The following is a 1,153,433-nucleotide window of genomic DNA, read 5'->3' as shown; positions in this document are numbered from 1 at the left end:
TTCTTGTAATCAGAGTAGAGAGTGTGGGATATAGAAGGGATAGGTGTTTGCCATATTACATATATAAGTTTGTCTTATTCAGACAAGTAACTCTTCATTTGCTCTTAGGAAAGACTCCTTTAATGGATCGTGTCATCATTTACTGAGCCTACCAACAATGGTCCTCTCTGAGTTTTGGTTCAGTTCTCTGTATCAATTCAGAGTACAAACTTTCTGTCAAATGCCTCTCTTTATAGCAGTGGGGTTGCTCTAACAATTTGATGTTAGCATCAGTTTGATGTTCAATATTATTTTCAGTTGTTTTGTCTTTTCTTTTCGGAAGTGACTCACCATCTTAGAGGGAATCTATATAATCAGGTTTCAGGTATCCTTCCATCATCCCTACGTCTAAGATTCAAGAAACCTAGAACTGAAATGAGGACTAAACAGAGACCTTACAATCTGCGGTCCATTCCTTGCATCTGTTTTCTGATTGCTTTCTCGTTCCTCTCCAAAGAACTTACACTGAAGACTCCCCAATTAAAATATGGGCCTTTTGCAAAAATTCCCCTGGAAAGGTGACTTCCTTCCCCAATCAGGCACAAATATCTCTAGTAGAAAATGAGAGAACTGTTGTCCTTGATTATGGTATTTGCAGGAAAACAAACAAACAAACTGAGAATTATCCATGTCAGAAGCAGCAAGACCAAGTAGATGCCTCTGGGGGCATATGGTTTCTCATATCACAAGCCAAAACCTAGGCAAAGCATTTTTTAAAATTAGGATTTGACTTTTCCTTCCTTTTTTAAAAACACTGAGGTTAAAAAAAAAAACACGGAGGTAAATACACATTCATTTAAATGAGTATAAATATAAAATGGGTAAAGATATGTTTTTAATCACTCGCATTTCCACCATCCAGAGACTGCCAATGGCAACATGATATATATCCTTCTCAGTGTTTTTCTATATGTACTGTATATAAACATGTATGGTCTTTTAAAACAAATATGAGATCACACTCTTTTATAACTTGCATTTTCCATTTAACAAAATACTGACTTCCCTTGTTTGTAGATGGATGGTCTTCCCTGGTGGCTCAGATGGTAAAGAATCTGCCTGCAGTGCAGGAGACCCGGGTTTGATCCCTGGGTCAGGAAGATCCCCTGGAGAAGGAAATGGCAACCCACTCCAGTATTCTTGGCTGAAGAATCCTATGGACAGAGGAGCCTGATAGGCTACAGTCCAGAGGTGGTGAAGAGTTGGACACGACTGATCAATTAATACTTTTCATGTCTGTAGATATCCATTTCTTTTCAGTATTTCATTGTATTTCTGTACTATAATTTATTTAAACAATCCACTGTTAGATTGTCTCCAGTTTGTAATAAACAATGTGATATCACAAGCAATGTTAGAGCTAAATCTGTTTAAAGTGAAGTTGCTCAGTTGTGTCCGACTCTCTGGGACCCCATGGACTGCCTACCAGTTTCCTCCATCCATGAGATTTTCCAAGCAAGGATACTGGAGTGGGTTGCCATCTCACTCTTAATTATTTCCTAAACTACATCATTAAAAGTGAGTTGCGGGGTATGCACATTTTCAAGGCTTTGCTGTATTGACAATATTCCTCAAAAACTGCTGTGCTAATTTATTCTCCTCCAGCATTTCTGGAGCATTAAATAAGACAGCATTTCTCTGAACCTTTCCTAACACTGTGCATTTATTATGACTAAAAGAATATATTGCCACTTTGATTCAAAAAATATCATCTCACTGTTTAATTGGATTTATTTTATTTCTAATGAAAAGTTGTATACTTGTTGGTCATTATATTATTTTTTTGAAAATTACTAAACATTATTATTCAGTAGCCAAAAACACCAAGTTGTTATTCTGCTTTTAGTTTTATATGAGAGAAATAAAGGCATTTAAGCAGTGGAAATTAGATTCCTGCAAGTCCCTGGGAAGAATATATAATCTGGAAAAGCAGAAGAGAGCTGAAACCTGAAACTTGGGGTTTATCTTGAGATCTGTCAACGAATTAATTAGTCACTTAGTTCTGCTATAAAGTGAGACTGTCATCTCTTCATTCCCCTCACATACAATAGCCTCTCAATAAAGATGTGTGAATCAGTTAGCTGCTATTTGCTGTAGGTAGATAGAGGTAACCCATGCTTGCTGCTGTAAGTATAAAAGCCTGCAGTTACTATTGAGGACAGCAATTGATTTTTCCAAGGCCTGATTGTTTCTACAAAATTCTTTTTTTTAACAGGGAATCAAAGATGAACAATGGTGTACTGACGTTTTACATATTGTTACCATGTTGTATATGAATGAGGCTACTCAGGTAACTCTAACATATAACTAATGAGGACTTCTGCTCTTGTAAGAATGGATAGGAAAATTGGGCTGACTGTCCCACTTAAGGCAACTAGAAAGGGTGGGAAAATATATTAAAAATCCATAGGCATCAGAGAGCACATGAGTATTTTTCTAAGAATTAATAACCAAAAAAAAAAAAGAAGAAGAAGAATTAATAGACTAGGATCACCGAGGAGATTGAGGCCCTAGGAGGTGGACTTAATGTTTTGGGTCACTGCACTCATCAAACTTGATGAGTTTCCTGCACTCATCAAACTTGAAGGAAGCAGTTCAGAGGCTGATGGGTATTTTGACAGCCTTCCAAAAGTAGGGGACAGAGCCTGTCTAAGAGGAGTAGACCTGGTGAATGCCCCTCACTTTGGTTTGAAGCCCTCTATACCCCAGGAATAGGGGTGAACCAGAAGTAGGAAAGAGAAAGGCTTTCCTAGGGGATTGCAGTTCAGCTTCCAGTTATCCCAATCACTGCAAATGGTGACTGCAGCCATGAAATTAAAAGACGCTTACTCCTTGGAAAAAAAGTTATGACCAACCTAGACAGCATATTAAAAAGCAGAGACATTACATTGCCTACAAAGGTCCATCTAATCAAAACTATGGTTTTTCCAGTGTCATGTATGGATGTGAGAGTTGGACTATAAAGAAAGCTAATTGATGCTTTTGAATTGTGGTGTTGGAGAAGACTCTTGAGAGTCCCTTGGACTGCAAGGAGATTCAACCAGTCCATCCTAGAGGAAATCAGTCCTAAATATTCATTGGAAGGACTGATGCTGAAGCTGAAACTCCAATACTCTGGCCACCTGATGCGAAGAGCTGACTCATTTGAAAAGGCCCTGATGCAGAGAAAGATTGAAGGTGGGAGGAGAAGGAGACAACAGAGGATGAGATGGTTGGATGGCATCACCGACTCAATGGACATGAGTTTGAGTAAGCTCCAAGAGTTGGTGATGGACAGGGAGGCCTGGCGTGCTGCAGTTCATGGGGTTGCAAAGTGTCGGGCATGACTGAGTGACTGAACTGAACTGCAGGCATGACTGAGTGACTGAACTGAACTGATCCTTGAGTGGGAGCTTCCTCAAACCCTTGGCATAATCAATCAAAAACCCTCTCTAGATGAAAATAATCATCCTAAACTTGAAATTGTTTCTACAAACAATTTTGTTACTGTAATATCTTGAATACAATAAAATATAATCAGGCATATGAAACAATGAAAAACCAGAAAAAAGACAATGGGAACAGTTCCATAAAGGATGGTGACATGGAAGTTTTCAGACATAGATTATAAAGTAACTCCTTTTTCTGTTCAAGGAGATATACACAGTTTGGAAATTTCAGCAGATACCTGAATGTGTGAAAAAACAAGTGAATTCTAGAATTTTTTAAAAAATCCAATAACCAAAATTAAGAATTCAATGGAATTCATAACTAACAGATATGTAAGACTGCAACCCAAAACCTTATACAACATTACTGAGAAAAATTAAAAGAAAATAAATTTATTAAATTTATTGGGTCATAAAACTGCAGTCCACAGACAAAATCCATTCAAAACAGCTTCTGATTTATTGAGATTCAGGAGTCTGCAAAAAGTTCTCACCTTTTAAAATGGCTATATAAGTGTCTACATAATAGCCTCAGTTTTTCCTCTAAGAGACAAAGCCTGAAATATGTGTTATCTGGTCTTTTAGGAAAAAAGTTTGCCTACTACTGGCTAATATTGTAAAGATGTCAACTTTTCTCCAAATTGAGATATAAATCTAATAAAATCTCAATAAAACCCCAACTTTTTTTTTTTTGCAAAATTAATCAAACTGATTCTAAAAACTATATGAAAATGCAAAGGACTAAGAATAGCCAAAGAAATCATGGAGAAAAACAAGAGGGGAGGATTCCTCTATTAGATATCACAACTTGTCACACAAATAGATGAAAGACTAACAGAACAAAATAGTTCAGAAATAGACCCACATATATGGATGCTTGATTCATGACAAAGTGGGAGTAATGATTTTGGCATAAGGAGGGCTTATGCAATGCTGATAATATTTCACTTTTAAAAATTTTCATAGTGATTATGTAACAAATTGTTAAGCATCGTACACATCTTTTGTGCACTTTCCTGAATATATGTTTTTATAATAAAATGGATTTTAGAAAAATGTAACCAATGAATGATCCTATTAAAAAAAAAAAGGCTCCTCTTCCTAAACATTAGATTCTTAGATCCTTCAAAATTAGATTACATTTCTTGTCTATTATCTACTAAACCTATATACATTTAAAAACTAAACCCTTGATTCTGCTTGCTCACCTCCAAGAAAGGTAAGTTCTGGAAGTGTAGGGACCAAGAATATTCTGTTTACTACTATATGTTTTATGCCTGGCTTAATATCTGCCGCATTTTAATAGTTTGATGAATACTTGTTAAGGGAATTCAAACTTCATTGGATGTTATGCTATTTAATTAAAAGCATTCTAATTAAAAATATTAAAAGTATTCATGGAAATTTTAAATGTGGAGCTAGAGATTAGAGTGAATTATATTTCTGATGCAGGAATAGTGGGTTCAAAATTAGGTATTGCACTTTTTTCTAATGCTGTTTGACAAAGACATGAAAACAGACATGGTAGAAGGTCATGCAGAGTGTACATCAATGTGGCCATGATTTTGGCTAAGTCCTCTGAGGGTAAGAAAATAAAGGTGTTAACATCAGTGGTGCCAATCTTTCAATTCAATGATCAAGGATTCCTGAATGTGTCTGAATGTCAGAATTTAGGGTTAAGTGACAGAAGTGTCCACTAAAACTCATTTCATGTCTGTTGAAATGTATTTTGCTTCATATGGAAACAATGTTATCCATGAGTAGTTTGTAGCCTATGACATAAACTATATGAACCCCAAACACAAGATTATAACAATTCTCATTTGATATGCTAGGAATATATCCTCTGTCACAATTAGTGCAGGGTCCCTAGTGACCCCAGACAATCTATTTCAGATTAGCGGCCAGCACGGAACTATGACCTAGGAGAGCTAGTGAGGATATGAAATGTGGGCTGGAGACTTATGGCTGTAAGGAGGTGAGGGGGGAGTGATCAGTTCCCACAGGTTTATACGTTATCTTTCCCTCCTACTTTGTCCTGAACAAGCTCTGGTATGAGATGTGAAATAGGAGTTGGGTGGCTATGGGAGTTCCGTTTTAGGGAGAAGTTGCCCCAGTCAAAGGGGAGGTAAAGTTCAAGATAAAAAACAATAGGACTTTCAACAGAAAGTGAGCTCACCCAACTTGGGCAACTATAATAAGGTAACCACCAGTTGTAAGTAATCAGTCATTTGAAAGCAGGTACTGCCTGTACAGCCTTGGCACTGGCTCAAGAACGAATAGCTGAGGCATGGTCCTGGTGTCTCTCTGTTTACCTTGATTCTTTGCTGCTGCAAGAACAGGATATTCTTGTTCCCACAAAGCCACTCCATCTTATTTTGTGCGCTGCCCCCCAGCTCACTCCTCTTGCCAAGCAATTCCATGTCATTTAATTGCTATGTGGTGAGGAAAATAGTATATATATCGAAAGGATGCAGACTTATCAGATTTTTTAGATTGCTTCCAAATTAGAGTTAACCATGGACCTTTCCTTCTGAGTTTTGATGTGTCTACAACAGTGCTGGAGTTGAGATGTGAAAATAAAGGGGGGGTGTGTATGAAAATAAATAAAGGAAACGTCATCTTAAATGGAGTCAGGAAGTCTTGAAAAGGGAGCTCTCACCCACTTGCCACTTGTTGCAGTCTGCATAACCAGCAGCAAGAAGGAAGATAAGACTATTACTTTTCTTCTGGTATAAGGGAAGATATTTTTCACAGAGCAATTTTATCTCTTGCTTTTAAGAAAAAGGAAGACTACTCCCTGACCTACCGGCAATGCACTACCACTTACACCCAAAGAGAAACTGCATAACATCCGACCCTGGCTCTTCTCCAGTGAACATTTGTTCAAAACAACTCAAGCATTTTCTCCTAAAACCTAATAAAAGCAGGTACCTTCTCCTTTGTTCTCCAAATTTGTCTCTGATTCACCAAAGTTTGCCTGTCCCAAATTGCAATTCTCTGCTATTCCCAAATAAACCCATTTTGCTGATAAAATAATTAGCTGCTTCATTTTTGTGTTTGACGATACCTACTGCTGACCAAATCCTCTTTCAACTGCAACACATATTAACTATGACATCTAGTTCTGATATAAATTTGATTCGCAAGAAACTGGGAATAAAATCGCATAAAATGTAGTATCTCTCAAATCATTTGTATATAGATAGTCACATTCTCTAATAGTCCCTGGAACAAATTTTACAACTTTTATTCAGTGATTCATTAAGTCAGTAAACACTGAGAACCTACTAGAAAACAGGATTATGCTGGGCACGATAAAATAAAGACGACTAAAGATACAACTGTCGTCCTCAAGGATGTAAATTATTTGGGGTACAAGTAAACAGATTATAACACTATGTGATAGCTTTGTTGTTTATTTTGGCTTTACTACAAGATTGCAAATCCCTTTGCAAATCAGAATGCTATCCTATTTCTTTGTACTCAAGTGCACGAGGTCGTGTTGGGCATAAAGCAGATGTTCAATAAGCACACGTTACTATTCATTTCTGTTCAATTTTAAAATCACTTGTCGAGTGCCTGCTTCCTGTAACAGAGAGGGTACTGCTAGGTATGTAACAGCTATTGCAGTGATTAAGTGCTGTCACAATAAAGATTTGGGCTAAACGATACACTAGCTTAAAAGTTTCACCTTTATCCAATCAATTCCCATTTTCCTAAGTGGTTATGCTACTTCATTCCATAAAAGCACAGTGTTGCTTTTCCTAAACTCTGATTTATATTTTCTCCTCCAGTAACTAACGGGAGCCTCGGCCTCTGCGCGCAATTGCACGCATGCGCACACGCCAGCTCCTGGCGAAGAGCGGCCGCCTCGCCCCGCCCCGCCCCGCCCCCGCGGGCCGCGAGCACCTCCAGCCTCCGGCGCCCCTGGCGCGGCTGTTGGGTAGTGGCGAGCCGGCGCCATGTCCGCCTCAGGAGTGGCGGTGCTGCTGTTCTGGCTGAGCTGTTGCGGCTCGGCCCTGTGGAGGTAGAGAGACGCCAGTCGCGGGAGGGGGCGTCCCTGGGGCTGGGCTGGCGGGGCCATATCCCTGCGCCTTAGCGTCGCGGGGCCTGGCGCCCCGGTGGACCGCAGCCTCGTTCCTCAGTTCTGGCGCCAACACCGGCTCCCCGCCGCCGGTTCACTGTTTTCAGGGAATGAGGGCGGGAAACGAGGGCACGCATTGGAGAAGGGAATGGCAACCAAATGGCAACCACTTCAGTCTTCTTGCCTGGGAAATCTCATGGACACAGGAGCCTGATGGGTTATAGTCCATGGGGTCGCAAACAGTCGGACACGACCTAGCGACTAAACAACAAACAACAACAAGTTAGGGTTTAGCTGTCTCCTCAAGTTCCCGCCGTAGTTTCGCGTTACTTTCCCGTGTCGGCTTCCTGGATGGCGGATCCCGCTCTGAATCCTTTTGCCAGAGAGCACAGAGAGCACCGGAAAGTCTCCCCCAGGAATGAGAGTGGGGGCGCTTCACTAAGCTTCACTAGGTAGTTGATGGTTTATGTTAGGCAGTTTGGTTGAATGATTTGTGAGAGGGTGTTTTAAAAATGTGCACAAAGTAAGAATATGTAATTCCCGCAGAAAGTGGGTTGATAATGAAGAAGGAAAATTTTAAAGTTCTGAGGGATCCTCCATGTAAGTTTTTTGGTCAGCATTAGGTGGCTGCTGGATTGGAAAGTGTATCAAAATATTTTACATTTTCATCACAGGTTAAAATACAGATGAAAGTGAAAGTGAAGTCGCTCAGTCGTGTCCGACTCTGCGACCCCATGGACTGCAGGGAGAGCCATGAGGCCCTCCGTCCATGGGATTTTCCAGGCAAGAGTACTGGAGTGGATTGCCATTTCCTTCTCCAGGGGATCTTCCCGACCCAGGGATCGAACCCGGGAGTCCCGCATTGTAGGCAGACGCTTTTATCGTCTGAGCCACCAAAAATACAGATAGTTAACCGGAAAAAATCACATTTTGTGAATCTTCTATTTATTACCTTCTAACTCAGGTGGCGCTAGTGGTAAAGAACCTGCCTGCTAACGCAGGAGACGTAGAAGACGCGGGTTCTAACCCTGGGTTGGGAAGATAGCCCTGGAGGAGGACCTGGCAACCCACTCCAATATTCTTGCCTGGAGAATCCCGTGGACAGAGGAGCCTGGCAGACTACAGTCCACAGGGTCGCACAGAGTCAGACATGACTGAAGCGACTTAGTGCACAGTGCAACATTAAAATGTAAGGATACCAACAATAAAACTATTATAGAGGTTTCAGAGCGAAGGGATCCTTGCATCTCAGTGAACAGAGGGAGAAGTCAAATAGAGTAAATGTGGTTGGAAAGTCATTGAAGTACTGAGATCAAATTAAAACATAGCATTCTGACAACTCTAAAAATTAATATTCTTTACAAAATGAAATAATAAAATCTATCTCATGGTGTTGTGAGGCATGAAAACCATGATATATTTCAAACTTTTAACACATGTATCAATAAATTATGGTAGTTGATATTATTTAGGTTCACCTGTGAGCGAAGGGAGTTTATAATGTTTGCTATGTTGTGCACCAGAGATCACCAAGCTTTAGTGTAAAGGATTAGATATTAAATATTTGAGGCTTTTCAAGCAGTGCTGTCTGTTTTAGCTACTCTGCCATAGTAGGGGACAACAGTAATAAACAGTGGTAAACAAATAGTGTGACTGTGTACAAATAAAAGTCCTTTTACAAAACACAAATGGAATTTGGCCCAAAGAACATAGTTTTTCAATTGCTGGTGTACATTCATAATTGAAGGAAATGCTCAGTTTAAATTAGGGATTAGAGAAGACAAAAAAAGTTTGGTGTTTTTTTTTTTCGTGGTAGACTCCCTGAATTTGAGTTCTTAATAAGGTGTGCTTTTAAAGGAGAAGCTTTCTTGAACTTAATGGATTTTTATTTTATTGTTAGCCTTTTGGAAGGGGGAGTTGAGAAATCCAGGGTAGATGTTTTTATTTAAGAATCTTTTCCTGCCCCTAGTTCTAAGAGGTATTTATCTAAACTTTTTACCACTGTTACCAAACTTGGGTCTGCTTGCTGGAGCTCAGTAAAGTCAATTTGCTGACACTGGGTTTTTATGAGGAAAGTTAGGGTTTATTCCAAGGGCAAGGAGAATGGGTGGCTAATGCTCAAAAGACCTGAGCTCCCCAATGGATTTCAGGGAAGAGTTTTAAAAGACAGTTTGAGGGGACAGGTCTCAGGATATACGATTAGCTTGGACAGAGTTCTCTCACTGGTTGATGGTGAAGTAACAGGGTGTATTTTGGGAATCTCAATAATCACACTTCTGGCTCCATCCGGTGGTCAGCATGCAGCTCACTTCTGCTTCTGGTTGGGGTTTTAGTATCTGCAAAACAACTCGGTAATGTGCATTAGACTCTTATCTATGGCTTTCAGAGAGGAACTGAAGATTCTGTGACTGCTATATGGCTGATCTGTTATTTAAATTGTTAGCTGCTCTCAAGGACCAACTGCTGTTTTTTGTTACTACACGTTCACATTCTTTCATTTTTATTTTTTAAAATTTATTTATTTTAAATGAAACAAAAATGAATATTTTTAATGATAAAAGGTACAATTCACAAAGAAGAAAGACATCATCAACCATTAGACACCTTAACCAAGAAACAAAGATACATAAAGCAAAAACCAGAAGAAATATAAGGGAAAAGAAAAAAATATATAATCATAGTAAGACATATTAGCATTTCTCTGAGAATATTTTATCAAGAGCTGAAAAAATAAGAATAGGAGCATCTTGAATGATGGCATTAATAATTGAAATGTAATAAATTTATATTTAATTTATATTAATTGTATCATGCACAAATATATTTAAAATTTTGTATCTCATATGTTATTAGATATCCATAGGACATTTAGAAAAACTGGCAAAAAGATAAACATTACTAAATTTAACACACTAAAATTCTTTTATGTGTGTGCATGATTCAGTTATACATATGCACATGTTATTTTTGAAATTATTTTCCAGTATAGATTATTACAAGATATTGATTATAGTTCCCTATGCTATACAGTAAACCTTTGTTGCATATCTACTTTTTTAAATTAGAAATCTAGCATTCTGTTCATACTCAGTTAAACAAGTGGAATCAATATGTCAAAAATTTTTTAGTTAGGCAAAAATAATCATGAGTTTTCTAAAATGTTAATATATATTATATATATGTATACAAAAGCTTTTATACTACACTCGATAAAGGCTTGAGAAAAAACATCCATTAAAAAAAGAATAGATGGTGAAATTGGAAAACAAGCTAAATGAAATGGGAGCACTGAATATGGAATAATAAAAGTGAAACAAACTAGATAAAAAATCTTCATATACTCCCATTGTTTTTAAACATGGCTGCTCAATAGAAACATATCTGGAGCACTGGCAAAAAAAAAAAAAGCAACACTTGGGCATTCATAGTTTTCAAAAAATTCTAAGATAATTCTGATATGCATACGGACTTTAAAAAGTGATTACAGGTTTTTCTATTAAATGATAGTTTTGGTGATATAGAATTCTATAATTTTTCTGTTGACCAATCATGATACAATGTTGTTAAGTGAGTAATAGTTACATAATCACAATAGTAAAATATGTTTATCAGTTTTCACAATCAATAGCCAGACAAAAAATAAAAGATAATTACAATTGCAAGCCATAATGGGAACATGATTAGCCTGACAATATGAAATAATTACACACAATTTGGGGGGGTGGGTCAAGCAGAATAATATGGTAAGTGAAAGTGCATACATGCACATGTTTTCACCTCCCCAGCCAGACTATGTCTTTTGGTTGGTGCATTTAATTCATTTACATTTAAGGTAATTATCGATACGTGTGATCCTGTTACTGTTTTCTTTATTGTTTTGGGTTTTATTTTCAGTAGGTCTTTTCCTTCTCTTGTGTTTCCTGCCTAGAGGAGTTCCTTTAGCATTTGTTGTAAAGCTGGTTTGGTGATGCTGAATTCTTTTAACTTTGTTTGTCTGGAAATCTTTTGATTTCTCCATCAAATCTGGAGAGTCTTGCTGGGTAGAGTATTCTTGGTTGTAGTTTCTTACTTTTCATCACTTTAAATATATCATGCCATTCCTCTCTGGCTTGTAGTTTCTGTTGAGAAATCAGCTGATAGCCTGATATGAGTTCCCTTGTATGTTATTTGTTATTTTTTCCTTGTTGCTTTTAATATTTTATCTCTGTCTTTAGTCTTTGTCAGTTTGATTACAGTGTTGCTCTCTGTGCTTCCTGGATTTGGTTGATTATTTCCTTTCCCGTATTAGGGAAGTTTTTAGCCATTACCTCTTCAAATATTTTCTCAGGTCCTTTCTCTCTCTTCTCCTTCTGGGACCCCTATAATGTGAATGCTCCTGCGTTTAATGTTGTTTTAGAGGGCCGTCTTCATTTCTTTTCATTCTTTTTTCTATATTCTGTTCTGTGGCAGTGATTGCCACCATTCTGTCCTCCAGGTCATTTATCTGTGCTTCTGCCTCAGTTATTCTACTATGGATTCCTTCTAGAGTATTATTCATCTCTTTTTGTTATTTAGTTCTTGTAGGTCTTTGGTAACACTTCTTGCATCTTCTCAATCTTTGCCTCCATTCTTTTCCTGAGATCCTGAATCATATTCACTATCATTATTCTGATCTCTTTTTCTGGAAGGTTGCCTATCTCTATCTTAGTTCTTTTTTCTAGGTTTTATCTTGTCACTTCATCTGGGAGGTAACTTTCTGCTGTTTCATGCTGATTAACTTTCTGTAATGTGGTTTTGTTTTATCTCCTGTGGGATTGTGGTTCTTGCTTGAAAAACTGGGTCTTGCTCTCTTGGGCAGGGCCTTGCTCAGTTCAGTTCAGTTCAGTCGCTCAGTCATGTCCACCTCTTTGCGACCCCATGAATTGCAGCATGCCAGGCCTCCCTGTCCATCACAAACTCTAGAGTTTACTCAAACTCATGTCCATCGAGTCGGTGATGCCATCCAGCCATCTCATCCACTGTCATCCCCTTCTCCTCCTGCGCCCAATCCCTCCCAGCATCAGGGTCTTTTCCAATGAGTCAGCTCTTCGCATGAGGTAGCCGAAGTACTGGAGGTTCAGCTTCAGCATCAGTCCTTCCAATGAACACCCAGGACTAATTTCCTTTAGGATGGACTGGCTGGATCTCCTTGCAGTCCCAGGGACTCTCAAGAGTCTTCTCCAACACCACAGTTCAAAAGGATCAGTTGTTCAGTGCTTAGCTTTCTTCACAGTCTAACTCTCACATCCATACATGACCACTGGAAAAACCATAGCCTTAACCAGACGAACCTTTGTTGGCAAAGTAATGTCTCTGCTTTTTAATATGCTATCTAGGTTGGTCATAACTTTCCGTCCAAGGAGTAAGTGTCTTTTAATTTCATGGCTGCAGTCACCATCTGCAGTGATTTTGGAGCCCAAAAAATAAAGTTTGACACTGTTTCCACTATCTCCCCATCTATTTTCCATGAAGTGATGGGACCAGATGCCATGATCTTAGTTTTCTGAATGTTAAGCTTTAAGCCAACATTTTTACGCTCCTCTTTCACTTTCATCAAGAGGCTTTTTAGTTCCTCTTCACTTTCTGCTATAAGGGTGGTGTCATCTGCATATCTGAGGTTATTGATATTTCTCCTGGCAATCTTGATTCCAGCTTGTGCTTCTTCCAGCCCAGCGTTTCTCATGATGTACTCTGCATATAAGTCAAATAAGCAGGGTGACAATATACAGCCTTGACGTACTCCTTTCCTATTTGGAACCAGTGTGTTGTTCCATGTCCAGTTCTAACTATTGCTTACTGATTTGCATACAGGTTTCTCAAGAGGCAGGTTAGGTGGTCTGATATTCCCATCTCTTGAAGAATTGTTCACAGTTTATTGTGATCCACACAGTGAAAGGCTTTGGCGTAGTCAATAAAGCAGAAATAGATGTTTTTCTGGAACTCTCTTGCTTTTTCGGTGATCCAGCGAATGTTGGCAATTTGACTCTGGTTCCTCTGCCTTTTCTAAAACCAGCTTGAACATCTGGAAGTTCATGGTTCACGTATTGCTGAAGCCTGGCTTGGAGAATTTTGAGTATTACTTTACTAGCCTGTGAGATGAGTGCAATTGTGCGGTAGTTTGAGCATTCTTTGGGATTGCCTTTCTTAGGGATTGGAATGAAAACTGACCTTTTCCAGTTCTGTGGCCACTGCTGAGTTTTCCAAATTTGCTGGCATATTGAGTGCAGCACTTTCACAGCATCATCTTTCAGATTTGAAATAGTTCAACTGGAATTCCATCACCTCCACTAGCTTTGTTCGTAGTGGTGCTTTCCAAGACCCACTTGACTTCACATTCCAGGATGTCTGGCTCTAGGTGAGTGATCACACAATTGTGATGATCTGGGTCATGAAGATCTGTTTTGTACAGTTCTTCTTTGTATTCTTGCCATCTCTTCTTAATATCTTCTGCTTCTGTTAGGTCCATACCATTTCTGTCCTTTATCGAACCCATCTTTGCATGAAATGTTCCTTTGGTATCTAATTTTCTTGAAAAGATCTCTAGTCTTTCCCATTCTGTTGTTTTCCTCTATTTGCATTGATCGCTGAGGAAGGCTTTCTTATCTCTCCTTGCCGTTCTTTGGAACTCTGCATTCAAATGGGAATATCATTCCTTTTCTCCTTTGCTTTTCACTTCTCTTCTTTTCACAGCTATTTGTAAGGCCTTCTCAGACAACCATTTTGCCTTTTTGCATTTCTTTTCCATGGGGATGATCTTGATCCTTGTCTTCTGTACACTGTCCATGGTATCAGGCTCAGTAAAGCTTTAATCCAGTTATCTGTCGATGGGTGGGGTTACACTCCCTCCCTGGTATTTTTTTGTCGTGAGATGACTCAGCTCTGGGGTCTGGGGCTCTATGGTCAGGGTTAATGGCAACCTCCAAGAGAGTTTACATCAAAGGGGACCTTCCCAGACAACTGCTGCCAGTCCCATCCCTGTGGTGAGTCCTTGCTGACCCATGACCCACAGGAGACCCTTCAACAGTAGCAGGTAGTTTTGGTTTAGTTTCCTGTGGAGTCAACTGCTCCTTGCTTTGAATCTTGGTGCATGCAAGGTTTTTCTTATGCCCTCCAAACCTGGAAACTCTTGTTTCCCCCAGTCCTGTGGAAGTCTTGTAATCAAATCCTGCTGGCCTTCAAGGTCGGATTCCCTGAGGATTCCCAGTCCCTTTGTCAGGTTCCCAGGCTGGGAAGCCTAACGTGGGGTTCCAAACGTTCATAGCAATGGGAGAACTTCTTTGGTATTATTGTTCTCCAGTTTGTGGGTCACCACCCAGCGGGTATGAGATTTGATTTTATCGTGATTGTGGCCCTCCTACCATCTTGCTGTGGCTTCTTTGTCTTTGGACGTGGGGTATTTGTTTTTGGTAGGTTCCAGCATCCTCCTGTTGATGATTGTTCAAAAAGTAGTTGTGATTTTGGTTCTCTCGCAGAAGGAGATGAGCGCATGTCCTTTTATTCCACCATCTTGAACTGGAAATTCTCTTTCATTAATTCTTCAGCCAGCCTTTTGAGACGGAGAGGAGACATGGAGACTAAACCTTTTCAATAAATGAGGCAAAGCAGAGGACATAGGGGACAGAGATCTGTTTCAGGAAGACCCCGTAGGGCCCTGCTTGGTGGTCAAACTCATTCAATACCCAGTGATGCCATCCAACAGTCCATCCTCTGTCATCCCCTTCTCCTCTTGCCTTCAATCATTTCCATCCTCAGGGTCTTTTCCAGTGAGTTGGCACTGTACAAATGAGGCTACTTTTTTTTTTTTTTTTTTGAGGCTACTTTTGAATAAAATATATTATTAGAAGCAATTTTACTTGTTTTTTCTTGCTTTTTTAGTGTGACCACCAGAAAAATTTCAATTATATAGGTGACTCATATTGTATTTTTATTGTCTATATTTCATATAGACAGAAATTAAAGTACCCTGAGTAATAGAAATGATAATCACTATAACTCACAAAAATTTGCTCTTTATTTCAGTGTTTCAAATAAGAATTACTGTGTTTTTTTTCTTTCAATCTGTATTCATTCTATTTGAACTGAGTTTATATGTGAAGGAGTTAGAGCCAATATTCTTCAACAGTTTTTATTCTAAAACAAAAACAAGATGCAAAAGTATTTACTTCTCACTATTGTGTCTTGAGATACTAAGTAACCTTGAACACACCTTGAGTTGGGGGTTGATGTCACTGATGTACCCAGTTTTAGCTCTGACTACACTTTCTAAGAAGGAGCTTGAGCAGAAATGTAAAGCTCATGGCAGCCCACAAGGGTTAGGCTTGCTCTGGCCATATATTGTTGTTTAGTCATTCAATTGTGTCTGACTCTTTACAACCCCATGGATTGTAACCCATCTGGCTGCTCTTTCCCTGGGATTTCCTAGGCAAGAATACTGTAGTGAGTTGCCATTTCCTTCTTCAGGGGATCTGCCCGGTCCAGGGATCAAATGCCTGTCTCCTGCATTGGCAAACAAATTCTTTCCTGATGAGCCACCAGGGGAGCTCTTGACCATGTATTAAAATCCGTTTTATTTGGAGGAGACGTAGTTTTAATATTCACATTTGACATTTTCCTCTGCAGGTATTACAGTAACAGCCCAAACTATGATATTTTTAGTACCAGAAGTACTGTAAGTATTTAATTTTTTTAAACTATAGTTAAGTATTAATATTTTTGACTTCACAGCAGAGAGCAACGTTAATCATACTCAGGTGCACGGTGCAGTATCATTCTTTTATTTCCTCATCTTCTTTATCTTCCTAATATATTTCCCTCCTCTAATAAATACCTTGAAATCTGTATCTAGCAAAAAATAGGTCGTGTTGTTTCGATGTTTTTGTAATTTAACATTCACAAAATGGTGTTATGATACAGATAGGATGACCATATAATATATTGTCTCAACTACTGAGAATGAAAGATAGTGCTATTAATAGTTATGCTGGGACAACAGGTATAAATTGGGAGTGTTTAGACAAACCAGGATGCATGATCATCCAGCTATAGATTTCCTTCTCTACATTACTTTTTAATTTCAATACTATGTCTAGTTCATTCCTTAAGGCTTCCTGATTACTAGTGTGTGTATATTATTTACCTATCCCTCCAATCAATGATGGATGAATGGCTTCTTAGCACCACTAACAGCATTGTGATGAATGCCCTTCTACATGTCATTTTATAAATTTGTGCAATAATTTTTTAGCTATGATTGCTAGGACATAGGGAAACAGACACCTAATTTAACTAAATTCTATAAGATCTTTCTCAAACTGGCAATCACAATTTATATTCTTACCCAGTGAACATCTCCACCAATATTTGGTACTATGATTTTCCCTTTTGTCACCAGTCTCGTTACCACATACTAGTAGTTTATGCTGTCATTATTTTCAGTTCTCTGATAAGTAGTGATTTATGAACCTCTTTTCCCATATTTATGTGGGGCTCTCCTCTAAACAGCCTGCTCACTTTGCTCATTTTCCATTTAATTTTCTGCTCCTTTTTTGTTGATGTACAGAGTGTTATATACATTCTACTCTATATATTAGTCAAATGTTGATTTTAAATGTTTTGGTTATCATTTCGTAGCCTCTTATCTACTCATCTAACCATTGACTTTGTGCATGGATACATAATTTTGTTTAAAAATGATGACTTTTGTCAAGTCATCTGCTCCTTTATTTATCCTTAAAATTTATACTTTTTTGGGGGACTTCCCTTTCAGTCCAGTGATTAGGACTTTGCCTTCTAATGCAGGGTTGGGGGGAGGGTGCGGTTTTGTTCCCTGGTTGGGGAGCTGTGATCCCACATGCCTTGCGATCAAGACACCAGAACAGAAACAGTACTGTAACAAGCTCAATGAAGACTTTAAAGATGATCCACATCAAAGAAAAAAATCTTAAAAAAAAAAAAAAAGTTTATACTTTTTTAGAATTTTAAGAAAAAATTTTGTCTATCTAGAGTTGCAAAGATTTTTATCCTACATTTTCTATTATATGCTTTATATTATTACCTTTCAGATAAAGATCATAAATAACATCTGGAGTCCAACTTGTATATAAGATAAGATAGGTCTTTACGTTACTTTCTCCATAGAATAAACCAGCATCTATTAGAACAATTTATTGTTTCCGTGTTATTTTTTGGTATCATCTTTGCTCTCTATATCTTGTTAAGTTGCTCAGTCATATCTGATTCTTGGCAACCCCATGGACTGCAGCATACCAGGCTTCCCTGTCCTTCGCTATCTCTCCCGGAGCTTGCTCAAACTCATGTCTGTCAAGTCGGTGATGCCATCCAACCGTCTTGTCCTCTGTCATCTCCTTTCCCTCCTCCTCTCAATCTTCCCTGCATCAGGGTCTTTTCTAATGAGTTAGTTCTTTGCATCAGGTGGCCAAAGTATTGGAGCTTCAGCTTCAGCATCAGTCTTTCCAATAAATATTCAGGGTTGATTTCCTTAAGGATTGACTGGTTTGATCTCCTTGCAGTCCAATGGACTCAAGAATTTTCTCTAGCACTGCAGTTCGAAAGCGTCAGTTTTTCGGCGCTCAGCCTTGTTTAGGGTCCAACTCTCATGTCCCTACATGACTACTGGGAACCATTTTAATACACTGTCTAGTTTTGTCACAGCTTTTCTTCCAAGGAGCAGGTGTCTTTTAATTTCATGGCTGCAGTCAGTGTCCACAGTGATTTTGGCGCCCAAGAAAATAAAGTCTGTCACTGTTTCCAATTTTTCCCCACCTATTTGGCGTGAAGTGATGGGACAGGATGCCATGATCTTTGTTTGTCTGAATGTTGAGTTTTAAGCCAGCTTTTCACTCTCTTCTTTCACGTTCATCAAGAGGCTCTTTAGTTCCTCTTCACTTTCTGCCATTAGGGTGGTATCATCTGCATATCTGAGGTTATTGATATTTCTCCCTGTAATTTTGTTTCCAGCTTGTGCTTCATCCAACCTGGCATTTCTCATGAGGTACTCTGCATGTAAGTTAAATAAGCGGGGTGGCAATATACAGCCTTGATGTACCCCATTACCAATTTTGAACCAATCTGTTGTTCCATGTCTGGTTCTAACTGTTGCTTCTTGACCTGCATACAGGTTTCTCAGGAGGCAGATAAGGTGGTCTGGTATTCCTATCTCTTTAAGAATATTCCACAGTTTATTGTGATCCACACAGTCAAAGGCTTTAGTGTAGTCAGTGAAGCAGAAATAGATGGTGTTTTTTGGAATTCCCTTGCTTTTTCTATGATCCAGCAGATATTGGCAATTTGATATCTGGTTTTTCTCCCTTTTCTAAATCCAGCTTCTACATCTGGAAGTTCTCAGTTCACGTACTGTTGAAGCCTAGCTTGAAGGATTTTGAGCATTACTTTGCTAGCATGTGAAATTGTGTCATAATTTGAACATTCTTTGTCATTGCCTTTCTTTAGTATTGGAATGAAAACTGACATTTTCCAGTCCTGGCCACTGCTGAGTTTTCCAAATTTGCTGGCATATTGATTACAACACTTTCACAGCATCATTTTTTAGGATTTGAACTAGCTCAGCTTGAATTCCATCACCTCCATTAGCTTTGTTCCTGGTAGTACTTCCTAAGGCCCATTTGACCTCACACTTTAGGATCTCTGGCTCTAGGTGAGTGATCATACCATCATGGTTATCTGGGTCTTTAAGACCTTTTTGGTACAGTTCTTTTGTGTATTCTTGCCATCTCTTCTTAATCCCTTATGCTTCTGTTAGGTCCATACTGTTTCTGTCCTTTATTGTGCCCATCTTTGCATGAAATGTTCCCTTGGTATCTCTCACTTTCTTGAAGCAATCTCTGATCTTTCCCATACTATTGTTTTCCTCAGTTTCTTTGCATTGTTCACTTAAGAAGGCTTTCTTATCTCTCCTTGCTGTTCTTTGGAACACTGTATTCAGATGGTTATATCTTTCCTTTCCTCCTTTGCCTTTTGTTTCTCTTTTCTCAGCGATTTGTTCTATATATGGATATGTTAATTTCTTAACTTTCTTATTTCCTATTGATATATTTGACTTATCCTTATCCTTATCTGCCACATATTTCATGTAGTTGGAGTTTCAATTCTCTATAGTCTTCCCTTGAATTAACACAAGACAGTATGTGTATCATTCTACTCTAGATAAACAATTCAGTAGTGTCCATTTTTAGTCTTCTGTGATTAGGGCTTCTATGAACATTCTTATACCAATCTTCTGGTTAATATATGCATGTATTTCTGCTGGGTATACCTAAGAGTGGAATAAATCATAGGGCAAGTGCATATGTTCAGCTTTAGTAGATGGTGCCAAAAGATTTTACAAAGTAATTTCTCAGTTTGCATTTATATTCTATTTGCATATATTATTGTATTTACATTATTCAAAATCAGGCAAAAGGAATCTATGAAAACTATATCTTCTTTTCTAAACATACTTATTTTATATTGGAGTCGAATTGGTTAACACTGTTGCGTTAATTTCAGGTGTACAGCAAAGTGATTCAGTTATCCATATACGTGTATCTATTCTTGTTCAAATTCTTTTCCCATTTAGATTATTAAAACTTTATTTCCTTTTAAAATGTGCAGTTATCTTCAAATTTATCTATTTCTTTATGATATTTACATGCCATTTGAATTTCTATTTGTAATTGTTTTATTTCTCTAATAAGTTGTTTATTTACTTCATATAAATATTTATATACATATTTATAAATAAGTTTATAATTTATAAAATAAATTTATAAATAAGTATATAAATAAATTTATATATATTATAAATAAGTATTTATAAACATATAAATAAGTTATTTATATACGTCATCTTTTTTTCTTGAACAGCTTTATTATATGATTGACCATTTTATTAGTCTTTTAAAAAAAATTATCCCTTTTCCTCTCAACTGTTTCTTTATCACTTTTATGTAGGTGACAGAAATGTTTCATTTTCAATTGATGATTGGTCACCAAAACAATGCAGTTATGTCATTTCAGAAATGCAGATTAGGAGCAAGGGTTTGATTATCAGAGAAGAAGGCTGATAAAAGTCAAGAGAGTAAATCATAAAACCAGTGGTATTATGCTTGCTTAAAAGCCATATTTACAGAAAGAAAGAAAATAGAGCATATATAAGATACTTTGGGGATTAAATAGTCCATGAATCTTCTTGATGGAAAACATTTTGAAAAGTCCATTTCCATCTATTTGCTCTTCCTGGAGGTTCAACTTGCAACAGTCCCTCAGGACAATATATATTTGCACACTTTAAAATCTACTGCCTGAGGATCTGGATGCTAATCAACATGAATCTAAGTGCTGATAGATTCTCCCCCTTGGGGTCACTGACAAATCTTGGCACATCCTTAACTACTAGGAACTGTTAAAGTAAAATAGGCTGCTTTGACATTCACAAAGAGAGATAACCAAGGGTTTAGAGGACAGACCCAGGGAGAGGACTGGTGTTGGCTTCATGGAGATAGCCTGAAGGGGCTGGAGTGTGGTATAGCTGCAACTGGGCTGTTTACAGAAGAATCCAGGGCCGCCACAGAAGCAAAGCTCCACTGTTCGTGCATGAAGGGAGGAGCAGGTCGCCATAGCAGTCTCTTTCTCTGAGCACCCAGCCCTCACCTCCACGCACCAGCCCCTCCTGACCCCTCCCCCCACCTCCTTGGGTTCCGGGAGTAGAGTGCATGCTCCATCCACCACCCTAACAAGCTCCTCCCTTGCAGAATCCCACTCCCTGGCCACTGCCAGGGTGGGCTTGCAAGCGCCAGCCACCGATCTATTTGCCATGAAGTGATGGGACCAGATGCCATGATCTTAGTTTTCTGAATGTTGAGTTTTAAGCCAACTTTTTCAATCTCCTAATTCCTGGAGAATTAATATTATTAATTCCTAGAATATATATTATTAATTTCTGGAATATATTAATTCCTGGAATAGAATTAATTCCTGGAAGAAGTAATATTATTCAAATGTCTGATCTGCCCAAAGCAATCTACATTTAAATGATATTCCTATCAAAATTCCATTGGTATTTTTCACATAAATAAGCAATTGTAACATTTGTATGAAACCAAAAAACATTCCAAACAGTCTTAGAAACCTAAAGAAAGAATAAAGCTAGAGGCATCACATTTCCTGATTTATATTACAAAGCCATAGTAATAAAAATAGTGTGGTATTGGCATAAAAACAGATATACATCAATCGAACAGACTAGACTCCAGAAATAAACCCATGAATGTATAGCCAAGTAATTTACAACAAAATACCCAAGATTATAAAAAAGGGAAAGAACAATCTCTTTAAAAAATGGTGCTGGGAAAACTGGACAGCCACATGGAAAGAATGAAACTAGACTCTTATGCTATACCACACACAAAAGTTAGCTTAAAATGGATTAAAGACTTGAAGGCAAGACCTGAAATAGTAAAACTCCCATAAGAAAAAATAGGCAATAAACTCCTTGATATCTGTCTTGGTGATGATTTTTTTATTTGACACCAAAAGTAAAGGCAGCAGAAATAAACAAATGAGGCAATATCAAACCAAAAAGCTTCTGCACGAAAAGGAAACCATCAACAAAATGAGAAGGCAACCTGCTGAATGGCAAATCATTTATATAATAAGGGGTTAATATAGAAAATAAACTCATACAATTCAATAGCAAAAAGCAACTTCATTTAAAAATGGGCAGAGTATCTGAATTTACAGTTTTCCAAAGACATACAGATGACCAATAGGTACATGAAAAGGTGCTCAACATCTCTAAAACTCAGGGAAATGCAAGTCAAAACCACAATGAGATATCACCTTGCACCTGTTAGAATGGCTATTATCAGAAAGCCAAGAAATAACCAGTGTTGCAAGGATGTGGAGAAAAGGAAAATCGTGTGCACTGTTACTGGGAATGCAAATTAGTGCAGCCTACTATGAAAAAACATTGCAGAGGTTTCTCAAAAAATTAAAATTGAACTACTGTGTGATCCAGTGATTTTATCCCTAGGTATTTATCCAGATAAATGAAAACACTCACTTGGAAGAGATATGTCCCCATGTCCATTGTAGTATTATTTACAATAACCAAGATATGGAAACAACGTAAGTCTCTCATCACTGGATGAACTGATAAAGAAAATGTGGTATATATACACAGTGAAATACTATTAAGTCATAATATAATGAAATGTTGACATTTATGACCTTGAGGGAATTATGTTAAGTGAAATAAGTCAAAGACAAATACTATATGATTTCACTTATATGTAGAATCAATTTTTGAAACAGCTCGTATACACAGAGAACAAAGTGATGGTTGCCAGAGGTGGGGCTTGGGGGAGTGTGAAATTGGTAAAGCGGGGGTCAAATGGTACAAACTTCCAATTATAAAATAAGTCACAGGAATGTAATGTACAGCATAGTGATTATAGTTAGCAATACTGTATTCCATATTTTAAGTAAAATCTGATGCTGTAAAGAGCAGTATTGTATAGGAACCTGAAAGATTAGGTCCATGACTCAAGGCAAATTGGAAGTGGTCAAACAGGAGATGGCAAGAGTGAACATCAGTATTTTAGGAATAAGTGAACTAAAATGGGCTGGAATGAGTGACTTTAACTCACATGACCATTATATCTACTACTGTGGGTAAGAATTCCGTAGAAGAAATGGAGTAGCCATCATGGTCAACAAAAGAGTCCAAAATGCAGTACTCAGATGCAGTCTCAAAAATGACAGAATGATCTCTGTTCATTTCCAAGGCAAACCATTCAATATCACAGTAATCCAAGCCTATGCCCCAACCACTAATGCTGAAGACGCTGAAGTTGAACAGTTGCATGAAGACCTACAAGACCTTCTAGAACTAACACCCCAAAAAGATGTCCTTTTCATGATAGGGGACTGGAATGCAAAAGTAGGAAGTCAAGAGATACCTGGAATAACAGGCAAATTTGGCTTTGGAGTACAAAAGGAAGCAGGTCAAAGACTAACAGAATTTTGCCAAGAGAATGCAATGGTCATAGCAAACACCCTCTTCCAACAGCACAAGAGAAGACTCTACACATGGACATCAGCATATGGTCAGCACCAAAATGAGGTTGATTATATTCTTTGCAGCAAAGATGGAGAAGCTCTATACAGCCAGCAAAACAAGACCAGGAGCTGACTGTGGCTCAGATCATGAATTCAATATTCAATCATGAGTATTGCCAAATTCAGACTGAAATTGAAGAAAGTAGGGAAAACCACTAGACTATTCAGGTATGACCTAAAATCAAATCCCTTATGATTATAGAGAGACAAATAGATTCAAGGGATTAGATCTGATAGACAGAGTGCCTGAAGAACTATGGATGGAGGTTTGTGACATTGTACAGGAGGCAGTGATCAAGACCATCTCCAAGAAAAGAAATGCAAAAAGGCAAAATGGTTGTCTGAGGAGACCTTACAAATAGCTGAGAAAAGAAGAGAAGTGAAAGGCAAAGAAGAAAAGGAAAAATATGCCCATTTGAATGCAGAGTTCTAAAGAATAGAAAGGAGAGATAAGAAAGCCTTCCTCAGTGATCAGTGCAAAGAAAGAGGAAAATAATAGAATGGGAAAGACTGGAGATCTCTTCAAGAAAATGAGACATACCAAGGGAACATTTCATGCAAAGATGGGCATAATAAAGGACAGAAATGGTATGGACCTAACAGAAGCAGAAGATATTAAAAAGAGGTGTCAAGAATACACAGAAGAACTATACAAAAAAGATCTTCAGGACCCAGATAATCATGATGGTGTGATCACTCACCTAGAGCCAGACATCCTGGAATGCAAAGTCAAGTGGGCCTTAGAAAGCATCACTGTGAACAAAGCTAGTGGATGTGATGGAATTCCAGTTGAGCTATTTCAAATCCTAACAGGCGATGCTGTTAAAGTGCTGCACTCAATATGCCTGCAAATTTGGAAAACTTAGCAGTGACCACAGGACTGGAAAAGGCCAATTTTCATTCCAATCCCAAAAAAGGCAATGCCAAAGAATGTTTAAACTACCACCCAATTGCACTCATCTCACACGCTAGCAAAGTAATGCTCAAAATTCTCAAGCCAGGCTTCAACAATACGTGAACCATGAACTTCCAGATGTTCAAGCTGGCTTTAGAAAAGGCAGAGGAACCAGAGATCAAATTGCCAACATCCGCTGGATCACTGAAAAAGCAAGAGAGTTCCAGAAAAACATCTGCTTTGTTGACTATGCCAAAGCCTTTGACTGTGTGGATCACAACAAACTGTGGAATATTCTTCAAGAGATAGGAATACCAGACCACCTGACCTGCCTCCTGAGAAATCTGTATGCAGGTCAAGAAGCAGCAGTTAGAACTGGACTGCTTCCAAATTGGGAAAGGAGCGCATGAAGGGTGTATATTGTCACCCTGTTTATTTAACTTCTATTCAGAGTAGCATCATGTGAAATGCCAGGCTGGATGAAGCACAAGCTGGAATCAAGATTGCCAGGAGAAATATCAACAACCTCAGATAGGCAGATGAAACCACCGTTATGGCAGAAAGCGAAGAACTAAAGAGCCTCTTGATGAAAGTGAAAGAGGAGAGTGAAAACGTTGGCTTAAAACCCAGCATTCAAAAAACTAAGATCATGGCATCCAGTCCCATAACTTCATGGCAAATATATGCAGAAACAATGGAAGCTGTAGTAGACTTTACTTTGGGGGACTCCCAAATCACTGCAGTTGGTGACTGCCTCCATGAAATTAAAAGACGCTTGCTCCTTGGAAGAAAAGCTATGACCAACCTAGAGAGCATATTATAAAGCAGAGACATTACTTTGCCAACAAAGGTTCATCTAGTGAAATTTATGGTTCTTCCAGCAGTCATGTATGAGTGTGAGAGGTTGCTATAACGAAAGCTGAGGGCTGAAGAATTGACGCTTTTGAACTATGGTGTTGGAGAAGACTCCTGAGAGTCCCTTGGACTGCAAGGAGATGCATTCAATTCATCCTAAAGGAATTCAGTCCTGAATACTCATTGGAAGGACTGATGCTGAAGCTGAAACTCCAATACTTTGGCTACCTGATGCAAGGAACTGAGCTATTGGAAAAGACCCTGATGCTGGGAAAGATTGAAGGAAGGGGAAGGCATGACAGGATGAGATGGTTGGATGGCATCACTGACTCTATGGACATGAGTTTGAGCAAGCTTCAGGAGTTGGTGATGGATAGGGAAGCCTGGAGTGCTGCAGTCCATGGGGTCGTGAAGAGTTGGTCACGACTGAGTGACTGAACTGACTGACCTCTATTTGTATATGAAATGACCTTCTAAATAGAAAGGTCTAAGAAATCCATTTTAAAAACTATTAAAACTACCAACTGAGTGTTGTTTTGTGTGAACTATCACAGGAAAATTCAAGAGACCCAGAATAGGCAAAACAATCTTGAAAAAGAACAAGAAGTCTCATTGGAAGACTCACAATTCCTGACATCAAAGGTTACTACAAAACTTCTGCAATTGAGACAGTGGAATTGAGATAGTGGGGTAGAAGAGTCCAAAAATTAAAACCTCATTGATTTTTTTACAACTTGTTCAAGAAAACTCCATGGACAAATAATGGAAAATTCCATTTATTTTCAACAAATAGTTCTGGGACAGTGAGGTATCTACATGAAAAGAATGAAGATGGCCTCCTACCTCAGACTAAATCCAAAAATTAAAGTGGAGATAAGACCTTAGTATAAGAGTTAAAACTATAAAAATCATTGAAAAAAATCATATGGAGAAATCCTTATGATCTTGGACTAGATAATAGTTTAGATATGACACCAAAAGCACAAGGAACAAAAGGAAAATCTTAAATTGGGCATCATCAAAATTAAAACCTGTAGTGCTGCTAAGGACACCACGAAGAAAGTGAAGACAGTCCACAGAATGGGAGAAAATTTTTGCAAATTTAATATCTGATAAGGGACCTGTACCAAGAATATATGAAGAACTATTATAATTCAGTAATAAAAAGACAAACCAAATATAAATACTACTTTTCCCATTGTTTTGCTTTTCAATTTCACAGACTCCGATTATACAAGTGTTGGATTTTTATTTTTTTGTTTGCCTTCCATATTAATTTCCATATCAATCATTTTCTCTCTGGTTCTTCTTTCATTTATATTCTCTTGGTTGCTTTTCTGTCTTTCTTCAATGCCTTTTATTCAGTTTTTGTTCAAACATAATCTCCCGTTATTTTAAGTTAGTCCTCATTTCATTTAAAGTTATCTGTTTCATTTCCTAGTTCAGTCAACTCACTTCTATTTGTGGTTCATTTCTGTCCCTAGTTTGTGAATTTATAATTCATATTTTTCATTCTCACCATTAAATACTTGTTTGAGAATATTTAGTTTAGAATGTTAGTTTGCAGTTTTCTTCTGCTTTGTGTTTTTTTTTAAAGGCAGTTTTATTAACCGAAATGTCTTTATTTTCATTTTCTGTCCTCATGTAGACAGCTTATATCTATGAATTACATGGACAGGCTAGCAGCTTGGTTTGTTTTAAGAGACTTCTAATTAGTTTGCTTTCTTAGCTCATTGTAGCAAAGTGCAGTTTCTTTAATTGATGGCTTCTTATTGAGGGCGCTGTGTTTACTTTGAGGTTTGTTTGTTTTAGCTTTTAATATCCTACATTTCTCTTTCTTGCTTCTCTTTCCCTTCACCACTCACTTTCCAAAGAGTGTCTCTCCTTTATCGTCTCTCCAAAAGTGATGCCTTTCTAAGGCTCCTAGCTCAACTCACACACTTTTAATTCTTTTCCTCGTAATCAGTATTCTGATCTTCCAGGAATCTTTCTGCAGTATTTTTTTTTTTAACAGTGTACTTTCTTTGGTTGATATAAATTCAATCTTAAACTTTTGTTCCTTTTTTCCTGCAGTTTTTCAGAAGCTCTTTTACTGTACACAAAGGATTATGACAGGGACTTGAGTGAGAGCTCTGCCCTAAGTTTTTATTTTTTTTACCAAGAGGTTTTTTGAAGTTTGTGTTGTACTTTGTCTTCTAGTTATGCTGTAATATAGAATTTTCTTGGTTTTATTTTTTGATATGTGTATTTTTTCTCTCTATTTTTAAAAAATTTCTGTTTTAATCTGTATATTTTGAGGGGAAATGTGTGGAGAGAATTGAACTCTTTGGACCACTATTACCTGGGCTAACCATAATTCAACTACCACTCATATGCTGATACATTGCCAGAGTATTGTCATTAGCTAGTATATTCCTTTTTTAATAGCCACCATGTAGACATATTTCTGCAGAATAGTTCCTATTTAATACCTGACACCAGTCCTCATGTTGATGTCTCTGCAGTTATTTTGGGGATCTGAATCTCTTTCTGATAGTTTCCTTAGGAAGGGCTCTTAAGAGCAATATTTCTTGAGTTGTTTTATGGTCATAAGACCTTATCTGTGAACTTTTATCTAAAAGTTTGTGTATCTGGATACAAAAATTATGGCTAATATTTTTATGTCCTTTTATATATGTTACTTTGTTGTCTTCGACATAAAGTGTTGCTTCTGAAAAGTCTACTGGAAATCTAATTTTCTTTCCCTTGTGAATAAATTGTTCTTTTTGTCAGGATCCCCAAAAGGTTTCTTATCAACTTCAATGCTTTTATTAATATAGGTCCTAGGTTGGTCTTTAAAAAAAATCATTCATAATTGTTTTTCCTGTGTATGAATTTTGTCTTTTCAGTACATTGTTTCGTTATCTTTGTTCACGTATTATTCTTGTGTTATTGTTAATGCTATTTTTCTGTCTCAATCACTTATGTTTTCTTCTTCCCAAGTGTGTATATATTGGATTTTCTTTGCCCATATTTAACATTTGTCACTTATTCTTGAGTCACTTTTTATCTCTTTATTTTTAAAAGCCTTCTATTTTTCTCAAAACCTTATCTATTAGGTTTATTCACAATTGTGCTAATTTAGTTTTTTTATAAATTGACTTTTTATTTGTACATTTTCCTGAGTTTAGCTTATGAGTTTTAAATTCTGTTTTATATTTTTCTTTCATAATTTCTATCATCTTTTATTTATTTTGCCTCGTTTTGAAGTAGGCATATCAGTCATAACTGTCCAGAGGAACAGAACCAATAGAATTTATATATATTTATATTAGATTTATTTTAAGAGATTGGCTCATGTGATTGTGGGAACTGACAAATCTTAAATCTTTAGGCCAGGCCAGAGGGTGGGAATTCAGGGAATAGCTTGATGTTGTAGTCTTGTAGCAGAATTTCTTCTCTAGGAAACCTTCGTTTTTGCCCTGAAGGATCCAGCTGATCAAAAGGGACCTCACCCACCTCATCAAAGTCATTATTTAAAGTCAACTGATTGTAGATGTAAACCACATCTATAAAATACATTCATATAAAAACCTATATTAGCATTTGATTAAAAAACTAGTTACTATAATCTAGCCAAATTGACACATAAAACTAACCCTTATATTAAGTTATAGTTTTAATTTATTTATTGAGGGGAATTCCCTGGAGATCCCAGTGGTTAGGACTTCATACTTCCACTACAGGGGGTACAAGTTTGATCCCTGGTTGGGGAACTAAGATCCTGCAAGCCACGTGGTGTGAACAAACCAAAAAGAAAGTATTTACTGAGTGTGGTCTTATAGAGGTGTCTTTCTGCTTCTTACTCTCTTCTTTTTCTTATTATAATTGTGTGTGATTTGAGCATGATCCTATTTCTGTTGCTCAGTTTTTTAAAGCATGAAATTAGTTTTCCTGCTCTTTAAGGAAGAAGTGGTGGGTCAAAATAACTTTTCTAACCTCATGGCTTTAGAGTTACCTCTTACGTTGTTCCATAGAGTGTTCAGAAATAAGGCTAATACTTTCTGAGCTTCCCAGATTCTATTTCCCTCCCTCATTTATCTGTTGTTTCCGTTTCCTTTGTTCTTTTGTCCCTTTCCAGCTCAGTTGGTATTCTTTTCCTTGTATTTTGATTATGGATCTTTATTCTAGAAGAGGTCTTTGGCTCATTGATTTTGGAGTTCATGGGTCCCACCTCCTCTTGCCCTTTCAGACATTATCAGAGACTTATGTAGAAACTGAAAAATATAAAAATCCCTCTGGTTATATCCTCAAATTGTTCTCCTATGGTGTCTACTGAATACCTATAATGATTGAGGTGTTTAGTTCTAAGGTCTATCGTAGTTACTTTCTTATGCTGATATCACACGAATCTGCTAGTTTCAGCTGGTTTGTTCCATCCCAATTTTATTTGGTGTTTTTGAGGGATACCTTGTCACTGAATTCTATTGTTGATGCTGTCCAGTTTTTTTTTTTTTGGTGCTGCTATACTAATTGTTCTTTCTGTGTTTATAAGAAATTTGAGTAGATTAAAACATTGCTTCACCACTAACCCATCCCAATTTATTTTCTTTTGTAAATTCCCATTTTTTTTCTATCTTATATCTTTCTTTTTACTTTTGGGGGTTCTCTCACAGGTTTTTGTATTAGTATCTTATACTGAAAACTGAGTTTATTCACTTTCAAACTACCTTATTTCTTTTAAGGGTATTTGTTTTCATTAGGACCTATTTACATGCTTCAAATTTTGATAACATCAATGCTTTTATTGTTTTTTCATAAACATTGTGTAATTTTCATTGTGATTTCTACTTTATTCCATGAATAATTCAGAAGTACAATTTTTTTAAAAAAATTAAGAATATCCTAAGATATGTTTCTGATTCACTTTATAAGAAATTATAATTTTATTTCACTAGTATCAAGGGTATAGTATGCATGATAATAATACTTTGAGACTGGCTAGCACTTCCCTTGTAAATGTGATCAGTTTTGGTAAATGATCTATGTGAGAAAAGAATGTATTTTTTATTGGTCAATTTTAGAAATACCCACACATGCATTTGTATGTGTGCGCACATACACACACACACACACACACACACACACACACACACACAGATTGACCCTTGAACAATATAGGTTTGAGCTCTACTGGCCCACTTATACAAAGATTTTTTTTCAATAGTAAATACTGAAGTGCTACACAATCCAAAGTTGATTGAACCTGTGGATGTGGAGTCATAGATACTGAAGAACTGCATATATAGAAGCCTAACTATAAATTATAGGCAGATTTCCCTCTGTGTGGAGCGTCAGTGCCCCTAATCCCTGAATTGTTCAAGGGTCAACTATAATTATCTTTTTTTTTCAAGTTTAATCTATGGCTTTAATCTATGTGTGTTAAAAGTCCACCACTATATATATGACTTAAAATATCTTCTAGTAACTCTATCAAATTTTGCTTTATATACTTTAGGGTTGTGTCCTATTTTCTGGTGAACTTCTTTTTTCTTCTTATACACTGTCATTAATCCTATATCATCAAATCTATGAGGTGGTATTATAATTCCCATTTTACAAGTAAAAACAATGAAACAGCATTTATGTATGTATATATCTACATAATGATGTATACATATGTACATAACTTCTCTGCAACAATATTAGAAGGTGAAATTGGACTCCAGATCTGGCTGAGGAGGAGGACCAGTGTTGAGACTAAAACTGATGATGTTAGGAAGTGTGTGATATACTTCCAGGAAGAAAGAACTTATAAATGAAAGAATGTAGAAGCAGGAAAAAAAGTAGAAGTAAGGAAATAAAGAAACTGTGACTGAAGAAAATTATGATACTAAACACCTTCTAGACACTTAATAGATTATTTTTGAAGTAAAATAAAATAAAAATACTACAGTTTGGGGGAGACTATTGAAGTGACATATAGAAGTTACTTTTCCCTTGTCGTAATACTTGTACAATTTAAAAGGAGTTGAATTTTAGTTAATCTTTCTTTAAACAATAAGAGACTCAGAAAATTGAGCTCTACATCTAAAAATTGAGATACAAAATTTTGGAGCAGTTTTTTTGTTTAAGCTATTTTACATTCTTTTTCAGATTAAGTTAGAGTATGAAGGAACATTATTTTCTGAGTGGAGTGCTCCAGCAACTTGTTCTATAAAAAATAAAAGGTAAGATTTCTTGCTGTGAAAATCAATGTATGTGTAAAAAAACATTTATATAGTATGGACATTCAGATTCAAGGCAGTGATTTAATGTAAATTTATTTTCATTAAATAGATGTGAAAAGAAAGACAAAAATCACTTTGAAAATAGAAGTAAAATGTTGCTATATTTTTTATTTTTCTTATTAGCATACAATGGAAGTTTTTAGGCTTAAAAAGTTGTAGGGGAATCTCATCTGCATCTATACTTATTTCTCCTTTTCCATTTTTTTTTAAATGCTAGATTACCCAAGACGGAACTACGATGTTCTTCTCCTGGTATTCATGCTATAAAACCAATTGTTTCAGGCCCAGTAAGTTGATTTAAATGATAAATTAGTGAATCTTGAATAATCATCCCTGTTACATTTTATTTTGCCTTTTTTTTTGAGGTTTTTGACTTAATTTAACCCATTTTAAATGGTAAAGTTGCAACTATAAATGAGAAATTAATATCAGTATATCATTAATTTTTAGAAATATCTCGTAGCAAATTGTTAAGTTATGAACTGATGCAGTGGTCCCCTTCTTATCTGTGATTATACCTTCTGTACTCTCAGTTAGCCATGGTCAACTATAGCCTGAAATATTTATATGAGAAATTCTAGAAATAGACAATTCACAAGCTTTAAAATGCAGTTATTCTGAGTGGCATGATGAATTATCTTGCATTCCCGCTCCATCTCCCCGAGATGTGGATCATTTCTTTGTCCAGCATGTCCTACCCATTAGTTACTTAATAGCTTTCGCAGTTATCACACCTATTAATTGCAATATTGTACTCCTTGTGTTTAAGTAACCCTAATTTTACTTAATTATGACCCCAAAGTATAAGAACAGTGATGCTGGCAATTCAGATATGCCAAAGAGAAGCCATAAAGTATTTCCTTTAAGTGAAAAGGTGAAAGTTTTTGACTTAATGAGGAAAGAAGAAAAATCATATTGAAGTAGTTATTTTATTATTAATTATCATCAATATTTTGCTGGGCTTACTTTACAAATCAAACTTTATATTAGTTATGTATGTACAGAAAAAACAGTATATATAGGGTTGGATTGGTACTACCTACAATTTCAGTCATCCTCTGGGGGTCTTGGAATACATATCTCACAGATAAGAGGGGACTATCATATGTGATTTTTACATTCACTTTTTTATCAGTAAATATATTAAAACCCCAGTTAACCATTGTAATGATAATAGTACTCCCAGCTAAGTGGGACTAATATCACATACTCCTATGACAATACTCAGAACTAAGAGCCATTTCTAGCAGGTTTATTTGTGTTCCACTACGTTTTCTTCAATTCAAGAAAGCTGTGTCAATGCAAATAAATGAGTGTTGTTGAATCCTCTCTCGTTTACAATAATAATAATAATGAATTTTAAGCATTGACACTGTACTAATTAGTAACAAAGCTAATAGTTGAAGTTCCCACACAAGTGTATCTAAAGTCATTGCTGTGTAGAGACTGTGTGACAAATCCTGCCTTACTTTGGGACTTGTGCCTTCTTTTTACTTTTTTTTTCATAAGTTAATTATTTCCCTGAGTTCTGTTGCTTTCTTTTTACTTACTAATCTTTATTTTCAGGGAAGAGGTAGACAGGGTGATGTGGGAGAGGCCAGATGAATATAGTAATTCATTTTTCAATTCCTATAGATTGAAAAATACTTGAATTTGGCTTTTTGAGTTGAGTGCTTACCAGTTTCATGACACAATTCCTAAAGAAGTAAAGGATTTCTTTCCCTTTTCTTATGTTTTGGAAGTCTACATAAATGTGTAATACATGTAAAAAGTATGCACACACAAATACACACATATATATAGGAATACCTTTGTCATTTATATATAGTGTTATCAGGCCTTATACTCTTTAAGGAGGTACATGTGACTTAATGGGGCTTCCCTGGTGGCTCAGATGGTAAAGAATCTGCCTGCAATGCAGGAGACCGGGTTCGATCCCTACGTGGGGAAGATTTCATGGGGAAGGGAATGGCAACCCACTCCAGTAGTCTTGCCTGGAGAATTCCATGGACAGAGCAGCCTGACAGGCAACAGTTGCAAAGAGTTGGACACGACTGAATGACTAACACACACACACACACACACACACACACACACACACACACACACTGACTTAATATACTCAACAGTCCTCAGTTATAACAACCTAAAATATCTCCAGGCATTGTCAGACACCTATCTCTTTGCAAGCAAATTCATCTCTGGTTGAGAACCGTTAAACAGAAAATTAATCAAATTGTGTTTCATTGAGGAAGACTGCCTAGGAAAACTCACTGTTTTCTTTTGTATATTCACAGAGGACAATTCTGTGACCAGATCATAGCAGGGTAGGGGTTCAACATGGACCAATTCTCCTATACCAGCTGAGTGTCTTAACATTTAAAGTTCTGGCACCATCTACCTAGAGTTAACATCACATCCCACAAGTTAAGGGCTCAGTTCCACAAGACTGCCCTCACTTCAGATGCTAATTGCAAGTCCCTGGTTGTCACCTACACTTCTGACTGACTGATGATGACGGGTGGTAAATTCAGGTTCCTGTAACCCTTTCCTTAGTTTCGATAATTTGCTAAACAGCTTGCAGAATTCAGGGAAACACATTTACCAGTTAAAATGAAGGATATTGTAAAAAGATCCAGATGAACAGCCAGGTCAAGAAGTATACAGGGCAAGGTCCAGAAGGGTTCTGAGTGCAGGAACTTCTGTCACTGTGGAGTTGGGTACATCACCTGCTAGCATCAATCTAGAAGCTCTCTGACTCTCATGCTTTAGGGATTTTTGTGGAGATTTCATCAAGTAGGCATGATTGATTATTAGCTCATTTTCCACCCCTTCTCCCCTCTCCATAGAATGGGAGGCTGAACTGAAAGTTCCAAGCTGTTAATCATGGATTGGTCTTTCTAGTGATCAGTTCCCAACCAGGAGCCCACCAAGAGTTTACCTCATTAGAACAAAAGGAATTTAGGAGCTCTGTGTGAGACATTCCTATTACTCAGAATTACAAAAGTGTTAGCGTGTGTCAGGAATAAGGGTCAAAAACCAAATGTTAGCAGGTACTTGGGCAAATATATATATATATATATATATATATATATATATATATACACATGATATATATATGATTTCACAAAGACAAATATAATAGAAACAATCAGTCATCTAAATTTATCATAATTTCTTTTTTTTTTTTAGGATTTAGAGGAAGAACGCTATTTATCTGTGGACAGTTCTCATATTTGCTTTCTATGGTATTATAAGGCTATGTAAGTAATGCAAAAAAAGGTAACTAATGCATTTTAAGAATATTTAGCTTTCAGGTCAGTCGCTCAGTCATGTATGACTCTCTGAGCGCCAAGGGCTGCAGCATGTCAGGCTTCCCTGTCCATCACCAACTCCCAGAGCTTGCTCAAAGTCATGTCCATTGAGTCAGTGATGCCATCCAACCAGCTCATCCTCTGTCATCCCCTTCTCCTCCTGCCTTCAATCTTTCCCATCATCAGAGTCTTTTCAAATGATTCAGTTCTTTGCATCAGGTGGCCAAAGTATTGGAGCTTCAGCTTCAGCATCAGTCTTTCCAATGAATATTTAGGACTGATTTCCTTTAGGATGGACTGGTTGCATCTCCTTGCTGTCCAAGGGACTCTCAAGAGTCTTCTCCATTACCACAGTTCAAAAGCATAAATTCTTCGGTGCTCAGCTTTCTTTATAGTCCAACTCTCACATCCATACATAATTACTGGAAAAACCATAGCTTTGACTAGACAGACCTTTGTCAGCAAAATAATGTGTCTGCTTTATAATATGCTCTCTAGGTTGGTCATAGCTTTTCTTCCAAAGAGCAAGTGTCTTTTAATTTCATGGAGGCAGTGACCATCTGCAGTGATTTTGGAGCCCCCCAAAATGAAGTCTTTTACAGTTTCCATTGTTTCCCTATCTATTTGCCATGAAGTGATGGGACTGGATGCCATGATCTTAGTTTTTTGAATGTTGAGTTTTAAGCCAACTTTTTCACTCTCTTCTTTCACTTTCATCAAGAGACTCTTAAGTTATTCTTTGTTTTCTGCCATAAGGGTGGTGTCATCTGTATATCTGAGGTTATTGATATTTCTCCTGGCAATCTTGATTTCAGCTTGTGCTTCATCCAGCCCAGTATTTCTCATGAGGTACTCTGCATATAAGTTAAATAAGCAGGGTGACAATATACAACCGTGACGTACTCCTTTCCTGATTTGGAACCAGTCTGTTGTTCTATGTTTGATTCTAACTGTTGCTTCTTGACCTATATACAGATTTCTTAGGAGGCAGGTCAGGTGGTCTGGTATGTCCATCTCTTTAAGAATTTTGCACAGTTTGTTTAAGAATTTTGCACAGTTTGTTGTGATCCACACAGTCAAAGGTTTAGCTTTAATTAACCGCAAGTGAATTATCTACATTATAATTTCCATGTAAGTTTTTATTCACCAATTAAGTTATCCTCTGGACTTCCCTGGTGGCTCAGATGGTAAAGCGTCTGCCTGCAATGCAGGAGATCTGGGTTTGATCGCTGGGTCGGGAAGATACCTTGGAGAAGGAAATGGCAACCCACTCTAGTATTCTTCCCTGGAAAATCCCATGGGCAGAGGATCCTGGTGGGCTACAGTCCATGGGGTTGCAAAGAGTCGGGCACGACTGAACGACTTCACTTTCACTTTAAGTTATCCTCAAAAGTACTACCCAACTAATATTGAAGAACAAACAATAAAAATAACAATGTGTATATGTGTAAGCTGTCGTGTCTGACTCTTTGAGACCCCATGGGCTGTAGCCCACCAGGCTCCTCTGTTTATGGAATTTTCTAGGCAAGAATACTGGAGTGGGTTGCCACTTCCTTCTCCAAAAAATAACAATAGCAACCACTATCTGAACATATACTGCTTCTATGTGATCATACTTCACATAAATCAGCTTTGTCAATTTTCATAATAACCAGTTAAATGTCAGCTTTACTATCTTTATTATAAATGGGAAAATGTAATCTTGGGTAGGTTAAATAATTTGGAAAAATATATGTAGCTACTAAAAGATAGCATTGGAAATTGGCTCTGGTTTTTCAGATTACAGGTTTCTTTTGTTTCCACTATACATATTATATTCCAAAAGGACTCTCTTAGTTTTTTAGATAGCTCTTCAAACCCTTTTTAACATGATGATGAAGGATATAACTAAGAAGGAAAAACTGGTACAAGAAAAAATAATTAATTGTATTATAAAATCATTCAATAACTAAAGTATATCAATGAATCAGAGTTGTTTTCTTTTTTTTTTTTTAGTATTATAGTCAAAGCATATCCTAAGCACTGGATAGAGTATAAGGAACTGTCTTATATGGTCCCTGCTTTCTAGATGACTGTAATGTACTTAATTCTTTTTATCTGCTTAACATCACTTTCTTTGAGGGAAATGTCCCTCCCTCTATTTTGTGGTGAAATTATTAATTTCATTTGATTTATGTGGTACTACCTTTACAACCAGGCTTCCCTGTAGCTCAGCTGGTGAAGAATCCACCTGCAATGCAGGAGACCTTAGGTTGATCCCTGGGTCGGGAAGATCCCCTGGAGAAGGGATAGGCTCCCATTCCATACTCTTGGGCTTCCTTGATGGCTTAGTCAGGAAAGAATCTACCTGCAATGTGGGAGACCTGGGTTCGATCCCTGGGTTGGGAAGATCCTCTGGAGGAGGGTATGGCAACCCACTCCAGTATTCTTGCCTTGAGAATCCCCATGGACAGAGGAGCCTGGCGGACTACAGTCCACGGGGTCTCAAAGATTCAGACACGACTGAGTGACTAAGCACAGCACAGCACCTTTACAACCCCATATTTCATTGGCCACAGAGAATATTGAGTATTGGCATATGACCCAAACCTAACCTATCAGAATGTTTATGTCTTTGGTAAAGCATAGTTTTGGCTGATAGTTTGATTATTCTGGTTCACATGGTCCCTTAAAGTCAGATGGCCCTGCAGTTTATGTACAATCTTTGAATTGAAAGATCTGATCACTAAATTTCAGCAAGTCCCACCAACAGGACACATTTACCCATTCTTCTCTGATTTATGACCAGTCTCCCAGAGCCTTACAAAGAAACAAGAATTAAGTCTCTGCTACTAATGAAACTGGCAGGCTTCTGTCCTTGTTGGGAATTTAAGACATGCCAATCACCAGCTTTCTCTCGGTCAGTTTTGAACCAACTTAGAAACAGAAAAGGGAAACTTTGGGAATAAAAATCCATGGTAACACTTCATTGGAGAATAGATCCTGCCTCTGTAACCAAAAGGCTACTTTCTCTTTCCCCAAGGGGTGATCATGGGCACCAACAGTGACTAATACCCATGTATCCATCATGCAAGTGAACAATAGAATGTTACCAGCATGTTAGAATCTGCTTAGGCTTCTCTGGTGGCTCAGACAGTATAGAATCGGCCTGCAATGCAGGAGACCCAGGTTCAATCCCTGGGGCTGAAAGATCCCCTGGAGAAGGGAATGGCAACCCACTCCAGTATTCTTGCCTGGAAAATTCCATGGACAGAGGAGCCTGGTGGGCTACATACAGTCCTTTGGGTTGCAAAGAGTTTCATTTTCTTTCTTATGCCCCTACTGATCACATCCTATCCCTCAAGAGTTAACTGCTATCCTGAAAGCTATATAATAGATTCTTCACTTTTTATAGTTTACCAACAATATATAATGGTAATAAATTGTTTAGTTTTGTTTTTGAATGTTATTTAAATTGAATCATATTATAAGCATTTATCTGTGACTTGCTTCTTTCTCTAAACATTACAAATTTTGACACTCATCCATGTTTAAACAAGAATCTTTAGTTCTTACGTTGTTCCTGCCTGATGGTACTTCATTATATAACTATTTTTGCTTATTCTCCTGCTGATGCATTTATTTGCAAGGTAGTGCCTTGCTCCTCAAAATGCGGTCCAAGGACCAGCAGCAGTAGTGCCATCTGGGAACTTGTTAGAAATAAAGAATCTCAGCTTCGTTTCAAACCTTATGAATCATAGTCTGCATTTTGACAAGATCTTGCAGTCATTTTTACGTACATTATTTGGAAATAATAATTTGGAAACTACCAATCTAATGTACATAAATAAAGATTTTTCTAGGGAATAGACCTAAAAATAAATTACCTAAATGTAGGGTATACATTTGTTCCACTTTACTAGGTCATGACTGTGTGTGTGTTCAGTTGCTCAGTTGTGTCTGAATCTTTGTGACTCCATAGACTGTAGTCTGCTAGGCTCCCCTGTCCATGGGATTTTTCAGGCAAGAATACTGGAGTGGGTTGCTATTTCCCACTCCAGAGAATCTTCCTGACTGAGGGATCGAACCCACATCTCTTGCGTCTCCTACATTGGCAGGCAGATACTTTACCACTGTGCCACCTGGGAAGCCTCTAAATGATTTCTAAAAGGTTGCCCAAATTTACATCTATACTGGCAGTGGATGAAAGTTCCCATTGTGTTATATCATTACAATACTTAATATCTGACTTTTAAATTCTTTTCAATCTAGTAGATGTGAAATCACATCATTGTTCTTTTATCTGCATTTCCTTGATTACTATGGAGCATGTTTTCATTTATTCATGAGGAATTTTTCTTCTGTATTAAATTAGTATTTTAACCCATTTTATCTCTTGGTTTCATAATAATCTCTAAGGCTTCACTAAATTCTGTATAGTTTTGCTTTTACAATTAAATCCTTAATCCACTTGGAATTAGGTTTTGTACATGCTTCAAGATAGAAATACAACTTTATTTTTTGTGTATGAATAACTAATTTTTTAGATCCATTTATTGAATGATCTGAGGCTTCCCTTCTGAATCAGCTGGTAAAGAATCTGCCTGCAATGCAGGAGACTTGGGTTCAATCCCTGGGTTAGGAAGATCCCTGGAGAAGGGAAAGGCTACCCACTCTGGTATTCTGCCTAGAGAATTCCATGGACTGTATAGTCCATGGGGTCCCAAAGAGTCAGAATTTCACTTCACTTTACTTCATTGAATGATATTTCCACAAAACCAGCTCTACCATAGATCAAGTTTCCATGTATGCATGAGTTTCTTCCTGGATTATCTATTCTGTTTAGCTGATCTATTTATGTATACTTGAACAAATTGTATTATCTGTATTATTATAACTTTATTTATTAAATCTTGAGAAGTGAAAGCACAAATACTTGCCTCACACTGACCCCAACTCTTGTCCTCTTTTAGGAACTTCTTAGCTTTATCTTGGGCCTGTTTCTCTTTCCTATAAATTTTTGGAATTGGCTTGTCAAATTCTACAAAAACCTTAGTTGGGTTTTTTATAATATGTATATACTTTAATCAATTTGAGAAGCCTTTCTACTCCAGAATAATATATAACCCTCCATTTGCTTAGGTTTTTTTTTTTTTTTTTTTTTACATATCTGCAATAAGATTTTGTAATTTTTAATAATAAAAGTATCAGGACATTTTCATTAGGTGTATTCTTAGGATCAAGACCATCCCCAAGAAAAGAAATGCAAAAAGGCAAAATGGCTGTCTGAGGAGGCCTTACAAATAGCTGAGAAAAGAAGAGAAGTGAAAGGCAAAGGAGAAAAGGAAAAATATGCCCATTTGAATGCAGAGTTCCGAAGAATAGCAAGGAGAGATAAGTGATCAGTGATCAGTACAAAAAAAGAGGAAAACAATAGAATGGGAAAGACTGGAGATCTCTTCAAGAAAATAAGAGATACCAAGGGAAAATTTCATGCAAAGATGGGCTCAATAAAGGACAGAAATGGTATGGACCTAACAGAAGCAGAAGATATCAAGAAGAGGTGGCAAGAATGCACAGAAGAAATATACAAAAAAGATCTTCAGGACCCAGATAATCTTGATGGTGTGATCACTCACCTAGAGCCAGACATCCTGGAATGTGAAGTCAAGTGGGCCTTAGGAAGCATCACTACACGCAAAGCTAGTGGAGGTGATGGAATTCCAGTTGAGCTATTTCAAATCCTGAAAGATGATTCTGTGAAAGTGCTGCACTCAATATGCCAGCAAATTGGGAAAACTTAGCAGTGGCCACAGGACTGGAAAAGGTCAGTTTTCATTCCAATCCCTAAGAAGGGCAATGCCAAAGAATGTTTAAACTACCACCCAATTGCACTCATCTCACATGCTAGCAAAGTAATGCTGAAAATTCTCAAGCCAGGCTTCAACAGTACATGAACCATGAACTTCCAAATGTTCAAGCTGGATTTAGAAAAGGCAGAGGAACCAGAGATCAAATTGCCAACATCCACTGGATCATCAAAAAAGCAAGAGAGTTCCAGAAAAACATCTACTTCTGCTTTGCTGACTATGCCAAAGCCTTTGACTGTGTGGATCACAATAAACTGTGGAAAATTCTTAAAGATATGGACATACCAGACCACCTGACCTGCCTCTTGAGAAATCTGTTTGCAGGTCAAGAAGCAACAGTTAGAACTGGACATGGAACAACAGACTGGTTCCAAATAGGAAAAAGAGTACGTCAAGGCTATGTACTGTCACCCTGCTTGTTTAACTTATATGCAGAATACATCATGAGAAATGCTGTACTGGATGAAGCACAAGCTGGAATCAAGATTGCCAGGAGAAATAGCAATAACCTCAGATATGCAGATGACACCACCGTTAATGGCAGAAAGTGAAGAACTAAAGAGCCTATTGATGAAAATGAAAGAGGAGAGTGAAAGAGTTGACTTAAAACTCAACATTCAGAAAATTAAGATCATGACATCTGATCCCATCACTTCACGGTAAATAGATGGGGAAACAGTGAGAAGAGTGAAACACTTCATTTTTTTGGCTCCAAAATCACTGCAGATGGTCACTGCCTCTATGAAATTAAAAGACACTTGCTCCTTGAAAGGAAAGTTATGACCAATCTAGACAGCATATTAAAAAATGGAGACGTTACTTTGCCAATAAATGTCTGTCTAGTCAAAGCTATGGTTTTTCCAATAATCATGTATGGATGTGAGTGTTGGACCAAAAGGAAAACTGAGCACCGAACTTATGCTTTTGAATTGTGGTGTTGGAGATGATTCTTGAGAGTCTCTTGGACACCAAGGAGATCCAACCAGTCCATCCTAAAGGAAATCAGTCCTGAATATTCGTTGGAAGTACTGATGCTGAAGCTGAAGCTCCACTACTTTGGCCACCTGATGCAAAGAACTGATTCATTTGAAAAGTCCCTGATGCTGAGAAAGATTGAAGGCAGGAGGAGAAGGGAATGACAGAAGATGAGCTGGTTGAATGGCATCACCAACACAATGAACATGAGTTTGAGTAAACTCTGGGAGGTGGTGATGGACAGGGAGCCTGTTGTGCTGCAGTCCGTGGGGTCACAAAGAGTCGGACATGGCTGAGCAACTGAACTGAACTGAACTGAATTCTTAGGTACTTTATATTTTTGTTTCTCTTATAAAAAATCAAATTTTTAAAATTATAATTTCTAACCAGCTCTTCCTGTTGTATAGCATACACTTTACTTTTGATTGTTGATTTTTGCATTCAGCAATATTGCTAAATTGTGATTATTTTTGTATTCTCTTGGAATTAAAAAAAAATCAGATTACCCACAAATAATGATGATTTTGTTTTTCTTTCTTATAAGTATGCCTTCTTTTTACTCTTACTGCATGTCTAGAACATCAAATTCAATCTTTTTTAGAAGGGTGATAGTAGGGCTTCTTATTTTATTCACCATCTCAAAAGGAAGACTCTCATCATTTCACTATTTTGCATAATATTTGTTATAGGTTATGAGTTAAACTTTACCTGATTAAGGAAGGTCCTTTTTATTCCAAGCTGACTGTAATTCTTTTTATGAGTTGTTGTTAAATATTCAGTGTTTTCTGCTTCCACATAAATGGTTGTAGTTTTTCTCTTTTTACTATGTAAATCTGATAGATAATAGTTATTAATATTTCCATATTAATAAACTTGTATTTCTAGAATAAGCCAACTTGGTCTTGATGAATTATCTTTCATATACATTTATAGATTCCATTTGCTAATATTGTTTAGGTTTTAATGTGTGTGAATATACATGAGTGGGAGTGGCCTGTGGTTTTACACCCCTTGTATATCCTTTAATACATCTGATACCAAGACTACACTAGACTCATCATGTAAGTTAGGATTAGTCTTTCTTTTCTATTCTCATCCCTTGTGGCTCAGCTGGTAAAAAATCTGCCTGCAATGTGGGAGACCTTGGTTTGATCCCTGGGTTGGGAAGATCTCTGGAGAAGGGAAAGGCTACCCACTGCAAAATTCTGGCCTGGAGAATTCCACAGACTGTGTGGTCTGGGGCCGCAAAGAGTCGGACACAACTGAACAACTTTCACTTTACTTCTATTCTCTAAGACATTTTATTTAATATTGGAAATATATGTTCCTCGAATATTTGATGGTAACTTGCATAGAAATCTATCTGGATTTGGGTTTTTTGAGTGTGTGGGGGAAGATTTTATAACTATTAACTCAAATTCTTTAATGGTTAGAATGCTACTTTGGAGTTCTAATTCTTGTAAAATTCACTACTGTAGTATTTTTCCAGAAATTCTTCCATGTCTTCAGTTAGCAATATTAGTATCAATTTTTATGTCATAAAATTTCCCACAATATCCTCTTATATTTTTGTTTAATCTCTGCAGTAGTTGTAGCTTATCATTTCTAATATTTTTATTTGTGCCTTCCTTTTGTTTTCTTATTTTTCTTCCTAGAGATACTTTTATTAGTCTTTTCAAAGAACTATATTATGGCTTTATTGGGTTTTTCTACTGTTGTCTATTTTATCTCAATTTGTTCTTTTATATTATTTCTTTTTTTGAGTTCATTTTTCTGAAACTTACTAAATTACTTATTTAGTCTATTACATAGATTTAAGAAAATCACTATAATCTGTTTGGCGGATGAGTTGTATAGGAATGTATTTTTAATTTACAGACATGAGTCTTTTAAATTATTATTTTGTTACTGAATCCTAACCTAATTTTATTGTTATCACAGAAGTGTTAGAATCAAATCTTTGGCCTAGCATGTAGTCAGATTTTATAAATGTCTCACGAGTACCTAAAGAAAATATATTTTCCTATTGTTGGATGGCATATGCTATTTATGTCCAGTAGGTCAGTTGTGTTAAGTCTACTGTCAAATCTTTTGTACTTATTTGACTCATTATTGAGTTGATATTGGCCAAAATTTCCCACTATGGTGATAGACATGACACTTTTGCATGTAGGTGCCTCATTTTTGCTTTATACTTTGAGGGTATCTTTTAGGTGCACATAACTCTGAATTATTAAGAATTTTTTGAAGAATTGAAACTTTGTAGTGACCTTGCTTATCACTTGTAATGCTTTTCTCCTTTTGTTTTGTTTTACATTATATTAATACAAAATCTCTTGTGGTGCCACGTAAGTTCTAGGATTGTTTGTTCTAGTTCTGTGAAAAAAAAATGTCATGGATATTTTGATAGGGATTGCACTAAATCTGTAGATTGCTTTGGGTAGTATAGCCATTTTAACAATTTTAAAAATTAACAATTAAGTTAACAATTAACTCTTCCCCTCCAAGAAGATGGGATCTTTCCATTCCTTTATATTATCTTCAATTTACTTTATCAAGGTTTTATAGTTTCCAGTGTATAGATCTTTCACCTCCTTGGTTAAGTTTATTCCTTTTTTGTTTTTTTTTGGATGAGATTTTCAACAGGATTTTTTTTTTTTAATTTTCTCTTTCTGACACAGATGTACAGAACAGAATTTTGGACTCTGTGGGAGAAGGCGAGGGTGGGATGTTTCGAGAGAACAGCATCGAAACATGTATCTTATCTAGGGTGAAACAGATCACCAGCCCAGGCTGGATGCATGAGACAAGTGCTCGGGCCTGGTGCACTGGGAAGACCCAGAGGAATCGGGTGGAGAGGGAGGTGGGAGGGGGGATTGGGATGGGGGAATATATGTAAATCCATGGCTGATTCATGTCAATGTATGACAAAAACCACTACAATATTGTGAAGTAATTAGCCTCCAACTAATAAAAAAAAAAAAAAAAAAAAAACCACTATGTAAATTGAGTTAACTAAATAAAGAACTGAAATATTATAAATATACTGAAAAAAAAATAAAAATAAATTTTCTCTTTCTGATATTTCATTGTTAAACTAAAAATGCAATGGATTTCTGTATATTAATCTTTTTATTCTGCTAGCTTATTGAATTCCTTTACTAGTTCTAATAGTTTTTGTGTGGAGACTTTAGGGTTCTTTACATAGAGTATCATGTCATCTGCAAATAGTTTTACCTCTTTCCTTCCAATTTGAATAGCTTTTGTTTATTTCTCTTGTCTAATTACTGTGAAGCTGTCATAATTCTTCACTTCCAAAATCTTCCTTGTACTTTCAGTCTCTGTTTTGAACTACTCATTTTGTTCCTATACTGTTTTTCTAATTTCATTAGATTGTTTTTTGTTGTTTTTGTTGTTCTCTCATAGCTCTCTGAGCATCTTTAGAACGATATTTTGAATTCTTTGTCAGGCTATTCATGTAATCCATTTCCTTAGGATTCATTGCTTGAGTTTACTGTGTTCCCTAAGTGGTGTCATGTTTCCCTGATTCTTCACTGTCCTTGTAGCCTGTGTAGGTGTCTGCACATTTGAAGAAGCAGTCACCACTTCCAGACATCATAGACTGACCTCACTAAGAAAAGACCTCCACCTGTGGTTGTGCATGCTGGCGCATGCTGTGACCACCCTCTAGTGGTATGGGGTGTCATGTGCAGGGGCATGTGCTGGCTCTGGATCCGGTGGGGTACAATGTCTCATCAGCTCAGCCCACTAAGGTCCAGAACATTGACAGTTGCTGGTGTTTACCAAATGCTGCAGGGTGTCCACAGTGACTGCAAGGGCTATCATAGTCCTTAGCAGTGCCTCCAGGTACAGTAGGTAGGGACCAGAACAGGCAGTAGTGGTGGCTCAAGCCAGGACTCTGTGCATCCTCAGCTTCAGGGGTTGGTTTTAGGTGCCTGTGTGCTGACAGGGGATGTTTTTTACAAACTTCATACTTTTTGAACTTTGGACATATCCGCCTATCAAGATTTTTAGTACTTAGTTTGAGTAGCTTTCTCCTATATCAGATTGAACATATGAAATATTATTTTCATCATATGGTTTTAGGAACTTACTACATGTGCATTTACTGATTCCCAAGACATCTTCATTTTATTTTGTACTTAATAATATACTCAGCACTATGCACAAAGGAAACACAATCCTGAGTGATTGATTTTTAGAGATTATGTGATTTTAAAAATAACATCTATCTCTAAAGTGAAAAATTACTTTCTAAAAACCATATAAATAAACATACAAGTAAATTTGCTTCTTTCAGAAAATTTACACTGAAAGGCCATAGATGAAACATTTGGAATGCTAACTGATAAATTTTGTCTTAACTTAAAGTAAAACATGTAAACTCTATAGACTTTTTTTTTTTTTTTTTGGCCATGCCATGTGGCATGCAGGATCTTAGTTCCTGGAGCACGGATTGAACCTGTGCCCCCTGTAGTGGAAACAGGGAGTCTTAAACCACTGGGCCATCAGGGAAGTCCCTAAACTATGGACTTTTTAATGTGCATTGATCATGTCAAATTAGCGTACAGTATTATTCAGGAAGAAGTATATAGATTCATGCCCCTCAACGAAAATTATATTTAATTATGGACATGAGCTTTTTTAAAAAAAATATTTAACATTTAATCATTTATGTGTCCATGATGGAATATAATGGCTCCCCAGGTGGCTTAGTGAGTAAAGAACCCACCTGTCATTGCAGGAGATGTAAGAGACACAGGTTAGACCCCTGGGTTGGGAAGAGCCCCTGGAGGAGGGCATGGCAACCCAGTATTCTTGCCTGGAGAATCCCCATGGAGAGAGGAGCCTGACAGGCTTCAGTCCACAGGGTCACAAAGAGTTGGACACGACTGAAGTGACTTACACACAGTGGAATATAAACAGAATATTCTTACTCTTTGGGAGAAAAGTTATGACCAACCTAGACAGCATATTAAAAAGTAGAGACGTTACTTTGCCAACAAAGGTCTGTCTAGTCAAGACTATGGTTTTTCTAGTAGTCATGTTTGGATGTGAGAGTTGGACTACAAAGAAAGCTGAGCGCCGAAGAATTGATGCTTTTGAACTGTGGTGCTGGAGAAGACTCTTGAGAGTCCCTTGGACTGCATGGGGATCCAACCAGTCCATCCTAAAGCAGATCAGTTCTGGGTGTTCACTGGAAGGACTGATGTTGAAGCTGAAACTCCAATACTTTGGCCACGTGATGTGAAGAGCTGATTCATTTGAAAAGCTCCTGATGCTGGGAAAGATTGAAGGAGGGAGGAGAAGGGGACCACAGAGGATGAGATGGTTGGGTGGTATCACTGACTCAATGGACATGAGTTTGAGTAAACTCCGGGAATTGGTGATGGACAGGGAGGCCTGGTATGCCACACTCCATGGGGTCACAAAGAGTCAGACACGACTAAGCAACTGAACTGAACTGATGTTGAAAGTAGATTATTTAACTGAATATTTAGGATGCTGTTTACTGAAATATGATTTCTCTTTTTCCCAACAGAAATTTTGTTCACAATTTAACCCAGGTAAAACTTTTTTAAGTTTTTGTATACTTCTTCACATATTACCACTATATTATTTCTCTCTTCCATATTTACCAGAAAAAGACTTTTCAAAACTAATTTTCAACAAAATTTACTTAGAGCAGAGGTTACTCAAGGTATGGTCTAAGATCCCCTAGGTCTTCACAGGCCTTTTGAGGAGGTCCACGAGGTCTACATTTTTCCAACTATATATCTGAATAGACCCCCCCATATACTTCCACCAGAATACCATATACCAACAGCTTGAATGTAGAAGCACTGATGATAATCCAACTGTCTCTTATTAAGCCAAATATTAAAGAGATTTTACAATGTAAAACAACCATTCTTCTTACTATTCTTTATCTTGGAAAATATTTATTTTTACTTACTATTTATTTTACTTACTTACTATTCTTTATCATGGAAAATAATTATTTTTTTCATAAACATGTTGCCATTTTCTACTCCAGGGAATCTTCCTGACTCAGGGATCAAACCCGTATTTCCTGTGTCTCCTGCACTGGCAGGTGGGTTCTTTACCACTAAGCCACAGAGGAAGTCCCCATAAACATGTTAGTTAATATTAATATATAATGGGTTTATTGTAGATGTTAAAATAAATTAATAAATATTCTTAAATAGTCTCAACTCTGTTATATGATAATAAATATTGTTAGGGCTAACTGACATAAAACAAAAACTCTGAGATTCTCAATAATTTTCAAGCCTATGAAGGAATCTTTGAGATCTAAAAATTTTGACATGTGGGTTAGAGGCTGATTTTAAGTATGACAGAGAGATGTATTCCAAAATTTGAAAACTGAAATAAGGTGGTAATATTTGGATATTAAAGCTCCATAAATATTTTCATTTTTTCAAAGCAGTGATATAATGGAAAGAAGAGGCAGAATAATAATAATAAATAAAACTTCCTGTATTCGATCAAGATAGTTGAATGAGCTCATGTGTCCATATGTATCCCTACCCCAATCCCAACTGATATTATAGGATTATTTACTAAAGCTATAACAATGCAAAAAGAAGAAAGTATTATCAGTAGATAAGGAATTTTAAGATATAAAATAGAAACTTCTAAAAGTAAAATTTTTATTATAGACCCAAATAATGCAGAATAGCCTCCATCTTACTCAAAACATATAGAAACGCCTTTACAAAATATGTGTGTGCATAATATCAGTGCAGATTTTTACATTAATATTGGTATATGTGCATGTATAGAATGTAAAAGCAATTAAAGGAATTTCCTAGTTGTCACAAGTCACTAAAGAACTAAAATCCAGAGTTAGATAAGGTTGAATTCTAGAGTAAGGTTATTATATAAAATATAAGCCCTGGTAGACAAAGGGTGATGTTTTAACATGTGTATGAGAATAGAAAATGAATTTTCCAACATATGGGAGAATGAGATGCTGAAATTAACCTCCTTACATGAAGCTAGGATTTATTAAATATCTGTAAAATGAAAACTAGTAAAACTCCACTCTCTGGCTAATTGCAAATAAATGATGATACACCCTTTTGGGGACTGTAAACAGACAAGGAGTTACCTTCACAGAGTTTCAGGTGGATGTCCAAGTTAAACTGCCCTCAAGAGGTTGGAGAACCTAGAGCCAAGTAGTAAACTCAAAAATGCAAAACACATAGGTGAAACACATAGGGCGTAGGCAGAATTGATTATAAAATTCATTTCATAACCAAGAGTGTCTAAGACTCTCTTAGAAAACAAACCCTCTGAAAATAATCTCAAAATAAAAGGTATAAACCACAGGAAAAGACATACTGCCTGGAATATATACATATAAACTGCAGAAAGTTTATACTTTCAAAACTAAAGATGAGGAACATTTGAAAGATTATTAAATCCATACTTTGTTTGCTCAAAAGATAAAACAAGGGAAAGAAACAAGAACAAGGGTTATTTGTAACTATACAACATTGAAGAGCATCCTATATAAATGTCTTATGATGAAGAAATAGGCATCTAAAAATAAAAGTTCAGGTTAAACAGAAGACTAAATACAGTTGAAAAAACTGCAGAATTAGTTTTGCAGAATGGAAATCATGCAGAATGTAGAACATAAAAATTAAAAGATGAAAAAGAGTTAATAGACACAGAGGATAGACCAAGACAGTTTGTCATAAATATGATAGGAGTTCCAAAAGGGAAGAAAAAGAATTGGAGAATTCTTTTTCTCCAATAATTATGTAGAATTCTCCAGGGCTTCCCTGATAGCTCAGTTGGTAAAGAATCCATCTGCAATATAGGGGACCCCAGTTTGATTCCTGGGTCAGGAAGATCCACTGGAGAAGAGAGAGGCTACCCACTCCAGTATTCTTGGACTTCCCTTGTGGCTCAGCTGGTAAAGAATCTGCCTGCAATGTGGGAGACTTAGGTTTGATCCCTGGGTTGGGAAGATCCCCTGGAGAAGGGAAAGACTACCCACTCCAGTATTCTGGCATGGAGGATTCCATGGACTGTATAGTCCATGGGTCGCAAAGAGTGGGACATGACTGAGTGACTTTCACTTTCACTTACAGAGTTTTCTCCACAGTTGAAGACATGAGTTCTCAGACTGAAAAACTGAAGTACCAGATGCAGTAAATAATGAGCAAATGAACTATTTAATATGCTAATACATCTAAATAAGCATTGACAGTCAAATATTTAAATAATGACTGATTTTTTAACAAAATGAAGTTAAAATAGTAGCTAACAAAAATAAAAAATGAAGGAGAATTTGGGTTTGCAATGTCATATCCTTATACATATTCAACATGAGGATACTGATTAGCTTATATTAAATATGCCAGGAAAAAATTTAGGAACATTCATTGAAGTAATAGAAACAAGTCCATAATTTTTAAAAAGTAGAGTTCTGGAAGAATTTTTAAAATGCTAACAATTCAATCGGAGATAATAAAAAAGAAAAAGAGAAATTAAAACAGAATATAGAGACACAAAAATAAGATTTAAGAAATAATTTAAATGAATTCAGTAATCAAATGTGACTGGATTAAAATCATCTACTAAATGACAGAAATCCCATAAATCTGATGTGTATAAAGTTATATAGTTAAAGATTAACACAACTAGGGTGCCCATTCTTGCCACTGTTATTCAACATAATTTTGGAAGTCCTAGCCATAGCAATCAGAGAAGAAAAGAAATAAAAGAAATCCAGATAGGAAAAGAAGAAGTAAAATTCTCACTGTTTGTAGATGACATGATTCTCTACATAGAAAACCTTAAAGATGCCACCAGAAAATTACTAGAGTTAATCAATGAATATTGTAAAGTCACAGGACATAAAATTAATACACAGAAATCCCTTGCATTCCTATACACTAATGATGAAATATCAGAAAGAGAAATGAAGGAAACAATCCCATTCACCATTACAACAGAGGGATGGGATGGGGAGGGAGGTGAGAGGGGCATTCAGGATGGGGAACACATGTAAATCCATGGCTGATTCGTATCAATGTATGGCAAAAAACCACTACAATATTGTAAAGTAATTAGCCTCCAACTAATATAAATAAATGGAAAAAAAAAGAATAAAATACTTAGTAAATTTACCTAAAGAAACAAAAGACCTGTATACAAAAAACTATAAGACCCTACTGAACGATATCATCTTTTTAAGATGTCTGTTAAAGATAACACAAACAGATAGAGATATATACCATGTTATTGGATTGGAAGAATCAATACAGTGAAAATGAGTATACTATCCAAAGCAATCTATAGATTCAATGCAATCCTTATCAAACTACCAGTGGTATTTTTCACAGAACTAGAAAGAATAATTTCACAATTCGTATGGAAACACAAAAGACCTGAATAACCAAAGCAATCTTGAGAAAGAAGAATGGAACTGGAGAAATCAACCTTCCTGATTTCAGACTATACTGCAAAGCTACAGTCATCAAGATAGCATGGTACTGTTACAAAAACAGAATTATAGACCAATGAAACAAGATAGAAAGCCCGGAGATAAATCCATACACCTATGGGCACCTTATCTTTGACAGAGGAGGCAAAAATATACGATGGAGAAAAGACAGTTTCTTTGATAAGTAGTGCTGGGAAAACTGATCAGCTGTGTGTAAAAGAATGGAATTAGAACAATTCCTAACACCATACATATAAATAAAATGGATTAAAAACATAAATGTAAGACCAGAAACTTTAAAACTGTTACAGGAAAACATAGGAAGAACACTCTTTGACATAAATCACAGCAAGATCCTCTATGACCCATCTCCTAGAGTAATGGAAATAAAAACAAAAATAAACAAATGGGACCTAATTAAACTTAAAAGCTTCTGCACAATGAAGGAAACTATAAGCAAAGTGAAAAGACAATCCTCAGAATGGGAGAAAATAAAGCAAATAAAACAACTGACAAAGAATTAATCTCTAAAATATACAAACAGCACAGGCAGCTCAATACCAGAAAAACAAACAACCCAATCAAAAAGTGGGCAGAAGACCGAAACAGACATTTCTCCAAAGAAGACATACAGATGGCTAATAGATGAAAAGATGTTCAATATCACTCATTATTAGAGAAATGCAAAGCAAAACTACAATGAGCTATCATCTCACACTGGTCAGAATGACCATCATCAAAAAGTCTACAAACAGTAAATACTGCAGAGAGTGTGGAGAAAAAGGAACCCTCTTGCACTGTTGGTGGGAATGCAAATTGATATAGCCAGTATGGAGAGTCCTTAAAAAACTAGGAATAAAACTACCATATGACCCAGCAATCCCATTACTGGGCGTATACCCTGAGGAAACCATAATTGAAAAAGACCCATGTATCCCAACGTCCACTGGAGCATTATTTACAACAGCTAGAACATAGAAGCAACCTAGATGTTATCTACAGATGAATGGACAAAGAAGTTTTGGTACATATACACAATGGAATATTACTCAGCTATAAAAAGGAATGCAGTTGAGTCAGTTCTAATGAGGTTAATGAACCTAAAGCCTGTTATACAGAGTGAAGTAAGTCAGAAAGATAAAGACAAATATGGAATCTAGAAAGAAGATAGTACTGATGATTCTACTTGCAGGACAGCAAAGGAGATGCAGATATAAAGAATGAACTTTTGGACACAGTGGGGAAGGGGAGGGTGGGATGATTTAAGAGAACAGCACTGAAACATATGCATTGCCTTATGTAAAATAGATTCCCAGTGGGAATTTGCTGTATTATGACACAGGGAACCCAAAGCTGGTGTTTTGTAACAACTTAGAGGGGTTGGGATAGAGAAGAGGTGGGAGGGAGGTTCAAGAGGGAGGGGACCTATGTTTACCTGATTCATCTTAATGCATGGCAGAAGCCATCACAAAACTATAAAGAAATTATCCTCTAATAAAAATATTTATTTCCCAAATAACTAATAATAAGTGTTATAAATTATGAAATATTTATAACTCAATTAAATCAGGAATTGGACAGATATGCTGATAATCAGCACTATTGTTTAATACTGTCTTGAACATAATAATGTAATAAGACAAGAAAAAGAAATTACAATATTATAAATTTTTAATAGCAATACAGGCTATAAAATACTTAATAAACATAACAAGACACAGAACCTGTATCAAGAACCACTCTCAAGTTTGGTTGAATGGATTTTAAAAAGATCATATTTTTACGTTTCTAACTGGAATTCAGAGTCCAATTTTTCATTGAAAAATATCTTAAAATTAATATAGAATAATATAGTATAATCTATGTTCCTAGAAGAAAATGAAAATGGAATTCTTTCTTATACCACATACAAAAGAAAAAAATTTCAATTGGCATATGAGACTAATGGAAAGCAAAAAAATATTTGGAGAGTTGGCAAAATCTTGTAGCTCTACTATATGGAAACGAGGAAAATCTTATTCAAGTCTGGAAACCAGAGTCTATGAATAAAAGTCATAATTGAAAATGTGAAAATAAAAAACTTTCTTACAAAAGTACCATAAACAAAGTTAGTTTAAACAATGAATAATTATGAAAAATTATACAGCATAGATCGCACTACACAGCTAACATCCTTAGTGTTCAAGAGAAACAGTGGGGCATAAATTTTGAGAAATGATCCTGCATTATCTCATACACACTCTATAATCTAGCAATTCTACTCCTAAGTATATACTCAAGAGAAACTCTTGCATTCACCCATCAAGAGACATTTTCAAAAAAAAGGTCATAGTAAAAAAAAAAAAAAGTCATAGTAGAACTTCTCATAAAATTCATCCATCCCAAACAGAAAGAAACCAAATGCCCATTAACAGGAGAATGGAAAAATTGTGGTATTTTCCCATGATGGAATATTAATAGTAATGAAAATGAATGAGCTCAGTTATGAGCAATAACATGAATAAATTCTAGTTACATAATATTGAAGGAAAAAAACAGCGGGTCCAGAGAGTTATCTGATCAAGTTTCAAAAACTATCATATTAATGAAAAATAAACACGGAACTCAGAAAAGTGAGTACCTCTCTGGGCAGAAATAGGGAACCAGAGAAGGAAGAAATGTATAGGTAAATGAAAGATATTTGTAAGCTAGGTCTTGCGTTGGATGCTGGATTCCTGGTTTGGATTTTACTGATATAAAATTTAAGTGCATAAAAGAGGGTCATACCAATAATGATAGTAACTCATGGTCTGAGGATTGTGATTATTCTGTGTCTGTGTTGTTTAATCACTAAGTCATTTCAGACTCTTTGCAACCCCATGGACTGCAGCATGCCAGGCTTTCCTGTCCTTCACTATCCCCCAGAGTTTGCTCAAAGTCACATCCATTGAGTCAGTGATGCCATCCAACCACCTCATCTTCTGTCACCCTCTTCTTCTGCCCTCACTCTTTCCCAGCACCAGTGTCTTTTGCAATGAGTCGACTCTTTGTGTCAGGTGGCCAGAGTACTGGAGTTTCCGTTTCAGCATTAATCCTTCCAATGAATATTCAGGGTTGTTTTCCTTTAGGATTGAGTGGTTTGATCTCCTGGCAGCCCAACGGACTCTCAAGAGAGAATAGCATTGAAACAAGTATACTATCAAGGGTGAAACAGATCACCAGCCCAGGTTGGATGCACGAGACAAGTGCTCAGGGCTGGTGCACTGGGAAGACCCAGACGGATGGGATAGGGTGGGAGGTGGGAGGGGGGATCAGGATGGGGAACACATGTAAATCCATGGCTGTGCAAAAACCACTACAATATTGTAAAGTAATTAGCCTCCAACTAATAAAAATAAGTGAAAAAAAAAAGTCTTCTCCAACACCACAGTTTGAAATCATCAATTCTTTGATGCACAACCTTCTTCATGGTCTAGCTCTCACATCCATATATGACTACTGGAAAAACCATAGCTTGGACCATATGGACCTTTGTTGACAAAGTGATGTTTCCACTTTTCAATACACTGTCTAGGTTTGTCACAGTTTTTTCTTCCAAGGAGTGTCTTTTAATTTCATGGCTGCAGTCTCCATCTGCAATGATTTGGGAAAACAAGAAAATGAAATCTGCCACTGTTTCTATTTTCTCCCCTTCTATTATAAGTGGTGGGACCAGATGCTATGATCTTACTTTTTGAAATGTTGAGTTTTAAGCCAGCTTTTTCACTCTCCTCTTTCACCTTCATTTAAGCTGTTTGGTTCCTCTTCACTTTCCACCCTTAGGGTAGTATCATCTGCATATCTGAGCTTATTGATACTTCTCCCTGCAATCTTGATTCCAGCTTGTGCTTTATCCAGCCCAGCATTTCCCCTGATGTACTCTGCATATAAGTTAAATAAGCAGGGTGACACAGCCTTGAAATACTCCTTTCCCAATTTTGAACCAGTCAGTTGTTCCATGTCTGGCTCTAACTATTGCTTCTTGACGCACATACAGGTTTTGCAGAAGGTGGGTAAAGTGATCTGGTATTCCCATCTCTTTCAGAATTTTCCACAGTTTATTGTGATCCACACAGTCAAAGGCTTTAGCATAGTCAATGATGCAGAAGTAGATATTTTTCTGGAATTATCTTGTTTTTTCTGTGATACAACATTGCTGGCAGTTTGATCTCTGGCTCCTCTGCCTTTTTAAATCCAGCTTGTACATCTGGAAGTTCTCAGTTCGAATACTGTTTTAGCCTAGCATGAAGGATTTTGAGCATTGCCTTGCTGGCATGTGAAATGAGTGCAATTGTGGGGTAGTTTGAACATTCTTTGGCATTGACTTTCTTTGGGATTGGAATTTTCAACTATAAATTGGCACTCACCAAGGGCATTGCCAATGATTGAAAAACAAAGGCGTTTTCCATTTGCCTCTATGGAGATTGAACCCCATGCTGCTGCAGCTTTTGACTTTCCACAACCCCTGAGGGAGTTCAGGGTGGAGTTAGGCACTCTGTGCTCCAGGGAATCTGGTGGGACAGGTCTTTAGACAGTTGGATATTTTTATGAACAGATTTTATGATCTCCATCCTTGAATCTCCTCATATCTAGAGAAGCACTAAATCCCTTCAAGGTGAAATCAGACCCTCATGACTAACAAAAAAACCTTTTGTAAAATGAGTGCTTCATGATATTGAACCCCCCCTTCACTAAAACCTTATATATTGGCCTTTCCCCACTGCCACTTTGAAGCAGTCTCTCAGAACTGCCTGAGATGCTGTCTTCTGGGCTGCAGTCCTCATTTTGCCAAGTTGTACATCTCTTTTAGTCAACAGAATGAAAACTGACCTTTTCCAGTCCTGTGGCCACTGCTGAGTTGTCCAAATTTACTGACATATTGAGTGCAGCACCAAAAGCATCATGTTTTAGGATTTGAAATAGCTCAGCTAGAATTCCATCACTTCCACATTACTAGCTTTGTTTGTAGTAATGTTTCCTAAGGCCCACTTGATTTCAATTCCAGGATGTCCAGCTCTAGGTGAGTGACTATTGTGGTTACCTGGGTCCATCTGGGTCTATCATGGTTATCTGGGTCATTAAGACTTTTGTACAGTTCTTGTGTGTATTCTTGACACCTCTTCTTAATCTCATCAGCTTCTGTTAGGTCCATACCGTTTCTGTCCTTTATTGTTCCCATCTTTGCATGAAATGTTCCCTTGGTATCTCTAATTTTCTTGAAAAGATCTCTAGTCTTTCCTGTTCTGTTGTCTTCCTCTATTTCTTTGCATTGTTCACTTAAGGCTTCCTTATATTTCCTTGCTATTCTGTGGAACTCTGCATTCAGTTGGATATATCTTCCTCTTTCTCCTCTCCTTTGCCTTTCACTTATCTTCTTTCCTCAGCTATTTGTAAGGCCTCCTCATACAACTATTTTGTCTTCTTGCATTTCTTTTTCTTTGGGATGGTTACAGTCACTGCCTCTTATACAGTGTTACAAACCTCCATCTGTAGTTCTTCAGGCACTCTGTTTATCAGGTCTAATCCCTTGAATCTATTTATCACTTGCACTGTATAATCGTTAGAGATTTGATTTAGGTCATACATTAATGGCCTAATGGCTTTCCCTTCTTTCTCCAATTTAAGTCTGAATTTGGCCAATAAAAAGCTCATAATCTGAGCCACAGTCAGCTCCAGGTCTTGTTTTTGCTGACTGTATAGAGCTTTTCCATCTTCAGCTGCAAAGAATATAATCAATCCAATTTTGGTGTTGACCATCTGGTGATGTCCACGTGTAGAGTTGTCTCTTGTGTTGTTGGAAGATGGTGTTTGCTATGATCAGTGTGTTCTCTTGGCAAAAGTCTGTTAGCCTTTTTCCTGCTTCATTTTGTACTCCAAGGTCAAACTGTGTGTTACTGCAGGTACCTCTTGACTTCTTTGCATTCCAGTCCCCCGTGATGAAAAGGACATCTTTTTTTGGTGTTAGTTCTAGAAGGTCTTGTAGGTCTTCATAGAACCATTTGACTTCATCTTCTTTGGCATTAATAGTTGTGGCATAGACTTGGTTTACTGTGATATTGAATGGTCTGCCTTGGAAACAAACCGAGATCATTCTGCTATTTTTGAGATTGCACCCAAGAACTGCATTTCAGACTCTTGTTGACTGTGAGGGCCACTCCGTTTCTCTCCTGGATTGTTGCCCATACAAGTAGATACAATGGTCATCTGAATTAAATTTGCCCATTCCCATCCATTATGGTTCACTGATTCCTAAAATGTCGATGTTCACTCTTGCCATCTCCTGCTTGACCACATCCAACTTACCTTGATTCATGGACCTAACATTCCATGTTCCTATACAATATTGCTCTTTACAGCATCAGACTTTACTTTCACCACCAGTCACATTCACAACTGTGCGTTGTTACTGCTTTGGCCCAGCCTCTTCATTCCTTCTAGAGCTATTTCTCCACTCTTCCCCAGTAGCATATTAGACACTCCTACTGAACCGGAGCGGGGTTGGGGAGCTTATCTTCCTGTGTCATATCTTTTTGCCTTTTCATATTGTTGGTAGAGTTCTCAAAGCAAGAATAATGAAGTGGTTTGCCATTCCTTTCTCCAGTGGATCACATATGTAAAGTCCAAACAAAACAAAGAACTCTTACAAATGATAAGAAAATGCTAAGTGCCAATAGAAGAATGTAAAAAAAAAAAAAAACTATGTACACAAAAGCAAATCTAACAAACATGAAAATATGCTGAAATTCTCTTCATCAGGAAAATTCAAATTAAATTAACATTGAAACATCACACTAGTAAAACCTGAACAAGAGAAAGTTACTATTTCTAGAGGGAATCTAGGCCAAAGAGTTCAACTCAAACTTTGCTGGTGGAAAATGTGAAGAGTTAGAGCCTTATTCACATTTTTGGAGAGCAATGCAGAAACATATATTAAAATATAAGATATATATATATATATATATATATATATATATATACACACACACCTTTGGGTCAATAATCCTACTCCTGGGAATCTACTCCACAGAATTATTAATAAAACCTCTACTATATACTGCTGTATGGAAAATGATCTATATTTTGTAGCATTGTAATGTGATAAAGCAAACTAAAACTGGAGCCACAGTAAATCTCCATTATTATAGAAATTGATCTGTAAATTACAGTATAACTATATCATAGAATATTGTCCAGGCATTATGAGTTGACACTGGAGAAATTCAATGATGTATTCAGTTCAGCTCAGTTGCTCAGTCATGTCTGACTCTTTGCGACCCCATGAACTGTAGCACGCCAGGCCTCCCTGTCCATCACCAACTCCCAGAGTCCACCCAAACCCATGTCCATTGAGTTGGTGATGCCATCCAATCATCTCATCCTCTGTCGTCCTCTTCTCCTCTTGCCCTCAATCTTTCCCAGCATCAGAGTCTTTTCAAATGAGTCAGCTCTTCACATCAGGTGGCCAAAGTATTGGAGTTTCAGCTTCAACGTCAGTCCTTCCAGTGAACACACAGGACTGATCTCCTTGAGGATGGACTGGTTGGATCTCCTTGCAGTCCAAGGGACTCTCAAGAGTCTTCTCCGACGCCACAGTTCATCAGTTCTTCAGCACTCAGCTTTCTTTATAGTCCAACTCTCACATCCATACATGACCACTGGAAAAACCATAGCCTTGACCAACGGTGTATATTTGAGTGAAAAAAAAAGAATGTGGAAAGTGTGTATAATGTGATCCAGTTCTTTTTTAAAAGAACATGTTAAGATGCCTCTTTTTAAAAATACATGTATACATGTGTTTGTATAAATCTCTGCAAATTCATAGCATGGAGAAAAATGGGGGAAAATAAATACTAGTTGTTAAATTATGTAGGTTGAGAGAAGGTAGTAAAGGGAAGAAAAGGGAGGGAAGGAGGGAGAGAAGGAAAAGGGGTGGGAGAAAGAGAGGAAAGAAGGAAGGGCAGCAATATATGGGAATAATAAAGAATCTAAGGCAAACAAAAGTGTTTTCATGTGTACACACATATGTCTATGCAACTACCTCACAGATCAAGATGTAGAAGATATAGAATGTTCCTTAGGTTAAAAACTTCTACAAATTAGTAAATAAAAGACTAATAATCCATTGGGGCTTTCCTGGTGGCTCAGCAGTTTAGGAATCCACCTGCCAATGAAGGAGATTCAGGTTCAGTCCCTGGGTTGGGAAGATCCTCTGGAGAAGGAAATGGCAACCCACTCCAGTATTCTTGCCTTGGAAATCCCGTGGGCAGAGAACCCTGGCAGCATACAGTCATGGGGTCACAAAGAGTCAGGCATGACTTAGTGTCTAAACAACCACCATCACAACAACCCAACAGAAAATGAGCAAAGGAAATGAACAGATAGTTCACCAGACAGGAAAAAGAAATAGAACATGAATATATGGAAAGATGCTCAAACTTTCTCATGATAAAAGAAACGCAGATTAAAACTGCATCAAGATACCATTTTTCATCCATCAGGCTGACAATATTCAAATGTATGACAAATCACATTGGGAAAGCTGTGAAGAAAAGAAGAAATCTCATACATTGCTGGTGAGAAGGTATATTGTTAAAACTGCAATGGAGAATAATTTAGCAGAATCCTTAAAAACTACAAATGCATATTCTCTGCAACTCAACAATTCTCCTTTTAGGAATACTCCAAGGTACAAAGTAATATATGCTCAGAGTTGCTCGTTCCAACTTTGATTGTAATGAAATATGACATAAACAAATATTTATTAGTAGGTTACTTGTTATTATGATTCCTTCATAATTTGTAATAATATATAAAATAGTATGAAAAACTCATGAGAGCATTTAAAGATCAAAGACATAACTTTAAGTAAATATAATGTTCAAAAATGCATTTAATATACTAGTATTTACATAAAATGGAGAAAAGTAGCATTGGCTATGCACAAAAATTTTATGGAAATATAGAAGAAACCTTATCAATGGTAGTCATTTGCAAGGTGTGGGAAGTAAGTGACAAAGCATAAGGTGGGAGAGACAATTTTTGCTGTATTTGTAATATAATTTATTTTTATAATAGAATAGAATGTCTATTCAAGAAGAAAGCAATGAAAATAATTAGATCTACATTTATTGAAATGACTATATCAAGTGACAAAAGCCAACTATGAGTGTGTGTGTGCTTAATCACTCAGTCATGTCTGACTCTCTGTGACCCCATGGACTGCAGCCCCAGTCTCCTCTGTCCCTGGGGATTTTCCAGGCAAGAATACTGAAGTGAGTTGCCATGCCCTCTTCCATGAGCAGTGTAATTTCATTTTTGTAAAAAGTGTATGAGTGTGTGGGGAGGCTGCTGTGTCTATTTGTGGGTGCAGAAAAAGACATGTAGGCATTCATATAAAGTTTTAATATTACTTACCTCAGGAGTGTGGAGGATGTTACTACTTCTTTGGATTGTTTCTCTTGTTCAAAACAACACACACTAATTTTGATTTTTTAAATTGAGACCTTTGAAAATTTAAAAACAAAACATTTTTATAGTTATATTTTGCCACAACTAAAAATGAAATTTGTCCAAAATGTAAAGAAATGTGAACACACTTTATTTTGTAGATTGTCGTTTTATGGATATACGATCCAGAAAACGCGGACCCCAGTGAGGTGCTATGGAATGCCAATGAACCTTCCCTAGTAGGTGGAAATATTATTATTTTCATAGATAAAATAATATGCTACATTTCTTTTTTAAGTGATTTTGAACTTGTGCTCAATCACTATAATTATAAATCTTTCTTTAGAATTGTTATTGAGCATTCTCCATATTTTCTATGAACCTCATTTTCCACGAAGGGGCTGACCATTAAAATGCTTTCAAGGTGTTTCTTGAGCATCTACCTTGAAGTCATCCTTAAAATATCTGTCTAGTTCTTTATTGAATGCTTTACCACTGGAGATTAATGACTTTCCTAAAAGTGCAATACAGTGCATAAATAAGTCCTTCCTTTTGTCTGTTACAAATTTACCTCTTTGAAGATTCAAGTTTTTTCTTCTGTTAGAATTAAAATGTACAGAAGAGAAACATAAAATGAGAAGTTTTCTTATGGGATTCTCTATGTCTTAATGAGTCTAGATCTGAGTTTTTCATAGCATGTTGTTATGACTCATGGTAATTAAATTCACAAGTGATACACTGATAAATCAGAATGACAAACAATCTGTTGTTTTGTTTGACAGCAACTTCAGAGGGGATAAAATAAATTAATGATAATTAAACACTTTAAGTATTACTGTCAATTTCTAGTCTTTTAAGTGAAAATATTCACAATTTAACATTATTTAGTTCATGCATACCTAATACTTTGCTTTTTTCTTTTTAATTTCCATATTTATTCATGATCATGTCATTTCCTTAAAACATTTCTCCATTACAAACAACATAGACTTTTTTTTCTCAATTCATATATTTATTCATCCTTTTGATCTATCTATTTTTATTGTGAGAAAATATGCATAATATAAAATCTACCATTTTGAACATTCTTTTGAGTACAATTTGAAGATATTAAATATGTTTCCTTTTAAAAAATTTATATTGAAATATACTTGAGTTAGAATATTATAAGTTTCAAGTATACAGCATAATGATTCAGATATATATATATATATATATATATATATATATATATATATATATATATATATATTCCTCCTCTGTTCCCTTTGGTTACCGGAGTTCATTTTACATATCTGTGAATCTATTTCTATCTTGTATATAAATTCATTTATATCATTACTTTAGATTCCACATATAAGCAATATCACCTGATATTTCTCTTTCTCTGTCTGACTTCACTCAGTATGATAATCTCTAGGCCCATCCACATTGCTGCAAATGGCATTATTTCATTCTTTTTATGGCTGAATAATATTCCACTGTGTATCTAATAGCACACCTTCTTCATCCATTCATCTGTCAACAGACACTTAGGTTGCTTTCATGTCTTGGCTGTTGTAAACAGTGCTGCTGTGAATATGGAAGGCATGTATCTTTTCAAATTGTAGTTTTGTCCAGATATATACCCAGAAGTGGGATTGTTGGATCATATAGTAACTCTATTTAGTTTTTTAAGGAACCCTCATGCTGTTTTCCATAGTGGCTGCCCAAAGTACAGTCCTACCAACAGTATAGGAGGGTTCCTTTTCCTTCACACTCTCTCCAGCCTTTATTATTTATAGACTTTAATGATGGCCATTCTGACTTGTATGAGGTGATATCTCTTTGTAGCTTTGATTTGCATTTCTCTGAGAATTAGCAATGATAAGCATCTTTTCATGTGCCTGTTGGCCATCTGTATATCTTCTTTGAATAAATGTCTATTTGGATGTTCTGCCCATTTTTTGATTTTTTTTTTTTTTTTATTGAGCTATATGAGCTGACAAACTGCTCAGACTCAACTCACACCATTAACATGGCACATAAAGCCCTGAGTATCAGCAAAAACAAGACTGGGAGCTGACTGTGGCTCAGATCATGAACTCCTTATTGCCAAATTCAGACTGAAGTTGAAGAAAGTAGGGAAAAACACTAGACCATTCAGGTATGACCTAAATCAAATCCCTTATGATTAGACAGTGGAAATGAGAAATAGATTTAAGGGACTAGATCTCATAGACAGAGTGCCTGATGAATTATGGAAGGAGGTTCATGACTTTGTACAGGAGACAGGGATCAAGACCATCTCCAAGAAAAAGAAATGCAAAAAAGCAAAATGGCTGTCTGAGGAGGCCTTACAGATATCTGTGAGAAGAGAAGCAAAAAGCAAAGGAGAAAAGGAAAGATATACCCCTTTGAATGCAGAGCTCCAAAGAACAGCAAGGAGAGATAAGAAAGCCTTCCTCAGCGATCAATGCAAAGAAATAGAGGAAAACAATAGAATAGGAAAGACTAGAGATCTCTTCAAGAAAATTAGAGATACCAAGGGAACATTTCATGCAAAGATGGGCTCAATAAAGGACAGAAATGGTATGGACCTCACAGAAGCAGAAGATATTAGAAGAGGTGGCACGAATACACAGAAGAACTATACAAAACAGATCTTCATGACCCAGATCATCACAATGGTGTGATCACTCACCTAGAGCCAGACATCCTGGAATGTGAAGTCAAGTGGGCCTTTGGAAGTATCACTACAAACAAAGCTAGTGGAGGTGATGGAATTTCAGTTGAGTTGTTTCAAATCCTAAAAGATGATGCTGTGAAAGTGCTGCACTCAACATGTCAGCAAATTTGGAAAACTCAGCAGTGGTCACAGGACTGGAAACGGTCAGTTTTCATTCTAATCCCAAAGAAAGGCAATGCCAAAGATTGCTCAAACTAATGCACAATTGCATTCATCTCACATGCTAGTAAAGTAATATTCAAAATTCTCCAAGCCAGGCTTTAGCAATACGTGAACTGTAAGCTTCCAGATGTTCAAGCTGGATTTAGAAAAGGCAGAGGAACCAGAGATCAAATTGCCAACAGTCGTTGGCTCACCGAAAAAGCAAGAGATTTCCAGAAAAACATCTATTTCTGCTTTATTGACTATGCCAAAGCCTTTGACTGTGTGAATCACAATAAACTGTGGACAATTCTTCAAGAGATGGGAATACCAGACCACCTGACCTGCCTCTTGAGAAACCTGTATGCAAATCAGGAAGCAACAGTTAGAACTGGACATGGAACAACAGACTGGTTCCAAATAAGAAAAGGAGTACGTCAAGGCTGTATATTGTCACCCTGCTTATTTAACTTATATGCAGAGTACATCATGAGAAATGCTGGGCTGGAAGAAGCACAAACTGTAATCAAGATTGCTGGGAGAAATATCAATAACCTCAGATATGCAGATGACACCACCCTTATGAAAAGTTAAGAAGAACTAAAAAGCCTCTTGACGAAAGTGACAGAGGAGAGTGAAAAAGCTGGCTTAAAACCCAACATTCAGAAAACTAAGATCATGGCATCTGGTCCCATCACTTCATGGCAAATAGATGGGGAAACAGTGGCTGACTTTTTGGGGGGGGCGCTCCAAAATCACTGCAGATGGTGATTGCAGCCATGAAATTAAAAGATGCTTACTCCTTGGAAAGAAAGTTATGACCAACCTAGACAGCATATTAAAAAGCAGAGACATTACTTTGTCAACAAAGTTCCATCTAGTCAAGGCTATGGCTTTTCCAGTAGTCATATATGGATGTGAGAGTTGGACTATAAAGAAAGCTGAGTGCAGAAGAAATGATTCTTTTGAACTGTGGTGTTGGAGAAGACTCTTGGCAGTCCCTTGGATTGCATGGAGATCCAGCCAGTCCATCCTAGAGGAGATCAGTCCTGGGTGTTCCTTGAAAGGACTGATGTTGAAGCTGAACCTCCAATATTTAGGCCACCTGATGCAAAGAGCTGACTCATTTGAAAAGACCCGGATGCTGGGAAAGATTGAAGGCAGGAGGAGAAGGGGACAACAGAGGATGAGATGGTTAGATGGCATCACTAACTCAATGGACATGAGTTTGGGTAAACTTCAGGAGTTGGTGATGGACAGGGAGGCCTGGCATGCTGCTGTTCATGGGGTCGCAAAGAGTCAGACAGGACTGAGTGACTCAATTGAACTGAATTCTGACTCTGCTGCTCTTCTCTGGCCTTAGCTCTCCACATGTCCTGTCTCCAGCAGCAGTACTCTGTTGTCTCCCTGAACACATCTTCCGTTCCATGCTTATGTGTCTTTGCTTATGCCATTCACTTTATAGCAGCTCCCCATTCCCCTTCTTCATTTACTCATCTTTTAGGTCTCAAGTCAGGTATCACTGCCTCCAAGATGCCTGCCATGACCAAGGAATTTTTTCACACAAGTAGTTTGAAGAGATTATTGTAATACTGCAGTTTAGTAAATCATTAACAAAATAGCTCTGGTAAAACATAAATTGTCTGTTTGAGTTTTTTTATCAGCCAATATGTAATGTGCCTAACAGACACAAAATCTTAATTCTATATCTGACTCTTCATTCTTCATTCTCTTCCTTAACCCTTAACCATCCCTGACTTTGAACTTTAAATAATCCTTTATGTTTAACTCATTTCTGTAATTTATTTCACCTTTGAATCTCCACCCACTCCTGTTTAATTCCCTATCTGAGCCTCACCCATTTCCCAACACCCACACCAGGGAAAAGAGAACCAGCAGCAGGGTGTGGCTCAAGGATGGGGTACAGGATAACTTGTTTGTATGGTGTGGTTAAATAACTATTAAAAGACTCAAGGATTTATTTTGTTTGAGGTTTTTTTCCTTTACCATTTTAACCATAAATTATTATCAAAAGAAAAAACGTAAAAGCTAAGTTTTCAGCTTTGTGAATAATAACAAATAGCTATATATAACTACTATCAAGACATAAAACATTAATAACAGTAGTACAGAAGGTTCCCCATATTCTCCACATGCATGAACATAATTTCTCTATCCACCATAGAGATGTTTGTATGGACATAATCCTTCCCTTCCCTTAGAGGTAAACCTTATCCTGAATATTTTGTAATAATAATTGTTCTGCTTTTCTCTTTAGTTTACCACATAGTTCCTAAACAATGTGGTTTAGTGGGTTTTGTTTTAGTTTTTCTACTTTAAATAAATGGAATCATGTTTTATATACATTGTTCATATAGCTTTTTATTTTTGGTCATCATTATATAAGATTCATCCATGTTATATATACCTGTAGTTAGCTCATTTTCATTGCTGTATGATATTCATTGTCTCAACACACCACAAATCTTTCATCTGTTCTAGAGTTGATGAGTTTGGGGGTGGGTTTTGTTCAGTTTTTAATGAGTTTTGGTTTCTTTTTTCCTTTATTAGAATATTTTTTATAAGCTTTATTTAAATATAATTGATCTATAGTATTGTGTAGGTTTAAAGTACATATGTGTTGATTTAATATATATTAACACCTCTATTACCTCATACAGTTATATTTTCTTTTTGTGGTAAGAATATTTAAGATCTACTCTCTCAGCAACTTTCAAGTATTTGGTAGAGTATTGAGAACTTATTCATCTTATCATTGAAAATTTGTACCTTTGGCCAACATCTCCCAGTTTCACCCACTGCTCAGCACCTTGTGAGCTGTTTAACCATTCTACTGTTTCTATGAGATCAGCATTTTAAAATTCCACATGGAAGTGAGATCATACTATATTTGTCTTTCTCTATCTGAGTTATTTCACTAAACGTTTATGTATATCACATCTTTATCCAGTCTTCCATTGATGGACAGTTAGGTTATTTCCATATCTTGGCTATTGTAAATACTGCTGCAATAAGCACACGAATGAAGGTATCTCTTCAATAGATGTCTTGTTTCCTTCTTTCATATACACCGAGAAGTGGGATTGCTGGATCATGTGATAGTTGTATTTTTAATTTTGGAGGACCTTCCACACTGTTTTCCATAATGACTGTACCAACTTACGTTCCCACCAAGAGTGCACAAGAGTTCCATTTTCTTCATATCCTTGTCAACATTTGTTCTTTCTTGTATTTTTGATAATAGTCATCCTAAGTGGTATGAGATGCTATCCTACTGTGGTTTTGCCTTATATTTCCCTGATAATTAGTGATGTTGAGCACCTTTTCATGTACCTTTTGCACATTTGTGTCTATTTGGGAAAACACCAATTCAATTTCCCTTCCTATTTTTTTTTAATTGGATTTCTTTCTTTCTTTTTGCTGTAGAGTTGTATGAGTTCCTTACATAGTTTGCGTATAAACCCTTTTTCAGATACATGACTTGCAAATATTTTCTCCCTTTCCATTGGTTGTTTTTACTCTGTTGATTACTTCTTTGCTGTGCAGAAGGTTTTTAGTTTGATGTAGTTCAACTTATTTATTTTTGCCCTTGTTGCTTGTGCTTTTGGTGTCATATTCACATACAAAAAATCATTGCAAGACCAATGTCAAAAAGCTTTTCCCAGAATTTCCAGGCAGTCCAGTGGTTAGGGCACTGCAATTCCATTGTAGGGGGAACAGGTTTGATCCCTGGTCAGGGAACTAAGATCCTGCATGCTGCACATGGCCAAAATAGAAAAAAAATTAAAACACAACAAAAAAAGATTTCCCCCTATTTTCTTCTATGAGGTTTTCAGTTTCAATTATTACTTTTAACTTTATAGTCCATTTAAATTTAATTTTTGTGATTGGTATAAGGTAGGGTTCCGGCTTCATTCTTCTGCATGTGATTATCAAGTTTTCCCAGCCCCATTTGTTGAAGAGGCTATCCTTTCCCTATTGAGTATTTTTGGCTCTCTTGTGAAATACCAGTTGACCATATATGCAAGGGTTTATTTCTTTGCTCTTGGTGCTATTCCTTGCCGTGTGCATCTATTCTAATGCCAGTATCACATTATTTTGATTACTGTAGCTTTGTATTATAGTTTGAAATCAGAAAGTGTAATTGCCTCTGGCTTTGTTCTTCTGTCTCAGAATTCTCTTAGTTATTTGGGGCCTTTTGTGGTCCCATACAAATTTTAGGATTATTTTTTCTACTCTTATGAAAAATGCCATTGAGATATTGATAAGGATTATAGTGAATCTATAGATGGCTCTGAGTATAATAGACATTTTTAGATTTAGTCACTAAGTCGTGTCTGACTCTTGCAACTTCATGGATTATAGCCTGCCAGGCCTCTCTGTCCATGGGATTCTCCAGGCAAGAATACTGGAGTGGGTTGCCATTTCCTTCTCCAGGGGATCTTCCTGACCCAGCAATCAAACCGAGGTCTCCTGCATTGCAGACAGATTCTTTACTGATAGCTATGTGGGAAGAACACTATTAATTCTTCCGACCCATGAACATGGGATATTTTCCAATTTATTTGTGTCTTCTTAAATTTATTTCATCAAAGTCTTATGGGTTTTTTGTGCAGATATTTTGCCTCCTTGGTTAAATTTATCCCCAAGTAGTTCATGTTTTTGATGCTATTGTGATTGTTTCCTTTATTTCTTTTTCAAATAGTTCATTTCTAGTATATAGAAATGCAACTGATTTCTACAGATCTATAAAATCTATAGATGTTTGCTTTGTACTCTGCAACTTTACTGAATCTGTTGATTAGTTCTAACAGTTTTGGTGGCTTCTGAAGGATTTTCTAAATGTAAGATCATGTTATCTTCAAAGACATTTTATTTCCTTTTCAATTTGGGTGCTTTTTATTTCTTTTTCTAGCTTGGTTGCGCTGGTTGGGACATCCAGTACTATGTTGAATAGGAGTGGTGAGACTGAGCACCCTTGTCTTGATCCCGATTATAAAGCAAAAGTTTTTAACCTTCCACACTGAGCATGATAATAGCTGTGGGATTGTCGTAAATGGCTTTTATTATGTTGAGGTAAATTCTTTCTATATCCAATCCATTGAGAGTTTATGTTTTGGCAAATTCTTTCTCTGTGTGTATTAAGATGACCAAATAATTTTTGTCTTTCATTCTATTAAAGTGATGTATCACTTTTATTGATTCATGTGTATAGAATCATCCTTGCATCCCAGAGATAAATCCCATTTGATCATTGTGTATGATTCTCTTCATGTGCTGTTCAATTTGGTTTGCTAGTATGCTGTTGAGAATTTTTACATTTATACTAATCAAGGATATTAGCCTCTAGTTTTTTTTTCCTATCACGTTCCTACCTGGTTTTGGTATGAAGGTAATGCTGGCCTCATAAAATGAGTTTGGAAGTGTTCCTTCAATTTTTAGGAAGAGTTTTAGAAATATTGGTATTAATTCTTATACAAAGTTTGGTAGAACTCACCTGCTAAACTATCTAATCCTGATTTTACTGTTGTTATTGGGAGATTTTTGCTTACTGTTTAGGTCTTATTACTCACTGTTCAGATTTTCTAATTTTTCATGATTCAGTCTTGGTAGGTGATATATCTGTAGGAATCTATACATTTCTTATAGGTTATACAATTTGGGGAGTTGCTTCCCAGTTGGCACAGTGGGGAAGAACACAAGATGCAAGAGACAAGGGATTGATCCCTGGGTTGGGAAGATCCCTAGGAGTAGGAAATGGCAAGTGACTCCAATACTCTTGTCTGGAAAATTCCATGGACAGAGGAGCCTCGCATTCTATAGTCCATGGGGTCACAAAGAGTTGGACACTGCTGAGCAACTGAGCACACACATACAATTTTTTGTTATATAACTGCTCACAATTTTCTCGTATGAGCCTTTGCATTTGTGTGATATTAGGAGGTAGTATCTCCTCTTTTTATTTTATAATTTATTTGAGTTTTTTGTCTTGTTTTCTTAATCTAGCTCAGACTGTGTCAATTTTTTTTTTCAAAAAGCCATCTCTTAGTTTTGTTGATTTTTTTCTATTCTTTTCCTATTCTCTTCTTGATTTTTTTCTGTTCTGATCTTTATTATGTCTTTCTTTCTGCTCACTTTGGGCTTAGTTTTCTTTTCTTTTTCTAATTCCTTGAGGTGTAAAGTTAAGTTGTTTATTTGAGATTTTTCTTTTTCTAATGTGAGCATTATTACTTCCCCTTTAGCCTTGCTTTTGATACATCACATAAATTTTGTTATTGTTGTATTTTTGTTTTCATTTGTCTTGAAGGTACTTAAAAATTCCATTTGATTTCCTCTTTGACCCAATGATTGTTCAAGATTGTGCAGTTTAATTTGCATGTATTTGTGATTCTTCATACTTTCTTACTATTACTGATTTCTAATTTCATTCCATTGTGGTTGGGAAGCATACTTGGAATGATTTTAATCATCTTAAATTTTTAAGACAAAAATTATTTTATAACCTAACAGGTGATCTATCACTGGTAAAGGTAATTTTCTAGGCACATACAGAACAATGTAACACTGTGATGGTGGTGCATGAATCACTTTTAACCCTAATATAAAAGTTAAAAGACAAACATTTGTTAATAGATAAACAACACACAAAAAAGCAAACTCTGACTACAAGAACACAAAGGAGGAAGGTAGTAAAAGTATAGCTTTTTAATGCAATTAAAGTTAAGTTGCTATCAACTTAAAATACAGTTTTAACTATAAGATATCTTATGCAAGACTCAAGTTTCTGTCAGACATATTATACAAAAGATAAAGAAAAAAAACAAAAGCACTACAAAAATCATAACAAGGAAAACAGTAATAGAGGAAGAGAAGAATAATACAATGGCAAAGCAGACCAAAAAATTAACAAAATGGCAATATTAAGACCTTATCTAGCAATAAGTTCTTATATGAAAATGGATTAAACACCCAATCAAAAGCCATAGCATGGCTGAATGGATTATTTTTTAAAAGTCCAGCCATATGCTGTCAACAAGCAACTCATCTTAAAGATACCTGTAGGATAAAAATGAAAGAATGAAAACAATTCCATGCAAATTGTAACCAAATGAAAGCAGGAGTTACTATACCTACATCATGTGAAATAGACTTTAAGTCAAAAACTGTCTCTAGAGGCAAAGACGGTACTTATATAGTGATAAAAGGATTAACTCAACAGGATGATATGAAAAGTATATATATACATGCACCTAACAATGGGCTTCCCAGGTGGCACAGTGGTAAAGAATCCACCTGCCAATCCAAGAGATGAAAGAGACACAGGTTTGATCCCTGGGTCAAGAAGATCCCCTGGAGAAGAAAATGGCAACCTGCTCCAGTATTCTTGTCTGGAAAATCCCAGGGACAGAGGAGCCTGGTGGGATATAGTCCACAGGGTTGCAAAGAGTCGGACACCACTGAGCATGCATGCATGATCCAGTATTTTTGCCTGGAAAATTCCATGGACAGAGGAGCCTGGTGAGCTACATCCAATGAGGCCACAAAGAGTTGGACATGACTGAGTGACTGAGCACACAACATCAGAGAACCTAAATATAGAAGTAAATACTGACAGATTGAAATGGAAAAATTAATAGCAATACAATAACAGTAGAAGTCTTAAATACCCTACTTTCAATAATGGCCAGAACATGTAGACAGAAAAGCAGTTTTTAAAAAAAACAGCTGACTTGAACAAAACAATACACCACTTAGACCTAATGCATGTATATAGAACTTTCTGTTCACTAGCAGAAGAATACAATTCTTCTCAAGTGCATATTCTCCAGGATAGATCACATGTTAGGCCATAAAATGACTTTTAAGTCTTAAAATTAATGTATTTTAAAATTTATTTTTACAAATGAGACTTATAGTTGCATTTATTGGAGTTAATGTTGGTGAAGACTCTCAGTTCAGTTCAGTCGCTCAGTCGTGTCCAACTCTGCGACCCCCTGAATTGCAGCACGCCAGGCCTCCCTGTCCATCACAAACTCTCAGAGTTTACTCAAACTCGTGTCCATCAAGTCGGTGATGCCATTCAGCCATCTCATCCTCTGTCATCCCCTTCTCCTGCCCCCAATCCCTCCCAACATCAGGGTCTTTTCCAATGAGTTAACTCTTCGCATGAGGTGGCCAAAGTATTAGAGTTTCAGCTTCAACATCAGTCCTTCCAATGAACACCCAGGACTGATCTCCTTTAGGATGTACTAGTTGGATCTCCTTGCAGTCCAAGGGACTCTCACGAGTCTTCTCCAACACCACAATTCAAAAGCATCAATTTTTTGGTGCTCAGCTATAGGGGTTCTTAAATGAGAAGGCTTTGGGAGGTCCATGATGGTAGTGAAAGCTGCTGAGGTCCCCCTTCTTTATTTTCACCCATGGGAAGTTGCAGCTAATGGGCTTCTTCTTGGTCTTGAGCTGTACTGGCCTGGGGGTTGGAATAATGTTGATAAAATGCTTTCTACACTTTCTATGCAGCACCCTCAGTTTTTGTGCTACACTGAATTGTTGAAACTTCTTAACTGTACTTTAAAGCTCTCCCAGGACCATTTTCATCTATGGATAGTTATTAAATTGTGGTTTTGTAGGAGGACTTCCTAGTCTACCATCTTGCTGAGGTCACTCCTCTTTTCTTTTTTTTAATTGTAGCCATCTTAATGAATTTGAAGTGGTATCCCATAATGGTTTTGAATTTTCCTAATAATTAGCAATGTTGACCATCTTTTTATGTGCTTATTGTCTATTGATATAATCTTCTCTGGAAAGATGTCTATCAAGTCCTCTGCCTATTTTAAAAACTGGATTGTTTTGGTCATTGTTGAGTTTTAGGAGTTGTTTATATGTCTGGATATTAACCGCCTATCATAGATGTTATTTACAAATATTTTTGCTATGCAAAATTTTAAAATTTTGATGAAGTACAGTTTGTCTGTTTTTTCTTTGTTGCTTATGCCTTTGGAGTCATATCCGTGAAATCATTGCCAAATTCAGTGTCATGAAGCTTTTCTTCTATTTTCTTCTAAATGTTTGATGGTGTTAGCTCTTATGTTCAAGAAATGAAATATTGATATATCCAAAAACTTGGACAGATGCTGAGTTTAAAAGCCAGTTTTAAACTGCCACATACTGTATGATGCCATTTGTTTAACATTTTATATAAATGATGACAAAATTGTAGTAACTGAAAACAGATAAGTGATGTCAAAAAGTTCGAGTTGGTGGGCAGTTGTGGCTCTTAAGGGATAACATAAGGAAGTTTCTTCTTTGGGAAAGAATAGTTCTATATTATGAGTGTGGTGATGGTTACATGAATCTTCACATGTGATAAAATCTCACAGAACCATACTCAACGAGTGCCTATTAAAAAAATGGTGAAATCTAAATAAGGTCTCTTCCAATCCCAAAGAAAGTCAATGCCAAAGATTGCTCAAACTTCCACACAATTGCATTCATCTCACACGCTAGTAAAGTAATCCTTAAAATTTTCCAAGCCAGGCTTCAACAGTAGGTGAACCGTGAGCTTCCAGATGTTCAAGCTGGTTTTAAAAAGGGCAGAGGAGCCAGAGATCAAATTGCCAACATCCACTGGATCATCAAAAAAGCAAGAGAGTTCCAGAAAAACATCTATTTCTGCTTTATTGACTATGCCAAAGCCTTTGACTGTGTGGACCACAACAAATTCTGGAATTCTTAAAGAGATGGGAATACCAGACCACCTGACCTGCCTCTTGAGAAACCTGTATGCAGGTCAGGAAGCAACAGTTAGAACTGGACATGGAACAACAGACTGCATTCAAACAGGGAAAGGAGTACGTCAAGGCTGTATATTATCACCCTACTTATTTAATTTATATGCAGAGTACATCATGAGAAACGCTGGGCTGGATGAAGCACAAGCTGGAATCAAGATTGCCAGAAGAAATATCAATAACCTCAGATATGCAGATGACACCACCCTTAATGGCAGAAAGTGAAGAACTAAAGAGCCTCTTGATGAAAGTGAAAGAGGAGAGTGTAAAAGTTGACTTAAAGCTCAACATTCAGAAAACTAAGACCATGGCATCTGGTCCCATCACTTCATGGCAAATAGATGGGGAAACAGTGGAAACAGTGATAGACTGTATTTTTGGGGGCTCCAAAATCACTGCAGATGGTGACTGCAACCATGAAATTAAAAAGCGCTTACTCCTTGGAAGAAAAGTTATGACCAACCTAGATAGCATATTAAAAAGCAGAGACATTACTTTACCAACAGAGGTCCATCTTGTCATGGCTATGGTTTTTCCAGTAGTCATGTATGGATGTGAGAGTTGGACTGTAAAGACAGCTGAGCACCAAAGAACTGATGCTTTTGAACTGTGGTGTTGGAGAAGACTCGTGAGAGTCCCTTGGACTGCACAGAGATCCAACCAGTCCATCCTAAAGGAAATCAGTCCTGAATATTCATTGGAAGCACTGATGCTGAAGCCTGAAACTCTAATACTTTCACCACCTGATGCAAATAACTGACTCATTGGAAAAGACTCTGATGCTGGGAAAGACTGAAGCAGGATAGAAAGGGACAACAGTGGATGAGATGGTTGGATGGCATCACCGACTCAGTGGAGATGAGTTTGAGTAAATTCCGGGAGTTGGTGATAGACAGAGAAAACCTGGCGTGCTGCAGTCCATGGGGTTGCAAAGAGTCAGACACAACTGAGTGACTGAACTGAACTAAGTTATAGTGTTATATCAATATCAATTTCTTGGCTTTGACAATGCACTAAGATTATGTAAGCAGTTGTCATTAGGGAAAGCTGACTCAGTTCTTGGGAGTGAAATTGTTTCAAAATAAAATAGTTAAAATTTTATTTAAAAATTCCTTTAGTATTTGCTCATTGTATTAAGAATAAAATTCAAACTATTTTCCAAAGCCTACAATGCTTAGCATGATGTGGCCCCTACCTATCTTTTTTAACGTTTCCTGTATTAGTCTCTCTTTTACTTACTGTAATCTAGCCATTATCTTCCTTTTAATTCTTAAAATATAATAATTCCTCTTCTACTTCAGAGCCTTTGTAACTGTTGTTAATTCTGTCTTTAATGCTCCTTTCACAGTTGTGGGAAAGCTTTACTCTCCTCTGGGTGGTGAGACTATTTTCTCCTTTATTTATTCAACAAATGTTTATAAATGCTGGTTTGGGAAGCAGAGCCTTGAGGCAGTAGTTCAGTTTTGGACATACTGATTTGAAGTGCTTGCAAGCCAAGAGAGAAACAAGCCCTCAAAAGGGCAGATTAGTTCAATGTTTCAAATGCTGCTGAGAAACCAAGTGAGAAAAAATAGATTTTTATTAAATTTCACTATATGTATAACTATTAGAGTGCCATGACATGCCTGCTGCTCAGTCATGCCTGACTTTTTGCGACCCCATGGACTTTAGTCTGCCAGACTCCTCTGTTCATGGAACTTTACAGGCAAGAATAGTGGAGAAGTTTGCCATTTCCTACTCCAGCGGACCATATACTAATGTTATAAAGAAGAATACTTTTTTAAAAAGGATAAAAAGTTTGACAGTAGATAGTGAAATTTGTTAATTAAAATTAATAGTAATAAAATAAATTAGCATAGTCCTTTGAGAAATAATTTTTTTTCTAATTATATCAAGATTTTTTAAGTGTTCATAATTTTTGATCCAGTAATCACATTTTCAATAATCTAATCAAAAGAAATAGTTATAAAGTATAAAAGACTGTGTCTAATAATGTCCATGGCATTAATATTTACAAAAGTGAAAAAATAAAGCTACATAAATGTTCAATAGGGGAGTATTAAGTAAGTAATGATAATTAGCAGAGTGTTATACTACAATTTGAAATGATGTTTATATTACAAATAGTTGAGAAAAAGAGAGAAGTGAAAGGCAAAGGAGAAAAAAAAAGATTTACCCAGCTGAATGCAGAGTTCCAGAGAAGAGCAAGGAGAGTTGACAAAGCCTTCATAAGTGAACAATGCAAAGAGATAGAGGAAAACAACAGAATGGGAAAGACTAGAAATCATTTCAAGAAAATTGGAGATACCAAGGGAACATTTCATGCAAGATAGGCACAATAAAGGACAGAAACAGCAAGGACCTAGCAGAAGCAGAAGATATTAAGAAGAATATACAGAAGAACTGTACAAAATAGGTCTTAATGACTCCAATAACCATGATGGTGTGGTCAGTCATCTAGAGCCAGACATTCTGGAGTGTCAAGTGAAATGGGCCTTAAGAAGCACTACTGTGAACAAAGCTAGTGGAGATGATGGAATTCCAGCTGATCTATTTCAAATCCTAACATATGATGCTGTTCAAGTGCTGCACTCAATATGCCAGCAAATTTGGGAAACTGAGCAGTAGCCACAGGACTGGAAAAGGTCAGTTTTCATTCCAATTCCAAAGAAGGGCAATGCCAAAGAATTTTCAAATTATCATTCAGTTGCACTGATTTCACATTAGCAAGATTATGCTCAAAATCCTTCAAACTAGGCTTCAACAGTACATGAACCAAAAACTTACAGATGTACAGACTGGATTTCGAAAAGACAGAGGAACCAGAGATCAAATTGTCAACATCTACTGGATCATAGAAAAAGTAAGAGAATACAAAAAAAGCATCTATTTCCGCTTCACTGACTACACTGAAGCCTTTGACTGTGTGGATCATAACAAACTGTGGGAAATTCTTAGAGATAGGAATACCAGACCACCTTACCTGTCTTCTGAGAAACTTGTATGCAGGACAAGAAGCAACAGTTAGAACCTGACATGGAACAATGAACTGGTTCAAAACTGGGAAAGCAGTACATCAAGGCTGTATACTGTCAATCTGCTTATTTAACTTATATGCAGAGTACATCATGGAAAATGCTGGGCTGGATGAAGCACAAGCTGGAATTAAGATTGCCGGGAGAAATGGCAATAACCTCAAATATGCATATAACACCACCCTTATGGCAGAAAGCAAAGAAGAACTAAAGAGCCTCTTGACGAAAGTGAAAGAGGAGAGTGAAAAAGTTGGCTTAAAACTCAACATTCAGAAAACTAAGATCATGGCATCTGGTCCCATCACTTCATGGCAAATAGATGGGGAAACAGTGAGAGACTTTATTTTCTTGGGCTCCAAAATCACTGCAAATGGTTACTGCAGTCATGAAATTAAAAGACACTTGCTCCTTGGAAGAAAAGCTATGACAACCCAGACAGAGAATTAAAAAGCAGAGACATCACTTTGACAACAAAGGTTCGTCTAGTCAAAGCTATCGTTTTTCCAATAGACATCTATGGATGTGAGAGCTGAACCATAAAGAAGACTGAGTGCTGAAGAATTGATGCTTTTGAACTGTGGTGCTGGAGAAGACTCTTGAGAGTCCCTTGGACAGCAAAGAGATCAAACCAATCGATCCTAAAGGAAATCAACCCTTAATGTCCATTGGAAGGACTGATGCTGAATCTGAAGCTCCGATACTTCGGCCACCTGATGTGAAGAACCGACTCATTGGAAAAGACCCTAATGCTAGGAAAAATTGAGAGCAGCAGGAGAAGGGGGTGACAGAGAATGAGGTGGTTGGATGGCATCACTGACTCAATGGACATGTGTTTGACCAAACTCTGGGAGATAGTGATGGACAGGAAAGCCTGGCATGCTGCATTTCATGGGGTTGCAAAGAGTCAGATGTGACTTAGGGACTGAACAGTAACAATGGACTTTAGATTATATAGCGTGAATACATAGCAGTAACCCACATTTGGTAAACCTTAAGAAAATATCCTAAATATTGGATAAAAGAAAATATCCTAAATGTGTTTTTTATACTTTTGATGATTCCTTTGTGGTAATGTTTTTCTATACTTATAAAATTATCTTTGATGACCATGAATTGTCCTCTTAATGGAGAAACATACGTTCTTAAGCTTGTTTACATAGTTGTCTCAACTTTCTCTTAGTCTGTCCTTTTTTCTGTCATCTTGTTGTATAGGTTGTTTGTTGTATTTTATTTCCATCTTATTCTATGCCACATTAAGAATGCTCATTTTACTCTTTTCTTTTGCAGTTATATGAAAGATAGTTGTATTTAAAATTCTGAATAGTGAATAAGACTTTTAGAAACAAAATAAAAAGATCTATTATCTATCAATTATTTACCAGACAAATCTATTTTTCTCCATCAAAATCTCTAAATGTGTATTCTTCAGGGAAGCCTTCCTGAAGACCACCATTCCTATTCTTAAAACATGGGTTAAATTCTTCTATTAGACAATCGCATAGTCCCAATGATTATACCCTTAGTGATACTCATTACAGCAATCTCAAAAGTTTCTTTGTGGGTGGTTGACATATTTCTAGGAAATTAAACAGGAGCATTATTGGAGGAGTCTAGACTAGCCCTATCTGAATTTGCTTTCTACAGATTCCCCATAATGTAACTGTTGGCTCTATTCTTAAAAAACTTTATTAGGGATAATTCCAGTCAATTCAGTAGCTCCTTAAATCTCACCAGAAAAAGAGGGGGCATGTCAGATCTATCTTTATCTTAATAGAATTTTTCTTAGAGCTTCCAGATATATTTGAAATATGCTTTCTAAAGGATATGTTGTTCTGAAGTCAGGCTTATATAGAAATAATCCTAAAGATTAGTTTTAGAAACTCCATTACATATTTCATTGATATTAAACTAAGAGTATTTATTTAAGAGCCTCCATAATCTCAGTTTATTCAGGACTCTGCATAGTATTTTCAACATGTTATAAATTATATTATGATATTTTTAATTCATAAAGTTCTACTGGGGAGGAGACTATATAGTAGGGAAAAAATAAAGCTGAATCTTGAGAGTGTGGTAAATTTATAAATGTAAGCAATGTCTTAACTAAAATAGTAAATTTAATATATCATGGTGTAATTTCAGGATAACTTTGGCTATGAGAAGAGTAAGAGAGGAAACTTTTTTTTTTTTTTTACAGAATTCCATAGTACTTAGCAAACAGTTGGCTGCTTTGGGACAGATGCCTGTCATATATACAGTTCTGAAGAGAAAAGTTTATTTTCCACAAGAAAGAATAAAGGATGGGTATTTAATTTTTTAATTTAAGATATGAAATTTATCTTTAAAATTAAGTAAAATTATTATCAGAAACTTCAAGATGTTTAAAAACCCCAGTGGAATTTCATGGAGTATCTTATATGTAATTTCTAAGTAGCTTCTTTTAACACATAAAGATTGTGATAATCAAAACTGGTTACCAACCCAGAAAATACCAGTCACAGTCCTGGATTAGGTTCATAATTTGTTTAAATAGCTAAAGGTCAATGAAAGAGTCTCATTCAGGATAGTAGCAAATCTTGAAAATACTGCAAAATGTTTTCTGCTGGTTCTTTAAAATGAACGGTGGTATGACTGATAGTACAGTTATTACCATTATTTCAGTGCAGGGGCATACACACAAACACACATCTGGAAAGCAAAACTGGTTATTGTTAAAGTTAGTAGGTGATCATGGGGTTTAAACAAACTTTTTGAAATTTATTTTACTGAAGTATAGTTGGTTTACAATGTTGTGTTAATTTCTACTGTATAGCAAAGTGATTCAGTTATACACACACACACACACACACACACACATTCTTTTCATGTTCTTTTCCATTATGGTTTGTCAGAAGCTGAATATAATTCCCTGTGCTACGCAGTAGGACCTTGTTGTTGATCCATCCTATATATACTAGTTTGCATCTGTTAATCTCAATCTCCCAATCTATGCCTCCTAATTCCTCCCTTCCTTGGCAACTACGAGTCTGTTTTTTATGTCTGTAAGTCTGTTTCTATTTTGTAGATAAGTTCATTTGTGTCATATTTTAGATTGCACATATAAGTGATAGCATATGGCATTTATCTTTCTCTTTCTGATTTACTTCACTTAGTATGATAATATCTAGGTCCATTCATGTTTCTGCAAATGGCCTTATTACATTCTTTTTTATGACTTAATAATATTCCACTTAATAATATACACTGTGTATATATACCATCCCTTCTTTATCTGTTGATGAACACTTATGTTGTTGCCATGTCTTGGCTATTGTAAATGGTGCTTCAGTGAACACTAGGATGCGTGTATCTTTTCAAACTGTAGTTTTGTCCAGATATATGCCCAGGAGTGGGATTGCAGGGTCATATTGTAACTCTTTTTAGTTTCTTGAGGAACCTTCATACTGATTTTCATAGTGGCTGCACCAATTTACATTCCTACCAACAGTGTAGGAGGGTTCCCTTTTCTCCATACCATCTCCAGCATTTATTATTTATAGACATTTTTAATGATGGCCATTCTGACTGGCTTGAGGTGATACCTCATTGTAGTTTTGATTTGCATTTCTATAATAATTAGCAATAATGAGCATCTTTTCATGTGTTTATTAGTCATCTGTATGTTTTCTTTGGAGAAATGTATGTTTGGATCTTCTGCCCACCTTTTGATTGGGTTGTTCAGGGGTTTTTGCTATCAAGTTGTATGAGCTATTTATAGATTTGGAACTTAATCTCGTGTGAGTCACATAATCTGAAAATATTTTTCCCCAGTCTGTAAGTTGTCTTTTCATTTTGTTTATGGTTTCCTTTGCTATACAAAGGCTTATAAGTTTGATTAGGTCCCATTTGTTCATTTTTGCTTTTATTTCTACTGCCTTGGACGACTGACCTAAGAAAACACTGGTACAATTTATGTCAGGGAATGTTTTGCCTATGTTCTCATCTAACAGTTTTATGATGAAATGTTTTAAAGTCTTTAAGCCACTTTGAGTTTATTTTTGTATATGTTGTGAGGATTTGTTCTACTTTCATTGATTTATATGCAGAAAGCCAGCCTTCTATAATCAATCAAGCACCTAGGCTTGATTGATAATCCAAGGCTATATATTTTCACCCTGCTTATTTAATTTATATGCAGAGTACATCATGAGAAATGCTGGACTGGATGAAGCACAAGTTGGAATCAAGATTGCCAGGAGAAATAGCAATAACCTCAGATATGCAGATGACACCACCCTTATGGCAGAAAGTAAAGAAGAACTAAAGAGCCTCTTGATGAAAGTGAAAGAGGAGAGTGAAAAAGTTGGCTTAAAACTCAACATTCAGAAAACTAAGATCATGGCATCTGGTCCCATCACTTCATGGCAAATAGATGGGGAAATAGTGGAAACAGTGACAGACTTTAATTTTTTGGGCTCCCTAATCACTGCAGATGGTGACTGCAGCCATGAAATTAAAAGATGCTTACTCCTTGGAAGAAAAGTTATGACCAACCTAGACAGCATATTTAAAAGCAGAGACATTACTTTGCCAACAAAGTTTCATCTAGTCAAGGCTATGGTTTTTCCAGTAGTCATGTATGGATGTGAGAGTTGGACTATAAAGAAAGCTGAGCACAGAAGAACTGATGCTTTTGAACTGTGGTGTTGCAAAAGACTCTTGAGAGTTCTTGGACTGCAAGGAGATCCAACCAGTCCCTCCTAAAAGAAATCAGTCCTGAATATTCATTGGAAGGACTGATGCTGAAGCTGAAACTCCAATACTTTGGTCACCTGATACGAAGAACTGACTCATTGGAAAAGACCCTGATGCTAGGAAATATTGAAGGCAGGAGAGAAGGGGATGACAGTGGGTGAGATGGTTGGAATGCATCACTGACTCAATGGACATGAGTTTGAGCAAGCTCCAGGAGTTGGTGATAGACAGGGAAGCCTGGCGTGCTGCAGTTCATGGGGTCACAAAGAGTCAGACACAACTGAGTGGCTGAACCGAATTGAACTGAGACAAAGGACAAGGTGCTTGTAACTAAAAGATGTAGTACTTCTAGACAACAACCTTATAGTTTAGTGGGGGAGACAGTAAACAAATAGATGCTGTGATAGAAGGGAACCCAAGGTGAAGTGGAATATATAGAAGGTACACCAACTAAGGCTTGGAAGATGTACTAAGGCTCAGAGAGAACTTTCCTAAAGAGGTGACATCTGCATTATTGAAAGAAAATAAAAGTCAGCCAATTGAAGGAGCCTTTCAAACGGTGGGGCAATATATAGGAGGGCCTTCAAACAGAGACTTGAGAGAGCAGATTCATTCTAGGAGATCAAAGTTCAATTCATGGTTAAAGTAAAGGGTGATTTTAGAACATGCTCAAACAATTTAGAAGATGCATCAACTTAAAATAGACTGCTCTGTACGTAGGTTGTTATATAAGAACCTCATGGTGACCACAAACCAAAAACCAATAGAGTCACCAAAAATAAAGGGAAAGGAATGCAGGTATTGCACTAAAGTCTTCAAAATACAAGGAGAGATAGTAAGAGAAGAAAGTAACAGAGCACAACAACAACAAAAGTAACCAGAAGACAATTACAAAATGGCATATATATCAATGCCATTTTATTTGTAAGTACATTTATGTCAATAATTACTTCAAATGTAAATGAACTAAATGCTCCCATCAAAAGGTATAGGGTGATTGAATGGATTGAAAAACAAGCCCCATTTACATGCTGCCTATAACAGACTCACTTCAGATCCAAAAACATACACACAGACTGCAAGTGAAAGGATGGAAAAAGATAACAGGCATACCTTATTTTATTGTGCTTTACTTTATAATTGAAGGCTTTTGGCAACTCTGCATCTGTCAATACTATCAATACCATTTTTTATAACAGCATTTGTTCAATTTGTGTCTCTGTGCCACATTTTGTAATTCTTGCAATATTTAAGACTTTTTGTTATTGTTTATATTATTATATTATATTTTATGTAATAATAATGTTAATAACTACAGCCATGAAATTAGAAGATGCTTGCTTCTTGGAAGGAAAGCTATGACAAGTCTGGACAGAAGACAGCATATTAAAAAGCAGAGACATCACTTTGCTGACAAAGGTCCATATAGTCAAAGCTGTGGTCTTTCCAGTAGTCATGTATGGATGTGAGAGTTGGACCATAAGGAAGACAGAGTGTCGAAGAATTGATGCTTTTGAACTGTGGTGCTGGAGAAGACTCTTGGGAGTCCCTTGGACATTGAAGAGATCAAACCAATCGATCCTGAAGTAAATCAACCCTGAATATTCATTGGAAGGACTGATGCTGAAGCTGAAGCTCCAATACTTTGGCCACCTGTGCAAAGTGCCCGATGCTGAGAAAGATTGAGGGCAAGAGGAGAAGGGGGCAACAGAGAATGAGATGGTTGGATGGCATCACAGACTCAGTGGGCATGAGTTTGAGCAAACTCTAGGAGATAGGGAGAGGGAAGCCTGGTGTGCTGCAGTCCATGGGGTCACAAAGAGTCAGACATGACTTTGTGACTGAAGAACAATAAATATTAATGATGGTCTGTGATCAGTGATCCTTGATACTACTATTGCAAAATGATCACAATTACTGAAGATTCAAATTTTGGTTTTTATTTTTTACCAATAAAGTCTTTTTGATAAAGGTGTATACCTTTTTCTTTTAGATAATGCACTTGGACACTCAGTAGACTACAGCATGTACACATGCTATTTCTATGCACTGGGAAACAAAAACAATCATGTGACTTGCTTTACTGCAATATGTGCTTTATGTGATGGTCTGGAACTGAACCCATAATATCACCAAAGATTGCCTGTATTCCATGAAAATGAAAGCAAAAATATAGCTGGGCTAACAATATTTACATTAAACAAAATAGACTTTAACATGAACTGTAACAAAAGACAGATTGGAACATTAATAATGATAAAGAGATCAATCCAAGAAGAATTATAACATTTGTAAATATATAAGCACCCAATGTAGGAATATCTAAATACATAAAGGAAATATTAACAGACATAACAGGAGAAGTTGACAGTAATACAGTAACAACAGGGTCCTTTAAACCCCACTTATATTAATGGACAGATTATCTATACAGAAAACCAATAAGGAAACACTGGCATTAAATGACACATTAGAACAGATGACCCTATGAGATGCATACAGAACATTTCACCCCAAAACATCAGAATACACATTCTTTTAGATACATATGGAATATTCTCCAGGATAGGTTACATGTAAGAACACAAAATGAGTCTCAATAAATTTAAAAAGATTGAAATCATATCACACATTTTTTCCAGTCATAATGGTATGAGACTAGAAATCAGCTACAAGAAGAAACTAGGTAAAAGCACAAGCATATGGAGTCTATACAACCTTTGGTGGTCACTGTAAATATCAAAGAGAAAATAACTAACACATTGAGACAAATGAAAGTGGAAATATAACATTCTAAAGTCCATGGGATGCAACAAAGGCAATTCTAAGAGAGATGTTTATAGCAATACAGGTTACATCAGGAAAGAAGAAAATTGTAAACAATCTAAACTTATACCTAAAGGAACTAGAAAAAGAAGAATAAACAAAGTCTAAAGTTAGTAGAAGGAAAGAAATAATGAAATCAGAGTGGAAACAAATGAAACAAAGACGGAAAGAGGGAAGGAAGGGTGAATGGAGAGTTTGTTCTTTGAAAAGATAAGCAAAGTTGATAAAACAATAGCCAGACACATCAAGAAAAAAGAAATTTGGTGCAGGTAGATAAACTCAGAAGTGAAAGAGAGGTTACAATGGACACCATAGAAATACAAAATATAAGAAATTACTTATGAAAAATCATACACCAACACATAGGACAAACCAGAGAAATGGAAGGATTCCTGGAAACATACAATCTTCTAAGACTGAATCCGGAAGAAATAGAAAATCTGCACAGGCCAATCATTAGTAACTAAATTGAATCAGAAATCAAAAAATTCTAACCAACCAAAGTCCAGGACTAGACGCCTTTACAGGTGAATTCTACTGAACATTTAATGAAGACTTAATAAACTATTCTTCTTAAACTATCCCTCAAAAAACTGAACAGGAGCTCATTCTATGAGGCTGGCATCACCTTGTTACTAAAGCCAGACATAGACACTACAAAGAAGAAAATTACAAGCCAGTATCACTAATGAACACAGATGCAAAATTACTCAACAAAATATTAGCAAACCAAATTCAACAATTCATTAAATAAAATCTTATACCATGATCAAGTGAGATTTATCCCAGGGAAAGAAGGGTGAATCAACATCCACAAATCAATCACTGTGATACACCACATTAACTAAATAAAAGATAAAAATCATGTGATCATCTCAATAGATGCACAATAAAACTTTTCACAAATTCAACATCCATTTATGATAAAGGCTCTCAACAAAGTGCGTACAAAGGAAATGTGTGTGTGCTCAGTCTTAGTTGTGTCCGACTCTATGACTCTGTGGACTGTAGCCCGCTAGGCTCCTCTGTCCATGGGATTCTCCAGGCAAGAATACTGGAGTGGGTTGCCATTTCCTCCTCCAGGGGATATTCTAACCCAAGGATCAAACCTATGTCTCCTGCATTGGCAGGCAGATTCTTTACCACTGAGCCACCTAGGAAGCCCAAATGAACATATCTGAACATAAAAAAGGCCACATATGACAAACCCACAGCTAATATTATACTCAATGGTGAAAGGCTGAAAGCATTTCCCTATGATCAGAAACAAGACAAGGATGTCCACTCTCTACACTTTCATCAACATAGCATAAAAATTTTCATCCACAGCAATCAGACATTAAAAAATAAATAAAATGAATCTATATTGGAAAGGAAAAAGTAAAACTGTTTGCAGATGACATGGTATTATATATTAAAAATCCTATCGATCCTACCAAAATACTATTAGAACTAAAAAAAAAAAAGTTGCAGAAAATAAAATTAGCATATATAAATCTGTTGCATTTCTATGTGCTAGTAACAAAACTATGACAGAGAGAAATTAAGAAAGCAATCTCACTTAAAATTGCATCAAAAAGAATAAAATACATAGGAATAAATTTAACCAAGGAGGTTAAAAACCTGTATTCTGAGAAGTATAAGACATTGATAAAGGAAACTGAAGAAGACACAAATAAATAGAAATATAATACTTGCTCAGGAACTGGAAAAACTCATATTGTTATATGCCCATACTACCCAAATCAATCTACAGATTCAGTGCAGTTCCTATCAAAATACCAATGGCATTTTTTTTTTTTTACCAATGGCATTTTTTACAGAACTAAAATAATCCTAAAACATGTATGAAAATACAAAAAATCCTGAATATCCAAGCAATCTTGAGAAAGAAGAACATAGCTGGAGGAATCACAATCTAATAGAAACTATACAACAGCATTATAGTAACAGTAATTTCATAGTTATAGTAATTTAAAAGTATGATACTGGTGCAAAAATAGACACATAGGTCAATGGAACAGAATAGAGAACCCAGAAATATACCCACACTTATATATGGTCAATTAATCTACAGTGAAGAAAACAAGAATATACAATGGAGAAAAGAATAAAACTGGGCCAATTTCTTACACCATATATAAAAATAAACTCAAAATGGATTAAAGACTAAAGTGTCACCTCTGGAGTGATGAAACTCCTAGAAGAAAACGTAAGCACTGTGCTCTTTGCTGTTGGTATTGGTAGTGTTTTTCTTGTTTGGTCTCAGGCAAGGACAACAAAAGCAAATATAAACAAATGGACTGCATCAAAAGCTTTTTTTTTTTTTTGGGCCAGGGAGGGAAGAGGCATGCCACACAATTTATAGGATCTTAGTTTCCCCAACCAGGAATTGAATCTGGGTCTATAGCAGTGAAAGCACCGAGTTCTAACCACTTAACTACTTGACCACTAGGTAATTCCCAAACTAAAACACTTTCACACAGAGAAGGACACCATCAGTAAAATGGATAGGCAAACTCCTGATTGGAGAAGATATTAGAAAATGTTATATCTAATAAGCTAATATCTAAATGGTGTAACACTTTTGCACAGAAAAAGAAATAATAATATCTAGATTGTATAAAAAAGTCATACAAATCAATATCAAGTAAAATCCAATTTAAAGATGGGAAAATGATGTGAAAAGACATTTCTCCAGAGAATGCATATAAATGACCAATAGACACATGAAAAGATGCTCAATATGACTAGTACTCAGGGAAATACAAATCAAAAACCACAGTGAGATACCATATCTTTTTGATGATCAAAAAGATAACAAAATAACAAATGTTGGCAAGGATGTGGAGAAAAGGGAACCCTGATGCACTCCATTTAATAAATATGTGTCGTACACTCCATGTAGTACATGACCCCAGTAGTCATTTATGGGTATGAGAGTTGAAGGTTGAGTGGCGAAGAATTGATGCTTTTGAACTGTGGTGCTGGAGAAGACGCTTGAGACTCTTGAGAGTCGCTTGAACAGCAAAGAGATCAAACCAGTCAATCCTAAGGGAAATCAACACTGAATATTCATTGAAAGGACTGATACTAAAGTTGAAGCTCCAATACTTTGGCCACCCAATGTGAAGAACCAACTCACTGGAAAAGACTGTGATGCTGGGAACGATTGAGGGCAAGAGGAGAGTGGGGCGACAGAGAATGAGATGATTGGATGGCATTATGGACTTAATGGACATGAGTTTGAGCAAACTCTGGGAGAGAGTGAAAGACAGGGAAGCCTGGTGTGCTGCAGTCCATGGAGTCACAAAGAGTCGGATACTACTGAGCAACTGAACAACACGCACTCTTGGTGGGAATGTTAATTGGCATAGCCACTATGGAAGAACTTCCTCAAGAAATTAAAAATAGAACTACCATATGATCTAGCAATTCCACTTCTGGATATTTGCCCTAAGAAAATAAAAACATTAATTGAAAAGATAGATGTGTTCACTGCAGCATTATTTACAATAGCCAAGATATGGAAGCAACCTAAATATCCATCAGTAGATGAACCAATAAAGATGGGATACATACACAGACACAATGAACTATTACTCAGCCATAAAAAATAATGAAATCCTGCTATTTACAACATGGATGGACCTAGAGAGTATTATGCTAAATGAATTAGGTCAGACAAAGAAAGAAAAATACTGTATGATCTCACTTGCATGTGCAATCTAAAAGTCAAACAATTTAGTGGAGCAATTCACACTGTGTCTCAGAAAAAAATAAAAATAAAATAAAAGTCAAAGTAAAATAGAAACAGACATAGTTACAGAGAACAAACTGGTGGCTGCCAGCGGTGGGAGGTGTGGGGACTTTGATGAAATAAGCGAAGGGAATTAAGAGGTACAAACCTGTAATTACACAATAATTCACAGGGATATAATATACAGTATAGGAATATAGCAGTAATACTGTAATAAGTTTGTATGGTAACAGATGATTACTAAATTTATCATGGTGATCACTGTGTTATTACTTTGATTGTCAAATCACTATGTTGTACACCTGAAATGAACATAATATTGTATGTCACCTGTACTTTAATAAAATAAGTATATGGGAAGTTAATTAAAAAAAGAAATTCAACTTCATGGTAACTAATACAGAATAAGTATAGATTTAACTTAGTTTTTTGGCAACATGTATATCAGTTGGTTTTCACAATTAATTCAGCAAATCTTTGTTGTACATCTACAAATCAAGCTACAGTTAGAAACCAGGAGTACAGTCAAGGTTCCTACCTTCTATATTCAAATTTTAAGTGGAAATTCAAGAATTCAAATTATTCTAACATGGGAAATGGATAATTAACAAGTAAATATGTAAATAACATAATATATTGTATCAAGAACTATGAAAAACTATACTAAATGATAATACAGAGAGAAATATATTTAGATACCATCTTAGAGGTGGCATTGAGTTGAGATAAAAGGGTTTGTATGAACCAGAAATGTGAAAAAAATGTGGAAAGACTAATCTACATTCTTAAAAAGGGAAAAAGATTAGTGATGGAACAGATACATAAGCAATTATAGACCAATACATCTGAAAACTTAAAGAAAAAACATTCTAGAAAATACAGTTTTTCAAACATGATTCAAAAGGAAATACAGGAGTTGAGCAATATTTTAACTATGAAGAAACTTAATCAGTATTTAGCAATCTTTAAGGAGAATGAGAGAGCACTGACTCAGAAAATTTCAATCCTGACTTGCAAAATGAAGTTACCAAGTTTGCATATGTCAATTCAGGCAAAGTATATATGAGAAAGAAAACTTATATGCTAATGTCATTTATGAACCTAGATGCAAAACTCTGAATAAAATATTAGCAAAATAAATCCAATAATACATGAAAAGAGAAATGACATATAGTCAAGTTGGTTTATACCAGAAGTGCAAGGTTAGTATAATATTTTAAATGTTTTAACATAATTTATTACATTAATAAAGGAGAAAACTGCATGTCATCTCAGTAGGGACAGAATAAAGCTTTACTTTATTTTTACCTCATATCATATATTACTTACCTCGTGAAAGAGAAAGTGAAAGTTGCTTATTCGGGTCTGACTCTTTGCGACCCCATGGACTTAGTCCATGGAATTCTCCTGGCCAGAATACTGGAGTGGGTAGCCTTTCCCTTCTCCAGGGGATCTTCCCAACCCAGAGACTGAACCCAAGTTTTCCACATTTCAAGAGGATTCTTTACCAGCTGAGCCACAAGGGAAGACCAAGAATACTGGAGTGGGTAGCCTATCCCTTCTCCAGCGGATCTTCCTGACCCAGGCCTTGAACGGGGGTCTCCTGCATTGCAGGCAGATTCTTTTCCAACTGAGTTATCAGGGAAGCTCAATACTTACCTCATATCATACATTAAAATAATCTCAGATTAATAATAATTATGATAATAATAAAACAACTTCAGAAGACATATATGTGAAAGGCTAAGCTGAAAATTTTAGAAAGAGATAGGATAATATCTTTATTGCCTCAGGATAGAAAATAATTTCTATAATTAATAAAAGTATCTCAAATTATAAAATCAAAGATTTGATAAATACTCATTAATAGGAACATGAAGTGATGTTTCACTTTATTGATAATTAGAGAAAAATATTAATAGCCCAAAGAGGACCATTTACACACAGAGACTGATAAATATGTTAACATTTTATAATGTTATTAATGAAAACATATCAGTCTATTCAGGCTTCTGTAACAAAATACCACAAGCTGGGTGACTTATAACAACAGAAGCTTATTTTTCACAGTTCTGAAGGCTGGAAATCTGAAATCAGGATGCCAGTATGGTTGATCGAGGGCCCTCTTTTGGGTATCAGAATTCTCACCATATCCTCACATGGCAGAACAGGCTGGGGAGCTCTCTTGGGCTTCTTTTACAAGGGCATTAATCCCACTTATGAGAGCTCTACCCTCATGACTTACCTCCCTAAGGCCCCACTATTACCATCATATTGGGCATTAGTATTTCAATATATGAATACTGAGCAAACACAAACATTCACACCATAGCAATGTGCAACAATGGGAACACTTACATTGCTAGCAGAAGTATAAATTGGCACAAGCAATTTGAAAGATATTTTTACATTGTCAGACAAAGTTGAAGATGCATGTATTCAATGGTTGAGCAATTCAACACCTGTGTTTACCTTAGAGAAACCCACGCACAGGTGAATCAAGAGATATGTGAAAGTATATTTGTAGCAGCATTTTTCTGAAAGGAAAAAATTTGAAACTCTAATTTCCTTTCATAGGGAAATGGATAAACATTCTCTTGCATAATTAGACACAGCAACACAAATCAACATGAATGTATTTCACAAGCATAATATTGAAGGAAAAAGGAATGGCAAACTACTTCTGCATTCTTGCCTTAAGAACCCCATGCACAGTATAAAAATGCAGAAAGATGTGACCCTGAAAGATGAACTCCCCAGGTCGGAAGCTGTCCAATATGCTACTGGAGAAGAGTGGAGAAATAGCTCCAGAATGAATGAAAAGTCTGAGTCAAAGTGGAAAAAATGTCCAGTTGTGGATGTGTCTGGTGGTAAAAGTAAAGTCCAAAGCTGTAAAGAACAATATTGCATAGGAACCTGGAATGTTAGGTCCATGAATCAAGGTAAATTGAAAGTGGTCAAACAGGAGATGGCAAGAATGAACATCGACATTTTAGAAATCAGTGAACTAGAATGGAATGGAATGGGCAACAATCCCTTAGAAGAAATGGAGTACCCTCACAGTCAACAAAGTCTCAAAAATGACAGAATGATCTCCGTTCATTTCCAAGGCAAACCATTCAGTATCACAGTAATCCAAGTCTATGCCACAACCACTAATGCTGAAGAAGCTGAACAGTTCTATGAAGACCTATAAGACCTTCTAGAACTAACAGCAGAAAAAAAGATGCCCTTTTCATCATGGGGGATTGGAATGCAAAAGTAAGAAGTCGAGATACCTGGAGAAAAAGGCTAGTTTGGCCATGGAGTACAAAATGAATCAGGGAAAAGGCTAACACAGTTTTGCCAAGAGAATGCACTAGTCAGAGCAAACACCCTCTTCCAACAACATGAGAGATGACTCTACACATGAACATCACCAGATGGTCAACACCGAAATCAGATTGATTACATTCCTTGCAGCCAGAGATGAAGAAGCTCTATACAGTCAGCAAAAACAAGACCAGGAGCTGACGACTGTGGCTCAGATCATGAACTCCTTATTGCCAAATTCAGACTTAAATTGAAGAAAGTAGGGAAAACCACTAGACCATTCAGGTATGACCTAAATCAAATCCATTATGATTATACAGTGAAAGAGAGAAATAGATTCAAGGGATTAGATTTGATAGAGTACCTGAAGAACTATGGATGGAAGTTCATAACATTGTACCAGAGGCGGTGATCAAGACTATCCCCAAGAAAAAGAAATGCAAAAAGGCAAAATGGTAGTCTGAGGAGGTCTTACAGATAGCTGAGAAAAGAAGAGAAATGAAAAGCAAAGGAGAAAAGGAAAGATAAACCCATCTGAATACAGAGTTCCACAGAATAGCAAGGAAAGACAGGAAAGCCTTCCTAAGTGAACAGTGCAAAGAAACAGAATGGGAAAAAAAAAAAAAAAAAAACACAGAATGGGAAAGACTAGAGACATCGTCAAGAAAATCAGAGATACAAAGGGAATATTTCCTGCAACGATGGGCACAATTAAAGGATAGAAATAGTATGGACCTAACAGAAGCAGAAGAGGTAGCAAGAATACACAGAACTATACAAAAAAGATCTTAATGATGCAGATAACCATGGTGGTGTGACTGCTCACCTAGAGCCAGACATCGTGGAGTACGAAGTCAAGGGGGCCTTAGCATCACTATGAACAAGCTAGTGGAGGTGATGGAATTCCAGTTGAGCTATTTCAAATCCTAAAAGATGATGCTGTAAAAGTGCTGCACTCAATATGCCAGCAAATTTGGAAAATTCAGCAATGGCCACAGGACTGGAAAAGGTCAGTTTTCATTCCAATCCAAAGACAGACAACACCAAAGAATGCTCAAACTACTGCACAATTGCACTCATTTCACATGCTAACGAAGTGATGCTCAAAATTCTCCAAGCCAGGCTTCAACAGTACATGAACCGAGAACTTCCAGATGTTCAAGCTGGCTTTAGAAAAGGCAGAGGAACCAGAGATCAAATTGCCAACATCCGCTGGATCATAGGAAAAACAAGAGAATTTTAGAAAAACACCTACTTCTGCTTTGTTGACTATGCCAAAGCCTTTCACTGTGTGGATCACAACAAACTGGAATATTCTTCAAGAGATAGGAATACCAGACCCCCTGAGCTGTCTCTTGAGAAATCTGTATGCAGGTCAGGAAGCAACAGTTAGAACTGGTCATGGAACAACAGGCTTGTTCCAAATTGGAAAAGGAGTACGTCATGGCTGTATATTGTCACCCTGTTTATTTAATATATGCAGAGCACATCATGAGAAATGTTGGGCTGGATGAAGCACAAGCTGGAATCAAGATTGCCGGGAGAAATAGCAATAACCTCAGATACGCAGATGACACTACCCTTATGGCAGAAAGCAAATAAGAATCTTGTGATGAAAGTGAAAGAGGAGAGTGGAAAACGGCTTAAAACAGCATTCAAAAAACGAAGATCATGGCATCTGGTCTCATCACTTCATGGCAAATAGACGGGGAAACAATGAAACAATGACAGACTTTATTTTCTTGGATTCCAAAAATCATTTCAGATTGTGACTGCAGCCTTGAAATTAGAAGACGCTTGCTCCTGGGAAGAAAACCTATGATAAACTCAGATAATGTCTTAAAAAGCAGAGACATTATTTTGCCAACAAAGGTCCATCTAGGTAAAGTTATGGTTTTTCCAATTGTCATGCATGCATATGAGAACTGGACATAAAGAAGGCTGAGCACCAAAGAATTGATGCTTTTGAACTGTGGTGCTGGAGAAGACTCTTGAGAGTCCCTTGGACTGCAAGGAGGTCAATCAAATCCATCCTAAAGGGAATCAATCCTGAATAATCATTGGATGCACTGATACTGAAGCTGAAGCTCCAATACTTTGGCCACCCGATGTGAAGAGCCGACTCATTGGAACAGACCCTGATGCTGGGAAAGATTGAAGGCTGGAGGAGAAGGGGATGACAGAGGATGAGCTGGTTGGATGGCATCACCGACTCAATGGACATGAGTTTGAGAAAACTCCAAGAGATGGTGAAAGACAGGGAAGCCTGGCATGCTGCAGCCCATGGAGTTGCAAAGAGTCAGACACGACTGAGTGACTGAACAAAAGAACACCTGATATATAATGTGGCATATGGGATTGAATAGGGGGAAAGATTAAGATTCCATTAAAGTATTGGAATAGTTTGAACTTTTTCCTGGATATAATGTATGGGCCACTGAATTTTCTAAGTAGTTTTTAAGCAAGCCCAGAAAATAGAAAGCAGAGAGAGAACTGGTAACTGACTTCATAGAGCACAGAAATTCTGTTAATTGAGAGCTTGCAGAAGGGAATTCTGAAAGGACGTTCTCTAGGGTACCTGCAATCATGCTCCCTGAATATGGAAACCTAGCATATCTCCTCCCAAAAGCATTTGAATTAACAAGTTATAACTACTTAAGATAACTTAAATTTGGAATCAGGAGGGGAGAAGCAGAGTGAGGCACAATGGGAATAAGAAGTATACCTCAGAGGTATCTCACAACTTGTTTCTGCTTCTCCCTTAAATATTAAAGGACATTTAATATTAAATATTAAAGGACCACCAATTACAGAAAGCTTCGAACAGATTCAGAGACCTAAATCAATAAACAGAACAACTCAATTCAGAGGACATAGGACACAGCAGGAAGCAAAAGAAAGTTCACAAAAAAATATACTGTGTACACAGAAATAAGAGAAGATATTATATACATAAAAGGTGACTAAGATGCTATAAAATGAGAAGAAAAGAATTTGAAACGTGTATAAATGTAGTCACAATTTTTTTTTAAAAAATCAAAGATTTGAAAGCAAAATGATAGACATGGAAAACTGAAAAGCTCAGTATGCTTGGCCAGGCCTTCAGTCTTGGGTCCTTCCTAGATCTTGTAGGTAACCAGTTATCCAACCAAACACAATAGTCACTGATAAATAATTGTTCTATGGCTGCTTATGAGATTATTATATAGTCAGTAGACAATAACAAAATGATACTGATGATTTTAAAAGACCAACTGGTGCTTGAAATCAATGTTAGTCAGTGGTGTGGCTTGCCAAAAGCAATAATTGGATCAAGTTTAATGGTGTCATGGTTTAGGGCATAGAAGTTTGATAACATACCTTCAATTCCCCCAACATGGGGTTTCCTTCACCTGGCAGGACCTCATTCCGAGTGGACAGAATGCCATCACCACCAACCGAGTGTATATTCATTGAGTAAATAGGAAACTCAAGAAGCATTTACTGAACATTCTTTAAACTGATGTCTCCTGAATTGCCCTGCTGAGAAATTCTCCTTAGAACTTCTTATAAGTTTTAAGATACATATCAGAGTGCTTGTTTTCACAAATACATTTGTGTGTCCACTTCAAAAGATAGACCCAGCCCTGTCAAATTTTATAATACAAAGAAAAAAAGTGACAATCTTAAAAAACTTATAGAAAGGCACCTCATTTGAATAATAACAAGAGTCAATGTGTCGTCTGACTTCCCATTGGTAAAGCTGAATATGCAAGGCTGGAGAAAATGCCTTCAAAATTTTGAAGTCTCTATCTATCTAGCCAAATTACATATCTTTATGTAAAATAAAGATATTTTGGGGTATTCAGAGTCTCAAAAATTTTATGTTCGCATACCTGTTAACAGAGAGGTACTAAAAAATGTGCTTTAACAAAACAAGAAAGATCAAAGCATTGGACCCAGTAAATGGTGACTTCAACCCAGGGAATAAAGAAAGAAAATTTCAAGAAAGAAGTACTAGGTTACCTCTGCATTTACCACATGGAAGATATTGTGGAGCACCGTTTTAATTACCTATTGGGAAACTTAGAAAACTGAGCACATTTTTAAGCGAAATCATTAACTTTATGGGAAATATTGTAAATATACATATAGGAAAATAATACACATAGGAAAACGTAATTATGACTTTCTCAGTAGTTAACAATATATATATATGTATTAAATAACAATGTAAATACTATAAATTTAGCTAAACACTATGATATTAACTTGAAAAAAGAGATGTACAGGCAGGTATATTATGTGGCAGAAATAGTTTCATGTGTCATATAAGAAGCCAAAATGAACAAAATTACATATTAAGAGAGCAGTAGAAGAATATTTATTTGAGATAATGGAGACATTTCAGAACATAGAGCTGCAAGAATCAAAACTGTTTTCTTTTGGAAACTAAAGTGAGGAATGAGGAGAAATGGGACTGTGGTGGCGTTTTAATATTGTTTTGTTTTACCCAGACTTATGTTGATAAAAATAAAAATTTTTATAAAAGATGATAAACGAGGTGGATGAACCTAGAGCCTGTTATACAGAGTGAAGTTAGGTCAAAAAGAAAAACAAATATCATATATTAATGCATATATATGGAATCTAGAAAAACAGTACTAATGAAACTATTTACAGAGAAGAAATGGAGATGCAGTTGTAGAGAATGGTCTGGTGGACACAGCAGGGGACAGGGAGAGTAGCACAAATTGAGAAAGTAGCACTAACATATATACACTATTATATATAAAATATGTAAAATGTAAAATAACTAGTGGGAAGCGTCTGTATAACACAGGGAGTTCAACCTGGTTTTCTGTGATGACCTAGAGGGGTGGGATGGGGGAGGCGCGTGGAGGGGGGCTCAAGAAGGAAGGAATGTATATATATAGATACATATATATGTATCTGTGTATATAAAATTATGACTGATTGACACTGATGTATGGCAGAGGCCACCACAACATTGTAAAGCAATTATTCTCCAATAAAAGAAAAGAAAAGAAATGTTAAAAAAATAAAGATGATGCCAGCACCATGCAGGATGAATGAGAAGAAAGAGGGGGTGCATTTTACTTTTATATTTTCTATTTTTCTCTTAGGAAATGGTATATCTCGGTACCAATGACAAAAAGTGATGTGCTAAAAGAGGTTAAAGGAAATCCAGTGGCTTTTCAAGACTGCTTTATTGCAAATAGTCTTTTCCTGCTGACTTCTCCTATGCTGACAATACCTGAGATTCCTGGGTTTTTACCAATATCTTCACCACGGGGTAGTCAGTTAATAGCAAGTTGGGCTGCTTGTTCTCCTTCATTTGTTGTGGTAGTAGCTGACATGGAGACCTTTCAGACAAATGATTCATTCCATACTTGGACCAGAATCAGAGTGCCTCCAAATATTCTGACTGAAGATGAAAGACACAATGTGTCTGATGTGACCCTATCACGGGATGGAATTTTTTTCTTAATAAATGGTATTCTTTACTTAAAAAATTATAATACATTTACAAGACTGGGAAGCAATGCAAATCTTCCTGATGGTGGAATTATTGGCATTACATCAAGAAGGTGGTGTTGGATCAACTATTTATTAAAGGTTAGTAAAAGATTACATATATATGTATATTACACCTGCACATTTAGATATATTTACCGAACTGTTTGGTCTTCCCAGGTGGTCTAGACGTAAAGAATTTGCCTGCCAATGCAGGAGATGTGGGTTCAATCCCTGGGTCGGGAAGATCCCCTGGAGAAGGAAATGGCAACCCACTCCAGTGTTCTTGTCTGAGAAATCCCATGGACAGAGGAACCTGGCGGGCTACAGTCTATGGGGTCGCAAAAGAGTTGGACGTGACTTAGTGACTAAACAACAGCAGCAACTATTTTCGGTTGTAGGTTTTTTCCTTTTATCTCTTTATATACGTTTTGCCACTCTTTCTGGCCTGTAGAGTCTATCCTGAAAAGTCCGATAATTCTCTTATGGCAGTTCCCCTATATATAACTAGTTGCTTTTCTCTTGTTGCTCTTAAGATTCTCTCTTTATCTTTAATTTTTTTTTTTTTTTTTTTTTTTGTCATTTTAATTATATTTTGTCTCTGTATTCATCTTGTTTGGCAACCCTCTGTGCTTCCTGGACCTGGATGTCTGTTTCTTTTCTCAGGTTAGTGAAGTTTTCAGCTCTTATTTCTTCAAATAAATTCTCTGCCTCTTTCTTTCTCTCTTTTCCTTTTATCTTCTCCTCATAATGCAAATGTTAGTATGATGTTGCATTGATGTTGTCCCAAAAGGACAGTTCATATGGTTTTCACTACTCTGTCTTCCTGGCCACTGATTAATTCCTCTGTATCATCTAATCTTATTGTCAATACCTTCTAGGATGTTTTTCATTTTAGCTTTTATATTCTTCCGCTCTAGCTCTTGTTATATATTTTCTAACTCTGTTGAAATTCTTACTATATTCATTCATTCTCCCAAATTCATTGAGCATTTTATGTTCATTATCTTGATCTCTTTATCAGATATATTGCTTATCTCCACTTTGCTAAATTCTTTTTCTGGGATTTTGTCTTGTTTCTTCATTTGGAACATAATCATCTGCCTCATTTTCCCAGTTCTTTACTGTTTACTTCCACATGTTAGATAGGTCAGCTGTGTCTCCTGAACTTGCAAAAGTAGCTTTGCATAGTAGACAGTCTATGGGGCCCAACAGCACACCCCTTTGGTTACCAGAACTATATTCTTTAGTGGTACCCCTGACATGTACTGTGAATACACACTTCCCTTGTGGTGGGGCTGACTAGTGGGCATGCTGGTCAGTGAGGCTGGCCAAGCTGGCTGTGAGGCTGCCCTTTGGGTGGTGGCTGTGCGCCCATTGGAGAGCAGGGTAGGCTTCTTGCTCAGTTGGTTGTGTGGCCCAGCAGATGTGGGGCTTCTGCAACCCCTTGGAGGACAGGGCTGGGTTTCTGTGTAGCTGTCTTCATGGATCAGGTGGCCTCTTGACTGGTGCAAACCTATTGCAGAGTGGGGCCAAGTCAAACAACTCTGAATACAAAGTTAAAACAAATTTTATGCAAACTACCAGAGCTTCCCTAAGATGACATATGTAACAGCTACACCCCCATATCAATTAAAGAAATTGAATTTGTTATTTAAAAACCTTCCCACACAGAAAACTTCACGCCAAGAGTATTTCATCAGTGAATTCTATGATATTTTAAAATAAATGCCACAATTTCTAAAATCTTTCAGAAAACTGAACAAGGGGGATACTTCCCAATTTATTCAGTGAGGCCAGCATTATGTGATACAACAACCAAGAACAACACATGACAAGAATATAAAACTGCAGACCAATATCTCTTACTAACAAAGATTTAAAACCTATGAACAAAGTGTTAGTAAACCAGATCTAAAAATATATAAAAAGGAAAATACATCATGACCAAGTGGGTTTAATTTAGAAATAAAAGAATGACTTGCAATAGAAAATCAATCAACATAATTCACCTTATTAGAAAATAATTTTAAAAACCCATATGATCATCTCAATAGGTACATATAAAAGCATTTGACAAAATGTAGTATACACAATTAATTTTAAAAATCAGCAAATTAAGAATAAAAGAGAACTTCCTCAACCTAACACAGAACATTTATGAGAAACCTTAAGCTAACATTGTCCAATGGTAAAAGACTGTTATTTACTCTTCTCAGATTTGATGAAAAATGCTGTTATTGGTTAAACCTGCCACTTGGTGTTCATTTTTTATTAACACCATTTGCTCCTTTGTTCCTTTCTTCCATTTCTTGCTTAAAATAAGGAACAAGGTGAGAATGTTTGCCCACACCACATCTATTCAACATTGTATTGACAGTTTCGGCAGGTGCAATGAGTTAAGAAATGAATAAAAGGAATCTGTATTGAAAAGGACTGTCTTTATTCAAACACTTTTAGATGTAGAAAAGATTATGAAATCTATTTTTTTTAAGTTACAGGGCTAATAAGTGTGTTTACCAGGTTGCAGTATATAAGATCAATATAAAAAAGTCAACCGCATATTTATATAGCAATTTAATTTTGTATATGAAAGATATAAACATATAAATGAATAATCATAAATTGAAATTTTTAAAAATACTGCTTAAATAGAATTTAAAATATTAAATACTTAGGAATAAACCTGATAAAAGATATGCAAATATATACACTTTAAAACTACAAATATTATTGAGTGACGTAAAAGACATGTATAATGTTTCATAGCTTGATATGTATGAAAATGTATCTTGTTCATAGGTGGAAAACATGCAATATTGTTACAATGAGAATGCTTGAGAAAAGCAGCACTTCAATTAAAATCCTATTGGCTTTCGTAGAAATTAAGAAGCTGATTCTATCAGTATGGAAAAAAAAAATCTAGAAATAAATGCCACTAAAAATGTAGATCTTGGTTGGAATGCAGAATATTTTTAAAATTTTGAATTCTTCCTAAGCTTATCTACATGAACAGTATGAAAAGACAAAAAGATGGGACACTGAAATATGAACTCCACAGGTCAGTAGGTGCCTAATATGCTCCTGGAGATCAGTGGAGAAATAACTCCAAAAAGAATGAAGAGATGGAGCCAAAGCAAAAACAACACCCAGTTGTGGATATGACTGGTGATGGAAGTAAAGTTCAATGCTGTAAAGAGCAATATTGCAGAGGAACCTGGAATGTTAGGTCCATGAATCAAGGCAAACTGGAAGTGATCAAACAGGAGATGGCAGGAGTGAATGTTGACATTTCAGGAATCAGTGAACTAAAAGGGAGTGGAACGGGTGAATTTAACTCAGATGACCATTATATCTACTACTGTGGGCAAGAATCCCTTAGAAGAAATGGAGTAGCCATCATAGTCAACAAAAGAGTCCAAAATGCAGTACTTGGATGCAATCTTAAAAACAACAGAATGATCTCTGTTCGTTTCCAAGGCAAACCTTTCAATATCACAGTAATCCAAGTCTATGCCCTGACCAGTAATGCTGAAGAAGCTAAAGTTGAATGGTTCTATGAAGACCTACAGATCTTCCAGAACTAACACCCAAAAAAAGATGTCCTTTTCCTTATAGGGGACTGGAATGAAAAAGTTGGAAATCAAGAAATACCTGGAGTAATAGGCAAATTTGGCCTTGGAGTACAGAATGAATCAGGGCAAAAGCTAATAGAATTTTGTCAAGAGAATGCACTGGTCAGAGCAAACACCCTCTTCCAACAACACAAGAGAAGACTCTACACATGGACATTACCAGATGGTCAATACTGAAATCAGATTGATTATATTCTTTGCAGCCAAAGAGGAGAAGCTCTATACAGTCAGCAAAAACAAGACTGGGAGCTGACTGTGGCTCAGATCATGAACTCCTTATTGCCAAATTCAGACTTAAATTGAGAAACTAGGGAAAACCACTAGACCATTCAGGTATGACAGAAATCAAATCCCTTAGGTTTATATAGTGGAAGTGACAAATAGATTCAAGGGACTAGATCTGATAGAGTGCCTGAAGAACTGTGGATGGAGACTCATGACATTCTATAGGAGCCAGTGATCAAGGCCATCCCCAAGAAAAAGAAATGCAAAATGGCTATCTGAGGAGCCCTTACAAATACCTGTGAAAAGAAGAGAAGTGAAAGGCAAAGGAGAAAAGGAAAGACATACCTAAATTCAGAGTTCCAAAGAACAGCAAGGAGAGACAAGAAAGCCTTCCTCAGTGATAAATGCAAAGAAATAGAGGAAAACAATGGAATGGGAAAGACTAAAGATCTCTTCAAGAAAATTAGAGACATGAAGGGAACATTTCATGCAAAGATGGGCACAATAAAGGACAGAAATGATATGGACCTAACAGAAGCAGAAGATATTAAGAAGAGGTGGCAAGAATACACAAGAATTATACAAAAAGGATCTCAGGACCCAGATAATCATGATGGTGTGATCATTCACCTAGAGCCAGACATCCTAGAATGTGATGTCAAGTGGGCCTTAGGAAGCATCACTACGAACAATGCTAGTTGAGGTGATGGCATTTCAGTTGAGCTATTTCAAATCCTAAAAGATGATGCTGTGAAAGTGCTGCACTCAATATGCCAGCAAATTTGGAAAACTCAGCAGTCACCACAGGACTGGAAAAGGTCAGTTTTCATTCTAATCCCTAAGAAAGGCAATGCCAAAGAATGCTCAAACTACTGCACAATTCCACTCATCTCAAACACTAGTAAAGTAATGCTCAAAATTCTCCAAGCCAGGCTTCAACAATACGTGAACTGTGAACTTTCAGATGTTCAAGCTGGTTTTGGAAAAGGCAGAGGAACCAGAGATCAAATTGCCAACATCCGCTGGATCACTGAAAAAGCAAGAGAGTTCCAGAAAAACATCTATTTCTGCTTTATTGACTATGCCAAAGCCTTTGACTCTGTGGATCACCACAAACTGTGGAAGATTCTTCAAGAGCTGGGACTACCAGACCACCTGACCTGCCTCTTGAGAAACCTGTAGCAGGTCGGGAAGCAACAGTTAGAGCTGGACATGGAACAAGAGACTGGTTCCAAATAGGGAAAGGAGTACATCAAGGCTGTATATTGTCATCCTAATTATTTAACTTATATGCAGAGTACATCATGAGAAATGCTGGACTGGATGAAGCCCAAGCTGGAATCAAGATTGCCGGGAGAAATGTCAATAACCTTAGATATGCAGATGACACCACTCTAATGGCAGAAAGTGAAGAAGAACTAAAGAGCCTCTTGATGAAAGTAAAAGAGGAGAGTGAGAAAGTTGGCTTAAAGCTCAACATTCAGAAAACTAAGACCATGGCATCTTGTCCCATCACTTCATGGCAAATAGATGGGGAAACAATGGAAACAGTGAGAGACTTTATTTTCTTGGGCTCCAAAATCACTGCAGGTGGTGAGTGCAGCCATAAAATTAAAAGACGCTTACTCCTTGGAAGGAAAGTTATGACCAACCTAGATAGCATATTAAAAAGCAGAGACATTACTTTGCCAACAAAGGTCAATCTAATCAAGGCTATGGTTTTTCCAGTAGTTGTGTATGGATGTGAGAATTGGACTGTAAAGAAAGCTGAGCACCAAAGAATTGATGCTATTGAACTATGGTGTTGGAGAAGACTCTTGAGAGTCTCTTGGACTGCAAGGAGATTCAACCAGTCCATCCTAAAGGAAATCAGTTCTGGGTGTTCATTGGAAGGACTGATGCAGAAGCTGAAACTCCAGTACTTTGGCCACTTGATGAAAAGAACTGACTCATTGGAAAAGACCCTGATGCTGGGAAAGATTGAAGGTAGGAGGAGAAGGGGACGACAGAGGATGAGATGGTTGGATGGCATCACCGACTCAATGGGCATGAATTGGAGTAAGCTCCAAGGGATGGGTGAAAGACAGGGAAGCCTGGCATTCTGCAGTCCAGGGGGTCACAGCGAGTCAGACACAACTTAGCTACTGAACAGAACAGAAAGTGTCTTTATTTTTTGCCTTCATTTCCACCCAATACAGAATTATATAATGACAGGTGGGTTTTATTGTTTTTCAGTTGTTTTTAAAGCAATTTACAAAGACATTTGGTTATCCTATGGCTTTCATCATTTTTGTTAAGAAGTGAGCCATTATTCCAGTCATTGTTCTCAAGTATATAATGTGTCTTTTTTACTCATTTCTCCTTTAGATCCTTCATTTTATCTTTGGTTTTCAGCATTTTTATTATGTGCTTATGTGTAATTTCCTTTGTATTTTTCCTGTTTGTGGTTCAGTTGAGCTTCTTGGATTTCTGGGATCATTTCTTCCATTAATTTTTGGATGTTCTTGAACATTATTTCTTCAAATACTTCTTCTGCACCAGTTTCTTTTTCCTCTTCTTCTAGGATTCCAGAAACATATATATGTGAGACTTCATATGGGCAGATGCCCTGATTTTTTTTAATTTGTATTTCAGTTAGGATACATGCTATTAACCTGTCATCAAATCCACTGCTCTTTCACTCTTGCTATTCTCAGTTAACTCTTAAATCCATCTAGTAATGTCTTTATTCCTCGTATCATATCTTTAATTTCTAGCATTTCCATTCTGTTTTTTTTTTTTTTCTTTTTTAATTTATTTTTGGCTGCGCTGGGTCTTAGTTGCTGCATGTGGGCTTTCTCTACTTGAGGTGAGTAGAGGCTACTCTCTAGTTGCAGAGCTCAGGCTTCTCATTGCAGTGGCTTCTCTTGTTGCAGAGCACAGCTCTAGGTATGTGGGCTTCAGTAGTTGCAGCACGCAGGCTCAGTAGTTGTGGCACACAGGCTTAGTTGCTCTGCAGCATGTGGGATCTTCCCGAGCCAGGGACAGGATCTATGTGCCCTGCATTGGCAAGTGGATTCTTGACCACTGGACCACCAGGGAAGTTCCCTATTCTGTTTTTGTTTTTTTTTTAATCATCTACATATCTTAGCTATAATTCCCCATCTCTGCATTCTTGTTTGTCTTTCCACTAGATTTTCAGTGTTTCATCATAGCAATTTTCTTTTCTGCTGTGCCTGGAGTCTCAGCACTGACGAGATTCCAGAGATCTCTTCATACTTTGTAACTGAGTCAACAGCTTTCCAAATCCTAAGAGAGTCATCTATGCTGCCAGCTTTTTTTTTTTTTTTAAATCACTGAGGATTTCTCTTTCCTTTCTCATCAGCCCCAGGATTTCTTGCCTTGGGAGATTTCTCTCTCTCTCTTGCTTCCCTGCCCCTAATCCTTGCATGGAGACTGCTTTATACTCTCAGTGAAGACCATGTATATCTCAGAAGGAGAGCTTGTCTTAACTCTCTTATCCCACTTCCTGTATATGGTAGCTGAGCATCCAGAATGCTGACAGATTTTTCTCAACTTTGTTGCCCTGGTACCTGTCCCCTCCCTGTCTTCAGAAGGTTACTGCTTTATATTTGGGAGAGGCCACGAATGTTAACAGAGGGATTGCTCCACTTTCCTGCCTTGCCCCAAGACATTGGCTAACTATACCCAAGCACTAAGTGAAGATCTGTAGGAAAGAGTTTTGGGTAGGTATAATCTCATTACATGGCTGGGGCTCACTGGAGTTCCCATCTATCTGTTTATGACCAATTCCCCTTCCCATCCCTCTGCCAAGAACAGTGAGAATAACTGTGAGTCTTTTCTATAAAGGGCTCATCATTTTGTTTCTAATCTATTTCCTTCTTGAGAATTGTTTCGCACTCATTTTCAGCAACAGAAGTTCTAGGTTTTAAATTGAATCTTCATTTGGCAAAACATCTTTTTACCCCGAATGGTCTCTCTATTTTTTAGTTATCAGTTCGATTTCTTTCCACATACTGTTTGAGTATAGACTAGATATTTGTACATTAAATAAATGTACAAATCTTTTTATTTTGAGAGACAAGATATGCACAAAAGACTCTGTTGATTGTCATGGACATAGAACTTCCATTTTAAGTAAAAATCTTTAAGAATTAGAACCATTTGGGGGAGGGGAGATGGGGAAAAGGGGGTAACTGGCTCCCTAAATGAAATTACACCCACTGAATCTCAGACATAGCATCTCTGGGTGGTCTTCCCCTCTAACAGTGTCCATCAAAGGGTAGTACTGTTTTGTCTCAGGTTTTAAGTTCTCTCTTCTCTTTAGCAAAGGAAGTTGGAATTCCAAAAATAATGTTTGAAGTATCCTTATTTCTTGACCTTAGTAAACATCAAAGTCTAAGGGACACTCCTGGTCAGAGTAGATAAATACATAAGAAAAGAGAAGGCTAATGCTCTTTGAGGATTTAAAAGGGAATTTAAATTAATTGTTTCCATTGATAGAAAAAGTATATAAAAGAATAAAATTACTGGAATAATTTATTTTTATATCTATGTGTAATATATTTCCATGTAACTTCTATGTCTGAAGTATTGTTCAGAAATACAATACAAATTAAACCTTAGTAGTTACTGTGTTTTATTTTTAAGTGTTGCACTATAGAAGACAGGAACTGTTAGCACCCTCTCTAAAATCAAAGATATTCTAATTGTTTTCTATTTTGTCACAGGATAAAGAAAGAAGAAGCGACATGGCAATCTGGACAGAAAATGAAGTTTATCTTGGATATACTGTTCTTAAATTTGTTAAAATAGTAACTACTGAAAAACTGAAAGGACTTCTAAATATGTCACCAACTGCTACTCTGACTATACACAATGTTGAGTATACAGGACACCCTTTGGAACTTGCCTTGTTATTAAATTACTGCATTATATGTAACACCTCCAAAACAATTTACCTAGTGATATACAATGAAGATACAATACAATGGGTATTCCAAGACTTTGCATTAGATGTCACTATTGACACTTTTTTAATTCCATATTTCTTATATTCAGCAATGCCAGAATTATTACTATGGGACAAACATAGGATCTACTATTATTATCATAATTTCACAGATACTGGAGTTTTACAAACAACTACAGAATTTGGAAATCTATCAAGATTATCACAAAACAGCATTATTCACAATGTTCTTATGGGTAAGTTATCTTCAATCTGCAAAAATTATTCTAGATTTCATAGACATCTTCCTTATGAAGATGTACAATTGTAATGCATTAATATATGGTGTTTTTGATAAAGATGTTTAGATGTTTTACCATCTAAAAATGATTATCTTTAAAATTCTGTTAATGTTAACTAGGATCTCATAAGGGACTTCCCTGGTGGCTCAGAAGGTAAAGAATCTGCCAGCAATGCAGGCTACCCACTTTGATATTCTTGCCTGGAGAATTCCATATATAGAAGAGTCTGGTGGGCTGCAGTCCATGGGGTCTGAAAGAGTCGGACGCAACTGATAGACTAACACTTTCACTATTTTTTCCAGAATCTCATAAAGCAAAATGGCAAACTCAAGTTCTTTATTCAGAAGTACATTTTGATCAATCAGCAGATACACATGCAACTTACATATGTGTTTTCAGTGTAGGAGGTGATGTGTGGTTGTATTCATTTCCTAGGGTTTAGGACTCACATAACAAAGTACCACAAACTGGTACAAACTTAAAGCCACAGAAATTTATTGTCTCAGTTCTAGAGGCTAGAATTCCACATTTAAAGTGTTGGCAGGGCCATACTCCCTCTGAAATCTGAAGGAATCTTTCCTAGCTTCTATGACTTGCTGGCAAACCTTGCCATTCCTTCCTTGCAGCTGCATTATTCCAGTCACTGCCTGTGGCATCACATAGCATTCTTCCTGTCTTCATACACCATCTTGTTATAAGGACGCCAGGGCCAACCGTAGCCCAGAATGATCTCATCTTAACTAATTGCATCTGTAATGACTCTGTTTCCAAATATAGTCATGTTCTGAAACAGCATCTGGAGTTAGAAGTTCAACATAACTTTTTTGAGGGGACACAATTCAATTAAACTGAATTCTATAACATATGTTGTAGAGTTAAACCAATCTGTTTTCAAGTCCATAAAAATGTCATTTAATGTTTCCAAACCTCAGTTTTCTAATCTAAAATATATTAATAGGACTGTCACGTTGACTAAATAAGGGGTTGTATATAAAATGCTTAGAATAATACCTGGCAAGTGGTAAGCCTTTAACTAATAGTAGTTATTCTTGGGCTTCCCTGGCGGCTCAGTGGTAAAGAATCCACCGGCCAATGCAGGAGACACGGGTTCTATCCCTAATCAAGAAGGATCCCACTTGCCTCGGAGCAACGAAGCCTGTATGCACAACTATTGTACCTGTGCTCTAGAGCCCGCGAGCCGTAATTACTGAAGCCCGCATGCCTTAGAACCCGTGCTCCACAACAAGAGGATCCACATCAATGAGAAGCCCACACACTGCAACTAGAGATAAGTGAGCACAGCAACGAAGACCCAGCACAGCCAAAAATAAATAAATTAATTAAATTTTAAAACATATTGTTTATTCTTTATGTTATTATTCCTAAGGTAGTGTACTAGACATTATATGAAACACAAAGAAATAGAAAGTTTGATCCTCAAGGAATCTAGTTAGGAGTTAAATTAACTGGGACATTTAAAGTAAATATCACTGTTACTTGTAATTGATCTTTTTTGACCCCATATCACCCTTCAACTCACAGCCATTCAATTTTGCTACTCCCTTTTACAGCAAAACTCCAAGAAGAATTGTCTACTTTCACTTTTTCCTCTTTCCTCTCATTCTTTCTTGAATCCACTCTAATAAAATTTTCTCAAAAACTGCCCTTGTCAGGGGTTTCGATGACTCCCACTTTGTTAATCCAGTGGCCAACTTCCAGTCATCTTTTGTGATCTGGCAGCAGCAGCATTTGAAACAATTCAACATGGCCTTTTTCCTGAAACACGTTTTCCCAAAGACTTTGGGGGGTATTTTTGATCTTCCTCCTACTTCACCAGCCTCAACCTCTTTTCCATTCTCATCTTCTTAATTCCTAAATGGAGAAGTAATTGAACTCTCTTTACATTCATTCTTTGTATGTAATTCATTCTAATGTAATTCTTTACATTACATTCATTCTTTGCCCTCCAGCCAAGATCCCTAGCCTGAACTCCAAACTGCTATCTCTTACTACCTCTTGATGACTAGTGGGCACCTCAGACCAACATATCCAAAACTGAATCCTTGAGTCCCTCACCCACACTGCAGCCTGCTTCTTCCCTTTTCGTCCCCTACCAAGTAAACAGCTCTTCTTTTCTTCCAACCACAAGCCTTGACCTCATCCTTGAATTCTCCCCTTTTACATCCCATAGCAAGCCATTATCAAATCCTGTTGGCTATGTGTAAAAAGTATATCTAAAATCTAACCTTTTTTCACCATTCCCCCTCCAGTCCAAGTCCCTATCCTCTCTAGCCCATAAGTATAAGAGTTTTTTAAGTGGTCTCTCACCTTTTATCTGTGTGTCCCCATCATCAACCAGGTTAAGGTACACCTAGCAGCCAGAGTGAGCCTTTGAAAATATATGCAAAATCATATTCCTCTGCTTAAAACCCTCATTTGGCTTCTTATATCACTCAGAATAAAATCTAAAACCTTTAGCATAACCTGAAACACAGTATGAGATCTGGCCCTAGTCTCTGATGTGGTCTCCTATCACTTGACTCTTTGTTCACTGTTACCTAGCCAGACTGGCCTTTTTCCTATTCCTTGGATATCTGCTGCCAAGAATATTCTTCACTTTGATACTGACATAACTCTTCTACTTAATTCAGGCTTAAGTCCCAAGTATTTTTTTATGTGTGACTTCTCTGGTAATGTCATAATATGAAAGGACTTTCCAATTATTAGAAATATTGTCATATATTTTCTGTGAATAATTTAACTTTGGGAGTTCCCTGGTGATCCAGTGGTTAAGAATCTGCCTTGCAATGCGGGGACACAGGTTCGATCCCTGGTTGGGAAACTGGCTCCCACATGCTGTGAAGCAACTAAACCCATGCACCACACCTAGAGACTCCACGCACTGCAACTGGGGAGTCTGTGCACCGCAGCAGAAGACCCTGTGTGATTCAGTAAAACCCCTGTGCAACTAAGACCCGAGGCAGCCGAATAAATCCTAAAATAAAATTTTTAAATATTTTAAAAAATAGTTTGACATTATAATTCTTATGTTTCAATCTTTAATTCATCTATATTATTGTATTTGGTATAAGTTAGAAACCTAATTTTATTTCTTATTTTTCCTCTGAAACCTGGTATTGCCTTCAGATCAATCTTCTGTTAAGCAAAGCTTGCCCCACAGATCTGAAATGCCAATTTTAGTATGTATTTATTCCTCATGTTAAGTGAGTTCAGTTTTAGGCTATTCCCTCCCACTCATCTGTCTTCACAAGATCTATATTGTTTTGATTACTGCAGCTTTAATCACCTAACACACTAAGTGTGTGTGTTTAGTCACCAAGTGTGTGTGTCCGACTCTTTGTGACAGTATGAACTGTAGCCTGCCCCTCCTCTGTTTATGAGAATTCTCAAGCAAGAATCTGGAGTGGGTTGCCATTTCCTTCTCCAGGGGATCTTCCCTACCCAGGGGTTGAATTCACATCCTTTGCATTGGCAGACGGATTCTTTACCACTAAGCCACCAGGAAAGCCCCTAACACACTATGTAATTTACTTATTTTATGTTTATTGGTTGCCTTCCCCAAAGTAATGTAAGCTACAAAGGAAAAAAATCTTTTAGTTTTTTACTAATGTGTCCTCCCAACTATCTAGAGTGGTGTGTAGCTGTAGTTGAGCATTCAATAAATATGTAATGAATAGATGAATGCATATTTGCCATATCTTCCCAATCAGGAATGTTATATGTCTTTATTATTTTTATTTTCTTTAATTGGTCTATTAAATTCTTTCATCTCTTCTTCAGTCAATTTTAGATGTTTGTATTTATTGGCAAAGACTTCACATTTTAATGTTTCAGTTTCTTACATATCTGTATTTGTATTCTCTTGCTCATTTATAATATTGTTTATGTCCCTACTTGCTGGTTTGCAAGATATTTATTATTTTTAGAGGTTTTTTTGGTTTTGTTTTCCTTTCCTTTGAAAAGAATTGTTTTATTTATCAACTCTACATCCTTTTTTATTTAATTCCTTAATTTCTGCCTATATCATTAATGATTCTTTTATATAGTGTTATATAAAAGTTATGCAAACTTTTATATACAGTGTTCTTATTCTCATTATTTTAAAAAATAATTTCTAATTTTCATCTTAACTTCATGTTTAATCCAAAATTCACTTAATAGTGTTTTAAGGAGCAGTGTGATAGGAAAATGGGAGTATGTTGACACTGTTACTATAATATTCTGATCCTAAAAAACAGCATTTCTGATGAGTTTGATTAGAATATAATTTATGGCAATTTGTGAAAATGTCACTTAATTATTTAGATTCCAAATGTAAGGTGCAAAAGCACAAAACACTCTGAATCTCCCTCTTTTATTCACCTTTCTCCTTTCAATTAGTCCTTTCTAAGTGTTGTTTTTGACAGTGTAGTCCTGGGAGCTGTACACAGAGTGTCGTATCTGAAAAGAAAGCTATGAAACCAGCTAGACCACCTGTTCATTTTATAGATATGGTTATGGAACCAAAGAGGTTAAGAAATGTACTCTTTATGAATGTCTATAACTTAGTTATAATACTCTATTAAGGGGAGAAAGTCGATTATTATTTATAGAGTGAACCTGAAAAGGTGCTAGCTCCTTCACTACCACCTTTTCTTCATCCCAACTGCATTAGCCTACTATTGCTGCTGGGCTTCCTAAGGTGGCTCAGTGGTAAAAAGAATCTGCCTGTGAATGCAGTAGACGCTGGAGACACAGGTTCACTCCCTGTGGCAGGAAGATCCCCTGAAGGAGGAAGTAGCAACCCACTCCAGTATTCTTGCCTGGAAAATTCCATGGACAGAGGAGCCTGGCAAGCTAAAGTCCATGAGGTCACAAAGAGGTGACCATAACTAAGCGACTGAGCATGCACACACTATGGCTGCCATAAAAAATATCACAGACCAGGTGGCTTAAACAATAGAAATTTACTTTTTCACAATTCTGGAGGCTAGAAGTTCAAAATCAAGATGTCATCAAGGTTGGTTTCTGACCGGCTTAGGGACAGTGCCCCACCTTCTCACTGTGTCCTCACATAGCCTTTTTTCTTTGTGCCGTCAGAGAGAGAAAGAGATCTCTAGTATATCTTCCTCCCCTGATAAAGACATCAGTCATATTGGATTAGGGCCCCATCCTTCTGACCTCATTTAACCTTAATTACCTCGTTAGAGCCTCTACATTCAAATACAGTCACAATGAGAGTTAGGGCTTCAACACAGGCATTTTAAGGGGACATAATTCGGTCCATATCACAATACTTCCTAATAATACCATTCCTGTCATACTCATCCTCATTTTTATTTAATGCACTAATTCAAGCTCTTTCTTGTATGTTAATGTGATTATAAAAGTCATACAGTGAATCCAAGAAGAAAGGTACACAGAAAAACAAAATGCTCTGCTATGAAGTGGGAGAGCAGCTCTCAAACATTATGTAAAGTTATTGGTTTGTGTCTGCACACTTTGATTTTCTCAAAGTATATAAATATCATTATGAAAGAAATTATTTTGGTTAATAGTGCACTTAAGTAGGGACTTCTCTGGTGGCTCAGGTGGTAAAGAATCTACCTGCAATGTGGGAGACCCCAGGTTTAATCCCTGGGTTGAGAAGATCCCCTGGAGAAGGGAATGTCTACCCATGCCAACATTCTTGCCTGGAGAATCCCATGGACAGGGTAGCCTGGCAGGCTACAGTCCATGTCAGCATGGATTTATGTTAACTTAGAATAACAAAATCTTTTCTCTTTTTTTTTTTTCAGATTATTATGGAAATATTGTGGTAAAAATGGAAAACAATGTAATGTTTTATTTCAAGCTTAAAGTCAAAGATGCAATAAAGCTACATTTATGGACAAATAGCACAGTAAAATCATTAGTTTGCTTTAAACCATCTGGTAATATGTATCTCCTATATGTTTTTGAAAATGGCAATATATATCCGGAGGATTATCCCTTAAAACTGGAAGCACAAAGTATAAGTTTCAAGACAAAAGAAAAGTGCCCCTACATGGCATTTCATAATGATATTGTTCATTTTTCTTACCTTTTGGACAAGGGACAAAACCTGTCAGTTTGGGCTCAAATAGTCTATCCAGAAAATATTGGTCTATATATCATTGTAGAATCATATGGTCCCAAAATATTAGAAATGAAAGATAAGATTCACTATGAAATTGCCTCAGGATATTGCAGTAAAACCATGGTAAGTTAATATTTTTAAATTCTTTGATTTTAATAAATGTAAAATTATAATATTAATGTTTAAAAAAAACAAATGCCTCTTCAAGTTTAGCTTTGAAATATTGAGAAATATGTATGTTTTTAATGAATAATGATATGATAACTCATTAACTTCTGAGTGACAATTTTTATTTTCAATATCCAGGGCCTCTTTGCCACTTAAAAGCACATTCCTATTGAACTCTTTTATTGTCAATTGTATTTTTCACTTCCCTTTTAAAAAAAAATAGTATGTGACTATTTTGTGGAGTTCTATCTGCCATCGAAAAAGCAAGAGAGTTCCAGAAAAACATCTACGTCTGCTTTAATGACTATGCCAAAGCCTTTGACTGTGTGGATCACAATAAACTGTGGACAATTCTGAAATAGATAGGCATACCAGACCACCTGACCTGCCTCCTGAGAAATCTATATGCAGGCCAGGAATCAACAGTTAGAACCAGACATGGAACAACAGACTGCTTCCGTTTCACACAAGATAACATTAAACTTTTAAAATCTAATTATATCCAAGAAAATTCTTGTAAAATAATGTTTATGATTATATATGAAGAAAAATGTGGCATACAGAAGATTACAGGTGCAAATTTGACAATTAGTTCCTTTCTTTGAACGTGAAACTAGATTTTTTTCTCTTTTTTTTGCTCTGTATTTTTTTTAACTTTTTATTGGAGTACATTCAATTAACAATGTTGTGATAGTTTCAGGTAGACAGCAAAGGGGCTGAGTCATACATATACATGCATCCATTCTCCCCCAAACTCCCCTCCCATCCAGGCTGTCACATAACACTGAGCAGAGTTCCCTGTGCTATATATAGTAGGACCCTGTTAGTTATTCATTTTATATATAGCAGTGTGTACATGTACATCCCAAACTCCCTAATAATCCATTTTTCCCATTCTTCCCCTCTGGTAACCGTAAGTTCATTCTCTAAGTCTGTGAGTCTCTTTCTGTTTTGTAAATAAGTTCATTTATATCATTTCTTTTTAGATTCTGCATATAAGGGATGTCATATGATATTTTTCCTCCTCTGTCAGATTTACTTCACTCAGCATGACAATCTCTAGGTCCATCCATGTTGCTGCAAATGGCATTACTTCATTCTTCTCAATGGCTGAGTAATATTCCATTGCATATATGTACCACATCTTCTTTATCTATTCCTCTGTTGACAGAAATTTAAGTTGCTTCCATGTCTTGACTATTGTAAATAGTGCTGCAATTAACATTAGAATGCATGTATTCTTTCAGATCATGTTTTTCTCCAGGTATATGCCCAGGAGTAGGATTGCAGGGTCATCTGGTAGCTCTATTTTTAATTTTTTAAGGAACCTTCACACTGTTCTCCATAGTGGCTATACCAATTTACATTCCTACCAACAATGAGGGTTCTCTTCTCTCTATACCTTCTCCAGCATTTATTGTGGATTTTTTGATGATAGCCATTTTGACTGGTGTGAGGCGATATCTCGTTGAAGTGAAGCTAGATTTATTTTTAGTGTGATTACTTTCATAGCCTCAACTTTATCATAAAAGATTGCATATTTTATGTCATTTAACTTAGTATCCAGCATACAAGTAAATAAACTTTGTTTAAGAGATAAGATTTTTCACTAAGGTTTTTTAAATATTTATTTATTTGGCTGCACCAGGTCTTAGTTGCAGCATGTGGGATCTACTAGTTGCAGGGATCAAACCCAGGCCCCCTGCATTAGGTGTGCAAAGTCTTAGCCACTGGACCGCCAGAGAAGTCCCTCACTAAGATTGTTTTACAGACACAAAGTCTGTTATCACAACAGATTAACAGAACCAAACTGACCTCTCTGAAGATATATATATATATATATATGACAAAGAACTATGTAGAAATTATAGCTTCCATACTTCAAAAATGTGAAATTTATAATTTTCTGCCTTTGTCATCATATATGTTCTATAAATGGCTTTACCCTGAGATGATAGTAACCACATAGGATACTGAAAACTGAGATGAAACATGGTTCAGAGGGAAGAAAATATGCAAAAGGCAAATGGACATTTTAAAAACTTACTCAAAAACAACAGAGGAAAGATCAAGCAATCCATAGTCTCAAAAACTATAGACAATATGCTATCTGTAATCATTTAAAAACCTCAAAGAAGAATTTAAAAGGTCCAGAGACAGGTTATTATAAACCAGAGGAAAGTGAAAAGCTTGCTATGCTGATATAAATGAAAAATAAAAGAATATTCCAACAACAAAAGTTAAATGAGGAGAGAGAAACAATGTAAATAAAAGAGCTATGACAATATAAAAAGTAAAATAAGGGAATATAAAAAGGAAAATTGAATATCTACGTAATTGGAGTTTCTGAGATAGAAAACAAATTAGAAAAATGCTAAATATTATTTTTCTTACCTAGAGAAAGATTTAAATCTGTCTTGAAAGTATCCATTGTCATCATTCCCAATTTTCCTGCGTTACGTAAACTTTTTAATTTTCTTTTTCAGACAATAACATTTTCTCAGAATATAAATTATGAGGCAGTAGATGATTATTTCAAGTTGCAGTAAGTATGACTTTTAAAAGAGTCTATTCAATATTAAATATGCTATTCAGGTTATTGATTTGTACGTATTGTTTTATTTAAATGGCCTCATATCCTTTTAAATATCCAGATTTCAAATTCTTTTAGATATCTCAAAAGATGCAAGATTAGTATTCTATAGAAAAAATGTAAAATACTCCTTTAGTTTAATGGAAACATAACCCATCTGAAGGTGCTGTTCATCCAACTGAAGTTACAAAAAAACCAGGCAATTTCTTAGTTAAAGTTTATCATTCATTCCCATCCCAAAGTCTTTACATACTACGCTTAAGCAAAAACTAGAACTCTAATCCCCAAAAGTCTTTAATTATGACTAGAGTCAGGTAAATTTCTGAATCTTGGAATAAGGTAGCACCATTAAACACTTAATTCATGGAGGAAGGCAACCAACATGGTATTGTATTTTAAGGCATTAGGTTATCATTATGTCCTGATTGAATATCTTTTCTGGGAAAGTAGCATTGTTCTAGGAAAAAGTCCATTTTTCTTTAGCTTGCAGCTACTCCACCTGAGTTTGCATGCCCGCTCCATGCCAGGCACTCTAGGTGTTCAGAACACATGGTGAACAAGAAATACGGAGTTACTGCTGTCATGAGATATATCTCCAGTGGGAGAAGACAAACAGCAAGTAATCAAATAAATAAACAAGATGGCCCCAAACAATTGTAAGTGCTATTAAGAAAATAAAGCAGAAAGAAGCAGTAGAATATCACCAGGAAGTATAGGAAGGAAATGCCACTTTAAACACAGTAGTCAAGAGAGGCTCAAAACACCCCTTTCCCTCTGACTCATCAATTTTTCTCGAGTTCCTTTGAGTATTTTTGGTTTTGTGGATATTTATTCAGAATTCTGTTGCTGTACAATACACATCAAATTGTCCAGGTTTGTTGTTGTTTAGTCGCTAAGTAATGTCAGACTCTTTTGCGACCACATGGACTGTAGCTCGCCAGGCTCCTCTATCCACAGGATTCCCCAGGCAAGAATACTGGAGTGGGTTGCCATTTCCTTCTCCAGGGAATCTTCCTAACCTAGGGATCGAACCTGCATCTCCAGCATTGGCTGGCAGATTCTTTACCACTGAGCCACCAGGGAGGTTACTTTGGGTATTTTTGTTTTTGTGGATATTTACTCAGAATTCTGTTGCTTCACAACACACATCAAATTGTCCAGGATACTTTAGGTCAGTCCAGGACTTAAGAAAAAAAATACCAAAAGCCTTGAAACTGGTGCGAAAAAATCTACCTATAAGTAAAATTATGTAGAAAATTGAAGATGTAATATTTACTTCAGTGTCCTTTTTACGGATCTATAGATCTATATTACTGAATAGACCAAATCAAATATTCCATCAAATTGGGAGAGAAAGTCATAACTGGCATAATTATAAGATGCTTCCTGATTTCAAAGGTGTTAGAAATAAAAATGTATCTTAGAGTTGATGAAATATTGTATCAGTTCAGTTCAGTCCCTCAGTCATGTTGGACTCTTTGCAACCCCATGAACTGCAGCATGCCAGGTTTCCCTGTCCATCACAAACTCCCAGAATCTGCTCAAACTCATTCGGTGATGAGTTCATCAATTCGATGATGCCATCCAACCATCTCATCCTCTGTCATCCCCTTCTTTTCCTGCCTGCAGTCTTTCCCAGCATCAGGGTCTTTTCCAGTTAGTCAGTTCTTCACATCATGTGGCCAAAGTATTGGAGCTTCAGTTTCAGATGATATATTGTATAGTGATTTAAAAAATACAAAAATGTGCTATTTGTATCCTCACTTATTTAGCATATTTTATATATATGAGAAATAGGAAAATACAATGAATACTGAAAGAAAAAGAACATTTGTTTGTGGTTAGTTTGTGTTTGCTTTTTCCCAGTTTTTTCAATAAGTAAAAACCTTAGCAGGGGCAGGAAACAAATAATACTTTCAAAACTTTTCTTGAGTTTTCTTGTAATTCTTGAGACCTCCTATTTTGCCTGAGCAGAAATGATCCATGTGCATTTCCTAATCTACAAAGGCATGATGTCTGATCTCCCTTTTGCTTCCAGTCAGATCATATTGTGCAGCATAATGAGGTTCAGAAAACTAATTTCATTAACGTAGTATCTATTGTTCCAAAGGCATTATCAATGGGGGGAAATCTGTAGAGGCTAAAAAAGGAATCTATGCAATGGCTTGTTGTTATTGTGGTTTAGTCACTCAGTCGTGTCTGCTTCTTACAACCCCATGGACTGTAGCCCACCAGGCTCCTCTGTCTATGGGATTTCCCAGGCAAGAATACTGGAGTGGGTTGCCATTTCCATCTCCAGGAGCTAGATCTTCATACCCAGGGACTGAACCCACATCTCCTGAGTCTCTTGCATTGGCAGGCAGATTCTTTACCACTGAGCCACCAGGGAAGCTATGGCTGTGAAATACCATCAGGAAACAGGGAACAATGTTAGCAGCAAAATCCCATCCTCAGGAGACTAAGGGTGTTAATGAAATACAAGGGCTGAAATGCTGATGGAAGTTCATTTTTATTTCCCATTATGCTGACTTATGCTGGCCAAAATATGGGATACCATGAAATGAGAATGACTTTATGATATGACCACAGTGCACCTTAGCAGAAGCAGCAAGTGGTCACCACCACCACTAGGCCTCTAGGATTCCTCAGTGGGGGGGTTCAATCACATCTTGAAAATGGGACTTTCATATGTTCTACACAAAGCAAGTCTGAGTCTACACAAAGCCATGAGTCCATGGCTCCCTCCCTTGTGATTCTACAGTCATTTGTATGTGTTGTTTCTCCTAGATATGAGAACACAGGTCTTCTGCTTGTCCACGTGAGACCCAGTGAACTTGCAAAAACATGTCCAATATCCCAAAAGGTAAGTAACAGAGTAGAAGATCAAAAAATCTTCTTCAATAAGACACAGGTGGTAAACTAAATAATACATATTAACTCCATTCAATACCACTCCCCCTAACATGTAGCAACATGCTGTAATATTTCACTGTAGAGACAGCATTATTTTACTTTGGAAAGAGAAGATTAGATTACTTACTGCCTTCCATGAATTTACATCAGAATATAAACATGCGTAAAGATGTAAAATTAATTTTAAAATGCATTTACATATTTATATAAATAAAACTGTGTAGAGGAAAACTGAAATTAATGAGAACAGCCAAATTTGGATATGGTTTGTCAGAGAAGACTGCTAGTCATGTCCGTATCAATGCTGCGTTTATTTATTTTAAAAAATGGACCATTTCTTCGTTTAAAAAATTTTATTGCATGCCTATCATGTTTCTGTGTTTCAGCCTGTGTGCTAAGTAATGGGAATTACCAAGATGGAAAGAGTCCTTTCCAAAGGGGAAAACATAAACTAGTATAAGAGAATGTGAAATATGCAGTTGCCAAATAGCCCAGAGGAAAGAGTGAGGAATTTTGTTTGGGAGGGGAAAAGTGAAAAGAAGATACATGAAATGACTGTTGGAGGGTAAGTAGAAGTTGAGCAGGAAGATGCAAAGGGAATTCAAGGAAGAGGCATACACAAAAGCACAGTGGTGTTACATCGCAGCCAGGTGTTCAGATAACCACCCACTACCACCTCCTTTGAGTGTTTGTTCCCCACTGAGGGAGGACTCCTCTCTTTATTCTTTCTCATTCCAACTAATAATCAATAAACACATATTGAGCACCCGCTGCATACCAGGCAGAGCACAATGGGGCATACCCACATGAAGAATTCAAAGTTAAATGAGACATAGGCCCTGCTCTTCAGGACCTCGGCACCAAGAGCCTGTTCCTATCAGGGCAAGATTCCAAGAATTTAGAGGGAGCCTTGAACTAAGGCAGACGTGATCCATCCTTGAGCACGGCTGAAGCACATTGCTTCCCCAGGAAATGCATACTGACCATTCCCCCTGTTTACCCACCATGCTGCCTACCCAGCTTAATCTGCTGAAGAAGCAAAAACCTGCCACCTAGCAAGTTCCTGCCCCAGCCTCGGTCTGCCTTCTCTATCTTTCAGTTCAGGTCAGTCCCTCAGTCGTGTCCGACTCTTTGCGACTCCATGAATCGCAGCACGCCAGGCCTCCCTGTCCATCACCAACTCCCGGAGTTTACTCAAACTCATGCCCATCGAGTCAGTGATGCCATCCAGCCATCTCATCCTCGTCCCCTTCTCCTCCTGCCCCCAATCCCTCCCAGCATCAGGGTCTTTTCTAATGAGTCAACTCTTTGCATGAGGTGGCCAAAGTATTGGAGTTTCAGCTTCAGCATCAGTCCTTCCAATGAACACCCAGGACTGATCTCTTTTAGGATGGACTGGTTGGATCTCCTTGCTCTCTATCTTTAGCTCCACTTTATTCCATATAAGTTGCCTCCCTGAAACACCATGATTTCCTCCATCTCTCTCCCTGTCTAATTTAGAGATATGCCCCCTCCCCTGCCCAGCCCAGGCATTACAAAACATATTAATCAAAGTGTTAGCCACTAAGTCATGTCTGACTCTTTGCAACCCCATGGACGGTAGCCCACCAGGTTCCTCTGTCCATGGAATTCTCCAGGCAAGAATACTGGAGTAGGTAGCCTTTCCTTTCTCCAGGGGATCCTCCCGACCCAAGGATTGAACCTGGGTCTCCTGCATTACAGGTGGAATCTTTACTGCCTGAGCCACCAGGGAAGCCCAGTGTTAATGTAAGTGAAAGTGAAAGTTTAGTCACTCAGTTGTGTCCGACTCTTTGCGACCCCATGGACTGTAGCATACCAGGATCCTCCATACATGGGATTTTCCAGGCAAGAGTACTGGAGTAGGTTGCCATTTCCTTCTCCAGAGGATCTTCCTGACCCAGGGATCAAACCCAGGTCTCCCACATTGTAGGCAGATGCTTTACTGTCTATCCAGAGTTCAAATGCACGCTCTACCACCTATTGACTTCAAGAAGCTCCTAAGCACTGTGAGTCTTGGCTGCCTCATTCATAAAGGGGGAAATGTAATATCCATTTCACAGTATTTATCTACTTTGTTGAGAGTATTAAATGAGATAATTTATGTAAAATGCCCAGAATAGTACTTGTCACAGAGTAATTACCTAATATTACTGGTTTCTTCCTTGGCACACCCCAAGACATGGACCATTCAAATCTAACCACCATCTGTGCCCATTTCAGGTAGTTTGTATTGACCTACCCACTGAAATAGAATGGAGAATATGACATATAGTAGAAGATGCTGGAATATGCCAGAGTGCTTTAGGCAATAGAAACATGTGGCAAGAAAACACATACCAGGTAGAGCCCAGTGGGGCATACCCACATGAAGAATTCAAAGTTAACTGGATTAACCAGCTAGCCAAGAAAATAAAAACTAGTCCACAACTGCAAGGTATGCTCTAAACCACAGGGACCCCTTTTTGTGCTCCCATCCCCACTGGTAAGCAAGTCATCAGTCTCCCAGATAAGTATCATAGACAGAGGGCCCACAGACTTCTTCTCTAGTTGGATGAAGTTAGGCCCTTGATAAACCTGCTGGACCAAATGGCTCATGGGGTGAGCCATTTGAACATAAGCCTGCCATCTTTGTCACTGAGTCTTCATAGCCTGCAGCAGAGCAGCAAATAGAACCGGCAGCTCCAACAAGGCTACGTCTCAGTTTTTTAACCATACACCAAGAACCAGAGTGCAGTGGGCCACCCCAGTAAGCCAGGTCCCAGAAGGACGTAATAGTTCCTTCCAAAGTGAAATTTCCCAGGGAGAGATGACTACACTGACTAATACGTTGTCTTCCAACATTTCTATGTTGAAAGCCTTTAGAATTCCTGTCTCAGTTCAGTTGTTCTGTCCAGTTAGAGGGGAATATGCTGGGTCTGATCTAAGCTAAGCGAGGAAGAGTTCTGTCCTGTACTTGAGAGAATGATAAAGAAATATTTCTTAATAAAGAAACCCAATACACTCATCATTCTCATTTGGGCTATACGTCAGAATTTCTCTATTAGATGACCAGTCCCAGGGAAGATGTGTTAGTCCTCCAGCAGTGGGTACCTACACAACAGGCTTATTCATGCTTCCCACATTCTGCACCCATGCTCTTGTTGAAGAGCCACCTCTAGGTAACTCATATTTCTAATCTTAGTCATGATTGTTAATTCTGAGGTTAGGGATGACTTTAATGAACTAAGACCCCGAAAAGAAGAGATGTTACAAATAAGATCATCAAGTAATAGTGTGTTGTAACTATGAAAAACTTGAGGACCTCAGCCAACCAGGTACCTTATATGCGTAATTTAGTAAAGATAAAGGGCAGGCCCATGTTTCTAAATACATTTGATGGGAAAAGATTTAGTGATGACAGACAGCAAGGACTGTGGGTAGAGTTGCTGAGAGAACAAATCAGGTCCTGTGGGTGAGATGAGGTGGTTCAAGGAATAAAATTCATAAACTCCTGCTGTGAAGCATGCCTTTCTAATGAAGCCAGAAAGGGTTTGGTTTAGCAGGTGCAACTCTCTAAATCCATCAAGCTTGACTGGACATCATTCTCTAACCCTACCCTCCTGATTCCTAAAGGTTTTTTTTTTTTTTTTTTTTTTTAGATTTACCTTGTGAAAATATGCAATATATAAGGCATGTTTATAATAGATGGCAAGTGTCTAGATCCCACTTAGAAAGCCTGCGGTGAAGGATGGGAAGATAGGCAGGGTATACAGCAGTGAGTAAGGTGTCCTGGAGTCAAGCAGAAATAGAAGTTGCTTATCCCAGCTGAGGAAGAATGAGGACTCCAGTTCTAAAAAGAAGTCAAATTCATAGTTAAATGTATTACAGAAACCTTCCAGGTGAGTCAGGTGCAAGCTGGAACCAGAGTTGATAGTCATGATTGTAGAGATGCTAGTGAAAAATGACATCATTTTGGTTCTCTGATATAGAAGTAAGAAAGCAGAGACCTGACCTTTAAGCTTGTGAGCCCCAAGGGTGAAGGAAAGCAAAAAAGAAAAAAAAGCTATCAAAGGAGGAAAACGACACAGAGCAGAATAGCCAAACTCTACATTTAAAGGGTTATTTCAGATCTAAAATGTAATTGTTTTTAGCTGTAGTGATATTTTAGACTATGTGATTTAGAACCACTAAACTCATCACCTAAATTACTTTACTTTAGGTGTTCCAAATATCTGTTGGCTGTGATGCTAGTAAATTCATTGCTGTTAAAGGGCAAGTATATTTGCACTTGACTTGTCTTACTCTTTAGGTTTTAAAACATGTTGAATTAAATGTAATTACTAGTTATTAGCCTAATGACTGACATGTTCGTATGAAATCCATAATAAATTGACAATTCGTTCAAACCAGACTTGTTTTAACTTTTTGCCAAGTCAAATATTACATTCTAATCAGACTAAAAGAGAAAAAGATTTAACCTCTTTCTCTATTATCAGCATTTTTCTCTGTCTCCCCTTTTCATAAGCCAGTTTCCATCTTTTGCATTACTTCTCCCAGCTCTTCAGTGTACAACTCATTTCCAGAGAAATGAGAGGAAGAAACACTTAACCTCTGTTGTCCATCCTACTCAAACCAGTTATAATTCCATTTCTATCAGAGAATTGCTTATAACCACATGAGAGAAGCCTATTTTCTGCACCTTTTTCCATGGATGAAAACAAGTCACTTCATAAATAGATTCAAATATTTTTCCATGAGAAAGTTTTTTAAAGCAAACCTAATAGAACTGCCAGTGTTTCCTCCAGAGAATCCCAAGATGTGACTTTTTATTGATTTTACTGTGGTTCACAGTGAAGCACACTGGAACTTGTGTCATCCACAGTTCTTTCTTCTACATGGGAGAGAATAAAGGTCAGTGTACCCAAAATTAAGCACCTGAGTTTGGAATGTAAAACGGAGACAGAAATGTATTGTAGTTCCTTTCCTGTGGTTATGGTGAGGGTGGAGTGACATTGACACTTATCTAAATCTACTTATACAGTGATATATTCTCATCCAAAACAAAAGTCTATTCATCTGTCATTCTAATAATCTTTTGAGTACTGAATTGTCATAATTAGTTGCCAGATAGATAATTAAATATTCTCATCTCCTTTAGCAAGGAATTTGCATTTTCCATAAACCCTTTTCCAGAAAACACAAAAGCTAACTAATTGTAAATCCTAAAGCATCTCATTTCTGGGATGGTCTACATCCTTCTCCTCAGAGTATAATCTAAGGAGCAGCACTGACATCACCTGGGAACTTACTAGAAATGCAGAACCTCAGGTTTTGCTTCATATCTGCTGAGTCAGAATCTCTATTGTAACAAAATTTCCAAGATTAGTAGGGGCATTAAAATTTGAGAATAACTGCTCTAGGCAATATATATATTAAAGTCGCTCAGTCATGTCCAACTCTCTGCGACCCCATGGACTATAGCCTACCAGACTCCTCTATCCATTGGATTTTCCAGGCAAGGGTACTGGAGTGGGTTGCCATTTTGTTCTCCAGGGGATCTTTCTGACGCAGGGATCAAACCCAGGTCTCCCACATTGCAGGCAGACACTTTACCAACTGAGCTACCAGGGAAGCCCACTCTAAGCAACAGGTTGCAAAAATCAATTCCCAGTAGCCCTGCATGCAGTATCACTACATGAAGATCTCCCCCTTCAGTGAGATGCAAAGCAACTTGAATCCATCTATTTCTGGGAAGGTTTAGTGAGCTATTGTCAGACTAGGCTGCTCGTCAGAATCACCTGGAGAGCATGTCAGAAAACACAGATTTCAGGTCCTTTTCCAGATCTCGTAGTCAATGACCCACTGTTCTGGACCTCTAAAAATGACCTTAATTTCTTGAACTCAGGTTGTGGTGGGCCTAAGTTTTCACAGTCCACAAAGGAGAGCTATGAGGCCCATGATCCTTCTGGCAGGAGAGGTGTTAATGAAAGAGGGCATCTCTTGGGATCAAATTTGAGTTCAGGATGGGAGGTTGTCCCAGGCTTTCATTTTCTATATAAAATAAACACAATGGTGTCCAGGGTTCCTTCTCAGTTACACTGGAAGCAGTCAGCAAAAATGATCAAATGAATAATTTAACTTACCAAAAACTCTTATCATTTCATAGACCTTGATAGCCTTATGTCTGTATAAACCCTAACTAGAAATTATGTGAATCATTAAAATAGGTCCTTACCTGCACCTGAGGCTTTAGTAGCAGTTAGAACTGTGTTTTTAAAAATTATGAAAAATAAAACAGTCCAAAGAAATTTGTCTTTACTTTGATAGATTTTCCACAAATTTTTCACATATATCAAACGTAAGAGGTAAATCAGTATATTTCTAATTCTGGCACCTTCAGAAATGTTTGTGAAAATAGAAATGCTAGGCCCACACACCAATCCCAGAGATTCTAATTCAATAAGTGATGATTCTGTGATACTTTCAAGTTTAAAAATCACTGAGTGAAACAAGTAAATGTTTGTGCTAATAAATAAGGAATGATGATATTACAACTTCATTGTATTTTATTTCTTGTAGATTTACTAAAAAGGAATGTCTTCAGCATGATTTTTTTTACATCATTGAACAGTAAGCAATATTTTCTAATGTAAGCATTGACTTGTATATTAATGTACTATCGATAATTTATGATTAGTTTGTATTTATTCCTATTAGTACCAGTCTTTTCTGATATATGCATTTATTGCTATAAATTTACCTCTAGGCACTGATTTTGCTGCACCTCCCAAATTTTGATAAGTTGTGTTTTCATTTTCATTTAGATGAGTGTATTTTTGAAACTTCTCTTGAGAGTTCATCTTTGATCCATGTGTTATTTAGAAATGTTATTTAGAAACCTCCACATATTTTAGGATTATTTTGTAATTATGGTCATCTGTTTGACTTTTTTGTGATACCTCTTTACCTAAGCAAAGTAATGGTTTAATTTTTTAAGCTTGAGAAGAGGAAAGATTCTAAGTAACAAAAAAAATTTTTTTTACAGGTCATATCTGAGGGATCGACCATCTAAACCATTGGTAAGAAAACTATAATTCTGTCAATCAGCCAAATATAGAAAATAACTAAAGCATTTTTTCCGTTTCTAGAGAGTAAAATATAATTGGGACAAATACGGCTGCCCATTGAGAGTTGATTTCAGAGAAAAATTTCGTCCTGTGGTTCAACTGTAAGTATATTCTCACTAAAAATTTTAACTTACTATTGAAAGTTTCAAAATTATGAAAAGAAGCCTAATTAATCATGCATTTAATAATAAATATTTTTGAGCACCCCATGTATGCAGCACTGGGTTTTCAGTGCTAGTTATACAAAATTGATGACCTGTGGTCCATGCATGAGGGAGGTTACAATTTAGAAGCTGAGGCATAAGTGGGTAAGAGGGTTAAAACTCTTCTCAAGGATGCAGACAGAACCTAACCCTTGCTTTATCCTCTCTAAATCTCTCCTCAACCTACAGCACCCCTCCCCATCAGGAACTCAGTTCAGTTCAGTTCAGTCGCTCAGTCGTGTCCGACTTTTTGCCACCCCATGAATTGCAGCACACCAGGCCTCCCTGTCCATCACCAACTCCGGAGTTTACTCAAACTCATGTCCATCGACTCGGTGATGCCATCCAGCTATCTCATCCTCTGCCATCCCCTTCTCCTCCTGCCCCCAATCCCTCCCAGCATCAGGGTCTTTTCCAATGTGTCAACTCTTCGCATGAGGTGGCCAAAGTATTGGAGTTTCAGCTTCAGCATCAGTCCTTCTAATGAACACCCAGGACTGATCTCCTTTAGGATGGACTGGTTGGATCTCCTTGCAGCCCAAGGGACTTTCAAGAGTTCTCCAACACCAGAGTTCAAAAGCATCAATTATTCGGCGCTCAACTTTTTTCACAGTCCAACTCTCACATCCACACATGACCACTGGAAAAACCATAGCCTTGACTAGATGGACCTTTGTTGGCAAAGTAATGTCTCTGCTTTTTAATATGCTATCTAGGTTGGTCATAACTTTCCTTCCAAGGAGTAAGCGTCTTTTAATTTCATGGCTGCAGTCAACATCTGCAGTGATTTTGAGCCCCCAAAAATAAAGTCTGACACTGTTTCCACTGTTTCCCCATCTATTTCCCATGAAGGGATGGGACCAGATGCCATGATCTTAGTTTTGTGAATGTTGAGCTTTAAGCCAACCTTTTCACTCTCCCCTTTCACTTTCATCAAGAGGTTTTTTAGTTCCTCTTCACTTTCTGCCATAAGGGTCGTGTCATCTGCATATTTGACGTTATTGATAGTTCTCCCGCCAATTTTGATTCCAGCTTGTGCTTCTTCCAGCCCAGCGTTTCTCATGATGTACTCTGCATATAAATTAAATAAGCAAGGTGACAAAATACAGCCTTAACGTACTCCTTTCCCTATTTGGAACCAGTCTGTTGTTCCATGTCCAGTTCTAACTGTTGCTTCCTGACCTGCATACAGGTTTCTCAAGAGGCAGGTCAGGTGGTCTGGTATTCGCATCTCTTTCAGAATTTTCCACAGTTTATTGTGATCCACACAGTCAAAGGCTTTGGCATAGTCAATAAAGCAGAAATAGATGTTTTTCTGGAAGTCTCTTGCTTTTTCGATGATCCAGCAGATGATCCCCCTTAATGTTCTCTCCCAGATACATGCACTCTTCAGCTCATTTCAGTTCAATTGCTCAGTCGTGTCTGACTCTTTGCGACACCATGGACCGCAGCACGCCAGGCTTCCCTGCCCATCACCAACTCCCGGAGTTTACCCAAACTCATGTCCATTGAGTCGGTGAGGCCATCCAACCATCTCATCCTCTGTCCTCCCCTTCTCCTCCTGCCTTCAATCTTTCCCAGAATCAGGGTCTTTGTCAATGAGTGGGCTCTTCACATCAGGTGGCCAAAGTATTGGAGCTTCAGTTTCAGCATCAGTCCTTCCAATGAAGGGTTGATTTCCTTTAGGATTGACTGTTTGATCTACTTGTTTTTCAGGGTCTTTTCCAACAAGTCAACTCTTTGCATCAGGTGGCCAAAGTATTGGAGTTTCAGCTTCAACATCAGTCCTTCCAAAGAAAGGAAGAGTTCCCAGAGCATTAGAGCTGAGTCACTGAGGCTTAAAGGATAATATTTAGCTGAAGGCAGGGGAGGAAAGGAGAAGTGGGGAAGGTAACAGGAATTCCACTGAGTAAGCCTTTCAAACAGAAGTGATAGAGGAAGAAATTGCATAGTTCAAGTGGTATAATGTTACTGGAGCACAAATTGAGTCCTGATGTGTCAGGAGAAGGCTGAGGAACTAGTTAGGTAGAGTCCAGACCATGGAAGGCTTTCTAGCCATTCTTTTATTTTTCCCCCCCAAAAACTTATTTAACCAAAGGAAAATTGCTTCACAATATTGTATTTACCTTTGCCATACATCAATAGGAATCAGCCATCGGTATACATGTGTGTCCCCTCCCTCTTTAACTTCCCTCCTTGACTTCCCCTTCTCATCCTCTAGGTGGTTACAGAGCCCCAGTTTGAGTTCCTGAGTCATACTGCAAATTCTCATTGGTTATCTGTTTTACACATGGGATCATATATGCTTCCATGTTACTCTCTCCATTCGTCCCACCCTCTCCTCCCTCCCTATTTGTTGCCCATGTCCATAAATGTCTGTTTTCTATGTCTGCATCTCCACTGTTGCCCTGTAAATAGGTTCATCGGTACCATCTTTCTAGATTCCCTATACATGTGTTAATAAATGATATTTGTTTTTCTCTTTCTGACTTAGTTCACTCTATAATAAGCTCTAGGTTCATACATCTCATTAGAACCGACTCAAATGCATTCCCTTATATGGTTTCTAGTCATTCTTATTGTAGAGTGTCATGATTAAATATTTGCTGTCTCTGAGAGATGTGTAGAAGATTTCGGGGAAACAAGTCTAAGGAAGGAGACCAGGTAGTAAACAGTATTAGTAGTACAGGGAGAAAAAAAAATGATTGAGACCGCAACAAAGACAAAGAAGAAGGATCACTTATGAGAAAATCAGTGATAATAACAGGCAGGGCTTGATAACTGATAGATGAGAGTGATGAGGGAAAGAGAATAAGGAAGCTGAATAAGTCGAAGCTGGTATCAGTCAGAAGAGATCTTCCACAAACTTCTATGGCTATTATCTATGTGTCTTCAAGCATCTATACCCATTAACTCTGTCTTCCTATCACCATAGATAAAGTATATGTGTATCTAAGGCCTCCATTTGTGAACTGGATCCCTGCCCCCTTTCCTAATTAAGATCACAGTTTCTGAAATTTTCCCTTTTCTCTTGCATCATCAACTTTACCCTACTAGATCATCACACAAATATGCAGTTCTTCCCCTCACTGAAACCAAAACCAAAACCAAAACCCTCTTTGTCTCCACTACTCCTCTAGCTACTATACTGATTGTCATCAACTCTCCTCCTATCCTCTCCCAAATCTCTCTCAGTCAGGCTTTTACTCCCACCTCTCCACTGACATTGCCAGCCAGTGTGGCCAGCGGCCTCTATATTGCTAACTCAAGGGTCAGTTCTCAGGTCTCATCTTACTCAATCTCATTAACAAGAACTAACACGGTTGATCATTTCCTCCTACTTAAAATATCTTCCTTATTGGGATTCCAGGATGTCATGTTTTCCTACTTTTCCTGTTACCTCACTGGTAGCTCTTCCTTAATTTCTTAGTTTATTGTTTTCTCCATGACTTGTTTTTTTTGTTTTTTTTTTTTAACTTTTTACTTTGTATTGGGGTATAGCCAATTAACAAACAATGATAGTTTGATAACAAACCTGATAGTTCCAGGTGAAGAGCAAAGGGACTCAGTCATACATATACATGTATCCACTCTCCCCCAAATTCCCCTCCCATCCAGGCTGTCACATAACATTGAGCAGAGTTCCATGTGCTATACAGTAGGTCCTTGTTGGTTATCCATTTTAAAATATAGCAGTGTATACATGTCCATCTCAAACTCCCTAACTATCCCTTTCCCTTATCTTTTTACCCAGCAACCATAAGTTCATTCTCTAAGTCTGTGAATCTCTTTGTTTTGTAAGTTCGTTTGTATCATTTCTTTTTAGATTCCTATATAAGGGATGTCATACAGTATTTCTCCTTCTCTGTCTAACTTACTTCACTCAGTATGACAATCTCTAGGTCCATTCATGTTGCTTCAAATGGCATTATTTCACTCTTTTTAATGGCTGAGTAATATCTCATTGCATATATGTACTGCATCTTTTTTATCTAATACTCTATCGAAGGACATTTAGGTTGCTTCCATGTCCTGGCTATTGCAAACAGTGCTGCAATGAATACTGGGTTGTAGGTGTCCTTTCAGAACATGATTTTCTCCAGATATATGCTCAGGAGAGGGATTGCAGGGTCATATGGTAGCTCTATTTTTAGTTTTTTAGGGATTCTCCAAACTGTTCTCCATAGTGACTGTACCAATTTACATTCCCACCAACAGTGTAAGAAGGTTCCCTTCTCTCCACACTCTCCAGCATTTATTGTTTGTAGATATTTTGAGGATTGCCATTCTGAATTGTGTGAGGGAAATACTTAATTGTAGTTTTTATTTGTATTTCTCTAATAATTAGCAATGTTGAGCATCTTTTCATATGCCTCTTGTCCATTTGCATGTCTGTCTTCTTTGGAGAAATGTCTTTAGATCTTCCACCCATTTTTTAATTGTTTTTTTTTAAATATTGAGCTGCATGGACTGTGTATATTTTGATTAATCCCTCTTTGGTCACTTCATCTGCAAATTTCATTTTCTTCCTTTCTGTGGATTATCTTTTCATTTTGTCTGTGGTTTATTTTTCTGTGCAAAAGCTTTTAAGTTTAATTAGGCCCCATTTGTTTATTTTTATTTCCATTACTCTAGGAAGTGAACCAAAAAAAGAGATCTTTGCTGTGATTTACGTCAGAGAATATTCTCCTTATGTTTTCCTTTAACAGTGCTATAGTATCTGGTCTTATATTTAGGTCTATAGCATATCTTGAGTTTATTTTTGTGTAGGGTGTTAGAGAATGTTCTGATTTCATTATTTTACATGTAGCTGTCTAGTTTTCTCAGCACTACTTATTGAAGAGATGGTCTCTTCTCTCTTGTATACTCTTGCCTTTGTCATGGATTAATTAACCATAGGGTGAAATGGTTTATTTCTGGGTTTCTATCCTGTTCCATTGATCTATATTTCTGTTTTTGTGTCAGTATCATACTGTCTTGATTACTGTAGCTTTGTAGTATAGTCTGAAGTCAGGGAGTCCAATTCCTCCAGCTGTGTTCTTTCTCAAGATTGCTTTGGCTATTCAGAGGCTTTTGTATTTCCATATAAATTGTAAAAATTTTTGTTCTGATTCTGTAAAAAATGCTATCAGTAACTTGATAGATATTATATTGAATCTGCAGATTGCCTTGGGTAGTATAGTCATTTTGACAACATTGATTATTCCAATATTAAACATGATATTGCTCTCCATCTGTTTGTGTCATCTTTGATTTCCTTCACCAGTATCTTACAGTTTTTAGAGGTCTTTTGCCTCCTTAGGTGGGTTTATTCCTAGGTACTTTATTCTTTTTGATGCAATGGCAATTTTAAAAAATCTGCACTAAATGACATCATAAACAAAGTAAAAAAGACAAGTGGTTGAAATGTTTGTTTTTTATGTCTTTAAATATAGATTTTTAAGAATTGTGGTAAAATATGGCAAACATTTGGATGAATACCTTATGTAGTTAGACAACAGGATGCCAAATAGCAGTTAAAATGAATGAGCTATGATGCTTGTAAGAGGGAATCAAATGATCAGCCATGAATTCCAGGTTGGGTAGGGAAGGAAGAGAGATCAGGAGGGACCCACTGATGAGGAAAACAGATCAAGAGACTGGAAATTTCTGTGGACTTATCTGAAAACCTAATATCGAGTGGAAAAAAAAGTCACCAAAAGATACTTACAGTATAATATCATGTATGTACATTTTCAAACCCATAAATCAGTAATATACATGATTTATGGACACATTTATATATATTTGAAGAATACAACCTGGATGGAAATGATAAATAATAATTTTCACATTATTCTCTGTATATTTGAAATACCTAATTAAAATAAAATAAGCACCTAAGCTATAGGAGCAAGGTCCATGAAGAAAGCTGGGGAAATAGGATCAAAGGCCCAGGTGCAAGGTTCAAAGGGTAATCCATTCTTTGAGACTGTGGGTGCATGTGTGCTCAATTGCTCACCCATGTCCACCCCTTTGCGACCCTATACTGTAGCCCACCAGCTTCCTCTGTCCATGGAATTTTCCAGGCAAGAATGCTGGAGCAAGTTGCCATTCCCTCCTCCAGGGGATCTTTCCAACCCAGGGATTGAAACTGAGTCTTGCGTCTCCTGCATTGGCAGGCACAGTCTTCACTGCTGTGCCATTTGGGAAGCCCGTGAGATTCGGCAGGAAGAAGTAAAAATGACTAGTTTGGAGATAGGAATGTAGAAGTTGAGAGAGGTCATGTCTGATAGCCCCAATTTACTTACATGCAGTAGAAAGGAGGGTCATCTGTAAACTCAGAGAAGGAAGGGGTTGAGGAGGGGACTTCAGGAGAATGTCAAAGGTCACTGAGGGGAAAAGGAGCTGGCTAAGGGCCTGTAATAAGATTACTGGACAACAGCAAAGGTACAACTGAGGTAAGATACCATGAGTGGGTCCAATCCTCACACACGCTGAACTTCCCAAGTATCACATACACAGCTGAAGAAGGCATAGGTAGCATCCAAGGTTTAGGTTAGACGTTAGATGCAAGGGGAAGAGTGTATCCAGGGTTCTGGTGGGAGACAGTGGGTCAGATAATCAACCATGAGATTGGGCTGAGTGGGAGAGGAAGAGCAGCTAGAAAGGAACTTTTATGCAGCAGAGAAGCAGAGGGGAATAAGGGAAATGGAGGTCAAGGGGCAGGTGAGAGTCTGTGAAAGATGGAAGAGGCTGGGGTCAGAAAGTGGCCTTTTAGAGCAGCACTGCTTTGGACTACTGCGGCAGTACTTTTGTATCTCTGCAACAAGGAATCACTTGATAAAACTTGTTGACTCTAATTCTCCTAAGATAGTCAACCAAATAGTTGAGGTTAAGTACGGTGGGATGGGCTTCCCAGGTGACTCAGTGGTAAAGAATACATCTGCCAATTCAGGAGACCTGAGTTTGATCCCTGGGTGGGCAAGATCCCCTAGAGAAGGACATAGAAACCCACTCCAGTATTCTTGACTGGGAAATCCCATGGACAGAGCAGCCTAGCAGGCTAGAGTCCATAGGGCAGCAAAAGAGTCAGACACAACTTAGTGACTAAACAACTACAGAGGGACGGTCAGATCAATAAGCCTCAGTGTCCAGTTCAACTGGATTATAGCAATACATAGTTAATAACCCAGTATTCAATTAGGTATTTACCAGAAGCAAATTTGGGTGCTAATTAAGCCTTGAGATAGGGATGGTCGCTAGGAAGTTAGCATGTAGTCTAGATCTCTAGATTATAATAAATGCCTTACCTTTCTAGAAAACGGCTTAGGAACAGTGTTGGGCAGAATTTTACAGATAAAATAACAGATTCACTATCAAATACTAACAAGAATAAAGCAAGTCTTAGAAGTATGATTCAGCTGGGAATATGTCATCCCAGCTGCCTCTTTGCTATCAATTCCCATGACAACCCATCCCAAACTAGAATTTGGTGCTACAGAAGCAACCCAGAGGGAACAGAGGGACATAATTGCTCTACTATGATGCAGGAAGTTCAATAGCAGATATTAGGGTGTTTTAGGGCTACACAAGATTTATTTAATCAGGTACGGTAAGACACATAGACATGGAAATGACTGTCATGAAGGAAGAAGTTTATTATAAATAACAATCCCAAGAAACAGGAGGCACAGCACATCATGTAGAGCCTCATGGGGAAGCACCAGGACCTGTCAGGAGAGAGGGAGTGAGGGGAAAACAGAGGTAAGAGCCTCAACTGTGTTTTCTCTAGGAAGGAATGGAGAGACAGGGCAAGCAGGTTAGAATTGGCTATTTTGAGTAATTTCAGTGGGCTCTGAGCACAAGTGCTGTCTAGTTGTCTAGTACCTCGTCTTGGGGTGATTAAAGGAGGTGAATGGGGAGTGGGCCAGTGTGACAACTCATAAAGGAGGTGGGTTCTGGCTGGGCTACAGACTGTGGGGCTGCCAGAGTTGGACAACTGCAGAAGGACAGTCAGATCTGAGATCAGTTAGCCTCAGTGTCCAGGGTTCTGGATTGGTTGGTTTGTGTATGAAAGGCATTCCTGAGTTTACTATCTCTAGGAATTAACCCTGGGAAGGGCAGTCCCTCCAAGTTAAGCAAATCCCCAGATACTAAGCACCACTTTACAGAAAGTAAAAGACATGATTAATATAATGAGCTATCTGGAACGACCACACAGGATTGTAAACATATGTCTAATGGATCAATAGAGAGCTCTCTCCTTCCCAATTCCAAAAGTGGAACTGCCATAGTGGAGAAATTACAAATTGTAGGGAAGATTTACAAAATGTAGTAACATTCATGAGTCTCTCAGGTTTAATTAGTATTATATATCACATTAACAAACTTTAATGAAAATAAGCCATGCTCACACGGGCAAGTATTTTTGCCTGGTATTCTCAATGAAATGAATAGAACATTAAAGAGCATAATAAACCCAGAAAGCATGGGTTATGCAATTCATTACTATTGCCACTAGATGACACTGTAGCTTCTTGCTTTTCATGAGTGTCAAGTGATGCCTGCTCAAGAGTTAAGATCTTTTTTATTTAAACAAATCATGTGTGGGTTTTTTTGGTAGAAATGTAAGCATTTTTAATTGTACAAAGGTAAACATTAAGAAAGATAATATTCATGATTAAAATTGAATATCAAAGGAATGGTGGGGGTGGAGGAACAGGAAATATGATTTTATGATTTTTTATTGTTCCTGGGCTTCCCTGATAGCTCAGTAGATAAAGAATCCACCTGCAATGCAGGAGACCCCGATTTATTCCTGGGTGGGAATATCTGCTGGAGAAGGGATAGACTACCCACTCCAGTATTCTTGGATTTCCCTTGTAACTCAACTGGTGAAGAATCTGCCTACAATGTGGGAGACCTGGGTTCAATCCCTGGGTTGGTAAGATCCCCTGGCGAAGGGAAAGGCTACCCACTCCAGTATTCTGGCCTGCAGACTTGCAAAGAGTCAGATATGACTGAGCGACTTTCACTTTCACTCACCTCATCAATATATGGTTGCAACTGTTTTAAAAAGTAAAAAATTTCTGCTTCATTACTATTAGTTTTATTTTGAGAACTGAAGGAAGCCTACACAGTAGGTACTTTATAGATAAGAAAATTGAGGCTTCAAGAGTTTAAGTAATTTCTGCAGGGTTCACAAAGCCTAGTGATAAAGACAGGATTTAACCCTAAGCACATCTATCTTAAATTCTGGAGCTCTTAACTCTTCTACACTAAACTGTTATTTTGTGTTTCAGATACAATGACAATGGTTATGTTGAAGATGTTGAAGTAAATTTCATAGTGTGGGAAATACATGGCAGGGATGACTATAGCTTTAATAATACTATGAAGAAGGTATGACATTTTTGGATTTAAATAGAATTTAGCATACAATTAGACAAGTCTTTCTATTTTAAATCGATGTATAAGTTATCTAAGGAAAACAGAACCAGTCAGCTGTAGGCAGGGGGAAAAAAATACTACCTCTGTGTTAAATCCTATGACTACTATAATTCATTCATGAAAAAAGAAATCACTGTCACATAGAACAAAAGGGGTCAGAAAAGGTAATGTTTATAGTAGGATGATACAATTATTACTTTTTTATTTTCTCTCCACATTGTATTTAATGTTTGATTATTTATGGGTCTGCCTTTGGCTTTTGGCCAATCGTCATATTCATGCTAAATCAAATGAATACCACTGTAGGCGTCATCTCACTTGATTTTTTTGCAGCATTTGACCCATTGACCTTGGCTTCACTGTCCCCACACTCTCCTCTCCTGGCTTTCCTTCATCCTCAGTGACTGGTCAGTCTCAGCCTCCACAGTCAATCCCTGTTATTCTGCCTGTTCACTTTGCAGGCCATGGGAGAAAGGCCTTAGTACTAAGACCAACACAGATTCTGCCTGATCTGGGAGAATCCCATATACCACAGAGCAACTAAGTCTGTGAGCCACAACTATTGAGCCTGTGCTCTAGAGCCCAGGTGTCGCAACTACTGAGGCCACATGCCACAACCACTGAAGCCCATGCACCCTAGAGCCCACGCTCTGCAACAAGAGAAGCCACTGCAAAGAGAAGCCTGGGCACTGCAACTAGTGAGTAGCCCCACTTGCCACAACTAGAGAAAAAACCATGCAGCAACAAAGACCCAGCATGGCCAAAAAATTTTTAATAAAATTTATAAAAAATTTATCATCCATATATAACATTACTTTAAACATAAATCTTATAAAATTATAAATAAATGGTACTTCTTTAACTTAATAAAATGTGGATACAAAAAACCCTGTATAAAACATCATGCTGCTGTGCTGAGGTGCTCAGTCGTGTCCGACTCTTTGCAACCCCATGGACTGTAGCCCACCAGGTTCCTCCATCCATGCGGACTCTCCAGGCAAGAATATTTGAGTGGGTTGCCATGTCCTCCTCCAGGGGATCTTCCCAACCCAGGGATTGAACCCAGGTCTCCTGCACTGCAGGTGGATTCTTTACTGTCTGAGACACCAGGGAAGCCCATGAATACGAGAGTGGGTACCCTATCCCTTCTCTAGGGGAACTTCCTGACCCAGGAATCGAACCGGGGTCTCCTGCATTGCAGGCAGATTCTTGACCAGCTGAGCTACCTGGGAAGCCCATAAAACATCATACATAATGGTAAATATGTGAAAGCCTTCCCTCTGAAATCAGGAATAAAACAAGGAGGCCTGTTCTAACCATTTCTATACAACATTGTTCCAGATGTTTCTCATAAGGTAAAAAATGAGCAAAAAAAATAAAATAATAATAAAAATAAAATAAAGGTTGGAAAGGAAGAAATAAAACTGTCATATTTACAGATAACATGATTGTTCATCTGAAACAATTAAAATTAATAACTGAGTTTAAGAAGTTGTCTCTGTATAAGATTATTATACAAAAGTCCATTGTTTTTCTATATATCAGCAAACACTAAAATTAGATGTATAATTTCCAATGGCACTAATTAAATACTTAGAAATAAATTGACGTGCAAAACATATATATATATATAATCTTTCTGTATATATAAAATCTTCTGACAGAGCGGTTGTTTGAATGAAGCTCAGACATGGAATTCAATGATTGAGCTTAACAAGCACCTCCCATTAGAAGAAGTCTGGGGACCGGAGGTAAGAAAAACATTACCTTGTAAATTATTTATTTACAATAACTAACTTGGCATTTTAGTATTAATAAGTGCTTAAAGGAAACAGTTTGGGTTTAAGTTTGATTTTGTAAATCAAATCCAGTTTTTCTGTTCTATTCTAAAATGTTTCCTCTTAATTCTGTTTGATTTTCTGTTGCTCTGCATTACTAACAATTTTGTTTTAATTTTCTCTTCTAAAAATCTATCTGCAGATTATTAAATATCTGAAACACATGTTAAAGCACCGAGACTGAATCTTTCTAAGGAATGCCTGACATTTCAATTTTCATACAACTAAAAGATCTTTTCTGAATGCCAGTTATCAATACTATACTGTTTTCAATTTTTTTCAATTGAATTTTCTTAAACTGAAATTATTTTATTTGGTAAATCAAATCATATCTCATGAATAACATGTGACATATAAGGTACCTCAGCCTTCAAAATGTAAACCCTATAATGGAATATTATTTTTGCTTCTCCAGCAGAATCTATACATGTCCAGACAGAGATGAACAATGTGTATTTTCCTCTACATTCCCAACTCCAAATCATCCATTTTCCACCCATTACTCCCTGTCTTCCCAGTAACATGAATCTAGGCACTTTACTCCAACAATCCTTCGAACAGTTCTTCCAACTTAACATAACCTTCAACTCACTGCTCCTACCACCCTCACCGCACCCCCAGTTCTCTTTTCCCTTTTTATTTTAAATTCCACAGTCAATAATCATATCACTCTATTAATATACACCCTCAATTCCTTTGCTCCCCTCGCACTTCTTTGTATTTCTATAGCTAATCACATCCCTGGTTAAATTCAATTATCCACCTTAGCTATGGTCAGAGAAAAACAAACCCTTGCTGACTTGTTTCACTTTCATTTAATGATTAAAATGGTCCCATAATACCCAGCAAATGTTACTGTATTTCTTCAACTTGTTGCTTCTTCCCCTCTCACAAATAGTTATTGCAGGCTTTCTCCTCTCTCTTTAAATCTCCAGCAACTCTTTCCCCATCTGCATTCTTACATAATGAACTTGCTTCCTACTTCACCAAGAAAATTATGGTAGTTATTAAATCTGGTACAAGACCCTTCTATCTAATTTTATATAGAGAAGCACATATCTTAAAACATGAAATATGTTTCTCTATTTTTTCAATATTTTTGTTTGTTTTTAATATTTTGACAGCTACAATTCCATAGAACTAGTTTCCCTTGTAATGCAACCTGTCTTACATTATGCTTTTAAAAACATTATTGTGAGAGGGGCCCATAGTAGTTCATAGGCTTCACCAGATTGCCAAAGGGGTCCATATAAAAATAAAATAAGATACAACTTTTATCTACTTGGACTTCCCTGGTGGCTCAGACAATAAAGCATCTGCCTACAATGCGGGAGACCTGGGTTCAATCCCTGAGTTGGGAAGATCTGGAGAAGGATATGGCAACCCATTCCAGTATTCTTGCCTGGAGAATCCCATAGATGGAGAAGCCTGGTAGGCTACAGTCCACGGGGTCACAAAGAGTCGGACACAACTGAGCGACTTCACTTTCACAACTTTATTTATATTTTAAAATCTATATATATTTATACACACTCACTATTAGGAACCCCTGATATAGATTAAAAAAAAAAGCAAAGGACTAAATCTTGGGTCATTTCAATACTTAGAGATGGAGTACATGAGGAGTGGTAAAGGAGGTAAAGGGCTTCCCAGCTGGCGCTCGTGGTAAAGAACCCACCCGCCAGTGCAGGAGACATAAGAAACGTGGGTTCCATCTTTGGGTCGGGAAGATCCCCTGGAGGAGGGCATGGCCGTCCACTCCAGTATTCTTGCCTGGAGAATACTATGGACAGAGGAGCCTGGTTGGCTACAGTCCATAGGGTTGCACAGAGTCAGACACATCAGAAGCGACTTAGCACACACGCACAAAAAGGAGATAAGAAAGGAATAATCCAAGAAGCAAGAGAAAATCCAGGCAAATACGATGTTCTGGACTTCCTAGTAATCAAGTCTCCTCAGAAGGAGGGAGGGATCAACTGTGCTAAACTCACTACTAAAATAGGTCAACTATGATGACTGAAAAAAATGATTGTTTACTTCATAACATAGAGATAACCTTGACATGGAGTAACATAGAGATAACCTTGACAGGATGAGTTTTGGTAGGATAGTGAGAGACTCAACCTTACTGAAGTGGGTTTAATTAGCAAGGAAAGAGAGAGTTCAAAGCAGCAGGAACAGACATCTCTGCAAAGGAGTTTTGTAGTAAAGAAGAGAAATAGCTGGAGAGCAATGGGTAAAGAAAAAAATCTTCTTTTAATAGTTGAGAGACATAACCACATATTGACTGATGGGAATATTCCAGCAAAAGAGAAAACTGATAATGCTTCAGATTTAACATGTCAGAAACTGAGCTTCTGATATCCACCCGTCACACTCACTCCTCCAATATTCTTCCCTACCTCAGTTAATAGAAATTCCATCCTCCCAGTTTGGTCAGGATAAAAGCCTCTGCATGTCATCTTATGATCCACATTTGGTCCTTCAGGAAATCTTGTTGGCTCTTTCTTCAAAATGTATTCAGATTTGGTCACCACCCTATTTCAAGCCACCATCACCAACCATCTGGGATATAATCACAGCATCCTAATTGGTCTCCCTGCTTCAGCCTTGCCCATCATGAATCTATTCACAACATGGCACCAAGCATGATGCTACTAAAACATAAATCAGAACATGCCACTCTTCTGCTCAAAAGCCAAGCAATGGTTCTCATATCACTTAGAGTTATGACAAAGCCAACAGAACTTGCTGTATCGCATCCCCTCCTGACCTCCATCATGACTAGCTAATACCTTTCTTCAGGTCTTTACTTAAAAATCAACTAGTCAATGAAGATTTCCCTGGCCACTCCACTGAAAAATTTAAATATCACCCCATGGCAGTTCCTCTATCTCCCTCCCCTATTTTCTTAAATGTCATTAGCATTTATAACTCCCTGATACATGACATAGTCTATTTATTTATCTTATACATTATCTGACTCCCCAACTAAGATGTAGGCTCCATAAGGAAAGGGAATTTTGTTTGTTGTTTTCAGTGGCATCTGACTCATTACAGGTGCTCAGTAAATATTTGTGAAGCCAATTAATTAATTATAGGTCACCTACCTATTATAAGGAGTATTATTCAGCTATTTAAAAATCATAAGGAATTAAACTAGTAATGGAATCAGTCAAAAACAAAACTTACCCTTCTAACTTCTTACTGAAGGATATCCAAGAATCTGGGCTTGAGGATAGATGTAGGTTTCACTCTGACTCAAAATCTCACAAAGGGCACCCAAATGTTATGAGATAGGATAAAATAACATGGTTCTAGGAAGCAATGATCTACCTGATAACTAGCATTCAAGTAGCTCACCTCAATCAGTATGATACAGTACCGTTATTGTTTAGTTGCTAAGTCATGTTTGACTCTTTTGCAACCCCATGGACTGTAGCCCATCAGGCTCCTCGGTCCATGGGACTTCCCAGTGGGTTGCCATTTCCTTCTCCAAGGGATCTTCCCAACCCACAGACTGAACTGGTGTTTCCTGCGTTGGCAGGCTGATTCTTTACCACTGAGCCACCAGGGAAGCCCCAATACAGTGCAGTACTTCTCAGATTTTAGAATTATGTCAAGGTGACATCAGAATCACCTAGAGGACTTGCTAAAACAGATCTCCAGGTCCTACCTCCAAAGTTTCTGATTCATCAGATCTGGGGCTAAGCCCCCCAAGTTGTATTTCTAACAAGTTCCCAAGTGATGCTGATCTGGGGACCACATTCTAGAAACATTGAAATAGTGGCTTACATTCCATAAAGAATTCTGAAGTGCCCACACCAGGCCATAAGTGTTCAATTCTACCATATGAGAAACAAAAATCTCACCACTGAAAGGATAGGTTCAGTCTGGAGTTTGAATATAAGAGAAGGCAGGTACCTGCAAAGATTAGTTATGTCCTAGTGAGTAAGGCTATGCTTACTAAACAGTGTCACTGTGTATTTATTCAACATGGCAATCAGAGGTACTGTCTTCCTGAAACATATACCTGAAGTGAAATAACCTTCCAGTTCTTAGAGCTGCACTAGTTCCTGCGTAGTCCTGATTCTATAAGGATGAGTGACATTTGTATTAAAACCTGGGAAGTAGCTTACAGACTGTAATTTCTCAAGAGAAAATTTGAAGGACTCACGAACAAAGGTTGCATTTTCACAGGTTCTTCCAAGTTAACGTTAGAATTTGAGAAGGAAAGGGAGAATATGGATTATGAATGGCTAGCTACATACTTAATAACTCAGGATGTGAGCTGAGTTTCTGGACATGACTCTGTAGTAATCCAAGACGTCCTTGGCTTAAAATGAATAGTAATTCATGAGGCCAGGGACTATATGAACTGTTACTGATTATCATCAAAACCAAGTAAAGTTAAGAAAGTACACAATATCTGCATATTGAAAATTGTCAAAAGGTAGGAAGAATGTGAAGAAAAGCCCTAGAAATAATTACCACTTGAGTAAATCAAATGGTAGTTACTCATTCAAAGCTATGGAAAGAATTCAGCCACAGTGAGAATGCATGACAAAGAGATGAGCAACACTTTAAGTAGGGTGTAAAAGCATACAGGATCTACAAGTATCCAGAAGAAATGCCATGTATTATTTTAGGATTTTATTTTCTAAACATAACTTTAATAAAGTGACTTAAAAAAATATAGTGTTTATGCTTTTAAAAAGGGGAAAAAGAAATAAACAAATATCCTTTCCAGTTTGTATCTTGAGACCCACAGAGAGACAGTAGTGGTAAATAGGAATAAATAAAACGCCTAGGGGAAGATTTTGAGAGAGCTGATTCTTAGGTAGGTCAATAAGGAGTATAGGGCCCTCAAGGAAGAAGTCCGGGGCTCTCCAGGAGGAGAAAGGGACAAACTTTTTTTCCCTACATTCCTTAGTCTTAGTCACTTATTTTTTTAAGCCCAGAGCTAATAATAACAACAAAACTCATCTTGCTCAAGGGTATGTTTTTCCTTAAGCTTTGTACTAAAGGTTATATAATAACAATGTATCCTGTTTGAGGACATATTTCTCCTTCTTAACAAGAATCTTCTGACTAATCTTGTTATAAATTAACATGTATGTTGTGGGAGTCAGTTTGGTAAGACCTTTCTGTTGTTAGTTCTAATCTTATTAATTTAAGATGTATTGTTATGGGAGTGGGTCTGGTAAAAGTATATAAGGCCTTCATAAGACTAGCTAGTGGGGCACTTTCTGTCCCCCTTCTAATGTTTATGTCAGAAGCTTTCTCTGTCCCTTTTTTTACTTTAATAAAACTGCTACACAAAAGCTCTTGAGTGATCAAGCCTGGTCCCGGGTCCCAAAGCTGTCTTTGGAGATCACGAATCTGACATCATTCATGGAAAGCTATCAATTTAACTACTATTGTATCCATACCTTATAATCAAAATTGTATCTGTCCCTAAATTAAGTATCCATGAAGGATTTTGTCCTTTTTAGATTTAGGGAAATAAAATACTTACAGGTTCTTAACAACCTAATTTATTATTGTTTGCAAATAAAGTGTTTGCTTTCACTAAGCTTCACTTTTAATCAGACTTTAACCCAAGTTAGCCTCTAAAAATACTAGTAATATACAACACTAAAATGATAAAAAGAGGTGAGAATAATTATTATATCTTTAAATAATTTTCCAAAATAAACATATGGGAATATAATTTTGTTTATAAAATTCAGATAATGACCTTAAGGTTTCTGTTTTCTATTCAGAACTATAAGCATTGTTTTTCTTATGCTATTGGAAAACCAGGAGATTTAAGCCAACCATATGAGATTATCAACAAGTCTAACTATAACCATTTGGTTTGGCCCTTGGACCATTCTGGAATGTATGTGTTTCGTGTGAAGATCCTGGATCCAAACTATAGGTGAATATGAACCTTCCATTATAATAGTTTTAGCATTAGTTTCTAAAAGTTACATTTTTATTTTCCTGATTTAACTTGACATCACCAGGCCATCCAGTCACAGGCATCCCTCACTTTATTACGCTTTGTTTTACTGTGCCTCAAAGACATTGCATTGAAGGTTTGTGGCAACCCTTGGTCAGTGAGGTTTATCAGTGCCATTTGTCCAACCGCATTTGCTCACTTCATGTCTCTGAGTTACATTTTAGTAATGCCTGCAATATTTCAAACCCCCCACCAACAAAGAGACTATGACTTCTTGAAGGCTCTGATGATGGTTAGCATTTTTGAGAAATAAACTATTTTTTAATTAAGATAAGTACATTCATTTTTTAAACATAATGCTATTGCACACTTAATAGACTATGGTATAGGGTAAACATAACTTTTATATGCACTGGGAAGCCAAAAAATTGGTGTGACTTGCTTGATTGCAGTATTCACTTTATTGTGGTGGTTTGAAACTGAACCCACAATATCACTTAAGTATTCGTGTCATGTTTGCTTTTTCATTTTGGAGCAATCATGTTAAACATTCCGTGGCAGTAAGAGATAGGATTTCATGTTCAACATAATCTATGCACAGTTAACATGCTGAGTACTTTACTATGTTTCATTGCTATGATAGATGCAAAATAGAGCATAAGGATAATCTCAGCCTTCAAGATGCTTGTAATTAAACTGGTTGGGGAAGGAAGAGCGGAGGGTACACCTAAGACCACAGGAGGTTAAATCAGAGCAAACACATATCTTTCAAATATAATCGTTTGTATTATTGATAAGCACAATAATAATTCAGAGATAGGAAAAATCAATATTGAGCATCAGGAGAAAATTTCCCAGAGGACAGGGAATATTAAGAATTTATACTGTCAGAGAACTAAGACAGACCCTTCAAATGAAAGAAATCACACTAATAATGGAATTGAGCTGGACATTAACATGGTGGAAAATTTGGGGTTGGCCAAAATGTTCGTTCATTTGGCCAACCCAATACCTTGCATGAGGAAGGTAAAAAACAAAGGATGCAAATTAATCCAAGGCAATTCATAATGTTGAAGTCAATTTCAAACCATGTCCTAGAGAGCCTCTTTAGTATCTTTACTAGAGGAGCATTGTGAAGAGAGAGTAGTTCTAGGAAAAGTAGCCTAAGAAGAAAGAATCCTATGAACAGAACGTAAATTACAGATAAATGAGAGAAATGGAATTAACAAGACAAGGATCAAAGGAAGCTGTGTTGCCAGTAAGAATGGAAAGGAAAAAGTCTAATAAATATTTATCAGGGAAAGACATATTATATTGATCTAACGTGCCAAGTGAAGGAAAAGAAGGAATTTATATGGTTTCAAGTTTTCTAGACTAGATGATTAAAAATTATGGTATTTTCTTTGACCACAGTAGATAATGAGGTGGTTTTGTTTTGTCGGAAATAATGAGATAAGAGTTCTGACTTTGTATTTGAGAGGACAATGAAATATCTGAGTGAAGATGTCCTACAGACAGCTAAAAATTTAATTTGAGACTTGAGTTGGAGAGAATAGCTGATAGTAAAGAGTTTTGAAAATACAAATAAGTTAACTGACATGCTAGAAGAAAAGAGTTTTTAAGAGATACCCACAGTAAAGAAACTGAGGGTTATGAGAAAAGGAGCTGAGTGGAAAGCTCTTCAACAAAAAAGAAAAAAATGAAGAGAAAGAAAAAGTTCCATATTACCCAACCAATCTACAGATTCAAAGCAATCCCTATCAAAATTCCAGTGATGTTTTTCACAGAAATAAAACAAACTATCCTAAAATTTGTGTGCAACTGCAAAAGATCCCCCAAAGCCAAAACAGTCTTGAGAAAGAACAACAAAGCTGGAAGCATCATACTCCTTGATTTCAAACTATATTGCAAAGCAATAATCAAAAAGTATGATATACACATAAAAAGACACATGGATCAATGGAATAAAATAGAAATCTCCAGAAATAAACTCACACATATTCAGGCACTTAATTTATGACAAAGTAGCCAAGAATATACAGTGGGGGAAAGGAAAATCTCTTCAAAAACACTGTTGGGAAAATTGGACCTGTGAAAGAATGATAATAGACCACTATCTAACACTATACACAAAAATTAACTCCAAATGGAATACAGATTTCAACGTAAGCCCTAAAACCATAAAACTCCTAGAAAAAAAATATAGGTGGTAAGCTCCGATATGTGGGTCTTTGCAGTATTTTTTTATTTGACACCAACACAATAAAAAACAAACAAATGAAACTACCTCAAACTAAAAAGCTTCTGCCCAGCAAAGGAAACCCACAATAAAATGAAAAGGCAACCTACAGTATGAGAGAAAATATTTGCAAATTATATATCTGATAAGGGGTTAATATCAAAATATATAAAGAACTCATACAACTTAATATCAAAAAGGAAAAAAATCCAATTTTAAAATGGAATTAATTAGACATTTTTTCCAAGAAGACATACAGATGGCCAACAAGTACATGAAAGGGTCTTCAATATGACTAATTATCAGAGAAATACAAATCAAAACCACAGTGAGATATCACCTCACACCTGTTGGAATGACTGTTACCAAAAAGATAAGAGGTAAATGTTGATGAACATGTAAAGAAAAGAAAACCCTTGTGTACTGTAGGTGGGAATGTAAATTGATGTAGCCATTATGGAAAACAGTTATGGAGGTTTCTGAAAATATTAAATAGAACCCACCATATGATTCAACTATTCCATTCCTCTGTACTATCTGAAGAAAACAAAACCACCAACTTGAAAAGGTATATGCACCCCCATGTTCACTGCGAACAAAGCTAGTGGAGGTGATGGAATTTCAGCTGAGCTATTTCAAATGCTAAGAACTGATGCTGTGAAAGTACTGCACTCAATATGCCAGCAAATTTGGAAAACTCAACAGTGGCCACAGGACTGGAAAACGTCAGTTTTCATTTCAATCCCAAAGAAGGGCAATGCCAAAGAATGTTCAAACTACCACACAATTTCACTTATTCACACACTATCAAAGTAACACTCAAAATTCTCCAAGCTAGGCTGCAACAGTACGTGAACCGTGAACTTCCAGATGTTCAAGCTGGATTTAGAAAAGGCAGATGAACCAGAGATCAAATTGTTAACATCCACTGGATCACAGAAAAAGCAAGAGAATTCCAGGAAAACATCTACTTCTGCTTCATTGACTATACCAAAGCATTTGACTATTTGGATCACAACAAACTGTGGAAAATTCTGAGAGAGATGGGAATACCAGACCACCTGACCTGCCTCCTGAGAAATATGTATGCAGGTCAAGAAGCAACAATTAGAACTGGACATGGAACAACAGACTAGTTCCAAATTGGGAAAGGAGTACCTGAAGGCTGTATATTGTCACCCTGCTTTTAACTGATATGCAGAGTACATCATGAGAAATGCCGGACTGGATGAAGCATTAGCTGGAATGAAGATTTCCAGGAGAAATGTCAATAACCTCAGATATGCATATGATACCACCCTTATGGTAGAAAGCAAGGAATAACTAAAGAGCCTCTTGATGAAACTGAAAGAGGAGAGTGAAAAAGTTGGCTTAAAACTCAACATTCAGAAAACTAAGATCATGGCATCCGGTCCCATCATTTCATGGTAAATAGATGGAGAAATAATGGAAACAGTGAGAGACTATTTTGGGGAGCTCCAAAATCACTGCAGATGGTGACTGCAACCACGAAATTAAAAGATGTTTGTTCCCTGGAAGAAAAGCTATGACCAACCTAGACAGCATGTTAAAAAGCAGAGACGTTACTTTACCAACAAAGGTTCGTCTAGTCAAAGTTATGGTTTTTCCAGTAATCATGTATGGATGTGAGAGTTGGACCATAAAGAAAGTTGAGCGCCGAAGAAGTGATGCTTTTGAACTGTGGTGTTGGAGAAGACTCTTGAGAGTCCCTTGGACTGCAAGTAGATCCAGTCAATCCTAAAGGAAATCAGGCTCTTAACCTAAATATTCCTAAAGGAATATTCATTGGAAGCACTGATGCTGAAGCTGAAGCTCCAATACTTTGGTCACCTGATGTGAAGAACTGACTCATTGGAAAAGACCCTAATTCTGGGAATGGTTGAAGGTAGGAGGAGAAGGGGACGACATGGGATGAAATGGTTGGATGCCATCACTGACTTGATGGACATGAGTTTGAGCAAGCTCCAGGAGTTGATGATGGACAGGGAAGCCTGGCGTGCTGTAGTCCATGGGGTTGCAAAGAGTTGGACATGACTGAGCAATTGAACTTAACTGAACTAATGTTCACTGCAGCATTATTTACAATTGCCAAGATATGGAACAAATATAAATGTCCAAGGGTGGATGAATTGTTATAGAAAATGTGGTATACGTACAGTGGAATATTATCTGGCCATTAAAAGAAGGATATCTTGCCACTTGAAACAATATCAATGGACCTTGAGAACATTATGCTAGAGAGTCTACTTTGGTTTGAGTCCAAATTTTGCCACTAGTAACTATCTCAGTTCAGTTCAGTTCAGTCACTCAGTCGTGTCCAATTCTTTGCGACCCCATGAATCTCAGCATGCCAGGCCTCCCTGTCCATCACCAGCTCCCGGAGTTTACTCAACCTCATGCCCATTGAGTCGGTGATGCAATCTAGCCATCTCTTATGCAAATAGCAGTCTTTTTAAGTTTATTTATCTGTAAAGTAAGTCAGTAAAACCTATCTTTATTTTGAGCATTAAATGACGTGTCTGGGTAAAAATCTCTAATTTTGCTGGGTATGTAACAAAGACTCAATAAAATTAAGTTCTTTTCCTCTCTCTTCTCCCACATGAAGATAGATGGAATCATATATTAATGTTTATTTAGTTATATACTACTCATTCCAAGCAATATGCTAAATTATAAGAGATAAAATACCTAGGGATAAACCTAAGGAGGCAAAAGACTTGTACTCTGAAAACTATAAGATGCTGATTAAAGAAACTGAAGATGACACAGATAGAAAGATATAACATATTCTTGGATTAGAAGGATCAATACTGCCAAAATGATTATACTACCCAAAGCAATCTACATATTTCAAAACAATCATTATCAAATTACCAATTGTATTTTCACAGAACTAGAACAAAAAAAATCTTAAAATGTATGTGAAAACACAAAAGACCTCAAGTAATCAAAGCAATCCTAAGAAAGAAAATGTAGCTGGAAGAATCAGGATCCTTGACTTCAGACTACTCTATGAAGCTTCAGTCATTAAAACAGTTTGGCACAAAAACTATATGTCTATATAGGTCAATGGGACAAGATAGAAAGCCCAGAGGTAAACCCACACATCTATGGTCAATTAATCTATGGCAATGGTGGCAAAAATACACATTGGAAAAAAGATAGTCTCTTCAGTAAGTGGTACTGGGAAAACTGAACTGCTACATGTAGAAGAATAAAATTAGGACATTCTTTAACACCACATATAAAATTAAATTCAAAATGGATTAACAGCCTAAATGTAAGACTGGATACTATAAAACTCACAGACAAAAACACAGGCAGAACACTCTGACATAAATATGTCAAACAGCAATATCTTTTTGGATAGTCCCCTAGAGTAATAAAAATAAAAAAAAAATAAGCAAACGGGGCCTAATTAAACTTAAAAGCTTTTGCACAGCAAAACAAGCCATAGACAAAATTAAAAGGCAACCTATGGACTGGGAGAAAATATCTGCAAACAATGCTACTGACAAGTGATTAATTTCCAAAATATACAAACAGCTTATATAGCTCAATATCAAAAAAACAAACAACCCAATCCAAAAAAATGGACCAAAGATCTAAAAAGACATTTCTCCACACAAAGATGACCAAAAGGCACACGAAAAAAATATCCAACATTGCTAATTATCATAGAAATGCAAATCAAAACTACAATGAAGTGTCACCTCACATCCATCAGAATGGCCATTACCAAAAAGTCTACAGATCATAAATGCTAGGGTTTCCCTGGTGGCTCAGCTGGTAAAGAATCCACCTGCAATGTGGGAGACCTGGGTTTGATCCCTGAGTTGGGAAGATCCCTTGAAGAAGGGAATGGCTACCCACTCCAGTATTTTGGCCTGAAGAATTTCACGGGCTATATTGTCCATAGGCTCGCACAGAGTCAGACACAACTGAGCGACTTTCACTTGCACAGAAAGGTATGAAAAGGGAACCTTCCTACACGGTTGTAGATATGTAAATTGGTATAGCCACTATGGAGAACAGTATGGAGGTTTCTAAAAAAACTAAATATAGAGCTACCATATGATTAAGGAATCCCGCCCCTGGGTTATATCTAGAGGAAACTATAATCTGAAAAGATACCTGCACTTCAGTGTTCACTGCATCACTATTTACAATAGCCAGGACATGGGAACAACCTAAATGTCTATCAACAGATGAATGGATAAAGAAGATGTTTTATACACACACAAAAACACACAGTGGAATATTACTCAGCCACAAAAATGAAGGAAATAATGCCATTTGCAGCAACATGGATGGACCTAGAGATTACCATACTAAGTGAAATAAGCAAGACAGAGAAAGACAAATATCATATAATATCACTTATATGTGGAATCTAAAAAAAGACAAAAATTTATTCACAAAACAGAAATAGACTCACAGACATAGAAAACAAATTTATGGTTACCAAAGGGAAAAAAGACAGGAGGGATAGATTAGAAGGTTGGGTTGGCATATAGAGACTACTGTATATAATATAGATAACCAACAAGGATCTATCGTTTAGCAGAGGGAACTATACTCAATATTTTATAATAACCTATAAGGGAAAAGAATCTGAAAAAGAATAGATAAATGTATAACTGAATCACTTTACTTTACACTTGAAATTAACACAACCTTGTAAATCAACTATACTGTCCTTCAATTTTAAAACAACTCAAAAAAAATTAAAATAAAGCTAATGAAATTAGTGAAGTTGTCCACTGAAGGGAACAAAACGCTTAGCAATTCTTCCACATCAGTCTACCCACTGTGATTTTGCAGTGAAATTATCAACAGAACAAAGAAGGGAATATATATTTAAATATATTTCATTCATAATTCTGGAGAAGGGAATGGCAACCCACTCCAGTACTCTTGCCTGGAAAATCCCATGGACGGAGGAGCCTGGTAGGCTGCAGTCCATGGGGTCTCAAAGAGTTGGACACGACTGAGCAACTTCACTTTCACTTTTCACTTTCATGCATTGGAGAAGGAAATGGCTACCCACTCCAGTGTTCTTGCCTGGAGAATCCCAGGGACGGTGGAGTCTGGTGGGCTGACATCTATGGGGTTGCACAGAGTCGGACACGACTGAAGCAACTTAGCAGCAGCAGCAGCATTCATAATTCCCATTCATTACAGTAGAGATTTTTCTCTGTAAAATGGAAGGCAATACTCAGTTTGATTAAAATTTCTTTTGGTAGTAATAAAATTACTATCTTGAAACAAAAAAGAAAAAAGAAAATCACACCTTAACTAAGATTATACATGATTTGGTTACCATAGAGATGGGCCAGAGTCTTTTATATATTGTATTTAATCTAATCTTTAATATTTTTCTTTATTGCAGTTTCTGTAACCTAACCACTATATTTGCAATAGAGACCTTTGGAGTGATTCCCAGGTAATGACTGATGCCTAATTAGGCCTTAATTCAGGAAGTTGTAAAAGATACAGAAAAGTAAACACAGCTCTCCCCTCTTTTCATGGGACGTTTATACTTCTGTCCTATATGTGACATCCTAAAGGTTGTATGTAGCTATTATACCAAGGATACAGGAAGAAGGAATTCCTGAGAATTGTTACTGCACCTCAGGTCCCCTTATGCTCATCCTCCTCAACAGCCATTGTCTTCCCAATCAAAAGTGACTTTCAACTCCACCTAAGGGCACATGGTAGACTGCAGCAGTGGGGACAGGAAGGAGGCAGTGGCTGTGCCCCCGCTGACCCTGGGTCAGCCCTTGGCCATCAGTCATCATTCCAATGCATACAGGAAACAGGTAGGAAAAGCGTTTCCCTGGACTCAGCTTTAGTTTCCTTCGAGAGCAGTGTAAAAAGTCTTAGCACAAAAGTTGGGACTGCAGATAATTATCTCTGTCCTGTGTTTTTTGTTTTTTGTTTTGGAAAACATTAAACAAGAGTGGACCATAAACAATTAAATGACTTACGGCCCTATTTTGAATATTACTGACTCCTTAATTTTTTGTGCTAATGGGAGGTTAATGGTATGAATAATCTGCAAATGAGAGAAGTCATGCCTGTTTCTAATAATAAGTAACTTTGGGAAACATGTATAGCCTTTTTGCAGCAACTTCTCTTTCTCATTAGATCTATACGTTTGATTTAGATGAATATTAAGAACATATGTCCATACACATATCCACCAACAGAAGGGGGAGGGAGTTGATGAGTTAGGGAGGAGAGGAAAGAGTAAAGGGAGATTTTACCTACTAAGGGATCTCACCGATTTGCCCAGCACACCTCACAGGAGCTGGATTTCAGCAACCAGAGAATATGGTGCAACACAGGGATAGTCCTTTAGTTTAGTGACTGCAGTTCTGTCTCTGTCATGCCTGAGCCCTGAAGGGTCCAAAGGCAGAGCAGAGGTTAGCTGGTGTTAAGAGAGCCCTTTTCATGAGGAAACCAGTGACTGGAGATCAGTTTGTAGGAGGCAAGGATCTTACTGTTTCTTTGCTTTCTGGCCCAATTCTCAACCACCTCAAGTTTTCCACTGTGTGTCCTTTGGAGTTGCCACCATTTAACCAGCAAATTCACCTAAGTCCTGTCCTCTGAGCTCTGTCTGTGCCACAGAGCACCATCACTACTCGCAGATCATGATTCTTCTGAAAAACACAAAACAAAATTTTAAAACACTTATCCTTTGAGGTTCATGGCATCTGATGTACCCCTGTCCTTTCTCTATCCTCACTGCTGCACCCTCTCCAAAGTCCCCCTCATTCAGAGTCGTCTTCTTTTCACCTCTATGGCAAGCACCCACCATCATGGCCTTTCCTAATCCTTGATGTCCCCCTCCTGCACCGTACTTTGGTCATCCTCTCCCAATGTTACATCTTAGGCATTATCAATACTATCGTAATTTCTCTGCTTACTAAAGCATCAATTCAGACATCTTATTCTCAGACATTCCCAGTTTGCTAATTCAGCTACACCCACTACAACTCTTCATCTTCATTGGGACCTTAACCTCTACATTTTTTTTTTCTTTTAGTGAAGGCATGTAGTATCTTTTTTCTTTTTTTTGGTTGCAGGATGCAAAATCTTTAGTTTCAGCCTGCAAACTCTTAGTTGTGGCACATGGGATCTAGTTCCCTGACCAGAGATAGAACCCAGACCCCCTGCATTGGGAGCATGGAGTCTTAGCTACTGGACCACCAGGGAAGTCCCTTCACCTCTACTTCTAACCTCTTCCTTTTTATTTCCTATTTTCTTACATTTCAGACAAGGCCTACTGTTTTAATAACTACTTTCTAGTATGCTCTTACATTTCTAAAATGTGGCACCCCCTCTTGACAAGCCCCAAACTACCTACTTTCTTTGCAGTGACGTCTGATGAACCAAGTAAAGAAAGTTACACAACAGAGCAAATTGATCACCAACTTTATATGTCGCCAACACTACCTGGAAATCTTTCTTTCTCTGGTCAACCAAAGTTTCCACTCTCTGTAACAACTACGTCAACACTGAAGTAGTCCAACTCCATGCAGCCCCATGGATTGTAGCCCTCCAGGTTCCTCTGTCCATGGGATTCTCCAGGCAATAATTCTGGGTTGCCATTTCCTACTCCAGGTGATCTTCTGGACTCAAGGATTGAACCTGAAGTCCCTTATGTCTCCTGCCCTGGCATGTGGGTTCTTTACCACTAGCACCACCTGGGAAACCCCATTTCCCTATATTTCATCCCTATTTTGCTAACCCATTCAGCCTGTTTTCTATCTTATCACTCCACCCATTACTTCTCATTAGAATCGCTTTGACCTGCACTAAATCTGTTGGGCACTTTCTTACATATTTTATCTCTATTGAAATTCTCACTTGCTCATGCATTGTTCTCCTGACCTCAGTGACCACCTTCAGGATCATTATTTTGAACTCTTTATCAGGTAAATTACCTATCTCCCTTTCATTAAGGTCTGCTTCTGAAGATTTTATCTTGTACTTTTGTTTGGAAATTATTTCTCTGTTTCTTCATTTTTCTTGATTTTTCTGTGTTAATTTCTATGCAATAGATTAAACAGCCACTTCTCCCAGGCAAGAAGGAATAGTCTTATGTAGGAGATGGAACTTACTGTGCGGCCTAGCCCTAGCTGTTGTCTTTTAAACCCTCGTGATTGCCCGAGCTGCCTTCTTAATTCTTAGCATTCCCCAGTAGGTGAGGGTATACCAGGACCTGTCAGTGTCCCAGAGAGAGGATCTCAGTCAGAAGTGAGATGCAGACTGGTTGGAAGCTGGACCTGCAAGCAGCAGCTTTCAAAGTATGCAAGTGGACTACTTTTGGAAAAAGACTGAAAGATGGGCCTTGCTTTCTCTTCCCTCTGTGCTGAGCCCTGGGAGAATAACCAGTTAAGAATAGTTTCTCTGTCACAGTCCTGTGGGACTGGTGAACTTAAGCTCTGCTGCCTACCAGAGCCAGGTGATCAAGTGGTGTGTCCCCCTGAGGAACAGCCGTGGAAGCTGGGGCATCAGAAGAATGCACAGCATCATTTCAAAGATATCATTATTTCAGGTGACCTGGGGAGAGGTAGCAGGAGGGCACCTGCTAGCTTCCCCCGTCTCTGGGGAAGCCCCACGATTAGTGTCATATTAGGAGCCTAGCCCTCAGATGGCAGCTTCTAGCTAAGCTAGAAGCAACTAGCTCATTGGAAAAGGTCCTGATGCTGGGAAGGATTGAAGGCAAAAGGAGAAGAGGGCAGCAGAGGATGAGATGGTTGGATAACATCACCAACTCAACGGACATGAACTTGGGTGAACTCTGGGAGATGGTGAGGGACAGGGAGGCCTGGCCTGCTGCAGTCCATGGGGTCTCAAAGAGTTGGACACGACTTAGCTACTGGAAAACAACTGTTTCATGGAAAGATTGGGAAATGAGCATTTCAGTCTGCAGATTCTGTGCTGGGGTGGAGAGGGAGTGATGGATAATGAGAGAGGGTGTTAGCTACCAAGAGTTCTCAGGAGCCCATTTGTTTGCTCTACCCGTGTGGATTTCATGGGTGAAGCCCAGTTGGCTTTCAAAGCCAGGTATTTGAGGGTCCCATCCCTCAGGTGGAAGTTTTAAAAGCTGAGGTACGGGGTATTAGATCCAAACCTCTTAGGGAGAAGTTAAGAGTTGTGAGTTCCCTCTCCATTGTATATTGCTTTGCTAGGCTGGGGTTTTGGGTAAGATGGTGCCTCAGTCTCTCCCTACCCATTTTTATGTGGGTGGGTTTTTCTCATTCACCCAATGTGTAGGCATTGCTCAGTGAATTTCTGGTTTTCTTTTGGAGGGAATTGTTCTACACATAGCTGTAGGACAGGTATGTCTGTGGGAGGATGTACGTTCAGGAGTTTCCTTTGTCACCATCTTAAACTGGAACTGGCCTACACTAAATCTGACAGACACTGTTCAGTCCACGTTATATTTGAGCGTTCATTAGAGTTGACTTTCCTTTTGGCTGCCATATTGCTCTGTAGGTTTTCCTAGCCTTCTGTAGTCATTCTCTATCTTTCTAGTAAAGAGCCTTAACTTACAATCTATATCACCAGCCATTAAATGCTGACCTCCCTTAGGAGGTCCTGGTTTTCTGAGCTGCTCACTCTGGCAAGCTCATCCATACCCATGATTTCAGTTAGCATCTATAAATACACAACTCCCAAATCATATCTCTAACCCCACCCAGGGTCATATATCCCACTGTCTACTTAACCTCTTTTCTTGGATATCTCAAAGACTGGTCAGACTGCACATGTCCAAAAATGAACTCATGATCTTATCACCCATTCCCTTACCCCATTATTTGTCTTACTCTAAAACTAACTCATCAAGGTAATTGCATTCAGCTCTATGGATCATCATTGCACAGTTCCCAGAGAATTCAATCCCATAGGCTATAATGTGGATGCTGCCCTATGGAGTTGAACAATATGGCGACCCTATTTTTCCAATGTCCCCTCTCAGGAAATAGCAGAGCCAACTGCACAAGCCAGACACCTAACAGTCAAAACTGAAAAACACAAAACCTAGGTTGTCACTCATATCTCTCTCTCTCTCTCCTCCAGCTCATCCAATCACTGACTCTCATTCATTTAACCTCTTAAATCACCCTTAAATGAATCCACTTCTTACCAAACCCATCACCACTACTCCACTCTAATTCAGGTTACTATTATCTCTGATCTGAATTATTGCAGGAGATCTCTAATGCTAATTTTAGTAGCTTAAAACTTTTAAGTTTCTTTCCTTAAAATGGGGACTTCTTAACATGACCTACAAAACCTTTTCTGACCTAGCTGCTACCCACTGCTCCAACCTCATCTTGCGTCACATTCCCTTTATTTTCTCAGCTCCAGACCTACCAACCTTCTTTCAATCCCTGGCTTTCTCCGTACACTGTTCTACAGCAGGAGCTCTGCACATGCTATTTTCTCTATCTGGGATCTCTTCCTTCCCCTCCTTACCTACTTAACTTTACCAAATCCACTTCCATTTAATTCTTCAAAGTTTAGAATAATTATCTTTTCCTCGTGGGGGCATTTCTTGACCAATCCACCATGTTTAAATCCTACCATAGTAAGCTTTCATTGCATTACCTCTCCTACTTTGTTTTTATTAGAAGTTCAATTTTATATTTATTTTCTCGTTATCTGATTAATGGTTATGTCCCCGCTAAAATGTAAGCTCTCTAAGGGTGAAGACTATGTCTGTTTTTACCCATTATTGTTTTACCAGAACCCAGCACAGTCGTGGCACATATCAGATCATTTATTAAATTAGTTATTTAATTTCTAAGAAGGAAATGATTCACTGGAGCTAGATTAAGCTTGTATCCACAGAGAAGGAAGGTCAGACTAATGAGGCTGGGGATCTGGGAAAAGTGTAAAATGGCAAACAAATAATTATGATTTAAAAGGGAACTAAAAATGAAAGTCAGGTACCAGGACACAAAGTAGAAAACAGCAGAGTGTTTGGCTTAAGAAATAAATCTACTCTGATGGGAGACACATGAGGTGAAGTGGCAAGAGGTCTGGATCCCAGCTGAAAGTAGCAGCTATGCACACACACACACACACACACACACACACACACACACACACCCACACACACACACCTGGCTGACGCTGTTGTACCTCAAATTCAATATGCCCAAAAGTAAGCCAACCATATTCACAAAAACCCTCTAAAGTGTCCTTACCTGTGAATTTCCTATGTCAGTGAATGGTGCTACCATCCTCAGAGTTACATCATCCCCGAATTTAGGAGATATCCTTTATTCTAACACATTTCTCAAACCTCACATCTTAATCACCAAGATCACCCAATCTAACTTCCAAATATACCTTAGATCTATCCATTTCTCCCCATTTTTACAGCCACTAATCAATTAAAACTCTCACCATATTTGGTTATTATAAAAACCTCATAAATGGTTTTCTCCCTCCATATTCATGCATCCCACTCATCTATTCTTCACACTACAATCAGAGTCATCCTTCAAAAATGAGAATGCTGTATCACATGTCTGAAACTCCCCCTTGCCTTTATACTAAAATCCACCCTCCGTAGCTTGTCTTTTGCACCTTGAACAACTTATGATTCCTCATCCCTAATCACTGAGCATTAGCACCTAAATTCCAGTCACACTGAACTGGTTTTAGTTCCAGAATGTCTGGGGCTGATCTTCGGGTTTTCTTATGCTTCCATGCCTTTGTAATGCATCTCCCTTAGCCTAAAATATTATGCCCATCCTTAGTCTCCTTCTCCACTCTCTAACATTTTTATCTAACTCTCACTAATACTCCTAATCCTTGTCATATCTAGCTAACTCTCACCTATCTCATTGGAAGGCCTTCCTGACACCTGGCTCGCATAGCACTTTATACTTCCTTCTCTCATCATGTTCACCAATCACATGTTCTATCTTCCTCTCTGGTCAGCCTCAAACACCGTAAGGGGAGACAAGATGTCTTATAAATCTCATTCATCACTGACAGAGAACAATGGCGTAGCAGCTAGCCATTCAAAAATTATTTGGCTAAATTAACAACCAAAATGAGCAGCGACTTCTAATGACTTTTCTTTTCTTATTTCAGTCCAAATGCTTACACGGTTGCAGCTTTCCTCTTTCTCCTGATGCTACTGTTCTTCAGTATTCTCATTTTGAGCTACTTCCATTATATGAGGATTTATAGAAAACAAATTTATGAACCACTGCACAAATCTGAAAGAAGAAAAAAGAAAAACTAAGAGAAATGAAAGTCTATTTACTATGAATGTAGAAGTATGTTTATATACTTACATTGAGAGTGTATTTTGACCAAGAAATATTAAGTATAAGCTCATAGTATTATCAAATTCAAAATCTGAAAATTGTTCTCAAATTATCCCAAACAGAAATATTTTAATATATAATGTATGTTATTAAATTAATCCTTAATGTGTTCACTTTTATCTTAAAATAAAAGACTATATAGTCTTAAATAGCTTAAAAATTTTTTTTTACAGTTATGTTTTGCTCTCTCTCACCTAGCTTCCTTGATTTAGCATTGTGATTTTGAAATTAATCCATGTTTTTGCATGCATCTATAATTCTTTTTATTGCTAATTGTTCTGTTGTACTGTTGGTTAACTTATTGATTAATATTTGAGATTTTTTCTAGGTTTAGACTCTTAGAAATAAAACTGCTATGAATAGTTTTTTATAGGTCATTGTGTGGATGTAGATTTTAATTTTTCTTGGGGAAACAGTAAATGGTTCATTCATATGGTAGATATGTCTTTTTCAGAAACTGACAAACTGTATTCTAAATTTTGTTTTTTGTCAGAGTAAATGAGAGTTTTAGTTTTTAAAAGTTTTAAAAGTTTAAAAACTACCTAAATTTGGCTATTACACTCCTTCCTAAGAATGAAAGTAAATTTTTGAAAGTATATAAATGTGTCAAATATAATTTTGCATAAAACTTTTCATATGAACCTTATAAAGTTGTAGATAATTTATGTATAAAAGATTTAATAAGTATGTGAGCTTAAATAGTCTGTCAAGATATATATGAAATATAACTTATAATATTGAAAATAGGAAACTAATGCTCTAAGTCTTAATTTTAAGTTTTCAAATTTTATTCTGATGCTCAAAATAAGCTTCTTAAGTTGTCCAAACATGTGACCACAGCTTTCTAAACAATTAATATTTGAAGAATGAAGATCCAACTAGAGGAGAATGAGCAAGAGATTGTGTGTGTGTGTGTGTGTGTGTGTGTGTGTGTGTGTGTGTGTGTGTGTGTGCTTGGAGAACTGACTTACGAAGGAAAAGCAGAAGACACATGGTGGGCTGAGCTTTAGCTGTCCAGGGCCCACCCAGGGGGGAGGTACCCTAGTCCATGTTCTTCTTTCCCTCCTTGGACTTTAATTTCGCAAACTGGTTCCTTTCCCCTCACCAAATAGGGGAGGGAAAGTATTGCCTTATGCGATTGTGGAGGCTAGCTAGACAAGTCTGAAAGCCATAGCACAGACATCAGGAATGGAAGATGAGGAGCAAGATGGGACTTGCTACTTGATTTGTTGGGACAAACCAAAGCTATTTCCACATATAGAATTTCTCATTTTACTAAGATCAGGAACAAGACAGGGATACCTGCTGTTCATCACTGTTTTGAAGGTTCTTATTTACAAGAGGAAAATAAAATAACCATTACAAATACAAGGAGAAAGGAGATAATTAATTTCAATAATTAATTATATGCCTAGGAAACCCAAAATTAGGAACAAGAATTCCTAGAATAAGACCATTGGATGGCTCAATATGAGATAAATATTTAAAATTCAATACCTTTTCTCTATAATATTTATATAACAGTTAGCAATAGAAATAATAAAAGTTATTCATTGTAGTGACAAGTTACACAGAATTAAATTTAACATGAAAGGTATATGCCATACATGAAAAACATCTTTAAAAGCTTTATTGAAAGGGGTTTTGAAACAAGATCTGATAGAAATGTTTGATGGAAAGAAGAAAGAAAATGATCCAATTTAAAATGAGCGAAAGATATAGTCATTTCACAGAAGAGCATATTCAAATAGCCGATAAACATATTAAAAACTTTTTTTTACTGTGTACTATGTGCCAGAAACTGTCCCAATGATTTATCTAATACTCTTCAACCATACTATGCAATGGGAACTATTATTATCCCATAGAGACAAGGAAACTGGCACAGAGAGGGTAAATAATTTTTCTAAGGTCACACAGGTGGTAAGTGAAGTCTCAGGCAGACTGGCTCCAAATCAGGTGCTTATCCACCAAGGATGCTCAGTCACACCAGCAGTCAGAAAGATATAAACCAAAGTTACAATGCGGTTACTTTTCTTGCCTGATGGCAAAAACTCAGAAGGGTAACACTCTTGAGAAGGAATGAGAATCAGGGATGAGAAAAAAAAAAATTCTTATGCATTTCTGAAGGAAAAGTGAATTTTTAAAGCTTTTTTGGAAAACAATCTAGCAAGATCAATTAAAAATATTAATCCTCTTGGACCCACTCTTAAAAATTAGAAGTTTATCCATGAGCTAGGAGGACCAACATATACATACAATCAAATAGTTTTATAAACACGCTGTGCTAGTTGCTCAGTCATGTCTGACTCTTTGCGACCCCGTGGACTGTAGCCCACCAGGCTCCTCTGTCCATGGGGTTCTCCAGGCAAGAATACTGGAGTAGGTAGCCATGCCCCCCTCAGTTTCATATACATCTATGTGTGTGTATATATACACACATATATATACACAGAATTTTATATAAACATACATAAACATACACCTGCAGAACGCTAGGGGGAGAATTAATGTCTATCAGCAGGCGAACGGTTGAATAAGTGATTGTTCATTGACCATATTGATCAGTGTGTTGATTTAGAAGATTTTCCTCAAGATTTTGTTAAATGAGAAAAGCAAGCAGCAGGGAAGTCTTTACAGTATGATCCCATTATATAAATGAAACAAAAGTTCTGATATGAGAACACAGGAAAAGGTATGGAAAGATACACAGCATTTTGTGTACATCATGTGCATATGTGTGTCTATACACTGTGGGAGGGGGAGAAGGGATGTATCAAGAGATGTAGAGAGGGAAGATATAAAAACTCTCAAAACTGGAGAAGATGGAAAACAATAGAAAAATAGCATGGAAATTTTTCCCTTTATGTAAAATGATGTGTCTTCATAAAGACAAATGAAAGAGTGACTATCAACAAACTAAGACCCCGTGCAGCCAAATAATAAAGATAAATATTTAAAAAAGAGAGAGGGAAATTGGAGATGGGGGCATGCTGAGAGAGTAGCTCAGCTCACAAAGGGCAAAGGGAGTGTTTCGAGTAAGAGGTGAAAAGAACCAGTAGTTTGAGCCCTCAGTAAGAGGTGTTATGACGTGCATAATGAAGAGCGCCTGCCTGCCTCTCCCCACACCTGTAGTTTGTTCAGCTGGGTTAGAAGGAGAGGAAGGCCACAGTGAGGAGGAGAAACAAAGCAGCTGGGTACACCAAAAAAGAATTTGGGAACTTTGCCACAACCTGAGGACAGTCATGCACGCAGCAGCCACTATCACTCAACACTACCTGGCAATTCAACACTATTTCCCTAGTATATTTGTATTCCCTATTTAATACCTTCTCTCTCTCCAAATTCCCTAAAATCCACCCCTCCCCAACTCTCCAGTGATCATCGTGCCTCTTATTCATTGAGAAAATCAAAACAAATCGGAAAAGAACTGTCCTCATTTGTCTTCTATACCTTCTGTGCCGTCAAATGCACCTTATATGCTGTTGGTACAGATAAAGCATGGCTCCTGCTAAAGGCCAACCCCTCACTTATGCATTGGGTCTCTTCCCCTTCTTACCTCACCCATGGAAACCCCCCTCTCCTACATTATCAATTTCTCTCTCTTTACATACAAGTGTACTTTGGTACTTGACATCGTGGATGTCTAAAAGGCATCTCCAACTTAAAATGACCAAACCTTAAGTCTTGATTTCCCTCTTCCCAATTATCATCTTATAAATGGCACCATCATCCACACAATTTTTGAAGTCAAAATCTAGAAGTTATCCTAGAGTATTCTAACAAACTTAACATCCAATCCATTAGCAAGTCCTGTATACTCTACTTCCAAAATATTCAAAATTAATTTCTTAGATGTTCCTCACTACCCCCAATATCCAAGCCACCTTTTGGCATGCACTTGTGGAATAGCTTCCTAATTGGTTGAAACAATTAGTTTTGCTGTTCCCTTTGTCTCCTGATATTTGTAGGGCTGATTTCTTGTCATTCAGATCTGAGCTTATTCAATCTGATTTCGATATTGACCACGGTGATATACAGATGGTCAATACCAAAATCAGATTGATTATATTCTTTGCAGCCAAAGATAGAGAAACTCTATACAGTCAGCAAAAACAAGACGGGGAGCTGACTGTGGCTCAGATCATGAATTCCTTATTGCCAAATTCATATTTAAATTGAAGAAAGTAGGAAAAACCACTAGACCATTCAGGTATGACCTAAATCAAATCCCTTATGATCATACAGTAGAAGTGACAAATAGATTCAAGGGATTAGATCTGATAGATGGAGTGACTGAAAAACTATGGACAGAGGTTCATGACATTGTACAGGAGGCAGAGATCAAGATCATCTCCAAGAAAAAGAAATGCAAAAAGGCAAAATGGTTGTCTGAGGAAGCCTTACAAATAGCTGAGAAAAAAAGAGAAGTGAAGGCAAAGGAGAAAAGGAAAAATATACCCATTTGATTGCAGAGTTCCAAAGAATAGCAAGAAGAGATATGAAAGGCTTCCTTAGTGATTAATGCAAAGAAATAGAGGAAAACAATATAATGGGAAAGACTAGACATCTCTTCAAGAAAATGAGAGATACCAAGGGATCATTTCATGCAAAGATGGGCACAATAAAGGACAGAAATGGTATGGACCTAACAGAAGGAGAAGATATTAAGAAGAGGTGGCAAGAATACACAAAAGAACTATACAGAAAAGATCTTCATGACCCAAATAACCACAATGGTGTGCTCACCCACCTAGAGCCAGACATCCTGGAATGCGAAGTCAAGTGGGCCTTTGGAAGCATCACTATGAACAAAGCTAGTGGAGGTGGTGGAATTCCAGTTGAGCTGTTTCAAATCCTAAAAGATGATGCTGTGAAAATGCTGCACTCAATATGCCAGCAAATTGGGAAAACTCAGCAGTGGCCATAAGACTGGAAAAGATCCATTTTCATCCCAATCCCAAAGAAAGGCAATGTCAAAGAATGTTCAAACTACCACACAATTTCACTCATCTCACACGCTAGTAAAGTAATGCTCAAAATTCTCCAAGCCAGGCTTCAACAGTACATGAACTATGAACTTCCGGATGTTCAAGCTGGGTTTAGAAAAGGCCGAGGAACCAGAGATCAAATTGCCAACATCTGTCAGATCATCAAGAAAAACATCTATTGGATCATCGAGAAAAACATCTATTTCTGCTTTATTGACTATGCCAAAGCCTTTGACTGTGTGGATCACAACAAACTGTGGAAAATTCTGAAAGAGATGAGACTACCAGACCACCTGATCTGCCTCCTGAGATATCTGTATGTGGGTCAAGAAGCAACAATTAGAACTGGCCATGGAACAACAGACTGGTTCCAAATCGGGAAAGGAGTACGTCAAGGCTGCATATTATCACCCTGTTTATTTAACTTATATGCAGAGTACATCATGAGAAACACTGGGCTGGATGAAGCACAAGCTGGAATCAAGATTGCCAGGAGAAATATAAATAAGCTCAGATATGCATATGATACCACCCTTATGGCAGAAAGCAAAGAGTAACTAAAGAACCTCTTGATGAAAGAGGAGAGTGAAAAAGTTGGCTTAAAACTCAACATTCAGAAAACAAAGATGATGGCATCCGGTCCCATCACTTCATGGCAAATAGATGGGGAAATAATGGAAACAGTGAGAGACTTTATTCTCTTGGGCTCCAAAATCACTGCAGGTGGTGACTGCAGCCATGAAATTAAAAGATGCTTACTCCTTGGAAGAAAAACTATGACCAACCTAGATAGCATATTGAAAAGCAGAGACATACTTTGCCAATAAAGGTCAGTCTAGTCAAAGTTATGGTTTTTCCAATGGTCATGTATGGATGTGAGAGTTGAACTATAAAGAAAGCTGAGCACCAAAGAATTGATGCTTTTGAACTGTGGTGTTGGAGAAGACTCTTGAGAGTCCCTTGGACTGCAAGTAGATCCAGTCAATCCTAAAGGAAATCAGTCCTGAATATTCACTGGAAGCACTGATCCTGAAGCTGAAGCTCCAATACTTTGGCCACCTGATGTGAAGAACCGACTCATTGGAAAAGACCTAATGCTGGGAACAGTTGAAGGCAGGAGGAGAAGGGGACGACAGAGGAGGAAATGGTTGGATGGCACCACCGATTGGATGGACATGAGTTGAGTAAGCTCTAGGAGCTGGTGATGGATAGGGAGGGAAGCCTGGTATGCTGCAGTCCATAGGGTCCCAAAGAGTTGGACAGGACTGAGCAACTGAACTGAACTCTGAGCTTAAACCTCAGCAGCTTACGGAGACCTTCCCACTGCAGCCAATTTAAGATTACTGTCAATCACTTCATCCTATTTTAACTCTCTATAAAGCATATTTTGCTCCTCCTCCCTATCGTTTACTCCATACTCCCCAGTGCCTACATCACTGCCTGGCAAAGGGCCGTCACACAACAAATAATTTTTGAATGAATGCAAAAGCACACACTCTGTCCCAGGGTTGTGCTAATCTATGAGCTATCTTCCCATTTCAGCAGGATAGTTTCATAAAATGTAAAATTCCACATTGAGAATTAACTGGATGCATGTTATACCCCTTCTCCTGCCAGTAACCCACCTTCCTCTATTTTTCTCCCCTTGCAAAATAAAAAATAATAGTGAGATGGAACTTGGAAAACAGGGTCATCAATGTGGGCTTTTGCCACATTCGTGAGGCTTCATCGAGCTCAACGCGACAGAAACCAATCACAGCAGTAACGGATAAAAGAAGCAGATGGACAACCTCACGGCCCACAAGGACGAACAGCAAGGCTAGGGCGCACACCACAAGCACTGCATGCTGGGAGCTGTAGTCTCCGGGCTAGGCCTGGCCAGCAGGACCCTGCCCCCGCAGCATGCTGGGAACTGTAGTCGACAGCTGGAAATGCACCGCAAGGAAGGACCGCAGTTAGGACTCCGCCTCTGCGCTTCCTCATTGCATGCTGGGAATTGTAGTCTTTCTCGGAACGCGCTCCCCCCCCTGGCGGAAAAGCACCAAGGCTGCGCCATCTTAGGTGCGAGTGCGGCAGTGGAGGCTAGAGCGCAGGCGGGCCCAGCCCCGGCCGGCCCCGCCCCCGGGAGCCCGGCGCCCGCCCCTTGTTCGGGCCCCGCCTTCCCCCACGTGTCTGCCGCGGGGGGAGGCGCCTGAGCCGGAGCGGCCGCCTGCGGTCCGGCCCCGTAGGCGCAGAGGGTCCTGTCGGCGGCGCCCGGGAGCGACCAGCTTCCCGATGCTTCCGCCCTGGCTCCCGCCGGCCGGGCTGTGCGGTTAGGGCCCGGCTCCGGCCCCCTGAGGTGTCCGCGTGGGTGAGAACGGTTTCGGCCCCGCGGAACGGAGCGGCTGGAGCGCGAGGCGGCGGCCCCCGGGAGGAGGATGGGGGCTAACCAGTTAGTGGTGCTCAACGTGTACGACATGGTGAGTACGGCGCCGGCGCCCGAGCCCGGCCCCGGCCGGCATTCTCTCGCCGATGGGTTCGGACCCGGCCCCTCGCGTTTCCAGCCTGGCGTCGCCGCCTCCCACTTGATTCACCGGGGTTGGGGGAGGGGAGTATTATTTTTTTAATCCCTGCAAACGTCTCCGCGCTTCTTAGCTTTCCCCGGTCTGCCCCGGGGCTTTGACCAAGACTCGGTTCGCCTCGAACCTCCCTCGTGCCCCGACTTGGCTCGGACCCTGGGCTGGGCCCGACCTTTTGGCCAACGAGCAGTGTCCTTTCCGCGAAGCTTGGGTCGCGGGACGGACTTCCCGCTCCATCACCGGAACCCCGGGGCAGCCCCGCTTCTCCCACCCCAATTGCCCACTCTGCCAAAGCAGCCCGTCTTCAAAAACTCCCAAGCCCCTCCAAGTCCAGAAAGTCACCGCTTGTCGATGCCAGTGCTAGAGTCTCTTTAAAGGTGAACAGGAGCCAACACACCCTAGCCTCCAAGGCAACCTCATTAAAATGAATGAGGCTAAATTAAAATTTATCCAGAAAATAGCCCATCTGAATTATTTAGGGGTTCGTGGTGGTACTCCTTTCCTAGATTCTGGAGACCTCTTTCCAGGTGATGCAACAGGTATCTGACGTGGCCGCAGGAGAGGGACGAGAAGGACGAGTTTGTTGTGTCATCGAACTTTTGGGGTACTGCGAGCATACAGAAATGAGTCCAAACGTTGGTTTGCGTTATAATCGCCATTGAAATAACCGGTACGCAGTTACTGTTGCAGTTAGATGTATGCTTGGGTTTGTTTGCTTTTGGTCGATTAGTTTTTGTTTTATGAGAGGTCACCACCACTTGGGATGGTTAAAATTTCGTAAGTGGATTGACAAGTGAAAAAGTCCCCAGCATTGTTTTTGTTGGCTTAAAGGTGAAGAGCCAAAATACGGGAGGTCGGGAGTCGTGGTTCTCACTCATAGATCTAAACTTTGTGTTCCCGTGTATTGTTTTTTAAGTTTTTAAATTTACACTGTAACCTCTTGGGTAGGAAGGAATTCCTATGCCTCAGTCTGGGAATTATGTGCGAAGGCCATAGAGACTGCTTGGGATCTGAGGGGAGTACTCCATTGAGTTTGCACCTAAACTTGGAGCTGAAAGGAGATAGGTTAGCATTCTGAGAAAAATGGGGTATGATAGGGAAAAGTTCCAGAGAGGAATAATCAGAACCAGAGATTTTAAAAGAGCTTGGTACTTTGTAAAGTCTTTGGCCTGTGTCACTGGTTAAGAAATTATTCCCTAGATTTAAACTTGGTGTGGATAGCTGCGGAAGCCTTTGTTTTTCAAGAATTTTATTGCCCTTTTACTGTTTCTGCCTGGTTTCCCCGTCAGTGATCTGAATTTGGTTTGGTTTCTTATTTATTCATGCAGATTGTTGCACACCATCCCTCAGGATATATTCTGTTCTTGAGAGCACAGTATACTTTTTCTTCTAGATTGTTAAACCCCTTTATAAATTAGGATTATGCAGTGGCCAGAGGGCCAGTTTCATTGCCTAAAAGAAATCTGTGAAAGTAGAGGAAGAGAGCATTTTGCTTTTTAAATAAAACTGGAGATAGATTCTTTGGCTTATAATGGGCTTCTTTACCCTTTAGGTAGTCTATGACGAACAAATCACTGCTATGTCGTAAACGTAGGAACAGCTAGAGATGATTCTCAAACCAGTATGTTTTGAAGGGAGGAGTGTTCTGAAAGATCTTTAAAATGTTAACTAGTTTGGAAACATCTTTAAAATGTTAACCAGATAACAAAGATATTATTCTTCATATAGCTTTTGTGAAGTAGGTAGTACAAAGTAAATAGAGAAAAGGGTACCTGCCCAGAGAGCTACAAATAGGATCTAGAATTTCCAGACCACAGTCTGTTCATTATTTTTTCTACTGAATAGTTCCTGTGTTTATTTCTTATATGTTGCTCTTCCCTGTCAACAGGAGGAGCACGTGAATGTTTATCAAAAATGATAAATAGCTGAGTTACTAGACTTCTAATAAACTTGAGTTTATATGTTCTCCTGAGGGCTTTTGGTCTGTAAGTGTCTTATGTCACTAACTCAGCAACCTACAGTTATTTAGTTAGGACCCCGTAGAAGTCACAAAGATGAATTAATTATGCCTTCCTCTTTAAGGAATTTAGAGTGTCATAGGGGAGGTACACCAGTGGTAACAATTCAGAACAATGCCATGGTTTTGATAAGAGCAGAACAAGATGTCAAGAAGACAGTGCTCTTGTAGGATCATGGAATGCTGAAAAATAAAGGGGAAAACCCTGAAGAATGGGGAGGGTTTCCGCAGGCAAGGAACAGTCAGCGCAAACAGACTGACAGGAGAAGGAAAGCACATGTTGGATTTGGAAAATCCAGTGTAGCTAGAGTGTAGGATGCATGAAAGGAGACAAAACTTCCAGTTTGGCTAGAATTTTTATTAGTTTGGGGCTGAGGGGATGGTCTGTGAGCCAGGGGGAACCATTTAAAGTTTTCGAGGTGAAGAGCAGTGTGGTCGGAGTTATGTTTTAGAATCAAGACCAGTGGATTGAGGTATAAATTTGTAGCTATTATACTCATTTTTCTCAAGTCAGTTTTGGTTTTTGAAGCATCTTTGCTTGATGTCAAGGGCAAATTCCTTTTATCTTTGTAGTACTTCCTATTCATCATAAATGCCTTTGATGAGGATTGCTGTGGTCTGTCTGTACAGGCCTGGTACATCAGCTGTCTATCTAGTCTAGACTTTGTAAACATGAAAATCAGCCTTTGATTTGTGCTTATAGTCACTGTTTATAGGGACCTCTTGCAGTGTATCCTTGTTCCTCTTTCTCTGTGAGACTGTTGCCTGCTCTAGTTGACTGTGTTTTTCCTGTTCAGTAGATTGGGAGCTGCTGATCATTTCTTTTCTTCCATAACTCTGTCACATGTATTTTGGGAATGAGGTTATTCACATATTGCTAATTTATTGGCATACATAGTAAAGCAAGTAATTCAGATTAGTTTCAATTGCCGGGCCAGTCTCTGGCATAGTCACTTGTACACAAGGTCTTCCTTTGTCATAGATTCAGATTTTGTGCTGCTAAATGAATTTTTAGAAACCAAAAATATGCAGTAATATGATGTTTATAGATTTCATCCTATAAACAATTTTCTTCCCGATTTTTAAATAGTATCTGCACATCTTCAGAGTCATAGACACTTTCTAGGAGTCTTCAGATGGAGAAGTTTTTGTCTGGACTCCATTCTTTTGATTCTCCTCACCCCATTGTACTTCTCCAAGAGTGTGAGACCATGCAGGTATGACAGGATCTGACTTACTGCACATCTGTAAATCTAATTCACTCTTCTTGAATATACTTTTAACCTAAGTGATTCCATAGTTTCTTTAAATCAACATATCCAGGAACAAACATTTTTCCTTTTCTCCTTTCCTGACCTCAGGCCCCTCCCCCTTTCTCTACCCAACCATCCCTCCTACATGCTCCCATGGGCGCGCAACACACACATTGCTTGTGTTGTAATTTTATCTCAATAACTAGCACCTTCTTCTGCTCAGTTTCCCAAGCCAACACCTTGGGAGTAAAACTTAAATTCCTTTTTATTACAAACCCTGCAAACCCTTCCTTTCTCTTAGTTTGGTTGATTTTATCTGGAAGTAAGAGAGAGCTTGACGATCAGTGGCTTAAACTGGAAGGATCCTTAATCCAGAGATTAAACAGTCCCTGTGTTAGTTGAGCAGCTCAGCCAAGTCAGCAAGGACCAAGAGGTTTTCATCTTTTTACTCAACTGTCCTCGGCACATTGGCTTTTCTTCCTGCATTGTCCCCGCGTCATTGTAACGTGACTGTCGTGCACCCGTGTCCTCCTTCACTGAGCTGCGAAGACAGGTGGGCAGGACCGTTCTCCACCTGCACCTCTCCTTTTATTACCAGAAGGGGAAAGACTGCCAGAGCCACCTTCCTTTCCTGAGAGACTGTCCAGAGTTGGCTCACAGTGACTGTGATGAAGCTGAGAAGGCGGGTGTGTGGCTTTTCCAGCCTTTGTGGTGAGTTGTGAGTAGGCGGGTAGCTGGGAGCCTATGATGTCTATCACAGACTTCACTTTCTGAATATTCTTTAAATTAGTTATCTTACCCCCATTTCCACTACTGCTTCTCAAGTTCAGGCCCTCATTATCTCTGCTTCTATAATAGACTTCTTATGAGTTTCAGTCTCAAATGTTATTTCATTTTAGTCCGTCTTCCCTTCTGTGACCAAAGTAGTCTTCCTGAAACATGATCGGTGCCATTCCTCTGCCTAAAATTCACCTGTAAGATAAAGTCTAGTAACTAAGGCCTTTTTTGGTGCACCTGACTATTTAAAAAAACCTTTCCTACCAGTCCCCTGCTACCACCCCTCCACCTAATATTCACTCTTTATGCTCACACAATGAAATTTTTAAGTTATCCAAATAGGCTATACTGTAACCAGTATCTTTTACACATGCTGATCCTTCTGTCTGGAGTGTCCAATTCCAGCGTTGCTCAGCTATTAATAACCCCTGTTCCTTCTGACTGTAGCTCAGCCTTTACTCATGAGACTTGCCTTAACTTCCGGGCCCTACTTGTACTTTCTACATGTCTCAATAACTGCATGTGTTATCATTCTGCCCATCCCACTAGACTGCAAGTTACTTGATTGTTGTTGTTCGGTCACCCAGTGGTGTCTGACTCTTTGCAACCCCATGGGCTGCAGCACGCCAGGCCTCTCTGTCCCTCACCGTCTCCTGAAATTTGCTCAAGTTCATGTCCATTGCATCGGTGATGCCATCCAGCCATCTCATCCTTTGATGCCCTCTTCTCCTTCTGCCCTCAAGCTTTCCCAGCACCATAGACTTGTCCAGTGTGTCAGCTTTTTGCATCAGATGACCAAAATAATGGAGTTTCAGCTTCAGCCTGAGTCCTTCCAGTGAGTATTCAGGGTTGATTTCCCTTAAGATTGACAGATTTGATCTCCTTGTGTCCGAGGGATTCTCAGGCGTGTTCTCCAGCACCACAGTTCAAAGGCATCAATTCTTCGGCACTCAGCCTTCTTTACGGTCCAGTCTCACAACCTTAAGTGACCACTGGGAAGGCCATTGCCTTGACATACGGACCTTTGTCGACAGAGTAATGTCTCTGCTTTTTAACACACTGTTTAGCTTTGTCATAGCTTTCCTGCCAGGAAGAAAATGTCTTCTGACACCAGGGCTGCAGTCACCATCCGCAGTGATTTTAGAGCCCAACGAGAGGGCTGTGACTACTTCCACCTTTTCCCCTTCTATTTACCATGCAGTAATGGGGCCAGATGTCATGATCTTAGTTTTCTTAATATTTAGTTTTAAGCCGGCGCTTTCACTCTCCTCATTCACCCTCATCAAGAGGCTCTTTAGTTCTCTTCGCCCTCTGCCTTTCGGGTGGTATCCTCCTCATATCGACTTTGTTGATATTTCTCCCTCCTGTTTTGACTCCAGCTTGTAACTCATCCAGCCTGGCATTTCTTAGCATATAAATTAAACAAACATGGTCTCTCCCGTTTATGTCCTTTATTGTGCCCATCTTTGGGCACAGTGTTCGCTTGATATCTCCAGTTTTCCTGAAGAGATCGCTAGTCTTTCCCCTACTGCTGTTTTCTTCTAGTTCTATACATTGTTCATTGAAGAAGCCCTTCTTGTCTCTCCGTGCTGTTCTTAGGAACTCTGCGTTGAGTTGAATATACCTTTCCCTTTCTCCCTTGCTTTTCATTTCTCTTATTTCTTTGGCTATTGGTCAAGCCTTCTCAGAGAACCACTTTGCCTTCTTGCTTTTCTTTTTCTCTGGGATGGTTTTGTCTGCTGCGTCCTGTACAGTATTACAGACCTCCATCCACAGCTCTTCAGGCACTCTGTCTACAAGAGCTAATCCCTTGAATCTGTTCATTAACCGTCACTGCATATCCAGAGGGGATCTCATCTAAGTCATACCTGGCTGATGTAGTGGTTTTCCCTGCTTTCTTTAGGCCTGAATTTTGCTATGAGAAGCTGATGATCTGAGCCACAGTCAGCTCCAAGTCTTGTTTTTGCTGACTGTATACAGTTTCTCCATCTTTGGCTACAAAGAATGTAATCAATTTGATTTCAGTATTGGCCATTTGGTGGTGTCCATGTGTAAAGTCGTCTCTTGTGTTGTTGAAAAAGGGTATTTTCTGTGACCAATACATTTTCTTGGCAAAATTCAGTTAGCCTTTACCCTGCTTCATTTTGTTCTCCAAGGCCAAACTTGCCTGTTACTTCTGATATCTTTTGACTTCCTACTTTTGCATTTCAATCCCTGTTGAATAGAACATCTTTTTTGGTGTTAGTTTTAGGAGGTCTTCTGGGTCTTCATAGAACTGATCAACTTCAGCTTCTTCGGCATCAGTGGCAGGGGCATAGACTTGGATTGCTGTAATGTTGAATGGCTCGTCTTGAAAACGAACCAAGATCATTCTGTCATTTTTGAGGTGGCACCCAAGTACTGCATTTCAGACTCTTTTGTTGATTATAAGGGCTACTCCATTTCTTCTATGGGATTCTTGCCCACAGTAGTAGATACAATGATCATCTGAATTAAATTCACCCATTCCTGTCCATTTTAGTTCACTGATGTGAACTAAAGATGTCAATGTTTTTTCTTACCATCTCCACTTGCCACGTCTAATTTATCTTGATTCATCGACCTAACATTCCAGGTTCCTATGCAATACCCTTTTTTGCAGCATCAGATTTTATTTTCATCACCAGACACATCCATAACTGAGCATCGTTTCCACTTTGGCCCCACCGCTTCATTCTCTCTGGGCTATTAGTTCTCTTCTACTCTTCCCCAGTAGCGCATTGGACGCCTTCAGACCTGGGGGACTCATCCTTCAGTGTCATATCTTTTTGTCCCTTTATACAGTTCATGAGGCTCTAATGGCAAGTATCCTGGAGTGGTTTGCCATTCCCTCCTCCAGTGCATTACATTTTATCTGAACTCTTTGTTAGGACCCATCCATCTTGGGTGCCCTGCATGGCATGGCTTATAGCTTCATTGAGTCACGCAAGTCCTTTTGCCACAGCAAGGCAGTGATCTGTGAAGGGGAGGTCACTTGATAGCATTGTACTGTCACCAGTGTTTAGAACAGGGCCTGTCACTTGAAGGTGTTATGTAAGTAATATTTACTAAATGAATGGGATTTTAACTAGGCAGTTTTATTAGAAATGGGGCCAGTACTTAAATGGCATGAGAAAGTCATCTGATCCCTCTTCTCCTGTGTCAAATGCCTGTTTCTGGGGTTTTTTCCCTGTACTTTTACTTAGTTTATTGTAGGATTGTAGCTTTATTGTTGGAATTGGGTGACCAAGAAGGGGAATAGGATAGGAAAAAATATCCATTATTGTTCTTTGGCATAGCTTTTTTCAGGGGGAGGGAGGTTGTTTTAAACACTGTGGAACTACACTGAAGAAGTGTTCTTTACTGGTTTATTCTTTGAACTTAGGTGTTAGTCACTCCTTGGAAGATAATCCCTCCAAAAACATTGTCAGTATCTGATTAATAGGAACTAGTCTCAAGTTAATAGGAACTAGTCTTAATTTTCTTATACCAAGTATGCTTCTTGGACCAGTGACTCTCCTACCACTTGTTCTAAAAACAGTGACCCTCAGGTCTAACTTCAAAAAAAAAAAGACAGTCATAAGTCTGCCCTCTTGTGTTATCCCTAACAGTATCTCCTCTTCTTTTTTCTTCCTTTCTTTTTTTTTTTTTTTTTTTTGTTTAGTAAGTAAAAGAATCAAGTGCCTCTGTATGTTCGTTTTATATTCCCACAATAATAAATTGCCCCAAACTTGGTGGTTTACGACAGTGCAGATTTATTCTCTCACATTCGCGTAGGTCAGATGTTCGGGTGGACTTGGCTGGTTCCTCTGCTCTGGGTCTCACAAGGTTTGAAAGCAGGTTGTCAGCTGGCCTAGGCTGCAGGGACAAGTTTGCCTAGCCTGTTAATAGTGTGACGGAAATTCAGTGGTCTGCAGTTGTAGGGCCGAGGTCCCATTCCTTGCTGTTGTGTCAGCCAGGCCTCTCTCAGATGCTTAAAGCCTTTTGCATTCTTCACCTGCATCCTTCATCTTCATCCCGGCAATAATGCACTAAGTCCTTGTCACACTTTAGAGGGCTCTGGCCTCCCCTTCTGCCACATCGATTCCACGTGCATCCAGAGGAAGTTCTCTGCTTTTATGGGCTTTTATAAATAGATGAGACCTAGAAGGATATTCCAGGGGAGTATCTGTCTTGAGGGCTTCCCTGGTGGTTCAGATGATAAAGAATCTGCCTGCAGTGCAGGAGACCCAGGTAGATGAGACCCACGAGGGTATTCCAGGGGAACATGTATCTTGAAGTCTATAACTTTACTTCTGAAAGTCCCTTTGTCGTGTAATACAGCACATTCACAGGTTCTGTAGACCAGGATCTAGACCTCTTAAGAAGTCGTTCTGCCTACCACACCATCTGTGAGAGACATTTTGTAAACCCCAAACTGTTCAGTGTTCCCTTCAGCAGTCCTTTGACTTGCCATGGAGTAAATGCTAACCTGGTAACTTAGAATGGAAAATCTGATGTTCAGCCGTCCCCCAGTATCCTTGGGGGAATTGGTTCCAGGCCCCACCCCAGATGCCAAAGTCTGCAGACGCTCAAATCCCGTAGTTGGCCATCCCCATGCACAGACGCAGAAACTGTGGATTCAAAGGCTGGCTATATTTATTGGGGAAAATAAAGTCTACATTTCAGGTGTTCCCATGTTGTTAAAGCGTCAAATGTATTCAAAAAGTAAGGTATGGAAGCTTTTTATGATGACAGATACTCAGATATGAAGGGTCCAAGCATGTTAATGACTACAGACTCTTCAAAGTACAGTGGTACAGTGTATACCGATCCCAAGGTCACGTGATGAGGGGTAAAGTTAACCAAATAGAATTTAGTGAAACTTACAAATTACTTTTAAATACCAGAGAGAGCCTACTATTTTAGGTGAATTCTTTTGTTAAACAGGTTTTTCTTAAGTTACACTTTGCATTTGTTGACTGTCAAGATTTTCTGTAAGATATTTAAATTCCAGAGCACTATTATTGTTCCTGAATCACCCAGTTGGTTATTAGAATATAAAGAGAAGACTGCCAAAATAATATTATTGTTGTTGTTCAGTCGCTAAGTGGTTTGACTCTGCCACCCCATGGACCTCAGCACACCAGGCTTCCCGGTCCTTCACTGTCTCCCAGAGTTTGCTCAAATTCATGTTCGTTGAATTGAGGATGCTATCCAACCATCTCATCCTCTGCCTCCCTCTTCTACTTTTGCCTTCAGTCTTTCCCAGCATCACCGTCTTTTCCCCTGAGTCTACTCTTTGCATCAGATGGCCAAAGTATTGGAGCTTCAACTTCAGCATCAGCCCAATGAATATTCAGAGTATTAAACTATGAGAAAGACAAAGCAGTAATAAAGGGAAACAAGATATGTGTAAAACAGTTTTCTTTCTATTTGTCTGGAATGTATTTATTATTTGACTGTGATAGTCCCTTTGAGAAGAATTCCCTCATGAAACGAAAACTCAAAAATTAACTAATTGACACCACATTATTTGAAATAAAAGTCTTTCCTCAGCAAATTGTGGTGTCATCCTTATCATAATACTGAATTCTTGCCCATACAGAATTGATTAGTCTCATTACTACACTATTCTAATTATTATAATTTTACAGTATATTTAGTATATGGCTGGGCCAGTTTCCATTTATCATCATTCCAAAGTTTTCGTGGCTACTACTCATTTTCTTTTTTAGGAATACTTTGTAAGGCTCTGAAAAAATTCCATACTTGTTTTGTCGCTTTTTAATTTTATTGAAGTAAACATGAAATTTATTGTCTTGATCATTTTTAGCTATTGTAGTTCAGTGTACATTCACATTGTTGTGCAGCCAGTCTCAGAACTTTTTGTCATCTTTCAAAAGTGAAATTATACCCATTAAACAACCATTTCCCACTTCCCCTTCCCCTCAGTCCCTGGTTATCACCGTCCTGCTTTCTTTATCTATGAAGAGATACCTCATACAAGTAGAATCATGCAGTATTTGTCTTTTTGTAACTGACCTATTTGTCTCCGCATAGAGTTCTCAGGGTTCATCCCTGTTGTAGCATCTGTCAGTTTTTCCTTCTCAAGGCTGAATGATGGTCCACACTTGGTTTATGCCTTTATCTGTGATTGACGTTTGCTTTCACTTTGTAGCTATTGTCAATAGTACTGCTGTGGACGTGGGTATAGAGATATCGGTTCCAGGTCTCTGCTTTCAGTTCCTTTAGCTATATACGCCGTAGCCCATAAAATTTTTTTAAGTTTCATAACATTTCAGCCTCATGTCATCCCTCTAGAAAGGCTTCCACTAGCCTAAAATTACAGAAAGAGTTTATACTTTTGTTCCCAAGTGAAAAGCCAATGCTAGTTAATAAATGATCCGTGAGTCGCCACGTTCATCGGAGGTTCATGGTATATTTATCTTATCTTAAATTATCATTCTATATAAGTCTATTTCTTGGCCTTCTGTACTACTCATTTATTTAGTTACCTCTGCACCATTACAGATGTTTAATTGTAGTATTCTACTGTGTTTTGATGACTGGTCATGAGTTTCTCATATTCTCCTTCAGAATTCTCTTTTTTCCTCCACATATCTATTTTTCAAACAGAATTTAAAGTCAGTTTATCAAAAAATTCATTGAAAATTGAAGTATAATGACACTAAATTTGTGAATAATTTTGGGGGAGAATGGATAGATTTACAATATTGAGTCTTTTCCTGTAATAATAAGAGCAATAATATTAATAATGATAACAGTTTTGTGTGTTTTGTGTATGCCAACCATTGTAATAAGCCATTCTCTCATATCCCTTTTAAAAATGGTGAAACAGGCTTAGTTGAAGAGCCTGCTCAGACTCATGGCTTAAGTGGTAGAGCAGGTTTTTTTAATTAATTCATTTTAATTGGAGGCTGATTACAATAGTGTGGTGGTTTTTGCCATACATTGACATGAATCAGCCACGGGTGTACATGCGTCCCCCATCCTGAGCTCCCCTCCCACCTCCCTCCCCATCCCATCCCTCTGGGTTGTCCCAGTGCACTGGCTTTGAATGCCCTGTTTCATGCATCGAACCTTGGACTGGTGATCTGTTTCAAATATGGTAGTATACATGTTTCAATGCTATTCTCTCAAATCATCCCACCCTCGCCTTCTCCCACAGAGTCCAAAAGTCTGTTCTTTATATCCGTGTCTCTTTTGCTGTCTCGCATATAGGGTCATCGTTACCATCTTTCTAAATTCCATATATATGTGTTAATATACTGTATTGGTGTTTTTCTTTCTGGCTTACTTCACTCTGTATAATAGGCTCCAGTTTCATCCACCTCATTAGAACTGACTCAAATGTGTTCTTTTTAATAACTGAGTAATATTCCACTGTGTATATATACCACAACTTTCTTACCCATTCGTCCACCAGTGGACATCTAGGTTGCTTCCATGTCCTAGCTGTTGTAAACAGTGCTATGATGAACAGTGGGGTACATGTGGGTAGAGCAGTTTTGAACCAAGAGCTCTTAACACTAAAGTCTGTGCCACTAACCACCATGTAGCACCCCTCATCCATGGAAAGTGCTATGTTTCTCTTTTTATTTGTCCTAATCTTACACACATCGGTAAACTAAGTTTCATTGTGCTCTTCGGAACCCATGAATGGGTAGTGATTTTTAAACATCCCCTACATCCTCATCCTTTTCTGTAAATGATTTTGTAAATGGTTGGTTTTATGTGTCAGCTGGGCAGGGAGCCCAGTTTTCGGTCAAGCAACAGTCTAGGTGTTGCTGTGAAAATATTTTCTAGATTTGGTAAATATTTAAATCAGTAGATTTTGAGTAAAACAGATTATCCTCCATAATGTGGGTGGACCTCATCCAATCAGTTGAAGAGCTTAAGAAAAAAGACCAAGATCCTATAAAGAAGGAATTCTGTGTCAGACAGCTGTAACATCACTTCTTCCCAGCCTCGCTAGCCTGCCGTCCTGTCCTGCAAATTTCAGACTTGCCATCCCCCACAATCACATGAGTCAGTTTCTTAATAATCACTTCCTTACTCCCACCGCCCCCATCCAAGTTAGATTTTGTAGTCTACCATTTTAATCATTCCCTCTGTCATACTTGTCTAGCAGCTGTAGTTAAATTGAACTCTCCATCTACTCGATACCTCAGCAGCCAAATGCAGCTAGAGAAAAATATACAACCATACAGACTAATCTCACTTTAAAATCATGACCACAAACCCCAGGAGGACCCTAAATGCCATTTGGCAACGTTTCCTTATTTCTCTAGTCAACTGACTTACCCACTCTCCAAGACAATTGCAGTATTTCATGCTCTCTTTCCACCTTCTTTACTCTCGGCTGATGACTTCACTGCTTATTTCATTTAAATTAAAATAAAAAAATTGAAGAGAATGTTCTTACCCCTCCACCACCACTGTTCATCTCCCTCCTGTTACATGGAATGGGACTGTCTGAGGTCAAACCTTCCCCTGTGTGCTGAAACCCAGACTCTCCTATGCAAGGACTTTGCTCTCAGAATTGTCTTCTTATGTTCTCTCTCTTCAGGTTTTTTTTTTTTTAATCCTACTTTCATTCCAATCAGCATACGAATATGCTGTAATATTTTCCAGCTCTTATCCATTTGAATCAAGGAGAACTAGTGGTATACTTCAATATTATCTCTGTTAACTGTCCACCATATTGTACCATGATGTTCCCATGGTGCTCTCAGCCTGGGGGTTTATGTCATTTTAAACCAACTTCCAAAGAAATTTATTACTTAAGAGGCTAACAAATAACGAAGCAAGCAAGAGCTGTGATGTTTCAGTTCACATTCATTCTGACCTCTTTTATCTGTGGGTATCAAAACAATAATGCAGCAGGACTTCCCTGGCAGTCCAGGGGTTGATAGTTCTCGCTTCCATTGCAGGGGGCGTGGGTTCAATCCCTGGTCTGGGACCTAAGATCCTACATGCTGTGTGACATGGTCAACCAAAAAAAAAGCAGGTTTTTTTTTTTTTTTTTTTTTCACTTTCTAAGTTATTCATTCTGCAGTGAACTTAAGGGTAGAGACAGTGTGTTACTCTTCTTTTTATTCCCAGAACTTGGTATGTAGTCATTACAGTACTTTAAAAAGATTTCTTGGACTTAACCTGAGGTTCCCCTAGGACTTGTCATCCTGAAACAGTTTCTTCCTCCACTGTGTCATCTTGTTCGTGGCTGCTCCTTGCAGGATGGAGAAGCATGCATGCAGGGTTCTGCATTGCTCAGGTGTCTTGACGGGTCTCCATGGCCAGTCAGGTGGCAAGTGAGAGTCACAGAACATCCACACTGGTTCAGAACAAGAGTAGCAATATGAGGAAGAAGGCTGAGGCAGGCCTGCCTTCTCCTTGGTCATGCCTGGAATCTGTTACTGAAAGTAGTGAAATGTGTTCATAGTTCTTTGTCGTTGTGGTTTAGCCTTGGCATCAGGTTGCATAGATTTGTATTTTACCTCCTGCTTTTCAGCTATGTGACTTTGAGGAAATTAACTTCTCTGTGCTACTGTTTCTTTCTAAAATAGGAATAGGATTTCCCTGGCCATTCAGTGGTTAAGACTCCGTGATTCCAGTGCAGGGGCTGCGGGTTCCATCCCTTGTAAAGACACTAAGATTCCACATGCCAAATGGTCAAAAAATAATTAAAAGGGGAGTAGTACTGTACTTGGCTCATAGGGTTTTTACAAGGATCATATGAGTCAATTTATATAAGATGCATAGAATGACACCTGGCACATGATCAGCCCTAGAAAGTGTTACCTGTGTTGTTGCTTGTGTTGTTATTTGCAGGATTGTAAAAGCTAAGTGAGCTTCCGTTTGTACACTTTCAGTAGTTGCAACACTTAATAGCTTGATTTGGGGGATTTCTTCACTTTATCTGAAGGAGAGTTAGTACACAGAGCAAAGCCCTACCCCAACTGAAGCATTAAAAGCAGGTTGTGGTAGATGCAGTCAGGAAGGGGCCGAGCAATAGAGAGGTAGGGGCGTGGATACAGACTGTTGGGTGTACGATAGGCTCAAGAATGTAATTGTGTAATGTGGGGAATATAGTCAATATTTTATAACAACTATAAATGGAAAACAAGCTTGTAAAATTGTGTGAAAAATTAGTAATTTAGATTTTATTCAAGTGTACATTTGACACCATCTCCAAGATCTCTGTCATACTAAATATATAAAATTGGGGTTAATTGTGTAGCATTTTTTATCCCCTTGGCGTTAGAGTTGACAGCTAGTCTTCAGCCTTTCTGCCACATGAACTTAATGGAACTAATTTATATGTCTTGAAGTATTTATGGAAACTGACACAACTTAGCTTGAGATTGGTTTGTATACCACAGCATAACTGTAGTTTCTAACTCACTGTCCAGCGGTGAGTTACATGAACCACCAGATAAGGTTAACATGTTCATTGTCTCCAGCGGTTCTCAGTATAATCTGTTGTGTGTATTGGAATCTGCTGAATAGTATTAAAAGAGGTGTCCGGTTGAAGTACCATGGAAATTCTAGTTTCTAAAAGGAACACATCTTGTAGATTTTCCCTCTCCTTCACATTTGAAGGTTAGTTATAGTTCCCAGGGTAGGAGGTCTCTCCATTACTAAACTAGATAAGGTGGGCATGTCATACGGCATTTAGGCAAAGAGTAATGATGTTTTTACTTGTGATGGTACATGATAGGTCACCAAAATTTCACACTTAAGAAAAACGATGAACTAGTATTAATGAACTCCATCTTATTCTGAAGTTGTTCAGGATACTTCAAGACCATGTAAAGAAAATCAAAGCCACATGAGACTGTCTATTAGGAAATAGTCATGTAATTTAAAAAAGCAGTAGATGAAGCCTAAGAAACCGGGGCTCTATGTGCGACTTAGCCACTTATTATGTGGCCTTGGGAACAAATTACTTGCTTGAATATCCCAAAAGTGATTTACATATTTTGTGTGGACTATTATTATGAAAGACAGAGTAAGTGAAAGCATGTGTTAGAGTAACATCCAAAAAATGAGTTACTTATGATATATACACATATTTGTTTTAACACTTATCAAATTGTGATTGATTGTTTACATTTTTAATGAGTTCCTTATGGACAGGGACTGTGAGTTGATCATCCTTAGATCTCCAGTGTCTAGCAGAGTCCCCAGCACATATGTTTTATTAATCAAAGTTGTCTAACTTTATTTATAGCTTTGCAGGTAAGTAAAAATTTAAAGTAAGATTTAAACAGATGCAATTTAGGGGAAGCTTCTAGAACCATTTCTCAATTTTATCCTGGGCTTCCCTTCTGGCTCAGCTAGTAAAGAATCCACCCACAATGCGGGAGACCTGGGTTCAATCCCTGGGTTGGGAAGATCCCCTGGAGAAGGGAATGGCTACCCACTCCAGTAATCTGGCCTGGAGAATTCCATGGACTGTATGTATAGTCCATGGGATCACAAAGAGTCAGACACAACTGAGCAACTTTCACTTTCAACCAAGATATACATTTTATATAATACTTATTAAACACACATGTGACTGAAACCAGATATTTAGGAAACATTTCGGTGTGTATGTGCTATCCTCTGATAAGTTCTATTCCACTACGTTTAGTGCGTGCATGCATGCTAAGTCACTTCAGTCATGTCCAACTCTTTGCAACCCTATGGACTGTAGCTCACCAGGCTCCTCGGTCCATGGGATTCTCCAGGCAAGAATAATGAAGTGGGTTTCCATGCCCTCCTCCAGAGGATCTTCCAAACCCAGGAGACTTCGAACCCAAGTCTCTTGTGTCTCCTGCATTGGCAGGTGGGTTCTTTACAACTAGCACCACCTGAGAAGCCCACATTATGTTTCATTCAGTTAAAATAATGCTGGCACAACCCACTGAAGTGATTTCAGGATTTTTTAATGAGTTTTACACCTGCAGTTTAAAAGATAACTTTTTAAGAATGCATTCTCCAAGAGAACAGAAACTTGGCTATGTTTGAGTCTGTATTGCTAGTTCTAGTGTGTCATAGGTGTTCAATAAATACTTCTTGAATGAGTGAAAGAGTGGAGATCCTCTTTTCCCATGGTGGTGTTGTTCAGTCAGTAAGTCATGTCCGACTCTTTGCAGTCCCATAAACTGCAGCATGCCAGGCTTCCCTGTCTTTCACTATCTCCTGAGTTTGCTCAAACCCATGTCCATTGAGTCAGTGAGGCCATCCAACCATCTCATCCTCTGTCATCCCCTTCTCCTGCCTTCAATCTTTCCCAGCATCAGGGTCTTTTCTAATGAGTCAGCTCTTCGCATCAGGTGGCCAAAGTATTGGAGCTTCAGCTTCATCATCAGTCCTTCCAGTGAATATTCAGGACTGATTTCCTTTAGGATTGACTGGTTTGATCTCCTTGCTAAGGAACTCTCAAGAGTCTTCTCCAACACCACAGTTTAAAAGCATCAATTCTTTGGCACTCAGCATTCTTCATGGTCCAACTCTCACATCCATACATGACTACTGGAAAAATCATAGCTTTGACTAGATGAACCTTTATCAGCAAAGTGATGCCTCTTCTTTTTAATATGCTATCTAGGCTTGTCCTAGCTTTTCTTCCAAGGAACATGCATCTTTTAATTTCATGACTGCAGTCACCATCTGCAGTGATTTTGGAGCCCAAGAAAATAAAGCCTGTCACTATTTCCATTGTTTCCCCATCTATTTGCCATGAAGTGATAGAACTGGATGACATGATCGTCTTTTTATGAATGTTGAATTTTAAGCCACTCTCCTCTTTCACTTTTATCACGAGGCTCTTTAGTCCTTTGCTTTCTGCCAGAAGGGTGGTGTCATCTGTGTATCTGAGATTATTGATGTTTCTCCCGGCAATCTTGATTCTAGTTTGTGCTTCATCCAGTCTGGCATTTCACATGATATACTCTGCATACAAGGTAAATAAGAAGGTGACAGTAAACAGTCTTGACGTATTCCTTCCCAATTTGGAACCAGTCTGTTTCATGTCCGGTTCGAACTTGACCTGTCCGATTGCTTCTTGACCTGCATACAGGTTTCTCAGGAGACAGGTAAGGTGGTCTGGTATTCCTGTTTCTTTAAGAATTTTCCATAGTTTGTTGTGATCCACACAGTCAAAGACTTTAGCATAGTCAGTGAAGCAGAAATAGATGGGGTTTTTTGGAATTCCCTTGCTTTTTCCCATCCTCTTTCCCATGAGTCACTTTTAAGGACAGGACAAAGGAAAAAGGATTACATATTCCTTACTACATTTCAGCTGATCAAGAATTTGAATGATCTAAGTATAATACAGTACACTAAGCAATATGGAGGGTACAGAATTAAGTAAGACTCTCAGATCTCATGCAGTTTTAGAACCCAGGAGGATAGTCAAATACAAATAGACTCCTTAGAAGGAGTTTCAATGTTTTACCAAAATCTTTCACACAACTAAATTAAGTGCTTGCTAGGAGAGATTTGCCAAGAACTTGGTTTTCGGTATAGTTGTGGTTTAGGACCAAGAACTGGTAGTACCCTGTCCCATCTACTGGTAGAGTCAAACTGTGGATCATATAAAATAGGTTTAGTCTTAAAAATATTCATGGCGCATTTGGTTCACTGTTGATTTGACTTTTAAAAATCTATTATCCTTTAAATAACTTAATTCAGAGTCATTTTGTATCTAGCTTGTTGTGGGTTTTAGAAATTGGATCTTTTGGTAAACACAGTAATTTGTTTTTGAGAATTAGTTTGCCTGATCGATAAAGAGGAGGAAACTTCAGCCCTGTACAAAATACATGTCACCACATTTTCTTTGCTTTTTAGATTATCATGTCAGCATATATATATTATCATGCCAGTATATCATGTCAGGCATATTCACACTCATGAGATCAGGACAGTACTGAGGAGCTTTTAAGACTCAGTACAGTCCCTAAGTAGGCCAGTCTAAGGCTAACTTTAAGTTTTATCAGGAAGGTGCCGTCTAAATAGTTACACTGAAGCAAATGTAAACTGGGACTGTCCCAGCAAACAAAGGAGTTTGGCTATAGCTTTTGTGCATATCATTATTTTGGCTACACTGTCAGTCTTAGGCTAACTTTAAATTTTATCATCAGAACTGAGGCCTAGGTAAAACACTATTAACTAAAAGATTACTGGCAAATCTTTCATAATCAGGAGATATTACGAGCTCCAAAAGATTAAGCCTTAATACCTGAATTACTGTTATCAACAATTTATAAATAATTTTCAAATGAAAATGTTTTTCATATGTAGATAATTTTTTTCCCCTGAGACATGGAAAGTCAGCCATGTGCTTATCAGATAATATTTTCTGGTAGTGAAGAGATTGGACATTTTCTTAGAAATAATAATAAAATAGAATCTATACTATATATAATTCTTCGGAGAAGGCAGTGGCACCCCACTCCAGTACTCTTGCCTGGAAAATCCCATGGACGGAGGAGCCTGGTAGGCTGCAGTCCATGGGGTCGTGAAGAGTCAGACTTGACTGAGCGACTTCACTTTCACTTTTCACTTTTATGCATTGGAGAAGGAAATGGCAACCCACTCCAGTGTTCTAGCCTGGAGAATCCCAGGGATGGGGTCGCACAGAGTCGAACATGACTGAAGTGACTTAGCAGCAGCATACTATATAATTCTTACAGTATAAAGCAAATTAACAGACATGGATATTCATGATTGCATCTAAGAAAATACTGGAAAATCATTCGGTGCAGTTTTATTGTCTGGTTTATGACCAACCTGGTGTTAAGTCACTATAGAAAGCATTTAAATATGATTTACTGTTAAGTAGCATTTGTGGTAAGATTATCTTGGAATGTATCCATTGGTACCAAAAAGACTTCATAAGGTAGCTTAACAGTGTGAACATCAAGGACAGTTTTATATGAGAAGGCACTATAATAATTACCCCACAGTCTCTACTTGTCACAGTTTATTTTGGATTTTTAACTCAGTAATTGAAATGTCTTGTCCTAAACACCTTTTGGGAGGAATAAAGTAAATTACTTACTTTTAATGCCATGAACACTGGTGCTAGTTTTTAGGGGAAACAGTTGTACTTTATATTTATATCATTTAATATGCCTTTTAAGCAAATCAGATGCAGACTCTAAGTGATTATATTAAATGTTTTAAGTTCCAGACTAGGGAGATAGCATTTATCATAGTTGTTGCTTTCAAGCAGGAAGCATAGCATTTTATTAAGTTGATAAAACAAATCACTGACTAAAATGAAGTTTAATGAAAGTTCTCTATCAGAAGAACTCAACATTTTAACATATGACTGTAATATAGTATAGTACAGTCAGTTCAGTTCTGTAGACAATGCTTTAGAAATATAAATGGAAATATTTTGGCCAATTTTTTGCATTGAAGCAAGATTAAGTTCAAAAGTAACTGCTGTTATTTATGCATTTATTGCTTTCCCATATATTTCAAGATGATGATTTTTCTGTGAATTGCTTCCTCTTTTTATGTTAATATTCTGGAATATTTTGATAAGCCTTCTAACCCTTGGTGATACTGGCAGGTGTCAGAGGGGGTTAGGCATTTTCTAGTGGTCCTTCCTTGGCCCTCTTCTCTTCATTTACATGCCATCTCTGTGGACTTAAGAAGTTCAAGGCTGTAAGGTCCTAACACCAAAGTGAGATTAGTTCTCCAGTCCTCTGCTCATGTCCTTCTTGAATATGTAAGAACCCTGTAAAACCACTGCCTTACAGAGACCTTTTACTCAGATCTGTACTTCTCAAGAAGATAAATAATTGCTTATAGGTATCTTAAAGCAGAGTCGAATTAACTCTGCCATTGTTTGCCATTCAATTTAGTGCGTCACTGCTCTTGGTAATGTGACATCAACTCCCAAATCTTGAAAGTTCTGAGAATTAACAGATAGCCAGAACCAATCTGCTATTTACATGTGCTGCTGCTGGTAAGTCGCTTCAGTCGTGTCTGACTGTGAGACCCCATAGACGGCAGCCCACCAGGCTCCCCGTCCCTGGGATTCTCCAGGCTAGAACACTGGAGTGGGTTGCCATTTCCTTCTCCAATGCGTGAAAGTGAAAAGTGAAAGTGAAGTCGCTCAGCCGTGTCCGACTCTTCGCGACCCCATGGACTGCAGCCTACCAGGCTCCTCCGTCCATGGTATTTTCCAGGCAAGAGGACTAGAGTGGGGTGCCATTGCCTTCTCCAATTTACAAGTGTATCCAACCTTTTATCAATGTGTAGAACAGAGTATGAGGGAAGAACCCTACCAATATGTGTTTGCTACCACTAACACTTAATGTTCGTTGTAGGTCAAGCGCTCTTCTAAGTACTTTATGCGTACTAATGTATTTAATCCTCAGAGTAGTCCTCTGTGGAAGACTCTATTTATTTATCCCCATTCTGTAAATAAGGACAAAGAGGATGGGTATCTTTCCTCAGGTCACACGAGTAGTAGATAGTGAAGTGAGAATTTGAACCACGGGTGTGAATTGGAGTCAGTGTCTCTCTTTGAGACATTGGGAACCTTTAAAAGTTATCAGATGTCAGGGTCAGGGAGGGATAGATTGGGAGTTTGGGATTGATACATACACACTATTTAAAATAGATAGCCAACACAGACCTACTGTATAGCATCGGGAACTCAATGCTGTGTAAAATAACCTAAATGGGAAAAGAATTTGAAAAAGAATAGATACTTATATGGGTATAACTGAATCACTTTGCAGTACACCTGTAACTAACCTGTCATTGTTCATCAACCATACTCCAATATAAAGTAAAAATTAAATTTAAAAAAAGTTACCAACTATCTGTGAAGAAGTCAAGGCAACGAACCCCCATCTCCTGACACTCAACCCGTGTCTTTCCACTATAGTCCCAATGCTTCAGCACTGTTCGTTGTAATGCTGGGATCAGCCTTTTTCTATCCAAGCAGTAAACTCTGAAGTAAATTCTAAGATAATAGAAACAACGTTCTTGTGATCCAAACTGGAACACAGAAGTGTTGTGAGCTTTCCTGTTGGATCCTAAGGGAACGATAGTGTTAGATGAAAATGACCAGATAGCTTAGTAGACGGTTGACGTGGACATGCTGTGGTAACTCCGATGTTGTTTCATGGTTTGAGAGAGACTGCTCTGTGGTAGCAGCTGGCTCATTTATTGTTTTCCTTTGGTATATTGGGAACAGTTTGAGAAGAATCACATTGTAAACCAACTTTAAAATGAAAGCATCTGAGCTTCATTTAATCCCTCAGGGATTATGCGGCTGTCAGCGTTGGGTAAACTTGAACGTAAAGCTTCCTTTGGTGGATCACCCCCAGTGTTCCATGTCGCTCCGCCCTCACCCAGCCCTGTGTGGTAAACTTGCTCTGCAGGGCTGGCCCCAGCGTCATTACGTATATACCTCTTATCCCAGCTTCTGCCGTTGTCTCAGAGCAGTATATTCAGCTAGTCTCTGAATACTGGTTATACTCTTAGACTTGGACCCAACTCTAGAAATAAAAGTGGTCTTTTCCCAATTCATAAAAACCTAAGCCTTTAAATAAAATTGTCCTTTTCTCCCAAGTATGTAAGTTTAAAACTTTTGGCATCTGCTGCTACTTAGACAGCAAAATCATTGAAGACATGTCCAACAGAAATTAACAAAAATCTTGCTAACATCCAGTCATGTCTAATTCAGCAGCTTGGTTTGTTTGTTTTTCATGCTTACATGTTCCTGGCTGTGACTTCATGTTGTATATTTATAATACATCTTCTGTTGGAAAATATCAATGTTTTATGGTTCTACAAAAGCATGAATTTCCACATAGTGAGTTTGAGAAGCTCTGTTGAGCTTTGTGAGATTTTTATTCCACCGATACCATGTGAACTGTTTCAGCAGTGGTAGGTAGTTAAATAATTTTTTAAAGACAAAGGATGGAAATCAAGTTAGAGGAGCACTGAGAAACACTGCTATTAAAAATCTTAAACTGTGAGATGATAATGTTACTTCAACATGTCCCCACAGCAAGTCATTTTAGGGGAAGTTTCACAACTAAAATCATTCAGTAAAAGACTGAGTCCTCATATACAGTTAGCTCTCCATATCCACAGATGCAGGGGGCTGCCTTTACCATGCTATTTCAAATAAGGGTCTAGAGCATCTCGGACTGGGGAGTCTGTGGGGGTTCTGGAACCAGTCCCTCACAGATACTGAGAGATTGCTGTGCTTGTTTTGTTTACAGTTATATCATGCATCTCCACTTAAAATAGGCATCCTCCATATTGTCTGCATAGCCTTGGCAGGACTTTGAGGCAGAAGGACTTGATAAGGCTTGCTGACCTTGAATTAAACGCTCGTCTCCCACAGGCAGCCTGCCCAGTTTTTAAAGAGGAATAAGCCTTCCAGGCGTGTTCTCTAATAATAGAGCAAGGAAGCCCTAACAGAAACAGGAACATTTGGAGAGCATTTCTCACTCTTGACGGACTCTCTGTGGAAAGTTTACCCTCTTTTCCTTTGGAGTCCATTCAGAAGAAAAAAATTTTTTAATCACATCAAGGAGAAATATCTAATTTACTTAATTAATTTCTTCAGTAATGTGATGCTGTTCATAGATGAGAAGTGGCTGACCAGGATACATATATATATATATATATATATATATAATTTGGGGGTTTTATTTTTTGTTTTGTTTTCTGGTTTTGGGGGGCATGCCGTGCAGCTTGTAGGATATCAGTTCCCTGACCAGGGATTGAACCTATGGCCTCAGCAGTGAAAGCAAAAAGTCCTAACCACTAGACTGCCAGGGACTTCCCAGCTTTTTTCTGTTCTTGATATGTTATTTGTTTACAGTCTGCTTTTCACATGTTTTTGAAGGCAGCTATCTGTCTTCAAAGATTAGGAGTGCAATTAGGAAATTGCAATTGAAATTAGGAATGCAATCTGTAATTTGAGGAATGACCTAGTTAAAGGTTTTTGACTAGGAAAGGGGCCTGGCAGGGCCCTGGCAGTCCATGGAATTGCAAAGAATCAGACATGACTTAATGACCAAACAACAAGAGTTCAAGAACTAATTGGACCATCTTTTGGGTTTTTCATTAGAAATGTTTTAAGGTAGCTAATAGTCTTTTCACTTTGTGGGGTGTGGGCATCAGGTCCCTTACTGGATTATTTTGTAGAAGAAAGATAGGAAAATGGAAACTTTTTTGTTCAAGAATTTCTTGGTTCTCACTTTACTAACAGAGAGGAAACTTTGTTATAATGCCAAATTCACTTTTTTAAAGGGACAAAGTATGTATTTTGAACAAAATTTTGTCCTTGGAGGATTCATGATATTTATAGAAGAGTTTTTGTTTAGGTTTGCCAACTGTGGAAATTATATACTCTTCTACCATTTGGTACAAGTTAGTAGATCTTCTACTTCTATTCCTAACATTTTTTAAACAGTTTTATTGAGCCATAGTTCACTATCAGACAGTTCACACTTTGTGTCCAATTCACAGAATGCATTCACATGATGATAGCATTCACAGCTATCATCCCATTCAATATTAGTCATTTTCATCACCTCAGAAAGAATCCCATACCCATTAGCGGTCACTCCCGATTTCTCTGCAAACCTCCTAGTCATAAGTAGCCACTAATCTATTTTCTATCTGTATAAATTTACCTATTTTAGGCATTTCATATAAATGGAATCATGCACTATGACTGACTTATTTCACCTGGCATAATGTTTTCAAGGTTCATTCAATTGCATGCATCAGCAACTTCTTTCCTTTTTGTTGAGAAATAAAGTAATACAGGTACGCCGCACTGTTTATCTGTTCATTGTTTGAGGGACATTTGGGTTGTTTCCACTTTGGGCCTATAGTGAAGACTACTGCTATGAACATTGATGGCAGCTTTTTATATGTGTTTTCATGTGTTTGAGCATAAACCCAGGAGTGAAACCCTTTCCATTATTCTTGCCTGGAGAATCCCCATAGACAGAGAAGCCTGGTGGGCTACAGTCCATGGGGTCGCAGAGAGTCAGACGCGGCTGAGCAGCTAAGCAGCAGCAGCATGGTTACTCTGGGCTTAATATATTTGAGGAACCACCACACTTCTCCAACACTGCTGTACCATTTTACATATGTACAGTGGAATATTAGTCATTAAAAAAGAATGAAATGCCGTTTGCAGCAACATAATGGACCTGGAGATGACCATACTGAGTGATGTCGGACAAAGACAAATATCACTTGTATTATATAGAGTATTATGTGTGTGTGTGTGTACATGTATTATATACAGAATCTAAAAAAAACTTCTTAAAAAAATTATAAAATAAACATATTTACAAAACAGAAACAGAGAATGAACTTATGGTTACCAGGGGGCAAGAGTGGAGGAATAGATTGGGAGTTTAGGATTGACATGTACACACTGCTGTGTTTAAAACAGATAACCAACAAGCCAGTGGCTCAGTGGTAAAGAATCTGCCTGACAATGCAGGAGACAAAGGTTTGATCCCTGATCCTCGATCCTTATATTCCTTGTTTGTTGAGTGTTTTGATCGTGAAAGCTTTGGATTCTTTGTCCTTTCTTCTAGAGATGTGGTATATTACATTAATTGATTTGGGGAGATACTAAATTCACCTTCCATTCCTAGAATAAATATCACTTGGTCATGATGTGTGTTCCTTTTTACATGTTGTCAAATTCCATTTGCTAGTATTTTGTTGAGGATTTTTGAATCTGTATTCATGAGAGATTGATCTGTAGTTTTCTTATGAAGTCTTTGTCTGGTTTTGATGTCCCAATTAATGCTGGCCACATAGAGTGACTTGAGAAATGTTCCCTTTTCTTCTGTCTTTTGAGAAGTTTGTGAAGAATTAGTGTTTTTGTTTAAATATTTGGTGTGTGAATGCTCAGTAGCTTCAGTTGTGTTGGACTCTTTGCGACCCTATGGGCTGTAGCCCACCAGACTCTTCTGGCATTCTCCAGGCAAGAATACTGGAGTGGGTTGCCATGCCCTCTTCCAGGGGATTTTCCCAACCCAGGGATTGAACCCACATCTCTTGCGTCTCCCTGCATTGGCAGGCGGGTTCTTTACCACTAGCGCCAAATCACCTGGTTGTAGACTTTTCTTTCAGGATAGCTTTAAAATGAACGATTCATTCTCTTTTCTTCATTCTCATTAATTATAGATCTATTCAGATTTTCTCTCTCTTCTTGATTCAGTCTCAGTACTCTGTCTTCCCAGAAATTTATTCTCTTCTTTTCAGTTATCCAATTTGTTAGTGTTATCCAGTTTCATAGTATTCTTTATAATTGTTTTTGTAAGGTCAGTAGAAATATCTAGTCATAAATCTGTAGCTAGTAAATAGTTGTTTTAATCCAGAAAATAACTCTTACTTTTGGGGCCCTTTCTAGGGATAGAAGATACTTGAAATGCAAAGAACTGTTGAGTCCCTCATTGGTAGACATCAGCATTAATTCCTGCCTGGCACAGAATATTGAGACAGAGCCTTTGGGAAACAATGTTAAGAGTGGTTAATGTCTACTCTTTAATAGTGTTCAAAGAAATATCTCTGGGCTAAGAAATCCTTTTCCTAGCAGCTTGCAGGCTTCCTATAACCTTGAGCAGAAACTATTGACCTTATTGTCCAACTTTCTGTCTGAGTGGAGGTAACACTACCACTTGCAAAGCTATCAGGTATTCATTTTTCATTACAGTGTCTCAGCAGTTCTTAAGAAGCCTTACATAGGTCAAATCTCTTTATGGTAAACTTTAAAAGGACTGACCAAATTTTTAGGTGATGGATTTCTCTCTCATTTTTAGCTTCTCTCATTTTATTGATTTTCCAATTTATAGAATATGTTGAAACATATTCTTTTATATTTAGAATGTAAAGTCTTGAATGCAGGGAAGTTTCAGACTAAAGTAGTATATATAGTATATATACCCAGGCAACATACAGAAGTGCTATAGAAGAGATTATTTTCAACTGTGAAAGAGCAGAGAGTGAAAGATTTCTGAGTCTAGGATTCCGCTCTTTGACAAGTACATTCCCATCCTAAACCTGTGTTAACTCTTCTAGCAAAAGTCATTGTGCAGGGTTTTTGTTTTTGTTTTTTCATGAAAACCTTTCTCTTAATAAAACATTTAGATTTACATTATAGAAATCTATTACAAAAGCACTTTGAGAAAGCTATTTACTGGTCAACAAAAGATAAATTGTTAAAATTAATAGTGATATTAAATGTTAAATGCAAATAAATGTTCAATTTGCTAAGAGTTTTTAAATCTTTTGATTATTGCAGACAACTATTATGTATCTCTCTTTTTTGAAAATATTCTATTTTGAAAGAGAGGCGCTCACACCATAAAAAGAGAAAAAGTAACTTTACATAGGAGCTGTCTGCATCTAGAACAAAAACCTGTTGGTGCCATTGTTAAGGAAGTTAGATAGTAGACCAAATTATTGGTTGTAAACAATGTAAGCAATGAGATTTCTCAATTGGAAAAGACAGTTTAAGTCCTAGAAGTTGGCTGTCAGGAAACCAATGAACAAATAGATTTGGGTAAACATTTTTCTAATTATAAAAGTTAGCAATATACATAGTTCATAAAATTGAGAAAAACAATCTTGAAGTGTATGGAGTCAAAAGTGAATATATCTGTTTGCACCCCTGTGTTCACACCCCCATGCTATATCTGCTCCACTCCCCCAAACTGTTAACAGTTTGATCTGTAGTGCTTCAAACTTTCTTTTGTTGTAATTGGTGGTAGTTTTGTTTTGTTTTATATTTAGCTTGTAAACATATACACAGGACCTATTTATTTAACTTACAAAAATGTGATCTTGCTACAGATAATGTATTATGACCTGATGTCTTTACTTTATGTGTCTTAGGTGTATTTTTAGTGCCCTTTTATAGTAACTCATTCTTTTTAGTAGCTTTATGATAGTTCATCATATGGATTTACCATCACTTAATGTAACCATTCTCCTACTGGTACTTAGATTGTTTCCAGTTTTTAGTGCTATAGATGACTGAAGTTAATATCCTAGGATATCTCTGCATATGTTCAAGCATTTCTGTAGACTGGCTTCCAGGAGGTGGAATGGTTAATTAATTGCCGTTGATTCACATTTGTGCAGTATCTTCTGACATCCTTACCAAAGCTACATATTAGCAATGTTTTGTATATTTGCCAGTCTGATGGATCTTCAAACTGGTAGGGAGTTCCCTAGCCATTCAGTGGTTAGACTTCATGCTCTCACTGATGAGGGCCTGGGTTCAATCCCTGGTTGGAGAACTAAGACCCCACAGCCAAGTAGCAAAAAAAAAAAAGAATGGTAGCTTATTGTTTTAACTAGCATTTTTCTGATTACTAATGAGATTGTTGAGCTTCGCTGGTAAAGGGAAGTAAAGAATCTTCCTACAGTGCAGCAGACCCAGATTTGATCCTGGGTCAGGAAGATCCCCTGAAGAAGGAAGTATCAACCCACTCCAGTATTCTTGCCTGGGAAATCCCTTGGACAGAGGAGCCTGGTGGGCAGTCCATGGGATTGCAAAGAGTCAGACATGACTGAGCAGCTGTCACTTTCAGTTCACTTTCATTTTGACGCAGGAAGGTATTCCATATGGTATGCTGCTGCTGCTGCTGCTGCTAAATCACTTCAGTTGTGTCCGACTCTGTGCGACCCCATAGACAGCAGCCCACCTGGCTCCCCCATCCCTGGGAGTCTCCAGGCAAGAACACTGGAGTGGGTTGCCATTTCCTTCTCCAATGCATGAAAGTGAAACGTGAAAGTGAAGTCGCTCAGTCGTGTCCGACTCTCAGCGACCCCGTGGTCCTCCATCCATGGGATTTTCCAGGCAAGAGTACTGGAGTGGGGTGCCATTGCCTCCTCCGCCATATGGTATGTGGCACAGTCAAAGGCACAGAGATAAGATTGAATGTGCCATTATCATGGGAATTTCAGAGCTGTAAGGAAAATACCAAGAAATAGGGTTAGGAAGGCCTAAATATTCAGTAAAAGATTCAGGAAATAGTAGCCTCCTATAAGTGGGTTTGAATTATAAGTGAACAAATATACTGAATCTTTTCTTCCCCTCTAGTACTGGATGAACGAATACACTTCTTCCATCGGAATTGGAGTTTTTCATTCAGGAATTGAAGTATATGGCAGAGGTATGTGTGCAGTCTAAATATACTTTCTGAAGATTTTTCTCATTTAAAGGGGTTGCAAAATCATGACTGTAGCTCTTCCCCCACCTTTTTTTAAGTGCCATGCTTTATTGTAGAAAGTAGGAGAAAATCTCCCCGTATTTGTTTATACTGCATTTTGGAAAAATGCCCAAAATTGAATGTGTCTGAAGAGAAGGTACTCAAAGTACACACGTGTATATTGATTTAATTATCTTTTATTCTATATCCCGTGTCTTAGTCGATATTTTCCTTTTGAGATTGTTATACCATGACAGTTTTGCCTTAATCTATATTGACCTTCCTAAGAAACCTTTCACTTTGAAAAGATACAATGATATAAATAATCATTTTGGTTGGAAAAGGATTGGTGCTGGAACATCAATTTTGAAATACCAATTTCCTGAGGGAATTTCAGTAACTTGTTTTTGTAGACCTACAAATGTATAGTTATAAAGTTTAGAAATATTGCTGAGCAAATCCTGCCTTTGAGTATATGTTGCTTTTTGCTTAAGAATGATGGCCTTTGTCGTTAACTGAGCCCTTTTTATTCTTTATTATCATTCATTATAATAAACGTAGCTGGAACCACTCAAACCAAGCAGCTCTGTTTCAACAGCTTTTTCCTTTATTCTGATTCCCTCTCTTGGTACAAGATAATCCTGACCATGTTTTAAGTAGAATGTTCTTCATAAGACAGATCACGTTGCTGATTTCACCAAGGTTGTAGTAATATACTAGTTTGAATCATAAGCTCATCCTATAGCAGAAATGCTCTTATTTGCTTCAGCTAGGCAGTCTTTGTGACCTCTTAGATTATGCTACTGCAGTTTCCTCCCAATTACCGCTGAAGACTACATTTGTTGTTGTTTGGTTGCTAAGTCATGTCTGCTCTTTGCAACCCAGTGGTACCAGCTTAGCTAATACAAGGAAAAGGCTCATTGACTTACATGTGTCAGTGTGGTGTTTTGCTGTTCTGTTTTTATATGCTAAATTAGCTTCTTCTAGGTGCAGTGTACCATTTTAAATATTGGCTATAAAAATCTGCCATATAAGCTCCATTTTACTTGAAAGACTGCATCTACCAGAAAGCAGAGGGGTTTGTGTTGAGGGTTCCAGTGGTTGGTGTATTGATACAGGGGAAATTGTAGTCTGTGGGCTTGGTCCCTGTTTGATGTGGCTTTTGCCAAAGTTGCGTGGATGTTCGTTTTTAACTGAATTTGAGTGACATGTTACAGTTTTTAAAGTGCCATCGATTTTGGAACCCCATGACCACACTACTCTGAGGTAGATTGGAGCATGGGGCATCCATTTTTCAGGTGAAGAAACAAGCTCAAACCTGCAGAAAGTCATACTGCTAATTAACAAAACTGAGACTTGAACCCAAGTATTCTCATATACTAGTCCATTATCCTTTTATCTGCCTGATCATTGTTCCTATTCATAAAATGACTTAGGAATAATTAGAAACATGGTTCAAAAGAGCAAAACCAGAACCAACTACATTCCTAAAAGTGAATTATTGTTTCTTGAATAGATGAATAAGTGGGCCTACAATTTTACTATAATTGAGAAAGTTAAAAATTGAAATATGAAAAAAAAAAAAAAAAAAATTGAAATATGATTTTTCCATGTCTAACCTTATCTACAATGTTTTATAAAGTTCTGTTATTAAAAAGTTGTATGTTTCAGAATTAAATGCTTTCTTATTCTACATTATTGTTGTTTCTTCTGAAAGATCTGAATCAAAAGTAAACTTAGAATTGCCTTGTTCTTTCCCATGCTTTGTTCTAAAACCTTTAAGATTATATTTAATAAATTTAAGTGACAGTATTAATTTAAGCATTTGTTTAGAATTCTTTAAATAAGACTACTACGATTTTCCACTTAAATATCAAAGTATCTCATACCATAATTGTCGCCAGAAGTTTTATTTCCTTCCTGATTTGAAGCCATTCTTCATTTTCATTCTGCATAAGAGTTTGTATCTGATCAGTCTGGATGTACATTCACTGTAATACAAGTTGCTGTCTCCTAGCTTAAAAATGTGCTGTGGAGTGTGTGTGTCTGTGTGTCAGTGGTAGTGTATGTTAATTTTTCAGCTTATTTTTTCTTGAATGAGGGGGACTGAATTCCAATTTTCTGTTTCCTAATGTTTCATTCTTAATCAGAGATAACCAAGAGTCTTAATCCCAAGAACCTTGAAAACTCATTGTTATTAGACAGTTTTTCCAGTAAAATGCAAGTTTGAAATTTGACCACTTTAATTTTTAATGGCACGTCACTGAACTGACCACCTATGTACTCTGGCGTTATAGGGAAACAGGAACTTCTTTCTCTTTTGAGTGCTAGGCACTCTCCTCTAGCCATTATAAAGTAAACAGAGAAGTCAGAATTACCTTTGAGCATCTTTTATTAGAGTTTCAAGTCTTGCGTCAACTGTTCTATACAAGTAATAGCTAAATGAGATATTTGTGAAAGCATTACTAAATTTAAAAATATTTAGATGGTATCATTATTATCTTCATCATTTATTAAATCTAATTCAACATACTGGTTAAATTTTATGTGATAAATACTAAAAATCATGAGTTTTCTCTTTTCAGAATTTGCTTATGGTGGCCATCCTTATCCCTTTTCTGGAATATTTGAAATTTCCCCAGGAAATGCTTCTGAACTAGGAGAAACATTTAAATTTAAGTAAGTAGGGAGGATAATTTTTATTACACTGTCTTAGGTGCCAAAACTTGTATTCAGGCATACAGAATTCATTCTGTAGATTAAAAAAATAAAGGAAGTTAAAATGTTTCTTCAATGTTGTTTTAGTTGCTAATGCTTTAACATCAAATCTAAGTTGTGTAAATAGTAATCAGCCAGATAAAGTGCCTGAAAGAAGCTAGTCTGTTGTTCTTATTGAGGACCCATGAAAGTTATTTTGTCTACTTTACAAATGTTTTTACCTTGATGTAAGATTCTGCTTTAACAGATTTTCCTATCGAATGATTGCTTCCCTCAGTTTCCTATTTGGAGGGAGATGGAGGAAAGATTAATTGTGACCTACCTAACACTCTTAAGAATCTCTTCATTTTCCCAGTGAAAGGGACACTGTTTATAAACTTGAAATAACTAAAATAAACTGAATAGATTAGCTGAGAAAGTATTGTTAAGGTATTATATGCACTGACAGACCTAAAAATATATGGATATGAGTGTACTCTGGAGCCTTGGGAGTAGTAAAAAGCACTGAAAACCTACTGCTAATGCTACTAATCAAATTGTCATTCCTTAATTAAGTTTTATATTTAAAATGATATTTAGAATCTTAGTTTCAAGGAGCTTTAAAGAAACTTCTAGGCCTATAATGGTTGCCAAGTGAAAATAATGAAATGAGGTTATAACACTGAAATTCAGTATAGGGCTATACCCTTTTATCACTACTAAGTTAATGGTTCTCTTAGCCTATAACCAATTTTAAATATTTACACACATAAGTGCTATAATGCCAGCCTGAATCCATCTGTTAGGTCTCCCTTTTGTCAAAACTCCTAGATAAAAGGATTTTCTGAGTGTTGTCAGCTTTCTTGGATTCTAACTTGTATCTGACTAAAATTGTACTCTCTGTTGAATAATGTCTATTGCATTTCAGGGTAGTAGTTTAGGAGCGGTGGGGGGTTGATTTGTTTTTTGGTTTGGTGTATTGTTTAGAAGGGGTTTGTTTTTATGATGCCTTTTTTTAAATTAGTCATTTGACAGTTGACTGCAGCCCAGTGGCTGACAACTTAAAAGATGATTTTTAAGTGAGAATATGACCAACCATTTGATGGCAGCTGTAATTAAGCAAGAATATTTGCAGCATGAATCTGGTGCTCTAGTAATGTAAATTCTAATACAATAGTAATAAAAATAACTGTGATATCACATTTTTAATATAATACTGTTTAATAAGGGAAATGACTTATTTTGCGTTTGTATTATTTAGAAGTGGTATACTTAAGAGTTTATTGCTTTTAAAAAGTAGAAACTAAAATAATCAGATTATTAAAATACTTCATTTACTTTTTAGTCATAACATTAACCCTGCTTTGTTAAACATCCATCATAATATTCCTGGAAATAAGCATTTCTGGAAATAAGTCTTTAAGCATGCCTATAATATAACTCACACAGCTATATTCTCTTTTTTCTTTTTTCTCTTTAAGAGAAGCTGTTGTTTTAGGGAGCACTGACTTCCTAGAAGATGATATAGAAAAAATTGTGGAAGAATTGGGAAAAGAATACAAAGGCAATGCCTATCATTTGATGCATAAAAATTGCAATCACTTTTCTTCGGCTTTATCAGAGGTAAATTTTATTCTAAAAGTTCTTCAAATAAATAACATTTACTCATATACCTACTGCCCCACTATATTTAGCAAGCTATTTTTTTCTGTTGATTTACATTGTGTAATATATGGTATTTTATTTCTTTTCTGTGACTGTTTCTTAATAGTGACCTTTCCAAAGTTGGTAACTTTAGACTCAGCACAGTTTGGGGGTTTTTTACATTATGCATTCAATTTTTTAAAATATTTTTATTTTGTTTTGGAGTATAGCCAATTAACAGTGTTGTGATAGTTTCAAGTGAACAGCAGAGGGATTCAGCCATCCACGTACATGCGTCCATTCTCCTCCAAACTCTCCCTCCCATCCAGGCTGCCGCGTAAAATTGAGCAGAGTTCCCTGTGCTGTAGGAGGACCTTGTTGATTATCTATTTTAAATACAGCAGTGTGTACATGTCCATCCCAAACTCCTTTACTATCCTCCCCCTCTCCAACTCCCAACCATAAGTTCATTTAGAGTCAGCACAGTTTTAAATTGTAATTCTAGTCATGATCTAGCAACTGTGTAGAGTGAGTACAATAATGAGTCGCTTCTTATTCTAATTTATTTTATTATAGCTTTATATTTTCACTTAAATTAATGCCAAGGGGATTGGGGGAAAAAATCATAAAAAATTAATGCCTAAGTGACTTCCACTTCTTAGCCAATAGGATTCCTCTTTTCCTAACTTTTAGTTGCCAACTTGAACTTTTTTCTGGCTCTTACTTATTAATAAGTGATTCATTTCTCCTATCTAGAAATTTTACTCTGCCAGTCATCACACAGGCACTTACTGCCTTCCCAGTTCTTGGATGCCAAGCAGAAAACCTAAAGTAGATCCAAATTAAAGGACCTTAAAAAAGAAAATGGAGGGAAGAAAGTTAAAAGATTATAAAATAAGGTCTGGAGAATTAAATCGCACTTGAAACCGCTTCCCAGCTTTCTGACACTTAGCAGATGGTCACAGTGGCCACTTCGAGTGCATTCTGTACTTCGAGTACAGAATGGTGAAATCTGTAAAGGAGAATATGAGCTGCAGCTTCAGTGACCTTCTCTGCAGAGCCGCTTAGCTAGCTGGCCCTTTTCACTGCCCTCCTGGCTTCCACAGCAGAGCTTTCAAACAGGACTGGGCACACTGTTGCTGTCCCTCTCCAGTTGTTTTCTGAGGACCAGTGGCGTGTTTGTAACATATACGCCATGGATGTTGACTGAAGCGTGTTGGAGGTGTCCCCAGAAAGGGGCTTGTCCTCCATCGGGACCATCTGAAATTGAGCGACTGACCACCTCTGTATTTCTCAGGCAGAGACATTGCTTTCCTGACTTGGTGATTATTGCCAAAAGCTGCAGGTTAGGGGAGAGCACATCGCCTGGCCTGTGACCCCTCCACCCTGTGACCACCCCTAACAGAACTTACTCTCAGCCCCATCTCGGGGCTGTTTCGGTGCAGGCCCCTTCATGAGTATCAGAGTTGAGTATCAGAATTCATTGCAGTTTGCAGCAACGGAGGGCTCACCTAACTCTGCTTTTCTCCACCCTGTCTCCTGGAGCACCCACCTGAGTAAGGTAGCTTGATTACCACATGCAGCCATCCCCAGAATCAGAGGGATCTTTTCTAGACCATTCTCTAGATCAATGACCAGGAGGAAAGGAGGGGTTGGCTATATAAACCCATTTTGAAATTTTCTGGAAATTCAGAATTTAATCCTGACTGATTGCTAATGTAATGCATCTAGCTGGTTAAATTATATAAAAATGTTTCCTCTGAAAACTCTTCTGTTTCTCATATATACTTCCCTTCCAAATCCAAACAAAAGGTCTGGGGGAGAGTAGGGTATTCTTTTTTTAATATCAACTTATGATTGCTGAATGTGACGTACTGATTTTGTAACAACAACAGCAACCAAAGAAAACCCTGGCCCCTGAGGAGGCCAGGATGGGTGAAGGCATTAATAATCTTTTCCCTCTCCCTGAGGAAGAACTTTTCATTCTGCCTGCCTCAGCTGCTGCAGGCACCTTGAATTCAGACAGGCCACTGAGCTTGTAATCACAGTGACAGCATTGGCTCAGGGAGAGCAGAGCGTGGCCCTCGCTCCTGCCCTCCCCACACCGAACATGAGCAGATGTCTTCCACACTCACGACGCTGATAACCTCGTGTCGTGGACAGACAGACAGAACTGCTTGGAACTGAGTGCCTTCAGGCTGTCCCTCTGAAACCAAGATGCAGCTCATTTTTCAGACTAGATTAGAAACCCTGGAGCAGAGGGCCCTGTCTATTTGGGCTGCTGCGACAAAATATTGTAGACTGGTGGCTTGTAAACAATAAGAATTTATTTCTCCCAGTTCTGGAGGCTTGGAAGTCCCAGGTCAGGGAGCTGGCCGACTTCAGGGCCTGGCGAGAGGCCTGCTTCCTGGCCTCCAGGCCGTCTTCTCTCTGTGTCCTCACCTGGCGGAAGCAGTGCAGAAGCTCCCCCATCTCTTCTGTAAGGCCGCTTACACCGCTCCTGACCTGATTACCTCCCGGAGGCCCCACCCCCAAATACCAGCACCGCGAGGGTTACAGCTGCCATGGGAATTTCGAGGGGATGCAGATGCTCTGTCTGTAGCAGGCCCATGGTGCTCCCCACAGTGAGAAACGCCTTGAGGGCCTTGTTAACCCTGTACTGCCTGACTAATGTTTGCGCTGCTTAGAGTGCCCTGACCGTACGCTTAGCTTCCAGTGGTACCCTCTGGTGTTTTCCTTCTGGGTACACCCTGACTATCCTGACATTGCTTCAGCCCTGAAAAGCTTTCAGGTTGGCTTCAGCTTACTGGCCAGCATTGTGCAGTGCCTAAATGGATACCTTAGACCAGATGAAGAAAGCTCATACTGAAACTGAAACTTTGATGGTTTCATGGAGTTTGTTTCAACTGGCCAAGTCTGGCACCCCTCAAGAGTGCAGCTGAGCTCAGCACTTCAAGTTGGGCTCAGTGCTACAGGGGGTCCTTTGATCATTTCTGCTGAGACAGCTTGGCTGAGGGGTGAACGTTGCCAGAAAAGTTAACAAAGCAGCCCGGAGACTGCTGTCCTTAAATACGCCTGCATGCAGAGTCATCCTTGGCTGCCTCTGAGAACTTGGTTTTCGGGAGGGTCCCACCTGCCCCAGACTCCCGCAGGTTAAGGGCTTATGTACCTGAACTGTCTGCATGATGGTGTGCCTTATGCTAAAGCCCTGCTTTGGTTCTGGGAGTCCACAGTTTTAAGTGCGTGCTAGGGACGGGGCCTGTGTGACCAGGCCTATAAAACCTGGATGTTAGGTCTCTCGTGCTCCCCTAGAAGTAAATATTCCACGTGTGTTGCCACAGCTGCTTCTCCCATGTGACTCCACGATGAAGAGGACCTTTGAAAGCTTGTGCCTGATTTCCTCTGGACTTTGCCCTATGCCTTTTTTCTTGCTAATTTTGTATTTTTTTTACCATAATAAATCATAGCTGTGAATACAGCTATATGCCAAGTCCAGTGAGTCCCTTCAACTAATCATCTAACCCGGAGATGGTCTTCGGGACTCCTGATAGAGTTCCCTATCATTCTCCAAAGGTAATAGATCTTTTCAGAATGTAGTATAACTATAGATTCCCCCCCACCCCCGCCCCAGATTTAAAAATAATCGATATATTTCAGTTCAGTGCAGTTACTGTCCTTGTCCTATTTTTTATCAATGGGATTCTCTTTAAGTCAGCTTCTGAGTCTTTTAATATGCTAATTTTTAAAAAATTTTTATTGGAGTTTAGTTGCTTTACAACGTATGTTAGTGTTTGCTGTACAGTGAAGTGAATCAGCTACACGTGTACATACCCCCTTTTTGGGTTTCGTTCCCATCTAGGTCACCACAGAGCATTGAGTCGTGTACTCTGTGTATACGGTAGGTTCCCACTCGTTACCTGCTGTGTACGTAGTAGCGTATATACATCAGTCCCAGTTCATCCCACCCTGACCTCGTTCATCTTTAGTAGCCTTCTTGGTTTTTGGTATAATGAGATATTCCAGGCTCATCTATGTATTTCCTACCTCAGAACTGTTTCCTTCTAGTAAATATTTAGAAATCTTAATCTGGGCATTAGGGTTGCTCCTTGCTAGTGCGTTGGTGATAGTTTCTAGATTTTTTTTTTTTTCTGCAGTAGACAGAGCTAGGACTTTTTTTTACAGATTCGCTTCTCAGAGAAAGCAATGGCACCCCACTCCAGTACTCTTGCCTGGAAAATTCCATGGACGGAGGAGCCTGGTAGCCTGCAGTCCATGGGGTCATGAAGAGTGGGACTTAACTGAGCAACTTCACTTTCACTTTTCACTTTTATGCAGTGGAGAAGGAAATTGCAACCCACTCCAGTGTTCTTGCCTGGAGAATCCCAGGGATAGGGTCACACAGAGTCGGACACAACTGAAGTGACTTAACAGTAGCAGTGGTGTTTCAACTTAAAATTCAGGCTATAGGATTTTTACTTAACCTTATCAATAGTATATCTGTACTTTGCTATGCCAGGTATAAGATCCTGTTTCTCAACAATAACATAATTACCCATTCATCTTAATCCCTCTATACCTAAAGCAACCTTAGAGGAGTAGTATAACCTCTGCCACCAACAATATGACTACTGAAAAGTAGAAGTTTTTTGCAGTTCTATTTTTAGAGTATGGCTCAATAAAAGTAACTGTGTTTTATAGTTGAAATAATTTTTTTTCTTGTGTGGTTATGCCACCAGTTTACTACACAGGGTCCTTGTTTCATTGATCCTCTTTTTGGTTCGGCGATGCTTTTTTGTTTAATTTTGTGTTTATATAAAGTCTTTTCATAGTTCCACAGTCAAATGTTGGAGAAAGAAAAAACAAAATGTGTTCATAGCTTTCTAGCTTCTCAATATCCACTCCCCTCCACCCTTCTTCCTTGGCCTCTAGAACTGTAAGAGAAAAAATTGGATTGTTTTAGCCACTGAGTTTCTGACAGTTTGTTAACGTTGCCCCGGGGAACCAGTACAGATGTTGGTACCTAGAGATGGGCCACTACTCTAACAATACCTTTACCAGTGTGCAGTTGGTTTTAGAATTAGGTGATTGGTAAAGGCTGGAGCAATAATGAGTTTGATAGAAAAAACCTGGATTGCCTTGAACAAACTTAGTAGAAATATTGAATATATAGATATTAAAGGTGCTGCTGGTGAGGGCTCAGAAGGAAATAAATAACATGTTATTGGAAACTAGAGGAAAGGAAATCTTTGTTATATAGTGACAGGAAGCTTCGCTGAATTTTGTCCAGAAGTTTTGTGGAAAGCAGAACTATAAACATTAAACTTGAATGTTTAGCTGATGAGATTTCCAAGCAAAGTGTTCAAGGTATTCTTTCTGCTTAAGCACAAAGGAAAAAAAAGAAATGAACAAAGAAAGATAAAATGAGGAAAGAAAAGTTAAGCGACAGAGGAGTCAGAACTTAATGATTTGGAATTGTTCAGCCTCTCCAGGTGGAAAAGATGATAAAAGTAGGGACTTTTCTGTTAGGAAAGCATATTGTAAAGAGAAGGCCCAAGGGTGTGACTGGGTAACAATTTGCTGCTGTTAAAGAGATTAAAGATTCAACTCCTGGATCCTTTCAACCATCTTGGGAAATCAGGGATAGAAATGGAATCTTCCAGGAGAGATCTATAGAGGAACCTCATATCTCGTGGAGTGAATCCCATGATGTACACAGGAGACTCAACATTTTTGAGGTTGTTATGTTAGTAGAAACACTGCCAGCTTGAAATAAAAGGGACAGAGAAAGGACAAAATGAAAGATGATTCTTGGATTCTATAGGCAGGAAACAGGCTTGTGAAAAAGGATGATTTCGTGGGCCCAGACAACAGAACTGAGGACCACAGAGGATTAGTCCCAAGCCTTGTAACCTAATGGAGTTTGCCCTGTCAGATTTTGAAATTGCTTAGGACTAATAATTCCTTCCTGCCTTCCGTGTTCTCCCTTTTATAACAGGAATGTGGGTGATTTACTCTGCCTATCCACCATTATATTTGGGGAGCATCCTATACACACTTCTCTCTACTTTTTTTTTTCACTTAACATTATAGCGTGGAGTTTATTCTGTAACAGCTGAATGATCCTCCTTGTTTGGATGCACCAAAATGTCAGTTTCCTATTAATGACATTTGGGTTATTTTTAGTCTTTGGCTATTACAAACAGTGCTGTAATTAATAACCCTGTGCATACCTCTTTTCAGTAAATTCTTAGTAAGATTACCAAATTCATGCTAAATGCAAAAGTAATTTTTTTATATGAATCAAATATTTTTTATCACTTTTCACAGTAAGAAATATATTTTATATCATGATCTAGATATGTACACATAATTAAAACAAATATCCAAAAAAAAATAAAACAAGTATCACAGATACCCTATTATCTACAGTTTATTTCATTTTAAGAATTCAAGTTACAGTGCTAAATGACCTACTTATGAATCTTGACTCAAAGGTTAATAAAAGACATTGGGTTGATTGAGGATCTGCACACATTTTTAAAAGAGCCATATAGTAAATATTTTAGGCCTGTGATTCCACTCTGTCTCTGCCATGGTAGCCCAAGAAGCATAGGCCTTAAGAAGGGGCATGGCTGTGTTGCAGTAAAATTTTTATTTATAAAAACAGGTGGCTTTAGCTTACAGAACTCTGTTTTAGGTTAATCTAGCCAGCCCTGGATGTTGAGATGAAGTCAGCTTCCCATGAAGTACATTCATACATGGAGAAATAAAATCAGGATTTAGGAAGGACAATGAAGAAAACCACTTGGATAGTCAACAGTGGCTTGTTACATTAACCTAACTATTCCTAGTCACCACTTCTGTGATGACCTTCAAATATACAAATCCCCCTAATTATGTCTTGGGTGTAAAATGTAATGGAATACTTGTTTGCCTGTGTTTTTTAGAATAAACAGATAGGAATGGAATAATAAAAGGTCATTGCTCAGCTTTCCCCCAGATCTACTTCATGCACATTCTTCAAGTATGTTTAAGTACTCTCTGCCTCTCAGGGCTTCCAGGCAGTGTAATCAAAAATGATCAAAACTTTCTACTTTCCCCCCAGTTGAGACCACCCTCTAGCTTTGTAGTTAAGACAGAAACATAGTGTTTAAATGAAGCCATTAAGGCATAGGGCTAAAATGTCACATTGCTTGATTACAGGTGCCAGCTTATTTACATTTTAGCTAATTTTTGGACATAAGATACTTTGAAACCAACAAAGCTAAACTAACTGATACTTCACTTCTGGATCATAATTATAATGATTATAATTTTTTACATGATTGGAGGCAACACCACCACAGGGACAATGAAGCATGGCCTGGTTAAGCCCAGTTTCGACGATGGAAGGAAAGGAGGGTAATAAAGTTAGTATTATAAGAGACCTAATTCATACCATTTGCAGTTGGAAAAAGATGAGGCTTACAAGTTCTTTTTTTTTCCATTTATTTTTATTAGTTGGAGGCTAATTACTTTACAAACAAGTTCTAAGGATAAGGATCAGAACTGCCTGGAACTCCTGTTACTTGAATAATATTTTCTTTCACACATCTTTTCTTCTGTGTTCAAAATACTTCTACAAGCATCTCCAGGGAGTTGCAAAGAGCAAAGAAAGGAACCAAATGGAATTAGCTTGATTTTATAGATGTAAAAAATAAGCAGCTTAACAAAGTTCTTCAGAAAAGAAGGGACAGAGCTGACGATAGGGAGACCCCAGGCCTCTGAGTTAAGGACCGGCTTGTCATCAAAGGCTGGAAGTAACAGCACCAAAGGATATGGAGCAGTGGCTTTTCTGCGTATCCGCCTGCCTCCCTGGCCCTCCACTCCTTGGCAGCGGACCAGATAACCTCAATCTCTCACCTAATGCTACACTTCTTCTCCTCTGTAGATTCTCTGTGGGAAAGAGATTCCTCGCTGGATCAATCGGCTTGCCTACTTCAGCTCCTGTATACCTTTTCTACAGAGTTGCCTCCCAAAGGAGTGGCTCACGCCTGCAGCCCTGCAGTCCAGCGTCAGCCAGGAGCTCCAGGACGAACTGGAGGAAGCAGAGGACGCTGCAGCCTCGGCTTCCATGGCCAGCACCACCGCAGGCTCCAGACCTGGGCGCCACACCAAACTATAACTGTCTCCAAAGTCACACATTCAGGACTGTCTGTGGCAGTTGACTATCAGTAGAGAAAAGTAAAAGAATAAACGTCCTTTGGATATTTTGTATGCAAAGATGGCTCTCCCCCAAATCCCAGTTTTTCAGCTCAGGATTATATTTGTAATCAAAAACAAAACAAAAAAAAGAAATCACTTGGCGCAGGAGGGAGAACTTTGTATGAAGCTGCCCTCTGTTTTTTTTACCCACTTGTAAATTTGGATTTATTTCTTCTGTTTTATACAAGCTCTGTTAAGTTATGTTTACAGTATTTTGTATCACTGTTTACAAATCTTGCATGGACTCCTGCCACCATGAAAGAAGAAAATCGTGTCTTCAGAACTTAGGCAGGTAATCTTTGTTCACTTGTGACCCTTGCCCGAGCTATGGCACACGTGATAGGCACAGAGGAAGGTACTCTCCGTTAGAGCCACCATGACCTGCTTAAGAATTGTCTTTCAGGTTTGTCTTTGTTCTTGTTCCCCTTTGGGCACCAGGGGGCACAGAGTGAAGGAGCACACAGCCCTGCGGGCTCAGGACCTTGGTCCCCGTGAGAGGCGCCCGCGCGGTGCTCTCAGTGCGCCTTCCTCTCCAAGTAGCACATCGCCCGGGGTTCCCGCTGAACGGTTGCTTTCATCCCAAATATCCGTCCACCTCCAGGGGGTGGTGCACTCTTGTGTCAGTCTGGCTTTGATGCCTCTGATTCTGTAAGTAAGATGTTTTTCGTTAAAGATATTCTTGCTGGCAACAAGTGTTTTTGCACATGCACTGGGGGGGCTTCATTTTTATTTTAGTATGTATCAATATCCTCCCTGCACAGGATTTTGTACATGGGGCAGGAGTATCCTAAGTGGTAGCCTTCTGAGTAGCAGTGTGAGTTGACATTCAACTGCTTTTAACTATTCAGGCTACCTTTTATACTACATCTTGAAACTAGAGTCTAAACGAACACTTTCCAAAAAAGTGAATACTTGGATATTTTAAGCATTTTATGTTCCCTACCAGAAAGACTATGTTGAAGTTTATTAGTTTGTTATGGGAGTAGTTTCACCTCATAATTAGTCTCATTGACCTCATGTGGAAAACACATATTTATGTGTCTTTATGTGTCTTAGACTTCCATCTTTTTCTCTTCTCCCAAATGTATGTGTCTTACATGACCTACTCTAAAAATGAAGTTGTCACCCCAGGTAAGTCCTCATTAGCAAGGAATCTGTCTGTTCACGTCTACTCCCAGTTTGACCCTTGGATGTAAGAGCCAAGTCATTACATGTCAGATTCAATTTTTCTGCCTTAAGAATGAATGTCCTATATAAAATATTGGATGCAGTGTATAAATTATCCAAGGCAGTGACTTCAGCTTTATATATATTGTTAGTTTTAAAATCATCTACATTTATTTAAACTTCTAGATGGGATTGTTTGCTATTACTCTTTGTAAAGATACATATCTTTCAGTAAACTACATTTTTAACTTTTCCATAAGCTGATTTTGAGTCGTTTTATCAAATAAAGCACACCCTGTTCATAGGGAAAATAAACCTTGGGTTTGACCTGAGGAAAATGAAGCCACTTAACCTAATCATGCTTTTGACTGTTTTGCTTCTGGAGAGGAAAGCCTTTATGAGTTATTCTCAGTTCTTTGGGAGGGGCAGAGCACTTGTTTTAAGAGATGGGCCAGAAAGGAATATATGATCTTTATGAGACGTTGACTCGGTTCAGGTCTATAAGTGAAATTGAGAATAAAATGCAAAGACTCTGATAGTGAATCAGTTCAGTGCAGTTTGCTTGGGATATATTTTTTTTTTAATTTGGTGGATTCCAGTTTTTTTCTTATCCATTCAAAATATACACGATTTAAGTCTGTGCTGCTGACACCCATGAAGGAGTGGCCATTGTTTAGGCACTTCTTGGTGAGTAGCCAGGAACCTTCTACCTTTGCTCATCCAGATTCCAGCACCTCAGCACACAAATGATTTTATTGTGATTTTGTTGTATTTGTTTTCATCTGCAGCAACTGGGGTTTAAAAATAGTGTAAAGGGTCTTAGTAAAAATAAATAATGGCCTAAAAGGCCAATTATCCATAGAATCAGCAGATAAAATTCTGGACATGAGATTGTTGGCAGTCTAATTGTACTTGAGGTTGAGAAAATAAGTGTCTTTAGAAAATCTCATTTAAGTCCATTTGTTCACTGCAGTTCAAAATTGAGGATGAATTTAATTAACTAGCGTTTAGCCACCTTCCCTTGCCCTTGAAGGAAAAGCCTCTTGTTCTCAACCTGATCTCTGTTAAGAAAAATCCTATATAAAAATTCAGGTCATTAAGATACATGTGATACGATGGCATCAGATGTTCTCTCTGTAGCTGTAACCAAGTGAAACTCATTTCTCATGGTGGGTTGGGCAGTAATAGTGTTAAAGAGGGTCGGGAGCTGCTGGTTTCTGCTGTTTGTTCTCAGTGCCCTTTGGTTTCCGTTTTTTTCTTTTTCTCAACCCTAAGAAGGGGGCATCAGTTTTGGAAAGCGCGGCCTGTGGCATGGTAGAAGGCGGTGATGCAGCAGAATCCAGCCCACTGTTGCTCTGACCCACAGCAATAGTGCAAGTTACCTTCACCAGCATTTGTACAGAGCAGGGAATTCTGGTTTTCGCCAATTGATAGCATTGTGTGTATGAGGAGATTCAACCCTACAGACAGCTGCGGGACTCTGTATCCATGGCTTCTTTCCATCACAAAACGGGTAGAAACATGTTCACTGCTTCAGGGTTCTAATCTGTGTCGTCTTACGGCTCCATTTCTATAAGATACTCTGTAATTTTGATACATGCTGTATTTTCTTTCAGTGACTAAGTTTAAAAGGCGTGGGTTCTGTTCAGCAAATTGGCCATACTGCCACTGTTCCCCTTCCCTTCAGTATGGTTTAGCAGCTCAGTCATTAGGCTTTCATTGTCTACCCAGTCAATACGCATCTTCACTGTTTGAAAGATGTTAACAGCAGTTGGAGAATCTTCATGAACCTGAAGATTTATTTCTTGTGAATTTGAATGCAAATGTACTGTCATTCATAGTGTTTATATGAAAAAATACCAGGAATCTTCACTTTTGCTACCTTGATATAGCATTGGGCTATCATGTTAACAACATTGAAATACATCAATTTATTAAAAAATACTTTTATAAGAAATGTTTTATAGTGTTTTCTGACCTCCAGAAGACTGAAAATGTTATATATTTGTGGGGGTGGGGTACTGTTTTTATTTACATTTTTTTTGTTTATACAGTTTTAAAAGCTACACTCCATTTACAGATTACAGGTACTTCTAGACTGGTGGGGATAAGGGTAGGGCCCCCGCTATCCCTGAACACACTCCCCGTCTAGAAGGACCCGGCTCTGTCCCCGCGTTGGAACAGTGCATTCTGTGGTCTCTCTTACACCCACTAGGGAGATTATTTGTAAAACTCAAGAATCCCGTCTGCTCTGCAGAGACATAGTCCACCCTCCTCCATTGTATATTCCTCTTGTATTTTTACTCCCATGTATTCCTGCTGAACTTCAGGTCCGTGGACCAGCTCCTGAATGGTCAAAGCATAACCACACATGCTCCCAGGCAGCAGTGCCAGCCCCGACCTCTGGGGGGTGGAGGCAAAGCTGGGGAGGAAGAATATGCCCCCTTGTGTCCGCTGGGAGTGCAGGGGAGAGACCTGTGGGGGAATGGCCCCCACTGTCCCTGGACACACACTGCCCGTCTAGAAGCACCACACGAGCAGGAACCTGGGTGACTGTGCTCCTAGTTTCTTGCAAACCTATTCTGCTCTGCACCTCCAACCTGACCCTTCCCCCGTCTTCATTTTGTACCTAGTCCCTCCACAAACTCAAAAACTTCACAAGTGGTGGCTAGGGCTTCCCTGGTGATCCAGTAGTTAAGACCGCTTCCACTGCAGAAGGTGCAGGTTCAATCCCTGGTTGGGGAACTAAGATCCCGCATGCCACGTGATGCAGCCAAAAAAAATAATAATGGTGGCCGTTTATGATCTGTCAATGCCTGTTCACTCTCTGCTAACTAGGAATGATCTACAACTCATTTGTTCTCAAGGACAGAAACCAAAGGGGAGCTTTCCCCCAAGTCTAAATAGGTTTTTAATAGACAACTCCAGTCTGGTAAAGCAACTGGTCTTACCTGTAGAAAGGATGCCAAATACACTGAGGGACAATGGTCTTTACTCTCCCATTATCTGCTCCCGAAGTTCTCATCACCCAGATACTGACCTAGTTCTCAGGGTGCAGAAGTCTGTGCTAATAAAGAAGAATGCTCCGAGCTATGCATTGCAAGAGGTCGATTAGAAGCACGAAGCCACTTAGTTCCTTACGGATTCTGAACCCAGAGGACTGCTGAGCCCTCTCAAGCTTGTCTCTCTGATCGTTTCCCCAAAAGGAAGATCCTCCCCAAGAGGATTATGCTTTGTTCCAGTGGGAGGTGTGAATAGTTTCCATCTTGTCAAGGCCAAGGGGAAAACTAGGGTTAAGCAAGTGTGTTTAGTCGCTCAGTTTTGTCCAACTCTTTGCAACCCCATGGACTACAGCCAGCCAGGCCCGTCTATCCATGGGGATTCTCCAGGAAAGCGTACTGGAGTGGGTTACCATGCCCTCTTCCAGGGGATCTTCCCAACCCAGGAATCGAACCAAGTTCTCCTGCATGGCAAGTGGATTCTTTACCAACTCAGCCACCAGGGAAGCCCAAGTTGTTAAGAAAGGCCTGCTCTCAGTTCCAGCTCAGGAAAGCATTCATCTCCACTTTGCTGTACGGTAGAAACTAACACAACATTGAAAAGCAACTCTACTCCAGGAAAAAAAAATTTTAATAAAAATAGGCCCCAAAATATGTGGCCTCAACTAAAATATGGATTTGAATTTGCTTTTAAAAAATGTAGACATATTTGTAATTCCACCACACTGTTTATGTCAATAAATAATAACTGTGATAAAATATTTCCTTCAGGGATAAGAAACTAATAGGTCAACAACAGAGAAAAATTGTTAAAATACTGGAGAATAATGACCTAAAATACATTAAAGCTTGAGCTGAACATGCTTCTTAAATAGTTAATGTCCAATATTAAATGTTTTATTTAATTGCCCATTGTTTGATAAATATTAATGTAAAATATTAAAACCAGTGACCAGTAAGATAAAACAACATGTATTGTTTTAAAATGTATTATAAATATTATAACCCGGGTTGTATGTATATGCTTTAAAAGTTTTGAGAAAAAACTGAAAAAAAAAATGACCTTTAAAATTACATAAATAAATTATGAATAGTATATTTTAAAATTGGAACATAGCAATAAAATTTATGATCCTACAGATCATTAAAAAAAAATCGGGCAGTTGACCTCGGTATTGGGGGAGGTTCTTCTGCCCCTGTGTTTCTCCTTTCCTGTCACACAGAACACCCTACTGGTGACACTTCTATCACCAAATGTGTGGGGGTTTTCTCCAAACCTAGCAGTTCTCCACGACACGGGCTGGTGGGTCTGCAACTCAATTCTGACACTATCTGCCTGGAGAAGGCATCAATCCTACAAGTTAAGGGCTCAATCCCACTAAACTGCCCCCCACTTCAGATGCCAGTCACTAGTAGTAGGGCCCCAGGTTACCCACAATTTCTGTCTGACTTGGCTACTAATCAGAGGTTCCCACAATACCCTCCTTGAGTTTGATTTGCTACAGCGGCTTACAGAACTCAGAGCAACACTTTCATGTACCAGTTTATTAAAGGATATGATTTAGAAAGTACAAATGAACAACCAGATAAAGAGAAATAAAAGGTGAGGTCTGAGAGTATCCAGGGCACAGGGAGCTTCTATCCCTTTGGAACCGGGGTGCATCACCCTCTTGGTATGTGGATGTGTTCGGCCACCTGGAAGATCTCCAAACCCCATACTATTGGGATTTTATGGAGGCTTCTTCACGTAGGGATGAGTAAGTATTAACTCCATTTTCAGCCCCTCTTACCTCTCAGAGGTAGGGATGACGGGAAAAGAGTCCAAGCTTCTAATCATGGTTTGGGGCTTCCCAGGTGACTCAGTGCTAAAGAATCTACCTGCCAATGCAGGACACACAGGAGACAGGCTTGATGCTTGGGTCAGGAAGATCCCCTGGAGAAGGAAATGGCAACCCATTCCAGCATCCTTGCCTGGGAAATCCTATGGACAGAGGAGCCTGACAGGCTACAATCCATAAGGGTTGCAAGAGTCAGACCCAAATGAGCAACTGAGCATGCTTGCAGTCACGGCTTGGTCTTTCTGGAGATCAGGAGCCATAAGGTGCCCACCCAGAGTGGCGTCGACAGAGCAAAAGCTGCTCCTGGTGCTCTTATCACTCGAGAATTTACAAGGGTTCTAGGAGCTCTGTTCTTGGAATCGGGGCCAAGGAACAATACATACATTCCCTATTATCTCACAACTTCCAATTTTTCAGCCTACATACTCATCAGAGCTTGAAGCCAGAGTCACCGTCCATGTTACAGTGGGAAGACATCCTTACTGTTTCCAAAAGCCAATCCTTCTTTATCACTAGATCCCACCCTCTCATCTCTCAAGGCCTTGCCCCAACTTTATTCCTTGTCTCCTTTAAAACATCAGTTTCCTTTTCTCCACTGGATCATTCCTATCAGCATAAAACATGTTCCATGCTTTCTCAGCTAAAACCAACAATCCAGGACAAACTCTCCCTTCACTCCCTCATCCCTAGCAGGGCAACTTTTCCTGATTTCTCTCCACAAAAGTTCATGCACCTTCAAGTCCCATTCACTCAAAAATAATATTTTGGTTTACATACATATATATTTCAGCCTGAAAAATAATGAACACCTCCCTGTACCCACCACCCAGCTTAAAAAAACAGAACATGAGCAGGAAGCTCCATCTCCTCCACAGTCACTTCCTTGTCCCTCCACTGAGGGGATGACCCTATCCTCAACCATATGTTAATCATTCCTGTTTTTAACAGTTTTCCATACCCACTTAAGCATCCCTGGACAGTGTATTATTTGCTATTACCTATTTCAAAACTTTTTATAAATGGAATCACTTTGTATATGTTCTCCCGTGATTTAAAAAATTTTTATGTATTTCTTGAATTCATGCACATTTATGTGTGTAGTTATAGTTCACGTTCACTGCTGTATAGTATTCTGCTGTATACCTATACCACAGTTTTATATATATTCTACTTTTAATGGACATTTGGGCTGTTTACTGAAACAGCCCTAATGCTCTTGTGAATGTTGTTTAAGACATACCTTCTGCTCAGATAGAAAGGTCCCTCAGGGGGTGGAACTTTGAGGTTGGAGGGAACATGGGGGAGGGTTTCCCCTTATCTGGGAGAGGAACTGCAGAGTTGGAGGGAAAGTGCACATCCAATTTTATTAATTTTTAGGGGAAAGAAAATATACTCTTCTTACTGCACTTTCATTAAATAAAATCTTATTCAGCCCTCTCTTCATCTACTAGTCAAACAGAGCTCCACAGGCTAGTTATTCTCTTATAATATCATATAATGAAATTTCAGAGCCTGGGCTTGGAAAGTGTTTTTTTCATTATTCAGAGGTAAGAGCTGTGCTCAGCTCCCACACAATCCCTAGGAAGACATCACTCAACATCACAAAAGTCGTTCAAAGGATCTGCTTGATTGGTTAAGAACCTTCAACAGAATGTGTCTTGCAACTCAGAGCAGCAGAGTCTAGATAGACTTCTCTGACTAGAAATTGTTGCCACATCCTGTGACAATAACCACTATGTGAAAATAACCTCCAAAGAAACCTATATTTTGTTGCTTGTCTTACTTAATTCACTGACAATTATAACGTTTTAAGTGCAATCCCAGTATTCCTAAAAGTTACAATACTTGAAAAAAAAACCTTACAGATAGGAAGAGGATCATGGCACTTTTTCCTATGAGCATGATGGAAAAATCAACCCCCCCCCCTGCTAGATACATTATTTAACAAATCATCTGAAAATTCTTATATCATCTTGTAAACACTGGGCAGCAAAATTGTTTTTCAAGGTGGCCATAATGCTCTGCACTCCCAAAGCAGGAGACTTTCATTCCCATTACCCCACACCCTTGCCAATATTTCATGTTGACTAACTCTTCAGTGTTTGCCAATCTGGCATAAAGTGGTATCGAGCTATGCTTTTAATTTGCATTTTCCTGACTATTAATAAGATAAGAATCTATGTCTCTGGGACTTTTTTTTTTCCCTGTGACAGTTCTGTCCTCTCTTTAGCCTATTTTTTAAATATTTGTCTTTGCTGTGCTGGGTCTTCGTTGCTGCTTGGGCTTTTCTTTAGTTGGAGCAAGTGAAGGCCACTCTCTAGCTGTAGCACACAACCTTCTCACTGGGTGGCTTCTCTTGTTGCGGAGCACAGGCTCTAGGATGTTTGGGCTCCAGTAGTTGCGGCTCCTGGGCTCTCAAGAACAGGCTTAGTAGACGTGGTGCGTGGGTTTAGCTGCTCCACAGCAGGTGGGATCTCCGCAGCCCAGGGATCAAACCTGTGTCTCCTGCATTGGCAGGCGAATTCTTTACCACTGAGCCACCATGGAAGCTCCTAGCCTATTTTTCTATTAGGTTATTTATCTTTTTCTTACTGATTTGTAGAAAATATTTACATATTCTAACTATTAGTCTTTGACAATTCTATGTGCTACAAATATTTTCTACCAGTTTGAGATTTGTCTTTTCAGTATCTGCAGGGTAAAACAAGTTTGTTTAATAATAATTACTAATTATTAGTAATAATATAACTAATATTATTGACTACACAATAATATTCTCTGTGGTAGATAGTTTTTGAATCTTAAGAAATCCATCTCTCTACCTAAATTGGAAAGATAGTCTTGTACATTTTCTTCTAAATATTTTAATGTTTCCTTTTTTAAGACTTTAATCCAACCAGAACTGATTTGGGTGTGTGTGAGTTATCTATCTTTTTTTCTGTAAAGATAACTATTTGCCCTAACACAATATGCTGAATAGGCTATCCTTTACCCACAGATCTACAAGTTCCATTTCCATTAATTAGGTTTCCATATATATGTCTGTTTCTGGGCTCTCTAGTTCCATTGGTTTATTTACTAGCTCCACTAATGATATACTGTCTTAATTACTAACGCTCTATAATAAGCCTCAATTGTGGTAAAGTAAGTTTTCCCATCTTCTTCTGGAAGTTACTGGTTATTCTTGGCCCTTTACTCTTTTGTGTATATTTTGGAATCAACTTCTCAAGTTACATCATTTCAGTTCAGTTCAGTTGCTCAGTCATGTCCGACTCTTTGCGACCCCATGAATTGCAGCACGCCAGGCCTCCCTGTCCATCACCAACTCCCGGAGTTTACTCAAACTCATGTCCAACGAGTCACTGATGCCATCCAGCCATCTAAGTTACATACCCATGTGCAAATCCTATTGGAATGCATTGAATTTATTTATCAATTTGTAAAGAACCAATATCTTTATGATATTGAGTCTTTACCTAAGAACATGATGTATTACTCCATGGATACTGATCTTCAGGTCTCTCGATAAAGTTTTATAATTTTCTCCATACAGGGGTTTATTGTATTAAATATTTGGTTAGCTATATCCCTAGGTTCCTTGTATTTTTTCCTGCCAGTGTGATATCTTTTATTTCCTAATTATATTTTCTGACTCATTTTTCACCATATGTAAAAAATGCAATTCACTTGATTCAAATTTACTGAAAAACTGATCAGAACAAAGAGTTCCCATATACTCTTCTTCTCATATGCACACTTTCCCCTACTATTAATATCTTATATTAGTGCAGCACATTTGTGAACTGATAAACTGATTAATACATTATTATTAACTAAAGTCCATTTACATTAGGGTTCACTCTTGTACTATTATACAAGTACTGTTATTGTTCAGTTGCCCAGTCATGTCCGACTCTTTACAACTCCATGGACTGCAGCACGGCAGGCCTCCCTATCCCTCACCATCTTCCGGAGTTTGCCTAGGTTCATGTTCATTTCATCGGTAATGCTGTCCAGCCATCTCATCTGACACGCTCTTCTGCCCTCCATCTTTCCCAGCATCAGGGACTTTTCCAATGAGTTGTCTGTTCACATCAAATGACCAAAATACTGGAGTTTCAGCGTCAGCATCAGTCCTTCCAGGGAATATTCAGGGTTGATTTCCTTTAGGATTGACTGGTTTGATCTCCTCGCTATACACATAGATGACAAAAATCTCTTTCTTTATCCCTGTTATAATTCTTGTTCTGAAGTCTACTTTGGTATTAATATAACCACACTTTCTTATGATGAGTGTTCTTTATCTTTTCCATCCTTTTATTTTCAATCTGTGTGTCGTTACGTTTAAAGTGGGGTTGTTGTTTTTTTTTTCTTTTTTACATACAGCATATAATCGAATCTTACATTTTTATCCCAGTGTGACAATTTCTTAGACTGGAGTTTTTAGATATTCACAGGGAATGCAAAAATCAATACAATTTCATCTAAATCTACCACTTAGCTATTTTTTAACCACTTGTCCTGTGGGGTTTTGTTTTTTGTGTGGTTTTTTTTCTGTTTGTTTGGTTTCTTTATTCATTTTTCCTGCCTTTTTTTGAGGATTTACATAGAATATTTTAGTAATCTACTTTGTCTGCTTTATTAGTCTTTGTTAGTCTGCTTTATCTGTCTTTGGATTTTTTTTAAGATTATTTTTCTAGGGCAGTTTTAGGCTCATATGACTTTGAGTTTGTTTTGTTTCTAGTGATTGCTCATGGTTTACAACTCACATCATTAACTTATAACTATCTACATTCAAATAATAATATACCACTTCGCATATATTGTTGGAACCTTAAAATAGGATACTTCAATTTCTTCTCTCCCATTCGCTCTGCTAGTTTTCATACGTTTTAGATTTGTACGTGTTTTAAACCACACAGTACTTTGCTTTTGCTTTAAAATGGTTATCTTTTAAAGAAACTGTTAAATGACACAGGGTGTTCATAACCCCATGGACTATAGCCTATCAGACTCCTCTGTCCATGGAATTTTCCAGGCAAGAATACTGGAGTGGGTAGCCATTCCCTTCTCCAGGGGATTTTCCTAACCCACGGATCGAACCCAGGTCTCCTGCATTGCAGGCAAATTCTTCACCATTTGAGTCACTCAGGCAGACATTAAATGGCAAAAAAATGTTTTGAAACCTATCCACATATTTACCATTTCCAGGGTTATCTGTGTAGATCCAAGTTTTCATCTGGCATCATTTTCCTTTCACATGAAGAATTCCTTTAATGTTTCTTGTGATACAGTGGTTTTCTTTAGTTTTCAAAATCTTGAAAAATTTTAGTCATTATGTCTTCAACTACTTTTTCCTGCAGTCATTCCCTTTGACTCCCCATCCTTTCTTCTATCCTTCTGAAACTCTAGTTATACATGTGTTAACATGGTTTGGTATTGTCACTAGGTCAAATGCTCTTACCATTTTCCTGGTCTTTTTGCTCTTACTAGTCTTATTTGCTTTTATGTGAATAGTTCTATTACTATTTGTTGATGTTGATTGATATTTTCTTCTGCAATGTTTAATCTGGTATAAATCCCAAAAAGTGAAATATTCATTTAGTATATTATATTTTTTAATCTCTGGAGATATTCCACCTCTCCTCATTCTGTTCATGTTTTCCTTAAAATCCTTGAACATATTTATTTTAATTATATTAAAGTTCTTATTTGCTAATTCTATCATATCTTTCTTTTATGGTCGATTTGTTGTTAAATTCTGTCTGTTTTTATTGCCTGATTTTTCTTCTGATTATGGGTCACATTTTTCTGCTTATTGGCAAACATAATATTTTTTGATTGAATGCTATATATCTCAATGTTACACTCCTGAGGTTCTGTATTTTAAAGGATGTGGAGGGCTTTTTTTTTCTAGCTGTCAATTAAATAGTTTGCATATCAGTTTGATATTTTCAAGGCTTGTTTGTAAGCTTTTATGGCAGTGCACAATAGCCCACGCTCTTGAGGTGATTCAGCCATCCTATTAAGTGTGACCCTTCAGGTCTCACTGTGGAATACCCCAGATGATTAAACAAAGCCTTTCTAGTCTGACTGGGCATTCTTGTGTTTTTCCTGATCTTAGATAAAATGCTTTCAGCTTTTCACCATTAAATATGATTTTTTTGTTCAATCCCCTCAGTTCAGTTCAGTTTAGTCGCTCAGTCATGTCTGACTCTTTGCGACCCCATGAATCGCAGGAACGCCAGGCCTCCCTGTCCATCACCAACTCCCGGAGTTTACTCAAACTCATGTCCATCGAGTCACTGATGCCATCCAGCCATCTCATTCTCTGTTGTCCCCTTCTCCTCCTGCCCCAATCCCTCCCAACATCAGGGTCTTTTCCAATGAGTCAATTCTTCTCATAAGGTGGCCAAAGTACTGGAGGTTCAGCTTCAGCATCAGTCCTTCCAGTGAACACCCAGGAGTGATCTCCTTTAGGATGGACTGGTTGGATCTCCTTGCAGTCCAAGGGACTCTCAGGAGTCTCCTCCAACACCACAGTTCAAAAGCATCAGCTTTCTTCACAGTCCAGCTTTCACATCCATACATGACCACTGGAAAAACCATAGCCTTGACTAGACGAACCTTTGTTGGCAAAGTAATGTCTCTGCTTTTTAATATGCTATCTAGGTTGGTCATAACTTTCCTTCCAAGGAGTAAGCATCTTTTAATTTCATGGCTGCAGTCACCATCTGCAGTGATTTGGGAGCCCCCAAAATTAAGTCTGACACTGCTTCCACTGTCTCCCCATCTATTTCCCATGAGGTGATGGGACCAGATGCCATGATCTTAGTTTTCTGAATGTTGAGCTTTAAGCCAACTTTTTCACTCTCCTCTTTCAATTTCATCAAGAAGCTTTTTAGTTCCTCTTCACTTTCTGCCATAAGGGTGGTATCATCTGCATATCTGAGGTTATTGATATTTCTCCCAGCAATCTTGATTCCAGCTTGTGCTTCTTCCAGCCTAGCGTTTCTCATGATGCCCTCTGCATATAAGTTAAATAAGCAGGGTGACGATATACAGCCTTGACGTACTCTTTTTTCTATTTGGAACCAGTCTGTTGGTCCATGTCCAGTTCTAACTGTTTCTTCCTGACCTGCATATAGGTTTCTCAAGAGGTAGGTCAGGTGGTCTGGTATTCCCATCTCTTTCAGAATTTTCCACAGTTTATTGTGATCCACACAGTCAAAGGCTTTGGCATAGTCAATAAAGCAGAAATAGATGTTTTTTCTAGAACTCTCTTGCTTTTTCGATGATCCAGCGGATGTTGGCAATTTGATCTCTGGTTCCTCTGCCTGTTCTAAAACCAGCTTGAACATCTGGAAGTTCACGGTTCACAAATTGCTGAAGCCTGGCTTGGAGAATTTTGAGCATTACTTTACCTGCAATTGTGCGGTAGTTTGAGCATTCTCTGGCATGGCCTTTCTTTGGGATTGGAATGAAAACACCTTTTCCAGTCCTGTGGCTACTGTTGAGTTTTCCAAATTTGCTGGCATATTGAGTGCAGCACTTTCACAGCATCATCTTTCAGGATTTGAAATAGCTCAGCTGGAATTCCATCACCTCCACTAGCTTTGTTCATAGTGATGCTTTCTAAGGCCCACCTCAGTCCCCTCAGTCATGTCCAATTCTTTGTGATCCCATGAAATGTAGTATGCCAGGCTTCCCTGTCCTTCACTATCTCCCAGAGTTTGCTCAAACTCATGTCCATTGAGCTGATGACACTATCCAATTATCTCATCCTCTGTCGCCCCTTTCTCCTTCTGCCCTCAAACTTTCCCAGCATCAGGGTCTTTTATGCCCTTTATTATACTTTGGTATGTTCTCTCTCTACCTACTTCATGGAAAGTTTTTATAATGAATGGATGTTAAATTTTGTCAAAAGGTTTTTCTGCATATATTATGGTAATCATATAATTTTTGTTCTTAAATTTATTAAGGTGATGTATCACACTGATTGATTTGAAGATACTGAAACATCTTTGCAGCCCTGGGATAAATCCCACTTGATCATGGTATATGACCCTTTTCATATATTGTTGAATTTGATTTGCTAATGTTTTGTTGATAATTTTTGCCTCTATGTTCATCAGTGATATTAACCTGTAGTTTTCTTTTTCTGTGGTATCTTTGTCTACTTTTGGTATCAGGGTGATGCTGGCCTCATAGAATGAGTTCAGAAACATTCTTTTCGCTACAGCTTTTTTTTTTTTTTTTTGAATAGCTAGAAGGAATGGATGTTAACGCTTCTCTAAATGGTAGTAAATATTTGTGAAGGCATCTGGTTCTAGGCTTTTTTATTTAGGGGGAGTTTTTTTTTTATTATTCAATTTTATTACCAGTAATTGGTTAGTTCATATTATCTATTTCTCCCTCTAGTAGTCTGCTGTTTCACTATAACTTGTCTGGGTAGAGATAATGTTTTATTTACTCTGCTTGAGAGTCTTCTGGCTTCCTGCATCTGAAAAGCAATACTTTCAACAGCTTTGGAAAATTCTCGGCCATAATCCTGTTCAATATTTCTTCTTATCTATTCTAATATTGCTTTCTAGAATTCTAACTAGACATTTATTACACCCTCCCCCTGTTCTGTATCTCCTAACTTTTCTTTTATATATTCCCATTTCATAGTTTTTCTGTTCTGCATCCTGAGTAATATGTGTGTATCTACTTTCCAGTTTTCTGTCTCTATCCTTAGCTTTGTCAGTCTGTTACTTTACCTATCCACTGAGTTTTTTATTCCAGTTATATGTTCGTAGCATGGATTTCTATTTAAATATTTTCCAAATCTTCTTAGTCATTAAATAATCTTTTGCTCCCTGCTTATACTTTCAAGCTTAATTTTCTTTAAGCATACTTTTTAAATTCCCTGTCTAATAAATCCAGTGTCTAAATCTTTATGTGCCTATTGCTGCTAGCTTCTTTTTTTCATGCTCATGCATAGAGTGCCTTGCTTCTTTGTGTGCTTCATAATTTTATTTTAAGGTGAGCTCATGTTCCCTGGAACTTTAACTATGGAGATTCCCTCAGGCCCATGCTGAAGTTGTGTTGCTCCCAAGAGGATTTACAAGAGCCTCTGCCAGCTGCATATGGGACCAATCCATTCAGGATCACTTTAACTTCTTCTCTTGACTTTTTGTATCACACTGCTTGCTGCATTCGACACACATATATCTGGAAATATTAAGGCTCAGGAAGCAGAGGTAGGGCCTGCGAAGAAAGAAGTAGACAAAAATTAAGGATTAAATATATTAATTACATTAATTAATTAATTGTTTTAAAATATATTATTACAATTGGAAAAACTTTAGATCTTTACATATAGTTGATAAAGGACCTAAGAGATGAGAGGATTCACAGATCATGATCCAGCCTCTATTTCCCCAGAGTATATAGTGATCCTACAGTCACAAAGTTCTTGTGTAAAATTATCTACCTCTGCAGATCATTTTATTCTGCTACACTGGGATAGACAATACCACTCTCAGGAGCAAATGGAAGATCCAGTTCTCACCTACGGGTACAGTTCTTTTCTCAGGAGAAAGAGATAAGGCGAGCATCTGCTTTTCCTTTGTTTCCAGCTGCTGTTTAACCCACATATGTTGCCATTTCTGTCCTCCTGTAACACAGGACTGACCGCACGTCTCACTCAACAGGCAACAGTGAGAATCCACTGAGGTCAATTGCAGAGCTGTTGGAACAAAGCCTGGCATGTAGTAAATGTTCAGGGAATGCCAGCCAGTGCGGTAAGTGCTGTTTAATCTGGAGTAAATCTTCTGAAGACTTTTCAGAGTCCCTTGGGCTGCAAGGAGATCCAACCAGTCCATCCTAAAGGAAATCAGTCCTGAATATTCATTGGAAGGACTGATGCTGAAGCTGAAGCTCCAATACTTTGGCCACCTGATGCAAAAAACTGACTCATTCGAAAAGACCTTGACACTGGGAAAGACTGAAGGCAGGAGGATAAGGGGACGACAGAGGATGAGATGCTGGATGGCATCACCGACTCAATGGACATGAGTTTGAGCAAGCTCTGAGAGTTGGTACTGGATAGGTAAGCCTGGAGTGCTGCAGTCCATGGGGTCACAAAGAGTCCGATACGGCTGAGCGACTGAACTGAACTGAAATTTTCTGAAATTGGGGTATCCAAGGATTTCAAAGTAGTAATGATGGTGCCATGTATTAATTTTCAGTATAATTGCATTGTATTGTACTTTGTGTGTGATTCAGATTGCATCAAGTGAGTGTGATATATTGGTTACCTTGTGCTACTTGAAAGTCTTTGATTATAAATGTCTTTGATTAATAAAGTGGGGAGAGGACTTCTCTGGTGGTGCAGTGGATAAGAATTCGCCTGCTAATGCAGGGGACAGGGGTTCAATCCCTGGTCCGGGAAGATCCCACATGCTACAAAGCAACTAAACCTGTGGGCCACAACTACTGAACCCACATGTTTCAACTACTGAAACTCACGCACCTAGAATCTGTGCGCCACAACAAGAGAAACTACGACAATGAGAAGTCCACCCACCGCAACAAAAAGTAGCCCTCTCTTGCTGCAACTAGAGAAAGCCCATATACAGCCATGAAGATCCAGCACCACCAAAAGTAAAAAATAATAAAATAAAATGAAAAAAAAATAAAGTTGGGAGAATGCTGCTGCTGCTAAGTCACTTCAGTCGTTGGGAGAATAAGCTTAAGTAAAATACAATTTTTAAACATGAAAGAGCAAATTAATAGAGGTAGCCAGGCAGATTACAGGTTTCAAAACAAGATCCAGGGACTTCCCAGGTGGTCCCCTCCTCGTGGGGGAGCAGGCACCACCTGTGTAATCCAGCTCCCGTCTCTCTCTAGGTGTGCACCTCAGCTCAGGGAGTGCTTCCCCCCACGCCCCCAGTGGCCCTCGAGGCAGACATCTGTGTGGGTCAGTGACCACTCTGCATGGTCCTCTGTGACCCTGCGCCAGCTACGGGGCCAGGTGACCCTGTAACAAGCCACCCAGGGGCCCACTTGCTCATTTCAGTCTCAGCATAGCAGCTCAGGGGGAGAGGCTGTGAGGACACAAGGCCCTTCTGGCAGGACAAAGCCAGCATCAGGTGGGCAGGGACTCCATTTCCACAGCCTTTCAAAGTGTGTGGGACTGCGTCACTGAGAATGTGCACTCCTGCTGGAGGGGACGAGGTCAGCACCAGGGAAAGACAAACATACATGTTACGCAGACATGCCAAAGACACAAACCGCTTGTGAGACAGACTCAAAACTCAGAAGATGAGTTCAGTTCAGTTCAGTCGCTCAGTCGTGTCCGACTCTTTGCGACCCCATGAATCGCAGCACGCCAGGCCTCCCTGTCCATCACCAACTTCCGGAGTTTACGCGAACTCATGCCCATCGAGTCGGTGATGCCATTCAGCTATCTCATCCTCTGTTGTCCCCTTCTCCTCCTGCCCTCAATCCTTCCCAGCATCAGGGTCTTTTCCAATGAGTCAACTCTTCGCATGAGGTGGCCAAAGTACTAGAGTTTCAGAAGATGAGTTAAGTATAGCTAATTAGTTATTAGCTGTGAGACATGTTCAATATACAAATAAGTAGAACACATGTGTGCTAAACAGTGAGGATGGATAGGAAGACCAAGGAGCCACATGAAGTTCCAACTACTCATTATTCACTGTATGATACACTGGAACTCCAAATACCACATGGTAAAACACATTTTTTTTAACCAAATACTACAATATGGTAAAATGCAATCTAGGCACCAAAACTCACTAGATATTCATGATGTACATGAGGTACTCAGTAGTCATGAGTCTTATATTGGTCATTACTTTTAAAATATTCCACGTATGGTAAGACACATGGTGTTTAGGTCACTAAATTGTGTCTGACTCTTACCCTATGGACTGTAGCTCAACAGGTTCCTCTATCCATGGGATTTCCCAAACAAGAATACTAGAGTGGGTTGCCATTTCCTTCTTCAGGGGATCTTCCCCACCGAGAAATCAAACCTGTATGTCCTTTGTCTCCTGCATTGTAGATGGTCTCCTGCATTGCAGGCAGATGGGTTTTACCAGTTGAGCCCCACAGGGAAGGCCAAACATGGTGAGACATGCAGACACAGAAATGACTGTCATGAAGGAAGGCATTTTTATACTCACAAATCCCTAGAAATGGGCATGCTAGTCCACATGGGGAAGCACCAAGGGGAGTTAGGAGGCAGAACAAGCAAGAGAAAAGCATGGGCAAGAGGCTTTATTGCAGTTTTCCTAGAAAGAAACAGGTAAGGAAGGGTAGGCAAACTGAGCATGCAGAGGATTGGATAGCTTGAATAATTTCTGCAGGCTCTTGGCTATAGATACAGTCCCTAGTTTTCAACTGCCTGGCCCTGGGGTAATTGGGGGCAGAGGGATAGGGTCCTAGACTGTGGGAGCCTAGAGACTCTGAATTGATTATTTTCATATCAAAGAGAAGATCATAGACAAGTTGTGGGTCATCTGGAGGAATCAGCTAACCCTGGGAGCAGCAGTCCCTCCCCAGGTCTGCAAAGCCCAAAAATGTCAAAGCACCATAAAATACAGAAAAGAAAACAAAAAACATGACTGACACAATCACCCCTTGGTGACACCCCTCTGGCTCCAGCCTACCAGGTAAACTCTCCAGTGATTCCATAGGCAATGGATGAGCGCAGCTGTGGCCAGGCAAGCTCGTCCTGCATCTCTCCTCAACAGAAGGAACGCTGACCTCAAACATCCTCAGTCTGTCGAGCCACCTTGCCGTCCTCAGCTCTGGTCCTTACAACCCCTCCATCAGTGCAATGAGCTGATGCAGCAGAGAGACACATTGGGATTATCTCTGAAGCTAATGTGGCTTAAGCTTCAGGGCCCCTCACTCCCCAGACTCTTAGTGTTCCAGTGGGAGGGAATCCAGGCTGCTGTCTTGATGAACACTGCATAACCATGGGGTCTTTCCACCCCGTCTGTGTGTTAACCATCTCATCTTCGTTGCTTCACTGTATTTTCCTTTCTTTCTTTTTTGAATAATCATATTTATTATTTTTGGCTTTGCTAAGTCTTTGTTACTATGCGGGCTTTTCTCTAGTTGCGGTGAGCAGGGGCTACTCTCTAGTCGTGATGCAGGCTTCTCATTGTGGTGGCTTCTATTGTTGCAGAACATGGGCTCCAGGACGTTCGGGCTTCAGTGGTTGCAATTCCTGGGCTCCAGGGCACAGGCTCAATGGTTGTGGCACAGGCTGAGCTGCTCTACGCATGTGGGATCTTCCCGGATCATAGATCAAACCTGTGTCTCCTGCATTGGCAGCTGAGCCACCTGGGCAGCCCCAGGCTGTGTGTTGTCAAATGATTCGATATACCATGTCTCAACTCGGTCCCTCAGCTCTGTTTCTTGGGCTGGGAAGGCTGGCTTAGAGGCAATCAGGGGTTAAAGCTGCCTCCCCCTCCCTTGGCTTCTTCACAAAAGGGAGTTTTGGGGCAAGAGACAGCCTTTAATTTTCAATCAGCCTCGACCATCAGTGTGCAGGTTGCAGGGCCTGAGGTTTACATAATATGAAAATCAACGTGTGTCTGGAATGAGAAAAAGAAGTTAAAGCAAGTTACCGGAGTCTTGGAGATTCTGGCTCTTTAGTTTTTGTTTTGTTTCTCAGACCTCTTTAGTCAGTTTACCAGAAACACTTGTATGGGAAAGGTCCCTGATCACCATCCACCTCCTTCCCCACCAGGACACTGGGGGCCTGACCAGTGAGGGCTGTATGTTCATGCTCCTTGCTCACAGTGGGAGAAGACAGGGAATGTTCATTCTAGTCCCAGCCCTAACGTGTGGTACAAACTCACTTCCTTCCTCTGAGGCCGAGTTCCCTCCTCTGTAAAAGAAGGAGATTGCTGGTCCCCATAGTCACTGTCTTCTGGTTTAGGGTAACATGCACAGGCAGCTTCAGCATTCTTGTTCAGTAATTAAGTCATGTCTGACTCTTTGCAACCCCATACACTGAAGCATGCCAGGCTTCCCTGTCCTTCATTATCTCCCAGAGTTTGCTCAAACTCACATCCATTGATTCGGTGATGCCATCCAACCATCCCATCTGTCATCCCCTTCTCCTCCTGCCCTCAATCTTTCCCAGCATCAGGGTCTTTTCCAATGAGTTAGATCTTCGCATCAGGTGGCCAAAGTATTGGAGCTTCAACACCAGTCCTTCCAATAAATATTCAGGGTTGATTCCCTTCAGGATTGACTAGTTTGATCTCCTTGCTGTCCAAGGGACTCTTAAGAGTCTTCTCTAGCACCACAGTTCAAAAGCATCAATTCTTCATCTCTCAGCCTTCTTTATGGTCCAACTCTCACATCCATACATGATTCCTGGAAAAACCACAGCTTTGACCATATGGACCTTTGTCAGCAAAGTGATGTCTCTGCTTTTTAATATGCTGTCTAGGTTTTGTCACAGTTTTTCTTCCAAGGAGCAAAGCATCTTTTAATTTCATGGCTGCCGTCACCATCTGCAGTAATTTGGAGCCCAAGAAAATAAAGTCTGTCACTGTTTCCAATTTTTCCCTGTCTATGTGCCATGAAATGATGGGACCAGACACATGATCTTAGTTTTTTGAATGTTGAGTTTTAAGCCAACTTTTTCACTCTCCTCAGAAGACTCTACCATTAGAGTGGTATCATATAAATATCTGAGGTTGCTGATATTTCTCCTGGCAATCTAAATTCCAGCCTGTGAGTCATTCAGTCTGGCATTTCACATGGTGTACTCTGCATAGAAGTTAAATACACAAGGTAACAATATACAGCCTTGAGAATCCCTTTTCCAATTTTGAACCAGTCTGTTGTTCCATGTCCAGTTTTAACTGTTGCTTCTTGTCCTGCATACAGGTTTCTCAGGAAACAGGTAACGTGGTCTGATACTCCACCTCTTTAAGAATTTTCCACAGTTTGCTGAGCTTCAGCATGGGCTCAGGAAAGGGCCAGCCTGACCCAGGAGGTGGGCCTGAAGAGAGAAGAGGAGGTGAGCCAATGACTCACCGAGGCCTCCCCCAAAACTCCCAGGCCTCCAAGGTTCTCCCCAAGTTGCAGGCATAAGAATCTCCTGGGAAGCTTAAAACACAGATTCCCTAGGTGATTCCCTGGGCATCACCTCCCTGTAGTCTAAGTCAATGGACTGATGGAGCCCATTATAATATCTTTCAAAGTAGTTTCACTGCCCTAAAAACCGTCTGTGGTTTGCCTAGTCATCCCTTCCTCCCTCTCCCCAACCAAGCTCCTGACAACCATTGATCTTTTTACTGTGTCTATAGTTTTTTATCTTTTCCATGATGTCACATAATTGTCAAAATCCATAGGATGAACACAAGAGTAAACCCTAATGTAAGCCATGGCAAGTGGTCAACTTTCAATTAATAGTAGTTATTCTTGGGCTTCCCTGGTGGTTCAGTGGTAAACAACTTGCCTGCTAATGCAGGAGAAACCAGTTTGATCCCTGGACCAGGAAGTTGCCACAGGCCAAGGAGCAACGAAGCCTGTGTACCACAACTACTGTGCCTGAGCTCTAGAGCCCCGGAACCACAACCACTGAAGCCCACGTGCTCGGGCCTGTGCTCCACAAGAGAAACCACTGCAGTGAGAAGCCCACACATCACAGCTAGAGAGCAGCCCCCGCTCACCACAGCTAGAGAAAAGCCTGCACAGTAACAAAGACCCAGAGCGGCCAAAAATTTAAAATAATTTTAAAAATTTAATTAATCTAAAACAGACCAGAGACCTAAACATATGAGTTAAAACTGTAAAGTTCATAGAAAAAAACACTAGATTTGGCAATGATTTCTTGGCTATGACAACAAAAGCACAAGCAAGAAAAGAGATAAATTGAACTACACCAAAATTTTAAACTTCTGTGCATCAAAGAACACAAATCAGTACAGTGAAAAGGCAACCTACAGAATGGGAGAAAATATTCTCAAATTATATATATATATAAAATATATAGTAAAAGTATATAGTAATATATATGTATATGTAAGCATATATATAGTAAAAGAACTCCTACAATTGAAGGGAAAAATTCAATTAAAAAATGGGCAAAGAGCTAGAATAGACTTTTTTCCAAAAAAGATTAAAAGATATGCAAATAAACAATAAACGCATGAAAAGATGTGCAACATCACCAATCATGAGGGAAATGGAAACCAAGAGCATATAAAATTCTACCTTACACCCATTAGAATAGCTACAGTCAAAAAGACAAAGAAGAAAACAGAAAATGTTACTGAGCAAGGGCTTGCTGCCCCTCGTACATTGAAGCCAACACTGACACCAACTTTTGAGAAAAGAAAAAGGTTTGTTGTAAGACTGACTAGCAAGGAGACAAGAAGCAAGGCTCAAATCTGTCTCCCTAGTCCAGGGTTGGGGCAGAACATAAGGGGTTGGGGCAGAAGCTGACTGACCAGTCTCTAACCAGTCTGTATATATGTTAACCAAGATCCTCGGGCTGCTCGGAAGCTGGGTTTTCCTTATTGAAGGACTTCTAGTCTGTGGCTCTGGTGACAAGAGTCCTGTTCTTTGAGTTCCATAGACTGAAGATTCTTGGTTCTGGGGTCATCCTAGAAACATGGGTCCCCTCTTGCTCATGGGCAGTGCTGCCTCTGTAAGATAACTACAGGTTTGATTAATCAACAATGTGCTTTAAGGAATCAGAACCAGTTTAAGCGAATCCATGCTTTCTGTGCTCTTTCACTAACAAGTGGTGAGGAGTTCAGGAAACTGGAACATTGATGCTCCAATTCTTGGTGGGAAGGTAAAGCAATTCAGCCACTATAGAAAACAGTATGGTTATTCCTCAAAAACTTAAAAATAGAATATGATCCAGCACTTCCAGGTATGTACACAAAAAATTGAAAGCAGGGTCTTAAAGAGGTATTTGTCCATCCATGTTCATAGCAGCATTATTCACTTTACAATAGCCAAAAGTGGAAGAAACCCAAGTGTTCCTGACAGATAAGCAAAATGTGGTATGTACATACAGTTGTGATATTATTCAGCTTTAGAAAAGAAGGAAATTCTGATAAATGCTGCAACATGGAACCTAAAGGACTTTATGCTAAGTGAAATAAGCCAAGCGCAAAAGGACAAATACTGTGCGATTCCTGTTTTAGAATATACCTAGAATATTCTAAATATACCTAGTCAAGTGCATAGACACAAAAAGTAGAACCATAGTTGCAAGGAATTGGGAGGGTGTGTGTAACTGGAATGAACTTTGATCTGCTTGCTTATCATGTAGCAGAGTTCGTTTACTGACACCGGGTTGCGGTGAAGGACAGTACAGTGGGTATTGCAGGTACCAAGCAAGAAGGAGTAGTTTATGCCCCAAAGACCTGAACTCCCTGATGGCTTTCAGGGAAGAGTTTTTAAAGGCAGCACTTGCGGTAAGGACTGCAGGGTGCTTGACTTTCTTCGATTGATTGGTGTTGAGGTAACAGGATGATGCTTCAGGAATCTTAATCATCAGCCTTCTGGTTCCAACCAGTCTGAGAGCTAGTGCTTATGCTCAGCAGGCTCCAGCTGGGTAGTGTCTTAGTTAACAAGAACAACCCTGCAGATACATCAAATTGTTATGTAGGAACCAGGACTCTGTTTTACCACTAACCTATTGTCATTACTCTTCTTTTTTAAAAAAAAATTATTTATTTATTCAACTGTGCCAGAATAAGTTGCAGCACATGGGATCTTCAATATTCATTGCAGCATGCCAGATCTTTAGCTGTGACACGGAATGGGATCTAGTTCCATGACCAGGAATCAAACCCAGGTGCCCTATGTTAGGAGTGTGGAGTCTTGGCCACTGGACCACCAGGGAAGTCCCTGTCATTACTCTTCTTGCTTAATTGCTTTTTCTTAGTTTCTGCTTTCCCTCACTTCCCCAATTAATAATTGCTTATGCCTGCTCTTTGGAACTCAGGGAAAACCTCGGAAACTAACGCATTCTTTCTGCAAACAAGAAGCAAGGGACATGGAGGTACTTTTTTACCTGGGAAGGCCCTGCAGGATCCTGCTAGGTTTCAAGGGGAGAATGGAAAGTTGTTGTTTAAGGGAGGCAGAGTTTCAGTTTCGCAAAATGTAAAGGGTTCTAGAGATGGATGGTGTTGATAGTTACACAATGATGTGAATGTGCTTAATACCACTTAAAATGGTTCAGAGTGATCTCGGGTGGTCTCAACCTGCAGCCACTTGAAGCAGGACTTTGGTTCCCAGGCCAGAAACTGAAGTCAGGCCACCGCAGTGAGAGTACTGAATCCTAACCACTAGACCACGAGGACCGGAGACAAGGTCCTGGCCCATTAGCTTTATAGAAATGCATTTCCACAAAAAGACAGAACGTTGTGAAACAAGTGTTTCTAGGAGGAAAAACAAGTACATTCACACGGGCAGACTCAGAGTTGCACCCTCATGGTAGTTTGAATCACTTATATGGGGCATTTCTTCCAGGTTTCCTCTGGCTAGTCCTCTTGCACTGAGTCCATATTTGGTTTATCTCAGGGTCCTCCCCTGTGTGTGTGAGCATCTCTTAGCCAAGATGGATTCTAGTGAAAGGCCCTATGGCGTCCCTGGTGGTTCAGATAGTAAAGAATCTGCCTGCAATATTGGAGACTTAGGTTCAATCCCTGGGTTAGGAAGACCCCCTGGAGAAGGGAATGGCAACCCACTCCAGTATTCTTGGGCCTGCAATGCAGGAGATCCAGGTTGAATCCCTGGATTGGGAAGAGGCCTATAGGTAGGTTGACATCACCTATGAGGTGGCACACCCTTCCTTTTTGACCCCTGAGGAACCCTTCTGCACATATGTCATCAGGAAGTTCTCCTCAACCTCAAGAATGAGAAATATGTGGTCTCTTTATCTGGGAAGGGATCAGTTCTTCCTTCATCTTAAAGTATCTGTCCACAGGGGACAGACTCCAGTTGCTCAACCTGGAGGCCATCTAGCTCCTGCCTCAAGATAATAAACTTCGTGTCTATTTTACCACAATTAGAAGTATTTTTTAAATGATTCAAGTCACAGAGTAGTTGTCAGGAACATAGTATTGTGACGTAGGTTCGATCTCTGAGTCGGGAAAATCCACTGGAGGAGGGTATGGCAACCCAATCCAGTAGGATCCTGGGCAGGCTACAGTCCATAGGGTCACAAACAAACACAACTGAAGCGACTTAGCAAACACACACAAATGTAAATAAAGCAATTCTACCTGTTCCCATATAAATCAGATGGGGGGAGTGGAGAGGCATCTTAAATCTTACTTCTCTCCCTTGGCTTCCTAGGTGGTTCAATGATGAAGAATCCTCCTGCCAAGCAGGAAACGCAGGTTTGATCCCTGAGCTGGGAAGATCCCCTGGAGAAGAACATGGCAACCCACTCTAGTATTCTTACGTGTAGAATCCCATGGACAGAGGAGCCTGGAAGGCTACAGTCCATAGGGTTGCAAAAAGTCGGACACAGCTTGGCAAGTAAACAACAAAGTCCCTTGGTGGGAGAAGTCTACCTCACATGCCTAACCCTGGGCCTTGATATATCCTTTGGAGCCCCCTGGCAGAGCAAAGCCTGGAACTCTGAGCAGGTTGGCCTATTAGTGAGCTGAGACTCCTCCTCTTGGGCTCCTCACTGGTAACCCAAATCAACAGCCTGCCTCGCTTCCCTTTCAGAGGGAAAAGCATTTTAAGCTCTCTCTTGGAAACGCAGGTGATATACCCCCTTGCTCGTTTGTAGGAAAAAGACTTCAGTCTCATAGCCCTTCCCTAATTCCAAAGGGCAGATTCAAACAGTTACTAATTAAGGAAGTGAAAGAATGCAGAAACAAAGGAAAGGCAGTCAGAAAATAATTGTGCAGCAATAAAGCCCAGTCTTAGTTCCCCAAGAGATATATTGATATGTCATGGTGTATATGACAATACATCTTTGAGTTCTACAGGAACCAAGGCCCCCCACCCTGGTGGAGGATGGTAACTTTGGGGTGAGTACCAGATTCCTGGAACACCATTACCTCTCCACCAACCAATCAGAAGAAAGTCACACACCCTGCAGCCCTCACCCCAAATTTTGCTTATAAAAACCCTTCCCTAAGAGGGGGCTCAAGAGAAGTAGGGGGACAAGCCTGTCCCAGAACTACCTCAAGGTCTGTGATCTCCTGGCTCCTTACAGCAAACATTTTTCCCCTTGAAGTGGCCTGAAGCAGAGCTACCTTACAGAAATCTGGGGTTAGAGAAGCCTTGGCAAGAGGCAATGAAAACAGCTTAACTTAAGACCCAACCTGCCTTACCTCCTCTGGCCAAGAGACATGCTTCTGGATATCTGCACCAGAAAACCCTCAACCAAAAGTGCCTGAATAATGAGGGGCTGCATTTCTTTGTATTGGTTTTTGATTCAAAGGAAAATGGATATAGGAGGAAGAACAAATCACAAGCTAATACTGCTCCAGCCCCAGAGGATCAAAAGTTAACACTGTCACCAGGAAATACTCTAAAATTCCAGGGGAAGGAGGGTATAGTGGGAGAAGAAACCACCAGCAGGTATTCTACCCCAGCACCCTGATGTAGCATCCACACCCAAAGGCCATGTTTCTGCTGAAAATGGGCTTTGGCAGGAGATACCCACTGGTATGGCGCTTCCAAAGTGACGCTAGTGGTAAAGAATCTGCCTGCCAATGCAGGAGATGCTGGAGATAAGGTTTCAGTCCCTGGGTGGGGAAGATTCCCTAGAGGAGGGCATAGCAACCAACTCCAGTATTCTTGCCTAGAGAATCCCATGGACAGAGGAGTCTGGTGGACCACAGTTCGTGGGGTCACAAAGAGTTGGATAGGACTGAAGTGACTTAGCAAGCACGTACATACTGGCTGATATAATAATAGCCCAGAGAGTGGTAGAAGCTAGCACTCTCTTGGCCTAGGAGGAATTCATTATAACCAACTTGTCAAGAAGAACCGATCACAGGCAGACAGCACTACCAAATGTGTAAGGTTTTGTGTGGACAGAACGAGAAGATGGAGCAAATTCTCTAAGATAAACATTTACATTATGTCATGTACTTATATACAGAGCTGACATGAGTGTGTGTATGCACACGTGTGTGAGTGAGTGGAAATGTGTCCACACAGACCCAGGCACAGCCTAGACCAATTTCCTTAGCCTCATGAAGAAGATAAATTGTAGAGGCCATGGCCTGTCAGTCAAAACAAAAAGGCACAGCTACATTCAAATTAAGGATCAGAGAAAATTAACTCTGCTTTAGTTTGGCTCTTTCCTCTCTGAAATAAATAATCCCAGGAAACATTAAACAGTTGGAATTTCTTACATATTATTCAACAGCACCTCTGTTTTGGTATTTGAGGATTCAGTAATCTGAATAGCTTCTCCTTTTACGGTCTCTTAGTTTCAACCTCTCCAAGCAAAGAAGATTCCATTGGGCTGCTCCCTATGGAACAGCTTGTAATTCAGGCATCTTGAGATCCCTGGTTCAATCAGCTATAAGGTAAGATAGCCAGATTGGTTTCCTTATAAGGATGAAAGCTGACTATGAAGCTTAATGGCTTTTCTGTTGAAAATGCATTCCCCTATCCCAACCCTATAGAATAATCTAAGCTGTCTGGACAATGCTAGGAATTTAAAAAAAAAAAAAAAAATTAGTAGAAGTGCAAAAGACACCTAATCTCAATCACAGAGAATTACGTCCTGTAGGACCTCCCTTCCTGGTCCCAGCTTTCTGGCATATGCCTTGCTTTTTTCTGCTGTTCTGAGATTCCTAGGTTCCGATCTCCGGATTCCTCATTCCTTCCTTACCACAGCAATGAACTGAACAAGGGATGGTCCTCATGCCGGCTTCCCCAAGACAACTTTCTAGGTCAAGGTCATGGGGAGACCCTGGAAGGCCTCAGGAGCTCCCCAACAACATCAGCAACGTCAAGTGAAGAACCTGAAGGCCCACTGCTCAGCGTCTCTAGTTTGTTTAAAGCGCTGCTTTGGTCAGGTGGGGCAGGAAGGGAGGACAGTAGGGTCAATAGTGGTCTGGGAGTAGCCCTGGGAGAGACAATTATACCGGTTTAATAAATACCTTGACTGCATACAGCTCTTTTAGTGTACTTCGAGCACTTTCGCTTCTAATATTGTACTTTCATCCTCGCAGGCCTGTAGGTACAGAGTATCATTAGCAAGTTTTTATTGATGAGGAAGAGGAAGAAGTTAAAGACGCATCCAGGAATCTCCCGGATTCCTCTCCTGTAGCACTTTTATCTCCAGCACAAGTTTTCAAACTCCCGCATTAGGCCCCGGGCCTTGGCCCTAATGTGGGTTTACACGGGTTCATAAACGCCTGTAATCGAAAGATCAAAGCAGGATTTGCTCTTGGTAGTGTGAGGTGAAGACCTCGAGCAGCCCTCTTGAAAAGAAAAACAAAAATGTTTTAATCCCAGAGGGCCTGCCTCCAGTTGAAGACCACTGTCCCTCCCACCTTCTTCTGGGGTGTTCAGGGAAAGATGAGCCCCCGCTTCCTTTCTCAGCTCTTCCTTGCCTGGCAGCAACGGCCAGAGAATACGCAGGGACCGGAGGGATCCCGGGGCCTCCGCGGCGACTACCTCCTGGTCTGTTACTGCATCTAGGCCCCAGTCCCCAGAGAAGGAGAATGAAGCCGGGTCACATCACTAAAACCTTGGTTTCAAATGCATGCCCCCCCACCATCCCTGCAAAAAAAAAAAAAACCCACACCCGCATTCTTTCATTCAAATGGAACTGGGTTTATTTTCATATCTTGTCTTTACTAAACAAAACAAAATCAAAGCTCTGGGTGCAGGAGGCGGGGCAGGGTTCCGGGCGGCCGCGGCCTAGTCGCGGGCCTGCGCGCGGTCCAGCACCAGCAGCGGGATCTCCTCCAGCCTCTCGCACCGCTCCCCGCGCCGCAGGTAGCGCCGCCTCCACGCCACCAGCCTCTGCAGCAGCTTCCGCAGGCCCGCGGGGCCCCAGCGGCCGCGCTCCTGGGCCGCTGGCCCGGGCCTCGCGTACCGCGCCTTCTTCCTGCGCGGGCCGCGGGCCGCATCCCGCCGGAAGAGCCGCCGCCAGCACCAGCAGCCCGAGCAGGAGCCGCCGTCGCCGGCCGCGCGCCGCCCTGCCGCCTCGGGCTCGGCGCGCGGCGGGCCGTCCCGCTTGAAGGGCGCCATCCTCTCCAGCAGCCCGTGCCGCACCCCGCCGCGCCGGGTGCAGCTGGGCAGCGCGTCCGCCATGCCGGGCCCGGGCCTCTCCTGCGAGCGCGTCGGACTGGGGCCACGGCCTGAGACTCGGGAACACATGGGCCGGGCGGCCAGACGGCGGCCTTAGGACGCGACAGGGCCGCTCGAGGCCTTTCTGCCCCTTCCCGGGGGCGCCCGGAGACCTTCCCCTGTAGACGGAACCAAGGAGACCCGAACGCTGACCGCACAATGCCGGGTTGAGGCATGCTCTCCGGGTACCGAGCACGAACCCCATCCCAGGATCCAGAGTCCCACATGGTTCCTCCATCCGCCAGTAAACCTGCCGAGTTCGCTGTTGAGTGATCTTCAGACAGGCCCTCCAACAGGCCAGGAGGGCCCTAGGAGGCTCCCGAGGTCCACAGCCACAGTTACCGCCGTAGGCGGCGCAGCCTTCACTGATCACTTAGAGGTCAGCCCCACGCTCCTGTTGCGCTGGAGGCTTTCAATAGTTTGTGGACTGGCTTCAGGGGTACTGTATTTTTCAGCCAGCAGGGAACCAGAGTTTCTGGAAAACTCTCAAAACCTGATTTTCTTCATCTGGCCTTACCTAAACATTTCTTTCCTTGTAGGATTATCACTGATTTTTTTCTTTTTCCCCAGTAATTTTTTCTGATGGCACACGTAAGATTTTTAAGGAATTTTTGAAAAACACGAATACAAAAAAGAAAACATTTTTTCCTGCTTCTTTGTATTCATTTTTGCATTTGTTAATTTCCTTAAATTCAAGTAAGAAAAAGCTAAAATAATGGCTACCATGTATCATGCTTATATGTGCTAAGCACTCTAATAATATTTTGCATAATTTTCCTGGTTTATTTTGTAGCCCACTGACAAATGAGCAGGCTCAGGAGTGAGTCTGTTTGAGTTTGAATTCTGGCTCTCACAGTTACTAGCTTTAACTTTGGGCAAGTTACTTAACCTCTTAGTGCCGCAGTTTATTTATTTATAAAACTGACATATTAACAATCCTACCTCTCTGGGAGTTGTTGTGGGAATTAAATGAGATAAAATACATAAAGCACTAGGCACATGTTTAGTGTGCAATAAGTCAATTATTTATACAATCCTCGCAACAATTCAAAGTGCTTCCCAAATGAAAAATTCCCACTTTGCTGATTGAGAAAACTAAAGCTTGGAGAGGTGAAATCATTTACCTGAGATAACATAACTTGTAAACTAAGGAGCTGTGATTTGAACCCCAGATTCTTTGAACCCAGGATAGTAAATGACTGCTGCTATTGAGCTTTCAACTATTCACCCTACCAGTACAGCATTCTTTCTTCTAGTACATTTATCCTCAAAAATGTCCACGGTTAATAGTTAGGGGGTCAACATTTAATACTTGTGTAACAATTTGGATAAAAAAAGACAACACAAAACAGGAGGAAGGGAAAAAAAAAAACCTCAGCTATTCAGTCCTTTTTTCTATCAAGTTTAAAATCTTCTAATCATCTTGACAGGAGCCTTTCCATTCCCATCACCCCTGAGCACACCCTAACGGTAAATATCCCCCTCACCTTGGCCTGACTGCACAAAACCGAACCCCACAGGCCATTTCCCTTTAAGAACTGCTTTATGTTTTAGTTCTCCTTCCCCAACTCTCCATGGATGCCTCTTTCTTGTATTCAGGCCGTCTGTGCTTCCTGCCACCCGAACCAAAGAGTGAGCACAAGGTAAGTCCTAGTTGATACAATTGGTAATGAAACAACAAGCCCCAACTCAGACAGATTGTTTACATGTACAGTGCAAGGAAGAGCAGCCAAGGACACCAGCTCCCCATAGCCGTACACAGGGCAGCACTGGAACAGAAGGGCCAGGTGACCGCAAAGCAAAGCCCGTTTCTGAGAAGCTGATGCCATGCTGCAGCTAGTTTACAGGCTGCAACTGGGCCCAAGGGCCGGAGGACAAGGCAGAAAGTCTCATGCATCATGGGAACTGAGAGGGGATAAGAAACTGTCTCACAACAGCCTCCTAGGAAGAAAGGAGGCAAGTAGAAAATGGTCGTGCTGCTCCTTACAAGCCTTGCATGCCCTCATGCTCCAGGAAGATTACAGAGTGTTCTGCCAAGATTTAGATTCAGCAACAAGTCAAGCCTGGCCTGTGTCCTATGTGGATGTGTACAAGGTCCTCAGGGCACCATGACAGAGCCATTTCCCTTCACAAGCCAACTCACGTGCTTCCGGAATCTTTTTCTGGCTGTTATGAACTGAATTCTGTGCCCCCTCCCCCACCAAAGTTCATATATTGAAGTCTGAACCCCTAGAACCTCAGAATGTGACTATATTTGAAGATAGAGTCCAAATAGGTACTAAGTTACAATGAGGTGATGATGATGAGCAGTAATCCAATATGACTGATGTCTTTATATGAAGCTTAGGACCCAGACACTCAGAAAGGGAAGACCATGTGAAGAAACAGGAAGAAAGTGGCCTCCTACAAGCCAAGGAGAGAGGCTGCATAAGAAACCAAACCTGCCAACACCTTGATTTTGGACTTCCAGCCTCCAGAATTGTGAGAAAATGAATTTCTATAGTTTAGCCACCTGATCTATGGTATTTATGGAAAGCCTAGCAAATTAACATACTGGCTGACTGGCTTTGCCTCCTATTTTATTCTGCCTCAAATCCCCTTATTGTTCCTCAGTCATTCCATTCTGCCAGGAAGGATCTCCTTGGCACCTCTGTGCACAGGCTCCTCCTTGTAAAGGTTCACTGTAGGGATGCCCTCTGTGTGACTCTTGCCAGGCCCATGCATCCGCCACTGCTCTGAGGCCCCTGTGTGCCCAGGCCACATGGAAAGTCTGGGCAGCCTCAAACAGAACCTCAAGCCTGGCTTAGAGTTTGGAATTCTTAGATGCCTGTCACCTGCACAGCTACTCAGTCCTAGAGGACACTGGGTCTAGGGTTGCCAGATAAAATACAGGATGCTTAGTTAAATTTGAATTTCAGGACTTCCCTGGTGGTGCAGTGGATAAGAATCTGCTGCCAATGCAGGGGACACGGGTTTGATCCCTGGTCTGGGAAGATTCCACATGCCACGGAGCAGCTAAAGCCCATGCAGCACAACTGCTGAGCCTTCGTGCTGCAACTACTGAAACCCACACTCCTAGAGCCTAGAACCCATGCTCTGCAATGAGAGACGCCACCAGGGTGAGAAGCCCCTGCTCACGGCAACTAGAGAAAGCCTGAATGCAGCAACAAAGACCCAGCACAGCCAAATATAAATTAGTTAGTTAAAATAAAATAAATAAAAATTAGTTTTTAAAATTTGAATTTCAGATCATCAACAAATAGTGTTTTAGAATAAGTGTATCCTAAATATTGTATAGGCTGTACATCTATTAAAGAATTATTGACCTGAAATGCAAATTTAACAGGGTTTCTGTATTTTCACTTGCTACCCTACTAGGGTCCTGCCGAGAGTCCAGGGCACACTCCATTAAGGCATTTTGAGGGGGTTTCCTCCAGGTCCCTCAGCACATCTCCTGGACCCAATGCTAGCCAGAGGCTGCAGCACTCCCCATGGCCTGGAGCCCAGCAGAAGCAGGCTTCGCAGGCTCACCTTGTCCTAATCCACATACCCAGAATAGCACCAGAGACCTGTAGTCCCCAAAATTAGGAAGAGCAAGAAGGGACAACAGATCTAGACAGAGTCTTTGGCACCCCCAAACCCAGAAAAAGAGGCAGAATAGCATGGTTAAGAGCATTAGCTTTGGGGTCATTCAGTCCTGATTCAGAGTTAGCAATGTGGCTTGAGTAAGGCATGGAAACTGTCAACCTCAGCTGTCTCATCAGAGCACAGAGCCGCTGTTCCCACCTACCTCACACTGTCATCCATTGTGAGGAGCAAAGAGACAGGGCATGTCGGGCCCTAACACCGTGCCTGACACAAAGCAGGTGCTTGAGAGATGCTGGCACCACTGCTGTGGAATCCTCTCCATCGTCATGTTCCCATCTCCCACCCCAACACTTCTAGCACACACAGGTTCTCCCAACATGAGTCACAGCAGAGTTTTCTTTTCTGAAGGCCTGTAGCTCATGGCAAGCTCTGGGAGCTCCAACTCCTGGAAACTTTCCCAGGAAAATTTGGGATGCAGAGACATGGGCTAGAAAACAGATGGCTTCAGTTTTTTGTGGTGTGGACAGTGAAAGGTCAGTTAGCTCTGCGGGAGCGAGCACTGTGCCAAAGGGACCCGGACCATGAGATAACCGTCTTCAATTCTCTTCTGAGCCTAACACCCCCCTGTCTCAGACACCCGCTGACTACTCCACCAGGTCCAGGCAGAGCAGCATCGGCTGAGCCCCAGGAGCAGATTATGTCAGCACTCGGATCCAGGAAGGTGAGCCCAGGGACATCATTCCCTGTGACATGTGAAAGGTGACACATTTGTAAGTATAGACGTAAAATGGGAGAGTGAGACCACCAAGGTTGACTCCTGCCATTCCCCAGATAACTGGGCCAGAAGTGGGGTATTTATTTACTGAATAAGCCAGGACAGATTTTGCTTCTTCTCTGTGAATGTTGACCTCATTCTAGTATATAGCCTTCCCAAGGTGACTGTTTCAAAATCGCTCTTTATTATAAGAACCAGTGTTTTATCCAGATATTTTGAGATAAAACTGTGATGAAATACGTGCACCCTAGGAAAGGCCTGGTTTCCATATTAGGAAAGTAAATTCTGCCTCCAAGGACATTGGGTAATTACACCCTTGAATGTTTGTACCCTACTGAATATTATAATAACTATGAGAGAACCAGATTCTCTTCCTTTTACTGTGCGTGGGTAGATCTTATCATCAGGATGTCAAGGCTACTGCAATGTTAGTACAGCCTTGATGTCAAACAGGGCCAACCCTTGGAAGCCCCCAAAACCATAGCCTGTGGAAATTCAAAGAATTCTTCCCAGGATTTCTGCAAATCCTTCATCTCCCAATGTACTCCTCTCTCTGACTTTCCAAACTTCTCCCAAATAAAACATGAAATATTCCAAAGTTCATAGATTTTCATGGAAATTTTGGAGCAGGAACTGGATAACAGGATCACAAATCACAAATGCAAAAATACAAATGACTTCTCAGAGAACACTAAATGTCAAGGCATTCACCTCTGTGGAGCATCCATGGCCTTCACCAACTTTATCACTCTTCCTAGCTCTTTCCAGCCCTGCCACTCTCTTCTCTGCTCTCCACTTCTCTTTCCTCTTCCACATAAGAAGAAAAAAAATAGTCCTCCCTCTTGTTCATGGCAAAGTTGTCCCCTTTCCACTGATACTTCACCACCTGGAGATACCTGACTCTAGGATCTTGCCCACCTCAATCAGCTTGGAATTTTCCTATAGAGAGATATCTCCATCTAAGACAAAACCTTTTCATCTCCCTACATTGAGTTCATTTCTATTGTTATAATCTAGACCCTTGAAGGATGACTTTCCTGCAACTTCAGAGGTGGTGGGTGGATGAGTGAGGAAGGAGGAGACATAGTCCTGAATCAGCATCAACAGAATCAGTGCCTTCATCACCGCCATCATTACGTCATCATTACTATCATCCATTTCTTGCCATTTTACACCACATTGTACCATAAGGAGTATTACAGGCATGATATCACTTCAGCCCCACAACAGGCCTGTGAGGTAGAAAGAGTATCCCATTTCGCTGATGATGACACTGGTGTGTACTTTGCTGTGGAAGGATCCACAGCTAGCGGAGACAGCAGGCTGTACCAGGAAAGGCTTGTGAACATAACCCTGCCTTGTGGATCAACTGAGAATTTGACTTGCCCTCCCAGGAGGAAAACTAGGTACTACCAGACTGGGGCAGAGAGGGCAGGAAGGTCTGAACCAGGCAAAGATATGAGTTTGCTTGGGGGTTTTGGGGTGGGGAGAGGTTAGGATTTTTTTTTTTTTTTTTTAAATGAGAGAAGACGCTTTCACAATGTTCTTGGGGGAAGAAAAAGATACACCATTAGATGCTGTATTGGGAAATATGAAGGCTCTGGTCCCATGGAAATAGGAAAGGGACCAAGGCAAAGCTATGCTGGGTTTCTGGGGAAAGAATCCAGTTATTTTAAACCAGGGTGTTCAAAGGAACCAGGTCTGTGTACTTGTCAATCACATTAGTTAGCGTATGGTCTGCTGCAACTGCTGTCGCTTCAGTGGTGTCCGACTCTGTGCGACCCCATAGACGGCAGCCCACCAGGCTCCCCCGTCCCTGGGATTCTCCAGGCAAGAACACTGGAGTGGGTTGCCATTTCCTTCTCCAATGCATGAAAGTGAAAAGGGAAAGTGAAGTCGCTCAGTCGTGTCCGACTCTTCGCGACCCCATGGACTGCAGCCCACCAGGCTCCTCTGTCCATTGGATTTTCCAGGCAAGAGTACTGGAGTGGGGTGTCATTGCCTTCTCCAAGTGTATGGTCAGTGACATATAGTTTGTAAACATAATTTTTTATAATCTTTGAGTTATTTTTGTGGTTTTTCTCATTTCAATTTTTGTTTTGCTGTCTTTGTTATTCTTCTAGATGATGCCAGCCTACTTTATTTGTTATAGGGAAGATATAAAAAGCAAGATTTTAAAATTTATTTTTAAAAATTTTGATGCAATTTTAAAAGCTGTTTCCATGTACAGCTATTATAAGATATTGGCTGTATTCCTCATTTTGTGCAGTACATCCTTGAGCCTGTTTCACCCTCAATAGTTTGGGCCTCGTACTTCCTCACCCTGCATTGCCCCTGCCCCTCCACCAGTAAGCACTAGTTTGTTCTCTGTGAGTCTGTTTCTTTGTTGTAATCACTAGATGGTTGTATTTTTTAGATTCCACCTGTAAGTGATATCACACAGTATTTGTCTTTCTGACTTACTTCATTTAGCATCCAAGTACATCCATGTTGCTTCAAAGGGCAAAAGTTTTGTTCTTTATTACAGCTGAGCGGTACACATTTGTACCATATCTTCTTTATCCATTCATCTGTTGATGGACACTTAGGTTGCTTCCACATCTTGGCTACTGTAAAGAATGCTGCTGTTTGTGGTGGGGGGAGGTTGTGGTGGTGGTGGTTTGGTCTCTCAGTCTTGCCTGTAGTCTGCCAGGCTCCTCTGTCCATGGGATTCTCAAGGCATGAATACTGGACTGGGTAGCCATTCTCTTCTCCAGGGGATCTCCCCAACCCAGGGATCGAACCCAGGTCTCCTGCATTGGCAGGCAGTTTCTTTACCACTTGAGCCACCTGGGAAACCTGTAAGTTAAGAAGGGGACAACCAAATCTGCTTTATTTCAAAGACAGCTGTGAGGTTCTCAGAGATACCCATTATCATGAAGAAATCAGCTGGACAATAATTTCCAGCCCCTCAACTCCTCGTTGGCCTTTGACACCAAAAACGTTGCTGTCAACATCACGTGGACAATTGCAGCAGTTTGCTGCATGACTGTCAGAAATCCCTGAGGCAGCAGGACAGAAAATCCAGGTGATTCACCTAAATGGGCCGAACCCTAGATGGTTAGGAAAAACAGCTTCTTTCCAATCTCTGCTTTGTAGGAAGAGACTTGGCCAAGGGCTGCTTTTACTTTGGCAAATGTCTTGTTTCAGGAAACCCGAAACATTTGTTTCAGTCAACAAATTCCTTTTTAAACACTCAATAGCCTGGCAGTTTCAAGAGAAAATATTTGGGTGGGTGGTTAATATTGTTTCTGAAAAGAAACAAAGGCTGAAATGTCTGTGGTTCAGACACCAGCCAGTGAAATATTAGGACCAGGCATGTTTTGGAAACTTTTCCCACCTGTGGAGGTGAGGAGAGGGGATGGGACATTGGAAGACGTCATTGCGGTATGACTTTCTTTTGCACACAGGAGCCGGTTCTCCCAGCTCTCCATGTTGCTGTTTCCTGCAGGTCATCCATAGACCAGACCGCCCACCACGAGGAAGGCTCAGGGAAATAGAGATGGATTCTTGCCCCCCAGCCCCCGCTCCCCATATTAAATGACCTCACTCCTCCCAGGACAGAGTCTAGAACTCAGATTACATCAGAGAAGTTGTCTCCCTCAGAAACTGGAATTGGGTCAGAGGTCCTGGTCAGGTACATGTGGGTGGACCCAAAAAGTCATGTCAATTCAGGGTGAAGGCATGTCATTCCTGAGCTTCACGCACATATAAATGTGGAAAAAACCTATCTCTTCAATATACTCAAACCCCTGTCAGATGCAGGTCCCATCCATTCTCAGGGATAGAACAGACTAAGGTTTTTCAACAGCCGTGTGAAGCTATTTCTCAAGGTCATACAATAATTCTCTAGAAAATTAAACCAGAATTTGGATTTCTTAAATCTAAAGTCAACTTATACCCTATGGATGAGAACTGCTACCTCCCCTGGAAGGCCACACACACACGTTCAATAACCAGGATAACGCAAATTAAAATCTGACAGTGCTGTGTGCTAAGCAGCATTGTAACCTGAAAAATTTAGGGCTATCATCAAAACAGCTAGTATTCAGCAGAAAATTACCAGGCCCTGAAATCACTGTAGCTGGCAGACCTTCCAAATTATGTATATTTTAGGTTATGAATGTTACCTTCAGCCCTATTTTTAGCTTTCCACTCCTACAAAAGCATTTGTAAGAACAGAGAAAAATCTCTCTGACAGAATCTATTAAGTGTGAACTGCTCACCCGGTATCTCTGAGGGCAGAAACACTACAGTTTCTCAGATTGCACTTCTTTTATTTTTGGAACGTAATACAAATAGATTTTTAAATTTTCACTTCTTCATAGTAGAACACTTAACACTTTTGTAACATTCCTCAAGGTCTGTAAATGAAATCATTAACACTTCGTCTTTTTCAGGCATGAAGTTGTTGAGAAGTCTGAAGAAACAGGATTTGCTTTTTCCTTGACATCCAAATTCTAAAACCACAGCCAGAATGGTGTTCACAACAAAGTACCAAGCTGGTGGCTTAGATCTTTCTGAGGCAGGGGTCCCCAGCCTCCCAGATCTAATGCCTGATGACCTGACGATCTGAGGTGGAGCCAATGTAATAATAATAGAAATAGAAAAGTGAAAGTGACGTCTCTCAGTCGTGTCCGACTCTACAAAATAGAGTGTACAATAAATGTAATAAGGCATTTAAATCATGCCTAAACCATCCCCACCCCCACCCCCGCCACAGTTTGTGAAAGACTTGTCTTCCATGAAACTGGTCCCTGGTGCCCAAAAGGTCGGGGTCCACTGCTCTAAGAAGTGTGTTGCATTCGTGTTTCCCAGAAGTGGACAAATCACCCTGGGTCTCCCTAAACCCCACAGTACCCAGGCTGAATGTATCACCTTCTCTCTAGCAACATCAGCACAGAATGAGTGGAGGTCATCTACCTGAGGAGTTAAGGTCCAGGGAGATGAAAAATTGCAAGTAGAAGGTTAACTGAGGAACAGAAGAAGGTGGGAGGGGGGCCCCATGGGATATGGGCCCCGCATGAGGTGGGGCCTGAGAACTGAGGCTCCTCCACCACAGTGCACCTTTCTGGAGGCCAAAACTGCTCCCTCAGGCCCGCAGGGAGGGTCAGAACTTTACGCTGCATTTCGAGGGCTTCTTTCCTTGGAGGTAATGAAGAGAGCCCCTCTCAGAGCACAGAGGAGATTGTACTCTGTGAATTTCTCCAAGGTGCAGCTGTCACCATCCTTTCTAACCCCTGGGTCACTCACAAGGGTCTAACTAGAGAAGCTAGGGCCTTGATGAAGCCATGATTCACACCCACCCCCTGCCATCGGTCACAAGGGCCTTCAGAGAAACTGACCCCCACGGTGGGTCAGAGGAGCAGTCCTGACCCCAGGGCACAGTACACCCCAGGCTACAGTCACAGCGGACGTGCAAAGGGTTTTTTCCAAGCCTTAGCTCAGCTATTGTGGGGTCAACATTCCTCACTTTTCTGAGACTTCAGTTTCTTCATTTGTGAGACAGAGACTATTATAGTATCATCTTCAAACGTGTAGGGATTAAATGGGAAGCAAGCAGCAGACATGGGTTCAATCCTTGGGTCAGGAAGATCCCCTGGAGAAGGAAATAGCAACCCACTTCAGTATTCTTGCCTGGAAAATCCCATGAACAGAGGAGCCTGTGGGGGGGGGTGGTCCATGGGGTCGCAAAGAGTTGAACATGACTTAGCAACTTAAACACCACCACCTTGAAAGTACTTTGTTAGGTGCAATAAGATGTGAGACATTATTATGAATTCATGGGGAAATAGAGGTTCATTGTAATACATTCACACCCAACACATGGTCCTATCTGTTGTTGTTGTTTAGTCACTCAGTCTGTGACCCCATGGACTGTAACCTGCCAGGCTCCTCTGTCCTTGTGATTTTCCAGGCAAGAATACTGGAGTGGGTTGCCATTTCCTTCTCCAGGGGATCTTCCTGACCCTGGGATCGAACCCATGTCTCTTGCATTGGCAGGCAGATTCTTTATCACTAAGCCACTAAGGAAGCCCCAAAGTCCTGTTTGTAGGAAGTATTTAATGAATATTTGAGAACAAGGAGGATTATTTTGATTATTCCAAAGTATACTGATCACCACCCACACAAGCTGCAGACCAGGGGTGAAAGAGAATGCAAGTCAGGAAGTGAGGGGAGGGGGCACACCCTCTGACCTCTGGTGGCAGCTGGAGATTCTAGGGGTGGTTTTTGGAGGTACCTGGAAGGAGGTGTCAGCCTGCTATAGGCATTGATGCCTTCTTTCCTTAAAACAAAAAAGTAACGATCTTATCAGGCTTTAGTTTCCAGGCAACCGTGTTCTATTGAGTCCCATGTTTTGGCAGTTCTTTGATGCCTGAGTCATATTTATGGTGAACTCTATGCAGCAACTCCATGCAAAGGAACACAGCTTAGACCCAAACTGAGACGATGGTGGGGTTTCTTAACTCCCTCTGTGCCATGGGCTCATTTGGCAGTGTGGTGAAGTCTATAGGACTCTTATAAGAAATGTTGTTTCTAGATGTGTTAAAAGTAAATTGCATAGGATTATGATGGAAACAAATCAAATGTTTTAAAAATTTGTGATAATGTACTTGCTTCGTTATTAGCATAAGTAATAGCAAGATCGAGCAGCAGTTCTACTGTAACTATCAAAACTGTGAAAGTGATGGGAACAGACAGTAATCCCTGATAGCCCAAGCATGGGGGTGTGATAGAGAGTGTCTGTGGTTTCTGCTGGTGACAGAGTCGAGGGGACGGCTGGCGCTACTGTGGTTTGTTGCTGTATTTGTAACAGAGGGAAATGTCGGATTTCATTTGGAGGTTGGCAACTTCCTAGGTCCATGAACTTCCTGAAACCTTTTCATAGTCCCCCCGTTAGGAATCCCTTCTAAGGAAGCAAGCAATTCCAGGTTCTGCCCCAGATGTAGCTTTCTCCCCTCTCTTCCATCCCCTATTGTCTATCAAGGATGTGTTAACATGAAATCCAAGTGGGGTTCTGTAAGTAGGACCACAGTCTTAAGTCTCCACTGGATAAGACTTAGAGAATATTTCCCTCCAGGACAGCAGGACCAACTCATTTATTATTTATTTGCTGGGGTATTAAGAGCCTCTTTTTTTTAAATTTTTGTAATTAGGGGGCCTGTGGGGGGTGGGGGGCGCCATTAGTCTGACGCTCGGCTAATTGGCCTGCGCTTCTCAGGCCGGCGCGGCCTCCCTAATGGGCATTAAGGGCCTCGCGGGATGACCAGGCCTCGCTCACAACCCCTTCTTTCAGCCTTCGCCAGGCCTCTCTTCAGAGCCCCAGAGGGGAGCAGGAGGGACCAGCGCAACGGGAAGAGATGAGAACAGGAGGTCCGGAGCAGAGGAGAGAACCGAAAGGTCGGAGGACCAATGAGGGCAGAGGCGCACAAAACCCGCGATTGGGGACGCCCCGGCGCCCTGCCCCGCCCACCCGGTTCTGGTCCCGCCCACCACCCGCCCCAGCCCCGCCCACCACCCGCCCAGCCCCCAAAAAAAAAAAAAAAAAAAAAAAAATAAATTTTTGTAATTAAAAAAATTTTTTTAATTGACGTCCAGTTGGTTGGCAATGTTGTATTTGTCTAGGAGCCTCTTGTAAGCAGAGCCTCAGGAAGCTACGGTGGTGGTGGAGTGTGGGAACATCACAACAGGAATTAACACAGATGACGAGAGGATTTGAAGCAGAATAGATACATGTGTATGCATGGTTGAGTCCCTTTGCTGTTCGCTGGAAACTATTACAACATTGTTAACTGGCAGTACCCCAATACAAAATAAAAAGTTAAAAGAAAAAAAGAAGACGAGTGGATGACAGCAGGAGAGGAGGACAGACTGCTGAGGGAAAGACACATGTCTAGAACCAAGAGCACTTTTAACCCACACCAAGGGCATTCTCAAGAAACACAAAATGTTTGTTAAATTACTACCCCTAAGATCAAAAGAGTAATTTATGGAGCTTCTGAGAGAAGAAAAGCAAAGCAGAGGTGGGGAACGAGACAAGGGCGCTGTCCATTGTATTGCCATGAGCCCTCTACTCCAAAACCTACAGTAGAATTCTATTAAAACTCACCAAATTGTTGGTACAGATGGATTTCCATTGGAAACAGGGAAGGGGCCAAGTTTTATACCAAGGATAATGTGACATTATATGAATGAAGGAGGCAGATGGACAGGGAGGCATTGACTAGTATCTGGATCATATTCCAATAAATGATTGACCAATTGACCAATGTAGACAAGGCACCCCAAACCCAGATGTAGCTTTCTCCCTGCTCCTCCAACCCCTATTGACTATCAAGGATGTATTAAAGTGAAAGCCAAGTGGAGCTCTCTATATAGGACCACAGTCATAAGTCTTCCTTTGATAAAATTCACTTTGCTACTTTGAACTGGGTCTGTTTTTTCATTCACCTCCAGATTAGGTAAATCATCCATGCAGACAGCACAGCTCTGATGACTGGCTTGGATCCAGGTTTTCAACCCTGTGCATTAAGGGTCCATGTGGAATTTCACACCTACTGGTTCCATCATTTACAACTGTCCTCATTTGGGGAGGCATGAATTTTCAGCTAGATTGAAAACAAGATGTACAGTCCTCTGGAAACCTCCATCTCACCAAAATTATAATTAAAAAATACAATAGGAAAAATAAGCTTTTCATTGATAAGACTTGACAGATGCTAGATAAGCACTCCACATACTCAGCTCAAGTTTGTTAATTAACACAGACTTTGCTCATTACATTAAGTTAAAATACTGCGAAAGCAAGCAGGGTATGTATTAGAGCTTTTTAGAGAAATAGAACCAATTAAATATCAATATAGTGATTTGCTATAAGGAATTGATTCACACAGTTGTGGAAACTGAAAAGTCTCAAGATCTGTGGTCAGTGAGCTGCAGATCCAGGATTGCTGAAGGTGTAAGTTCCAGCCCAAGACTGGTAGGTTGGAGACCTGGAAGAGCCCATGTTTGAGTTCAAATCCAAAGACAGGAAAAACTTTGAGTCTCAGCTCAAGACACCCAGGTAATGGACTTCCCTAGTGGTTCAGTGGTTGAGAATCCACCTTCTAACGCACGGGACACAGGATTGATCCTTGGTCTGGGAACTAAGATCAGCCGTTCCTTGGGGCAACTAAGGCTGTGTGCAGCAACTACTGAGCCCGGGTGCTGCAACTAAGATCCTGTGGGCCACAGTTAAGACCTGATACAGTCAAAAATTAATTTATTTTCTTTTTTTTAAAGACAGGCAGGGGGAGTCCTGCTCACTCAGACTTTTGTTCTTTTTAGGCCTTCACTGGGTTGGATGGGCTCATCCACATGCAGGAGGGCAACCTGCTTCACTCCATCTGTGGACTCAAAAGTTCATCTCGTCCAAAAACATCCTCACAGACACACCCAGAATAATATTTGACCAAATGTATGGACACCTCATGGCCCATCAAGTCAGCACATAAAATTAACCATCACTGAGAACAATGTATTCCAATTACATGAGGTGAAAACACAGGCAAAGCAGATCCATTCTGTAAACAGTCAGGAGAGGGGCTGCTGCGGAGGGCTTCTGGTTAGCAGCAGTGTCTTACTTCCTGAGTTGATGGTGGTTACAGAGGTATCTCATGTTGTAAACATTTGCTGAGCTGTAGACAGGATTTATATCCTTTTCTGAATGTATGTTATACTCCAATTCCATAGACTTTAAAGAGAAGGTGGGAGGCGGGTACTTGGTCCATTGGGAACATCTGTTGAAATGTTCTGGGAGATAGTGAGTCACTCAGTCATGTCTCACCCTTTGCGACCCCAAGGACTATACAGTCCATGGAATTATCCAGGCCAGAATACTGGAGTGGGTAGCCTTTCCCTTCTCCAGAGGATCTTCCCAACCCAGGGATCGAACTCAGGTCTTCTGCATTGCAGGCATATTCTTTACCAGCTGAGCCATTGGGAAAGCCCAAAAATATTAGAGTGGGCAGCCTATTCCTTCTCCAGTGAATCTTCTCAACCCAGGAATCAAACCAGGGTCTCCTGCATTGCAAGCAGATTCTTTACTAACTGAGATATCAGGGAAGCCCAATACTATCAGGGAAGTATTATCTCTGGGAGATAACATGTTTTCTTGGCTGGTATCTTTCAGCCTCTCAGATTCCTGGATGGGGAACAGAATCCTACAGTCCCTGCTTTGATTCCCTTAAATTAAAGCCCAGTTGGGTTGAGGAGCATCTCTTTGCCTCACGTGGAGTTCCTGACAGGAAGGACAAGGCACCCTTGGCCAGGGGACCCTCACGCTACTGCCAAAAATGTAGGACCCAGTCCAGTCATCTGAGGCCACAGCTGCAAAATCTAGGCAAAACTGACCACACTGAGTTGACATCATGCAACCAAGTTTTCTTCCATTTTTGTTTCTCTCCTGCTCCCCTGGAGTGTCCTTCTGAACATTCTTGCTTTGAAATTTCTGGGCAGAAAGAAACTGATTTAAAACCCGATTCGTATCTGGCTCTGGGGAAAACCACAGCACAAATGAGCTTTGGATGATTTTTTTGAAGGCATATTATCCGAAGAAATTTTTTTTCCTCTTAATTCTTCCAAGTGTATATTCTTTGAGACTCAAATCCAGAGGCACCCAGGGAGATAAAAAATTGCCTGGTTAAGTTAACCAAGGCAGAGAGCCAAGCTAAATTGCTTGACCTCCAAATTAAAATGCTGGCCTGAATCAAGTGCCTTGTTAAAATTCTTAAGTTGAGTTTCTCTCTTTACTTGGTAGAGTATTTACTTACACATCATGTCAATGCTGGGAAAAGTCTAACCTGGTGTGGGACTGTACAGCCACCCACGAGCTGACTGGTCTTCAGCACATTATTTAACTTCTCTGAGGCTGTTTCCTCAAAGTTGAGTGTTGTGGGATGGATTTTAAATATACAAAGTGCTGAAGTCATTATAGATACTCTGATGACTGATATATATTCATCATTGTTATTGTTATTTCAACATCCTGAGAAGTCTAATGTGGGTCTGGCCTAAGAAGTCAAGGTAGTTTGAGGTAGCCATTTCTTTCTCCAGAGGATCTTCCCAACCAAGGGATGGATCCCAGGTATCCTGCATTGCAGACAGATTCTTTATCATCTGAACCACCAGGGAAGCCCAAATAGAAGATAAACCCTTTTATTCGTCAGGAAGTTTGTAACTTTCCATTCAACAGCATTTAAATAGAATCTAAACAAGGTTCAAGTCATCAATAGGTCTTGAATCTACCAGATTATTTTCAATTAGGTATGCTTGTCTTCAATAAAATAGAATAAATGAAATGTATTTTAAATAGCTTTATCATGCCTGGCTTGTTACTTGTATTATATTTGATTGAATCTTTTGATGACTTGAGTGAAGGTAGGAGAGTAGTGCACTTAATTGCATTTTGATGAACTTACAGATTTTTAAATCTTGATAATCATAATTCACAATGACAAAAATAATTCAAAAATAGATAATAAATGTACTTAAGAATTGACAGTGAATTAACAGTGAAGAAATTTGGGGTGGGGGATTCTGATTTAACCTTTCTCCTAACCTTAGAAAAATTAATTTCTTACATAGTAGGTTGCAAAGTATAACAATAACAGTACTGAGGCTGATTTTAACAAGCATTTTAAAGATGTGGTTACTGGAGAATATAATGAGGTTCTTCTCCCAGCAGGAACTAGAGAAAGTTTCTCTTCCTTAAATTATCATGTCAGATAAATCCAAGGTATGGGCTGAAAAGAAAATAATTATGTAATCCCTCTGCTTCAACATTTCTCTTTTTTTAGGGAACATAAACTATTAGTAATATACTAGAGAGAATTTTAATATGTGAGTCATAGCCTATGAATCATGGTAACATATCAAAAGGCTCTGATTGGGAAAAACTGAATTATATTCCTATTCCCACACTAAAATAATAACCCTCTTCTCTTCCCACAGGGCCAGGGAAAAACATGGTTTTTCAGTAGTGAACTTTAACTTATTTTCTTTATTTCTTCCCAGTTTGATTTTTATGGGGATCCAGTCTAGGATGGCTGGCTCCTTGAAGACTTACATTATTTAGGGCCCTTTTCCATCCAGCATGTAATTCACACTCACTCTCCCTCCATCTCAAATTTCTTGCCCTCATTTGCTGTTATTTCTACAAAGATAAAACACTAGGTAATTTTTCTTTTTTAGCTTCAAAGCATTTTTATAATTATCTCATTGGATCATCTCAGCAACTTTGTAGAAAAATATAAGTGATTCCCCATTTCTGCAGACCAGGAAACTTAAGCATGAGAGGTTAAGTGACTTCGCAAGGCCCAAGCCCCATAGTACCAAGTTAAGTAAATAAAGTCCCTCATCATCTTGATGGACTACAGGCTACATGGTTGTCACAGCAGGCAGAAGGAGTGATGGATGGTGGGTTGCTAACAGACACAGTCAGGGCACGGAGACTTTCCTTCATGGCAAAGAGCACAGAAACTTACAAAGATGGCTACATGGTGCAGAGACAAGAAGACAAGGCAGAGAGAGGAACTCTGGGCTCCCAGGCCCTGGACCTCCCCCGCTCCTGTCTAATTACAGCATGTCAGGCCCTTAACCTTGTCGTTACCTCCCGCTGCATCCTGTCTGTAGCTCACTCTCAGACTGCTCTCCTCTCCGCCCCACTAACTCTGTCAATATCCCAGTTCCAGCAACCCCACGACCCCAGAGACCTACCATCCTACAACCTACAGACCTCCCTGCTCCCAGTTTCTTCATGTCCTCTCCTCTCTCCTTATTCACCGGCTTCTGTAACTTCACTATGATCACTCGCTCATGCCTTCCACTGCTTTGCTCCTCTCTTAATTTAAGGTCTTCTGATGAAATCATAACTGTGGGTAATCTAACTCTCCACCTACTCTGGACCTGCACCTTCCAATGGCTGGACAAAAGCACCCAATAACACTCTCTAGTTACCCTTTAAATTCATGATAATGTCAAGTGGGACCAGAATGATGCCCTGTTGTTCCATCGCTAAGTCATGTCCAACTCTTTGCAACCCCACGGACTGCAGCACACCAGGCTTCCCTGTCCTCCACTATCTCCCAGAGTTTGCTGAAATTTATGTCCATTAAGTTGGTGATGCCATCCAACCATCTCATCCTCTGTCTCCCTCTTCTCACCCTGCCCTCAACCTTTCCCAGCATCAGGGTCTTTTCCAATAAGTCAGCTCTTTGCATCAGGTGGCCAAAGTATTGGAGCTTCACCATCAGTCCTTCCAATGACTATTTAGGACTGATGATGCCCTACAAACATACTATTAATATATTGAGTTGGTAAAATAATTCATTCCAGGCTTTCCATAATATCTTGCTGTTGCTACTGCTAAGTCGCTTCAATCGTGTCCGACTCTGTGTGACCCCATAGATGGCAGCCCACCAGGCTCCCCCGTCCCTGGGATTCTCCAGGCAAGAACACTGGAGTGGGTTGCCATTTCCTTGGCCAATGCATGAAAGTGAAAAGTGAAAGTGATGTCGCTCAGTCGTGTCCGACTCTTTGCAATCCCATGGACTGCAGCCCACCAGGCGCCTCCGTCCATGGGATTTTCCAGGCAAGAGTACTGGGGTGGGGTGCCATTGCCTTCTCCGTACTATGTGTATAATGACTCTCAGATTTTTAATCTTCAGCAAGAACCTCTCTTCTGAACTTCATACCCACTTATCCAACTGTTACTTGAAATTCACTTGGATTTTGACCAAGCCTCTTCATGGGCTCCTAACTGAGCTCCCAATTCACTCACAAGCCACTCTGGTCATCTTCCCTCTTTCAGCTCAAGGCGAATTTATTCTTCTAGGTGCTTAAACCAAAGACATTGCTATGACCCCTGACCACTTCCTTTGTCCCCCCTCACTTATCAGTTTGTTAGCAAATCTCATTGACTGTACCTTGGCATCCAGTCCCATCACTTCGTGGCAAATAGATGGCGGGAAATGGAAACAGTGACAGACTTTATTTTCTTGGGCTCCAAAAGCACTACAGATGGTGACTGCAGCCATAAAATTAAAAGACACTGCTCCTTGGAAAAAAAGCTATAACAAACCTAGACAGCATATTAAAAAACAGAGACATTACTTTGCCCACAGAGGTCCATCTAGTCAAAGCTATGGTTTTTCCAGTAGTCATGTATGGATGTGAGAGTTGGACCATAAAGAAGGCTGAGTGCCAAAGAATTGATACTTTTGAACTGTGGTGTTGGAGAAGATTCTTGAGAGTCCCTTGGACAGCAAGGAGATCAAACTAGTCAATCCTGAAGGGAATCAATCCTGAATATTCATTGAAGGGACTGATCTTGAGGCTGAAGCTCCCACATTTTGGCCACCTGATGCAAGGACCTGACTCACTGGAAAAGACCCTGATGCTGGAAAAGATTGAAGGCAGGAGGAGAAGGAGATGACAGAGGACGATATGGTTGGATGGCATCACCAACTCAATTGACATGAGTTTGAGTAAGCTCCAGGAGATGGTAAAGGACAGGGAAGCCTGGTGTACTGCAGTCTATGGGGTTTCAAAGAGTCAGACACGACTTATCAACTGAACAACAACAACCTTCAAAGCATATCCAAAATCCAACCATTTTCCATATCCCCACTGCTGCCACTCTTTTTCAAACCGCTATCATCCTTTGCTTGGATTACTGCAATAGCCTCCTAGCAGGTCTCTCTGCCTTTGTCCTTGATCCCCTATAGTCTATCCTTAATAGAGCTTCCAGAATGATCCAGTTAAATTCAATCACCCCACTATTTAAAACTTTCCAGTGCATTCCATTTCATGGAGGGACAGGCTTTAGCATGGACTATAGCCCCCACCTGATCTTCCCCCTCTGCTCTTGACCCTCCTCCCCTCTCCACCACTCATTCTGCTCCAGCCATACCACCCTCCATGGCCACAAGCCAGGTATCTGCTTCAGTCTGGCACTTTCTGCTCCCTCTGCCTGGGAAAAACACTTTGTCTCTCTAAACCTCAGTTTCATAATCATAAGATGGGAATAATGCCATCCACTTCATAAGATAACTGAAGGATTAAATGCAATAGTTCATGTAAAGTACTTACTACAGTGCCTAACACGTAGTAGGCAGTTGGAGAATGGAAATTAATTTTATTAGTAGTGAGAAAAGTTATAGGAGCTTCAGGTGCTTGGCATGGAAAGAATCTTACTGGTAATTTAAAAGGCAGTTATCTGTCATCAAAGGGAATCAGACAAGTTGCTTACCATTTCCACAGAAGAAATATGCTTTAGCTACAACAAGGAAGAGTCTTATTCATAGGAAAGATGTGCCTAGTTCTTATTTTTACTTTTTATTAATGTATAGTTGATTTACAGTGTTTCAAGTGCAAAGTGATTCAGATATATATATATATTCTCTTATTCAGATTCTTTTCCATTATAGGTTATTACAAGCTATTGAATATATTTCCCTGTGCTATATAGTAGGTCCTTGTTGATTATCTATTATATATAGCAGTATGTGTCTATGCATCTCAAATTCCAAATCTATCCCTCCCCACCCCTTTCCCCTTTGGTAACCATAAGCTTGTTTTCTATGTGAGTCTCTCTTTTATAAGTGAGTTCATTTGTACCATTTTTTTTAGATTCCACATATAAGTGCTACCATATGCTATTTATATTTCTCTGTCTGACTTACTTTACTTAGTATGATAATCTCTAGGTCCATCAATATTGCTGCAAATGGCATTATTTTATTCTTTTTATGGCTAAGTAATATTTTATTGTATATCTATACCACATCTTCTTTATCCATGCATCTATCAATGATCATTTAGGTTTGTCTTGGTTATTGTAAATAATGCCTCTGTGAACACTAGGGTGCATGTATCTTTTCCAATTAGAGTTTTCCTCTTTTCTGGGTATATACCCTGCAGTGGGACTACTGGATCATATGGTAGCTCTATTTATAGTTTTTTAAGGAACTTCCATACTGTTCTCCGTAGCGGCTGTACCAATTTACATTCCCACTAACAGTGGAGGGTTCCCAAGTGAGTTCAATTTTAAGAGAAAGTAACTATGGAAGTAGGCTTTTCTAGAGAAGCTCTGACATTGCATTGATACAGACTTTTTTTTTTTTTTTTTATCTAGTCACAGACACCCTGGACCTTTGGGTTGAGAAGTCCAAGGTCAGAAAAGAGCCACAAACATGGCTCTTCCTCAAAAAGGCTGCAAACTCCATAGCAAAATGGGGCAGCTGATTAGACCTTTGTAAGCTAATAGGGGTACATTGCAAGTTCCATATTCCATTTGTACAATTCACCTCTCTGCCCTTTTTAAAATCTGTATTTTAAATTTTCATCTTCTCAGCTTGCATTTTTCCCTGTCTCCAGTCACACTGATGGAATTCAAGCACTTAGCTCTGAAAATCTCAGGCTCTTATAAAGGCTGATGAAAGACAACTCATCAAGATGAGAAGGGGAAAAGCATGCTCTCTTTTCTGGAAGCTGGAGAAAAATAGGTGCTCTTCTGCATCATAAAATATCCTTGCAAATATTGACTTCTAGTGAAAAAAATCTTGCATGATACTGGGATTTCAGAAATTGTCTTGAAAAATAACCTTTAGCCCTTAAAATACTGTTTATCTCACCACCTAATTTGTTCCTTGGTAGTAATTCTATTAAAATTGACATCTCTGTTTTCTAAACACGTGTGAGTTTTATGTGTTAGGCAGGAAGAAGATTATCATCCTTCTTATCCCACAGGCAAAGAGGTAAAAGAAAATTCAGGACTTCCTTGAATTTTTATTGAAACAACAAGTTTGAAAGTCTGTGTCTCACTTGAATTAATAGCATTAGCAGATCAGGGTGACTGGATCCTCAGCTCATCTATAAAATCAGTGGTTCTCAGCCTTGCCTGCATCTTAGAATCACCTAGTGGGGACTGGCTGGATGGGAGATCAGTAAATAGAATCACTAGGAAGTTTAGTCTGGCCCCAGCCTGGGCTCAGTTCAGTTCAGTTCAGTCACTCAATCGTGTCCGACTCTTTGCAACCCCATGAATCGCAGCTCGCCAGGCCTCCCTGTCCATCACCAACTCCCGGAGCTTACCCAAACTCATGTCCATCGAGTCGGTGATGCCATCCAGCCATCTCATCCATGTCAAACCCTTCTCCTCCTGCCCCCAATCCCTCCCAGCATCAGGGTTTTTTCCAGTCAGTCAACTCTTCGCATGAGGTGGCCAAAGTATTGGAGTTTCAACTTCAGCATCAGTCCTTCCATCTCAGGAGATCAGGACTGATCTCCTTTAGGATGAACTGGTTGGATCTCCTTGCAGTCCAAGGGACTCTCAAGAGTCTTCTCCAATACCACAGTGCAAAAGTATCAGTTTTTCGGTGCTCAGCTTTCTTTATAGTTCAACTCTCACATCCATACATGACCACTGGAAAAACCATAGCCTTGACTAGATGGACCTTTGTTGGCAAAGTAATGTCTCTGCTTTTTAATAAGCGATCTAGGTTGGTCATAACTTTCCTTCCAAAGAGTAAGTGTCTTTTAATTTAATGGCTGCAATCACCATCTGCAGTGATTTTGGAGCCCCCAAAAATAAAGTCTGACACTGTTTCCACTGTTTCCTCATCTATTTGCCATGAAGTGATGGGACCAGATGTCATGATCTTAGTTTTCTGAAAGTTGAGCTTTAAGCCAACTTTTTCACTCTCTTCTTTAACTTTCATCAAGAAGCTTTTTAGTTCCTATTCACATTCTGCCATCTGCATATCTGAGGTTATTGATATTTCTCCCAGCAATCTTGATTCCAGCTTGTGCTTCTTCCAGCCCAGCGTTTCTCATGATGTACTCTGCATATAAGTTAAATAAGCAGGGTGACAATATACAGCCTTGACGTACTCCTTTTCCTATTTGGAACCAGTCTGTTGTTCCAGGTCCAGTTCTAACTGTTGCTTCCTGACCTACCCAGTTGTGGATGTGACTGATGATAGAAGCAAGGTCTGATGCTGTAAAGAGCAGTATTGCATAGGAGCCTGGAATGTTAGGTCCATGAATCAGGGCAAATTGGAACGTGGTCAAACAGGAGATAGCAAAAGTCAGTGTCTACATTCTAGGAATCAGTGAACTAAAATGGACTGGAATGGGTGAATTTAACTCAGATGACCACTATATCTACTACTGTGGGCAGGAATCCCTTAGAAGAAATGCTGTAGCCATCATGGTCAACAAAAGAGTCTGAAATGCAGTACTTGGATGCAATCTCAAAAACAACTGAATGATCTCTGTTCATTTCCAAGGCAAACCATTCAATAGCACAGTAACCCAAGCCTATGCCCCAACCAGTAACACTGAAGAAGCTGAAGTTGAACAGTTCTATGAAGACTTACAAGACCTTTTAGAACTAACACCCCAAGAAAGATGTCCTTTTCATTATAGTGAACTGGAATGCAAAAGTAGGAAGTCAAGAAACACCTGGAGTAACAGGCAAATTTGGCCTTAGAATATGGAATGAAGCAGGGCAAAGGCTAATAGCATTTTGCCAAGAGAACGCACTGGTCATAGCAAACACCCTCTTTCAACAACACAAGAGAAGACTCTACACATGGACATCACCAGATGGTCAACACCGAAATCAGATTGATTATATTCTTTGCAGCCAGATGGAGAAGCTCTATAAAGTCAGCAAAAACAAGACCAGGAGCCAACTGTGGCTCAGATCATGAACTCCTTATTGCCAAATTCAGACTTAAATTGAAGAAAGTGGGGGAAACCACTAGACCATTCAGGAATGACCTAAATCAAATCCCTCATGATTATACAGTGGAGGTGAGAAATAGATTTAATGGACTAGATCTGATAGACAGAGTGCCTGATGAACTATGGATGGAGGTTCGTGACATTGTACAGGAGACAGAGATCAAGACCACCATCCCCAAGAAAAAGAAATGCAAAAAGCAAAATGGCTGTGAAAAGAAGAGAAGTGAAAAGCAAAGGAGAAAAGGAAAGATAGTCCGATTTGAATGCAGAGTTCCAAAGAATAGCATGGAGAGATGAGAAAGCCTTCCTCAGTGATCAATGCAGAGAAATAGAAGAAAACAACAGAATGGGAAAGACTAGAGATTCCTTCAAGAAAATTAGAGACACCAAGGGAACATTTTATGCAAAGATGGGCTCAATAAAGGACAGAAATGGTATGGACCTAACAGAAGTGGAAGATATTAAGAAGAGGTGGCAAGAATACACAGAAGAACTGTACAAAAAAGATCTTCATGACCCAGATAATCACAATGGTGTGATCACTCACCTAGAGCTAGACATCCTGGAATGTGAAGTCAAGCGGGCCTTAGAAAGCATCACTATGAGCAAAGCTAGTGGAGGTGATGGAATTCCAGTTGAGCTATTTCAAATCCTGAAAGATGATGCTATGAAAGTGCTGCACTCAATATGCCAGCAAATTGGGAAAACTCAGCAATGGCCACAGGACTGGAAAAGGTCAGTTTTCATTCCAATCTCTAAGAAAGCCAATGCCAAAGAATGCTCAAACTACTGCACAATTGCGCTCATCTCACACACTAGTAAAGTAATGCTCAAAATTCTCCAAGCCAGGCTTCAGCAATATGTGAACCGTGAACTTCCAGATGTTCAAGCTGGTTTTAGAAAAGGCAGAGGAACCAGAGATTAAATTGCCAACATCCGCTGGATTATCGAAAAAGCAAGAGAGTTCCAGAAAAACATCCATTTCTGCTTTATTGACTATGCCAAAGCCTTTGACTGTGTGGATCACAATAAACTGTGGAAAATTCTGAAAGAGATGGGAATACCAGACCACCTGAGCTGCCTTTTGAGAAACCTGTATGCAGGTCAGGAAGCAACAGTCAGAACTGGACATGGAACAACAGCCTTGGCTAGCTAAAATTAAATCTGAATTTCTGGAGATGGGGTGCAGGCACTAGTGTAATATTAAACAAAACCCAGGTGACTATAACGTGCCTCCAGGGCTCAGAACCACTGGCACTGACAAAGTAACCCTTCCTTGTTATTGAAGGAGAGTTTCACCCATCATTCTTCAGCACTTTCTCATTTGCAGGACTTTCTTGACAAATAAAAGGCTCCATCAGCAGAAAGAGACTATGATTAACCCAAACTCATACCATTTACAATATAATTCCTCTTATTATTTCCAAATAAAAAAGCCCTTTTATTTTGGTGTTAAAATTTTGTTTAGTAATATCCTACTTTAAAAAAAACAAAATCCTCAGGTTTCTCTTTTAAACACTCCAACTTTTTTCTTTACAATGAGATTTTTGCCTCGTGGGTAAGAATTTTAAAGGCAATTAACCCTCTTCCTCCTCATAAGCAAAATAAAAGCACTTTAATTTAATTAGAGGATAACTTTGTTTACTACAACTCTGTCCCAGAAGCAAAGGTGTCTCTAATGTGAGAGTTCTTTGATGTCTGTGTTTCTATGTATTCTTTTTTAAATTTCTTATTTTTTATTGGAGTAGAGTTGATTAACAATATTGTATTAACTTGAGGTATACAGCAAAGTGATTCAGTTATACGTATTGATGTATCTATTCTTTTCCAAATTCTTTTCCCATTTAGGTTACTACAGAATATTGGACAGACTTCCCTGTTCTGTACAGTAGGTCCTTGTTGGTTATCATTTTTTCTTAATTTTTTAGGTTGCACCAAGGTATCTTAGTTCTCCAGCCAGGGATTGAACCTGTGCCCCCTGCATTAGGAGTGCAGAATCTCAACCACTGGACCACCAGGGAAGTCCCTGATTATTTATATTAAATATAGCAGTGTGTACACGTCAATTCCAAATTCCCAATCTGTCCCTCCCCCTCCCCCATCCTCCCTGGTAACCATAAATTCATCCTCTCAAGTCTGTGTGTCTTTCTGTTTTATAAATAAGCTCATTTGTATCATATTTTTTAAGATTTTGCACATAAGTGATATCACATACTTGTCCTTCTCAGTCTGAAGTAGTATGATAATCTCCAGGGCCATCCCTGTTGCTGCAAATCTAGGTATTCTATATAGAGCTGCACTAATACTGTAGCCAATTATCACATGTGACTCTTTAAATTTAAATAAGTTCAAATTAGAAATTCAGTTCATCGGGAAGACTAGCCATGTGGTAAGTACTCAATAACCACCCATGGGTGCCCAGGTATTGAATATTTCCATCACTGCAAAAAGTCCCTACTGGATAGCACCGAACTCAAGAGTGTGACTTAGTTCATCCAACTGTTGCAAGAAGGGGCTCTAGAGTGGACTCTTGGCTAACACTCGAAAATGAATTGTCCAAGGAGGCAATGTACTGACGAAGCAAGACTTTATCGGGAAGGAGTGGCCAGGTGGAGAGCAGAAGGGTAAGGGAACCCTCTACCACAAGGCTCACAGTCCCAGATTTTACGGTAGTGGGGTTAGTTTCCAGGTTGTCTCTGGCCGATCATCTTGCTTGGCCTATATTTGGTCTGACTCAGTCTTTCTTGCTGGCATGAGCATCTCTCAGCCAAGAGAGATTCAGCGTAAAGGATTCTGGGAGGTTGGCAGGGCAAACGGGCTGGCATCTCCTCCCTCCTCCTTTTGTCCCCACCCAAATCTTCCCTGTTAGTTTTCAGTGGCATCTCCCTGCTCTTTATGGGGACCACCTGTCGTGAGACAACTCAGGCAAGTGATTATTATCAAGCCTGGCCACGGCAGGCAGTTTCAGTCAACATTCCCTAACACAACCGTACATGGTTTCACTCCTGGACTTTAATGGAAAATGGGGGCCCACCACCCTCACAGTAGAAGGGTCATCTTCTCCAGGTCTGAGCTGGGAGGTGATGATGGAAGTGAGAAGTCTTTTTCTTCTGAACAGTTAAGCCTTCTCAAGTGCTAGTAATATCATTGTGTGTACAAATTAGATTGAAAAGCTGACCACTCTGTCAATCTAGAGGACAATGTGATCAGTTTAGCTACAAAGACTTCACCAGGAAAACAAACGTAGGTGCTGACCTGCTGTTCATTTCTCCCCACTGACTAACTGCCAGGATTTCTACAATGAAGGCCCCAGGAGGTGCATGTGACCTCACCTCGCACTGCATGCGGGCACTTCAGACAGACGGATCTCAATGCCTCGAGGCAAGAGAGCTGAATACACAGGAGACCGCTGCTCACCCAACACTTGTCAGAGCTGAAAAGTCACCATCTTTGATTTATTCCTTTCCTCTCTGCAGGAGGGCAGGATTCCCAAGCAGCGAGGGCCAGGTGGGCCCTGGGTTCTGCTCTGAGCTTTCCTCTGGTTGGCAGGCAGCGCGGCTCTGAGTGCACATGTTGAACTCAGGGCCCAGAAACGCGGGCTCCAGGCTGCGGCCCACTCCCTGGGGAGGCAGGGCAGGGCGCCCTGTGCAGAAGCCAAATGGGGGCAGTAACACTCCCTGATCCTTGCCGTCGTGGCTGTGGAGAGTTTCTGCCTCTGTCAGATGCAAAACCAGATGCATATCGGTGTTCACACATATTATTGAGACTTAGTCGTGTCAGCAGTTCTCTGATCACACATTTTTCCTTTGAGTCAACAGTGGGAATATACCTACATTCCCCTACTTTAAAGTTTGAAAAGTATTCAAATGTGTAGTAAATGTTCAGAGAAAAGGAGCTTGGTCCTCAGCAAATTGGTGAACGGCAGGGGTTGGCAAAGGGTATGATAAAGTGGACTAGGGTGACTGAAGGTGCCGACAAGGACGGGGAGACCCTCACTGCAAGGGAAACGTAGGATACGTGTGACTTTGGGGCTTGGGAGGTGTGAGGTCTTTGGCTTTGACTGTGAAGGGAACTGACCTCAGATGGCTCCTTCACTGAGGTAGTCATTAGCAGAGCTCAGGAGACAGGCTAACACTCTAAGTTAGCTTATTAAAAGAATTAGGACTCCATGCATCCACTGCAGCGGGCATGGGTTCCATCCCTGGTCAGGGGACTAAGATTCCTCATGCCCTCTGATGCAGCCAAAAAAAAAAAGTTCTGCTCAGCCCAGGAGCCCAGAGCTTGGCTCAGGATTCCAAATGTGTAAGGACTGAAATGGCAAGGACTTAACCCATCAAAGTAATAATGACAGCTCTAAAAATGTAGTGAGAGGGCAATTAGGCAAATAAATAAATAGATAAATTTTAAAAAAAAGAAAGAAGAAATAAAAGGCTTCCAACTGGAAAGGAAGAAACCAAATGATCTCTTTTTGAAGATGACATCATCTTACATATAGAAAATTCTAGGGGCTTCCCAGATAGCTCAGTGGTAAAGAATCCACCTGTCATGCAGGAATCATGTGTACAATTCCTGATCTGGGAAGATCTCACAAGTAGCAAAGCAACTAAGCCCTGTGCTCAGCACCTACTGAGCCTGTGCCCGAGAGCCCGGGAGCTGCAACTACTGAAGCCCAAGCGCCCTAGAGCGTGCGCTCTTCAACAGGAGAAGCCACTGCAGTGAGAAGACTGCATACCACAACTAGAGACTAGCCCCCACTCACCGTAACTAGGAAAAAGCCCACGCAGCAATGAAGAAAAATCCTAAGAAATCCAGTAATATAATATTAGAATTAATAAACGAATTCAGCAAGGTCGCAGAATACAAGATTAATGTACAAAATTCAATTTGTATGTATTCTGTACAAAATCTAATTCGTTTCAATGAACAATACAAAAATGAAGTTGAGAAAATTTCATTCACAATCGCATCAAAAAGAATAAAATACTTAAGAATAAATGCAACAAAATAAATGCAAAATTTATATTCTGCAAATTACAAAACTTTCTTGAAAGACGAAGACCAAAATAAAAAGATATCCCATGTTTATGAATCAGAAGACTTGACGTTGTTAATTTGGCAATATGCTTCAAATTAATCTATAGATTCAATATAATCCTTGTCAAAATCCCAGCCAACTTTGTGCAGAAATTGGCAAGTTGATCCCAAAATCAGAGTATTGCAAGCAACCTAGAATAGCCCAAACAATCTCGAAAAAGAAAAACAAAATTGGAGGACTTACACTTCCCAACATTAAAATAGGACTGAGCTATAGTAATCAAGACAGTGTGATACTGGCATAAGGACAGACTTACAAATAAATGGAATAGAATTGTTGTTGTTGTTCTGTCACTGTTACGTCTGACTCTTTGCGACCCCGTGGACTACAGGACACCAGGCCCCTCTGTCCTTCACTATCTCCCAGAGTTTGCTCAGATTCATATCCATTGGGTCGGTGATGTTGTCTAACCATCTCATCCCCTGCCACCCCCTTCTCCTTTAGCATCCAGTCTTTCCCAGCATCAGGATCTTTTCCAATGAGTCAGCTCTTCACATCAGATCCTAGAGCTTCAGCTTGAGTCCTTCCAATGAATATCCAGTGTTGATTTCCTTTAGGATTGACTGGTTTGATCTCCTTGCAGTGCAAGGAACTCTCAAGAGTCTTCTCCAGCACCACGATTCAAAAGCATCAATGCTTCAGCTCTCAACCTTCTTTATGGTCCAACTTTCACATCTGTACAGACTAATGGAAAAACCATAGCTCTGACTATACGGAACTTTGTCGGCAAAGTAATGTCTCTGCTTTTTAATAGCTGTCTAGGTTTGTCATAGCTTTCCTTCCAAGAAGCAAGCATCTTTTAATTTCATGGCTACAGTCACCATCTGCAGAGATTGAACAGAATTGCAAGTCTAGAAATAAATCCTCACTTTAATGATTAATTTTTTTTTGTCACTTGAGTTTTGACAAGGGTGCCCAGACAATTCTATGGGGGAAGAATAATCTTTTCAACAAGCTGCACAGGGATGACTTGATGTCCCCTTACTTATTACCACACACAAAAATTAACTCAAAATTGATCATGGACTTTAATGGAAGAGCTAAAACTACAAACTCTTAGGAGAAAACATAGGAGTAAATCTTTGTGACCCTGGGTTAGGACTCATAGTATACTCATAGTATAAGCAACAAAAGAGAAAATAGATAAACTGGACTTCATCAAAATTGAAAACTACTATGCTTCAACTGATACCATCGAGAAAATAAAATGCCAACCCACAGACTAGAGGAAAATACTGGTAAATCATGTATCTGATAAGAGATTTGCATCCAGAACATATAAAGAACTCTTGCAACTTAATATGAAAAGACAACATAATTTTTAAATGGGCAAAAGATCTGAATAAGCACACTTCTCCAAAGAAGATATACAAATAGTCAATAAGCACATGGAAAGACATTCAAAATGTCTCATTAGCCATTGGGAAAATGCAAATTAAAACCACAATGAAAATCGTCTCTCAAAATGTATAATAAAAATGAAAAAAAAAAATGTTGATGAGGATGTGGAGAAATTGGGACCCTCATACGTTGTTGATAAGAATGTGAAACTAGTGCAGCCACTTTGGAAAACAGTTGGCAGTTGCCCAAAATAATAAGACTAGAGTTAAGATATGACCAAGGATTCCACTCATCGATATACAGCCAAGAGAACTGAAACATCTCCACACAAATAGTTGCACATGAATGTTCATAGCAGCATTGCTCATAATAACATAAACCTGGAAACAACTCCAAATGCCTGTCAACTGATGAATAGATAAACCAAATGTTTGTATATCTACACTATGGAATATTATTAGGCAATAAAAAGGAATGAAGGGGGCTTCCCCAGCAGTTCAGTGGTTAAGAACCCACCTTGCAATACAGAGGATCCCTGGTTGCAGAATTAGGATCCCACATGCCACACAGTGTGCTTCCCCCAAGAAGGAATGAAATATTGTACTAAAACATGCTACAATATGAATGAGCCTTGTAAATACTGTGCTAAGTGAAAGAAGCCAGACACAAAAGATTACCTATTGTATGACTGTATTAGTTTAAAACGTCCAGAATGGGCAAATCTATAGAGACAGAAAGTAGTTTGGTGATGGCCTGGGGATCAAGGAGTGGAAGAGGAAAATGATGGCTAATTTATAGAAGTTCTTCAGGATGAGGAAAATGTTCTAAAACTGATGATGCTAATGGCTGCATAACTCTGAATACACTAATGCCATTAACTGTACATAAAATAGGCTAATCGCAAAGTCTATAACTTATGTCTCAATAAACCTGGTAAACAAAACAAAATCAAAAATCTGTAATGTCCCCTTCTGAGTGTGAATGCCTATCAGCCCCCACTCAACCCTAAGATAGCAGCCCCCAACCTTTTTGGCACCAGGAACCAATTCATGGAAGACAATTTTTCCACAGACAGGGGTGGGGGGGATGGTTTTGGAATAATTCAAAAGCATTATGTTTATTGTGCACATTACACCTATTATTATTATATCAGTTCCACCTCAGATCATCAGGCATTTGATTACAGAGGACTCTTGCCCTAATAGACACCTTTTTAAAGGTGACCTACAGGTTCTCAGGCCTACTGTGGGCCTGGTAAACCCAAATCTGCATATTCAAACATCCCTTAAGATTTCTGCATGCTCAGTGGCTCAGTTGTGTCCGACTCTTTGAGACCCCATGGACTGTAATCCGCCTTACTCCTCTGTCTGCAGGATTATACCAGCACAAATACTGGAGTGGGTTGCCATTTCCTCCTTAAATCTTTCCGACCCAGGGATGGAACCTGAGTCTTCTACAATTCTTGCATTGGCCGGCCGGTTCTTTACCACTGAGCCACCTGGGAAGCCCACATCTTGAGGTTGGAGATGCACTCAAAGGCTTCAGACTCAGGAAATAAAATCTAAAGTGAGAGCTAATCATTGATAGCAATCAGGAGGATGTACTTAACCTGTACCTAGCTTTTCTGTTTCTTAAATATTACTTTGTGTTTTCTATTTTTTTGTGAATCAAGGGCAGCACTTTGAGATAGCTAAATGACCACCGAGGAAGTCCCAATGTTTATACTTTTATTCGGACATAATAGACGTGCTCATTACTGACCTCCACTTAGCTGGTTCATCCCATCGCTCCTGCCCTTCATGCCTGCCACAGGCTGCCCTGCCAGGGTTGGGTTGGGAGCCCCTGGAACCTCTCTGTGGTGAGATTGCTCTTCCGGACACCATTACATATCTGCCCTTTCAGCTAGAAGCATCCTTGGCTGAAGCAAATTGGTTGCTTGCAAACATCCAATTTTGTTGCTCACAAATTTATTTATGCTAATCTCACTTATTTTAACTGTGAAATCTAAAAGTATGTATAAACCAATGACATATTAGGGTAAATGTTTCTATGGAAACTAAGTGGAAAGCTTTGGAAAGAAGAGATATAGATGATCTACTATTTTTTGTTTTTTTAGTGCTACCAACGGGAAAGATAAGGGCTTCCCTGGAGGCTCAGCTGTAAGAATCTGCCTGAAATGCAGGAGTGCATGCATGCGTGCTAAGTTGCTTCAGTCATGTCCAACTCTTTGTGACCCCATAGACTGTAGCCCGCCAGTCTCCTCTGTCCATGGGATTCTCTAGGCAAGAATACTAGAGTGGGATCGAACCTGTGTCTCCTGTGACTCCTGCATTGCAGGCAGATTCCTTACTGCTGAGCCACCAGGGAAGCCTGTAACAGAGGAGATGAGAGTTCAATCCTTGGTTCAAGAAGGTCCCCTGGAGAAGGAAATGGCAACCCACTCCAGTGTTCTTGCCAGAGAAATCCTATGGACAGAACAGCACAGCAGGCTACAGTCCATAGAAACACAAGAGAGTTGAAAATGACTGGGTGACTATGTAACAAGAAATGGGAAAGATATCTATCAAAAATTAAAGAAAGAAATTGTGATAATCTGGAAGAGTTTAGCACTCAGATTATTCAGCATCTGTCTATATTCTTGCTCCACATAAGTAACCAAAACTGTTTATAATGAATTATGAATATGGCTTATTCAAGAAATCACACAGAACTCCAATCAACTGATCCTCAAAAAGAAGGACTTTCTCTGCACCAGATCAGCAAAGTAATGCTCATTTTGGGTTTTAGTTTAAAATGTTCAATATAGATCTTTGTTTAAAATATAACCAGTGTAGAGCAATTTCTATTCCTCAAAATTTTTTTTAATTTTTGTTCATTTATTTATTTTTGGCTGTGCTAGGTCTTTGGTGGTGAAAGCAGGCTTTCTCTAGTTGCAGCAAGTGGGGGCTACTCCCCAGCTGTGTTGCGGTGCTCAGGCTTCTCATTATAATGGCTTCTCCCATTGCAGAGCACAGGCTCTAGGGCGAGGACTTCAGTAGTCGCTGCTCATGGGCTTAGCTGTTCCACAGCATGTGGGATTTTAGTTCCCAGACCAGGGATCGAACTCATGTCCCCTGCATTGGCAAGCAGATTCTCAACCACTGGACCACCAGGGAAGTCCCTTTTTTCTTTAAAATTGAAATGTGGTTGATTTACCATGTTGTGTTGGTTTCATGTGATGAAAGGACAAAATTATGACTGACAACATTGAGTGTTAGAGAAGATGTAGATCAATGGGTTGTGTTATTCGTTGCAGAGGTATTAGAAGCACTTTGGTACAGTTCAAGATAATATTATAAAGCTAAAGATTTATGTATCCTCTAACCTAACAATTCCACCTTTATTAATACACTCAAGAACACTCTTACAGTTTTATACCAAGATATATAAAATTGTTCTTAATAGCAGACCATGGGAACAACCCAAGGCCACAGACGGGAGAATGAATAAATAACCCGTACTATAATCACACAGTGAAGCCCTAGTTCACCAAACCACATGCAGCAATATTGTCCAGTTATGTATCACTGTGTAACAAACACTCCAAGACTTATTTGGCTTAAAATATAAAGGCTTAAAACAGTCACTTTATTATATTTCATGATTTTGTGACTCAAGAATTTAGGCAGGGCTCAGCTCCATGCGATACTAAGGTCACCCATTCAGTTGGTGGATGGGCTAATCTGGAGGGCCCAAGGCAGCTCCGTTCACATACGTGACAGGGTGGTTGAAGGAATGGACTCAGCTGGGAATATTCATCAAAGAGCCTTCATGTGGACTCTCCAGCACAGTGGCCTCAGAGTAAAGGGATGTCTTATACGGTGGTCCAGGATCCCAAAGTGTTCAAAGAGACAGGAAGGTTAAGTTGCCAGTTTCTTAAAGCATGCACCTCAAAACTGGCACAGCATCACTCCATCTTACTTTACTGGTCACAGCAGGCACTGGGACCACCCAGATGCAAGCGAAGGGCCCATCAACCTTGCTTCTCAGTGGGAGAAGGGTTAAAGAATTAGTGACCATCTTTTATCTTCTGTGAACATAGATAAATCTTTTCACTCCAAGTTACATCAAGAAAGTTGCCGATATTTGAAAGTGAAGTGATTTTAATTCTAAACCAAAATGACATCCTTGAGTGTTACTGACATTTCTGTGCTGATAAGACAAATAAATGATCAGAGGACCACTGATCGGTTACCAGTTTGTGAATGCCATAAACAAAATGACAGGAAAGTAGGCCATTTGGTTTTCTCAAGGTGAAAACCAAACCAAAGCCAGTTAGCAGATGGGGCCAGAAACTGAAACCAAAGCCCAATTTGCATGCATCTTTTGACCTAGAAATCTAACTTATAACTGTAGTAGATAAATGTAACTTTGTTCAACATCCACCCTTGTGGGGACCATAGTTCCTTCCCTTGGGGAATTTTTCCTCCTCCTTTTCAGCTCTGTAGCTCTGGTGAAAGCTGCCAATTACAGGGCCCACTGTGGATCCCAAAGGGGTGTCCACTCACCCCAGGCCAGAGCGGTCAGAGCCCTTACAGGGGATTTTTTACATACAGGGGTAGAGATCAAGTATGTTCTTCCCTTTGGGGTTTACGTTTGGTGGTGGTTTGTTCACTAAATTGTGTCCAACTCTCGTGACACCATGGACTATAGCCCACCAGGCTTCTCTGTCCATGGGATTTTCCAGGCAAGAATATTGGAGTGGGTTGCCATTTCCTTCTCCTGGGAATCTTCCCGATCTAGGGATCGAACCTGGGTCTCCTGCATTGCAGGCAGACTCTTTACCAACTGAGCCACCAGGGAAACCCGAGTTTTACGTTGAGATCCCTTAAAGCTGGAGCTACCTCAGGGCATATTCCTGACTCAAATAGTAAGATCATATAGAGTTGGAGACCAAGAAGACCAAGTCCGAGGACAGAGCGAGGGCCTGCTTTGAGCCCTCGGGACCAGTCAACCCTGAAGCAGCTCTTCTTCTGTCTATTATGGAAGCAAACACAGTCCATTTTTGCCTCAAGCTAGTTTGAGTTGGTCTTCTATGGCTTGCAACTGAGAGGTTCTTACTAACATAATGAGGACATTTTCAGAAATGCATACAAAGGGTGTTCACATAGTGGCATAATTGCAGAAAAAGAAGGGAAAAAAAGAAAAGGAAAGAAAACCTAAGGACCTGATAAGAGGGGCATGAAGTGAAAAGAAAGGTACAAACCTAAAACAGAGAATACATTATGAGTCTAAACTGCATGGGCACACACACAGCTGCCCTGGGCTGTGGGACTCTGCCACAGGGAACCTCCTGGTCCAAGGTGAAAACTCCCCAAGGGGAGGGGTGCAGTCCCCACAGGAACAGATGCAAGACAGTCAACACTGTCCGCTGCAGTTAAAATAGACTCCTTGAAATGGAATCTCTAAACCAAAAGTTGCATGCAAGTTGGACTTTGGTTTCAGTATCTGATCCCAAACTGCTAACTGGCTTTGGCTTAGCCTTGATCTTTGGAAGGTCAAATAGCCTACTTCATGCCATTGATGTTTGAGGCATCCAGAAACTGACTGATCAGTGGTCCTGGGATCACTCATCTGTTTTATCAGCATAATGTCAGTAATGCTCAAGGTGTGCCATTTTGATGTATTAATATTTTCAAATGAACTTTCAAATATTCACGCCTCTTTTGGTGTGCCATATCCCCCGCTGGTACATGCAGGAGTATAAAGGTCTAACAGTCTTGGCTCAATCCAAGACAGCTCCGAAGGGGAGTTTCTAGTTCCAGAGCTCCCATGCCCCGACCTGACTTCTTCCTCTACACAATCCAGCTCTGACCCCTTCCAGTCCATTCTCCCTGGTCCCAAGGGCACTGCTAAGTAAACATTCTGCTCCCCAGAGACCCAGCCAGCAACACAGCCCTTAGGATCTGAAAGGCCATTTTGGGCCCGGATCTTAAGTTGTCTTGTGTACTTGGTTTTTGCAAGGGCATTTTTGTCTCCACAGGTAGAATGTGAGTTCCTAAAAGTGGAAACAGCCTTACATTTCTTTAGCATCCACAACACGCTTCCCCCACCTTCAATCTTTGCTCTGAATTAAACACAAATATTTGGCAATCTAAAGGCAATGTGTGGGCTTTCCAGGCGGCTCGGTAGTAGAAGAATCCACCTGCCAATGCAGGAGATGCAGGAGACGCAGCTTTGACCCCTGGGTTGGGAAGATCCCTTGGAGGAGGAAATGGAGGAGGAGGAAATACCCACTCCAGGATTCTTGCTTGGAAAATCCCACGGACAGAGGAACCTGGCAGTCTATAGTTCATGGGGTCACAAAGAGTCAAATACAATTTAGCTAGTGAGCACGTGTAAAGGGATTTTTGAGAAAGAAAAATGTACCTACATTATTTGAAAATCAGAATGGGGAAAATATGAACACTTGTCTTAGTCTGCTCAGTCTGATATAACAAAATACCATAAACTGGGAGGCTAGAAACTTCAAGATCAAGGTGCCAGCCAGTTAGAGTCCTTGCCGGTGCTCTCCTGCCTTCAGATGGCTGCCTTTCTTGCTGTATCCTCATGTGACAAAGTGAGCGTGAATCTCAAGTCTCTTCCTCTTTTTATAAGGACATTAGTCCCATCCTGAGGGCCCTACTCTCATGACCCCATCCAATCTTAATCACCTCCTAAAGGCCCCAAATGTGGGGATTGGGACTTCAACAAAGTCCCAATCTTTGGGACTTTGGGAGAGACTTTGGAGAGACACAAACATTCAGTCCATAGCAACTTTTTTCCCTTAAAGGAATTATAGCAATGAAGGTCAAGCATCAGCCTTCCTATATATGCCAAGTGAACGGTGAAGTAGGAAAAAAAAGTCCCCTCTTACTGTGGTTCCTCTTTTACTGGTCTTCTTATATCACCTTCTTCACGGTTTTAATCCTCATTATGCTCCCTGGGCTGTTTTGAGTTGCATGATACACTTCTTTTAAAATTACCTGGGGTGTCAATCCTTGGAGAACTCAGTAAATTCACCAATGGAAGAAACACGTGTAAATGTACTTTGGCGACACCTGGTGGTAAAATATGCAATAACATCGTGAGCCGCCTCTAATGGCGGATTCCTGGTTTAGACCTCATGAAAATTAAATTAAAAGGGAATTTTAAGAAACAGTCCATAGAGTTGGCAACAAAAAAGAAGTGTACTTATAGACACACTTGCGTGTGTGTGTGTGTATTCCTCCCTGTGCATTAAAGATAGAAAGTATCTATCATTCTATGAAGGTGAATCTCAAGCTTGATCACAAGCTTGATCAAGAATGTGTCTTTTATTCTGCTGCTTCAATTCTGACTCATACAAGATACTGAAACATTTGGGGGCTCACTTGCTCATCTATAAAACAGGAAATTGTAATGAAATTTAAACCCTACAGAGTTCATGAAACTCTGTTAAATGAACTAAGTGGTAAGTGAAAAGTGTTTTGTGAATTGTATGAATGTTATGCTATACAAATGTTAGCTCTCAGCCACAAAATTTTCCCTTCAAAGAATTTTAATATTACTTAAAGACAAGACAGACTTAATCTGGAACTTGTACCTTACAACAAGTCCCTTTCACGCAGGGGTTAACTGAAATGATAATGAGTCCAATCACGAGGATGGAAACAATTTCTTGGGCAGTGGTTCTCAATCAGGGGTGTTCCCTCCAGGGGACATTTGGCAATGTTTGGAAACATTTTTGGTTGTCACTAAGGAGGTATGGGGCGAGGCTTACTGGCATCCAGCAAGTAGAAGCCAGGGATGATGCTAAACAACCTACAAGGCACAGGACAACCCCCACAACAAAGAATCAATGGCCTGAAATGTCAACAGTGCCAAAGTTGAGAAACCCTGGCTTAGGAAACAGGAGGCAGAACGTCCAGCCTTCTCTTTCCCTCCGAATGTCCTCATCACCATCGCCACCAACTACAAAGATTGGGTGATAGGTCATAAATGAGAATTTATGTGCAAGAGAGTTGTGTTATGTGCAACACATATGTGCAAGAGAGTTCAAAGTTTGCAGGTTGAATTTTATTAGGTAGGCATTATGAAATGTTATCTACTATTTGTAATTCATCTCAACATGGACACAGTTGGTCATATTCTTTCCTCCTCTTTTATAGGAAAATGAATCTGAGCTTCTGCTGGAGAGACATGGATATAGACTAGTGGTAATCACTAAATGCATAATTACTTGCGGAATTCAGTCCAAATGAGAGCTAAAAGAGAGCGAGTATATTGTAGTGGCCATGTGCTCTGACAGTGTAGATAGAGTACAGCTGCTTTTCTCAATGGTTCCAGGCCAGGGTGTGGAGCATACCAAAAAAGGGTTTTTCTGTGTTTTTTTTTTAACTTTTTATTTTATAAAGGAGTATAGTTAACAATGTTGTGTTAGTTTTAGGTATTCAGTTCAGTTCAGTCACTCAGTCATGTCCGACTCTTTGTGACCCCATGGACTGCAGCACACCAGGCCTCCCTGTCCATCACCAACTCCCAGAGGCTACTCAAACTCATGTCCATTGAGTCGGTGATGCCATCCAGCCATCTCATCCTCTGTTCCTTCTCCTCCTGCCTTCAGTCTTTCCCAGCATCAGGGTCTTTTCAAATGAGTCAGCTCTTTGCATCAGGTGGCCAAAGTATTGGAGTTTCAGCTTGAACCTCAGTCCTTTCAATGAACATTCAGGACTGATTTCCTTTAGGATGAACTGGTTGGATCTCCTTGCAGTCCAAGGGACTCTCAAGAGTATTCTCCAACACCACAGTTCAAAAGCATCAATTCTTCGGCACTCAGCTTTCTTTACAGTCCAACTCTCACATCCATACATGACACTGGAAAAACCATAGCCTTGACTAGACGAACCTTTGTTGGCAAAGTAATGTCTCTGCTTTTTAATATGCTATCTAGGTTGGTCATAACTTTCCTTCCAAGGAGTAAGCGTCTTTTCATTTCATGGCTGCAATCACCATCTGCAGTGATTTTGGAGCCCAAAAAATAAAATCTGCCACTGTTTCCACTGTCTCTCCATCTATTTGCCATGAAGTGATGCAACCGGATGCCATGATCTTAGTTTTCTGAATGTTGAGCTTTAAGCTAAGCTTTTTCACTCTCCTCTTTCACTTTCGTCAAGAGGCTCTTTAGCTCCTCTTCACTTTCTGCCATAAGGGTGGTGTCATCTGCATATCTGAGATTACTGATATTTCTCCCAGCAATCTTGATTTTAGCTTGTGCTTCATTCAGCCCAGCGTTTCTCATGATGCACTCTGCATATAAGTTAAATCAGCAGGGTGACAATATATAGCCTTGACGTACTCCTTTTCTTATTTGGAACCAATCTGTTGTTCCATGACCAGTTCTAGCTGTTGCTTCCTGATCTGCATACAGGTTTCTCAAGAGGCAGGTCAAATGGTCTGGTATTCCCATCTTTTGAAAAATTTTCCACAGTTTATTGTGATCCACACAGTCAAAGGCTTTGGCATAGTCAATAAACCAGAAATAGATGTTTTTCTGGAACTTTCTTGCTTTTTTGATGCTCCAGCAGATGTTGGCAATTTGATCTCTGTTTCCTCTCCCTTTTCTAAATCCAGCTTGAACATCTGGAAGTTCACAGTTCATGTATTGCTGAAGCCTGGCTTGAAGAATTTTGAGCATTACTTTGCTAGCGTGTGAGATGAGTGCGATTGTGCGGTAGTTTGGGCGTTCTTTGGCTTTGCCTTTCTTAGGGATTGGAATGAAAACGGACCTTTTCCAGTTTTAGGTGTACAGCAAAGTAATTCAGTTATTTATATACATGTTATCTATTCAAAAATGTTTTTATTTTAAAGCAACTGTTTTTGTTAATCATATAGGCAGTGGTGTTGTTGTAGCCACGTGTTCCAGGAAACAAACTCACTCAGAAGGATAATGCAGATAATGGAGTGAAATTTATTACTCCGGTGGGCCCAAGGCAGAGTATCCTCTTATCCAAGGACCCCGATCGACCAGTTTTTGTGAAAACCTTATATACCCTAAGTGTACGTGCCCAAACCCACCTCCCCAAATTCCCTGAAGCTAGCCTGAACAAAGGAAAAAGAAAGACACAATCAAAGTTAACCCCCGATTCACATGCCTTAAGCCTAGGTAGATAACAGTGGACAATTATCAATAGGCCTGTGGTCATACCCCAATATGCATAATAGAATGGATGATTCTATTCAGTTACACAGATAATTAGGGTATTCTTTTGGGCAAGGGAGAGTCTAGGTACGAGCCCTGAGGCTCTTTCTTCCGGGGGCCTGGTTTTCCAGTTGGTATGTCATTTCCACAGATACTGGGCATATAGCTCAGAGTTCACAGTCCCGAGCAAGATGGAGTCCTGCTTTCAAGATGGAGCCTGTTCTGTCTCTTTCCTCCTTCAGTGGTATTAATATTATTGCTCTGAGATTGCCATATGAGTAATACAGCGCAAAACAAACGAGTGAGTGGCTGATTCCTGGCTTGGAGAAGGAAATATACACATTGACCCTTAAAGTATCATCTTGTCACATCAGATCACAATGAAGTTATGGAAAATCACTAGGTCTTATAAACAGAATTCAGGAGCCAATTGGAAGAGGCATTCACTAACCAAAGATGGGGCAATCTTTGGTTCAAGATACAAACGGACTAAACTTGTCCAAGTCACTTTTAAAATCATTTTATACTTTTAAAAATTGTATTACATATATATATTTAAAAAGTTTAAGTCATATTTGGAGAATATTAGGGGACCAATCAAAAGGGACCTAATTAAACTTAAAGGCTTTTGCATAGCAAAGGAAACATAAACAAGACAAAAAAGATAACACACAAAATTAGAGAAAATATATGCCAACAATGCAATCGATAAGGGATTAGTCTCCAAAATTTACAATAGCTCGTGTGGTTCAATATCAAGAAAACAAACAATACAATCAAAAAGTGGGTTGGAAAAAAAAATGGGTTGAAGATCTAAACAGACATTTCTCCAAAGAAGACATACGGATGGCCAAGAGGCGTATGAAAAGATACTCAACATTGAAAATTATTAGAGAAATATAAATCAAAGCTACAATGACTTACCATTTCACACCAATCAAAATGGCCATCATCAAAAAATCTACAAACAATAAATGCTGGAAAGGGTGTGGAACAAAGGGAATCATCCTACCCTGATGGTGGAAATGTAAACTAGTACAGCCACTATGGAGAAGAGTATGGAGGTGTCTTAAAAAAATAAAAATAGAGCTAACATAATGTTATGTGAGAACCTGGATGGATGAGAAGTCTGGGGGAGAATGCACACATGTATATGTATGGCTGAGTCCCTTTGCTGTTCACTTTAAACTATCACAACATTGTTAATCAACTAAAGTGCAATACAAAAATATTAAAGTTTTTTAAAATAATTAAAAATTTAAAAAATAAAAGTAAATAAAAGTAGAGCTACCATGTGTGTGTGCTAAGTTGCTTCAGCTGTGTCTGACTCTGTGCAACCCAATGGACTGTAACCTGTCCATGGGGCAGGCTCCTCTGTCCATCAGATTCTCCAGGCAAGAATACTGGAGTGGGTTGCCCATGCCCTCCTTCAGGGGATCTTTCCCACCCAAGCATCGAACCTGCGTCTCCTGTATTGGTGGCGGATTCCTTCCACTAGTGCCACCTGGGAAGCCCCAGAGCTACCATATGATTCAGCAATCCCACTCCTGTGGTACATATAGACATTGGAATATTAATTAGTCAGCTGTTAAAAAGAATGAAGTAATGCCATTTGCAGCAACATGGATGGACATGGAGGTTACCATACTAAGTGAAGTAAGTCAGAGAAAGACAAATATCACATGATACCACTTATATGTAGAATCCAAAAAGAAATCATACTAATGAACCTATTTACAAAACAGAAACAGACTCATAGACTTAGAGAATAAACTTATGGTTACGGGTGGCAGCGTGGAAGGGAGAGACAGATTGGGAGTTTGGGGTTGACATGTACATACTACTATATTTAAAATAAACAACAAGTACCTACTATATAACACAGGAAATTCTGCTCAGTATTCTCAATATATTTCCTCAAATGGGAAAAGAATTTGAAAAAAGATACATGGATATGTTAACTGAATCACTTTGCTATACATCAGAAATTAACACAACTTTGTTAATTAACTAGGACTTCCCTGGTGGCTTAGATGGTAAAGCATCTGCTTACAACGTGGGAGACCCAGGTTCAATCCCAGGGTCGGGAATATCCTCTGGAGAAGGAAATGGCAACCCACTCCAGTACTCTTGCCTGGAAAATCCTGTCCTCCAGCATAACAAAATAGTGTTTAAAAAAAGAACAGTGGACCCTTGAATAACACAGGTTTGAACTGCACAGGTCCACTTAGATGCAGCATTTCTTCCCCCAATAAATGTAAATGTATTTTCTCTTCTTTATGATTTTCTTAATATCATTTTCTTTTCTCTAGCTTAACTTACTGTAAGAATATAGTATATAATACATATATCATACTAAATATATGTTAATAGACTATTATGTTACCAGTAAGGCCTCCAGTTGGAGAAGGAAATGGCAACCCACTCTATTATTCTTGCCTAGAGAATCCCCATAGACAGAAGAACCTGGGGGGCTACAGTCCACAGGGTCGCACAGAGTCAGACATGACTGAAGTGACTTGGCACACAAGGCTTCCAGTCAACAGTAGACTACTAGTAGTTGTTTAGGGGGAGTCAAAAGTTACATGTGGATTTTTTACCCCCTCAGTTGCACCACTAACCCCAGTGTAGTTCCAGGGCCAACTTTATAAAGAAACACAAGTAAGGGATTATTTTACTGGTTTCTTCAGGGTGAAGGATATGAGTGGGATGGGCACATAGAGTATCTTCTCAGTGACTGGAAAAATTTTATTTCTTGACCAGGATGGTAGTTATAAGGTTGTTATAGTGATTAATTAATATATGCCTTACAACTAAATTAATTAGTTAATTACATTAAATATTAATATAATGTTATATCAATGTTAAATATTAATGATGCTAAATATAACTATTTACTATAAGTATTAAATTATTTAATATAAGTATTAAATTGAATATATATGCCTTATAGTGTTTCATTACATTATACATTCATTTTTGTGTGATTTTCTGTATCTACGCTTTCTTTTCCAATAAAAAGAAATATTGTTTCCAATATAAAGAAATTGCAAGGCAGAAATTCGTGGAATCATCTCACATCAACACAAATACATAGTGGATTTTTGTAACTTAGTTTTCACACTTAACTTTAGAGCTATAATGTAATGACAATTACAGGAATTGGCCACTAGGGTGTGTTCTTTGTTGCCCATAGCTTCTGTGTTTCCACTGAGAAAAGGAGTTTTTTAAATGTTTGTGTAATGCCATGTGTGTATTAGGATAAAGGACTCATCGTCCTGTAATCAATTACAGTCAATGTTTAAGTGAGTGTCAGTGCTGGCAACTTTTATTTGGAAGATTAGATTCAACATGTAAATACAGTGTATGTATTGAAAATACTACAGCTATCTCCTTTCAAATAAGTCTTAATTTACTTAAGGGATAATAAAGCCTTATAAACCACTGTAACAAAACATTAGGACCTGACATGTGGAGAATGAAAGGTGAGACACTTTCATCCTTGGTCTTCTAATAAGAGATGATAGCCACTGGTAGCAGGGACAGAAACCCTGGGAGCTATTCAGAACCCCCTCTCAGATACGTCACCCAGCTCCAGGTGGGCAGAGAATAACAGCACACTGGCCAGGCTTTGCGAGTCAATCAGGAAAGAAGCGTGGTCTTTGAGGGGCGAGGGGTGAGGTCACCTATGACTGCTAATCCAAGAAGCATCTTTCATTATGTGCAGTGAGGAAAGGGCTGCTGTCCATAGGATTTTATTGATTAGGCGCTCATCTAGGCTTGAGAGTCCTGCATCTTAGGTGAGGAAAAAAAGGTGGCTCTCCTGTAATAGCTGCTTATCTTTTCTCAAAAGGAGGAACAGGTGATACAACCTCCTTTTGTTAATAAATCATGGACCTCAGCTGCTTTGTATTGCTAAGGAAATAAAGTTTATAAATTGCTCATAGATTAAGGGAAAAAAAGATACTTTGAATTAGAATTTTTTCACAAGGTTTTGATAGCTAATACAAGTCTTAACTTTTAACATTGATTGTTATTATGGCATTTGCCATACCTCTCTAGCCATCCTGAAGGTGTGATACAGTGCCTGTGGATGTATTTGTGTCTACATTTGTTAGAATGGGTCAGAATTACTCATTCTGGTTCCTTTTTGAGATTTCATGTACTAGTTCATTAGAAGCACCTTGGGGTCACATATCCTTCCTGCTGTGATGGCAGGATCTTAGTGGTGAAGACGTGGGATGCAGATGGACAGTGAAGAAAGGGAAGTGGAGAGGATGCATGGGCAAGATCACATTGGGAGGGTCACAGATTAAAAAATTTCCACTCGGTGGACACCATGGCTTTTCCCTAATCCCCAGTGCTCTTTAGGGACCCCATGCCTCACCCCCAGAGACAAAAGTCAGCCTTCTCTCATTTTAGGACCTTCCTAGGAGCCTTCAGGACACACTTTGTCACAGGCTTGCCCCTGGCTTAAGTTCCCCACAGTGTCCCCATCTCCTGGCTTCCTCCAGCCACTACCAGCCTGACACCCCAGACTTTCGCCTCCTGCCCACAGAAATGCTTCCCCGACCCTTTCATCTTCTGTCACTCACACAGTTAAGCAAATGGACTGCAGCCTCAGAGATAACGGAATTAGAAACCCAGTTCAGCCACTTTCATGTGACCTTGGGCAAATTATTTAACCTCTCTAAGCCTTGATTTCTTTTGTCATTAAATAAAAATGGTGAGGATAATAATATTGACCTAATACCGATTCTTTTTGTCAAAGCAAACACTCCCCTCTTACCAACACCCAAATCAAGAAAAAGCCAGCGCCCAGCACTGCCACCCCCTCCCAATCACTGACCCCTCTTCCCCACAACTTCTAGACCACAGATTTTTCTTGGTTTTTGAACTTTATGTAAATGGTAATCTACAGCATACACTTTTACATCTGGCTTTTTTCCACTCAAACCTCTGTTTCTGAGACCCACCCAAGTTGTCACATTAGCAGTAATTATTTCATTCTCATTCTACTGCTGATGAGTAATTGGGTTGTTTCCAGTTTGGACTATTACCAAGAAAGATGCTAGGAACATGCCAGATGTAGCCTCAAGGAATAGAAAAGAAACGCGCTGAACCTCTACTGAAACAGGATGGGACAAAGTTCTGGACTTAAATTTACATATGTTGTTGAGTTATTATTGACAGGTAATGAGGGAGAATGGAAAAGAAGGTAGGGTTTTAGATCAGGCACACTTGTGATAAGCTCTGAACTTTCCACTTACTAATTGTATGACTTGGGCAATTAGTTGACCTCTTTGAGAATCTATTTATTCATCTGCAAAATAGTAATAGAAATATCTCCCTCATTTACAGAAAGAGATGGGCACACAAGAAGGTGTCTCCAGGGGCTTCCCTGGTGGCTTCGTGGTAAAGAACCAGCTTGCCAATGCAGAAGACACAGTTTCGTTCCCTGGTCTGGCAAGACCCCACATGCCAGGGGGTGACTAAGCCTGCGTGCCACAGCTTCTGAGCCTGTGCTCTAGAACCAGCGAACCTCCACCACTGAGCACACACAGCCTGGAGCCTGGGCTCCACAAGAGAAGCCACTGCAACGAGAAGACTGCACACTGCAACTGGAGAGTCGCCACCACTTGCTGCAACTAGAGAGAAGTCTGCATGCAACCATGAAGGCCCAGCACAGCTGAAAATCAATAAATAAATACAGTTATTTTTTTTAAAAAAAAAGAAGGTGTCTGCAAAGGCCCTAGCAGGGTGCCTAGCACACACGAAGGTGACTCTGCAGCATTTTGGGGTGGGAGAGAAACACGGGTACAGAGGGAGGAGCCCCTTCTCTCCTAGATGCATCTACTCAGGGTATTTATTCAAACGTATGTCCTGGGAACATTTTTATTATAAAATTAACAAAGGGCAGGGAAATTTTAAAAACTTCTAATCGCTTGACCAAGTGAAGCAAATGAATGAATCTAGCTGCCCGTCAGGTTGGTGGCGTATCCACATGAAGACTATCTTAGTATACCCTGGCGCACCCTGCACACCCTGGCAGGGTATGCTCCAAGGACAAAAGGTAAATAGGTAGGTAGGTGGATAGACAGATAGATTGATAAGAAAAACCATTATCTCAGGAACCAAGATTTTCAATATAAAAGAAAAGAGACAGGAATATAAAATCCAGAAAACATGGGTAAAAATCCTGTAACTCATGAATATGTACTATTTGTTAGCATACAGTAGTTGTCTACTAAAAAGGCCAAGAAGCAGCCACACCTAATGACAGTGAGCCTCCCTAGTGCCCAGACTGTAAATGTCCTAATTTGAATTTCAGTATAAATTAGTCATTTAACAAAATTTTTCTTTCCATCTCTGCCCACTCTGAGAGTCTAGATACAACAGCACCCGACTAATAGAAAGGCCACACTGTTAGATACAGGAGTCAATTCATGGGCCAAAAATGAAACAATCTGGGTGTCAAAAGGATAATGTTTACAATGGATTGAAAAACAAGACAATTATAAAAACCCAAGTGTTCATAATGACATAATCATACACACACACACACACATACACCTTCATTGCTTGTCTTTGGAGGTGGCTTTGGTATCAACAAGTTTTTCTGAAAATTGGTAAATGAAGGAAAAGAGAAACATTTATCCTGACCATATCTTCATATTCAGCCTGTTTTTCAAGGTAACTAAATAGTTGATGAAGGAAAGTTCTTCTTTATAGAATTTTGGTTAATAAATCTGGAGGGAATGGTAGCCACTAATTAAATGATGTATTTTTAGGACACAGTTATCAACAGCTACTTAAACCATCCCTGGAAGGTAGATCAGGAGCTTTAAAGTGGTGGGATCAGGTTGATACCACCTCAGTCTCACTTGCCCAGTCTTTGAAAGTGAGAAAGGAAGTACATGGGACCACATAGAAGTACTCTTCCCAGCATACCTGAATCTAATCAAGCCTCTGACTCTACCTACCAGCATACAGGAAGTAGAAGGATACATGAACAAGTAAATGAACCAGCAGTAATCAATCAGCCAAATTCAACAGAGGGAAAACTCTATAGGCAAATAACCTGGTTTCTTAAAAAAAAGAAAAAAAAAGCATATTTTGGAGAAAATAGCAATTATTAAAATAGATTAAAATAGGCTCAAAAGAAATAGTCACCAAAGGCAGTTGGTAAACATTGTTTGGGTCCTAATTTGAAGAAATCAACTGTAAAATGACAATTTTGAGACATTCAGGGAAATGTGAATATAAACTTAGTCCTAGTTAATGTCACTGATAATTTTATTAAATGCAATAACACCGATGAAGTTATTTTTTCCTAAATGCTCTTATCTCTCAAAAATAGCTACTTTAATATTTATGGCAAAATAATTTAGCCTGTGGTTTGCTTTAAAATATTCTAACAAGAAAATACATAAAATACATAAAATAAAATATGCTAACAAAACAGGGATGGAATAATATAAATGAAGGAAGATTGATCGAAGGTTGATTGTTGAAGCTGGATGAAGGATACCTGAGAGCTCATATGTTAGTCCCTCTATTTGGGGGTATATTTAAAGTCTTTCAAAATAAAAAATGTTCAATTCTATTTAGAATTTAAATTTATGTCATGGTATAAATTATATTAAATTTCATTAATTTGGAATAAGGACAATCAAGGTCAGGCAGAACTAATTTTTTAATTATAATTCTAATTTTAGAATATTTGTATTTAATTTCAACAGACCGTATCTTTATTACGTGTAAGTTGATGCAATGACGCACTAAGAAGTTTTAAAGAGTTGGTAAATAAAATATCAATTATTGCATCCAGATGTTAAATGTAACCCTTCTCATTGTCAGAGTTTCAGCACTGGCCCCAGAAGTCAAATAGTAAACACTAAGTGTCAAGTTCCCCACTTATAAATTGAGATACTGACTAGGCTAGACCATCTACACCAGACTTGTAAGGGGCAAAATCCAAGCTAGTTCCACCAGCGTTAGGTGACCACCCTCTTCTAACCTCTTAAGGGATGAAGAGACTTTGACGCTGAGCTGTGTGTCCGCTCCAAGGGGGAAAGATTGAGGGTCCTTCTTTCTCACTCAAGCTTGTGGAGGGACTCCAAAAGGCCCTTGAGAGAGCATGAGGCTGGGGAGACACGCAGGTGGGTGTTGGAAAGGTGAGAGGCCGTGGCAGAACCGCCCCTGTCTGTGGGCAGAGTGAGGAAGAATCACTTAGAAGTGATCTGTACTTCCTCAATGGCAGGGCAAAGGGAAATGTTCCCAAGGAGCACATGTGGACCCCATGATGGGGTGTTGCCTAGAATTATCCAAGGACCTCATCTCAGGGCACACGCAGGGGAGGTACCACCTAGACAGGAGGTCAGAAAGTCGTCTAAGAGCACCTGCTAGAGGGGGCTCAGGAGGGCCCACCTGCGCAGACCACCTCTACAGACAGCCATCGCCTCGTTACGGCCACCCTGGCCACGAGACAGGACAGACAGGACTGCTCTCTCCCTATCCCACCCTCTCCTCAACCCAACCAGAGGGGTCAGAAACTGGTTTTCCAGCCTGAAGTAGGCCCAAGTTCAGAAAGGGGGGAAATTCAGAATTTAAGGAAATTTGGAGGGCTTCCTGGCTGGCTCAGTGGTAAAGAATCTGCCTACCAGGGGATTGTATCCCCTGAATCCAGCAGGGGCTCAATCCCTGGTCTGGGAAGATCCCACATGCCAAGGAGCAACAAAGGCAGAGTGCCACAACTCCTGAACCTGAGCCCGAGAGCCCGGGAACTGCAGCTACTGAAGCCCGGGTTCCCCAGAGAAGTCACTGCAATGAGGAACCTGCACACCGCAACTAGAGAGTAAGCCCTGCTTGCTACAACTAAAGAAAAGCCCGCTCAGCAATGACGCAGCACAGCCAAACAAATAAATTTGGAGTTTTGATATTAGATGTTAGGTGAGTGTATGCTCCTCCGTTTTTGTCTCGTCACAACAAAGATTTGGAGTGACGGACATTAAAGCCCCCTCAGCGTGTCACAGCTCTCGGGTCTTGGACAGACCGTGTTACAGCTCTTAGATAAATCAGTGTTACAGCTCAGTGTTAGAGCTCTATTTTATTTAGATAATAGCAGGAAATTCCATCTTCAAGGCGTGAGAGCACATCGATCCAAAGACCCGAAGAGCGCCCCAGCGCACAGGAGAGAGAGCTAGCTTTGGCTCCTCTTTTTTTTTTGTTTTTCTCTCCCTGGGCCTGTCCTATGTAAATTGGGCCAGCCAGGAGTGCTGTTTGTTTTTCCTGAGGTCCTCACTCCAGTCCTCGGACCTTCCTTTGTTCTATTTTCGTAGGCTTTTCCCTTCCAGGTCTTTTAGCCACCGCCATGCTGGACTCCTTTTCCCTATTCTAACTATCTAACATAACCCTTAATGGGATTATAGGCCACTCCAATGACAGATACAGAAACCACAAAGGATATGGGACATATAGTTTTATCAACAGAATGAGTCCCCAGATTAACAATTCAAATTACCTAGGTCCTGTTTTTTTCAATAATCCGCTTAAAATATTTCTAAATTCTTGGCAATAACTTCAAGATCGAGGAGGGAAATGGCACAGATGAGACTGGAAAATAAGGGGGATGGGTGCTAAGGACTTTGATTCTTTAATTCTAAAAACAATGAAGAGCCTCGGAAAGCTTTCAGGTGTGGATTACAAAACAGGATTTTCGCTGTTGTGGCTGCAGTGGGGCAAGTGGATAGGGTGGGGTGGGTGGGAGCTGGCCTGGAGTAGAAGCAGAAAAACCAGTTAGAACACTGGTGATCTGGTTGAATGACAATGGTGACTCTGAAGTGAGTGGATATTAGACTTACTCTGATGATCCCTTCTATAGGTCTTATTGATGAATAGCTCCATGGTGGGGGTAGGGGGACTTAGGGGGAGCAAAAAGATTATTCCTGGGTTTCTTGATTAAGCAGCTGGGTAGTGCCTTTTAACAAAAAACAAAACAGGGGAGGATTGGTGGGAAAGGTGACAACTTTAGTTCTAAATCTGTCAAGTTGAAGAACCTGTGAGAGATCCTGGGAAAGCTGTCAGGTAGGGAGCTAGAGAGCAGAGCCTGGAGTTTAAGAAACAGGGTGGGGCCACAGCCTCCCCCAGAAGTGGGTGGCCAGGGTAGCCTGGGAGGGCTGGGCTTGCGGCTCTGGGTTTGAATGAACAGCCCGGCCCAAGCCTCAGGGAAATCAGGGGATTGTAGAGGAGATGAAGGCAACAAGAAAATTTCAAAGTAGAGGTCAGAAAGCAACCAAGAAGAGTGAAAGAGGATGGTGACTTCTAAGTCTAGAGAGGAATAAAACACAATGTTAGATGTTGTTGAATGGCTAATCAAAATAAAGACTTGATTATTTCCTTCAACATAATTCCTGGGCGGGGCAAGTGGGGACACTTCCAATTGAGATGGGCCATGAGTTGTTAGTTGTGGAAGCTGGGTGTTGAGTACATGGAGGTTCACTGCACTGTTCTTTCTATTTATGTATATGTTTGAAATTTCCCATAACAAAATTTTTTTTTTTTCCCGTAATAAAAATATAGCCTTTGGATTTTTTATCACAGAGACCAATAACCTCTACATGAATGGTTTCATGAAGGCAGAAGCCAGACTGGATTAAGCAGTGGAGGCAAGAAAGAGACAGGGTGTGAACAGAGAAGGGTATGGGTTTGGAAGAGGATTTTTTTTCTTTTTCAAAGTGGAGAGACTGGAGCTTGGTTATATCCTGATATGGCTGAGTTGGGGGCAGGGAAATGTTGTTGAAAAAGGAAGGAGCCCGAGAAGGTAGGAGGAGATGGAGTGGGAGATTCTAGAGGCGCAGAGCTTGTATCTTCTTCTTATCTAGACAGTGAGGGCATCTGAGCCAGGGAGGGAAGGTGAAGGGCTCAGAGACTTAAAAACAGTGGAGAAGGTTTGAAGAAGAAAGAATTCACTAGGAAAACATTGTAGGGTAGTGTTGAGGGTCCAAATGACGTCAATGAACATGAAAACTGCTTTGTAGGGTTTTGTTTGTTTGGTGAGTTGGTTGTTGTTTTTTGTTGTTGTTGTTGTTGTTTTGTAGCCTGGTTCTGAGCTCACAAAAGAAGAATGTTCAGCTTCATCAGGTTGTTGGAGGTTGGCCAAGGATGCCAAAGGAAGAAAAATTGAACATGAGAGTTTAGGCATGTCATAGATAACTACTGTTGCAGAACAAATTACCCCCAAATTCAGCAATTTAAAAACACAAGCAGTACTTCCCTGGTAGTCCAGTGGTAAAGAATCCACCTGCCAATGCATGGGACACAGATTTGATCCCTGGTTCAGGAAGATTCAATATGCCATGGGGCAACTAAGCCTGCGGGCCGCAACCACTGAAGCCCGGGGGCCCTACAGCCTGTGCTCCGCAACAAAAGACACCACAGTGAGAAGCGGGCGCACCTCAACTGTAGAGTAGCCCTCGGTCTCTGCAACTGAAGAGAGCCTGAGCAGCACTGAAGACCCATCACAGCCAAAAATAAACAAGTAAATGAAATAAAACCCATAAGCATATATGATCTCACACAGTAGCACACCAGCATAAAACAGTGCCATGTCAGACTTGCCCATCTCCCCTCAATAAAAGGAAGCTTCCTGAGAGAGGGGCCTCAGGTCTGTCTTGCTTCTTGCTGTATCCTCTTGGTGTAGAGGAGTACCAGGCACGTAGCGAACAATTTAATAAAAAAAATCTGAAAGCAATTGAGTGAGTGAATGAGTGAAACCCACCAGAGAAAATTTTAGTTTCAATTTAATGACAAATTTTTCTTTTCATAAATGGGGGATGGAGTTTTCAAGGGTGGATTTATTAGCTTGCACAGACTTTCAATGGTTCCCTAATTGTAAGCTGCTATTTTTTACCCTCTTCTTTTTCTTTTGTCAAATACAATTAGCTTATATTGCTGCTAGTGAAACAGTTCTCGGAGTTATGACTTAACACGCTGTGCTCTTGAAAAATCACTCTCAAATACAAACACAAATATCCCATTCTAAATGCAAGAGGTAGTTCCACAAAGGATTGCTGTAAAGGAAACATTCACTTAAAATCCTCATTTCAACTCACTTTCAATAGAAAATTAGAAATGAGTCTTGGCAACCATGACAACAACAAAAAATTGATCCCTGAATGAACACAAGCATACCTAATGATTTCAACAAACTTTTTGAAAACCGCATATCTTAAGGGAAAAATCCCCTTTTGAAATATTAATATTCAAAATGTTAACCCTGTGAAAAAAATAGTAATAGCTTACATTTTATTAGCTCTGGGGTTTATCCCCTTATGTCACCTTCCCACCCGCTCAGCCCTGTTTGAGACAGCAGGTGGTGAGGGTCACCAAGGGGTGAGGGCTGTGTGTGGTTAGGACCAGTATCTTGGACTCATAGTCGTAGCTCTGTTCTCTTTAGCTGTGTGATCATAAACCAGTCACTTGGCCTCTCTGGGCCTCAGTTGTCTCCTCTTTAAACTGAGGCGTTATCAGGGTTGTGAAGGTCAGATGAGAAGCCTTTAGAACACCTGAGATGTGTGAGTTAGCCAAGACTGGCTGTTGTCTCTGTTTTCACAGATTAGAAAACTGAGTCAGAAATGTTTAGAAATTTGCTTAAGGTTAAACAACCAGCAAGCATCAGAGTTTGACTCACCCCCAGAATTTGTCTCCAAATGGAGTGCCCTTTCCGCCTTACTACAATTATCTCCCATTTTAACAATGAGAGTGTATGACTGTCTTAGAAAAGGTCAAAAATAAAATACTAAAAATACAGCATACAGACAATCAGAAACCGACATTCTCCCAGTGTTCCCACCCCGGAAAGAGCAATCCCAGACGCTTTAGAGATTTAACTAAGGTTTTAGCAGCAATAAAATACCATCAGATTTCTTAAAATTTTTATTTATCTATTTTATTTAGCTGTATTGGGTCTTAGTTGCGGCAGGGTGTTCTTCGGTTGTGGCATGTGGGATCTAGTTCCCTGATCAGGGATCCATCTCAGGCCACTGACCACCAGGGAAGTCCAACTGTCATTCTTTTTAAAATTATAGCTAAATACTAGTTCTTTTAGTGATCGAGACTTGTTTCTTTTTTTTTTTAACATCACTCCCCTTTCTGGCCTCTGGAACCAGATGCAACTCTGCAGTGTGTTCCCTAAACACTGGTAATTCTCATTCACCATAGCTGTGTTCTGTCAAGTCATCAAGAAGGCTGAGTTAGTGAATTCCTAGGGGGGATACAAACCTTGGTTCCTGCGAGCCTCTGGTGACAATATTTTTGTCAACCAATCAAAACAGAACCTTGTTTTATGCGCCTTTCTGTTTAAATACACCTTATTTAATAGATATTGTTGATTCATTCACACTGAACTCACGGCCAACCACACGGTAACTCGTGCCTGAGCCAAGCTTGTCCAGCACACGTATTTTTCTCCCTAAGGCACATCACGACTTTCTTTGGACCCTGAACAGCCCTGCAGCCCTGCACTGGGGGCCATTTTAAACAGCATGTGTGTGTCAGTCACTCAGTCGTGCCTGACTCTGTGACTCCCATGGACTGTAGCTGACTGTATAATCACCAACAAAAATGAAAAAAAGAGAAAAAGAAATGGCATTAAAGAGACCACGGTAAGGGGCACTTTTTATAGCATTTGTGCTAATACAGAAAAGCTGAATGCAGCCTAGTTTAGCCTCAGCTGGGAACATGTGCAGTGGGCAACTCGAAATTTCCACCATTCTGTGTATGGTTACGTGTGTGTCTGTGTTCAGTGGCTCAGTCAAGTCCATCTCTTTGTGACCCCATGGATTGTATCCCGCCAGGCTCCTCTGTCCATGGGATTTTCCAGGCAAGAATACTGGAGTGGGTTGCCATGCCCTTCTCCAGGGGATCTTCCCAACCCAGGGATTAAACCTGGGTCTTCCGCATTGCAGGTGGATTCTTTACTTTCTGAGTCACTAGGGAAGCCTGTGTATGACTGTAAAAAGTGCCACATGTATTAATTTGGGAGTTACAAATAAATTTTAGCTAGGAGGTAAATTCACAAATATGGTATCTGCAGATAACTACCGGAAAGATTGTATCTATTGGGTTGGCAAAGAAGTGCATTCAAAGCCAAACTTTTTGGCCAACTCAGTGCAAGAAGTTGCAGAAGGAGGTCATGTGAAAGGGCCACGATCCCTGAGGCTGCTCTGCCACTAAGAGGTGAATGGACATGTGTTCTAGTCAATCTCAGTTCTCTTGCCTGTAGTGAGGAGGCTGGATTAAAGGAGCCTAATTTCCTCCCAGCAACAACATTCAGTGATGCAGATAATGACCCCTCATACAGGCATAGAACATACAAAATTACCTCAACTATAAAATGTAGATTATGGAATCAAATCTGTGACTCTAGGCAAATACTTAACCTCTCTGAACCTCATTTTCTTTATGAAATGAAAACGTTTGTCTCATAGAGTTGCTGGGGGGAAAGGGAATAAGAAACAAAATCATAATACATGCAGAGTACCTAGAACATGCGTGTTCAATTGCTCAGTTGTGTCTGACTTTTGAGACCCCACGGACTATAGCCCACCAGGCTCCTCTGTCCATTGAATCCTCCAGGCAAGAATACTGGAGCGGGTTGCCATCTCCTCCTTCAGGGGATCTTCCCGACCGAGGGATGGAACCTGCATCTCATGCGTCTCCTGCATTGGTAGGTGGATTCTTTACCACTGAGCCACCTGGGAAGCCCCTACCTAGAACATAGTGAGTGCTAAATGTTAATTCTTCTTTCCTGAAAATGTGTAAACACTGCTTATTAATATGAAGTTGTTAAACTGGATGCTGGGAAAAAAAGGCTACTTAATAACTTCATATGGTCAAAGAATGACCAATGAGCAATGTGTTTTATCAAGAATTTATAGGTTTCTATTAAAATAAGCCAATATTGTTCCTGACGTATCTGCCAATTAGTAGATTAAAAGTGGCCACCCAGCCTCAGCAAGTAGTCAAAATTCACTGCCTTACTCATTCAGTGATTCACTCATCCATGATTCCACAAATGTCTATGGGCTACTTACGATATGCCACGGCGCACTGTTCTAGGCCCTGGAGGTAAAGCCCTGCTTTCCAAGAGCTTATGAAAGTGAAAATCTGTTGCTAAGTTTTGTCCAACTCTCTTGTTGATCCCATGGACTACAGCCCATCAGGTTCCTTTGCCCATGGCATTTTCCAGGAAAGAATGCTGGATTGGGTTGCACTCCAGCATTGCACTCCAGCAAACCCAAGAGGGTTTCCTTCTCCAGGGGATCTTCCTGACCCAAGGATTGAACCCGTGTCTCCTGCTTACCAGGCGGGTTCTTTACCACTGAGCCACCAGGGACGCGCCACCGGCCAAGTGCTTACAGTCAAATGTATGTGACATCAGGCAGTAAATCAATCTCATGAGATGTCTGATGACAGTCAGGGTTAAGAAGTAGCAGTGGACTAAAGGTTCAGAGAGAGGAGGAAGGAGAGTGCTCCCTTGAGAAGATGATCAGAGACGGCCTCTTTAAGGAGCTGCATCTGAGCAAAGACCTGTATGGTGGGGGGAGAGAACCAAGAGATGATCCAGGAAGGGGATGGCATTCAGGGTCTTGAAATCAAGAAGGAGCTTCTGTGTTGGGTAAACAACGTGGAGACTGGTGGGGAAGAGTGTGGGCTCAAGAGGGGAGAGCAGTGGATGAGACCAGTGTCATAAGAGAGGCCAGTTTGCAGAGGCCAAGGACATTGTGCTAAGAACTTTAGGTTTCATTCTGAACACAATAAGCCAGCTGATGGTGGTTGGTAAATTTACACTGGATAAATTTAAACTGCTTTTTGAATGTGATTATAGAAATATTTTAAACTTTTAGAAATCACAAAATAAAACTACAGGGGACTTCCCTGGTGGTCCAGGGGTTGAGAGTCTATACGTTCACTGCCGGGGGTGCAGGTTCCATCCTTACTCCGGGAACTAAACTCCTACATGCCGCATGGCTTGAACAAAAGAAAAAAAAAAAACATACAATTACCTGTTTGTCATGCCACTGAAGTAATAATAAACTAGAAAGACGAATAGAATCCTCTTAGTTGCCTCTCTCCAGTCACATTCTCCTCCCTCCCACAAGAGGAAAGTGAAAGTGTTCGTCTCCAGTGAGGTCCAATTCTTTGCAACCCCATGGACTGTAACCCGCTAGGCTCCTCTGTCCATGGAGATTCTTTAGGCAAGAATATGTGCCCTTCTCCAGGGAAACTTCCTGAACCAAGGATCGAACCTGAGTCTCTTATGTCGCCTGCATTCCTTACCACTAGTGCTAACTGGGAAGCCCCCCACAAGAGGAAACCCTTTCCTGAATTTGATATCATCATTTCTAGGCGTATCTTTATGCTTTTACTAAATGTATATGCATCCCTACATAGAGATTATTTTGCAGGAGTTTAAGCTTTATATAAATGGTATCATAGTTTATATATTTTTGTGCTATTTACAATTTGTTTAGCAACATTATTGTAAAAATCATCCATGTTGTTGCATTACTATTATTCATTTCATATCCTTATTCATTTTACTATTATTATTCACACATATATATACACACATACATATATAATACACATGTATTTTTATTGATGCTTATGCTCAGTCGTGTCCAAATCTTTGCAACCCCATGAACTGTAGCCCACCAAGCTCCTCTGTCAAAGGAATTTTCCAGGCAAGAATACTGGAATGAGTTGCCATTTCCTACTCCAGGGAATCTTCCTGACCCGGGGTCAAGCCCACGTTGCTTGCGTCTCTGGCCTTGGCAGGTGGATTCTTTACCACTGTGCCCCCTGGGAAGCCTTTTATTCATGACTTTACCATAGTCAATTTAACCATTCTTCTATTCAGGAATATTTAGGTTGTTCTCAGTATTTTTGCTGTTACAGACATATGACTATGAGTATTCTCATATATGACCCCTTCTACACATAAATCAAAGTTGAATCTAGACCGATGCTATTCAAAGTGGAGTTCCAAGAGGAGCAGTATCAGCATTTCCTGGGAGCTAGAAATGCAGAATCTTGGGCCCCACACCAGACCTACCAAATTAGAATCTGCATTTTAACTATACTCCCAGGAACTCTGTATACACGATGCAAATTTAAGAAGCATTGGTCTAAAAGAAGTTCTTCTCAAACTATCAGTTCTGTTTTGATTTTTAAATCTATTATGAAATTTTGTAAAACACAAAATCATATGCTTGGATATTTTAACAATGTGAATGCTACACAGGTTTCTCAAAAGATATTCTCAATTTCTGCACCTACCTCCATGCAGCTCAGTAATAATCATATTGTGGATGGCCAGGGGTCAGCAAACCTAGGCTCTGGACTTAGAAGTGGAATCACTGAGTTGTCTCATCCTTAATTTTACTGGAGATTCCCAAGTTGTCTTCCAAAGTGATCATATCAGTACACACTCCCACCATCAGCATATGAGAATGATGGATGTGAAACAGTATCTCACTGGTATTTTAGTTTACATTGCCTTTATTTTGGAAAACTATTTGACAGTTTCGAATAATATGCTTTTCAAATGCATAAATCTTCTTATAGTTTTATCTTCATTACTTCAACTTATAATTATTTCCAAATTTATAATTACATAATGCTGTGATATTTAACTTAAATGCAGAGTATGTGTGTGTTTCGTTGCTCAGTCGTGTCCGACTCTTTGCGACCCCATGAACTGTGACCTGCCAGGCTCCTCTGTCCACAGGATTCTCCAGGCAAGAATACTGGAGTGGACTGTCATTTCCTTCTCCAGGGGATCTTCCCTACCCAGGGGTTGAACCCAGGTCTCCTGCATTTCAGGCAGATGCTTTACCATCTGAGCTACTAGGGAAGGCCTAAAGAGTACATATGCAGAGTACATCATGTGAAATGCCAGGATGGATGAAGCACAAGCTGGTATCAAGATTGCTGGGAGAATTATCAATAACCTCAGATATGCAGATGACACCACCCTTATGGCAGAAAGCAAAGAAGAACTAAAGAGCCTCTTGATGAAAGTAAAAGAGGAGAGTGAAGAAGTTGGCTTTAAATTCAACATTCAGAAAACTAAGATCATGGCCTCCGGTCCCATCACTTCATGACAAATAGATGGGGAAACAATGGAAACAGTGACAGACTTTATTTATGTTTTTGAGCTCCAAAATCACTGAAGATGGTGACTGCTGCCTCGAAATTAAAAGACGCTTGCTCCTTGGAAGAAAGTCTATGACCAGCCTGGACAGTGTGTTGAAAAGCAGAGATATTACTTTACCAACAAAGGTCCATCTAGTCATGGCTATGGTTTAACCAGTGGTCATGTATGGATATGAGAGTTGAACTGTAAAGAAAGCTGAGGGCCAAAGAATTGGTGCTTTTGAACTGTGGTGTTGAAGACTCTTGAAAGCCCCTTGGACAGCAAGGAGGGCCAACCAGTCCATCCTAGAGGAAACCAGTACTGAATATTCATTGGAAGGACTGATGCAGAAGCTGAAACTCCAATATTTTGGCCACCTAATGTGAAGAACCGACCGACTGGAAAAGACCCTGATGCTGGGAAAGATTGAAGGTGGGAGGAAAAGGGGACGACAGAGGATGAAATAGTTAGATGGCATCACCGATGTGATAGAGATGAGATTGAGTAGGCTCCTGTTGGTGATGGACAGGAAAGCCTGGCGTGCTGCAGTCCATGGGGTCACAAAGAATCACATATGACTGAGCAACTGAACTGAACTGTTGTGGCTACCCACAACAATAAGGTTCAACTATTGAAGTACAGATATTTGCTAAAAATATATGTCCCTTCTGCTGCTTAAAACAGCTATCCCATTTCATTTTATTGGTTTTTCAAATATGACTTAATCCATCTATATTGCAAAATATGCACAATGTTCAGTCTTTCAGGTTGCATGGGAATATTTAAGAGAATTACACTCTAGATAAAGCATAAGCTTCTTTTTTAAAAATGAGGTTCTTGAGCGTCCCTGGTGCCTCTGTGGTATAGAATCTGCCTGCCAGCACCGGAGACATGGGTTCAATCCCTGATTCAGGAAGATCCCACATGTTGCACAGCAACTAAGCCCATGAATCACAAATTATTGAGCCTGTGCTCTAGAGTAGAGCATGGGAAACTGCAACCACTGAGGCCACGTGGCACAACGAGTGAAGCCCATGCACCCTAGAGCCCATGCTCGGCAACAAGAGAAGCCATTGGAATGAGAAGTCTGCCCATCGCAGCTAGAGAGTAGTCCCCCACTCACCGCAACCAGAGAAAGGCCTCGCAGCAGCGAAGACTCAACACAGCCAAAAATAAATAAATAATTTTTTAAATGAGGTTCCTGTCTTATTTTACAATAAGATTGACATAATAATACAAAGCAGCACTAAGCAGATTCATTATTAAAGTAACAAGCTGGAACTTACTATAGAAGAGACTATGGTATAAAATAAATTGAATGCTTTTCCTGTCTTTTTTTTTGGCCACACCAGATGGCAGGTAGGATCTTAGTTCCCTGATCAGGGATGGAACCCAAGCCCCATGAAATGGAGTCTCTTCCCACTGGGCCACCAGGGAAGTCCCTAAATCGAATAATTTAAAATTATTTATTTTTTTCATAAGGAAATGAGAAAAGACTCCCAAACTGGTAAAATTCTGCAATATCTTAGAACTCATCCATGGCTTACTTTAGGAAGGCCCTGCTTGAAAGCAGTGGGCCTATGGCATGCACTCACAGAAGGCATTCGAATGAGGTTCCATCTTGGAAGCTTTTAAGCAGCTCTACCTATTTCTTTGCTGAAATCTAGGTATGTAGAAAACCTCCTCTCTGAGTGTGTGGCATCCCTTTTTCCCGGCTCCCACCACTAAGCAGCCAGAATAATCAGTTTTAGATATAAATCTCAAAGTGTCATCTAGCGCCTAAAATCTTTCCACGACTTTCTATCGCACTTTGAACAACATCCAGGCTCCCAGCCAGGGACCCAGCCCGGTGGTCCTGGCACCCCCCTCTCCAACTTCATCCCCTGCATCCTCTGCAACCCACCTCCCTTGTAACACCAGCCCCTGGGCTCCCCCACAGCTTATTCCCACATGGAGTCTCTGCACCAGGTTTTCCTTTCTGCTTTTTCTTCCCCAACCAATTCCCCCAGGCTGGCTCCCGGTTTTCTGCACCTTCCCAGAGAACTTCTCTTACCACACAATCAGAAGCCATCACGAGGTCCTATAATTTACAAACACATTTTAATTCTGTGCAAGCCCTACTAACTTGCTTATCATCCATCTTCCCAGACCTGTAATAAACCCCAGGAAAGTAAGGACTTTGTTTGTGCTGCTCAATATTGTATCCTCATTTCTAAGACACCATCAGGCTCAAAGCTGCCACTCAGTACGTGGTGTCATATTGACAGTGAATCATTTTTTGAGTTTCTAGGTATAATCAATCACCTGAATGAAAGAGCATTGTATCCAATGAATGCAGAAGGAAAAAAGGAAAAAAGACATGGTTTCTATCCTTGAGACAACTGGGAGATGACAAATTCAGGCTGAGGAAACTAACAGTCCAAACCAGCAAATAATCTATAAGTTCAGACAAGAGGTACTCTGGGAGTTGAGAAAATAATTTATTGACCATTTGCCCTATGAACTGCTGAACATTTGACATCATTTTATCCTCACAGTAATTATAGGCAGGGAGTTATTATCATCCTCATATTATGGTTTGAGATATTAAAGAAGTTCAAAGTCAAAGAGCTAGTAACTCATGGGTTACCAGAATGCCTACTATTTATGTTTATGACCTCTCAGGAAGAGAAGGTCTTCAAGTGAAGGTGGTCTGGGAGGCGTCATGGTTGAGGGGCAGTTGATCTTGCCCTTGAGAACTGTCAGGATTGGAACAGTGCAACAGGATTGGAACAGTGCAACAGGAGGTGGGAGTGTGTCCATTTCAGATGAACATTTCTGATTATTGGAAGACAGTGCAGAGACATCTACATATGAAATAGGGTGCTTAAAAGAAGACTGCCCCATTTGCTTATACTAGGGCAGGATGAAATCAATCAGAGATTTGAATAGAAAAAGTAATTCCATTTAAAAACACAAGGCTAAAATCGAGTTACTTGGGAGCTATGATTCACAAAAACAACATTTTCTTGAATGTCCCTATTATGGGACTGACTCTAACTTTGAGACTGTGTCTTGGGGGGCTTCCCTTGCGGCTCAGCTGGTAAAGAATCCACCTGCAATGCGGAAGACCTGGGTTCCATCCCTGGGTTGGGAAGATCTTCTGGAGAAGGGAAAAGCTACACACTCCAGTATTCTGGCCTGGAGAATTCCATGGATTATATAGTCCATCGGGTTGCAAAGAGACAGACACAACTGAGAGCTTTTCACTTTCATTTTCTTTCCTGGGGGTGGAGGGGGTGTATTAGGTGCTACAGCACCTTTTCAGAGAAGCTCGACAACATTGCGACAATTCCCTGCTGGAGACCAGCAGTGGATTATTGACGCAGTGGATTAAAATCTACCTGCCAATGCAGGGGACACAGGTTCTATCCCTGGTCCAGGAGGATTCTACATGCCGCAGAGCAACTGCAAGCCACAACTACTGAGCCCTTGCATGGCAACTACTGAAGCCTGCACGCCTTGAGCTTGTGCGCCACAACAAAAGCCACCGCAATGAGAAGCCCAAGCATGGGAACTAGAGAGTAGCTCCCACTCTCTGCAACTAGAGAAAAGCCCGCGTGCAGAGGGCTTTGAAGACTCAGCACAGCCAAAAATAACCAAATAACAAAAAAAATAGTTGTAGATGGAAATCACTTGTCATGTTTGGCAGAAGAATAAATAAAAATCTTTGGTTCAGGAAGTTTATGGAGTACACTAAGTGTTCTCAGACCAGCTGAACCTCCTACCTTGGACAGGTTTCAGAAATAATGGAACAAACAAATTAGCAAATCAACAAAATATAACATAATGAAGCAAAACTTTAAGGCTCAGGTCAAGATTTGAGCCCACTCAGACAAATAATCTCCTCTGCTTATTTAGTGAGTTTATGTAAGTAACTCGGTGAAGAACAAATGTCCTCTGTCCACCTATAATAGTGCTCCTCTTGCTACTTCAGGGCCTTTTACTGAATATGAATAGCCCCATCCACAGGTGCTTAAAATCTAGCCTAGCAGTGTTTTGATTCATACACACACACGATGCACACAATCTGTTAAAAGGATAGAAATGAAAGATTTATAGGGTTAATCTTTAGCACTTTAATATTTCTTAAATTTTATCTTGTTTATTTCATGAGGACATAAGCTTATTTGCTCCCATTTGAACCACTTTACTTCTGAAAAGTTAATTATATCCAGAGAGAAGTGCACTATATGCTGGTTTATCTTAGATCAATTTGAGGAATATGTCTAGTCACATATGTACACATAAACCCAATGTAAATGTATGTTGACTTAGGTTGTGTCAGTTTACATATCTACACATAAACCCAATGTAAATGTATATTGGCTTAGGTGAGGAAAAAATCATTTGTTGAAAAAGGAATTATGTTGAAGCCTTTAAATATTTGTGTGTTAGTAAGTTAAGTATTTTCTTGTCAGTGTTTAGTACATTTACAGGAAATATGAGTAATATTTGTGTACTTTGAGATAACCTCAAATTCATATGAATAGATACCAGAAAAGATTGTTAAAATATGAACTGAGGTGTTGTGAAAATATGACCGAGATTTTAAAAAAAAAAGGATATGGGAAGAGAGGGAGAGACAATGATGATGGAGGGATCAGAGTTCTCCTACAACCTAGGACCCACAGGCATAGGTAGAATTCCTAGCACACAGTAACAAGAATGAACTGAGAACTCTGCATACTTGTTTTCAGAGAAGTATTTTAACTTACTTTTGCAAACATGAGAACTAAAGCTATCCAAGAATGAGTTTTGTTTTTCAAAATTTGTTCATTTTTGGCTGCGCTGGGTCTTCACTGCTGCTCACCAGCTTTCTCTAGTTGTGGTGAGTGGGGGCTACTCTTTGTTGCAGTGCAAGGGCTTCTCATTGCATTCTTGTTGCATGCAGATCACGGGTTCTAGGGCACGCGAGCTTCAGTAGTTGTGGCTTGCAGGCTCTAGAGCAGAGGCTCAGTAGTTACCCCGAAGCATACAAGATCTTCCCGGACCATAGTCAGATTAGACTATGTCCCCTGCATTGGCAGGTGAATTCTTAACCAGTAGACCACCAGGAAAGCCCCAAGATTTAGTTTTAACTGAAGAAAATAATTTTTAGTTCTATGGGCGGCAATATAAGTTCATGTATATAAAGCATTAGAAACTACCTTGAATAAAATTCTATCAATGTTTTTCTTATACTTAAAAAAAAAAAAGATTCACCTCAAGTTGCTTTAAGAAACAATTTAATCCCCACTAAAAGGAGCATGAGTTCTTTGAAACAATGGTTGATTACAAGTCGGGGGCAGGGAATGTACAAGGAAGTGCACTGATCACCAAAAAGGATGATCTTAATTGACCATTACACATTAAATAAACAAACTGCTTAAATCCAGAGAAGTAAGAAGCTCTTCTTTACAGAGCAAAGTCAGCTAATAAATGGAGATGAATTGACAGAAATAAGAATGTCCACCTTTTGGCAACCTCCAGTGTAATCATGGATTCAAAGCAAGGATCATCAAAAATGCTACAACCATTAGATGAATGGATTTTTGGTAACAGAATATTTGGATGGATTTTTAATTGCAAAAAAGGGAAGTATATCTTCACAATAGTGAGCTCTGGCAGTCTCCATCTTAACTGAGGGACCAAGGTTAGGATCACCAATAGTGGGACAATATGTGCCTCCTGATATGATGAAATTTGAAATACAGAACAACAGGGAATTCCCTGGTGGCCTAGTGGTTAGGATTCTACCTTTCACTGCCATGGCCCAAGTTCAGTCTCTGGTAGGGGATCTGAGATCCTGCAAGACTTGTGGTCAAAAAGAAAAAAGGAACTATACAACAACATCTAGAAGTATTCTGGCAAAGAAAGTTAAACCTGAACTTAATCAGGCTTGGAGACTAGCACGTCATTAAAAACATAATGTGAGCCATATATGTAATATGATAATTTTTAGTAGCCACATTTAAAAAGTAAAAACACCAAAAGCCACAGGTGAAATTAATGTAGTGATATGCTTTAACCCAATATAACCAAAATATTAGTATTTCAACATGTAATCAATATTTTAAAATATTTTACATTCTTTTGTACAGTCTTCAAAATTCAGTGTGTATTTTTATACTTAATGCACATTTCAATTCAGATACTAAATTTTCATTAGAAATACTTGATATATATTTAGGTTTCATAAAATTTACAGTTGAAGAAGTAGATCTGCTTACTCAAGTTGTTCCAAACCTACTTAAAAATTAACCAAAAGTGGAGTCCAGCAGCTAACTGCTCAAAAGCCATTAAAGAGGCCAGGTTGATGGAAAGTTTGCTTTATTTTGGATGTTGGTAACTAGGGGTGAGGGGAGAGCCGAGGCCTGTCCGAAGGCCAACTCCGCAATGGGCAAGAGCCTTTCTAGATTGAGGGAGGGGGTTACATGAAGAAACAGCAGAGTCAGCTCTGACAGTCATCTTGAAATTGGCCTTCGGTGGTCTGACCAGCATTTTCTCTTGATTGTTTAAGCACAGTTAATCTTCAGCTTTAGGGTCCGCTTGTTTCCATTTCCATGAGGCCAGTTCTCAGAACTGTGGCAGCTTAGGTCATGGCTACAGTCTGCCCATCATGTAGTTAACTTCTCCACCAGGAGGGGTTTCAGTCTATAAAACACAGGTCACAGGATATGCCTCAGAATATTATCTCTAGCCCCTGAGAAGAAACTAAAGGAACTTAATGATATTTAATGACTACATTATTATTATGCGATCTCCTTTAACAGTTTTCCTTTGCTTCTGCATTTTCTCGCTTCACTGGTTAAACTTATTCTTTAGCTAAAGTTTTTCCACAGACAATAGGCAGGCAGAGGACAAGGGGTTCTGCTCTCTTTCAAAATTTTTCCAATAAGAAATTAAATATGAGCTTTTAAGTTTAAGTTCAAATTAATTCAAGTTAAATTTTAAAATCCAGGTCCTCTGTTGCATTAGCCGCATTTTGGGTGCTGAATAGCCACATGAACCATGCAGCCTTATACTAAACTTCTATTTTATAGAAAACAAAGGGGATAGACAATTAAATGACACCAAGAGACAATCCATAATGTGGAACGCTCCACAAAATAACTTAGACTTTCTAAAAAGTCAATATCATAAAAGAGCTAAAACATGAAGGCTGTCGTAGACTAAGAGAGATTCAGTTCAGTTCAGTTCAATTCAGTTGCTCAGTTGTGTCTAACTCTTTGCAACCCCATGAACCGCAGCACGCCAGGCTTCCTTGTCCATCATCAACTCCTGGAGTTTACTCAAACTCAAGTCCATTGAGTTGGTGATGCCCTCCCATCTCATCCTCTGTCATCCCCTTCTCCTCCGCCCTCAATCTTTCCCAGCATCAGGGTCTTTTCAAATGAGTCAGCTCTTCACATCAGATGGCCAAAATACTGGAGTTTCAGCTTCAACATCAGTCCTTCTAATGAATATTCAGGACTGATCTCTTTTAGGATGGACTGGTTGGATCTCCTTGCAGTCCAAGGGACTCTCAAGAGTCTTCTCCAACATCACAGTTCAAAAGCATCAATTCTTCTGTGCTTAGCTTTCTTTATAGTTCAACTCTCACATCCATACATGACACTGGAAAAACCATAGCCTTGACTAGACGGACCTTTGTTGACAAAGTAATGTCTCTGCTTTTTAATATGCTATCTAGGTTGGTCATAACTTTCTTTCAAAGGAGTAAGTGTCTCTTAATTTCATGGCTGCAATCACCATCTGCAATGATTTTGGAGCCTAAAAAATTAAAGTCTGCTTCCCCATCTATTTGCCATGAAGTGATGGGACCAGATGCCATGATCTTAGTTTTCTGAATGTTGAGCTTTAAGCCAACTTTTTCACTCTCCTCTTTCACTTTCATCAAGAGGCTCTTTAGTTCTTCACTTACTGCCATAAGGGTGGTGTCATCTGCATATCTGAGGTTATTGATATTTCTCCTGGCAATCTTGATTCCAGCTTGTGCTTCCTCCAGCCCAGAGTTTCTCATGATGTATTCTGCATATAAGTTAATAAGCAGGGTGACAATATACAGCCTTGACATACTCCTTTTCCTATTTGGAACCAGTCTGTTGTTCCATGTCCAGTTCTAACTGTCGCTTCCCGACCTGCATACAGGTTTCTCAAGAGGCAGGTCAGGTGGTCTGGTATTTTCATCTCTTTCAGAGATACAGTAACTAAAGGTAGTGTTGGATCCTTATTTAAAAACAATGTGTAATTAGGGAAGTTCCATCTAGTCAAGGCTATGGTTTTTCCAGTAGTCATGTATGGATGTGAGAGTTGAACTATAAAGAAAGATGAGCAAAAAAAAAACAAAAAAGAAAGAAAGCTGAGCACAGAAGAATTGATGCTTTTGAACTGTGATGTTGGAGAAGACTCTTGAGAGTCCCTTGGACTGCAAGGAGATCCAACCAGTCCATCCTAAAAGAGATCAGTCCTGAATATTCATTAGAAGGACTGATGTTGAAGCTGAAACTCCAGTATTTTGGCCATCTGATGTGAAGAGCTGACTCATTTGAAAAGACCCTGATGCTGGGAAAGATTGAAGGCAGTAGGAGAAGGGGATGACAGAGGATGAGATGGTTGGATGGCATCACCGACTCAATGGGCATGAGTTTGAGTAGCCTCCGGGGGTTGGTGATGGACAGGGAGGCCTGGTGTGCTGCAGTCCATGGGGTTACAAAGAGTTGGACATGACTGAGCAACTGAACTGAACTGAAGGGAATTTTGAATATGTAGTACCTTCTAGATGAATTATGAAATTATCTAACTTTCTTAGGTATGACAATAGAATTATGATTATATAAGCATTTGCTTTATTTCTAGGAGAGGGAATAATTCTAGAAATGCAACTTTAACCAAATATCAAGGCTGTCAGGAGAAAAAAATATGCATAGGCAAGATGCTCTCAAAATATTTACCTTCTATGCAAACTTCTTCCAGGAAGCCATTGGAGTATATACTGCTCTGAAATGAGGGAATAAGTCAGGAAAGAGGAAGATTACAAATTGAGGAAGCAGGTGATTTCCAAGTAGGTATGAGATGATGAGAACCCCCAGGATGGTAGCTGGGAATCAGTCTTAGCAAGAAACCATTATAGACTGGACCAACAGGAGACAAGTTCCAGAAGAGATGTCTTCTAAAATAAAATGACATGCAGATTATACAACATTTTTTACTATATTGTGGAGATTTTTACAACTCTTTAGAAGAATTTTGAGAGAAAAATTAATGAGAGGTGCATTCAGTGGTATATTGATAAACTACCTGTTTGAGAAGGGGGAAGGTAGAGAAAAAAGAAAGAAGCTCTGATGTGTAGCACTTGTTGACTTCTGTGGCATAAATACTCCACTATAGCAAAATTCAAGTAACCAGGATAAAGTCACTGAACAAACAGTTGGCAAGAGGTGTGTATAACTGACACTTAACAACCAGTAAAGGGTGCTGTAGGGAAGAGCATGTAATATGCAATTGTCCCAAGAGCCAAATGTCCCATCAGCCAAATGAGTATTATATGCTAAATTTTAGATAATCTCTTATGAAAAAGAAAAGGAAGGAAGGATCAACAAGAGTTAGTTTCAACAAAATTAAGCAAACAATCACAGCAATTATTAACTCCAGGAAAAATTAAACATTTTACAAGAAAATAAATGAAATCATAGTATCCCACATGATTCAGCTATGACCGTTTGCATTGTCATAATAATGTACATACTGAATGTTTATTTAGTTTTTGGAAATGCAACACAACCATATTGAGAGGATGAGGAAAGGGGAAAGGAGTAGAAAAGAAGGGTAAATTTTTATCATCAATAGATAATGCCTACAATTGAAAAATTAAGAAATAGGAGAATGAGTACTTTTACTTAGAAATACAAAAGTAAATACCAGAAGAAAGAGCAAAAGAGGTAAAAGTCATTGCCTGTGGGGTAGAGAACTCCAGAAAGGGGAGAAATGTGGTAGAAAACAACTGGTTTTCCTATCAGGTGCTACAGTACCATTGGGTTGAAGCACACACTCACATCAGACACACACAAACAGAGAAGAGCAGGGAAATTCAGACTGCTGGTTACAGAGGGTTGACTGAACCCAAGTTTTCTTTTTACCACCCCTTTCTCCAAAACTCACTGAAATGAAAAAAGCAATGTAAAAATAAAAATAAATTGATACTTCCTTTGGAAAGACAGGAGAGTGTACCATCAGTCGACCAGGACAGTTAGGAACTTTCCAATGATACAGAGAGTTGGGATCAAACTCATTATTAAACACAATATTCCTGATTACAAAGTGACCCCACACAAGCTTAAGAGAGAACCTCAAAAAGCAAGTTTGCCAGCACAACCCAACCAAATCCCTAAAATGATGTAACCATTTCAGCCCTCCCCCTCCCGCTGCCTACAGATAACTACAGGTCTAGCATGGGATTACTGACTCCAAACACTCTCTCCTAGATGAGAGAATGAAAGCAGGCACTCTGGGCAGTGTGCCAGGGGACTGACAGCCACCGAGTGAGGGAAGGAACCCTTAAAGGAGAGTTTTTCTGGCCCCACTATGCTAAACCACCACCGCATTCAGGACATCTGCATCCATGACCAGACAAACAAGAGAGTCTTACTGATAGCACGGTTGAAAAGCAAAGAACAGTAGTAGAAGTAAGACTGAACAGGATGTCACTGTCATCTAGAAAGTCACTCCTTTAGTTCCTGTATCACAACCCCCGGAGCCAACCTGGATGCTGTCCTTCAAGACGGGACTCCAACTTTTTATCAATTCAGTGAACTTCTCCACATCTTCCCAATAAATTTCTTTTCTTGTTTTAAGCTAACTACAGTCAGTCTGTTGCCTGCAATGAAATAACTCTTATCATACAAATAGATGGCTGAATGGCAAATAAGAAGTTTAATGCTATTATCATATAGTTAAACATTTTATATATGTTATAGTGCATAGATTTTACTATTATAATAAATAAGCTTAACAATGCTAAGGTAGAGAATGCATATTCTTTTCAAAAGCCTATGGAACATGTACAAAATGATCTCTTAGGTAATACACACATATACACAAAAATTGAAAAATCTCCCCAAAGTTCCCCCAAAGTAGAACTACATGGACCACCTAAAATTTAATACCAAAAGCATATCCAAATATACGCACTTGGAAAGAAAGAAAAACTGAAAGTATAGAAAATTTAGAAAAGAATGGTCATAGAAACATTACCTGTCAACTCTGTTGACAACATATGATAAAATGATTCTCAGAGGAAATTCTATAGCCTGGAATACATTTGTCAGAAACCAAGAAAGATGGAGAATACATGAATTTAAGCAGTCAATTCAAAAAGTTAGACAAAAGACCTCAAAATAGATACCACACTAGTAGAAAAAAAAAGTGTAAAATATAAAATGAAATTTACAAACTTGCCTTGGTCAATAATACCAAAAGTTGATCGGTTAAGAAATAAGAAAAGATATAATCAAAATTATTGAGATAGTATAGGATGATTTTCAAATTGTGATGATTTTTTTAAAATGGGAGTCAAGAAGGCCTTAAGCAAAACACAAGCAAGATGCAAGACGTCAGGAAGACACAAGATCAAAAGCCATAAGAGAAAGCACTGGCATATTGGACCCCATAATAATAATAAATTAAAAGTTAAAAAATCCATAAAAAATTGACAAATAGATTTTTGGGAAAAGAATGACCAATAAACATTTGAAAGAATATTCAACCATACTAGTAATCAGGAAAGTTTAAAGCAATTAGGACACCATTTTTTCAGCTTCTTTGGTGGTCCAGTGGTTAAGAATCTGACTTGCAATGCAAGCTATTGTTGATACCAGTTTGATCCCTGGTCTGGAAAGATCCCACATGCCTTGGAGCAACCAAGGCTGGGGGGGCCACGCTACTGAGCTTAGGTTCCACAACAAGAAAAGCCACTGCAGTGAGAAGCCAGAGAACCACAATGAGGAGGAACCCCTGCTTGAGGAAACTAGAGAAAGCCCTCTTGCAGCAACAAAGACCCACCACAGACAAAAATAAATAAATAAATCTTAAAAAAAAAAACATATTTCACTCATCAGATAGACAAAAAATTTCAAATATGATAATAGGCAGTGTTAGAAATGTGAGGATAGCTTTCCCAGTGGTCCAGGGGTTAAGAAACCACCTTCCAATGGAGGGTACTGGCGTTTGACTCCTGGCTGGGAAAATACCATCCTACACACCCCAGGGTAAAGAAGCCTGCAGTTTGCAACTAGAGGAGCCCAAGCCATGAGGCAGATCCAGGCCAGCCAAAATTTTTAAAATATGAATAAATAAATGTTGTGAGGACACAAGCACTCCTCATCCACTGTTAATGGGGAATGTAAACTGGCAACAGTACTGGAAGGCTAGGAAACTAATTAAAGGATTGCTCAGCAGCCTTTAAAATAAATGAGTAAGTCTATAGATGCTTACATGAAAAAATTTTCAATGCATAGTATTAAATGCTAAAATTATGTAAAGCACACAGCACATTTACGTGTGTGTGTGCCATATACAAACACACAAGTATGAAGGTAGGTCTGCTATAGAGAGACTTTTACTTTTTACCCTATATTCCAGGGTGGTTTTAATTAACAAGAAAAAAGAGAACACTTTGGAAAGAAATGTATTAAACTGTTACTTGTGTTTACCTTAAACAGGGGAGAAAAAAAGGGAGAAAGTGAAAAAAAAGACTTTTACTTTTCACTTTATATGAAAATTTTAAAAACATGTATTATGTCACTTGTGAAATTTAAAAATTTAATATAAAGAAATAATGTATGAAAATAATGCAGAGATAAATGAAATGCACCTTAATTTTACCCTAGCAATTTTTCGAAGTCACAATTAAAAAATAAAATAGGATAGCTCTGGTACTTTTCCAGTTCTCCTTCCTTTAGGACACAACAATGAATTACTTCAAAAGAATTCCTCACTCCTTTATGAACTGTGTGTGTTAGTCACTCAGAAGTGTCCTACTCTTTGCGACCCCATGGAATATAGCCCTCCAGGCTCCTCTGTCTATGGAGTTCTCCAGGCAAGAATACTGGAGTGGTTTGCTATTTCTCCACTTTTAATGAACTATTACTGCCTTAAATACTACCTTTCAGACCAAGATTTCAAAGCATAGTTAGCAAAGATTTTCAGCTCAGAACCCCAAACTGACAGACTATCATGGGCAAGGTGACATTTATTCTATTTCTTAACTAATATTAGAGCAGTATGTTAAGGCAGCTTAATCTCCCCCGAAGTTACTTATTTAAAACACACACACACACACACGTCATAAACTAAGTGTTTTACTGGGATTGTAGAAAGGTATTAAAGGATCACTAAAGTCTAAAGAGTAAGAAAACGCTCAACTAATGACAGATGATAGCAAACAATCATTGCGAACCTTATGCAGCATTTACTCTGCACTGCAGCATGACTATGCACAATAATAATACACACGCGGAAGCTTGAACATTTCCCCAGGAATATATTTTGAAATATATATATAGATAAAAGAGGCATGAGGTTTTTGTTAAGGACATTTTCCTTACGGTGCATAGGGAAAAAATACGGGAAAAGGATTTGCATTGTACTTATTTAGAATGCTGAGGAAGTGGGTAAGCCCTATCTCACATCAGACGACTGCTGCCGCTAAAATGCAGATTTCAGGTTTAGTCGCAGTCGTAGGGAGTGGTACACGCTGAACACTACCTAATATTCAAAAATGCGTGTCGCAGGCCTTTTCCCACTTCACCCCGCCCGCCTTCCCCTTCCTGCACGCCGGGCACAAACGTCTTGACGCATCGTCACTGACGAGGTGCTCCCTCCATTTTGTCCCCAGTCTCCTTCAAGCGAAAGGAGCGGCGCTATTTTAAAGCAACTCCCTGATGAAACCAAAACGAGAGAGGAGGCGATGTGGGCGCGAGACCACACTTTGCTGGAGGCCAAGGCTGGGTGGAGCTGCCAGGGGCGCCCAGGGCTCGTCCCGGGGCGAGAGGACAAAGGACATCAAGGGGACGCGGGCCGCACGCCAGGACGGGCCGACTTCCGGGCCGTGGGCTGGGGGGGGAGGGGTGGGTTCCCGTTCGCAGGACAAAGCGGCGGCGGCGCGCACGGCTCCTCCGCGCGGCCCCGCCCGCCCCCGCCGCACGCGCCCGGCGTCCAAGCACGCGAGCGAGAGCACGCGCGCGGACGACGGTTAGAAATGGCGGGTGGAGACGGAAGAGGGGCGGGGGCGGGAAAAGGCGCAGCCTCCAGTGCCAAGAGCGCGGGTGCATGGTTGCTCCCCTAGCCCTCCTTCTCCTTCTCTTCTCCAGGCCTTCGACCTGGAGAAAGCCCCGGTGAAGAAGACGTGATCAGTTCAATTGAACAAAGGAAATGGCGGCCGCACCGAAGCTGCCGGCACAGCCGGTGTTGCCGCCTAGAAGACTGGGAAACGTTCCCTAAAATGGCGGACAGCGAGGACGCAGGCGCGGGGCGGGGCGGGGCGGGGCGGGGCGTCCGCCCCCAGCGGCCGTCGGCGGCGGGGCGGGGCAGCGGCGCTGACAGTCCCCATGGCGGCTGCGCCGGAGCCCGGGGAACCCGGGAAAGGGAAGGTAATTCGGGGAAGACGGAGGGGGGCGGCGGGGTGCGCGGGCGGGCGTGGCGGCGAGTCGGGTACGGGCGGGCGGCGGGTAAGGACGCGGTCTCTGAAGCTGGGAGACCCTGGATAGGAGCACGTGTCTCTGCATTAGCTTCTCTGCAATCATACAGCCCCCCATTCCGCAACATTTTTATCGTGACACGATTCAAGTGACCCAAACTAGGAGGATGAGGGGACCGATACCGATAATTTACTGCAGGCCCCAAGACTGGTCCCTGTGGAAAGAAAATTTTGCTTAGAGGCGCCTCATATTGTAATTGGCTAATGAAGAGTGAATTTAAAGTTCCCTGAGGACAGGTGCTAAGGCTGTATATATCACATTTAACATGGAGGAATGGGCAAATGCTGAGAAATGAAAACTTTGCTATATTCGAGTGAATGTATATCCAGAGCAGGAGGATCAGATGAAAGGATTTGAGATTTTTTCCGTTAACCAGTTTTCAGTCTACCACGTGGAGTTAGCATCATTATATGCAACCAACAGCTTCGCTGGCTGGCATTCGTGTCTTGGCTTGCTTTGCCTTCTCAGCCCATCATCCACAGTTGTCTTTGTGGGCTACCCTATAAAATGGATCATTTTACATCTGCTTAAAGCTCAACCGTAGCAGCCCGTTGCATTCAGGATAAATCCGAATTTCTCGATCTGTGATGTAACGGAGTGGGTTGCCATGCCCTCCTCCCAGGGATGGAACCCGAGTCTCAGGTCGCCTGCATTGGCAGGCGGGTTCTTTACCACCAGTGCCACCTGGGAAGCATATAAAGCTCCTCACCTAACTCTTAGCTGTTCAGTCTTTGTGATTCTTCTCATGCTTTCCTCTCCAAGTGTATTAAAGCTCAAGAAGGCTATCTCGGGCCTCCCATGAAGGGCTTCCTGACCCCAAAGGTAGCTGAGGTGCTTCTGTCCTCATCTCCCTGACACCTTGTACATAGCTATTACCATTACAGCATTATACTGGAAGTTAATTTATGTCTTCTCTTCCTTAAGAGCAGGAATCCAATTTTCATATCCTCAGTGCATATTAAGTGCTCATAAAAAATACGCAGGAAGAAAAAACTTTATCCATCGTAAACCAGAGAGATTAACGTTGGATCAGTTAAGAGTCACAAATATTTATGAAAGACCCACTCTGCCACACTGCACCAAATCTGTAGATCTAGGAGATCTGCTCAGCTTGAAAATTTTGATTGCTTCTTCAGTGTTCTTGCTGTTCTGGGGAATTTTCCATCTAAATTTGCCCTAGATGGGACACTTCCCTCCAGCTTCCAGTGCCAGGGGTGGGGTGGGGTGGAGGTGCAGGTTCATTCCTGATTGGGGAACTAAGATTCCACATGTGACGTGGCTCAACCAAAAAATAAAATTTAAAAAATAAATTTGGCCTAGATTATCAATGGTTATGAACGTTGGATAAGTTGCTACCATATTTATTATCAAAGCTTGCCAGTTGTCTTGGTGCCTTTTCTGTTTTTCGTGTCTCACATGCCGATTGGAATATGCTTTAGTAGAACAAAAGGTACCCTTGTTTGACACTTGAGTATTTCAAGAGGCATCTAACTTAAAACCGAATTCTAGGCGGCTTTGTGAAGACACTGGGATCTTCAGTGGGCCTTTTTATCCCTTGTGTATGTGATTGTTCACCTTTGATAGGAGGTAACTGCTGTCACTTTAGGGTCATGATGGTGGTTTAACCCATTGAAAATCAAGAAAAAGTGAGTGAAAGAAAATGTTTAATTTTATTTGAAGTGAAACAACGTTTCAAAGTCAAATGATTATCTGTGCCACATGTGCAGAGATGTAAAGTATGATGGATTTTTTTAGACTTCAGTGGCACCCTTCCAGTGGAGGGGAGGGGATAGATGTCTTGCTGAATTGGGTTAAAAGCAGGGTAGGTTTTTAAGTGGAGAGGAGCACACATCGGTAACTGAGCTTTGCAGTAAAGAGCAGAAAAATGAGATGGTGGCTTGGGGGAACAGGGTGCTGAGAGGGTCATTGTGTATTTCTAGATTGGAGATTATTAAATAGAGGAAAAACAAATAATGCAAATAAAGGAAGGGATAACCATTAGAAGCAAAGTCCTTAAAAGTAACCAGCTGCACAGTGAGGACTAGTTTTAAATAGTAGGGCCAGCTCCTCCTTGGAAATAAAAGGCAAATGAGCACTGATGGAGCAGATACATTTAACAGTGGAAAATGAAGCAGCTTTAATTTGACTTATTCTCTATAAATCATTAAATTGGCATTCTGGTTTAGAAATTTCTTTTTGAGCTTTCCTAATTCCATCAAGGTGTGCTGGTAAAGCTGCCCTTTTAAATCTAAGCTTAAAATACTAGTTTACCCTAAAATATAATCTAAGTTTTAAGTCTTTAGTTTGTTAATAGCAGGTGAACCTTAAGTTTGCAGATTACTTAGGGAATAAAAGAGGAATGCTAAATGCCTTGAACATTACAAGTAGAACTACTTCAAAAGGACTTCAGGCGTAGGATTCTTTCCATTTCTGAGACTCAGTTCAGATACTATCAATATATTGTATAAACTCAAGACTTTTATTACAGTATTCTGTATTTGCTTTTAAGCCATCACTAGTCTTTCAGATTTGTCAGGAGGCTGTGACAGTTCTCTTACTAGGAAAGGGGAAAAAGTCTTAGTATATCCTTACCCAATTTTGAGTCAGGGTGGCATTAGTGGTAGAGAACCCACCTGCAGATAGACCTAAGAGAAAATTCCCTGGAGGAGAGCACGGCATCCCACCCAATTCCTGTATTTTTGCCTGGAGAATCCATGGAGAAGTCTGGCAGGCTGGTCCATAGGATCCCAGAGTCGGGACACGACTGAAGTGACTTAAGCACACACGCATATCTAGTTATGTACTTAGCTGTTACTCCTTATATGTGAACCCTGAAAGGGTTAAATGCTCCAATGGAAATGACAGGCTTTCAGGGTCAGACTGACTTCCACTCTGCCACCACTTATGAGGCTTCTACTTAAACCCTGAGCCAGTTTCAGAAATGTCATAAAGGCTGAGAATTAAAACACAAGGAATGTAAAAAGCTTGGTACCTATAACCCCTTAGCACCTCTAAATTGTAAGATTGTTTAAGTAGACCAGCACTGGCTTCTCAACCTTGGTGCTACTGACATCGACCAAGGCAGTTTTTGTTGGAGGTGATACATGTTTAGCAGGACCATCCTTGGCATCTAAAACCACATATTGGTTTTAGAAGTAACATTTAACAAAGATGTTTATCTTTCAAAGCAAGCTGGATTATTCTACCATTTGCAATTTCAAAAACTTAAGTCTCCAAAGCAGTGTTTCTCCCAATCTGGTGGTTTGGGGTGGGGGGGTGTGGGTTTGGTCAGTATCCTAAACATAAATGCCCATGGCCTACTCAGTCAGAATCTGAGGGTGGGACTCAAAAATCTCTAATAAACCTCAGGAAATTACCTAGTTGATTTAAACAGCACCCTTTCAGATGCCCAGCAAGCTTACACACCTGGCAGAGAACTGCACTTGATCATTTTATCCAAGTGCTCCCCCTCCAAAAACCTGCACATTCTGCTCTATCCTGGGGTTACACCAGGACTCCATTAGGGAAGAGAATCCAAATGAAAAGGTTCAGATGCCTTGAAAGAGCTTGTGCTGTCTTGGTTGGGATATGCAGTGTCTGGCATGCTATGGCTAACACTTAATGGTTCCTTTCATTCTCTGCTTAAATGGGAGAGCCATCTAACATTCTCCCCTGTGATAGAAGCTGCTGGTCTCGCATCTAGCATCTAAGACCTGACATTAAACACCACCACCCCCAATCTCAGTCCTTTTAGCACCCTCTCCCCACCCAGGGCAATGACCTACCTGCAGAACCAGTTCACACCCTCCCCTCTGGGGCCATAAACGCCACTGGGCTCTTGACCTGAAGGTAAGGATCTTTTTTTTTTTTTTTTTTTTTGCTAAATTAAATGAAAGGTCTAGAAGTTAAATCCCAACCTCTTGTATATGAAGCTTTGTACTTGGGAGAGCCTGCCACTGGAGTCCACCAACTTTAAGAGGCACCTGCTGCGTTCAAACGGGCGCAGGCAGGGGCAGGGGACAGGCAGAGACAAAAGAAAAACACAGTGATCAGAGAGTATATAACGTTTGCTTTATTAGGAACCAAGTCACATTGTCTTTTCTGCAGAAGCTTCAGCCAAAGCAAACAGTCAAGAATACTTTTATGTTTCAACCTTGAATCTAACTTGCCCTTCACTGTCCTTTCCCTATTTCTTCCAATCCAGTCGTCTTTTACCCTTATAGTATATTACCATCCAGGTATCATCTCATTCCTAAGAATGGGCAAGTGACTTCCTTTTTGAAAGTTACATTACTGAATTTTTTTTTTCCCAAATGACTAGGAGTGCTGCAGCAAAACATGAAGTGTGACTTTAAAAAATGTCTGCCCCCCAACCCCAAAGTACAGTGAGTGTGACGAGACATGAGGTTGAAACTGTCACACTTAAAGTGGCAGTGTTTTTCAAAGAGGGAGAACAAATCCATAAATTCAATGCAGACTGTATAAAGAATTTTAAAAACCATTTTAGCACTTGAAAGAACTTAAATTATCACCTAGCCAAACCCCTTCATTACAGACTGCAGGCCAAATAAGAAACCTACAGGTTACAGAAGTTAGTGGCAGAGCTGAGACTAAAATCCAACCCTCTTAGATTTCCACTTTTCATCACATCTAGATGTGGTTACTATGTACTTCAACAAAGAAGTGAAGTGCAACTTCATATCACAGGCAAGGAAACAGACAAGGGACTTGTCAAAATATTTATTATAAACAAAACTGATGTGCTGTTACTGGTTAACACAGATAAAATCTGCAGTCATCCTTAAAGGAATTTAAAACAGCAGTACACTAAATATTATAAGTAACATGGTTAAAACAATTTCACTTTCCCATCTGTTTCTCAAATTGTAATTATGCTGCTTTTACCTTCAGTGATAGCCAAATCCCCAAGAGATGCCATAGAGATACTATACATAGAGCTCATGAAATAATGTATGCCCCTATCTCCAAACCAGCTGATTAACAAATTATGGCATAACCATGATACCATAATCTATTTAGGTTTAATTTACTCTACTACTTAGTACTTTCTGGTCAAATTCTCAAGGTTTCCATTTTAGATTCATTCATATGAGATACCAAAGCAGGATGGTTTGTTTTTAATCTTTGCCAAACCATCCTGAAGTAAAATATTCTTTTACTCAACATTATTTTATTTTTCCTAGCCCTTTAAACTCCTAGGAATTTTAGATGTTGAAAACATTCCCTGTGCACGGGATTCGATATTATATGGTTCATTAGGATCTGTTGTGGCTGGCCTTGGACATTTTTTGTTAACTAGTGAGTATATCTGTTTTTCTTCATGTATAAAAAACATTTCTCTATGTGTTTACAGTTTTGTTCTAGATGAAGTATCACAATCCTGATTATAGTGTTTATGATTCCTTTCGACAGGCAGAATTAGAAGATCATGTGACGTTGGAGTAGGAGGATTTATCGTGGTGACTTTAGGATGCTGGTATGCGTGTTAAGGATTCAAGATTCTAATAAGGTTAATCTAACTCCAAAGCACATGCTGTCCTCAGCAGTCCCCACTGGGAGATTCCCACCCTTACTTAAGATTACCTTACAAAATATTGCTGGACTGCCTTTAAATATGTGTATATACCCATGTTTTGTGTCATTTGTCAAATCAACAGATGAATGTGACATCAGACACTGCATTAATGCCATGTCAGGGTTTATACTTCATTTAGGAAGGCCTCAACCTTTTATCCTAATGCTCACTTCATCCCTGCCTATGGTACCTCTGACAGTCATCTGTAAGCTTTTAAAAACTTCAAATTAGTTCCCATAGGTATGTCATATTGGTAATTTATTCACATTCTCCTTACTAGGTTCCACTGTAGGTATAATTATGCTAAGCTAAGAATCCAGGAAAGACTTGCCAGAGAAGGAATTAAAAACAAGATTTTATACGAAAGTACCCACCTTGATCCTGCAAGAAAACAAACCAATGGCGGCGGCAGCAGCAACTGAGCAGTCTTGAGCATAGAAAACCCAGATATAATTCACTTCATTGTGAACAAAGCTGAGATGAACTACATAAACATTTTATGTACCATAAGACAGATCTCAATCAAGTAAATAAAGTATGTGTAAGCTGGAGTCTTTTTTACATGTCTGAGTATTTACAAACTTATTCGGGCCCTGTATCTGCTGTCAATATAGCATGATGGACTCACTTCAAATAATCCTTGTGTTTAACTTGCTTAGAAAAGTGTTTCCTTATAGTAAGCAGTGGATACACCTGATGTCTCAAGAAATAAAATCTCAGTTGGATGTTAAACCTTGCCTTAAAAACAAAAGTCACAACTCTATTACTGTACCCTGTTAAAAATGAAGGGATACTTTCTGGTCTCTAAAGTCAGTGACGTTCTATTAGACTTAAAACTAATGGATCATTGCTTTCCAATTGTTACTTTTAAAATGTACCCACTGCTTGACTGTATTCTCCCATTTTAACAGGTGAGTTCTCTCTCAGAAAGGAAACGTGATTTTTAGCTGCTCTAAATAGGTCTTGGAAGTATGCAGGGTTTTTATTTTTAAGTAGAATTTAAACTTGCACATGGCATGCATAAAAATATCTTCTGAAACTTGTGTGGTGCAAAGGAAAAAGAATTGCAAAATTACACACATGTTGTTCCATTATGTAGAGACATTCATAATAAATTGACTGCCATTAAAAAAAAGCACCCAACACCCAACTAAGCCCAGAGCATTCACTCATTCATTCATCCATTTTTGGTTTTAGTAAATATCAATATGAAAATACTTAAAACAAGCTTAGAGGCCTTTCTGGTTAAGGAATGAACACTGGTGGATAAAATCACAGCATTATTACTAGGCCTATTGATTATCACGGTTAACTAAAATAGAGGAAGAAAGAGATGTCTTGAAACTTAAGTTGTTCTTATTTTGTGCCTCTTTTCAGGATAGGTAGGGCTTGCTCCAGTTCACTTCATGAGAAAGGTACCATCTTCCCTCCTGTGCCCGCCTTCTTACAGCTTAGAGTACACAAGTGTTTATGGTTTATCAAATGCCGTCTGTATCATGAGTGACACTGTCAAGCATGTACACAAAAGCTGGGATCCCCAATCCCAGGATTGATACTAGCTCATGGCCTCTTAGGAACTGGGCCGCACAGCAGGAAGTGAACAGTTGACTTCCACGAAACCAGTCCCTGGTGCCAAAAAAGTTGGGGACCATTGTTCTGATCTTCATTGACCTTAATTATCTGGCCACCACCACAGGGAGAACCTTGGAAACTGACTGGAGAACTAAGTTTCGCAAGATCATCTGCCTCCTGTTACTGGCATAAATCAAAGCTCAGTGCAGTCTACATTATGCAAATTGACCTGAAATAACTATGTGAACAATTCTATAATGTGACAGTCATTTGTTCTAAAGGGCGGGGTAGGTGGGAAACCAATGAGAACTGATTTTTAATAACATGTAACACATAAAATCAAGTCAATGGATTAAGTAACTCCGTCCCTTCCAGCTCTAGCACACTATTATTAAATCTTACCCCAAGTTAAGAGAGAAATCTCTCGGCTGGCAAGAATTTCCAAGGCCTTCACCAGCAACAAGGTTAGTTCATTTTCACAGAAGACTGCACAAACTGGAGACCTGGATAAAAACATAAGTTTAAATACTTATTTGGATTACTTTTCAAATGTCATTTCATAAATTTACAGTATTAGCACATTTTCTTCTTGAACTACTAGGATGATACAAAATGAGTTACTGGACCACTCAACATGCTCTAGGCCCGTATCACACATTGCTACTAGATACTTTCAATAGGGCCTCCAAGTTGATCTTGACACTTCCACTTCTGGTTCCTCCAGTCCAATCTTCCACTCTGCCATCCAACTTCAAGCTAGTAAATTCTGCCAATCCTATCACCAGTGTACGTCTGGCTCACCATGAACTGAACTCACCTCTGCTCACCTCTTCTTTTCACTTAAGAGTGCCCTTCTCCTATTTCCTCTAACATTCTGTTGCTCACCAACTCCTAGAATTAGGTTCATCATCATCTCATTTAGACTCATATTAGTTGGTTTCATCTATTATCCCAACAGTGGTAGACTTTCATTGGTCACTGACTATAGCTAAGAACCCTGTCAATTTTTATCTTTATATTGCCAATAAAATGTCTGGCAGAAAGCAAGTCAGTTGAATTATTAAACATTCACTAATCCCCCTCATCCAGCAGCTTACATGCTTTTCACACTTAAGCTGAAAGAGGAACCTACCTTCCAGGCCCACATGAAGGCTTCAGCTGCACTGCTTCATTATTCCATTAAATCCATTTTTCACACTACGGTGTGATATAGCAGTAGGTACCAGCTAAATAGCTGATTAAAATAGAATTGTAGTCATTAGTAGGTTTAAAACTTTTCATGGCTTATCTATCATACCTACTATCTTTAAGTGCTTTATTATGCATTCCCCCCTTCCCCCACCCCTCCTTTGACTTGTTTTACCTTTCAATAAAAGAACCTCAGGGTTTTTTAAATTAACTAGCTTTTCTCTGGACTTGTGATTTATATTGACCAAGTTTGCCAATAAATTGACTATCCCTAGTACCATCATTTGCAAGCATCTCTTCAGTCTACGTACCTCTACTCCATCGCTGGTTTCCCTTCGCTTCGCTTTTATAATGCGAGGAGGTCTATATAATAAATTCAGGATTCCTGTTTATGCACACTTTTCAGCAAAATGCTAGGTATCAAATAAGGTTTGAATCCTTCTATTCCTAGGTAAAAATCTGGTGGATGGGGATTAAGGCACCCCTTAAGTCATGTAAGGTACATGACTTTGGGAAAGCAGAATACCTTAATGAGGAAAGTAGAAAAAGTACAATGATTGTTTTAATTATAGTTTTTAATGGTCCTCTAGAATAAAATATCTTTTGGAAGCATCTTAAAAATATGGTCCATTGGTCATCAAATCAGGTCAGTTTATCTTCTACCACCCAAATACTGGTATCTTACACAGGATATTTGTGTGTGTGTGCATTAAGTTCAATATGTAAATTTTCTCTGAAAAGAGACGCTTTAGGGACAAATTATCTTACACAGTATTTTTCAAAGTAATACATTTCAAAGTTTATACTGATCAGTGTTGCAAACATCTTATGAGTCTTTTCGACTACTGCATTCACCTTTTATTTTCTAGAAATTATAGACTTCACAAGTATTTTTATCTTGAGAAAACTACCACTGACTATATTATAAATAAATAATGAAGTCAAAGGTTTCTGTTGTTCACTAATATTCACATGTACTTAATGGGCAGTTATCTGTTCCACCTTTTTTCTAAGAATAACTTCCAGAGTTCTGTAAGTTAGAAAACACCTATTTTATGGCCTACCCTTAGGAGATTCAAGTCAGCACAAACTGGTTTCTTACAGGGTGAATTTTCATTAAAATGTCTTCCTCCTCAAGCCCCAAGGACATGAAACAATGTTTTACAATCTAAATTCTAAGGCTGCTTTATAAACATTTTCCTAGTTTTTATGTTTTCCTCCAATAGAAAGAAGGGTTGTGAATTTTACCTTTTATAAGCTGTCTGCTCTTCAAAAGCCATTAAGAGATTGTTTTGACAGAATAAAACTGTTTCACTGAGGAAATTCTGATCTTTTTATTTCCCAGTATAGTACTCAAGTCAGTATAGTACTCAAGTCCTCTCATTTCACCAAAATACATTATTCTGAAGTAATGTAGTGAGGAAAATTTCTTAAATTTCATACATGCTTCTGAACTAACATAATCAAAGTCCTTGTCTTAGATATCAATTCCTGATTTAATGGACTTTTGATATAAATGTACATTACTTCACTATCCAAAAGATGGTTTTCCAAGTTTTTATAGGCTGCTTATTTGTGCATTTACCATAGATAGAGAAGGATTTGGGGAACCCAAGGACATAGGCATTCTAGATCTCTTTGCATTAGAATATTTTAAGTATTTAAACTACAAGTAGGGTGTTGAAACATACAAAACATTAAAAGGAATCTGAACCATTAGAATGAGATAATCTTAAAAGGACTTGGCTCTATTTGCATGTAGCGCCTCTAATCTATGCAAGAGGACCACCAACTAACATTCTAAATACGCTTCACATTTCAGGTATACAAAGGAGCTACTAGAACTTTTTTTTCCTTCTAATTATAGACAGATCTATCCACCTAGTTACTAATTTCTCCCTTTCCCCTGTCTTTTTTAATAAGAGTTCTAATTAAGGTGAGACCCTGGAAGCCCAATATAACAAGTGTTAACGTACAAGCAGCAATTAATTTGGAATACCTATTGGAATCACTGGAACACATTTACTTGGGCCCTTTTACTCTTCCACACAGCACATTCACATGGACAGACTAAGGAAAAGGAGATGAAACTTAAATCAGCACATTATCTTTTATTTTTCAAAAAAAAAAAAAAAACCAAAAACAGTACGCTGGAACCTTTTGTTGGTTGTACTTGACCATGACTCTCCCATCTCCCTTAACTACAACTAAAAGGGCACCTTAGTAATAGCTAAGGTAAAAGATTATCCTGTCATTCAAGTAATCTTCAACTGCTCTCATTCTATGTATGCCTGAATACTTCCGAAGATTTCATGCTGTGCAAGCTGTCTACAGTGCCTATCTCAAAGTTCTTGATTGCTTTTATTTTTAAAAGATTTTTCAGCTGATGTTAATTTGTGGCAATGCTTCTCAAGTGCTTGGCAAATGTAAAATATTTTACTAGCCAAAACTAATTTTACTTTGTATAAGATCATGTAATGGGAGTCTTAAGAGGACTGGCAGGAAGAACATGCAACAAGCAGTTTGGTGTTTACAGGTTCCAAACTCGATGCTAGCTTTCCAAGCCTGTTGTCCCTACAGAACGTCCACTTGTGCAAATACCCAAGATGAACTGAACATCTGCAGTAGTAACTGCTGTGCCACTGGTGTAGCACTGATTTTAACTGAAATATTTAAGGAACTGAACCTTTCCATAAGACATTTCTCCATTTGCCTGGACTGTTACTACGCCATCACTTTCAGCTGTTTCTCATACCAACAAATCCAGTTTTATTTAAAAGCAAAACCCCTGTTCCTTGTCAAGATGTAAGTTTATGTTGATTCCTGCCATAAAGAGAAAAAAGCTACAATATTCCTAAAGTAATTAGAATTGACTACTTAAATACATGATTAAGTTCTTGTCCCAATAACTCATCTAACCAAAGATTACAGATGTCCTGGTCTAACAGTTACCTGCAACATTTACTCCCATAATATTGGATCCACAATCACAAGGGAAATTACCAACTGTCTACATGTCAAACAGTACTTATTCAGCTTCTCACTTGGACAGCACATTCTCAACCTGATCACACAATGTATAGGTGTTACCTTTTTTGAGTACTCTGGGTTAACCTTTTGAGTAATATCACTACCTATTTTCAGTCTGCTATTCCTCATTGACTAAACTCCTTCGGCAAACAACACTAACCTATCACCTGAATCTTTGATCGGCTAGAATGTTAAAGTATATATGTGTGTGTGTGTGTGTGTATTACTCTTAGTGTTATCTTTGTTAGCCATAACCCTCCTACCTAAAGCTATTTTCTGAGCTCCAGCTACCTCCATGTTTGAAAGTCACTACTGTGACCACCAAATAAAACGCCATACCTTATTAGCAATATTTAAAAATTAGGTTATTAGCTATTCACATGTATAAGTTTACAATTTAAAATTAATGTTAAGGTCATGGTTTTTAATTTTTTCTATTGCAACACACTCGAGGACACATACTACATACTACTTCTATCAGTCCAGTAGGTCATTTCCAAATTAATTCTTAAGGATTTATTTTTATTATCAAGGTTAATAAAGACTAGTTTAAGACAAATGTCACTTCAACAGTAGTTAGGTAAACAATATATTTTTACTGTCTTGTAATCATGTACGTGTAGTACGATTAATAGTACTAAGTTAAAAACTGGGCATTAGAACACCCCAAGTAAAACTCTAGGCACTGAACTGGCCGCAACTATCACCTGCATGTTTGAGTATAGGAGTTGGGGACTGATGGCCAAAGTCACATTTCAAAGTCATCCAAGGAAAATGCTCTCCACTATCACAAAAATATTGCACTCAACTATTTCTAGTTAAGTTTAAGGCAACTGATTTTAAAAGACTGAAGTTTACATGAGTAATAAATCCCAATCTTTTAAGAGATTTGAAGCAGCTGCTAAGCTTCTTAAAGCACTAATGGTCCTTTAAAATTCATGTGTAAGCAAGAGTTCCAATACATAAATTAAGCATTGCAACTTACTGTCTGGTCATTATCATACATCCGTACTTTCATTAAGTATTACTAAAATGTTAAAACCTAAACCCATTTTTGAGCTCCAGGGCCCCAGAAATATGAACAAGTTTAGATTCAAACATCTTAAGAATTTTAGAAAAATGGCTTTAGAAGAATAAGGTTCCTTCCAAAATGAGTCTTCTGGGGGGTTGAAAAGTAGATGACTTTTCTGTCCTACAGGCTCCACTTTTTTTAAAGTGACAGTATAAGTTATATGTGAATTATGAGAACTAAAATGTTTTCTGTGTCTAATACCAAAAACTTCAACTTAGACTATCAAGATACAAGTTTATACCTTCCTTAATTTCTCCTTAATATATTTATCCTGGTTTTGGCTTTCAAAACACATCAAAAACACACTTCCAGATCTACAATCAGTTCTTCCTATGTAAAAGGTGTCTGCACCACTGCCTTAAATACTATCAAAATATTTTGTTTGTGCAATGGAACCTGTTATAAAAACAATCCTAGGATAGAAAGCCTGTTCATATATGATGTTCATAGGAAATCATGTCAATTCAACTCCCACACCTGAGGCATATACAGCACACAATCTTTCCATGAATGTAAATTCCCCAAGAGTTGAAAAATACTGAGTCATCTTTCCTTGAAAAAAATTGTTTTTAAGAAGCTTTAATACCTGTTGCTGGCGTTTAAAACTAGTTTCATATTTCTTATTTTCCGACAGGCTCCTAAGGCAAACAAGAGCTTCTTTTCTACATTTAACGTAGCTTGTCACTTCATTGTCAAACTGGTTGGACTCAGCCTTCATCCTGAGATCTCACCTTGCTATCTGTGTATTAGGGCCACAAGTCAGTCTCAGGCTCCTCAGTCAAGAGCTGGAGCTCTCCACCCAAGGCCAGGTATGAGCATCAAGATGTAAATGACCAACAGAGATAACTTTTTGCAGTTTCAGGTTTAACTTTACTCATTTCTATCTTTATGCTGTTTTTGTACCAAGTAACCAATCTAATCCAATTCTTGCCTCAGGATGGTAGGTATAATCAACTATAGGCAAAAGTTTCTAGTGAAAGCATCTCTTAAACAGTCTCACAGGTGAGTTTTCTAAGGTGTAGCTGGGACATCTGTGTTCAGATGTTTATCCAGTTTTGCTTGCCATAGAGGGGATGTAAGCAAGGGGAGAGGTGAACAGTAAACCAAGTTTTTTGTTTATAGATCTTGTTCTGCCAAACTTGGCATCAACTTTTTCTCTTGCTTGCTATGTGGTGCACTCCCTCTTAATTTCTTATATATTCTCTAGGTTTGTTTCATTTCATACAAATACAGACATTAACAGTAACAATAATTCTGACCTTGAAACTGCTTCTTAAAACCTAACATTTTCTGTCAACATTTTTTATCTCTCTTCCCCAAATTTTCTGTGCTACACAGGCAACAAGCCTACATAATTGTCCCCTGGCCATCACTCTCCCATTGCAATGATTAAGAGAAGCAAAATACGCAATTTTGAACTAGAAAGTATATCCAAGGTTTTTCAATAGTATTTAAAACATTTAGGACACCTAAATACTGATTAGCAACAAAGCTTACTTTTCCCCCCTGACAAGGCTATGCAATCCCAGTAATACTGATGCGTCCATGCAGATAGTTGCAATTGCTAAAAAGACAAAAACCCTTGAGACACTATCTTATGCTGCTAAGTATTCCTATGGTAAGTGTGTTATAACCGAAACACTCTCAACAGAACCTACACCATCATCTGAAACTCAACTCCAGCTCATCTTTCAGCAAGAAAAATTTCTAGTTAAAAATCTGACTTAAAATGGCTAAAACAAAAATCTAGGCAGGCAGAAAATTAAAACCACCTGTACTTACCAGAGGAAACCTGTAACACCAACGAAACACTAAGCTCATGTCAAGTTTTAGTTCTACAGTTTGACTCCTGATTCCTCACCGTAAGTGAGGGTCCTTTACAAGATTAAGTGTTCTGTGCAAACCCAATAAAATTACAATTAGGGGATCTAATGTTATCACATAACTACAGTTAAGTTAGCAGTGTTGTGTAGTATTGACTGGCTTGCATGATGGCTTCTAAAAGCATCTGTTCCCAGAGTTTCATGTATTATATAGATGTATATATAATTATCAGTTGAGGACAGCCATTAGCATTTTGTAAAGATGGTAAACTGAGTGTTAACTTCTCCCAGCCAGTACCTTTTCCCCTCATTAAATGTTTAAAGTCATCTGGGGGGAGGGGAGGGGAAGAGTTCAACTTCGTTAATTTTCAGTCAATTGTCAATATACATTTAAGTTTTTAAAACCTAAATGTTCCAAGTGCAGAGTAAAGAATAAGCTGTCCAGAAAGCACACACTTAAATTTTCTCCTCTTGGGAGTTTCATAAAGGGATTTTGAACCTTGATGGCGAGAATCCCAAAACAAGAGTAAAATGAATTCTTTTTATTGCAAACAAACGTCTAAATTAATTTCTCCACCCACTTTCTTTAGAAAGAAAAAGAAATCAGCAGGCTAAGGAGATACCCATTCAAGAACTGACATGATTAAAAATTAAGATATAAATGGGTGACTCACAATTTCATTAGCTTACAAAGATGGTGGAGTTAACTACTACAAGCACACTAGTTATACAGTATTTTGTGGGAGAAGGGCATACAGACATAGCTAACTTCATATAGATCCCATTAGACAACTGGATTTACAACAAGTTTTTTTAATAAGAAATGGGCAAAGCCAGCTTTCTTTTCAGAATCAAAATGCAGAACAAATGGAAAAATTATGGTACTTAAACCTTCACAAGTTTGAGCCTCCACAAATAATGCAACCAAGTTTTACATTTTTTAACAGCCCTTCTACATACACTCCATCTTCTCTATCTTAGTTCCAAATTTTATCTTCATTCCCAAATATGCCAATTCCATTGTTACTTAAAAAGAAAGAGCCTTCCCAGTTACTGTCAAAAACTACTATTTAGCTTACCCCTCCACTACTCAGCAAACTACAGAGAGGATGGAGTGTAATATGAGCAGTACAGAGTCTTATGCAATTCATGAGGACCACTAAGTCCTTACATGAATCTGGTTGCTAACATTTCTATTATATTGTGACAATGACTCCCGACTGTTATCTCTGTGAGAAATGGGGGGGAGTAAATTCTTAATAAAAGACACCAGGTACAAAGCAACATTTTACTTTTGTTGTGATAAAAAAAAAGTCACATTTTACAGATAAAATGTAGAACCCTGAAATACTGACACATTCTCTTATCGTGCACAATGCTGAGGTTCTCTTACGATTCACTTTAAAACTGCAATTAAAAATGTACAAAAAAGAAAAGAAAAAAAAATCAACCCACAAAGCTTCTAAAAAAGGAACCCGCAGGCACTTCCTCTTGTGGAATGTTTAAAAAGTTAGCCTACTAAAGAAAACAGTCGACTTCTTGTGAAGGTTTTGGAGAAATATGTATCAGTTCGTTTTATTTGGGTATTCAATAATATCCTTGGTGATAATGCTGACTCCATGGCTTCTGACCCCAGAATTGCTGTAAGAGAAAATTTTTTTTTTAAAGAAAAAACATCAATAAGCCACTCAAATTGCTTTTAGGAAATGACAATCTAATTCAGAGTAATTGCTGGAAACAAATTTATACCTGTCATTCCTGATTTATCAAGCCAGATTTAGTTAGTATTAACATCCCATTATCAATACACATTACAAAAGGAAACACATTACGACTTCGGTTAGTTTATACAATTAAAGCTATCAGTAAAAAAAAAAAAAAAAAACCGTATGAATTTTACTTTAATAAAAAATATTAAGTTACAGCAAATTCCAATCTATCTCACCTTCAAAAGATAGTATACACCTACAACTGCAATACAACTCACAGCTTGCCCTGTAATACTTATTTATAAACACTTCAATCCCTGGACAAGATCTTTTTTCAAGATTGATTCTTATAACTCAAAATACAATTAAATGCACATAAAAACATGGAAGGAATTACTTACACCCTGCTGCCACTGGTTGTAGCCCTGAGATTGATTTTTGTAGCCACGATTGTTTCCTCGTCCTCTGAAGTTCTACAAAAAAGAAAAAAATCTTTAAAGAACTCAGAACACAAGTTGTTAGGTTTATCTAAGGGGCAGGAGGGAAAGAGGGGACATAGCTACAGAAATGGATGGATGGGCAGTCAGCGATTAACCTGAACACTCTGCTGGGTTTCCTTTAAGGTGATTAAAACTTATTCACTAGGAGACATCACACCTGACTTGCTCCTTTTAACAGTTAAGGCACCTAAAAATTAACATTAATGAATTTTACACATTTTATCATAATTATGCATATACACTGTGTTCTTAACTCTTTAGGGAAGCTGCCCATCCTATTTAACCTCTCACACTAAGTTATATGGAGAATCAATGTCTGCAGAGATCTTCAGTGATCACCTGGTTGTAGTTCCCTCTGTTAGGCATTCCACCTCTGTTGTAGTTCCCTCTGTTTGAATAACCGCCTCGGCTGGGAAAGACAGGGCCACGAGGATATGGATAGCCAATTCCACCACTTCCGCCGCCACCACCACCTCGCTGTGGCATGTTGCCCCTCCTATTATATCCACCACGATTCCCAGGAGCTAAAAGACAAGAAAAGTTTCATTTAATAGTGTGTTACCTTCTTTACATGAGACTTAGGGTTCTTTTGGACCATTCCTTCATCTTAGGAGAAAAATGTTTAACACAACCTAGATATGCTTACTAAGACAGCTAAGATAATGCAGATCAAAAGCTTCCTATGTTAAATTCAGCTAAGTAATATATAGACCCAAACTAGAAGTTTACCATTTGTTTCAACCTTGGACCAAATAATAGTCAAAATTAACTTGCCTCCTCCTCTGAAATTTCCACCACGCATATTGAATCCACCACGTCCTCTATGCCCACCGCCTCTGTTAAACTGGTTCTTGCCACTCTTATTTTTATTGCTCTTCTTTGAGCCTGTGTTCTGTTTCTTTTCCGGTGGAAGAGCCTTTTTGCTTTCTTCCTTATACTGCTCCAAAAGTTTCTGGGCTTCTTCCTTCTGAAGTTCAACATAGGTTATTTCATCAAAGCACTCAGCTACTTCTGGCAGAGTAAAGTTTCCTGCAAAACATAAAAGCATATTAACCTACAAACCCACTACATACACATTCACAACCCTAAAGCCTACAATTCTCAATCAGCTGTAATTCTTGCAAAATACACAATACCTCGTCTATTTTAATCACATTTTCTCACAAACATAAGTTAAAGAAAAACGCTCATTTACAGTTAATTTAACTCTTGAAACGGTTATTACTGATATTAACAGACACAAATCACAGGCTATGTAACGTAACAGAACGCCATGCCTTTCATTTTGAGAACTGCATGTTCTGGTAGGTCTTTCCCCTCTACTTCCGCCTTCTTCTGTGTTCTCTGCTTATAGTCTTCATCTTTTGGGCAAACTACAACAGCTTTTCGTTGGAAGCCTGCAAAGAGGCACATTTTTCTCCTCTGGGCAGCAGCAGACACATTTGTCTTTCAGAAAAAGAAAAAAAAAAGTTTATAACCCCAAACATTAATTCTACAATTATCAGTTGTTTCAACTTCAAAGTTACAGCTTACCTGATCCAAAATGAAATTTCGCTTCTTACGGGCAGCAATCTCAATAAACTTTCCAAGACACTGTGGAGCTCTCTGCAACAGCGTGTTCAGCTTTCCAGTATCTGCCATTTGCTTCTTAAAGCCTGCCACCTTTTTTTAAAATTGAAAAAAAATTTAAACATTGCCTTTCCTCAATGCTATAAGAAAGGACATTTTATCCTGTAACTCCATTCCACCCAATGCCAATCAACTCATGTTTATCTAAACTGGATAACTGAGTTAAAAAAACTTCCTACAGAAAATGGGAGTTCAGTCACTGGAAGGAAAGCACTTTTACCTTACAGGTAAAGCACCTACTTACAAAACCATTTAACTACCCAAACTCAAAATCTCTAAAATACTAAAGAAAATGGATAAAAACAAAAAGATTACCTAAAATAAATACCTTCTAGTCTTTTAAAAATGCTGAAATCAAGCCCATTTTACTTACCATCATTTTATCCATTATGGTGTTTGTTCCAAGAATGTTATATTTACCAGGATTTTCTGCTGCATGTTTAGTAACCCAGGTAGTTTTTCCAGCTCCTGGCAAGCCAATCATCATAACCACCTACAATGCAAAGAATTTTTAAAATATTTTTTAATACACAAAAGCCCAGTTTACACATTTGAATTTTCACAGCCTTTTAATGAGAACAAGTACAGCAGTAAATTAAACAGAACTTTAGCCAAGCTTCAAAAAAATTTTTTTTCCAGTGACTTACTTCACAATCTTTCTTCTCTTCAGGCCCCTTTGGTCCTCTAACTCGATCCTCCAAGGGGACATTCTGGATAAAAGTATAGTCTTCAGGTATTGGAAAATATGGCTTTTCCTTCTGACCAAAATTAAATTCAACTGCACAGTTGTGGCACAGAACATGCGGGAAGAGTGGTCGTCCAGCAAGAACCTCCTTACTGATTTTGAAGGCAATGCCAAGATCTTGCCCATTCTTTGCATAAGACAGTTCTACTTCATCACTTTCAAAGTTCTGTTAATTGGAGAGAAAAATGAATGGGTTTTAATCTGCTTCTTGTAACACTTCTTAAAAAAAAAACCACCTAGGAGTAAAGCTTATCTTGTGGATATTTAGGTTATATGTAAAATAGCTTGGTGTGAACAACTAAAACACCTATGTCCACAAACAGAAATTAATACTACCCAAAAAGACTACATTTTCAGATCAACTTCATGTTAAGTTTTCAGTCAAAATCAATCAGTAAATGAAAGTTTGATATAACTAATCTTATCTAATAACTTGCCATTTACATAGAAATTTAGCTATGACTTACAGCAAAACACGTAATCACATCATTTTCATCAAACTTTTCTCCGTAATCTTCAGTCTCACAGTTGCATGTTTTTATTCCTTTTAGAGAATACCCATAAGAAAATTCTTCTTCACCTAAGAAAATGATTAACTTTCATTAAATCAAGTCTCTGAAACAAACACTGACCCATTATTTTTTCAAGATGTTAGGTTCAAGTATACGCTATACTGACTTTATACTAGATATAAAAAGAGCTAGGTGGTTATTTAACTAGTTGACAAATTGCATGACATGATAACATTCTATTTAAACCAATCACAAACCAAGTAACTATAAAGAAAAGCTAAAATTTAACCTGTGCTCATGTTACTATTATTCATCTCTAAAAAATAGGCAAAAAGTTTAGAATGCCTTCTAACTACTGAAATCAAACCCTAAACACTCAAGAGTACCAAGATACTCAAATGGAAACTTTACCAAGCAACATTCCACTTGTGGTTAGTGACCACCCAATCCGAACTTCATGTATATCAATATCTTTCGTATATAAATGCCTCACTGGGATCTTCTCTGTAACCTGAAAGTCAAAGATAAACAAACTGTAAACCAAGGAAAATAAACCACTCAATCAACCCTGGTTTACTTCATTTGGGCAATGGGCTAATCCTTCTTCAGCTACTAAGTACAAAGACACACCAACTTTACACTTCCAACATTTACAAGAACTTCAAATTTTAAGGGCTTATAACTTGAAACCGAAAATGTACTTGGTTGATTCACATTTAAAAGAAAATGTTGAAATTATATATTCTCATACTCAAAACCAACTTAAGTTTATTCTTTGACAAGTATTTCTCAGAACAAAAGCAGGGGCCTAACCAAATTTTTTGCCAAACCTTCAAGTGCCTGATAAAAAATGAACACCCTAAGTAAAAATTATGCTGGCTCTATCTACATGGCAACTTCTAATATAACAAACATCTTCAACTACTATAAAACATAGGGTTAGTCCCTCTTGTAACCCACAAAAATTTGAAAAAAATACAAGTTCCACTGCTATCTAGTAACAGGCAAAAACCTCAAAGCATAAGAAAAAAAGAACATCACAAAACTACTTTTACCTTCATCTCAAAACAGACTTTGCCTTTTGACACACCATAAGATGCCCTTCCTCCAGCCCACAGAAAAGCAAAACTCTCCATGGTAAGGGAAGAAGCACTGAGGCGATCTCTTGATATTTTAAAATGTAGATCACAATTATCTGCAATTATATCAAATACCGTATTATTTCTTTTGATATCCACTATAAACATCTGCTATGTAGACAAAGCTATTGTTAAATTTTCACATATTTCTGAATGCTGCATACATCTTTGCAGATGCTGTTCTAAGTTTCAGTTTAAACCCCACTCCCACCAAGTCATTCTTGCTAAATTATGAACTGAAGTGTACACTACCTATGCAGCTAACAAATATCAAGGTTTAGTTTATGAGTATTTTAAGTATATAAGATAATCAAGACAATGTGACATTTATACATACCTGCTCTGCTCTTTACCTTGATTTAGAGGCAAGCAGTAGAGGATAGCAGGAAATCAAAGTGAAGCATGCCAGACCAGGTAGAATTTACCAGTGCCACAATAAAACTGAAGCGAGGCCATGACCAAGTATTTTAAAGTAAAGAGTATGAGCTGTTGATCCTCACTTTACAGGGGCTCTAGATCTTAAATTCTTCACTAAAACTTGTTAAGGCAATCTCAGTCTATACAATACAAACCTGGTCATCAATGCTGTTACTACAGCATTTTAGGTCCCCTTTCCCCAGATTTGCCTGTTAATACGAATGGGGGATTACACACTTTGGAGTAATCCAAATCCAAAACGACTTTAACCTAGCTACCTTTGGGTCACTGGCTCATTAGCATGCACCTTCCGAGTTCTCAGTGGAGGCAACACTAAATTAAGAAAGCTACTTTCTTAAGTTTTACTAGTGAGATGAAATTATACCTACAGTCTGGAATTCCTTATATAAGCTTTGCTCTTTACATTTCTCATAGAAATGTTCAACAGATTATACTTGAACCCAATAATGCACTTAAACTGGTATCCCTCAATGAGCTAGAAAGTCTTTTTTAAAACAGCATTATCTTCCTAAACCATTGCTTCGTATCTCGCCAATTTTAAGCAACTAAACATAAAACATTCAACTACTCTTCCATACGCAGTTCTTAAAAAAAAAAAAAAAGACTCCACTACGTTGACTATATGTAAATGGTATGTAATAAAAAGTCAAGACTTACATTTACACTACCATACGCATCTAAATAAAATAGGTATTCCAAAACAGGAGAATCTAAGATTCAACTCCTTAGATCTACAAGGCAGGATGACACCTTACTTCTAAGCAATTATTTCTACCCTTTTTCTGTTTATCACAAAATTGTACTCTCTGATCAAAATACTAAACCAATGATTTTGTATGTGAGAAAAATTAGGAATCTGACTGCCAAGGCCCATTTAGAGGTTTGCAATACTTCCTCATACTCAATTGCAACCCAACTGGGTAAAGTAGCAGTATTTACAGCGCTGTCATTGATACCATTCGCTGCTGAAGAAAGCTAGTGGCCCAGTGATAGCCCACTGCTGCTGCCCCAGGTCTTTGGAAGAAACCAACTTAGGTTAAAGCAGCAGCTACTGAACTGGAATTGAGAACAAAAGAGCAGTTATTGAGAAAGTAATATTACAATCTTTTAGAATAGGGAATATCGTGATGTGCTAATGGGAAAGTCATTAATAAATACTTAACTAGCCCAAGTAGCTCACTTAACATAATTCCACCAAAAAAAAAAAAAAAAGACATTACTTTTATTGTAGACCCTATAGGGACAAATTATAGGTATTCTTACAAGTTTCTATTAGCTAGACAGTCAAATATTGACATTCATTTCACATTCCTACAAACGAAAATTTTAAAATCTTATCAAAAAATAATCAAATTGTTAGAGCCTCTAAAACTATCAATACAACTGCTGGACTAAATTAAGTGACCAGAATCTGAATAAAAGACACCATCTTACTAATTTTTAAAAGAACCGTCTACACACATTAAGTTTTCTAACATTTTGTAACCAGAAATCACATTTGATAACTGAGGGAGGAACGAGGGAGAAACAGCTTCACTTACAAGTATCAAGACAAACCACTGTGTCGTCGAAGTGTTCATCTTCTTCTTCAACAGGTGGCTGAGGAGATTTGGCTCTGAAAAGACAGAATTGTCTCCTGATACAACTTTCCCCACCAAAGAATAATGAACATGTGACAAAACTAGGTTAGCATCCTCTACCTGCTATACTTGTTCTCTTCAATGTACTCAAAATAGCCACGGCCATGATCTTCTCGAGGTCTTTTAACACCTCTCTTTTTATCTCCGCCTTTCTGTTCTGTTTTGCCGTCTCCTACAACACACACGACACCGCTGTGTAAGATACCACGGCACGCCGCCACAACAAACAGAAAACCCCTTTCTTGTTGGAGGTCCCCTAAAGCTCCACTTGTACATTGTCGTGATTTCAATCAATGACTCACTTGCGAATTCAAACAACAATCTGCTTGGAACCGGTTTGGAGTCAGTGACGCAGTCTAAGGACATTGCTAATTTTGCCAGTCCACTCGAATATTCCAGAAAACTAATGAAAATTTAGCGCGGCCCAGGCCCGGCGCCCACGTGTACCCCAGAGAGTGTTCAGGAAAGGGGGAGGGGCCGAAGCGCCCCGCCCGCACTCCCCTCCCCCCACCCGGGCCCGCGCTCCCCGCGGCCGCATTGTACTGCTCGCCGCGGGCCCCGCCCGGCCCCGCCCCGCCCGCCGGAAGTGACGTAACGCCGAGCCCGGCGCGCCTTGCACAATACCGCGGCCCGGAGCCGCCACGGCGCGCCGCCGGGGCCCCGGGCCTCCCCTCCCCCCGAGACATGTGTCCGCACCGCGCGCACGCAGCGCGACGGCGCCTCCGCGGCTCCTCCCCCTCCAGCGGCAGCTGCAGCCTCCCCCCTCCCCACCCCGGCTCTCCAGCCACATAATGGAGGCGCCGCCACCGCCGTCACACACCGAGCCGCGGCCTCACGCCTAATCCGGGATTCCCCGCGCCCCGCCCGCCCCCCTCCAGCAGTCCCCAGCCCCCAGGGGTGCTCCCTCCCGCGGCGGGTTTCCTCCCCCCCCCCCCCCCCCCTCTGCGGGGCTCCGGCAGGCCTGGGCACGGTCCCCACCCCGCGCGGGCCTCCCGCCGCGCGCAACCAACCACGCAGCACTCACCCGCCGCCGGAGCCCCGGGGCGACCGCCGCCTCCGCCGCCTTCCGCCTTCTTCTTACCTCCCGCCTGCTGCTGGCCCTGCCTCGCCCCGGGCGGCGCCACCGTCACCGCGAACAGCGACGTGGGGCCGCTGCTCTTCCCCGCGGCCTCCTTGGCGGCCCCGCGCTGCTGCTGGGGTTGTTGCTGCGGCGCCGCCGGCGGTTGAGGCTGCTGCTCCCCGTGCCCGTTCTCGTCGCCCGCGCCTTCCTCCTCTTCTCCGAGCTCATCCTCCCCTTCCTGGAAGCCCTGGTCGTCGCCGTTCTCGTCCTCCGAGGCGGCCTCTTCCTCCTCCATCGGGCCCGAGTCGGCCGCCCCCGCGGCGCCGTTCTCCTCCCCGAGCTCCATCTGGTCGCCATCCAAGGCGGCGATCCCTTCCTCCTCCTCCTCCTCTTCCTCCTCGTCGTCGTCGCCGCCGGCCGCGGCCTCCTGCTCGAGGCCTGCTCCCGAGCGCCCGGCGGAATCCCCGCCCAGGTCTAGGCTGCCGTTCCCGGGCTCCATGGCGGGGCGGCCCCCGGCCTCCTCGTCGTCCAGCGCGGCCTGGAGACGCTCCATGAGCTCGGCCTTGAGGCCCTTGTCGGACAGGCGCCGCTTCTTGAGCTCCTCCTTCAGCTCCGACACCTTCAGCTTTTTCACATTAACAGGCGAGGAACTCATGGTGAGGCCCCGATTCACCGCTAGGCGCTGGCTCAAACTCGGCTCCCCTAACTCGGCCACTGGCGGCGGCTGCGGCTGCTCCTTGGCCCAGGCGGCGGCTGCGGCTGCGGCTGGAGGTGGGTTCTTGCTGCAGAGCGGATCCGCCTGGTGTCGAACGGCGCCAATTCCTTTCACCGAGTTCGCGAGGGAGACGCGGAGACTCGCCTGGCGCGAGCGAGCACGCAACGTCCTCTCGCAGGGGCGGCACCGCGCACGTAATATAGCCGCCCCGCCTCTGCGCCGGTGGAGCGCCCGCGCTCGCCCCGCCCCGCCCCGCCTGAGCGGCGGGCCGGGAGCGCGGCGCCGCGCACTGCGCTTCCAATTGGGGCCGAGCTAATGGAGGAGGTGGAAACCGCCTTCAGTTAAACCGACCCGCTGCAGCCTCTGTTGGCCTTTCCAGCACTTTGGTGGCAGTATTCGTTTATGCTCTTTGCTTTCCGGCCAGGAGGCTGCTTCTACCCAAATGCTTTCATCCTCAACTTGGTATTTTCAGCTGGAATCAGCCACCTCTTCTTCCATTTCAGCTTTATCTTATCTGTTTCTCCAGCTATTTGCTTAGAACTCCTTAAAATTTTGATTTGATTTGTACAAGCTGACAGTCATTATGCGCAGGGGATTTTCTTCTGCTTAATAATTGGTTTGATTTTCCTAAACCCTAACTTGGGAGTTGAATTTTAGACTCAGGAAGGGCCTTTCTTTTGTCTCCCATGACCTCTGATGCAGGGTTTAGGAGATCATGTTTGTTTTTGAAGAGTGTGTCCTCCACTCCATACTGCAAAGCGGACTTTACAGGCCTTGTCATGGTACTAATAGCCAAAGAAGTTAGCCTTAGAATTGCATTTCTGTGTTTTCTTTATATCTACCAAGAAGGCAAACCTCCTGTAAGATTTATTCTGTCCAATTTAGGACCTGGTCATGCAGTTATGAAGTCTCCTTAACTAACAGTGAGGATAAGACCCCCAGCTAGGTCACACACTTTGGTTCTATTCCTATGGCTATACCTTTGGCAAAACTATGCCAAAGCTCTAATAAAAGCTTATGAAAAAATAAAAGGCTGTGATTTTGTGAAAAGAAAAATAACTGTCACTCTCAAAGAGAAATTTATTTTGGTGTGTCTTAGAAGTTTAATTTTTCCTTTAACTAAATAAGACGTGAGTGAATGTTCTTCCAGTTTTCCAGAATTTAGATATGTGATAAGAGATGAATGTCTTAAACCCCAGAGAATCTGCACAGTGGCTAGCCAGTGGTCTAGTCTAGTCTAAGGTCAGCTACATTGCTTGGTGCTTTAGCTGGCACAAGGCTGCCCCAATTTTAATTCAAAATTTAGAAAAATACACATTTAACTTTCTCCCATAGTATGGTTTAACTGATTAATAAATTTTATTTTTAAAGTTCTCTTCAATGGCTTTTAAGAATCTTGTATTTTACAGTGCAGTCATATATGAAGATGAAATATTAACATTTGTGAAATGATTTGAGTTGAAATTAATGGATTATGTATAGTACTAGTAATTCTCAGTTCAAGCTGATGGAGGCAGAAGGGATAGCACCCAAAATAGGAACTTCCAAACAGTGCCAAAAACTCATTTTAACCTTTGGTTATAATATCCTTAGAGCTTACAAACAAGTGGCAAACTGAAATTTGAACTTTTCAGGTTCTTTGCCCTTGTTCAAAATGGGAAAAGAATTACAGGGGGGCTTCCATGTTCACAAAATAAGTAATTAGTCCCCCAATGAATCAGAATTAAATATGGTAATTATGGTGGTCATTTTTGTGTCCTTAGATATGACTTACATGTTTAAATGTTACCAACATGAAAGCAATTTCTGTTTAACTGGGAAAAACTAAATTGTGAAAATAAAGTTCATATACCTAAATATCAATTTATAACAATTATTCTTGGTATATTAAATTAATTGTAAAAATAAACATGAAATATAACTTTAGATACTCCTTGGAAGAAAAGTTATGACCAACTTGGCATGTTAAAAAGCAGAGACATTACTTTGCCAACAAAGGTCCATCTAGTCAAGGCTATGGCTTTTCCAGTAGTCACGTATGGATATGACAGTTGGACTATAAAGAAAGCTGAGCGCCAAAGAATTGATGCTTTTGAACTGTGGTGCTAGAGAAGACTCTTGAGAGTCCTTTGGACTGCAAGGAGATCCAACCAGTCCATCCTAAAGGAGATCAGTCCTGGGTGTTCATTGGAAGGACTGATGTTCAAGTTGAAACTCCAATACTTTAGCCACCTGGTGTGAAGAACTGACTCATTTGAAAATACCCTGATGCTGGGAAAGATTGAGTTCAGGAGGAGAAGGGGACGACAGAGGTTGAGATGGTTGGATGGCATCACTGACTCAATGGACTTGAGTTTGGGTAAACTCCGGGAGTTGGTGATGGACAGGGAGACCTGGCGTGCTGCAGTCCATGAGGTCGCAAAGAGTCAGACACGATTGAGCAACTGAACTGAATAACTTTAGACGGGCGTGAGAAATTTTCATGGCTTTGTCTCCAAGAGCTTTGTATCACAAAGATCATCTTCAGTCTGCTCATTACATGGCCCAAGAACCCAGGTCCTCCTCCCACCCCAGGCTTCTTTCATTACACTGGACCTTCCGAGACAACATTCAACAGAAAAACTGTTTTTATAAATGCTTAACGGGGCTTTCCTGGTGGCTCAGAGGTGAAGAACCAGCCTGCCAGTGCAGCACACAGGGGGTCAGTCCCTGGGTCGGGAAGATCCCCTGGAGAAGGAAACGGCAACCCACTCCACAGACAGAGGGGCTTGGGGGCTACAGTAAACGGGGTTGCAAAGAATCAGACACGAGTTATCAACTAGACAACAACAACAAATGCTCAAAGAGCCATCATCTTGCTGTTTGTCCTTTTTACAAGCAATATTTTATTTCACCACTTGAAAACACAAACAGTGACTTCACTTTCCTAATAATTTTTCTTCTTATATTTTTAATGCTGTCATGATAGTCCTGTTCTACAGAGACCAGTAAAAGTACAGATTACTTTCTCTAAATTGCTGAGGTATCTGTCAAAAATTTGATATTCCCCCTTTTTGAAATCCTGGAGACCACCAAGAATGCAGAGTGGAAGAGAGGGTAAATTAATTTCAACAGTAAAAAGAAAAAAATGATTAGTGAATAGCCCATAGGTAATAAATCTATGACAGGGCATTACAGAGTTAGGGTGCTCAGAATATGTAGCTTACATTTTGAAGTTGAAACAAAGGCGCATACCTGGATGTTATAGTTTGTCATACAGTTCACCCAGCAAATATTTTTTGGCACTTTCTCTTAAGCACTAGGAATACAGCAGTGAACTATGTAATTATACCTTCATTCTCTTAGGGACAATTAGCCAATAAGTTAAAATAGACGCAAAGAGTCGGACACGACCGAGAGACTGAACTGAACTGAACAAGTACGCCGGGAAATGTAAAACAGGAGAGGGGCAAGGTGTGCTGGGGTTGGGGGAGTTTTTCAGTTATAAATGGGATAGTCTGGGGAGCCTGAGCAGTAAGGTAATATTTGAGTAAATATCTCAAAGAGGTGGAGGGAACAGTAAGTAGTCCTGAAGGGGAAGATAGGCAGGGAGTTGAGGGGAGGTACAGATTGCCAGCAGCCTTGTCAGTGGCTTGTAAGGACTTTGGCTTCTGCCTCCAGTGAGAAGGAAGATACTGAAGGGTTGTTACTAGTGAGGAGATAAGAACTGGTAGGACTGCTAGATTCAATGGACTCAAGATGCTATTTCATGTATGTCTTTTTTTTTTTTTGGTGTAGAAAATCTGTGCCAATTTAATAAAAGAAGCAAGAAACACACTGAGATACATTTTTTAATCTTCTTACAAAAATGTGAGAAGTTACAAGTACCTACAAGTTACTAAGTATTAACAGTACACTTTCATATAGACTAACAGAAATGCACAGTAGGAAGGGAGGATGTTTCAAATTCCGGTTAAAAATACAGCCATAAATATCAGACAGACAAGGGCTGCAGTCCCAGTTAAATAGCATAGTGGCTGTGTGACCTTGGCGCAAGCTATTTATCTCTCTGTGCCTGAGAGTATTTACATCTAAAATGATACCCGCCTCATGAGGTTGTTGGGAAAATGCATTGAGATAGTATAAACTCTGAGGACAGGGCTGGAAGCACAGTAAGAGCTCAGTATATGTTAGTCTTCATTAGCTACTTTGAGCAATTCAATAAGCTTAAGAAAATCTGGAGTTGGATTGCTAAATCTTATTTAGGAAATTATACATATCATATAAATTGTCAATGAATTGTTCACAGTGAAATGTCAGTCTGGGAAAAAATGAAGTCTGGATAGGAGGGTGCAGGCTTTGCTTCTAGGCATGGCACTGTCACTGTAACCAGTTGGGGGACCTTTGGCAAATTGCACCATCTCTCTGGATGTTTGTTTCCTCATCTATAAACGAAGCAGAGCAGACTGGAAGATTCGTAGAGTCCCTCTAGGGTGAAACTTCTGTGAATCTCCTGTTTGCTGACTCCACACTGTCCATGGAGGAGCACTATTAAAACTTTGAAATATTAATTATTCATATTCAAGTTTTACTTGTTACATTCGAGACTTTGCATTAGAGTCTTGAAGCATTTCATAATTAATTAGTAGACATGAGATTTAAACCAGTGTATCACAGCTTTTAAATTTTAAGTGGTACAAAATATTCCCATTTATATGGAAAAACTCAAACGAGCTTTTTGGCCAACCCAATACTTTCTTGGATACCGCAACAGGCTAAGAGGTTTAAAGTAAAGGGTTTCTCCAAAAGCAAACCAGATTCCCACCACCATGGCTTTCTGTGCTTCCCATTACTGCTGCAGCGTCCTCACTGGTACTGTCACCACCATCTGCTCCTCTGATAAACGCTGCCCAAGTGGACTCAGCCTGCCCAGCACCTGCCCACACACAGTTTGGTTAGTGGAGCCAACCTGCTGTGACAGCTGCACCCCACCATGCTAATTCCTTGACCCTGTGTGCCCACCTGCTTCCTGCTCTACCCTTCCAGCCCACCCTAGGCCTGGAGACCATCAAGCTCGCAAGCTTCACTCAGCCCTGGGATGAGCCCTCCATCCCAAGCTGCTGCTGACCGATGGCTGCCTCCCTCAGTGTCTGGTGATAATATGGAAGCTATCTCTTCAGCATTCACTTGCCTCAGTATATTTTGAATAGGGAGGCAGACCAGATGGCCTAGATATGGACAACCTACCATTCATCTTAATGGAAAGAAAATCAAGAAATTTGTTATGGCTATTTGGCTGAGTGTCATTTGGTTCATTTGGGCAGGTGACTATCATCTATTATCAAAGGTATTGAAATCTATCAGACCTCAGATTGTATTTTCTTGGTCATGTTGCTTCCTAGATTCCATTTCTTTTTTTTTTTTTAGATCCCATTTCTTATACTGAGTATTTTCATAGAGAAAAATGTAATTTCTTGATGAGTTTTTCAATAAACTTTATTTCTGTGACAACAAGTAAGTGGTTTCTGTAGGAACTATCTTGTCTTTAATGTTATGAATCTGTCTTCACACTCATTATATAATGTCTGTAGAATAAAATGTGCCCATTAGAAACCTGCAGAAAAACTGGAATATGTAGTTCATAGTAAGATATGAGGGTTTTTCTGATAAATATTTACCAGGTGAAGAGTGATTAACATTTAGCAAAACTCATTTAACACAGAGGCAGGTTGAGCAATGAGGAGTTTATAGAAAGTGCACACCATTATACCTTACCAGTGACTGGTCAGTATCACAGTACCTACTTTAAAAAGGAAGAAAATGTTTGAACTGTCCTGAACCACAGTCAAGAATGCGATGAAAAGACTAAAGCGATTGTGACCTCATAAGTTCCCACCTTCTACCTGTGATGTGATGGTCTATTTTGAAGTTTGTCTTAGTTCCTTGAGGGCAGGGAGGGGAACTTGACTTTTCCAGCACATGTGCAGTGTCTTTGCTCAACATTCACAGAGACCAAGGCACTGCACTGGGGAACAAGGAAGGAGAGCTGAAATAAAAAATATCCCTTAAGAATGTGTGAACTGCACTGCAACCCTGACTTGAACTGAAGGATTCTTGACTTAAACGAGAGTTATTGGGCTTCCCTGATGTCTCAGTGGTAAAGAATCTGCCTGCAGGAGACATGGGTTTGATTCCTGATCCAGGAGCAACCAAGCCCGTGTGCCCAGCTACTGGGCCTGTGCTCTAGAGCCCAGGAAGCGCAAATACTGAGCCCATGTGCCGCAGCTACTGAAGTCTGGGTGCCCTGAAACCCATGCTCTGCAACAAGAGAAGCCACCACAATGAGAAGCCTGGGCCCTGCTACGAGAGAGTAACCTCTGATCACCACAACTAGAGAACGCCCACATGCAGCAATGAAGACCCAGCACAGCCAAAAATAAATAAATAAAAATTAAAAGAGAGAGAGAGTTATAAAAAAAATCAAGTAGAGGCTGTAATAACAAATTTTATTCAGCAGAGTCTTCTTGGCATAACACTAGCACTTGTTAAATAAATAACAAGCAAATTTCTTTGCTAGCTCTACTTTCCACTTGGCAGTTAGTATTTTTTTTGTGGACACCATATATTAGTGAATACCATCAGAGACCCTAAACTCTTAGAACTACTAAATAGAATTTTTTTATGGCCGGTAGATTTTTACACGTCAAGGTCCCCTACCCTCTACATTGACAGTATACTGTGTGATTGCTTCCATCTAGTGAAGCAGGCTTGTGTTATACTCATTTTATACTCATGTTTAGCGGAGCCATACCCAAGGCTGTGTAGTCCATTTTTCTATTTTAATGCTCCATCTTTCCTTTTCCATTTCCTCATTAGACAGAGGCAACACAAAGGTAGGGACATTATATTCTCCATAATGCCAGCAATATTGCCAAGCACTAGATGCTCAGCAAATATTTTTACTTTATTTAGAAAGTGGTATTAAACTATTAAGAAAGTCTTAAGACTCCACATACAAGCCCCATCAGAAAAGTGTAACCCAGAACATAACAGTTGAATATGATCTAGAAAAGTACATAGAGATGATACATAGGAGATTATTTACCAGTGTTAACCAATATAGTTGTCACAAGTAGCTAATTAAATTAAAATTAAAATTGAACATTCAATCCCTCAATCACTTAACCACACTGCAAATGTTCCGTAGCCATTGGTCTCATACTGGATAATGAAGAATGGAATATAGCCATCATCACAGAAAGTTCTTTGGGATACAGCTGTTCATAGACTGTTTTAAAAATACAATTTATACCCAGGGACCAACCCTAGTCTGCATATGGCTCAAGCCAGACTAAAGGGAAAGCTGGCCCCAGGAATCAGAGTGAAAGTGTGCGTATATGCGTATGTATAAGTATATCATACATTTATAAATATATACATGAGTAGTAAACCTCCCAATTCATCCTTTGATCTACTTAATAAATATTTATTAAACACCTACTACATACCAAGTTCTATACTATGTTCAGGGAAAACACAGATGAATAACACAGTCCCCAACCTCCAGGAGTTTGCAGCTTGGGGATAAAGACAAGCTATAACCAGGATGCTATACTGGTACAGCTGTTTCATGGGGATTCAGCCATGCTGACCAACCACCGAGCTATAGAGTTCCCCACCCACAAATATTCACACATGCAAAAATGAAACAAAACCTCACATACACCTTCAAGAGGTCAGTTGTATGACAAGTTAGCAGTAATTAGCAGTAATGGGCTTTCCTGGTGTCTCAGACAGTAAAGAACCTGCCTGCAGTGCAGAAGACCTGTGTTTGTTCCCTGGGTCTGTTCCCTGGGTCGAGACGATCCCCTGGAGAATGGAATAGCTACTCACTACAGTGTTCTTGCCTGAAGAATTCCATGGACAGAGGATCTTGGCAGGCTACCATCCATGGGGTCACAGAGTCAGACACAACTGAGTGACTAACACTTTCACTTTTTTTCATCCTACATCATATTCATTATTTTATATACTGCCTATTATTTGCAGATTTCTGCCAGCTGATAAGTAAGTCTTTCACTAAAAACTGTCAGGAGAATAAATAAGCCCTGGGGATGTAAAATATAGCATGGCAACTACAGTTAATAATACTGTATTATATATTTGAAAGTTGCTAAAAGAGTAGAGGCTAAACATTCTCATCACGAGAAAAAAATTTTTTTTGTTAACTGTGTATGATGATGGATGTTAGCCAGACTTATTGCGGTGATCATTTTGAATATAAATATCAAATATTTACCACTAATATCAAATCATGTTGTGCATCTGAAAGTAAAATTATGTCATATGTCAGCTATACCTCAATTTTTTTAAAAAGCTGTCAGGAGTTTAGGGGGAAAAAATCAAACCGAAAGCACTTTCTGCACTGTCCTAATTGCCTAGATGCTATGTTTATACTCTGTGTTTATGTAACCTGTCTTCCTTTTCACTGTTTTCACTTTGGTCCACATAAGCACATTTGAGATGGGTCATCTTTTAAGTCTGCACTATTTTTCTTGATTCATTTATTTGTGATATCAACTGCCAGTTATTGAGTGCCTGGTTATGTACCAGTCACTGTACTGGGCATTTTATACAAAATATCTCTAATCCTCATAGTAATCTCATAATATGGCAATTATTTGTCTCAATTTATAGATATGGAAACTGAAAAACAGAGGGATTAAAGAACTTGACAAGTTTAGCAAGTGGTAAAGTTAAGACGTCAAATCAGGGGTGCCTGACTTCCATGCCAAACTCTTTCCTGCATCAGTAAGTTTGAAGCATTAGAGTTTCAAGTCAGAACTGACATGCTCTAATTCTAGCAAGATTTCACAGTGTACAGTATGTATACTATGTGTACACATAGTGTACAATATGTATACATTATGTACATTACAGTCCAGTACAGGAAAAAGAGACAGGCAAACCAACAATTACATTCCAAGAGTAGTATATTACAAAAGTGCTGCAATAGCAGTGGGTATTGAGTTTGGAAAATGGAGCAAAGGGCTTCTTGGGGGATAAGATGCTTGAAAAAGCTGCATCTTCAAAAGCAAGAAGGTCGAAAGAGAAGGAAGGCCATTCCAGGCAGTAGGAACAGCCCCTGGAGATGCATAGAGATGAGAAGCATTCCTACAGCTGGAATTCAGTATGGCTGGAGTACAAAGTTTGGGGGAAGGGGGCAGGAACAAGGGCAGGAGTGAAAGTTGTTGTTGTTGTTTGGTTGCTAAGTCATGTCTGACTCTTTTGCGACCCCATGGACTGTAGCCTGCTGGGATCCTCTACCCATGAGATTTCTCCGGCAAGAATATTGGCATGGGTTGTCATTTTCTTCTCCAGGGTAAAGGTAGGGAATGGTTATAAGGAACAAAGAGGCAGATTGAAAAGAACCCCGATCAGCTAGAAGCTGGAGCTTCATCCACTGATAAAGACGCGGGGGGTGAGAGGACTAAAGAATTTTGATCTGAGAAGTGGCATGATCAGGTCCAAATTTTAGAAAGATCATGTAAGTATTGAAAACTCATGTGGTTCCAAGTTGTGAGCAGGAAATAATAAACGAATGAAGAGGATTCAAGGTTTAAGGAAAACTGCAGTCAAGATGAGACATGTAAATGTCACTTGGTCTTTTGTCAGGGGCACTTTGGGAATGACGAAAATCTCAGAGAACTGGAACAAAGGACTCACTTAAAGGACCACATGAGGACTTCCCTGGTGGTCCAGTGGTAAAGAATCTGCCTGCCAGTCAGGCGACAAGGGATCAATCCCTGCTCAAGGAAGATTCCACATGCAGCGGGGCAGCTAAGCCCATGTGCCACAACTACTGAAACCTGCATGCCTAGAGCCCATGCTGGGCAAAGAGAAGCCACCACAGTGAGGAAGGAGCTTGCACACCGCAACTAGAGAGGAGCCCACCTTGCCACAACTAAAGAAAAGCCCTCATGTAGCCAGGAAGACCCAGCACAGTCAATAAATAAATAAATAAAAATATAAAATACGTATTATTCAAAATTGTAAATCAATTTCCCACAGTTAAAAGGTAAATCAATTTTTAAAAAAAAAATTTAAAGCTAGACATCATCAGGAAGGTAAACTATAAGAAACATTGTTTTTCATTTGTATAAGTAAAGAACATCCTTGATGATGTAGATAACCAGTGCCAAAATGAGAAACTAGAAAAGAAAAACTAGTAAAACATCAAAAGGGAAGGAAAAATACGTTGGATTATAGCAGAATCAGTGATGGGAAGAACATAAGTATGAAGTTGTAGCGATAATAGAGAGGCAGATGCTGAAGATACTTACAGAATATAAAAAGATGCGGATGTTTCTTTGGGTAAAGTTGGGAAATAAATCAGGTTTTATCTGAATTACAGGTAGATGATTGATATGATCTGGCCAAAATTTCAAAGGTCTCTGGTTACTTTCAATACATATGTATCAAAATAACTCTTCTGCTTAAGAGATCTAGTGTGGTTTCTGGTTACTTGACTAGATCTTATCTGATCATGGTGAATTAAGTAAAGAAAGGCCTCTAAGCACTGGAGGGATAGAGTTTTCATCACCAGAGATGGGAAAGTCAGTGGGTAGAGTAGGATGAAAATTAACTGGGCAAAATAATTTATCTATACATAAAAGTTAAAATGTTGAAATGTTGATAGGGTCATTGCTGTTATCGTTGATTAGTTGCTCAGTTGCTCAGGCGTGTCCAACTCTTTTGTGACCCTAGGACTGTATGGCCCGCCAGGCTCCTCCGTTCATAGAATTTCCCAGGCAAGAATACAGGAGTGGGTTGCCATTTCCTTTTCCAGGGGATCTTCCCAACCCCGGTATCAGGATCAATAAAAATATTGACAGTTTGAAAAAATAAAAATATATATACAACCAGTGCTCTGGGACAACCCAGAAGGATGGGGTGGGGAGGGAGGAGGAAGAGGGGTTCAGGAGGGGGACACATATACACCTGTGGTCAATTCATGTCGATGTGTGGCGAAAACTGCCACAATATTGTAAAGTAATTAGCCTCCAATTAAAATAAATTAATTAATTTTTAAAAATTGGGGGGCAGAAGCTTGATGAAAATATATTCTTCCTTGCAATGGAAATATGGGAAGAATCAATTCTTTGTTTTACAAATTATTTCATTTTTAAAATAATACTCTTCTAAAGTAATAAATACATGATTTGGAAAGTAAAAATAAAGAAAGAAATAAAGGATCATATTGGCCTGGTTGCTTAGCAGTAAAGAATTTGCCTGCAGTGCAGGAGATGGAGGAGATTCAGGTTCATTCCCTGTGTTGGGACGATCCCCTGGAGAAGGAAATGGCAACCCACTCCAGTATTCTTGCCTGGAGAATCCCACGAACAGAGGAGCTTGGAGGGCTATAGTCCATGGGATCACAAAGTGTCGGACATGACTGAGCGACTAAACAACAAAAACAGTAATGACCCCATGACTGTGAACCCTGTAACCATGTGGGAATAGGACTCAGGACTGCCACGTTATTCCATTTTTTGAAGGGACATGGGAAATTTTCATTTTTCTGTGACATTGCCTGAGTTCTGGAGGTGGCGGACACCATGCAGGCCGAAAAACCTGCATCTTTGTTCATCTGTTTGTAAGTCCTGCCTAGAGAGTCTTGAGGTGAACATGGGCGAGAAGATCAAGTAGGAGGCTATTTGGAGTAAAACAGGTGAGAAGTGATGATGACCACTCTGACAAGGTCAAATGGGTTTGTTTAGTTTTGAGAAGGGAAAGGAATGGTGAGGAAAGCTTATTTAACATTCTGAGGGTTTCCTTAAACCCCAGTGATATTTGTTTGGACTCTGACTTGACCACTCAGTCTAGGCAAATATAAGTATTGGGTTAATTTTCTAAACAAGGCTGCCATTAGAATGGAGATGGGATATTTTGTGGGAAGGGGCACAGTCTTACTAAAAGGGAGAAGTTGAGCAAAGCCCCTAGTTTTGGGGGCTTTGGGGACAAGTATACACAAAGGCATTCGATCTCTAACCTCTTCCTTTCATCCCACTCACCCCCAAAATGGCCACAAACAGATTAAGAGACAAATGAATTAAGTCGTAGAATCAAAGCAAACCTTAGTGACACTTCAGGCCTGCAATTTGTTTCAGTTCCCTCTACTTATTTATACCATCGAAACAGGGTTAAACTGAATATCTAGGAGAGTTCTGAAAAGTACAGGCACACAACAGGAAATTTGTAATCCAATGGGAGGTGATGGGTGGGAGGAAAGCAGACAGCCTTGACAGGCAGAGCTTCACTGTCAAGAGATGGCCCAGTGAGAGGACCGCGTGGAGGGGAGGGATGTATGTATGAGAATCTTACAACTTTTTGTTTCTTAGAAAGAGGTAACGATACTGTATGTTCTACTGGTCATCTCCCTGAGTCACTGCCTAGCTGTATCACTGCCTCATCTCTTAATTACTTATTGTATATAACACATATGAATATCATATCATATCTCATCCTCACAGTGACAATGAGATTGTATAAGGACCTGCTTTTTCTAATCTGTTTTAAGATTCAGTATATGTGGCACCTCCTCCAAGAAGATCCTCCTGATTGTTCCTAGCCCACCCCCCTCATCCTTTGCTCTATAAAGTATGCCTCCCCTGAGCTTCTGAAATCTTCAGTGCTAATCTTGGCCCATGGAGTAATGATCATCTGTTTCTATGGCATCACCAACGCGATGGACTTTGAGCAGCTCCAGGAGTTGGTGATGGACAGGGAAGCCTGGTGTGCTGCAGTTCATGGGGTCACAATGAGCAGGATACGACTGAGCAACTGAACTGAACTGATTGTTTCTGTCTGTCTCCCACTGATTGACCTTCTCAAGGGGACTCTGCTGTATGTCTAGCTTGTTTTATGTTCTTAGACCAGCCTGAGAAGTAAGCATTCAGGACACATGATATGTGGAATAAATGATGCTTTGGAGATTAGTATAACTCAGCAAATGGCTGTATTCCTTACCAGACAGTTACTTTAGACAGAGTTGTTTCCTTTGCTCATTTTCAGCCTCTTCACCTGTAAAATGATATTGTCCTGCCTACCTTCAGAGGCAAAAGTCACATGCGCTGAAATACTGAGCTATAAAATGTCAATGGTATACATATCATTATTAGTTTCAAACATAGATTTTGGGGGAAAAAGAAGAGGGGGGAAAAAAAGAAAGAAACCAGAGGGATTCTTGCTTGAGTGCTTATGTGTGCACACAGTTCACAAGCACCACTGTGGTCAAAAGAAGAAGATAACTAGCAGCCTTACTTACCTTATTTCTGCAGAAGCATTGTTATTATTGTAAAAAGCTAAAAATCTAAAACTGACAAGGCACTAAAAAGAAGAGTGTAGTGCTTTAAAATGTGAGAACAAAGTCACTACCTACCAGTCAAGTGGTGATAAATCCACTCACCATCCACTCTAACTTGGGATTGGTATTGAGGCAAGCTAAGCCTCTTGAGACGGAGAAGGCAATGGCACCCCACTCCGGTACTCTTGCCTGGAAAATCCCATGGATGGAGGAGCCTGGTAGGCTGCAGTCCATGCAAAGAGTCAGACATGACTCAGCAACTTCACTTTCACTTTTCACTTGTATGCATTGGAGAAGGAAATGGCAACCCACTCCAGTGTTCTTGCCTGGAGAATCCCAGGGATGGGGTTGCACAGAGTCGGACACGACTGAAATGATGTAGCAGCAAGCCTCTTGAGAAACCTATATGCAGGTCAGGAAGCAACAGTTAGAACTGGACATGGAACAACAGACTGGTTCCAAATAGGAAAAGGAGTATGTCAAGGTTGTATATTGTCACCCTGCTTATTTAACTTATATGCAGAGTATATCATGAGAACCATTGAGCTGGAGGAAGCACAAGCTAGAATCAAGATTGTCGGAAGAAATATCAATAACTTCAGATATGCAGATGACACCACCCTTATGGCAGAAAGTGAAGAGAAACTAAAAAGCCTCTTGATGAAAGTGAAAGAGGAGAGTGAAAAAGTTGACTTAAAGCTCAACATTCAGAAAACTAAGATCATGGCATCTGGTCCCATCACCTCATGGGAAATAGATGGGGAAACAGTGGAAACAGTGTCAGACTGTTTTTTGGGGCTCCAAAATCACTGCAGATGGTGACTGCAGCCATAAAATTAAAAGACACTTACTCCTTGGAAGGAACGTTATGACCAACCTAGATAGCATATTAAAAAGCAGAGACATTACTTTGCCAACAAAGGTCCATCTAGTCAAGGCTATGGTTTTTCCAGTGGTCATGTATGGATGTGAGAGTTGGACTGTGAAGAAAGTTGAGTGCTGAAGAATTGATGCTTTTGAACTGTAGTGCTGGAGAAGACTCTTGAGAGTCCCTTGGACTGCAAGGAGATCCAACTAGTCCATCCTAAAGGAGATCAGTCCTGGGTGTTCACTGGAAGGACTCATGCTGAAGCTGAAACTCCAATACTTTGGCCACCTCATGCGAAGAGTTGATTCATTGGAAAAGACCCTGATGCTGGGAGGGCTTGGGGGCAGGAGGAGAAGGGGACGACAAAGGATGAGATGGCTGGATGGCATCACCGACTCGATGGACGTGAGTTTGAGTAAACTCTGGGAGTTGGTGATGGACAGGGAGGCCTGGCGTGCTGCGATTCATGGGGTCACAAAGAGTCGGACACAACTGAGCGACTAAACTGAACTGAACTGAAGGGCAGCGCAGTCCAACAGACAGAATGGAGTTTCACCTCAGAGGTACTTACCTTCCACAGGTCTTCCCCTCCAGAAACTGAAATTCTGAACCTGGCCTTTATTCTACAAACGGTAGAGCAGCCTAGCTGTCCTACAACAGATGAGTTTGAAGCAAAATCACTCTCAAATTACTATCAATAATTTTGCCTAAGCAAGCTAATTAAAGCACTTGGTAAACACAAGTTTAATTTATGTTTGTCCAGAAATCAACCCTGAGTATTCATTGGAAGGACTGTTGCTGTAGCTGAAGCTCCAGTACTTTGGCCACCTGATGTGAAGAGTGAACACATTGGAAAAGACTCTGATGCTGGGAAAGATTGAAGGCAAAAGAAGAGGGCGGCAGAGGATGAGATGGTTAGATAGCATCACTGACTCAATGGACGTGAATTTGAGCAAACTCCAGGAGACAGTGGAGGACAGAGGAGCCTGGCGTGCTGCAGTCCATGGGGTCTCAAAAGAATTGGACACAACTTAGCGACTGAACAACAATAACAGAAGGAATGGAAGGAATTGCTACAAATTCCCGAGTTGAGAGATGATGGTCAGTTATGTTTTAAGCTCACACTTGAGATCTCTCTGAAAGGTAATAACATTTCTTCCCAACATAAGTTTTGTTGGGATGCAAAATGAGACTAGTTTCTAGTTTTTTTCCTTCATTAGATCTTGAGTCCGGTTATATCATTATATTCACATTTAAGTAAATGTGAATTCCCAGATCAGGAACTTTCAAACACAAATACATAGAGATTTTACAGTGTAAATACCAATTGTTTTTCTATGATGGGTGGTTCAATGTTAGCTCTACTTCCTTGCCATCAGTATGATAATAAAGAGCTGGAGGGAAGTGAATCACTCATCAGCATTTCACTAGAGTGATGGATCTTTTTAATGCCCTGCTTAAAGCTCTGGAGCACCTTCCCTCTGCTGTGGAGATAGAACAGGAAACCCTCCGGGGCTTCCAGGAAGTGGCTCCTGCTCCCTCGGCAGTCTTATCTCTGTGTTTCTCGGTGCTATGCTTCGTTGGCCTGGCGGAACCCATCTGTTCCCAGGGCTGGCCTTGTCCTTTCCTGCTCTGGGCAAAATCTTAGCCTGGCCAACCTCCACTCAGCTTCCAGTCTCAATGTAATTCCCATGTCCTGACCAAGCCCTGTCGTTCAGATTGAGCTTGATCCCACATGGAGCCCACACCTCTCTTTTCCTAACTGGTGGTGAAACAGGCCTACCTCAAAGAAGCACTGCGAATTCAAATGGACTGTTGAGTGGGGGGCAGTCAGCAATGTTAGCCCCACTCCCGTTGTTGCTGTCCTGCTAGTCTCCTTCCCTAGACTGTATCTGTGAGATGGCAGAGCACATCTGTTCTATTCGTTCTGTTACCCCGACCTTCCGCAAAGAGAATTGGGCTCAATTACAGGTGCTCAGTAAATATTTCTTGAATGAAGGAATGAAAAAATTTGTTGAATGAGGGGATGGGCAGTTTTTGTTTAACGGATACAGGGTTTATGTTTGAGATGATGAGAAACTTCTGGAGATATGGATGTGAGTGATGGTTGCGATGTGAATTGTTTTTAATGCCACCAAACACTCAAAAATGGTCAACTGGTAAATCTTATGCTATCGTATTTTACCACAGTAAAAATTTTTGTTGAATGAATGCATAGATAGTTAAGTGTTTTGAACCAGGTCCTATCTATCTCTAATATTTCATTAAATATTCATAAAGTGCCTACTATGGGTAACATAACGATGCAGTCTTGGACTTATTTAATAGTCTGAAATACACTAAAAATTCAAACCAAGTCACCCTTTGTATGCAAAACATATTTTAATTAGATAGACTGGTCCTATTTACCTTTGCATTCCAAGCATCTAGCTGCACTTAACTCGTGCTCAATAAATGTTTCCTTTTGGGCTTCCCTGGTGGCTCAGCAGTAAGGAATCTGCCTGCCGATACAGGAGTGAAGTGAAGGGAGGTCGCTCAGTTGTCTCCGACTCTTTGCGAACCCATGGACACCAGGCTCCTCTGTCCATGGGATTTTCTAGGCAAGAGGACTGGAGTGGGTTGCCATTTCCTTCTCCAAACAGGAGATACAGAAGACTCGCCGATACAGGAGACTCAGGTTCAGTTCCTGGGTCAGGAAGATTCTCTGGATGAAGAAATGGCAACCCACTCCAGTAATCTTGCCCAGAAAATCCCACGGATAAAAGAGTTTGGTGAGCTACAGTCCATGGGGTTGCAAAAGAGTCAGACACGACTGAGCAACTAAACAAATTAAAAAATAGGACATGACAGTAACATGGTATTTGCTTAGGGCTTTCCTCATGACGAAACACTTCCACAATCAGAATCTCAGATTATCATGGAGGTTCCTTCACTCCTACCCTTTTTATTCTTTTCCCATTCCTTCATTTACTTCTGTTAACAGCAATCCCTCTCTGGCTTTCTGTTGTCAGAATCAACACGACTTTCTTAGTTTCTTTATCAATTATTCTCAATTGTTCATTTCTAGCTCTCACTCCATCATGTCTAAGCAAATTTTGCAATTTTTTACTTTCAACAAAGTCCAAGTCCCAGGAAAGAATTACACTTGACTCTGGGGCAGAAGATACATTACCGGGATAAGGAAGGCCTGCTTAGCAGAAGGTGGATTGGACTCCACACCCCAGAATCATGAGAGCGCCCCATCTGTTAAAAAGTATTCTGAGCTTCCTTGAGAGTAAGTATTACATGCATGCTCAGTCTCTTCAGTCAGGTCTGACTCTTTGTGACCCCATGGACTGTAGCCCACCAGGCTTCTCTGTCCATGGGTTTCTCCAGGCAAGAATACTGGAGTAGGTTGCCATGCCCTCCTCCAGCGGATCTTTCCCACCTGAGGATCGAACCTGCATCTTGTCTATGAAATGAGAATAATAAGAGACACTCACAGAACTGGGGTTTTTTCCCCTCCTTTTTTTGGCTGTGCCATGTGCCATGGCGGGTTCTGGGGATCCTAGATCCCTGACCAGGGATCAGAACTGTGCTCCCTGCAATGGAAGCATGGAGCCCTAACCACTAGACCGCCAGGGAACTCCCTCAGAGAGTTTTTAATGAGCATTAGAAAAACTAACGTTTGCAAGGCAATTAAAACAATGCTAGACTTGTATTAGGTACGACATATAAAGTATTGCATGTCTAAGAATATTATCCATTGGTAAGTTCCTTTGTTGCTAAGGCAACAATATTAATTGCATACATATTAGTCTTAACAATGTGTATTACACTTATGCTCTTAGGTTGAGTTCACTCTTTCAGCCTGAAGAGAGAAGGTCACTGTACTTGGGATTGAGAGATTCTTTGCCTTCTTTTCCCACTACAGACCCATACCTGATTTATGTAAGAAGCTTATTTTATGCTCTGCAGTTACTAGCATTTCTTATTTTAAATAAGATACTATACATGGGCAAAGGTTCTCAGGGTAGCAGGATGAACAAGAGAAGCAAAATCACCTTTCTTCTCACACTCTGGGTGTCTCTAGACAAAGCAGGATGGTGTTAACTATACAGCCTCGGAAGCTAGGAACTGGCCTGTCTGACTTTAAATTTCAGTAATACCATTTTCTTGCTGTGTGACTTTATGCAAGACATTCAATCTCTTACTATTTTCTCATTCACAACATGGAGAAAATGAAAGGATCTAGTGTACTGATAGTTGGAAAGATGGCATGAGTTAATGAATATTAAGACTTAGAACAATAAATGCTAGCTGTTAGCATTATGTTCTATTTTGCTTAATCCTCTCATTCTCCTCAAAGTCAATGGCTTTTAAACACCTTTACCCATGACTTACAGTGAGAAATATATTTTATATCACAATCCAGTATATTCACAAATGAAAAAACTAAATTGAAGCTTCACAAAACACCATTACTCTTAGCATACATATCATGCCGTGAGTGTTAGTCGCTCAGTCGTGTCCATGTCTTTGCGACCCCATGGACTATAGCCTGCCAGGCTTCTGTGTCCATGGAATTCTCCAGGCAAGAATACTGTAGTGAGTTGCCATTCCCTTCTCCAGGTGATAAAACCCAGGTCTCCTGTACTGCTGGCAGATTCTTTACCATCTGAGCCACCAGGGAAGGCCCAGCATACTCATTGTACTCCATTAATTTCTACTCCTTTAAAAAAAGAAACACTGGTAGTGCCCTATTAAATTCATTTCACAATCCACTTATGGATCCATTTGAAAAGCTCTGCTCTTTAGTACCTGTTATGGGCAGAATGGGACTTCCCTGGTGACTCAGATGGTAAAAGAGCCTTCCTGCAATGCGGGAGACCTACGTTCAATCCTTGAGTTGGGAAGATCCTCTAGAGAAGGAAATGGCAACCCACTCCATTATTCTTGCCTGGAAAATCCCATGGATAGAGAAGCCTGGAGGGCTACAGTCCATGGGGGTCGCAAAGAGTCAGACACGACAGAGCAGCTAACACTTGCGCTTTTCACGGGCAGGATAATGTCTCCCTCATGTGTCTACAATCCTGGGAACCTGTGAATATGTCCCTTTCTGTGGCAGAAGGAATTCTGCAGATGTAATTAAGTACAGACTTTGAGATGGGAAGATTTTATTGGACTATCCAGGTGGGTCTCATCTAATCACATGAGTCCTTTAAAAGTGGAGAATCTTTCCTGACTGTGGTCAAAGAGAGATGTGAAGGGTCAGATGTGCAAAGAGGTAAGGACTCAGTCTGCCAGTGCCAGCTTTGAACATGGAAAAAGGTGGATGTGAGCCAAGGGATGCAGGCATCCTCTAGAAACTGGGAAGAGCAAGCAAATGAACTCTGCCTTAGAGCCTCCAGAAAGGAATGCAGCCCTATGTGTGAGTGCCCTATGGACTGTAGCCTGCCAGGCTCCTCTGTCTGTGGGATTCTCCAGGCAAGAATACTGGAGTGGGTTTCCATCCTCTCCTCCAGGGGATCTTCCAGACCCAGGGATGGAGAGCGATAATCAAAGCTCTTCAGATGATAAATCTAAAAGGACATGTTTTGCTATTTCATTTTTCCCTGTTCTGCTCCTCAGAATATCCTATTTAAAAAGTTATTTTACCATTTCATTATAGTTTTTTCACTTTATTATAGTTTAAGTTTTTTTTGTCTTAAAAATTCCTTCTTGGGAACCAAAGAAGGGACGAAGAAAGAACTCTGCCTACCAGTCAGTCAGCTTTTTGCATTCCATCTAAGTTCTCAGAGTTTGTCATTTATATTATGGCTCTCCAACCACAATATGTTTTATTTTTTTAATTAGGGCATTAGTGGCATAGAGAATTGTCTTTTCTATGCTTAGGAAAAATAAATTCACTAAGCTATATAGTCTTTTTCTCATAAGGACATATATGAGACTGGATTAGGGCCCATCCTAATGGATTTATTTTAACCCAACCTCTTCTTTAATGCCCTATCTCTAAGTACAGTCATGTTCTGAGATACTGGAGGTCAGGACTTCAACATAGAAAACTGGGTGGAATGTACACAAGTTAGCTCATAACAAACAGTGAGAATATTACTTCTTGAGACAGCCTTGCATAGACTCAGAGTTCTAGGTGCACCTCAAAGCCCCTGTCGCGGCCCTTCCGTTTGGGTAGTATATTTCTATTTTCTAGTCTCAAGGCTGGGCTCTGCCTTGCAATCTTCACTGATCTCTCGAGGAATCATGTCCCTTTGTATGGGCACATCCACCCCAAATGCTTTGATTATAAGATTATAAACTCTTCACACATGACAGCTACACCATCACCAACTCAGCTTGCTTAGCAGGGCCCTAGAACATTTTTCTCTCTCCCTTCTTTCTATCATTTTGACCTGGAGTCTTCTGAAGACTATCCTAAGCCCTGTTATTTGCAATGGAGTTCTTGCAACTTGTGTTGCACTCTTGCCTGCCTTTTTCTTCTACGCCTTTGTTTTCTTTAAAGCAGTTTTTAGAATTATTTAATTCTCTTCTATCCAATCACTTAAATCCCACTCACCTCCACACAGCTTGAATCCAGATTCCCCGAAACATTTTCTTTCCATTCAGAAATTCGTAAATATAATTTTCAACAAAGCAAGCAGCACTGACTTTCATTAAACATCTCAAGAATATAATTTGGGGGCCCTCACTCTTTTTCCTTCTGCTCCAATTTACAGCTTATGTTGTTTAGTTTTGCATGTGGCATTCTTGCTTCATAAACCAGGTTCAAGTTGACCAATATACCTGGCTATCCAGGAGCGATATCCAAGTCCTTGGCTGCGGTCTGAAAATAGCAGTAGCTCCTCAGAAGCAGTGACTTAGTGGCCGAGCAATGCAACATCCTGGCAATGGGAATGAATTTGGGCAATCACAGGCCTGAGTTCAATGTTCTTTTGTGGGAAATTTGTCATTGGTGCTGGTAGATGTTTAGAGGATGGACAAGGGTAACGATAATAATCTAGGCAGAACCTTATTTAAAAGACTTTTTTGTGTGTGTTAGTCTGGCAAGTGTGTGTGTGTGTGTTAGGTGGGCACTGAAAATTCCTAGCCTAAGGCAGAATCACTCTAAAGGGCATTAAATGTAATTCCAATTCCAGGGTCTGTCCCTTGAAAAACCAGATTGAATTTTCAGGTGCCTGATGTATCTCATTAAACATCAGTGTCTGCCTTGATCTTGCTTAGTTGAGATCTGATAAATTGCATTCAAAGTCATACTAATGATCAGGTAAGGCTAAAAATGTTGAGGTTGGAGAGCCAGTTCATTGTAATTGAACTAGACTGTGGTCATTAATATCAATGACAGTGGCTGTCCTTGGTCATCCAGTTAGCAATAAAGAGCTCTGAACAAGAGCTAGGGTTCACTCACTTCTGGAATCCTGAACTGCTGCACTAGGCATCTAAGTGCCTTGAGGTCACCATGGTATGAAAAAGCCCCAGTCAGCCAACCTGCAGAGATCCTGCAGTGAAGCCCTGAGATGATGGGAAGGCAGAGAGAGACACCCAGCCAGGCACTGCTGCCCCAGCTGCTCCAGGTCCTCGCTGTCCCAGCTCCAGCTCCTTTTCCTGCCTCTGACTGCGCAGCTCAAGCTTTATCCACAGCTGCCCAGCAGAGCCCTGCCTGAAACCCCGACCCACAGAAACCAGCAGGGAGAATGCAGAAAACGGTTGTCAATGCTTAAAGCCACCTAATCGGAGGATAATCTGTTAGGCACAATAGTAACCGGAAGACTTCCCAACCTTTCTCCTCTTTCAGTCTCCTCCTCCCAAGAGCACACTCTTTCCATTCTGGTAGCTGACTCTTCTCACTATTTATAATTTCATAAGAGTTAATATGCTTAAACCTCTACATGTCAGATGTATTACGGTTGGACTTCTGATTTTGGAAGATGAAGGTACCATGTTCTTCTGTTATCCCACCCTCACCTTCTGCTTGCTCTATCACCCAAACATAACTATATTAATGTTTGTTAAGCCAACATTTATTTTTTTCCTGATTAATATTACCATGCAAGTCTTATTTACTGTTGAGCTGATTTATGCATAACCATTATATTCCCTTTCTTATACAACTTAATTTCTCATTTGCCCAGTTTCCCATATCATTATCACTATTTATTTCTGCATTCTCCAGCTGAATTGAAAAAACCCAGAACAAGATTTTCTATGTGGTCAAACACATCAAGTTAAGTTTATCTATTGGGAACCCTTTTCCCCTGGATGTCACCCGGCTGGTGACTCTGCCCCTGGGCTGCGTGGGTTGGTGCTCCCCTGGGGCAACTTCTGTCCTGAGACTTCCTTCCTCCTCTCTTCTGTGATGAAGTTCTTTTTTCCTGACTCTGTATCCTACTCTTTCTTGGGTTGTACCCTCCTTTCAGTGGATCTTATTCTCTTGCAGCTTGCTAAAGAAGGATGTGCAGGAAGTGAAAGTGTTGAGATCTTGTACAGCTGAAGCTGTCACACTGTCTCTTTTATAATGTCTTATTTTATATTAGAAGATAATTGATTCATAGTGTTGTGTTAGTTGTAGTGTACAGCAAAGTGATTGTTATACGTATGGGGCTGGTGGTGGTGGTTTAGTTGCTAAATTGTGTCCGACTCTTGCGACCTCATGGACTATAGCCAGCCAGGTTTCTCTGTTCATGGGATTTCCCAGGCAAGAATACTGGAGTGGGTTGCCATTTCCTACTTCAGGAGATCTTCATGACCCAGGGATTGTATTTCTTGCATTGGCAGGTGGATTCTTTATCACTGAGCCACCAGGGAAGCCCCAGTTATACATGTTGATATATCTATTCTTTTTCAGATTCTTTTCCCATGTGGATTTTTACTGATTATTGAATACAGTTCCCTGTGTTATATAGTAGGTCCTTATTAGTTATCTATTTTAAATACAGTAGTATGCATATGCCAATCCCAACCTCCCAATTTATCTCCCACCCTGGGATAGAACCCAGTCTCCTGGCAGTCACCCCTATTGGCAGGCAGATTCTTTACCGCCTTGCCACCTGGGAAGCCCCTTTGATCCTATAGTCTTGTACTGTCTTCATTTCCCTTCTGTCATTTAGTAGAGCTTCAGGAGCAACAGATGGAGAAGGCAATGGCACCCCACTCTAGTACTCTTGCCTGGAAAATCCCATGAACAGAGGAGCCTGGTAGGCTGCAGTCCATGGAGTCTCAAAGAGTCGGACATGACTGAGAGACTTCACTTTCACTTTTCACTTTCATGCATTGGAGAAGGAAATGGCAACCCACTCCAGTATCTTGCGTTGAGAATCCCAGGGACAGAGGAGCCTGTGGGCTGCCGTCTATGGGGTCACACAGAGTCGGATACGACTGAAGCGACTTAGCAGCAGCAGTAGCAGCAGAGATGAACCCTTGTGTTAGCTGGGCTGTTTAATCAGCAACCTCCCTACCTACTTTGTAAGATTATTGTTGGTACCAACCAGGACAATACATGCAAAAATGCTTTGCAAACTCTTAAAATAACATACAAGTGTGATTTATTATCATTTGACTCCTAAGATGCCCTGATAGATTTTTCCCACTACCTTTGTCAAAATCAGCACTTTGGTAACGGTAGCCACTCTCTTAGCAATAATCCTTAAAACCTTAATCAAGATGAAAATAAATAAAATGCTCTCAACCTTATGTGTTATACAAAACATGTTGAAAATACAGCACTCATTTGTAACCCGAAGGAAATACATCGTGCTGGGAGTTTCAGCAGAAGTCTCATAGACCCAGTTAACGGCACCTGCTCCCAGGGGCCCACCTGAAGCTCCCAGGTGAGCAGACTGTTTCTCCCTGTATCTCACGGGCCCTCTGTGTACAGATTCCCTCAAAGCACTTCCTGCCCTACTGAATTTGCTTGTTTTCTTCTTTGTGTCAGCCTCCGGGTATGGAATCTGTCTCATTCATCCCTTTATCCCCAGCACCCAGCACAGTGCCTGACACGCAGAGGTTCCTAAATGTCTGATGAAGTGGAACACTGCAGACAACCTCAGTCAAATATTATGCAGTCTTTTCGGCAAAAGTTCCAAGGGCTTGACTAGATATTCTACTTTAAGTATTAAGAAAGCAAAGATCAGCCTTTCTTTTTCCTCTATAAAGACAAAGGGAAAATTATGGCTCTGTCTAACAGATTGCTTCGTCTTCTCATGCAATGGAAAAGAAGGCCAGGGGAGTAAAGCTACAGTCCCCGCAGCGCCAGGCAGGCCAGACACAAGTGTTGAGCACAAAGGGGGAGGCAGCGTGGATCCCTGGCAGCTCTCGTGTTCCATGAGAAACACCTGCTCTGCTGGCAGCCGGGAAAGAAAGACCCAGAATAGCACAGACGCACCCACTCGCAAAAACACAGAAACTCCCCTGTGCTATAGGCAAGGTGGGATGTCAGGAGAGAGGCCTTGTGAAGCTGACTTGAAAATTTTACCCAACCCTATTAAAAGGACTTGAATTTCCTCTGCAATGGGGAGAGGATGACATTCAGCACTTCTCAGAGGCAGCGAGGCATGCTTGGGGTTCACAAAGTGGGTATGGTGAACTTGCAGGAAGTGTATAAACAGGAAAGTTACTCAGCGAGGACCCGCCGCACATGAAGCGCAGGGCCCGGAGGCCCCAGGGAGGCTCTCAGGGCGGTGCAGCTGCCGACCCTCTCTCGGGGACAGCCCACTGCACTCTCAGCTCTAGGGGAACGGGTCGCAGCTTGGAGACGACAGTATTGGAGGCAATAAGAGCAACAAGCCAAACAAGCAAGCGAGGAGGCACAAATAAGGAAAAGGGGACACGAGCAAAATCTCCGCCTGAGACCAGGGTGTTAGCCAACCTGAATGACTCTCCCGTGTCTGTCTACTCCTGGGTGTCCCAGAGAGTCCCTTCAGATGTTCCGTGGTCGCCAAAGTTTGGGAAACCCCTTAAGACTTCACAATCAACACAGGCACATGCAAGGCCCGGAGTGGTTCTTCATGAAAGAAAAAATAACAACGAAAACCCCCACAATGTTTTACTTTCTTTAATGTTTCACAATTTCTCAAACACTTTCATTCCCGTAAGACCTATTACAGATGGTGGACCTAATGCTGCATCGACCACAAAAGGAGATTGCTGTTACACCCAGGTCTTTGACACTTGAATCTTGCCTTTGGGATTGCCTCATCTTTCAGAATTTTATACTGAAGGATGGATTTAGTTATAAAACTCACATTATGAATTTTTAGGTCTCCTTTTCTCAAATAGCATCAGAGTGGGAAATTCACCAAGCTTCTTTAAAAGTTGTTTTGTTTTTCCAATAAATTTTCCCTTTGAAAAATAAACTTTATTTTTAAGGGCAGTTTGGGGTTCACAACAAAATTAAGCAAAAAGGACAGAGAGTTCCTATATACTCCCTGTCTCACGCCCCACACACAGCCTCCCCCACCATCAACATCCCCCACTGCAGTGGTACATTGTTACAATGAATAATTGACACATTGTTAGCACTGGTAGCCCATAGTTTGTTTCCATTAGGGCTCACTTTTGGTGTATATCCTATGGCTTTGGACCAAGGTAAAATGATATGTATCTACCATTATTTTCACTGCTCTGAAAACCCTTTGTTCTCTTCCTATTCATCCCTCCCTCCTCCCAACCCCTGGCAACCTCTGATCTTTTGACAGGCTCTGCAGTTTTGAATTTTCCATGATGCCATATACTTTGAATCTTTGTAAAGTTTTTTGCTGTTAACTCTTATCATATTTATAGGTAAAATAATTTTTTTAAGGGGGAATAATACTTCTTTTATGGCTGGAAGATCATTGGCTTATTCTTTGCCTTTTAACAGTATTGACACAATTGATATTTGGGGCAGATAATTCTTTGTTTTGAGGGAGTTGTCCTGTGTATGTTTATGTGTACATGTTTAGTAGCATACCTGGCTTCTACCCACTAACTGTATGCTAGTAGGATCACCTTCTCCAAGCTGTGACAATCAAAACTGTCTCAGACATTGCTTAATGTCTCCTGGTGGGCAAAGACACACTAACTGAGAACTACTGATTTAAAGAGAACGCCTACACTTCATGATAAAAATCTCAAAAATATTTTATATCTGATTATTTACCTCTGGTAAGCGTTTGGTCACCTAAAACATTTGGTAAGGAGAAGCAAGACTAGGTATAAAGACCAAAAGAATTCTGATGGTTCCTCAAAAAATTAAAAATAGGACTACTGTATGAGCTATCAATTCCACTTCTGGATATTTATCCAAAGAAAATGAGAATACTAACTCAAAAGATATATGCATCCCGATGTTCATTGCAGGATTATTTACAATAGTCAAGATATGGAAACATCCTGTGTCCACTGATGGACAAATGGATAAAGAAGATGTGATATATACACACACAATGGAATTTTATTCATCTGTATTAAAGAATGAAATCTTGTCATTTGCAACAACATGGATAGAACTTGAAGATATTATACTAAGTAAAATAAGTCAAAAACAAATACAACATGATCTCACATGTGAAACTGATCTAATCTTGGGTGGCCTCAGCCTGTAATGGCTTAGAGCAAGTCTTGGGTTCCCAACCAGAGATTGAGGCTATGTCATGGCGGAGAAAGCACCAGATCCCAGCCACAAGGCCAGTGGCAAGTGACAAAGGCCCTGGCCCTTCGGCTTTGAGGAAAAGAATTTCCACAAAGTAGTGAAGCAAGTAAAATATTTATTAGGAGGAAAAAGAGTACAGTACTTGTGGATAGACACATGGGCAGACTCAGAGGGAGACTCCCTGAGTTGCTGAGTTGCACCCTCGTGGTAGTTTGAATTACTTTTATGGGACATTTCTCTTGGGTTTCCTTTGGCTAATCATTATGACTTCCCTGGTTCACAGCCCTTATTTGGTGTATCTCAGGATCCTCCCAAGCATCTCTTAACCAAGATGGATTCTACTGCAAAGGCTTATGGGTAGAACATCCCTTGATATGACGCCCCTTTGGCCTCTGAGGAGCCTTTTCTGCACACATGTGGTCGGGGAGGTCTCTTGACTTTGGGAACAAGAAATAGGTGGTCTGTGCAAGGTCTAACCTCCCTTAATTGTCCTGCTTTTCTTGTCTTGGAGCTTTGGTCAATAGAGAATGAATCTCCAATCGCTTTACTCTGGGGGTCCCATCTGCCTCCTCCCTCAAAATCTAAAAATAACACCAAATACAGAATAACATTATGTTTGTCACATTATCACATTATTGGTGATCATTTAGCAATATATACAAATATTGAATCATTACATTGTATGCTATATGCTGTTACATGCCAATTATATTCTATTAAAAAAAAGATCAAAGAGTTGCTGCATAAACCTACAGTCTTGACCAAGAACATGGCCTTTTTAACTCATACAGCAAACTGCACGAGCCTTTGCCTGGGATAGTAGTTTAGTAAGTCAGATTATAAGGTCAAAGGAAAAAGAAGAGATTGTTTTCTCCCTGGAGCAGCTAAATACTTGAACTCTCATTTTGGGGTTGTTTACATGTCTCTTAGTTTGAAAATAGTTTGGTTCAAGTGCTCTTTTAAATGTTCATAGAGGGGAAATATTTGCTTTCTTTAAGAATTAAAAGCTAATACTTGGCATAACCATGTTAGACTATAAACTCAATCTGATAAAATTCTAACCAAAACAAAAAAAAGAAGAAACCTATTGGAAATTTTGGGTTAGATACCTCTAGTCTAATGAACTATAGTCAAGGGAGTGAGGCTATACACTAAAAGGTGGATGAACATTCAAGGGGACTCTCACTACACCACTCATCAAAAAAAAAAAAAAAAAGCTTTTATTCTTTTTTGGCCACACCATGTGGCATGCAAGATAGCATGCAGGATCCTAGTTCCTGACTAGGAACTGATGCTGGGACTCCTGCAGTGGAAGCACAGAGTTTTAACTACTGAAATGCCAGGAATTCCCTGGAATCCTTAATCCTTAACATGGCCCACCAGGTCTTGGATGGCCAACCCTGCCCATCTTGCTAGCCTCTTTTCACATCCCTCCTCCTCACCCCTACCTCCATTTCTCAGATTGGACCTCAGGCCACCTCAGTTCAGTTCAGTTCAGTTCTGTTCAGTCACTCAGTCGTGTCCAACTCTTTGCGACCCCATAAATCTCAGCACGCCAGGCTTCCCTGTCCATCACCAACTCCCGGAGTACACCGAAACCCATATCCATCGAGTTGGTGATGTCATCCAACCATCTCATCTTCTGTTGTCCCCTTCTCCTCCTGCCCTCAATCTTTCCCAGCATCAGGGTCTTTTCAAATGAGTCAGTTCTTCGCATCAGGTGGCCAAAGTATTGGAGTTTCAGCTTCAACATCAGTCCTTCCAATGAACACCCAGGACTGATCTCCTCTAGGATGGACTGGTTGGATCTCCTTGCAGTCCAAGGGACTCTCAAGAGTCTTCTCCAACACCACAGTTCAAAAGCATCAATTCTTCAGGGCTCAGCTTTCTTTATAGTCCAAATCTCACATCCACATATGACCACTGGAAAAACCATAACCTTGACTAGACGGACCTTTGTTGGCAAAGTAATGTCTGCTTTTCACATGCTGTCTAGATTGAGCTTTTGCAAATGCTATTCCCAGTGCTTGGAGTACACTTTCCTCCTCTTGTACCTCTCCTGTTGTCTTGAGAATTCCTGAAGCTCATTTACCTCTGTTTAAATGTTACTTCCTTACCCCCTTATATGCTGGTAACACCTGTGCTTCCTCATCACAGCAGTTTGTGCACCTGTAATTAACTGATCATTTAGTGATAACTTGTTTAATTTTATTGCCTTGCTAACCCAACTTTAACCTCTGTGTATTAGTTGTCCTGTATTCCCAGTGCCTAACAATACCTGGCACATAGTAGATGCTCATGAAACATCTGACTGATGACTTAGGTCATCCCTCTTTGGGCTTCTGGTTTTGATTTTGGCTAAAAAGTGATAAAAAGGTATTATATTTTTCCCTTATTTACTCAATATGTGTCTATCTAGCTTCTGATTCCAGATTTCTAATTTTCCCCTATTTTCTCTCCTTCAACTTTTGCCAAGAAACTTCCTTCAGACCTAGAACTGTGTCCCTGGCCTCAGCCCTGCAATTTTTTTTATCAGTACCTCTGAACTTTCACTATCTGGTTTTTGTATTCTCATTGGCAATGGCAGCATAGTATTTCACCATGTGGATGGTTTGTGTAACCATTCCCTATTGAGGAACACTGGTGGTGTTTCCAACTTTCTGATCCTGTGACAGATGATACAATTAAGATCCTCAAGCATAAATTTTTCTACATCACTGATCATTTTCTCAGAGCAAATTTCTAGAATGGAATTAAGTCAAAGGGTATGACCACTTTCTTAAGACTCAAGGTATATTTTGTCTGGTTTTATTCCATTATATTAAGCTTGCTTTTCGTGCATAACTCAGTGTTCATGGCAGTTACCCTACTGACTCTCTGCCTGTGCTTCACTTTTTCTGTATCAGCCTTCGTCTGCCTCCTTCATCTGCCTTATTTCCTGGAATTTTGTGTGTGTGTGTGGCCACTTTCTAGTTGGCAACCAAGTTGCTTATTTCCATGTCTTGTTAGTCTTCTGATTGATTTGCTCATTGAATAAATATTTATTGAGCCCCTACTATGTGCCAGAAACTGTCCTTGTCAAAGTGAAGTAAACAGATAACCAAATAATAAAAGAATTTTGTAAGTGCTCGGAAGAATTTTAACAGAATGCTAGAACGATAAGAGAGAGAATAAACTCTCTTTCTTTAGATATGCTGTTAGCAAAAACCTGAAGAATAACAAGCAACCAACTAGTCAACAAGTACATGAAAAGATGATCAACATCATTAGTCATTAAGGAAATACAAATCAAAACCACAATGAGAAATCCTCCATAGCCTCCACGATGGCTACAATGAAAATAAATATGAGAAGGAGGATGGATAAAAAGCGTTGCAAGGATTTGGAGGAATTGGAAACCTCATATAGTGCTTGTGGAAATGCAAAAATGTTACAGCTGCGGTGGAAAACAGCTTGGCATTTCCTCAAAAAGTTAAACCTAGAGTTACCATGCGTGCATATGACGCATGCATACGACCCAGTGATTTGACTCTTAGGTATGTATCAAAGAGAATTGAAAACATATATTCACACAAAACTTGTACATGGGTGTTCTTAGCAGCATTATTCATAGTTGCCAAAAAGTAGAAACAAGTCAAGTGTCCATCAACTGATGAACAGGAAAGCACATTATGATCTACTCACACAATGGAATACGACTCAGCCATAAAAATGACGGAGCACTGACACATGCTGGAACATGGATAAACCTTGAAAACAGACTTACAAGGCCACATAATGTGATTTCACTTATGTGAAATGTTCAGAAGAGGCAGATTTGTAAAGACAAAGTAGATCAGTGGTTGCTGCCGGCTGGGGGAGGCAAAAGTGGAGAGTGACTACTTTTCATGGGCAAAGGGTTTTTCAGGAGATGATGAAATTGTTCTGGAAAGAAATAGTGGTGAGGGTTATACAACATTGTGAATATGCTTCAAAAAACCACCAAACTGTACATTTTGTGATGATTTAAATGGTAAATTTTACATTATGGAATTTTTTTCTTTTTTTAATTTTCATAAGGAGTATAGTTGACTTACAATGTTGTGTTAGTTTCAGGTGTAAAACAAAGTGAATCAATATACGTATACATATATCCACTCTTTTTTTTGGAAATTATTTTTTATTGAGGTAAAATTCACATGACATGAAATTCACCATTTGAAAGTGTACAATTCAAATTGTTTTGAATTATACAAAAACGAAGCGTGTAAATGATTTACAAGGAACGTGAGGGAAGATTACGCTAACATGTAATATGTGGAAAAAATGTCAGTCTTCCTGTTGCCATTTTACTCACTTTTTAAGAGAAACTTTGATTTCTTTTATGAAAGATACTACAAAAGATTATACTAGGATCTTAATTTTGCTTACATGTGGTAAAAACTGTGAAGTTGTAATACCTGTCAATTTGTAATTGCTTTATGCTGTTATGAAAGAAATGTTCTTTTAGAAACAAAAAGTGCAGAGGGGGTCACCATCAATTAGAAATGGCACGGTAAGTCCAGAGAGAAAAGTTTTTCACCACAGCTGAGCTGAGCATGGGTGATGTGGGAGAGTGAGGCTAATGGAAGGAATAGGAGTCAGTTGAATATTGGTGAATGTACACGGGGACCGACACTGCCTCAGACTTTCTCTTCTTTAATATGCTCAACATTCCCAATGCTACACTTTCCATTATGGTCTCCTAGTTAAGTCAGTTTCTTAGCACCCAAAGACCCTTCCTCTGGTATGTTCTGATGATCGACGCTATGATTGGATCAGGAGGAACACAATAAAAAACAAGGTTGTTCATCCTTCTACCCATCCCTCAAACTGTCCATGCAGGAAAGATTGAGCAACAACTATAAATGAGGCACATATCATTTAATAAATGGAGAAACAAAATGGAAAAATGGCTAGGTTGATGTCTAGGATGAAAAGTTGCAGCAGCAGCATCTGTGTGGAAATTCAATCACATGGCCAGGCAGAAAGACTTCAAAAAGCAACACCTTACAAGGTTGGAATAGGGGCCTCCACTTAGGTCTCTAATTGCAAAGCTCATTCTCTAGGAGAAAAAAGATACCTGACAAGACTTTTATACTGTGTCGAGCCCTTCTAATATTTCAAGGAAATTAGGGAGAATTTGCATACTTCTAGGCAGGTGACCTCTGTCCTACATAATACATAGGTATATTTTCCAAACTGAATAGGGCCTTAATTTCCAATTATGGGTTTCTAAAGTGCAAAATTAATACAGTACTTTAAGTGAATAACAGGACTACAGAAACTATGCAATCTGCAATTTCCTGCCTTAAATATTCACTGTAGTTATACTATCAATAGCTCAGTTATAATCTGTATAGAAGAAGAAAAATATATGCCAGTTCATTCAGCAGTTGTTTTGATATGGCTCATGTTATTTGTTTGTTTTTTACTCTATGCAAGTTGTTTTTATCTCTCTGTTCCTCAATTTCTGCATCTGTAATGTGGGGATGATAAATATAACTAAGTAATATGGTTGTTAAGATTACACAAATTTCTAATGCATGTAAAAGGCTTAGAGAGCAACGGCTGGTACATGACAAATGCTTAACAGAGGTTAATGATTATTATTGATATTATTATTCTTCAAATAATATAAATTAACAGGTTATATCTAACAAGAATGTTTAATGCTTTTGGTAATACAATGTTATTTTTTAAATTGTCATGTAGGGGATTCCCTGGTGATCCAGTGGTTAGGAATCCACGCTTCCCCTGCAGGGGGCAGAGGTTCAATCCCTGGTTGGGGAACTAAGATCCTGCATATCGTGTGGCCGAAAGCAAACAAACAAACAAAATTATCATGCAAAGATATATTCTTTTTCTTGGTCATTATCAAACTATTTCAGGGTAAAGAAAAATTTAGATATTCCAATGAATTAGATTTTTATGGTGAAAACAACTAAGAGAATTGAGGTGACTAAATATGAGTAAAGCACACAAAATTCTTGTGAGACTAACTTCTGATGAGAAATCTGTATTTTCTTCTAGGTCACGGACAACATGGAAGAAGGCGAAAAACAGAGGTAAATTTGCAGAGGACTATAAAATACATTGTACATTGAGCCATGCAGAAATAACAGTGACTGATATATGCAACTACTATCAAAGAAACAAAGGTGCGTGGCTATGCATAATCATGACAGAGGCAAGCGGTGAGGTTTGGGTGGGCTTTATTATTTTTACAGGGAGGCAGCTACTGAATCATAAATTTGGTGAAATAGAAAAATTGAAAATGACGAGGAAAAGAAATCTAATACCTTTGGAGACAGCCCTACTCTAGTACAGACAGCATGGCGATAACAGCAGGATGATTTCAGGGGAGATGGTCTTTAAAAGTTATCCTTACTGGAAAAGATGCTAAACATCACTACTCTAGAGAAATGCAAATCAAAACCACAATGACATATTACCTCACATCTATTAGAATGGTCATTATCCAAAAGGCTGGAAATAACAAATGTTGGCAAGGGTGTGGAGAAAAGGGGATCCTTGTGCACTGTTGGTGGGGATATAAATTGTGGTACAGTCACCATGGGCTTCCCTCATTGCTCAGTTGGTAAAGAATCTGCCTGCAACGCAGGAGACCTGGGTTCGATTCCTGGGTCAGGAAGATCTCCTGGAGAAGGAAACGGAAACTTCCTCCAGTATTCTTGCCTGGAAAATCCCATGGACAGAGGAGCCTGGCAGGTTACAGAGCATGGGATCACAAGAGTCATATACAACTTAGTGACTAAACCACAGCCACCATGGAAAACAGTATGGAGTTTCCTCAAAAAACTAAAAACAGAACTACTAAATGATCTGACAATCTTCTCCTGGGTATTTACCCAAAGAAAATGAAAATGTTAACTTGAAAAAATATATCAACCTTATGTTCATTGCAGGAATCTAAGTGTTTATTGATGGATAAATGGGTAAAGATCTCTCTCTCTCTCTCTTTCTCTCTCTGTCTGTCTGTCTCTCTCTCTCTCTCTCACACACACACACACACACACACAGAGGAATCCTACTCAGACATGGAAAAGAATGAAATCTTGCAATTTGCAGCAGCACAGAAGTATTAAAGGCATTATGCTAAGTAAGAGGGTAATATGCTAAGTGAAATAAGTCAGACAGAGAAAGACAAATATCAAATATCATATGGTCTCACTTATATATGGAATATAAAAAACAAAACAAATGAACAAAACTCCCAAATCTCATGCATCCAGAGAAATGAGTGATGCTTGTGGGGGGTGGGGTGTTGGGAATGGGCAAAATGAGAGAAGGGGGTTGGGAGGTGCATACCTGCAGTTGTAAAATGAATAAATCATGGGGGCAGAGTGCAGTATGGTGATGATAGTCGATGACTTTGTTGGGCATGTTTGAAAGCTGCCAGTGGAGTGGATCTTGAAAGTTCTCATCATGAAGAAACAAAATGCTTTTGTGTAATTTTTATGGTGACAAATGGTAACCAGAAAAATGGAAACCAGATCATTTTTCAGTGAATACAGTGTCAACTCACTACATTGTACACTGTGAGTCAATTATACCTCGATTTTTTTAAAAGTTAGCTTTCCTGTGCTTCAGTTTCCCACCTAAAAATGAAAATTCTATGTATCTAGGCTCTAGGCAATGGCAACATGCTAAAGTACATGCTGCTGCTGATTAGTTGCTCAGTCACGTCCTACTCTCTGCGGCCCATGGACTGCAGCCCACCAGGTCCTCTGCCCATGGAGTTTTCCAGGCAAGAGTACTGGAGTGGGGTGCCTTTTCCTACTCCCAGGAATCTTTCCGACCCAGGGATCGAACCTGTATCTACTGCATTGGCAGGTGGATTCTTTACCATTACTGCCACCTGAGAAGGCCTATAAAACGAAAATTAAACGGAAGCAATTTTACTCTACCTTATTAAGTTGGAGAAATAGAAGGAGTAAATGCTAAGTTCCTTAAAAGAGATATTTTCTAAATTTAATTATCAAATTTCCATATTGTCAAGTACTTACACTTCCAGTTTAATTTTGGAATCAGTTTATTTTCAATGAAAATTTTTTTGTAATTTTGGTTGCAACTGAGTAATACATGTACGTTAATTTGGGGAGAATTGACAGAATTGTTTTTTTAAGTTTTTCTTATATTTTGGTTGTGCTGAGTCTTCACTGCTGCTCAGGCTTTTCTCTAGTTGCAGTGTGCATGTTGAGAAAGTTCTCATCAGTTCTCATTGTGGCATGTGGAATCTTCCCAGACCAGGGATCAAACCCGTGTCCCCTGAATTGGCAGGCACATTCTTAATCACTGGATCACCACGGAAGTCTGGAAAGCTATTTTTTAATGTTGATTTTATAACCAGCAGTTTACTGAATTCTCTCATTCTTTCCAACAGTACTTCAGTTGGCTCTCTTGGAGTTTCTTGCTGCACATACATAGCAACTCCAAAAAAGAGGGAGAAAAGAAGGATATTTCTTCTTTTCAAATAATCAAACTCATTTTTTCATTTATGTCTTTCATTGGCTATAACTAGCAGAATAACATTGAATAACAGCGTTGATAGGGTACACATCTTACACACTTGTCTCAGATTTTTAGATGAATGTTAGTTGTTGATTTCAAATAGAAAAGATTGTATCACATAAGAAAAGATTCCTTTTATTTTTTTTTCTTTACTAATGGTTTTCTAGTTTTGTACTTGTCAGAATTCCTCTTACCAAAAGTTGTTTCCATAAAGCCCCACATAATTCGTTTTGAATTAATATACATTATATTTAATATGTTGTTGTTCCTTTAGTCACTGAGTCATGTCTGACTCTTTTGTGGCCCCATGGACTTTAGCCCTCCAGGGTCCTCTGTCCATGAGATTTCACAGACAAGACTACTGCAGTGGATTGCCATTTCCTTCTCCAGGGATCTTCCCAACCCAGGGATAGAACTTACTTTTCCTTCGTTGGTAGGTGGAGTCTTTAATCACTAAGCCACCAAGGAAGCCCCATCTTTAATATATATTACTGAAGAAGCAACTGTTAGAACCAGACATGGTACAATGTACTGGTTCAAAATTGGGAAAGCAATATGTCAAGGTTGTATACTGTTGCCCTGCTTATTTGACTTATATGCAGAGTACATCATGCAAAATGCTGTGCTGGATGAAGCACAGGCTGGAATCAAGATTGCCAGGAGAAATATCAATAACCTCAGATATGCAGATGACACCACCCTTATGGCAGAAAGCAAAGAAGAACTAAGGAGCCTCTTGATGAAAATGAAAAAGGAGAGTGAAAAATCTGGCTTAAAACTCAACATTCAGAAAACTAAGATCATCACATCTGGTCCCATCACTTCATAGCAAATAGATGGGGAAACAATGGAAACAGTTACAGACTTTATTTATTTTGGGCGGCTCCAAAATCACTGCAGATGGTGACTGCAGCCATGAAATTTAAAAATGCTTGCTCCTTGGAAGGAAAGCTATGACATACCTAGACAGCATATTAAAAAGCAAAGACATTACTTAGCCTACAAATGTCCATCTAGACAAAGCTATGGTTTTTCCAGTAGAAATGTACAGATGTGAGAGTTGGGCCATAAAGAAGGCTGAGTGCCAAAGAATTGACGCTCTTGAACAGTAATGTTGGAGAAGACTCTTGAGAGTCCTTTGGACTGCAAGGAGATCAAACCAGTCAATCCTAAAGGAAATCAGTCCTGAGTTCTCATTGAAGGGACTGATGCTGAGGCTGAAGCTCTGATACTTTGGCTACCTGATGTGAAGAACTGACTCATTGGAAAAGACCCTGATGCTGGGAAAGATTGAAGGCAGGAGGAGAAGGGGACAACAGAGGATGAAATGGTTGGATGGCATCACCAATTCAATGGACATGAGTTTGAGGAAGCTTTGGGAGACAGTGAAGGACAGGGAAGCCTGGTGTGCTGCAGTCCATGGGGTCGCAAAGAGTTAGACACAACTGAGCGACTGAATAAAATAATAATTTGCATAATAATTAGAATCTGAAAATACAAATCCCCCTTTTAATACATATGGTGAAGATTAAATTCAGGGAAGAAAAGTATTTATAAAAATAAGTATTATATGTAAGTGTCACATATGAGGCATTTTATTATTAATAGATGCCTCAGAGTAGTGTTTCTCAAAGAGGAGTTCAAAATTCACCTGTAGTATTCATTTGAAGGGCAAATTAAAGAACTGTACCCCAGAATCATTAAAAGGGAATTTATGAAGCTGGAGGCTAGGGAGTTGAATTTTCAATAAGATCACCAGGTGACTCTTACATACCTTCTAGTTTAAAACCCTGCCACAGAGAATAAAAGAACAAGCAAAACATACAGGAAAAAAATAGAGAGGGGGAGTGTATTTGAGCTTACCATCACAGAGTGGCAAAGCTCAATTCATCATGGTGCAGTGAATCAACTGGCTGTGAGCCTGATGAGACTGTTCAGCCTCTGCCTACTCCAGGCACTGTTTGTCTAGGCTTAATTCTGACCATTTCCTTTAAATCATTGATTTTTCCAACAGTGCTATAGAGGCTCCAATACGGAAACACAGAGGAGGATAAACTGCTGGAACTCTCTTTTTCAACTTCAAGCAGAGAAGCTCCACTTTTATCTGTTACATGTTTTAGAGTTTTGTACAATAGTTTAAAAGTTTGCAAATGACTGATTTATACCCTTCAGCAACATCTTAATTTTACTATAAAGTTAGATAATTTACTGTTGCTACACACGATTAAAACAAAAAGGCACATGATTAAAACAATTTGAGCAAGTTTGACATGGTCCCTTTTCTGTTTTTCTTTATGTATTTGTCTCAAAAAGTTAAATCTCTTCTTTATCAGGGGCTGTGATTTTTGCATATAGTATGTTAAATGCTTCTATAAATCTGAGGACATGCTATAGCTGTTTATTATTACTGGGTTTCCCTGGTGGCTCAGATGGTAAAGAATTCACCTGCAATACAGGAGACCTGGGTCCAATCCCTGGGTCAGGAAGATTCCCTGGAGAATCTTTTTGCCTAGAGAATTCCATGGACAGAGGAGCCTGGCAGGCTAGAGCCCATGGGATCACAAAGAGTCAGATACAACTGAGCCACTAACATACTTTACTATTATTACTATTATTAATCAGAAACTTATATTTTATAAGTTTTGAAAAAAGAGAAAAAACCAATAGGATAAATAAGGTATAATTCATGTAGGCTCTGCCCCAGTGAACTGGGCCCAAGACTAAGACAGGAGCTAGGGTTTCTGACCAGAGCACTCATCACTTTCTATTGGTTTTGGTGAATGTCCTCACACATCTCTGAGTCTCAATTCCTTCTTCAATAAATGAAAGATGCTGGAATGAGATTGGCAAGCTTCTTTTCAGCCCTAAAAGTTGATGACTTCTTTGTATGTCAAAGAATTCAACGTACTTAGATTAGTGCACACTGCTGTACTTCAGGCTCTCTGCCATATGCAAGAAAAAATTTCTGGTTAATTATTAGGCATAGAGTAATGTCTGCTATACATTGAGACTAATTTATTCTAAAATTGATTGCATGCATGCTAAGTCACTTCATTGTGTCCAACTGTGTACAACCCTATGGATACTAGCCTGCCAGGCTCCTCTGTCCATGGGATTCTTCAGGCAGGGGATCTTCCCGACCCAGGGATCGAACCCACATCTCTTATGTTTCCTGCATGGGCAGGTGGGTTCTTTACCACTAGTGCCACCTGGGAGGCCCCCTAAGATTAATTAATTCACCACAATAAATACTTATGTGTAATTAAAAGCAAGGACCCTAAGATAATCATTATGCTCGTTTTTCTTTTTAAACATAAACATGTAAATTAACTTCCTATGTTCCATTAAGGTAACCAGTTCATCAGGACAAGGATGCTACATTAAGTCAGGGCTAGTATGTCAGTTCTCCACTTTAGGCTTTGCTTCTCTTTACATTAGTTTCTCAAGGTAAGTTGTTTTCCCAGGTAGCACTTTGCTTTCCTCCTACAGTCTATGAAGAGCTGAATTCTTTAAATGGTTTCTTTTCAGTTGTGTTCCATGACATTTCACTAGATCTCACCACTTAGAAATGAATTAAGTAAAATCATGAACCTTTCATCTATTTAGCAAATACCCGCTGAACACACTCTGCAATCTTAGCAGTGCAGAGGACATTGAGGAAGAAGAGGGGATAGCCTTGACCTGGAGAAGCTCACAGCCTTCTTTTTTTTTTTTTTGGCTGCACTGTGAGGCATGTGGGATCTTAGTTCCCTGACCAGGAATTGAACCTGCCTTCCCTAAGTGCAGACTCTTAACCACCGGACCACTAGGGAATTCCCAGCTCACAGCTTTCTTGAGTCAATGTAGAAAGTAGAAACCATATCCAGTGTATTGGCCCCATGATAAAGAAGATCCTTAGCAAATGACCATTTTGACTTTTCAAACAAAAATTCCTTACCAACAGGTGCATGTGAAATACACATTTGAAAATTTAACAATATAGTATTGGTCTGAAAGGGAGCTCTGGTAATATTTCTTTGTGGATGCTGAAATAAATTCAAATATAAGATAATGAATAGATTGAAGAATTAATATTTTGGTATAAGCATCACTAAAAAGCTGTAAAGGCAAGAGCATGGAAATGACAACTGCTAGACATAATAACCGTATTTCCCCTCCCCCCTCCATCCTATTGTCCAGTTTTGTAAAAGAGAACTATTGGGGTTAGGCATCTTAGCGAAAGGGGGAAAAAAAGGTAGATACAGCATACAGGAAGAATTTTTATCTTACCTTTCCCTTCATCCCAGTTTATTTTTTGCCTAGTGATTGTAGCATAGACACTGTTCCCAGGAGCCTGGGTCCCACAGGGTTGGGTAAAACATCAATAACATACTTTAAACAATTCTTTACAGTCAGACTTTCACATTGCATTTGGATGTGTCATGCTCTTTGGAAGCCCATACTCATTCCATGTATACACACAGTTCTCTTCACTTGGCTGTTCTTTCCCTGTGTTAATGAGATATTGATACTGTGTTTTGCAGGGTTTATCCCCACCTCACAGCTCCCTCACTTCTCTGAATTAAAGTTAGACACTGCTGCAATGTTCTTTGGTTCCTGCTTTGTTGGGAAAGCTTTCAGTGGCAATATCTGTGATCATGGGTGTATTAAATGTCAGGCTTGAAATAATCATTCTGGCCTGGGCTTATGGTAAATGAGGGGACTTCTCCTTTACTTTTCATCCTGTGCAAGGAAAATTCCTTTCAGATTCAACACACAAGTCAAATGAGCTCAGACTCAGCTTGAATGTGTATCCCACTCTGCCTCCCTCGCCACCCCCGAAAAACAGAATTCACAGAACCTAAACTGAATACTACCATTAAGAGGAAATCACATTCACCACATTTCCAGGAGAATGACAAAGAGAACCAAGATAAATGCCAGGGTACATCTTGGATCTTTTCTAACTGATGTGTCAGGTTGTGGCAGAACTTAGAAGAGCAGGAAAAGATGTCACTTCTACTCTTTGGGATGAAATTAACTTCTTTTCAAAGTTATTTTTAAAGTATCATTTAATTATTTCTTGTGTGCATCTGAAAACGAAAGTAAATTAAAGAATCCACTAGGCTTTGAAACTTTCCTATGTATTAGAAAATTTTATAGTGACTCTAATGTAAGCATCTAGCGATCTTTTTTGTGTTGTAATTTAATTCCTTGTGACTCATTCTTTTCATGTGATCTCTGAAATAAAATAGCAGCGTTCTTGACCACAAAGTGGAGTACTAAATAACTCTAAATATGCATTATGGTAGGCACTGCTGGCCAGCAGGTCATGTTTAAGAGTTGTAGTTTTCCCAGTACAAGTAACTAAGTTATCTGTGAAAATGATAGCCGAATCTGCAGGTTCTTATTCAGGAATACGGAATTTGATACTGGAAAATAGGAGGAAGCCTACGGCGGTTGGGTTTTTGCAGTCCGGATCAAAAACATGAACAGGCTCAAAGAAATAACGAGGCAGGCAGCGTGCGCGATGGGCCCTGCGTTCCCCTAGAACTGCGCCGCGCGACCCAGGGGACAGGCACATACCCTCCTGACCGCATCCACGTCCGCCCCCCTCCGGAGTCCCTGGGCTGCAGAACTCGCCTCAGGCCTGTGGCTTTTCAGAAACACAGTTTCGCTTCTCCCTTCACACGGACGGGGATGCTTGACAGATAATTTGGCTGTCAGATGCCAGCTTGCCTATGTAACATCATCTTCTTGAACACGGTAACAATATATTTTAAAGGCATGGAACATGTGAACAGAAGTTCATCTTAAGATCCGGGCAAAAAGATAGTGCATGCACATCCCGAAGTCTAAAAGTCCCCTCTGCACTGCAATTTTCACTTGTCATAGGAGGAGCCACATCTCAGGAATGTAATGGTTCTGAAACTGTGGGGGCTGTGTTTCCTTAACCGGAGCAGTTTAGGGTACCCACATTAGGAGGTGCCCAGTTTGACTTGTGCTGTATGATTTTTGGTGGGTTTCATTTAATATTTACTCATTTGGGGAAAAATAAATATTAAGAGTACAAACTACCTTTAAGGTAGTAGTCACCAACAGAGGCTTGGTCAGATTCGAATTTTTGGACATGGTTACTTCACAGACACTGTATCATATCAAGGGCACATAATCCCTGGAGGCTTTTCTTTTTGTGATGACAGTATTCGTTGACAGATACTATCAACCTGGTATGTCCATTATAAATTTCCCCACCAGCTCTCCACCTATGGTTTTAGCAGCCCCTGATAACCATTTCTTAGGTACTTTATTCATTAGGGGCTGCAAAATGGCAATATTTTAATTGTATCATTCCTTCTTCATTTATCAGCAGGATCTCTTCTCAGTAATTGATTACCCCGAGATACAGTTCATACAGGAAAGGCAAAATAAGTGCTTGACTCTTTTATCTATGAATTTTTTGGAAATAAAGAGTTGCTTCCTTCACATCCTTCAAAAGTGACCAGTGAGTCTATTTTGGGAGAGTTGCTATGAAGCTGTGGATATTATTGTTCTTGATGCATCTCAGTGTGCTGCAGTTATTTATTTACTTATTTATTTGATGCTCAAAATATCCTATTTCCTGCCAGTGCTCTTGTGTCTGTCTGGCACCACTCTAGACATCTTTGACAGCTTTCTTGCTTCCGGTACAACAGGATGTTCCAAGGGTCAGAGGAAGATATTAAATGACATCATAGGGAAGCAGTCAACAACATTTAGAATGAGAAACTCTCCAGGACAAACTATTCGGTTTCTTCAACAGTAAATTGCAAGAGGGAAAGGAAGGAGGGTGTGAAACCCATAGATGGGAAGAGACTGGAAAAACCAGATAAATGCAATTTCTGGACCTTGTTTGCATCCCAATTAAAAAAAAAAGCTGTAAAAGAGAAAATCAGCAAGAACCTACTGTATAACAAAGGGAACTCTCCTCAATATTCTGTAATACCTACATGGGAAAAAACAGGAAAAAGAATAGATGTGTGCCTGGGCTTCCCTGGTCGCTCAGACGGTAAAGAATCTACCTTCAGTAAAAGAGATCTGGGTTTGATCCCTGGGGTGGGAAGAGATGGCTACCTACTCCAGTATCCTTTCCTGGAAAATTTCATGGACAGAGGGGCCTGGTGGGCTACAGTCCATAGGGTCACAAAGAGTCAGACACAACTGAGCAATTTTCCTACACAGATACACTTCTAATAAAATCATTTTGTTGTACACCTGAAACTACAAAACACTGTAAATCAACTATGCTCCAATATAAAATTAAAACTTAAATTTAAAAATAGCTGTAAAAGATAATGAATGAGAAAAAATCAAGGAAAAATTAATGCTGGTTGGTGTTTTGGTGGTACTAAGGAATTGGCATTAACATTGTAAGATGGGGTAGTATGATTGTATGTTAAAAATACTGTTTTAGAGATATATACAAAAGTATTTATGGGTAAAAGTTTACAATATCTGAAATTTATTTCAAAAGAAACTAGTTGGAGAGGAAAGTAGGTATGATATAGGGAACTCAGATGTAGTATAGATAGAGTATGCTTGGCCATGTGTTGATAACCGTTGAAGCTGGGTGATGAGTATATGGTGAGGCCCTGTGTTACTCTCTCTGGTTTTATACATGTTTGAAAATTGCATAATAAAAAAATTTAAAATTTATTTTAAAATAGAAACCACGCTAGAAGGAAGCTGAAGAGGAACTGGTGATGCTAGAACGACACCAGCTCCATAAATAAAGTCTTGCTTCATTCAGAAATGTGCTAACCACCTGGCAGCTGCAGTATCAGAGTAAGAGGAGAGACCTGGTGACTAAGCAAGCCGACTGACGCTCTCCTTGTTACTGAGGTGTGCTCCGGGCCTCTGCTCAGGGCTGTGTGTGTGTTTAGCTCACCTCGTCCTCACACTAGCTTCAAGAGATTGATGGGATTATTAAAATACCTGTTTTACAAATGGAAAACTTGAGGTTCAAAGGGACTACTCCCATGATAAGCAGAGACAGGCTTCCAACTGCTTGGTCTGGCTCTAGAGCCCATATTACTAACAGCGACATAAATAGCTCTTAATAGAAGCCAGCCCTGTTCAAAGTGCTTGGCTTCTATTCACTCAGTGTTCACAACAGTAACCCTCTGAGGAAGACCCTTCCAGTAGACCCTTTCCCCAAGTGAGAAGATTGTGCTATAACAGGTGAGGTACCTGCAAAGTCGCGCAGCGGACCCTGGAGCTTCTGCTGCCTCTCACACCTTTAGCTGCCCGTCTACACTGTGCAGGGGTCCTTCCTTCCCGGTTTAAGAAGCATCTGTTGAGTGCATGCAAGAGCCTGTCTCTGTCAAAAGTGCTGGGTTATGGGGATGAGCTTTTCTTTTTTTTTTTTGTGCCTTCCAGTAGCTTCCTGTCTCCTAGTCCCTGAGTCTCTGGGGAGCTACTTAGAAGATGACGGGGCTAAAACTGAGAGGGCTTCCCTAATGGCTCAGATGGTAAAGCATCGGCCCGCAATGTGGGAGACCTTGGTCGGGAAGATCCCTTGGAGAAGGAAATGGCAACCCACTCCAGTACTCTTGCCTGGAAAATTCCATGGATGGAGGAGCCTATCACGCTACCTGTGGACACTTCATTGTCTGAAGTTGAGTTAGGAAGAGAACTGAACTGGCTCCCCAAGAAGGCTTCTCCTGAACCCAAGAGTTTCTGAGGTGAGGCTCTGAAGGAAGTTGCTTGTGAATCCTATCACTTCACACCAAGAGCCTCCACTGCTGGGAGCACCTAGTCCCTGGTTCCCAGGGACACCGTGCTCATCCCCATCTTAGAATCTTCTCTTGCTGGGCTCTGTTCCCAGCTTATTCATCTCTGCTTTGGCTCTCAGTAACCTCCCTACTCTGAAATCTCAGTGCCCTTATTGGTTGCGTTAATCAATTTTGTACTTAATTATATACACCCCTCAATTGTTACCTAAGAGTTTCACTGTGTGTATCTTGCCTCTTTGTTTTAGTTGTAAATATTTGGAAGTCAGAGAATAGGTCTTATGCTGCACTGATACTCCCTCAACAAGCCCCAAACCATGGAGTGGAACTCACTAAACATGATTGTAGGAACGTCTTTACCATTGTACAGTGTATGTTAGATGGCAACACACGTAGAATGGTCAAGAATGCAAGCTTTCCCTCTTACTAGTGGTGTGCCTCAAGGCAATTTATTTACATCTTTTATGTCTTTATTTTCCTCTCTGTAAAATGGATGTTGATAACAGTTTCTACTTCGTGTATGTAGAGTACTTAGCACAGTGCCTAGTAACAAATGTTTAATATGATAGCAGCTAGTATTTTTACTATTACTGCTAACTGCCTAGCAAAGTAAGGTTTTATTTATTTATTTATTTATATTTTGCCTGTGTTGGGTCTTTGTTGTGGTGTAGGCGCTTCATTGCGATGTGCAAGTTGTCTAATTGCAGCACACAGGTTTAGTTGATCCTCTATATGTAGGATCTCAGTTTCCTGGCCAGGGATCAACCCACATCCCCTGCCTTGGAAGGCGAATTCTTAACCACTGGACCACCAGGGAAGCCCAAGTAAGGTTTTATTGACCAACCAGAGCATTTTTTTTTTCCTACATATGAAATCAGATTAAATCTTAGATTGCATTTAGTTGGCTCAGGAGGCTATGGGGTGTAGTGGGAAATCAATGATCACTAAATTCTTCTTGGAATTGGACCAGAAACCAAATTTCTCCTCTGATACTGGCCATACAATCTTGGCTTTTATGAGCCTTGGTTTGTTCCTATGAAAAATGGAATTAGTAATAGGTAGTTCATTAGGTTGGGCTTCCCAGGTAGCGTAGATGGTAAAGAATCTGCCTGCAGGGCAGAAGACCTGGGTTCAATCTCTGGGTCAGTAAGATACCCTGGAGGAGGAAATGGCAACCCACTCCAGTGTTCTTCTTGCCTGGAGAATCCCATGGACAGTGGAGCCTGCTGGGCTACAGTCTGTGGGGTTGCAAAGAGTCAAGACACGACTGAGCAACTTTCACTTCACTTAACTTCAGTCCATTAGGTTGCTGTATGGTTCAGGAAAATGAATATAAAGCATCTAACCCAGAATTTTATACAAAATGGATCTTAAAGAAACCATTCCATTTAACATCATCAAGCCTGTAGTGTTTCTTTCTACAGAGATTATGTCTGCTTAGTAGATGTGGCCTTTGTGGTTGTTTTGTTTTCTTTTTTCCTTTTGTCATGTGTGATCTTAGTTCCCCGACCAGGAACTGAACCTGTGCCTCCTGCAGTGGAAGCATGGAGTCTTAACCACTGGACTACCAGGGATATCCCCCATTTGTGACTGTTTATGGTTGTTTACTGACCTTTCCTTTCTAGGAAGTTCTAGCCCTCTAGACCAACTGCAATAGTTCAGTGCCTCTGAATCCTTGCTATTCAACTATACCCCTTTCTGTTATACGCTCCCAGGAGTATATACTTGGTACGTACTAGGAACTTAAGGAATTTATATTGAATGACTCAAGAACCTACTTTTCACAGATGCATATAGACCATCCTGGGGCTTCCCTGGTAGGTCAGCTGGTAAAGAATCTGCCTACAATGCGGGAGACCAGGGTTTGATCCCTGGGTTGGGAAGATCCCCTGGAGGAGGGCATAGCAACCCTCTCCAGTATTCTTGTCTGGAGAACCCCATGGACAGAGGAGGCTGGCAGGCTATAGTCCATGGGGTTGCAAAGAGTTGGATGTGACTGAACAGCATAGACCATCCCCCTTCTGTTAGCTCACTCTTTCCAGTTTATCAACCTCTCAATCTACTGTTGACTGATCTCATCTATTACATTTTGGTTCTTCTTCATGTTGTCCCAAGGATGACCTTCACTCTGGTGCTTCTTTGTTCCATCCACCAGTAAGATTTTTAGATCAGACAGGAGAGGGGCCTTGTCAGGCTGGGTAAGTGATGTTTTTGAAGAGATTTAGGAATGCCAGGTGAATAATGCTTGAGGGGAACCAAGAATACAAGGTGGAAAAAAATGCAGAGATAAGATAAATAGGGTGGGTGGAGAGAGGTTGTGGAGAGACCTAATGGTCAGGCCAAAGAATCTAACTTAACATATCTGGCAGTTGGAAAAGCCAAAAGGTTGTTTATATAAGTTATGATAATCTTTTTTTTTTGGCTGTGAGTGTCTTAGTTCCCTGACCAGTGGTTATACCCATGCCCCCTTGCTCTGGGAGCTCAGAGCCTTAACCACTGGACTGCCAGGGACGTTCCTACAGTGATATTTAAATGTAGTTTTATACATTAAAGAGTCAAAACTGCTCTTATAATTAAAACAGCAGTCTCCTGTTTCACCTTTCCTAATCCCCCGCCCCCACTCCCTAGAGGTAAACATGTTAAATTCCTTTAAACTGTTTCTTCTGGTTATTTGAATCTACTTGTTTTCTTTTTGCAGGATGACCCCCAACTCTTGCTCCTTTACCTTCTCTCCATCTTCCCAGTACAGTCACGTCATAATTTTTTGTTAAATCAGTATTTGTGATTTATATTGTTACAATCATTTAAATTCTATAAATACAGTTCACAACTAATTAAATTTTCTTTGCTACATCGTTTTTCCTGGTGTTAATTATTGCCTCATTGTTTTATTTACTTAATTGCTGTGTACTGACCACTAGTTGAGCCCCAGATGCTGTAATAAAGATATAAGCTGATTGAGTACACAAATAACCTATTGGATTTTTCTCAACTTGTTGACTTAGCAACTAAACAACAACAATGGATATGGAGCTCTTGGCAATATTTCTGACAAAAAATAACTGGTGAAAATTACCTTTGTATACGTGTCACATGCATCATCCACTTAGAAACTTTGTTTTCATTCTTGTTTTCTAGTGACCTTTGCTATGCAAGGAATTTGTATGCAATTGCTGAGTGCCCTCTAAGTCGCTTGAGTCAGGTCCAACTCTTCAGGACCCTGTGGACTGTAGCCCACCAGGCTCCTCTGTCCATGTGATTCTTCAGGCAAAACTACTGGAGTGAGTTGCCATGCCCTCCTCCAGGGGATCTTCCCAACCCAGGGATTGAACCTGCATCTCATATCTCCTGTGTTGGCAGGTGGGTTCTTTACCAGTAGCACCAGCCGGGAAGCCCATGCTATTGCTAAATTACCAAAATATTTTTGAATTCTTTATTTTCACTTGATCCTCAAAATGACCAAAGAATTAGACTGATTTTGAAACCTGTCTGTAGTGCTTACTGCCTGTGTGCAAGTTGCGTGCGTGCTTGATCAGCTGCTCAACCTGTCCTCTCTTTGCTACCCCATGGAGTGTAGCTCGCCTGGCTCCTCTGTCCATGAGATTTCCCAGCCAAGAATACGGGAGTGGGTTGCCACTTCCTTCTCCAGGGAATCTTTCCAACCCGGGGATCAAACTGGCGTCTCCTGCATTGGCAGGCGGATTCTTTACCTCCGCACCACCTATGTACAAGTTAGCTAATTTCTTTTCTCATTTTTTTCAAAGAAGCTGGGGATAGTTTTAAGGATTAAATGAGATAATCTCCAAATATCAATATATATATGCTATAGTTATTGAGGTAAAGTGTTATTAATCTATTTGCTGATTAGACAAAACAAATTAAGTTGCATGTACTGTTGGCACAGTGTGTAAGGGCAGAAAGTGAAACTGAATTCAGTCGTGTCTGACTCTTTGTGACCCCCATGGACTATACAGTCCCTGGAATTCTCCAGGCCAGAATACTGGAGTGGGTAGCCCTTCCCTTTTCCAGGGGATCTTTCCAACCCAGGGACCAAACCCAGGTCTCCCACATTATAGACAGATTCTTCACCAACTGAGTCACAAGGGAAGCCCATGTTAGGGCAGGCCTGGGCTTAAAGCTCATCAAGGACTGAATCATTGTGTGAATATCAGAGGAGAGTTTGATTTATACACATGTTCCCTGCTATACCCTAGTGCCTAAAGTAGTATCTGGTAAATAATAGGCACTCATACATGTGATGAATAAATCATTATAAACACCAAGTTTCAGGCATGGAAATGGTCTCCAAAATTTGGTTAAATAAATTGATTTTTCAAATAGGGACACTAAGGCCCAGACACTTTTAAGTGAACCTCGGACATGTTTTGTTTCTGTTTTGTTTCTTTGTGTCTGCAGAGTGCTTTTCAAAAAAAAAAAAAATTAAAGTAGTTGCCAACTTAGGCCTAGCCATCTATGAATAGAAAACTCAATTTTGTGGCTTAAAGAGAATAGAGGTTTATTTCTCGCCAATGTAAGAGAAAAACTAGTGGTGAGCAACTCAAGGTGGTAACTCCAGAGTCAGGAAGATCGTAGACACATATCCTTCTGCTCTACATTCTTAACACATGGCTTCCATCATGTGTTACGCACACAGACACACACAGACACACAGACACACACACACAGGCTTACACACATATTTGGCTGTGACAAGTGGCTTGTGCTCTAGTTCCCCCACAAAGAGTCAAACTTGGGCCCCAGAAGTGAAAGTGCCAAGTCCTAACCACTGGACCACCAGGGAATTCCCTTCACCTCCTGTGTAGTGTTATGGTTTAAAAAACAAAACAAAACAAAATTTGGCTGCTGGGGCTCCAGCCATTGCATTCTGTCAGAAAGGAGGAAGATGAGGAAAAGGGGGGCACTTTCCAGCTGAGCTGGCCCAGGAGATTACCTGGACTTCCCACACAACTTCCCTTTCTATCTCATCCACCCAAAGTGAAAAAGAAGATGGAGAACTTTTTTTTTTTTTTTTAATCTGATGGGCTTGCTATCTGGGTTAAAGCAGGGTTCTTTTTATAAGGAAAATAGAGGGGAATCAATATTGGGTAGAAATTTTCTATCAGTTGTCAATTCTTTTAAAAATCAGACAATTTGACATAGAAATTTGGATTCCTCTTGTAAAAATCAGAAGATGGAGCTGAGTTATAGGTCAGAGAGAAAAGCAGATTCGGCTGGACTAGCAGAGAGACTGGATGACACGGAGCAGGCTCATGAAGGCTAGATGGAGGAGGAAGGAGGGAGTTGAAATTCCAGGACACGAGGCGTGATTTGGCGTTTGGTGTTCTGGTCTGATGAAATTGGTGTTTTGAGAGGATTCATCCAGTAACAGTGTAGAGAATGGGATAAATGGCAATGGTAGAAAGAATTGGTAGAGAGCTATTGCAGAGATCCAGGCATGAAGTGATGAGAATAGTAAACAGCAATACCAACAGAACTATGCTGCAAGCTACACACATAATTTAAAATGGCCATATTTTAAAAAGGAAAAAAGAATTCATGTGACACTGACTTTCATAATAGATTTCACTTATCCAGTATCTAAAAATGTTATCATTTGGAGATGTAATCCACATAAAAGTTGTCAATGGGCTGTTTTACATCCTTTGTTTGTGTATTGTCATTAAAATCCAGTGTATATTTTGCACTTACAGCACATCTCAATTCAGATGGTAATTTTTCATCAGAAATATTTGGTCTGTATTTAGATTGCACACGATTTATAGCTGAAAAATTACATTCACAGACCCAAGTGATCCCAAATATACTTAATTTTTCCAATCACTGGAGTAACAATTTTCAAACTTATGCTAATTAAAATATAAATGAAGTTAAATGTTCCGTTCCTTGACAGCACTCACTTCAAGGGCTCAGTAGCCACAGGTGGGCAATGGCTTCCATATAGGACAGCCACATCCGAGATGGAGAATGAAGACAGAGACAAAGGCCCCAGTCGGAGACACAGCTCAGATGACGCACTTCTGATAAGACCCATATGAGTACTGTCCTACAAAAGCACTAAACTTAGCATTTTGCATATTCCCTAGACTTGCCAGATCATTTTACATCTCCTGTCCCTTCACCCAGAAATGCTTTCCCCCTTCTCTTTTGATCTGACAAAAATGTCTATTTATCTTTCAAGTCTCCATTCGGAGGTCATCTCTGTGAAATCTACCCCAGGTCTCTTAGAACCGGTTAGTTGCCCCATCTCTTTTGTTGTTGTTTGTATTGCTTTTAAATTTACTGAGCATAGCAAAAGATGTATTCCCCTTTTCATCATTTAATGAGCAATTATCAGTATGTACATGATCATAACTCATTGCAGCATGAATCTCTGCATTATATTAAAAGAACTCATCCTGTTAACATTAAAATTTTTTCTTTAAATTTTGTATTGAGATATCGCTGATTAACAATGTTGTGATAGTCTCAGGTGAATAGTGAAGGGACTCAACCACATATACACACATGCAATTCTCTCCCAAACCGCTCTCCCATCCAGGCTTGCCCACTGTACCACCAGGGGAGTGGTATTTTTTTCACATTTTCACAGATCTGTAACTTTCTTGAGATAGAGAACCATCCTAGTTGTCTCTGAATCCCTAGTACATAGTACAGGACCATATAGGTTTTTAATAAAAGGTTATTGAATGAAGACGACCTTCAGTTTAGCCTAGAACTTGCTTCTCTATTGACCCTTTAGTCTGCTACATTTTAAAAGGGTATGTCCAGCTCTCTTAATTCAATTTTTGCTTTGTCTATTTGAATTTCATTGGACATGTTCTTTCCAAATAGCATAGTTCAGGAATGGCTTCTACCTTTATGTCTGCATACATAAAATTGGACTGATGCAGGCTTGTATAAAATTTTCCTCTTTTTCAGACTTAACCTCAGTTCACGCTGCTGCACTAAATAATGCATTTGAAATTAGTGTGTGTCTTTTTGACTGTTGCCTTTTAAGTGGACAAATCCTAGCATATAACAGTTCTTGAATGACAATCACAAGAATTTCTCAAAATGTGCAAGGTACTCATTTCGGTGTAACCTACTTGAGCAAGGGGCTGTAAAACAGACTGACAGCATGACAAGGCATGTCTCCACCTCCAAGGTGATAAAGGATAGATTCCATCAGGTGCTTTTAACTTGGGCACAATCAACTTCACCATGATGGAGTGACTGACCTTCAGTGCAGCCAAAGCCACATTGCCATGCTTTAGATTGTGAGAAACAGTGAGACTTAGATGATCTCAACTGGTAGGGAGGCAGTTTGGCAACATCCATTAAAAGTTAAAGTGTGCATTCCTTTGACCCTCCAAATTCTACTTTTGAGAATTTATTATACAGAAATACTTACATTAATAGGTATAATCTTCATGAATGGAATTAGTGCCCTCAATTAGTGCCCTTATAAAAGAGGGTCCTTCCATCATGTTAGGACACAGTGAGAAGATAGCTGCTGATGAACCAGGAAGAGGACCCTCACCAGTCACTGACTCTGCTGGTATCTTGACCTTGGACTTCCCAGCCTCTCAAACTGTAAGAAAAAAATGCTTGCTGTTTATAAGCAAAAAAAAAAAAAAAAGTATATATATTTGCATAAGTACACAAATATGTGTGGGAAGGGGTGACTTTTGTATTTGTGTTGTAAGTTGTTATTTTGAATATTTGAAACAGCCTCCACAGCAATTGGTATCAGATTGCTGTGGTTAATAAAACAAATCAAGTAAAATATACTATACCCATATGATGGAATACAATGCAGCTGTCTCAAAAAATAAGACCTGGATGGATAGATATGTAGATAATTTTTTTAACATGTAAAGGTACTCAGGATTTATTGCTGAATAAAAACAGCAAGTAACAGAACATGATTTATTAAAATAAATGTGCACGTTTATCTTTAGGATATTAAAATGGGAAAGCATGAGTTTTCCAACATAAATTTCTTTATTGTTTGAAGTTTGCTCAGAGTACCATATTTTTTATTTTAAAAGGTTTTTTAAACATAAAGACTACAAGGAAAGTAAAGAAACAAGAAAATTGGGCTTCCCTAGTGGTCCCGCAGTTAAGAATCCACGTGCTGATGCAGGGGACAAGATCCCTGGTCCAGGAAGATCCCACATGCTGAAGGGCAACTAAGCCCATGAGCCACAACTACTGAAGCCCAGGTACCTAGAGTCACTGCTCTGCAACAGGAGAAGCCACCGCAATGAGAAGCTGGTGCCCACAAAGAGTAGCTTCTGCTCACTGCAACTAGAGAAAGCCCACTTGCAGCAATGAAGACCCAGTGCAACCAAAAACAAACAAAAAAATTTTTTTAAAGAAAGAAACAAGAAAATGTCTCAGTAGCAGAAAAGTCAAGCTTCATATAAGACAGTAATTCTGAGCAATGCCTTGTAGGAAACAATAGCAGCTCTAACAACATGGTACACCTAGGACCTAGATATTTATTTACTTACTTACTTACTTTTTGGCCTTGCCACTTGGCATGTCTTACCTTAGTTCCCCTCTCAGGAATCAAACCCTTACCCTGTCCACTGTAAGCTCAGAGTCCTAACCAGTGGACAGCCAGTGAGGTCCCACAACATGGTCATCCTATTCTCTCTTCTGAAGTAGAAGCTTTTGTACCCACCCTGCTTTAGTCACATGTCCATACTCATTTTCTCAGATTCAGTTTCTAATACCTTCTCTTTGGTTCATAATCAAAGTTCCTCGAGATAAATGATCTGATCAGGTTGACCAATCAATAAGCAATCTGGATTAGTCCTATTGGGTAGGGTTCTTATGCCAGGCCACTTCATGGGCTTATATTCTCCCTTTATGGCTCACTGGCTTTGGCTAGAGCAGTCTCATGGTCAATGAGACCAAGGTTACCGGGTTATATGACACAAAGCAAGGTCACATGCCCAAAGAAACCCATGTCTTTGAAGAAGAATACAAGCAACCACACACATGTAGTGTTACATGGACCATCCACTGTACGCTCCCTTTGGTTTTATACAACTAATGAGAGAGAGACTAAACAGAACCAATGATCATAGTTGTTGCTCTGCCATAAAGAAAGCTAGCCAAGAACCCCTTTAATTGACATCCTTCTAAGTGGAGAGGAAGTTTATCTTCACTGTGTTTCCAGGTGGGTCAGTTTGTTTCCCTGGACCACTAGTTTGCACTGTACATGCATGCTTAAGATCAAAAAATTCAATTTCAAAAGCAACTTTCTTTCACCACTTGAAGCTTTCTTTTCTTTGAAAGATTAATGTAAAAAGAAAAAAAAAAAAAAGAAAGATTAATGGGCTGATGAAGAAAAGGAAAAAAAAAAAACTACTGCTAATGTTTTTGAAGGCATGACATAAGTCACAGGGTTTGTAGGGATGACAATGTAGCTAAAATCTTTATAGAATCTGGGATTCATGTAATTCTGTACTCTTGAAGTATTTCAAAGCCAAGTCTGGGCACTTATTTTTAAACCTTAAAAGGCAGGTCATTCAAACCCTCCAGAAAAAGGGAAAGAAAGCAAAAGAACAGGTATATCCCTAAAGAATGTAGAGATGAACATTTTCTTTATCCTCTTTAATCTAAAAATAGACATCTTCAGACCATTAGGAATATTGTTAGTCTTTTCTTGATGGCAAAAGGGTCATCTGTCTTTGAGAACCCCTATAAGATGCATATGTGTTTACAACACTTCCCAGCAGGTAACATCCCTATTTCCTATGGAACGTAGTGGCAATATAGGAGGAAAGCTATGGTGTCATTCATTTTTCCACACCTTAAAACAGGAAGACAAATTTGCCAAGGTCTGGTCAGACTGTTGGGTCAATGAAGTTTTATTATTATGCAAAGTCTGTCACTTGTCTTTTAGTCTCAGTGTACCCCTCACAGTGTCTAATATGATCTTATATGAGAATTTCAATGTCTATTAAGCAAATGACTATTGAATATCTATCTTGTGCCAAGCACAGTGTCAGGCACTGGGATGCCAAAGTAAGTAAGATGCATTTCCGACCCTAAAGTTACTCATATCTAGCAGGGAAAGCAGCCTTGTCAACAGCCAATTATAATGCAGTGCAACATGTGCTCATTAGGGACTTGCGCAGCTGTCCACCTAAACCCAGTTGAGAGGGGTTACCTTGGGCTTCCCTGGTGGTTCAGATGGTAAAAAAAAAAAATCTGCCTACAATGCAGGAGACTGGGTTTTGATTCCTGGGTTGGGAAGATCCCCTGGAGAAGGGAATAGCTACCCACTCCAGTATTCTTGCCTGGAGAATTCCAGGGAGAGAGGAGCCCAGCATGCTACAGTCCATGGGGTCATAAAAAGTCAGACACGACTGGATGACATTAACACACACCTATACCTTGTTTCACCGATCCTATGGTGTAAATTAATACCTCTGAAATTGAGATACATCTTACAAGTGACGGTGTCTCACTAATATTATTGGTAGGTTTCTTTTTCCGCTTGTGAAGTGAAGTCGTTCAGTCGTGTCTAACTCTTTGTGACCCCATGGACTATAGCCTACCAGGCTCCTCCATCCACAGAATTTTCCAAGCAAGAGTACTGGAGTGGGTTGCCATTTCCTTCTCCAGGGGATCTTTCCAACCCAGGGATCGAACCCAGGTCTCCCACATTGCAGGCAGACACTTTACCATCTGAGCTACCAGGGAAGCCCTGATTACCCCCTTAATCACACATAAAACAATGGTGCGTCTTACAATCAATGGCATCTTCAGTAAAATATATTGGGTGTGTCCTTGGGTCACATAGATGAGAGAAGGTGATTCTTGAGCTGGGTCTGTGAAGAATGAGTGGGGTTTTCACAAGGGGGAAAAGCAATATACTAGGACAAAATCCACTGACTAAGCTTTAGAGTGGGAAGATCTAAGTCCTAACTTCTGAGACTTTGGGCTATTTGTTGTTTAACAGTGGGAGTGTTGTGAAGACAACAAATAACAGCTAACCCACATTCAGCGTGTGCTGTGTGTCTGGCAATGTTCTAAAGGGTTTAAGTGTATTAACTCATTTAGTCCTCCAAACAAGCCTAGGAGATAAGACACTATTATTAACTTTTATTAAGAGAAGAAACTTGTAGAGGTTAAATAAATTGCACATGTTTACACAGCAAATAAGTGGTGGATTAAAACCCAATCACTGACATGAAGCTCTCAAATGAGTGTTTATCAGAAAGCCTCTCTCCGGGAAAGATAATGTGCTATACATATGTTAGTTGTTATTTACTACAAGGAAGAGGATTTTTCAGGTCAAGGGTACAATCTGAGCACAAATGTCACAGTAGTTTAAAGCACTGAGACTTTAAATGGGGAGAGAAAATGTTGGTATGAGCTGGAGTATCTCTAGACAGGAAGAAAGAAAGTTATATTGATGCCAGATGATAAAGTGCGTTGTAGAGTATTTTGGCTTTTGGAGTTTATCTATAGGCTACAGAGAAGTGTTTAATATTTTTGAGCTGGAATGTGATTCAATTCTATCTGTCATTTAGAAAGATGATGTGGGGAACATGATGTGTTATTTAGAAAGCAGTGGGGAAGATGGATTTCAGTGGAGCAGGACTGAAGACAGGACTTCCCTGGTGGCTCAGACTGTAAAGAATCTGCCTGCAATGCAGGAGACGCAGGTTCAATCCCAGGTCGGGAAGATTCCCTGGAGGAGGAAATGGCAACCCACTGCAGTATTCTTGCATGGAAAATCCTATGGACAGAGGAACCTGGCGGGCTACAGTCCATGGGGTCGCAAAAAGTTGGACATTACTTAGCAACTAATCAACAACAAGAAGGACTAAAGGCAGGGAGACCACTTAGCAGGCAGGCCAGATAATTAAGGCATGAACTTAGGCTGCAGTAGTTCAGATGAAAAGTAGAGAGGGTGAGAAACATTTAGATAGAGATTCTAGACAACTCTGATGAAGATCTGTCCTCAAACAGGTCATGGGAGGGATAGATACATGTAATCAGAGGGCAGGCAGGAGAACAGAGGAGGGCTTTGGCATCTAAGGTACTGCCAGGTAAACTTGGCTGATTCACCAAGATGTCCCACAGAGATTGCTTATTTTTGTTTTGGTTTGGTTTGGTTCTTGATCTAGCAAGCAGAGTGTGTGTTAAGTCGCTTTTGTCATGTCTGACTGTCTGTGACCCTATGGACGGTAGCCCGTTAGGCTCCTCTGTCCATGGGATTCTCCAGGCTAGAATATTGAAGTGAGTTGCCGTGCCCTCCTCCAGGGGATCTTCCCGATCCAGGAATCAAACCCACATCTCCTATGTCTCCTGCATTGGCAGGTGGGCTCTTTAGCACTAGCGCCCCCTGAGAAGCCCTCTGAAACCACAGAGCTATCTACAAAAGCAGGCTTCTGCTCAGGACACTGCAGAAGCAGACACACACCTGGGCACACCAGCTCTGCACATAGCTCCAAGGCCACGTGTGTGTGGGCACTTGCTCCCTGCTCCATGTGGGACCAGCCTGACCCACTTCCGTGGGCAGACCTGGAGAACATTACAGGAGGAGAGTCTCCTGGAGAACGGACGTGCATCCTGACCAAGCAGGCCCAAGTTCAAGGTTCCCTGGCCTAGAGCTGTCTCCCCAAAACTGTGGGTCTCTCTGAGTGCCCACCTGGCACATTTACCTGCTGCCTTCCTCAGGAGACACAGGAGCCAGCTTTCTAGGAAGTCTTGATGCAGACAGCTACTTGGGGTGATGAGAAGGGAAGCCCCCAGCAGCTGGGCAGTGGGAGGCAGTCTGGGCCGGAAATGGGTGGGCCCAGGATTTCTGAGTTGAGTGTGGGGGCCACATGGGTGCCACCCAGACTCAGAAAGCCAAGACCACATGGCAGCAGCCCTGTGGGCACACAGTGCACTCTGCTCCTCGACACGCTCCCCTCCTTCCTGCCTACACAGGTGATGGGGGGCTCTCGAGCAGACCCTTGCCCACGGGGAGACCAGGTGAGCCCGGTCCCGGTCAATGCTCTAATCATGACCATGTGTTACCTTATGTCTTTCAGAAGTCAGCTAGAGTGGTCATGGTGATCTTGTGGCTATTAGGTGACCTGGAAGGAGTGGAGGAGAGTGGCCTATGTTGGTGGCAAAGACTTCAGTTTCCAGAGGAGTCTGGCAAGGAGAGATTCCTCTGATAATCAATAGTAATTGAGTTTTCGTTGTGCCTAGAAGACTAGGGTAGAAACTAAACAACTAAGAAGTTAGATAAGCTCCTTTGGTCAGCTGAGAGGTCAGAAAGGGAACACCTGTGAAAGTACTTTGAATAGCATATCAAAAAACCAAATGAACAACACAGCATCAACTGAATGGAGAGAAGCAGCTGCCTTTGCCACATGCGGCCACGGCATGCACTGTGGTTGGCTTAAGCTGGCCGGAAGCTTAAGTGACCCTAGTGGAAGCGCTGGGTACCCCAGGTTGCTGCAAGAGTAGTTTGAGGCTGACTCAGATACCAGACATCTACCTCAACTACTTCTATTTCATTAAAAAAAAAAAAATCTATCCTCCTAATCCTTTAAAAATTGTTTTTTAAATTTTATTTATTTATTTATTTTTGACTGTGCTGGGTCTTCATCGCTGTGTGCGGGCTTTCTCTAGTTGCAGTGAGTGGGGGCTACTCTCTAGTTGCGGTGCATGGGCTTCTCGTTTTGGTGGCTTCTCTTGTTGCAGAGCACAGGCTCTAGGTTGCATGGGCTCACTGCTTACAGCACGTGGGCTTAGTATGTTTCAGTTTTTATAATACAAAGATTCTGTGGCAAAATAAAAGGTGGGGGGAAATGATCTCACTAAGAATCTCTGAATTTAGGAAAGTAATATTTACAGCTCTATGATCCTATCCATTACATTCTGGGCCACCACCCCATGAGCCAATGCTGGTTCCTCATTAAACTAGAGAGCCCTTCCTCCACCATCTCACTCTCTCTTCCTTGCATTAAATAATAACTAACATTTGTGTAGGCAACCTTCATACGCATGGTCAAATGATCTCTAACAAGGGTGCCAAGCCCACTCATGGAGAAAGGATAGTTTCATCAGCAAATGGTGCTGGGAAACTGGATATCCATTTGCGAAAGAATGTAATTGGATGATTATCTTACATATATACAAAATTTAGCTCAAAATGGATTAAAGGCCCCAAATTAAAATCCTTAAAGGAAACACAGGAGACTATGACATTGGATTTGGCAATGATTTCTTTGTTATGACATAAACCCAGGAAACAAAAGCAAAAATAGACAAATTGAACTACATCAAACTTTAAGACTTTTGTGCGTTAAAGAACACAGTCAGGGGCTAGTCATAGTGATTGAGAATCTGCCTGGCAATGCAAGGAACAAGGGTTTGATCCCTGGTCCTGGAAGATCCCACATGCCATGGCGCAACCAAGCCCGTCTGCCACAAATACTGAGCCATTGCTCCAAGGCCTGGGAGCCACAATTACTGAGTCCACATGCCTACAGCCTGCACTCTGCAACAAGAGAAGTTCTAGTTCACTGCAACTAGAGAAAGACCATGTAGAGCAATGAAGACTCAGCTCAGACAAAAATATATAAATAGATAAATAAATAAATCATAAAAAAAGAACACAATCAGTAGAGTGAAAAGGCAACTAACAGAATGGGAGAGAAAATTTGTAAATCATATACCAGATAAGGGGTTAATATCCAGAATATATAAAGAACTACAACTTAACAAAAAAATCAAATCAACTTAAAAACGGGCAAAGGGCTTGAATGAAAATTTCCCCAAAGACAATATGCAAATGGCCAACAGGTATATGAAAGATGGTTAAAATCACTAATCATCAGAGAATGCAAATCAAAACTACAGTGAGATAGCATCTCACACACACTATGTTGGCTACTATTTTAAAAAACCCAGAAAATTAGAAGTTTTGGCAAAGATGTGGAAAAGTTGGATCCTCGTGCAGCATTGGGACTGTAAAACGGTACAACTGCCTTGGAAAAGAGTATGACAGTTCCTCAGAAAATTACAAACAGAGCTACTATATGATCCAGCAAACTCATCTCTGGGTATACACCCAGAAAAATTGAAATGGGGATCTCAAAGAGATATTGCACAGTCACATAGATACCAATGTTATTCACAATAACCAGGAGGTAGAAGCAGCCCAAATGTCCATTGATGAATAAATGGATAAACAATATGTGGTATGAACATACACAGCATATTATCCAGTCTTAGAAAAGGAAGGAAATCTTGTCATATGTTTTAACATGGATGAATCTTGAGGACATGACACTAAGCAAAATATACCAGTCTCAGCACATAACTCCATTTATATGAGGTATTTGAGGTATTTAAAGTAGTAAAATTCATAGGAACAATAAGGACAATGGTGGTTACCAGGGGTTGGAGGGAGGGGAAAATGGGGAATTGTTGTTTAGTGGGAATAGAGTTTCAGTTTTGCAAGGTGAAAATTTTCTGGAGAGCTGTTTCACAACAATGTGAATATACATAACACTACTGAACTGTACCCTTAAAGCAATTAAGATGGTAAATTTCTTTAAAAAGAAATGTAGTCTGGCTTTTTTCCTTTCTTAATGCACCTGTGGTTCTTTAAGATATAGCTCCTTACAGGCACAATGTCACTTTCTATGCACGCAGTCAAGATGCACACGATTATCAATGCACAGGCACAATCTGAGATACTTTAAGGTAAAATCTGGTTAGAGCTAGGAAAATAGGCTGCTGCCTTTTTTTTTTTTTCTTTTCATTCATTCATTACACACCTAACATCTTTTTTTGCGACCTAATCTTTAAATAACATTACACTTAAAAGGGAGGGAATACACAGGGTGTGAACTCAGGAGGAGGATGAGAAGGAGACCATTCAGGGCCACCCTAGAGGCCATGTAACATGCTAGTAGACTATTGTTATAAAGGTACAGCTCTACAGCACTTACGTTTACCATGTTCTTTAGTGTAACTTTTATTAGGTATTTTAAACGACTATTTTATGTGGTACGTCTCGTTCTACAGCTGAGTGTGTCATGTAATTTGTTCAAGGTCACGCAGGAATAACCATGATCAGATCTCATGTCTGAAACTGTTAGGCACTCTATCCTATGGGGTATCTTTTTTATTACTATTAAATGCAAATCATCTTATTTCACATTTGTGGAAAATCAAAGGTGTGCTTTATGGCACTACATCAGTAACAGGTTTTGGAGTAATTGTTTTTGTTGTTGTTATTTGTAAATTTACTCTTCTTTATATGTCACAATTAATTTATTTGAATTAGAATCCAAATAAAAGGTACACATTACATGTGGTTGTTTTAGCTCCTAATTTTTTTTCTTCTAGAGTGATCTTCCCTTGTTCCTACTGACTTTTTTAATGTCATTGACTTATGGAAGATACTGGTTTAGTTGTCCTATACAATGTCCCATATGTTGGATTTGCCTGTTTGCTTGGGCTTTCCTGGTGGCTCAAATGGTAAAGAATCTGCTTGCAATGCAGGAGACCTGGGTTCAATCCCTAGGTCGGGAAGATCCCCTGGAGAAGAAAATGGCAACACACTCCAGTATTCTTGCCTGGAGAATTCCATGGACAGAGGAGTCTGGTGGACTATGGTCCATGGGGTTGCAAAAAAGTCACACACAAATAAGTAACTAACACACTTCCTACTGGTGTCATCTAACTCATTCTTTCATTATCTGCCCCATTTCCTGTAAATGAAAGCTAGCTCAACAAGCCTGATCAGATTCAATTTCAGTTTCTTTGGTAAAACTATTTCAGAGGTGGTACAGCCATTAGTGATTTAATATGCTTCTACAAAATTAAGCGATGCTGGACTATTTCAGGAAGGATTTGGAATCTTTCCTAAAGATAAGAGTCCCCAAATCTATCCACTAGTTTCAGACTTTTTTTCTGCTCCTTGCTAACTCTTGCCAGCACTGATTACCTATTTTTGTCTTGGTCTAAAGCAGAGATATGAATCTGAATGCCTAGCTAAATATGGGATATTTACTAAGAAAGAGTAGGAATGTATCCTTCTGGTTCTGATAAGCAACAGAAATGAACTCTGCCTAACTTATTTAAAGTATCATATTAAAAGGATATAGGATGGATTATAGAATTTGTAGGAAGGCTGGAGAACCAGGCTCAGAAAAGGGACAGAAATGCCAGGAAGCTAGGCAGAAGTAGCCAAAAACCAAGGTCACCCCTCAGAAATCTGCTTCCACCACCACCACCATCAGACTCTGCTGCCAACTGCTGTCCCTAGACCCTGCTCAATGAATGAACTCTAAATCATCTCTTTGTCTTTGTGTTACTTGTTCAAGGTTAAGAGTTCAAGGCAGGAGAAAGTAATGTGTCATTTGGCTTACATGTGTATACCTTGCTCCCAGAGAGTTGGAAGAGGGACTATAATATAGACCCTTTGGGATCCACAGTGGGAAACCTTTTCAACCCTTAAGACACATAAAATGGAATATCAATCCTAACAGAAAGGGGGTTTGGAAGTTGTGTAGCTAATACCTGACAAATATCCATTGCACAGGATTAATTAGATTAATGGTTGGACCTTTTAAAGGATAGATGAATAAGGATCACTGAGGGGAGGGGAGGTTTTCAAACAAAATTGCAATCAAGGTTTTAGGCTAAACACCTACATCTGATGATCTCTTATGGTTCTCAAATATTATCATGCACTAGAATCACCTGGAGAGCTTGTTAAACCACTAAATACTGGGCCCCACCTCCAGAGTTTCTGATTCTGTAGATGTGGGGTAGAGTTTTATATTTCTGATGAGATCCCATGTAACACCGGTGGTGCTGGTTTTGGGTCCACACTCTGAGAATCACTAATTTAGGTTCCAGGTCAACAACTCTTCTATACTCTTGCTGAGAAATGTCAAAAAATTACAGCTGCAGATGTATAGGTGGATGAGATAACCTCTGAGGATTCTTCAAACATGTGAGCCTATGGTCCAATAATATCCTGTAAATATAATTTTTTTCAGGTTCTCAAAGATAGCTATCATGCTTCCCCAACTTATTTTTCTCTCAAAGTCCCTAATACCATCACTATTCTTTTTGTGTCACAGATTTAATTCTGTTCATCACCCTAGTCACTTTCCTATGGATTATTTTTAGGTCGCTATTGTCCCTGTTAACAAGAGAGATCCAGAGCTTAAACATATTCTAGATGGGATCTGACTACTGTAGAGCAACCACAAGAAATATCCACCTTGTTCACCAATTGTCTATTAATTTCATTCAGTAGCTGTATCTTATTATTAGCCTTATTATGAAGTTCTTATTCATGAAAAGCACAAACATTCCTCCCTCCTTTCTTTCCTTCCTTTCTTTTTTACTCTTCTTTTCTTTCACACCTCAAGTCTTTTTTTGGTTTTATTTATTTATTTTTTAAATTAATTAATTTATTTATTATACTTTACAACATTGTACTGATTTTGCCATACATTGACTTGAATCCGCCATGGGTGTACATGTGTTCCCCATCCTGAACCCCCCTCCCAGCTCCCTCCCCATCCCATCCCTCTGGGTCATCCCAGCGCACCAGCCCCGAGCATCCTGTATCCTGCATCGAGCCTGGACTGGCGATTCGTTTCACATATGATAATTTACATGTTTCAGTGTCATTCTCCCATATCATCCCGCCCTCACCCTCTCCCACAGAGCCCAAAAGACTGTTCAATACATCTGTGTCTCTTTTGCTATCTCGCATACAGGGTTATCGTTACCATCTTCCTAAATTCCGTATATATGCGTAGGTATGCTATATTGGTGTTTTTTTTTTCTGACTTACTTCACTCTGTATAATAGGCTCCAGTTTCATCCACCTCATTAGAACTTCAAGTCTTAATGCCCATATCTTCCCATTGTAAAATTGATTATAGAAGTCTAAGTTTTGGAACTTCCTGGTGGTCCAATGGCTAAAATTCTGTTACCAATGCAGGAGGCCCAGGTTCAATCCCTGTTTGGGGAACTAGATCCCGCATGCCGCAATTAAGGGCATGCATGCTGTAGCCAAGGGTTTGAATGCTGCAACTAAAGATCCTGCATGGCACAACTAAGACTCAGCACAGCCAAATAAATAAATAAATATATTTTTTTAAAGCCTAAGTTTAGGATTTAACATTTATCCTTATTAAATTTAATTGTTTTAGCCTAACCTATCAAATTTACCTGTTATGGTACTCTAATTTTAAATTTCCTGTTTGATATAATTATTGTGACTTGTAATTTTGTGAGAGCTAAAGATATGATTAGCATAGTCTTTCACTCATACACTTATTCAATAGGTGTATTGTATAGTAATGACAATACTATAGTCATTGCTGTAGTCCTAACGTTAATAAAACGTTGATCAGAACAGTGCCAAGGATGGAGCCCTACTGCACCTACTCCCAGAAATACTTAGGCTGCTGATCAACAATCTGAAGGATATGATTATTTTATTCATTATCACCTCACCTAAATCTATTTTGGGGGCTTCCCAGGTAGCTCAGTGGTAAAGAATCCATCTGCAGGAGACATGATTTGGTCCCTGGGTCAGGAAGATCCTCTGGAGGAGGAAATGGCAACCCACTCCAGTATTCTTGCCTGGGAAATGTTATGGACAGAGAAGCCTGGCAGGCTACAGTTCATGGGGTTGCAAAGAGTTGGACACGACTTAGTGGCTAAACAAAAACAAAATGTATTTTCACCTAGTTTCCCTGACTCTATTAATATTTCGCTTGCAAATGTGTCTTCAGGCTTCTGGCACTTGTCTTGAAGAAATGAGAGTCATACTGTCATTCCTTTTCTAGGCTGAGAGATTCTGTGTTTCAAACAACATTGTGGGTCATGTCTTGGGTCCTTAGAGCTAGAGGGGCACTTCCTCTAGGAAGTTTGCACTTCCTGCTTGAACCTGGGGCAAGTCACCTCAGTTCTCAGAATCTCAGTTTCTTCATTTCCAAGGAGCACAGAAAATACAGTCTTACAAGGTTGTTATGAGGATTTTTGTTGTTTGGTGGCTAAGTTGTGTCCGACTCTTTGCAATCCCATGAATTGCAGCACTCTAGGCTTCTCTGTCCTTCACTATCTCCCAGAGCTTGCTCAAACTCACATCCACTGAGTCAGTGATGTCATCCCACCATCTCATCCTCTGTCGCCCCCTTCTCGCCCTCAGTCTTTCCCAGCATAAGGGTTTTTTCCAGTGAATCGGCTCTTCACATCAGGTAGCCAATGTATCAGAGCTTCAGCTCCAGCATCAGTCCTTCCAATGAAAATCCAGGGTTTATTTCCTTTAGGACTGACTGGTTTGATCTCCTTGCAGTCCCAGGGACTCTCAAGAGTCTTCTCCAACACCACAGTTCAAAAACATCAATTCTTCGGTGCTCAGCATTCTTTATGGTTCAACTCTCACATATGTACATGATTACTGGAAAAACCATAGCTTTAATCAGATGGATGTTTGTTGGCAAAGTGATATTTCTGCTTTTTAATACACTGTCCAGGTTTGTCATAGCTATTCTTCCAAGGAGCAAGTGTCTTTTAATTTTGTGGCTGCAGTCACTGACCGCAGTGATTCTGTAGCCCAATAAAATGAAATCTGACACTGTTTCCACATTTTCCCCATGAAGTGATAGGACCAGATGCCATGGTCTTAGTTTTTTGAATGTTGAGTTTTAAGCCAGCTTTCTCACTTTCCTCTTTCACCTTCATTAAGAGGCTCTTTAGTTCCTTTTCACTTTCTGCCTTTAAAGTGGTATCATCTGCATATATGAGGTTGTTGATATTTCTCCTGGCAACCTTGATCCCAGCTTGTGCTTCATCCAGCCCCTCATTTCGCACAATGTACTCTACATCCAATATCAGTTCCAGCCTTCTCCGAACCACCTTCCCAGCCACTCCAGCATGGCCTTTGCCTCAATCCCTGGCTGCATGTTGACTGATACCCGACAGCCAGTGAAGGTTTAAGTGCTCAACGAGGACCGGCAGTGGGACAGTCAGGGCACCAGGCATGTCATCCAGCAACGCTGAATAGCTGAAGGGCATGTCCCTGTTAGTTAGGGCCTAACAAAATGTGGTCCACTGGAAAAGGGAATGACAAACCACTTCAGGATTCTTGCCTTGAGAACCCCATAAATAATTATGAGGATTAGATATAATATATTTAATATGTCCAGTACATTCTTCTTTTTAAACTTGCCAAATGAAAAAAATAGTAAGAAGACCAGGATTCCCAGTGAGGAGAAACTAGATTTTTTTCAAATCCTGTATAAATTGATGGAAAGCTTTGGCTCAGGAATTTGAAGATCAGAGTTAAACAGAATATACTAAAATGATTATTAAATAATATTAAAATATTTTATTTAAACTTTAAGTTTAATAAACTAGTTTTAAAATACAAATATTGCCATTTTTGGTTATTTCCTTCATAATCTGTAGCAGAGTTTACTTTATTATCATTATTGTATTAATACTGAAAAAAAAAAGTTTCCTACAGTTCAGAGAACATAAGCAATTTTTATTTTCTCTGTGCTTCCTAGGTAGAATAAGGCTTTTGTATAAACTTCCAGAAGGATTATATGCTGGGACTCTTTGGGGATTATGCAAAAAGGAAGGTAAAAAGACATAAATAAAAAATATATATTTGTATCTGCTTTTTAAAAAATAGAAACAAAAAATTGGTAACTGTATTTAGGGAAGGACATTAGGTGAGTGGAGGACAGGGAGGGAGGGAAACTGCTTTTTCACTATTAAAGCCTTTGTACCTTTTGAATTTTGTACCATGTGCATATATTAGTGATTCAAAAAAATAGTTCATCCTTACTATTCTTTTCACTGAAAGCTTCTTTTTATAAAATTTCAAAGCTTTGATAACAAAAAAGTCAAACTAAATTCTCTGAAAAGTCCCATTCAAGTCTGATAAGGCGTGTGTGAGTCCTTAGTCACTTCAGTTGTGTCCGACCCTGCAACCCTATGGACTGCCCACCAGACTTCTCTGTCCATGAGACTCTCCAGGCAAGAATACTGGAGTAAGTTGCCATGCACTCTTCCAGGGGATCTTCCTGACCCAGGGATCAAACCTGGGTCTCCTGCATTGCCAGAGGATTCTTTACGCTGAGTCACCAGGAAAGCCCAAATCTATTAAAATATATGAGTTAAACAAGTTAAATGAATTGTGTTAAAACCTATTTATAACAACTTCTAAACTCTGCCTGCTGGGCATAAAAGTGAAAAATACTTTATTTCTGCAAAGATGCTTGATCCATTGCTAAAATTCTAATGAGAACATAGAATTTTTAAACTAGGACATTTTTAAGCATATAATGAGCAGGATAGTAAGCTTTTTTAGATGTTAAAGTATCAAAATATCTTTTTTCAAAATTTTGAGTAACTTTATTACTTTTACATATGAAACTTTTTTGTGGTTATATACTTGCCTTTTGTTGACAAAATTGTATCATGTGTAGAATCAACCATTTACATAAATCCTGACTGCCTGCTTAAGGCAAAGTTTTCCAAGTCAGTCTGTACACAAGAGAGAGAGATGTAAAATATCAAGCATCTCCAAGGACTGCTTAGATCATTTAGTTTTATGAAACAAAGTAAGAGCCCTTCAGTGTGTAAAATTTCAAGCAAAAATGCTTGTTTAGAAAAATGTTAATCTTGAGGTATTAAACAGCATCATTGAAATTTTCATTACCCCAGCAACAGCTGTGAAGCAGACACTACAACAGAGACCTGTTTTAGGTGACTTGGGAAATGCCAGAAAAATGAGAGCCAAATTTCTTGCAGTTGAGGAGTAAATAAATGCTTGAGCATATAATAATCACTTCAGAAATTTCATTAGAATCTGTGACGTATTGGAACCCCTGATTTACCTCTTGCAATGCTACCTCCACTGTGAAATTCTTTGCACAATACTAGGTATTCTGTAAATTTAAGACTTCTTGTCTCCTTCCTCACCAATCGCAGCAGCCCAGCTCCCCCAACTCCTGTCCCCCAGTTAAAAGAATTAAATCAAGTTCTCCTAAGGGTACAGTCCAATGGCAGACAGTAGAGAAGACCACCCAAAGGGCTCACTAGAGCAGGAGAAGGGGAACCAAACCTGCTGTCTGTGTTGGCAGTCAGGGAAAACTTAGTCACAACAGGTAACCTCAGATCACTCAGAAAGGCTCCAGGGGCCCTTGATCCAGAAAGCAACTAGTAGATTTCCCATAGAACAATTCAGGGATTCTGGAATCTTTACCAGGTGGTGTCAACCCAGATCCAGTCGGATGTGGATGTGGACATTAAGGCCAACAGTCTCCCCTGAAGGTGTGTGTAAAGCATTGCTGCTCTTCAACACACCACATCAAGACCAAGCAGACAGAGACACACCCCTCAAAGCTAACATTCTGTTAAACAGTTACCAGGACTCACTCATGGGGTTCCAGCAGATGTCTGAGGACGCCCAGGGGCAAAAGGCCCCAACTGAAAGGTCTGGCAGTTGTTCAAATGCCACAACAGGTTACTGCACCACTTTTCAACCACGTGAATTGAAACTGTCCAGGTCAAACAGCTTGAGGAGCAGTGTAGTAATTCTTTAACTAGCACGTGTCTTCCAAGTTCTTTTATCTTTTCTTTTTTAAGACAGAAAACTCAGAATAATAAGAGATAGCAATAACTGCCTCGTACTGTATTGCTTTGTGCCAGACACTAAGTGCCTAGCCGTTTAGCTGCTCAGTCATGTCTGACCCTTTTGTGACCCCATGGACTGCAGTTCACTAGGTTCCTCTGTCCATGGGATTTCCCAGGCAAGAATACTGGAGTGGGTTGCCACTTCCTTTGCCAGGGGATCTTTCCAACCCAGGGATCAAACCCGCATCTCCTGCATTGCAGGTAGATTGTTTACTGCTGAGCCTCCAGGAAAGTCCAAGGGGCCTAGTATCCTACACCAACCCAGTATTTCTTCACAACAACTCAGCAAGGAAGTATTATTCTCATTTTGCAAAACAAGAAGTTTTGGCTCAAAGAACTTAGGTAATTTGCTCCAAGTTCATGTAGATAATAACTGGCAAAAATAAGATTTGAACTCAGGACTAACTGGCATTAATACCCATGCTCATTTCATTCAGCACCGCTTTATAATGACATGGAGAGGTACCATATGCTTGTAAGGCAAGAAGTCGTTAGCAGTATAGGATTTTGTGTTGTTGTTAGAAAATGAAAAAACATGAAAGCACACAGCCTGTTGCCTGGTATACAGTAGGAACTCAGTAAATGTTTATTAAAAAAAAACACCAACCCTAATCTTACATCCTGGAACATGTGCAGTGGAGTGGGACAGGCACACAGTGGTCTTCTGAGGGCTTTAAATGGGTTCTAGGGATGACTATTATATATTTAAAAATAACAACACTCACATGGCTCTATGGTAAGTCAGTTGGCCAAGATAAAAATAGTTTCTAAACATAGAAAGAGCAGAAATTCAATCTAAGATACCAAGTCATGGAAAGCAGTGACAGAGGTGGCAACAAAAAAAAGAACATACATAAACTGATTATGCATTTGTATGAAAGTATCTATCCTCCATTTAGATTCAGTACATCCCTTCTTTACAGCAGAAAAAACATACAGACATGTACATATCTACATATGCAAATAAATAAACTAAGATGATATATTCTTTAAAAAAAATTTCTTCTATTTTTTGGCTGCACTGTGCTGCTTACAGGATCTTAGTTCTCTGACTAGGGATTGAACCCATGCCACCTGCAGTGGAAGCGTGGCGTCCTAACCACTGTAGGCAAGGGAAACCCCAAAGATAATATATTCTGATTTCACTTGTTTGCAATAATATTATTTACAAACCTATTAATTTTGAGGCTTCAGTACTTATTCGCACATAACAAATATAGTACAGAGCTTCCCAGGTGGTTCAGGGGTAAAGAGTCTGCCTGTCAGTGCAGGAGATGTTGTTTGATCCCTGGGTTGGGAAGATCACCTGGAGTGGGAAATGGCAACCCATTCCAGTATTCTTATCTGGAAAATGCCATGGACAGAGGAGCCTAACGGGCTACAGTCCATGGGGTCGCAAAGAGTCAGACACGACTGTGTGACTGGCCTACTATTAGATAAGCTACCGTAAAATGCATTTTCTTAAAATCTTTAGGTGAAGGAAAGAGGACAGTTAATGTTTAAAATGTTAGGGGTGCAGATGCGCACATGGCTAGACTGGTATATAACTAGCAAGGATGGGGGACAGAAGCTACATTCATAGCTGTTCCCTCTGTGCCAGTAGACTTACAGTGGCAGACTTAGAAAGTCGGGTTAACATTCTGTCATCTGAAACCCTGAGAGCTGGTATGCCAGATAAAAACTCTTGTCACTGTGCCCAGGACTCATTCCCCAGGACCACAGTGGCTTTCAGGAGACGGGATGAAGCTTAGGGCCTCCTTTAGCGCCCTACTTTTAAAATGTTGTGTGGAGCACACAGTTAGTTGCTAGGGCGCGCCAGTTGTAGGCATGATTATTTAGGGAAGAAGCCCTGAAATGTGTGTCTTTAAATCATATAATTTTATCCCATGAACATCAAGAAGAGAATGACAGATGTGTATTACGTATTATAGCATAAGTTATATATTAGATGTTAGCTATGTATTATAACTTGAAGTAATGGCAGATCACATCAAGCAAATCTTTCTGTAAGAAAATAAACACTGAAACAGATACATTTGGGGAATGCATTTTTGGAGTAACAATATAAAGGAAAAAAAAAAAACTCATAGAAGGACTCACTATAAAATTGATTTACAAATTTAGGAACATTAACCTTTCTCCTTTGGAAAAAAGTCTGAAAGAGGTTTATTTGTAAAACATGATGCAAAATAGGAAAATTAGGGACAAAAATATAGAGAGTGATTAACAGCACAGGTTTTGGGGTCAGGCTACCTGAGTTCATGTCTCAGTTCGGTCAAAAGACACAGAATCTCACTTCTCTGGGCCGCAGTTTTCTAAAACATCATACAGGAATAATCATAGTATATAACTCATAGGATCATTGTTAGTGTTAAAGTCCTATATGCTAGCTATGGGCCTAGCACCCAGCAATTGTAAATATAGTAACAGAGGTGATAGATACTGCTAAGGACCTGAGAAAAGTGGATTACTATAATCAAGGGCTCCCTGGAGGCCCAGTGGTAAAGACTTTGCCTGCAGTGCAGGAGACACAGGAGATGTGGGTTCGATCCCTGGTTGGGAAGATCCCCTTGAGGAGGAAATGATAACCCACTCCAGTATTCTTGCTGGGAGAATCCCATGGAGAGAGGAGCCTGATGGGCTGTGGTCCACGGAGTCTCAAAGAATCAGACACAACTGAAGCGACTAAGCATAGCGCAAGGGGAAAAAAGACAGATTTTGCTTTCTGGCAAAGAAACAATAAACATTCATCAACGAAAATTATCCAGACTTAAATAGAAGGTTATTAAATGAACATTTAACTACAGGACATTGCCTGGTATAGCAGATATTTTCAATGGCAGCTTTGTACACACTGACTTAGTTATCAAAGTGAGGCAACTTTTGTCCACTCTCCAAAAGAGTGCTATATTCTAACTTGTGGTTGGGAACTGAGACATCATCCAAGTTCTTTTCCTTCTAACCTACATGAGTAGGGCATGGAAAAACCAGAAAAATGGATGGATGAAAGAATTTCAAATGATTGATACTGTAAGTATATCTTTACCAGAATGGGATCATGGTTTATTTTTAATTAGCTTTTTTCAATTTTTGCTTAACAGGTTTTTATTTCAGGCTTTGGGCAAAGATGACTTACCTGGTGACTCAGACAGTAAAGAATCTGCCTGCAGTGCTGGAAACCCGGGTTCGAACCCTGGGTCAGGAACATCCCCTGGAGAAGGGAATGGCAACCCATTCCAGTATTCTTGCCTGGAGAATTCCCTGGATAAAGGAGCCTGGTGGGCTACAGTCCATGGGGTTGCAAAGTGTAGGACACAAATGAGCGACTAACACTTTCACTTTTGCTTTGGCAAAGATACATGGCTTATGGAGAAGAATAAGGTGCATTACTCATTTTGGCCTTATACGTTCCACACGTGTATTAAAGTAAGAGTCACATGCCTTGGATACCTGAGATGACAGAGGAAGCCTTATGTAACAATGAGAGTCACATGTCTCCTTCTGCTCCCAATTAAGAGCCAGTTCAGTTGGTGCCTGGAGAAGGAAATGGCAACCCACTCCAGTACTCATGCCTGGAAAATCCCATGGACGGAGGAGCCTGGGGGGCTACAGTCCATGGGGTCGCAAAGAGTCGGACATGACTGAGTGACTTCACTCACTCACTCACTCAGTTGATGCCATGCAGAATGGGGTTGCCTAATGATAGAATCATGACAACATTTTACTTGAGAAAGAGCTATGAATTCACTTAAATACTAGGATAAGTTCGTGATAAATTGTCAAGCTATAAAGCCATATAATGTAAGGAAACTGTTAGAGCCTGAAAAACTTAAAGACAGGTTTAATCAGCCCTTTCTTTTATTCAGAAATTGGCCCAGTAGATTTTGTCTAATTTCCAGAAACAGTGAAGTTATTTTGGAATTAGATTTAATCGCTCTGCTCTGTGCTGCCTAACCTCTAGGCATTTCTCTAATACAATACTTTTCTTATGGTATTGTCTTCCTCCTGTAAATTCTAAGGTTCTTTAATTGAGCCAAATTATAGAGTACAGATTACAAAAAAGAATTGTGGGACACAGCTCCACTTGAAACAATTTCTCAAGTGAATTAGTACATTAATTAATCCAGTGTTTCCCAAAACTTATTCAGTTATTTATTCATTTTGGTTGCACTGGATGGCTTGTGGAATCTTAGTTCCTTGGGTCCTTGGCAGTGAAATCAGAGTCCTAACCACTGGACCACTGAGCAGTCCATGCCCTTTACTTCTGATTTTTGTCACATGCCGGTTACTTGTATAATTAGATACTTAACATTTTCCTTAATTTCACATAAATCGACTAATTTTAAAACCAATTTGTCTTAAACAATGATATTTGTGAAATCATGGATCTGAGGTACTAGGCTTTTAGTACACATTAAAGTAGAAACAGAACTTAGTTAAAAAAAAAAAGAAATACACACACATATTTGAACCCTTGGGAACAAGGGATTAAAAAATTAATTCTCAGAGGTAAGGAGACCCAGCCAAAGCCACCAGCCAAGGGAAGCTAGGGGCAGAACCTCAGTATACAGTTTCATGTGACAAGTTTAGTGTTTCCTTTATCATGTTTGGTGGCAATTGTGCCCCCAACTAGCTGGGTAGCTTTTTAAATATGGGAATTCCTACCAAATAAAATAACTTTAGCCTGTGTGTAAATGGTGCCAAAGAAATTCTGTCAGTAACCAGTAGGTCCAATTGCTTAAGCTCACTAGAGTACCCATTTTCTTAATTACCAAGCAATAGTTATCTTCAATTATTTAAATATAATAAAATATATTAATACAGGATTTTAATAATAGAGGAAAGTGTGTGTAGAGTGAGCTTAAAAAAAGAGGTATATGGGAACTCGGCTTTTTGCTTAATATTCCTGTAAACCTAAAACTGCTCTAAAAAATAAAGCCTATTGATAAAAACAACGAATGGTATTGAGGCCAGTTGTTTAAAACTGCTTTTATTTCTAGTTGATATCTTTCTCATTCATTTTAACAGTAGTGTTTTGCTATGGGGTATGTTGAAGCATTCATTGCCAGGATAGCTCAATACAGACAGAGATGTGAGTACAATAGATTTGGGTGGCACATAGGTGTAGGCACCCTGGATTGGTTACGAAGTTTGCCTTTCACATTGTCAAGAGAAGATAGTAATCCTATTTAACATGTTTGATCCTCAAATTCTATTCGTGCTTTTATTAGGTAAGTGATACTTAATGGAAGAGATCATAATTCTCATCCTAAAATTTCAAAACCTAAGTGGTAAAAGTGCTATACCATTTTAGAGAAATGGAGGCATAGAAGTCTAATAAATATTCCACAGAAATTCCAGCAGTAGATATTCCTAAATAACACTAGAGCAAAAACAGAAATAAAATTCAAAATTCTTGGGCCTGGCCATTACGTTATGCTGTTCCTTCTTAAAGGGTATCTTATTTAAAAAAAAGATACCCAATGTAAAGAAAGAACAGAATTTGTTGGGCACTTGTATTACTCACATTATAAAAAGAAGGCCATGGGAAAGAGGTTTAAAAGGGAGGGGATATATGTATATCTATGGCTGATTCATGTTGAGGTTTGACAGAAAACAACAAAATTCTGTAAAGCAATTATCCTTCAATAAAAAAATAAATTAAAAAAAAAGAGAAGGCCATTAAAAAGGAGATATACTTTAACCCTTATTTTTGTATAGTAGTAATAGTAGTAGTGTTAGTCTCCTAGCTGTGTCCGACTCTTTGCGATCCCTTGGACTGTAGCCTGACAGACTCCTCTGTCCAAGGGATTCTCCAGGTAAGAATACTGGAGTGGACTGCCATTCCCTTCTCCGGAGGATCTTCCCAACCCAAGGATCAAACCCGGAATCATTACTGTTTGAGTTACAGGGAAGACTTCCATTTTTGTATAGGCATAGTTATTTAAGGTCATCTAGGAAGGGCTTTATGTTTGTGGACATCAATTTTTAAAATATTTATTACATTCTTAGTTGTATATTTTTTTCCATGAAAAACATGGTTTTTTGATTACAATATATACTCCTCTATGAGATATTAGCCATGTGTGTGCATGCATGCTAAGTCACTTCAGCGGTATCTGACTCAGCGACCCTATGGACTGTAGCCCACCAGGCTCCTCTGTCCATGGGATTCCCCAGGCAAGAATACTGACTATTGTTGTTCAGTTGCTCAGCAAGTCCAACTCTTTGTGACCCCATGGACTGCCTGTCCTTCCCTGTCCTTTGCCAACTCCTGGAGTTTGCTCAAACTCATGTCCATTGGGTCGATGATGCCATCCAACCATCTTGTCCTCTGTCGGCTCCTTCTCCTCCTGCTTCAATCTTTCCCAGCATCAGAATCTTTTCTAATGAGTCAGCTCTTCACATCAGGTAGCCAAGGAATACTGGAGTGGGTTGCCATGCCCTCCCTCCAGGGGATCTTCCCGACCCAGGGAATTTGTCAGGTGAGTTCTTTACCACTAGCCCACCTGGGAAGCCCAATATAAGCCACAGTTAGTAAACTTCTATTTAATATTCTACTTAAAGGTCTACGAAGTCAAAGGCCTTGGGACCCACTCCAGGCACTGAAATAAAACAGTCTAGAGAATGACTTCCCTGGTGCTCCAGTGATTGAGACTCCAAGGTTCCAAGGCAGGGAGCACAGGTTCAATCCCTGGTTGGGGAACTAAAATTCTGCATGCTCTGTGGCACAACCTTAAAAAAAAAAAATCCAGGGAATGTATATGTGTGTTCAGTTGCTTAGTCCTGTCCAACTCTTTGGACCCTCATGGACTATAACCCACCAGGCTCTTCTGTCCTCTGAAATTTTCCAGGCAAGAATACTGGAGTGGGTTGCCATTTCCTACTCCAGCGGATCTTCACAATGCAGGGATTGAACCCTTGCCTCTTGCATCTCGTGCTCTGGCAGGCAAATTCTTTACCACTGAGCCACCTGGGAAACCCAACCAGTGAACAGACTTAGTCAAAGTAGTTAAATTTGCAACCACTTATCGTCTGGAGAAAAGAGTGTTAGTTCAATCCAATGACACACTTCTGTGGTGTTCTGGATAAAATTGATCACTACTGTAGATACAAACTGTTGTTGGCTGCACAGACTGTGGGAAGGGTCTGGTATACACTATCCATCATATGAAGGAGAGAGTAGTTTTGGTGGGTGGGAATTTCAGTTTTGTGGACCAGTAATTTAGTAAACTTCAGGACAAAAAGATTAGATGACAACCCCCCCCCCCCCCCAAATTGCTAGTTTATTTATTTAGTATTTTGGTCAGGCCACACAGCTTGTGGGAATCTTAGATCTCTGGTCAGGGACTGAACCCAGGCCCCACCAGTGAAAGCATTAAGTCCTAACCACTGGACCGCCAGGGATCTCTCAAAAGACTGCCAATTTAAAACTGCCAGCTCTAAGGACTTCCCTGGCAGTCCAGTAGTTAAGACTCTGCTCTTCCACAGTAGAGGGCACAGGTTCAGTCCCTGTAGGGGGCAATAAGATCCTGCATGCTGTGTGGCTCAGCCAAAAAATAACTACATAAATGGTAAAACTACAAGCTTTAAAAGTATTTCAGCAAATGGAAAGCAGCTATCAGCTGTCATATTTGTGTACTCCCTGTTGAGCCTAACAGGCTGTGCTGCATCCAGGACATAAAATATTCATAAATATTTTCTGATAACTGAGGGAAACTTCCTTCTCCAAGACTGGAGAGAGAGGCTAAAATGAACGTGATCACGCCTCCTACCCAGGAGTTTGCAGCTGCTGTTCTTATACTATTTGGTGAGGAAGAATTGTGAACATGTAGGAAGAAACAAGAGGGACTGGAGAACTAGATAAACCTTTCCCCAGTTAACCAGCTTTCCCTTGGCTTAGTCACCCTGCCCCCACTCCCCGTGTATAATTGACTTTCCCATCCCCTCCAAGCCTTCCTAAAAATAACTTCTTGACCTCTCTTTCCTGTCACCACTATTCACTCCCAATCTCACACCTTCCCCTACCTTCTTGAAAATATAGTTAACTTCAAAAAGAAAAGAAAAGAAAAGAAAAAGGATAAAGGAAACCCCAGCAAAATCTGTGAAGATTTTAAAATCTGTTTATGTTAGTATCATTTTGTTTAGTGATGTTCCCTCTTGGGGTTGCAGTTGCAGTTCTAGGGCAGTTACTAGATAATGTGGAACTTTATCAAGGAGTTAGCTTCCAATGCATGAGAGTGTGTAGTCCCAACTGCTTGCTACTCACAGGCATTTTATTAAGTGTAAACAACCATAATCACAGGCCAGGCCTAAAAAGTCAAGATGAGGCACAGTGTTGAGTCATTTTCTGCTCAGTTCTAAAGATGCAAACAGTACTGGAATTATCTATAATACAAAATGATAGCACAAATTTACTTTTCAGTATCTGAAACTTAAAAATCCATGTGTCTCTCAAAGACAAATATCAGCACTTCCCTGGTGGTGCAATACAAGAGTCTGCCTGCCAATGCAGGGGACATGGGTTCGACCCCTGGTTTGGGAAGATCCCAAAAGCAAGGACCAGCTAAGCCAGTGGACCACAACTACTGAAGTGCGTGGTTTGCCTAAAGCCTGTCCCCTGCGGCAGGAGAAGCCCATGCACCACCACTGGAGAGTAGCCCCCACTCTCCACAGCTAGAGAAAGCTCTAGTGTAGCAACGAAGACCCAGCACAACCAAAGGGGGAAGAAAGAGACAAATATCATATGATATTCATATGTGGAATCTATTTTTTTTAAAAATGGTTCAAACGAACTTATTTATAAAATAGAAACAGACTTACAGACATCGAAAACAAACTTATGGTTACCAGAGGGGAATATGGTGGGGAGGGATAAATCAGGAGCTTGGGATTAATATACACACAGTACTACATATAAGATAGATAATCAGAAAAAAAAAAGATAACAAGGACCTACTGTATAGCACAGGGAACTCTAATCAATATTCTGTGATTATCTACAAGAGAAAAGAATCTGAAAAAAGAATGAATATATGTATATGTATAACCAAACCACTTTGCTATATACCCCAAACGACATGGACTATCGTTAATCTGTATAAGCTCTAGGAAGGAAAATTAACTACAGTAGTGACAGTAAGGGAATGGTATAGTGAAGGAAGAGCCCCGTGTGCCAGTCACACGCTCTAATAATTTCAGAGAGCATCAAGAGCTTTATGAATCAGGAACCAGGTCTGCAAAATTTTTCTAAGTTTCCAGGACATTGATAACATCCCCATTTGCCAACTTTATTATCCTATCTCTTTCTCCATATGTCAGTAGTGAAACTCTTAGCCTGCATGTTCGTATCCAGGGTGGCAGGGAAGGTGGAGATCGGGATGCGCCAGCCCCCTTCTCAGTGTCTATTCACTGCATTGGCTGGACAGGAGAGCAGTCAAGTCCCAGGGGACTGATACAGGTAGGAAATAGAAAATTCAGAATAAGATTCTGAGGGAGCATCTCAGGAAAGGCTTTGGGGCTCAGCAGCAGAAAAGCCACTCTTTTCCTCTCAGAGAAGCAATTTTGGGATCCTAACTCTGGTTTTTGTTTTTTTTCCCCATCTTTAAAAGGGAACTATATCAGTATCCTTCTTATAGGGTTACTGTGATAGTGTAAAATATTGGGCATAGTTCCTAAAACATAGGAAGTGCTCCAACTACTATCACTATTGGCCCGAGTTTCAGAAGAGAGACGCATGGCCATAGTCTAAAGAAATTAAATCAGGCCAGAAGTCAAGGGAGAAGCAGAGGTGGCCTCCATGTCCCAATTGGTCAATCATCTCCTTAGCTCCATGAATTGTGGTGTTGAAGAAGACTCTTGAGATTTCCTTGGACAGCAAGGAGATCAAACCAGTTAATCCTAAAGGAAATCAACTCTGAATGAATATTCATTGGAAGGACTGATGCTGAAGTTGAAGCTCCAATATTTAGGCCATCTGATGCGAAGAGTTGACTCATTGGAAAAAGACCCTAATACTGGGAAAGATTGAAGGCAGGAGGAGAAGGGGATGACAGAGGATGAGATGGTTGGAAGGCATCATCAACTCAATGAACATGAGTTTGAGCAAACTCTGGGAGATGGTGAAAGACAGGGAAGCCTGGCGTGCTGCAGTCTGTGGGGTCGAAAAGAACTGGACACAACTTAGCGACTGAACAACAACAAAGACCTGAGATGTGGAAACCAAGGTTACAGAGGAGAAATAATTTCTAAACTCATATAGCTAATGAGCAGTGGACTGAGGTTCAATCCTGGGTCCATTTACCTCCTAAGGCTTAACTCTTCCATACAGTTCTGTCTCCTAAACTAAATACGATAAAAAATGAAAGTTAAGTTCAAAGATCTACTTTTGAAGCTGGAACTAAAAACCATTATTCCAAAGTTAATCACCTATATAATTCTACACTTTCCCTCTATTTTCACAGTTAAGAGGAAAGAGGTTATATCAAAGATCATGAACATTTTTTGAGTCTCTGGGTCAGTTACCACCGGGCCCCTTTCAGGTCTGATTTTCAATGAATAAAGAACCAGAGACTCATCAAAAGTTGCTTAGCAATGAGTGTCCCTGAAAAGTGCTGCTTAGAACAGGAAATGCTTAAGCAATGAATTAAACAGTAACTTGTTGTGTCAATGTGCGTTCTTAAGGAAAACAGAAAGAAACATGCACTTTTGAGAGAAGCAACGCCAGGAACCGTTATTTTTCCAAACGCTTTAAGAGTTGTGGTTTCATGTAAGATTTACTTTCAAGTTGCCCACAAGTCCTGCAGTTCCAGCTTCCTGCCCTGGGTCTCCTTGAAAAGCCTGAAGGAACTCTGGCACTGAAAATGCTCTTGTCCAGAGCCAAGGATTTAACACAATTCTCCCTCATTACCAAGAGGCCTGAAACCTCAATCTGCTGGAAGATGGGAAGGAAAGAAAAGAAGGTGAGCAGACCACTGAGGCGTGGTAGAACAGTGGGTTTCACCTCCTCTCCTGCCACCCAAAAGCTAGGCCTTAACTTTAATTTTTTGTCCAGACAAGGACACCATGCATGCCATTATCTGGTTCCTTTCAAGTCCCTAAGGGTCTCTGCCAGTTGCTTTGGTTGATGTTTTGAAGCAGTTTAAAAAAAAAAAAAGGGTGAGGAAGGTGACTAATTCTGTCCAGGATTTTTGCCCTTAACATTCTTCTCTAAATATTCAGGTTACTAAATAGAATATAACAATGGTATCTTACATTTATAGAGAAGCACAGTGGCTCTGAAATCAGAACTAGACTCCTTGCCAGCTCTCTTACCAACCAGCTGCGAGACCTTTAACAGGCCATTAACATGAACATGTACTTCTTTTATCTGTGAAACAGAGATACTATCAGCCTCAGAAGGATTAAAAGAGATAATATGTACAAAGTATTTAGAGTTGTTTTTATTATTTTAACTGTAAGAAAACTGTACCCTTATTCTATCGTATTGTGATGTTTCCTTTTGAGATCACAGAGTAAGGCTACTCCCCTTACGGGTTGGGGTAGGTTAGGAGCAGTGTCTTTCTCGAAGGGCTGGACATTCTTGATATTAATCATCCAGAGAAGGATGAAAGATATATCTTCCATTAGAAAACTGGAATTAGATCTGAGAAGTAACAACCTCCCTCTCATTTTCCTGGGTCTAGAGCCCAAAGAATCTAGATATCCTTAAAGCCACTCATGCTTGATAAGAATTAAAAATCCAAGGTGGAAATCAGGAAGGGGCCACAAACTTAACATGAAATTCTGTCATCTGTGTAAGACGTGGAGTCAACCTCCTGTTGAAGACCTGGAAAAGCAAACTCTCCAAGTGGAAGCTGAATCTTGAGAGAGAAGTTGGGGTTTGACCCCCTAAGTACTTCTTCCTATATGAAAGTGGGGATTCTTTACACGTTCGCTAAAATATTCAAAGCTTTCAGTTACATCTATTTGAGTCTTATGAAAACTCTAAGATGAGGAGCTTGGATGTTGCTATCTCCATTTTCCTAAGTTAACTAGGTTTTAAAGAGATTACATGCCTTGCCTAGAATCATTTCAGTACAGGGCAAGGGCTAAGGAAAATTTGGTTTAAAAAAAAATTATTCCTAGTCCAAGGGGATGTCAATGATCCCCATCCTAGGAGAGTAACAGTGCTGCAAAGATTTTTTTACTATCATTTTGCATTATTCATACCACTAACCTTTCACTTTAACCACATCTTAGGTAACTGAATCAATTGTATTCGGAAGAAACATTTTCCGAGTCCCTCATGGGCACAGAACTCATGCCTGTGTGAACAAATTTGTCACACTATAAATTCAATAATGCAAAAAGACATAATCTATACATATCCCTCTGGCCCCACTCATTGGCATAGTGGACTTTTGTCACTTGGATAACCTTTTTTTTTTTTCATTTTGTGGAAAGTTTTTCAGAATAATAACAGACTTTTATGTCTAACTAGTCAACTGAAAAGTACACATTAAGCTCCTAGTATGTGTTCCAAATTGGGATAAGTACTGTGGGGATACAAAAGGTGTATGTATTAGGATCCATCTTCAAATCTAATTGGGTAGAGGGGTTAACTAACATAAATATTTTTTACTCATCCAAATTTAGAGTGTTATCTTAAGTATGCTGTAGGAGTTGAGAATTAGAGGTTAATGTGACTTGAAATAATCTAAAAAATAAAAAGCTTTTCCTATCAATGTCATTGAGAAGACTAAATTCTGTCCTAATTTTTGCACATTATTTTTTCAAGTTTGATAGAGATCACACATTTTATATTTTAAATATCTTTATTTTCAGCTGTGCTAGGTCTTTGCTGTTGCATGTGGGTTTTCTCTAGTTGCAGTGAGCGGGAGCTACTCTCTAGTTGTGGCATACATGACTATTTGCCTGATGTCAGGTGAAATCTTCCTGGACCAGGGATCGAATCTACTGGGAGGTGGATGCTCAACCACTGGACCACCAGGAAAGCCCTAGAAATGCACATTATTTTAGACATAAACATGAAAAGCTGTTCCAGGAAATGGAGATATATGGACAAATGAAATAATTCCTGTCCTCAAGAGCTTACAGTTTGGTAGGTGGAAACAAGTAGAATCGCTGTAAATCAACGTGAGGGTCTGTGTGTCTGTGTGTTAGTTGCTCAGTTGAGTCTGACTCTTTGCGGCCTCACAGACCGTGATGTAGCCCGCCAGGCTTCTCTGTTCATGGAATTCTCCAATTCCAGAATTCTCCAGGCAAGAATACTGGAGTGAATTGCCATTGCCTTCTCCAGAGGAACCTCCCGACCCAGGTCTTCTGCACTGCAGGTAGGTTCTTTACCGTTTGAGCTACAGCGAAGTCCTTGTGAGGGTCAACACTCAGAAGAAGGGTTTGACACCGAAAGCGTCAGGGAGCACATGACCTTCAAGGAGGTCAGTGACAACAGGGAGGGGACAAATATGTGTCTGTGGGAGGGTGAATGTTAGAGCCGAGAGAGGAGGGAAAGGCAGTCCAGAAAAAGGAAACTGAAAGCAGCACAGGAGAAGGTAAAGTGAGTAGTGAGCATGAAGACTAAAGCTGGGGTTTCCCACATTTATTTAAAGGGCTTCATCACTTACATGAATAGAGGGTCTTGAAAAAACAAATAACTAGACCATAATGATCATGACATGTAAATATACATGAGTGCTAATCATGCGTTGTTGTTCAGTCATTAAGTCACAACTAACTCTCGTGAATCCACTGAACTCTAGCCCACCAGGTTCCTCTGTCCAAGGGATTTCCCAGGCAAGAATTATTGGAGTGGGTTGCCATTTCCTTCTCCAGGGGATCTTTCCAACCCAGGGATTGAATTCACATCTCCGGCACTGGCAGGTGGATTCTTTACCACTGAGACACCAGGGAAGTCTGTGCTAATGATTACTTTACTTTTTGGCATTAAGAAATTATTGTTCATGATTATATTCATTTTATATAAATATCTATCTTCTGAGTAATTTTGTGAGGATTCAACTGTTTGTAGTCAATTTCAAAGAGAATGCTGATTGGAGCACCACAGGAGTATCTTCTACAGAAAAAATACTTATTTTAATAAAGAACATTAGTTTTCTTTAGGGTTTACTGAGGGATTATAGAACCAGAATAAAAAGAATATAAACACTCAGCTAATCAAATCATTAAATACCTTATATTTTGAAGGCCTCTTAATATTTACAGTTAAGTTTATAAATGATCTTTACATAAAATTAAGTCATTTAAATTAATATACACATGCATTAAAAGGGCTTCCCTCCTGGCTCAGACAGTAAAGGATCTGCCTCCAACGTGGGACCCAGGGTTGGATCCCTGGGTCAGGAAGATATCCTGAGAAGGAAATGGCAACCCACTCCAGTATTCTTGCCTGGAGAATCTCACAGACAGAGGGGCCTGGCGGGGTATAGTCCATGGAGGTCGCAAACGGTCAAACTACTGAAGCTGCTTAGTACGCCCATGGACTAAAAAACCATCTAAAACTAGTTTTAAAAATATATATATTCGCTCGAACCACACCATTAGGCATATTATTCAAAAATCATTTTTAAAAGAAAATATTCTAGTGAACTTGTCCTTAAAATGAGACCAACATTTAACATGTTACAGCTTCCAAATTTCAGAAAAGCGAGATGTAAAACTTTCCCTCGGTAATTTTAGCTGGACATCTTGTCAAATTTCACAAGTAGGAACATCTTCATGTACGTAACAGTGGGCACAATACAGGCACGTCTTTGTTGCTATGAGAACCTCTATTTTGTATGAGGAATCGCAGCCTTGACGACGCAATGTTTGCGCCGATTTTACAACATGTTTTTCAACAGCGATTCAGCTCCAGCAGTAACACTCTAATGGCCCTCTGGTTTCCTCCCCGCCAGCCCAGTTTTCCGTCCCAGCTGCAGCGCTCGCCCGCCGCGCCGTCCCGGTCTCTGGGAGCGGGCGGCGAGCACTGGACTGGCGAAAACGCGGGCCGGAGGTGGGGCAGGACCGGACGGGAAGGGGAGGCGGCGGCACTGCGGCTTGCTTCTGTCAGCCCTCCGGAGTCGAGCTCTGCACCAGCTCTCCAGCTGTGTTTTAAAATCTGCAGTAAAAAAAAAAAAAAAAGTCGAGCAACGCCTCATCCTAACGTCCCCCTGGAGACGAGGAGAGCAGTGTGTCCCCAAATGGATCAGAAACATGGGAAAGGAGGGGTTCCGAACTTTATTATTAAATAAATGCTTCCTCTATACTAGAAAAATCAGGGTTCAGGGCTCGGTACTGGGCAGAATAGGCTGAAGCCACCGACGCGGCTAAAAGGGGCGCGGGCGCAGATCCGGGCTTCCGAGCGCCACAGGGTTCTGGCTGGAGCGGGGGGCGCGTGCGCTCGGAGCGTTCCTTCCCCCCGCCCCCGCCCCAGGGTCTCCCTCCCTCAGGATTCGGAGCCTCCCATCCTCCAGGGCCGACTCGCCGCGGGGCTGGAGGGGGTCAGGACGCCGCGACCTAGCTTAGCGACAGGCCTCTCCCCGGCGACGGCGCCGCAACAAGATGGCGGACGACAGAGACAGGGACGGCACAGGTAAGAGGCACGGCGGAGCGCAGCCCTCGCCGCCCGCCGCGACCCCGGGCGGTTGGTACCGGGGAGCTTCGGACAGAGTGGGACCCCCTACCCCTGGATCCCCACCCTCAGGGAGAAGGCTGACCCAGCCAGGCCCCGCTGCCCGCCCTGCAGCGGAGGCCCCCCTCCCCGGTTCCTGCCTCCCTCGCCCCGCCTCCCCGGTCTTCATCCCGCCCCCCCCCCCCCCTCCCGTCGTCCCGCCTTCGGAGTCCGAGCCTCGCTTCCAGCTCGGGTTGCGACCGAGGCTCCGGCCTGGAGCCCCATAATGGCGTCCTTGTTCACGGTCTCGAGGACACCGCCTCGAAGCCCGAGCTTGGGCTCTCGTCGCCGCAGGCGCCACGCCGGCAGCTACTCAGCCTCTGGGCTCCCGGGGCGGCCTGGGTGAGGACGGATCAGGCTGTGGGCGTCTGCCGTGCTCCTCCCCGGCTGCGCTGAAACCCCGCCCGGCCCAGAAGGCTGGCGTTTGCGGCCACCATTTTGCCTTCGTAGCGGGGACGTGGGAGGACGGCCTCGAGGTCACCGCGGCTGTGTCCGCGCCTCCAGGATCCGAAGTGCGCGCGCCACCCGCCTGGTGTCTTGTCTTAAGCGAAAAACAAGACAAAACACAAAAAACTTTAATAAAGATGAAAGAGCAGACTCCAGAGGGAACGCGTAGAGCTCGGTGCGCAGGCCTGGTCTCTGCGGCGGCACCAGACGGCCCAGCGCGATCGCGGCGGCAGAGGCGGGACTGGGCCTCCGGTCGCCGGGTGGGAGGCATTGATAGGTTTTCATGATTAGCGAAAAGAAAACCCGCTTATCCATGTTTATTTGTAAGACTATTACGTTGTTTTAATTCAGCAGTTTGATTAAAAGATTGATGCTTTTTTTTTTTTTTTTTTACCGTTACTGAAAAATAAATCCATTTCAGTAATTGGTGAACTCGTCGCCAAAACGTCAAGCCATTGAAACGGTAGAGGTAAACATCTTAGAATTGAAAATAATACCCGACCTTTGTTCTTTTTTTGAGTGCTCGAAACATATCACCATACCATTTTTCTCAGCATGGAACAAAGATGTCATGATAGTAATATTTACAAGTGTAGAAGCCAGCGCTGAGGTATTCGGTGATCACAGAAAAAAGGCGGAGACACACGCGGCACTGTGCCAAAGAGCTACGTAGTGATGGCAACAATACTATTTGTTGTTTGTTTTTTAATTGTATGATTACGTTAGTCTGAAAAGCCAGACATTTTATAGATGTTACCTTCCTAAGATGTCCTTACAATTTTATTGTGCTGTTTTAAAAGTATAAGGTACGTCCTAAGAAAATGATTACTTTTTAAATATTAGTTTTAGAACTTTCCCCAGAGGGACTTCCCTGGTGGTCCAGCGGTTAAGAATGTGCCGGCCAGTGCAGGGGACACAGGTTCCATCCCCTGTGGGGAAAGATTGCAGATGCTAGGGGAGCAGCTAAGCCCCTGCGCCACAACTGCTGAGCCTGGGCTCTCCAATAAAAAAAAAAAAAAACCCGGGAATGAGAAGCTCCTGCACCCCCAATGAAAAGTAGCACCCCCCTCCCCCGCTTGCAGCAACTAGAGAAGACCCTGTGGTGCAGCTAAAAAAAAAAAAAAAAAAAAAAAAAAACACAAAAACCTTCCCCAGAAAGACTTACTTTTATTTATTAAAGTTCTTATTTACAAAAAAAAAAAGAAAGGAAGACTTTCAGGAGATAAGTTAATCATGGATTTAAAAAAAAACATTTGATTAGGTCAGTCTGAGGAAAAAACGCACTGGTTATGCTGCAGATACAATTTGTGTTTCTTCATTAAAAAAATAGATTGAAAGCTTTTTTGATTTCTCAGTTTTCAAAGATACTTTCCTGTTTATAATAGACTATTTCAGAGAAGAAACAATTCTGTGTATAGCCGTAGAAGTAATGACTGTTAAAATCAGACTGGGTGTCATTCATTCAGTTGACATGTGTTTAATGCCTACCATATGGAAGGCATTCTGATTAGGTTAGAACGTTGGAGGATATTTTTTTCTCCCAAAGAAGGTGAGCTATGTAAGGGAGATAAGACATCCACAAAAGGGAGAGAACAGTCAGCTGGACTGGGATGAGCAGCCCGTGTGCCAGCTGCTTGCCAGGTGCGTTGTGTCCCCTTCTGATGTGGGCAGCAGCCTGGTATCACTGGGAGCTTGTAAGAAAGGAAGGAGCTCAATCCTTGCCCCTGGCTTACTGAATAAGACTGCATTTATGCATTCCTGCCGGTGAGCCACATGCACTAATAAAGTTTGAGAAGTGCTGTTATACGGTGTATCTCAGTTACTCTTTACAACGGTCTTATGAGTTAATTGTAATAGCAGCTTGAAGGGCATGATGAAACAGAAGTATGTTGTCTTGAGAATGAAATAAAGGTATGTTGTCTTAAGGATAAACTAGAGACTCATTTGCTGGTAACCATCTTTGAATACACGTATTTCCCTCACATATTTGATTCTCTGCGCTGAAGTTTCCGAAATTACGCCTGACCAATTAATCAGAATAGGCTAGGCTTTGAGGATTCACTCAAGCTAACTAAACTCATAAAGAGTGATGTGCAAACCTGAATAATGATTTATTAATTTAAATTGGGGTATGTTGATACATTGATCAGGAAGCTGACCTCTGCAATGTCATATACTGTTTTATGTGTATAAAGCTTTTGTAGAGGGTAGATTTATATTTCTAAAGTTGCTTGATGAACATGGAATCAAGCGAAAGAAAGGGATGATTGTGAAGGCTATATCCATTACCTTATAAGCTCCGAGAGTGTGGGGATCATTTTCTTATACTCAGTGTCTTGGAGAGTGCATAGCACATGGTAGGAATTCAATAAATATTGTCACATGCAGATACTTTAATTCAAGGTGTTTGTTTTAATCAAAGCATTATTTACTGTTTCCCAAAGATCCACACCTAAAAGCATATACAATTATTGTTACAGATTTTCCCCCTCTTCCTTTCAAGTAAGCTATATGCTTTTATTTCATCTGGCTCAACAAACATTTTTTTTTTTTTGAGAGCCAAAAAACTTCATTGGCATGTCTTTAAAAAATAACAACACGTATATATTTTAAGTTGTTCATATTTAATCTTGAATTTTTTTTAAGTTCTAAAGGATTAAGTTTCTGGGTAGTCATCATATCCAGCTCTTCTTCAACATTTAGGGATTAATCTTGGTACAAATAGAATATTGGTAAGAAATAGTAACTAAATCTATGATGGGCTATTTTGCTCTATTTATGAAATTTTTCTGTAGGATTATGTACATTGAAATCATGCTTAATTTGTAACATTTTTGTACCTTATACATAGTATAATTTATCTTTTTTCCTAGATTAAAAAATGTAGCATATTAGCTAAAAAAATAATTTGAAATTCTAGAATCAAGTTAATTTTTTTTTTAAAGTACTTAATTTTGTTTTACTAAAAGTAGAATGTTTGCAATGGGATAGGAAAAATTATTTTTGAAGTTCTGTTATTTCTGTGTAAGTTTCCTCAGCCAGAGCATTATTTATTTTTTTCTTTCCCTCTTTTGTTTAAAATGAGGAATCAATGCAGTTGTTGATTCTTTTGGATCTTTAAATCTTATTTTAATGTTTCTATCTCTTAGAGACTTTTATGTAGGACTGGAAGAATCTTCTATTTGTGATTAAAATCATGTCTAGGAAACACACTGTTTAGGAATAACATTCTAATTTTTGGCAGGCCATTGAGCTTTGGAAGGCATGTCAGTTTTTTGTTTTTTAAATAAGACTCAGGTACTCAAAGTTCCTTCTAGGATTTATGATTTTTGTTTGTATTAAAATATTCTTTTCACTTTGAATGCTTTGATAATATTGCTTGGTAAAGCACTTCCAATTAAGGAATCAGCTCCTAGATGGAAGGAGTTTTATAATTTTGTTTTGTGTTTGTTTCCCTGTATTGTGCCATTCCTCTCAAAACCCAGCATTTGGAAATCTAAAGTCAAAACTGAGATTACAGGTTAATGCTACTTCTTGAAAAGTGAACTGTTGATAATACAGAGTGTAGTACAAAATAGTAGAAAATGTGAGCACTGAAGTAAGATCTGAATTTAAATCATAGTTTCCTCAAGCTCGATATAATCTTAGCCAAAATACTAAATCTAGGGATCGTCAGGTTCCTCAAATGTAAACTGGAAATAGTTATATCTATTTCATAATCTGTTGTAATGTGGACAGTATCTTCTTAGTCATTGTTATACCCTCATCACCCACCACAATGCCTGGCATTAAAGGAATGCTGAATAAATTGGAAAAAAAGTGGTTGGTACATTTTAGGGAATTAGTGGCTATTTAGTGGATTCCATATGTATGATATAAAATCTAAGTGTTCAGTTCCGATCAGTCGATCAGTTGTGTCCGATTCTTTGCAACCTCATGGACTGCAGCACGCCAGGCTTTCCTGTCCATCACCAACTCCCAGAACCTACTCAAACTCATGTCCGTTGAGTTGGTGATGCCATCCAACCATCTCATCCTCTGTCATCCTGTTCTCGTGCCCTCAGTCTTTCCTGGCATCAGGGTCTTTTCCAATAAGTCAGTTCTTCTTAGCAGGTGGCCAAAGTATTGGAATTTCAGCTTCATCATAAGTCCTTTCAATGAATATTCAGTATGATTTCCTTTAGAATTGACTGGTCTCCTTTCAGTCCAGGGGACTCTCAAGAGTCTTCTCCAACACCACAGTTCAAAAGCATCAATTCTTCAGGGCTCAGCTTTCTTTATAGTCCAACTCTCACATCCATTCATGACTACTGGAAAAACCATAGCTTTGACTAGACGGACCTTTGTTGGCAAAGTAATGTCTCTGCTTTTTAATATACTGTCTAGGTTAGTCATAGCTTCCGAAGAGCAAGAATCTTTTAATTTCATGGCTGCAGTCACCATCTGCAGTGATTTGGGAGCCCAAAAAAATAAAGACTGTCACTGTTTCCATTATTTTGCCATCTATTTGCCATGAAGTGATGGGACCAGATGCTATGATCTTAGTTTTTTGAACGTTGAGTTTGAAGCCAGCCTTTTCACTCTCCTCATTCACTTTCATCAAGAGGCTCTTTAGTTCTTTGCTTTCTGCCATAAGGGAGGTGACATCTGTGTATCTAAGGTTATTGATATTTCTCCCAGCAATCTTGATTCCAGCTTGTGCTTCATCCAGCCTGGCATTTCACATGATCGTACTCTGCATATAAGTTAAATAAGCACGGTCACAATATACAGCCTTGACATACTCCTTTTCCTATTTGGAACCAGTCTATTGTTCCATGTCCAGTTCTAACTGTTGCTTCCTGACCTGCATACAGATTTCTCAAGAGTCAGGTCAGATGGTCTGGTATTCTTATCTCTTTCAGAATTCTCCACAGTTTATTGTGATCCACACAGTCAAAGGCTTTGGCATAGTCAATAAAACAGAAATAGATGTTTTTCTGGAACTCTCTTGCCTTTGATGATCCAGCGGATGTTGGCAATTTGATCTCTTGTTCCTCTGCCTTTTCTAAATCCAGCTTGAACATCTGGAAGTTCATGGTTTACATATTGTTGAAGCCTGGCTTGGAGAATTCTGAGCATTATTTTGCTAGTGTGCGAGATGAGTGCAGTTGTGCAGTAGTTTGAGCATTCTTTGGCATTGCCTTTCTTAGGGATTGGAATGAAAACTGACCTTTTCCAGTCCTGGGGCCCCTGCTGAGTTTTCTAAATTTGCTGACATATTGAGCGCAGCACTTTCACAGCCTCATCTTTTAGGATTTGAAATAGCTCAACTGGAATTCCATCACCTCCACTAGCTTTGTTTGTAGTGATACTTCCTAAGGCCCACTTAACTTCACATTCCAGGATGTCTGGCTCTAGGTGAGTCAGATAATCACACCATTATCTGGGTCGTGAAGACCTTTTTTATACAGTTCTTCTGTGTATTCTTGCCACCTCTTCTTTGCTTCTGTTAGGTCCATACCATTTCTGTCCTTATTGAGCCTATCTTTGCATGAAATGTTCCCTTGGTATCTCTGATTTTCATGAAGAGATCTCTAGTCTTTCCCATTCCATTGTTTCCCTCTATTTCTTTGCACTGATCACTGAGGAAGGCTTTCTTATCTCTCCTTGTTATTCTTTGGAACTCTGCATTCAAATGGGTATATCTTTCCGTTTCTCCTTTGCTTTTGACTGGTTTTATCAAGTCCTTATATATTTTTTTCAGACCCACTCCCACAACATATATCTTAAATTAACAAGATTGGAAGGAACAATAGAAAGATTTTACCAGACCCACTCCCGTAATATAATTTTAAGATGACAGGATTAGTCAGAAGGTTCTTGTTAAGGAGAAACATGTCCTCAAGCAAGATGCATTGTTATATTGACTAAGACAAAGCAATGTAGAAAAGAACATTTGTCTTTTTCTTCTCGAGAGCCCCAGACCCCTTTCTCCTTCTCGAGGACTCCCGACTGCTTTCTCCTTGGGAACCCCGGACTTCTTATCATCCTACCTAGGAAGTGACTCTCTCAATAAGACATTACTGTTAATTCCCTGGGATTTAGAACAGTTGTAGTATGTATTGTAGTCACTCTGTAAATACTTGATGAAGGAATGAATGAGTGTAATGAAATAACTTATTCTTAAAATGTAGTGATACATTTGGAGCTTAAGACCTGGTCTTGAACTTGGACACTGCTTTTTTTCCCCCCAGATTTCATTGGGCATGTCATTTAATTTCCTTAGACTTCAAAGAGTTCTCGATCTCATCAGCACTTTGAAGTAGGCACTGGGCTAAATATTTTACATGAATTATGTTATTTAATTCTTCGAGCAAACCTGTGTGAGAGAGACCTCTTATCCACTTTCTACAAATGAGTAACAGGGGCTTGGATGGTAAAACCCGAATTCTAGTTTCAGCTCCAACGCTAAGAGCTTGGAAGTCATCACCCCTGTTGCTGTAACTGAGAGAAATACTTGGTAATTTTGCAAATAGTTGAAGGCTATGTGGTAGCTGTGCTAGTAAGAAACTTCAGGGAACCTACAGTCTTAGGAAGCCCCTCATATTTTTTTGGGTTTTACTTCCAGGAACCCCACCAAGCTATCTGGTAATGGGACAGGACAGACCTCCTTATTGCTCTAGCAGGCAGAGGGGGAAAGTAACCATTTTGAAATCTCCAGAACATTCTTCATAAAAAGATCTGCTTTCAATGGGGAAAAGACATTACCAGAGCCTTGTCCTACCTATCTGTGTTTAGCCAGCCACAGTGCCCCATAGCCTTCTTATCTCATCTAAGAGGATGGGGGGAAGCTAAAAAGCAGTTATAAGGGTCACATTCCAGAAACCCTGGTCTATTAAAAAAAACTGAAATTTGATCATGAGATTATAGATTGCTTTTCTTCAACTCACACCTTATCACCACATAAACAGGACTCAGTGTAATACCAGTGTTTTACAACTGAAAAATGTGAATGCAAACTGTATCTAAGGAGGAGTTCTGACAGGATTCTGGCACTAGAGCTACAGGAAACAGGAGACGTGACACACACCCTCCTCGTGTGCTCAGTCGCTTCAGCCAGGTCGACTCTTTGTGACTCCATGGACTGTAGCCTGCCAGCCTCCTCTGTCCATGGGGATTCTCCCAAGGATACTGGAATGGGTTGCCATGCCCTCCTCCAGGGGATCTTCCTGACCCAGGGATCGAACCTGTGTCTCTTTTGTCTACTCCACTGGCAGGTGGGTTCTTTACCACTAGTACCATCTGGGAAACTCAAACTCACCCTGTTCCTAGTCAAACTGGCATAACGCCTCATACTAATGACCTTGTATCTCAATTCTTACTACCTGATGCATCAGGTGTGGTTTTTAACAGGAAGTTACAAGGCATGCTAAAAGATAAGCGAAACAACCTGAAGAGAAAGGAAGTATCAGAACCAGACTCAGGTACATTGTACACATTTTGGAACTATCAGATAAAGAATTTAATAACTATGACTTATATGTTAAGGACTGCAATAGAAAAACTAGACAACATGCAAAAACAGATGAGTATTGTTAAGTGGAGAGATGAAATCTCCAAGAAAGAAAAAGAAATATTAGAGACCAAATGCACTGTAATGGAAATGAAAGAATGCCTTTGATGGGCCTATCAGTAGACTCAACATGATTGAGGAAAGAATCATTAAGCTTGAAGATGATGCCACTGGATACTTCCCAAACTAAATGCAGAGAGAGAAAATGAAAAAGCAAAGAAAAGCCAGAACATCCAAGAACTGGAACAATTTTAAAAGGTCTAAAATACACGGAATTACCAGAAGAAAAGGAATCAAAAGAATGAAGCACAAGAAGTATTTGAAATAATAACAGCCAAGAGGAGAGATGTCCCTGACAGTCCAGTGATTGAAACTCCACACTCCCAATACAAGGGGGCACAGGTTTGATCCCTGGTCAGGCAACTAGATCCCACATGCTGCAACTAAGACTTAGTGTGATGAAATAAAATAAATAAATAAATGTATATATTAAAAAAAAAAATGGCCAAGAGTTTTCCAAAATTAATGACAGACACAAAACCAGATTCAGGAAGCTAACTGAACACCATCAGGATAAATACCAAAAAGCTATGCCTAGATATATTTCAAACTGTAGAAAAGCAAAGATAACAAGAAAATCCTGAAAGAAGTCAGAAAAAAAGTAAGACGCCTTACCTAGGCTTCCTGTAAGAGACTGTGCAAAGCAGGAGGGCGTGGACTGAAGTAGTGTTGAAAGACAGTTGAAGCAGTATGACCACGGCCACTCAGATAACTGCTGAAACAAGGACTCACGTTCAAGGCTGTCTGACTCCAAAGCCAGTGCTTTTAGCCTCTGTACCCCACAGAGAGAAGTCAAGGGGAATTTTATTATAAAAGGAAGGAAAGCTTGGCCCATGATCTCCTCATCTGGAGCAGTAGTTCCCAAACTTTTATGAACTTCAGCATCACCTGGAGGGCTAGTTAAGCCACAGATTCCTAAGCACCATTCCCAGAGTTTCTGAACCCGTAAGTCGGGCTGGTGGGCTGAGGGTGGGCTCTTGAGAATCTGAATTTCTAACAAAGTTACCGGAGGATGAGGATGCTATTAAAAACCATTGATCTAGAATCTAGGGTAAAGTTTCAATGTATTTCCTTCTGGGTTTTTTCTAGACAGATTTGTATTTTGTTTTGTTTTACGGATTTGAGATTATGTTGTATATAGTTATATATCCAGCTTTTGTACTTACTATTATAAGCACTTTTTCATGTCATCAGTATTTATCAGCATTATTTTTAATAGCTGCATTTATTATATTTATGAATTATATTTACCTAAGCTTTCCCTGACTATTGATGTCTACATTGTTTTCAAATTTTCTGTGCTATAAATAATGCTGCAGAATAATGCTGCCACAGTAAATGTTCAATGAATGTCTTGTATCAAGAATCTTTGGACACAACTTTGATCCCCACCGTCTATCCCCGTTAGAAAAATGACTTCATTCCTTCTCCTCTTTGTTGGTTCATACTAGTTATTTATGAGTTACAGAAGATAATCTCATTTCTAAATTCTATGAGCACTTATTGTGATCCTTTTTACTAATTACATTATTTTCTTTTAAAAATGATTAATCAAAGATACATAATTGCCAGTCAGAGGTTATGATTCGGGTAAGATACATATTTGCTTATTGTTTGTCTATCCTGCTTCAGTGGAAACTTCATGAAGTCAGAGACTTTTTTTAACTTACTATTAATTCCCTGGGATTTAGAACAATTATAGGGTTTATTGTAATCAATCTGTAAACCTTTGTTGAAGGAATAAATGAACCAAGTGTAACATATTGAGTAAAGTAGTTTAGTGTCATCTTGCATGGTCTTTTCATGGGTAAATGTGTTTTTTGTTAACCTTCTAAAAATATTGAAAATAGTTCAGAGCTACCCTCATTACATTTGCAGAAGCACTCACATTGGAAATTACATTTTAAATCCAACTTCATTGTTTAAAATGCTAGAATGGCACTTCTGCTTCAACATGATGGTTGAGTACACGTGTTTATTTTTGCCCTTCCTGAAATCCCACAGAATGACAGTAAAAGGAAAAAAAAAAAGGACATAGACTTACAAAGATAAAGAGAATGGGAGAGGAGATAATAGAGGTTTATAAAAAGACATTACTAGAGATAGTAATTTATTAAATGGATGGATGGGTGGCCACTAACTTAGCAGAACCAAAGAAAATAAATATAAGCCTGTGAAGGAGGGAGCCAAAAAGAAACAAACCAAGGGGAGTTGTGCTGCTGCTACTGCTGCTGCTAAGTCGCTTCAGTCGTGTCTGACTCTGTGCGACCGCACAGACGGCAGCCCACCAGGCTCCCCCGTCCCTGGGATTCTCCAGGCAAGAACACTGGAGTGGGTTGCCATTTCCTTCTCCAGTGCATGAAAGTGAAAAGTGAAAGTGAAGTCGCTCAGTCGTGTCTGACTTTTCGAGACCCCGTGGACTGCAGCCTACCAGGCTCCTCCGTCCATGGGATTTTCCAGGCAAGAGTACTGGAGTGGGTCGCCGTTGCCTTCTCCTGGGGAGCTGTGAAATCCTGGTAATTTTTAGAATTGGAGGCAGCAGCCACCTCTGATGGCCTGTGTGTGGAGTGAGACTAAATATGGGAGGTTTGGATGAAAGTCATAAGGCAAATGGTTGGATCTCTCATCCTTTGGAGTAACCAGGTGATAACTTCTGGAAATTTAAGTCAGAGAGATTCAGGATGCAGGGGATGTGTGGCACAGTTGATGGTAGGGGGTGATGTGCCATTATTATCACCAACTTTGATATAGTAGCTGACGTTAACATTTGTATTCAATTTAATAGTATCACATAGGTTAAATACTTATGTTGTTGAGTTACTAAGTTTTGTCTGACTCTGCTACATACCATTGACTGCAGCACAGTCCATGTCCTTCCCTGTCCTTCCCTGTCTCCCGGAGTTTGCTTAGATTCATGTCCATTGAGTCGGTGATGCTATCTAACCTCATCCTCTGCCGCCTGCATCTCCTTTTGCCTTCAATCTTTCCCAGCATCAGGGTCTTTTCCAATGAGTTGGCTCTTCTCATCAGATGGCCAAAGTATTGTAGCTTCAACATCAGCCCTTTCAATGAATATTCAAGGTTGATTTCCTTTAGGATTGACTGATTTGATGTCTTTGCAGTCCACGGGACTCTCAAATACTTCTGAGGAGGATCCAAGATAATAAACCTGAAAAGTGGTAGTCTGTCTAATAGTATGTCAAAGAGATGGGGATTTGAAATTCTGTTAATTAAGATCTTCATTAGCTATAAGGAAAGGGAACATGCAACTCTTTAATTGGTTAGTAGATTTGCATTGGTAACTACATTATAAAATAGAATAAGCAGTAAGGCTTCAAAAGAAGAGTGAAAGGAATTTTAGAGATTAAAGAACTTCAGGTGAAATCAGTAAGTGAAGTTTCATAGAAACTGTGCAATATAATGAAATGAGAGGGAAAGTGTTTCAAATGTGACTAGTTTCAGTCACTTTATCTGCATTATACTTCAACTACCCACTTTTGTGGCTGAACTGTATCTTATATCATCTAGAATTGTACCACCTTTGGCATCTTAAATTCAGATATTTTATTCTTGAACCGCCTTTTTATTCAGCACTGATTATTTTTAAGAATAATTTTGAATAATAATTTTGTAAAATAATTTAAAATTTACAGAAAAATTGCAATAGTAGGAGAATTCCCACATTCCCTTTACCCAGATTAATTTCAATATTTTGTCACATTTTATCACTCTCTCTCATACATATACATATAACCTGTTGTATGTATCTGTTATATATGTATATTCTTTACTTGAAACACTTAAGAGTAGTATGTTACAGTTGTGCCACTTTCTTCCTTAATACTTTTGCATATATTTCCTAGGAACAAAGATAATCTCTTATGTAAAACCTCTAAGAAGTTTAGTTTAGATACACTTAAAAAATTGAAGTGTGGTTGATTTATAGTATTGTGTTAGTTTCAGGTATACAGCAGTAGTTTAGAGATATATATATATTTCTTTTTTTCAGATTATTTTCCATTGTAGGTTATTATAAGATATTGAACATAGTGCCTTGGACTATATACAGTAAATTCTTATTGCTTATCTATTTTATGTGTAGTATTTTGTGTCTATTAATCCCATACTCCTCGTTTATTTCTCCCCGCTACTCTTTCCTCTTTGGTAACCATTAGTTTGTTTTCTGTGTGTGTGAATCTGTTTCTGTTTTGCATATAGATTCATTTGTATTATTTTTTAGATTCTACATATAAATGATATCATATAATATTTGTCTTTTTCTGACTGAATTCAGTTAGTATAATATTCTCTAGGCCCATCCATGTTGTTGCAAATGGCATTCTTTTTAATGACCGAGTGATATTCCATTGTGTGTATCTCTGTGTGTGTGTGTGTGTGTGTGTGTGTAACTCTATTTTTAGTTTTTAAAGAAACCTCCATAACTGTTTCCAAAAGTGTCTGTACCAATTTACATTCCCATCAACAGTGTAGGAGGGTTCCGTTTCTCTCACACTCCCTCCAGCATTTATTATCTATAGACTTTTTTGATGACAGCCATTAAAAAGTATGAGGTGATACCTCATTCTGGTTTTGATTCACATTAGTAATTAGTGATGTTGAGCATCTTTTCTTGTGCCTGTTGGGCACCTGCATGTCTTTTTTGGAGAAATGTCTACTTAGGTCTTTGATTGAGTTGTTTCTTTTTTGATAGTTAATTGTATGGAGTGTTTATATTCTTGGCTATTACTCTTGTCAATCACATTGTTTGCAAATATTTTTTCCCAGTTCATAGGTTATCTTTTCATTTTGTTGAAAGTTTCCTTTGCTGTGCAAAAGCTTTTAATTTTGATTAGGTCATTCGTTTATTTTTGCTTTCATTTCTTTTGCCTTGGGAGACTGATCTAAGAAAATTTTCCTACAATTTATGTCTGAGAATGTTTTGCCTATGTTCTCTTCTAGGAGTCTCTTCATGGTGTCATGTCTTATATTTAGGTCTTTAAAACATTTTGAGTTCATTTTTGTGTATGGTGTGATGGAATGTCCTAATTTCATTAATTTACAGGTAGCAGCCCAGTATTCCCAACACCTCTTACTGAAGAGATTATCTTTTCTGTGTTGTATTTGATTGCTGTTTTGTTGTATATTAATTGACTGTAAGTATGTTCCATTGATCCATGTATCTTTTTTGTGCCAACATTAGGCTGCTTTGATTATTGTAGCTTTGTAATAGTCTCTGAAGTGTAGAAGGATTATGCCTCCAGCTTTGTTCTTTTTCATCGATTGCTTTGGCAATTCTGGGTCTTTTGTGGTTCCATGTAAATTTTAGTGTTATTTGTTCTAGTTCTATGAAAAATGTCATGGGTATTTTGATAGTGATTGTATGAGATCTGTAGATTGATTTGTGTGAGAAAGCCATTTTAACAATATTAGTTCTCCCAATCCAAGAGCATGGGAGATCTTTCCATTCTTTTAATAATTTTCAATTTCCTTCATCAGTGTTTTATAATTTTCAGCATATAGGTCTTTCACCTCCTTGTTTAAGTCTGTTCCTAGGTATTTCTTTTTGACATAATTTTAAGCAGGATTATATTTTTGCATTCTATTTCTGATATTTCATCATTAGTATAAAGTAATGGAGCAAATTTTTTTATGTTAATCTTGTATCGTGCTACCTTGCTGAATTCATTTTTTGGTTCTAATGGTTTTTGTGTGTAGAATTTAATGCCTTTGTATAGAGTATCTTGTCATTTGCAAATAGTGACAGTTTTATGTCTTCCCTTCCAATTTGGATATGTTTTATTTTTTTCATCTGATTGCTGTGGCTAGGATTTCCAATACTATGTTCAATAGAAGTGGGAAGAGTGGGCATCCTCCCTGTTCATTTTTTGACTTCTTATATGACAGAGAAAATAGAAGTCATAGAAATAGGAGCTTCCTCAATTTGTTCATACATACATGTGCATCTATTGGATTATTGCAATAACCTCTTAATAGTTTTACTTATTTTCATTTACCATGTTGAAAATCTGCTTATCTGGTGATGAATTCTTTGTCAAAAACCTTTCATGTTTCCCATTGCCTTAGTATGGTCTTAATTCTCTAATAGAGCAGACTGTGTTGTTTTATTTCTCCAGGTTCTTCTCTAATCACAAGTCTGATAGGTGCCACCCTCCATGCCTTCTATATTGTACCATAATGAACAGTTTATTTGTTTTTTCCATAATGAAAGTTCTAAGCCTCTGTATATATTGTTTTCTCATCCTGAGCTTCCTTGAACAAATGGTATTGTTTAGTGGTTTAGAACATGAAATTGATAGTAACTCTTTATGGATTTGAATTCCAGCTCTACCTCTTAATAGCTGGATCTCAAAAGAGTTGGACATGACTTAGTGACTGAACAACAGCAACAATTTTAGGCTAGGTACATAACTATTCTAACTTCTAACTTCTTGGCATGTTAAATGAGGAGTAAATTGGAAGCTACCTCATACAGTGGTAAAGCATGTAGCAGATTCACATGTATTAAGAGTTCTATACATTGTATCACTAATTACTTACTGTGTCAGGCACTGTGATGGACATTGGAGAATAGAACATATTTGGGTCTTACCCTCTTAGAGATTATATACCATAGAGAAGAGAACCATAATTCAGTGATATTTAGGATAAGTTCAAAAAGTTCTAGAAGAGGGACCCCTAAGTTAATTTTTTTTTTTTTACTTCAGGGGCTTTGAGTGTGGCATTCACTATTCCGAAAAACCTACTGTTGTGTAGTTGCTATTATGTCCAACTTGTTTGTGACCCTATGGACTGTAGGCCACCAGACTCCTATATCCAGGGGATTTACTATGCAGAAATACTGGAGTGGGTTGTCATTTCCTTCTGCAGGGGTTCTTCCTGACCCATGTCTCCTGCATTGGCAGGCAGATTCTTTACTGTTGAGTCACAGAGGAAGCCCCCCAAACCTACTAGTTTTCAGCTGAAAGGACTGCAGATCCAAAAACCTGAATAAATAAAGGAGCATGGCTTACTAGAAATATTGAATAAGGGTCAGTGTAACTGGAGTGAAGAAGTGAGGGTGGGTGAGACTGTAAGACTAGTGTGAAACGGGGTTTATAAAGTAGCCTGAGACCACACCTATTAGATGACCAGGTCAGGGGTACTGACCTCTATCCAAGAGCAAGAGGAAGTCATTGAAGCCTTTTAACTAGGGAGATAATACAATTCAGTTTATGTTTTTAAGAGGTCCAAGGTCCCTTGCCTACACTGTGGCAGATTGGACCAGGGCAAGAGCAGGTGATGATGGTGTTATCTTGGACGGAGTGGTAGCTAAGGAAATAGGTAAGAAGGTTTTAGACCCTAGAGATTCTAAATTTCTTTGTAACTGGATGTTGAGATTTGGAGAAGAGCGTTAGGGATGAATTAACACCTCTCGATTTCAATTTCTGACTATTTCTTCATCTCTACTAAGTCTCACCCTCAAAACTGGGATGGGTGTCACTCTTGTGCTTCTGTAACACTGTCTACATACTTTGCTGAGTTTTAGCACATCTGCTATTATAGTTCACTGTAGCTGGTTTGTTTTCCTTTTAAATTAAAATGTATTTGTGGTACATGATCAATAAATATTTGATAAATGAAAGCACTTAGTAACATAAAGATTGAATATGAGCGAATACCATACAGTATTTTAAGCCAGGTGTTTTGCTGATATATTGTTTTTTGATCAAGCCATTTATAAAATAAGAATTCATTTAGAACTTCTCCTCCCCCCAAAAAACCTTAATGGATTCTTAACATTTTTTTTTAAACAGCATATTTCTAGAATAGGTATTGGCATTATTTGGGTCAAATAGAACAATAACATAATTTATACTTCTAGTTAATTAACCTGGAATGCATTTCTTTACCTTTTTTGTTCTGTGTTTTAAACAGTTCTCATGATAAGGATTTCTCTTGGGGCTTATTATTTTCTCTTAATTTATGTAGGTGGGGTTTTGAGTATCTAGTATTTAAATACATATACAGACATCTTAGCTTTAGAAAAAAACCCAGCTGTGATATTTAAAAACTTCTCTATTCTCCCTGGGTAGTGGGACCAGTATTTGGTAACTGGTGCTGAAATTGAAAACCCTTGATTACATCCTTGCCCTGGGACTGTGTCAGTGGCAACTGTCACTCAATGGGACAGAGGCAAAGGAAACAAAACAAAAACCTCTCTGTTTTCTTAGGCAGTTTGACATATATTTTGGTTAATATAGCTTCTTCTGTATTTATTATCATTAATTTCCTCTTTTGAGGTTAAATGTTAAGTAGTTTTGGTTTTGGGCTTCCCTAGTGACTCAGGTGAAGAAGGCAATGGCACCCCACTCCAGTACACTTGCCTGGAAAATCCCATGGACAGAGGAGCCTGGTAAGCTGCAGTCCATGGGGTCGCTAAGAGTCAGATATGACTGAGTGACTTCACTTTCACTTTTCACTTCATGCATTGGAGAAGGAAATGGCAACCTACTCCAGTGTTCTTGCCTGTAGAATCCCAGGGACAGGGGAGCCTGGTGGGCTGCCATCTGTGGGGCTACACAGAGTCGAACACGACTGAAGTGAATTAGCAGCAGCAGCAGCAGTGACTCAGGTGGTAAAGAATCCACCTGCAATGCTGGAGACCTGGATTCAATTCCTGAGTTGGGAAGATCCCCTAGAGAAGGTCATGGTAACTCACTCCAGTATTCTTGCCTGGAGAATCCCCATGGACAGAGAAACCTGTGGGTTATAGTCCATGGGGTCACAAAGATTCGGACATGACTGAGCAACTAAGCATAGCAGTTTTGGTTTTGTCTTGGTATGGTTTGATTTTAACTTGGTATAATAGATAATTTTTAGCCCTAGTATTTCTATTGCTGAAAAACAAATATGTCAAATTGTTGGCTTTGGTAATGTGTAATATGGAAAGAAGGAAAAAGGAATTATTGTGCAGTAATATAACTTGCCTCTATTTTATTATTGTATCAATATATTAATTTAGTTATATTTATTTTATAAAAGAGAAGTCTGCTGTATGCTTTTGTGACCTAGAAGGGTAGGAACAACTATGAATAATGTAAATAATATAAAATATATACATTTTATTTAGTATTTTTTAATCTTTTTTTTAAACATTGGTTTATTTGACTACACTGGATCTTAGTTGCAGCATGTGGGATCTGGTTCTCTGACTAGGGAATGAACCAGGACCACCCTGCATTGGGAACATGGAGTCTTAACCACCGGACTGCTAGCACAGTCCCTATTTAGTATTTTTAAAAAGATGATTTGCATATCTAACCCAATAATTAAAGTATTTACTAGTTCAAAAAATATTATTAGTGGAATACCAACAAATTCTAGTAAGGTTTATGACTTCATGAAAACCAGTGCAGGAAGCTCGGTCTTCCCTGGTGGCTCAGATGGTAAAGAAGCTGCCTGCAATGCAGGAGACCCAGGTTTGATCCCTGGGTCGGGAAGATCCCCTGGAGACGGGAATGGGTACCCACTACAGTTTCTTGCCTGAAGAATTCCATGGACAGTGGAGCCTGGTGGGCCATAGTCCGCAGGGTCACAGAGTGAGCCACGACTGAGTGACTAATACACGCACACAAACCAACGCTAATCATCCTGGGTGAAATCATTTAATAAAGTTTTTCCTTTTTTCTCTTTCATTATATTTCATGTAAATGAGTACAGTTGACCAGGGGTGCCACCCACAGCATAGTTGCGTATCTGCATATAATTTATATTTGGTCCTCCTTACATAGGTGATTCTCCCTTGTCCATGGTCTGCTTCTCAGATTCAGTCAACTCTGGACCCTTGTAGTTGTGTGGTATTTACAGTTGAAAAAAAAATTGCATATACATGGATGTGTGCAGTTCAGACTCCTGTTGTCCAAGGGTCAACTGTAACAGAAAATTTAATTTCTCTCAATCAAATTTATATACCTTACTTTCTTGAGATACTAAGCAACTTTGCCCAAATTAGAAAAAAATAGTCTGATAATGGGTAACTTTTACTGAATATTACTGTAGTTCTGGCAGTAGCTTTCAAAACAACCTTGTGACATTAAGATGGTCTTGATACCTTTTTGCAGATAAGAGAAACTCAGTATTGAGCAGTTAAGTTACCTGTCCAAAAGGTTACAGAGCTAATAATTGATGGATCTGATCTTTAAACCCAGGTAGTCTGATACTGTGCTGCAACCTAGAAATAGTGGCAGAACTTTTTCAAAGTAAGAAGTTAGTAACTTTCTTATTTCTTAAAGCCATTCTTTATTTGGTTTTTCCTAATTTTTACCTAATGCTGTTTTCTGTTCCAGAATCCCACCTCTGATATTACACTGCATTGAGCTGTCATGTCTCTTTACGTTCCTCTTGGCTGTGACAGTCTCAGACTCTCCTTATTTTTCATGATCACTTTGACAGCTTTAAAGATTAATGGTCAGCTTTTTTGTAGAATGTCCCTCTGTTGGGATCCTGGAATACATACTACCTGAAAGTGATGAGAACTGATAAAGCCTATGACTTACTGAATTTGGAGTCTAATGGGGGTTGGGGAAGGACAACCTGGGGAACCCCATCAAGTGACTACAGCATTATGGGAAAGCATATGACACATTGAGGATACACTTTCTCCAGATCACTAGCCATTTCTTTGCTTCCAATTGAGTTTTCCTCCTAGCAACAAGAGTGATCTTTCTTGATTATAAATCTAGTCAGATACTCCCTACTTGATAAATCCTAGTTTGATACCTATTGCCCTTAGAATAAAATCCAAATTCCTTTAATGTGTGTTACTGAAAAAAAGGCTTAATAATATCAAGTCTCTCCCCACACTTTCTCTCAGTTCAGTTCAGTTCAGTCAGTCGTGCCCAACTCTTTGCGATCCCATGAACCACAGCACGCCAGGCCTTCCTGTCTGTCACCAACTTCCGGAGTCCACCCAAACCCATGTCCGTCAAGTCGGTGATGCCATCCAACCATCTCATCCTCTGTCGTTCCCTTCTCCTCCTGCCCTCCATCTTTCCCAGCATCAGGGTCTTTTCCAGTGAGTCAGCTTTTCGCATCAGGTGGCCAAAGGATTGGAGTTTCAGCTTCAACATCATTCCTTCCAATGAACACCCAGGACTGATCTCCTTTAGGATGGACTGGTTGGATCTCCTTGCAGTCCAAGGGACTCTCAAGAGCCTTCTCCAACACCATAGTTCAAAAGCATCAATTCTTCGGCACTCAACTTTCTTTATAGTCCAACTCTCACATCCATACATGACTACTGGAAAAACCATAGCCTTGACTAGATGGACCTTTGTTGACAAAGTAATGTCTCTGCTTTTTAATACACTGTCTAGGTTGGTCATGACTTTCCTTCCAAGGAGTAAGCGTCTTTTAATTTCATGGCTGCAATCACCATCTACAGTGATTTTGGAACCCAGAAAAATAAAGTCAGTCACTGTTTCCACTGTCTCCCCATTTATTTCCCGTGAAGTGATGGGACCAGATGGCATGATCTTAGTTTTCTGAATGTTGAGCTTTAAGCCAACTTTTTCACTCTCCTCTTTCATTTTCTTCAAGAGGCTCTTTAGTTCTTCACTTTCTGCCATAAGGGTGGTGTCATCTGCATATCTGAGTTTATTGATATTTCTCCAAGCAGTCTTGATTCCAGCTTGTGCTTCTTCCAGCCCAGCATTTTTCATGATGTACTCTGCATATAAGTTAAATAAGCAGGGTGACAGTGTATAGCCTTGATGTACTCCTTTTCCTATTTCTCTAGTTACATCCAATTATAAGGAAGTAAAGGAGCAAAAACTCGAACTTTTTCTCATGCTTTTTAGTTTATTTTCTAAAATTGTTACACAATTTTATTATTTTGAATTATTTTTTAAGGAGGAGAAAAAAATTGACCAAAGTTAGCACACAGGATATGATTTTGAAAAGCACATTTAAGAATTAGTTTCTAATAAATACCCATAAGAATGCATGGAAAATGGAGGGTACACAATAATTGAAAAGTCTTCCTGTTTGTTGACACTCTTAAAAATGCTTCTAAGTTTCTTATTTTATAAAAATAAACCTTCTATCAATATACAGTCTATTTTAAAAATATACAAGATACTCTGACATATATTACAGTCATTCTGTTATAAAAATGTAGTTGTTCGTGGAAATCAAAGGTGTAATCAAAAATCTTTGGACAAACAAAAACCGAGGACCAGATGGTTTCACAGGTGAATTCTACAAAAAATTTAGAGAAGAGCTAACACCTGTCCTACTCACCCTTCCAGAAAATTGCAGAGGAAGGTAAACTCCTGAACTCATTCTGTGAGGTAACTATCACCCTAATACCAAAACCAGACAAAGATGCCACAAAAAAGAAAACTGCAGGCCATTATCACTGATGAACATAAATGCAAAAATCCTCAACAAAATTCTAGCAGACAGAATCCAACAGCATATTAAAAAGATCATACATCATGACCAAGTGAGCTTTATCCTAGGGATGCAAGGATTCTTCAGTATTCACAAATCAATCAATGTGATACACCATATTAACAAATAAAAGATAAAAACCATATGATTATCTCCATAGATGCAGAGAAAGTCTTTGACAAAATTCAACACCCATTTATGATAAAAACTCTCCAGAAAGCAGGCATGGAAGGAACATACCTCAACATAGTAAAAGCCATATATGACAAACCAACAGCAAACATTATCCTCAGTGGTGAAAAACTGAAAACATTTCCTCTAAAATCAGGAACGAGACAAGGGTGCCCATTCCCACCAATACTATTCAACATAGTTTTGGAAGTCCTTGCCACAGCAATCAGAGAAGAAAAAGAAATAAAAGAAATCCAGATTGTAAAAGAAGAAGTAAAACTCTCACTGTTTGCAGATGACATGATCCTCTACATAGAAAACTCTAACGAAACCACCAGAAAATTACTAGAGCTAATCAATGAATATAGTAAAGTTGCAGGATATAAAATTAATGCACAAGTCCCTTGCATTCCTGTACACTAACAATGAGTAAACAGAGAAATTAAGGAAACAATTCCATTCATTGTTGCAACAAAAAGAATAAAATACTTAGGAATGTATTTACCTAAAGGAACAAAAGACCTGTACATAGGAAACTCTAAAACACTGATGAAAGAAATCAAAGATGACACAAATAGATGGAGAAATATGCCATGTTCATGGATTGGAAGAATCAATATAGTGAAAATGAGTATATTACCCCAAAGCAATCAATAGATTCAGCACAATCCCTATCAACTACCAGTGGTATTTTTCACAGAGCTAGAACAAATAATTTCACAATTTGTGTGGAAACACAAAAAAACCTTGAATAGCCAAAGCAATCTTGAGAAAGAATGGAACTGGAAGAATCAACCTGCTTTACTTCAGACTATACTACAAAGCTACAGTCATCAAGACAATATGGTACTGGCACAAAGATAGAAATATAGATCAGTGGAACAAAATAGAAAGCCCAGAGATAAACCCGTGCACCTATGGACACCTTGTCTTTGATAAAGGGAGCAAAAATACACAATGGAGAAAAGACAATCTCTTTAACAAGTGGTGCTGGGAAAACTGGTCAACCACCTGTAAAGAATGAAACTAGAATACTTTCTAACACCATACACAAAAATAAACTTCAAATGGATTAAAGATCTAAATGTAAGATGAGAAACTATAAAACTCTTAGAGTAAAACATAGGCAGAACACTCTCTGACATAAATCATAGCAATATCCTCTATGACCCACTTCCCAGAGTAATGGAATTAAAAACAAAAATAAACAAATGGGACCTAATTAAACGTAAAGGCTTTTGCACAATGAAGGAAACTATAAGCAAGGTGAAAAGGCAGCCTTTAGAATGGGAGAAAATAATAGCAAACAAAACAACTGACAAAAGAATTGATCTGCAAAATATGCAAGCAGCTCATGCAGCTCAATACCAGAAAAATAAACAACCCAATCCAAAAATGGGCCAAAGAACTAAACAGACATTTCTCCAAAGAAGACATACAAATGGCTAACAAACATGAAAAGCTACTCAACATCACTCATTATCAGAGAAATGCAAATCAAAACCACAATGAGGTACCATCTCATGCTGGCTAGAATGGTTGCCATCCAAAAGTCTACAAACAATAAATGCTGGAGAGAGTGTGGAGAAAAGGGAACCCTCTTACACTGTTGATGGGAATGCAAACTGGTACAGCCACTATGGAGAACAGTGTAGAGATTCCTTAAAAAACTGGAACTAGAATTGCCATACAACCCAGCAGTCCCACTGTTGGGCATACACTCTGAGGAAACCAGAATTGAAAGAGATACATGTACTCCAGTGTTCATTGCAGCACTGTCAATACCTAGGACATGGAAGCAACCTAGATGTCCATTGGCAGATGAATGGATAAGGAAGTTGTGGTAGATAAACACAATAGAATGTTACTCAGCTATAAAAAAGCACATTTGAGTCAGTTCTAATGAGGTGGACGAAACTGGAGCCTATTATACAGAGTGAAGTAAGTCAGAAAGAGAAACACCAATATAGTATGTTAACACATATATAAGAAATTTTGAAAGATGGTAATGATGACCCCTATATGTAAGACAGCAAAAAAGACACAGATGCAAAGAACAGACTTTTGGACTCTGGGAGAAGGCAAGGGTGGGACGATATGAGAGAATAGCATTGAAACATGTATATTACCATGTGTAAAATAGATGACCAATGCAAGTTCGATGTATGAAGCAGGGCACTCAAAGCTGGTGCTCTGGGACAACCCAAAGCAGAGGGATAGGGTAGGGGATTCAGTATGGGGGGACACCTGTACACCCATGGCTGATTCATGTCAATGTATGGCAAAAACCACCACAATATTGTAAAGTAATTAGCCTCCAATTAAAATAAATACAATAATTAAAAAAATTTTAAAATGTGCTTGTTAACTAGTATTTCTGATATTATTTCACCATCTGACCATTTTATGAAAGTGCTCATTTTCACATATGGTCATTACATATTTTGCTAAGTGAGCATGCTATAAAAAGTAATATTTTTTAGAACACCTGCTGAATGTGACATTTCTGTGAAATTAAATGTTATTGCTAATATTTTCCCCAAGCTTTACAAAACTGCATCTACCTTACTGAAAACTTGCATATTATATTTTAGCTTTACTTAATTTTTGAGATAACATTTTTTTATATTGAATTAGATGTAACCATGAATTAAATAGGTGGAAATACTTGGATTATCAACCAAGCATTTTTTTTTTAAACTGCACCATGCAGCTTGAGGGATCTTAGTTCCTACCAGGTATCAAATCCAGGCCACAGCAGTGAAAGTGCCCAGTCTTCACCATTGAACTGTCAAGAAATTCCCAAGCATTTATTCATATATGCTAATGTTATAGTTTAAACTTATTCTGTAGCAAGAGATTTATTATTTCCAGAGTACATTTGTCACATTTATGAATTATGACTTTACTTTTCTGTTGATATGACTAATAAAGAGTTAAATTTGATTGAGACTTTATGCCTTGTGAATGAGGACTGAGTACAGATTCTTTTTTTTAAGAGCTATATGAACATTTTCCACCATTTTTAATGATGGTCTTTTTAATGGACCATTAATTTCATGGTGCACCGTTTCAAGTGCAATGCTTCTTGAAAACAAAAACAAAAATGAGTGGTTAGTCACATAGTCAGTTCAGTTGCTCAGTTGTATCCGACTTTTTGTCACCCCATGAATCACAGCATGTCAAGCCTCCCTGTCCATCACCAACGTCACATAGTAGAGGACGATAAACCAAACCTTGATCCACAACCACATAAGCACATTTCAGAGGGGATTTTCTCATTAGTTGAGAGGGATAAATGACTTCCAAATTTTCTTTCAGTTCTTGATTCTGAGATTTTCAACTGACTTTTTTTTTCTCTACTAGCCTAAATATGTGATCAGCCAAACGTTTTGGAAATTTCTCAAAAATTTGCATAAAACCATAATCTGTATGTTAATAACTAATGAACCAACTAATGGACCAACTTAAACTTGTACCAACTTACAATAATGTTATATAGACATGAATTCATAGAGAGAAGTACTTTGATTACCAAAATCATTTAAAAAATTAGTGATAGTACATTTGATCACATTACATTTAATTTTTATATACTTTGAGGCTAAAAAAGGTCTGTTTCTTAAGACATAATTATTTCCTCAAGTATCTCATTTGTTACATTCTAATCCAAGATTTTTTCCTGATGGAAAAAATGTTTTTTCATCAGGCATTATTTTAATTGTTTTGAAATGCTTTGTTGTTTTTCCATCAGGCATTATTTTAATTGTTTTGAAATACTGATTTAATCAGTATAAGTTGCCAAATATTAATATTTTTGGCATACATTCACATCCATTGTTGCAAAGACATATTCTTGTACTTTCATTTTAATTTAAGTAGTTTATATTTTCTTCTGACAACAGTAAAAACTTTTTAAAGCTTCCATTAGGCTGTTAACATGGAAATAGGTTAATATAGCTTTCTGACTTGTTACCATGGTATTTTAGCCAAATATTATGAGACTGGGTCTTATATTTTGGCAATGATATACACAATCTGGCTTTTTGTATTTTGAAGATGAAGAATCTAAATAAACAAAAGAAGTCAAGGATACTAAAAGGCAAGAGGGGAACGTGATGCTTTAGTTTGGTTTTATCTTCTTGATTGGCTTACCTACCTGGAACCTTTGATAGTAGTATTCAGAAGGAGTGTTAGAATTGTTAAGCTTGTTTTATTGTCTAAAATATGTATGCCATTTATTATTTTTTAAAATTTTATTTATTTTATTTTTCGTTGTGCTGGGCATTTGTTGCTGTGCACGGTCTTTCTCAAGTGCTCTGAGCAGGGGATACTCTTTAGTTGCAGTCTCAGGCTTCTGTTTATGGTGGCGTCTCTTGTTGCGGAGCACAGCCTTCTCTAGGTGCTCGGACTTCAGTAGTTGCAGCTAGCGGGTTCCAGAGCACTGGCTCAGTAGTTGTGGTGCTTAGTTGCCCCATGATGTGCACTTTAATTTTATAACCAGCAAGACATTTGAACTAGGATGAAGTGTATTTATTACTGTTTGTGTCTATTCTACCCAGGGGCTTTGCAGGTGCCACAGTGAAAAAGAATTCTCCTGACAATGCAGGAGACCCAAGAGACATAGGTTAGATTCCTGGCTCAGGAAGAGTCCTCTGGGGAAGGAAATGGCAACCTACTCCAGTATTCTTGCCTGGAAAATTCCATGGACAGAGGAATCTGGCAGGTTACAGTCCATGGAGTTGCAAAGAGTTGGACAGGACTGAGCTACTGAGCATGCACGCATGCTACTCTATTCAAGATTTGTTTTTCTTACTAGTTTTGAAATACCATAGGCAGCCTGTATGGTAGGTACTATTTTCTTCTTGAGCTCTGGATTTACTCTTTCAGGTAGCATTCTCAGCTACCAATTATGACTGTTGGAGTCTGCCAGAGTAATTGCATTAAAAAAATCAACCTTGCCTTATTTTAAGCTATTTAAATAATAGACTCATCGAAGGTTTTAAATTGTTTTTCTCCATAAGACTTCATTCATGTTAGTCTCATCAGTTCGAATAGTCTTGATCCTGTGATACAATATTTTGAAACAGAAACTTATTTAAGCTCAGATTTAACCATAATAATTAGTGTCTAATACATGTGTGTACATTCTCAGTCGCTAAGTTGTGTCTGACTCTTTGGAGCCCATGGACTATTGCCCACCAGGCTCCTCTGTCTATGGGTTTTCCCAGGCAAGAATACTGGAGCAAGTTGCCATTTCCTCCTCGAGGAGATCTTTCGAACACGGACTGAACCCACGTCTTCTGCAGCTCCTGCATTGGCAGGCAGATTCTTTACCACGGAGCCACTTGGGAAGCCCATTTAATGCATATATAGCACAAAGTTCTGGAGATAGACGATGATAACTGCATAGTAATATAAATGTACTTAATATCACTAAACTCTGTGTATACTTAAAAATGACTGTAGAAATTTTCATGTTGTGTATGCTGCTAAGTCGCTTCAGTCGTGTCAGACTCTGTGCGACCCCATAGATTGCAGCCTACCAGGCTCCCCCGTCCCTGGGATTCTCCAGGCAAGAACACTGGAGTGGGTTGCCATTTCCTTCTCCAGTGCATGAAAGTGAAAAGTGAAAGTGAAGTCGCTCAGTTGTGTCCAACTCTCAGCAACCCCATGGACTGCAGCCTACCAGGCTCCTCCGTCCATGGGATTTTCCAGGCGAGAGTACTGGAGTGGGGTGCCATCGCCTTCTATACATGTTGTGTATAGTTTGTTACAATAAAAAAATAATGGCATCATCCTGATAAGTTTGGTTCCTGGAGGAGAGCATGGCAACCCACTCCAGCATTCTTGCCTGGAGCATCCCCATGGACAGAAGAGTCTGGTGGGCTATAGTCTATGGAGTTGCAAAGAGTGGGACATGACTGAAGTGACTTAGCAAGTAGACATGTGTAAGTCTGGTTAATGATTTGTTGTTGTTGAGTCACTAAATTCTGTTTGACTCTTTGTGACCCCATGGACTGCAGCACCTCAGGCCTCCCTGTCCCTGACCATCTCCCAGAGTTTGCTCAAGTTCATGTCCACTGAATCAGTGATGCTATCCAACCATCTCGTCCTCTGCTGCCCTCTTCTTTTGCTTTCAGTCTTTCCCAACATCTGGGTCTTTTCTAATGAGTTGACCCTTAGCATCAGGTGGCAAAGTATTGGAGCTTCAGCTTCAGCATCAGTCCTTCTAATGAGTATTCAGTGTTGATTTCCTTCAGGATTGACTGGTTTGATCTCCTTGCTGTCCAAGGGACTCTCAAGAGTCTTCTCCAGTACCATAGTTCGAAAGCATCAGTTCTTTGGCGCTCAGCCTTTTTTATGGTCCAACTCTTACATCTGTACATGACTACTGGAAAAACCAAAGCTTTGATCATATGGACCTTTGTTGGCAAAGTGATGTCTCTACTTTTTAATATACTTTGTAGGTTTGTCACAGCTTTTCTTCCAAGGAGAAAGTGTCTTTTAATTTTGTGGCTGCAGTTACCATCTGCAGTGATTTTGGAGCCCAAGAAGATGAAATCTGTTGCTATTTCCACTGTTTGCCTGTCTATTTGCCATGAAGTGATAGGACCAAATGCCATGATCTTAGTTTTTTGAATGTTGAATTTTAAGCCACCTTTTTCACTCTCCCCTTTCACCTTCATCAAGAGCCTCTTTAGTTCCTCTTCACTTTCTGCCCTTAGTGTGGTATTATCTGCATATCTGAAGTTGTTGGTATTTCTCCCAGCAATCTTGATTCCAGCTTGATTACATTTGTTAATGATTACCTTTGTTAAAATGTGTAAAGAATTTAGATTATTGCCTGATCCATATTAATCGCTTCATACATATATATCCAATAATATATAAAAACAATTATATACCGCAAATAAGTAGGATTTATCCCAGGTATGCAAGACTGCTTCAACATTCAAAAGTCATTTAATGTAACTCATCAACAGTGTAAAAAAGAAAAATCACGAATTCCTAGTAGACTAGGAATAGAGGGAACTTCCTCCACTTGAGAAAGAGCATCTACAAAAACCTAAAGTTAACATCAGACTTAATGGTGAGAAATTTGAGACTTTCCCACTAAGATCAGGAACAAGGCAAGAGTGTTCTATCTAGTCACACCCTTTCAACAAGATACAGTAAGTAGTAGAGCTATGGTCTGAATTTTTGAACACCAGACCATATGTTGAAATCCTAACTCCCAAAAGTCATGTTATTAGTAGGTGGAATCTTTGGCAAGGGTCACGAGGATGTAGCCCTCATGAATGGGATTACTGCCCTAATAAAAAAGATTGTGCGGAGGTCCCTACCATCTTCCACTATGTGAAAATACAATGAGAAGTCTGTAACCTGAAAGAGAGCCCTCACTCAACCATATTGACATCCTGGTCTCAGAATTTCAGCCTCCAGAACTGTGAAAAATAAGTTTCTGTTGTTTATAAACTACCTGCTCTGTGATACTTCATTACAACAGCTTGGTATCTTAGCCCAATAGACTAAGACAGCTAAGCAACGATACAAGAAGAGGAAATAAGAGTCCAGACTGAGAAAGACTGCCTTCACAAACATGATAAAAATTGCATTAATTGGCATTTTAAAAATATTTTAGTAACTTAAAAAAAAAATTACTATTCATTAGAAAAAGAGGAATGTTTACTTACATAATTATCTAAAAATTTTAATATCCCTTCCATCTTTTTAAAATAGCAGCTTTATTGAGATATAATTCACATACTATCTAGTTCACTCTTTCAAGATATACAGTTCAGTTGTTTTTAATATATTCATAGATATGTGCACCCATTACCAGTCAGTTTTAGAACAGTGTCATTAGAATGGTTGATTCTTTTTTTTGAACTTCAATTTTTAGGATTTTTAAAAACCATTCTAACCTTTTAAAAATACACAGTTCAGTGACATTGCTGCTGGAGGAGACTCTTAAGCGTCCCTTGGACATCAAGGAGATCAAACCTAAAGGAAATCCTAAAGGAAATCAACCCTGAATATTCATTGGAAGGGCTGATGCTGAAGCTCCAGTACTTTGGCCACCTGATGCGAAGAACTGACTCACTGGAAAAGACCCTGATGCTGGGAAAGATTGAGGACAGGAGGAGAAGGGGGCGAAAGAGGATAAGATGGTTGGATGGCATCATTGACTCAGTGGACGTGAGTTTGAGCAAACTCTGGGAGATAGTGAAGGACAGGGAAGCCTGGCGTGCCCCAGTCTGTGGGGTCACAAAAGTCGCACATGACTGAGTGAACAACAACGACAAAGTACCTTCACAGTGCTCTGCAACTATCACCACTATCCGTTATCAGGACTTTTAATCATTCCAAACAAAAACCTTGTACCCACCAGACATTAGCTTCCTATTCCTCTTATCTCCTAACAAATTCTTCCCAGCTCCTGGGAACCACCATTCTACTTTCTGTTTTTAGGAGTTTGACTGTTGTGTTCCTCATATATTTGAAATCATACAATATTTGTCCTTCTGTATCTGGCTTATACCACTTAGCACATAACATCTTCAGAGTTCATCCATGCTGTAGCATGTGTCATAGTTTTGTTCCTTTTTAAGACTGAAAGATATTCCACTGTATATATACGCCACTTTCATTTATGTATGCACCTGTCAATGGATATTTGGGTTGATCCCACCTCCTGGCTACTGTGAATAATGCTGCTGTGAACACTGGTGTGCAAATACTTGAGACCATGTTTTCAATTATTTTGAACATTTACCCAAAAGTGGAACTGCTGGGTTTTATGGTAATTAGATTTTAATTTTCTGAAGAACTACCATACTGTTTTCCACAACAGCTGTACCATTTTATATTTCCATTGGTAATGTACAACTGTTCCAATTTTTCCATATCTTCACCAAGACTTGTTATTTCCTATTTTATAAGAGATATCCTAATGACTAGTGATGTTGAACATCTTTTCAGGTACTAATTAGCCATTTGTATACAGAAATTCAAACTTCTTTGAGAAATGTCTATTCAAATTTTTTCATCTTTTTAAATTGGGTTGATTTTTCTGTTATTTAGTTGTAGGAGTTCTTTATATATTCTGAATATTAATCCCTATCAGATATATGCTTTGCAAATGTGTGGATTGTTTTTTCACTCTCTTAGTAGTGTTCTTTGATTTCACCAAAGTTTTAATTTTGATGACATTCACCCTACTTATTTTTGTTTGGTTGATATTTTTGTGATATTGCAAATAGAATTTTAAGAATTCCTTTTCAGATTGTTTGTTTTTATTATATTGAAATGTGACGGATTTTTGTGTGTTGATTTCATATCCTGCATCTTTGCTGAATGTATTTATTTTCTCTGTCAGGTTTCTTTTTTTCTCAGACTAAGGGTTTTCTACATAATAAGATTGTCATCTGTGAACAGAAATGATTATACTTCTTTCTTTTCAACTTGGATGCCTTTTATTTCTCTTTCTTGCCCAGATGAACTGACTAGAACATCCAATACTATATTCGAAAGTGGTAAAGGAGGCCTTTTTAAAATCTTATTCCTGATCTTACAGGAAAAGCTTTGTCTTTCAGCACTGAAAATGGTATTTATTAGCTGTGGGTTTTTCATATAGGCCCTTATCATGTTGAAGAAGTTTCCTTCTGTTCCTAGTTTTATGAATATTATTATCATGAAAGGATGTTGAATTTTGTCAAACGCTTTTTCTATATCAATTATCCTAATCATGTGGCTTTTTTGCCTTCATTCTATGAATGTAGTATGTAACTCTAATTGACAGTCTTGTGTCTCTGGAATAAATTCCATTTGGTCTTGATGTTTAATCCTTTTAATATATTGCTGAATTTGTTAACCACTACATTTTACTGTCATTTTTTTATCGTAACTTAATTCTTTCCTTGCCAGTTTCTTACCCAAAAGATAGTTCTCTTGCTATACAAATTGTTCCATGACATAGAAAACCAATTAAGCATTCCCCAGTTTCATTATATGAAGGAAATAAATATAATTCTGTTAACAATACCTAAAAAACATCAAAAAGGGAAATTGTGAGTTGTCATATCCAAATGGGACATGGATTGTCTCATATATAATTATTAACTATTTAGTAAGCATTTATTGAGAATTTAGTATGTTCCAGGCACTGTCAAAGTTGTTCTCAAGGTGTTTACAAGTGAGGAAGGGGAAACTAGTTAACTGCTGATTACAATACAGTTTGATATAATATTATAATAGAGATATCCATGGGTGCTACACAGGAGGGTACCTAATTCAAAAAGAAGATGAAAGAAAAGTGTGTTACTCTTAAACTTTCTTGAATGTTAAGTAGGAATTATCCAGAAAAAGGAGAGGACTGTTTCATACAGAGGACTATCAATCATAATGACAATGAAAAAGCATAATAATTGAAAAACTACAAAGATTTCCAAGGTGGAGAATCAGTATGAAAAAGTATTGAGAAATGACATTTTTGAGATAAGGAAGGGCCAGTTTGTAGATGTGATTTAGGAGACTGAATGCTTTTTTATTTTTTTGAAAGAACTTGGGAATCATTGAAAGATTTTAAACCAGGAAGTCATATGAACAAATTTTTGTTTTAGACAGATAGTCCTAGCAAAATGTGGACTATGGTTTGAAGGATGAAATGGAAATGGAGGGAAAGGAAACTAAAGGCAAAAAGACAGGAAATCATTGCATAAATCCAGACAGGAAGTGACTGCATTAAGGCCAGAAGCAATGAAGATCTAGACTTAAACTGTGGCAGTGGAAATGGAAGAGGGAGACTGATTTTGAAAGTATTTAATAATTAGAATCAAAAGGTGTTGATGATCAAATAGAACTGTGAGGATGGGTTGTTGGAAGTTAAATTGGTCGGCTTGATAAATTTGGAGGAAAGTGATCGGAGAATCAGTAGAGGACAGTAGTGAGAAGGAGTAGCAGGTGATTTCTGAAGGAATGAAACTTAACAGAGTAGTAGTTTTTCTAATATGAGGGTGAAATAAGAATGCTGTCAGACAAGTCCAGAAGGCAGACCATTTTATAAGACATTGCATGGCCTGGTCCCTTCCACAAGCTAATTTCACTGGGGGACAGGAGACCAGGAGAGAATGAAAGACTGTTTTAGTTTAAAAGAGACCAAAACATTTTAAAACCAGATGTATGACATAAACTTTCATTAGAGTGTAGGTTGAAAAAGTAACTGTAAAAAAGACATTATGGTACAATTTAGAAATTTGCATATTGAATAGATATTGGATGTTCTTAGTGAATTTTTATGAATTTTAACAATATCATAATTATATTGGGATTATGTAGGAGAATGTCCTTATTTTTAGGAGATGCATGTTGAAGTATTTGGGGATGAATAATTGTAATGTCTGTGACTAGAGACAGGGATTTAGGAAAGAAGAAAAAAAATGGCAAACATTAATAATAGATACAGGTGGTGGGTATAGAGTTGTTTACAATACTAAGCTTTCAGTTTCAGATTCAAACTTCAGTTTGCCATGCCAGCAGCTATTTATATAGCATTTATATTGTATTAGATATTATAAGTAATCTAAAGATGATTTGGCCTATATGGAAGGATGAGTGTAGGTTATATGCAAATATTACAGTATTTTATATAAAGGACTTGAGTATCCTCAGATTTTGGTATCTGCAGGTCCTGGAACCACTCTCCCCATGGATTCCGAGGGATGACTTTTTTCAATTCCTGATCAAATTTTAAAGTATAAGATCCTCAATTTTTGATAGTTTATTACCAGTGAGAAACTGTTTGTGTAAAAATGTGAAAGCATTTTTCTCAGCCATTAAAAAATTTAAAACAATTGACATTATAATTTCAAAAACTCATCCTTTAAAATTGGACTGTAGTTGATTTACAATGTTATATTCGTTTCAGGTGTACAACATAGTGATTCAATATTTATAGATTATATTCTATTTAATGTTAGTACAAAATAATGACATATTTCCCTGTGCTGTATAATATATCCTATTTATTTGTTTATAATTTTTATTGGTGCATAGTTGATTTACAATACTGTAGTTTCTTCTGTACAGCAAAATTAATCAGTTATCCATCTACATATCCCCACTCTTTTTTAGATCATTTTCCCATATAGGCCATTGCACAGTATTGAATAGAATTTCCTGTGCTATACAGTAAGTCCTTGTTAGTTATCTCTTTTACATATAGTACTGTGTATATGTCACTCCCAGTTCTCCAACTTATCCTTCCCCCTCTTACCTGATGGTGACCATAGTTTTTCTTTTTAAAAAATTTTATTTGCTTATTTTTGGCTGTGCTGGGTCGTTGCTGCTGCTCAGGTTTTTCTCTGGTTGTGGTGCTCTTTGTTGCAGTGCTCAGCTTGTCATTGTGGTGGCTTCTCTTGTGGAGAAAAGGCCCGGGGGTTCTCGGGCTTTGGTAGTTGTACGTGTTGGCTTAGCAGTTGTGGTTCCCAGGCTCTGGAGCACAGGCTTGTGGGGCACAGTCTTAGTTGCTGTGTGGAATGTGGGATCTTCCTAGACCAGGGATTGAACCCATGTCTCCTGCATTGGCAGGCGGGTTCTTTACCACTGAGCCACAGGGAAGCCCAAGTTTGTTTTCTACGTCTCTAACACTATTTCTGTTTTGTAGATAAGTTCATTTGTACCCTTTTAAATTTTTTATTTTTTTAAAAAATTGTTTGTTTATTTTGGCTGTGCTAGGTCTTCATTGCTGCACGTGGGCTCAGGCTTTCCCAGTTGTGGCGAGCGTGGGCTACTCCTTGTTGAGGTGTGCCGGCTTCTCACTGTGGTGGCCTCTCTGGTGGACCAGGGCCTTTAGGCATGTGGGCTTCAGGAGTTGCAGCACACGGGTTCAGGAGTTGTGGCACGTGGGCTGAGTTGCTCCACAGCCTGTGAGATCTTCCCGGATTAGGGCTTGAACCCATGTTCCCTGAATTGGCAGGTGGATTCTTAACCACTAGACCACCAGCGAAGCCCTGGACCCTTTTTTTAGAGTCCACATATAAGCGATATCATATGGTATTTGTCTTCCTCTATCTGACTGACTTCACTCCATATGACAGTCTCTGGGTCCATCCATGTGGCAAATGGCATTATTTCGTTTTTTGTTTTTTTTCTTTTTATGGCTGAGCAATATTCCAGTGTGTGTGTGTGTATGTATATATATATATATATATATATATATATATATATATTTTACATCTCCTTAAACCAGTTGTCTGTTGATGGGCACTTGGATTGTTTCCATGCCTTGGCTATTGTAAATGGTTCTGCCATGAACATTAGGGTGCATGTATCTGTTCAAATTGTGGTTTTCTCTGGATATATGCCCAGGGGTGAGATTGCTGGATCACGTGGTACCTCTATTTTAGTTTTCTAAGAAACCTCTGTATTGTTTTCCACAATGGCGGTACCAATTTATATTCCCGCCAACAATGTAAAAGGGTTCCCTCTTCTCCACACCCTCTCCAGCATTTATTGTTTGTAGATTTTTTTGATGGTGGCCATTCTGACCAGTGCGTATTTATTTTGTGTATAGTAGTTTGTGCCTCTCAATCTCATTCTGTTTCACCCCTCACTCCTTACCCCACTGATAACCACTAGTTAGTATTTTGCTCTCTGTGAGTCTGTTTTTGTCAAACACACACCCTTTAATTGAAAAATATAACTTTAGAAAATTTTGTGATGTAATACAAATTTTTTTTTAAAAAAAATCTATTTTTATTTATTTATTTGGCTACTCCTGGTCTTAGTTGCAGCATGTGGAATCTAGTTCCCTACACCAGGATTGAAACCCGGGCCCCCTGCATTGAGAGCTTGGAGTCTTAACAGCTGACCACCAGGGAAGTTCCTGCAAATGGTTTTTCAATCCAGTTGAAGTTTCTCATATCATTACTTAAAAATTATGGTGTAGATTTAATTTATATAACATGTTATGTGTTGTTAGAGCCCGGCAGCAAGCTCGACTGCTACTGAAAGGTCGTATCATCAGTGGAAGGGTAGAATTAGCTACTGTATATGAAGATAAGGATTATGGGCTGTTTCTTAGAGCCACAAGCCCCCTCAGTCACAATACTGTTTTCCTTGGGCATGTGGAACACGAACTACTCCACTAGCTCCATGGATTCTTTGTCCATTTGTCCATGGCGAGCAGTGGTGCATTTGATTTCTGTTTTCTGAAATAGGAGTATGTGAGGTAGATCACTTTCATGGCAAGCATGGAGCGCTGGGTGCTTGATATTTGTTGTGCTTGCTACCTGTATAGCTACCTGTTGGCTTGCTGTCAAAGCCTGCTCTGCTTTGAGCCTCCTGCTAAGAATCCCTGGAATAGATTCTTTCAGCTGCCTGACTTTGATCTGGCCACACTGAGAGATGAGAGGATCAGTGTTTTAGGCTGCTCTTGTAATTCTTTCACATCATACCTGTGTCCAGTGGGTGAGGATTCCTGAGTTACAGAAGTTCCAAATGTCTATTAAAGCATTATTTATTCCTGACAGATGACAATTTGAAAAAGGAGATTCCATGATCAAGTATATTTGGAAAATGCTGCATTAATTTCTTTAGAACATCTCAAAGACTTTAATATGGTAATATGCATGATAAATCCCCAAGAGGAGAACACAATATTGTGAGTCTGTTTTTGTCAAAAACAAACCCTTTAAATGCCTTTTTCAGGCATTTTTGATCACTGAAGCCTTTTACTGAGAAACACGTTGAGGAATGAGTGTGAAACAGAACCCATTTTAGAAAACTTCAGTTCAGTTCAGTGGCCCAGTTGTGTCTGACTCTTTGCGACCCCATGGACTGCAGCACGCCAGGCTTCCCTGTCCATAACCAACTTCCAGAGCTTACCCAAACCCATGTCCGACGAGTCGCTGATGCCATCCAACCATCTCGTCCTCTGTTGTCTCCTTCTCCTCCTGCCTTCAATCTTTCCCAGCATCAGGGTCTTTTCCAATGAGTGAGTTCTTCGCATCAATATTAATTAGAGGTTGTTAAAAGTTAGTAATTGTTCTTAATATAAAACTGGGCAGAGGAATGGAAGAATACTGCTTTAGACTTGTTAGTAATACCTATTTCAGAACACAAGTCATAATTGTATTTACTGGTAAAGGACTAGTATTCTAATCTATCAACTAATAATGTTTTTAAAGAGCAAAGATTATCGTTATCATTTGATGAATTCAGTTTATTTTGGTAGTTCTGGCCAGTGTCCTAAATCATGAAGGAGAAATAAGAAAGTATGCATTTTGGAAAGAAGAGACCAAATGAATTATGAGAAAATACAAAGTAACCAACTGAAAAGGGATTATAAAAAGTTTGGGGAAATAGATGGATATAAGATCAATAGCAAATGTTTAAAAAATTAATATTTACCTCTACTTCTAGAAATTTCAAGGTTTCCAAAAAGTTTCCTTCACAATATCCACAAAATACATAAAATACTGAGGTGTAATCTTCTTGGAGAATTTGTGTGTGGCTTGTATGAGGAAAGCCATAATGTATAACCTTCAATTTAGAGATATTAAAAGGGTTATATAGCTAATATAGATCTCTTAGATGTGAAAGCGATTTTAAAATGTTCATTCTTTCTCAGTGTATAGCTTCATTGCAATAGCAATCCCAGTGGTGTTTTACATGGAATTTCTAAATTTTATTTGAATTTCTAAATTTCATTTGGAAGACTTACTCTGGTGAGTATATTAATGACTATTCCTAAGAAGAAGACCAGAAGCAGTGATAATATTAATAAGTGAAATGGGATGGTAATGACATAACAGTAGAAATACAATTCAGAATGGAATCAGTAGAATAGACAATGGAAGTAGTCTTCATCACATAAAGGACTATAACACATTGTAAAGTAGGAGGAAAGAATTCAAGTGCTTAGTAAATTAGAAATTATTAAAATCAGATTAGAAGTTTATCTTTCACTTTGAATCATGCCAAAATAACTTTCAGATGGATTTCAGTATATTTTTTAATTGTAGAAGAAAACAGAATTGAGTTTACCAAACCTATAGAAAAAGGATAATTTTCTCCCTCTTTTGGTGGTCCTTTCAAAGGCTATGTTTCTAAACTTTAAAGGATAAGAAATCTCAACATGTGTGACTAAAATAAAAATAAAAAATAATGTACTTTTAAAATGTAATCTTAAATTTAAAAAGCAAATATCAGCTTTGTGTAATGACAGTATCATAACCAGTGAGATTTTTCCCAAGTTACTATTAGAATTAGTAAGAATGTTCCCACTATCTTACACAAATTCAGCTGTATTCAACTTATCGTATTTCAGTGAGATAATAAGACAAATGCACAAAGATGAATTGGGGAGAATGGTTCACTCAAGAATTAATATATTTAACAACAAAAAAATTTAGAAACTACCTAAATGTCTGCAGTTAGGGAGTTGGTTTAATAAATTATGATAAAGTTCTATAATGGATTATCAGTCTCTAAAAATGATAATGTAATAAATATTTTTTTGAGAATGAAAAGATGCTCATGATTTACTGTTGAATGAAACGTTAGATTAGAGGGCAATATTAAGAGTAGTTAACTCGTGCTCGCTTCGGCAGCTCATATACTAAAATTGGAACGATACAGAGAAGATTAGCATGGCCCCTGCGCAAGGATGACACGCAAATTCGTGAAGCGTTCCATATTTTTATGAAGTAATTGGCCTCCAACTAATAAAATAAAATTAAAAAAAAAATAAATAAGAGTAGTTAACTCTACATGTTAGGATTTGAAGTAATTTTTACTTGGTCTCGACTTTTTTTTTTTTTGTCTTCAGTAATCGTGTGTGATTTTGATAATCATAAGGGAGATGGAACTGTTTTCATTTTAGGAAAACAGATTCAAACAACTGACCTGGAAAATTGTTTTCAGTAATTCTTTCAGTAAGAATTAAGTAAGAATTTCAGTAAGTCTTTATTATTTAAAGAGCTCATACAAAATTAAGAAAAAAATGGAAGATCCCAATAGGGATGAGCAGAAAACCTGAACAGACAATTCAAAACATAGAAAACAGAGGTGGTAAACAAACATTAAAGATCAGTATTCAGATTTACTGGTAAGCAAGGAACTGTACATTTAAATAATAAGATAACATTTATTTGCTTATCAAACTAGAAGTTTGCCACCATGTTATAATAAATTAATAATTAATAAATATCAATAAACTGTTACATCCCTTTGATAGTTTTCACAATTGAAGGTTATGTTGCAACCTGGAAAAATAGAGCATCTGAGTGAAATAGGAGAATGAATGGTAGTTCATATGCCACAATTAAGTCCAAATGCAGCCAAATAAATAATTAAACAAAAAAATTTAAAAATAAATCTAAGAATTATAGAAACAAACAAACAAAAAGAATATTGGGAAGGGGAGGGGGGAAGTAAATTGCAGATATTGTAACATTTCACTCTTAAAGACTTCAGCATTCCTCTCCTAAGAATAAAGACGTTCTCTTACATAACTCCCCTCCCCGCCAAAAAATAATACTAGGGAAGCGTTCTGCATGTTCTTATTAATAACTTCTAGTTGTTGAATTTTTTAATTTTGAATTTAAAATTAGAGTATAATAATTTTTATTTACTTTTTCTTTTGCAGAGCTAGCTGTAGCAGAATTTCACAGAAAAATCAAAGAAGCTTTTGAAGTGTTTGACCATGAGTCAAATAGTACAGTGGATGTAAGGTTTGGAGATGTTTCCTTCTAATTCTAAATTGCTGATACAACTCTTGAAGTAGAAGATGGTTCATTTCTTTTTCTACATTCTTTGAATTTATTATGCTAAAGTATTTATGTTTCTGTGCTCAGCAAAAGGTCTTTTCTAGCTGCTGTTTTGTATAGTATTGTTTCTTATTCTTCATAATCTAGTGGAAAGATTATGTATATCCACTTTGCCTATTCTAATCTATAGACTAAATTCTGTGAATGATACAAATTTGTATACTATAGCTTTAGTGCTGGACACACAGTTGGTACTCATTAAATATTTGTTGAGTGAATGAACATAATTTACTTTTAGAATACATAGATATGGGGCATTCCCTGGTGGCCTAGTGGTTAGAATTCTGAACGTTCACTGCTATGGTCTGGGTTCATTTCTTGGATGGGGAATTGAAATCCCACAAGCAGTGTGGCAAAAAACAAAACAAAACCAAAAACCATAGATATGTATTATCAGGCATTATAGGATATTACAGAGAGTGAGTGAACGAAATGGCTCAGTCGTGTCCAACTCTTCGCGACCCCGTGGACTGTAGCCTATCAGCTCCTCTGTCCATGGGATTCTCCAGGCAAGAATCCTGGAGTGGGTTGCCATTTCCTTGGATTAATAATTCTTTTTTTTTTTTTTTTGATTAATAATTCTTAAACATGATACACTGCTCAAGTAAAATAACAAAAAGAACCAAAACAAAAGAACATAAAAAGATGATAAAAAAAACACAAATACTGGTGGATTTAGAATAGAGGACAGGAAACAAAGAACAGTTTGAAAAAAAGAGGCAAAAGATAGAGCAGATTATGCATGTTGTAGAATCTGTGCCACACATGTACATCAAAGAAAAGTAATGAAATCATCCTTCCAGGAGGCCAAACTGATTGAGAAATATTTGATGGGATCACAATCTCAAGAGTTAGAACTCAGTATGGAGGCCAACAAAACAGTGGGAAATGATTTTTAAATGGTTTTGGCAAGAACCATTTGATGCTTATAAACCAGTCCCATCACTTCCAGACTGGTCAGAGGACTAAATGATTTAAATTTAAGCTAAACTGAATGAGCAATATGAGTATGACCGATTGTAACTATAGTCATCCCTCAGTATCTACAAGGTATTGGTTCCAAAACACCCGCTTCTACCCTCCTCCCCTCCACCCCACCCTTCATGGACTTCACAGGATAGTCTCCTGCTTTGAGCAGAGGCTTCCAAAAAGTAGCAGTGAAGAGAAAATCTCCCAAATCCCTTAGAGCAGTGATGCCAGCCATTTTTTGGTAAAAGGGCCAATTCAGGGGACATAAACATGCTTATGAGGAGGGCATGACAACCCACTCCAGTATTCTTGCCTGGAGAATCCCTTGGACAGAGGGACCTGGTGGGCCACAGTCCATGGGGTCATAGAGAGTCAGACATAACTGAAGCGACAGAGCACACGTGCAAACATGCTCGTGGGCTTCCCTGGCGGCTCAGCTAGTAAAGAACCAGCGTACCAATGCAGGAGATGCAAGAGACTTGAGAAGAGCCCCTGGAAAAGGAAATGGCAACACACCCCAGTATTCTTGCCTGGGAAATCCCATGGACAGAGGAGCCTGGCAGGCTACAGTCCACGGGGTCACAAAGAGTTGGACACAGTTGAGTGCACACGTGCACGCACAAACATGCTATCGGATGCATCTTTCTTCCCACTCAGAATTAAAATAATTGTACTGAGACCCAGTGGGAAAGTGTATGTTCTTACTTAAATTGTCTACTTTATAAAAGAAAGAAAGTTACCAGGAAAATTGGCATAGTTTTTAGCACTGAAATATCCAGGTGGTAGCAACATGGATGAATGCAGTTTCTAGTCTCTATTCCTTCTGCTGATTTGTATAGCACTTTAAACTTTACAGTGAGCATTCTCATGCTGCCAGTATCATTACTATCTGCTTTTTATAAATCAGCCAGGAAGCGAAGTGACTTGCCAAAGATGAAATAGGATAACAACACAGTCGAAACTCAGATTAGTTTCTTCTGTTTGGGGCAGCTGTGCCTCAGCCCTGGAAGAGGCTCAGGGGACATAGTGCTGAAATAAAGTCTGGTCCTACTTTTCCTAGCTTTAGCAGGCTCTTCTATTTGTAAAAACAGTTAATCTTGCTAGAATTTATTTTGGCTTATGATTAAAAGGGAAAGTCTAAATAGACTCTCCTTTTCCAAATTACTAAACCATTCCATTTATTTATCTCTTGAATTATTAGATTCATTTTATAATATACTGCATTTTCTATAATTGGATCTGATTTGGGCTACATATTCTGACCTGTTGCCTTCCCTCCTGATCATACACTAGGACAAGTAGTGAAAGTGAAAGTGTTAGTCGCTCAGTCATGTCCAACTCTGCGACCCCATGGATTGTAGGGTCCTCTGTCCATGGAATTCTGGAGTGGGCTGCCATTCCCTTCTCCAGGGGATCTTCCCAACCTAGGGATCCAACTCTGGTCTCCTGCATTGCAGGCAGATTCTTTACCATCTGAACCACCAAGGAAGCCATACTAGGACAATCCTATATTAATTGCTCTCAAATTATATAGTATGCTTTACTATCTGATAGAACTAGTCTCTTCATTATTCTTCTTTTTGAGCATTTTAATTAAGAATTGAAGGCAAAAAAAAAAAAAAAAATTGAAGGCAGAGGACTTCCCTGGTGGTCCAGTGGTTAAGACTTCGCCTTCCAGTGCAAGGGGTGTGGGTTCGATTCTTGGTTGGGGAGTTAAAATCCCACATGCCTTGCAACCCCAAAACCAAAACCTAAAAACAGAAGCAATATTGTAACAAATTCAATAAAGACTTTAAACATTAAAAAAAAAAAAAGAAAGAACTGAAGGCAGTATTCTGTGTAGATTGAGTAAAGAGGTGCCTGAATGGAGTAAGAGTTCCAGAGACAGTCGTTAGCTTGGTTTGGAAAAGAGAGCTGTTCCCTGAGAGACTTACTGGGCTTTTGACTGTTTCTGCCCCCTCATCTGCTTGATCCCTCAGTGATGCTATTTCTCTTGAAGGGCAGACCAGCACCCCTTACCTCGGCTTTGCATGAATTGAAAACTTTAATTTGAAAGTTTATTACTTTAGGTGGAGTGGAGGTGCGGTATTGTGACTGCCAGGCAGCCAGTGGGTTTTGTTTTGTTTTTGCTTTTTTTCATCATTGTGTAAAACATGATTAAATGAGCTCCTGCTGCTTTGCTCCTGGCTCGGAGGGACAGCCTGGGGACTGGAATCCGATTTTCTGAGTTCATTGCTAGCTTTGTCACTCTAACTTATTTACTTACTACTCTCACTCTAACTTATTTACTCTTATTTAAATAAGAGTAACTTATTTACTCTTTCTGTGCCTCACTTTTTACATTTGCCACATAGGACTGATGTAAGTTAGTAGGTCTCAAAATGGTTTGGAGAACCCTGTGTATCCCTAGGATTCTTGCAGGAGTCTGTGAAATCAAAGCTATTCTCATAATAAATCTGAGACAGTATTTGCTATTTTCATTCTCATTTTTCACAAGTGTATATTGGAGTTTTTTCAAAAGCTGCATGTGTGATATTGCAACAGATTGAAGGCAGAGCCAGATAGGAGAATCCAGCTGTCTTCTGTTAAGCCAGACGTTAAAGCAGACGTGTAAAACACTACCAGTCTTCTAATTAAATTTATTTTTTTGTTTTGGAAAATATAGTTATTTTTCACACACAGGAAATATTTATGTAAGCAAATATGGGACTTCCCCAGTGGCTCAGCAATGAAGACTCCACCTGCAATGCAGGAAAAGTGGGTTCAATCTCTGGGTCGGGAAGATCCCCTGGAGGAGGAAATGGCAACCACTTAGTGTTCTTGCTGGGGGATCCTAAGGACAGGGGAATCTGGTGGGCTACAGTCCATGGGGTCACAAAGAGCCAGACACAACTGAAGCCACTGAGCACATATTATAAGCTTATTGTTATTTCTATGAATTTGACTGCAAGGAGATCAAACTAGTCAATCCTAAAGGAAATCAGTCCTGAATATTCATTGGAAGGGCTGATGCTGAAGCTGAAACTCTAATACTTTGGCCACCTGATGCAAAGAACTGACTCTGAAGAACTGATGCTGGGAAAGATTGAAGGCAGGAGGAGAAGGGGATGACAGAGGATGAGATGATTGGATGGTTATCACTGACTCGATGGACTTGAGTTTGGACTTGATGGACATGAGTTTGAGCAAGCTCAGGGAGTTGATGACAGATAGAGAAGCCTGATGTGCTGCAGTTCATTGGGTCGCAAAGAGTTGGATGTGACTGAGCAACTGAACTGAACTGGATGAATAATAAACATTTTTAAACTTTGAGGTTTAATTTTTAATATTAAGTATAACTCACATAAGCAAAAGCTCTTTGTGGGTCTCAATAAGTTTTAAGAGTGTAAAAGGGGTTCTGAGACCAAAAAGTTTGAGAACCTCTGTTGTCAGTGGACATTTCTAAAGCTCTTAGAACAATATTAACTTAGAACAAATTAGTTTGGGATTTAAAGCTTAGAACAATATTAGCTTGTTTTATTGTTCTACTCTATATTCTTTTTTTTTTTTGGTTCTACTCTATATTCTTAAAGTAAATAATTTAGACTTGTTTTCCCTCTGTTTAATCTAGATTAATCTGTTATGTTGTATTCTCCTAAGAACATTTTACTTATATCTCTGTGTTCTGTTTTGATCTTTTAAGTTCTGAAGCAGTTTATTTTCCATTTTCCTTGTAAAATAGTTTTTGAAGGTTGCATCTTGAAAACATCATGGCAGGTTTTTAATAGTATCAATTAGGGAGATTTTTATTTTGCCGCATACAAACATAGACCATTATACATTTTTACTTACATACATTTTCCTGCTCTGTGTTCAGATTTCAATCAAAAGCATGACTGAAAATTAAATTTTTGACTAGATAATATATATATATATGGTAAAATTCTAAAGGTACAAAGAATATATAGTGATAGGTAGACTTTCACTTGACTCTCTGGTTCCCCTTTCTAAAGGCAAGATTTATTATAATTTTCTCTAATTCTTCCAGAGATAGTCCATACAAGTACAGATGTGTATATATGTGTGTGTATTTTTTATTGTGATAAATATACGTAACAAAATTTACTATTTTAACAATTTTTAAGTGTGTGTGAGTGTGCGTTAAGTCGCTCAGTCATGTTCAACTTTTTGTGACCCAGTGGACTGTAGCCCATCAGGCTCCTCTGTCCATGGAATCCTCCAGGCAAGAATACTGGAGTGGGAAGTGGGTTGCCATTCCCTTCTTCAGGGGATCTTCCCCACCCAGGGATTGAACTCAGGTCTCCCTCATTGCAGACAGATTCTTTACTGTCTGAGCCACCAGGAAAGCTCTTTTAAGTGTATAGTTCAGTGGTATTGAGTATATTTACATTAGTTCCATCCATCTTCAGGACTTTTTTATTTTCCCAAACTGAAACTCCATACCCTTTAAACAGCACCTCCCCATCTCCCCTCTCCTTAGTTCCTGGCAACCACCTTTCTACTTTGTGTCTCTATGAGTTTGACTATACTAGGTACCTCACTGTGTCTGGTTTATTTGACTTAGCATAATGTCTTCAGGGTTCTTCCTTGTTGTAACTCATATCAGAATTCCATCCCTTAAGACTGAGTAATATTCAACTGTGTGTATATAACACACTTTGTTTTTTCAGCCCTCTGTCCATGAACATTTGGATTGTTTCTGCCTTTTGGCTGTTTGAATAATGCAAATTTTATGCAGTCCAGCAACCCCAGGTAGCCTTTTGCTAATGCAGAGAATCTCTTTTTCACTGCTATTATCTCAACTTAGCATGAGTCTCTGGGGCTCACAACACCCAGTATTCATCTATTTTACTGATAAGGAGGCTTAAGTTTCTTAAGCAATTGGCAAGAACCTTGAGTGTATTAGATCTTGTCTAAAATTCAATAAGAAGTATATGATAACTTCTTTGTAATGATTAAGAGGATTGGAGGTGCCATAAATGTTACTTCTACGTCTTCACTTTTATTTATTTATTTATTTATTTTTTTCACGTCAGACAGGTAATGTGCCGATGTCGTAACAAGGTTTAGAGGGAGGCACATGTCACGCAGCAGCGTGAACACCCAATCATCATGCTCATGAACTGCAAAAGGATCACGTCTTCACTTTTAATACTATTTGTGAAGAGAAGTTAATACAGCATTTCACAGTTCATCTTTACCAGGTTGTAAAAGTGTGAGCAATATAGAGAAATTGCATGGACAGTTTCCTCAAGCAATTATTGTCAGAGAAAGCTTGGGGTCACTCAAAGAACTTTTGAAAAACTGCATAGGTAAATGGATCTGCATTTGTGGCTTGGAAAAGTATATCATAAAAAGAGGAATGGGATTGTTGGACCCACAGACCTGTTGATAGGGAGTGAATTTTTATAATTTTATTCATACAGTGTTATTTCACATGTATGAATAAAATGATGAAATAAAACTATATGAGTAACTAATTTGATGTAAAGTAATTAGCCTCCAACTAATAAAAATAAATGGAAAAAAAAATAACTACATGAGTAACTAATTTGAACAATGTTAAGTTTAACATATTACCAAAGAAAGTGAAAATCATGATGAAGGAGGAAACAGACAGAACAGGCTCCATCTTGAAAGCAGGACTTCATCTTGCATCGGACTGTGGACTCTGAGCTGTAAGCCCAGGATGTATGGAAATGACATACCAACTGGAAAACCAGGCCCCCGGAAGGAAGAGCTCCAGGGCTCGTACCTAGACTCTCTGTCGCCTAAAAGAACACCTTAATTATCTGTGTAACCGAATAGAATCATAAATTCTGTTATGCTTACTGGGGTATGACCACAAGCCTATTGATAATTGTTCACTGTTAACTACCTGGGTTTAAGGCATACAAATCACGGGTTAACTTTTATTGTATCTTTCTTTTCCTTTGTTCAGACCAGTTTCAGAGAATTTGGGGAGGTGGGTTTGAGCACGTACACTTTGGGTATGTAAGGTTTTCACAAAAACTGGTCGGGGTCCTTGGCTAAGAGGAGACTCTGCCTTGGGCCTGCCCGTGTAATAAACTGTACTCCACTATCTGTATTGTCCTTCTCAGTGAGTTTGTTTTCTGGAACACATGGCTACAATAATGAAAACCACATAATGTAAATTTTAAATATACAAAGTGATAGTCTATTGTTTATGAAGACAAATAACATTCATGAGAGTGATAAACAGTATCCTCAGAGTAGTGGTTGCATCTGAAGATAGAGGGACAGGAATGATGAGCAGAACTTTAGCTGTTTCTGCAATGTTTTATTGTTAGGGAACAAATGTGGCAAAATGTTAACTTCTGTTTAATCTTGGTATTGGATATATGAAATCTATAATTTCTTTTTTTTTTTTTTTGGCCACATCGCAAAGCTTTTGGGATCTTAGTTCCATGATCATGGATTGAACCCTGGCCCTTGGCAGTGAGACCCCAGAGTCCTAACCACTGGACCTCCAGGGAATTCATATTGCACAATTACACATAAAAATAAATAGTTTTAAAGGGTGATTTATATTTTGTTATTTTACCATCTCACTTTCAAGTTGATTTGTAAAAAATTGGTTTGTTTGTAATAGCCCTTTTAATAAGTTCTGATTAAATAATTGGTTTAAAAAATCACTTAAGGAAAGTTTAAAAAACTATCCCAAATTCTACTTCCTGAAGCTATTTATTTTTCTGTGTCTTTATAGATGAAAGTTCAGTAATACGATGGCACTGTGACAGAAAAATAACCCTTGGGTTCAGGCTGTCCTGTTCAGGGTACTTAATTGCCTGTTTTTAGGAGACCCTTTTTGTATTTTATATCTTTGGTGATCAACTTCGCTTGATTCTGGCTGGTAGGTATCTGTCTGTTGTACTTACTGTGTTATCTAGATCAGGCGCAGAGTTTGCTGTGTGTCTACAAAAATTGGGAGCCAGAGGCTCTCTCATTATTGGTGGTCTCAGGGAGTATACTTCCTGGGGCCTCTGGGCATATAATTCCTGTGGCCTCTGGGTGTGTACCCTCTGTGGCTTCCAAGTCTGGACAGCTGCAGCCTCAACCTGTTCTCCTTAGCATAGGATATAACATATTGGATTCATTTGAAAACTGTCAGCGTTATTAAATGTGGAAGACTTAATACAAATACATAACGAAAAACAGTTCTTAGCAGTATCTTCATTAGCTTTGAAAGTTATAGGGGACACAAACCCAAGAAGCATTAATTACCATATAGTAGTATCTTCATTAGCTTTGAAAGTTATAGGGGACACAAACCCAAGAGCATTAGTTACCATGTGCTCAGATACCTACAGGCATATTTGGAAATCTGGCTCCCTCTCATCATTCTGTTGCTGACATTCTTTCAGGCTGCATGGGACCAAAATAATCCTTTGTGTTTTCTCAGTTAGTATAAGTGTATTGTAAGGATATACTTGGAAATGAATGGTATAAGAAGTAATTATTTCTTATATTCATAAGGAATAAGCAAAAAGCTGCAGTGGTATTCAGTGCTCTTAGCCCACTGAAATGACATTTGTTTCAAAGGGACCATAGGGCTCCAGTGTTTTGGCAGTCACTCTGTGACTCTACTTCAACTCTAGTAGTCCAGCATGCTGGGGATTTTACTCATTTGCTTCTTTTTAAAATTTTTTTATTTTATACTGGAGTATAGTTGATTTGATATGTATCATTGGAAGGACTGATGCTGAAGCTGAAGCTCCAATACTTCGGTCCCCTGATGCAAAGAGCTGACTCATTAGAAAAGACCCTGATGCTGCCAAAGATTGAGGACAGGAGAAGAAGGGGACAACAGAGGATGAGATGGTTGGATGGCATCACCAACTCAATGGGCGTGAATTTGAGCAAACTCTGGGAGATAATGAAGGACAGAGAAGCCTGGTGTGCTGCAGTTCATGGGGCTGAAAAGAGTGGGACACGACTTAGCGACTGAACAACAGTAGCTGATTTACAATGTTGTATTAGTTTCAACAAACTGATTCAGTTGTGCCTATACATACGTCTATTCTTTTCCTGATTCTTTTCCCGTATAAGTTATTACAGAATATTGAATAGAGTTCCCTATAGGTCCTTGTTGGTGATCTATTTTATGTATAGTAGTGTGTATACGTTAATCCCAAACTCCTGGTTTATCCCTCCCCACCACCTTTCCCCTTTGTTTAATCACATACTTCGTGCCTTCTCTTCCAGATTCTTCTTACCATTTTGCTGCTAATTTAACCTCCACTGTGTGTCTCCTGTTCCCTTGCTTCTATTTTTGTATGGCTTTCGAGTCCTTCTGATTCTGCTTATTGCTTCCTGTATGTTTTTCCTCTTCCATCTCTGTCATCTGTGTCCCTCTCCGTTTGTCTTCCTTTAAAACTCCCAACGAAGGAGACAGAAAAATTTGCTTTTACTATTTGTCGGTACTGAGTGGAGAGTGCTTGTGTTGAGCAGAGCTCTTAGAGTGAGCAGCTTCGTGGGCTTTGCTTCTGTAGGCCTAGAGAGAGAGGTCATTTTTGGGTTAAGTAGCCATCTCTGGTTAAAGCAGCTGTGCCTAGGGAGGCAGTCCAAGTGGTACAAAGCATAGCAACCTGTGCATTAAGGAACTCTCAGGAGGAGTGTGGATTTGTCAGGTCCCTCAAATCCTGATGAGGTTGTACAGGCCTATTAGTCTATTCCAACCCAATTTCTAGGCCACTTGGAACTCTGTGTTAAACTTACTGGTTTCTTAACACTCCCCTTCCTTGATACTGCTAATGATTCATGTCAAGGTGATTGACTATGGTGGAGACTGAGGAGTCTGTTTCCTCGCTTCCTGAGCACGTAGCTACACTGTACTTCCTAGACTCTCTTAAAGATAGAGGGAGGCTTGGAATGTGACTGACTTTTGGGCAGTGGGATGTAGGTGGAATTAATGTGCGCCACTTCTAAGTCGGATCCATGAAAGCTTCCATATGTGATCCTTCAGGCTTTTTCCCCTTCTAGCTTGAAACAGACAAGTGGAGTGACATTGGAAGTCATGCATTGAGAGGGATAGATGCACGAGACGGAATGAGCTGGGCTTCTGAGTGTTTTTTTGAGGAAGGTCACCTATTCTGAGGAAAACTCATTTTGAATTTAACATAAGCCACTCTGTGACAATAGCATTATGTCACTGGATGTTGAAGTTTGTTCTAACAGTGACCATTTCCCTCACAGATTGTCCTTATTGAATATTCTTCATAGGAGCTCAAGGAAGGGTTTGGGTCCCCTAGATATCTTACTAAGCTGTGTCCTAGGCTGAATGAAGTTGGTTGGGAGGGCACCACCTTCAGAGGGGGCTGCTGGGGTAGAGAAGAAGAGGCATCATTGTTTTGCTACTCCATCAAACATGGCATGAAGAATATCTCCCTCTAAGATTTCTTCTGCCAATTGCAAGCTATGTATATCAGATGCAGTGTTTGAAATTGCCCTGAATTTAGTTGGAGGGCAATAGGAGTAGCTCGTGGTTCTACCTTGTTACACAGAGCAAGTAACTTTGTCTGAAGAGTAGTCAGTTGCAGCAGGAGAATTCAGTGTTCTGTATATTCTAGATAGGGTGAGTTCCAGAAAGCTCATCCATTTTATCTACAGAGATAATAAGGCAAGATGTCTAAACTGTTCTTTGCCAGGGGGGAGGTGAGAAAGACAGGACCCATGTGGGTTCTATTCAGGTGGCTATGAAAGGGAAAAGATTCGGTTACAATAGCAGGGTCCCAAGGAACTTGGGAATTCATTATTTTTGTCTTCGAAGGGTTCAGAAACAAGTGTTTAGAGGTGCCACTGTATAATGCAGTAATGAAGCCAGGCCGGAAGCCAGGGTGGAAGCACTGTAATTTAAGTCAACTCTTGGTTAATTTAAATGCATGGTAGTCATACCAGCTCCTAACCCTTTGCCTTCTTCTATTTTAGTTTTTGAATTGCTGAGAAGTGACGAGCAAATGTCTTCTTTATTTCTGAAAACTACTGATGCATTTTATAATAGTTTCTGACCTTCCTTTGAGAGCTCATTTTAGGCTTTTCTTTGCTAACTTAACTCTAAGTTAAATATTTATATTTTTACCTGAAAGTTTGTATTTCTTGCCTCTCTTAAGTTTTAAACTTACTGAAGACAAATGTACCTAATATTTGGGCTGTGTAATGTGTACAACACTGTCTTTGTGTATATACAGCATTGATGATATTAGCAGAAGGTATGTAACTAGCTGTGAAGGGTTATTAGGAAATGAAAGTGTTAAGGTGTGTTAGGGACCGGACAGTGAGTGATTGCTTGCTGCCCAAGGAGACTAGATTTGGTTATACAGAAAAAATAAATCCATAAATGTTGAAAAGTGAATAGACTAGACTTGAGTTTTTAGAAAGGAAAGTAGCTGCAGGATGGGGGATAGGTTGGCACATGGACTGGAGCAGTGGTTCTTAGTGCTGGGTGCTAGGGAGCTAAAAACCACAGAAAAATTGGCAGAGACTTGAACCAAGGACTTGAAGAACAAACTTCAGTCCTACAAAGTCTCGCAGTATCAGGTGTAGACAAGGGTATAATGGAAGAAGAGGATTCTCATTCTCTGTGAAAAGGAATCTTAATTAGAGCTTGGGGAAAATTTTGGATGACTGTATCTAGGTGGTGGTTTTACAGCACTGCCCACAAGCCCCATTTGTTAGGACTGAAAGCAGAAGGGCAGCTGAGAGCTCTCCAAGCTAACAAGGCCGGGTGACTCTCTCAGCCCTGGCCTAAAGCCAGCAGAAATAAGAATGTCTCTAGGGGCATGCAAGGATAGTGGAAGTGCCTTAGCCACACCCACACAGGTAATGATCTCTTTTGATAACTAAGCTTTCTTTGACATTCATGCTGATCTCTGTATTCTCCTAAATTATATTCTCCCCTGAGGCAGTGAACCTGAAATGCCCTAGCCGCCTAGACTGGGGGGAGGATACAAAGAATTAAGAATGGAAGAACCTCCGTTATTGTTCTAAACTACCCCACTGCATAAGTGTCTTCCATATAAAACAAAAAACAACAACTTACTATCCAGTAACACCCAGGCTAATGTTCTATGTCTTTCTCTTCATAGGTAAGAATCTTAATAAGAAAAGGAGTTTACTTTAATGATAACTATCACTCTTCGACATGCAATTTATTATTTGACTTCTATCTCTCAACCCTATTCCCATTCTAACTGTGTTCACTAAGTCACTTACTGTCTTATGCCTGGTTTTCCATGACATCACCTTTTGTTTTCATCCAATGTCTCTGACTGTTCCTTCCCAGTTTCTTTTTGGGGCCAACTATCCCTCTATTTTCCCAAAGAAAGGCAGTGCCAAGGAATGTTCAAACTACTGCACAATTGCACTCATCTCACACACTAGCAAAGTAATGCTCAAAATTCTCCAAGCCAGGCTTCAACAGTACATGAACCGTGAACTTCCAGATGTTCAAACTGGATGTAGAAAAGGCAAAGAAACCACAGATTGAATTGCCAACATCATTTGGATCATCAAAAAAGAAGAGAGTTCCAGAAAAACATCTACTTCTGCTTTATTGACTACACCAAAGCCTTTGTCTGTGTGGATCACAACAAACTATGGAAAATTCTTAAAGAGTTGGGGATACCAAACCACCTGACCTGCCTCCTAAGAGATCTGTATGCAGGTCAAGAAACAACAATTAGAACTGGATATGGAACAACAGACTGGTTCCAAATCGGCAAAGGAGTACATCAAGGCTGTATATTGTCACCCTACTTACTTAACTTATATGCAGAGTACATCTTGCGAAATGCCAGTCTGGATGAAACACAAGCTGAAATCAAGATTGCTGGGAGAAATATCAATTACCTTAGATATATAGATGACACCACCCTTATGGCAGATAATGAAGAATAACTAAAGAGCCTCTTGATGAAAGTGAAAGAGAAGAGTGAAAAAGTTGGCTTAAAGCTCAACATTCAGAAAACTAAGATCATGGCATCCGGTCCCATCACTTCATGACAAATAGAAGGGGAAACAAAGGAAACAGTGAGAGACTTTTTTTGGCCTTCAAAATCACTGCAGATGGTGACTGCAGCCATGAAATTAAAAGATGCTTACTCCTTGAAAGAAAAGCTATGACCAACCTAGATAGCGTATTAAAAAGCAGAGACATTACTTTGCCAACAAAAGTCCGTCTAGTCAAAGCTATGGTTTTTCCAGTATGAATGTGAGAGTTGGACTATAAAGAAAGCTGAGCCCCGAAGAACTAATACTTTTGAACTGTGGTGTTGGAGAAGACTCTTGAGAGTCCCTTAGACTGAAAGGAGATCAAACCAGTCCATCCTAAAGGAAATCAGTCCTGAATATTCATTGGAAGGACTGTTACTGAAGCCGAAGCTCTAGTACTTTGGCCACCTGATGCAGGGAACTGACTCAATGGAAAAGACCTTGATGCTGGGAAAGATTGAAGGCAGGAGGCGAAGGTGATGACAGAGGATGAAATGGTTGGATGGCATCACTGACTTGATGGACATGAGTTTGAGCAAGCTCCAGGAGTTCGTCATGGACAGGGAAGCCTGGCATGCTGGGGTCACAAAGAGTCAGACATGACTGAGAGACTGAACTGAACTGTTTCCTCCATTTGACTTATTAGTGTCCACCAGAGTTTCATCTCCTTCTGTCTTTTTCCTTTACACCCTTTTCTGGGAAGTCTCATTTACACCCAAACTTCAAGTTCAACCTAGAAAAATTTTAGTCTATTCACGAGGAGGGCATGGCAACCTACTCCAGTATTCTTGCCTGGAGAATCCCATGGACAGAGGAGCCTGGCAGGCTGCTGTCCGTAGGGTTACACAGAGTTGGACATGACTGAAGTGACTTAGCATACACAGATGCACGCAGGCACAATTCTTAGGTCAAAGGGGAAATTTTGGGACAATGAAAAGATCAAGAAAATAGCTGTAATAGAAATGAGATACGAAAATGGAAATGACAGCAGAATCTATGTGCTGTAACCAAATTGAAATGCCTATGTAAAGAAAAATAAATGACAAAGAAAAATGAATAGAACTTTCAACTCAAAAAGCTAGGGGAAAAGAGTAAGCTGAGAGAAAGCAAAAGGGAGGAATTAGAAAAGATAAAAACATAGTTAATGGGACTGGAAAACAGGGAAATAGTCAGAACTAGTGAATAAAATGAAAAGCTGGATTTTTATAAAAGGCTGAAAAAAAACCCCAATAAACCACTGGCAATTTTATTTTTAAGGAAGCACAAATGCATTGGTGACTTGGGAGGAATAACCATCAAAACAAAGGAAATTTTAAAATATCATAAGAGAATGGTATGTACAACTTTATAAGCAAATTTGAGATTCCAGGTGAAAAAAAGCAACTTTCTAGTTAAAAATTATTTGTCAAAGCTTGTTCTAGTCTTGTGTACCTGAGTTGGAACACTTAATTCTGTTAAGATGGCAGTACTCCCCAAATTAATCACCAGATTCAGCACAATCCCTATCAAAATCCAAGCTGCATCTTTTCTTCCTTCAGTAATTGACAGCCTGATCCTAGAATTCATATGGAGGGACTTCCCTAGTGGTCTAGTCATTAAGAATCCACCTGCCAATGCAGGGTATGTGGGTTCGATCCCTGGTCTGGGAACTAAGATCCCACATGCTGTGGGAAAACTCAGCTCCTGTGCCACAGCTACTGAAGCCTGTGCACCCTCGAGCTCATGTTCACAACAAGAGAAGCAACTGCAATGAGAAGCCTACACACCACAACTCGAGAATAGCCCTGGCTCACTGCAGCTAGAGAAAGCCTGTGCACAGCGGCAGAGAGCCTGTGCGCCACAACGAACACCCAGTGCAGCCACAAATAAGTAAATAAATAGCTTTTAAACACTCCTGTGGGATTGCAAGGGTCCTAGAATAGTCAAAAACAATCTTGAAAAAGAACAAAGTTGAACTCACAAGTCTTGATTTCAAAATTTACTACAACGCTACAGTAATCAAGATTCTGTGATACTGGCATATGGTTTAAGGCTAGATATGTAGATCAATGGAATAGAGTTGAGAATCTAGAAATAAACCCTTACATTTATGGTTAATTGATCTCCAACGAAGTTGGCAAGTCAGTTCAATGGAGAAAGTATAGGCTTTTCAACAAATAATGCTGGTACAACTTGATATCCACATGTAAATGAATGAAGTTGGACCCCTATAGCATACCATATATAAAAATTAACTCAAAATAGAGGAAAAAACATACATGTAAGAAATAAAACTATAGGACTGTTGAAAGAAAACACAGGCGTAAATCTTTATGACCAAGGATTAGGCAGTGGTTTCTTAGATGTGACAAGTAAAGCATAAGCAACCGAGGGAGGAAAAACAGGTAAGTGGGACTTCATCAAAAGTGAAAACTTACATGCTTCAGTGGACATAATAAAGAAAATAAAAAGACAGCTACAGAATGGGAGAAAATATTTGCAAATTACATATCTAATAAGGGTCCAGCATCCAGAATATATAAGAACTCTCATATCTCAATAATAAAAATACAAATAACCCACTTATAAAGTGAGCAAAAGATTTGAATAGCTATCTCTCCAAAGAACATATTTAATGGTTAATACACACCTGAAAATATGGGCAAAGCATCATTAGTTGTTAGGGAAATGGAAGTCAAAACTACAGAAATACTGCTTCAAATCTACTAAGGTAATTTTAAAAAGTAAAATAACAAAAGATGGTGAGGATGTGGAAAAATTAGAAACCCTCATACTCTGCTGGTGGAAATCTAAAATGGTACAGTCACTTTAGAAAACAGTTTTGTAGTTCTTCAAAATTTTAAACATAGTTCCCATATGACCCAAGAATTTCATTGCTAAGTGTATGCCCAAGAGATACGAAAAAATACGTTCACACAAAAACTTGTGTATAAGTGTTCGTAGCAACATTATGCATAATACCTCAAAAGCAGAAACAACTCAAATGTCCATCAACTGGTGAATGGATAAAGAAATGTGATATATCCATATAATGGACATTATTCATTCATAAAAAGCAAATGAAGTACTGACCTGTGCTGCGGCATGGTGGAACCTGGAAAGCATTATGCTAAGTGAAAGAAGCCAAACAGGAAAGGCCATATATTGTGTGATGCTTATATGAAATGTCCATAACAGACAAAGCTATAGAGACAGACCATAGGCTAATGATTACGAGGAAGCAGGGAGAGTGGGAAATGAGGAGTGATTGCTGGCAGGTATGGGGATGCTTTTGAGGGTGATGCAATGTTCTAGGATCAGTAGTGGTGATGGCTGCTCACCATCGTGAATATACTAAAAACCACTGAATTATACACTTAAAGAGTCAATTACCAAAAATAAAAAGCAAAACAAAACAAATTGATCCCAGTAAACAGAAAATCTAAACATACTAAATTCCATGGAATCAGAAGGCAAGTTTTCAGAGTTCTTTCACAAAAAGGCTTCAATACAAATGGTTTCATAGGAGAATTCTATCAGACTTAAAAAATTTTAGTCACAATGGTACTTAATCTTTTCTGGGAAGTAAGAAAAGAAGAAAAACTTCCCAATTATTTTTCTGAAGTGAGTATAATAGTGATACCCAAAACTTAATAAAGAGTGCATTAAAAAAACTCTAAGGAACAGTCTTACTTATGAGAACGTCTATACAAAAATTACAAATAAATTACTTGCAACAAAATGCAATAGCACATTAAAGCAAAAAGGAGTTTATATCAAGAATAAAAGAATAGTTCTATGTTGGGAAGTATATATGTATTTCATCATACTAGTAGATCTGAGAAGAAATAGCGTAGGATCATATTTATAAGTACTTAAGAGGCATCTGATAGAATTCAGCACACATTCCTAATTTTGATGATATGTGTATCTTTAAAATACACAGAGAAGAGGAAATTTTAAGAATTGGCTCACATAACTATGTAAGCCAAGAAATCCCATGATCTGACATTTGCAAGCTGGAGAATTAAAAAAACAGTGGTGTAAATCATTCTGAGCCTTAAAGCTTGAGAACCAGGAGCATGGTTGTCCAAGAATGGGAGAAGATACATGTCTCAGCTCAAGCAAAGAGAAAAAATTTGCCCTTCTGCTTTTTTGTTCTACTTAGCATACCAACAGGCTGAATGATGCCCACTCAAGCTGGTGAGGGCAATCTTCTCTCCTAGGTCTACCCATTCAAATGCTGGATTCTGGAGGTGTCCTCACAGATACACTCAGAAATGTCTTGTTAGCCAACTGAGCATCCCTTAAGCCCAATCAAGTTGACACATAAAATTAGCCATCACACTCAGTGAAGTACATCTTGAGGAAATAGTTCCATAACATGAAATACATGTATCTCAGCCTAAAATCTGGTCTCTTACTTAATGAAGAAGTACAATCAGCATTTCCATTAAAGTCAGGAACAGAATAAGAATATCCATATTCATCATCATTATTTAGTATTAACTAGAGACTTCAGCCAGCAATTACACAAGTAATAACAGAGGCATAAATATTGGACACGAAAAGGTAGAAGAAAAAGAACTGTCTCTATTTACATAGAGGAAATCATGAAATATCTAGAAAACCCCCCAAAATCAAGAAAAATCACTGCAAAGAAAAAGAAGTTTAATAAAGTTGTAGGAAATGAAATTAATATACAGAAATCAAGCCTTCAGTTATACAAATAATGACCTGTTAGGTGATATATAATGAAAGGTGTGTGCGTGTTAAGTTGCTTTAGTCGTGTCCAACTCTTTGCAACCTATGGACTAAAGCCCGCCAGGCTGCTCTGTCCATAGAGTTTTCCAAGCAAGCATACTGGAGTGGGTTGCCTTTTCCCATTCCAGGGAATCTTCCCAACCTAGGGATCGGACTCATGTCTCCTGTGTCTCTTGCATTGGCAGGCAGGTTCTTTACCACTAGCGCCATCTGGGAAGCCCATAATCAGAGGTAAGACCCATTTACAATAGCAACACAAAAGTTTAAATTTATAGACATAAATATAACAAAAAATACAATGCTGCATTAGGAAAATCTGAAAAATATATACAAATAGAATTGAACAAATGGAAAGACATACCGTGTTTTTCGGTAGGAAGACTTGAAATCATAAAGGTGTCAAGTAATCCTAAATCAACTTGTAAACACAGTTAAAATACCAACAAGTCTTTTCTGGAGCTAGACAAGTGAATTTAATGTTCATGTTAAAAAATAAATAAGCAGAATGACCAATAAAAAGCTGGCAAAGGAGAGCAGAGAAGTAAGTTTAGCTATGTTGTTGCTGTTGTTCAGTTTCTAAGTTGTGTCTGACTCTGCAATCCCATGGACTGTAGCCTGCCAGGCTCCTCTCTGTCCATTGGATTTCCCACGCAAGAATATTGGAGTGGGTTGCCATTTCCTTCTCCAAGAAATCTTCCCGACCCAGGGATTGAACTCAAGTCTCCTGCATTGGCAGGCAAGTTCTTTACCGCTGGGCCACCTGGGAATCTCCAGTTTAGCTTTATTTGATATTAAAACATACTACAAATCCTTTACAAAATTAAAAGAGTGTGGCATGACAGACCAATGAAATAGAACAGAAAATTCAGAAATAATTGCCTAGTGCCAGTGGAAAGATAATACATGATATAGGTGACATCTCCAGTAAGTGGGGAAAAGATAGACTTAATAGCTAGATAGCCATTTGAAAAGTGTAAAAATAGATCTGTACTTCAGATTATATACCAAGATAAGGCTATATGCAACAAAAAATCTAACCATAAAACATTAAATTTTGTATAAGTATTAAAAAACATGTGGGTGAATTCCTTTATGAACTTGGAGTAGAGAAAAATGACTCAACATCCAGAAGTAAAAAGACTGACGCATTCAGCCACATATAAATTTTTTTTTAGCTAAAAACAAAACAAAACTTTAAATCCAGAGATAAATGACAACTTGAGAAAATGTTATATTACAAGTGGCTGATATCCCTAACATGTAAAAGTGGTAACTCTGAAAATATCTGATTAACCAGAAATCTCCACTCTTTGCCCATTGAGCAAAAAGGACCTTATAATGCCAGTATTTTTAAATTTAATCTTTTCAATGTTTTAAAAACCATTTTATTTTGAAATTACTTTTGTAGTTACAGAAATGCAAAAATAGTACAGAGTGTTCCTTCAACCAGCTTCTCCTAATGGTCACATCTTATAACTGTAATACAATTACTGAAATCAAGAGAAAAATTAGCATTTTTTTCAGAACCATGAACAAAAATTCTAGAGCTTACTGATTTGTACCAGCTTTTCCACTAATCTCACTTCTCTCTTCCAGGATCCAATTCAAAATCCTATTTGCATTTAGTTATTATATGTCTTTAGGCCCTCTAGGCTGTGACAGTTCCTCAGTCTTTGTTTCATGACTTTGATACTTGTAAAATGTCCTGCTTAGTAATTTTGTAGAATGTTCCTTAGTTTGGGTATATTAGATATTTTCTCATGCATAGATTGAGCTAATGCATTTTTGCCAAGAATAATGCAGAAGTGATTTTGTATTTTCCTCAGCGCACCGCAGCAGGGTAATGCTGAACTCAATGTTAACCTTGCTCTCTTGGTTAAGATTGTGTCTGCCAGGTTTTTCCACTATGAGGTTGTTATTTTTCACTTTGTTACTTAGTAAATATCTTGGGGAGATATGTCAAGACCACAGAAACATTCTATTTCTCCTCCAAATTTGCCCACTAATTTTAGCATTTATTTGTTGATTTTTTTTCTCCTTTTGTGTCTGCCAAAAGGCGTTTCAGTGTTGCTTCTTAAACAGGAAGCTCCATGAAAGTGGACATTTTATTTGTTTTCTTTGTTTGGGCAGTAAACAGCCATTTGGCAATGTTGAATTTGGAATTATTTAGACCTTTTGCAGCAATGAAAAATGTTTTAGTCAATTTAGTTAGCATTTATTAAAACTCTTTTATAACCAAAACATCCATGAGAAATATGTAAAAGGCATAGTGATTCTGATCTGCATCTGAATCTTTTTCTCTGTCACTACATTTCCTCCCAAGTTATACTCACTGCCATGATTTGTTCTAAGATGTTATTGCAGAGAGCTGAGAAAGAGAATCGCAGGAGTCAGAGGATTGGAACCAGCTTCCGGTTCTGCTCCTAGTTATGTTCCTAGAGAGTGCATCAGCATGACTTCTCTAAGACCCAGTTTCCTTATTTTTAAAGTGGAGATTATGATATGGATTGATGTGAGAATTGAATGAATGTAGAGAAATAGAAAAGTATTCATTTATTATTTAACAAATATTTACTGAGTCCCTATTAGGTGTGAGCTCCTTCTGAGGGTCAGAATGTAACAGTGAAAGGCTTCTGTCCTTATGGAACTTGTATTTTAGAAAGAAGAGACAGACAGTATACAAGCAAACAGATAAATAGATATAATTTCACATAGTAATAAGTGCTATAACGTAAATAAAACAGAATGAGGTAATAAAATATGGTATCAAGAAAATAGGATTGAGAAGGAGGGGTGGTTAGGTGGGATTCAGTTCACCTCAGTTGCTCAGTCGCATCTGACTTTTTGCGACCACATGAACTGTAGCACGCCAGGCTTCCCTGTCTGTCACCAACTCCTGGAGCTTGCTCAAACTCGTGTTCATTGAGTTGGTGATGTCATCAAACCATTTCATCCTCTGTCATCCCCTTCTCCTCCTGCCTTCAGTCTTTCCAAGCATCAGGGTCTTTTCCTTTGAGCCAGTTCTTTGTGGCCAAAGTATTGGAGTTTCAGCTTCAATATCTGTCCTTTCAATGAATATTCAGGACTGATTTCCTTTAGGATTGCCTGGTTTGATATCCTTGCAGTCCAAGGGACTCTCAAGAGTCTTCTCCAACACCACAGTTCAAAAGCATCAGTTCTTTGGCTCACAGCTTTCTTTATCGTCCAACTCTCACATTCATACGTGACTGCTGTGGGGACAGTTGAAACATTCTGTTCAGGGGAAGTTTCTCTGGAGGTAATTTTTGAGTTAAGATCTTTAAGACTAGGAGCCTGCCATGTGGTGAACTAGGGGAGACCAAGTATGAGGCCCTATGAAGGGAAGGGGTTCATGTGTTGGAGAGAAGCATAAAGGACAGTGTAGCTTTTGAGGAGAGTGGTATAAGATCGAGTCACAAAGGCCAGCAGAGGTCAAATTATGTACATTTCCTATAGGCCATGAAAAAGGAGTTTAGATTCTCAGTGCAGTGAGGAGTGCTGGGGGCTCTTAGACAGAGGAATTAATGCTTTGATTCTCCTTTTTTTTCTTTTTAAAATTTATTTTTAATTGAAGGATAATTGCTTTACAATATTGATTTGATTTCCTGCCTTACATCAACATGAATTAGCCATAGGTGTTACGAGCCATGATTTAAGCTTCATTTCATGGCTTTGCCAAGAATGAGTCAGTGAAAAAATGACTTCCACAAGGGCAAAGTCTTCACTTTGTTTTCTGTTGAACCTGGCATAGTAGTGTTCAGTAAATATTTATTACATCAATAAAAATCATTTTCAAATCATTTGTTCCTTCTTAGACATTTTTGAATTGCATTAAACGTTTTCTTGTACTTAGCCTAGTGTCAGCTATTTCATAGAGAAGGTGCGATATTCTGCCTAATCTTTTCTTGCCTAGAATTCTTTTCTCCCCTAGACCTGCAGAATCGGGTCTTCACTTTGTGATCTTTTTGACCTTAGACTGCCCTCAAACTGAAGACTCACAACCTAACTCAATGCCACTGGCTCCACCTTGTGTCAGGAACATGGTACTGTACTCACCAAAAATCAGCCTACCAAGAGCCCGCCTGCCCCTGGCCAAACGTTTTAAGTGGTCCAGTTCCTGTATGTAAACTAAGTGATGATGCCACTACTGGACAGCCTTATTGTGACTCATTTGCTGTGAAATGATTTCACCTCCATGTCTACTGTTATGATGCAGGAGTGGAAACAAATTCTGAGTGTTTAACCAGAAAGGCTTTTGGACTTAAATTTGTAGCTCTTGAAATACTTTGGCCACCTGATGCGAAGAACTGACTCATTGGAAAAGGCCCTGATGCTGGGAAAGATGGAAGGCAGGAGGAGAAGGGGACGACAGAGGATGAAATGGTTGGATGGCATCACCGACTCGATGGACATGAAGTTCGGGCAAGCTCTGGGAGTTGGTGATGGACAGGGAAGCCTGGTGTGCTGCAGTCCATGGGGTCACAAAGAGTTGGACCTGACTGAGCAACTGAACTGACTGACCAACTTGTAGCTCTTATCAATATAAGACCTCTGACAAAAAAATGTCTCTGCAAATTTTAAGGACTTTAGATGAGATAGTTGATTTTCATTTTCTCTGAAAAGCATATCAAAGCTGAGGTGTTGGTAATTTTTTAAAAAATCCCATGAAATTTATCTAAAATAAAAAAATTTTTTTTCCAAAGTAAAATGTTACTTTTTTTTTTTTTAAACACAGATTGTATTTGCTTTCTGTTTCGCGGATATATGTATAGATCACTAAGTGAGTTAGTTGGACCTAACTGTGCTGGTTGTTCAGGAGATGCTCCTGTCTTGAGACGGCAGGGCAGAAGTCACCTGACCCGTTGCGTGAGCTGGTTGGGACTCACAGGATCAGTGATGTGCTGGGGTGAAGTCATGTTGACTTGTACCAGGTCACCAGAGCCGATGAGTTAAGTTTTCAGGAATTCTGTAAGCCCCTGTTAAACCTACTTAATATAAAAAATAAGCTGTATAAACTTACAAGTTAATTATATTAAAAGCAACTGTGCTCCATTGGGCAGCACTTATGCTAAAATTGGAATGGTACTGAGAAACTTTTTTAAATGTTTATTTATTTATCTTTGTGCTCTGCGGGCTCCCTCTAGTTGCAGAGCGGGGGCTGCTCTCTAGTTGTGGTGCGGGGGCTCCTCCTCGCGGCTATTCCTCTTGAGGAGCTCTGGCTCTAGAGCGCACGGGCGTCAGGAGCTGCGGCTCTCCGACGCTAGAGCCCTGGCTCAGCAGTTGTGGTGCCCGGGCGTGGTTGCTCCGCGGCCTGTGGGATCCTCCTGGATCCGGGACGGAACCTGTGTCTCCTGCATTGGCAGGTGCGTTCTTTTCCACTGGGCCACCAGGGAGGCCAGCTGCAGAGAAATGAGTGTGGCCCCTGCACAAGGGTAACAAACTCAAGAAGGGTTCTATGCTTTGTCAAGTTGTCGTTTTATTGCCAGTGGAAGAATAACAAGGGTGACAAACACTCAAAGCTTACCACTTCCTAATGACTGTATTACATTTCTGTCTCATTTATGCTCCGGAGGTGATACATGTCTCCTGTGTGGGAGGGTGCCATGTGATAGTGTGCTATTGTCACTGACTCCATCGTGAGTGATGTCAGATTGGAAGCTTGAAACTGGCCATGGTGGGTAGATTTGCACAACGAAGATGCAAATGCTCCTGATCAGGGCTTTTTCTCCTGAAGAAACCACTTGATCACCCACACACTACTGTACACAAATAAATTTGTTTATGCCTTCTCTCTCTCCTCTTCCAAAAGCTTGACAGAAAGACTTTAGAAGAAACTATTAAAATTTAAAAACTATTTTAATTTTATTGCATTGACATCAATATATTTTTAATAGTTCTTTTAAATGGTGACTTTAATAATTTTAAGGACTTTAATAGTTTTAACAATAGTAGGACTTCCCTGGTGGCTCAGATGGTAAAGAATCTGCCTGCAATGCAGGAGACCCAGGTTTCATCCCTGGGTCAGAAAGATCCCCTGGAGAAGGGAATGACAACCCACTCCAGTATTCTTTTTTTTTTTTAATTTATTTATTTTTTATTAAAGGATAATTGCTTTATAGAATTTTGCTGTTGTCTGTCAAACCTCAACATGAATCAGCCATATGTCCCCTCCCTTGTGAACCTCCCTCCCATCTCCCTCCCCACCCCAACCCTCTAGGTTGATACAGAGCCCCTGTTTGAGTTTTCTGAGCCATGCAGCAAATTCCCGTTGGCTATCTATTTTACATATGGTAGTGTAAGTTTCCATGTTATTCGTTCCATACATCTCAACCTTTCCTCCACTCTCCCATGTCCATAAGTCTATTCTCCATGTCTGTTTCTCCACTGTTGCCCTGCAAATACATTCTTCAGTACCATTTTTCTAGATTCCGTATATATGTGTAAGAATATGATATTTATCTTTCTCTTTCTGACTTACTTCACTCTGTATTAGTAGGTTCTAGGTTCATCCACCTCATTAGAACTGACTCAAATGTGTTTCTTTTTATGGCTGAGTAATATTCCATTGTGTATATGTACCACAAATTCTTTATCCATTCATCTGTCGATGGACATTGAGGTTGCTTCCATGTTCTAGCTATTGTAAATAGTGCTGCAGTGAATAATGGGATACATGTGTCTCTTTCGGTTTTGGTTTCCTCAGAGTATCTGCCTAGGCCACTCCAGTATTCTTGCCTGGAGAAAGAAGTCCGAGTACAGGGGAGCCTGGTGGGCTGCAGTCCATGGGGTCACAGAGAGTGAGACACGACTAGCAACTAAGCACTTTCACAATCATTTTAAAGGTTATTTTGTTTGTTTTTTATATTGTAGTGGTTTTTGCCATACATTGACATGAATCAGCCATGGATTTACATGTGTTCCCCATCCCAATCCCCCCTCCCGCCTCCCTCCCCACCCCATCCCTCTGGGTCTTCCCAGTGCACCAGCCCTGAGCACTTGTCTCATGTATCCCACGTGGGCTGGTGATCTGTTTCACCCTTGATAATATACATGTTTCGATGCTGTTCTCTCAAAACATCCCACCCTCGCCTTCTCCCACAGAGTCCAAAAGTCTGTTCTGTACATCTGTGTCTCTTTTTCTATTTTGCATATAGGGTTATCGTTACCATCTTTCTAAATTCCATATATATACGTTAGTATACTGTATTGGTCTTTATCTTTCTGGCTTACTTCACTCTGTATAATGGGCTCCAGTTTCATCCATCTCATTAGAACTGATTCAAATGAATTCTTTTTAATGGCTGAGTAATATTCCATGGTGTATATGTACCACAGCTTCCTTATCCATTCGTCTGCTGATGGGCATCTAGGTTGCTTCCATGTCCTGGCTATTATAAACAGTGCTGCGATGAACATTGGGGTGCACGTGTCTCTTTCAGTTCTGGTTTCCTCGGTATGTATGCCCAGGAGTGGGATTGCTGGGTCATAATGGCAGTTCTATTTCCAGTTTTTTAAGAAATCTCCACACTGTTCTCCATAGTGGCTGTACTAGTTTGCATTCCCACCAACAGTGTAAGAGGGTTCCCTTTTCTCCACACCCTCTCCAGCATTTATTGTTTGTAGACTTTTGGATAGCAGCCATCCTGACTGGCGTGTAATGGTACCTCATTGTGGTTTTGATTTGCATTTCTCTGATAATGAGTGATGTTGAGCATCTTAAAAGGTTATTTTGAAATATTTTTCTTTTTTTTTTTTTCAGACACACGTAAGTTTTATTTATTTATTTTTTTTGTATTATTTTATTTTATTTTATTTTATTTTATTAGTTGGAGGCCAATTACTTAACAACATTTCAGTGGGTTTTGTCATACATTAACACGAATCAGCCATGAAATATTTTTCAATCAATTAGCTTGATTCAAAATCTCATTTAGTCAAAGTTAAATAGGCTAATCAGCCTTAATATATATAATTATATTAGTTATTTTCTTATTTCATATTTTTATTTCATCTTCTAGTTCCTATCTAATACATATTTCTTCTTAATTCTGAGCTTCTTTTATTTTCATCATTAAGCTTTGACATTTCTATTCCTTATCTCTTAAAACTATATTTTCATCTCTTTCAATGTTTTCTTACATTTTCCTCTTTCAGATCTCTTTCTTTCCAGACCTCTGTCTCTTTCTAAAAAATTAATGGTCCAGTTTTTTCTATCCTCTGTTCTTTCTTGCATTTCTCTTTTTTTCTTAGCTCACTCTCAGGAGCCTTACAACACCTGGGGCTGGATGTTTGCAGTATGGTTTCCTTTAGAATGGCCGGAGCACCTTAACCCTCCTGTTATGTCCCTTGTTCTGGCACTAGAATTATGATGTGAGAGTAGCTCAGGGGATCACATGGTCTTCAGTGCTCTGGCCTCGTATTTCAGGACATTGGAGAACAAAAGCTCCACATCACGTTTGTTTCTGCTTTCGTTTCCCTTTATTGTCCTCTCGGGGGCTCTGTTTAGGAACTCGAGAGGCCTCTTGAGATATGTTCACCTCATCCAGTATCATTTGAAGAAAGAGCACATGTGAGAGAAAGGGGCTATGAGTATTTAAACATCACTTCCCTTCTCCACCTCACTTGCCTTTGCGTAATTTTCTTCTTAGTTGCCCTCTCTGTGGCCTTTACTGGGCGGTGCAGTCAACGGACTGCCGCAGAAGGGTGCCTCCCAGTCAGCTGCCTCCTGGGCCAGAGGCTGACCTGGCCGTTGCTTGTCTGGAGAGCTTGAGCCTGGTGCTTGTTAGAGTCACTCACAAAGTCCAGCTGTTTTCCTGCAACAGCGGGAGCAGTTCTGGTGCTGCCTTCTTGGTATTTGGTGAAGAGATGAGAAGGGCTCCATGCTTTCCATACACTTTTCTTTTCCCTGCAAACACGGTAGACAGGTATCCTCCTCCCCTCTACCTGTACTTCTGGAAACAGACTACTTTAGATCTATCATCTTGCTAAGTTTTCAATATTAAATTCTAAAATACTGAGGGAAAATGTTGTAACTAGTACAATTTATTATGAAACTGAGGGCTAAGACATCCTTAATAATCAATTTTTGAAGTCAAAATGATAAAAAAGTATATAACATGAAAGGAGCAGCTTGTTTCATGAATAGGTTATACAAGGCAGAATTTCAGTTATTGTTTCTTACTACTTTGGTTTTGATTTCATGAATGAAATGAAGTTTAAAAAACTTCATGCTTATAGACAAATAATAAATAGTACACTGAACTCAAGTGTACTTTCACTTAGATTCACCAGTTCCCAACATTTTTGCCACACTTGCTTTTGATGTGTGTGCTGTCTCCCTATATATTTATTATGTTTATATTTATGTTTGTGTTTTATTATTATTTCCATTTGACTAGACTCTTTTTTAAATTTTATTTTTAATGGAAGAATAATTGCTTTACAGTATTGTGTTGGTCTCCACCAAACATCAACATGAATCAGCCATGGGTTTACCTATGTCCCCTCCCACCTGAACATCCCTCCCACCTTCCTCCCCATCCCACCCCTCTAGGATGTTACCAAGCCCCAGTTTGAGTTCCTAGAGTCATATAGCAAATTCCCATTGGCTCTCTATTTTGCATATGGTAATGCATGTTTCCATGTCACTCTCTCCATGCCTTCCACCCTCTCCTTCCTCCCCCACCAGCTGTGTCCGTAAGTCTGTTCTCAATGTCTGTATCTCCATTGCTGCTCAGCAAATAGTTCATCACTACCATCTTTCTAGATTTCATATTTATGCGTTAGTATATGGCATTTGTTTTTCTCTTTCTGACTTACTTCACTCTAGGTTCGTCCACCTCATTAGGACTGACTCAAATGTATTCCTTTTTTATGGCTGAGTAGTATTCCATTTTACATATGTACCACAGCTTCTTTATCCATTCATTTGTTGACGGACACCTAGGTTGCTTCCATGCCCTAGCTATTGTAAATAGAACTGCAGTGAACATTGGGGTACAATGTGTCTTTTTAAATGTTGATTTCCTCAGGGTATATGCCTGGTAGTGGTTTTGCTGGGTCATATGGTGTTTTTATTCTTAGTTTTTTTTTTTTTTATTCTTAGTTTTTTAAGGATTCTCTATATTGTTCTCCATAGGGGCTGTATAAATTTGCATTCCCACCAATAGTGCAAGAGGGTTCCCTTTTCTCCATGCCCTCTCTGGCATTTGTTGTTGTAGATTTTTTGGTGATGGCCATTCTGACCGGTGTGAGGTGATATCTCATTGTAGCTTTGATTTGCATTTCTCTAATAGTGAGCAATGTTGAGCATCTTTTCGTATGTTTATTAGCCATCTTTATATCTTCTTTGGAGAAATGTCTACTTAAGGTCTTTTCCCCACTTTTTGATTGGGTTGTTTGTTTTTCTGGTATTGATTTGTATCATTTTACTAGGCTTTGAGAGTAAGTTGTAGACACTGTGACCTTTTCCCTTAAATACTCGAATGTATATCCTCTGAGAACAAGAACATTCTCTTTTATAAGCCATAGGTTGTGTGTGTGTGTGTATGTTTAAAAATAATCTTAGAGTCAAGCACTTGAGGAGAACTTTAAGAAGCCATTTGACTCCTTCCCCTGCTTCTTGCAGGTTAACTCCTAAACAGTACAAAATCGGTATTTTTCAGGAGTGATGTATGCAGATTTCTACATGGAACGTGCCTGTAATAGAGTATGTGAAGCAGAAGTGTAGGACCATTCTCATGATGTTTACATGTGTCCCTGTAAACAAAGAAGCAAACGCGTGCTACGCTAAACAAAACCGCATCTAAGGGCCACATTTCTTCCTTTGGTCATCAGCTTGTGATCCCTGAATCTGTCTTCAGGGCTCTCATGGGGTGGCATACCCACAGCTTTCTGTAGAAGCACCTTGTTACAGTCAACTTCTTTTTTAAGTCTTACTAAATGCGCAGTTGAGATTTATGAGAGATAGTGGTGTGCAGTGGTTAAGAGTGTGGAGTCCAGCCTGTGTGTGCGTCTGAATCCCAGTTCTGCTACTTACTAGGATCTTGGGGAAATTACCAGACATTTCTGTGGTTCAGTTTCCCCCATATGTAAAACAACAGTGCCTACCACACAGAGCTATTGTGAGGAGATATTTTTTCTCATATCCATACAGATCATGATCATGTCATAAGGGAGGTGAATGAGATGTAAAGTCTGTTCTTTCTAGAAGTCTTAGAGGAGATGTCCGTTCTTAAGCCAGAAGGCTAGTTAACCTACTTTTCTCACATCGTGAGGGCTTTTGTTTCTGTTTTCATCCCTGTTCTCTGCTTAGCCCCCTTGTCAGACTTCTCCACAGCTCCTGAGATTTCCCTAGTTCCAAGGAAGTCATTGCTTTAACGTCTTGGCTATATGTGACCTCGGGCCCATTCCTGAATGCCTTTGGGGTTTAATTTTTTCCTCTGAAAATGGAGATAATAGTAGTGCCTACTTCTTGAGGATTAAATGAGGTGATAGAATGTGCCGGGCACAGAGTGCGTGCTCTAGAGCTGCGAGCTGCCAGGCATGATGTGTGTTTTCTCCAGTGGGCATCCTCCACAACCGTGTATTCTGAACTTCTGGTCTAGATTTTCTTACCACTGGCACTCTTGCTGCTGGTGGTGGTGGGGTTCTTCCTGTTTCTTCTACGAGTGCTGTTACTAAGGTACTGCACGTGCGCGCTCTGTCGCTCAGCTGTGTCCAACTCTGCGTGACTCTGTGGGCGTAGCCCACCACGTTCCTCTCTTCATGGGATTCTCTAGGCAAGAATACTGGAGTGGGTTGCCATTTCCCACTCCATATTAAGATACCAGTGGTCTTCTTTTGTCCAAATCTAAGATAGTTCTTATTCTTTTGGCCATCTTTAATATTTTTAACAGTAGAGATCAGCCTGCAACAGAGGTATGGAGCAGGGGGCACTTAAAGGGGTTACAGGAAGAAGAGAGGGTCAGATGAAGGGAAGGGAAGGGAAGAGATGGGGGAGTGAGAGAGACCTGGACTGATTGATGAGTAGAGAGCCAGTGATGGAAGTATTTTGCAGAGGGGTTAGACATGAGTGGGGAATGAAGTCGACAGTTACAAGAGAAATAATTTCTAAGTATTGTAATAGCAAAAGGAAGCTGAGAAATAGAATAGTTGGAGGTGGTCGGGCACCCATCAAAATTTTTTCAAGATAAGGAAGATTGTGAATGTTTTACAGCCAAAGAGCTAGCAAATAATAAAGAATGAAGATGCTGAAAGAGAGGCACATGGGTCAAGAACAAGAGCCAAGACAACGGAGTGGGGTTAGCTTTGTTAGGAAGAGTGCTTTTTTTTCCTCCACGGTTGAGAGCGTAAGGAAGGAGGTTTGCTTCCCTGGTGGCTCAGATGGTAAAGAATCCCGTAATGCACGAGACACAGGTTCGATCCCTGGGTTGGGAAGATCCCCTAGAGAAGGGAATGGCAATGCACTCCAGTATTCTTGCCCGGAGAATTCCATGAACAGAGGAGCCTGATGAACAGAGGAGCCTGTGCCCATGGGGTCACAAAGAGTCGGACGCAATTGAGTGACTGACACGTTCACTTTCATGTACACACCTGTAGTGGTGTGAGAGAAGTGCATGGAAAGCTGGTAGTATGGACTGAAGGTTTGAGTCCTTCTCAGATTCATATATTTTAGGCACTTACCCTCAGCAGGATGGTATTTGGAGATGGGACCTTTGAGAGGTGATTAGGTTTAGATGAGGTCATGAGAGTGGAGCCCCCCAAAGGAGAGGGAGACCCAAGCCTGGTCTCTTCCCGCTGTGAGGTCACAACAGGAAGAAGGTCACCTGCAAGCTGGGACGCGGGCTGTCACCAGACCCCAAATCGGTTAGTGCTTCAATCTTGGACTTCAAGCCCCTAGAACGAGGAGAAATGAATGTCTGTGGTTTAGGTTCCCTAGTCTGTGGTATGTTGTTAGAGCAACCGGAGCTGAGTGAGGAGGGTCAGTGATGGTGCTGACCTCAGCAGTTTTCATTTCTTTGGTGAAGTAGGTGATAGGGTTTTCTGCTGAGATTAAGGGAGACCATGCTTTGGAGCTTGAGGCCAGAGAGGATTCAGGATAGCTCTTTGGGAAGTTTGCTAGGGCATCAACATGAGATGAGAGAAAGGATTGTCAGGCAGCGTCCAGGACACTTGATGCTAGATGGCATGAATCTATAGTGGGCCACAGGTTTTTGTTGTTTTCTTCCAGCAGTGCTTTGCAGTAACAGGAAATTAAAATTAGAGACGTAGAGATGCTCAGGGTTATGGATCAATAGAGCAGGCAGGATGGAAGGTTAAGGGACCCAGAATCCGGGGTGGTGATAATGGAAATTTTGAGTAGTTGACTGTGCAATATTGAGCAACCCGATGTGTAGATTAATTAACTGCCAAACACTGCATGAGTGAACCCAGGGGAAACTGGTGGAGAAACCATCCAGCCAACCTACAGAATTATGAAAAATAAGAACTCGTTGTTGTTTAAGACGCCACATTTTGGGCAGTGTGTGATCGAGCAGTGGAAACCTGCAATGCTCTGCCTCATGTTGGGCAATTGGGACCGGGAGTCTGGGGGCAAGGGAGCTGGTGCAGCAGGTCAGGCCCTGGGGAAGCGGAGCAGAAGAGAATGGAGAGAGAAAGAGAAGACTTCACATCCCATTCCCAAACCACAAACTAGAGTTATAGATATGAATTGTATCTAGAGTAGTCTAGTGGACTAGAGATAAAAATGTGTCACGTTCCTGTATTTTTCTAAATCTAACATAATACCATTTCCCCACGTGCAAGACCAGAAAAAGTTCAACATTAGCAATTTGGTGGCTCCTTCTTTTCTTCTCTCATATTGTCCTCAGTTAGTTAGTGTTAGTCGCTCAGTTGTGTCCAACTCTGTACGACCCTCTGGGCTGTAGCCCACCGGGATCCTCTGTCCATGGAATTCTCCAGGTAAGAATACTGGAATGGGTTGCTATTCCCTTCTCCAAGGGATCTTCCCGACCTAGGGATTGAACACACACAGGTCTCTGGCATTGCAGGCCGATTCTTTACTGTCTGAGTCACCATGGACCACATTGGCCTAGGAGACTAATGCAGTCTTTAGGGAAAACAAGAGCAGGGAAACCGCTGTGCTGCTGAAACGTCTAGACCTGAAGCCACGGGCATCACCCCCTTCCTTTGTGCCCAGGTCGGCTGCAGGGATCCTGACCACAGCTTCCAGAGCACAGAGGAGGAGATTAGCTTTCTGCTGAAAGGGAGGGTGGGCGAGCTAGAGAACCTGTTGTTTGTGTACAGGTGAGCTTTTGACGTTTTGTATTGTTCTCTAGGCCACTGTGGACCCTCAGCCGAAGGGTCTTTGCCCTTTTCTCTTCTATCATCAGGACTAGACAGAAAGAAGTTCCTTGATGCTGAGAGGACATTAGGCTTTGTTTTCTGTGGTCTGCTTGGGCAAAGTGAGACAGTCTAGCCCAGTGCAGAAGATGGTGATGGGTTCTTCAAAGCAAAGTGGAAAGAGGGACAGAGTAAAATATTCTAAGACTGTAAGGAGGAATCTACCTCCTTCTTATAGGAAGCAGCTTGCTGGTGGCAGGTCTTCAGGTGAGATGGCCATGTGGATATAGCACTAAACGCCCGCCCCAGCCCTTTGCACCTCCTCGGGAAGCCCATCTGTTCAGCTGATGGTGCCCAAATCGGTCTTCTATTTCACCCTGGTCCATTCCCATTGGTATTTAAACATGCTCGCGTCTTTCTGGTCTTAAAAAATAAAAAATCTCCCTTGATACCATGTCCCCCCTCCAGACATCAGTTCTTCCCTTTCACTGCACAGATCCATCCACCTCAACCCTGATTTCTCCTCAGCCTTCAAGTGGAAATATCCTTGGTCCAAAATCAGAACTATCTCCTTCTTTACTAATTCCAGTGGACATTTTTCAGAACTTATCTTCCTTGACCTTTCAGCAGCATTTAACACTGAAGATGACTCAATTTTTTTCATCTCTTTCCTTAGTTTCCATGACATCACCCTGTCCTGAATTTCAGCTTATTTCCTGGCTCCTCTTCTGAGTCTAGTGCAGATTCCTCATCCGTGGACCATTGTGTCAGTGGGGAGACTCCTGTGAGCTCTTCCTGGGTCATCATCTCTTCCAGCCAGGGCACTCTTCTGCTCCTGTGGCTTTGTTACCAGATCTGTGTTTCCAGCCCAGATTTTCTCCTATGCATCTTTATACATGTCAAGTCTACCCTTAGATTTTATCCCCTTTGAAAGCTAGTAAGTTAGCCTGTTATTGTTCCTTGGATATTGGCAGAAGACGTGAGACCTGGATCAGCAACCCAGGACTTTGTTTAAATATGGTTGAGGGAATTCCCTGGCGGTCCAGTGCTTAAGACTCTGTGCTTCCACTGCAGGGGGCACGGGTTCAACCCCTGGTCAGAAAACTAAGATTCTGCATGTTTTGACATGTGGCCAGTAAATAAGGAAATAAATGAATAAGGTTGAAAGTTTCTCATAGTGGCACAGGGGGGATAAATTACATTGCTGACACAGCAATGTAATTCTAATTTTCTGTTTATGTACTGTACCTGTCTTCACAAAGTGCATCATAATGGCAGCTATTCCCTAGAAAATAACCATCAAAAGAAGGATTGCATATATAATTTAAAATTTTCTAGTAGTTGTATTTTTAAAAAGTAAAAGAGAAACAGGTAAAACAATGTGTTTTATTTAACCAATATGTCTAAAATATGATTTCAACATGTAATCAATTAGAAATTATTAATGGATGTTTTACATGTTTTTAATACTAGTTTTTGAAATCCATATATATTTTTCACTTAGAGCCCATTTTAATCTGGACTAGTCACATTTCCAGTGCTCTATAGCCAGGTGGAGGTAGTAGCTTCTGCATTGCATGGTGCAGGCCTGAAATTTCTCTTTTTTTCCCCCAGCCCACCTCCCCAAGATTTCTAACCGGCAAGGGCATACAAACAGTACCCTCCTCACTTCCCTGCCTTCCCTTTGTTTCTGTGAGTTAAGGCAGCCTTTATTCTTACCCTTCTGAGTCTAGAGTTGAAGCAGTTCTCTGATTCACAGAACAGAAGGCCTGGAAGGTTATGCAGGAGATAAATCCATGACTGTTTATCAAATTATATTTTTTTGTCCCTGCCTCATTAACTATTTGTTCTAACATATGCAATACCCAGTCTGATGTTACAAGAGTATTACTACACTGGTGTTAGCCAGTTTCATGGGTCATCTTTAGCTGCTTCTTGAGAGAAAGTATAATCTCATAAAACATTTTTAGTCTCTAGTAACAGCATCATGTTCAGATCCTGCCTCAGTGAGGCACGTGGGCATGAAAAGCAGTGAGACTAAGGAACCCAGGGAGGTACGAAACAGAGTTGACATGAAGACATTACATGTTTAGTTGGCCCTCAAATCAGTCAGTGAACACCAGGAATCCTATATTCCACAGTTACTGACTTCAGGTTTTTCTCTTGATACTTATCCTTCAGCCTCCTGAAGTGAAGAACTTAAAAATTCTTATTTAAAATGTTTTCTCTGTAAAATAGAGAGTAAATATAATACCACAGATATTAGCCAGAATGGTAAAGAAGTTAAATATTCTAGTTAAGTGAACATTAGTTAAGTTGCTAACATTAGTTAACATTAACATCTAGTTAAGTTGAACAAATTAACTTTCAAAATATCACAACTTTTAAACCATTTTAAATGAAAACATTTGATAGTCTATTATAAATCCCCTGTCTGAGCATCCAGGGAGTACTGAATATAGCTTATACTTTTCTTAGGTTATTGATAAATTGAATTACATTCCTATGGGGGAGCGGGTGAGGAATAACTAATATTTATTGAATGTCTACTCTGTCAAGAGCTGTGCTTTATGTTATGGTATCTCATATTATTTGGCCATTAGAGTATCCTCAGCCCAGTTCTGAGTATTTCAAGGAAGAATCTGTGTTTCACCTGCCAGGTAGGCTTATGCATGCAGATTAACCTGCCCAGTCTAGCAAATTACAGGACTGGAGTTGGAACCCTAGCAGTTTGCCAATGGCTTCCCCAGTGGCTCAGCAGTAAAGAATCTGCCTACAAAGGAAGAGATTCAAGAGGCGAGGGTTTGATCCCTCGGTTGGGAAGATCTCCAGGAAAAGGAAATGGCAGCCCGCTCCAGTATTCTTGCCTGGGACATCCCAGGATATAGGAGCCTGGTGGGCTCTGGCCCATGGGGTCTCAAAAAAGTTGGACCTGACTGAGCGACTAAACAACAACGATAGTCTGCCACTAGAGGTCCTACTTTTAGGTACCCTGCCTCTAGACTTCACCTCCTTAGACATTATCATCCTCATTTTACCGATGTAGAAACTGTGACTCAAAAGAATTAACTAACGCTTAAAACCAGTTAGGAAGTGGCAGGGTTTGCGCTTGCCAGTCAACACAAACACTTCTTTCTTCTCTCTTAGGTTCACTTGTCTGCCTTTTCCTTTCCTCAGAAAGTATCTTCCATCCTCTTGAGGCAATGTTTATTACATGACTTTGTTTGCTGTGCTATACCTGCTGTGAAATAATTTAGAGAAACATAGTACTTGTTTTTTCAGAGTTTATATTCTAAAACAATTGACTACCTTTTTCCCCACAGAGAGGTCGGAACAATTATCAGGTCATTAGGATGCTGCCCTAGTGAAGGAGAGCTACATGATCTGATTGCAGAGGTAAGTAGGCTAAGAAACTTTCATTCATGGCTGAATGAAATGGAATGACTCTTTGCGTGGCTCTATCTTCTTGTAATTAAAAAAAGCCAATCCTTACCTGAAGTGAAAAATGCCCTAAATTGCCAAATGTACTCAGTGAAGACATTAGGACAGCTATGAACGTGCATGCATGCTAAGTCACTTTAGTCGTGTCTGAAACTTTTCGACCCCATGGGCTGTAGCCTGCCAGGCTCCCCTGTCCATGGGATTCTCCAGGCAAGAATACTTGAGTGGGTTGCCATGCCCTCCTCCAGGGGATCTTTCTGACCCAGGAATCAAAACCGTGACTCCTGCATTGCAGGTGGATTCTTTACCGCTGAGCCACCGGGGAAGCCCTAGGACAGCTATGTGAATTAGCAAATCAACAGGATCTGTAAGAATTGATATCAGATCTTAAAGAAATGTTTATGACCAAGTAATGTGATGGCTCAAGTAAGGACCTCACTTTAGACATTACACTCTTTGTAATTAGTTGAAGAAAGGCCAGTAGACACAGGGGACTGACTGTATGCAGAATGAAAATTGACAGATGAATATAGTAAATAATGTCAGTTTACAGGGAGTAAAAAGAGTAAAGACTGTACAGAATATATTTGAGGAAATAAAACTAACTTTCACAATTAGTAGTAAATAAAATAATAACTCACTTGACATTGAATTTTGAAAATGCTTATTTGTAATAGTGTAGATGAGTTGCTGGAGGGAATTATCTTATAAATGGTGATGAGAAGCCCAAAATCAGAGAGCTTCACGCCTTGTTTGGTTTTCCAGAAAAGTATCTGATCAAATTTCAAGTACAACTTTCAGTTCAACAAGGCAGAGGCCCGGAGGGAAAAAAACTACCTGGGCAGTCACTAGAAAACTCTTTTCAAACTTGTTTATTAGGTATGTGGGTTTCAGTGGAGGCCAAGTATCAACAAAGAGGATAGGGACAAAGGCAAGCATGTATGATTTTATTTATCTCCTTATTCCTTGCACCCAGCATAGTACTTGCTTCTTTGGGAAAGAAGTGACTCTGAGTGAGTCGCTTAACCTCTGCATCAGTTTCTCCATAATAATACTTACTTCAGAATTTGCTTCAAAGATAAATGAAATAATGTATAAGAAGACAAATTTTGAATCCTAAAGTACATAGATTGGAAAGATGACTGTTGCTCCACATTAACAATTTTAAAATTTAATTATTTTGTATTGGAATATAGTTTATCTATAGTGTTGTTAGTTTTAGGTGTACAGCAAGTGATTGTTGTACACATATATACATTCTTTTCCAGATTCTTTTCCTATATGGGTTGTTACAGAATCTTGAGTAGAGTTTCCTGTGCTATGCAGTAGGTCCTTGTTTGTTTTATACATAGTAGTGAGGATATGTTAATCATAAACTCCTAATTTATCCTTCCCCCACATTTCCTCTTTAGTAACGATGTTTGTTTTCTAACTCTGTGAGTCTGTTTCTGTTTTGTCCATAAGTTCATTTGCATTACTATTTTGATAACTAAAACCAAGTACCAATTTTTTATTAGCATTTAAAAATATTCAATAAAGCAGGAAATTGTTTTCCATTTTGGGATCCAGCAAAGTCATTTTTACTGAGTGGCGGGAAAAACCATCTCCTGCACTGGTCCTCACTCACAAAAAGTGTTGATCACTCCCTTAAAGTGACTATCATCAAAGCTAGAATTTGTATTGGGGAGAAGAAAGTTGGCACTGTAGAAGAGCTAGAACTGGAAGATGAATTTACAGTGAAATCACAATTATTGTTTGTAAATTGAGTAGACTAAGTGGAGCAGTAATGAAAAATACCTCTGAAACTTTAGAACCTAATTCTTTTATGGTTTGCTTGTATGTTTTAATCTACAGCAGGGATCAGCAAACCACAACTCCTGGGCCAAATCCAGTCCACAACCTACTTTTGTAAAGTTTTATTGGAACATAATTAGACTCATTTTGTTGTTGTTGTTCAGTTGCCAAGTCACGTCCGACTCTTTGCAACCCCATGGACTGTAGCACGCCAGGCTCCTCTGTCCCCCCTCAGCTCCTGGAGTTTGCTCAGATTCACGTCCATGAAGTCAGTAATACTATCTAACCATCTTATCCTCCACTGCCCCCTTTTCCTTTTGCCTTCAATCTTCCGCATCAACAGGGTAAGACTCTTTTACTTACATATTATCTATAGCTATTTACTTACTACAAGAGTGGATTTAAGAGACCATATGATTTGCAAAGCTTAAAGGTACTGGCCTTTTACAGAAAAGGCTTGCCAACTCCTGATCTATATATAGGTTTCTCTTGCAAAGTAGAACAAATACTACATCTAGTGTTAAGAGTTTGGGGTTCAGATCCCATAACTATTGCTTCCAGCTGTGTCGCCTTTGGTGAGCTACTTAATCTTTCAAAGTCTGGTTTCACATGCAAAAGAAATGCAACAATACCATGGTGTTTTATGAGTATTAAATTTAATAACTGTTAAGGAATCAGCTGTTACTTGGTGGGCACTCTGCATATTTGGATTTGCTTGCTCTGTAGATGACTTGCTACCAAAACACCCCCACAGGTTTGGGCAGTTAGCCACAGTAGGTGTTCAGGTCCCAATGTTTTATTTTGTCTTTACCATTTTCTTAGGTACATTGACACAACTTTTGAAAATTACAGATACTTAGAACAGTTATGGTCTCGTAAAGATCTCTGAGCTATCTAAGCTCTATATAAATGTTTTTCTGTACTTATTCACAACACAGTTTATTCACATTGCATTCTAGCAATATGCTTGAAAAGGTTTGCATGTGACTGTCCTTTTTGAAGTTTCCCAAATAATTGAGAGGAAAAAAAGCACACAGATATTTGATACATACATACATACAAAGCTACATAATAGTGAACATCTAGAGGTAGATGTCATATCACTAAATGCTCTGTAGAATGTCTAGAGGTAGATGTCATATCACTAAATGCTCTGTAGTAGTTTCAGAACTGAAGCTGTTTCTGCCTCATTTGTTCTGAAATGAAATAGTGACTATACTTTAAAATTCTTCTGTAAAAAATTGAAGTCTGTGTTTGGTTCTCTAATTGTCATTTACTTGAATTTTATTGTAGATTCATACCAACTTTCTGTTCTCCATTTCCTGGAGATGAATTTGAAATACAGTGTTTCTCTTGAAATAGATCATTTAAAAAATCACTCAACATTGATCCCTCTACTTAATATTCTGTAGTTAACCACTGGTCCCACATAATCTCTGCCTGTTTGGAATGTCACAAACCCAGCAAAAATGAGAAAGGTTAATGAAAATCTTATCAACATGCAGGTTACTGAACAATTTTTCCTTTGATGTTAAGTCAGAGCCGCCTGGGATCTTCAGTGTGCAGGGGCTGGGAGGAGACAATGACGTTTCAGTACAAGTGGAAAGGATACTTAGTGGTCTGCATCCTTTAAAGTTCAAATTAAGGGAGGTGGGAGGGGGGATCGGGATGGGGAATACTTGTAAATCCATGGCTGATTCATGTCAATGTATGACAAAAACCGCGACAATATTGTAAAGTAATTAGCCTCCAACTAATAAAAATAAATGGCAAAAAACCAACCAAACAAACAAACAAAAAAGTTCAAACCTAAGTGTACTTATGAAGAATTTAAAGTAATTACAAAAGAGAACTAAAAGATGTTTGGAAAATAATATCAATGCTGGTGAGATTATTACATTGCACAGTGATTTTTAAAAAGGTCAAGTCATCAGGAAAGTCTAAAAATCAAAAATGTGTGTGCACCTAATAACAGAACTTTAGTATACATAAAGCAAACATAGACAGATTAGAGGGAAAAACAGACAATTCCATAATCACAGATGACGATTACAGTAAACTGCTCTAAGTAACTGATAGAATAACCATATAAAATATTAACAAAGATATAGAAGATATGAACAATACCATCAACCACTCCAACCTAATTAGTATTTATAGAACAGTACCCTGAACAACTGCAATATACATGTTCTTTCCATGTGTACATGGAGTGTTCATTAAGATAGTTTAAGTACTAGGCCACAAAACAAGTCTTAGTAGATTTTTAATACCAAAAAAATGAATTAAATAGAGAGCAATTGAGAATAAGATCATTAGGAAATCCTCAAGTACTTGGAATTACACTTCTTTTTTAAAATTTTATTTATTTTTTTATTGAGGGATAATTGCTTTACAGAATTTTGTTGCTTTCTGTCAAACCTCAACACGAATCACTGATAGGTATACATATATCCCCTCCCCTTTGAAACTCTCTCCCATCTCCCTCCTCATCCCACCTCTCTAGGTTGATACAGAGCCCCTGTTTGAGTTTCCTGAGCCATACAGCAAATTCCCATTGGCTGTGTATTTTACATATAGTAATGTATATTTCCATGTTATTCTTTCCATACATCTCACCTCTCCTCCCCTCTCCCCATAAGCAACATACTTCTACATAATTCATGAATCAAAGAAGAAATCACAAGGAAAATTAGAAAACATTTTGTCCTGAGTGATAGGGAAGATGCAACATGTCAAACTTTGTGGGATGCAGGTAAAACATCACTTAGAGGACAATTTACCACTTTAAGTGTTTATATTAGAAAACACAAAAAAAATCTGCAAATAATTATCTCAATTCTCATCTTAAAAAACTAGAAAAACAAGACCAACATACACACAATATAAATAGAGGGAAGGAAATTATAAAGAGCAGAAATCAGTGAAATAGAAAATGGACAGAGAAAAATCACTGAAAGAAAATATGAATTTGTTCAAATACAGTTGATAAACTTATAGCTAAGTACATCGAGATACAAATTACCAATATCAAGATTAAAGGGAACTGTATTCAATATCTTGTAACAGCCTATAATGGAGAAGAATCTGAAGAAGAATATATATATATAAATATATATATGTATATATAAATATAAAACAATCACTTTGCTGTATACCTGAAACTAACACAACATTGTAAATCAACTATATTTCAATAAAAAATGTTTTAAATTACCTTTTATTTAATTATGAAATTTCCCTTCTACCAGTTCTTAATAGTACTAGAGCTATAGTCACTTTTTGAAACAGAAATTAAAGAGTAGCTTCTGTATAAAAAAATCTTTAAGGTGAAGAATGGGTTTTCATTATCCTTCAAATAATAAGGAAACATTATCAAAAACTGTATGCCAATGAATCTGACAACTTAGATAAATGGATAAATCCCCTGAGAGACACAGATGACCAAAACTGACTCAACAAAAACTGGAGAATTTGAATAGTCCCATATCGATTATCAAAATTAAATTTATAATTAAAAATTTTCCCACAAAGAAAACTAGAGATTCAGATGAATTCACTGGTGAATTTGCTTTAACATTTATGGAAGAAGGAGTACCAATTCTATACAAAAATCTTTCTGAAAATATTACAGGAAAGAACACTTTTTCAGCTCATTTTCTGAGGCTAGTATTGCTCTTGATACCAAAACCAAACAATTACAAGAAATAAACCTATGGACTTTATTAACATAGATGCAAAAAAATCCTTAATAAAATTTTATCAAATTAATTTCAACAATATGTTAAAAAGGATAATACATCTAGAGCAAGTGCCATTTATACCAGAAATTTAAGGTTAGCTTAATATTAATCGATGTAATTTACTACATTAATAGAACAAAGTAGATAAATGATCTAATCATTTGAATAAATACATAGAAAACATTGAAAAAATTCTACACTCATTGAAGATAAAAATACCCAGCAATATAAGAAGAAAAGGAAACTTCTTCACCTGGCTAAGGACATCTACAAAAATCCCTAAGGCTAACATCTTACTCATTGGTGAAAACTCAGTGCTTTCTACCTAAAATCAGGAATGTCTATGTTCATCACTCCTATTCATCTTTGTACTTGAAATCTTAGCTAGTGCAACAAGGCAAGAAATAATAACCAAAGATACACAGTTTGGATAATAAAAAGTAAAACTGTTTCAAGCAACATGATTGTGCATGTAGAAGATCCTAAGAAATTTACCAAAAAGTCATGAGAACTAATATATGAAGTTAGCCAAGTTACAGACTACAAAGTCAACATACAAAATTAATTATATTTCTATAAACTATAAGTTAACAATTAGAAAAATTAAGTAATCAGTTCCATTTATAATAGCCTAAAAAGTGAAATAATAAAGTTAACAAAAGATAGATGAGACTTATATACTGAAAACAGCAAACATTGTACAGGGAAATTAAGATCTAAATAAATAGATATACATGTTTGTGAATTAGAAAGCTCAATATTTTTAAGATGTTAGTTCTTCTCAGATTGATCTCTAGATTCAACACATTTTCAACCAATCATAGCAAAATTTTCTGAAGGAATGTACAAACTGATTCTAAAATTTGAATGGAAACATGAAAGACCTTGAACAACCAGAATAATTTTGACAAAAAGGACAAAGATGGATTTATACCACCTCATGTGCAGATGACACCACCCTTATGGCAGAAAGTGAAGAAGAACTAAAGAGACTCTTGATGAAAGTGAAAGAGGAGAGTGAAAAAGTTGGCTTAAAGCTCAACATTCAGAAAACTAAGATCATGCCATCCGGTCCCATCACTTCATGGCAAATAGATGGGGAAACAGTGGAAACAGTGGCTGACTTTATTTTTTGGGGCTCCCAAATCACTGCAGATGGTGATTGCAGCCATGAAATTAAAAGACGCTTACTCCTTGGAAGGAAAGTTATGACCAACCTAGATAGCATATTGAAAAGCAGAGACATTCCTTTGCGAACAAAAGTCCATCTAGTCAAAGCTATGGTTTTTCCAGTGGTCATGTATGGATGTGAGAGTTGGACTATAAAGAAAGCTGAGCGCCAAAGAATTGATGCTTTTGAGCTCTGGTGCTGGAGAAGACTCTTGAGAGTCCCTGGGACTGACTGCAAGGAGATCCAACCAGTCCATCCTAAAGGAGATCAGTCCTGGGTGTTCATTGGAAGGATTGATGATGAAGGTGAAACTCCAATACTTTGGCCACCTGATGCGAAGAACGGACTCATTGGAAAAGACCCTGATGCAGGGAAGGATTGAGGGCAGGAGAAGGGGACGACAGAGGATGAGATGGTTGGATGGCATCACCAACTCAATGGACATGAGTTTGGGTAAACTCTGGGAGTTGATGATGGACAGGGAGGCCTGGCGTGCTGCAGTTCATGGGGTCACAAAGAGTCGGACACGACTGAGTCACTGAACTGAACTGATGGCAGATTTACTATGAAGCTTCAATAATCTTGAGTATTATATTTGTACACATATTGTGTGGTATCATGCACAGTGTGATATTTTGTACACTGGTACACATATAGATCAGTGAAACTGACTAGAGAATTAATAGAACCACACGTATCTTTGACATAGGTGCCAACATCATTCAATGAGAAAAGGATAATCATTTCAATAAATAGCATTTGAGCAAATGGTTTTCTGAATAGAAAGAAGCAACACTCTTTGCAACATTCTTTTACTCCATACACAAAAATTAACTTGAAATGGATCATAGAATTGAACATGAGAGCTAAATCTATAAAACTTCTAGAAGAAAACATAGGGAAAACTTTGTGATGTTGGGTTAGCCAAAGATTTCTTAGACAAAGAGACAAGAAAGCATGAACCATTAAGGAACAACAATGATTGATTTCATCAATACTAAAAACTTTTGCCCATCAAAGGGTGGAGCTGAAAACATACAGGGCTTCACTGGTGGTCCAGTGGTTAAGAGTCCGGCTTGTAATACAGGGGCCACTAGTTCAATCCCTCGTCTGAAAAAGATTCCACATGCTGCAGAGCACCTAAGCCTGTGTGCCACAACTCCTGAGCCCAAGCTCTAGACCCCTTGAGCCGCAATCATTGAAACCCATGCGCCGTAGAGTCCATGCTCTGAAACAAGAGAAGCCATTACAATGAGAAGCCTGCACACCACAACAAAGAGTAGCCCTTGCTCGCCACACTAGAGAAAGCCCACAGGCAGCAATGAAGACCCAGCACAGCCAAAAGTAGAAATAAACAAATGCGAGTCATGGATTGGGGGAAAATATTTGAAAGATAATTTATTTGATATTGTATAGTTCATTTGATAATATATGAATGTCTGTGCTGTGCTTAGTTGCTCAGTCGTGTCCGACTTTTTGCCACTTCATGGACTGTAGCCTGCCAGGCTCCTCTGTTTAGGGGATTCTCCAGGAAAGAATATTGGAGTGGTTTGCCATGCCCTCCTCCAGGGGCTCTTCCCAACCCAGGAATCGAACTGGGGTCTTCTGCATTGCAGGCAGATTCTTTACCAGCTGAGCTACTAGGGAAGCCCATATGAGTGTCTCTTTCAACCTAATTTTTAAAATAGCCAAAGGTTTGTATGGACATTTCGTGAAGAAAAAGTATCAGTGGCCAATAAGCACATAAAAAGATGATGAATATCTCTAGTCAGTGGGGATAATGAGGTGCCACTAAACATCCACTAGAATGTCTTAAGATTTGAGTCTGAAAATGTTAAATGCTGGCAAGCCCACTAACGAAAGTAGAGTGTTAATGTTCCCTACTATTATTATTGTATTACTGTTGATTTCTCTGTTTATGTCTGTTAATATTTGCTTTATGTATTTAGCTGCTCCTGGGTTCAGTATATATTTACAGTTGTTATATCTTCTTGTCGGGTTGATCCCTTTACCATTATGTAATGTCCTTCTCTGTCTCTTGTTACAGTCTCTTGATTTTGCCTGATTTTCTTTGTTTATTTCTGTGTGTTAAGTGGGTCAGTTTTGTTTCCCAATCCTGGAGTAGTAGCCTTATGCAGATGTCCTAGGGGGCTCAGCAGCTCCCCTCTGATCACCAGAGCTCTATGCCCCCTGTGTGGGCTGCGTGTGCCCTTCTACTGTGGCAGGGCTGACTGCTGTGGGCATGCTGGTGAGGGGGCTGGCCCTTAATTCACTTGGTTGCAAGGCTCTGCCTCCTCCTGGAGGGTGGGATAGGCTTCCTGTGTGGTTTGACTGAGGAGCCTGGTGAGGGGGTGCAACTGCTGCTGGACCACTGGAGGGCAGGGCTGAGTCCATCGGCAGCTGTCTGTGTGGCCTGGGGGGATCATGTGAGGGAGGGGCTGCTGCCAGCCCACTGGTGGGTGAACAAGCCCCCAGCAGAGGTTTGATGGTGGAAGGATTTGGAAATGGAGCTTGGCAGTGCTGGTGTCATTGTGGTAGAAGAAGCTTGCAGAAAAGGCTGCTACCAGTGTCTTCATCCCTTGGAGGTCCAGCTGCTTCCTGCCTCTCTGGGAGGCTCTCCAAGATTAGCAAGTGGGTCTGACCTAGACTCCTTCTGACTACTGCCTCTGAGTTAGCATTCAGAGTGTGGGATTTTATGTGCACCTTTTAAGAGAGGAGTCTCTGTTTCCTATGGCCCTCCAGCTCTCCTGTTCACAAAGGCAGACGCTCTAGGGGCTCATCTGGTGCAGGACCCTGAACTGGGAAGCCCAAGTGGGGCTTGAACCTCTTACTCCTTGGTGGGAACCTCTGCAGTTGTGACTATCCTCCTGTTTGTGGGCGACTTACCTGGGAGTGTTGTTGTTCACTCTTTCAGCCATGTCCGACTCTTTGCAACCCCGTGGACTGCAGCATGCCAGGCTTCCCAGTCCTTCGACATCTCCTGGAGTTTACCCAAACTCATGTCCATTGAGTTGGTGATGCCATCCAATGATCTTATCCTCCATTGTCCCCTTCTCCTCCTGCCTTCAATTTTCCCCAGCATCAGGCTCCTTTCTAGTGGGTCAGCTCTTTGGATCAGATGGCCAAAGTATTGGAGCTTCAGTTTTAGCATCAGTCCTTCCAATGAACATTCAGGGTTGATTTCCTTTGAGGATTGACTGGTTTAATCTGCTTGCTGTCCAAGGGACTCTCAAGAGTCTTCTCCAGCACCACAGTTCAAAAGCATCAATTCTTCAGTGCTCAACTTCTTTATGGTCCAACTCTCACATACTTATATGACTACTGGAAAAACCATAGCTTTGACTAGATGGACCTTTGTTGGCAAAGTAATGTCTCTGCTTTTTAATACTCTATCTCAGTTCAGTTCAGTTCAGTTGCTTAGTCATGTCTGACTCTTTGCAATCCCATGGACTGCAGCACGCCAAGGCTCCCTGTCCATCACCAACTCCCGGAGTTTACACAAAATCATGTCCATTGAGTTGGTAATGCCATCCAACCATCTCATCCTCCCTCATCCCCTTCTCCTCCTGCCTTCAATCGTTCCCAGCATCAGGGTCTTTTCAAATGAATCAGTTCTTTGCATCAGGGGCCAAAGTACTGGAGTTTGAGCTTCATCATCAGTCCTTCCAATGAATATTCAGCACTGATCTCCTTTAGGATGGACTGGTTGGATCTCCTTGCAGTCCAAGGGCCTCTCAAGAGTCTTCTCCAACAGCACAGTTCAAAAGCATTAGTCCAACTCTCATATCCATACATGACTACTGGAAAAACCATAGCTTTGACTAGATGGACCTTTGTTGGCAAAGTAATGTCTCTGCTTTTTAACATGCTGTCTAGGTTAATCATAATTTTTCTTCCAAGGAGCAAGTGTCTTTTAATTTCACGACTGCAGTCACCATCTGCAGTGATTTTGGAGCCCCAAAAAAATAGTCTGTCACTGTTTCCACTGTTTCCCCATCTATTTGCCATGAAGTGATGGGACCAGATGCTATGATCTTAGTTTTCTGAATGTTGAGTTTTAAGCCAACTTTTTTCACTGTCTTTCACTTTCATCAAGAGACTCTTTAGTTCTTCTTCACTTTCGGCCATAAGGGTGGTGTCATCTGCATATCTGAGGTTATTGGTAGTTCTTCTGGCAATCTTGATTCCAGCTTGTGCTTCATCCAGCCCAAGGTTTCTCATGATGTACTCTGCATATAAGTTAAATAAGCAGGGTGACAATATACAGCCTTGACGTACTTCATTCCCGATTTGGAACCAGTCTGTTGTTCCATGTTCAGTTCTAACTGTTGCTTCCTGACCTGCCTACAGATTTCTCAAGAGTCAGGTCAAGTGGTCTGGTATTCCCATCTCTTTAACAATTTCCCACAGTTTATTGTGATCCACACAGTCAAAGGCTTTGGCATAGTCAATAAAGCAGAAATAGATGTTTCTCTGGAGCTCTTTTGCTTTTTTGATGATCCAGTGGATATTGGCAATTTGATATCTGCTTTCTCTGCCTTTTCTAAATCCAGCTTGAACATCTGGAAGTTCACAGTTCACATACTATAGAAGCCTCGCTTGGAGAATTTTGAGCACTACTATGCTAGCGTGTGAGATGAGTGCAATTGTGCAGTAGTTTGAGCTTTCTTTGACATTGCCTTTCTTTGGGGTTGGAATGAAAACTGACCTTTTCCAGTCCTGTGGCCACTGCTGAGTTTTCCCAATTTGCTGGCATATTGAATACAGCACTTTGACAGCATCATCTTTTAGGATTTGAAATAGCTCAACTGGAATTCCATCACATCCACTAGCTTTGTTCGTAGTGATGCTTCCTAAGGCCCACTTGACTTCACATTCCAGGATGTCTGGCTCTAGGTGAGTGATGATACCATCATGATTATCTGGGTCGTGAAGATTTTTGTATAGTTCTTCTGTGTATTCTTGCCACCTCTCCTTAATATCTTCTGCTTCTGTTAGGTCCATATTATTTCTGTCCTTTATTGTTCCCATCTTTGCATGAAATGTTCCCTTGGTATCTCTAATTCTCTTGAAGAGATCTCTAGTCTATCCCATTCTATTGCTTTCCTCTCTTTCTTTGCATTGATCGCTGAGGAAGACTTTCTTTTCTCTCCTTGCTGTTCTTTGGAACTCTGCATTCTAATGGGTATATCTTTCCTTTTCTCGTTTGCCTTTCTCTTCTCTTCTTTTCACAGCTATTTGTAAGGCCTTCTCAGACAGCCATTTTGCCTTTTTGCATTTCTTTTTCTTGGGGATGGTCTTGACCCCTGTCTTCTGTACAATGTCATGAACCTCCATCCATAGTTCTTCAGGCACTCTGTCTTTCAGATCTAATCCCTTGAATCTATTTCTCACTTTCCACTGTATAATCATAAGGGATTTGATTTAGGTCATATCTGAATGGTCTAGTGGCTTTCTCTACTTTCTTCAATTTAAGTTTGAATTTGGCAATAAGGAGTTCATGATCTGAGCCACAGTCAACTCCTGGTCTTGTTTTTGCTGACTGTATAGAGCTTCTCCATCTTTGGCTGCAAAGAATATAATCTGGTTTTGGTAATTGACCATCTGGTGATGTCCATGTGTAGAGTGTTCTCTTGTGTTGTTGGAAAAGGGTGTTTGCTATGACCAGTGCGTTCCCTTGGCAAAACTTTATCAGCTTTTGCCCCACTTCATTCTGTACTCCAAGGCCAAATTTGCTTGTTACTTCAGGTATTTCTTGACTTCCTACTTTTGCATTCCAGTCCCCTGTAATGGAAAGGACATCTTTTTTGGGTGTTAGTTCTGGAAGGTCTTGTAGGTCTTTATAGAACTGTTCAGTTTCAGCTTCTTCAGTATTACTGTTCAAGGCATAGACTTGGATTACTGTGATATTGAATGGTTTGCCTTGGAAATGAACAGAGGTCATTCTGTCGTTTTTGAGATTGCATCCAAGTACTGCATTTCGGACTCTTGTTGACTATGATGGCTACTCCATTTCTTCTAAGGGATTCTTGCCCACAGTAGTAGATATAATGGTCATCTGAGTTAAATTCACCCATTCCAGTCCATTTTAGTTTGCTGATTCCTAAAATGTAGACGTTCACTCTTGTCATCTCCTGTTTGACCACTTCCAATTTGCCTTGATTCATACTCTGTCTAGGTTTGTCATGTATACACCTGGCCATCCAGTCTCCAGTCCTCCTACCTGTCTTGTTATGGCAGATTCTTTATCACCAGCACCACCTCGGAAGCCCCCTTGTTACGATTACTTCTTTATATCTTTAGTTATGAAAAATCTTTCCTGATAGTCTTCAAATTATTATCATAGAGAGTTGCTTTATAAGTAGTTGCGATTTGGATATGCCTGTGGGAAGATGGGAACATGGGGTCTTCCTACTCTGCCATCTTGGTGACACCCCCAATCCATCACCTTAATATAAGCAGTATTAGTAATTTAGTGTACTTCCTCCCGTATTATTTTCCTATACATGTTTTTAGCATAATCGTAATCTTACAGTACAATTCAGTATGTACAATTTAACCTTGCTTTTTTTGCTAATTATATCACAATCAGTTCCCATGTTATTATGAAAATTTCATTCTTTAAAAAATGCATGCTGATTAAAATTGGATGCTCAAAAAATAGAGGCGTGATTGCTCTTGTTTCCATCACTCACATTCAACCAGAATATTTTACCTTTTTACTCAATATTACATCAAAGTGTTTCTTCCATACTGTTATCTAATTTAAGGAAAACTAACAGTTTAAGAAGGAAATCCTGTCATATACTGTAACATGGATGAAGCTTGGAGATATTATGTGAAAATTCTAGTCACAAAATAGACCAGTACTTCATGACTCCACTTATTTGAGATATCTAAAGTAGTTGAACTCTTAGAAAGTCTGTTGTTGAAGATATGTTGAGAGTTTGAATTGCTTCATGAAATGTAAGAATAAGTGATACTTTAAACTAGCATGTTGTTATAAATGTGATTTTAGAAATGTCTCTGGACCTAATAAAGCTTATGTGATATTGGCTATTTATTATGCTAACCAAATCTTAACCATGTCTCAACCCAGGATAGAGCATTTCCTGGAATCTTATTGCAACACAATTTTTAAAAGTTCCTTTTGGTATATATTGTAGATTACCTTGGGGGGACAGTTGCTTCAACACTTACTGCCTCTGCCTACGAGGGGTGGGGAGGGACACGCAATGCTGTGGTGGTGAGAAAAGGGAGGGTGTGAAACCAATTAGTGTAACTGGAGCCCCTACTCTCCCTGCCCTACTGCGGCCTGAGGGTAGACTGGGGGGATTACAATTTGCCAGAAGCTGACTCTCCCATTGCTTCAAATTATGGAAACTTACAGTTGGTGATGGGCAGGGAGGCCTGGCGTGCTGCGATTCATGGGGTCGCAGAGTCAGACACGACTGAGCGACTGAACTGAACAGTTGGAAAGGACCTTTTTGATCACCTGGTCTAGCCACCTGTTGATTCTTAGACTCTCTGATAGTCCACCCAAAGGATGAGTTAGTCTTTTTTTTTTAATTTTTTTTAAAAATTTTATTTATTTTTATTTATTTATTTTTTTCAGTGGGTTTTGTCATACATTGATATGAATCAGCCATAGAGTTACACGTATTCCCCATCCCAATCCCCCCTCCCACCTCCCTCTCCACCCGATTCCTCTGGGCCTTCCCAGTGCACCAGGCCCGAGCACTTGACTCATGCATCCCACCTGGGCTGGTGATCTGTTTCACCATAGATAATATACATGCTGTTCTTTCGAAACATCCCACCCTCACCTTCTCCCACAGAGTTCAAAAGTCTGTTCTGTACTTCTGTGTCTCTTTTTCTGTTTTGCATATAGGGTTATCATTACCATCTTTCTAAATTCCATATATATGTGTTAGTATACTGTAATGTTCTTTATCTTTCTGGCTTACTTCACTCTGTATAATGGGCTCCAGTTTCATCCATCTCATTAGAACTGATTCAAATGAATTCTTTTTAACAGCTGAGTAATATTCCATGGTGTATATGTACCACAGCTTCCTTATCCATTCGTCTGCTGATGGGCATCTAGGTTGCTTCCATGTCCTGGCTATTATAAACAGTGCTGCGATGAACATTGGGGTGCACGTGTCTCTTTCAGATCTGGATTCCTCAGTGTGTATGCCCAGAAGTGGTATTGCTGGGTCATATGGTAGTTCTATTTCCAGTTTTTTAAGAAATCTCCACACTGTTCTCCATAGTGGCTGTACTAGTTTGCATTCCCACCAACAGTGTAAGAGGGTTCCCTTTTCTCCACACCCTCTCCAGCATTTATTGCTTGTAGACTTTTGGATAGCAGCCATCCTGACTGGCGTGTATTGGTACCTCATTGTGGTTTTGATTTGCATTTCTCTGATAATGAGTGATGTTGAGCATCTTTTCATGTGTTTGTTAGCCAACTGTATGTCTTCTTTGGAGAAATGTCTGTTTAGTTCTTTGGCCCATTTTTTGATTGGGTCATTTATTTTTCTGGAATTGAGCTTCAGGAGTTGCTTGTATATTTTTGAGATTAATCCTTTGTCTGTTTCCTCATTTGCTATTATTTTCTCCCAATCTGAGGGCTGTCTTTTCACCTTACTTATAGTTTCCTTTGTTGTGCAAAAGCTTTTAATTTTCATTAGGTCCCATTTGTTTATTTTTGCTTTTATTTCCAATATTCTGGGAGGTGGATCAAAAAATATGGAACGCTTCACGAATTTGCGTGTCATCCTTGCGCAGGGGCCATGCTAATCTTCTCTGTATCGTTCCAATTTTAGTATATGTGCTGCCGAAGCGAGCAGAGTTAGTCTTGTTTGATACCTCTTATAATAAGAAAGGGACTTACAACCCCAAAGGAGTACTTATCCCAATTTTTACAGAACAGCATCTGGGATATTTGGAGTAAATAATTTTTCTAAAGCAGGTAACTTTAGGATTTTTCATTTGTAAGACTAATTGGTAAATGCCAGTGAATTTTTGTTATTATTTTATTCTATCCAAGGCAGAGAAGTATTTTCTAAATTATATTAGTGTTTTGGTTTTGAAACACAATTTATGTCAAAATTTGCACATGTGATATTCAAGTCTAACTTGAAATATCTCATTGTTTTTGTATTTTTACTACAAATAGTTAAAAAAATTCATATGTATGTCTTATTTGGTGACCTGGAACTAGATGAAATGTAGGTTCTTTATAAACCATCTTAACTACTGGTATTATCTTGCTTTTGTGAAGCATGAAATAGTTCAGTTTATTGATGGATTGTATGTCCCTGGGGAGAAATGAATTTTCAGTGTGTTTTATTGTGCCTATTCAAAGAGTTCACTATTAAAATAAATAATGCTTTAATGAGAAAGGAGATGGCCTGATGACCTCACTGTGGGAATGGGAGAAGGCACTCTGGCTGTGCTCCCATCACAGCACCTGACTGGCCTTGAGGACCACGAGGGGCACTTTACCTCTCTGTGCCAGAATGTCCTCAGATGCAAAACAGAAGAAAAAAACTTGTCTTTTACCAAGGTAGAGTGAGAAACAGTATTTGCCTCATGCTTTGAAACTTAGATAACTGTTGATTTAAAAATAATTACACAGTATTTACATATTTATTGAGATGGCTCCTTATTGGACCGGAGGATGCAAAGAGACTGGAATGGCTGGAGGTCCTGTGCTAGCCTGTGGAGGCAGGCCCCTTCGTGTATCAGGGAAGCAGGGTATTTTCTTCAGATCGCCTCTGCCACCATAGTTCTTTGGAGGAGGAGAAGCCAGGTGTGTTGGGGCGTCAGTCTTCTTCCAGGTAGACACCTGCTGGCTATTAAGATGAGCTCCTTCTATAAATGGTACTTGAAGGCTAAGCTGGAGGTCTTCCTGCAAAGAAGTTTTATTTCCTCTGCATTCATAAATGCTCCCGAGCAGACTTTCTAATTATTACCTTCTTTCTAGCACATTAGCCTTTTTCTTAGATGAACAGACCAGATTAGAACTTACTTTGCCTCATTCACATACATAGTAACAAGATATATTTGTTTTGTTTGTTTTTGTCTTTTGAAGAGGAGGAAGATGTGACAGATGGCTGTCTGTTATTCTCCTCTCCTTTCAGTCTGGGAAGCAAGTAGGGGAACAGCAGAAGTGGACACATCACGGCTGCTATTCTGCAGACCCTCTCCTCTAGGCAAGGGTTCAGGGGCAAGAGACAAGGGATTAGATATGCCTAGCAGTTTAATACATTCATGCCACATTCCACGTGGCATTTTACAGAGAGGAGGCAGGATCAGACTTCTGTAAAAAACAGTCCCCTATGGTGGGTCAAGGAGGTCGTGTCTAAAATTTTAGCCCCAGAGATCAGTTCCGTTAGGAGGAGGTGTCACTGCAGAATATGAAACTAGAAGTGTGTACACTACTGATTAAAACAATAATAATCATAATAATTCACAGTTTATGAAGTACCTTTATGTGATCTCTCACAACAAAGTTTGTGTGCAAGCGTATAAAGTTTGGTAGAACTACTGTAACAAAATATTGCAGACTGAGTCTTAAATAACAGAAATTTATTGTCTCACGGTTCTGGAAGCTTGAAGTACAGAATTGGGGTGTTAGCAGAGTTGGTTCCTCCTGTTGGCTAGGAGAGAAGAATCTGTTTTAGGCCTTTCTCCTTGGCTTGTAGAGGCTTATCTTCATGTTCACATGACATTCTCCCTGTGTGCATGTCTCTGTATCTAGATTTCTCCTTTTTATTAGGACATCAGTTATATTGGAATAGGGCCCACCATAAGGACCTCATTTTAACTTGATTACCTCAGTGGGTACCTTCTCTCCAAAGAAGTCACATTCTGGGGTGTACCAGAGATTAGGACCCCAACATATGAACTTGGGGAAGATATGACTCAACCCATAACTATCTATATATGTTTATATACAATATATGATAAAGTGTAGTTCAATATTTGATATATTTCTATTAAATTTTAAAGGCATTTTAATATGTGAATTTAAATAATCATTGAGCCATTATTGCATAACTTTTATAGAAAGTAGTGTCTTTGTCCTATCTCACTCATGGCCTCATAAAGTCAACTAGTTTGTCCTGCACCAGAAGTAATAGAAGCACTTATTATCCTCCCCTCTATCCACCCATTTCTAGATTGTCAGGCGGGCTGTTCTATCCTGCTTTTCTTTGTTTCTCTTTTATGATAGAGGAATGGTACCCTATTTTAAAAATGCCTTTTAAAAAAAACCAATGGAATCAAAATAAAACATGGAGTTTAGTAAATAATAATACGTCAGTATTGGTTCGATGGATGTTACAATGAACCAAGTATAGTTGTACCATAATAATGCAAGGGCAAACGATAGAGGAAATTGGGAGGTATATGAGAACTCTGTACTATCTGTAAATCTAAATCTATTCTAAAATATGTTTATTTAAATAATAAGAACTTTTAATAATATAAGGTAGTGTCTAGTATATGTTATACAGTTCATTAATGCTGTATTTAGAAATATTATATAATTGTGCTATTTTAATGCCATTGCTTATATATCTCTTAATACACAAAGAGCAGATTAGATGTGGCCTCTAGAGGCCAGTGTTGTCATAGAAAGATTTTCACAATCTGTCCAAGTTGAAGATGGACTTACATATTTTTCTTTTTACTTTTTTAACTCCAAGGCCTTTATTTGTTCATTATCCCTCTTTAAAAAAAATCAAGGAAAATATACGCCTCATCTGCTATCCTGATTCACTGGAGTTTTGCTTTAACTTATTATTTTTGTGAAGTTTTAGCTCTGTACAGATCCATCAGGCCATTTGGCTGTATGCAGAATAGCATTTCACCCATGTTCAGAGCACCAAGGGTTTATGGAAGTTGTCCAGGAGCATGGCCATGGTGGGGTAGGCGTTATGAGGGATGTGTCTGTGACTTCTCACATGATGGAGAGTGTGCTATAGAGTTGAACTCCCTTTGGAAAAACTATGAACCGTTTGTGGGTTGATGAGGACGCTCATAAAATAGGATTTTTGATCTTCCAAGGTCAAGACTGTTGGCTCTGCAGTTTGTTGAGGGTACGGGGAAAGGGAAACAAACTATAGCTCCAGCTCCTGGAACAGATTTCTGGATTAATCAGAATAGAAACACAACATTTTAATTTAAAAATTATCCCTCTGGAGGCAGTCTCATGAGATTGGCATTTTAGTTTTAAGCAGTTTGTGGGACTGGGAGTTACAGAGTGCTACTCAAGCACGTGTGAACCAGAGCTACATGAACATTGATTTGCAAATTGCTTGCCTTGGATCTAGAAGCAGCTGAAAACAATTGCTTATTTATCGATGGGCTCAAAAATTCTGAAACACATCATTTTGTTATTAGATGGATGACATTTTTTTTTACTGAGAGTGGAGTCCAAGGCCTTACCTCATAGTAGGTGAGAATCTAGTATAAACATTAAAAAATAGTTGTCATTTGATGATTGTGTGTTCCACTTAGCAGCACCTATAGATTTCTTATCTTTTGCTCAAAGAATAAATCTTTTAAAATCCCCACTGTTGAATTGGGATGTGTGAGCATTTTAATAGGATTTTTGAAAGGGAGTGGAAAATTTACAACTTCTCATAAATAGCCTGACATGAAATTGAAAATCAATAGCGTACTGTTCAGCCACACCATCAAAAGCTGTACCTTAGGAGCATGAGTCTTCCTCATTCTCATCTAACCGTTCTGGGCACCAAAATTGTTAGGTGTTGTCTTCTCTTAATTAGCGGTGGTGTAACAGTGTTCCACAGAGCATCTAGTTATTTAATGAATAGTACAGTTCTTGGGATCGATTGGTCCCCTAATCTGGTCTCTTAGCCAGTATTCCTTGTGTCAGGGGAAGTCCTTGTGCAAGTCAGAATCCTGGGAGTTGTCCTTGACCCTCTTTTTTTCCCCCTCATCCTTGCTTGTAATAGGTACAGTACCGGGTTTTCTTGGTTTTATGTCTTAAGTGTTTCTTGAAAACACCTACTTCTCTCTCCATGGCTGCCACTCTCATCCCAGCCCTTGTCATGTCTGCTTAGACTCCTGCAGAAGCTGCCTTACCCACAACCAGTGTGATCTTTCAGACACACATCTATGAGACCTTCAGTGATTTAGGGTAACAGTGTCTTGGATAACAACCAAAGTCATGTTCATGAATGGTAATACCCTGCATGGTCTAGTCCCCATTTCTCTCTCCAGCCTCATCTGAAGACATTCTCCTCCTCGCTCCCTGTGCTTCAGCCTCCTGGCCTCCAGTGCAGCCCACAAGGTCTTAATGCCTGTAATTTCATCTACCTGGGAGTGCCTTTCCCTGCTGTTTTTGCTTACCTTTTACTCATCCTTTATAATAATTAACTCAAGTGTGATTTCTTTATGAATGCATCTCCTGATAATTTGGCCAAGAACAGGTTCCTTTATTCTATGCTCTACTAGACCCTTGCTCCTTTACTTCATTGTTTCTTACTTAAACTTATAACTAGGCACTCGGCTTTGTTGTTTTTTTGATGGATTTATGTCTCCACTACCAGAATATAAGCCCTGTGAGTGGGGACCATGTCCAAGTATGCTCATTGTCAAATCCCCAGTACGTGGCACAGTGCTTGGAAAAAGTAGTTGCTTACTACATTTGCTGAATGAATAAGTGGCTGTTTTTACTGACTGTTCAGGTAGAGGAAGAAGAACCCACTGGATACATTCGATTTGAAAAATTTCTACCAGTGATGACTGAAGTGCTACTGGAAAGAAGGTAAGAAAGTAAATACACTTGTTGAGGTAATGGTTAGAACTGCATTAATTTCAAAACACTTGGCCTTTTCACTCTGTATGTTATACTCAGCCAACGTTTATCACAGAATAGCTTCCTCCTAGTTTTTCTCTATACTTCTGAACTGCCAGTTGGTTTGTTCCCAGAAATATCCACCACTTCAGTATTAATCTAATAAGCAAAGTGTAATTAAAGGGCAAATAAGCTGCAAAAAGCATAAATAAATAACATTCTTATTAGCTTCTGTTTGAATTATCAATGATAAATAAGAATTAACCCTAATTATTTTTCTAGACAAAGTGTAGCATTAGCTTACCATAGTTTGTTTACTATAGGAATTTTGTTCCCATAATGATGAAAAAAAGCTAATAGATAACATTTAACTAAGTATTCCTTGTGGGTATGGGGTACTTTCAACTATTATCTAGAAATCCAAAAATATTTCAGTGAGGGACGAACTACTATCCTGTATGATAGCAGCTTTATTTATTTATTTTTTAATGTGAGCATTTGTTATTTGGAGATTGAGCTAAATACTGTGATGTTTACTTCTTTTATTGCATAATTAGATATAGACCAATTCCGGAAGATATCCTTCTTCGAGCTTTTGAGGTTTGTAAGCTATAAATTTTACATATATTTACGTGAAAAAATTCATCATGTGGAATTTTCACCAAAAAACAGAGTATCTGTCTTTTCCTTCCCCCTAGGTATTAGATCCAGCTAAACGTGGATTTCTTACTAAGGACGAACTGATAAAGTATATGACTGAAGAAGGTGAGAATGATTCATTACTTGTAAATGAAAGTTGCTCAGTTGTGTCCCACTCTTTGCGACCCCATGGACTGTAGCCCACCAGGCTGCTCTGTCCTTGGAATTCTCCAGGCAAGAATGCTGGAGTGGGTTGGCATTCCCTTCTCCAGGGGATCTTCCCTGCCCAAGGATCAAACCCAGGTCTCCTACTCTGCAGGCGGATTCTCACTGTGTGAGCCACTGGGGAAGTCTTACTACTTGTAACAATGACTTATTTAAGTGATTAGTAATTTTAAAAAGAATTATGCAAAAGTGCTAGAGGATACTTTAATCATTCCAGTTAAAAGAAGTTACGTAGTATTCTTATTACTTTGGTTTTGGAGTTTTGTGGTGGATAAGAGGACAAAGGATAAGTTAAGAGGGGATGGATTATTGCCTTATAGGATTTTGTAAAGTATAATGATACTTCTATAAATTGAAGTCATTTCATTCACTTAGAGTATTTCCGGAATAAAAGGTATGTCACCAGGAAAACATGAACTATCAATCACTGTAAATCAATGCTTGTTACTAGATTGAAGATTTCGACTGGAGTCTATAAACATTCTTTTTTTAAAAAATAAAAAAAATAAAAAGATTTGTTTATATTACTGTTTCGGCTGTAGTGGGTCTTTGTTGCTGTGTGCAGGCTTTCTGTAGCTGCAGTCGGTGAGTAAGGGCCACGTCTCTAGTTGTGGTGCACAGGCTTCTCATTGCGGTGGCTTCTCTCGTTGCAGGGCATAGACTCTAAGGAGCTACAGTAGTTGTGGACTCTTAAGGGCTCAATAGTTGTGGCACAGGCGCTTGCAGCATGTTCTGCAGCACATGGCATCTTCCTGAACCAGGGATCGAATTGGTGTCCTTTGTATTACAAGGCAGATTCTTAACCACTGAACCACCAGGGAAGCCTCAAAATTCCTTTTTTAAAGAACTTTTCAGTTGGTCAAGTTAGGGGCAATACAGCCTCAAATGTATATATGAATTCCATAAAATTTTTCATTTTTTATGCTAATGATAGCATATATTTTTGCTTTGCATTTAAACTGTACACACACATACACACTTATACATATTACCTACACACCTATATAGGCCAACATATTTTCTTTAGGAATTCTCTCTGCTTAGGCTGATGTGTAAACTCGTTTTCCCTGAATGTCAGTAGCCTAATGGACATGCTCTTGAAAGCTTTCTCTTTGGTCACCTGCCCTCCTCCCATATAAAGTTAGAACTCTCTCTGTTCAGCTCACTAGTTCACAGATGAGTCCTGAGTAATTCAGAGTTGCCAATCAGTTGAGACAATCAGAAGTGCATGAAATTTTGAGTACGGAAGACTAAGACTGTGTCTCCATGTGCCACTGGTTTGACCATTTTGACTTGATCCACCATTAGGTGATAATACAGAGGGTGAGATCAATGAGAATGGCATAATTGTCATAGCTGCCACCCAAGAACTCATGACCCTCTTAAAATTATCTTAGGGATGAACTTTGATGGAAATGTGATGTTTCAAAGCATCAGCTTAGGGATTAAGCTAAGGGAAATAAATACTAGGTTATATTAGGCAATATGAATTTAGTCAAAATGGCCAAATCATTACTGGGTTGTGCCTACTATGTGTAGGTAAGGGATGCAAAAACAGTGAGAGTAATAATACTAAAACCTGCTCCCTTTCTCAAGGAGATTATAGTCTTACAGGACGGAATAAAATAATTCAAAATGTAAGATAGTAGGAAAAAGTGAATATCAGAAGATCAGTGTGATCTGGATCTGCCTGGAAAGCTTGGTCTGGGAAGAGTTAAAGAGAAAATAGGTTTCTAAAGATGGTAGAATAATATGGGTGAGTTATCAGGAGAAGGGCTAAAATACTATGCATTATAGCACTCCCTTACATCATATATCTGAGCAAGTGCTTGTTAAATTAATGAATGAGTGAGGTAGAATGGATCAAGGAGCTGATGAGAGGAAGACATCGATTGATAAAGAGCATGAACAAAGACTGGTAGCATGATAAATGAGCATGATGTTTTGGGAGACTGAGAAAACTCAGAGGGTCTTGTTGGCAAACAGTAGGAAATGAATCTAGGTAGACTAACCAGGACTTGATTGTGGAGGCTGAGACTCAGGAGACTTTATCCTATGGGCAATGGAGAAGCACTGCAGGGTTTTGAACAGGTGAGCTGCACAGTGCAAGAGGGATTGTGGGAAGGTTGACCTGGTGCTGGTAGGCTTGTGAGAAGAGCAAGAAAGAGGCTAGATTGGGGGAGACCAGTTAGGAGGCTGGTTCCTCATTTTAAGGTATCCTAATAAGGGCTATATCTAGCAGTGGCAATGGGAATGGAAAGAAGGGATTGATACAATAGTACTGCCTGCAGCAAGATCCACAGGTTATGTATGATGAGCAACCAAGTGCAGGGCACAAAGATGGGAGCTGAGTCAAAATAACAAGGCTTTCACCTGGGTAGTGGGTATTAGGGTAATGGTTCAGTTCAGTTCAGTTCAGTCGCTCAGTCGTGTCCAACTCTTTGCGACCCCATGAATTGCAGCACGCAAGGCCTCCCTGTCCATCACCAACTCCCGGAGTGTACCCAAACTCATGCCCATCGAGTCGGTGATGCCATCCAGCCATCTCATCCTCTGTCGCCCCCTTCTCCTCCTGCCCCCAGTCCCTCCCAGCATCAGGGTCTTTTCCAATGAGTCAACTCTTCACATGAGGGGGCCAAAGTACTGGAGTTTCAGCTTCAGCATCAGTCCTTCCAATGAACACCCAGGACTGATCTCCTTTTGGATGGATTGGTTGGATCTCCTTGCAGTCCAAGGAACTCTCAAGAGTCTTCTCCAACACCGTAGTTCAAAAGCATCAATTTTTCAGTGCTCAGCTTTACAGTCCAACTCTCACATCCGTACATGACCACTGGAAAAACCATAGCCTTGACCAGACGGACCTTTGTTGGCAAAGTAATGTCTCTGCTTTTTAATATGCTATCTAGGTTGGTCATAACTTTCCTTCCAAGGAGTAAGCGTCTTTTAATTTCATGGCTGCAATCACCATTTGCAGTGATTTTGGAGCCCAAAAAAATAAAGTCTGACACTGTTTCCACTGTCTCTCCATCTGTTTCCCATTAGGTGATGGGACCAGATGCCATGATCTTAGTTTTCTGAATGTTAAGCTTTAAGCCAACTTTTTCACTCTCCTCTTTCACTTTCATCAAGAGGCCTTTTAGTTCCTCTTCACTCTCTGCCATAAGGGTGGTGTCATCTGCCTATCTGAGGTTATTGATATTTCTTCCAGCAATCTTGATTCCAGCTTGTGCTTCTTCCAGCCCAGTGTTTCTCATGATGTACTCTGCATATAAGTTAAATATTTAAGCACGGTGACAATATACAGCCTTGACGATATACCTCAGGTTAATGGTACTCACTGACATAGAGGAATCAGACCACAGTGCATCCAGAGACAGTGCAGCTTTTCACAATATCCACAGAATATTAATCAGTTTGAGAATATGCATTCTAAATGCCCAGGATGTTATATGATGAACATAAGTCACATTGAATCAAGCTCCTACAGGATAGAAGTTGACATGTGTCTAGGTATGTATATGGTGTCAAGTAGTATTTATTAGCAGGAAAGATCTCAAAAGAACTTTTCTGAACTAACACATATTGCTGCCTATGTGCCAGGCAATGTTCTAAGTGCTATTCAAATAATAACAATTCTAATACTCACAACAAGCCTATGAACTGTGGTATTGGAGAAAACTCTTGAGAGTACCTGGGACTGCAAGGAGATCAAACCAGTTAATCCTAAAGGAAATCAATCCTGAATATCATTGAAAGAACTGATGATGAAGCTGAAGCTCCAATAATTTGGCCACCTGATGCAAAGAGCTGACTCATTAGAAAAGATCCTGATTCTGGGAAAGATTGAAGGCAGGAGGAGAAGGGGACGACAGAGGATGAGATGGTGATGGCATCACTGACTCAATGGACCTGAGTTCGAGCAAGCTCCGGGAGATGGTGAAGGACAAAGAAGTCTGGCATGCTGCAGCCTATGGGATCACAAAGAGTCGGACACAACTCAGCGACAGAACAACGACAAACCCATGAGACAGATAGTATTTTACAGACAGGAAAACAGACACAGAAAAGTTAGGGACTTGTCTAGTGTCTTAAAGCTAACGAAACAGTTGAGCATTTGGACCCAGGCAGTCTGGCTCCCAAGCTTGTGCTTTTAATGATTAAGCTATTTTCCTCCCATCCTTAATCAAATACTACTTGTTTCTTTCCTTGCTTGAGGAAGCAGTGACCACCTTCTGAATTTCACTGTGAACAAGGCCTTGTTCCAAGCGACCGAGTGTGGTCCCTAGACCTTGACTTGTTCTGCTGGCATGCAGATCCAGTTCCTCCTGTTTTCTTCGTGTACTGGTGTCCTCAGCTCTAAACGGGGATACACAGTTCTTACCTCTCATGAGGTGGTTTGGAGATTAACTTAATATCTGCGAAGCACTTAGATCAGCCTGGCAAACAGTGGTTCTTGTTAAATATTTGTTGTCAGTGTTCTCATAAGGACGCCCATATCCATCAAAGTTCATTGGCAGTGGATTTAGTCAGGTTACGTGAAAGATTAAGAATTTGTCTTTTTAGGCATTTTAGGCCTTCTTTCTTTCCTTAGGATGTAAACATGATTTCAGAAAAACACACGCATGTTCCCATTGTTTGGTAATACTATCATCATCGTGATAAAAACCCCCGCTTGAATAATTTCTGTGTTAGTAACTGAATTCCACCTTAGAAGGCATGGTTTGTAGTAGCAGGTGACTTAAGCTCGTAAGGTAGGTAACTCTCAGGCCTTGGTAATTTATCTGCTTGGATTAATACTCTTTAGGAATAAGGTGACAATTTGGATGTTTCTGTATTTTGGTTTAACATCAGAACAAAGTTCTGTCTTAAATAGATGACAGCCTTTCCAATGTTCTTCCTAAATTTGCTTTTCATCTTGGTGAAACCAGTATCCAAGATGCCCTTCAGTTGTTGTCTGAACCCAACTAAAGCTCACAGATTTTCTATCCAACTTTTGGTTTCATTTGACAGTAGCACTGGGCCAAACTATAACAAAGAGGATTGGTTTGAAATGACTGGTGAATGGAATCTGTGGTCACTGGGTGCTCCTGAATCACTAAATCAACCTACCCTCGTTAGAGGATATTCATAGACATTCTTACAGTTTTAAACCATGTTATATGTTGTTCAGCCTTTCTGCATAGAAGTCATTTAATCCTTTCTTCATATGCTTACTAAAGATAATGATTAGACTTCCTATAAAACTATGACTTCAGGTTAGTCTTTTTAATTGCCTTTTTGGCAATTTTAGTGATTTTAATTTAAATAAATAAAAAACCTTATTTATGATGTTTTCATGTCGTCCTGCTGTTTTGGCTGAAATGATTGATGCTAAAGGTTGCTTGAACTATGCTATCTGCAAGGTAAGATAACTCCAAAATTTGCCAGGAGTACAATAGCAAACTCTTTGAACCTCTGGACTGTCATGTGCTGGCTTCATGGCCGCAGGGAGAGTAACTGGCAACACAATATGGGATGGTGGGGCTCTATGGCAATTCAGTGGACTAGTGGAAAGAGAAAGGAAAAAAAAAATCAGATGATTGTAAATGATGAGTGTCCCTTCTTGTTCCTCCCAGGTGAGCCTTTTTCTCAGGAGGAAATGGAAGAAATGTTGTCTGCTGCAATTGATCCAGAATCGAATTCAATTAATTATAAGGACTACATAACAATGATGGTGATAGATGAGAATTAGACACTCTAAAGACTTAATTTCTAATTGAAAGTATAATTTTAAAGACTGCTCGTCCTTGTTAATTTCACATTTTATTTTATAACTCCTACATATTGCTAATTAATGCCTTGTGACAACTATTTCAAGATATTTTGTTTTTTAAAGGTGATCATACAGTTTAAAATACAGATCTATTTAACATGTCTAGCCTAATGGAATGACACATTGCTAATTAAACACATTGTTTTTAAGCTATTCATAAAATATTTAACATTGTCCGTGGATTATTGTTAATGTTCTACAATAAAACCCAGGTTGCTTTCAAATTAATTAAGCTGACAAAAATGAAGACTGATTAGAAAGACCTAAAGTTTAGCATATGAAGATCTTGGGATGGGGCAGGATGACCACAAATTGAAAATCAGTAGTAATGTGATGACAGCTTCTTTTTAAAACAACAAATCCTTCTTCAATCAGAGTGGGGAAGGAGAGGCATTGAAATGGATATTAATAATTAATTTCGTGTGGGTGCCAATTTCAAATCTCACTTGAGATGATAGTCACTTAATGTATGTAAAAATTTAAATTGGCTGATCTAGCATGTTACTTGCCACTTATGGCATAGCTAAAGGAGTTGAGATGGTTGACCCTTGAGAAAAGAAGACTGATTGGAAACTGATAATGTGTGAAAGTGGCAGTTTTCTTGCGGTTTTTAGAATCTTAGATTCTAATCTCTGAATAGAATCTGAATTCTATTCAGAATACCTGTCATGAGAATATTGTTCTGAATGCTGAGTAAGAACATTGAGAAATTTTATGGTGTGTAAGAGGTACAAGTGTTGAAAGAGCAGAATGATGTTATCTGAGTACAAAGAATCACAATGGAAAAGCAAAGGGGAAAGTCAGGTAAAGGAAAATGAGTCATCTTCCATAACTTGTATCATTCTTTCACACACACATACACACTGACCTTTATTTAAAGGTGCTTCACCACTACATGTGCGTGTGTGTGTATATATGTATGTATATATATATATACGTATAGACATTTAATGTTGCTTGTGATTATTCCTCCTAGACATGCAGGGGGCTCCTACTCAAGAGACTATTTCTGTTTATTCATTCATGAAACCTTTACTGAGAATTATTAGATAATGTCGGACTTGCCTGATGGCTCAGTGGTAAACAATCCATCTATCAGTGCAAGAGATGCAGGTTCAATCCCTGGGTTGGGAAGATCCCTTTGAGAAGGAAATGGCAACCCACTCCAGTATTCTTGTCTGGGAAATCCCATGAACAGAGGAGCCTGGCAGGCTATAGTCCTTGGGGTTGCAAAAGAGTCAGACACTAATTAGTGACTAAACAACAACATTAGATAATGTACTAGGAACTGGAGTTGCATGTGAATCAGTCCCTAACTAGTCAAGATTACAGTTTGGTGAGGGAGACCTGCAAGGCAGTCAGCAATCACATTTCAGACAGGGCATGTTCAGGGGATTGTGGAAGTGCCGAAGAGGGCAGCTGACTCAGCATGGAGTGGGGAACTTTCTCCGAGACAAAAGATTACTTTGAGTAGAGAAAGTTTTCTGGAACAAGTAACATTTCACTTCAAGATAAGTGTTTTACTAAGTGGGCAGCAGGACGCAGGGTATTTCAGAAGAGGAGCAGAAAGAACAAAAACAAAAAAATCCAGAGGTGTCATGAAACACGGAACAGTCTGGAAATTTAAAGTACTAATAGTTCAGTATGTTTGGAATGGAGGAGATCTGGGGACATGAGAGATGAAAGAGGGGTGGCAGTCAGGAGCTGTATCATTAAGGATATTGGGTTGCCGCTGCTAAGTCGCTTCAGTCATGTCTGACTCTGTGCAACCCCATAGACGGCAGCCCACCAGGCTCCGCCATCCCTGGGATTCTCCAGGCAAGAACACTGGAGTGGGTTGCCATTGCCTTCTCCGGATATTGGGTTAAGTGTACAGTTAACGTTTTAGTGTAAGAGTTTGAACTATCTTCTGAAGATCATAGAGAAAGATCATTTGTAAGTAAGGAAAATAGACTTGAAGAGTGAGGACTAGAAGTAGGGAGACCAGATGGTAGCCCTTTGGTTCGTGGGAGAAGCGAGATTCGGAAAAGTCAAGCCTGAATGCCAGGTCTGTGGCTTGGACAGTGGGTGAATTGTAGTGTCATTCATTCAGGGGGCCAAGGAGCCAGTTGGGGTTGGTAGGCAAAATGATGAGTTTGGCTCTGGACACCAGGGGATTGAGGAGCTAGTGAGATATCCAGGTGGAGACATTCAATAATCAGTTGGATCATTAGGAGGAAGAGCTGGGCAGAGACATGAATCTCTGAGTTCTCAGCTTTTAAATAGTAGTTCATGCCTTTGCAAGAAAAGAGAAGAGAGCCCCAGGGAAGCATGGTGAACACCAGCATTTAAGAGAGGACAGAGGAAGAGGATCCACAAGACACTGGGAATAAGAAGTCAGAGAGGAGGGCCAGCAGGGGAGAAGCGTCATGAAGCCAAGGTAGGAGAGAAGCACTTGGAGGCAGTAACCAACCCTGTCAAATGTCAGGGAGAGGCGAGGTCAATTAAAGACAGAAAAGATGTCTGTCACAACAGAGTTCATTGACAACCTCTGCTGGGGAAGACTGGGTGAAGCGACAGGGTGCAGAGCCCAGTGGGTGGAGGAGCAGGGAGGGAGGAGCCGGAGGAAGGAGAGCACGGAGGACAGTTACTTGGCCGTGACAAGAGGGGAGATGCAGGGCTGGAGAGAGCAGGCTGGGGGAGTTATTTTTGGAAGGTGGACACAAGCAGGCACATTTATTTTCAAAGGGCTGAGAGCTCGAGGAGAATGGTAAAATTTGGAAATACCTCTTGTGGGAAATGGGTGAAAGAATTGAGAAAGAGCCCATATAAAGATTTCAAGAAATGCGGGAGGATTTTCAGTAACTTGGACTCAGGAGCAAAAATGATGGATCATTGTATTGATTCAGGATTAAGGTTTGTCATTGGGTGAGATGGAAGCAACTGAAGGTTTGGAGCCCACAAGGCATCTCTGAGTTGTCTTCTCTGAGCCCATTACCCTTTGTGACCCTGGTCATGACAGAGAAATACGGGTGGGTGGATCAGCCCCAGTCTCTCTATAAATTGGCTTCCCAGGTGTCTCAGTGGTAAAGAATCCACCTGCCAATGCAGGAGACCCCAGGAACGTGGGTTTGATTCCTGAGTCGGGTAGATGCCCTGGAGGTGGAAATGGCAACCCACTCCCATATTCTTGCCTGGAAAATTCTATAGACAGAGGAACTTGGTGGGCTGCAATTCATGGGATCGCAAAGAGTTGGACACGACTGAGCATGCAGTCCACATGCATTCTTCATAAGTGGTAAAGTCAAATTCTCTTTTGGGGAAGGATGCCTCAGGATTGGGTACCCCCAAGTCTCACCTTCTAGAATACTTTCAGAAGTTCTGACTGATGTCAAATTTCACACCCTGTCTCAAGGAAATTTTATCTCTTTAGTAATTAGAAGAGTTTTATGTATGATTCATTTTTCTATCTTTAACATTAATTTGTTTTTTATAAGGCCATGGAAAAGCGCAACAGGCTTCCCACAGAAATCTTATTTTATCTCCTAGTTGCAGAATAATTGTAGCATATTTGCAAAAGGAACAATTTTCTTTATATTCTAGCCATTTTGATTCATATTTTACCTCTTTCACTCACCTTAGCCCTCAACATCCAGTTGAAGTCACAATGGCATCATCTTGGCAAGAAGAGAGCTTGGTCTCTTGTGTAGAAAATTTGCTTGCCCATGTGACTCCAGGCTTGTGCAGGGCCCACCATCTCGGGCCCTGTGGAAACCCAAGTCTGCTCTCAACCCCTCGGGGCTGGGGAAGCTCCCTCACTCAGGGCTGGGGTGCAAGCCTGGCATCGGGAGATCCTCTCACCCTGACCTTGGTTTTGCCTGTGACCCACTCTGGGTCAGGCACTTCCCTTCTGTGCACCTATGTCTGGAAAATGAAGGGCCCCACTCTAGTTCTCCTTCCACCTTCCAAAAGCAGTGCAGATGGAGTCCCTTTCACCTGTACCCAGTGTCCAAGTGTCAAATGGTAAGAGACAAAGAAGAATGTCCAAGACGGCAGGCAGGCTGTTTGGGATTTTCACTGGTAGGAATTTTCACTACTATTTCACCGGTAGGATTTTCACTCCATTTTTTTTGTGGAATGGAGTGCATTTAGGGCTTAGTCTCCTTCCTTCCTTTCCCTTTTCTAACTGCTTCTAGTTAAGAAAGTTACCTTATTTATATAGCCAGTTCCCTGTAGAAGATCAGTGTTACTACACTGTCTCTTCTGGGCAGGTTAAGTAGGCAGAGAACCTCCTGGTCACAGGTGCCTGCCTCGGGCCAGGTGTGACAGTCTCCTGGGCCTGCACCTACTGAAAGTATAGGTTACCAATCACCTGCTGAGAAGCACCTGGGAGCGGGTGCTTGTTAGAAATTTAAACTCCCAGGTCCCATTCCAGACCTCTAGAACAGACCCTCCAGAGGTACAGCCCAGGAACCCACATTTTCACAGACATCCTCAGGGGAGTCTCATGCATGCTAAAGTGTAACAGCCACTGTCTGAGATAACGAAAGTGAGAATGCTTTAAAGGTTAGAGTGTGACAGAAATTATTATTATTTTTAAAAATATTTATTTATTTGGCTGCATCAGGTTTTTTAAAAAAAAAAAAACTATTTAGCTGTTTTTGGCTGTGCCGAGTCTTTCTTGCTGTGGGCAGGCTATTCTCTAGTAGCAGTACGCAGGCTTCTCATTGTGATGCCTTCTCTTGTTGCAGATCACCGACTCTAGGGCAGGTGGGCTCAGTAGTTGTGGCCTGCAGGCTTCATTGCCCCGTGGCATGTGGAATCTTCCTGGACCAGAGGTCAAACCTGTGTCCCCTGCATTGGCAGGCATATCCTTAACCACTGGACCATGAGGGAAGTCTGGAAATACAAATTTCAACCACTGAATGGCATCTAGTTGTTGGGATGTACCTTAACTGATTTAACTAATTTCTTTTTTTTTTTTAATTTATTTATTTTGATTGGAGGCTAATTTACTTTACAATAGTGTGGTGGTTTTTGCCATACATTGACATGAATCGGCCTTGGGTGTACAGGTGTCCCACCATCCTGAACTCCCTCCCCACCACATCCCTCTGGGTTGTCCCAGTGCACCAACTTTGAGTTCCCGGCTTCATGCATCAAACTTGCAGTGGTCATCTGTTTTACATATGGTAATATACATGTTTCAGTGCTATTCTCTCATATCTTCCCACCCTCGCCTTCTCCCACATAGTCCAAAAGTCTGTTTTTTACATCTGTCTCTTTTGCTGTCTTGCATATAGGGTCATCATTACCATCTTTCTAAATTCCATATATATGTGTTAATGTACTGTATTGGTCATTTCCCTTTCTGGCTTACTTCACCCTGTCTAGTAGGCTCTGGTTTCATCCACCTCATCAGAACTGAGTCAAATGTGTTCTTTTTTATAGCCGACTAATATTCCATTGTGTATTTCTTATTCCTGGTTATTTAAATAATTTTCAAATTTTCTCTGTTATAATAAATTGCTATATACCTCCTGGTAGTTAAATCTTTATTATTTGCTTAGAATATATTCCTTGAAGTGGAACTGTTGGATCAACTTTAAACTGCTGGAGACCTTTTTAAAAGCCTACTGTTAATGTGTTTTCAAGCTATCTCAGAGGAAGATTGTTCTCATATCCCAAACCGCATCAGCACTTTTTTTTTGTTTTTAATTTTGCCAAACTGACAGGCAAAAAATAATCTGATTGATTTCCTGAAATTTGCATTCTGTTGATTCCTTGAACTTTCTAAAAGTTCATGACCATGTATACTGAAGAATTCAATTGGATTAGCTCAAGGAGGCACCAAATTTGAACCTCACAGATTGTTTTCCATTAGATATAAGAACCCCTCTGGTTGCTATGAAATGGATCCCACAAAACACAGCACTGTGGGCAGATCTGAATTTAAGAGGTACACTTTCATTCTGAACAATTATCGCTTGGAGAAGGTGATTAGTGAGAACGAGTCACTGTTGCACAGAACTGTTACAGGAGATGTCATAGACATTCAAGCAAAAAAGTAGGGCCTGGGGAAATAAACATGCAAATGAGAAGTGAGGAATGATCACCAAGGCCAGAAGAAGAAGCCAACTGGCCATCTGCTCCATGACTAGCTTCTTGGGATGGGAACATGTTTCCCAATGCAGTTCATTTGATCATTCAGTCAATATTTTTTGAATTCCCACTACATGCCAGACACTGTTCTGGGCACCAGAGGTGCCAAAATAAGTAGGAGACATAGTCCTTGTCCTTGAGAGATTTCATTCTTGTGGGAGACAAGTTTACAAGCAAGTAATAGTTGTTCAGCAATGCTAGCAAAGCGCTTTGGTATCAGAGCAGAGAGCAGCCAGCTCTGCTGGTGGAACTCACAGAGAGCTTCCTAGAGGAAGTGATAGGATGAACCACAATGGTTTTTGTGTTCCTATTGACAGTATTGCTGCAGTTCTGCGTGGGAAAGAATGTTCTGGAACGGGGTGGCTTGAGGCTCATGCTAAAATAGAGTGATAGCATGGCTTAGGGAGGATAATAGGCCTGCTTTTGGATTACAGCTGTGCCAGGTACAGAGCATGTGAGTGGGAAAAGTCATTTGATGTGTCTGTACCTCTTGCCCAGTATAAAATGGCGATAATTTATCTACCTTGTAGATACCCTAGTTGGGTTACCCTGAGCATTAAGGGCTACCTGCCTAGGACTTGATAAGTGGTATCTACCATTACAAAGCACTCAGCTGGTAAAGAATCTGCCTGCAATTCAGGAGACCTGGGTTCAATCCCTGGGTCAGGAAGATCCCCTGGAGAAGGGAATGGCTACCCATTCCAGTATTCTTGCTTGGAGAATCCCATGGTTAGAGGACCCTGGCAGGTTACAGTCCATGGGGTTGCACAGAATCGGGACATGACAGAGCAACTAACACTTTCACTTCTTCACAAGGTTGCTTTGCGGATTAAGGGCTACCTGCCCAGGACTTGATAAGTGGTATCTACCATTACAAAGCACTCAGGAAATATCCCTTGAATGATGAATATAAATATTTCCCCTGTGTTCTCAATCTTTTAAAATTATATAACAAGGCTGGGTCCAGATACGTACAGGATTTCTGGGAATAAGAAAGTCTGTTGGGACTTCCCTGGCAGACAAGTGGTTAAGACTGTCTGCTTCCGCTAGGGGCTTGGAAAACTCCTGGTACCAGGAGTGAGAACCATTGAAGAAAAGGTGGAGAGAAGAGTGGTTATGTGTAGCGTGGGCTGCTGGAGGCTGGCAAGAGGGTGTCTGCAAAAGAAGTCATATTATTTGTCTAAGATCCATAAAAACAGACATAAGGAGGGAGGGTAGGTTTGGGGATAACACAGAGTAAAAAGAGGCATGGGGCAGTAGACTGAACCTGCAGAGTCAGAAGACAATGACCAATTGGTTTCAAGTGCCTTTATGGGGACGTTAGAATTAAAAGGATGCTTGCTTTGATAGAGAAGGTGGGGTCATGAGAGAAGGGTCTATGAACGGGGTGCAACCAAGTTCAAGTAGCTTTGGAACTATCTTTGCAAGGGACTGATCACCAGTTTGTGAAAGTGAAAGTTGCTCAGTGGTGTCTGACTCTTTGCAACCTCATGGACTATGTAGTCCATGAAATTCTCCAGACCAGAATACTGGAGTGGGTAGCCTTTCCCTTCTCCCAAGGATCTCCCCAACCCAGGGATCAAACCCAGGTCTTCCGCATTGTGGGTGGATTTTTTTTACCAGCTGAGCCACAAGGGAAGCCCAAGAATACTGGAGTGGGTAGTCTATCCATTCTCCAGCAGATCTTCCCAACCTAGGAATCAAACCGGGGTCTCCTGCATTGCAGGCAGGTTCTTTACCAATTGAGCTATCAGAGAAGCTCGATCACCAGTTTAGGTGATTAAAAAAAGGACTACCTGTCCTTTCACAAAGAAATTTCACAAAAAGAATGGCGTGAATAGACTCCCATGTAGCCACTACCCATTAACATATGGCCAATCGTGCTTTATCTATCCCCCTCCACAGTTTTCCTGACCTCAACCTTCACCCATGCTGTATTATTTCAAAACAAATTCTGGGACATCACGTCTGTAAGGGCTTTGATAATATCTTTAACAGATAAGGATCTCCTCTTCTTTTTCCCATACAACCTTGAAACCATTTTTGTAACAAAAAACTTAACAATGATTCTTTAATAACATCTGATACACAAACATTATTCAAATTTCCACAATTGTTTCATAAATGCCATCTTACTAGTGGTTTATTCCAATCAGGATCCAAACAAGGCCCATACATTGAGTTTGGTTGATGTGTCTTTTGGTCTCTAACACTCCTGTTCACTTTTTTTCTTGCCATTTATTTGTTGAGAACCCTGGCCATTGGTTCTGAATTGGTTCTATTCCGCACATTTTGGCTTTGTCTGATTGCACTTCTGTGGTATTAAGTGACATGTCCCTCTCTTCCCAGTATTCTCTATAGACCCATTGTTTTATCTAGAGGCTTGATCAAGTTCAAGGTCAGTTTTGTTTTTGCTTTCTTATAAATCAGCTTCATTGAAGTAGGGCTTCCTTGTAGGAAATAGGGCTTCCCTCATAGCTCAGTTGATAAAGAATCTGCTTACATCGCAGGATACCCAGGTTTGATCCCTGGGTTGGGAAGATCCCCTGGAGAAGGAAATGGCAGCCCACTCCAATATTCTTGCCTGGAGAATCCCATGGAAGAGGAGCCTGGCAGGCTACACAGTCCATGGGGTCACAAGAGCGGGACATGACTTAGCAACTAAACCACCACAAATCAACTTCATTGAAGTGGTGTGTTTTTACTGCCTTCCCTCATGGCATGTAATGTCTGTCGTCTCTCTTTTTGTCACTTGCTCAGGTTCAATTGATGTCAATGTAATCCAGCCAAAATAATGTTCCTCATCGACCTTTCCCTAATGCTTGCCTATAAATATGGTTTAGTAGGAGTGGGAAATGTGATTTTTTAAAACTCCTGTAATTCTTTTTTGCATATATATGCTGCAATTCCTTTATTTAGGATAATTTTCCTTCAGGGACCATTTGGCTTTTTTGAAATGCAGTTTGTACTAGCACGGATACAGCAGTTTGCTTCATTGTTTTAATTTTTCAAAAGTATTTCTTCATTTCTTTTAAAAACATGCACTTTATTTTTCTACCTGTGTGTATGACAGGTGGGGCTTGAAATTGCTTGTGTCCTTAAACAGAAGTATAAGCCCCCATTTGGCACCTGTGCCAACCAAGGCTGCATTGGGTAACATTCTTCTTACCTTATTATTTTCTGGCATTTACAGTGTTTGTATTAGCAGTTACATTGCTATTTCTGTCACGGTGAGTATATCTTTTCTTTAGCGTAGGTGGAAGTGAAGTGTTTGGGTTTGACTTGATTTAATAAAGCTGTTGCAGGTTGATGAAACAGGTTTCAAACATCATAAGGTCACAGGGGAAACGGTGATTTAGAATAACAGCTTATATAAATTATAATAGCACAGTAAGAATTCATAATAATTCTGAGTACAATTATTCCCTAACTAAACACATTAATCAACTAATACATACAATATATTTTGATATTTATCAATAATATATTTAAATTGTATGTGAAAATAATATATACTAAAAAGAAAATCACTCACACAACTCATACTTGCAAATTATCATTACTGTCATTCTTCCATTTTAAATTTGGTCTTTTGACAACACATATTGGTTACCACTGAGTTTGGAGTTGTAAACCAGGTAGAGATTCGAGTTAATTTCTGTAATAATCAGGATTAACCAGATAATTTAAAATTTCTCTAGTGATTAAGAATTCATATGCCTTAGGAAACAGAACTACTTCCAAACAGTGGTAACCTAACTCCAGAGAAAGACTGCATTTCTAATTCCCTGATGGACATTCTCCTAATACATGGCTAAGATCCAGGGCTCTAGTCCCGAGAGCAATGAAGCACTGGTGAAGGTGAGTGGGCAGGGTCAGTTCTACCTACAGAGAGAAGTGGGACCCATGAGCCTAAATGGCACAGTCAGTAACTGAAAACCATTCTGGGAGGAAGGTGATCAGGGAGTCATTCCACCATGTCCACAAGCGGATATGGACACTGTGAGATCTATGAGGTGCCATGCAGGGAAGGTCAGCACGGGGGGTTTTATTGGCTTGAGGTACTTACAAGTTGCAGAAGTGGAGGTGGAGCCAAGAGTGACGATGTGGAAAAAGAAATGTGTGTGCATTCAGGTAACAGACTTTATGGTGCCAAGTGGCCATCAAGCTGTTCCCCGGACTACGCTCTCTGAGACTGCACACCGCATCCCATCAGCAACCCCCTGATTAATCAACATGAAATCAAAGGCTGCTCCAGATCTATACAACTCTTCTTCAAGTTCCCACCCCACCCCTGGGCCTTCTGTTCTGATCGGAGGACCTGGCCTCTTATTTTACAGAAAACGTACACCCTTAGGCTTGCATCCTCTTCAGTCTCCTTCGTCAAAGACCAAATGGCACCTTTAAGATCCAGGGCCAGAAGGTGCAGCTGCCAGGCAGAGTGTCCTGGAGTGTCTGCTCTGTGGGTTTGGCCCCAGCTCCTGCCTCCACACTGCCCTCTCCTGGTTCTCAGGCCTTCCAGTTCTCTCTGCCCCTCCCCCCACTCCACAGGCTCCCCAGAGTGAAAAGTGAAAGTGTTAGTTGCTCAGACATGTCTTGACACTTTGTGACCCTATGGGCTATAGCCCTTCAGGGTCCTCTGTCCATGGGATTCTCCAGGAAAGAATACTGGAATGGGTAACCATTCTCTTCTCCAGCGGATCTTCCTGACTCAGAGATCAAACCTGGTTCTCCCCATTGCAGGCAGATTCTTTACCATCTGAGCCACCAGGGCAGCCCTCAGTTTCCCAAAGTATCCCTTTAATTCAAGATGCTCTCCATTACCACCCCATGCCAGCCCAAGTTTCCCCTGCATGAAATCAGTCAGTGTGCAGTCCTCTAAATATCTAAATTTACCTTTGTGTTCACGCATCCCAACCTCCTAATCTCTGCTCTCAGACATCCCCACCCTCTTCAAAACCAGCTTCCTTCTGTGCAGTTGCCCCCACTCCCAGCTGCCTCAGTGCTGACCTTTCGCTGTCAAATATTCTCTTTATCCTTTTGTCTTTACCTTTATCCGTGTGTGTATTTCTCTCAGACCATAATCTTATTCAGGTCTACCCCGTCTTTTAAAAGACACTTTCCCTCATGTACACATAGCTCTGTGTAAGATGGATAACCGACAAGGACCCACTGTGCAGCATGTGGAACTCTGCTCACTGTTCTGTGGCAGCCTGGATGGGAGGGGAGTTGGAGAATGGATCCATGTATATGTATGGCTGAGTCCCTTCGCTGCTCACCTGCGACGACCACAATATTGTTAATCAACTATACCCCAATATAAAATAAAAAGTTTAAAGTTTGAAAAAACAAAACAAACCGACGCTTTCCCTTCCCTTAGATGTGTTCCCCTTCCTATCCTCCACGCCCAGTCCTCTGGGTCCATGGTCTCTCTCTCTGTCCATCCCATCACGCCCACCAGTTGGAAAGAGGGTTCCATCCTCTCTAAGCTCACATCCACACTTCCCTCTGTTTCTCAGGCTCCCGCAGTTTGCTTTTCGCCTTCATCACTCTGCTCAAGCTGCTGCCAAGATCACCACCAACACAGCAGCTGCCAACGCTGGTAACTTTGCTCCAGGCCTTAACCAGTTTGAATTCACTGCACTGTTTCATGCTTGGTGGATTCAAAGACATACTTTTGACTGATTCTCTCCTTGTTGATGACTGACTGTCTCTTACCTCTGACTGGTGCCTCTTTTTATTCCTATCCTTAAATATTAGCGTCCCCAGGATGCTAGTCTTAGCTTTTCTTCCTTAGTCCTCTCTCCATGTGGCCTCATTCATCCCTATGGTCTCATCTACCACTTCCAAGCTGAAAACTTGCAGTTGTAAACCTCGAGATCCAACCTGTCACCGAGGCTTTCACCAGTGAATGTCTTGCATGTCCCTCATATGCAGGGAAACCTGCAAGAGGAGGCTCTTCCTCAACTCTTGTTGGCCCAACCTAGTGACATGCATCAGTCATTAAGGACCTGCCTCACTGTTTCCAAAGTGTCGCTTCCAGTCTACCCCTATAATACTCAACCTCCTTTCTCGGTTACTGCAGGGATCTGCTAACTCTCTGCCTCTAGCTCCACTCAGTCTGATCCCTTCTCCCTTTGCTTCAAGAAGCATCTTTCTAAACAGATAAGGTCATGGCACACATCTTAGTATAGGTTTTGTTAAAAAGTGGCCCTGAGATAAGGATTCTGGTTCTTGGTTGATTTGAGAGGTAATCTCAGGAAATGGTACCATGGAAGTAGGGAAGTGAGATGGGGAAGGGAAGCCTGCTAGTAAGGGATGTGTTATCAAGCCAGGTACCAATGTGAGTAACAGGAATGTGAGTCCTGCTGGGGAACCAGTGGAGTCACTGTGGAATACATGCTTCAGATTTATCCTACCTGAGGGGTGAGAGAGCAGGGGTATTTATATTCCAACTCTCATCAGGCTTGTTTGGGATCAAGGAGAGGTGCCAGTACTGTAGCAGTGGACGGCCCTCCTGCAGTGCTTGGGGGAAGGGAGCCTGTGAAGCCCTCAGCCATGGAAGTCAGACCAGTTATTGAAATGGGAGGCTTTTCCAGTGGTCATATATGGATGTGAGAGTTGGACCATAAAGAAGGCTGAGTGCCAAAGAATTGATGCATTTGAACTGTGGTGTTAGAAAAGACTCTTGAGAGTCCCTTGGACAGCAATGAGATCAAACCAGTCCATCTGAAAGGCAATCAACCTTGACTATTCATTGGAGGACAGATGCTGAAGCTGAAGCTCCAATGCTTTGGCCACCTGATGTTGGGAAAGATCAAAGGCAGGAGGAGAAGGGGATGACAGAGGATGAGATGGTTAGATGGCATCACTGACTCAATGGACATGAATCTGAGCAAATTCTGGGAAATCGTGAAGGACAGGGAAGACTGGTGTGCTGCAGTCCATGGGGTTGCAGAGTTGGACAAGCATCTGAACAGCAAGATGGGGCAATGTGAGGGGCACAGGTAACGTCTCCTCATCACCCTCCTGATTAAACCCTCCGCAGGTCCCCACTGCCCACAGATAGCCTTTCCAGCCTCCTGTCCTGCTCCCTCCTGGCAAGACCGTCCATGTACACTGGCGGGGATGCAAGACCTCTTGTGCTTCCATGCCTTTACATGTGTTGTTCTTGCCTCCACGTGAGCCTTCTCTCTTAAACATGTATTGAGCATGGGTCATTTATTTGTTAGTTTATTTAATGTAACCCTTGTAGTAACTTAACACATTGACTTTAAAAAATTTCTATCTCCTTTCTGTGGATAAGGAAATTGAGGCTCAGAGAGGTTAATTAATAAGCTTATTGGCACACAGCTAGCAGTGCCAGGGCCGTGTTCTGACATCCAGGTTCCTCTGCTCCAAAGTCTGTGTCGTGGGTTAACCACTACGATGAACTGCCTCATGCCTTTGGACTCTGCTCACAGTGGTGACCTGTCCTTACTCCTTCTAACCCCACTAAATGTTCTCTTCTTAGCTTCCCATGGTGTGCTGTACCTTTATATATATATGCCTTTTTATAGCAGGTGTCATTTTGTAGCACAATTATTTATTCATTCATCTGACTTGCCTTTTAGTCTGTGAGTCCCTCGTGTTTCATCTTGAATGCCTGGCCCATTGTATAACTTGGACTAAAGGCCTTCATTAACTTTTAAAATTACAATTAAGCTGAATTAATATTAAAATTGGACTTTCATTTTATTTTATTTATTTTATTATTATTTTATTTTATTTTTCCCCCTCCCCGATTCCCCCTCCCGCCTCCCTCTCCACCCAATTCCTCTGGGTCTTCCCAGTGCACCAGGACTTTCATTTTATTATCATGCACACAAACACCAAGGAAGGAAACTTCTTTAAAAAAAAAAAATAGAGGCCTGTTTTGACTCTTCTGGACACGTTTTGCTGGGCAGGAAAGAAAGAGGCACAATAACCCTACTGGTTTGGGTCCTCTGGAAAGCCCCTGAAATATTAGGTGGCTTTCAATCTAGATGGGGTTCCCCCTGGGGACAGAGGCAAAACCCTTACTCACATCAAGGGAGAGTCTATTTTCTTCTTAGTTTATGTATAGAAGACCAAAACATTAAAAAAAAAAATTCCTTAAAGCTCTTAATCTCTGTGATTCAGAGTGTGTTTTTAAAAATCGTGGTAAAAAATCACATAACATAAAATTTACCATCTTAGCCATTTTAAGTGTACAGTTAAGTATATTTACAATGTTATAAAACAGATCTCCCAAACATTTTATCTTGTATATCTGAAATGGTATGAAAAGTGAAAGTGTTAGTTGCTCCACTGTGTCCAACTCTTTGCAATCCTTTAAATAACAACTTGCCTTTCTCCCTGCCCTAGCCCCTGGTAACCACTGTTCTCCTTTTGTTTCTTTAAATGTGTCTACTCTAGATAACTCATGTAAGTGAAATCATACATTATTTGTCTTTTTGTGACTGGACTATTTCACTCAGCATGGTATCCTTGAGGTTTATCTGTGTCATAGCATATGTCAGAATTTCCTTCCTTTTCCAGGCTGAATAATACTCCATTGCATGTACATATCATACTTTTTTTTTTTAATCTGTTCATCTTGGTTGGGCTTCCCTGGTGTCTCAGTGATAAAGAATCCGCCTGCCAAGCAGGAGACAGAGATTCGATCCCTGGGTCAGGAAGATCCCTTGGAGAAATAAATGGCAACCCTCTCTAGTATTCTTGCCTGGGGAATCCCATGACAGAGGAGCCTGGTGGGTTACAGTCGGTGGGGTCACAAAGAGTTACAATTTAGCAACATAACAACTACAACTTGGTTGCTTCCAGCTTTAGTCTCAGCTTTCTTCACAGTCCAACTCTCACATCCATACATGACCACTGGAAAAACCATAGCCTTGACCAGACGGACTTTTGCTGGCAAAGTAATGTCTCTGCTTTTTAATATGCTGTCTAGGTTGGTCATAACTTTCCTTCCAAGGAGTAAGCATCTTTTAATTTCATGACTGCAGTCACCATCTGCAGTGATTTGGGAGCCTAAAAAAATGAAGTCTGACACTGCTTCCACTGTCTCCCCATCTATTTCCCATGAAGTGATGGGACCAGATGCCATGATCTTAGTTTTCTGAATGTTGAGCTTTAAGCCAACTTTTTCACTCTCCTCTTTCACTTTCATCAAGAGACTTTTTAGTTCCTCTTCACTTTCTGCCGTAAGGGTGGTGTCATCAGCATATCTGAGGTTATTGCTATTTCTCCTGGCAATCTTGATTCCAGCTTGTGCTTCATCCAGCCTAAGGTTTCTCATGATGTACTCCGCATATAAGTTAAATAAGCAGGGTGACAATATACAGTCTTGACATACTCTTTTTCCTATTTGGAAACAGTCTGTTGTTCCATGTTCAGTTCTAACTGTTGCTTCCTGACCTGCATACAGATTTCTCAAGAGGCAGATCAGGTGGTCTGGTATTCCCATCTCTTTCAGAATTTTCCACAGTTTATTACGATCCACACAGTCAAAGGCTTTGGCATAGTCAATAAAGCAGAAATAGATGTTTTTCTGGAACTTTCTTGTTTTTTCGATGATCCAGCGGATATTGGCAATTTGATCTCTGGTTCCTCTGCCTTTTCTAAAACCAGCTTGAACATCTGGAAGTTCACAGTTCACGTATTGCTGAAGCCAGGCTTGGAGAATTTTGAGCATTACTTTACTAGCGTGTGAGATGAGTGCAGTTGTGCGGTAGTTTGAGCATTCTTTGGGATTGCCTTTCTTAGGGATTGGAATGAAAACTGACCTTTTCCAGTCCGGTGGCCACTGCTGAGTTTTCCAAATTTGCTGGCATATTGAGTGAAGCACTTTCACAGCATCATCTTTCAGGATTTGAAATAGCTCAACTGGTATTCCATCACATCCACTAGCTTTGTTCGTAGTGATGCTTTCTAAGGCCCACTTGACTTCACGTTCCAGGATGTCTGGCTCTAGGTGAGTGATCACACCATTGTGATTATCTGGTCGTGAAGATCTTTTTTGTACAGTTCTTCTGTGTATTCTTGCCACCTCTTCTTAATATCTTCCGCTTCTATTAGGTCCATACCATTTCTGTCCTTTATCGAACCCATCTTTGTGTGAAATGTTCCCTTGGTATCTCTAATTTTCTTGAAGAGATCTCTAGTTTTTCCCATTCTGTTGTTTTCCTCTATTTTTTTGCATTGATCGCTGAGGAAGGCTTTCTTATCACTCCTGGCTATTCTTTGGAACTCTGCATTCAAATGGGTGTATCTTTCCTTTTCTCCTTTGCTTTTCGCTTCTCTTCTTTTCACAGCTATTTGTAAGGCCTCCTCAGACAACCGTTTTGCCTTTTTGCATTTCTTTTTCTTGTGGATGGTCTTGATCCCTGTCTCCTGTACAATGTCATGAACCTCCATCCATAGTTCATCAGGCTCTCTGTCTATCAGATCTAGTCCCTTAAATCTATTTCTCACTTCCACTGTATAGTCATAAGGGATTTGATTTAGGTCATACCTGAATGGTCTAGTGGTTTTCCCTACTTTTCTTCAATTGAAGTCTAAATTTGGCAATAAGGAATTCATGATCTGAGCCACAGTCAGCTCCCGGTCTTGTTTTTGCTGACTGTATAGAGCTTCTCCATCTTTGGCTGCAAAGAATATAATCAATCTGATTTCGGTGTTGACCATCTGGTGATGTTTATGTGTAGAGTGTTCTCTTATGTTGTTGGAAAAGGGTGTTTGCTATGACCAGTTCATCATTCTCTTGGCAAAACTCTATTAGCCTTTGCCCTGCTTCATTCTGTACTCCAAGGCCAAATTTGCCTGTTACTCCAGGTGTTTCTTGACTTCCTACTTTTGCATTCCAGTCCCCTATAATGAAAAGGACATCTTTTTTGGGTGTTAGTTCTAAAAAAGTCTTGTAGGTCTTCATAGAACCGTTCAACTTCAGCTTCTTCAGTGTTACTGGTTGGGGTATAGGCTTGGATTACCGTGCTATTGAATGGTTTGCCTTGGAAATGAACAGAGATCATTCTAATGTTTTTGAGATTGCATCCAAATACTGCATTTCAGACTCTTTTGTTGACCATGATGGCTACTCCATTTCTTCTAAGGGATTCCTGCTCACAGTAGTAGATATAATGGTCATCTGAGTTAAATTCACCCATTCCAGTCCATTTTAGTTCTCTGATTCCTAGAATGTCAACATTCACTCTTGCCATCTCCTGTTTGACCACTTCCAATTTGCCTTGATTCATAAACCTAACACTCCAGGTTTCTATGCAATATTTTTCTTTACAGTATCAGACCTTGCTTCTATCACCAGTCCCATCCACAACTGGGTATTTTCGGGGAGCCGGCCTGACTGCTCAGGCCCCTTCTCGGCCCTGAGAGAGATCAAAGGGTCTCTCTCTGTCCCGCCACCCCTGATTTATTAAAGTGCAAATTGGCCTTTCTCACCTCCCTCAAGGAAATTGCTGCAGCCGCCATTTGCCCATTCTCCTGACTCTGACAAGATTATCAAGCTCCTATGAATCTTTAACTGATTGTAAGACGCCAGTGCCATCCTCTGCTAGTCTTAAAGAGTTGAGATAAAATTCATGAGCTAAAACTAGTGTCTGCAGTTCTGCACGTATGCATGTCTTTGATCTAAAATTTGGTGAGTCCTGTGAGCATATATATGTATGTTACCCCTCAATAAAGTTGTCGGAATCAGTCACAAGCTGACTCCGTCCCTCTCAACCCCATCTTTCCTAGTCTTTCATTTCTCAGGTGCTCTGGTGATTGCATCCTCGACCTGTTCCTTAGCCAGCTGGCCCGGCAGGTATTGTTTTTGCTTTGGCTCCATCCCTTCATTCTTTCTGGAGTTATTTCTCCACTGATCTCCAGTAGCATATTGGGCACCTACCGACCTGGGGAGTTCCTCTTTCAGTGTCCTATCATTTTGCCTTCTCATACTGTTCATGGGGTTCTCAAGGCAAGAATATTGAAGTGGTTTGCCATTCCCTTCTCCAGTGGACCACATTCTGTCAGACCGCTCCACCATGACCCGACCGTCTTGGCTGGCCCCACACGGCATGGCTTAGTTTCACTGAGTTAGAAAAGACTGTGGTCCTGTGATCAGATTGGCTCGTTTTCTGTGATTATGGTTTTAGTGTGTCTGCCCTCTGATGCCCTCTCACAACACCTACCGTCTTACTTGGGTTTCTCTTACCTTGGACATGGGGTATCTCTTCACGGCTGCTCCTTACCTTGGACGAGGGGTATCTTCTCACAGCTTCCCCTCCCGACCAACTGCTCCTTGGAGGTGGAGTAGCTCCTCTCGGCCCTCCTGTGCCCGTGCAGCAGCCGCTCCTTGGACGTGGGGTTGCTCCTCTCGGCCGCCGCCCCTGACCTCGGGCGTGGGGAAGCTCCCCTGCGCCGCTCCTGCGCTGTCGCAGCCTGACGCTCTCGGTCGCTACTCCTGACCTTAGGCGAGGAGTAGCTTCTCACGGCCACACTTCAGAAGTTTATTATTCTAAACTGAAGCTCTGTACCCATGAAACAGTAACTTTCCGTCCTCACTGTACACTTTTTTTGAATATGAATTTTATAACAAAGGCTTAGATTTTGAAAAATGGGATACAGTTTACTTCATCCTTAAATAATGTTTGCTCATCATGCTGTGTTTTCAAGACTATTTTTCCCATGCAGTCTCCCCCCACCATTGAAAAGCACATCACAGTGTCTTATAAGTCAAATGAGACACAGTTGAAATGCTAGTTTTATGAGGTTTCAAGGTACTTCTCCAAAAAGATTTTGAGAAAGCTATTAAGAATGTATCTAGGGACCTCCTTTGTGGTCTAGAGGTTAAGATTCTGCACTTCCAATGCAGGGAACACTGGTTCAATCCCTGGTTGAGAAACTAGAAGCCCACAGGCCGTGTATCATGGCCAAAAAAAAAAAAAAGAATGTACCTAGACTTCTGGAGCAGTAATGCAGCTCCTTGAGGAAAAATGCAACAGAAAGAGGACATTCCGTTTAGAGCTGGCCTCTGAAAACATGGTGGTTTCCAGTCTAAAATTAACATGCCAGTAATGAACATGCAATATGAACATTAATACATTCCGATTAATGTTCTGGATTATTAGCATACTAATCAACCCTGAATATTCACTGGAAGGACTGATGCTGAAGCTGAAGCTCCAGTACTTTGGCCACTTGATGCAAAGAGCCGACTCATTGGAAAAGACCCTGATGCTGTGAAAGATTGAGGGCAGGAGGAGAAGGGGGCCACAGAGAATGAGATGGCTGGATGGCATCACTGACTCAATGGACATGAGTGAGCAACCTCCAGCAGATAGTGAAGGGCAGGGAAGCCTGGCATGCTGCAGTCCATGGGGTCACAAAGAGTTGGACACAACTGAGCAACTGAACAACAACAAAAATAACAATAATGGCATTAAGACCCAACAATCTGAGCATTAACCACATGCTAGACACCATGCTAGGCGCTTTTCTCACAAGACTGTACACTTGGTTAGTGTTATTATCTCCATCTTACAGTGGGATAGGCTGACACATAGAGATGAAGGGCATGGTACTAAGAAGGGATTGAAATGGGGATTCCAACCTAAATCTATCTGATTTCAGGGTCCAAGCTTATGGTCATCATCACTGTTAGGCCAACCATTGGCACACCATTTTATCATTCGGGATGTCTAGTTTGGAAAGAAAAGAGAGTTGATTTTGCACTTTTTTTTCATTGAAGTGAAAATGAAACAGGAGCAATTTATTAGAAGAACATCCGAAAAGATGACATAAGGGTTTGTATAATGCAGTCCCTGGTCTCACCTACCAAGTGAGACCAGGGTGCCTTACCAAGTGCCTTACCAGTCTGCATGTCAGAGTTCTTTTTTAAAAAGTGTCTTCTGAGGCTGTCTCCAGGTCCTTTGCTGTACACCTTTCCTGTGGAAGTCACCATGCAAAGCTCAGTGGTTGGCCAGAGGCCCATTTGCGCCGTTCTTATTCAAGAGGGAATTCAGTGATGCTTGAAGAGCATGCCTGATTGGAAAGTAGTCTATGGCAGAGCTTTTGTTTCTTAGAAATTCATTAAAGGGAAATGCTATCACTCAACTAATTTAAGTTATTATTTTAAAAAAATATTGTTTCCCACTGTTTAGGAGGACAGTTACTTCCTGGATCCTCAGGAGTGGCTGTTACATCTGGGGAGGCAGTTCTCACAAGTGATATGAGGGGTGAGCTCTTACGTGGAGCAGTGTGGTGGGCAGGGCCTGGTGACAACTGGTGTATCATTCTCAGCCGGCTGTTTGCCACCTTGGATGTGTGTATCTCAGTCAATCTTTCAGTCACTCATTCATTCATTTTTTTGTTCATCAGTGAGCCCCTTCCTTGAGTGAGGCACACCACATTATATAGTGGGCCTTAAAGATGCATCTGCAGAGCCTGCCCACATGGGGCTTGCTGTGTAGTGAAGAGGACAGACATGTGAAGAGGTGAACCACAGCGCTAATGGCCAATGCCACGGTCAAGTGATGGTCCAAGAGCTGCTGGAGCACAGAAGACAGTGGCAACCCCGACTTGGGGAGTCTAGAAATCAGGGGGTGACATCTGAGCTGTGTCTTAAGGGATAAGTAGGAGGTTTCCAGCTAAGTGGTGGGAAGGGGAGGTTGTTTCAGGTAGAGATGGCACATGCAGAAGCACAGAACTTCTGGAGCCAGCCAGCTTGCCTGCATGCTGCTTTGTTTTAGTCGTGTCTGACTCTGTGTGACCCTATGGACTATAGCCCTCCAGGCCCCTCTGTCCATGGGATTCTCCAGGCAAGAATACTGGAGTGGGTAGCCATGCCCTCCTCCAGGGGATCTTCCTGACCCAGAGATCGAACCCACGTCTCTTAAGTCTACCTGCATTGGTAGGTGGGTTCTTTACCACTAGTGCCACCTGGGAAGCCCCAAACAGGTGCAAGCCTCAAACAAAGATATCCACCAAGGGCAGAAGAGAGTGCCTGGGTTTCTTGTTTCTATTTTGTACCATAAATACAAAATCTTTATTTATATTTTTCTAAAGCTTTCAGCCTCCTTAAATATTTGGCTAAAATCTTTCTTTGTCTTAATCTATAGACACAAAGATTCATGTTGTCAAAATAGCATGAAGGCTGGTCTTGTAGAAATATTTTATCAACTAAATATCAATACACGGATGAACTGTATAATATCCTGGCTCTTTAGCTCTTTATTGTGTGCAGTGTGGTAGAAAGTATTTGTTTTTATCTCTTTTCTTGTGGCTAATACTTACAAAGGCAGCAATGATCTTATCTGACGTTCAGAAATATCCATGGAAAAGCCTCTAAGCTCTGTAAAGAAAATTGCTCTTTTTCTTCATTCTTTTTTTAAAAACCAGTTTTGAGAGGCTCCCAAAGATATCCAGTGTGAAGCAATTTGCAGAGAACTTGTTGTCACTGAATCTGGCTTCCTTTTATTGGTAAATGATAACATCAAGACTAAAGCACATCTGCATAGTTTTAAATATGCCTCAAATGGGAAATAATGACTACCAGGCAGGGAGTGGTTACTCAAGCAGAAGCCGCAGTTATGGCACGCAGGAATGAGCAAAATTTGAATAATTTTGAAACAATGAGGTGGGCTGCACTGCTCCATATTTACATTATATAGGCAAATTAAGGATCCTAAATGTAAAAAATATCCACCATTTGCCATGGGAAATAAATGAGACGGGAATTAGAACAAACTATGAATCTGCTTGCCAGTGCAGGAGATGTGAGTTCGATCCCTGAGTTGGGAAGATCCCCTGGAGGAGGGCATGGCAGCCCACTCCAGTACCCTTGCCTGGAGAATCCCACGGACAGAGGAGCCTGACGGGCTACAGTCCGTGAGGGGCAAAGAGTCGGACACGACTGAGCGACAGAGCAGCAGGGGCCCTTCCCTGAAGGCATCAGTAAATCTTGAAGGAAAGAAAAGGGGCTGAGAACAATGTGTGGCAGGTGGACTGGGCTGGACTGCTGAGGCAGTGAGGTTTCCTGCTTCCCCTCCAGCTTCCTCTGGAGAACTGGGAGCATCCTACTTACCACCTTCAGGGCTTTTTAGAAACCTTTGACTTATAGCAGATATTGTACAAAGAGAAAATTGTGCCTGCCTAGGGCCAGCTGACCAGCTCCTCAGCTGGGAGAGGGGCCCGATTCACTCAGTCAGTGAGGAGCTGGGCCCAGGCGGTGGAGAGCTCGACGATGTCAGGTTACCGCTGGCTGGGAGGTGCCGGCTGAGCCTGATGCATGCTTTAGGTCAGTGTGTGGGGTGGGGAAATTCCAGGTTGCCAAAACCATTAATATTCCAATTTTTTCCTCATTTCATTTGCCTGGTAGGTTTTTGCTCATACTCTATTTTCAACGTTACTTACTTTGTTTTGGGTGCGTCTCTTGCATACTCAGGCGATGATGGTGACATTTCCAGCGATTGCTATGATTTCCCATTTTACATACAGAGACATCTGTCACTTAGAGCATCACATGAAAAGCGTCCAAGCTAGTTTCTGGGATGGAACGGCCCCTAGAGGCTTATACATGAACCGTGTGGAGTAATGAGGCTGGGTGGATTAGAGGCTAAGGGCAAGCCTGGGCCTGGCCAACTTGACTTGTAGCCCACTGAACTCCAATGGGCTTCCCAGGTGGCACAGCAGAAAAGAACCTGTCTGTTAGTACAGGAGACTCAGGTTCGATCCTGGGGCAGGAAGGTCCACTGGAATAGGAAATGGCAACTCGCTCCAGTAACCTTGCCTTGAAAATTCCACAGACTAAAGAGCCTGGTGGCCTATCGTCCATGGGATCTCAAAGAGTTGGACACGACGGAGCACACGTGCACACACACACACACACACACACACACACACACGCACACACACACACACATACAAACTCCAAAACAACATGGCACCTGACCTTCCACAGAAACCAAATGGTGGATGTGTTCACAGGAATAATATTAATGTGGCTCAAACTTGGGTTTGTCAAGTATAGACTTACATGTTCAAAATATTTAAGGCTAACACAAATCAAAATTAATTTTGTCAGTTACATTTTTATTAAGTCTTGAAAGCTTTATAGATTTGTTTTAGTTATCATGAAACCCATACAAGTATTTCATAAGCAGAATTTTCAGGAGGTTTTATGCCCCTTTTTATAAACCTCTGATGAAAAAACAAGTAACATAATAGGGAAATAGTAAGGTGTAATTTGCACACTTTGTGTGTGCTCTCAGACATTATCACCTGACTATAGATGTGAGCTTTGCTGCTCCGAGTTACAGAAAGCTCACCCCATAAAAAGGAATTAATTGGCTTGTATAACTGAACAGTCTAATAGTAGACAAAGGTGTAGATGCAGCTCGATCCATGGCTCATATGTCAGAATTACTGTCTAAGTCTTGGTTCTCTTTCTTTGCGTTAGCTCCATATTCAAACCGCCTCCTCTCAATATGGCTGAAGGCAGTTCCTGGACTTTCCCTTGCAGAGATATAGCACCGGGAAACACTGTTTCCATCCCGTTTTGATTTTATTCTGACTTGACACTCTAAGTTCATCTTGGGACCAGCACTGAGGAGCTTAGTTCTGGGCCAATACCCCGCCCCTGTAACCAAAGGCTTTCCATGCAGGATATGGGCTGTGTCAGTGAGAGGTACATAGCTGAACAAAACCAGAGACTTTGGAGGCTGGGAGGAAATTGGCAAATATCTCTAGAGTCCCCATACCTCTAACGGGAGGAAAACCAGCAGGCTCTGTCTTTGGCACCACCTACCACAGGTCCCTGGTGGCTCAGATGGCAAAGCATCTGCCTACAATGCAGGAGACCCGGGTTCAGTCCCTGGGTTGGGAGGATCTCCTGGAGAAGGAAATGGCAACCCACTCCAGTACTCTTGCCTGAAAAATCCCATGGATAGAGGAGCCTGGTGGGCTACAGTCCATGGGGTCACAAAGAGTCGGACACTTTCTTTTCACCACAGATCCGTGTAGGAGCATCACAAGTCTTAGGTTTCTCCTAGTTACTTCCTGATGTAATTTTTGCTTCCTTAATCCTTAATCTCCTCTCTACAGTCCTTGTGTGACTGTTTGCTTTTCTCCATATTCACCCAAACACAGAATATCATTCTTTTCTCTTAATTCGCTTCAACTTGTTCTAAGAGAGGCAGTGTATATGCAGTCCTTAACTGAAGGCTGGAGTAATGACAATGAGTTACTTAGTAACACATTACAGCACACTATTTAAATTTGAATGATAGCTCATAAAAAACAGTTTTCTAGATGTACTTCATACCCCATAAAATTCACTCTTATAAAGTGTACAATTCAGAGGTTTTTAGCATATTCATAGCTGTTCGACCATCATCACTATCTAATCGCATATCATTTTCATCATCCCGGAAAGAAACCCTGTATCCATCAGTGTTCCTCTTCACTTCCCCCCTTTCTCCATCCCCTGGCAACCAATAATCTGCTCTTTGTCTATTCTGGACATTTCATATAAATGGAATCATGTAATATGTGGCCTTTTGTGTTTGGCTTCTTTCACTTAGCATAAGGCTTTCAAGATTCACTCATGTTGGAGCATTTATCAACTTCATTCCTTTTATGGTAGAATAATATTCCATTGTATGGGTATATATCATCTTGTTTATCCATTCATCTATTGATGAACGCTCGTGTATTTCCACATTTTAGCTACTATGAATAATCCTGCTATGACTGTTGGGTATATCAGCTTGTTTTTAAGCTGTCTTTACCACATCTGCTGTGGGGAATTTCTCACTGACTCTCTTCTCTTTGTACCCCAGCCTCCCTGCAGGTTTTGTATCCGTGCAACCACAGTGACAGAGCTGTCATCACAGAGATGATGAAGTCAGCAGGGGGAGCAGCTCTTGGAATGATCAGCCAGAGTGGGTGCGGGATGTGCCAAGTGTGGGGTGTCTGTTAGCCATCTAAGTGGAGAGGTCAAGAAGCGAGGTGGACATAGGTGTCTGGAGTCAGGAAAGGGGTCAGGAGACATGAATCCCCGGGAGTTATCAAGAAATGGACGTACTTAGAGCCGTGAGCTTAGATGAGACCACCAAGCAGGCAGAGTGGATGGAGAAGAAGAGAGGACCAGGGACTGAACCCTGCGTGCTCCATCCCTAAGAGGGCAGGGAGAGAGAGAACTGGCAGAGGTGACCCAGGGAGTGACCAGTGAGGTGGGGGAACAGGAGGGAGTGTGGGATCTGGGAGGAAAGGGTGACCAGCTGTGCCAAAATGGAACGTGCCTGGCGCCTAACAAAGGCCCCATGATTAGGAGCCTGTTCTGGTTTTTATTAATACCATTGTTGGGAGGAGGGAGAGAGGAGAGAACTAAAACTTCATGCATCACAATGCTGAGTGAAGAGTCAGTGTCTGAAATGGATAAATCAAGAGGTGGCAGAAATAAGAGCACAAGCACATTTTTAAAAATGAAGCTAAATACCTCAAGAAGTTCAGAAGTTGCTCCAGAGAGGAAGGCCACAGGTGGGGGACAGGGGAGTGGGACAGAAGATTTATAAAAATACTTTTGCATATTTGACTTTAAACTAATTTACATGTATTTCTTTGATGAACAAGATGTAAAGGCCGTACACACACACACACACACACACACACACACACACACACACACGGGGACTTCTGAGTGGTGTTTCACCAAGTGAGCACAGAGTCTTGCTGTGACTGGGGGCTTCCTGCCCTGGTTTGATGACTTCCTTCATGCATCCTACAAGGCTAGGACATTTTACTCTTCATTCACTGAACTCTTTTCCGGCTCAGGATGGGTGGGAATAACAGAGGCTCTGGGGAAGAACCCAGGAAGGAAGTAACTGGAAATCTCTCCTTTCCCCCGGGTGCTGTTTGCTCTGCTGTCTTCCTGCTGCTGAGGGTGGGTGGAAAGTGGGGTGATGCCATCTCTCCTGGTTTCCTGTCACACTATCATCTCCCCCGGCACAGCAACCCCTGTACCACCCAGGCTCACCAAAGACGGTGTGGCCTCTCTACTTTGGGAAATAAGAATTCTCAGAAGACCAACAGAAATGCATGTAGAAAATGACTGAAATTGCTGGTTATCAGCAGAGATGATGACCTGAAGATGTAGGTTCGAAGTGGGCTAAGATTCTCTAATGACATGATGAGTAGCTTTTTACTTATTTCCTGTGGCTTTTCCTCCAAATGAGAGGTTTCACCTCTCACGTGGTGAAGTGTGCAGTATAAATCCAGCATTCATCACGCAGGGACTTCCAGGGAGGCGATTCAGAGGTCCCACCTGCATAATGAAGCGAGGTTAGGAATAGTGGCACCCAAACCAGAAAGAAACAGCAAGTAGAGAAAGAAAAATGAAAGGCGGAAAGGGGACTGTTATGGACCTAATATTGATGTAACCCACCCTCTCCCGTGTGACGGTGTTTGGAGGTGGGGTCTTGGAAGAAGATTAGCCGTGAAGATGGAGCCCTCTGGAATGAATCACTGCCCTTAGAAGAGGCAGAGGGATAGATGGGCCTCTTTCTACCAAGCGAGGACACAGGGAGAAGTCGGCACTCTGCTACCTGGAAGAAGTCACCAGAACCAGATTTGCTGGCATGCTCACCTCAGACTTCAGCTTCTAGGACATGAGAAATAAATGTTTATTGTTTAAGCCACCCAGTCCATAGAGTGTTTTTTTTTGTTTTTGTTTTTTTTTATGACAGCCCGCCCTGAGACGGACTGACAAGTACAAGGTGGGAGAGAGGAAAGCCAAGTAAGATGAGATGATTTTTTTTTTTTTTAAGGAGTACTAAGAAGAGAGGAAACTGACTGAAGAGTTAGGTTTGGGTGTTATTTGGGGACTGATACAATGGGTTAATGTATTAATTCCCTGTGGCTGCCATAATAAATTATCACAGACCCGATGGCTCCAAACAGCAGAAATTTATTTTTTCACAGTTCTGCCATTAGCCCCAAATGTGTTGACAGAGCCATCCTCCCTCCAAAGGCTCCAGGAGGGACCGTTCCTTGCCTTGTTCACCTTCTGATGGCTCCAGAAGTTCCTAGGCTTGCAGCAGCATCACTCCCATCTCTGCCTCCACCTTCTCAGAGCCTACCCTTGCCCCTCTTGCTCTTCTGTGTCTATGTCTCAGATCTTCCCCCAGTCACCGGATTTAGGGCTCACTGCAAGTCTAGGATGATCTCATCTTGAGATCCTTTACTTAATTACATCTACAGAAGCTCTATTTCCAAATTAGGTTACATTTACAGGTGATGGGGAGCATTAGGATTTGGCTGTATCTCCTGGGGTACCTCTATTCAACCCACTACAGTTAACTTACCCTTGTTTTGACTTAAGTGTAAGCGAGAATTTCTCAGGAGTATTGGGCAAAATCTAAAGTTCTTTTTTGGTTTTGTTTTGTAAAAAAAAAAAAAGTAAAATGAATGGATAAACAGTAAGATATTAAAAATCTGGAGTAGGACTGAGGAAAAAACAGGCAATTGAGAACCTGAGAGTTAATACAAACCTATGATAAGAGTTCAGACGTGTTTTTCTGTTATTTTTTGGATTTTGTATGTGATCATAAAGGTGACATGCAGTAGGCACAGAACAAGGAAACAAATATGATCCAGATGTTTCCAGGAGTCCCTGTGCTGAGTGATTTTCTAGTTATATATTTGACTCAGATAAATGATTGTCGTATCTGTTCATTGACTTAACAAACTCTGAACCCTAATGACATGTGTCAGGTCCTGGGAGAGGAACCAATAAGAATGCGACTGACCAGTGCGAGTTCATGGTCTGATAGGAGAGAAGGACCTTCTCATGGGAAAGGAGCCCACATAAGACAGACGTGGGGATTCAGAGAAGATAGTGCAGCCGGGTAGAGGGCTCAGAGAAGGGCTTCCTGGAGGAGGTGGCATTGAAGAGGGTTGTTGAAGAAGGGAGGACTGAATGTGTGGTGATAAGAGGAAAGCCATTCTAAGCAAAGGCAAAAACAGATGCATGGATGAGAGGTTGCACAGTGTGTTTGGGTGGGGGGGAATGAGGGGCTCAGCTTGGTTGGATGTTAGGGTCTGTGGAAAAAAGTAGCAGAGATGAAGTGTGGAGAGGCTGGGTTGGCGGCGGGTCATGGAGGGCCTTGAAGGTCATGCACAGGAGTTTGTTGTGCAGATGCACTGGTCTCGGGTTGGTAGGGGACGCACAGCCCCAGGAGGGTGGTTTGAGAGTCTCCAGGAGAGGGTGTAGCTGGAAAGAACCCCTCCAAAGGGTGAAGGGTGTAATGCGTCTGCTGGGGCATCCTCCTCCCAGGGTCCTGTGCCCTAGATAAAGGGGGTCCTTAAAGCTCTGAGCAGGGGGTGGCTTGTCTGCACCTCCTTGGAAGACTTGCTGGGCTGGGGTGAGACCCGAGGTAACATCCTGCGTGGACACCACCGCCGTCACCCTTGTTATGAGGAGGTGAGTGCTGACCAAGGGAAGGAGTCTTGGAAAGAACAAAGAGGAAAGCAGTTGGCCCTAAGCTTGTCTCTGTGATCAGGGACTGAATTGTTCAGCTTCTGAGCTAGATCTGGTGGAAAACTCTCCTTGCCAATCAACGTCCACTCTTTATTCGGGTTAAGGAAGGTGTACAAGATTCTCTCAGCGTCTCATCCCATAGCATGTTAGCTGGTGAATTGCTGACTCTGAGGGTGTGTATATCAGTGACTGAGATACTTGTTTGTTCTCTGATAGTATTCTTAGACTCTTGAGTCGTTATCTGTTTCACCGACACTGGGGGAGGGCAAGATGAATGTCTAAATCCTCCTTGCTTCTTGCATTTGGATGATGGAAACACTTAAAGGCGTTACCAGTGCCTTGTTTTTCTCTTTCTTAATATTTATTTATTTGGTCATGTCGGGTCTTAGTTGTGGCATGTGGGATTTCTGTGGAGTCCTGCGGGACCTTTCATTGCTGTCTTAGACTCCTGCAAGCTTAGTTGATCCTTGGCATGTGGGATCTTAATTCCCCAACCACAGATAGAACCCTTGTCGCCTGCATTGCGAGGCAGATTCTTAACCACGTGATTACCTGGGAAATCCCACTGGTCCCTTGTTGCTATGGCACCTGTAGTGAGGTCCATGAGGTGCTAGAGCAGGGGTGAAGGGGATGTGAGAACATGCTGGAATGTAGTCATGGCTGTGAACCGATGTATTAGCTCTGCTTTCCATGGAGACTCCATCCATCCAGCTCAGGTAAAAAACCTAGCAATCATTCTCACCTCCTCTCATTCTCTGTCTTCTAATTCAGTCTGCCAATTTCGACCTTCAAAATATGTCAGCCAAAAAGGAGAACCATGAGGACCTTATGCTAAGTGAAAGTCACAAAAAGACAAATACTGTATGATTCCATGTAGATGAGGCATCTAGAATAGTCAAAGTCAGAGACAGAGTAAATAGTGGTTGCCAGAGGCTGGGAGGAGTGGGGAGCTAGTGTTTCATGGTACAACATTTCAGTTTGGAAGGTAAAAAATTCTAGAGGTAGATGGTGGTGATGGCTTACAACATTGTCAGTATATTTAATGTCACTGAACCGTACATTCAGAAGTGGCTCAGATGGTAAACTTTATGTTATGCATGTGTGTGTGCTCAGCTGCTTTGGCGTGTCCAACTCTTTGTGACCCCAAAGCCTGCCAGGCTCCTCTGTCCACGGGGATTCTCAAAGCAAGAATTCTGGAGTGGGTTGCCATGTCCTTCTCCAGCCTGAGTTTTTAGTCATTTGATCACTCCCTGCCCCCACCCTAAAGAGTGTGAACACTAGTTACAGGGCTCTCAGCTATGTGCGGTTTGGGTAAATTTGTCAGTAACATAAAAATAAAGACTATATAAATGTAATGCCTGAGAGTTTGAAACACGAGCTAGGAGCAGGTCTCAGGAAGCATGTCCTCAAGGAATCCTGGAACAGAAACATCGCTTGTTCACTGTAGCAAATAGAGAGTAAGTAGAGAAGGATGGTTTGAGATTTGGAATTCAAATTCCTCCTTTGCCATTTTAACTGCTTTTGTGATGTTGGGCATATCATTTAGCTTTCTTGTGTTTTGGGGCATCTCACCAGTATAAGTGAAATAACTCTGCCAGCTGTCTTCATAGAAGAATAACGGGTAAGGAAATGCTAATCACTTGGTGTAAATTATTCTGAAAAGCCAACTGCTAAAGAACAATATTCTGTGCTGGCATGGAACTGGATATTGGACTAGAGGATCAACCAGGTGTCCTTGAAAATTCAACACTGGTAGGCTTGCCTCCAGTAGCTAAGGGAGATGATGAAACAGTCCTCTAGAGTTTTCAGTCATTATTTTTATCATGAAAGCCTGCACTATCTTAGCTCTAATCTAAACTCGTCTCCTAAATTTTAATCTCCTAGAATGAGGTATGTTCCTGTCTGTTCTCACCCCTGGAAATGAACTGATTTATCATAGTTTTTTTCTTTTTCAGACTCTGTATTCTAGTCACTTAAGTCTCCTCTGTCAAGCAGTCTCTCCTAGGTTCTTTAATTGCTTGTGATTTTTGGTCATTTTGTTTGTCTTTTTGGCTGTAAGACTTTCAGAACAGAATGCAGTGTTCGAGGTAAGTTTCAAGTGACCTATTTCACATGAAAAGTGAAGCACTAGCGTATAATGGTACACATTTATTTCCCCCATAAACATATATTAAGAGCCACACCCAGCATTGCTGAGTGTTAGGGACATAAAAGATTAAGGATGTGGCCACTGGCTCATAGTCTAACAGATGTCATGCACACAGTTTTGAAATACTAAATGGATGCCTCATACCTTAAGTTGAAGCTCTGTAGTTAACAATCAGTTTGCACCTTTGCACCGTGGCTTTAGAACTCTTTAGGAATAATCCACTTAATAGAGAAAAGAGGGCAATGGAAAACAGATATATGGACAGCTCATGCATGGCTATGTTGTCATATAGGTATCTGCTTAATGCTTGATTATTAGGGATATTGGGAAGATACAGTCCCAGAGGGGCTGTAGGGTACGTAGTAGAACTAATTGGGAAAAACTTCCTGCAGGAGGTGGGTCTGCTTTAATACAGCCAAAGTTTATATTAATCTTGAACCTATTATCTGCTTGTCTTTTAGGAAAAACTTTCTAATTGTCTACTGTTCAGAATCTGGGATTCAAAAACCTATCTCTTTGATGCAGGAAGTGTGATGTTTGGAGCTTGCCTCTGTGTTTTTTATTTTCTCACACCAAAAGTGTGTATTTTCATGCACTAGTTCATGTTTTTCAGGTGTGGGTTGGCAACACCTCCCAATTTAGCTCAGCCCTGTATTTCATGAGCCACCATTTATTTCTCCTTAAAGATCACTCATTAAGATGACAACTAAGTCCTTAGGCTGCCCCGCCTTGGGACCGTGGGCCACATGTCACATTTTGTGGCTTGGGGCCCTGGGCTGTATTGATACTTTTAATCCATGTGCCTGTGTGCATCTACTAGGTGAGATTTGCTAAAATTTGTTGCTGTCAGAGCTTTACCGCAATGAACATCTGTCACCTCTTGTGGGGTCTCTTCATCTGTCAAACAAGTGGAACTTCCAAAGGCAATCTTGTGTGCTAGGCTTGGCTTCTGTTCTGTGAGACCTAGGAGTTTATTGCCCCTCATTCTTCTGAACCACTGGGGGAATATTTTTCTTCCTTTAGTTCAGAGTTCTGGGCAGGTAGTGACGTTGGTCATGTGAGAGACAGCTCACAGTGTTTCTTCGCATCCCCTCTACTCGGAAGGCCTCTGGGTTTTTCCTATTGCTACATTAGTTGCCTGTGGCTCCGTCTTCAATACTGGGGGCCTGAAAAAGCTCACTAGCAGGACCTAGCACACAGAGGCATTAACTAGTGACTGGCCTTCCTCGTGTACTCTGGGCAGCCCTGGGACTGTCCTACACTGCTGCTTGCTGTTCCGTGAGATTCACCAGTTAGTCAGACAGCCAGGGTTCCTCTGGGCACGTTATTATTACTCCCCTGGGACTTGGTTTCATCATTCTTAATGTGGGCGTGCGAAGGCTCCCTCTTGCACAGGTGGCTGTAAGAAATTATAAACCAATAAAGAGATTGCTTAGCATATGGCTGAATGTCAAGGGCAATAGAAATGCTTAATTTCATTTATTTAGTAGTAGTTGGATGGCCACGTGAATGTTGCTGTGGAAACCGTAACTCCTGAATTCTCTGACACTTATTTGTGTTTTGCTTTTAAGTGAGGCTTTAAATTTAAATCCTGGTGTTTTTTTTTTTCAGTATTAGAAAAGTAACAGGAAAGATCACAGTTTGATCTCAATCACAACCTTCCCATAAGAAGCAGTGTGAGCTGTCACTGCTTCTCCACCAAGGAATATCTGTTGTCCAGTTTCTCTCATCTGATCCCTCTTTTTTTCCCCCAAGGTCTTGTCTCCATTCACCCACCCATCCATCTATTCATCCATCCAACACAATGCATTTCCAGCTCATGAGCTGAATGGGGCAAATGCAGGTGGATCTCAGGCACCGTGATCTTGTTCTGGCAATTCTTTGTGTGCGTGCGTGCTCAGTCACTTCAGTCGTATCCAACTCTGTGCGACCCAATGGACTGTAGCCCACCAGGCTCCTCTGTCCATGGGATTCTCCAGGCAAGAATACTGGCGTGGGTTGCCATGCCCTCCTCCAGGGGATCTTCCCAACCCAGGGATTGAACCCTCCTCTCTTGCACTGCAGGCAGATTCTTGACTGCTGAGCCATCTGGAGCCCCTGGAAGTTCCTTACAGAGATGCTAGTATCTTGACTCTTTTTCTTAAGCATGTATTCTCAGTTTTTTCATGACTCTTCTGTTCCCACCAGCAATCAGCGAGTGTCTCCTAGTGTTCTTCCCAGTGTTGGGTTCATTCTGGTCAATGTAAAGAGAGATTCTGGGGTTCCAGCTGTAGCTGCCGAAATTCCTGAAGTGGGCATGCAGGTTAACTTTCTCTCTGGGAATTTTGCTTCAGAGGGAAAGGCAGTTGGATTATTGTGGCTATATCTTTTCTAAGTGAAACACATCATCTTCTCCTTTTTCCTTGTTGTCGAAAAGGCTATTTCAGCTCCCATCCTGAAAATCACCCCTCACACCTCGTTTCCTCCTCCTGTTTGTTTGGTCTCTGAGCCTAGCTGCTTAGGTACTGATGGTTCTGAAACCAATCTTCATTTCCACTTCTTGTTTTATCTCTCCCATTACTTTTTAGAAATGACTTTAGTGGGGTTTATTTTACATATAATCAAGTTCACTCTACACAAGTGCATTTCTATTTTTTTTTTGGGGGGGGTAAATTTAGCAAGTGGTGCAGCTATCATCATAAATCAGTTTCAGAACATTTTCGTCACCCCAGTAAGATCCCTCATGCCTACAGTTAATCCCTGTTTCTACCCCCACCCTCAGGCAACTGCTAATCTGCTTTCCGTCCCTAGAGATTTGTCTATTCTGAAAATTTCACAGAAATGAAATCCTACCATGTATGGTTTCTCATGTCTGGTTTCTTTCGCTTAGCCTAATATTTTTGCGGCCCATCCATGTTGTAGCATGTATCAACTCTTTCTTTTTATCGCTAAATAATGTTCCCTTGTATGGATATGCCACATTTTGTCTAAGCCCTTACCACCTCGTGAACGTTTAGGTTCTTTCTACATTTTGGCTATGATGAATAATGCCACTATGAACTTTTGTATGCCAGTCTTTGTATCATATTGTTTTTACTTCTCTCAGGTAGATACTTAGTTTATACTTAACTTTTTGAGAAAAGGCCAAACTGTTTTCCAAGGTGGCCACATCATTTTACATCCCCGCCAGCAATGTATGAGGATTCCTGTTTTGCCATAACTTCAACAAGAGTTGCTATTGTCTGCCTTTGTGATTATATTCATTCCAGCGAGTATGAAGTAGTATCTCATTGTGGTTTTTAATGTCCATTTCCTAATGACTAACGATGTTAAACATTGTTTCATGTGCTTTATTAGCCATTTATATATCTTCTTTGATGAAACACTGTCCACATTTTTTGTCTTTATATGAGGATTTTTGGTTCCTAATGATTGAATTCTATGACCTCCCCTTACCTTTTCCCTCCTAACTGGTATGGCTGCTTCCAGGTAGTACTTCTTCAACATATTTTTTACAAAGTGCTACCAGATTAATGTTTTGTGTGGCCTTGGCCATGTTCCTCACCCTCAGTGTTCTCCACAGCCTGAAGTTCAAAACCCTAATCCTTGACATTCAAACTATTACATGACATGGTTCCATCCCTCCATACTCCCACAGGCGCCTGAGTTCTGGGAAAAAAGTTCACTTGGGACGTCCCTGTCCTTTTCTCCTGGGTGCCTGTCTCTTGCCTGCTGTCTTTCCCACCCCTTCCTAACCTCTGATCCATCCAGCAAAGCCCAGCACTCTCCACTCCTCCTCACTGACTTCTCCAGTGAGAACATCCCGCCTTTCTCTGAATCCCTTGACTCTTTGTTTCCTTTGTTTTGCTGACCTACTTACTTGACCTACCTCTAAACCAAGTGCTGTTTTTGAAATTTTATATAAAAATGCTTCCTGGCACCCAACAATACAATGATATTCTGCTCCAGCTCTAAGTTTATCAGAGTCATCAACTAGACACGAAGTGGTTTTGTTTATGTCCTGGACTCTCACCTATCACCAACACATGCTGTACTTCTGATCCTGCGTGTGGCTCCTGGTTGGGGACCAAAGAAAGGTCTGTGCTTCTTCCCTTGCACCCCATCCCCACCCCCCACTGAATCTGTATCTTGGGCAAGTCACCTCACCTCTAGAGGGCTCTAGGGTCCCCTTCTTATATTCCTAACTATAAATTTAGTGAGTTGTAAAGGTAAATGATGTAAAATTAGTTTTTTCTTTTTTTTTGTAAAGTGCTTTGAAATCTTATTTTGTTGTAAAATATTTGTAATCACCAGTATTCTCTACCCATCTGTCTTGCCAGTGTATGGTATCTTTTTTCCTTTTTGGCTGTTGTTACTGTTTCTTTTGTTTTTGTATCCTGGCTTCGACTACACATAGGTCGGGAACCCACATCCTTTACCCTTCTAGCTCCTTGTGATTCATTTTCTAAAAATTGAAATTTGCTTTAATTTCCTTCTTTTTTTTAAATTTTAGTAACTTTTCTTAGCAAGCTTTGGGGGTTGGTGATGGACAGGGAAGCCTGGTGTGCTGCAGTCCATGGGTTCACAGAGACAGACACGACTGAGCAACTGAACTGAACTACACTTTTCTTATAATAATATAATAATTATAATGTCAGATTTTTCTCAGAAAACATAGAGGAAACTCCCAGAGAGCTGTTGTACTCTTAATACCTTGATGTTATTTCTTTTTTTCTGTTGCATAGTTTTCTTTTGTTTCCACTGAATTATCATTATATTGTACATACTTACATTTTAAAAATACTTAACACTGGCTTCCCTCATGGGAAAGACATTGGTCAAGACTTTGAACTTCCAATGCAGGGTACATGGGTTTGATCCTGGGTCGGGGGTCTAAGATCCCACATGCACCATGGTTTGGCCAAAAAATAAAAATAAAATCTTTATCAGCATCTTTCCACTTTTTCCATAAAATTATTCTTTTATGAGAGCATTTTTAATGGCTGCATGGTACTCCATAGTCTGACTACTGTACGTTTTTACACCCATCCCCTACTGATGCACACATAAGTTGTTTCTCTGACTTCACTATTATAAACAATGGTACATAGAGCGCTGTCATCTCTATTCAAAGCAGGAGACTTCTTGTGATAAGTGGCAGCATCTTGCACGATCATCACATCTGCTGCCCTGTGTCAGTGGGAGGGCACTCATCAGATCTCCCTCTGTTTTTAATGTATCTTTCTTTTTAAATTTTATTTATTTTTGGCTATGCTGGGTCTCTGTTGCAGTGCGGGCTCTTCTCTAGTAGCGGCAAACGGCAAGCGCTCTAGTTGCGTGTGCAGGCTTCTCATTGGGGGGCTTCTCTTGTTGCTGGGCACATGAGCTCAGTAGTTGTGGTGCTTGGGCTTAGTTGCTCTGCAGCATGTGGGATCTTGCTGGCCCAGGGACTGAACCCATGTCTCCTGCATTGGCAGGTGAATTCTTTACCACTAAGCCACCAGGGAAGCCCCTGCATCTCTATTTTTAATCATTGGCCTTTTCTCCACAACCTGAAAGTTTAAAAAAAAGAAAAGATCACTCTAACCACACAAATTTGGTTCACACCCTTTCCTCTTTATCTTCTGAACTATCTGAACTTTGGACTGAAATCTAACTTGGAATTTAGCATGAAAGGAATTTGTGAACATAAAATGATTAATGATTGAAATGATCATCCAAGAGTGGAAAACCTTCCTTGGGTTGCAGGATAACAACCTTCTCTTGCACTACAGTAGTGCTCCAAGTACACAAATTAAAGTTATCAGCTTGCAGATGATTCTTTGGCAGCCCATACATGATCATATGGTCCCCAGAACACCAGTAGATCATATGCAAATATTGTTTGCATATTCATCACGATGCCACATGGACAGTGTAAGCTGCTTTGATTCTCTTTCAAGGAGAAACGCAGGCGCCTCTGGCACATGCACTCCACTGACTCCGCTGGCATGCTGGTGCCTGAACCAATGTGGAAATTATTCAAAAGAAGAATACTAAAGAGGAGTGGAAGCTATTATAGTCTGCCCTCTGCTTAGCAATTAGAAGTTGCCAGCCTGATTTTGGTTATTCCTGATTTATACTTTGGGGCTTTCAAAAGCACAGTGACATAATATATTTTAGCTATAAAATTTATGAGCTACTCACCCCTGAGGTATAAATAATGAAAAAGCTAAGTTTCATTTTCTAAAAATATAAAAGTCCCACAAAACACTCCCAAAGAAGCTACATCTGTTTAATAAATAAACAACAAGGAATATGGAATAAAGAATTTCATTCTAAGTCAGGTAATGGACCTTAACATTTTTTTTGCACTCTGTACTTAAAAAAAAATTTAGCAAGGAGATACTGTTTTTCACCCAGGGATATCAATGGAATAAATAAATTGGTGTTAATAGGAGCTCTGGGTTTTGGGAAGTCAGGATGTAATTTATCCGAAATATGAGTGCTTTTTTTTCTTAACCTAAATCTTGAAGTAATTCCATTAACACCCTCAAATATGAAGATGTGGGAAGTATACAAGCACACCTAATTTTATTGCATCTCACCTATAATGCTGCTTCTTCTTCTTCTTTTTTTTTTTTTTTTTTAACAAATTGAAGGTTTGTAACTCTGCATTGTCAGATGATGCATTTTTAGCAGTAAAGTATTTTAAAGTTAAGGTGTATATATATATATATATATATATATATTTTTTTTTTTTTTTTTTTTTTGGCTTCCCTGATAGCTCAGTTGGTAAAGAATCTACCTGCAACACAGGAGACCTGGGTTCAATTCCTGGGTTGGGAAGATCCGCTGGAGAAGGGGATAGGCCAGTATTCTGGCATGGGTCCCAAAGAGTTGGATACAACTGAGCAACTTTCATTCACTATGTACATTTTTTAGACATATTGCTATTGCACACTTAATAGATTACAGTATAGTATAAAAGTAACTTTTATATGTACTGAGACACTGAAACATTCATGAGACTGACTTCATTGTGCTATTTGGTTTATTGCAGTAGTCTGGAACCGAACATGCCTGTATATATAGAGAGATTTCTATCTATCCGTGAGGAGTTGGGTTGCATCATGAAAAGAACTTCACTTAGATAGAAAATAAAATTATAGCTAGTTTTTTTTTTTTTTTTTTAAAAACTAACTCTTTAGGCTGCTAACTCAGAAAACAGAAACCCTTGAAACTACAAGAATTACAAAAACCTAAGGTCAACTTGAAAAAGTCACTATTAAGCTAAAATGAAGGTGTGCTTTACATACAACTGAATTTCCAAAAGAAAACAATTATAAGCTGGGTAACAACAACAAGAACCTATTTAAAGGTACTGGAGAGTGGCCAAAAGCAGGGCAGAGACTGGAGGGGATACAGGGATTCAATCCTTGAAAGAAGGGTTACAGGAGTTTTTCCAGTCTGCTGGGCACCGTGGCTATAACTCAACGTGAAAGCCAGTCTTATTGGTTAGATATGTTACACAGTGGAGTTCAGGGGTGTAGCTGGAAAGGGAGGAAAAAAATCTCAGGGAGGAGAGAGTCAAAGTGAGGCAGTCCTGAAATTCATATTATATTTCTCTCAAATCCTTGGCTGATATTTTAAAATTTTCCATACATGGAAGAATTTACAAGAAGTTCAAGGGAAAAGGCATGTCGAAGCTGAAAGAGCTGAAGAGATTTCAGCTGCTATCACTACAGGGAGCAGAGCTTGGAGTTTAATGCCCAAGTTGGAGGGACCTGATAAACACTTTAGATTTTCTTTTTTAAAAAATAATTTTATTTGTTTATTTATTTTTGGCTGTGCTGGGCCTTTGTTGCTGCGCCGGGCTTTTCTCTAGCTGCGGCGGGAGAGGGCTGCTCTCTAGCTGTGGTACATGAGCTTCTCATTGGGGTGACTTCTCTTGTTGCAGAGCCAGGTTCTAGGGTGTGTGGGCTTCAGTAGTTGCAACTCCTGGGCTCTAGAGCACAGGCTCAGTAGTTGTGGTGCTCGGACTTGGTTACTCTGGGGCATGAGGGATCCTCCTGGGCCAGGGATCAAACCTGTGTCTCCCATATTAGCAGGCGGATTCTTTACCACTGAGCCAGCAGGGAAGCCCCCACTTCAGTCCTTCCATCAAAACCCCAGAAGGGCCATACTTCATGGGCAAAGAACAAGTCCCAGGACTAAGGGATTTTTCTCAGATCTAAGAGCCAAACCTCAACAGAACTATCTGCTCTACCAAAGCACAAAGTCAAGCCTTTATAAGTTTAAGATGACCCACTGATAAAGAATCTGCCTGCCAATGCAGGAGACACAGGAGACTCGGGTTCAATCCCTGGGTTGGGGCAATCTTTTGGAGGAGGAAATGGCAACCCACTCCAATATTTTTGCCTGGATAATCCCATGGACAGAGGAGCCTGGCAAGCTATAGTCTGTGGGGTTGCAAAGAGTTGGAGACAACTGAGCAATTGAGCATGCATGCATGCAGGCACATACCACTAACTTAACTGCCTGCTAGAACAAAATCAGTACTTTTCAAAGGAAGGGAATAGAATCTAGCATCTCTGTGATGTAATATCCACAATACCCAGCTTGCACTTCAAATTTACTGGTTATGAAAATACATAGAAAGATGTGATTCAGAGTCAAGAGAAAAAACAATTAATAGAAAGTAACCCCCAAATGAGCCAGATGTTAGAATTAGCAGGCAAGAAAATTAAAGCTGTCATTATAATTATGTCCACAGATTTAAAGGGAAACTATATTTGTATATATTGAAAAATACAATATCTGAAATGAAGAGTTCACTGAATAGGTTTGACAGAGATTGGAGATAGCAGAGGTAAATGTCAGTGAACTTAATAAAGGATCAATAGAAATTATCCAATCTGAAGAATAAAAGGGTAAAAGGCTGAAATAATAACAGAGCCTCAGTAACTCATGGGACAATTTAAATAGTGTACTAATATACATGTAATTGAAGTCCCAGAAGGACAGAAAAGAGAGAATGGGTCTAGAAAAATTCAATAAATAATGACTGAAATTTCCCCAAACTTGCTGAAAAACTTACAGATCAAATTATAGGTCTTAGAAATTCAGCAAACCCTAAGCTGGATAAATACAATGAGAACCACATCCAGGAGCATTATAACCAAACTGCTGAAAACCCAATTGTAAAGAGAAAAATCTTCAAAACATCCAGAGAAAAAGGGCATATTACACACACACACACACACACACACACACACACACACACACACACACACACACACACACACACACACACACACACACACGAGAATTCCCATGAGAGTTAATGTTAGCTTCTAATCAGAAGCAAGCAAGGGCAGAAGGCAATGAATGGCATCTTTAAAGAATGGAAAGAAAAATAACTGTCAACCAAAAATTCAAAATACAGTTAAACTGTTCTTCAGACTCACAAGTGAAAAAAAGACAGATAAGCAAAAGCTGAGGGAATCTGTCACCACTAGACCGTTGGTACAAGAAATGTTAAAGGAAATTCTTCAGACTGAAGGGAAATGACCTAGTTGAAAAGCAGGCTCTCTAGGAAAAAAAATTTTATCAGTCTTCCAAATATAAAACTGGGTAAATATAAAAAGGAAACCCCCCCCACCCCCCGCCAGGGACTTCCCTGGTGGTCAAGTGGTTAAGAATCCACCTTGTAATGCAGGGGACTCTGGTTCAATCTCTGGTCTGGAAATTAAGATTCCACAAGCTGCAAGGGAGCTGGGGAACCACAATAAAAGATCCCTCATGAAGCAAGGATGATCCCACTTGTGCTTCAACTAAGAACCAACAGCAGCCAAATAAATAAATTGTGTGTGTGTGTGTTAGTCATTCAGTCGTGTCTGACTCTTTGTGACTGCATGGACTGTAGCCTGCCCTCCAGGCTCCTCTGTCCATCTGATTTTTCCAGGCAAGAATACTGGAGTGGGTTGCCATGCCTCTCTCCAGGGGATCTTCCCAACCGAGGGCTCGAACCTGGTTCTCCTGCATGGCAGGCAGATTCTTTACCCTCTAAGCCACCAGAATCACCCAATTAATAAAAAAAAAAAACCTCACATATTTAAAATGTTCTAGCTTCACCAAAAGACAAGTTGTTTAAAGTAAAATGGAGACTATGGTATTATGGATTTTACAATGTATATGGATATAAAATACAACAAATAGTAGCATAAAGGAGGGGGGTAAGATGGAATTATACTGTTGCAAATTTCTTACACAAGGGCACAAAATTAAGTAGCCCAAGTTGAAGATGCATATTATAATCCTTACAGAAGAGCCTCTTGATGAAAGTGAGAGAGGAGAGTGAAAAAACTGGCTTAAAACTCAGCATTCAGAAAACTAAGATTATGGCATCCAGTCCCATCACTTCATGGCAAATAGATGGGGAAACAGTGCAAACAGTGACACAAACTATTTTCTTGGGCTTCAAAATTACTGCAGATGGTGACTGTAGCCATGAAATTAAAAGATGCTTGCTCCTTGGAAGAAAAGCTATGAACAACCTAGAAAGCATATTAAAAAGCAGAGACATTACTTTGCCAACAATGGTCCATCTAGCCAAAGTTTTTCCAGTAGTCATGTATGGATGTGAGAGTTGGACTATAAAGAAGGCTGCTATCCAAAAGTCTACAAGCAATAAATGCTGGAGAGGGTGTGGAGAAAAGGGAACCCTCTTACACTGTTGGTGGGAATGCAAACTACTACAGCCGCTATGGAAAACAGTGTGGAGATTTCTTAAAAAACTGGAAATAGAACTGCCATATGACCCAGCAATACCACTTCTGGGCATACACACCGAGGAAACCAGATCTGAAAGAGACACGTGCACCCCAATGTTCATCGCAGCACTATTTATAATAGCCAGGACATGGAAGCAATCTAGATGCCCATCAGCAGACGAATGGATAAGGAAGCTGTGGTACATATACACCATGGAATATTACTCAGCCGTTAAAAAGAATTCATTTGAATGTTCTAATGAGATGAATGAAACTGGAGCCCATTATACAGAGTGAAGTAAGCCAGAAAGATAAAGGCCATTACAGTATACTAACACATATATATGGAATTTAGAAAGATGGTAATGATAACCCTATATGCAAAACAGAAAAAGAGACACAGATGTACAGAACAGACTTTTGGACTCTGTGGGAGAAGGCGAGGGTGGGATGTTTCAAGAGAACAGCATCGAAACATGTATGTTATCTATGGTGAAACAGATCACCAGCCCAGGTTGGATGCATGAGACAAGTGCTCGGGCCTGGTGCACTGGGAAGACCCAGAGGAATCAGGTGGAGAGGGAGGTTGGAGGGGGGATCGGGATGGGGAATACATGTAACTCCATGGCTGATTCATGTCAATGTATGACAAAACCCACTACAATATTGTAAAGCAATTAGCCTCCAAATAATAAAAATAAATGAATAAAAAAAAAAAAAAAAAAAAGAAGGCTGAGCGCTGAAGAATTGATGCTTTTGAACTGGGGTGTTGAGAAGACTCTTGAGAGTCCCTTGGACTACAAGGAGATCCAACCAGTCCATCTGAGTCCAACACTCAGATCAGTCCTGAGTGTTCATTGGAAGGACTGATGTTGAAGCTGAAACTCCAGTACTTTGGATGGAAAGAACTGACTCAGTGGAAAAGACCCTGATGCTGGGAAAGATTGAAGGCAGGTGGAGAAGGGAACACAGAGAATAAGATGGCTGGATGACATCACCAACTCGATGGACGTGAGTTTGAGCAAGCTCTGGGAGTTATTGATGGACAGGGAGGCCTGGGGTGCTGCAGTCCATGGGGTCGCTGAGTCCGACACGAGTGAGTGACTGAACTGAACAGTTAAAAGGCTAATAGAGGGGTGAAAGCGGAATACTAAACAATTCAATCAACAAAAAGAAGGCCGGAGAGACAGGAATGAAAAACAGAATACACACAGAAAACAGACCCGTACTATCAACAACATGTAGCTCAACAACTTCGCAGTCAGGTAAAACTAATCCATGGTGATACAACAGAAATCAGAACTGTGATTTTACATGACGGATTGGAATCACCTGGGAAGGCACAGGTATGAACTTTCTGGAGTGATGGAGATATATAACTTGATTGAGGTGATGCCTTACCTGGGAGTGTACATTTATCAAAATTAATAGACTATACACATAAAAATTGTGCATTTCACGGTATGTAAATTTTACATCCATTTTTTAAAAGCCTCATATCGAACTCTCTTGCGGGGCTTCTTGTTGCAAACTTTGATCAACAGAGGGCGCTCCCAGCTCACCAAACACTCTTCTGAGTCCCAGCTACTTTGGGATGCAAATCAGACCACCTCTGGTCTCCTCCGTCCCCAAGGTGAATCTCCCAGCTCCCCAGTACTCTCCCTCGACACCTCACCTTCCCCACCCGCGGCTCACGGGCTGGTCCGTTTCACCTGGCCACGTGCTGCTTTTCGGCAGATGAGCAGTGCGTAGCTAATGGCGATGTTATTTTCCGCAGCACCTGCGCGGAATACAGATATGGACGGAAGCAGGCAGTTGCCCGGAGGTGTGCCTGCCCCTCTTCTCTTGATATGACCTGCCCCTCTTCTCTTGATATGACCACTTTTAAATGGAAGTAAGAACGTAATGGAAACTTCCACACAGTTTTCGACATCTACATTTTTACCTTCTTACCTCGCTGTGGCGGCTGTGAAACATTCCCACGCAAGGGCTGCGGTGGGAAGGGCGGGGGGCGGGGAGGGTGGTGGATGGCAGCGCGAGGGATGCACGGAGGAATTTTCCCCCGAGGAAAGCAGGTGTGGGGGGCGTTGCCCCTTCCACAGGGTTCCAGCACCCTAGGATATTGTCTTCCTGCCCCCTCGGTATCTCAGAGGGAAACTAGAGGCTGGAAAGCCCCAGGCGTCCTTTGCACCCTCGCCTGCCCCCAGGCCGGGTACCTCCCGGGCGCGGAGATGCCATTACACCTCACGTGATACCCGCGCGGGGCCGGTCCTTCAAGAGGCGTCTCACGGGGTGTTAATTAAAGGTCACAACAAAACAGACCTGCGGGCTCACTAGAAGATTTGTCCTCTCGGGAGATGAAAAATGACACCCTGGAGCAGCTACGTGTGGAGCCCGGCAAATGCCGGCTTCCTGGGCTCTGGGCTCTGCGCCGGGGGCCGGAGGGGGACTGGAGAGGGCGATGACCGGGTGCTCCCGGGACCCGGTGGACCCTGCCTGCTGGAAGAGCCGGGATCGGGTGCCGAAGGGACCCCCGACCGAGGCGAGGCCAAGGCCAGCTCGCACACACCCCCCTTCCAGGCCCGCGCCGTCCCTCAGTTTCCCTGCCGGGCGGCTGCCCGCTGGCTCCCCGGGCTCGTGCGTCCCAGCCCTGGGCGGCGAGGCAGAGCGCACACTGGGTCGCGGGCGGGCTGGGGCGAAGGCCCTGTTCTCCTGCCGCGCTTGGGAGGGTGGCCCCCCGGCCGGCCAGGCTTAGGAGGGCAATTCCAGAAAAGGTTTGCAGGGCAGGTCTAGGAGAACAAAGGGCGGGGGGAGGACTCGGCGTATTTGTGGACTTGTTTGTGACTCAACCCCTCTTTCAAGGCGTTTCAAAGGCAGAACTGCAAGCCCTGCCAGGAAGAGAAAGAACTTGGGGGCGGGGAAGCTCGGGCGCGTTTCTGTCCGGCTGCGCTCGCTCGGCTCTGCCCCCAGCTCCAGTCTCGCGCAGTGCTGTTTCATTAGAGCCCTGGACCCGGGCCACTCACCAGCAACTTCCCCGCACCGCGCGAGATTTACGACCCCCTCCCCCGGCTCTCGGCCTCGGAATGTCAGGCAGGAGAGCCGCAACATAAAATGGATCCCGGCTGGCGCGGCGGCGGCGGCAGCCAGGCGGCGGGCTCCCCGGCGGGGCCGCGGTTCGCAAGGCTCCGCGCTGCGCCTGGGCGCACACGCGCGCCCTGACCGCGGACGCCGGCCGGGCCACACCGCCGCCCCTCTCTGCCCTCGCGCAACTGTCAGGCAAAGCGGGACGGCGGATATTGGCTCCCCCACACGCCGAGGCTCCTCCCCGATCTGGATCTTTATATTTTGGGAGAATTTCTTTGAACTCAGTTACCAAGCTCCGCGAAAGGAGGCAAGTTCCCACAGCCGGTTCGCTGGCGGTAGGCGAGGCGGGGGTCTCGCCCACCTCCTCGGCAGCTGCCGTGTGCCCCGATTGTACTCGTCTTTTCCCTCGTGGAGGAAACGGACTCACTAGGCTAAGGAAAATGCCAATTATCTGGATGTGACCGTGAAAAGAGAACGTGTGACTGGAGGAAGCAGAAGAGGAGGAAAAGCATTATTTGAAGAGAAGAATAAACCAGGCACTCCAACCCTTCTGCAAATTAGTGCTGTTACTTCTGGGGTCCATCTGCTTTTGTCCCCCCAACCCCTCCATTAAGAAACCTTGACTTGAGGGCCAAGAGACAGCCCCCTACCACTGGGCATCCATCTGGGTTGGAAGACCTTTTGGATGTAGCGTTGGTGGAACATTTAGACACTCTCCTCTGGAAAAGCCACCATGAATTCGATAGCTGGGAATAAAGAGAGGCTTGCGGTCTCCACCAGGGGAAAGAAATACGGGGTAAGTTGTGACGGGTCTAATGCAGAGATGTGTTACCAGACTCTTTCCCGACCCGGGTCTCCCTTTCTGGGTAACGTGCGGCCGGGGCAGGGCGGCTCCGAGCTCTCCTCCGGCTGCAGAGGCGCCTCGGCCCGGCCAGCCCAGGCGTGCGCGCGCGGAGGCGGGTCTGCCCGCGAGGACGCCCGCACACTCGCCTTGCCCTCGGAATTTTTGCAGCCCTCTCGTTCCTCCTCTTCCCCGCATCCCTAACTTTTGCAGCATTCCTGACTTCCAAGCAGAGTTAAGTCGAATGGGAGGGTTTCCCACGAAATCTCCGCAGCTCTTAGGGATCGTTTCCCTGGAATCAGGAAAACCTTTCATTTACCTTCAGGATCTAGAGGGCTGTACCCCGAATTAATACAAATCCAAAAATCACAGTCACTCCGCCCCCCCCCCCCCCATAGTCTTACAGAATCTTAAACGTGGGCTCCTTCTGGGATGGGTGCCGGGTTCAAAAGCGCGGGGAGCTGAATCGGTGGGTTCCTCTGCAGAAACCATTGAAATTCCCTGAGCGAGCGAGTCTCTATCCTCCAGATCGGAGGAGTCCGCCGGCGCTCGGGAACCGGTGCAGGGGACACCCGGGCGACGAGGATTCACTTAAAGACAATTAACCAGACAGATGGAGTCAGATTTGGCCGCAGGACCCGGAGCGGTCCCGAACGCGCCCCTATTGGCGCTGGGCCGGCGCCTTCGATGGAACACAGATCCCCGGGCAGGCCGGAGGGTGGCCCTGGGCCGGGGCGCGGGAGCCCGGCGGCCCCTGACACCCGCGTGTCTCCCCTGCAGGTGAATGAAGTCTGCTCGCCCACCAAGCCCGCGGCGCCCTTCTCCCCCGAGAGCTGGTACCGGAAAGCATACGAAGAGTCCCGCGCCGGGAGCCGGCCCACCCCCGAGGGCGCGGGCTCGGCGCTCGGCTCGTCTGGGACCCCGTCCCCGGGCTCAGGTACTTCGTCCCCGAGCTCCTTCACGGGCTCCCCGGGCCCCGCCTCCCCGGGCATTGGCACCAGCTCGCCAGGCTCCCTTGGCGGCTCGCCAGGCTTCGGCACGGGCTCCCCGGGCTCGGGCAGCGGCGGCGGCTCCTCCCCCGGATCAGACCGCGGCGTCTGGTGCGAGAATTGCAACGCCCGCCTGGTGGAGCTGAAGAGGCAGGCTCTGAAGCTGCTTCTCCCGGGGCCTTTCCCGAGCAAGGTGAGCGCCGCCGGGGACAGGACGCGGCTGGGCGGGCCCCCGCTGCGCGCGCCGCGGCCGGGGGCGGGGGTGGGGGGGCTGCAGCGCCAGGCGATACTCAATTGCAGACGGGTCGTTGGCTCCGCAGGGACAGCTCCGGGCCTCGGGGGGCGATCCCGCGGTCTACGCCGCCAGACCTTCCTCGGGCACATTGCGTGGATGGTGCGTGCGTGGTTCCAGGCCTCGCTGTCCAGCTGGGTTGCCCAGGTTATCCTTCCTGCCTCCCTCCACTTCCCAGAGCCCTTTCTGTGCCCCCAGCACCCGCCCAGCTATCCGGATGGACCCGCGCAGTGCCACCTTTCCCCGAGACCCTCGTCCCCGGAGTGTCCACAGACCTTAGCCGCGTGTTGGGCCCGGGACATACTGACACCAGCTGCTGGTATTCGGCGCCCAGCCCCCTGCCTCCTTACCACTCCCCCCCCACCAATGTCCCCCTCCCCCCGCTTCCCAGCCCTCTTTTTATTTTTCTCCCCACCCCCATTCATGATCCTTTACAAAAGTCTCGGTGGGAGTAGTAAAAGCAGGCTGATATTTAGGAATTGGCATTTCCCATTGCCTATTTGTGGCCCTTCCTTTCCAGGGCTACCAAACAGAAACACACACTGGAAAGCCAGCATTCCCCCCAACCTCTGTGTGTCTGTCAGAGGAACACTAAGGGGTGAGGAGCTTCTCTGAGCGCGGCTGCCTTCTGTCTGCTCCAGCACTGAGCAGGCTGGCTCCTCCACGGCAACCTTGCCAGCGTTGTGTGTGTCCAGAGCCCCCAGAGTGTAACACAATGCAATTGTATTTGCACTGTTGGGCCTAAGTACTATCAGATGAAAATATTTACTCTTTCACTTCAAAGAGTTTTTATCAGCGGTTAGAGAGAAATATCAAGAAAACAGCGTGAATTGCTGTAGAGAATTCTGACACTGTTCAGCGGTATTTTCTGATTTATAGTTCTGTGACTTTTGAAGTAAAGTGTTGTGATTCTGAGTCGTGGAGTTTAGGAGTAAATGCATCTGCTGGCCATTTCTGCTTATCCAAACACACACACTGATGTTTTCATATGCAAGGGTTAAATTAAACAAATACCCACAGAAGTTGTAAAATTTTAAACGTGGAAAATTGCCACCAAGAGAATTGGTTTTATGAATCCCGAATTTATCTCTAGAATAATTAACTTGTAGATTGTTGTCAGTATGCCATTTTTGTAGTTTGATAATAAATCTGTCAGGACACCCCCAAGAATAAATCTCAGGGACTCTAAAAGCTTATTTCACTTTTGTAAGCCCTATCCTCTGATTTAACACCGGCTCTTCAGTAACAGATTTATTTACTCTTGTGATCGTTTATCAGTATTCTTTGATTTTTTTACTGCATTCAAGGAACTGTGTTAGGCACAGCAATAAAATAACAGGTACCTGCAGTCCTTGTCCACATGGAGCTTGTATTCTCATGGAGGATAGAGATGTTGACCACAAAATGAACAACTCACAATTTATTTCCATTTGTGGTGAGTACAACAGAGGACGAGTGTGGGGTGCTAGAAGATTGTATAACCAGACTGGACCAGCTGGTAAATTATTAAGAGCTTTGGTTCTTAAAGATATATGGTATCTGATTTTTGGCAATCCTAGTAAGTTGCAGCCTACCAATTTATTCTAGAACATTCTTGCAGACCTGTTCTTACAGTAGCTTCTTTGTGTTGTTGCATGCTCCTTGTGTGCAAAGACAATATACTCTTTTTATAAAAGTGGTGGGAGGAAAGGAAATCTATAGGAAGAAGAAACAAATGTTGAAACTTAAATGCATCCATCATATTTTGTGGAGTCATGTGACAAAGTAGATTTTTGGTTTTGTTGAAGCAGCCTGGAAAAATCATTCTCAGTGCAATAAAAGGCATCTTGATATATGTGCCAGTTTTATTTACATGATGAAATAAAATTGATGCTAGGAAACTGATGACATTGTCAGTGAAGGTTACAGAAGAAACGTTGGATCTGGGGACCCTCAATGCTCTACACCAACTTACAATGATCCAATCTCTTCTCTCAGGAAGAGAGCTGTCAGTCTTGGGGGCAGTCACATGGGGTCACTTTAAGTGCACACATGAATTTGCTTGCAGTTTTAGATGCGATATGGCACAGTGATATATGACATTTAGTGCAAAGGAGAGCACACGACTCAGCCAGAAGCAAGTGTTTCTCAGATGACCTCACTGTTAGTAAAGAGGTATGGGGCCAGGATTTTAAATACAAATCCTCTGGCTGTCTCTGGGAATAGTCATTTTAGGGTTTTTTTTCTTTTTAAAATATTGGTGCCCTCAGACTAGGTAATATTTTCATTACACCTTTGAAATTTGCAGTATTTTAACCAAACAAATATTGTGTTCTCTCAAGCATCATGGATGGAGGCCCATGTAACTCTGACACAAGGCCTTTCTTCTTCCCAGAGCCAGATTTATGAGCGAAATGTGGACCTCTATCACCCTCTGGCCCAGAAAGAGTTAATTTTCATTAGAACAAGAGATGTCATTGTGACTCCAACAAGTAGTTTGCCCTGAAGAGTAAGGGTCTGAAAGATAAAGGCATGTTTTTGAGGGGTAATTAGCAAACATGTTCATAATTCACAAGATTTTTAGCTGTACATGGGGACTCATTTCTTACATAGAGTACTACATTCTATGAAGAGGTATGAAAAGTCTCCTAGGTAAGCATTTTAAAGTGAAAGGCAGAATAGCACATCCAGGAACCTTATTATTTTAGAGTAGAGTTGGCTTTGGTTCTCTCTCTATCACTGATTTATTTTGTGACCGTGAGTAAATCAGTTTTTCTCTGTATTTTTAACTTTCCCATTTTTTTCCTTGGTGTAAAGGAAAAAAATGATTCAGACTGTAGGTGACCTTTCAAATGATTACACTGTCAAGAAATTATTTTCGATAAGGTTTGAAAAGTGCTTACATTCTTCAGAGAAAGACGGGAATGTTTATGATTATTAACTAGACAAGATTGTGTGGGATTTATGTTTCACCGAATTTAGGGCTCTTCTTACAAAATATCCACTTTCAATATCTGCCTCCGTCAGTACTTTTCCCAAATACCATACTGCCATCTAAATTGTCACATTGAGCCCATCGGTAGAGAGCAAGCGCTGCTGGAGTCCCCCAGTTTTGTCTCTGAAACAGTTGGTTAAGAAGGGGAGGTGAAGTGCTGGTGAGCCCATGCAGGGCTGTCAGGCTGGTCCCAAGAGCTAGACACTCACTCTGGTGGCCTGAAGTCTGGACACCCTGTTCTGAGCGTGTTCAGTACTAGTCATGTGACATTGGATAATGAGGCTTCTTGGCAGAGGGTGACAGGACTTGGAGGTTTCTAGCTTAGGTAACTGGGGGTGGGGTGGGTAGTGTTAACTGAGGCAGGAAATGGGAGGTGAGACAGATTTGAAAGGAACTCAGAAGAAAAATCCTACAGATAGAGGAGCCTGGTGGGCTACAGCCCAAAGAGTCCGCAGAGCCCACAAAAGACTGAGCATGCATGTAATACAACACAATTCATTGAACACCTGCTGTGTGGCATACTCTTTACAAATAGTGTCTCACTGGAATAACTGTAGGCATCAAGTGTTATCATCTGGATGCTGTAAATGAGCCAACTGATTTCCAAAGAAGTTTAGTAACTTTCCCAGCCTTTCTCAGCTTAGTCATCGCTGCACTGAGATTTGACGGAATATGAAGCCTGTGGTCTTTCTTGTATGCCACTGAATCTTGCTCTTCCAGAGTAGCAGGAAGTCTGGAAGCAGCATTAGAACTTCCTTCTTTCTTTAGAAGCTCTAAACAGTATTAAAATATTAACAAGAATGACCTAAGAGAATATATCCTGGACTTGGAGGGCATTGAAGAAGCTGGAAATCAAATTCATGATCTCAAGGACTTGCAATGCAAATTAGAATACAAAATACAAATAATCAAGCAGCGTACCCTGAAGGCAGTTACGAAAGGGTCCTCCCTCAATAAACTCTTGACATTTTCTTCTTTTCAGAAGAAAGATGCTAGTGGGTTTGGTTTCCCATGCACTGAGTTTGTGGTTTCTGGGAAGAGAAAAGCGTAGAGGCAGGTTTAGGAATGAAACAGACCTGGGGATGCAGAAGGGGCAACTGTGAGCTCACGTCACTCTTAATGATGCCCTGCAGGTGCTGTGCTTAGTCGCTCAGCAATGTCCAACTCTTTGCAGCCCCACGAACAGAAGAGCCTGGTGGGCTACAGTCCATGGGATTCTCCAGGCGAGAATACTGGAGTGGGTTACCAAGCCCTCCTTGATGCGTTGCATCAGCCTTTCAAATAGCAACACCTGAGTGAGTCAAGTTTTTTACTTGGCGCAGACTGTAAATCATTTGGATTGACTTGTATCACTTCAGTCAGTGAAAAAAAAAAAAAAAAAGGAGTAACTTACTGGGTTTATTTCTTTTCTAGGGCTAGTAAGTGAAAGTGGTCAGATAAAATTGATGTGGTTTTTTAAAGTCTTGGGATTTTAAGTGAAATCAGTCCTTTTACCCATTGTAGCATGCCCGTGTATAAATGTAAAGCCATTTCATATCCATCGGCAAAAGCATCTTTCCTGCTCTATTCACAGTTGAGGTACCAAGCCAGAAACAGGTACCAAAGAACAAATCTCACAGTTGGGGGCTGTCCTAGATCCTTTTGAGGTCTGTGACAGAGTTTTTGAATGGACAGCGTAAACCCTATGAAACATTAGCCCCTAAGAACTCCCTGGAGTAAGCAAAAAATTCCAGGTTGGCAGAAGGTTATCAGACATCTGCTCATTTCTATATCAATACAAGAAAATCTTTTATGTAAAAAACAGTGCAGAACTACATTCCTAGCTGAATTTTCCCTGGTCATATATTCTGGGTTCATTTATGACTCAGAAATATCAGGAGGATTAGCCAGATATACTAAGAAGAGTGGCCAGGAATCACAGAGATTAAAGAAAGGAATGTGTCAGCGGTTTTAAGAACACCAAACAAGGCTCTAAATAGCCAGGCCGAAAGTAAGTCTAGACTTGGGAATACATATATATATACACACATAACATATATTTTTTCTGTATTTTTTCAGTTCCAAAACAGGGGTATGAAAAAAATAACTCCATTAAAAAAAAGACCCTTTAGAAGCCAATGTAAAACTGTTTATAAATAATTATTGAGTTTTAAATACTTACTAGCTATGAGAAAATTCTATCTGAAATCTTCTAAGAACACATGGTTATGCTTCATTTGAAACTTCCATTTTGGAAATATTTTAGATAAGGGATCAGCTAATAGATAATATGAGTAGTGAAAAAGTCCTGTAGCATTTGTCATTAAAGCATTTATGAAACATTTTAGGGATTATAAAAACATTCCCAGTAGAGACGTGTGAGCAGTAATATCTTCTTTAAGGCTTATTAGTAAGCTATGGAATAATGAATGGCATTTCATTCTACCAGACTTTTAATTGTGAACCAGCATGGTCAGTTTTTATAGTGATTTAATTCACTTTGTAAAAATCCCTGGCCTGTAGTAATTTCTTCCACACTCATTGCAGATAGGATTATTGCATTAGAAATGTGATTTTTTAAATGGCTGAGGCTGGTAATTTGTCAGAATTTGGCAGGATTAAGTCAATGAAATAGGCAACATTAGTTGCTCTTTGGCATTATATCACAGATCAAACTGAGCCATTCATCAGCTGATAATAATGGTGATGGTAATAATGATAACTAATGTTATCTAGTAATAATGATGACAAAAAATGGCTGGCAATTATCATCTAGTATATGCTAGGCATTGTACTAAGATACACAAACATATACATACATAAAATCTCATGGCAAAATGAAGATGAACCTGATTTTTTTCCTTTACCCTGGAATTCCAGGTGATTGATGTGGTCCAGGTCACAAAAGGAAGCATGAATAAAGATACAGGGACCAGCGAAATCCAAGAATGTTTCCCTTCCAAAGCCATTGAGGGGATATTAATATTATTAAACTACTAATTAATTAATGTTAATACACTATTGATACAACTGCCTGAGTGGGAGACCCTTGCTTGAGGGAGAAGGTTGGGATTATTTTTCCTGGTGACGTCACTTTCAGAGTTGGGGGAAAATATGTGAGGTTTTCAGGATCCTGAGCTGAGTAATTTTCTTGACTGGAATGTATTGGAGAGGGTCAAAGGAACTTCCTTATCCTTACATTCTCGTGACTGAGACTCTTGCCAGCCCTTCTCGAAAGCCCTGCCTGAGGGGCCCTTGGGGACCGCTGGAGAGATTGAATTCTTCAGCTGGACCTTCAATGCTGAGACAGCAGGGTTGCCAGACTTGACTCTGTTTTGTCCCGGTGGAGATTGCACTGGGCTGTCTGTGAGGGTTTCCAGTCTATTTTCAGGAATACAAAGCTAATTTCCTTTTTATCATTGTCTTGAGTCACAGGCTAATCATAAGAATCTTTCCTTTATTAAAAACTATCTTCTGTGTGGTCTTATCGTGGCAAAGGAGCACTGTTTAGAATGGGCTCCCATTGATCTTTCAGGCTCACATGCACCAATCAGAAATAAAACTGTATTTGTATAGGTGCAAAAGGACAGAGAATACATCTCTGTTCCTAAATTACTTTTGAAATATTTATCAAAATAGTAAATCATCCTCCTACTTTCCATTGCCTTTGGGATGTTCTAGGACCCATCTAAGAAAATTGGATTTTGATTTTGGTTAGAAAAGTTGTCTGTCTACCTTTTCCAGGTTATAAAGGAATCCACCTATATTTTCTTTGAATATTTGTAAGATTTCCCTTTTAATAGTTATATCTCTGATCCATTGAGAGATTATTTTGGTGTATATTGAGAGGTGTGGATAAATTTTGCCCTTTTCTAAACGTCTATCCAGTTGTCTCCAAACTCTCTGTTAACATATATGTCTTTCCCCCATTTGATTTGAAATATCCATGATTATAAGCCAGATTTTCAGTAGTTGGGTCTACTTCTGGGAACTTCTGTTATGTCCCATTTATCTGTCTTGTCATGTACTAATTCCACACTATTTTAATTATAGAAGCTTTATACCATGTTTTAGTATTTGGTAACACTGGCTTTCTCTCTTTCCCAAATAATGCCTTTCCTTCCTAGTAGCTTTCTAGTTATACTTCCTGACTATTTTCCCATATGAACTTTAGGATCAACTTGCCTAACTCCATAAAATTTTTAAAAATTGGGACCATATTAAGTTTATATATTAACCCTGGGGGATTTGTGGCATCTTTATGATGTTGACTCCTTCCTGAGAACATGGAATGTCTTTCCGTTTGAACACATCTACTTTTCAGTAATTTTAAATGCTTTTCTCATAGAGGCTTTGCCCATTTCTTGTTAAATTTATTTTTAGGTATTAAAAATACCTTTTGTTGCTTTTACAAATGAGTTTTTCGCTTCCCTTATCTCTTCTAATTGATAGTTGTTAATATGTAAGGATAGTATATTAATTGTATATCCTGTTATTAGATTCTATTACTGTGTTCATTAGCTTTTAAATTAGTATTCTTGGATTTTCGTTTGTGAATAGAGATATCATCACTCTTCTCCTTTGCTATTTTTATTCCTCTAGTGGTTCTCTCTTGTTTGTTATATTGATTTATGCTTCCAAGACAATGTTAAATGGTAATGTATGGTGGGCATATGTATAGCTTTTTCCACTAAATAAGATGTTGACCTTTGGACTGAGGTCTATATATATTTTTTAAAGTTAAGGAAGGTATCTATCAGTTCCTATTTTATCTAGTATTTTTAGTCAGAAATGGGTGTCATATTTTGTCAGATGTCTCTTCAGTATCTAGGGAGATGATCATATGATTTTTCTCCCTAAATCTATTAACATTGTGAAATGTTATCATTGCTTTCCTGATAATGAACCATCCTTGCATTCTCATAATAAACCCAACTTGGTCACAGCATATTTTTTTAATATGCTGCTGGATTCAGTTTGCTAATATTTTATTTATGTTTTTTCCTGTCATATTCATATTCCATAAGCACTTTGGATTCCCACTCATGTACCAGCCACAGTTCTATGCCACCTTATAACCAAGATATGAAAAAGACTAAAAATTCCTGCCCTAGAGTAACTCCCAGCCTAGTATTGGAGATAGACAAGAAACCAAAGAGTTAGGGTGCAGCATATTAAATGCTGGACCATGGGCTATGGAGGCTGCTGGAGGTGGTGAACAGAGAGGTGAGGCTTGAGCTGGCTTTGACAGAGTGAGTAGGAGCATTGCGGTGAAGCATCGGCCTCCCAGGAACGGGGAATGGTGAGCATAAGGCACACTCAGTATCCTGGGGGAATCACAGTGTGCATTTCTGACATTGCGCAGTGCGTGCATGGGTGATAGGCTGGGAAGGTGGCAGGGAGAGAATGAAGGCCTTGTAGGCCAAAGAATCTGAATGTTATTCTGTAGGCAGTCATTGAAGGGCTTTCAGGAAGGGAGTGAAATGATCAGATACTCATTTAAGAAAGATTGCTCTGATAGGGAGAGAGAAGCTGGATTGGAAGGGTGGTGCCCTGGAATTCAGTGGAGAGGCCCCTCCCTGTGGCCTGAGTGAAAGCTGGTGCACACTTAGCTGAGGTGGTAGCAGTGGGAATGAAGAGGAAGGCTGGACCAGAGTGGGCAAGATCTTGTCCATAGAAAACCCGTGGCAATGGCAGCTGAGAAATGGGGTGGGGAGGAGAGGGGAGGAGGGAGTTGAGGAGTTCTTTCAGATTTCTGGCAGGGCAAGTGTGGGGGTGGTGGTACTTTTAATTGAGATGGGGAATACAGGCAGAGAGTGGGTTTTGTTATTGTAGGTCTGATTTTCAAGGATGGGTGTGGAACCTAAGATTGGCTTGGGCTCTCTAGAGCTTAAGGTGGAATGTTCCAGTGGGGTCCAGCAGGCTCTAGAGTGGATTTTGGGCTAGAGCCATGGATCTGGGAAGTGTCAGGGTGAGGATGGTGGTGGAGTCCACAGATAGGGTGAACTCTTCAAGGATGTATATGGTGACAGATGGTGAAGCATAGAGTTGTGGGATCCATTGCTGTTGAAGGGACAGGCAGCTTGAGGAGGTAGGAAGACAAATCAAGGAGAGGCCAGAAAAGAGGGAGGAAAATAGGAGAAGGTGGTGTCATGGAAACTGAGGGAAGGGTGAGCTTCAGAAGGTAGGGGTGATGAAAGGTCAGACACCTTGGAGAGATTGAGGAGGTAAGGGCTGAGGTTTCCACTGAATCAGGAATCAGGAGGAGGTTGGGGATTTTTGTTAGAAGTTTCTGGCACTCTGGAGAAAGGCAGGCAATTGTCATTGTGTATCCAGGAGTGATGAGGACGTCTGAGGCAGCTCAGAATTGTTGAGGACATGGAGAGGTTAAGAGAGATGCATTTTCTGAGGCTCTTACGACCTTAAAAAAATGAAGCTCTGGGGTCAACAAACTTGGGTGCAAAACTAGGCTGCATCACTGAGTGTGTGACCTTGGGCAAGTCACTTAGCCTTTCCAAACCTGTTTATTCTCATCTTTACATGAGGGCAATGTTGGGGCCGCATCAGGGTTGTTGTGAGGAGATGGTGACATTGTGAGATGATATTCAATCATCCCTTTGTTTTATTCCAATGACTCCCCACAGGAAGTTGAATTTTATGAAAATTACTTCCTTTCCTTCTTTCTCTTCTCTTCCTTTCTTCTTCTCTCTTTCTTTTTCCTTTTGCCAGTGATCTGACACCAAACTGGGAAAGCAGTTGTCAGAGATGAAACTTTTCAGCTCATCTCCTTTATATTTCTTCACCTGCAAGTGAATCAAGCATCTCATACTTATTTATTCATTTATGGGGTGGCTCCACAGAACCAGAGCTTGGTTGAAGAAAATCGCTTCTCCTTTTCCTTTGAGATGCCATGAATATGGATTGAGATTCTTTGTCACAGATGGAAATCCTCCCCTTTAAGCCCTGCCCCTCTCGGAGGCCCCCCTAGGGAGCACCGCAGACACCGAACTTGGCATTTCCGCTCGGCTGAGTGAGGGAGACCAGACGTCCCCCAGCGACTGCGCATGCGATGTGCAGATCTGCGCGGCACCAGGAATTTGGGCTTATCTGCCTCCCAATCCAGTTTTATCTTTCTCAGACAGTTTTCTTTGCAGTTATACTTTGCTGATCCTATCGCATGGATTCCGCCCAGACCCTGTGGAGAAGTCTGGAAATAAAGACACCCTCCCCCGCCAAGCAGTATTTCCTGCACATAATCTCAGCTCTCAGCGCTGTAGCTGCCCTGGGTAGAGAGCGTTCTTGTAAACTCTTATGTAGAGAGAATTGATATTCTTATGCTGCTCTATAGGTGAACATTTCAGAAGGCTCTGGGGTAGAGTAAGTTCTTTTGATAAGCAGAACTATATCCAAACGTATTTTAAGTATTATAGAGTAATTTACAGACGAAGGACTACTTTTTATTCATCTTTTCTACTTAATGGAGTTTAAGCTCAGTGTTGTTGCTGACTGCAAAAAGTTCTTGTTAAAAGTTTCAGTTCTCCACACAGCATGTTTTTAAAAGCTTTCCTAGTTCTTACACACAAAATATCTTTATTTTTAAAGCACATATTGTGAATAACAAGTTTAAATCTACTTTGCCACCACAAGGGTGAAAAATGTAAACGTTGAATAATTCTTTATCTAATCTGAGTGCTGTCTGGGATTTGTAGTTGCTAACTCAGGATTTCTTCGAAGATAACATAGGAATTTATAGGGCTTGAGATTTTCCTGTGAAGTCATTCCATCTTTTAATTAGCGGTGATGAGCAGCTACACTTTCCCATGAAACGCGATCATCTTATTTATAGCGGTTGCCTTCTTTAAAGTTGTAATCACTATTTCTCTACTCCCTGCTCTATCTACCTGGTGGTTTCATGAGGCAGGAGGAGACTTACTAATTAACTGATAAGAAACCACCACCACCACCAATAACAACCAAAAGCTACTGAGCTGTCTAACCAAAGAGTTATACATTGCTCAGTCGTGTCCAACTCTTTGTGACCCCATGGACTATAGCCCCCCAGGCTCCTCTGTCCATGGAATTCTCCAGGCAAGAATACTGGAGTGGGTAGCCATTCCCTTCTCCAGGAGATCCCAACCCAGGAATCGAACCCAGGTCTCCTGCATTGCAGGCAGATTCTTTACCATCTGAGCCACCATGGGAGCCTCTATAGAAAATATGTAGTTGAATTCAGGCAAGTGACTAGTAACTGCCATTATTTAATGAAAAATAATCACCTGCTTGGTTCAGGTGTGTGTCTTTTCATAGAAGGATGTCTCAGTCCTGAGCACAGCAGCTGAAGAGGTGGCCTTGAGTGTCTTCCCTGTGGACCCACAGCTGTGAACTTGAACATCCCTTGTTTCTGCCCAGCTAGGAAGTGCGGTGATGGGAACTGAGGGGAGGGTAGAAGGGAGAGGAATTAGATAGAAGGAGGAGGAGGTAGGAGGACAAGAGAGTGGGTGAGAGAAACAGAAATAAAAGGGTGAGGGGCTGTAGGCATTGGAGGCTGTCTACAGTCGCAGATGTTGAGGTGCAGTTGGGCCTCTGGCAGTAATGAGCACTGTGGCCTTGGGCGAGTCACCCAGTCAGCTTGTGTTTTATTTCTCTTTTGTAAACAAAGAGGGTGGAATTAGTGGTCTCTAACTGCTTCCAAGTCTGTGAGTCTCTGAAGCTGGAGGGAAGCCCCAAGACTTCATGGAGCCCAATCTTTGTCCCCAGATTCTAGAGGAATGTGCTTGACAAAGTCCTAGATGGATTACTGGCTGCATCTGGACCCTGAAGCTGTTCCATGGGTTGGCACACCTCGGTCAGCCAAAGTGTGTCCCCCTTTTTCCCATTCAGTGGAAGTTACTTGTTGGCATTGCTGTGGCTGATATTTCTGCCTTTGGAATTTTTATCATATTAATAAATTGACTGACAGGATTTTTCCTATTTCTTCCCCCCCCCCCCAAGTTTATTTGCATTTAAGTTTTTAACTTCTTTTTTTAAATTTCATTTTTAATTGGGGGATAATTACTTCACGATATTGTGTTGGTTTGTACCATACATGAACATGTATCAGACATGGGTATACATATGTCTTCTCCTTCTTGAACCTCCCTTCCATCTCCTACCCCATCCCACCCCTCTTAGTTGTTACAGAGCACCAGATTTGTATTCCCTGTGTCATATAGCTGTTTATTTTTAAAATATATATATTTTATTGAAGTATAGTTGACTTGCAATGTTTCAGGTACACAGCAAGGTGATTCAGTTATACAAATACATATATATTATTTTTGAAATTATTGTCATCATGGGTTATTATAAGATATTGACTATAGTTCCCAGTGCCATATAGTAAACCTTTGTTGCTTGTTGCCTATCTATTTCTTAATTAGAAATCTAGCATTCTATTCATACTAAGTCAAACAAGTGGAATCAAAATGTCATAATTTTTTTAATTAGGCAAAAATTCATGCTTTCTAAAAAAATATATTATACATATATACATATGTATACAAAAGTTTTTCTACTACACTTGATAAAATCTTCAGAAAAGACCTTAAAAAAAAGGAAGAGATGGAGAAATTGGAGAACATAAATGGGAACACTGAATGTGAAATAGAAAAAGTGAAGCAAACTAAAAAATAGTAAAGATCATTGTATAGTCCAGTTCTTTTTAAACATGACTGCTCATTAGAAACATATCTGGGGCTCTGGAGAAAAAAAGCAATACCTGAGCATTTGTATTTTTCAGAAAAATTTCAAGATAATTCTGATATGCATCTGGATTTTAAAAAGTGGTTACAGATTTTTCTGTTAGATTCTAGTTTTGGTGATATAGAATTCTATTATTTTTCTGTTGATCAATCATGATACAGTAGTATTAAGTGAGTAATAGTTACATAATCACAACAGTAAATGATGTTTATCAATTTTCACGATCAATAGTCAAACAAAAAAATAAAAGGTAATTATACCTGCAAGCTATAATGGGAACAAGATTAACTTAACAATATAAAATACATGCAATTTGCAGGGGGGTGGGCCGGGGCGGGGAGGGGGGTCAAGCAGAATCATGTGGCAAGTGGAAGTGCATACATGCACAGGTTTTCATCCACCCAGTCAGCCCATGTCTTTTGGTTGGTGCATTTAATCCATTTACATTTAAGGTAATTATTGATATGTATGGTCCTATTACCATTTTCTGAATTGTTTTGGGTTTATTTTCTGTAGGTCTTTTCCTTCTCTTGTGTTTCCTGCCTAGAGAAGTTCCTTTAGCATTTGTTGTAAAGCTGGTTTGGTGGTGCTGAATTCTCTTAACTTTTGCTTGTCTGGAAAGCTTTTGATTTCTCCATCAAATCTGAAGGAGAGTCATGCTGGGTAGAGTATTCTTGGTTGTAGGTTCTTCCCTTTCATCACTTTGAATATATCATGCCATTCCCTCTGGCTTGTAGAGTTTCTGTTGAGAAATCAGCTGATAGTTGGATGGACATTTGCTTGTATGTTATTTGTCATTTTTCCCTTGTTGCTTTTACTATTTTACCCGTCTTTAATTTTTGTCAGTTTGATTACTGTGTGTCTCGGTGTGTTCCTCCTTGGGCTTATCCTTCTTGGGACTCTGTGCTTCCTGGACTTGGTTGACTATTTCCTTTCTCACATTAGGGAACTTTTCAGCTATTATCTCTTCAAATATTTTCTCAGGTTCATTCTCTCTCTTCTTCATCTTCTGGGACCCCCTATAATGAGAATGTTGGTGTGTTTAATCTTATCCCAGAGGTCTCTTAGTCTTCATTTGTTTTCATTCTTTTTTTTATATTCTGTTCTGTGGCAGTGATTTCCACCATTCTGTCCTCTAGGTCATTTATTTGTGCTTCTGCCTGAGTTATTCTGCTATGGATTCCTTCTAGTGTATTATTTGTCTCTGTTTGTTTGTTTTTTAGTTCTTGTAGGTCTTTGGTAAACATTTCTTGCATCTTCTCAATCTTTGCCTCCATTCTTTTCCCGAGATCCTGGATCATCTTCACTATCATTGTTCTGAATTCTTTTTCTGGAAGGCTGCCTATCTCCATTTAATTGTTTTCCTGGGATTTTATCTTGTCCCTTCATCTGGGAGATAACTTTCTGCTTTTTCATCATGATTAACTTTCTGTAATATGGTTTTTGTTTTAGCCACTGTGAGGCTCTGCTGCTTCTCGCCTCTTCTTCCTGTCCGCTGATGGAGGAGGCTAAGAGGCTGTGTAAGCTTCTTGATGGGAGGGGCTGGCGATGGCAAAAACTGGTTCTTGCTTTGATGGGCAGGGCCTTGCTCAGTAAAGCTTTAATGCAATTTGCTGCTGATGGGTGGGGTTGTACTCCTTCCCTGGTAGTTGTTTGGCCTGAGGTGGCCCAGCCCTGGGGTCTATGGTAGGGTTAATGGTGAGTTCTAATGGCTAACTCAGGGGGGTTTGTGCCAAGGGGGACCTTCCAGCGCCCCTGTCCCTGGTGGGCCCTGCTAACCCACGCCTCCACAGGAGGCCCTCCAACACAGGCAGGTGGTTTTGGTTCAGTTTTCTGTGGGGTCAGTGCTCCTCTCCTCCGGGTCTTGGTGTGTGCAAAGTTTTGTTTGTGCCCTCCCAGACTGGAGTCTCTGTTTCCCTCAGCCCTCTAGAAAGCCTATAATCAAATCCCGCTGGCCCTCAAGGCCAGATTCCCTGGGAATTCCCACTCCCTTTGTCAGACCCCCAGGCTGGGAAGCCTGATATGGGGTTCAGAACCTTTACAACAGCACGAGAACTTCTTTGGTCTTATTGCTTTCCAGTCTGTGGGTCACCCGCCTGGTGGGTCTGGGATTTGATTTTATCATGATTTCACCTGCCTGCTGTCTAGCTGAGGCTTCTTCTTTGTCTTTGGACACAGGGTATCTTTTCTTGGTGGGTTCCAGTGTTCTCCTGTCAATGGTTTTCAACAGCTAGTTGCAATTTGGTGCTCTCTTAGGAGATGAGCGCACTCCTATTCCGCCATCTTGAACAGGAAGCCATATAGCTGTTTCTTAATGAAGCTATTTACTGTCTTCTATATTTGTGAGTGGAAATCAACTTGGCAAACAAAAGGACGTTTGATTTTATGAGAGGAATTTGATAAGGAATTTTGAGAAAAAGGATTGCCTTAGATATAAGGATTGCTTATAGTTAGTCTTCCATTAGGAAATCTGCCATACTTAACTAGGTTTTAGAAATGATTTGTGAGGAGTTCTCACTGGATAGCAATGTAGAAACACCAGAATTCCAATCATTTTATTTATTATTCTTAAAAAAATCTACATCTTAATGTTTTTGAAAATCTATTCCCCCCTTTGCTTTATTCTTCTCTTTTCTGCTCCTTCAAATCTCTAGACAAGGTCACAATTACTTAGACCAGTATTTACACAGCCCACGGCCATGACTTGGGTCTTATAATCCTGTTGTTTGGATGCTGTGGTCTGCAAAGGAGATGGCAGGTAGCAGATGCTGAATGAACAAGGCCCACTTAGTGATTAACAATTTCATTTTTCATCTTTAGCACTAGCCTAAGTTGCCTGTTTAAACTGTCCACTTCCTGGGAAATGTTTTCCTAATTCTTCTTTCAACTACAATAATTTATGTTTTTGTTATAGTCTAAACACAGCTCAGGGAGGACAGATAATAAAAGCAGGCCGTCATCTGGCCTTTCCCAGGCCGAAGCACGTTAGGACTTGGGTGCAGACACGGCAGCAGCAGGCGCAGGACAGGGGAGCGGCAGGCGTACCCCCTGTGGCCCTAGATCCCCTGCTCGGTTCCCGGGTGCCCTGCTGTTGTTTCTGTTTAGTTGCTCAGTTGTGTTCGACTCTTTGTGACTCTGTGGACTGTAGCCCACGGGGCTCCTCTGTCCATGGGATTCTCCAGGCAAGAATACTGGAGTGGGTTGCCATGCCTTCCTCCAGGGGATTTTCCCAACCCAGGGATCGAACCTGGGTCTCGCATTTCGGCAGGCGGATTCTTTACCAGTGAGCCACCAGGGAAGCCCCATGGGGGGCACTCAGTGTATCCTGCAGCCCAGCAAACCCTGCATGCGTCTCCCTTGATTCTGTTCTCAGACACCTTGTCCTTTATTTCTCCTCTTGCTCTTTCTTCCTAAGTGCGCACATGTAATTACTTGTGAAGGCTCTAGGAAGAAGTCTTTCTAACCGGCGGTGCGTGTGCCTGTGTGTGTGCGTGGACACACTTGGCAGGAACTCTGCAGGAAGCCTACAAGTTGATGACACGGTAGACATCCTGTCTCAGGTTTCAGACATTGTTAGGCCGAAGCTTTTATTGGAGGTCAAGGCAGCTAATAAAGTGGGGTGTGCAATTAAAAGGGCATTCAGCACAGAAGGATGGCTAACTGTCTCGAGGGCTGGGAGTGCGGGAGGGTTGACAGCTGCAAGTCTGCTAATGATGGCTTCACCGGCATTTTTTCTTTTTTTTTTTTTCAGCCAGGGTGGTAAATGTAATACAAAGGCACTGTTTTAATGTGCCTAATCAGCTCTCGGCTTCCTGTGAGAGGCATCCACTTGGGGGAGGAAGTTGCTGGCTGTGGGCATTTTTGTAGTGGTAGTTTGTGCTAATTTACTTTTTTAAATAGAGTACTCATGGTTATTAGCGAATCTCCGTATTGGTCAGGAATAGGGTGACAAGATGATGGCAAGATTCAGGAGGTTTGCCCAGGGTCACCCAGAAAACCTCACGCTCCAGACTCTCCATCGGTTTCTAATAGGATTTATTTACGCCGTTGTTTTGCCCATGTGGCTCTCCTTGACTCTGAACCCTGGGAGCACAGTAATCAAATCTTATTAATTTTACCCAGTAGACAGTGATTGTTTTCTCCACTACATGAATTCTCCAAAAATGTCTGACCTTTAGAATAAAAAGAAAAAATCTCCTTTCCACTGCTGTGTGATGAAAACCTCGCTGAGGATAAGGCAAGGTGAGAGATGCTGGCCGTGCGTAGAGGGCGGGAGGTGTTGCCTGGGTTACTTCTGGGAAGAGTCAGGATACTGTCCCACTGTCATGGCCTCCTGTTCTTAGAAGAGTGAGATCCACAGGGATCAGTGTGTGAGCAGCTCCTTCACCCAAATGGATCTTGGTCTAGGGTTTATATGGGCTGGCTAGCTTGGGGATCTTGAATTTCTTGTTAGTGGATACGTCCTTGTTTTTGCTTAGTTTAATGTTGTCCCGTTCACCTCTCGTCTGGCAGAATAAGAGAGGATGAGAACGCTCACTGGATGCTTAGAATGATGTCCCAGGTAATCAGGGAGGAAACTTGTTAGCACCGTCAGGAACTAAACTGAGAGGGCAGCTTGAGGCTACTTCCCCAGACACGGGCCCCTCTGGTTTAATCTCTCCCTTCATCTGATAGTTGATACTATTGGTGCTGCTCTGCCTCCGCTACTTGGTGAGATGGTGACATACGATCACACCCAGGATGGAGTGGGGTCCGAAAGTATAAAGGACTCTCTCCTTTTAAAGGCTTGGAATCGCTTCAGTTTGAGGTGAGAGGAGAAATGCAGTAGGTGAGAGGCTGGTTTCCAGTCTTTCACTGCAGAGTAACAAGGAAGCAGGGTGGTTTTGCCCCCCATAGACAGTAATGAGGTCCTGATAATTCTGGAAAGAAATGGAGTTTGTGTTCATCACTCCATTTAAGAGCACCCATTAGTATCTTTTTAATAAGATCCTGGGCTTTCCAAACCCTCTTTATAATTCTCACATTGGGCAAAAGTCAATATAATATGTCAGTTTAAATGGATGCCATTATTTTTAGCACTGTACATCACCTTTCCTCCTGGAGACTTCAGAATATCCTTTTTAATCATTAGCATTTTATGATCATAGAATGAGAGCATAGAAGGAGCCGTAGAAGTTATGCAGTATTACTTTACTTTTGTAATTAAAAGCCTGGAGCCAGATAATCTGGCTTAAGTCTTTGCTCTGTCATTTATCAGCTCTTGAACTTGAAGGACTTTGCTTTCTGCCTCAGTTTCCTCACTTATATAATGGTGTTAGTAATAATTGCTTCATAGAGAACTGAGATGTTTTCCCGAATAGGATACTCAACTGGCCAACAGACAAATGGAAAAGATGCTAGTCATCACTAATCATCAGGGAAATGCAAGTCAAAACCACAGTGAGATATCACCTCATATGTCAAAATGCCTATTATCAAAAAGAACATAAATGACAAATGTTGGGGAGGATGTGGAGAAAAAGGAACCCTCCTACACTGTTGGTGGGAATATAAATTAGTGCAGTCACTGTGGAAAAAAGTATGGAGGTTTCTCAAAAAAACTAAAAATAGAACTGTGTGACTCAGCAGTTCCACTCCTAGTATATCCGAAAAAAAACAAAGTCACTAATTTGAAAAGATACACGTATACCAGTGTTCATAGTAGCATTATTTACAATAGCCAAGATAAGGAAGCAAGCTCAGTGTCCATCAGCAAATGAATGGATATAGATGTTTAAGATCTTCAATTTCATTCCACACAATGGAATACAATTCAGCCATAAAATAGAATAAAGTTTTGCCATTTGCAGCAACATGGATGGATTTGGAGAGCATTATGCTAAGTGTAATAAGTCAGCCAAAGAAAGACAAATACTGTATAATATCACTTATATGTGAAATCTAAGAAATAAAACCAATTAGTGAATATATCAAAAAAGAACAGACTCACAGATTAAGAGAACAAACTAGAGATTACCAGAGGGGAAAAGAATAGGAATAGTAGATTAAGAGGTACAAATTATTAGCTATAAAACAAACTATCAATACAAGGATATATATAACCATATATAGCCAATATTTTATAATAACTATAAATGGAATATAATCTTTAAAACTTGTGAATCGCTATATTTTACGCCTGTAAAATATTATATGGCAACTCTACTTCAATAAAAATGCACCTTAAAAAATTAAAAAATAAGATTACCATCTAAAAAATTGCTTTGTAGGCATGTTTTATCTGGCACGTAGTAGGTAAGCATGCATTAAATGTTAGTATCCAAACTACCATCTTAGAGAAAAGTAAAACTTACATATCTAAAGGATGACCTCCTTTTCCCAGATTGATTCTACAAAATGAACATTTGGTTTTCGTTCTCTCATCATCTGTCTCTGGATCCGTCTATCTGTTCATCTGTCTGTCCAACATTTCTTTGGCCTTTACCTTGTAGGTATATAGTGGCACTATTGGTAAAGAATCTGCCTGCCAGTGGAGGAGATGGAAGAGACATGGGTTCAGTCCCTGGGTTGGGAAGATTCCCTGGAGTAGGAAATGGTAACCTGCTCTGGCATTCCTGCCTGCAACATCCCATGGACAGAGGAGCGGGGCAGGCTATAGTCCATGGGGCCACAGAGAATCAGACACAACTGAGTGACTGAGCATACATACACACATACAGGTGTGTGGTCCTGGACTCTGTGCTGAGGATAGAAAGATGGTTAAGACAAGTCTTGCCCTTGGGTCCCTCATAGGGACCACCAGGTGGGTGGAGTTGGTAGAGAAACAGTGTGCTGAGGGTGGAGTTAGGGGGACACAGGGAGCAGCTCCCACTGCTCCAGGCCACTGTGCTGGATGTTGTCACCTGCTTTTCACAGCACCCTTCAAGATGTGTCATGGCACGATATAGAGTGGGATGAGATGGTTTCCTAGAAGAGGTGACAGCTGAATTGAGGTTAATAAGATGAGTAGGAACTGGTAAGTGAAGGCTAAAGAAGATGAGACATTCCAGGGAATCTTAGGAAGAAAGAATAAGCCTTGAGGGTCTTCCTAACCCCTGAGAAATGCAGGGTAACCAGCCAACCACATTGCTCTCATAAGAGGTTAGATGACAACATTAGATTTATAAATCATTGTTAACAAGTGATGGGACTTCCCTGGTGGTTCAGTGGATAAGAATCCACCTGTGAATGCAGGGGACGCAAGTTCTATCTCTGGTCTGGGAAGATTTCACGTGCTGCCGTAACTAAATCCATGTGCCACAACTACTGAGCCTGCATGCTGCAACTACTGAAGCCTGCACGCCTAGAGCCTGTGCTCTGCAACAAGAGAAGCCACCCAATAAGAAGCCTGAGCCCCACAACAAAGAGCCACCAAAACTAGAGAATGCCCAAATGTGTAGCAATGAAGACCCAGCTCAGCCAAAAATGAAGAAAAACACAAGTGATGATACAATGTAATTCACCAGGATAGCAGTGTAATACCCATGTTCATGACAGCATTATTCACAGTGGCAACCCAGGTATCCATCAGTGGATGAGTGGATACACAAAATATGGTATATACACAGTGGAATATTATTCAGCCTTAAAAGGAAGGAAATTCTGACATGTGCTACAGTGGGGATGAACCTTGAGGACATCATGCTAAGTGAAATAAGCGGGTCACAAAAGGACAAATTCCATTTATATCAGTTACCTAGAGTCATCACATTCATAGAGACAGAGGAGTGGTTGCCAGAGCCTGGGGGGAAGGGAGAACAGAGAACTGTTGCTCAGTGAGTGAGGGGTTTCAGTTTGGGAAGAAGAAAAAGTTGTGGAGATGGATGGTGGTAGTAATTGCATAACCATAAGAATGTGCTTAATGCTACTGAACCGTATACTTGAAAAGATAAGTTTTCTGCATTGTATATTTCAACACACAAGCACACATAGATAGCAGTACAAACTGTGTCACAAAACAGTGTTCTGAGGGACTAGATATCCCTGTGGACTGTCTGATCAGGGAAGATTGCATCCAGTAAGGGCTCCTGAACACTATGCATGATGACACTGGTCGATCTAACTGCTGAATGTTCCTAAGCATGTAATGTGCAATATCACAGTGAATCCTCACAGTCACCCTATGAATGAGGTATGGCTACTGTCCCCATTTCACAGATGAGAAAACTCAGTGAGGTTAGGTGTCTGGATCAGCATCCTCACCCCTCCTCACCCCTTCATTGTGCTGCCTACCTGTGAGCCCTGTTATAGCCCCTTAAGAGGAAGGTGGACGATACTGCAGGTGTGGGCCAGGTGAGTGGCCTGTGAAGGGATGCTGGAATACTCCTTGCCCTTGCTGTCTCTTCTCTTGCTTCCACTTGCCTTCTGAGAAGGGGACTGGCATGGCCAGCCAGAAGCCCGGCAGCTCCTCCCTCTGCATGTGCCATGGGAGAGTGTGTGTCACGGGCAGGACCCACATTACTCTTTTCTGCAGGAACCAGTGCAAAGCAATTGTTTTACTTGTGCCTGGAATCGTCTGAAAGTTTTACACTGGCAGTTATCATCACTGGGTAAACACATTAAACTAGCAAATAAATCTTTGTGAGGGCAGCACATGAAATGGTTCCCTGCATAATAGTTATTAATACATTACTATAATTGCATTGCACATTTTGCAGTGAATTAAAAAAAAGTGACTTATTAGTGCTTGGGAACTTGACAGCAGTATGTTCAATGGCAACATCACTTTTCTGAATTTGCCAACACATTTTGTGTGTATTGCTATTTTGGAGTTAGACCAAATGGACCTTTTTAAAGATTAGGTAGGTTCATAAAATCTATTTATATAGTTGCTTCCTTCAGGTTACTGCACTGGGCGTTGGCCACTTCCCCCTTCTTTCTCACAGCCTCCCTTTAAGGAATGTCATGGCTGGATGTAGGGTGTTAAGTGTTTTTTGCTTAGTTGTGTCTGACTCTCTGTGATGCCATGGACTGCATCCCGCCAGGCTTCTCTGTGTATGGGATTCTCCAGGCAAGAAAATTGGAGTGGGTTGCCATTTCCTTCTCCAAGGGATCTTCCTGACCCAGGCAGGGATTGAACACGAGTCTCCCGCACTGCAGGCAAATTCTTTACCATCTGAGCCTCCAGGGAAGGATACAGGATAGTCTGTCTTGAATTCATTTAATAGGTGAAAGAAAGAGAGACCAAGATGCTCCCCCCCATCCTGCTTCCCATTCATTCCGCAACTGTTAATACTGCATCTGCTTTTTGCTGGTCACTATTATAGCCCTGGACTCTTGATCAATGTCACCCATGAGTTCAAATCAGGCCTAAGACTCCTTTTCTGAAGCACTGCTGCTCTTAGCTTATGAAATTTCAGAGCTTATTGAAAGTCCTGCCTTTTTACAGGTGTCTGACACTTTGCAGGTTGAGGAACGGGAATTTTACCAAAGCATAACATTCCCGGTGACTATACCCACAGATGATGTGCCACAGCCATCAGGCCATAAAGCACCAAAGCTTTTCTTGCAGAGGGCTCCTTCAAACCATTCTCATGGACTCTGGCTAATTGGGAGTTTCTTTTGGGGGCCCATTGCTCATTCCTTTCTGCCTTTGATAGTTGAGGCTTTCCACAAGAATGAAAAGCTGTTAACAGTCGCTTTTGTCTTAAGCAAGGCCATGGACAGTACAGTAACTGCTTTCAGATGCTGCTGATGTGACCCAGATTCAGTCCTGTGACCCAGAGGTGAAAGGCTACATATTCCATTACATCTTGGAGCAAATCAGACTCCAGTGTATTTCAGCAGAAAAAGGAAGCAGGATAGGGTGATGTATACACCAGATAGTGGCTCGAAATAGGTATGGGAAAATCCAGGAATGGAGCTTCCATTTCTGCACATGTTTTTGTAAAAGGCACCACCTATGTTAATACAAAAATACCAATGATGTAATCCTATATTCCTGGAATATAGGCTGCATATGGCTACAATCTCTGTGCATATTACATGTGAACAAATAGAGTGGGGATATATATGAATTATAGAGTAGTTAGGTTCAGATTCATTTTTTTCTCCCTTTCCTTGATGCAGTTTTGAGAAAGGATGAAATCTTAGTTAATACTGTTTAGCTCCACCAAAGATTGAGTACAGGTCTGGAATAAGAATCTCAGAAGGTTGAAACCCTTTTCCTTTCCAGGTCTTAGGGCCTTTGTTCAGGCTCATTCACTGTGGGTGGCTGGTAGGTCACCTGTGCTGTGAATTATGTTGCATGACTCAGCTGAGGTGGTGACATGATCACAGGGCAGAGAACTTGGAAGAGGGAAAGTGGACAGGAGGCAGGGCCACCTTTTTATTTTGAGGTACTAGGTGGTTCTTTGTACAAATGCCAGCCAAGGGCAAGTTTCCTTCGGCTGAGATCATTTGAGACTCTGTTGAGGCTTGAAAAAAAAATATAAAGGTACAGGAATTAGAAGATGTAATTTTGTGGCAAAGTGTAGAACGTCACTGAATCCAGCCATGATTTGAAAATAACAAAGAAGCCATGATCCAAGTTCGAAGACCTATTTTATTGTATTAATGTTTCATATTAAAAAGCAGAGAGATTACTTTGCCAAGAAAGGTCCGTCTGGTCAAGGCTATGGTTTTTCCAGTGGTCATGTATGGATGTGAGAGTTGTACTGTGAAGAAAGCTGAGCACTGAAAAATTGATGCTTTTGAACTGTGGTGTTGGAGAAGGCTCTTGAGAGTCCCTTGGACTGCAAGGAGATCCAATCAGTCCATCCTGAAGGAGATAAGTCCTGGGTGTTCATTGGAAGGACTGATGCTGAAGCTGAAACTCTAATACTTTGGCGACCTCATGCAAAGAGTTGACTCATTGGACAAGACCCTGATGCTGGGAGGGATTGGGGGCAGGAGGAGAAGGGGATGACAGAGGATGAGATGGCTGGATGGCATCACTGACTCTATGGGCATGAGTTTGAGTAAACTCCGGGGGTTGGTGATGGACAGGGAGGCCTGGCATGCTGCGATTCATGGGGTCGCAAAGAGTCGGATATGGCTGAGTGACTGAACTGAACTGAGTGTTTCATCAGAAGTCTCTTTTTGCTTGCTCCATTTCTGAATGTTTTCTCTTCCAGCCTAGAGTTAAAGGGGAGAGCTGGAAGCATGGAAGCATGACTTTATTTAAAAGTGGTGAAATTTTATCCTGATAAATTGTATCTGAATATTTATTCTCTGTGAGATACTGGCATTCTTTTTTTTTTTTTTTTAATATTTGTTTGGAAAGAAATAGTTTCAGATACATGAAGGTCATATGAGGATTAATTAGTAAGTGGAGTGTCATATACTATGGAAGCAGACCAGAGGGTAAAGGAAGGGTGCATCCTTCTTGTGTATATGTATGTATGTATATATATATATATTCTTTTTCATATTCTTTTCCATTATGATATATTACAAGATATTTAATGTAGTTTCCTGTGCTATACAGTAGAACCTTGTTGTTTATCTATTTTATATATAGTAGTTTGTATCTTTTTTTCTTTTTTTTTAAGTAGTTTGTATCTTAAGCTGCACACTCCTTTTTAAAATTTTTGGCCGCACCAGGAGACATGTGGGATTTTAGCTCCCCAACCAGGGATCGAACCCATACCTCCTGCATTGCCAGTGCAGACTCTTAAGCACTGGACCACCATGGAAGTCCCTTAAACTGTACACGCTTGATGCGAGGCTGGCAGTTGAAGGCCTAGAAGGTGGGAAAGGTCCTGAAAGGTGTTGTAGAATGAGTCGTATGTTAGCTACCCCCACAGAGACATCAGATAGGCAGGGGGAGTCTAGCTCAGCTCTTTCATGCTCAGTATAAGGGCTTTGGGCTTCCCAGATGGTGCTAGTGGTAAAGAACCTGCCTGTCAATGCAGGAGATATAGGAGATGTGGGTTTGATCCCTGGGTAGGGAAGATGCCCTGGAGAAGGGAATGGCAACCCTCTCCAGTATTCTTGCCTGGAGAATCCCAAAGACAGAGGAGCCTGGCGGGCTACAGGCCATGGGGTCACAAAGAGTTGCACACGACTGAAGTGGCTTAGCGTGGATGCACGCATAACGGCTTCACGCACACCTGGTGTGTCCACTCTTCCTTAATGGTGCCTTCAGCTGCATTGGAAGAAGTATGGCTGACTGGATGGGTCAACAGGTCCTTGGGGCCCCCTGAATTTCAGATGATTCTTCCTGTGACTTTTGTAGGTGATGTCTACTTCTGAACAGAGCCAGGTCTGAAGCATTTACCGCTCTCCGGTACTCTTGTGACTAGGTGGCTTGCAGAGAGCTCTGCGGTCCCTTCTGCAGGTCATCTGCTGTAACTTTTGCAGGAACACACAGGGGTGTGGGCCCTCCCTCTGTTTTTTAAAGATAACCCTGTGTTTATTGATCCCTAAGTCCCTCTGAGATAACACTATCTCTTAATAAAGGTGTAGTGCTAAGTAACCCTATTTAGGGCTTCTTTTGGGGGAGAAGACTGTGGGGTGAAATGCTTGTGCATATCCTGGGCTGTTGTGGGTATGTTTTAACATGACAATGCAGATGGCTGACACTGATGAATGTCCTGTGAGCAGCTGGGGGAGCCAGGCCAGCCTCCTCCTCGGCCCTCTGTGTGAATGCCATCTCATTCCCTGTGACATGAAGGGGTAGGACTCACGGCCTTTTGGTTTTGATTTGCTTGCCTTGGTGTGTGTGTGTGCACACGTGCGTGCTTCTTGCTGTCTGGTGAGGGATATGGCGGTGGCTGGGCCTGTTTCTCATTAGCATAGCCACCCTTCAGTGAGACAGGGAGAAAATCGCTCTCCAGAATCTGAGGAACCCACAAGCTTGATGGCCTCGGGTCCCATAGGAGTCCTTAAAGGTGAGACTCAGGCAGCAAGGAGAGCTGTCTCTCACGGGGGATCAAGGAGCCAGGCCCTCGCTGGAGTGTCTGGGCAGAGAGTGTTTCTTCTCTGAAGGGAGTCCCACCTGGAAGTCAAATCTCCACACCCCCGTGGTGCCCCAGGAGCGAGGCCTCTGCCCCAGAACCATTTCTTGAGCCGCTTATTCAAATGATTCTAAGAACATTCAGGAAATATTTAGAGCACCTACTATGTGCTGGGCGTTTCAGTAGGAGCTTGGAACTTTCAGGTACTGACTTTGACCCAGGACATGTTATCATGGATATGGGGCTGAGTTGTAAAATAAGGAGAGCTGCCCTTACAGCTTTGGTTTCTGTCCAAGGGCTTTCTTGGTCCTTACAGTGAGTGGACCTCGGGCTGTCCCTTTAGTCAAGAGTCTCCTGGTGCAATTCATTCTTGTCCTTTCTTTTTTTTTCTTTTCCCTTTTTTGGCCATGCCTGTGTCATGCGGAATCTAGTTACCTGACCAGGGATTGAACCAGGGCTCCCTGTGTTGGGGGTGCGGAGTCTTAACCTCTGGGAAGGCCCTATCTTTTTTTTTTTTTTTAATTGTGTTAAAATGCACATGACATAGAATTTGCCATCTCAACTGCTTTTAAGTGTACAAATTCAGTAGCATTAAGTGTATTCACTTATGCAACCATCACCAACATCCATGTCCAGATCTTTCTCATCTTCCCAGACTGAAACTCCAAACCCATTAAACAACTACTTCCCATCCCCCACTCCCTGCTCTAAGTTATTCTGGAACAAAATAGTGTTTGGTACACTCCAGAGAATGTTCTAAAGCAGGGGTCCCCAACCTCCAGGATCTGAGGTTGATCTGAGGTAGAGTTGATATAGGGCTTCCCTTGTGGCTCAGCTGGTAAAGAATCCGCCTGCAATGCGGGAGACCTGGGTTCGATCCCTAGGTTGGGAAGATCCCCTGGTGAAGGGAAAGGCTACCCATTCCAGGGTTGATGTAATAATAATAGAAATAAAGTGCACAGTAAATGTAATACCCGTAAGTCATCCCCAAACCATCCCCCCACCCCAGTCCGTGGAGAAACTTGTCTTCCATTAAATCAATCCCTGGTGCGAAAAAGCCTGGGGACCGCTGCTCCAAGGAGAGAGATCCAAATGACATCATTAAAAGTTGTATTCACACAATCACTCCTCAGACATCTATTAAACTCCTCATGTGTGCCCTGCGCCATGTGTTACATGCTACAGATGCAGAAACAAATGAGAGTCAGGCTTTGGTCCCAAGAGGTTTACCAACCGGTAGGGGAGACAAGCGTGTAAATAAACAAGCCCCCAGCCTCTTATGATGGCTGCAGGGCAGGTGTGGAAGGGAGAGGGGAACAGCTGATCAGTGTCAGGAGGATCAGGGTGGACCCGCATCTGAGCCTTGACGGACAAGCAGGTGTTGGCCTTGACAGCCGAGGGGGAGGAGGCATTCCGGAGAGCAGCAGCTGTGAGAGCCACAGCCTCGAAGCACCTGGAGTTTTGTGTGTGCGGGGGTGGTGGTGTGGGAGGTGAGCGCTAGGTGCAGGGTCCTGTGGGCCTGGCCGAGCACCAGACTGCATTGTAAACAGGGGATCAGATCTGTGCTCTGGGATAATTGCTGGTAGCCGCAAAGAGAATTAGAGGGATGCAAGACACACCTGGCAAGAGATGATTGTGAGAGCTTCCCTGGTGGCTCAGAGGTAAAGAATCTGCCTGCCAGTGCAGGAGACACGGATTGGATCCCTGGTCCGGAGGATCTTGCCACAGAGCAGCTAAGCCCGTGTGCCACAGCTACTGAGCCTGTGTGCTAGAGCCCAGGGATCACAACTGCTGAAGCCCTAGAGCCCCTGCTCTGCAACAGGAGAAGCCACGGTAGCAAGAAGCCTGTGAACTGCAACTAGAGAGTACCCCTGCTCACCCCAGCTAGAGAAAAACTTGCTCAGCAATGAAGACCCAGAACAGCCAAAACAAATAAAATTCATATGAAAAAATTAGATTTATGTATTAAAAAAGAGAGACTATTGTGAGATTTTAAAGGAATTTGGTTTCATTGGAACGTTTGTTTCCCTGTGAAATATTTTGAGGATGTCAGAGCCTCCCCATGTCTAAGTGTGGGAGGGACTTGTGTCTCTCCTGGGTTTGAACATTCAGCTTCAGAAGCTGGAGGTTGTCGAGGAGTGGCTAAGAGGGTGCAGTCACTTTTAAAACGTACCGATCTGCTCATGCAGTCCTGAGGACTGTGTTCATTTTTCTGCCCGAGGTAGGTGTACAGTTTCTGGGCCAGTGTTCACCGTGGACATGGTGAGAGAAGGGAAGCAGAGAGAACCACACCACAGAAATAGTCACACACCATGCTGCCTAGAGCAACATTTGGGGTCCTCTGGAGTCAATGAGCAGATTCTTTCCTCTATTGTGGGAAGGACCATGGTGGAGGGGGGCGCTGAGGGAGGGGCGCTCTCCCCTCCTCCACCCCCGTCCATCTGACAGAGGCCTGGGAGCTGCAACAATGATTGTGCCAGAGAGGAATTTGCCAGAGCTCTCAGCCATCTTTCCACATGAAAGTTTCTTTATCTCTTTCACACTCAAATTCAAACCCTTTCTTTCCTTTAAATCACTTTTGTGCTGTTTAACCTCTTTACCCTGATTTTCTCCCGCTCCTGTCTTGCTCCTTTTATAGTAGTTTCCTGCTAATGGATCACCTGGATAAGATTGCCCCTGGCTTTGTGAGAGTGGCAATTAGCGCTCACCCGGAGAAGGCTGCTGGTTGCTCGGCGGCCTTGGTGTGGAGGATGGGTTGGGCCTGGCTCCTTTCATCTGAAAGCGGGTTATCGATTAGCACGGATGCCAATTTACTGCACAGGCTCTTGCCAACCCCTCTTGATCTCATTATGGTGTAAATTTTCAAGATTGTATCACATTAGCTCAGGAGAATTAAGGAGAGAATAGTAGTAAAGTAAAAAATAAAAAAGACCACAAGAAGACGAATATTTCTTTCGTGATAATCCAGATAAAAATAAACATGGCTTCACCCAGTGATGTTCTGAGACTGGTGTGTGCGTGTGTGTGTGTTTATGGAGGTGGGTTGTTTGTAAGGCATGGTTACACCCAGCAACAGGTTTTAAAGTACTTTACGTCTTTAGCTGCTGGGAACATACTGTATAGTACAGGGAATTCTACTTAATGCTCTGTGGTGTCCTAAATGGGAAGGAAATCTAAAAAAGACATATGTATACGTATGGCTGATTCGTTTTGCTGTGCAGTAGAAGCAAACACAACATTGTAAAGTAATTATACTGCACTGAAAATTAATTAAGAAGAAAGTACTTCACATCTTTAATCTTGTCTTCTGATTCCCTTTAGGATTGATTTTCTTGGGAAATTATGATTTTAGGGAAGAGATGAGACCATTAGGTGTATTTGCCATGGCAAGGCTCCCCCCGTATCAGCTTAAGACCCTGAGATGGCAGAGGAGGGAGTGCTGGCCACTGTGGGCTGGCTGATGCTTTTGTAGGTTGTGATGATTTTGTAGGTCAGACAGTTTGTGTGTAGGCCAGACTGTTGGACAAGTAGGAATGTGAGGTGATTCTTTCCTGTTTCTAAATAGTTTTATTAAGATACCATTTACTCGCCATACAACTCACCCGTTCAAAATATACAGATCAGTGGATTTTAATGTGACTCCAAAATCTTGCTGCTGTCAAATTTTAGAATATTTCTGTCATTCCAAAAAGAAATGTGTCCGCTGTCAGTCACTCTGTTCTCTTCACCCCTACCTTCTGTCCTATACATGGAATCATATAATACATGGTCTTTCGTGACTGACTTCTTTCACCTAGCACGATGTCTTCAAGGTTCACCAGGTTGTAACATGGGTCAGAACTTCATACCTTTATTATCAGATAGTTTTCCATTGTGTGGATATGTTATATGGATATGTGTGCACATGTTATGTGTCCTTTCATCTGTTGATGAATATGTGGGTCATTTTCAGTTTTTTTGCTATTATGAGAAATGCCATTATAAACATTTGTGTATCAACCTTTGTGTGGACATAGGGTTTCTTTTCTTGTGGTAGATACCTAGGAGTGGAATTGCTGGTCCTTGTGGCAACTCTGTGTTAAACATTTTGAGAAACTGCCAAACTGTTTTCCAAAGTGGCTGCACAATTTACATTCCCACCAATGATAGATAAGGATTCCTTTCTCTGCATCCTCACCAAGAATTGTTATTGTCTGTCTTTTTTACCCTAGTATGTGTGAAGAGGTATTGCATTGTGGCTTTAGTTTGCATCTCACTGATGGCTAATGCGGTTGAGCATCTTAACATGTGACTATTGACCATTCATATGTTTTCTTTGGAGAAATGTCTAATCATATCTTTCGTCCATTTAAAAAATTTTCTACTTTTTTGAAAATTTTATTTTTTATTTTATTTTTGACGGTGCTGGGTCTTTGTTGTCCTCAGGTTCTTCGCTGCAGACCGTAGGGGCTACTCTCTAGTTTCGGTGCATGGTCTCATTACAGTGGCTTCTCCTGTTGCTGAGCACGAGCTCTAGGGTACATGTGCTTCAGTAGTTGCGGCATATGGGCTCAGTTGCCTTGAGGCACGTGGGATCTTCCCAGATTAGGTATTGAACCTGTGTCTCCTGCTCTGGCAGGTGGATTCTTAACCACTGGACTACCAGGGAAGTCCTCTTTTGTCCACTTTCTAATTGGGCTTTTTGTTGTTGTTACTGAATTGTAAGAGACCTTTTTATACTCTGGCTAAGTCCCTTATCAGATATATAATTAGTCAATATTTTCTCCTTATCTTTTCACTGTCTTGATGATGCATTTGAAGCACAGAAGTTTTATTTTTGATGAAGTTCAGCTTACCAGGTTTTGTGCTTTTAGTGTCATATCTAAAGAAATCATTGCCTAACCCAAGATCATGAAGATTTATTTTTATATGTTCTTTGAAGAGTTTTATAGTTTTAGCTCCAACTTAGGTCTCTGATGCATTTAGAATTAAGATCATTCACTTCTCCTGCAATAAAAATTTCTCACAAACTCATTGAAATTTCGACAAGATAGATTTAGAATACCATTGTACATTTTCTTTTCTGTACCTTATTTTTTAGCACAACTTACCTGGTGGCCATTACGTGCTGGGTAGAGTTAAGGTTGCAGAGATGGTGGTGAGAGTTGGCACATGAACAGGCAGGGAGTGGAGATCGTGCCAGAATTTCTAACACATCTTCGGAGGGGTGGGAGACCTGCCACACGAGCGATTTGGAGGTGGGAGGCGGACTGCAGGACCTTGGCACTCAGCAGAAGAAAGCTTGACCTCTTGACCAGCATCAGAGGTGAGAAAGCAAATGAACCATCAGAGAGAGGCCGGTGGTGGGACACAATTAAATTATTGTGGCACCGGGGCAGCCTGCCAAGTGAGCTGTCAGAGGGGCAGACAGTGATCGGATTTTTTGCTGAGGTGCTGTCATGTAGTTATTTGATAAAGCTGTCTCTCTATTCTGGCTTTCAGTGTTTTTTCCCACCCTACCCCTCACCCTCCTGCAAAAGGCACAGGAGCTATATCTTAAGTACAGGTCTGGTTTTCTTCCCAAGTCCCTCCAAGGATCAGATATGACTTTGGGGGGAGGGCAGGAGGGAGGGTGAGATGCTGACCGTATTTTTAACCAAAAACCAAGACCAGTGACGCAAGATGGAAATCACTAGATATAGTGATCTCATAGTATATTCCCTCTTGAAGCATAAATCGAAAAGGCAAATTGAGTGGTAGGCTGACAAGAGGAAGTTTAATGCTCTGTAATTTGAGCTCCAGGGCAGGTCTCAGAACACTTTGGGCATGTTGCCAGGAATAGCTTAGTCCTCCAGTGAGCCAAGTGATCATGGAGAATGGTTGTGGGTTGGCCTTAGGGTCTGATCCTGTACATACACACACAAGTACACCCTGTGTGCACTCTCCCAGGAGGGTGATTCATGTTTAATGTTCTTCCAGTCATCATTTGATTTTAAAATCTTGGGGGAAAGCATTGAAAATCAAATATATTCATCTTTCCTGCATTAAAAATAAGAAAAAGGCCAGTATTTAAATTTCTGAGTTTAAATATAGAGCATCAGTTCTCATCACAAAATGATTTATCTGTGGTTTACCTTTAGAGAGCAGTTGCTCTTTGGTACAGTTGAGATGGACTTCTCAGGAACTCTTTTATTAGGGTTGGAAGTCGGCCTGCACCTGATGTCTTAGGGTGCAGAGGTAAGTACATGATGGACCATTTTTAGCAAACGTGGTTGTTTGGTTTCTTCGTCCTAAACCTGAGAGGATAAATGGAAGTTTATTACTGCTGCAGCAGATAGAGATGTATTATTGAGCATGTCTCTTGTCTTCACTGAAAAAAAATCTGTCTGGAGCAGTAAAACACATCTCTGGGTATTTAGATCCCAGTACAATGGGAAACCATATGATTCTAGATTGGAATCCAGGGCACTCAAATCCACAATTAAATTTCAGAGCCAGATTTTTGTTGTTATTGTTCTCTGGGATTATGCAAATCATCCAATTCAAATTCAAGTCAACTCACATTTTTGAGACCCTGCTGTGTGCTAAGGTGGTGGAGATACTAAGAATTGTGGTTCCAGCCTTCTAGAATGGTATAAAGAGGGGAGAGCCTGGACAGCATCCAGAGACACAAGTTGTGTTGGGACTTAGCGACTCCGAACATCCTTTCTTAGGTCATCTCATTCCTCTGAACGTGAGTTTTATTCTCAGTCAGCAGCACTCTGATCTCTTTTTTCTCTCTGCAAAGCCTGAGGGTGGCACATTCCTTCTGTCACAGTGATCTGGTAGTTCCATGACCAGTGTCAAGAATTCCTGCCACCAGTTTACTTGCATTTCTAGCATTTATATTTTCTCAAATTGGGTCTTCTTCTCCCAGATGTGCTAGTTTTCTAAATGACAGCAACAGGGACAAGATTCCCCCCTCCAAGAGTCATGGACTGAGTTGGGTTCTGGAGATGTTGTAGGGACTCCTGAGCTCTGGGTGGAAGCTCCTTGATTGAAGAATGGGTCCTGCTTCCCTAACTTGGGCTTCCCTGGTATCTCAGCTGGTAACGAATCCTCCTGTAATGCAGGGGACCCTGATTTGATTCCTGGGTTGGCAAGATTTCCTGAAGAAGGGATAGATTACCCAGTCTGATATTCTTGGGTTCCCTGGTGGCTCAGATGGTAAAGAATCCTCCTGCAATCCAGGAGATTTGGTTTGATCCCCTGGTTGGGAAGATCCCCTGGAGAAGGGAATAGCTACCCACTCCAGTATTCTGGCCTGAAGAATTCCATGGACAGAGGAACCTGACAGGCTATAGTCCATGGGGTCACAAAGAGCTGAACAAGACTGAGCGACTTTCACTTCACTTCCCTAACCTTGGGCTAAGTGTCACCTCTCTAGCTCTTTATTGAGTTTCTTCATTTTCTGCTTTATTTGGGTGCAAATGAAATCAGCTAAACAGCCCTTGTAAGTTATCCTCTGGGACAAAGTGACTTCCCTGTGTCTCTGAGGTAGAAGGAATTTCATTAACTCTATGGTTGACAAGAGTTTTTCTTTTAATTACTTATGTATTTCTTTTATATTGGCTGCTCTCGGTCTTCATTGTGGTGAGGATTCTTCGTTGAGGCACAGGGGCTTCTCTAGCTGTGGTGTGCGGCCTTAATTACCTCTATCATGTGAGATCTAAGTTCCCTGACCAGGAAACAAACCTGTGTGCCCTGCATTGGAAGGTGGATTCTTAACCGCTGGACCACCAGGGAAAATCCCCAGGAGTTGTTTTTAGAGAATGGCCCTGAAAGCCATTGGGAGTTGAGAGTGGAAGGTCACATGGTCAGCAATCAGAACACTTAGCCGTGAGGTTCTAGTCCCACCCTCTCCTCTGAGAGCTGTATGGAAACTGACTTACCTCCAATCTGGTCTTCTGTAAAGTGGCAGTCTTAAATGTCCTGGTTACCTTTTAGACAAAAGCCAAATGGGACAGTGGACGTGTCAACTCAATAAAGTGACTTCATTGTTGCCATCATCACTGAAAGAACTATGATATCATTGGACAAGAGGTCCAGCACTTTTCTAACAATTTATTTCTCCAAAATAAAAGATGATAAGACCTTTGGATAACTGGTTCTTTGGCTAATGAAGTAGAGTATTTCAGTGGTCACTTGCTTTTGACCAGCCTGACAAATAGAAAAATTGATGATTCAACTTCCTGTCTTGACCAGACACTGAACACACTTGTTTGTATTAATACGTAGGAGAATGTGGATTGGAAGGTTCTTGGTGTTTGAGTTTTGTGAGTGGGAATGGGTAGTTATGTTGGGAGGTGATGAAATGTTGATTCAGCTTTCATGGTTTACTGTGCTGTGCCGTGCCTACTCGTTCAGTCATGCCCTTCTCCAGGGGATCTTCCCAACTCAGGGATCAAACCCAGGTCTCCCACATTGCAGGCAGATTCTTTACCAGCTGAGCCACCTGGGAAGCCATGGCTTACTAGATAACATTCAACAATTATTAGAGCATTTATTAGTCACCTGTTAGGATAAATTGGTTAAGGGCCATCTTTCCTTATAAGCAAAGGGCATGGAATTAACTTATATTCTTGAGCTTAAGACTGAGATAATGAAAACTGTGGTTGAGGATTGCTTTTCTGATCTTGGAGAAATTCAAGTTTGAATGATGAGCCTCTGAATAAGGATGGCAGACATTGCAGTAGGAACCAAGGGGCAGGCTGAAGACACTGGGGCGTAGATGTGGCTAGTGAGCTGGACGAGTGGGCCGGAGGTGAGGCCACTGCAGGAACAAGCAAAACCCACTTCCCTCTCTGAGGGCCTCTGTTTGTTCCAGGACCGTATTTTCATACTGTTATGTTTGGGTTCGATTTAATAGCTCAACCTAGGAGAAGTATTTTAACTTTGCCATTACACCTTGTAAACTAGCGACATGATGGGTTTTAAGAAACTAGCTGCCAAGTGAATTCTACTTATAAAGATGTGTAAACTTTAAAATTGTGAACTATTGTGCATTGTTGGTGGGAACATCATATGGGACGGCCGCTATGGAAAATGATATGGTGGATCCTCAAGAATGAAACATAGAATTACCATGTGATCCAGCAGTTCCACTTCTGGGTATGTGCTCCAAAGAATGGAAAGCAGGGACTCAAGCATGTATTTGCACATCCACAGTCATAGCAGCTTTATTCACAGTAGTCAGAGAATGAAAGCAGCTTAAGCATCCTCTAATGGGTGAATTGATTATCTATCACAATAACATCCCTTGTAGCAGTGATAGCACAATGGCTGTGAATATAGTTACCGCCACTGAACTCTAAAATGGTTAATATGGTCAATCTTATGTATATTTTACTATAGTAAAAAGAATAGTCAATTGTTATCTTGCGTTGGTGTTTTTTTCTTGAGAAAAAAATCTGGAAAATATAGACTATAAAAGGCTCTGCCTATGTTATTCCAGTTTTGGAAAGTTAACTCTGGTTGTTCTTTTCTTTTCAGTGTCATTTACTCTAAGAAAGGGAGGTTCCCCTGCTGACTCAGTGGTAAAGAATCTGCTTGTTAATGCAGGAGACTTGGGTTCGATCCCTGGGTCAGGAAGATCCCCTGGAGGAGGAAATGGCAACCCACTCTAGTATTCTTGCCTGGGAAATCCCATGGACAGAGGAGCCTGGTGGGCTACGGTCCATCGGATCACAAAGAGTTGGACGGACTAAGTGACTAAACAACAACAATTCTAACAAAAGATAATGATGTTCCCTGGACCAAGCACACCTTAACACTTTGATTAAAAAAAAAAACAGCCAAGAGTGATTTATCTCACTCTGTTATATTTTTAAGCTGCAAGGAAGCCACATTTAACATCAGGTTTGACACTAACAATTGGGCTGTCTTTTAAAAGTGTGCTTGCTGTGCACTCAGGGCTTTGTGGGCCTAAGACAGTAGCAGTGTTTGGGGTCTAGATATCTGCTGAGGATTTTCTTTCTGAAGGAGCCCCTAAGTGAAAGGTTATAAACCTCATCCCTCCTGTGTGATGCTTGAGAAGTTTCAGCTCTGGAGCCAGGAAGAGCGTCATCCTCCCGAGACTTGCAAGTGTGTTGAGGACCAGTGAAAAGCAGGGTGAGGAAGAACCCGTGGAAGGGGCTGGTGGGCAGCTGCTCTGGTCACGAGGGCTCACTTGCCACCAATCCTTCCTCCTCCTTTTGTGCATCCTCATAATCAGGCCATTTGGTTGGTAACTTTCCATTTAAGACCAACTTCTGGATCTTTTGCCCAGAATTACTTGGCATGTGGTCTGGACTGTATAAGGGAGGATGTAGGGTGGTAGCTTTACAGCTGCCATTAGCATAGTCTGGAATCAGTCGTGGGCTCTGTGGCTACACTGAGAACAGTCTCTCATTTCCCTGGGAGCAACTGCTGCTGATTCTGAAATCACCGAGTCCTAATTCCTGTGTTTGGCATCCATTTTCCTCTTGTACATAAGATGTCTTTTCCTGTAAGTTTCCCAAAATGATTTTCTTAAATTTCTTCCAGACATCACTAAAACTTCCACACCTTTGGGACTTCTTTGGTGGTCCAGAGGTTAAGACTCCACGCTTCCAATGCAGAAGGTGTGGGCTCCATGCCTGGTTGGGGAACTAAAAGTTCACATGCTGTGTGGTCCTGCAAAAAAAAAAAAAAATGTTAACATTGTGTTTGATGGAAAAACCTTTAGAAAACCCCAAAACTTCAGCACCTTTGTAAGGTGTTCCTTGATTTGAAGTAAGTGGCCATTTTCCCTTAGTTTCATGATGCCTTAGTCTCCCTTTAAAAAATAAGTACCAAAAGTGACAGTAGAAGTCGCTCAGTTGTGTCTGACTCTTTGCGACCCCATGGACTGTAGAGTCCATGGAATTCTCCAGGCCAGAATACTGGAGTGGGCAGCTTTTCCCTTCTCCAGGGGATCTTCCCAACCCAGGAATTAAACCCAGGTCTCCCACATTGCAAGTGGATTCTTTACCAGCTGAGCCACAAGGGAAGCCCAAGTACCAAATATATATAAAGATAAACCTTTGCTTGTTTGTGACCCTAGTTTTTCCTGTAAGATGACACCAAAACTTGGGAAGAAGTTTCCTCCCAACATGGAAAGTTGTAAAATCAACACCTGATAGATAACGTTACCCACATGCAGAAAACCTTCAAACAAACCCAACTGAAGAAATGACTGATCTTGGATGCACTTGTATGGCCAGGTCATGCTCTCTGGAAGATATAACTGTGTCATTATTATGAAGAGGAATTTATAATCATCTCAGTTGTATTGTAATGTGTGACCATTAATTAGCGGTTCCATGACTGGCCAAAGAAAAGGAGAATTGGATGGCATTTGTCAGTGTACCTTATAAACTTCCAGGGCTGAATATACTTGACAATTGGTTATATGAATAAAATTAGCCCTGGAAGTAGGGCAGATATTCACCTATTGATTATCAGTAAGGCTTACCTGGTTGTTTATGGCCATAGTCTTTCTTGCTGTACTGGGCATCTTTTTTGATGGTTTGAGCATCTCGTCTAATTATGATCAGTTGGGGACTAGGTCGTGCCAGGTGTTAAGTATTTTAACTATCTTAATGCTTAGTGTACAATTCACTAACTGGAACTTCTAACTCTGTAAACCATGATTAAATAAAACACTGTTGATTAATTTTATTGTGGTAAACTGTACCTGTTATAAAACTTGCTGTTTTAATTTTTAAGTGTACAATTCAGTAGCATTAAGTACATTCATGGTGTTGTGTAGCCATCACCACTATCCACCTCCAGAACTTTCTCATCTTCCCAAACTGAAACTCTGTGCCCATTAGATAGTGACTCATAGGCTTCCCTGGTGGTTCAGTGGATAAGAATCCGCCTGTCAATGCAGGAGACATGGATTAGATTCCTGGTCTGGGAAGATCCTACATGCTGTGGAGCAACTCAGCCTGTGCTTTAGAGCCTGGGAGCCGCAGCTCCGGAAGCCCACGCTCCCTGGAGCCTGTGCTCCGCAACAGGAAGCCACCGCGATGAGAAGCCCACACTCTGAAACCAGAGAGGAGCCCCTGCTTGCCACAACTAGAGAACAGCTGGAGGAGCAATGAACACCCAGCACAGCCTCGAAAAATAAATAAGTAAAATTTAGGGGAAAAAAAAACTCTTAAAGAAAAGCATCTCCCCACGGCCTCTTCCCCCTCAGCCACTGATAACTTTCTGTTTCTGGAATTTGCTGTTCGAGGTGAATACAATATTTGCGTTTTTGAAAGCACTGTTAATTAATTTTACAAAAAGCTATTAAATTAATCACCTTAGTAATTACCTTAACATTAAATTACTATTACTGTTGTCCTCAAAATATAATTAAAATACTATATACTAAAATAAATTCTAAGTAAGAGAATTAAATTTAAGAAAAAATAAAAAATACAGAAAAAAGTATAGGTGACTAATCAGTGGATGGAGAAGTTTCTAACTTAAAAGATTGAAAAGCTTTGAACATATACAATGTTATATGTCAAATATATTTTGATTAAAAAAAGAAAGACCAAAGAAAGAAAAGGTATCACAAGAGAAAATTAGGGACAAGTTTGACTACATAAAAATTAAATACTGTACATCAGGAAAGAACTGGATACTTGATCAGTAAAGTCAATCTGTAGAGGATGTAAAAAATTACAAAAGGGTTAATATACTTGATGTATAATTTTTTGTATGAGTTTTTAGAGTCGTTTGTGATATAATAGTCTCTCAGTCGTGTCCTACTCTTTGTGACCCCATGAACTGTAGCCTGCCAGGCTCCTCTGTTCATGGAATTCTCCAGCCAAGAATACTGGAGTGAGAAGCATTTCCTTTTCCTGGGGATCTTCCTGACCCAGGGATCAAACCCAGGTCTCCTGTGTCTCCTGCATCGCAGGCAGAGATTCTTTACCACTGAGCCACCAGGGAAGTGCCTGTAAAAATCCCAGTTAACAAAGGAACAAAGTTAACAAACAGACTTTGCAAGAGGGGAAACTCAGTGGCTGAGAAATATAACAAAATTGTTCAGCCTTATTAGTAATAAAATAAACACCAATTAAAACAACTTTGAAAGTAGTCATGTATGGATTTGAGAGTTGGAGTATAAAGAAAGCTGAGCGCCAAAGAATTGATGCTTTTGAACTGTGGTGTTGGAGAAGACTCTTGAGACTCCCTAGGACTGCAGGGAGATCCAACCAGTCAATCCTAAAGGAAATCATACTGAATATTCATTGGAAGGACTGATGCTGAAGCTGAAGCTGAAGCATCAATACTTTGGCCACTTGCTACGAAGAACTGAATCATTGGAAAAGACCCTGATGCTGGCAAAGATTGAGGGCAGGAGGACAGAGGATGAGATGGTTGGATGGCATCACCAACTTGATGGACATGAGTTTGAGTAGGCTCTGGGAGTTGGTGATGGACAGGGAAGCCTGGCGTGGTGCAGTCCGTGGGGTCTCAAAGAGTCAACTGAACGAGTGAACTGAACTGAGTTACCAAAAATTGACCCAGCTTAGTGAAGATTTTTAAAAACGTGATATTTTTTCATATAGCACAGAGTAAATTAATGCAGCTATTTTAGAAAGCAGTTTGATGAGCCTTAGAATTATTCTTAGCCTATGACCTAATAGTTTAACTTCTCAGAATCTATCTTAAGAAAGTAACCATAACTGCAAGGAAAATCCACAAAGATATTTCCTCAGACATTATTATTATAAAACATTGAAAAAAAGTTGCATGTTCAGTATTATGGAAATGATTAAATAAATTCTGATCAACTTGATCAAATACTATGTGGTTGTTCAAAATGACATTTATAAAATGTTTCCAGTGCTTCGGGGAAAATGCTCTTTATAATTACACTAAGTGAATGAAAAGCAAGATGTGACATTGCATATGGAGTATGTCCTAGCCTAGATAATTAAAAACTTGTGAAGGTTAAAAGTGATCATTGGCCAAAATATTAATAAAGAGCAATATGGATGGCGGCTTGTTGTTGTTTTAGTCACTCAGTGGTGGCCAACTTTTTTCGACCCCGTGGACTGTAGCCCACCAGGCTCCTCTGTTTATGGTATTCTCCAGGCGAGACACCGGAGTGGGTAACCATTGTCTCCTCCAGGGGATCTTCCCGACCCAGGGACGAAACTTGTTTTCCCACCTGGTAGGTGGCTTCTTTACCATTGAGCCACCAGGGAAGGACGATGGATGGCTGCTTATCTCCTGTAAACTGTTCTCTAAAATTGTCACAAAAAGCAGGTACTACCTTACAAAGAATTTAACATTTTGGTTCACTTTGTAAAAATCTGATTCTCACATATCCTTTTCTGGGAATTTTCCTTTCTATGGTATAAACCATCCTATGAGAAGTTACTTAGTTTTCAAACTGTATCCTCTGAATCAGCATCTATTCTGATGACTTTTTAAAATAGTGTAATCTTCCAGAAGAGAGGGAAGGATTTTGTTTATTTCAGGGGCTTGCACAGCCCACAGTAACTCTTTCCTTCTGTGAAAATGAGGTCAAAGACAAGTCACCAGGCATGAGTTTGTGAACTGTCATCTCTGATGGATTTGAATTCCTTTATAAAACAGTTTTTATTTTATACTAGAGTTAACAATGTTGTGATATTTCAGGTGGACAGCTAAGGGACCCAGCCATACATATACATGCATCCATTCTGCCCCAAGCTCCCCTCCCATCCAGGCTGCCACGTAACATTGAGCAAAGTCCCCTGTGCTGTATAGTAGGTCCTTGCTGGTTATCCATTCTAAATATAGCAGTGTTGATGTCTTTGAATTCTTAATGCCACTATATTCAATGCCTCACAGTCAGATATGATGAAGTCTATTTCAATTGACTTTGGAAAAAGAAAGCTCATGCTTTAATTTTAAAATAACTTTTCCTAAATTCCATATTTCTTTCCTCACTTTAGGGAAGCAATTTATAGACCTTATTAAGGGTTTATTAAGAGTCAGAGCTCTGTGCTGAACACTCCATTGGTGTTACCTCACTCTTCACAGCAGTCCTGTGAAGATGGTACTGTAATTATTCCCGTTGTGTAGATGAGGAAATAGGCACGAGGAGTGAAGTAAGTAGAGAAGCCCGTGTTCAAACCAAGGTAATCTGACCCCAGAGTCTTTACACCACTGTGCCAAATCTGTTGGTGATTTACATGTCCTTTATGAAGGGATCAACTCTGGCACAGAGTGGCCAAGGCGGGTATTTGATGAGGCATCTAGCAATTGATGGCAGAGAGAAATTTGGGGCAGAGATATGGCTGTGTCCTTTCTTGGTGGGTCAGCGGTCAAGAATCCTGCATTGTAGGAGCTGCAGGAGATGCAGGTTCAATCCCTGGGTTGGCAAGATCCCCGGGAGGAGGGCATGGCAACCCTTTCTGGTATTCTTGCCTGGAGAATCCCATGGACAGAGGAGCCTGGCGAGCTATACAGTCCAGAGGGTCACAAAGAGCTGGACATGACTGATCAACTTAGCACACACAGCATGCACTTGGCTGTGGCTATTTATTATTGAAGGAACTGAGCTTTGTGAAGATAAAGAATTACATCTACACTTGAAAGTTTCTTCTTGCTTTAAAATGAGCTTTTATGAGTTTTCCCTGGACTTTTGAGAATACCGAGCTAATACTAACCTAATTGTTAAAGCAGTCGCTGTATGATGCCAGGTAATTTGATTTTTGCAGGAGGAAAAATAAGGTAGTTCCTTCTATGTAAAGTTTTAGTCTCCTCTTCTAGCCTCATTTCTGCCCTAGTTTATCTTTGGAGGAGACCTCATTTCTCATCTTTGTGCTTTTGAAAATTCCCACCTTGTTTTGGAATTGATTCGGAGTTTCATTTTTCATAGATGACTTGATGCAGGAGATGGTTATGTCTGGGAAGGCTGCACGGGATTAGAGTTGTGTAGACTCCGTAAAATTGTGATGCTGCAAACTCAGTGTATGGAAATCACAGACTATTTCATTTTTCACTTTAGAAACTGACATTTTAGCCTGAGAGTGTTAACAAGGCTTAACTCACTCAGACGAAAAACGCTGGCCTGGGTGCCTGTATACCGAGAAAAATAGAGATGCTTGTAATCAAGTAATAGTGTTTCCTCAAGGAGCCGAAAGCTGCTCGTAATAGAAATGTCAGTAATTTCCTCACTCTGTGTGTGTGTGTGTGTTGTGTTTGGAGAGGACTGTAGATTTTTACAATTGACCATTGTAAAAATGGTTATTATCTTATTCAAACATGTCAGGCTCCAAAGCACTTAGCATGTGGAAAAAGGTGAAGGAGAGACTGGTATTAAAGAGAGCTGCTCAGGAGGCCTCAGTGATTGTTGCTCTGAATGGGCTCCTCGAGGATTTTATGTAGGAAGCGAGGCGATCTGGGAGTGGATGGGACTTCTTAACAGACTGCCTCTAAACAAGCCACCATTTTGTTCCTGCATAGTTGCTATTGACGTGTAGACCCATAAGTCTCCTTCGTCCGCTGACAATCTAGACAGAAGTCCACTGTCACATATTGCTTTTACTCAAGTGAACAAAACTTGGTCCAGCAGCATCTCCAGATTATGCCTGCTATTTGGCTCCCAGTCAGGGAAGTCTTCCTCTTTCTAAGCTAGGAATGACATTCTTCTTTGGCTCTGCGTCCATGCACCATCCTTTAGTAGGGGGTGTGCAGCAGCCATGGGGGGCACCTTGATCCCACCTGAGGGTGTGAGATGTGCTGGGTGGTTTATCTTTGAGCTGCACATTTTTTGAATTCCTTAGGAGAAATAGGTCACATAAACATGAACCTGTGATTTTTTTTTTTAAGGATTGGGTATCTGCATTTCTACTTTTACATCCTTGCCTTTCATCTTCCCTGGTGGATCTTCTGTGCCTCCTGAGCGCCTCCTCAGTGAGGAAGGGAGGAGGCAAACCTGTGTAGGGTGCCTTAGGGAAGAGTCATTGGCTCGTTACTCTCCCTTAGGGGACACGGATGGACTGGAACCCTTGCTTGGAACCTGAGCTTGTCTTCCAGGTCCTTTGAGGAGGTCTTTCTATGGGAAGAGATTCTTAGAAGCATTTGCTTCTAGTGTTCTTTTGTCACATTTTACGACCTTATGTATTAGGTCTACAGATAAGGCAACAATGATTGGATGCTGTCCCCATGGCAAGACCATGGTAGATGGACCAATAGTGATTTACCCAAACCACTATTTCTCCCAGTCAGTAAGATTTCAAATATAATATTTGTGGCTTTTTTTTTTTTTTTTTGTCTCCTCCCTAGCAGTTACTCTGTGACCAAATCCAAATGCCATTGATTTCCACTTTGCAACAATCAGTATGTCAGTACCTGTCTCTTAGCTTGGTGGCACCCCAGCCTCCTACCTGGTCTCCCGAATTCCATTGTTTTTCTGTTCCTCATGGCTTTAAATACAACTCTCATCATGCTTTTCAAGTATATTTTCAAGTACAGCTCTTAAAATGGCATTTATCTTCCTAAAAACCTGCATTGGCTTTCCGTTGAATGGTAAACTTCATATAAATTCATTAGACCTCCAGGTCTCCTACCTACCTTTCCAAGATTTAGTCCCTCATGTGTACTATACTCTAAACCAGTCATTTTTCAACTTTAGCTTGCTCCAGGATCACTTGGAAGACTTGTTAAAATGTAGATTGCTGAAGGGACTTTCCTGGCTCTCCAGTGGTTAAGCCCCTGCTTCCAATGCAGGGGGCATGAGTTTAATCCCTGGTTGGGGAACTAAGATCCTGCATGCCACATAGTGAGGTCAAGTTAATAAATTAATAATTAAATTGAAAAAAAAACATAGACTACAGGACCCCAGACCCAGAGTAGGTCTAGGATGAGCCTGAGAACTTGTTTCTCACAGGTCGCCAGGTAATGTTTTGAGAACTACTGCACTAGCCAAACTAGAGTTGTGGTTTAACAGATCTCAGAATTCTCCCTTGAATTTCATTTCAGTGCTTCTTTATTCACTTTGAATACTGTCCTTGGCCCATTCTACCTGCCCAGATCTTCCACTTGCCTCAGAACTTTTCCTAATGCCACTGTCTTAAGGAAGTAATTGCCAAGCCCTCCAAGTGTTCTAAGCGCATCCTCCTTTGACTGACCATGATCCTATCACTCTGTCATCCACACCTACCATGCACCCACTTACTTATGTTCCACCTTATTTTCTCCTCCTGAATGGTAAACTCTTTGAGAGGAACAAGATATAATTCCTTCAGTGTTTGGTGGAAAGAACAGTTTTTGAAATAAGAAATGTTACTGTGAGTTGATTCTTTTCTATGTTTAAAGATTCTGGCAAGTGCTTTGAGACTCCTAAAGGGCAGGGATTATATCTTACTCATATTTGAATCCCCTGCAGCACCCAATTCCTTGCCCCATAGTAGGCCCATAACAAATACTTGTTGAATGAATAACAAGCTTAAATACTCAAGATGATGCAGGCCTGAGAAACCAGGAGGAAGTTCTCCATAGCCATCTTGTTTTTATGCCTGTAATCCTCTTAGGAACTATGGGTCTTCTTGGAGAACATTTATTATTTTTAATGAACTGGTGTGTGGCATAGTTTAAACCTATTTATTATCCTTCATCCCTTAGCCTTGAATAGTATCCATCAGCCAGGAAGATCTGAGGAGGGGTGGGGCAGGCTTTATCCTCAGGTTATTACTTTTCCAGAGGAGAGCACTTTGAAGAGGGCAGTGAAGACTGATCTTTTATTTCAGCACAGTATAATTATAATAACCTTGTTCTTTAAAATACACACACACTTCAGAAGCTGCTTATAGCCAGTGATAATAGCTGTGTACCTACCCTTTGAGAAGACTGGAGAATCAGGGACAAGCAAGTGAGAAAAGGTCTATATATTTTTAAAGATTAAAAAAAAAATTGACTTTAAAAACTTATAAAATGTTCTTTGTAATTCTTTACAAATGTTCATTGTAAACAATGAAAACAGTACAAAAATAGTTAGAGTCAAAAGTTTAAGTGCCTGTGAGGAAGTATATTTTTATAATTTAAACTAATATATTTTTTATATGTATATATACATACACATTATGTATTTATATTGGCATTCTAATGCCTCGAAAGTAAAATAAATGATGTTTATAATATAGACAACAACCAGCTACAGTTTTGTTATCCAGGATAATCACTGTATGTTTTTCTGATGTCCTCAAAATTATTAGCACTCCTGTGCATAGTTGAATTTCACAAGTATGTTTCAGTTTCACATTTGATTATTTCCCAGTGGTTTCAATCCTCAGTCAGCATCCTCTCACTCAGATGCCTTTAATCAAATTATGGGAAAGAAGAACCAAAGGAATGAAATGCTGTTTTGTGACTTCCCCTCCCCCTCCTTTATCCTTCTTCCTACAGACTCTCACTGAGTACTTACTCCGTGCTGCCTTGAACTCAGGCACTATTCTTGGCATCAGGAATAGTGGTGAGCAAGAGACCCAATGTCTGCTTTTTGGGAAGGTTCAGATCATAATAGCAGGGTCAGGACAGTCTTTGGAGCCAGATGGCCTGAGTTCAGGTCTCAGATCAGGCACTTATTAATCTGTGTGCACTCAGACAGGTTACCTGTGTCTCTGGCCCTCAATTTGCCAATCTGTAAATGGGAATGGTAAAAACACCTGTCTCAAAGCTTACTGTAGGAAAAGGAAAAAAGGAAAGTGAAGTCGCTTAGTCATGTCCGACTCTTTGCGACCCCATGGAATGTAGCCTATCAGGCTCCTCCATCCATGGGATTTTTCAGGCAAGAGTACTGGAGTGGGTTGCCATTGCCTTCTCCAGGGGCTCTTCCCAAACCAGGGATTGAACCTGGATCTCAGATCGAACCCGGGTCTTCCGCATTGCAGGCAGATGCTTTACCCTCTAAGCCACCAGGGAAGCCCCTTGGTAAGATAAATATTTCTTGTAAGGGTTTCCCATGTGGCTCAGTGGTAAAGAATCCGCCTACAAATGCAGGACGTTTGAGTTTGATCCCTGGGTCAGGAAGATCTCTTGGAGTAGGAAATGGCGACCCACTCCAGTATTCTTGGCTAGGAAAAATCCTATGGACAGAGGAGCCTGGTGGGCTACAGTCCATGGGGTCACAAAGACACAATTGAGTGAGCACAACAGTTGTGGAACAATTAGAGCAGAGCCCAATTTTTGGTAAATGTTCAATAAACCAAGTTATTATTTGTAATCAGGGTGGGGCAGACATTAAAAAAATAATAAATATGAAGTTATAAACTGAGATATTTTCTGTAATAGAGAGATGAAGGATGCTGGGAGAGAGACTAATGGGGTTCCAAGTTGGACTGGGAGGTCTAGGAAACATAATGAGCATCTAGGGTTGGGAAGGAGGCCTGAGGAGGGGTGAGGAGGGGGAGTGTGTGAGCTAAGGCTGGAATCTCAGGCAGGGCAGACCACGCAGGGCCCAAGGGCAGCTAGTTCACTTCATGCTGTTGTTGTTCAGTTGCTAAGTCAAGTCCGACTATTTGCAACCCCATGGACTGCATCATGCCAGGCCTCCCAGTCCTTCACTATCTCCGAGAGTTTGCCCAAACTCATGTCCATTGAGTTGGTGATGCCATGCAACCATCTCATCCGCTGTCATCCCCTTTTCCTGCCCTCAATCTTTCCCAGCATCAGGATGTTTTCTAATGTGTCAGCTCTTGCATCAGGTAGCCAAAGTACTGGAGCTTAAGTATCAGTCCTTCCAATGAATATTCAGGACTGATTTCCTTTAGGATTGACTGGTTTGATCTCCTTGCTGTCCAAGAGACTCTAAAGAGTCTTCTCTAGCACCACAATTTGAAAGCTTCAATTCTTTGGCACTTGTCCTTCTTTATGGTCCAACTCTCACATCTGTACATGACTACTGGAAAAACCATAGCTTTGACTAGATGGACCTTTGTCAGCAAAGTAATATCTCTGCTTTTTAAGATGCTGTCTAGATTGGTCATAGCTTTTGTTCCAAGGAGCAACCATCTTTTAATTTCATGGCTGCAACCACCACCTGCAGTGATTTTGGAGCCGCCAAAAATAGAGTCTGTCACTGTTTCCATTTTCCCTCATCTATTTGCTATTAAGTGATGGGACCAGATGCCATGATCTTCATTTTTTGAATGTTGAGTTTTAAGCCAGCTTTTTCACTCTCCTCTTTCACTTTCATCAAGAGGCTCTTTAGTTCCTCTTCACTTTCTGCCATAAGGGTGGTGTCATCTGCATATCCATGGTTATTGATATTTCTCCCAGCAATCTTGATTCCAGGTGTGCTTCATCCAGCCCGACATTACACATGATGTACTCTGCATATAAGTTAAACAAACAAGGTGACAGTATATTGCCTTGATGTATTCCTTTCCCAATTTCGAAACAGACTGTTGTTCCATATCCGTTTCTAACTGTTGCTTCTTGACCTGCATACAGGTTTCTCTGGAGGCAGGTCAGGTGGTCTAGTATTCCTGTCTCTTGAAGAATTTTTCACAGTTTTTTGTGATCCACACAGACCCATAAGATCACAGTCTTGTTGATCCCACTGGGCTGTTTTTTCACTGGCTTATTTTTAATTTCTAGGATAGGGGCAGTGATGGTCCCAAATCTCATTTCTTTCTTAAATCTCATTTTCTCAGATGTTCAGTGAAGGATTGGGAAACTATTGTAGCAGCACATGGCATTCAATGAAAGACAGAATTTCATGAACCATTTTTTTATTTCCCTTCTGGGCTCTTGAGTCTGGTTGATCTTGTCTAGAGCCCTGATAATCTCTGAGACAAAATATTTAAATCTTCTGTAGCTCTAGGGACTTTGAGAAAGGAATATCATGGCTGAAATCCTAAATTTTTTCAATATAATTAATGTAAGTGTTACACAGCAGATGTTGTTCAGCACAATCTCTATCCCAAGAGAATGTGTCAATATCTTTGTATATGGAAATGTACATGTATACTCATAAATTTCTTCAGTCTCCCAAATATGTCTTCCTTTCCTCTTTGGGGCTACCTATTTTTCTCCTGCAGCCCCTGGTTACCTTAATATACATTTTTAAAAAAATTTATTTTAATTGGAGGCTAATTACTTCACAATATTGTGGTGGTTCCTGCCATACATTCACATGAATCAGCCATGGGCACACATGTGTCCCCCATCCTGACCCTCCCCCCAGCTCCCTCCCCATCCCATCCCTCAGGGTCATCCCAGTGCACCCGCCCTGAGCACCCTGTCTCATGCATTGAACCTGGACTGGCGATTAATATACATTTTAATCTTCATTTTCAGAAAAGCATGAAAAATTGTCCCTGTAAATGACTGACAGACTTGAATTATTATTGTTCTTTCTTCTAGGGGAACTTGCTGTTTCATAGAAATCAAATCTAATCCAAAGGAATGGCTCCCTAATTATTAAACTTAGATATGTGCAGGTCTGATTTGGGGGTAGTAGGATTTTCCAAGCAGTCTTGAAATCACAGTGCATATGTCCGGGCATCACACTGTTTGCACTGGTGAAGCTACAGTGCTGAGAATTTTTCAAATAGAGTTAAGACCACTGTGCTGTCGCCTCTTTATTTAAGAGGCGTATTTATATGATGCGTTGTGTCGATGCGTCTTTTTACTTATTTTGTGGAAAAGGTAACAGTGTTTTAGTAAAAGGTGAATTAATCCCATACCGTGTGCCCATTATCAAACCCGAGAAGGAGGCTTATCTTCATTTTTGCATGTGAGGCAGCTAAAAATTACAGCAATTAAGGGCCATGCTCAAACCCATATGGCTAAGAATTGGAGTTGGGCTTGAGATTGGAGCTCTTGGGTTGGATTATCTACATGAGTAAGATACAATCTCAAAATCACCACTGCTTCACCTCCTGATTTTCAAGTTATTACAAGTTATACATACAAGCAAGCCAGGTCAGTTCCATTTTGAAATAACAGCTGTTAGAATGTAGATAATATTTTGCTTGAGACGAAACAATTCTGGCCACAGAAGCAGCACAGTTACCTGCCTTAAGGTGTGTTAGGAGAGAGGGTGCAGAAATCCTTGGGTGCCTGCCAGGGGTTGTTTTGTCCCTGGGTTCTGAATTCTTGGCATTTTCAGATTGGTCCCATTTGCCTTCTAACGTTCAGCTCTGCCTGTGGTTTCTTCCATGACCATGGGAATTCTGAATTCAGAAAGGTTATTAGCCATCTGGATAATTGTACCTTTATAACTTTTAAGACAACCACCTAGAGGCAGAGGATAACTACAATAAATGACTTGTAATTCTAGGTCTTAGATCTTTGCTTTCACATAAAACCAGCTTTCCACTTCCTTAGATTCACAACCTGAAGAAATCAAAGCTAAACATTACCAGAAGTCATTATCTACTATTTAAAGCAAGTTCTAAAATGAAAACAAGCCTCCTTTTTAGGGGCGAGTGGGGTAACGGGATCCATTTCTAATTTTGCTAGGCTTCTGTAGGGATTTTTTTAATAGGGAGAATTTTTACCCCCAGCTATTTTTCACGACAGGGGTATGATTGTATCTGAGAAGGCAGCTTGACTTTCTGCTTCAGGGAGAAGACTTTTATTTCCTGTCGGGGTTTTAAAGTTGCTCTTGTTTAGGTGGTTGCTGTTTTATAAGTCTGCCTCAATATTGAAAGGCAGGAGGCCTGTTGGTCTATGTTATGTTGGCCTTGGGGCATTAGAATTACAGAGCAGCTTTATTTAGGATTGCTAGGCAGCCCATATGTACTCAATTATGCCATTTTGAACGACTTGGTCCTTTGTACCACGTCTTCCCCCAAGCCCTTTCTTGCAGGCTGCCACTCACTGTCATTATACACCTTCAGTAAGACCTGGGAACTGTTGTCGGAAGGGAGAGCTCAAATTTATGTCACTGGTCCCTTGAAACACTCCAGCATCCTCACTATAGAAGACAAGCTCTTGTGCACCTCTGTCTGTACTAAATGTACTCCAAGAAAATAAAAAATTCACTTATGCTGGAGGACACGGACTAGTAGGGTTTGCTGGAAAGAGCATGGGCTTTGAAGTCTAACAGATCAAGCTCCAGATCCTGACCTAGCTGTCTGAGCTTGGGAAAAGTTGTATAACTCTTTTGAACATCAGTTTCTCCATTTGAAAGTGGGTTGAAGTGACAAGGAAACTGATTGTGGTGCCCTTAAGAAGATACTTGCTTCTTGCATGAATTGTCATCAGGATGGTTTCTGCCACATTCGTGCATGTTAAGTCACTTTAGTCATGTCTAGTGCCTTGTGACCTGGTAGACCGTAGTACCCCAGGCTTCTCTGTCCATAGGATTCTCTAGGTAAGAATATTGGAGTGGGTTGCCGGGCCCTCCTCTAGGGAATCTTCACACCCAGAGATCCAACCCACATCTCTTACGTTTCCTGATTTGGCAGGCGGGTTCTTTACTGCTAGCCCCACCTGGGAAGCCCCCCATGTTGAATGAAAGTGAAAGTGAATACATGTACATTATTTCCCTGATGACTTTCCTGGTGGCTCAGACAGTAAAGAATCCGCCTGCAATGCAGGAGACCTGGGTTGGGAAGATCCCCTGGAGAAGGAAACAGCTACCCACTCCAGTATTCTGGCCTGGAGAATCCCCATGGACAGAGAAGCCTGATGGGCTACAGTCCATGGGGTTGCAAAGAGTCAGACATGACTGAGCAACTTGTAGGTTCACTTTCATTTCTCCTCCCCCTCCTTTTTTCGTAGATTTTTACCCAACAAACATTTGTTGATCATCCTGTGGTGGTTCAAGATGGGTGCTTTTGAATTTTAACTGGGAGAATATCCTAACAGCAAGGATTTCAAGCTGTTGCAATAGACCAGGAGGCAGATGTTTATGGTTGTATGTGGAATGCACTATGGGATCCTCAGTTACCACACAGCTAGCGTTCGTTCACTTTTAAAGACTGGAAAGATTTTCTTACCTTCGTTTTATCTTGAATCGGGAAGTGGCTTTTTTTCTTGCCGGCGCTGTTTTCCACGATGCATTTCCTCCTGCCTTCCCTGGTGGTGCAGCCGGGAGGGTCCACTGCCCTGAGGGTCTGGCCTCCCTGTCCGTACCCTGACTGCTGGCAGCCAGTGTCTTGGCATCTTCACTGGTGTATTTATTCCTGTGAATCTGAGAATGTTCTGAATGCTCTGTGGCCACATTCATGTGCCAATGGCTGGAGCCCAAAAGAGGCAGAGGAGGGTTGGTGCTCCCACGTGAACTTAAGTGGTTAAAGAGCTTATGGATAAAGCTTTCACGGGAACTGATGTCAACCAGAGCTTCTTGACTGTAGTTAAGAACTGGGTCCAGTTCCTGAGAGAAGCGTAAATCCCCATGCTGGTCGTGCCAGTGCACGAATAGCTCGCAGGGAGTCAGCAATTAGCCTACATTGTTACACAGAGATATTTTAGGTTCAGTTCATATATCCTTCTGCAGTTATTGTCATGCCAGGCTTGGATGCTAGGGAAGCTGGGAAAACTGATGGGTGGGGACTTGAAGAGGAGTCTCTTGAGGGGCCTGGAAGATACTTCAGGTCTAAGAAGGAGAGACAAACAAGAACCACCCTGGAGCTTCATGGATGATAATAATTCACATATGGAATATTCCAACTAGAGCCTAAGTATAAATGCTATTTGGAGCATCACCTTGGAAACTATTCATTTGAAATTGTACTGAAATGCCATCTTATGTGTTGTCAGGATCTCTTAAATTCCTGTTATGTTCTGTCTCAACCTCAAAACAACTGGTTCCCTTTAAAATTTCAAGTTTTTATCTTTTTTTCCTACAGGAGTTTCTTTGGTGAGGTGTTTCTTAATTGTTTAAGATGGGGTAATAAAAGGAGTCGATGTGTTTGTGTAGCATCTGCTATAAATTCAGGCCACTGGCATACCTTCTAGCTCCCAGCCTCCCTACCTCACCAGATAGTGTGTCTGCCAGAGTACTGGAGTCTGTTAAAAAGAACATTACTATAGTTAATTGTTTTATAATGCAGTTTATTCTTAGAGTACGCCAGAATTATTTCTATAATTCATAGTGATTACCATTGTTAAGGTATGTGGAAAGCATGCTAATTCCTGTTTATCCTATAGAATGAAACAACTAAGGCCCAGAACTCATGACTTCTTTATTGAATCTTCTCATAAGAATCTAGGGGAAATAGTACTTGAAATACACAAGAATAATAACAATAATATGCACAACCAGCAACACCAAATACCACAAGAATGATGTGGTTGCAAGCTACATTTCCTCAATAATCAGACAACTGCTACATTCCACTGGGAAAGTCAAATAGTCCTGTGACATTGCTGGTAGACTAGCCAGCAAGTCTTCCCGTGGAAAACTACTTCTAAGATGGCCCTAGCAGCATATCTCGTCTGGGCTCACGGAGCAGCCTTCCCATGGAAATGCTTCTGAATCCAGACTTGGCTGCGCTCAGGGAACCAGGCGAGGTGGCCCGAGGCTGTCCCTGTCGAGTGCTACTGTGGGCACCCCTCTTTTTGCCCCAGTTCAGTGTCCCAGCGTATCTGGAGCTCCTGCTCACTCTCCAGCTCCCTGGACAGACTGAAGGCATAGCTCTGGAAGTCTTTCGCTCAGGTGGGAAGAAATGGGGTCCCTGGGTAGAGAAGTGGGATGTGATGCCTGGAACCTTCATTGTACCTGCACCCAGTGTAGTCCCCGCTTCTTCCTCTGTTTGCCTCTGTCCCTGGAACTGCCCCCGAATCATTGCACACATTTCATGGGATATGTCTTTTTAATTAAAAATATTTGATTGTATTTTTGGCTGTGCTGGGTCTTTGTTGCTGCGCCCAGGCTTTCTGTAGAGCAGGGGCTACTGTTAGTTGTGGTGCCCAGGTTTCTCATCGCAGTGACTTCTCTTGTTGTGGAGCACGGGCTCCAGAGCGCACGGGCTTCAGCAGTTGTAGCACGAGGGCTTGTTAGTTGTGGCTCACAGGCCCCAGAGCTCACAGACTCCGGTAGTTGTGGGGCACAGGCTTTAATTTCCCACAGCATGTGGAATCTTCCCGGACTGGGGATTGAACCCCTGTCCCCTGCATTGGCAGGTGGATTCCTATCCACTCTACCACCAGGGAAATCCCATGTGATATGTCTTAAATCAACATTCCTGGCGAGCAGGGAAGGGGTGTGGGAATAGAAGACATTTGTTGAATCAAATCTTGTATTTTCTTCATGCAATGATATATTCCTGACATTCAAAGACCAACTTCAGGCTGGGGAGTAGCCTAAGGCACTGTTGCACATAGCGATATAGGCAGTTATTGATCTGAAGAATTAGCCTCAACGGCTGCTTCAAGGAATAAGATGCATCTCTACTGAAGGAGGCTGGGAGGATCCTGGAGACTGTCCGGAGACATTGGCTCTGACCCTGGGTCGGGGTGGTGCTTCCACTGCAGCGTGCCAGTCGGTTGTCCCTCTGGTAAGACCATCACGAGGCAGGACTGACAAATTCCCATGAACCCTTTGACTGCAGGCCACTTCTGCTCCCTCATGCTTTGCTCTTTAAAAAGTAAATTTCATAATTTATAAAAAATTATGTTTAAGTAGGAAATTAAAATCTCTCTGTTTATAAAAATGATGCTGTGCTGTGTGCCATGCTTAGTTGCTTAGTCATGTCTGACTCTTTGCAACCCCATGGACTGCAGCCCGCCAGGCTCCTCTGTCCATGGGGATTCTCCAGGTAAGAATACTGGAGTGGGTTGCCATGTCCTCCTCCAGGGGATCTTCCCAACCCAGGGATTGAACCCAGGTCTCCTGCATTGCAGGCGGATTCTTTACCATCTGAGCCACCAGGGAAGCCCATGAATACTGGAGTGGGTAACCTATCCCTTCTCCAGGGGATCTTCGTGACCTGGGAATCAAACTGGGGTCTCCTGCATTGCTGGTGGATTCTGTACCAGTGGAGCTACCAGGGAAGCCCATAAAAGTGATATATTCCCATTATAGAGAATGTGGAAAATGTAGAAAAGATACCAAGTACATAAAATCATCTATAATAACTCCAGACAGAGACCACAGAATTAAGAGTCTGGGTGATTTCAACTGGCTAGAATGATCAAGTCTAAATCAGTATGATGATATTTAAATGGGATCTCAGGGGACTTCCTTGGTGGTCCAGTGGTTAAGAATCCGCCCTCCATGAGCATGATGATTGGGTGTTCACGCTTGCTGCGTGACATGTGCCTCCCTCTAAACCTTGTTATGACATCGGCACATTCTTCATTTTTTAAAAAGAAAAAAAAAAAAAAAAAAAAGAATCCGCCCTCCAATGCAGGGGACATGAGTTTGATCCCTGGTCCAGAGAGATCCCACATGCCATGGAGCTACTAAGCTGGTGCCCCATAGCAACTGAGCCCACATGCTCTAGAGCCTGTGCTTTGCAACGAGAGAAGCCACCACAATGAGACACCTGTGCCCCACCACTAGAGAGTAACCCCTGCTCGCCACAACTAGAGAAAGCCTGGGCACAGCAACAAAGACCCAGCCCAGCTCAAAGTAAATAAATAAAATGGATCTCAGCTCAGTTCCTTGGAGGGAGGAGCCCGTGGCCTTGAAGGCAAAACCAGTGCTGGCATGGAGAAGGGGAGGTGTGGATAGAGCAGGCTGAGCGAATGAATGAAGCCAGTGAAAGCATGGAATTAAGGCAGGATTCACCAGAAGAAATGTGATAGAATTTCTGGGGCATTCGTGTGGAATGAAACCATAGAACAGGCTGTATTCTAACAGGTGTTTTCCTTTCCAGTTTTACACATATTTCTGTACTTGCCTTCTTTCTTCCATTAGATTAATCCACTTGAGAGCTTGTCTCTCCTCGGTGCTAAGTTAGTAGTTTTCACTTCTCACTGCCCACCTTCCCACAATTCCTTCAGAGCACGCACACACACCCCGCCCCCAAGGTTTTTCACAGATCACATATTTTATCATCCTTTTGTCAAGAAAAGTGTACATTTCTGTCCTGTATTAATCAGTTCCTCACCAGATATACAAACAGCATCAGATCTGCTGGAAAATGTAAAGCAGGAAGGGGCTACAGTGGGAGGGAGCAGCCTTCTCCATTTTCTGGCTGCAAAACCGTTTGGGAAGCTGCTGGAGCGATCGTGGAAGGTGGGCTCTGTAGCTGGAACACTGCGTTGGAGACCCCTCGCTGGTTTCCTTTTTCAGATGTTTCCTTTTCTCAACAGATAATTCTCTGTTAGCTAATCCAGGGCTCCTGGGATGGATCTCCCTTTTCTAGTCTCACCTCTGTGCCAGGGACATTTTCTTGGCACTTGAAACTGAAGCGATAAATTGGCAGTGGGAGTCTGCTTGGCTAGGGGTAAAATAACCAATGATTGCACATAATTGCAGAAAACAATTTTGAATTTTATTAATGAGGTGCTCTAAACAACATCTTTTAGCCCATTGTCCCACTTAACAGCCAATTCACTGGAGTTCAGCGAGCTGTAATTTACATTTATCTTCCCCCATTGACAGCACCAGGCCCTTGTATTCTGTAATTGACACAAGTTGGTCATTTTCAGGGGTTGGTTCTCTCTCTAAGGATATAAAACAAACAGACTTGCTAGAGAGCTGCATTGATTTAGCCTCCTCCAGAGGGCCAGTTGGCTGCTTCTGCTGGAGCTTATTTTCTTTCCTGGGGAGAGTTGACATGGGCACAGAAAGCCCTCAGCTTAGTGTAATTGAGGAAGGGGCTAGAGTGGGAGGCAAGGGAAAATCTCTGTATACAAAAGATACTTCTTTCCTTTGCTTCCTCTTACCCAGGGTCCAACATCTGCAAGGGGAGTTGATTTTTAAGGTACACGGTAAGGTTTCTGGGTTAGGGGTAGAGGTAAGGTGAGGGGAGGGTTTGCTGGAGTGGCTATAGGCTACAGTTCCCCTTAGTGTCACACAGAAAAATATGACATGTCTGGGTCACCGCCATAGGTCACCATGAGCTCGGCTGAGCCAGCTCCTTCCTTTCCATGCCTTACAACTGAAACCTGTGGCTCCTCTGATGTGCTTCGTTGCGGCAGTCTGCTCCGTGCTGGGCACACAAGGAGTGTGAAGAGGAGACCAGTTGTTGCTGTTCATTTCACAGCCAGAATGTGAGCCCCTTGAGGTCAAGGATGTTGTCTTTCCTGTCCTGTCTTTGGATCTTCTCCAGAACCTAGAACACAGTAGACACTTAGAGGATGTTATTAGCAAGTGGATTAATAGAGGAGAGAAGACAAGTACAGATGTATATGCAAAACTGGAAAAGCAAAAATACATGATAAGGCCTCCAGAGGGTACAGAAGGGGCATTAGGACTCAGATGATGAAGGTGCCCCTTTTGTCTGGGGTGAGCCAGGAAGGCTTCCTGGAAATGCCACCTGTAGGGTGAGAGAGATGGTGACAGGAGAGTGGAGGCTGGTCGTTGCAGGAATAGATTCAGGAATCTATTAGATGCAGGAATGTGTACGTGTAAGAAGCAATGCAGGGCGTGCCCTGGCTTTGAATGAGTGTTAGATATGTGCAGGGAGATAGCTGGGGCTCAGTGGTAAAGAATCCACCTGCCATGGAGAAGGCCTGGGTTTGATCCCTGAGTTGGGAAGCTCCCCTGGAGAAGGAAATGGCAACTCACTCCTGTATTCTTGCCTGGAGAATCCTATGGACAGAGGAGCCTGGTGGGCTATGGTTCATGGGGTCACAAAAGAGTCGGACACGACTCAGTGACTAAATAGCAGCAGGGAGATAGTTGCAGGTCACAGGAGAAATGCAGGCTGTAGGCGGGTCATGGGGGTCTTGAACATCAAACTAAAGATGGACTTGATTCATTGCCCATGAGGTTTTTAAAAGAGTTCAGGTCATGCGGTCCTTCATATAGAGTGGTAGAGCCTGGGAGCTTTGTGGAAGATGGGAGGAGGTTAGAGCTCTGGCCCTTGAAGTGTTTCAGGATATGCTGGAGCCACAGGAAGGAGGATAACCATTAGGCAAAGGCCAGGAGAAGGACCCTTAGAGAAATATCTGGAACGAGGAGCCAACATTCTCTTGTTTGGGGTATTTTATATTTCAGCAGAGTTCAGCGTGATCTCCCTTCAGTTCTGAGGGCCAGGGTCAGGTCAGAACTGAAGCTGGAGGAAGTTATCACGAGGGAGGAGAAGCTGGGCTTCCGGAGCCTGGGAGCCTCTCAGGACACATTCGCTCTTACCTCTGTCCTGGTTCTGGTGGGGAACCCGGCAGGTTGCAGAGCAGGGCCCCGGGGCGGTCCCCACAGCCCTCCTCAGGTGCTTCTGTTCACTGCAGGAACGAGGATCGTCCTGAAGAAGAGGTGTTTGGAGCAGCCTGGCCTGTAGCTTTTTTCTTCCCCAAAGAAACCTCCCAGACCGAGGATATCCTTTCGTCAAACACATCTTCCTCCCACAGCCTCACCTTCTATTCTTCACCACTGTGATGCTCAGTTCTCCTCCGGATACCACAGCCCCATTTGTTTTTGGAGACCAAAAATATACCCCAGGGAAGCATGGCAGTTTTAAAAGCTCACACTAAGGGAATGTTTGTATGCGCTTTATGTTTTCCTGTGGTGATGTTTCCCAGCGATGAGCCTGAAAGAAAAAGGCTAGCCAACTGTTGCTAAATGCAGTATTCCCTTGTGACTGAAAAGGCCTAGCTTCCAGCCAGACCGGGGGCACTCAGCTGGGTGTGGGGTGGAAGCAGTCACCACAGGATCCCCAGATGGCTGTCTGGGCTCCTGTGTGGCCTGAGGCTGTCCCATCCGTGATGCGGTGGAAAGCCTCTCCCTGCTAAGGGCCACCATCCAAAGGCATGGAGCCATCTCCCTTCCCCACAGCCATCTAGCTTTCTGCCTCTTGTTCAGTCACTCAGTCGTGTCCAGCTCTTTGTGATCCCGTGGCTGCAGCATGCCAGGCTTCCCTGTCTTTCACCATCTCCTGGAGTTTGCTCAAACTCATGTCCATTGAATCGGTGATGCTATCCAACCACCTCATCCTCTGTTATCCCCTTCTCCTTCTGCCCTTAATCTTTCCCAGCATCAGGGGCTTTTCCAATGAGTCAGCTCTTCGCATCAGGTGGCCAAAGTATTGGAGTTTCAGCTTCAGCATCAGTCCTTCCAATGAATATTCAGGACTGATCTCCTTTAGGATTGACTGGTTTGATTTCCTTGCAGTCCAAGGGACTCTCAAGAGTCTTCTCCAGCACCACAGTTCAAAAGCAGCAATTCTTTGGCATTGCTTCTTTATGGTCCAACTCTCATATCCATACGTGACTGCTGGGAAAACCAAAGCTTTGACTATACGGACCTTTGTTGGCAAAGTGATGCCTCTGCTTTTTAATATACTAAAATGATCTGGTTCTGGAGGCTAGCAGCCTTAAATCCAGGGCAGCCGAAAGACGTGGTAACCTGGGGAGGAGGACTGTGGAATCCCCTTTCCGGTCTGAGCTGGGGCTCTTCCCTGCACACCTGAACGGGGCCTGCCCAGGGATGCATCCTCTGGCAAGGGCCTTCTTATGTGACGGTCATGTTTATTCCTCACGCCAGGTTATGGATACATGTTGTTCATCATATTCTACTTTTACGCCCCTTTGTATTTCTGATGCAGTTCATGATAACTTTTCATAAAGAAAAATTTCTCTTCTCTTTCTCTTCTCCTGTTCCCTTTCTCTGTTCTAGTCCTAAGTTGCTTCAGTTATGCCCTACTCTTTGCAACCCTGGATCATAGCCCACCAGGCTCCTCTGTGGAATTCTCCAGGCAAAAATACTGGAGTGGGTTGCCATGCCCTCTTCCAGGAGATCTTCCTGACCCAGCGATTGAACCCGTATCTCTTATATCTCCTGTGTTGGCAGGCGAGTTCTTTACCACTAGCACTAAGGCGTTCCCTTTCTTTACCCACAAACAGAGAAAGAATTCTCTATTGGGAACTAGCTGTTAAGTTCTCTCTTAGGAGCAATCTTTTCTCCTCTATTCCATAGAAAATGTGGTCTGACTTGTTAGCACCAAACCCCATCACTTTTGCTTTCCCTTCAGCGTGCACCCTGGAGATGGGGTATCCAGGAGGAAGCCCAAGACCTGGGGAGCACATGGGTATCACGTCTCAGCCATGACCCAAGATCACTCATTGCCCCTCCCCCGCCACCTCCACCCCCCCCAAGAGAAGATTGTCTGCCTGGGAGTTTTGAGTCAAAGTGGGAGGTGATGCATCCTCTGGGTCAGTGCCTGATGATAGTGTATTTGGAGCCTTCCATCATGGAAGCCCTCCCCAGCATCCCATTTGGGAGAGAGGTGTCCTGATTGTCTCCATTGTAAGTGTGAGAATTGGGGCTTACAGAGATTAAGTGGCTTAGTCATGATAGCGTAGAAAGTGGTGGAGTTGGGACTGGAAATGCTGAGTTCTTGCACAGCACCCTGCCTTCTCTCCAGTCCTGCTCTCTCCTCTGTGATGGATACACATCCTTCAGGTCCTTTCTATCTTCTGCTTCATCCCCCACAATTCTAGGGTCCCCCTCCCCATCCTCCCTGGGAGGAGAGAGATTGTGATCTCTCTCACAGGAGATTGTGATGCCTGAAGTGAGTTTAGTTATTTATTTATTTTTTCCGGAGTGAGTTTAGAGGGCAAAACGAACCCTGATTTTCTCTCCCTCCCCCTAGGACTCAGCATTGCCCCAGATCCTATTTGGTGACCTGGCTTTGCCTTTCTTCTCTGACGCATTAAAGAGCAGCAGCCCAGTAGGCTGTGTTTGACTGTCCTGCCAGTGTGAATTCAGAGTTTGCCCTGGTTTTGGAACTGAAGTCTGCACGCTTGGTGTAACTTTGCGTGGAGTCACCAGAGAGGTGTCCCTGTGGTGGGACCCCGCTGCCGGGCTTGCACCATCCTGCTTTACCCCTGTTACGGTTCCTCACGGGCTGCTCTTCAGTGGAGTACCAGCCCCTTAATGAGTACTTAACACCCACGAATTGAATACAATTATTCTACAGCTGGCATTTTCCATGACTATAATTACAAAAGGATTCCAGCCATCATTTATGGGTGTTCTCCCCGGAGCTAACAACTGAGTGATAAGTTGACCCAGTTTGTTTAAAACTCAAGTTAATAAACAACATTAATGCATTTTTAGGTCTATTGGCAATATCCTCTAACTCAGTGTGGATTTCCAAGGCGGGGAGAACCCCTGATGTCGCCAGGCATTATTTTTTTCAATTAACCTACTTCTATTTGGATTTTTTTTGGGGGGAGCTCAAAACAATTTGGGTCAATCTCAGATTTTTACGAATGAACCTCTGGAGCAAAAGAAATTAAATAAGCCCTATGGGGGCTCTGTTACCACAATTAACCCCAAAAGACAGGCTGATGGGGGACTTGGAGAGGGGCCATCTGACCATTTCAGGCCATCTCCTCTGTGGAGACCCTGGTGGGGCGTCCTCTTTTCATGCTGACTGCCTGGTTAAGTAAACACTGCATGTTATAACGCCTCCGAGGGTTCACATTTCTCATGCTTTTTCTGCTTTTAGAGTAAACTGTTGTCTCGTCTCCTGAGTAGAGGGCTCAGCAAACTTTGTACTCCCAGGGACCACTGATGGGGTTCAGGGATGGAAGAGACTGCCTGGGGCAGTTCTAAAGTGGTGCCAAGGAGAAGGGACGGAGAAGTGGAGGGAAAGAAAGGCACCAGGGGTGGATGACAGAGCCAGGCTGCCTTCCTTGCTAGGGTGAGGATCACTGGCTCCTGGGCTGATGATCACCGGCCAGGTTCACATGAAGTCTTCCTCATTCAGATGTATTCACTACAGTATGGATGCGTGTGCGGCCCCGCACTGGACCTTCAGCCTCACTCCTTGTTTAGATGATGGAAGATGCCTCAACCGTAGTTCCACTGGACCTCAGGGTTTCCTGATTGGGGACAGAGCCTTGGGGCCACCTCGAGGTAATTGTGGCATAGTCATTATGTCAGAATGCGAATTTTTCTAAAATTTGAAATCTGCAGTGCAGTTTCCTCCTGTTGATACAGTATGACTCCTGCAGTACTTCTGTATTCCTTCCTACGATCTTGATTTTTCTTCAGAGGGACCAGAAGCTAAAATATTGTTATCAGGGAAATGTGTTTCAGAGGAATGAAGGATGTGTAGATGGTACCTACACACCTGAGTTTATAATTGGGTGGATACTCGATAGATGGGAGAGGCCTTTAAGACAGATACTCAGTAGCTGAGAGTCCCCAGGTCACCTGGGTTTAACGCTGCCCACTGCACACCCTAGTCTCCCCGTGAGTAGACAGATCCTTGTATTCTCGTATGTGGCGTCTGGACCACAGGCGTCATACAAATGCCCACACCCAGAAAACTACTCTCTCTGAAGTTGATTTGTAGTCTCCCCCAAGGTCTAGGCATGTTCCTTCTGGAGACTGGTGCCGCCTCTGCTTTCCTGCCGACAGGTTTGCTCAGCTTGGGCCTGAGCTAGAAGCACAGTTTGTTTTAGGAGCGCAGTGTCTGTTTCCCAGCCTCCGTCTCCAGGGGATTGGCCTCGCATTGTCCATGCCTTGTATGGTGGCCAATGTCCTATATTAAGGACACCTTTGCTAAGGTGTTCAACACTAACCTTCTCTTAGTAAACTGAAGACTCAAAGCAAATGGTCACAAACCCTTTTGGTAGTCACACCAATATATATGTCATTTTGTTCCAAGCAAAGTATATTATGTTTTTCCTGCCTGGTAGAACTCCATGAACAAGTTACATTTGAACAGAATTGACTAGAAACTTAAAAGAAATTTTAAGAGGAAAGCCTTTTCCCACCATAAATGTGTGTTGCTCTTAGGTGACCAGAATAATCTCGTTTCTACTGAAATGACCGATGCAGTTCTGCTTCTTTGAATGTCAGATGTTAAGTCAGATCTCTTCTCTAGCCTCTGAAGTCACGTGCAATAGAAGTCTTTGATATTGGTGTATATGGGCTGCTATACTTTTCTGACATGAAAATTTATAAGAAAATTAGCATTTTTTCTTTCCTCCACCCTCTGGTTTGATCATTCTCTTCTTCTTTGAGTGAATCTCGAGTTGATGTTCTGTTTTCGTTGTTCCATCTTCCTTTTTTTCTTTTCTTAAATGATCAACATTGTGGCTTTAGTCCTATTTTCCTAGAATTTTCCAGACTACCATAGTTTCCAATTTATTTCTGATTTTTACTCTCAAGTGCAGCTTAATCTAAATCAATAAATATTTTCTAAGTGCCCATCATGTTTCTGCATGACCTAAAAAAATTAAAAGGTGAGTAAGATGTAGTTCTGTCCCTGTGAAGCTTGTGGTTTATTTGGGATATGGAAGAAGAAAGCAAGTACATAAGTAACAGGAAGACAGAATTTGGTAGGTGCTAAGTGAGAAATGACTCTTGAGAGTCCCTTGGACTGCAAGGAGATCCAGCTGGTCCATCCTAGAGGAGATCAGTCCTAGGTGTTCTTTGGAAGGACTGATGCTGAAGCTGAAACTCCAGTACTTTGGCCACCTCATGCAAAGAGTTGACTCACTGGAAAAGACCCTGATGCTGGGAGGGATTGGGGGCAGGAGGAGAAGGGGACGACAGAGGATGAGATGGCTGGATGGCATCACCAACTCGATGGACATGGGTTTGAGTAGACTCCGGGAGTTGGTGATGGACAGGGAGGCCTGGAGTGCTGCGATTCATGGGGTCACAAAGAGTCGGACACGACTGAACAACTGAACTGAACTGAAGTGAGAAATGGGGCTTCCCAGGTTTCACTAGTGGTAAGGAACCTACCTGCCAATGCAGGACACCTAAGAGATGTGGGTTCGATCCTGGGTCAGGAAAATCCCCTGGAGGAGGGTATAGCAACCCACTCCAGTATTCTTGCCTGGAGAATCTCACCGACAGAGGAACCTTGCAGGCTTCCGTCCATAGGGTCACACAGAGTCAGACATGACTGAAGCAGCTTAGTATGCGTGCACAAATGAGAAATGCTGAACAACAAAATTCTGTTAAGATGAGGGAGGCAGGATGCCTCCTGTCTGCTGAGTTTGAATTTGGAAGGGCTTCACTGCGAGGTTGATTTCATGTTGGCCCACAGTGAGGCTGCTAGGATTGCCTATGTTCTTCTGCTTAAATCTTTTCCCTTTCATTTCTCCTCCTTTTCCCAGACCAAAACTCTCCACCTGCTGTGTATACTTCACTAGTCTCAGGCTGTGATGTCCTCAGGTTTGGCTTACGCCCGTGCTGGTTGTTGGCACCGGCGGAAGGCTTCTCACTGACCCACCAGATACCCCACTGTGACATGGTCTGAGGAACCTTATTTCACTGGAATGTTGTGTGGATGTTTGGGAAAAGCCCTGTGAAGAGGATTCGGTTCCTGAGGTGAACAGAACTCCCTGATTATTGAACTGCCCTCTTTGAGACTAGAGAGGAGACGGTGCTAGTCACAAAGGAGATAACCTCTCTTTAGGACGTGTGGAGACAGAACGTTGCTCCAAAAGCCATGGAGGCTTTTCCTTCCCTGCAGATTCATTTCATTTGTTAGTTCACTCACTCACACTCACTCACTCACCCACTCACTCGCTTGTTCATCTCTTCAAAACATACTCCTTCAGTGTCTGCTCCCTCCCAGGCATTAAGCTAGCTGGGCTCCAGGATGCAAGAGGTAATTGGCCCTGGTTGCTACTCCTTAGAGTCTCACAGTCCTTTGAGGATGTATTTTGGACCTGGGAAGCTGGGATCATAGAAACTGGTTCTCTGTTTATCATCTCTGTATTTTTGTGTTTCTTTAGAGACTGAACATAATCTGTATCTTTTTGGACTAATAATGTTAGTTCCTTAGGTAATTTGAAAATGTGCCCTAACCTTCTTCAGCATTTAGAATGGCATAATTTTGGCATGCCTTAATCTTCCTTTCAAGATAATCATAATGAAAGGAGTCAGACCCCCCTCATCATAGTTACACTGCTCATTATGTTTTTTCTTTTCTTGCTCATTATGTTTTAAAAGAGATATCCCTTCTCCCGAGTTCCAATTTTATTGTCATTACTTGCTTAAAAATATTAATGAGGAATAAAACCCCCCATATCACACTGATGGCTTAGAAAGATCAACCATCATTTCATTTCATGAAGTTCTTTGCAAGAGTGGATGTATCTGTGACAAGAGAGGAACAGGAGAAAGATCTGACTCTTATGCTCTCCAGTGGGGTGAACTCAGAAAGTGACAACCCTTTACCCCACCCTGCCCCCACCCTGTCCTCAAGAGCTCCTGAAGAACAAAAGGCAATTCATGTCGCAGAATATTACTTCTGTCACCATAGCACCGAACCATTAAAAATAAAACTGTCCCTCAAGGCAAAACATTTCATTTATTTTCCTTTGAATGAGTAACTTGTTTATTAAGATGAACTAAGTGGCTAAATCTAGATTGTACGCAGGCAAGAAAAATTGATTTATTGTAGCCTTTCAGAGAGTGTGCTTTATGTTCTCAGGAATTATCTTTGGATTTTAAATGAAGAGCTCGTCGATTCAGATGGGGAGCCTGGCCCCTGGATACACACACAAGCAGTGGGTAATGCAGTGGTCGACCTTTGCTCTTTGGCGGATTGGTTCTTTTGGACCAAGTCAGGGTGTTGAAAGATTTAAAGAGGCTCAGTGATCTTCAAGGAAGGCTATGTTCCTGCCTCAGTTGCGACTACAGTTTTCTTAAACTGTTTAATATGAAAATGTTCACTTTTGCCTTATTTCATATCTGAGGCCATTATATCACTGTGTCCTTGGTGGTTCTGGGAGGGGCTGAGGCTCTGTGGTTCCTGATGCAGCCCAGAGGCATCCCTGCCATGGGGAAGCGTGTCTGTCTCTGCAGGGAGGTCGCCCGCTGCTGTCTGCTCACTTGAGATATGATGGCCAGTTCCCCTCTGACTGAGGCCCCATTTGCTCTAAACTGGTGGAATTCAAAAGCAGACAAAAGTGTAAGTGGTTAAAAAGACCAAAAATTCCGACAATTTACCAATGAAACAGAAGACATCTTTTTTTAACTGTAGCAATCTTTTCTTTTTAAATAAATTTATTTATTTTAATTGGAGACTAATTACTTTACAGTATTGTGGTGGTTTTTGCCATACATCGACATGAATCAGCCACAGGTGTAAATGTGTCCCCCCTTCTTGAAACCCCCCTCCCCAACTTCCTCCCCACCCCATCCCTCTGGGTTGTCCCAGAGCACCAGCTTTGACAATTTAGCAATGAAACAAAGGACATTTTGTTTTGAGCAAAGAGGTTTTTAGTTCTGAAAATTTTCTTACTTCTGTTTAGTTGTTATTTTTCCTCATAGCATTGCAGCACACATATTATTTCTGTGTCTAATCTCTTGACACCCCCTGGCCTCCCAAGAATCCTGAGTGGTTGCCTGGTAAAGATTATGATCTCCATTTTCAGATGAGGAAACAAGCTCAGAGCAGCTTTGTGACTTGCTCAAGATCTTAATAGTAATGATGGTAATGGCTCCCCGTCATTGCACACCTGCATACACACTTCCCCACACTTAATTATAAATAATAATGGCTGGTGAGCATTGCACACCTGCACACACACTTCCCAACACCTCACTGTGAGTAGTAATGGCTGCCTACCATTGCGCACCTGCAGACCCACTTCCCCACGCCTCACTATGAATAATAATGGCTGTCGTTATTTCCATTTTTCCTACCTCTCTTGGTCATCACCATCTTGCCAGTTAGGTTTTAATATCGCTCCAGTTTTACAATGAAGACCAGAAGGCACTGGAAGAATAAGTGAACTGCTGGAGATTAGCGGACTGGTGGCAGAACTCAGGCTTAGTCCTGCGTTCTTCCCCCAATCCCAGTTTGGTGACACAATGTTCGGGCACCCTTACTTGTCCCTTTTACACATTGCTTCTGAAGAGAGCCCAGCTGTAGTTCAGTACACATGTATCTGGTGCAGGGCACAGAGGGCAGAGGCCGTGGCTGGGACCCCCAGCCACGAGGGTGGAGTCCGGCTTCCCATCCGTGTGTCTGTGTCATCTGAGCAGTGAAATCAGGCCCCAGGGGCAGCCCGAGCCTCTGGCTTCTCAGTGGGGTGCATGCCGGCCACCCCAGGGCCCTTGGTCTGGTTTGCGTAAGGTGAGCAGGTACAGGTTGGACAGCTGCCTCCTCCGGGGGAGCGCAGATGAAAACAGAAGACACTCCAAGGCTTTCTTTCTCCTCCCTGCTTACCTTTTAGCCCATCTGAACAGACGAGGGCGAGTGAGAAAAAACAGGAGGGAGCTGTGTGGGGCCTGATGGTTTCACATAGCCAGTGGGCGATCTGTGTGTTACCCGTCTATGGGAGAACAAGAACCAGGTACCCCCTCGGCCACATTTCTGGTCTGGGTGAGCCCAGGAGCCCCACAGTGCGCCACGTGGGGTTCCTGGAGATGGGGCTGCCCAGGAGGGGACAGTCTCACTGTGTACTTCGTGTGCGGGCTCTAGCTAAGAATTAATAAGCAATAGGCCTTGTGCCTTGCCATAGGGAGAGAGTTTATATTCCTGAACTGGTGAATGAATAAATAAACAAGTCTTTTTCAAAAGAAACCTTGGGGCAGAATGAACCACCAAGAAGTTATTGGCTCTAAACTGCTGCTTTTTGCACATCTGACCAGCTCCTCTCGGCCAGGCCTGAGACCCTTTCCCCAGCTCCTGCTGACGTTTCTGCCTTTTGCAGGAATCCGCCCAAGACTGCTTGTGCTGGGAGGGAGCATCCTGCGTCCACCCCTGTTTTCTGGGAAGGTGCCCTTTCCTGAGAGTGGTGAATGTCTGACCTTGGGTTTCTTTTTGTTTGTGTGAGAAGGGAAAGTGCTGTCACCACAGGAGACACTATCCATCTACTTGTATTAGAAACCAGAGCACCAGCTGTGTCTTTGCAGTTTTCACCCTGATCGTTGCCATTTCCCATCACTCTCCTTTTTTCCAAGCTGGTTGTGATGGAAGAGGGTGGCAGCGCCCACCCAGGCCACTGGCATGGCCCTGTCTAGGTCTCAGAAGGCTTTTGAGGTTGGAGCAGATTCCACTTTCTTTAACTCCTCTGAAGAGCTCTGATCAGCACAGACTCTGGCCTGCTCCTTCACTTGCCTGTGCAAGAAGCCTGGTGAGGGTGGCCTTTCAGAGACCTTTCAGAGACCGGGTTCCCCCCGTGGAGCTTCTGTTATCTCTCTCAGCCACGTATTGTCTATTTTGCACTGAAGGACAGCGAGCAGTTTAGAAGGTGGGACCAGGATATAAGAACAGGGCAGTGTTTTCCTGCTTAAGAATTCTTTGTCTCCTAGTGTACACACAGGGAACTCTGCTCGGGGTTATGTGGCCGCCTGGGTGGGAGGGGAGTTTGGGGGAAAATGATACATGTGTATGTTTGGCTGAGTCCCTTTGCTGTGCTCCTGAAACTATCACCACATTGTTCATCGGCTAAGTCGCTTCAGTCGTGTTCGACTCTTTGTGACCCTGTGGACTGTAGCCTATCAGGCTCCTCTGTCCATGGGGTTTCCCAGGCAAGAATACTGGAGTGGGTTGCCATGCCCTCCTCCAGGGGATCTTCCCGACCCAGGGATCAAACCTGAGTCTCCCGCATTGGCAGGTGGGTTCTTTACCACTACCACCACCTGGAAATTGGTTACACTCCAATACAAAATAAAAAGTTAAAAGAAATCTTTGTTTTTCCTTTGACAGTTTATACAAACAGTGCTAATGACCACCAGTATTAAGGTACACTGATCCGTGTAAATCTTTCATGCATGTTCACCTTTCTCCCAGTAACCCTCAGGGGTTTAAGATGAGAATTTTTGTTACTGGCTCCATTTTTCACAGATGCAGGAACTGAGGCCCAGAGAGGTTAAGTGACCAAAGGATTGGAATGCAGGGTCCACTGTCTTCACATCCTCTTCTCTTTTCATTTTTCCTCTAGCTTTGAGTTTGGGAAGCCTCGTCTCCCACGCTTGACAGGTAGTCCCATTGTTTTAGAGTGGAGAGAAGGGGGTGGTCAGGAGGCTGGTATAAATCTCATTGCAGTTGGTCATCTGTGTTGGTTGCTGGAGAATGAGGATTCCTCACTGACCCGCGGGCCAAGATAGAGCATCTCTGTCATTAGCGAGGCATCTCGAAGGGGTGAGATGCCTGACTCTGTGCTATTCCAGGAAAGTGTGTGTGTGTGTGTGTGTGTGGTAGGGGCTTATGGGCAGGGCTGAGATATGTTCTTTGAGGCGTAATTACTGTCTCTTGCCAAAAAACAAAAAGGGGATTGAGATTTTACAGCTGGTTTTCTTTAACTACCAGCAACACCAGCATTGTTTCAGGGAGCCGCAGAATTTCCAAACACAATGAAAATTCCAGGAGTGTAGGGTGGGGATTTTGGGGCCTGGGGTGGGTGTGGACACACTTGGGGAGGCAAGACCACAGCCTGAGCCGTTTTGTCCTTCCTTGGTAATGAATTTCACACAGCTTGTCTGCAGGATGCTCAAATTTAAGCCTGGGAAAGAAGGGAATGAGGAAGGAACAGGCTCCAGGGAATAGGGGAGGCCATAAAAACCAAACATTAGCCAGGACAGGACCATTTGGTGTGGGCTCTAATGCCTGCCTCCCCATTAACTGGTGTCCACGGAGGCTCCAAAGGGACATTTGTATGTGTGAGTCTGTTCATGGGAAATTAATTTTCCTCTCCCCAGTTTTAAAAAAATATGCAGTCTGTATCCAAATAGTTTCAAAATAGCACCAATATTAACGGTAAGCAAGGGAGCTAATGTCACCAGCAAGTCTTGTGGGGTCAAGAAAGAAAAGAATAAACAGAAAAGTAAAGAAAAGAATAGAAAAGAAAGAAATAAAAAAGAAAAGAAAAAGAATAAGCAGGCAGTATCAAACAGTAGCATCTTCGGAAACCATTTCCACATTCCTGAAAAGCTCTCAGCAATATTGATAACAAGTCCGCTGGCCCTCAGGTCAGAGGTGGCCCTACTTTCTCTGAAGGGTGAAGGGAAGTGAAACAAGCTTTTCCTGATCTGCCTCCACTCTTAACGACTCCCGCTGTACACGCTGCATTTACATTCGCCTTTTCAGTTGACAAGCTCAGGCAGCCTGACCAAATAGCTCTGACAGTTGTGAGGGCCAGTGTTGGGCTTTCAAGTAAAATCTTAATAATGCCTTTATTATCCTTTGAAGCACAGGAAAGTCAGGAGCCCTCAGTTCTAGGTCTGGCTGTTCGATGAGTTAATAGAAATTTACGGCCTATCCGTGTAGTCAGACACATATACATGAAGGGCGCAAACAAGGCAGAATGTGGCGAAGGCTGTGGGGGCCGCAGAGAAGGTGAACAGCAATTCTTCCAAGTTGTGAGGGTGTAATTCTGGAGAATTTTCTCAGTTCTTTTATTTGCAGGAAGAGGTATGTTGTAATGGTTAAGAACTATTACATATGCCAACTTAGTAAGGGGAGATAGAATCTCTCAACAAATGGTTCTGGAATGAATAATGCTAAATAACAACAGAGACTTCAGAGGAATTGAATGGTTGATCATAGAAAATGAAACTCTGAAAGGATGAGGAGAAAATATAGGTGAATTTCTATCTGATCTCAGAGTGGGGAAGCCTTATCTAACTATGACAGCAAAGGAAGAAAAATCAATGAGCAAGCAAAACTGATAGGTTGAGTTATAAATTGCATACGCAAGCATATTCACGGGAGCACAGCAGCAGGACCTTGAAACAACCCACATGTCTATTGAGAGGATGATGGATAAGCTGTAGAATTTTTCACCCAGTGGAATTTTTGTGAACAGCCAAAATTAATAACTACAACGACATACAGTAATATGTGTACATTTTAACAACATAATATTAAGTGCAAAAAAGGTTGCTCACAACACAATAGCATCTGAAAACTTATTTTTAAGTTGAGGTATATGGGCTTCCCAGGTGGTGCTAGTGGTAAAGAACCCGCCTGTCAATGTAGGAGACATAAGAGATGCGGGTTCGATCCTTGGGTGGGGAAGATCTCTTGGAGGAGGACATGGCAATCCACTTCAGGATTCTTGCCTGGAGAATCCCATGGATGGAGAAGCATGGTGAGCTGCGGTCCACAGGGTCGCAAAGAATCAGACATGACTGAGGTGACTTAGCACATATGCACAACATAATGATATTATTTTAGTTTCTGGTATACAACAAAAATGATAGCATGTTTGCTCCAAGTTTTAATATGAAACATTTCACATATTTAAATTGAAAGAATTTCACTCACAGTGAACACCTGTACACTCACTGTCTAGTTTCTACCATTAACATTCTACTGTATTTGCTTTACATAGACAGTATCCATCCATCCTTCCTGTTAATGCAGTGGTTCCCAGTGGGGGCTGACTGCCCTCAGGGAACATCTGACTGCATCTGAGGAAGAGTGCTATTTGCCTCTAGAGGGGAGAGACCAAATGCTGCTCAGCCTCTTACGTTGCACAGGACAAGCGCCACGGCAAAGAATTATCCAGCTCCAGTGTTCCTGAGTGCTGAGGTTGAGAAGCCCTGCATCAATCTATCTTATTTCTTAATGCGGTTCATAGATCATTGCCTTAGAAGGTTCTCTCATGGTCCCTCCTTGGCCAAGCTTCTCAGACTGCCCCGTCAAGGCAACTACTGCTCAGATTGTTTCCACCGTAGATTACTTTTATCTGCCCTAGAATTGCATATAAATGAAGTCATAAAATAAATATCCTTCTTTGTGAGACTTCTTTCAGGTACAAAGCCCAGCAGACCTTAAAGTGTTTTATGGATCTCCGGGAGCATCTAAAAAACCCTTTCAGGGGGTCTGAATGTCACAGTAATTTCATAGTAACACGGAAACTTTTTTCACTCTTTATACTGTGGTTGATGTTCACGTTGACGAGGCAAGGGAGATGGGAGGAAAGCTGCTGGTTTCTGAGAATGGAAGCAGTGACATCAAACTGTTCATAGTTATTGTTCTTCACCTCCACTTGTAGAAGAAGAAACCTGAATGACCCAAGAATGCCCCTGCTGAGCTGTAAAAGCAATGAATGTTATGAAATCTCGGCCCCTGAGTGTGTGTCCTCTAAGTATTTAGCAACAGGATGGGAAGCCCGCGTGCAGTGCGGCTGCTGCATGCTACAGTTGTCTCCAGGAACAGCCTGTGCCCCAGTGTTTGATTTGCGGCTGAACTAGCTTTCTTTTTTTAATGGGACATCATTTTCACCTGGAAGAACAAATGGCATAGAAACTCTGGTTTGGACTTGAGCATGTGGCAGAGTGAACCTGTCACTTGAAATGACTAACAGCCTTTGTTACTATTGACAGAACTTGAACGTTCAGATAAAAATTAAGAATTTGGAAACTCGTATCATGAGGAAGTCGAGAGCTTCCCAACAACCGAAGGTTTCTCTGATGAGGCTGGTGGTGATTTTATTAAACAAGGTTTTTGAAATAGTGTGTCATGATGTGTTGTCAGCATTTGGGAATTCTGCATAACTCAGTGAATTCTTATTTTCCAGATGTCCCGTGTATGATGTTACATCAGACATGGGTAAAAGTTCCACTCCAAGTGTCAGTAGACCCATGAGTTCTCATGTATTTAATAACAGAGCAAAAAGCTTTTTGATATGGTTTCAGTTTCCACATTACAACTAACCTTTAAGATACAACCACTTGTGAGGTTTTGGTGTGTATCAAAGATGATAGCCATAATTATCTGAAAAGACTTTTAAGATACTCCTCCATTTTCCAACTGTGTCTCTGTGTGAGGTTGGATTTCCTTTAGATATTTAACCACAAAAACTTACCACAACAGATGGAGTACCGAAGAAGACTTGAGACCTGAACTATATCCTATTAAGTCCAACATTAAAGAGATTTGCAAAACTGTAAAAGAAAAAAAAGAGGCCATCCTTGGTTTTTTGGTTAGGAAAATAGAATTATTTTTCTTAAAAGAATAATTTATAATAGGCTTATTTTATTATATTTAAATAAATTGATACAGATATTAGAATTTTCTCATTTTAATTTCTATTGCTATAAAATATAACCCCCATACACAAAGGCTTTGGAAAGTCCTCAGAGCTTTAGAGTGTAAAGTGATCCTGAGACCAAACCTTTGAACACAACTGACTTTGTGTTTAAGGTATACCATGTTACTATATGGGTTGCTTGTTCCTTTTTATAGGGAGTTGTATCCCATTGTGTGAATATACCACAGGTTGTTTATCCTTCTACTGATGGACATCTGGATCCTTCCAGATTTTGGCTCTTATGAGTAAAGCTGTTGTGTACATTCTTGTATAAATTGTAACCGAGCAAGACTTGTTGTCTTGTGCTCAACTGTCTTTTGAGCACAAGTTGACTGTCTTTTGCAGAAAGGTTTTATTGCAAATACCAAGACGACTGTCTTTTGCAGAGAGAAAGGTTTTATTCCAAGTTGGCCAAGCAAGAGGACAGGAGGCAATGCTCAGATCTGTCTTCCCATGACTTTTGAGGAGGGTATTTATAGTGAAAGTAGGGAGTAAGAGGGGAAGGGGCTTGGAAGTGATTGGTGGGAAGTAAGGGGAAGTTTCAAGAGTTCTTTGCACAGGCGTGACTGTCCTTCATATCTATGCATGGATCGCACATGCAGTTTTGGGGGTGGGCAGGTTCTGTATATTACATGCAGTGGATTTTCATCCTGTGATATCCAGAGTTCACTAGTGGTCACTGTGGTCCTTCAATGTGCCTTTTGATGCTCAGGCAAAGGGGCTGTCAGAGGTTATCTCAGTATCTGTGGTTTCCCTGGTCCTCTGCAGAATGAGCTTCCGGCTCTTGAGTAATCATTTCGTTTCTACCCTATGTGCCTTGAGTGTATAAGTCATAGGGTATGGTTTCCAGATCTTTTTTTTTTTTTCCAGATCTTTTTGTGAGAATGTTTTTATTTCTCTGGGGTAAATACCTAGGCATTGAATTGGGCTGGTCATAGCATGGGTGTATATGTTTAGTGTGTAAGAAACTTGCAGATGGTTTGCCAAAGTAGTTTACTATTTAAATCCCCAACACAATGTATGAGAGTATTTCAGCCTTTTTATCAGGTCAAAACAGCAATCTCTCTCTCTCACACACACAATTTCAGAATTCATATAGATGAAATAATACTATATGAATAGGCAAAGAAGCGACTGATGAGTGCAAGGTTCAAAATGACAGTGATGCTGGTGGGGGTGGCAGGGAACTGGAATAAGGAGGACTGCAGGGCTAGATGTAAGGTGTGGGGAGCTCTATTAAAGCACTGTTTTGGGGGGGCTTCCTTGGTGGCCCAATGGTTAAGAGTCTGCCCTGTAGTGCAGGGGACACAGGTTCGACCCCTGATCGGGGAATTAAGATCCCACATGTTGCAGGGCAGTTAAGCCTGTGCAGCGCAACTGCTGAGCCTGCATGCATCAGCAACGATCCTGCATGACACAACAAAATTAATTAATTAATTTAAAAAAGCACTCTTTTATAAAACCAGGAGAGTAGTACCACACAGGGGGTTCTTTCTAATAGTAAAACACTTCCCAGAATATCACTATTTGTGGCAGCAATATTTTCCTGTCCAGTCTCTTTGCATCTAAGCCTTCTGAGGCTCCAGTTGTTTGTGAAGAACGTCTCTGACCTTATGCAGGAGGGTAATGGAGAAAACAGACTTCTGCTGCTTATACTGGCGGCATCAGGAAAGAGGAATAGATGTGCCTGTGGCTCCTGCCATTCAACAGTTCCTTTTAGGAATCAGCAACTACTTTTCTGTTGGGCTTCCCTCACCTATCTAAGTCCTGCAGTCCCTTGCTGTGGATTCTTCCCCTGGCTTCCAAGTCCTATGCAGGTGGCTTGAAGCCAGAGCGAGGCCTCATTTAGCTATGATCAGAGGCAACCCCCCACCCCTAGTCCATAGGGGCCAGAAAGGTTTAAGCCAGAGTTTATTTGCCCTTAGCAAAACAGAACGAGCTTTTATTATTATTATTTTAGGACTTGGGATAAAAAGGCCCATAAAAATGAGAGCATAAAACAGCTTTTACTGAACAAACATTATGCTGATTTATTTGTGAGTGAAATCTGAACCATATGGTCTAGTTTCCCTTAAAATGCACAAGGAGTTCGGGATTACGGGAACAGCACTTGGCAAATTTGTTTTGTGTTTCACTGAACATGTTGTGTTAAAAAAAATAGAACGAGGGTGCTGTTGGTGCTCAACTACTGTTCTCACGATTGCTGAGTGCTCACTGCGTGCAGGAACTGGTGCCTAGTGATTCCCACCCGTTAGTTATCTCACTTCATCTTCCCCACGATCCGGGAGGTAGGGAGGGGGTGGGGAGTGGAGCGCATTTCCTACCGGGTCAGCAGTTCGGAGCCCAGCATCCTATTGCCTGTAGGAATTTTGGACAAAATGGGGAAGATCTGGCATCCAGGCTTTGTTCAACAGTGACGGCTTTTCCTCCTAAAATCCCTCGACAGTGAAACGAGAAAAATGAGGATCTGCAGATCAGCTGGGCTCCTCAGATCCCACAGCCAACACACATTCTCTTTATTTAATGAGCTCCTCCCAGCCTAGGGGTTTCCCTGGTGGCTCAGACGGTAAAGAATCTGCCTCTGATGCAGGAGACCTAGGTTCAATTCCTCGGTTGGGGAGATCCCCTGGAGAAGAAAAAGGCAACCAACTGCAGTTTTCTTGCCTGAAGAATTCCATGAACAGAGGAGCCTGGCAGGATATAGTCCATGGCCTCAAAAAGAGTCTGACACGACTGAGTGACCTTGACTTTCCCAGCTGAGACTAAAAGTAAGGTCTTCCCAACCATCTGGGTATCATTTTCTGTCTTGGCCACACTTGCCTGGGTCTCTCAGCCTTCAGTGTGTTTTCCTGGGGAGCATGCATCTCTTGGAGTTCTGGAGAGAAAAGGGTGTTGTTGCAGAGTCACATGTTGCCCTGTAGTTACCATGATGATGTCATGCGTTTAAGCTTCTAATTTGCCCTAAGAAACCCCAGAAACTCACCTTCTCTCTGTAAAGGTGGTCTAAGGAAAGAAGTTTGTTTCTGTTTTCCATTAAGCTCTTCCACAGACATCTGATTCCATATCACTGGTTTGTCAGGTGGTGTATTTCAGATTCTTGAAATTCAGGCAGTTTTCTCTGAATGAACTGTAGAGAATGGCAAGCTGTGAACTCAGTACCCCTAGATTTAGGTCAGCCCTGTGTCACCTTTAACATGTTCTAGGGCAGCTTCTTTTTCAGTACCAGGTGACATGATTACTTAGGAGCCAGTTGCTGAGGGATTTGCATTTCTGGTTGAACTGAGCCATGGATACAGGCCTGAAAGGAAGGGTGGATGTCTCTGTGGTGAGATAAGTCCCTATCTACTTGCCTGTATGGTAAAGAAAAGAAGAACCCTTTTATTCCACAGCCAGAGGATTTCAAGTCTGCTAAAATCAGCAGCATGACAAAGCCTTGCCTGTGCCGGTGGCACAAGACAACGGGTACACCAACATGATAGGGAAGCCCCGCTGTGTCTCTGTACCCAGGCCTAAGGCTGTGGCCTCCCTTCTCCTCCTTTGTCCCTCTCTCTCCTTCCTTTTTACCCCACTCATGTGGCACTTTGATGATGCTTGTGCATCTTGGATTCCTCGTGTGCAGAGCCACTGCCGTCTCAGCCTGCTCCCTGCCTTGTTCCAGCGTGTGGAATTTAAAATCAATAACAACAGGAGAAGGGGATGAACATGTTAGAATTTTAGACACATTGTTTCCTGAGCCACTAACTTGCAGGCTTTGATGTATTTGGGTTATTTCCCAAAAATCCTTTTGTAGTTTTTTCTTTTAAAACTCTGACTATATTTATCCATGATGTAAAATTTGTAGACCTTCCTTCAAAAGCCATTTGTACTAGCAGGGTCATATCAAGTATATAGATTCTTTTTTTGAGAAAATATTTATTTGTTTATTTGGCTGCTCTGGGTCTTAACTGTAGCACTCAGGATCTTCAGTCTTTATGGATGTATAGAATCTTCAGCTGTGGTACTTGAACTCTTAGTTGTGGCTTGTGGGATCTAGTTACCCGACCAGGGATTGAACCTGGGCCCCCTGAATTGGGAGCTCAGTGTCTTAGCCACTGGACCACCAGTGAAGTCCCTACAACATGGATTCTACAGAATATGGGGAGAGTGGGAAGATATCTCCCTTCATTCTCCACTGCTTCTTTTACTGTCTTAGCAGCTCCTTAGTGGCCCTCTTTATTTTCTACACTTAACTATCTCCATAACTGAAATGACCTCTGTGTCTAGATATTTATAAGAGCTATCTCTAGGTCCTTATCTCCCCATTTATTCTGATTTAAGAAACAAAGGTCAATTTCTCCTTTTTAAATATAAAGTTTCCTTCATAATTAAGACTAGGGGAAAGAGTAATAGTATTAATAATGGCAACAAAACACACAGAGTTCTTGAATTGCTTACTATGTGCAGGAAATACTGCTCAAGATTTACATCTGTTATCTCCCTTAATCCTCACAATAGTCCTAGGAGATAACGTCACCCTCATTTTACAGCTGGGACTTAGCACTGGAGCTCACACACCTAGTAGTGGTGGAAGGGAGACAGAGCCCAGGTTTGCCTGGCTACAGAACTTATCCTCCAGCCATGACTTGATACCGTCTGCTAAAAGTAGCCTAAGGGCTTTGACAAAAGTAAATAAGGTTACATTCCAGCTACAGGGAGTTTTTTTTTTTAACTCATACCTCTCTGAATGAATATATTGTCAAATTCCCAAACTGTATTTTTAGGGAAGTTTCAAATTTTTCTTCCAAATGATCTTTTAACAGCAGTATACTCTCTCTGCCTAGAGTGGTATAGATACAGTTCCCAAAGGAGGTACATTATATTTCATAATCCCTGATAGTCAGGAGCTCAGTACTTACTAGCTTTCAACTTGTGGATTTTCATAGGTAAGAATAGAGCTATGTGTGTGTGTCCTCACTTGTTTTAGTCCTGTCCCTATGGACTATAGCCTGCCAGGCTCCTCTATCAGTGGGATTCTCCAGGCAAGAATACTGGAGCACTTTGCTATTTTCTCCTCCAGGGAATCTTCCTGACCCAGGGATCGAACCTGAGTCTCCTGTGTCTCCTCTGTTGCAGGTGGATTCTTAATCCCTGAGCCACCCAGGAAGCCCAAGAACAGAGCTATACTCTAGAGCAAAATTTAGTCTGTTCACTGATGCTGCACAAGAACTTTGTTTGGTCTTGGTCATTCTGTTTTTCATTAATTTGATGTATACTTTTTGTGTTCTTGTATACTTTACCAGCATTATCAGCCTCATCATAGTCTATAAGTGATGGGCACAGTGATTGTTGAAAGTGCTGTTGAAGGAAGTGTTTGATTATTGTGTAATGGAAGTGTTACTCTAGACTTAAAATTAAGGACCTGCCATCTGTATCTCAATTTTTATTGTTTTCCAAATTTCTCTATTCATTTTCCTGTTGGTCTGTATAAAGATCAACAAGAAGAGCAAATAAAACCACTCATAATCTACTTCTAAAGTGTAGCTAGGAGACAAAAAATACTATAAACCAGTCATGTAAAGTGGGGAAATAAACATCCCAAACCAGCAGAGCCAACTTCTCAGTCCCCTCCTCCACTCACTCTCCAATGTGCTTTGTTAAGATATGCACTTTAGCAACAGAAGAGGCATTCGTGAATTAAGTAATTTAGCAAGCTATCCAAATGATGACCATCCAGATTATTTAAGAATGACTAGCAAATGACAAGTAACACACATAAAAGTTGACTATAAGAAGGAAACAGAAATTGAGAATAAAACCTTTTCAGTAGAAGGAATAAAATGCTCCTTCTAAAAACAACGACAACTCAAATGAAAACTGTAACACTGCCTCCAACACAAACTGATTATCATTGAACAAGCGTTTGAAGAAATAGGAAAAAAACCTCAAATCAGGAAATTGAAAATCTCAGAATAGAAACAGAAGAAGTGGACGATGTAAAGCTAGAGATTGTGACTTGCAAGAGAGAAATTGAAGAAAAAGACAAAATCATCTCAGAAATGAAGATGGAGTTACAAGAGGACAATTCAGATTTTACTGAGAAAATTGAGAAAAGAAAAATCAGTCAAGACAGAGGTAAACAGCTGAAAGGGATCAGAGACAAAGTGATATACAGAAGATAGGCAAAGAAGACCCAACACACAAATATTTGAAGAAAAAGCAGATCAATGGAATAAAACAAGCTTTAAAAATTGCAATCCAAGAATACTTTCCAGGAAAAAAAAGATGAGAATCTGTGTACTGAAAAATTTTACACCTATTGGGGAAAGTTTACTGAGAATGTTTGAAGTCTAGACATCCTGAAGTACGTAGAGGTTGCAAATGATAAAGAAGGAGGTGATAATACGGAGCAGGAAGAGAAGGAGGAGGAGGAGGAGAGAAGGGAGGAGGTTGATGAAAACAGCTCTCTGGCCTCCAGTGTTCATTGCAGCACTATTTACTGTAGCTAGGACATGGAAGCAACCTAGATGTTCATCAACAGATGAATGAATAAGGAAGCTGTGGTACATACACAAGATGGACTGTTACTCAGCTATATAAAGAAATGCACTTGAGTCAGTTCTAGTGAGGTGGATGAACCTAGAGCCTATTATGCAGAGTGAAGTAAGTCAGAAAGAGAAAGACAAGTATTATATATTAATGCATAAATATGGAATCTAGAAAGATAATACTGATGATCCTATGTGCAGGATAGCAAAGGAGACACAGACAAAAAGAACAGACTTTTGGACACAGTGGGGGAAGGAGAGGGTGGGATGATTTGAGAGGATAGTGTTGAAATATAAACATTGCCGTATGTAAAATAGATAGCCAGTGGGAGTTTGATGTATGATGCAGGGAGCCCAAAGCTGGTGCTCTGTGATAATCTAGGGGTATGGGGTGTGGAGGATGGTGGTGGGGGTTCAAAATGGAGGAGACACATGTATACCTATGGCCGATTCATGTTGATATATGGCAAAAACCATCACAATATTTTAATTATTCTCCAATTAAAATGAAAACTTTTCCCTGATTCAACAAAGCAAAACACCCAGGGCTTCCCTGGTGACTCAGTAATAAAGAATCTGCCTGCCAATAGAGGAGACACAGATTTGATCCCTGATCCAGCAAGATCTGACATTCCTCAGAGCAACTAAGCCTGTGCATCACAACTATTGAACCTGTGCTCTAGAACCCAGAAACTGCAACTACTGAGCTCACCCGCCTACTGCCTGTGTTCTGCAACAGGAGAAGTCACAGTAGTGAGAAGCCTGAACACTGCAACTGGAGAAAAGACTGAACAGCAACGAAGACCCAGCACAGCCAAAAATAAATAAATACAAATAAAAAATAAGCACACCAGGTCACTTAACAAAGGGAGAAAATTAGGTTGGTATCAGGATTGTCAGCTGCTGAGGCAAAACATGACAACAGTGAGACAATATTTTCAAGAAACGTAGGGAAAATGTGAGCCAGGGATTTTATTTCCAGTTAATCAGCACTTAAAATATCAAAATGATAAGAAGACATTTAGTCATGCAAAAACTCAGGGAGTATTGTACTAGCAAATTCTTCTTGAAGAAGGTACTAGAGGATTGCTATCAACCAACTAAGAGATAACTAGAGAAATTTAACAAAACACCCAGTGATTTAGTAAAACAAGTGGCAAAGCTACTTGAAAGAGGACCTCAGTTTTCTGAGATTTACTGGATGTAATCATCCATAAGATCCTTGCTGCTGCTGCTGCTAAGTCGCTTCAGTTGTGTCCGACTCTGTGTGACCCCGTAGACGGCAGCCCCCCAGGCTCCCCCGTCCCTGGGATTCTCCAGGCAAGAACACTGGAGTGGGTTTCCATTTCCTTCTCCAATGCATGAAAGTGAAAAGTGAAAGTGAAGTCGCTCAGCCGTGTCCGACTCTTCGCGACCCCATGGACCACAGCCCACCAGGCTCTTCCGTCCATGGGATTGTCCAGGCTAGATCCTTGCTAAGAAAGTTTAAAAAATTCATGGAGCCACGTTGCGGTGTTTTCAGCAAATCCAGAATCTCTGAGGAGAGTTCACAACAAGGCTTTGGAGGTCCTGGATTCCAAATGTGAAAAGCAGGGGAAGAGAGAACTTGGAGGTGATTAATGAAGCTCTGGGAAGACCAGAAGCACTGTGGTGGGAAGAGATGAAAGAGTTTTCTAGGAGGAGAAGCAGAAGTTTTAAATTTGGTAAATTGTTCTGAGACAAGGCACCAAGGACATTTGAGAGTGTAGGTCTTAACAAAAATATTTTATGGTATTAAGGAGATGGTACTCTTTAGTTGTAATCTGTGTATATTACAGAGAAAATCTATGTATACTACTGCTTTCCTTTTAATCTAGACTTGGGAAGATCCCAGTCTAGAAATGGCGGCAAATATATGACACGTGTGCTTTCACTCTGTTCCTCCCAAGTTATAAGCATTCATAATTGATCTTGGCCATGGTTCTCTTTTTCACTGAGCCCCAGTGAAGCCTCAGAAGTCTTCTCTCCGTAGCACGCCAGGCAGCCATCATCATCCTATCGGCATCTGTTAGAAGTGGAGATACACTTGCTGCCCTATTTGTAGGGTTTGTAGTTTCCTGACTTAGCATCTTCATCTCATTTGTGGACACTAATGGGATTAAAGACATTCCCTCAGCCAGCATTTGTTAGTCACTTTGTAAATGTCAAGCACCATTTTAGGTACTGGACATAACACAAATGATCAAGACACATCTGCAAGAGGTTCCCAGAGCCCAGAAGGAATGAATGACTCTGTAGAGCTTGCTTGGTTACATATGTTACTCTTAAGTTATAGCCACCATTGTAATGATGATAGAATACTTTGTAGAAAAATCATGGAGTCAGATCTCAAGTTTTAGGCATGGCAAAACATGATGCACAACTTATTAAAGCAGATGCCCTTGTTCTCATTCTATTGTACCTTGTTACTCAAAGTGGGGTCTAAGGACAAGCATGACATCACCTGGAAGCTTATAAATGCAGAATGCAGAATCCGAAGCCTTACACCAAACCTGCTGAGGCAGAAGTTGCATTTTATTAAGATACCAAGGTGATTCAAATGATTCAAGGTGATTCAGACATAAAAGTTTCAGAAGCACTGTGGAGTGTGTTTAGATAGAGCCAAGATTTATCATTTGCTACCATCAATGACACTTTCAAATAATAAAAAAAAAAATCTTGTAACCAACCATAGGCATGTACTCCAAATATCAGCTTCTTTCTTTGCTATGGTTTTCTTATTTGTCCAATGTAGAGTCCATTATAAAATCTCATTGCTGTTAGGATCTGTTCTGTAGGTGGGGAAGATTTATTGAGGTGTAATTCATGTGTGAATTCTATATAGTGCCTGGCTCAGTAGAAGTTTGTGAATGACATAACTAATGTTAGTTTAATGGAAAATTGGAGATTTAAAAATAGCTTTTTAGTACCCTAATCTTTTGCTCAGTGCAGGAACTTCAGAACCAAGCTCTTGGCCCCTTGGTTGATACTTTTAAGTAAACAGCCGATAGTATGGTACCAAAGGCACCCCTGCAGGGCCAGGAGGTACCCATACTTGCATGCAGACTCCCATCACACACACACACAACACACAGCCCACACGTGTGCCAGGGGAGACCATCCCTGGCTCCAGAACTTGAGTGGGGAGCTCTGTCTTGCCCTTTATGGAGGTCTCCCAGGTCCCACTGCTACCTGGCCACCCCTGCTTGTTCCTGGGAGCTAGGCGGGAGTTTTTCTGGCACTGCTGGTGAGAAGCAGTGTTTTCTGGGCCGCGTGTGAGCACGCCTGGGTGGAGGACAGTGCAGAGCTTTGGTGCTTCCTGGGGGATTCCAATGAAAAGAGGAAACGTGGGGGCAAAGGGCTGATTTATTGAGCTGTGAATGCCCGGGTCTGCGGGTTTGATGGTAAACTTTGAACTTGTATGAACTGAGTAGGGGGCTCCCTTCCAGGCCTCTGCAACATCAGCCTTCCGTGGAGTGTCTCTGAGAGTGTTAAAGCCTGCTGTGTTAAAATGCTGTGCCCTGTACCAGCCTGGCGGCCAATCTGTCCGGCGCCTGGTGGCCCTCAGGCCCACTCGGCGGGGGTGGCCACGGCCTTCCTGCCTTTCAGAAGGCAGAGTCTTCCGAAGAGGTGAATGGGCTCCCATAGGCACCTGCGTGGTCAAGTAGCCGCAAGGGACTTTTCCGTCTCCCTCCTCGGCTCCCTGCACGGCATTTAGTCGTCTGGGGAGGGGCAACTGCTGTGGTTTTGCAGAGCTGAGGTGTTCGAGGAAAATAAGTATACGTTGGAATTCAGTAAATTAGATCATTACTGTCTTACTTTAAGGTTGTATTTTGAAGGCCGTATTTATTAGAGATAGATGCCCTTTGCCATTCAAAGCGAAAGTTTGTATCAGTTAAATCAGATTTGCTTTTTAATTCCCATTAAGTAGGGGATAGAAAGGAAGAGTCCACAGAGCACTGAAAGTCTTAGTATTGTAACGCTGGAGGACAGTATAAAGATCCTGCAGTGTCCCTGTGTGAGCTGGGAGCTGTGTGTGCAGTTTTAAGACATGTAAATGGCATGCAGGGCTTATCATTTGGTTTCTCAGTAGGTTTCTGGGTAGTTAAGAAAAAGCCAATTGCCTTCCCCAAACACCACCACCACCACCACAAGTTGCCCGCACACAGTATATAATTTATGTTTGGATGGGCCGATTGTGAACAGGTAAGAAAGTTAAGCATGTAAGTGCTACCTTCTTATCTTGGTTCCATCATTTACCCACTGTGGGTCTCTGGGCACCTTAGTCTTAAGCATATTGACCCCATCTTTTCCCATCCTTTTCATTCCTGTAAGACAGGAATGAGTTGTTAACTGCATCACAAGCTTATAAAGGATATCGCATATGACATAGCTTGGCACAGTGCCTGGGACATAATTGATGCTCAATAAATACTATAATCATTAATATGGGAACTATAGGATTTGTTATTTGGGAGAACGTTGTAATGAATTCCTTTATAAATTTATAATGTTGCTAATCAGTTCTGAATTATATTTGTTTTATAAATTAGAGTTTGATATAGTGAGTTTTCTTCAAGAATATCTGTCTTTGTGTAATGCATGGTACTTGGTTTTTCCTTGTACTTTCTTACTTTTGGTAAAAAAAATCTGAATAGAAAGTGAAAATCACTCAGTCCTGTCTGACTCTTTGCGACCCCATTGACTGTACGGTCTGTGGAATTATCCAGGCCAGAATACTGGGGTGGGTAGCCTTTCCCTTCTCCAGGGGATCTTCCTAACCCAGGGATTGAACCCAGGTCTCCCGCACTGCAGGAGGATTCTTTACCAGCTGAGCCACCAGGGAAGACCCTAAAAACACTAGAGGTAGAAATGCAAGTACGTGACACAGAGTCCTCCAATGTTAGAGGTACGGGGAGGGACTAGCGTGTTCCCCTGGATGTGAGCCCCTCACTAGGGCAGGGAACCTTCCCGTTTGGCTCAGAGCACATGGTAGGTACCTAATAACTGTGTGTTGCTCGATTAAACTCAAGATCACATAGCTCAAAACTCTCATTTTGCAGATGGAAAAATGGGGTACAGAGGCGTGACGTGACCGCTCGGTATTATGTAAGACAGCTGGGACTGGCGCCTCTGGTCGGTGGTGATGATCATAAACGTATCTATGGCTCACAGAGCAGCTGAATTCCTTGGGAATGAAGATTGTGTTGCCTTAAGCAGCACCATGCCTGGATGCTTAGTTTCCTCCCTTCTGCCCTCCCTCCTTCCCAACTTTCTTTTTCCTCCCATGTCATTGCCCCGGGTGGTGTATCCTTTGCCAACACCAGGACTTGGACAAAGACAATTGTGACCTACAGATCGGATGGATCCCCTACCACGTGCCTCTGAAGTCCATTCTTGGACTAAGACTGTGGCAGATGTAGGCGCATTACCTCCCTTCTTTATGGACAGATGGCACATTCCTATTTCTCTGATAGCAAGTCTGCTTTCCTGCTACCAATTTCAAGGTGCCGTTGGTTCCTGGAGGCCATCTGGATGGAGGTTTCATGATGGGGAATGCGCTTCTCTAGCACCCAGAAAGCCTGGAGTGGGTGATGATGCCAGCGATCACGTGGCTGTGGTGAAGCCTGTGCCCTGGTGAGCTGCGATGCTGAAACTGGGACCCAGGGGCCCATGAAGAAGTGAAGTGAAGTTGCTCAGTCGTGTCCGACTTGTTGCGACCCTGTGGACTGTAGCCTACCAGGCTCCTCCGTCCATGGATTTTCCAAGCAAGAGTAACTGGAGTGGGTTGCCATTTCCTTCTCCAGGGGATTTTCCTGACCCAGGGATCAAACCCAGGTCTCCCACATTGTAGGCAGATGCTCTACCATCTGAGCCACTAGGGAAGGGGCCTGTGAACATCATTGCAAAAACCAGGATGGGACTCCCCAGTTTTACGGCTTTCAGCTTTTTTGGAAACAAACACATTTCCCCTGCTTCTTTGCTGCTGGAGTCTTTTGCAGGCTGTCTTTTGAACAGAGTGCTTTTCTTTGGATTATTCGTGGGAATCTGCAACTTTCTATACGAATAGGAAAATCATTACTTGCAAGTTGCGAAACACCAGTCTTTTTAAACGTTCGTCAGTCATAGCAGACAGAACTTCCTAAACTCTCTGTGGTCAAGGATCAGTTTCAGTAATTTCCAGTATGCTGCATATTGATAGGTTTCTAAAATACAATACTACAGAAATGAAGTAAGAAACCTAAATTCATAGAAAATATAAACCCTCATTTTTATGATTGGAAACAAGATATATCTTATATTCTTATTGCTACAGAAGATTCTAAATGCTTCCTTTTAATGCCTGTACTTTTCTCTGGAAATCAGTAGACTGCAGTCATAACTTTGAGAAGCCCTTAATGGGAGATACAGCTTCTTATCTTAGTGTTTTTTTCCCCACATATGCTAAAAGTTTTATTTTCTGCCTCACTTCCCCCACACCCTCCCAATCCACTGATTTTACTTCCCTGATCTTAGAATGGCCTGTGTGACCTGGAAGCCTATGGCACTTAGTGGAAGACGGAAGTGGGGTGGGAGGAAATGCCACTGCTTCCTGCGGCAGTTGGCTCGTTCCCCCTGAGAATGAATTCCTGTTCTTCTTGCATCTATGCAGATATTTAGCTGAAATCCCATGGAAAATAATGATACTGCATACAGCAAAAAAGGGAGCTATTGCCCTGAGGCCCAGAGAAAAGGTCATCTGATTCATTTTCCAGAAGAGCGACATTTTAGTGCTATACTGGGATATGAATTCTGTATTTGCATTGACTTCTATCAAAAACTTATCGGAGGAAACTTCCCTGGCAATCCAGTGTTTAAAAACGTTGCCTTCCAATGGATGGGGTTGTGGGTTTGCTCCTTGGTCGGGGAGGTAGGATCCCACATGCTTCAGGGTCAAAAACTAAGAAATATAAAACAGAATTAATACTGTGACAAATTCAATAAAGACTTAAAAAATGTCCCACATTAAAAAAAACACAAAAAACTTACCAGAAATGCCATAATAGGTGAGTGGAACCTATTTTGGATCCATGCATTAGGATTATGGTGAGTATGATGATCTTCTGAACTTTTTGTGTTTTTCCATCCAAAAGTTATCTTTCATGACAGTGTACTTTCCTTTGTCACATCAAGAGTTCCTTCCTGTGAAAGTCACACCATCCTTCGTGAAACCTAGGAATTTTTCTGATGCCTGGTGTCTTCCTGAGTCCACTTTTGCAGTGTTCATTACCGCATTTGCTTGGTTTTTCTTTTCTTGGGGGGAGGGGGGTGAAGGCAGCGTGTCATCATGGAAACCAGGAGAGTGGAGTTGCAGCATCACCTGATTACTATGTGCTATAAGGTCGAAATTCTGAAAATTGTGTTTTGGGGTTGGTGGAATTAGTGCTCTATGTCATAAAATTCTGGAATTTAAAATCTGAATTATTCTAAGCGTGTTCAGAATAATGTGCACAAATGCACATATTAACACACACATTGGTGCATAAGATTGTGCTGAAGGTGCTCAGTCGCTTCAGTGGTGTCCAACTCTTTGTGACCCTCTGGACTGTAGTCTGCCAGGCTCTTCTGTCCATGGGATTCTCCAGGCAAGAATACTGGAGTGGGTTGCCATGCCCTCCTCCAAGGGACCTTCCTGACCCAGGGATCAAACCCGCGTCTCCTGCATTCTCCTGCCTTGCAGGTGGATTCTTTACTGCTGAGCCCTGGGGAAGCCTGTGCTTAAGGTTACTGTGGAGGAACACCATTCTGCTTAGACTGCTGTGTTTCTATTTAGTCTTTTCCCTTCTAAGGGAAGCTTTCAGAAGCAAAAGGGACTCACAGTATATTAATGCTTCTACCAAGAGCTTCCTTAGGGCTGGAGGTGAGTGAGCAGCCAGCAGGGAAGAGGAGCAGCAGGGCAGTTCGGCTGAGATGGTCCTGTAAGCTCGGGGTCGCTGGATGCAGGAATGTGCTCAGAAGAGCCAGGAGAAGAGGACGCCAAGGGGAGGATGCCAGAAAGTCCCGGGGAGCTGCTGGGGAGGGTGGAGGATGTGGCCTAGTGGCGCAGGGAGGGCGGAGGCTGGTCAGAGCTTTGTGGGAAAGAGCCCCAGGGAACTCAGAGAACCCAGAGAAGAGGACTTTACCCGGACGGAACTGGAGGACTTTGTCCCAGCCCTGGGGACCTGCCCCAACTTACCTCCCTGAACCCTGGATCTTCACTGCTTCCTGTTTTTGGGTCCCTTGGGGCATTCAGAATATCCCCGAATCTTACTAAGCAGCTCTTCCTGGTCTCAGAACTTTCCTGTTGGAGGAATAATAATCAGGAGTAAGGAATGGCTTCCCTTGACCCCAATTAGTGTCAGTATTTCCTGAGTGGCTCCAAAGCATTTAGGGGCTGTCATTGCCACCAAGAGAAACAAGGAAAAGAGAAGCAAGGTGAAAAGATGGTGGTAGCCAGAGCCGGGAAGGGGCAGCTGGGGAGAAAAGCCTGAGAACGCCCAGGCGGAGGGGAGGCAGTCAGCAGGCAGCTTTGAGATGCTCGTTTGGCCAAAGGGAGCCAGCAGACCAGCTGTTGTGCAGAGATCCAGAATCCCAGGCCCCTTGGGCAGGAGCAGGGCTCCCAGGTCCCTCGAGGCCCTCGAGCCCAGGGCCGGGATCAGTGCTGGCCCCCACTTTCATTTTTCCTTACCTTGCAGGATGAGGGCCTCAGGACACGGTGACCCACCTGTATCCTCCTGTTTGGTGCTGGGGACTGCTGTGGGGCTGTGGGAACAGTGGCCGTGGCAGCCTCTGGGGCCCAGGGCAGGCGCACACAGCAGCAGCGGCAACAGGAGTCGTCTCTGATCAGTATTTGCTTTGGGGGTTGGCCCTGGTGGCTCCCCTTAGCCCGTGGCATGAGCGCTGGCCAAACTCCTCACATGGCCTTCAGGGCTCATTCCTGACCTGGCAGCCTCATCTGTGGCCACTGGAGATGCAGGCCCTTAATTCCTGTTCCTTGGATTTCCCAGGTTTTCCAGAACTTCTGTGTTTTTCAAATTGCCTTTCCCTCTGCCTGTAATGTCTTTCCTTGCTAGGGAATCAAAAGAGAGAAAAATGCCTGTGAGAGTTAAAATAGCATCATGACGTTCAAGGCTATTTTTAAATAATGCAAATTATAGATAAGAATAGAGAATCACATGTTGAATGTCCATCAGCAACTTTATCAGATCTCAGCTTGAGGCCACATTTGCTTCAGTTCAGTTGCCCAGTCATGTCCGACTCTTTGTGACCCTATGGACTGCAGCATGCCAGGCATCCCTGTCCATCAACAACTCCTGGAGTTTACTCAAACCCATGTCCACTGAGTCAGTGATGCCATCCAACCATCTCTCCTCTGTCGTCCCCTTCTCTTCCCACCTTCAATCTTTCCCAGCATCAGGGTCTTTTCAAATGAGTCAGCTCTTCACATCAGGTGGCCAAAGTATTGGAGTTTCAGTTTCAACATCAGTTCTTCCAATGAATAATCAGGACTGATTTCCTATAGGAGGGACTGGTTGGAACTCCTTGCAGTCCAAGGGACTCTCAAGAGTCTTCTCCAATACCACAGTTCAAAAGCATCAATTCTTCCGCGCTCAGCTTTCTTTATAGTCCAACTCTTACATCCATACATGACTACTGGAAAAACCATAGCCTTGACTAGACGGACCTTTGTTGGCAAAGTAATGTCTCTGCTTTTTAATATGCTGTCTAGGTTGGTCATAATTTTCCTTCCAAGGAGCAAGTGTCTTTTAATTTCATGGCTGCAATCACCATCTGCAGTGATTTTGGAGCCCCCCAAAATGAAGTCTGACACTGTTTCCACTGTTTCCCCATCTATTTGCCATGAAGTGGTGGGACCAGATGGCATGATCTTAGTTTTCTGAATGTTGAGCTTTAAGCCAACTTTTTCACTCTCCTCTTTCACTTTCATCAAGAGGCTTTTTAGTTCCTCTTCACTTTCTGCCATAAGGGTGGTGTCATCTGCATATCTGAGGTTATTGATATTTCTCCCGGCAATCTCGATTCCAGCTTGTGCTTCCTCCAGCCTAAGGTTTCTCATGATGTACTCTGCATATAAGTTAAATAAGCAGGGTGACAATATACAGTCTTGATGTACTCCTTTTCCTATTTGGAACCAGTCTGTTGTTTCATGTCCAGTTCTAACTTGCTTCCTGACCTGCATACAGGTTTCTCAAGAGGCAGGTCAGGTGGTCTGGTATTCCCATCTCTTTAAGAATTTTCCACAGTTTATTGTGATCCACACAGTCAAAGGCTTTGGCATAGTCAATAAAGCAGAAATAGATGTTTTTCTGGAACTCTCTTGTTTTTTCAATGATCCAGCGGATATTGGCAATTTGATTTCTGGTTCCTCCGCCTTCTCTAAAACCAGCTTGAACACCTGGAAGTTCATGGTTCACGTATTGTCAAAGCCTGGCTTGGAGAATTTTGAGCATTACTTTACTAGCGTGTGAGATGAGTGCAATTGTGTGGTAGTTTGAGCATTCTTTGGCATTGCCTTTGTTAGGGATTGGAATGAAAACTGACCTTTTCCAGTCCTGTGGCCACTGCCAAGTTTTCAAAATTTGCTGACATATTGAGTGTAGCACTTTCACAGCATCATCTTTTAAGATTTGAAATAGCTCAACCGGAATTCCATCACGTCCACTATCTTTGTTTGTAGTGATGCTTCCTAAGGCCCAGTTGACTTCACATTCCAGAATGTCTGGCTCTAGGTGAGTGATCACACCATTGTGGTTATCTGGGTTGTGAAGATCTTTTTTGTACAGTTCTTCTGTGTGTTCTTGCCGCCTCTTCTTAATATCTTCTGCTTCTGTTAGGTTCCTACCATTTCTGTCCTTTATTGTGCCCATCTTTGCATGAAATGTTTCCTTGGTATCTCTAATTTTCTTGAAGAGATCTCTAGTCTTTCCCATTCTGTTGTTTTCCTCTATTTCTTTGCACTGATCACTGAAGAAGGCTTTCTTATCTCTCCTTGTTATTCTTTGGAACTCTGTACTCAAATGGGTATATCTGTCCTTTTCTCCTTTGCTTTTTGCTTCTCTTCTTTTCACAGCTATTTGTAAGGGCTCCTCAGACAGCCATTTTGCTTTTTTCCTTTTCTTTTTCTTGGGGATGGTGGTCTTGATACCTGTCTCCTATATAACATCACGAACCTCCATCCATAGTTCATCAGGCACTCTGTCTATCAGATCTAGTCCCTTAAATCTATAGAGTTGAGATGATAAAGACAGAGCTAAGGCTGTTTGTATTTTTTCCTACTCCTGATTGTCTTTCTTAGAAGTGGTAGCTTTGCAAGTAACTTGTGGTTACCCTTCCCATGTTTGGTGTTCATATTCTAGACACACGTTTATATAACAAATATTGGGACACAGAGTGCCTTGACCTATTGAAAAGTTGCATATTAAATGGTATCATGTTGTGTGTGGCATTCTACATTTGCTTTTTCATTCAGTATTGTTATTTTTGATATGTGTATGCTATTAGCTGCTGTGCAGTATTCTGTTGTGTAAATATCTGGTATATTCACAAGTCTCTGGTTTAGGGTTTTTGCCCTCTGTTACCTCCATTGCTGCTGTGTGCATCCTTGTATATGTCTTTTTTGGCACCTATGTGGAAGTTTCTATTTGTATACTGAGAAAGAGAGGGACAGAGAGAGAGAAAGATAGGGAAGGAGAAGGGGGGAGAGATAAGGAAGAAGAGAGAGAGAGAAAGAGAAAGGAGGAAGGAATTTTCAGGTCATAGGTTATACATGTCTTCAGTTTTACTCATTATTGCCAAATTACTCTCCAAAGTGATTGCGCCAATGACACTCCCATCCTGTTCTCCCTTGCCAGTGCTTTTTTTTAAAAATAAAACTTTAAGTTCTTGCCAATCATATGAGTGAGAAGTGATAAGTCATTGTTGTTTTAATTAGCCTTTCCCTAATTCCTGGTAAGATTATCATCATGGCGAATACTTATTAGTTCTTTGGAATTTCCCCTTCTATAAACTGCCTGTTATCTCCTTTGCCGGTTTTTTTTTTTTTTAACCTGATGCTTGTTTTGTCCTTGTTGATTTAGGCGTTTATATATGTTCTATGTAATAGTCTTTTGTTGTCTATGGCGTGCTTTTACTTCCAGTCTGTGGTCTGTTCACCACGTTCCATCTTCTGTTCTACAGAATTTTAAACTTCAGTATAGTCACATTTACTCATATTCTTCTGTATTGGTTTTGCTTTTTGAATGTCTTATCTAAGAGAATTCTTCCTTAAAAATCTTTCTGTATTTTCTCCTAAAAGTCTATTTGTTTCATTTGTCTGTGAAAGATACTCCAAGATATTTCCATACTGTTTTTCATAGTGGCTGCACCAATTTACATTCCCGCCAACAGTGCTCAAGAGTTCACTTTTCTCCACATCCTTGTGCACATTTATTATTTGTATGCTTTTTGATGATGGCTGTTCTGATACTGTGAGATGATACCTCATTGTGGTTTTGATAACATATTTCTCTGATGCTTAATAATGTTGAGTGTATTTTCACGTGTCTGTCGGCCATCTATATGTCTTCTTTGGAAAAAATGTCTCTTCAGCTCTTCTGGATATTTTTTAATTGCATTATTTGTTAAAAGGAAGTTCCACCTAATCCAGGTCACCTGATATCACCTGCATCAAGGCTCTGCTCTTTGGAATCATTGATCCTTCTGGGCTGGTGATTCTGTTATTTCCTCATCACCCTCATCTTCAGTAGCATCAACAGCAGGACTGCTATTTAGCTCATAGGCATATGTATGACCACACTGGTTGTTAAAATACTGAAACGCCATCACACAGTATCTGAGTCCAAGTCCACCCCACCACCTAAGCTTCTCCTCTAGGATGTCTAGGACCTCCTCACAATCAGCAACTAAATGGTTAACACCTGATAGAGCAGGCAATCTCTAGGACCCTGATCGTGACTCTGGCTGGTTTATATCCTAGGAGGAAGACAGACAGGCAGGCAGACACAATCTCACCTCCCCATACATGCTCACATAGAGTCATTGAGAAATCTATTTTGATTGATAGGTGTCCATGCCACAATAGTTGTTAAATATTGTGAATATCAAAATATCATGAAACAAAACGTGGGCCTTTTCTGTGGTTAGAAGACAAAAGAATTCTGCTGTATGCAGAGCTATGTGCTGGGTTTTTTAGAGACACTATAATAATAGATGGTGCATGAAAAGCTTGCAAGTCGGGGTGGAACACACACACATGCAAGAACACACACACGCAAGAACACACACACAACAACACACTCACAATGTAAAGAAGCCGTGCATCACCATGTGACATTGATGCAGAGCACAAGGTGCTGAGGAGTCTGAGAGTAAGACAGAGCCAGTCTGCTCTAGGGTGTAAACGATTTTCTTTCTGTGATCCTTACAGTGCCTGCCACTGTGGCTACATAGGATTTTAGTGTGACGTGCATGCTCAGTTGCGTCTGACTCTTTGCAGCCCCATGGACTGTAGCCCATCAGGCTCCTCTGTCCTTGGGATTCTCCAGGCACAAATGCTGGAGTGGGTTGCCACTTCCTACTCCAGGGGATCTTCCTGACTCAGAGATCGAACCCACATCTCTTGCGCCACCTGGGAAACGCCAGAATTTTAGTAATTATTTTAAAATGTAATTGATTGGAGGAATATCAAGTCAGTGAATTTTTAAGGCAGAGTGGGTTTATGGAAGAGTGATGAAAGAAGAGTGGTGAATGTTGTAAATGAGAAGCGCCTGGGCAGGGGATGGTGCTGTGGACCATCACAGTGGTGAGCTTGACTGGGAGGTAGGTTTGTGGGGGTCGTAGTCAGTGGGCCTGGGGGAGGCAGAGAGCGTTGGCAGGACTCTGAAGGCTGGACATGGAATTTTGCATTTAATATGAAAATCAGTAAGAATTCCATGATGAAGAAATACCAGCCACAGCTTAAATTAGCAGGTGGGCTCCTTGCTCCAAAACAGTTACAACTCACCTTTTTGGGGTGTGAGGATGCAGAAGGAGGAGCCCCCACCTCGACCACATATATTCACAGCCTGCAGAGAGCCTTGCCCTCTTTTCTTTTGCTCCATGTACTTTTCGGACCCCCTCTGCACCGAGATGTCACGGCAGATGTCCGCAGCTCACCAGAGCCCACATTAGCCCTGGTTCCAGCGCTCGGTCTCACTGCGGGACCAGAAGATAAGGGAAAGCGGCTTCTAATAGTCACACCCCCAGCGGTGCACACACTGCCGTGAACATTCAAATGGCTTCATTATCCTCTTAACATCCTGGGTGAGTCTGAGGCTTACAGCTAAGATACATTGCTTTTTTGGTCTCTGGGATAAACATGCTGATAGTATAATACCCCAAATACCTGAGTGCCTTTATGAAAATGGTGAGACCTACTTAGGACCGTCAGCAATATGACTCGGAGTGCTGGCTGGCTTGGTAGTGGAAGGAGCCTCTGCAGGGGCTGCCTTCAGAGGTCTGAGAGCCAGTGTTCATCACTTTACCTTCTGCCCGTCTGCAGGAGGGAAGAAGGATCTCTTAGGTTACTCAGGTCGCTCCAGATTCTCACTGTGTTTCCATGACTGTTTTAGAGCAACTTTTACATATGAAGATGCATGTTATTTGGCCAAAGACTAAACTAAGGTTACTTCCCGAACTCGGGAATAATACTTAACCCAAATCACTCATGTTTAATGATTTCCAGAGAAGTAGGCTTGCTTTTGAATGCTCCACCGTCGTGAAAGTTGTAAGTGCCAAGAACTCAATGGTAATGAGCTTAAAATGTTCATGTGTGCGTCACAGCAGGGATCTAGGCTTAGATAACACTTTGTGGTTTTTATGGTTAAATCCTCTCATAAAATCTCTCTTTAAGCTAACACGTGATTATCCCGCACAGTAGTTTAAACTGAACTTGATTTGTGGATTTGCTTTTTTTTTTCCCCCTTTTTTTTCTATTTGAGATTTTTGTCAACATCTGACATAGCTTCTCCTGTGGAAATAAACACTAAATGACACGTCAAAGAAGTAAGTGTAAATCAATTTATACCCCAGGTGGAAATCAGCTGTTGGGATGTGAATAAAAATAATCTTCTATTCATTTTTTTTTTTTTCATTGAGGGCTTTGTGGAGATTTAGTATCTCTGGAACAACCTCTGTAGATTACTGTGGAGAGAGATGCTTGAATTTAGGACAAAGAAAGTGATTTTGCTTTAGCTGAGTAAGCTGGGAGGGCAGGGAGAGCAGTGAAGGAAGAGGCACCGGGGCATCCATAACATAGGGTGGGTTCCAGCGGCCAAATGGAACCTATCGTGTAAATGATGTATGTCAGCTTCCTGCTTTGTTCGTATAGGTTTAGACAGTCAATCCACAGAACAGATCTGGGAAGGATCACTTTGTTTTTGGGTTTGTACAGGACAGGTTAGAACAATACTAACATTTGATCTGACGGTAACGTTAACTAGCATATCTGTAAATTGATATACTGAGCAACTGAAGAAATTCTATTTTCCCACCAAGTAGACGGTCCTAACTCAGTTGGTAAAGAATCCACCTGTAAAGCAGGAGACCCCAGTTCTATTCCTGGGTTGGGAAGATGCCCTGGAGAAGGGACAGGCTACCCACTCCAGTATCCTTGGGCTTGCCTGATGACCCAGATGGTAAAGGATCTGCCTGCAATGTGGGAGACCCAGGTTCAATTCCTGGGTTGGGAAGATCCCCTGGAGAAGGAAATGGCAACCCACTCCAGTACCCTTGCCTGGAAAATCCCATGGACAGAGGAGCCTGGTAGGCTACAGTCCATGGGGTCGCAAAGAGTCGGACACAACTGAGAAACTTCACTTTCAGAAGGTCCTATAACTAACTATCTGTTTTGAATGTGATCCTCAAAATGTTTACCATTTTTTTGCTTCAAAGAAATTTATTTGGCTGCGTCAAATCTGCATTGCAGAATGTGGGATCTTTCCTTGCAGCTTGTTAGCTCTTTGTTGTGATGCGAAGGCTTCTCTCTAGTTGTGGTGTGAGGGCTCAGTAGTTGCAAGTGCACAGGCTTAGTTGCCCCAAGGCATGTGGGATCTTAGTTCCCCCACCAGGGATCAAAACTATGTCCCCCGCATTGCAAGGCATATTCTTAACCACTGGACCACCAGGGAAGTCCCTACTTACCATTTTTTTTAAAAGGTTGAGAAGTTCAAATATTTAATTCTATTGTTGTTCAGTTGCTAGTTCATGTCTGACTCTTTGCAACCCCATGGACTGTAGCATACCAGGCCTCCCTGTCCTTCACTATCTCCTGGAGTTTGCTCAGACTCATGTCCAATGAGTCAGTGATGCCATCCAACCATCTCATCTTCTGTCATCCCCTTCTCCTCCTGCCTTCAGTCTTTCCCAGCATCAGGGTCTTTTCTAATGAGTCAGCTCTTCACATCAGTTGGCCAAAGTATTGGAGCTTCAGCTTTAGCATCAGTCCTTCCAGTGAATATTCAGAGTTGGTTTCCTTTAGGATTGACAGGTTTGAGTCTATAGGCAATGATATTATATGATCCATGTAGCTTTTATCCATATTTAGCATTGCCATATTTGCTTCAGATGCTTTTTTTTTTTTTCAGATGCTTTTTTTAATATTACCATTACATGTTCCTATATTCTCTCTCTCTTTTTTTATTTATTTGTTTAGGTGTGTTGGGTCTTAGTTGCAGCAGGTGGGATCTTTGTTGCATCATGTGAGAACTTTTGTTGCAGTGCCTAGACTCTCTAGTTGTGGCACGCAGACTCTAGAGCCCACGAGTTCAGTAGTTGCAGCTCCTGGCCCCCACTACCCGAAGACATGTGGAATCCTAGTTCCCTGACCCTGCATTGCAAGGCGAATTCTTAACCACTGGACCACCAGGGAAGTCACTTAGATGCATATTTAGTGTAATAAAACATTGTCAAAGGCTCCCCCTTTTATTGCCCTGTTTTCTTCCCTAGAGATAATGGAAATTAGCCTCGTCTGTGCTTTCATGGATAATTGCATAGCTTTCTAGATAGAGTACCATATAGTAACAGAGTTTGCTGTATGTTTTGTGTTTTTTAAAATTCATAATGGTAATATACTCCACATATCCTTTGAGAGCTTACTATTTCAATCCATGATAGCTTCAGGATTTATCTACTGATTTCGTTTCTTTAACTGTTTCACTTTCTAATGAATGACTACACCATAGTTTACTTAGCCATTCCTCTTTTGATGGGCACTGAGGTTGCTTCCAGCTTTTCACTATTACAAGCAAAGCTTAATATACATCCATGTGTGTTAGTATTTCACATATATCTTGCTCACATAATTTGCAGGGTCACAGGGTACACACAACTTCAGCTTTACCAGATGTTGCTAGACTGTTCTCCAAAGACATTTGTCTACAATGAACGAGTGTGAAAGGGTGTTTTGTGATTTTAACTTGCATTTCCCTGATTCCTGGTGAGGTTGCTATCTTTTCTACTTTTATTAGCCATGGGACTTTTCTCTTCTAAAAATAGTCTGTTCATTTCCTTTGTCCATTTTCTCATAGTATTGCTCATCTTTTTCACATCCATTGGTACAGCTGAATTTTAGGAGGTTTCAATGTATGTCTTTGATGGTTATTGTGTCCAGGGTCCCCTGTGACACAATAACCAGGAACTCAGAGAGCTCAGGACAAAGTCTTACAGCAAAGATTTATTACAGCGAAAGGATACAAAGCAAAATTATCAAAGTGAGAAGGAGCATGAGGTGAAGTTCAGAGGAAACTAAGCATAAGCTTCCAGGACTTCTGGTCCTGTAGAGTCACAGGGAGGCACTTACTTCCTCTAGTAACAAATTGTGGCAATTAACATGAACTGTACAGGGAAGCTGATTAGCGACTCTGTGCCCAAGGTTTTCTGGAGGTGCTATTTGTAGAGGCACCCTCTGGCTAGCCCATACAGAATTCCAGATTCCCAGACGGAAAGCTGATATTCAGCCTAAACCAGAGTGTTTGAACAAACAGGTTAGGCAGGGAGCCACTCATAACAGTTCTGGGAATGATGGGAAACTTCCTGAAATCCAAGTTTCCAGATGCCAACCAAGGGCCAGTTTTACAAGGAGTCCTTTCTAAGGACACTAGTCTCAGGTTTGCTATACTAATTATATTCATTTCAAATATCTTCCCCTAACTTATGTTTATATTGTCTTTTGCCACAAAGCAGTAATATCTATTTCTTCTTCAATGCTTTATAATTTTAATGTTGTACCTAAAAATATAGCCTTACCTACCTCATTCATAAAGGTAGTTCCTTACCTGTTTCCGTAATATATTTTACATATTAATGAAATGTGCAGCAAATTGGCTAAACTCTTATTTAGCCTAAAACTTTGTGGATTCTCTTGAATTCTCTGTGTAGATAATCATATTGCCTGTAGTTTTGATCATCTTTTCTTTGTGGCTCTTATTGATTTTTCTTGTCATATCTTCTAGTTATTAAGTTCTGTAGTACCATGTTGAATGGGGGTAGTGATAGTGGGCATCCTTGTTCTAAAGTTTTTAAAGAGGTGCATCTCACATTCAACCATTAACTGTGATATTTGCTGTGTGATGTGGGTAGATATCCTTTACCAAGGTAAGGAAGCTTTTGTTCCAGTTTGCTAATATTTTTAAACTTTTGTGAATGGGAATTGAATTTATAAAGTGGCTTTCTACGTCTATTGAGGTGATTATAATTATCCCCAATATTTAATGGGAGAGCAACTTTAAGATATTTTCTAATGTTCAGCTATTCTTATAGTATTTGTGCTAAAGATGCTTTGGTTATCATCATTATTATTTTAAAAAATATTTTTCTGGATTTGATGCACTAAAATTTTGTTTAAGGGTTTCACATCTGTGTTCATGAGTGAATGTGGCCTATAATTTTCTTTCCTTGTCCTGTCCTTATGTGGTTTGGTTTCAAAGTTATAGTGGCTTGTTGAATGAGTTGTGGGAATGGTTCCTTTTTTTTCTATTCTCTGGAAGAGTTTGCTATAAGATTGGATTGATAAAATTTGGTAGAATTTGCCTATAAAACTTTTGACATTGGGATTGTGTCAATTTTAACTACTCATTTAATTTTTTAAAATGATTATAAGACTATTCAGTTTTTCTACTTATTCTTAAATTGTATACAGATTAAAATTTTTTTTGATTATATTGTATATGGAATTTTAAGTCCTACTTTTTTCCTTTAATATTATGGGCATTTTCCTATGTCACTAAATATTCATCAAGAAGGTGACTTTTAAAGCATTTACTTTAGCAGTTGTTTTTTTATGGTTAACTTTATTTCTAGAATTTCTTAAGATTATATAGGAAGCACACATAAAGTAGCATAACTATAATGCTTTGCATATAGTAGACACACAATAATTTCTGTTAGACATTGCACCCAGAATTAACCAGATATTGGAACTTTCCAGAGCAAAAATCTAGAATTTCTTCATGATTTACAGAGAGAGGGTAAAGGTAATTCTACGAAAATTAACAAAGGGAGGGGGTAGTTTCCTTTTTGTGAAAGGAAAAATAGCACATTCTTTTTGAATGATGACTTATCTTTAAAACACATCCTGCCTGAACTGATGAGCTCAGACTTCTAGGCCTGTGCAATTTCTGTTGAAAGACACTTCATAGAGATTTCCAAAAGTACATATACAGGTGGGAGGTTCTTAGTTCTGGGGGAAGAATAACCTGGGGAGGACATTTCCCCGCCTTGTATTGATTTCAGGTTAATAATTTTTCATAGAACTGTTCTTTTTTTTAAAAAAAATAATTTTTAAAATTTATTTTTGGCTGTGCTGGGTCTTTGTTGCCACATGGGCTTTCTCTAGCTGTGGCTAGTGGGAGCTACTGTGTAGTTGTGCATGGGCTTCTCGTTGCCGTGGCTCCTCTTGTTGGCGACACAGGCTCTGGGCTGCGTGGGCTTTAGCAGTTGCCACGCGTGGGCTCGGCATTTGCAGCTCACGGAGCTGTTCTTGAGGCCGCACATGGGGCCAGCACCTGTGCTGCAGGTGCATTCTGAGAGGCTGCACACGGAGCTACAAAGACAGCCGCCCTCCGCTGGGTTTATGGATGCCTGGGTCAGGTTCGCAACTGTTGAACCCTTCCAGTGCTTTGCTTTTACAATATAGCAATTACATTTCTTAACAAAAAGAAAACACTCCTCCCATTTCTAGATGTCTAAAAACACTTCTTCCATACCTTCAAAATCAGTGAAGTGTCCAGAACCGCTGAAACCAGTGTCTTTCAGAGAAGAAGTCTCTGAAAACTCACACCAGGTTTCCTGATTGGAGCTGTGTGTAACCCATTTAGATTGAAATCAGAAATATGGTCAGGCTTGTAAGTTCTCCTTTTGAAGAGCCCTGGCTGATAATCACATATTCTTTCTGAAAAGCTCTTTATAAGCCATGTCTTGTGTGTGTTTTCTGCTTGATGCACTTTTTGCAGCCCACTGCCCACAGGTGAGCTGAGTGGTCCTTCATGCTGTGTACCAAGGGCACCCAAGACAGTGCTGCAATGCCTTCTTACGAAAAGCAACTTGGCTTCTTTTGAAACATTCTTGTCCTGATTAGTTTACAGCATAATTCTTTAAGGCTATGTAGAATGATCTGCACATGTAAAAATCTAGCCTTTTTCTTTTAAATTAACATTTTAAAAAAATCTGGGGACCTGGAAAAATTCCTTTTTCCTTTTCTATAAGATGGTACCTCTAATGTTTTCTTCTCTCTCTTTTTTTCCTCCAGAGTAGCAGTTTCTAAATTGTTAGACATGGTGCTTCCTTGGTGTTGCATAACCCATTTCTTTATGGTACCCAGAGTTAGCCAATGGTTGAAACGTTTCTTTGTGAAGTAGAAACGGAGAGGCATAAAGCATTAGATGAGTCACTTAAAGTCATCCTAAGACAGTTTTCTCTGCATATTTTATTTTGTTTGGTTTTGTTTTCTCTTGATCCCCTGTTACTTAAACCCTTTCCTGCTCCTCTTCCCTGTGCTGGAAAGTCCACTGGACCTGGGTGTATGACCCAGTTGTATGACCTTGAACAAGCTGTTTGACCTGTCAAAGTCTCAGTTTTCTCATCTGTAAAATCTAAGATCCCGTCTCCTCTGATGGCCAGCTAATTTATGACAAAATTTGAACCCTTAAGTCACCAGTGCTATAGGCCAGGAATATTACTGACATTTGGGGATTTGACATAAAACCCTGATTTGCCTTTATGTAATCTGGCTCCACGAATATGCTGTGTGACATTTCTTAACCACAAACATGAAACTGACATGTGCATTGTCATGACACTACGAGGCAGGTGCCAGCCTTAAATTCAGAAGCTGCTGTCAGCTTCGTCCAGCCCAGCAGTCTCACTGTCCAGGCCCAGCCCATCTCTGGGCGGCTGTAGTAGTCGTTCCTCACTCTCACTTCTCAGCCTCTTGTACCCAAGGAGTCTTTGGTGATGTTGCTGGTTTTTAGGTCATGTGTGGCTTCACAGGTTATATCCCTCATATCCGGCCAGTAAATGGATGAGTCTCTGAAACACTATTTTCTGCTCACCTCTCAACTAGTGCAAAGAGATTGGTGAACTTTCTTTTCTTCACCCCCAAATTCTTGTCCTGTTGAGTGGCTCATCAGGGGCCCATCATCTGAAAGGCCTGGCCCAGGGCTGGAAGCATCACTGTGGGAGGGTCTCAGGTGGCCCAGGACCGACTCCGGGTTTGTTATCAAGGCTGTTGGTCAGAGGGTTGTCGTGCTTGATTCTCTGGAGGTGAGCTGGGAGCCGCCCAGACTTGGAGCCCTGGGGCCCTCGGTGTGGCTGCTGTTCTGTGCTGTTTTCATAGTCGCTTCCTCAGCACTGTCATCACCCCACCTTTTAAAACTTTTATTGGAGTGTAGTTGCTTTAAAATGCTGTGTTAGTTTCTACTCAGTTACACATGTACATATATCCCCCCTTTTTTGGATTTCCTTTCCATCTAGGTCACACCGAGTTCCCTGTCCTAGACATCCCATCCCCTCTAGGTGCTTGGTGCTAGGTGCTAGCATCCCCTCTTCTAGGAGACTGGAGTCCTAGAAGGCAGGACCAACACTTAAAGATAAAAACACACTAGGCCACGTGGGCCACTCGAAACCCAAACTTCAGGTGCCAAAGTGCACGAGGAGGGGTCTCGGGATCCCCTGGGACTGAAGCGGGGGCGCACTCCTGACCCACCTTGCTCGCCACATTTCCTTTGCTCGCTGCCACGGGCAAACAGGGATGCTGGGCTTGGAGCAGGATCAAAGCTCCTTCCTGGCTAACCTGCCTACGTGAGCAGGTAAACAAACGGGAGCCGTGAAGCAGAGGGAGACTGAAGTGCAAGTTGGTCTCACTGTGATTAGCAGCTGGCTCCTTTCCAGATTCCACCTGCTCTATGTGGCGCTGTGGTGTCTCATTCCAAGTGTCTTCCCACAGCGTCTGACCCCGGGCCTTGGAGAACAATACCCTGGTGTTTGCCAAGGATAACAGTGCAGAGCTGCTCCAGCAGCAAGGCGGGGTGGGGCGGGGGGAGGGTAGCATGACATCAGAGCTGGTGGCCGGGCTGGGGGGAGCTGGGGGGACAGGGGCTGAGGCAGAGGCCCATGGTGCTTGCTGACTCACTGTACTTCTGGGAGGTTCCCCACCCTCTGTGTTCCGTTCTCCTGCCATGCGTGAACCCACTTTGGCACTTGACATGTTGATGTGCCCGCTGGCATAAAAGGTAAAAGTGAGGCTGTGTTGAAATCATAGGCGCCCCTCATTTTATGCCACAGATTCATGTGAATCAGACTTTTGCAAGAGTCCTTCAATTGCCAAACCTAAACTGCCCCATTGGGGCTTCCCTGGTGGCTCAGTGGGGTAAAGAACCCGCCTGCCAGTGCAAGAGACACAGGTTCAATCCCTGGGTCGGGAAGATCCCCTGTACGAGGAAATGGTGACCCACTCCAGTATTCTTGCTTGGGAAATCCCATGGACATAGGAACCTGGCAGGCTACAGTCCATGGGGTTGCAAAAAGTCAAACACGACTTAGCCACTAAACAACAACAAGCCGCCTCCTCTGCGGGGGCAGCAGGTAGGCTAGAGAGTTTGCTAGGTGATAGAAACAGTAATGGATCAGGAAATATTTAAACTTTAAGCTCTGTCCTGGGTCTCACTCTGCTTATTACTAAAAGGAAGAGGCACCGTTGGATTGGAAGATTTCTTAAGATCTTTCCCAGCTTAAGTCTGTTTTTGTGTCCAGTTTGGAGCACAGCCCTGATCGCTGCTACCCAGTGTTGGGACTGGAGGCTTAGAAAAGACCACACATTCCTGCCCCTGCCTTCCCTCCCAGCCCTGCTGGGTTCCGCTGCGTCTCTTCTAGCTGGAAAAAGACTGGGGCTTGGCCACTGGAATGTACAGGTGTTGCTGGGCAGGGATGTTAGGACCAGTTCCCATAAACTTAAACACCCTCATTGGATTAGGTGTCTGGATTCTGGAGAATAAGGTCCAGGAAGTGAATACATGGAGACTGCAGGATAGGAATGCCCTGGGCTTTGATTGTGAAAGTGTTGGGCACTCAGTCATGTCCAACTCTTTGGGACCCCATGGACTGTAGCCCACCAGGCTTCTCTGTTCATGGAATTCTCCAGGCAAGAATCCTGGAGTGGGTTGCTATTCCTTTCTCCAGGGGATCTTCCTGACCCAGGGGTTGAACCCGGGTTCTCCCAAATTGCAGGCAGATTCTTTCCAGTGTACCTGACCACCAAATGCAAACATCACTTCCTGGAAACCTGGAAACTAACCTTTCATAATGTTAAGAAACCATTTGCGATATTGATAATAACTGAAAAAAGATCTGCTTAAGAAGGATGAATCTCTATGGAGTTTATTGAAGTGGATACTGCTGGGTATGACATGGCGTGATGGGATGCTGTTTATTTCTTCTCTGGAGGTGAAGAGACAGACTTCCTTTTTCAGTGGAGTGGAGGTAGGGGAGGCAGGAAGGTGAAATGAAGTATTGATGGAGTTGGACTCCCCCAGTGGACTGTTTACCTGCCCCTTGCTGAGTTTCCGTGCAATGCAGGAGATGGGCCTCCAGAATCAGGAAGCCATGCTCACTGCTCTGTAAGTGTGAGCATGCTTGGTCCTTTCTGTCATGAAGAAATGCCATTCAGGTCTGTATGGTAAAGCAATGTGGACTCTTGGTAAGAGCCGTTTGGGGGCTTGGAAGTTACCTCATTGTTTCTCCCAACTTGCTGTGTGGTTCAAGGCAGTTACTTAACTTCTCTGGGGTTTGGGTACCTGTAGGAAAGGAAATAAGAATGTTGGACACTCCCTAGAGGCCTGGAAAGAATGTCAAATAAGAATGCTCTGATGCTTTATAAATATAATATTTTTAATATAAGACTTCCAGTGAGGACTATAGGATTAACGGGGGCTTCCCTGGTGGGCCATCGGTAAAGAATCCACCCACAATGCAAGAGACTCGGGTTTGATCCTTGGGTCGGGAAGCTTCCCTGGAGGAGGAAATGCAACCCACTCCAATATTCTTGCCTGGAGAATCCTATGGACAGAGGAGCCTGGTGGGCTACAATCCACAGGGTCACAAAAGAGTTTTACACAAAAGAGTTTAGTCGACTTAGCGACTAAACGACAACAGAGGATCAACACCGTTTGAGGCTCGTGTCTTGGATGCCTTCACACTGCCTGGTGCAATGTCCTTCCCTTGAATGGCAGGAAGACGGAAGCGCTTCTCACCCGTCTGTTACGTTCTGCCAAGTGTGAATGTCATGCTGGCATTTGTGTTGGGCCCAGGTGGGCTAAGTGCTCACCTCAGCAAACACAGACCCAGGTTCCTGACTAGGGGTGTACATCACTTAATCAATGGCCTTCAGGGGCAGCATTTTTGCTATTTGCTTTTTGGCTCAACAGCCATCTTGTCTGCTGCGCTCCTGTCTTATATTCTCCATGGCACCTCACACAGGGTCGTGAACAGCCACAGATGCTTAGCAATGGCTGGTTGACTAATGGCACAGTCTGAGCGGTTAACCCTTGAATTTCCTGATGGTTCTTAATGTGCAGAATCTGAAACTGGGGGGCTATCAGTCATCCCTAGACCTAAGATTGGAACCACCTCTCTCCGCAGCACCTTGCCTTGTGTTGTTTTGGTTACTGAAGAGTGTGGCTGGCATTTTTCAAATATCCTGTCTGAACTGGGGCATGAAATACTTAAGACGGAGCACATTATTACTGCTGCTTCCACGCTGGCAGACAGCTTGGTCCTGTCTGTGTGTTTATCCTTGAGAGCCTTTCTTTCCCCCTTGTAATGTACACCCCTAAATGCACTGGGATCAATATTATAAGGCATCCAGGAGACCACCACCTCCCAAAGTAACCAACTGAAGACAAGACTGCTGAGTTTGATTACTTGTTATAATTTTGCTCTGGATACATTTTACCTCCCTGTTAACTTTTTTTTTTTTTTTTCCCCTGGCCACACTGCAAGGCTTCTGAGATCTTAGTTCTCCAGCCAGGGATGGAACCCATATCCTCTGTACTGGAAGGCAGAGTCTTAACCTCTGGACCCCTGGGGAAGTCCCTCCTCTTGTTCACTAAAGAGACATCTGCCTGTGCTTCACTTTTTCATTTCTTTTCTAGGTAGAGTCTCCAGTGAGGGGATGGTTTCCTAAAGGGGCCTCTCAGGAGTCTTACTCTGGAGACAGAGGGGAGTTTTTAGAAGGATAGAAGACAGATGTACATTTCATGTACACGTGTACCACCCGCAACAGATATCTCAGCCAGTGTTTAGAATTTAGTCAGAGAGCTTCGTCCCCATGAGTTCATGTGTATGTGTGTGACAGCATTCAGAACCATACCTAGCACAAAATAAAAACTTTTAAAGTTTTCATTGTTCTTCTTATTAATATTGTTGTCATCTTTTACCTCTGGTCAGCATTTCACAGTGGGCAGCAAAGGGGAGTGTCACGATAAAGTGAAAGCGAAAGTTAATTGCTCAGTCACCTCCAGCTCTTTGCCACCTCATGGACTGCAGCCCACCAGGCTCCTCTGTCCATGGAATTCTTCAGGCAATAAGGGGACTTCAAAAGTCTGTCTCAGGGACTTCCCTGGTGGTCCAGTGGTTAAGACTCCAGGATCCCAATTCAGGGGGACCCAGGTTTGATTCCTGATCAGGGAATTCGATCCCACATGCCGCAGCTAGAGATCCTGCATGCTGCGATGAATATTGAAGATCCCTCATACTGAGTCTAAGACCTGGCCCAGCCAAATAAATAAATTAATAATATTAAAAGAAGTCCTGCCTCAGACTAACCAGTCCCTGCTTCTGTAGCCCGAAGATGGGAGGAGAATTGTGACGGCAGGGGGACCCCGCCTTAGTAGTGATGCGTGGATTTAGCCTGTGCACTATGACATGCTCACACTTCTGACCTGTACATTTCCCTGACCCACTGCATTTCTTTATGACGGGGTCACGTCTCCCTTTGCTTCTCTGAGAGAAGGTGCAGACACGTGTATCTGAAGTTCTGCCTCCGTCACACTCACTGCCTCAGCTCTGGCTGGGTTCTGGCATTTTAGTGCTCCCTCCTTGCCCTCCAAGCATGTCAGAGGCATGAGTGATGAATTGACATGCTCTAGTGAGCAGTTCTCAGAGTATACACGGGGGCCTTTGCAGAGAGGCTTGCCGATACACCTCACAAACGCTGCTTGAGTACTTAACACCCACTGGGCTCTTGGATAGGATGGGGGACAGGAAGCGGAGAGACCCTGCTTGTGAAGTTCATCCCCATTCTGCCCTCAAGAGCTCGGGCTGTTTGGTTCAGTAGCAGACAGACTTCCCACACCTATTGGGAGAGGTGTGACTTGGAAGACCCATTTCCTTAAAAAATGATAATTGTTGTGGAGGACTGTCTTCCTAGAGTCAAGCATCAGTCATCTGATGTCTGGGTGATACCAAGAAATTCATCTGGAAGAAAGAGAAGCACAGTTAGTTACCAGATGTCGCAATGCTAAATAACTGGTTGGCCGACTTGAATGAGCTGACTAGTTCTTTTGTCATCTTGTAGCCACAGTCTGCGTGTCTGCCCAGCTTTCTTATGCTGAGGCTTTTCTCTTGGGATCATCATCAGTTTTTTTTTCCAGTATTTAGATGATTAAACTCACAGATGGCAGCTTCTACGTTATTGTGCCACTGATTAAAGAATTGTTAAGGCAGATTTATTCCTCTAAATACAAACACATGCAATACTGAGATTTGGCCCAAACTTTGCCAGACACAATAAGTGCATTGTTTCCTTCTTCAAGATGTATTTCATTATATCCTTGTGCTATGAAACAGCAGTGCCTGGTGTTTATATCCTGGTGTCTATCTCCAAAGAGCTCTCAGCTCCGGCTGTGTTTATCCTTTCAGTCGTTTCTGACTCTGCATCCCGATGGGCTGTAGCCCAGCAGGCTCCTCTGTCCATGGGGATTCTCCAGGCAAGAAGACAGGAGTGGGTTGCCATGCCCTCCTCCAGGGGATCTTCCCATCCCAGGGATCGAACCCAGGTCTCCTGCGTTGCAGGTGGATTCTTTACTGTCTGAGCCCAAGGATACTGGAGTAGGTAGCCTATCCCTTCAGTAGGGGATCTTCCTGACCCAGGAATAAAACTGGGGTCTCCTGCACCACAGGCCGATTCTTTACCAGCTGAGTTTCCAGGGAAGCCCTCTCAGCTCTTGACCACAGCTTTAAACAGATACTAGGTTCCAGGTTTTTTGTTTTTGTTTTTTCTTTTCTTTTCCTTTCTTCCTTGGTCACCAACATTTTTAGATGTGTGAATGTAGACAAAGCGCTGCATTGTGTACAGTGGATGCTCACTAATTCTGATTATTGTCTTTATTAATAATCTAACAAATGTGTTAATGTTAAATATTCACGCTCTGTGCCCCACATGACTGCATCTTTTTAAATTTGGGGGCAGGTAGAGAAAGTGGATTCATTGTAATCGCTTCCCTGTGTCCTGTTAAAGTTTTATTTCATGGAAATTACTGGTCTTGGGTCTCACGCCATCTGGTTTCAAAATATTGTTCTTTAAAAAATTAAAAGCACTGTCATTATGAACAGATATGATTTTGTATGAAAAAAATCACTGCCACAAAATGTTCATTCTCTGGGAGCACGTGTTGCTTCTTTATCACTGGGTGCCTCTAATGCTTCTTGGAAGGTTACAGCCTGGGCATTGGAAAGAGCAGTGGGGAGTACAGGGCTGGTGTATGGATGGGGTCAAGGTGCACCCTTGTGACCCTCTCTCTATGCAGCAGTCTCTGAGATAAATTTACTCTTTTGTGAAATCTCCTTTCTTAGATTGGTTTGTTCAAGAAAACTCAATTGTAGTTACCTGTAAACTTGGGCATATGTGATTGATGTGCTCAAATACCATGATGGCTCAGGTGGTTGAGAATCTGCCTGCCAATGCAGGAGACAAGAGTTCAGTTCCTGGGTTGGAAAGATCCCCTGGAGAAGGAAATAGCAACCCTCTCCAGCATCCTTGCCTGGGAAATCCCATGGACAGAGGAGCCTGGTGGTCTACAGTTCACGGGCTCACAAAAGAGTTTGACACAACTTAGTGACTAAACAACAACAAAGAACAGATACTGCTGGTGGCTTTTAAGTATCATGGGAATGGGAAAAAAGTGATAAAGAGGCAATAATTCCGAGTGAGTTTCAAATTCCAAGAACTTAACAAATTCCAGGGAATTCTTAAATTGAGGCTTTCAGGTAAGAGTACATAGTTTGACCACTTAAATGTTTTAGAGTGACAAGTATTCGTGAATTGGAGATTTTTAGCGAACTTCAAGAATGAATTCAGGAGAGTTGGGGACTTATGCTGGTTGTCTCTGTATTGGAGGGCCTTTCTTATATCTAAGTTTTCTGTTGCTTAGCAAAGATTTGAAAGCTCATCCTCGTCATTGTGAAGATTCTTAAAGAGTGACAGTAAAGGCAGGACTTCAGACCAGCGAGAGGGGATGAGAGCATGGTCCTTTGCGTGCTCCTCCTGTTTCATAAGTTGGGCCATCCAAGAAGCCTTGTTTCCAGAGCCCTGCTGGGACCACTGTTTGAGTTGAGGTGTACAAGTCAGCACCCAGAAGTCAGAGCCAGGAGGATTTGATCTGACCCCTGAACTGGTCGGGGCCTTCTGTCCAGGTATTTCCTAGTCCTCCAGCCTCTGAATTTTAACTCTTTTGTAGACACCATGTTTGTAAGTCCGTTTGTGTCTGAGTTAACACTAGAGTGACCAAGCATCTGGTTTGCCTGGGACTGAGGGCTTGCCTGGGACACAGGACTTTCAGTGCTAAAACTAGGGAGTACTGTCACTTTAGTTGTGCCTGACTCTGTGCGACCCCATGGACTGTAGCCCACCAGGCTCCTCCATTCATGCAATTCTCCAAGCAAGAATACTGGAGTGGGTTGCCATTTCTTCGCCAGGAAATCTTCCCGACCCAGAGGTCAAACCCAAGTCTCTTATGCATCCTGCATTGGCAGGTGGGTTCTTTACCACTAGCGCTACCTGAGAAGCCCTAAAACTGGGAGAGTTCTGAGCAAACCCGACTGTTAGTCACCCAGTCAACACCTGCCTTGCACACCTGGTACACGTGAGCCATAGCTGCGTGTCCATCTGTAGGGTTGAACAGTGACCTGCCAACAAACATCTGTCTCCTGGAGCCTCAGGAGGTGACCTTATTGGGAATAAGGGTCTTTGCAGATGTAATTAAGGTAAGAATCGTAAGATCATCATGTATCAGTGTGGGCCCTAAATGCAGTCAGTGATGAGTGTCCTTTACAAGAGACAGAAAAGGAAATGCATAGAGACAGGGAGAAGGCCATGTGGAGATGGAAGCAGAGACTTGAGTGATGTGTCTGGAAGTCACAGAACACCCAGGATTGTCAACAGCTACCAGCAGTAGGAGGGAGGCACGGGACCGTCTCCCTCGGAGTCCTCAGAGGGAATCAACACCTTGCTTTCAGACCTCTGGACCCCACAACCGTGAAAGAACGCACTTCTGTAGTTTTAAACCAACAAGTTTGTGGTGATTTGTTATGGTCACCCTAGGAATCTAATACAATGTGGGAAGTGAGTTTGGGTCTTTTACTGCAGAAGGCAAAGCTGGGGGTGGAGAGGGTGGTTTCAGACATCAGCAGTCTGGCCTCGTTGCTCCACATGGGGCAGCCTGCCTGTGGCTGTTGTCTGCATGGCTGTTTGGTGGGAGTTCCTGTTCAGTGGTATCCGACTGCATTCCTCAGTGCCCCGGGACTCCAGGGGCTGCCCTTGGGGCTGCGTTGTAGGGAGTGTGCCAGCAAAGGTGGGGCCCGTGGGCTCCAGATTCCTGGCCTCTTGAGCCAGAGCAACTCTGTCTTAGAGGAGCTGTTTTTAGGAGATTTTGTTTTGTGTGGGGAGGTACTCTGCCACTTAAGAAAATAAAAGAAAAAGAAACCCTATGAAATCTCTCCAGGTTGCACCCTCTCTCTCCTTTTTCTTCAAATGCCTTTCTTGACCCTTTTCTAGGCAAGACCCTTTAAGGGTGCTGTATCTCCTCCAGCCCCAGGGACCGCTTGATCCAGAAGTGGAAGGGGGGCTTGATGCAGGGTCTCCTGATGAGCCCCCAGTGCTTCAGATAAAATCCCATGGAGTGACTGTCCCCCCACCCCCCTCTCATGACCAATATCCTGCAAGTGTTCCCATGCAAGGCTGATGGGTCATGTTTATTGATGGCCCGTGGCAAAGCGCAGAGGGTAGAAAGTTGGAAGGAGGTGGGGTTGTTGTTCAGGCACTCAGTCCTGTTCGATTCTTTGAGACCCCATGGACTGCAGCACACCAGACTTTCCTGTCCTTTACCATCTCCTGCAACTTGCTCAAACTCATGTCCTTTGAGGGGGTGGGGAGAAATCATTAAATACTGGGGCGGGGAAAAACAGGCAGGCAAGAAAATGGTTTTAAAAGGGTTAGGGGAAAAGGAAGGCGGAGTAATAACAAAAGGGAAAAGCGTACCTACATTAGAGTGCTGTAATTTTCCCCAAGTACTGCCATAGAAATCACACTTCAGACTCTCTGCCATGCATACATTTGAGAACAATTTACCTGTATTGTTCACACTGTGTCCTCAGCATCCTCTTCCTTGCGGATCAGTCAGCAGGAATCATTTCATACATGATCATCTGGTCCTGTTGAGTGTTCATTTCTTTGCACTGATTCTGCTGCCAAAGTGTCCTCTTTTCAAGTCATGGACATCATTAAGTATACTTTTTATTTTACATCACTTATCATTTTCAGAGCTCCTTTATTTCATTACTTTGTATTCAGAATTTCAGGCCTCCATCAATAGCCCTGACATAAAGGCGGGTCCCTGCTTTCTCTGTTTGGTATTAGCAATTCCTTTCCTGAATCAGAGATTTCTTTTTCTCTCCAGAAATCCACTGTGGAAAATAGCATACTTAATATGACTTAATCTGTTCGTGGGGAAGATGGAGATTAAAATGGGTGATGAGAGTTCCCAGTAAGAGAACTCCACCTGCTTCTGTCTCCAGCTGTGACACTCTGCTTTCAGGGCCTTCTTAAACCCTGTTTCTTTCTCCAAGAAACAGGGGTTTGTGCAGGGGAGCTGTGTACCTGGGCTAGGAGGTCCAGTCCCAGGGGTGCACATACCTGAGCTGTTAGTTAACTTGTCTTTCTGTATTTTTCCCTATAAAATGGAGACTCACTGTCTCTTTGGGGCTTCCCCAAATGCTCAGCAGTTAAAAAGAAAAAAAAAAAGTCTGCCTGCAATGCAGGAGACACAGAAGACTCAGGTTTGATCCCTGGGTTGGGAGGATCCCCTAGAGGAGGAAATGGCAACCAACCCACTCCAATATTCTTGCCTGAAAAATCCCATGGACAGAGGAGCCTGTCAGGCTCCTCAGTCCAAAGGGTCTCAAAGAGTCAAACACGACTGCGCATCAAACACATGCACTCGGCAGCGTACATATAGCAATAGAACGGGAGAACAGGTGCTGGCTATCTGTTGTTGGGATGGTACCACATTGACAAGCTACCCCAGAACTTAGTGGCTGAAAATAAAGGCCATTTGTTCTTGTTCCTGTGCCTGGAAGTCAGCTAGGGTCTCTCCTGATCCAGCTGGGCTCGGCTCAGCCTGGTACCCAGGGGAGCCCTGGGTGCAGTCGGCTCCCTGTGGCTCTCGTCCCTGATGGAGCAGGAGAGCATTTGCTTCTCATGGCAGGGGCAGAAGGGCACGACTGCTGGGCGAAAGATGTCATGCCTCTTAAGGTTGCATGCTCTGGCCACATTCCACTGGCCAGAGCAATTCATATGGCCCCCAGTGGAGTAGGAAACATATTCTGCCTTCAGTAGAAGCAACTGCAGAATCACACAGCAGATGCATGTAAAGAATTTGGGATACTAATTCAGTTCACCAGGGATAGCACCCTTCTTCATGTTAGTGGGTGTGGATCTGTGCTCATTAAGGTTTATTCTCGGAAGTTTACATCTTTTGAGGGTTGAATTTATCACTCGAGTGTGTTCATTTTTATCCCTGAGCTCTCTCAGTTGGGATATTCCAGATAGAATGTTTCCTAAAATTAAAAAAAAAAAAGAAAATCAGAGGAAGGAAACTCAAACAGACCTGCTTCCTCCCACTTCACTGCTTCCGGAGATCAGGGCACCTGAGAATTCACGTGGCAACCTCGGCAGTTACAACTTACTTCTCACAGGCGGAGGGTGTCACCTGATCTGAGGAATACCTACGCATTACCTGGGGCTTCTTAGGCTGGAATGGGCAGGAAACAAAGCCCAGACTCAGATATTTTGGATTTTGCTCCTTAAGCCCCTGGTGAACCATATCATAATTCTGCAGAAAATTACTGGGATATATATTTGTCCCATTTTTAACATATCTAGATATTTGGCATATTTATAAAAAAGATAAATTAGATGGTATTCATAAATTAAAGATTCTTTACTTTATTAAAGAAGTCAGTACAAAGTAAACTTAAGTAGCAAATTTTTTCAAAACATTTAACATTTCTTGGTATTTTCTCTGAGTCTGTAGCTTATCTTTTTACTCATTGTTTATATCACCTTGCTTATGTGCTGATAAAATAAAATATGTCAAAACAAAATAAAATTTCAATTAAAAATTTTTTATTTTCTTACAGCTTTTCAGAAGTTTTTTTTTTTTTTTTTTTTTTTTAAATCACATATAACAGGAAAATCATTGCCAATCAGGAAATATTTTTCCTTTATGGTGATTGCTATATATTTTTAACTGTTACATTTAATCTTTATTTTTAAAAATGTTTGAGTAATCATATATAGGTCATTTTACACACGTATTAATTTCTATTACTTTAAGTCATTAGATTTTCATGTTAAGAGGAATGGGCGTGCGTGCTCAGTCACTCAGTTGTGTCCAACTCTTTGTGACCCCATGGACTGCAGACCACTAGGCTCCTCTGCCTGTGAGATTATCCAGGCAAGAATAATGGAGTGGGTAGTGTGTAGCCATTTCCTTCTCCAGGGGATCTTCCTGACCCAGGGATTGAACCCCAGTCTTCCGTCTTCTGCATTTATTTTAAAATTGAACAGTGTTTGCATATTTCTCTAGTTTTTTAAAATCTATGCAAATATTTTCCTCCCCAGTTATTGATATTTGGCTCTATTTTTAAGGTTAATTAAAAGATTATTGGTGGACTTGTACTTTTAGCACATTTCAGAGATCACATTATTAGAGCCTGTAAGCTGAGGATCTCTGAGTACCCTTTCTCTTTACTGATGCGTGCCCATCGAAGAGGAGTGAATTCCTGATTTTGATCGTAATTTAGGATTTTGTTGAAAAGTAGCTGTTCCTTTTCATCTCCCTATCTTTATTTTTTCCACCAGCTTCTGGATTTTGATAAGCATCTTGTGAGGGTCCCAATCATGCTATTATAGATTTTTAAAAAGATAAAAAGAATGATAAGAGAAGGAGACAGAAAATCCCCTGACAGAGTTAATTTCTGTGTCCCCCGATTCTTTCTTTCACCGCACCATCCCTTCCTCCCACTCATTTTTAGTCCTGAGCATTATTCCTGGGAAGAACTTTTATATTTTCTAGGAGTCCATCTGCTCTTACTACTTATCTCCCACCTGAAGCTATAATGTTCCATTCCAAGCATCGTAATCATTTTCACAGCAACTAAATGTGATTTCACACACAGCAGATTATGACTTCTGCAGAGAGTGAGCAGTATAAAATCATTAACCCCTTAGGACAGGGACCCCATTTCACACTAATCTCCTTAGCAACCAACACAAGACAGGAAAATGGACAGCATAAATGGATTGTGGATAATACAGCATCCAATTTAATAATCTGTTCTAAATGCCTCCAGAACATAATCTCAGGGAGAAATGATAGCTGGCATGAAAGAGTATTGAGCAAATTTACCCGGAAAAGGTGGCACGCATGTGGAGAAAGAACATAGGAATGTGTACCATAAAAATGAGGATTGTGTCCATTGGAGATGAAGTCTTGGCTGACAGTGGTGGACCAGTTGGCCAGTAGGACTCCTAGAGGGATAGCATCACAAGATGAACGACAGTGTTCTGAATCGATTAAATCTGAATGAGTCGATTTTCATTTATGTCTGGTTTCCTTGTGTTTCAATGAGGAAGAGCTATACAGCACATAGAACTAGATCTGTGTAGTAACACTTGTAACCTCTCTGTAATTAACAGCAATAAGAATAACCAAAAGGTCTTGATTTCTTGCCCAAAGACTTGTAACATCCCTGACAGTTGAATACTTGTTTAGTTTACTGTTGCTACTTCAGAGGAGGGCGTTTTATCAACAAGGGGAAAGTCAGTCCAAATAACACAGCTGTTTTTTTGTACCTGCCTTGTATAAGATGCAGGCAGCTGATGCAATGGGCTCCGTTGTATTTGATTATGTCTGAGATTTGTGCTACTTTTTTATATGTGATTTACATAAAAAAGAAAGTTGTTGGAGTTGGTGGCTAAAAGTTGCTCAGAAATAAAATGTTTCTCTCTGAAGCGGCAGTAATTTTGGAATCCTCACCATAACTGATTGATTAAGTCAGACAACTTTCTTCGTAAAGTGCAATGAAATTGAATTTTGGTTTAATCATAGATATGCTTATAGGGTGGAATAGGAACACATTTTCTGTCTGTTGAATAGAAGACTATCACTGAAAAAAATTACCAGCAAGTTATAGGAAGCCAGACATTGTAGAACCCTATTACCCCTTTCAGTTATTATTGTGATTTTCTACTCAGCAAGTATATAGACTTGAAAAAAATCATCTAATAAACATTTATTAGTAACTGCTGTATGCCTGATAGCAGAAAATTAGAAGGAACCAGATGCACCCACTTTAATTAATTGGTGTAATCAGGAGTGGTGTGCAACATCAAGGGTGAAAATTGCTAACTTAAATTGTGGCTTTGTGGCTCAAATGAGTTTTTGCAGTCTCAAAGTGTTTGTTTTTCTGTTTTTTTCTCCTTGAATATTTAGAGCTTCTATGTTTTTATTTCCCATCTATTGGAAAAATTTTCCTTCTTTTTGGAGGGTGGGAGGGTGTTCAATTAAAACTCTTTTTATGGAGTAATAGGTTCCAAATTGCCAATTATTTGCAGAAGAGTTGGGAGTTTAATCCCTGAGTTTTCTCAGTTCTTTCAAAAGACCAATGAAGAGTGGAATAGCATCAGGAGATGTAATGGAAATAACACAATACATGTTATCCTCCTTTCAACAATAAGGAGGATGGATTGGAAATATAAGTATCAGTCTTCTCCTTTTTCTGGCTAAATTTGCTCACTCCTTAGGGCTCTGCTTAGATATCTTTTTCCCTAGGAAGTCTCCCCAAACTGCTCTCCTCTACCCACAATCCTACTTCCAACTCGGTTAGGTTTCCTTTGTTGTTGTTTAGTCCCTAAGTTTGGCTGGACTCTTTGCCGCCCCATGGACTGTAGCCCGCCAGACTCCTCTGTCCATGGGGGATTTCCCGCAAGACTACGGCAGCAGGTTGCCATTTCCTTCTCCAGGGGATCCTCCCCACCCGGGGACAGAACCTGAGTCTCCTGCATTGCAAGTGGATTCTTTACTCCTTGAGCCTCCCATGGTGGCGGATAGGGAGCAGAGGAGGGAAGCCCTAGGCTTTCTTATCCTTAGGCTACTACACTCTATTTTGGAATTGTCTACCTATATTCTCATTTACTTTGGGTTATGGTACTGTGTCTTGTTACCTTTATATATCCAGCTCTAATACAAAGCCTGGCATCATTTAGGTGCTCAATAAAACCTGTACTGAGTAAATGAGTGAATGGAAGTGGTGTCTGTCTCGCCAAGGTGCTGGACTTCTCTGCACCACGTTCATCTCTGCATCCCCAGTGCTCTTTGCTGTGTCAGTTATCTACTGCTGCATAACCAACTGCTCCAAAACTTAGGGACTTAACAGTGACTGTCGTTTCTTTAGCTGTGATTCTGGGCTCAGCTGAGGAGTTCTGCTTTTAGCTGGACTCTCTCATGTGTCTGTGATCAGCTTTCAGGTCAGCTGGGGGTTGTGATCTTTTATCTTCCAAAAGGCAAACCTGGGCTCATTCAGGAGGCAACTGGGCAAGGTTCTAAGAGAGTGAGCAGGAGTGTGTGTGGTCCCTAGAAGCCTGAGCTTAGAATCCGCATGGTGCCACCTCTGCTGTATTTTATTGGCTAGAGAAACTACAAGGTCAGGCTAGATTTAAAGGGAAGGAAAATAGACTTCACATTTTAATGGGGGTTGGGGGGAGCTGCAAAGTCTTACTGTGGACGGCAGGGATACACGGAAGAGACTAATTGAGGACATTTTTGCAAGCAAACTACCACACTTGGCAGAGAATAAGTGTACAAATAAAATGTTTGAATTACATCTGAGAAGTATTAGATTTAGCCAAAATCTGGGAAGATCTTTCAAAGAAGAAAACTTTTCTCTTTGGTTCCATTCCATGTGGCTTTTGTCATCATTTTCCCACTTCCGTGGCTCCACTCTGCTTTTACAAGGACTCAGGCCTGTGTGCTGCCCCGTCAGTGCCCAAGTCCTCCTAGGCAATTGACAGACTATGTGTTGGTCCCCACTGAGTGCCTAGTATAAGCCAGACTCTATATTGGGAATATAGCAGTGTGTTCAGTTCAGTTCAGTCGCTCAGTCATATCCGACTCTGCGACCCCATGGACTGCGGCACGCCAGGCTTCCCTGTCCATCACCAACTCCCGGAGCTTGCTCAGACTCACATCCATTAAGTCGGTGATGCCATCCAACCATCTCATCCTCTGTCATCCCCTTCTTCTCCTGCTTTCAATCTTTCCCAGCATCAGGGTCTTTTCCAATGAGTCAGTTCTTCACATCAGGTGGCCAAAGTATTGGAGTTTCAGCTTCAACATCAGTCCTTCCAATGAATATTCAGGACTGATTTCCTTTAGGATGGACTGGTTGGATCTTCTTGCACCAAGGGACTCTCAAGAGTCTTCTCCAACACTACATTTCAAAAACATCAATTCTTTGGCACTCAGCTTTCTTTATAGTCCAGCTCTGCACACAGTAGTGTGCAGGTGAAACCTAATTCCTGTCCTGTGGTGGTGAAGATATTTGAGTAGAAATTACAAGTGCAATTAGTTACAAAGACATGTGGAGTTGAAGAGAACAGATAACAATTGGCCTGTTGGAGAAGTGATGTTTGAGATGAGACCGAAAGCGACAGTTGGAGATGGCTGACCCAGAGGCTCTTACAGACAGAGAAGGCGATGTGAAGCACTTTCCCGGGAGAGAGAGCAGGCGAGGATTTGGGAAGGGGAGGGGGACTGGATGACTGGGGCCCTGGGGCTAGAGGGGAGCATGCAAGAGCAGATCTCCCAGGCTCCCAGGCCCAGAAGGCTCTTTCCCAAGAGATAGGAGAAGCTGTTGAAGGGTTTTAAGCAGGGGAGAGATTAACAAAAAAAACAAAAAACAACTCTTCCTGGGCTGCATAGAAAGTTAGATTAGAGAGTGCCAGACTGGTTATGAAACCCACTCCCTTCCCCACCATCCAAACACCACCCCAATCATGGGCTTGGGAAGAAAGCAGAAGGACTAACCTTAATCCACGCTAGTTATGATAACCTTGTCATTAAGTGTGTGTTCAAAGACATCTTTAACATGCATTTTTAGAGTTGTCCTTTCCTGAACATGACTTCTGAGCCTGTGGCTATTGGAAGGGAGGGGAGTGGGAAGGGCCAGTAGGGGGCTGTTCCCCTGGCTGCCCTGCCTGGAGGGGCTGGGTGGCTGTATAAGGCCTTAAATGGGTGCAAGAGGCTGCTCCTTTTTTTTTTTCCTACTCTTTTTACTGGGGGTCATTTTAAAAACTTTGCTACCTTAGGGTACCTGGTTTTCAGGGTAAAGTGGGCATGGCTTGTCACGGGAAGGTCTCTAAGCCCTGCGTTACCAGCTTTGCCACTCTGGGAGTAGCTGATGGACCTTTGTCCACGGTTGGAGTAAACCAAGTGTGTGTCTTCCAGCTGCATTCAGACCTGGGGGAGTGGGGCAGGGGGAAGCGGTCACAGAAGCAACGTGTAAACCAGCCAGTTTCTGCCTAATGAAACCCTGATGGCCCCCCTCTGGCCAGCAGTTCATTCACCAGGAGGCCCAAACGCCACTCCTGTCTTTGTGCTCGTGAATTTTCAACATTTAGAGTTTTCTTCAAAGCCCATGATTTCTGCTTATCAATCACGTTCAATATCAGGTTATTTGGAGAATGGAGTTATTACCTTTAATGTTTAATAACTGTGCCACAAAGATAATATAATAAAATCCAAGAAATGTAATTTAGACCGGCTTTGGACTCAAACCTTACCTGTGTGTGTGTCTGTTTAATCTTTCTTAATCCCGTCCCCAGGGCTAAGAAAAACCTTGTTTTCTCGATGACTTCTGCTTGGGCTGTGTCTTTATTTTGTTCCTGTTTTTGCTTGGTGAGGTCCTGATGGTCTGGGTGGTGCTTCCTGAGTGTGGGCAGATGGAGGGAGAGGTGATGCTGAGGATGACCATGCTCTGAGCCAGCTCTGAGCTGCGTGAGTAGGGGTTGGCGGCAGAAGTAGAGTCGGGGCGGGTCTTTGCTCTGGCTGCAGATGAACCACGTGCCTACGTCTTCTGGATTCCTCCAAGCCTAAGTGTGTCTCTGGGGGGCTTTCCGGCACAGAACTTAGCTTCACAGCAGACGGATGGCTCTTTGTGGTGAAGGGATTCTTGGGGTAACAAAGTGTGACAATAAAGAAGGAAGATTCTTCCTTTATATTTTTCTGCTTAGGAATATGCTTAAAATTGAATTTAGTCATTCCGATCTGTCTTTTTGGAAGGAGCATCACTATAAATTTGAATTTGCAAGTTAGAACTGATTTCCCACAGGCAGATTCCCCTGGAGAAGGAAGGCAGTTAGACTGTGTTTGAGTTCTTCCTGTAAGGAATATAGACCATAATGGTGGCCCTGTTTTGTATCCTGAAGGGCTGTGAATGGGAAGTCTATGGCAAGGTTCATAGAATGTTTAGTTTTCTCAGAGAAAGGAGCCATAGAAATGTAAGGCAGTACAGTTGTGCCAGGAACCCCCAGTCTCCAGACTTTCATTTCAGTCTCAGTCATAGAGAGAGAGGATCCGTGAGCTTTCCTTCCCCTCCCCATCCCTCTCACTTTGTTCTCAAGGAATGAACCAAAGGATAATAGACTAACTGTACACGAGGATCCTTCCAACAATTAATCCTCATCTTACATCTTTGAAGGAGCAGGGTAACTCCCATCTCAGATTTTACAGTTTTCCTTTTTTTGAACTTCTTCATACATCATGAACTGACTTGTCTTCTAAAGGAGTCAGAGTTAACAAGGCTGCCCTTGAATAGCATAACCCTGAATCAGGTATATAGCAGGCTTTTGCTTTTTCATCTAAATGATTGAATTTCTCTTTCTGCTGTACTTTTGTTGGGAATAAAGAGAGGAGACAAGAAAAAGGGCTGAGACCAGTTCCTAAAGGAAATGTTCTTAAGGAAGCCAAGTTTGAGTTCTATGGATACTCCAGTTTTGACTGCTCTGATATTTTCTTTAATATATCCAGGTCTGCTTCAACTCATGGGGAAAGATGGCAGAGATTTGAACCCAGAGTTGTATGTCATACCAATCAAGACAAAAATAATGGAGCATAGAATTTAAAAACCTTTGTTGTGAATGCAGTGATATTATCCCTTTTCAAACATTAGATACAGATCTGTATATTCCAGGGAAATGTCTCTACGCACCATTGGTTTAACAGTTTAACTGAATTAATTAGACACTTCAGTTCAACAAATGGTCAATTCAGCCAACTTCCTAATTGATTCTTAGTAAAACCGAACCATCAGCTGCCTGAACCAACTGGTCATTGTGTGATTTAGACACAGGCCTAGGGTACCAAGGTTAAACTGATAAGTGAAAAAAGTGAAAGTCTGTTACTAAGTCGTGTCCAACTCTTTTGCGACCCCATAGACTGTAGCCCTCCCAGGTGGTTAAGAACCTGCCTGCCAATATAGGAGATGTAAAAGATGTGGATTTGATCCCTGGGTCAGGAAGATCTCCTGGAGAAGAAAATTCTCCAGTATTCTTGCCTGGAGAATTCCGTGGACAGTGAAGCCTGAAGGGCTACAGTCAAAGAGTCGGACACTACTGAAGCAACTTAGCATACACATTGACTGCAGCCCGCCAGACTCCTTTGTAGGATTTCCCAGGCAAGGATACTGGAGTGGGCTGCCATTTCCTTCCCCATGGGACCTTCCTGACCCAGGGATTGAATCCATGTCTCCTGCATTGTAGGCAGATTCTTTACCGCTGAGCCACTAGGGAAACCCAAACTGATAAGTGACTAGGATCAAACTTGAGTCAGAGAACTCTAACCATGGAGCTAGAACAACATCTCTTGAAATAGTACAGTGAAATCATAATCCACACTCCTCCAGGTCTCATCTGACTTCACATTAAGTGGTGTTTTCAATCCATTTTGAAAAGCACATGAAAAGATGTTGACACGCTTGGATGAGTGGCAGGCCATAAAGGAGATACTGAGAGTGAATTTTCCCGAGGCAATTTGAACATTAGAGATAATGATGCTATTTTGTTTTTTCTTAAGTCCTTTCTGGAAACATTACTTTTCAAGGACTTGAAGTAATTGAAAGAGAGATATTCATTAAATATGTTTAGAAAAAAATTTTCTGTCTAGTTTTGAGTATACTGGATTTGCCTGAGAGACTTTTTTTGGACTTCATTCAGAGAATGGCTTGGGTAGATTTGCTTTGACTTGATGGCTTTGGGGTATACGGAGGCGTGAATGAGTGTGAAGATGTTTGGGGAATTTACATTTGCTTAAGATAACTCTGGTTCAGACTTGAACCTGAGCTTGCCTCTCCATTACTCATCTTTGTACCCCTTGCATCTCACCTAAGGTTGATCACAAAGAGCCCAATAAATCTTCAGGTTTGGTTGTTTGCCAGTCTCTAGCTCTTGAGTTCATTCATTGAATTGGACTCCATTTGCTGTTAAGACCTTTGGCTTTAGGGAAGGAACTGTAGGGTCCTGGAATTTTTGGTGTGTTGTCATTTTTTTTTTTTTTTTCTTTATGGACTAAGAAATTTACCCTAAGTTCAGAGTACAAAGAGGGTGATGTTTTACATGGTATTCCCTATTTAGGAGCAAGTGAGGAGGATTCGTGCTGCTGGTTGAAATCTCTCCTCTCAGCTCTGTGCTGAAGAACTGTGTTTGCAATTGACATCCCTTATTAAAAAAGTCCTGAGTCTCCATGGTTATAGGATTTGTCATTGTTGTTCAATTTCTAAGTCATATCCGGCTCTTTGCAACCCCATGGACTGCAGCAAGCCAGGCTCCTCTGTCCTTCACTATCTCCTGGCATTTGCTCAGATTCATGTTCATTGAGTTGGTGATGCTATCTAACCATCTCATTCTCTGCTGCCTGCTTCTCTTCCTGCCTTCAATCTTTCCCAGCATCAGGGTCTTTTCCAATGAGTTGGCTCTTCACATCAGGTGGTCCAAGTATTGGAGTTTCAGCTTCAGCATTAGTTCTTCCAATGAATATTCAGGGTTGATTTCCTTTAGGATTGACTGGTTTGATCTCCTTGCAGTCCCAGAGACTCTCGAGAATCTTCTCCAGCTCCACAGTTCGAAAGCATCAGTTCTTCAGCCCTCTGCCTTCTTTATGGCCTGGACTTTATGGTTACAGAATAGAGCCATTTAACACCAGAAGCAAGCAGAACAATCAGAGGTGTGGGCAATAATTCGAGTGGGAATGATAAGGACCCAAAAGGAGATGCAGTCAGGAAGTGAATCCGGATCTGCACAGGGTGCACCAGCATTGGCCCTGTGGACTTCTCATTGAAGGACCTTCATGTAGCCTCTAGATTCAGGAGTCTCTGCTGACTCAAGTCTTAATGAGATGCCTAGAGTGTTAGGTTGGAGAAGGCAATGGCAACCCACTCCAGTATTCTTGCCTGGGAAATCCCATGGATGGAGGAGCGTGGTAGGCTACAGTCCATGGGGTCGCGAAGAGTGGGACAAGACTGAGCAACTTCACATTCACTTTTCACTTTCATGCACTGGAGAAGGAAATGGCAATCCACTCCAGTATTCTTGCCTGGAAAATCCCAGGGAAGGGAGCCTGGTGGGCTGCCATCTATGGGGTCGCACAGAGTCGGACACGACTGACATGACTTAGCAGCAGCAGCAGGGTGTTAGATCAGGAACAGATCCCTTCATTAGCAAAGTCCACCTTACAGTTCCCCTTCCAACTACCAGTTTTCAGTTCTCCACCTTTATTATCTTTATGTTACTTGCCTAGAATTTCATCCCCTCTTCTAAAAGTTCAGACCTGTCGCTTTCCTCAAGGGCCCAGTCAAAACTCAGCTTTTCCAACATTCTTTTTATAGCCTCACCGCAGCACTGTGTAATTTTGTACTTATTCTGCATGTAAGTGTTCCTTAGCGATTTCATTTATGTTTTGACTTCTAATATAGCACACTTGAGTGTTTGTCCAAGTAAGTAGAACTGGTCTGTGCACACTGAATTGTATGAACCACCTCATATTTTTTTGATACTTATTTTCAATTGGAGGATAATTGCTTTACAATATTGTGTTGGTTTCTTTCATACATCAACATGAATCAGCCATAGGTATACATATGTCTCCTGCCTCTTGCACCTCCCACCTGCCTCCCCATCCCACCCCTCTAGGTTGTCAGAGAGCACCTGGACCCCTCGTATTAATGTTCAGTTGGGAGAGGGGGACAGTTATTATTATTTCCATTTTACAGATGATGACATTGAAGTTCAGAGAGGTCCAGTGACTTAACCAAGCTCACACAGTCCAGGGCAGAGTGGAATTTAAAGCTGTATCTTCCAACTTCATGTCCAATATTCTTTCCATGACCACACACTACCTCTTGGCTTGACAGGTCAAATAAATTCTGCCTTCAAAAAATTAGAGCCATAATTTTTTTAAAAAACATGAAATCCTTCCTTAGAAGTATCTTTCTGAACAGTATGTCTTTTTCTAGAAAATAGCTTCACTTAGAGTAAAAGAGTAGGTGCAACCTTTGGGAAAAGGTGTTCTCAAGGTTTTCTTATTCCTCTGTGAAGTATTTATCGAGTGCCTGTCCTGTTTCAGGCATCCTGCTGGTTGATAGGAATGGGAACAGGGTCAAATATGAGGACATGATTCCTATGCTTCCTAATCTCACAGCCTAGTGCCTGGGAGGTGAGCACCAAGGTGGTGGATTTCTTGCGTGCTTATGAATCTGGAAGACTGATGCCTACTACGGGCAAATTTGACCTTCATTCACTATAAATGAGATTATATTATACAAAAAGTAGTGCTCCGAGTGGGTGGCTGTATGGATAAACAAATGCACACAATGGAATATTAATCAATGTTAGAAATCATGAAAATTTGACATTTGCTACAGCATGTAGCATGAACCTTGAAGACATTATGCTAAATGAAATGTCAGACACAAAAGGAGAAATATTATATGGTTCCCCCTATATGATAGGCAATTCATGGAGACAGAAAGTAGAGGTTGCCAGGGGCCAGGAGGAGGGCAATGGGAAGTTACTGTTTACTGGGTGCAGAGGTTCCATTTGGGATGATGAAAATGTTCTGGAGATGAATAGTGGTGATGGTTGCAAAACATTATGGACCTACAATCAATGCTGTTGATTTGTATATGTAAAAGTGGTTAAATTGGTAAAGTTCATGTTATGCATATTTTTGCTTGTTGTTTGGGCTTCCTTGGTGGCTCAGATGGTAAAGAATCCACCTGCCAGTGCAGGAGATGTGGGTTCCATCCCTGCATCGGGAAGATCCCCTGGAGGAGGGCATGGCAACCCACTCCAATGTTCTTGGGTGGAGAATTCCCTTGGACAGAGGAGCCTGGTGGGCTACAGTCCATGGGGTCACAGAGTCGGACATGACTGAGCACCAGCACAGCACACAGCTTGTTGTCTTGCCCCTCAGTCTTGTCTGAGTCTTTCGTGACCCCATGGACTGTAGCCAACGAGCCTCCTCTTTCCATGGGTTTCCCTAGGCAAGAACACTGGAGTGGGTTGCCATTTCCTCCTTCAGGGGATCTTCCCGGTCCAGGGGTGGAACCCACATCTCCTGCACTGGCGGGTGGATTCTTTACTGCTGAGCCACCTGGGAAGCCACGAAAATTAATTTTCCAGAATATTGTCAGCTATATGCATAACCACGTTTAAGACAAGAGGAAGATGGACGTGGTCATAGCAAACAGTCTTGGGAAAGCAGAGGAGACCTCAGCCACCAGCTGGTTTCCAGAGTGCAGAAAACATCGGATGGACAGCCTTCCTGCGAGCGTGAGCTGCTTTGCTAGTGTTCAGAGTAGCTCTGGTGAGGGTGGCAGCCCTGGACCAGGATCTGGGTGACTCTTGCACAGTTGATGGGGTAATGAGAAGAGCTGGTCTGAGAGAAATGAGAACATGTGTATTGGAAGGCTGCCTTTGCTTAATGGGAGGCCAGATGGCATTTTATGTGGTTTTCACAACTGTGATTTTGGATTGATTACTAAACCTGTTTGTGTTCCTAACCCAGCTCCCTGCCTCCCGCCTGGCTTTTAGCTTAACCCGGATTCTCAGAGCTGAGTTTGAACAGTTGCATTATTATTTTTTTCTTTTCCTTATTACTGTTGCATTGGTGCCAGCCTCTACTACCTGATCCAGACCTATTTGCCTGCCCGGAATCTAACATGGTAAATAAAATCCTTTTTCCAACAGGTCTGATCAAATGAATGGCTTTCACTTTGCATTTGTGTTCAATTCCAGATTGACTTTTTCTTAGTTTGGATCACCCGCTTGATGTTTTATGAGAGGAAAATGCATGATCCCATGTTGACTTTTCCTCACCCTGTTGGCTTCCATCATCAGACAATGTTTTCATAGGAAAGGCAAATTTATTTTATGTTTAATGTAAGAAAAACAGAATATAATCATAAAAGTAATAAAAGTTAATATTTGAATTTTCAAAACACTTTTCACATAAATAATCTCTTTCAATCCTGACAACAGTCCCAAGGAGCTGAGCAGATATTTGCCCACTTCATCGGAGGAACTGAGACACAGAGATGTTATGTAGTATGCCCAAGCTGGCCTGGCTAACACTGGATAGAGCTGGATCTGGAGATGATAGCTTCTGGGTCTACATCCAGAATTCTTTCCACCAGCCCACTCTATCTCCTGGAAGAGAAAATCCAATGCAGTGTAAATAATTTTGGCATCAGCTACCATTTCAAGCTACTTTGTTGAAGTACCTTTGTTGTCCTTTATTGAAAAAGTCATAGACCTTATGTAATATTAATTAATATTTGCTCAGTCACTCAGTCGTGTCCAACTCTTTATGACCCCATGGACTGGAGCCCACCAACCTCCTCTGTCCATGGGATTTTTCAGGCAAGAATACTGAAGTGGGTTGCCATTTCCTCCTCCAGGGGATTTTCCTGACCCAGGGATCGAACTTGCATCTCTTCTGTCTCCTGCATTGGCATGTGGGTTCTGTACTACCTGGGAAAATCCTCTCTCATGCTCTTTGTTCTTTAGGAATGCCTGTGACAATGGTCCGCACTGGACCAACTTTAACAGACTGGCACAGTGAGTCAGAGAACAAGCAGTGTGGGGGAAGAGAGCCCGAGAGAGGAGACTGACCTCGGGATAGAGGACCTGCCTTGCCCCTTAAACTGTGGACTCAGGAGGGAGTATCTTCTTCATCTTTCCTCTTTGGGCACTTTGCCAATGCTTGATGCAATAGGAACTCAGTAGCTATGTGTTGAGTGGAGGCTCTGAAGATACCAGTTTCTTTTTGTGAGGAATTAAATTGATTTGCTCTGTGAAAGTGTATTTTATTAAGATTTCAAACACAACTCATTCATAATTTCTTCTCCCCTTACTTTTAAATGAGGTTTTTCATGTCTTTAGTTCAAGTTCCCCTTAAATCACAACTATCATTCTTACACTGGTCGAGGCATGAACGAATTAAAATCTGGTTGAGATGACAGTGAACTGTGATGGCTATACTGTGGGCCCCTTCGCCTGGTTTCCTTGGGCTCTCCCGCTTCCCGAACTATGCAGGAGGTGAGGTGGGGGCTCCTGGCCACGGTGCTCTGGGTTATTACAGTGATATATCTTGGAACTGAGCTTGAGCAGGGATCATCCTGTTTCCTGTTGGAATTGATTTTCTGTCCAACTTTCATTTCCTATTGTGCATTCCTTTGGGGTCAGAGCAGCTTTGTCAGACAAAAGCAGGGCTTTCTCCTCTGGAGATATTCCTGGATTCTCTTCAGCTGTGTGTTTATATAAGTGGACAGTCAGGCAGTGCAATAAAGTGGCTGCCTGGCCAAATTCTGGCTGTACTTGCCTGGTTGGACTCTGGGGATTGGACTCAAAGAGCTCTAGGACTTGGGCTGGAGTCCCAGGTCATCCTGTCACTTGCCCTGTATCTTAACGTTGTAGGCTTTTATTCTCTGACACCTGTATCAGAGAGCTCTTCAGAAGAGAGGAAATGTTATAGTGCTGTTATCATTTCAAATGTTTACTGCTTAAATGAATCTGGTTCGAAGCTTAAGCAGACTGTTGGTGAGTCATAAAGCTGAATCATTTCTCAGAGAAATCTCTGACCCATGCTTCTGCCTTCCACTGCCTAATTACTTCCTAATCAGTGTTAAGATGACAATCTCCAGGTTGCCAAGATGTGTGAAAACTGAATCCTTAGCATCCTAAGATGCTGAGTAGAATCAACTCAGTTGTTTCACTTTCTATGTCCTCAGTATCCACTCCTGTTTTTATTGCTCTGTCCGACCTCCATGGTCTCTGCAAGTGTTCTAGGATATGTTCATCAGCTGGAATAGCGGTGCCAATAAAGTACCATTTTATTAAGTTTACCAAAGATGAGGAATTTTGTTTGATCTTTTACTGTGACTTAGTACCTCTTTAAGCAGTCGTTTTCCATCATGTTTCTTGGATTTATGCTTAGTAGACTACTTAGTCCATTTGCTGCTTCACAGTCAAGGCCCTGTTTGTTGATGTGTAATCATATCAACAGGATTATATCTGTCAGCATGTTATTATCAGTAGTAGTCAGAAAAATCTAATATAAATTTACTGTAATGCCACAAAGGGTGCCAGTCTGTGGGCCTAAATAATCTCTTGTTGGGAAAGAAAGCCAGTGATGTGGTAAAGGATTTGAAGGACTTGTTTTGGAATTATTTCTAAAACATGAGGATTGATAGTATACAAACATGTCCAAATGAATAGAGTCATGTGAAAGCATCCAGTTTTATTCAGCCATAAATTAGATGTTGTATTCTCTGAGTATAGGATTGAAGGAAGGTTGTTCCATAAATTCAGCAACAAGGAAGGAAATAGCTTATCACTCCAATCCACCCCTCCCCGCCCCTTATGTGTCATAGACACAGCAAGAAACATTGAGGATTTACCCAGTATATCAGAGAATCATGGTTATTTCTTCCAGGTTATGAAGAACTGTGTCATTGTAGAGAATGGAATGGTCATCTACATAGTGATTAAGAAAAATAGAATAAACCAAGAGATTTGAGTTCTGTTCTCAGTTCTGCTTCTAACATGTTCAGGGACCCTGAGCGAGTCTCTTTATCGTGTTGGACCTTAATTTCCTTATCTGTGAAAAGATATTTTCAGACTAAATGTCCCTGGGGATCCTTTTCAATTCTGACATTGAGCTCAGTACATCAACTCCCTTCATTTATTTACTCAGTCTTAGCGAAATTAATTTGGATGTGTTAATTATTTGCATCTGGGTAATTACTGCTCACACACCTGAAGAATATCTGGCATGCTGGTGGTTTCTGATGTTAAAGTGTGGTGAAACAGATCACCAGCCCAGGTGGGATGCATGAGACAAGTGCCTGGGCCTGGTGCACTGGGAAGACCCAGAGGGATCGGGTAGAGAGGGAGGGGGGATCGGGATGGGGAATACGTGTAAATCCATGGCTGATTCATGTCAATGTATGACAAAAACCACTACAATATTGTAAAGTAATTAGCCTCCAACTAATAAAAATAAATGAAAAAAAAAAAAAAAACTGTGGTGAAGGAAATGTGAAATTCCTCCCCCAAACTAAAACTAGAAGCAGCTTCTCTTTTAGAGCAAGTGCTAGTGGAATAAACATAAAGGCAATATAGCTAGGCCAGGCCCTTCTGTCCCTTCATCAAGTCCCGAAGTTTCAGAGTCAGTCGTTCCTGGCCCTTGTGCCATGAAATGACATCCTGTCCGGCTTTGTGACAACATGTGAAGGAGAAGGAAGTGTGAGGCTGTGAAGACGCACCCTCTCATCTGTGGCTTCACTGCAGAGCAAGTGTGATGCTTCTCAAGTTAAGCACTTGGTTCTAAAGTTGTCCAGCTCTGCGGTCTCCCCCAGTTCAGATGAGGGTCCCTGGGGAAATTCACAGAGGAGCAGGCCCCCTTACACCAAAGAAAAGTTTAAAACATTCCAGTTCCAGCAGCATAATCCAACCACATGTGCAGGGGGCAAAACTGGCACTGTCTTTTGGAGAAAGGGAAAACACTAATAACAAATAAGTCTGATGGGATTTTGGAAGAACTTCAATCTCTTTCTTCTGTGATTTCCTGGTGGCTCAGATGGTAAAGAATCTGCCTGCAATACAGGAGACCTGGATTCAATCCCTGGTTTGGGAAGATCCCTTGGAGAAGGAAATGACAACCTGGCCCAGTATTCTTGCCTGGAGAATTCCATGGACAGAAGAGTCTGGTGGGCTACAGTGCGTGGGGTTGCAGAGAGTCAGATACCGACTAACACTTTCATTTTCTTTTGTGATACTGGAGAGCTAAGTTTTAATTTAGTCACTCTGGGTGTGATGGAGGCTGATAAATAGCATGGTATCCCACTCTCTTCCCTGATCAATTGGAGTGCTAATCAAGACCAGAAAAAGGTTAAAGGATTGATGGCAAAAATGATGAGGAGGATATTTTTACTCAGGAAGATATGTCTGACCAATGGTACAAAATGGATTTCACATCGTTTTAGATCCTTCCCTTGAATCCTCAGAAATATTTGGTTTCACTGACTGAGGAGGAACGATCCCATCTCTTCTTTACTCTTCTCTTCTTTGGATGTCCTTTTCTCTCCTACTTTCTCTGGGTGTCTGCTGTATCTGAATCTTAATTCGTTTACAGATAAGCCTAAGTTGAAATAAAAGTCAAATGTCCCTTCATTCTGCAAGCCTCTCTTATTGGTGTCCTAATTTCCCACCCACTGTGCAACTTTCTGAAAGAAAAGTCAGTACTTGCAGCATCCGCTGCCTCACAACTCACTCACTCCTTAATGTTCTGCAGCTGGTCGTAAATTCTTACATTGTCCTGAAACCACTTTATCAAATGTGGCCAACAACTTACTGATGACCAAACTTAATCACCAATTCCTAAGCTGTTTTGTGGACCTTTATTGTCTTTGACTTTTTTTTTTTTAATAACAGCATCTGACACTGTTGATTTTCCATTCTTGAAAATCTTTTCCTTCTCTGGCTTTCTCTCATTGGGTTATGATGAGTCTTGTCAAGTGATGTCTGGAAAGCACTTAAAAAGCACTCACGGAGACTCACTCAATAAATATTAACTGCAATTATCATTATTCTGGACCACTGTGCTTTCTAGTTTTTATGTTGCCTGTTTCTTTTTTGTTGATTCTATTTACTCTTTAAAAAAATATTACCTATTTTTTAATTGAAGGCTAATTGCTTCACAGAATTTTGTCGTTTTCTGCCAAACATCAACATGAATCAGTCATAGGTACACATATGTCTCCTCCCTCTTGAACCTCCCTCTCTTCTGCCTCCCATCTCACCCCTCTAGGCTGTTACAGAGCCCCTGTTTGTGTCCCCTGTGTCCTACAGCAAATTCCCATTGGCTGTTTTACATATGGTAATGTAAATCTCCATGATTCTATTTCTTCTTTCTGCTCTTTAAATAGAGACATCTCTCTTTGCTTCTGTCCTTAGCCATCTTCCCTCTTAAAAGGCACACAGAGTGAACTTACTATTAAATTGATGAAGTGTAAGATTCAGGGCCTCCCATTAGCATGGGTCACTTACTGTTGGTTAAGACTCCTCCTCTTCGTACCCAGCTTTGCCCTTCCTCACACTTCTCCTGTCAGCTGGTGATGGAGGAGCTGTAGACATTTTGACTTGAATGAAAAAGACAGGTGGTGTGAAATGTTGGCAAGGATATGGAGAAACCGAATTTTCATACACTGTTGATGGGAATGTATAATGCTGCAGTCACTGTGAAAAATAGCTTCAGAGATCCTCGAAAAGTTAAACATAGAATTACCATATGCCCCTGAAATTCCACACCTTGGTGTATACCCAAGAGAAACGTGAAAGAAAGTCCACACAAAAATTTGTGCACAGATGTTTATGGCAGCATTACTCACAGCAGTCAAAAAGTGACACAAACCCAGATGTCCATCGACTGATGAATGACTAATCAAAATGTGGTTTATCCATAGAACAGAATATTATTTGGCAATAAAAAGGAATGAGGTAGTGGTACACGCCACAACATGGATGGACTTTGAAAGCATTATGGTACGTGAAAGAAGCCAGACCCAAAAGACCACAAATTGTATGGTTCCACTTTAATGAAATTTCCAGAATAGGCAAATCTGAAGAGAAATTTAGTAGATCAGTGGTTACCAGGGGCTGAGGTGAGGAGTGACAACTAAAGGTATGGAGTTTCTTTTAGGAAGTTGAAAATGTTCTCAACTTGGTAATGTGTTCACAACCCTGTAAACATTTACACCCCAGAATTTATTCTTTAAATGGGTGAAGTGTGTAGCATTTGAATTGTATCAATTCAAGCTGTTTGAAAAATGTAGGAAAAAAATTTATCCATTGCCTTCTAAATAAAGTTCAAACTCCAAGGCTTGGCTTTCAAAGTCTTTTATCTATATGGTACATATTTCTTCATCTATACATTTGTAAACCTTACACATTATTCAGATGTCATCCTTCATCAAATTGGATGTGTCTTCTTCTAGATAGAGACTCCATTCACCCCTGTCCTGCAGCCCTCAGCAGAGTCTGCCTCATGTTGTATTTATTTCTGTATTTGTCTTATTATCTACATCTGATGGAGAGCTCTTTAAGACCAGAGAGTGTGCCTGTCCATGTTCGTGACTGGCCCCTAGTCTTGTCTGGCTGGTACGTAATAAATGTTTATCACTTGATAGAATGAATGGATTATGGAATTATTAGAAGTGACCCTGGATATGACACTCTCTTTACCTACCCTTTTCACAAGGGTCTTTCAAGAACAATGAGAGATCAAGTGTATGAAGACATTTTTGGAAACTCTTAAAACTCTAACTGTGCAGGGTATTACTATTATCTGTAACCCTGGTAACTATTCAAATTAGTGTCAATTAACTTTTGGCGGCACTCTGAAGCTGCTTTATCGTCTGTGTTAGTTTGTCAGATGAGGTAATGCACTTTCTGGGTACAGTTGTCACTGGAGAGACTGGCAGCATTTCATAGTTGTAAACAAAACTGTCTCGTGTGCGCGATCATGACAAAGAGGGAATAGGATGCCAGCAGCTCTGTGAAAACACTTCAATCCATTTCAGCAAGAAGGAATTGTGATCTGGTAAGTAAATTAGTGTTCTCTGTCCTCAGCTCCTGCTAATGAGGGGGCCCCAGAGACTTCTGGCCCCGGGGGATAAGCCCCTGAGATCCATTCAGGTTTGGTTGAAAGCTCCTTTTCTTTAGGGATCTTTATTTAAAAGCAGAATTCTTTAAGCAAATATATTTATCAGCTTAGAAATACTTCAAATATACAGAAATGCGCAGGGAGTGATACAACAAACCAACCTACCACTCATGTTTAACAAATGCTAGCTTTTTGCCATATTGGCTTTGGATTTTTTTCTTTTTGATGAAAGACATTTCGAAGACAGCTCATTGAATCTTTTTTGCCCCTCCCCGATCCCACTTTCCTTCTCCCTCTTCAGAAATAATTAGTATCTTCTCCCAGGGATCTTTAACTGGTTAGTCTTTCAGCCCAACTTTGATGTGAATTGTTAACTTTTTGAGGCCAAAACTGTTATCTGCAATATTCAAAGTCTGCCTTCGAGCCCATTAAATGAGAGTTTTCCCTGAGTTGGTTTAAATCAGCCCCTGGGTAAGGGAAGGACACTATAACTGTGACTCTTATCACCACATTCCTAGAATTCTGGAAAGAGTAAAGAAAAGGCAATGTGGTTTTGTCTTTGAAATGTGGAAGTTAGGTGACAGCTGTGGCATTTTGGATATGGCAGGTATGGTGCATTTAACAGACTATCAAAATGCAGAGCAGTCTAGTTTAGTAGTAGTTTTGGAGAAAATGACAAGGCGTTAGGTCCTGGAGAGAGGGAAATGAAATAACCTAGATGGGGATGTATACCTTTGTGTGCCTACTTCATTTAAAAATAATGAACTTGAGATGTCCTTTTTTTTTTTTAAATGTTGATTTATTTGTTTTTGGCTGTGCTGGGTCTTTGTTGCTGTGTGGGCTTTTTCTCTAGTTGTGGCTAGTAGGGGCGACTCTCTAGTTGTGGTGCGCAGGCTTCTCTTGCTATAGAGCACAGGCTCTAGAGTACCGCAGGCTTGAGTGGTTGCAGCAGGTGAGCTCAGCAGTTGCGGCTCCTGGGCTCCAGAGCACAAACTTAATAGTTGTGATATACAGGCTTAGTTGGCCTTCCCAGGCGGCGGTAGTGGTAAACAACCCACCTACCAATGCAGGAGACATGAGATGTGCGTTCAATCCCTGAGTCAGGAAGATCCCCTGATGGAGGGCATGGCTGTGCTGTGCTGCCTAGCCACTCAGTTGTGTGTGACCCCGTGGACTGTAGTTGGAATTCTCCAGGCAAGAATACTGGACTGGGTTGCCATGCCCTCCTTCAGGAGATCTTCCCAACCCGGGGATCAAACCAGGTCTTTGCATTGCAGGTGCATTCTTTACCGCCTGAGCCACCAGGGAAGCCCATTAATACTGTAGCGGGTTGCCTATCCCTTCTCCAGGGGATCTTCCTGACCCAGGAATCGAACCGGGTCTCCTGCATTGCAGGCAGATTCTTTACCACTGTGTCACCAGGGGAGCCCTTGAGATGTCCTTTTAAACTACATGCAAGAGAACAAAAATGGGGATGAGGTGGGGAAATGGAGGTGAAGGGAAGATGAGGGTGGGGATAATAAGTTCAACCCTAAGGTTAAGATCAGCACATGAATGAAGTTTTCTCTAGATGATCCACACCTGGTCACATGCTTCTCCATAGACAGTGACGGTAGGTAAAGTGATCAGTAACACAATTTGCGGCCATGAAGATAAAGGCAAACCAGTAGCCCAAAGAAGAGTATCTGTTTGTAGCACAGATGCCTGAGAGCCGGTTCCTTAAGGATGTGGTGCTCACTCTTGATGGAGGGGTGAGGGGGACTGACTAAAACATTGTGGAAGAGTACTGCAGTGCTCTGGAGTGGTGTATACCGTGCGTGGGGCGCACTGCTGAGGGTCGGCATGGTCAGTGTGCATCAGAAATGCCCGGAGCCAAGGGTTGTCCGTGCTGATAATGCTGCCAGTGGCATTGACAAGGTTCATTTCATATTCAACTTGTTGGGCCACAGGCACCAGATATTTGGTCAAACATTATCCTCACGTGTCTATGAGGGTGGTTTTGGGTGAGATTAGCATTTGTATCCATAGACCTAGTAAAGCAGATGCTCTCCCCAGTGTAGGCGGGCGTTGTTCAATCAGTTGAAAGCCTGAGCAGAGCAAAAAGGCTGACCTTCCTGTGAAGGTCTTTGCTCTCAGACCTCTTTTTTCTTCTTTTCTGCCTTCAGACTGGAAGTGAAACTTTAGGTCTTCCTGGATCCACCATCCTTCAGACTAGCTTCTCCCTATATGGGAGTTGTTCTCACCACCTGCTTTTCCCTTTTTGATTGTCCATTTTCCATGATCCTAACTTCAGCTCAGAAGGAGTGGTGCTCTGTGCAGGGCCAGAGAACCCCAGCACGGTGCCTGGGTCTGGAGCCATTCCCATACAGTCTGTGCTCCGTAAAGCTGCTGCTGATGCCTGGGCTGCTCATCCTTCTGTCATTCCCGAGAACAGACTGAAGCCCATTTCAGGGGTGTTAGCCTTACCTGCTCCATCGGCATCACCCCTGGTAGGATCAGCCAGGCTGGGTTGGGCTAAGGTTATAAGTGTGGTAGATTGAGGGTCTCCTGGGATGGTGGGTTGGGGTGGGTGGGTGGGTGAGTGGGGAAACAACTTGTTCAAGCTGTGAGGGGCCCAGCCTCTGTCTGTACGGCCAGGTCTGCCTCCAGTGTGGAGATGGCCGACTGCAGATATAACGGGTGCTGGGATGGAAGGGCCCAGCTGATTAACCACTTCCTGGCTTGTCCCTTCTGCATCCTTCCTTCCCACCAGGTAAATGTTGCTTAGACACCAGGTTCTGATTAAAACTACAGGATGAAACTTGTACCAAGGATACAACTGATGGTCTGTGTCAGCTTGTTGGAGTTAAAAAATATATTTTAATTTGTTTAACTCTCTGGGGAAATTATCTGAGGCTGCATGTGATAATCAACTTTCACATGAGCTTTCAAAACCCTGAAATTATTCGAGCCACAAAATGAGATTTTTTTAATCTACATGAATACAGGAGTCTTTTGCCCCCACCCCGCTTTTTTTTGAGTGGGGGAGGAGGGGAGATTAAAAAATTTCTAATTCATTCCTCTCATTTTCCCCTAGGACACTATCATTAGCAGTTGTAAGAAAAGGAGCACACTAAGGTGTATCTTAGATGGCATTTTCATATATATTTTCCCTTTTAATTTCAAACTCTACACCAACTCTTCAAGTTGTAGCAAGTATGGCTCCCCCTTTTATAGAAGAAAGTGGTCTCTGAGCACTTATGAGATTTGCCCAAGTTCTTATGACTGATGGGTTGCAGCATCCATACTAGAACCCAGTTCTTCTGGCAACAATCTTGATGCCCTTTCACCCCACCAGGCTGTCTCAGATAGTAACAGTGATAAAGTATTTATAGAAGAATGGAGTATGGGATTAAGATGGGTTTATATTGTACTCCACCTGCATTAGTCAGGATAAGCTAAGTTAAGTTGTGGTAAGACAAAATTCCAGTGGCTTAACTTGTTTATACAAAGTCTCCTGTGGGTCCAGGTGACTCTCTGGGACAGTTGCCCTCCACTTATCCAAATTTCTTTAATCTCATGACTCCTGTGTCACCATGAAGCTTCAGGGGACACCAAGGCAGAGAAAGGGGGACAGAAGAATTGCAAGTTGACTTTTAGATGCTTCAGCCCAGAAGTAACAAAATTTAATGACAGTTGCATGACCCTGCTCCTTTGTCTTCTGTGTGTCCTAGAAGGTGAGGAAAGCCACTGATACTGGTGACCGCCAGCAATAACCACCACTCCATCCACAGGTCAAAAGGCCTGTCCTGTAGAGCAGGACCTCTTGGGACAAACACCCATGTCACAGATCACGAGGAAAGTGTTCATAGTACTGGAAATTACTTTGAAGGGACATCCAAGTATTTGACAGCTGTTTAGCAGATAAAAACCAGGCGACCTCTCCTAAACATCTGTGATATGGTTCAAGGATGGTGATTTCTGTTTTATAAACACCATTTTCCTAATTAATCCTTCAGTGATCCGACCCCCACCCCCACACCCTGCCCCTCCCCTTGTCCTGAGGAAACAGTGAAAACTCCTAACCCAGCTCAGTCCCGTCCTGATTTGGCCCCTGACACCTTCTCCAGTCTCATTTTTCACCGCTTCTCATACCATATCCAGGCTTTGCCAGTGGCTCAGTGGTGAAACATCTGCCTGGGATGCAGGAGACACGGGAGACTCAGTTTCGATCCCTGGGTCGAGAAGATACTTTGGAGTAGGAAATGACCACCTACTCCAGTATTCTTGCCAAGAAAATATGGTCAGAGGAGTGTCATAGGCTACAGTCCATAGGGTTGCAAAGAGTCGGACAGGACTGAGCTCGTGCACTCACACACTCGTACCAGATCCAGGATTATGGAACTCCCTTCAGCTCTGCCCAGTGAGCTTACTCTCTTTTCCTCCTGGTCTGGACACAAGCTGTTCCCACTGCCTAGCAGTACTTCCTCCCAGCCCTTCCTACTGTTAATCATGTTTTCAGGCCAGTCCTTTCCTGCCAGGGTTAAACCCTTTCCTATATGCTCTGTCAGCCCCTCTGTTCAGCCAGTGGACCTTGGTACTCACTTATCCAAATCCTCAACTGGATGGCAAACCCCTTGGGGTCAGACAGTGGGACTGATGGCAGCACTTGCCCTTTAGGGTTTATCCTCAGCCCTGAGCTTAGTTATTGCATGGAAGCAATTGACTGTGTATTTGTTAAATAAACAAATGAATGGACATATGAGTGAATGAATGAGACTTCACTAAAGTCTCTGGATCTCATGCTGTTCTCCACTGGCTGTATGGTAAGCTGTAGTCAAGATGGTCACTTTTGAGCTTTGATCACTATTTTGCCCACTCTTGGGGTCAGTGCACATTTGTATGGTAGCCTTGGTTTGCCTTATATTCCACCATTCTTTCTTAAAAGTGGTGATGGTTGTTCAGTTGCTAAGTCATATCTGACTCTTTGTGACCCCATGGACTGTGTAGCATGCCAGGCTTCTCTGTCCTTCACCATCTCCCTGAGTTTGCTCAAACTCGTGTCCATTGAGTCAATGATGCCATTCAACCATCTCATCCTCTGTCCTCTGCTTATCCTCCTGCCTTCAACTTTCCCAACATAAGGGTCTTTTCCAGTGAGTTGGCTCTTCGAATCAGGTGGCCAAAGTATTGGAGCTTCAGCTTCAGCATCAGTCCTTCCAATGAATATTAGGGTTGATTTAAAAGTGGTAGAAATATCTTATATTTCTAATATTAAATAATCTTCTATTTTCCCTACAAGGTTTAAATTTGTGGAATAATGCATGAGTATTGGTAAAGTGTCACTAGGTATCTGAATTACTTGACTATAATTCCCATTAGAGTTATTGTTTAAAAGACAATTGTTGTATGATGCTACTTATAAAGAGGTCCCTAGAGTAGTTAGGCCCATATGACAGAAAGCAGAATGGTGATGGCCAGGGGCTTGGAGGAGGGGGTGAGTGAGTGAGTTATTATTTAATGGGTATGGAGTTTCATTTTGGGACAATGAAAATGTGAATATACTTAATCCACTGAACTATACACTTAAAAAGAGTTGAAATGGTAAATTTTTATTTGAACAGAATAAAAATTTGATTCCCATTATAATATATATCACTGATTCCATAAATTGAAATAGAGTACCAATCCATGGTAAATGAGTACTCTAAACATGACTATAGACTGCAATATAATGTCACCTAATGAGACCACAGCCCATTGCATGTCGCCAGGCTAGTGTGTGATTATGCTGAAAGAAAGTTTGCTGAAGCTGAATGCATTGTGGTTCTCTGGCTGCTTCTTATTTAGGAAAATTATTCCTGAAATGAGATTCATTTTGATTCAATAGAAACATTCTCCACCTTTTCTCCCAAGATGAAAACCCAGCTTGGAGGTTTCCAAATTTTTGTCTGAACCATGATTAATCTCTTTTGTTATTTTTTTCTCTGATAGAATTTGCTTTTAAAAAGTTTTAAACTGTTTCCTACCCCTGCATTTACTAAGGACCAATTTGTTTGTCTCCTTTCATCCCCTTAATCTAGACACATGTAACCCCACCCAGCAGTGTTTGTATTGGCCTGCATGGCCAATTTCCTGACCTTGATTTGATATAATCGCTGCATTTGATATAAAATGCTTAAGTTTGAATAAAAGTGTGATTTCCGTGGGGCTTTTGACAGACACATACTAGCTCAAGGACCCCAATTATCATGGTCAAGAAAACCAGGTAATCTGCCTTTCACATGCTTCCAGCACGTTTCCTATAAGATAGTTCAGCCATGGTGGAGGGGCTCCCGAGGGCCGGGTGATGGATGCCCCCAGTCAGGAGTGCATATTGGATCTGTTCCGCGGAGGTGATGTATGATTTCAACATTTCAGGGGTAATTTGGAGTTGCCGTGCTCCCGACTGGAATTTTGCTGCCATGTTGTCTGTGCTCTCCTGTGCTCAACGAGAGGAAAATAAATCTAGAAACCTGCTTTAAAAAGGGCATACTGTATCCAGTTTTATATAATTAAACGATCTTAAATGCTAAGCTTAATTTTCTTATCTGTAGAAGGAAGAAATCGAACTAAGCTCCCTTCCAGCTCTAGAAATCCTAAGATTCTACCTAACCCATAGCAACCCTAAGGGGGCCTAACAGCCCTTACCTTTTTCTTGTCTGGCAGGCCAGGGGGCTCATTGTCTGTGGGTTTTCAGGGGTTGTTTCTTTCCCTCAGGGTTGATTGATCTGTTTATGCTAAGCTTGAGGCTGGAGCTAGAAGGGAGGTCGTTTGTTTTGGGCACTGCTGAGAGAAACAGCCTAATCACCTAAACATCACCTTGGGGAATGAAATAACTCCAAAAGGAAGGGAAGGGGCCTGTGCTTTGATTTTTGAGTGAGTGCCGTGAAGGGGTGGTGGTGAGGGTACCTGGAGAGCTGTAGCCCGCGGGGCTGTGATGATGACCAGGAGAAAGGGGTCTGGTTTCCATAAATGCGCAGGGGTGGGATCCTCTCTGCAGGTTTCTGGGGACCTCCCTGGAGCTCCCGCAGACCATGGTGCTGGGCCGAGGGACTGCCCGGGAAAGGTGTGCTGGGAGGGCGTGGGGCTCAGACACTGAGAACGTCAGCCTTTCTTGCCAGAAAGGCTGGGAAGTTTTCAGCAACTGGGAAGTTTTCAGATGAATAGAAAAAAAGTAAAACAGGGAAACTTTGCTAAAGTAGAATGGCCACGAGGTTTCATCTTTCCGTCTTCAATGACCCTGAACAGTACGGGGATAGTGGGGATTGAATATGTTTAAGCAAGTTAGTGTCTCTAAAGTAAAACTGCCACCACACCTGACTTCCGGGTTAGACCCTCACCAGGCCTCTCTCTGACTGACTCAGAAGTACTTGTTGCTCAGTCACTAAGTCGTGTCCGACTCTTTGCGACCCCATGGACTGCAGCACGCCAGGCTTTCCTTGTCCTTCACCATCTCCCAGAGTTTGCTCAGACTCATGTCCATTGAGTTGGTGAGGCCATCCAGCCATCTCATCCTCTGTCATCCCCTTCTCCTCCTGGCTTCAATTTTCCCCAGCATCAGGGTCTTTTTCTAAATCTGTTGTTTTCCTTCTTCGTTTATATTGCTTCTGTCACAAGGGCTAAGAATTCTGAGACAAGAACGAGGAGACCCTCAAGCATATTAAGATTTAACTCTGGGTCAGATCAGCAAATATTTATTAGGTACACACAAAAGACAGGGCTCTGAAAGACAAGACAAATCAATTAACCAGTATCAACCCTTGTCACTGATCAGGCAAAAAAGGCAATACAATGAATGGCTGGCAAATACAGGTGTGAATTCCACTTAGTTTCAGCAAGATGAAGGGAGAGGAAGCTTCTGGAAGGAGACAATTCTGTGAACACCAGTCTGAGTATCTCTCTGGGGGCTTGACTACCCCCATTGCTTCTCTAAGGGCCTCTTTACCGCAGGGCGGGTGGCGGCAGAGGGGATCTACAGTCTGACAGGTGGGTTTGCCCACTAGGGTGGTCTGTCTGCCTGATTCCTGAGCTGTGGGTAATAGAACAGTGCTGGAATTGCCCTAGCGCTGAGTAGTGTCACTTCTGGATGCTGACGTTTCCCAGCAGAGACTGCTGTGACTGGCTAAGATCACAGGGCTAAGGCAGAAAGTAGCAAACATGAGTTTGGGGGACTGGTATACACATGACATCTCCAGGGAGAAAGGTGGTTCTGAAAACTCAGCTGTGTGTAACTTCTTTCCTCTGCCTGCTGGTATCTCTGTCATCCCTGAGATTCAACATGGCCAGATTAGATCAACATAGGCAAATCAACAAAACAAGGTGAAGAGAAAAAGGGTTTGTCAATAACAAGGACAGCTTTTACTATTTGAGACCAGTTCTCCCCAAATCAAACCAAACAAAAACAAAAAATCCAAAACAAAACTATTCCACTTTATTCCTAGAAAAGAAGGACACTTTTCTAAATAGGAAGAACATGGGAATATGTGGATCATGATTCTTCTGGAGATTTATAGTGACTTTTATATATCTTTATCCTCTGGTTAAGAAGCATCTTTAGCTTCGAGGAAAAATCTAAGCTTCTGAAGTATACACTGGAAGAAAAAGCTGGGAAATTTTGGCAGTGGTGGAGAGAGAGAGGAACACAAAACTGAGTCTGCAATAATTCTTTTATATAAAAATGTGTTCTGAGGTGCCAGGAGATTCAAGGAGAAGATGAAGCTCTCCTTCTAAGGTTAAAAGATCTGGCAGAACCATACTCTTCTCTGCAAGGAATAAGAGCTCTGTGAAGGTCTACAAATAGGCATTGAGAAAGGGGAGTGGGCTGAGAAGGCAGCAACAAGGAGGAAATAAAGCTGGTGGGAAGTATCTGGAGATCATGAAGGCTCTTGGCTAAGATGGGGCAAACTGGCAAGATGCCTATGGTTTTGAGTTTGATGTAATCACTCTGCTACATAGACCCAAAGGGATTAATTCAGTATAGCTATGGGTATTCTTTTCCTTGAAGTTATAGCTGTCTGGTTGTAAACAACAGAAAGCCAGACACAAGCTGAGCGAAGGTCACAGGGCTGTATAATAACATGTCCAGATCCAGGTCACTCATGTGCTCAGACTTCTGAGACCTCTGTCCTCGGGCTGGACTTTCTGACTTCTGAGGCTTTTCTCAGCTGTTCCCACTTAGTATAAATAACAGCCTACTGAAGAGCGGGTGACAGTGTGGCATTTTGCGGGGCCACTTCTTGCTCAGCATTCTTCAGGAAGTCTCCTGTCATTGGCCATGTGCCAGGTCTGACAAACAGCCGTGAAAACGACTTGGCATAAAGTGATTTTTAAAAATTATTGTTGAGGTTAGTTCATTATTACATCTCCCGTGCTTGGCAAAATAATTGCTATGCTTTTTCTTAAATCAAAAGAAAACACTGATAGAATGTTTTCCCATGTTTGTATTATGGAACATTTCATGATGTCTGAGCTTTGTCTTCTTGTATGCATCTCACCCGATCTCTGTCCTTCCTAAAAACGTGTGTCCACCAATTCCTGGGGATGAACCTTGGTTAGAATTGCTGGTCATTTTCCAGGATTTTTGTGAATAACTTTATTACTGTGATTCACTACTGATGGTGTCTCTGGCCCATCGCTGAAGATGGGTTGGAGAAGAAGAGATTGTACATGAAATGCAGCCAGTGACTTTGAGAAATATGTACATGGGAGCGTTTTGAGGTTTAGACTCATATATATAAGTCCATGATATTTTTCTGTTGCCCCTTAGGTGTGGATCCCTCAAGTGGGAATGATTTAAGAGCATGAAAAGACAGGCCAGTGTTATCATTCTATAAACACTTCAGAGAACATATTTGTTCCTACCAGGCTAAGAACTTTCCATAATAATAAAATGACATTTATTCAGGATTTTACTGTTCACAAAGGCTTTTACCTATATCACTGTATTTGACTATGATGTTATGATGGTCAGCTCTGTAAGGTAGATCAGCCGTTCTTCTTCTTTGTCCCAGAGGAGATACTGTAGGCTCAGAATAGTAATGTGACGTACACACTACCATGTATTAGTGCTTAGGGCCAGAGATAGGCAGGCTGGAACCCTGAATCCCTTCACTACCTTTAAAAAAATTAATAGACTTTTTTTTTAAAGCAGTTTTAGGTTTTTTAAAAAAAGTGATCAAGAAGTACAGAGGGTTCCCATATGCTGCCTCCCCCACCCCTAGTTTATCTTATTATTAACATCTTTCATTAGTGTGGTGCACTTGTTATAACTGATGAACCAGTCTTGATACATCATTTTTTTAATGTCTCTTACTTCTATTTCCAGAATATAGGCAAACATTTTCTGAATATAGTAATAATACCACCTTAAAAAAGAATGCTGCCTAGTATTTAGAATGGATAAACAACAAGGTTCTAATGTATAGCATAGGGAACTATATTCAATATCCTGTGACAGATGATCATGGAAATGAATATTTAAAAAGATTGATACATTATTTATTAACTAAACTCCATAGATTAGGGTTCACCCTTGTGTTGTACATTCTATAGGTTTTGACAAATGTGTAACAACAGGTATCCACCATTCTGGACCATACAGATTAAGGGTTCCACTGCCCTAAAAATTCCCTGTGCTGTTTATTCAGCCCTCCTCCTTGCTCACTCCCAGCAACCAGCGGATCTTTTTACTATCTCCATGGTTTGTCTTTTCCAGAATGTTACATAGTTGGAATCATATAATATTTTTACTTCCTTTTACAACTCTAATATGTCCCCCTCTTTCTTTATATCAACAATAATTGTTGCTCAGTTGCCAATTCTTGTCCAACTCTCTGTGACCCTATGGGCTGTAGCATGCCAGGCTTCCCTGTCCTTCATCATTGCCCAGAGCTTGCTCAAACTCACAACCATCGAGTCAGTGATGCCATCTGACCATCTCATACTCTGTCATCCCCTTTTCCTCCTGCCTTCAGTCTTTCCCTGCATCAGGGTCTTTTCAAATGAGTCAGTTCTTCGCATCAGTTGGCCAGAGTATTGGAGCTTCAGCATCAGTCCTTCCAATGAATATTCAGGGTTGATTTCCTTTAGGATTGATTGGTTGGATCTCCTTGCTGTCCAAGGGACTCTCAAGAGTCTTCCCCAACACCACAGTTCAAAAGCATCAATTCTTCAGCACTCAGCCTTCTTTACAGTCTGACTCTCACATCTATTCATGACTGCTGGAAAAATCATAGCTTTGACTGTACAGACCTTTGTCGGCAAAGTAATGTCTCTGCTTTTTAATATGCTATCTAGGTTTGTCATAGCTCTTCTTCCAAGGAGCTAGTGCCTTTTAATTTCGTGACTGCAGTCACCATTTGCAGTGATTTTGGAGCCCAAGAAAATAAAGTCTGTCACTGTTTCCATTGTTTCCCCATTTTTTTGCCGTGAAGTGATGGGACCGGATGCCATGATCTTAGTCTTTTGAGCGTTGAGTTTTAAGCCAGCTTCTTCACTTTCCTCTTTCACCTTCATCAAGAGGCTCTTTAGTTCTGTTCGCTTTCTGCTATAAGGGTGGTGTCATCTGCATATCTGAGGTTATTGACATTTCTTCCAGCAATCTTGATTCCAGCTTATGCTTCATCCAGCATGGCATTTCACATGATGTACTCTATATATAAGTTATATAAGCAGGGTGACAATATGCAGCCTTGATGTACTCCTTTCCTAATTTAGAACCAGTCTGTTGTTCCATGTCCAGTTCTAACTGTTGCTTCTTGATCTGCATACAGGTTTCTCAGGATGTAGGTAAGGTAGTCTGGTATTTCCATCTCTTTAAGAATTTTCCACAGTTTGCTGTGATCCGCACAATCAAAGGCTTTAGCATAGTCAAGAAGAATATGAAGAGTTTACTGTTTCTTTCTATTTGAGTTAAATTGTTTTCATGAAAATGTATACATACTTTTCCCCACCACCATCTCCTTTGTTGGTTCTTACCACTGGTTGGAATATGGCCAATAGATTTATGTCTGGTCAAGATGTCCTTGCTTAATATGATAAACCTAACTGTTTATGTGAATTTGAGTAAACTCCAGGAGATATTGAAAAACAGGGGAGCCTGGTGTGCATGGGGTTGCAAAGAGTTGGACACGGACTTAGTGACTAAACAATAACAGCAACAAAGCTGTTTGTGTATATCAAGAATTTTGCTCCTCTGGGGAAAGTCGGCAAAATATAGTATATCCTCCTACCTGTGATCTACTCTCTTGTAAACCTGTTTTACAAGAGAATTTTACTGTAGCCATTGAGAAAACTGGGGCATTGAAAGAGGAAGAGGCTTGCCCAAGTGAAGACACTAGGAGAACAGAAAGTGAGAGCCGTGTCTATTTCCATCTGAGATGCTGCTGACTTTAGCTGTGATTGGCCAGTGCCCCGGAAGGAGAGAGCGCAACAGGAGAAACTGTGCCCGTTAGTTCAGCCTTTTAGCACAGGCGCTCTGACTGTGGTAGCTTCCTCCACAGAATCTGAGGAAGCCACAAATTTGATATGATCCTCACAGAAATTAGTGACTTACACTGGGACTCATTTTTAATTCCTGGGAGGCTTTGGGGCCCACAGGGAACCCCTGGGTTGTGAGGAGATCCAAGACAGTGAGTTTAGATCTCTTTTCCCTCTCACCCCCAAACCCAGGGAAAGTCAGGTTCCACTGGAGGCATATCAAGCTCATGTTTTTGTCTGTTTGTTTTGTTTGATGGGACTGAATACAAGCATTGGTTGATGGAAGAGACTACACTGTGAAGTCATCTTATAGTGGAGAGAGGAACTAGGAATGCACCCAGTAACTTATTATGCATTTGCTTGGCATTCTTAATTATTGTGGGTTCTCTGTTGCTTTGGTGGCCATTATTGACAATTTTTAGAGTGACAAAATGGTGAAGGTCCCAAAATATTTAAAAAGTCTTCTTGTTTTTTAACAAAGATAGAGTACCTTATTAAAAAGATAACCAAGGATAAAGATAGCTAAGGATCAGATAGCTGTGGATACATTGATGGCTAATGCACTCTTCTAAGTGCTGGTGTAATAAATATGGGTGTTTTTAACCTTGTCAGTTAGGTGGCAGCATAGTCTAGTAGAAAACAGTTCTAGCTTGTGGGTCAAAATTTCTCCAATTTGCTCCTAAATCCCTTATTGACATCATATTTGGGTGAGCCCGGACAAGTCGCTTGATTTCTTTTGATTTCCCTTGCCAGGTCTGTAAAAGGAGACTAATCATAGCAATACTTGGCCCTGATTTGGGACAAATGAGGTAACACATATTGAGAGTTTCATTCTGGCAATATACAACTTTGAGCTGTTATATAGCTATCCCAATTAAAACCATCTTACCCAAAAAAAAAAAAGCATCTTACCACCATTAATATTTATTTTATGTGGCATACGTATGTCTTGCTCTATATGTATACATATACTGTTAATGTTCAGTACATGTATGTGTGTTCAATACATATATGTGTGTGTGTATCTATATGTGTGTGTATGTGTAGCTTACACTATATATGTGTCCTGTAGTTTGTAGTTTTTCAAAGTTCTTTTATAGGCATTACCCCATTTGATTCTCCCAATAATCTCTCTGAAGGGGGATGTTTTTGCATTCATTTTATACCTGTGATTGATAGAGGTTATGCTTCCTGAAACTTGATACAATTACCATGATTTTAAAATCAAGGAAAAAGATCTTCAGTGGAGACAGAAGTCACAATTTTAAGTGCTTTTGTAACAAATTGTGAACAAGTGTGGAAAACTTTCAAGAAAATCATTAACCCAAATCAAGAAGATCAGCCTTTTGAGAAAGGTCTTTCCTGATGCAGAGACGGAACAGTGTCTTTCATTGAGCCATTAAATTTGCATGTTGAATGAGATTCCCCATTCCCCGGAAAGGTTCCGTTTGGGATGGTGTCCTTCAATCAACCTGAAAGAACTGCTTAAATCTGCTGTTTAAGAAAGGCTCTAAAAGACTCCTACTCTCTAAGGTACCACTTTTTCGTGTAGTTGTGAATTTGTTAATCAATCCATCTAGCCATTTATTCATTCAGTCACTCAAAAAGCCTTTACTAAGCTCCTACTGCATGCCCTCAAGGACCAAGCTAAGGTGGGAAGCAGACAGTGTAGATGGAATTGGTCTCCATGCCACGCAGTCTGGGCTGACGGAAAGCACGTTTTTGGACTTGAGATAAGTCCCATATGGTGGACGGAGTTGCTGAAAAGAATTCAAGATACGTTGTTTAGGAATCTGATCTTCAAGATGCACAGTCCTGTTCTTATAGAACTTTGAGGTGTATTAGCTGGATGAAAAAGAATTCTTTCAGTGGAAGCAATATACAGTGATAGTGTTTCACATGAGGTTCACAAAGGTCATAGAAAAATCCCTTAGACCTGCAGAGAGAAGTTCTCCACACGGTGAGACGGCAGAGGCAGTGGGAGGTAGAATGGAGCTGGGTGCTCTTGGTTGGGGTTTATTCGTCTCTGTCTTCACATTTCTCCTTAGCTCAGTGCCCGGGTCACTTGTCTATCTCCCTTGACTTGAGATGTCTCCTGTTTGGAATGCTGCACAGTGTTTGGAGCATGCAATCTCTTGAGATACCTACCGTGGGCCAGCCGTACCTCAAACACATCATGGCTGTGATCTCTCAGGCTTGTTAACACAAGAGAAGGATCCAAGACACTGTGTTCCTAAAGAAAAGTGCTATCTATTGCCCACCTCCTCACACAATACCCAGATTAATCACTCCCTCATCAGTAAACCCATAGCAGTTTTTACATATATTAAGTTGAACCATATGAAATTGCCATTGTTCACCGTTTTGACCATAAAAATGGCAATCTGTATAGTTCAACCTACCTTGTTATGTTATTTAGATGTTTATATATGTTTTTGTAGACAATGGGATGGGACCACTTCATGGTTTATCTTTGAATCCACATCACTTAGCCAAGTACCTGACACATAATAGATGTTTAATAAGATGGACTGCAAGGAGATCAAATCAGTCAATCCTAAAAGAAATCAGTCCTGATGCTGAAGCTGAACCTCCAATACTTTGGCCACCTGATGCGAAGACAGGACTCATTAGAAAAGACCGTGATGCTGGGAAAGATTGAGGACAGGAGGAGAAGGGACGACAGAGGATGAGATGGTTGGATGGTATCACTGTCTCAATGGACATGAATTTGAGCAATCTCCAGGAGATGGTGAAGGATAGGGAAGCCTGGCATGCTGCAGTCCATGGGATAGTGAAGAGTCAGACATGACTGAGTGACTGAAATGAACTGAACTGAATAAGAAATATATTAAAAGCTGGGAAGAGCTAAAAGTTCTCCTATATGGTTCTGTTGACTAAACGACAAATTGGTTGACTTTATTATCCAGCTAAGGAAAAGGACATTTTAAAAAAAATCAGAATTACATAAGTTAATCACACTCATCTCCTGATTTATACATCTCTGCACTTCAGGTATCGCCATGATATGTATAGATTCCTGAAGTATTTATGTTTTTAAAATGACAGAATCAAGAATCTTATTGGAAGGCATTCCAATAAAGGGGGAAGACCCTGCGTTCAGTGGGGGAAAAAGTATCATTTTAACTATGAGCTGGCTCATTTGTTGATGTGAGCTTAAATAGAGGCTTTTCCATGGAATGCCACTTTGCCTTCAGCTCAGGAAATTGTATAGACAAGCTTAAGAGTCCATTTCATCCAGATTTCAGATTCTGGAAGTAAGAGCTTCAGTTGAACCCAGGGCTTGCTGTCGGGTACAGGTTGTGATGGAGACTTTCCAACCAGAGCTGCCAAGGCAGACTTGATCATGACCTCTTACTCCTCTGAGGGCTATTTGGAAACCCCTGTCTCAGTTGCTGCTCCCTTGCTTTATTATTAAATGGAGAGAAAAGCAGGGAGGATGGTAAAAATGAAATCAAAGTGCATGGTAAACTGGATTTGATGCAGAGATAGGCAGGAACACAGACTCCTTCTCCCCCACCACCACCCCAAAGAGTGTGTCTCCATAAAGATGAGAAATACCTAACAAGACCTGAGTGTGTATAAATTCTCCCAGAGTAAGGTGGGTTCTTTGCAGGGTGCAAATTTTGAACAGTCACCGTCAACCTAACGGATATATTTCAAATGTAAATAAAAGTCATCAAGCAGTAACAGTTCATCTCCTAACTTCATTTTTTGTTGTCACAGAGGTGTTCTGTTTAGAGAGAAAATAAGCTGTTATAATATTCCAACTGAAATATCAAGAACATGATTTAGTAGGTGAGTTATTTAGGGCTACTTAGCAAATAGCATTTCTGGACAGTGGTAAATGTGTTCCGCTCCTTCACATGTTCAATGAAACGGCCTTTTCTTTTTCTCACCAAGGTAGCTATCCTGTCCTTAGCCCAGAGACTCAATTTCTAACGGCTGTTGGATTTATTCCAGGGCCACCGAGCACAGGTTCTGAACCATTTTCTTTTTTAATTCCTGTGGCCTCAGAATGCTCAGAAATGTTGACTTTTGCAAAGAGGCCAAGGAGGTCTGCACGTGGGCCAAGGCTTCTGCTGTGGGCTTGGCACAGGAGAGGCAGCTGCGAGGAAAGGAGCATGTGGCCTTCCGTGGCGCACGTTTCTCCAGAAACTAATTCAGGACAGTCTTGTGAGTTACATACATCTAGCAGGCATTTCTCTGTCCCTAAGAATTATATCCATTGTTGGAAAAATCCACCTATATTAATATCAATAAATCCATCTATTTATTATATTGATAGTAATGTTAATATCAATACCCCCTTTACAGGTACACAATCAGGCCCCCAAAGGCCAAGTGATCAGTAGGAATCCTTCTCCCCTTCACATCCATCTCTCAACTTCTTTCTCTCTTATAGTTTTCCTTAAATCCTTTATTTCTCTGCTTTCGCTTCTCACTCTTCATAGTCTGAAGAAGTTAAGACTGTGACGGTCACAGCAATGGTGGGACCAGGGGCATAACCAAGTTTTGTGTGAGACCTGTCTTCCCAAGTGGCTCAGCAGTAAAGAATCTACCTGTCAGGCAGGAGACATGGGTTCGATCCCTGGGTCGGAAAGATCCCCTGGAGAAGGAAAGGGCAACTCACTCAAGTATTCTTGCCTAAAAAAATCCCATGGATAGAAGAGCCTGGGAGGCTACAGTCCAGGGGGCCACAAGAGTTGGACACGACTTGGAGACTAAACAACAACAACAACAACAACAACAAGCCTTATATGATTTAGGCGACCTTCTTTAAGAACAAGAATGAAGTGTTCACTAACCTAATAGTGGAACATATTTTGCAGTGTATGCATGTATCCAATCATCATGTTTCTATACCTTCAATTTACATAATAATATATGTTACTTATTTTTTAATTAAACTGGAAAAAAAAAAAGAAAGAATACAGTTGACCTGGGGCCGACATTGTTAGACCCACCACCCCCAAGACTCAGAAGGGACCCTGCAATTGAGGACTCCAAAGCTGAAGCTTCCTTTAGCTTTATGGTGATTCCATTTCTGGTTAAGTTTTCCTATTTTATTTCCCCTACCCCCACCTAACCCCATGCCTTATGTCAGTGGAACAGGTTTGAGGGTTTGAATCAAAGAGCCTTCCTTTATAGGGTGGTATCATTTCAGATGATCAAGGCATGTGGAATAAATGTAAGTGAGCCCAAATTACTCTTTTTATCTAAAGTGTTAGTTTATTCCAAGGCATACTTAAAGTATTAAAAATGGAATTAACGTTAAATAGATTTATTTATTTCTATCGTATGTTGGAGTATAGTTGATTAACGTGTTGTGTTGGTTTCAGGTGTACAGCAGAGTGGTTCAGTTATACATGTACATGTATCTATTCTGTTCTTTTTCAAGTTCTCTTCCCAGAGCCCGAATTCCTCTGACTGGTTATCACATGTGTGGTTTTAGCTCCTTTGCCTTTCTGCTTTGTTTTCCTCCCTGTGTTCTGGGCTCTCCCTCCTCCCAACGTTTAGCTGCGAGATAGCTCTAAAAGTCTGCACTGGCTGGAAGACACAGCAGGAACGCATGACCTGGATCTAAGAGGGCTCTGGGACCCTGGTGGAGTTGAAAGCAACTGCTTCATGACCTTGATCCTGGAGGAGTCTAGTCTCTTATATCTTTTCTTCTAAGATGATGGCAAAACATCAACATGTTTTAGCCATCTTTTCTATTACGTGTGCATTCCAGTGCCTTAAGATACTAGACCTATGAGAGAAAAAACGAGTGCTTTATACTTTTATGAAGATAATATTTTTGGTGGCAAATGGGGTTTATCAGACCTCAAGAACTCGTGACTTCCAGAAAATGATAGTGGGCTAACCTGGGTTTGGAGGAATGTCTTTACCCTAGACACAACAAGAAACCCTTAGCTAGGGTGCAGGGGAGAGTGGCAGAGAGTAGGACTGTCTGTCCTGTCACAGCTGTCGGGGGAGTGACAGGTGAGGAAGGACAGGGAACCCCGAGTGAGCGGCTCTGCTGACAGCACCATCATTACCTCGGAGGACGTGTGGGGGAGCCACCTGGACGTGGGGCTGGGGACACGGGTTTACTCACCCCTGTGCCACTTGGAGCATATCAAAATGGGGGAACCATTTATTCCTTTCTTGGGTCTTAGTCCTAACGTTTACAGAAACAAGGGCTTCTGCCTGGACTAAGGGTCCCTGGCCACCCTCTGTTTTGTTATCCTTCAATTTATTTATTCCTATTCATAAATATCCCTATTAAGTAGGCCAAGACAGTGAGTTAGTAGCTGTAATTTTACTCTGTTAGACTTTGTCTTCTGGATATCTTAGATTCATTTTTATCTGTTAATTACCTGGATGTGGTAAGCATACACCGACACTGCATGCCTTTGTATAAGCTGTAAGCATCTGGCCTTAATCCACGCTGTGTCTGTGATAGAGTTCCTACAGTTCTGAGAGGGGCCAGCTGCCCTGTGACCACCACCTGACACTAAGCCCCTTCTAGCCAAGATCAGGATGTCGGGATACACTTAGTTGGTTTATAAAGGCTCAGCTTCCACGAGACTGGAAGGACACGACACGTGTGGTTCTGTGATCAACCTCCCCCTGATGCCCACTCTGGCAGGGCCTTTCTCATCACAGGTATGATGGGCGCCAGATATCAGACCACTCGAGCTGTCTCCCGTGGGGAGATTGTAAAGACAGGTGGGAGAGCAGCGGCTGGGAATTAGCCAGGATATTTCATTCATTCTGCAGGGAGAACTGCCTCTGTCACAGTCCTTTCTGTCCACGCATCTTCTGTGATGCATTGTTTGTTATTATTAATATAATCTATTAGAGGGCAATTTTCTCTAATTTTCTGTCATTTTGCCGTTCTATGCAAAAGGCATTAAATTGTGAATTAAAATGTGGGCATCTGGTTATCACTGGAAAAAACCCAGCTGAATTTACAGACTCTTAAAGCGGCAGTATGTTTGAAAAGTTTTAACCATTTCTGTGATTTTCCTTTTTGTGAAGGAAGGGGCAGGAGAGGAGGTGGCCACTGGTCCCTAGAGAATATTTCAGCTGTATGTGACTCAGCAAAGACTGAATTGTTTTCATTGACTTAGTCTCACGGTTGGGCTTCCTTCTCACTTCAGAATTTCCAGGCCTCAGAGAAGCATCTGATTTTCAGGGCTGTCAGCCCCGCCACCTGTCATTAACACAAGTCAGAGAGAGAAGCAGTCATCGCCAGTGCAACGATTTACAAGGGCAGAGACAATATATACAAGTACCCGGTTATTCTTGTCCATGGTTGCAAAGCTCCACTCGCTCACCCGTACTGGTTCTCTTGGGATTTGAACCACAAACAGATGAGATACCCAGAATGCTGGGAGCAGCACCTGGGAGAGTCAGGAAATCCAGAACGCCAGCCTAGGGTGTTCACCATCCCCTCCCTGCCATGTTGCCAGGGGCCAGATGGTTAGAGGCCATGATGATGCCCCTCATATATGGTCATTCACCATTCACTTCAGTTCTCCATTAACCCCCTTCCGCCCCCAGCTCTCTCCCCCATGTATGACTCTTTGTGACCCCATGGACTCCACCAGGCTCCTCTCTCTATGAGATTTCACAGGCAAGAATACTGGAGTGGGTTGCCATTTCCTCCTCTAGGGGATCTTCCCAACCCAGGGATCAAACCCACATTTTATCACTGAGCCACCTTGGGAAGCCCTATGTATGACCTAGGGGTTCATCAAATGCTATCACAGTAGATACTAATTAGATAGTTGTCTGATAAACAGTGGAGTGCTGTGTGTACAAAATAATATAAATAAAATAAAATAAAAAAGGGATTTTAATGTTATTAGCCTGCCTTATCTAGTCCACTCTGGCTGCCAGGCTTTGTGTGGTGAGCTGTCCACTCTCAGCACACAGAGCCCCCCTGGGCTGACCTGAGGAGGGGAGTCAGGAGTGGGGGTGCTGTGCTGGGACCCCTGAGGCAGGGCAGGGGATGAGCAGCAGCATAGCTCCTGGGAGCCGAGTCCCAGACAGCCGGCTCTGGGCGGGCAAGGTGGCAGGATGCCGGGGGCCGGCTGCCTCATGTGAAGACGAGCAGGGGTGACACGGCTTTGGGGAGAGGGGAGCAAGGGTGTCAGATGAGGTCTGACCTATTCGCTCATTCTCTTAGCGATTCAAGTTACGTGATTAAGGAAACACGTTCATGAGTGAGGTGGGGGAAACCCCAGCAAAGACCGAACACAGAGAAGGGAACAGGAGGGCTTAGAGATTCTGGAGAAGCAGGCTGAAAAAATGCAGCCTGACGTGACGTGAAGCCGCAGCCTGGAAATATGGCCATCCAGGCAGGAGATGCCTCGGAGCAGGAATACAGAAGCGCATCCGGGCTGGTGGGAATTCGCGATACGGTGTGGTGGTGGAAAGGGCCTGGGCACTTTGGGGGGACAGAAACACAGCTTCTCAATCTGCTGTGAGAGACAGACAGCCTGGAGTCCTGTCCTTGCCGGAGAAGTCCCGGCCCTGGAGGGGTGTGGAGAAATGCCAAAGGTTTCTGAGAAGCACTGAGCCAGGTTGTAGGGGCTCTAAAAGATAAATTTTAGATTAAAAAAAAAATGTGAACCATTTTAAAGTCTTTATTGAATTTGTTACAATATGGCTTCTGTTGTTCATGTTTTGATTTTTTTCGACCATGAGGCATGTGGGGTCTTCGCTCTCTAAGCAGGGATTGAACCCTCACCCCTTGCACTGGAAAGTGAAGTCTTAACTACTGGACTGCCAGGGAACTCCCAGATTAATTTTAGAAGAGTTGTATAGGTCAACTTTCAGGAGTGACAGGCCCAAGTTGGGAAAAATTATAGCCTTTAACATTCTGTATATTTAAAATAAAAGAATAAGTAACTCAAGGAGCTTTTAAGGAAAGCCTTCTGTCATCCAAGACTTCAGGTGAAAATACAGATCTGGAAATCGATGAAGGAAATTTGAAATAACCAAATTTGTGGGAAACATTAAATCCATCCCCAAATATGGTATTGTGTGGGGCACACACCTATATTACTCTGCCTGGGAGACAGGGTTTCTGGGGAGTCCAAGCCTAGACTTGGGGACTGTCCCTTGATTGGTGGCTGTAGAGGAAAGGGTTGATTTTTCCACTGAGGTCTGGTTGACTGTGAGATTTTAGGTTGATTACTGGATATCGATGATAAATGGATAGGTGTCTACAAAGTAATATTCATCATATATGATTATGTAATCTAGGGTAATACAGTAATGAACAAAATGTGATATTGTGTACTTCTTCCCTAGGGAGGAAATGAAGGGATTTTTTAAAATTCAGATTTTGTACTTAGACTAAATGAACATTAGGAAATAAAGTATATGATCATGAACTGGACTGAGCTGCTGGGGAATCTTCTGAAGATACTTGTTTATGGGTGGTTGGAAGAGTGTGTGTGTAAACGTTTCTCTGAACTGTTGTGAATTCATTCAGGCAGATGACTGAAAATGATATGAGCCCTGCAGGTCTTGCAAGGACCAGGTGAGAGGTGGGTTTAACATTTCAGGACAGAACAGGGGTTCTCACTATTAATGAGCATTCACTCTCTAGGTCTGGATTTATGTTTTGAAATATGTTCTCTCTTTAGCTTCTGAATGTCAGAAGTACGCACTTCTTTTTATTTTATTTTTCCCCAGAAGATTCTTTACTGAAGGAGCTTTTGTTTGGTTAACCTTCATTCCCCGGGTAGTTTCAGCCCCTCCGCCGTTCTCTGTCCCACCCTGCACGGCCACGCTTCCCCCATGACTGAGCCCCCACTAGTGTCCCTGGCAGCTGGAGCTTCCTTTAGGTTTCACAGAGCTGACGGGGCCCTCACATCGGTCTGTGATGGTTGTCCGTGCTTTGCACAAGACAGTGAGGAGTCCTGGCTGCTTTGCCAGCTTCCAGCACTGCAGTTGGCTTCTGCTTATGGCTCAGCAGTTTGCTGTTCTTTGGGCGGGGTGGCTGTGGCTTAGATGCCACCACACTGCCTCTCCTCTGCATCAAGGTCGAGGGAGGGGGCGGGTGCCTGGCTGTGTTGGTTAATGGCAGGGGTAAGAGGCAAGCTCAGAAGTGGGAGTGAAGGGCTCAGAAACGTCTGGAGTGGCCATGTGCTTTCAGAGTGGGTCTCTCCAGATCAAATCCACAGAATGAGGGCATGTTGTAGGCTAGGGGTGCCAACAGGAAGCTGTCACAGTGGTCCAGAAGGGTATGTTGGGCAGCAATGATCAGAAGACTGGTGAAAAATAAGAAAGAGTCAACATTCAAAAGAAAAGCAGGACAAAGACACTCTGGATGATTTAATGTAAGATTGGAATCCTTACAGATGTTTGTACATCCATGTTCAGAGCAGCATTTTTCACAAGAGCCCAAAGGCAGAAATAACCCAAATGTTCACTGATAGATGAATAGATAACCAAAATGTGGTCTGCCATACAATGGAATATTATTCAACTGTAAGGGGGAAGGAAAATCTGACAGATGTTACAACATGGATGAACCTGGAGGACATTATGCTTTGTGAAATAAGTCAGACACAAAAGAACAAATATTGATGATTCCACTTACATGAGGTTCCTAGAGCAGTCCGGTCCATAGAGGTAGCAAGTAGAATGGTGGTTGTCAGGGGCTGGGAGGAGGTGGGGAAGATGAGGCACTTACTGTTTGATGGGTACAGAGTTTTATTTTGGGATGACGAGAATGTTCTGGAGATGGACGGTGGTGATAGCTGCATAGCAATGTGAATATGCCTAATGCCACTCAACTGTACACTTAAGATGGCTGAAACAGTAAAAGCTGTGTTGTGTCTATTTTACTACATTTTAATAAACACTGAAACTCTCTATTTTATATTTGTATGTACTTAACTTTTAACCTCTCCAGATCTTTAACTTAAACATCTCCCCTGTGAGTGTGTGTGGAGGTGGGATGGGGAGTTTATCTGGGACTCGGAAGGAAGCAGGAAAGGACAGTTTGGTGGTCTGTTGTTCCCTGTGCACTGAGGTGCAGGAAACGGCGTGTGGGAGTCGGCGATGGCCTCTCTTGTTTTTATTTTTCAGAGGAAGTGGTAGCAGCTCCCTGGTAATTCACCTTGAATTCTGCCAGGCAGCTTTAAAATCTACATTGCTATATATCAAGCAGTCCCATAGATGCCTACTAACTTAATTTGTGTTTTGCTCAGTCTTTATCCCCAGGAATGTTATTAAAATGTTCTTTCCTGGTCTTAAGTAACACTGTTCAGTCCTTGTAGCCTCACTGATTAATGGCAGTGTAATTGCCCTTCATTTCTTTGCCTTCAAAACAGTGCCACCTGGATCTTTACTGCCCTCAAAGCAGATGTCTCTGCAGAGAGTGAAATTCCTACCAGTTCAGCCCCTCCTCTTCCAGCACGTAGGTGAGAAGCCCCTGGGGTACACAGGAAGGACGCAAAGCAAGCAGTCCTGCGGGAGCCTTCAGAAGAGTGACCCCAGCCCTTACCCAGATGAATTATCACTGCCTGGGTTGGGCCCAGTGCTCCCTGAAGAATCGGCAGAGAAGGATCTTCTTCTAGAGAGGAATATGGATGCTGGCCGGGCAAAGAAGCAGGAACAACCCCCGAGAATGGGGTATGAGTGTGCAATACAGTGTGTGGGGTGTGACTGCTTGTCTATTTTCTACTGATGGTGAGATCTTTACACAGTCACCGTGTCTGCCTCCACCAAGCACCTTCCACAGTCCCCATCCTGGTATCCTTCTGCTGCCCTCTGAACTGGGTGTTCCTTTCCTTCCATTTTTGTAGATGGAGAAACCAAAGCGCAAAGGGGGAAGTCACTGGGCCAAGGCCACACGTGTATTTGGTGTCAGAACTGGGATCTGAACCCAGATCTGTTTGATTCCAAAGCTTATAACCCTAAACAGAATAAACACTGGGTCTAGTCTGGAGTCCCCAGCATGTCCCAGTAGGCCTGTGGTTTCTGTTAACCTTGAGAAAGTAGGAGACAGATGGAAGTACTGTTGGACCAAGGTGTGCCTGCCCTCTCCTGCCCTTCTCACTTACGGCTACTTCTGACCATCTTCCGGATCGCTAGCCTCTGGGGCCCAGCGGGTCCTTCTGTCCTCACCATGAAGGCATAGTTCATCCAGCCCAGCTCACAGTTGGGCTGTGCTACCCAGCACACTATTGTTTGACCTCCTAAGTACTCTGTCAATCGAATTCTAGATCTGGAGTGTCGTTTCCTTTTAGGGCCTTACTGTGGCCTCCTCAGACCTGGCATCCCAGGCTCTGGCATCTGGTTTACCAGTGAGTGGTTGTCACTGAATGAGTTAGTTACTCCTCTGGTTACCCATGAGGGTGAGTCTTGGGAAGTGAGCCAGAGCTGGAATTCCCAAAGGAAAAAAAAATCCTCCGAAGTGATTTCTGCCCCATTCTGTGTAGCTCTTGCCTTTATGCTGCAAAGTGAAAATATTAGACATCAATTGTGTCTGACTCTTTTTGACCTCGTGGACTGTAGCCTGCCAGGCTCCTCTGTCTGTGGTACTCTCTAGGCAAAAATACTGGAGTGGGTTGCCATTTTCTTCTCCAGGGGATCTTCCAGACCCAGATCAAATCTGGGACTCCTGCATTGTAGGCAGATTCTTTACTGTCTGAACCACCAAGGAAGCCCTTAGGCCCCAAGGGTCCTCTCTATAAACTAATTAATTTTATTTTTATTTATTTGGCTGCCTCAGACTTAGTTGCAATATGCAGAATCTTCATTGGGACAGGCGAGATCTTTTGTTGCAGGACTCGGGCTCTCTAGTTGTGGCATGAGGACTCTGTAGTTGCAACGCACAGGCTTAGCTGCCTCGTGACAAGTGGGATCTTCCCGGACCAGGCATATTCTGCATTGCAAGTCAGGTTCTTAACCACCAGGGAAGTCCCAAGGGTGCTTTCTAAAAGACACTCCATCCTCTATTCCCAGGAAAAAGACAAGGAGGGAGGCTGTTGGGCCATACAAAGAAGGACTGTACAGGGGCCTGTGGATTGATGTGGAGGACTTAGGGGCAGTTTGAAAGACTGCGGGTCACAGCCATTCGTGTGTGTGCTTCGTCCTGGCTGCTGGATGGTTGATCTGGCTGTCAGTGTTCCAGGGAGGGATGCAGTTTTCCCTTTCTCCATGTGGAAATCCTCCATGACAGGAAATCTTCTGTCTCTCTAAAGCTGATTTGCTTCTCTGCAGGCATGGGCTGTGATGGATCTGTGGCACCAGGGCTGGGGACAGCTCCTGAAGGGCCCTCGGGGTTTAGCCATTTCCTAGTTTTTCCTGTTCACCTACTGGATCAACAGCATGCTTTTTGGCCTTGCTCACCTGAATGTTGCTAGTTCTCTGTGAGTTCTTATCCTTTCCCTTCCCTGAGTGCTCAAGGACCACAAAGCCAGCTTCCTTAAACTGGAAAGACTGGCCCTTTGCTAAGCAGTCAATTTTACATGAAGCTGAGACCCGACTAGGATTTTTGGTTCACCTCCCAGATCGCAGGGATGTATTGCCTCATTACCAGTCAAATAAGCAGTTTTAAATGATCCAAGAACAGACTGACCACTTGCAATCCCAGGTAGTCTGTTAGGTCTTTTTGTGACCTACCTTTGCTTCCAAGGGGGTCTACCATGGAAAGAAGGAGGCAGGAAATGAGATGAAGAGAGAAAATTGGAGTGAGTGGACATTCTGGTTTATCAAACAGAAGTATCTTTAACTGTGTGTGGAGAGGAGGGAGGCATTTAGACGTTTTGTAACTAAAGATTGTTAGTCATTTAACCTGGTGACCTACAAGTACTTAGGAAGTATGTGTGTGTATGTTAAGAGCCATGTGTTTTTAGTAGATTCAGATCTACTTTAGGACAAAGATGATTTATCTATTTCCCACTGCTGTAATGTAAGCTCCCTGATGGCTGTTTTTTGTTTGTTTGCGTGCGTGTTTATTTTGGTTTTCTAATCTTTTGTTCACTAATGTAGTCCATGTACTTAGAACAGTGACTGGCACAGAGGGATGCAATAAATATTTGTGGAACGAATAAATAAATGACTATGAATGTGTGTGTAGATAGGTGTACATACACATACAGGCAAGAGTAACATCTTAGCCTTAAGTCATTTATCTAACAACCTTGATTATGTAAAGTAAGTGCAGAATTAGAACATAGTCCAAAGGTCTATAGAGTAGCCATGCCTGGGGTTGATAAACCTTGTGCTCTTGTTTCTTTTTATTCGGTTTTTGTATATATATATAAATTTTTTTCTTAATTGGAGGACAATTCCTCTACAAATTTGAGTTGATTTCTGCCGTACAGCAATGTGAATCAGCCATAAATACACATATAAATATGTGTGTGTATGTGTGTATGAGCCGCCCTTCTGCCCACCCCCACCCCCCCACTAGGTCATCCCAGAGCACAAGTCTGGGCTCCCTGTGTTTTATGGCAGCTTCCCACTAGCTATCTGTTTTACACATGGTAGTGTCTATGTGTCAGTGCTACCCTGTCACTTTGTCTCACCCTCTGCTCATGTTTCTTTACGCATAAGAGAGACATATGGTCCTTCAAAGCCAGGCCTACTTCAGATACTGTTTTTGGCCTGGAGCAGATCAGCAATGGCAAATTGAAGATAGAGACAATTACAGAGACAAAACCAACAAAGTGATGGCTAACAGCTTGACAGGAGGAGAGGAGACAAAAAACAGACCCCAGTAATCTATGTAGCACCTCCTGGAACCAGTTGGTTTAGGAGCACACAGCTTTTACACTTTACAATCCATTGGACATTATGTGATGTAGTATGGTATGACATTAATTAATGTTTATAAGTAGACCCTGAATCACTGAATGCTTAAATGATGTCTCATAACTATAAGAAGACAAGGTTGTCTCTAATTCTTTAGAAAGAGTCCTTTGGAATAGTTTAAGTAACTGTTTCTTAATAAGTTTGTGCTTCCATTTGCTGTACCAGGAGGCAGAAAATTATGGCCTGCAAGCCACATTCAGTTTGCTGCTTGCTTTTATAAATAAAGTTTTATTGGAAATAGCCATGCTCATTCATTTACATATTATTTACAGCAACTTTTGCACCGTAGTAGCAGATTGAGTCATTGCAACAGAGACCATATGGCCTGCAAACCCAAAAATGTTTATTGTCTGATGCTTTATAGGATAAGTTGGCTGATTCCTGATTTACATGTTGGGTTCTTCCAGGATGTTAGTTTCTGCTCTTGTGTACATCTGATACATTTGCGTGCATTACTGAGTGATCTGTATACATAAATGTGTATAAATACTCTTTTCTGTGTGATAGTAAACACAACTAAATACTAAGCACCACATTTCCTTTACTGCTAAAACATAGCTCCGTAGCTCTGTAAGACTTTGGATCCAATTCATCATTACTCTTCCTGCTTCACTCAACTGATGGTGTGTTGTTACCTCTGAGACATTTTGGAGAACTATAGCATCCTCAGAAACCTCACTGCACGTTCATGGTCCTCTCAATGGCCTGGGGTGCAGGCATTTTGATTGCACTCAGCTTATATAAGACAGATGTCCTTGGCGGTGTGAAGGATTCAGTGATTATGTATCCCAGATTACAGAGGGTCTTATAGGATTTTTAAATGGTTCTGGAATCCAAGTGCAATAGCATGAAATATCATATACTTCCTAGATTATAGAATCTTTTTTTAGGTAGAATTTGCTTTCAGATTATTCTTGGGGCCTTTGCTGCTGATTTCATGGAGAAAGTTTCTCCCTTGAAGGCAATCACACTGCTTTATTATTCTGTGCCAATGTGGCTTTACCACACTGATGCTAGCTTTGACTAGTTCTGACTTCAGTGTACTTCTTGCTTAGCCTTTGTTAATATACTTCACTTTGTTTTATTAATTTTTGAGTACCAGGGGCCAATATTCATTAGGGAAGGTAAGCTTCTAAGACTGTAGATTCCCTATGGGTAAAATGTGCATATGTGTCATTCAAATGAGCATGGTTTGGAGTGGCAGAGGGAATGCCTTTTTTATTGAAATGTAATTTGAACTGTGGTGTTGGAGAAGATTCTTGAGAGTCCCTTGGACTGCAAGGAGATCCAACCGGTCCATCCTAGAGGAGGTCAGTCCTGGGTGTTCATTGGAAGGACTGATGCTGAAGCTGAAACTCCAATACTTTGGCCACCTCATGCGAAGAGTTGACTTTTTGGAAAAGACCCTGATGCTGGGAGGGATTGGGGGCAGGAGGAGGAGGGGACGACAGAGGATGAGATGGCTGGGTGGCATCACCGACTCAATGGACAGGAGTTTGGGTAAATTCCGGGAGTTGGTGACGGACAGGGAGGCCTGGTGTGCTGCGATTCATGGGGTCACAAAGAGTCGGACACGACTGGGCAACTGAACTGAACTGAATAAAAGTGACCTTTTTAAAATGTACATTTCCATAGCTTTTGGTATATTTACAAAATTACACAGTCATCTCTTTTTTTATATATCAATAGAAGAAATTTGGTTTATTTTTGAGGAACTCTATGTAACCATACAAGTTGCACTGAAATCCACATATTTATGCTCTGTTGAGATTTACCAAATGGCCTCTGTGCCATGGGATTTGCTGAGTGTGGATTCTGACAGTCCGAGGTCCTGTGAGTTATTCTATACATCAGATTGTTCATCCCAGTTGAGCAGTGTCAGAGAGAGCACCAGGACCTTGTGTCCCATCCCTTTGTCCTATCCTCAGACCTCAGTGGTTTGATCAAACTTCCTAGCTCTGAAATTCTTTTCCTGTCCATGAAAGTGAACCCAGGAGAGCCTACCAAAAATGAAAACTGCTCTGGCTGGGCTAGAGTTCTTGGTAGAGTCTGTATTGGGATGTCAATGGACTTGCTTTTCTTTTGTCTAACACCACCCCCAAACTGTCCAGAATGGCCCTGTGCAAGCAGACTGGTCACTTGTTTATTCATTCCCTCATAAGTATGTGTGTCTGCAGTGATCCTACACTGCATGCTAGACCCTGAGAACAAAAAGGGAAGATAGACAGGATCCTACGGCTCGTGAAATTTATATTTTAATGAAGAGCAGAGACATCAAATGAGACTAATTACCCAATTAATTCTGCAGTCACAGTTGTGATAAGTGCACCAAGAGAAATGTACAGCATCTTGTGATAGAAGGGTGCAACGTGGGGCCAGACTTAGTCTGCAGGCAGGGAAGTGTCTCTGAGGGTGTGATATTTTTTAGCCAAGATCTGAAGGATAAATATGACAGGGGAAGGAGGAGAAGCAGAAGGTAGGAGCTACATCATAGACAGCCTTGCAGGCAAAGGGAGGATTTTGGATTAAGCTGTGGAAATTTCTGAAGCTCAAAACAAAACCCACCCTAATTGCTGTGTGTTAAGGAGGAAGTTAGTGTGGAGTGGGGGGATTTATTGCAGTCACCCAAGTAGATGATAGTGGGCTTCATGACTAGGATGGGGACAACTATGAATATGGAATGTGACTTTGAGACATATCGAGGAGATGGAGTTGACAGGACCTACTGCATCTCTGTTTTTTTCATTCCTACAGTTAGAATCCATCCTCCTTTTCCAATTCTGGCTCCTGAGATGTCCGCACTGTTCTTTGGGCTGAGAATCCACTGCATACACTAAGAGTCATTCAGAGTCCCAGAGTCAACTGGTAATCGTCTTATAGGGGAATTTTGGTGTTTGTTGTTCAGCTGCCAATTCGTGTCTGACAATTTGTGACCCCATGGACTGCAGCATGCCAGCCACCCCTGTCCTTCACTGTCTCCTGGAGCTTGCTCAAACTTAGTCCTTTGGGTCAGTGATGCCATCCAACCATCTCATCCTCTATTACCCCTCCCTCCTCCTGCCCTCAATCTTTCCCAGCATCAGGGTCTTTTGCAATGAGTCAACTCTTCACGTCAGGTGGCCAAAGTATTGGAGCTTCAACTTCAGCATCAGTCCTTCCAATGAATATTCAGGGTTGATTTCCTTTAGGATTGACTGGTTTGATCTCCTTGCAGTCCAAGGGTCCCTGAAGAGTCTTCTCCAGCACCAGAGTTTGAAGGCTTTGGCACTCAGCCTTCTTTCTGGTCCAATTCTCACATCTGTACATGACTACTGCAAAAACCACAGGGGAGCTTTAGAACTGTGTCTATAATGTCAGGGTCCCAGAAATACAAAGGGTAGGTTTTCCAGATTGTCCCTGGGGGATTTCACTGGGAAAGCTGAAGGCTCCAGAGAAGGCAGACCCTTCAGGGACCTAGAGAAAATCGTGGAGACTCATACTTGTTGACAGGCTTCTTCCCCATAGCAAATTACATTCTCCACAATGAAAAGTTCCTCCCTCTTTTTAAAAGCATCCAAATTACCTCAGTCTCACTTGCTTGCTGATTGCCTGGCCACTGGCTGGGGGAGATAGGACAGCTGTGTGGGGCCTGGGCTCCCAGGCACCCGTCCTCTCTCTCCAGGGTTCACATGATGCTTTACTACCCAGATGTAGATTTTTTTTTTTTCCACTTTCTCTCTGGATTTTCAAATTCTCAGACTATAGAATGAGTTGGGAAGTAATCCTTTGCTTCCTCCTAAATGTGGAATAAGAACACGTGCTCTAGAGACCACCTCAGGTACTAGAAAACATCCTCAAATCTCATTGTACTTCAAGGAAATGCATTTGATTGCCCCTGAGCCTTTAGTAGATGGCGTACTGATTGTGTGCACCTTAAGGGTCCTGGTTCCTTGAAATTTTTCACACACTTGACCCAGTAAACTGTTTCTTGCCTTCGGTGGGTTTTTATTTCACCAACCAGAAAACTACTGCAAGATATAGAAATTAAAGAGTTTAAGGCCTTTGAGTCATTCAGATTAGTCATGTATGGATGTGAGAGTTGGACTATTAAGAAAGCTGAGCTCTGAAGAATTGTTGAAGAATTTTGAACTGTGCTATTGGAGAAGACTCTTGAGAGTCCCTTGGACTGCAAGGAGATCTAACCAGTCCATCCTAAAGGAGATCAGTACTGGGTGTTCATTGGAAGGACTGATGTTGAAGCTGAAACTCCAATACTTTGGCTGCCTGATGCAAACAGCTGACTCATTGGAAAAGACCCTGATGCTGGGAAAGATTGAGGGCAGGAGGAGAAGGGGATGACAGAGGATGAGATGGTTGGATGGCATCACTGACTCAATGGACATGAGTTTAGGTAGGCTCCGGGAGTTGGTGATGGGAGGCCTGGCGTGCTGCAGTTCATGGGGTCGCACAGAGTTGGACACGACTGAGTGACTGAACTGAGCTGAACTGAGTCATTCAGATAGTGTTCTGTGTCTAGGAGCCCAGGATAGAAAAGTGCAGAGACAATTGTCTTCAGTGTTTTTATATAAAATTGCTTTTTCAAAAAACAAGTTGTTTAATTGAGGGTATTGATGATGTGGATTCAAGTGGGGGGGAGGGCACCTGTGCTATATGGACAGGGAAAATGGGTCTCCCACCCCAAGGCTGCTCCTCAGTATAGGATCTTCAGTCATTTTACTTTTGTATTTCTGCTGAAGTTGATACTTTTTAAATCTTTTTTCCCCTGTTTTTCCCAAGTGGTTGGAGGACCACTGCACAATTTCTTAGTAATCTGGGCCAGCTTACTAGGATTAGAACCTAGTGCTTCAGTGTCCAGGGAGGCAGCAATCCAGCTGAATAAGATCTTTGTATGAGAAGTTGGGGAAAGAAACAGGGGACAGGCAGAGAGAAAGCACCAACTTAAATAGGATTTGGAGAACAAGAGTCAGATATTATTCATGTTTATTTTGGAAAGAAACAACCATAAATGTATTGATATATTCTAGCTATCTGCCTTCACTATTACTTTGCTTCTGGCTGAATTAGGAAGATAAATTCTTTTGGTACCTTTAGTGTGTTAGTTGCTTGGGTGTGAATTGTTGGAAGAAATAGTACATTTCATACAGGAATCATTTGAGATTTAAGATTGGGGCTGGCCAATGACTTTATTGTATAAAAACTCTTAAAAATATTTAGAAAGTCCCATAAAATCTGTTTTTTTTTCTACCATGATATATATCTTTTTGAGAATCTCCATTTGCCTGCCAGAATAAGGAATACCCTCTACACCTTAAGGCCATTGTCCAAATCAGCATGATGAAAGCATCTGTGAATATGAATACATGGTTTGCAAAAAGTTCTTGCTAAATTTTTTAAAACTTTAGGGTTTTTTTTGCTTGTTTGTTTGTTTTGCTTTTAGCAGTAGATTAGAGGTAGGAAAGAAGTCATCTTGGAATGGGAAGTAAGCGCAAATTCTTTGCTCCTAATTGATAAGACCTCATTCATGGTTGCTCGAAGTTCAGTTTATTGTTCTTGTCAATGCTTGATGGCTTTGACAGGCCACAAAGTCTCAAGGGAAATAGGTGTATTTGGTCATGAGATGTTGACTTATAAATCATGAACTATGATGTTCAACCTGTAGAGGAGAGGAATTGGCCAAGGTGTGGTTTTGATTTACAAGGTGAGAGCAGGAAGACCTATGCTGTGTTGTCACAGCTGGTGAAGGTAAGCGTTGAACAGAAATCCAGGATGCTTCCTACACATCCTGAGAAGGCTGAGGGCTTCCTGGGTGGAATCGCCAGGCCATCTTGGGATGCAGGTGGGTCTCTGGCCCTATGCTGCTCTAACCAGAACTGCTGTGATCTCCTTCCCTCCCTGCTTCCCTCTCTCCCTCCCTCCTTCTTTCCTTCTCTTCGTCTCCCCATCTCTCTCTTTATCCCACTCTCATTACAAAACTGCAGCCTTGGTAAAATCCTGTTGTCCACCCACTTGGCCCATGTGTTTGCCCAGAGGAACCTGGGTAAAGTAAAATACAAAACCATGATGACTGTGTTCAGTTTTTTTTTTATAAAACCTTTTTTAATTGGAGGATAATTGCTTTACAATGTTATGTTGGTTTCTACCATAGAGCAACATGAATCAGCTATATGTATACAGGTATATCCTCCTTCTTGAGCCTCCCTCACCACTCCCACCCCACCCTGGTAGGTCATCACAGAGTGTCAGGCTGGGCTCCCTGTGTATATAGCAGCTTCCCATTAGCTATTTATTTTACATATGATAGTGTATATACGTCAGTGCTACTTTCTCAGTTTGCCCTCCCTTCTGCTTTCCCTGCTGTGCCTGCAAGTCTGTTCTCTACCTCTGCATCTTTATTGCTTCCCTGCATGTAGGTTCATCAGTGCTATTTTTCTAGATTTCATATATATATGCATTCATATGCAATAATAGATGGTATTTTTTTCTCTTTCTGACTTATTTTACTCTATTTAACAGGCTCTAGGCTCATTCACCTTACTCGATCTGACTCAAATGCGTTCCTTTTTATGGCTGAGTAATATTCCATTGTGTATATGTACCACATCTTAAAGCGTTCATCTGTCGATGGGTATCTAGATTGCTTCCATGTCCTGGCTATTGTAAATAATGCTGCAGTGAATATCAGGGTACATGTGTCTTTTTGAATTGTGATTTTCTCAGGGTGTAAGCCCAGTAGTGGAGTTTCTGGGTCATATGGTGGTTTTATTTCTAGTTTCTTAAGGAACCTCCATACTGTTTTCCACAGTGATTTTCTCAGTTTATATTCCCACTAACAGTGCATGAAGATTCCCATTTCTCCACACCCTCTCTAGCATTACTGTTTGTAGATTTTTTTGATGATGGCCATTCTGACCACTGTGAGGTGATATCTCATTGTAGTCTTGATTTGCATTTCTCTAATTATGAGCGATGTTGAGCACCTTTTCATGTGTTTATTGGCTTGTGGTATATGTTCTTTGGAGATATGTCTGTTTAGGTCTCCTGCCCATTTTGTGATTGGGCTGTTTGTTTTTCTGACATTGAGCTGTATGAGCTGCTTATATATTTTGGAGATTAATTCCTTTGCCAGTTGCTTTGTGTTCATTTGCTGACCATTTACCTTGAGCAGGCTCTCGGTCCCAGCTGGCAACTGTACTATTCACTATCCTTTCTCCTGGTCAACTATTTTACACCTTCCTCTTTTTCCCAGCCTCTGACACTACCTCCTCTGTCTTCATTCTCAGTTGAATTTCCCAGGCTCCCACCATCTGCCCACCTGCTCTCCCTTTTGGTTGATATAGTGGGTGGGTTTGTACTCCTTAAGACTGGGTGTCCTCTAAATGCCACCTCACCAACTGGCTCGGTGACATCCTTCAGTGGCTTCCTCTTCTTTCTGTATCATTTTTTCCTTCTCTGTGGATCATTCCTTTTAGAATACTAAAATGCTCTTATAGCTCACAACTTAAAAAAAATTAAGAGCGCTCTTGATCTTATATCCCCCATTAACTACTGCCCCATTTCTTCGATTTCTTTTGCAGCAAATTTAATTTTTTAAGAAAAGACTTATTTGACCTCTATCTTCAGACTCTCATCTCCACCTTTTCTTGGGCTTTCTCCATTCATCCTTTAGTTGCCATCTCTCAGTCAAAAACTCTTGCAAAGGTCATCGAAGATAGTAATGATAGATGGATGATAATGTGAGATGTAACAGACATTCACTGTGCCATGATCATCTTACTACATTCATTCATTCAACAAGGATTCGTTGACCATCTGCTATTACAGACACTGTTGTAAGTGTTTTATGAATATTAACTCACAAATGCTTATAAGGTAGGTACTATTTTTATCCTCATTACATGGATAAGGAAACTGAGAAGCAGAGAGATGAAAGAATTTATCTACTCCACCATATGTAGTGTATATGATGACTTTTCAGCCCTCATTTTATTGATACTTGACCTACCTGTCGTGTTTACCATCGATCATTCCCTCCTTCCTGAACCACTGTTTGACCTTGTTTTCTGGACAGCATTCTCTTTAGGTTCTCCTTCTACCTCATTATCTGTTCCTCTCAGTATCTTTTGCAGGTTCCTTCTTATCTTCCCTAAATAGATCCTGGGAGCTCAGTCATCACACCTCCTCTCTGTCTACACTCACTCCCTGGGTAACCCCCCGGTCCCACGATTTTAAATGCTATCTATATACTGTTGGCTTCGGAAGTGTTGCCTCTAGCTTGGGTCTCACCTCTAGACTTGATATTCTCCCCTTCTCACTCGCCTGCTATAGCCATGCTGGCCTTTCTGTTCCTGGTTATGCTGATAGTGCTCCACCTGAGCTTTCTGGACCTGGCCTGGCTGAGGATGCTTCCCCTAGATGTCTGCTGGGCCCACAAACTTGCTACCTTCAAGTCTCTGTTTAAGAGAGGCCGTCTCTGCTTGTTGTGTGGAAAAGAGCAGCCCCTTCCTCCAACTCCCAAGTCCCTTTTGACCAGCCTGGCTTTATTGTTCTCCGTGTCTCTCCACGGGGCAGATCATGTACTGGCTCATTATTCATTTTTTCCCAGAAGAGAGCTCCAGGCCACTGAGCTCTGCAGAGCTTGGTCTCTGCTCTGTTGCCAATGTAGGGTGTGTAATAGGTGCTTAATAAATAGCTATTGAGTGAGTGAATGAAGTCATCGCAGGAAATGCATGGACAATGCCTTTTAGAACTCCATGTCTTTAATTTTTTTTAAAAGTCAATTGATTCACATTTACAAGATGAGTAAAAAAACAATGTATAAATGACTTTTCTTTCCTCTTCCCTTAAGTTTTATGACACTTATAAATTCACCTGAAATTGTAATAAAAGATTCCAGAAGCTTTTACAGCACGTTTTCAGTTGATGATAACATCCAGAAATAGTTTAAATAACAACATTAACAGGTTATGGTTTTCCTAAAGGACCATGGTATTTTTAAAAGAGAAACTTCAATAATTCCATTTTACTACTTCCCTGAGCCTTTGAAATACATGGTACTCATTAATGTTGAATTATTTACTAGAAATAACCCCTCCCCCCACCCAGAATACCCACTCTGATATTAACTGCCTCGAGTTTAAACGTTTTTGTCTCAGTACTATTGGCTTAATGAATTAAGTTCTAAGGAAGTGTGGCCAGGTTTAGTTAACAATAAATCAGGTAATACTATTTGTAGAAAAAGTAACCAAAACTCTGCTTATAAATAATAATGTGGAAAAATCTGGTCTCAATCAAACCACTCTCCACAGCTGGTCTCTATTTTCAGCTCACAAACACAGTGGAGTTAATATTGAGCCTATCTGTATTTGAAACTTAAATAACACAAGCATGTAGTCCTTTGAGAACAAGCTTTTGCAAAAAATCAGCGGAGAACTGCACCTGAAACACATTTATAACATCTTACTTCCAGAGGATTGTCTTGGAGCAATTTTTTTAAAAAAGTGTGGATAGCCTCTTGACCATGTAGCTGGTATTATGAAAAAAAAAAAAAAAGTATTTTTTTTGCATAAATAATTGCCCTTCACATTCCACCAAAGGCATTAGTCTGATCAGCCAGTGGCTCTGAAGACAGCTGGCCCGGTACTGTCTGGCTCGGTGGACCCCTGAGTCAGGTGCCTGGGGCAGGGGTCCAGAGGTGTGCACAGTTGGCCTGCAGCACTCGAAGCTTGGCAGAAAGTCATCTGAGCAGTGGCTAGAGGAGAACACAGATCTTGCCTCATCAGAATCCCCTTCTTTTGAAGGATATTTCTTGAGAATTTTGTACCTGTTTCAGCGTAGCCCCCTCTAGATAATCAGAAGCTCACTGAGAAATAGGTTCTTAGTGTCACTTCACAGACCACTGTGAAACTCTTGACCTTCTCTGAAGCTTGCCTTATGCCATTGGCCACAGAAGTTTCTGCCAACCCCTCTAAACATGGTTGGTTAAAATTTTAGCTGGGTTCCAAGTGTCCTTCCAGTCCCTGGGCTGGTGTCTCCTGAACAGGACTGCCTGCCCCGTTGCTGACCTTTTGACCCTGAGTAGACATTGGGATGCAATCTGTGGCCATCCAAACCCACATACGGCTGTTCCCCTGAGCCCTCTTCTAGCCATGTATGCTCTGGATGTGTGCTCCGCATCTTGTGGGCCTTGGTGCATGTGGACCCGACTCCTGGAGCCCAGATCACTAGGATGAACATCAGTCGTGCAGAGAGATCCACGACGGGGCCGCTGCTCATGGCTGGGCCACTGCACTGAGGGGGTTATATGATTCCAGGGCACATCGTGTAAGGTCTTCATGGCTCTTGGTAACTGTTTGACAGTGTTGAATGGTTCCCTTTGCCTGGCTTGTAAGTGGGCTCACAACAGAAGTCAAGATAGTGACGGACTCTGTTGCTTTGTCCTTCTGGAAAATTCCACCACAGCAGAGAGGAGGGGAGGCCAGGGAACTGACTTCTCACAGGTGTCCTAAGGCACGTGGACAGAGCGTACCAGAGTCAGTCTCACTGCACAGGGATGAGGAGGAGCCCCCCTGGCTTTATCTTTTCTGACCTATTCACTGGGACACACTTAGCTGACATACTTAGCTGTCTGGGTCGAGGTTCTGGACAGAGAGCTGGGTGTTGAGCTGGACTCGATGCTTTGACCTTGGCCTCTCTGGCCTCCCTGTGTGGGCTATCTTTGGTCCAGTTATTCTGTTATCCCTTTTGACACTTGGACCTTGAACAGATAGGTGCACGATTAGGACATGGCTTACCCCTGACTGTTCTTCATGTAGTCAACATAGGAAAGACTTATTGTTTGTAATAATAACACATTGCATTTGTAGACCTCTTCACAAAGTGCTTTCATGTCCATGCTCTTGTTTCACACTTACATCAGTACTTATCCTGTCTTATGATGAGAAGGCTAAGATTCAGGAAGGCTGACTGATTTGACCTAGGCTCTGAAACTAAAAAATAGCAAAGCCTGTACCAAAACCCAGATGCTGGTAGTTCAGGTCCAGAGCTCTGTTCAGCTCTGCTAGCACCTTCATCATCTCCCCCAGATGAGAAGGATGTACTACTTTGTTATGAATCTTTACAAAATATTTTGTAATAGTCCATAAAGGTTGGGGCTATGCTTGCTTTCCAACACCTATCAAAGAACCTGACACAATTAGGTACCTAGTAAGTGTTTGATAAATGAATGAAATTTGTGAATGAAGAAATGAATGAGTGAATATATTGAATGAATAGGTAAACAGGGCAAAACCTATCAGTCTGCATTTGTATTGGGAATTACTACTTGTTAAGGAGTTTTAAAATGTGGGGGGATATGCCCTAAGTCTTTCACTCCTTCTGACTCCCTGTCAGGATGGAAGGCCTGAATCCAGTTCATACCATGATTCTTAAAATTTTCCTGGAATCTGTAGCCAAACTTAAAATCTACTTGTGAATGTGTTCTATGCTCTTATTTTCCCATTCCTACTTCTTTAAGATTTACTCCGGGGCAGGTAACTCTGCTTGGGACTGAGTTTTGCCATCTTATCTCTTGTTAGACAGACAAATCACTGGAAAATATATCCTGGGGAGATCTCATCCAGGCAGGGAGTGGGAGGTGGGGGAGATGACTTTTCTTCCCAGACTTGGAAATTTCAATTCCTGAGCCTGTCTTACCTATACAGTTTTCCCTGAGCCCCACCAGAGTCCTCCTACTAGTTTTCTAGAAAGATATCTATTTCTCTGTGTATGTGCACGTGCATGAGTGCGTGTGTTATTCAGTCACCAAGTCGTGTCCGACTCTTCGAGACCCTGTGGATTGCAGCACGCCAGGCTTGTCTATCCCTCACCATCTCCCAGAGTTTGCCCAAGTTCATGTCCATTGAATCGGTGACGCCATCTGACTGCCTCATCCTCTGTTTCCTCTCCTCCTGGAGTGTGTGTAGAGTGGAGTACAGTGTGCACCCCCACCCTCAATCTGAATGCATTCCTTTCCCATCAACGCCGTTATGTTCTTCCTATGACTGACATGTCAGAGAGTTCTCCCTGTGGTCTCGTGGTTAAGAGCCCACACTTCCAATGCAGGGAGTCCTAGTTCCATCCCTGGTTGGGGAATTGGATCCCCTATGCTGCAACTAAGACCCAGTGCAGCTGAATATTAACACATCTTGGTAAGATAGTTGCTGTTGCCATAAGTTTCTTACACAATTAGCTTATATACATAGACAATGTATAAGAATCAACCAATTCAAACCTGTCTTTTGTAGGCTCTGTTAGTCAGAAGGCCCCTTTAGAAAATATGAAGGCAGATGGATAATGTAACAGTGTAGCAGATAAGTACACCTCGCACTCTGTCAAATGCCATCTCCCATGTGCTAGAGTGACCGGAGGCAGCAGAGAAGGCTGCCCTGGTCTGCTCACTCTCTCTCTCTTTCTGATACGAACCTGGGCTTCTTGTGGTTGAGGCTGTATAGGAACATCTAGAAGGCATCACTCAAAACAGACAGCTTCAGCTCTTCCTCACATCCTCAAGATGCTGTGGCAGCCCTCCCTGCCACAAGACTCCTCTGAGAAGCCAGAAATCATTGTGGCCCTGAGAGAGGTTAAAATTGTGTTGGTGGGGAGTTGCAGGGGTGGCAGTCTCTCAGGAGGATGCCAATCATGGTACCCAGGGGCATGTTTAGAAACCATCACTGCCTTGCGGTAACTCCTGGTCAGGATTGAGAGGGTGGGACCCTGAATTGAGGCTGGCTGGATGGCTGGTTCTCTGACTTGTGGGCTTGTAAACAGTTCACAGCAACTGGCTTCTTAAGAATGACTGTTACAAAGCAAAGCTGGCAGAGAAGCTGGATAAAGCCTTCCTGCCTGTCCCAAGCCCCCAGCCCTCCCAGCCCCCCACATTCAGAGCTTTTTGAGTGGTCTTGTTCATCTCGGTGACTTTTCACTCCAGATTATTATGGAAAAAAGGAGGGAGAGAAGGATTGCTGGCTCTTCTGTGATTAATCTATCCCACCCCAAACGAGCAGACGAATGTCTGATGGCCGATGGTTAGGTTCCGGGCTGCCAAGCGCAGATCTTATAACTAGGTCGTGGAAGTGTGATCCGTCTGATGTGTCTAGGACTCCCCTTGCCAAGGGTGTGTTACGGCATCACTAACGTGTCATGAGTGGAAACAGGAATGTCCGGTCAGGTCCTTGTCTTCTTGGTCTCCTCAGCCGGGGCATTTACGAAAGAAGCCTGTAGGACTTTGCTCACCAAACCCAACCAGCATGGAACCTGGCATGTAGCCTGTGCTACATAATGTGGTTTTTGCAGGAACAAAGACTCTCTGGTCTTCTCTATAATTGCACCAAATTACATCTCAGAGATGACTTTTTCTTGTCATGGCATTGGTTTTCTTTCTCCAAGAGGGAAATTGTAAAGTTACCATGACTTGAAATCTGGCCAGAGGCTTGAAGGATTTTGTAGTTATAGCAACCTCAGCTGTGCCCTCTCAGACCGGGGCAGGCGGCAGAGTTGAGGGTGACAGACTCACTGCCGCCCCCTGAACCGCCAACCAGATTCACGGTTCCGTGTGGTTGGGACTTTGAGTCTCCTGTCAGCCTCTCCCACCACACTCTAGAAAACATCGCCTGGCACTGTCAACAGTGCCCGTCTCACCAGGAAGGGCAGTGACTTGAGATCCAGATGCAAGGGCAGCCCTGGGCTGGGGGCCGTGGTGTGGGGGGTTTATTAGCCTGGGACCAGTGCCTGCCCCCGGCTCACTCATCCACACCCTCTGTGCCTGGCCTGCTAGTCAGCCAACACCCAGTACCCAGAGGTCAATGTAGAGATTGTGCTTTCTAGAATTTTTTAAAAAAATTTATGTATTTTTAATTGGAGGATAATTGCCTTACAATATTCTGTTGGCTTCTGCCACACATCAACATGAATCAGTCATGGGCGTCTCTCTGCTTTTGAGATACCAAAGCAGATGAGAGCCCAGATTAGCTTCTGGATTTAAAATAGCCCTCTTTTGGTTCTGCCTAGAGATTCCTAGGAAAGCGTGTGAGAAGGAATCAGGGAGAGGGCTCAGGCCAGGGATTGACCTCAGCGCAATTGACATTTGGGACTCCATCATTCTTTGTCATGAGAGTTTTTTCCTATGCATTATAAGACATTTAGCATCATCCTTGGCCTTTACCCACCAGTAGCCCCCTCTCAGTGTGACAACAAAAAATTTCCCCAAGTATTTCCAAATGTCTCCTAGGGGTCAAAATCATCAGGGGTTGGAACTATGGGAGTAAGAGAGAATTGAGTGAAAAGACATTTGCTTATACCTGTGGTCTTGGGCTGTGTTGCAAGAGCCATTTATCACTGTCTTGAATTATTGTCTGGACAAAGTTGAGTTTTTCAGAATGGTTGCAGTCTGTTGGGTGGCATGGTGAGCCCTGCAGGAAACGGTCAACTGCTCTCCAAAGGCCATGGCTAGGCTTAGAAACTTAAAAAGGAGAGGTACCCCTTCTTTCTCCCTGCCCCATCTCAGTCGTCCTTACCATCCCTTCCTCTGTAACCCCAACCACTGAATCCACCTGGGATGCTTATTAAAATGCACCCAGAGCCTTACTCCCCAGAGCCTTATTCATGTCCATTGAGGCAGTGATGCCATCCAACCATCTCATCCTCTGTTGTCCCTTTCTCCTCCTGCCTTCGATCTTTCCTAGCATCAGGGTCTTTTCCAATGGGTTGGCTTTTCCCATCAGGTGGCTAAAATAATAGAGCTTCACCTTCAGCATCAGTCCTTCCAATGAATATTGAGGGTTGATTTCCTTTAGGATTGACTGGTTTGATGTCCTTGCAGTTCAAGTGTCTCTTAAGAGTCTTCTCTAGCACCATAGTTTGAAGTCATCAGTTCTTTGGTACTCAGCCTTTTTTATTGTCCACTTTTGACATCAGTACATGACTACTGAAAAAAACCAGAACCTCTGTTGGCAAACTAATGTCTCTGCTTTAATATAGCTTTTCTTCCAAGGAGCAAGTGTCTTTTAATTTCATGGCTGCAGTCACCATCCCCAGTGATTTTGGAGCCCAAGAAAATAATGCTGTCACTGTTTCCATTTTTTCCCCATCTGTTTGCCATGAAATGATGGGACCAGATGCCATGATCTTCATTTTTTGAATGTTGAATTTTAAGCTGGCTTTTTCATGCTCCTCTTTCACCTTCATCAAGAGGCTCTTTAATTTCTCTTCTCTTTCTGCCATTAGGATGGTGTCATCTGCATATCTGAGGTTACTGATATATCTCCCGGCAATCTTGATTCCAGCTTGTGCTTCATCCTGCCCAGCATTTCACATGATGTACTCTGCATATAAGTTAAATAAGTAAGGTGGCAATATATAGCCTTGATATACTCCTTTCCGAATTTTGTTGTTCCATGTCCGATTCTAACTGTTGCTTCTTGACCTACATACAGGTTTCTCAGATGTCAGGTAAGGTGGTCTGGTATTCCCATCTCTAAGAATTTTCCACAGTTTGTTGTGATCCACACAGTCAAAGGCTTTAGTGTCGTCAATGAAGCAGAAGTAGATGTTTTTCTGGAATCCTCTTGCTATGTTGACAGAAGGCAGAGCAGGGGGTTAGGGAGTGCTTGGGGTGACTTACATCTGTAATGAGGTGGTCAGGGAGGCCTCATTACAAGGGGATATTCGACCAGCTTGCAGGTGGTAAGAGATAGTCAGGCCTGTTGGTACAGGCATAAGTTTCCCATGAAGAAGGAGGAGGAAGTCCAGAGCCACTGAGGTGGCAGTGAGCATTCCTGGTGTGATGGAGGAAGAGCTCAGGCTCTTGTGGTTGGAGCAGACTGGGTTACAGAGCAGTGGTTGGAGCTCAAGTTCGAGAAGGAACAGGAGGCCACATCCTGTAGAACCCAGTGCAAAAACTTTGATTTTTTTGTTGTTGTTTTTGGGTTTTTGTTTAGTTTTGCTTTTTGATTCTTCAAATTACTTTTTAATTTTAATTTTTATCCTGCAAATGCTACTTGAAATAAGTAATTCAAGTGAATCCACAAAGTTCAGTCAATTTAGGGTCAGAGATTTAATGACTGGATGACTGGTATCTAAAATGAGTGTTGTAAACACAGACTCTAATACTTTGATTTGACTTTGAGGGAAGTAGGGTGGGGGCCATGGGAGGATTTTTAGCCAAGGACTGCTAGGATCAGATTTAAGACTTATGAGGATCTCCCTGGCTGCTGTCTGGAGTAGATATCAGGGGGGCAAGTGTAGAAGTTATCATTACTTTTGAAATTATGGCATGGTTTCTGCCCCCTAGGAATTTACCATGATTGCGGAGATAGAGCATGTACGACTCTAACCAACAAGGAAGTATTTGCTAAGTGATGTGAGTCACTCAGACCAGAAAAGTGCAATGGAAGTGCCTCCTGGGAGTCAGACTTCGTGGACGAGCTGGGCCTTACTATGGATAAACAAGATTTTTTTTTTAGCGTAATGGGTTTATGATTGACATTCACTAAATGGTACACATCTGAAGTGTACAATTTGATATATTTGGTCACACATAGATACCTAGGAAACCATCACAGTGGTGAACATACCCCTTACCCTCCCACTCCCAGCCCCCTAAATTTTCTTGTGGTTTATAAGGCAAGATGGAAATTGTCATCAGGGCAGGAATGTAAGCAAAAGCACACAGAAGGGAAATGAAGGAGCTTCTCAGGGGCAGAGGGAAAGCATCCTGCCTGTCCTGCAGGGTCACATGAGGAACCCAGAGAAAGATGTCTGACAGGACAGCTTGAAATAAATTACATGGGGCCCTTGACACTGGGTTGCAAGGGTTAGCTCACAGGGGGACCAGCAGAAGCCTTTAAGTTTGTTGTGGTTTATGGTCAAAACTGGAGAAGGAAATGGCAACTCAGTCCAGTATTCTTGCCTGGAAAATTCCATGGACAGAGGAACCTGGCAGGCTGCAGTTCATGGGGTCACAAAGAATCGGCCATGACTGAGCACATCAGCAAATGGTCAAAACAGAGTTTATTTGCTAAAATTTCATCTTTTAAAAACAACAGCAGCAACACCAAATTTTAGGTACTTTATCTTTCTGTAGTAAGTCTAAGAAAACATAGCCAAGTACATTTCTGCAGTGTTTCATGCACATAAAATCAATTAAATAAAAAGAAACATTAGGCAATTTCATAATTAGATAATTAACAGATTCCTTAATACAACTAGAGTTTCACTGGTAGTTCAGCTGGTAAAGAATCCACCTACAATGCAGGAGACCCCGGTTTGATTTCTAGGATCGGAAGTTCTGCTGGAGATGGGATAGGCTACCCACTCCAGTATTCTTGGGCTTCCCTGGTAACTCAGATGGTAAAGAATCCACCTGCAATGTGGGAGATTTGGGTTCAGTCCCTGGGTTGGGAAGATCCCCTGGAGAAAGGAATGGCTACCTACTCCAGTATTCTTGCCAGGAGAATTCCATGGACAGAGGAGCCTGGCAGGGTAGGGTCCATGGGGTCACAAAGGGTTGGACATGACTGAACGACTTTCATTTTAATACAAATACTTACAGATGGAAAATAAGTCCATTTGCCACCTGATGGTTCATCATAGCCCACATGTAAAAAGTACATCTAATCTTGTTCAGTTGCTAAGTTGTGTCTGTCTCTTTGCGATCCCATGGACTGCAACATGTCAGGGTCCCTTGTCCTTCACTGTCTCCCTGAGTTTGCTCAAACTTATGTCCATTGAATTAGTGATGCTATCTAACCAACTCATCCTCTGCCGTCTCCTCCTTTTCTTTCAGTCTTTCCCAACATCAGGGTCTTTTCAAATGAGTCAGGTCTTCACATCAGGTGGCCAAAGTATTGGAGCTTCAGCTTCAGCATCAGTCCTTCCAATGAATATTTAGGCCTAATTTCCTTTAGGATTGACTGGTTTGATCTCCTTGCAGACTAAGGGACTCTCAAGAGTCTTCTCCAACACCACAGTTCAAAAGCATCAATCCTTCTCAGCCTTCTTTATGGTCCAATTCACATCCATTCATGACTACTGGAAAAATCATAGCTTTGACTAAACAGATCTTTGTCAGCAAAGTAATGTCTCTGCTTTTGAATATACTGTCTAGGTTTGTCATAGCTTTTCTTCCAAGGAGCAAGTGTCTTTCATGACTGCAGTCACCATCTGCGGTGATTTTGGAGCCCAAGAAAATAAAGTCTGTCACTGTTTCCATTGTTTCCCCATCTATTTGCCATGAAGTGATGGGACCAGATGCCATGATCTTCGTTTTTTGAGCGTTGAGTTTCAAGTCAGCCTTTTCACTCTTCTCTTTCACTTTCATCAAGAGGCTCTTTAGATACTCTTCACTTTCTGCAAAGGGGTATCATCTGCATATCTGACACCTTCCAATGTGGGAGGCTCATCATTTTTGCCTTTTCATGGGGTTCTTGTAGCAAGAATACTGGAGAGGGTTGCCATTTCCTACCCCTGGGGATCTTCTGACCCAGGCATCAAGACTGTGGTAAACATGTTATGTGTTGCACATATAATACTTACATAACTCATTAAAATAGGGACTATTATCAATTTCCATTCTTACATTTAAGGAGACTGAGGCTTGGATAGGTTTTTAAAAATGGCTTCCTGTCTCACGTCTACTGAGTAATGGAGCCAGGTCTTGATCCTCCCATGAAAGTGGAAATGTTAGTCACTCAGTCCTATCTGACTCTTTGCGACCCCATGGACTGTAACCCGCCAGGCTCCACTGTCCATGGAATTCTCCAGGCAAGAATACTGGAGTGGGTTGCCATTTCCTCCTCCAGGGGATCTTCCCCACCCAGGGATCAAACCCAGGTCTCCTACATTGCAGGCAGATTCTTTACTATCTGAGCCACCAGGGAAGCACCTGAACCTCCTATACTCACTAACAAGCTTTCTCAAAAGCATCGAGACACTGTCCATGCCATCCAGTTGGAAAAGATGAGAGACATAGACATAGAAATAATTTCATGTTGGAAAATTTCATGTTGAAAAATACCTCAACTATTCTTATCCTCAAAAGAATCCATGAACTTTTCTTAATCATATGAAGTTCCAATTAAAAATCTTTTTTCCTTTGAAGCAGATAAGTCTTATCTATGCAACACTTTTTCACATGTTGCAGCAAGCAACCCTATTAATTGCATCCTGTCTGCCTCTGGTGCTCCCAGCAGCCTCGCGTCCTGAATATAATCATTCAAATTGAAGCACGCGTGAATCTCTAATGGGCCAACATCTCTCGTCTGTAGCACTAGGCAGGGTGGCTTAGGCCATGTGCAAAGTCACTACAGTCCAGGTTAATTTGGTTTCTTATGTAGAACAACTTTGGTCTGACATTTAACATTTCTTCCTTTGACTTTTTTTTCTTTCTTTTTGGTCTTTCTGAGCTCATTACCCAGCATCTTTTATATTCATTCTTTTTTCCTTGCAAGATGAATGCAGGAGTCCAATAATTGTAAAAAGCCTGGGGTCTGGATGAGGCCTGGGAGGCTAGGAGGTTTCAGGGTCACAGAGCAGGTCTGTGGGCCAGCTATGATTCCAGGGCCTGGCTGAGCTGCCGTCACATTGGTGCTGGTTCTTCGGGTTGTCTCAGACCTCACCTGGAACAGACTCTGTCATGCACCCAGTCACCTCTTCCGTGCCCCTCTTCCTCCCTGTCACTAACTTTGGAGAATGAGCCCTGCTGTGTCCCCTGTGCCCAACTGAGTGAAACACTCAGGAACTTTCTTGAGTTCCCACAGTGCATCAGCGAGAATGGCAGCCTCTGAGGGTGGTCCCTCTTCTCTACAAAGAGCACTGGGATGTCACTGATTGTCATACTTTCTAATTGGTTCTCTGCCTTGTTTGTGCATTTGGAAACTCTGAACAACAGGAGTAAAGATATTGATGTTTATTTGTCCATTCCTGCTGGATAGATTCAGCATGATAGCCGGTGAGTAGAGTCTCATGTCAGAGACACTCTGGGTTCCCCAATCCTTTGCATCCCCTTGATCTTGCATGTCCCATCAAACACATGTGGGCAATGAGATGCCAGATCAGGGCTGAGGAGCATGGAGGAACCAGATCTTCCTGAGGAAGCAATTACACCCACTGGTTGGCATTTTGGGGTATCCTTAGAGGTCAGGTTTTAGAGTCTTCTTCCTAGTAATACCAATGGCTAAGTGAAATTTGTTTTTTCTCCTTCTGAAATTACCAAGTTAGGGAAGCCCCAGTTCTTTTGAGACATTTGAATTCAAATATATGAATGTTCAGGTGTGAATGAGAATGTTTATGTGGCAGCCTAGATGGGAGAAGGGTCTGGGGGAGAATGGATACATGTATATGTATGACTGAGTTCCTCCGCTGTTCATCTGATAATATCACAGCATTGTTCATCGGCAATAACCCAATACAAAATAAAAAGTTAAGGAAAAAAAAACCACATTTGTTTTCTTGGGTCAGATTCACCTGAGGTTTGCTATCTGTTGTTTTGCAAACTGTCAATTTTGCTGTTTTCAGTCAAAACAGAGAATCATTAATATGGACACTTGCCTTTGGGAATAGAACTCCTGGGAAGAACGCTGAGATTCTTGAGACGGAAAGGACACAGGTGGGGAATGTGGCAGGAGGCGGGCAGGAGGCAGGAGGCAGACCCTTGGGTGGAAAGATTACAAGGTGTGTGAGGGTAAAGTCCCTTGATCTTCTGGGAAACTGCCTGCCGTGGGGAACAAAACATTGCCTTCTTGGAGTTCTAGCCACCATTCTGGGCCTCATGGGATAACATTTATGGATGAAGAAAGTTGAGGGACAAAGTGGAAAGAAACTGCCTTTGAAGAACAGTTTAAATCTTGTTGAGCTTGTCACTAGAGGCCTCTAGAATAATAAACCAGGAGCAAACATCAACAGGAGTTTGCACAACTCACGCTGGACTCTGACTCCAGCTGTCGTCTTCCTCACAGACCCAGAGGCTTTGCGGGAATGCACTCTAAGTACTCTTTTGGCCAAAATAAAGCTGGGGAAAAAAAAATCCTGTCCTCAAAACTGGCTTGAGTGTTTATTGCCGAGGAGATCATCCCTTAGAAGATGAAGTGGGACCTAAAGCAGTGAAGACACTAGTAAACAGCTTGGTTTGCTTGGGCGGTAGCTCTTGTTTTCCGGCTCAGGTTCCACAGACTTCCCACGCTCATTAGCAGCCCTGCCTCATGTGTTGAAACCTGGCTGCTGGCTCTTGGAAAATAAGCACATTACCCGCTTGCTGGGGCCTAACCCTACTGGACCAGGTGTGTGGCATCGACGTGGAGTTTTCCCTTCAGTAGATTTCTCTTGGTGGCCTGCTAATGAGCTGGCTTGATGGTTTAAAAAATTTCCTTGCATATCACCATTATTTTCTTGGGAACTTAGAGAAAAGAGTAATAGATTGTATATTGAGGAGAGAATAGAGGGTCTGTTCTGGTAGTTTAAGAAAGCTTCAGGTAAAAGGAAGCTATCGAGATTATGGTTGACTCACTTTAGGCTCTTTAGTTAGGCAGAACAAATGCTGTTGGAAAACTATATTAGCTTTAGATTTGAAGGAATTTATTTCTTGACCATTTTTATAAGAGGCAACTAGCTCACATAGACAAAATAAATGACAGATGGACCAAGACCAACTTCATTATTGATCATTTTAGCTTTGGTTGAGTTCTTTCAATTTGTTTATTTGACAAATGTTTGTTGGGCCCTGCAGTGAGGTAAACACTATTCTAGATTTGGAGGAATTAAAGATGGAAAGGATATTTCATCTTAAGGGGCTGACAGTCTAACAGACAAATAGTTCTGCAAATAAAAACTACAGATAATAAGATAGTTTCAAGAGTGGAGTTGTAGGAAAGCAGGATGGTGACTAATTTCTGTTTTATCTTTTTTTTTTTTGGTACGGGGAGGGTTTTGAGGTCCAGGCTATAATCTGGGAGACCATGATGATGGGAGAAATGCTGAAAGCTTTCTCATTCCAGTGAGCATGGAGAGGAGGGATCATTCAGGAGCTTTTAGGAAAGACTGTTTCCTACACTTTGTTTTTTGGATTGTAGGGAACAGGAGGAGGCAAGAAGGTTCTAGATTTCTAGCCTGGGTCCCTGAGTGGATAATAGCACTATTTAGTTTGATAGTGACTATTGAAATAAGAATAGGATAAGAGGAAAATAAAATGAATTTTGGATGGTTAGTTTGAAGAGTGTTTATCTGGATGATGTTTTCCAGGGGCCTGGAAGGCTTAGTGTTCAGGAGAAAGGCCAGATAGGGGTGGAGATGGAGAATTCCCAGTCACTGGGATACAGAGGGCTGTGGAAGCCATGGGTTGGGATCCCCTTGCCCGAGGCAGAGAGATTTATGATGTCTTAGATCAGTCTGCCAGAATACACATGAGGCAATCTTAGAGAGCCATTAGATTATGAGCGACCTCCAGGGGACGAAGCAGGACACTGGTTTTCCTGAAACAACCCTAGAAGAAGTGGAAGAGTTAGGGATTGGAAAACCGTTTTCTGGCGTTCTCTTTGTTCTTTGGTAGCAGTCACTCAGTGGGCAGACATAGGTGTCTGCATGAGCAACTGAGCGCGCACACACACACACATACTAACTTCATTTATCCCCAACTTTCCTTCTAAGGACCTTTTGTTGTTTCAGTTCAGTTCAGTCGTTCAGTCGCGTCTGACTCTTTGCGACCCCATGAACCGCAGCATGCCAGGCCTCCCTGTCCATCACCAATTCCCAGAGTCCACCCAAACCCGTGTCCATTATGTCGATAATGCCATCCAACCATCTCATCCTCTGTCGTCCCCTTCTCCTCCTGCCCTCAATCTTTCCCAGCATCAGGGTCTTTTCCAATGGGTTGGCTCTCTGCATCAGGTGACCAAAGTATTGGAGTTTCAGCTTCAACATCAGTCCCTTCAATGAACACCCAGGACTGATCTCCTTTAGGATGGACTGGTTGGCTCTCCTTGCAGTCCAAGGGACTCTCAAGAGTCTTCTCCAACACCACAGTTCAAAAGCATCAATTCTTCGGCGCTCAGCTTTCTTTATAGTCCAACTCTCACATCCATACATGACCACTGGAAAAACCATAGCCTTGACTAGACGGACCTTCGTTGGCAAAGTAATGTCTCTGCTTTTTGATATGCTGTCTAGGTTGGTCATAACTTTCCTTCCAAGGAGTAAACGTCTTTTAATTTCATGGCTGCAGTCACCATCCGCATAGATTTTGGAGCCCAGAAAAATAAAGTCAGCCACTGTTTCCCCATCTATTTGCCATGAAGTGATGGGACCAGATGGCATGATCTTAGTTTTCTGAATGTTGAGCTTTAAGCTAACTTTTTCACTCTCCTCTTTCACTTTCATCAAGAGCTCTTTAGTTCTTCTTCACTTTCTGCCATAAGGGTGGTGTCATCTGCATATCTGACGTTATTGATGTTTCTCCCTGCAATCTTGATTCCAGCTTGTGCTTCCTCCAGCCCAGTTTCTCATAATGTACTCTGCATATGAGTTATATAAGCAGGGTGACAATATACAGCCTTTAGTCACTAGCTAAGTCATGTCCAGGCTCCTCTGTTCATGGAAGTCTCCAGGCAAGAATACTGGAGTGGGTTGCCATTTCCTCCTCCAGGGGATCTTCCTGACCCAGGGATCAAACCCACGTCTCCTGCATCTCCTGTATTGGTAGGGGAGTTCTTTACCACTGAGCCACCAGGGAAGCCCCGTAAAGACCTTTATCAGTTTCCTAAGTGTTTTCTTGAATTCCTCTCCATCATGCATGTGGAATAATAATAATTTTGTGTTATTTTTGAAAGATGAGAATTTTTTGAGCACAGAATCCTTACGTTGAAAACGTAGGATGAAAACGTTGCCCAAATGCCATCAGCCCATTTTCCAAGGTGCTGAAATAAACATCAGGACTCCAAAAATAGAGGTTTGGCTGTGCACAGATTCCTGTTATTCCCATCTGACTTTCTGAGGTCACAAGATAAGTCAGGACAAGACCGTATGAAAGTGTTTGAGTCCACACACTAGGTAGCATGCCAGACTGCTTACTAAGCCCATTCCCTCCCTGGGTCCAGGTTTCTTTTGGTGCGAGCTGAATTGGAGGGCACTCCCTTGTTCATCTCCTGGGGCCACAGCAGTCCTTTCCTGTCCATGTCAGGAGAACTCAGCATGTGTGAGCCTTCCATGATTCTGAAGGCTTCTTTTCTCCCTGTTTATTCCTACTCTCCCAGGAAGCAGTATTCCCTTTATTCCATCACTGACAGAAGACTCTGTCTGTTGACCTTTCCTCTTTGAAGTTTTGAGGTGCACTAAAATATTTACAGTATGTAGAGCAGCACTTGAAAGGGATTTTAGTTTCCCTAAGACATGTCTTTTGACTTACTGAGGCCTTTTGATGCTAAGAACTCACTTAAGGTTTCAGAGCAAGGGTGGCTTAATTTAGGGAACACCTCTTGACATCCATCAGCAATGGCAGACTCATTAAGCCGTCCATCTTGCTTTCCTCTGGATGAGGCAGCGGTGGGCTCTGGGCTTTGCCACTTCCTGGATGTCAGGGGCCATCCTAGCTGTGGGCTCAGCTGCAGTGCTCCTGATGGTTTTGTCAGTGCCTTGGGAACTGGGAGGGCAGTGCTGGGCTCCATGTGCCTGAGTGTGTGCTGGTTGGTCCAAGACTAGAGGGGGCAGCAAGAGGACTTGGCACTGGATGGTCCAGGAGCCAAGAGGGTTCCTTGGAGTCTGAACTCAGAGAGAACAGGAACCAAGATCCTCAGCCTGCTGCACAACCAACATGTATTGTTCGTTCCATGTGGGAAGTCAAGCAGCAAATAGCAGCAGGCTAAGTGAGGAAGGTACTTCAAGGGAGAGTGTGAAAATCAAGAAAGAAGAGAGAAAACAAGTCCTCAGCTTTAGGCAGTTTTTGTGGAGTGGATGTATCTTTTTTACTCCAGCTGCAGATGTCAGAGTCAAATCCAGATTCTACAGGAATCTAAAATCAACTATGATGTGTGGATGGGGCTGGTCTTATAACTCCCTTTTTCCTATGATGCTGCTTCAGGTGGTTGGGTTAACAAAAATGTTCTAAGTAAGCAATTAATTTGAGTTTTCTTGAAACCAAGTAGTTTGGTGCCTTGAAAGCATAAGCCATGAGGAGCAGATTGCTTTTGAATGCCAGTCTTTGATTTCTCACCTTGCCTCTAATTAGGTAGTAGACATGGGAATTAAAAAATGACTTATGAAACAATCACAGGATAAAATACCATATGGTCATTTTTAAAAAATCACATTTTCAAATGACATGTATTGACAAGGGAAAATGCTCAGTATGTAATATTATGTGAAAAAGCAAGAAACTGTATTTTGACACATAGGAGGGCCCAAATATTTCCTTTTGATTAAATGAACATTTCATAGATGAAGGTGGTGAAAACCTTATATCTGTGCAAAATTCTGAGTCCATTGATGAAGATGCTGTTTGGCTCTTGCGGTGGAAAATCATGGACTAGAGGTCAACTAGTCTGGGTATAGTCCAAGCTTTTAACCCTTTTGGGGGCTCAGTTTTATTATTTGGAAACTGAGGTGTGGTCTGCTCTAGAATGGTCCCTAGGGATCCTTTTGGGTCCCACACGTGCTGAATTTTGGTCAGGGACTCTGGACAAAGCAGCTGAGAAGGGGCGCCACAAACAGGTCTCATATGGTTTGCATCACTTCATCAGTCAGATTTGGTCAACCTTGACCTCCTATTGTTTCCCATCATTTTCTATGACCATCTTGAGTTTCTACCCCTCTGAGCCACTCCTTGCGGCTGCTGTGTAAAGAGGCCTCTTGATTTATTAATCAATTAATCAGTGCATGCTGAGGAGCTGTTCAGGGTAGTTAAACAGGGAAAACAAAATGCTGGAGCCCGTAATCAAGATGGATCATAATGACCCTCCCATCGCTGATCTCCCTGCCTACCCTGGCTGCCCCACACTGCCCTCGTCACCCCCAGCTCTTCAAATCCCACTCAGCCCTGATGGGCTTTCCACCCCATAAAAGATACCGCAAATTTCAGAAGGGAAGATTTTCTTCTAATGTCCTCAGGAAAACACACGTTGAGATAAGACTCATGAGTTACTTGCAGCAGTTGTGGAATCTCAAAAGTTCAACCAGGCCCCCCAAACAGCACAGGGGCTCTGTCCATCTCTGCAGACATTGTACCCTACAGTGTACCCTACTGTATCCCCATTTCTCTACACAGAGTCATGGAGCTGGAAGAACCCTACAATAAAGATAGGGTATGGCCTTGAGTGACAGATGAGAGGTTCAGAGAGGCTCTGTAAGTTGTCCAAGGTCACACAGCTAATGAATAGCAGAACTGGAACTAGAGTCCAAGTATTTTGATAACTGGTTAACATACCTGGTGCTTGTTTCTCTGTGCAGTCCTGCTTTCCTACAAAAATTAAAGCAAAGTAAATGAAGAAAGGAGCTTCCCAAGTGCTGCTAGTGATAAAGAACCTGCCTGCCAATAGAGGAGCTGTAAAAGAGACTCTGGGTTGGGAAGATCCCTTGGAGGAAGGCATGGCAACCCACTCCAGTTTTCTTGCCTGGAGAATCCCATGGACAGAGGAGCCTGATGGGCTATAGTCCATAGGGTTGCAAAGAGTTGGACATGAATGAAGCAACTTAGCACACACGCACACACACAAATGAAAGAAATTATCTTCATTAAATTCATTTTCTGGTTTCTTTTAAATATATGCTCTGAGCAAAAGAGTTTTTAATAGTTTCAGATGAAGTTTCTGGGGAAAAGTATCTTGGACTGTTTATTAAGGAGATAGTTTTCTTCTGATGGTTCAGAATGTCAGCTACATGGGTGTGGGCATGGCCAGCCTGCTGGGGGCTGACGGTTAACATGGGGACTCTGGTGGGGTTTGTTGGACTGCTGGAGAGGCTGTATCTCTGGGCTAGAATCTCTTTAGTTGGTTTTTCTTCCAGTGGCACTTAGCAAATAATGCTAATGAGGCCAGGGTTTTAGAATAGAATCTCTGTTTTGGGTCACAAGTAGTACCTCCATCTGCTACCAAGTTTTCATAGTTTATGGGGCAGGGCACAGAGCATCAGTCCAGAGTGACTGCACTCACCCCCACCAGGCCTGGACACCCATGTGTGTCTACTTCACCCATTTGTGAACACCTTGGGAGCATCCAGGTATGCCTATATAGCTATAGTGGACACAAGGGGAAAAGTCTGGAATGTTCTTATTTGACTAGCCTGGTAAGGAGGATGCTTAGAAATATATATACACATATATAAAATTAATTCCTTAACATCTCCATTGTAAAATATTACATTTGTCAAATGTGTTTGTCAACTAGAGGCTCATCTGCCAACCTGGCTGCTCATTTCTGCTGGATGTCAATCAAACAATCCAACTTCTTGGATACATGAAGGGCTTAACTCATAAACTAGACATCTGAATTGCACTTACCAGCCTTGATTTATAGGCTGTCTTTTTTTGTTTGTTTGTTTATGTGTTCTCCAGGATCCTGCTTTCTCGGCTGTGATTCACGACAAGCTCCAGGTCCCCAATACCATCCGGAAGGCGTGGAATGACAGGGACAACCGCTGTGACATTTGTGCCACACACTTGAACCAGCTGAAGCAGGAGGCCGTTCAGATGGTGCTGACCCTGGAACAGGCGGCTGGCAGCGAGCACTTCGATGGCTCCCCTGGCTCTCCCCCACCCTTCTCCAATGTCCCCACTCTGGTGGGGTCCCGGCACGTGGGGGGGCTCCAGCAGCCCAGGGATTGGGCTTTTGTGCCCGCCTCCTATGCCCCCTCAAGCTACACAGCCTTCGTCACCAATAAGCATAGCAGCAAACCCAACAGCCTCGGGGTCAGCAATGGGGCGGAGAAGAAGAGTGGGTCTCCAACCCACCAGGCCAAGGTTAGCCTCCAGATGGCCACCAGTCCCAGCAACGGGAACATCCTCAGCTCAGTGGCCATCCAGGCTCACCAATATCTGGATGGCACCTGGTCCCTGTCGAGAACCAACGGGGTCACCCTGTACCCCTACCAGGTAAGTAGCCTCTGAGTTAAAAGGGACAGGGTTGGCTACAGCCAAAGCAAAGAGGTGGGTAGCACTTGGTTTCTCTACTTTGTCCCTCTGGGAACTCCCCAGTGCAGAACCTAGTATTTCCATGTAGCCCTGTTGGATGATGCTAAATAGAGATAAAATGTCTGAGGGACCAGTGATCCAAGAGGGTGCTCTGTTTCCATTATCTATACCATCAAAAGAGAGGGAGACTCTCGTCTTAATTTCTCCCACTTTGACCGACCATAACCCTTTTCTATTTGCATCTTACCTTAAAATACATAGCTCAGTTGGTAAAGAATTGGCCTGCAATGCAGGAGACCCCAGTTTGATTCCAGGGTTGGAAAGATCCACTAGAGAAGGGATAGGCTACCCACTCCAGTATTCTTGGGCTTCGCTAGTGGCTCAGCTAGTAAAGAATCCACCTGCAATGTGGGAGACCTGGGTTTGATCCCTGGGTTGGGAAGATCCCCTGGAGAAGGGAAAGGAAATAAAGTCCAGTATTCTGGCCTGGAGAATTCCATGTACTATACAGTCCATGGGGTCGCAAAGAATCGGACATGACTGAGTGACTTTCACTTTCACTTCACTTAAATATTGTGGAATTAGGTTACCAAATATGTATTCCCCTTTTCTTATTTTCTCTTTTCTGGTATTTAAATTAGCATATGCTCTCAAGTTCCCTATAGAAATAAGACACCAGGTCTTAAGTCTGCCAAGGAATCTAAAAAAGTTTTCTTAATTTTTCTTGGGTGAGTTTTCTGCTGGAGGAGGGTTGGGTTTACCATATGTGCTCTCTGTGTCCGCTGCGTCACTCATGGTGGGAAGCAGCAGAAAGTGTTGACTTTGAGTGTATTCGTCGGGGTGGATAATTGGTGCAACAGTTGGTCTCAAGTTATTTCGCACTTGTGTCCCTGTTGTATGGGGTGTTTGGTGGGTAGTCTTCCACTATGACATAGGGTCCTAGGCACCTCCATCTATCAATAGATAGATAATAGATAATAGAAAATGTCACCATTTTCCAGAGGTCTCAGAGTCTTCCACGAGATCTTGTACAACCAGCCAGGAACTGGAGAAAGAGAGAGAGGGTGGAGGATCTCCCAGGGAGAAGTGGGGGGCCCAGCATGGAGGGGGTGAGATTTCAGTCTCCTGGTCCCATGTTCCCTCAAGGGAGGCTGAGAAAGCCAGTCTACCCATGTGTCCAGGAGAAAAAAGAAACAAGTTGAGTGAATGCATAGCATAGTTTTTCTTTCATGGGATAGAGGTACAGGGAAACATAAAATGAGTTGAATGCAGCTGATAAAATTCCTGGTGACTTTTCTAGAGTGTAGAAGGGAGTATAGATTGTTTCTCTTGATATCTTGAAAGAAAGTGGGGAGTGTGGCTCTTTATTTTGAGAAGTTAGTGATCTTGGACAGCCAAACTATTCATTTACCTTATGATGCTTTATAGTTTACAAAATATAGAGCACACATCATTTTATTTAATCCCCACCCCCTGGCAACGATACACCTGTGAGGTCAGCAGGACAGATGTTGGATCTTCTTCTTATAGATGGGGAAACAGGATGCTTAAAGAAATGGAATAATTGCTATGGCCACACAGCTGGTGCCAGAGTAGCACCAGGTCTTCCCTGACCAGGTGAGTGGCTTTCCCTGGCCTGGCTGCTTCCAACTTTCTGAGCTTACCCCAGAACACTTACCTCAACATCATTTCCAGCTATGGTTTCTTTAAAGACATGGTACACCAAAAAAAAGGCCTCCTATTTTGACCTGTGGGGGCCTGCCTGCCGCTTCACTTTTGGACAGAATTTCCTGGGTTGTGGATAAAAATATAATGAGAAACCAGTGGCACCCTAGGTGGGACTTCATAGTCTAATGCTTGAATATAACCATCTAGGGCAGGAACAGAATAGCTTCTTTCCATTATTGAATAATATGCTTTTTTTTGTTTGTTTGTAATTTTAAAATAGTTTTAGAAATTATAAAAAGTCATGCATGTCTGTTGTAAAATAAAATTTTAAAAACATGAAAAAGTTTAAGACAGACTTTAAAAAGCAACACCACCCAGAAATAGAAATTCACAACATTTTGGTATATTTCCTCCCAGGATTTTATTTGCATGCAGTTTCTAAAATTGTGATAATGTTCAGTTCTCTGATCTGCTTTTTGCTTAATATACTTCATGGTATTTTCCCATCATTATATATTTTTCTAAAATAGGATCTTTAATGTTAGCCTAATATTCCATTATAGAAATACTACCCATGTATGAATATGTCCTAATTTATATAACCAAGCATCAATTATTCGAGTTTAGGTTTTTACTACTATAAATAAAATGCTCTGGTGCACATCTTTCTACCCAGGTCATATTTTCAACACATCCTGGGTTGTGCTAGCCACACACTCACTCATGTTACACAGACAACTCACATTTCACCTTCCAGGGCCCCAGAGCACTTGTAACGTGTATCAGGTGCTAGTTAGAAGATTCAGCTGCTGCACGGCGCTGGTGAGTGAGGACAGAAGAACTTGAAACTGGTGCTTTCATAGAAAACATCCAGAGTGTGGGGAAACTCTGTGTAGGGGGTGGGGGACTGAATAGGCTGCTTAAAAGGAAGATTGGGGATTATTGGTACATTTAAAATAATGTATGCAATAATTCTTTCTGCTCTTCCTTCCCCATGCTCCACCTCAGAGGAAAAAGAATTTCCTGTACAGTAATAAGTGTCTATAAGCTCTCCCAAGTGCCAGACACTATGCTGTGTGTTGGGTGGGGCTCCTGCCATGGGCTGGAAACCCAGGCTCCTGTCCTGTGGTCCTTAGTGGAGAAGGCAGGGGAACTCTGTGTTATAATCCAGGGAGGTGCTTTCAAGGGTAGACAGATGCCCAGCGTGCTCTGAGAGCCTGCAGAAGGGCTTGAAGTCCAGTCCATGGGGCAAGGGTGTGTTGATGTGGCCAAAGGCAGGCACAAAGGTGATTCGCAGTTACCAACTTGAGATCGTCCTGGATACATTCAATTGCTTCTTTCCAACTCAGAACAGACTAATTTGTGCATTTCCCCTGAGCAGTAGTTAAAGGGATCAGAGGAAATCTCTCTGGGATAAAGAGATTTGGTGCCTGGTGAACCAATGTCCCTGTGTCATGACTATGTTATCCTCATGCCCTGGGGTGGGGGCTCTGGGTCTGGCTAGACTGCATGGCTCCTCTTATGGACATCTCCCTGCAGTAAATATTCTGCAGTTCACAGTCTGGCCAGCTCACCAGAGATGGTTGACTGCTCTGAAAGCTGACCTCACTTTTCCTGCTCACCCTTACTCCCACTTCCCTCCCCACAGAGCAGATGGTTCTCTGGCTTAGTGCCAAAGCTGTTCTCTGGGCAGAGAAGTATCTATCTAGACTTTGTTGCTGCGGAGGGCTCTGCTCCACACCAGCAAACCTGGAGCCTGTAGAAGCAAGGGAGAAGAGGACGCTGTTCTGCCATTTAAGTACAGGGGGATGACAAGAATGAGGACAGGCTTTGCAGAAGTGAGCAGAGTAAAACCTCTGTATGGGAGAGAGAAGTGTCCCTCAGGCCCCTCAAATTCCCCGTTTCCCACAGCACTGTGTGTATGTGAAAGTAAAAATGTGAAACTGTTAGCCGCTCAGTTGTGTCCAACTCTTTGCAATGCCATGAACTGTAGCCCACCAAGCTCCGCTGTCCATGGGATTCTCCAGCCCAAAATGCTGGAGTGGGTAGCCATTCCCTTCTCCAGGGGATCTTCCCGACCATTTGTAGGCGGATTCTTTAATCATATGAGTCCCCAGGGACACAGCCTTCAAAGGCTGCAGTAGGAAATTTCTTGATTCTCTTTTGCTAGATCCTTCATTTTTCTCAACTACCTCCAGAAAGAGTGGGAACCTATAAGCTTTGCAGATAAATAAGAATCTATCCAGACAGGTAAGAAAAATAGTAATTTAGGAAGCACTGAGATTATATAAAAAATGGCGAACAAACCTCAGATAATTTTTTTCATTAAATATCATAGCAGGTTGATATCACAGAAGTTGATAAGGTGGACTGTTTCAAAGAAAGATGTTCTTTTATTAACTTGCAGACATTTAACACAGTGCAGTGCTCTAGAATTTTCATTTTATCACATGAATTTTAGCTTTGAGAAGACATGTCTGGATTAATTTCTTGTAGTTCACCACAGATTAATTATATACCTCTTTTGAATGGCAACTGCTTTTTCCCAATTTACATTTATTACAGGAAATACTTACAGGAAAGACTTTACACATAATACTCTAATCACAGAATGTTCCTGTTAGAATCCACTTCTGTAGGATAGTAATTGCCTTTTGTACCATGGTGGGAGATTTAGAGATGGTTCTGCCTAGTTCAAGAGTATGGCTCCTCCAACTGTTGCATCTTGTTTTAGTAGCTTAATATTTTAGTCACTTTCCTTATGAATGAAATCCCTACCTTGCAAGAGAACAATTTTTTTAAAAGTATGAACATATTTTATCAACTGTCTAGAAACCAAGGCCGAGAGATTTGAAGTTTCTTTTGGGTAGAGTTTCCTGATTCTGTTTGATGTCTTTTGTTTCTTGAGAACATAGATTTATTCATTCTTGTGTCTCTGACAGCAACTAACATATATTTAAAAAGAGATACTCATTAGGGAAAGTTCCAGTCTCAAGGAAACACTAAAGTTGTTTCTCCTGACTGGCCTTAAATTTAGGAAAAAATTCCAGAGTAGAAGGCCTATCCAGACCTCAAGGTTTTGGGTGGAAACCACCAGTTAATTGGCTCCAAGCTAATCTTCAACCTGAAGTGTCTTAATGATAGTCAGTAAATCCTTGGGTGCAATGAAAGTAGTCCAGGTGGTTTTTTGATGTCACACTCAAAATAGGGACATTTGAAAGGCTTGAAGAGTTTTATTTTATGGAACTTTGATAAATTGAAGTTGTCAAGAAAATTCAGGAGTATGTTAAATTAATACATAAGTGATAAATCCATGATGAATCCTTAATGTGATGAGGTATTCATTGTGCATTCCTTGATTTGAGGATATGTGTTTGATAAAAGTTATCCTGCTTTCTCAAAAAACATCCATTAGAATCAATGTTAGGAATAATTCCAGACTGAACTCTGGCTGAAGTCATGTGGGATTGTCTCATATCTTTAGAAGTTAATTGTATATAGTAAGCAGAGGCCTGGGCTTCCCTGGTGTCTCAGATGGTAAAGGATCTGCCAGCAACGCATAAGATCCAGGTTCGATCCCTGGATCTGGAAGATCCCCTGGAGAAGGAAATGGCAACCCTCTCCAGTATTCTTGCAGAGGCATTATTGGACTTTGTATTTGAAGATACAGGCAAGAGCGAGGCAATAGTAGCACCAACCTGAAAGCAGCTCCAAGCTTGCTAAACTATGGGATCTTGCCTGTATCCAGGCCTTGGTCTTCTGAAGTCAGAAGCTCTGGGAAGACTTGGTGCTGATCCTTTTATGGAGGACTTCCAGATGCCCTTGGAAGAGAAGGGTGGACTCTGAGGCTCACTTGTGCTCCAGTGCTCAGAGGCTTTGACTGTGATGGAGAGTAGAGCTGTTGCCTTGGGGGAGGAGGTGCATACATGTTCCTTCCTCACTGAGCCACTTTTCATAAAGGAATAGGGCAGGTGTTTGCCGTGTGTCAGTAGTGGAGGATTCCCATTCATGTTCTTTGCAGCCCTGAAGAGCTCAGACACCTGTTACTGAAAAACACAAAATGCCTTTCTTGGGCCAGCCCTAGTGCCAATTTGCTGCTACTCTGTCCAACCAGGCCAGTAACATAAAGTGTTGCAATTTGATAAATTATGACATCGGAAAGATCATTTGACATCATGAGTTTTTGTTTTCTCCTGTTTATAGATGGTCAAAAGAGTGTTATTTATCTTTATGCATTTTGACAAACCTGGGCACAAGAAAAGGGATCAGTTTGTATCTTCTGTCACAGACAGAGCATTTCTCAAGAATGTGGTGCTCAGGGTGAAATTCTGAAAGAGTCATCACCTCTTATAAATATGGGCAGGGCCATGGGCTGAAGGGAACACTTGTACTTCATCAATAAATTTCAAAAATATTTTTTACCTAGTCATTTACTTGGGTGGTAGGCTGAATTAGTGTGTGTATGCTAAGTCACTTTGGTCATGTCCGACCCTTTGCAATCCTATGGACCGTAGCCTGCCAGGCTTCTCTGTTCATGGGATACTCCAGGAAAGTGTACTAGAGCAGGTTGCCATGTCCTTCTCCAGAGAATCTTACCGGCCCAGGGATTGAACCCTTGTCTCTTATATTTCCTGCATTGCCTGACGGGTTCTTTACCACCAGTGTTATCAGGGAAGCCTGGTAGGCTGGAAGGGGACTTTCAAAGATGTTCATGTCCTGATCCCTGAAACCTATGGATATGCTACCTTACAAAATAAAAGAGGTTCTGCAGATACAATAAAGTTAAGGATCTTAAGATGGGGAGATCATCCTGGATTATCTGGGTGGTTCCAATTATAAGGGTCCTTGTAAAAGGGAGACAGGAGGAGCAGAGTCACAACGAGAAGATGTAAGGATGGAAGCAGAGGTCAGAAGAGAGAAGGTGCAACTTCGCTGGCTTTGAAGATGGAGGAAGGGGTCACAAGCCAAGCAGTGAAAGCAACTTCTAAAAAGCTGGAAAAATCAAGGAATCAGATTCTCCCCTAGAGTCTGCAGAAAGAAGCAGCCCGTCTAGCCCATTTTAGATGTCTGACACCCTGGACTTCATGGAGTAAAGAATGGATGTGTGTGCTGCTTTATGCTGCTAAATGTTCAGTAATTTGCTTCAGGAATAGGAAACTAATACACCTGGTAAGCACTGGGTAGCTGTGAACTTGGTAGGAGAAGTTAATGAGGTATACAGACCAAGGAGTTGCTGTGGAAACCTGCAGCATGGCCGGGAACATGGGCTTTTCATCCCACAGAACAAACTACATTACCCAGTGGATCAGACAGTGCATTAGCAAGTCAGATTATTTCATTTGGGTGCCTCCACAGAATGAGAGGTTACTCATACTGCGCGGTTGGTTTTCAATTGTCTCAGATTTCCCTATTGTTATAGCATCATAATAACAAGCACGCCACAGCCCTCTCCATCAGCAGCTAGTAATTACCATTATGTAAGTATCTCATACTGTTGAAACTGCAGAAAACGTTCCAAGCTGGGGAGTGGGAGGGTGAGGAGAGACTTGGCAGGAATATCTGTAGAAGGAAGCCCATCTTCTCTGTCGTGTCTGTTGTCCTGATTGAAGGCGTTTCACAGAACTGCCCCCGTATTCGGTCTTATGTCATCTGGTGTTTTGAGGGTTCGCCTTGCCAGCTGTAGAGCAGAAGTTGTTAGTTGCTGTCCTTTTCTTTTAAGTCGGTAGGCAGAAGACAACCACTGGAGATTTTGGAGCAGGAAAATGGAAAGATTTCCTTGTTGACAGCAGGAGTTCTCAACTAGAATCACTTGACAGGGCAGGGGGTCGGGGGGCGGCTTTAAAGAAAAATACTGGTGCCTAAGCCACAGTCCAGACCAATGATATCAGAATATCTCAGGTGGGACCCAGGCTTTGGTTTGAACTGCCAGGGCACAGAACCCCAGCTTTGAAGAACCGTTTATCTGGCAGTAGTGTAATAAGTATACGGAAGAGAACAATGCAGATAGATAGACAGATAGATGACAGACAGTATATTCTGTTTCCTAGGGCTGCCATAATAAAATTACTACAAACTAAGTGGCTTAAAGGAACAAAAATTTGTTGTCTCATGGTTCTGGAGACTTGAAGTCCACAATCAAGGTGTGTTGGCAGGGCCATGCTCCCTCTGAAGAGCCTGTGGGAGAATTCTTCCTTGTCTCTTCCAGCAAGCATTCTTTGGCTTCTGACTGTGTCACTGCAGTCTCTGCCTCTGTCTTCACGCGGCTTTCTCCTCCATCTGTCATTTTCCTCATTATGAGGACACTGGTTGTTGAATTTAGGACCCGCTTTAATCCAGTATGATGTCATCCCAACCCTTACCTAATTACATCCGCAAAGATCCAGGTACGGTCACACGCTGAGGCTCGGGGCGGACGTGAATTTGGGGTCACTGTTCCTCTGACTACAGATAGATAGATGCCAGCCAGACGGGTGAAAGATGACGGTAGCATTGAGGAGGTGAGCAACCCACGCTTGCTCCTTGCTGATCCCACTTCTGAGAAAGGAGGAGGTGCAGATGTTCACAGCTGGTCAACAGCGGCACATTCTTGTTCTATCCTGTGATTAGAGAAGATTGAAGGGAAGGGGAAAAGACACAAGGGGCAAAATAAAGAAAGCGGGGGAGAAGGTCATATCCATACAGACCCTGTACAGATGGAGAATACACCAATCAGACGAAATGAAAAAATATTCACATGTGTTTCTTTGTGGAATAACAACCTCCTCTTCTTCCTGGGTGGCTCAGATGGTAAAGCGTCTGCCTACAATGCGGGAGACCCAGGTTCAATCCCTAGGTCAGGAAGATCTACTGGAGAAGGAAATGGCAACCCACTCCAGTATTCTTGCCTGGAAAATCCCATGGATGGAGAAGTCCGGTAGGCTACAGTCCATGGTGTCACAAGAGTTGGACACAGCTGAGCACCTTCACTTCACTTCACTTCTGAACTTATGCATGTAATACCGTTATATGCTTTTATACACACATACCATTATATGTGCTTTTACAGCCGTAGGTATAGATGTAAACAGTACTTCCTGGAGTGCTCCCTGGGGTAGGTCAGCTTGTGCTGAGGCCCTGCCTAATTGACCAGTGCAGGAAGCTTCCATTCCTTTCCTACTGACCAAGCTGGTCGCTGGGGTTAGGTTGGTGGAATGGTTCATGTTTTTTTTTTTTTTTTTCCTTCAGCAGTAGTTCTTGGGTCCAGAAAGAGGCTAAAAATAGTGAGTAAGGTGCTGTGCTACTTAAAAGCATTTCTTACTCTCCTCCTGGGTCCTTTGGGTGGGCGGGAGGTGAGAAGCAGTGGGAATGTGGCCCACCTCTCGTCCAGCTCCCCCAGGCCAGGCTGGAGTGGAGGGCGGAGCTGAGGATGGCTGTGCAAGGGAGGTGACGTCGTGACAGAGAGAGGATTCTCTGGATGGGGACCCCTCTTTGCAGTTATCTTTGTTTTAGACAGCATCTCATCTCCTCTCCCATTTGGGCCATCTTCCCAGCCCTGGTTTGCTTGGGCAAAACACTGGCTTTTCTTTGTAGAGCTGAGGAAAGGAACTCAGAACACCCACTGTCCACAGGTCCACAGTGAACAATGACTGCGGCTTTTTAAAAATGACAAAGTGAACAGATTCTGGGGAGGGGGGAGTCTGAGACTGCTACTCATCAGTGATTTTATCCAAGTCTCAAACAATGAGGGACTAGATATTGGGTCACGCTAGATTTGCTGTTCATGCACCGGAAATAAAAGTCTAGCTTCCTTGCTTACAGTGTGAACTCAAGCAGGCTTCTTACTGTTATGTGTCTATATTTTCTCCTCTGCAAAGTGGCCGGTTGCAGCGCTGTTACGGCAATTATACAAAAATGATGCATGTTGAACACAGCATCAGGTCTAACACATGGTGAGACCTCGGTGAAGGGACTGGACATTTGAGGGCCATCTTACCCTCAGTCAACTCAGGTTCCCTAGACTCAAGACTGCATGGAATCAGGGTCCTCTTTTCCGGTGTAAAAGCCGGTAGTGGATGAAAAAACAAGACCCAAACCATAAAATGATATCAAACTCATGAAATAAATGTCACCCAGCTCCGACAATGTCAGCCACTTCCACGTATGACCAGAAACCAGCTTTCTGTATGTGCACCACATCCTGCAAGAGAAGGTCACATTCTAAACAGGTTGATCTCATCCCACCATTAGTGAGTAAATTGATAAAATATTGAAAGGCTCATGGACCCATTTTTCTCCATTTTTGAAGATCTTTTTTTAAAAAGGAGGAGGGGCGACAGTGTATAAACATGAGTAATTTAAAATTCTACAGAATAGTAGAGGGGTGGCATTTGAAAGAATCCAAAAGAGTAAAATCTCATTATTCTGAAGTTACTTTGAAATATGAGGTTATTTACTCCTGATTCATGACTCCCGTTGCACGAGCATTTTGAAATAGTCCTCAGGTCGCTCATCCTTGCTTTCTTTAGTTTACACGTCTAATAAAATGTAATATTCTAGCTTTCTTATTATCTGCTTGTATCTTTATTTGTCATTTTTTTGAAGTTATTACATAATTTGAAATCTTCAATAACTTGACAATTTTAGGTCTGCTCCTTGCCTATCCCACCCCAGGCACACACCTAATTAATTTTAAATTGAGATTTTACTGTGCTAACAATCTTTAGCATGACAAATTAGCATGCCTCTATCTTATAGAGGTATTTGTGAAGATTAGTTAATGAGTCAAATATTTCATATGCCTAAGTCACTCCCAGGGAGTAATTTAGGTGTTTAGGAAGCATATTAGTCACCATTTTTAGGACTCTGAAGATCACTTAGTGCATTGCTGCTGCACCAGTGGCCACAAAGAGTTAACATACTCTTTCAGTAGCTTATCTGAGTGCCCAGGAAGGACTGAGATTCTGGGGAGGAAAAAGGTGCCACGTGAAAAGCAAGCATAGCAGCAGACCTGTCTTATATTCAAGGCTGTGACCAGGTGTTTTCTAATTCCATGACACACCTGAGCCAGTCTAACAGTTTCCATCACTTTAGCAAGCCTGGTTTCCCTTGGTCCCTGTGGCTTAGGCTGTGAGGATCTGCATCAGTGGAAAGATTGAACCCATTAGCCTATTCTTGACAGGTTCCCTTTCTGTTAAAGCAAACAGTCCCTAGAGACCCCAGTGGAAGCAAGACGGGAAGGCTGCCTTTGTGAGTTACAGATGATACACCAAGGCCCAGAAATGTCAAGTGACTCACCCAAGGTCACACAGCAACTCAAACATGCCAGAGCTGAGATTCAAAGAGCCTTCTGGGTACTGGCCTTTTCCACGTCCCCTGACCCCCAGGGGAAGGGACCAACTCCTCAGATTGGTCCAACATTCCCCATCTTGGGGAGGGCCACCCACAGCCGCATACTCTGTTAACATATCTTTGTGGGGAGTTCTGGGTCACTTGGACTTGCCAGTCCACATTCAAATTGTATTGCTTTGTGCATTCATGTAGAAATGAATGCCCTGCATCACATCTTCTCACTGGGAGGTGGGGAAACCGGTGGGGACAAAGCTGGGCCAAAAAGCAACAAAAAAGGCTGTGGAGGCAATGCTGCCATCTAGTGAGACATGTTTTAGCTCATCTGAGATTGAACAGGCCTAATACTGGGACTTTCATCATGAATTATACTGATTTTCTAAGATTAATAAATGGCAACAGGGCCCTTTCCTTGTTAATAGTGTGGTCTTTGTTGAACAGAGTAAGTAGATGTTTAAATTAGACGTCCTAACACATATGCTTTCTTCCTATTTTTTTTATTACTTATTTATTTATTTTTGGTTGTGCTGGGTCTTCAGTGCTTTGTGTGGGCTTTCTCTAGTTGTGGTGAAAGGAGGCTGTTCTTCATTGCGGTGCTCGGGTTTGTCATCGCAGTGGCTTCTCTTGTTTTTGGAGCACATGCCCTAGGCACATGACCTCGGTAGTTGCAGCTGGTGGGCTCCAGAGCGCGGGCTTAGTAGTTGTGGCACATGGGTTTAGTTGCTTTGTGGCATATGGGGTCTCCCCAGACCAGGGCTCAAACCTCTGTCACCCGCATTGACAGGCAGATTCTTAATCAGTGGACCATCAGGAAGGTCCCCTAACGCATATGCTTTAGAAAGGACTCTGTTGGCTGAGATCTCCAGTGAAGGTGGAACTCTGTTTGGGGTAGTGGATGGGGCACCCAGGTCTGCCTGTAAAGTCTGGCTCACCTGCTTACGAGCTGAGTGACTTTTTGCTGCACAAAATATCAATATCCACTTTAATATCTCTCTCCTAAGATTGTTTTAAGGATTAGGTTCACTTATTCTGAATTTGTTTTTAGTTCTAAGCGCTAGATTAATGAAATTTTACACACACACACACTCTTACAAAATGAGATCCCATACTGAGAGATTCTATAAAATTGACCTCCACTGACTACTCCTAGAGCATGACTCTCTGCCTTCCTGCAGCCTAACAACACACTTAAAGGCAAGGTAGATATACCTGGGGGCTTCTCTGTTGACTCAGATGGTAAAGAATCTGCCTGCAACATAGGTGACCCAGGTTCAATCCCTGGGTTGGGAAGATCCCCTGGAGAAGGGCATGGCTGCCCACTCCAGTATTCTTGCCTGGAGAATTCCATGGATAGAAGAGCCTGTCAGGCTGCAGTCCATGGGGTTGCAAAGGGTTGGACATGACCGAGCGATTAAAACACACACACACACACATACACACAGACGTACTTGGAACAACACACATAAGCCTGGAAAAAAGTGGTGGAATTGGTGAATTCAGAAGTCTGAGGCAGGCCTATGTCTGAGGTCAGTTTCCAGCTGTCATAGCAAGACAGTTATCTTGAGCATGGCTATTTCCCAGGGCTCACTCTGTAGCTTCAAGATGCATCAGAACCTATTTCAGGTAAGATTGTGTATTGGAGTTTTTGTTGATGATAATGGTTGTTTTGTTTTCCTCTAAGGACAGATTATATTTCCCATCTAAATGGAAAATATAATCTATCTTTTTTGATAGAATGCTTCAATGGTGTAGGTGCTTTGAGGGATTAATTGCTGCTGTTCATTAGGTGGCTCATTCCCTCCAGACACTTCCAAATCCAGTGCTGAGTCACAGTTTATGAAACTGGCCATTTAGCAGCAGCAGCCATGCTGTTGACTCTTTAGGAGGCAAGAGAGGGACAGAGAGCAGAGGAATGAAAATTCTTGTCCACATGTAATGAGTAGAAAAGATGAGGGTAGCTGGTGCTTCATGGAAAAAATGAGGAGCAGGAGGCTCTGGCCTCTAACAAGGATAGTTTGGAAGCTTTACTATTCTAGAAAAAGGGCTCCAAATCTTTTTATTATTGAGGAAGAGATACACTGATTTGTTGCTGAGCATGTAGCTGGATGACTAAATGGGCCAAAAGTGTTTCAGCCATCGAAATGGCCTTTGCTTTGGAGACAGTGGAGATGATAGAATGCAAAGAACCACAAATCTTAATTCCATCCCCACTTCTACCACTTACTTCTTTAAAAAAAAAAAATCTTTTGACTGTGACACATAGCCCTTGGGATCTTAGTTCCCCAACCAGGAATTGAACCTGAGCTCCCTGCAGTTGGGCTTCCCTGATGTCTCAGATGGTAAAGAATCTGACTGCAATGTAGGAGACCCAGGCTTGATCCCTGAATCTGGAAGATCCCCTGGAGAAGGGAATGGCAACCCACTCCAGTATTCTTGCCTAGAGAATTCCATAGACAGAGGAGCCTGGAGGGTTACAGTCCATGGGGTCACAAAGAGTCGGACACAGCTGATCGATCAATATTTTCACTTTCCCCTGCTATTGGTAGTGTGGAGTTTTAACCACTGGATCACCCGGGAAGTCTTCCCACATACTTCATGACTGTAGGCGGTTTCTCTATTTGCAAAAAGGAAAACTGGAGTTCCCCCTGCCCCCCATCCTGCTCTCAGCTTTGTCAGCCTGTGAGCAGACAACTGAGCTTTTAACATTTTATATTCTCCTACTGGGGTGCTCAGCCATTTCTAGTATGATTTCTCTCCAAAGTTACCAAGTTCATTGTCTCTCAACTTGACAGCTCTGTGTGCATATCAATGATCTAGCGTTTCATAGTAATAGGAATAATAATTACAGCTAACTCGTACTGAGTTCTCACCATATGCCAGGCACTGTGCTTGCTGCTTTGTGTGTTTCCACTCAGGCTTCACAACAGTCCTCTGAAGTAAGGAGATTGTTATGCCCATTTTAAAGATGAGGAGACTGAGGTACAAATTAATGTGAATAGACCCCACCTGCATGGAGGAAGCCCACATTTCTGAACGCTGAAAAATTTAGCCAACAAGTATTTTATTCAGTGTGTAGTTATTTGTTGAAATAAGTTTGATAAATTGCATTTCTGTAAGTTCATAAAAACAAGTTTTATATTAGTAATAAACTTGAGGGAATTCTGTTTTTTTTCTGACTTTAATATTAAGCAAGTTCTATTCTGATGATTCTCCTTATTTAGTTACTAATCCCCAGTCTTCATTCTCCTTACCTTGCCCACGTGTCCCTTCTCTCTTTTTCCTTCTTCCAATTTTATTTTAAATCACACAGTCATCCTCTTGAGAGTTCTAAGACTTAATTATATAGGTTATAAATTATTCGTATGTTTCCCCTCATTCTACCCTCATAATCTCATTTTATTATGGTTTATTTGCATCTCTGAGAATGGGTGGGCAAAGGAAATAAAAGGACTTGCAGTGAAAATCGGTCAATTCTATATCACTTGTTAGCAATTCATAGAAAATATTTGTCAGAAAAGGTAATGGAAACTAAAATACAGTAATTAAAAAGGAAGTCACAAATTTAAAAATCACAAACATTTCAACCTCTTAAGAGTAGTTGCTAACTTCTAACTCTATAATAGGGTCAGTGGTAAATGGCATAATGTAGCATTTGAGGTTAATTAATAATAAATGTATTAATTACAGTAACTATTCATTAAATGTTTTATAAGATGTGTATTTTCCTGGGTGGATGAGGAGTGGGAGGAACTAATTCTTGCAGAGCCCAGGTCTTCTGGCTCTGGTTTCATGTCTTCTCCACGGTACCATTCTGCCTTGTCAGTACACAGACATGAAAGTCAGCGTCACTATATTATAATTACATACATTTATTCATCCATTCAGCAAACATTTTTTAAAATAATATTTATTTCTATTTTTATTTTTGGGTGTGCTGGATCCTCGTTGTTGTGTGGGCTTTTCTCTAGTTGCAGTGAGCAGGGGCTATTCTCTACTTTCGGTGCTCAGGCTTGTCATCATGGTGGCTTCCCTTGTTATGCAGCACAGGCTCTGGGGCACACCAGCTCCAGTCGTTGTGACATGTGGACTCAGTAGCTGTGGTTTCCAGGCTCCAGGGCTTAGGCTCGATTGTTGTGGCTCATGGGCTTACTTGCCCCAAGGCACGTGGGATCTTCCCAGATCAGGAATCGAACCCATGTCTCCTGCACTGGTAGGCAGGCCCCCCAGCAAACATTTTTTGAGGCAGATATCTTACCATACTAGTTCCTGGGAGTACAAAGTACAGTACTTTAGACAGCTAAATTACGGCTTTGCCTGTTAGCAGTGTGACTTGGTGTAGAAGGTCGGTGAGGAGTGATGGGCTGTTCTAAGTGGCTCTCCTTGACCTGCACGTGTGTGTGTGTGTGTGTGTGTGTGTGTGTGTTGGAGGGGGCAGACAGTTGTGTTCTTACATTGGCACTGAGTGACTCCTGTGTCCTAGATGATAGGCAGGCTCTATGACCCTGACCACGGATGGTGGGCTTAGGGGGCTCCTGACGCCCAGCTGGGGTTGCAACTGTGAGGAAACTAGACCCTGACCACCCACAGTGAAGAAGAATCTTGCCCCCTCCCCCCATCACCAACCCTGATCTCAGTGTCCATAAACACTACAAGGGTCACAAGGATCCCACTAACTAGATTTGCAGCCTGTGTTGGCATTGTTTCCTCCTTTAAACAACCTCCTTTTTTAACACCATCCATTGATAAGATAAGTGATGAGTAACTTCATCAGCTTAACCTATGACAGAGATCACTAATCATCTTGTCACTCCCTGATCCTAGGAGGAGAAAGACAGTTCTGTTGAAGAATAGATTTAAGTCAGTACTTCCTTTCATTTGGTGTTTTGAGACACTCACAACATGCCAGGTGTCAGGGGCAGAAAAGTACAGATGAGTGAGGCTCAGCTCCTTGTACTTCCCAGTGAGGCAGTCTGATGTAGGTCAGGCTGGGGTCAGCGCCAGGGCAGAAGCCATGCTGTGGGAAAGCAAGGGGGAGCCAGACAGGAGTCCATCTGGGTGTCTGAAAAAAATGCATCTTCATATTGGTTACTTACATAGCTATGAATTAGATGAACTATTTATTTAACTGAACAGTAATCCAGAAATAAAGAGTAAATGTTGTATTATTGGAGGAAGTAGAGGTATATTATCCTGACTAGCTCTTGACTCCACTTTTAAAAATCTCTCTCTGCTTCCCTCGTGTGCATGCCTTAGTAGCAGGCAGGGCTGCCCTGACAGCTCCCCAGAGTGTAACCGGGTGTTGCTGTGGCCCAGTGCAGGGGTAGGAGGGAAAGCATCAGAGGCCAAGTGCAAGTCTCACTTTTCTCCCTCATCCACTTCACCCAGCCCCTGATCATTCACTCAGGAGATGTTGCATCCTGGGCTCCAGTTACCAACTTTGGTCTAATACGTATTTATATTTTTGAGGCTCGAATAGGTCATCTTGAATCCTTGAGTTAAGAGACCCTCTGGTTCCATGACTTTGACTTTAGACCCTGAGCAGCAGAGCTCTTTCCCGTCTTCCTGGTGAGTTTTTCATGGCTCATCTGTATGAGGACAAATGTGTGACGTGGAACCTCTTGAGACTGAGATGTTTAATCTTACAGGACAAAGGCCCGTGATGTGAACATTTCAGTATTCTTATCATAGTATTGAAAAAACACTTTCTGAGACGATCTACATGATAACTTTATGAGTGTGTGCACATGTGTTCAGTCGTGTCCAACTCTTTGCCACCTATGGGTTGTACCCCGCGAGGCTCCTCTGTCCATGGGATTTCCCAGGCAAAGATACTGGAGTGGGTTGCCGTTTCCTCCTCCAGGGGATCTTCCTGACCCAGGGATTGAACCCAAGTTTCCTGTGTCTCCTGTATTGCAGGTGAATTCTTTACAATGAGCCACCAGGGAAGCCCTGATAACTTTCTGAATCGATACTATTGGAAGAAGTAGAAAAATAGCTCACACTGAAAATGTTTTTCCTTGTAAAACAATACTAAAGTGACTATTAGAATCATGCACTTTTAATTACTGAAGAAAAAAATGTCTCCTTTTAATGCCTAGTCACATAAATGTCACAGTCCTGGTTTGCCCAGATTTGCTCTTTTTTTTTCTTGCCTTGCACATATGATGCTGTTAGCATTTATCGCCGTGTTTGGAAACTGCCAAGATAATGACTGTGTTAATTAATCTGGTCCCATGTATTTTCACCATCAACAGGAGCATGACTGAGTGGGTCCCTCATTCCTTTCACATCTGTCTCCCGCCTTCCCTGGGGAGGAGCAAGTCTGAGTCATCATGGCAAGATGATGTGGATATTTATGATCCTCAGTAATTTTAAGATTGCAAAGTTTTCCTGAAACTGACAAGTTTGAGAATCACTAACCAATTGCTTAACCACTGAGGAACGTGAGGATTTAATTTTCTTTCATCACCACCCACCCCATTCCTACACCACAGATATGCTTATTTCTTGCCTTCCCATTGCTCCAACAATTTTGATTTGATTATTATGATCATATAAAGGCCATAGAAAGGTATTGCTATGACATATAAAGGGTATTTGCAGTTGATCCATTTAACTGTAGTTACTCTTCTTGAAGTATACAAGAGGGGTAAATTTTGATATTTTGGATCTGAACTATCTCTATACTTTCTTGACACTTAATTAATCATTTTTGTCTAGAAGAGACCAGGTGGCTCAGTGGTAAAGAAACCATCTGCCAATTCAGGATACCTGGGTTCGATCCTTAGGTCAGGAAGATTCCCTGGAGAAGGAAATGGCAACCCATTCTAGTATTCTTGCCTGGGAAATCCCATGGACAGAGGAGCCTGGCGGGCTCATGAGGTCACATGAGGTCACAAAGGAGTCGAATACAACTTAGTGACTAAACAATAGAATTCTAGGTTGCAAGTCATTTCCCCTCTGAATTGTAAAGGTATTTCTCTAACGACTTTTTCACTTCCAGTGTTTATGCTGAAAATCTGAATCTTGATCATTTATATACAACATTTCTCATCTCTGTCTCTGCTTTCTCTTAAGGAGTCTTTTATCTCTAATGTTAAATTTCGGAGATGTGTTTTGGTGTGGATCTGTTGTTATCCATTGTTCTTACACTTCACTGACCCTTCTATCTACGATATCATGTTAGCCTATTCTAGGAAACTTTATTTCTTTGAGAACTTTCTTCCCTTCCATTTCCCTTGTTTATTCTTTCTGGAGCTCCTATTATTAGGTCTTATGGTCTGGTTTAAAAAAAATTATCTTTGCTTTTCTATCTGCCAAACACTTTTTTTTCATTTTCCCATATTTTCTGTAAGATTTCTTCAATTTTATCTATTAACCATTTTATTAAGATTTTCATTTTTGCTATCATATTTTTAATTTCCAAGAGCTTCTTTTTGTTGTTATTGCTCTCCAAATTTTCCTTTATTAAATGGCATTCCATTCTTGCTTTATGGATATAATATTTTCATTCATCTCTCTGAGAATATTATTGAAAGTGGGTTTTGTTTTGTTCTCTTTTAGTTTTCCTTCCTCTGTAGTCTCTCTTTCCTCAAGATGGTTTTCTTATTCTCTTTTGTGTTAGATGCTTTCTTCAAATATTTGGTGCTCCTTGGCTGACTGATCATGGTTATGAAGGAGGCATAAAATAGGTGAATGGAAGAGCATGGAAGGGGACTGAGTCTGGTTTTACCTGTGCAATGACCTAAAGGAAACATTAAAATTTTTTTCTTTAGTTCTTTCCTTTGGGGTTGTTCCAACTCCCTTAGAAAAGACTCTGCTTCTAACCTGGTGGGTGCTAGTTTTCTGGGACCCAAGAGGAAGAAGACAAGAGAGATCTCAAATTCGGTATGTAAACTTTGAGTTAATTCCTCCTTAATTACTTCCCTACATATAACTGTGCTTAGTGGGTTACAGTCTAGAGACCCTGGGTTTTATCATCTCAGAGAATAAACCTTTAGACTCTGCCAGGATGGGGAGGTGCAACCACCTGGAGCAGAGAAAGGGATCTGGAATTCTAACTACAATTTTTTTTTTCCTTTTTATTCTTAAATTTTATTTTATTTTATTTTAGTTGAAGGATAATTGCTTTACAGTATTGTGTTGGTTTTTGCCATGTATCAACATGAATCTGCCATAAGTATATTTATGTCCTCTCCCTCTCGACCCTCCCTCCCACCCCATACCACCCTTCTAGGTTATCACAGAGCGCCTGATTTGAGCTCCCTGCCTGGTATGGTAAACTACCACTGGCTGTCTAATTTTGCGTATGGTAATGTGTATGTTTCAGTGGTACTCTCTCAGTTTGCCCCACTCTCTCTCCTTCCCACTCTGAGTCCACAAGTCTGTTGTCTATGTCTGTATCTCCATTACTACCCTGCAGATAGGTTCATCAGTACCATCTTTCTAGATTCCATATATATGCATTAATATATGATATTGTCTTTCTCTTTCTGACTTACTTCACTCTGTATAATAGGCTCTAGGTTCACCCACCTTATTAGAATTGAGTCAAATGTGTTCCTTTTTATGGCTGAGTAATATCCATTGTGTATATGTACCACAACTTCTTTATCCATTCATCTGTCGAGAATGGACATCTAGGGAGCTCTAGCTACTTCTTAAACAGAGTTTAAAAATCAATCACTTTAGCTTAGTTCAATCACGTTTACTTCCAGTGATGTTGTCAATTCTTGATCCTTTTATAGGTTTCAAGGTGTAAACTGGGTTGTTTGCAACTTGACCATCATTGGCTCAGGACTCGTCTTTCTTGGGTCTGCTGACTTAGTTACTACTCACCTGTTTGGGTTCAAGCTTACAAAATTATATTGCAGTTGCTTCCTTTCTCATTTTCTTCAGCTTTGTAAGTTTCTATCCTCTTAAGTATTCTTTATTGTCATTTTATTAAGGTTTTAGGAAAGAGCAGTCCTAAATGCATGTATTGAGCCCACCGTGTTTAACCAGAAGGGTTTTTTTTTTAATATTTAAAAAGCATAAAAATAACTTTCATACTCAGTATTAAAATAAAAGTACCTTCTGTATTATATTAGTAGGTGAATTTGCTAAGACAAGCATTTATTCAGCTCCTATTTCTTGAATAAAGTTGTTTATTTATTTTAAGAAATTTACCAGTTTCTGCAATATATAGGCCTAACAGAAAAGTAAGCAACTTGATTTTGGTTCCAACCTTGAACAATCATAATGTAATATCAGGTTCAGACTCAGGTAGATGTGGGCAGATACATGTGTTGAAGATAAAGAGACTTTTGGGGTATTTCAAGGATATTCTGGTTTTTCAGGATGGAATTTTTTATGATCTTGATTTAGTTGACTAGTTCATTCTCTTCTTTCCCTTTCATTTTCCAGAAACAGGCCATGTTATGTCATAAAAGTAAGTAAGTTTGGTAGTGTGGTGGCAACACAAGATCAGGAAACTATGAACCTTCCTTGTCCACGAAGAAGCAACCCAGGAGCAGGTCGACTTCCTTGGACTCTGCTACCTGGAAATAAGCCCTGCAGACCAGTGGTGTGCTACAGCCCATGACTGGGCCATGGAGGGAGAACTTACGCCTTTAGAAATGGGCAATGCTGCAAATCAAGATATTTCTCCTGGTTTTAAAATCCTTACCAGCACATCATGCCTAGACCTGATGTTAGTCTCAGGGCACCCTGGTGAACTCCTAAAGCTTCATAATTATCATTGTTGTTGTTCAGTCGCTAAGTCATGTCTGACTCTGAGACTCCATGAACTATAGACCACCTGGCTCCTCTCTCCATGGGATTCTCCAGGCAAGAATACTGGAGTGGGTTTCCATTTTCTCCTTCAGAGGATCTTCCCAACCCAGAGGTCAAACCCATGTCCCCTGTATTGTAGGCAGATTCTTTATCACTGAACCACCTGAGAAGACCCAATTATGTCATTATATCAACATTATAGACATTGTATTTACTTGTCCTACTGTGGCCCAGGGAGGCCAGGTGAAACAGTGGGAAAAATACAAAATTTGGAACCAGACAGCTTGACATTTAGATCCTTCTGGACATTTAGATCCGGCTACTTCTAGCTCTGTGACCTTGGGCAAACTTCTCTCAGCCTCATCTTCACTCTCTGAATCTGTAAAATGGAAACCCTATTTTTACCTAGCAGGATTGTTGTGAAAATAAACAACAGCGCATCTGCCCTCCCCAGCTATGTCCTATGGGAAACCCTGGCTCTGTGGGCAGGTACCTCTGTGGCCTGTTTCTGTTTCCCAGCAGGGTTGTGACATCATTAGTTAGGACCCTCATTTTTATAACAAAATAATGAACTTTACCTTTTGTTTATTTGGTCTCTAAAATGTATGAAGCCCCTAATTCAAAAATATAGAATGAGTATACTATACTCACACAAGAGTATGATCTGAAGCTTTCTTCTCTCCAGGACTCAGAATCCCCGAGGATGAGAAGTTTGGTTAAGGGTCAAAAATTTAAAATGGGCTTCCCAGGTAGCGCTAGGGGTTAAGAACCTGCCTGCCAATGCAGGAGATGCAAGAGACATGGTTTGATCCCTGAATTGGAAAGATCCCCTGGAGGAAGGTACAGCGACCCGATCTTGTATCCTTGCCTAGAGAGCCCCATGGACAGAGGAGCCTGGCGGGCTACAGTCCATAGGATTGCAAAGAGTCGGACATGACTGAAGTGACTTAGCACAATTTAAAACAGGACTTACAAGTTATCCAGCTATTCTGTTACATCTTGGAATAAGGTTAAAATACTGAAGAAGATATGTGTATACTTGTACCAAATCAACTTGACCCTTTCTATAATCAAGAATTGTGTCTTGATCTACCTTCAAGCTTTCATCAGAAATTACTACAAAAAATTTACTTCAATTTTGCTCAGCATTTGCTGTGAATTTTGAGGAGGAACACTGATTATCCTTTGCATGGCTCAGCGTCCATGGTTTCCAATGCCTTACACAAGACCTCTGTCCTTTACACAAGGAGTCACCTTTTCTCCCCCAAGGAACTGGTCTGTTTCATCCTCGTAATACAAAATTGTGAGACTCAGAGTGTTTCTCTGTTTGCTTTTGCACCAGAAACATTAGTGTCAAGTTTTAAAATCAGTCATAAAAAAACGAGCAAACTTTTTGTTTGGCACATTAGATCTCTCTAGACCCTGTTTTTCCATAACCATTTTATGAATTTTGTTGTGTTTGCCTCTTCTTAAAAGTAACGTGACAAATTTCTTTTGGAAACAGATGAATAAATGAATGAATGAGTTGTGAAGGAGTATAGGGAGGTGAGTGACAGTAACTGGCCATGTTTCATAAACTGTAGTGTGAGGCACAGTTATGGAAGTGGAGGATTTTAGACTGGACAGGAGAAGACAGGCATACATGAAACTATCTTTAAGTGCTTGAAATGCTGTGTCTTAGAAGATATGGTGGATGCTTTTCACTGCTCCTGAGGACAGAGAAAGAGCCACTGTGCAGACTATCAATTAATTGATTCATTCATTCCCAAGTTATTTTTTTCTGTTGCCTGCTGTCAAGGCACCAATGAGGACAGTTCTCTGCTCTCAAATTTCTTTCATTTTTGTTCAGTTGTTGTTCAGTCACTCAGTCATGTCCGATTCATTGTGACCCCATGGACTGCAGCATACCAGGCTTCCCTGTCCTTCAGAATCTCCTGAAGTTTGCTCACACTCATGTCCATTGAGTCGGTGAAGTCATAGTCCATTTTAGGGAAACAGGTTTTGGCTGACTACAAAGGAGAACTTTTCAACAATCAGAGTTATCCAATCGTGGGGTGTATTGCCTTACAATGTGAGGAATGTCCCGTCTGGTTGCTGGGGAATCCCAAAAAGGGGCTGAGTGATCCAGTAGCCTGAAAGGTACCCCTGCATCAGGGGAGAGGGTGGACTTTTTGACCATTAAGGTTTGGCCCTGTTCTGCTTCTCTGATTCTCTTTGACTTGGAGTAGTTTTAGTGCAAAACTGAAGGATTCGTTTGTTTCAAGGTAAGTAGGTTTTCAGGGGGTGGGGTGAGGGAAGGCAGCAAAAATGCTTTAACAAGCCACTTGCTTTCCTCTGTGGCCCTGGGGGTCCCCACAGGTGCCTTGACCCTCCGTAATCCTGGCTATCATCCTAGCAGCAATGTCGCAGCCAGGCTTCCTAGGAGCCTGCGGTTATCTCCTTACAGGGAGTCTTATCAGCTTTCAGAGCCACTGTGAAGATTGCATTAACCATTGACAGACTCATCCCGTGTCTCTCCCCACGGAAATGACAGTGTGGGAAGGACATCTGGGCACATGTGAGACCCAGCGCCCAGAGCCCATGTTCTTTCCATGGAGGAGACGAGACAAGGGCCTCGAGCGCAGAGCTGGAGCCAGGGTAACCCAAGAGAAAGGTGGGCCCTTTACTCGGTGGGAGCCGGGTCATCGCTTTCCATCTTCTACAGTCAAACCCAGAGGCTTGCTGTGGGAATTAGGAAAAGAGGACAAGGGACTGGCCAGTGTAAACTCCTAAAAGAAAAATATGGCTCGGAAGAATTTTTTTCCCCGCCATGTATATTCACTCTTAAAATAATTAGAATTTTCTTGGAAATAATTTTTACCTTACAGAAATTTTGCAAAAATAAAAATAGTGCAAAGGATACCCGTATTTCCTGTACTTAGGTTAACTATGGTTCATTTCTTTTCTGAACCTTTGAGAGTCAGGGGCATATACCACAGTCCTTTATGCCTAAATACTTCAATGTGTATTTCCTAAGAAATGGGATATTCTTTCGTGTAGCCAGAGTGCAGAGTTTTAAAAATTAATTAATTAAGTTTTGGCTGTGCTGGGTCTTCCTGGTTGCAAGGGCTGCTCTTTAGTTGAGGTGCTTGGGCTTCTTGTTGCAATGGCTTCTCTTGTTGTGGAGCACAGGGTCTAGGGCACGTGGGCTTCAGTAGCTATGGCTCCCAGACTCTAGGGCTCAAGCTCAATAGTTGTAGCATACGGGCTTACTTGCTCCACGGCATGTGGGATCTCGGATCACAGATTTAACCTGTGTTTCCTGTGTTGTCAGATGGATTCTTTACCACTGAGCCACCAGGGAAGCCCCAGAGAGCAGTTTTCAACTTCAGTAAAATTAACTTTGGTAAATAACTTTACCACCCATATTCCAATATTTTCAAATTGACCCAATAATGTCCTGTATAGCACTGTCTTCCTCCAGTGCAAGGTTTGGTGGAGGATTAGTTTGCATTTAGTTGTTATGTCTCTTTTAGAAGATCTTTTAACAGTGACATTATTACAGTTCATTGGTTGTCTCAGTGCCTTATTCTAAATCTATAGATAAAAATACTTTTAATCTTAGGGTATATTTCACTTACTTTTATCCTTTGGTTCACTTGAAAACCAAGGCAGGATTCTCTGGAATCCAAAGCCACTCCCATTCTAAAAAACATACGGTGTGGAAGGGAGAAGGGCAAGGAACTTTGAATGTACATTTTATACATGGTTGACTTTTCTTTATTTGATTTAAAACACACAAGGGATTTCCCTGGTGGTCCAGTGGCTTAGACCCTGCCCTCCCAGTGCAGTGGGACTGGACTTGATCTCTGGTCAGAGAACTAGATCTGACATGCTGCAACTAGGAGTTCAAATGCCACAAGTAAAAATCCCACGCACCACAACTAAGACCCAGTGTAGCCAAATAAATAAAAACAAACAAATAAATGTTTTTACAAAAACACACAAAAGCAGATCAAAGACTTTGAGATCATCCTCAAATTCTCCGGTTATCTATCTGACTTATTGCCAAGAAGGTCTTGCCTTTGTCTTCGAGGAGGAAAAATGTCATCATTTTGAGGTTCTTTGTTTTAACTTGAGACAACACACTCTTATGAATCTAGAAACAGAAAAATACCTTTACATTTACTCAGAGCCCTTATTTCAGTGCGTGCATGCATTTTATGAGCCAACAGCAGCAACACATGGGATAATTAAGGATTTCTATGCACATGTTGCTTTGGTTAGCTCAGCAAAGAATACATTCAACAGCTCTGGTCTCTGCCCTCCAGAACAACTTGCTTAACATGCATCAGTATGCATTATTAAATAGAATACTACATCAAGAAAAAAATATGCCTCACACTTGGAAGACATAACACAGACTTAGAATTATTGGGGTGGTTTTTTTTTAAGATGGCAACATTGAACCACAGAGAAACTAAGTAATTTGCCAAAACTTACTTAAAAAATCAGAGATACAGAGGTACTTCCTCAATGGCCTAGATGGTAAAGAATCCGCCTGCATTGCAGGAGACTGGCGTTCAATGCCTGGGTTGGGAAGATCCCTTGGAGAAGGGAATGGCTACCCACTCCAATATTCCTGCCTGGGCAGAGGAGCCTGGCAGGCCACAGTTCTTGAGGTCACAAAGAGTTGGACACGACCGAGTGACTTTCACTCAAACTGACTCGGTTAAAAAATCAGAGATACAGTAATGACATTTTTGGTTTAATCCTTCCTTTTAAAATGCCCTGTATAAATGTCTTTTTTTTTTAGTACCTATGCTAGGAAACTGAGGGATGGTGGAAGAGTAATAGGAGACAGCAGTTTTTGAAAGGTCATAAAAACCTAGTACATAGCTTCTTTATATGGGAAAAAAGTTAAATGGAAAAAAATTTAACTTCTCCTTTTCCCAAGGTGCAATTTCAAATGGAAGAAACTTCACAGTGGTCTGTATTTAAGAAGCTGCTGTGGCTCCTTGGTGGTTCAGTGGTAAAGAATCTGCCTTCGATGCAGGAGACACGGGTTCCATCCCTGTCTGGAAGACAACCTGGAGGAGGAAGGAAATAGCAACCCACTCCAGTATTCCTGCCTGGGCAATCCCATGGACAGAGGAGCCTGGTGGGCTATAGTCCATGAGGTCACACAGAGTTGGACTTGAATTGAGCAACTGAACAGTAACAGCAGGAGTTCTGGAGGCTGATAGAGGGTCTGATCAGTAACACTTTCTAACTTACCTCTTATAACTGTTGACATAGGCTTCTTTTTTGGCTGTTCTAAGTATTTCTCCTTTTCACTTGTCTTACTTTGCCTATTTTACTGTCAGTTATAGACAGAAAAAAAATGGACTTTTAAAATAACGTGTAATTTTATTATTTTCTGAGTTTATAATATGTTAGATTCACAGTTATAACCTTGGGAGATGTGTGCCCACAGGATATAAAAGCAATCACATAAATCATGAAGTTTCTTAGAAATTATCTTTCCTAGGATAGTCAAGGATTCTCTAAACCCTTGCTGTCCAGCAGGGTAGTTGTCAGTCATATGGCGCTATTGAGCATTTGAGACGAGACTAGTCTGAATTCTGTTGTACTGTAAGTAAAATACACATTAGCTCTCCAAAACTTAGGACAATAAAAAAACAATGTAAAATATTTCATTAGTAAGATTTTTTTTAGATTGATTGCACATTAAAGTGACAGTAGTTTGGATACATTGGGTTAAATAGAATACATTCTTTAAATTAATTTCACCTATTCCTTTTTACTCTTTTAACGTAACTATAGCAAATTTTGAACTATATACTCAGCTTGCACTTGTGGCTCCCATTATATTTCTATTGAACAGTGTAAATCTGGAAGGAAAGAAAACAGAGAAAACAACAACAACAAAACCCCACAGACAAAATCCAGCTCATTGAGTGTATTTTTAGAGTACATTACTGAAGGAAAAGCTGAATTACCCAGTGATCCAGTTTTGGGGAAAGAGGAGTTAGGTTTGGATTTCATTAAACTTCTTTAATTAAATCTATTGTAAATCTGCTGTAAGGTCCGAGTTGAGAGGAGAATTGAACCTTTTTGTTTGCTTAAAACTTTTTTCTAGCAAAATCCTGAACTCATTTCAAAAGTGATTTATTTTTTAAAGCTTTGTAAAAAACTTTCCATTTGCTGATTTTGGAGGGTTGATTAATACTGAGCTCTTAGGAGGCTAAAAAATTATGAAAATTATCCAGGAACTTATGAAAGGAACTGTCTGCTCTCTTGGAGAGACATCCAGGGGGATGTAGGGCCCTTAGAAGCTGCAGGTAGTCATTCACTTCTGTGTTCACACCTTCGATAAATGAAAACACTGGGAAAGATAAAATATTTATTCCTATGTGTCTATAACTGAATTTATGGATAGAACTTGCTGGATATTATTGCCTGTGTAAACCCATGTAGCTGTGCACGTAAAGCATGTTTTTATTAGTTCCTACATAAAATTTTTATGATAATGGCAAACAAAGGACCAATTTAGTTTAGCTGAGTTTGTTCTTATTACTCCAGCTTCGAACAGATAAGCAACAGTGCAAATAATATCAGTCAGTTGGGAAGAAGGTCGGGTCTCCTAAGGCTGGGTCTCCTGGCCAGGAAGGCTGAAGCAAGGCTGCCTGTGGGGAAGCCCCCAGAAGGCCTGGCTGGCAACCTGGTGAAGTGAGGCCAGTGGGGGCTCCACTGGCTTTCAAGCCTGTCGTTGAGCAGTTATATTCCCAGTTGGTAACTGCGGAGTATTCAAATTTAGTTTTTGAAAAGGCCTGCATAACTGCTATTGAAAGAACTCCCACATACTGTATTTCAACTGGGGACTTACAGAGAAAAAAGTTCAAGTGGCTTATTGTGGGTCATCTCCCACTCTGGGATTTAAACAAAGCACACACAGAACAAAGTTCCTTTAAATGGGGTGCCTTCATCCTAGTGCCTCCTGTCTGTGCTTTGGCAGGCTTGCTAGATGGTGGGGGGGCCGGCCCACGCCTCTTATTCCCATTACTGCCTTTTTATGTTTGACCCTTGGATGTGGCAAATGCTCCCTGTGCTGACCTGGATTGGAGGGAAGTTTTTCTAGAATCTGAAGGTAAAGCATCTTTCATAAATACTGCTTTTTCGCTCCTGATGGCTAGTTAAAAATTGATAGTAAGCCTGCAATCTGGAGCGAACATAATTCCTGGAGCAAAATTCAGGAGAACAGATTTGACATATGTAAATGTACTTAGGACGCCAATAACAAATTTTAACTGAATGAGTCTGAAAAATGTAAGATATATGAGTGTCATAGATATGTAACACTAAAGCCTATCTAAGAAATCCTCTGAGAAAGTGGGCAAGCGTGGTATACATTAGGTTTACTCGGAGCTGTGGTCTGTCTGGGACATTGATGAAATTACAATTTGATAATTAGAAAGCTGCAAAGGTTTGGATTCTATACATTAGAAGTACCTACACATCAAAAATGCATGCTTGGGAAAAGTTTTCCTCTAGACATCTGGTACATTTCTCCCTCTGGCTAGATCAACACTGGAGCTCTTGTAGACAGTTGGTTACTGTGATTGTTCTTAGGGTCTCTGTGGAAAGAAGGAGCTTCTGTAACTTCTTACAGCCCTGCTTCTGTGATGTCTTCCTTTTAGAGCCTATCTAATCCGAGGTTCTTTATTATTTAGTAGGTCTGTTGACTAATTCTCAAATGTCTCTGTCCCAGACAGCCCATAGTTCTGAGTTAAACCTAATGTGCACCATACTTGCCCACTTTCTCAGTGGATTTCTTAGTCTCTAGTGTTACATATCTATGACAATCATATCTCTTCCATTTTTCAGCCTCACTCAATTAAAAATTGCCCCAGAGGAGTAGTTTTCATTTTTTTGCAAAGACACTGCTTGGCAGAATTGCTCTTCCAACAGGAGCAATTCTGGGGTTTATATATGTGTGTATCCTTGTGTGTGCTTGTTTATTTTGGCCTCATCTTGGGCTCTAGGGAAAAAACAGTCTGCTAAATCTTAAGCTGCTCTAAAATGTCTATGTATTTTTTTGCTCTTACCAACTTTGTGTGAGTGTGCTGGTGATAGGCCATGTAGAAAGTCAAAGAGCAGTTTTCAGTGCTTACTGTAGGAGGGTTGCTCAGGGTGAGAAAGGTACTCCAAAGGCGAGATTTATTTCCTGCCTTTATGGACCTGACCTTCTGAAATGACTGTGTTGCCGTCCACGCTGATAAGGGGTTACTACAACCTCTATGTATTCTCAGTTTGTGTTGAAAATCATAATTTGGGGCCATCAGCTTCTTTCTGTGATGGCTTTGCTGATTCCATGCTCTGGACCCAAGAATCTAGATCTGTTTGCATGGTTGTCCCGTATATGGAAGCCCTGTAGACTTCAGTGTTAGTTAAGGGTAGAATCAAGGTTTGGGGAGCTGAGGAAATATGACCAACAGACTCGGCTGAGATGTTGACACTTTGTTGCTTTCTCTCAAGAGGTTGTTAGGAGAATAATTCAATTTTGGGAGAATTGGAACCAGACTGATTTGTTAATACAGTTTAGAGTCTTTTAACTCGAGATTGGATGAATAGCTTTTCAAGTGTGAATGAAAGACAAGAATCCCCAAAGATCTGCTCTGTTTTAAATAGCAGACTCCAGGGACTCAAGGTTTGTAACAAAAGGGCAGATGTGGAAGAGATGAACTCATGGGTCCCACTCTGTGAGAGAAGAAAGCACAGCGTTGGCTGCAATCCCTGAGGTGTCGGAGTCTGCCAATCTTGCTGGCTCTAGGTTGCTCGCTGGGGGAATCTAGTTAGATAGGCTCACAATCAGTTAGTTGGTATTGACTTTGCTGGGCCTGACCCACATTATGAAGTTCTGACAAGTGGAAAGTATAGCTGAGCTTTGGGAAAAGCCGTAGCATGTACAATAGACGAGAAAACCAACATCTTAAATGAACGGAGAAGAAATTTGAGCAGAGCCACCAGGTGAAGAAATTAGGACACCTGATGGAATGTTATAGCCCAAGCAAATTAAAAATAGGTTTGAGTAAAGACATACAAGATTTTACAAATTTGGCTTCAACTCACTTAGAAACTCTTTGTCTCTTTGCTAATGATGTTAAAAGAGTCTTCTGTTTAAAGATGCTTGAAGAGGTACTGAGAAAATAATATGGACTTGAAGAAATCTAACAACAGCAAAGCTAATGTATGAATTTCATTTTACAACTCATGGGGTCCAGGATTTTTAAATATCCTTGAATTTGAGAATTCAGGGTTGAGGATATAAGGGATAGCCAAATATTATTAAGGGCTTCCCTCAGCTCAGTGGTAAAGAATCTACCTGCCAATGTAGGAGGCTCAGGTTCGATCTCTGATCTACGATGATCCCCTAGAGAAGGAAATGGCAACCCACTCCAGTGTTTTTGCCTGGAGAATCCCATGGACAGAGGAGTCTGGCAGGCTACAGTCCATGGGGTTGCAAAAGAGTCAGACATGACTTAGCAACTGAACAACAAAATGTTATTAAACTTCTAAAGCATTCTCAGTGTTATTTTTACTAGTGAAATACAGAACGGAAACATGCCTGTGTAAATAAATGTATTTTATTAAGCATCCAGATCCCCTGGGTGAACTGATTCAGAAATCCATCAAATGCAGTTTGTCATGGGCCTAATGACAAGATTAGGATCTATCCTGATTGGTATTAATAATCAAGAGTTTCCCAGGAAGAAACCCCGCTGAGCCGTTCCCAGAATTCTGGATGTGTAGGAACACACAGAAGCGGAAATTACCAGCTGTATAGAGTGACTGATCCTAAACTCAGAAGGGACTAGACCAAGGGACAGTTCCAGACCTCTTCACAGGATTATTTTAGATCAGCCCACAAATATTTGCCTACTCTTGTGCAGCTTTTCAATGAGAGACTTTGAAACATCAGTTTAGAGTCTTAAGCCATTGTTATTTGAGGAAAAGTATGTCTGAAAGTGTTTTTATTTGATATTCCTTATGGCAGATCCTTGATTTTGGAAGCTAAGTGGCAGAGAGGTTGATTGACTTTGTGAAGGTCCTGCAGCCAGCTCTTCAGCTAGAACCAAGCCCCTGGCTTGTTGCTGAACTCAGACCCTGACTCTTTCTGTCTCTTATGGGTTTCTAGGAATTCTTAATCATTTTAGAGTTATGTGGTCCTAGTGTTAGTTGTCTGATGCCCTTTTAAATAAGTACTGCAATTGACTGGCTGTGCCACAAACCAGATGTATGATTTTGGACAACTCAGGTCACCAATATGGACCATAATCCCTCCATGTTTGCACATGAAAGTTGGCCTAGACTTTATTTAAGGACTTTTCAACTCCATTGAAATATTTTTGTGAAAATTGCTCTATGGCTAGTGTTCAGTTCAGTCGTTCAGTCATGTCAGACTCTTTGTGACCCCATGAACTGCAGCACACCAGGCCTCCTTGTCTGTCACCAACTCCCGGAGTTCACCTAAACCCATGTCCATCGAGTTGGTGATGCCATCCAACCATCTCATCCTCTGTCGTCCCCTTCTCCTCCTGCCCTCAATCTTTCCCAGTGTCAAGGTCTTTTCCAATGAGTCAGCTCTTCGCATCAGGTGGCCAAAGTATTGGAGCTTCAGCTTCAACATCAGTCCTTCCAATGAACACCCAGGACTGATCTCCTTTAGGATGGACTGGTTGGATCTCCTTGCAGTCCAAGGGACTCTCAAGAGTCTTCTCCAATACCACAGTTCAAAAGCATCAATTCTTCAGCACTCAGCTTTCTTTATAGTCCAACTCTCACATCCCTACATGACTATTGGAAAAACCATAACCTTGACTAGATGGACCTTTGTTGGCAGAGTAATGTCTCTGCTTTTTAATATGCTGTCTAGGTTGGTCATAACTTTCCTTCCAAGGGGTAAGTGTCTTTTAATTTCATGGTTGCAGTCACCATCTGCAGTGATTTGGGAGCCCAGAACAATAAAGTCAGCCTCTGTTTCCACTGTTTCCCCATCTATTTACTGTGAAGTGATGGGACCAGATGGCATGATCTTAGTTTTCTGAATGTTGAGCTTTAAGCCAACTTTTTCACTCTCCTCTTTCACTTGCATCAAGAGACTCTTTAGTTCTTCACTTTCTGCCATAAGGGTTGTGTCATCTGCATATCTGAGGTTATTGATATTTCTCCCGGTAATCTTGATTCCAGCTTGTGCTTCCTCCAGCTCAGCGTTTCTCATGATGTACTTTGCATATAAGTTAAATAAGCAGGGTGACAGTATACAGCCTTGACATACTCCTTTTCCTATTTGGAACCAGTCTGTTGTTCCATGTCCAGTTCTAACGTTTGCTTCCTGACCTACATATAGGTTTCTCAAGAGGCAGGTCAGGTGGTCTGGTATTCCCATCTCTTTCAGAATTTTCCACAGTTTATTGTGATCCACACAGTCAAAGGCTTTGGCATCGTCAATAAAGCAGAAATAGATGTTTTTCTGGAAATCTCTTGCTTTTTTGATGATCCAGCAGATGTTGGCAATTTGATCTCTGGTTCCTCTGCCTCTTCTAAAACCAGCTTGAACATCTGGAAGTTCACAGTTCACGTATTGCTGAAGCCTGGCTTGGAGAATTTTGAGCATTACTTTACTAGCATGTGAAATGAGTGCAATTGTGTAGTAGTTTGAGCATTCTTTGGGACTGGAATGAAAACTGACCTTTTCGAGTCCTGTGGCCACTGCTGAGTTTTCCAAATTTGCTGACATATTGAGTGCAGCACTTTCACAGCATCATCTTTCAGGATTTGAAATAGCTCAGCTGGTATTCCATCACCTCCACTAGCTTTGTTTTTAGTGATACTTCCTAAGGCCCACTTGACTTCACATTCCAGCATGTCTGACTCTAGGTGAGTGATCACACCATCGTGATTATCTGGGTCGTGAAGATCTTTTTTGTACAGTTCTTCTGTGTATTCTTGGCACCTCTTCTTAATATCTTCTGCTTCTGTTAGGTCCATACCATTTCTGTCCTTTATCGAACCCATCTTTCCATGAAATGTTCCCTTGGTATCTCTAATTTTCTTGAAGAGATCTCTAGTCTTTCCCATTCTATTGTTTTCCTCTATTTCTTTGCATTGATCACTGAAGAAGGCTTTCTTATCTCTCCTTGCTATTCTTTGGAACTCTGCATTCAAATGGGTGTATCTTTCCTTTTCTCCTTTGCTTTTTACTTCCCTTCTTTTCACAGCTATTTGTAAGGCCTCCTCAGACAGCCATTTTGCTTTTTTGCATTTCTTTTTCTTGGGGATGGTCTTGATTCCTGTCTCCTGTACAATGTCACGAACCTCTATCCATAGTTCATCAGGCACTCTGTCTATTAGATCTAGTCCCTTAAGTCTATTCGTCACTTCCACTGTATGATCGTAAGGGATTTGATTTAGGTCATACCTGAATGGTCTAGTGGTTTTCTCCACTTTCTTCAGTTGAAGTCTGAATTTGGCAATAAGGAATTCATGATCTGAGCCAGTCAGCTCCCAGTCTTGTTTTTGCTGACTGTATAGAGCTTCTCCATCTTTGGCTGCAAACAATATAATCAGTCTGATTTCAGTGTTGACCATCTGGTGATGTCCATGTGTAGAGTCTTCTGTTGTGTTGTTGGAAGAGGGTGTTTGCTATGACCAGTCCATTCTCTTGGCAGAATATTAGCCTTTGCCCTGCTTTATTCTGTACTCCAAGGCCAAATTTGCCTGTTACTCCGGGTGTTTCTTGACTTCCTACTTTTGCATTCCAGTCCCTATAATGAAAAGGACATCTTTTTTTGGATGTTAGTTCTAGAAGGTCTTGTAGGCCTTCATAGAACTGTTCAACTTCAGCTTCTTCAGTGTTACTGGTCAGGGCATAGACTTGGATTACCGTGATATTGAATGGTTTGCCTTGGAAATGAACAGAGGTCATTCTGTCGTTTTTGAGATTGCATCCAAGTACTGCATTTCAGACTCTTTTGTTGACCATGATAGCTACTCCATTTCTTCTAAGGGATTCCTGCCCATAGTAGTAGATATAATGGTCATCTGAGTTAAATTCACCCATTCCAGTTTATCTTAGTTCACTGATTCCTAGAATGTTGGCGTTCACTCTTGCCATCTCCTGTTTGACCACTTCCAATTTGCCTTGATTCATGGACCTAACATTCCAGGTTCCTATGCAATATTGCTCTTTACAGCATCGAACCCTGCTTCCATCACCAGTCCCACTCACAACTGGGTATTGTTTTTGCTTTGGCTCCATCCCTTCATTCTTTCTGGAGTTATTTCTCCACTGATCTCCAGTAGCATATTGGGCACCTACCGACCTGGGGAGTTCATCTTTCAGTGTCCTATCTTTTTGCCTTTTCATATTGTTCATGGGGTTCTCAAGGCAAGAATACTGAAGTGGTTTGCCATTCCCTTCTCCAGTGGACCACATTCTGTCAGTGTAGGATTTGCCAATTCTGTGGCTGGCAAACAGAAGATGTGAGGTCAGTTCAAAGCTGGAACCTCGAAAGTCTGTGATCACTTGGACAGAATCAGCCCCGTTTTCACCATCAATGGTTTGGTCCTGTGCTGGGGAACTCTTTCTGTTTTGTTGTTGTTGTTGAGTTGATGTATATGTATGTTTTTGCATAAACCCACACAAATGTTAAATTAGGGACATACTTTAAGATGAAACAAGAATATGTTTAAACCTCTCTGCTTTATATGTGATAATGAACTCCAGAACTGCATTATCTCATTTTACCCCAGACATAGACTCACGACTTCCCCTCCCTGGGAAAATTTGGGCTAAGAGAGGGGAAATGACTTGCCCTGAGTCCCTCACATTGTCATCAATCAAGTCAGACCCAGAATTGGATCCTCTCATTCAGTATAACCCTTCAAGGGTCTGGTGCATGGTACACCCTTTTCTTGACACTAGGATTCCACTGGCAATTCCATTTGGCCCAGCCTGTCTCCAGTCTGGGCATCTCTTCTTGGTCACTGTAGTTTGAGCTGGCCAAGGAAGAACAGGATGAATCCTCTGGTCTAGAGCCAACCCCCATGCTTTCAGCTTTCTCCAAGGACTCCAGACAAGGATAGGCCCCTTCCTGTGTTCTGGGAGCCCTGCAGACCTGTGTTCTTACGTCTCCGGTATCAAGACTCCAGCAGCTACAGACTTCACCCGTTCTTGTATGTGGACTCTCCATTTACCATGCCAGCATCCTGAGAGCTGTGTGTGTGTGTGTGTGTGAGTGCATGCACACGTGAGTATACACATATGTATATGTCTGTGTGTGTGTATGCATGCCTTTGTTTGTCAAGTTCCCAACATTGTCCCCTTGGTTTTGCCCAGAACGCCAGCTTGCTTTGGCATTTAGTGAAGTGGCCATTCTGCAGACCTTGGTAGGTCACTTACAGAAAAGTATTGTCTCAGGTCCCTCTTGACTTTTTCTCATGAGAGCTCAAGGAAAATATGAGGAAGTGAGGTGCCTACAAGGAATGCACATTGTAAATTCCAGGCCATAACGCACTGCTGGTTTTCTTGAAAGTTTTCCAAGCATTAGCCAAGACTTAGGTGAAGAACAGTGGCATATTCTGGGAAGGGACTGCTTCCTAAAGCTGCACGATGTTGTATAAACACAGCAGGTCAGGCCTGGATGGAAAGGCCACAGTCTGTATTAGAATTAAATGCTACATCAGTTCTGTAATCTAATGTTCAGTTTCTAATCTTATTGTGTTTTCTCTTGGAACCATAACTAATAAGCAATGTGATCTGTAAAAGTTACATGAGCAGTTCCAAGTCCCCGCTTTTGCCCCAGAAGTTAGAACTATGTTTTTTACTTGGAAAAGGGTAAGAGAATGGCTCGATTTTGTGACATGGGTCTTTTAAAACATATTTATTTATTTGGCTGTACCAGATCTTAGTTGCAGCATGTGAAACTGAGTTCCCTGAACAGGGATGGAACCCAGGCCCCCTGTATTGGGAGCAGAGAGTCTTAGCCACTAGATTACCAGGGCAGTTCCTATGAGTCTTTAAACTTCTTCCTTCACACTTTTTATCTTCATGCACCTCAGGGATATGGATACCAGGAAGAGCAAGAACAGGCAGAGGGACTTCAACCTCCAAGCCTGATTCTGTCTCTCCTGGAAACTGTGTTCCTAGGATCGGCTGCCCAATAGTCCAGAGAATTCCAGCTCCCTAGCTGTGGCCATCACATGCTCAACTCAAGCTGGCTGAGAGGAACTGATCTCCTCTCCTTTTAAAAAATCTTTTTCTATAATTTCTTTTTGTTTTTCTCTTTCTTCCCCTTTCTCCTGTTTCTCTCTTTTTCTCTTTGTCTCTGTCCCTTGGCCTCCTTGTCTCTCGTTTGCCTTTTCTTCCCCACCCTAGTCATTTGTGTCACCACTGTATTAATGAAGTATATGCTGAAATATCTTGGTTTTTTTGACTAGAGCTTTATGTAGCCCATTCACAGTTTTAAAAATCAGGTGAAAATAACCTTTATCCCTCAAAAACAAGGACTTCCCAGGTATTTCAGTGGTAAATAATCCAACTGCCAATAAAGGAGATGCTGGAGACATGGGTTTGATCCTTGGGTTGGGAAGATCCCCTGGAGGAGGGCATGACGACCCACTCCAGTATTCTTGCCTGGAGAACCATGGACAGAGGAGCCTGGTGGCCTAAAGTCCATGGGGTTGCAAAGAGTCAGATATGATTTAGGGACTGAGCTTGCACCTGCGCTCAAAAGCAAACAAAACTCCAATAATCCTATCCCCACTATATTAAGTTCATTTTTATTTAGTTGGTGTATTTATTAGATATATTCCATATCCAGACACCATGCCATTCTGGTAGACCCAGTCCGTATCCTCACTGGGCTCACCATCTAGTTGGCAAGAGAGACCCGTGACAGGCAGTTACAAAATGAAATAAAACAAGTGCTCTGATGTAAGGGCAGGTGTGGAGACCATATGGAGGGGTGGCCCCAGTCATTCAGGGTGGGGAAGCGTGCTCAGGGCATGCTTCCTGGGGCAGTGGCTCTTGGAAGTGTTTAGGGTGGAAAGCAATGGTAGGTGGTAGTGGTGACTTAGTCGCTAAGTCATGTCTGACTCTTGTGACTCCATGCACTGTAGCCAGCCAGGCTCCTCTGTCCTTGGGATTCTCCAGGCAAGAATACTGGAGTGGGTTGCCATTTCCTCCTCAAGGGATCTTCCTGACCCAGGGATTGAACCCACATCTCCTGCATCGGCAGGTGGATTCTTTATCACTGCTGATAAAGAAGTGATAAAGCCCCAGTGACTTTATCTGGGGCTTCCCTGAGCAATGGTAGCCTTCCCCCAGTAAAAGAGTAGCCCACATGATTCATTACATGGAAAAATTAGTAGTCCTTCCAGGTTTGGGGAACCGAGCTAAGAGTCACCTCTGGCCTAACCCTTGATGAGGGTTGTGATTTTTCCTTTGACTGCTCTACTCAGTCTGAATTTGCTTAGTTGCAAATTGAAAGTGAACTCAATTACATCGAGATTCAGACCATTTGATTTTACTTTCCTTTGATCATAAAAATCACCAAACATTGGATAGAGCAAGTCTGCGTGCATATTGAGAAATTATTCAAATGACCCTTTCCTCTGCTGTTCATCAACTCGTTGGCTGTTAACATGTTTTCTCAATGGGGCAGCCATAGCTGAAGAGCTGTGAATTCTCTGGATGTGATCAGTGCAAGATAGAAAACTCAAGGATAGAAAGGGAAGCTGGCGACATTACCTCCTCTGGACTTCTTCCATGTGGCATGTGACAGAGTTTAAACTATTATTTGGTGACAGTTGTGCCTCCTTTATAAAGTTGTGGTCAGGATTAAATATGGCAACAAATATACAAAGCTCTCAGAATAGAACCTGACTCAAAAACAGTAAGGAATACAATGATGCTCCATAAGGATGTCTGATGTCTTTTCTCAGCATTCTCTCAGGCTGAAACTAACCTCATCATGTCAGCTCGACTCCTAGTATCATTATTTGTCTTTGAATGTTTCATCAAACCACCCCACAAAGCATACTTGAGGAGTAGGTATTAAAAGTATTTTCAGTCAACCTATTTACATGTATCTGTATGTAGAAATAGGCTTCCCTGGTGGCTCAGTGGTAAAGAATCCACCTGCCAATGCAGGAGACACAGGTTGGATTCCTGGGTCGGGAAGATTCCCCTGGAGAAGAAAATGACACCCCACCCACCCTAGTATTCTTTCTGGGAAATCCTATGGACAGAGGAGCCTGGGGAACTGGTCGCAAAAGAGTCAGACACGACTAATCAACTAATCAACAACTAATCAACAACTAATCAACAACTAATTAACAACAAGCATATATAGAAATACTATAAGGTTAATGGTAAGACTTTATCATTTGTTATCAGATATTCTTTAAAGGAATATTTGAGCTCTGCCTTGAGCTGCACATCTCAGAACTAAGAAATCTAAGGGAAGAATTCAAAACAGAAATGCACCTGGCCCTTTGCTGCACCGTGTACCTCAGTCTTTTCTAAAGCTTTTGGGTGGCCCTGCCCCTTTGCCTGCTAGCAGCACAAAGAATAAAAGAAGACAGTCACCCTGTGCTGAGGGGCCAGATTTAAGCCCTGATAACGGGTATCATGAAGTGCAAGCAGCCTCCTCTGTTTGCTGAGTCTCATCACATGGGGCAGAACCCTGGATGAAGGCGAGGCTGTAAATTAAGGGTGAGGAAAAGGTGGCTTCTCCCAGGCCCCAGTAGCACCGGTGTGTGCAATTCTCTTTTGCAAGAGGTCACTGAGTCAAACGCTGTGGATGGATAATTTTATGGCCACTAATAAAATTTATAGCCAAAGCAAGCTAAGATAATAAGGGTAATCAAACATCCAGCCCTGGAACATAGGAATCCCATCATGGCCTCTTGGTGCTGATGGGGGAGGGGGTGACTGGACAGCATGGGGAGTTTATCAGACTTAAGGCAACCGAAAGGTCTGAGAGGTGATCTGTGCGCCTGGGAGCCGTGAGGACTGGGCCAGGTCTGGGACCAGGCTCAAGTTATGTGGCACTGCCTCTGTTCTGTGGACAGCATGCTGAGGGCTGTAGGAAGATTAACCAAAGCGTTAATGCCTAAAAGTCAACAGTGGCATAGGAGAAGATCTGAACCAACCCAGTTCTAGGATATTCCATCATGGAAGGAATGTTAACCCACTGTTCAGGTGTGACTTGACGTGAGTGAAGTCACTTGAGTGAAGATGAGGAAGGATAGCGGTGTGTGCAGAATTCAAATTCGGTTTAACCTAAGGGTCCATCCATTTGTGCTGGGGGCTTTCTTCAGCCCCTTCTGGCTCTCCTGGTTTCCCCCTCGCATTGCCTCTGTGGCTGAGGGCTCTGGCTGACCCCATCTCCTGTAGGTTGTGGGCATAGGCTGGTGGGTCCTGTCACTGAGACCACCCTGCAAACTCACCCTCAGAGGCCCTGGAGGACTCAGCCCCCTTCTCTGACTTGGCCTAGACCCTCAAAGTCCTCATGACACCCTATAAAATGACAAAGCAGGCACAGGCCACCTGGGGCAAACTGAAGGGGGTTAGCTCTTTGATGCTGTGGTGTTTTTGTTGTGTTCCTTTGTTTTTATTATTGTGGTAGAATAGACATAAGCTAAACTTTCCCCTTTGGTGTTTCTGGATAGAGAATCTTTTGTCCCGTAGGTGAGTTTCACATGGAGAAGATCTCAGCACCTCTGCTGTGTTCCAGGAGAGAGGCCTGTGCACCAGCACAGTCGCTAATACTACTGCTTTAATGCTACAGGACAGTCTCCTCTTGAACTTCTTCTTCAAGTGATTCTAGAACGTTCAGGAAATATTTAGAGTACCTACTATGTGCCAGGCATTGCTTTAAGAGCTCTGAACTTTCAGGTACAACCAAATAATTTAGTTGAAGCCTGGAGATGTTATCGTGGTTGTGGGGCTGCGTTGTGAATTAAGGGGAGTGCTGTCCTTCCAGCTTTGGTTTCTGTCCACGGGCTTTTTTTCTTCTTTTCTCCTTTCAGTGAGTGGATTCTCCGGCTGTCTCTTTAGTCAGCAGTCTCCTGGTGCTCCTAAGTCTAATTTTTTTTTTAATTGTGGTAAAATGTACAAAATAAAATTTACCATTTTAACAATTTGTAATTTACCATGGCTGCTGCTGCTAAGTCGCTTCAGTCGTGTCCAACTCTGTGCGACCTCATAGACGGCAGCCCGCCAGGCTCCCCCGTCCCTGGGATTCTCCAGGCAAGAACACTGGAGTGGGTTGCCATTGCCTTCTCCGCTAATAGTTCTGTGGTATTAAGTGTGTTCATGTGTGGTGCAGTCATTGCCACCATCCATCTCTAGAACTTGCCCATCTTCCCAGACTGAAACTCTTTCCTCCTTCAACTCCCCCTGTCCTCCTCCCCAGGCCTCTGGCAACCACTGTTCTACCTTCTGTCTTTATAAACTTAACTACTCCAGGTGTAGTTATTGATTCATACAATTGGAATCATACAATATTTGTCCTTTTGTTTTCTTTGTTGTTAAAACATTTTTAGATGAGATTAGTGGGAGACCCGTTTTACTGCCATAGTTTTCAGTAGATTTTCTTCAGGCAAAAAGAGCCAACAGTAGTTAACTTGCTGCAGTGTCTGCTGAGACTTCTAAGCAAGAACTTGTGCTATGACATCAGCTCTGCCCCCTTTACAAATCCTGCTCAGGAAGGCTACTCACCACTGCACACGGGACCCGAGCGCCTTTGCAGCGTGCATCCCATCAGTTCCAGGCAGGTCTGCTTTCCAGGGGGAGAACAGACAGGCAGAGGGAGATTAGGGTTGAAATGGGATCAAGTTTGCCCGATCACTCAGGGGCAGAATGCAGACAAGGAAAGAGCACAGTGGAACAGCCTAGTGAGGGCCGAGGGCAGCCAGCCCAGGCCACGCTAACCTGCACAGACACTGCAGAAGAAGAGATCATTCAGGCTTTGGAGACATCCCAGTGCTTCCCTAGTGGGTTGGTAATTCCTCTTCTCCGCCTGCCAGGATCAAATGAACATAACTCATAGAAGGAAGCATTTTGGTCCCTAGAAGGAGTGGTTCCAAAGTAAGAGACACACATCCGTGGCTGTTGGCAAGAATCCTCTGTGCTACTGTCCTTGCTTCACCAAGTGCAGCTGCTTCCCCAAGGGGAGCCTGCTCTGGAGGGGCAGGGTTGCAGGGGAGGGGGCCTCTGCCAGGGACTGTTACAGCCAGCCCCAGAAGTGACTCAGGTGGGGACTGACACATTCCTCCAGTGAAAGCAAAGACTCATATACAGAAAGGGAAGAAAAATGCTCTCTCCCTCCACTCTCTGATACGAGCAAAAATGAAGTAAGTTAATGCAGTCTATCTCACTGCAATGTGATTATTGAAGAAGGACAATGTTCTCTATTACCCTATTATCACAGCTTCCTATTACAATAGACTGAAATGCAGGGTCTATGTGATCAGCTGTAATTGTTTACCTTTGGTTTGGAGGTTCCATTTTTTGACCTTGTCCTTCATAGATTTGTTTATCTCATCTATATTTTACATAGGCTTTTTGAAAGTGTATTCTGCTGTCCTCATTCCCTAAGAGTGCAACAGCTGACAGCATAGACAATACCAAGGGCTGGCGTTAGCTGTGTCTAATCTTTTTCAGGATAACTGAATTGGTTTTGTGCTTACATACATCAAAAATATTTATTGAGCATCACTGTTTTTGCAGGTGGCTCAGTGGTAAAAAATATGCCTCCCATGCAGGAGATGCAAGTTTGATCTCTGGGTCAGAAAGATTCCCCTGGAGAAGGAAATGGTAACCCACTCCAGTATTTTTGCCTAGGAAATCCCATGGACAAAGGAGCCTGATGGGCTACAGTCCATGGGGTTGAGAAAGAGTCAGACTCGACTTTGTGCCTAAAACAACTGTTTTCTTTTTTTTTTTCATTTATTTTTATTAGTTGGAGGCTAATTACTTTACAATATTGTAGTGGTTTTTGTCATACATTGACATGAATCAGCCATGGATTTACAAGTATTCCCCAGCTGTTTTCAGACTCATAAAAATATTAAGTAACAGTGTAAGTAATAAATAACAATAAAGGAGCTATCCCAATATTAATTGCCTAAGAGAAAATGCTTTATACATTATATTCTGGGATTTAGGGTCATAATGTCATTAAATGCAATGACTGAGTGGGACGCGTTTGCTATCCATAAATGTCTCTCCACAGGAAATGGATACTGTGGTGGTTTCTGCTGCCTCAGCAGAGTCAAAAGGAGATGCCTTTCTGGGTCAATAATGCCATTTAAGATGAACCCCCAACCTGTCACACTCTGGAAGCTCTCAGATGCCTTCCTGTTGGTGGGGAAGTTAAAGGTCAATGGCTTATAGATTGCGATTTACAATGTGAAAGCCTCCTTGGTTGATAATAGCCAAACATCTTTTGTCTTGATTTCTGTGGTCATGATCATAACTGAATGTAAGATTTGAGGCTTCTTTGTTGACCAGTATTCGGCTCCTCGTCCTGAGGTGTCAGCGCAAAAATGTAAATATGATTGTAAGACATGACTCTTTCCTGAGATGAAAATGTAAGGGAGGAGCTTGATCTGTGAGGTCTGTGAGCAACTCCTTGTGCATAGGAATGTTAGTGGGGACTCCCACGCACACCAAAGGCCCCACGTGGACAAGGACACACATGTGCAGATACCCAGGGCCTGGTTCCTTTACTGCCCATCTCCTGTTTAATTGACCACCGCTTGAAGGATGTGATGTGGTATTTGGAAAGTCTGATACTGTTGTGTTAGTGAAACTGTCCAGTGTAACTGAGATGGGGAGCTAACCGCAGGTTTGAATCACAACTAAACCAAACAGAATCCTGTGGTAAAAATCTAGTCCCCCTAAAATTAGTGACTAGAACCCCCTGGCAAGTTTTCAGTTGCTGCTTCTAGACTCTAACGTACCCACATAATCAAGATAACGAATCCTTTCCCCTGGAACTTTACATTTTTTAGACATGTTAACATGGAGAGAATGAGGTTTTGGGATTTGAATTTTCCCAGGAAGATTCTGGTAGCTTTCACAGTGTCGTGAGAGAAGAAATTAATTCAGGACAGTCTGAAAAGCGGAGGTAAACGGTAGTCCTCTAAAAAGAAGGCTTTTGATTGCAGATTGTTTCTGGCCTGGTCTGAAACTCCTGCTGTCTGGGCATTTTCTTGCACAGTGGACTGTGGGGAGGGGGCCACTAGAGCCGCCGTGAACAGTTAAGCCAGGGTGGTGTTTGGACAGAGTGTGGAGTACAGGATGAAAATGTCTCAGAATCAAACAAATCGGGGTCCAGTCTTGGCTCCCCCTCACTGGCCGCTCTCCCCTGAGGAGGCACCCTGGCTGTCTGACCATCAGCCTCTTAGAATCCGGCTTCCGCAGGCCTGCAGTGAGGGCTCTGTGGGACCGATCACTACAGTCCACCCCTCAGCTCCACCCGGCATGCCGCCCACCTACCTGGCCCCGCCAAAGGTGGGGTTGCTGCCCAGCTGGTGAAGGGGTCGGGGTTCTCCTCGCTCTTTAGAGGAGCAGAGTCTTCCGGGCAGATCTGTCCAGAACAGAGCCTTCATTATGGCTGGCAGCGAAAGAGCGGGCCCTTCTCAGAAAGACTTGCTTTTGAAGTGCGGGGGGGCCCCTGGCTAGGGGGAAAGGCCACTGCCCTGAAATAAAATTCAGAACCCAGGAAAGAGTGAGTGCTGTTAGGTCGGTGGTCTGCCTCCCAGGAGGGTCGGCTTGGGAATGCAGGATTGGGGAGGATGTTGTTAGTTCTGTCACAAGGATGATCAAGGAAGGAAATCGGAATCCTTTAGGGGCTGTAGGGTCTGCCTCGCGTGACTCCTGAGACCCAGCTCTGACTCAGGAAGCGGTGGGTAGAGGGAATTCCCAGGGAGGCCTCTCTCGGTCATTCGTGTTGTATGGCGGGGGGCTGCAGCTGGTAAGCCCACCCGGGGCCTCTTTCCTTCAGGAGGAGGTTGGGAGTGACCCGTGTTCAGCACCTGCTCACCCAGGAAGGCCAGCAGGTGAGCGCAGACACCTTCCTTCCTTCCGGTTCCCCAAGCACCTCTTTGACCTAAAGATTTGGCTAGAAACACATTTCGGAGGCTCCCCGTTGCCAAATCACAGACAATGTTCCTACATCCCCTCCTCCCTTATTTTGGAGAGGGAGAGGAAACATTCTTTCTTTGGCTGACTGCAAGTTTTTCGGTCTAGCTTTCTTTCAGATCTCTTGAGGTCAGTGACTGTGGTAGTTTAGTTGCTAAGTCATGTCCAACTCTTGCGACCCCCTGGACTGTAACCCACCAGTCTCCTCTGTCTATGGGATTTCCCAGGCAAGAATACTTGAGTGGGTTGGTATTTCCATCTCTGGAGGTCAGCGACTAAGTAAAGTTTATTCCCTGTAATCTGCCAAGTCTGATGCCCAGGTTATTCAGTAAAGTTCAGTGACTGAGATGAGATCTGACAATAATTTTAAAAAAGAATAAAGAATGTAGTCAGAAACCTTCACTTCCATCTGAACTTCCCTACATAATGGCTGAACAGCCCTGGACAAATCACTAACTCCCCTGAACCTCTCTTTTCTCATCTGTGAAATGGGAATAATAACCAATTTGTCTGCTTAACCTAATATTGATAGTTTCAAATGAGGTTTGTTAGAGGAAGAAGAGGTTCATTGTCAGCAAAAAGGTCAACAGGTATTAGGGCCACCTTTATTCTGTTAGTGACACTGTAACCATCATAGATACAGAGTTTTAGCCTTCTCTACTTAATGTGTGACCAGTACAGTGACAAGCTATCACAATTTCAGAGAGCCACAGGAAGAATTTGGATGGGAATAGTTATTTCATAGCCAAATTTCAGCCAGTAGACAATTACCTTGTTTCTTTTACAGTGGAGCAGTTCAGTTACAACTCGTATGTAGTTTGAGGGGTTGAAGAAAAGGGAAATTTTTATAACAAGCATGACAGTACCATAGTTAGAAGAGCTCCATCAAAACCCAGCATTTTAAAGCCTATGCTCCAGTGTGTATGTGAAAAATCATTGCTTATCTGACAAGGGGCCTCCCTCTCTTCCAGAATAGTCTAGAATATGACTTTATTTGTTCACTTAAAGCAGCTATCGTTGTCTCTGTTGAGAGCAAACCTAGTTGGGCTATTTTTCAGAATCATACAGATTTGACTAAAGGGGAGATAACAGATAGGAGTTATGCTTTAGGCCAACTATTTTGTGGATTATCTTTGTATACAAAACTGATGGCCAGTGAGTTGTACACAGCTTTCAAGGGAAAAAAAGTAACTATTGAAGATACAGGAGACTGTAAGAAATGTTAGCATGTATGCCTGCTGCAGTACCTGGCATGTACCAAGTACCGAGTATGTGGTTGTTCATGTGAAGAAATGAACAAATGAATTACAGGTCTGAAAAAGAGGTAGCTCTTGATCCCTAAGCTAGCACAGAGTGGAGCCAGGAAGCTACACTTCAGTGGTGACAGGGAGAGGGAAAATACTAGTATATCCCAACAGGCAAACAAAATAGAAATACAGTGACATTTTTAAAAGAACTAAGAACTTCTTAGTTAAAGGACCTAAGGAAAAAATATTTAATTAGGTAAATATGAGAAGTAGAAAATAATAATAGCTCAGATTTATTCCAAAAATATGTTTTGGACATCCCAGCATTGTGTTGATCTCTGGGAATATAGTGGTAACCCTTGATCTACAATCCTGGGGCTTTTGTGTAGTGAGAGACCATGTTGTTTGTTATTGTTTAGTGGCTAAGTCGTGTCTGACTCCTTGCAGCCCCATGGACTATAGACCGACAGGCTCCTCTGTCCATGGGACTTCCCAGGGAAGAATACTGCAGTGGGTTGCCATTTCCTTCTTTGGGGGACCTTCCCAACCCAGGGATCCAACCTGTGTTTCCTGCATTTTGGCAGGAGGATTCTTTACCACTGAGCTCTCAGGGAAGCCCCAATGACCTACTCTTAAATACATACTAGAAACCAAGCTAAAGATACTGAAGGAAGGACTGCAGTTCTGTAAAAGCTCCACAGATGCTGGAGGGAGATTGGAAGAAGGCTTTTCTGAGAAGTGATGCTTGAGCTTGGATCTGAAGGAAAAGTAGAAGCATTCCAGATGGAGAGTGAAGGCATGTGCAAAGGCCCTGTTGCAAGAGGAGCCTGTTTGAGAAACTTGAGGGAGGCTGGAATTCTGGAGTGCAGAGATTGAGGGAGAGGTCAGTTAGCATTGCTGTAGCTGTTTGTATATTATTTCTGAAAGTTTGTAATCCCTGAAGAAGACACTGGGTGTTAATTACAAATAACATGAACTTTTAGGTGGGGACATTGTACAGCAGTTGGCATTTGGGAGGGCGCCCCCTTCCCATTTTGGAACAAGCAGAACAAAACCTAGAGAATGCTCCAAAGGAACCACAGGGCGAGCTCAACCAAGCTCTTAGGGGGTGTGATGTGATGGAAGTCACATGGTGAAGAAGGGCATGGATTCAGTTCAATTCAGTCACTCAGTTGTGTCTGACTCTTTGCAACCCCATGGACTGCAACGCACCAGGCTTCTCTGTCTATCACCAGCTCCCGGAACCTGCTCAAACTCACCTCCATCGAGCCAGTGATGCCATCCAACCATCTCGTCCTTTGTCGTCCTGCCTTCATCTTCTCCTGCCTTCAATTTTTCCTAGCATCAGGGTCTTTTTCAATGAGTCAGTTCTTCACATCGGGTGGCCAAAATATTGGCCCCACCAAAATCACAACACTCACCATGTCTGGAAAGGGGGAACCAGGAGGAAGGGCAATGTACCAGGGATATGGGCAATTCAATTCTCTATATGATTTGATTTCTTTTAAAATATATTTTCAAAAAATAAAAATAAAAAATTAAAATATATTTTCTAAAATATAAAATGCTAACTTTTGTTTTTTATAATCCCTGTCATATGTTTGATCATTATTTGATTTTTTCTATATGTGTAAAATTTTTTCTTTTAATTAGGAGAAAGAGGGAGAAGAGGGGGTCAAGGAAAAGAGGAGGGGCTGGTGCTGGCCTTGGAGTTAGTATCCTGGTCTTAACCAACATTCGTTTGGGCAAATCACTTCTCTGCTCCTCAGTTTCCTTAATTAAGAAAAAGAGGATGACCTTGACATCACTTCTAGCTCTAAAACATTCTCTAATTTTAATTTCTAAAAGGAACTGAGGGGACTTCTCTGGTGGTGCAGTGGCTATGAGTCTGTGCTCCCAATGCAGGGGGCCCAGGTTCCATCCCCAGTCAGGGAACTCGACTGCACATGCCTCAGCTGGGAGTTTACATGCTGCATGTGAGAGTTTGCACACCGCCAACAAAAGATCCTGATTGCCACAACAAAGATCGAAGACCCCGTGTGCCACAAGTAAGACCTGGTGCAGGCAAATAAATAAATAAAAATAAAATAAAAGCAACTGATTATTGAGTAATTGTATTTAGAGGCTTAAGAATTGAGTGTCCCATGTCCACTCATCTCCAGTTCTTTAAGAGTTAGAGTTTCTTGCTTGGCACAAGGTAACCAGATAGCTCTCTTTTAAGGAGGCCAGTGCATGGAAATTCATTTGCTGGGTGACACTGTGAAAAGCCATGCACCCACAGGATCCTTGCATTCCTCCTGGGCCAGACTCAGGAACCTGGAACTGCCCGGAAGCCCTTGCCTCTGTGTTAGGCCATCGTGTTATTTGCCACACATCCTAGTGTGTTCTCTGTGGGCTCGCAGGGCATCTGCAAGGACTGTTCATACATAGAGAGGCAGAAGAATTCCATTCCCTTCTCTCCAAACTTCAGATTATAGTGACATTAATGAAAAGGGAACAACACAAGCAGAAGATCAGATGGTAGCTACAGCCAATGAATGCATTTTATAAGTGGTAACAAATTGCACAACTCACGTAACTGGTTTACTGACTTTTTTTTCAGTTGTCTTTGTGTATTAAAAGCAGTGTACGTGTCTCTTAGATTGTAGCTGCTTGATGAAAATGGTGCTACAAATTTTGGAGTTTTCTGGGGGGACATTGTCCAGGATGGCATCATGTATCACCAGTGCTTCATAAACACCCATTTTGTGCCGACAAGAGTGCATGGCGGTGGCCAGGTCCCTGATTGTGTCAGCTGCCCCCTCTCCAGCCGGCCTCATTCCTCTGGTAGGGTGGCAGCTGGTTGAGGGGATCCCACACCCCTGGGCAGCAGAGGAAGCCCCAGGGCAGCAGTCCCTGTCTCTGCAGGGGACGTCCTCCAGGCCATCGGCTGGCTTTCCTGCCTGCCCTCCGCTTTTGCTGATGCAGGCTGAGTTTCCTTACCATGCATTTAATGAATGAGAATAAGAAAGTGTGTGTTGGCAGAGTTACAACTGAATAATGCCAAGGCTTTCCAAGTCAGAGCATGAATTGAAGCAGAGCAAAGTTTCAAGTCTATGGGGCTCCAGAGTAATCGCTCTTCTTCTAATAATGGAAAGTACAAATGTTTTATGTTCAAAGGTTAACAAATGGACTCTTTCACTGGCCTTCTGGCCTGTTCAGTTACAAAGTAGAAACTGTTCCTGATCTTTGCCTTATTGCTCTTGTATTTTCTAGGCAATTAGAAACATTTTCCACTCAGCCTTTAAGAGGTTTGAACTGCCTGGAGACCAGTTTTTTTTTTTTTTTTTTAAGGAAACTGAAGTTTTTTAAAAAACAAAACCCAACAGTTTTTCCTTTTTGTAAGCAGACCGAAGTTTTAAAGTACCAGGCTTTCAAAACAGCACACTTAGACTTGCCTGCATAATTGTTGCATTTGTCATGGAATTAGCACTTTCCAAAAGTATATTTCTGTACAGGTATCTAACTTTGCCCAGAAGTATGGTTCTTCATGGTCTATTATGTGCATTTAGGCAAAATGAACCTATTCCCATCCACTAAAATTTGCATCATGAAGTCAATTATCGCAAATAAAATGGAAACCATTTATCTTAATGAACCAGTAGGACAATTAAGTCTGTTGAAATGGTCTAAACCCTCCAAGAAAAAAAATGTTAGTAATTCATGGTGGACTATATCTATTTTTATGAGCTCCTCCAAGTCATCTCTTTGCTGACTGCCTACAGCAACAACAATAGTAACAAATAGTGTTTTGTTTAATTTTTTAGGTTCTTCATTAGCAGGTTCACTTCTGCCTTAATAAAAATGATATCTTTGTCCCACTTGTCTATTTGAGGGCACTGAGGCCATTCCTGGTAAGAAACCAGCACTAGTTGGTCTTACTGGTCTGGTCTTGGGCTGCAAATAGTGTTGATTAATAGCTCCTGCTTTCACCTCCAAATGGAAGGGAGACACAGACATAATTGAAACTTACAATGTCAGAGGATCATTTTATTCCATTACATTGAATGAAAATGAGGTGTACTAGCTAAAATGCAGGGAAATGGCCTCAGAGAAGCCCTAGACACTACATGCAGTGTGTACGTGTCACGTGTCTCTGAGTGCATGTGGGGAGGTGTTCCTGCCAGTCTACCTCCGCGCCCCAACCCCCATCTCCCCTGCACCGTGGCCTCGACCCCAAACAGAGATGCTGCCAGTGGTGGTCAGGAAATGCCATGAGCCGCAGGTAATGAGCTCGACATCCGTTTTCCTTGTCAGATCTCCCAGCTGATGACAGAGCCTGGCCGGGAAGGCCTGACAGAGGCGGCGCTGAATCGCTACAATGCGGACAAGCCTTCGGCCTGCAGCGGCGTCCCCGCCCCGCAGGGCTCCTGCGTGGCCAGCGAGACCTCCTCGGGCACCTCGGTGGCCGCGTCCTTCTTCGCCAGGTAAGAGAAGTGTCCAGAGCCTCGGTTCTTTCGGGTGAGCCCACCTGGATAGCCTCTCAGGTGGACCAGTTTAGCTAAAACCCCAGCAAGACTTTGGGGCTGTTGTTTGACTTTGCTCTTTAAGTCAGTTTCTTAACCTCAGCTCATTGACACCTTGGGCCAGATAATTCTTTGTCGTGAGGACTGTCCTGTGCTTGTAGAATGTTTAGCAGCGTCCTTGGCCTCTACTTGCCAGATTCCCGTGATACCTTCCCTGGTCGTGGCTGTTGTTCAGTCACTCAGTTGTGTCTGACTCTTTGTGACCCCACGGACTGCAGCATGCCTGGCTTCCCTGTCCTTCACCATCTCCTAGAGTTTGCACAAACTCATGTCCATTGGGTTGTTGTGACAGACTAAACTCTCCCCAGACGTTGCCAAACTTTGCCTGCTTTGAGAACCTGCATTGAGAATATGTGGCTCTAAAGATGGTCTTCACGGGATGTGGACTCTTATGGGTACAGCCTCAAGGCTGGTGTTTCTAGATATGTACTCTCATTACAGAAAATGAACTGCTTAAAATTTAACTATTAAATAGATGGCAATTTTCTTCCTTCTTGACAGACTAGCTGCATAGTTGTCAAACTATCCAGCTAACTCCAGAAACTTAAAAAAAGAACGCTGAGAAATAAAAAAGAAAGGTATTTCAACAATGTTTTCTGCCTAATTTTAGCAACACGGCAGAGACAGGGCAGGAGACAAAGGACAGCTGGGCAGGAAAGCACTTCAGAGACTGTCTAATTTGATCCCTTGTTTTATGAAAGAGGAAACTGAGGACCGAAGTTAAACTGTGAGGTAGTTTATAGCAAAGCCAGAAATGGAAACGCGATTCCTCTGCTTTTTACTCTGTGACTCATTCTCTGATGCTTGGAACTGAACCATAGAAAGCTTTCTGTACCCAAGATTCGTGAGCTCCTCTTCCCTGGCAGCTTAGTTGGTAAAGAATCTGCCTGCAATGCAGGAGACCCAGGTTCAATCCCTGGGTCAGGAAGATCCCCTGGAAAAGGGAATGGCCACTCACTCCAGTATTCTTGCCTGGAGAAGTCCATGAACAGAGGAACCTGGCAGGTTACAGTCCATGGGGTCGCCAAGAGTTGGACAAGACTGAGAAACTAACACATTCTTTCACTTTCACTTACCTGTAGAAAACTTTCTGTACTTAAGATTTGCGAGCTCCTGAGTCAGTAGAGTGTATACTAAATAGCATCAACTATGAACTCAGAAGACCACTTGGGTTTGAGTTCCTGGACTGCCTCCGTGTCCTCATCTATAAAATGAGGGTAATACCTATTCCTCAGGGTTGCTCTGAAGAGTAAGATGATTATAAATTATAATGTATGTGCTATACAAATGATAGTTCACTATGGGCTTCCCTGGTGGCTCAGCTGGTAAAGAATCCGCCTGCAATGCGGGACACCTGGGTTCGATCCCTGGGTTGGGAAGATCCCCTGGAGAAGGGAAAGGCTACCCACTCCAGTATTCTGGCCTGGAGAATTCCATGGACTGTATAGTCCATGGGGTTGCAAAGAGTCAGGCATGACTGAGCGACTTTCACTTTCATGGATGTCACTAGACTGTCAATAAGAAGGAACATTGTTCAGCTTTTCTTGTTATCCTTAGGAATGGTAACGTCCAAAGCACAAATCTGATGAAGGGACTCTGATTAGGAAGGGAGTGAGTTAGAGGAGGAACAGAGACTGACATCTTGGATTAAGACATGATAAAGCCCACACACGGGGCTTGTTGGAAGACTAGTGTTGAGGTCCCGATTATTCCTTGGTGCCATGTGCATTGTCCTAGGAACAACTGGGCCAACTTGAATGTATAGGACATAACAGGAAACATGTATGTTGTGGCCACCTGACAACAGAGTCCATCATGTTAGCCCTTTCTGTATGTGAATTTCTGTGTTGTCTGGGACCACTGTGAAAGCTTACTGGGAGGTCATATCCATGCCATTCAGGGAGAGAAGAAAGAGATGGAACAGAATATGAGGAAATGCCACAAGCACAGAAGACCCCAGGTCCTAGGTAGGCTATTAGAAGATATCTGGTGGAGGGTGACCAAGTGGTGAGGACCTAGGAAGGCATGTCCTGGCAGGTTTATTCTGGAGATGGGAGCCCTCGGCTATCTCATGGGCCATCACGTAAAAGAGGGATTTGGATGGTTGTATAAAACACCCTATTATGTGGACAGAGGCCGAATAAAACCTAAAGATAAAAGGGAGGGCTCTCTCAGCCCAGAATGAATGAGAACTAGCTCACAATTCACACTGCCCCAGGAGAGAGCAAGGTCCCCGCCCCTGAGGGAGACCCAGCTTGCCTTGGGTGACTACCCAGCCTCGTTTCAGGCAAGAACATTCAGTGCCCAGATGGGATTTGATCTCCTGAAATACTGAAATGCCTTCAGTTCACAATCCATCCAGAAATTTTTACAGATTGACTGACTTACAAAAGAAAAAAAAAACCACCAAAACAGAAAAAGGCCTTGATGTAGGAAGAGTTAAGAGGCTAGGGGCTCTGATGAACAGTGTTTAGGGAGAGCAGTGTTTCCTGCTGGGAGGAAACCAACAGTGTTGTCAGAGTCAGGGAGAGGATGTCAAGATGCAATGAACCTGGAAGGCCGGAGTGCGGAACAGGTGTGTGGAGGCCAGCTTTCATGTGGATCAGAGGAGGACTGAAAGGATAGTGAATGCCTGGAAAAGATGACCTTCCTGAGACTTTTGCTTGTACACCAAGGGGTAGAATGGAAACACCAAGATGGACCCAAATGAATGGACCAGTGATGTCGGCTGGGGCTCATCCTGCAGATGATGTTAGTGATAAACAAGAACTCTTGATTTCAGAATTGCAGGGACTTCTGACATGAGCTTTCAAAGAGCTGTAAAGAATTCAGAGGTCTGCCTAAATTCTTGTTATTGCTTTCTTTGTGATGAATTTTGATAGCACTTGAAGCTTAATGGTTTAAGGCATTAAAAGTACATGGCATATTTTTACTGCCATGTGTAAAATAGATAGCTAGTGGGAAGCTGCTTTATAGCCCAGAGAGCTCAACTCAGTGCTCTGTGATGACCTAGAGGGTGGGATGCGGTGAGGCGGGGAGGAGGCTCAGGAGGGAGGGGCTATATATATATACTTACAGCCGATTCACTTTGTCGTATAGCAGAAATGAATGACATTGTAAAGCAATTTTATATGTGTATATACACATTTTATATATATATATAAAATAAAAAGGGATCAGGACTAATAATGGAGATGTAACCTTGCATGCCGTAGCTGGGTGATCAACGTTCATATAAGAAATACTTACATATAGATATAGGAAATATAATTGGTTTACTACATAAGCTAGCAAAATAAACCTTTTAAAATAATTTTTACTGGAGTATAGTTGATTCACCATGTTGTGTTAGTTTCAGATATACAGCAAAGTGAATCAGCTATGTATATATATATAAATCATCTTATATTGAAGAGGGAATTTAACATAAAATGTCATCAACTAAAGAGACTAAATAGTTCTTTTTAAAATAGTACATGGCCTGTGTTTAAAGGGTTCACAGTATATAATGAAGGGGAAGTACCATGTGAAAAAGAATAATTCTTTAAATGGATATATATATATTTATATACTTTAAATATATGTTTAAAGAATGAATATATACATGTGTATATACATATATGTATATATTCCCGCACACCCATTACCCTGCTTGCTCTGCTGTTCTCGTCAGTAATAGCTGGGCCTCATTTCTCCGGGAAGGGAGGCAGCATGCCGACAGCCTCTCTGTCACTGATGGGGACCGAAAGCAGAAAGAAGGCTGAGTGATCTGCCCAAGGTCCACACTGTCAAGAGAGAACCAGGGATGTACCTCACATTGTTGGGTTCCCAAAGGCCCACGTGAGAAGTCAAAACCGGCCGGGCTTATGTCGTCAAGCAGTAAACTGAGTTCGCATCAGATGAGCTTTCCGTTTCTGCTGGAGCGAAGCTGTGTGAGGTGATGGTAGAGGTGGCTTTTAGTAAGGGTAAAATCTGGGTTTGTCACTGGTGCCAAAACTGGAAACACATTAGTGTTTATGTGGAACATAGTCAAGTTAGGCTTTATGTGGAAGAATGGGAGCATCTTTCCACATCGAGACTGGGGGCAGAGCCAGCTCCTCACATCTGTGCTCACCGCTTTTCAACTCGTTCGTCTTGACCATGTGATGGACACACCTCCCGGAGTCTGCAGGGCTTTGGAGTCCATGCAGCTCCCGTGAGCACAGGGGGGCCGGCCTTCAGGGACAGTGTTGGCGTCCTTTTCTTTCACCTAGGAGTGGCGCCATTTGCCAAATGTGTGGCCAACCCTGGCTGACGTTTACTGAGTGCTCAGTATGTATCACTCACTGTACTGAGCTCTTCATGGGCAAAATCTCCTTTAATCCTCAGAGTAACTTTGTGACATAGATCCTGCCACTTCCTCTGTTTGATGAGTGGAGAAAGAGGTGTCCTGAGACAAGTCTCCGGCCCAAACTGCTCAGCTGGAAGTGGCAGGGCGGGGAGTCATCCGTGTGCCTTCTTACCTGTGAGCCTTGTTGCCCTTCTCTGTGCTAATAAGTAGGCCCAGTAAATACTTTGCTGCAAGGTTTTCCCACCATAATCATGAACTGATGATCATTGCTGATAAAACCCTAGAAGCAAGTGGGCCCTGCAATCAGTTTGAGAAGGTAAGCAGAGCAGCGACAAAACCTCAATTTGTTGAGGGCTGCAGATGTCCACTTTTTTTTTTTTCCCATGATACAAACCTTTCTTTTTAAGGTGTTTACTTTTTGGAGCTATGGGTAGAGGTCCGAGTGGACCTTGTTGCTTTTCAGATATAACAGCTATAAAGTAAGAATTCCAGTTCTGAATAATACTGTGGACCAGGGCTGCCCCCTCGTGTGATCTCTCAACGGCACATACTTACTGGTCTGTGGTAGATGTGGAAATTCAGAGGAAGAATTTAGCAACCTCTGTAGCAAGTTGACAGGAGTTTTATGCCTGCTGAATCTAAGAATAAAAAAGTAGGGCTTGAATGTAATTAGAAATAAAAAGAAAAAAAATGGTTCTTTCACCAGATAGTTTCAGAAATGGGGCTTCAGAAATTGCATCTGTGTGTGCTCAGTTGTGTCTGACTCTTTTGTGACCCCATGGACTGTAGCCCACCAGGCTCCTCTATCCATGGGATTTTCCAGGTAAGAATACTGGAGTGGGTTGTCCTTTCCTCCTCCAGGGGATCTTCCCCTTTCAGGGATTGAACCTGAGTCTTCTGCATTGGCAGGTGGATTCTTTACCACTGAGGCACCTGGGAATCCCCTGCTTTAGAAAATATTGAAGCCCAAGTAGCTTGTCCTTCTATCTCTCCCTTGCCAGAATTTCTTCATTTCTCTAAATATGAACATTTTGGTGGACTTCCTTTGCTTCAGAATATCAGTACCTTGCTTTTGGAAAAGCCCTTTTTTTCTTTGGAAAAAGTAGTAGCAGTGAAATAGTGACAACAGTATTAAAAGTGTTAATAGTAATCATAACTAAAAAAATAAAGCTGGGTGTAGCTGATCCTCAGGTTGGTTAATTATCATGCTTCGAATTTTTCAAATGAGGGAATCTCCTTTGCGCTGTGATTCCCATGTTAATATGAAGTGGTGAAGCGAGGTATAGATTTCCCATTTGTTGACTCTTCACTTTGAAGAAAGATTTACTTAAAAAAAATTTTTTTTCATGATCTTGTTTCTTCAGTTTTATTGAGATGTGATTGATGTACATTACTGCATAAGTTTAAGGCATGAAAGTGAAAGTGGCTCAGTTGTGTCTGACTCTTTGCGACCCCATGAGCTATCCAGTCCATGGAATTCTCCAGGCCAGAATATTGGAATGGGTAGCTGTTCCCTTCTCCAGGGGATTTTCCCAACCCAGGAATCGAACCCAGGGGTCCCGCATTGCAGGCGGATTCTTTACCAGCTGAGCCACAAGGGAAGACCAAGAATACTGGAGTGGGTAGCCTATCTCTTCTCCAGTTGTTCTTCCTGACCCAGGAATCGAACCGGGGCCTTCTGAATTGCAGGCAGATTCTTTACCAACTGAGCTATCAGGGAAGCCCCAAGTTTAAGGTATACCGCTTAATTTGTGGTATAATTTTTCCACAATAATAATTTTTCCCCTTGTGATGAGAACTCTTAGGATCTCCTCTCTTAGCAAGTTTCAAACATGCCATACAGCAGTGTTAACTATAAGGGGAATCGGATGAAGGTCGTCAAAAGGTACAAACTTCCAGTTATGAGATAAATACTAAGTACCAGGGCTATAATGTACAATATGATGTCTGTAGTTGAGATTTACTTAATTATGTACTTTGTGTTTTAAAAGTATGGAGTGCATGAAACCCTCTAAAAACTCTTAGGTGAATCCGCAGCATTGCAGGTTGAGGTAGTGGAATCCTAATTTTAATTTGAAGAGCAGTGAACAAATTCTGGGTGATGCCTAGAACTGCCAGGAACTCTGGTACATTAAATGAATCTCTCAAGTGATCTCATATCTTTGCATTGATGTTCTTTCCCAAGTAACCTGACCAATAATCATATTGTTGTTTTAAAGCTTCTGGAGGATTTTAATCTACATTCAGATCAAGTACTGGAAAAATAGTGAAAATTGCCAAATATCACATGAGCTTTGCTAAGACAAGTTCAAGTTTGGCAGAACTGGTACTACCATCTCTGTGGGGTTGGTGAGCACGTGGGTTTTTAGTTCTGTTTTCAGACGCCACTTCTTATTGTAATACTTTTTTATTTATAGCTTTTACCTTTACTTCACAACCTTTGTAAGACTGTATGTAACTTTTTACCAAATTCAAATGAACATTTCAAGTAAAATTATATAAAGGGCATTTCTGGTTATTAATATTTTTTCATTTCTTTATTTGATTAATGTCAATAAGGCCTTTAAATCTGTGTTTGTAGGTTTTGTTAGTTTCAGATTACTGAATGCCTTCTCCAGTATTCTGGCCTAGAGAATTCTATGGACTGTATACCCCATGGGGTCGCAAAGAGTCAGACATGACTGAGCGACCTTCACTTTCATGTTCACTTTCAAATCCTTACTGTCTGTCTGTCTGCTCATTGTTGGATCCACCATATTAGTTAGAGCTTGTCCCTCTCTTTTCCTCTGTTTTTCCAGTAATGGGGTCCTTTTGTGATTATTGACTCTCTTCTTGAAGATTCTAATCTTTACACAGTTTTCTACTGTTGATTAAAAAGACATAGCTCCTGAAATTTTCTGCATAAATTTTTATGTTCACCTCAGTGTTGGATTGTCCTCAAAGTTGTTTTGTAGGGTCCACTTGCTCTGTTTTCTCTCTCTGGCTTGCCAAGCTGTTCCTCATTTCCTTTTGCTAACCTTTTGCCTTTTGCCAGAACTCACTCTTTTCTTAGGAATTTTATTATAGTTCTGTCCATCTTTACCTCTTGTGCAATTTCTTCCATCTTTGTTCTTAGACTCTTATGACTTATGACTCTTATGACTTAGACTCTTACAACTGACTTAACCAGCATCCCTTTGAGGCTGGAGTTTGCTGTGGCATTAACACCTAGACCATCTCGGATCCTGGATCGGGGCTAAGCTGAGCTGAGTGGGCTGACATCTGGCTCCAAGGCCTTACCCTAAGATAAGTCTCTGTGTTCATCTCCCCACCCGACCCCACCACCACCCCCCGCCCCCCCCCCATCACAAGACCTGCTCCTAGTGCTCTGTGAACACGTGCTGCTGCACACACAGCTCCTCCTGCTACGGAGGAGGTCCTTCCTAAAAGCCATTTTCCACATTCTTGCTGACAGGCAGCTCAAATAGTGCCTTGTTTAAACCAGGTACAGCAGATGCTTTTCATATATAATCTTGTACAGTGAAGGCTTTCTTTAGTCCCTGGGCATGCTGACACAGAGCAGTAGTAGTTGGTTATTTGGAAGGAGCTTATTAAGTCAAAGAAGGATGCGAAGGAGTGTGAAACTGTCATGGTTCTTCTGTTCTTCCATCAGGTACAGTTCCCTTAGGGATGCTTGCATCTTTATAAATACATCAACAGTTGTTACCAGAGAAGAACTATCCTAAACACACCACAGTTGGTCTCAGGTGATCCAGGAGGAGAAAGATGGAGCTGGGTGCACAGATCCAACTCTTCTCTTGCTGATTCTTTGTGGAGATGGGGCAGACTTTCTGCCCAGATTACAAGTTCCTTTCCAGCACCATGTCTGTTACAATAGAATGATAACTTTAGAAAAACCAAACCAAACCAAACAAATAAATGGACAAAAAATGAGAGGGGTTTTTAGGACCTCATTTTGTGGGAATTTCTATTGATGATTATTGTATTTTTCTGTTTTGTCTGCATTGACGTGTGCACCTTGATCTCCTCACTTGTTCTAGGGTCTCATGCTGACTCACTGTCTATCACTTTCCCCTTTGCTTCCATTAACTCTTCTCCTTCCCCACGACACCTGCCTGTCTGCCTCTTCCACAGTTCCCATGGAAATGGGGTTGCTGTTGACCCTTGTATGGAACACCTGTGGTCAGGACCGACATACATAATTATGCCATTTGCTCTCTGGCTCAGACTCGACTGGTCGAGCTGTGGTGCCTCTCACTGAGGTGCTCTGTCCATCCAAAGGGACATCTGCTCCTCGACTACTAAAAGATAAGGTCTGGGCTTGTATGGCACCAGCCACTCCTGCTCCTTCCTTGGGGGCCAAACTGTGGCAGGGCAGCGATCTTTAAAGGCTTGAAGTGGGAACCTGATTCTGAACCAATGGTCTCTAAAGAAAAAAAGTGGTCGGTGTTTGCCACTCTTCTCATCTCCTGCCACAGAGGATGTGTGAGATATGGCGTTTTCTGACTTAAATGAGTCCTTTGTTTGATGGATGGCCAGTTGGGGTGCTGGCAATCAGCTCACAACATCTGGGAATCATTTGTAGAGCTTTCCCTCAGTTGAAAATCCAATTCATACCTTGATGTGGATGTTAAAAGGCAAAGCTATTCAGTGAGACCAAAGGATCCTGGTGATTCGTGTCAAATATTCTCAGAGTTAGGCATCCTGGTTCTTATTGTACAATTTGAATGTCTTTTCTACTCATGCAAGGGTGGGAGAGAGGAAGAAGAGTATCAGATAAAGAAAGATGGAGTGGTCCATGGTTGAATCCACAGTCTGCCACTGACATTCTGACTTTAGGCAAGTAACTTAGTCTCTCTAAGCCTCAGTTTCTCCTGTTAAACAGAGATCATCATATCTACTTCATAAGATTATGGTAAGGATTAAATGAAAATGTGATCATACTTTGTAAATGTCATCTAAATCCTAGAGATGATGTTAAGATGGCATTTGTACTTAATCGCTCAGTCATGTCCAACTTTTGCAATCCCATGGACAGTAGCCCATTGGATTCTCCAGGCAAGAATACTGGAGTGAGTTGCTCTTCCCTTCTCTAGGATTTGCTATGAAAAGATGAAATTCTACCCTCATGGGAAATCCAATGAATTCTCAACATTCCCTTTTGAGCAGGTGACTTGTGTCATGGCTACCTTTATACTGTGCTTACATGGCACCTTATATTCCAGCCTAATTACTTCCTAGGGACCTCCACGGTGATTGTAAAGATCCAGCATCATGCCTCCGAGCAAAACTGCCATCACAGGGGACTGAGGACCACAACTTGCTCTTAAAACGTCACCTGGAAAGAATGAAGCACCGCTGGTGATTGAAAACATCAGTGATGTACACAGAAAGAAATTCTGTCCTCTCTGATGGGGCTCCAGCTAGCTGACAACACACTTCTACATCTTTCTTTTTGTAGTTTTATAGTCCTAGCAAAACTCTCACACAATAAGAGAGAAAAACAAAAGGAAGAGAGGATGAAAGGAGCAATTAAGAATTCTATGACCATATATCTTGGTAGTGATTCACGGGTGGGGAGCTGGAATTCTGCCCTGACACTGACAATGAAAATTAACCAAACAGGAGATAAAATAGAAGTAAAAGAGGGAAATACTCACTCTCTTTGTTAATACCCTCAAGATTTGAATTGGGAGCTGAAGAGTGAGGATTTGGTGGCATGGAGTCGATTAAAAAGAACAGTAGTGTGACCTTTGTCCTGAAGGAGAAGATGGATGGGGATAGGGCACAATTTTATCTATTACTTATTTCAAAAATGTGTTTCCTATTCTGCACTTTTGCCCCCATCCCATTGGCAATACCCCTGTAACTTGTTCTTTACTTCAGTACTTTACTCATTTAAAACTAATAAGAGCCTATGTTTTTTGAGGGTTTCCTGTACACCACACCCTGCTTTGGGTTCTTTACATGAATTTAAACTTCAAAAGTCCCCACACGTTGGGAAACTGAAGCACAGAACGAAGTAACTTGATTGTAGTCAGACAGCTAGAAGGACTTCAGTAGGTTATCAGAGACCATGAGCCAGAATGTCAGATCCATACAGGTAAGGATATTTGCCACTTTGTTCTTGGTTGAAGCCCTAGTGCCTAAAAGAATATCTAAGAAATGTTTGTGGGATGGATGAACAAATGCTCTTAGCCACTGTGCTGTCCTGCCTCCAAACGCAAGACGGGTTGTGATGGGTGGGCATTCATGCAGTCTCGACAGAAGGATGATCAGTGAGACCAAAGCAGAGAAGTGAATGCAGGGCACATCACTGAAGGCATAGGGAGAAACATTTTGACCAACTACTCTATCCTTCTAATTTTGTTGCTTACTAAAATATTGCTTCCGGTCTCAATCAGAGTTAAAGTTAAGCGTTTTTCAGTGACTTGTCAGGCTCTCTCCACAGTCTGGCCGCCTGACTCCTCTAGCACCCTCCTTCTTGCCTGCTCTGATCTAGACTCCTGACTTCCTTGCTTTTCCTCAAAAAGTGCCAAGACCATTCCCTCCTCATAGACTTTGCTCTTTCTCTTTCCTTGTTCTTTCTCCAGATATCTTCTTGATTCAGCCCTTCTTTCCTTCAGATCTTTGCTCAAATGCCACTTAATGGCAAGGCCTTCCTTGACTTGCCTACTTAGGATCACAGATATTCAGGGTCTGCATCTCTTTTCCCACATAATACTCTCTAATGAATATTTACTGAATGAATGCATTTCAGACTGAAAGGGAGATGTGCTGCTAAGTCCCCAGATGGTCTCCCACTGAATTTCTTTGAGAAGTTTACATTTTTTTCCCACTAAATTCATAACTACCTGCTTAGGAATTAAATTATTCTTTTAAATTTGAGATGCTAGGGGGAGATAACATCGTGACAAAGCACGGGAAAAGGCATGGTTGGGAAAGTGAGATTCTCATTAAGCTTTAAGTACCTGGCTGTCTTTTTAAGAGGAGGCTTTGTAGATATGGGATAAGAGGTGCTGCCTAGAACGAGAAACCAAAGAAAGAGTTAAAGCAGAGGAAAGAGCTGTGAGTTGTAACTCTGGCACAAATGAAGCAGGGCTCTCCATCTTTTCTCCTGGCTCGTTGAAAACCTGTCTTTTCCTCCCTTGAATAAACCTCTTTGCTTTCTGTCCCGGGCTTTGATTTATTATTTTAATTCTATAGCTGTCCTAGTGAAGTATGTAAAGCATTTGGGGATAAAATCATGTGGAAGACATTATAGAAACTAAAGATATATTATCTTACGTCGTATTAGGTAGCGGCTCAGTGTGCTGAGGAATTGTATCCTTGATGAAAACACCAATCCGTCTGTGACGTTAATTGACTTAAGAATTGGCTCCTCATTTAGGGTATACGAAGTGGAATTTAGGGAATACTGTTATAATCAGTTGGTGAGAAATAGGTAAAAGTGAAGGCTAAAAGAGATCTCACTGAAGTCTCTGCTTTTCATAACTGAGAGACGTCCCTGAAGGTGAGATTTTTATTTTCTTGCATCTAAAGTGAAAATAATGATTTTTTCTTTTCCTTCTGTCTGATTCCTGATGTGTAGATTTCATGAGAACAAGAACTGTATCTAATTCCCCCTTTGCATTGAGCATCGCCTAGCACAGAGGAGGAGCTCAATACATGAATGTTGAAAGAATGAGTCAACCATGCTTGAAAACTTAGGTCTGTCTTGCTTTTCAAAGGAATGAAATACTTAAAAAGAAACTGTAGGATTGTGTAACCACAGAGTTATCATCATTCCAAGTACTAGTATTAATGATAAATAATTTTGATGGATACAAAATAAATGGAATATTTTTCATGATTGATTTCAACACAGTTAGGTTCAACAGGACACTATTTCTGATAATCATCTTTTTATTTAGTTGATGCAAAAATGATTTTAGCATCCACAGTAATTAGATGCCTTTTTTGGCACCTGGTATGCTTGTTCATGAAGTACCCTGGAATTCGGGAAATATAATTTCACAAGCCTAGAAATAATGAACTGTGTCATTTTCTTGGCATCCTCTGATACCAAAGCCTTAAGAGTCCATAGTTTGTCCTTTTAAACCCTCGCAAAGGAAAGAAAAGGGCCTTGGCAATAACAAAGAAAGAGGAAATTCTCTCGGGGTCTGTAGTGAAAAGGTTGTAATCAGCACCAGGCAAGCCACTTGGAATAAAAACATGAGAAAATAGAAAGCATCACTCAAAATTTATTCCCGGTCTTTTAGGCACTTCAAAAAATAAATGTGGTTCATTTTTCTGAAATAAATTTTCATCTATTATTATATCTGTCTCTTTAGTACTCAAAGTGGCAAGGTGGAAGAATATTCCTGAACCTGGCTATACAGGATTTTAAGGGCACTTTCTAGGGACGATAAAAAAAAAAAAAAAAAACCCTAAACAATCTTAAGTCCCTATGAATGCTCCCACCTTCAAGTGTTTTAAAATTAAAACAAGACCTTGTTACCACCCTCGAGGACTCAAAGCATCAGGTTACAACTGAGAGAGGTAGAGAGAAAGAACCAAGGATGACCAAGTCTTGTGTCAGCAGGTCTGACCCCCACTGCCTCCACAGACCCTTCACACACCACGGGCTCCAGTCCCCCGGGAATTTACCAGATGCATATAGCTGGCACTGTAGCAGGTATTGTTGGGCCCCACACCCTTCTGCTCATCATTTTATGAACCAAACCTTGCAGCTCCCAAGGTCCAGGACTTGTGACTACCTGAGGGTTTTCTCTGGCTACTGGCGTCCACTGCCCTCAAGCATGGACAGTCTTGATAGCCATGGAAGTAATCATGTTGGGAGCAGCTCTCAAATAAGGCTGACAGGAGCTGGTGGATAAATACCTGAGGTCCCTTCCCCCTTGGCTGGTATAACACCGAGGCAGGGTCTTCCCTGTCTCCTTGATTTCCTAAGTTGGACTGAGCCCCAGTTGCCCACATCAGCAATCTGATCGATCACTTCCTCCCACCCTGTCTCATTTTCCCACTTCCCTGCACTGCTTTCTGGAATCATCCTCCAGTTAAACCTATCAGCACTCTCTTCCTCATCCAGGGATGTTTCTAGGGAAAGCCAGCATAAGATATTGGCAATATATTCCCATTCATTCATGCATCCATTCAGTATCAATTCCTTCATGCATTCATCAGGCATTTGGTAAACCCATACTCTATGCCAGGCATTATATTAGACACTGAGGAAGACAAAAAGGCAGCCACTCCCATCAAGGAGCTCCCTGTCCAGAGGGGCAGCCGGTTCCATTGCTGAACAGTTATAAACAACATACGGCTTCCCAGATGGCTCAGTGGTAAAGAATCCACCTGCAAAGCAGGAGACATGGGTTCGATCCCTGGGTCAGGAAGATCCCCTGGAGGAGGAAATGGCAACCCACTCCAGTATCCTTGCTATGATAATCCCATGGACAGAGGAGCCTGGCGGGCTGCAGTCTATGGGGGTCTCAAAGAGTTGGACTTGTCTGAGCATGCACACAACGTCTATAAACAACATGGAAGTCCAGGACAGAGCAGTACTTGAGAGCTCTCAGTATCACTCTCCAGAAGTCTTCAGGTTATTTGGAAGTTAAAAGTAACTTTACAGCACGTGTTATTATCAGAAATTGTCTTCTCCATCCATTTCCTGTCTCTTTTAGAGCGTAAGATCCAGAGAGAGAGGCACTTGTCTGTCTTGTTCCGTTGTTACAGCCTTAACTCTTAGTAGAGTGCTAGGGCCCAGTCAGTATTTAGTGAGTGTGTCTCAGGGGTGTTAGGAGTCTGCCATGGAGAGTTCCTGCCAGCCTCCTCCTTTCTCTCCTGGCGGAGACCACTCGAATCCCAGGCCACCCAGTTCCACCGTGAAAGTCATGTCTCCAACGCAGAGGGAGAGCCTGAGCTCAGGGCAGGAGAGAAGGAAGGCGTGCTCCCCCCTGCCCCGTGCTGTGCCTTGAGGGTGGGGCCTTTCTGGTCACTTGGAACTGAGCCCTTGGCCAAACTGTGTGTCTGAGGTGAGTGTTTTCCTTTAACGTAGCAGAGGGGAACCTGCTTCATTCAGAGTCTGTTGACTCAGATGTGAATCACATCTTCACAGCAGCATCTAGGCTGGTGTTTGACCAAACAACTGGGCGCCATAGCCTGGCCAAGTGGACCGTCACACCTAGAATCAGTGCTCAGTTTAACTTGAAAATACTTTCCATCCTGTGCAATTTGCCTGTCATCTTCTGAGACCCCCGAGGTTTCTTCTGGCTCTGGTTTCTGAGCACTGGGGCTGTGAGGATGAGCCTGCTGGTCTTCAGGTGTCTCTTCCCTCCCTCTGCCCACTTCCCATTGTCATCCTGTGCGCCTCAGCATCCCCATCTGTGGACAGGTGTGATTTAATCCTTGTCTCCTTTAGATCAGTAGGAGAGCTCCCATTTCACTTATTGCTTAAGATGCTGAGCATTTTGTTTTAGCTTTCACACTAAAGATAGAGAAAATAAAAATTGATATCATGAATCTTTAGGCTTCACCTGTGGTCCTAATCACCAACCACAGCCTCAAAGTCCTGTGGTGGTGGAGTGAATTTACTACTTTACATGTTCTTTATTTCCTTTAAAGCTAGGCACACGAGGAAGATTGATTTATGGAGCTTAGATCCTGCTTAGTTGGTGGGGGGTGGAGGGAAGCTGCAGTAAATTTCAAAATCACTAGTATTTCTTTGCATGTTCAGGGGAAAAAATCCTAGCTTACATCTATTGCTATAGGAGCTCATAAATTAAAAATACCAAGTGTATTTCCTATACACCTGGAACTTCAAAATTACAATCTATTCATTCTGTGATTGCCCCCTTCATAAAAGAAGCATGGGGGTGATGGCTCAAACAGGATTTCCCAACATAGCTTTGATATGTAGACAGTGATTCACCCATGTCTTTTGACCTTTGCTTAAAAAATATTTCAGGATAAGGGAATTATTTACCTGAAGCACAGACTCTAAGAATTTGGTCCCATTATCTTTTTCCCCTAACCTTCATCTTTTCTTACTCTCTCTTCTTTCTCTCCCTTTCTGTCTTGGGTTTTGGTTTTGATCTGTTATTTTACATAAATTTCAAAACAAGTCTAACAGCATCAGAAACAAAACACAGGAAAGTCTTCTTTATTTTCCATTCTGTTCTGAGCCATAAATTCCTACATATACTCAAATAATACACCCAAGAGGGCTGGTAGAATGAATTTGATTAGCCTCTTAAATGTTTTAGCACCTGCACACCACAGTACTTCCAAGAATGGGGAAATGATGTTTCTTCCTCTCCCTAAGGGATTGCTTGTTACCTGGGCCATGTAACTGCTGTATGCCACTTTGTTGAGGTTAAGATTGAGGAACCCTGGTGGAGAAAAAAAGTCCTAAATAAGTACAGGTACAGCATCAAGGCCACATTTTTTTTTTAATGTTTTTATTGAAAAATAGTTGATTTACAATGTTGTGTGAAGCCCTATATACTTTTCCTTCTTAATTTTGTTCTTTGGGAACCATGTTTACTCTTTTTTTTTCCTTTGAGAAAATACATAAAGGGGAAAGAAAGGCTATACTTTATTTAGATTTTCAGAAAACCTTTAAAAACATGTCATGCTTGCAACCTAGAGGGGTGGGATGGGGTGGAAAAGTGGGAGGGAGACACAAGAGGGAGGGGGCATATGTATAGCTGATTCACATTGTTGTATGGTGGAAAACAATACAACTTTATAAAGCAATTATCCTCCAATTAAAAATAAATTTTAACAAATGTCATACTGGAAGCAGTAGACATGAACTGTGGTGTTGGAGAAGACTCTTGAGAGTCCCTTGGACTGCAAGGAGATCCAACCAGTCCATCCTAAAGGAGATCAGTCCTGGGTGTTCATTGGAAGGACTGATGCTGAAGCTGAAACTCCAATTCTTTTTTTTTTTTTTTTTAATTAGTTGGAGGCTAATTACTTCACAACATTTCAGTGGGTTTTGTCATACATTGATATGAATCAGCCATAGAGTTACACGTATTCCCCATCCCGATCCCCCCTCCCACCTCCCTCTCCACCCGATTCCTCTGGGTCTTCCCAGCGCACCAGGCCCGAGTACTTGTCTCATGCATCCCACCTGGGCTGGTGATCTGTTTCACCATAGATAATATATATGCTGTTCTTTCGAAACATCCCACCCTCACCTTCTCCCACAGAGTTCAAAAGTCTGTTCTGTACTTCTGTGTCTCTTTTTCTGTTTTGCATATAGGGTTATCGTTACCATCTTTCTAAATTCCATATATATGTGTTAGTATGCTGTAATATTCTTTATCTTTCTGGCTTACTTCACTCTGTATAATGGGCTCCAGTTTCATCCATCTCATTAGAACTGATTCAAATGAATTCTTTTTAATGGCTGAGTAATATTCCATGGTGTATATGTACCACAGCTTCCTTATCCATTCATCTGCTGATGGGCATCTAGGTTGCTTCCATGTCCTGGCTATTATAAACAGTGCTGCGATGAACATTGGGGTGCACGTGTCTCTTTCAGATCTGGTTTCCTTGGTGTGTATGCCCAGAAGTGGTGTTGCTGGGTCATATGGCAGTTCTATTTCCAATTTTTTAAGAAATCTCCACACTGTTCTCCATAGTGGCTGTACTAGTTTGCATTCCCACCAACAGTGTAAGAGGGTTCCCTTTTCTCCACACCCTCTCCAGCATTTATTGCTTGTAGACTTTTGGATAGCAGCCATCCTGACTGGCGTGTAATGGTACCTCATTGTGGTTTTGATTTGCATTTCTCTGATGATGAGTGATGTTGAGCATCTTTTCATGTGTTTGTTAGCCATCTGTATGTCTTCTTTGGAGAAATGTCTGTTTAGTTCTTTGGCCCATTTTTTGATTGGGTCATTTATTTTTCTGGAATTGAGCTTCAGGAGTTGCTTGTATATTTTTGAGATTAATCCTTTGTCTGTTTCTTCATTTGCTATTATTTTCTCCCAATCTGAGGGCTGTCTTTTCACCTTACTTATAGTTTCCTTTGTAGTGCAGAAGCTTTTAAGTTTCATTAGGTCCCATTTGTTTATTTTTGCTTTTATTTCCAATATTCTGGGAGGTGGGTCATAGAGGATCTTGCTGTGATTTATGTCGGAGAGTGTTTTGCCTATGTTCTCCTCTAGGAGTTTTATAGTTTCTGGTCTTACATTTAGATCTTTAATCCATTTTGTGAAACTCCAATTCTTTAGCTACCTGATGCAAAGAGCTAACACATTTGAAAAGACCCCGATGCTGGGGAAGATTGAAGGCTGGAGGAGATGGGGACAACAGAGAATGAGATTGTTGAATGGCATCACCGACTCAATGGACATGAGTTTGGGTAAACTCCGGGAGTTGGTGATGGACAGGGAGGTCTGGCATGCTGTGGTCCATGGGGTCGCAAAGAGTCGGACACAACTGAGCGACTAAACTGAACTGAACTGACGGAGACATGATTTTATACTACCCTACCCCCAGTCTTTCACTTTTAGGTATTTATTGAAGAGAAGTTAAGGCATTTATGTTCACACACAGACTTGTCCATGAACGTTCACAGCAATATTATCATAATAACCCCAAACCAATGAATAAATAGAATGTGGTGTATTCATATAATGTAATCCTACTCAGAATATTCAAACTATTTATATATGCAACAACATGGGTGAGTGTCAATTATAGTGAGTGAAAGAAGCCAGACTCCCCCACCAAAACCAAAAGACTACTATGGTATGATTTCATTTATATTTGATTATAGACAATACAAACTAATCTACAATGACAGAAAGCATATCAGTGGTAGACTAGGAATGGGGGTGGGGAGAGAAAGATAACAAATGGGCAGGAGGAGGCTTTTAGGGGTAATGGATGTCCATTATCCCATCATGGTGTCCCAGGCGTATACTTATGACATGCGTGCTCACTCAGTCGTGTCTGACTCTTGCGACCTTACGGACTGTAACTCACCAGGCTCCTCTGTCTACGGGACTCCCCAGGCAAGAATACTGGAGCAGGTTGCCATTTCCTTCTCCAGGGGATCTTCCCCACCCAGGGATTGAACTCAGGTCTCCTGCATTGCAGGTGGATTCTTTACCATTTAAGCCAACGGAGAAGTGCATACATGTGACAAAAAACTCACCAAATCGTATACTTTAAATGTGTATCACTTATTGTATATGACTTATACCTCACGAACGCTAAGTAATTGAGTTCTTTTGGGGTTAGAGAAAGTATTTTGAGATGGAGAGAGAATTGTTTTCATAAATGAAGAGGTGGGATAAATGATCAATTTCTCTGGAAGAAAAAGGGTTAATAATAGCACACCCCCCAGCCCCCCAGGAAGGCATGTTGAACTAAACTTGTTTAACATTTTTTTTTGAGGTATGGAGATAAGAAGTACCATGGGAAATTTCCAAATTTGTGCATAGGGCTAAGTTCTTCCATGTAATAAAATATCGTCAAGGTAGAATGAACAGGGGAAGAAACGAGCAGAGTCGATCTAATGAGGGCAGGAAGAAGCAGTTCAGGTGGAATAATTCAAAATCTTCTATGAGATGGAGGACTCAGAGAAACTGATGATAACGCAGAAGGAAACTTAAGAACCTCATTGCCTGAAGGTTTAGTCTAAGATTACAACCGGGAAACCAACAGTAACAAAATTTATTGGATATTATCACAGAAAATATTGGAAACAAAGTGAAAGGTGTTGTCTTCCCCTTGGACAAAATAGAAATTTATTTGAACCCATAAGTTCTTAGGAAATTTTGATAAGTATACCTTAAAATATAAGAGGGAAGCAAAAACCATCGAGGGAGTGGAGAAACTTCTGGTTGAGAACAGACAGTTGGAAGAACTCCTCACTCTGGAAGATGCTGTGTGGGAGGAAATCAGAGTAACTCATGTGACATGTATATAGATTTTGCATTAAATCTTGAGTTAGGTCTTAAGATGGGGAAGAAACAGCGTTAGGGAAAAATAAAGTGAACTGTCTCCCACATCCTCAGACACGGTACCGACTGAGACTATAAATCTGCAGGTCCAGATTCATTCACAGATGGTAGGCTGATGGGGAGCTGTTTGCCTGAGCTGGGAGGTGGGGAGTGAATTCCCAGCTTCAGATGCTGTGGGAGGTACCTGCCTCTCGCGCAGGAGGAGACAGAATTCTCAGCTCAATGCCTCAGGCCTTCAGGCCAGTACCATGGCTCTTCTAATCTATTTCTGAAGTGGTCTTTCCTACAGCATTTTAAGAAGTGGCTACATTATCCTGAGTGTTTTTATCAAGTAACAAATCAGCTGATGTAAATGCATAATGTTGGCTGAGAGCAAGCCAGGATTTTGAAGCCCCTTCGGCACGTCTAGTTTGGGCACACGTCACAGGCTTATCCTTTGGAGGCGAACTCAGGGGCAGGTTGGTGTAGAGTGACTTCTGGTATCCGGTGTTTTGGATGTGAATGTCAGCATAACAGATGCTAGACAGTCCCCCCTTGCACCTGGATTGTTTCATGCCCAAGAGGAGGCAAGACAGGAAAGAATAAAAATCCCAATCAGCGCAGTGACTCAGAAAGAGGACAGGTGATGGTCTGGCGTCCTCTCCTTGGCTTCTTGTGGAATCGCAAAGTACTGCTTTGGGACGGTGAACTCCAGCCATCTGCTTGCTTGGATCCCGGGGAGCAATCCAGCTGGTATCTGCCGCCCTAATGAAGAAGGGCACGGAACACCGAGGCCCTGCTGTCTGATTCCTCACCGGGATGGAGCTGGGCTTGGGAAATGGTGAGGATTCACATGTGAAAGTTAAGACGCAGGACGCCTGACAGCTCCCGGAGGACACAACTGCCAGGTTTCCTTTGTTAAAGAAACAGAACGCAGAGTTTTGAAAAAAAAGTTGACTTTTTTCAAGATGTCTACATCTCAGCCAAAGGTGAATGAAAGAGTCTTTCTCTGTTGCTGGCTTCTTGTTTGTTGTAATCATATAATTTTCTGGTGCTCATGACCATCCGTACTTCTCCGGCTTCCTCCTTGTCCTGCCCACCACCGCCTATCTGTCGGCTCCAGGGAGCGGGGGTTCCAGTCCACTTGGCTAACCAGCATGTGATTCCAACAGTAATGAGCCACATGCGGAGACCCCAGGAGAGGAACAGGAATAGGTCGTCCCTATATTTTTATGTAGAGATTGATAATCAGGGCTAACAGTCTCGGCAGAAGGTGAGCAACACATTAAACAGAGGGGAAAAGATAATAAAATATCTCCTGCTGCTTAACAGTCGCTGGGTGCATACGTTCCCTGGAACTATCCAGCTGTTGCGCTTGATGGCTCATAAAGCCTTGGTAACGTCCGTCAAGGGCCTTTTTTCTTGGTGAGGGACCATTTTTTTTTACGCAGTTATGATAGCATTTGGTTGCTATCCCTGGAAATGCGAAGAATCCACAGGCACAGGCAGACAGCTGCCAGGGAAGAGCCAGACCGCAGAGGCAGCTGGCTCCTTTGATAGATTTTGGGTCACTTCGGACCTAACGGGCACCATCAGAATGTAGATGCAGACTCAGCAGGCGGTCTGAGCACCTGCTCTGTGCCAGGTTATCACATTTCATCCTCCTCCTATGAGGTAGGGACTATTGTCGTTTAGTCACTCAGTCGTATCTGACTCTTTGTGACCCCATGGATTGTAGCCCACCAGGCTCCTCTGTCCATGGGATTTCCCAGGCAAGAGTACTAGAGTGTGTTGCCATTTCCTTCTCTAGGAGATCTTCCCAAGCCGGGGACCGAACCCATATCTCCTCCACTAGCAATCGGGCTCTTTACCACTGAGCCAGCAGGGAAGGCCATAAGGTAGGGATTATCACCATTCGAAAAAGAATACCATGAAACAAGAGCCCTGGACTCTTTGAGGGGCATACCCAGGTCACACTGCTGCAGTGACAAGCCGATATGCCCATGCCTGGTGGCCTTTGCTCCGTACCACCTTGCTGCAAAGATGGAATGAAAGAGGAGCTGCTTGCCATGTGTGCTCTGGGTACATGTGAAATAGCTCTGCACCTGCCTGTTCTGCCTGATGCTCATACACGTGTGTGCTAAGAAGGGGTGACACTTTCCAGAATGCTCAAAGTAAACCGTGGGTGTGGTAGGTGACTTGCTGTCTTAGGTCATCTCTCCAGAAGCAAATCCCAAAGCAAGTGACTTATTAAGAATGTGATCCCCAGGGGACTGGTAAGGAATTGAGTGAGGCAGGGAAGGGAAGAGATAAGAGAAAGCCAAAGCACACCCTTCCTCTGGCAGAGGTTGGCTTTCTGTGTCAACTTGGCCCTGCTGGAGAACCCCGAGCTGTGGTCACACCTCAGAGCTGTCCTGAATTGGGCAGCAGGGCTGAGGCTGTCATATTTCCTGACCACCTATCAGGGTTGCAGGAGAGCAGTAGATCCCAGAGACTTCCGGCCAGCTCTCCGTGCATGCAGGCAGAGCAGGCTCCAGCAGTCCAGGGATAAGCCTTTGGGAAAGAGCAGAGGTGGTGACTGTTAGGAGCAGAAGTGCGCTGAAGGGGGGCACAAAGATGCTGCGAGAGCGCGGAGGGGCCCTGGCCTTATCGTTAGACCTGCCCCTCGTCGTGCCCAGCTGGCAGAGGAGGAGACTGGAGGGATAGGAAGGTGGCAGGGAGGGGCACCAGGAACTCCTGGTGTTTTCAAGCAACACCGTCCTCTGTATCACCACAAGAAACAGTGTTGATTTTCCTCAATTCTGGGAATGGTGTTTTTTCTTCACTAAGTTCACATGTCTGATTGGTGAGCCACGTTCCATCCGAGTCAGCATGGAACGGAACCTTGGGTTATTTCATGTTGGATGATATAATTCATGCTGACAAGGCAGACCTCTGGGGAGTGAAGGGAAGTTGTTCCTAAGTAAACTTCCATGTTCTCGTACGAGGTGGGAAAATGGAAAGGGAAAATAAGAAGTGGGGATTGCTCAGGGCAGACAGCCTCCCCCTCTGAAACCCTGGTGTGACTTGAAGTGCTGCACAGATTCCAGACCTGTGTGTGTCTTCAAAACCAATAGCAGCATGTTAAAAAAGAAAAAAAAAAAAAAAAAAAAAAATATATATATATAGTATGTGAACCCATAGCAGTAACATTCTAAGTGAAAACAGATTTCTTCCATTTAAAAGAAATGTCAACTCCTTGTTTTGGGGTGTGGGGGTTGCCCACATGTGTTCCAGCTGAACACAAACACCAAAGGCCAATGTAATTTATAGCAGGTTCGAGTTCTGTCCTTAGCTTGCTTTGTATCCATCACAGTCATCGCCATCGAGGACTATGGATGCCAAGTACATTATGGTTTTAACTGAGCAGGGACAGGAACGAATCTGCCTCCTTTTGGGCTGTTTGAGGGCTCAGAGGGTGAAATGCAAGCTTGGCGATCAGGGATTATAGTGGAACCATGCTTCTCTTGTTATGTAAGCCTGGTCTCCCAGGTAACCTTAGCCTGGGAGACCCATCAAAGGGGCATGGGCAAACACTTAAACACATAATGAATTAGAATGTTTTATGATGATAATGGAACTATAGTTTTTTATGTGTATTTATCCTTTAGAGATACATACTGAAATATTTACAGATGAAAAGTTACAGTGATGCAGAAGAGGAAAGTGTTGGGAGAGAAAAGCAATGGAAAAAGATCGGCAATGAGTTGAGAATTGTTGAAACTGGGTGATAGTTGCATAGATTTTTCTATTTGCATATGTGTTTGAAATCATCCATAATAAGAAGGAAAAAAGGTCATGAAACTAGTTTATGCTTAAGGATCCCTCCAGAAGGCTCTTTGGAAGCACAACCTGGCTGGTCCCAGAGTGTCCGTTGCATTCTCTTTGGGTGGATTTTTATCCCCAAGGCCACCTCCTTTTGGTAAGTCTGGAGGTTCTAGAATTTAATTAGAGGAACCTAAGCCTCTAGGTTTAAGAGTAATTTAAAGAATAGCCCAAAACCTATGCTAAAACAGTTAACTCTTAAGTGAATGATTTATCTCACGGAGGTAGTGTGCTCCAATTTACAAAGCATTCACGTGGAACTCTAGCCTCTCCCATTTTATACAAAGACAGATCATTACTACTATCACAAGGGAGTTCCCATAGATATTGACCAGATTCTGGAGGATCCTGAATAATAATTCCATTATTGGGGAAGTAAATTTCATTTTCTTTTCATATTTGGAGGTACAGTTTCTGACCACACCACTGGTCTCTTTCATAAAGATACATGTGCCGTGAACACTGACAGATTCTAGGATATAATCTGATTGACTGATGGATTGAGTGGTAATATATGCTGCAGTTGCAACTCTCAGCTCTGTTTTATTTGCCCCTTCACCATACAGCACGTGGGATGGATCAGGCTTGCGGAGCTGGTCCCTTGCGTGGAGTAAACTCCACGCTGCGACTGTGCTTTCATCTTCTTTCCTGAAGGTCACTTGATACTGATTGTTAGAGGGAGCTCATGGCTAATGTTCTAGCCCTGATGTTTCAATTCATTCTGCCCAGCTTATCTTTCATTGTATCTACTAAGTGAGTAAGAATATGCTCAGTACTGGGGGGATAGATCATAACTCTTAGTGAGAACTAATCTTAGAAAGAAGGAATCGGTGTAGATTTGCTGAAGGTCTGGCTCATGCTTCAAAGCCTGGAGGAGACTGGGAGTTCTCTCAGTTATAGAAACAGCCCAGAGCTCTTCTCAGCTTGGTGTGCAGAAAGATAGCTGTCTTTAGGATTCAGAATTGACATGACAACCTACAAAGTGTTAAATCCTCTCTTGCATACACAGAGCTACCTTGAATTTTAATAACTTCATGTTCTCCATTCACTGAAAAATATATTTATTGAACATCTATAGACTCCAGATAGTGAAGTCTGCTAGACTTTGGCTAGCTTTGTGGTTTTTAAAACCAGAAGCACCCAGTAGCTATTAAATCCTTAAAGTTATACAAAATGTGCATATTCTCAGAGTAAAGAACTTTTAGTGTCTGGAAGGAGGAGACTGTTCAATTGAGCACACCGGTACTTGAGGACTGATCTCCTGTTGTTGCTTTGAGTCTGCAATTCAGGGTAACATCATGTGGATCTTTGAACCAAAATGAATACAACAACAGATAGTCCATCATGATAATAGAAAGAGGCTGGAGCTTGCAGATCCCATCCACATCAAGGATTTTGCTTTCATTGAGCTCTGCATCCCTGTGGATTGTTGTCATATGGAAATGATTGGGGTGAAAAGAGCCAAGATGTTTCTAAAAATCAATGAGAGCAGTTTGCAAGCCTGAGTCAAGAAACAAGCTGGATATGCCACAAAGGAAATGCATTTTCTCAATAACATTTTTTTGGAGGAGGCTTTGGATAACTTGCCTTTGAGTAACATTTGTTTATGGAGTGTCTAGTAATCACTTCCATTGTGGCTGGACCAGGAGGGGCTGTGTTTTCATCGCTGACCTAATTCCTGTGATTCAGTGTGCCGTAAGAGCTCCATTTTTATCATCCTTCTATGACTGACATATATTTCCATTTTGTACTGTTTATCAGATAACTTACTACAAGCTGGGAAGTGCATTCGCTAAACACCTGGCTAGCCTCAAGCTCTTTACATTTGACAAAACAAGAGGCAGAAATTATAAAGACTTTTCCATTTTAGTCTGAATTATGGAATTTTGTAATTAAGATTTGCTTGAAAACCCATGGTTGAATAAAGAGGTAAAAATACCCTTGATACTTTACTGCTGGGGGAGAAGTTTATCCAGCAAAAGAAAAAAACATAAATTTCAAATGACAAGTTGTCTCAAGGATATGCCTCTACCATAAGATGCTTTTTAATCTTTTTATAGTCTACTTGGTATCTCATGCAGTTATTGTCAGTTTTGTCTGCTAATGGATTCATTGCAAGTAGGTCTACCATATATGGAATCCATAATAGCTTTTCTTGTGTAAGCATTTTTCATTCTTATACATGTGAGGTGTTTTCACACATGTTGGATGTGCTATTTATTGATAGGAGAGAAAAATGTATCAATGGGGATTGCTCATGTATTTTGCTTTGGATAGCACCAGAATTCCAATATAAAACTGGTGTGTGTGTAGGCAGAATGCTCTAGTTCCATTGAGCCACTTGCAGCAATCACCTGTTTGATCCAGCTGGCATATTTTGTGTGTGTGCACGCGCACTTTAGTTCTATTTTTTTAAATCTTTTGTTCTTTTTCAAATTTATTTATTTTTAATTGAAAGATAATTGCTTCACAATAATGTGTTGGTTTCTGCCATACATCAACATAAATCAGCCATAGGTATACATATGTCCCCTCCTTGTTCACCTCCCTTCCACCTCCCACGCCCAGTTGGTATTTTTGGTGGCCATTTCCTCTCACTCTTCTCTATTGACTTTGCTTTTCCATCCACAAGTTGCTTTCTCTGTCTAGCTTGAAAGCAACAGAGTGGCTTGTCCCAAATCACTGGGTTTACAGGGCTGAAAATCACAATTTACAATAGCTTGCTTGCTACTCGAATTTGAACGTGACGATTGGAAGGGAAGGTCTGGCATCACACTCTCTGAAAAGATTTTCACTGCTGCTCCAGGTGTTCTGAAAGGGGAAGTAAGTAGTCTTCTCTCATGTTTAATTCTGGAGGCAGAAAGACGTCATCTTAATTATATGGGAAAATAATGTAATCCTTTTCTGTAAGGCCCTTTCAATAAAGTGTAGGGTGCTGTTCAGTGGCTCTGAGAACAGGAATTGCTGGTGAATTATTTATTATTTCATCTCTGGTACTATTTGATTTCAATGTTTTTGGTTAAAAAAATTCACTTCATTGTGACTTAATCTTTTGAGAAAATGAGAAGGTCAGTGGTGTTATTTCTATCTCTTGCATAGATTATTCTGTGGTAAGATTTGGAATGAAAATGTGTGAATCCTGAAGGGATCTTCTCAAACCCAGGTACCTGAACCCCCAGTGATGTTCCGGGGCCTCTAAGAAGCTGTTGAGTATATGGTACATCTTTCTGGGTCATCGGTTTTTCATGAAGCCTTAGGGGTAGGATGAGACCAACTTTTTAAGAGTAAAACACAAAGAGATGTACTATGGAATACAATATGAAACTTGGATGAATTTTTAAGATAGAAAGTGAACTTCTAAGTAATTTCTTGCTAGATTTAGATTGTTTGAGGTTATGTCCCCACATGGGCACTAATTCATCTTGTCCATTGCCATTAGATGTACTACAGAGAAAAGTTTCTTTCTTTTCTGCCCCTCAAAGAGCAAGCAGCTTTATGTGTTTGTTTGTTTTTAAATCAGTTTTAGGGTTATTCTATTGGGTTGGCCAATAAGTTCATTTGGAGTTGTCCACGAGATCATCTGGAAAGCTCTGAGTGAACTTTTTGGTCCACCTGATATTTGCTACTTCACTGCTTTCTGCTTTTAATCTTATTATTTCCATCTCTGCTTTCTTTTGGTTTACTTTGTTGTTGAAGTTTGGAATTTAATGCATTTATTTTTATTAAATGTAAAATTCAGGCTATGAATTTTCCACTCATGACTGCATTAATTGTATTTTATAGATTCTGATATGAAGTGTTTTATTAACATTTTATTTTAGAAATTCTGCAGCTTTGGTTTATATTTCCCCTTTTACCTGAGAATTATTTAATATAGATTTTTTAAATTTCCAATGGAAGAACCTTTTGGTTTTATTATTTTGTTATTTATTTCTGGTTATATTGCATTATGAACAGATAGTACTTTTATTACTTCTATCTTATGAAACTTATTGAACTTTTCTTTGTGGTTTAAGGTACAATCAACGTTCATGAATTGCATGTGAGGAGGTATATTCTCTGTTTTTTGGATGCAAAGTATGATATGTATCCAGAAGATTTATTTTTCTATAATATTATTTTGGTAAAAAATATAAAACATAAAATCTTCCATTTTAACTATTTTTAAATGTATAATTCAGTGGCATTAATTATATTCACAATATTGTACAACTATCACTACTATTATTTTCCAAAACTTTATCATCACCTCAAACAGAAACTCTGTTCCCATTAAGTAATAACTCTCCACCCCCGCTCTTAAAAACCTCTGCTTTATCTCTGTGAATTTGCCTAATCTAGATATTTCATATAAATGAAATCATTCAATATTTGTCCTTTAGTGTCTGGTTTCTTTCACTTAGTATAATGTTTTCAGGGTCTATCAAGTTGTAGCATATATCAGAATTTCATTCCCTTTTATTGCTGAAAAATATTCTTTTATATGTTTATACCACAATTTGTTTATATTCATCCATTCAAGGGCACTTAGCTATTTCCACATTTTGGCTATTGGAAATAATGCTACAGTGAACACTACTGCATAAGGATCCGAGTCCCTGTTTTCTCTTGTTTTGGATATATACCCAGGGATGGAATTGCTGAGTCGTATCGTAATTCCATTTAGCTTCTTGAGGAATTGCCCAACTGTTTTCTACAGAGACTGCATCATTTCAAATTCCCACCAGCAAAGAAGGAGTATTCCAATTTCTCTACATCTTCACCAGCATATTATTCTTCATTTTTGTTTATTTGTTTAAAGTCTTAACATTACAGTTAATGTAAAGTGATATATCATTGTGGTTTTGATTTGCATTTCTCTAACGACCAATGATGTTGAACATCTCTTCATATGCTTCTTGTTGAAAAATGTCTATTTAAATCTTTTGCTCAATTTTAATTGTCTTTTTGTTGTTGAGTTGTAGGAATTCTTTATATTATCTGAGTATTATCAGACACATGATTTACAACTATTTTCTCTCAGTGTGTGTATTGTCTTTTCCCTTTTTTGATAGTGCTTACGATGCAAAAGCTTTTAATTTTGATGAAGTACAGTGTATTTTTCTTTTGTTGCTCCTGCCTTTTGTGTTATAGTTCAGAATCTATTGCCAAATCGTAGGTCATGAAGATTTATGCTTATGTTTTCTAAGTTTTGTGGTTTTAGCTCTTCTATTTAGGTTGTTTATCCATTTTGAGTTAGTTTTTGTTCAGTGTGAAGTAGAGGTCTAAATACGCTATTTGCATGTAGATGTCGTTTTTCCAGCATACCAGAGATTTATCTTATTGATTAAGTTATCATATTGTTTAGGTTTCCTGTGACCTTACTTAATTTTTTGTCTTCTTGAATTGTTGAATTGCTGAACCAAGAGTGGTAGGTTCAAGCAGTGCCAGTGTCATGCTAAGTTATATTGGAACCCGAGGCAAGTAAAAAAAATCAGTAATACTGCTCCTATCTTTATTTTAAAATTTCACATTTTATTATTAAGATTATATGCATTAATTTTTATTTTTTAATACATTACATTAAAATATTATTTATTTTGGTTCTGAGTTTTGGGCACTCCTTTAAATTGTGCATCCAAGGAAAGTGCCTCACTCACTTCACCCTAGTCCCAGCCTTGAGTTATAGGCTCCTGTTTTTAGCGTGTTTCTATTTCTCTTTGCAGTTCATGCAGTTGTTTTTCAAAAGTGGTTGCCATGTATTTGGTGCAAAAAAATTCATAAACATTATACTTTTGTTATTATGAATTGTGGCTTTTAGTATTACAGTGTCATTTGTCTTATTTCATGCTTCTTGACCTGCATTCTACCTTGTCTGATACCAGAATCACAAATTATAAGAGAAAATGAGATTCTAACAAGACCTCAGTTTACCAGTGATGAAACAGAGGCTCAAAGACTTTGGAAGAAGTTGAAATAATTGTGTCTATTAAATTTAAAATGTTGATTGCTTTATTTCTAAGCACTGACACAGTAATAGCCTCAGTATACTTCCATATGGAAATGGTGTCATTTCTGAACTTGTATAAATCAAAATTGCAGTAAAGCACTTCCTATGCGTAAGCACCACATGGGTCACAAACCCAGCCAAGGTTTTAGGATGGGCAGGATGTGGTACCCTGTTAGGGATCTGAAACTCACACCAGTATGAAGGATGTGAACTGGAGGAAGGCCAATCAGTTGATGTGGATGATTCACTCTACTCAAATAGTTAGAAGTTTTGGTCATAGCAGCGGAATCCTGGGCTTCCTTTCTGAGTTACTACAAGTTGTATGAGAGAAGAAGGGAGTCTTTTGCTGCACATTACAGAGTAGAGTCTCTTGTCTTTCCCTTTGTACTTCTTGCCATAACCTTACAGCCTCTACATTAATTAGACAGGCTTCATTCAAGCAGTTCTGCAGCATTCGAGACTGCCTTCTTACTTTTCTTCTAAGTGGTTCTTGTGTCTGTGTCTTGACCATTCAGGGAGGTAAATCTGAAGACGAAGGGAAATAAAATATGGCTCAGTTTTGGCCTTACCAGCCCCTTCCAAATGCATTCATGTTTCTCTCTGCATGTCTTGTTATGTGAATGGAAAAAGAAAAAAAAAGCATGCTTTGGTCCATCAGGTTTTTTTTTTCCCCTTTGTCTCCTTCTGAGGTGCTCAAAGGCATCAGTAACAGAGCAGGAAAGCCCTGGCTGAACAAAACTTGGTATTTTCCTTTGATACCTTCCATTGGGAGGCTTCATACAATGCACTTTGTCAGTAAGCCCCTGCTTCAGGCAAACATTGAGAAAACTATTGAGGAGGCTTCAATGGAAAGGATCTGATCTGCCCTAGAAACTGCCCTAGTTCTCTATCAGGGGAGCCACCAGCCCTGGAAGAGAAGATTGCCCCACCCCCGAATAGTCTTTTTTCCTTTCTCCTTTTTAATCTCCTTTCTATTGTAAGAATTGTGGGAACTCTCTTTAAATGAAAATAACTCTCAAGCTGGGCTTTGTTTTCCAACATGGATAAATGCCTAGATATCTCCTATCTACTCTGTAAATCTTGAGTCTCAACTTCAGATTATAACAAACTTATCTGGGACAAATGTTTGAGTTAAGGTGAAATAAGCACTGGATGTTGTGAGTGTGGTTATCTAAAGCACCTGAATATTAAAAACTTGTTCATCAACCTCCTGCTAGGGAACCTCTATTCCCTCCTCATGGTCTGTCTGCATGTCTGCTTGAAGCTGGCTCCTTTACTGTATTAATGGCAACCTTCTCCAGTATTCTTGCCTGGAAAATCCCATGCACAGAGGAGCCTGGCAGGCTATAGTCCATGGGGTCCCAAGGAGTCGAGCACAAGTGAGCAGACACACACACATCCAGTCTCTTACCTCTACCCGCTGTTTGATTTTAGTTGATTTTAGGTGTGTCTAAACCCCCAAAGCATCAATCACTTTTTAAAAACTATGTTGTGTCACTTTCTATTTTCAATTGCAGCTTAAAGTATAAAGCAAATACTTGAGGTAGTGATGTCAAGCGAAATAAAATATCTTTTTAACGCCTTTCCCCAGTTATTGTGGTGAACCCGATTGCATACAAATGGAAGAATATTCCAGAAATGAGAGAGCATGAACACTGCCCAGAGCGCTTGTTCATGGTGTCTGCAGTTCTGTTCTGGCTGGACCCCAGGGGCTCAGTAGAGGTCTTGCAGCTCTTCCTTGGGGCCCTTGGAAAACATGGCTGCCCAGGCCAGGACGGAGTATGATCACTCAGGAGCGTGACCATCACTTAATCTCTTCCTGACTGTAAAAATGAAGGTCCTTTCTAGGTCTCAGTTTCTATAATTATCTGAAAATTTGTGTTTTCTTCTAATTATAAAACAGGGCTATTGAAAAATACATCAGGTTATAAGGAAATAAGACACCCATGATCACAGGAGCAGAGATAATCACTAGTGACTTTTTAGAGTATTTCTTTCAATCTTTCACAAGTGTCTAAGTTATTTTGCTGAATTGGATTCATGCATGTATGCAGTCTCCTGTTTGCTCCACTAACATTATCTCTTGAACATTTGTCCATTTAATATAATTTGAAAAAATATGAAAATATATATGAAGACTGAAGATTATTATATTATGTTGATAATATTTTATTTAATGAATATGCTATTGTTACATGTTCAGGGGTTTTGTTATGATAGATGATGCTATAGTGAATAACTTTGCACACAAATCTTTATGCATGTCTTCTGTTATTTCCTTAGTATATCCTAGCAGGAGAATCACTGGGTCAAAGTGTGTCCAGATTTTTAAGGCCCTTGATATATAATGCCAGATTAACCACCAGCAGTATATAAGTGCCCTATTTCGTGAAACTACACCAGTATTGAATAGTACTTTTGCCAGCTTAAAGTGATATCTCATTTTAAATTTTGTTCATTTTATTGTTTATTTAGTTGAATGTTTTTCATGTTTTCATCAGCTATTTAAATTCTGCTAGAATTTTTGTATCTTTCATATTCATCCTTCCATTAGAGTATCTGAATTTTTCTTAGGGATTTTTAAATTTTTAATGAAGCTGCAATAGCTAGTATCCTTTTATAAGGATACCAGCTGTTTTCATTTTCCAACCTTTGTACTTTAAATAGAGCTATCCATACAAGAGGTTACATAAATGTTTTTTAATGAGAGAATGATTCATTATCTAAATATGTTGTTGTTGTACAATGTTGGTTAGTAAAGCTAAAATGAGAATTTTTAGTCTATTAGGAGTTGTCATGAGAAACTTATTATTTTATAATATATTATCCCAGAAAAGAAAGATGGGAAAGAAGAAGTAAATGATATTCATATACATGACCTCATGCTAGCAGAACATCAGAGAGAACAAATGCTACAAATCAAAACAAAAGTACAGGCAGCATTTGTTTCAACAATATTTTATGCATGCAAAATGATAATAGAATGATATAAGAAAGACTTTTATCAAATAGGATTTTATCATTTTTTCTTTATTTTTTTAAAGAAATAAAATATCACAGAATAGTTGAAACCCCCTGTATTTCCCCCTTCTATTGCATTCCTTTTCTTCTCCAGAGGCAGCTGTTATTCTGAATATGGTACTTTTAATTTGAGCACATGCTTTATACTTTTATGGCATAGGCATATATCTGTAAGCAATATGGAATATTGCTTTACATTTTAACCCTTTTATAAATGGATCATACTGTAAGTTTCATGCTACAACCTTTATTTCCTCATTCAGTATTATGTTTTGGGGATTCAGACATTTTAATACAGTTCTATTATATGGAAATTTCACAGCATATTTGTCCGCTCTCCCATTGATGGTCATTCCACAATTTTGCTCTTGCAGATATTGCTGCAATGAATGTTGTTGATTGTGCCATTTGCGAGTTTTTCTAGGGTAGCATTGGAATTGCTGAGTCATAAGTAGGTCCATCTCCTTCTTTTCTAGAAACTGCCAAATTATTTTTCATGTTTAAAGGTATCACACAGATACCAGAGTCTCCCCCGCCATGGACACTTATATAAATAACAGTGGTAAATATTTTTTGAGCGCTTGCTGTGGGCTAGGAAATGTTCTAGGGGCTTTTACATGATTCGGTATATTTAGTCCTGACCTCATTTTCACACGTGAGGAAACTGAGATACAAAGATCTTGAATAAGGTCATACAGGGAGTGACAGAGCCCCTTCAAACCACAAAAGTGTAGTTTACAAGACCTATCTCTTAACACTAGGCTATGCTCCAGGTTATAGGAAGACACTGCCCAGGCCACATTTATAGTGGTACAAAAACACCAGCCATTTAGCTGATGGGAGACCTCTGAAGAAGGGAGCAGCCTTACTAGAGTATTACTGTCTCCCGAGTAGGAGGAAGAAGCAGAAAGTTGCTTAATTTGTGCAAGATCCAAGGATCAATGACTAGACCTTCGGCTCTGGTGCAGCGTGCCACCACGTTGTGTCTGTTTAGTGTCTGTCTCCCCACCTGTGTGTCCCTAAAGGCATAAAGCTCCATCTCCACGTGCTTTCAATTTCTTTCAGTCTGGGGTAGATTGCTTGTAATAGAAAGGTCAAATAATTTTTTTAGGAGTAGTAATGGATATAATCTCATACATGGAAATTTTAATTGCAGTGCTTTAATCCCATTCTAAGTGCCAAACTTTTAGGATTAATTTGTTGAATCTGTTGGTAACATGGTGCTCAGTCTTCTGATCAGATTCTTTGCCCGAGGGCTCTCATTTACTAATGAGTAATCGCTGCAATTTTCAGAGAAAAAGCTACCGGTACAATCACGTTTGAACATTCATCAAATATGACGCAAGCCCAGTTAGAAGAGATGTTAGCGTCCTTAGCCTGCAAATAAGGGCATGGAATTAAATCTCCCTACGCTGTAATTTTCCTAGGGTTATTACTCCCATCAGTGTTTGGAATGGCTGATGCTGAAACTATTCGTGGCCTTAGAGCTCAGTTGATAGGAACATGTCATGAGTCAGGCTTACAAAGCGGCTGGCTGAAGCCTGCCTTCCATTTGCCTGTTATTACTGAAGCCCATTTTGGAAAGAGAAGGCAGAGGTGGGAGAGGAGGTGCTCCAGGAGGAGTGCGTTTCTCTTTGTACACACATCATAGACTCACAGTGCTGACAAACTAATTATAGCTTTAGGTTGAATGCTTCCTTGCTCTGCATTCTGTTTGCAAACAGCCCATTATTTCCATCCTGTGTGCTGGAAAAACACAAGACAAAGTGGGTTCATCGGTTATGTTTCTGGTTAAGTTCAGCTGTCTGCTTATCACCCCTCTATTTTTTTTTTTTTTTTTTGGACTAAGAAAAACAGAATCTTTATTACTTGAAAAAAAGCTTTTGCTCAATTGCAATACATATACTTATTTTGATTACTTTTTAAAATTAATTAATTTTAATTGGAGGCTAATTACTTTACAATATTGCGGTGGTTTTTGCCATACATTAACATGAATCAGCCATGGGTGTTCATGTTTCCCCCATCCTGAACCCCCCCTCCAACCTCCCTCCCCATCCCATGCCTCTGGGTTGTCCCAGTGCACCAGCTTTGAATGCCCTGTTTCATGCATTGAACTTGGACTGGTGATCTATTTCACATATGGTAGTATACATGTTTCAGTGCTATTCTCTCAAATCATCCCACCCTCGCTCTCTCCCACAGAGTCCTAAACTCTGTTCTTTATATCTGTGTCTCTTTTGCTGTCTTGCATATAGGGTCATCATTACCATCTTTCTAAATTCCATATATATGCGATAGCATACTGTATTGGTGTTTTTCTTTCTGACTTACTTCACTCTGTATAATAGGCTCCAGTTTCATCCACCTCATTAGAACTGATTCAAATCTGTTCTTTTTAATAGCTGAGTCATATTCCATTATGTATATGTATCATAACTTTCTTATCCATTCATCTGCCGATGGACATGTCTGCCGATGGACATGTCTGCCAATGGACGTCTAGGTTGCTTCCATGTTCTAGCTATTGTAAAAAGTGCTGCAGTGAACATTGGGGTACGTGTGTCTCTTTCAATTCTGGTTTCTTCAGTATCATCCCTCTTTTTCCTTTAAAATTGACTTTCTGACGCCTCTTCCATCCCTACCTAGCTTTTTTTTTTTTTTTAATCTTTCTAAACTGCCTTTAGAGCAGTGGTTGGAATTCCAGGTTTATGTCATCTTGTGTTCAGCCTTATCTGCTTTGGAATATCCTGAGAGCCAACAAAGCCACATGTCTTACTCCTTCCTTAAGATGGCAGTGACACCTCCTTCACTGACTAAATGGCCCATCCTCTATATGTGAGGTGCTGCCAGTCCCTAGGAGGATGGGGTGAAATACAGAAGAGAATATGACCTTGCTATGAAGGGCCTTCAGATTGACTGAGTCGATAAAAGAGTGACTGGGTACTTTGGGGTCACCTGAACTGTAAAAGAACTAAAGAAAGCAGCAAAGCCAGAAAGAGATGCGAGAGTGGGATAAAAACTGAGTGCTACAGATCTGGGGCTGGGTTCCCATGCTCTGTTACAGCGCATAAAAGGATGAAAACCTCTCAAATGTGGATCTGTGATCAAGTTTGCAGCCTACTTTAAAGTCTAGGATTCAAGATCTCTGTTCCTCCACTCATTCTTTTTTCTGCATGTGACCTATGGTAGAATGAGAAAGTTCAGAAATGCCCTAGCATTAATTTTCTCCAGCATTGCCTTCAAAGTGTCCTTAAAGCAGAATGAGTTTACCATGTTCTCTCAGGATGATTTTTCTCTTAGATCAGGAATTAGCAAAGTATGGTCCGAGGACCAAATCCAGCCTAAAGCCTCCTGGTTTGGAAAATAAAGATGCCTTGTAACACAGCTGCCCCGTGTGTTTATGGCTTGTCTGTGACTGATTTGGCACTAATACACTGAAACTGTGAATCCCCTGGAGGAGGAAATGGCAACCTGCTCTAGTATTCTTGCCTGGAAATGCCATGGACAGAGGAGCCTGGTGGGCTGTAGTCCATGGGGTCACAAAGAGTCAGACACGAATGAGCAATTGAGCACGCATGCACGCACGATGCACATTGGAATCGGGTAGCTGGACGAAATCATTTAACTTAAAATATTTACCACTTAGCTGTTTGCCGAAGGAGTAGAAAGAAGCAGCCTTCAGAGAATTCCAGTGTAGGAAGGTTCTTGAAAAGTCATTTGGTAAAGGAAAGTTGTGAGAAAAAGAGGCATAGTTTGTAAAAGAGACTTGCAGACAGTATGGACAGCCTGCCTTTTCTTCTAGCAGCAGGACCAGAGGCCTTGGTGTCTGTGTGGGAGCCTCTAGATGCCACCCATCCTAGAGTTATTTTGGTCATCGTGGCTCCTATCCGTTCAACAGGCTTTTTGTGAAAACTGCACTCACAACAGAAGATACAAAGACAGAGAAGGCAGAAGCGGTCCCCTGCTTCTGGGCAGTGGAGGAGGCAGAGAGCCAAACAAATCTTGAGAACCAAGTCACCAGAATCAAAGCTCCCAGAAGAACTCTTATAGAGACAGGAGCAAGGTTGACAGGAAGCCAAGGAAAGAGCTCTCTCTGCCGGGAAGAGTTGGAGAAGACCCAAACCCTCAGTCCAAAGGTCTAGTCTCTTTCATTCTTATAAAAGATCCTAAATGGAAACCAAGAACCTGTCCATTCACTGAGGACATGAAGCATCCAATAGCCATCTTCCCTGTCACGGCTAAGCTGACGTTCAGGAAAGTGGTTTCTCATCTCAGTTGTCCAATAACATTTGGGGACCCATTGGAAGCCTGTATTGTGTAGGTGTGATGTGCTAAAACCTGGGTTGACTCTTTGGTTCTGTTTTCTCAAAGTCAGCTCAGTTTTCACAATCTTTTAACCGATCAGATTGGCTGATAATGTGTTCGGTAAGGTCACACTCTGGCCAGTAGTGGTCAGTGGCAATACACTGAGAGAAGCTTACTGTGGAAGAAAGAAATTAATATCCATCCACTTACCACGAGCTGCTTGGTCCTTGACCAGAGCTGATGGGAGCCTCCTGGGAACACTGCCCCATGGCTCTCAGGAAGCAGAGGGCTCTGGGCTCCATCTTCCACTTATATCAGTGGTCTTGAATGTTTTGGGCATGGGAGTGGTACTCCAAGTGGTGTACTCTCTCCAGACACGGAAGGAAGTGTTAGTACAGATAGAATGCAGAAATTCATATCATTTTATTCTTGCCTCAGGAATTTGATTTTAGGTGTCTTGTGGACAGGAGATCTTAACTGGTAATGGTGGTGAAAGAATTTTGCATAACTCCATGGAATCTACCTTATTTCTCAGGAGAACCATTGAGAATGGAGTGAGTTATATAAAAATCTGAGCAAATGGAATGGCTTCAAGACACACTGAAAGAATGCTATGACACAGGTATGCTTATGCTTTTCCCTAGATAATATTTTTTTAAGTTAATTTCCAAAATATCTTCAAGTCAAGTTTTGTGATATCCTCATAAAACCTATCAGCTAGGCATATTTCACATTATGGAGTATTTCAGTCAACAAATCAAAGCCAGAAATGGACTCCTGCTTTGAAGAAGAAGGAGAAAGTGATGGTCATGGCAGTGGACCTTCAGTGGCATCTTCATGTGTTTTCACCATGCACCCACAGTGTGAGTGATAAGCCCTGATATTTACTGAGGGACTTTCACATGTCATTCTCTCTTCTAATAAGTGCTTTACAGACACCATCTTCCTTTCTGCTCACAGCGTCCATATGAGGAAGCTGAGGCTCAGAGAGTGAAGTTAGTGACACCCAGTCCTTTAGGGGTGGGATTTGAACTCCAATGGGCCTAATTTAGAGACTGCCCTCGCAGTCCTTACCCTGATGTCTCCTGTGAAAGAATCGATGTGAATCAACTAGTGAGACACACAGACTGAGATGAGCAGGTTCTGGGGGACACAGAGAGACAGCTCCTGCCAAAGCTTATGACCAAGTTGGGGAGAGAAGGCTGGATACAAAACACACATAAGTGAAACAGGATGGATAACTGGATAGCATGTGGTATAATTTGGGTCACATATTACTGAGGACACGCCCTCTGTCCTGCACCCATGTTCCTCAATGGTGCCTTTCTCACAAGGACCCACAGCTTCTGGATGCCAGTGTAAGTCAACAGGAGTGGCATCTTGCTACAACTAAAGATCCCTATGCCACAACCAAGACTCAGTGCAGCCAAATAAATAAATAATGAATAAATGTTTGTTGTTGTTGTTGGTTTTTTTTTAAAGGCAGTGATATCAGCTCATATTTATTCATGTACTCATCCTATTGGTAAAGAATCCGCCTGCAATGCACGAGACCACGGTTTGATACCTGGGTTGGGAAGGTCCCCTGGAGAAGGGAAAGGCTACCCACTCCAGTATTCTGGCCTGGAGAATTCCATGAACTGTATAGTCCATAGTCCATGGGGTCACAAAGAGTCAGAAACAATGGAGCAACTTTCACAGCAACACAGGATTAAGTTTAAAATAAATTTAGTTAAGTTTACCTTTAAATGAATTTAAATGTAAGCTGGTACAAAAACTTGAATTTGGCTTTTCTTTCTGTTAAGAGGACACACTTTCTTCAGATGTTGAACTGCCTTTGATAATAAATTTAAGTTTATTTGCCTCTTAAATGATCCATTCTATATTTGCCTCAATCTGTCTGCAATGCAGGAGACGCTGATTTGATTCCTGGGTTGGGAAGAACCACTGAAGAAGGGATAGGCTACTCACTCCAGTATTCTTTGACTTCCCTTGTGGATCAGCTGGTAAAGAATCCACCTGCCATGCGGGAGACCTGGATTCAGTCCCTGGGTTGGGAAGATCCCCTGGAGAAGGGAAAGGCTACCCACTCCAGTATTCTGGCCTGGAGAATTCCATGGATTGTATAGTCCATGGGGTCGCAAAGAGTTGAACACGACTGAGTGACTTTCATTTACTTATACTCATCCCATTACATACATGACCATATCTAGTCCTCACACCAATCTCATGAGGTAGAGATTATCATTCTCGTTTTATAGAGGAGAACACTGAGGCTTAGAGAGGTTAAGTAACTTGCCAGATCTCACAGTTGAGTAGCAGTAAAGTCAGGATCCAAGCAGTGGTGTGGCAGACCACAAAAGCCTGAAGACTCCCATGATATGTTGTGTGCCCATGTATATATATGCCAGTAATGGGGTGGGTTTTATTTCTTCTTAGCTGGAATGGGCAGATGAGGGCTAGAGGGCTCAGGAAGGTAACAGTAGTGAAGTCATAGATCTGAAGGTACTTTCATTATCAGGAAGTTCATGGACTTCCTAGGATTGTGCAATCAAGTGGTTACAGAAATAACTCTAGATTGGCTTGTCGCAGGACCTGGGAGTCCAGCATATTCCCTGCTTGTGAGGTGCAGCTACCGTTGGACCACTTCTGGGGACCAACTGTCTGGATTGTGATTTAAAGGGAGAAGAGGAGGTAGATACAGGGTTGTGTTGTATGTTTTGAGTGTGAAGTGAAAGTGTTAGTTGCTGAGTCATGTCCGACTATTTGTGACCCCATGAACCTGCCAGGCTCCTCTGTCCATGGAATTCTCCAAGCAAGAATACTTGAGTGGGTTGCCATGCCCTCCTCCAGGGGATCTTCCTGACCCAGGGGATCTTCCTGACCCAAGGATCAAACCTGGGTCTCCTGCATTGCAGGCAGATTCTATACTGCCTGAGTCACCAGGGACCTTCTAAAAATACGGGAGTAGATTGCCATGCCCTCTTCCAGGGAATCTTCCCAAGCCAGCGACTGAACCCACATCTCTTACATCTCTTGCATTGGCAGGTGGGTTCTTTACCACTAGCGCCATGTGACTCTATTATAGGAAATTGGTGGTGGCTGAGTAGGATTCCATGTACACTCACCTCAGAGATGAATCCCTCTTGCTCATTTTCTACTTGGGAATATTGTGCCGTGAGGTCTGTTGCCTAAGGCTTCCTTGTAATGATTTTTGTAAATGATTCATTCCTCAATTAGTGATGTTTTATTGCTGTACCACAGAGCTTTCTTTCTTTCTTTTCTTTTTTTTTTTTTTAACCACAGAGCTTTCTAAATCATTACCTCCCCCTCCTCTGGAAAACATGTACAGACTCACACTTAATCACGCCATCCCTACCCTTTCTAGCCTTTCCTCAAACTTCCGCCAGTGCCTGTCTCTCTGGCACAAGTCAGATGAAAGGAGCATGTCATAGTAGGAAATAAACACAAAAAGCTAAATGCATATTGAAAACAGAGTGCTGGTCTCTGCTTTCAAACATGTTGACCCATTGCCCACAACACTGGGTTGTTTTTAAAATACTGGGAAGGGAGGGATTGATGCCTCAGGAGATGGTGGGCCAGATAGAGCCATGTGGGACCATTTCCCCCACCTGTGAGTGCACGTGTGTGCAGGTGTGTACACGTGCATGCTCAGGACAGGGTGTTTCTTTCGTGGTGCCAATATTCATAAGACAAGAGCCCGATGCTGCATACTAAGGGAGGGCATGAGTAGTAAATCTAGAAAGTGAAATCCACAGCAGTTCACTGATCAAGGGGGCTGGCAGGAGAAAAGAGGGCAGCACTGGGGTACAGAGCAATAGGATGGGACTGGCTAACTGATGGAGCCCAGCACATGTGCATGGGGCTGTCAGCCGCCCAGGCACAAGCCCACAGGTTACCTGCAGGACCACCTCTCTCGCTGCAGCATGCTATGGGCTGTGAACTGTTGCAGTTTCGCAGGAAAGACCCAAGACCTATGAGCAGCTGTTAGCCCTTAACCTAAGCTCATACTCAGATGAGAAGGGGAAGCAGCACTGATGCTCTGGCAGGAGCTCCTACACCCAGTGCTTGGGGCTCGTGTGAAGGCACTCGGGGCAGAGAGATGGCATCAAAGGCTGGGAAGGAGCCACGGAGAAAATGTCTTTTGGGTTTTCTGTCCGGTTACCTGGAGATGCGCTTTCTGGTTTTTTTTTTCTAATTTCAATTTCCACCAAATTTATACAGATCTGTCTAGCGTATAAATATTCATAACCCTTTAGGATCATCAGCCTCTTAAATATTCTTTGGGTCCTGGCAGAAAAGAGGTGGCACAGTCTGTTGGGCTTCCCAGGTGGCGCCTGTGGTAAAGAACCCGCCTGCCAAAGCAGGACATGTAAGAGACAAGAGTGTGATCCCTGGGTCGGGAAGATCCCCTGGAGAAGAGCATGGCAACCCACTCCAGTAATCTTGCCTGGAGAATCCTATGGACAGAGCAGCCTGTAAGGCTACAGTCCATGGGACTGTGAAGAGTCAGACACAGCTGAAGCCACTTAGCACACACACATGCATGTGTACTAAGCAGTTTTAAAGGGGGCTGTTTACAAAACTGGCCAGAGTAGAGAAACCACGAGGGATGCTCCGTAGGCTGGGTAGCCAGCGCTCCTACCACAGGCAGCCCTGAAGGCGAGGAGAGGATGCTGCTGGCACCAGCTAGAGATGGAGGACCCCTGACAAGAGCTGGGGCTGTCAGCTGAGAGATACAGCCAGCCTTCAGTGACCCTCAATGCCCTGTCCTCTCCCATCTCCTTCTGAGTGTTCCATCATCCTGAAACCAGAAGGTCATCTATCTGTTCATGCAGTGTGCATCAGTCCACCCCTGGCATTGAAGGAGTGGATGCTGGAGAGGGACCTAGAGGGCAAAATGGAAGACCCCCAGCTCGAGCATCTAATGAGAACAATAGGTCTGCTCCTCAGAAAAATGCCCAAACATGCAAAATGTTGCATATGTTTTCGGGGAGTTTTAGCACTCCTTTCAGCTCATCTCTGGAACTCAGGGTCAGAGTTCTTGACTGAGATTGACGGGAATAGCTTTTTTTTTCTCAATAAAAAAACCCTGTGTTCTTCCTAAAGCCTATAAAGGCTGAATGAACAAAATGGCCTGCACTTGGTACACAGGTCAAACGACCAGTATGCAGACACTTCTTTTCTTGTTTCTACATATCAAAAGAATAAATAAGCCCTTTAGAAGGAAGGATCAGGTGAATAGAATAGGAGTTCAACCCTGCATTATTTCAAGGGAGTGTTTAAAATGATGGCAGTTTAAAGGAAAATTTGTGGCTGGGATTTACAAGTAAATAAAATCAGCCATAGGAAGGAAGGATAAGATATAAAGCAAAGTCATTTTCCTCCACTTGGTTTACTGAATGAAAACCAAATGTGTAGGCAGACAGTTGTGAGGATCATGATTTAATGCTCGATTGCCTTTTCTCGTAAATGCTTTGAAAATCCTCTGGCTCCTTAAATTATTGGCATTCACTTAAAGGGGAAGGCTTACCTAACCCTGTTTTAGTCTTGCATTCGTTTAGATAATAAAGTCACTTGGGGTCTTGGGGCCAATAGCGTAATATTCTGCTTAAAATGGAGAAAGACATGGCAACCCACTCCAGTGTTCTTGCCTGGAGAATCCCAGGGATGGAGGAGCCTGGTGGACTGCCATCTGTGGGGTCGCACAGAGTCGGACACGACTGAAGCTGCTGCTTAAAATGGTAAAAATGAATGGTTTTTAAATCATTTTAAAAATTTTATGTATTTATTTTTGGCTGCACTGGGTCTTTATTGGGGAGCACAGGCTCTTCGTTGCTGCATGCGGGCTTTCTCTAGATGTGGCAAGCGGTCTTCTCTTTGGAGTGGCATCTCTTGTTCGAGCTCCTAGTTGTGGCACATGGGCCTAGATGCTCTGTGGCATGTGAGCTCTGACTTTGTGGATCAGGGACTGAACCTGTGTCCCCTGCATTGGCAGGCGGATTCTTAACCACTGGACCAGCAGGGAAGTCCTTAAATTTTTATTTATAGTGTAGTATTGTGGATTAATGATGTTAATGTTATGTTTTGTTAATTTCAGGCAAACAGCAAAGTGATTCAGTTATACATGTACATGTATCTATTCTTTTTCAAATTCTTTTCCCATTTAGGTTATTACGGAATGTTTTTATTTTTCTTTTTGGAATATAATTGCTTTACACTGTTGTGTTAGTTTCTCCCGTACAACAAAGTGAATCAGCTATATGTTCACATATATCCTCTTACTCTTGAACCTCCTTCCCACTATGCCCACGCCCCCCCCCCCCCACCCATTACAGGATATTGAGAAGAGTTCCCAGTACTTGACAGTGGCTCCTTGTTGGTTATGTATTTTAACTATAGCAGTGTGTACATATCCATCCCAGACTAACTAACTGTCCATTTCCCCCTTCCCTTTCCCCTCATAAGTTTGTTCTCTAAGTCTGTGAGTCTGTTTCTATTTTAAAATGACTGGTTTTGTTCAAAAGGTGTAAGACTGGAAGTTATTAAGCTTTGGACCTCAGACAGTTGTAGTTATTTGAGAATTCACCTAGATATCAATATTTTGGACTTTGCATAATAAAATAAATTCTTCTAGATACAAAATATTTATACTACCTGATGGGTGGTATGAAAGAATGAAGGAAAAAGCAGTGATCAAGCTACAGAACGAAACAAACCATTGACTAAATGAAAAGGTAACTTACTGAATGGGAGAAAATATTTGCAAATCATATATCTGATAAGAGGTTAATACCAAAGTGTATCAGGAGCTCCTACAACTCAAAAGGGGAAAAAAACTAAGCAATCTACTGAAAAATGGGTAGAAGATCTGAATAAACATTTTTCCAAAGAAGACATGCAGATGACTAACAGGTAAATGAAGAGATGCTCAACATCACCAAATCTTTAGGGAAATGAAAATCAAAGCTACAATGCGATATCACCTCACACCTGCTAGAAAGGCTATTACCAAAAAGGCAAAAAATACCAAGTGCCGGCAAGGATGTGGAGAAAAAGGACCCCCTGTGCACTGTTGGTGGAAATGTAAAGTGGTGTGGCCACTGTGAAAACAGGATGGAGTGTCCTTAAGAAATTAAAAATAGAACTACCATATCATCTAGCGGTTTCACCCCTGGATATTTATCCAAAGAGAATGAAAACACTAACTCAGATATGTGTACCCCCATGCTCATTGCAGCATTTGTACAATAGCCAAAATATGGAAACAGTCTAAGTGTTCATTAATGGATTAATGGACAAAGAAGATGTGATGTGTGTGTGTGTGTGTGTGTGTGTGTGTGTGTGTGTGTGTGTGTAGTGTGTATATACAATGGGATGTGATTGAATCATAAAATAGAAGGAAATCTTGCCATTTTGCAACCTGGTTGGACCTTAAGGGCATTATACTAAGTGAAATAAGTCAGATAAGTGAGACAAATACTATATGATCTCACCTACATGTGGAATCTATTAATAAAAACAAGAAAAAGCTCAGCGATAACAGAGGACAGATTGGTGGTTGCTAGAGGCAAGGAGGTGAGGGTAGCCAAAATAGGTAAAGGGGGTCAAAAGGTAAAATAAGTCACGGGAATGTAATGTACAATGTGATGACTATAATTAATAATACTGTATTGCATATTTGAAAGTTACTAAGAGAATGAACTTTAAAAGTTCTTATCACAAGAAAAAAAATCATATATGGTGATGGAATGGATGTTAACTAGACTTATTGGAGTGATGATTTTGTAATATGTACAAATATTGAATCACTGTTTACACTGAAACTTATATGAATTATACCTCAATTTAAAAAATTTAAAAGGATGATGCAAGCTATTTATCCTGTGTTTTCAGTTTAATCATTAGGATGATGTTTCATGGAGTTTTGTGTAGGTGGTCCTGCCTGTTGTGCATCATTTCTTAAAATACTGCTTTTGGTTGCTGTCAGAGTTTGAGATAAAAATCTGGTTTTCCTTTATTGCTGGAGGGCATCAGGATTTGGTACTTGAGTGTTTGCAAAGGAAAGGAGGCCTTGGGACTTCCCTGGTGGTCCAATGATAAAGAAGCTGCCTTCCAGTGTAGAGGACGTGGGTTCGATCCCTGGTCAGGGTGCTAAAATCTCACGTGCCATGGGGCAATTAAACCCATGCAGGCAACAAAGCACCCACGTGCCGCAGTGAAGACCCAGTACAGCCAAAGCAAAAAGAGGCCTCTGTTCCCCAGTTCTTTCTCCCTCTTCTGGGTCCAAGATGCAAACCATTGGATCTGAATTCCTAAGAGGTCCTGTGTATGTTGTGTGTGTTAGGTTGCTTCAGTCATGTCCGACTCTTTGCCACCCCATGGACTGTAGCCCGCCAGGCTCCTCTCTCCATGGGATTTCTCAGGTAAGAATACTGGAGTGGGTTGCCATGCCCTCTTCCAGGGCATCTACCCACCCCAGAGATCGAACTCAAGTCTCCTGCATCTCCTGCATTGGCAGGAAAATTCTTTACCACTATGCCACCTGGGAAAGCCCTAATAATGACTTAAATCATGTGTTAGATTATTTATAAGTGAGAACCAGGTTGAATACTCCTGAATTGTTTGTCCTTTGACCTACAGAGTCACCTGTACCTTTGAACTTTCCCAGGAGGAGGGGTGGGGGTGGGGGTGAGTAGCACCAACCTAGAATTCTTTAAATTCCTTTCTAAGGATTTGGAACTACCAGAAACACCAACTTCATTTCTGCCTTTCACCCTCCCTAACCCACCATCTTGAGGATATTTTCATCCTCCATAGAGAATCAGCCCTGGGGAGTTAACATAAACCACCTTCCCTGGGCTACTGATGGAGGACCCAGCAGACATGGTCCTTAATCTGAGAAGGTGAAGGAGGGAGAGCATCTGTCTGTGCCCTTACTCAGACCTCACTGCTTCTGCAGATCCCCTTCTCTGAACTCTCATCACAAAAGAAGGTAATTACCTTCATCCCGGCTCCTTTTATAGAGCAGGTGGCAGCCCATCAGGGTGGCAGTATTTCATTCTCCTGAGAGTGGAACTTCAATGCAAAATGTCCCAGGAGTCATATGCCATTTGTACAAAAACCCAAAGAGGTTAGAGAAAAGAATGAAAAAAATAAGGAGGCTTTTGCTGGAAAGAAGAGAACTGCTTGCCAAAAGAGGGAACTCAGGCTTAGAAAGTTACTGTTTGAAATTCTTATATCTTAAAGAGACAGAGAGAGAAAGGGGGAACCCTTGTTATTGAGTTGAGTGACATTTCTCTTTATTAAAAAGTTATAAAGTCTGGGAGTAGAACTGCTGATAGAAAGCTCAGTTATACACAATGGTTTGGTTTTGTTTTTTTGCTAACTATGCTTTTATTTTTTAGCAGTTTGAATTGGACTGTTAAGGGTTCTTGCAGGGGAAATACTTATTGATTTAATAAGTGAAATTACTTGCCAAACTAGTTACTTTTAAATATGAATATATACTTAAAATATGTGTATTTTAATATATACATACACCACATATATGTGTGTGGGCTTCCCAGGTGGTGCTAGCGGTAAAGAACCCACCTGCCAATGCAGGAGACCTAAGGGATGTGGGTTTGATCCCTGGGTCGGGAAGATCCCCTGGAGGAGGAAATGGCAACCCAGTCCAGTACTCTTGCCTGGAGAATCCCATGGACAGAGGCACCTACAGTCCATAGTATCGCAAAGAGTCAGATACAACCTAAGTGACTCAGCACACACACACATCATATATATGTAGCATGTGTGTGTGATTGATTGGCATGTCACCATTCATGTTTAATGAAATAGATGATCTATAGCCCTATTGCAACACATCCTAAACACAGTTGACTTAAGCAATTGATTAAAACTTATTTTACTATCTGCCTGCAATGTGTATAGTACGTCACCCTGTGGGGAGAGAGAATCTACTCTCTGCTTTTTAGGAGTTCAAGATGTATGTGTGTGTGTGCAGGGTTTTGTCTTTTAAGGTCAGCTGGGGTAGAAAGAGAAGAGTGTCTATGCTGTACGCCTTTCCCCAGCTGGGTCATAAAGAAGAGACTCTGGCTCCCCGCCGTTCCCACCAGCATGGCCCCCCAGTTTAACACCAACACCAGGTTCCAGTGTAGGAAGATCACACACACACACACACACACACACACACACACACACGCATGCACATACATTATGGCACACAGAAACACGGTCCTCAGGGGAGAGCGTCTGAAAGGGATGGCCTACCTAGACTTGAAAATGCCTTTCCTCTCATCTCGGTTGTAATCAAGCCATTAACTTGGCTTTAATGTGAAGGTTTTGTGGTTCAATTTCCTTTGGTGATATCCATTAAAAAGGCGGGGTAGATGGGTAACAGAACTGATTGGCATAGTCTTCGGGCATTTAGTATATATTATTAATACTTAGTATGTATTATTAATATTTCCTACCTGTAGCAAGAACTACCATGATTTAATCAGTGTTATCCTTTCCTCCAGAATTAGACCATGTGTTTTGTGGTTCCCTGACTTCCAGGTGGGGCTAGGCACACCTAAGTGTATCTATTAGCACCTTCAAGTGATTTTTGTATTAGCCAAGCCCTTTAAAAATCTGTAAAAACTTATACTTGTCTTTATCCTTGTTTGATTGGTATTGTCACCATTCATGCTTAATGAAATAGAAAATTTACAGTCCTATTACAACACATCCCAAACACAGTTGCCTTAAACAATTGATTAAAACTTTTTTTTTTTTAACTGTCTGACTGTAGTGTACTGTGCTTCACCCTGTGATGGGGAGATGATCTACTGCCTGTTTGTTAGGAATTCAAGATCTCATTGAAAAGAATAAAATGTGCATTTAAAGCTTCCCAGGTGGCTCAGTGGTAAAGAATCCACCTACCAGTGCAGGAGATGTAGGAGATGTGGGTTCAATCTCTGGGTCGGGAAGATCCCCTGGAGTAGGAATGGCAATCCACTCCAGTATTCTTGCCTGGAAAATCTCATGGACAGATGATCCTGGTAGGCTACAGTCCAGAGGGTTGCAAAGAGTCAAACACAACTGAGCACACACATGTACATGCAAAAGGTGGTCTGTGAATATATGCCAAATAAATAGTACCAGAAGGGAATTCTATAGATGTGCAAAGAAAGTGGAGGTCATGGTGGATTAGTGTCAGGGGAGAGTCTTCAGGAGTTTGACCTAAGTCAACGGCCTGCAAAGAGGATTCAGATGAATGAGAGGAGCTAGAGGGTATTTCCCACTGTACATGTTGATAGTTGAGAGTTTGGGTTGCTAAGCCCAGGGACTGTATTGAGAAGATGGGTCTCATTGGAAGGGTCCTCGACACCCAGGCTTATATCTTATCGGCAGGGGGAACATACTGATATAATCTTGCAGTCCTAATGGATTAGGCAGAAGGCAGATGAACTGGGCTATTGCAGTAGTCAGGACTGGGGTTACTGAGAATCTGAATCAGGCAGACATGAAAAGAAAGCAGTGGGTTCCATTTATGGAGGAAGAATTGGCAAGGGTTGGCCAAAGAGTTCATGCTTAGAAGAGCACTGTGGTCTGAAGCGTAGTGCCGCTGTAACTCCAGCCTCCATCCCCGATCTCCGGATGGACAGGATGGCCTTCTGTGTTGGATAATTTCCTGCCTATTGGTGCATACTTTGAAATCTTGTCTGTGTAACTGTCAGATGCCCATTTCCTCCTGAATTTCCCAGCACAATTTCACATCTGATCTCTAGCTCTTGCCTTATCTCTTTCTCTCTCTCACACATGAATAGATACATAAGATATATTTGATTCAATAACTGGCTCAAGAATTTCAAGATACACATTCCATTGTTGGTTAACTGGAAGCATTTTGAAGAGAACTGAAGCCCATTCTTGTATTGGTTTTTAATATTATGGTTTCTATTCTCAAGTAAGACAATGTAAAAGTGATTACTAAAGTTGAGTCTATTGCTCAGCTTTTGATAGTTGTTTCTTAACTCTTGCCAGCCAAGAGACACCTATATAGATATAGAAGTGAGACAAAAGTCAATAGTCTGTTGACAAACACTTTTATAGTGCTTTTACTATCTATTTATATGACAGAAGTTTATTTTCCTGCATTGAAATATGTTATCTCTTATTAATAAAAGTTCACACTCTTTAGTGAATTCTTGTCATATAAGGCTCTGTATCTCTTCAGGCTATGTGTAGACATTTTCTGTCTAGATATATGATATTTATATTCATGCATTAATTAGCTATATCAGCAAACACTTATTGAGCCCATGCCTGTCATAGTTCTAGGTGATTGAGTACAATGGGGTCACAAAGATAAGCTTCCTGCTCTCATAAATCTTCCATTCTGATCAGAGGAGACAGACAATAAATAAACCAGAAAATATTGGACAGTCAAAAAACTATGATGAAATCAACCAGGCAGAAATCTAGGGGGAAGCATTGTAGCCCCACCTCTACTCATGTAAGATGTACATACAAGCACATATGCCTTGCACATGGGAAGTATTACTGGTGCACTTATTGAGTGAGTAAAGGAATGAATGGATGCATTTATTTTCCTGCTTATAAAGCTTTCACCAGGAGACTGTTGGCTCTTAGAAGTTTATTGTGCTAATAAAAGTAATCTTGTATAGTATTTTCTTTCCAAAGAGACTTGATAGAGAAGTGAGCAGCTGCCTTAGCTGGCCCTCTATCTCTGGGCTCAGTATGCTCTCTTGCCCTCAGATAATGGAGAAGAATAATTCATCTTTACCTTTCAAGGCTATAGCTCCTTCAGGGAACCTTCCTGAGCCCTACATTGAAATTACAGTTTTTGTTCCTGTCTCACTCTCTAAACTTGACTCCTCCAATGTGGACACAAAAAGTTATTTTCCTAGTGCAACCAAGAAGTAGATGCAGAGGGACCATTTCTGTTGAGATGAAAGGCCCCGAGCCTGGCCATTTGCCTCTGTGTATGTAGTACCATGGGCTTTCCTGGTGGCTCAGAGGTAAAGAACCCACCTACCAGTGCAGGAGACATGAGTTCGATCCCAGGGTCAGGAAGTCCCCTGGAGAAAAAAATGGCATCCTACTCCAGTATTCTTGCCTGAGAAATCCCATGAACAGAGGAGACTGGCAGGCTACAGTTCATGGGGTCCCAAAAGGGTCGGAATACAACTGAGTGACTAAACAACAACATAGCACTGTGTTGTTCCTTTAAATCTCTTCTTCCTGCCCTTATGCAGCTTAACCTTTTATTTAGGGAAAATGAATAAATCATGCACAATAAGAGAACACTTGCAAACCAAAATAATAAAGACTTGTGGAGAAATGCAAAGGGGATGAAAGCAAGAGAATCTGTTGGATGAGTGGGTGGGCATCACCATGGCCTCCTTGATTTGCTTATTAAGGATCATTGGACCAAAGAAGACCTTCTTTGGTTCAGTGGTCCTTATGGAGCACGTCTTTACTATTAGATGCAAAGCAATTGTTTTGGAGGGCTAGTGTGCAATGGTTTTACGATGTATCTTTTATGTGATAGTTCTTATTGTTTTCAGTATTTTAATTGATGCCTTTGACTTCCCTGAAAGCCTTAAATATTTCATGAATTTGAAATCAGGATTTATAACTGATGCGTGTCACTGTCATTTGAGTGAGGTGCTGCTGCTGGGGCAGTGGTCATCTGGGTGGGCATGCCCTGTCAGTGAAGGAGACGGAAGAGCTTTTTAAAATCTGCACTTTATAAGCACTCTCTCTCTCACACTCACCTGCTTGTTTTTAATTACAAAATCAATACATCCTTAATGAGAGGGATGGAAAGAAAGGGGGAAGAAAAGTAAGGCAAGAAGAAAAAAGTTAAACATTCATAACCCCAGCAACTACCATTGCTATCTCAGTATAATGTTCTAAATACTTTGAGAAAATATTTCTTTTTAAAACATAACATCAGACAAAATTACAATGCCAATTTTCTCACTAACAGAGATCTTACAGGTGAATACATGGTTTTCAGACTATGTTCCAAGAGGTGACAGGGACTGCCCAGCTCAAGAGAACAGGTACCCTGCAGAGAGCCAGGGGCCCATCTAGTCTCTCCTCCTCAGTGCAGCTCTACTGTTACTGGAACATGTTGTATAAGCAACAGTTCTCTTTGGTAAAAGGGCTTCATTACTCATATAAACAACACTTTGTAAATGAGTGTTCTTAGCCACATTAGCATTGATTGACTGGGGTATTGTGTGCTCACTCAAAGTTAAAAACTCTGATAAACACCTCTGTTCACGTGTCCTCCCTCCCTGGATGGTGATTTTTTGATTGGCCATGGAGCAGCCAACTACTATGCCCTGCAGAGACTGTGTCCACCTCAGCCTCTTGGACTGAGCTGCACAGACAGTTGACCTGATGGATGGCCATCAGATCATACTTGTTGATGTTTGTCAAGGGTGCCATTGCCGGCCCCAGTTCTGCTGAGGACGTGTTAGTTGACCAACAGTTGAGAAGGGGGAACTGCCGGGTGCCAGTTGCTGAGAAGGCAGCAAGGGCAACATGAGATCTCCTGGATTGGGTCCAGGCTGGGAGTCAGAAGGTCATTGGGTGGATGGGAATAAAAATCAGCAAGAAGAATGGGAGATATATTTACAAATCACATATCCTAGAAGGGTGTAGTATCTGGACTATAGAAAGAACTCTTACAACCCAGAGACAAAAATGCAACAACTCAACTTTTCAAAGGGTAAAAGGTTTGAATAGACATTGTCCCAAAGATATATAAATAGCCAAAAGCATATGAAAAGATGCTTGAACTCATTAGTCATTAGGCAAATGCAAACTAAAACCACAGTGAGATACTGTTTCACACCTAGGAGAGCTATGAAAAAGACATGGTGCTTTTGTGGTGTTTTGAGTGTTGGCAAGCATGTGGCGCAATCGGAGCTTCAGATATTACCATAATGTTTTCAAAGATCATGCACTTGCAGCATGTATCAACATTTCATCCTTTGTACAGTCAAATAACATTCCATTACAAGGATATGTCACATTTTGTTTATCTGTTCATCAGTTGATGAACATTTGAGTTGGTTCTACTTTTTGGCTTTTATGAATAATGCTGCCGTGAATATGTTGTACAAGGTTTGGTGTGGGTATGTGTTTTTTTAAATTTTATTTGTTTGTTTTATTTTTGGTTTCACTAGGTCTTTGTTGCTGCGTAAGGGCTTTCTCTAGTTGTGGCGAGCAGGGGGCTACTCTCTAGTTGTGGTCTGAGGGCTTCTCATTGCGGTGGCTTCTCTTGTTGCAGAGCACAGGCTTCAGATGTGCGGGCTCAGTACTTGTGGTATGCCAGCTTAGTTGCCTCACAATATGTAGAATCTTCCTGGACCAAGGATTGAACCCCTGTTCCCTGCATTGGCAGGCAGATTCTTAACCACTGGACCATCAGGGAAGCCCCTGCATATGTATTTTTATTTCAGTACATGCCTACAAGTGGGGGGCTTCCCAGGTGGCTCAGTGGGTAAAGAATCCACCTGCAATGCAAGAGACTCGAGTTCAATCCCTGGGTCAGGAAGATCTCTTGAAGGAGGGCATGGCAACCCACTTCAGTATTCTTGTCTGGAGAATTTCATGGACAGAAGAGCCTGGTGGGCAACAATCCATGGGGTCACAAAGAGTCAGACATTACTGAAGCAACTGAACAGGCATGCCTACAAGTGGAAGGACTTTGTTTTGTTTTGTCCTGGGTAAATGGGGAGCCACAGCAAGGTTTTTAACATATCTGAAGTTCACTGTGACTGCCTTGTTGAGAAAAAGACTGTAGGGTACACATAAGGGAGCCTAGTCAGAAGGCTATTTTATTGACATAGATGAGAAATAATGATGGCTCAGATCAGGGCAGAAACAGTGATGGTGGAAAAGTGGTCAGATTTTGGATGTATTTTGAAGGTAGCCGGTAGAATTTCTCTTAAGTATGAGACAAAGTGAGGATATAAAGATTAATCCAAAGATTTTTGGTTTGATCAACTGTAAGGATGGAATTGCCATTAAGTGAGATAAAAAGGTTTGTGAAAGAAGACGAGGAGTTTAGTTTGGATGTATGCTGAGGTCAAGATGTCCATTAGACATGTAAGAGGAGCTGTCAAGCAGGCAGTTGGATAAATGAGTCTGGAGTTCAGGAAATAGTCTGGTCTGAAGATATAAATTTGGGAGTCATTGGCATGTAGATGGTATTTATAATCATGAAATTGAGCAAGATCACCAAGGTTCCCATTTATTTGAAGGACAAAATAACATGAATGTGGATAGAGTGTGGTAATATTTTTTGTTTATTGAATTTCAACAATGAGCTCATGTTATAACTGAAAACACACATTATAGAGAAACTTCTCGAAACATTTATTTAATGTGGTCACACTACAGGCACCCGGGGTATATGTAACAAGTCATTCATTAATGACCTCAGGGGCCCATGCATCAGGATTGTGTGAAATCTCTTGTTCTAATCATGCTTTCTGGTTTTTGGTTGTTTTCCTGTTCTCTCACACGTACCTCAGCTTCTGATCGGTGTGAGGGGGTAAGCGTGGTTGTGTTGTTGAGATGTTACCACCCCAAAAGTGAGTGGTAACCTTACCTAACTAGACTAATTTGCTACATTCCCTTGTAGAGAAAGCAGTTTGACAGCAGAAGGCAGAGGATGGTAAAAAGCACCAACACATTGTTAGATCACTGACCAAATATTGTGTCCAACCGTCAAAGGCAAGTGGGTTGCTGACTAGTCTAGAAATCACCTCCGGGAGGAATAATTTTAGATCTGAGGGGGTTGAGCCTGGAGGAAACGGAGAGGAGGAAGGAAGGAGTTACACTGAAATGTTTGAAAGGACATAGACTTGCTGTCTTCGCTTTAGATAGAACTAGGATTGGTGGTTGAGGATTGCAAATGGACACCTTTCATTTAAATACAAAGGGACTTTCAAGTCATTAAATCTGCAGTATTATATGCAAGGCAGGTTTGGGCGTGATACAGCAGCCTTCTCTTAGCCTGCTCCGTAGAAGCTCAGTGATCATTTGTCGGGCTGTGGCCAGAGGGACACCACAGTGGGTGCAGACCTCTGAGAGCTCTGCCAACTTAGAAATCCTATGATTCTCAGGTAGCAAGACTTAAGAAAGAGGGGATGGACTTGAAGAGGGCCTCTGAGAGTGTCTACATTTCTGTGATACAAATAGGCCCTGGTTCTTCAGAGGATTATAGTCCAACCTGGTATTATTTAACCAGTTAAACCCAGGTTGAAGTGAGTGGTTGGGTTGCAACTATGCATTCCAAGAGTTAGAGCTGCTGAGAGGTTGGGTGGACAGACTGAGTTTGGGCTGGTTTTTTAGAACTGCGCTGCGCTTGGGTACATGGACTCTCCTTCTTTCTATAGAGACCTTGGGATTCTTTGTTCTGTTTAACTTATGTGTTCCAAGTGCTAATGTAGTTTAATCCTAACACTTGCAGAGGGTTGAGAATAGAAATGTTTAAAGTTTGGATACAAACCCTTGGAGTCATTAAATGTTCCCGGTGAAAGAGACCCCCACGATCATGAGGGCCCATCTCCTTATTTTATAGAAGTGAAGACAGAAGTTCCCGTTGGCAGTTTATCCCAGAGCGGTTAGTTGATTCAAACCTCTTCTTATCCCCGCTGTAGTTATTTAACCACAGTTACTTCATATTTAAGATTTTGGCAACAGCTACCATGTGAGAAGTACTTGTACTGTGCCGTGCAGGCCATGCGCCGCGCATGCATTTTCTCATCTCAGATATCACCCGTAAGTGCTGTCTTGGACTATTCATGCTTCAGGAAGACGCATCTGCTTAGAGCCAGTGGTGGACCAAACGGCTTTTCTTTCGTCTTTCCTGCCGTGTGGGTTGCTCCGCAAATGCTAACTGGCAGAGGCTCTTTCCACAGCTCCGTGGCCCTCCCTTTGCCTCGAGAATGCCCATCGCCACCAGCTCAACTGGCACCAGAACTGTGTCGGGTCCCGTTCCCATGTTTCAGTCAATCTGTCTAGAGAACAATGGAACTCCTGAAACATTCTAACGCTCAAATGTAGTGTAAAAAGGACAAGAGAAAATTTCAGATTTCCGTGGTGGTAACTGGGGACTCATATTCAACAGGAAAACTCAATGCATACCCCAGCATCCCTCAGCATTCTGGTCTCTGGTAGAGAGATGTAACTCTCCTTCCTAGTCCCAGATCTTCAATCTTTCTACATGAGGCTAATATTTGAATACTCTTTTCTTTCCCTGGAGTGTCAGACCTCCTGTCAACTCACCATAAAAACAAGGAATAGATTTTCTTTTTCAACAAGTGAGGACAGTTGTGGGCAAGTGTTGATGATTACTGTAGGAGGGGAATACAAATGTTACCATTACTGAGCGCTAAGCTTTGTTTATTTCTCCAGAAGTTCCCCAGAGTCTCTAGGCTGGGAATCTCGCCCACAGACCTGATAAATATTCTCTGCCTCTTTGAGGAGCCTCTCACTTGACGTGACTGGGTGCTGCAGTGTCTTCTCCTAGCAGTGGCGTAGTGGCATCGAACCAAATTGCTCTCTTCTCAGAGCTGTGTGTGTTTTTACTCTCCTCCCTAATGAGACCCATATCAAAGGAGGGGAGAAATAACAAATGGGCAGTGAATTTGATTCTAGGAGAATTGTAGACCACGAGTGGAGATTGTCAAGAAGGCAGTTCAACAGGGAGAGATACTTCTTTTTAAGTAAGAACTTCCAGTGAGTAATCCTTTATAACCAACGTTAGAACTAGATGTCTCACTAGATGGATGCATATTCAGAGATGCATATTGTCTTCTATGAATATCCAGAAGGCTGAAGATAAACATCATTCACCAGGTTCTTCTCAGGGCTTGGGAAGAAACTGCCCGAGGGCACCCTGCTTTCAGTGTATGTGATATAGTCCATCTGCCTGATGTCTACCTTTTCAATGAGAAGAGAAGACACTGGTGGGATTGAGATGGGAACAGGTCCAGGGGAAAACTTACCTTATTGGTGGGCTGTGGAGTCTTAATTAATACGTTCCTCATGTGCTTCCTACCAGGGGTGGTTGATAATTACTACTGGTGTTCCCACCAATGAATGGTTCACCCAGGGGAACATGTAGATTTCAGAGGATAGCATGTGCCATGAAATCCAGTTCTAAGAGATGAATGAACATGCATGGAGTCTCCAGCGTTGGAGGCTTGGAGTCTGGAAAGTGTGGTGTGATGACGCAGGGTACCAGGTGCATAGTTTCTGGGAATATGAAACATTGAGTCCAAGTTGTTGAAGAAAGCCTCCCCTTCGGGTCTGAGAAGGCACAAGAGGCAAGTGCTAGGTTACACTCTGGGACATTGTTCCCTTTGGAAGATGGGGTGCTAGGTGCTGGCCAGAGTTCTGGCTCATCCTCCTTTGTGTCCCTTCCAGTTCTCAGGGGGTTTCATAAGTGCCTGGGGTCTACAGGCACACTGATGTTTCAAGTAGAATCCAAGAGCCTGGTGGAGAAAGGCTGCCTCAGAATCAATTGTAATAAAAATAATATTTAATAGTTGACATTATACAACATTATAGACCACCTGGGAGCTTCCCAGGGGGCACAGTGGTAAAGAATCCCCTGCCAGTGCAGGAGATACCTGGAGGCAAGGGTTTGATCCCTGGGTTGGGGGGATCCCCTGGAGGAGGAAATGGCAACCCACTCCAGTATTCTTGCCTAGAGAATCCCATGGACAGAGGAGCCAGGCGGGCTACAGTCCATGGGGTCACAAAGAGTTGGACAGGATTGAGCCATTGAACATATTATAGAATGTTTGCTGCTGCTTAGTCGCTTCAGTCGTGGCTGACTCTGTGCAAACCTATGGGCTGCATCTTGCCAGGCTCTTCTGTCCATGGGATTCTCTAGGCAAGAGGACTAGAGTGGGTTGTCGTGCCCTCCTCCAGGGGACCTTCCTGACCCTGGGATCGAACCCGGGTCTCCTGCATTGCAGGCAGATTCTTTACCACTGAGCCACCAGGGAAACCCTATGGAACATTTGCTTTGTCTCAAATGGTGTGCTTGAGGCATCATTTCTTATAGTCCTCACAGGTTCTACTAGTGTTCCCTTTCATAGGTGAGAAAATGAAGCTTAGAGAGATCAAGAGAGTTATCCAAGGCCACCCAGCTGGCATTGAAATCCAGACCCCTAGAGCTCAAGCCCTGAACCTCTCTGCCTTGTTCCAGAACTGGCTTAAGTGCCTGGAATGTCACCGTCTCTTCCCTTCATATTGAAATATAGTTGATTTACAGTGTTATGTGTCACAGTCTCTTTACCACAGATACACCTGTCTTGCAGAGAGCCAGGCAGGTGTAGGAGTAAAGTTTAAATCATTGAGAAGAAATTTCACTGATTGATTTTGGGCGGATGTGTTGAGCAAGTCCCAGCACGTTGCTACAGGTGCTGTCGCAGGCAGGCACAGACGAAGCACCTGGAGTGGTTGCAACAGTGGGGCGACCAGAAGGTTAAAAAGGAGAAGGTAACTTGCAGAGCTGGAGCATTAACTTTGCAAGTTAATTTTGTCAGGTTTGGTGTAGAAACCCCAAATTCTTGTTACAAAAAATAACTCCTTGGAACTGAATCAGAAGGAGTATTTCTTTGGGGCTTCTCTGGTGGTCCAGTGGTTAGGACTCTGCACTCCAGATGCAGGGGCCATGGGTTTGATCCTGGGTCGGGAAAGATCCCACATACTGTGTGGCACAGCCAGAAAAAAGAACGTATCTTTTTAAAAAATTTTATTTATTTTCAGCTCTGCTGGGTCTTTGTTGCTGCGCAGACTTTTCTCTAGTTGCAGAGTGGGGGCTACTCGTCATTGCATTGCACAAGCTTCTTATTGCAGTGACTCCTTTTGTTGCAGAGCACAGGCTTGAGGGCACCCAGCTTCAGCAGTTGCGGGATGTGGGCTCAATAGTTGTGCCAGGCTCGAGAGCACAGGCTCCACAGTTGCGACCAGTGGGCTGAGTTGCTCCACGGCGTGTGGGATCTTCCTGGATCAGGGATTGAACTCGAGTTTCCTGCATTGGTGGGCAGATTCTTTACCACTGAGCCACCAGGGAAGCCCCAAGAATGTATCTTTTTATTAGTTTGTAAAATCTTTTTTTCTTCTTTTTCAACTTTTCATAATATATTAGCAAAATATTAATATAAAACCCCATAAGTTAGTTTCCTCGCTTCCTCTTTGTATTTTTTCCTTCTTTGTTCTAATACATTCTCCTGACTGGAGCTCTTCACTGTAACGGTGCTTTGTCAAGAGGGACGGTCAGTAGTCTACTTTGTATGATATTTCTCCTTGTTTTATTTCTACTTCCACTCCAAAGATTTCCACTTCCATAGCTTTTCTTTCCTTCCCTTCACTTCTGACTCCTGTGTGCTCACTTATTAAGTGTTTATCATTCTTGGTTGTCATTTTGCTTATTCTGGGCAATATTCTGAATCTTACCTCACCAAAGAAAATGCTAGTGAGGTGTTGCCCTTTATACACCTGTTCCATCCTACAGGTGCTGATCAGCTCAAAGCAGCTGATGGAGCCATGTTACGGCGTTCACCCAAAGTCCAGAAACAGTGAATGAAGCTATATGGCCTTGATCATCTGTTAGATGTACCTCATAATGCTAAAACCAGATACCATGTAATTTCTCTGATACAGTTTTATGTAGACCAGTTCTTCTACTATTCCATGTAGTACTGGGATGCATTCCTCTCTGGAATATTTGGTTTACAAATTGGACTGATGAAAAAGAAATTTTGTTGCACAATGAAACATTTTGAAGCAGTGTTCACAGATTGGAGATTATTCTAGCTATTTAGAACTTTATTTTTTTCCTTTTTACTGTGAGCCATTAACTCTCTTACTTCTTCCCTCCTCCCTCCGTTCCTTCCTTCCTTTCTCTTTTCTCCAAAAAAAGTTTCCAACAGAGTAGATTTGTATGACTGAGGGCCCTGAGACTTCCTCTCTGGATTAAGTGGGATGACAAAAAAGCAATGCTTTTTTGCTTGGTATTTAAGTCTATTTTTACAACAGAAGCCAAGAAATTAAAATAATGCTGACCAAGTATTCATCAATAGAGGCATGAATGGATAAATAAAAATGTGGTGTACCCATACAATGGAACAATATTTGTCTGTAAAAAGTAATGAAATTCTGACATATGCCCCAACATGGATGAACCTTAGAAACATATGCTAAGTGAAATATGCCAGCCACAAAGGAAAAAGATTGTACAATTCCACTTATATGAGGTACCTAATGAAAGTGAAAGTGAAGTTGCTCAATCATGTCCAACTCTTTGGGACCCCATGGTCTGTAGCCCTCCAGGCTCTGCTGTCCATGGGATTCTTCAGGCAAGAATACTGGAGTGTGTCGCCATTTCCCTTTCCAGAGGATCTTCCCAACCCAGAGATTGAACCTGGGTCTCCCACATTGCGGCAGACTTTTTAGCCTCTGAGCCACTAGGGAAGTGTAGTAGGCAAATTCATAAAGACTGAAAGTAGAACAGTGGTTGCCAGGAGTTGGGGGAGGAATGATGGGGACTTATTGCTTAATGAATTTTAGTTTGGGAAGATGAAAGGTTTGAAAGTAGATGCTGGTAATGGATGTTCAACATTATGAATGTGTTTAATGCTACTAAAATGCACACTTAAAATGGTAAAGATGGCAAATTTTATATACGTGCTTTACCACAATGAAAAATTTTATTAAAAAAAAAAACCAACTCTGTATGTGAAGGTAGCCTTAGGAGAAATTTCTGCAGTTCTTATAAATTGGTGACCCCGTGTAGCCTTTCTCTGGGATCACAGACCCTGTGAAACAAGACTCTAAGGTGACAGTGCTTTCTGGTCCTTCCACATGAGTGGTGGTGACATTTTTTTTTTTTTTCCTATTGCTGTGATGAATAAATGAATGAAGGAAGGAGGGAAGATTCCATACTGCTTTGCATCCTGATCAATACTCATCCTACCTTCTAGTTAAATATGAACATTTTTCTTTGCAGCAACCTCCTCCTAGCTGTTCTTCTTAAATATGCTGGCATTTACTTAGATATGACCTTTGCTAAGGGAGCTTTAAAGAAATCCATATACCTTGATTAAAAATAGAAGATGGTATACTTTCTCAAGGGTTAATGTAGGCAAAGTGAAGAAACCTTGGTTCTAATTTAAGTGCCTGTCCAGTCTCTTTTTGCAACACATTCTTATTTTATCCTGTTCATTTATTTGGTCTAACACTGTTTCATTGAGCATTTTGTAAAATTATTGAGAAATTCCAGAAAAAGATTCCTGCCTTTTTTTTTTTAATGAGGGTCATATTTGAAGCAAAAGAAGGAACAAAAACATCTGTCGATTTGATGAATCTTTTCTAAGAAAAATGTTGTCCCAGTGTCTACGATTGAGCAGATAATTCAAGGGGAAAAAAGAAAGAACATTACATAGAGTACTATAGAAATGGTTTTATACAGAACTTTAAAATACATAAAGTGATTTAATTCTTGTGTGTATATGTTTAGTCATTTCAGTTGTGTCTGATTCTTTGCGACCTCCATGGACTGTAGCCCTACAGGGTCCTCTGTCCATGGGGATTCTCCAGGCAAGAATCCTGGAGTGGGTTGCCATGCCCTTCTCCAGGGGATCTTCCCAACCCAGGAATTGAACCTGCATCTCATGTTTTATAGGCAGGTTCTTTACCGCTGAGCCACTGGGGAAGCCCAATTTAATTCTTAGTATCTCTACAGATTATTCTGTAGTATCTAACTACAGCAAAGTAGTTATTATTTCGTTCTGAAGTTTCAGCTTTCCTAAACAGCTCACTAAGGTCATACTAGAGCCTAAGTTCATATCTCAAAGTCTAGAGTCCTGGGTCTGAGGACTGGGTTAGTTGCAGAGGGTTGGAATCCCATAGATAACCTTTATGGTCTCCATCCATGTATATGCAGCCTGAACCTTTACCTGTAAAAACTGAATCAGGGGAGTGTTCTGAGTTCCTTGAAATGTTTCATCAGTGCAACTCGTATTCTACCACCTCTTTGTTTGTGAACTTGTAAATATGATCCACCATGTATTTCCTAAGTGGTCTTTAGCATATGGATTTGAGATTTTAAATTTGACAGATTTAAATCTGTCAGATTTAAATATGTGCCTTAAACATGGGTTTCCCTGGTGGTTCAGATGGTAAAGAATCTGCCTGCAATGCAGGAGACCCGGGTTTGATCCCTGGGTCAGGAAGATCCCCTGGAGAAGGGAATGGCAACCCACTCCAGTATTCTTGCCTGGAGAATTCCATGGACAGAGGAACCTGGCGGCTACAGTCCATGGGGTAGCAAAGAGATGGACACGACTGAGCAACTAGAACTTCCACTTTCAAAAGAGAAAAGTGCCACTGCTAGGACCCACTGAATAATTTGTGGGGCCCAGTGCAAAAGGAAATATGAAGTTCCTCATTCAAAAATGATAAAAAAATTTCAAGGTGATGAGAACACAGTATTAAACCCAGCACAGGGCCTGGAGTAACTGTGGCCAGTGTTGCAGGTCTATAGGCTTCTTCACACGGACCTCAGGGGCTGCTTTGGCCTCTCCTCACCCTTTTAGGAGCAACCTGGTTGCCTGCCTTTCTCCTTGACATCCTACAAGGTGAAACCTCAAAGGAACAGTAGTAAGTAGTCCTCAGGCCCAAACACTCCTCTAACTCATATTGTAAAATTGGATGTTTGTGTGTTTTGTCCCCTTTGAGCATGAAAACCTTCCCATGGTGGAGTGCCTTCTCCTTTCATTGCTTTGGTGGCAACTCTCAGACTCACTTGAAAGAAAGTGAAAGTGTTAGTCACTCAGTTGTGTCTGGTTCTTTGCAAGCCCATGGATGGTAGCCCACCAGGTTCCTCTGTCCTTCAAATTCTCCAGACAAGAATACTGGAGTGGGTTGCCCTGCCCTTCTCCAGGGGATCTTCTCCACCTAGGTACTGAACCTGGGTCTCCTGCATTGCAGGCAGATTCTTTACTGAGTCACCAGGGAAGCCCACTTAGGCTCACTTAAACTTTAAAAAAAAATCCTCAAAAAAGAGCAGAAGGCTTCTCACCCACCTGACATTTGGCCACAATTTTGGCAACAGACCCCAACAGTAGGTACACTTTTTGAAAACACTACCAAATAAACAGTCCTCCTCATGGCGTGGGATGGTATCAGGAGTGAGAGGAGACAGGGTCCGGTTGTGGCGTCTGTCACAGCTCCACACAGCCCGGTTCCTGAAGGAGCAGCCTCAACAGCATGAATCACCCTCGCAGCCTGAGAGGCTGGCGCCTCCTGGTCTGTCCATTCTTGGGATTAGATCTGAACCACAGATCATGTCACTCCTCTGCTGTGGCCCCATCCGTCCCCCGTCTGGATTTTGATGAACAGAAGACTCAGGTCTGGGCTGTAATGGAGACTTAGAGGAGAGTGAAGCATTTGAGCTTTAAGAAGATTATTATAATTATCTCAAGGCACTGAAGTGGTGCTCCATTTGCTTTTCAGACACTAAAATCAGAGGGCAGATCTACAAGAGGTTAATTTTGTGAGTGAATCGTTAATAACAGAGGCACCAAGACTTGATTCTTTATGCCTTAGCCTGAGTTTGCTGTTGGAAGATGCAAAATATACTGATAAGATTAAAGCTCCTCTAGCGACTCTTGAGCATTCCCAGTTTCTCAGTGGGTAAGAATTCGCTTGCAATGCAGGGGACACAGGAGACGTGGATTCGATCCCTGGGCTGGGAAGATCCACTGGAGGAGAAAATGGTAACCCACTCCAGTATTCTTGCCTGAAAAATCCCCTGGACAGAGGAGCCCAGTGGGCTACGTTCCAAAGGGTCTCAAAGAGTCAAACACGACTGAACCACATCAGTGACTCTTAAGAGAGCCTCAAGCACTTTTATTTGCAAATGACCTGGACCCTCCATCTTGGAGGACTCCCTGGGCTTCAGCACCCCAGAATCCCTCACAGTGGGTCCTGTGGATTTGTATAGGCAGGAAAGCAGATTTTTACCTCCTACAAATCACTGCCAGACATGGAACAGCTAGTCTAGCTTCCACACTCTGGCAACTAAACCTCTTTGCTGATCATCTAGATAAAAACCACTTACTGATCATTATAAATACATCCACCATAAAGCAGTCCTTTGGCATGAGGCATTTTCTTGAACAAACTCCTTGAAACAACAGCCTCAGGAGGACTAATGCATCCTTTTCAACCCTCCAGAGCAGATATGAGAATGCAGCATCATTTGTTAAATTGCAATTGTGTGTCACTTATGAATAAACATGGACTGGATTCGTGATGCAAATATAGAAAAGATATTTATATCTCGTGGAAGTAAGTTTGATGGCTCATTTCATTTTAAAATTATCTAATCTATGATCAAGTCCTGAGGTAGAAATCTAAGAGATGTCAGACCCCAGGATGGACTGAAGTGACTGTGGGATAGCCCCCAAGTGTTAGCCTGTCATTTTCCAAGACAGTCAGATCCAGTACATTTTAAACATAGCACCCCACCCTCTTGAAAAAGTTCATTTTAATGTTTGCTAAGTTCAAAGCTTTTTAAAGCAGTGATTTATTTTCCATTTCTGGTTCTTCTTTGGGATGTGAGTCTGTAATGTCAAAGGTTATTAAGGGAAGAAGCAAACTTGATGTTCAGAAGGTATCATATGATATAACATAGTGTGACTTAGTTTAATATAGACCAGGACTCTCTGTTATTTTAGATACTGCTAATGTTATTCATATTATTCTATTACTATTAATAATAGCTAACATTCACTGGATGCTTACAATGTGCCTGGCGCTTTGCTAAGAACTTTATACTAATTACCTTACTCAGCTTTTACAGAAACATTTTGGGGCAGATACTGTTAATATCCTAACTCAAAGGAAAAGACAGAGGGTCAGAGAGGTTAAGGAACATACCTAAGAACAGCTTGCTAATCAATGACTGACCTGTGTATAAAGCCCATGTGTGTGCGTGCTCAGTCGCTTTAGTTGTGTCTGACTCTTTGCAAACCTGCAGACTATGGCTCACCGGTTTTCTCTGTTCACGGGATTCTCCAGGCAAGAACACTGGAATGGGTTGCCGTGCCCTCTTCCAGGGGATCTTCCTGACCCAGGGATCAAACCCATGTCTCTTATGTCTCCTGCGCTGGCAAGCAGGATGTTTACCCCTAGTGCCACCTGGGAAGCCCATAAAGCCGTATTTATGACAATTGCACTGCTGTCTGTAGAACTGTTTGACCACCTGGGATAGTTAGTCAGTTTCAGCTTGCTGCTGCTAAGTCACTTCAGCCGTGTCCGACTCTGTGTGACCCCACAGACGGCAGCCCACCAGGCTCCTCCGTCCATGGGATTTTCCAGGCAAGAGTACTGGAGAGGGGTTCCATTGCCTTCTCTGAGTTTCAGCTTACTTGCCCACAATAATCAAATGTTGGCCTGCACCTTGAGTATTGAACTTGGCAGAACACAGTGCTGTCTGTGATTGATTTGTGATATTTGTAACGGGTGGATCCAGGGAGGGCAAAGATGAAACTCAAGTAGCCATTCCCATGTTGGTGGTGGTGGTTTAGTCCCTAAATCATGTCCAGCTCTTGCAACCTCATGGACTGTAGCCCTCCAGGCTTCTCTGTCCTTGGGTTTCCCAGGCAAGAATACTGGAGTGGGTTGCCATTTCCTTCTCCAGGGGATCTTATTATTCACAAGCATGAGGTACTTCTGTGTGGACCACATGCCTTCTGGATTTCTGTAGAACACATTTTTATTACACAGTCTGTATTTGTATTTCTAGCCTGTTAGTGGGCTACTTGCTAATAAAAAGTAGACATTTCAAATGAGTGTCTTATCAAAAGCAATGCCCATTTTCCATTAATCTTACTTTTGGATTTGTTTTCTTCCTCTGTATTGAATCCTTGGAAAATGGTATGTACAATGAAAAATATTTGAGTGGTTTATTGCTATATGTGAACCTTTCTATCAAGAATCCCAGGTGCTTGTGGTTTCCCTGTTTGTGAAGTACATTGCTAGCTCTAATTATAGGTGGAGAAATAAAAACAGAACAAGTAAACGCTGTTTCAAAATATCTGTAATATTGGCAAATAAATCGGATCCTCATCATTCTTCATTTTTACGGGAAATTCAAACACGTATTCACCTCTTCAGTGATGAAGAATTTTTCCTCTTTCATTTTGTTGCTTAGATTGGCATTTGTCCCATGAGAAATCACTGAGCAGATTTAATTTTGTTTATTCTTTCTTTTGAGACAGCATATTTATGCTCTGCCAGAATTATCCAAAGAATGAAATGAATTTCAACCAGAGATGTAAAGACCTAAAAAAATTAGGTCAAAGCTAACATATAAGTCTCTTTGTCTTGCTGACATCAGTCTTTTCACAGTTCTCCTCTGAAAAGAAAGAACTATATATTGGTATTTCAAAATTAAAAGTAGTCCACGTTACTGACTGCGGTTGTTTCCTGTTACTCTGATAGAAAAAAACTTCCATTTTCTTTGCCTAGGGCAATTTCACTCATATCCAAGACAGATGAATAGACACAGGTCACCTAAAGTTCCATGCTGGAATCAGCGTTATGGTGACCTAACTTAGGATAGATTGGAAGAGTCAAGCCTGGGGAAATGTTACTATAACCTGAGGAGGAGCCACTGGCCTTCAGGAGTTCTTCATGGCGGACAGAAGACAGGGAGCCCTAAGCAGGATAATGGATTTTAAAATCTAGTTAACTGAATTCTGGATCAGGCCTTTACTTCCTGAGTAATGTTGACTAAATTACCAAATTTCTCTTGACCTGTTTCCTTAAACTGGAAATAATAGACTAGAAAATCTCAAAGTTCCTGCCAAGTCTAGGAGTGTGAGGATCCTGTGATCCTCTGTACCCAGCACCCTCCTGGTGTCTGCTCTCCCAGGAGGGCAATGAAATAGCAATCCCGTTTCACTCTCTGCATATTTTTGAGGAGGGGAGTCATTCCCACTAAGCCCCATGAAGACAAGAGCCGAGCACTGTCAGCTGTTTTCCAGGAAGCGGTTTTTAAGCCCTTCACAAATGTCAGAAATGCCACTTCGGTGGTTTCTCTAGAGTCTTGAGGTATTTCATTGAAGCAGCATTTAAGATTTGTAATATTTCCTTTGCTTAAGGTGATATTATAAACTTTGTATACTTTCTTCTGATTCAGAGCAGGAGGAGTTCAGTTCTTGGATATGGTTCACCTGTCAACTTAGAAAGACCTTTCAGAACCTCAGTTCCTCTTGTGTGCAACTAATAAGAGAACATGGTTAAATGGGGCCATGAAAAAGCCAAGATTACCATATTTCACATGACATTTTTAAAGAAAAACAAAGATGAAAAGCCAGAGCAAAGGATAAAGCCATCATGGCCCCTGAAGTTCTGCACTGACTTGTGAAGCAAAGGTTGTTTTCCAAACTGACCTAGGCTGATTTGGTTAACTGTAGTTATTTTTGGTAGATATGTTAGCCTCCCATAGTTCAAGGTAAGTGGGTCCATAGGTTTCCTTCCACAAACCATTTCCAGGTGATGTTATGAAGAAAATAAGTCTTAAACTAGATTCTGCCGTAGTTATAAACATGTGATAGCAAGCCAGCAAAAAGTTACTCAATCTATCTTGTAAACATAATAAAGAGCTACATCTTTGCCCTTTTAGGTACATAACTCCTACAGCACCTTGCATAAAAAATATGCTAGAGGCAGGTGTATTTCTTGGCTGACAGTGTGATACATCTAGTTAAAGTCAGGCAAAAAAAATACATGTGTAAGGATCTGAACAGTAGACCAATCGGAGTTCTAATCTATAGGCCATTTTCGCTTGCTGTATTCCTATATACTGTTTGTGTAAGAATACCTACATACTATTTCTAGCCAATCCACATATTTTGAACACAATCATTTTCACCAAAGATACACCACTTCTAACTTGCATTACTTTAATTATCAGTGTCTCTGCTGTTGAGCAGTAATAAAGATAGCCAAACCAATTTTAGTAACTTCTTCAGGACTGTTACCTTACAATTAGAACCTCTCAGATAATAATTTGGACTGTCATAGGCACTAGCCAATCAGGACAGATTCCAGTCTCAGCTTACGCTAGGTTGAGGAAGACCCCTGCTGAGCCAGAGTTGTGTCAGAGAGCTGCCAAGGCAATAGGACGTGAGTAGCTAATATCTGAGAGAGAAGGGAACTACAGAGAGTTGAGAAGATGCTTTTCTCTGTCAGGTCATCTCCTGAGAATGTAGCAGACCTTTTGACAATACCATGAAAATTTGAGTTCAGAGTTTTCAAGGTAGGCAGGACGTGAAAGGTCGAAAGCCTGAGAGAAGGAAATTACAGAAAAGTTAGCTAGATACTCCAGTATACTTCCTTTATATTATATTTGAGAAATATTATTGAACAGAAAGGAGAGACTAAGGAGCTAGGTTAAAAAAAAAAAAAAAAAACCCAAAAACTGAATAGAAGAGTTTTCAGCACACAATGCTGACTAAAAAATATTGCCATGCAAAGCCCTTCAAGGAGAAGAGGCCCCAGCAGATACCATTTTGGGATCTTTAGAAAGCTACACCCTAGAAGTAGAGGTAAACTCAAATTAGACCAAGCCATACAAAAACTAATGTGAGTCTTTGATTGGGTTGTGGTGTTCACCCCCCATTCTGCCTACTAGATGATAGGGTCACTGAAAGGAGAGTATATTTAAGAATTCCTAAAGTTTTCATAAATTTTTTCAATAAAGAATGACCAGGGATACCAGGAAACAAGTAAAAGAGAAAAAGAAATGCTATGGAAAAAACTCCCAACCATAAATGACTCATTTATTGGTGTTACCATTCATAGACTTTAAAATAACTCTGATTAGTGTGTTTAGAAAATAGGTGACATGATGAAGAATTTCATAAGAAAACTGGAATTTTAAAAATTTCATTAGAAAACTGGAATTGTTAAATAATAAATTGAAAATTCTGAAGCTCAAAAAATGAAATAATGGATATTAAGAGCTCAATAGATGTATTTAACTGCAGATTAGATGCATGACAAGAAAGATTTAGTGAAAATGGAAGACAGATCAGTAGAAAATATTCAAGTGGATGCATGATGTACAGAGAGCAAAAGGATGAAAATACAAAAAAAAAAAAAAAGCACAAAAGACATATATAACATGTGTTATTCTACATCACATGTGATAGGCATCCCAGAAGAGAAGGAATAGGGCAGGAATGGTATTTTCTGAAAATGATCAAAAACACGGATTCAAGAAGCCTTGCAGGTCCCAAGTAGGATAAAATGTAGTAAAACTGCTGAAAACAAAATCAAAGGGAAAAATTGTGAAAACAGCCAGAAAAAAAAATTCATTAATTTCAAAGGAGCAACAGTAAGACCAACAGCTCACTTCTCAGAAGAAACAATGGATGCCAGAAGACAGTGGAATTCATTTTAAGAGGTTGAATGAATATAACTGCCAAGCTAAAATTTCATAAATCCAACAAAAATAGTCATGAGAAGTTGATGTGAAATAAAGACATTTTAAGACAAACAGAACTTGAAAGAATCAATCACCAATACTCTAACATTAAAAGAAATACTAAAAGTATTTCTACAGGTAGAAAGAAAATGACCCCAGAAATGCAGGAGGAAATAGAGAGTGACAGAAAGGGTGAATATGTGCTTAAGTTGAAATATATTAAAAATATAAAATGAATTGATGGCTGGATAAAGAGGTGAATAGATAAGTGGTAAAGCAAATATAGAAAAATGTTGATTAGAAAATCTGAATGAGGTTGTTCACTATATAATTCTTCCATTTTCATTTTTGAAAAATATCATTTTAGAATAAAATGTTGAGAAAAATATATGGACATATATAAATGAATATTTATCACACAAAACAACAAAAATGGAATCTTATGGTGTCTGAAATATATGTAGAATTAAATGTATGGCCAAAATAATGCAAAAAGTGGAAGAGGGCTAAATGGAGTTCATGTGTTATAAGGTGACAGCAACATCTGGAAGTATTAAAAGTCACAATTTTACTATACTATAATAAGTCAAGGACATGCATTGTAATCTCTAGAGTAACTAGTAAAATAATACATGGAAGGGGAAATAGAATGAAAGATTCTTGATTAATCTAAGAAGTGGGAGAGAAAAGGGAACTTAATAACAGCAGGTGGACCAATAGAAAGCAATTCTAAGATGCTAGCTATAAAAACAAACATATCAGTAAATGACTTAAATGAAAATTGACTAAATACTCCAACTAAATGATAATTATTGTCACACTACATTAAAAAAGAACAAAAAAGTCTAACTATATATATGGCTTGTGAAAGCCACTTCTTAAATATAAGGACTCAGAGAAGTTGAAAATAAAAGAAAGGGTAGAGAAGGAAATGGCAACCCACTCCAGTACTCTTGCCCGGAAAATCTCACGGATGGAGCCTGGTAGGCTGCAGTCCATGGGGTCGCAAAGAGTCGGACAAGACTGAGCGACTTCACTTTCACTTTTCACTTTCATGCATTGGAGAACGAAATGGCAACCCACTCCAGTGTTCTTGCTTGGAGAATCCCAGGGACAGAGGAGCCTGGTGGCCTGCTATCTATGGGGTCATACAGGATCGGGCACAACTGAAGTGACTTAGCAGCAGCAGCAGAGATACATCTTATAAATACTAACCAAAATAAGCTGATATAGTTTACTAAGGTCAGAGAAAATAGACTTTAAGGGAAGAATTGTCATTAAAGATAAATAGAAACATTTTATAATAATTAAAGGATGAAGCCACAGGAAAGTTACAATTCTAAATTTGTTTATATCTAGCAATATGGCTCCAAATGTAAAAAACAAGGATATGACAGAATAAAGAAGATAAATACATCAATCCATAATCATAGTGGGAGCCCTTAACACCACTGTCTCAAGAAATAACAGAACACGCAGACAAAAATTCAGTAAGAATAAAGATCTGAACAATTACTATTAATTTATTTTACTTTATTGATATATATTAGCCATTGCACTCAGTATTGACACAGTACAGTTTTTTCCCAAATTACCAAAATTGACCCATTTATTGGCTTATAAGGCAGATCTTGACAAATTTCAAAGACAAAATTCATTCAGAGTATGTTTTTTTGACCAAAGATAAGCTAAGTTAGAAATCAATAACAAAGAAAACAGAAAAATTCCCAAATGTTTGGCAGTTAAGCAATCCACCTGTAAATAACCCACGGGTTGAAGAAGAAATTTCAGTGAAAATTAGATGATATTTTGAAATTCAATGATAATGAAAATTCAACATATGAAGTGCTAACCAATCATCCTTGAAGTGTGTATTCCTGATTAAGACATTTTAAATGTTAACTGACTTTCCCTATAGTGTAAATTAATGTTAACTCACATGTATATCACACCATGTATGCTGAAGGACTGTATTTTAAAGCAAATCGCTGACAGGGACAAGAATGGAGATGATTATAGTAATGCCAGTGCTTTATGTGAAATTTCCAATTATTAAATAAAAAGCAATGCTTAGTTGGTGCTATTTAATTTATTTTATTTTTATTTTTAGTTGGTCTTATTTTAAAACACACTTGTTCTATCATATTATATTCATCTATCTAAAAAAATACAAAAAATGAAAATAATGCATATATAATTTCCAAAGTGACTTCTCAGTATTCAGGCATCATTTATTATCCATTAGATTGCCACATTCTTTCATTTCCCTGTGTATCTCTTTCCCACATGGAGGTCTTCCTAGAAGCCGAGTGAGGTAGGAGGGATGAGAACCTGGGCTGCCCTGCTATACATTCTAATATTTTCAACCCGATGGCTTTAGTGTGATCGGAGAAGCTGGAAATTGAATCAGAAAGCTCAGAGGCAGCCCAAGTGATGAGTCAGCCTGGCTGCGAAGGTTATCACTGTTGGCTCCCGGTGCTTAATTAGAAGCTAGTGGAATACCGTCATGTACTCTACCAACAGAAACCTTCACTCGAGAAGCAACTGGGTTAAGGAAGAACATGCTGAAAACAGAGTTTGTGAACCATAACTGAAAACTGTTTATCCACAGCAACCACCAGCAAAAGTGAGAGTGGGAGAAAGTGCAGCCGTTGGCAGTCTTCTCACGGAGCCGGTGTGAGGGCAGGGGGCAGTTTCTTTGAAGCTATATCTGCCAGCGTTCAGTTTTGTTCGCTGGGCTTTCTTCCTGAAGAGATATTAATAGTTTAAATCTGTGTGGATTGTCAAGTTTTCTTCCTCTCAATAATATACTCATTAATATTTGACTTGCTTTCAGCCTGGAATTTTCAATAATTTAATAGCTGCCCTCACCAGCTGCCTGTGAGGAAGACCCGTCTTGCCCGTCGCCTAGTGGTTCTGTGTGTCCACGGAGCAGCTCTGAGAGCACCGAGCAGAAAAAGCAGGGGCAAATCTGGTCTCCCCTCGCTCCTCTCTCTGGCCTACCAGCGTTTCCTTTTCCGGCTCGAATTCTTCTTTGCCTCCATTTTTCTGGGTCCCTGGGGATATAATATCACTAAGTCCTAGGCTGACTATAAAGATTCATCTTTGATGGTCATGGGATGGAGGTGGCATTTTAGCTCCAGGAAGAAAGGAGACAGAGCTGGTCGAAGGAAATGAATTTCACTTTTATCTTCCCCCTGACTCTTGTGTAAGTTACAAATTAGTGAATTCATCCTCTTCTTATTCAGCATCTCGCCACCCTGAGGCCCCTTCCCGACTCTTCAGAATTCCTTCTGTAATTAAGTGCAGTGGTGGAAAAGTCAAAGTTTTGTGTGTTTGTGTGTGTGAGGGAGGAGGGAAGAGGAGGCTAAGCAGGTGCTTTAGGGAAGCAGACTCAGTCACATTCACAAGACGGCAGGTTGCCAAACTTGTATGACTACTGCAAAAAGAACTCACACTGCATTTTTGCACCAGGTTTTATCAATATCAAGTATCTGGTATCAGTGCTAGCAGTGGCTCTTGTTACCTGTGCTCAGAGAGAAAGGTCTGTGGAAGCTCTAAACTGCAGACAGTTCTCAGTGTCCTCAGCAGTGACCCATATTACAGAGGTAAGAAAGCCCTAAATAATAGTAGCATGTGTGTGTGTAAAGGTGGGGAGTGTATCCTTTCTGGGAGAGGGTTCTAACACGTTACAAAAATAATCTAGATTAATCCAACATCATCAGAGTATCATGAGGTTAAATAAATCAGCCTAGATAGACTAAGCAATGTAGCCAAGGCTGCACAGTGAATTTAGAAGTAAAGTCAGATGAAGATACAGTCCCCTCTTCATACTGACTTTTTCTTGCCATATTCCATGGGAACTTAAGAATAGTAGAGGTTATTTTCTGATTTTATTTTGTTTGGACAGGTTAAGCTGGCTAAATTAGCTGGGGGTACATGCCTGGCTCATAGATAAATTGGTAACTGTCAGTGGTATAATTTTTGTAATCCAAAAAGTTTCCACTCACAGATTTGCTATAATTTACTGACAAATAAATCCATGACCCCAGGAGGCAGAGACGACAGCATTGCTTCAGAAAGCACATGTTTCTTGGAAATAGCATATTAGTGCATGTGGCTTTCAGATTAACCAGTTGATGTCCTGGGCCTGTGGGAATGGAGGACTGAGCAGAAGCCTTGTTTTGTTGGGGTTTTGCTCTTGGTGTTCAGGCTGGTTGGTCTGATGCTCAGTAAAACCTGGAGTCCATAATGGACACCAGGTAAGCAGTGTGGAATGTGTAATGAGGCCACTTTCCTTGAAGGAATCCTCCCTCCCTCAAGATTCTGCTGAGGCTTAGCCAAGGCGGGAGCATCACTTTCTCCCCTGTTCTTCCATTTTTCAGTGCTCACTGTTTCTGCCTGGGTGGCTGCACGCCATTAAGTAGACTGTAGATAGATGGCCCCCACTCTTGCTAAGAATGTGGCAGTTTGGGGAACCACATGTCTTAGACACCCATCCTCTAAGCCCCAGAGCAGAGCATTCAGAAACATTCCTTCCAGTTCTGAAATTCCTTAGGATGAAGTTGTCGGTTTACTTTGGGGAACTGAAAATGTAGGGCATTTCGTCAGGGTGCTGACCTTACACCTGTGAGCTTGACTGGCTCAGCCCTGAGAGTGACATTTGTCCTAGTCTTCAGCTTTCTAAAGTGATTATTTGACTTGAAGAAAGAGTATTGATCATTTGGCCCACATCCTGATTCCTAAGACTCACTTGCTATAAATATATCTCACATTTGAGGTCTGAATTCTGCATACATTCTAAGGTCTCTGAGTTGGAAAAAATACATTACTTTGTAAGTACAAAAACTGTAACACTCTATAACCCCAACAATAGGTTGAACACTGGGTTTCTTGTAAATAACATATTAATAACACCTGGTATGATACCTGTGAACATGCTCAGTGCCTGAAGCAAATTGGCAGCAGCGTCTTCTTCTTTTGCCAGTAACTTGTCAAAAACTCCCCAACTCTCAGAAGAACATCCAAGACAAGGTAGCTTATGTGGCATTCAGACTTCACACAGGCAAGGGCTGGCTCCTAGCCAACTTGAAAAGCCAAGTTGAATTAGAGAGGGAATTCTGAAGAGTTGGGAAGGCACCTCAGGATGGCAAGATGCTGAATAAGAATGGGATGAATTAATTGATTTGTATCTTAAGGAGATCAAAGCAGTCAATCCTAAAGGAAATCAACCCTGAATATTCATTGGAAGAACTGATACTGAAGCTGAAAAGAAACTCCAATACTTTGGCCACCTGATGTGAAGAAGTAACTCAAGGGAAAAGACCCTGATGCTGGGAAAGATTGAAGATTGAAGGGGATGACAGAGGATGAGATGGTTGGATGGCATCACTGGCTCGATGGACATGAGTCTGAGCAAACTCCGGGAGAAGGTGAAGGACAGGAAGCCTGGTGTGCTGTAGTCCTTGAGGTCTGAAAGAGTTGGACACGACTGGGCAACTGAACAACAACAATCTTACACACGAGTCAGGGTGAATCCATTTCCTTCAACAACTTGGGCTTCTTTCTTTCTGGAGCTAAAATGCCACCTCCTCCCCTTGATGACTGAAGAGGAATCTTTATATCCAGCCTAGGACTTCATGATTTCATATCCCCAGAGCCCAGAAAGCATGGCAGGCAATGTCAGGTCACTTATAGGTATTCCTAGAGGAAGACTGAACTACTTAGCCCAATGGAGGCAAGGTGTTGAGGAGGGATTGGGCACCGCCTAACAATTAAAATAGAGACTAACTGTATGTGATGTGTCTGCCAGGCACTTTTAGTTGCTTTATCTTAGACATCCTGGCAATCCTTGAGGTCAGTACCATTATTCACAGATAAAACAGTAGCTTAGAGGACTTCAATAATTAACACGAAGCAATCTAGTGCAATGTTTGATGGAGGGAACTCTAAAAACCACATTGAGTGTATCTGAATCTTGGCTTTGCCACTTAGCTGTGTGACCTGGAGAAAAGCTTTTAGCTTATTTATGTTTCCATTTCCACATTTGTGGAATACAGATAATAATGGTACGTACTACACAGAGTTGTGCGTGTGTGCATGCTCAGTCACTCAGTTGCATCTGACTTTTTGTGACCCCCATAGACTGCAGCCCGCCAGGCTCCTCTGTCCATGGAATTTTCCAGGCAAGAGTCCTGGAGTGGGTTGCCATTTCCTCCTCCAGAAGATCTTCCCAACCCAGAGATGGAACCTGAGTCTCCTGTGTCTCCTGCATTGGCAGTCAGGTTCTTTAGCACTGAGCCACCTGCATGGTAGGTACATAGCCGTTGTGATGAGGATTAAAGAAACGGACACACGGAAAGCCCTTGGACAGGGCCTAGCACATGGCAAGTGCTGTGCATATCTGTTGTGGTGGTTGCTTGTTTCTAGCTGTGCTAAGAGATTTGAACCTAGATTAGTTTGATGCTAGAGTTCTTTGCCACTTGTTTTATGATTTTACAAATGCAAGTGGAGTAAATGTCTTTTTTCTCTGGCATCTAAAATGAGATGATAATCCTGCTTTAGCATACAAAGGTATCATGGCGATTCATATTTGTCTATAGAGAACTTTTTAAAGAGAGGATAATTGCCATACTGGACTAGGAGTTGGAATTCATATCAGAATTAGATTTTGTGAACTGAAGTATCAACGATTGTCTTTTTTCCCTGAGACTAGCCAGATATTTAGACGCATCTTCAGTCCAAAATAATCCTGTTCCCTTACCAACACACAAATGGACAATTGTTGAGCCTTTGGCTAAATTTGCCCTGGCTACAATTCTCTCTTTAGAACTAGCAATTGCTTCATCACACACACATTGTGTTTCCCTGATATTTTGGTAACGGCTGCCCTGCACGTGCGTAGGATGTCAGCTGTACCTCAATCCAGTTCTCCGAGCATCTGACCATCGAGGATCCAACTAAGGTAGCATGCACTTCAGAGGAGAACTCCAGACCAAGGACAGACTGCATTTTGCTTTTCTTATAAGAAGGTCATTTTGTCTATTGTTTTATAACTACTTGATATGAAAGGTCATTATAGCATGATTTTGTCCAACAAGAGATTTTAAACTTAATAAAAAACTAGATAAAGCATGTACTTTCTTACATTTTTTTCGAGAACAAGGTAGAGTATGGGGCTGTTATATTTTAAAAGAAGCAGCAAAAATTATTCTGGAAACCGTGAGCTTCGTTTATGTTGGACTGCAGAAGATCAAAACTAGGTCGGTCTTATTCCAGGCCCTTTGTGCGTATTTGTTTAATTGAGTGAATGAATGAATGAAAATAGAAGTTGTGGTTATAGACATTTGGGTTTCCCAGGTGGCGCTAGTGGTAAAGAAACTGTCTGACAATGAAGATGTGGGTTCGATCCCTGGGTCAGGAAGATTCCCTGTAGCAGAGCTTGGCAACCCACTCCAGTATTCTTAACTATTGAATCCCATGGACAGAGGACCCTGGCAAGCTACAGCCCATAGGGTTGCAAAGAGTCGGACATGACTGAAGTGAGTTAGCACACACATAATCTAAGCATGAGGAAATGCCTCTGGATAAGGAAAGAGAAGTAAAATGACAGCGGGATGAAAGAACACAGGACATTAGTGGGTACCAAATCCTTCTTGTCATCAGGGAGGTCTCCCTGAAAACCTATCTGTATTAATTGGAAAAGAACTTTATGCTAAGCTCTTTTCAAACTACACACTCATTGTCCTAATTTGTCTTTTAAACATTACTTCTAGATTTTCATGTATCATTTTCCCTCACATGTATATCTGATTAACACACAGCTTTCATGTCTATTTGGCTGTGTATGGTATGAATTAGACTTTAATCTTTCTAAGGTGCCAAGATTTTCATGCTCTCTTTGGGTGGTGCTGACCACCCCGTGTATACCACATGTCGAATGAATGTTTAAGATACTGGCTTTTCCCAAATTCAGCACCTACATTCTTGAAAGCACTTCCTTTCCCCCCACACAGATCTAACTAAATATCAGAGGTATTTGACCTTTCATTTGAAAAAATGTTTGATGTTCTGACTATTTTCAACAAAAGATCTCTGTTCTCAAATCCATTCTGTGGAGAGAATTCTCAGTTCTTTTGAGCGGGATGAAAATCCTCTCTTAAGTCCACCAAACTGAAGATCAAGGCGTCAGAGCCCCACTCATCTGCAGAGCAATCTTTGTCCAGGAGAGAAGGCTCCTTGGTGATGGGGCTGCTTCAAGCCCCGGATGGACGGGTGGATTCGGAGTGAGGGCTGGGGAGCTTTACTCTTGGCTTTGCCGCAGGGTGGCTGTCTTGCCTTGTGAAGGTTTGAACATCGGTCTCCTCCTGTGGCTTTCCAGGTGGCTCAGTAGTAAAAGAATCTGCCTGCCAATGCAGGAGACACAAGAGATGAGAGTTCGATCCCTGGGTCGGGAAGATCCCCTGGAGGAGGAAATGTCAACCTGCAGTATTCTTGCCCAGAAAATCCCATGGACAGAGGAGCCTGGCAGGCTACAGACCATGGGGTTGCAAAAGAGTTGGATGTGACTGAGCATAGCACAGCTCTCCTCCTGTATGGCTCTTGGAGTCTTCCTAGCCCTCCTCAGCTGTTGTACTGTGGGATTTGACATCATGTGACTCTACGTGGGCCCACCCCAGGCATTCGCCAGAGGTGTGTCCAAATGTTTTCTAGAGAGGATTGCCAGTGGTCCTCTCCTGAGTGGCCACATGCAGCTGGTGCAAGAGGTCCCCAGGGAAAGGAACCTGGCCCTGCTCTGGTCATTTTCTTCTGCCCCTAGAGGCTCCTTAATAAAATAGCAATCCTCAAGCTTTCAGAGCTGTCCTGTCCCGTCTGCACACTGTCTGAGCATGACTGGTGAGGACAGGCCCAGGAGGCAGGGCTTCAGCCATGGGGAGACAGGAGGCCCTGAGCCTGATCTTCTGGGGAGCTTCTGCCCACCGTGGCTCCTCTGCTCCTCTGGGCACAGACAGCCGCTGCTGGGGCTTCCTCTCCAACTGCCCCACCTGCCTCCCTGTGCACTGTCCTCTCCTTCCTTCCTTTCTGCTCTTTCCCTCCCTCCTCTCCGCAGTTGAAATTATACCTGTGGTCTGGGCTGTCCCCATCTCATGATGAGGGGGCTTGGAAAACATGGAGCTCAAAAGACTGCAGGAGGCTGCAAAAGAAATTGTAAAATTTAAGTATCTTAAATGAGCTAATCCTTAACTTCCTACTGAAGGGTGAACTGCATAATGTTTTAACTTGGGAAATTAAGCAATAACTCATAGTATTGTTTAAAAAAGAAAAAGCTATACCAGCTCCTACATGCCTGACTGCTCCACATAGTAAGATATGCATGTGTGCTATGTTGTTTTGGTCGTGTCTGACTCTTTGTAGCCCATCAGGCTCCTGTCTGTAGGATTCTCCAGGCAAGAATCCTGGAGTGGGTTGCCAGGCCCTCCTCCAAGGGATCTACCTGACCCAGGGATCGGACCCATATCTCCTGCAACTCCTGCGTTGTGTGTAGGTTCTTTACTGCTGGGTCACTAGGGAAGCCCAAATAGTGAGAGAGAGTTTTCTCATTAGCAGATTCAGGATCCACACTTGTGGGCAATTGAAGTTTTGAAGGTGGAGAGGACGCTATACAAGGTTCTATGTACAACTCCCATCATATATTATAATGTCCCTTGATTTGTATGTCACACTTTATTTTCCAAATATGAACAACAGGGATCTTGAAAATAATAACCAAATAAAAACATTCAGAAAAGGTGTAGATTTTGTGGCACAGCATGTCAAGGAACATAACTTACTTTTTAACCATTACTTCATTGCATTTCCAGAATGCATATGCTTCATATTAGCATGAGTGTCTTTGAATGATTAAGGATTTTCATATGTTTGGTATTTCCCACAGGGAAATTCACAGGTAATTTAGGTACAATTCTCTTTTTAGACTTGTTCCCCACCCCCATACTTTATAACGATTTGATAACCATTAAACCTTCTTCCTTGCAGGTGAATACATAGATTTTTATACAGAATATGTCACTGGAGTTTTAACAGCTTAGATTTCCTTTTCTTTTCAGTTATTTTCATTGCAATGGTATTTCCTTATAAGAGGGAATAAGGAAATCACTCTCTCAGGCCTACTGCAGAAACAGTGGAGCCCAATTTCTTGGGTCCTCCAAGATGGCCTTTGTCACACACTTAACATATTGTGTTTGGGGCTCAGAAGGAGGAGATGCCTGCACACCACAAGCAGGGACTCTGGTGCACTTAAACGAAAGCTCTTTTCTTTATTTTGCTGTCTTAAATCCTTCTGATAGCCCCATAAACTAATACATTGTCCAAATCCTCAGGGAAACTCTATACCATCACCACTTTATAGTTCCCTATCTGTCCAGTAAACTAGAATTTAGCCTTATTTGGTGTCTGTCTCTTAACCTACATCTTGGCTTTATATGTCAGCTGATTTGTTTTTCCAAATCACTGGAGCATCTTAGGTACCATGTTGTTGGGATTCCCTGATGGCTCATATGGTAAGGAATCTACCTGCAATGAGGGACACTTGGGTTTGATCCCTGGGTCGGGAAGATCCCCTCAAGAAGTGACTGTCTACCCACTCCAGTTCCTTTTTCTGGAGAACTCTGTGGACAGAGGAGCCTGGAAGGCTATAGTACATGGGGTTGCAAAGATTCAGACATGACTGAGCAGATGGGCTACCCATCCCTTCTCCAGCGGATCTTCCCGATCCAGGAATCAAACCAGGATCTCCTGCATTGTAGGCAGATTCTTTACCTGCTGAGCTACTAGGGAAGCCCTAACACACACACACACACACACACACTCCCCACTTATTATCCTACCTCTTTGGTTGTCTCGGAGGATAATCAGAGCACCATAGAATGTTACAAATGGGAAGTATCTGTGGGATCAGTTGAACCAGTGTTTTTCAAAAACATGTGTAACTGCAAAGCTTCAATTTTAAATGAAATCCTCAACATATAAAACATAAAAGCAGAGTTACTCTGGTTAAAGGTTTCCCAGGTGGCTCAGTGGTAAAGAATCTGCCTGCCAGTGCAGGAGATGTGGGTTTGATCCTTGGGTCAGAAAGATCCGCTGGAGAGAGACATGGCAACCCACTTCAGTATTCTTGCCTGGGAAATCCCATGAACAAAGGGGCCTGGTGGGCTGCAGTCCAGGGGGTACCAAAGAGTCGGACACAACTTGGAAACTAAACAGCACCACCAACAACTTTGGGTGAAGGGGCTCTGACTTGCCTCATGCCACTCAGCTGGCTCCAGGGTCCACAGCCTGTGATTTCCTCTAGATAAAGGAACTGAGACCTGGGGATAAAATCAGTTGCTTGACATTTTAGTGAGGGCAGAAGAATCAGCTGTCCTTGCCTTGAAGCTTTGACGTCACTAGAGGAGAGTATGTGAAGACCACTGGAAGTAAAGCCCAAACAGAGCACAGGGACAACACTGCTTCCCCCGATGGCCTTGCAGGTTGGGGTCTCCGGGAGGCCAACATGGAGGTGGACTTGCCCATTGCAGGGTGTTTATTAGAGATGAAGACTGTGGAAAAGAGGAGGAGGATGCAGGACTATATGGAGGAAAATGTCAAGCTGCCAAACAAAACCTCAGTCAACACCACAGGGAAGCTCTGGAACATAAATGGCCATCATGTTGACCTGTACTGGACTTAATGGCTGGACCCTTGCACCCCCATCAACCATGGAATGTGGGTCACCCAGGGAAGGCCATGCACTTGGGTAAAGCGGCATTCTGCAGCTAGGCAAATCCTAAAAGAGCTGACAGCTAGAGGCTAACTGCCCACAGCTAGGGCAACAAGACCTCCCTTGAAGAAAGATCTAGAGAACACATCTCCATGTCCAATCCCCATGGCCACTAGCCTTCTGATGAACTAAGAGATAGTGAAGAGGAAAGTGGTAATGGCAGCCTTCCCCACCATCTGCCAGGCCGTCTCAAACTTCTGGTTAGAGAGTCCCAACTCTGTAATACTGAATATGATGCTTGCTGAACAGATGTTTTGACAGATAGACCAGTCCTCAAGATAGCTTCTCCACTGTGCTTCAAGATGGAATCTTGGGAGTAATTTTCATTTCCATTTCTGTTTGCCAAGTTTAATGACCACATTCACCTGTTGGGGCTTAATTGAGTATAGTGGGAAATGCGGCAGGTTACCTGTGGAAGGGTTTGGATTCTAGATCTCCTTCTAGAAGTTATTAGTTGTGTACTAAGAGCAAGTCGTTTAACTTTTCTGATCTATGAATTATACGTGGGATTTTGTTACCAAATGAAACACTTTAAAAACTATTAAACAGCATTTAAAATGCCCCTTAGATAGTGATGTTACTCAGAGTTGTTGTGGGCCCTTTTGCCTTAGCACCCCATCCATCCATCCATCCATCCATCTGTTCATCCAACCATGTTTTCATTCATACATCCAGTCATTCATTAATTCAATTATTATTGTAATTCCTAACTTTCAATTTAGAATTCCTCCAAACTTTTTAAGTAAACTAAATGAGAGATCTTGTTCTCTGTTAATTTAAGTGGTCCTTCTCAAGGAGACCTAATGCAAGCTCCATTCCCACTTTCGTGTAACCCATCTCTGTAAGAACACCCCTTTGCCACCACTGCTTACAAGTGTGACACCTTTCTGAGCCCCAGACCCATCAGTTTATCAAAACCCACCTCCACTCTATTGCTTATTCCACTGGGTTCACTCACTCTGGTGCTTTCTTTGGGTTTTTTCCCCTCCTATTAACTTTCTTTTTAGGTTAGCTCTTTGCAATTTTTTCTCTTTATTATTCATTAAGACCTAACTTTTGGACCAAATCCCAGCTGTTATGACTCATTTAAAAATGTTTTTTATTGTTAAGTGTATCATGCATACAAAATAATATGTGAAATATGGATTGGATAGATGCTCAGTTTAAAGACCAATAGAGTAAACATCTATGTAACAACCACCCAGGTTAAGAAATACTCTTATGATATATTTAGCCATTTAATGAATGCACATTTATTGGGCACCTACTTTGTATCCAAAAGTTAGGGATGTATATAATGATTGAGAGATCATTGGTTTCCGTAAAACAACTCACATCATCTACTAAGAAAGAAAGAAGCTGATACATAATGGCAAGATATGAAGGTACTTGCAGGACGAAGTACAAACAAAATGTGATGGGATCATTACCTACCTCTGGGCGAGACAGAAAGGCTTCTAAGAGGATGAGATGCAGACTGGGTTTGAAGGGATGGTTTGTCTGGGGATGAAGTGAATTCTTGGCAAAGGTAATAGTGTGTGTAGTCGCAGAGCTGTGAAAAGCATGGGGCATCTGGAAAAGAAGCAAGTCACTCCTCCTGGCTCACGTTTTGTTTCCTTGGCACTGGTCTCCCCTGGGTCCGCTCTCACCACTCCCACTGCACACTCTCAGTTTCCTTTGTCCCCCACCCTCCACCAATGTTCAAGTTCTCACAGGTCCCCCATTCGGACCTCTTCTCATTTCGTTCAGTTTTCCATTCACTCATCTACTCACTCCACACTGACCAAGAAATGAATCTTCAATAAGTCCGGTCCTCATCAGGATCAACGGTGGGCTCGTTAAGATGCAGATTCTGCAGGTATGCGTTAATATATGATATTTGTTTTGCAGATATACTGGATGGCACAGGGAACTCTACTTAATGCCCTGGGGTGTTGCTTTACAATGTTGTGTTACTTTCCACTGAACAGCAAAGTGAATCCGCTATACATATATATACACTACACCTCGCTGTGCAGTTGAAAGTAATACAACATTGTAAAACCACTATGTTGTTGTTGTTCAGTGGCCAAGTCATGTCCAACTCTTTGCAACCCCATGGCCTGCAGCACGCCAGGCTTCCCTGTCCCTCATCGTCTCCCAGAGTTTGCCCAACTTCATGTCCATCGAATCAGTGATGCCATCCAACCATCTCATCCTCTGTTGCCCTCTTCTCCTTCTGCCTTCAATCTTTGCCAGCGTCAAGGTCTTTCCCAATGAGTCAGCTGTTTGCATCAGATGGCCAAAGTATACTATACTCCAACAAAAATTAATTTTTAGAAAGGTACAGGTTCCGGTCCCCAACTGGTCAATCAGAATCTTCAGGATAGAGTCCCAGGATCTGCATTTTAAAATTGTCACCGGTATTTCTAATGCATGTGATTGGGACTCTTGGATAAACCTGGTGAAGGGATTTCTTGAGTGGAGAGGGGAGGTTTGTAGAGAAATTCAGGAAGTGGTTGGAGATGGTCTTGTGGTGTCCACCTTCAGGCTGCCCCTTCCTCACGTCTACCGCCTGCTTCAGCTCCCCTCTTGCTGTTGCTTCTTCCTCCGTGTCCGTCTCCTCCTGTCCCTGGCCATCTGCAGAGCCCACGTGTGTGTCGCATCCCTGCTCCCTGCCGCTCCCTGCCTGAGGCACGGTGTGTCTGGACTCTGCAGAGTGCCCCCAAACAAAGGAACCACCACACGAAGTTGACAGTCAAGCTGAAAACCCCTGCCTCGCCTCCTATCCTCTTCCTTTTGGGGGCTTCTTTCCTGAAGCAGGAAAAAAGAAACCCCCCTAAAAATCTGGGGAAGGCGTGCTCAGGGATGCCATCAGAGGCAAAGAGTGCTGTTGGTCTGATTTGCACTTCCATCACTGAGAGTATTTGAATAGTTTTAAGACATGTAAACTGTGAGACGAGACATTTTCACTGAAATATATGCATGGAAATATGATTCTCGTGGGGACACATGCTTGCATCTGTTTGTCTACATGTGTTTACTGGCACAGTCACACTTGCAGACCCAGAACCTTGGTTCTCCCGGCTTTGTCTGCATCAAATGTGTATATGGATGTATAATTAAAGATTTTTAAACACTTGATTTTGAGAGTCTGTTTTGCAGCTGCTGTGCTCAGAAAATTCCTCAGCTACTGCGGGTTAATGGGAGTTCTAGCAAGTGTTTCTCTCTGTGCTGCTCTCTTTTTGTAAAGCTCCTGTCTTTCCTCCCTCTCTCTCTCTCTCTCCCTCTCCCTTTCTCTCTCCCCCTCCCTCCCTGCCTGCCTCTGCTCTTCCCTCCCTCCCTCTCTCTCTCTCTGAGATAGCAGACAAGAGAGAAACTGGAGCGGCTTGCCCTGAGAAGCGTGCTTGTGTGTGTGGATTGGCAGGACCCCGTGGGTTCCTCGTCCATCAATGCAGTGTTCTTGGAGGGAAATGCAATGTTGGAGCAGGGGTTAAGCTGGACCAAGAAGGTGGCTGGACGCTCAGAGAGGCTGGGATCCTGGTTTAGCCAAAGGCTGGAATCACAGGAATGTTTCACCGGGGTCTGCTCTGAGAATTCCCAGACCCCCATGGATTTTAGAATTTCCCAGCCTTTCCTCCTTCACCTTCGCACTCTCTTACCTCCTCCTGAGATGGCCCCCGATCTGCGAGAGACATTTGAGAGAAGCTATTTATTAACAGATGTGAAGAAATGGATTCTGCACTTGATTATTTAGCCATGATTTATCAATGATGATGGATTGGAAAGCGGTGTAAGTAACAGTTATGTTCCTGTAGTTAGATGGTCTGTCTTAGTTGCTCTTTTCTTTTTTGCTTTAGCTTTTCCGGTGAATTTCCTTTTAAGAAAAGTGAAGAATAAAATGTATCAAGTATAGAGAAGTTAGAAGTTAGGAGGGTCCAGCTTATATGAGCTTTCTCCTTGTTCAGTCGACTTGCAGAATACGTCAGCTATATCAAGTGAGACACACAAACTACCCACAGAGAATCTACAAACATCCCCCGGAGGGTGAGGCTAAAATGGGAAATAAATGAACCGGGGATTTGAACTGACAATCATTGCTATAATCAGACTTGTTCAGAGGTGCTAAAAAAATTGACATTGGCTCATTTTAGAATCAAAGATGGAATTGACATGTGCTGTCTTCACGGGATCATAAAAATGAAGTTAGCCTGTGGCTCTCAGAATAGCTTCTTTCTGGCTACATAAATGTGAGATGGACTTTTCTCCCCCCAATGTTGAATGTTGACTGTATTTACCTCCCATTTCAGCTTTTCTTGAGACAGAACCCCTCCCATTCTGGAACATAATGTCTGGTCACCCTACGACTGTGTGACATTGGCAATTTGAAAGGCACTCACTTGCCAGTCAATGCCAGTCAGAAGATATTCCATTTTTTCTGTGCCAGGGCTTGATTTAAGCACTTGATTTCCAGTATTTGGGGTGGGAAGGTGGGAACAACAAGTAAGTTTAAGACCAAAACCCGTTTATTTCACAGGAGAGAGTAACAGCTCTCTAGAAGATTAGACATGGAAATTAAAGAAGATGATTTGCCTTTTCTTCAGGATTTGAAATGAAGCTAATTTTGTGTAGAAAGAGTAACTTAAACTTTCTTGATTTAAGAAAACGGCACTTTAAAGGAAACTTTTAAGATCATAAATCACTTAGGTAAGAACATCAAAACAGATTGCTAACATTTTTATGACCAGTTGAAACTTTTTCTCTTTGAGTCTATACAGTAGTGTTTATTACAAATATGTCTGGCTTAAAACTTGCTTAGTTATTTGGAAGAGGGATTTCTAACAGGGACACTGTAAAGAGCTTTTCTGAGTGATCTTTTGCCTTTCCCATTCATCACATCCATACTGTAGCCCCTGCCCCTGCCTGTCTCCCAGCCCCCGTCTTCCCTCTGAGTCTTGGAACCTCATGAAAGACCTTTCTAAAGATTCCCTTTAGCATGCCCTGCCCAGCTCTGGACAGAGGAAGCACTGTAATGCAACACAGAAGGCTGCCAAATTTGGAATTGAATGAGCTCAGTTGATTCCTGAATATTAAATCAGTTCTATGAGCCATTGAATGAGATCATATCTTATAAACCTGACCCAGAGTGTTGCTAACTTTATTGATTGGCATTTTGCAGCTTCAAGGGCTGCAGCACTGGGCACCTGAGGGGATCAGCCTAAAACCAAAGGAAATCCTCCCACTCTTCTCAGATTCCTGCTGGCCACATATACCTAGGGCCACGCCTTTTAAAATATGTCCTTTGTTATCAAGGGAAATCTGAGACAGAAAACACATGTTGGTAGCGTCACGTGAGTGCCTCTGCACATGAAGTGTTAGTATCACAGGGGAAACGCTTTCGATCTTGTGCTGTTTTGTTTGGGTTTCTTGTTTGTAAGGATTCTGTCAGACTCGTGCATCTGGAAGAGGTTTGGGGTGGGGGGGACTGAAAAACCTAGAGCAAAACCTGAAGGGGAAAGGAAAATCACTTAAAAGCAAGGTCAGACTAGAAATGAAATAACTCTTACCCAAATTCCAGTTCTCATCCTTAGTTTTAGTTTCCTGTTAGAGCAGACACTGATCATTGCCTTCCTGGGCTTGTAGGGATAGATTCTTTCCTACCACTTTTAGATTTTGAGCAAAAGAGGGGCAATTTCTCCAGAAACAGAAAAGCTAATAGGAAACCATCCTCTGCGTTTCTGTTCCCTTGGGCCGGCAGCTCTCTCCCACCCCCATGTCCCCCCGCCGCCTTCCTCCTCTCTGCTAGCCCAGGCTCTCTGTGCCTCAGAAGTGTCCCCCTTGAATCTCACCTGTGTCCTGTTAAAAAGATCTGCTGCCGAGGGCAGGGTTTTTGGAAAGGGTGGAGAGAGCTTTGTAGTGGTGAGTGAACTAGGGGGCTAGTAACGCTGACACCTGCAAACAGTCTTTGAGAGAGGCGGCTGATTGGCATCAGTAAAACTGCTGAGCAATTAAAAACAAAACAAAACAAAAAGCCTGGAAGTCAAGGTGAAAGAAGAGAAAGGAAAGGAGCTGTTGTCTCTGAGGAGTGTCAGGCAAAGTTCTGTTAAGTGCCCAGAAGGTCGAAATTGACAACGCCAGATGGTTAAGACCATCTTGAACTGATCACTACCTTGCAGATGGAGCCGAGCCTTCACTGTGGCCCTGGGGTTCTGCTGCAGAACTTTAGCCGAGCCTTCACTGTGGCCCTGGGGTTCTGCTGCAGAACTTTGCTGGGGACGCACTGCCTGTCCTCTCGCTATGCTCGGCTCCCCCCTTCTCTGACTCTAGGTCCCCATCTTCCGTGGCGATGGCTTCTGCTTTACAAGTGGAAGCTAAGGAAGGTTCTAAAACCGCCTCCTCAGATCTGTCACTGTGGGAAAGAACTTCTGTCAGGGTCCTCATCGCTCTTCTCCCAGGTCTCGTTTGTGCCTTTGCACTGATTAAGACTTAGCTTTATACCTGATGCTTCTCTCCAGGAACTTGCTCCTCTCTGGTCTCACCTGTACTGCAGGGGGTGTTCACCTTCCTGGTGCTTTTTGCTGCAGAACCATGACCTCTTCATATACTGTGCCCATCCTTAACCTCCCCTGCCACCTCAGGCCTGGGAGAGACTGCAGGGGAGAAATATGTCTGCAATAAATGTGGGAAAGAAAGCTGTCCGGTGAAAGCTGTCTCCGCAAGCTTTCCTGGTGATAGGAAGGACCTGCCTTCTCTCGCTGCCTTCCTCCAGGAGTCCTCGGAAGACCCGCTGTTAGTTTACATCTGCCTTCAGCAGAACCCACAGTTACTCTGCACGTCTGAGCCCTTGGCCAGTAAATTGCTCAGCTTCTCTAAACTTCTTTGCACCAGTAAAATGCATGCACAGCTTATCTCATCAGGGTTTGCGAGAATTAAGTGAAGACACGTGGTACTTAGCGTGGCGCCTGGTCATGTCCTTGAGAGGATGCTGTCCTCGAGTTTTGCTGTCAGCAGTGGGCCTGTCGGTCAGACATTTTCAACAGAGGACCCACGTCCTAAGTGATGGGGATCTTGAGGAAGATGGTGTGATAGAACACAAAGAGAAGTGGGTAAGAGTCAAGACCTGGGTGTTTTCATTCCAGCTGTCTTAGTGATCGCTGTGTGACCTCTAGGACGTTATCACCCCTTCCCATCGCGCTGGCCCCACTGACACTCGTCCCTGTCCCTAAGCAGTTTGCCCCATCACTCACCACACCTCAATTCATGCTGCTTCAGGCAGCTGCCGTCCTCCCCTCCTGCTCTTGGCTAATTCCTTTCTTCGCTTCTTCTATGAGATCTGCCCTGATCCTTGTGCCAGGTCAGGACCCCCCCCACCCCCCGACTCTGTGCAATTCCCAGGCAACCCCATGGATGAGGCTCCACCTCCTCTGCCCCCTTGCAGCCCTGTCATTGCCTGGAGAGGGACGCCGCTGCCTGAAGCTCCTCGTTTGGTGTCAAGACCAGGATGCTGCTTGATAAACACTTACAGAGTGGATGCGCAAGTGAAAGGATGAGTGAAGGGTCCCTGCTGCCTCCATGGTTGGTCTTGAGGGAAGGGAAAAAAAAGAAAGAATGTATGTGAAAGGCTTTGATGAGTAGAGATGGCGTTTGGTTTTAAGTTTGTAGGAGGCACAGTGTACCTTGAGTACCAGTGTTTCAAGTTGGTCTCTCAGATCCTAGGATTCATAAGTTTTAGTGAAACAAAACAGTGTTCTTTTTTGTACTGTCCTTGTAGTACAGGACCCATTCTTTGTGTCGAAACAGGACGGGCTTTATGTGGGCCAGAGGCTCTGATGTTTGAGACTACGAGCATCCGAGCTTCTCATTCCACAGGGAGAGATAAGGTCTGAAAGCCCCGGCCCCTGGGGGCAGCCCTGTGTGGCTTCACTCTCCCGGGCATGAGTAGCGGGTGGTGGCGGGTCCCCGCCAGAGAGGACGCAGGAGGGGTTCTCAGGGCAGAGGTGGGGAGAGAGGAGGAAAAGGGCCCTCGGCGTGAAAAAGCCGCGTCACTTATGTCGTCAGCTTCATCCCTGAGGCAGCTCAGGCAAGGGAGGAGCAGGGACTTCGGAGCCTGACAAGCTTGAGTTTGGATTCCAGCCCTACCGGCGGGACTTTGCTGTGTTTCTTGAGCCCTCTCCCCGAAGGTTATGGCTTCCCATAGCAGTGCTTGAACTCTGGCCCAACATCAAGCAGCTCTGCCTTAGTGTTTGGTCTGTTTTTTCTTCAGAATTTTTTTTTTTTTTTTTTCAGGAAGAAAAGAAAGCATGTTTAACAGAAATAGTCATTCTCAATGACAAGTCCTGATGCAGAGCCATAAGATGGCCAGAGGTGACGAGGTCATGTCCATGGGTGTGCTTTGTTAACAGACGACTCTACAGAGATGTATATATCCATACTGTGTGTGTGTGTGTGTGTATACACACAGTGGGGCTTTTCCACAGATATATGTATACACACACACACACACACGTGTAAATATATCTGTGCAAAAGCCCCACTGCAGCTGCCTTTGCCATTAGACTGACTGCACTGTGGATCTGTTATTCACCTTCACCTCTTCAGGTCCAGCTCAGGGGTTGTGTAAGCTCATTTTTCACTTTCCTCTGACCCTCGATGTCTTCACAAATGAGCCACCTGCTGTATCTTGGTGCTGGGGTGGAGATGTAGGGTGTAGTAATGAGCCTGCAAGGCCTTCCTACACCTATTGGCTGTTCTAGAGGGAAATTGAGGAATACTGCAAAGCCACAAATCTGAGCTGTCAGCTCATAAATATGTAAGCTCCTCGCTTAGGTAATAAGCTCCTTGACAGCCAAAACTGTCATTTGCACATGCTCGTCAGCTGAACACAAAGTTCCAGTTGCCAGACTGTCCCTGGATACTGAGGACTAAAAGCTGGCGAGTGGAGAGTGGGGAGGGGGAGCTGGGCTGATGGCTCTTTAGAGGTCTCTGGCTGCTCTCCATGGCTGCTGGCTTTGCTCCTCACCCCACCATGGGTGGGGGGTAGGGAGCTTTCTCTCTTGGTATTTTGATTACTAAATGTGGGCAAGAATTTTGCAGTGTGGCAGTTGAGATAGGAAGAGGGTTAAATATATAAATGGTGACAGGAAAAAATAGTGCCCAGCATTTAGCTTTTGGCAGCAATGACTAAATCTGTCCAAATTTCAATCTCTGTTGTATTGTGTTTAAAACTCTACTAGGAGTTTTGATAAAAATCAAATCAGCAGTTTATGATATGTATATCTAATTTTAAAATATAGGCCTGCAGATAAGATTCAGGGCAGGAAGCAGATATTTGGTGCACAAACATCTATCAAGCACCTAATATGTTACAAGCAGTTTTTAAGTTTGGGGGATTCAAAAGTGTATTAAGGAGAGATGTGGTTAAAACACAAATTAATTCTAGTGTAATACACTATGATAAGCTACAAAATAGCTCTGCTGACAAAATATTATCAGAACATATGGAAGAAAAGGATAAATTCTCCTTTGGGTGGTAGGAAAGGAGTGCCAGACATTAGAGCTGGATCTAGAAGGATGAGTAGGGAGGTGGCAGGGAGGGGAGGTCATTTTAGACAGGAATTGGCTTAAGTCTCTATTTATACACAGAAGCATAAAAGTGCAGGGGTGTCATGAATTTATCTTCATATTGCACAATTAAAATTGTTTTTGGATTCTCAAAATAGGCCGTGATTACTAATGTGTGTGTGTGCTTAGTCGCTCAGTCATGTCCAACTCTTTGCAATCCTCTGGACTGTAGCCTGCCAGGTTCCTCTGTCCATGGGGATTCTCCAGGCAAGAATACTAGAGTGGGTTGCCATGCCCTCCTCCAGGGGATCTTCCCAACCCAGGGATCGAACCTAGGTCTCTCGCGTTGCAGGCAGATTCCTTACTGTCTGAGCTACCAGGAAAGCCCTAATAACTCCTATTAAATACAGATTATGAAAGAAAGTGAAAGTGTTAGTTGCTCAGTCATGTCTGACTGTTACAACCCCATGGACTATAGCTCGCCAGCCTCCTCTGTCCATGAAATTTCCCCAGCAAGAATACTGGAGTGGGTTGCCATTTCCTTCTCCAAATAGGAATTATAATGATGATGAATTAATAACTGGTATCAGGTAAGATTCAAAATCACATCACATTTACACAGCTGTTTGGAAACAGTAGATCATAAGTCATGAGTCAAGTACAAAGGAGAGGATGTAGGAGTAGCCCCACCCTGTGTTTAGACCTTGGTTCCGTGGCTGAGCAGGTGGGTAGTCTTACACTGCTGGTATCTCCTTATATCTGTGTATCCATTTCTAAAAATTATTGCTTGGAAAGGAAGAGTTGCTCCAAAGAGAGAACAGGAGATTGAGTTCTAACAACTTAAATTCACTTGAGAAGTCAGAAAAAGTCACTGGGAAAGTATCTATAGTAAAAGCACAAGATTTTTTTTTTTTTTTTTTTTTGAAAGCACAAGATTTTATAGCACCTTTCAGATAACTCAAAGTCTTTTAAAAAAACATTTATTTATTTGACTGTGCAAGTCTTAGTTATGGCATGCGGGATTTTTAGTTGCAGCATGTGGGATCTGATTCCCTGACTAGAGATATAATCTGGGCCCCCTGCACTGGGAGCATGGCGTCTTGGCCACTGGATCCTGACTTGCTGTTGTTTAGTCGCTCAGTCATGTCTGACTCTTTACAACCACATGGAGGGTAGCCCACCAGGCTCCTCTGTCCATGAATTCTCCAGGCAAGAATCTGGAGTGGGTTACCATTTCCTTCTCCAGGGGGATCTTCTTGATCCAAGGGTCAAAACTGTGTCTCTTGCAAGTCTCCTAGGGAAGTCCCCAAAGTCTTTTTACAGTTGTGGTAAGAGCCTGCCTGCCTGTTAACTGGTTACTTTACTAAAGGTTTGTGTGTGTGTGCGTGCTGTTGCTTCAGTTGTGTCTGACTATTTGAAATCCTGTGGACTGTAGCCCATCAAGCTCCTCTGTCCATGGGATTCTCCAGGCAAGAATACTGGGGTGGGTTGCCATGCCCTCCTTCTGGGGATCTTCCTGACCCAGGGATCGAACCTGTGTTTCTTATGTCTCCTGCATTGGCAGGCGGGTTCTTTATCACTAGCTCCACCTGGTAAACCCGCTTTTAATGTCCCAAATTCATGATAGTGGGAAAGGTACTAATGAGCCTTCTAAGGGTAGAGTAAGGTTTTAGACGCTATGAATAGTAAGTCAAAATGTCAGAGTGGTTACAGAAGCATTTTTGCGTAGGGAGAGCCCTTAAGGATCAGGTGTTTTGTTGGCTTTGGACTCTTTGAAGAATGGCGTTTTGGGTAAGGAAACCGTGCCAGGTGTCTGGAAGCAGAGTTAGTGAGAAGCACCACACTCTCACGTACTCACTCTTGAGTCCACTTGTGCATTCATTCTTTCATCTATAAATGTTCCTAACGCCCTTGCCACATGGAGGCTAAGTATTGGGATAAGATACTGGCTGTACCCTTCAGGAGCTTACAGCTTTGTAAGGGCATAAGACATGGACATAAAGAATATAAATGGGAAATTAGTTTTAAAATAAAATGAAAGGGAGCTATTAAAATTCAGAAGATGGAAAGCTATTTCCTAGTAAAATGGACGACTATGCCCTGATTGAGAATTCGCTGTATTAATGCAGACTTAGATAGTTGCAGTTGCTTTATTTAAGAAGTTTTGAGCATCCAATAAGTGGGTAAAGTTGTTTGACAAGCCATATTTTTATTATGGGGAAATGCAGAGCAGTATTAAAATTGAATTGTTGAATTGTCATTTGTTGACAGCCTAGTAAGAACATATTGTTCAAGTACAAGAACATTATTGATTTAATTACCTTGAAAATATGATTGTGACAAATATCTATTTTTCTAAAAAAAAAAAATCAAAGATTCATCAGTTAGTTAACGATAAATGTGAGCAGTATCTAAAGGCATCTCTCATCAGAACTACCCCATGGATAAGTCAAGGAAATGTGGACTTTGAGCCCCCTCTGGAGGAAAGAGGAAGAGCCCTCCATGGCTGGCCTGGGAGCAAATGGTTTCTTTTCTAAAGGTCAAAAATGGAAAAAAGAATCATCAAATGACTTTTGGAATGAACCTTCTGAAACAGAAGTCTACGACTTTTAACTCATGGAGAACCCAGTGAGGATATTTGCTTTAACAGGCAACTTCAAAAACATCCCTCCCCCAAAGGCTTGCTATAGAAAATACTGGGCACAGACTAATAATGAGCACAATAATTATATTAGTTTTATGAACATAATAGCCAACAAAATCCCATAACACAAAGTATTTTATGGATTACTATCATTTAAGGAGCTAGCAAAATGTAAAAACAACCCCTCCCAAAGTGTTTTTATTCATTTCTGCATTCTGCTAGTGTTTATTGAGTACCTGTGGGTGTACCAGGCACCATTCTTGGTGAGAAATAAAGTAAACAAAAGCCTTACATGAAACTTACATGGGAGCAGAAGATAGTAAGCACCAGGTCTGACCATATGCCTTTCCTTAGGGAACACAGCAGGATGAGTGAGGCTGTGGGTGTGGAGTCAGGCTGACAAAGATCCTGGTGAATCTGGGAATTCTTGGGTTAGATTGTGCCAAACTCTTTAAAAAGAAATAGATAGACTCTTATTTTAGTTCTCCTAAAAATAAAAATAACCATCTTTCCCACAGATGATGAAGAACCTGTTAATATAAATGGTCAGGCTTGGTTTGGAAGATATTTACAAATTTAAATACATCAGAATATGCCCTTAAAACATAGCTGTGCAGAACCTCTGGGCTGGAGGAACCCTTAAATGTAAATTGCCTCCAGCTCGACAGATGTTTCCAAACTGTTCTATTGGGAAGCATGTGAGGACCACAGGGTTGCTCCTATTAGAAAGACAGGCAGCCAGACTTTCTTTTTCAGTGTCATTGATAAGTGAAAGTCGCTTAGTCGTGTCTGACTCTTTGCGACTCCATGGACTATAGAGTCCATGGAATTCTCCAGGCCAGAATACTGGAGTGGGCAGCCATTCTCTTCTCCAGGGGATCTTCCCAACCCAGGGATCGAATCCAGGTGTCCCGCAGGTGAATTCTTTACCAATTGAGCCACCAGGGAGGCCCAAGAATACCGGAGTGGGTAGCCTATCCCTTCTCCAGTGGATCTTCCCAACCCAGGAATCGAACTGGGGTCTCCTGCATTGCAGACGGTTTGTTGTTGTTTTCACCAGCTGAGCTACCAGGGAAACCCATGTCATTGATCTGGGGCCAACTCCATCCATTCATCCGTCTGTCCATCCATGTTTATAGAGTGCTCACTATGTTGAGGCAATGCTGAGAATGCACTTGCAAGAAAGACAGATATGGCTCCTGACATTATGAAGCATTTAATATTGTAAGGAAGACACAGTCACGGTCAGTTTTAAGAAGCAGTACCGGCAAGTCACACTTTTGGTCCATTCCTCATCTTGACCAGGGACCACACTGGCAGGTGCCTGGCTGGTGTGAAAGACATAGCAGTCAGTTCTATCAGTCTCTGTGCAGCAGAGACAACGTATTTCCTGTACATGAAGGAAAATGATACTGTCTACACCCAGTTTAACTTGTGGGCCAGTTTAAACAACCGAGTTAGTTTGCTTAACGGCATTTTTATTCTGCATATGTATTGATTTTTCTAAGTGCTCCAGGACACTGCCTGATGAGTGAGGATGAAAACTGGTTACCCTGCAGTCATTCTGCAATGAGGACTCTTTGTCAGAGAGGCAACTACCAAATAATTGCCTCCAGCACATAAAAGCTGCAGACACATGGTTGATGTAAGAATCTAGTTTCAACTGGTGGTTTTCAGGCCGAAGCAACTGCATCAACAGAGACTTCCCTGGCATCTGATTTAAGGTTGTAGAAGACCCCAGTTTATTTACTGACATTGTCCTCTTTTCTGATCTTTTTTTGCTCTAAATACCACCTCCCCTACCCATCCACCTTCGCCAACAGCACAACCAGAATTCTCATTCAAGATGCCCAGGACTTGAACACATCAGATTCAATATCATAGAGTCAGTTGCAATAAACCCTGGTGGGCCATGTTCAGAGTTCACCCAGAATAGCTTAACAGGGCTTAAAGGAAAGGCATCTCTTTTACCTTTCTTCTTATGGTTATATATTAAGAAGCTTATGGGAAAGAATCTCTGAAAAGAAACATTTAGGATATAGCTTTCATATTAGTATTTTATTATAACAATAATTGTAGCAAACAAACATTTACTGGGTAGGTACTATGCACCAGGAACTGTTCTAAGACATCTGTTCGTTTAGACCTCACGACAACCCCACACAGTGGCCGTCCTGTTTTGCAGCTGAGGAAACTGAGGCATGGGAAGGGTAAGGAACTCAACAAAGGTCACAGGGCTGTGAGTGTCAGACAGAAGATCTGAACCCAGGCCACTTGGCTGCACAATCTGTAAACTCCGGGCTGTTTCTCCTTTCTGCCTCTTGAGGGGACTCTGAAATACTGAAGTACTTAATGGTAAATCATTGTTTGATGGAGCATGTATTGAATCACACGGCTTCATTTACAAGAGCTATTCTCTCCACCCAGAGACTTCTTGAGCCCTGTTGAAATCATAGGTATGGAAGAGGCTGGAATGTTCTTTTCTATATCCCAACCCAGGGATCAAACATGGGTCTCCTGCTTTGCAGGCAGATTCTTTACCTACTGGGATACCAGAGAAGTCCCAGGTTTAACAGAGCATTTATCATCTAATACTCTAAAATCACAGATAGCACCTTACCAGTTTTGGTTCACCGAACTAACTTTAAAAGAACTACAAGAATTGATCAATACAATATTGTTACATAGTACATTAGGTAGGAGCTCCTTTTAGCAGCCTTGATAAAAATGTGCGAAAAATCACATAGAAGATCAATAAATAGTAGAATAGTCATATATAACATTAAGAATTTATACCCTAAGTGATTTTAACTGACTTACAAAATTATGTATTTATAAAATAAATTAGATCCATACATATGTATACATATTGTGTGTGTATATTTGTATATGTGTATGTATATACATATACATACACACACATAGAGAGAGAGAGAAGTGTGTGAGAGAAAGATACCAGTTCCTGGACCAATTTGATTATTGCTATTGGACATTAACTAGACTTTGGCTAAATCGGTAGAGTTTACCAGCAATGCGGGAGACCCAGGTTCAGTCCCTGGGTGGGGAAGATCTTTTGGAGAAGGAAATGGCAACACACTCCAGTATTCTTACCTGGGAAATCCCATGAACAGAGGAGCCTGGTGGGCTACAGTCTATGGGGTCACTAAGAGTCAGATACAACTGAGTGACTAACTCACTTTCAAGGTAAATGAATCAGAAGAAGAGTGAAAAAAATGCAGAAGGGAACAAAACATGTATTGAGCTCACTGGTTGCAGACCATCCAAATGGCACTGTTCATCCATCCTGCGCTTTTATCTTCACACAGACCCTCTCGGTGGGCATTATTATCTTTATGCAGATATCTCCAAGAGTGGCAAAGCCAGGATTTGATCAGGACTCTCTGACTCCAAATCTTCCCAGGTGGCTCACTGGTAAAGAATCTGCCTACCATTGCAGGAGATGCAGGAGACTTGGGTTTGATCCCAGGGTTGGGAATCCCCTGGTAGAGAAAATGGCAAGCCACTCCAGTATTCTTGTCAGGAAAATCCCATGGACAGAGGAGACTTGTGGGCTGTAACCTATGGGGTCACAAAAGGCTGGACTGAGCAACTGAGCACACAAACACTCTGACTCCAAAGCCCGTGTTTTCATATTGAATTGTTATTTTTACCCAATAAAGTGATACAGAGTTTGCTTGGAGACTCCTAGTCTTCCTTGGAGACTTTTTAGGGAATTTTAATGTAGGGAACAGTGGGTAATAGCATAGTTACCTGTAAATAGCAGGTATTCAATAAGTATTTGTAGAATAACATGAATAATAAATGCATAAGATGCATAAGATGAAATGCATAAGATGCATAAATGCATAAGATGCATAAAATGCATAAGATGAAAGCCATTTACTTTTTACAAGTTATAGAAATGTTTAAGGATGCTTTTATGTTAGCCTCTATAAAAACAAAGCTATACATAGCATCATAATTCAGCTCAAGGCATTTAAAATGGTGAAGCCTAAAAATATAATTTTTCATATTTTTCCTTCTATATTTTCTTAAAACAATGGTGTAGACCTCCTTATCTTTATTTCTTCAGCCCCCATTTACTTCTCAATCCGTTGGAATGTACTCCACCTCTCCTCTGATTCTGTTCAAAGTTGATGATGAATTTATTAATTCCAATCCAGCGGACACTTTTCATTCTGTTTTGGTCTCTTAGTAGCATTAACAATATTGATGTCTTGTTCCATCTTTCCCTTCATCTCTCTGGCTGCTTATTTTCAGGCTCCTTTGATACCTCCTTTTTGCATCCACTCATTAAATGCTGAGGTTTCTGAGGGTCTTATGAGTCACTTTCTGTTCTCATTCTTCTCTGCATCTCCCTGGGCCATCTCACATCCACATGCTGAAGTTTCTCCAGTCTGAAAAACTAAGCCAAATAGTTTTTGTATCCAAATACTATAAATGAAGCTCTAAACATAGACGATGTATCTTGAAAATAAGTGGTTTCTGTCTATGGAGTCAAAGGCAAGTGTAAAAATTAAGAGACTCTTAAATATTTCTTAGCCATTTCTTGGCAATTAGTCATGCGTTAGGAGTCACTTTTGTGCACCTTTGAATACAGCACTGGATGGCTCTTTGCATTGGTTGCTAGTGATTTGTTTGACAGAGTAGAGGGAAAGCATAGAAATTTATAGTTTCCAGCCACTTTCAATTGAATATCATTTGTAAAGATAAAGTAGCTCTGAAATTTTAATGGAAATCAATATGAAATAAGATTCAATTTGTAAAAACTTAAATTACAAGCAATTTGTAGAAGTATATTGTGTAAATGCAAGAATTCACAGGGGGAGAAGGTGATTGATTGATTATATAATATGCATTACATTCTGTCCAGTGGCATGTGACTTTGTTCACAGACACAGCTGGATGGCATCTGGGGCTAGAGAACAGGATCACATCACCTGTTCCCAGGTGCTCTATCAATATATAAATATTGTGCTCAGTCATTCAGTTGTGTCTGACTCTGCTACCCCATGGACTGTAGCCCGCCAGGCTCCTCTGTCCATGGAATTTCCCAGGCAAGAATACTGGAGTGGGTTGCTATTTCCTCTTCCAGGAGATCTTCCCGACCCAGGGATTGAACCTGGGTCTCCTGCATTACAGGAAAATTCTTTACTGCTGAGCCACCTGTGAAGCCCAATGTGATTATTATCTTTATAATAATGTCAGAGCTAGGAATTTTATTCTTAGCCAAGGATTGAGTGTCAGGAAGCTATAGTTATAATTAATGATGTGTAAGTAATTTAAGATAGTACTTGAAACCTATATGGGTGCTTAAGGTAATCATGTTCCAAATTCTGCAAAAATGGTGATCATTGAACTTAGGATTCTAATACCTAAGAATAACGACAGCATATAAAATTTAATTTACCCAGTTTAGATCTCACCTGCCTAAAAATAATAGGCACACTAAAGTAAACAATAGTAAAATGTGCAGTTTAACATGGCTCAGGTTTCTTTATGGAGTTAACTAGGAAATTTGAACTAAATCCTTGTTGTATTTTGACAAATTTCTCCATTGCCTGTAATTTATTTCAAAATAGTTTTTTCTTTATACCAGTTTAATTATTAATTATTTGATCATTGTTCTCAAAAATACTTTTTAACTATAAGACAAAAAAGTAGCAAGAATGTAATAAAGACTTTATTTTTTAATTAATTGATTTTATTTGGCTGCTCTGGGTCTTTGTGGCTGCATGCAGTTTTTTTCGAGTTACAGTGAGTGGGGGCTACTCTCTATTTGTGGTGCACGGGCTTCTCATTGTCGTGGCTTCTCTTGTTGTGGAGCACAGGCTCTCGGATGTGCAGGCTTCAGTAGCTGTGGCTCCTGGGCTCAACTGCCATGTGGCATGTAGGATCTTGCTGGACCAGGGATCAAACTCGTGTTCACTGCACTGGCAGGCAGATTCTTAACCACTGGACCACCAGGGAAGTCCCAATAAAGACTTTAGCTGAGAGAGATGTGAATTACTTGGGAGAAATCCACTGCATTATCTTTTTTTTTATTAATTTATATGATTTAATTTCTTTATTATTCTCCCTGCCTCCTCCCTCCATAGCCATGCTACACACACACACATACACACACACTAACATGCACACACATGTCCATGTCCAGATTTCAACAACCCCAGATGCAGTGTGCAAAGTGAGGGGTGGAGAGCATCCATCCTTGGTGGTCAAATCCACATCCTGGCCGTGGAGACAGGCAGGCTCGTGTTTCCTTCCCAGGCTGTTTCCTAGCGTAACTGCCTTGTTCATGTAGAATCATCAAATAAGCAAGAATATGCAACAAAAAGTAAAGCACAGGTCTTTGTTAGCGGCCTTGATGCAAAGTCACAAAAAGAATTGCCCCCATAGTTTGTTGTTGTTTTCTCACACTGAAGCCTGGAAATAAACCATAAACTAAAATTTTATTGTGGTAAAATATACATAACCCATCCTTGGAGAAGGGAATGGCAACCCACTCCAGTGTTCTTGCCTGGAGAATTCCATGGACAGAGGGGCTTGTGGGCTAGAGTCCATGGGGTTGCAAAGAGTCGGACGCGACTGAGCAACTAACACCCACTCATCTTAACTGTTTTTAGATGTACGGCTCAGTAGTATTAAGTCCACTCGTGTTGTTGTGCAGCATCTCCACCATCCATCTCCAGACCTCTGCATCTTACCAAACTGAAACTCCATCCCCATGAAACAGTAACTCCTCATCCCCTGCCTGCCTCAGTCCCTGGTAACCACGGTGCCGCTTTTTGTCTCTCTGGCTTTGACTACTCTAGGTACCACTCACAAGCAGAATCATGCAGTATTTGTCTTTTTGTGCCTGACTTATTTGACTAAGCATAATGTCCTTAAGGTTCATCCATGTGGTATCATGAGTGAGAATTTCCTTCCTTTCTGCCAACGCCTAGTCCTAATTGGCCATGATTATTATAGATTCTTCCTCCTTTCACAAGTTATTTTGCTCTGGAGTAATCTCTCATCTATGCTGTCTGCTCCAGGGAGATGGCTTCTTAACTTCATTGAAAATAAAAGCTGCCTCCTTTCCTCTGCTTTGGAGCCTCTGAACATGCCTATGATGAGTTTACCTATATATTTTTAATTGGAGTATAATTGCTTTATAATGCTGTGTTAGTTTCTGCTGTCCAACATCATGAATCAGTCTTGTGTACACAGGTGTCTCTTCCCGCTTGGACCTTCCTCCCACCCCTCCAGGTCATCACAGAATACCAAGCTGAGTTCCCTCTGCTACAGAGCAGCTTCCCGCTAACTGCCTATTTTACACATGGTCGTGTACACCTGCAACATGATTTTGCCATGTTTTTCAACAATCTGCATAGACTCCCTTCCAAGTGACCTGGCAGTAGAATAAATATGAGAGGAAGGGATGTGAGTTTCTTTCTACCTTTCTCCCTCAAGTGGGGCTGCTGAGGTATCAGCAGTCTAAAAGATTGCCCCAAGTCTGGGGTTGCCTGACCTTGCAACAGAGGTGGGGGTGCAGGCATTCTGAACCGCTGCTGTGTCTGGTTCCTACTTTTTTAATGCAGAGACCCCTAGCAAATTGTTTTTTTTTTTTTGAAATAACTTACTTAATGATTTCCTCAGATTTCAACTGTACCAAATAATTTGTTAAATAAAAAGAAACATTGATATTAAAGGGGAAAAAAGAAATCACTTCCATTAGCAAACAAAACTAACATATATTCACATTTAATTAACCAAGAAGCCCCCAAACCACAGAGTATGTCACCCAGCATTGACAATTAATTATCTTTGCTGTGAGAGAGCTACAGGTATTGAGCAAAGAGTTACAGATTAAAGGCTTTGTTTTCTCTGCAATTGCTGTCCATTTCTAGTTATCACACCTTGATAGCAGCTCGAATGCTTCAGGCAGCAAATTATATCTGAAGTATGTAATTTCATGTCAGTTTTTAATTTCACATGATCAAAATATGGGGAAAGTGAGGATAAAGCACTGTTTCTTTTAAAATAAAGACATTAAATGAACAACAGCTGCTTTTCAGTTTCTTATGCTTTTTAAGATAATTTTCTACCAAACAGCTAAGGAAGATAAATATTAAGGGAAACTAGGGAATTAGTGGTCATCCTTGGCTTTTAAATGGGCTCTCTGTTTATGGTAGATCATGTGGTTTCTTCCTTTGAACATTACATTAGCATATATATAAATGATTTAACTAGAAACTACTGGAGTTAGCATCTAAAAGGCTGCATGATGTAATGAAAAGAACATTAGATTCATTAGATTCTTGAAATCAAATTATCTGGAATATGCTTATTCCTTGAAGGAACCTTAATTTTAGTTAGCTATTTCTTGCAATGTAGTCGATATCCATACATATATTATGGACAATTGTTTCTCTGCAGAAAAATCAAACACAGGCATTCCTAAGGAATAGGCTTTAATTAGCCTATGATTGCCTTTTTCTCTGTCTATAAGCAGCTGAAATAGCTAGTTGTAGATACATGAGTTTATCAGCTTCAATCAAGAAGACCAGCTAGTTCTCCATTATTCATGTTTATGAAAGGTAACAGTACTGGCAATTAACTACAATCATATATACCTAGTTTGGGATGGATTTTTCAACTACTGTTTTTCTGACAGGGTCTGATGGCCTCGATGTTTACAGTTCTTTTATTTGTTGATCCCAGTTTGCAAAGGTCTGACTCTGAAGGAGGTTAGAAGCTACCTGGTTTCCCAGGTACTAGTAAGAAAGCTTGGCTGGGCGTATTAGGCCAGGGACCTAAAGATCTGCCGACAGGGAGCATCTGATCAGAAGGGACTGATGGCTAGAAGGTCATTTAGCACAGGGAAACATGATGAGGACCTTAGTGCTAATAGGAGGAAAGACTAGGAGATCCATCCAGACTGAAGCAGAAAGCTTCTAAGCTGAAGTCAAGTCGGCAAGCAGAAGGCAAAATGCAGGAGATCAGGAAGCCAGGTTAGGGGTCTGGGAAGACCAAGACCTAGGCTTGGCACGGGCTGTAGAGCAGGAGCAGGGAGATTTGGAGTGCAGTGGGGGCTGCGTCCTCAAACCCAGGCACGTGGCTGCTGTCCCCGGTCAGACAGTGGGCAAGGCTGTGTCCCACCTGGATGGGGCAGTGGGCTTGCCCTGTGCTGTCCCCTGGCATGACCTCATCCAGGACATCTGTAGTGAACATCTTTGGAGCAGAAGACCCTGGAGTTGCACCTCCAGACTTCTGTGCCCGTTAGACTTTTCCCCTCCCTGGTAAAGTTCTTAGGTATGTGCCCTGGCAAGTTGGAAGTCTACTGAGTCAGGTCAGCAGGCGAGAAGAAAGGGTAGCTTTGTGCATCATGGAGTGAAGCAGTGAAATAAGGAAGCTAGCAGCTGTGGAGTCACAAACTAATGTGTATGTCATACATGCTCAGTTGCTAAGTCCACCTCTTTGCAACCCCATGGACTATAGTTTGCCAGGCTTGTCCATGGAAAATCCTCTAGGCAAGTATACATACTGAAATGGGTTGCCATTTCCTCTCCCACGTGGCATCAAAGGCAGCTTACAAATTGGCAGTATGTTCTTTAGACCTCCAGGATCTAATGCCTGAAGATCTGAGGTGGAACTGATGTAATAATAATAGAAATGAAGTTCACGGTAAGTGTAATGTGCTTGAATCATTCTGAAACCATCCCCTGGCCTCCCGATCTGTGGAAAAATTGTCTTCCATGAAACTGGTCCCTGGTGCCAAAAAGGTTGGGGGCCAGTGCTGTAGACCTTTATATTACACATCAGTTGAGAACCATTTTTGGTTTATTCAGTCTTCCAGTGTCCTTGAAAGAGTGGGGAGCCCTCTCAAAATATGAAAGATTGATGAGGCCTGAAGCGAGTTGCATCTTTCTGAGGTCACTGAGTGTCGGAGACAGAAATTCCCTCTTTCTAATGTGTTTTCGTCTAGGTTTGACCTGGAGCTGGCTGTCTCAGCAGTGTTCTGGTCTAACCTACAGGGTTTGCTGGACACACAGAAATAGAAATATGTAATAAGAAAGCCCACATGTCCCCAGGCTGCCAAAAGAGTGTGGCACCAACTGTCAAGTTCCAGATGAGATTAAATTCATTAGAGCAGAGGTTCCCAGCCTTCTTTCGGGCCCTGGAACCTAGCCTTCCAAAGATGGCATCTCAGCTGTTAGTGAAGGCACTCCCTCAAAGCCCCATCACATGAAATATTAAGGAAGCTGCCAAGATCGGCCGCCGTGCCTGGTATCCTGCTGCCAGGCGCCTGAGGTGACAGAACTTGGGGGCCCACACAGTACAAGCAGCAGCTACTGTATAATGAGCTGAAAGGGCTTAACTCCCAGCAAGACGAGTGGAAGAGTCTTTCTTAAAATGCTCCAAATCCCTGTAGACACCAAGGAAGCTTACCTGAGCCCTGAGAAAGCAGAGCATCAGAGATATGGAGGCAAAGGGCCTCAGTAGGACATAAATTCTGCCACCGACACAGTGTGCATCTGCGTTCCTACAGTCCACATTTCCTCAGAAAGGAAATAACAAATTCATGCTTTGCACTCCTGTTTAACCTTCCACGTGTGCGTGCTTAGTTGTTCAGCCATGTCCGACTTGTTGCAACCTCATGAACTGTAGCCTGTCAGGCTTCTCCGTTCATGGACTTCTCCAGGCAAGAATGCTGGAGTGGGTTGCCATTCCCTTCTCCAGAGGATCTTCCCAACCCAAGGATCTAACCCAAGTCTTCTGCATTGTAGGTGGATTATTTTACCCTCTGAGCCATCAGGGAAGCCCTTGGCCTTCCATGCCAATGGCTAATTCTTTTATTATTAAACATCTCCTGCTTTATTTGAGCATATGAAAGAAAGCATTTCTATTTTCACATAGGGATCTTGGCTCAGCAAACACTTTCTTAGGTACCTGGCTTTCAGCAAAGGAGAAGATTTTACTTTGAATAGCTTTCATAAAAAAAGAAAAGTTAGTTTATGAAAGGGCTGCTTTTCATCCCATTGGTTTTGCCTTTAGTCGTATTTTCATTCACCTCTATTATTCTCACTTTGACCATTAAAAAATCCAGACAGGATGGATTAGCAGTATTCACCAACAGTATGGTTTTTAAATTTTGCTTTTCCCCTGTTTTGTACTTCTAGGCATGAGTGAATGATGTGCAGTTCAGGTAAAGCTTCTACCTTCTCTGAGCTTCTAGGGAGCCAGTGGAAGTTCTCAATAATGTTGGGTGGTGTGGATTCCTCTCATAGCCACAACTTAGGAGTAGACTCTTGAACACAGAGCACCTGCGGGGTGACTCAGAGGTGACTTGACTGACATGCATAGCCTATTAATTGCATAGTTCTTTGAAAGTGAAAGTGTTAGTCACTCAGTCGTGCCTGACTCTTTGCAACCCTGTGGACTACAGCACACCAGGCCTCTCTGTCCGTGGGATTTTCCAGGCAAGGATACTGGAGTAGGTTGCCATTTCCTTCTCCAGGGGATCTTCCTGACCCAGGGATCGAACTCGGGTCTCCTGCCCTGCAGGCAGATTCTTTATTGACTGAGATACCAGGGAAGCATAGTTCTTTAGTATATAGTTGTCATTGATTGATTGATTCTGTTTCCAGAGCACTGAGATGCATTCTAAGCAGCTTCCAGCATTCTTTTTGTATCTGTAGAAGGAGAGGTATGAGGCAGTGGAGAATGGCACAGAAGAATGCTGTGTGGTGGTGGTCGTTGTTGTGGTGGTGTTACTGTCATGCAAGGACTCGCTCTGGGTTGGGATTGTAGGAGTCGAGAAACCACTTTCATATAATTTGCCTTTCATATCCTAATTCTGGGCATGACCTGACTCACTCAGCTGAGACATTTTCCCCCTGTGATGAGAAGGTATGTTGCTAAGCAACTAGATCAGTAATTGGTAAATGCTTATATATGATTTGATTTGAGTTACATACAAAACTATGTAACTGCTTTTTTTCTGTCTTCATTATTAGGCACATGATTATCATTTGGTTTTATATTGCCCAAATGAAATAAAATAAGTGCTTCTATTTATCACATTGCATAACAGCATGAAGTGGTAGACTGACCCTAAGTCTAAAGCAGAAAATGCAAATCCTCATCTCAGTTATGACAATCACTAGTCCTGTGACTACAGATAAAATCAGGTAACTTCTGTGCCTTCATGGCTTTTTACACCTGTACTTTGTGGTACAAATACCTTCTTTGCTTTCTCACAGGACTGAGTGTGATGGATGTGACAGTATGTGAAAAAGGATTTAGAAAGAGTGAAACATTCCAAGATCTAAGCATTTCTAGAACTTCAGATACATAGTCTTGGGACTTTGCATATGTTCCTTTAACACCAAAGGCTGGATCAATTAAGAAGCCCTGAGCGGGTATATACCAGTGGTCCCCAGCCCTTTAGGCATCAGGAACTGGTTTCGTGGCAGACAATTTTTCCATGGACCGGAGGTCATGGAGATTGTTTCAGGATGATTCAAGTGTATTACATTTATTGTATACTTTATTCCTGCTATTATTACGTCAGTAATGATGCAGTGATAGAGTCAACACTAATGACATCCAGAAGGAAAGACCACACTGCACATCAGCGTCTCATAAGTGTTAAGACATAAGACATAGGCTCTCAGTTGCCTCTCAATTGCTGAAGCCTCAAGGAGTTGATAAGGGCAACTTGTAGAAGCCTTGAATGGGTGAAGTTTTAAGAGAAGAATAGGGGTAAATTCATAGAGATTATCACTCTGAGTTAATGCTGTGCCGCTAGTTGCAAAAATCAATCTATTTTCAAATTATAATAGTGTCTGGCTGCTGTGTCTTGATGCGATATTGTTTGAGGTTAACCGTCAGCCATGTTTTGCCTCCTAGCAGTAAACATTTTATTTGAAGTCATGTCATGAATTATCTTCCTACACTAATGAAATGGATCATTTACATAAAAATCTGAAAAACCCCAAGACCCATATGCTTTTTGGTCTCCGGAGGCATGGAAATGACCTCAGTGACAGCCAATTAGAAAATGGAAAGGTGAAGGAGGACGCTTTTTATTCCCTGTTTGGAGAATTTCCAGAATGAGTAACATGCTTCATGGCAGTGCCAGAATACTTTTAAATAGGCATTATTTCAAAATGAAGCCTAACTGATTTTTTTTTTTTAACACGTAGATGGATATCTTAACTATTTCCAGAGGGCTTTGCCTCAGACCACTGGTTTTTGTCACACATCCTCCCTATTCATAATCTGTTTTATTTTCTTCTACCCCTGTGTCACTGACCCCATGAATTTCCTGGGAGCTGCTGTGATCTGTCACGTCATTGCTTATTTACCAGACAGTCTTAATCCTCAGAGCATTGAAATATTTTATAATGGCACATAAGCCATCGGAGCCTATGACAGCCCTGGCCATTTCACATTAAATTGCCATGTGGATTGTCTTTTTACCTGCTGATGCTGGCGATTTTACCACTCTCATCTCCCTCCTGGGTCAGGACCCTTTCTGGGCAACAGATGGGGCAGTTCTAAGGGCCTCACCCTGCCCTTTCTTGAGCAGTTTTTCAGTTGATGTCTCACCAGTCAATTGCTTGGGTTCAATTTAGTAGAGCTTGAATGACCTCTTAATTTTCATGAAGCTTTCACCCACCCATATGATCATCTCACAGTTGAACACCCCCTTCAGACAGGATGAAATGCTCTCAGAGTGTTGTTAGCAAACACAGTACTTAGAATTTTTTAAAGGATGAAGGATCCTTAAAAAAACAACTGTACTACCTGATATTCCTGCTTGATATTATCTAAGGAGAGTTTATTCTTCACGAAGCTAATAATTCTTACAATATTGTTAGAGCAATATTTTAGTAAACGCTAGACACTAAGAGGGGGCAGACCCCAACTTAATTCTCATGGGATGCGTTTAGAATGAAGGGCTTCCCATTTAAACAGTCTGTAATTCTGAAAATCCAAGGTCAAATAGTCTATCACATAAATGCAAAATAAGAAAAAGATACCCCATAAGTTCCCCCTCTGATCTGTATAACTAAGATCTAAAGCTCTCCTCCACCTAAACCAATTAAATTTACTAGATAATTATTTACCTCTTTTCTTTTTGATCTGGGTGGATCTGGCCAGGGGGAACAAGGAACCATCTCCTTTGAAGGTCATCTCAATTCTAAACTGATTCCTGAATTCAGATGGTATCACATTGATGTGTTAGGGTAATTGTCTCCTGTGTGAGTAAGGATGGAGAGAAAGGCTAGAGCCCAGAGGGAAGAACTGAGCTCGCTAGGTTTAAATTCTCACCAAGTTCACATTATTGCTCCTCTCCTCACAGACTGATAATGCTTAGTGTGGTGTCACTTTCTTTATAACTGTTCAGTGAGTATTAATTTCATCCTGCTAGAGAGGCTGCTTTTTTTTTTTTTTAATTGTAATAAGGTTCAGAGAACTAAGTGAAGCCCAGGGATATTTAAAGATGTGTGCAGGGTTGAATAGCTGTAGGAAATATGTGATACAGTCCATGCCAAGAATGAGTCAAGTAAATATTACTTCTCAGAGTTTTTAGTTTTTTAACTTTTTGTTATTTAAAATCTTATCAAACAACATACTCATCTGTTCCTCTCCCTACAAAAAAAAAAAAAAGAGAACTTGTGAGACATTAATTACACAAAATAACTGCTAGCCAAAATGTCTTTACCTTTTCAATTCTTTCATGACTGCTGCTCCTTTATGTCACTGAATAATACAACTATATACGAATGACTTCTGTCCCTCAAACTTGACTCATCTGTGTGTCATTGAAGTGCTCTGTAAAAAGAGCAGAAGCTGCTGGCTTTCAAAAAATTGAAACATATAAAATAGAGATCAAATAGCTGGTTAGGATGATGCCGAAATTAAAATAAAATGTTCTTATGCAATATATGGCTCTAAACTGTGATTTCTGAGCTCTAGAATACTTCTGTTTATTTCATATATATGTTTTAGGTTTTGTATTTTTTTTGTAACTGTGATGTGAACAAAGTTTCCCCCTTGAAATTTCATATATGTGTGTGTTTTAAGAAGAAAGTAGTTTTTATGTATTCTCCAAATAATTTCCTGCATTGAATCCAACAGAGGCTTCCCTGAATGGAATAGAGATTTCAGGGTTCATTTCAGTGTCTTCGCATCGGAAGAAATTTTGGAAATCATACCATGTTCCCAGTGCCTGCTTTCATCTCCCTGGTATTCCCTGTAAATGGCTTTCTAGCCACTACTTGGACACTTTCGATGATAAAAGCTATTTCAAGAAGCAGATCCACCACTAATGGGTTACTCCGATTTTTAGAAAAATGCCCCTTGACTTATACCCCACAAATGCCCTTACATTTCCCCTGCCTGTCTTTCTACCTGTTCAGAGATGATCTGATGCAATATGGGGAACAGAGACCTAGACTCAGTCTCAGTTCCACTGTTTATTATTATATTCCTTCAAAGTACCATATATTAAGTACTTCCTGTATACTAAACCCTTCACCTGCACTCTTATTTAATTTTCACAAACGTCTATAAAAGATAGATAAATTTTTATTCTGTCTTACTATGCAGAACCGAGGCTTGATAATAATATGTGTAATAATGATGATGATAATATTACTAAGTACCAACTATATGCTAAGGTGCTATGCTGGACCCTTTACAGAAACATTATCAGAATTTAAGTAACTTACCTATCACCTACATAGTATCTGAAGAAGCTAGATGTTCAAATAAAGTCAGATACTCAAAGGACTTTGGATTTAACTCTTTAAGCCTCATTTATTTGTCTGTTAAATGGGAGTACTATTAATATCTTCTTCACAAAGTTTGCTGAGATTCAAAATATTGGCCTGAGTAGGATATCAGAAGGACCTCTGATAGGTCAAGTAAAATGAGGCTGAGGACCATGACATTTAGCAATCATGAGGTCATTTGTGACCTTGACAAGAGCTGTGTCAGAGGAGATATGGGATGGATGTCTGGTTGGGATGAGCTTATAGGCAGTGGGAGGAGGTGAACTGGAGAAAACAAGTGTAGACAACACTTTCCCTGAATTTTGCTGTGAAGATGAGCAAGGAAACAGACCGGTAGCTGGCTGGGTAAAAAGAATGAAGAGAAAGACCTGTGTTTTATTTCTGAAGACAGGAGAAATAATAACATGTTTGTATGCTGTTGGGATTGATCCAGTAATAGAGTAAAAATTTGATATTATATTAATATCAAATATCAAACATTATATGAATATCAAGAGAGAGACAGAGGAATGAAACCTTGACTCCTTGGGAATGCCCTTTATACACTTTAATTTCAAGGACCCTCTCTTTCCTCCTCTGCAGGGTCTGTGTGGAGGGAGTAAATGTGCATGGGTAGTACAGATAAGAGAAATGACAAAAAGCCAACATCTCTTCTGAGCTGCCTTTCAGTGTCACTCCCTTCTCCTCTCTGTCTCCACTTTTGGACCAGGAACCCCCAACTGGTGGGAAAGTGTGAACCACAGCAACTCCTTGGTCCTTTTCCCACCATCTGAAAGAATCCTAATGTGAATAGATAAGCACATGATCCATTCAGTTCCTAGCAGATCATCATCTTCACCCTTCTTCCTAATGCTCCTATGTCTGTAGGCACCCTGACTTGAATGCAGTAAGAGGTTGCTGTCGGTAGAATGTGATGGTCACACACAACACCTCTGGATGCGTCACTGTTTGTTCAAGGAGAAAATCTCACAGAGTAATGAAAACAACCAAGAGATGCACTAGAAGAATCCCACTTCACCTTTAGTTTTAGAGGGGCAGTATCAGAAAGAGTGGCAATGAAAGCATGAGAAAAAATTACTCCTAGGTTTTTTTTGGTTTTTTTGTTTTGTTTTTTTTTTGCTGATTGGGGAAAGAAAAGCACTGTGGAAATCCTTTCTAGTGCCCTTCATTTTTCATCATCTTACATAAATTCACTATAGAGGTCCCTAAGTTTGGCATTGGGACTGTTAGGGTATCATTCCATCAAAATCTGTCATTCCTCTGTAAATCACTCTTATGAAAAAGATGTTCAGTTTTACAGCTAAGAAAAAAATTAAGCTTTGAAGTGGTAATTCTATTTGCTGTATTTGTGCAGTGACCATTTTGTAGCTCAGGGGATTTGTCAAAAGCATGACAGTTACTGATACAAAATTGAAATTAACCAGTCCAGAGCTTAAGATTCGTACATGAAGATGGAAGGTGGTGGGAAGTGGGGAGGGGTGGAAACAATGCTGATTTAATCTTTTTGAGCTACTTTGCTTGTGACCTGTTATGCAGTCGGTAAAAACATGGGATGGATTATAAGGTTTTGATGTGTAGAATAAATTTACAGTAGCCCATTTGTTTTAAGCTGCAGCTAAAAGGTTTCTTCACCTTTGGTAAGGAAACTGGAATTCTTAGAACAAGAATATAGTGTGAAAACACCAAGAATGAATCCAGAAATGAGTATGTTATAGTCTGTGCCTTTGCCTTATTTTCCCCTCTTCTCTATGATAAGATTGTCATATTTCAGGTGTTGTAGGACATTCTAATGAGGGAAGATGTGATGAGAACAACAACTGTTATTAATGACGGCAGCACCCTCCCTCCCACCTTTTCGTTTGCATCCTCTGCCACCTTTGTGAGTTCTGGCTCTGTCACCCCTTGCTCTTACTCATGAATTGCATTTTGTAGTGAAAGAGCACCCTGCACAAAAGCCTGCTTTCCTCTTGAGCTGCCCCTAGTCTCAGGACCCTACACCTTGGCTGTAGTTTATTCTGATTAGGTGTTATGTTTCTTTAACAGCTTGATTTATATTTCCCCACTGCACTGGGGTCTGTGTTTTTCTTCCACAATCACATCCACAGCATACCTCGAACGGTCACCACATGGTTCTTTCTCAGACCAGTGTGGATTTTACAACGTGTTAGAGTTTCTAAAAAACTCATAAGGTCTCCCACACTTGAGTTTATACCAGGAGTTATGAAATGATTAACCTAATTGGTACTGTTTATCCCCAAAGATGGCCAGCTTTATTCATGCTTAAGCTGAGTGTTCGTGGATAATAAGCAGTTCTTTGTGGATGGAGGCTGCAGAACCATGTGAGGTCATAGCATTGCTCTGCCGTGTGAAGGATCGGGCAGCTCCCTGGGTTCACTCATGGCGCTAGTGGTAAAGAACCTGCCTTTCAGTGCAGCAGACCTAAGAGATGTGGGTTTGATCCTTGGGTTGGGAAGATTTCCCCTGGAGAAGGAAATGGCAACCGGTTCCAGTATTGTTGCCTGGAGAATTCCATGGACAGAGGAACCTGGCAGGCTGCAGTCCATAGGGTCACACTGAGTTGGACATGACTGAAGCGATTTAGCATGGCATGCACAACACTGGATTCGCTTGGTCACAATCAGGGGCTACCACCTGGCCCTTGGAGGAAGAGAGAGAACTGTTTATTGCAATAAGAACTAGGGGCTTCCTTAAGGGAAAGGACATACAGTGACCCTAGCATATCTGATTGTGCCATACGTTTTCCTTTATGGTCTTTTTTCTGACTTTTTCCCTCCAGAGCTGCCCAGAAGTTAAATCTCTCATCTAAGAAGAAGAAACATCGGCCTTCCACTTCTTCTGTTGCTGAGACACCTCTCTTTGCCACCAGCTTCAGTGGGATTCTCCAGACGTCCCCACCCCCGGCCCCGCCCTGCCTGCTGAGGGCCGTCAGCAAGGTGAAGGACACCCCAGGCCTGGGCAAGGTAGGCGCCTGGGCCGCATCCGCTCAGGTTTCCACCGTGGGGCTCTGTGTCAAAGGCAAGGAAGAGAATGGGGACTCAGCTGGATGATTAAAACAAGAAGGTGACAGAGAAGGAGACAAAATGAAATTCATTGGGAAGTACTGTAAAATTTTCCTTTGGTTACATATACTAAGTGGTAAATTAAGACATTCCATCTATTGGAGATGTGGTTTGATTTTGGCAGGAAAAAAAGAAAAAAACAAAACTCAGCCTTGTGTTGATTGACAGAACTGTAACAAATTAAAGAAAAGACCCCAAAGCACTAAATTGGGAAGGCAGAAGCAGGAGAGACCAAGAGATCGTACAGGAATAAGACATAAAGATGCTCTCTCATTTCCCTGCGACACTTTCATTGTTCCTCCCCTTTAGAGAAATCACAGGTTCTTCTTTTGAACCAGACCACTGATGGGATTTCTGGGGAGCATTTGCTGTGTGCCATTCTAGCCAAGAAATGCAATTTTGAATTGCTACAGTTACTTAGAGATGAGGTACAAAATGAGATGTAGGGACACCATCTCGAGACCTGGCTCAGCTGTGTTTAGGATAACTTTGTTTTTAGATGTCATCTCTTAACTCACTCTTCTGAGATGAACATCTGGGTGAAGTAACTTACAGTTTACTCTTCAATCGGTAAATAACCTGGGACTTATAAAAACATTTAGCTGAAGAAAGGGGTGGTTGTTTTCTTTCTTTTGCTTCAATCACAAGTAGGCTGGTCCATGCCACCTTGCCGATCTCTCACTGCTGACTCAACAGCACTCATTTTGGAAGCTGCAGGTCTTGCTGAGGGAAGTGGCTGCTCAACTATGTGGACTAAGATTTTCCTTATTTGTTGTTGCTGTTGTCCAGTCACTTAGTCCTGTCTGTTTCTTTGCGACCTCATGGACTGCAGCACGCCAGGCTTCCCTGTCCTTCACTACCTCCAAGAGTTTGCTTAAGCTCTTAAGTTGATGATGCCATCCAACCATCTCATCCCTGTCACCCCCTTCTCCTCCTGCCCTCAATCTTTCTCAGCATCAGGGTCTTTTCCAGTAAGTGGGCTCTTTATATCAGGTGGCCACAGTATTGGAGCTTCAGCTTCAGTGTCAGTCCTTCCAATGAATATTCAGGGTTGATATCCTTTAGAATTGAAAGGTTTGATCTCCTTGCAGTCCAAGGGACTTTCAAGAGTCTTCTGCAGCACTGCAGTTTGAAAGCATCAATTCTTCATCACTCAGCATTCTTTATGGTACAACTCTCCCATCCATACATGACTACTGGAAGATTTTCCCCATTTAGGTCACTGATTCCCTTTCCCCTTGACCCTCAAAGTGATTATTCCCAGGTTCATGGTCTTCAGTGGCCTCAGCCTGACTAGTGGCCCTTCTGGAGTTTACCCCACACCCTCTGCCCTTCTTCCTTTCTGCTCTTCTCTCTTCTCCTGCTTCCTCCCATACCTTCCCACCCCCAATTTCACCACCCACTGGGAAAGTACTAACTTGCTAAGCTACTCTGCTACTCTTTCCAACAGAGTTTACATTTTAAGATTCTGTTGAATAGAGCAATATTCTTTTGTTTGTTTTTTTAATCACTCTGTTTCCAACTAACCAACTACACCAAACTGCTCTCCAATTACCAAGCATGCCATGCTGTTTCTGGTCTTTGCACACAGTAGTTTCTACTTCAGGTCTTCCCTCCATCTCTGTCAGACACATGGTCCAACTTTTAAAAATCAGTGTGAAAGTGAAAGTGAAAGCCGCTCAGTCGTGTCCAACTCTTTGTGACCCCATGGACTATACAGTCATGGAATTCTCCAGGTCAGAATACTGGAGTGGGTTGCCTTTCCCTTCTTCAGGGGATCTTCCCAACCAAGAGATCGAACCCAGGTTTCCCACATAGCAGGCAGATTCTTTACCAACTGAGCTATCAGGGAAGCTTTTCTGGAGACCACAGTGATGGACAAACTTGGGGTAACTTCAGTTACCTGACGCTGAAGCACAATACACAGGAAATATCTCAGAATCCCCAGCACCTAGAGTCGTACTTGGCACACAGCAAAGTTTACTGAGCACCTTCTATGGCTCAGATGACAAAGAATCTGCCTGCAATGTGGAAGATCAGAGTTTGATCCCTGGGTCGGGAAGATCCCCTGGAGAGGGAAATGGCTACCTGGTCGAGTATTCTTGCGTGGAAAATTCCATGGACAGAGGAGCCTGGTGGGCTACAGTCCATGGGGTCGCAAAGAGTCAGTCATGACTGAGCTGGTGACACTTTCACTTTTCTCTGTGTCAGGTCCTGTGGTGAGCACTAGCTTGCCGTGATGGACATACAGGCAGAATCCCTGTCCTGACAGCACTTACAATCTCAGCCTTTTAATAGTCAGCCTTAGACATCTCACTGACTTGGACCAAGATGAAGGATGACTTGACTTAAGGAAAACTTGGAATCACAGACTTCAAGTAATTCTGTCTAACTTTCAAGTTGTATAAAGAAGCTATAGTACTAAGTGTTGTGTAGAGACATTCTTAATGAACAGATAAAGATGATTAGTGGATCAAAGCAGCTTAGTCCCTGTTTATATTTCATGGCTTTGACTTTATGTAAATGATATTTCTAATCTGTTTGAACATGGTTCCTTCTCCTAAGTCAGTAAAAGCTCTTCATGAAATTTGTTTGCACAATTAATTAACATCCATGTTTAAAGTTCATTTGTTAGTGTGTCAGAGATTAATGTCAGAGCTCTTAGTGTCGGATTACAAGCTTCTAGAGCAAAGTGTATATTATCTGTTTAACTCACTCAGTATTTGAATCTGCAGCCCCACCACGGGGGCATATATGCTTTTAAGGGTGAGGATGGTGGTAGTGACAGTTACATTAGGGATAGTTGATTCTCCTCCTCCCAGAAGAATTCCTGAAGGGAAATACATGAAGCATGAAGGGAAAAGAGACCTCCTCTTCCTTCATAATCTCCAAGAATGCCTTGAAAGAATGGAATATCAACTCCCTGCCTTTGTTCCCTCAAATATACTTTGTGAATAGAAGAAAACTCCTATAGGTGGGTGCTAGCAACAAGGGAGGACTTCACAGGTGGCTCAGTGGTAAAGAATCTGCCTACCAATGTAGGAGATGTTAAGAGATGTGGGTTCAATCCCTGAGTTGGGAAGATCCCCTGGAGGAGGGCATGGCAACCCACTCCAGTATTCTTGCCTGGAGAATTCCATGAACAGAGGAGCCTGGCAGGTTACAGTCCATGGGGTCACAAAAGAGCCAGACATGACAGCAACTAAACAACAATAGTAGCAAGAACAGACTCTTTGGAATTTGAAAAGATCATAAAAAGTGGATAAAAAAAGCATGAAGAATTATGGAAAGTTGAACTGGAACCAGGTTGAGGCAGGCTTGTCATACTCGGCTCACTCAGTGAATATCTGTAGACATACTGTGTTCCAGGGACTGCAGGAGGTGCCACTGCCCGGGCCAGTACACAGAAGCTGCTGGGCTGCTCTGGGCCATATGCCTGCAAAGGGGGGATGGGGTGTATATCCTGGTCTCCAGGGACTCCAGCCTCTTGTGAAAATGTTTAGCTGCCTGCCTCAGCTACCTCTCCTGAGCTACAGATGCTGTTTTTTTCTCCTGGAGATCCCCCTTTGCCTAGTTTCTGGGTAGAAGAAGAGTTGTGGTTCTCGTCATGCTGGATCCTAACCACCACTCATGCCCATCCATCTGTGCATTTCTGAAGCACTTCACTAAGATTTCTCTGTAGACAGTGCAGCCCCAAGGCAGGCTGTTCCAAGCAGTCCTCAGAGTTGTGGTTTAGAAACAGACTTGCTTGTCTGGCTAGATTACCTTTCTTAGGCAATATAGGTGGGAGCCACTATTATTATTCTTCACGTGCTAAGTTGCTTCCGTCGTGTCCGACTCTGCGACCCTATGGACTGTAGTCTGCCAGGCTGTTCTGTCCATGGGTTTCTCCTTTCAAGAATACTGGAGTGGGTTGCCATTTCCTTCTCTGGGGGATCTTCCCAAATCAGGGATCAAACCTGCATCTCTTATGTCTCCTGCAGGGCAAGAGGTTTTTTTTGTTTTGTTTTTGTTTTTTTTACCACCAGTGCCACCTGGAAAGCCCTTCTTCATAGTGCTCGATTTTCAGTCACTTGCTTCTTGTTTAGCACTACTTTTCAAACTCTGTTGCAGCATATTTTGACCTCTATTTTTTAAAAAATCTATGACAAACCCAGACAGTGTGTTAAAAGCAGAGATGTCACTTTACTAGCAAAGGTCCATATAGTCAAAGCTGTGGTGTTTCCAGTAGTCATGTATGGATGTGAGAGTTGGACCATAAAGAAGGCTGAGTGCTGAAGAATTGATGCTTTTGAACTGTGGTGCTGGAGAAGACTCTTGAGTGTCTCTTGGACTGCAAGGAGATCAAACCAGATCAATCCTAAAGTAAATCAACCCTGGATATTCATTGGAAGAACTGATACTGAAGCTCCAATACTTTGGCCACCTGATACGAAGAACTGATTTATTGGAAAAGACCCTGATGCTGGGAAAGATTGACGTCAAAAGGAAAAGGGTGGCAGGTGGCAGAAGATGAGATATATCACCGACTCAAAGAACATAAGTTTGCACAAACTCTGGGAGATAGTGGAGAACAGAGGAGCCTGGCATGCTACAGTCCATGGGATCACAAGGAGTTGGACGTGACTTAGCAACTGAACAACAACAACAAAAACATAAAACATATTCTCTAAATAACATCTCCTCCTCCACACACATGCATGTACTTACTCTCACTCTCTGCTTGGCTCGTGTTACCAGGTCCTATATTGTCTAGACTTAGTTTAATTCTAAACTTCTCCTTATTTGGTGTGTAGACTATAGGATAGAAAAAAATAAATGAACCATGTATGGTTTTCAGTAGAGATTCTTTCCCTTTGCAGATTTATTAACATTTTTAGAGCAGAAGTCATTCAATTACTAAGCCCTTGTGACACTGTAAGGAAGAAGCAGCCAAGATTCCTGTTCAGTTTATGTTCTGATACAAGAGGATAACAGTAAAATTGAAAATTAGATTAAAATTTTAAATAAGATCTTTTTAAAAGTACTAATGAAGCTCTTAATCATTTGTTCAGCAAGTAGAAGTGGCCGATCTAGCTCTTGCTTGTTCAGGAAGTGATGCCAGGCAATACCAAGGAGAAAATTTCATGCCTTCCAACTCACCAAGGTCTGAATTATTGAAATAATATGCAAATGATCAAATTCATCATTTCTTCCTTTCCTCATCCTAAAACTTTACCAAAGCAAAGAGGAAAGATTTGAGTTAGCCTTTAACATTCATTTCCAGTGTCCTAATGTGATGGAAAATTCTGGATCTCACTGCTCACTCACCAGGGATTACTCTCCCCACTCCCTTAAACACACCAGACAGTAGAAAGGAATCTGAGCTTTCTATTTTGGTGTGTTTTTGTGGGTTGGGGAGAAATAGACTGCCTAAATAAAACATGCTCATTCATCAGGATAGCTGGCCTGATAGCTTTGAAAATTGAATTGTTAGCTCTTCTGGGAAATAAACTCATGTGAACTTCCACTCCCTAATTACAGTTCTTTTTTGTGCTCTGTTGGTTTTGGTTGAGTCGGCTAAGCTCCTGTAGTTAGTTTGGGTTTTTTTCTCCTTTCTTTCTTTCTTATTTTGACCCCTTCTCCAACCTGTATCTCCAGAGAAAGGAGACTTGAAGAAAATGTCCTGACTCATTAATCTTCATGGTTTCTTCACCATCACCACTCTGTCTCCGTCCCCAGCAGACGCAGAGTGGTCTGCATCTGTCCTAGAGCCTGCCCTCCCTTGCACATGCGCAATAAGCTGCTGCAACATCAGACCCTCAAGCTCAGGAACTGAAGGTGCCCTGCTGGGAGGGCAGTGCTGGTCCTGGAGCCAACTGAGCGGCTAAGTGATGAGGCAGGACTTTTCTCTACACCCGCTGCCTTGTCATTCTTGATTTTAGCAGGCTCATTCTTGCAAAGACAAAACAGTTGGGAAGATGTTCTCCATTAAAGGCTACTGGACAGAAAAGTCAAGGTAAACCACGTGTAAAAGAAAGCATGAGGGCCATTTTTGTTCTTCATTATTGATATGACTGCCTTTAAGACAGCTGATCAAGTTGTATGGATATATTTTTCTGTTGGCTTCATTATTAGGTGCAGACGAAGAAGAGTAAGCAGCACATTTCAGTTTAATTACATCAGATTTCTGATAGGATGGCACATTAACATTATATATAGAACACTAATTTTCTGGTTTTCTTTGCCTGAAATATCTACACAGAGCAAACTGCATGAAATGATTCATGAGTAAGCAGGGAGGAAGTTTGTACTCTTTCAGTGCCAGCTTACATAAAGAACACTCAAAAAATGTTGAGTATTTTATGGTAATTCTGTCTACTACTAGGCATCCTAACTGGGCATTCAGCGCAGTGTAGGAATCATCCTGCATGATAGAGCTGTCATAAGAAGGCAAAAGCACCAACAACATCTAAAGGACAAGACCCTAGTGGGGATTCCCCGGTGGCTCAGTGGTAAAGAATTCACCTGCCAATGTAGGAAACACGGGTTCGATCCCTGGTCCAGGAAGATCCTGCATGCCGAAGAGCAGCTAAGCCTATGGGGCCACAACTATTGAGCCTGTGCTCTGGAGCTCAGGAACCTCAACTACTGAGCCCACAGTGCCACACCTACTGAAGTTGTGACCCATGAGCACATGACCTAGAGCTGTGATCTGCAACAAGAGAAACCACCACAATGACAAGCCCAAGCACCACAACTAGAGAGTAGCCCCAGTTCACCGCAAGCCCAAGCAGCAGTGAAAACCCAGCTCAGCCACAAAAGACCCTAGCGGTCTTTGGCAGCAGTGAGCTGCCCTGGGAGGGTGACACCGGGGAGAAGATGCTGCCTAGTGCTGGCACTCTGGCAGCGTGCAAGTGCCGGCAGCATCCCTCCCTGAGAGGTTTTCCCAAAGACCGTCTTGTCCAATCCTCTCATTTTGCATATGAAAAAACTAAGGCTCAACAAGATGAAGTAACTTGTCAACTCATTTTTGTAGAAGTCAAAAGTTTAAGCTTTGGAGTATAAACGATTGTGAGTCGTGAAGACTTTAAGGCAGAATTTGAGTGAGTGATTCATTTTTTTACATGTTTTTATTTATTTGACTGTACTGGGCCTTAGATGTGGCTTGCAAACTCTTGGTTGCAGCATGTGGGATCTAGTTCCCTGACCAGGGATCACACCCAAGCCCCATTCATTGGGAGCTCAGAGTGTCAGCCCCTGGATCACCAGGGAAGTCCCTGAGTGAGTGATTCTTAAACTTTCCCCCAATTTTGTGACTTCAGCTTTGATTCTATGGCTTTTTAAAGGAATTGAGATGATGGGAGAGGGGTGTGTGTGTATGCACACATATGCACACACTTGTGTGGTAGGAGGTGGAAGGTGATTTTTCTAAGGTTTTTTTTTTTTAAAGGCTATAAACCTTTAGCATAATTGGAGGATAGGTTTGGGGCTTCTCGGAATACCTGTAATCCCTAATTAGCATCCTGACTTATGGAATGGAAACACAAGATAAAATAAGGGAATTCTCTCTGGAATAAATGCCACTTTCTCAATTAAACAAAGGGCAATAAGATGAATTGTAATGCCAGAATAAGGCTTTTGATCATTCTTTGTCCCAAAACCACATTTTAGTCAGGCTCAGCTCAATTTAACAATTACTGATATCAAGAGTATGGGAAGCGTAGGTATATAACATTTCTAACATCTTATCTTTCTATGTCTTTCTCTTGCTAATGGCTGAAAGAAAAGTTAATCATGATTTGCTATAATTATCCCATTAAAATAGGATTGATAGTAATGTTTTATTAAAAAAAATGGTGAATCCAAACTGCTGAGTTAATTAGAAAGTTGTCCTTTGTGCCTCAGAGTAGGAAATGCTATTCTTGCCTACTCAGTGACTAGCATAACAAAACATTTGAATTCCTTTCTAATGCTTCATTGAGCTGAAATGTATCATTATGGAGGGGGAAAATCATTCTGATGCATTCTAAAAGCAAAACATATTTTGCTTAGATTGTTAAATAGTTTCTGAAATAAAAATTGTCTAGCTTCTGAGAGGCACAACACTCCCTGTGTTCTTTCATAATCCTTTACAAGTTCAGTTTAGCTCTCTTCTGTAATGCTGTCTTAGTCTGTTCCAGCTACTATAACAAAAATACCATAGACTGGGTGGCTGAAACAACAAAAACGTATTTCTCTCAATTCTGAAGGCTGAGCAGTCCAAGGTCAGGTTCTGGCAAGGCCTGTATCTGATGAGAGCTCTCTTCCTGATCTGCCTGCAGTCATCTACTTGTTCTTCACATGATAGAAGGCAGAGAAAGAGCACAAATAAGCTCTCTTGTCTCTTCTTATAAAGACACTAATCTCATTCATGAGGGCTCCACCCTAATGACCTAACCACTTCCCAAAGTCCCCACCTCGAAATTCTATCACCTTGGGGGGTAGGATTTCATTACATGATATTGAGGTGGGCACAAACACATGATCCACAAACCAATCTCCAAATTCCAGTCTTGAATTTGAGTATATAATTTTCTAGATGAAACAACAGTAGTAGAACCATGGCAGGAACAAAATTCCTTCCAAGTTTCTCTTCCTGTTCCCTTGGTCTTGCCTGTGTGTTCCACACTACAGCCAACTATTCATATAAAAATTTTGTCATGTGCAACTTAGTTGAGATCTCTTTACCACCAACAATGAATATCTGGCAGATTCATTAGTGGAGCAGTGTACCAGCTGTAGCTAATCAGAGGTTTTGTTCTTGCTGAAACCACTGATGATAAAATCATTTTGTTTCTAGTGCTAGCTTCTTAGGTTTGTAGGTTCAGTTCTGCATGTTCAGGAGTGTGAACTCACAACAGTATGCCTGCCAAGGGTAAGAGTGCTCTTGCTGCGCCATCGCTGTTCCCAGATAGCCCAGCTTAATCCCTGGTCCCCTACCCACCCCCAGAGCAGCACCACCTACACTGTGTTTATGACCCTTGTCTGTACCTGACAACTTATAGCACAGCTGTTAGGCTGGAGCAGCTCAGGCCAGCTTCGGCAAAAGGCAGAGAATTGAGACCATGTAGTGAGTTTGGTTTAGCGGGTACTGGTGGAGGAGCTGCTGGGGGCCAGGCGTGACTCTCTGGAAGCTCATGTATGTTGTGGCATGTGGGGGGAGCATGGGACCAGGCAGTGTGGAACCAGTTTGCAAATTCCTAACCTACAGCCATCATCATTAAGCAATCTGCTCCTGGCTCTTTCTGACCCTCAAACAGCAAGTCTGGAGAGGTTGAAAGTGAAAGTGTTAGTCGCTCAGTCAGGTCCTACTCCTTGCAACGCCCTGTACTGTAGCCGGCCAGGCTCCTCTGTCCATGGGATTCTCCAGGCAAGAATACTGGAGTGGGTAACCATTCTCTCTCTGGAATCTTTTGGGGTTTTTTCCTTCAGCAGCTTGGCTACTGCCCTACCCCATACCCACCCCTTGAATTTGGGAAGAAGAACAAAGGGCCTTTGGGAATGTCTTACCCCACAGATGAGCTGAGGGACAGTTATCCCTGTCATTTTGAACTTGATCTATTCCATGATTCAACTATTTTGAGAAAAACATTTCACCATATTTGAATCAAAAGGTTTTCAGTGAAGGGTACAGTTTTTAAAACCTGATCAATAAAATGCTGCCTGCACTGTTTTGTCAAGAAAAGCAGTTGTTTTTGTTTGTCACTAAGTCCTGTCCAACTCTTTTTCAACCCCATGGACTGTAGCCCGCCAGGCTGCTCTGTCCATGGAATTCTCCAGGAAAGAATACTGGAGTGGGTTGCCGTCCTTCTCCAGGGGATCTTACTGACCCAGGGATCAAACCCAAGTGTCCTGCATTGGCAGGCAGGTTATTTACCACTGAGCCACCAGGGAAGTCCCATATGAAGCAGTGGAAAGCTAAAAATCATAGGAAATGGGGAGGTCAGAGAACAGAGATTGTTGATCTACCTTCAGCTACTCTATCCCCCATTCTGTAGAATGTGATAAAAATTAGCACCCTGCAGGGGCCCCAAAGGACTCCAGGACTAAGAAAACACCATTCAGGCTACCATCAGCTACACCGTGCTGAAATCAGGCTGTCTGCTCTGGTTCCCAGTACAAGTGGCCAAAGCGTGGGCAAGAATGGCATCCAGCCTGGAACATTTGCTGTTGTCTGGAGGTCCTGCTGTTTCTTTGCTCAATTTCTGCTTGGCTGGTTCCTTCCAAGTAGGAATACCACTTCCTTGAGGAAGATTTCCCTTCTTAGGTGCCCAATTAGGGTGCTTTCATAGCATCCCACGTTTCTCTTCATTGCATTCATTACCCTATAGATAACTGATCTCCTTAATTCCATGTTGAATTGTTCTCAGCATTGGCTGTAAGCTTCTTGAGGATAGGGCCATGTCTTTTTTGCCACCCTTTGAATCCTACACATGTGCTCAGTAAATCGTAGGTGTAGCAGTCAGGGCTCTCTAGAGAAGCAGAGCCAACAGGATATGTGTGTGTGTGTGTGTGTGTACACGCATGCAGAAAAAGGGGTGGGGGGGATGCACACAGTCATGGAGGCTGGCAAGTCCAAAATGTATGGGAAGGCTGGCAGGTTGTAAACCCAGGGGAGAGTCTGCTAGCAGAATTCTGTTTTCTTCCATGAAGGTCAGTTTTTTTTCTATTAAGACCTTCAACTGTTTGGATGAGGCCCATTCGTGTTATGGAGGGTAATCTGCTTTACTCCAAGCCTGCTGACTTAAGTGTCGGTCTCATCTAAAAATACCTTCCGAGAAACGTCGTAATACAGTGCCTGACCACATAAATATCTGAGTACTGTGGTTCAGCCAAATTGACATACAGAATTAACCATCACAGGAGGTGAATGAAAGGATGATGGGAATCATGACCTGGGTCTCAGTTATGTGTTGATGATCTGTGTGAGACTTATGGCTCACACCTCCTTTCATCCATATCGTCTCCCTTGATCTTTCATACAGCTCTGGGAAGTGGGCGGTGTGGGGGAGGGGACAGTGTCAGGCCCTGCTGATAGATGAGATTCAGAGAAGGTAAGAGACGTCCTAGAGGTGTCACAGCTTTTCAGAGTGGATGGGAACACTCTCCAGCTTTGTTTTCAGTATTCATTTCTTGATCTTGCAACATATATTGGCCATTTCTTTGTGCCACTGGAACACTGTTCTGAGATTTCCACATGTATTAACTTGTTAAATCCTCATTACAAGTCTGTTGGAAGGATCTGATATAATCACCCCCATTTTACATCCAGAGAAGCTGAAACAGGTGTGAGAAAGCTGCCCAAGGTCGTGTTGCCTGGTCGTGGTGGAGTCGGGATATACAGGAGTCCCAGTTCTGGGACTTGTTCTCTGGATGGCTATGTGATGCTGTCTCTCTGCACCTTTCATATGCAGACATTTGGCTTCAGGAAGGGCTCAGTAAGCAAAGGTCCCTGGCTCTTGTGTTGCAGCTGCATTTGCAGGGTGCTGAACATGGGCGAGGCCGGGGCTCGGCCTCCCTCCTCTGTGCCAGCATCCCACTGTCTCCTCGCCACTCGTCATCTTGAAGAGCTCTTTACTGTCACTGTGGTGTTTTATCACCCATATTAAAAGCTCTAATGGTGTGAGTTGCCTGTGTGGCTCCTGTTTCCATGCAGGAGCGAAAGTAAACTAATCTTCAGGGAATCCCCTGGTGGTCCAGTGGTTAAGTGAGATGCGGGACATATGGGTTCGATCCCTGGTTAGGGAACTAAGATCCCATGTGCAACTGGGCCTGTGTGTTGCAACCAAGACCTAATGCAGCCACACAAATATTTTTTAAAATACTGTGCTTAAAAAAAGAAAGTAAGTGAATATTCAAAATGATTTTTTAAAGGCCAAAACAAACCCCCCAAATGTCCTAAATTCCATGAGAGAAAAGGCCCTTGTACTCTAGCCCAGAATAGTGGCAACCCTGGGTCAGAGCTGGGTGGGACCTGGAGCTGACCTAACAGTGGATCCCGTCCTAGACTATGTTCAGCCATGTGGGCAATTCAGTCCCATTAAAATTCTCTGTCTGGAACACCAGCTCAGTGACAATAGGGATGTTTGAATGTCAACTCTTGTTTCAGGAGGTACGTTGTGAGGATTCATGGAGCTGTGGTCTATGGAGACAGTACTAGGAGAAGCAGCGCTCCCTGAGCCCCTTTTGCTTTCCCTCCGTGGCTGTCTTCTGCTGTTAATTTTCTCTCATATTGGACCACTCTATCCCCCTGTCCACACCCACCCCCTCCTCCAAATCTGGCTAAGCGTCTCCTTTTGTCAACATCCCGTATCTATTCCCCAAATCTGGTTTCTCTAGTGTTTTGCACCTTGTCCTACCTCTAAGCAAAGATTCTGCACATTGACCATTTACTGCTTTATATTGCTCTTATTGTTTTATGGGTATAATTTATCTCCTCCACTGAATGTGCAGTCTGTGAGAGTGGGGATCTCGGTTTATACTGCTTTCATATCCCCACAAATGTTTAGCCATATGCCAGGCAGATAGAACTCCCTGAATTGAATGACATTAAAGTAAAGAGTATAACAGTCATTTTGTGATTATTTTTCCTGCTTTTGCCTGCTCCATCCTTCATTCATTTATCCATCATCCATCCATGCATGTATCTGTCCATTGATTGGTTCATAAGACATGTGTGATGTACCTGCTATCTGCTAGTAACTTTGGGAATACACAGATGAGTTCAGAATGCTCTCTGTCCTTAAGAGTTCCAAAAATTGCTATTCAAAAGAGTTAAAAATCATTCTTTAGGTAGACAACTCAAACTAAAAATACCTATTATTGTTGTCATCACTCTGGCTTATCATGGCAGATAAAGCTGAAATTTGTGCAAGATAATTGGCTTCCTGGTGAGTTTTCTCCCTCATTCCTTTTTTACTGAGCACACTATCATATTCCTAAAGTATTCAGATTACATTGTGATGACAGCTGATAGTGCAGCAGGCAAGGGACGATGTATCAATACTTCTGTTTCGTTTTTAACACTGATGTACTACCCGCAATTCCCCTGCAATTAGTTCGTATGAGTGAATCACGGTGGCCTGCAGAGAATCTATGTTTCTTCAGACTCTCTCTTAAAAGAACTCACATGTCCTGTACTGAGAGATAGAATTCCCCTGAACGTATGTGATAAGGAAGTTGTACTTGTCCTCTCTGAGGTGGGCTGAAGCAAGGGGCTTTTTTTAAGGTTGTATAGAAAGCTGTCTACCCTTAGGGGTTATGCTACTCCATCCCCTCTACATTCTCCTTCTGCTTTTATCACCGAGGCAGACACTTCCTACCTTTCAAACTTCCCGTGTTGCCTGGTTTCCTGTGAGATGCTCCTGCTAAGATATGAGACTGGTATCAATGGTCAGTGTGATTCTGAAGCTATCTTGAAAAATATATGTACTCAAAGGTGGTACAGTCTGGAGTGGGGATGAGCGGAGGGACCTAAAGGAGAATGAGAGGGGTTTGTCTTAATTAGAAATCTTTTTAGCAAGCAAAACTGAAACATTTTAGTTTCAAATGGTCAGGAGCGGGAAATGACTGGAGGGATGTTGGTGTCTGTGGACCCAGAGCAGGGAAAGTCAGGGAGGTCTAGAGCAGGGCTCGCTGAGGCTTCAGGACTCGCTTTCTCCCTCTGCCTCTTAGTGGTGCTTTCTCCACATTTTGGCTTCGGTCTTCAGTTCAGACCAGCCTTTGCCCTCCCATACTTGCTGACAGCTCTGAAGTCTATCTTACAGCTTCCACCAGCAGACCCCACAGACTCCTCTCTCGCCCTGAGCTGAAAATTCCAGAGAAGGGCTGGGGTTGGCCCCGATTAGGGTGTGGGATGTAAATAAGTGTCTGTTCCCATCGGAACATCAGGGTTGGAGTGAGGAGGAACATGTCCAAGTAGGAGAAGATGCTGCCCCCAGAAAGGCTGACCAGACAAAGGAAAGCTATCCTCGGGATTCGCAGGAAGGTTTAGTGAGCATTTAGGAAGAAAGAGTAATACAGGGAATGATGTGCCTCAGATTCAAATGCAACCTAATCAGTATTTACTGAGCTATTGAAATAAGGGTTTCTTTGGGAATTCATTTTGTGGATCACTCATTTAGCAGTTTCTAAGGAAGAGTATCATGCCTATGCAAGAGAGCTTGGAGAAAAATTGGATGACCAACCGCCTAGATGTAGGGCAAGTAGGTGACCACCTGCAACTTGTTAGACTCCTCTTGTGAAGGACAAGAGTGGTTCCCAGACAAGCAGGGGGACAGAGCCCAGATTGTGCCAGCAGATGTCCAGATTCTTCACTCCACTCCTGTCCAGCTGATCATGTGGCTTCCCTTTTGAGTTGACCCTTGTCCTCAACTGAAATATTCAGTTGAGGGGGCGCCAGAGACTGCTCCTGCTCTCTGGCCCCACCTTCCTCCGCTGGCCCCTCAAACCCAAGTGAACAGTTTTCAGTGCTATGAGGAGGAACCTTCCTCTTGCCTCCAAGGCTTCAGCCATGCTCCGGCATCTTCCTCCTTGACTCTTCATCTTTCTTGTTGGGGATTGAATTTGGGTGCTGTTCTCTCCTAGAAGTTTCCCTTGGGCCCCCAAGCCTCACACTGTCCTTACAGCAGCCCTGCAGGCCCCAATTCAGTGTTTATTTTGCTGTGTTGGGTTTGGCCCACTTCCCCTCCCTGGAATCTGAAGGCAGGAACTTCATCTGACTGTGCCCATGTCCAGCGCTCCCTGCACACATAAGCCTGGATAAACGCTCATTCACTGGGGATCAGAGGGCAGAGAGCTGCGGGGACAGGGTGCCCACCATGTCGCTGTCCTGCCTGCCCTCTGAGAACATTCAGGTTGAATGATTTCAGTCACCATTTACTTGCACAGCAACATAACAACTTGCGAAGGGCACGTGTATTTGCAAGGCAAAATGCCTGACATTGTCACTCAAAAGACCTCAGTTCCAGGGCTCACTTACCCAGGCTCAGGAAGAGGTGATACGGGGAGAGGGTTAGTTGATGCATTTTGTGTCTAGGCGGTGATGTCGTGTTACATAGGATGCTCTCAGATCTTTGACAGGAGTTGAGGCAGAATTCTTGTCAGATGATATAAGAGAAACAACTCATCATTCTGCTACACATACTGGAATCTATTATGTGTTTTCTTAAAGCCTTTGTGTATGCTGGCTCATAGTACTTAAATTGAAATGTAAGGAAATCTGCTTTTACTACCAAATGGACAGCAGAGTAATGAGGGTTTTTGATTTGTTCTTGAGTAAGTCTATTCTTTTCAATTAATATTTTCTACATTTTGGCTGCAGATTTCATGCCACATTATATTAATATGTTACCAACATGCCAGGCCCCTTTGCGGTGCCTCCCTGTCTGTTCACCTGCTCTCCTCTCTGCCAGGGATGCTTGTCTTCCCATCATTTGTTGGCCTCGAAAAAGCCGTTCTTCCCTCCAGGCCCAGCTCCCTCCTGCGTTACCTGCCATCTGTAGGCCCTCCCCCTTGTCGCACCTACATGCACTGTGCAAGTAGCCCCATGCAGACTGTGAATGTGGAAGAAATGGGTTGTATCTTATTCATCCTCTTCCTTTTTTTTTTTTTTTTTTTTTGGTGTTTATTCATTTGAAGACACAGACACCCATTACTTCAATTCATTGAGCATCTCCCCCTTGGCTTCTCCTCTCTTGGAAGGAGACTCAGATACCCCCAAGATGCAGATCTTGCCTTTAAAGAGCTTTCCTTCTGCTAAGGGAGGAGAGCCTTGTTGCTCTACACATCTGATGCTGAGTCTGGCGACTCACTGTTTTATTTCCTTCCTATGAAATAAAAATGTAGCTCATGCTATTACGTCATTTTAATTCTGCCATGATATTTGTTTTAAAACAGATCACTGGATATTAATCCTCTTATTATATTCTGTCCCTAATTCTATTAGAAGAACAAAGAGGGATTTTGGATTTTGGATTGCTTTCACAGAGCACAGAGGTTTTAAACATCTCGTTTGACTTCATGGAGGTTCTCGGGGACCCCATAAATTTCTGGGAACAGGAAATGCAGACCTGACAAGCTGTCAGCCTCGCCCCTCCCGAGGAGATCTGACGTGGGAATCTCAGGTTGCTACACCTGCTGTCAGGGGTGCTGTCTCCCCTGGAGCCATCCTTCCCTCCAGCTGCCAGCTCCCTCTTACCACCATGCACTCCCCGTTTCTTCTGAGTTTTCTGTAGACAGTGGTGACAGGCAGACCAGGTCTCCACCCAGACGACCTCCCCCAGGCTCCTCTGTGCTCTGGAGAGGACAGATTCTGGACTTCAGGGTCTCACCTTCAGAATCACAGCCCCCAAGGGAAGCCTAGCTCAGGAATGATCAGGCTGTACCTTCTGATCCTGTGGGAAGTCTGGTTCATAGCAGCCTGCACAGATGTGATGGATGGTGGCCCTGGTCCTTTTACGAGAAACCAAAGCACCTTGGTTGAGGGGGCAAGTGCTGCCTGCAGAGGCCGGGCACCTGGTGCCCAGGCCCGGGAATCGTTCTAGCTCATGGCAGCTGTTTATTATGAGGGGCATCAGGCAGACAGGAGGCAGTGCTGAAACCCAACAGCACAGAGCTATTTCCAGCTTGATCTTGGCCTGTTAATAATGAAACAGCAATGATGTAGGCACAGGCTGACAGTGCGGGGGTGGTGGAGGAGGAGGTTGGACATGTAGGGAACAGCCTGAGCGGCTGCAGATACAGAAAGAAGCCATGTGGCGTGTGGAACGCTCCCCTTCGGGGGAGAAGAGCAGACCTGGATTGAGAAAGGCAGGGTCATGTGCACTCGCAAACCAAGTGAGTGAAATGCTTTCATATCAATAACTAAGGGGCAGGTCTGTGCATTGTGGAGAGAACTACTTGAACCATCCTCTGTGATTCTGACTCAGCATCAGTTTTTGAATCCCAGCTACAAAGGGAGTAGCATTCTCATCTCCAATGTAATAATAATTTAGCTAATCCTTACATAGTGCTAACATAGTGCTGAGGACTGTTCTCAGTGTTTTGCATACATTAGCTCATTTACATACATGATACACACAGTATACTTACACGTACTAAGTCATTTATGTGCATAGTACATACACTAACTCATTTGTATTAAACTAAACATAGTACGTTTACATGCTGTCTTAGTCCATTGGGGCTGCCATAACAGAAAGGCATAGCCTGGGTGGCTTAAATAACATTGGCTTCTCACAATTCGTTGAGGAAGATGCTGGCAGATCTGGTGTCTGGTGAGAGCCTGCTTCCAGGTGCATAGATGACCAGCTCCTCGCTGTGTCCCCACATGGTGGAAAGTGTGAGGGAGCTCTCTGGAGCCTCTTTTGTAAGGGCACTAATCCCATTCATGAGGCTGCCACCCTCATGACCTAAACACCCCAAAACGGCTGCACTTTCAAACACTATCACACTGGGGATTAGGTTTCAACGTATGAATTCTGGGGGACTCAAAGTTTCAGTGCATAACACCCATGTTAGCTCATTTACATACATCATACACTTACATACATTAGCTAATTTAAAGAATCTATTTTGCTGATGAGCAACAGGCCCAGAGAGTCACATGCCTGGGGTCAAGCAGGTCAACGCTGGCTCCAGTCTTAGCTCCTGCTGGCTCTGCTTGCAGCTCTTGCTGCCTGTGATGGTGGAATTAGGATCAGTAGCCTATCAGTGTGCATCTTACCAACTACTACACATGTAGCATTTCATCAGCCCACAAGACCCTGTCAATATACCCTCAGAGCATTTTACAAATGAGGCAGAAACCAAGGTTTCCTAGTCATGGAGGGATGCAGCGGGGACGTGAAGACTTGCCCAGCTCTGCAGCCTCATCCTTGCATGTGGCCCGAGCTTCCCAGCACCCCTCCGGCTGTTTCCCCCGGGGCCCCTGTGGTCCCTGCTGCGTACCTGGAGGCTCATGGGGCAACCTGAGGGGCCGCATCATATGGACAACCTCGTCCTCCTGTTCTCTCTGCCACACTTGGCCATGAAGCCACCTTCCAGTAGTGTGAGTGGCCTCCTTCAAGAACAAAGCCCAGAGGTGAGGCAGGGCGAAGGAGTTGAGGGGGGCAAAGGGTGGGGATGGGGAGTCAGGGATCCTACAGAGAGGGTGAGATGTGAGAGGGTAACTTGATTTGTGACTTTAACCTTTTGCACTTAATATGACAAACGTTTTGAAAAACATAACCTGGTGGCAAAATATGGTAATTTTTAGGTTTTACCCTTAAAATAGGAATGAGCTTGGGTGGCCTCGGCCTGCAGTGGCTTGAAGTAGAGCTTTGGTTCCTGGCCAGAGATTGAGGCCAGGTTGTGGGGTGAGAGCTCTGAGTGCTGACCACTAGACCAGTTGTCAGTGACAAGGGCCCCAGCCCATCAGTTTTAAGAATTGCCACAAAGATGGAAAGTAGTGAAACAAGAGAAGCATTTTTTTCCTGTCTGTGCTCCTTGTGTATACACTTATCCAGTTAGTTGTGTTGCCATTATTGGTCCAACTTCCCTGTCTGACAGCAAATTCCTTGTAAAAATTTGAGAAAATCATTGCCTTGGCCATCTTGGCATCTGCTGCCTTCCCTCCCCCCAGCACAGGAGTTGGTGATTAGTACTTGTGTGTTCAGGGAATGAATGTGAGCTTATAAGTGATGGATTCTGAAAAGAGCCTATTAAAGGTGGAAATCAACAAAATTCAAATGCTTTGAGTCAAATGCCACTCTCTTCCCGAAGATCCCATCACTTCCACCCCATGTGCAAAGTTCAACCCGCCCTTACTCCTTCTCACCCTCCCAGCCCCCAGCGTTCTTCCCAGGACTTTCCCACAGGTTCCTGCTTTCTCTCCTGGTCAGTGCATCCTTCTGTTTCTGCCCCTTCTTTCACGTGTCCCCCAACAGTAGAATTATATTCCTAAACTCCAAGTGTGATCATTAAACTTAACTACACTTTGTTGTTGTATTGGAGTTTCAGCATCAGTTCTTCCAGTCAATATTCAGGCTTTATTTCCTTAAGGATTGACTGGTTTGATCTCCTTGCTGTCCAAGGGACTCTCAAGAAAGAGTCTTCTCCAGCATCGTAATTACACTGGACTATGTTAAACGTTTGAGCAAGTCACGCTAGGCTCTGCACAATCCAATCCCAATATATCGGTCAGACTCCAGACTTTGCTCCTATCAGCCACACTGAAGCCTCAGCGTCCGATAAGAGACGTTTTGTGTCCTGGAGTCTTTGTACCTCTTCTCTCTGCTGGAATGAGCTTCCCCCCGATTCTCGGTCACACGAGCTGCTCATCCCCCCCACCCCTCATCCCCAGGCAGCGTGCTTGCACTTCCGTCCTGTCTCTGCCAGAACTGCTTTCTGCCTCTCTTTCTTCTTCTGTGCTGAGATCTCCTCCAGGGCAGAGGCTGGTCACCGTTGCATTTCCTCCTCCCAGCACAGTGCCGGCGTTGCTTCCCTTTTCCTTTTTTCCTTACATTTTATTGATTGACTGATTGGCTGTGCTGAGTCTTTGTTGCTGCACTGGCTTTTCTCTAGTTGCGGCGAGCGGGGGCTACTCTCTAGTCATGATGCACGGGCTTCTCACTGAGGTGGCTTCTCTTGGGGCAGAGCACAGGTCCTAGGGTGTATGAGCTTCAGGAGTTTCAGTTCCTGGGCTCTGGAACACAGGCTCAGTAGTTGTGGTACTCAGGCTTAGTTGCTCCTCGGCACTTGGGATCTTCCTGGACCAGGGATTGACCCATGTCTCCTGCATTGGCAGGTGGGTTCTTTACCACTGAGCCACCAGGGAAGCCCCCCTGCCCTTTCAAATGTGAACAGCTGTGAGCAGCAGACAGCATTTTGAAAGCTTGGGGTTAAGTCCTGTCTGCAGTAACTCAGAAAGATAGGAAAAGGCCAACCTCAACGGTGCGTCTTTACATGAGGCATCCACCAAGACTTTTTCATCAAAACCCAGACCTCAAGATACACATAGGTCCCCTCCCACTGAGGCACAGGTCACAGACTCCAGGGAATGGTCCCCTTTCCAAAATAATGTTATGAAGAACAAAATTTGAATGCCAATAGTTTTTGGAGTTCACTGTGGTGAAACACTATACTAATTCAGATGTCACTGTGAAGACTGTGGGGAATGAGAGACCTTGGCAAGTCATTTGCACAGTGTTCCTTTAAAAATGTTTTTAGTTTATTTATGGCTGCTCTAGGTCTTCGTTGCTGCTCATGGGTTTTCTCTTGTTGTGGTGAGTGGGGGCTAATCTTCATTGTGGTGGTTTCTCTTGTTCTGGAGCACAGGTTCTAGGGCATGTGGACTCAGTAGTTGCAGCTCACAGGCTTCAGAGCACAGAATCAGTAGCTGTGGTGCATGGGGCTAGTTACCCCACAACACGTGGAATCTTCCCTGACCAGGGATCAAACCCATGTCCCTTGTATTGGCCAGGGGATTCTTTACCACTGGACCACCAGGGAAGTTCCACAGTGTTCCTTAATGTCTTTCCTCAGGTGAAACATTAGGGGCATGACATCAGTACTGTCCACAGTATTGCACCTCTGAAACAGATCTACGTAGAACAGAGGAGGTAATTTTCCTTGCCTCTATGGCTCTGCTTTAAAGATGCTCAGTGTTAGTTCTTGCAGGTTATTTTTGCAGTGCCCACAAGAGGTTATTGAGCCCTTTTCACATGACGCATGAAACATGTAATTTGGCTGTGGAGCCTCTTTTCTTTTCAGTTCAGCTTTACCCCACTTGCCTCCCCCCCTCCCTGCTGCTTCCAGGTAGCTCCTCCACTCTAAGGGCCCCACATTCTGCCCATCAACTTGTATTCCTTCAGGGTCCTGGAGGTTAGAGGCACGTTAGATGACAATTGTGCACCCTGTACAAAATCTTTTCTGAAATAAGGTAGAAGATGAGTGAGTGAATGAATGAGTGAATGAATACCAAACAAATAAATACAATTGCTTATGCTAAGATGTAAACAAAAAAAAAGGAAAAAATAAATAAAGGGCAAGAGTAATGATTCTTTCTCTTCCCCATAAAGCGGAAGCTTTCAAGTGCAGCATACTGCTGTCTAAAACTTGCTTCTCTAGCCACACTTTAGCCAAGAGTACAAGGTCAAAGTTAACGTGGCTGTGCTGTGCCCCCCCCCACCCCCGCCATATTCCTTGTCCTCAGAGCACATAGCCCTGCCCGCCCCCCACCCACCCAGCCAGCCAGAGCACGGGGTCAGAAATAGCAAATGATGATTGATCAGGTGCCTCCTGTCTTCAGACACAGTCAGCGTTTACTGTCTCTGCGGACCAGACTGTAGAAATAAGCAGACCCATAAAGACCTGCAATTACTATTTCCCCGGAGATATCCCAGATGCTGCTGGGTAGACTGCGACATGGCAGCGCTCTTCCTGTTCCTGATTTATTCCGTCCTGGAAGAGCTTTCCTTACATGGGCTTCTCTTCAGAAGTGACTGCTCTTGGCTTCTCAGGAGCTGTTTCAGGTATTCTTATTTGGCCACCCTTTCAGTGTCCAGTGGTGCACAGAGCTGTGTCCCGGGGTCCTGCCTTCCCAAGTGGTGGAGAGGCAGACTTGCCTTCTCCAGTTCCATTCCCACCCCGAGCTCGCCTCTTCCTTGCCCTCCTCAGGATCTGCTGAGTAGGTTTGGTGGGAGAGAGATGCCGGCTCGAAGGGACTCTCCCACCCCCAGCCAGATGTTGCATTTTATTGTGACCTCCAGGGTGTCCTGGGATGCCTGGTGTCAAGAATACAAGTTGGGGATGGGAGGGTTCTCTTACATTCTTCAAACCAAACCACAGTGATCATGCGGTGGTCCACCGTGACAAACTCTGAAAAAACATGGCCGAGTTGCTGAATTGTTCTCACTAGCTGAGCTCTGCAGAATTTGGGGCTGTTAGGTAGCTGGATCTCAGGACCAAACTCTCCTTTAAATACCAAGAGTGCAAGCAGGATGAGGTTGTGTGGGAGCAGGATGCTGTCTCTGTTCTCTGTCATCATTCCCTGTTCGAGTTTTCATCTAAATTAACAGTCTCGGGTTAAGAATTCAAAGGGGAAAAGGGCTCTCAAAGTCTTGTTTGAAAGGCTCGAAAGCATGTGAAACATCACATAGTTGTGGGCATTTCCCTTGCGGTGTGCACAGGCATGAAAGGGAACAGGGAGCTGGAGGGAGCATTGATTGACTCACTGTTGGTGTGGACCAGCATCATCACACTCTGGCCCTGGGGTCACATGGTCTCCTGGGGTTTCCTGAAAAAGTTCTTGAAAGAAGCTGAAGGCATGGAGAACTCATTCATTTTGTGTTTTCACTTGTAGGTTCTGACTCGTCACTCAGTGTCTTAGCACGGATGTGGGAAATAGAGTTTCATGGTCTCTGAGGCTTTAAGATTCGCTGTGCTTTATCCAAGCTGTGCTTTTCAATTGAACCGGTGTAAGAGGAATGATTTTTTTGTTGTTATTTATTGGAATATAATTACTTTACAGGATTGTGTTAGTTTCTGCCGTACAAAGTGAATTGGCTTTACGTATACCTAGCTCCCCTTCTTCTTGAGCCTCCCACGCCACATCCCACCCCCCTATGTCATCACACAGCACAGAGCCGAGCTCCCTCTGCTATGCAGCCGTTTCCCACTTGCTATCTATTTTGCACACGGTAGTATATATATGTCAGTGCTACTCTCAATTCGGCCCACCCTCTCCTTCCTCCTCTGTGTCCACAAGCCAGTCCTAAGGATTTTAAAACTGAAGATAAAGTTCTATGATTTTCCTACTTTGAGCCAGAGGAAGTTAGATGTTATTACAAGGTTTAAAATGAGGAAGATGATTGGTTTTGCTGCTTGCTCACTGGGCTAAGATGAGAGATAGGTTTGAGGGGCATTATGAGAGTTTGGTTGGGTGTGAAGAATATTCCTTATAATCAGTGACTAAATGTTGTGTTAGGCCATCAGGGAAGGTGTGGAGCTTTATCACTGGGAGTTAAGTCTGGTTTGTGGTGCTAGAGGACTAAGGAAATGACCACTTAAGTTCTTGTTCTTTTTCTGTGTATTATTTTACTCCACTTTATATTGACTGTCTTCCCAAAGTATCCCATGTGTGCGCACTCAGTTGTTTCAGTTGTGTCCGAGTCTTTGCAACCCTATGGATTGTAGCTCTCCAGGCTCTTCTGTGCATGGGATTCTCCAGGCAAGAATACTGGAATGGGTTGCCATGCTCTCTCCTCCAAGGGATCTTCCAGACCCGGGAATTGAATCTGTGTCTCCTGTGGCTCCTGCATTGCAGGCAGATTCTTTATCGCTGAGCCACTGGAGAGGCCCTCAAAAGTATCCCACTGGGCCTTAGGGAAACTTCGCCTCAGACAAAATGAAGAATCCAGCTAGGGGCTTCTTGCATGGTTAAGAGTTCTTTTTGTCTTTTCCTGAGCACTTTTTCAGTTCAGTTCAGTCACTCAGTCATGTTCAACTCTTTGCGACCCCGTGGACTGCAGCACACCAGGTTTCCCTGTCTATCACCAACTCCTGGAGCTTGGTCAAACTCATGTCCATCAAGTCGGTGATGCCATCCCACCATCTTATCCTCTGTTGTCCCCTTCTCCTCCTGCCTTCAATCTTTCCCAGCATCAGGGTCTTTTCCATGAGTCAGTTCTAATGATCAACTATCTTTCCCTTGAGGCAAAGTTAGGAGTTAGATAGGGAAAAATGTGTGTCTTTGTTTTATAAATCACTTCTTTTTTTTCTCTTAAATATTATTATTTTTTATTTATTTTTTGGCTGTGCTGGATCTTGGTTACTGTGCATGGACTTTATTTTGGGGCTACTCTGCATTTCAACAAGTGGGCTTCTCATTGCAGTAGTTTCTCTTGTAGAGCACGGGCTCTAGGGCATGAGCACTTCAGTAGTTACTCCTTGCAGAACTCTAAAGAGCACAGACTCAGTAGTTGTGGCGTACAGGCTTAGTTGCTCTGTGGCATGTGGGACTTTTCTGGACCTGGATTGAACCTGTATCTCCTGCATTGGTGAGGTGGACTCCTAACCCTTGGACCACCAGGGAAGTCTCCAGACAGATGGTTTTAATTTCTACTTTATAGATGAGAAAATTAAAATTCAAGGATGTCAAGTGATAATTCCACACAGATTTGAAACTTTGGCATCATCACCAAATTCTGCTAAATTTCCCCTTGTAATGTTATCTGCACCTGATACTTTCTCTCCACATCCACTGTCCTCCTTTAAAGCTATCATCACCCCATTCCTGGACCATTATATTGGTTTCCTGCATTACTTCTTAGAGGCCAGTTTTGCCTCCTCCTCGATGCCTTCCCTGAGTTTTGGAATGTTGGGAATATGAATCCACCTTTGTTCACTTGGCAGTTCCCATGGGTTGCAGGCAGAGAGCCAGCGAGGCACTGGGATGCTTGTGGTAGGAAATGTTTCTCAGAGATTTGCTAACATGCTGTGCCCCTTGTACCTTGATACTAACTCACAACAGTGCTCAGTATTGACTTCTGGTCTATGGACCTCTGTTTATGTTAGACACACAGTTGCATGAATCTATATTTCTCCCCCAGGGTTACACAGTCACTAAATGTTAGGTCACAGAAGTCAGGGAAAACTCAAACTGAAATGTTTTGTTTTTCCGGAATGAGGATTCACTAATTTTGCTGTGGACTGGGGATTGAGGCAACCTGTTCATACTTATAATTTTATGGTCACATATCACAAAAATTACAAGTCATTTTTAGCCTCTTGGTTACATCTAAAATTTTAAAACCTATCATGTTAAAATGTATCAGTTAGAATGATAATACTGAGAATGATAATACTGCCTGCTTTATCACTCATATTTTCATGGTTTGAAGTAATTGCATTATATCCTATTTGGTTTCCCTCATGCCTCCTTCTCCGGTTGGGTTGTAGGTCTCTCAGTGACAAAGAACTGTGCTTGTTTATGTGTCCAGGTACTAAGACATTAGTAAGTACTCATCATGTGGAAAGCCCTATATATACCCATGGTCCTAGAGGAGTTGTATTGCTTGATATCAGCGATGCACCAGGCCAGGGAGGTGATGGCCTTGGGACTGAAGGGGCTTCTGCTCCCAGCTCCCACCTGGGTCTACACCATGACACTGCAGTGCTTCCAAGTAAAGATGTTGACTGAGAGATCTACCCAGTGTGAAGTTGTTTGATCCCTAGATCGAGGTGCAGGTAAGTCTGATTTCCAGTGAATAGAGCCTCTCTGTCCTCCCATCTCTGTCCTTCCTCCCCCCATGAGAAAGCGGTCAGAGGCTTTGCATGTGCACTGCCCTGTGATTCCGTACTCATCGGCTCTTCTTGAGAGGTGCTTGTCCATTAGCCTTGACTTCCTTTTGTCAGGCTCTCTAAACACTTCCAGAAATGGAATTAATGGAACCTTTCTCTTAATTTTAGAAAAATAAGCAGAGGCTTGGGAGAGGCATCATTCTGACATGCTCTCTGTGTACACCATGGAGTATCTAGTATGGCTTCTGCCTCTCAAATACTTGTGTTCTGTTTGGTCAGAGGTTAGCAGGGTGTCTCCCATGTATTTACACGGATTTCATTGTAAGCCTCCAGATCCCACACTGTAAGGACGTCCATCCTTCCTGCCCTTGATAGACGCAGGAAAACTCTTTCCTGATGAGAATCAGGTGCTTGTAAGAGCCAGTCTTTCAGAGAGGAATCTACCGTCAAAAGGGCTAATCGTCCAAATGACAGATATGCACGGCTGGCTTCCCTCTTTATGCCACCTTGATTGAGATGAGAGAAGTGTGCTTCTGGCCTTGGCAGTGGAGAATTCTGTGGGAACAACATCCTCAGGGAATAGCTTTTCTCTGCTAAGTATGACAAGTATGGCAAATGCACTTAGAGCTGAGATCTCTTGGCTGCAAGGCCAAGGGCCCGCGTCCCTGTTCCAGAAGACAGGCCCTCTTCCTGTAGGAGTGCTTCCCCCTGAGGCAGGCAGGATTTATTTACGTTTTGACGTTTGACCTGGAATGTTGCATATCGCCCTTTCACAGACACCAGGCTGTGGATCCCATGGCAGGAGTCGCTTTTGGAAACAGAAGGAGGTAGAGGACATTTTCTTATTCAGACACCGAGAGCGCCGAGGTTCTGGGGTTTCATCACCTGCTTGGCTCCTGGCTTTTCATGGGAACAAAGGGGCTGCCTGACCAGGGAGTCAGTTTTGAGGGTGAGGTCCTGAAAAGGAGGCTGGGCACCCTTGCATTGCTCCTCCGACTGTTCTCAGGCATGAGCTCCTATATGCTGAGACCTCAGCCATCTCTAAGTGCACAGAGAACCCTCTCACTGGCCCAAAGCTCAGAAACAGTCCACCATCCTGCCTCCTCTGCACCTGTCACCGTCCCCGAACAAATGGGGATGTTGTTGTGGCCGCCGTTGGGAATTCTCTCTGAAGAGTCATTCTCAGACAGAACCACAGAAACAGGAAGTGGATTAGTGGTTGCCAGGGAGTTAGAGGAGGAGAAATCAGGAGTCACTGTCTTCCCCGATGGCCCAGCAGGTAAAGAATCAGGCTGCAGTGAAGGAGACGCAGGAGACACAGGTTCCATCCCTGGGTCGGGAAGATCCCCTGGAAGAGGGCATGGCAACCCACTCCAGTATTCTTGCCTGGAGAATCCCATGGACAGAGGAGCCTGGCCGGCAACAGTCCAAAGCGTGACAAAAAGTCGGACACCACTGAGTGACTATTCAGTGTATACACACACACACACACAGTAAACAGATGTGGGGTTTCTTTGCGGGTGGTAGAAGTATTCTGGGATTAGATAGCGGTGATGGTTGTGTAACATTGTAAACACACATATTTTTTAAAAATCCACTGATTTGTCCTGGATAAGATGGAAAATTTTATGTTATATGAATTTTATCTCAATAAAATTAGAAATAAAATTTTAAAACTAAAATATTCAATATATTCAATAAATATAAATATTCAATATTATCCTCAGAAGGAATCATCCTAGTAACACCCTTCCTGACTTCTCACATTCATCCCAGTTCTAACATTCTATTGCTCACGTTTATTTTAAGATTTGTCACATACCTGGGCTTCTCTGGTGGCTCAGACAGTTAAGAATCTGCCTGTAATGCAGGCGATCCAGGTTCGATTCCTGGGTCAGGAAAATACCCTGGAAGAGGGAATGAACACTCCAGTATTCCTACCTGGAGAATTTCATGGACAGAGGAGCCTGGTAGGCTATAGTCCATGGGGTCATAAAGAGTTGGATTCAACTGAGCAACTAACACACATGTCACATACCTATATTATATGTTTGTTTTTATTTAGTGTGATCCTATGAAATGCCTATCTGACGAAAAGTAATCAAGTTATAAGGCCTTTAGTGGCTCAGATGTGTTTGTTGTTGCCCCGTCTGTTGGAAAGTGTGCTGGCTTAATAGAGAAACAGAGAAACACACCCTCGTTCTTCCTGCTCCTGCTCTGAGCACTTGATTCTGTATATAAAATTCTTATAAGTACACATGTCAACAGAGTTCTTGATATTTTGCCCAGTATATGAGAAGGAATAAAACCTTTCTATCCCAGTTGAAATGCAACCAGAATAAAATGCAAAAACAGAAGAAGAAATCCCAGGAACACAGATGACAAACACAAGGATATTTGCCTTTTGCTCTGCCACATCCTGAGATGATTATAAGTGGGACTTATAGATGCAAATTTTATCTAAATTAAAATATTTTTTCACATTAAAGCTCCAGTATTTGCCTAGGCCATGATACTTTTAAATGAATGAAGCTTACTTTACCCCTAAAATCAGTTCTTTCTGTATCATCCTTTAGCCCTGTTTTTCCTTTCAATTTGTTTGATATCTCTCTGACCCCTCCCCTTGCAGAGCTTTGTTTTTGCTTATTGTAAAGTGGCTTAAAAAAAAAAAAAAGAATCAATTGACATGCTTTGGTTTGGGGTCAGTTTTACATCAAACCTCCATAGTTCTTAGAGATCATTTAATTTGAGTAAGTATCTGAACAAGTGGGGGCTGAGGCTGGGGAGATGCTCCTGAAGCAACAGAGCGAGGCCTGGATAGACAATGGGTTGGGGGGTAAGCTAGGCGCCTCACTCCCAGCTGTCCTGCTTTAGGTTTGGGGCCTCCCAGCTGAGGTTTTGAGGGTCAGGCTGCTTTGTGGCCCACCTTTTACCTCTCTTTGTTTGGTGATGGGGCCATCAACTTCTCTAGCCTTAGTTTCACTGGTGCCAAAGGCCTGGGGAGGTACTGTCTACACCAGCACCGTGGGCTTCAGAAGGTTGGGGGAGGGTAAGGGGGCCTGCTCTTGCTCCAAACATGCCTTTTCCTAGTTCTTGAACATCACCATCCTCCTTTTCAAAAAACAGTAAGTGGGACTTCCTTGGTGGTCCAGTGGCTAAGACTCCGTGCTCCCAATTCAGGGGACCCAAGTTGGATCCCTGGTTAGGAAACTAGATTCCACATGCCACAACTAAGACCCAGCACAACCAAATAAATACAATTTTTAAAGGGTGATGGATCTGGGAGAGGGCGAGGGTGGGAAGATTTGGGAGAATGGCATTGAAACATGTATATTATCATATGTGAAACGAATCGCCAGTCCAGGTTCGATGCATGAGACAGGGTACTCGGGGCTGGTGCACTGGGATGACCCAGAGGGATGGGGTGGGGGTGAGGTGGGAGGGGGGTTCAGGATGGGGAACACATGTACACCTATGGCAGATTCATGTCAGTATATGGCAAAACCACTACAATAGGTAAAGTAATTAGCCTCCAATTAAAATAAATAAATTTATATTAAAACATAAAATTATTTTCCTTTTTAAATAAATAAACAAAAGGGTGATGGGCTTCCCAGGTGGCTCTGATAGTAAAGAATCTGCTTGAGACCCGGGCTCGATCCCTGGGTTGGGACGATCTCCTGGAGGAGGGCACGGCAACCCACTCCAGTATTCTTGCCTGGAGAATCCCGTGGAGAGAGGAGCCTGGCGGGCTGCAGTCCATGGGGTCCCAAAGAGTGGGACACAACTGAGAGACTAACACTTAGTTGGGAAGGTTATCTTTCCTGGATCTTTTTGAAAGTATAAAATAAACATAAAGCAAGTGTCCTCACTGACACGCCTTTGAACTCTATACGCTCCAGCCCCAGATATGTCAGGTTTCTGGAGTGGGTGACTGTGCTACCCACCACCCCCCAAACTGCTGCCTTCTCTAACTCCCTCCTCAGAGGGTGACTTTGTTCGTATCACAGGGCTTCCATCATGTGGGTAAGGATGTCGGGGAAATGAAGATTTAAAATCCATAACATTATTAGCACTGTCAATACAATAATTTAATAAATGTTCCCAGGAGGAAAACAGGCATTGACAGAGACTACCTCTTCTGTCAGTTTTCTTTCTGTGTGACATTTTCCCTGAGTTACGGGAAGGAGGCCTTTGTGCAGGAGAGCCTAGGGCTTGAACTCTTTCTTGCCACCCCTCACTCCCCTTCTTAGCCTTGCCTGGAGACTTTCATGACCTGGAGCTGAGGGAGAATCTTTGCACACATCTGGCTGCCTCCACACAGTGGGGAGGGTCAGGATTGTACTCACCTCTTCAGAGTCAGTCTTTTCAGGCTCAGATATTTGAAGAGTCCAGTTGGCTATGACTTGCCGCATTTTCCTCAGTCTGAACATTAGAAAATAAAATATAAAAATTCACCCTCAGGGCTTCCCTGGTGAAGAATCTGGTGAAGAATCTCCTGCCAATGCAGGAGACACGGGTTTGATCCCTGGTCGGGGAGGATCCCACATGCCACAGAGCAACTAAGCCCATGCACCACAACTATTGAACCTGTGCTCTGGAGCCTGGAAGCTGCAACTGCTGAAGCCCACGTGCCCTAGAGCCTGTGCTCCACAACAAGAGAAGTCAGTGGAACCAGAAGCTTGTGCACCACAGCTAGAGAGTAGCCCCGGCTAGCTGCAGCTAGAGAAAAAAGCCCACACCAGCAACGAAGACCCAGCACAGTCAAAAATAAATAAATAATACAATTTATAAAATAATTCACCCTCAGAAGTACCTGTGGTTTTAGTGTCTTAGTTGTGTCCAACTCTGCGCGACCCCATGGACTATAGCCCTCCAGGCTCCTCTGTCCGTGGGATTCTCCAAGCAAGAATACTGGAGTGGGTTGCCATTCCCTTTTCCAGGGGATTTTCCCAACCCAGGGATCAAATCATGGTCTCCTGCATTGCAAGCAGATTCTTTCCTGTTTGAGCCACTATGGATGTCCTAGAATAGTCATATTCATAGAATCAGAAAGTACATTAGTAGATGCCAGGGTTCTGGGGTGAGAGGGGGTTTTGGTTTCATAACGTGAAAAACTCAAGAGATGAATAATGGCGAGATTTTCACAACAATGTAAATGTACTTAGTGCTACTGAACTGTACAATTAAACATAGCTAAAATAGTATGTTTTATACTATAGTAACTTTTACCACAATAAAAACATGCAACCTCAGAAACTCATAAGCACAGGTTATCACTGAGGAGACCAGACAGATGTTTCTGGGCAACCCAGACCTTCATTGAAAACAAGCCTGGAGTTTCCAGGCACCCATCTCTATGTGGACTGTTGATTGTTGTCATTGCTGGAGTTTTTTCTCCATCCTAAGACTTTTTCTTGTTCCTTGGCTCCCCCATCCTCCCAGTAATCATATTTACTGTCAGTTGTCTTTGTGGGGACTTAGTGACATTTTTCTGAGTCCCTGCAAAAGGACCTGTGATGTTGGCCTTTGTGCGTGTGACAGCCGGACGGGATAAGTGCCCTGAGCTACCAGCATGAGCTGATTGTCGCTATGTCGTGGCCACCTCTGAACCTGCACCTCGAATGTCTGGGTATCAAATAGCTTTCCCTGGTACCTTCTCAGGTGTTTTCTGCTGTGTTTCATTGATTTTATAGCTAACATTTCTTTAGGGCTTGGGAAAGGGGGTACTTTACTGCAACTCCTCTAAAAAACCATTTCCACATGAATCACCTCTGGCCTTTTTCTGTTTGGCACATTGTTTAGACAAAGAGGAGTTTGTATGTATCACTTCCCACCAGACTCTCCTAAGTGGAAGCCTGGGATTTGGAACCTGGAATTTCTTTTTTTTTTTTTCCTGCCCTCTAAATGAATGCCTTGTTGGCTAGGTTGTTGACACAGTGCAGTTCCTTACAATTTTATAGCCTAAGGGACTGCCTTAGCTACAGGCCACATTCACTTATTATATTATTGATATGAACTACTATATTTCTACCTATATATTTCAGGCGATTAATTTTACTTCTCAGCATCATTTATGAGGTGATTCACATCTAAATTTAATGTAAGATTATTTACTCCCCCAAGCACTTCATCTTCGCTGCAGAATTTTGTCTCCAAAAGTGTTTTTTTTTTTTAAGATGATCTAATCAAAACCTCTCATTACAAATGAGAAAACAGAACTCTAAAGCAAGGTTCCTCCCGAGCAGCACTATGGTATTGATCGCACGGGTGTGCTCAGTCGTGTCTGACTCTTTGGGGACCCCATGGACTGTAGCCCACAGACTCCTCTGTCCATGGAATTCTCCAGGCAAGAATATTGGAATGGGTTGCCATCCCCTTCTCCAGGGGATCTTCCCGACCCAGGGGTCGAACCTGAGTCTCCAATGTGGCAGGTAGATTCTTTACCATCTGAGCCACCAGGGAAACCCTGTTGGGGTCTGGCTAATTCTGGGCTGTAGGAGGTGCCTGGTGCACTGGGAGATGTTTAGAGCATCCCTGACATCTCCCCTTCAGATGCTGAGTGTGTACGTGCTCAGCCGCTCAATTGTGTCCACCTCTTTGCAACCCCATGGACTGTAACCCTCCGGGCTCCTCTGTCCATGGGATTTCCCAAGCAATAATACTGAAGTGGGTAACCATTCCCTTCTTCCGGGGATCTTCCCAACCCAGGGATCGAACCTGCATCTCCTGCATCTACTGCACTGGCAGCTGGATTCTTAGTAAAGAATTCCCTGAGCTACCAGGGAAGCCCACTGAGATGCCGAGAGCACACCCCAAACGAATATGTCCCCAGACGTTGCCAAATGTTCCCCAGTCAAGAACCACTATTCTAGAGGTAAATGCACAGTTGGGATGTGACAGAATCAAGAGTAAGAACCAGGTGTCCTGACTGCAGGTCCACCCTACCCAGATTGGACAACAGAATTGAGTTCTGTGCAGAGCTCAAGGTCATGGTCAGAAGAGCTTCCCCAGTTCTCCAGGGAGAGAGGAGGGCTCAGGAGGCTAAGGAAGTAGAAGCAAAGAAGAGTTTCATGAATTCTGGGCAGATGTGTTCTCTTTACTCAGTGTCCCAGTTGCTAATAGAACCGGACCCAGTGGCTCATTGACTCAACTCTTGTGAATGAACTCCTACTGGACAGTATGTCTTAGAAAATCATAAGATGGGTGTTCAGAGAGAACAGAGTTAGGGGAGAGAATACTAGAGGCAGAGGAATGTCTCTCCTGCCCATCCACACACCCAGAGCCTGGGGCCAGTCCGGGGGAGGAAGCCCCCTGAGCCTCACGCAGTAGACCCCCATGCATTCCTAACCAGATAGGTAGCAGCTGGGCCCTGGTCTCCATCCTCTTGTGGAAGTCCTGACTCACACAGTTTCTTTGGCACTTTCCCCTAAGCTCCAACAAGCATCCAATTTCTATGGATCTCCATTCTCTTCCTTTAAATCTGTGTCACTTTTCTCTCCTGGCCATGGGCTTAGAGAACACAGCTAGCACTGGGAGGCGTGGGGCAGCAAATGCCTGCCCTGGAGTATTTCTGATGGAGGCAGACAGTGTTATCAGCAGGGAGGGAATTCATAGGTGAGAGATCAGAAGTTGTCTTGCTGCCTGATTCTGGGACCTAGTAGGAACCTGCGTTCCACTGTGAAAAGGTGAGAAAACTCTATTGTTGGGGCTCTGGATCCTAAGCCTCTCGCTTTCCTGTTCTGGGCTCTGTCCTTGGCTCACTGGGCTCCTTGCAGCTGGTCTGAGATGACTTTCCTCTAAAAACAAGACTTCTTTAGGTGGCTGTGCCTACAGGCAAATCGAAAAATCCACTCGACTCACTGAGACTTTTGTTTAGATGTTGCTAGAAATGCCAACACAGAAACAGAACTTTTGCATGAAATTGCTTTCGGGGTAGTTAAATAGGCTCAAAGAGCAGAGTTAATGAACCGAGGGGAAGTAGGTTCTGTTACACTACCAGAAATTGTGGTTTTCTTCTCATAAATCATTGCGCTCTAAACTTTTCCTGTCCTAGTTCTTTTTTTTCCATTCTTTGAATGAACAGTAGGGCATTCTCTGTGTTTCTGAATTCTTCCCTTCCCAGTCACCTGGTCATAATCCAAAGGAAAAAACAAACCAGACTGATTCTGTGAGCTGTATTTCACTGCTTTTGGCATGTGGACCACAGTGCTCCATTTTCCACCAAGGAAAGGAGGAACATTCTGGAACCTTCGCACAAAGGGAAAAAAGTCCATGTTTATCTCCACAGTTGAAGTTTCCGAAGGGGAAGATAGCAGCAAATCAAATGAAAAGGAGCCGCAGTTTTCACTAATACCAGTCTGTTTGTGTCTCATCCTGCTCAGTGAGAACTCTGTGTGATTAAGGGAAGCGTTTGCTGTCTCGGCCATGTTTCTCCAGCGGTAGAATGGGGATGAGAGCTGTGGCAGCTATCAGGATAGCGATGCTCTGAGCCCAAGTGTGCACCAGTGGGGAAGAACTCAGACGCTTAGGGAAGAATGTCGTATCATAGAAAGCCCCCAACACGCCCACCCAGTATTTAACATCAAGTGGCCTCTTCCCACAGGGCTTCCCCGGTACCTCAGCAGTAAAGAATCGCCTGCCCTGCAGGAGATGAAGGTTTAATCCCTGGGCCAGGAAGTTCCCCTGGAAAAGGAAATGGTAACCTACTGCAGTATTCTTACCTGGGAAATCCCATGGACAGAGGAGCCTGGTGGGCTACAATCCATGGGGTGGCAAAGAGTCGGGTACAACTTAGTGATGAAGCGCTCACACACAGCCTCTTCCCACTGTATGACTTGTAAATGTCAAAACTAGAGTCTTCTCTCTCCTCCCCTTTCTCAAAGAGCAGCCACTGCCTGCAAACAGAGGGGAAAAAGATACCACCTGAGCAAGTGGGTATATCAGCAGGATCCTACCAGGAAAACAGTGTCACACTCAAATAGGTTATTTTGAGAAGACTATAATAGAGGGATTGTTTACAGACGAATGGATCATTTGCAGAAAACTAGAAAAGCTAATAGAGTAGCCCAGGGATAGTAACAGCAGAGTGCCCACGTCCCTGGTCTGAAATAACGAAGAGAGAGAGCAGCTTTCAGAGTCAAAGAATAGGAAGGGTAGAGGGGTTTCCTGACATGCCCTCCTCCCTCTGGAATGTGCGAGCATCTGTGGATGTGGTCCAGGCAGGCCTACCTCCCTGGCACAGAGCAGGGTGAAGAGTGCATCTGGAGGGCAGAGAGGAAAATTAGCCCAGCATGGATCGGAATAACTCCTTCAAAATAGCCCTCCTCACTCCTGGAAACTAAAAGGCTTCCACTCACACCACTCCTCCTTGTCCCTGACTGGATGTGGCTCACACCTCTCACCCCCTGTCTCACTTGTCATTTTCTTTCCTGTGTGTTGCCCTTATTTCTTCTTCTGCTAGTACTATGATAACAGTTGGGAAAACTAAAGGCTATTTCAGATCATCTCTTTTGCTGTTAACAGCATGAGGTTTGTTCTGCCAGTAGAGTGATACAGACCTAGGACGGAGGGTGGGGAGTTACTCTGAGCTTCTTGCATTCATTTTACTCAATACAGACCATCTTTCTCAATTGCCACTGCTTGATCAGTTTCTGAGTATGTGGTATACAAGGGCATAGCAACAACTTTGGCCCACTCACCAGCAAGGTGGCTAAAATGTGGATTCCACAATGCACACCCTTTGGATGTCAACTCTTTTGGACCTCTCGTGTGCATTTAGATTATTTCTTTAGATATATTGTCAGTACCCAAGAGACCTACAAGAGTTGATGCTACCTGGAAGGGTGTTCACAAGGTTCTTGAGCTCTAGTTTTATCCCAAGTTCAAACCCAGGACTATTGATGAGAGCTTTGCCCTTGGTCAGAATAGCATTGAATTTTGTTGCAAATACATTAGTGAGCATTATAATGAGATAGGCATGTGTGTGTGTGTGTGTGTGTGTGTGTGTGTGTGTGTGTGTGTTTTGAAGACTGGGGTCAATTTCCTTCTGTGAGCCATCCATTTTCCTGCCTTGGCCTAAACTCAGATAGCTGACCGGGGTTTCAGTCCTAGGGGTCTTCACTTCCTCTAAAGTCCACAACCACTGACTTATTAACACCTCATTTCCAGGTAGAAAGCTAGTAAATGAGAAGCGAGAAACATGGACTCTATGCTGAGTTCACTGCATCTAACTGTTGAACTTGTGTACGTCACTGTACCTCTTTGCTTTTAACAAATTCTTATTTATTTATTTATGGCTGAGCTGAGCCTGCATTGCTCTGCGTGGGCTTTCACTAGTTGCAGTGAGCAGGGTCTCCTCTCTAGTTGCAATGTCCAGGCCTCTCATTGCAGTGGCTTCTCTTGTTGCAGAGCACAGGCTCTAGGGGACGTGGGCCTCAGTAGTTGCAGCACGCAGGCTCAGTAGTTGTAGCACTCGGACTTAGTTGCCCTGCAGCATCTGGAATCTTCCCAAACTAGGGATCGACCTGTGTCCCCTGCACTGGCAGGCAGATTCCTCACCATTGGACCACCAGGGAAGTCCCACTTTTCGTCTTTGGATCTCAGCTATTTTACCTGTAAATACAGTAACCATGAAGTGACAGGTACTCTCTGGGTGAGCAATGTGGAATAACTTAGCCATTTTACCAGCTCTAGATATTAACTGTTATACCCAGGCAACCACTGAGACTTGAGCAAAAGTCTTTATGGCCTTTGGAAGTCAGATCTATTAGAAGGAAGAAGGGTACTAACCTTATCTTCACCATTAAACCACTCTAGTCCCGCCAATGTGTCTGCAGAGTGGTCAGCAGATTCTCTTAATGCAGGACTGTAGGAGCTGAGAGTTTCCGGGAAGTCTACCAAGGGGGTCTTTGTGTTCCTCAACCTGTCCATAAATTACAGAGTACACCTTTGAGTAATAAAGCAGAACAGGTTCAAAGGACTTGTTACAATCTATCAAGTCAATAACTAACAATTTTAGAAAATCCCTGAATACAAATTTATACAGTTTTGAGCTATTTCACAACTTATCAGACCATTAATCTAAGTTTTAAAAGTCCCTTAATATACTTAATCATAGCTTGTGCTTTTTTAAAGTGCTGAAATATGTTTCAGCATGCTGAACCATGGCAGCACAAGGGGAAAAAAAAATGACTTTAGGGAGTTCCACAAAACCTGCCAAAAAAAGCGAATATAAATGTACTCAGTGTGAGGTCTGTTTTGTGTACAATTTACATATTCTAGGTTGGACTTGATCTAAAGGGTTTGTATTAGTTCTCTTGCCGTATCTGCCCAGTGAGACAGTTGTGGTAGCGAGGACAGTGTACCTGACCTCCACCCAGAGCTGGGTTTGAATCCTGTTTCTGTTTCCTACTTTCTGCGAGAGCTCAGGAAAGCCACTTCATGCTGTTGAACCTATTTCTTCTATGACAGTAATAGGCCTACCTTAATAGGGTAGCTGGGAGGTTTAGCAAAGAGCATGGCAAAGTGAAGTCCTCAAGAGTTCACCATCTCTTGAGGTATTTGTGAGACTTCTCTGGCTGTCCAATGGTTGAGAATCTGCCTTGTAATGCAGGGGTGGGGGTTTGATCCCTGGTCTGGGAATTAAGATCCCACATGCTGCAGGGCAACTAAGCCCACACCACAGCTAGAAAGTCCATGTCCTGTAACAAAAGTCCCGTATGACTCAATGAAGATTCCCAAGTGCCACAACTGAGACCGATGCAAAGAAATTTAAAAGAGAGAGAGAAATGCTTGTTAAATTGAAACCATGTGCAAGAGCTGACACTGAGCAAAAGTGTCAACAGCATTCTCCACCACCACCTTCCAAAAAACCCCACACACCCCCGCTGTCCTTCAGAGAAGCCAGCATTTGAAATGCACTTATCTCCGTGCATGCCTGCATGCTACGTCGCTTCAGTTCTGCCCAACTCTTTGCAACCCTATGAAATGTAGCCCACCAGGCTCCTCTGTCCATGAGATTCTCCAGACAAGAATACTGGAGTGGGTTGCCATGCCCTCCTTCAGGGGATCTTCCCAACCCAGGGGTGGAACCCTTGTCTCTTAGGTCTCTTGTTTTGGCAGGTGAGTTCTTTATCACTAGCACCACCTGGGAAGCCCCACTTACCTCCATATCTTCTGTAAATTCAGACACAGCCCCTACCTCACCTTCAGTTTAACTACTACCACCTACCTACCCCCTAGAAATATAAGAAGAAAAAGTTTAGAATCTGGGTGGGTTGCTTTAGAAAACATTTCCAACCCCTGATGATCTAGTTTGTCATTATTATTAAAGAATGATCCTCCTCCTTCCTATCTCTTTCATTTCCCTCCTGTGCCTGCATCCAGAACCTTCCTAGGAGAGATTCCATTGACAAATTATTTCCATCTCTGCTTTCTAAATCTCAGGTTAAGACTTTACTGATCCTATGGAACCAAGCTCCAAATGGGTGAAAGACACCATCAGTGATATTGGGAATGTGAAGATAAATAAGATGCAGGCTCTCCTTCAAGGTACCCATAGTCTTACAAATGGGAAGATGATTTTTTTTTTTTGCCCAGAGCATAACTGCCAGATCTGGGTACCAACCCCTAGACTCAGCCAGCCCAGCTGCAGGTCTCTCCTTAACCGCCACTCTCATGACCCCACCCAGACACCTCTATCCCAGACTCAATCTTCTGGGGGGAAATTCGTCATAGTCTTGTTTCCTCCGTTTTTATAGATGAATGTTTTTTGTCCTGCATGAGAGTTTATTAAATCAGTTCATTCTGAGTAGAGTTCATCAGAGCTTTCTCTCATGTTGCTCGAGGGCCCTTTGCCATCTGGCCTGTGTTACAGGTAGACAATATCATAATACGATTTTCTGGTACCTAAATGGGATTCAAGTTGGATCTGGGTTATATCATCATCCTCATGTTTGGTGTGTCAAAGCTGGACAAACTGGCCAGAAAGGTGCCGGCTTTCGACTGCCCAACAAAGCAACTTTTGCATTTCCTCTGCCATACCCAGTGAGTGTTACATGTTTCTAGTGAGTGGTTTATTCTGAAACACTTCCATTAAATTCAGGCATCGTTCTGGAATGATGGCCCAGAGCAAAGGATCCTTCCCTGGTGAAATGATCCCAAATCTCCTGGTTTTAATAACTGTTTTCCACGTGAAATAAGTATTGGCCATTCTACCCAAACACGCATACTTATTGATGCTGGGAACTGTTCAATCAAACTGTTAAACATTAATCTCAAATATGCCCATTTGTCCACACTTGTGCCCGTAGAGTCACACACCTTGCAGAGCCAGGACCATGTTCTCCAGGAGGAAAAATGGTCTCAGAACAATTGCTGACTTCCTTTAGTGTGGATTTCCTGATGAGTATAACCTTTTAACACTTATTTTTGGCTGTGCTGGGTCTTCATTGCTGCCTGTGTGCTTTCTCTAGTTGCGGTGAGCAGGGGCTCCTCTTTAGTTGCTATGAGGGGGCTTCTCATTGTGGTGGCTTCTCTTGTTGCAGAGCACAGACTCTAGGGCGTGTGGGCTTCAGGAGTTATGGCTCCCGGGCTCTAGAGCACAGGCGTAGTCACCCTGAGGCATGCGGGCTCTTCATCTTCTTGACCAGGGAAAAGACCCTGATGCTGGGAGAGACTGAGGGCAAGAGGATGAGATTGTTGGATGGCATCACTGACTCAATGGGCATGAGTTTGCGCAAACTCTGGGAGACAGTGAATGACAGGGAAGCCTAGCATGCTGCAGTTCATAGGGTCACAAAGAGTCAGACACAACCTAGCGACTGAACAACAACAATACATGATCCCCAGGGTAGAGGAGCCAAGACTGTGAATTCTCCTCCACTAGGGAGAAAAGAGACGTCCCTCTGTCAGCAGTAGCACCCCAACCACCACCGGCATAGTTTGTTCCATGGTTAGGAACAGTCTAGGTCCTGTGGATTTATGTATAGCTACCGTACAAGTGTTCTGTTCTTGAGAGTTATGAAGCAGATCTGTCTTGCTCTTTTCTTGAATGAAAATGTTTTGGCATACTTTGCTTTTCCTAGGTAAAGAGTGTGCCTTGCTCATTGGCATTTTAATAAATATCTATTTGTTGGTTGACTGGCTCGTTATTCGCCTTGTCAGGTCACGTGGCTGCATTTAGTACCAAGTTCACTTGCGTACAGCAGACTCCTAACTCTGCAGCGTTGTCAGCTACACCAGTCCCACAGTAGACTCATTGACTCAGCATATCTAAAATGCCATGCTATGACAGTGCTAGTTGCACACACACTCTCATCCTTAACTCTGTAACAGCCCAAGTTGAAAGAAAGTTAGTGGTATTGCTAGCACTGGTGTTTATGGATGGAGAAATCGTGACCCCAAAGCTGCTCTATTGCAGAACTATGGGAACCTCCCAGTTACTTTCCTTCTTTGTCCTTTAATTCAGATGTCCTCAACCTCTGGGATCTAATGCCTGATGCTCTGAGGTGGTGTTGTCATTGAGTCACTAAGTTGTGTCTCATTCTTTTGCAACCTCATGGACTGTAGCCTGCCAGGCTCTTCTGTCCTTGGGATTTCCCAGCAAGAATAATGGAGTGGGTTGTCATTTCCCTTCTCCAGGGGATCTTCCTGACCCAGGAATCGAACCCACATCTCCTGCATTGACTGGCAGATTCTTTACTAATGAGTCACTTGGGAAGCAACTGATATAATAATAATAGAAATCAAGTGCACCATAAATATAATTTGCTTGAATCATCCCCCAACCATCTGCCCTACCATCCCATGAAGAAAATTATCTTCCATGAAACTAGTCCCTGGTGTCAAAAATGTTGGGGACCACTGGTTTAATGTCTCCCCATTTTCCAAATTAAGTACAGAGTTTTTAATTTGGAAGGCAAGTCTCTACACAATCTGACATCCACTTACTTTTCTAGTCTAATTTCTTACCCCTCCTCCACCCAACCCACCCTAAGGAATGTCAGAGTAAAGTCATGAAGCAATACTCATTGAGCCCTTGCCCTGTGCCAGGCTCTTTGCTGAGAGTTTCACGTGCATCAGCTCAGGTAATCCTCTTACCAACTTCCATGAGGTGTAGGCATTATTTCCACCTCCATTTTGTAGATGAGGAAACTGCGGTGCAGAGAGGCTGAGAAACTTGACTCAAGGCCCCATGGCTACTTGCAGGTTCCCAGACCCCAGTTAGCTTCTGCCTACCTGCTTACTCTGCCCAGATACCTGCACCCTGCCTTAGGTGCCTGGCTGACCCTGACTCTTCTCACTGATCATCATCTTCCTGAAACCTTCCCTAGCCCCACTCCCCTAGTGGAAGTGTCCCCTCCCACCTGGACCCTCACCATACCCCAGTATAGAGTTCTTTTGTACCATGTGTTACAGTTTTATCTCACCTGATACACTAAGTCCCTTGAAGACAGCATCTGCTCTTTAAGTTCTCTGTAACCACAGAGCCTGGCATGGTACCCTGGCTCAGACTGAGACATGCTCTGCAGATGCTGAAGGAATGAATGGATGAAGGTTTCTTGATTCCTGCTCTGGGTGTTTAGCCACTCAACTAATTGGGGGAGTGGCCAGGAGTCTGGGAGAGTCACTGGCCATTGTTTGTCAATCCACATCCCTTGGGCAAGTTTCTTCTAGCCTGAGGTTTCTAAGTCTAAACATCTGAATCGGTACCATGGTCTGATGAGAGGACAGCCCCTCAGGCACTTTGAAAAGACAAGGAGGGCAATTCATGGGTTCACCTGGAAGGCAAGAGAAAATACTCGTTTATAAGCTGGAGCCCAGGAACAACGTTCCATGATGGGGACACTGCCCAGTACTGGAGCCCGGTGATGGCCTCCATTCTGCGGAGCCATGATCAAGCCTCCTCATACTTTCTGATCTTTGAGGAAAGCTGATTCCATGTGATATAAAAGGGCCTGCCAAGGGTATTTGTGTGAGACCTAAGCAAAGTTTGCTCTCACAATTTGGCAAGCTGGAGCTGCATGCCATCCATCCCAACACATGATAAATGTTTCTGACATTTGCTTCAGACACAGCATGCTAGGAGGGCTTTTAAATTCTCAAGTGCGGTAGTACACCTTATTGATCAAGCGCCTTTCATTAAAGGTTTCAGAAGCCTCTCAGCTACTGGGAGAATCCCCCCCTCCCAGGTTCCTCTCCCTAGCCCCAGCCTTCCAGGTAAAGAGGATCATCCTTGTTGGATTATGGGTGCATACATGCGTGCTCAGTCACTTCAGTCATGTCCTACCCAATGGGCTGTAGCCCACCAGGCTCCTCAGGCCATGGAACTCTCCAGGCTAGAATACTGGACTGGGTTGCCATTCCCTTCTCCAGGTGATCTTCCCTACCCAGGGATTGAAGCTTTGTCTCCTGCATTGCAGTCAGGTTGTTTGCTGCTAAGCTACTGGGGAAGCCCCTGGATTATGAGTCTCTACCTTAATTTAACAGTCTTTCTTTCTCAGTTCTTACCATAAGCACGCAGGAGAAGACTGCAGTTAGGTAAATCTCACATTTATTTGGCAGTTCTGTCCCTCAACTCGATCTGATTCTTCACACACACATTTTAAGAAAATAAAGAGAATACATGTCTTCCAAATAATCCTCCATACTAGAATTCACCCTTCTGCTTTGAACTTGTGTCTTGCTGCCAGCGAGGGCCTCCCTGCCAAGATCTAGTCGGTGAAGGAAATTGGAGGCGGTCAGCGGTGTGCCTCTGGCAAGAGGTGACCAAGCTTCACCTCTTGGGTGAAGGGATGGGCTTCACTCTTCCCTGCCTCTTATCAGCATGCCCTTCACCTCGGGGGCTGCCCAGGTTTATCAGATCCCATCTAGTCCTTCCAACCAACAGGCAGCTTTGAACTTCGGGCTCTTTGGAGCTATGCCGAGAATTAAAGTTGCTTTGGTTCTAACCCTAAGACGTGAAAATAAAGTGATCTGAAATGGAAATGCCACCTTCTCCCTTTTCTGTTATCGTAGGTCTGATTTTCTTTACCACTCCCCCCAACCTCCTCCCGCGTCTCCCTTGCCCAGCCCTGGCCGGGGCCCTATGCACATTGTGTTTTTCATGTGTGTTTAGTGGAATTGGAGCGAGGCACTCTCAAATAGGTAGGAAAATGAAAGTGAAAGTCATTCAGTCATGTCCGACTCTTTGCAACCCCATGGACTACTGTAGTCCATGGAATTCTACAGGCTAGAATACTGGAGTGGGTAGCCCTTCCCTTCTCCAGGGATCGTCCCAACCCAGGGATTGAACCCAGGTCTCCCACATTGCAGGGGAATTCTTTACCAGCTGAGGCCACAAGGGAAGCCCAAGAATACTGGAGTGGGCTCCACTCCAGTATCTCTCCCTCCTCCAGCAGATCTTCCTGACTCAGGAATTGAACCAGGGTCTCCTGCATTGCAGGTGGATTCTTTACCAGCTGAGCTACCAGGGCTCTGTGCATACTCTGTGTTCCATGCATGTTTAGTGGAATTAGAGGGAGGCACTCTCAAATAGGGAGGCGTTTTGGAGGAACTGACAGTGAAAGCATTGGAGTAATCATGGCTAGAGTTGCTGGTATTGAACTTTCCTCATCTTTTTTCATTGAATGAGAATGAAAGTCTCTAAGACTTATGAAGGGCCCAGGGATTTGAGATTTGGGATGATGTCTTCCTCCCCCTTCCTTCCTCCCTCTTCCCACCTCTTTTAATCTGAGGAGATCATGAGAATGTGGAGTTGGGCATGCTGATCCATTGAGTGCATCAGTTTTTGGTGAAATGTTTATTTACCCTAAATGTTAGCTATGACTGTTCCAGATTTCATCCTCTTGGCCCTAAAGATCCCCCAGGTGCTTTTTGTCACTAGGACAAGAATCTCCTTCTTCTCTTTCCTGGAACTAAAGGTGCAGAGTTCCAGCTGGAGAAACAGCCTCATCCTGGAGTGTACACCCCCATGGCTTGTCCAGGAGGGGACTCCCCAACCTTGCATCAAATCCCACCTCCTCAGGATGCTTTCTCTCCCAACACCAAGCGTGTGGGCCTGGAAAAACCTCAGTGCTTAGCATGAGGGGGTTCTGTACTGGCTTACCTAACGTCTGGCCCCAGGAAGCACTGAAAACTCAGGCTAATGCTGACACTGCTAGATTCTACCCAGGTCTCATTCATATGAGATGTTGCCAGGAACAAAACGATCAACCCATGAGAGAGGCACATATTTAATAGAACTTGAGAGCAGCACGGACAGTGTTCCTAACTCACAGTTTTATAAAGAAAATGGATGGAAGTGATGAACACCAGAGAAATACACAGCTAATTATTAGATGATCATGGCTGTTGCCTTTTTGATTTAGAGAACTACACTGTTTATTATGGTGCTGTACTAAATTCCATGGGGACCTGGTAGCTAGTATTTCTGGACAGTCCCCTGACAGGGTCACTTGACTTATTTTCAGAGTTCGGATGTTTATTTATCTAGGTCAAAGGCCAGAAACAGTGGGATATTGAAATTCCTGAGACCAAGGAGAATCCGGCAGTGAGGTGCAGAAGACACTAAATCAAGTGTCAGGTTAGCAAGCTGAAGTCTTCATATTTATGATAAACTGGGCTGCAGAAAAGAAAAACAGCTTTCCCTTGGCCCTGTTGGTGGCCAAGCCAAACAGCATCTTTGATGACAGCCAGCAGCAGCAGACACAGCATTTCTTGAATGCTCACTATTTAAAGACAGGTCTGTTAGTTACCTCTCCAGTCAGAACCCATGAGTGAGCTTGAGCGGTAAATGGGCCTTTTATAAACAGTGGGAGTCATTCAGTCATGTCCCAGTTCTTTGCGACCCCATGGACTATAGCCTGCCAGGCTCCTCTGTCCATGGAATTCTACAGGCAAGAATATTGGAGTGGGTTGCCATTCCCATCTCCAGGGGATCTTCCTGACCCAGGGATTGAACCCAGGTCTCCTGCACTGCAGGCAGGTTCTTTACCATCTGAGTCACCAGGTAACCCCAATAAGTTCCCAAATCCAAACTGAGTCCCTTTGAAAGAATTATAATTTAAGGGGTTCCCACTACTGCTTTAGCTCAGTTGGTAAAGAATCCACCTGTGATGCAGGTGACCCCGCTTCGATTCCTGGGTCGGGAAGATCCGCTGGAGAAGGAATAGGTCACCCACTCCAGTATTCTTGGGCTTCCCTTGTGGCTCTGCTAGCAAAGAATCTGCCTGCAATGTGGGAGACCTGGATTCGATCCCTGGGTTGGGAAGATCCCCTGGAGAAGAGAAAGGCTACCCACTCCAGTATTCTGGCCTGGAGAATTCTATGGACTAAATCCATGGGGTCGCAAAGAGTCGGACATGCCTGAGCGGCTTTCACTTTCACTACTGCTTTTCTTGAAAATGTCTTCCATGCTGTGTTTTATCTGTTGAATGGGTATTTCCAAAGATAAAATGACCACAGTCACCAGAAACTAACCACAATGGTTTTCCTAGTCAATATTCAGAAAAATCTCCAATTGTCACTTACCCAGGATTTATAAAAAAATCAGGCAACAGAGAGAATGGGTGGCAGTTGGAAGACATGAGCTAACCTAGCATCTATGCAGATTGGGCAGCCTTGGATAAGCATGGAATTCTGTACTGTATGTTGATGTAACATTTTCTCTCTTTAGATCTCTCCTACAGGTAAAAACCACTAAGAATTTAGTGATTAGATCTCCTGAATTCGTGGTCTAGGTGTTTACAGGGAGAGCAGAAATCATCTGCTCTCTAGGACACCAGCTCATACAGCAGTATCATGAATGAGGGCTAAGTGGGATGCTCGTTATTATTTATTGAAGACCTAGTGTGTGCTAAGTAGTTAGCATGTGTGTGCATGCTAAGTCGCTTCAGTCGTGTCCAACTCTTTGTAACCCTATGGACTGTAGCCTGCCACGCTCCTCTGTATATGGGATTCTCCTGGCAAGAATACTGGACTGGGTTGCCATGCCCTCCTCCAGGGGATCTTCCCATCCAGGGATGGAACCTGCATCTCTTACATCTTCTGCATTGGCAGGCAGGTCCTTTATCACTAGTACCATCTGGGAATCCCACTTAGCATGATATTTTGCTTCATAATCTTGTAAATCCCTCTAGATTGGGATGATTATCTCCATTTTATTCATGAGGAAACTGTTAAAATATGTTGATAGTCACACCACTTGTAGAAGCCAGGACATTCTGACTTCAGAGTTCATAATCTTTCTAGATGTGGCTTGCAGAAGATGAAGCCTCATCCACAGAAATGCATTAGTAAAAGGTACAACCAGAACTCAAACCCAGGCACTGGGTCTCCAGCGCTTGTGTTCCCAAGCTCCGGGCTATGCTCCACGTGGTCAGAGGGAGGACCTGCGGACAGTGATCATTCTGAATGTTGGAGAGAAAATCCCACATCCCACTTTCTTTCAGACCCGAGAATACCTGTGTCTTAGGATGTATCTCTAAACAGCTCATCCATTTAAAATAAGTATCCTAACACTGAGCTAAGAGATGGAGTCTGTTAACAGGCGTCTGTCGGAGTCACCATCCTTGCTAATGGACCAGCCCCTGAAACGTGCCTGTCTCCTTCCTTGAAGCCTGGCCAGGCTTTTCCCAGCCTGCTAGTTGGTGGGAGGGGGCCTGGTCCCAGGGACTGCCCAGTCATGAGCTTCATGGGAAGGCCTTTTCCTCACGCTTCATTCTCCCTCCCTCCAGTCCTGCAGTCCCCTGCTGGCTGCCTGGTGACAGATGCTAGTGATGGAGGGCATCGGGGATCCCCCCGCCCTGCTCCCTGAGCACCTCTTACTGCCCTACTTTCTGGTCTCCCACGCGTTCTCCCACACTTAGCTCTAACGTACCGCCACCCGTCTCTCTTCCCAGCCTGGCTTTTAATAATGTAAATCTTTCCTCTCTGATGGCATTGCTGCTCGTTATTTGCTGTCTGGCACCATCTGAGCTTAGGCTGCCCCTGATGGCTAAGTGGTAAAGAATCTGCCTGCCATGCAGGAGTCATGGCTTTGATCCCTGGGTCGGGAAGATTCCCTGGATAAGGAAATGGCAACCCACTTCAGTATTCTTGCCTGGGAAATCCCATGGACAGAGGAGCCTGGCGGGTTACAGTCCACGGGGTTGCAAAGAGTCAGACAGGACAGACTAAACAACAGCCATAGACACCTCTGAGAAGTGACAGCGACAATGCCCCATCTCTGTAAATGTAGTTCAGTGTGGGCCCAGCCCAAAGTGGGACACGTTCAAGCCCGACTGGCTTCAGTGGGGGGACAGGGCTCCTTCTCTGGCTCCAACCCAGGACACTCACTGTAGGAGGAGCTGGTCAGGCCCACGGGCTTCTCACCTTTGCCAGGCAACTGGCTTTGGACAAGTCACTTGATTACCTGCACCTCAGTCTCTTGGGCCTTACAGTATGGATGATGGCTGTAATAACTGTAATAAACTAACTTAACAAAGCTGTTGTGAGGCACCAAATGGAAATGAGATAGTCCTTTGTAGGTGAAAGTTTGTAAAAGAAGTTATGGTGGTGATGTAGATGGTTGACGGACAGGGTGATTGATTTTGTCAACACAGAGGAGATACTGCCTTAAAACAGGCCTAGAGCACCCTCAGCCTCCTGAAGTCTGCGCTCCACCCCTCAGACTCAGCAGTGGATCCTATTGCCCTGGACCTCCTCCAGGCAGAGAGCCTCCTGGCCTGCAAATATGTCATGGAGGACTACTACTGTGGTTTTATGCAAAGACATTTAATCCAATTTTGATCTGTAACTAACAACTAAACTGCCTGGAATCTCTGGAGTCCCTTCAATGTGACTCTGTGATTCTGTAACAGGAACTGTGTATAGATGGAATAATGACTCGGTAATCTAATGTTTAAAAGCCCCATCTGTAAATGTAGGGAACCTGTTTGGTTCTCCCTGGACATACTAGTATTAGAGTTATTTGAGACCTCCAAGGTTATTACTATTTGGCATATGATTCCATGATCTCCTTAAAAACTCCTGGAGGGACTTCCGTGACAGTCCAGTGGTTAAGAATCTGCCTGCCAATGCAGGGGACATGGGTTTGATCTCTGGTCTGAGAAGATCCCACATGCCACAGGGCAACTAAGCCTGTGCACCACCGCTACTGAAGCCTGGTCGCCCTAGAGCCCATGCTCCACAACAGGAGAAGCCCACGAAATGAGAAGCCTGTGCACTGCAACAACTAGTAGCCCCCACTCACCGCGCACAGCAGCAAGGACCCAGAGCAGCCAAAAATAATTAATTAATTTTTTTAAAGGCAATTTCAGATATTTCTAGAAATTTTATCAGAAAAAAAATGTCTAAACCTTCTGTTCTAAAACCCAATTTTAATTTGCTTCTTTACAAAACATCTTTGCCTCTCTCTCCTATCAGGCACATTTGGTAACTCAAAAGGGGGAAGGAGTCATCCTTGTGGGTTTCAGTGGGCCAGTGGTGGATTAGCAATAGAATCTTCCATTATGCTCTAAGTAGGAAGTGGGTGTTAGTCACTCAGTCGTGTCCGACTCTTTGCAATTGCATGGACTGCAGCCACCAGGCCCCTCTGTCCATGGGATTCTCTCAGCAAAAATACTGGAGTGGGTTGCCATTTCCTTCTCCATGTAAGTAGGAAAGCACTCTTTAAATAATGGCTGGAAAATCACACCCTTAATCCCTTGCAGTGTGTTTTAGAAATTGGTACTTCATCAAAATCTTTTATAATAGATTTGACAGACTGTCCAAAGCATAGAAGAATATGGAAGATTGCTCAATTTCTTGGTAGATCAGAAAAGTGAGTGTGTTGAGAAGAATACACTTTGAGAAATATATAGTGTTTAAGGTGCCTGTCTCTTCAATCATCTTACTTAGAATGGCTGGAGAATTTTCCTGAAGTGGCTAATGTAACATAAGTAGACATTGTGAGCATATTATCATGTGTGATCAAGACAGAAAAGAAAGGAATAAAATAAGAGAAATAGCTCATTGAGCTTTTAGAGCCTCAGATCCAATTTTACATGGATTACTCACCTTTGTAGAAGACATAAGCCGACTGTATATGCCTTAATTTAATTTGAGGGGGAAGAAGAAGGAGGATATTTTATTCTTGTCTCTCTTGTCATTGTGTGTATTCATTAATAAGTTTTTGCTTTAATTTTTAAAATTAAGCCTAGGAGAAGGGCTTCTAATGCCATTAATTTGATGCAGAAAGTCTATTTTGTACTAATTAGTTTGAAGAATGCAAATCCATTCCTTTTCTTCTCTTTTTCTTCAAAGAATGATATTTCACATTTGTATGCCATTCTAGAGTATGTCTTTGTTGTTGTTGTTGTTTTTTAATCTCTTCACACCTGTCCTGCAAGGGAGGTGACACAACAAGCCCACATTAGGGATAAGGAAGCCAAGCCACCCTTCCCACGCCCATCCCCGTCACACCTTAGATGAACAGCTGCACCGTGGTGGTGATGTTTGCCTAAGAACCCAGTCCCCCGGCTCCTAGTTCACTGCAGTCAGTGCCCATCACACCCAGAACCTGTAAGAATGGAGATGTACTTCAGATATGATAGAACCTGTTGTTATTCTCCCATTTTTTTTCCTCAAAAGCCGAATCCCATCCAGACATACACAGAAACACAGGCAAGGCTTCCTGGTGTGCTGCGGGCAGCCCAGCAATGCTTCCTGCCTTCCCATCGGCTCGATCAGGCAGGGCTGGATGTCAGCTCACTGTCTGATCCAGGCCTCTCTCTCTCTCTCATCTGAGCTGAGAAAGTCACCCTTAAGAGATGGCAAGGTGGATATTTCCATGGCTTACCTTCATCACGGTCCGTCCTAGCATCACCGCGTGCCTCTGGGACGGAAACCGACCCTGGGCTGGAGTGGTCAGTGCTCCCAGCTCTGCAGTTTGGAGGTTCTGTCTCAGGAGATGACCCCTTTGGGCCTAGAATCCCCTCTGATGGTCTCGCCTGCTCTCCTCGCCCCACCATGCTCTGGTTGGTGGATTCTGATGCACCCATCTCATGTGACTCTGCTTGCCTCGGAGAACCATTTCCAGACAGGTTTTAGGAACTTAAGAATATATGTGGAAGGTGAAGATAATTCTGATACTGCTGGAATTGAGACAGAAATGATATCACACGGTGTTCATGGTTAGGTTGATCTGACTTCACCATGACCAGCTTCTATTGAGCTGATTCTTGAAACCCTATGAACTTAGACACCAGAATAAAGAACCAAAATATAGAAATAGAAAGTGGCTGAAAGATGGTGGTGGTTAATTTACTCTGCCATTTCTAACCTTGTAGGGAAAACTATTTATCCTTGCCAGCACACTCTCATTGCACTGACTGGGGCTGAGACACTAGCCAGGGACTGATCCCTGTTACATGTGTGTTGGTCCAGAGCCTTCAATTGTGAGGCCCCACAAAGGAGCTGAAATGAAGTCACACCTGTGGACTGCTGTGCCCTCTCCACGTCCCACCACCTCACCATTGCCTGTAGTTTTTCTCTGACTGATGAGGGACCCTTTGAATGGTCTGATTGGCCCCCAGCCCTCCTGAGCCGTATAGCCTGAGACCAGACAGCTTGCGGGTGGAGACACAGGCGGTGAGGAGCCTTCCTGGTCCTCAGCCTCCGTGTCGGCGGGGGTCTGGGTGATCACGTGGGTGGAGGAGTGAGCACTGTGGGGCTGCCTGTCGTGGGCTCCCTGGAAGGCTGAGGCAGTCGGCGCTGCTTCACATTGATGGAGAGTCTGTTCAGTTCAGGGTCGAGGCTCTGTGAGTCTCACAAACCTGCCTCTCCATTAGTCCCGCCAGGCCATCCAGGAGGAGGCGCTGGCATGATTAATGAGCAGGACGGCAAGATACGTGCTGTTGGGCGTAACAGGTATCCTGCACCAGCCACTGAAAACTTCGATGAATGGGGTCAAGTGGAGTCTCTACCAGGGAGCGCTTTGGTAGGTGAGGGGCTCGGCTCCTCTCAGGGAGTCAGGGCACAGGCTGGCATTCCCCAACTCAGGGCCTTTCTAGATCCTCAGTTGCTGGGCCTAAAATAGTCCCCTTGACCCTGAGAGCTGGGGAGAAGCCTGTGGATGTCGATACCTGTGGGGACCCTCTTCCCAGGGCAGTGGCGAGAAGGAGGGTTGTTGGAGATGTTGCCAAGAACCTACCAGTGTTTGCAACAAAAGCACAAACTCCTAGCAAGAAGTCGGGGGACTTTCTTGATCACAAGTGATATCTCCTAAGCGCTTTAATTACAGAGGATTAGCAGCAAGTGGAGTGCTGGGCTCAAGGAATAATGACGCAAAGAAACGAGGCAGAGAAACCCAATTTCCTTCCTTTAAGGGTGAAAAAAAAAATCCATTTATTTAAATGAATTGCAAAGAGAGAATGGAGGGTGGCATTTACCTCAGCCCAGAATTCAGTGGGTTTTTAAAGAGCTATGGATCTCCTTGGTCAAACCAGCAGCTGAGATCTGCAGCTTGTCTGGAAAAATTGAACTGCAGGCCTGGAACTTCATTAAGATTCAGAAGCCTTCCCCCTGAACAAATGACTCGCTGCCGATCCAGTCCCTTCTCTCCTGCTTCTCCTTGTGGGCCCTTGCCCGGGTTAGCTGATATTTTACATTCAGCACCTCTAGTTACCCAGAAATTGCATGTGAAATTGTGAAATGGAAAAGCAGTGGGCCATGTGACTCCATCAGTTCTGCCTGGGGTTGCAACATCCCTGACTTGTAGCATTCAGGGGCTGGGCTAGGAGGTTGTCTGACAGAAAGCCCAGAGGCACCAGGCACCTACCAAAAGTTGCAATTTGAATACGTGCTCTTAGCACACCTGCTGTGTAAGTGGGGCAAATCTATAGACCTGAGTGGAACTGAAATAAGATTGGAGACATTCACGGTGAACAAGAAAATTGCCAGAATGGAATGTAGACAGACGTGATGGTTATTGTTATATACACGGTGACTATGTATGAGACTAGATGGTGTTTTACTGATGGGAGCCTTGTAAGGCCCAGCATTTCATACCCAGCTCCATCTGCAGTGATTCCCCTGTGGCATCCTTTTTGAGTCCAGGACAAAGTGTTCTAAAACCTTATCATTCACACTGTGATTGGAATATGCTAGAATATCGTGATTCAGAGGGAGACAAGTACAGGCAGGAGGGGGAGGGGAGGCAGAAGAGAGGGGAGGAGGAGGAGGAGGAGGAGGAGAAACAGAAATCAGGCCCCTACTCTGTGCTCAGTACTTCACATGTCAATTCACTTCATTCTCACAACAGTTCCATGAGATAGGTGTTGTTATTCCTAATATGCAGTTGAGAAAACTGAGGCTCTGAGAGGTTTGACTATGTTTGGGAGGCAGTAGTTGGCATAATGGAAAAAAGTATGGATTGGATACTTTCCAGGGTTTTAGAGTCAGACAGAGGTGGGATCAGAGCTCAGCCATACCACCCACAAATTCTGTAACATCTGTTTTCCCATCTATAAAATCTGGACAAGTCCACCTATGCACAGGCCTATTGAGAGGGTTAAGTAAGATACCATTGGCCACAGCACAGTCTTAGTGTACCATAGGCCCTCAGTGAAAGGCAGGTACCATTACAGGACCTCCCAGTGAGTTGGCTCTTCCCATCAGGTAGCAAAGCATTGGAGCTTCAGCATCAGTCCTTCCAGTGAATATTCAGGGTTGATTACCTTTAGGATTGTCTGATTTGATCTCCTTGCTGTCCAAGGGATGCTCAAGAGTCTTCTCCAGCACCACAATTTGAAAGCGCTCAATCTTCATGCGCAGGTGACTCTTTGGAAAAGACCCTGATGCTGGGAAAGACTGAAGGCAAAAGGAGAAGAGGGTGGCAGAGGATGAGAGGGTTAGGTAGCATCACCGACTCAATGAACATGAATCTGAGAAAACTCTGGGACATTGTGGAGAACAGAGAAGCCTGGCTTATTGCAGTCCATGGGGTTGCAAAGAATCATCTTAGTGACTGAATAAGAGCAGCAAAATTATATGACCTCAGTGGGAGAACAGAGATTTAACTGTGAGAGGTCAGCTTCATCCCAACCTTGCCCTTTTCCACTATGACCACAGCCTCTGGATCCGCACTAGAGTACTTTTCTTAAGTGATAAGAACAAGCCCAGCCAGGACAGGGTGCAGGACATCTGATGAGTCGAGTGCCCTAGGAGTTCTTGACGTTTCAGCTTTGCCCACTGCAGATGAGTTCCTATGCCTCAGCAGACAGGCTGAGATAAGCAGGAGGATGACCTCACTCTCTAGGCACAGTGGAGAGTATTCTCTGAGCATTTCTGTATGCTTGAAATCTTTGATGTAAAATTTTACAGTCCTTTCCCCCAAAATTGATGATTGAGATTTCATCAGGTCTGAACATTGATTAGAGGAAGAGGGCGTGATGTAGAGAGGAGTTCAAAAATAATCCTGTTGTGGGACTTCCCTGATGATCCAGTAGTTAAGACTCTAAGCTTCCAATTGCAACAAAGCCAATGCAGGGGGCGTGGGTTCAATCCCTGGTTGGGGAACGAAGATCCCACATTCCATACAACACAGCCAATTAAATAAATACATAAATTTAAATAATAAAAGTAACCCTGTTTGTAACATCAGAATTTGCCTCCTTGTGTTAAAAAAAAATCCCCTGTCTTTGTGTCTGTCTGCCCTGCTAGTCTTTGCAAAGAAGACCGTGTTATGGTCTTTGCAGCCCCAGTGCCTGGCTCCTAGGTTAGGTGCTCACACGTTTGGACTGAACTAGCTCCACGGTAACAAAGAGCTGGTAAGGGAGGAAATGCTGCCATTTTCTCAGGACTTGAGCCTCCAGAACTGTGCATGAGGCTTCAGCTTGACTTCTGCTCAACTCAAAGAGTCCAGGGCAAGCAATCCATTCCCACAAGAGCCCTGCTCAGCCCTGGGGTGGGGCTCGGCTGGACTGAGCACTAGAAATGTCCACGTTCGATGACTTAAGAGGCGGGTTAAAGGAGTGCTGCCCCCTGTTTCCCACAGAGATGTGCTTTCATCCCCTGAAATGACCATTTCTATGCACTCACTTAATGGGATCCCAAATAACATGTTTCAAACAAATCTTTTATCACTTTTGCCCCTTGGAACACATTTCAAATGCTGGTCATTAAAAACAAGCCATTTTCACAGGGCTCTAATGATGACAGTAATAACTGTGGGTTTTTGTCTCTAAGAGTCCTGATGTGCAAGAGGCAAGGAGTAAATTACAGAGCTAACTTTTATGTCCCGGGTTTATTGATCTGCGAGCTTCAAGGGGAACTATACTAGCCCCCAAAGTGTGGCAGTCCAGATTACCTTTTCATCTAAGTAATTGGGCCACCTGGGCACAGTTAACTTTCTACTTATATTAATAGGAAGACAAAGAGCGTGATGTGCCGGTTCTGTAATAAAGTAACGGATGTATCAAAATATTCTACCTGGTAATTATAAATAGGTCAGTTTTCCCATGAGCTGCTGAGGATTATGTTGCTAATTCATTGTGCATTTTATCATAATTTTTCATGAGACAATTCCGCCCTGCCATATACACTTGTGTCTCCAAAGGACATAGAAATTCTCCATCATAAAGTATCCAAGTGTCCGAATGCCTGTCATTTCCTGCCTTTGTTCCTTAACAGGTGAAAGTCATGCTTCGCATCTGTTCCACACTGGCTCGCGATACCTCAGAATCCAGCTCTTTCTTAAAGGTGGACCCACGGAAGAAGCAAATCACCTTGTATGACCCCCTGACGTGTGGAGGTCTAAATGCCTTCCCAAAGAGAGGGAACCAAGTTCCTCCTAAGATGTTTGCCTTTGATGCGGTTTTTCCACAAGATGCTTCTCAGGTGGGTATAACCCCTCCTCAGTTTCGGGCAGTATTGATTAGTTTCAAGAATCTGTAATTCTTCACTAGGACCCAAGAGCTGCCTTCCAGAGCGGTCTGTTGGGTCAGTTCCACTGTCCACACAACAACGTTTGCAAGTCAGTTTGAGTCCCATTGACTAGTTCAGTCCTTTTGAATGGTTGGTGTCACACCTTGGGAAGGCTGTGCCAGGATTTCAGCAGAACATACTCTTGGAGAGAAGGAAGAGTGAGCCAATCAGTGGATGGCAAACAGGAGCAGGAAGGGAGCAGGCCGAATTGGAAGTTACAGGAACAGCTGCATCAAGGTGCTGGCAACTGGTCCATTGGGACCCCACTTCTGCCTGGACATCTGCAGTGGACCACCAGGAACGTGTCTCTGCCTGGGCTTCTGGGTGTGAGCCTATAAGAAGAGAAAAGGTGTCTCAAGGAGCTGGGTTAGAATTACGCAGGGTTCTCTAGCTCCATAGAGGGTAGTCCTAGTGAGGACCTGGAGTGCTAGGCAGAGAAATTGAGGCTATCATGCAGTCCTATGGCCTGGGTCAGGCTAGGGATAGCTCTTGCTGCATTACAAACTGCTCTAAACCTAGTAGATTAAAACAGGAATAATTTATTATCACTCATGAGTCTGTGGGTCAGCTGAACATTCCTTTATATCCAGCTTGGCACACCTGTGCATCAGTGACCAACTCTGGTTTGGGTCAGGAACTCCATTGATCTTGGCTGGATGCTATCACATGTTTGAGGGTTGACCAGCTTTAGGCTGGTCCAGAGTGGCATTGGCCAGCTTACTTGGTCTGCCTTCCATGTTGTCTCCTATCAACCAGCAGACTATCTTGGGTTTGCTGTCAGGGCAGTGACAGGATCCAAGGTTGCAGGCCTCTTGTGGTCTTAGGCTCAGAACTGACACATCGTCCCTTTTGCTGAACTTGATTGGTCAAAATTTGAGGGGTGGGAAGAGGCTCTGCCTCTTGATTGGAGGAGCTGCAGAGTCACATTGCAAGGAGAAAACACATAGAGAGGGGTGGAGAATTGTGACCATTTTAGTTGTTCAGTTATGAGTATAATTTGGAGGCTTCTTGGGGGCCCAGGGTGCCAAGATTCCTTAACCAAAGCTCCTGGAACCCATCCCGGTAAGAACAGATGTCTACTAGAAGATCCACTTACACCATCTGGTGCAATTCATCTGCCATGAATTGGTGCACTGGATCTTGTAGTAGACATCTGTAACCCAGGTTATAGGTGTACAGTGGCCTACTTTGTCTGCATTTTGGCATCAGACACCTGCACCTTCCTGATAAATTTCCAGCACTTCCCAAGATTTATACAAAACAATGTACAATCAGGTAACTAATAGCCTAGAGCAGAACCTGAAGACAGGGTGCTGATGGCTGCCAATTGCAGCTCCTGTTAATTTCCTCCATGTGGCATCTGAGGGTAGGAAGTTGTGATATTCACACAGGCGCCTATATTACACCATAGGCACTTAGCACATATTATAGGCTCCATTCATTAACAAGCCGAGTATGTGGTTTCCCCAAAGAGTTTTACCAAGAAAAGATGAAGTACTTTATGAATAAGTTCTATAGTTTCTCTCTTCATTACATTTCTTGTGTGTTCTACCACCCAATGGGCTCACTAATCTAAACCTGACATTGGGTCTAATAAATGACCTACAAATAATTTAATTAAGCTAAGACTTTTCAAAAGCAAATCTCCGTAAGTCATAAGAATTCCAAAGCAAACCCTAAATTAAGTGTGGCCTATTAATGAGTTTTAGATTTATTCCGGAAAAGGGAGCCATCTTTTTATTGCTAGTCTTTGCTTACATTTCACACTTGGTTCCAGGGCTCATGTGCTCACTCTGACAGTTACACTCACTTCAGAATGCTTTGATTCTGTTACAACTCTAATATAGTAAATGAATTAATACATTTGCAGTTTTCAAGAAGTTTCATGTACATTAACCCACTCAAACTCTCCCTGGAATCCAGTGGTATTGGAAAGGGGGGTATTGCTATTTTCACATTACAGACAAGGAAACTGAGACTTAAAAATTCAGTCTCTCATTCATAGACCCTTTCCTGGGTGGACATTCATCCTGGATTCTTCCTAGGAAACAATTCATGTTCTGCTCAGTATGGTGTTGTATCTTTGTCCTCCCGCCATTTTATCCACTATTTACTAGCAATGTGTCCTTGGGCAAGTCACTCCACCTCTCTGGGCCTCAGTCTGCTCAACCATAAAATGAAAACAAGATCAAAATATGCCTCATGCGGTTGCTGTGATTCACTGCTTGGATACACATGAGGCGCTTAGAGCAGAGCCTGGACGTAGTGAGTGTCCAATAAATGCTATTTTTACTCTTCTGTTGTCATTGTTAATAGTGATATCAGGCTGCTGGCTTGGCCAGCCTCAGCCCCTATGAGGGAACACCCTTTAAGCCTCTGAAATGGGAAAGCAGGAAAGTGTACCAAATGGGCCTCTGCTCTCAGGCCCTTGTGGTTATCCTGTGAAGCAGCAGCCACCACAGTGGCCCAAAGCAGGCGTGAGCTTTGCTTTCACTGGGTCTCTAAAGATATCAGATTCCTGAAGCTAAGCAGTGATTAGATCAGCCCTTGCTCCTCCTTATAAGCCACCTCAATACCCTCAAGTGGGCTTGGCAGTCATCAATTGCCCATTGCTGGGGCAGACCTCTGCTGGGTCCAGCTTTTGGGAGGTGTCTGAGTCCATTTGTACCTTCTTAATGAAACAGCACAGATTGGGTGTCTTATAGGCAACAGAAATTTGTGTCTTAGTTCTGAAGGTTGGAAGATCAAGGAGCTGGCAGTTTCAATGTGTGGTGAGGGGTGCTTCTTGATTCATAGACAGCTGTCTTCTCCATACATCCTTACATTGTGGGATGAGCAGGAGAGTTCTCTGGGGCCTCTTTTATAAGGGCACTAATCCTATCTACAAGGGCTCCACCCTCATGACTTATCAACTCCCAAAGGCTCCACCTTCAAATACCATCACATTCAACATTTGGTTACAACATATGAACTTGGGTGAAGGAAGGGGAACACAGACATTCTGTCATCACCAGGAAGGGTGGCTGGGAGAACTGAGACCTGCCTGTGGGGAACCCAGCCCTGCACACGGAGTCTGCTTGGGAAGGCTCCTGCCTCTCTCGGTTCAAGGGGAAAGACAGCAAAGGGCCTCCAGGGACCATGATCAGCTCCTAACAAACACCAGATGGACATGCTGCTGAGCGTTCTCTTCTCAGTGAACACTGGGCAGGAATTCTGCACGGGGACACTTGCCTGCCCGCCCTGTGCCCTGAGAGGCCGCTCCTGTATCTCTGTCCTCTGGCCTTTGGACAGGGGAGTCAGGGATATGTGTGGATTTGGCTCACATTCAAGCATCTTTCTCTTTGCTGATCTTGAACCTAATATGGTTTATTTTATGTATGGCTCTAGGTGGGCTCTCAACTTCGTAGATCCCATCTCACTTCATATCCAAGGAAGGCAGGATTCCTTTGGTGGTAACTTCTCCCAGCCCTGCAGAGGCACGTTAGCACATTCCATCAAGTTTCCACTGCCTCCATCTCAGGGTTTGGCACTGGGCTCTCACTGCTTAGGCCCTGGGGGTGAGACAGAGCCTGTGGTCCCCACCGCAGCCTTGTCCAGCTACCGCCTTCGTTGAGTGGGAGCCCCCAGCAGAGCTGCCGAGGTGACCACCAGAACAGTTGACAATTGTTGGGAGTGTGGTTTTTCCATTTCAGTTCAGGAGAGAAAATTGATTTTTGAACACTTAGGTTCATTGTGTTGCTGCAACCTGGAGTTGAATAACTGCATTCATTGCCGAGGCTGCATTTCTCAGATTCCCACTAGGAGGCATGTTGCTCTGATGCCCTTGGAGCTCTCAGTTTGCACATCCTCCTACTGCTTCCGATTCGCCTCGATGCTGAGGCAGAAAAGAAGGTGCAGCACATGTCCAGTGATTTGCCCTCTTGCTGCTGTGAAAGTCTTAGATGCTAACCAGAGGCATTTCCCAGATCCCCAAATCAGTTCATAAAATGTACTTTTTTTTTTTTTATCATTTGCAGAGTGCTGTATTATTGGGTGTTAATGCGTAAATACCAAAAGTCACCAAGAGCCTGGTCTGTGTCTAAAGATTTAATAGTCACATTGGAGATGAGACACATAAAAGGCTGAAGAAAACCCATTGTAATATACTGACTGATGGTGATTAATAATGTATACGTTGAGTGTATCTATAGAGAAAGAAAGAAAAAGCTGGTTTTGAAAAGGGAAGGATGGAGATGGAGAAAGAGGAGGGAGTTAGGAAGACAAAGCAGACATCCATCATTAACCTCCTGCTTATATTAGAACTATAATGTATCTCAAGGTCACTTTCCTGAAATGGCACATCATCTTTTACTCTCTAATAAAGCCTAATCCATTTCATAAACTCGTGTGTGTGTGTGTGTGTGTGTGTGTGTGTGTGTGTGTGAAAGAAAGGAAAGATCTAGTTAGCAGAGGGTGAATGGAAAATTTAAATATTTGTACAAGAGGCCAGAATGGCAAATCAGAGAAAGGTGTGAGGTCTGTGAAGGCACCCTGGATTCCCATTCCAGCCTGTTCCTGCCTTGTCTGCAGAGACAGCAACTGAAATGTACGATTAGCAGAAGGGTAGTTTGCATGTAATGAGTGTAACACTCAGACTTGCAAGGGACCGGGAAGTATGAAGGGTTCTGAGAACCTCCAGAACTCCATTAGAGCCGACCAATCTGAAAATGCCAAGGCTCTGTGACCCTGAGCCTCAGGAAAGCAAGCACAAGTTTCCATTGTTAACGGTCCACTCACAACTTGTGTCTCCTCTTGTGTCTGCCAGGCTGAAGTGTGTGCTGGAACCGTGGCAGAAGTGATCCAGTCTGTGGTCAACGGGGCAGATGGCTGTGTGTTCTGTTTCGGCCACGCCAAGCTGGGTCAGTGAGAACTTCGCTTCTTCATGCTGCTTGCTGGATTCCCCATTACTTCATCCTTTCTTCTGTATTGTCCTCAGATGAAGGGGAAGGTGTTTTCTGCAGTGCTGAACTGAATAATCATGAATAACCATTTCTGCTTCTGAAATGTAGATGTTCACCCTAAGTGGATTCCCAGGCATCTAGTAAAGCTTTAAAGTCCAGGAGATGAACAAAGAGTAATGGGCTGTTTCCACTTGGTCTGGGTCAGGGTCATGCCCAGAAAGCCAGCAGGGAAATTACATTTTCTGAGCAGGGGTTGTTAGGGAGCAGAGAGGGCCCCGCTTTCCTCTTGGATTCTACATAAAGTCAGAGGAGCAGCCACCGAGCAAAGCCCAGACCCCATTAGCACCTGTCTGGGGGGATCAGTCTGGCAGCAACCCTACTTCCCACCACCCAGTGGTCGGGAACCCACCTGTGCTGAAGCACCTGGGAAAGGAGGCCTCCACACAGCTCTGTGAGGGCCTGATGACTGAATCCCCCTGAGGTGCCTTCTTAATCCTGACCTATGGCCATCTGCTCACCAGGTCTTACATGGCTAATTTGGGGTGTTCCAAAAAATGGCCCTGGGCAGAGCTCCCAACAGCAACTTTGCTATGATGGAGACAATTCTAGGCCAGGATGGAAAGCCCATTTCATCTCACTACCACTTTGGTCTTCTTGATCTCTGATCAAAGCAGTGATCCAGATTTTAAAGGGAATTTGCTCATGCTATAAAAGTATACAGAGCATTTAACTTGAGAAAGGATACAAAGTATAAGTATGTGGAGTGAATCTGTGGGGTGTGATTAAAAGACCCATAACAGTGATGAAACACCTCTAGCTTTCCCACTGTGAGGAAAACAATGTGGAAACTGGCAGCTTGTAATGTTTGGGATCTTCTTTGAGGTCAGTTGTGATTTAACCTTGACATCAGTCTAGGTTTTCACATTCTTTATCATAGCCCTTCCATCAATAGTATACCTGGAAATGTCTTCTTTGTTGTTGCTGTCAAAGTTTTGTTGTTATTGTTGAATATTTTTCATCTTTTCATTTCCTTTCTTCCCATTCCCCACTCCCCAGGCCTTTCTCCTGCATCCTTGGCATCTATTCTTGAGACTACAGAATGATGTCCAGATACTCAAGCTGCTATTCTTTCTTCCCTCGCCCTCCCAGGAAAGTCATACACCATGATCGGCAAAGACGACTCCATGCAAAACCTGGGCATCATCCCCTGTGCCATCTCTTGGCTCTTCAAGCTGATCAATGAACGGAAAGAAAAGACTGGAGCACGTTTCTCGGTGCGGATCTCAGCCGTGGAGGTGTGGGGTAAAGAAGAGAACCTTCGGGACCTGCTGTCGGAGGTGGCCACGGGGAGCCTGCAGGACGGCCAGTCCCCCGGCGTGTACCTGTGCGAGGACCCCATCTGTGGCACGCAGGTGATTGCTTCCGGGGGCTTGGTTGGCTCCGGGTGGCTCATCCCTACCTCAGCGGCTGGGGCACTTCACCTCTTAACTCACTCAACATGTAAACTGGGGAGGCTTGCAAGTGTTTACTTTAAAGTGGACTGGAACTTTATGGCCTGCAGCTGCGGGGCCAGCTGCTCGCCCAACCTAAATATTTGTACCTTGAATCTAATTGACAATGAGCAGGGACCACAATTGTTGTAGCAATCAGGGGAAATTGAATTCACTTTTCTTTACACCCCTTTCCAAAAAAAAAAAAAAAAGTACAATCTTTCTTTTGTTTAACAACAAGCCGAAATATTTACTGCTTTGCACAAATAGCTCCAGCCATTACTGGGACTGTTTATGGCTCTATAAACTGTGTTTCTGGCACTGGTTTACAGCCGGATTAGTGGTGCTGTAGGAAAAACTAATAACCACTTTCTAATTAGAACCATGATATAATTGCTAAGGCAAGAGAAATTCCACTTCGCCTCTTCAGGATGTCATGTCTGTTCAAAGTGTTTCTACCTCGCTGTTTGATGATAGATGCAGGAATGACCTGGGAGGTCCCTGGTTCACACCCAGAATAATCACTTCTTTCAGTCTCTAGCAGTAGGCTTCAGTTTCTAGTTTTATCAGATGCCTCCATTTTAGATGTGTTCATTTTGATAAGTTTAATACTTGTCTCATCTCAAGTGGGATTATTTTCTCGGGTGAAGGTACTCCCTCTATTACCCCCATCTACTCATACCTGTCCATGGTCTTGCCCTGCTTAAAGCACCTCAGATCCTCCTGCTTCATTGTGCATCCTTGTGATTCCACAGCCTTATGTGACCTTCCAGGATCACCTATTCCCACTTCCCTTCTTGCCAGCCTTCTTAAATTATATTTACATCACCTCAGAAAGCAGTGACTCTCAAACTTTAATGTGCGTAAGAAGCCCTGAGGATCTTGTTAAAATGCAGATTCTGGTTCCAAAGGTCTGGGATTGGGTCCCTGATCATGCATTTCTAACAAGCTTCCCAATGACTGACCGCACTCTCAGTAGCAAGACTCTAAGGTATTAATCATCCTCCTTCTTACTCTGGGCCTTTGCAAATTCTATTCCCTGTGCATAGAACAGTGCCTGCTCCTCTGCTCTTGCTCTTCATCTGGCTTACTCCTTATTTGGGTGTATTAGCTAGATGTCACTTCTTCCAGGAAGCCCTCTTGGATGTTTCTGCTGACTGTCACTTGTGATTGCCTGGTTAGTTCTCAGCAATGCCCAAAGGTCTGTACCATGTCTGACTAAAATTGGCTCTTCATAGTTTTAATGATGCATCAGATATTATTTGGGTGTGAAACCTAAATACAATGCAAGCTAAGTGGTCATACAAACCTTAATGCAGTGGTTCTCAAACTTCAGTCTTCATCAGAGTCGCCTGGAAGACTTGTTAAAACACAGATTGCTGGGCTCCACCTCTAGAATTTCTGATTCAGTAGGCCTGGGATAGAGCCCTGAAACACGCATTTAGAACGAGTTTCTATGTTATACTGATGTTGCTGGTCTGGGGACTACACTTTGAGAACCACCAGTTGGAATCATAAGATGTGCTAAGACTTCACCTACACAGCGCCTGTGACGGACTTGGTGTGACCCTACTCACTGTTCCCACTCTAAGCATTACCTAGACATTCAACTATGCTATAGCCTCCATTCACTTTTATAACATCAATAATGGAGTTCCACAGAGGTGAAAGCTCTGATTAACTGAAAACTAAGAAGAAGAGAACAAGACCCATATCCTCTTTACCTTCTTGCTGAAGAATATTAAACATTCTTTGGGTTATTTTTCTGCAATAGTAAGTATAAAACAATGAGCACAAGAGAACCTCTCTTTGAATTTTGAGGATTTTGGTGGCCTCAGGTTCTAAATATCAACTCTCTCAGTTCAGAATTATGGGTGCAGTTAGAGTCAGAATCAGTTCAATTCAGTTCAGTCGCTCAGTCGTTTCCAACTATTTTTGATACCATGGACTACAGCATGCCAGGCTTCCCTGTTCTTCACTATCTCCTGGAGCTTGCTCAAACTCATGTCCATTGAGTCAGTGATACCATCCAACCGTCTCATCCTCTGTTGTCCCCTCCTCCTCCTGCCTTCAATCTTTCCCAGCATCAGGGACTTTTCTAATGAGTCAGCTCTTCACATCAGGTGACCAAAGTATTGGGCTTCAACTTTAGCATCAGTCCTTCCAATGAATATTCAGGACTGATTTCTTTAGGATTAACTGGCTGGATCTCCTTGCAGTCCAAGAGACTCTCAAGAGTCTTCTCCAACACCACAGTTCAAAAGCATCAATTCTTCAACACTCAGCTTTCTTTATGGTCCAACTCTCACAACCGTACATGACTACTAGAAAAAAACATAGCTTTTGACTCTATGGACCTTTGTCAGCAAAACTGTCAAAATTTCTACTAACCGTAAGGCTTGTACTTCAAATCATTTCTTTGAACAAATCAGAAATATTAGTTTCCTTTTCTTCCCCTTCCCTGATAAAGAAATGCAGGTCAAATGCTGATAATATTGCTCTGAGTCAGGTTTACTGTCAATATAATTGCCAAGGCATCTCATAGGATTTAGATACATTCCCCCTGATACTTCTTTAATCAATTAATGAGTATGCCTTGAACATAATTTAGAAACTAAAGATAAAGTAGATATCCCTTTAGATCAGACAAATGATATAGATGAGATGTTCAAGTATCTTGGGTTTTTTTTTTTTTTTATGTCTTTTACATTTACTTCTTTAGAACTATTCTAGTAAATGTGGCCTAAAATTAAATAGCTGGAAAAATTGAGAATCAAGTTAAAGCCAAGTAAGTTTTTTCACTTCTTTGAGATACAGTACTCTCTGGATTACCTGCTTCTATACAGTCTAAGCTTTGAACTCAAGATGCAGTCACATCCCACATGTTCCCTTAGGTACATGGATTACCCAGGATGTTGGGTTTGCTGGGCTCTGCAGAGGTCAGGGCGGGACACCTGCTCCCACTAAACACTGAGATAAAACCATTTGCTTTTCACATCTGCTACTTACAGATTCTGGGCTTCCCTGGTGGCTCAGCAGTAAAGAATCTGCTGCCAATACAGGAGACTCAGGTTCAATCCTTGGGTCAGGAAGATCCCCTGGAGGAGGAAATGGCGACCCACTCCAGTATTCTTGCCTGGAAAATCCCATGGACAGAGGAGCCTGGCAGGCTACAGTCCATGGGGTCACAAAAGGGCAGACACGACTTAGCAACCAAACAACAAAAACAACTTACAGATTCTACTTCCATTGTAAAATGGGTAAAAGTATTCTTCTCCAATAAGCATGCTTAGGGTAATTATCAGATATGAATAAATTAGGCTGAGAATTGCACATGGGCATGGGCCCTGGTTCCAGAAGGACATCGGCCTTGGACAGTGGGGAAGGGACAGCCAGCCTGAGTGGCAGGTGAGCCCTCTCGCCCGCAGCATCAGCCCTTCCCTTGTGTCTTGCAGTTGCAGAACCAGAGCGAGCTGCGGGCACCCACCGCGGAGAAGGCTGCCTTCTTCCTGGATGCGGCCATCGCCTCCCGGCGGGGCAACCAGCAAGACTGCGACGAGGATGACCTCCGCAACTCGCACATGCTCTTCACGCTGCACATCTACCAGTACCGCATGGAGAAGAGCGGCAAGGGGGGAAGTAAGTCCACCTCTACCGCCCCCCCACCCCCCCGCCCTCCCTGGGGAGAAGGCTCTCCTCCAGGGCAGCCCGGGACCTTTTAAAACATATCACAATCTAAGCCCTTACCCGGTGGTCCAGTGGTTAAGACTCTGCACTTCCAGTGCAGGGGGCGTGGGGTTTGATCCCTGGTGGGAGAATCAAGATTTCACATGTCTTGGGGGCTCAGCTAAAAAGAAGATATCAAGTAAATGAGTTTTTAAAAAAGAAGTGTAGTACAATCTCACCAGTCTGCGCTGACCTTTGCTTTTGAACATCCAAGAGAAAAGGGCTTGCTTGCTAAATATAATTTACACGTGTAATTGCCATGGGAACGTGAGAGAACAAACTTTAGTAAAGGAAAACAACTGCTTCATAGTATATTTTTGTTCATAAACCATATAAGTGCTCATCATGAAAGACCAATGTGTCTACCAAGCACCCTGACTATGTTACTAATCATTAGCTTGAATTCACTCTGTGAACCCAGAAGAAACAAAATCATGTTTTTAAAATAGACTATGAATCAGACTTCTGAATAGCTAACCAGATCCTGGCTGCCTCCCTCCCTCAGGTAATGCCCAGCGGTGACATTTCTCTGTAAACACCTATGCCCAGGACATGCTCTGTGAGCAAGCGGCCCTGCCAGGAACCCAACTCAGTACTTACAGGATCCCCTCTTGGCTGTTTTCAAAGCCAGCACTGCATCATTCCAATCTTTGTCTGCCAAGCAGTGTATACTCCGTGCTCAGAAGCTGAGTGCCAGCACTCAGCTGAGTGTCTCAGGTGGGCCCCTGGGCTGTGGGCAAGGTAGTCTGTTGACCTCACTGGGCTTTTCTAAGGCAAGTGTGGCCCCCAACACTTGACTGGCCAAATAGTAGCAGCTCTCTGTCCACTTCTACAGGGCTTTTCAAAACCCAGGCAGTTGGCCCCCAGCACTCTCTGAATGATTGCCTTAAGGACACTGAATGCCAGGAAGACAAACAAAAGCCCTGAGTTAGGAGCCTAACTCTGGTGTCCAGAAGTTGTGGAGCTAACTGACTATAATGGGAGACAACCAACTAACCATATTCCATAGAACCTGGAATTAAGACGTGCAGCCTCGACCTGTGGATGGGCCCCCCAATTTGGGCTCCTTGTTGCCCAAAGAGTTGGAAACTGGTTCTGCTGGAGGCAGCTGTGAGGGGCTTCCATTCCCCCTTTCCGCTTAAGGGAAGTGGAAGCTCTCTCCTCCCCCATCTCAATGCCTTTGTTGGTCCAGTCTTCTGTTATTGTTCCTATTCCTTAATTGTTGTTTAGTTCAGGTTTATGAGATATAACTTAATTTCAGTAAAAATTACCCTCTTCATATATTGTTAAATAAATGTTATCAAATCTATTCAGCCGTGTAACCATCACCACCACCACCAAGATAGAGAGCAAAGTCATGGGTACAGAAAAGTCCCTCTAGCCCTAGCAGTCAGCCCCTCCCCAGCCCATGATCAGATTCTTCTTCTTATAGTCTTGCCTTCATCCAGAATATCACCTAAATGGAATCATTCAGTCCATGTGTGGCCCTTTTGTGTCTGGCTTCTTTCGTTTAATATAATGCATTGGAGGGGCTTACCAGGTAGCTCAGCAGTAAGGAATCTGCCTGCCAATGCAGGAGACACAAGAGATGGGGGTCGATCCTTGGGTTTGGAAGATCCCCTGGAGAAGGAAATGGCAAACCACTCCAGTATTCGTGCCTGGAGAATTTCATGGACAGAGGAGTCTGGCAGGCTACCGCCCATGGGGCTGCGAAAGAGTCGGAAAAGACTGAGTGACTGAGCATGCTGCAGTGCATTTGAGATGCATCCTTGTAGCCGCATGGATCAGTCATTCACTTTTCTTGCTTTAGTTTTAACTGGGCCCAGAGATGTGCCCCACCCCCTCTTCCCTATTATGAGGTTGTGTAGTCCCGGGGCTAAAATCTTGCTAGATATTGTTGCTGGGGCCAGAGTTCCACTAATCCAGGCTTGGACCCACAGCCTTGGCTACTTATACTGGCTGCTGCCCAGGAATCCAGATGTACTGGCCCTCGCTTGCACCCAAGGAGATATGTCGTCCGTCAGCTGAATATAGATCACTCTTGACAACCAGTGATGGTGATACTGGGGATTAGCAAAATCTTTTGAATACGAGTCTTTCAGGGGAGATTGATTTTCAGTGGAGGGCTCACATTATGAATAGTATTTCCTTTTAGAATAACTTGCTAAAAAAGAAGGAGACAAGGAATTAGGATAGGGATGAAGTGATCCAGACCTTTAAATTCTCTAACAGAGCTTTATCCACAGTTCTCCTAACAATCTGGGAGCTGGCTTTAGATCCTGCCCTCACTGATTTTTCTGGGTTCTATCTTAGCAGCATGAATGTGGGGAGTCTGAAAAAAATATTTATTTTATTCTTTTAAGCAGCCAGTAATTATTGTAATCAAAGCTTACAGTGGATTCTTGTACTGTCAGCAAAGGGTGACTTACTGAAGATTTGAATCTGGAGCCAAATAGCTTCCAAATGTCTCTGAGCTGAAAAGCTCTGGAGGAAGGATAATCTCCTCCTTCTAGGTTTCAAACCAAGTTAAAGCAACTTTGTTGTCAGTTTTTCACTTCCTTTCATGGGTCTGCTCTCAATTTGGAATCTGAAAGTAGGGAGGAATCTTGAAAACAAAGAAATAGTTGATTAAATTATTTGAACTCTAAGAACTTAGCATACAACTTCCAAAAAGTGTAGGCTAGGGGAAGGAAATGGCAACCCACTCCACTATTCTTGTCTAGAGAATCCCGTGGACAGAGGAGCCTGGTGGGCTGCTATCCATAGAGTCGCACAGAGTCAGACACGACTGAAGTGACTTAGCATGCATTGGAGAAGGAAATGGCAACCCGCTCCAGTATTCTTGCCTGGAGAATCCCAGGGACAGAGGAGCCTGGTGGGCTGCCGTCTATGGGGTCGCACAGAGTCAGACACGACTGAAGTGACTTAGCAGAAGCAACAGCAGGACACTCCACCCAATCATCCACCCAAATCAGCCCTTAACAAATCCTGGGCACTTACTAAATGTTTAACATCAAATTCATTATCTTCCTGTTTATAAATTGTGGACGTGAATGGCTTTTAAATAATAAATTCAGGTTTAAAGAAAAGGCAGATACCATTAATGGCTTCCAGAACCTCGATAGTTACTTTCTAACATGACTGTAGATGAGAACAAAGAAAGTGCAGCATCGAGGCTGATGATGGGGTAAGCCCTGAAGGATCTGGGGGCATCACCTGCCTGCCACAACACCTGGCTTCCTGTGAGGAAGAGAATTTAGGCCAGAATGCACACAGCCTCCTAGCCTGCGGCTTGCTTGACCTCAGTGAATTTATATCTGTTTAAAATATAATGAGGAGATTTGGAGTGTTGTTTAAAATGGAAAATTTGTTTACTTATATATAAGTAATAATCCCCTTGGACCTGGGAGCCAGAACTCAATTAAGGAAAAGTTTATTAATTAGTCACCCTGCAGGGAAGCAAAGCAGAGCGAACTGCTGGTAACTGGCCATTAAAAGTGAAGATGATGGATCCAAAGTGTTCAAATTAGTTGTCTGCTGTAAAAAGTAAACACAGCATGTGTGCATAGGCACCTGGATCTTATACACATATATGCATTTTATAAACACACACACACACACTTACACATATGCACATATGAGTGGACAGACGAAAATGTTTTCAACATGTCCAATCAAGATAGAAAAGAAAATTCTGTGTTGATATATCACTGCTTTGCAGACAGCACTAGGTTAAGCTTAAAATATTTCCTGGTTTAAACGTTGTTGGAGAATTAGTGAGGCTGATTCTTCACCCATCACAGAGCCTTCCCCCGCTTTGCTAAGCTACCTCTGTAAAGGCTTGAGATTCCCCTTGGAAATTGCACCATTGAGGAAGAGACCCTAAAACTGTAACAGTCAGCAGCTGCTCCCCATAAAGATGAGTGAATTAGGAGTTCAAAGCCAGATGGTACTAGTGATACTTCAGTGGAATAAGTTCACCGTGTAGATTTTTACAAGTCCTATTGATTAAGATGGTCTTTAAAAGCATCATTTTGATGAGTAATCTCAGTTTGCAAGCAACTGCTACCCAGGGTTAAGAATGACACTAGGTCTCTGATTTGTTCCTTCACTTTATCGTCTCCAGGGGAAGAAGTGTGGAGGCCAAGTGGAGGCTGGGCTGGCTGTGTGTGTGGTTGTGTACAGCACACAGGCCTCCATCTGTGTGTGTCCACACGAACCAGTGGACGAGGACATGGACACTCTCTGCCTGCACTCGTCTGCTTACAAGTCTCATCAGACTATTCCCTTAATCTTGGTTTCCTTTTGACCACAGCCACTCTTTCCTGTGTATCTTGGAATGGCTTGAATCAGCTGATGCTCTATCCAGGGCTATGCGGTCCACAGGACTCTAGAGATCTGTTATTGGGGTGGTGGGTGTGGGAAAAGGGGATCTGGGAAATGTTGCTTTTAAAAGAGGCAGACCTGGGCCTCTGCTATCCATCATTGCAAAGCCCTGTGAAGTGAGGATGGCCACACATGAGGGCCCCTGCAGGCTCTCACGTTCTCCTTGGTCAGCAGGGAAATGACAGCTCCATGTTTTGAGATTTTTGTAATACGATTTTTAAAATCTTGGGCCAGGAGACAGTTTTCCAAACTCTGCAGTCTGGGATTCCTACAGTGATGCCTCATGGCCTCCCCACCACCTCCATCAGGGCAGCTGTTTCCAACCTTCTTTCGGAGCCTGAGGCCCCTGCTCTAACTCTTTCAGTGGATAATCAGCCTCCTGTTTAAGGAGAAGAACAAGTCAGTCTGGCTATGGCCTCAGCTTCTGTCCTCTTAGCATCCAAACCTCCTTGTCCGTGTACCTTGCTTTCCCTCACTCCTTTCCCATAGATCTGCTCCCTTCCATCTCTTTGTTCTTCATCCTGTCCCCTTCTGCCTCTTCTGGGACCTCACCAACTAGGACCCCCATCAATCATCTTTTTGTGCTTTTATTTTCAATCTCTTCTACCACTAGAGTCAGGGTTGCCTCCTCTTGGAAGGAAAGGAAGGGAAGGAACAATAACATCGATAATAATTAAAAAAAAAAAAACTTTGTCTGGGGACTTCCCTTGTGGTCCAGTGGCAATCTGCCTTGCAATTCAGGGAACTCGGGTTCAAATTCTGGTTGGGGAACTAAGATTCCAGGGTTAAGCAACTAAGCCCATGAGCCTCAACTGCTGAGTCCATGTGCCACACCTAGAGAGTCCATAAACTACAACAAAAGATCTTGTGTGACCCAATGAAGATCCATGTGCCTCACCTAAGACCCAATGTAGCCAAATAAATAAATAAATATTTTTAAAAAGCCTTGTCTGAACCCCGCTTCTCCCTTGAGCTGCCTCCCCATAAGCCTTTCAGATTCTCCCCTCTGGAATATCTTTCTCCTTTAAGTCCCATAGCATTTCGTGGGCTGTTAAGCCCCTGCCTTATATCTCAGTTATTCTGGGCTTGTCTCAGCCCCATCATACAGACTACAAGCTCCCTGAGGACAGAGTCTTCTGTCGCCTGGCACAGTGCCCTCCGCAGCCCAGTAAGGTGCCTGCACATCAGTTTTTACGTGTCACACCAAGTGGCATGTGTGCTGTATATTAAACAGTGAGTGAATTTCTTCCTTACCTCATTTAGCTAATTCATAAAGAGGTGATGGTAGTGGTGGTTTAGTTGTTGAGTTGTGTCTGACTATGATCCCTTGGACTGCAGCCCGCCAGATTCCTCTATCCATGGGATTTTCCAGGCAAGAATATTGGAGTGGGTTGCCATACCCTCCTCCAGGGAATCTTCCCAACCCAGGGATCGAATCTGGGTCTCTTGCATTGCAGGCGGTTTCCTACGTTGCCCAGATTCTTTACCCACTGAGCCACCAGGGAAAGTCTCAGAAAGAGAAAGACCATCCTCTTACCCTTTGTGGAAGCAGGTGGTGTGAGGTCAGAGAAGCCCTCTCATGCAACACAGTCGGAAGGAATTGATCAGTTAACTGAGGAAGTTAAGTTAAAAAGGAAAATCATATAAAAGGATACATTCATGTCATAAACATTTTCAACTTAAAACCTACAATTGTGTGTTTATTCATTGGTCTTCTGATACAGGACCATGGTTTTCTCTTTGAGATGAGTTTTCAACTTTAGATTCTGACTTTTATAAACCATACTCAATATTAATAATCTGGCTTTTGCTTTCAATTTCTTCTGAATGATTCAAGGACTTAAGAGACACTTGTGCAACTGAGTATAGACTTTTTCTAGATTCTTGAAATTTTTCCCACACTGTAATTTCTCATTCACACCAAAGTCAGTATCTTTTTCCAAAAACTAACTCATTTTAATCACACCTTTCCAAAGCATTGATTTCAGTGTTTTAGAAACATTAACTCTTTACATAAATGTATTTTATTGATTTACATAATATTTTATTATTTTTATTTATAATATTAAGTACAAGGGGCATAGTTAGGTTTAGGAGGAAACCCAGCTGACCTGTTGATAAGTGTACAGTTCATGTTTTTGGAGCAGAAGTGCAAAGACAAGCTAAGGGACAGTCACCACACATCACAAGCCTGCAATGTGCTGTGGGCATCAGACAGTGTGCCTGACACAGCTGGTGGAGGGCCTGGGTTAACCTGATCAGGTGGCAAGGCCATTGTTCCAAAACTTTGCTGCACAAGAGAATCACCTGTGTAGCCTTCCGGTGAATCCCAATGCCCATGCCATACTCCAGACTGGTTAAATTAGAAAGCCTGGGAGTAGGAGCCAGGCGTTCACATTTTGTAAATACCCCAAGGTGATTCTGATATGCAGCCAAGTTTGGGAACCACTAAGTTATGGGAAAGTGAGTTAAAAGAGTAAATTATAATTGTAAAAGTTAGCTCTGGATTTTCATCTTAGATTGAGTTTTAATTTTCTATGAGATCTTGAGTGATTTGTTTAACATCTGTGAACCTCAGTTTCCTCATCTATACAACAGAGCCAATTCTTGCCCTATAGGATTATTGTAGTAATTCAATGTTTTGGGAAGAATTTAGCATATCCTGGCTCCATGAACATGAGTTGGAAGAATCACTCAGGAGTGGGGTTAATTAGTATATTGCTTCCTGTGGGAGAGTAAGGCATATGGGTAATTTCATTTGGTCAAAGTCTAGACTTGAAATACACATATTCAAAAATAAAGTCTCAAGGCAGACTGGGTTATGTTCCTAAACCTTGCAGCTCTGACCTCAAAAATCTGAAAAGTCCGTGAAGAACCTGCTTCTTACTTGCTGTTAATTATCACCTATTGTTCATTGATTCTAGAACTACTTTCTCTCCAACCACCTGTAGTAATGGGAATGCTTGGTAATAGCTGATGGCCTGAGCTCACTCACTGTGTACCATTCCGGATTCAGCACTGTGTGTGAAGTTCAGAATTCTGTGACTACTGAAACTCCGGTGGTTATAGAGCAAAGTTGGTTTTACATTGTTTAAAATATGACTCTCATTTTGAGTCATGCAGGTATAATTACAGGTATTTTATAATATTATTCTTTAGCACAGTCTAAACTATGCTTTTGTTCTCTGTGTTCTATTTTACTACATGTACATTACGAATTTTATTCCATTACATCAAATGGACTATTAGAGTCTGAAAGTCCAAATTGGTCCCTGTCTTTGCCCTTTAATCTGCAGAGCACATGAAATATCTGAGCTTCTTCTGTCTATATAATTAGGTTGCAAAACAGATGATATTTTGCTTTAAAAATAACTATTTCCCTTGCACGCTGCCAGTGGCTTGATCCTGCATAATACAAAATAAGATTAAAGAAAAGTAACGTATTATATCTTTCCTATTAAGGATTTTTATTGGAGATAGTTGGAGATAAACAAAATATAACATCCTTAATGTGGAAAGGTTTTTGCCACAAGTGTACCAGAGTCACTGGAGAACCTGAATTGAAATTTTATATTTTCTGTAAACCTTCATCACCTTTTTTGTTAGTGCTAGATGTAAAGTTGAGACAGGATGAGCAGAGACAAGACTGGGGTCAGGACAGTGGTTCCTGGATGTTTTCCTTGCTCTCCTGCATCAGACTTCTCTCTATTTTTTCAAGTCTTTATTAATTTTTCTCAGGTATGTTTTGTAGTTTTCAGTGAATGTATCTTTTGTCAGATTTATCTGTAAGTATTCAATATTTTTGATGTTACTGTAAAAGGTATTTTTAAATTTCAATTTCCAGTTGTTTGTCCCTACAGTTTAGAAATACAAGATATCGAGATAATCTCGATCCATGAACCTAATATTCCACAAATTACTAAACTCAGTTATTAGTTCTGGTTGCTTTTTTTGTGGCTTCTGTTAGATTTTCTACATAGATAATCATGTAATCTGTCATGAAAGACAGTTTAACTTATTTCTTTCCAATCTGGATACATTTTATTTCTTTTTCTTCCCTGTTGAGCTGGCTAGAACCTCCCCTATAACAGTTGAATAGAAAGAGTGAACATCCTTGTCTTGTTCTTGATCTTGTAAAGCTTTAGTCTTTTACTATTAAGAATGCTATTAGCTGCAGGTTTTTCCTAGACACTTTTTATTAAACTGAAAATATCACCTTTGATTTATATTTTGCCGACCATTTTTATCAGTGATGGATATTGGAGTTTGTTAAATGCTTTGTCTGCATCTGCTGAGAGAATCTTTTTTTTTTTAGTCTGCTAATATGGTGAATTATAACAATAGATGAATTTTTTGTTCACCAACCCTGCATTCCTTGGATTAATTCACTTATTTAGTCATTAATTAATTTATTCATGGTATAAAAGTCCTTTTAATATGTTCCTAGCTATAATTTTCTAGTATGACTCACTAGTATTTTGTTTAGAACTTTTGCCTATTTGTTCATGAGGGATAGTTGGCCTTCAACTTTTTTCTTGGAATATCTTTGTTTTTGCTGTCAGGATAACCCTGGTCTCGAAGAATTAATTGGAATGTAGTCTCTCCTATCTGGGGCTTCGCAGGTGGCACTAGTGATAAAGAACGCTCCTGCCAATGCAGGAGGTGTAAGAGGCACGGGTTCGATCCCTGGGTCAGGAAGATCCCCTGGAGGAGGATGACCTACTCCAGTATCCTTGCCTGGAGAAAACCAAGGCCAGAGGAGCTTGGTGGGCTACAATCCATGAGGCGGCAAAGTGTTGGACACGACTGAAGTGACTTAGCACGCACGCACTCTCCTATTTAATTTTCAGGAAGAATTTGTGTAAGATTGATATTATTTCTTCCTTTAAAGTTTGGTAGAATTCACCACTGCTTTCTCTGTAGAAAGGTTGTTAACTACAGATTCTATCTCTTTAATGGATGTAGGGTTAGTCACATTATCTGTTACTTCTTGAGTGAGCTCTGCTACTTTGTATGTATCAAGAAAGGTGTTCATTCTTCCAAGTTGTGCTAACTTACTGGTATCATGTTTCTTTATTTTTTATTCGTAGAAACTGTAGTGAGGCTACTACCTCTTTTGTTCCTGACATGGGAAATTTGTGTCTTTGCTCTTTGCTGATCAGTCATGCTAGAGAGATATGAATTTTATTGATCTTAAAGAATCGACTTTAGATGGTATTGATTTTTCTCTACTGTTCTTTAAATTTTATATTTCCTTGATTTCTGATTTTGTATTAATTATTTCCTTTCTGCTATTTAGTCTTTAATTTGCTCATCTTTTTCTAGTTTATTAAAGTGGAAGCTGAGGTAACTGATTGGAATCCTCTGTTGTTTTCTGATATTGGCATTTAATGGGGTAAATTCCTTCTAACAATAGAAGTGTCTTACTAATTTGGATATGTTGTTTTTCATTTTCATTCACTTAAGAACACTTTTAATTTCCATTTTGGTTTCTTCTTTGACCCTGTTATTTGGAGCTGTGTTGTTGAGTTTCAAAATATTTAGGTATTTTCCAGGTGTCTTTCTGAATTGACTTCGAATTTAATGTATCAGAGTGCAGTTGGAATGATATGAAGTCTTTAAGATTTACTTAGATTTGTTTCATGTACCAGAATATAGTCTATCTTGGTAAGTATTTTGTGTGCAATTCAAAAGAAAGTGTATTCTGCTGTTGTTGGGTTGAATGTCAGGTAGAATGAATTGATAGTTGTTCAAATCTTCTATGTCCTTACTGGTTTTCTGTCTACTTGTTATATCAGTTATTGAGAAAGGGGTATTTGAAATCTCCAACTGTAAGTCTGGAGTTTTTTGTTCATTGTTGCAATTCTATCAGATTTTACTTCATATGTTTTAACTTCCATTATTAAAGCATAAGCATTTTTGATTGGACCTCCTGATGAATTTTGTCCTTTATCATTATAAAATGTCTCTCTTTCCCTCCAGTAATATTTTTGTCTTGAGTCTCTTTTGTTTGGTATTGTAACTGCTGCAGCTTTCTTACGGCAACTATTTGCATGGTATACTTAACCATACTTACGTTTGCAACCTATTGTTTCTTTATGTTTGAAGTGCACTTCCCATAGGCAGCATGTAGAAGAGTCTTGCTTTTTATCAAATCCAACAATATCGACTTTTAATAAGGATATTCAGACTACTTTATTTAATGGGATAATTCATATGGTGTGGCCCAAAGTATTATTTTTTTTTGTATGTTTTCTATTCAACCCATCTGTTCTTTGTTTTCCTTTTTATTTTATTTGCTTTCTTTTGAACTTCTTGAACATTTTATATGACTCCACTTAATATTCTTTGCTGGCTTTTTAGATCTAAATCTTTATTTAGTGATTGCTGTAGGATTTATTGTATACATCTTTAAGTTATCACAGTCTACTTTCAAGTGTTATTATACCACTTCATGTCTAGAAAAAGAAACTTACAATAGAGTATTTTCATTTCTCCACTCATAAACTTTGTGCTGTTGTTGTCAAACATTTTAATTGTGTGTGTGTTATACCCACATATTACATTGTTGTTATTTTTGCTTTAGCAGTCAATTAACTTTTAAGGAGATTTAAATAAGAGAAAAGCATATATTTATTCACATGGTTGTCATTTCCAAAACTCTCCATTCTTTTGTGTATATCCTTTGTGATGAATTCTTTCAGCTTTTTTAAGTCTGAAAAAGTCCTTATTTTCCTTTTATCTGAGAATGAGACTCTGGCTGGGTATATAACTGTAGGTTGGAATTTTTCAGTACTTTAAGAATGTCACTCCATTGTCTTCTCCCCTGTATTATTTCTGAGAAACATCATTTTATCATTGTTCCTTTACTTGTAACATGGTTTTCCCCCTCTGGCTATTTTCAAGATTTTTCTCATTATTACTGGTTTTAACCCATTTGATTATTATTTTGAGTTATTAACCTGATTCCTGGCTGAGCTTTAGGTCACTGGTCTCTATAACACTCAACCAAAGCAGATAATCACTTATGGGCTATTCAAGTTTTAATACGATCAGTTTCAGAATTCTGTTACACAAAGGCAGAAATTTCTGTAGGCACAAATCTTATTCTCTTTTAATAGAAATTTACCATCTCTATTAAATCTCATCTCATCCAACCAGAAGGAATTATTCCTTTATTTATAGTAGGAATGTCCATAGGTTTCAGAAGGCCAGTGGTGTGTGATGGACAGAATCTAAGAGGACTGTGCTATTTGTTACCCCTGCATGATTTGGTTGGGGTCTCATACTAGATCATGAACTTCAGCCTTTTACTTCCTCTTTTTTCCCCTCAGATTTCCCAAGGAGCCGCATGAAGGACAGATGAGGGCTTACCAGACTTAACCAGTCCTTTCTTCTCTTGTCTTCTCTCCTGTGGCAGTGTCTGGAGGCCGCAGCCGCCTGCACCTCATCGATCTTGGCAGCTGTGTGAAAGCTCTTAGCAAAAATCGGGAAGGAGGCTCAGGGCTGTGCCTCTCACTGTCTGCCCTGGGCAATGTCATCCTGGCTCTCGTCAATGGCAGCAAGCACATCCCATACAAGTAAGTGACTCTTCTACTCAAAGAATGGGATGAGGTGAACATGGTACCAGGGCTAGGTGTGGATTTCTCAACCTAGTGACATCTGGGGAGAGTTGTACTACAGAGGTATGGACCACATTGTCAGTTCAGTGCCAGAAACTGGCCTTTGCTAGCAATTATGTAATGCCTGATCTGCCAAATTCAAAAGCTATGGAAATACATAAATTTGCCCCAATCCTAACATTAGGCTGCTCAAGTCAGGAATAATAGGAAGTTACCTCAGTTGAGGGCTTTAATCACAATTGCCATTTGTAAATTATTGTTGAGGTTTCCCTAGTGGCACTAGTGGTAAAGAATTTGCCTGCCATGCAGGGGCTGCAGGAGATGTGGGTTCGATCCCTGGGTCAGGAAGATCCCCTGGAGGAGGGCATAGCAACCCACTCCAGTATTCTTGCCTGGAGAATCCCATAGACAGAGGAGCCTGGGGCTAAGGTCCATAGGATCACAGAGTTGGATGCAACTGAAATGACTTAGCATGCATGCATTAAAATTATTGCCACCATTGTACAAATGCTTTATAGAGATAAGAGCAAGGGGCCTAAAATTGAATTACCATTCCCTTAGGAGTAGAGCTGCCATATCTAACCAATAAAAATATGGGATGCCCAGTTAAATTTTAATTTCAGATAAAAACCAAATATTTTCAGTGTAAATATGTCCCCAGTATTGCATTAGCTATAGAGGCATCCTGTATTTTATCTGGCAATCCTATTTAGGAGAACTGAAAAGCTTGGGGAATTACCACCCACTATCCCATGCAAATGTTTGTTTCACTTCCAAGATCCTTTTCCTCTTCTCGGTTATGCTCCAAAAAGATGAAAGTAGAACTGCTCCTATATCTGGCATAGCCAAAAACTTGCCATATCAGCTTTGGCCATGAATGACCCAGCCCTGGGTCATCCCACCCCTCACCACCATCGCTCCGGTTCAGCTTTTCCACTGGACAATGTGGTGATGGGATGAGGGGAACTCTTTAATTTTTCAGGCTCTGCCAGGGTCCAGCTGCATCTTTCACTAGCTATCTGAACCTTCACATCTCATGAACTGAGGGCTATAGCTATATATCTTATTTACACAACAAGGATAAAAGGCTCCAAATGATATGTGTGTGAAAGTCTTTTGTAAAGTGTGTAACACTGTAGTCAATAACCAATAACGATAATGTCGTTGAGCCTATACCCACCTATTGAAATGGAAATAACACGTACTTTACAGAGTTGCCTTGAGGTTTAAGCAAATATGTGGTACATGGAATCATTTTTTAATCTGTAGGATTCAACAAAATATAAGTTTCTGTTGTGTAGGATGGAAAAGGTAAGTCAGGTAGTTTTTTCTACAATAACTGAGATTCAGTATGAGTTCTTGAGTTGTCCTTTGCCTCTACCATAAGTTGATGCCAACACTGTGATTTTGTTCTCCACCAGGAAGCCCATTACTAGCCTACTTTGGAGTTTAAATAGATATTATAAGCCAGTCTGTCTCAGTTCTTGAAATTTGGAATCCTAGGATACACCCTGAAGTGGATTTTCCAGCCCTTGTGTGATTCTTTTCTATGAGGAAAAAATATTCAATTTGAAGGTTTATGAAGTTTCATTCAGTATCATTTTTGCAGTTGAATAAAGTCAACTTGTGATTACAAGAAAGAGAGGAAGGAAGGGAGGGAGGGAGGAAGGGAAGAGAGAAGAGAAGGAGGGAAAAAAATAAAGGTCTGGAGAGATACTGTCAAGGCTGAAGATCTCAGAAAGAAAAGAAAGAGTTATCAGCCCTTGTGTCTTCCCTGTCCATAAAAAGGGAAATGTGTATTAGTATGATAACTTAACAGATCATGATGTAGACAAAATTCAAAATACCACCTTATGAGGTCACTGATTGTGTATTTTGCTTGTATGTTTATATCTCTTATTTATATATATATATACATATATATATATATGTATATATATATCACATTGTTTCTGTGGAGTGACATGCTTTTATGGATTTAAATAAATATTTGTTGAATTGATGGTGGGGGGATGGATAAAAGTAAGCATATGAAATTACTTTTACTTTAGATAAAGTAACTTCCTTTTGGTTCAAGTTGGATTTTACTATCAACATTAAAAATTGATTTTGCTGATAGTTCAAGGTCTCTTGCTAAATTAAACATATCACACACCAGTTAGCCACAACAACCAGCTACCTGCTCACTTGCGAGGGCTGACGAAATGTGGAAACTTCACGCACTGTTCTCTGCAGACACCCGTCTGCTTCAGCTCCCTTCTTTCCCTTCTGGCTCTGAGGGAGTGATGATTGAAGACACTCCATGTCTGAAGTAGACTTTGTTGTTCAGTCGCTAAGTCGTGTCCAACTCTTTGTGACCCCATGGACTGCCACACGCCAGTCTTCCCTGTCCTTCACCATCTCCTGTAGTTTGCTCAAACTCATATCCATTGAGTCGGTGATGCCACCCAACCATCTCATTCTCTGTTGAAGTAGGCTTATACTTAATATAAATACGGTGTCAACATAAGACACAGGCATAGAGTCGTCCCCCACCATCAGGATCCTCCTGGGGATCTTGCAGAGCTGCCCACTGCTTGGTGTCCGAAAACATGGTGGCCTGACCACCCAGCCAGCTCTGTCCTCCCCAAACCTTCACTGGCAGTGCACTTGTATAGCCAATTTATCATCCCTCAGTCCTCAATGCCCATCATTATATGTGAGCTTTCGAAGATCGTTGCTGTAATATTGTTTCAGCTTCTCAGCCACAGTGGATAGTCAATATTTGGTTCTAAGAATGCATTTGCAAAGCGATTAATCGACGACAAACTATCCTCTTTCAAGGTGCCGGAAGATAAGGCCAAGATTTACTCAAATCACCCAGCCAGTTGGTGGCAGGATCAAACTGCATCACGTTTTACAGCCTCAGAGACCTTGGCAGTTCCTTGCCGATCCACTCGCCCAGCCTCATCAAGCTCTGTAATATATTAGCTGCCTTTGCTCTGCACAGCGTGAGGTCTTCAGCACAGCAGGATGGCCCAGATTTCTTTTAGCAATTCAGTCCATGCTCCAAACCCCCATCGCACGGCATTTTGTTAGCATACTAAACACCTTTCCCGTGTCAAACCCTGTCTCTGCAGTAAGTTCCTGAGATAGGGAGGTTTTATGCCCTTGCAGTTTTCCTCTTATTCTTGTTCACTTAAAGGAAAAAAAAAAAAAGGGAAAACCAAACTTCACTTTCATTACCCTCCCCCCACGCCTTCCAAAACACACAAAAAACCCACTTCATTTGTCATCCTGGACACTTCTGTGCTTGGAACTCACATCACTTGTGTTTGCTTCTGGGAAATTAACTGGAATGTGCACAGAAGGGGTAGAGCCTGTCCTCGTTTCTCTTCATCATCGTGCCAGACAGACTCTCTGTCATGTGAGCAAGCCCGAAAGCGAGTTTGGATTCATTACCCATCCCAGGCGCTCCCATGGGCACCCTAGGTTTTTGACTTTGCAAATGATATAAGTGATAAATGCAAGTGCAGAATAGTTTCCCAGCCTGTCGTGACATAGCTCAGGCTCGCTGGGCAACCCAAGTTCCATCGATCAATCCCAAGTGGTGACACCATTCAGAAAAGCACCCGGGGACAGGAAGGAGACCACCAAAGGCTCCAACCCCCTTGTCAGTTCTGCACTGACAGGCTACGCAGAACTCCCTAAGTTTGGGGAACCTCTTGTCTTGGGGAAGCTGTCATAGTCCTAAGCTTTTTGACAGTGCATTTTACCTGTTTGCTTCCATTGCTCAGCCATTTGTTTTTCCTCATCATAGCCTTCCCCTTGGATAGATGAGAAGAAATATATAGTGGCATCAAAACAAATTCCCATGCCAGAAACCAGCATGGCAGGCACACATCACTAGAATTGGTACCCAGAAGGGTCACCACAAGGATCTGTCAGTGTGTACTTAGCTTTGGCTAAAGTCCTGTTATGTCCCAGCTGATCTGCAGGACCAGTCTCTCCAAAGACTTGGAAATTCTAACCACCACCCAGTTCTCTCCAAATAGAATTTTTGGTACCTTCTAGATGTCTGGTAAGGGGAAGCATACCCTTCACACAGTGATACTTAAAGCCTGAAACATTTTTCCTTCATTTATAGCTGTGACTCCATTTGGAGAAATAATGACTTCAATAGGTCAAACAGTCTATTTGATTATTTGCCAACAAGATCCTGTCCTCTATTTCTAAACAACAGAGATGTTATAATGTCCCGGCTTCCACAGAACAAGAGGTTATGGAAAGTCATTCTGTGACCCTCTAGTGCTGTGTCTGTCTGAGATGCTCTTCCCAAGTCAACCTGAAGCATGGTTCTGCATGAACAGCCCCATGATGGGGCTATGCTCTATACGCTTCTTTTATGGGTTTGGTCTGTGGTTCAGACTAAGACCTAATCCTTGTGTGTTAGAATCCATCACAAACACTCTCTGGGGCTCAGGCACCTGACTCTCTGGTGCTCTTCTTCTCTCTGGAGGTGCAAGGTGGAGCCCGAGGCAGTCTGCTGTCAGGAGCTTCAGTGCAAGCAGATACCGCTGCAGGGGCCACTTCGTGTGCATGCATGCTGAGTCGCTTCAGGCATGTCCGACTCTTTGTGACCCCATGGACTGTAGCCCATCAGGCTGCTCTATCCATGGGATTCTCCAGGCAAAAATACTGGAGTGGGTTGCCATGCCCTCCTCCAGGGGATCTTCCTGACCCAGGGACTGAACCTCCATTTCTTATGTCTCCTCATTGGCAGGCGGTTTCTTTACCACTAGCTCCATCTGGGAAGCCCCAGGGGCCACTCTAGAAGAGATTATTCTACAGAAGTTAGGGATGCTTATCATCAGGGTCTGGAACGGGAGTCTTTCTCCTCCTAAGGCCCTACTGAGGAGTCAGGAATCAAGGTCACATTCAAGAGAATGTGGAGAAATGACATTTTATAAACAGAGGCAACTTTTTCAAAATGTGAACACCTCATCCATGCTGGAACCCGTAGGCAGGATCTCTGGGAGTACCCTAAGATTTCGTCAGGCCTTCATAAGAGTTGCACCTCTGAAGAAGGTGGACATTCCTTTGCCTTGTCTTCAGAAATAATTTTCTCCCAGTAGCCAGTTAGCTGTTGGGTTTATCTTTGCTTTCTCAGAACTGGAAACCCACGCAGTGTCTGGGAAGCTAGAGAAAGGAGCTCATGACTGATATGAGCCACAATACTCAGTTTCCCTGATTCACACAGGAGGTAAAAGATTTGTTCTTTGGGACTCAAATGCACATTAATGACGAAGGGAAATTAAATAGATATTTTCCAGGAAAAATGCAAAGGGATATTAATTCTCCAGATTTACTTAAGATAGCATATAATGGACAGAAACTCTGAGGAAGAATCTTTGTGTGCATGTGGTATGAGACACACACATATGCATATTTAGAAACCTTTAAATGTACGTTAATGCTGTATTATCTCTTCCTGGTTTACAGAGAGAACATCAATTTAAAACTATTTTCACAAACTCCAGATACCAGTTTATAGCATTCCCTGTTTAGAAATAAAATAACCAAAGCCTCAGGTTGCCAAGCAACTACAGCAATGATAATTCTTAGTGTTGCTGCTTCAGAATATCCATTTTTATACATTTTAATGACTTAGGATGCAGAGAAAGTGAGTTCAGAAAATCAGTGGTACATGGGTCTCTTTTGTATGAAATTCTAGCATCTTACTTCTTTTCATTCTTTCCTCCTACCTCCGTTTGCTTCCTGGCCAGTGGTATCTTCACATTTAATTTTGAAAATTCTCAGAGATCGATATTATTTTCTTAAGAGTTGGGGCATCACCTACCAGTAAATGAATTCTACCAGGATTATCACAGAACCATACAGGGAGAAATGAGGCTCTCTGGGACTCAGCTGGGATCACAAGCCATGGATTCAAACATTGGGTCTTTCTGTCACTGTATAACACATAAATTATAAACACATGAATCTATAGGAACTTCCCTATAGTTCAGATGGTAAAGAATCTGCCTACAATGCAGGAGACCCAGGTTCGATCCCTGGGTCAGGAAGATCCCCTGGAGAAGGAAGTGACAACCACTCCAGTATTCTTGCCTGGAGAATCCCCATGGACAGAGCAGCCTGGTGGGCTGTAGTCCATGGGGTCACAAAGAGTCAGACACAACTAAGTGACTAACACAGACACACAACACATAAACTCTCTGTGTCATCCTTTCAGTTCCCAGGAGGACCCCTTTCTGTCCCCTCACAGAACCTCACTGAATTAGGAGCAGACTGTTAGGCCCCCAACTCAGTCATGATTCTTGGCAGCAAAGCCATAGTATATAGTTTTCTTTGTCCCTCTCAGATAATGAGCCTATGGTTTGAGGACTGAGCAGAAATCAGGAGGCTTCTTCATTTCTCTTTTGGTTTTTCAAGAGGTTCTCTTTGATGTTCAGTTTCTGAGACTACTAATCAGACCCTTTTCTCTCTGTGTTCCAAATCAGTTAGCAAACAGATACAGGAGTATGACTGGGGGCTTCCCTGGGGGCTCAGTGGTAAGGAATTGACCTGCCAATGCCAGGAGACACGGGCTCGATCCCTAGTCCAGGAAGATCCCGTATGCCTCAGGACAGCTAAGCCCACACACCACAACTACTGAGCCTGTGCTCTAGAGCCGGGGAGTCACAACTACTGAGCCCACGCTCCCCAGAGCCTGTGCTTCAGAACAAGAGAAGCCACCACAGTGAGAAGCCTGCACGCTACAACTAGAGAGTAGCTCCCACCGGCCGAAAATAGAGAGATGTCTACACAGCAACGAAGACCCAGCGCAGTCAAAGATAAATAAATTTTAAAAATTATGTAAAAAATCGTATGATTGGGAATTGAATTCTCCATCTGCTGAATCCTAGCAGACTGGAAGGAGATCTCCTGCCGCTGCACAGACTTAGACCCCAGGACTCAGGAATGGCAGAAATGGGTCAGCAGAGCAGTCCCTTACCCAGATAGCCACATGGCTCAAGTGGAGGGATGTGTGACCTGCAGAGGGTCAGACAGACAGGCAGCATTGGGCTGCATGTGCCCATGGCCATATTTACCAGCCTTATCAGTCAGGTCTTTTTCCTCCTGTTGTTCATTCATGAAGTCATGTCCAACTCTTTGCAAGCCATGAATAGCAGCACATCAGGCTTTCCTGTCCTTCACTATCTCCTAGAGTTTGCTCAAACTCATACTTATTGATTCAGTGATGCCATCCAACCATCTCATCCTCTGTTGTCCCCTTCTCCTCCTGCCTTCAGTCTTTCCCAGTGCCACAGTCTTTTCCAATGAGTCAGCTCTTCCCATCAGATGACCAATGATGCTGAAGCTGATGCTTCAGCATCAGTCCTCCCAGTGAATATTCAGGACTGATTTCCTTTAGGATTGACTGGTTGGATCTCCTTGCAGTTGAAAGGACTCTGAAGAGTTTTCTCCAACAACACAGTTCAAAAGCATCAATTCTTCAACGCCCTCTTTTTATGGTCCAACTCTCACATCCGTACATGACTACTGGAAAAACCATAGTTTTGACTATATGGACCTTTGTCAGCAAAGTAATGTCTCTGCTTCTTAATAACTCTGTCTAGATTTGTCATAGCTTTTATTCCAAGGATCAAGCATCTTTTAATTTTGGGGCTGCAGTCACCATCCGCAGTGATTTTGGAGCCCAAGAAAATAAAGTCTGTCACTGTTTCCATTGTTTCCCCATCTATTTGCCATGAAATGATAGGACCAGATGCTATGATCTTAGTTTTTTAAATGTTGAGTTTTAAGCCAACTTTCTCACTCTCCTCTTTCACCTTCATCAAGAGGCTTTTAGTTCCTCTTCTCTTTTTGCCATTAGGGTGGTGTATACTACATATCTGAAATTATTGATATTTCTCCCAGCAATCTTGATTCCAGCTTATGCCTCATCCAGCTCAGCATTTCACATGAAATAGAAGTTAAATAAGCAGAGTGACAATATACAGTCTTGACATACTTCTTTCCCAATTTTGAATCAGTCCACTGTTCCATATTCAGTTCTAACTGTTGCTTCTTGACCTGCATACAGGTTTCTCAGGAGGCAAGTATGGTGATCTGGTATTCCCATTCCCAGTTTGTTGTGATCCACACAGTCAAAGGCTTTAGTGTAGTCAATGAAGCAGAAGTTTTTCTGGAGTTCTCTTGCTTTTTCTATGATCCAGTGGATGTTAACAATTTGATTTCTTGTTCCTCTGCCTTTTCTAAATGCAGCTTGCAGATCTGAAAGTTCTCAGTTTATGTACTGTTGAAGCCTAGCTTGAAGGATGTTGAGCATTACCTTGCTAGCATTTGAAATGAGCACAATTTTATGGTACTTTGAACATTCCTTGGCATTGCCCTTTTTGTATTGGAATGAAAACTGATCTTTTCCAGTCCTGTGGCCATTTGTGAGTTTTCCAAATTTGCTAGCATATTGAGTGCAGCACTTTAACAGCATCATCTTTTAGGATTTGAAATAGCTCAGCTAAAATTCCATCACCTCCACTAGCTTTGTTTGTAGTAATGCTTCCTAAGGCCCACTTGACTTTATACTCCAGTATGTCTGGCTCTAGGTGAGAGGCCACACCATCATGGTTATCTGGGTCATTAAGAACTTTTTTGTATAGTTCTTCTGTGTATTCTTGCAATCTCTTCTTAATCTTTTCTGCTTCTGTTAGGTCCTTGCTTCTGTCCTTTATCATACCCATCTTTGCATGACGAAGTAAATAAAAGGTCAAAAAGAAGAATGAAAACTTTGTTTTTGTTTTTTTCCAAGGGCTTAGAGATTCCTAGAGACTTCCTTGGTACCTCAGCTAGTAAAGAACCTGCCTGCAATGTAGGAGACCCCAGTTGGATTCCTGGGTCGGGAAGATCTCCTGTTGAAAGGATAGGCTACCCACTCCAGTATTCTTGGACTTCCCTGGTGGCTCAGATAGTAAAGAATCCACCTGCAATGCGGGAGACCTGGGTTCAATCCCTGGGTTGGGAAGATCCCCTGGAGAAGCGCATGGCAACCCACTCCAGTATTCTTGCCTGGAGAATCCCCATGGTCAGAACAGCCTGGTGGGCTATAGTCCATGGGGTCCCAAAGAGTCAGACACAACTGAGCGACTAAGCACAGCACTTTGCAGCAGAGATTCCTAATTTGTGGACTTGCTGAGTCCTAGGGAAAAGGAGGAAATTGTTTCCAGTACTTGTTTTCTGGGCTTCCACTTCAATCCAGGTCGTTGGCGTGTGCAAGCATGAGCCGTGGCTGAGGCATGTTCCACAGTGTGAGTGTAATGACAACAGCTCATAGTCATCATTCCCTTGCTGTGCATCAAGAACTACACTAAAGCCTTGCTGGGGATTTAATTCTCCCAACAGCCTCCTAGCATAGGTACTGCTATGGTCATACTGGTATTACAGATGGGGAAACTGCGACCAGAGGAGTGAGTGACTTGTTCTTATTTACAGGACTGGTAGGTGACAGAGCTCCTCCACTGCCTCTGGCATATCACCTCTTCCTGACACAGTGTCCGGAATGGCGTGGTGCTCAATCAGAACTTGTTGAAATAACAAATGAGGCCAGACAATGGATCAAATGTATCTGCAAAGCTTGAATATGTGCAGTTGGTTGTAAGTGAACACATGAGTCCCAGGCAGGGGACCAGCTGTGGCTAACTGTCCATTCAGGGTCATCTCCTGGCCTCACCTTTTCCACGATGTGGCAGCAAGGAAAGTGAAATAAGAAAGATGAGGATGGGAAACAATTCCCCCTCCCCAAATCTCAGTCCCTTGGCAGAGCTGAATCAGAAATACCATGTGAGAATGTTCGAGTTAGCAAGTAAGTGAACCTTTTGCAGGGCCCCAGGTAGCAGGTTGGTGAGCAGAACTCGGGCTGACCTTGTTAAATGGCTCTCAGAGGAGCTCAGCCATCCTGATGCCATATTCTGAGCACCACCAGCAGATGAACTCAGCAAATCTCAGCTATCTCATAGTCTTCTGCTCTTTCTTAATTTCTGCAAACATTCTCATGTAAGAGCCTGGAAGGTCATATAGCCATTTCTTGTACCCAGGAGAATTTCAGGATACTCTAATGCTCTCTGACGACACAGGACCCCCAGACAGCTCTCCTGCCTGGCTGGGTGGCCCCCTGCCTGAGAAGTGTCACACACCCCCATTCTGAAGACTGCACAGGGGCACAGCCTCCCAATAAGACAGTTTCCAGTCCTCTTCCCCCTTGGTAGCAGCTTCTGTAGGTGCATTAAGACACTCCTAAGTGAATAGATGGCTGTCAGAAGAGAGAGGTCATCACCCAGTCTGGGTCTGGAAGTTATGCTGAACACAAGGGAGGTAAGGTGGGAAGAGGCAAGAGGTGAGAAGGATGGGAGGGTTGAGGATGAGGGGGCGTGAGGTGATGAGCTTCCTCCAACACCTGGCTAATAATCACAGTTTGGGGCATTTCTACAGTTGGTCGATGAGACCGTCATCTATCAATGGGAATTTGTGAAGTTTCTTCAGGATCCACTCCCATAGAAGTATGTGCAACCAGATACCTGTGGTTTTCAAAAGAGAAGGATTGTGTGACATGGGCTCAGGAGGTGATGCTGAGCTGAGACCAGGGAGACATGGGTCCTCATGCCAGCCCACTGCCTAGCTCCAGACACTCAGGCTCTCTTCCTGCAGTTTCTTTTTTCCTTTTCATGTTATTTATTTTGGGGGGTGCACCCCATAGCATGCAGGATCTTAGTTCCCTGACCAGAGATTACACCCTTGCCCCCTGCTTTGGAAGCGCAGATTCTTAACCACTGGACTGCCTGGGAAGTCGCTCTTCCTGCGCTTTTCTTTCTCCACCCGCTAACTCAGGACAACCATTCGCCTCTGTCTCAGAAATGTGATAGAGTCCTTTGAGACAATGTCCCTGATAGCCCTTTAAAGAAACATGTTTCAAAGGTAAAAAATGGGAATTTGCATATATTTCAAAAGTTATAACCCAGACTAATCTGGCAATATTGTATCTTTGTATCTGTTTCTTGATTTTAAAAGTATGCATCCCTTTTGGCCAAGTGGATTATAATTACCTTTTGTTAAAATGGAAGCTTCATGCATTTTTCAGCAGGAGTTTGTGTGCCTGATGTATCAGGTTGCTGCCAGATACAGACATTTAATTTAAGAGACTCCAACCTGGAGTACTCTGCATAAAGAGAGAAATAACAGATTCTCTAAGGAGTGAATGACTCCACCTGCCGCCTGCCTCAGAGAGACCACCACAGAGAGGGGGCCGTAGGTGAGCAGAGGGTGCTGCACCCCCATTGTATTTGTCTGGCCATTCAAATAGTTAAAGACAAATTTTTCACATAATATGGCCTTTGAATACAAGCCACAGCCTTCTGGGGCTCAGCTAGAGACATGTTCCAACCCTGAAGCAAAACCTGAATGTGTTAGATTTCATGAGACAAGGATTTTTCTTTCAAAGAGATTTTTAAGGCTGACCTTGATGATACAAATTTCACCTTACACTTTATATCCCAAGTGATACACCAAGTTTAACTCCTTTATTCATGGAGCACGGAGCTGTTCTGATCAGCAAGGTGAACTCTGGCCCAAAGCCCCCTACTGAGGGAGGAGTTTAAGTGCCTGATTTTGTTACAAGTCTGGTGGAGGCTACCAAACATGTTGTCGTTGTTGTTTAGTAACTAAGTCATGTCTGACTGTTTTGCTACCCCCAGACCGTAGCCTGCCAGGCTGCTCCGTCTGGGATTTTCCAGGCAAGAATACTAGAGTGGGTAGGTAGCCATTTCCTCCTCCAGGGGATCTCCCCGACCCAGGGATCACACCCAAGTCTCCTGCATTGGCAGGCAGGTTCTGTATCACTGAACCACAAGGGAAGCCCATAACAAACATACACAAGAAATAATCTGAGCAATATGTGGCAGAATATCTGTAATATCTTTTATGCATTTAGTCATTATCTTTTAGTCAACCATTCACTATTAATTAAAAAATACTTATTGGACCCCTACAATACTCAAGACACTGGAAATACGACAGAGAAACAGATGATTTCCACTCCTGGGACAATTTACAGTATAGGGGAGATAGAGATATAGACGGCAAGTCTCACATTTGGTAATGCGCAAGCACCAGTGCTTAACCGCCAGCGAGGAAAGTTACTCAAGCAAGGCCGAGGGAATCAGAAAATCTGCAGTAAAGGCTGTCTGGGCAGATCTTTGCTCATGTGCTCCCACTCGTTCTCCCTTCTCCCTCGTCTGTTTTCAAAGTTTCCCACTGTCCATCCTTAAGTGCCTGAGCCATTCACAGCTGTTCAGTCTTTTGCTAGAACAATGTCGACATAGCCTGACACAAATCATGATAAACTACTGGGCCAAAGGCAAGACTCCGAATCCACAGCTAATTGTTATCTTTAATGATAACTAATCATCATATCACAAGTTATGTTGCTGTTAGAAGAAAATAGCCAAAGGGGGAGGGCTTTAGGTTAGTTTGGGGCCAATGCACAGAGGGCCCAAGATGCCCTCAGGTATGAGCAGGGCTCTGTGACTATTCAAGGATGGCTTGATTTAGGCACCATTAGACGCGAGGAGGGATGGAGCATAAAATGAGTTGGGGCTTAATTCATTTAAAAACTGTCTTGAACATTAATAGAGCTTCAATCAGTGTACCCAACCATAAATTCTCACCCGTTTCACAACTGGTTCAGGCTCAATTGAGCATTAATAGATTTTTTTTTTTGTCCATACAAATGAGGTGATAATTCATTTCATGTGTAATTGAACAAATTTCAGTGATATTCATGGAGCAGTTAAGTTGTACCAAATTGTCTAATGTACCTAGTAATTTTTTTAACAAAAATACAGCTGAAGTTTTATTTTGATATAATAAAGAAATAACTCAAGAAATAGAGGTTATGGTACATTTGTTACTGCTTTGAAGAATAGTAGACTTGAAGAGACTTTACGATATTCCTTTGGGGCAGCAACCACAATTGCTATTTATTTCTGTTTTTCCTTACCATTCTTTAGGTACTGTAAGGGGTACATTAGCAGTGAAATCAGTAAAAACTTTGGGAGTTTCTAGGTTTGGCTAATAGGAAGTATTATCAGGGCCCAGTTTATAAGCATGCATTTCCCAATTCTGTGTCCCAGTATTCCAATAGAGAGTGCTAAACATGTCTGTCCTAAAAGTTCTGTGTGAGCTCTTTCCTTCAAACCGTTTATCTCATGTCTCCCATGAACCTTGCCTTCCATAAGCATAAAATCCTACACTGAGGATTAATTGTAATTGCTTATATTGAGAAGATGTTTTTGTATGTAGTTTCTTGAACAGAGTCCAGGGGAGGCCCTAAGGGCATGTGATATATCCACTGTTTTCTTCTGAGAATTCATTTTGGTGAAGGCAGAAGAGGTTTTAGTTTCATCTACGTCCACACAGGGCTTCTCAGGTGATTCATTGGTAAAGAATCCACCTGCCAATGGAGGAGATGCAAGATTAATCCCTGGGTCGGGAAAGATCGGCTGGAGTAGGAAATGGTAACCCACTCCAGTATTCTTGCCTGGGAAGCCCCATGGACAGAGGAGCCTAGCGGGCTACAGTCTGTGGGGTCACAAAAGAGTTGGACACGACTTAACAACTAAACAACAACCCTCCACACAGCTGCCAGAATGTGCTTTTAAAATGTAATCCTGATGTCATCCACCTCTTTAAATCCTTCAATGGCTTCTTGTTGGCTACAGGTTCAAACCCTTTTATGGCCTATGAAGCTGTTTATATTTTGGACCAGGCTCACCTTTCTGATCATAAAAACTGTGCACAATCTCTCGAAGCCCCCATGCTGTCTCACGCCCACATGCTTTGTAGATGTTGCTTCTTCTGCTTACAATAACCTGTCTATTCATTCATTCACTCCTTCAGTGAATAGTTCCCAGGAACACGCTATATTCCAGGATTGAGCTGGATCTCCTTCTTCTGCCTATTTCTTGTACAGTTTAATTGTGAACTGTGTCATACATACAGATGTAGAGACACATCTGCTCAGTCTATAAAATAACAAGTCAAATACCTGTGTGCCCACCGGCCAGATGAGGAAATAGATTTCAATGCCTCGAGAGGCCCCCGTGTGCTCTTCTCTGATTGTACTGACCTCCCACCTTTTCCAGAGGGGGCCACTATGCTGAAAAAAGTCTTATATATAAAATCCCCTTGCTTGCTTTACAATGTTACCGCCTAAATTGTGTCACTAAAAACTACGTTGTTTAGTTTCCTCTGTTTTTGAACTTTACATAACATAGAATCATGCTATCCCTGGTCCTTCTGTAACTTACTTATTTCCATCAGTATTTCGTTTTTGATACCCATATTGATGTGTGTAGCTATAGCCTATTCATTTTCATTGATGTATGATTTTTCATTGTGGGAGGATATCAGAGTTTTTGATCTTCTGTTGATGGATTTCTAAGCAGTTTAACAAAATAGCCAAATTTTGTCTAATTCATTTCTGCCTCTGAAGAGATGCTCTCCTCCTTTAATTCTTTAATGTGGTAAATCACATAAATCAACTTCCTAATATTAAAAAATGTTGCATTCCTTCCTGTGTACCCTTCAAAGCTTATCTGAAATACTATATTGTCTTTGAATTCTTCTCTGATCTTCTCTCCTCCCTCCTAATTCTTTGCTCCAGAAAAGTGCTTTCCCTCCCCTAACCCCCTGTGTCATTCTGTAGGTATTTCATTGTGGGCATTAATATTACATTTTAATTATTTCTTTATAAACATATCTCTCCTATCACATGAGCTCATCAAGATGACAGAATCTTTTTCTCCAGATTCCTTACTATTTTTGCACTAATTTAAATTAAACCAACCTGTTCTAAACCCTACCTCTTAGTAACAGATATGAATCAGACATCTGCCTTCAACTTTGGACAGCCTGCCTCATTACCTCGAGGATCCTTTGGGCCCCCAGACTTGCACTATGGCCATCAGAGCCCCATTCTCAGCTAGGACAAAGTAGTGATGCAGGCCATTTAGAATGTGGAAAAGCAGTGAAGATATGGCCCTAGTTTCTGAATCAGATATATGGCAAAAATATATTCATTCTGTGCTTAGTCACTCAGTCGTGTCTGATTCTTTGTGACCCCATGGACTGTAGCCCTCCAGGCTCCTCTGTCCACGGGGATTCTCCAGGCAAGGATACTGAAGTGGGTTGCCAGGCCCTCCTCCAGGGGATCTTCTCAACCCAGGGATTGAACCCAGGTCTCCTGCATTGCAGGCGGATTCTTTACCAGCTGAGCTACCAGGGAAGTCAGTATTCATTCTACTAGGTTATGTTGACAATTCATCAAGCATTTACAGTGTATTAAGTGATATTCTATGCATTAAGGCCGTGCACTATTTATGATAGTACATCAGTTAAAGTGTGCATGCTAAGTCACTTCAGTTATGTCCGACTCTGCAATTCCATGGACTGTAGCCTGCCAGGCTGCTCTGTCCATGGGATTCTCCAGGCAAGAATGCTGGAGTGGGTTGCCATGCCCTCCTCCAGGGGATCTTCTTGACCCAGGGATTGAACCCATATCTCTCACATTTTCTGCATTGACATGTGGGTTCTTTACCACTAGTGCCACTAGTTAAATATTATAAAATACATTTAAGAAAGAGGTAAGAAGTTCCAGTAAGTTGTCTGAATATGCCTTCTCTGTCATAGATTCTTATTTACTTCCACAACTCTCCAAATGTCTAGAATTTGGCAGAAACAAATATATAGTTCATCTAAGAGGTTTAGTTACTCAAAGTACACCTTTATAATAGTCATTTATTGCATGGCTTTGAAGTTGGTGCCCTAAGGATTTAGTATAGAGAAGTTCCAGGAATGCATTAGAAACCTAAGGAAAAACTCCCATTGTGACTAGTTAATATCCTGTTTTGGGAACAGCAGCCCATCTTTTGACCATAATATAAAATTTGAGCTGCATGTTGAAAACCGTGTGCCAAGAAGTACCATTAGGCTCTGTGTGGCTGAGGCTTCATCAGCTCTTGTGATTAACTTTTTGCAGTAAAGGAGATGGTAGTCTCTCCTTTGTATAGCCCAGGAAATGCCTGCAAGCCTTCCAACTTCTGACTAATTCAACCTCTACCCACTCTAGGGAAATGGACAAATCCACAGCCTACATCTCTTCCCACTGTGGACTCCTTGACAATCAAATTCTGAAAAAGCAAACCTCCCTACATGATTTCTTGCTGGAATAATGAAACCCATCTCAGCCCCTGCTTGACAGTTTTCTTCAGAAAAGGAGAATAGCCACATTTAAAAACCTGTACAATTTGACCTTTCCAAAAGTGAGAGGTTTTTCCTCACCAAAGTGATTCATTTGAGCCTATAATTTGTAAATGAAAAGCCCCAATGAAAAGAACCAAGTGACTATTCCTCTGAAACCTTTTTGGATGAGCTGGAATTGCCCTTTGGCATTAAATCCTCTCTTCCAGACCCATTTAAAGATCCATTTTGCATGGTCTTAGAACCATGGGTAGTGTGCAAAAGCAATCAACTTAGCAAAGCTACCAATTTTGGAGTATTTGCTAGGTATAAGCCTAGTCTGTACAAGTATTCTCTTTTCATCTTCACACCAGCCCTAGAGGTAGATGCTATTATTTTTACCGTTTTATAGATGAAGACCCTGAGACACAGAAAAATGAAACAAATTGGCCCCTACCCCTCCACATCCTCTTCCATTACCACCACCACCACCACCATCACCATCATTGTTATCACCACCATCAACATCTAGCGCCTACTATGTGCCTATATTCAGTTATTTATTCTTTTTAAAGCTCATTTCATCTTCATGACAGTTCCGTGGAGCCAGCACTACTAATTGACCAAAGGAGGTTTACTCCAGATTTCCTTTGTCATGGCAGCCAGGAGCATGCAGAAGCAGATAACAGAAATCTCGGCAGCCACATTTGACTCAGCACTGTTAGTGGAGCTGTGGAGGGACAAAATTATAAAGAAGCGAAGTTTATGAGTGCCTCACTACCACTTCACCTCTCAGTGCTGGTGCCTCTTCCTCCCAGTGAGTGCCTCCCTCACCCCCTCCATGGGTACCCAGGGCCTTTGTGATAGCCAGGAATGCCCCGTGTCTGCCACTCCACCCCCATCCCCCTGACTGCACCAGTGTTAAGGGTCCCCAGTACCTTGGGCCTCATTCAACTCTCTATCTACATCAAAACTGATCTACATCAAAATCAATCATCAGAACTCTATACCTCCATCAAAACTGTGGGTTCTCCCTCATACTTGCTCTGTTGTAAGGTAATGTGCTCTCTTAGGTCAAATTTGTTGTGGGTGTATGTTTAGTCACTAAGTCGTGTCCGACTCTCTGCGACACTGTGGACTATAGCCCACCAGGCATAAGATTTCCCAGGCAAGAATACTGGACTGGGTTGCCATTTCCTTCTCCATTAGGTCAAATTAGAATAGTAGTATCTAGTAATAGTCTAACAATAGACCAGAGTTCTCTCTCCGTCCAACCTTACCAATAGTTGAATTGTCTGGTTTAAAAATTTTGGCCACCTGCTGGGCACTTAATGGCATATCACTATAATTTTAATTTGCATCTAATAAGGTCTAATTCAACTAATAAGGTTGAATATCTTCTCATGTTTGTTATTTCTTCCTTTTTGTATAACTCTTATTCATATCTTTTGCTTATTTTTCTATAGAGTTGTTGATCTTTTGCTTATCAATTCCTATGGATACTTTGTGAACTCTGGGTTCTTCTATTTTGCAAATAATTTCTCCTTGTATCATTTGTTGAATCCTCACCCATCTCCAGTGCTCCTTTGGTCATATAACACTTGTCAAATATGTAGGCAGCTGTCTCTGGACTCTCTATCCTCTGCCAAGACCAGACTGTCTTAACTATTTGGGCTTTTGTAATTTTTTAATAGTGTTTTGTTCTTCATTGTATGGATTTCTACTTTTTACTATTTCTTTCCTTCTACTTTATTTTTTAATTATTTTGCTATTCTTCATCTTCCATCTTAAGATGGCTACTTAGCGTAACAATTTTCACTCTTATTTTATAATATAAGCATTTAATTCTTTACATCATCCACTGAGTACTGCTTCGTCTCTTCCCTCAAGTTTTGATAGTGATGATTATTTTCACTGTTATTAGTTCAAAATATTTTGTTTTTTATTATCATTACTTTTTTGACCTGTGAGTTATTTAGAATGATTTACTAATTTACACAGTTATTTGGAATCAGTTTGTTCCTTTTGAGGCTTGCTTGTAATCATCTCTAGGGCAGGTACAGAGCATTTGAGCTAATTTGATCATTAGTCCAGGACCCTAGGGCTTACTGGGTGGCATTATTGGTAAAGAACACTCCTGCCAATGCAGATGTAAGAGATGCATGTTTGATCCCTGGGTTGGGAAGATCCCCTGGAGGAGGGCACCACAACCCACTCCAGTATTCTTGCCTGGAGAATCCCATGGACTGAGGAGCCTGGTCAGCGTGGGTGCGCTACAGTCCATAGGATCACACAGAATCGGACACGACTGAGGCAACAGAGCAGCACAGAGGACACTAACGTTCTTCTTCTTCTTGGCCCTTTCTGAGCAGTCTGTCCAATGCTCCATGTATTAATAAATCTTTCTACTCTGCTTGAACACAAATTATTCCCAACTTCATATGAGAAACTCTTCTCTCTCTTTCTTTCCAACTCTCCTCTTTCTTTCTTTCTTTCTGCATTTTGCCCTGAAAATTTTAGCTGCCTTGACCTCCCCAAATTCCAAATTTTGTCTCCTCACTTCATCAAGGTCACTGCCTGGTTCTGTTTGAGCCCCTCTGATCTGTGGCCTGAAAGTTCTCTCTGGACAATGAACAGGGCAAGTTCAGGTCCTACCTTGCTTGTTTTCCTTCTCTCAAAGGTTCCTTTCTGCTGTTGCCCATTGCCTGGTATTCAAAATCAAGTTTTTCCTAATATCCTGCTTGATTTTCTCATTGTGAAGAGTGGAGGATAAATCCAGGTCCTATTTTTCCAACATGGCCAGAAGTGGAAATTGGTCATCCCTGATCTTTCTTTCTTTTTTTTTTTTTGCTTAATTTATTTCATTTCATTAAACATCTTAATCCATTTTTTGTTGTTTGTTTGTAACCTATGTTTGAACATCTCCTTCTGCCATGTGTTGTGTCTGCTGCGTCTTTCTCAAGATGCTTTGTTTCTTTGTATGTTTATTTTTGCCCAGGGGCAACTCATTTTCTCTGGCATTTTATTTGCGAGAACTCTTTGAGACCTGGGATAAAGATGGTTTACTTTAGCATTTGTATTTATTTCTACTCAATGCCTGGGATTACTACCAGTTGAGGATACTCTAAATAATATTCTCAGCTTGAAACATTTTGGGCCACCCAGGTGCTGAGAATGAAGACTGCAGACCTATGCTAATTCTGCCTTTGGTTCCAAATTCTGGGGATGATTTCTTTCTTCTTTTCTCAGTGCCGTATTTCAAGACTTATTTCTTGTGTATGTAAGGGGGCAATTGTTGTGGTTGGGGATTGTCCCATTAAAATCTTCAAATTGGGCAGGCATTGGGCTTTATATTGTTATCCATGCCCTTTGAGGCCATATAAAGCTAAGCTTGAATGTCACTTAGTTTGGTAGATATCTTCAGGGTAAAAGCAAACTCCAGTTCTGCCTACTTATCTTGGGTCCCCAAATTTGTATATACTTTTTTTGCCTAAAAATTTCTTACTCTTTTACAAGCTCACCAATGCATTTAGTAAGATTTGTGAAAATATCTTATCCATAATGTTTAATTATACTTGATAGGAAGATCTTTTCAGATTACCGTATTGCTTTTTGGGGGCTACTTTTCTATATTTTTCTGTTACACATCTCTTACTGTTCTAAATTATAAGTAATAGAACCACAAAATTTACTATCCAAACGGAGACACTTCTGAGAGTGAAAAATGGGTAGTCAATGCTATTAACTATCTGAAGTTAGATTAGTGAATCCATAAAATATTTCTATTGAAAAATCACCCTCAAAAATAAAATATTTTCTGACAACAACAATAACAACAAAAAATATTTTCTGATAAAAAATTTAATGTGCACCAAAATAAAAAAATCTTTCTGTTGTTTGCCAAGACATTAAAATAAGCAGAATAACTGTTCTTGATACAGCTTTTTGTACTTAGGTCACCTTCACCAAGTCTATGCCTAATGTCATGTCAGTGGTATTTTTCTTAAGATTCTTTTTTTCTTTCCTAGCATTATCTTAGAGCCTCAGCATTTTGCTTCTTCAGTTATCTAACTGCCTACCTATATATTTATGTATGTGTATTTCTTAACATAAAACTATCTATACATTACAACTTCTATTTCTCTTGATAGAATATCATAGTCAAGTGCAAAATTATTACATAACAACCAACTATAAGTTCATTTCAGTAGAATGAGTTTCTCAATTCAGTAAGAATTTCGGTGTTAAAGTTTCAGAAGATCTGTCTCAAAATCAATTTTGGAGCACAATTATAGAATTTTAAAGGCATATTTTTTATATTGCTTGTTTCTTGCTGTCAGATATTCATTTAGCTCCTTCCTTGCTTTGGCAGGGATGTGTTTCATGTCCTCCCTATTTGCGAGTGTTGTCTTATTTAATAATTGCCACTCTACAAATTTCAGAGGCTGAGATTTCTGTATTTCATTTGTTGAACACTTGCTTATGGATTTATGACTTTATTTTGAACAAAGTACAGTCAAAATTTAGAAGACCTGTTTCTAAAACTCCTATGCTTTTCTGTAGGACACTTAGGTAGATTTATAAAGCATGAAAAACCTGTCTGATGTCAGTAATTTCATATCATTTAAGCTAGTTCTTTAAAGTTGCAAACATTTCTCAAATCCAATCGGTCACAGGCAGCAAAAGACGAAAATACTTACTTCCCTGATGTAATCATTGGGTTTTTTTTTTTTTTATATACGCTTTTCTTGTTGTTGTTGTTTAGCCATTAAATCATGTTGACCTCTTTGACACCCCATGAACTGTGGCCCTCCAGGCTTCTCTGTCCATGGGATTTCCCAGGCAAGAATACTGGAGTGGGTTGCCGTTTCCTTCTCCAGGGGATCTTCCTAACTGAGGGACTGAACCCTGGACTTCTGCATTGCAGGCAGATTCTTTACCACTGAGCCACCAGGGAAACCCCATATAAGATTTATCACAACATTTTTGTAGTTCAGTTACTCTAACTCTTCATATATAAATTTTGCTAATTTTGACATCTACAGCTTATATTTCTCTGGGTATAAATAGAAGTCTGAGCACAGTCATGAATTATATGTGTGCGATAACCAATCACAGTTGCCTTTCAGCATAAGTCTCTCCATTTCCTAGGAACATTATGTCTTAAAGTGTAAACTCTGTTCACTGCATGTATCAAACACGTTGCAATATGGAACCAAGGGAGTAGAGAGAGAAGGTCTGCCCAACTCTTCCTGTCTCCTTTTTTTACAGTTTTTCTAATAATGCTGTGTTTTTTTAAACATGAAAAATTGAGGACAAAATAAACCAGATAGACGCAGGATAATAGGCATAACCTGAGACATTCTGGGTAAGCCAGAACCTATGTTCAGCCTAGGGCTTCTCTGGTGGCTCAGAGGTAAAAATCTGCCTGCCAATGCAGGAGGTGCTGGTTGGATCCCAGGGCCAGGAAGATCCCTTGAAATAGGAAAAAGTAACCAATTCCAGTATTCTGGGAAATCCAATGGACAGAGGAGCCTGGCAGGCTACATTCCATGGGTTCCCAAGAGGGGGACACAATTTAGCAACTTAACAACAAAAGTGTTCAGCCTAATTACAGCCGGACAGATATGTCTCATGTATGTTTGCAATTCCAGGGCTAGCTGAGGGCCTCCTTGTATCCTAGGTTCCTTTTTTAATTTTTTTTGGTTGTGCTGAGCAGCATGTAGAATCTTAATTCCCCAACTAGGGATCAAACCTGTACCTCCTGCAGTGGAAGCACAAAATCTTAACCACTAGACCACGAAAAAAGTCCCTATCCTCGGTTCTTAATACATACTTGTTGGGTAAACTACTCCAAAATAGCCTATTTGCTTGGCTAAGACTTTTTGTATTAATGCAGAGGAATGAGGATGGGCAGGTTCTTTGTAACAAGACCCTCTGACCTCCTACCACACAGGAAGCTGCTTCCTCTGCTAAGACTTAACTGCAAGCAGATGACCCCTTGTTGCTATTTTGGAGCATTTTTTTTCTACAGACCACATGTATTGAACTCTACAATCTGGCTCTATCAGTTCTTTCAACCCATACACACTGCTGAGACCAAACTTTTTTTTTTTCTGAGCCCTTCAAACTATGTGGGCTCAGTCTAAGAAGAACCCTGAGGTCGTAACACAGACATAGTTTGCAGACTGACCTGGCTTGACTTGGCCACTGTCTTGACTGAAACTAAAGGCATATTGGTGGTTCCAGCTGTTCCTTTCTGGGGACTGTTGTCCATATTTCTCAAGATGCGCCTGACAGAAACTTTGGTATAAACGTCTCTCCTGTGATCTATCTTTGAAGGCTATGAGCTATGCACACCCATGTTGGCCATGGCTTGTGCTCTGGAACACTTGGAGGGGCTGGAGGTGTCTCTCTGCTGTTACGCAAGTGAGACTGTGAGCCTCATACTCAGCATTTGGCACCCGTTCTAGCTCAAGGCAGAGTCTACCTTGGTTTTATTCTGACTGTGGCTCCTATGAGTTTTTTTTTTTTAAAGGTAATGCTTTGGAAGTTAGGAAGTTAAGGAGGTAGGAAGCTGGGGGAGATTTCTTTTGATGGAGAGGTACCCATTAGATAGTTATTTAAATATTCATAGAAAGGCAGATCTCTGCTGGGCACTGTATTAGAAATGATCTCTGTCCATCTTAGGCAGTTCTCCAGGAAACAGGCATCATTAGCATTTGGACCATCCATCTAGCCCACCAGGAGTGTTTCCTAGCACTTTGGGAAAACTCTGAGATGTTTTAAAAAAATAAAAAAAGTGGAGTTGGGGGTCAAAGAAGTGTCATAGGACATTGTGATCGATTCCTCATTTGCAAGTCTCTTGTCACTGGCAGGACTTTGAGAAACTGCCTGCTCAGAGATCTTAACAGGAATGACAGTGACTAGACTCTGAACTCAGACCACATTTATGCCATTAAAAAATGAACAGCTATTTGAGATTGAATTTATCAACTTAAAAGATGCAGAATTTGTGCTGCAATAGCCTTTTGTAAACAAAGTGTCACTAGAAAACTCAAATGTTTCTTAATTCTTTTTGAAGAAATGCATAATTCTTTCATGGCTTTCATGTTGTTCCCCAATAAGATTTCATGTATGAATTGTGACCTTGTGTAACATTTTTTCTCAGACTTGGACCAGTAATGGAACCATTTTTAAACTTAATTTCCTTTTAATTCCTTCCAATTACTAGGCACTGGTCTTTGTGCCAAGAACCAATCCAGTTGGTACATTTTGTGAAGGCTGTGGAATCATATTTCTTTAAACCACACATGATACCCAGAAGGCATTCTAACAGATCTGCCCTCATCACTGTCCTTTAAGTTAGTTATTCTTGATTTCAAAAGAAGTTTATCCCAGGGCAGTCCATGGCACATGTGCGTAACAATAGTCTTTCAAGTTTTCCCCATCTGCTGGTTGGTTAGTGGTCTCCAAGTAACAAGGACCATATTGGATTAAGTATTTTAAGCACAAAATAGCATAAGAAATCATTGGTAACCCTTATTGGCAGGCTTATCACAGGAGTCCAAATATGGGAAGGCTTTTGAATCACAGATGCCCAAAAAATGTTAAGTTAAAATCTAAGACTTATAAAGGGTTAGCAACCTTTGTACATCAAAGGATACTCTCAAAAGATTGAAAAACAACCTGGAAGATGGGAGAAACTATTTGCAAATCATGTATTTAATATATGGTTAATTTCCAAAATATATAAAGAATTCCTAGAGTTTTCTGGTAGCTTCCCTGGTAGCTCAGTCAATAAGGAATCTGTCTACAATGCAGGAAACCAGGGTTTGATCCTTGGGTTGGGAAGATCCCCTCGAGAAGGAAATGGCAACCCACTCCAGTATTCTTGCCTAGAGAATCCTGTGGACAGAGGAGCCTGGTGGGCTTCTGTCCATGGGGTCACACAGAGTCGGACATGACTGAAGCGACTTAGCATGTATGCATGCATTGGAGAAAGAAATGGCAACCCACTCCATTGTTCTTGCCTGGAGAATCCCAGGGACAGAGGAGCCTGGTGGGTTGCCATCTATGGGGTGGCACAGAGTCAGACACGACTGAAGCGACTTAGCAGCAGCAGCCAGTTTTCTTCTTGGAAAATCCAATGGCCACAGGAGCCTGGCGGGCTACAGTCCATGGGATCACAAGAGTTAGACACAACTAGGCGACTAAACCACCAGAGTTCAACAACAAAAATCCGATTCAATTAAAAGATGCTCTACATCAGCGGTCCCCAATCTTTTTGGCATCGGGACTGGTTTTGTGGAAGACGATTTTTCCATGGACTATGGTGGGAGTAGTGGGGATGGTTTCAGAATGATTCAAGCACATTATAATTAGTGTGCACTTTATTCCTATTATTGTTACATCAGCTCCATCTCAGATCATCAGGCATTAGATCGCAGAGGTTGGTGACCCCTGCTGTACATCATTAGTCATTAGACAAGTGCAAATAAAACCATGATAAAATATCAGTTCACATCTGTTAGGAAGTTCAGTTCAGTTCAGTACAGTTCAGTCGCTCAGTTGTGTCCGACCTTTGCAACCCCATGGACTGCAGCACTCCAGGCTTCCCTGTCCATCATCAACTCCCAGAGTTTACTCAAGCTCATGTCCATTGAGTTGGTGATGCCATCCAACCATCTAATCCTCTGTTGTCCCCTTCTCCTCCCGCCTTCAATCCTTCCCAGCATCAGGATCTTTTCAAATGAGTCCATTCAGGAAGGCTATTATCAAAAAATAGAATACGAGTATTGGCAGAAATGTGGAGAAATTGAAACCTCTGTGCATTGCTGGGAGAAATGTAAAATGGTTCGGCCACTGCAGAAAACAGTTTGGCAGTTCCTTAAAAAATTAAACATAAAATTGCCATATTATCCAGCACTTCCACTCCTAGGTATATACTCAAGAAAATTGAAAGCAGACTTGAACTGATACTTGTACACCCATGGTCCTGGCAACATTCTTCATAATAAGCAACAGATAGCAACAGTGCAAGTGTTCAGCAAGAGATGAATAGAAAATATGGTATATCCACACAATGGAATATTATTCAACTGAACCATACACTAAATTTAAAGTGTATGGTTAAAATAAAGTTAAAATAGTGACTTTTATACTAAGTATATTTAACCACAGTTTAAAAAAAAGGAAAAGGAAAGGCAAGCAGTTTTCACGGACACAAGTCCTTGAGGATTTCTACTACCATTAGGCCCTCCTTTTTTCCTTAATAATTAATGGGGTGATAAGTAGTGGATTGGGTTGTATATGGAAGAATTTCCATGGACAGGAGTAAAGTAAAGGTCTTTGCAGGCTGAAAGCTGGGATGAACACAGATGCAAGAGAGACACAAATGTCTGCCCTTGTTCCAGGAATAGTGATTGGAGTGGGACAGACAGTGCAGAAAAAGGCACCTTAGGATATTTTGCAGCTTCCTCCTCAGGGGGCTGCCCAACCCCAGGTTCAAAGCCCCCAAGTTATCTTTATTGCAATCTTTTATATGATAAGCAGGAAGCCTCCTAGATTTTCAGTCAGTGAAGTAACAAATGGATTAGAACTTTGGTCATGCCAGTCTGCCACTCATAGGGTGAGTACCTAAGGGTTGCTATTTGCTGAGTGATGAATTTTGTGGCAGTGGCGCTTCACTCTTCCTCCTGAAGCCATTTTCAGCATTCCCGAGACTTGGAAAGGCCATTGGCTAGGATTAGGGAGCAAGCTTGGAAGAAGTGGGCACAAATGGCTCATCCTGACCTTGACAGTCAGAATCCTGTTTTAAGCTCCATGCTACTGCCTTTAAAGAAAAGCCATTGCACAGGGAGAGAGATGAGCTTGAAATCACAGGGAGGACACGTTTCATCATCTAATCCATCCTCCCAAGTACTGGTGTGAATCCTTCTCGACAGGGTGATGTTCTGTACCCCTGGCTTCACATAATGATCCAGCTTATGTCACCTCTCTTGGAAGGTTATCCTACAACACGAGGGGTGCCCACTGGCATGCAGTCTGATGAGCAGAGAGAGATTGGACCTTCCTTTCTTTGTGTGCATATGATCAGAATGCAGTCAAGTGGAGGCAAGTGAAATGACAGTTAGGGCTCAAATTTGCATTTTCTCTGTTCATTTTATTTTGATAGAAGGCAAGCATGGAATTGCCTAAATTGAACTCAGGAGACTGGAAATAGTCATGATTGTAATGCAGTGTAATTGTCAAGCCCAGACTCTTTGTCTCATGTTATTTAACCTCTTTTTGGCCTTTCCAAGGAATATGGTAGAGGAGGGGTTCATATTGGTTTCCAGAAAATAAAATAAAAATTTTCCTGGAAAATAAAAGCCCCATAATTCACCTAGTTACCCACATTGCTCTGTCATCTTCATGTTTTGTTAGTCAGTTAAAAAAAGTAGATAAGACTCTTCCAGATGTTTAACTATTTTTTTTTTTTTTTTTGGTAAACACATTTCTTTTGAAAGAACTCTAAATACTCTTGCAGATTTTCAAAGCCCAGATTTTGCACAGTTCTAATGTCAACGCTGAAGGGCAATCACAGACTGAGCCATAGAAAGAGGCACCATCAAAATACCACATCAAACATAAGCTTCGTGTAAGTTTCTTACCTGAAATAAACATTAAAACCTCATGAAAAAGCATAAGAATGTTCTAAAAATATAGGTTTATCACTAAGGTGATATAGGAAGCTTAGGGATGGGATAGTGGGAAGGCAGGAGAAAAGATTTGATAGAAGGTACTAGACAAAAGTAGGATTTTATTATATCAAGAATTCCATTTGTAACTTTCATTTTCTTTCTTCTTGAGAATTCTTTGAGAATCCATGGAGAAGAACAGGGTGAGCAGAAATCAGGGGAGAAGCTCTGGGTTACCACGACAACGTGACTCTTGACTCCATCTCTATCACCCATCATTGCCTTTTGGATTACCGCAGAGATCTTTGACATTGGAATTAACACATCCTCCTAAATCTGAGGATAATTTAAAGCTGAAGAATAGAAAAGTCTCTAAATAGTACAATGAGCTCATCTTTACTCAAAAGATGTGTAATGGTCACAATGCAACATAATTGAGATAGTTCCTTATTTCTCCCCCAGTAAAGCTGTTATAAACCACTGCAAAGGCTCTGTAAAAAGTGACAAGGCTATAGAAATGTCTATTGTAAAGCATCAATAATTAATGATAATGGTTTGGGCCAAATAAATTTGTAAAAGAAAGTAAAACTTCAGATAATGTGAAAAATGTCAGAGTAGTATTTATAATCTAAATTTCAGTAACAATATAAACATGATTATTACTCCTCTTCTGGTCCTGCAGGTGAATTAAATAATGAGCATGCATCTATACAGACCAGTCTACAGAGTTCAGTGACAGCTTAATGAGCCACTAAGCACTTCTTTATAAAACCTTAAACTTCACTACCACACTCTATTTTTGCTAGTCTGCTAACTCAGGGGAAATCTATGGACCTGTTATTTTTTATTTGTGCATGCCTGCATGTGTACTCAGTCATGTCTGACTCTTTACAACCCCATGGACTGCAGCCCACCAGGCTTCTCTGTCCATGGGATTTTCCAGGCAAGAATACTACAGTGGGTTGCCATTTCCTACTCCAAGGGATCTTCCTGACCCAGAGATCAAACCTGTGTATTCTGCATCTCCTACAATTGGGCAGGCAGATTGTTTACGATAAGCAAACTGAGAATCCTATTTGTCTGTAAGGTCCACTAATTTGCCTTCTCTAAGTTATTGTTTTTCAACAAAGTGATGACATTCCTAGCTCCTGATTATTCTAAACTAAGTAAAAATAAATATAGGCTCTTTCCCTTCTGTCCTGGAGCTAGTAAGTCATAAACATTGTTTGAATTACTGTGAAGAAAGGTCGAAATAAAAAGAAAGATCAAATTGAAAGCCTAACTTCTGCCCTTGATGGTCTTGGGATCCTGTTGAAAAGAGCTCCCTGGCATTGACCAAACTGTGAGGTTTGAGGACACAGTCCTTGAACTGCCAAGTGTGCCCAAGACTTCTGACACCAACTGTAAGGAGTTAGGGTCCAACTACAAAATTAGAGGAAGAGTCCAGAAAAGACTACTCTCACTTCTGACACCGACTACACATTTAGAGGTTTCCCAAAATCACCTCCAGGTTTGGTAATTCACTAGAAGGACTCAAAGACTCGCTGAAAGTACTCACAGGTACATCTTGTTATAGAGGATACAGATTAAAAGCATACAAAGGAAAAGATGCAGAGGGCAGAGTTTGTGGAGAGAGGGGTTCCAAATGTGAAGCCTCCATTGTCTTCCCTTGTGGAGATAGAATGTGTTACCCTCCCAGTTCAATGTGTGACAATATGCCATGAGTTTTGGTATGCCGTTTTTCCTGGGGCTTCATTGTGTAGACATGATGGATTAATTTCCAGCCTGGCTGAACTTGGTCTCTAAGTTGATTGATACCATGTGACCCAAGGCCTCTGAAGTAAATCACGTGATTGATCTTCCAGGCATGACCAGCTCCCACCTTAAGACTATTGGGTGTGGCCCTATGATCTGGTGTGACCAGTCCCCACTCTACACAGAGATATCCCCAGCAGATACAATACAGATTACTTCCCAGAAGCTGAGGTTAAAGCTAGATCTCTTTGGGCGAGGCCATATTCTTTATTGCACAGGAGTCAAGGCAAGTCTGAGTGAAGAGGAAGTACTAAATTATGTGGTAGGTAGAGGGGAGCTTAGTATGAGCTTGGATGACCAACCAAATACTTGAGGAGCAATAGAAGGAACATGGACTACTCCCAAACAAGAGAACATCTGAAGATATGACAAATGTCTTTTAAAATGTGAAGGGCTGGTGTGCACAAAAAGATGATTCTTATCCTGTGTGCCTCTTGGAAATAGAGTTGAATGTCGGTGGGCTAGAAATATAAAAATGGTATAAGTTCAGTATAAGAGAGAACTTTCTAATAATTGAGACTATTTAAAAATATTACCCAGGCTGCCTTGAAGTTTTCAGTCATTAAAATTATTCTGGCAGTAAGCAGATCACCTATAATAGTAGCAGTCCTCTTATTAGGGAATACAATGACCCTTAAGAGTCTTTTTAACTCTAATACTCTATGGTTCTAAAATAATTTTTCTAGTCTTTCTTTTATTCTCAATTAAGAATTTTTATTGAAGTGTAAGTTACATAGCATTGTATTAGTTTCAGGTATCAGTCAGTTCAGTCATTCAGTTGTGTCTGACTGCAACCCCATTGACTGCAGCACTCCAGGCTTCCCTGTCCATCACCAACTCCTGGAGCTTGCTCAAACTCATGTCCTTCGAGTTGGTGATGCCATCCAATCATCTCATCCTCTGTTGTTCCCTTCTCCTTCTGCCTTCGACCTTTCCCAGAACCAGAGTCTTTCCCAGTGGGTCAGTTCTTCATATTAAGTGGCCAGAATGTTGAAGTTTTAGCTTCAGCATCAGTCCTTCCAGTGAATATTCAGGACTGATTTCCTTTAGGATTGACTGGTTGGGTCTCCTTGCAGTCCAAGAGACTCTCAAGAGTCTTCTCCAACACCACAGTTCAAAAGCATCAATTCTTTGGTGCTCAGCTTTCTTTAGGTCCACCTCTCACATCCATACATGACTATTGGAAAAACCATAGCTTTGACTTAGATTGGACCTTTTTCGGTAAAGTAATGTCTCTGCTTTATAATATGCTGTCTAGGTTGGTCACAGCTTTTCTTTCAAGGAGCAAGCGTCTCTTAATTTCATGGCTGCAGTCACCATCTGCAGTGATTTTGGAGCCCAAGAAAATAGTCTGTCACTGTTTCCATTGTTTCCCCATGTATTTGCTATAAAGTGGCATGATCTTTGTTTTTTGAATGCTGAGTTTTAAGCCAGCTCTTTCACTCTCCTTTCTCATTTTCATTAGGAAGTTCTTTAGTTCCTCTTTGCTTTCTGCCTTAAGGTTACTGTCATCTGCATTTCTGAGGTTATTGATATTTCTCCCTGCAATCTTGATTCCAGCTTGTGCTTCATCCAGTCCAGCATTTTGCCTGATGTGCTCTGCATATAAGTTAAGTAAGCAAGGTGACAATACAACAGGTATACAACATAATGATTCAATATTTGTATATAATTCAAAATGATCACCATAATAAGTTTAGTTAATGTCCACCACTGTAAGTTGCAATATGTTTTTTTCTTGTGATAAGAACTTTTAATATCTTCTCTCTGGTTGTTGTTTAGTCACTAAGTCATGTCCAACTCTTCTGAGACTCCATGGACTGTAGCCTCCCAGGCTCCTCTGTTTCTAGGATTTCCCAGGCAAGAATACTGGCATGGGTTGCCATTTCTTTCTCCAGGGGATCTTCCCAACTCAGGGATCAAACCTGAGTCTCCTGCATTGCAGGTGGATTCTTTACTTCTGAGCCACCAAGGAAGCCTCAATCTACTCTCTTAGCAACTTTCAAATATGCAATGCAGTATTATTACTAGTTATAAACACCATGCTATACATTATATCCATAAAGCTTACTTATTTTAAAACTGGAAGTTTGTACCTATTTTTCAACCTTGTATCCTAGAATCAGTGAGTTTTCTAAATTGTGTTCTTATTACAAGAATTACCTTTAGAATGTCTTATGTCATACCTGAGTGCTACAGTCTTGAAATGAATGTATGTTTTCCTGATCAGAACTTAGATTTAGAATATAGTATTTCAGATTCTACTAACTGAGTGATCAATGACTAGATCAGGATGGAAGTTTCTTCTTGTTCTAAATAAGAAGGAATGAATTGTTAAGCAAAAGAATAAAGTAAGAATGTTTTCATGAAACACATTTAATTTATATAAGTGAACCTATATTTTATAGCCACTTTAGAAATTGCAAATATATCTCATTAAGTGAGATTGAAGCAGATAAGTTAGGATTTTAACTTGAAACCTTCTGTTAACTCTAAATTCAAGTTACATTATATACTTCTTTTGAAAGATTCTGAGTCTGTTCCCTGTTTACAGCTGGTCTTTGTCATGAAGTAGGCTGAAATAATGTGAATTTTATCTTATTCAGATAAACAGAACACTGATATCCAGGATCAAATGGATTCATGCAGCCCAAATTTCCTTAGATTTCATCCTCTTATGTGTATAAGGGTAAATGACTGAAGTTGTAACTCCGATTTCCTTGGCCTTAACCCATACCTACAATGTAAACCCTCCAGTTTATATCAACTGTCTTTCTATCCAGATCATTTTTGATGTACCTCAGGGAGCTCTCATGAATTCTCGTCATGTAGTCCTGCTGGGGACAACTACTGCTTCACCTGGAATAGCCCTGTTTGGGCACGATCACTGTTCTCCTGCCTCTCACTGGGCACAGTCACCAAAGCTGTTGAGCCACCATGATGCCAGCCCTGGCTAACCAGGATGGCAAGGGGAAGAACACATCTCTCCCTGCATCAGAGGCATCCCCAAATGGTGCTGTTTGTGCTAAGGGTTCTATGTTGATGTCTTTGCTGTTGTTCAGTCACTAAGTTGTGTCTGACTCTTTGAAGCCTCATGAACTGCAGCACACCAGACTTCCCTCTCCTTCACTATCTTCCAGAGTTTGCTCAGACTCATGGCCATTGAGTCAGTGATGCCATCCAACCATCTCATCCTCTGCCTTCCCCTTCTCCTCCTTCCCTTAGTCTTTCCCAGCATCAGGTTCTTTTCCAGTGAGTCAGCTCTTTGCAGCAGGTGGTCAAAGTATTGGAGCTTCAGCTTCAGCATCAGTCCGTTTAGTGAATATTCAGGGTTGATTTTCTTTAGGATTGACTGGTTTGATCTCCTTGCTGTCCAAGGGACTCTCAAAAGTCTTCTCCAGCAATACAGTTCAAAAGTATCATAAAATTAGGGCAGAAATAAATGCAAAAGAAACAAAGGAGACCATAGCCAAAATCAACAAAGCTAAAAGCTGGTTTTTTGAGAAGATGAATAAAATAGACAAACCATTGACCAGACTCATCAAGAAAAAAAAGGGGAGAAGAATCAAATCAACAAAATTAGAAATGAAAATGGAGAAATCACAACAGACAACACAAAAATACAAAGGATCATAAAAGAGTACTATCAGCAACTATATGCCAATAAAATGAACAACTTGGAAGAAACAGGAAAATTCTTAGAAAAGTATAACTTGCCAAAACTGAACCAGGAAGAAATAGAAAATCTTAACAGACCCATCACAAGCACAGAAATGGAAACTGTAATCAGAAATCTTCCAACAAACAAAAGCCCAGGACCAGATGGCTTCACAACTGAATTCTACCAAAAATTTAGAGAAGACTCAAACTCTTCCAGAAAATTGCAGAGGAAGGTAAACTTCCAAACTCATTCTATGAGGCCATCATCACCCTAATACCAAAATCAGACAAAGATGCCACAAAAAAAGAAAACTACAGGCCAATATCACTGATGAACATAGATGCAAAAATCCTTAACAAAATTCTAGCAAACAGAATCCAACAACATATTAAAAAGATCATCCATCATGACCCAAGTGGGCTTCATCCCAGGGATGCAAGGATTCTTCAATATTCATAAATAAATCAATGTGATACACCACATTAACAAATTGAAAGATAAAAAAACCATATGATTATCTCAATAGATGCAGAGAAAGCCTTTGACAAAATTCAACATTCATTTATGATAAAAACCCTCCATAAAGCAGGCATAGAAGGAACATATATCTCAACATAATAAAAACCATATATGATAAACCCACAGCAAACATTATCCTCAATGGTGAAAAATTGAAAGCATTTCCCCTAAAGTCAGGAACAAGACAAGGATGCCCATTCTCACCACTACTATTCAACATAGTTTTGGAAGTTTTAGCCACAGCAATCATAGAAGAAAAAGAAATAAAAGGAATCCAGATTGGAAAAGAAGAAGTAAAGCTCTCACTGTTTGCAGCTGACATAATCCTCTACATAAAGGAGAGGATCTGTAACCCTAAAGACTCCACCAGAAAATTACTAGAGCTAATCAATGAATACAGTAAAGTTGCAGGATATAAAATTAACACACAGAGATCCCTTGCATTCCTATACACTAACAATGAGAAAACAGAAAGAGGAATTAAGGAAACAATTCCATTCACCATTGCAACGAAAAGGATAAAATACTTAGGAATAAATCTACCTAAAGAAACAAAAGACCTATATATATAAAACTATAAAACACTGATGGATGAAATCAAAGATGACACAAATAGATGGAGAAATATACCATGTTCATGGATCAGAAGAATCAATACAGTGAAAATAAGTATACTACCCAAATACCCATACAGATTCAATGCAATCCCTATCAAGCTACCAATGGTATTTTTTCAGAGTACTAGAACAAATAATTTCACAATTTGTAGTAAATACAAAAAACCTCAAATCGCCAAAGCAATCTTGAGAAAGAAGAATGAAACCAGAGGAATCAACCTGCCTGACTTCAGGCTATACTACAAAGCAACAGTCATCAAGACAGTATGGTACTGGCACAAAGACAGAAACATAGATCAATGGAACAAAATAGAAAGCCCAGAGATAAATCCATGCACCTATGGACAGCTTATCTTTGACAAAGGAGGCAAGAATATACAATGGAGAAAAGACAATCTCTTTAACAAGTGGTGCTGGGAAAACTGGTCAATCACTTGTAAAAGAATGAAACTAGAACACTTTCTAACACCATACACAAAAATAAACTCAAAATGGATTAAAGATCTAAATGTAAGACCAGAAACTATAAAATTCCTAGAGGAGAACATAGGCAAAACACTCTGATGTAAATCATAGCAGGATCCTCTATGACCCACCCCCCAGAGTAATGGAAATAAAAGCAAAAATAAATGGGACCTAATTAAACTTAAAAGCTTTTGCACAATGAAGGAAGCTATAAGCAAGGTGAAAAGACAGCCTTCAGAATGGGAGAAAATAACAGCAAATGAAGCAACTGACAAAGAATTAATCTCAAAAATATACAAGCAACTCCTGCAGCTCAATTCCAGAAAAATAAGTGACCCAATAAAAAAAATGGACCAAAGAACTAAACAGACATTTCTCCAAAGAAGGCATACAGATGGCTAACAAACATATGAAAAGATGCTCAACATCACTTATTATCAGAGAAATGCAAATCAAAACCACAATGAGGTACCATCTCACACCAGCTATCAAAAAGTCTACAAACAATAAATGCTGGAGAGGGTGTGGAGAAAAAGGAACCCTCTTACACTGTTGGTGGGAATGCAAACTATTACAGCCACTATGGAGAACAGTGTGGAGATTCCTTAAAAAACTGGAAATAGAACTGCCATATATTGCTGGGCATACACACCGAGGAAACCAGAATTGAAAGAGACACATGTAACCCAATGTTCACTGCAGCACTGTTTACAATAGCCAGGACATGGAAGCAACCTAGATGTCCATTGGCAGATGAATGGATAAGAAAGCTGTGGTACATATACACAATGGAATATTACTCAGCTATTAAAAAGAATGCGTTTGAATCAGTTCTAATGAAACTGGAGCCTATTATACAGAGCAAAGTAAGTCAGAAAGAAAAACATCAATACAGTATATTAATGCATATATATGGAATTTAGAAAGGTGGTAATGATAACCCTATATGCAAAACAGAAAAAGAGACACAGATATACAGAACAGACTTTTGGACTCTGTGGGAGAAGGCGAGGGTGTGATGTTTCGAGAGAACAGCATCAAAACATGTATATTATCTAGGGTGAAACAGATCACCAGCCCAGGTTGGGTGCATGAGACAAGTGCTCGGGCCTGGTGCACTGGGAAGACCCAGAGGGATCGGGTGGAGAGGGAGGTGGGAGCGGGGATCGGGATGGGGAATACATGTAAATCCATGGCTGATTCATGTCAATGTATGACAAAAACCACCACAATATTGTAAAGTAATTAGCCTCCAACTAAAAAAATAAATGGAAATAAATAAATTTTAAAAAAGATAGAAAGATGGTAATGATGACCCTTTATGTGAAACAACAAAAGAGACACAAATGTAAAGAACAGATTTTTGGACTCTGTGGGAAAAGGCGAGGGTGGGATGATTTGAGAGAATAGCACTGAAACATGTATACTATCATATGTGAAATAGATTGCCAGTCCAGGTTCGATGCATGAGACAGGGTGCTCAGGGCTGGTGCACTGGGATGACCCTGAGGGATGGGATGGGGAGGGAGGTGGGAGGGAGGGTCAGAATGGGGAACACATGTACACCCATGGCTGATTCATGTCAATGTATGGCAAAAACCACCACAATATTGTAAAGTAATTAGCCTCCAATTAAAATAAATTAAAAAAGAAGAAAGTATCAATTCTTCAGTGCTCAGCCTTCTTTATGGTCCAACTCTCACACTGGTACTTGACTACTGGAAAAACTATAGCTTTGACTAGATGGACCTTTTTCGGCAAAGTGATGTCTCTGCTTTTTAATATGCTGTCTAGGTTTGTCATAGCTTTTCTTCCAAGGAGCAAGCAGCTTTTAATTTCATGGCTGCAGTCACCATACACAGTGATTTTGGAGCCCAAGAAAATAAAATCTGGTACTGTAATATAATATTTAATATAGAGTTCTATAGTATTTAATCAAGAGCTCTATGAGAGAACAGTTAGGCTAACTGTGACCACTCTTAGCACTTCCACCAACAGATCTCTAACAGTCTCAGGTTAGGTGAACTCATACCAGGCAGTATATTGGTTGGGTCATGAAGGCTGGTCCTTCAGTTGGCAGTGGGTGTTTCTCCACAGGGTCCTCTTCTAAGCTCTCCTCTGATGAGCTGTCTCACCATCTTCCACACTGCTGCATGCCAATGCTGGCAGAGGCACCTCAAACACAGATGCCAGGTGCAGGCAGCTATTCTAGCCAATGGTTTATTCTGGAAGCCAAAGTCATCCTCATTGAAAGAACTGAGAACCATGCTTCTCTATCAAGGTTGCCAGGATTACACACTCTCGTTCTTAGCATCCCACAGCACAGATCTGCTCACACTGTTTGCAGTACAAATGGAGTAATATCTGAAACTGAGTCAAAAACCCTGTAACGTCATGAACTCCTTTTGGGTATGCCAGTAGGATAGCTTGGCCTATACCAAGCTTTGGGCTGTTCTGTAGTACCAGAAACCAGAAAATGTATGCCCTGAAATGTTGGCATCCTTGAGGGGAACATTGCTGAGAAATGGCCATTCCTGCAGAGCAGACATCTTCCCATGCAAAAAGGCGTGTGAAGTCTTCTCCCAAACATGTAAATGTCTGTGAAGTAACCCTGAACAGGGGACCACCCATCCTTTACAGGGAAATAAACTCAAGCAAAGTGATTTTTCCCTTGTGGACATATGTGCTTCAGTGTCACAGCTCAGTAGTCTCACAAGTAAAGACAAGCAGAGGTATGAGAGTTGCCCTCACCTGGGGGCCTGGTGACTCAATCTACCCTCTGCATAATGAACACTCTTTCTAGTGAGAGATAAAGAACCACTCAGATGTTGAACACCTAGGCCGGGAGCACTGGGTTATAGGTCCTGGTGTCTTGGGACCCTTGTCCTCAATACTTGAGCTGGTCTCAGGAGGCCACTGGTGACTCTTCAGACATTAGTAGGAAAGGATGTTCACAGACCAATAGGATGTGAATGGGAAGGAGGCAGGGTCAGTGGGAGAGAGGGTATAGAGGAGCCAGAAACTAGGCCAAGTTCATGACTTTAGCCTATCTCTGGTCCTTCTTTTCCTTTCTGTTCTTTCTTCCTGTTTTCTCTCCTCTTCCCTGGTAGTCAGCGGGTAGATGAGGGACCTGGTATTTGGGGTCTAAGGCTGGGAGATTATAATCTTGGAGTTGGATCCATCCTTAGCATCTCTTGCCCAGCATCTCAAGCTGTGTTTGGGGCTCTACAATACATTCTGGCAGTTTACAGGTAAAATGGGTAAAAAATGGGAGAGTTTCTAGAATTCAGTGTAGCTCCAGAGTCATATCCTTAACAACATGAGGGATACCAGAATTTTCCTGGCATATAAACACTGGTTGTTATCTTGATCTGACAACTATAAGAATTCTGTGTGTATGGTTTCCATTCTTCAATGCCAATGATGTATTGCTTAAAAATAAACAAGCACTGTCTCCTTTTTCTAAAAAAGAGCATGCCTGTGTGTATGTCTGGGAGGTCACATGTGTGTATGTGTTTGTGATTTTTATGTCTGCTGCCCACAGGAATCTTTCTCTTGCACATTGTTCTGGAGATTAATTTTCAAGATTAACTAAGTTCCTTTCCTTTCATTTTATTAGGAATATAAGTCACTTTGCTTTTTTCTGTGCCCTGATTGTGTTTGCATTGAAGGAAGCATATTTTTGAAAACAGATCCATGTCTGTAAGTGGACATTTATGGTTCTCTCCCACAAGAATCAGGCCTTGAAGAAGGGCTGGCCCATCCATGGTGCTGTATTTGAGTTGCTCAACTTGGTGATTCAGAGCTCACTACTCTTCAAAAGAACATGGTCAGTAGATGCCTTTCTTCCTATGTCCAGAGTTCTTCACCTCCTTTCTGGGGAAGAAATATATTTAACAACTGTCATGAAAGGAATGTCTATTTTCTTATGAAATTATCTGGCCAACATCGTAAATGTATGACTCTGGCGGCCCTGTACCAACTTACCAGTTGGGACAGTTTCCCAACTCTCAGCGTCAGTGAACAATGATCTTGAGATTCCAGATTGTCCTTTCAGAAAGGAATTGAGTTCTGCTGGGTTTGGGGGGAACCTCAAGCAAATATATACCTGGATACCTGCCACGTAGGAGATTCTCAGCCAAGAAAAGAACTGTGCTATGCCCATTGAAGTCCGGGTGTTCCCAGCCATCAGGGAGTTAGAGTGATGGTGGGTAGCTCCCAGTCTTGAGGGTCTTTCTTTATCACGTGCTGTTTCAGATTTGCTCTTCTGTCATTGGCTTTAATGGATGGTATGATAATGTGTTGGTTTTTAAAAGTTTATTTATTTTTGGCTGTACTGGGTCTTCATTGCTGCTCTCATGCTTTCTCTAGTTGTGGGGATTACTCTACAGAGTTGCAGTGCACAGGCTTTTCATTTCAGTGACTTCTCTTGTTGTGGAGCATAAGCTCTAGGCTCATGGACTTAAGTAGTTGCAGCACGCAACCTCACTAGCTGTGGAGCACAGGCTTAGTTGCTCTATGGCATGTGGAATCTTCCCAGGCCAGGGACTGAACCTGTGTCCCCTGCATTGGCAGGTGGGTCCTTAACCACTGGACTACCAGCAAAGTCAGATAACGTGTGTTTACGTGTGTGTCTCCCTCACTGGGTAGTGGGCTCTAGGGCCTCTGCTCTGCACATCCTCAGAGTCTGCAGGATGGCCTCCTGAAGGTGCGCATTCACCAAATGCTCCTTGAGTGAGCCACTAGACATTCACAAGTTAACGAGTTGGAGGGTAAGCAGCCTCATAGCCCCTTGAGAAGGACAGCCTCCGCTTCTATATCACATAGGAAGTGAACGGGTCAGTCGCTGATTACTGTGTCCTGGTGCTTGAGTGATTTCTAAAACCAGCACTTGTTCCTCTGCCTGTTTCCATGCTGCTGATTTTAAAAGCTCTCCCTTCAGGAAACATCTGAAAGAAATACAGATGAACTGAAAGACAGACAACACGGACAACTGTCAAGTCAGAGAGAGATTGTTGAATAGGAAGGAAATGGCAGCCCACTCCTGTATTCTTGCCTGGAGAATCCCATCTACAGAAGAGCCTTATGGGCTATAGTCCATAGGGTCACAAAGAGTCGGACTTGACTGAAGCGACTGAGCACGTACACAAAGAAATTAAGACATACTTCTGTGTTCTTGTTGATAACTTTTTGGCACTCTGTCTAAAATGAAACCAACTTTTGTCAATACTTTAGAGCACGGGTCAATGGACTTTTTCTGTAAAAGACCAGATAGCAAATATATGGACAACCCGTGCTGTTGTAGTGTGAAAGCAGCCAGAGACAATATGTTAACAAATTGGTGTGGCCATGTCTCAATAAAACTTTATTTACAAAAACACCAGGGGGTTGGATTGGGCTGGCAGGCCTCAGTTTGTCAGCTCCTGTCCTAGAGTACTACGTGCTCTGTCTTGTTCTTATAAAATTAATTAAAATTTCCTCATTATGCTATTTTTTGGTGTTCCCTTGCTATGGCTAATAAAAGGTCAGCTTATTTTAAAAAGCAAGACATTTTTCAAAAAATCATTTTAAAAAATGTGTGCAGTGGGGTGGAAGGGAAGTAGAATATGTGTGCATAGAGCATGACTGTCTGAAAGAAGAACGGCATGGTCCTTCCCAGGCCCCAGTCAACCCTACTCTGTCACCCATCCTTTCCTGTCCCACCCAACCCATCCTTCTCACACGGATCCCCAAGTCTAAGTTCTCATCCACCCTGGCCCTGGGACTCGGTGGCCAGCAGTTCTGCACCTGTGCTTTCCTATTCCTCTTGCCTCAGAGCCTATGCAGAGGTGCAGACTGAGTTTGAACTGATCACGGCCCTAGAAACTTTTCAGTCTTTTTATTTTCCTGCCAAAGACAGTGAGTTAAACCTACAGTTTGTCCCTTCTTTCACCTTTCCTCCCCAACTTAATTGTCTTTGTTCCAAGTTAAAGGATCATGATGAGGTAAAAAAAAAAAAAAATGAAAACTTTATAGCCACCATCTTTCACTCCCATCAGGTATGTTTTAGAGTCTAGAGAGGCCCATGTGAAACAATCTTGCTGGCAGTTTTACTGGCTTTCCAAAGGAGAGCTAAAATGCTCGTTGCCAAGCAACACACAGGCCCTGGCTTCCTCCAACAATGTGGTCTTAAAAATATAAAATTGTCCTATGGTTGACTTATGAATGGGGGAATCATGGGGAAACACACAGGGCAAACAGTTTGATACATCAGTGCTATATCTGTTTATTTTGTCTTTGGTATCTTTTCCTGGGGCCTTTACAGGGTCACATGGATAAATAACTGGGGTGTGCCTTCAGCAGAGCAACTAATGAACAAGAGTCATCAGTAGGATCTTCATAGTACAGTTGATCCTCAGAATCATTTGCAGATTCTATGTTGTGAATTATGTTCAAAATCCATAGTTTTACTGTAATTTGCAGACATGCTTAGTAACGAAAACTTTGAGCCACCCAATGCACGTGTTCTCAGCTCAGACTGGACAAGCCAACAGCTCTGTCTTCTTGTTTCACCTCTCATCATATAAACAAGGGTCTTTTTTGCAGTCTATTTAGTGACACTTTTGTATTTCTGTGCTTTTTGTTGGTGATTTCACTGTGTAAAGTAGCCCCCAAGTATAGTGCTGCAGCTGTCTAGTGCAAGAAGGCTGTGATTTACAGAAAAAATACATGTATGAGAGAAGCTTCATTCATGCATGATATAGTGCTGTCGATGTGAATTCAGTGTTAATGAATCAACAATATGGTACATCCAGGAAGAGGAAATTCACTGATGTATATGCATCAAAGTTCTGGAAAGTACTCAAGTAACATCTAAGTGCATGATGATACTGTGGAAACAGGCTGTATTAGTGGATTCATAATATGCCCTGTTTTTTTTTTTTTTTTTTCTTTTAAAGTATAGTGGAAAATATTATAAGGCTGAAAGCCAAAGAAATTTATGGTCATGTTACCCAGAGTCAAGGAAATGTTAAATCCTTCTCAGCTAGTGTTTTATTATATAGACGGTACATATAATTCATTATTTATAAGAAATAGAAATTAGGATGTCTTTAAATAGATATGCACATAAAACAAGGTTATGTGTTGATCAATTGATGAAATATTGTGACCCAGGGGTCTCAGGAACATAAACCCACATATTTCCCCTAGGAGCATGGCTCAGCATTCACTAGCTCAGGGTTCCTGGAGACTTAATAAAAATAACTGTCATGACTAATAAGAATTAACCATATATGATCACAGCTTAACTCTGATGGGATGTATCTCCCACTTCCCATATGGAAGACAAAGGCTTAGACTTATCCATGTACAGTGTCTGCACTGACAATGTGTGCCAGGAATGAGACTTGACTTCCCCATCTGGTTGTCAGCTCTGGAGGTTTCCAAGATGTTTCTGATAGATATTTTGAAGGAAGATAAATGTTTAGAGCCAGGAGCTAGGGCTGAAGGGCTCCTCCTCCATACCCACTTACTTTTCTGTTCAAGTCAGTTCAAGCTGCTATAACAGAATCCCATAGATTGAGGGACTTAAGTGAATTTCTCACAGTTCTAGAGGCTGGAAATCTGAGATCAAGGGTTGGAAGATTTGTGCCTGGTGGGGGCCTGCTTCCTGGCTCATACGTGTCTATCTTCCCACTGTTTCCTCACATGGCAGAAGGGACAAGGAAGCTCTCTAGGGTCTTTTGTATAAGGGTACAAATTTCACTCATGTGGACTCCACCCTCATGACCTAATCACCTCCCAAAGTTTCAATCTCCAGATACTATCACATGGGACGTTAGGTTACAACACATGAATTTGGGGGAGATGTAAACATTCGGTCCATAGCATTCTCGTTCCGCCACTTTTATCACTGGTGTTTTCCTTGAAGGGAAATTATGATATATTTTTAGATTGCACTGGCAATGAGCCATAGTGAGCCCAGTATCTCCAAGCTGACACCTTAATTGTTCCCAGATGGAAAGGGGAAGCTATTGCTCTTATACAAGTCTTTTCTCCTTGAAGGTCTGATGCAGGTCACATGTGAAGTGGTTTTCTGTCTCTGAGGTCTAATCTCTGCTGACAGTGGCCTGCATGTCACACTGGGTCTCCTGAGCTGGATAGTCTCTCTCCAGAGAGCTGACTGGGGCCGGGGCAGGGTGGGGGTGGGAGAGGGAGGGGGCAGTGGCTGACTGCGGAAAGTAGTGGAAGTGTTAGTTACTCAGTCACTAACTTTGTGACTCTGTGGACTGTAGCCTGCCAGGCTCCTCTGTCCATGGAATCCTCCAGGCAAGAATACTGGAGTGGGTAGCCAATCTCTTCTCCAGGGAATCTTCCTGACCCAGGGATCAAACCTGAGTCTCCTGCATTGCAGGCAGAGTTTCCTGCATTGCAGGCAGATCAAACCATCTGAGTCACGAGGGAGGCCCTGACAACCTGATTACAAACCTGAGGACAAACCCCTCTCCTCTAGCAAAACAAACAACCCAGGACATGGGAAGCAAAGAGGCTCCCTCAGACTTCAGGATCAGGGAAGGCTCCAGAGACAAAATGACATTTGGCAGTAGTTAAGAGGCAAGAGTTGATTACGTAAGCAGAAGCCTCTTAAAAGCAAGGCAGGAAGAATGTCAAGACAAGTTCAGGAATGAAAAAAACATGAGTTGTTCCTTCAGATCACTTTTTAAGGAGCCTAGAAACACCATCTGTAAACTCCTGGGCCTCATTACTCAGGACACTGGCCCCACACAGCACCTGCAAAATCCCTAGAGGAGTCCCTTCTAGCAACTTCTGTTTTCTCTTGCTGATTGAGTGCTTGGGTCTATGTCTGTGTGTCCCCGGTTTTAATCAGGAATATGAATACCTTTTCCTTTGTCACTACCATGTGCAAATATATGTTAAGAGACAATGGCAATAAAGTGGGTGCAATTCCTTGGCAAAAGAAACCTTGCATGTATTATAAACACATAGCTCTTCAATACAAGTTCATGGCTGGAAAAGTACTTTTTGTATTGCAGGGATTGCCTGGTGTGGAAATTTGCAGAGAAAGGCCCGATGTGCAGACAGCATGCCCAATAATGGGTCACAGAGTTGTTCTCTCCCTATCCCTGCCTCTCATTTCTATTCCCAGGTCTCATTTTGGGCAGTGTCATATGCATCGACACACAGGAATACCCCATCACAGCCAGGACAGTGGTGCCAAGGGAGGTGTTCTGCATGCTTTCCGTCCTTGGGGTTAGAAGCACTTGCTCAGCTGCCAACTACAAATGGCTTCATGTAGAAGATGATGTTAATTAGTACGCATTAAAAAAAAAAAAAAAAAAGGGAAAAAAACCTCACTGCCCACAGCAAGCCATGTAGGGGCCCGAAGTCCTACCCTGACAGCCAGAGTGAAGCATGGCCCACTAATGCAGCCTTAATTCACTTTGTTGGCAGAGAAAGCAAGCTCACCATGCTGCTGCGGGAGTCCCTGGGGAACGTGAACTGCCGCACCACCATGATCGCTCACATCTCGGCTGCCGCCGGGAACTACGCCGAAACCCTGTCCACCATCCAGATCGCCTCACGAGTCTTGAGGATGAAGAAAAAGAAAACAAAGGTAAGGGGTTTGCCGGGGGTGCGGAGGATGAAGCAGCTTTCGGAGCCCTGTCCTGGAACTGAGTCAGAAAGAGTGGAATCAATATTTCTAATCCCCTAGCACCAGGGGCCTGGTGAGCTTGGCTGCCGAAGGCCTGTCTCAGCATCCACCTCGGGGCAGGACTACCTCCTGGCCGATACAGATGTCCTGTCCCCTCCCCACTGCTGGCGATTTCCTCAGTCATCCAGCCTGGACTCCTAACGGGGAGTGCTTGGTTCACTTTAGAGAGTTTAAATGATTGCGACTTTGAGGTGAAAATTTTTAAGAGTGATGGGAAATATCCAGAGTTTGTATCTTGCCTACCTTGGCCCTTCAACTGATTGATCCCAAAGGGGACTGTTAGTTCACTCCTTGCTCAGGTGACCCTACTTCCCCTGCATTTTCAGGAGGCACTTTTTTAGGCCAAGGGGTGTTGTCCTGTTAGCTCAGTGGTTGATTCTGGTTGATGAAACCACTGGGCTCATTTCCTCAGGCAGAGGCAAAGCCAGGACAGTGGCGGTATGACAAGAATGTCTGAGAAAATCATCATGATTGTGGTCAGTCTGGTCTGTGGCCAGCTGGTGATTTGTGGGGACTTTTCCGCCTCCTTTATATATATAAAAACAGAAATATATATATACAAATATATGTATTTATTTTTTTATATATATGCCCAATATATAAATACATATATATTTATTTATAAATGTATGTGTAAATATATATATATAGACACACATATATTTGGTCAAAAGCACATCTTTCCAACCAGTGTCCCATGGCACAAACTGTCATACATGGCTTGGGTGTGCAAACTGGTGACCCGCTCAACTGCTTAGGAGGTCACATGAGACCTGGGCTGGTCACCCCCTTTCATGAGCAGCCTCTGCTTCCCCAGTGTGCCTCACAGGAGTATGAGGGGATGTGAAGAGCTGGGGCACCAGGCCTGGCACATCTGGGTAATGGCCCGGGGTCTGGATGGCCTGTGTGGAGCCAATGGCCTCCGCCAGTTGCCTGGCCAGTTGCCCCACGATGCCACACTAACTGTTTCCTTCTCACTCACAGTACACATCGAGCTCCTCCGGGGGAGAGAGTTCCTGTGAGGAAGGCAGAATGCGCAGGCCCACCCAGCTGAGACCCTTCCATGCCAGAGCTGCCGTCGAGTCGGACTTCCCCATCCCTCACCTGTCCAGCGACCCCGACTACTCCTCCAGCAGCGAGCAGTCCTGCGACACGGTCATCTACATCGGGCCAAACGGCACAGCCCTCTCTGACAAGGAGCTGACGGACAACGAGGGGCCCCCAGACTTTGTCCCTATCGTACCAGCCCTGCAGAAGGCCAGGGGTGACAGCCGGTCCACAGAGGCCGGAGAGGCTGGCGCCAGCAAATCGGAAAGGGACTGCTTGAAGTGCAACACGTTCGCTGAGCTGCAGGAGAGGTTGGATTGCATCGATGGCAGTGAGGAGCCCAGCAAGTTCCCCTTCGAAGAGCTGCCAGCCCAGTTTGGGGCGGAGCAGGCAAGCAAGAGTGTCCCGTTGAGCCAGGCAGCCGGGGCAAGCCCTCTCTGTGAGTCTGATAAGGAAGACGATGGCTCAGACGGCCAGCTGACAGACAGAGAAGGTGCGGAGCCCCCGGCCTCCAAGGTGCAGAGGAATCACTCCCCGGTCCCTGCCGCATTGCTCACCAACAGCCCCACCCCTGCCTCACCCCGGAGCATCCCCGGCAGCAGTAGCCAGCACAGTTCTTCCCAGCTCGCACAGAGCCCCAGCCTCCGGAGCAGCCGGGAAAGCCTAAACTCCTGTGGCTTTGTGGAAGGCAAGCCCAGGCCCATGGGCTCCCCCAGGCTGGGCATTGCCAGCCTGTCCAAGACCTCAGAGTACAAACCAGCCAGCTCTCCTTCCCAGAGATGCAAAGTCTACACCCAGAAGGGGGTCCTGCCTTCTCCGGCCCCGCTGCCCACCTTGAGCAAGGATTCGGGCATGGTGTCTACTGAGTCCCTGCTGCCGCCCGAGGTACGCACCCCCCCGGTCGGAATGAGCCCCCAGGTTTTGAAGAAATCCATGTCTACTGGGAATGAAGGGTTCCCAGAAACCCCTGTGGATGACGATCATCAGGCAGCAACTTCCCCAGATTCTAAGAAGGAGATTCTGAGCACCACGATGGTGACGGTGCAGCAGCCTCTGGAGCTGAATGGTGAAGACGAGCTGGTATTCACGCTGGTGGAGGAGCTGACCATCAGCGGGGTGCTGGACAGTGGCCGCCCCACCAGCATCATCAGCTTCAACAGTGACTGCTCGGTGCAGGCCTTGGCCTCAGGCTCCCGGCCTGTCAGCATCATCGGCAGCATCAGCGAGGACCTGGAGTGCTACTCAAACGTGGCTCCTGTGTCCGAGGTCAGCATCACGCAGTTCCTGCCCCTCCCAAAGCTAAACCTGGACGAGAAGGCCCGGGAGGCGGGGAGCAGACGTTCCTCCATCAGCTCCTGGCTGAGTGAGATGAGCACAGGCAGTGACAGTGAGCAGCCGTGCCACAGTTTCATAGCACAGGCGTGTTTTGGGCATGGGGAAGCAATGGCAGATCCTCCGGCCTCAGAGTTCGTCAGCAGCATCCAGAACACCGCCGTGGTGTGCCGGGAGAAGCCCAAGGCAGGCCCTGACAACCTGCTAATCTTGTCTGAAATGGGGGAAGACTCCTTCAACAAGGCAGCCCCCATCAAAGGCTGCAAGATATCTACCCTGGGCAAGGCCATGGTCACCATCTCTAATACAGCCAGTCTGAGCAACTGTGAAGGGTACATCCCCATGAAGACCAACATTACGGTATACCCCTGCATTGCCATGAGCCCCCGCAATGTCCAGGAGCCTGAGGTGTCCCTGGCCACCGTCAGCTCAGTCCCCAAAGCAGCCCAGTCCCAGGAAAGCAAGGAAAGTGGTGCAAAGAAAGAGATGAAATTTGAGGATCCCTGGCTGAAACGAGAAGACGAGGTAAAAAAAGAGAATGCTTACCCCAATGAAGAAGGGAGTAGGTTTGAGACAGCCACAGGCCCCCCAAAGCCTGAGGCCAGAGCAGAACAGGACAAGAAGGCCAGCCCCAGCGACAGGCTGAGCAACAGTAGCGGTGAGGTGTCTGCCTCCCCAGGGGCCGACAACTTCAGGAGAGTGGTGGATGGCTGTGAGATGGCCCTGCCCAATGTGGCTGCCCAGAGCCCCGTGCATCTCAACAAAAGCCTGAAGTCCAGCAGCCTTCCCAGGGCTTTTCAGAAAGCCAGCAGGCAGGAGGAGCTAGACAGCCTCTTCTACCACTGTGCCTCGGAGACCAACGGCATTGGCTTGGCTTCCAGCACCCAGCCCTCCAAGGCCACCCTGGAGAGGAAGGTGGCGTCCCCCAAGCACTGTGTCCTGGCTCGGCCCAAAGGGACTCCCCCGCTGCCCCCTGTCCGGAAGTCCAGCCTGGACCAGAAGAACCGGGCCAGCCCCCAGCACAGCGCCTGCAGCAGCAGCTCCAGCAGCCCCTTGAACCAACCTGCGCCCTTCTTGGCCAGCTTTCCCGACGAGCCCAGCGGCAAGATGAAGGATGCCAGCAGCAGCAGCAAGCTCTTCAGTGCCAAGCTGGAGCAGCTGGCCAGTCGGACCAACTCTCTGGGCAGGACCACAGTCAGCCACTACGAATGCCTCTCTCTGGAGAGGGCCGAGAGCCTGTCCTCCATGAGCTCCCGGCTGCACGCGGGCAAGGACAGCACCATGCCCCGCACGGGGAGGAGCCCTGGCCGCAGCGCCGGGGCCTCGCCCACCAACCCGGGCCCCACGCAGTCGGCCGGGGCCTCGCCCAAGGCCAGCCAGTCCAAGATCTCCGCCGTGAGCAAGCTGCTCCTGGCCAGCCCCAAGGCCCGCAGCCTGGCCACCTCCACCACCAAGACCCTGAGCTTCTCCACCAAGTCCCTGCCGCAGGCGGTGGGCCAGAGCTCCGGGCCGCCCCCCGGCGGGAAGCACATGTCCTGGTCCACCCAGTCGCTGAGCCGGAGCCGGGGCTCGGGCCTGGCGTCCAAGCTGCCCCTGCGGGCGGTGAACGGGCGCATCTCAGAGCTGCTGCAGGGCGGCGCGGGCGCGCGGGGGCCTCCCGGGCGCGCGGGGCCCGAGGCGGAGGAGCGCGCCGTCCCCACCGACGAGCGCCCGCCGCCCGCAGCCCCGCTGCCCTCGCCCTACAGCAAGATCACCCCGCCACGCCGGCCCCACCGCTGCAGCAGCGGCCACGGCAGCGACAACAGCAGCGTGCTAAGCGGGGAGCTGCCGCCCGCCATGGGCAAGACAGCGCTCTTCTACCACAGCGGCGGTAGCAGCGGCTACGAGAGCATGATGCGCGACAGCGAGGCCACCGGCAGCGCATCGTCCACCCAGGACTCCATGAGCGAGAACAGCAGCTCCGTGGGTGGGCGCTGCCGCAGCCTCAAAGCCCCAAAGAAGCGTGCCAACTCAGGTAGGCGTGGGCACCTGGCGGACGCCGGGTGGGCCCTGGGATGCAGGGATGAGAGCCCAGGCTCCCCTGTCCCCGCCACCTGTCACCTGCTGGGGACAGACCCCATCATGGTCAAAACCGACCTTCCCTCGGGGCATCACTCACGCTTCAGGCTGTGATGCTCCTCAGTCTCAGCCCAGGGAGAAGGCAGGTGCCCAGCGCACTGCTCCTCACTCACTAGCCATTGGGGGCGGGAGACGGGGGTGGGGGAATGGGATGCCTCTTCCTGCGTGGGATCCCCCCATTCTGGGCCCAGACACCTGGTTTCTCTGCTCAAGGACCAAGAATACTGCAGCTTAGAACCACTCGAGGGATCAGGTCACTATAGCTATCCTTATGACCCAGTGACCCCCAGACCCTAGCAGCCATTCTCTGGGGTGGAATGAAGCCCACTTTGTCTCATGGAAGCTGCAGTGGGGGCAGCCCCTCCTACGCCCCACTGCCCACTCCACACACACACACACACACACACACACACACACAGAGCACACCACCCCCTCACTATGGAGCCAAAATGCATACTTTTGGAGGAAGTCTTTGCTATGTCCAGGAATCTCCTATCAAAAGACAAATAAGTCCTCTGGAGGAACTGCTGTGTATAAAGCCCGCTGATTTGTTCATTGGAGTTTGGGGGAACATGTGATAGTAAGTTATGGTGGGCAAGGAGAAGAGGACTTAGGTCAGAGCTGATGGCCCAGGTGGCCACAGGGTAGGTGAGGTGAAAGGTCAGTAAAAAGAGAAAGGGACAGAGAGCAGAAAGAAGGAGCCAAGGACAACTGTAGCTACTTGAGAATTTGCAGACTCATCTTTGCTCTTAAGTGGTCTTCAGAGAACTTGCTCCTACTTATCTTTAGTGAGGGACTCGTTTGTAACAAAGCTGTCTCCTGCAGAGCCTCACATACAGTTCTGCACCTTGGTTGAAGTGTGAGTGGCCTGTTGTCCAGCCCTCCTAGCCTGTCCTTAGCTACACTGTGGTCCTTCTGTGGAACCTGGAGCTCTCAGAAACCATTGCCCAGTGGAATATTGATGCCACCAGCACATTTGGAATTAGAAGATGAGATGAGACCCAGAAGGAAGGTCTCCTTTTTCCTGCAGCTGCTCTAGCCAGCAATTGCTTCTCAGGTTTTTTTTCTCTCAACCCCAGGGTTGCTTTTTTACTATTCTCACACCGCAGAGAGGCACAAACTCGGGAATATTCCAGTTCAGATATAAGGACTGTGATCAGTGCACAAGGTAAATTATTTCTCTGCCTCAAAAAAACAAAAAAACCTTCAAGGTACCACAGAGTTACGTTGTTGTAATTCTAGATCTTATGAAGTATTAATAGATTGCCCCATCCACCCATCCCATCACAGATCATGAAATGCCATGAGGATGTTAGCCTTCCAGCCTGTTCGGGAGTCATCATGGCTGTCAGAATCTCAACATTTTTATTTCCCAGGTGTTGTGTGCATCAGGCCTTGATTCACTTTGATGGTGCTCCACATCAGGCCCTTGGCCCTGAATCTCACCACCAGACCTGGGAGTAGAACCCCATGTAATACAAGTGGAGAACAGAAATCCATTCAGTATGACATGACAACTGCTGGGTCCAATTTTCAGAGCCAAGGACATTAAAATGTATTGATAGTGGTTACTAAAAATAACAAGAAAGTTTAAGCCAGAGCCTTTGCCAAAAAAAAAAAAAAAGGTCTGGCCTTCCCAATATTTGTTTGACAAATCTTATGTATTACAATCTACCCAGTCTTGGTCTTCAAAATCCAGAATATTGTGAGACATTTGCTATGTGCTCAAGTACATTTGAGTGTTACAGAGTGCTTTCACATACTCTAATTTAGCATCTTGAATCTACCTATCCAGTTTATTCTTTTAATAGCTTTACTCTTTTTTTCTTTTTCTTTTTTTTTTTTACTTGAATTGCTTGGTTTGGCTGTTGCACTGGAGTAGAGGGGAAGAAAAACTAAGGTAACTCCTTGGAAATTGGACCACAGGCCCTGCACATGTCCTTGCTTGGTGCTGCCTCTGTTTGTAAATGTGTTCTCTGAAGGTCCCTCGTTAGGTTTGGCTGTTGGTGTACAATCAAAGCACCAGGCTGGGTGCCAGAGATGGGATTTCATAGAGAGTGCTGAGGGCATCGAACCTCTGTGAGCAGCTGCTGTAGATCCTGGGCTCCCTAATGGATATGGCAGTGGAGATATGCTCCCTGCATATGAGGTGACCTTGTCTCGCTTATTTATGATTATTATTAAGAGAAATGCTGGCTGTCAGACATGATCAGCATAAATCAAAGGCAACTTCTTTAAGAGAAGCCATAAAGGTTCTCAAAGGAAATTCCTAGCTCGATGGCTGGATTTTACAGTTACTGGAGATGTTGGGAACTGCAGGGGAGGCAAGCAGTCATCTGTTAGTGGAGGTTGCTTTCAAATTTGGAAAACTTCAATTCTTTTGTTATCTCCTTAGTGAAAATGAACTAGAAATAGATTACTAGGAAGATAACCTTGAGCTCTTTGAGTGCTTTGTAGTGCAAGTGGAGAAACCAACCATCCCGATGGTTCACCTTTCCAGTCCCATTCCTGGAGAACCGTGCTGGTGGACAGTGAGCAGAATTGGGCTTTTCCTATGGGCATGGTGCAGTGGGAATGCTGAGCTAGAAAGGCAGGAGACTTGGGGTCTTGGGCTGTGTGACATTTACAGAATAACTATACTCTCTAGGCTTCGGGTTTGTCATGTAAAAGTAAAATGAAGGGGTTAATAGAGAACCACCACAGTCTCTCTATGCTCACACTGTATAAGATGATGCAAAAACATAAAGAATATTGGTGATAATATGACTTCCTTTCCATAAGATGATGCATGGTCAATGGGTTTTATTTTTACGTTGTTAAACACTGATCAGACCTCTTCTGTGCTGTTAGAGCTTGGTGATAGGAAAGTCGCAAGTGTGTTTGGGAAGGGGCAGGCAGCATAGAAAACCAAGTCACTGTGAGAAGTATGTAATCTCATTGGATAGCAAGGACAAAGAACATGAAACAGAGAACAGTGAACCAGGAACCAAGATGTGTTGCCAAGTGCTGAGTGAGGAAGTGAGGGCTAAAGGTAGGAAATATTTAGACAAAGATGGCCCAGAGCAGCTGAAGAAGGCTATAGGGAAACACTGGGATTGAGCCAGGCCTTGAAGGATGCTGGGACAAAGGGCATTGTCAGCTGAGATGCTTGGGGCAGTAAGAGAATGGTTTATGGACAACAGAGTGGGATTAACTCAACAAGGGTAATATTCTTAATGGATGTGATGATAAACAGAAAACGTAAGCCCAGATCAAGTTATTCCTTGAACATCTGGCAACTATGATAAGAATTATTGCAGCTGGCAACGGGGAGTCATTTATAGGTTCTTGGTTGAGAGTGTCATAAGGTGACAGAAGCTGTGGGTTGCTTTCTGTTGATGGATTTTCATCTGTCCCTCCACCGTTCCTTGCCAGCCCCCCTGTGATAGGTGCATGGACATGTAGGTGTAACTGTTAGGCATGAAGTAGAGTTATGACAGCCAGTCCAGGTAGGGAGCAAATGTTCAACCTGTCCATAGGTTAGCAACTGAAAATCAGTTGCTAAAAGTGTATGAATCAGTGATGGGCAGTGTATGGTGTGGCTGCATCAGCTGGGCCCCACCTGAGGCCCCAGCTTTCCACTGATAGCTCATTTATATCACCCATCGTGTGGTCCCTCCCTGACTCTCTCTCTCTCTTCTTCCTCAAGTTCCTGACACTTGACCCCACACCTGCTGTGTTACCCTCTTGGCTTCTTTCTTTCTCCCCACTTGTCTCTCAGGCTGTCTGGGGAAATATGAAAAGTAGGTTAGGTCTGAGTGAAGTTCATTTCCACTGCAGCAAACCCCGGTGTGGTGTGACCCCGCATCCAGAAAGCCCAGGAGAGAAGCCAGCCAGGGAGCATGTCGGTTCCGAGATGCACCCAGGGCTTGCCCTGCCTGGCAGGAGCTTCTCTGAGGCCTGTTCAGCACTTGACTCAGCCTGCCAAGTCTCGGGCGCGGGGCTGGTGCAGGTTACCATGAATCAGATGAACCCCGTTGATTGATTCATTGGTTGGTTGGCTGGCTGGTATTGTGGTCCTACAAGTTAGCTGAATTCTTTTGTATGTACCTCTGATCGGTTGCCCTGCTGGTGACCCGTGTTTTAAACACTGAACCTAACCTCTTATTTTCTTTCCCACTCTAAGCACCAAACACTGTGCCTTCCCTTCTCTGGGAGCTGAGTAAACATTATTGACTGATGGGTTCAGTTTACAGATCTTCTGCACCGGGATCTGTGACTGGTTATTCCTCCAAGGGCCTAGAGCACCGTGCTTCACTCTGTCCCTTCCCTGTGGCCCATTCAGTTCTCAGGTGCAATCTTATTTTGTTTTAATGAATTTCAGGAAACACAGTGGTCTCTAGCTTAATGGAAACAGGGCTATGGCAAGTGGCTTGCTAGCTAATTTAAGATTTCTAGAGTGTTTCTAAGAGACGTCATCTAGAAACAGATGAGAAAGGGTTCCAAATAAGACAGGCTTTTGGACAATAAGTTGGGAAAAAATAGAAAACTGGCTCCCTAAGATACTGAGGAAGCTCCTTAGAGTACAGTGTGGGCGGAGGTGGGTGCAGAGCTGAGTGAGCATGTGAGGGGTCTGGGCTCTGCCCAGAGGACAGGTCCATGGCCGGCCATCTCCCCATCTCCTCTGCAGCCTGGGACAAGCTCACTCATCAGTTCGAGCCCTACAGCTGCCCATGCAGCCACGTCTGCATCCATCTGAGAGGCCTGGGGGACTGGATGGCTCTCGCTGGTCAGTAAACCCACGCTCACTGATCTTTCCCCTCCCCGTCCTCATCACTGATGCCTGAGCGGCCTTTCAGCATCGGTGCTTTCTGCTTTTTGACTCACTGTCTTCCTAGTGATGATTCCCTGGGTCAGAATGAAGATGGAGGGTGATGGCAGGAAAGCTGATATGGCGGGTTCTCTGTGGATGGCCGGGGTGGGCATCTGTGTGTCCCCCAAGGCATGTTGTGGGCCTCGGCGTTTGGAACGCGTATATTTTCTGACACTTGACCTAAGAAGCAGCATCTTCAGATTCAGTGTGGACACTTTTATCGGCACTCTGATGGTGAAAATGGAAAGCCTGACATCAGACTCCTCATTGGGGTCATCAGCGCTGCGGAGAGTAGGGTGGGATGGGCCATGACAGGTTTGGGGGCCCTTCCAAATGCATGCACCTGGCAGCCAAGCCTGGAGTGGTTGGGGGAGCAGGGGTTTCAGGTCAAATTAGGGCCATTTCATGCAGCAAAACTGTTGGCACTTATCAACTTTAGTGTTTTGAGTTTGTTTTTTTTTAACACTTGACATCTCCATGTCCATACAGAGTGCTGGGCTGATGAACAGGGAGTGATAGAGAAGAAATCCTTCTGATGACCCACTGGCATCAGGGGGGAGGTTGGTTCAGGATGAGTGATCCCAAACCAGACAGCTGCATCTGACAGGCCCTGCACCACTATTGCCTGACTAAGGTGCTTCCCCACAGCTTCCTTCAGTGGATGCTTCCCCGACCTTCCAGGAGCCGGGAACAGAGTGGTCACTGGCAGGCACTGGGTTCAGTGGAGAGCAGGAAGCATCTTCTTGAGAGCATGCCGAAAACCCAAGAACTCATATTTCTGTGGGGACCCAGATCAAAGCCCTGTGGTCAGTTCTTTCCAAGTGATGATACGGCATTTCAGCACCGTCGTTTCCTGTGCTCTTTCCAGCAGAGTGAGGGCACCATCTCTCCCTCTGAAAGTTCTTTCATAGCATTAAACGCCATTTCCTCTGGTTTGACCGCATTCCCCTGGCCCCTGTCCTCAATTTTCCCCATCACACCCCAAGTAAGACTCCCAGTGTACCTCTGGAGGAGGCCTGAGGGGCGGGGAGGCCTCTCAATAGTGGGTGCAAGTTCTGGATGATATCAGTTCATTCATGGACCTGATTTACCAGTGACCAAGTTCAGAACAAAGCTCCCTCCATAGTTCTTCAGGCAGTCTGTCTATCAGATCTAATCTCTTGAATCTATTTCTCACTTCCACTGTATAATTGTAAGGGATTTGATCTAGGTCATACCTGAATGGTCTAGTGGTTTTCCCTACTTTCTTCAATTTAAGTCTGAATTTGGCAATAAGAAGTTCACGATCTGAGCCACAGTCAGCTCCTGGTCTTGTTTTTGCTGACTGTATAGAGCTTCTCCATCTTCAGCTGCAAAGACTATAATCAATCTGATTTTGGTATTGACCATCTGGTGATGTCCATGTGTAGAGCCTTCTCTTGTGTTGTTGGAACAGGGTGTTTGCTATGACTAGTGCAGTCTCTTGGCAAAACTCTGTTAGCCTTTTCCCTGCTTCATTCTGTACTCCAAGGCCAAATTTGCCTTGACTTAGTTTTCCGGGTGTGACTCAGAAAACTAAGATCATGGCATCTGCTCCCATCACTTTATGGCAAATAGATGGGAAAATAGTGGAAACAGTGACAGACTTTATTTTTGGAGGGCTCCAAAATCACTGCAGATGGTGACTGCAGCCATGAAATTAAAAGATGCTTGCTCCTTGAAAGAAAAGTTATGACCAACATAGACAGCATATTAAAAAGCAGAGACATTACTTTGCCAACAAAGGTCCGTCTAGACAAGGCTATGGTTTTTCCAGTGGTCATGTATGGATGTGTGAGTTGGACTATAAAGAAAGCTTAGCGCAGAAGAATTGATGCTTTTGAACTGTGGTGTTGGAGAAGACTCTTGAGAGTCCCTTGGACAGCAAGAAATCCAAGCAGTCAATTCTAAAGGAGATCAGTCTTGAATATTCATTGGAAGGACTGATGCTGAAACTGAAACTCCAGTACTTTGGCCACCTGATACGAAGAACTGACTCATGTGAAAAGACCCTGATGCTGGGAAAGATTGAAGGTGGGAGGAGAAGGGGACAACAGAGGATGAGATGGTTGGATGTTATCACCAACTCAGTGGACGTGAGTTTGAGTAAACTCCAGGATTGGTGATGGACAGGGAGGCCTGGCATGCTGCCATGGGGTTGCAAAGTCAGTCACGACTGAGCGACTGAACTGAACTGAAGTTCAGCACTCTGAGAAAATTCAAGATAGCCAGTCACTGCACACAGGAGAAGCCCTTAGACTGTAATTCACCTGACGCTGAGCACTCACTTCTCATCCTGGCAGCGGTTGATTGACATGGTGAGGAAGTTGAGAAGATTGCCAAAAAGCATGGAAAAAAGATAACAGGAATTAGCCTTCAGAATATCTCTACCAGGCTATTGTAGCCCTGTAAAATGTCATTCTCCTTTCAAGCTTCTTTACTTTTCTCTCACAAATCAGGGTGATCTCTGCTCTCATCTCATGGGGTGCCCTGGAAAGATGAGGAGGCTAATAGAGAGTGACTCTAATACCTAATATTTTTCCATCTGTGGTAACGAGACTCCTTGGTGTTCCCCAATGGGCCCCTGCCTCCTGGCCTCACCCTTGATTCATCCCCTCCCATACTCTACTAGGGTTGTTCTCTGTGTCCAATTGAATAAGGTAGATGAAAGTGATGGTTATGTCACTTTTAAGATTAGGTTGTGAAAGATACTGGAGCTGCTCTTTCTTGCTCTGGGTAGACCAGCTGCCATGCCATAAATAGCCATGTGCAGAGGCCCACCAGGCAATGCAATGAAACTCCTGCCAAGGGCCACGACATGAGCTTAGAAGTGGATGCTTCAGCCACAGTCAAACCTTCAGATGACAGCAGCCCCATCTCGTGAGCCAAAACTACCTGCTCCATCAGCCTCTCCCAGTTCCCTGATTCATAGGAACGTGTGAGAGAACCAACATTTGTTATTTTTACCATCTGGGTTTAGGGTAATTGGTCACACAGTGATAGATAAGTGATACATCACCCATCCCATGAGCCTCCTCAGTTCCTCCCCTTTTTCTTGCATAAACAGATTCTTAGAGTCATCCCAGAAATGTCTGGACCCATGCACCCAGTGAGATGGGTGTGCTGAGATGCCCATATAGCTTCCCAGATGGTACTAGTGGTAAAGAATCCACCTGCAGTATAGGAGCCACAGGAGAAATGGGCTCAAACCCACGGTCAGGAAGATCCCCTGGAGGATAGCATGGAAACCTATTCCAGTATCCTTATCTGGAGAATCCCCAAGGACAGAGGAGCTTGGCAGACTACTACAGTTCATAGGGTCGCAATGAGTTGGGCACGACTGAGGTGACTTGCAGCATGCACAATGCCCATACATATACCTCCCTAGGGGCTTAGTATATATTATCCAACTGAGGAGGGCTTACCATGGGTCCCATCACAAGTGTTTGCAGCCTGAGGAACAAGGGCCAAGTCTCCACCTGAAGGATGCTCAGACTCTCCTTGTCTCTGAGAGCTGAACATCTTCCCACTGATGCTCGGTGTTCTTTGGCCTCCATGCATGTTCTGCAGCAGTCATTTCTCACTGGAGCTGAGCCTCAAAGGCAGAACTGCTTGCTCAGAGTCAGCTGGCCTGATCAGACCAATTGAAAAAAAACCCAAACTACCAGCTGGTTCATTTCCATTGCAAGGGAGATAGATATTCACTTCTGTGGTTGACATCTTCAGTGGTTGACACTTCCTAGTTTCATAAGATAGTGTGTGTGTGTGCATGTGTGTTTGCACATGCATCCATACACAAGATAAAGATCTGGCCCCCCAAAATGAGATTTGATATGAAACCAAGGGAGCCTAGAGGACAGAGTATGCTCTGTAGGGAAAGTTAAGGTTGTGTTTAGAGTCCCTCGTTGTCTCCTGAAGGAAAGACTGCTGACCCGCACTCTGAACAGGCACATACTGCCCTGAGTGCGTACCACCACGGCCGCCACCACCTGGAGCTGCAGGTGGCAGCTTTTCACATTCCTGCCTCCCTACATTGGTGAGAAGGTTGTCCTGTGCCTCGGCCCCCTGGTTCTATTTCAAAGAGTTCTGGCTCTTTTTCTCTCTGAGCTTGTGGTATTTTAAGCTTTCCTTAACAGTCACTGGATATCTTGAAGTTGGAGAAAATTACAGTGTCTTTCTCTTTGGAAGGGTCATCACGTCACACAGGCCACACTGGCCCAGCATGCAACATGCAGAACCAACTGGAATCGGGGAGGAAGATGGAGGGAGGGTGGGGGAGAGAGGGCACTCACTCCTCCAGAGTTCCCCAAACACCACAAGGATGGTGCTATAAGGACCAGCGCTTCCCTCAAAAGCAGCCCACTGGCCAATATAGCCCATCTCCCGGGGCCTCCAGAAAAGCCTCAGTGCTTTGTATCCTTCATATTCTCAGGGCTGCCATATGATGGTGTGTATGTTCTCTTGCCCTCCTTCACTCTCACTCAAATCTGACTTTAATGAGATCCCTTCTGGTAGCTCAGGCAGTAAAGAATCTACCTATAATACAGGAGACCCGGGTTCGATCCCTGGGTTGGGAAGATCTGCTGGAGAAGGGACTGGCAACCCAATCCAGTATTCTTGCCTGAAGAATTCCATGGACAGAGGAGCCTGGTGGGCTACAGTTCATGGGGTCGCAGAGAGTCGGACATGACTGAGTGACTGGGTGCAGACACACATTCTATCTCAAAGCAGAATCAGCTCAGACTCTGTGTGCAGCTAGCCAAGGCTTCCTGCAGACTCCATTGTCTTCCCTCAGATGCAGGAGGGACCACATATCCATTCTGAGTTAAATTAGATCAGGCTCCCTTCAGCTTCAAACAAGATGGTGTCATGTTTCCCAACCATCCTTCTTCCAGGAGAAAGCAAGCTTCCTAATGTCTGGTCCTGGAGAAAGAAGGTGCCAGGTGGGTGTATGCCTCAGGAGATGCAGCTGTTTGAGGCTGCACCAGGCTTCACTTCCAGGAGGCCAGGCCTGCAGCCTCCTACCAGGAGAGGGGCCAGAGCTAGGGGGACAAACCTGGTAGTCACCCAAAGCAGGAAGCTAGATCCACTTCAGATGTGGGTGAAAAGATTAGACCCCATCCTCAGGAACCAGGCCATGGTTTCACTCACTCATGCCACCAGTAACCAAAAAAAAGTGGTGCTTGGTGCATTGGGGCCCCCCATCCTGACAGTCCTTTAGTGATTGCTTTTTATAATCCTCTAGAGACATGCCTCTTAGGGCTCAAATCTGCATGGTATGTGTTGGGCTGCACCCCACAGGCCTGCAAACCTTGTAGTTGGCCCAGACCGAAGAAAGAGCTGGGAGACAACAACAGAGACATCAATAGTTTAGGGACAGGGGATCTTACACAAAGAGTCCTGGAGTTACACCCCACCTTGTGCAGCAGGCAGGACATGGCAGCAGTTTTCGCTATTCAGGGGAGAAGACTACCATTTATAGGCACAATTGACGTCAGGTGGTCTCATTGGTTACCAGGGATTGAGTAAGCCCTAGAATTAAGAGGATTGGATAGTCATGTGAATGAAGCCGGGACTGGTTAAACAGGGGATGCGTAGAAAGCAAGAGAACAGCCATCTTAAATGGCATAACAGTGCACCTCACCCCTACATATTCTGCTTGACCCTTACAATATTGGTCCACCCCTCTTCCCAGATATCTCTGGGTCCCAGATATCGAGGGGCACTGCAAGCAAATACCACAAGCGTAATACAGACACCAGCAGCTAAAGAGTATCAAGAATCCAAGAGGTGGGCAAATATTGGAGCCAGATGCTTATTGGGTCAATTTTTCAAGAAAGTTCACAAGGATGACAGTGGCTTCTCGCTGTAGACCCAGCAATCAAACTCATTTCACAGGGAGGCCACCGTTGGTTTCCTAGTTCACAAACAGATTCCCTCCACTCAGACTTGGGGTAAAATATACGATGTTTAACAAACACGATACAGGTAAGATCGTAACCATGAAGCAGAATACAGGCAGTGACAGCATCCTGAGATATCACCATCCATGCCTGTGGTCTTCATCCTGGTCTGCAGTACCACTCCACCTGTCCATCCTCAGTCACCACAACCTACTCTGGGCCAAGTTCTGTGGTGTTTAACCATAACCCATCTTTGGAAAGATCATTTATTATCTGATTTTTTATTTTGGTGGAGAATGGGGACAATAGGTTTTTTTAAATAAGGTAACACTGAGACTTTGGGGAAGTTATTGAAGTCTTTTTTACCTTTCTGTGAGAATTAGATACTAGACTTGTCTATGACAGAAAACCCAATAACAATATAAGATTGATTTCTCATGTAAAAGTCTGGTGTAGGGGGTTTTTAGGGCAATGAAAATACTCCATGTGATATTATCATGGATATTATATGTCCGTGCTGAGGGTGTAGCCCGAGTGGCTCTCAGTTCTAGTGTCCTGCAGCCTGTGTGTTTTAAGGGGGAGACCACAGGTGGGGAGGCAGGTGGGGGCTTCTGAACTTGTGGAGATGAAGGCAAGTGCCAGGGAAAGGGAGTGGATGCTGAGGTGGCAGGAACTTGGGAGCATTTCAAACACAGCTCTGCCGCAGATGGGGGTGGTGGGGGTGGGTCACGCCCCCACCCCTCGCATTAAAAAATATGTTCAAAAGAAATTCAAAACTATTAACTGTGGACTTAATTCCCTACCTAGGTTCCCAGAGACGGAGGCTCATCCCGGCGCTGTCCCTTGACACCCCCTCCCCCGTGAGAAAACCCACCAATAGCGCGGGGGTTCGCTGGGTGGACGGCCCCTTGCGCAGCACCCAGAGGGGCCTCGGGGAACCTTTTGAGATTAAAGTCTATGAAATTGACGACGTGGAGCGGCTGCAGCGGCGACGAGGAGGCAGCAGCAAGGTGAGGCTCCCCCACCCCGCGCCCCCGCAGGTCCCCTTGTCGCCCCCCCAGCCCCCCGGGAGCAGTGCTTGAGACGGGGTGCAGGCCCCGGAGACCCCCAGCGGCTTCCGCGCGGGTGGGAGGCGAGGGCTCCTGCCAGCAGCCAGGCCTGTGCACCCAGCTCCTCGGGAGAGCCGTCTGTTTCTCCACCTGGAGACGTGGAATGTTCACAGACCGGGAGAGCTGGTGGGCTCTCTGGGCCTTTCTGGCTTCAACTTGGGACGCCAACCGCCTTCTAAATTTGGGATAAGCCTGTGATAGCCCTGTCCTGTGCGTGCACATCAGAACTGAGCCCCCGCGCCCTCCTTGCACAGACTATAAGCAGAAGTATTCCTTTCCAGAAGAGGTTGCGTGAGCTGGATTGGAGCTGAAGGTCCCTGTTTCCTCCCCTCTTCTCATCTGTGTCCTAGGAGGTCATGTGTTTTAACGCAAAACTGAAAATTCTGGAGCATCGCCAGCAGAGAATCGCGGAGGTCCGAGCCAAGTACGAATGGCTGATGAAGGAGCTGGAGACGACCAAACAGTATCTGATGCTAGACCCTAACAAGTGGCTCAGTGAATGTAAGGCCCATCACTATGACTCCCGGGTTCACCCACTGAACAGACCAGGCCGAGGGACACAGACGCTGTCTGAACCCCACCCCTGCCCATCAGCTGGAGACAGCTTCCCTGAGCTCGATCCCACTCTCCTGGGAGCAGATGGGGAGGAGGGGGCAGTGGGGTGGTGACCATTGCTCTTGCCAGATTATTTCTTGTGTGTCTCAGTCCAGAGCACCTGAAAATGAGATATTTTTTTCTTCCCCTGAATGTGGTGGACGATCACCCAGACATGAAGGCTATATTACAAATCTGCTCCCAGGCCACAAAATCACATTGCATATCTAGCCTGAAATAGACAAGAATTTATAGAGCTCTTAATAGGGTAGAATGTGCAATCTTAGAAAAGCCTCACAAAGAACCCAGAAAGCAAAAAAAGAAAAAAAAAACCTACATTTTTGAGTGAAAAGAATAACATTTGCAGTGTTATTTCCATTTAATAGAAAGCCCAGGATGACAGCGACCATCTAGTAACAATTCAGAACAATTTTGCTCTCTTTGAAAGATGGATTCAATTGTCTCTTATTTATTTGTTCCTAACCATTCCATTTACCACAAAATAAAGCTCAGATCTGGTCCCAATTGTTTCAATGATATGGGGCCCAATGCTGGACAGCTTAGCCTCTGGAATAAAATGTGTTACTTCCACTAGAATTCCTTTCCCTCCTTTCTTTTTCCGAACTCTCTTCATGACTGACCCCTGAAGGTCACAGCACCTCTTCCCAGCATTCCCAGGTCAGTGCAGGGAGCATGACAGGCCGAGACTGGAGCTGAGGTTTAAGAAAAATACTGGGTGAAATGATCCTGAGCAAAGAGGAAAGGACAGAATTTGCCAGCCTCCTAGCTGTGCCTGCCACTTTCACAGCATGTCTTCAGGTGGCTTCCTTTCCGTAACGATGCAGTAATAACATCACCCTTGAGTACCTCATCGGTTCATGTGCGGATCAAACAAACCAATAGGAGGACAGGACATTGGGGCCAGTTATCATGATGCATCTTGTCATGTTGCGTTATACCACGTGTGGTGTCAGCCACAGTCATGCAGAGCCGCTCTGGGTGTGCCTGTGAGACCTCGGGTAAGATGCTTAACCTCTCTGAGCCTTGATTTCCTTAACCATCAGATAGGAAACATAATGGTTTGCCCATCTCGTAGAGTTGTCGGGAGAGGTCGAGTGCTACTACGCCGCCTGCCTGTGATGAAAGCTCGGTATCTACTAGTAATTAGTGTTTGTATTATCAGAGTTAATGAAAATAGCCGTTCTCAAAGGGCTGAGGAATTTGATTTCCTCAGTGCCTGGTTGCCTGAGGCACCAGGGGGGGCCTTGTTAGATCCTGACAGGGACACGAACTCCTGCTCTCCAGGGTATTTCCCTCTAAGCTGTATTGGGGCAGACAAGACACGAACAAGGACATTAGCTGAAGTCTGGCCATGGCATAAACATGGAGCCTAATGCTGGTCTCTCCCACCTGTACACACCCTTTTCCTTCTTCCATGAATCCTCTGGCACTTCAGAATCCCAGGGGCACTCATTCAGCAGCTCCTCTTCTTCCTTTTTTATCCTTTCATTAACATTTTTGAGAGCTGTTTATGCCTGAGGCAGCCTTGACAATTGTCTTCATCTTACAAAGTCACACTTTTCCCAGGAAGTGAGCTGCTTAAACATTGGTACAAATGTAGATGCTTCCAGGAAACAATTGCTTCCTTCTTGCCTTTGTTCATGTCAGGAATCAGTGATTTTTTTTTTTTTTTTTATGCTGAGAAAGGTAATGAACAGAAGGCCACATGAAAGGAGAAGCACAGAGATTGGCCGTTCAAGATGAATTAAAATCAAGAATGACCAAAAAAAAAAAAATCAATGAGGCTGTATGATGACTATTCCCTGGATAATAGGCAGGGTGTTGGCATAGAAATATATGTGCTGGGATCCTTTTTATTTCAAATTTCCTAATTCTGATGCCACTTTCAAGGTGATCCAATAACATAGCTTGATGTGGCTATGGTATGGGGAGGGTTTTTTTTTTTTTTAACTTTAGACTGGTATTCAGGAGCCTCCACCTTATTCCGAGCCCCTGTCCTTGTTAACTATGTAACCTTGAACAGGACACATCCCTACTCTGAGCTCTGTTAACTCCCCTACAAAAGCAGTTAGCCCTGATTTCCACCCCAGATTTTCTGATAGCTCATTACAGTTCTCAAACCACATTCACATTCATCGTTTCTTTTTGGTTCTACTCTCCATAGCAACTCTAGTTAGGAAAGTAGGCAGACTAGGGATGACTCTAAGGACCCTGTGCCAGCAAAGGTTAGGTGTGGCCTTCTTGGGAGTCAAGTGCAGGTCTCCTGCCTTGAATTCCAGGGTCACCCCACTATCCTGGCTGCTGTCCACGCCTGTCCTCCCCATGCTGGACACTCTGCAGCAGCTCACTGCCCTACCCGTCACAGCTGCACCAACTAGTGGCCAGTGGCGCAGGAGAGGTGGCCTCAGATAATTGCCCTTGAGGAACTGAAGGAAATAGACTTTTAACTCTGTGCAGGTCTGAACTTTACGGACAGAATTTGGGTCCTAAATCTTGCTTGTCTTCTAAGCAAAGAATTGTAATTATTATTATTTTTCATCAAAGTATAGTTGATTTACAATGTGCTAATTTCTGCAGTACAGCAAGATAATTCAGTTGCATGCACACACACACACACACATATATACATTTATATAAATAAATAAATATATATATATATACATTTTAATGTTTTTTCCATATGGCTTATCACAAGATATTGAATAGAATTCCCTGTGCTATACAGTAGGATCTTGCTGTTTATTCATCCTATATATAATACTTTGTATCTGCTGATCCCAAACTCCCAGTTCCCTCCCTCACCGCCCTGCCCCTTAGCAAATACAAGTCTGTTCTTTGTAAGTCTAAGAATCTAATTATTAACATGTGCGTGCATGCTAAGTTGTTCAACTCTTTGCGACCCTATGGACAGTAGCCTGTTAGGTGCCTCTGTCCATGGGGATTCTCCAGGCAAGAATGCTGGAGTGGGTTGCCATACCCACCTCCACCGGATCTTCCCCACCCAGGGATTGAACCCTCCTCTCTAATGTCTCCTGCATTGCAGGTGGGCTCTTTACCACTGAGGAACCGCAGGGTTCAGATCCCTGGATGGGGAAGATCCCCTGGAGAAGGAACCTACAACCCACTTCAGTATTCTTGCCTGGAAAATTCCATGGACAGAGAAGCCTGGAGTAGCAAAGAGTCGGATAAGACTGAAGCAACTTAGCACACACAGAGAGCCTCAATTAATGTCGGGGATCTAGTGTTATCATTAGAACGGAGGGCCCCAGTACAGTTGCAAGTAGCAAAGGGTTCTGTTCCCAACTTGAGAGCTGCAGAGGGTCGAGGGCCCGGCGGTGCTAAGACCTCCAGGCGCAGGCGCAGCAGCCTCGGGGCCAAGCCGTCGGGTCACCCTTCCCTGCAGGCGGCACGTCCCCATCGGGCTTCTCCTTCTTTGCAGTTGACTTGGAGCAGGTTCTGGAGCTGGATTCCCTGGAGTACCTGGAAGCGCTGGAGTGCGTGACGGAGCGCCTGGAGAGCCGCGTCAACTTCTGCAAGGCGCACCTCATGATGATCACCTGCTTCGACATCACCTCCCGGCGCCGCTGACCGGAGCCGCCGCCCGGCCCGGCCCTCGCTCCCGAGCCGCAGGCAGCCGCGCTGGGCCGGTCCTCAGGGCCGGCGCCGCTCAGAGACCACAGAAGGAGGACGAAGGTTGGAGGCAAGTCTGGAGTGAGCGTGGAGCGGAAGGCGAGTTTTTCTTTTGTTTTCTGTAGGGACGGTGCAGACACCAGACACGCAGTAGAGGAGCGAATGATGGGAAGCCCAAGGGACGTGGAAGCCCCCCGTAAGACTGAAAAAGCACTTTGAGGAACTTTGAAGAACTTGTTTGTACATAAGAACTGCTGGCAAAAGAGACCTCCCTCTTCTCCTGGTTTGTGAGAAAAGGGGAGACTGGACGTGGGATTGTTGTGGAAAGCTAAAACAAAACAACAACAGGTTTCCCCGAATGACTGATTAAGTGCCTTGCAAATCTTTGTTATTATCCAAACGTTTATGTTCATACTTTCTTGTGTACAGATGGTGCTAGTCAAGATGAAAACAACAACATGAACAAAAAAGAAAAATCAAACACATTTTTGCAATGTATTTACAGCTCGTTTTCTCTTGGTGTTTTAGCCTATTTCTGACTTGCTATTTCTAAGTAAGTTGTGTTTGTAGCGCTCTTTCCTAATCAGTATTGCATATGAATAAATGTTAACTGTCTGCTATGGTTCTGCTGGGAAGGCCACTCAAACAAAAGCTAGAGACTTCTGGGCCCAAGCCAGTGTGTTTCCAGGGACGGTTGGAACCGCAGGTGATGCTCATTGCCGCCTTCCACCAGTGGCAGGGTCAGAGGGCAGACTTGGAGGTCGATTATGGAGCAGGTGCACGTGAGCTTGAGAGAAATGGGTTCGTCTTCAGGGGGAAAGGAGCCTCTATGACCCTGGCCCTCCTTACCGTTTGAGTGGGATGTTTGTGCCGAATAGTTTTCCCTCCAAGTCCTGAGTCACGTCAGTTCAATTCAGTTACTCAGTCAAATCTGACTTTTTACACGTACTGAGGCATGTAAGACTGGTTCCTTTACCCATGAAGCTGGGGTCCTCAGCAACATTTTTCATATTCATTTTTATTCCAAGGATTCTGGATCTAAAGAACACTTGAACCAGTTCAACAGAGCCATATTTTTTTGTTCCCCAGTTTTGCAGATTTATTAGAGCAGAGGATTTTTCCCAGTCTGGAGACCTTCTTGGACTTGTAGATGCTCAGAGACCGAAGTAGTATTGGTCCAGAACAAGGGGCGGGGGGGTGGGGGGGCGGGTTACACAACTTTTCTATTGTCCAGAGTGCTGTTTAATGCAAGAAGTTCCAGTCCTTTTGAACCAAAGCCTCCATCCCAAGAAAGGACCAGGTCTGTCTGCTCAACCTTGACACCTGAAGGCAGAGAAAGGTTTCCAGTCATACATCACATACCTGTGGGGCCCAGGGTTTCATGCATGTGGGTATACAAGGCTTGACCCCAGAAACTTTGGACTTTATTCTCAAATTGAGATGTTCATCTCTGCCACAATTCCCTTAGGGATTAGTATACCCATTTTAGTGATGGAAACCCAAAGCATAGAGTGCTCCAGGGATTATCTAATAACAGCTGTGCAACAGCAGGGTGTTTACCTACCTTCCAGTCAGGGCCTTCTCCCAGGCCCCTCTAGCCAGGCCATTGATAGAGGTGCCCAGGATTTTCCAGAGTACTGTTCTTTTTGACCTCAAATGCAACATAACTTCATGAATTTATTTCCAGGCGAGGCAGTCCTGGTTAACCGACTCCTCGACCCCAACTGCTCCCCAAGGAAAAAGAACAATTGCATTTCTTTGTCAACGCTCCTTTGTACACATGCAGCCCAGCATAGCTGGCTAAACAACTAGCAAAGCTCAGCTGAACTCGGTAAGTGGGAACCAAAGTCTTGTGAGCTTCATAGTGCAGCCCTTTACTGGTCAGAACAGGGCACAGACAACCCCCTAGACTCGGAGCCAGCTTCTCTCTGGCTTTATGTTCAATTCAAACTCACTCCTATGGCATCGTGTACACAGAAGCTGTACTCCATCTGATAGCCAACACGGGCTGAAATATAGTGAAATGTTACTGCAGAATGGATGGTCTCCCCCTCCAGTTTAACAAGTCACCTTGGGAGAGGCAGGCCTCCCCCGCCCTACCCCCATTCTGCAGGGCAGCCCCACGGTTCTGGGGCTGGGTATGCTCTCGTCTCTCCACTTCCGTAAATGAATTTATTAAAGAGCAGCCTAATGGAAGTGTCTGGACCCCAAGAGATGTCAGTCTGTTGAATTTGTTTGGGTTTTCCACTCGGCATCCCTTTGGTTGCTGGCTTGAAATATACCATCATTTCATGGAAAGCCTTTGATTGAAGGACTGTCAAAGGTATCTTTCTCTTTGTTGGAAAGATACACACTTGATTAGTAATCAATGTCCTTAGCTTTTGCCCTGGCCGTATCTTCCCCACAGGTTACTTCACGGAGCTGAGTTCCTTAACAGGCCATCAGGGGGGCCTTCATGCCTTTCCTGGAATGAGACTAAGTGTAAACACCTACAAGAATTTCAAGTCTTGATCAGTGAAATCTTTCCTAGGGGTAATGGCCTTCAATTTGCATCCTGCCTAAACCTGCTTTGTATGTAAAAATTTTGTGAGATAGCAAAGGGTTGAATAAAACCAAGAGCTCTCTTGCCAAGTCAGATTGGCCTCTTAAAATGCCACACCACTGAACTTCTCGCAGAACGCTGTTAGCCATGGTGTAGGAGAACAACTTGGCATGGAGGTTGTTCATTCTGACTTTTCCCTTTTTTTTTCTTTTCTGACCTAAGTCAGCTACAAACAACATACCAAGTGTTTATGAACTCTGTGAAGAAATCATGAATTTCATGCTATTGAGTGTTCCTGGTTCTCTCAGTTGATTGTACAGCTGATCAGCTGTCATGAAGCAGTTCTAGTAACTGAAGAACAGCTTCATTCAATGACCAAATGTGAAATGGTCCAGGTCCCCTTGTGGTTTTGATGACAGTTAACTAGGAAGGCAGAGAGAATGTCAAAGAACGCATTATTCCATTTTATTATCCACAAATGAAAGGCCCAGAAAAATATTTACTTGAAATTAACATTTAGAAGCCTTCTTTGTCTGAAACCGTCTTCCCTCTCCAAAGTTGAGCTCAGTGTGAGGTGGAAGCATTAGCACAAAACTCAGAGCCCAAAAGGGGAATAGTGACATTGTTCCCTCGGAGTAAATCCATAGTGCATCTCATGATGGTGTTTCATGCTGCCACAGAGGATGGTGTTTCATGTTTGCTTTATCCTGGGCTTTCAAGCCCCACCTGAGAGCTGGAACCTTTGATCTTCTCATCCTTGAATTCCCCTCTACATCATGGGGAAGCTGTTGCTAACTTTCATCTCTTCCAGACTTGAAATTGAAACACCCCATCTGTTGTTTTCTCTGCAGTTGCTATTCTGAAGTTGGGGAGTTTGAGATGCAGAGGCAGAGGTTGGTCCTGTGTTGACTCAGGTGGGGTGCATACAAGAGATCCCAAACTGGGAAGAGAAGAAAACTGCGATAAAACGCTATGCAGCCCAGAGTGGGGAATTCAGCAGGCAGGAATCTGGCCATTTGTCATAAATTAGCCTTAAACTTGAAGTCTGTGTTCCTGGAAGGTGGCAGTGACTTCATTATAGCCACAGAAACTATCCAGGGCTTTGGTTCAAATAGTCTGACACATACATATGTATCTTGTACTGGTTCTCAGAGTTCTGTTCATTTTGAGCAAGAGGCCGTTTATGGGCTTCAGGTGCTGATCATGACTTTTGGTTACTCCATCAGCCTTTATCACAGGTGTTACTATTCAAAAGCAGCTGTCTGACTGGGATGGGTTTCTTGGGATGGAGGTAGAACCTGCAAGAGCCTGGGCTTTTGTTAAGCTCCCTCTCCACACAGTTGTCTGTGTCATTGGCCACTGCAGATGTGTAATCAAGCCTCCCGCCACGAATAACAATGTGATGAATGTGTCTAAATTCCCTATTCCAGAAAGAGTTTGGGCCATCACAGACATTACTAAAGATGAATTATTTCAAAATGGAAACCAGAAGAATTCATGAATTTACTCATTGTGCTTTTCCTGCTGGAATATTAGCCCCACTCGTAGAGCATATATTAAAAGGTTTCCTCACTTTTAAAGGCAATGTATTTTAAACCCTGAAACCATGCCTGTAAGAAACATGTTGAAAGCCCTGTTCTTGACGAGTTGATGCTGGATAAACCGTCCATTGGCACTGGTCCTGGGGCCTGATTGCTGCCCCCACCCAGGCAATACTGCCCATCTTCCCTCACAGAGGATGCTCTTCAGCACTGCCACCCTGAGGCATGACTGCCTAAGGGAGGCCAGTGCAGCCCACTTTTCTGTGTGCCCAATGACGCAAAACTGACACTCAGTGTCACTGACAACTGCCAGCAAATGGTCTCAGTTTTTTGGGGGGTGGGGGGTTAGTGGGAGGACAAGGTGGTAGAATATAGTGTTCTTTTGGATTCTAACCTCTCTTTCTCTTCCTCCAGCAAAGATCTGTCAACATTTCTGGGTAAAAACTCGCAAATTGTGTCACTTAGCAATCTTCCTGAAAAAATACATACCTGTTCCAAACTATTCATCATTTCCAGATAAAAGCATCATTCTAATCCAGGAGAGGCTCATCGTCTCAAAAAAAAAAAAAAAACCACTTTTTTTGCAAAATTTTAGAAGCTACTTATCACACCCCTAGACAAACACATTCTGCTTTTGGGCGGCCCCACTCAGAACCAGAGATGATATCATAATATCAGAGACACAGTGGTGCTTGAGGTGGTATCAAGGCTTCAGTGCATATAATTAATATTCTCTAAATGCATTTCCCAGCATCTGTGTGTGTTTTAGGGTGAGTCCTGAAGTGCGGGCCCATGCACATCTATTTTATATAGATAGAGAAATTACCTTCAAAATAAAGAGGCTCACTGTTTTATTCCCCATACTGCTGACCAACTCCCCACATTGTCATATTCACTTTATGAAGAAGTTACAATTTATTTGTAAACTCGGCTGTTGTTTTGTAGCATTGCTCATTGTTTTATATTATTTATACATCATGGTTGGAAATGCTATCCAAGTGCTATGTATCAAAGTGTAAGTTTGGTGGATCTGCCTATGACTATTTGTTCACCTCATTAACAGAGACACAGGTACCAGGAAAGAAAGAGAGATCAATCAGGAGAACAGGGACTAGGCTCCAATCCTCAAAGTACAGGACTTAGTTCAAAATGTAGTTTGTTTCTATAGCAAGTAAGTAGCTGAAAGAGAAAAGATGCTTTCCCTTTGAACATGATGATAATGGACTTGGAAAGCACCCTCCACGGGCCTTAGTGAGAGAGGATCCAGCCTCTTCATGCTGGTCCCACACTAAATTTCTGAAAAGTGCAGACAGTATTAGGTTCCCACATTTCCCTGAGAAACCTCAGCACCCCCGGTATTCCTAAAGGGGGTTTGGAAAAGGAACCCAAAATTCCTTACCTTGGAGATACCTTGGAGATATATATATATATATATATATATAGTACATGTTCTTTTCTGGAGAAACCAAAGCACTTTAGTGAGTCTTAAAACCCATAATACTTAAGGCATCTTGTCCCCTCCCTGGATCCTCGAGAGGCTGGGAGGGACTGGGGGGGTCAGTAGTCTCATTTGAGAGGCAGCTAAACCTAGGAGAAAAAGCCTTGAGCTTGGGGTAAGGAAGCCCGTCTCCAGGTCTGGTTTCCTCACTCGCTATGCAACCTTGGGCAAGTCGCTTCACTTTGCTGGGCCTGTGGCTCGCCGATGGAAGATCGGGGGTTATATTAGCTGCCCTTCTGGGATAGTGTAAAGAGAAAGGTATGGGAAGTGCTTTGAAGAGATGAAAGCTCTGTATTGGCGCTGGGGGTAATCATTTTAGATGAAGAAACTGAAGTCAATAGCCAATGACTGGCCCAAGTTCGCAGAGTAGTTTTATAGCAGAACCGGGATCTGAGTCCGGCCCCTTGGACTCTGCCCACAAGGTGCTGTTGTACCAGGCGTGTGATCTGTGGACACCCACCACACCGAGGGACTGACGTGTGTGTGTGCACGGGGGCGTATACAGATGCATGTGTACAGAAGGTATGTGACATGGTGGAAGAACATAGGACAGAAAACCTGAGTTCGAACTCCAGTTTTGACCATAGTCCTATGGCCTTGGATATATTACCCAACTTTTCTGGAACACAGTTTTCTAATCTGTAAAATGAAGACAGTGTGCTAAATGATCTTTGTGGTTCCTTCAGCTCTAGTCATGTATGTATGTGTATATAAATATGCTAATCTGTAGAAATGGGCCAGTTTGAAGATTGGAGACAAGACCTGCCCAAGTGCATTTATTGTGTCAGAAACAGCGAATTCATAAACAAATTCATAAAATCTTTTTTTAAATTCAATGGTGGTATTTAATGTCATTGTGTTAAATTCACTATTTGGATAAAAGATTGGTGCCATTTAAAAAATGAAGTTCTTAGCTTACAAGTGTTTACTGTTAAAAACTTTTAATAAAATTTGTTAAAAGTCAGAAATTCAACTATTCTGTACTTAGGTAGGTCTCAGCAGCCTATTCGCAAACAGGCTGTTTTTGTGTGTGGGCCTTCACATAGTGATAAAAGAGTTAACTGTTGGCTTGATCTTGATAAAATGTGAGCAGGCTACCTGGAGAACAGTCTGGAAATGAAAGTTCTCAAAAACTGGTGACATGATTTCATTAAGCTGTGTGCCATTTCCAGTGTGAAGACATTGTTTGCTGGCTAACGATCTCTGACTTTTTGTGGCATATGAGGTGTAAAATGTTGTCAAAAAAGAATCTGGTGTTTAAAAAGAATCAACCTATGGTGGCATTAAATGTTCACTTTTCTCCTACTCAGAGTCATGAATTCCTCTCTCCAGTTTATCCTTCTGAACAGAGGAGGGAACAATTCAAGGTCTGGAGCAAGGGCATCTCACTAGAGCAACACCTTGACTGAGGACTTCTTCCCAGGCCTCAGGGCCTTCCTAGAATAGACCTGTCTCCTCTCACTATGGGGCTGACCCCCAACAAGTTCAGAAGCTCAGGCAGGGGTGGGTGGATGTGGGGCTGAGTCCTGCGTCCCTGAAAGTTCACAGGTTGGTGATCACACACGAAACGTGTCAAGTCAAGAAGTTAGGTGTTGATGTGGTGATGGCTTTGTTGGCTTAGGGACTCCCTCTCAGTCCAGTGCCTCTGGGGCTGGTACAGAATAGAGGCCTTGACAGTCACGAAGATTGCTTGGGCCTGGATACACAGCCCCTTGTCACAACTGTCTCACCTGTAACTGGGTATACTCAGGTAAGAAAGCAGGAACAGGTCAGAAACTGGAAGAAGGCCTCTTAGGTGTTCCCCCATCCTCAAGAACAGTCTGGTGCCTTCCATTGAAGGCATTCCTCTGGGCAGCATGAGACACTTCTCAAAGGTGGTACCTAATTCATCCAATAAATGAGTGCTCCGTAGTCAGAAAGAGAGGGCAACAACCGCTCCTAGCAAATCACACTCATTGTTTCTGTCATGGCATGCTCTGAATTCATGTCTCCTCTACTGAGCCAGCCTGGGCACACACAGCTCCCATCCACCCCCTACTCCCGTCTCATGGGCTCACTTTGGGCCACTGTAGCAGAGGTCATAAGTTCTTAAGAAGCCTGGAGCCATAAGAGTTTTCTAGACAAAATGCCTTCAATAGAAGAGCTGGTGGAGGGGATACCTAGCCCTGGCCATCCCCTGGGAGTGGAGAGACCATAAAGACAGCACCTAGAACTGCTTCTAACCCCTCGTTCTTCCCCCAAGGGAGGACTACCAAATATGTGATCTTACTTGTTTAGTCACTAAGTCAGGTCCAATTCTTTCATGACCCCATGGACCGCAGCCTGCCAGGCTCCTCTGTCCATGGAATTTGCCAGGCAGGGATACTAGAGTGGGTTGCCATTTCCTACTCCAGGGGATCTTCCCAAAACCCAGAGATCAAACCTGCCATCTCTGGCATTGGCAGGTGGATTCTTTACCACTGAGCCACCAGGGAAGTCCATAATCTTACTTGGATTTGTCTCCTAAACCATTAAGCTCTCCAAATTGTTGTTAACATAACTGTTACGTTTTTCATCCTTCCCATCCTGTCTTTTGGTCTCAGGGAGGACATAATGACTCTGTCTATCATGGGATCGTGGCACACTCCTGCAGACACGGGGACTAGAAGGACATAAAAACCAAAGCAAGGTGACACCGCCTTCCAGCAGGAGCAGACCAGGCCATTCCTACATCTGTGTGGAGAAAATGCTGCCCTGTCTCACTTAGGGCCTACTGCAATGATCTTCCAGTTGAAGGTTTTGTTTCCAGAAAACCTTTATAAACATACAGAGCACTTGAATGTAAACACATTGGCCTGTCAGCGGCCAGTGCACCCAGCACCAATGGGTGTCTCTTGTTCTGCAATATCCCCAGGGTCTAGAACAGAGTCTTGAATGTGGTACTCAAACAATACTAGTTGAATGCATGAGTGAATGAATGAAAGGATCACCTTTGGAAGAAGAAGAGGGAACAGAAAAATCCTGGGCAGAAGTGTGTGGAAATGTTAGACTTCTTTAACAAAAGAACCGAAGGTCTGCAAACGCCCCTTTGGGCATGAAGTCCATAGTTACAATCGGCACCAGGCCCACACCAGGCAAACTGGAGCCCTTGCTTACCAGGCACACAGCCTTGATTTCCCCACCACTGAGTCGTCTTGGCCTTCAGGCTTCCTAGAGATAGAAGAGTAGCATTCAAGCACATAGATGCCTTCTCGCCATTTACAAAAGTAACCATGAAACAAATCTTCAGTGAGTGCTTGCTTTGTCTCAGACACTGCTGGGGTTGAAAACAAAATAGACTCCAGCCTCCAAGGACTCAGTAAGTTGGTAACACCAGCTGACAAACAGAAACCCCATTATAAACAGGCAAACACAGTTCCCCTCAAGGTAGGGTGACAGTTTCTCCTGCCAACCCCCACTACATGCCCCCTTTCATCTATTTGGAGCCTTGGGCCAGACCTCACCTCCAAAAGAATCTTCTTGGGCCCAAGATTGGGAGGACAAGGAGGGGGCAAGGAGGGAGAGAAGAAAAGTATGGATCACCCTGCAAGTCATCTTATTTCTGCTATGGAAGTTCACTCCCCATGGGGTCCCAGGCTGGCCCAGCCCTAAACCTGTCTGCTGAGGCTTGTCATCCTCAGGGCTGCTCAGCTGAGTCCTCCAGCCTTTGTTCGGAAGCCTTCTCCCTGCACTTACCAAGAGTCTGAAAAGAATCCAGGAGGCTGAGGGTTTTAGGAGTGAGGGGTAGATTGTATCCCCAAGCCAACATGGCCTCTCCATCTGGGGAAGTGACCTGGAGGTCACCCGAGGAAGTTGCTCTGGGAGCGCCCAGCTTCTGTGCTGGGTAAATAGTGTGTTGTCCACTTATTTTTTGAGTTGCTTCCCTGGTGGCTCAGATGGTAAAGAATCTGCTTGCAGTACCAGAGACCTGGGTTTGATACCTGGGTCAGGAAGATCCCCTGGAGAAGGAAACGGCAACCCAGTCCAGTATTCTTGCCTGGAAAATTCCATGGATGGAGGAGCCTGGCAGGCTACAGTTCATGGGGTCACAAAGAATCCAACATGACTGAGCAACTTCACTCTCTCTCTCCCGCTTATTTTTTTGTAATTGTTAATTGCCCTCGATCTACCCATCTTTGGGCACCTTCCTTCCATAGCAGTCCCAGGTCCAGATGTATATGTTACATTGTCTTGTGTGTGCTCGGAAGAAAAACTCAAAGGTTTTCCGCCAAACCAGAGCTCCATCCACAAACCCCAAGTTCCCTGAAGAGCCAGCAAGAAAAAGGCTTAAAAAAAAAACAAACTAGGATTTTGAAAAACTGGAAATAGAAAATAAAAATTATCTTTAATCTCACTTCAGAGAACCACTGTGATAATAGACACACAAAAACACCTGTACAAATACTGGATAATCGTAGACTTAACCCTTTTTCAAAATTTGCTTTCCTCCCCCATATTAGTCTTACCCTGTAGCTCAAACAGTAAAGAATCTGCCTGTGATGCAGGAGACCTGGGTTCAATCCCTGGGTCGGGAAGATCGTCTGGAGAAGGGAGTGGCAATCCATACCAGTATTCTTGCCTGGAGAATCCATGGACAGAGGAAACTGGTGGGCTAGAGTCCATAGTATTGCAGTCAGACACGACCAAGTGACTAACACTGCTACCACTAATAATCCTACCATGCACATTTATTTCCCCAGTCAAGATCATGTGTTCTTACAACTAATGTTTAATGGCTCCAGAATATTCCATCGGGTGGATTGACCATCATTTCGGTACTACAGTTCCTTGCTATTGGACCTTAAAATTGTTTCCACTTTTTTTGGTATAAATTATGCTACAATAAACAGATTGAACATAAATCTCTTTTTTGCATCTCTGGCAAGTCTCTTAGGATAAATCCCTAGAAGTGATTCCCCCAAAAGGAATCCAAGATTACAAGGCGTTTTATACACACACAGAGTGGCCATGTTTTAAACCAACATTACAAGGGATTTGTACATGGAGAGTGACCTGAACAACTTAAAACCCTCCTCCAATGGTCCCATTTACAGTCATCTCTTCCTCTATAAATTCCTATTTCATTGACTCACTTACCTGTTCACCCCACAAATATATATCAAGGAGTTCCAAAGTGGGATGCATTCTTGCTCTAAGATGCACCAAGTCCTTAAACATTCCTTTGTATCTAATGGAAGATGTGTATCTGCCTCTATATTAGGCTCTGGAGGTGTAGCAGAGACAAAACTTTACTCCAACCTTCTTAGGTCTTCTGCTGTACCTTAGAATTAAATTGACACAAGACAGATTTACATAAGAAACACATACATATTTATTTAATATAAGCTTTAAGTGCCACGAGAGCCTTCATATAAAAAAAAAAAAAATGAAGACCCAAAGAAGTGGCAAAGCCTAAATTCTTTTAAACTCAGCTGAAGAGAGGCAGCTGTGGAAACGGAACTAAAATATGTGGGGAGGCTAAAGGAAGATTAGTTATTTTAACAAGGCTCTTGGTGCAGAGTTCTCTCAGCCTTGACTCCCCTTCCCTGATGATAAGAACGCTTCTCTTCTCCCTCGTACGGGGAGGGCATCTTTCATAGGGGAGTTATATCTCCTGTTTTCAGGAAGAAAAGGGGGAGATCAGAACATACTTCTTATATCTGCGGTTTTTCAAGTGCCTTTAGCTCAAAATAACCCTCACACTAAACTGGCATGTTGTGGGTTGCAGGTTCTTCAACTTTTTCAAGTGCAGATCTTTCTATGACCCATAGTGTCTAGCATAGTGCTAGGCACACAAGTGTTAGCATACAGAGGGTTTAGGTCATCGCTCTCAGAAAGGAAATTTTATATACATTATAAATATACACGTTTTGGGAACACTTCCATGAGAATTCTGACATGTGTCTTCACTCCTAGCCAATAAGTCACAAACCTGTGTGCTAGTTTGAAAACAGCATTCTGCACTCAATTTTGAGGGGATCAAGGGAGATCTCTGGGTTCAGATTCCTTGTCTGTGTAGAAGTGAATGTGTGGCCGAGGTCCCTCGGGCTGGTTCTGACAATAAAAGGAGACGGTGTATGCAGAAGGATGTCAGAATCTGCTAATGCTCACCAGAGGTAAGATAGAAGAGTGCCAGGCATTTAATAATTAGAATAAAGACCCTTCAGACATGCTTTCACTTCTCCCACGGGCTGTGCCTGTCATCCCGTGGCCTCATTCAGCACTGGTCCATTGGTTTATAACCCTCAGGGGCCTCCTCCTGCTGGACGTAGATGGGCTGTCAGTCCCCTACTCTCCAAAGTCTGCTCCCAGAGTTGGGATGACTGATGAAGGCCCAGGTGGTGGGATTCTGCTGCACGTGTAACTTTTCCTGGTCCCAGGTTCATAGCATCCTGTGACCCTGCCTGCTCCCCGACCTCAGTCACTCCGAGGAGAACCCCATTCGAGGGGTGCAGGCAGCTGCTCCAGGGGGCATAGCTGCCAGCTCTGCCCTGAGCGATGGGGACACAGGATCAAGTGGAACCCCAGACCCAAGGCCTCGCTCCAAACGCCTTGCTGGATGCAGGTACACCCTCCCCGCCCCCCACCAAGGATGGCTCCGTTTGTTTCTCAAGCCGACCACATGTCTTCAATCTAATATTACTAGGAAAAACAATTCCAAAATGCCTTAGCTATATAATTCACGAGCCCCCTGGTTTGATTCAGGTGATGAGGTTTAAACTGATTACTGTGCTGTGTGGCTCTGAGTCCTCCTTCACGCGCTGGCTAGCCATTCTTGGCGGATGGTTCCAGACTTCACTGCAGAAGCTGACTGACTACCCCTGAGGTGGTGTTCCCTGCAGCTCCCGCGAACCCCTGTTCACAAAGAACGCTTTAATGTAGTGGAGCAGCCCGGGAGGGCACGGTCTGCAGGCGCCTCCCCGGGGCGGCCGGGCCACTCTGCGCACGCGCAGCCTTCTCTTGGCGGTGGGGGGGAGTTGCCAGTTCCGCCTCGTCCGCTTCTCCTGCGGCCACCGCCCCCGGGGCGAGCCGAGGTGGTAATGGAGTCTTTGTCGAATACAAGTGAAAAATGAATTACGGCTTGAGTCCGCACTGTGCACGCACACGTGCCCGTCAGAGGAGAGGCAGCCCGACCCTGAACTAATGTGTGGCCGCCAGGGACTCCGCCGCCGCGGTTCACAGGCGTGACGGGCGCGCGGCGCCGGGGTCCCGGCTCAGCCGCGCGGCGGGCGGGGCGGGGCGGGGAAGAGTGACGCGATCCTCCGCGCCGGCCCGCAGTCTGCACGTGGACGCGGGGCCGCTGGGGGCCGGGACTGCGCTTCGCAGAGCACAGCGGTCCACCACCGTGTGCCTCGGCGCCCTCGGAGGCGCTGGTCACCCAGATCCCGTGGGACGGTGCAGCTGCCCTCGGCTTGAGCAACTTCAGCGCTGGGTTACCAAGACACACCAGCTTCAGGCTGCTGATCTTTCTGGAAAGTTTTTTAACTCTGGAGGAGAAAGGAAACGTCTTAGTTTTAGAAGCTGGACCCGCCTCGAGGGCGAGGCAAAAAGGTGGAGGGGACTGGAGGTAAGAAAGGTTCAGAGACTGAGGGGAGATCAGTTTTACCTTCTCCACAGCCTCTCTCAGCCTCCTAGGCCCTGCCTCCCGAGTTTCCTATTTTGGACACCTGAAAACCTGAACTGATTTTACCGCTTTCCCCCGCTCCGTCTCCCCGCCTTTGCCAACTGTTTTCACCTGGTGGCTGTATCAGGGGTGGCAGGGGTAGGCAATAATGTCATCATCCCTGTCCTTCTCCACTTCACTCAGCTGTGTGCTGAGTGGCTTCAGTCATGTCCGACTCTGTGCGATCCCATGGACTGTAGCTCACCAGGCTCCTCTGTCCGTGGGAGTCTCCAGGCAAAGATACTGGAGTGGGTTGCCATTTCCTCCTCCGGTGATCTTCCCAACCAAGGGACTGAACTTGTGGCTCTTGTGTCTCCAGCACTGGCAGGTTTTTTTTTTTTTTAACCATTCGTGCCACCTGGGAAACCCACTTCACTCAGCATCACGTGCTTTTTTTAAAATAGACAAGGAAGAACGTGCTGTAAAAGGCCAAAATGAGCGCCTTAGACGCGCTACGCCAAGCCTGGAGAAGGAGAAGGGAGTGACTTGAACCCTCAGGCTTCTCGCACTTTGCATGAGGTCACCTGGTTTGTCCATGTCTCCCTCTGGCTGCGCCCCAGCAGATAATTGGGGACTTTTCAGTTCAGGAGTTCTTGGCAGGGAAGGAGGCTTCTCCTTGTCCCTGATGGAGCGTTTCAATTCACTCAGGCACAGACAGGCGGAGGGGCTTTGCTCCACCATACACCTCCCTGTAGCCTCCTGAGCCATCTCAGGCTGCAGGCCGGTGGCAGCCCCTCTTACCGGCCCCAGCTCATGATTTAAGCATGGTTCAACCCTTGCATACTCTTGTGTGACCCACAGCAGTGAACAGACATCCTTTTTCCATATGTATACACATCCTATTGGTTCTGTTTCTCTGGAGAACCCTGACTAAAACAGGCTGCCTCCCACCATGACTGTGGAACTCCTTTCTCTCTAATAAGAGCTCCCTTTGGGAGAGCTCAATAAGAAAAAAGAAAAACCCTCATTAGGACTGTCCACAGGAGCAGTGACTGCGTGAACCCTAATTACTGCACCCAAATTATTCTTTTCTGGTTGCAAAGGAAGGAATCTCTAAGGTCCTTATTAAAACGTAGGACACATCTAAAGAATGGTAAATTGAAAAGGCTTGAGTCTTTTTTTTTTTTTTTTCTTTTGCATTGACAGGAAAATATAAGGTCCTCAGGGCTTCTGAACCCCAGCCAGGTCAGCCCAGGATGTCTTCAGCCAACATGCCCCATGGAAAGGAAGACGCGGTAAGTAGTGACTCATGTTTACAGAGCACTTTATACTGTAGTAAGTGCTTTCATATTTGTTAATGTCTTTGATCTTCATCACCACCTCCTTTAGGTTAAGTATTAGCTCACATCTTTGGACAAGGACAAATCAGAAGGTGAGAGGGAAGGTAGGAAAAGCATTTGAAAAGAACAGAAAGGAGGACCTGGTTGTTGGTTCATTCATGCACTCATTGCACAAATATTTATTGGTTACCACAGTGTGTCAGCTGGGGAGACAACAGTTAATGAGGGCAGTCATGGTCTTAAGTCCTTTACGAGCTTAGAGTCTACCAAACATTTCTTCACTACCTGCCCCTGGCAAAGTACTATTGGTGAAGTTCAAGTGTGCATCAGCCTAGCTTAATGGAAGGTTTTCCAGGTCTGTAAGGTACCCTCCGGTGAACTTCCTTTTCCCCTCTAGCATACCTCTGTCACAGTGATGGTCACTCTCTGTTGTGGTTACCTCTTTTATTATCTTTCTCCCCAAGAGCAGGATCATTCTCCACCCAGCCCAGCACAGTGTCTAGCCCGCAGTTCCTAAGGCATGTTTATCCACTGATGACCTATTGTGAGCCATGCTTGGCAGCAGTATCTGAGGCTGCAGGAAAGGAAGAAACCCAAGTCCTTTCCTCTAGAGATCTAGAGTCTAATGGGGAGAATGACAAATAGAGAAGCAATTACATTGCTGTGATAAGTTTTGCGGGGAGTGAATAGATGCTTAAGCAGCACAGAGGTCTCCTTGGAATGATCAGAAAGAGTGAGCAGAAAGTTTCCAGGGGCACAGAGGGGAAGGCAGAAGGGCATTTGGCACAGAGTGAGTAACATGAGCACAGAGGCACGAGGAAAGAGACTGCCAGGAGCTGGGCTTGGCTGCAGGTAGGAGGCTTCTGGTCAGTTGGAGGAAGGTAAGGCTGGACTCCCTGTCAAAGGCCACAGGCTGACAAGCTCAGGGACAGATGGCGGGCAGGTGCCCTTGGCCCTGGTGGACAGTACGGAACCATTTTTGCCCTTTAACCTTCATGGTAGAAAAAAAAGCCCCTCAGATATAAAATCACAAAATGTGTTGGAAGCAAACTCAGAAGTTATTTAGCTCCATTGTCCCTGGATGCAGAGGTAATTTACCCAAAGTCACAGAGCTTATGGTAGAGACAGGACACAAGAAATCTCCTGGTTTTTTTCACTAACATCCCACATCCTCAGGCAACAGCTGCAAGAATATTTGTATCATTTATAGAAAACTCTCAGGAACTTTCTGGTTTGTCAACAACTTTACTCTGAAATAATTCAGGAAAAAACAATTTTTTTTTGGTCCTGTACTTGCAAGTCTTCTGGAACTTTGAGATTTTTTTTTCTTAAAAATCCCAACAGAATGGTTAACATACTAGTTTTCTAAGGCTGCAGTAACAAAATACCACAAGCTTAAACAACTTTCCCTCCTGGAGGCTGGAAGACCAGTACTGAAGTGCTGGCAGGGTAGGTTTTCTCTGAAGGCCTCTCCCCTTGGCTTGCCGACGGCCACCCTCTTGCTGTGTCCTCACGTGGTCGTTTCTCCATGCACACACCCTCTGGTATTTCTTTGTATGTTCAAATTTCCTCCTCTTTTAAGGACAACAGTCAGATTGGATTAGGACCCATCCCTAGTAGCCTCATTTTAACTCAGTCACCTCTGTGAAAGCCCTGTGTCCAAATGCAGTCATATTTTGAGGTACTGGGGATTAGGATTTCAACATACAAACTTGGGGAAGGGAGACAGAATTCACCCCATAATAGTTAATTTCTTCACTTTCCTAACTCCTCTCTCGTGCGTGCTCACTTGCTCTCTCTCGAGTCTGTACCTTCCATTTTCTGGGAATTGGCAGTGAATCTCTAGAAGGCTCGTTCTATGTCTTCAGCACCTAGGAGATGAGTACTTAGTGACTGAAAATCACACATCATTGTTTTGTCTGTTCTATGTCTTCACTACTGGGCAGTGAGCTCTGATGGACTTTGCAGTGACTATTTCCCAGTATCTAGAACAGAACCTTGCACAAAATAGGCATATTTTCAGTGGTTAAATGCGTTCAGTAGTCACATATCACATAGCAGTTAATTTGAAGTTTTTAAAGAAAAGCAGAACAGCAAAAAACTGAATAACATTTATTCTTTTAGATTAGTTAGAAATGTATATTCTATACATAAGAAATATGAACCAATAGAATGAAGTTCCAGAGTATAGTTTTTACATGTGCTTGCAATGTGATAAGTCCATGCTCCCTAAAGAATCATAAAAATTCACTAATCGTCCAATATTTAATGTAAGAGAGAGCTACTTAAATCATGGAGGAATGTTGCTTGATGGGGCACAATCAACTTTTTTATCTCTTATATTTGTTTCATATTTGCGATTGTAAATGCATGTGCAGCCACGTGAAATTAGTGTTAATATCTGATTTCTATGCTGCTGCTAAGTCATTTCAGTCGTGTCTGTCTGACTCTATGTGACCCCATAGACGGCAGCCCATCAGGCTCTGCTGTCCTGGGATTCTCCAGGCAAGAACACTGGAGTGGGTTGCCATTTCCTTTTCCAGTGCATGAAAGTGAAAAGTGAAAGTGAAGTCGCTCAGTCGTGTCCGACTCTTCGAGATCCTATGGACTGACTGCAGCCTACCAGACTCCTCTGTCCATGGGATTTTCCAGGCAAGTGTACTGGAGTGGGGTGCCATTGCCTTCTCCACTGGTTTCTATAGGAGGTTCTCAAAAGGTAGGAAGCCTGTCTTACTAGGATCTTGCAAAACTCAGCACATTGCTGTGTGCAGAGGAGTCACATCATGAAATACCTCAGAAAGTAGTCTGTGGATGATGCTTGTTATTTTTACAGGTTTTGTTTGGTAACCCAGTCAGACTTTTTCATGCTCTGTTATTCCAATGACACTGGTTTATCAAATGTAAGGAGTAAAACGCCTACAGTAGAACTAAAACAATCAGAGAGGTTAATGAAAGAGAGAGAGGAGAGGAGGGGGAAAGAATAGGAAGGGTGAGTAATTCCCGTTCTCTCATTGTGGGTCATGTTTCTTAACTCAGCCAGGAGGAAATCACAATTCATGCAAAAATAATTCTGTCTTTATTATTCCATGTGCATGGTGATTTGAACCCTCCTTTTCTGAAGGGAAAAGAAAAGCATGTGTCTTAACAATACATTCCTCTTGTTCCCACTGAAATGTTACGTCAGTGACTACATTTGATCGCAATATAACCTGGCTCAGACCCCCTGCTGGGCTCTTACAGACCATTGTTAATGCAGACTCCTTCAGGGGCTGTAATTTGGGATTCAATTTGCCATAAAATTGTCCTGAGTGTCACCTTGGTAATCGAAGATCATGTGACCCGTGAAACACATTGAACTGAAAGATGGCACCTCTTGAAAATTAATGTCAAATTGTTTCCAGTAGTAAAAAGGCCTTAGCCATTTTATGTGAAATGAATGTCGCTATATCTCAGAGCTGGTAAGGGGTTAAGAGGAGGATGCTTCACCCACATCCCTTGACCTGGGCCTGCAGGGTCTCAGAGCAGAGCCTCCACCATAAATACCTCAAGGCGCAGCACACAGACTGGTCAACGCAGCAGCCCCTCTGGGTTTGATCGTCCTTATCTTCTTTTTAACCAAAATTCTGCATGTGGTTTAGTAAAGAGTTTTTATTTTGATTGTACATATAAAGGGAGTTTAAATGTAAAGTCTGGGCAAACAAAAAAGTCATAAATGGATGTTGGATATTGTCAGAAGCTTTTTCTGCATCTGCTGAGATGTTCATTTTTTTTTTTCTTGTTTGTTTATATGGTACATCACATTGATTGATTTGCAAAGAATCCTTGTATCCCTGGGATAAATCCCACTTGATCATGGTGTTCAGTTCAGTTGCTCAATCATGTCCAACTCTTTGCGACCCCATGGACTGCAGCAGGCCAGGCTTCCCTGTCTATCACCAACTGGCGGAGCTTGCTGAAACTCACGTCCATCGAGTCGGTGATACCATCTAACCCTCTCATCCTCTGTCAACCCCTTATCCTCCTGCCTTCAATCTTTCCCAGAATCAGGGTCTTTTCCAGTGAGTCAGTTCTTCCTATCAAGTGGCCAGAATATTGGAGTTTCAGCTTCAGCATCGGTCCTTCCAATGAATATTAAGTACTTATTTCCTTTAGGATTGACTAGTTGGATCTCCTTGCAGTCCAAGGGACTCTCAAGAGTCTTCTCCAACACCACAGGTCAAAAGCATCAATTCTTTGATGAAAGTGCTCAGCTTTCTTTGTAGTCCAACTCTCTCATCCATACATGCCTACTGGAAAAACCATAGCTTTGACTAGAGGGGCCTTTGTCGGCAACTTAATGTCTCTGTTTTTTAATATGATGTCTAGGTTGGTCATAGTTTTTCTTCCAGTGGAGCAAGCGTCTTTTAATTTCATGGCTGCAGTCACCATCTGCTGTGATTTTGGAGCCCCCCAAAAATAAAGTCTGTCATGGTTTCCATTGTTTCCCTATTTGCCATGAAGTGATGGGACCAGATGCCATGATCTTAGTTTTCTAAATGTTGAGTAAAACTCAAAAAAAAAAAAAAAAAAAAAAGCCAACTTTTTCTCTCTCCTCTTTCACTTTCATCAAGAGGCTCTTTAGTTCTTCTTTGCTTTCTGCCATAAGGGTGGTGTCATCTGCATATCTGAGGTTGTTGATATTTCTCCTGGCAATCTTGATTCCAGCTTGTGCTTCTTTCAGCCCTGCATTTCTCATGATGTACTCTGTATGTAAGTTAAATAAGCAGGGTGACAATATACAGCCTCGGTGTACTCCTTTTCCTATTTGGAACCAGTCTGTTGTTCCATGTCCATTTCTAACTGTTGCTTCCTGACCGGCATACAGATTTCTCAGGAGGCAGGTCAGGTGGTCTGGTATTCCCATCTCTTTAAGAGTTTTCCACAGTTTGTTGTGATCCACACAGTCAAAGGCTTTGATATATAGTCAGTAAAGCAGAAATAGATGTTTTTCTGGAACTCTCTTGCTTTTTTGATGATCCAACGGATGTTGGCAATTTGATCTTAGGTTCCTCTACCTTTTCTAAATCCAGCTTGAACATCTGAAAGTTCACAGTTCACATACTGTTGAAGCCTGTCTTGGAAAATTTTGAGCATTACTTTGCTAGCGTGTGAGATGAATGCAATTGTGCATTAGTTTGAACATTCTTTGGCATTGCCTTTCTTTGGGATTGGAATGAAAACTGACCTTTTTCAGTCTTGCAGCCACTGCTGAGTTTTCCAAATTTGCTGGCATACTGAGTGTAGCACTTTAACACCATCATCTTTTAGGATTTGAAATAGCTCAACTGGAATTCCATCACTTCACTAGCTTGTACATAGTGATCTTCCTAAAGCCCACTTGATTTCACATTCCAGGATGTCTGGCTCTAGGTGAGTGATCACACCACTGTGATTATCTGAGCCCTGAAGATCTTTTTTGTATAGTTCTTCTGTGTATTCTTGCCACCTCTTCTTAATATCTTCTCTGATTGCTGTAGCTAGGACTTCCAAATCTATGTTGAATAATAGTGGCAAGAGTGGGCACCCTTGTCTTGTTCCTGATTGTAGAGGGAATGCTTCATTTCTCACCATTGAAAATGATGTTTGCTGTGGGTTTGTTGTATGTGATCTTTATTATGTTAAGATAGGTTCCTTCTATGCCCTTTTTTCAAAGAGTTTTTATCATAAATGGGTGCTGAATTTTGTTCAAAGTTTTTTTCTGCATGTGTTGAAATTATCCTATGGTTTTTATCTTTCAATTTGTTAATATGGGGTATCACATTGATTGATTTGCATATATTGAGGAATGTATTGCATCCCTGGGATAAACCTCACTTGGTCATGGTGTATGATCTTTTTAATGTCTCGTTGAATTCTGTTTGCTAGAATTTTGTTGAGGATTTTTGTGTCTATGTTAATCAGTGATACTGGCCTATAATTTTGTTTTTATGATATCTTTGTCTGGTTTTAGTATCAGGTTGATTGTGGCCTCCTAGAATGAGTTTGGAAGTGTTCCTTCCTGTGCAATTTTTGGAAGAGTTTCAGAAGGATAGGCATTAACTCTTCTGTATGTGTTTGATAGAATTCACTTATAAAGCCATCTGGCCCTGGGGTTTTGTCTTTTTTTTTCTTGGGAGATTTTTTATCACAGTTTCAATTTCATTGTTTGTAATTACCTATTCATAGTTTCTATTTCTTCCTGGTTCAGTCTTGGAAGGTTGAACTTTCTTATGAATCTGTCCATTTCCTCTAGGTTGTCCATTTTATTAATGTATAGTTGCTCATAATAGTCTCTTATGAGCATTTGTGTTTCTGCATTGTCTATTGTGACCTCTCCTTTCTCGTTCCTAATTTTGTTGATTTTTTTCCCCATTTTTCTTGATGAGTCTGGCTAATGGTTTGTCAGTTTTGTTTATCTTATCACAGAACAAGCTTTTAGTTTTATTAATCTTTACTTAACTATTGTTTCCTTCATTTATTTTTCAGTTATCCTCTGATCTTTATTATTTCTTTCCTTTTACTAACTTTGAGGTTTTTCTGTTCTTTCTCCAGCTGCTTTAGGTGTAGAGTTAGGTTGTCTATTCAGTGTTTTTCTTGTTTCTTGAGGTGGGATTGTATTGCTATAAACTTCCCTCTTAGAATTGCTTTTGCTGCATCCCATAGGTTTTGGGTCATCGTGTTTTATTTGTCATTTATTTCTAGCAGTCTTTTGAGTTCCTTTATTTCTTCAGTAACCTTTTTGTTACTTAGAAATGTATTGTTTAATCTTCGTTTGTGTTTTTTGCAGTTTTTCTCCTATAATTGATATCTAGTCACATAGCATTATGGTGAAAGAAAATGCTTGATACAATTTCAATTTTCTTAAATTTACTGAGGCTTGATTTGTGACCCAAAATTATCCTGGAGAATGTTCCATATGCACTTGAGAAAAAGGTGTATTCTGCATTTGGATGGAAGAACTGAAGATATCAGTTAGATCCATTTGGTCTAATGTTTCATTCAACATTTGTCTTTCCTTACTGACTTTCTGTTTTGATGGATGTGTCCATTGGTGTAAGTGAGGTGTTAAAGTCCCCTACTATTATTGTGTTGCTGTCAATTTCCCCTTTTATGTCTGTTTGTGTTTGCCTTATGTACTGAGGGGCTCCTATGTTGGGTGCATAAATATTTACAATTATTATGTCTTCTTGGTTGATCCCTTGATCATTATGTAGTATCCTCCTTTATCTCTTATAATATTCTTAGTCTATTTTGTCTGAAATGAGAATCGCCACTCTGGCTTTCATTTGACTTCTGTTTGCATTAAATATCTTTTTCCGTCCTTTTACTTTCAGCCTGTGTGTATCTCTAGGTCTGAAGTGGCTCTCTTGTAGACAGCATATATATGGATCTTGTTTTTTTTATCCATTCAACCAGTATGTCTTTTGATTGGAGTGTTTAATCCATTTACATTTAAAGTAATTATTGATATATATGTTCCTATTGGCATTTTGTTAATTGTTCTGGGTTTGTTTTTGTAATCTTTCCTGTCTCTTGTCTTTAATGCCTATATAAATACCTTTAGTATTTGTTATAAAGCTAGTTTGTTGGGTGCTCAATTCTCTTAACTTTTGCTTATCTGTAAAGCTTTTGGTTTCTCCATCAATTTGGAATGAGATCCTTGCTGAGTAGAGTAATCTTGGTTGTAGATTTTTTTTTTCCCCCAGTACTTTAAATATATCCTGCTATTGCCTTCTGATCTGCATAGTTTCTACTGAAAGATCAGCTGTTAATTGTATGGATTTTTCTCTTGTATGTTACTTGTTGCTTTTCTGTCGCTGCTTTTAATATTCTTTCTTTGTGTTTAAACTCTGTTAGCTTATTTAGTATGTGTCTCAACATGTTTCTCCTTGGGTTTATCCTGTATGGGACTCTTTTCGCTTCTTGGACTTGATTGACTATTTCCTTTCCCATGTTGGGGAAGTTTTCTACTATAATCACTTCAAAATTTTTCTCAGTGCCTTTCTTTGTCTCTTCTTCCTCTGGGACACCTATAACTCGAGGGTGTGTTTAATATTGTCCCAGAGGTCCCTGAGGGTATCTCAATTCTTTCCATTCTTTTTCCTTTATTCTGCTCTTCAGCAGTTATTTCCACCATTCTATTTTCCGTCTCACTTATCCATTGTTCTGCCTTAGTTATTCTAATATTGGTTCCTTCTAGAATATTTTTAATTTCAGTAATTATGTTGTTCATCTCTCTTTATTTTTTTCTTCTTCTATGTCCTTGATAATTAATTGCTTCTTGCATTTTCTCTATTTTCGAGGGATTGGAACATCTTTACTATCACTATTCTGAATTCTTTTTTTCAGGTAGCTTGCCTCTTTCCTCTTTATTTATTTGGCCTTGTGAGTTTCTACCTTGTTCTGTCATTTGTGCTGTATTTCTCTGTCTTCTCTTTTTTCCTCCCCTAGTTTGCTCTGTTTGAGGTCTCCTTTTCCAAGGCTTTAGGGACATATTCCTTCTTCCTTTTGGTTTTTGTCCTTGGTGGGAAAGGTTGGTTCAGTTGTTTGTGTTGACTTCTTGTTGAGTGTGACTTGTGTTTGCATTCTACTCTGAGCAGGTGAGTTTTCTTTCTTTCTTTCTTTTTTCCCCTGATGTGGCTGTGTGAGGTGGTATGTCTTGGAGTGTCTGTGGGAGTCCTGTTGCTGATGATGGTTTTTGTGTTTTTGTCTTGCTTGTTGTTTGGGTAAAGTGTCCTGCACTGGATGCCATCAGCAGCTGGGTGTCATCAGACTTTGTGCACAAGTGTAGGCTTTCCTGAAAGGTCTCAGTAATTAATACCCCTGGGGTTTGGAGTTCTCTGGCTGTCTGAGATCCTGGACTCAGTGCTCCCAATTCAGTGGTTCAGGCCCAGTCCTTGGATGGAGGACTGAGATTCCATGAGTTGTTTGTTATGGGATTAAAGGGGATTAAAACAAACACACCAAGACAAAAAGCAAAACATAACATGAAATAAAAGGCAAACCCAGATAAATTGAAAATACAGGATCATGCAGGTAATTAGAATAACAATGGGACACATACACACACCTACAGACACACAAATATAACCAAAGTATTCCAAAGAAAAGAAAGTACAAGAGACTCACTTGGTGAGCAAAGGAAACCAAAAATGATATTGATCAATTAAAAACAGAGCTAATTTAACACTCAGATCAGAAAACTGAGCTACAGCTGAGTGCCAGCTAGGGAATATAGCAGAGAAAACATAACAAATTAACGTACATGGTGAAGAGAGTGAAGGGGGAGGAAAAGAAGGGAGAGAAAAGAGAAAAGGAAGGGGTGAAGGAAAGGATTAAAAGAAAAAATAGAAAAGCAAAGATAAATAGACATATGAAAAAGATTTGTATATATTAAGGAATAGCTACAACAGGAAAAGAACAATAAAAAAAAAAAAACAAAAACAAAATAAAATTACAAAAAAGGAAGAAAAAAATCTTGAAAAAAAAGAAAAATCCATAACTCCGCAAAAAGCCAACATAAAGGTTGAAGTATGTAGGAGGAATAAAAAGTGTGATTTAAAAGAAAGAAAGAAAAATGTTCTCAAGATGCTTCTTGTTCTTAGTTGTGGAGTTTGCCCCCAGTGGATGGGCTTGGACTAGTGTCCTGTGATGGCTTCCTGGCTGGGGGGACTTGTACCTATGTTCATTTCTGTGGAGCTAAATCTCATCTCTCTGAAAGGCAGCACAGTCTCTAGTACTAGGTTTTGGGTGTCTATGGGTTCAGTATGGCCTTGAGCAGTCCTCAGCTTTGGCAGTGGCTTAGGCAGTGATATTTCCACAGCTGCATCAAAGTAGCCCTCTTAGCGCGCATCCTCACTGCTGCCAGCCCCCTGCTTCTCCCCGGGATCTTTGCTGTAGTTCTGCCCACAGGCCCACCCTGTGCTGCAGGCTGAAGTGACACACAGAGGCTTGTGTGTCACTTTTCTGTTCCCTGACCCCACCGTCTGCTCCGCCGAGGTTTGTGTGCGTATCTCTCAGCACCCTGGACTGCCCTTTGTTGGGAGATTTTTAATTACAGTTTTATTACTTGTGATAGGCATATCCATATTTTCTGTTTATTCCTGGGTCAGTGTTGGAAGGTGTTTCCTTCAGTGAAGGAAAGTGTGCCTTTCTAAGAATTTGTCCATTTCTTCCAGGTTGTCTGTTTTATTGGCATATACTTGCTTATAGTAGTCTCTTATGACCCTTTGTATTTCAGCAGTGTCAGTTGGAATTTCTCATTTTTCATTTCTTATTTTATTGATTTGAGTCCTCTCCTTTTTTTTTCTTACTGAGTCTGGCTAAAGGTTTATCAGTTTTACCAGTTACCAATTTTATCAGAAAATTGCTGGTACTAATCAGTGAATTTGGTAATGTTACAGGATATAAAAATTCATGCATAGAAATCTCTTGCACTCTTATACACTGACAGTGAAAGATCAAAAAGAGAAATTAAGGAAACAGTCCCATTTACCATTGCAACAAAAATAGTAAAATACCTAGGAATAAAGCTACCTAGCAAAGCAAAAAAACCTCTATTCAGAAAATTATACTGATGAAAGAAATCAAAGATGACACAAACGGAGTGATATACGATGTTCTTGAATCACAAGAATCAATATTGTGAAAGTGGCTATACTACCGAAAGCAGTCTACAGACTCAGTGCAATCCCTATCCCAGTGGCATTTTTCACATAGTTAGAACAAAAGTTTTATAATTTGTATGGAAACAGAAAACACCTCAAATAGCCAAGGCAATTTTGAGAAAGAAAAACAGAGATGGAGGAATCAGGCCCCCTGACTTCAGACTATAGTACAAAGCTATTCATTAAGACAGCATGGTACAGGCACGAAAACAGGAATATAGATCAATGGAAAAGGATAGAAAGCCCAGGGGGAAACGCGCGCACCTATTGGTCTATGACAGAGGAGGCAATGGAGAAAAGACAGTATCTTCAATAAATGGTGCTGGGAAAACTGAGCAGCTACCTGTAAAAGAACGAAATTAAAACACTCCCTAACACCGTACACAGAAAGAAACTCAAAATGGATTAAAGACCTAAATGTAAGGCCGGACACTGTAAAACTCCTTGAGAAAAACTTAGGCAGAACACTGTTTGACACAAATGGCAGCAAAATCTGTTTTGATCCACCTCCTAGAGTAATGAAAATAAAAACAAAAATAAACAAATGGGACCTAATTAAGCGTAAAAGCTTTTGCACAGCAAAGGAAACCATAAACAAGATGAAAAGACAAACCTCAGATTGGGAGAAAATATTCACACATGAAGCAACTGACATGAGATTAGTCTCCAAAGCATAAGCAGCTCATGCAGCTTAATATTAAAAAAAAAAAAAAAAAAGCCCAATCAAAAAATGGGCAGATGATCTAATAGACATTTCTCCAAAGAAGACATACAGATGGCCAACAAAAACATGAAAAGATGCTCAACATCACTACTTATTAGGGAAATGTAAATCAAAAGTACAATAAGGTTTCATTTCACACTGATCAGGAGGGCCGTCACCATAAAATCTACAAACTGTAAATTCTGGAGAGTGTATGGAGTAAGGGGAACCCTCTTACACTGATGATGGAAATGTAAAGTGATACAGCCCCTATGGAGAATAGTATGGGGATTACTTAAAAAACTAGAAATAGAACTATTATATGACCTAGCAATCTCACTACTAGACATACATATACCTGAAGAAAACCATAATTCAAAAAGATATATGCACTCCAGTGATCATTGCAGCACTATTTGCTATAGCCAGGACAAGGAAGCAACCTAAATGTCCATCAACAGAGGAATGATAAAGATTGGTACATATACACAATGGAATATTTACTCAGCCTTAACAAGGAACAAAATTGTGTCCTTTACAGAGATGTGAATGGAACTAAAAACTATCATACAGAGTGAAGTAAAGTCAAGAGAGAAAAACTAGTATCTTATATCGCTTTTATGTGGAATCTAGAAAAAATGATACAGATTAACCTATTTGCAAAGCAGAAATAGAGACACAGACTTAGAGAACAAATATATGCACACGGGGAAGTGGGGAAGGGGAGTGGGTGGGATGAATTGGGAGGTTGGTAATGACATGTGTACACTACTATGGATAAAATAGTTAATTAGAATCTATTGTATTACACAGGGAACTCTGCTAAATTCTCTGTGGTGACCTGAAGTGGGAAGGAAATATAAAAAAGAGTGGGTGGCTGTATGTATGTGTATAGCTGGTTACTTTGCCATGCAGCAGAAACCAACACAACATTGTAAAGAAACTATTGTTCGGTCACTAAGTGTGCCTGATGCTTTGTGACCCCATGGACTGCAGCCCGCCAGGTTTCAAAATTATATAGTTGTTATTCTGAAAAAATTATTAAAGTGACTAATGATTATAATTATATTATTATGATTACATTACTTGTTTGTATATTGTATTTATTACATATTATATGTTTACTATATAATATTACTATATAGTTATATCCATTATAGTTATATAGTGATTATAATTATTAATATTTATTCTTAAATCTTTTTCTTGTCTTATGACACTGGCTAGGAGCTCCTGTATAGTGCTGAGAAAATATTTCTTGATAGAATATTTCTTTTTTTTAAATAAAATATCTTTGATGTGTAATATTATTGTAAGTTCAAGGTGTGTACCAAATGTTGATTTGATATGTTTTTATGTGAATGCCATTGTAGTACTAGCACCTCTATCACATTACATAATAATCATCTTTATGTGTGATGGGAGTAATTAAGATTTAGTCTGTTAGCAAGTTTGATTATAATACAATATTGTTGCTTATATTCACTAAACAGTGCATTAGGTCTCCAAGACTCATCTACTAATAAAGGCAAACTTCTAATGGTCACTATTAAGTGTGGTGCTTATTATATGTTTTTGTAGATATCCTTTACCTTTTAAGGATTCTCCTTCTATTATTAAGGTTTTATTTAATCATGAAAAGATGTTGAATTTTCTTTAAATGCTTTTTCTGCACATCCTGAGATGTTCACATGATAACATCTCTCTAGTATATAAATGTAGTGGATTTACTGAATGTATTACCCCTTTTATTTGTGCTTACTTAGACTTACCAGCATATTAAGTGTTGCTAACCAACCAGTCCATCCTAAAGGAGATCAGTCCTGGGTGTTCATTGGAAGGACTAATGTTGAAGCTGAAACTCCAATAATTTGGCCACCTGATGTGAAGAGTTGATTCATTGGAAAAGACCCTGATGCTGGGAGGGATCGGGGGCAGGAGGAGAAGGGGACAACAGAGCATGAGATGGCTGGATGGCATCACTGACTTGATGGAGATGAGTTTGAGTCAACTCCGGGGGTTGGTGATGGATAGGGAGGCCTGGCGTGTTGCGATTCATGGGGTCACAGAGTCGGACACGACTGAGCGACTGAACTGAACTTTGATTTGCTAATATTTGTTTAGGGTTCTTATGTTTATATTCTTGTGTTTTCTTTGTACTTTTCCCTTCCGTACTGTCAGATTTTGGTACTGAGGTAAAATGTATAAATTAGTTGGAAAGTACTCCTTACTGTTCTCTTCCTTGGAAAAAAATTGTGAAGGGTTGAATTCTTTTCTTCCTTAAATGTTTTGGTGGAATGCACTAGTGAAACCAACTCAGCTTTTCATTATTCTTTTAGAAGGAGTACTAAAGAGTATAAAGTGTTCCTTGTTTTTCATTAGTGAATTTTTTTCAGATTTTTTAAAATTTTCTTGAGTCAACTTTGGTGAATCACATTTTTCTAGGAATTTATTCAAGAATTTTGGTATAAAGTTGTTAAAAATTCTCTTATTAATGCTGAGGCATCTGGAGTGCTGTTTCCTTTTCATTTCTGATACTAGATGCTTATAGCTTCTCTTTATTTCTTCATTAATTTTGCCAGAAGTTTGTCAGTTTTATAAGTCTTTTCAAAAAATAGACTTTTTTATTGACCCACTGTATTTTGTCCTTTGTGTTTTTGCAGATTTTCCCCTGGTCTTTATCGTTTCCTTCCTTCTACTTTCGTTGGGTATATTTTCTGAGCTTTTTATAAGCTCTTGAGATAGGTTCTTAACTCATTTATTTTTGGCCTGTTTTTTCTTTGTTAGTACAAGGACCTTGCAACATTTCTAGCCTATATATTTACACTGTCTATATCTGACTAACTACTACTGATCCTGCAAGTTTTGGTTATCAATCAGTTAGAATACGTTTTTATTTCCATTGTAGTTTTTTCTTTGATCTTTAAGTTAATATCTCATTATGATTGTTGATATGTCTGTTTCTGTTAAAAGTTCTGTTCTTTTCTACCTTATAGGTATTAGTACTATATTATTATGTGCCCTTTTGGATTTTATTTTTAGATGTCTTTATTTCATCCTTACTATTGAACTTTTGCAGGGTGTAATATTCTAGGGCAACTGTTATTTTCTTTAATCAGTTGAAAACAGCTTTCCATTTTTTCTGACTTCTACTGGTGCTGATGAGAAGTCACCTGTGAATCTAACTGGCATTCTTTTGAAGATTATCTGCCTTTTTCCTTTGGTTACTTTTCAGATTTTGTCTTTTTTCATTCTTCTTAAATTCACAATGATGTACCTGTTGTGAATTTCTTGTTATTCATCATGTTTGAAATTCACTGATCTTTGAATCTGTGGATTAGTGTTTTTATCAGTTTGGGGAAAATTTCAATCATTATGTGTTTGAATCTTTTCAACCATTTTGTACTGCATGTTCTTACTCTTTTTTTCCTTAATATATTTTATTGAAGTATAATTTATTTATAATATTTCAGGTGCACAGCAAGGTGATTCAACTATACATATACACATATATTACTTGTGAAATTATTTGCCATTATAACTTATTACAAGATACTATAGTTCCTACACTATACAGTAAAACCTTGTTGCTTGTTACATATCTATTTTTTATATTAGAAATCTAGCATTCTATCCAAACTAAGTCAAACAAGTGGAATCAAAATATCATGAATTTTTTAGTTATGCAAAAATTAATAAATCTTATAAAATATATAAATTATGTATCCTATGCTTGATAAAGGCTTGAGAAAGAACATTAAAAAAAAGAAGAGATGGGAAAACTGGAAAACAAATGAAATGGGATCATTGAGTATGAAATAGAAAAAGTGAAACAAACTAGGTAAAAGTAAAAGATCATCATATAGTCCAGTTGTTTTTAAACATGGCTGCTCATTAGAAACATATCTGGAGCTCTGAGAGAAGAAAAAGCAATACATAGGTATTTGTATTTTTTTAAAAAATCTGAGGTAATTCTGATATGCATCTGGATTTCAAAAAGTGCTTACAGGTTTTTCTATTAAGTTGTAGTTTTGGTGATAATAGAGTTCTATTATTTTTCTGTTGACAAATCTTGATACAGTGGTATTAAGTGAGTTATAGTTACATAATCACAATAGTAAAAGATGTTTATCAGTTTGCACAACCAATAGCCAGACACAAATTAAAAGATAATTACAATTGCAAGCCATAATGGGAACATGATTAAATCTCACAATACAAAATAATTACATACAATTTAGGGGGTCAAGCTCAGTGATGTGATAGGTGCAAGTGCATGCATATACATGTTTTCATCCACCCAGCCAGTCTGTGTCTTTTGATTGGTGCATTTAATCCATTTACATTTAAGGTAATTATTGATATGTATGATCCTATTACCATTTTCTTAATTATTTCAAGTTTATTTACTGTAGATCTTTTCCTTCTCTTGTGTTTTCTGCCTTGAGAATTTGCTTTAGCATTTGTTGTAAAACCAGTTTGGTGGTGCTGAATTCTCTTAACTTTTGCTGGTCTGGAAAGCTTTTGATTTCTCTATCAAATATGAATGAGAGTCTTGCTGGGTAGAGTATTCTTGGTTGTAGGTTATTCCCTTTCATCACTTTAAAAGGAAATGGCAACCCACTCCAGTATTCTTGCCTGGAAAATCCCATAGACGGAGGAGCCTGGGAGGCTGCAGTCCATGGGGTCGCAAAGAGCCGGACATGACTGAGTGACTTCACTTTCCTTTCCATTACCCTCTGGCTTGTAGAGATTCTGTTGAGAAATCAGCTGATAGCCTGATGGGAGTTCCCTTGTATGCTATTTGTCATTTTCCCCTTGTTGCTTTTTCTATTCCATCTCTGTCTTTAATGTTTGTCAGTTTGATTACTGTGTGTCTTGGTGTGTTCCTCCTCGGATTTATCCTGCATAGGACTCTGTGATTCCTGTACTTGGTGTACTATTTCCTTTCCCATTTTAGGGAAATTTTCAGCTATTGTCTCTTCAGGTATTTTCTCAGGTCCTTTCTCTCTTCTCCTTCTGGGACCCCTATAATGTGAATGTTGGTGCAATTAATATTGTCCCAGAGGCCTCTTAGGCTGTCTTCATTTCTTTTCATTCTTTTTTTTTATACTCTGTTCTGTGGCTGTAATTTCCACTATTCTGTCCCCCAGGTCATTTATCTGTTCTGCTTCAGTTATTCTGCTATGGATTCCTTCTAGTGTCTTATTCATCTGTTTGTTTGTTCTTTAGTTCTTGTAGATTTTTGGTAAACACGTTTTGCATCTTCTCCATTGTCTTCCCGAGATCCTGGATCATCTTCACTATCATTATTCTGAACTCTTTTTTCTTGAAGGTTGCCTGTCTCCCCTTTGTTTAGTTGTTTTTCGGGGGAGTCTGTCTTGTCCCTTCATCTGGGACTTAACTTTCTGCTTTTTCATCCTGATGAACTTCATGTAATGTGGATTTTGTTTTAGCTGCTGTGGGATTGTGGTTCTTCTTGCTGCTTCTGTCTGCCCTCTGATGGAGGAGGTTAAGAGGCTTGTGTAAGCTTCCTGATAGGAGGGACTGGCGATAGGGAAAAACTGGGTCTTGCTCTGGTGGGCAGGACCTTGCTCAGTAAAGCTTTTATCCAGTTATCGCTTCTGAGTGGGGCTGTGCTCTCTCCCTGGTAGTTGTCTGACCCGAGGTGACCCCGCCTCGGGTTACAGTAGGGTTAATGATGACGTCCAAGAGGGTTTATGCCAAGGGGGACCTTCCAGGACTGCTGCCGCCAGTGCCCCCATGCCTGTGGTAAACGCTTGCTGACCCACGCCTCCACAGGAGACCCTCCAACACTAGCAGATAGTTTTGGTTCGGTCTCCTGTGGGGTCACTCCTCTTTTCCTCTGGGTCTTGGTGCGTGCAAGATTTTGTTTGTGCCCTCCGTGTCTGGAGTCTCTGTTTCCCCAGTCCTGTGGAAGTCCTATAATCAAATCTCACTGGCCTGCAAGGTCAGATTCCCTGGGGATTCCCAGCCCCTTTGTCAGAGCCCCAGACTGTGAAGCCTGATGTCGGGTTTAGAACCTTCACAACAGTGGGAAAACTTCTTTGGTATTATTGCTCTCCAGTTTGTGGGTCACTCACCCAGTGGAAATGGGCTTTGATTTTATCGTGATTGTACCCCTCCTACCGTCTCCCTGCAGCTTCTTTTTTTGGTAGGTGCCAGCATCCTCCTGTAGATGGTTGTTCAGCAGATAGTTGTAATTTTGGTGCTCTCTCAGGAGAAGATGAGTGCACATCCTTCTGTTCCACCATCTTGAACTGGCAGCCTGCATGTTCTTACTCTTCTATCTTTATGGATCTTAGATCAATTGTGTGGTTGACCTTATTACCATTTCCTCCTCATTCTTCACTTATTTACTGTATTTTTTTCATATTTTTCTCTCTGTGATGCGTTATAGATCATTTCTTCTGACCTATCTTCCAGTACACAGCTTTTTTCTACTCTGACCAATTGGCTGACAAGGTTATCTATTGCAATTTTCATTTCACTTACTCTATTTTTTATGTCTAGAATCTGTATGATCCTTTTTCAAATATATTATTTCGCTTTTTGTTCCTTGTTCTCTATCATTTAAAACTCTATGATTTATTATTATTAATAGTGAACTTAATTGTCTTAAAATACGTATGATGTTTCCATGCGTGGAATGTGAGTGTGTTGCTGCTCTTTGTTGCTTTCCTGATACAAACTCATGTCACTTCTGTTCTTGAGTTCCTGATTACCACTGACTGGTCATTAACTGCTCATGAAAAATGACTCGTGGGCATTGCCAGAGTTTTTCATTTGTTTCTGCCAGAGATTTGGGGACGTTATCAGATAAGAATCATCCCCGAGTCAGTTCACAACCTGAGGCTCATTGGTTAACCCAGACTTTGCCTGGTTGGACAGTAAATAAACAGAAGTTCTGGTCTCTAGGCATGACTGTCACAGAGTCTTCTTTTGGCCTCCCCTTTCCTTTCATTTTCCTTTTATTACTCTTTTTAATATGAAGACATTCCTGAGTCAGTCTCCTCTTAAAATAAGCATTTAGCCTTCTGGGGTCCCAGTTCAATATAAACAGAATCTCTGTTAAGTCTAACCATGTTAGAGATTTCATGAGTCTTAATTTCTGTCCCCTTTTTCCCACAAAGCCTCTGAAATCCAAATATGCAGCACTGACAAATGCCTTTAGTGGACAAGCAGTTTTAGTTCCAATATCTAATAGTTAACTAGTCTCACTGTTACAGGCTTTCATCCAAAAATTAGCCTCAAAGTACCTCAGTGTTTCTTAATCTCTTCAGTGTTTTAAAAGTTATTTTTGTGGTTCCCCGCCCCCCAGCATTTTCCTTGTGAAATAGTTGTGCCACAAAACTCAACATTCCATAATCAGAAGCCATAAAATCTCCAAACTCTTATGGAATCCTATTCTAAATTATGATGGATAGCCAGTGGTCACCAGATATTGAGAAAAAATATTATAAGAAGGATAGATAATAAAACAAAAAGAAAAAGGCAATTTGGTCGAAATCAGTTATGCAGAGAAAAAGAAATTAACCTTCTCCCCACTGTCATTAGTATCCTTAGAGAGATAAGATAGTGAATCCATAAAACAAGAACACCATGCTATTTAAAAAGAACATTAGAATATAAAACAAGAGCTCTTGGAAGTTAAAAATGCTAGCATAAGTGAAAAAATTCTATAAAAATTTGAGACTTAAAATGGAGAGAATCTTTCATAAAGTAAAATAAAAATATAAAAGACTGAAAAATAGGAAAGAGAGACAAGAAAATTAGAGTGCTAAAATCATCTGGTAGCTTCCTAAAAAAGTATTCATGGGAAACACAATTAGGGAGACTTACAGCCCTTATTTCACATTTACTTTTAATATACTAGGTTGGCATTTATCTTTAAGATTTGGGGTTGTAAACAATTTTCTCTCACAATTACTGTTAATAATGCATTTGCAGATTTTTGCTTCCTATTCCTGTGACTTTTGAATCTGCTGGCTTAAGTTCAATGGCTTAAATCATTCCTCACCTAGAAAAGGGGGGCAGATTCCTCCAGGAAATACAGCAATGGCACCATTATTATGGGAGCTGAGATTGCCATGTAGTTATTTGGGCCTCTTCTTGGCTCTGAATCAACAGAAGAAACAGATTACTGATCTGGTTGAACTGAGTGATCTCTTTCAAGTTGGTGCTATACACTCGGGTAAAGGAGAACCATGTCTGAACTCAGGGGATTCTCTGAAGTACATCTTAGAAATATTGTATATCTAGTTTAGTGAAGATTGAGGCAACCCACAAAGGCCAAACCACTAAGGACCCTGACAGTCAGGTATGAAAATCTGAATCATTTCACCAGGTAAAGACCCTTGACAAGGCAAGGTGCTGACTGAAGTCAAGAAGATCATAGAATGGATTGTAGAAGAATGAATTTTAAAATATTAACTCGTCAGGTCAGTTTATTTCTCTTCCTCAGTTCTTGTCTCATTGCAACAAAAATTTTGAATGACAGAATAAAGGGTTTAAAACAACAGACAAGTTAAGCTCAATTCAGCACAAGAAGACAGATCTTTTACTACACAGACACTCCCGCGACATGGGAGCAGACCAGCAGCAAAGCAGTCGTCCTCCTATCCCCCTTGACTTCCCCCTTTTTATACTTCCTGTCTCTTCCTTTTGGTTGTGCCCTGTGCAGAATAGGGCTTGTACCCACCACCAGTCGAGAAAGGGAGTGCAAATGGGCATATGCTCAAGGCCGATTGACAGTTGCAGGTTATGTAACAGTAGGCTCTGTTGTGCATGTCTTCCCATAATCCTGTCTGTTATAATCAGATGTATATATGTGTAGAATATTTATGAATCATTAATAGGCTCCTAGCTGCTTAAGGTTACTTGAGGAAGCCCACTGGTTAGTTTGTATCCACTGTGTGCCTAGGTAGAAAAGTCTCTGTGGCTATTTTTGTAGCATATCTGTGAGCTCTCCTTAGTGTGCCTGGGATGGGGTTTAGAGATCAGCTTGAATCCTTTTTGGCGAGGCCACCCCTCTTTGCTTATGCCTAATTTCCTATCTGATGTTCCCTTCCTCAAGTGTATGGACCCCAGTTCTTTGGGAAATGGGTGTCTTTCATTCTGGCTACTTCCTGCTGAGTTGGGCCTTGAGTGTCCATCACTTGCTAGCTGTCAACAAGAGGGGCTGGTAAGAGCTGCTGATGTCCATCCAGTGGGGAGTGGTATGAGGAAGTCGTCAGGTCAGAGGTTGGTATCTATGTTGCATTGGAACCAGCCTGTATCTTGTTGACATGAGTAGAAATAAACCAAGAGAGAAAGTTCAGGAAAGAGGAAGCAAACGGAATTACAGGCCAGAACGACTATAAGAGCGTATCCTTGATTGACAGAAACCAGGATGTTGCTGTGGTGACCTTGTCCAGGATTTGATTCGTTTCAAATTAAGTGTTTGGTGGTCAGTCCTGATCTGTTGATGTAAGTCAGCTTCTTAAGTATTGGGTCGGGCCATACCCAGTAGCTAGTCTTATTGAAAGTCTTCATAATTTCTGTGATGGCTGGACTTAAGGGGTCTGTATAAGAGTAATTCAAACCAGTAAGGCACAGGAGATACGGAAACCACATTGTAGTGTCCTGAGTATGGTCCTATAGAACCAGAAACAGACATGAAAAGGAGTTCCCTGACTAACACAAACCGAGAGAGAGAAAGACGACAACATAGCCCAGGCTGAATGCAAGGGACATCCCAGGAAAGCTTATCCCCAGGAACTTCAATTTTTGGTTGTTTGTCAGAATGATTTATCTGTAGTCCTGAATAGACATCGGAGGTCTCCCAGAGATTCACAAGTTTATTGGGTGTCTTCCTCCGTTTCTTTCTGTAGCTTGACTTGAGCGTGGTGAATCCAGGAGTCTTGCCCTGGTACCTTAACTGCTGTGGGGGTAGAAAGTATTACAGGGTAGGGACCCTTTCATGTGAGCTGGAGTTGAGCCTTTGAGGAGTCACCTTAACTTCCAAACCTTAATTAGTACTTGAATCCCTGGGGCATATAGTGGTGGTCCCTCAGAGTCCATCCTTGGAGTTCTGGTTGACACCCCACAAGCACATTTCTTGTTGGAATTGCCCAATGGCCATAGTGTAAGATTGGAGGGTTTGAGTCTCTGGATCTAGAAAGAGGTCATTGACTTAAACAAAAGGTCTCCATACAACATCTCATCAGGGCTAAAACCAGTCTGTTCTTTAGGAGCAATGTGAGTGTGGAGGAAGGCTATTGATAAAACCTCTTTCCATTTGAAGGAGGTCTCCTGAGTTATCTTTTTTATTGCTAATTTTAAGAATTGGTTGGCTCTTTCCACTTTTCTTGAAGACTGAGGTCCCTAGGCACAGTGGAGGTAATGGCCAGTGCTTTAGAAACCCCTTGGGTCACTTAAGAGGTAAATGATGTCCCGTTGTCACTTTGTAGCCACCTGGCAGGTCAAATCTTGGACTAATTTCATGGAGTAGCTTTTTCAGCACTTCTTCATCCTTTTCAGTCCAGGTGGGAAAGCCTTTCTACCCAACCTGTGAAGATATCTATCATGACTAGTAAGTACTTATATCCTTGAGAAACTGGCATCTGGGTAAAGTTTATCTGCCAGTCTTCCCCTGGGTAGGTCCCTTGCCACTGGGCTAGACCAGGTAGGGTTTTCAGGCTCCTTGGGGGTTGTTTAATTGGCAAGTGGGACACAAGGAGACCACTTGTTTTATGGTCGTTTGGAGGCTTGTTCCCCTGAAGGCCTTTCCAGGGCTTTGCCTACTAAATAAGTGGTGGCATATAGGGAGTTGACCAACTTGCATTCGAGGTTCCCAGGCAGAAAGAAGAGTCCCTCCTTTTGGAACCACCCCACATGATCTTGTCAAAAGCCCTCACTCTTAGCTTTGAGTGTCTCGCCTTCATATATGAAGCAGCTCTGGCAAGGTAGACTGTGGAACTAGGGTGGCAACCCCTATTAGTCAGTTTTGTAATGCTGCTCTCCTAGGTCCCTGATTGGCATTTTTGGTTTCCTCGTGCCACCTCTCTACTTTGTTTTTGGTGTCCCCTGCAGTGGGAGATGGAAACCTCAGTAGGCAGATGGACTGCTTCCAGGAGCCTAAGGATTTGGTCAGCATATTTGATTGGGGACCTCAGGCAGTCATGTGGCCCCTCTCTTTCCAAGTGGCAAGCATGTGCATATAGCACCAGAAAGGCAAACTTGGAGTCAGTGTAAATAGCTACTGCTTTTGGTTTCACCAGCCCTAAAGCTCAGGTCAGAGCTATGAGCTCAGCCAGTTGGGCTGAAGTTCCTGGTGGTAAAGTTTTAGCCTCAGTGGTCTCCAAATTGAAGACTACTTTACTGCATGTCTTGCTTTCCTTTTTCTGTCTAAGACAAAGCTGCTCCCATTAGTGTACCAGATTTTCTCAGGATTGGTCAAGGATCTTCTGACAGTCCCTCTCGGGGCTTTATCCAATGGTATAATGGTTTCTAGACAACAGTAGAAGGGGAGAGAGCCCTTGGGTGGGCAGAAGGGTAGCTGGGTTCAGAACCTCACAAGGAGATATAGTCAGTCCTGGATTTTTCCATCAGCAATACTTGATATCTGAGGATCCTTTTATCAAATATCCATAAATGTCCTCTCCTCTTCAATTGTTTCACTCAGTGGGTGATAAGAATAATCAGCTTGCCCCCAAGAGAGCATTTTAAGGCATCTTCTGTCAGGAGTGCAAGGCCGTAAGGTTTCAAAGGTAGGGAGGCCAGCCTCAGGCACTTGGGTTGAGCCTCTTGGAAAAGTAAGCCAGTGGCTGGGGTTCAGGTCCCAACCTTTGAGTTAACACTCCCAAGACATCAAGTGTGGCATCAAATGTCAGGTCAGTTTATTTCTCTTCCTCAGTTATTGTCTCATTGCAACAAAAATTTGGATGATGGACTAAAAGGTTTAAAACAACAGACAAGTTATAGCTCAGTTCAGCTCAAGCAGACAGATCTTTTATCACACAGACATTCCCTAGATGTGGGAGTGAACCAACCGCAAAGGAGTCATCCTCCCCATCCCTCTTGGCTTCTCCCTTTTTATACTTCCTATCTCTTCCTTTTGATTGTGCCCTGTGCAGAATAGGGCTTGTACCCACCGCCAGTCAGGAAAGGGAGTGCAAATAGGAATATGCTCAAGGCCGACTCACAGCTGCAAGTTAAATGACAGCAGGCTCTATTGTGTATGTCTTCCCATAATCCTGTCTGTTATAATCAGATGTATATATGTGTAGAATATTTATGAACCATTAACAGGCTCCTAGCTGCCTAAGGTTACTTTAAGTCCCTGTAGTTATTTTGTATCCACCGTGTGCTTAGGGCACTTGTGCAAGAGGGAAAAAAGTCTCTGTGGTTATTTTTGTAGCATACCTGTGAGCTTTCCTTGGTGTGTCTGGGATGGGGTTTAGAGATCAGCTTGCATCCTTTTTAGCTAGGCCACTCCTTCCTCATACCTAAGTTCCTACCTAATAAACTTATGAATTGTTGAGTCAAGAAGCATGTGAGGAAAGTTGGTTGTGCTTACCAGTTTTATAAGTAGAAGCTGGTTTATCATCGAGTAGAGTTCTTATGAAATGTTTTTGAAACTTCTGTCCAAAGGAACTCAGGGCAAAAAAGTAAAGCAAAGTCAAAAACCAAATGACAAGCTGAGAGATTATTTATTATAAAGGAAAAATCTCCCTATTATATAAAGATCATGAGGGGAAGAAACAAAAACTCTGATAGAAAAATGGACAAAAATCATGTAAAGATGGTTCACAAAAGATAGGCAAAAAGTCTTTAAATATTTGAAGACATCCAACTTCACTAATAAGGAGAATGCAAGTTTAAACCACATTGAGATACCTACTATTTCTCACCTGCCAGCTTAGAAGAATCCATTCTGTTGGAAAGGCTGAGGAGAAACAGGCATAATTATATTACCCCTGTCAAGGTAAATTTGACAGTACCTACTATATATATGATATCTGAAGAAAGCTGAGTGCCGACAAATTAATGCTTTTGAACTGTGGTGTTGGAGAAGACTCTTGAGAGTCCCTTGGACTGCAAGGAGATCCAACCAGTCCATCCCAAAGGAGATCAGTCCTGGGTGTTCATTGGAAGGACTCATGCTGAAGCTGAAACTCCAATACTTTGGCCACCTCATGCGAAGAGTTGACTCATTGGAAAAGACCCTGATGCTGGGAGGGATTGGGGGCAGGAGGAGAAGGGGACGACAGAGGATGAGATGGATGGATGGCATCACCAACTCGATGGGCATGAGTTTGAGTCAACTCCGGGAGTTGTTGATGGACAGGGAGGCCTGGCGTGCTGCAATTTATGGGGTTGCAAAGAGTCGGGCACGACTGAGTGACTGAACTGAACTGAACTATATATATATTTACCATTTGATTCATAAATTCCACTTTTAGGAAATTACCCTGAGTGTACATCTCTTGCCATAGGACAATAAAGAATAGGCACACAGTGTTTCATTATGGTATTATTTATAGTAGCAAAATATAATATATATTAATATATTACTTTGATATTTATATACCAGCATACATCAATCATGGGACAAACTGTAAAGTCAGATAAAAAAAAGAAACCTAACTGGATATCAAATTGATTACCTAATCACATAGGAAAATTTAATTCAAAATTTTAAACATAGTTTTCTGAAAATAGTCTCTTTTGCTTAAGAACAGATAGCACTAGAAAACTTAAATTTCACTTAGTAGTTTTGCTGTTAGTGGTGGTCATAGTCATAATTTTGGAACTATTGTGTGTGTATGAGAGAAGTACAAATATGGAAGGAGGAGGAAGAAGAAGCATACCCTAGATGCTGGATTTTTTTTAAATATAATTGTTTTTTTGGCTGTGCTGGATCTTTGTTTCTGTGCAAACTTTTCTGTAGTTTCAGCAAGCAGGGTCTACTCTCTAGTTGTGGTGCACAGGCTTCCCACTGCAGGGGCTTCTCTTGTTGGAGAGCCTGGGCTCTAGAGCACAGGCTCAGTTGTTGTGGTGCTTGGGCTTAGTTGGTCCGCAGCATGTGCAGTCTTCCCAGGTCAGGAATGGAACCCATCTCTCCTGCGTCGGCAGGTGAATTCTTTTAGCGCTGAGACACACTAGGGGAGCCCTGCAGATACTGAAGTTTAATCAGTGGTATCAGTGTGAGCTCATGATTTTAAAAAGGCCTAGAAAGCTGTGACTCTGGGAGTAATAAGCAAACACAGTACCTGGATCAGGGCTTCTAATATACCTTTCATTAGTAAAAGAAGCCAGAGATCCTCAGAAAATGATTAGTTCCAGATCTACAGTGCAAAATTGAGTGTAAGATGAGCCTGGAATATCTAGTAAAAAAGTGTTCCCCCAAACATAGCAACTCATTGGAAACAGGATCCAGCTTGAAGACTATTCCAGTAGCCAAGACTGATACAACTTGAGCATCAAAAATAGTAATTCTTGTTATAGACTGTAACATGTTTGAGTGGTTTTTTAAAAAGAAAAAAGGAGAGGAGGCTTGGGCTAGACCTTTGAGAATGGATTCAATTTAAATAGAGAAGAAAGGTAGTTTTGGATCAGTGTGAACAAAGTAAGGAATTGGTAAAGAACAGGGCCTATTTCAGGAGCTTGGAGTTGGGGTGGGGTTGGTCCAGCTAGGTTGCAGGTTCACATGGGAATCAGTAGGCATAAGAGTTGATAGTTTCAGTGCGAATCTGAAGACCACCTTTTGAGTGTAGTGACAATGGAGAGCCACTGTAAGTTTCTGAGCAGAGGAGATATATGAGGTAAAAACAAGATAGGTGTTTTGGGAAGATGACTGGCAGCTAGATGGACAACAGGAAACAGAGGGATGGCAAGCAAGGAGATCAGTGAGGGGGTCTTTGCAGAAGTGCTGCGGCCTGCAAAGAGCCTGGGAATGGATAGGGATAAAAAGGGCTGAAATTTAAAAAAGCATTTCAGAGGATGAACAGACAGAACTTAGTCCTTTGATGAAGGACAAGGGACGAGCCAGTGACTCTTAAGTTTCTGTGCTGAAGGGTAGAAAGGTGATGATGGAGCTAAGCTAAATATGCAGAGCAGAGAATTGTTTTTTGATGTATTATTTAATGGAAGATAATCTGCTTTAACTTTTCATTTTGTATTGGAGTATAGCCCAGTAACAACATTGTAATAGTTTCAGGTGAACCGTGAAGGGACTCAGCCATACATGTGCATGTATCCATTCTCCCCCAACTCCCCTCCCATCCAGGCTGCCACATAACACTGAGCAGAGTTCCATGTGCGGTACAAGTAGGTCCTTGTTGGTTATCCATCTTACATGTAGCTGTGTGTACATGTTCAGAGTTTTGATGTATTTCGAATTGGTTTTGAATATATTGACTGAGCCAATAGCATTTTGATGTTTACAGATCTCCAAAACGTGAAGTGAATGTGCCACTTTGGGGGTGGTGCTGCTGAGCTTCCACAACCAACTTGATCTCTTACAGGCGAAAGCAGGGCTCTGGTGTTTTCCTAAAGCTGTGTCAGTGTTTGCTTTTCATGATACTTTATGCTGCTCCACAGACAGTGCTCAGAACAACCATGTCCCTGGGGAAGCCCAGTGGGCTACTCTGAGCAAATATAACATCACCTCCTGGTTGGGCCAGAAAAGAGTTTTCAAGGCACAACTCAGGGGAGGGCGCCCATATATGGAATTTCTCTTTCATCCCTGCAGTGAAGCTTGACTGAGGGTCTGTGGCTGTCTGGCTTCATCACAGGGTGACTGCCCTTGTTACCCACCCCGCACTCTTGCTTGGCTGAAGGAAGCCTGTGCTGAGCTCTCCCAGTGAGCAGGCTTCCAGGAAGCCTTCCTCCCCTGCAGTCTGGGCATCCACATGGCATGGCTATAAATTATGCCCGGTGTGTTCATTTTCAGTTTAAATGTGTTCTCCTCCCAGAGGAGCAACTAATGGCGTCAAGTTACTGATGTGAAAAAAGCCTGCCGCTACAATGACTATGGATTAATGAAATAGCAGACGTGGAGGCTGGGGCGGCAATAAATTGTCAGCCACCAGTGACGTGGGTTTTAAATTATATTCTCCATCTTCTTTCCGCTTTTCCCAAATTGTTTTCCTGTAGAGTTGTTTGGTAAATATTTACCATTGTTTAAATGTTTGCTGTTAAAAGTTGGGCCCCTTCCTCTTAAGAGCCCTTTTCTCAGAAAATTGGAGGTGAGCTAAGAGGGATTTAAAAGTCTATCATGCTTTCTCTAGGAGGCATGAAGGCAAATCTCTTAATCCAGGATCATCACTGACTGATCACTTTCATTCAGAAAATTGGCAAACACAGGGCTCTGTTAGTGAGTTCTGCTCATTCGGCATGTAAGTTGGCTGCCTTTACCTTCTGTTATGACCTTTTTCTTTTCCTAATGAATCTAAAACTCATCGTGTTTCTGATAGGCAACGAGTCTGTTTTTCATAGATGAAGGACCCCAGGGAATCAATTGATGGGCCATAGGGAGATCAAGAGAATGCCTGATCCTATAAGCAAATTGCCCATATGTGTATGTTTCCCTAGAAGGAAGGTATGTGGGTTTCATCAGATTCACCAAATGTTCTGTACCACTAAGATAGCTTAAGGGCTGCCATGGTGGACTGCATGAATAGCCACAGCATCTTCCTCTCCCCAGATCGATACCCTTGCAGTACATTTTGTATTTCTTCTGACTGAGAGGAGTTTGAAAGTGAAAGTGAAGTCGCTTAGTGTGTCCGACTCTTTGCGACCCCGGGGACTGTAGCCTATGAGGCTTCTCCGTCCATGGGATTTTCCAGGCAAGAATACTGGAGTGGGTTGCCATTTCCTTCTCCAGGAGACCTTCCTGGCCCAAGGATTGAACCTGGGTCTTCCGCAATGTAGGCAGATGCTTTACCATCTGAGCCACCAGGGAAGTCCTTGAGAGGAGTTTGCTGCTGCTAAGTTACCTCAGTTGTGTCCGACTCTGTGCAGCCCCATAGACAGCAGCCCACCAGGCTCCCCTGTCCCTGGAATTCTCCAGGCAAGAACACTGGAGTGGGCTGCCATTTCCTTCTCCAATGCATGAAAGTGAAAAGTGAAAGTGAAGTCGCTCAGTCGTGTCCAACTCTTGGAGACCCCATGGACTGCAGCCTACCAGGCTCCTCCGTCCATGGGATTTTCCAGGCAAGAGGACTGGAGTGGGGTGCCATCACCTTCTCCATGAGAGGAGTTTAGCCACCCTTTATTCTGGACTGGCGTTCTGATTGGCTTTGGCCTCTGTTGTTCAGTTGCTCAGTTCAGTTCAGTCGCTCAGTCGTGTCCGACTCTTTGCGACCCCATGAATCACAGCACACCAGGCCTCCCCATCCATCACCAACTCCCGGAGTTTACTTCTCAGTCATGTCCAATTCTTTGCAACCCCATGGACTGCAGCATGCCAGGGTTCCCTGTCCTTCATTATGTTCTGAAGTTTGCTCAAACTCATGTCCATTGAGTTCATCATGCCATCCAATCATGTCATCCTCTGTCGCACCCTTCTCCTCCTGCCCTCAGTCTTTCCCAGCATCAGGGTCTTTGCCAATGAATCAACTCTTTGCATCAAGTGGCCAAAGTATTGGAGCTTCAGCTTCAGCATTAGTCCTTCCAATGAATATTCAGGGTTGATTTCCTTTAGGATTAACTGGTTTGATCTCCTTGTTCTCCAAGGGACTCTCAAAAGTATTCTCCAGCACCACAGTTTGAAAGCACCAGTTCTTCAGGGCTCAGCCTTCTTCATGGTCCAACTCTCACCTCCATACATGCCTACTGGAAAAACCATAGCTTTGAGTAGGTGGACCTTCGTTGGTTTCCCCATCTGACCTGCCAGCAACTGCAGACAGTGAGTGTGCCCAGCTGAGATCAGCCACGCCAAGTTTATGGATTTCATTAAACTCACTAAATGTGAGTTTATGCCGAAATAGTGTGGGGGCTGCCATGGTGGATTGCATATGTGGCTGCAGCTTCTTCCTCTCCACGCATCCATGCTCTTGCATTGTGACTTTGCAAGAGCAGGGGTTGTATGGAGATTGGGCCAGACCAGAAGCAACTGTTCAGTCCAGATTGCTGACATACAGAATAGTGAACAAAATAATTTATTTTGGAGTATTTTATTGTACATTAAAAGCTAACTGATACAAATACTATAAGTGCAATTTGAGAATGAGAGGTACATCTTATTCAGATTTTGTATCTCTTTCTCCTAAGAACACATAATCATTTAATATACATGTATGCTCAGTCCTGTCCAACTGTTGTCAACTCCATGGACTGTAGCCCTCAGGCTCCTATGTCCTTGGGGTTTTCCAGGCAAGTGGATATCCATTCCCTTCTCCAGGGGATCTTTGTGACCCAGGGATTGAACCCGCATCTCTTGTGTCTCCTGCATTGGCGGGCAGATTCTTTACCATTTCCCCAGCTGGCAGTTCTCCAACCATTTAATATATATCTACTGGATTGGTTAGAACTGGTCTCTCAAAAAGACTGAGGTTCAGCCACTTTCTCAAGGTCTCTTAATAAATCAGGAGAGATCCCTGAGCACCTAACTCTAGCCCTCTGTTTCCTTATTTATAAAATGTGCTTCAAAACACCGGCCTTGTAGTGTTGCTGTGGCTATGAGCGATACTGTGTGCATTAGAGATGCTTAATACTTGACAGACAGCAGCTCCAGCCAAGCACACAGATGAAATGGCTGCGGGACTCATCCGCATGCAGGAGATCAGGCACGTTTCTGTGATCACAGCGACCGCCAGGTGTGAGGCACGTGGACTCGTTTCCAGGTGTCAGCTTTCTCTGCTGCAAAATGAGGTTGGCTCCTCCCGGCTCGATCGCGTGTCATTCTGACACGGCTGCCGCTGCAGTGCCGCGTGCGGCCAGAGGGCTTGCCCCTCCCTCCGCGAGGGTGGGCGAGGCTCCCGAAGGAACAAGAGGTGCTGCTCTGGATTCTGCCGTCACTCCCTCTATCTCATTTCCTTGCTTGTAAAATCAGGTGTGACAGGAAGCTCTCTGAGAATCCTGTCAGCGGCAGGAATCCAAGGGCTTCAGTTCCTACCTGAGTCTCCTCTGAGGACGCGGGGCTGAACTGCTCACAAGATCACTGAGCCATAAGAGAGGTTACCTTGCACCTACTAGAGGAAAAGAAAAGTTTCTGTATTTGTCTAAAGCAGACAGAGGAAAAGCAGGCCATGGGATTGGGGAATAACTAGTGAGAAAACAAGGGAAAGGAGCAAGCCTGATTGGAGCTGGGGCGCTCGAACCCTGCTTCCTGCAGAGTAATGGTGCCGCATGCTGCGCAGATCATGTGGTCGAACCTCAGACAGAGAGAGTTACAGAAAAAAGTTCCTTCCCCCAAAGCATGACACACACACAGAGTTATGAAATGCTCAGAATGAATTACACAAAGAGCCATGAGACATATGAATTTTTTTTTCTTTTCTATTAAGATTGCCTGTCCTTTTCTAATAAAACCTAATAAACCTAATATGACTTCTAAGATTTAGAAAAAAACTTCTTGTGTTGGAGACATATTTGGAAGTGAATAATGGACACACATATCGTTTAACCACAAGCAGTGAGGACAGTATCTGAAAATCTTGCTGTTTTGCCAAAAGAGACATTAACTTTTGCTTGGAAGCAAATGTGAAAACATTGATTTCTATCCAACTCTCAACATATATCCAACAAGAAAGTTACAACCTATTCTGTTATGCTTTTAATAGGATTTTCTATCTTTAATGTTGAGATCTTAAACATTACCATTACCAATGAAAGAAAGCAAAGAAAACAATTACCAGATGGTATTTTCAACCAAATTTTTTTATATTATAATCATGCTCCTCTACAACTAAGGATTCTTGTGGTGTGCAAACCATATGTCTGCTTTTATTTACCTAAGTAAATATGGAACAGCATTTCCAATAGGGGAGGTCCACACAACAAACAAAATATAGTGTGACCTCAATAAGGCATTCAATAAAGGTACAAGCTGGCTCTTCCTCTGCGGGGTTCTCTTAGGGTGCTCTGATGTTGGCGTCGCATTCTTCTAAGAGTAGAATCAAATCTTCAATAAGGCTGTGCTCTCTGCCATGTGTTACTCTCATAATATCAAAAGCCTGAAGGAAAAAGAAGATGGATTAGATCCCCAAGTTAGGCAGGTCCCCACCTGTTCCTCATCTTTTCTTGGGCCAGGAGCCCGGAGAAACCTGCAACCTACAGTATGATCAGCACAGTGGTTCTCCACACTAGAAATGAAGTGACAAGGGTGATTTTAATGTGGTGCTTGGACTTACTGCTTGAGTCTCGCTGGAGCTGGTGTCCAACAATGATCTCCAGGGATTATTAGAGCTTAGATTTGGTGTAGGTAGTTAACAGAGGTTTAAGAAGAGTTGCTAAAATGATTAATATTAATGATTAAGTACCACGCTGTTATCACCTTAAGTTTTCATTTTTTCATGCTATATTTCTCATCTATATGATACATATAACATATACATATACTTTTTGTATTCTTTTTGTGTTATATGGCATTATAGCATTTGCATTTTGACATTCATTGCCTTCATTCTTCACTAAATCTTGTCAGTTCTACCTCCAAAATATTTCTGAAATCTGGATTTGTGACCACTACAAGAATACAGTATGTTGGAATTAATGCTGTCAACTTCCAAAGCTAGGTCAAAAAGACCATGCAACCTTTGCCTTGCTCATTAGTACACCTGCTCCTGGAAACAGCTTCTATGCTGTGAGGAAGCCCAGGCCACATGGGGAAGCCAAGAGTAGATGCTTTGGTTGATAGTCCTAGCTGAGCCTATCTTTAAATTTTATTTATGTACTACTTTTGGCTGTGCTGGGTCTTCACTGCTGCACAGACTTTGCTCTGGTTGTGATGAGTCGGGGTTCCCCTCTGCTTGTGGTGTGTGGACTCCTCATTGTGGTGGCTTCTCGTGGAGCACAGCCGCTAAGTCACGTAGGCTTCAGTAGTTGCGGCTCCTGGTCTCTGGAGCAGAGGCTTAATAGTTGTGGCGCACAGGCTTAGTTGCTCTGAGTGAACCTATCTTTAAAATCATCCTAGCCTAAACATCAGAAATGTGCGTAAAGAAACCTCCAGATGATTTCAGCCAGATTTCTTAGCTACTCTTAGAACTTAGATCACTACTAATTTTTTGTTATGGTGTAAATCTTCTGGCATAGGCCAGATTCTAGTCTTCCCAGCTGACACCCAAGATATTATGGAAAAGAGGCAGGCCATTCCACCTGTGATCTGTTTGAATTCCTGATCAGAATCATCTGTGAGCTTAATAAAAGGGCGGATGTTTCACTTTGCTAAATTTCGGGATGGTTCGTTATTAGAGCAATAAATAATCAAAATATCCACAAAATAGTTTTGCAATAAATTATAGATAAACCATAGCATCCTGAGCTTCCCAAACTGGGGGCTCCCAAGCAGAAGGGCTGGTCAGCTCAGTTGGTTAGAGCATAGCGCTAATAAATTACACCAGGGTCAAGGGTTTGTCCCCGTATGGGCCAGGCTGTGCAGTGACTATATTTATGGGCTTCCCTGGTGGCTCAGTGGTAAAGAACTTGCCAACCATTGCAGGAGATGTGGGTTTGAGCCCTAGGTTGGGAAGATCCCCTGGAGAAGGAAATGGCAACCCACTCCAGCATTCTTGGCTGGAAAATCCCATGGACAGGAGCCTGGTGGGCTATAGTCCATGGGGTGACAGAGGGTTGGACATGACTGAGTGACTGAATGACAACAAACAGAAGGGTCATCAGATCCATTGTCTTCCATGTACATGTGCCTCAAGAGATAGGTGAACACAGCTTGGGGTTTTTAAGCACCCAGAAGAACACCTGGTGGGCAGTGCCATGGCTCTCAGCCTTGGGTGCACAGCAGTATCAACCAGTGGGCTTCCAAAGGGGTACCCATGCCCAGGCCCCACACATGGTCAGCTGAATCCTGTTCTCTGGAGGTGAGCCTGGCCTCGGGAGAGTCTCACGTCCTCAGGGTTGAGAACAACTGATAGAGTAAGCTTTCAACAAGTAATAACAACTATTGATTATTCAGTGGTAACTTGTAGCCAACCATAATTACCATTTTAATGGCTGTGTACAGTTCATTTCATCAGGTTTATAGATTATTATTCACTGAGCTACTCTTAGAAATTCAGATCACTACCAATTTTTTTTTGTTGTGATGTAGATCTTTTAGCATAGGGTTTTTTTTTTTTTTTTTGCCTTTGCTGAGTATCTGCTTAAGATGCATTCCTAGAGGAGGGATTCCTAGGTGTGAGCATCTTTAAAGCCATAGAGACTTTAAAGCTGAGGCACACAGTCTCCTGAAGAGGAAACCTGAGAGTGGAAGAAGCAAAGTGTTCTGGACTAGGAGCACTTTCCACCTGTGTTCCTGGCTTTAGGGCCTCTTTAAAAATGTTCCCTTTAGACTGGAATGAAGGAAAACAGGCAGACAGATGGGGTCTAGATTTAGCTGCTGAGAGAAAAGAGAAAGGGAAAGAAAGGCCCGCCACCTCCAGCACAGGTGTGCCAGCCTGGAAAAGAGCTCTGCTTATGGAGTCAGCTGTAATCCTGCAAACCCATCACCCATGACACCCTAGCTAGAAAGCCAGAAGGTGGCTATGATGGAGTCAGCGTGGTGGGATTTGGTTCTTATTAACTTGAGTGGATCTGCCCTGTGTAGTATCGGCAAGCAAATCCCGAGAGTGGGTGGAGTGAGGGGTGTCTGAGATGGAGGGGGAGGTGTTGGGAATAGCCTGCACCTTGGAGGCAGCCAAACTCAGTGAGATGTCTTTGGGCAGAAAATCAAAATCAAATATTTGATGCCAGTCAGAGAACAAACGTCTCCTGTCTCCTCCCCATGCTCCCCTTGGTGCTCCATTGTTCTGGACATCTCAGGGTCTGAGGCAGAGGCATATGTGAGAGCGTGATTGGACAGAGAGACTGGAGAGATGCTGAAAGCCCTTCACGGGAAATTCTCTCACTCAAAAGCTGCTTGCATGTTCTCCCTTCTGCTCAACAGAGGGCCAGATGTACTTGTGATCTGATAAAAGGAGTGAATGCTCCAGGAGCACTGCCTGAAAAGCTCTTTGCAGGAAGAGACATAATGTTCTACCCCACCCATGGACAGGGGGCCAGAGAAAGGCCAGCCTGATGGTGGGGGCTCTCGCCTCCCCACTCCTCACAGTTCTCCTCTGCAGGGTGAGGACCTGGCTTTGTTTCTCAGAAGTCTCAGACCAGCTTCTCTTTGTCCTCCTTGGTGTATTTCTCCAGGTTCCTCCCCAGAAGATGTTTCTCAGGGACTTGACTCAGAGGCTAGGACAGTCACCTTCGTACCACTCAGACAGGGTCCAGTCCACCTGCATGTTTTCAGACCTGTTACAGCTGCAGCTTCCTTCCTCACTGCCATTCTTCTAGACATTCGCTTCACTGTCTCCTCCCTTCCAGCTCTTAGAATAAGGCCTACTCCTTATGAGCCAGAGTTCATGGTGGCTGATCTGGAGCCTTCCCATTCATTCCTGCTCATCCCACAACAGGGCAGGGGCCAGCAGGAGGCTTCTGGCCTCGCAGCCCTTCAGGAGCCACAGAGCCACAGCCAGGAAGGGAAGCCTTACTTCCACACCGCCCAGCCTGTCCCCTTGCAGAAGCACTATAAAGACCATCTGGCTCAATGTCCTCATGTCAGGCCTGAGAGTGGCCTCAGGGTGAACCCAGTGTCCATTCCATGACTGTGCTGTGTGGCCTCCCCTGCTGAGAGTCTGCAGTGACCACGGAGAGGGCCTGGAGGGTCTCTGAGATGTGCCTTCTGCAACACCTTGAGGGGCCACGAAGGTCTTCCTAGTCAGGATGCTGCTGGCTTTGACCTTCATTCTTATTTGGTGATGAATGCAGCATTAGAAGCAAAAGTGGGGTGGGAACAATCCCTGGGTGGGTATATGTTAGATCTGAGATACTAAGATTAGAGGAGCTTATGTACAGGGGTGGCTAGAAGCAGAGCAGAAATGGGCATAGCTGGGAGCAGAGGACCAATATGAAGAGCCTAGGGAAAAAAGTCCATATCATTTGTCTAGAAGGTAAAACTAAATATAAATATGATGAACAAGTAAATACTGTAATTTTTTCAGAGCCATGGATGGGATAGGAGGGAAAGAAAAGAAAAAAAACGATAAATAGGATTTAGTAATGTGCAAAATATGGTGATGACTGTGTTCTGTGTGTTTTAAGTAATATGTCAATTTGGGTGTACAGGAAGCTGAAACTCAGACTTGGTCAGGTAAGACATCTGGTCCTTGTCGTGGATGCCACCTGGGCCTCCAGGTAAGCTGGGGCATGATTCTCAGTGATGTAAGAAGGGAGCCTAGGGAGCTGTCAGCACAGACTGGCTCTCTCTGGTGGCCACAGCCCCTCAGCCCAGCAAGAAGAGGGGGCTCCCCTACCTCAAACAAAGTTACAGTAAATCTCTGACAAACCAGAACAATTGTTTCCGGTAGCTCTGTGTCTCCCTTCTCTCAGCCCTGCCCAACTGCCACACATACACAAGTCAGAGAGAACAGTTTTGATTTAATTTCCTGCAGCAGTATGTAAAACAGATTAAGAAAGTATAAAACCAGAGCTGGCCTGTGCTGGGAAAAGCTTATCTCTTTCCATTAAATTTTATTTTTTTAATGGTAGCATTTAAAAAGAGCCTGGCGTAATCTCCCACTGAGGACCTATCTGAAGCCTTCAAGGGGGGCTGCTACTCCCATGAACTGCCTCTAAATGTCACAGGAGGAATGGAAGCACAGATTGTCTGCCACATGACAGGCATGGTTCACTCAGGAGTAAAGATGTGGTCTTTAAAAGATAGGGTCCCCAGAACTGATTTCAATCTCATCACAGCTTTTTTTTAAAAGTAATTTTAGAATTGTGATCATATATTAAATAAAATGAATTGAATCAAATTATAATTTAAAGTTGCAAACAATATAGCTTTCTTATTAATTTTTAATAAAAATATATTAAGCTTATCAAGGATCTCATATACTCTCTCCCAAAAGCCTGAGGGAATCCAATAAATGACTTCCCCAAGCAGGATTTAAATATGGATATAAATCAGAGAGAAAAGAAATGTATGCATGATAAAATCCTCTGCAGTCAGATCACAAGAGAGGGAAATGCAGGCACGTTTTCCTCTGCCCATCCAGGCTGAAAGCAGAGTAGTGGGGTAGTGGGAAGTGGGCATGGGCTGGACGTGTAAGAAGACAGACCCACATACAACACATCAGGTAGCTCCAGAGCTATGATGGGCCCTTCACTAGGGGCACCAGGGAATCCCAAGGCCTTTGATGACCTGCCTGAGCTCACAGCACCCCTGTAACTTCATTGTGCTCTGCACCTTGTACAGGACCCACTGGAAGGACCTGTCCTAGCAGGCAGAATTGCCTTACAAGGTCTATATAGTGTCTGTGTTGTGCTCAGTCGTGTCCGACTCTTTGTGACCCCATGGACTGTAGCCCACCAGGCCCCTCTGTCCATGGGATTTTGCAGGCAAGAATACAGGAGTGGGCTGCCATCCTCTCTCCTCCAGGGGAGCTTCCCAACCCAGGGATTAAACCCAGGTCTCCCACATTGCAGGTGAAATACTGTCTAAGCAGCTATAATGAGTAAGACTTGGCCCTTACCCTGGGAGGAGCTTGGCAAAACCAGGAAACAGGGTGACAAAGGGAGATGAGGGGTGCTAAGTGTCCAGAGGAAGGGGCCCAGAAGGGGCGACACATGTGCTGAGCTGAGGTGTGTGTCTTCCAGTGGGAGTAGCTATGCCAGAAAGAGATGACTTTGTGTTGCTGTGTTTACCTAATCAGTTGATCCAAGGCAAATTTATTTATTGAGTACCTGAGAGACCCTGAAGACATCATGTCTCCTCCCTGAGCTTAGGTTTCCTCATTTGAATAACGAGGAGATTGGATTAGATCAATTCTGTGGACAAAGTCACAGACACAGATGCTGATTTGGTTTTGCTTCCAAATATTGTGGTGTGTGTGTGTTAGTGTTTTCTAATTTAACTCCACTGGAGTCAGAAAATTTACCATGTATGACTTGAATCCTTTTACATGTATTGAGACTTCTTTTATGGCCCAGAATATGGTCCTTCTTGGTATATGTTTTGTGGGTACATAAAAAAGAACATGTATTTTGTTATTGCTAGATGGAGTTTTATAAATGTCAGTTGGATCCTGTTGGTTGGTGATGTTAAATTCTTCTGTATTCCTTGCTGATTTTCTGTCCATTTCTTCTGCCTGTTGTTGACAGTGGGTGTTGCACCCCCAGCTATACTCATGTCCGTAAGTCTATTGCCTGTATCTCCTTTTAGTTCTATTAGTTTTTGTTTCCCATATTTTCATCTGGATTGTTTAGTGCATACACATTTAGGATTGCTTTTAATATGTTTCCTTGGTAAACTGACCTCCTTTTTCCAAAATATAATATCCTTCTCTGTCTCTAGCATCACTTTCTTTGCTATGAAGTCTTCTTTATCTGATACTAACATAGCCATTCCAGCTTTCTTTTGATGAGTGATGCTTTCATGGTATATCTTTTTCCATCCTTTTACTTTCAACCTCCCTGTATCGCTATATTTAAAGTGAGTTTCCTATAGACAGCATATAGTTGGATCATTAAAAAATCCATTCTAATAATCTCTGTCATTTAGTATATTTTAGACAAGAAATTCACACTTCTTACATAGATCACTTACATAATGTCATTCATATATTAGGGTTTTAAGTTTGCCATTTAGAAAAATTTATGTCTATTCTGATTTTTTTTTTTTTGCTTTTCTTTCTCTTTCATTTCCAGTGGATAGCTAACTTTTTTAAAGAATTCTATTCTGTAATGTTTTTAGTGTATTTGTGTAGATTTTTAAATGGTTACTCTGGTCTTATATATAGACATAGACGTTGTTATTGTTCAGTTGCTAAATTGTGTCTGACTCTTTGCAACCCCATGGACTACAGCATGCTTGGCTCCTCTGTTCACTGTTGCCTGGAGTTTGCTCAAATTCATGTCCGTTGAGTTGGTGATGATAACTAACCATCTCATCTCATCCTTCCACCTTCTCCTTTTGCCTTTAGTCTTTCCCAGCATCAGGGTCGTTTGCAATGAGACATATATACACACACACAAGGACATATTCAGTTGTGTATGGTACCTCTTCACACTTCTACTGGTGTCCTCATTTTACCAGTTCAAGAAACCTTACCTCCCTTTATGCCTTTTACCCTCCCCTATTTTGAATATAATTGTCCTAAACATTTCCACTACATATAGAACCACAGAAGATAGTGTTATAAGTTTTGTTTCAACTGTCAAAGATTATCTAAAAAACTTAAGAGGAGAATGAAAGTCTATTTCATTTACCCTTATTTTTGCTTACCATGTTCTTTCTTCCTGATGTTCAGAGATTGCTGCTTTTATTACTTCCTTTCTGTTTAGAGAAATGCTTTAGCAGTTCTTTTAGAAGAGGTCTGCTGGTGACAAATTCCCTTAGTTTTCCTTCATCTGAGAATGTTTTGATTTCCCCTTCTCTCTTGAAGGCTATTTTGCTGAATGCAGGTTTTTGGCTTAACAGTTCTTTTCTTTCTGTCCTTGAAAAATGTGCCACTGTACATTTGGCCTCCATGGTTTCTAATGAGAAAGCCACTGTAACTCAAATTGTTTTCCTCCTATAGGCAAGGTATCATTTTTCTCTTGCTGCTTTTAAGATACTGTTGTCTTTAGTTTTCAGAAGTTTGACTAGAATGCCTTGATGTGCATTTTCTTGGATTTTTCTTATTTGGGTTCACTTAGCTTCTTGAATCTGCAGGTAGATATTTTATTTTCAGTGGCATTAATCACATTCACATTGTTGTATAACCACTACCACTATCCATATCTGTAACTTCTGCATTATTCCAGACTGAAGATGTACACCCGCGAAACAAGAATTGTCTATTCCTTTCGCTCTTAAGTCCTGGGTACCACTATTCTACTTTCTGTCTCTGTTTTTGACTACTCTAGTTACCTCACATCAATGGAATCATACAACATTTGTCTTCTTGTGACTGGCTTTTTTCACTTGGGGCTTCCCTGGTGGCTCAGCAGTAAAGAATCTGCCTGTAATGCAGGAGCTACAGGAGACACAGGTTCGATCCCTGAGTCAGGTAGGTCCCTTCGAGAAGGGCATGGCAGCCAACTCCAGTATTCTTGCCTGGAGAAATCTCATGGACAGAGGAGCCTGGTGGGCTGCAGTCCATGGGGTCGCAAAGACTCAGACACGACTAAAGCGACTTAGCATGCACACAATGTTCAACGAGTTTCATCCATGTAGTTTCACTTTTAAGGCTGAATAAAATATCATAATATGAATATTCCAGCTTTAAACTACTCATCATTCATGGACATTTAAGTTGTTTCCACCTTTTAGCTGTTGTTAATAACGCTTGCTATGAACACTGGTGTACAGATATCTGTTGAAGTCCCTGCTTTTAACACTTTTGTGTACATAACCAGAGGGGTAATTGCTGGATCAAATAGTCATTCTATGTTTCACATTTTTTAGGAACTGTTATACTGTTTTCCACAGTGGCTTTTCCATTTTGTAGTCCTGTCAGTCATATACAAGGGTTCCAGTTTCTCCAGTTCTGTACCAATACTTGTTTCTCTTTTGTGTGTTCCTTTCTTTTTTAATAATAGCTATCCTAGTGGGTGAAAAGTAGTATCTCATTGATTCTGGTTGTTTGCATTTCCCTAATGATTAGTGATGTTAAGCTTATTTTTTATGTGCTTTTTGGCTGTTTGTATATGTTTTTTGGAGAAATGTCTATTCAAATCCTTTGCTCATTTTTGAACTGCACTGTTTTGATGTTGTTGAAATTTATGCATTCTCTATGTATTCTGGATATTAACCACTTACCAGAAATGTGATTTGCAAATGTTTTATTCCATTCTATGGGTTGCCTGTTGATTTTTACTATTTACTCTGTTGATCTTGTCTTTTGGTGCACATTTTTAATGTTGATGAAATTAAACTTGTCTATTTTTTCTCTGTTGCCTGTGCTTTTGGTGCCATAGTCAAAGAAAACATTGCCAAATTCAGTATCGTGAAGCTTTTCCTCTGTGTATTCTTCTAAGAGTTTTGTAGTTTTAGCTCTTATACTAAGTCTAACCCATGCACTACTCTTTTTAATATAGTATTAGGTGAGGATCTATCTTCATTTTTTTGCATGTGGATATCCAGTTTCCCCAGCACCATTTGTTGAATAAACTGTCCATTCTGCATTGAGTGGTCTTGGCACTCCTGTCAACAGTCATGTGACATATATATGAGAGTGTATTTCTCAGCTCTCTCGTGTATCCCATTGACCTTCATGGCTGTCTTTATCCCAGTCCCACCTTGTTTTGATTACTGCAGTCTTACAGTAAATTTAAAAATCAAAAAATATGAATCCTCCAACATTTTTTTCAAAATTATTATGCTATTAGGGTTCCATGAGATTTCATATGAATTTTAGGATGGATCTTTCCATTTCTAAAAAAAGAAAGTCACTGGGCTTTTGACGAGAGATTTCACTGAAACTATAGGTTGCTTTAGGTACTATTAAATCTTAACAGTAACAAGTCTTTCCATCATGAACATGGGATGTTTTCTGTTTATGTCATCTTATTTTTTTCAGCAGTGTCTTATACTTTTCAGTGTACAGTCTCCTACATCCTTGGTTAAGTTAATTCCTCAGTATTCTATTTTGTTTACTGTTGATGTTCAGTCACTCAGTCATGTCTCACTCTTTGCAAACCCATGGACTGCAGCATGCCAGGCTTCCCTGTCCTCCACTATCTCCCAGACTTTGCTCAAACTCATGTCCATTGAGTCAATGATGCCATCCAGCCATGTCATCCTCTTTCACCCCCTTCTCCTCCTGCCCTCAATCTTTCCCAGCTTCGAGGTCTTTTCCGTGAGTCAGTTCTTCGCATCTGGTGGCCAAAGTATTGGAGCTTCAGCATCGGTCCTTCCAGTGAATATTCAGGGTTGGTTTCCTTTAGGATTGACTGGTTGGCTTTCCTTGCTGTCTCAGGGACTCTCGAGTCTCCTCCAGCACCACAGTTCAAAAGCATCAATTCTTCAGTGCTCAGCCGTCTTTATGGTTCCATCTCTCACATCCGTACATGACTACTGGAAAAATGATAGCTTTGACTATACAGACCTTTGTCAGCAAAGTTATGTCTCTGCTTTCTAATATGCTGTCTAGGTCTGTCATAGCTTATCTTCCAAGGAGCAAGCACCTTTTAATTTTGTGGCTGTCGTCACCATCTGCAGTGACTTTGAAGCCCAAGAAAATAATGTCTATCACTGTTTCCATTGTTTCCCCATCTATTTGCCATGAAATTATGGGACCAGATGCCATGATCTTAGTTTTTTGAATGTTGAGTTTTAAGCCAGCTTTTTCACTCTCCTCTTTCACTTTCATTAAGAGGCTCTTTAGTTCCTCTTCACTTTCTGCCATTAGAGTGGTGTCATCTGCATATCTAAGGTTATTGATATTTCTGCCAACAATCTTGATTCCAGCTTGTGATTCATCCAGCTTGGCATCTCTCATGATGTACTCTCCATATAAGTTAAATAAGCAGGGTGACAAAATACAGCCTTGATGTGCTCCTTTCAGAATTTTGAACCAGTTCATTGTTCCATGTCCGATTCCAGCTGTTGCTTCTTGACCTGCATATTGGTTTCTCAGGAGGCAGCTAAGGTGGTCCACTATTCCCATCTCTTTAAGAATTTTCCACAGTTTGTAGTGATCCACACAGTCAAAGACTTTAGTGTAGTCAGTGAATCAGAAGTAGATGTTTTTTCTGGAATTTTCTTGCTTTTTCTATGATCCAGTGGATGTTGGGGATTTGATCTGTGGTTCCTCTGCCTTTTCTAAATCCATCTTGTACATGTGGAAGTTCTTGGTTCATGTACTGTTGAAGCCTAGCTTGAAAGATTTTGAGCATTACCTTGCTAGCGTGTGAAATGAGTGCAGTTGTATGGTAATTTGAACATTCTTTGGGATTAGAATGAAAACTGACCTTTTCCAGTCCTGTGGTGACTGCTGAGTTTTCCAAATTTGCTTCCATATTGAGTGAAGCACTGTAACAGCATCATCTTTTAGGATTTGAACTAGCTCAGCTGGGATTCTGTTACCTCCTCTAGCTTTGTTCGTAGTAATGCATCCTAAGACCCACTTGGCTTCACACTCTAGGATGTCTGGCTCTGGGTGCGTGACCACACCATCATGGTTGTCTGGGTCATTAAGACCTTTTTTGTATAGTTCTTCTGTGTATTCTTGCCACCTCTTCTTAATCTCTTCTGCTTCTATTAGATTAATACCTTTCATGTCCTTTATTGTGCCCATCTTTGCATGAAATGTTCCTTTGTATGTCTGATTTTCTTGAAGAGATCTCTAGTCTTTCCCATTTTATTGCTTTCCTCTATTTCTTTACATTGTTCACTTAAGAAGGCTTTCTTATCTCTCCTTGCTATTCTTTGGAACTCATTCAGATGGGTGTACCTTTCCTTTTTCTCCTTTCCCTTTCACTTCTCTTCTTTTCTCAGCTATTTGTAAGGCCTTCTCAGACCACCATTTTGCCTTCTTGCATTTCTTTTTCTTGGCAATGGTTTTGATCACCACCTCCTGTACAGTGTTAGAAACCTCCATACATAGTCCTTCAGGCACTCTATCAGGTCTAGTTCCTTGAGTCTATTTGTCACTTCTACTATATAATCATAAGGGATTTGATTTATGTTACACCTGAATGGCCTACTGGTTTTACCAACATTCTTCAATTTAAGTCTGAATTTTGAAATAAAGTTCATGATCTGAGCCACAGTCAGCTCCCGGTCTTGTTTTTGCTGACTTTATAGAGCTTTTCCATCTTCAGCTGCAAAGAATATAATCAATCTGATTTTGGTATTGACCATCTGGTAATGTCTATGTGTAGAGTCATCTCTTTTGTCATTGGAAAAAGTTGTTTGCCATGACCAGTGCCTTCTCTTGGCAAAGCTCTGTTAGCCTTTGCCCTGCTTCATTTTGTACTCCAAGACCAAACTTGTCTGTTATTCTAGGTATCTCTTGCTTTCCTACTTTTGCATTCCAATCCCCTGTGATGAAAAGGACATCTATTTTGGTGTTCTGGAAGATCTGATAAGTCTTCATAGAACTGTTCAGCTTCTTCAGCATTACTGGTTGGGGCATAGATTTGGATTACCTTGATGTTGAATGGTCTGCCTTGGAAGTAAACCGAGATCATTCTGATGTTTTTGAGATTGCACCTAAGTACTGCATTTTGGATTCTCTTGTTGACTGTGAGGGCCACTCCATTTCTTCTAAGGGATTCTTGCTCACAGTAGTAGATATAATGGTCACCTGAATTAAATTAACCCATTCCCATCCATTTTAGTTCACTGATTCCTGAAATGTCCATGTTCACCTTTCCCATCTCCTGTTTGACCACTTGCAATTTACCTTGATTCATGGACCTAACATTCCAGATTTGTATGCAACATTGTTCTTTACAGCATCTGAGTTTACTTTCACCACTAGACACATCCACACCTGGGCATCATTTCTGCTTTTGCTCAGCCTCTTCATTCGTTCTGGAGCTATTTCTCTGCTCTTCTCCAGTTGCATGTGGAACACCTATTGACCTATTGGGGGTTCATCTCTCAGTGTCGTATCTTTTTGCCTTTCATACTGTTCATGTGGTTCTCAAGGCAAGAATGCTAAAGTGGTTAGATGCAATTATAAGTAGAACAGTTTTCTTAATTTTCTTTTGGCATTGTTCCCTCTCAGTGTAATTAAATGCTGCTGACTTTTGTATGTTAATTTATATCCTCCTGCTTTGCTGAATTTCTTAGTCATTTTATCTCTGTTTTTTCGATTGGACAGCTTATATTGCTCTGTCTTCAAGTTCATTAATTCATTTTTCTTTCCATTCTGTTGTTAAGCTCCAGTCTGTATGTTTGGTAGTTGTATTTATCAGCTTTTAAATTTCTGTTTGCTTTTTCTGTGTTAATTTCTTTGCTGCAGTACTCTATTTTTTCATTTGTTTTGAGGATGTTTGTAATTACTATTTAAGCATATTTATCATGGGCTTTAAAATCTTTGTCAGATAAGTCTAAAATTATTATCTCTGAGTTGGCATCTATTGATTGTCTTTTTTTCATCAAGATTAAAATCCTCATCTTTCTTATGGTGAGTGATTTTCAATTGAAACCTGGACATTTTGAGTGTGACACCGAGATTCTGAATTTTATGTCAACTTTCTGTTTTAGCTGGCTTTCTCCACCATTGCTCCAACAGGAGTATGGTGGATGATATCTTGTTTACTGCCTGGTAGAGGTACAAGTCCAGGTTCCTCACTTGGCTCCTTGTCACCGCTGGGATTACACTTTCTGATAGGTAAATTTCTATTTGTTTCCTTTAATGTAACTTTTCATCACTATGCACTCATTTTAGGATCATTCTCTCATCTTCTCCTTTCTTGGTTCAGAAACATACTCTTCAAACTACTGTTCCCTATTTCAGGTTAGTAGGGGCCTGTCATAAGTACCAGAGTCAGAGACCGTCAAACTCCTCTTCGAAGGCGTCACTGATGATTATGACACCTCACCTCTGCACACCTTCTTGTCCTCCCCGTCTCCCTCCCGTCTGTCCATGTGTGTGATGATTCACACTTAGAGGAGAGATTTTTAACCTAGAGACTGCTAGCCTTGAGAAAGTCCATGGAGAGTCTTCAGGTGGTCCCTATATCCCCTTTCCCCACAATATATACATATATAAATGTTCTATGTGTGTACATTTTCTCTGGTGAGTCAGTGGTTCTCACACAATTCATAAATAAGAACATGACCAAAGAGGTTAAGAATCATTGTAGCAGATTAAGAAATGGGAACAATAGATGTGCAGACTCTAAATCATCGATATAAGGGGGAGGACTTGAAATCAGGGTGCAGGCTGGAGTAGACACACACCAGCTTGTGCTCGGAGCTCTCCTTGAATATGCTGAAATAGCTTATAACTGTGTGGGTGGGAGAGGAGCCCTGTGTGGGACTGAGCCTGGGCTCCCTATTCAGGTCCAGGAAGAGCTTAAAAGATCCTCAAAGTGTAAAATGCTTCAACGTAAGAAATGAGAAGAGAAAAAGCATTACAATGTAATTTACATCTCAATAAAAATGACTATTGAGGGGGATGAGGTCTGACTTCTTCCTTCTGACTTCAGTTAACAAGGCACTGCTAACAAAGCAGCTAGTCTAGCCAGGGCGAGGGAGTCGGCAGTGTGCAGAGCTCACGGGAAAGAAGCAGGCTCCCTGATAAGACAGCCCAGATGAGGACGGTTGCCCTTAAGGTCTAAGAAGTCAAATTAGTGGCTAACAAAATTCTTCTTAGAAATAAATGGAAAGAAATGAAAATAGATTAGAGACAGGACAAAGCAGGAGGGAGGTACTCTGAAGGGACCCCAGGGCTGTCCAGTGGCAGCAATCACAAGAATTTCAGCTGAGCCCCGTGGAGATGGGGGCCTAAACCAAATCAGAGCTGGGCTAAATGGATTCCTTTCCTGGAGGAGGCTGGACCTAATTGAATCTGTAACGCATTTTTGTTTCTGAAGCTTTTCTCATTTTTGTTCCAAACTCAGCCTTTGGAACCGTTATTCAAACTCTTTCTTCCATCCTATTAGTTCCAGAGTTTCTAAGAAAGAATATCTAGGGGTGCCAGTCTAAAAAGAACATCAGTTTATTTATTTTTTTAATATTTATTTATTTTGGCTGCACTAGGTCCTCATTGCTGTGCACGGGCTTTCTCTAGTTGCAGAGAGTGGGGACTACTTTTCGTTACATTGCTCAGGCTTATCATCACGGTGGCCTCTCCTGTGAGGGAGCAGTCTCTAGGCTCACAGCCTTCAATAGTTGCATCTCACAGGTTAAGTAACTGTGGCTTATAGGCCCTAGAGCATAGGCTCAGAAGTTGTGGCGCATGGTCTTTGTGGCTCTGTAGCATGTGAGATCTTCCCAGATCAGGGATCAAACCCATGTCCCCTGTGTTGGCGGGCAGATTCTTATCCACTGTGCCACCAGGGAAGTCCAAGAACATAAATTTTAAAAGGCAAGTCTATATCTTTCTTTTCCTTTCTCTGGGTCACCTGAGCCCTGAGAAACCTCAGGAGGTGAGTCTTTCTGCAAAGTGAAACTGACCTGCTTCTAGACTCAGGTCCTGTGAACGTGCAAAAAGATGGAAGTGTGTGGGCCATCCCTCTGTGTGACACTGTGATATATAATAAATATACACTTGGTCTTCATCCCTGTTTCGGGTGCTGAGCTCCTAAAACCCTTGGAATTTCTTAAGTGATGAAAATGATCAGGGTGTCTCGTTATTTTAATAAGATGACTTTTAGAAGCACCTAAATGTGGGGGCCGGTTGCTAGGATAACCATGTGATTAGAAGGTTGGAACTTTCAGTCCAACCCCTGATCTCTGAGGGAAGAGGAGCTGGAGGTTGAATCAGTCACCAGTGACCAATGATTTGACCAATCATGAGTCTGTAATGAAGTCTTCATAAAAACCCTAAAGGACAGCATTTGAAAGCTTCCAGGGGGGTGAACACATGGAGAACTGAGGAAAGTGGTACACTGGGGGGGGCTGGCACCTCCATGCCCTGTCCCCGTGCCCTGTCCCGTATGCATCTCTTCCATCTGGCTGCTCCTCATATACAGCCTTTTATAATAAACGGGTGATCTAGTAAGTAAAATGTTTCTGGAGTCCTATGCGCTGCTCTGGCAAACTAATCAAGGCCACGGTGGGATCCTTGGAACCCGCAAGCTGTAGCCAGTCAGCCTGAAGCCGATGTGACAACCCGGGCTTGTGACTGGCATCTGAAGTGGAAGAGGATCTTGTGGGCTGTGGAATCTGATGCCCCCTCCAGGCAGACAGTGTCAGAGTTGACTTGTAGGACACCCAGCTGGTGTCTGAGGGATGTTTGTTGATGGGGGAAAACCCTGACTGCATGCTGGAATTGGGTGAGCAGAATCTTACTCTGCGAGTAAATGGCCAGCACAGGTCCATATATGTTAGATTAACTTGGACAAACTAGACCTGGCTCTGCCTCAGTGGGACTCTAAGCCTTAGCTCCTTCGATTTTCAAATGGCCATGAAAATGCCTGGCCCACTGGCCTCAGATGGCCGTCATGAGGACCAGAGCATTCATGTACGCATGAGCATTATTAATACTTTCTAGTCCCATAAAGGATTAATTTGATTATCTGTAAAATACCTACTTGGAGGTGACCCTTGTTGGGTACATCACACTTGGAAATTTTCCTCCACAATATTTCTGTGGGAGAACATTCATATCCTCAATAAACATTTTCTGCCCAGTTGATCTGACTGACTGACCACCATTCACCAGAGCGGAAAAGGAAAGGTCTTCTGAGACTGTAGGAGCCTTCCAGTGTTCTTCTGTCAGTCTGGGTTAAAGATGTCAGACCAGGTGAATGAAATAGGAAGTGATGAGTGCCTTCAGGAATCCTAGGATTCTTCCTGTTGATGTCACTTAGAGATCAGGAAAAGACAACAGGGCTGGTATTCAACAAAAGCCAGCATAAGGGAATATCACTTTTGAGTATTGCTTTGTTCTTATTGCTCAGTTGCTAAGTTGTGTCTGCAGTGAACTGCAGCATGACCAGCTTCCCTGTCCTTCACTGTCTTCCTGAGTTTGCCCAAACTTATGTCCATTGAGTCAGTGATGCCATCCAACCATCTCATCCTCTGTCGCCCTCTTCTCCTCCTGCCCTCAATCTTTCCCAGCATCAGGGTCTTTTCCAGTGAGTCTGCTCTTCCCATCAGGTGGCCAAAGGATTGGAGTTTCAGCTTCAGCATCAGTCCTTCCAATGAATATTCAGGGTTGATTTCCTTTAGGATTGACTGGTTTGATCTCCTTGCTGTCCAAAGGGACCCTCAAGAGTCTTCTCCAGCACCATGGTTTGAAAGCATCAATTCTTAGGCGCTCAGCCTTCTTTACACTCTAACTCTCACATCCATACATAACTACTGGAAAAACCATAGTTTGACTATACAGACAGATGTTTGTCAGCAAAGTGATATCTCTGCTTTTTAATATGCTGTCTAGGTTTGTCATAACTTTTCTTCCAAAGAGCAAGTGTCTTTTAATTTCGTGGCTGCAGTTACAATCTGTAGTGATTTTGGAGCCCAAGAAAATAAAGTCTGTCACTGTTTCCATTTTTTCCCCATCTATTTGCCATGAAGTGATAGGACCGAATGCCATCATCTTAGTTTTTTGAATGCTGAGATTTAAAACAGCTTTTTCACTCTCCTCTTTTACCTTCATCAAGAAGCTCTTTAGTTCCTGTTCGATTTCTGCCTTTAGGGTGGTGGTATCTGCATATCTGAGGTTATTGATATTTCTCCCAGCAATCTTGATCCAGTCCACTATTTCACATGATGTATCCTGCACAGAAGTTAAACCAACAGGGTGACAATATACAGCCTTGTCGTACTCCTTTCCTAATTTTGGAACAGTCCATTGTTCTGTGTCCAGTTCTAACTGTTGCTTCTTGTCCTGCATACAGGTTTCTCAGGAGGCAGGTAAGATGGTCTGGTATTCCCATCTCTTTTAAGAATTCTCCACAGTTTGTAGTGATCCATACTGTCAAAGGCTTTGACATAGTCAGTGAGGCAGAAGTAGATGTTTTGAGGGAATTTCCTTGCTTTTTCTATGATCCAACGGATGTTGACAATTTGATCTGTGGTTCCTCTGCCTTTTCTAAATCCAACTTGAACATCTGGAAGTTCTCGGTTCACGTACTGTTGAAGCCTAGCTTGGAGAATTTTGAGTGTTACCTTGATAGTGTTTGAAATAAGTGCAATTGTGTGGTAGTTTGAACATTGTTTGGCATTGCCCTTCTTTGGGATTGGAATGAAAACTCACCTTTTCCAGTCCTGTGGCCACAGCTGAGTTTTCCAAATTTCCTGCCATACTGAGTGAAGCACTTTAACAGTATCATCTTTTAGGATTTGAAATAGCTCCACTGGAATTCTATCACCTCCACTACATTTGTTTGTAGTAGTGCTTCCTAAGGCCTGCTTGACTTCACACTTGAGGATATCTGGCCCTAGGTGAGTGATCACACCATCATGGTTATCTGTCATTGAGATCTGTTTTGTACAGTTCTTCTGTGTATTCTTGCCACCTCTTCTTAATATCTTCTGCTTCTGTTAGGTCCTTGCTGTTTCGTTCCTTTATTGTGCCTACTATCTTTGCGTGAAATACTCCCTTGGTGTCTCTAATTTTCTTGATGAGATCTCCTGTCTTTCCCTCTATTTCTTTGGATTGTTCACTTATGAAGGCTTTCTCCTTGCTATTCTCTGGAACTCTGCATTCAGTTGGGTATCTTTCCTTTTCTCCTTTGTCCTTCTCAGCTATTTGTAAGGCCAGCAGCAGGATAACACAATGGCATGGAAAGTATCCCTTAGGCATTTGTTATTTTTCTCATCTAAATGTGGACAACCAGCCCCCTAGACACTCCCTGAGAGATCCCATTTCAGGTCCTGGGTCTCTCCACTCTTCTGCAGACAAGAGCATCATGGCCCAGAGGACCTCGGGAAGGTGCTGCCCCTGAAACTCCACACACCAGTTCTCCGTACAAGTCACCAGTCCAGTGCCTGGACCAGAGGAGCATGTGAGCTCTGCTTTGGGAAGCTCTGCCAGGGTGGAGAGGTCAGGACAGCAGAGAGCCCTGGGCCATGGTGGCAGCGGAGGCGCCTTGAAAGGGTGAGCACAGGTGTCATTCTTTACATCACATCCCAACATGAACCCAGTTCTCCCACTTGGCTGCTTTGCACTTATTCCAAGGATTGTACTGACCTCTCCCTTCTTCTTCCAACAGTGACTACTTCCTGAGTCCCGGGGACTTTGCTTGATGCTGAGCTGGTTTCAGAACAGCCACAGAGACCTTGCAGCCTCCTGAGGGGAGGGGGACCAGGTATTTGTGCTGTGTGGTGAGAGCTCAGCTGACCGAGGGGGCAGACTGCAGAAGGTCAGGGAGAAGACAGCATCCAGCTGGGCTTTAAGGGGTCAGGAGAGTGATACCAGGCCCAGCGGGCTGGGGGAAGGGCATTTAAGGCCGAGGAGACAGCTTTGAAAGGCCCTAAGTGTGAGCATGCCTGGGGCGGTGGTGAGTGTCTCAGCGTACACTGTCTGTACTGTGTGTGTGTGTGTGGAGGTGGGAAGGGAGGCTGGAGGTGAGGAGGCTGTGAAGGTGGTCCCCAGACAGGTGGTAAGGGTCTGCAGATATAGACTGTTCTGTGGGCCGAGGGTGGGGAGGCATGGAGACAGATGGGTACAGCGGGTGTCTGAGGTCAGGTCAGACCAGTTAGTAAGAGTTCATTGTTACATTTTCTGAGTTTTGTGAACTGGTTGATTTGACAGTAGTAGTTTAAAATCAGTGATGGTGGGCATGTTCATACGATAGAAACTGGCAAACACTCCAAGGAGTTTTTTTTTGTTTGTTTTTGTTTTTTTTTTTAACATTTATGGGCATGTGTTTGTGCACAGATTCGTGTGTGTATTAATGCATGTGTCTGCACACTGGTATAGAGTTGATAGAAATCACAAGGAAGGGGCCTGCCAACAGGCAGAAAGAACTGCACGTGATTTCGGCACACTCACCAGCCTCAGATTCTTCATCGCTTGGGGAAACATGCCTTGGTGTAACTGCAGTTTGCCAACTTTCATTATCTGCACACCTCTGACGGGATGGTTTCCTGGGTAAAAAATCCTGGGAGAAAACAAATGGCAAGCAGTGTGAGTAGCTCTCACCCATGCAATCAGCGTTTCATCAGGAGAACACAAAAGTGGGAGCGAATGCTGGCTGTGAATGTCAACGAGCCCCTAAGCAGAACCAGCTTTGCAGCCTGAGAACACGATGCTGAAGGAGGAAGCTCACTGCTGGTCTCCTGCTCCCTGGAATGCCTTCTGCACTAAGGGAAAGTGACAGGATTGGAATGCCTCTCTACTAAACACTAAGAGAAGCTTCAGCACCCAGGAAGCCTTGGACCAGAAGCTGGCCTCTCAGTATATAATTGTTAAGTAAATCAGTGATACACCCACAACCCTCCTTTTAACCACAAAGTCCTCTGAGTCTCGTTCGCCGCAGTCCACCCTTCTTACTGCCCCTGTGTATTCATTCTGTCATCACCGGACTCCAGAGCTTTGGATTCAGACACCCCATCTGTGGTGGGCACCATGTCCTGCATGCAAGAACTCCACACATAACCTGACCTCTTTCACACACAGCGGAATAGAACAGAGTGTTGCAGTGGACTGAAGAATGAAAACCCAGGACTATGTTTCAGACCCAGTGTAATTTCACCTTGACTCAACAAGAACTTACTAATATTAGAGTCAACAAAATGTGAACAGTTAGGCCTCCTCTTCCTCCTACATCGTCTATCCTGAGAGTCTCCTGGGCTCCTGCAGTATAAGTGAGACCGATCCTAGGGCTGGAGGAGACAGTACACTGTATATATGTGATCTTTTCCCTCGAGGCTCATAATCCCATTAGACACAAGACAGACATTCATACAACAGTTTAAAAATATCACAGGATAGAGCATGACTTAGTACACAGCAATGGTCAGTTCAACTGTGTAGAATGAACTGAGAAAATGACACAGGAGTTACAAAGAGGAGAGTTAAGACAATTGGTGGGATCAGGGAAGGTTTCCTGGGAGGAGGGGAACAGGAGAACTTTAATGGGGCTCCCCCGGATCTGGGAAGGCTTGTCTTGGTTGGGGGGAAATGGAAATGCATCCTTGCTGTTGAGTGGCTTGACTGAAGGTGTACTCCAGATGCTGCCTGTCCAGAGACCACAGGTACTTGCCTATAGGCCTCCAAAAGGTAATCCCAAGTCATGACTTATACGGGACTTGTCATGTGCCAAGCACTGTTCTGATTTTCACGTATGAACATGCCATAGAACCCACATTTAGGCTCTACTGTGAGGTGGATTTATCAAGAGACACATATGTTCTCCAATTAGTATACTATCTGTACACCATTCCCTAGCCCTGAACCTCAGCTCTTGCCCACATGAAATGTGATATAGAAACTTTGTTCATTCAGGCTCTTAAAGAAATGGAAAGCAGTACCCGAGAGAGGGAGGTATTTAAATTAATAGAATGTTGGCTCTGTTTCTTTTAAAGAACTAAAAAGGGAGGGGATGGAGGGAAACAAAGGTGACACCTGGGTCCTGGCTTTTCCTTCATCTACTGAACCTGCCAAGAGATCAGTCACATCACCTCTCCCCCTTACAAAACGAACATCATTATCTACTTGTGTGGAAAAGATTTTAAGATCCCCGGACAAAAGGCTTAAGTATAGGACGCCATTGCCCTGTACTTAATTGCCTTGGACACTTTCCTTGAAAAGCACACCTGGATTTGGAACTTTATTTTATTGCTATGAATGTACCATAATTAAATTTAAAGGCCAAAAAGTAATTTCATACTAATAATCATTCTATTAAGTGGATGTCTGTCATGTCAGTTAGCAAAAGCAAAGAAAATCTTGGGTTCTATGGTGGCAGAGAAAGTGGTGCATATAATTACTCCATGACAGGTACCTGCTCTGGTTGCTTAAAGATATTAAAAAAACGAAGTGGAATTTAATCAGGAGAGGATAAGGAAGTGTCTGGGAAGACTTCCACATAAATATTTACGGAGCAGCCTCGCAGCTCTGGCAGGGGTGCTGTGCATGTGCCTGGGTTGTTTCTGGAGGCCTCCCAGCTGACATATGGAATAAGCATCATGATTACTTGCCGGAATAGCACCCCAAGGAAAACTGGTGAAGCTCACTCCTGCTGGGAGAAGGTCTCTACCCAGGGCATGGCTTTCATCAGCTTTCTGCATGTGACAGTGATGAGGAGGGAGGGGGCCTGCAAGAGGTCTTCAATCACAGGACCGTCAGGAATCAAGGCCAGGCTGAGGGCCTGAACCAGAGAAGGAATGAAGGATGCCCAAGGACTAAAACGGGGGTTTGAACGGGAAGGTGAGACTCTAGAGGCAGAGAGACCTGAGGCAGGATGGTGGTAATGAGAACAGAAGAGAAGGAGCTGATGTGAAAGACGCTCTGCAGCTGATCGGATCGGACCTGGAGACCTGCTGAGGTCTGGCAGGCAGAGTTGACTCCAAGATTCAGAAATCGAAATGCTGCCACAAAAACACAAGCAGACTGTATAATAACAAAATTTTCATTCAACCAGGCATTCTGCTTGTTTGGTGTTAGGAATTTTCTTTTCATGGGTATAGTGCTAGCAATCATGTGGTCCAGGATGCTGGGCCCAGAAAGGAAAAAGTGCCCTTGGTGTTCCTGTGGTGAAGAAGTATATAGGAAGGAAGGTGTTTAAACAAGCAAGAGAAAAGCAGCAGCACATGCTCATTTAACTAAGACCCATGAGCACCAAGATCTTGCTGCCATATTCTCCCAGAAGGCTTCGGGTCAGGGAACTGGAATGTCTCAAATTAAAAGGGGCTAGAGAAAAACACACCCGTTGGCAGGACCTATGTTGTTGGTCTTGCTGAAGTTTTCCCACATGATGCAATTAACAGTCACATTTCTTCACTACAGGTAGCAGTCCTAACATTTGTATGGCAGCAAAAGCCACTTATTGTTAGGACTCTTTCTTTTTTTTTAAGAACTGATATAAAATGCATTACTGAATTTAAAACAAGAGCTTAACTATATAAACTGTATTTTAGCATAACCAAGTAGCTATAATGTATTAGTGTGAATTTTAACTGATAAATGTGAAATCTAATTCTAATAATTAGAAAAATCAGCATTTTGCAACTCTTGAAGAAATAACTAATCCATGAAAAATGTATCACTAGATGAAACCAGTAGATCAAAGAATGATGGAAAATTTTACAATGTGTAAGGTTGTTACCATCTGAACCCAGTCATCAATCTTAGCATCACTAACATGGGACAGCCAGACATGACCTGCTGTCTGAGCTGACACAGTAAGATTTTGTACCAGCTATAAAGGATCCTTGACAAAAAAAAGAAATGAAATTTAATCAAGCCCATAAAATTCCATTTCACAGGAAAAATAATTGGTAGAGGAACAAATAAAAGCAACCAGCTAAATTCAGAATATGGGAAGTTTTACAGAACTGTCATCACTCAGGATCTTTAGCAGGTCCATGGCATGAAAAGAAAAAGGTGGTAGTGGAGAAGACTCTAGATTAAAAGAGACTTAAGAGATACAACAGTCAAAGGTAATTTGTAGACCTTTTTCATTTTAACTCAAAAGTTATGACCAACCTGGATAGCATATTTAAAAGCAGAGACATTACTTGGCCAACAAAGGTCCGTGTAGTCAAGGCTATGGTTTTTCCAGTGGTCATGTATGGATGTGAGAGTTGGACTGTGAAAAAAAGTTGAGCACCAAAGAATTGATGCTTTTGAACTGTGGTGTTGGAGAAGACTCTTGAGAGTTCCTTGGACTGCAAGGAGATCCAACCAGTCCATCCTAAAGGAGATCAGTCCTAGGTGTTCATTGGAAGGACTGATGCTGAAGCTGAAACTCCAATACTTTGGCCACCTCATGCGAAGAACTGACTCATTGGAAAAGACCCTAATGCTGGGAAGGATTGGGGGCATGAGGAGAAGGGGACGACAGAGGATGAGATGGCTGGATGGTGTCACCAACTTGATGGACATGGGTTTGGGTAGACTCTGGGAATTAGTGCTGGACAGGGAGGCCTGGCGTGCTGCAATTCATGGGGTCGCAAAGAGTTGGACAGGACTAAGTGACTGAAGTGAAGTGAAGTGAAGTGGCTCAGTCGTGTCCAACTCTTTGCGACCCCATGGGCTGGAGCCCACCAGGCTCCTCAGTCCATGGGATTTTCCAGGCATGAATACTGGAGTAGATTGCCATTTCCTTCTCCAGACTGAACTGAACTATAAAAAGACACTTCTGAGTCAATCTAGGAAATGTGAACATGAAATGGCATTGTAAGAAAATATCCACATTTTTCATAGATACGAACTGAAATACGCATGGATAAAATGATGTAATGACTGTGATTTGATTTAAATCTCTTCAGCATAATTTCTCCTTCCCGCAATGATGGATTAGTTTTTTTCAGTCCAAACTCCATGCTAACAAGAAACATTAGACAAAATATTTATAAAACTGTTTGAAGGTGTCAGAGAATGACTGAGGGACTGAAGTCTGAATGAATCAAAGGGCAGAAAGAATAGACTCTCAAGTAGGTGGTCCTTTGTTGCTACTTTTCCCTTTGTTGATTTCAAAGGAGAGGCAGCTAGGCTAAAGAACTAAGCAGAAGTTTTGACAGTCTCAAAGGGGACACAGAATTTGGAGCTCAGGGCTCAGCAATTAAGAGAAGGAACGCTTAATAAACATCCTTGACTTTCATTTGTGACCCAGCGCCCCCCTCAAAGGGCTACAATCCAGGAATAGTGGTAGAGTAGCTTTACTTGTAATATGATGCATTTTTGTTGTTGTTTAAAAAAAAAGATCCCAACATTGGGAAACAAAACCAAAGAAAGAAAAGAATGTGTAGCAAAGAGAAGCCTGGTGCGGCCAGGAGATGTTGGGAAGACACTGGTTGAGTAGCCAGAAGCTGCCTCCTTAAGGAAAGGCTTATGATGTAGATAGAGTTAAATGTCCAATTTTGAACCTAAAAGTTTGAGTTTTAGCTTACTTTTTGAAAAAATGTACAGAGAAGACATTGCCCATACTTGTAACTTTTAACTAGGTGTGTTTAATTAGTTTAATTTAACCCTGGACTTGTGCACAAATTTCCTCATCCCCTTGCCAGACCTGCTTATGTGCTGCCTGGTCCACTGGCAGCGTGGCTAACAGCAGGGAGATGCCATGGGCCAGCCAGCATGACTGAATTATACGGTGACTATAATTTAGTCATTAAATCCTTGGGAAAAAATGGCAATGAGATTTTCATCAGAAAAGTTCCACTTGTCCTATATAAGGTCTATTTATTCACTTACATGGGCAACAAAAGACACCGCTGAAGTTCTAGATGTATACTCTAAATCCCCTTAGTATCTGAATACACAGATCTCATATCTCAGATCAGTTCCCAAGAAGAAGCCCTTGAGTAGAAATCTTGTTTTCATAAGTTAGATTTTAATTTACTTGAGCCTGTTAGTTCAGATTTATGAAAATTGTTCTGATGCTGTTTTACTGGTAATATGGCAAATTTAGTAAGCCATATTGATTATCTCACTGAAAACAATGTAAGGTGGTAGATAAAATATTTTTAAAAGTAATGATGTGCTGGCAAGATAGTAAAGAACCATCAGGCCAAAACCTAAATGAAGAGAGAAGTAAGGAGAATGGTGAGACTACTGCTACACTGGTGTGCTGAAACCTCTGGCTTCATCTGCTTTTGGGAGCTTGTGGGTCAAAAGGGCAAGCTCAGTGTCTACCCAGCTAATAGGGAAGCCTCCCCTTTTGCCAATCATTGGAGACAGATTACATTCAAAAGAGATGCAGTAAGGCTGACAGTGGAAGCCTGTAGAATGATACAGTGATTCCTAGGCTAGTATTCTGTATCTTTAAAAATATCTTTCTCAAGAATCAAGATGGATAGGTGAAAGGTATACTTCTGGAGGTGATGAAAATGTTCTAGAATTGACTGTAGGAATGGTGGCATATCTTTGAACATAATTAAAAAAAAAACTGAATCATACCGTTAAATGGGTTGGGTAAGTTGTATGATGAGTGAATTGATTATAACTTAACAGAACTTTAACAAAAAGAATGAGACATTAGCACGCCACAAATGAAATAGGTATAAATCTATAACAGAATATATAGAAGAAAAACTGGAAAACTCTGATGAACAAAATCAGAATAAGTGGAAAGATATTCCATATTCACTGATAGAGTCAGTATTGTCAAAATGTTAGTTCTTTCCATTTTAATCTATAGATTCAGTGCAATCCCAAACAAAATTCTAGCAAGTTATTTTGTGGATGTCAGCAAACCCATTCTAAAGTTTATATGGAGAGGCAAAAGATTCAGAATAGCTAGCATAATACTGAAACAGAACAAAGTTGGAGGACTGACACTACCCAAATTCAAGACTTACTGTAAAAGCTACAGTAATCAAGACAGTGTGGTATTGTATTTGTGAAAGAAAAGACAAAATACCGGGTTGGTCAGTGAACTTTTTGACCAACCCAGTAGATCAATGGAACAGAATAGAGAGCTCAGAAAGACCCACATAAACACAGTCAACTGATCTTTGACCAAAACGCAAAGTCTATACAATGGAGCAAAGACAGCATTCTTTTTTACCCCCCTCAAGAAATGATTGCAGAAGAACTGGCAGTCCATATGCAAAAAAAAAAAAAAAAAAAAAAGAAAAGGCACAGATCTTAACACCCATCACTCAAAAACCAGTCTTGGTTTGGTGGTGCCTTTTAGTTACAACATCAAAGCCACAATGAAAGTGAAAGTGAAGTCACTCAGTTGTGTCTGACTCTTTGTGACCCCATGTACTGTAGCCTACCAGGTTCCTCCATTCATGGGATTTTCCAGGCAAGAGTACTGGAGTGGGTTGCCATTCCCTTCTCCAGGGGATCTTCCTGACCCAGGGATCAAACCCAGGTATCCTGCATTGTAGGCAGACGCTTTTAACATCTGAGCCACCAGGGAAGTCAAAGAAATAATTGATAAGTTAGACTTCATTAAAATAAAAAAACTTCTGCTATGTAAAAGACAATGTCAAGAGAATAGGAAGATAAACCACAGACTGGAAGAAAATATTTGCAAAAGACACTTCTCATAAAGGCTTGTTATCCTAAATATACAAAGTACTCTGAAAACCCAATAATAAGCAAAAACCCCATTTAAAAAATGGGTCAAAAACCTGGACAGACATCTTACCAAAGAGGCTACACAGATGGCAATTAATGATTATGAAAATATGAAAATGTTCCATATTATATGTCATCAAGGAAATGCAAACTAAAATAATGCCATATTAGTATACATCTGTTAGAACAGCCAAAACCCAGAGCACTGACAACACTAGGGGCTGGTGAGGAGGTAGAACAGCAGCTTTCATTCATCATTAGTGGGAATGCAAAATGGTGCAGCCACTTTGGAAGAGATTGACAGTTTCTTACAAAACTACATATGCTAATCAGACTAAACCACAGTATCCAGGAATTGTGCTCCTTGGTATTTACCCAAAGGAGTTGAAACTGAAAACCTACACATGGACATTTATAGCAGCTTTGTTCATGATCGCCCAAAGTTGGAAGCAACAGAAGTGTCCTTCAGTAGGTGAATGGATAAATAAACTGTTATTGATACATCCAGACAATGGAATATCATCCAGTGCTAGAAAGAAATGGCCTATCAAGCTATGAAAAGATACGGAGGAGCGAACCTTACGTGTATAAACTGAGATGCCAACAACCTGAAAAGGCTACATTCCAACTGTATGACATTCTGGAAAAGGCAAAACTATGGAGACAATAAAAAGATCAGTGGTTCCCAGGAATTCAGAGGTGAAGGAGGGATGAGTAGGCAGAGCACAGAGGTTTTTTTCAGGGCAGTGAAGTACTCTATATACCACCATAATGATGGAAAAATGTCATATACATTTTACATATACATATATATACATTTGTCCAAACACATAAAATGTACAACACCAAGAGTTAACCCCAACGTAAACTATGGACTTTGGGTGGCTGTGATGTGTCATTATAGGTTTTTCAGCTGTCACAAGTGTCCCACTCTGATGAGGAATGTTGATAATGGGCGATGCATGTGTGGGATAGGGAGTATGTGGAAAATCTCACTACATTCCACTCAGTTTTGCTGTGAGCCTAAAACTTAAAAAAAAAACTTAAGGTGTAATTTTTAAAAAAAGGAATGAGGTTGAAATGAAGACATTTTGGACAAAGAAAAACTGAATTTGTCACCTCAGATCTTAACTAGAGGAATTTCTAAATCTATATACTTCTGGTAGAAGGGAAGTGAGTGAAGATGGGAAGTCAGAGGTTCAAGGACTGAAGAATAAAAAGAATGCTTATATGGGCAAGTCTACAAATACTGACAAAACAGTTTTAGGAGGTTAAAAATACAGTAAAAATAAAAAATGTAATAAGTACATCATATATGTCAGTAGGAAAGAAAGCAGGATTCAAATACTCTAAAATTCTTCTATGTCCAGAAAGAACTTGGATATATATATTTCTTTAAATAGTTCACCCATAATTTATATACCCTTTGATATATTTAATATATCAAATATTATATTTAATGATATGTATTTAATTTAATAAATACTTAATAGTCTTAAATAACTGAATTAATGTTCTGTTTTAATTTCTAGGTACAAAACCATTGTGTAAAGAACAATCAGATTAATTATAATTGGCATCTGGTTGATCGCCTGGAGAATCCCATGGACAGAAGAGCCTGGCAGGCTGTACAGTTCATGGGGTCACAAGAGTCGGACATGACTTAGCAACTAAACCACCACCACTGCCCATCACTTCATGCAAATAGATGGGAAGCGATGGAAACAGTGGCAGATTTTATTTTCTTGGGCTCCAAAATCACTGAGGACTGTGACTGCAGCTGTGAAATTAAAAGACACTTGCTTCTTGGAAAAAAGGCTATGACAAACCTAGACAGCATACTAAAAAGCAGAGACATCACTTTGCTGACAAAGGTGTATATAGTCAAAGCTATGGTTTTTTCAATAGTCATGTACATATGTGAGACTTGGACCATAAAGAAGGCTGAGTGCTGAAGAATTGATGCTTTCAAATTGGGGTGCTGGAGAAGACACTTGAGAGTCTTTTGGATGGCAAGGAGACCAAACTAGTCAGTCCTAAAGGGAATCATGCAAGGACTGAATATTCATTGCAAGGAATGATGCTGAAGATCCAGTGCTTTGGCCATTCATTGGAAAAGACCCTGATGCTGGGAGAGATTGGAGGCAAAAGGAGAAGGGGGTGGCAGAGGATGAGATGGTTGGATGGCATCACTGACTCAATAGACACGAGTTTGAGCAAACTCCAGGAGATAGTGAAGGACAAGGAAGCCTGGCATGCTGCAGACCATGGGGTCACAAAGAGTCAGACACAGCTACTAAACAAAAATAACAATGAATTTAATGATCTCAAAATATTGAGTACTAAATGAAGAAGGGAACATTGTGGTTTTTAAAATGGACATACATAACTTTCCTTTGTTTTGAAGGAAAAAATTAGATTTATAAAAATGAACAACTAATAAAAAGTTGCAAAATAAAAAGTTGCACAATCTAGTTTTAAATAGAAGATGAAATACAGCTTGCCATCAGTAAGGTTAACCCAGTTGTGTGTCTGTATCTGTAATACAGTGTGTTGATATTCAACAACAGAGTGTTGTTAATGTATATTCCAGAAGTGAAATCAGCTCATACAGATGTCAGGCACTCTTTAAGAGCACCCCGAGCTCTTGAAGAAGTCTTAGGCTCCCAGAGCACAGGTTTTGGGAGGAGATGGAATGTGTGCCGACAAGCAGAGATGTTCTCTTTTTCAGTGATTTCCAAGAGAAAATATAGCCTGTTGGAGCAGAGCAGATGGCACTGCTAAGACGTAGAATCCATGAGTCAATAGCAGGGGTCAGCAAACTATAGCCCGAAGGCCATACCCCACCTGCACCATGTTTTTGTAAATTGTTTAATTGGCATACATCCACACTTATTCATTTATATATTGTCTACAGCTACTTTCAGGCTAACTCAATAGAATTGAGTAGGTGACTGGACTGTATGACTTGCAAAGCCTAAATATTTACTGCCCGGCCCTTTACAGAAAGTTTGCAGACAGCTGGTTTATATAGTATAGGAGTTTCTAGAAGTAAGAGGCTGGAGAGAGGCTCTCATGCAAAAAAAACACTACAACAGATGACTATGAATATGTATTAGATATATGACTATAGAGTTGTCTCTGTCACTAATAAAAATAATGATAATGATAGCAAATACAGTTAAGAGTCCTTGCTACATATCAGGCACTGTTTAAGCACTTTTATTCTAAAATAACCTTATGCACGTAAACTTGGTAAAGATGATGGGATCCGAGAGTGTCCTCTGCAAGAAAGAGTATGAAGCTGGACAAAATTGCCAAAAGCCATCACTTTAGGGCATGATAAGTTGACCAAAAGCAAAGAACAGATTTAAAAGTGTTTATTCTCAAAACAACAACAACAACAAAATAACTAGAACTTAGAGTAAGAAAAGCAGAAGTCTATAACCTGCTTGCCTGGATGAGCCACAGAATGACTGAGACAAACTCTCCATGTCACCTGGGTACCTGAGAAACGACATCCACAAGAAAATCTGGAAATAACTTGGAAGGGTGAGAACTGGCTACAACTTTGAATGCAGCCTTCCCACACATGGCAGAAGGTGGAAGGAAGCCTTATAGGTTCAATTTGTTCGAGCAACTCTTCTGCCCCTGTCACTGGCTGGTCATGAAGCTGTGCAGCCAATAAATGGAAAAGCTGAGTTCAGAGCCCAGCAACTGCTTCCTGAGTCTGTTTTCTTTTCAGTCTGCATCTCTGCCTCACTAAATCTCCCCAATATAAGTTTTGCCTTAGATTAGCTCTGTGCCCTTTGTTAACCTCTCAAGGTACACCTAAAATATCTCCAGTTAATTTCAATTAGCCCCTAGTACACAAATCTGATACCCTGAGTACAAGCGTGCCAGCAGCCTGACATTACCTCTTGCCACCAGGCGCCTACAGGTGAAACCAAATTCATCATGTAACTGGAAAAAAAAAGCAAACTGTTGAAAAAATGTGAAACCAGTGAATCTGCCAACATGGTTCACACAGAGAACTGGGAATCCAGCATCCAAAGAAATAGCAGGATACTGTTGCTACCAGCTGTGTTTCCATTTAAGGTGCCATTTGTGGAAAATATCATAGTCTTCCGTTTTCTCTGTGCAAAATGAAGGAAAACTGAGAAATGCCAAATTACATTGCTTTAAAAAATCCTGCCATAGAGCATCTCCGCTCTTACAAGCTATTCTCTGAAGACATTATTGATGTTCTACCAGGTTGATGGAGTAATATAATGTGCTAGCAGGAAGAAAGGCTGGCAAAGAGAACTATGTTCATTAGAGCAATATCTTTACAATGACTTATTCCATTTTCATTATTTTTCAAGATCACACATATCACAGGGCAGAACAGTTGGCTTGCTATGCCCTGGATATTTCAGTATTTTTACAGTTGAAAGTAGATTTTTTTTTTAAACACTTCTGCAAATTACATCTATTCTTGCTAGAAAGGGCTCTTTACACTGCTGAGGAAAAGAACTCTCTGAACACCTATGTGGCTTCTGTTTACAGGCAGTTTCCCCGGTTTCATTAGTGGTAAAGAATCTGCCTGCCAATGCAGGAGACTGAGTCGCGGGTTTAGTCCCTGGGTTGGGAAGATCCCCTGGAGGAGGGCATGGCAACCCACTCCAGTATTCTTGCCTGGAGAATCATGGACAGAGGAATCTGGGGTCGCAGAGTCAGAGATGACTGAAGTGATTTAGCACACATGCACCATAGTTTTAGACTCAATAAGTTCCTGTGGGGCAATCTTTTCCTTAAGCAATTCCTCAAGCCCATCAAGCTGGGGCTGGACCAGCTCTAGAACTGACATCAAAGTTTTGAAGTAAGTGCCATTTGTCTTCACTCAGTTCATATCTCCTCCTTTTTAAAACTCTTCCCTTCAGCTTGGAGGACTCACCAGTGGTCTTGTCAGAGGTGCTTCACATAAGCTGCCTTCCCCACTTCACAAGAAAGAAACCTCTTCACCCAATCAAAACTCCCAATCTTCCTTTTGAATAGTCTGATTTCATCAAGGTGTTAAAAAGTGCAATCCTATTAAATTATATTTGTTAATGATTGATAATTTCAGAGAGATGTTTGCATTCTGAAGAAGAAATTTTCATTAACCCAAAGAATTTCTAACGGATAAAATTCAAAACAATATAACCAGGTGATGCATTTCTGTTAGTGAGAAGGAAAAGTATTTGGGGACACAGGTACCTCTAAGGAATTTTTTAAAAAAACTCTGGTGAGTTGAGGTTCATAAGTGTGGTAGTTGACCACTAACCGTGGTACAGCCAAGGCGAGCGGTGTGCTGGTTGTCCATTAGCTTGCTTAGTTCTGTGAGGTCATGTAAGATGCCAGGAAGGGCCTCAAACCGCCTGACCAGACTCCACAACAGTGACTAGAAATAGAGGACCCTTTAGGCTTTTATTCTACTTTCTAAACTGTTGGGATTTGAAAGACATTACTATGAGATCTGTCATCTGCCTTCCTTTCCTCCCAATCTTTCATGGCATTTGGCTGGTCAGATGATATTCTTGGCATGTGCTTTGCTTACAGTTGTTAGGATGAATAATAGACTGCTCAGAGTTAGAAGGAATCAGAGATCATCCACTTCAGCCCTTTCAGTTTAAAGACAGTGTAAAACCCAGGAAAGTTGCTCAGAGTCCACTAACTTGCGCTAAGCCACGTAGCATTAGGGTGACACGACCCTAACGACAGAAAGCAAAGAGGAGCTAAAGAGCTCCTTCTTGATGATGAAGTTGAAAAAGGAAGGTGGAAAACCTGGCTTAAAACTCAACATTCAAAAAATTAAGATGGCATCCTGTGCCATCACTTCATGGCAAATAGATGGGGAAAAAATGGAAACAGTGACAGACTTTATTTTCTTGGGCTCCAAAATCACAGGACAGTGACTGCAGCCATGAAATTAAAAGATGTTTGCTCCTTGGAAGGAAAACTGTGACAAACCTAAACAGCATATTAAAAAACAGAGACATCACTTTGCTGACAGAGGTCCATATAGTCAAAGCTATGGTTCTTCCAGTAGTCATGTATGGATATGAAGAGTTGGACTATAAAGAAGGCTGTGCACTGAAGAACTGATGCTTTCAAGCATCTTGAGAATCCCTTGGATAGCAAGGAGATCAAACCAGTCAATCCTAAAAGGAAACCAACCCTGAATATTCATTGGAAGGACTTTTGCTGATGCTGAAGCTCCAGTGCTTTGGCCATCTGATGTGAAGAGTGGATTCATTGGAAAAGACCCTGATTCTGGGAAAGATTGAGGGAAGTAGAAGGGAGTGACAGAGGATAAAATGGTTGGATGGCATCATTGACTCAATGGACATGAGCTTAAGGAAACTCCAGGAGATAGTGAAAGGGAGTCAGAAAGAGTCAGACTGACTGAGCAACTGAACAACGTGGCATGATAATCTGCCATTGGTTAGGGACCTTTTAGGGAAGCCTGGCATGCTGCAGTCCATGGGGTTGCAAAGAGTTGGACATGACTGAGCAACTGAACTAAACTAAACTAAACTAAATATTTCTCAATATTTTCTTAAGCAGTACCCAAATGTCACTATCACCATTCAGCTAAAAATGGAAAGTTATTGCACAGAGTGGGTGAGGGCATTCCAAACCAAACACAGAGTAAGAATGGCACCAGAACCCAATGAAATTTAGCATAGACCTGGGATTATTAGTAGTTTGCAACTTTGCAATCTATGGGCAAGGAAGGATTCCAATACAAAAATAAATTTTAGGCCAATGAAAGAACTCAACAAAGCCAACATTTGACCACTGAATTCAATGAACAGAGAACATGTGACTAGGGTAATACAAACAGGGAATGACCCCAGATCTTTTATTGAGAGCCCAAATCCTTTAATGGCTATAGAATAGTATTTACATTTGAGTAGAACTGTGTGGCCTGTGTTTTGAAAATTTCCTTCAAAAAGTTAAAAACTGGTGCCAGACAGGTAAGGTCTAAAGTAAAAAGACTTTCATAAGCTTCCCATTGTACCTATTTCCACCATTTTCCAATTTTATTCAACACTAATAGCTGATTTCTCTTAGCCTCTCTCAAAATGTTGTTGGCACAAGGACTATATCAATTGGCTAATGGATTTCCCTGCTCAGGCATTTGAACTCTCTAGTTGAAAAGCAAACACTCCTCGCATATTCTTGATCAAAGAAAAATCCCCATCATTGATATGACATACACTCTGGGAGAGAGAAACCAGGAGAACCCATTTATCTGATCGGTCATTTGTTAACTCATTTACTTATTCATTCATTCACTATTTACTGAGCACCCATTATATGCCAGGCATTATGGAGATATATCTTCCTTGGTGGCTCAGATGGTAAAGCATTTGCCTGCAATGTGGGAGACCCAGGTTCGATCCCTGGGTCAGGAAGATCCTCTGGAGAAGGAAATGGCAACCCACTCCAGTAACCTTGCCTGGAGAATCCCATGGATGGAGGAGCTTGGTATGCTACAGTTCATGGAGTCGCAAAGAGCTGGACACAACTGAGCGACTTCACTCTCCTTTTTCCTTTTCATGGAGATAAAGAGGAAATAAGGCAGATAATGGTTCTTCGCTTCATGATGCTTACATCACTGGGGATGGGCCAGACCTGGTGAAGTACCGACAAGTCTGTTGAGTACCAGGTAAGCTTCTGTAGGGGTCTGTAGCAGGGGCTTCCCTGGTGGCTTAGTGATCAAGACGCTGCCTGCCGATGTAGAAGATGTGGGTTCAATTCCCGGGTCTCGAAGATACCCTGAAGAATGAAATGGCAACCCACTCCAGTATTCTTGGCTGGAGAATTCCATAGACAGAGGAGCCTGCTGGGCTACCGTCCATGGAGTCGCAAAAGAGTTGGACACAATTGAGCAACATAACAACAACAAATAGCAGGAGACCTACTGGAAGGTCAGGAAAAACCTTCTGAGAACAGGAAACAGTTGGGGTCTGATCGATGACTCAAAATTAGACTGATGAATATTCTGGGCAGAAGGAACGGTAAGTACAAAGGTCATTGGGCACAAGACAACACTTGTATTCAAAAAGCTGATGAAAAGTCAGTGTTCTGAGTGTGGAATGCAGGTGACACAGATCATATTGATTTGCAGCCAGAAAGAGAGAGCACACTACGGTACCTGCTGTATCAGCTTAGTCAACCCCAGTGGCTCATGAGGCCACATGAGCCTGTGCTCACCCACCCACTCATGTGCCAGGTCCAAGCCAGGGAGAGTGTCTGTAGTCAGTACAGCAAAGCTCTCACAAGGCAGGACCTGAGGCTCCAGAGCAAAGGTACCTTTCACACCCAGCTACAAACCAGGCCAGCCAGTACCCAATAAATGTGAAGGCTTTAAAAAGAGAGGGAGGCCCTGGCACAATTAAAGAGAGTGGCAGCCAAGTTTCTGAAGCAGGAATTGCCACAGACAAGCCATGATGGGTGGTGAGTGCGCTTACAACGTGATTCTCTGGCACCACTGCTTGAATCATTTCCATTGAAACAGCGAACTTTTAAGAAAAACATTTGAGCATCTTTATGGATCAACCAAAAATTGAAACTTAGCAACAGGGCTGAACTTTAATCCAAGACTCTATGACTCTCTGTTCTGTTTAACCAGCAGACCTCATTAGTTTCCACTATGGAATAAAGAATTTTTTGCCTGAATCACTGTATGTGTGTACTGCATTCCTACTAAGTTGCTTCAGTCATGTCTGACTCTTTGCGACCCTATGGACTGTAGCCCGCCAGGCTTCTCTGACCATGGGATTCTCCAGGCAAGAATACTGGAGTAGATTGCCATGCCCTCCTCCAGGGGATCTTCTCAAGCCGGGGATCGAACCCATGGCTCTTACGGCTCCTATATAAGGAGCCATAGGTGGGTTCTTTACCACTGGCCCCACCTAGGAAGCCCCAATTCACTGTACATTCCTGAATAAATCTTATTTTTCAGTTGAAAAAGCACTGCATCTACCTCAAAAGCCCAGGAAGCAGATAGATGAGTGATACAGATGAATCCATTCTGTAATTACAGACATATATTTGGTGTTTGTCATTAAGAAAAGATGCACAGGAGACAGGAAGAAAGGAAGCGGCTTCAGTGAGCTACTCAGCTCAGCTCTCTTTAGAGAGCTGTGCCATTACAAAGGGATGTCCCTATCAGACAAGCAATTCCTCCCCAGCATCTAAGAATTCAGTCATTTCCTCAAACTGGCTTTTTGTTTTTTTGGCTTATTCCCAAGGGACCTCTTTATGAAACTGTTTGGGCATTTTGCAGGGAATGAAATCAACTGGGAAAAAGACAACTTATTATTTCACCTAGGCGAAGAGGTCTGGTAAGCACAGCAAGAGCCTTTCCAGATCCCTCTTGGGCACCAAAGTAGTTCCTGCAACACTAGTTAATGCAGGGGATCAGTTTATCCCACTAACTCCGTGACTCTGCAAGACGGCATATGGAAACGGCAGGAGTCCCAGCACAGGGCGCTGTGACACGTGTCTCTGTCGCTAACCAAGGTTTATGTGCTCACAGTCTGTTTATCTTGAGTAGGGATATGGAGCAGGGCTCAGCCAGATGGATTATCATTTTCTATAGTTAATGAGTTTATCTGTCTCTTAGGAAAGAAATGGAGAGAGAGAAGGGTGAGGAGAGGGAGGGAAACAATGTGTGCACACTCATATGAGCATCGGTGGACATTTGTCCTATAGAAATTCAATTCATTAAACAGAAATTCTCGTCTCTTTAGCCTCTTGCCAGGTTGCGTCTGATACCCAGAAGGTCACATGTGTTTGGAAGCCACTGAAGAAGTGACACTGAGCAGCTTCTGCAAGTCAGGCAGGCTCCCCCACTTCCCCCAAGCTCCCCCCTTGCTTTTCTCCCCAGAATCACTGCCTGACTCCCTTTTCTCTGAGCTGCTCCCTCCTCCTATCAGTAGCTCTTTTCTCATTTTTTCTGATTAGCTTTCATTGTCAGGCCCAATGACACAGAATCACCTGATTAGATTTATGAAAACATTCTAATCTGAAACAAGTCTATGTGTCTGTGTTAGTGGCACATGTAAATTTCTTCCCCAAAAGGCTGCTCTGAGGAATTCTGTTCATGTCACTGTTCTTGTTTTTTCCTCAAATATGGATCAAAGACTGCTGTGTGCCTAGGGGCTTTACATATCTCCCTCCCCTCCACCCCCACCTTCCTCACCCCCCACCCCCACCCTGCAGCTTCCTTCAGTCCTGGAATATTTACTGAGTACCGAGAATTAGTCAAGCCCTCTTCTAGGCGCTGGGTACTTAACTTCAGTTAATCCTTACAGTAATGTGAATTTAATATTATTCCCATTCTATATGAGAAAACTGTATCTCATAGAAATTAAATAATTATCCCAAATCACATAACTAGTATAGTGCAAAACTGGTCTATCTCTACCAGTTAATCTTTTTACAGTGCTATAAGGTATTAGGCCCCTTCATGGATCACAGCCTTGTTGTGGTGAAGGAGCTTTGACACTGTGAACTATGCTGTGCAGGGCCACCCAAGATGGACGAGTCATAGTGGAGAGTTCTGACAAAATGTAGTCCACCGGAGGAGGGAATAGCCAACTACTACAGTATTCTTGCCATGAGAACCCCCATGAACAGTCCAAAAAGGCAAAAAGATAAGATCCGAAAGATGAGTACCCCAGGTCAGAAGGTGTCCAACATGCTACTGGGGAAGATCAAAGGGCAATTACTAACAGCTCTAGAAAGAATGAAGCCACTGGGCCAAATCAGAAACAATGCCCAGTTGTGGATATGTCTGGTGGTGAAACTAATGTCCAATGCTGTAAAGAACAATATTGCATAGGAATCTGTGGTGTTAGGTCCATGAATCAAGATAAATTGGATGTGGTCAAGCAGGAGATGGTGAGCGTGAACATCAATATCTTAGGACTCAGTGAACTCAAATGGATGGAACGGGTGAATTTAATTCAGATGACCATTATATCTACTACTATGGGCAAGAATCCCTTAGAAGAAATGTGAGTAGCCCTCAGAGTCGACGAAAGACTCCGAAATGCAGTACTTGGTTGCAATCTCAAAAACGACAGAATGGATTCTGTTTGTTTCCAAGGCAAAACAGTCAACATCACAGTAACCCAAGCCTGTGCCCCAACCACTCATGCCAGAGAAGCTGAAGTTGACCAGGTCTATGAATACCTGCAAGATCTTCTAGAACTAACACCAAAAAAAGATGTCCTTTTCATCATAGGGGATTGGAATACAAAAGTAGCAAAGCAAGAGCTACCTGGAGTAACAGGCAAGTTTGGATTGGGAGTACAAAAATGAAGCAAGGCAAAGGCTAACGGAATTTTGTCAGGAGGAAACACTGGTCATAACAAAACATCCTTTTCCAACAACACAAGAGACAGCTGTATACATGGACATCACCAAATGGTCAATACCGAAATCAGATTGCTCATATTCTTTGCACTCAAAGATGGAGAAGCTTTATACAGTCAGTAAAAACAAGACCTGGAGTTGATTTGTGATTTATATCATCAGCTCCTTACTGCAAAATTTAGGCTTAAATTGAAGCAAGTAGGGAAAACCAATAGGCCATTCAGGTGTGACTTGAATCAAATCTCTTAGGATTATACAGTGGAGATGATGAATAGATTCAAGGGATTAGATACGATAGTGTGTGCCTGAAGAAATATGGACAGAGGTTTGTAACACTGTATAGGAGGCAGGGAGCAAGACCATCCCAAAGGAAAAAAAATGCAATAAGGCAAAATGGTTGAGGCTTTACAAATAGCTGAGGAAAGAAGAGAAGTGAAAAGCAAGGGAGAAAGGGAAAGGTACACCCAACTGCATGCAGAGTTTCAGGGAATATCAAGGAGAGATAAGAAAGTTTTCTTAAGTGAACAGTGCAAAGAAATAAAAAAATAGCATGAGAAAGATGAGATCTCGTCAAGAAAATTACAGAGATACCAAGGGAACATCTGATTTCATGAAGAATGGGCACAAAAAAAGGACAGAAACAGCAAGGACCTAACAGAGGCACAAGAGATTAAGAAGCAGTGGCAACAATACACAGAAGAACTGTCCAAAAAAGATCTTAATTACTGGGATAACCATGATGGTGTGGTTGCTCATGTAGAGTCAGACATCCTGGCATGTGAAAAGTCAAGTGGGCCTTAGGAAGTATTACTGCCAACAAAGTTGGTGGAAGTGATATTTCAAGTTATTTAAAATCCAAAAAAATGATGCTGTTAAAGTGCTGCACTCAATATGGTAGCAAATTTGGAAAACTCAGCAGTGGCCACAGGACTGGAAAAGGTCAGTTTTAATTTCAATCCCAAAGAAGGGCAATGCCAAAGAATGTTCAGACTACCAGACAATTGCCCTCATTTCCCATGCTAGAAGGATTATGTTCAAAATCCTTCAAGCTATCTTCAACAGTACATGTACCAAGAAATTCTAGATGTATAGTCTGGATTTACAAAAGGCAGACTGTCAACATTTGTTGGATTATAGAGAAAGCAAGGGAATTTCAGAAAAGCATCTACTTCTGCTTCATTGACTGTACTAAAGCCTTTGACTGTGTGGATCACAACAAACTGGAAAATTCTTAAAGATATGGGAATACCAGACCACCTTACCTGTTTCTGAAAAACCTGCATGCAGGTCAAGAAGCAAGAGTTAGAACCAGACATGGAACAACTGACTGGTTCAAAACTGGGAAAGGAGTGTGTCAAGGCTATATATTGTCATCCTGCTCATTTTACTTATACACAGAGTACAGCATGTGAAATGTTGGACTGAATGAGTCACAGGTTGGAATCAAGGTTTCCAGAAGAAATATCAACAACCTTAGATATACAGATGATACCACTCTAATGGCAGGAAGTGAAGAGGAAATAAAGAACCTTTTGATGAAGGTGAAAGAGGAGAGCGAAAAAGCTGTCTTAAAACTCAACATTCAGAAAACAAATATCATGGGATCTGGTCCTATCACTTCATGGCAAACAGAAGCAGAAAAGGTAGAAGCAGTGACAGATTGTCTTTTCTTGGGCTCTAAAATCACTTGCAGGTGTTGTATGCAGCCATGAAACTAGAAGACACTCGCTTCTTAGAAGGAAAGCTATGACAAACCTAGACAGTGTATTAAAAAACAAAGACATTACTTTACTGACAAAGGTTTGTATAGTCAAAGCTGTGGTTTTTTCCAGTACTCATGTACAAATGTGAGAGTAGGACCATAAAGAAGGCTGAGCACCTAAGAATTGATGCTTTCAAATTGTGGTACTGGAGAAGACTCTTAAGAGTCCCTTGAACAGCAGGAGACCAAACCAGTCAATCCTAAAAGAAATCAACCCTGAATATTCGTTGGAAAGACTGATGCTGAAGCTGAACTTCCGATACTTTGGTCACCTGATGTGAAGAGCCAACTCATTGGAAAACCCTGATGCTGGGAAAGATTGAAGGCAGGAGGAGAAGGGCATGACAGAGGATGAAATGGTTGAATGGCATCATCCACTCAATGGACATGAGTTTGAGCAAACTCTGATAGTGAAGGACAGGGAAGCCTAGCGTGCTGCAGTCCATGGGGTTTCAAAAAGTTGGACACAACTGAGTGACTGAATAATAAAAACAAACATGCAAGGGAACTCCCTTCGGGTTATCAGCTGATTTCTCAACAGAAACTCTACGAGCCAGAAGAGAAGGGCATGATGTACTTAAAATGATGAAAGGGAAGAAACTATAACCAAGAATACTCTACCCAGCAAGACTCTCATTCAGATCTGATGGAGAAATCAAAAGCTTTCTAGACAGACAAAAGTTAAGAGAATTTAGCACCACCAAACTAGCTTTACAACAAATGCTAAAGGAACGTCTCTAGGCAGGAAACAGAAGGAAAAGACTTACAGAAAATAAACCCAAAACAATTAGGGAAATGGTTACAGGATCATACATATCAATAATTACCTTAAATGTAAATGGATCAAATCCTGCAACCAAAAGACACAGACTGGGCAGATGAACACATGTGCATGTATGCACCCTCACTTGCCACATCACTCTGCTCGAGACCCTAAACTGTAATGTAATTATTTTATATTGTTAGGTTAATCATGTTCCCATTATGGCTTGCAGTCATAATTATTTTTTATTTTTTTGTCTGGTTGTTGATTGTGAAAATTGATAAATATCTTTCACTATTGTGATTATGTAATTATTATTCAATACCATTATATCATGATTAGTAAAGAGAAAAAATAATAGAATTCTATATCACCAAACCTTCCATTTAATAGAAAAACTTGTCAGTCAGTTCAGTCAGTTCAGTCACTCAGTCGTGTCCGACTTTGTGACCCCACGAACCACAGCACGCCAGGCCTCCCTGTCCATCACCAACTCCCAGAGTCCACCCAAACCCATGTCCATTGAGTTGGTGATGCCATCCAACCATCTCATCCTCTGTCACCCCCTTCTCCTCCCACCCTCAATCTTTCCCAGCATCAGGGTCTTTTCAAATGAGTCAGCTCTTCGCATCAGGTGGCCAAAGTATTGGAGTTTCAGCTTCAACATCCGTCCTTCCAATGAACACCCTGATCTCCTTTAGGATAGGCTGGTTGGATCTCCTTGCAGTCCAAGGGACTTCTCCCTTGAAGTCCAAGAGTCTTCTCCAACACCACAGTTCAAAAGCATCAATTCTTCAGCACTCAGCTTTCTTTATAGTCCAACTCTCACATCCATACATGACTACTGGAAAAACCATAGCCTTAACTTCTGATCACTTTTTAAAATTCAGATGCATATCAGAATTACCTTGGGATTTTTTGAAAAGTACAAATGCCTAGGTATTTGCTTTTTACTAAAAAAAACAAACAAAAGCTGCAAACAGCCACAGGATCTAGAAAACAGTTGCCGTAGACCACACTTCTGTCTTTTTGGCCAAACTTACCTACACAAGACACACAATAGTGCTATCTGCAAATATGAAGGTCAAGATTATACATAGCAATGCCCTGATATGAAAGGAAATATACTTCTTGGATTGGGAAGCCTGATTTTCTTTTGGGGATTTAGATGATGAATTATCTGGAAGTTGGTATTATGTATGAAAAGCAAACACCCTCTTTCAACAACACAAGAGATGACTCTACACAAGGACATCACCAGATGGTCAATATCAAAATCAGATTGATTATATTCTTTGCAGCCAAAGATGGAGAAGCTCTATACCGTCAGCAAAAACAAGAATGGAAGCTGACTGTGGCTCAGATCATGAACTCCTTATTACAAAATTAAGACTTAAATTGAAGAAAAGTAGGAAAAACCACTAGGTCATTCAGGTATGACCTGAATCAAATCCCTTATTATTATACAATGGAAATGACATATAGATTCAAGGAATTAGATCTGATAGAGTGCCTGAAGAACTGTGGATGGAGGTTTGTAACACTGTACAGGAGACAGTGACCAAAACCATCTCCAGGAAAAATAAATGCAGTAAGGCAAAATGTTTGTCTGAGGAGGACTTACAAATAGCTGAGAGAAGAAGAGAAGTGAAAGTCAAAGGAGAAAAGGAAAGATATATCCATCTGAATGCAGAGTTTTGAAGAACAGCAAGGAGAGATAAGAAAGCCGTCTTAAGTGAACAGTGCAAAGAAACAGAGGAAAAGAATAGAATGGGAAAGACTAGAGATCTTGTCAAGAAAATCACAGACACCAAGGGAACATTTCATGCAAAGATGGGCAAAATAAAGGAGGAAAATGGTATGACCTAACAGAAGCACAATATATTGCATGTTTGGAAAACTCAGCAGTGGCCACAGGACTGGAAAAGGTCAGTTTTCATTGCAGTCCTGAAGACGGGCAATGCCAAAGAATATTTACACTACCATACAACTTCACTCATTTCACATGCTAGTAAAGTAATGTTCAAACTCCTTCTAGCTAGGCTTCAACAGGACATGAACCACAAACTTCCAGATGAACAAGCTGGATTAGAAAAGACAGGAACCAGATGATCTGGTTCCATATCTGCCAACATCTGTTGGATCATAGAAAAAAGCAAGTGAATTCCAGAAAAACATCTACTTTTGCTTCATTGACTACACTAAAGCCTTTGTCTGGATCACAAGACAGTGGAAACTTCTTAGAGAGATGGGCATAGCAGACCACCTTACCTGCCTCCTCAGAAACCTGTATGCAGGTCAAGAAGCAACAGTTAGAACCAGACATGGAACAAGAGACTGGTTCAAAATTGAGAAAGAAGAACATCAAAGCTGTATATTGTCACCCTGCTTATTTAACTTCTGTGCACAGTACATCATGCAAAATGCTGGACTGGATGAAGCACAAGGTGGTTTAAAGATTGCTGAGAGAAATGCCAATAACTTCAGATATGCAGATAACACTGCCCTAATGGCAGAAAGTGAAGAGTAACTAAAGAGCCTTTTGATGAAAGTGAAAGAGAGTGAAAAAACTGGCTTAAAACTCAGCATTCAAAAAATGAAGATCATAGCATCCATTCCCATCACTTCATGGCAAATAGGTGGGGAAACAATGGAAATGGTGACAGACTTTATTTTCTTGGGCTCCAAAATCACTGCAGACAGTGACTACAGCCATGAAATTAAAAGATGCTTGCTCCTTGGAAGAAAAGCTATAGCAAACCTAGACAGTGAATTAAAAAGCAGAGAGATCACTTTGCCGACCAAGGTCCTATCTAGTCAAAACAAAGCTATGGTTTTTCCAGTAGTCATGTACAGATGTGAGAATTGGACCATAAAGAAGGCTGAGTGCCTAAGAATTGATACTTTTGAATTGTGGTGCTGGTGAAGACTCCTGACAGTCCCTTGAACAGCATGGTGATCAAACCAGTCAATCCCAAAAGGAAATCAACCCTGAATATTCACTGGATGCTGAAGCTCCAATAGTTTGACCACCTAATGCAGATAGCCGACTCAATGGAAAAGATCCTGATGCTGGGAAAGATTGAGGGCAGGAGGAAAAGGGGACAACAGAGGATGAGATGGTTGGATGGCATCATTGATTCAATGGACATGAGTTGGAGCAAACTCCGGGCGACAGTGAAGGACAGGGAAGTCTGGTGTGCTACAGTCCATGGGGTCACAAAGAGTTAGACATGATGAGGGACCGAACAACAACAACATGATAAGCAAAGATTCTGCTGTCTCAACATTTTCTAAAAAGAAAATATAATTGTATTTATTAGGACTAATTGGGCTGGTTAAACAACTTATTTAATAGAAATTTTAAATTTTGGATTCTCTTAGTAAGACAGAAACTACTTTTTTTTTTTTTTTTAAATAGAAGTGTGTACAATAACAGAGCGTTGGCTACTAGAATCTTGCCAGATAGAGACTCTGCCAGGGCCTGCTTTAATAAATAGTGAGAAATTGTCCATGATTAGCAGTGTTTATTTGGGGTAGCATGCTTAAAAGCAGCATTAATGAGTATGTCCCCTATAATTTCCTACATATTCATCATTTGCTTTTTAGGAAACTTTTTTTTTTCTTCTATAGATACTGGAAATGTGAGCATCAGCCCAAGCCTTCTCTAAACTACCATAAATTCAAAACCCATGAGGCCAAATCAATGGGATTTGATGTGCACAAAACTCTTGTATATCTTGACTTGAATTTGGAAGGAAACACAGTGTAGTCACTGCATGTGCAGGCAGCTCTTTTTTTTCTAAATTTATTTTTTATTGAAGGATAACTGCTTTACAGAATTTTGTTGTTTTCTGTCAAACCTCAACATAAATCAGCCATAAGTATACATATATCCCCTCCCTTTTGAGCCTCCCTCCCATTTCCCTCCCCATTCCACCCCTCTAGGTTGTTACAGAGCCCCTGTTTGAGCTTCTTGAGCCATACGGCAAATTCCCGTTGGCTATCTATTTTACATATGGTAATGTAAGTTTCCATGTTACTCTTCCCATACATCTCACTCTCTCCTCCCCTCTTCCCAAGCCCATGTCTATTCTCTATGTCTGTTTCTCCATTGCTGCCCTGTAAATAAATTCTTCAGTACCATTTTTCTAGATTCTGTATATGTGCATTAGAATACGATATTTATCTTTCTCTTCTGACTCATTTCACTCTGTATAATAGATTCTAGGTTCATCCACCTCATCAGAATGGACTCAAATGCATTCCATTTTATTGCTGAGTAATATTCCATTGTGTATATGTACCACAACTTCTTTATTCATTCATATGTCGATGTACATCTAGGTTGCATCCACGTTTTAGCTATTATAAATAGTGCTGCAATGAACAGTGGGATACATGTGTCTTTTTCAATGTTTGTTTCCTCAGGGTATATGCCTAGGAGTGGGATTGCTGGGTCACATGGTGGTTTCATTCCTACTTTTTAAAGGAATCTCCACACAGTCTTTCATAGTGACTGTATCAATTTACATTCCCACCAACAGTGCAAGAGTGTTCCCTTTTCTCCACACTCTCTACAGCATTTATTGTTTGTAGACTTTTTGGTGATGGCCATTCTGACCAGTGTGAGGTGATATCTCATTGTGGTTTTGAGTTGCATTTCTCTAATAATGAGCAATGTTGAGCATCTTTTCATTTTTTTTTAATTGAAGGATAATTGATTTACAGAATTGTGTTGGTTTCTGCCAAACATCAACATGAATCACCACAGGTATACATGTGTCCCCTCCCCCTTGAACCTCCCTCCTGCCTCCCTCCCCATCCTAACCCTCTAGGTTATTACAGAGTCCCAGTTTGAGTTCCCTGAGAAATACAGCAAATTCCCATTGGTACTGATGAAATTATTTGCAGGGCAGCAATGGAGACACAGACGTAGAGAACAGATTTATGGAGGTGGGGGAGGAAGGAGAGGGTGGGATGTATGGAGAGAGTAACAAGCAGCTCTTTTACTCCAACTTGATCACTGCCCTAGTCTCTCAATTTCAGTCAGGCAGCAAATAGCTGGTAAAGTGAGGAGTCTCAGTGTTTCTTTCTCCTTTCTGTCTCTGCAGAAGGCATCACTATTCTGATTAGTCTGTCAAAAATGAAAGGCCATGATTAAAGTGCAAAGCCCCTAAGAAATCACGATGAATCTGAAAGGAGACGTATCTATACTAGCTAGTGCACTCAGAAACCAGATGATGGAGGAGATTGCTTGTTAGTATGAGTGAAAGTTTTCTAAACAGTCACTACAAGGAACTCTCTATTCAAGTACCAGATTGCTGAACACAGAACATGAGGGGATTTGGTGTATGTTTTCTTTTAAACAGGGCTTTCCTTCATTTGAAGGAAAGCTGCTAATGTCAGTACAGGAAATGGCCAACTCTGAAGAGATTTCAGGTCTGCTGCAAATGTCCACTACTGGCAGCTTTTCAAAACTATGTCAAGGTGTGTCTCCTCATTTGCTTCTGGTTTCCAAAAGAAAGCTGGGCCAAGAGATTATCAATGCTCATTACTACCAGTGTATTCTAGGGAATTCCATTTTCGAAAGCTGTAAGACTTTTCACGATATGAGTTCAAGGATGCTCAGTATGTGAGATTAGCAGCTTGGGGCACAGAAAACAGATTAAAGATTAGGCATAAGTGTCCAGTGTTACCCTATGTAAATGAATCACAGTCCAGAAAATAGAAACAATCTTTAAAACCTTTTTTTTTTTTTTTTTGGAAATTATCTTACCTTTAAAAATACATACAATTCTCAGCTATTACTGGCTACCTCAAATTTTGGAAAATCACATGCGAGATTTCTCACACCCAGTTGTTGCCGTTGAGCATGGCAGCCCCAGCCGCCCTACCCCGCCGCCTGGCCCAGGCCTTTACGCCCCTGAGCAGAGGTGGTGCCAGGCTTGGCTTCAGTCCCTCAGGCCCGCACAGAGGATGCAGTTCCCAGTGCAAGCCAGAGGGGCCCCGCCTGCAGAGAACTACGGTCTGAGGAGCCTTCTGAGTGAGGAGCCCTGTCTATTCAGCGCTTGCCCGCACCCATGCACGCGCGCGCACCTTGCGCCTTCTCCATGCTGAAGTGTCACCAGCTTCTCAGCCTGTCCACTCCAGAGCAAGCAAGTGAGGGACAAGGGCCTTAGGCTCCCTGTTTTCTCCAGGCAGGGCTTGTTCCGTATGAGGCTGAACAAGAGCCGGGGGCAGGCATCCCTAGCTCTGCCATGGCTGTGCTTCCTGTATCTCCTGCCTTTGTGGATTAGCACGCCAAGCTGCACCCCTCACCCTCGCTGTTCGAGTCTCTTCCGATCACCATCCTGCCTTTGCTCCCTATTTTCTTACTTCTCTCACTTCTTTCATTTCCCCCCTAGAACGCATCATCAGCCCCTCAGCCCTGTGTTCCTTCGCTCCCTCTGCTTCCACCGCCTCTCCCTGACGACAGACATCCTTGTGACTTTTCCACAGCCCTGTGTCCATGCTCTTCCCACTCCCTAAGCTCTCCGTGACTCTGGGGAATGGCCCCAGCCCTTCTGGGTCAGAGGCCTGCCTCTCCTCTTAACCAGAGGCCTTCAGGAAGCAGGGCTGCGTGCGAAAGCGCCCCCTGCAGGTCAGGTGCAGAGTGCGACCGGAGGGGGAGCATCCAGCCACACAGACTGGCCAGCCAGGAGCGCAGCGGTGCGGAGCTCACGGTGCGCCGGGCGGGGCCGCCTACGGCCCCGCAGGAACGTCCACCGCGTCCCGTCTCATCCAAACACCGGGTTCTACCTATTCTGCTTCTCACACCCAGACCCAACCTGTTCAGGACCCCAAAACTAGTTTCTGTGAAGGGTCTGCAAGCAGTTCATCCTCCAGAACCACCAGGTATTGTGGTCATAGACGGGGAGGCACCTACCTTCCTCTCCAGAAGTCCTTCTCCTCTCCTTTCCAGTGAAACGACAACTTTTGGGGCATGAGTGCATGGAGTCTGGGATATTTATGACAAGAGGTAGATTTAGTTGCCCTGAAGCAGACTAAATGATGAGTGAGTTTATGCAAATGAGCATTTTCATGCTTGGTTGGAAAGCGTAAATAACGTTAATCACGGGGTAAACTGCGCAGGCACTTCACTCTCCCTGCATGCCCGCGGCAGCGCTGCAGAGGAGGCCGCCATCCTGCCCTGGAGCAGGTTCTCTGTGCTGTCTGCTCATGGGCTGCTGAGCCAGGAGAGGATTCTCCTGGCGACCCCAGCCACGGGCTGTGCCTGCCCAACTGCCCACCGCAGGTTGCAGCTCAGGAATTCACACCAACTGCACCAGCAGTTGGCATCACCTCCAGACACCCTGTGGGGGCCTCTGCATTTAATAACAGAAACTTGAAACAACTACCAAGGTAGCAAAGCAGCCAGCCTAACGCATATGCCCATTTCGCCAGCCTCCTTCAGGGCCATTTGTCCTGCCCCATCCTTCACGTCCTCCTTGCCCCCAAGCACACTAGCCTTGGTGCAAATTCTTGAGTCTGTCATATCCCTCTGCCTCAGGACCAGTGGGCCAGCTTTTCTCTTATACTGGCTCAGCCCCTTACTGGTTCATATCACTCTGAGGGCAGCGTTCTCTTTCTAATGCCACCCCTCTTCACCCCAGACTAGCCAGGTCCTTCCATCTTAAACTCTCATAACAGCGCATCTTCCCTTCATAGTCTAACACAGTGCTAAACTACGTGCTGTATTTTTAGAATCATGTCATTAAGGTATGGGACTTCCCAGGTAGTGCAGTGGTAAAGAATCTGCCTGCCAATGCAGGAGATGCTGGTTCAGTCCCTGGGTTAGGAAGGCCCCCTGGAGGAGGAAATGACAACCGACTCCGGTATTCTTGCCTGGAAAATTCCATGGACAGAGGAGACTCATGGGCTGCAAGTCCATGGGTTTGTAAAGAGTCGGATACGACTGAGCACTCACATTAAGGTATGCCTTTCACACCAGGGTATGAGCTGCCTGATGGTAGGATTCCTATATGCTTTTTAAAAAAATACTGTATCTAATAGTGCTTGGTAAGTGGGAGATAATAAATAGTTAAGAAGTTGATGAATGAATAATAGTAAGAATGGCAGAGAATGATGCAACAGAGAGCCCTAGCATGCCTGTGTAAACAAGCAGTGAGGGAACTGTTGTAGGGCGTGCTAGGTCGCTTCAGTCATGTCCAACTCTTTGCAACCCTATGGATTGTAGCCCGCTAGGCTCCTCTGTCCATGAGATTCTCCAGGCAAGAATACTGGAGTGGGTTGTCATTTCTTTCTCCAGAGGATCTTTCTGACCTGGGGATCAAACCTGCATCTCTTATGTCTCCTGCACTGGCAGACAGGTTCTTTACCACTGTAATCACCTGGGAAGCCCTCATACTGGTGGAAAAAAAAGAAATCTATTAGAACCAAACATGGAACAACAGACTGGTTCAAAGTTGGGAAAGGAGTATATTGTCACTCTGCTTATTTAACTTCTATGCAGGATACATCATGCGAAATCCTGGGTTGGATGACTCACACGCTGGAATTAGGTTTGCTGGGAGAAATATCAATAACCTCAGATATGCAGATGACACCACCCTAATGGTGGAAAGTGAAGAGGAACTAAAGAGTCTTGATGAAGGTTAAAGAGGAAAGTGAAAAGTCTGGCTTAAAACTCAACATTCAAAAAATGAAGATCATGGCATCTGGTCCCACACTTCATGGCAAATAGATGGGGAAAGATTGGAAACAGTGACAGACGTTATTTTCTTGGGCTCCAAAATCACTGTGGACTGTGAATGTAACATAAAATTAAAAGATGCCTGCTCCTTGGAAGAAAAGCTATGACCAATCTAGACAGCCTATTACTTTGCTAACAAAGGTCTGTGTAACCAAAGCTATGGTTTTTTAGTAGTTGTATACTGATGTCAGAGCTGGACAATAAAAAAGGCTGAGCGCTGAAGAACTGATGCCTTCAAACTGTGGTGCTGGAGAAGACTCTTAAGGGACCCTTGGACTACATGGAGATCAAACCAGTCAGTCCTAAAGGAAATCAACCCTGAATATTCATTGGAAGGACTGATACTTAAGCTGAAGCTAACAGTACTTTGGCCATTCATTGGAATTCATTGAATGGGAAGAGCGGGTTAATTGGAAAAGACCCTGATGCTGGGAACGATTGAGAGCAGGAGGAGAAGGGGGTGACAGAGGACAAAATGGTTGGATGGCATCATTAACTCAATGGGCATGAGTTTGAGCAAAGTCTGGGAGATAGTGAAGGATAAAGAAGCCTAATGTGTTGCAGTCCATGGGGTTGCAAAGAATCTGACACGACTGAACGACTGAACAACAACAAATGGATAACAATGGATGAAAATCTTTTCTAAAGACTACATTTTATATAAAAGCATAAGGAAAGACTAGGACTTTTTTTCCCAATTAATAATAACGATCCTAAAATAAGCAGTAGCCAACCCAGCACCACCTATAGGACACTGAGAGGTGCTCATGGGCAGGTCCCCAGGACCTGGAAAAAGGGTTCAGTGTGGCTGATGAAAGAAACTCTTTCCTGGGACACCATGGCTAAAGATTAGTACTGCCTTTCTGATGGGGAAGAAACAGAAACTATCAGAATGGGGCATGTTTGTGGTTAGTTGTACATAACTGTATGAATTTTATGTAGTTCTCATTACAGAGTATGGGACTTAGTGATTCTCAACAGATTCTTTGTTCATCACATAAAATCCAGAGTTGACGAAGCCCTCTAGATATTATGATGTTGGGATGCCAGAATGCACTGGGTCCAATTTGGCTTTTAAAGTCAAGTGTTTGGTGGACAAACCAAATAAACAGCCCCACTTAGAGAATTCGATCTTAAAGAAGTTTATTTTTTGTCTGGGTGTGCTACATATTATACCAGAACCAATCACAAATGTTTAAAATAGCTAAACTTTAAAAGATGTGTTTGATGCTTTTATACGTAAAAGCATTTTCAAAAACAATAATAATGTCAATAAACAGAGTATCAGATGTGACAAGGTAGATCACTAAGTGGCTGAAAAAACAATTCCCAGAGGATGTTGATTAACGTTTCCCTCTGGCCTGGAGGGCACTGGAAATAGGCCATCCCCGGCCTGGATTTAGTCAATGTCTGTAGCCATGATCTGGATAAAGATATTTAAGACATGTTTATGAAACCTGCAGCTGCTACAAGTCCAGAGGAAGGGATAATAGCTCTATAATCTTGGCCATGTTACTTAATCCACTGGACTCTCCATTTCCTCATCTATAAAATGGGGATAATGCTTCTGATCTCAGAGGGTTATTGTGAAGAATTAACGAGCTAAAAGTACATCAAGTGAGTCAATAAGGCCAGTTATCCTCCTTCTTATGCAGAGGAGTGGAATCAGGATTTTTTTAAAAAGCCTCAAGTTTGAAAGGCTGAAACTAACAATAATTATATGAAAATAAAAGGGGAATTCTGCATTCACTTTTCAAAAAAAGTGACTTTGGGGAAGGATCTACACAAAAACAATGGCACAAGAAGAAAACATGAGTGGCAAACAAATAAAAACAGAACATCAAAAAACGAACTTGGAATAATGTCATCAAATCATGTTCTTCCAAAGGATAATGTCATTTACAGAGTCTTGATTAAGTCTTTGCTATACCAGTCCATTAAAGGAAGGTTGTCTGTTATACAATTCAGTCCAGTGATTCCCAGGGACCTGAATTCAGGAATGTTATAAACATTGCTGTGAACATATTTCACTGTGTTTTATTTTATAATCATTTGATTTATTGAAAATAACTTGAGTTACTTTCAGAGTACACCTGCATATAAGCAAAAAATTACTGAAAACTCACAGAATGGGAGAAATGTGACCTGACAGTGTTCCTAAGATGGAGTTTTCATGGCCACCAGCGCAGCAGGCTGCCATAAGGCTGTTGGAGGACTATACATGAGTCCTAGAGTGAAGAGCCAAATGTTAACCCCTCACCTTCTCAAATCCTGAGATGACTCTTTCTTCTTCATTATAAATTATAAAAATAGCTACTTAGTGTAAGATCAAAACTAATTTAATCTCTTGCAAGATGATTAGTTTTTAGATTAAAAAAAAAAAAATCTTATACCTCCCAAAGCAGAGGACTGTGGTATTAGAGATGAAATTTGCCCATGCTTTGGATACCCCGGGTCAGTGGCTGCAAGCTGTAGTCTAGGGCCTGTCTCTGGACTTTGAAGATTTCTGGCATTTAAGGTGGTTCCAGTTTCTAATGTTCCTTCATGTGTCCATCTGTGACCTAAAATTTCATAATTAAAGAAAAAAAGTCAAGCTATGAAGAGGGAGGGAAATGAACTTGACTCCTCACTCTGGAAGGCCAGCATTGCTCCTGGAAATGATAGAATAAGAGGAAAAAGACAGGACCGGGACGCCAGAGCCATAAGCCTTGTCCTAGTTCTGACTCTGGGCGCATATCTTAACTCACTGAGATTCGATATTCTCATCTGTAAAGTGAGTAGGTTGCAGCTAGATTGTCTTTAGAGTCCTCTCCAGCTCTGAAATTCTAGTCTGTGTTAATGGCCTTAGCACATAGGTAGATTGGCCTTTTGGGGATTTATGGACACTCTCCTCACCCCACCAACAAAGGCAGAAGTGAGTTAAAAAGCATGAATGTTTTAAGACTCGCAGGGCTGGCAGTAAGGCGCTGCAGTTTCTAAAAATGTCTCCTATCTTTCCTCACTATCTGATTCACAGAACCTAAATTAATGGTGAAATTCTGGAACGGTATGCCAGAACCTCCAACTGTGACATGAAAGATGGTCATTTTGGGCACGGGGCTCAGTTATGAATGACTTGCCATATGCTCAAGCACTCTGTCATTTGCCTCCAGCTGTTTATATATCACACTGAGGCCAGGAGAGGTGCCAGTTACAAAACATCAACAACAACAACAAAAAAAAAATAGCAATTTATGCAAGGTTCCTGCTGCTGCTGCTATAAAACATTTACCATTGCAAACCTGATATTTTAGGTTGAACTGTAATGAACCTGCCAATTTCATAGATCAGAAATGATTGGCCATCAATAGTTTCATATGGCTAAAGCTACACAAGATCCCTGATAGATAGGGAAAGTAGAGTTCTACAGATCTGCCTCTGAGTGCAGTACAATATGACAATCCAAACACAAAGCCAGGACACATAGAGGCTAAGTGGTTTTTATAAAACAGAAGGACAATTTTGGAGGTGACTTCTGGAATACTGGAATTAGGTGAAGTTTCAAGGAAAAGAACAAATTCACTATTTCTAGAATTAAGAAAAATTAATAGAAAAATGACACATTTAAAAAACTTGATGTACCTGATTATGAAGCCAACACAAGGGGAAACAGCTGGAGAGAAACAGTGTTGTATTCTTTGAGCCCTGGATCCAGCTATGACTAAAGCTAGATACCCCTGAACTTTTCAGGTCCATGAGTCTTCCCACTAGAAAACATACTCACACTTACAAATAATAATTATGATATACACAAAAGCTTATGATGCTAGACCAGACTGACTTAAAATGCTGAATCACAAAAAGGCAGAATCCGTTTCTTATCAAATATTCAAAAAAACTTAGGCTTCTAGTCTGATTTACAAATCCATAGGGTCAAGGCCTGGGTAGCTGAAAACTGCAGAGATTAATTGTTTATGTAAGATTCTGGGTAAAAGAAAAAAGAATATATTTCCTATCAAAACAGGAGAAATGAAAGAGAAACTTCTCACATCCACAGGTTCAGCTAGTGTGTTATAGTGTCTAATGCAGAGCTGAAAGTCAGGCTATTTCACAATTAAGTCTTCAGAATATAAGACAGAAGCAAGTTTGTTATGTCCTCATTCATAGGCAAGAAGCTCAAGTTTAGGTGGACTGTGTAAGATTGCACAAGCCAACAGCTAAGATTTGATTAAAATGATCAAATTATTAGATTAAAACTACTGGAATATTCCCATATTATGCTAATAATAAAAATATTAGAATAATACTAATAATTCTATTAGTATAAATAATTCCAAGTCAATTTTGTCTCTTTTCTGAACTGGTTAAACATTTGTGAATATGTAATACAGAAAGTAATAGCCATCTGCTCATTTTTGTCCTAAGTCTTCCTGCCCACATTCTGCTCTGATAATTTATTGTTTCAGGCAGATAAAAGATAGATTTTAATTTACTGCCAAAATGTGCGGCATGGGCAAAGGATAAGTTGGAACCAAAAAAAATATTTTCCTTTTTACTATCTATTAGTTACCATTTGAAAATCAGTATTCACCCCATCCGTGGCTCCAGACAACCAAGTGAAAATTGTGTACTGTTCCGAATTCCAACTGATGATGCATTGTGCCATTATGCTATGAGCTAATATGAGATTCAGTAGCTGCTGTCTCACCTGATAAATATGCCTTCAGAATCCAGGTTCACGCACATTACTTGAAGAATCTGCAGCTAGGAGTTTAACATAATTTATACTCCTGAGTCCCTCACTAAAGCTTCTGTATGCAGCGTATGACTTAAGATAGAGGATAAAGAGACCAGAGTGGTTCTTTTCTTTTCCGCTCTATCATCTAGTTGGTTTTGGACATTCCTTCCATCTCTGTGGTCATCTATTACATATTGAGAGCCTACTGTGTGCACTGGAACAAGTTAGCTGCTGGGAATATGGTGATGAGTAAGACAGTCTTTCCAGTGGTTCAGCTTCTTTGATATTCATAGGAAGGATCAACGGAAGAGGAGAAGAATTCTAGTCTGGAGAGGTGTTAGAAAGTATTTTAAAAGTACTTCAAAGTAAGGATGTAGAATTAAAATGCACCCCCAAAAGAATGTCAATGTTCCATACTATAGATCAATAATTAAAACATTAGCAGCTAGTATTTGTTGAGTACTTATTTTGTGCCAGGCATTTACTAAGGTTTATCTTCTTTAATCCTTATTACAACCCTATGAGGCAGGCTCTATCAATACACCCACTTTAGAGATGGGAAAAGTGAGGCTCAGAGACACTAAGTAACCCATATCTAACATAAGAGACCTCATGGCAATGGATTTGCAGGACAGCCTTATTTGACTCCTATCTAAACTCTTAGCTGCTAAACACTGCACTAATTTACCCATAAACTTATATCCTGCCAATTTAGGACAGGATATAAGTATTTCTTAAGATGAATTTTCAAAATGTGTATATTTTTAAAAAGCCATGTCTTCCCCTAAATTAAAAATGAATCTGATTGAGGTCAGGGCATGAAGGTGGGCCTTGGCTACAAATCACAAGAAGGTTGAGGTCCAGCTGCCACTCACGTTGAGTCCCCTCCCAGCCAGCACCCTAGCGCCCCCTAGCGTCGAGGCCGCTGCGGGCAGGTGGGAGCTCTGCTCCAGGTGTATTCAGCTCCGCCTCGCCCGGCTCGCTGTCAGAGATGGGGGAGCTGACCAGGTCTCTGTGAGAACACAGACCTCAGATCCAAATTCAAGAAATCACTTATTAGCACAGCCCTGCCACGCAAAGACATTTCTACCAACAAAGAGAAAAAGCGATGAAGGGAATGAGAGGAGGAAAAAACATTTGGCTAAGGCCAGACAGGGTCAGCCAATTAAGCCTCCCAACTTCTGGCCAAATGTTAATTCCTTGTCCACTGGTGACAAGTCAGGAATGGACCCTAAACTGTGCAAAGCTATTTGAGGGAAGCGAGGCTGGCAGTGAGATGTCATTACTGGCACACGTTAGTGAGAGCAGTAACAGCCAATTTGAAAATGGCCTTTCATTCCTGGAATGGTTAGTTATTTTCTGGCCTCTGAGAAGCCAAATAAAATTAAAATGCACCATTAATAACAAAACAATACTTTACTATTCCCCTTCCTTTTCAGAGACCCATCCATGACTGCATCTGATCAAAGCTGAATTATTAAATGTCTATAGATTAATCCTGTAACTCTCAAGGGCTTGGAGTTTGTAATTTCCTTGAAAAAAAATAGTCACAATCCACACCGTGAAAAATTTAATTGCACTTTAATTACCAGTTAGGCTGACTAGCATGAGATATGGGTGCCTTCAATTTCTAATAGTCATTATGATTCCAAGAGAATTTTGAAAGGAAATAATTGAATCTCTTGGGAGTATTCTCTTCTTCTTCCACTGCCAAAATCAAAATGAGGGCAGGAAAAAAGAAAAAAAGTAAAGGATGATTCAAATTCTTCCAGATCATAACCCAGGACGGCCCCCAGCAACAATAAACTGGCCGTTCCCAGGCAGCTGCTCTGCACATTTGGTAATATGCTAATAGAGAAACCAGTTTCCTGCAGTTGAGTTCTGGTACATTAAACAGATAAAGCCTCTGCGCTGGGGTGTTTCTTTACTAAAATCAGATCCAAAGATGTCATACTTGTTTCTTTGTTTCTAGGAGCTAGGCACTCCTGTGGGCCTGTGGATGCCACCCCAAAGCACTTATATATACATCCACTCCTCTCCCACCTGTTTCCAGGATGT

The 1,153,433-nt window shown here is 41.6% G+C and overlaps 7 protein-coding genes, 2 long non-coding RNA genes, 5 other non-coding genes and 1 pseudogene across 29 annotated transcripts in view; 8 read left to right on the top strand and 7 right to left on the bottom strand.

The window, feature by feature from the left end:
* Positions 1-7,388: 7,388 nt before the first annotated feature.
* On the top strand, positions 7,389-142,133 carry CATSPERE (catsper channel auxiliary subunit epsilon). Its single transcript, XM_065937129.1, has 20 exons — positions 7,389-7,497; positions 16,192-16,240; positions 31,595-31,668; positions 31,946-32,015; positions 34,921-34,991; positions 47,430-47,454; positions 60,998-61,075; positions 78,750-78,856; positions 96,311-96,803; positions 105,292-105,769; positions 111,613-112,055; positions 114,587-114,645; positions 117,481-117,556; positions 121,826-121,878; positions 124,186-124,236; positions 124,652-124,685; positions 124,755-124,834; positions 134,221-134,320; positions 136,033-136,119; positions 141,972-142,133. The coding sequence occupies exons 1-20, from the start codon at positions 7,433-7,435 to the stop codon at positions 142,131-142,133; spliced, it is 2,655 nt and encodes an 884-aa protein (XP_065793201.1). The 5' UTR covers positions 7,389-7,432.
* A 21,822-nt stretch (positions 142,134-163,955) lies between these two features.
* Positions 163,956-208,331, top strand: DESI2 (desumoylating isopeptidase 2). 2 transcript variants are annotated; one of them, XM_065935602.1, is made up of 5 exons: positions 163,956-164,228; positions 192,514-192,586; positions 195,208-195,301; positions 196,801-196,942; positions 204,969-208,331. In XM_065935602.1, exons 1-5 carry the CDS (start codon positions 164,187-164,189, stop codon positions 205,125-205,127), a joined length of 510 nt encoding a protein of 169 aa, XP_065791674.1. In that variant the 5' UTR covers positions 163,956-164,186; the 3' UTR covers positions 205,128-208,331. The 2 variants fall into 2 exon arrangements, with proteins under 2 accessions (XP_065791674.1, XP_065791673.1); XM_065935601.1 differs by having other exon boundaries at positions 204,894-208,331.
* Positions 208,332-292,230: 83,899 nt separating this feature from the next.
* On the bottom strand, positions 292,231-292,302 carry TRNAF-GAA (transfer RNA phenylalanine (anticodon GAA)). Its single transcript has one exon. It is a non-coding gene; the product is annotated as a tRNA-Phe (tRNA).
* A 5,596-nt stretch (positions 292,303-297,898) lies between these two features.
* Positions 297,899-306,525, bottom strand: LOC136168309 (uncharacterized). 3 transcript variants are annotated; one of them, XR_010663299.1, is made up of 4 exons: positions 306,370-306,525; positions 303,367-303,481; positions 301,560-301,777; positions 297,899-299,259 (listed from the first exon to the last, which is right to left on the bottom strand). It is a non-coding gene; the product is annotated as an uncharacterized lncRNA (long non-coding RNA). The 3 variants fall into 3 exon arrangements; XR_010663300.1 differs by lacking the exon at positions 306,370-306,525 and adding an exon at positions 303,859-303,904; XR_010663298.1 differs by lacking the exon at positions 306,370-306,525 and having other exon boundaries at positions 303,367-303,912.
* On the top strand, positions 306,393-313,508 carry COX20 (cytochrome c oxidase assembly factor COX20). Of its 4 annotated transcripts, XR_010663297.1 has the most exons (5): positions 306,546-306,855; positions 306,975-307,253; positions 311,134-311,210; positions 312,566-312,680; positions 312,795-312,818. XR_010663297.1 is itself a non-coding variant. In XM_065935598.1 (4 exons), exons 1-4 carry the CDS (start codon positions 306,546-306,548, stop codon positions 313,377-313,379), a joined length of 795 nt encoding a protein of 264 aa, XP_065791670.1. In that variant the 5' UTR covers positions 306,393-306,545; the 3' UTR covers positions 313,380-313,508. The 4 variants fall into 4 exon arrangements, 2 of the variants coding, with proteins under 2 accessions (XP_065791670.1, XP_065791671.1); XR_010663296.1 differs by lacking the exon at positions 311,134-311,210 and having other exon boundaries at positions 306,393-306,855; positions 312,795-312,816; XM_065935598.1 differs by lacking the exons at positions 311,134-311,210; positions 312,566-312,680 and adding an exon at positions 313,238-313,508 and having other exon boundaries at positions 306,393-306,855; positions 312,795-312,858.
* An 8,661-nt stretch (positions 313,509-322,169) lies between these two features.
* On the bottom strand, positions 322,170-331,867 carry HNRNPU (heterogeneous nuclear ribonucleoprotein U). Of its 2 annotated transcripts, none has more exons than XM_065935596.1 (14): positions 330,979-331,867; positions 330,015-330,126; positions 329,856-329,929; positions 327,793-327,932; positions 327,149-327,248; positions 326,693-326,805; positions 326,128-326,391; positions 325,854-325,973; positions 325,385-325,513; positions 325,129-325,297; positions 324,626-324,880; positions 324,191-324,375; positions 323,753-323,824; positions 322,170-323,283 (listed from the first exon to the last, which is right to left on the bottom strand). In XM_065935596.1, the coding sequence occupies exons 1-14, from the start codon at positions 331,667-331,669 to the stop codon at positions 323,230-323,232; spliced, it is 2,478 nt and encodes an 825-aa protein (XP_065791668.1). In that variant the 5' UTR covers positions 331,670-331,867; the 3' UTR covers positions 322,170-323,229. The 2 variants fall into 2 exon arrangements, with proteins under 2 accessions (XP_065791668.1, XP_065791669.1); XM_065935597.1 differs by having other exon boundaries at positions 331,036-331,867.
* A 4,670-nt stretch (positions 331,868-336,537) lies between these two features.
* LOC136169609 (keratin-associated protein 3-3-like) lies at positions 336,538-336,835 on the top strand (annotated as a pseudogene).
* A 73,472-nt stretch (positions 336,836-410,307) lies between these two features.
* On the top strand, positions 410,308-543,301 carry EFCAB2 (EF-hand calcium binding domain 2). Of its 8 annotated transcripts, XM_065935591.1 has the most exons (8): positions 410,422-410,549; positions 415,062-415,180; positions 453,598-453,682; positions 489,184-489,256; positions 509,740-509,819; positions 510,407-510,449; positions 510,548-510,614; positions 541,524-543,301. In XM_065935591.1, exons 2-8 carry the CDS (start codon positions 415,150-415,152, stop codon positions 541,661-541,663), a joined length of 519 nt encoding a protein of 172 aa, XP_065791663.1. In that variant the 5' UTR covers positions 410,422-410,549; positions 415,062-415,149; the 3' UTR covers positions 541,664-543,301. The 8 variants fall into 8 exon arrangements, with proteins under 8 accessions (XP_065791659.1, XP_065791660.1, XP_065791663.1 ...); XM_065935587.1 differs by lacking the exon at positions 453,598-453,682 and having other exon boundaries at positions 410,308-410,549; XM_065935588.1 differs by lacking the exons at positions 453,598-453,682; positions 541,524-543,301 and adding an exon at positions 516,329-516,689 and having other exon boundaries at positions 410,308-410,549.
* On the bottom strand, positions 413,161-415,339 carry LOC136168306 (uncharacterized). The gene is made up of 2 exons (XR_010663294.1): positions 415,105-415,339; positions 413,161-414,706 (listed from the first exon to the last, which is right to left on the bottom strand). It is a non-coding gene; the product is annotated as an uncharacterized lncRNA (long non-coding RNA).
* Positions 452,545-452,651, top strand: LOC136170027 (U6 spliceosomal RNA). Its single transcript, XR_010663487.1, has one exon. It is a non-coding gene; the product is annotated as a U6 spliceosomal RNA (small nuclear RNA).
* On the bottom strand, positions 459,778-459,882 carry LOC136170164 (small nucleolar RNA U13). Its single transcript, XR_010663603.1, has one exon. It is a non-coding gene; the product is annotated as a small nucleolar RNA U13 (small nucleolar RNA).
* LOC136170036 (U6 spliceosomal RNA) lies at positions 504,758-504,864 on the bottom strand. Its single transcript, XR_010663496.1, has one exon. It is a non-coding gene; the product is annotated as a U6 spliceosomal RNA (small nuclear RNA).
* An 18,010-nt stretch (positions 543,302-561,311) lies between the features above and the next one.
* Positions 561,312-1,057,898, top strand: KIF26B (kinesin family member 26B). Its single transcript, XM_065935600.1, has 15 exons — positions 561,312-561,983; positions 562,809-563,210; positions 748,886-749,422; positions 798,968-799,137; positions 909,908-910,091; positions 964,167-964,373; positions 969,265-969,358; positions 970,550-970,812; positions 974,346-974,529; positions 986,423-986,582; positions 1,030,127-1,030,289; positions 1,031,373-1,034,781; positions 1,046,466-1,046,668; positions 1,047,118-1,047,268; positions 1,050,822-1,057,898. Exons 1-15 carry the CDS (start codon positions 561,921-561,923, stop codon positions 1,050,968-1,050,970), a joined length of 6,339 nt encoding a protein of 2,112 aa, XP_065791672.1. The 5' UTR covers positions 561,312-561,920; the 3' UTR covers positions 1,050,971-1,057,898.
* On the top strand, positions 617,159-617,260 carry LOC136170167 (small nucleolar RNA U13). Its single transcript, XR_010663606.1, has one exon. It is a non-coding gene; the product is annotated as a small nucleolar RNA U13 (small nucleolar RNA).
* Positions 1,057,899-1,095,154: 37,256 nt separating the features above from the next.
* The window catches only part of SMYD3 (SET and MYND domain containing 3), a 701,156-nt gene continuing 642,877 nt past the window's right edge, over positions 1,095,155-1,153,433 (bottom strand). The window contains exons 11-12 of one of the 2 annotated variants that reach the window (XM_065935585.1): positions 1,116,761-1,116,869; positions 1,095,155-1,097,125 (exon numbers count right to left, since the gene is read on the bottom strand). In XM_065935585.1, the coding sequence (XP_065791657.1) occupies positions 1,097,024-1,097,125; positions 1,116,761-1,116,869 (211 nt within the window). In that variant the 3' untranslated portion in view covers positions 1,095,155-1,097,023. The remainder of the gene's footprint in view (positions 1,097,126-1,116,760; positions 1,116,870-1,153,433) is intronic. The other variant, XM_065935584.1, reaches the window with a different exon arrangement.

This window comes from Muntiacus reevesi, chromosome 5 (assembly GCF_963930625.1).
Source record: "Muntiacus reevesi chromosome 5, mMunRee1.1, whole genome shotgun sequence".
Classification (NCBI taxonomy): Eukaryota; Metazoa; Chordata; class Mammalia; order Artiodactyla; family Cervidae; genus Muntiacus; species Muntiacus reevesi.
This window is presented reverse-complemented; position numbering and strand designations above follow the sequence as displayed.

Excerpts from the sequence above, each read along its gene's own strand:
- CATSPERE (XM_065937129.1), top strand. The coding sequence starts at position 7,433 with ATGTCCGCCTCAGGAGTGGCGGTGCTGCTGTTCTGGCTGAGCTGTTGC. Across the intron at positions 61,076-78,749 it reads ATGCCAATGAACCTTCCCTA|AATTCCATAGTACTTAGCAA; the intron begins GTAGGTGGAAAT and ends TTTTTTTTACAG. Across the intron at positions 124,237-124,651 it reads TTTTTTTACATCATTGAACA|GTCATATCTGAGGGATCGAC; the intron begins GTAAGCAATATT and ends TTTTTTTTACAG.
- DESI2 (XM_065935601.1), top strand. The coding sequence starts at position 164,187 with ATGGGGGCTAACCAGTTAGTGGTGCTCAACGTGTACGACATG. Across the intron at positions 164,229-192,513 it reads TGCTCAACGTGTACGACATG|TACTGGATGAACGAATACAC; the intron begins GTGAGTACGGCG and ends CTTCCCCTCTAG. Across the intron at positions 192,587-195,207 it reads AATTGAAGTATATGGCAGAG|AATTTGCTTATGGTGGCCAT; the intron begins GTATGTGTGCAG and ends TTCTCTTTTCAG.
- COX20 (XM_065935598.1), top strand. The coding sequence starts at position 306,546 with ATGAAACCAAAACGAGAGAGGAGGCGATGTGGGCGCGAGACCACACTT. Across the intron at positions 306,856-306,974 it reads GAGCACGCGCGCGGACGACG|GCCTTCGACCTGGAGAAAGC; the intron begins GTTAGAAATGGC and ends TCTCTTCTCCAG. Across the intron at positions 307,254-312,794 it reads GGGAACCCGGGAAAGGGAAG|GCAGAATTAGAAGATCATGT; the intron begins GTAATTCGGGGA and ends TCCTTTCGACAG.
- HNRNPU (XM_065935596.1), bottom strand. The coding sequence starts at position 331,669 with ATGAGTTCCTCGCCTGTTAATGTGAAAAAGCTGAAGGTGTCGGAGCTG. Across the intron at positions 325,974-326,127 it reads AAGAGAAGAAAGATTGTGAA|GTGGTTATGATGATTGGCTT; the intron begins GTAAGTCACTGG and ends TTTGCATTGTAG. Across the intron at positions 323,825-324,190 it reads ACAGAGGGAACTACAACCAG|AACTTCAGAGGACGAGGAAA; the intron begins GTGATCACTGAA and ends TCTTTTTTGTAG.
- EFCAB2 (XM_065935587.1), top strand. The coding sequence starts at position 410,451 with ATGCTCTTGTCCAGAGCCAAGGATTTAACACAATTCTCCCTCATTACC. Across the intron at positions 510,450-510,547 it reads TCCTTCTTCGAGCTTTTGAG|GTATTAGATCCAGCTAAACG; the intron begins GTTTGTAAGCTA and ends CCTTCCCCCTAG. Across the intron at positions 510,615-541,523 it reads AAAGTATATGACTGAAGAAG|CCTCCCTGCAGGTTTTGTAT; the intron begins GTGAGAATGATT and ends TTTGTACCCCAG.
- KIF26B (XM_065935600.1), top strand. The coding sequence starts at position 561,921 with ATGAATTCGATAGCTGGGAATAAAGAGAGGCTTGCGGTCTCCACCAGG. Across the intron at positions 749,423-798,967 it reads TCACCCTGTACCCCTACCAG|ATCTCCCAGCTGATGACAGA; the intron begins GTAAGTAGCCTC and ends TTTCCTTGTCAG. Across the intron at positions 1,046,669-1,047,117 it reads GACGAGGAGGCAGCAGCAAG|GAGGTCATGTGTTTTAACGC; the intron begins GTGAGGCTCCCC and ends TCTGTGTCCTAG.